General features: G+C 41.1%; 8 protein-coding genes and 1 long non-coding RNA gene across 24 annotated transcripts; 4 read left to right on the forward strand and 5 right to left on the reverse strand.

The window, feature by feature from the left end:
- Positions 1-4,203: 4,203 nt before the first annotated feature.
- Positions 4,204-221,981, reverse strand: zdhhc8b (zDHHC palmitoyltransferase 8b). The gene is made up of 11 exons (XM_043715429.2): positions 221,532-221,981; positions 30,994-31,115; positions 26,196-26,353; positions 25,138-25,310; positions 18,312-18,414; positions 18,002-18,093; positions 16,137-16,269; positions 12,441-12,564; positions 9,390-9,508; positions 7,053-8,095; positions 4,204-6,758 (listed from the first exon to the last, which is right to left on the reverse strand). Exons 1-11 carry the CDS (start codon positions 221,627-221,629, stop codon positions 6,575-6,577), a joined length of 2,349 nt encoding a protein of 782 aa, XP_043571364.1. The 5' UTR covers positions 221,630-221,981; the 3' UTR covers positions 4,204-6,574.
- A 31,187-nt stretch (positions 221,982-253,168) lies between these two features.
- Positions 253,169-280,891, reverse strand: ranbp1 (RAN binding protein 1). Of its 2 annotated transcripts, none has more exons than XM_043715427.2 (6): positions 280,739-280,891; positions 277,315-277,451; positions 273,714-273,871; positions 271,535-271,663; positions 264,401-264,457; positions 253,169-254,538 (listed from the first exon to the last, which is right to left on the reverse strand). In XM_043715427.2, the coding sequence occupies exons 1-6, from the start codon at positions 280,751-280,753 to the stop codon at positions 254,405-254,407; spliced, it is 630 nt and encodes a 209-aa protein (XP_043571362.1). In that variant the 5' UTR covers positions 280,754-280,891; the 3' UTR covers positions 253,169-254,404. The 2 variants fall into 2 exon arrangements, with proteins under 2 accessions (XP_043571362.1, XP_043571361.1); XM_043715426.2 differs by lacking the exon at positions 280,739-280,891 and adding an exon at positions 280,527-280,598.
- A 173-nt stretch (positions 280,892-281,064) lies between these two features.
- On the forward strand, positions 281,065-322,221 carry trmt2a (tRNA methyltransferase 2A). 2 transcript variants are annotated; one of them, XM_087999875.1, is made up of 13 exons: positions 281,065-281,153; positions 290,103-290,724; positions 298,862-298,970; positions 299,584-299,765; positions 301,689-301,803; positions 302,832-302,947; positions 304,428-304,539; positions 308,355-308,477; positions 315,592-315,667; positions 318,056-318,172; positions 318,315-318,411; positions 318,996-319,057; positions 321,789-322,221. In XM_087999875.1, the coding sequence occupies exons 2-13, from the start codon at positions 290,117-290,119 to the stop codon at positions 321,815-321,817; spliced, it is 1,746 nt and encodes a 581-aa protein (XP_087856001.1). In that variant the 5' UTR covers positions 281,065-281,153; positions 290,103-290,116; the 3' UTR covers positions 321,818-322,221. The 2 variants fall into 2 exon arrangements, with proteins under 2 accessions (XP_087856001.1, XP_087856000.1); XM_087999874.1 differs by lacking the exon at positions 318,996-319,057.
- An 8,600-nt stretch (positions 322,222-330,821) lies between these two features.
- Positions 330,822-379,419, reverse strand: dgcr8 (DGCR8 microprocessor complex subunit). Of its 2 annotated transcripts, none has more exons than XM_043715421.2 (14): positions 379,342-379,419; positions 376,107-377,118; positions 374,489-374,651; positions 370,614-370,756; positions 366,409-366,757; positions 364,848-365,045; positions 356,709-356,810; positions 352,980-353,078; positions 351,373-351,455; positions 341,901-342,001; positions 341,255-341,361; positions 336,434-336,561; positions 334,644-334,757; positions 330,822-334,278 (listed from the first exon to the last, which is right to left on the reverse strand). In XM_043715421.2, the coding sequence occupies exons 2-14, from the start codon at positions 376,812-376,814 to the stop codon at positions 334,195-334,197; spliced, it is 2,379 nt and encodes a 792-aa protein (XP_043571356.1). In that variant the 5' UTR covers positions 376,815-377,118; positions 379,342-379,419; the 3' UTR covers positions 330,822-334,194. The 2 variants fall into 2 exon arrangements, with proteins under 2 accessions (XP_043571356.1, XP_043571355.1); XM_043715420.2 differs by having other exon boundaries at positions 336,422-336,561.
- Positions 379,420-386,782: 7,363 nt separating this feature from the next.
- Positions 386,783-600,788, reverse strand: tango2 (transport and golgi organization 2 homolog (Drosophila)). 3 transcript variants are annotated; one of them, XM_087999877.1, is made up of 11 exons: positions 600,668-600,730; positions 580,089-580,279; positions 557,223-557,315; positions 494,216-494,329; positions 484,639-484,727; positions 459,960-460,079; positions 452,572-452,686; positions 418,618-418,688; positions 412,636-412,789; positions 394,547-394,651; positions 386,783-393,656 (listed from the first exon to the last, which is right to left on the reverse strand). In XM_087999877.1, exons 4-11 carry the CDS (start codon positions 494,263-494,265, stop codon positions 393,536-393,538), a joined length of 825 nt encoding a protein of 274 aa, XP_087856003.1. In that variant the 5' UTR covers positions 494,266-494,329; positions 557,223-557,315; positions 580,089-580,279; positions 600,668-600,730; the 3' UTR covers positions 386,783-393,535. The 3 variants fall into 3 exon arrangements, with proteins under 3 accessions (XP_087856003.1, XP_087856002.1, XP_087856004.1); XM_087999876.1 differs by lacking the exon at positions 580,089-580,279 and having other exon boundaries at positions 600,668-600,768; XM_087999878.1 differs by lacking the exons at positions 557,223-557,315; positions 580,089-580,279 and having other exon boundaries at positions 600,668-600,788.
- LOC148145353 (uncharacterized) lies at positions 487,575-515,671 on the forward strand. The gene is made up of 3 exons (XR_015761233.1): positions 487,575-487,613; positions 503,402-503,636; positions 515,125-515,671. It is a non-coding gene; the product is annotated as an uncharacterized LOC148145353 (long non-coding RNA).
- A 468-nt stretch (positions 600,789-601,256) lies between the features above and the next one.
- Positions 601,257-924,066, forward strand: arvcfb (ARVCF delta catenin family member b). 11 transcript variants are annotated; one of them, XM_043715402.2, is made up of 20 exons: positions 601,257-601,884; positions 704,252-704,340; positions 724,926-725,175; positions 812,794-812,952; positions 818,676-819,271; positions 834,152-834,651; positions 846,856-847,039; positions 860,676-860,793; positions 864,501-864,672; positions 865,386-865,403; positions 868,482-868,553; positions 899,787-899,914; positions 903,331-903,481; positions 905,409-905,601; positions 908,571-908,682; positions 910,314-910,413; positions 913,115-913,162; positions 914,136-914,227; positions 915,848-915,960; positions 922,078-924,066. In XM_043715402.2, exons 3-19 carry the CDS (start codon positions 724,966-724,968, stop codon positions 915,947-915,949), a joined length of 2,955 nt encoding a protein of 984 aa, XP_043571337.2. In that variant the 5' UTR covers positions 601,257-601,884; positions 704,252-704,340; positions 724,926-724,965; the 3' UTR covers positions 915,950-915,960; positions 922,078-924,066. The 11 variants fall into 11 exon arrangements, with proteins under 11 accessions (XP_043571337.2, XP_087856005.1, XP_043571344.2 ...); XM_087999879.1 differs by lacking the exon at positions 724,926-725,175 and adding an exon at positions 746,817-746,915 and having other exon boundaries at positions 601,258-601,884; XM_043715404.2 differs by having other exon boundaries at positions 601,280-601,381.
- Positions 924,067-931,782: 7,716 nt separating this feature from the next.
- On the reverse strand, positions 931,783-955,450 carry LOC122562524 (catechol O-methyltransferase-like). Its single transcript, XM_087999882.1, is given in 7 exon segments — positions 931,783-933,537; positions 933,539-933,636; positions 945,230-945,361; positions 949,874-950,067; positions 953,811-953,990; positions 953,993-954,144; positions 955,387-955,450. Coding segments are annotated over 6 exon segments (822 nt in total). The 5' UTR covers positions 954,132-954,144; positions 955,387-955,450; the 3' UTR covers positions 931,783-933,458.
- A 29,680-nt stretch (positions 955,451-985,130) lies between these two features.
- txnrd2.2 (thioredoxin reductase 2, tandem duplicate 2) lies at positions 985,131-1,070,865 on the forward strand. The gene is made up of 16 exons (XM_043715390.2): positions 985,131-985,228; positions 985,382-985,447; positions 993,835-993,891; positions 999,584-999,728; positions 1,011,804-1,011,878; positions 1,012,042-1,012,120; positions 1,017,293-1,017,355; positions 1,019,534-1,019,601; positions 1,032,497-1,032,516; positions 1,033,021-1,033,112; positions 1,035,350-1,035,524; positions 1,056,807-1,056,943; positions 1,057,559-1,057,654; positions 1,062,790-1,062,882; positions 1,067,794-1,067,963; positions 1,069,752-1,070,865. Exons 1-16 carry the CDS (start codon positions 985,159-985,161, stop codon positions 1,069,873-1,069,875), a joined length of 1,530 nt encoding a protein of 509 aa, XP_043571325.2. The 5' UTR covers positions 985,131-985,158; the 3' UTR covers positions 1,069,876-1,070,865.
- The last annotated feature ends 53,995 nt before the right edge of the window (positions 1,070,866-1,124,860 follow it).

Raw genomic sequence — 1,124,860 nt, forward strand, 5'->3', positions numbered from 1 at the left:
ACAGCACACTTGAATCAGCCTACAATGCCTTGGATAGCGAAACTTCTGTTCTCGAACAAAGGAAATCTAGTCAATTAGTTTTTGCAACTTTTCACAAGATTATTACAAATCATTAATTTTAACCAGAATTCAACAGTGGCATCCACGTTGCCCTTCCAGTTTAATTCAATTTTCATTAAGTGTTCTATGCATGTGAATTTACCAACTAATAAGACATACACGACTGATTCAGAATAAAGATATTGCTTTGGTGTCTGCTGCACAATACAGTATACACCCAATTGCTACCAGATTTCATCTGTTTTTGTCTGGTGACATAACTCCCATAATCAGATAAATTAAAACTAGACATTCACCACAGAAAATAGGACATTCTGTGAACAGCTCATTTCAATGCCCCAGAATTGGAAACAAGCTACTCATCTGTATTAACCATTAGAAAGTCTCAAAAGGAAAGCAACAGATGGCCCACCTGTTATTAAGGCACTAGAAATGACAATGGCAAACTCAGCCTTGTCCTCCTTATAATCATCTGGGGGCTCGTGCCAAAATTGGAAGAGCTGCTTTATTAACTAGTAAAACAACAGCCTGACATAGTCGCATTCACACAATCATACCTTACACACCAAGCCCCAGACAACACTATCACCATATGCCATGCCACCATGAGAACAGACCTAGTAGGCATGGCAACATAGCGATACATAGTTGGTACAGAGTTGCCATGGGAGACCTCAACGTTGATTCCTGGCCCTATAAAGTCTCATGGCATCAGGTCAAACGTGGGCAAGGAAACCTCTTCATGTTGAACACCATTCTGAGACAGCACAAAGTGTGGAAAAAGCATAGACTGTACTCTGGTGGGGGGGGGCTTCAAAGTTCCTCACCAGAAGTGGCTTAGCACCACTAATACTGACCAAGCTGGTTGAGTCCTAAAAGTCTTTTCTGCTAGATATGCAGGTTTTTGTTTATTCATTTGTAGAATGTGGGCATTGTTGGCTGGCCAGCATTTGTTGCCCGTCCCTAGTTGCCCTGAAGGTGGTGGTGGTGAGCTGAAGAAAGCAACAAAAAAAAAAGTATTCTTGACCTCATGCTCACCAATCTGCAGTATTGGCAAGGGTCAAAACTGCATAACCCTCAAAGCTATCCCATCTTTACGATAAAAATAACCTTTGTCATGATGTGTGGCACTATCACCGTGCTAAGTGGGAGAGATGAAGAGTGTGGTGCTAGAAAAGCACAGCCGGTCAGGCAGCATCGGAGGAGCTGGAAAATTGACGTTTCTGGCGAATCTGGAATGAAGGTTTATGCTCGAAACGTCGATTCTCCTGCTCCTCGGATGCTGCCTGACTGGCTGTGCTTTTCCAGCAACACACTCTTCGACTCTGATCTCCAGCATCTGCAGTCCTCACTTTCTCCTAAATGGGAGATACTTCAAAAACATCAAACAATTCAAAACTGGGCATCCGTGAGGTGCTGTGAGCCATTAGCATCAGCACAACTGTACTCCAACACAATCTGCAACCTCATGGCCCAGCATATCACCCACTCTACCATTACCATCAAGCTAGGGAATCAATCTTGATTCAATGAACAATACAGGACAGCACGCCAGGACTAGCATCAGGCACACTGAAAAAAATAATGTGGAAACCTGGTGAAGCAACCAAACAGCTTGCCAAACAACATAAGCAGCAACATAGCAATCCATAACCAATGAATCTGATTTAAGCTCTGCGGCCTGTCACATCCAGTCATGAATGGTGTTAGGTAATTAAAATAACTCTCTGGAGGTGGCAGTTCCACAAACATCCTCATCCTCAGTGATGAGAGAGCCTAGAATGTCAGTGCAAAAGCTAAAGCTGGAGCATTTTTAACAATCTTCAGCCAAAAGTGTGGACTAAATGATCCATCTCAGCCTCCTTCAACCAGTCTTCAGCCAATTCAATTCAAGAAATCGAAGGAAGTCATGGTCCCTGTCAACGTTTTGGCAATAGTAGTGAAGACATGCACTTTAGAACTTGCCATGTCCCTAGCCAAGGTGTCCAGTACAGATAAAACAGTGGCATCTACCTGACAATATGGAAAATTGTCTACGTTTATCCTGTACATAAAAATCAGGAAAAACCCAACCCAAACAATTATCGCCCCATCAATCAATTCTCAACCATCAGTAAAGTGATGGAAGGCATCATCAACAGTGCTTCCAGCAGCACATGCTCAGCAATAACCTGCCCACTGACGTTAAGTTTGGGTTCTACCAGGGCCACTCAGATACTGACCTTATTACATCCTTAGTTCAAACATGATCATATGCGCTGAATTCTAGAGGTGAGCTGGGAGTGACTGCCCTTGATATCAAGGCTACATTTGATAAAGTGTAGCATGAAGGATCTCTAGCAAAACTGAAGCCAACAGGAATTGGGGGGAAACTCTCTGCTGGTTGGAGTGATACCGAGCACATAGAGAAGACAGTTATGATTGTTGGAGGTCAGTTATCTCAGCTCCAGGACATTCTGCCACTGCTCCTCAGGGTAATGTCTTAGTTTTCTAGGCCCCACCATTTTCAGCTTCCCTCCATAATGAGCTGAGAAGTGGGAATGCTGGCTGGATTGCACACATATTCAGTGCCATTTGAAACTCCTCAGATAATGAAGCAATTCATGTCCAAATGCAGCAAGACTGTAAAATATCCAGGTTTAGGCTGATCAATGGTAAGTGATGTTTGTGCCATAAAAATGCCAAGCAATTATCATCTCCAACAAGACAGGATCCAAGCAAATATTTACTAGCATTCCTATCATTGAAATTTCTACTATCCACACTTTGGGGCGAACTATTGATCAGAAACTGAATTAGACTACCTAAATAAATACTGTGGCAACAAGAACAGATCAGAGACTAGGAATACTGAAGTAACTCACCTTCCAACTCCCCAAAGCCTGCCTACCATCAACAAGACACAAATCAGGGATGTGATAGAATACTCCACACTTGCAAGGATGGGTGCATTTGGACAACAATCAAGAAGCTTAACACCATCCAGGGCAAAGCAGCTCACTTGCTAGGCACTACATCTGCCAACATTAACTTCCTCCACCACTGACGCTCAGCAGCAGCAGTGTGAAGCATCTACATGGTGTACAGCAGAAATTCACCAAAGCACCTTAGACAGGACCTTATAAATCCAAGATTACTTTCATCCAGAAGGACTAGGACAGTAGGCACACAGGAATAACTGTAAGTTTCCTTCAAAGCCACACCAGACACTGACTTGGAAAAGTAGCACCGTTCCTTCAGGAGTTAAAATCTTGGAACTCACTCCCTAAATGACATTGTGGATCTACCTATCCCGAATGAGCTATAGGAGTTCAAAAAGGGCAGCTCACCACCACCTTCAAGGTGAACTCGAAATGGGCAATAAATGCTGGCTCAGCCAGTGACATCCACTTCCCATAAATAATTTTTAAAAAAATATTACAGTCTCTAAGAAACAGGTTAGACCAGAACTGCTAGTTTATAGGCACAATTCACAGGCAGTTTTAGAATTGCATATTGATTTAAAAGAATTTAAAATAAAAGCAATATAAATATAAGATGCTTACATGCCATTATTTAGCCAGTTGACTATGCCACCTATCTCCTATCCCTCTACAAAGCTTTTTTAAGTTTGAGGTTTTCAAAAGTTGATGATACATTTGTGGTTGGAGGAAATTTTGCAAAATCTCTTGTTGTTGTTTCATAATCATCCAAGTTCCACAAGGCTTGGCAATTGGAATTTTTCAACTGAGTTGCAACAGTTAGTGGGAGGAGATCTGTCACAATAGTTGCTACGCTGATCTTGAGCAGGAGACGAGGAGGGAGTTCAATGTCAATTGTACAGATTATACAAAATTGAGTGGAAAAACTAAAGGTTCTGCAGAAATAACATTCAACGAACTTTACATAGACTAAATGACATTGGTAGGTAGAAACTGACATTGAAAGATGCAAGATATTACACAGTCCTTAAATTGTAAATATTTGGCTTTAGCTTATTTTTACATGCAAAATAGTTAATCCTTTATCTGTTGGAATTTTTAAAAAAATGCTATACAATATGGAATACCAGAGGCAACGGATGGGTCAATTCCAGGATTTTAGGCTTCTAATGGAACAATGATTCAAGCCAAACTGGATTATGAGGTGCTGGACTAATTGTAGTTTTGTTCACATTTCTGATTCTTTGATCAATTGCATTCACTTTCCTATTGGGGGTGGGGTGGGGAGGAAATGGAAGGGCAAGGGAGTTGAAATTAAAAAGTCAAACCCCAGAACGACATTAATCTGGCATTTAAAATAACGAAGGGTACCAAAACGAGACAGATCCAGTGTTGTGGGATCATAAAGCAAACTAACTATGGTACAACAAAGCCAAGAGAAAAAAAGTTAGTGCAATGAAGGTGAAGGACTAACTTGGAGGCTTAAATTTATGGAATAAATTAAAACCTGATGTCGATTCTGCAACGTGTTTAAAATAAATTTTTACTTTGTTTTGCAAGAGAGCCAGTGATGAGAGAAACAAAATAGTTGATTGATTTTCAAAAAGAACACGCTTGATGGGCTGAGTAAGCCTTTTGAACTCAAATTTTAATGTAATAGCAAGAAAGCTATTAATTTACATTCCTCTCTTCATTCCTTCCTTTCTTAATAACTATAAACGGTGAATATTTTTGTGGAGCAAGAAAACTATTTTCAGTAAAGAAATCTTGGTTTAAGGAGACTCAATTACTTTATAAAAATAATAGAAGACAACTTGCTCATCAAGTTGTGGAGGCCCCTGTTATTACTCTCTAGCCCATATCTAAAATGGGACTAGAAAGGGTATTTATTAATTCATAACAAGGAAAGCCAATCTTAATAAATAAATTTTAAATCATACACTAAGCAGAGGCATATGGATCTTCTGATGAGACCTATAGAGGAAGGTGAAGTTAACATCACCATGATTGTTTCCAAAAGTGCTCCTGGCCCTGATGGTATGAAGCTTAATGATATCCAAGATATACATGACAGAGATGCAACATGTGCAATGTTCTTTCCAAACAGCCAATGAGAGGCTTACATGAGCCACTATGGGGCTTTTATGCCAAAACAAACTAAACCTGAGAATTAAAGATTGTTTCATCTCACTGCAAACAGTGCAAATATCTGACACATTTAATTCCACAGATCTATATCAGACCTGCTGATGTTAAGTCAAGAGGACCAAAACAAAGAATGAAAAGATCTGAATCAAAACTAAAAATATTTGCATCCTCAAGGTTCTTGACATTAGTAAACCAGGGTCCATTTTAAGTGGCTAATTTCACTGCATCAGACATTTGATGTTAGTTTAAAAAGTCATGTTAGACACATATTTGAGATCTTTCCTTGCAATTAAAATAATACATGAAACATCACACTGAAAAAAGTTGATATTAAATGGATTTTCTCCTCCCTCTTTAGCAAACTAAAGCCTAGCTGTCATTCTAGGCAGAGAATGGTGAAATTTTTCCCAGTCCTAGACCAATATTATGAGAGATGTGGAGGAAATAACTTAACTTAACCTCAGCAGTTCCTTAAAACCATGATAAAAATGAAAAATGTACTATATGCGACACAAGAGTGCAAATATCTCATATTCCATTACTTTGCAGCAGTGTGAAAACAGCCTGAACTCTGAAACCTCACCAGTCAAGAGATGGAATAACAGCCAATTTGCTTGTTTACAATACTTTTTCATCATTAGTCTTAGCACAGATCAACTCCTCTTCTAGAAATCTATGAAATTATATACACTGTCAATTCCAACATTTCATTACTGACAGGAAACTTTAACACTTTAATAATTTGTATTATCGAACATTCTTAAAGCTTTGAGGTTTGAAGCATTATAACAATGCACTCTCCCTTTAACTTTTCCAAACAAGCTCTAATAGACACACAGGTGCACACACGCACATATACTCACATACAAGGATATCTGATAGGTTGTCTAATGGCATAAAGTCTCCTAGAGGACAGAGTTTTAAAACATCGTTTGGCTGATGTAGGAGCATCACTTCCTCCTGAGAAGGAAGGGAACCAACAAGCTTTGGTGCCACACAATTGTGCCTACATCTATTAACACAAAATAAAAAGTATTACATTTGTCAAGCTAGTATTAACAGGTTTGATTGGCAGGCCAGACTAAAACTCTTCATCATAAAATCATTACAGAAGTCCAGGTTACTATTAAACCATCACAGCACAAAATTTTACACAAGATTCCAACGGATAGGTAAGTGTACAATGGCAGTTTCAACAAAAACTGTACATCCTTTCTATGATAAAGGATTTAAAAAAATCACTTTCTGGAGCAAAAGAGAAAATAAAATGACAAAATAAAACGTTTGCAGTGGGCCTGCCCTGAATTGAAACCATGTTTCGGACTTGTTGTAAAACTATTTCTAGAGAAATAAGGCTGCAGCTTGTTGGGCAAAAAATAACACACAGCTGCTGCGATAGTCTTCACAGTGCATCCAGCTTTACAGCTGCCGTGGTTGATGGCTGTTCACACCGAGATCTCATAGGTGGTCCCACCTACACCCGACACTTTTTTCACGTTGGGCTGCCTGGTGGGACTGACCATAGCACCATGGGAACTAGAAGTTGAGCTTATCCGGCTATCCATCCTGGATAAACGTTTTGGCTGTCCATTAAATTTGCTGTGAGCTGCCTTCATCTGAACCTCATCACTGAAAAACAAAAAGACAACAATGGTACATTCAGGTATTGCTCTGGAGTTTTATTTAGACAAATACATCAGGCCACTATTCTCAAGAACTGTCATTTTGTACTCGAAACATTCTGTTTCTGTCTTCACAGATGTTGAACTTCTCTGTCACTTTATTTTAATTTTATAATTCATCTTATTGTACAGACCTAATGATAGTTTTCTTTCTTATTCAATCCACACAAAAGTCAGTCAATTTGAATTTACACTGCCAACACAGCTTAGAAAGGCTCAGAAGACAAGATGCATTACCTACCAGGGGGTAATCAGAGGCTGAGGCACACCTTCTGACATTTCCATAGCAGTGACGAAGGACAGAGGCTTTTGGCTCCCATAGGAGGGGGACCTGACTAATGAGGAAGATGTGATTTGATGACCCGGAGACCTGTATGAAGTCTCAACAGCTCTGTTTTGCAAAGTGTGGTGGGACTGCACATTGTTGTTTGCTATATCTGCATGAAGGGAACTTGTCGAAGTCCTTGTTACCCTTGACACCGTGCTCGAGAGGGAGGAAGCGGATGTGCGCATTACAGGGTTCCTTGTGCTGTAGTTGCCGGGAGACAGAAGATTATCTCGTGAACCATATCTACCAGTGGTTGTCCTTCTCGAGTCATCCGGTAAAGTGTTCACTTGCTGTAGGTTATATGACCCAGGTGTGTCATGTGCCCCTGAATCTAGAAACACTGAATCAGGTGAGGGTCGAAGGAGTTGCCCTCTTTCTTCCATTGCCTTCCGCTCCTGAATGGAGGCCATGATTTGCTTCGAGAGGTTGTCATATCGGACAGGTGAAGGTTCCCGTTGGTGCGGTGGTGAGGCTCTATGATTGGGGCTGTAACCTTGCACAGGCTGGCGCTGGAAATTCACCCCTCGGATCTGGCACATTTTGGCCGACAGGTATGGTGAATGGTATCCCACACCTGACACTCCAGTATGTACAGTGGTATCTACCCCAGGGTGTGTAGTGGTGGGATTCAACAAACTATCGTACGACAGGCTTCCATTCTTGTTGGACAATGAATTTGGACCAAAAATGTTTTTGTATGGATTGGGGGATGAGCCATCAGACTTCATTTGGTGTATCTGAACCTTATCTGTTCCTTTCCTGTGGGCAGATTTCAGGCTCAGAGAACGAGAATTAACAGAGAGTGAATCAAGTTGGAAGGGGGATGACTGGTACGTCTTGTGAAGTGATGGCGATCTGTAGTCAGGAATATCGAGATTTGGCTCGGACCTGTAATCATGGGCCCTGCTGCACTCTTCCATAATAGCTCCCTCTTTATGTCCCTCCTGCGTGGAAATCTATAAAGCAGGAGATAAGACAATACCAGGAATAATCAATTTTATTACTCAACAATCACAGTTGCTGCCACCAACTTTTTTAATTCTTCAATAAAAATATTTAATTTGTTCTTGTTCAAATTGGCAAATACACAGTATAATTTTCAACTATTATATAGAAATCACATGAAGTAGATAGAGAAAGCTGATAAAGATCATAGGAGGTTGACAGTAGACATTCCCTTTAAAGGTTATAATATTGACTTGCTGATGCAATCTGAATCTCTCTCGCATCATATTAAAATTACAACACAGTTGTGTTACTTTAATTGCAATGCTTTATACATGTCTGATTCCAAAGCTTCATGGTCAGGAGTATGCAGGTATCACCCCAAAACAGTTTGATTTTCATCTAAACTTCCAAACGTTTTCATTCTGGGAGAGTCCAATATTTTAAAAGATAATTAAATTTTGTTTGGCAAATCAACCATTTCTAAAAGAAATCTGAAAGTTATAATCAATTCACAAACAAGAAAACTACTCATTTTCAGTTTCAAATGAAGTGCATTACATTTTATAACTTCCCCAAAGACTCATATAGCAAAGAAAAAAGAAATTCTTCTTTCCAATATTTCTCCCCTCTGTATGTTCATCCCACTGTGAAAGAACAGGATAGCAAAGATGTTAATTAACCAACAAAGGCTCAATGATTAATGGATGCTCATTTTAAGTTATTTTAAAAAGATCAAACAGATGGTAAATTAGAAGTCATGGGCTGCCAGATGTCTTGTAGAATGAAACTGACCATTGGCAATATTTGTTTATAAAGTGAAACATACGTTGGTTATAGGTATTAAAAACATCAGAACAAATTCCTTCACAAACTCTGTAGAAGCATATTTATTGACCACACAAATTATCAATCATAACTTATAACAGCAAATAGCAATCTTCTAAACCTACCTAAATGTCACTGCGTGGCAAGAGAAATCCATGTGTGAAATGCTTGGAGATTAATGTGTTATACAAATCCCAAGCTCCTTTTACTTGCGATCCAAAACATGCCATAAGGTAATCAATAATGTTATTAAAGTAGTATAACATTCACATCATTTTCTTCAAGATTCTAGAAACAAGCAGTGCAGTGGCTTGAAAAGGGTTAGTGCAGTGGATGAAAGTGCCATTTCAGTGTTGTGCTAACATTTCTCTCAAATTTTTCCCATTCTAGTCAAGTTATCTAATATTTCCCATGCTTCTGAGAAAAACGTAATGAATAAGGCTTAATGTCTAGCGCCGGAGGCTGCACGCTCCTCACCTTATCACTAGCAGCATGGTAGAGGACTTTGGGGTTTGCATCTGAACTGCTGAATGTTGGTCGATACTTAAACATGGCAGGAGTGGGTGGGTTGATGGGCTTGGATGAGAGACCACTATCTGCAATAAGACAATGACAATGTAGTACAGGTAGCAGTACACACAGACACAAAAGGTACACTCTAACTACTGAAAAACAACAGAAGGGCTAGGTCAGAGGAATCTAGGTAAATACCACCCTGATCACAAGGTTTCCAGGAGCTTTTAAATGTCAGAACCAGATGTAAACTAACTCAGCTATCCCATTCCGGGACACGGGAAAAAATGAAAATCAAACATAAAGCTGCGTTAGCTTTATGACAGATTAGAATATAATGGTGGTGGGGTATATTAAGGGGATTGGAATAGCCAAAAATAAACCCTTTGAGTACTGGAGTAGTACTTTTGCACTGGTAAAGTGGATTTACATTAGCATGTTTATTGTCATTTTTCATATGGTAAAGACCTATTAGCCAATCTGTTATCATTCAGTCTTTTTCAAACAAAGGAGTTGGTTGAAAACAATTCAGTGATTTATTACTTCCAAGTAACCAATGTTTGTAATGCGAAGAAAACTCAGTACTCAAAATGTTTAAAAATGAAAATTGAACTGTAAGATGTTCCATCTAGGAATTCCATACTCTGAAAAACCTTAAAACCTATTCCACAGCTACAGTACAGCATACCTTACAGAATTACAAGTAGATCATCAACACAGATATCTGTGTACAGCTTTCTGACAAATCTTTCTCTCACTAAAAGTTGAGTTAATTATAGCAACACTAAATTTAACTCCACCTTTTTCATTCTAAAATTTGAAAGGAAATACTCAGGTTCACCCTTTAGGAATAAAGATTGGTTGAATAAGTGTATTAAATGGTGTGCTGAGGATTCTCACAAAGCAGCTCAAATGTGATGTGTTATGGGCAAAGTAAAACACTTTCAAATGAGGTGATGACCAAATGCTACAATTAGTCTACTAGGATACAGAGAGAACAATTAATCAAATCCTTGATCCTGATGTCATCCAGTAACTCATTGATGAAAAGTAGTGTGAATGTAAACGTTCATATATGACCGGTTAAGGATAGATTTCGATAAAACCACCAACATCACTGCCTAGCCTGCACTTTAACAACAGCTATTTGTAGAACCATAACACTGTTCAATAACTACTTCCCTGTGGAGAAGGACGAGGAAAAGACGACAGAAAAGAAAGAGTACTAAGTGGAACAAAGATTAAAGTAAGCAATGTACTAGCATATCAACTTGAGCTGGGAGTGCAAAGTAGACACAGTAGATAAACTTGGCAAAATTGCTTTATTCCATTGCATCTTTTTTTTAACTCCCTCCTTCAACTTGATTTTTCAAAATCAATTGTTTCTATTGGAAATTATGTGCTGTCTTTTTAGAAAAATGAAATTCTATTTATTCTGCAACCACAGGATTTAAAGCATTGTTGAATGCTGAAAATCTAACTGCATTTACATTATGCTTTCCAAGCAAAGTGAGGGTATCAAAACTTTTGAGGCAATATTACCTGCGAACAAGTAATAATTAATGTAACTCTCACCAATAATCCCTAACTATGACACCAAATATCATCATCTCCTAGTATATACTTTTTTTTTGGTCACATTGCTGCTACATGTTTCATTCTAAATATTGTAGCTCTACATTCTAAATTAAAATAATGCCTTGTTTAAAGCACAGCATGCCACCCATCTCTCGCTCCCATGCTACACATTCATTCCACCAGCAACAAAAAGTCTAGTTAAACAAAGCATTCCACCAGCAACAAAAAGTCTAGTTAAACAAATGTAGCTCCTTTTACACCTGAGACAGGTCATTATCCACAGGGTTGCACACAATATATACATTTATGTACTTGAAAAAAAAATCTTGTTACATACTTCAGCCACCACTATCATAGAAACACTAAAACAGAATAATTTACTGTGAACAGAACACTGGATTTATTAACTATACATAAGACAACTAGCTACATTGCAAGATACAGATTACACGCAAACACCAGATGAACTCCTGATTTCAGCCAGGTATCTAACAGAGTAATAAAATAAGCAAACCAGCAAAAACCTGTCTGCACTATCACAACAGGAACTGAAGATAATAACAGTCTTGTAGACCTTAAAAGTGGTCTTTCAATGTGGCACAAGGAAGCAATCTGCACTATTCTCAACCTATTAATTAGCCATAATCTGAATTTCTCATTGTTACATACGCCTCACAGCAATTATCATCCAAAGAAATTGGAACAAAGAGGGAGGAAATAAATAAGTCATTTAAATTTTACTAGAGTTGAAGACATGTTTCACTTTCACTACGTTTGTCAGTTTATATTCAGAAATAAATATATTCAGTGTATATGTTTTATATACATTATGATTTATATCAGCTTATATTCAGTTAACTGGAGCAAACCTGCAAAAAGCTGTAAAAGAATAATGTTCTGGGCAATGACACTTCAGTAGATTTCTGGCATTTGCATTTTTCCTCTAATATTTACAAATTACAGAAAGTAATTCAACAATAATGTATAATCTGAAGTTATTAGAAACATTAAAAACAACTTCCTTTATTTTTATAAAACAAAAGGGCAAGTTAAATCTAGTGAGAAACGAAGGATCTACAAACTGGGGAGAGTTTTCTGCAGGTTCTACTCGAAGACCGAGCACTTGCATATAGGATGTAGAAATACAAGTTTTATGATGGGTGCACTTTATTAAAAGGTGTGTATAGGAACAAAAGTACACCTGATTACTTTTTAGTTCTATTTTACTTGAACATAAGCAGATATATGTGCAAAGTGTTATCAAAAGAGTACACCAATATTTACCATCCACTTAAAACATATCACTCTCAATTACTGGTTTATAATTGTTCATGTTTCAGACACCTATCGTTGTAAAATTATTTCAGGAAAACAGCAACTATTCAGACATGAGATCTAAGCAGAAATATTTTGCCATTTCTTGATTCATCACATTACCTTCATTAGTTGAAGCGGTGAGCTGATTCTTAAGATTTGCATATTTGCTTGAACCAAGTTTAGGTGGGAGTGGAGGCTCGATATCTGTTGATGGAACTTCCAAAGCTTCCAAACTTCCTTTAGACTAAAGCAAACAATGATTGACTACAAAGAACAGATGCATTTTTAGCATTTAATCAGCAGAGTAACCATTTGGAGGCATCTGCCTTTAAATCCTTAAACATTAAAGTAATACATTTTTTGTTGCACTCTATTTTCAATAAAGTACATGAATTGTGGGTGTTATCAAAAGCATTTACTGGAGCTTCAGTACTCTGCTTTTATTAACAGGGGGATTGAGTTTAAGAGTCGTGAGATCTTGTTGCAGCTCTATAAAACTTTGGTTAGACCGCACTTGGAATACTGCGTCCAGTTCTGGTCGCCCTATTATAGGAAAGATGTCGATGCTTTGGAGAGGGTTCAGAGGAGGTTTAACAGGATGCTGCCTGGACTGGAGGGCTTATCTTATGAAGAGAGGTTGACTGAGCTCGGAATTTTTTCATTGGAGAAAAGGAGGAGGAGAGGGGACCTAATTGAGGTATATAAGATAACAAGAGGCATAGATAGAGTCGATAGCCAGAGACTATTTCCCAGGGCAGAAATGACTAACATGAGGGGTCATAGCTTTAAGCTGGTTGGAGGAAAGTATAGAGGGGATGTCAGAGGCGGGTTCTTTACACAGAGAGTTGTGAGAGCATGGAGTGCGTTGCCAGCAGCAGTTGTGGAAGCAAGGTCATTGGGGACATTTAAGAGACTACTGGACATGCATATGATCACAGAAATTTGAGGGTGCATACATGAGGATCAGTGGTCAGCTCAACATCATGAGCTGAAGGGCCTGTTCTATGCTGTACTGTTCTATGTTCTATATCTAATGTTTCTTATATATCTTGCACAAGGGAGGTTAGAATTTCATTTACATGAACTAACTGGATTTAAAAAGAAATATCAGAAGACATTTAGCTTTAGCTCACTAATACAAAACCTAACAGGGTATAGTGACAACAATGCAAGTATTAAAAACATGCTAACAAATTCTGAAACAAAAATTAGAAATTGCTTGGAGAGAACTGAAGGGTCAAGAGACCCAAAACATCTACTTCTCTCCGCAAATGCTGCCAGACCTCCTGAGCTCTTCCAGCAATTTCTGATTTTGTTTCAAACAAATTTTGATGCAGATTAGTATTTAAGTTGATTAGTTTGTGTAACGTGTTATGTTTTTGGGACTGTTCATAGTGCATTAACTTGTATATCCTCAGGTAAATTAATTATTTGAGCAAGAATGTCTGCTCCAAGTAACAAGACATAATATGTTCATTTTATTACTGAAAGAATTTCTGAAATCAGGATTAAATATTTTAAGTATTCTTTGTTAGCAAGAAGTTCCATTTTTCCTCCCTGGCTCCAGCATTTTTATGATATGCAATTTATCCAGCAAAACTGGCTGAGAAACCAGAACGACTAACATGCATACAACAGAAGTCAACTTAGACCTCAACACTTTGTTTTTATGAAGCAGCTAATAACATCACAACTAAAATCCTTAACTTATAGATCAAAAATTTACCAGGGAGTGATTTCATAGTTCTAATCATTTGAACTCAAGTTCTGAAATGTTACATTAAAGATATATTGATATGATTATAAACAGGATCCTACAAGGTGTTAACATTTAAAAGATTTAGTTAGTCTCTAAACTCCTGGAATTGATGCAAACATGTAGTGAAGCAAACATCGATTGCCATAATTAAGAAGCTGATTTCATAACACTAAGTATCTAGTATTACAAATAGTCATTTCATAGAAGCAGAACCCAGACAATGCAGAAGGAGGCCATTAGGTCTATCGAGTCTGCAACCACCCTCTGAAGAGCATCCTACATAGATCCAGACCCCTACCCTGTCCCCATAACCCCATGTTTACATGGTTAATCCACCTAACCTGCAAAGTGCAGATTCCACACAGACTCCCAAGGCTGACTCGAACCTGGGTCTCTGGAAGTGTGAGGCAGCAGTGCTAACCACTAAGCCACCATGCCACCCACAGTAGTACATTTGGTAGTACAGAACCTGAAAATATTGTCAAAGCTTTTTGTCTTGCACTCATCAGGCTAACAAAACAATGTAGGATCAGAAATAGGCCATTCAGCCAATTGAGTCTGCTCTGCCATTTGGTGAGATCATGGATGATCTGGTAATCCAGAACTCCATCTTCCTGCCTTTTCCCATTAACACTTGATACTCTTACTGATTAAAAACCTGTTTCTTTCAGTTTTGAATGTACTTAATGACGCAGGCTTGACAGCGCTCTGCTGTAAAGAATTTCACAGATTCACTACCCACTGAAGAGAAATTCCTCATCTGTCCCAAATATACAATATCTTATTCCGAAATAATGCCCTACAGTCCTTGACTCTCTCACTTGGGGAACCAACCTTTCTCCATCTACCATGTGAAGTCCTCAAAGGATCTTGCATGTTTGAATGAAGTACCTCTCATTATTCTAAATTTCATTAAGTAAGGTCCAGCCTACTTAATGTCTCTGCTTTAGACAGTCCCTCCATACCTGGTAGTAATCTAGTGAATCTTATCCAGAGTGCCTGCAAATCCAGTATATATTTCCTTAGGATGTGGGGCTTGAAAAATCTTCACAATATTCTAGCTGTTGTCTGACCAATGTTTTATATAGAATCTTTTATAAGAATACAAATTCAAGGGGAAAAACCACGTTGATATATCACTGGAGGAGAGTGGCAAGTTGACAGTGATTGGTACCGGCATTGCCATGGAGAATGCACCCATTAATGCTGATTGACAGTTAACAGCCAGACTTTGTACTAGGTCAAAAAAGAAAATAAGGAGTCTTCCATTTCTGATGGAGTTGAAGAGAAATGCTTCCTCTCAGAGTGAAAGAAATCTTTGAAACTCTCTTCCCCAGAGACTGGTTAAGTAGGGTCACTAAATAGTTCAAAGGCAGAGGTAAACAATATTCTTAACTAACAGGGGAGTCAAAAATTATTGGGTTAGGCACAAAGGTAGAATGGAGGCTTTCCTGCCTTGAACTTGCACGTTTGTAAAATGTCCAGACGAGTGTAAGTCGAAAATGTTTAACAAAATATATCTTTTTTTTAAATACTACACAATATCTACTAATATGCCCTGGAACTTCAGCCTGTATACCAAAATGATGGACACGGTCAGGCAAACTAAGTAGGGTAATTGAGAAACAAGTCAAAAAATGTGGTGCTGAAAAAGCACAGCCAGTCAGGCAGCATCTGAAGAACAGGAGAGTCGACATTTTGAGCATAAGCTTATGCTTGAAACGTCGACTTTCCTGCTCCTCGGATACTGCCTGACCAGCTGTGCTTTTCTAGCACCACACATTTTGACTCTGATCTCCAGTCCTCACTTTCTCCTAATTCAGAGCTAAACACAGCACTTCAATACTGTTTTATGTATGACAGATGCCTGGCAGGGAACCTAACGATATGCAAAGATATTAAAGGTTTACTCAGGCTGAGATTCAAAGTTTTAAATTCAAATAGATAGATCCTAAAACCATAAGCTATAAGAGCAGAATTAGCCATTCAACCTAACAAGGCGAATGGATACAATACTAAAAGAATTTGAGATATTAAAACACAATTTGGCTCCTTACCTTGGTCCTTTTCAGATTGTCCTGAATTCCATTGTCATTTACCTTGAGTGCAATTTGTCTTTCAGACAATGGAAGTCTGACAAAAGGGGATTTTATTGTTATCAACTCTTTCTTTTTATAGTCGACCACATACCTGGGAACAGGAATCAACACCATCAAAATAAAAGAAAGTTTGCGCGTAACATTTCTAACATACATAACAAGGTTTAACACACAGTGAGGTCCAATCTGACCTGTCCTTGGCGTTTCATACAGTTTGATCATAAAATTCAGTGATTCATTGGTGCCCATTAACACATAAGTATAAACCATACTAAAAACAAGGCTTATTGTCAACATTTATAATATATTTATAATTATGATAATAAGGATATATAATTTTCATTCAGCTAACCTTTTTCCAACTTCATTCAACCTTTTCAAAGAAATCTTCATTGGAATCAAGCCAGATAAAGAAAGAATTAATCAAATATCTCTGGTGTAATAACTTGAAGAGCTCAACAGGAGAGGAGCATCATTTACTGTTGAACATAAAATAGTGCCACTATTCGTGGTATACAAAGAGTAGCTCCAGCTCAGACAATTCTGCAGACCCATCCCAGGGTCTGCTTTCATAGATATTTTTGAATCAATCTGTTCAGACACGCTGTTATACATCTCTGGAGCAGGTGAGACTTGAGCCCCAAGCCTTCTGGTTCAGAGGTAGGGACACTATCACCATCACAAGAGCTTCAGAGTATACTTTATATTTTCTGAACAGAATCTGCTTTATTTACATCAATTTAAAAAAAAACTATTTTCTCATCAGCTTCTTTCAGAAATGCTACGACACATCTCTGAAGCAGCTGGTGCTTGAACCTGTGTCTCCTGGTTCAGAGATTGGGAGACTATCACTGCACCATAAATGCCATAAAGGTGTTTTCTTTTTCTTTCTGCACAGGGTCTGCTTCTTCTTTCCCTATTAAGGGTCTGCTTTATTATGTTTTTCCCTAGGGCCTGCTGTTTTTTGTTTTCTTAGTGTCTGCTGTTTTTCTCTTTTTTTCCTTAGGGTTTGCTTTTGTTTTCGTAGGGTCTGCTGTAATTTTCTTTTCATTTTTCCATTCACCCAAAAGTGCTATTATGCACAACTAAACGATTTTCCCATCAAAATCAACATGACATTCCTTCCACCCACTTGTCTCTACCACCAGTAATCACTCTTGTAGCCAATTAAATATTTACATGCAAAGCCATTAAGGTCAGTGCAAGCCAAAGGTGAGGGGGGAGGTAGGGAGAGGGGGGAGGTAGGAAGAGGGGGAAGGGACTAAATCAAAATAGTTATACCATTCATGATAGCACAACAGAAAAATAAATAGTTAAGCAAGCCAAGCTAAAAATTATTGATAAAAGATAAGTCAATAAAACTCAATTTACAAAGTTTCATTTTCACTTTATTATATAAAAGGTATCATTTTGTGAACTGGTATGTAGAAGGCATGAGAGAACTATATTAAAAATTGTTTGTCTGCTGGGGTTAATAAAGGAAGAAGACACTAACCCATTGATCCCAAACCAGCCAACTTCATGCAACATTATTAAGTGGCATCTTTAAAGTCTATGTTTTAGCACCATTACACATATTGTATGTTTTATAAATGTGACATCAAACTTTGTACAAAAAGCAACATGTCTGAACTTTTATTTTATTCCATGCAAACTTTGGTCATGGATTTGTTCCTTTTCCTGCATCCAAGTTGAATCAGGTTTAAATTTACAGAGAAGAAATCCTGATTTTAACTTAAAATTCATTTCTCATTATGAATGTAGCTGGTTATCAGATCTATCTTTTTCAATTTAGGATTGAGAAATTTAATAGACACGCTTACCTTGGAGCTAAAGGACTACATAATACATATTCCACATTACCACAGCATCCTCGGGTGAATGGATTTACACCACCTCGAAATTTACCAGTTACCTGAATAACAGAAGATGCTGATTTAGTACACACAATAAACCAATGCTATATATTTTAAAAATTGCAGCAACTGAATGCCAATTTGTAAACCTTTAACTTGAGTGTGCCAGTGATTGAAGTAAGGCAGCAAAAATACAGTAGAAACCGGATGTGAGAACATTGACATTTCAATGCATTCTTCTCGAAGTTACAATTCGATGTTGGTTTGGTTAACTTACTTGTTCATTTGTTGTCCGTCCCCTGGCGACTAAAACCATATGAAATCCTGTAAGACCTACAACAGGAATGAAGAAAAGACCTGCTATACACATAACAGCCATGCTATTTACTTCAGTCAAGGAAGAATCACATTCAATAAGTAATGATTAATTTAACATATACAAATTAATTTTTTTTAATCTATTTGAACTGGTGACTGCAAAAGTTGCATAGTAAACTTTCTCAATAATTTCAATCTAATGCACCTGTTTGATATTTCTTACACAGTTATTTCACTCTTCCTATAGAATAGTTTCTCCAAAATGAGAAACAACTTAAATTCATATACTTCTGCTTATTGGTCTTAATTGCATATAAAGTACAGTTTGTCTTATGAACATACAAATGAAGTGCATAAGTAGGCCACATGACCCCTTTAGTCTGCTCCATCATTCAATAAAATTATGTTTGATCTGATTGTGGCCTCAACTCCATATTCATAGCTAATGCAATAATTTTGAGTTCCTAATCTTATCAACCACTGCATTGAAACCATTCAATGACCCTCCTACCACCACTCTCTCAAGAAGAGAGATTCAAACACTCAATATTCTGAGAAAAAGCACTTCTCATCTCAATTTCAAATGGCAGACCCCTTGTATCCTCCTTCTGACTGAGCTCCGAACTATTCACTCTGCAGGTAATTAGTTTCCATGTATATTAATATTATTCTTTAAAAAATGTATATTATTCTTTAAAAAATGTTATTTTCATATCTAATTCTCCTCTACCCTTTCACTGCTATGAACCCTACACATCCTCAAATTCTAATTGTTCAATTCTTGTATATCAACTTAGTCAAAGATCAGTATGATATTTTATTGTGGGGAAATCACAGCCATTCCCAGTTCTTGCTTCATCTCCACACCCACATTCATTTGACAAAGTGAGAAAGCAATAATGAGATTCATAGATGATTTTTCTTTTATCCCTTCCCCATTGCTCAAGAGCTCAGATCACCTACTCAAACACGGTAAGTCAACTTGAATTTTCCAAATAGATGTGGAAGAGAAACAAGGAATTCCATTCACCCATTTTGAAAGAATGAACTTTCACTTATAAGCACCTTGATTCAGGACAGTGTAGATTTTTCACATACAAGAGATGGGTGGCCAATTTGTGTAAAGCAAGATCCCAAATGAAATGAGATAATTATCAGATAACCTGTTTGAGATTGAAGGATAAATATTGAGCAGTGTACCAAACAATTATTCTTCTTTGAAATAATGGCATAGGTTATTTATTATTTTAAAATCTACACGCAGAATGTTCAACGTCTCATCTGAAAAATGGCACCCCCAACAATGCAAGACTCTCTCAAAATTAATGTTTCTTTTAAGCTATGGGGGTTCATGGTTTTGCAGCAATCAGGAACCGATGGCAGAAGGAACAAGTAGGCCATGCACAAGCTTCTTTTATTTTCTATGACCATGCGTTAATCTCAACAGAGTAGCATAGTGCAACAAGCTGGCTATACGCTGCTAAGAAAAGTTCAAGGAAATATTGCTCAACACAGCACTAAAATGTCAGCCTGCACAATGTGTTCATGTCTTGGAATGAGGCTCGAGTGTTATGCACTTCAGACTTAGACACAAGGGTGCTCTCTCCGAGCCAATGCCATTAGCTATTTATGGAGACCTCATAAATACATCATTATCAGTTTTTGTGTTTCACAAAGTTCTAACATTGGAGTTAAAATGACCTTTCATCAGTTTCCACATTCTTCCCTTCTCCTATCATCATGCCTTATCTGCAAAGGAGATTTCAATTTGTATCCACTACATTTTAGGAGGTGGGGGGGGAGGTTAGCTTTGTTGGTTAGATTCAACCAAGAGAAAGTGAAGATTGCAGATGCTGGAGATCAGAGTCCAAGGGTGTGGTGCTAGAAAAGCACAGTCGGTCAGGTAACATCCGAGGAGCAGAAGATGGTGAAGAGCTTATGCTCGAAACGTGGACTCTTCTGCTCCTCGGATGCTGCCTGACCATCTGTGCTTCTCCAGCACCACACTCTTCGACTTTGTTGGTTAGGGGACAGCATTTAGTTTAGATTTATACCAACAGCACAGTTTTTGTTCCTGTGTAGAAGATTGCACCTGCCTCTCACCCTGGCCCTGAAAGCACAAGGCAATGGCAAGCCACCACTGACATAAAATAAAGTGCCAAGAAAATAGCTCAGGAGATAGAATTGTCTGACAATAAGCCAAGAAATGGTCTTTGGGCAAAGTACACTTGACATAACCATTTTGTACTTGATACATGTACTTTTAGTGTCTTCGGTTGCCTTTTCTCAAAGTCAACATTACAGTGTATCTTCAAACTTCCAGAACTGAAAATTATTTGTGCTTCTGCCTGAATGATATTTAACAGTGCTCATGATCAAGTGTGACCTGAACATTGTTGAGGTTTAGCACCAAAATCCCATGACTTTCATAAATTTACTAAAACAGTTCACCATCCTCTTCATCTTGTTTCTTGCCATTCCACTGACTTGGCACACAAGTTCCAATACCTTCATATCTCTTTCAACCTCATTGCTAACAACTAAGTATGCCCATATTGTTCACATATAAAATATTATGAATATTTTCCAAAATCCTGACTCTTGAAGGGTTGCTAGTGATAAGACAGAATTGAAAAGTAACATCAAGATGCGACAACAGGAGAAACATAGATAGAAATTAAAAATACAGACAAATTGATGCACGGTAATTGGCACAAGATGTCAGCTGAAGGTAAAGAAACTAGTTGTACAGCATATTGTGCTAATGAGAGAGCTTCAAAGTCCTGCATGAAAATTGGGAAGACGTGCATTTATACAGCAACTTCCACAACTTCTGGATATCCCAAAGCACTTTACAGTGAATATAGTATAATTCCTACTGGAATTTTTAAATAGCCAAGCAAGAATAATTTGTAAATTGAAGGTAAGTGAACATTTGAACAGAAGAGATCACTACATAACCCACATTTGGCATTTTAATGAAATTAAGTGAGAAATACAAACACAAAAATAATGTCATAGAAAGGACATGATTGCACACTTGGCAACCAAAACAGGAAAGAGCTGAAAATGTGTTGCTGGAAAAGCGCAGCAGGTCAGGCAGCATCCAAGGAGCAGGAGAATCGACGTTTCGGGCATGAGCCCTTCTTCAGGATCGCTGAAGAAGGGCTCATGCTGAATCCTCCAACCAAAACAGGAAACCCTACTTTCCTTTGGGCATATCAGCTCTGGTTCAGTTGTGTGCTCAATTCTCATTCATCCATTACTATTCTGAAGAGAAAAGAGAAGGCAGCATGGTGGCTTAGTGGTTAGCACTGCTGCCTCACAGCACCATGGACCCAGTTTTGATTACAGCCTCAGGTGACTGTGTACAGTTTGCACGCTCTTTTGGTCTCAGGGTGGGATGCTCTTCGAAGGGTTAGTGCAGACTCTATGGACCGAATGACCTCTTTCTGCAATACAGGGATTCTATGGCTCTAGTTATCCCTGATGTCCTAGCCAATATTTATCCTTCAAGCAACATTCCAAAATCAGATTGGCTGGTAACTATCACAAGTCAGGCAGCATCCAAGAAGCAGGAGAATTGACGTTTCGGGTAAAAGCCCTTCATCAGAAATTAGGTTGGGAGCTAGGGGGTGGAGAAATAAATGGGAGGAGGTGGGGGTGGGGGTGGGGCTGGGGGGGAGAAGGGAGCTGAGAGTGCCATAGGTCAAAGGGGCGGGTGGAGCAGATAGGTGAGAAGGAAAATGGCCAGGTAGGACAGGTCATGAGGACGGTGCTGAGTTGGAAGGTTGTATTTGGGATAAGGTGGGGAGAGGGGGAATGAGGAAATTGGTAAAATCCACATTGATGCCATGGGGTTGGAAGGTCCCAAGGCAGAAGATGAGGCGTTCTTCCTCCAGGCGTCGGGTGGTTAGGGAGTGGTGATGGAGGAGGCCCAGGACCTGCATATCCTTGGCAGAGTGGGAGGGGGAGTTGAAGTGTTCGGCCACGGGGCAGTGGGGTTGGTTGGTGCGTGTGTCCCGGAGATGTTCTCTGAAGCGTTCTGAGAGTAGGTGTCCTGTCTCCCCAATGTAGCGGAGGCCGTTTTGGGAGCAATGGATACAGTAAATGACGTGTGGAAGGGTAGGCGAAAATTTAATGGATGTGGCTTCTTTTGGGTCTTGGACGGAGGTGAGGAGGGGAAGGTGTGGGTGCAGGTTTTGCGATTCAAATTTCCCCTCTCCCCACCTTATCCCAGATCCGACCTTCCAACTTGGCACCAGCCTCGTGACCTGTCCATCTTCCTTCCCACCTATCTGCTCCACCCTCCCCTCTGACCTATCACCATTACCCCCACCTCCATCTACCTATTGCACTCTCAGCTACCTTCCCCCTAGCCCCAGCCCCCTCCCATTTATCTCTCCACCCATAGGCTCCAAGCCTCATTCCTGATGAAGGGTTTTTGCCCAAAACGTCGATTCTCCTGCTCCTCAGATGCTGCCTGACTTCAGATGCTGCTTTTCCAGCATCACACTCTTGACTCTGATCTCCAGTATCTGCAGTGTTCTCTTTCGCTTGGTAATTATTACAACGCTGTTTATAGGGGGGGAATTGCTTATTCAAATCAGCTGCCGGGTTTTCTATATTACAAATGTGACTATAATTCAAAAATACCTCAGACTGTAAAGAACTTTAGAAAATATTAAGTTATGGAACGTGTTCGAGAAATGTAAGATTGTCTTCCTTTTTTCTATTCATAGGGCAAAATATCTGCCAATATGAACTGAGTGAGCATGTGTGCATGCAATCTCTTGCATTTTATTGACAATATTTCTACCCTTTTTTTTTATTCTCACTTTCATCCTTGGTAGTCATATAGGTGAAATCTGCTTACATCATACTCTAGTGCATTAAATCTACCTACAGAACATCTTATCACATCTTTTCAATGTCTCAAAGCACTTTACACAAAGAATTACTGTGGAAATTACTGTGGAATGCAATGCCTCTTATTATTTAGGTAATACAGTACTTGGTGTATGCCTTTCTTTTTTCACACTCAATGCTTCATTATTTGAAAGGGTTCAGAAAAGATTTACAAGGATGTTACCAGGGTTGGAGGATTTGAGCTATGGGAGGAGGCTGAACAGGCTGGGGCTGTTTTCCCTGGAGGGTCGAAGACCGAGGGTGACCTTATAGAGGTTTACAAAATTAGGAGTGGCATGGATAGGATAAATAGACAAAGTATTTGCCCTGGGGTGGGGGAGTCCAGAACTAGAGGGCATAGGTTTAGGGTGAGTGGGGAAAGATATAAAAAGGACCTAACGAGCAACTTTTTCACAGAGGGTAGTACGTGTATGGAATGAGCTGCCGAAGGAAGTGGTGGAGGCTGGCAAATTGCAACATTTAAAAGGCATTTGGATGGGTATATGAATAGGAAGGGTTTGGAGGGATATGGGCCGGGTGCTGGCAGGTGGGACTAAATTGGGTTGGAATATCTGGTCGGCGAGAATGAGTTGACCGAAGGGTCTGTTTCCATGCTGTACATCTCTATGACTCTATAACCTCAAAGCTCATTTTATTCAATTCTTTGTCCACAATGAACAGCTGAATAGATTTTCGTTTTAACCATTTTACACCCTTGCAAAATAATAGACTGCCTAGCACGTATGCACACTGTTGAAGCCAGGTCCATCTTCCAGTAGATCAGATTGATGGATAGGGGACCCTCACTTAAGAGTAACTCCAAGGTCACTGAACATTCTGATCCATTGTGATGCTGTAACAAGTTAAAGATGGTCAATAATCAACATGTCCACCTTTAGGCCAATTGAAATTCTGGTCAAGGGGGTGGAGAGTGTACTTGCAATAAATCTGTTAAAACTCAAATCATTGCTGTTCTGATCCAACATAATACATCCTTTAAGAGTGCCATTCTTTACCAAACTGCTAAGTTAAAATCAATTTTCAAAAATAATGCAAGAATTTATATTTTGCAAACTTGTTTTGAATCAAATTAATTAAGGATAGTTCACCAGAAAATGCTGATTAATATTTTGTTAATAATTACAAATAAGGCCATAAGACTAAGAAAGAACAGAAGTAGGCTGTTCAGCCCCTTGAGCCTGCTCCGCCATTCATGGCTGAACACAGTGAGAAACACTGTCTGCAGTCAATTGAATTTAATAGAAGATTATTTTTAAAAGTTGCTTTTGAAGTTTTGTAAGTTGGTTTAATATTAAATTTGTAATCTTTTTGGTTAAATATGAGAGCTAGGTCTAAAGCTGTCAGGGATATCAAGCAAATCTGAAAATCTTAATAGTTTCAAACATAATAAAAAGTAAAGTTGCCACAGTTCTACTGAACAATACAGGCTGCTCTCTCAATAGTGAGAGATGATTGGTGATGGTTTAACCAGAGGGTCATCATGCTTCAGGCGAGGACAAAGGTTGAGTACGAAAGACCTTCATGGTAACCTCAGCCAGTGTGTGAGCTGAACCCACACTGTTGGCATCACTCTGCAATGTTATCTAGCCAACTATGCTGACAGACCTCCGAAGAAGAACTAAATGTTTAAGGTATCTTTTACAATGCTCTACTTGGACTGAGTTTTTTTTTGGTCACCTGTCCAGATATCTTCTTTCTTCTTGATGCCACATTTTGTCTAAAATGCAACACTGGATGTTTTACTATGCTAAAGGCACTGCATAAATACAAACTGGTGTTCATCTATCCACTTGAGTGGAGAATACTCCAAGTTTCAACAGTATCTCAATCCATGTAGCAATGCAGCAAAAGGATACGTGATGGCAGTGTGTGGAGCAGCAAGTTCTTCTATATGTTTTAATACATAAATCAGTCCAAAGGTAAAAACACCAATCATGTGTGTACTAAGGGAGAGGAGGAAGAGGAAGAAGTAACGGTAGTTTCTTCGCCCAATGCAATTGTTTACCCATGGACAGTGATGATCAAAATCCTAAAAATGAGAGTGAACCAAAACAAAAATTGAAAGATAATTTTAAAAAAAAATCTTTGAAACAGTCAAAATTTATATCAAATCAACGGAATTACAACACAATGACTTCACCAACACAAGTACATCATCCATTTAACTGATGTTGACTGTGCCTCTTGACTGTTATACATTCAAAAAAGCATTATCTGACCATTTATTTAACCATGATGGTAAGCAGTACCATTGAGAACTCCTCGGATTGCTCAAAACTCACTACAAAGCTACAAAGATGAACTGAGTTATGAAGTGTTCAGCAAGTTGTTTCCTTTTCCAAATGCTGTTCTTCTCCCCAGTTGCAACAAAATGCAGTTTGAGAGAGGTGTCCACATCTGACACAACTTTGCAAGCTTTATTTTAATTATTCTGTTTGTATTGCACAAGATAATATATACATATTAAAATGATACAATGAAAAATTTCATTAGTTTAAGCGCTGAATTTGTCAGCTGAGCAGTCTAGAAAAGGTCCAGGATTAATTTCAATTAACTTCAGAAAGAGCCCATCAAAATCAGGATGGTATAAAGAACAGGACAATTAGTTTTAGTAATAGATGATGTTTGAGTGTGGACATTGATCCATAAACATTACTACAGCTTTTAATTACTATTCAGAGATCCCACTGTAACTGCACAGGCTTAACAACAATGATAAAATAACATCACTGATGCTCACCATTAAGATTCACACACAAGTGATCATTATTTGGGCAAGTTAATGGAAAGACTGCAGCAATTATCATATCTGAAATTTCTTTAGGAAATAGGGGGTGAAATGCAAAAAAAATGAACAATGCAACGCCAGCTTTTTTTAACCTCAGCACCAAGTTCTAAAAGCAGCATCTCTTACCTCAACACAATTGTCACACACACTACAATGAGAGCATCGCGGTGGCCGATAAAAATGACATGTCGCACACCATTTCATCCGTACTTGGATTCCTTTGATTTCCACGTTCTTATAGAGTGGAGCTCGAAAGTCATCATCCTTATCCTCATCCTCATGAGCTGAAAGAAATCAGGTAATTTATAAAAATAGAAACCATGTTAAACCAAAAAGACAAGAACTGATACAAATGTGGATCGAATCTTCAGTTCAACAAAATAAATTTTCAGCCATTAGCACTGGTATGATGTCTAGATATAATGTCCTAGAATAGTGAATCAAAGTGGAAAAATTCTTATTTTTAAAGTGATGAATTATTTTTAAACTTTCAGACTCAGTTTAATCTTATTGTTATTTCATTCTAATCGCTTATCCTATTTCTTTTAAACAAGAGATACCAGTTTTTCTCTGATCTTACTGAAGCCCATTTTTGTTTTCTATCTTGAAGACCCATCTTAAGCTAATCTTAGGCCATGTGATTATATTTCTCTCTGCTGCAGCTCAACTCTTTCAAGAAAATTTTAGTTGCTGAGAAATGAATATTTCCTAGTTAAGCCTGGTCAAAGCGCCAAATTAGTTAGTCTTCCACACAATTCTGGTTCTAAATAATTCTTCAACTTTGTCTTCATCTTCGTTCTTCCCACATTCACTGAAACCACATTAGGCATGTGCATCAATCAAGACAAAACAGCTTTATTATAATAGACAGTCCAAATAGAATCTTGTGTGTGCCAGTTTCAAGCAGTGTCACACAAAATGCCAGCAAGAAAACCTAAAGTGAAGTAGACAAAAGGATGACAGTCCAAGACTGATATTTACTCAAATAGGTGAAATGTAATTTTATTTTAAAAGAAAAGGTCACTTATTTAACTATATTAAAGAAATAAAATGTGTCAACAATCCTCTTAGTCAGTCAATCATATTAACATGACTTTTGTAACTAATTTGATCAAATACCTTTCACAAAGCTAGAACTAAATCTATTGCCACTATCCTTCCAGACAGTTAGATATTCAGTACAATACCACCTCACTGTGTGCTTTTTTTTAAAAGAGCTCTATGGGCCCTCCAGTTCTTTTGGCAATTACCTTAACTATGTATCCCTCCGGTTACTGCTTCTGCCAGTGAAAACAGGTTCTGCTCATTTATTCCTTCAAAACCATCCCTGAAGTTCAAATAATTCTACCTCAATATACACAATCAAAAATGAAACACCACAAGATTAAATGAAACCACTGACAGATTAGTTGATAAATCACTTTTCAAAAGGTGCAAACTGTTTTAATAAAACAGGAATCAATCCAAACATTATGCATTGAATGTTAGGATTATTGAGAAATTATTACTTGCAGTGCAGACAAATTATTCAATACTCAATAATCCAAAAAGTGGACCCAAGATCATACGATCAGCAGATTTACTTGGCAGCTACCAAGGTGCAATTTGCAAATTTCTCTCTCTCTTTATGCTTGTCATTCTTATTATTGTTACTTTGATTGTAAAAGTTTCAATTTCTACAACATTCTTCCCAAATATTTCAATGCAAAAATTGCACAAAAGAATGGCTGGACTAACACTTCTCCAAATTTCTTATGAGTTTGATCGAATCACTGTTTATAGGTCACTTCAAGGACAGCACGGTGGTCCCACAGCTCCAGGGACCCAGATTCAATTCTATCCTCCGGTGACTGTCTGTGTGGAGTTTGCACATTCTCCCTGCACCTGCAAGGGTTTCCTCCCTCAGTCCAAAGATATGCAGGATAGGTGAATTAGCCACAGGAAATGGGAGAAAGTGAGGACTGCAGATGCTGGAGATCAGAGCCAAAAAGTGTGGTGCTGGAAAAAAAATCATATATCCTTTAGGGAAGAAAATCTGCTATCCTTGTGTATATTTTTTTAAAGATTCCCTACAGTGTGGAAGCATGCCATTTGGCCCAACAAATCCACACCAACCCTCTGAAGAGTAACCCACCCAGACCCATTCCCCTACATTTACCCCCGACTAATGAATCTAATACTATGGGCAATTTAGCATGGTCAGTTCACCTGATCTGCATATCTTTGGACTGTGGGAGGAAACCAGAGCACCCAGAGGAAACCCATGCAGACACTGGGAGAATGTGCAAACTCCACACAGACAGTGGCCAGAGGGTGGAATCAAACCTGGGTCCCTGGCGCAGTGAGGCAGCAGTGTTAACCACTGAGCCACCGTGCTGCTCTTAATATATAAGTGACTCCAGACCCACAGCAATGTGACTATTTCTTAGAATAGGATAGAAGAACTGACATAGAATCCCTACAGTGTGGAAACAGGCCATTAAGGCCAACAAATCCACACCGACTTTCCAAAGAGCATCCCTCTCAGATTCACCCCCCACCTCCACTCTATCCTGATAACGCTGCATATCCCAAGCTAACCACCCCCTAATCTATACATCCCTGGACACTATGGGCAATTTAGCACGGCCAATCCATCTGACCTGCACATCTTTGGACTATGGGAGAAAGCCAGAGGACCCTCACAGAAACAGGGAGAATGTGTAAACTCCACATAGACAATCACCCGAGCTTGGAATTGAACCTGGGTCCCTGGTGCTGAGAGGCAGCATCTCCAACCACACATTTAGCAGGTATGTGCATTAAATGCTCCTTGACCTTGAAATTGCTTGTTCCTTTCTCTGGTTACTTTTCCATTATTCCTCTTGCTGAGCAGTGTTTTCAAAAGATCGTGTCCTTTCATACAGGAGCTACCTCCAAGTCAGTTTCTTTTGAATGAGAGTCTCCCATGCATTGGCATCTATGTTGCATTTCTTGAGGGAAACCTTCAAGGAGTCTTTGAAATATTTGTTTTATCCTGCAGGCCCTTGAGAATTGCCATGAACAGTCTTTAACTTGGATTCTCCACATCAGCTGGGAGGAAATCAGCACCCTTGATGCAGCCAATAGCGTTAGATTGAGGCCACGATCATTGGAAACCAATTCCGGTGGGCCACCCACATGCTTAAGATGCCTGAGTTCCGACTGCCAAAGCAAATCAACTTCACCCATCTCAAGGAAGGCACTCAAATGAGAGGATATCAGCTATAATTGTACATCTAAATTTAATTCATTCATTCACAGGATGGGCGCATCACTGTCAAGGCCATCATTTATTGTCATCCCTAATTGCCCAGAGGTCAGTTAAGAGTCAACCACATTTCTGCGAGTCTGGAGTCATATGTAGGCCAGACCAGGAAAGGATGGCAGTTTCCTTCCCTAAAGGATATTAATGAGCAGATGTCTTCGTGGGCGGCACGGTGGCACAGTGGTTAGCACTGCTGCCTCACAGCGCCAGAGACCCGGGTTCAATTCCCGACTCAGGCGACTGACTGTGTGGAGTTTGCACATTCTCCCCGTGTCTGCGTGGGTTTCCTCCGGGTGCTCCAGTTTCCTCCCACAGTCACAAAGATGTGCGGGTCAGGTGAATTGGCCATGCTAAATTGCCCGTAGTGTTAGGTTAAAGGGGTAAATGTAGGGGTATGGGTGGGTTGCGCTTCGGCGGGTCGGTGTGGACTTGTTGGGCCGAAGGGCCTGTTTCCACACACTAAGTAAGTAATCTTTTTTTCTGACAATCGACAATGGTTTCATGGTCATCAGATTTTTAATTCCAGATTTTTATTGAATTCAAATTCCACCATTTGCTGAATTAACAGTCCAGCAACAAAATCACTAGGCTGCCCCACTAATGAACAGAGGGTCAAATACACTGCATTTCTTTCAGTAAAATTATGAATGAATTCCCCCACTTTAGCCTTCCTAAGCCCCTTGAACCCTTTTCCCTACCCAACCCTCACTGAGATCACTGATACCAAACTCATCTGAGTTCCATGGCAATCACGCTGCCTGTCGTCCCAGCAAAGATCACCATCTCACCTGGCACATCGGAGTGTACAAAACTATTGGCCAACAGCTCTCTAAGGTCGGACTTCTGTTGGAGTAAGGGACTCTAATTATAATGAGAGTAATATTGCTCTTGGCATTATGCTGCTGTGGGGGCAGCCAGTGGAACATGGATAGTGACTGCCCTGAGGGGGCATGTAAAATCTCGCCTCTGGTTGGGCGCATCCAGAAATACTGGAGGAAGTTCCAGAGATACAGTAGTGAAAGAACAGAATCAATACATTCAAGGTTCAACCATTCCTGGAGATCGGTGAGGATGGATGAGCAGGACTTAACTTTGAATGGGACTGAGATGGTGGAATTCTGAATGAAGCAGGTTTAGAAGCCAGCCATGAAAGCACTCTGTAAACTTATGCTTAGATATCACAAAGACCAGAAACGAGGGTGATGGACATGTGGCTTAGGGTGAAATAAGTTGAAATATGAAATTATCTCCGTTAAATTGGAAGAAAAAAAAAGTTCTGTCAATTAGGTTTAGCCTCACATACTGTTGCTAAGGGAAAATTAGGAGCAAGCCAAACAAGATCATGTTGACAGTAGTAAAATGGCACTTCGTAAGAATGTGGGAATTGAACAAAATGCTTAAGCAATTTTCTTAGAAACCCATTTAGAACATAGCTATTAATTTATAGAGAAAACGAGATTCTTTCATGTCCATTATGCATTATTATACACACACACATTAAGTTTAGACTAATGGTTGGTAAAGGTTCTAGTAAATTCATGTGGCCAGCACTAATGAAGTTCTGTAATGAGCAGCTCTTCACTCTTAAGTAGTGCAGAGACATTGCAAATTGTAGCCATACAATCTTTGTACACCAACCTCGTGGAAATACTCCAGGATCCATAAATGTTGCCATGCTGAAGTTTGCCAAAACAAACAGAAACAGGAGTCCATTGTAGACTGGAATTGCTGGAGAGATTTCTTTTGTTAGCCAAGGACACCTGTCAGAAACAAAATATGATACAGATTGGGAAATGAATTAAACAAGGCTTTCTGCTCTAATTTTCTGTCTGTCAATCCTGCTGGGCAAGTGAGAAAAGTGATTGTGCAGAGTTTCAACGTTCCCCATACACCCTTTAAACATATGCCAGGATGTTTGAAGGCTGTTAATACCTCTGGCACCCAGACACCAAGATAAATCTCATCCTCTGCCACAAGCAGCAAGTGGGGGAAATAACAATAAAGTAAATCTAGTCCTGATGAAAGCCGTAAAGGAGGAAAACACTTTTTGTTTCAAAAACTAGAAAATACAGTTTTAGTAGTTGCGGGTTATCAGTTGTTACATAATTCATGAATACTTTGGACATAGCAGTTTCAACACAAAAGCATATGCTGGTAATTGGAAATAAGAATTAAAAACCCAAAAAGATTACAAACTGGCAAAAAAATATTCTGCCTACAAAGCACAAGACATTCATAATAAGTTACTGAAAGAACAAAGTGTTAAACTTCTGTGCAATATTTTGCTTTATAATGCTATGAGGTAATTTGAGACATTTTATGTGATGGAGCTATATACAGGTTGTTGTTAAAACATGGTGAAATAGCATATTGCAAGTTATAATCAGTTTTTAAGAATTGAAGAACACTAGCAGTGCTCTCATTTTTCAGCGAATGAAGAATGACTATAGTTTCCAGGAAGCCCGAATTGTACAGAACAGACTTTTATAAATTATTCTCTGTACCTGTTCTTGACACTTGAATATGCTATTTACTTAGATCCCAAGCTTCTTTGAAGGTCTAAAAATTGGCTTTGTATCACAATTTTTTTTAAACACCTCCCACTAATTTTCTGCTGCTTCGACCCATTACTTGATTTGTTCTGTTTGCTGTGGACAAGTTATGGCTCATCCCATTGAAGCCAGTCTGAATTAAATTTGAAATTTAAGTAGTTGCATCATATTTCTCTCTTTCAAACACACTTTGAACTTGACCAAACTATGATCACTTTCAAAAAGTGGTGGCACTGTGGCTCACAGCGCCAGGGATCCAGGTATAAATCCACCCTCAGGGGACTGTCTGTGCCAAGTTTGCATTCTCCCAGTGTTTGCATGGGTTCCCCCAGGATGCTCCAGTTAACCCCTGTAGTCCAATGATGTGCAGGTTAGGTGAATAGGCCATGTGAAATTGCTCGTGGTGTCCAGTGACGTGCAGGCTAGGTGGATCAACCATGGGGAACGCAGGGTTACAGGGATAGAGTAAGGGGTTGGGTTTGGGTGAGATACTCTTTGGAGAGTTGGTGGGTTGAGTGGCAAGCTTCCCTACTCTAGGGATTCTATGAAAAAATTACAATTATTTTGAAAATTTTATGATTACCAGCCACCTCCAAGTGTGTTCCAGATAATGAAGTATTCTTTGAAGTAATATGAGGATAAGCTAGCCAGTAATATAAAGGAAGACTGTAAGAGTTTCTTCAGATATGTAAAGGGCAAAAGAGGCAAAAGTGGACACTGGGTCACTGGAAAAAGACACAGGAGAGATAGCAGTGGGAAACAAAGAAATGGCTGAGGTACTGAATAATTACTTCGGGTCAGTCTTTACAGTGCAAGACACAGGTAACTTCCCAAAACATTAGAGAGTCAGGAGCAGAGCTAAATGTGGTGGCCATCACCTGGACCAGATGGACTACACCCCAGAGTTCTAAGGGGGATAGCTGAAGAGATAGTGGAGGCATTAGTGGAAATCTTTCAGGAATCACTAGAACCAGGCAGGGTCCCAGAGGACAGGAAAATTTTTAACATGACACCCTGTTTAAAAAGAGAATAAAAGCAGAAGATGGAAAATTATAGACCAATTAGCCTAACCTCAGTCGTGGGTAAGATCCTGGAATTCATCGTGAAGGATGAGATTTCTGAACACTTGGAAGTGTATGGTAAAATAGGGCAAAGTCAGCATGGTTTCATCAAGAGTAGGTCATGCCTGACAAATCTGCTGGAATTCTTTGAGGAAGTAACGAATAGATTAGACCAAGGAGAACAAATTGATGTTATCGACCTGGACTTCAAGAAGGCCTTTGACAGGGTGCCACACAGGAAGCTAATGAGTAAGATAAGGGTCTATGGTGTTAGAGGCAAGGTGCTAGCATGGATACCAGCACAGAGTGGGGATAAAAGGGTCCTTCTCAGGGTGGCAGCCAGTAACGGATGGTGTTCTGCAAGGGTCAATGTCAGGACCACAACTTTTCACTTTATACATTAATGATCTAGATGAAGGAACTGAGGGCATTCTGGCTAAGTTTGCAGATTACACAAAGATAGGTGGAGGGACAGGTAATATTGAGGTGGTAGAGAGGCTGCAAAAGGATTTGGACAGGTTAGGAGAGTGGGCAAAGAAATAACAGATGGAATACAATGTGGGAAAGTGTGAGGTTATGCTCTTTGGTAGGAAGAACAGACACATGGACTTTTTTCTAAATGGGGAGAAAATTTAGAAGTCTGAAGTGCAAAGAGACTTTGGATTTCTAGTCCAAGATTCTTTCAAGGTAAACTTGCAGATTGAGTCAGTAGTTAGGAAGGCAAATGCAAAGATGGCATTTATTTCAAGAGGAATTGAATATAAAAGCAGGGATGTACTTCTGAGGATCTACAAGGCTCTGGTCAGGCCACATTTTGAGTATTATGTGCAGTTTTAGGTCCCATATTTCATGAAGAATGTACTGGCCCTGGAGCATGTTCAAAAGAGACTCATTAACAGGATACTGATTAAGGATGATCAGCCATGATCATATTGAATGGTGGTGCAGGCTCGAAGGGCAGAATGGCCTACTCCTGCACCTATTGTCTATTGTCATGAGTATGATCCCAGGAATGAACAGCTTAACATGAGGAACATTTGTGGACTCTGGCTCTATATTCAATGGAGTTTAGGATGAGGGGGTGATCTAATTGAAACTTACAGAATACTTAATGGCCTGGACAGAGTGGATATTGGGAAGATGATGTTTCCATTGGGAGAAGTCACACTTCAGGCGACTCCAATACACTATAGACACTCGCTCTCTCTCTCTCTCACACACACACTCCTTCAGACCCACACACTCACACAGACACCCAAACTCTCCCTCTCACGGACTTATACCCCATTACACTCACACACACTGACGGACACTCACATCCACATCCACACACACATTCATTCAGTTTCCCCTGCACACACCCACACACACATAAATTTGTTGGGTGAATTTGTACTTGCAGAATTACATTTTATTTTGCTCAAATCCATGTAACATTCTGTAATCCCACTTTAGAAAAACAATCAATCAGTCTGACCTGACACAGAGAGACTTTAACTTCACACCTTCAATGCATTATCTGAGCTGAGATGACACCTTTTATTAAAAGCTATCTTGAGAATGTAAGTTTAAAGGAATTCTGGGATTTACATATGAAGGAACTGAAACTAACATGGTCATTCTAAAAGATGAAAGAATTAAGCTAAATTTGTTAACATTACATTCCATAACACTGCAATCCTGTTGCTAGAATGTCTGTGTCTTATGATTCTGCTCCACAACCACCCAATGAAGAAGCAGCACTTCAAAATCTAGTGATTCCAAATAAACCTGTTGGACTATAACCTGGTGTTGAGTGATTTTTAACATCAGCCATAATCTAATTGCATGGTGGACCAGGCTCGAGACGCTTCGCAGTATCTTTCAGTTTCTATGATAGTCAGACACCTAGTATACTTAAGAGGGAAATCAGGAGGGCAAAAAGGGGACATGAGATAGCTTTGACAAACAGGGTTAAGGAGAATACAAAGGGTTTTTATGAATACATTAAGGACAAAAGAGTAACCAGGGAGTGAATAAGGCCCGTCAAAAATCAGCAGGGCAGCCTTTGTGCGAAGCCGCAGGAGATGGGGTAAGATATTAAATGAGTGTTTTCCATCACTGTGGAGAAGGACATGGAAGATATAGAATGTAGGGAAATAGATGGTGACATCTTGAAAAATGTCCATATTACAGAGGAGGAAGTGCTGGATGTCTTGAAGCACATAAAGATGGATAAATCCCCAGGACCTGATCAAGTGTACCCTAGACCTCTGTGGGAAGCTAGGGAAATGATTGCTGGGTCCCTTGCTGAGATACTTGTATCACTGATAGCCACAGGTGAGGTGCCAGAAGACTGAAAGTTGGCTAACATGGTACTATTACTTAAGAAAGGTGGTAAGGACAGGCCAGGGAACTGTAGATCGGTGAGCCTGACACCGGTGCTGGGCAAGTTGTTAGAGGGAATCCTGTGGGACAGGATTTACCTGTATTTGGAAAAGCAAGGACTGATTAGGGATAGTCAACATGACTTTGTGCACGGGAAATCATGTCTCACAAACTTGATTGAGTTTCTGAAAAAGTAACAAAGGGGATTAATGAGGGCAGAGCGGTGGACGTGATCGATATGGACTTCAGTAAGGCGTTCGACAAGATTCCCCATGGGAGACTGGTTAGCAAGGTTAGATCTCATGGTAAACAGGAAGAACTAGCCATTTGGATACCGAACTGGCTCGAAGATAGAAGACAGAGAGTGGTGGTGCAGAGGTGTTTTTCAGATTGGAGGCCTGTGACCAGTGGAGTGCCACAAAGATTGGTGCTTGGTCCACTATTGTTTGTCGTTGATATAAATGATTTGGATATGAACATAGGAGGTATAGTTAGTGAGTTTGCATATGACATCAAATTTGGAGGTATAGTGGACAGTGAAGAAGGTTACCTCAGATTACAACGGGATTTTGATCAGATGGGCCAATGGGCTGAGGAGTGGCAGGTGGATTAATTTAGATAAATGTGAGGTGCTGCATTTTGGGAAATCTTAGCAGCACTTGTACACTTAATGGTAAGGTCCAAGGGAACGTTGCTGAACAAAGAGACCTTGGAGTGCAGGTTCTTAGCTCCTTGTAAGTGGAATCACAGGTAGATAGGATAGTGAAGAAGGCATCTGGTCTGCTTTCCTTTATTGGTCAGAGCATCAAGTTTAGGAGTTGGGAGGTCATGCTGCAGCTGTATAGGACATTGGTTAGGCCACTTTTGGAATATTGCATGCAATTATGGTCTCCTTCCTATATGAAGGATGTTGTGAAACCTGAAAGGGTTCAGAAAAGATCTACAAGGATGTTGCCAGGGTTGGAGGATTTGAGCTATACGGAGCGGTTGAATAGGCTGGGGCTGTTTTCCATGGAGTGTCGAAGGCTGAGGGATGACCTCAGAGGTTTATAAAATCATGAGAAGCATGGATAGGATAAATAGACAAAGTCTCTTCCCTGGGGTCGGGGAGTCCAGAACTAGAGGGCATAGGTTTAGGGTGAGAGGAGAAAGATAAAAAAGGGACCTAATGGACAACCTTTTCACGCAGAGGGTGGGGTGCGTGTATGGAATGAGCTGCCAGAGGAAGTGGTGGAGGCTGGTACATTCCAACATTTAAAAGGCATCTGGATGGATATATGAATAGGAAGGGTTTTGAGGGATATGGGCCAAGTGCTGGCAAATGGGACTAGATTAGGTTGGCATGGACAAGTTGGATCGAAGGGTCTGTTTCTGTGCTATACATCTCTATGACTCTATGACAAGGACTTTAGTTTGACAAGTGGGATTTAAGGTCGTGTCTTTGAAATCGAAAAGAGGGTATTGTGAATAGAACTTTATGGAGTTGGATGGGAAGCTGAATGGGGGTGGAAATGAGAAAGAAGTGGGAATTTAAAACAAAAAGTTCTTTGTCTTGCAACAAAAGGGATCCATTCAGATTAGTGGGGGCGGAATGAATATTGCAAATTCACCAGGGTGAACAACCTCTGAAAGAGAGCAAGATTGTTCAAACTAATTACTTAGACCCATATCCTCCTTTAAAATGCCATTCATTAGATGTTACTGTTTCTGATTATTTTCTGAGTCTTCATGGTAAGGGGTTTAAGTATTTTCAGTATTGTGTGTCATAGAAGTACGCACTTTATAAGAGACTTTTTACCTTCAATCCCTGTTCACTTGCACATTGTTTCACAGACCAGAACACATTCGGCAAAAGTAAATAACAGACTTTTCAATGCCTCCAGAGCTGGATAAACACTGAAACGCAAAATCTAAGCATATAATTTCGAAGTTATTTCAGTTTAGAAAGCTGAATTTGTTGGATCGGTTCTGAAGTCTGGGTTCTCCACCTTAAAGGCTCTCTGATGGGTGGGGATTTTAATGACCAACAGCTAATGTAAAATATCACTTTGCTCTTATTTTACTGAGATGACATCTGCTCTGCCTTTTTTGAATTTTAACTGGTGAATCATTCAGACCTCAGCAATGGAGACAGATGTTTTGGCAGTTGAAAGAAAGGGTCGTCTGGCATGTATTACCTGGGGTGTGTAGCCAGCTGTTGTTGTTCAAAATGTTTTCCTACTACTTTTGCTTAAAAGAAAAGGGAAGATATTATTAGTAGTTACTGATTTCAAAGTTTTGAAGACCAATTTGTTTTTCTAAAGACTGATTGATCTCCTGTGGTGGAACATGCTGAATTAAGAATTCGTAGAAATTAAATAGCCCGACATTTATTGCCCGACAAAATTTTATCCTTGTAAGTATTATTCTTTTGAAACGGATTTTTAAGCCTGCCTCCGCATTCTCTTTGCGCTTTTATCATGTGACCTTACTGGTCACTTACTGCAATTTTTTCCCCTGTTTTTAGCAAATAGAAATTTCCAGCTCAAGATGAAATTTCTGTTCTATTCCGCTGCTCTCAATAGGTCTTCCCTTATATCCCATTCAATTACTTTTTCATTCATTTCTTGATGATTTTTCACAGTTTTTGATTGTTTCACCTATATCTAATAAAGACATCATTTTTACCTCTCTGGTGCCAACTGATGTTACAATTTCAAGTTCCTTCTTGCCTGTCTCCCCATGTGCAGTAAAATGGAAAAATTTGTATGGATATTTTGCTTCAAATCTTAGATTGAACATAGTGAACAAACAACTATTTAAGTGGTTAAAGAGCTTGAAAAGTTTGGAGGACTTCAATTGAATATTCAATGTTGAGTTACTCAATTTTGTTTTGTTCGATGAAAGCATGCATTATATCTGTTGTCCTCTGAACATGCATACAAATTTCATTATGGTGCAATTTATGAGTAGAATTGGTATTTTGTTTTTGCATTTGACAGCAGAAAACAGTTTTGTGCATAAGACAGAACAGCAGAACTAGGCCATTCAGCCCCAACAGTCTACTTTGCCATTCAATGAGATTATTTTGATCTGATAATCCTCAACTCCAGTCTCCTGCCTTATCATTATTATCTTTGATTCCATTACTAGTTGAAATTCTATCTATCTCAGCCTTGAATATACTTAAGAATGCAGCCCTCTGCAGTAAAGAAATCTACAGATTCACCATCCTCTGAAAGGTCTTTGGGGAGGGGAGGGGGGGCGGGGTGGTTTTCACCTACTTTAAATGGATAACCCTTCTCTGAGCTGATTGTTGGGGATACACATTGAAAAGAAAGCTGAACTTATAGGCCACACCAGGTAAGGTTTACAGATTTCCTTCCCTAAATGATGTTAGTGAACCAGATGGGGTTTTTAATGTTAATTGACCATTGTTACATGGTTACCATTAGACTAGCTTTTAATTGCAGATTTTATTAAATTCCAATTTCACCATCTAGTGTGGTAGGATTCAAATCCATGTTCCCAGGCCTGTATTTATTATTAGTCCAGGCCTGCAAATGTGCAAATTAATAGTAAATGAAACCAAAACTTTACAGTTGAATGCTTGAGAATTCATGGGTGCACTAAATGGCTGATATATGTTGTGTATGTAACAATTATCAGAATAGCTTTGGAGTGAACAGAGCTTTGTTGTTATGTTCAAGCAAGCGATAGCATAATTTTAGAATGAATTAGCAGACTTAGAGCCTTGTGTGGGTTCACTTTAATACAGCAAGCATGATTCCATCTCTACCTGAAGAAAACCAGGAAGTTTGATTGTCACTTGCCACTGTACCATAAGTTGTTATAAACTGCTGCACTGAGGTTGGAACATACAATGTGAAGTGTTGGTGCTTTCAGTCCCATTCCAATTCCACAGGTGACTAAAATACAGATGTCATTCTCAGATCTCGTGTTCTCTCACCTCTCAGAGATTGTTCAGACCTTATTGTTAAGGAAATTGCCTCAAGGTCACTTCAGACATCTTGAAATAGTTATCGAGTTGTACAGCATGGAAACAGACCCGTTGGTCCAACTCATCCACAATGACTAGATATCCCAATCTGATCTCGTCCCATTTGCCAGCATTTGGCCCATATCCCTGAGAACCCTTCCTATTCATATACCCATCCAGGTGCCTTTTAAATGTTGTAATTGTACCTGCCTCCACCACTTCCTCTGATAGCTTATTCCGTACATGTACCACCCTCTGCAAGAAGACCGTTGTCCCTTTGGTCCCTTTCATATCTTTTCCTTCTCACCTTAAACCTATCCCCTCTCGTTTCGGATTCCCCTACCCTGGGGAAAAGACCTTTGGTATTCACTCTATCCATGCCCCTCTTGATTTTCTACCCTTCTATAAGGTCATGCCTCAGCCTGCAATGCTCCTGGGAAAATAGCCCCAGTCTAATTGAGCTTCTCCCAGTAGTCCAAATTAAGGTTACAAACAGAATGAATGGTCATTACCAAATTGTTTTTGAGTGAATATGCTGTGTGCAAATTGGCTACTGCAATTCCTACATTTCAATAGTGACTACACTTCATAAGACCATAAGACATAGCAGCAGAAATTAGGCCACTCAGCCCATCATGTCATCGAGGAACATTGAGTTCTCCAATTTCAAATAACCTCCCTCCCCAGCCCCTTCCCCCTCGCCAAGGTTGGAGGATTTGAGCTATTGGGAGAGGCTGAACAGGCTGGGGCTGTTTTCCCTGGAGCGTTGGAGGCTGAGGGGTGACCTTATAGAGGTTTACAAAATTGAGGGGCATGGATAGGGTAAATAGGCAAAGTCTTTTCCCTGGGGTCGGGAGTCCAGAAATAGATGGCATAGGTTTAGGGTGAGAGGGGAAAGATATAAAAGAGACCTAAGGGGCAACTTTTTCATGCGGGGGGTTTGTGTGTGGAATGAGCTGCCAGAGGAAGTGGTGGAGGCTGGTACAATTACAACATTTAAGTGGCATTTGGATGGGAATATGAATAGGAAGGGTTTGGAGGGAAATGGGCCGGGTCCTGGCAGGTGGGACTAGATTGGGTTGGGATATCTGGTCGGCATGGACGGGTTGAACCGAAAGGTCTGTTTCCATGCTGTACATCTCTATGTGTTTAAGCTTTTGCATCTTCTGCCTAACAGAAGATTCATGTAGATATACAATAGAGAAAAACACCCTTTGGTCCAACTTGTCCATGCTGACCAGATATCCTAAATAATTCTAGTCCCATTTGCCAGCATTTGGTCTACATTCTTCTAAACCCTTCCTATTCATATACCCATCTAGATGCCTTTTAAATGTTATAATTGTACCAACCTCCACCACTTCATTCCATACAATCATCACCCTCTGCATGAAAAAGTTGCCCCTCAGGTCCCTTTTAAATCTTTCCCCTCTCACCTTAAACCTATGCCCTCTAGCTTTGGACTCCCCTATTCTGGGGAAATGCCCTTGTCTATTCGCCCTATCCATGTCCCTCATGATTTTAAACCTCTATAAGGTCACCCCTCAACCTCCAACATGCCAGGCAAAGTACCCCTTTCCTATTCAGCCTATCCCTATAGCTCAAACCCTCCAACCCTGGAAACATCCTTGTAAATCTTTGAGGCCTTTTAAGTTTCACAACATCTTTCATTTAGGAGGGAAAGACCAGAATTGCACACAGTATTCCATTAGTGGCCTAACCGATGCCCTGTACAGCTCCAACATGAGCTCCCAACGCCTATACTCAATGCACTGACCAGTAAAGGCAAGCATATCAAATACCTTATTCACTATCCTATTTGTCTGTGCCTTTCAAGATCCAGCACCACCTCCTCTGTAATATGGACATTTTTCAAGATGTCACCACCTATTTCCCTATATTTGACATCTTCCATGTCCTTTTCCACAGTAAATACTGATGCAAAATACTCATTTAGTATCTCCCCCATCTCCTGCAGCTGCACACGTAGGCTGCCTTGCCGATCTTAGAGGGGCCCTATTCTCTCCCTTGTTACCCTTTTGTCCTTAATGTATTTGTAGATTCTCTTGGTATTCTCCTTAACCCTATATGCCAAAGCTATGTTCCTTTCTTGCCCTCCTGATTTCCCTCTTCAGTATACTCCTACTGTCTTTATACTCTTAAGGATTCATTGGATCTCTACTGTCTGTACCTATTTCTTCTTAGTTTTGGCCAAAACCTTAATTTCTCTCATCATCAAGTATTCCCTACATCTACTAGCCTTACCCTTCACCTGAACAGGATGTGCAATCTCTGGACTCTTGTTAGCTAATTTTTGGAAACTTCGCATTTTCCAGCCATCCTTTTAAATCCAAACATCCGCCCCCAAGTTCTTGCCTTGCACTGTGAAAATTTGTGTTCCTCCAATTTAGAACTTTATCTTTTAAATCTGGACCATCCTTTTCCATCACTACTTTAAAACTTATAGAATTATGGTCACTGGCCCAAAAATGCTCCCCTACTGACACCTCAGTCACCTGCCCTGCCCAAGAGTAGGTCAAGTTTTGCACCTTCACGAGTAGGTACAACCACATACTGAATCAGAAAATGTTCTTGTACACACTTAAAATTCCTCTCTATCCAAGTCCTTAACATTATGGCAGTCCCAGTCTATTTTTGCAAAGCTAAAATCCCCTACCCATAACCGCCCTATTATTCTTAGAGATAGAAGAACTCCTTACAAATTTGTTTCTCAATTTCCCACTGACTTGTTTTTTGGGGGAGTGGGAGAAATCTATAGTATAATCCCAGTAAGGTGATCATCAGTTACTTATTTCTCAGTTCTAACTTCTCTGGATGTATTTCCAGGAATATCTGAAGTACAGCTGTAATGTTATTCCTAATCAAAAACACCAATCTCCCTCCCTCCCTTCTCCTCTTTCTATCCTTCCTATAGGATCTATGTTCTGGAACATTAAGCTGCCAGCTCTGTCCATCCCTGAGCCATGTCTCTGTACTTGTCCATCCTTGAGCCATGTCTCCATAATTGAGGTTGGAAGAGATTATAACTGGATTGGGAGAGTTCTTTGATGATGCCGGCTGCCTCTCTGCAGCAACAACTAATGCAGGTGGAGTCAACGGAAAGAAGGTTGGCTTGTGTGGTGGTCTGGGCTAGGTTTATAATTTTCTGTAGTTTCTTACAGTCCTGAGCAGTTGCCAGATCAAGCTATGATGCTTTCAGATAGAATGCCTTCTGTGGAAGTATCTGTAAAAGTAGGTGAGGGTCCCAGTTGTTGCCATATATGAAAGCAGACATGATTCAGAGATGCCGGTGTTGGATTGGGGTGTACAAAGTTATAAATCACACAACACCAGGTTATAGTCCAACAGGTTTAATTGAAAGCACACTAGCTTTCGGAGCGACGCATCAGTCAATCACCTGATGAAGGAGCATCGTTCCGAAAGCTAGTGTGCTTCCAATTAAACCTGTTGGACTATAACCTGGTATTGTGTGATTTTTAACTATGAAAGCAGAGATAGACTGCTTCAGTATCGAAGTAGCGAATGGTGCTAAACATTGAGCATTCATCAGCAAACTTCTGACTTCACAATGGAGGGGTCATTGATAACGCAGGTGAAAATGGTTGGGCCAAGACATTTGCAGGAGGAACTCCTGCAGTGATGTTCCAGGACTGAGATGCAACTATCATGCATCATCCTTTGTGCTAAATATGCTCCCAATTAGTGGAGTTTTCTCCTGGTTTCCCCTGACTCTAGTTTCTGTAGGGCTCTGTCAGGCCACACTATCAAATGCTGCCTTAGTATTAAGGGCAATGACTCTCACTTTATCTCTGGAATTCAGTTCTTTTGTCCATGTTTGGACCAAGACTGTAATGACATCAGGAGCTGAGAGAGATTCTGGTCAAATCAAAATTAGGCAATGAAACAATTGTTGAACAAGAGCTTCTTGATAGCACTGATGATGACCCCTTTCATCATTTTTCTGATAATCAAGAATAGACTGATGGGGCTGTAACTGATTAGGTTGAATTTCTTGCTTTTTCTGGACAGGATATTCACTTGCAAATTTCCATATTGTTGGATAAATGTCAGTGTTGTAGATGTACTGAAACAACTTTCGGCACTAATCTTCAGCATTACTGAAACAATATTGTCAGTGCCCAAAGCTTCTGTCATAATTGTCTCTCAAGGTGGCTTCATGGTCATTTAGCTCAAATAACATGACTTCTTATAAACACTGTTTGAAACTAAATGTACAAAATGACTTTGACCTTTCAAAAATAAAATCAAATTTTCAAAGAATTTCAAAACCAATATCTGATTTTTCTCCATTCTATAACCCAGACATTTAAGGAGGTTATGAATTTTCATTATAATATCATGGAGGAATCATCACAATATCATGTATGGCAGCAAAATAATTCATTAGGGAGGACACAGAATGGTATCAAAAAGGTGTTTACTTTCTTTTGGTTCAGTGTAGTCAGGTGATTTGGAGAGGAAACAGGAGATTGTATAACGATATGTGCATTTAAAACGGATTTGTTCTGTTCTGTTTCTTTTGGAGGGGTCTTGTGAATCTGGTGCTGAGATATCTGCTCCATGGAATGCAGAATAAATAGTTTTGATTTTTTTAAAAATTAGACAAAAGAAGCGGAGTGAACGGAGTCAAGCTCACATCGACCCAGGGAGTTTTAGTTTTGCTTCAGTTGAAGTTGGGATTTTGGAGTTACAGCTCTCTCTCTCTCTGTCTCTGCTGCAAAAAAGCTCAAGTTCTCTCTTCGTTGCTAGATTCATTGTCGGGGTTCCTTCTCCTGGACTGAAGGAAATAGCAAGTGTGGGACATTATCTGGTCGAAAACAATTGGCAATAGGTAATGATGTTCTTTTTAAAAGCAGTGCACACAATGGGCTAAAAGGCCTCCTCTGCACCGTAAGATTCTATGATTGTGTGAAAGGGCCAACTGGGCTATTAGGTGTCCCGTTTCATGGTGGTCAGAAATTCATGATTGTTATGAAGGCCATTTTATTTTCAAGCCAATCCTTAAAACTCTACACTTTGCCCAAGTTTATTGGTAAGTGTAGTGCCCTTAGGACAAACGTGCTTCAAAAACACAAATTGTCGTTTGTTGCACTACTGTTTGAGACATCCCAATCAAAATATCATTGCCACATAAAATTACATTTTGCTTTTTCTCCTCTTCTTCAATAAAGGGAACTTTTTTGCATCTGACATGGTGCACTTAAACAGCTAATGGCTAAGGTCTATAAAATATAATAACGTTATGAGTTTCCTATGAATGGAGGAAGAACACCTCATCTTCCGCCTCGGAACATTTCAACCCCAGGGCATCAATGCACACTTCACCAGTTTCCTCATTTCCCCTTCCCCCACCTCACCCCAGTTCCAAACTACCAGCTCAGTACTGTCCCCATGACCTGTCCTACCTGCCTATCTTCCTTTCCACCTATCCACTCCACCCTCCTCTCTGACCTATCACCTTCATCCCACCCCCATTCACCCATTGCACTCTTTGCTACCTTTCCCCACCTTCCTCCCTGACTTATCACCTTCATCCCCACCCCCACTCACCTATTGTACTCTATACTACTTTCTCCCCACCCCCACCCTCCTCTCATTTATCTCTTCAGGCACTCTGCCTGTATTCCTGATGAAGAGCTTTTGCCCACAATGTTGATTTTCCTGTTCCTCGAATGCTACCTGAACTGCTGTGCTTTTCCAGCAGTGCACACAATGGGCTAAAAGGCCTCTTCTGCAACGTAAGATTCTATGATTGTGTGAAAGGGCCAACTGGGCTATTAGGCTGTCCTGTTTCATGGTGGTCAGAAATTCATGATTGCTATGAAGGCTATTTTATTTTCAAGCCAATCCTTAAAACTCTACACTTTGCCCAAGTTAATGGGTAAGTGTAGTGCCCTTAGGACTACACTCTAATCCAGAATCTGGTTTCCAGCATCTGCAGTCATTGTTTTTACCTTGTTTTTTCCTCTGAACGTGGCTTGGCTCATTTATACAGTGTAATGCACACTAGATACTTTGTGAAGAAAAAGTTAACTGTCGCATATTACACACACAACTGAGAACCCGGTCTCTTTCGGGAAATCTAATATTGCGGTTTCATCTTGAATTACATCGCTTCGAATTACACAAATATCTTTATTGTAGTCACAAGATTACTGTTTTGCAGTTTTTTCATTTTGCTCTCAAAACAGTGCCTTGGCCAATCTTCATAAATTAATGATGGGAAATTGCCACATAATTGAAATAAACACCTCCTTAAATTCTCCAAAGAAAGGTTAAAGAATTATTAACCTACAGAACATGGAGTTTAATTAGCTTCTAATATCAAATCTCTTGATTACACTGGGCTTAAAGAAAACATGCACTTTTGAAAACACGTTCAATTTTGTCCCAAACCAATTAGTTCTTTCTCACCACTAAAGGCACTGATTCTTGTTGAATCAGGTAAAATCAAGGTCCTATAGCTGATGACAGCATGCTAATGCACAAGGGGATGCTCCACTATTTAATATGTCAGCACAAGATTTTACATTAAAAATAGCATTGTAGTCAAACATAGTCCTGTACTAAGAACACGCCATCACAATCAGCAGTAATAACCCTGTCAACTGCTTTCTTCCTTTGATCGGGTCACTTCAATCATTCAACCTCCTTTTCACCACCGATACTCAACTAGTTCATATAATCCAGCAACTGGTTCTTATTACAGAGCTATACAAGGTGACACTTTTGCCCAAATAAGGCATTAGAAAAGCCGTGATTAATATTAAAGGACAAAAATTTTCTATTTGAAATTCACTACGGTTTTCCCTTCCTGTGTCTCCTCAGTTGTTTTAAAATCTTCTCTCAAGGTGTAGACAACACAAGAAAGGCCATATTTAATAGGAACATAGAACAAAGAACATTACAGCACAGTACAGGCCCTTCAGCCCCCGATGTTGCGCCGCCCTGTCATACTAATCTGAAGCCCATCCCACCTACACTATTCCATGTACGTCCAAACAGGAGAAACAGGAGCAGGCCATCTAGCTCCTATAGCCAGTTTCCTCATTCAGTATGGTTGATATGTGGCCTAACTCTTATAAAACTGCCTTTGGCTTAATACCTTGCCGAAAAAAGAATTCAAGATTTAAAATTAACATCTGATCCAGCATCCACTGCTGTTTGTGGAAGAGAGTTCCAAACATCTAAGACCTTTTGTTTGTAGAAGTACTTCCTAACATCTCTCCTGAACAGTCTGGCCCTGATTCTCAGACTGTGTCCCCTACCAGTGGAATAGTTTATCTTTATCTACCTGGTCTTTTCCTGTTAATATCTTGAAGTCTTCGATTGGATCATCCCTCAACCTTCTAAATTCTACAAAAATCAGACCTAATTTGTACAATTACTCCTCAGAACTCAACCCTTGAAATGTAGGTATCATTTTTGTAAATTTACAATTGTACTCCAAGGCCAATATATCCTTCCTAAGGTCATACCGTCAGAGTATGACAGCAGGGAAAGAGGCCTTTCAGTCCAAACTGGTCCACACTGACCATGGTGCCCACTCAGCTAGTTCCAACTGCCCCCATTTGGCCCATATGCCTCCAAACCCTTCCCATTCATGTACCTATCCAAATGCTTAAATGTTGCTTTTGTGCCTGCCTCAGCCACTTTCTCTGGCAGCCTATTCCATATACACACCATTCTGTCTGAAGTTCCGCTTCAGATCCTTCCTTCCTAAATCTTTCCCTTCCCATCTTAAAACTAAGCCCGCTAGTTTTTAATTCCCCTTCCCTGGGAAAAAGACAATATTAGCATTCATCCTATCTATGCTCCTCATGATTTTACACACCTCAGTAAGGTAACCCTTTTTCCTTGGAATGTAGGAGATTGAAGTCCTATCCTAGCTAACCTTCCCCTTTAACTCAAGTCTACTAGCCCTGGCAACATCCTCGCAAATCTTCCTTGCACTTTTTCCAGTTTAACTATGTCTTTCCTATAACAGGCGGACCAAAACTGTACACAACACTCCAAGTGCAGCTTCACCAACAACTTATACGACCTAACAATGTCCTTATTCCGATACTCAATGCCTCGACTGATGAAGGCCAGCATGTTAAGTGCCTTCTTCACCATCTTGCCTACTTGTGACGTCACTTTCAACAAACTACGTATTTGCCCAGATCTGCTCACAGTACCCCAAATTTTGTATAGCTTTTGTATAAGGGCTTCGTATAAATACAGCACAATTTCTGCATTCTTACAGCCAGCCAATGAAAACCCAATTAATGCCCAGCCCCAATTGCTTTGAAAAGTTGGTAATAGCATTAGCCTTTTCAGAAATTATAATGTGATGGGTTGCTAGCATGCTTTAGAAAGCATTAAGAGCAAACTACAAAACATGGACTTCTGCAGACCTGAGCATAAAAGGGCAAAGGCAGCAGGTGTCTTTTGGGATAGCAAAGCAAATGGGTTATGACAATCTGTCAGGTTTTATAGTTTTATTTTCCAGGTGCCATTTCTGTAAACTCAACAACTTGAGTGATTACTATCTGTGGGTTGTTGGTTCAATATGATAGATAAAATAAATAAATAGACATCAAAATCAAAGTAACTCAAATATTATGCAATTGCATAGAGAACTGTGTGCAATCCTTCATAAATACTGTATATACTCTAGTAATAGACACTTTTTTTTGACTACTTTTTAAGGTTAGATTTATGGGGTCAACTATTATATGGATACTATTTTTGAGGGGCTAAAATTCATGCCAGTCAAAATTCATACCATATCATTAGCAGAAGCCCAACTGATCTCTAAATGAATGAAAAAAATAGCAAATTACAATAATTCTGAAAACCCAGAGCAGAAAACAACAGCTGTGGACTGGAAGACCGGGAGCAGAGCGGAACAACCGGCAGACTGGAAGGCTGGAGCAGAACATGACAGCTGACACACTGACTCATAAACGTTGATCCTTATCTGTAAAGAACTAGGGTTGAAGTTTTCACAAGGTATGTGGAAAATTCCAGGTTATTGGGTCAAAAACAAGGGCTGACTTTAGGACACCTTACGGGGTTGATTTTTATGAGCATCTCCTGCCATAACTGGGATGAAAGGATGTAGCCAGTTGCTTCATCACATTCAGACAGATAGTATGAAAAAGCTGAATACAGTACTTGATTTAAGAGAATGGTGAAATTAATTTGGGTGCCAATGATAAGGGATAAAAGGGTAATCACATTAAGAGATTTGTTAATTTGGTGGTGAATTTAAAAAAAGCCTCTTGAACAAATGGAGAATCATTGGCAGAAATGACAGGTATATGATGGAATCAAAGATATTAAAAAGTAGTTAGCAGGTGATAGCTTTTGCTTGATGCATATACTAAAGTTCATTGTTAATATAACAAGGGGAACTCAGGAAATTTTAAATTTCTGTCAAAGGCTTCGATGAAGTTGAGGGGGTCACGAGTGATTATTCTTTAACATTACTGGGATGGCACAGAGCACAGAATACATTTTAGAACTGATAAAATAAAATAAAAATATAGAAGCGAATACAGGAATGTCTGAATTGCAGCTAGGCCATTTTGTTCGTGAACAGGCACTGCTAATGGCTCATAGCAAAACCTGGCTTCCAAATATTTTGAAACCCTTTTGTCATTGGACCAAGAACATGCTAAACCATGTGACAGCCAGTGTGCAACTACCAGCCCATACATACATCCTGGTAATACCAAATAAAAAAAAGCAACAAACAAGGCTTTATTAATAGGGCGTGGAGTATAAGAACAGGGAAGTTATGCTAACTTATACAAGACACTTGTTAAACCTAAACTGCAGCAGTGTTTACAGTTCGCACTGTAGTGTGTGCAGCAAAGATATACAAAAATGGATCAAGGAATAGAAAACTTCAGTTCGGAGAACAGATTGGAAAGAAGAGCAAGAAGAAATTTGATAAAAGTTTTCAGTTCGAATGTAATGTAAAATATCACAACTTTGTTCTAAAGTTCTGAAGCTTGAAATTGGAGTAAGGACAACTTTGACAGTATTAAATAGGAACTTTAAAAAGTTGATTGTGGGAGGCAATTCACAGGTAAAAGGGAAAATTGGGAAGTGGGAGGCCTTTCAAAATGAGATAACAAGGATTCAGAGATAGTATGTTCCTGTTAGGGCGATGAGTAAGGATGGTAGGTGTAGGGAATGCTGGTGACTAGAGAAATTGAGACTCTGGTCAAGAAGGAGGCATGTGTCAGATATAGACAGCTGGAAGAGGGATATCAAGAGGGCAAAAAAAAAAAGGGAACATGAGATAGCATTGGTAAAGAGAGTTAAATGAGAATCCAAAGAAATTTACATTAAGGGCGAAAGAGTAACTAGGGAGACAATACAGCCCCTTAAAGATCAACGTGGCCATCTACACTGGAACCCACAGGAGATCGGTGAGATACTAAACAAGTATTTCACGTCAATATTTACTGTGGAGAAGGACATGGAAGCCAGAGATCTTAGGGAAATAAACAGTGATGTCTTGAAAAAAAAAAGTCCATATTACAGAAGAGGAAGCACTGGAGGTTTTAATACACAAAGTAGATAAATCTGCAGGACCTGATCAGGTGTTTCCCAGAATTATAAAGGAAGCTAGGGAAGAGATTGCTGGGCCCCTTGCAGGGATATCTGCATCAGGTAAGGTGCCAGAAGACTGGAGATTGACTATTGTGGTGCCATTATTTAAGACAGTCTACAAGGAAAAGCCAGGGACTATCGAATGGTGAGCCCTATGTCAGTGATGGGTAAGTTGTTGGAGGGGATTCTGAGGGACAGGATTTACATATGTTTGGAAAGGCAAGGACTGATGAGGGATAGTCAGCATAGCTGAGTGTGGGAAATAGCGCCTTACTAACTTGATAGAGTTTTTTGAAGAAGTGACAAAGGTGATTGATGAAGGCAGAGCAGTAGATAGTGGCTATATGGACTTCAGCAAAGCATTCAATAACTTTCTTAATGGTAGACTGGTTAGGAAGGTTAGATTCCATGGGATCCAGGGGGAGCTAGCCAAGTGAATTCAAAATTGGCTTGAACATAGGAGATAGAGGGTGGTGGTAGAGGGTTGCTTTTAGGACTGGAGGCCTGTGACCAGTGTATGCTGCAACAATCTGTGGTGAGTCCACTTTTTTTCATCATTTATGTAAATAATTTGGATGTGAATATAGGAGGAATGGTTAGTAAGTTTGCAGATGACACCACAACAGGCAGTGTAATAGAACAAAGAAGGTTACCTCGGAATACAACGGGACCTTGGTCAGATAGGCCAACGGGCTGAGGAATGGTAGAAGGAGTTTAATTTAGATAAAGGTGAGGTGCTGCATTTTGGAAAGGCAAAAGGCAGCAGGACTTTTCCGCTAAATAGTAAAGTCCTGGGGAGCGTTGGCGAACAAAGAAGCCGAGGGGTGCAGGTGCATAGTTCCTTGAAAGTGGAGTCACAGGTAGACAGCGTAGTGAAGGCTGCCTTCAGCACACTTGCTTCATTGATCAGAACATTGATCAGAACATTGATTATCGGAGTTGGGACTTTATGTTGCAGCTGTACATGACATTTGTGAGACCACTTTTAGAATACTTCGTACAAATCTGATCACCCTTCTATAGGAAGGATGTTGTTAAACTTGAGAGGGTGCAGAAAAGATTTACAAGGATGTTGCTGGGAGTGGAGGTTTTGAGTTATAGGCAGGGGCTACATAGGCTGGGGCATTTTTCCCTAAGCATTGGAGGCTGAGGGGTGACCTTATAGAGATTTATAAATGTCACGAGAGCCATGGTTAGGGTCAATAGCCAAGGATGTTTTCTTCAGGTGGGTGAGTCCAAAACTGGAGGGCATAGGTTTAAAGATGAGAAGGGAAAGATTTAAAAGGGACCTGAAGAGTAACCTTTTCACACAGAGGATGGTGCGTCTATGGAACGAGCTGCCAGAGGAAGTGGTGGAGATGGGTACAATTACAACATTTAAAAGGCATCTAGATAGGTATATGATTTGGAAAGGTTTAGGGGGATATGGGCCAAATGCTGGCGGCACGGTGGCACAGTGGTTAGCACTGCTGCCTCACAGCGCCAGAGACCCAGGTTCAATTCCTGCCTCACGCGACTGACTGTGTGGAGTTTGCACATTCTCCCCGTGTCTGCGTGGGTTTCCTTGGGTGCTCCGGTTTCCTCCCACAGTCCAAAGATGTGCAGGTCAGGTGAATTGGCCATGCTAAATTGTCCGTAGTGTTAGGTAAGGGGTAAATGTAGGGGTGTGGGTGGCTTGCGCTTCGGCAGGTCGGTGTGGACTTGTTGGGCCGAAGGGCCTGTTTCCACACTGTAAAGTAATGTAATCTAAAAAAAAAATGGACTAGATCGGTCCCCATGCTGTATGACTGTAAAACTGGCTATTCTGTAGTGAATGACTCGTGTTATGATTTCCCAAAGCCATCTGCAAGGTACAAGTCAGGAATGTGATGGAATACTTCCACTTTCCTGGATGGATGCAGCTCCAACAACACTCAAGAGCCTCCAGGGCAAAGCCGCCCATTGGTATGGACCATATCCACTGATCATTGACTTCAAGAAGCAAGGAGGAGAACAGGCCCCACCTACATCAATGGAGCAGAGGTTGAGAGGGTTGACAGTGTCAAGTTCCTTGGAGTTACGATAACTGACAACCTGTCCTGGATTTCCCATGTAGATGCAACAGTCAAGGTGGTGAGCACATTCCCAACAAGTTCAAGAAAGCTTCTTCCCAGTAATTCAAATTAAGTGGTTCAAGTTAGTCAGTAGATTGTATTTCATATTTAGGAACTAATGTCTCAAGCCCTACCATAAAAAAAAATCAATCTGAAGGGTAATTGACCTGAAATCTTAAAGAAAAACAAACTTCTGGAATAATTCAGCAGGTCTGGCAGCATGTGTGGAGAAAAATCAGAGTTAATATTTTGGGTTGACTGACCCTTCCTCAGACGGGTTCTGAAGGGTTACTGGACCCAAAATGTTAACTCAGCTTTCTCTCCATAGATGCTGTCAGACCTACTATTTTCAGTATTCTGTTTTGTTTCTGACTATCAGCACCTGCAGTTCTTTCTGTTTCTCATTCTGAAATCTTAAATGTTCCTCCCCATAGATTCTGCCTAGCTTGTCAAATATTTTCAGCATGCTCTATTTTTGTAATACAAAACTGACTATAGCACACACAAATTCCATCACCGACAAAGAATTCTCATTAGATTTTAAAAACTGAAATTATTACAGGATCACAAATCTAATTAATCCAACAATACTTCAATCTATTGGGTAAAGGCAACAGAAAGAGTTCAGCAGTTCTGCACAAAAATTGGTATTTTTGAAACAAAGGCATATGCAAACTCAAATTATAATAAATCAACCAATAAATTGATGTGCAAATCTGAGAATCCACAGTGGGCAGCCGATTCAATACTTTCCAGCATTACTGCCAAACAGTACAAACTTCAACTCACTTTACCACTTGTCCCCAGTGAGAAATGCACACAATTTGTACCAATAAGGTAACTAGTAAAGAATGCACATGAGATGATGTAATGATTCTTCTACTCTCAATGCCTTTCAGGGAAGACAGAAAACCGAACAGATTTCTTTTCCTTCCAAAAATTAACAATGATTAGCTGGAGTTCATGTCAACAGGAACAACACAGCCCAATATTTCCAAATATTGACTGGGAGTACTATAGTTCAAGTACTTTAGATGTGTCAGTTTTTGTCTATTGTGTGCATGAGGGTTTTCTGACACAGTATGTAGACAGGCCAACACAGGGCAAGGCCACATTAGATTTGGTACTGAGTAATGAACCTGGCCAGGTGTTAAATTTGGAGGTAGTTGAGCACTTTGGTGATAGTGACCACAATTCAGTTATGTTTACTTTAGTGATAGAAAGGGATAAAAGTTATAGTTGGGGGAAAAGCAATTAAGATGCAATTAGGCAAGATTTAGGATCCATAGGATGGGAAACAAAACTGCAGGAGATGGGTGTAATTGAAATATGAACCTTATTCAAGGACCAGCTACTGCGGGTCCTTGATAAGTTTGTACCTGTCAGGCAGGGAGGAAATTGTCAAGCACAGGAGCCGTGGTTTACGAAGGAAGTTGAGTCTCTTGTCAAGAGGAGGGAGGCAGCTTATGTTCAGATGAGATGTGAAGGCTCAGCTCGGGCAATTGGAGAGTTACAAGTTAGCCAGGAAAGACCGAGAGAGAGAGCTGGAGGGGACATGAGAAGTTGTTGACAGTCAGGATCAAGGAAAACCCTTAAGCTTTCTATTGGTATTTCAGGAACAAAAGAATGACTTTAGTAAGATTAGGGCCAATCAAGGATAGTGGTAGGAAGTTGTGCGTGGAGTCAGAGGAGATAGGAGAAGTGCTAAATTAATACTTTTTGTCAGCATTCACACTAGAAAAATACAATGTGGTCAAGGAGAATACTGAGATACAGACTACTAGACTAGATGGGATTCAGGTGCATAAGGAGAAGGTGTTAGCAATTCTGGAAAGTGAAAGGCCGGATGGAATTTATCCTAAGATTCTCTGGGAATCCAGGGAGGAAATTGCAGAGCCTTTGACTTTGATCTTTATGTCATCATTGTCTACAGGAATAGTGCCAGAAGACTGGAGGATAGCAAATGTTGTTCCCTTGTTCAAGGAGAGTGGAGACAACCCTGGAAACTATAGACCTGTGAGCCTTATTCCGTTGTGGGTAAAGTGTTGAAGAGGATTATAAGAGATAGGATTTATAACCATCTAGAAAGGAATAAGTTGATTAGGGATAAACAACACAGTTTTGGCAAGGGTAGGTCATGCCTCACAAACCTTACTGAGTTCTTTGAGAAGGTGACCAAACAGGTGGATGAGGGTAAAATGGTTGATGTGGTGTAAATGGATTTCAGTAAGGCATTTGATAAGGTTCCCCACTGTAGGCTATTGCACAAAATACAGAGGCATGGGATTGACAGTAATTTAGCGGTTTGGATCAGAAATTAGCTAGCTGAAAGAAGACAGAGGGTGGTGGTTGATGGGAAATATTCATCCTGGAGTTCAGTGGGGCATCCCAAGGATCTGTTTTGAGTCCACTGTTGTTTGTCATTTTTATAAATGACCTGCAGGAGGGCATAGAAGGATGGGTTAGTAAATTTGCGGATGATACGAAGGTGGGTAAAGTTGTGGATAGTGTCCAGGTTGTAGGTTACAGAGAGAGACAGAAGCTGCAGAGCTGAGAGGTGGCAAATGGGGATTGATGCAGAAAAGTGTGGGGTGATTCACTTTGGAAGGAGTAACAGGAATGCACAGTACTGGGCTTATGGTAAGATTCTTGATAGTGTAGATTAGATTAGGTTCCCTATAGTGTGGAAAAGGCCCTTCGCCCCAAAATGTCCACACTGACCGTCCGAAGAGTAACCCACCCAGACCCAGTTCCCTTTGACTAATGCACCTAACACCATGGTCAATTTAGCATGGCCAATGCATCTAACCTGCACATCCTTGGACTGTGGGATGAAACCAGAGCACCCAGAGGAAACCTGCACAGACACAAAGAATGAGCAAACTCCACACAGACAGTCACCCAAGGCTGGAATCAAACCCAGGTCCCTGGCACTGAGGCAGCAGTGCTAACCACTGAGCCACCATGCTGCCCTCAGTGATCTGTGTCCAGGTACATAGCTCCTGGTATGGAGGGTAGGGACTACCTCCTTCCCAAGATCCACAAGCCTGACCACCCCGGCCGATCCATTGTCTCAGCATGTTCCTGCTCCACAGAACTGATATCCACCTACCTCGATACTGTCCTATCCCCCCTAGTCCATGGACTCCCCACATACGTTCGAGACACCACCCATTCCCTCCCCCTCCACATCCTCCAAGACTTCAGTTTCCCCAGCCCCCAACACCTCATCTTCACCGTGGACACCCAATCCCTCTACACCTCAATCCACCATGACGAGGGCCTCCAAGCCCTCCGTTTCTTCCTCTCCCGATGTCCACAACAGTACCTTTCCATTGACACACTCATTCGTTTGGCTGAACTGGTCCTCAGCCTTAACAATTTCTCCTTCGAATCCTCCAACTTCCTCCAGACCAAAGGGGTAGCCATAGGCACCCATATGGGCCACAGCTATACCTGTGTCTTTGTTGGCTACGTGGAACAATCCATCTTGTAGTTACACCGGCACCACTCCCCACCTCTTCCTCCGCTACACTGATGACAGCATTGGTGCCACCTCGTGCTCCCACGAGGAGGTTGAGCAATTCATCAACTTCACCAACACATTCCACCCCAACCTTAAATTTACCTAGACCATCTCTGACACCTCCCTCCTCTTCCTGGACTTCTCCATCTCCATTAATGACGACCGAATTGACACTGACATTTTTTTTTTTACAAACCCACTGACTCCCACAGCTACCTGGATTACACCTCTTCCCACCCTACCTCCTGCAAAAATGTCATCCTGTATTCCCAATTTCTCCGCCTCTGCCTGGAGGACCAGTTCCACGACAGAACACACCAGATGGCCTCCTTCATTAGAGACTGAAATTTCCCTTCCCCTGTGGTTGAAGATGCCCTCCAATGCATCTCATCCACATCCAGCCCCTCCGCCCTCAAACCCCACCCCTCCAACCATAACAAGGACAGAACCCCCCTCCGGTCCTCACCTTCCACCTTACCAACCTTCACATAAACCATATCATCCGCCGACATTTCTGCCACCTCCAAATGGACCCCACCACCAGAGATATATTTCCCTCCCCACCACTTTCTGCAAAGACCATTCCCTCCGTGACCACCTGGTCAGGTCCACACCCCCTCCAACAACCCACCCTCCCCTCCTGGCACCTTCTCCTGCCACTGTGGGAATTGCAAAACCTGTGCCCACACCTCCTCCCTCACCTCCATCCAAGGCCGCAAAAGGAGCCTTCCACATCCATCAAAGTTTCATCAAATGACATCCACCAATGTCATTTATTGTATCCGTTGCTCCCGATGCAGTCTCCACTACACTGGCGAGACTGGACGCCTCCTCGCAGAGCGCTTTAGGGAACATCTCCTGGGACATCCACACCAATCAACCCCACTGCCTCATGGCTCAATATTTCAACTCCACCTCCCACTCTGCTGAGGACATGCAGGTCTTGGGCCCTCTCCACTGCCACTGCCTCACCACCCGACGCCTGGAGGAAGAATGCCTCATCTTCCACCTCAGGACCCTTCAACCCCAAGGCATCAATGTGGACTTCACCGGTTTCCTCATTTCCCCTCCCCCCACCTTACCCAATTCCAAACTTCCAGCTCAGCACCATCCTCATGACCTGTTCTACCTGCCAATCTTCCTTCCTGCTCCACCCTCCTCTCTGACCTATCACCTTCATCCCCACTCCATCCACTCCATTGTACTCTTTGCTACCTTCTCCACAGCCCCACAGTGCCTGCCAACCCACCCCCCTCCCCCGCCATTTATCTCTCCAACCTGGAAGCTCCCTGCCTCCATTCCTGATGAAGGACTTTTGCCCGAAACATCGATTTTCCTGTTCCTCGGATGCTGCCTGACCTGCTCTGCTTTTACAGCACCACTCTAATCTCGACTCTGGTTTCCAGCATTTACAGTCCGCACTTTTGCCTGTTATGGAGGGTAGGTCTTACGAGGAAAGACTGAGGGACTTGAGGCTGTTTTCATTAGAGAGAAGAAGGTTGAGAGGTGATTTGATTGAGACATTAGATAATCAGAGGGTTAGATAGGTTGGACAGTGAGAGCCTTTTACTCAGATGGTGATGGCTCGCATGAGGGGGCATAGCTTTAAATTGAGGGGTGGTAGAGATAGGGCAGATGACAGAGGTAGTTTCTTTACTCAGAGTGTAATAGGGGTGTGGAACTGCAACAGTAGTAGACTTGCCAACTTTAAATGGTCACTGGGTAGGCATATGGACAAGACTGGAATAGTGTAGGTTAGATGGGCTTCAGATTGGTTCCACAGGTCGGCACAACATCGAGGGCCGAAGAGCCTGTACTGTGCTGTATATTCTATGACTAAATTGACCTTTATCCCCATGTTCCAAATATGCAACTATTTTCGGTGTCACATTCGAGTAACACAGTAAACTTACCCAGAATTGAACGAAGAATAAATAGTTGATTTATTACTAGTTTAAAATAAAAAGCAGACTCATGGCGGTATAATTATTGTCGGTCAATGATAGCTTGGGAGTGGAGGAATTGGTTTTAAATTGGCACATGAAGAGTTGTCATGAAGCACAGATTTGTTTCTTTGAGAGCACAAAGTTCGTTTTGAATAATTTTTGTGTGAGTGAGTGGAAAAGGTTGTCTTGATTAATTAAGTATTTTAGCTTTTCTTATATCTAATACTATAAAAGTTAATGTACTCTACTTTCCTCATTTACAGCTTAAAAAATAAAACATATTCATCCAAGTCTACAAAAAAAATCCTGTTTCCTATGTAATGTTACCAGTTCCTTAGATTTCTTCACTTCCCCTCTAGAGAAAGATTGTAATATTAATGGTAGGGAAAAAAACAACAAATCAGCTTCCTGCATTGTGGAACATTAATTTCTTTCATTTTTGAGCACAGAATGGTTTTTCCACCAATTATGTATAAAGTGACTGCCATTTACTGAAATATCAAGAGCATTTGGACATTGAGGCACTGTATATTATTTCAGTGATAACGTGTTGAAAGGTATAGTTGCAAAATAATAAAGCTTCTTATCTTGTTATTACTTCAGCCTCGAGATCAAGTATCAGAACCACAGTGTTGAAGGCATAATGGAAACAGGGAAGGTTTTTTTAAACATAATTCCACAACAGCTTACTTAGGACAATAGGTTTTAAGCAGGACTTTCAATCGTTCATTCAGCAATTTTGGTTTTAAAAAGTCTTGAACGACATCTCGTCATTGCTGTCACTTGCAAGAAAAATACAGAACAAGTAATTTTTTTAGCTCAGCCATTTTTAAGACAGAATTTCATATCCTCAAGTCAGAATATTTTTTTCATTATGGTCTGAGATTAAAACAAATTAACAGAATTACATAGAATAGAATGCTCAACACACCAATATCCATATGTTACATTTTATAGAAAAAGACAGATTTACAAGGGTTATATTGCAAACCTATAGATTAAGTAACACCAGCTTTCCCTGTCCAAAAGCCAAGCCAGAACCAGTTTTGTTTTCTAAAATAAGCCTATTTGGACATGTTAAGGCTCACCTCTGGAGTAGGTAGGTCTTGAACTTGAACCTTATGGCTCAAAGATAGGGACACCACCACTCTATCATAGAACTGAGCCATTTTGTTTTAAAATATCCAGATTGCTGACTCCGAGAGTGTTGTCTATACACTTTCTGGTATCTTTCAGTCCATCTCTCTCAGGGAGATACCTGTGCACTGACTGATATCTCTCAGTACTCTCCCTCTCAGACATACTCAAGGTCGTTATGCTGGAGCTGTATAAAATGTTGGTTTTGCCAGAGGTCTGTAATAACATCTCTGAACAGATTGACTAGAAATAGATCTTCTGATACAACCTTAAAAGGACATTACTAGTTCTGACATACTGCATGGCATCAAGCCATTCAGCAAACCCGTCTCTCCTGGTGTGTTAACACCATGGAAATCTCTTCCTGTTTGACTCCTTCATCACAGCTTTCATTTTATCTTTCCAGTACATAAGGAATGTGCAATTACAGCTAAGAATTTCTGAATGTTCCAAATGAACACACATCTGAAATGGGCAATAAAATGCATGGTAGACCCCTGGTGCACTTTGCCAACAACAGACTTTCCTTGAAGAATTAAATAATTTTTGTGAAAAATAGAAGAGATGATAGATAGTGAATTGAATTAAGAGGCTCAATTGACAAGATAGTTCGCCAAAATTTATTTTTGTTTCAAACTACAAGACAAATATCGATCTTCTTTGTTCTCGTAACATGATAAGTGTGCTCAGTGTGGTAGCTCTGGGGTAGATAAAAGGATAACTGACTGTAATTTGAGAGCCATGGAGTTGCCACATCATATGATGCTACAACTTAGTACCGATGCTTTTCTCCCCACTCTATAGGGTAGAATTACTGTAAAATTTAACAATATTGGGCGGCACGGTGGCCCAGTGGTTAGCACTGCTGCCTCACAGCGCCAGAGACCCGGGTTCAATTCCCGCCTCCGGCGACTGACTGTGTGGAGTTTGCACGTTCTCCCTGTGTCTGCGTGGGTTTCCTCCGGGTGCTCCGGTTTCCTCCCACAGTCCAAAGATGTGCAGGTCAGGTGAATAGGCCATGCTAAATTGCCCGTAGTGTTAGGTAAGGGGTAAATGTAGGGGTATGGGTGGGTTGCGCTTCGGCGGGTCGGTGTGGACTTGTTGGGCCGAAGGGCCTGTTTCCACACTGTAAGTAATCTAATATACCAATGAAAGTCTTAGCTATACACACACATAAATCCATCAAAACACAGAAGAGCACAGCAAGCCAGGCAGCATTAAGAGGTAGAGAAGTCCGGTTTAACCCTTCTGCAGGAATGAAGGTAGGGTAGGGGGAGCTGCAGAGAGGCAGAGACCATAGGTGGGGAGAGGAGTGGAAGTAATAGGTGAATACAGGTGCAGGTACGACCTGGTAGGTCAGTAAAAGGAATGAATCTGGTTGGTAGCTGGAAGGAGGGGTCGGTCGGAGGGATGGAAGGGAGGCGGCAGAGTTGGAAAGTGAGATGGGCTTTGGGCTGAGTCCTCCAGGCTGTAGACTACCTAGGTGCAAGATAAGGTGTTATTCCTCCAATTTATGATCCGATTCACTGTGGCAATGGAGGAGACAGAAAATGGACATGTCGGTACGGGAGTGGGAAAGGGAATTAAAATGGGCGGTGACCAGGAGGTCAGGCTTTCCCTTATAGGCTCAGCTGAGATGCTCGGCAAAATATGCCCTTATTTTACATTTGGTCTTAATGATGTATCGAGGATTAGGTAGGGCAAACAGTGAGAATCTTTTTCCTAGGATGATGGCATCGGCTTATACGAGGGGGCATAGCTGCAAATTGAGGGGTGATAGATTTAAGACAGACATCAGAGGCAGGTTCTTTACTCAGAGACAGTGGTAAGGGTGTGGAATGCCCTGCCTGCCAATGTAGTTAACTCAGCCACATTAGGGGCATTTAAACAGTCCTTGAATAAGCATATGGACGATGATGGGATAGTGTAGGGTGATGGGCTTAGATTAGTTCACAGGTCGGTGCAACATAGAGGGCCAAAGGGCCTGTTCTACGCTGTATTGTTCTATGTTCTATGTTCTAAATGTTTCCATGTTTTATCACTAGTTGCATAACATTAACATTGGGCAGCACGGTAGTTCAATCATTAGCACTGCTGCGGATTCAAGTTCGATTCCACCGTCCGGTGACTTTGTGTGGAGTTTGTACACTATCCCAGTGGTTGCGAGAATTTCCTTTGGGTGCTCTGGTCCTCCCACAGTCCAACCATGTGCAGAAAACTCTGCATTGGAGAAACCAATCCCAGACTAGGTAACCGCTTTGCAGAACACCTCCAAGTCTGTGCACAAGCATGACCCTGACTTTCCTATAGCCAGTCATTTTAACAATGCAAGTAGGCTTGCATGCCTACTTGTCTGTCCTTGGCATGCGACAGTGTTCCAGTGAATCACAGCGCAAACTGGAGGAACAACATCTCATTGTCAGGTGAGACACTTCGTAGCCTTCTGGCCCTCTTCTTACTTTACTTCAGCTCTGAAGAGTTCTCTCGACTTGAAATGTTAGCTTGCTCTACCTCCATAGATGCTGTCTACCCACTATAATCTCCAGTATGTTATTTTCAGTACAAATGTCAGCATCTGCAGTAATTTGATCCTATAAGGATGTGCATGTTAGTTGATTTGGCCATGTTAACTTGCCCATAGTGTCCAGGGATGTGCTGGCTAGGTCAGGTAGCCTGGGAAATGCAGGGTTAACACGTATGGGAGGGGTGGCATCTTTGGGGGATGCTCTTCGGAGGGAACTCATTGGGCCAAACTGCCTTTTTCCATACTCCAGGGATTATACGATCGAGCTGTACGAAGTGGAGCAACAACAAAACCCACTCTCAGCATGACTCAATAGAAGAGATAACCAGATTAGTGATTCTAAGCGAAGAAAACTAGTAGTTCAAAGGTTTAATCCTCACCTAAGTTGCTGATCTCAATCAAAAAGAACAACCGGGTTGCTACAATTTATTTAAATTAGAAGGAAAGGAAGAAAGGCAGGTATTCCAGATTGTTACGCGGAGGCTACTTTCGTAATAAAATATTTTAGAAAAGAGAAGCAGTAGAGTAGTGGTAATGTCACTGGACTGGTAATCCAGAACCTCATGGTAACACATCATGGTAAAACAAAGGATTGCAGATGCTGGAGGTCTGAAACCAAAACATAAATTGCAAGAGAAATTCAGCAAGTCTGGCAAAATCTGTGGAGAGAAAACAGAATTAATGCTTCAAGTCCAGTGACACTTCAGAAGATTTGCTGAGTTTCCCCAGTGTAGTTCAGCTTTGAGTTGAGGAGCGCCATATATGTTTTAATATGTGATAGAAGAGAAGTAACGTTACAGAAACTACCTGTCAGATTTATGAAATTTGTGTAACATAACTGTATTTAAAAATTCTCTAGTGAAATATTTATGTATTTTTTTGTCAGTTCCGTAGTAAAACCTCTCACCTAAAATTAAACTGTTAATTGCTTTTTAATTCTATTCATGACTAAAACATACATTGCACTGTGTAAACCATAAATAGAATGACTGTTTTTTGTAAATGTGAAAGCCAAAGTAAATTACAACACATGAACAGGCCCTTCGGCCCTCCCAGCCTGCACCAATCTAAATCCTCTATCTAAACGTCTCACCTATTTTCTAAGGATCTGTATCCCTCTGCTCCCTGCCCATTTATGTATCTGTCTAGATATACCTTAAATGATACAACAGTACTCACCTCTACCACCTCTGCTGACATCGCCTTCCAGGCACCCACCACCCTCTGCGTAAAGAACTTTCCACACATATCTCCCTTAAAACTTTCCCCTGTCACCTTGAACTTGTGACCCCGAGTAATCAAGTCCTCCACTCTTGGGGGAAAAAAAGCTTCTTGCTATCCATCCTGTCTATACCATCTAATGATTTAGTAGACATCAATCAGGTCCCCCTCAATGTCCATCTTTCTAATGAAAATAATTCTCAACTACTCAACCTCTCTTTATAGCTAGCGTTCTTCCATACCAGGCAAAATCCTGGTGAATCTCCTCTACATGCTCTCCAAAGCATTCATTCCCTTCTGGTAATGTGACCACCAGAACTATATGCAGTATTCCAAATGTGGCCGAATCAAAGTCCAATATGACTGTAACATGACCTGCCAATCCTTGTACTCAATACTCTGTCTGATGAAGGAAAGCATGCTGTATGCAATAGATAATAGACAATAGATGCAGGAGTAGGCCATTCTGCCCTTCGAACCTGCACCACCATTCAATATGATCATGGCTGATCATCCTTAATCAGTATCCTGTTCCTGCCTTATCTCCATAACCTTTGATTCCACTATCCTTGAGAGCTCTATCCAACTGTTTCTTAAATGAATCCAGAGACTGGGCCTCCACCGTCCTCTGGGGCAGAGCATTCCACACAGCCACCACTCTGAGTGAAGAAGTTTCTCCTCATCTCTGTCCTAAATGGTCTACCCCTCGTATGTTTAAGCTGTGCCCTCTGGTTCGGCACTCACCCATCAGTGGAAACATGTTTCCTTCTTGACCATTCTATTGACCTGCGTTGCCACTTTCAGGGTACAATGGACCTGTACATTCAGATCTCTCTGTACGTCAAATTTTCCCCAGAGCTTTTCCATTTACCTTATAGTTCAACCTCACCCCTGGATCTTCCAAAATGCATCACCTCACATTTGCTTGGGTTGAACTCCATCTGACATGTCTCTGCCCAACTCCCCAATCTATGTTTTGTTGCATTCTCTGATAGTTCCTTTCACTATCTGCTACTCCACCAACCTTAGTATCATCTGCAAACTTGCAAATCCGACCACCTTTCCCAGAGGTGGGGAACCTTTTCATATTGGAAGGCCGCATTATATTAGTTGTAATCTAATATGGCCGCATCCAAAAAACTTCAATTATATATTCTTCAAAATTCACATTATTTTGTAAAAATCCAACTACTATGTACAAACTAACTAAAAAAAATGAAAAAAGATGTTAATTCTAAAGTTAACTAACCTTTTAATGACTTTGTCGTGACTGCTTTTTGTAGGAAAGCATTTGAATATTCGGTTGCAGCATGGAGGTCTGCAGTTTTAGCTGATCCTCTAGATGGGTATCCATCATTTGTGAACTTAAGGGCGTCTTGATTTTGGTTAAGTAGGAGAATGTAGATTTGCAGCAATAAGTGGTTGAAAAGCAAGAAAGCATTTTTCGTGCATGTTGCCGAAGGCATGGGTATTCTATTGCATTTTTCAAGATTTCAATCTGATCTTTCTTAGCATCAAATAAGGACTTTAAAATGCCATCTTCTGAGAGCTCAATCAATTCCATCTGTAGTTCTTTAGGAGCCTTGGAGACATCAACTACGTGAGGTTGAAATGCTCAAAAGGCCACACACAATGGCCTAGAAGGCCGCAGGTTCCCCACCCCTGACCTATACCTTCTTCCAGATCAATTAATAATATCACAAAACACAGCGGTCCCAGCACAGATCACTGTGGAACACCACTGGTCACAGGTCTCCATTTTGAGAAATTCCCATCCACTATCACTTTCTGCCTCCTGTTGTCCAGTCAGTTTTTTATCCAACCAGCTAGTACATCCTGGACCCCCTGTGACTTCGCCTTCTACATCAGCATACCATGGGAAACCTTATCAAACGCCTTACTGAAGTTCATGTATGTGACACCTACAGCCCTTCCCTCATCAATCAACTTTGTCACTTCCTCAAAAATTCTATTAGGTTGGTAAGACCTTCCCTGCACAAAACCATGTTGTCTACCACAGATAAGCCCATTTTCATCCAATGGGAATAGATCCTATCCCTCAGTATCTTCTCCAGCAGCTTCCCTACCACTGACATCAGGCTCACCGGTCTATAATTACCTGAATTATCCCTGCTACCCTACTTAAACAAGGGGACAACCTTAGCAATTCTCCAATCTTCTAGGACCTCACCCATGTTCAACAATGCTGCAAAGATACCCGTTAAGGCCCCAGCTATTTCCTCTCTTGCTTCTACCAGTAACCTGGGACAGATCCTATCTGGACCTGGGGACTTGTCCACCTTAATGTCTTTTAGAACACCCAGCACTCCCTCCCTCCTTATGCTGACCTGATCTAGAGTAATCAACCATCTATCTCCAAACTCAAATCCGTCAAATCCCTCTCCTTGCTGAATACCAATGCAAAGTCCTCATTAAGAATCTCATCCATTTTCTGACTCCACGCATAACTTTCCTCCTTTGTCCTTGAGTGGCCCAACCCATTTTTTTTTAAAGTTACCTCTTGCTCCTTATATATGAATAAAAGGCTTTGGGATTTTCCTTAATCCTGCTTGACTCCTTTTATCCCTCTTAATTCCTCTGTTATGAAGGTGTGAGGGGTACCTTTAAGAAAGATAAAAGCGGACTCGGCAAGATGGCGGCGATTCTGTAGAACTGCTGTGGACAGCTGTACCTAACAGCCAAGGCATACTGGTGTTTTTTGCCATCCCTGGCCAACTTATGTGGTGGAATTATTAGTTTAAAACCTTACAGAACACATATTTGTTAATATTTGGGGGTGGGAAGGATGCCAAAAGGAAAAGGAGCAAGCAAACAGCAGCAGAGAGGACACTCCCCTGCAGCACCTACAACACCAGACACTGCAGCAGCATCCTCTCCTGACCCCACCGGGGACCTGACATACTCACAGGAATTGGCTGTGGCGATGGAGAGACTTACCGTGAAAGTTGGAGCTGCAATTGAGGAGCTCCATGGGGAGATTTGTGCCCAGATCCAACCTATTATTATCCATGCTGCAGAATCATGAGCAAGAGGTCCAGGGCCTCAGAGAGAAGCTGGAGGAGGTGGAGGGTCGAACTAAGGCCTCGGAGGCTGCAATGGAGTCCTCACCCAGTGCTGGAGCGAAAGGTGCGGGGCCTTGCGAGCCCTTATCGACGACCTTGAAAATCGAGGTCGGAGGATAAATCTCCGAATTGTTGGGCTCCCTGAAGGTGAGCAGACAGTCAGCTTCTTTGAAAGCTGGCTACCGAAGGTTTTGGGCCTTCACATTGAGTCCAGCAGGTTACAGATTGAAAGGGCTTATCAGGTTACAATGCACAGGTCAGGGCTGGTGCAGCACCCCTGCTCGGTCTTAGTGCACTTCCATTCATATAAGGACAAGCAAAAAGTCATAGAGGTTTCCAGATCTCTAGGAAAAGATCCGCAGGCACTGTTGCACAAGGGGTCAAAAATAAATGTCTTTCCAGGATTTCCCCGCAGCTGTAATTCGAAAGAGGAAGTCCTTCAATGAAGTTAAAAAGAGGCTGAGGAACCTGGGCACCCAGTACTCCATGAGGTACCCTGTTTCAGCCACGAGGACTCAGTTTATACAATTGACTCAGCGGATAAAGCTAAAACCTTCGTAGACACTTTACAATAGACAGATTAGCCTGAAGAATATGGATAGTGTTTGTTCTCACTTCTATCTTTCCTCATGTTTTCCTTTTTTTTTAAATTTGTTTCTTTCTCCCTAATAATTTCCTTTTTGGAAAGGAGGGAAAAAGATCTTGGAATAAGTTGTTTTTTTTTTAATAACTGGATTTTCTGATGGAAAATTTTGTGGATGTTCTTTGTTGTCTCTCCCCTTTTTTTTATTTCTTCTGTTTCTCTTTTAGTCACAAATAGGGGTGACATGACATCCGCATCCATGAACACCAACTAGCCACGAAACGACACGACCAGCTATTCTTAGTAGCCACACACTCAGATGACAAGCAACGTGAGTTCAACTGGGACAACACTACTATTATAGGACAAGCCAAACAGAGAACAGCCAGGGAATTCCTAGAGGCATGGCACTCATCCACAGATTCAATCAATAAGCACATCGACCTGGACCCAATATACCGACCACTGCAACGGACAGCTGGAACTGACAACCGGAAGCGGCAGAGACAGACCACTATAAATGCCAGAGGAAACATCACAGAAGCACTTCACAGGAGGCTCCCAAGCACTGAGGATGTCACCTAGACAGGGGACGAAACGTCTGCAACACAAATTCCCAGCTTGGCCAACAGAACCACAACAAGGGGTGACATGAACCCAGGGATAGGTGGAGTGCTCATCCTGACTTGATCTTTTTTTCTGTTGATTTAAGGATCATCTCCTTGTTTTTTTTCTGGCCTAAGGCTGGGGCACAGTCCAGGTTTGAAGGAGCTTTGAAGGAGGGGATGGGTAGGGTGAGTGCCCCCTATGGGCAGGGGGAAGAGTCTTCCATTCAAGGTTTTATAGTTGCTTTTTTATAGTTTTTTGGTAGTAATAGTTGATTATAGTTATGATAGAGTAGTTTTTGTGTATATAGTTCTTCGAATCTACGAGTCTTTATTTACTTATGCCTGGCACTTTGTAAGCAGGGTTCTCCCTCCCAGGGGTTCAAGGGTGTCTGAAAGGGGATATGGCTAAGTGTCTTATTAAATGGTGCACCTGGAACGTTAAGGGAAGTCATTCGCCTGTTAAAAGGAAAAAAGTACTTTCTAGCCTTAAGAGGCAAAGGGTGGATATCGCTTTGTTGCAGGAAACCCATCTTGATGATGGGGAACACCTGAAATTATGACCGGGTATTCTTTTCATCCTTTACTACTAAAAGTAGAGGAGTGGCGGTACTTATCCAGAAAAAAATTCCGTTCACATTATTAGAGCAGTTGAAAGATGAGCAGGGATAGTTTGTGATACTTAAAGAGCTGATACATGGGGAGGAATATGGCATTTTAAATGTCTACTGTCCTCCGGCGCATCCCCTCAAATTTTGGATTAGTGCTTTCTCTAAGTTGAGTGCTTTTGGAACACAGCACATTATTATGGGGGGGGGGGGGATTTTAATTGTCTTTTGGATCCGACAGTGGACAGGATGCCTCGTGGGCCCCCAACTATTTTTTCGCAGGCCAAACAGGTGGTTGACTTATGCGAGGAATTGGGGCTGGTGGATATTTGGAGATGTCGTTACCCTACCAGCAGGGACTTCACCTTTTTTTCAAACCCACATAAATGTCACACGAGGATTGACCTCTTTCTGGCTCCCTCGGCCCTTCTGGATTCGACTATGGGTTGTGAAATTGTGAACATAGCTATCTCTGATCATGCAGCAGTGTATTTGGAAGTTAAGGCCAAGAGTGAGGGGCTAGGTTTGCGGCACTGGCGTTTGGACCCTTTTCTCCTTAAAGATTCCAAATTTGTGGAATACGTTTTGAAGGAGTTTCAGAAATTCTTGACTATCAACTCAGGCACGGCTAGTAGTCCATCTATGCTACGGGAGACTGCTAAGGCCTTTGCTAAGGGATTAGCTATTTCCTATTCGGCTAGCCGGAAATGACAAAAGGAGGAACAGCAGCGTCTACTTGAGACGCGGTTGAAAGCCGCCAAGGCGGCACATTTTGCGTGGCCTTCGGTGACTAAGCTACAGCGAATCATGGCCCTCCGGGCTGCCTTGAATTCAATACTGACACAAAACGCAAAGAAAGAACTTGCTTTTGCTAGACAAAGGCTGTTCGAATATGGGGATAGGCCAGGGAAGTATTTAGCGTACCTGACTAGGAAAAAGCGTGCTCCCCAATCCATTACTGCAATCAGAGACAGCACCGGGGTCCTTACATATGATGCTAAAAAGATTAATGAGGCTTTTCAGAGCTTTTACTCTGAATTGTATCGGTCTGAAGGTTGCGAGGACAAGAGGGCTAAAATGGAGACTTTAAGAACCTGGACCTCCCAGGGTTAACCTTGGAACAGGCCTCTCTCCTTAATGCCCCCTTGACAGTTCAGGAAATACAAGAAGCAGCTAGGCAACTTCAGAATGAGAAAGCGCATGGCCCTGATGGTCTCCCGGGTGAGTTTTTTAAGGAGTTTATAGGGATTCTGTCAGGGCCGATGTTGGAGATGTATAATCACTCCTACATGCATGAATGCCTACCACCATCTTTGAAAGAAGCTAATATTTCCCTAATTCTTAAGAAGGGAAAGGTTCCTGAGGATTGTGCCTCATACAGGCCCATCTCTCTATTAAATTCAGATTTCAAGATTCTGTCCAAGATCCTGGCGCTGAGATTAGAAAGGGTGTTGCCCCATGTTATTAAAAAGGACCAGCCAGGCTTTATAAGGGGCCGTAGGTCCTCTAATAATATTAGAAGCTTGTCGGCAATGATTGATTCAGGGGTTGATGATTTCCTTAGATGCAGAGAAAGCATTTGACAGGGTGGAAAGGCCATTTTTTTTATATGTCTTAGAACAGTTTGGGTTGGGTGGAGTCTTTACTAGGTGGGTAGAGGTTTTATATCGCCACCCTCTGGCCACGGTCATCACCAATGCAATGAAGTCTGGGAATTTTAGGATTGGCAGGGTAGTTGGCAAGTCTGTCCCCTCTCACCGCTGTTGTTTACGTTAGTGATAGAGCCGCTGGCAGAAGCCATTCGTCAGAACATCCACATAACCACTCCGGAAGTGGGATCGAGGGCACACAAGATTACACTGTATGCGGATGATGTCCTTCTGTTTTTAACCGAACCCGATGACCTCCGTACCCCACTTGATACAATGTATCCATTCATTTGGGACTATTTCAGGATATAAGATTAACTTTGCAAAATCGGAGGCTATGCCTTTGGGGAACCTTAAGGATGTGCCAGTTGAAGGTGGCCCCAAGTTCCCTTTTAAGTGGTCACGGGCAGGGTTCCAATACCTAGGCATTTTTAGTGAGAAGCGTAGTCGTCTTCTGGATGAAATCCCTAACCTGAAAAATACGGAAAAGATCTCTGCTGCGCAACCTGTATTTGTGGCTCAGTTGCTCAAAAGACGCAAATTATTTCGGACTAACTTTGCTCACTTGCTCGACAATATTAGGCGAGATCCCCAGAGATGGGAGGCTCTTCCAATTCCATGGCTGGGCTGAATATCTCTCATTAAGAAGGATGTTCTTCCTCGTTTGCTTTATCCCATGCGTATACGCCCTGTAATGTTTCCCAGGCCAACGGTGCAGAAGCTTATGGGGTGGTTTGGTTCCCTTGTCTGGCATCGTGGGTGACCCCTCAGCAAACTTACTACATTGTAATTGCCTCATGGAGGGGGAGGAGTTGATTTCCCAGACATCAGGAGGTAACAGTTGAGTTCCTTGCTGTCCTTTATCTGTGATTGGGTAGGATCCAAACTCAATATGGCTGGATATCGAGGCCTCCCAGGCAAAGTGCCCTCTTATTAATCTGTTGTTCATGGATAAGATGAGGACAGTTATGGACCATTGCCGGAACCACATTGTCATTAGTACAGTCAAGGCATGGAGGGCGAAGCATCAGAGTGAGGGTTGTTTATCCCAAACTTCACCACTTACACCTATGCCAGGGTTCCGACCAGGGATGATGGATGCAGGGTTAAAATTATGGGCAGCAAAAGGAATTTCTAGTTTGGGAGACTAGTTTGAGGGGGAGGTTATGTCGTCTTTTGAGCAACTGAGCCGCAAATACGGGTTGCGCAGCAGAGATCTTTTCCGTATTTTTCAGGTTAGGGATTTCATCCAGAAGACGACTACGCTTCTCACTAAGCCCTATAAGCCCGATACAGAGAGGTTGTTGCTACGTTCCACAAGCACCCTTTCGGTTAGTGCCCCCTATCGCCTGCTGGGTGGCAGGGCCTGGCAGGATATTAACCGGTTATGGGAGCAAGAGCTGGGAGTGGAGATCTCTTCTGAAACATAGGAGAACATATGGGAGAATACTCGAAAGATCTCAATCTGTTATAGGACATGCGCTACACAGTTAAAAGTTTTGCACTGGGCTCATGTGGCACCAGACTGCCTGGCAAAGTTTAAAAAAGGGGCATCTTCAGTGTGCCCCAAATGTAAAATAAGTGTAGGTACTCTTACCCATTGCTTCTGGATATACCACCTTTAGATGGGCATGGTAAGAAACTATTTAATATTCTTGCATACTGCACGGAAGAATATTCTGATGAATTGGGTGTCTGAGAACCCGCCAGACTTGCTGGGATAGCAGAAATTAATTATGGAGCACATTCCCTTGGACTTTTTTTTTTTACAAACATGGTGCACCACACAACAGACAATTTTTATAAGACATGGCAGCCCTACTTGAGTTATTTGGATATAGATTTGTCAGTTATCTTACCTAGGGCGTTTGTTTAACCAGGATGATTAGATTTGTCAAGCCCTGGGCCCTGGAGGAGGTCTCCCGAGTTAATATGGATATATATACAATGCTCCCGTTCCTTTGTTTGGGAGCTTAGCTGTTCTGTATTTTGTGGGGTTTTTTTTGCTTTTCTTTCTTTATTTTTGGTGTTGCTTTGCACGGTGTTAGGGTTTGCTTTGTATTGTAGGGTAGGTTGGTAGTTAGTAGATAGTAGTTGTATTGCAATTTGTATTTTTTTCTTTTTATTATACTGATATTTGTTATAAAATTATTGAAAAAATCAATAGGTTTGTAAAGTTAAAAAAATTTGCTAATCAATATATTTACAAAAAAAAAAGAAAGATGAAAGCTAGCAAGGACTTCGAGAAGCACACAGAATGCTGGAGAATTTACAACCTAACTTTTGGTTCAAAACAGTTCGCACTGGCTGGGTTACCTGGAGACAAAAACAAATTCAAATTCAGCCAATCAGTTTAAATTATACCCCAAAATAACAACCTCCAATCAAGTTTGAATTTAGGATACTGACAATATTAAAAACCAATGAAACTATCCAATGCTTTGGGGTATAAGACAAGGGAAGATTGAGCAGTTGGAGGGGTGAACTGCCATGCCACCAATATATGCAGACTGCCCGGAAAATAGCTCTCTTAAAGGTACCTTTATCGATCTGTGACCTGTGAATCAGAAATCCTAAGAAGAAGAAAAGAAGACAGAGGAGGATGCTAAGAGAAGATTTGGCAGCTCTGTTTTTTGAAATTTGAATTTTTCTGCAAATCTTAATCGGGGGGTTTTATCGGACAAGTATTAGAGGGGAAGGTAAAAGATATGTTTAGATAAATGAGTTGTAAATAATTGTTAGTTAATTATTCTCTGTTAGACTTTTAAAAAATTAAAGTTGCAATTTTTACTTTAAATAGTGACTTTTGGGATAGTTCTTTGCCTCTCAAATTTGAACAGATTACAGCATGAGGTGAATCTTTTCTGTGTGTCAGGTTTAAATTAGCAGAGGGATTTACCCCGCGTTGTAACACCTTGTTTAAGATTAGTCCTACTTTCTTGATACTCTTCCAAAGCGTTATCTGTTTTCAGTCGCCTAGATATTATGTATGCTTCCTATTTCCTCTCAGCTCGTCTCATAATTTCACCTGTCATCCATGGTTCCCTAATCTTGCCATTTCTATCCCTCATTTTCACAGAGACATGTCTGTCCTGCACTCGAATCAACTTCTCTTTAAATGCCTCCCACATATCAAATATGGTTTTCAAACCTTCAAATAACTGATCCCATTCCACATTCCCTAGCTCCTACTGAATTTTGGCCTTCCTCCAATTTAGCACGCTTCCTTTAGGACCACTCTTGTCTTGGTCAATGAGTATTCTAAAACTTACCCTTTATCCTTCAATGTTTTGATTATTTGCTGAAAATTCATCGTCTGTAAAAAGTTTATAAAATAGTAAATAACTTAGAAAACATAAATCAATTCAGTAGGTCAAACAAAATGATCGAGGGCTAATGCCCGAAACGTCGATTCTCCTGTTCCCTAGATGCTGCCTGACCTGCTGCGCTTTTCCAGCAACACATTTCCAAACAAAATGATCAGTCTGACATATTGAGTTCAGTTTGGCTAAGATAATCACCTACAATCAGATTTCAAATTAAAAAGAATTCATTGTCATATGGAGGGAACTTGTAGGGTATTTGGAATGGGCTAAAATGGATTAGATGGTTTTCAAACCTTTGAACTTGTGAAAGCTTTGTTTGTTGATGCTCTGGGGACATGGCAAATCCCATCTCCACAAATCATTTGAATTAAACGTTTGGAGCTCGTGACATAATAATAGCGGCCCTACCTATAGAATCCCTACAGTGTAGAAACAGGCCATTTGGCCCAACAAGTCCACACCGAAGCTCCACAGAGACCCATTCTCCTGTCCTATTACTCTACATTTCCCCTGACTAAAGCCCCTCACCTATACATCCCTGAACACTATGGACAATTTAGCATGACCAGTTCACCTGACCTACACATCTTTGGAATGCGGGAGGAAACCAGAGCACCCAGAGGAAACCCACGCAGACACAGGGAGAATGTGCAAACTCCACACAGACAGTTGCCTCAGGCTGGAATCGAACCCGGGTCCCTACCGCTGTGAGACGGCAGTGCTAACCACTGAGCCATTGTGCCACTGAGCCATCTCTGAGCCAAAAGACCTACGTTCAAGTGTCACCTGCTTCAGATGTCTATAACATCTTTGTACAGTTTGATTTGAAAATCGCTTGTGGGACATGAGCATCAGTGGTTTGCCAGTATTTATTGCCTGTCCCTAGATGCCCATGAGAAGGCGGTAGGCGTGACCTTTTTGAACTGCTGCAGTCCACGTAGTGTAGGGTGACACACAATGGAAAGGAATCTTAGGGAGAAAATTCCAAGATTTTGAACCAATGACAGTAAAAGGAACATCAGTATTTTTCCAAGTTAGGATGGCTTTGAGGGAACTTGCAGATGGTGGTGTTCCCTCTGCTCATATCCTACCAGATGGATGTAGCCATGGGTTTGGAAGGTGCTATCGAAGGATCTTTGGTGAATTTCTGCAGTGCATCTTACAGGTAGTACTCACTAGTGCTACTGTGCATCATTGGTGGAAGAAGGTGAATGCCAGTCAAACAGACTGCTTTGTCCTGGATGGTGTCAAGCTTCTCAAGTGTTGTTGTTCCTGCAGCCATCCAGGCAATTGGGGAGTAGATCATCACATCCCTGACTTGTGTCTTGTAGACTGTTACAGAGTCAGTCATACAGCATGGAAATGGACCCTTCGATCCAACTTGTCCATGGTGACTAGGATTCTCAAACTAAACCAATCCCATTTGGCCCACATCTCTCTAAACCGTTCCTATTCACGTGCCTATCCAAGTGACTTTTAAAGGTTGTAACTGTACCTGCATCTACTACTTCATCTGATTGTTCATTTTCACTCTCCGCACTAGAAGGCTGCCTTTTAGGACCCTTTTAAATCTTTCTCTGCCCACCTTAAAATTATGCCCTCTATTTTTGAACCTCCCAGCCATGCTTCATTATAACACAAGTGAAGTTTTATTATAGTAATTCATGGGAAGTGGGTGTTGTGGATTAGGCCAGCACTTGTTGCCCATTCCTAGTTTCGCACAAGATGGTGATGAGTTTTATCTTGAATTACTGCAATCCTTGAAGAGTGGGTAAATCTACAGTACTATTAGTAAACTGGGGTCAGCAAAGGTTTGGAAAGAATTCTGAGGAATAGGATTTATGACTATTTGGCAAAGCATTGTGTGATTAAAGGCAGTCAGCATGGCTTTGTGAGAGGCAGATCATGCCTCACAAATCTTATCAAGTTCTTTGAGGAGGTGACAAGACAGGTCGATGATGGTCGAGCAGTGGATGTGGTGTATATGGACTTCAGCAAGGCATTTGATAAGGTTCACCATGGTAGGCTCATTCATAAATTCAGGAAGTATGGGATTCAGGGAGATTTGGCTATCTGGATTCAGAATTGGTTGGCTGATAGAAGGCTTAGAGTAGTTATAAATGGAAAGTATTCTGTCTGGAGGTCAGTGTTGAGTGGGGTCCTGTAGGGCTCTGTTCTTGGGCCTCTGCTCTTTGTAGTTTTTATAAATGACTTGGATGAGGAGGTTGAGGGGTGGGTTAGTAAATTTGCAGATGACACAAAGGTTGGAGTTGCCGTTGATAGTATCGAGGCTATTGCAGGCTACAGCACAACATAGACAGAAGCAGACCTGGGGTGAGAAATGGCAAATGGAGTTCAACCTGGATAAATGCGAAGTGATGCATTTTGGAAGGTCGAACTCAAATGCTGAATATAGGATGAAAGGCAGGATTCTTGGCAGTGTGGAGAAACAGAGAGATCTTGGTGTTCAACTACATAGATCCCTCAAAGTTGCCACCCAAGTGGATAGGATTGTTAAGAACGCATATGGTGTTTTGGCTTTCATTAACAGGGGGATCGAGTTTAAGAGCCGCTAGGTTTTGCTGCAGCTCTACAAGTCCCTGGTGAAACCACACTTGGAATACTGTGTCCAATTCTGGTCGCCTTACAATAGGAAAGATACAGAGGCTTTGGAGAGGGTGCAACAAAAGTTTACCAGGATGCTGCCTGGACTGGAGGGCTTGTCTTATGGACAGAGGTTAACTAAGCTCGACTTTTCTCTCTGGAGAGGAGGAAGAGAGGTGACTTGATCATGGTATACAAGATAATGACAGGAATGGATAGAGTCAATAGCAGAGACTTTTCCCCAGGGCAGGATTGACTGGCACGAGAGGTCATATTTTTAAGATATTAGGAGAAAGATATAGAGAGGATACCAGAAGAGGGTTCTTTACGCAGAGTTGTGAATGCATGGAATGCGTTGCCAGCGGTGATGGTGGTGGAAGCAGAGTCATTAGGGACATTTAAGCGACTGCTGGACTTGCACATTATTAGCAGTGAATTGAGGGGTGCGTAGGTTAAGCTATTTTATTTTACATTCGGATTAATCTTTGGCACAACATCGTGGGCCAAAGGACCTGTTCTGTGCTGTACTTTTCTATGTTCTTAAGGGAATGAAAGAACAGTATACAGTTCCAAATCAGGGTGCTCGGTTGACAGGCTTGGGATAGTCAGGAGATGAGTCACTTGCCACAGTATTCGTAGACTCTGACCTGCTCTCGTCGCCAGTTTTATATGGCAAGTACAGTTGAGTTTCTGGTAAATGGTAACCCCAAGGAAGTTGATAGCTGTGGAGTTAGTAAGGGTAACTCTACTGAATATCAAGGGGTAATGGTTAGTTTGTCTCTTGCTGGAATGATCATTGTGTAGCACAAATACTCAGAGCCCTAGCCTGAATATTGTCCAGATCTAGTTACATTTGAACATGCACTGCTTTGGCATCGAAGTCGTCATGAGTGGTGCTGAACATTCTGCAATCATTGGCAAACCTTCCCACTTCTGACCTTATGATGGAGGGAAAGTCATTGACAAAGAAGCTAAAGATGGTTGGATCTAAGACACTTTGCTAAGAAACTCCTGTCAGATGACCTAAAGCTGAGATGACAGAGCCCCATAAACCACAACTATCTTCTTATGTGCCAATATGACTTCAACCAATGGAGAGTTTGCCCCTGATTCCAGTTTTGCTAAGGGCTCTTTGATGCCACACTCTGTCAAATGCAACCTTGATGCCACACACTGTCACTTTCACCCCATCTCTGGAATTTAGCTCTTTTGGCCAAGGCTGTAATGAGGTCAGAAGCTGAGTGGCCTTGGTGGGACCCAAACTGGGGTCACTGAGCAGGTGCTGTTTGATAGCATTGTTAAAGACACCCTTCATCACTTTACTGATGATCAAGAGTAGAATGATGGGTTGGTAATTGGCCATCTTTGGATGTCAAACAAGAACCAGCCTCAAGACAGCCATCTGAGGACTGACAAACAGTATCATACATTCAGTCTATATTCTCACATTAATAACCAACTGTGCAAGGGATTAGACAGCTTTCAGCATCCATATAACTGTATCTTAATACAAGCCCTCAAACTGAGAGAAGAAAAGGAAACTTTCAAAAGTTCAAAGGTTTGAAATCCAACTAACCCATTTTAGCCCATCCAAGCACCCTATAAGTTCCCTTGGCAATGAATTCTTTTTAATTTGAAATCTGGTTGAAGGTATTTGTCTTGGCCAAACTGAACTCAACGTGTCACACTGAACACTTTGGTTGACCTACTGAATTGATTTACATTCTAAGTTATTTACTATTTTATGAAACTTTACACAAGAGGACTTTTCAGCAAATAATCAAAGCACTAAATGTGAAAAACAATCATTCAATTGTGTGGCTTATCCAATCCAATTGAACGTTTTAGTCATGAATAGAATTAAAAGCAATTAACAGTTTAATTTTAAGTGAGATGGGTTTTACAATGGAACTGGAAATATACATAAATATTTTACTAGAGAATTCAAAAATCCAGTCACGTGACACAAATTTCATAAATCTGACAGCTAATTTCTGTAATGTTACTTCTCTTCTATCACATATTAAAACATTATGCACTCTTCAATTAAAAGCCAAACTACACAGAGAACTACTACAATGCTCCTTGGTGGAAACGTGGAAAAGGGAAATTTGATAATAAAATTAATTCAATCCTAACTGTTGTAGTAGCATGATGTGGGAACTTGTGGACACCATTTTGGTTCATAGAAAGGCAAAGTAAGCAAAGAAGTCGTTTTCTTTAAAGTCTTTATAAAGCCAATCATGAATTCTTTACATCAGGATTCATATTTATTTTATTCAATTATTAATGATTCAATTATAGCTTTCTTCATCTCTTTTACAGACTGTTTAATAAGCAATTTCAAAAGGATGATCACCAACATGAAATGCTAACTTTGTTTCTCTTGCAACAGATTGCTGAAACTTTAACTTTTTTCTATTTCAGATTTACAGTATCAACTGAAATCTTGACTTTTTTCTTACTTGATTCACCCCCACTTCTCTTCTGGTGATGCCCATTCATCCTTAAGAAAATTGGTTCTTTGCTCTGATGGGATTTCCATTTGTTTTCTATTCTGTTCACCTTCATTACATTTATTTATTGGATCCACTTCATATACAGTGTCCTCTGAGGAAATTAAAACTATCCTGAGTTCTGAACAAGGGTCACTAGATCTAAAGTGTTAATTTTGCTTTTTCTCCACATATGCTGCCAGACCTACTTAGTTTTTCCAGCAATTCTTGACTTTGTAGCATCTGCAGTTATTTTTTTAAAAAGTTATTCTCAGAACCTTGGAAAGGCAAGAATTAATGAATAATAGTTTTGATAAAGAGAGGTCACGTCTGACCAACTTGATTAAAGTTTTTGAAGAGGCAACCAAGTGTGTAGATAAAGAGAATATATATTCAATGTAATCTACTTAGAATTCAGCAAGGCTTTTAACAAGGTCCTACACAGGAGACTGACATCAAAGGTAAGTGCCTATGAGATTAAAGAAATTTGGCTAATTGGATCTAGAATTGGCTGAGTGGCAGGCAGCAGAGTGTGATGGCTGAGGTATGCTTTTGCGATTGGAAGCCTGTGTCCAGTGGGACTCTGCAGGGATCAGTACTGGGGTCCTTGCTCTTTGTGGGATTATATCAATGATTTAGACTTGAATGTAGGATGGTGGTAGAGACAAAAAAACATCATAACGTTTTAGTAGTATTTAGATACATACTTTCAATGCCAAGGCATACAAAGCTATGGGCCAGGAGCTGGAAAATGGGATTAGAAAAGTTACATGGCTACTTTTGACTAGTGCAGCCTCAAAGGGTCAAAGGACTTTTTCTGTGTAGACCCCTATGACTGACTCAATTGTTTATACAGTTTCATTTTTAGTTTGATCTGAAATGACAACATCTTGCAACAGCAAACATTTATCTTTCCCGAATACAAGAAGCAACACAGCATCTCTTCAGTTCCTTGATGCTAATGTCCATCAGCCTTGCCATTTTCTTATCTCCATCTCAACTGTAGAGTAAATCTGCAATTCAGTTCAACTGATGACAGATCAGCTTGCTTCAGGCCAATGTTAGAATCATAGAGCGTGGAAACAGGCCCTTCAGTCCAACTACTTCATGCTGACCATATTCTCAAACTAAACAAGTCCTACTTGCCTGCATTTTGCCCATATCCCTCCAAATCTTTTCTAATCAGGTACTTATCCAAATGTCTTTTAAATATTACTGTACTGCATCCACTACTTCCTCTGACAATTCAATCTATATACGAACCACTTTTTTTTTAAAAAAAGCTGGCCCTCATGTCCTTTTTAAGACTTTCTCCTCTCACCTTAAAAATATGCCCCTAGTTTTGAACTCCCCCATCCAATGGAAAAGACCCTTACTATTCACCTTACCTATGCCCCTCATGATTTTATAAACATCTATAAAAGGTCACCCCTCAATCTCCTAAACTCCAATAAAGGTCCCAGTCTATTTTAATAACTCAAACTCATCCATTCCGGCAAAACCCTAGTAAATCTTTTCTGAACCTACTTCAAATTAATAATATCCTTCCTATAGCAGAGCAACCAGAACTGCACACACCACTCCAGAAGAGGCCTCACCAATATACAACCTCAACATGATGTTCCAACTCCTATAATCAAAAGGTCTAAGCAATGAAGGCAAGCATGCTAAACACTTTCTTAACCACTCTGCCTACCTGTATTGCAAGTTTCAAAGAACTATGAAACTGAACCACTAGGTCTCTGCTCTACAACATTACTCAGGGCCCTAACATTTACAAGTCTTGCCCCTGTCTGTTTTACCAAAATGCAATACCTCGCATTTAGCCAAATTAAATGCTATGTGGCACTCATCAACCCCTCGACCCAATTGATCAAGATCTCTTCATAATCTTAGATAACCACTTCACTGTCCACTATACCAATTTTGGTGTCATCCACAAACATACTAACCGTGCCTCCTATATTCTCATCCAAATTGTTTACATAAAATGACAAAGTGGTACCAATCCCTGTGGAACACCACTGGTCACAGGCTTCCAGTCCAAAAAAACCCCTCCGTCTCCTACCATCAAGCCAATTTTGTAACCAATTTGCAAGCTTACCCTGAATCCCATGTGATCTAACTTGACTAGTTAGTCAGTCTACCATGTGCAACCTTGTCAAAGGCAGTACTAAAGTCCACGTAAACAACATCTATCACTCTACCCTTATCAACCTTTTCGTTTACTTCCTCCAAAAACTCAATCAAGTTTGAAAGACTATTTCCCACGCACAAAGCCATGCTGACTATCCCTAATCAGTTCTAGGCTCTCCAAATGCACGCAATTCCTATCTTTCAGAATCATCCCCAACTTACCTACCACCGAAGTCAGGCTCAGAGCTCTATAGTTCCCAAACTCCTTACAGCCTTTCTTAAAGAAAGGCACAACATTAGCCACCATACAGTCCTCAGGTATTAGAGTCATAGAGATGTACAGAGCAGAAACAGACTCATCGGTCCAATTCGCCCTATAATGGTAATATTGTCCCAGTCAAATTCATGTTGCTTGTCGTCTGCGTGTGTGGCTACTAGGGATAGCTGGTCGTGGTGTTTCATGGCTAGTTGATGTTCGTGGATGCGGATCGTTAGCTGTCTTCCTGTTTGTCCTATATAGTGTTTTATGCAGTCCTTGCATGGGACTTTGTACACTACATTAGTTTTGCTCATGCTGGGTATCGGGTCCTTCGTTCTGGTGAGTTGTTGTCTGAGTGTGGCTGCTGGTTTGTGTGCTGTTATAAGTCCTAGTGGTCGCAGTAGTCTGGCTGTCAGTTCAGAGATGTTCTTGACGTATGGTAGTGTGGCTAGTCCTTTGGGTTGCGGCATGTCCTCGTTCCGTTGTCTTTCCCTTAGGCATCTGTTGGTGAAATTGCGAGGATATCCGTTTTTGGCGAATACCTTGTATAGGTGTTCCTCTTCCTCTTTTTGCAGTTCTGGTGTGCTGCAGTGTGTTGTGGCTCTTTTGAATAGTGTCTTGATGCAACTTCGTTTGTGTGTATTGGGGTGGTTGCTTTCATAGTTCAGGAATTGGTCTGTGTGTGTGGCTTTCCTGTGTACCTTTGTGGTGAATTCTCCGTTTGGTGTTCTCTGTACCCTCACGTCTAGGAATGGGAGTTGGTTGTCCTTTTCTTCCTCTCTCGTGAATCAGATTCCTGTGAGTGTGGAGTTGATGATCCGGTGTGTTTTCTCTATTTCCATGTTTTTAATGATTACAAAGGTGTCATCAACGTATCTGACCCAGAGTTTGGGTTGAATTTGTGGTAAGACTGTTTGTTCTAACACTACCATTATAGGGCAAGCCAAACAAAGAACAGCCAGGGAATTCCTAGAAGCATGGCACTCATCCACAAACTCCATCAACAAACACATCGACCTGGACCCAATATACCGGCCACTACAGCGGACAGCTGAAACTGACAACCGGAAGCGGCAAGGACAGGCCACTATAAATACCGGAGGAAACACCACAGAAGCGCTTCACACGAGGTTCCCAAGCACTGAGGATGTCACCTAGACAGGGGACGAAACGTTTGCAACAAAAACTTCCAGCTCGGCGAACAGAACCACAGCAACGAGCACCCGAGCTATAAATCTTCGCACAAACTTTGAACTAACTAAAATAGGCTATAGATAAAGAAAATCCCAAAAACCAGGGGCAAACCCAATAGCATGAGGAGGACAATTCCCTCCAACCTGGTTTGCCTCTGGTATTCTGTTAATACTCTAGCTGCAAGCTTTATTCGTTTAGAATCCATCTTTACATTTTCCGTACATGCTTTGGGATGTTGCAGGATTAAACATCACCTTTTGTTCTATTTCATCTTACCTGAAAGCCTGGTGTTTATTGCCCAAAATCAAAACACTCAAAAGGTTTGAAACACTTGCTTTAACACCTATCTTGTTGCCAGCAAACAAGAGAAAGGAGAAAAGTCACCCCACCATCTCTGAATCTGTCTGCCATCTGTTACAATTTTACTGGGCTTAACACGCCAAATTTATTGCTTTAAAATCAGAAGAAATAATCAGACTAAAGAAAAGATAGAAGCAGATAAACACAATTAAAAGGAATAGTTGGCAAATAAATTTTGAAGAAAGGTCACTGGATCTGAAATGTTAACTCGGATTCCGCTCCAAGGATGCAGTCAGACCTGCAATTTTCAAAATTGTTTTGTTTCAGATATCCGCACCCACAGTTATAGTCATACAGCACAGAAACAGACACTTCAGTCCATCCAGTCCGTGCTGACCCTAATCCCAAACTAAACTAGTCCCACCTCCCTGCGCTAGGCCCATATCCCTCCAAATATTTCTTATTCATATACTTATGCCTGACCTGCTGCGCTTTTCCGGCAACACATTTTCAGCTCCTATTCATGTACTTATCCAAGTTTCTTTTAAACATTCTAATTGTACCCGCATCCACCACTTCTCTTTTGTTTTTTTTTGTCAAGCGATGAAAAGAAATGAACTGGCTGATGGGCAAATTGTGTGCAAACCGAATAGGTGAACACAGATCCAGGATTTAACTTGACCGAAAGCATGGTTGTACTTTTGGCAACGTTACATTGATGAAGTGGGAGCAGCTGGAAGACAATTCTGGGTTACAGTAATTCAATGACTATAAAATTTATGAAAAAATATTTTTAAAATGCAGATGTTGTAAATCTGAGGAAATAGAAAATGCTACAAGCACACAGCAGGTGGAACAGCACATGTGAACAAAGTAAAGAGGAGCTTCAGGTTTATAGCCTATATTAAAGATGTTAAATACAATTTTAAAAGTAACAGAATCAAGGCAAGAGGAAGAAAAAACGTAACAAAAAGCCTGAAAAACTGACAAACAGGAAATAGTGGAAGGTATATCTGTAAAAGACAACAGGAAGCACAGTTGAAGAAACAAAAAGATAAGAAATATAGAAAAAATTCAGCCCCATCAAGCCTGCTCCACAATTCCTCATCTCAGTCTAAAAATCATAATACCTGTATTTTATCTTAAAAGTGTCCTCTACTTCAAGACTCGCGTACACGAGGAACCAGCTTATCAGTATATACCCTCTCAATTCCCTTCAGTGTCCTGCATATTTCAATAAGATCACCACTCATTCTTCTGATGAGCATATTCTCCTCAAAAGAAGTGCCTTCATTCTTGAAGCCAGTTTCATGAACTCGCTGCAAGCTGATTTTAATACAAGTATTTGCCTCCTTCTCTGAGGAACTGCACACAGAAAAATCACAAAAATACACGACACACAACATATGGAGTAACATTGGTTACATCATAGCTGGAGTACTGTATGCAGTTCTGGTCGCCACACAATGGGAAAGACGTAATTGCATCGGGGAGGGTGCAGAAATAATTCATCAGTATGTTGCCAGGGCTGGAGCAATTTAATTATGGAAAAAGAAAAAAAAAGTCTCGATAAGCTGGAGCTGAGGGGGATCTGATTGAGGTGTACAAATTTCTTTTGGGCATAGACAGGGGTAGACAGCAAGAAACCTTTTTCCTTTAGAACATAGAACACTACAGCACAGAACAGGCCCTTCAGCCCACAATGTTATGCCGACCACTGATCCTCATGTATGCATCCTCAAATTTCTGTGACCATATGCATGTCCAGGAGTCTCTTAAATGTCCCCAATGACCTTGCTTCCACAACTGCTGCTGGCAACGCATTCCATGCTCTCACAACTCTGTGTGTAAAGAACCCGCCTCTGACATCCCCTCTATACTTTCCTCCAACCAGCTTAAAGCTATGACCCCTCGTGTCATTTCTGCCCTGGGAAATAGTCTCTGGCTATCGACTCTATCTATGCCTCTCATTATCTTGTATACCTCAATTAGGTCCCCTCTTCTCCTCCTTTTCTCCAATGAAAAAAGTCCGAGCTCAGTCAACCACTCCTCATAAGATAAGCCCTCCAGTCCAGGCAGCATCCTGGTAAACCTCCTCTGAACCCTCTCCAAAGCATCCACATCTTTCTTGTAACAGGGCGACCAGAACTGGACGCAGTATTCCAAGTGCGGTCTAACCAAAGTTTTATAGAGCTGCAACAAGATCTCACGACTCTTAAACTCAATCCCCCTGTTAATGAAAGCCAAAACACCATATGCTTTCTTAACAACCCTGTCCACTTGGGTGGCCATTTTAAGGAATCTAACAGAGGCACACCAAGATCCCTCTGTTCCTCCACACTGCCAAGAATCCTATCCTTAATCCTGTACTCAGCTTTCAAATTCGACCTTCCAAAATGCATCACCTCGCATTTATCCAGGTTGAACTCCATCTGCCACCTCTCAGCCCACCTCTGCATCCTGTCAATGTCCCGCTGCTGCCGACAACAGCCCTTTATACGGTCAACGACACCTCCAACCTTTGTGTCATCTGCAAACTTGCTGATCCATCCTTCAATCCCCTCATCCAAGTCATTAATAAAAATTACAAATAATAGAGGCCCAAGGACTGAGCCCTGAGGAACACCACTCACCACAGACTTCCAGGCAGAATATTTTCCTTCGACTACCACTCGCTGTCTTCTGTTGGCCAGCCAATTCTGTATCCAGACAGCTATGTTCCCCTGAATCCCATTCCTCCTGACCTTCTGAATGAGCCTACCATGGGGAACCTTATCAAATGCCTTGCTGAAGTCCATATACACCACATCCACAGCTCAACCCTCATCAACGTTTCTAGTCACATCCTCAAAGAAATCGATAAGGTTTGTGAGGCATGACCTGCCCCTCACAAAGCCGTGTTGACTGCATTTAATCAAGCCATGCTCTTCCAGATGGTCATAAATCCTATCCCTCAGAATCCTTTCTAACATCTTGCAGACGACAGACGTGAGACTTACTGGTCTGTAATTGCCAGGGATTTCCCTATTTCCTTTCTTGAAGAGAGGAATTACATTTGCCTCTCTCCAGTCCTCAGGTACAACTCCAGTGGAGAGCGAGGATGAAAAGATCTTCGCAAATGGCGAAGCAATTGCATTTCTCGTTTCCCAAAGCAGCCAAGGAAAAATCTGGTCCGGGCCTGATGACTTGTCAATCTTAATGTTTGACAAAATTTTCAGCACATCAGTTTCCTCTATCTCTATCCATTCCAGCATGCACACCTGCTCTTCAAAGGTTTCATTCACTACAAAGTTCGTTTCTTTCGTAAAGACAGAAGCAAAAAACTCATTTAGGGCTTCCCCTACCTCCTCAGACTTCACACACAAATTCCCTATGCTATCCCTGATCAGCCCTACTCTTTCTTTGACCATTCTCTTATTCCTCACATAAGTGTAAAATGCCTTTGTGTTCTCCCTAATCCATTCTGCCAAGCCTTTCTCGTGCCGCCTCCTGGCTCTCCTCAGACCATTTATAAGCTCCTTCCTCCCCTGCCTGTAATCTTGTAGAGCTGAGCTTGACCCTAGCTTCCTCCATCTTATGTAAGCTACCTTCTTCCTTTTGACGAGAAGCTCCACCGCTCTCGTCATCCAAGGTTCCTTTATCTTACCACTTCTTGCCTGTCTCAGAGGGACATATTTATTCATCACTTGCAACAATTGTTCCTTAAACAGTCTCCACATGTCTATAGTGCCTTTACCATGGAACAATTGCTCCCAATCCATGCTTCCTAACTCATGTCTAACCGCATCAAAGTTTCCTCTTCCCCAATTAAATATCCTCCCATTTTGCCTAATCCTCTCATTCTCCATAGCTATGTAGAATGTGAGGCAGTTGTGGTCACTATCACCAAAATGCTCTCCCACCACAAGATCTGATACCTGCCCCGGCTTGTTTCCAAGCACCAAGTCTAGAATGGCCTCTCCCCTCGTCGGCCTGTCAACGTACTGAGTTAGGAAACCCTCCTGAACACACCTTACAAAAACAGCTCCATTCAAATCTTCTGCTCGAAGGAGGTTCCAATCAATATTGGGAAAGTTAAAGTCACCCATTACAACAATACTACTACGTCCACACTTTTCCAAAATCTGCCGACCTATGCTTTCTTCCATCGCCCTGCTGCTATTGGGCTTATGCCCGAAACGTCGATTCTCCTGTTCCCTTAATGCTGCCTGACCTGCTGCGCTTTTCCAGCAACACATTTCCAGGCCTATAGTAAACCCCTAACGAGATGACTGCTCCCTTGCTGTTCCTTATTTCCACCCATACTGACTCGGTAGGCAAATCTTCCTCGACAATGGAAGCTTCTGTAGCTGCGATACCCTTTAGTGACCCCTTAACTAACCAGAAGGAATGGGGAATTTGAGGTGGTTTAGAGAGGATTTGGGGAAACATGTTTTCCTGCAGAATCTTTTGGGGATCTCGAACTCACTGACCAAAAGTGTAGTGGAGGTGGGAGCTCTCTAAACATTCAACTATTTAGATACACACTTGAAAAATCATACCATGCATGGCTATGGGTCAAATAATGGAAAATGGGTTTAGAACTGATGGCTATTTGATGGCTGGTACAGACATGATGGGCCAGAGGTCTCTTGCATGTTGTACAAACTCTATGAATATGACACACAGAACATGTCAATACATCAAAGATGTGATACTAAAGGGTCAATTGAAAAAAATCTAATAGGATCTGATGGTAGAAGAAAAAAATTCTAAATTCCTCATCGATTTAAAATGAAGGGAGAAGTTGGAAGAGTTTTTTCTTCAGAAAATTGTTTGGATGTGAAATATCCTACCAGAAAACAACGCTGAAAGTAGAATCCATTGTATGACTTCCCCAAAGAAATCAGCCAACTATTTGCAAACTAAAAAGAAATGAGGCAAGTTCTGGGACTTGGAATTTGCTCTTTTGGAGATTTGAATGACTTGTTTGAGCTTCAAATATTTTAAAGATGCATTTCAAGAAATTATACTTAAACAGAAGAGACAATTTTAAAATCCAGTTCCCTGAAAATCAGGCATATTGATTCACTGTAATTGAGAAGAAATTATCAAGTCTCTTAGGCTTCAAGCTATATCAATCTTAATGTGTAAGGATACAGCACTAATTAAAAAACTTACAAATGTAAAGTGTTAGATTGAGTCCCTATTCTGTGCGAATGTAAATAACATGTTAATTTCAGAGACAAAAGAGCAAATTGCCTCAACATTTTGACATTGCATGATACTAACATCACAGGAAAGGTGACCAGAGTAAGGAATCAATACATCAAACTCTGATTTAGGTTTGTTCTCTGGTTCAGTGCCTCACTTAATTTGTGTTAATATACAATGCTGAATCTTAATGATCAATAAACATCTCTTTAACATGCAACCCATTATGTCAGCTACCTTTCAATGTCTCTTCTACTACCTTATCTGTCTGCAATAAAAAACTAGAGATATTTAATTAGTGCAGTGAGGTGACAATAATCATTAATTTATGAATAGATGGTCTGCTGTAAAAGACAGACCAGTTTGCCTTTCATAGTTTTGAGACTGAGGAATAACATGAAAATAATTTGCAGCAGGCTTTTATACAACAAGCCTTTTGTTTCTCACTGACACATCAGTTACAAAAGCAAATTAGTTTGCCAGAACTCATTGCAACATTCATTGACAGAGATTTTATAGTGCTAAAATAACTAACATCTTGCATTCTGACAGTGAATGACCTGAACCTTAAACAAAACAAACTCTAAAGAACTGCAGATGCAAGAAGTTAGGAACAAAAAAATTGCTGGAAAAACTCTGCAGATCAGGCAGCATCTGTGCAGAGAAAACAGAGTTAATGCTTCATATCCAATGTCCCTTCTGAAATGCTCTCTTTGCGTAGATACTGCTTGCTCTGCTTGCAGCAGTTTCAGTTTTTACAACCAACTTTTCAAACAGATCATAAATTAAAACTCCCTGTATGGGTTCTACTCACTTTTCCAAAAACAGATTTTCCTGAATGGCCCTCCAACATGATCAAATGAAATAAACATGCTTTTACTGTCACTTGTTCCTTTGCTTTTTTTCATGGGATGACAGCATCCTTAATTGCTCTTGAATTGAATGGCTTGCTATGTAAGTCGAGTCAACCAGATTACTTTGGGTCTGGAATCACGTTGCCTGGATTGAGTGAGGATGACAGATTTCCTTCCTCAAAAAAAGGACTTCTAAATAACATAAGTGGACTACATGGGGTTTTTACAACAATTGGTGGATTGTTGGTCGCCATTACGGATAAGAAATTTTTACTCCAGACGAAACTGAAATTTAAATTCCAACAGCTACCATGGTGAGATTTGAACCCACACACCAAGGGCATTAAGCTCCATCATCTCTCCCTTTATTACATAGATACAAAGTTCAAGAAAATAATCATTGGCAAATTCTCAATTTCCAGAACGTAATCAAATTAAAATGACCTCAAAATTTACAGATTGGTTAAGCCTTTAGCAATTAATACTGTATTGCATGCTTGAAGCCTGGGAAAAAAAACTTTAGTAATGTAGAAGTAAACCATGTCCATGTAAACGAACTATGAAACCAATTTGTACTCTGCAGGATCCAGATAGGAGATTGGCATCCCCCTAGTTTAGGTTTGCATCCAAACTGGAGGGGCACCAATATCCTGGCAAGGAAGTTTGATAGTGCCACACAGGAGGGTTTAAACAAGTGTGACAGGGAGGTGTGAATGGGACCAGGTGAGTGGTAACTAGAACAGCAGGTCAGTAAGTATAAGGACTGGTAAAGAGCTTGAGACTATGGCAAACAGGGAGAGGTTGCTGACCTTTTCAACTGAAGGCTTGGACTGTATTTGTTTCAATGCAAGAAGTAGAATGGGTAAGACAGATGAACTTAGAGCCTAGATTAATGCATGCAATTAGGTTGTTGTTTTTGCTGCTATCACTGAGACATGACTGAAAGAGGAACAGGATTGGCAGCTTAACATTCCACAATATTGATGCTTTAGATGAGACAGGACAGAATGAAAGAGGTGGGGGAGTTACATTATTGATTAGGGTGTCTTGCATTGCATTAAGGTTGACAAGTCCAGACAGCCAAATGTGATCTATTCCAGGATACTGTGGGAGGCAGAGGAGGAAATAGCTGGGGCCTTAACAGATGTCTTTTCATCCTTTTTGGCATCAGGCAAGGTTCCAGAAAACAGGAGAATGGCCAATGTTGTCCCTTTGTTTAAGGAGAGAAACAGAGATAATCCAGGTAATTACAGGCAAGTGGCTTAGACATCAGTGCTGGGTGAAGATACTGAGATAGGATTTATTTACATTTGGAAGCATAGGACTTCTTAGTGATAGGCAGCATGTGTTTGTGCAGGGATGTTTTTGTTTTGTTTTTTGAGGTGGTCACCAGAATAATTGAAAGGATGGTAGTGAATGTTATCCACATGGACTTTCATAAGGCATTTAATAAGGTACCTCATGGCAACTCGTACAAAAGATGGAGTCTCATGGGATCCAGGGTGAGCTGGCTAGAAGGATGCAAAACTGACTTGGACATAGAAGACAGAGTAGGAGTGTAAGGGTGTTTTTCAGAATGGAGATCAGTAACTAGTGGTGTTCCACAGGAATCAGTGCTAGGACCTTGGTTGTTTGTAATATGTGTGTAAGTCATCTGGAGGAAAATGTAAGTGGTCTGATTAGTAAGCTTGCAGATGACACCAAATTGGCAGAGTTGCAGATAGTGAGGAAGGATTGTCAAAGCACACCGCGGGATATAGATGTTTTGCAGATTTAGGCAGAGAAATGGCAGATGGAGGTGATACATTTGGAAGATCAAATTCAGGTGTGATTTATACAATAAGTGGTAGAATCTTTAGTGTCATCCTGTCCCCATCCCCCCTCAGTTGAAGCTAAATGCTCAGACACAGTATAGTTTTACCTCCTTCATCTTTAATCTGGGCCCTGGAGGGAGAGAGAACGATCACCCATGTGCACAGAGACATGAGTTCAAGGTCTTCTCTGGAACAGCAGTTTCTCAATTAACTATATAGTCATTTTACAAGGTGGAGCATCCAGATAAGGCAACATACATATTGACTGGGTGACCGTTACAATCAATGAGGATCAACAGAATAAAGATTAAGCCATCTGCTGTTACACAATGAATAACTGGCTTCACAATGAATGCTTTGCACCTTGTTAATTGAAGTTACATATATTGAATGCTACCTCATCTTGTTAAATGGCTCTACATAATGAATGCTTTTCCACCTTGTTATCCATTACCCTTGCCTGCAGCACCTCATTGTTAACTTAAGTTCTTATTTGATCTGAGTCATACTCAGCTGAATCTCTTGTTTCACAAAACTCAGAAGTTAACTCTTTCCCTGCCTGTTTATACCCTATACGCATTCTCATTAGGAGCCCTGACAGAGGGATCTGGGCATACCAGGTCCACAGATTCTCTGAAAGGCGAGTAAGGTGGTCAAGAAGTCATTCTTGCCTTCATCAGCCGAGGCATTGAATATAAAAGTTGGTAAGTTATGTTCCAGCTGTACAAAATTTTAGTTAGGTCACATTTGGAACATTGCTTGCAGTTCTTGCATTGCTAGCAGTTGCACTACTGAAAGAACATAAGATGCTTTAGAGGTGGAGCAGAAAAGATTTATCAGGATGTTGCATGGTTTGGAGGATTTGTTGTGAGGGAGAGGTTGGATAAACTCATTGTTTTCACTGGAAAGACAGAGGCTGAAGGGTAACCTGAGGAAGCGTTCCTGAACAAAGAGACCTTGGAGTGCAGGTTCCTAGTTCCTTGAAAGTGGAGTTCCAGGTAGATAGGATAGTAAGGCGGCATCTGGTATGCTTTCCTTTATTGGTCAAAGCATCAAATATAGGAGTTGGGAAGTCATGTTGTGGATGTACAGGACATTGGTGAGGCCCCTTTTGGAATATTGTGTGCAATTCTGGTCTTCTTCCTATAGGAAAGATGTTGTGAAACTTGAAATGGTTCAGAAAAGATTTCCAAGGGCGTTGCCAGGGTTGGAGGGTTTGAACTACAGGAAGAGGCTGAATAAGCTAGGGCTGTTTTCCCTGGAGCATTGGAGATCGAGGGGTGACCTTATAGAGGTTTATAAAATCATGAGGGGCATGGATAGGGTAAACAGACAAAGTATTTTCCCTGGCTTGGGGAGTCCAGAACTAGAGGGCACAAGTTTAGGGTAATAGGGGAAAGATTTAAAAGGGAACTAAGGGGCAATGTTTCCATGCAAAGGGTAGTGTATGTATGGAATGAGCTGCCAGAGGAAGTGTTCATCATTTATATAAATGATTTGAATGTAAGAGGTAGAGTTAGTAAGTTTGTAGAGGACACCAAAATTGGAGGTGTAGTGGACAGCGAAGAATGTTACCTCGGATTACAACAGGGCTGAAAATGTGTTGCTGGAAAAGCGCAGCAGGTCAGGCAGCATCCAAGGAACAGGAGAATCGACGTTTCGGGCGTAAGCCCTTCTTCAAGACTTTCCTCATTCCTGAAGAAGGGCTTATGCCCGAAACGTCGATTCTCCTGTTCCTTGGATGCTGCCTGACCTGCTGCGCTTTTCCAGCAACACATTTTCAGCTCTGATCTCCAGCATCTGCAGCCCTCACTTTCTCTCTCAGATTACAACAGGATCTTGATCAGATGGGCCAAAGGGCTAAGTGGCAGATGGACTTTAATTCAGATAAATGTGCGGTGCTACATTTTGGGAAAGCAAATGTTAGCAGGACTTATACACTTAATGGTAAGGTACTAGGGAGTGGTGCTGAACAAAGAGACCTTGGAGTGCAGGTTCATAGCTCCTTGAAAGTGGAGTCGCAGGTAGATAGGATAGTGAAGGCGACGTTTGGTATGCTTTCCTTTATTGGTCAGAGTATTGAGTACAGGAGTTGGGAGGTCATGTTGTGGCTGTACAGGACACTGGTTATGCCACTGTTGGAATCTTGCGTGCAATTTTGGTCTCCTTTCTATCAGAAAGATGTTGTGAAACTTGAAAGGGTCCAAAAAAGATTTACAAGGATGTTGCCAGGTTTGGAGGATTTGAGCTACAGGGAGAGGCTGAACAGACTGTGGCTGTTTTCCCTGGAACATCAGAGGCTGAGGGGTGACCTTATAGAGGTTTACAAAATTATGAGGGGCACATATAGGGTAAATAGACAAAGTTTTTTTCCCTTGGGTCAGGGAGTCCAGAACAAGAGGGCATAGGTTTAGGGTGAAAGGGGAAAGATATAAAAGGGACTTAAGGGGCAACTTTTTCACTCAGAGGGTGGTTCGTGTATGGAATGAGATGCCAGAGGAAGTGGGAGGCTGGTGCAATTGCAACATTTAAGAGGCATTTGGATGGGTATATGAATACGACGGGTTTGGAGGGATATGGGCCGGGTGCTGGCTGGTGGGACTAGATTGAGTTGGGATAATTGGTTGGGCTGAAGGGTCTGTTTCCATGCTGTACATCTCTATGACTCTATGGTGGAGGCTGGTACAATTACAACATATAAAAAAAGGCATCTAGATGGCTATATGAATAGGAAGGGTTTAGACAGATTTGGGCCAAATGCTGGCAAATGGGACTAGATTCATTTAGGATATCTGGTCAGCATGGATGAGTTGGACCGAAGGGTCTGTTTCAATGTTGTACATCTCTATGACAGAGATCGAAAAAATTATGGGGGTAGATAGTCAGAGGCTGTTTCCCCAGTATGAAAAGTTCAACTACAAGAGGTTCAAAGGGGAAAGTTTAAGGGAGAAGTGCACGGAAAGTTTTTCACAGACCGTAGTGGGTGCCTGGAATGCACCTGCTAGTGGAAGTGGTGGAAGCAGGCACGTAAACAACTTTTAAGGCATATCATGAAGTGAACAGAGGGATGAAACAACACATATGGACAATATGCAGTAGGTCTACATGAGGGCTCAATCAGCGCTGGCTTGGTGGGCTGAAAGGCCTGTTCCTGTGTTGTAATGTATATAAATAAGATAACCAGTTAATTGTGTTTTTCTTGGTAAGGGTGGAATAATGGTTAGTACATCAGAAGAACACTCTGCATTAGATTAATTAGTCATTTATAGCCAAAGATCGACAGTATTGATTTAACTCCTGATCTGAAGACTATAGAATACAACAATTCAGTGTTGGTCCAGGTTGTGCGGTCAAGTCCATCAGAGAAAAGGGGGTTAAGGCTGATAGATATTTGAACCAATGGCCTTCTGACTGAGATTTAAATATGTTAGAAGTGAAGTCAAAAAGGACTAGATTTAGAAATAGGTCATTTAGAATCAATAACATTTTTAAAAATCAGTCTTAAAATAATTTTCCAGCAGACAGACAGTCTGATTATTCAGCTCTCATATGGACGAGTCACTGACCTGCTCCAAATGAGTCATTAATCCAAGGTCCTGACAGCCCCATCAATGTACTTACTATAATCCTACAGCACTACTTCAAAAGAGGTGTGGAATTATCCCTGGTGTACTGATCTCCAGAAAAGAAAGCACCTGGTCATTACCATATCGATCATTGTGAGAATTTGATTAGTGGAATTTGTTGTCACTTTTCCTGCTTTGCCCAGTGGTTAAGTTTGGTTTTGAAGTGCTCTGGGTGCCCTGTAGGGGTGAAACATGCCATATAATTACAGATGTTCCTTGTCTGATTTCAATATGTATCAAGTTGGTGAGAAAATCACCAAGAGCCCAAATATAATATGTTGCTAGAAACTGATGCAATGACTGGTGCAAGTTAGCCTAATTGCTGATTTCTGTAGATGTCAGTCAATAGCAGAGCAAGATATTTCCATTGACAGTGCAGGAAATTTCAGGACATCCCAAATTGCTTTCCCCCTCCACTTTGATTGCAGCACACCTCCCTCGTCACATCTTTGGACTCTTGTCCTATCAGCATTCCCAAAGCCTTGTAAGATTAACTACGATTCAATCTCTTATCTATTACCCAATCACAGCATACCTTAAGGCTGTACTTCCCTCACCCACCTTTTTGTTCAAAACATATTACATATTTAATTTTTCCTGGATCAGGTGAAAGGGAATCAACCTGAAACGTTAACTCTCTCTCCAGATGCTGCCTAACCTGCACAGTCTTTCCATCAATTCTTGTTCACGATATTCCTAGGCCTTTCTCCAAGAGGTGCAGCAATTATTAAATAATTGAATGGGTTGGACAAATATTTGTAAAGGAGCATTACTGATTTTCTTCTATTGGAATTAATGACAATAACAAGGAAAATAGAGATTTAGAATTCATAAGCCAACTTCATAACACTCACAGAACAAACATCCAACTTCAAACGCAGAATGCGATTCTCACTGCTAACGACTGGGGGACAGTTTGATACAAATCTTACTTTGCAATTTTGGAGTAGTTAGCAGACTTAGTATTGCTGGTTAAAATTAGTTTGGCACAAGATTGCTCGAGAGCTGCGTATACTTCGAAATGCTGGCACGACTGTTAAAGCAACAAATTAGTTTTCAGAAACAAAAGAACCCTGCATAAAACCCCATAAAAGGCTAGATAAAATACCAAGCCTGAGTACATACATCATGCAAATTTCTTTTGAAAAGGAAAATGCAATATATATGCAGATATACAACATACAATTGGCCAATTAATTTATGCTTGTTATCACCCAATGGTAACCTAACAATCAAATCTTGAAAGAAAATCAATAATTCCACAAAGAAGTGAAAAATAATGAAGTTTATTGCCTGTTGTGTGTAAAGCTGTACATGAAAACACAAGGAACCCTTCCAGGTTCCAAGTTATTTCAAGCTATGCTCACATGCCAGCTGGAGTTTCATTAGGTTACTAAATGGGAACAAGGAGAGATTTCACATACACATATACATTCACCTCACCTTAAGTATAATAAATAAATTGAGCTAGTTCATTCTGATGTGCATTACAATGGCGAATAACAAAAGCAATGGATTAATGGTTCAAATGACATTTTCTAATTCTAGCTTTGTCTTATTTAGGCAGATTTCCTCACCATTTGGAAGTCTGAAAAGAAGTACTCAAAGTTGAACAAGGTTCATATTAGGCTGACTCTTCCCTCTAAAAAGACAAGATTTCATCACCAGATATTCAAATTACAATACAATTAAACACTGTTGAGAGAAAATCATGATTTAAGAAAAGAAAATTTTCACTACTAGATAACAAAATAGTAGAATTATGCAATATGCAAATAGGTCATTCAGCTGACCAGGCTTGTGCTAGTTTCAATTCAAATACTTCACCTATCTACCCCCACTGTAGTTGACATTGTCAACTTGACATCATCAACTTGACATCATCAGTTTTGCACGAGATCAGGGAATCCCTAACGTCATAAATCAATACTTGCCTGAGCTAAAACCAGAAAAATTTAATGAATGAATGAATGAGATTATTTTATCGTCACGTGTATTTGAAAACTGTTTTGTTGCCACAATCTGGCTCCATTTTGGATTACAAAATGAATAAAAGCAATTATTTAGATAGAACTGCATCTTCTGATTAATTGACAAACCAAATATAGAAAAATAAGAAATAATGTTCAACTTTACAATCCCTCCTATCTTAGCATGGCTCTAGGTTTCCGGAGTTTTTGGTAAGGTGTTCCAGTCTCCAAGTTTCAATGAGTCACCTAATGTTCTGAGGAAGGATCACCTGACCTGAAACTTTGATTTCTTTTCACAGATGCTGCCAAACCTGCTCAGCTTTTCCAGCAACTTTTGTTTTTATTGCTAATGAGTCCCCATTCCAAGTTCAGCTGATGCCTCAGGATTCCCTGCTATCTCACCAGAAATCCCTGCTCAGGGCCTCGCAACCATGAGCCACCGCTACCTTTGCCATGAGTCCCACTCCAGCCTCCTCTGTGATGACATCTCTGCCACTGCCAAGATGATGAATAAAGAGAAAAAGAAATAAGACAAAAAGGAAAAAGAGGAAGCATGTGGCCGACCTGGAGCAGACAGGCTCAGGAGCCCAAACACCACCTACCATGCTGGTGCCCCCATTTTGGATCCAATAGATTATTTATCTCACAGGTGCCAACTTGTTGCACCCAAAATGTCTCCATATTTGCCGACATGAGTCTCTACACTTAAGTATCAATAAGTTAAAATTTATTAGACGTTGCCAAGAGATAGGACAAGGATCAGTATAACTACCAAAGAAAGCAAGAGTCCCCAGAAGAAGTATCATTTTGCTTTGCTGTTGGATACTCAATTTACACTTCATGAGTTAAGTGTCAAAGCAAAACTGATACCACTTTGCTTAGCACATAGGCTGTTGCATAAGTATTTTCTGTGAGTCAAAATCCTGGACTTCCTTCAATGGCATTATGGGCCAACCCACAGCAGGTGGACAGCATTGGTTCAAGGAGGCACTTACCACCACCTTCTCAAGGGCAACTGGGGCCGGACAATAAATGCTGGCCAAACAGTAATACCTACTGCAATAAATGAAACAAGGCTACGCTAGCTTTACCAAGACAACATAACCACATCTATTAAGAACTTCATCTGCTTCATCTGCTTTTCCTCCCCAGGAATGTATGGAAACCACAAAAACTTGAATTTTCCATTTTATAATATTGGGAAGAAAAAGGAAGAAGAATATAAGAATTAGGAGCAGCAGTAGGCAATTCAGGCCTTTAAGCTTCCTTCACCATTTGATATGATCGTGGCTGATCTCATCTCAGCCTCAACTCCAGTTTCCTGCCTGCTCTCTATTACCCTTTGGCCCATTACTAATTAAAAATCTATCACCCCCCCTTCAAATTTACTCCATTTCCCAATATCCACCACACTTGTGTAGTGAATTACAGACTTATGACCTTCAGAGAAGTAATTTCCCCTTATCTTTGTTTTAATCTGCTGCCCTTTATCCAAAAACTATGACCTCTCAATATCCCATCTCATGTGAGTAGACATCTTTTCTACATCTATTTTGTCAACCCCCTTCAGCATCATACATCTCTCATTATTTATAGGATCTTACATACCACCTCTCTTTCCAGACAGTATAGGCCTAAACTGCTCAATCTCTCAAGTTAAACACCTAATTTCTGGAATCAATCTGGTGAACTTTCTCTGAATTGCCTCCAAAGCAACTACATCCTTCCTGAGGTATGGGGACAAAACTGTTCAATGCTCCAGCTGCAGTCTCACTAATGCCTTGTACAATTGCAGTAACACTTTGCTACTTTTACATTCTATTCATTTAGCAATAAATGCCAAAATTCCATTTGACTTCCTCATTACCTGCCGAACATGCATACTAGTTTTCTGCAGTTCGTATTTGAGGACACCTAGAGCCCTTTACACGGAAGCACTCAGAAGTTTACTAGAAGGGAGAACCTCATTTATCCACGTTAAACTTGATTGCCAAATTTTGATCAATTCACCTAACCTATCCATAACATAAGTAATTTCTTTTCCTTAAAACTTTCAGATTTTGTTTATTATTAGTATAAAACCTGCAGAGGTTTTATTCCCCCCTCCCCCACCCACCATAGCAGGGATGATTTACAATACAGAAATAAAATGGCATGATGGATAAGTTCAACACTGTGAATAAACAGTATTGGTTTTTTTAAAAAGTGGCAAGTGATATCCTACCAGCAACACAAAACAACTGAATTTTCAACACATTAAAATAACCCGTACATAATCTCTGCAGTCAGCATATGTCTGGAACATCTGAAAAATCTATTTGTAGCTTAGTAACATTAACAGCTAACACATGGGATTAAGTCCTTGTGATGAAACTGCACCATATGGTACTTAGTGGACAAAACTAATCTTGTGACAGCATATCAAAGTACAGTAATGACATTTTTAAGTCAAAGAAATCTGCATCAGAGCCCAATCAAATTGTTTCTCTAGTTAAAGTGGACAAAACTTTATTTGGTGACTTTACTGCAAAGAATTTAAATTCCTCTTAGCTCAATGACTTTCAATGTTATATCAGCAACAGAAATACTCATGTTTGTTAACAATTAGACTTTGATAAATTGTCCATTATTTCTTAGATGCGACAACAAGTGACTGACTTTTGGCTTTTTCCTCCCCTTTAAACCATAAAAGTAACTTGCCAAAATCCCAGGTGCAACCATAATTACTACAGGATTTCTTGCATATCTATTCTTCAAAGGTTGCTTAGGATGGCTGTGTACTGCCATAGCTATTGGTTTGGACAATATTTTGGCAAATGTACTGAAGACAACATGTGCTCCATTACTTGCCATGGCCCCTGTCAAGCTGTTCCTGTACAGCTAAAACAGCTTGCTGACAATTTGGAAAAGTGCCCAGATATGCCCTGTATACAAAAGTGGGACAAATCCAACCTGGCAAATTACTGTTCTCAGTCTACTCTCAGCATCTTTCAACACTTTACTGATTATCATCAACAGTGCTACCAAAAACTTGTTTAACAATAACTGTCTCATGGATGCTCAGCTTGGGTTGGCCAGGGACAATCAGCTCTTAACCTCATTGTGACCTTGGTGAGAGTGTGACTATCCTTGACATCAGAGCCTCACTTGAATGGGTGCAGCATGAAGGAGCTCTAGCAAAACCAAAATCAATGGAAATCTGAGAGGATACTCTTCACAGATTAGAATTATACTTGACACATAGGAAGGCAGCTGTGGTTGTTGGAGGTCAGTCATAAAGGCAGAAGTTAGGCTATTCAGCCCACCGAGTCTGCTCCGTCATTCAATCATGGCTGAACAGACTCATCCTGGCTTTGTAGATGTGTACAGACATTTCTGTAGGAGTTCTTCAGCATAACATCCTGGGTTCAACCATTTTCAGCTGCTCAATCAATGATTTTCCCTCTATCATAAAGGCCAAAAGTGGGGATAAGATGTAGGAGCAGAGTTAGGCCGTTCTGCCCATCAAGTCCGCTCTACCATTTGATCATGGCTGACGTGTTTCTCAGCCTCATTTTCTTGCCTTCTCCAAATGAAGCAAGTTTCTTAAAGGAAATCTGAGAAAGAATTTTTTTTCACCTAGACAGTGGTTAAAAATATGGAAGGTGCTGCCTGAGGAAGTGGTGGTACAAATATTTGCACAACATTTAATAAATATAAGGAAACATTTAAAATGAGAGGGCATAGCAGGTGTGTTTGTTGCTCAGCATAGACTTGTGGGCTGAAGGGCCTGTTTCTAGCCTGTATGACCCCATGATTCTATTCTCTCTGTAACCTTTGATCTCCTTATTATTCAAGAATCTATCTCTGGCTTAAACGCACTTGATGACTAGGCCTCCACAGCCTTCTGAAACAGTGGTTCCACAGATTCATTACCCTCTGCCGGAGGGCTGTCCCCTCAGTTCCTCGTTTCTTCTACTGGAAACACCTTCCCCATCAACTCTATCCAGACCTCTCAGTATTCTGCAAGCTTCAGATGAGATCGTCCTCATCCATCCAAACTCTATTTAGTACAGACCCAGAATTCTCAACAGGTCTTCATATGATTAGCCTTTCATTCCTGGGATCATTCTTATCAACCTCCTCTGAACCCACTCCAAGACCTTCCTTAGATAAGGGGCTCAAAACCACTCACAATATCCCAAATGTAGTCTACTCATTGATGATTCCAATTTTCAGCACATCCACAACTCAAATACTAAAGCATTCTACGTGGGGTGGCACAGTGGCTCAGTGGTTAGCACTACTGCCTCACAGCACCAGGGTCCCAGGTTCGGTTCCAGTCTCGGGCGACTGCCTGTGTGGTGCTTGCACATTCTCCCAGTGTCTGCGAGAGTTTCCTCCATGTGCTCCGGTTTCCTCCCACAGTCACAAAGACGTGCAGGTCAGGTGAATTGGCCAGTGCCCATAGTGTTAGGTGCATTAGTCAGAGGGAAACGGGTCTGGGTGGGTTACTCTTCAGAGGGTCGGTGTGGACTGGTTGGGCCGAAGGGCCTGTTTCAACACTGTAGGGAATCTAATCATAAAAAAAACTCACCTGCTGACTCCCTAAAGCCTATACATCTACAAGGTGTGATGGAACATTGCCTATTTACCTGTATGAGTACAGCTTGAACAACAGACAAGAAGTGAGACACCAACCAGGACAAAGAGGCTTGCTTAATTAACGCACCAAAAAAACACTCATTCTCTCCACCCAGTGATGAACAATAGCAGCAGTGTATATACCACCTACAAAGTGCATTGCAGAAATTTACCTAGTCTCCATAGGTAGCACTTTCAAGAAGGCAGCAGTTACATGGGAAAACTACCAGCTGCACTACTTTCTCATCAGCAACAATGGATGAGAAATAAATGTTGAAATAAATCATGAGTGAATTATCGAAGTCTAGATAGTTGGAGGAAGAATCAAATCCAATAGTATTGCAATTATTCAATTGTCCAGCCAAATGATCTAACCAGCTGCCTGCTTTGCTTTAATTATTTGATAAATGGGTGTCTGAACACATCAGTGCATTTCTTCAGCGTTGGAAATTCAGACAGATCATACACAACAGCCTTTGGATACTGAAGCGTACACCAATATTAACTGGCGTAGAATTTTCCAAAAAATTCATAAAACTACATAAAATACATCAAATTGCATTAATTTTATAGTTACAGGAAAGAAGCAATTTCGTGTATATTACGCATTAACAATGACAGACTAACTCAGTCATTAGTTTATCATCAGCTGATGCTGCAGCTGAGAACATTAGAGGGGGCAAGAATTAAACAAAAGGAAATCTCAACATAATACTGTTCTAAATAATCTTTTAAAATTCAAATTAATGAGGAAATGATCAATGCCACAATGAACAGACCAAACAAACTTTCTTGTTAAAGAACTGTTGGAGGCATTCTAATATATCTTTCAGCTGCCAAAATACTTATTCACAATACACAACAGGATTTCAATGAGGGAGCAGCTGACTCATCTAAATTCATTAGAAGGAGTATTGCTGAAACTAAGATACTTTGTCAAAGCTTTTCACCTTGCACTCATTGGCATTTCTTGGGAATTGCCCCATGTACTCTCACAATATAAGTGTGGCTTTCCTTCCTGCAAATATCTTGAACAGTGCAAGATGAAAAGGTTTTCGGGAAAAAAAAGTCTTCTCTCAGCAATGCTCAAGTTTTGCACTTCCAAGAAACTATCTTATAAAGATGTTGTCAGCTCCTGAAATAAATCAGTACTATTGTGCACATTTGCTTACAAAAGTCTTGAATGGATCATAATGTAATATAATATGATAGTGAGAAGGGCAGAACCTAATTCTCTGACCCCATCAAAATGTCTGTAGTACTTCATGCTGCTGAAAATGTGTTCAATGATTGCCAACATTACTCAAGCATGAACATTCCTCACCATGGGAATTTTCCATGAAGTAAAAAAGAAAACATCATTAAATGCATACTGTGATCAGGCAAATTCCCTTACATGGAAATGCATGTACATAGAAAAATCCTAAAATGTGATTGCAACACAATAATAGTGTATTTTCTTTGGTTGCTCAACAACACGTTTTACCACAAATGGATTGAGGACAAAACAGATTCTTGTACCTAATCTCAGATATGTCATTATGAGAGGCAACAATTGAGACCTGGGAATTCAGTGTCCTCCATTGGGCAGCGTTTGGGAATTGTCCCTTGTATATTTTAAATAGTGGAATAGTTCTGTCTAGCTAAAATTTCCAAATGACAGAATAGAGATAAAAATAGTACATAGCAAGTTAGGGTGCATTGGTAGTTTCATGGTCATCTGAATCACAAAATGTCCCGAAAATGAATTCTCTCACAGCCAATATTCAGGCAGAGGCTAACTGCTTCAAGCTGGCTCCTTGGAAATAATGTACACATCTATAATCATATCACACCCTTATCTAAATCATGTCACATACATTTAAACAATATCCATGCAAATATATTAATAAAAAGTCCTGTTTAGATCATTTAATAATTTGTGCAATTTCAATTCAGCAACTTGAATCATTTGTTTTCAATTTGTTGGGAAAAATTGTCAACAAGTATCACTTTCCAGTATTTAAAAATTGTTTTATTAAACATTGTGAGGTTTAATAACCAAAAACAAACAGCTGACAATATTTTTTCCCCATCGTTATTGTATGCTTTGAGAACTGGCACTGAAGAAAAACAAAATCACATTTATCTCTTCAACAACAAGCCACCAGCAAAACCACGTTGAGCAATCAAGTTCACTTGTTCACAATTTAATGACAAAAATCTGTTCAGCACTGAAACAATTTCTGGATAAACTACTATTCTCCAATTAAAGCAGTTACAGTAAGTGTTCAGAATCACACCTAGTAGCAGCAAAAAGTATGGTACAGCAGAGTGGTAACCAATACACAATGCATTTGTGAAGCTGCCTTGATAATATTCCATTATACAATTAAGTTTTTAAGAACTGAAAAATCAAAGATGTGACTACAATGTCAAAACATTGTGAAAACAAACTAAATACAAACTTTATTTACACTAGAGGATTTTAATAAGTAGCTGTTGTCGTCTGAAGAATGGGCATCTAAAAACATTGACAGCCACAAAAGGAAATATTAAAATAGGCAATCTACATTTTGTTTGAAGTGGTAGCTTTTAAAGGGTAGTTTAAAAAGGAGGAGGTAGAAGTGGAGATTTAGAGGGGGAATTCCAGAGCCTCGGGCCCAAGAGCCTTCAAAAAGGGAAAAGTGATGAAATTCAGGGAACATAAGAGGCAAAAAATTGCAAGAGCTGTTAGGTTCTTTTTCTTGGGATTCTTACACACGTGATACAACTGCAATATGCTAACTTCTGTTAGCAACCAAACTTTATTAAGTACAAGCTTTGGAGGATCACTTAACACTCTTCACAATGCTTGCAGAGTGTGTCAAGCAAGGCTCTGAACAAAGGAACCAAATCTCACATCACAGTTAAAAAGCCCACAAGACAACCCCCACAGTCACATGCCACTCAAGACACAAGACAGTAACCTGATCATCTCCAGAAACAATGTAATGTGAATCATCCCCTAACGGCAGGATCTGTTGTAAATAGTTTTTTTAAAATTACAGGATGTGGTCAGAATTTTAATTGCAAGGTTCTTACTGATTCTGAATAGGAGATGATAATGCAAGTTTACTCTGAATACTAGATGATAATACCTGTAAGACAGAGAAACATACCACCCCAGCCCCCAGGTGAGCAGGTCAGCAGAGCAAACTAACCCCTTAACATCTCAGAGCAAAGAGACTTTGAGAGTTCCAAGGCTGGAAGAAACTATAGATATAAGAGGGACAAGGCCAAAGACGAATTTGAGCACAAAAGATGTGAATTTTAAAAACAGCACTTTATAAAGTGCAACAAACAGAATGAGAGAGGGTAAGGATAACAGATTTGCTTGCTTGATCTAAAATTATATAGAAAGGAAGTGGCCCACTTAGTTTGAATTTAATTCAGTGGACTGCATGATAGTATTAGAGCACCATTGAAGGTTGATGAATTCCAGCCCAACATATAATAAAATGGTTTTTGTTTGGAAACTCTAACCTATAGGTTTATGCAATTGCATATACCAGCATACCATCCCAGGGGAAAAGTGAATAATTTCAAGTACTTGGGGTCAATGGTAACAGAAATTGGAAGTAAGAATCAATTTAGTAAGAATAATTGGACAAAGTGCAGTGAAGTACTAAATGATAGAAAAGCATTATTGAAACTCAAAAATAAGACAGCTAAGAGACCAGCTCTGTTATATAGCAGAGAAACTTAAATGTAAAGGTAGAGGTGGAACAACTTGATAATAAAAAGGAAGCAGTAATGGATATGTGGAGTGACAAGAAGGGGCAGCATCAAGAGCTAGAACATCAGGGAGACAGTTGAGCAAAGAAAGTGATAAGTTGAGACTGAAGTAGTATGGTCATTGATAAGAGAACTTCCAGCTCGGCGAACAGAACCACAACAAGAGAGAAATAGAAAGAAAAGAGGGATGAAGTAATTAATGGGATGAGAGGAGAACCAGACAGAATGAACAGGGGTGAGATTGCAAGAGGAATAAGTCACAAAATGATGGTGGAAAAAGAACAATAAATAAACTATGAAGCAATCAGGTAAGTGGTGGGCAAGTTGTTGGAGGGAATCCTAAGGGACAGGATTTACATGTGTTTGAAAGGCAAGAACTAATTAGGGATAGTCAGCATAGCTTTGTGCATGGGAAATCATGTCTCACAAACTTGATTGAGTTTTTTGAAGAAGTAACGAACATGATTGATGAGGGCAGAGTGGTAGACATGATCTATATGGACTTCAGTAAGGTGTTTGACAAGGTTCCCCATGTGAGACTGGTTAGCAAGGTTAGATCTCATGGACTGAAAAATGTGTTGCTGGAAAAGCGCAGCAGGTCAGGCAGCATCCAGGGAACAGGAGAATCGACGTTTCGGGCATAAGCCCTTCTTCTGGAAACAGGGAGAAGTAGCATTTTGGATATAGAACTGGCTCAAAGGCAGAAGACAGAGGGTGGTGGTGGAGGGTTGTTTTTCAGACTGGAGGCCTGTGACCAGTGGAGTGCCACAAGGATCTGTGCTGGCTCCACTGTTTTTTGTCATTTATATAAATGATTTGGATATGAACACAGGAGGTATAGTTAGTAAGTTTGCAGGTGACACAAAAATTGGAGGTGTAGTGGACAGCAAAGAAGGTTACCTCAGATTACAATGGCATCTTGATCAGACGGGCCAATGAGCTGAGGAGTGGCAGATGGAATTTAGTTTAGATAAATGTGTGGTGTTGCATTTTGGGAAAGCAAATCAGAGCAGGAGTTATACACTTAATGGTAAAGTCCTAGGGAGTGTTGATGAACAAAGAGACCTTGGAGTGCAGGTTCATAGTTCCTAGAAAGTAGTCACAGGTAGATAGGATAGTGAAGATGGCATTCAATATGCTTTTCTTTATTGGTCAGAGCATTGAGTATAGGAGTTGGGAGGTCATCTTGCAGCTGTACAGGTCATTGGTTAAGGGAATCACTGAGTCAGGGCATTGTCTGCATAACAATTTCCCAGGATTAGGGCATCAGCATTATCTCTGAGATGATCTCATCCTGCCATTGAACCTGGGGTAATTTGTGACGGTGAGTCACTGGGGGTTGTCTTGAGTGGCATGCAACTGTGGAGGAGTGGCCAGAGCATCTGCAAGCATAACCACAGACCTGTATAAACGGAATGTGTTTTCTTTGTTCAGGGCCTCACTTTGACTCAACCTCGAACACCTGCGCGATGGGCGGGCAGGCATCAAAGGGGGTCACCTAGCTTGTACAAGCTTTAATAAATTGTTTGCAGAAGTTGGGGTGTGCGAACTGCATCTCGTGTGGAAAATAACCAAATATATGATGGCATCAGTGGGATTCTAACATACACTGAGCTTCCAGGTGAACTGGATAAGCGATCATTTGAGTGTCGGTTGCGTGAGACAGATAGGCCCACAAGTTAAGCTTCACATTGGTCTCTCTCTCTCTAAATCTACCTTTCAGACGACCCCTCGTCTCCTGGGACTCGATGGTGATGGAATCTTTGAGGTAACACACACACTTGCACACCAATGCTTTGCGCGAAGCCAGGTTTTAAAAAGGGGCAAATCGGGGTTAGAGTCCTCCAGGTAAAAAGGAGTTTAATTTCAAGTGGCGAGATTTGAGGCTCTAGAGTAAAAAAATAAGAATTTGGTACTTCTTAAAATTGTTGCTTTTGTTCCCCACCCCTCCCCTTAGAAATACTTTTAGGCAACATGGCGTCACCAGAAAAAAGGGGAGAAAGTGGAGCCGATCCCTCGGGTACCGACAATAAAGTGCACTGACTGCTGGGGAAGCTTTGTCCGGGTTTTTGAGATGTGAACTCGACTCTGCAAGCCTTTGTTCTGGGACAAAGTGTGGCTTGGACTGTGGCGCCATGTGCTCTGCTGCAAGGTTTTGTCTGTAGGTGTGATTTCGTCGTGAGGGTACGGCTGGTCTTTCTTCACGGCCGCTTCCGGTAGTGGAGTGGCGTTCCTCGGTCTAGTTCCGTTTCCATCGAGGTGAGGATGTTTTAGTGATCTTTTTTCTGTGTGCGCACCAGGCACTGTGGGGTTCACTAGCTTTGGGAATCTTGGACCAAAGCTTTTGAGTTTTTTCTGTGTCGTGGTGTTTGATTCAGACTCTGTGAACGTGATTTATTTTTGTCTGACTCTGGTGTGCATCTTTTGGGGCCACGTCCTCCATCTTTTTAACTCCTTGCTTTCCATTTCATGGATCATCACCAGCTGAACTGAGGGAGGGAGGGTCTCAAATGTGTGTGTGTTTTCCCCCATATTAAAATGAGAAGAATTCTGGCCAGAGGCTCTTCAAAGAAAAAGAGAAATGCTGAAATTAAGGTTGTACTAATACTTGGGTCCAGGGGGGAAAGTTTCAAAGTAAATTATGCCCTGCATGACTGTTTGATTAAAATCTTTTGATTTGTTAAAATACTTGTTCAGAAAATCATTAAGTAACTGTTTTGCCTTGTTTGAATCAGTATCTCAATTCAATAGGTTTTGTGGGCTATGTCATAGGGCAGATCTTGTTTTAACATTGAAATTGTACAACATTATGTCCTTTTTAAAAATTATCAAACTTGTAACCTTAAAACAAATTGATTGAGTGCCTTGAGCCCCTGACTTGTTTGAAATTCTACAATGCCTATTAAAAAAATGTTGGGTCTGTGGCCATGCTTTAGCCAGATGAGAGTTTTGTATTAAAATATCTTTGCGGCTGTGTTTTTAATGCAGAGTGTTCAAAGAAATGCTTTTTAAGTTTGACTTTAAGATTTTAGGGGATATTAGAACTAGAGGCTGAGCTGTTTCAGTTCTGTTAATTATTGTTGAGACTTCATTGGCCCCCTTAATATTTGGAGAACATATTTTAATATTCTGCATTTGTTTCCGACTAAGATTGGAGATTTAAATCTGAACTGTAACTGCCTCTTAAATGGCTAGAGCATATGAAACACTGTTGTTTTCTTGCTGTTCTAGATTTTGGAAATACTTTTCTTAACAGCTTTCATATTAGCCAAGCGTTAATCTGTTAAAGAAAAATAATTTTGAATAACCTGAATAGGGTCCTCCAAGGGTTTGATTTTAGGACCACTGATTGTTGTTTATAATTGTCTGAATTGTTGAGGCAGTGCAATTTAGTGTATGGATTTTATAAAACTTGATATCATAAGTAGTGAACAGAGAAATAGACTTCAAGAATTCAAAGAATGTTGAAATAGGCAGACACAATTTAGTGTAGTTAAATGTGTGACTATCTTCAGACTGATAACCACCCTTGGCAAGGAAGGAATGAGAGAGGAAATGCAAAGATATTTTCAGCAGCTAACAGTCTCTTGAGTTTCTCCATTCACAGGTAAAGCATGCTGTTGGACCACCGCCTACCCCTCCACAACCTGATCCAACTGATTCAAATCAGCTCCCCAGTCATGAGCATGAAAAGCAAAGAAGCTAACAACACAGTGACGATGTTTTTTGTCAGTGGCCTTCTTATGGACATTAAACCACATGAGCTTTACTTTGGCTTTCGATCATTTAAGGGATATGAAGGTTCACTGATCAAGGTAACATCACAAGCCAGTTGGCTTTGTTACATTTAACAGCAGAGTGGGAGCAGAAGCAGCAAACAATGCTGCGTTCACCTACACTGCTGCTATTGCACTGCACACTCAGATGCAATGGTATCCACCATCTGAAGCATCTCTGGAAGGATGGAAGTCTCGTGGGTTTTGTGAAGTATTTAACTGCCCTTATCCATGAATACAGATTTCTCAATGGAGTGGTGTGCAAGGACAGACTGAATTTTGTTTTCAGGTTGGACTTCACTGTAGGAGACTTTGGAGAACTGGCTTGTTTCCACATGACTTGGAGTGGGCAGAGTGGTTACTAAAGGACTGTGGATTTAACACCTTGGCTGGTGATTTTTTTTCCCCCACATGACACGATTCCTCAAATTCTATTTCCTGTATGGACTGGTAATTTTTATTGCTGTAATTATTGCATGCTGTGTATCAATAACTTGCTTAAATACTGGCTGGCAAAGTGTGTTGAAAGCTAGTAGTGTCATCTAGGTGGTTATCATGCAATGCTAAAATAGAAGAATGTAATGTTAAAAGATTAATGTCCAGAGAGATATTCCCATTTAATGTAATATTAAAGGGTTAAACTGCACTATCTTTAGATGAGGACAACAATCATGAAAAAATACAAATCACCCAAACCCCAATTGGACAGGCATTTGCTGCTACTCCCCCTTGCTACTGTCAAGTTAAACTATCGTTCAATCTCTTCCATTCAGAAATGCTTTCTGACCAGAGGTATGTTGCACCTGCATTGTCTTGGAGAATCAGAGTCAGGAAGTCATCTGCATAATGATTCCACAGGATTAGTGCATTAGCATTATCTCAGAGGATGATCTCATCCTGCCATTGTACCAGGGGTAACTTGACTGTGTAACTAGGGATTGTCAAGTGGCATTTAACTGTGGGGGAGTGGCCAGAGTATCTGTAAGCATGGCCAACTGGCCTAAATAAAGGGGATGTGTTTCTTTGTACCTCGCATGCCTGCAAGGGGTGTCAAATGGGGTCACATAGCTTGTACAAGCTTTAATAAACTTTAACTGTTTGCAGAAGTTGGCTTGTGTGAATTGCATCTCATATACGAAACCTAACAGACAAGGGTCTGTTTCCATGCTGTACATCTCAATGACTAAGAATAAGCACACAAATCTCCAAGCACATAAATATGTATATATCACAATAATATCAGATCAGAGTGAACCATGGAAAGGAATTCAAATTAAGTTTCAGTTAGCTCACAATTTATTGGTCAGAGTATGGAGTACAGGAGTTGGGAGGTCATGTTGTGGCTGTACAAGACATTGATTAGGCCACTGTTGGAATATTACATGCAATTCTGGTCTCCTTCCTTTTGGAAAGATGTTGTGAAACTTGAAAGGGTTCAGAAAAGATTTACAAGGATGTTGCCAGAGTTGGAGGATTTAAGCTATAGGGAGAGGCTGAAGGATGACCTTAGAGTTTTACAAAATTATGAGGAGCCTGGATAGGGTAAATAGACAAAGTCTTTTCCCTTGGGTCGGGGAGTCCAGAACTAGCGGGCATAGGTTTAGCGTGAGAGGGGAAAGATATAAAAGAGACCTATGGAGCAACCTTTTCACGCAGAGGGTAGTACGTGTATGGAATGAGCTGCCGGTGGAGGCTAGTACAATTGCAACATTTAAGAGGCATTTGGATGGGTATATGAACAGGGAGGGTTTGGAGGGATATGGGCTGGGTGCTGGCAGGTGGGACTAGATTGGATTGGGATATCTGGTCGGCATGAACGGGTTGGACCGAAGGGTCTGTTTCCATGCTATACATCTCTATGACTCTATGCCTATGGCAGTCTCAGTCAATGTTTGTCTAAAGCATCAATTCTGCTTCTGTCTCCTGGATGTTGCCAGCAACCCAGCATTTTCAGTTTTCAACCAAGAGAATTGTGCTTTCTTTTCAACTAGTGTCAAAGATTCTTTTGTATATCTTGAACATGACATGGAGGCACCGGTATTGGACTGGGGTGGAAAGTTAAAAATCACACACAACACCAGGTTAAGTACAACAGGTTTATTTGGAAGCACTGCTCTTTCAGATAGCTGTGGAACAGGATCATAAGACAGAATTCATAGCAAAAGATTAGTGTCATGCAATTGAAACAATATTTTGAACAAACCTAGACTGCTGTTAAGTCTTCCATTTTTTAGAAATGGTTGTAGATTTCGGTTCATTATGTAAATCCCAGAACTTCCTTCTCGAGATAATTTAAGGTTTTACAAAAAAAGTGGCATCTCAGCTCAGACAATCTATTAAGAGTGTGAGGTTCGAGTCTGTCCGTTTCCCAATCTTGAATCGGACTGGTTCTATTTCCAAAATAGGAATTCATAAAATTCACATGGGTTGACTGCTTGCAGGTTGTGTGCTTTTTGAGCAAAATAGAATGTATCTGCAAATACAAATATTAGCAACCATCACACATTTATGACTTAATGCAAAAGCAAAATATGGTGGATGCTAGAAATCTGAAATAAAAACAATTGTTGGAAATACTCAACAGGTCAGGTACCAGTGGATTTCAAATAAAGGTAATCTCAGTCTGAAATATTACTCCACTTTTCTCCATGCTGGGTGGTATGTTAAGTACATTTAGCTTTACCTTTATATTTGTGGTCCTTGTTTTAAGATTCTCCAACAGGTGGATATAAATGTCCAGAAATGTGTGTGTGTGTCTATCAGGACTGCTCAAATTCTTCAGTTTTTTAAAGGATAAATAACAATGTCTTTCTGCTAGTTAGAAGCTCAGTCACTAGGCAAAAGTGAGGACTGCAGATGCTGGAAACCAGAGTTTAGATCAGAATGGTGCTGGAAAAGCACAGCAGGTCAAGCAGCATCCGAGGAGCAGGAAAAAAGTTAACGTTTCTGGCAAAAGCCCTTCATCAGGAATAATGCTTTTCCAGCACCATTCTGATCTAGACAGAAGCTCAGTCATTGCCACCCTTAGTGTTTTTTTTGTATTTTGTCAGAGCTTCCATCCTTTTAAACAGTGTGGGGACAAGAACTGTGCAGAGTAGTTTAACTGCAGCCTGACATAAAACTTTACTGCTTTGTTAACTATTCATAACTGATTTGCTAATCTGCATTGCTGTTTTTATTGACTTATTCACCTGTAGTCCTAGACCTCTTTATTCTTCTACCCTTTCGTCTTAATTTTTAAGTGCATCTCTCTGCTTTTCCAGCGAAGTCCATCATCTCATTTATAAGTTAACAATTTAAGATTAGATTAGATTACTTACAGTGTGGAAACAGACCCTTCGGCCCAACAAGTCCACACCGACCCGTCGAAGCGCAACTCACCCATACCCCTACATCTACCCCTTACCGAACACTACGGGCAATTTAGCATGGCCAATTCACCTGACCTGCACATTTTTGGACTGTGGGAGGAAACCCACGCAGACACGGGGAGAACGTGCAAACTCCACACAGTCAGTCGCCTGAGGCGGGAATTGAACCCGGGTCTCAAGCGCTGTGAAGCAGCAGTGCTAACGACTGTGCCACCGTGCCACGATAAACTGGATGCAATTTATTTATTTAAATTGTGGGCCTCATCAGTGCCAGTTGTACCTTATTTTTGATAATATCTGCAAATGTTAACCCAGAGTACCTTAGAAATTATTAATGAGAATTATGAACGATTCCTGCACTAACCTTTATTTAATACCACTGTCTCACTCATTCTTTCACTGCTGTCAGCTTAAAATTCTAATTAACAGTGCCCCACATTGAACAGTTTTACCTCTTCAAGATTTGCATTTTGTTATTATCACAATTCAAAGTGTCAAGCATTCAATGAATTACTTGAGTTGGCGTGGTGAGTTAGAGACAAGCTTCCAATTGTTTAACTGTGACCTCATCAGCCACACAAAACCATATTTAGGGTAATACCTTTGGGTACAGAAGGATCAATGTTTTCAAAAAATATATATTTGCTGCTAACTTCACCTATTGTCTTGCACTAGCTCAAATACGGAGATATCTAGAAAATTAATGCTTTCCACGCGTGCTGTGCCTTTAAGTTCAATAGAGTGATGAAAATTGTTCTAATTCTGCTCCTGTACAAGTCCAAACATCTTATATCAACTCAAATGCAGAAAACTGCATCACCTATTGAACAAGTTAACAAGACTGAAAAAGGAGCCACTGAAATCCAAAAACCAGTCCCCAAAAATCAAAACATAGCCCACATGAGACCTCAACAAGGGCCCTTTGGGGGGTGGGGGGGCAGGCAACCATTGAGACCGGCTGTTCCTAATTGCCCTAGAGAAGGCAGTGATCAGTGGTTTTCTTAATTGCTGCAGTCAGCATAGCCAATTGCGTCCACAGTGCTTTCATGTAGTGTTCCAGAATTTTCAGAGTGGAAGAAGAAACAGTGTTATATGTCCAAGCCAGGGTAGTTTGTGAATTGGAAAAAGAATTGGAGGTGATGTTATTTCATGTACCAACTGCCCTTTCTCACCTAAATCATCAAGATCGTGCTTTGGAAATGCTCACAGAAGAAACCTGGGAGAGTAGCTGCAGTGCATCGTCCAGATGGTACCTACAGCAGCCACACAGCAACAGTGAAGGAAGTGGATATTTATAGAAATTGAATTCGATGAAATGTTGCTTATCCTCAAATCAGTCACATTTGACATATAGAAGCCAATTGAGTTAGTAACATAAGATCCATTACATTCTGGTGATACATACTTTGAACTGAATACCAGTACTTTAATAGTCTGGACCTGTGAGTTAACTATAAAACAACAGACATCACATAACTTAAACTACCTAGAATCACAATTAGTGATGGTTAAAACAAATTAACTAGCCAATGCTTTTCTGAATCTCTACAAACTACCCAGAGAGCTCAAGACAAAGCCTTTCTATATTGGATTGATGATTGAAAACATTAGGTTCCCACAGCACTGAATCAAAGTGCTTCAGTATGCAATAACCATCCATGGTTTTGAAATTCAACTTTGATTAAGAACATTTCCCATGTGTCAAAGAACCAGCATTCAGCCACTCTTGAAAACAGTTAAAGTAAAATCAGCTGCTCGTCAGCTCCCTCATTGCTTTTGTGGCTGACTTTGAGGCAAACTAATAATGAGCCATTGCATTCTTAGACAATGATACAGCAAGGTAAACAAACATTTAAAATATTCAATATTCCCCAGTCTTCCAAGCACAAAAAAGTTAAATCTTTTAAATGTTATACTAAGATTGTGCAAAGCATTTTTCAGTGGTTTGTTGTCAGCCTATCAATGTTAGCACAATCAATGTTATGCTTCATTAAATGCAAGTGCTTCCACAGGAACTGTCACAACATTGACACTCCACAATGCTCGGGAAAGTACAACTAAAATTCTCTATGCATCAAGTGTCCCCATCTTAGAAAACAAATGCTGGGAAATAAGGAGATGGGGTGAAGAGCAAAAATTCAAAAGGGTAGCAACCAAGGCAACACAGCTGTAAATCACTATCACCTCAAAACGTTTTGTAAAAGATACTTGACAAAAAAGAGAAATACAAGCACAATAACCTCCTGTACTTGTACAGCCCTTTGATGTAGTAAATCACTTAAGATGAAGTATTAAATGTAACTTTGCATCGATGTTTTCTAGATTAAATAGACTGAAATACCAATACAACATACAGTTGTGCCAGATGGCCAATTTGCAAATTGAGGTCCTTCAGGACTTCAAATTTAATCAATTAAACAATTTAATTTCCCTTGTGGGGCAAATTAGGTTTTACATCTTCCAACTAATGACTTGAGGACTTTTCTTTTTAAAATGTATGATTCTTTGGAAGCCACTAAATGACCTGCTTTCTTTGCACTAATTCAGTCAGCACTGTACACACTACACACTCCCAAGCAAAAAAGTTCGAAAGCAAATTTGCAACTTAATTAACTTTTACTTAAGTGAAGAGAGAAATGTGATGCTTAAAAAAACCCTTCCTGTGTGTATTTGACTATATGAATTATGAAGCCTGAAAGAACGATACATCGAAATAGAATCACAGAAAACAACAGCTGCTGATGTTATTTGAAGCTACGCATATGTAGTGATGCACCTGAGTAACAACCTCTCCAAGGAACTCTGTTGCTTTAAAGGACAAAATTCACCAATATCAGGGAATGCAAAAATGGTTTAAGAGAGATGGTATTATGGCATGGTGGCTCAGTGGTTAGCACTGCTGCCTCATAGCACCAGGGTCCCAGGTTCGATTCCAGCCTCAGGCGACTGTGTGGAGTTTGCACATTCTTCCAGTGTCTGCGAGGGTTTCCTCCGGGTGCTCCCACAGTCCAAAGATGTGCAGGTCAGGTGAATTGGCCATGTTAAATTGCCCTTAGTGTTAGGTGTATCAGTCAGAGGGAAATGCGTCTGGGTGGGTTACTCTTTGGGGTCGGTGTGGACTTATTGGGCCAAAGGGCCTGTTTCCATACTGTAGGGAATCTAATCTAAATACACAAGTCACTTCAGCTTTGTACAGTCGTTCTCCCATAATGAGTGTTTCATCAGCAGGATTTGGCTGTAATGTGATTGGTGAATTGAGTTTGGTTTTTTTTAAACATAATGCAAACTCCTGTAGTTTATTATGCAATTCCATCCCTAGCACTAAGTGTCACAGTCAGTCAGTTATGTGTTTTGTAGTAAAGTGCTTCATGGAAGGTACAGTGCTGTACTCAGTCATTTTAGGTCCTGTTTTTTGCAAATCTTACTGTGTTTTCATGAATATGGAAGGACAAAGTTGCAAGAATGTCAACATGAAGTATCTAGGTGAAAAAAAAATTTCAGGTGGCAACCGTTAAAGAAAGGCTATAACACTTTAACAGAAGCTAGAAGCATTTTGAGCGTAATGAAGAACATGTGATATTGTTTGTGCAACAGGAATAAAAAGGTCTACACTACACACCATTAGAGACAATGCGGATATAGAATGGAAGCAAACTGCTTTGCTAGAATAAGTCTGAGTGCTAGCAAATCTGAGATTACGAACAAGGGAACTTGAGGAAATGGAGCAGCTTCTAAGTGTGTAAATGGAACCTAACGAAAAAAAGGTTGAAAATCCTGGCTTCAGTGCTAGTAGTGGCTGGTTTGCTGGATTTAAGAACCACTATGCTTTTCATAACTTTAAGTTATGTGTCAAAGCTGCCAGTGCAGATGAGGAAAGTGTACTGTTATTTCCTCCTATGGTGAAAAAATTATTTGAGGAAGGCAACTACACCTTTAGATCAAATCTTCAGTTTGAAGAAGATAGGTTTATACTGGAAGCGAATGCCATCCAGAACCTACATTTCCAGCAGTGAAGCACTCCAGATTTTAAGGTTGCAAAGGATCGTATGACTGTTGTTGGGTGCCAATGCTCCTGGTGACTTAAAGCTTAAGCTGTGTTGGTGTACCATGATGCCAAGCCAAGAGCCTTGAAAAAAAGGTTTCCTTAAGTTCACTCTAGGTGTTTACTTCAAGTCAAGCAGAAGAGGTTGGATGATGGGGCATTTTTTTCTAACCTTGATGTTTGAAGATGCTTTTAGAAATTATTGCAGGAGAAAAGATTTGGATTTCAAGATTTTCCTCATTCTGGACAATGCCCCAAGCCATCCTCAAACCATTGGTGAGCTTTCTGAAAACATCAAAGTGCTATTTCAACCTTAGAACACAACCTTGCTCATTCAACTCATGGACCAAGGTGCAATAGCAACTTTTAAAATTTATTATTTAAGGCAGACATTCAGAAAGCTGATCACAGCTACTGAGGGGGATAATGAGGACAGTGATTTTCAATTTTGGAAAAGATTTAACATTAAGAATGCTATGACATCATTGTGGAGGCCTGGGGTGATGTCAGTAAGGACTGCTTGCATGCAGTCTGGTGGAAGCTTAGCCCAAATTTCCTTCTTATTTCAGAGGAGCTTCCAGCGAACAAAGAACAAAGCAAGTTGGATTTGAAGAAACTGAGACTGAGGACATTTGCGGAGCTGCTCAAGTCCTATTGTGAAGATCTCTCCACAGATGATCTACAATAACTTATTGCTGTGGGGGAAATTGAAGCTCGAGATGAAGACGATGAATTCCAATATGAAGCACCACGAGAACTTTCCATTTCTGTCTGCTATCCAGAAGGAAGTTGAGAAACAGTTGCAACTCTTAGAAGACAATGTGAACGCAGCAGGATAGCAGTTTGTGGCATTAAGTCTTATCTGGCATCCTATGAACAGTTTTTTCATGAAAGAAGATAGATGGCAGGCAAAGCAGCAAAAACTACATGTTTTTTTTTAAGCCAACCCTCAAGAAACAGTCAGAGGACAATGAACTACAGCCATCCACTTCCGGACTAAAATATTTTCTTTCATTGTAACCCTTCTCTCAGAACTGCACCTGAAAGTAATGATGATGCTCATGACGACCCTCAGCCTCCATCTTAATACAGATAGTTCTTCTATAGCATGATAATTGTGTTCTTGTGCAAAAATTACACTTTAGAAACAGCGCTTAAAATGTTGGTGATGTAATCACATTACAGCCAACACATGTTTTAAAAGTTCATGCATTAGAAACAATGTCCACAATTCATCAATCGCGTTACGAGGTGTGTTATAACAGAACAACCTGTACAGTACTGTAACCCAGCAACTCAATGTCCTTAAAGTGTTAAATGTATGGTATTATTTCATTAACATTAACTCAGATTGTGCCATCGTTTGTGTTAGGCTAACTATTTTTGTTTCAATTTTTACTGATATTTTTAGTGGTTCGCCTCGAATCCCATTTTTCCCATAAGCCCCATTATTTCTATTGCACGATTTTCTATAACACAAGTTCACATGGGAATGCAACTACCACATTACAGCAAAATAGACTGTATTTAGAAAATATTGCAAACAAATGATATAGAACTACAATGAATTTTTCAAGCAATGATTGTAATAATTTGTTAGACCAGCATCATGTATATATTCATTAGGAAAGGCAGTTTCTCTCATATACCTCATTTGTTCTTCTCACTTACATTGTAAAAGGACAAGTTACATTATCTCAAATTCTCATTTCTGTTGTTTGAGAATTTTATCCATGAACTTTTGTTCAGGGAAATCAAATCAATTACCTCCTCACATGCATTACATCTCTAATCCTTGTGCTAGCATCTCATCAGAAGCATGACAAGACAGGCAATTCCTATTGACATCAAAAAGGCATGAATGCAGACAAGAAAAACACCCAGGAAAATGCATCTCAGTTCATCAATTAAATTCTAATGCATTTCAAGGTGCAAATAATACTGGATAAAAATAGGACTCAGCAAACCTTTTGGATTGGCACCACTTCCAAAATTATCATTCCTTCCACTTCCAACACTCAGTAGCAGCAGTTGTGTCATCTACAAGATGCACCCACGACCACCTCAATCTAGAATGATAAGGGCAGTAGAAAAATGGGAATACCACCATTTGGCAATTTCCCTTCCAAGTCACTCCTGACTTTGAAATACATCACTGTTCCTTCAGTGTCTAAATCCCAGAATTCCCTTCTTAAATCCATCGTGGATCTACCAACAGCACATGGACTGAAGCTGTTCAATGCAGCAGCTCACTACCTTTTCAAGGGCAACTAGGAACAGGCAATAAATGGTGACTCAGCCAGCGACACCCACTTCCCACAAGTGAATAAAGAGCTTTTAAAAATATAGTGGGTCTAAATTAACAGCAAAAACTCACATGTCAAGTTGTTTTATAAATGCAACTAGTTATTGTTGTTGATGAAATATCTTAACGAAGTTACACATATACTTTTCATGCAATAGAAGATCCTTCTTCTACTAACAAACTATCCAGACCACCTACAAATATTCAGTTGCAGTATAGCACATTTCTGGAATTATATAGAGCAAGTTTGTGTTTTGGCACAACCAAATGATCTAGGATAACTTCCTCATTTGTTAACACCACCAGTCAGCTCTCTCTAAAATATTCAATGATGTGTTTAATCCACTGGTAACTGTGTGGAGTTTTATTAATGGAGATAAAAATGGCTGTGTCACAAATCAGGATTTTCAATAAAGTATCATTACATCAGAATGACAACACTCCTCAATAGAATGCCAAGCTCATTATTTTGATCGCAGAATATGGATACACCTTAAATCTTACAAAATCTATCCCACTGCATTTCTGCAGTGCATTTGCAAACCAATTTTGGCAGTCAGCTGCAGTTAGCTTTCCACATTGTGGTCTGGCAAAAATCATTTCACACTGCACATGCAATTTACTTTGCCAAAGGAACTAGGGCCATGGGACAATAAGTTCAATTTCAGCACAGAGATTGTGGACTCAACTATTGCTCCTTCCCTCAGTAACTGCTTTGAAGTCAATCGGTGTGGAAGGGAATAGAAAATTTTAAAGCTTCAAAACAAAAATGATTTTTTAACCAACATTCACCTATCTTAAAAAGCAATCAATTGTTCACTTCTGACATTGTCAGTGTATAAAACAAAAGCAAAACCTAACATTTGCATAGTTAAATATCATTCTTATGACCAATGTGACAACTGTATTGCACATGACAAGTGGGAGTTCATTTCCATTTCCAATGCATTATCAAGTCCAAGATGGCAATTCGGCTCGAGGGCGGAGGAGTGGGTGGAGAGAGAGCGCGTGTTATAAAAAAGTAATGTTCTGGTTTCAGAGACAAACCTCATGAGTGGGAATATCAAGAATTCCAATAGGTAGCTGACCATCATACAAGAAATCAAAACATTTGATAAACACAATTTTGATTTACAAATCAGATCATGGTTTCGGACAATTGCAGTGATTCCTCTATTTGATGAGGTAATCCAAAGGAACAGATGCTAATTAAAAATTAAATTGTAATTGAGAAAACTAGGTGGAAAATTAGCAAGCAGGATGCCAAACATAGTAATCTCCAGATCACTTCCTGTATTAATTTCTGTTCTGAAGAAGGATCTTTGGACTAGAAATGTTAACCCTTTTCCCTCCATAGATCTGCTGAATCTTTCCAACATTTTCTGATTTTGTTAATTCCAGTATCGTATACGATGAGTATATAAATAAGAGAATAAGACAGGTGAATGCATGACTTGAAAGATGGTGCAGTAGGGAGGGTTTCAAATTCTTGGGACACAGACTAGCTCTGGAGAAGACAGCACTTGTAAGATGGGTAGCACTTCAACAGATTCAGGCAGAGTTCCTTGAGGGGCTTTCCTCATACTGTCAAAAAGGTTCAAAACTAATTCTGCATGGACTAGGGAACCAGAAGCGAATACTCCATGTATGATACCAATGTGCACAATAATACAAGGAGGACAGATAGCACTAGAATAATACATTAATAATTGCAGTGAAGGTAAGGGAGAAATCAAAACTTATCAAAATCAGTGGTGTATTGTTTGTATGCAAATTAGATTGGTGAACTACATATGCAATTATTTTTTAAAAATTCATTTGTGGGATGTAGGTGTTGCTGGCTGGCCAGCATTTATTACCTGTCCTTGAAAAAGGCGCTGGTGAGCTGCTTTCTTCAACTACTGCAATCCACAATGCCATTCGGGAGGGAATTCCTGGATTTTGACCTAGCAACAATGGAGGAAGTGCAATATATTTTCAGATCAGAGTAGTGAATGGTTTGGAGGGGAACTTGACGTTGGTAGTGTTCCCATGTACACTGTCTGCTGCCCTTATCCTCAATGATGGAAGTGGCCATGGGTTTAGAATGTGCTTTTTGAGGATCCTTAGGTGAATTTCTAGAGTGCATCTTGTCGATAGTACACACTTCTGCCACTGAGTGTCGATGTGGCAACAAGTGGATGTTGTGCCAATTAAATGGGCTGCTTTATCCTGGATAGTGTCAAGCTTTGAGTGTTGCTAGAGCTGCATCCATCCAGCCAAGTGGAGAACATTCCATCATACTCCAGACTTGTGCCTTGATGGCAGACAGGCTTAGGTAGTTAGGCGGTGTGTTACTCGCTACAGTATTCCTAGTCTGCTCTTGCAGCCACGGCATTTAAATGGCAAATCCAATTGAGTTTCTTGTCAATCGTAACCGCCAGGATATTGACACTGGGATATTCAGTGATGGCACTGAAAGTTAAAGAGCAGTGGTTAGACTGCCTCCTACTGATGATGGTCATCGCCCGGTGTTTCTGTCACCAGAATATTACTGGCAAGATATTATCCAGATCTTATTACATTTGAACATGGACAGCTTCAGTGTGTGAGAAATCAAAATGGTTCTGAACAATGTGCAATAGTCAGTGAACATCCCGATTTCTGACCTTATAATAAAGGTCATTGATGAAGCAGCTGAAGTTGTTTGTGCTTAGAACACTGCCCTAAAGAACTCCTACAGAGATGTGCTGGAGTTAAGATGACTGACCTCCTACAACCACAGCCATCTTCATTTGTGCCAGGTATAACTCCAACCAGAGTGTGCCCCCGATAACCACTGATTCCAGTTTTGCTAAGGCTCCTCGATACCATACTTGTGTAAAATGATTTCTCCCTTACCTTCACTGCAATTATTAATGTATTATTCTAGTGCTATCTGTCCTCCTTGTATTATTGTGCACATTGGTATCATACATGGAGTATTCGCTCCTGGTTCCCTAGTCCATGCATTGATGTCAAAGCTGTCACTCTCACTTTCAGGAACTGGATGGTCCTGGCAGAACTCCAACTGGGCATCAATTAGCAGGTTATTGCTTCATAGCACTGTTCATGACACCTTCCATCACAATACTAATGATTAAGACTAAAAGTAATGGGGCAGTTATTGGATGGATTGGATTTGTCCTGATTTGCATACAGGACATACCTGGGCAATTTTCCACATTGTGGGGTAGATGTCAGTATTGTAACTGTACTGAACAGGTTGGCTAGGGAAACAGGAAGTTCTGGAGCACATCCTTTAGTACTATTGCCAGAATGTTATCAGGGAGCATACACTTTGCAGTAGCCAGTGGCTCCTATCATTTCTTGATATCACTTGCAATGAATCCAATTACCTGAAAACTGGTATCTGTAATGCTTGCGACCACGCAAGGATACCAGTGCATTTTGCCATGTAATATTAGAATTTTGCAGTAATTACATATCTGGCTTGAGGAAGAAAGGAAAACCCCAAAGAACTTTGGATGCTGGAAATCTAGAACAAAAACAAAATTGCTCGCAAAACTCAGCTGGTCTGGTAGCATTTCTGGACAGAAATCAGAGTTAACATTTTGAATCCAGTGACCCTTCCTCAGCACAGCTTAACAGAACAGACCTGCTAAGTTTCACCAGCAATTGCTAATTTTGGTTTGCTAAATACTCCTGTTTACATTAAAAATAGGAAAAGGAGGCAGATCCAAGGACAGAATTTATCTGGCTAGAGCCAAGGAGCAAGAAGGCTGCAATACACTCATCAGTGTAATCTACAACTAGTGGAAACAATGTAGACAATTAAATCTGAAAATAAATTACCAAAAGATACAAACATTATAGAGTAATTATATTGGGTGACTTTAATTACACAAATACAGACTGGGATAGTATTAGTGTTAAGGACAAAGAGCAGCAAGCACCCTTAAACTGTTTGCAGAATCTTCTACAGCACCAAGTGCCCAGTCCAAGTTCATCAAATGTCAGGGAGCGAACGCTTAGAGGACAGTTATCATTGTATCATGTAACTTAGGAATAGCGTAAAGATGATAATGGACAATCAAGAGTAAGATTAACTAACTGGGTGAGAGCAGACTTCAGAGCTGGGCCCAATTGACTAGAGCCAAAAAGGTTAGCAGGAAAGACTACAGCTATAGGCTATCTTCAAAGAGATGAAAGTGAAGGCTGCAGATGCTGGAGATCAGAGCTGAAAATGTGTTGCTGGAAAAGCGCAGCAGGTCAGGCAGCATCCAAGGAATAGGAGAATCGACGTTTCGGGCATAAGCCTTCCTGAAGAAGGGCTTATGCCCGAAATGTCGATTCTCCTGTTCCTTGGATGCTGCCTGACCTGCTGCGCTTTTCCAGCAATCTTCAAAGAGAAGACAATTCCACTACAATCAAGATATATTCTCAAAAAAAAAGTTGGACAAACAAATCCAGGGCTGCATTGATGAGAAAAGGATATAGAAGTTAAGTTAAGATATAGAAGACATATACTTTTGACAGGTTTCAGGTAGAAAAACACATTGAGAACAAAGCTGAATGCAAAATGCAGATGAACAATGAAAAAACACCTAAGAAAAGTAAAATGGGGATATCAGAAAAAACTAGCAGCAACAGCCAGAGGTATCCCAAAGTCTTCTTTGGGCATCGAAAAGAGTGCTAAAGGAGAAGAGCAATTAGGAACGAAAAAAGTGATTTACACTTCGGGGCAGGGAGCATGGCTGATGTATTAGATGAATATTTTGCATTTGTCTTTTCCAAGGAAGTAGATGTTAACCAGGCTTTGGTAACAGTGTAAAAACAAACTCAAAGAACTCACCAGAAAAATTCAAAACTGAAAAAGGATGTATCAAATAAGCTGTTGACACTTACAAGTTGACAAGTTCCTAGACCAGATGAGATGCATCCAAGGATAAATGAAGGAAGAGTGGAAACTGCAGAGGCGTTGGCCAAGCTCTTTTAGTTTTCAAACATTACACACTTCTTCACAAAACATGCAAAGATAAACCCAGCAATTACAGATCAGTTAGTTTAATGTTGTGGAAAACTTCTAGGGACAATTATTTGGGATAGAATTAATAGTCACATAGACAATTATGGATTGGTAAGGATTGAGCCAATATAGATTTCACAAAGGGAAATTCTGTTTAAGTAACTTGCTGGAATTCTTTGAAGAAGCAATAGAGGATTCAGGAGTGTAATGCTGTTGATATGGTACATGTGGACTTCCAAAATGGCGTTCAAGAGAATGTCACACAACGGAAAACAACTTGTGAGAAAAAGTTAAGGTCATGGAATAAGGGGTCAGTAGCAACATGGACAGAAAACTGGCTGAGTAATAGAAAACAGTTATGATTAATGAATATTTTTTCAAGCTGGAGAAAGTTTATAATGAAAGTTTACCATATTGGGACCCTTGTTTTTCTATTTTGGATTATTAATTCTAGATTAATAATAGAGATCTTGGCATACAAGGATCAATTTCCAAGTTTATGGAAACTTTAGTTTGTAATGTTTTCATGTTTTGACAGTAGGACAGTGTAGAGCTTCAAAAAGGATACTTACAAGTTGGTGGAATGGGCAAATAGGTGGCAGATTAAGTTCAATGTGGTCGTGTAAGGGGACGCATTTCTGTGAAAGATGGCATGACAGCGTAAACTCTAAAGGGTGTGCAGGAGCAGAGGCCTTGGTGTATATGTGCATAGGTTATTAAAAAGGAAGCAACACACAGGGAGAACACTAATAGCACATTCATTAATGGTGGCATAAAGTACAAGAGGTAGCAGGCTATATTGAACCTCAACAAAGAGTTCAGGAGGGGATGCCAGGCATATTTAAAAATGAAGTTGTCAACCTAATGAAGCTGTAAAACAGGACCACTTGTATGCCAAACACCATAACCAGCAGGTGACATATGAAGTTAAATAATTCCACAACTAACAGATCAGATTTGTACTGTGTAGTCCTATCGCATCTAGTTGTGAATGGTGGTGGGCAATTAAACAAACTCTATGGATGAAGAAGCTCCACAAATCAACTCATTCTTAACAAAGGGAGAGGTCAGCACATCAGTACAAAAGATAAGGCTAAAGCATTCACAACAATCTTCAGGCAGAATGCCGAGTGGATGATTCATTTTGGCCAATCCAGTAGTCCCCAGCATCAGGTGCCAGTCTTCAGCCAATTTGATTCACTCGGTGTGTTATCAAGAAATGCTTAAAGGCAGCAGATACAGAAAAGGCTATGCCTTGACATTAATCATTAGTATTGAAGACTTGTGCTCCAGAGCTTGCCAGACCCCTAGTCAAGCTGTTCCAGTACAACTACAACACTGATATGTACCAACAATGTGGAAAAGTGCCCACTTATGTCCTATAGACAAATACCAAGACAAATCCAACACGGCCAGTTAATATGCTATCAGTCAGTTCTTGATCACCACTAAAGTGACAGAAGGTGTCATCAATAGTGTTATCAAGCAGCTTAGCAATAATTTGTGCATTGAAGCCTAGTTTGTGTTTCACCAGTGCAACTCAGCTCATGATCCCATTATAGCCTTTGTTTAAACATGGACAAAAAATGCAGAATTCTCAAGGTGAGGAGAGAGTGACTGCCCTTGATGTCAAGGACACATTTGACAGTGTGACATCAAGGGACTCTAGCATAAGGGGAGTCAGTAGGAATCATGAACCAAAACCTTCTGCTGATTGGGAGTCATTGCTAGCCCAAAGGAAGATGGCTGTGGTCGTCAGAGGTCAATAATCTCAGCATGTGGAAATCTCTGCAAACAAAACGTTCCTAGGCCTAACCATTTTCAGCTGCTTCTTCAACAACATTCCCTCCATAAAAAGTACAAGTGGGGATGGTTCCAAACGATTGCACACTATTCGGGACCAAGCAGTCCATGTTCAAGTGCAACAAAAGCTGGACAATGTACAGACTTGGGTTGATCAGGATCAAGTACCTGTTGTGCCACACAAATGCTGGACAATGACTATCTCCAATAAGAGACTTAACCACTGCCTTTTGACATCCAATGTTACCATCACTGAACTCCTCACTCACATCCCCTGGGCTACCATTGACCAGAAACTGAACTGGATTAACCACATAAATATAGTGACTGCAACAGCAACCAATTCATTTTCCTGACTCCCCAAAGTCTGTCCACCATTAATAAGACACAAGTTGGGAGTGTGTTAGAACACTCCCCACTTGCCCGAATGAATGCAGCTCCAGCAACACAAGAAACTTGACACTATCCAGGAGAAAGCAGTCCACTTGATTGACACCATATCCACAAAAGTCCACTTTCCTCACTATTAACATTTAGTAGCGGCAGTGTGTACCATCTATAAGATCTCCAGCTTCCTTAGTTAGCATTGGCTTTTCTCATTGGAATGTTAAAGACTGGACTCATACATTAAAAGTAGTAGCCAAAGCAGACTCAGATGCAAGGTAGAAATCACCTTTCCAGAATTCAACTTAAATCGCTGTTTTGTCTAAACAGGAACATAATTTCCTATGATACATATTTGGAATGGAGTGGGGGTGGAGGACAGTCAATGCAAATAACAATGCCTTAAAAATGGCATTGAATAAGGGCAACAAAGGAATCACAAAAATAACCCACGCAAGCCAATGTGTTAGAATAAGTGAGCAAATGCTGGAACAGAAATAATTTATTTCCACATTAGTGGTGTTGGGATTTTGAACAAATCTGAAACTGCTGCGCAATAAGCAAACTGATGCGCTATCATCTGCAGGTGAATTATTTGTACATTTGGACAAGTATTGCAGAGGACACCACATTTTGCAGTGTAATGTTTATGTACTTGTTTTACAGTACAATAAAATTGACCTCATAAGATCTTCAGTAATAGGTGAAACTACTAATAGGCCTTTCAGCTCCAAAGCCAGTTTCCCCCCTTCAATAAGTTTCTAGCTAATCGGATTGTAGTCTTCCCTACCTGCCCCCCATAACCCTTGGTTCCCTTTGTTGTATATTTTAAATGCCGGATCTGTGCAAGATGAACTGTGGTTTAAGTGTTTAACAGGCTTTATTCACAGTGTTTTAAAATCTCCATGTTTCAGCTTTGGCTTCCATCACTTTCTACAATTTACTTACTTTTCTCAGTCATCTAGGGCTTAATTATTTAATTGTACACAATCAAACAGAGAATTGAACACTGTACCCTTATTAAAAATTTGTCAAACCCAGTTTTGATGAACCAAACTCCGCTACCTAACTGGGGAAGAGGATCCCAAAGTCTAATACCCTTCGTTGTGAAGTCTATAATCAGAAGCATAATTTTACACAAAGCAGAAACATCTGATCTGTCGATCCTCCTCACAATCTCACATGCTTCAGTAAGATCTTCAAAACTTAAAATGGACTCAAGCCCAAATTGCCCAATCTTTCATCATAAACCAACCCCTTCAACCTAGAACCAGTTGCACAAATGCACTTCCCACTGATTTTATAAGAACTGCCACTAAACCACAGATAGTAGCAAAGACAGCCAAAAGCTTAACCAAAGTGATAGGTTAAAAGTACATCTCAAAAGGAGGGCAAGAGGTAAGAGAACATTCTCTTTATACTTTTTGAAACTAGCTTGATTCATAGCAGACCATCAAGAAATGGGGTGCTGCCACTTAACTAGAAGTGTTAATGGGGTAAACATAGTCCCTTATGTGAAAAGTATCATCGGACTTGCAAAACTGGAAAAATTTAGTGACCTGATTTTCACTAAGAACCCTAACAAAACTACAACTTTACATATATGACCAAATCAAAATACCTCCTCTTCAAACATTAGATAAAAATAATACCTTAAGATGTTATTCAATTTAAACAACCTATGCACACTGAGGACAGTGATCTTTTTCTGGAAGCATTTCAAATATTTCATTTATTTGTATGTGATATTAATGGATGGGTGATAACATGGTACATAAAAATAAACAGAATCAAATAACAAAAAAAAACAAAAATCACAGGAACAAAACACAAGCAGTTTGTAGCCATTAGACTAGATTTGCTCTGCTGAGGAGTCAAGTTTCTGCAAATGGTTAATGCAGTCAATGTTCTGATGTTTGCATCCGTAACAAAATAAGTTTTCCAAACTTTTCCAAATGACTTACCAGCCAATTTCTTTTTCTCTTCTCATTGGACCCTCTGGCTTTGGAGTCAGAAGTTTACATAATTTGTCAAATTTAGGTTATGTACATAAACAGGACTAAAAGCCATAATAGATCTAGTTTACATATGATAAAATGGCTACGGTATTACATTTAAATGGAGAGGCAGTGACGCAAAGGCAATGTCCGTAAACCAGCAATGCAGAGGGCCAGGCTGATGTTCTGAAGAGAGTGGTTCAACATCACACCCCCCTCCTCCATGGCAGTTCTTCAAATTTAAATTCAATTCATAAAGCTGGAATTTAAAGTTTCTGGAATTCCAACAATGAAATCAATGTTGATTCTAAACCAGTGTTAATTGTTCTAAAAATCATTTTGGTTCAATTACACACTTTTAGGGAAGGAAATCTACTGTCTTTACCTGGTTTGGCCTATGTATGATGCCAGACCCACACTTATGAAATCAGACTGATCACCTGGCTTCGACCTAGGTACCTGAAATAACCTCACACCTAGTCCTGTCCCTTCCTTATTAACTCAGAAGATCTCTCCCACACACTTTGAATCATACGTTTCAGACATAAATCTCAGGCACCACCAGTTCTTATATACTGTTCCACAGCAAGACACACCCATCAGAGGTGACAGTACAGTAAAGATAGGGAGAGTATTGCCCTGGAAGTGCTCAAAACTGACTCCAAATCCAATGAAGTCTCAGAACATCAGGTCAACATAGCAAGAAAATCTGATTACCACCTAGCAGCACTCTCCAGCTGATCAAAGCAGTACTCCTCAAATGTTGAAAACCACTTGGAAGAAGCACGAAGAATGAAAAAGGTGCAGAAAGTTACTCAGATATCGAGGGGAGGACGTTGAGATGGGGACTTCCACGACCACCACCTTCTTGGACATGTCCTTCCTGGACTAGGGCAACCTTCCATCACACTAAACGTTAATGTGCACAAGACATGTCATTTATTGTATCCTCTACACCAGGGAGACCGGACGCCTTCTCGCAGAGCGCTTCAGAGAACTCTCAGAGACACCTGCACCCATCAACCCCACCGCACCGTGGCCGAACATTTCAACTCCCTCTCCCACTCTGCAGATGACACGCAAGTGCTGATCCTCCTCCATCACCACTCCCTCCCTACCTTACCCCAGTTCCAACCTTCCAGCTCAGCACCATCCTTATGACCTGTCCTGCCTGTCAACCTTCCTTCCCACCTATCTGCTCCACCCTCCTCTCTGACCTATCATCTTCACCCATTGCACACTCAGCTACCTTCCCCCTCATTACATTCTTTACAGCATCAGAAGAGATCCTGTAGGGCCTTGTGGATTGCACAAAATCAAAGTTCAAGATATGGATTAAGCCTGAACAATCCTGCTCGATAAGAAATTCGCGCAATAGCAGCACACTTGAGCTAATGAAGCCGGAATTGCATTATAACCAATACACACTTTAAAATTTGGCAATTTAGAAACAGTGTCCCCAATTTGTCAATCGTGTTATAGTGAATTAATGTTAATGAAACGCACATTATAGTTGAACAACCTGTAATTAGAAACATTCTCAGAACCTTAAGTGAAGTTTGAAGTGGATAGTATCTCGCTGGACCAAGTAAGTTTATCTATTTAAAACCAATTTCAACTGAACATGGTAGATGTGAAGCACAAGTTAGATAAAAAGACAAATAGCCAGAAGTAATTTTGCAAAGATGAAGGAATGTTTGGAAGAAAGTTGAAGTTTATCATAAGGAACAAACTTGTATGTTACATTCTACCTACTTTCCAATGTGGCACAACATCTTGGACAATAAGTAAGGATCTCAAAAAAAAACATTTGCAATGTGAATGCTATGATGTGTGCCACAAATTCATATACAGGTCATAAGGCAAATGGAACTTCAAGAGGAAATATAACAAAAAGGTGACATGCAAAAAAGGAAATGTCAGCATTTTGGCAATTGAATTGGAGCTGAAAAGCACCCGAGATCTAATAAAAACAACGCGTAAGATCCTGCAGCAAGTTACCGAATTCCCAAAGGCTGTCCACCATTTACAAGCTTCAAGCCAGGCATGATGTAGAGGTGCACCGGTGCTGGACTGGGTTGGACAAGGTCACAGTCAAAACTCACACGACACCAGGTTACAGTCCAAATGAGTTTATTTGAAAAGACAAGCAGCACTCTGAAAGCTAGTGTTTTCAAATAAACCCTTTGGACTATAACTTGGTGTCATGTAATTTTTGACCAAGTCAGGCACGAGAACAAATACTGCCCACTTGGTTAGATAAAGAAGAAGCCAACTTGACTGGCAAAATATCCAGAAGCATCCTTTTCCTTCTTCTCACTAGCAGCACTATGTACTGCAGAAATTCATCAAGTTTCCTCATATAGCACTTTCCAAATGCATGACCACTACCATCTCAAAGGACAAGATCAGAACACTATACCACCTACAAGTTCTTCTCCAAGCCACTCACCATCCTGACTTGAAAATATATTGCTATTTCTTCAGGGTTTTTGGGTCAATATCATTGAATTTCCCCCCTAATGGGATTATGGTTCTACCATCAGCACATGGACCACATGCACTGTGGTTCAAGGCTGTAGCTCAATACCACTTTCCCAAGAGCAACTAGGAATGGGCACTAAATAGTGGCCTAGCTAGGTGATGGCCCCAACCCATGAGTGAAGTAAAAAGAAAATTCAAGCCTGACTTCACATTCTATCAAATCATAGTCATCAAATCATGAGTGATCTGCTCAAGGCCTCAAAACCTCTTTAAGAGCTCACGGATATTTGAAATCAAGTTGCTGAAGACCATCTACCTCTTCTTTCAATACTACCCTCTAGAACATCTGGGGTAGAAGATTCCAGACATTCACCACCCTCTATCTGTTTGTTACAGAAAGACCAGTTCAGGACATACAGCAGATCAGTCAATAGATTTTCATGTAAATTTAGTTCAAGGACTCCAGAGGAGGTCCAAAATCTTCTTTACTATCCAGCCGACAGACAACTAGCCAACAAATACTTTGCTTCTGATTTTACTTCTTGTTAGAAGTGACAACAGTAAAGTCATAGCTGGTTCCTCTTTTGACCAGTACAGAAAAGATATATCCATATAACCATTTAATTCTACTGTCATATGATTGAGACTCAGAACATTGAACGGTACAGATATCCTAGCTATTTACGTTTCATTCCATTTAAACAATTTTGTACCAAAAGAATATTATAAATCTCAAGGGACAGAATTGCATCATTTTGTAAATCACTTTCATGAGGATAGGAGGTGCAGACAAGAGAAAAGAGAAGAAGATTTATGATGTCATGAAGTATTTTAAGTATAATCACCACTGTGATAAAAGGAAATGGTTTATAGTGGTTCAATAAGACCGCTCACCACTCAAGGGCAATTAAGGATTGACAAGAAATGTTGCACCAGTGTTGTCCAAATCCTCTGAAATTAATATAATAATTATTTGTGTACAGCAAGATCCCACGAAGAGATAAGAAATAATGTCCAAATAATCCAATGTTTGTGAGAAGGATAAAAATTGGACAGAAATAATTCTTTTGTTTTCTATTTTAAAAAAGTGCCCTGGCATCCTTTACAGGCACCTAAGACGACGCTTGGTGCTGCAGCTCTAATCTGAACGTACAGAGGAACCTCAAATTATATGAATATCAATTATCCAAATATCAGATTATCTGAAGGAGATCTCAAGGTCCCGATAGAAACATTACGCCAAAGAGCTGTTTCAACCCTGATCGCGTCTTTTGTTTACAGGTACAATGATTAAAAATGAACTCTGCTCACTGAAATGCTTCCGAGAACAGTCCTGAACAGTCCAGGCACCGTCTCTAAATGACTTACCGCCCGCCTCTCTTCCACCACACTTTCCCTGAAGCTCTACACTGGGGTGAACCCTAAACCCCCCTTCTCCAGATAATGTCTCCAACATTGTCCTGTACAGGGTAAAGGTGGAACCTGTCAAAACGTTGTGTGCATGTATGCGCGCGTGGCCCACAAAGGCAGCAGCAGTCTTACTGTTGGTGTACAGTCCAGCTGCCCCCAGGGGTGGGGGTGTTGTCGGATGGGGAGCGGAGGCACGGACGGGGGTCGAATAGTGGGTGAGGATGGATGGGGGTGTGTGGGGTTGGACGGGGTTCTGGGAAGGCGAAGGAGTAGTGTCAGACAGGGGTGGGGGCAGGCATAGGGTGGGGGCTCGCGTGCAGTGTGCTTTTGCCTAGTCTCCTGAACAGGGAGCAGAGTTCACAGAAAACTCTGAGCCCCAGAGGAAATCAATTAACCGAATAATCAATTATCCGAGCGAAATAGTGCCCGCCCATCTCATTCGGATAATCGATGTTCCTCTGTACTTAAATTTTTTTGAAAATTATTTGCAAACAAAAGATGGGGCAAAGTATTTATGATACCAGAAAGCCCAAAAAGCTCAATATTCGCAAAAACCCAACATTCCCGATATCCTAAAGGCTAATAGAGTCATAGAGATGTACAGCATGGAAACAGACCCTTCGGTCCAACCAGTCCATGCCAACCAGATATCCCAACCCAATCTAGTCCCACCTGCCAGCATCCAGCTGGCAGGTGGGACTATTCCTATTCATATACCCATCCAAATGCCTCTGAAATGTTGCAATTGTACCAGCCTCCACCACATCCTCTGGCAGCTCATTCCATACACGTACCACCCTCTGCGTGAAAACATTGCCCCTTAGGTCTCTTTTATATCTTTCCCCTCTCACCCTGAACCTATGCCCTCTAGTTCTGGACTCCCCGACCCCAGAGAAAAGACTTTGCCTATTTATCCTATCCATGCCCCTCATAATTTTGTAAACCTCTATAAGGTCACCCCTCAGCCTCCAGCGCTCCAGGGAAAACAGGCCCAGCTTGTTCAGCCTCTCTCTGTAGCTCAGATCCTCCAATCCTGGCAACATCCTTGTGAAATCTTTTCTGAACCCTTTCAAATTTCACAACATCTTTCCGATAGGAAGGAGGCCAGAATTGCACGCAATATTCCAACAGTGGCCTAACCAATGTCCTGTACAGCCGCAACATGACCTCCCAACTCCTGTACTCAATAATGAATGCTATTTGAAAGACTAGAACAGGGTGGAAGCCCTGGTTAGGTCACATCGGAGCCAGTGTGAACAGTTCTTGGCACGGATACAATGGTCTTTTTAAAAGAGTGCAGATTAGATTTGTCAGAATTTTATGCACACTCCAATGGCTAAAATGTAAGGAGACATTATACAAAATATGGTTGCATTTCATGGGATTTGATCAAATCACCCCTCCAGCTTCAATGTTTTTGATTAGTAATAGGAACAAATTGTTTCTTGCTGCCTATTTTCACTGACCAGAGTGTGCAGGAAAGGAGACAATCTAAAAAAAAATTAGAGCCAAAGCTTAGAGTAAAATTAGAAACAGTTTTACACACAAATGTGATAGAGGTTTGGACATCTTCTCCACAAGATGATAAATTAACCCAGATAAATTGTTAATTTTAAATTTGAGACTGATACATTTTTGTGCAGTGGTAAGTTATTGCACTAGCAATTCAGATTTATACTTTGGGCCATGGGTTCAAATCCTTCCATGACAGCAAGTGGAATTTAAATTCAATAATAAAATCTGGAATTCAAAGATAGTCTCAATAATGGAACCATGAAAATATCAAATATCTTTAAAAGTTCATCTAATTCATTAATATCCTTTAGGGGAGGAAATCCACATAGAACAATACAGCACAGAACAGGCCCTTCGGCCCATGATGTTGTGCCGAATATTTGTCCTAGCTTAAGCACCTATCCATGTACCTATCCAATTGCCGCTTAATGATTCTGACTCTGCCACTCCCACAGGCAGCGCATTCCATGTCCCCACCATTCTCTGGGTAAAGAACCTACCCCTGACATCCCCCCGATACCTTCCACCCTTCACCTTAAATTTATGTCCCCTTGTAACACTCTGTTGTATCCGGGGAAAAGTCTCTGTCTACTCTATCTATTCCCCTGATCATCTTATAAACCTCTATCAAGTCACCCCTCATTCTTCCCGTTCCAATGAGAAAAGGCCTAGCACTCTCAACCCATCCTCGTACGACCTATTCTCCATTCCAGGCAACATCCTGGTAAATCTCCTCTGCACCCTCTCCAAAGCTTCCACATCTTTCCTAAAGTGAGGCGACCAGAACTGCACACAGTACTCCAAATGTGGCCTTACCAAGGTCCTGTACAGCTGCAACATCACCTCATGACTCTTGAATTTAATCCCTCTGCTAATGAACGCTAATACACCATAGGCCTTCTTACAAGCTCTATCCACCTGAGTGGCAACTTTCAAAGAGCGGCACAGTGGCACAGTGGTTAGCACTGCTGCCTCACAGCGCCAGAGACCCGGGTTCAATTCCTGCCTCAGGTGACTGACTGTGTGGAGTTTGCACGTTCTCCCCGTGTCTATGTGGGTTTCCTCCGGGTGCTCCGGTTTCCTCCCACAGTCCAAAGATGTGCAGGTCAGGTGAATTGGCCATGCTAAAATTGCCCGTAGTGTTAGGTAAGGGGTAAATGTAGGGATATGGGTGGGTTACACTTCGGCGGGTCGGTGTGGACTTGTTGGGCCGAAGGGCCTGTTTCCACACTGTAATGTAATGTAATCTAATCTAATCTAATATGCTCAGCTATGAACATAGACCCCAAGATCCCTCTGCTCCTCCACCTTACTAAGAACCCTACCGTTAACCCTGTATTCCGCATTCTTATTTGTCCTTCCAAAATGGACAACCTCACACTTGACATGGTTGAACTCCATCTGCCACTCCTCAGCCCAGCTCTGCATCATATCTAAGTCCCTTTGCAGCCCACAACAGCCCTCCTCACTATCCACAACTCCACCAATCTTCGTATCGTCTGCAAATTTACTGACCCACCCTTCGACTCCCTCTTCCAAATCATTAATAAAAATTACAAACAGCAGAGGACCCAGAACTGATCCCGGTTGTACTCCACTTGTAACTGGGCTCCAGGCTGAATATTTACCATCTACCACCACTCTCTGACTTCGACCGGTTAGCCAGTTCTCTATCCAACTGACCAAACTTCCCACTATCACAAGCCTCCTGACTTTCAGTATAAGCCTCTCTTGCTTTCCACATAATCCTAGGATATATCCCGTCAGGCCCGGGGGACTTGTCTATCCTCAAGTTTTTCAAAATGCCCAACACATCTTCCTTCCTAACAAGTATCTCCTCTAGCTTACCAGTCCGTTTCATACTCTCCTCTTCAACAACACAGTCCCTCTCATTTGTAAATACAGTTCTCACTTGGTCTGGCCTACATGTTACTCCAGATCCACTGTGGTTGACTCTCATCTGTCCTTTAAAATGGCTCAGCAACCATCAGTCAAGGGCAAGGGTAATACACACAATGAAAGAACAATTTAAGAATGGTATGAAGGGGCATGGAACAAAAACGACTAGGCATAGATCAGCCAGGATTAAACTAAATAATGGACCAGGCACAAGGGGATAAATGGTCACAATATTTCCTACTTTTGTGTTTCTTTTGCTTCAAACTGTTTTGTGGGTTGTATAATTACCCAAGTGAATTACTTTTGCACATAACTGAAACTGGAGAGATCCTGTGTCTTCAATATATCGAAAGGAAAAAAAAACAGCTGGCAAATTAAAACTGTTTGGCACGCCATATAGATTTGCTGGAATGGTTTTGTAGTGAATAGACTGTGCAGTGAAAACATTTAGTTTAGTCCTGATGGATCAACATGAGACTGTTGCTCAGGAGGGTGAAAAGCAAGCAGAGTAGCGAAATAAAGTAGCGATTTGAAGAAATAAAAATCTAGAACTACTTGAATTACCTGTCCAGCCTTTGCGTAAAAAGGTATAAATTCCACAATTAATTTTAGAAAGACGACATAAAGGCCAACTGCACGTTTTCCACCAATGTATCAGCTGTTTCCTTTGGAATCTGAGATCTGAAGAATCTTCTGGCAACAACCCTATTTATAGCATCTATTTAAATGTCATCTAAAATTCGTCCAGCCAAACCTCCTTTCATCTCAGTTCAAGGAAATAATGACAACATGTACTCTACAACTTTTGCCATTCTGCTTTAACTATTAACAAAAGTAAAAATATATCATTTTGATAAGTTAAATCCCAGTGCAACTGCTACATCATTTAACATCAACTTCCTGTTCCCGTGGATGCAACAGTACAGTGGTACTGTCACTGGATTAACAATCTACAGCCCAAGTAAATGTTCTGGGGACCTGGATTCAAAGCGCACTATAGAAGTTTGAATTCATCTTAAAAAATGTCAAGATGAAACCTCTGAAAACCCATTTATTTCAGTTTAGAAATAGAGAATCTTCCAAGCTTACGTTTCCCACAGCAATGGAATTGACACTTGAACACCTCTGAACTGGCCTAGCAACCCATTCAGTTGTGCTAAACTGCTAAAATATTTGAATGAATGAAACCAGACAGATCACCTGGCACTACAGATGTGAAATAAACAGTTAATTGATAAATGTTAGTCTTTCCAACTTACAATTAACATTTAAAACAGATATTAGAAGAATGCCACAAAGGTTTTGGAAATGCGTTCATACAACACTCCTAAAAGTCCTGTGCCAATTTAAGGGTTCAGAAAAGATCTACGAGAATGTTGCCCTGGTTGGAGGGTTTGAGTGATAGGGAGGGGCTGAATAGGCTGAAGGGTGACCTAATACGCTATTATAAAAATCATGAGTGGCATGGATAAGGTGACTAGACAAGGTCTTCTCTCTAGGGTAGGGGAGTCCAGAACTAGAGAGTGCAGGTTTAGGATGAGAGGGGACAGATTTAAAAGAACCTAAGGGGCAACTTTTTCACACAGTGGGTGGTGCATGTATGGAATGCACTGCCAGAGAAAATGGAGGAGGCTGGGTCAATTACAACATTTAAACTGCATCTGGATGGGTATATGAATAGGAAGGGTTTTGACAGATATGGGCCAAATGCTGGCAAATGGGACTAGATTAATTTAGGATATCTGGTCGGCATGGACAAGCTGGACAGAAGGGTCTGTTTCTGCGCCATACATCTATGAATCTATGTTTTGAAGATATTACACAAGAAGTTGTTAGAATTGTTTTTATAGATGGATCCTTTGCACTTTTTTTCATCTTCAGCGAGTAAAATTTAAACTAAAAAGAGCTGAATGAGATGTATCAGTACTCTATTTTTAGGAAACACACCTGTTAAAATTATATTAGTTAACAGTTTACGGGTTAATATTTTAAATGGGTACTTTTTCAAATGATATTTACATCCCTACCAAGCATTAACCTAGGCACCACAAATAACAGCAAGTTCAGCCCTGACAACTTTACAAAGTCCTCCTTACAAATATTTAGGAGAATTGTCTCAAAGACTAATAAAGCAACAACCTAAAACAGTCATCCTTTTATTGTATCTTGCATACAATCTCATGGACATCATCTCTGGGGATGTACTGTCCAACCAACAATATAATGGCTAGGACTAATAAGTGGCAAGCAACATTCATACCACACAAGCAAGGTCAAATTCCAACAAGAGCGAGAATCTAACCATCACCCTTCATGGCACTGTCATCATGGAGATCCCCATTACCAATGACTGGAAACTTAACTTAATGAGCCATATAAAAGTGTAGGTCAGAGGCTAGGAATCCTGAAGTGAATAATGTATCCACCAACCATCTACAAGGTACAAAATCTTAATTTGGTCCTAAATGACTCCTTCAGCAATAAGCATTGCTATATTTCAGTCTAAGTATACTCAGTCTTTAGAATATAAAACTGTTTTAATTTATTGCAATTTAAGTAAAGAACTGAAGATGCTGAAGATCTGAAGTGAACACAGAAATTGCTGGAGAAACTCAGCAACTCCTGCAGCATCCGTGGAAAGAAAGCAGAATAAACATTTCGACTTCAGTGACCCTTCTTCAGAATTTAAAGATGATATTCAGTTAATCTCAGTTTAAAATTTTATTCAAGAACTCAGTGGATCAGAGATTTGAGCAGTAATGATATATTATTATGTCACAACAGAATATTCAGAATACCAAATCAGTCAAACAACCACATCTACACAGCAACAGATGATAATGTCAAACATTTGAGCCAGAGGACTGTTAAGTGTGACAACTGCTTTATAACCATGTGTACAGACATTCAGACTTCCTCTTGTTTTCAACCTTCATCTCAATACCACAGATCAAGAACGAACCAGCACTTACATAGCTTACATCATGACCTCAGGATATCCTAAATTATTGTAGTTAGCGAAATACTTTTGAAGGGTTCTCTCAGTGTGAATATGTAGAAAGCACAGAAAGCAATTTGTAATATATATGATATAATCTATGATGATATTGATGGAGAAATTAATATTGGGAAAGCCAAAGGAAGACCTTCCCTGTACTACTCTGTATAGTATCATTTGTGATTCCTTAATAAGACAGACATCTCAGTTTTACGCTCATTTGAAAGAGAAACATCTGTGGAGCAACACTCCCTCTAACAGTATTGTCTGCTATGGCTTGAAAGAATAATTTTATTTTTATTTATTTTCATTGTAAATGTGGGAAAAAAATAGTTGTACAATGCCACCATTCTCCAGTGCCATCTTAATACACAAAAATAAACCAGAATATAGATCACAAAGGAATAACAAAATAAAGCGCATTCAATTTTAAGGTCCTTCTTGTCAAGTGCTTTGCCATGAGCCATGTATCTGGTTATGTCATCTCACTTCCCTCCTGGCTTTACCTCCTTCATCTTTATTCCAGGCCCTGAAGGGAGAGAGAATGATCGCTCATGTGCACAGAGACAAGAGTTCACGGTCTTCTCTCGAACATTTTCTCAATGAGCTATATAGTCATTTTACAGGAAGGAGAATCCAGATAAGGCAACATACATATTAACTGGGTGGCCGTTAAAATCAACAAGTACCAATACTAGAGACGAAGCCCTTTATTGTTATACAGTGAATGTTCCTAATCTTGTTAATGGGATTCATACAATGGATACTGTTAACTGACATTACATACTGAATGCTTCCAATATTGTTAAATGGCTTTATATAATGACTGCTTTTCCACCTTGTTAACCCATTACCCTTGCCTCCAGCACCCCATTGTTAACTATAAGTTCTTATCTGATCTGAGTCAGCTCAGCTGAACTTCTCGTTTCGCAAAACTCAGAACTTAACGCCTTTCCTGCCTGCTTATACTGTATGCACATTCTCAGTTAGAGACAAAACAAACTGCAGATGCTGAAATCCAAAGTAGACAAGCAGGAGACTGGAAGAACACAGCAAGCCAGGCAGCATCAGGAGGTAGAGAAGACAACATTTTGGCTGCAACCCTTCTTCAGGGCAGGGGGTGCATGTAAGGGGAGCTGCAGATAAAGGGGTGGCAGAGACAGGGTGGTGAGGTGGGGATAGGTGAAGTCAGCGAGGGTATGACTTGGTCGGTCAATGGGAAGAATGAATCTGGTAGGTGGCTGGGAGGAGTGGCAGGGAGGCGGAAGGGCTGGGAAGGGAGTCAGGGAAAGGGAAGGGAGGTCATTTGAAATTGGAGAACTCATGTATCTCGTGGCAAGCTACAAGTCCCATTCGCTGCTTCACTGCCGCTGGAACAAAGGTCCCACCTTTTGGAGCGATCTCGCCTCCACTGACACCAGTCAGCTAGAGTCCTCGATGGACCTCAGCAATCAGCCTTCATCAATGCCGCCATCACACCGGCCCAAGCTTGACTCCACCACCATGACAGCGCTTCAAGCCCACCTCATCAATAGTGGAGTCTCTTACTGGGCCCAAATACACCTCCGCCTCCATGAATCTGCGATGGGCGCAGGCATGCATAATTACGAGGACCACCTTGATGCAGAGGCGCTGTGCTCACCTGGTGTCCACACTGGACCCATTTGCTGACTGTCCAGAGTCCATGCTCCGCCACAAGACTGATTAGGGATGGCACAGTGGCTCAGAGGTTAGCACTGCTGCCTCAGTGCCAGGGGCCCAGGTTCAAATCCAGCCTCAAGTGACTGTTTGCACATCCTCCCAGTATCTGGGTGGGTTTCCTCCAGTTATTCCGGTTTCCTCCAATAATCCATATGGTTTGCGGGTTAGGTGAATTAGCCATGCTAAATTGCCCATAGTGTTCAGAGATGTGTAGGTTAAGTGCATTAGTCAAGGGTAAATATAGGATAATAGGGTAGGGGAATTGGTCTGGGTGGGCTACTCTTCAGAGGGTGGTGTGGACTTGTTGGGCCGAAGGGCCTGTTTCCATGCTATACGGTTTCTCTGATTCTATGATCTGGATGCAATCTCCCTCAGAATCCATTTGCCTTAATTTCTTATACAACTTTCATCTACATGATTGGACTTGATTAAGATATAATTAAGGGAAATCCAAAAGAACAGGAATGTAAAGAAGTAGCAAAGAAATACGACGACAAAAAAAATTTGTAAAAATAGTTAGCTAATCATTTTGTATTATTAATTTAAAAAGCTGTAATACAAATCTGCGAATTACACGACAGCAAAATGATTGAGTTGCAGACTTTAAATCTTTTCATATCTAAAATTATCTTGAGCACAGCTTGGAACTAGAGTAAAATGCAACTGACTATGATCTACAGTTACAAAGTGTTTTGCTACGTAAAGGGACAAAAAGATTGATGAGTTGAAAATAATCATAAAGGAACAACAGCTGTCAATGAACTCAAGGAGTCAAATAATGACTATATTCAAGTGAAAGCAAAGTACTCCAGAGATCTGAATTTAAAAAGTGCAGAGCAAATTTGGCAGAACTGGTAGTACCCATTGAGCCAGAAATAGAGTTAATGTTTCAAATTCAATAGGACTCTTCTTTGGAGCTCCCAAATATTGCACTCACTTGGCATAATGTGGGTGGAGTACCTTGCAATATGTAACCTATTGAGTCAAAAAAAAAAAAGGGTGGCACTGGAAAAGCAGACGTCAGGCAGGATTCAAGCAGGAGAGTCGACATTTCGGGCATGAGGCCTTCATCAGGAATGGAGGGGAAAGGGGGATGAGAGATAAATAAGGCAGTGGGAATGGGGCTGGATGAAGTTAGGTGGGAAGGCAGTAAATGGATGCAGATGGGGGTAATAGTGAACAATCTATGGGGAGGGTATAGCGGATAGGTGCAAACTAGGATGGACAGGTAGGTCAGGTCAAGAGGGTGGTGCTGAGTTGGAGGGTTGGATCTGGGATGAGGTTGGGCGGGTAGAGTGGTGGGGGGGGATTTGGAAACTCATGAAGTCAACATTGATGCCATGAGATTGAAGGGTCTCAAGGCAGAAGATGAGGTGTTCTTCCTCCAGTTGGCAGGTGGCTTTGATTTGGCATGAGATAGCTCAGGACTTGCATGTCCTTGGGGGAGTGGGAGAGAGAGTTGAAGTGGTCGGCCACAGGACAGTGGGGTTGTTTCATGCTCATCCCAGAGATATTCTCTGAAATGCTCAGCGAGTTGGCATCCTGTCTCCCGGATACAGAGGCGACCACATCGAGAGCAAGACACAGTGGATGGAAGTGGGTGGATGTGCAGGAAAATTTCTGACAGATGTGCAAATACATAACCTAATGTCAATGAATAACATTAGCTACCAGCTCAAACTGAAGAAACAGTAGTTCATGTTCATGTCAGAGGTCAATTGGTAGAGGCTCTTTTAGCTGCGTCCCATCAACAGGCAAACCATTTTCCAAGAGAAGGATCCTGTACATCAATAGTGATCAACCCAAAATAAGCTGCAATGACTTCAGCAAACAGGAACATGAGCAAAGAAGTTCCATTTTCCTAATGCATTTGACAATGAATGGGTTACTTGAAGATGACTTCACAGTTATAATGTGGACAAACAATTGCACACAATGTCCCAAATAAAAGCACAATTAATGGATGATGACTGAACCAGTTTCTGGTGATTTTGCTCAAGGAAATATTTACCAGTGCCCTAGAAGAGTTCTTTGCACTTAAATAGACAATAGGTGCAGGAGTAGGCCATTCTGCCCTTTGAGCCTGCACCACCATTCATTATGATCATAGCTGATCATCCTCAATCAGTATCTTGTTCCTGTCTTATCTCCATAACCCTTGATTCCACTATCCTTGAGAGCTCTATCCAACTCTTTCTTAAACGAATCCAGAGACTGGGCCTCCACTGCCCTGGGGCAGAGCATTCCACACACCCACCACTCTCTGGGTGAAGAAATTTCTCCTCATCTCTGTCCTAAATGGCCTGCCCCGTATTTTTAAGCTGTGTCCTCTGGTTCGGGACTCACCCATCAGCGGAAACATGTTTCCTGCCTCCAGAGTGTCCAATCCTTTAATAATCTTATACGTCTCAATCAAATCCCCTCTCAGCCTTCTAAACTCAAGGGTATACAAGCCCAGTCGCTCCAATCTTTCAACATAAGATAGTCCCACCATTCTAGGAATTGACCTCGTGAACCTACGCTGCACTCCCTCAATAGCCAGAATGTCTTTCCTCAAATTTGGAGACCAGAACTGCACACAATACTCCAGGTGTGGTCTCACCAGGGCCCTGTACAGCTGCAGAAGAACCTCTTTGCTTCTATACTCAATCCCTCTTGTTATGAAGGCCAGCATGCTATTAGCTTTCTTCACTACCTGCTGTACCTGCATGCTTGCCTTCATTGACTGGTGTACAGGAACACCCAGATCTCTTTCTATTGCCCCTTTACCTAACTTGACTCCATTTAGGTAGTAATCTGCCTTCCTGTTCTTGCCACCAAAGTGGATAACCATACATTTATCCAGATTAAACAGCATCTGCCATGCATCTGACCACTCACCTAACCTGTCCAGGTCACCCTGTAATCTCCTATCATCCTCCTCACATTTTACCCTGCCACCCAGCTTTGTATCATCAGCAAATTTGCTAATGTTACTATTAATACCATCTTCTATATCATTAATATATATTGTAAAAAGCTGCGGTTCCAGCACTGATCCCTGCGGTACCCCACTGGTCACCACCTGCCATTCTGAAAGGGAGCTGTTTATCACTACTGTTTCCTGTCAGCCAACCAACTTTCAATCCAAGTTAGTACTTTGCCCCCAATACCATGCGCCCTAATTTTGCTCACTAACCTCCTATGTGGGACTTTATTAAAGGCTTTCTGAAAGTCCAGGTATACTACATCCACTGGATCTCCCTTGTCCATCTTCAGGGTTACATCCTCAAAAAATTCTAGAAGATTAGTCAAGCATGATTTCCCCTTCATAAATCCATGCTGACTCTGACCTATCCTATTACTGCTATCCAGATGTGTCGTAATTCCATCCTTTATAATTGACTCCAGCATCTTTCTCACCACTGAGGTCAGACTAACTGGTCTATAATTTCCTGCTTTCTCTCTCGCTCCTTTCTTAAAAAGTGGTACAACATTAGCCACCCTCCAATCTGCAGGAACTGATCCTGAATCTATTGAACTCTGGAAAATAATCACCAACGCATCCACGATTTCTAGAACCACCTCCTTCAGTACTCTGAGATGTAGACTGTCAGGCCCCGGGGACTTATCTGCCTTCAGACCTAACAGTCTCTCCTACAATAGTGCTTTTAATTTTTAATCTCTACATTAGCATGCAATGAATGTACAAGACAGCACCAACAGAAATTAGAAGCCAACCCAAATTCTTTGCTCTCAGTACTCAAATAATTTCAACAAAAGATAAATAAATACTTCCAAATCTAATCTGTTCCAATAGTAAGCGCAACTGAGGGTTCTGCTTAACATATCCATTTTCTCTGGGTTAGGGTAAAGGACATCTCAAAACAATTGTCACGTATTATCAAAAGGGGAGAATGAGAAGCTAGAAGTTGTTGTACATGACATAAGAATGACATAATTAGGGAAATGGCAGAGGCTTTGCAGAGTGAGTATAAGTAGTTAGGTAGAAGGTTAAAACTCAGAACCTCAAAAGGGAGTAATCTCTGGATTATGAAGTTATGTGCTAGTGACAGTAGGAATAAAAACTAGGGCAGATAAATCAATGGCTGAGGAGATGGTGCAGTAGGCAAGGATTCAGATTTTTGGATCATTGGGATTTCTTCTGGGACAGAAAAGACCTGTTCAAAGGGACGGTTTTCACCTGAACTGGGAAGGGACCAATATCCTGGTGGGGAGATTTGTTAGTACTACTCTGGAGCCATTAACCTTTTTTTTGTGGTGGGCGTGGGCTGTTAATCCTTAGTAGTACTAAAGATAGAAAGACTGATGAGGATGGTTCTGAATTAAAAAGAGCAAGTTAATTAGAAAAGGTAGTCCACAGCTTTTCAGAATGAAGGGGACTCTGATGAATTAAACTGCATTTATTTCAATGCAAGTAATCTTACAGGTCAGGGAGATGAACTCCAGGCATGAATGGGAACATAGAACTGGAACATCACAGCTGTTACAGAAACATGGCTCAAGGAGGGACAGGACTTGCAGCTCAATGTTCTGGGGTTTACATAAGAAAGTATGGAAAGGGATGCAAAAGGGAGGAGGGGTGTGGCATTTTTGATTAAGGAAAACGTTACTGCTGGACTTGGAGAGGATATTTCTGAGGGATCGTCCAGCAAAGCTACATGGGTGGAACTCAGAAATAAAGGGAAGATCACCTTGATGGGATTGCACTAGAGGCCCCCAGTAGTCAGAGAGAAATTGAGGAACAAATGTGGAGATCTCAGATACAGTCTGTTCTGCTATAACACGTGTTTCTTCAGCGTGTATTAGCTTTAATGTGATTAAAGAATTTAGATCATTTGTAGAAAACAAACTTTCTTTACCTATATTGGCTATAAACACAATTCCAACCCCATTAGTTTAATTGGCACGGCTATTGCACAATTTTCTTATAACACGAGATCACAGGAGAACAGAACTATCGTGTTATATCAGAACCGACTGTATATAGAAGAGGTTAGAACATAGAACATAGAACAATACAGCACAGAACAGGCCCTTTGGCCCATGATGTTGTGCCGAATATTTGTCCTAGCTTAAGCACCTATCCATGTACCTATCCAATTGCCGCTTAAAGGTCACCAATGATTCTGACTCTGCCACTCCCACAGGCAGCGCATTCCATGCCCCCACCACTCTCTGGGTAAAGAACCTATCCCTGACATCCCCCCATACCTTCCACCCTTCAGCCTAAATTTATGTCCCCTTGTAACACTCTGTTGTATCCGGGGAAAAAGTCTCTGACTGTCTACTCTATCTATTCCCCTGATCATCTTATAAACCTCTATCAAGTCACCCCTCATTCTTCGCCGTTCCAATGAGAAAAGGCCTAGCACTCTCAACCTATCCTCGTACGACCTATTCTCCATTCCAGGCAACATCCTGGTAAATCTCCTCTGCACCCTCTCCAAAGCTTCCACATCTTTCCTAAAGTGAGGCGACCAGAACTGCACACAGTACTCCAAATGTGGCCTTACCAAGGTCCTGTACAGCTGCAACATCACCTCATGACTCTTGAATTTAATCCCTCTGCTAATGAACGCTAATACACCATAGGCCTTCTTACAAGCTCTATCCACCTGAGTGGCAACTTTCAAAGAGCTATGAACATAGACCCCAAGATCCCTCTGCTCCTCCACCTCACTAAGAACCCTACCGTTAACCCTGTATTCCGCATTCTTATTTGTCCTTCCAAAATGGACAACCTCACACTTGTCAGGGTTGAACTCCATCTGCCACTCCTCAGCCCAGCTCTGCATCATATCCAAGTCCCTTTGCAGCCCACAACAGCCCTCCTCACTATCCACAACTCCACCAATCTTCGTATCGTCTGCAAATTTACTGACCCACCCTTCGACTCCCTCTTCCAAGTCATTAATAAAAATTACAAACAGCAGAGGACCCAGAACTGATCCCTGCGGAACTCCACTTGTAACTGGGCTCCAGGCTGAATATTTACCATCTATCACCACTCTCTGACTTCGACCGGTTAGCCAGTTCTCTATCCAACTGACCAAACTTCCCACTATCCCATGCCTCCTGACTTTCCGTATAAGCTTACCATGGGGAACCTTATCAAATGCCTTACTAAAATCCATGTACACTACATCCACTGCTCTACCCTCATCCACATGCTTGGTCACCTCCTCAAAGAATTCAATAAGACTTGTAAGGCAAGACCTACCCTTCACAAATCCGTGCTGGCTGTCCCTAATCAAGCAGTGTCTTTCCAGATACTCATAAATCCTATCCCTCAGTACCCTTTCCATTACTTTGTCTACCACCGAAGTAAGACTAACTGGCCTGTAATTCCCGGGGTTATCCCTATTCCCTTTTTTGAACAGGGGCACAACATTCGCCACTCTCCAGTCCCCTGGCACCACTCCCACTGACAGTGAAGACGAAAAGATCATTGCCAACGGCTCTGCAATTTCCTCTCTTGCTTCCCACATAATCCTAGGATATATCCCATCAGGCCCGGGGGACTTGTCTATCCTCAAGTTGTTCAAAATGCCCAACACATCTTCCTTCCTAACAAGTATCTCCTCTAGCTTACCAGTCCGTTTCATACTCTCCTCTTCAACAATACGGTCCCTCTCATTTGTAAATACTGAAGAAAAGTACTCATTCAAGACCTCTCCTATCTCTTCCGACTCAATACACAGTCTCCCACTACTGTCCTTGATCGGACCTACCCTCATTCTTGTCATTCTCATGTTTCTCACATACGCATAAAAGGCCTTGGGGTTATCCTTGATCCTACCCGCCAAAGATTTTTCATGCCCTCTCTTAGCTCTCCTAATCCCTTTCTTCAGCTCCCTCCTGACTATCCTGTATCCCTCCAACGCTCTGTCTGAACCTTGTTTCCTCAGCCTTATGTAAGCCTCCTTCTTCCTCTTTACTAGACATTCAACCTCCCTCGTCAACCCAGGTTCCCTCACACGACCATCTCTTTCCTGCCTGACAGGTACATACATATCAAGGACACGTCATATCTATTCCTTGAAAAGGTTCCACATTTCAATGACATCCTTCCCTGACAGCCTATGCTCCCAACTTATGCTCCTCAGATCCTGTCTTGCAGTATCGCATTTACCCTTCCCCCAATTGTAAAACCTACCCTGTTGCACACACCTATCTCTCTCCATAACCAAGGTGAACGTCATAGAATTGTGGTCACCATCACCAAAATGCTCACCCACTAACAAGCCCATCACTTGTCCTGGTTCATTACCGAGTACCAAATCCAATATGGCCTCCCCTCTGGTCAGACAATCTACATACTGTGTTAGAAAAGCTTCCTGAACACACTGCACAAACACCGCCCCGTCCAATCAATATTTGGTTAGTTGAAATCGCCCATGATTACTACCCTGTGGCTTCTGCACCTTTCCAAAATCTGTTTCCCAATTTGTTTCTCCACATCTCTGCTGCTATTGGGGGGCCTATAGTAAACACCCAACAAGGTGACTGCTCCTTTCCTATTTATGACTTCAGCCCATACTACCTCCAAAGGCAGATCCCCCTTGAACTGCCTTTCTGCAGCCATTATACCATTTCTAATTAGCAATGCCACACCCTCTCCTTTTTTACCACCCTCCCTAATCTTACTGAAACATCTGTAACCAGGAACCTCCAACAACCATTCCTGTCCCTCTTCTATCCACGTTTCCATGATGGCCACAACATCGTAGTCCCAAGTACCAATCCATGCCTTAAGTTCACTCACCTTATTTCTGATTTTCAATTTTCCAAATATTATTACGACAGCCTCAGTGTTAAAGGTCTGACACCTTTAAGAACTCCACCTTCTCTTGGGAAATAAGGCAGGGCAAGTGACTGAGGTGCCAGTGGGGGAAGTATAGGCTGGTGAGTCTGACATCAATTGTGGATAAGGTGTTGGAGGGGATTCTGAGAGATAGAATATACAGGCTTTTGAAGAGGCAAGGATTGATTCGAGATAATCAGCATGCATTGTGTGAGATATGGTGTTTCTAAAACTTGATTGAGTTTTTTTATGACGACGTAACCAAAACGATTGATGAGGACAGGGCAGTAGACATTGACAAGGTTCCACATTGTAGATTGGTTAGTAAACTTACATCACATGGGATTCAGGGAGAGCTTGCTAATTGGATATAAAGTTTGTGCGAAGATTTGTAGCTCGGATGCTCATTGTTGTGGTTCTGTTCGCCGAGCTGGAAGTTTTTGTTGCAAACGTTTCGTCCCCTGGCTAGGCGACATCATCAGTGCGTGGGAGCCTCCTGCGAAGCGCTTCTTTGATGTTTCCTCCGGTGTTTATAGTTAACCACTATAAACACCGGAGGAAACATCAAAGAAGCGCTTCGCAGGAGGCTCCCAAGCACTGATGATGTCGCCTAGTCAGGGGACGAAACGTTTGCAACAAAAACTTCCAGCTCGGCGAACAGAACCACAACAATTGGATATAAAATTGACTTGGCAGTAGGAAACACAGAGGGTGGTGGTGGAGGATTGTTTTTCAGACCGGAGGCCTGTGACCAGTGGTGTTCCGCAGGGATTGGTGCTGGGTCCGCTACTTTTTGTCATTTATATATGCAATTTGGATAAGAATTTAGGAAGCATGGTTAGTAGGCTTGCAGATTGTACCAAACTTTGTGGTGTCATTGACAGTGAAGATGATTATCTAAGATTACAAATGGATCATGATCAATTAGGCCAATGGGCTAAAGAGTGGCAGATGGAGTTTAATTTGAATAAATGCAAGGTCCAGTGTATTGCATTTTAGTAAAACAAAAAAAGGGCAGAATTGTAGTGCCCTGGGTAGCAGTGGCAAACAGGGAGACCAATGCATTCAGGTCCATCGATCTTTGAAATTTTCATCACAACTGGACAGAGTGGTTAAGGCAGCATTTAGCACGCTTGCCTTCATTGCGCAGACCTCTGAGTATAAGAGTTGGGACATCATATTGCGACTGTACAGGACATTGGTGAGGCCACTTTGGAAGTAACGTGTACAGTGTCTGGTCACACTGCTATAGGAAGGATATTATTAAATTGGAGACGACTCAAAAGATTTACCAGGATTTTGCCAGCACTGGCATGTTTAAGTTATGAGGACAGGCTGAGACTTTTTCACTGGAGTGTCGGAGGTTCAGAGGTGATTTTATAGAGGTTTTATGAAGTCATGAGGGGCACAGATAAGGTGAATAGCAAAAGGCCTTTTCCCTAGGTGGGTAAATTCAGGGGACACATTTTTAAGGGGAAAAGAGAAAGTTTTAAAAGGCAACCTTTTCAAGAAAGTGGGTTGCGATTGGAATTAACTGCCAGAGAAAGTGGTATTGCAGGCACAGTTACAGCATTTTACAGAAATTTGGATAGGTTCATGAATAGGAAAGAATTAAAGGGATATGGGCCAAATGCTGGCAAGTGGGACTAGTTTAATTTGGGAAACTTAGTCAGCATGAACAAGTTGGACCGCAAAATCTCCTTCCTTGTTGCATGACTCTGGATTTCAGGTACACTCCAATTATTTAAGTGACCACTGTTTGCTACAATGAGCACTATGGGTTGGTTACTTGACTTTGTTTCCTATCTTTGCAACTTCCACCATCCGGGTTCCCATTACTGATTAAAATCACAGAATGATGCAACACAAAAAAAGTGGTCATTTGGTCCACTGGACCTTTGTCAGCTCTTCAAAACCTCTCACCCACTCCATGATTCTGCCTTAAAGCCCCATAAAACATTTGCCTTTCAACCTTTTTTTTAATATAAAAAGGGACATGCATGTCACTGACCAGGCTAGCATTTATTATGCAGCTTTAATTTTTCCAAAAACAAAAATAGCTGGAAAAACTCAGCAGGTCTGGCAACATCTGGAGAGAAAGCAGGGCCAGTGTTTCAATACAAATAAGCCTTCAGAGCTTCTCTAGCCACTTTTGTTTTTAGTTCAGATTTCCAGCATCCTCAGTTCTTGGTTTTATTTCCTCTGGAATGGATTGGCTTCGTATGCCACGGTGAGGGTACATAAGAATCCAAATCAAAGTCAATCATATTGTTATGAGATCTGAAGTCACATGTAGACCACAGCAGGTAAGGTCAACTGATGTCCTTCCCTAAAGGGCATAAGTGAACCAGATGGGTTTTACAATTGATGATGGTTTCATGATTAATCATTGACACTAGCTTTCAAATTCCAAATTTTATTAACAAATTCTACTAGCTGCTAGCTCCCCTAACTGGAAGGTGCTTGCAGAGCCGTTTCCCACAAAGTTAAGTCTACCCAAGTCAGGGATTGGCCGCAGATATTCTTGGTCTGCAAATATTACACCATACTGCACTTCAATACTCCCTCACAAACTCAGTCTGGCATTTCAATTCCCTTCACATGCTTTCCTAAGTCAAAATGAGCATACATCAATAGTCATGCATGAATTTCTAAGGATTGGGTTGAGCCTCCCTAAATTCCAAGTGCAATATTCAGGTCTTCTATAGCCAGCAGAACTACCACTCTAAAAGCTGCAAATGGATTAAAAATTAGACTCAAAATTTTAAGAAGCATATGTTAGTCTACAGCATCATATTCCATGATTCAAACCACAGCTGCAGCAGGAATTCTGCCTTGTCTAAGAATCAAAAGTTTCAGCCAGGAAAGGATGATATAAGCACTTTTTTTTGCTAATGCAATAATCCGTCTGGTTCATTTTAAGTGTTTACTTTTGGTTTGTATCTTGAATTCTGATCAGTCAGCATTCCAGCTTGTCAACATATTTATAGTTTGCAGTATTCATTAAGACAGACACATCCTCACATTTTACTATGACTTTTGTTGGATTTTAAAGATTTTCTATTGAAGTAGTACAAATCATGTTAGATACATAAAATATGCAGAGTTTGCAATTAATTTGTAACAGATAGCTACTGATAAATCTTCTGGTGTGATAAGAAGAAAACAAAATACAGCATATAGTCAGAACAGACCCATTTCGCAAACTAAGGATAAATTCCAATGGAAAGATGATAGTTTAACAAACATCAATTTGAAAAGAAAAAATTACTACACCCTAAAACAGACACCACAGATGTCTGTTCTTATGACACATCCTTCAAAATCTGGAGCATCGCCAAAAATCAACATCTAACACCACAATATGAGATTGTGAAATAGATGGTTGTTAACAGGATTCTGCTTCACACAGATTACCATCCTGATGGACATATGCAAACTTCTAGCAGGGACACAAACCAAAAAACAAGCAGGAATGTAGCAGGTTCTGGAGCTATGTTCTTAGGGCAGATTTCATAAATAGAAAAGGTTACTTCCAAACGTGGAAGTTAAAAAAGATCAAGTGCAATTAGAAATTTGAGGAGAAAGTGAGGTCTGCAGATGCTGGAGATCAAAGTTGAAACTTTATTGCTGGAACAGCACAGCAGGTCAGGCAGCATCCAGGGAACAGGAGATTCGACGTTTCGGGCACAGGCCCTTCTTCAGGAATGAGCAGAGAGTGTTCAGCAGGAGAAGATAAAAGGTAGGGAGGAGGGACTTGGAGGAGGGGCGTTGGAAATGTGATAGGTGGAAAGAGGTCAAGGTGAGGGTGATAGGTCGGAGTAGGATGGAGGCGGAGAGGTCAAGAAGACGACTGCAGGTCAGGAAGGCGGTGCCGGGCTGGAGGGATCCGGCTGAGACAAGGTGGGGGGAGGGGGGGTGAAGAAACTGGTGAAGTCCAAGTTCATCCCCTGCGGTTGGAGGGTTCCCAGTCGGAAGATAAGACGCTCCTCCTCCGACCGTCGGGTTGTTGTGGTTTGGCGGTGGATGAGTCCAATGACCTGCATATCCTCAGTGGAGTGGGAGGGGGAGTTGAAATGCTGTGCTACAGGTTGGTTGGGTTGGTTCGTCCGGGTGGCCCAGAGGTGCTCTCTGAATCGCTCCGCAAGTAGGCGGCCTGTCTCCCCAATATAGAGGAGGCCACACCGGCTGCAGCGGATGCAGTAGATGATGTGGGTGGAGGTGCAGGTGAATCTGTGGCGGATATGGAAGTTTCCTTTGGGGCCTTGGAGAGAAGTGAGGGGGGAGGTGTGGGCGCAAGTGTTGCACCTCCTGCGGGTACGTACAACACAGATGGCCTCCTTCTTCAAGGACCGCAATTTCCCCCCCGACGTGGTCGACGGTGCCCTCCACCGCATCTCCTCCACTTCCCGCTCCTCCGCCCTTGAGCCCCGCCCCTCCAACTGCCACCAGGACAGAACCCCACTGGTCCTCACCTACCACCCCACCAATCTCCATGTACAGCGCATCATCCGCCGTCACTTCCGCCACCTCCAAACAGACCCCAGCACCAAGGATATATTTCCCTCCCCTCCCCTATCAGCTTTCCGTAGAGACCACTCCCTCCGCGACTCCCTTGTCAGATCCACACCCCCCACCGACCCAACCTCCACTCCCGGCACCTTCCCTTGCAACCGCAGGAGATGCAACACTTGCGCCCACACCTCCCCCCTCACTTCTCTCCAAGGCCCCAAAGGAAACTTCCATATCCGCCACAGATTCACCTGCACCTCCACCCACATCATCTACTGCATCCGCTGCAGCCGGTGTGGCCTCCTCTATATTGGGGAGACAGGCCGCCTACTTGCGGAGCGATTCAGAGCGCACCTCTGGGCCACCCGGACGAACCAACCCAACCAACCTGTAGCACAGCATTTCAACTCCCCCTCCCACTCCACCGAGGATATGCAGGTCATTGGACTCATCCACCGCCAAACCACAACAACCCGACGGTCGGAGGAGGAGCGTCTTATCTTCCGACTGGGAACCCTCCAACCGCAGGGGATGAACTTGGACTTCACCAGTTTCTTCATCCCCCCTCCCCCCACCTTGTCTCAGCCGGATCCCTCCAGCCCGGCACCGCCTTCCTGACCTGCAGTCTTCTTCTTGACCTCTCCGCCTCCATCCTACTCCGACCTATCACCCTCACCTTGACCTCTTTCCACCTATCACATTTCCAACGCCCCTCCTCCAAGTCCCTCCTCCCTACCTTTTATCTTCTCCTGCTGAACACTCTCTGCTCATTCCTGAAGAAGGGCCTGTGCCCGAAACGTCAAATCTCCTGTTCCCTGGATGCTGACTGACCTGCTGTGCTGTTCCAGCAATAAAGTTTCAATTAGAAATTTTGACAGTTTAGCAATGTGCACAACTTGTTCTAGTTTGCTATAACTTAGCTTGCCCTGATTGAAGTCAGGGTTCAGAAAAACATAGCACATTTACCATTCACTAGTCTTTAAGCCTTGCATCTAAAAATTCAGTAACATTTAAAAATTAACAGACTAAGTTTTAAAGCAGACAGGTTGACTCTGATTAATTAAGAGAAATAAACCAGTCACTTATTTTGCTGTGAAGTAGGAGCTGTATGTCACATTGTTTGTGACTGACAAGAATAGGACCCTCCAGTATACACAAGCAAGCCATATTGTGAGCCCAACATTTCAATGAAAAATTGTCCATCCCTAATTACCCAGAGGGCACAGAATCACAGAAACTCCTACAGTGTAGAAACAAACCATTTTGCCCAAGTCCAAACCGACTCTCCAAAGAGTAATCCTCCCAGACCCATCCCCCTACCCTATTACTCTACATTTATCCCTGACTGATGCACCTAACCCACAAACCCCTGAACGGCCAGTTCACCGCACCTGCACATCTTTGGACTGCGGGAGGAAACCAGAGCACCCAGAGGAAATCCACACATACACGGGGAGAATGTGCAAACTCCAAATAGACAGTGGCCCAAGGCTGGAATCAAACTAGTGTCCCTGGTGCTGTGAGGCAGCAGTGCTAACCACTGAGCCACCATGCCACCCAGTTAAGAGTTAACACATTGCTGTGGGTCTGGAGTCACATGTAGACCAGACCAGGTAAGGGTGGCAGTTTCATTCCCTAAAAAAATTAGTGAACCACTAATTATTGGATTGAGTTTGCCTAAATTGTCAGTCACCAACTGGTGACATGTTACATGCTATCCAAATCTGGAATTATTACACTGACAATTAATTTAGGATAAGTGACAGCCATTCACTAGTTCATTTCTCAGAGCAATGCCATGACTGAGCATAGTCAGCCTGGTAACTTTCTGTCAATCATCAACTGTTGCCTTTCATAACACCACCACGAATCAGAATCCACTTGCCAATAAGTTCAGTACTCCTCTGCTTCAGTATAGATGCTGGTTTAACCTTTATATTGCTATTTATGAATCCTAATGGGTGCAGGACAAAAAGCTGCAACATAACACTTTTCAGTAACATTCATTCAAACACCACTGTGGCTGCCTCACATATATGACAGGATTTTTGAACACATCTGTCCTTGTGATGTGGGCAAATCAGAGGGCATTAAGGGCCACATGAAAGCCGGGTCAGACTAGGTCAAGGTGACTAGCTCCTCTTCCTGAACACATATTAGTGAACTAGTTCAATGTTTATAAGAACTTGCATTATTTTTCTGGTGATGACCACAATTATTCAGATTTAGTGAGTTCAATTCCATAGCTTCGTGTTGGCTTTGACCTTGTAACCTGGGGGTTGTCAGTCCAGTACCATAAATCACTCAGCTACCATGAACTTTAAAAACGTATTCAAAACACAAACAACTAATGGCCAGTTATACATGCATATACTCTTAGAAGGAATGAATGCTGTATAGTTGAGAACCTAATCTCTTGAAGTCCTACAGAAAGGAAGAAATATACTGATCAATTTCACAAATGCTTACCAGCATAAACAACAGCTCGATTTCAAAAAAAAAGAATAATGTTGCTATGAGCGCAAATTGCAATGCTGTATGGTGTAAATGCTTTCAAATCATCTAATGCCCCTAAATTTTGTTTAAGATCCATCTTCAAACTAGCATGTTACACAGACAAGTCTTATCTTAATCTGCAAATTTAATAACCATGACCTAAAAAGCATGAGCTAAAAAAGACAGCAGTATCTTAGCAATATTCTCCAGCAAATTAAAAGCTGCTGAGCAATGGGAAAATAAAACTGGCTTAACATAATTCTTTGTGAGGTGTTAAAACTGAAGACACTTTATAAAAATTTTAAAAAGCTTGAAGATCATCAATTACAAATCTGTCTCCAAAATTCAATTCAACCTTAACATCAAAACAATATTTTTCAGAAGATTCATGAAATTATTGCAGCTAAATAAGGTTGCCTGTCTTAAGCATGCTCATTTTTTTTTCCTTTGGAGTTAGCATTACTCTGTGAATAATATAGAGTATGACAAAGTTTTTAAAATATCAAAAGCAATTAAGTGCTTCTGCACTTCGCAAATCACTTATAGCCAACATAATCTATCAAAATTGTCATTGAGGCAATATAACATACACAAAAGCATTGCATTGAGGTCTTCTGTAAAAGCAAGATTGGTTAGTTTTAGTTTTTAATCATTCATTTCAGCAGTAGTTTAAGTATAGTGCTCAGATGAACAAGCTAACCCAACCTCCTCCCTCTAATAGTCAATGTACCTCAGTAGACAGTTTAGGAGTGTGGTCCAGGAAATGGTCGATGAAATTAAACGTGAGCAAATGCAAGGTCTTGCACTTTGGAAAAAAAGAATACAGGCATGGACTATTTTCTAAACGGTGAGAAAATTCATAAAGCCAACATACAAAAGGATCTAGTAGTGCAAGTCCAAGATTCTCTAAAGGTTAACTTGCAGGTTGAGTCTGTGATTAAGAAAACAAATGTAATGTTGCCATTTATCTAAAGAGGGTTGGAATATAAAAGCAGTGGTGTGCTATTGAGACTTTACAAAGCTCTAGTTAGGCCCCCTTTAAGGCCCTGCGTCCAATTTTTGGCCCAACACCTCAGGAAGGACATACTGGCATTGACGCATGTCCAGCAGAGATTCACATGGATGATCCCTGGAATGGTAGACCGAACACAAAGAACGGCTAAGGATCCCAAGGATTGTATTCATTAGAGTTTAGAAGGTTGAGGGGAAATCTAATAGAAACTTACAAGATAATGCATGATTTGAAGATGCCGGTGTTGGACTGGGGTGTACAAAATTAAAAATCACACAACACTAGGGTGTAGCCCAAGAGGTTTAATTGGAAGCACTGGCTTTCAGAGCGCTGCTCCTTCATCAGGTGGTTGTGGAGTACACAATTATAAGACACAGAATTTATAGCAAAAGATTAGAGTGTGATGCAACTCAAATTATACATTGAGAAATACCTTGATTGTTTGTTAAGTCTCTCATCTGTTAGAATGACCATGTTAGTTTCACTTCTTTCATATATAAATCACAAATTTTTTTTTTTTTTTTTACAAATTACATTCTCAGGTCAACTATAACAATTGGTGTCAGCCCAGATAATATGTTGAAGGTGTTAGCCCCTTGTGTGCTGTTGTCTGTGCCATAATGTTTAATGGTGGACATAGGTACCACCATTACACATGGGGACACCTCCCACAATGTACATGCAGGTACTCGTGCGACTCAGCCAACGTTGTCTATTTCATACGCTGCAGGCAAGGATGCCCTGAGGCATGGTACACTGGTGAAACCGAGCAGACACTACAGCAATAGACAAATTGGCACCGTACAACAATCAACAGACAGGAGTGTTCCCTCCCATTTGGGGAATACTTCAGCTGTCCAGGACATTCGACCTCGGACCTTCAGGTGACCATCCTCCAAGGCAGACTTCGGGACAGGCAGCAGTGAAAAGTGGCCGAGCAGAGGCTGACAGCTAAGTTCGGTATCCATAGGGAGGGCCTCAACCAGGATCTTGGGTTCATGTCACACTACAGGTGAGCACCATTGCCTTATATACCCACATACACACACGTTTGTGGGGTGAATTTATACTTGCAGAGTTACATTGTACTTTGCTCAAAAACTGCATGAATCCATGTAAGACTCTGTTAACTCTTTTTAGATTAGAATCCAATCAGTCTAAACATTATGGCACAGACAACAGCACACGGGGCTAACACCTCCAACATATTATCTGGCTGACACCAATTGTTAAAATTAACCTGAGAATGTAACTTTTAAGAAGAGTTTTATGATTTACATATGAAAGAAGTGAAACCAACATGGTCATTCTAACAGATGAGAGACTTAGACAATCAAGGTATGTTTCAATGTATAATTTCAGTTACATTACACTTTAAACTTTTGGTATAAATTCTGTGTCTTACAATTGTGTACTCCATAACCACCTGATGAAGGGGCAGCGCTCCGAAAGCTAATGCTTCAGATTAAACCTGTTGGACTATAACCTGGTGTTGTGTGATTTTTAAGATAATGCATGGCTTAGAAAGGGTGGATGCTGGGAAGTTGTTTCTGTTAGGCAGGGAGAGTGGGCACAGCCTTAGAATTAGAGGGGGTCAATTTCGGATGGAAATGAGACATTTCTTCAGCCAGAAAGTGGTGGGCCTGTGGAATTCATTGCCACGGAGCGCAGTGGAGGCCGGGATGTTAAAATATCTTCAAGGCAGAGATTGATAAACTCTTGATCTCGCAAGGAATTTAGAGCTACACGGAGAGTGTGGGTAAGCAGAGTTGAAATGCCCATCAGCCATGATTAAATGGTGGTGTGGATTGATGGGCCGAATGGCCTTACTTCCACTCCTATGTCATAAGGCCTTATAACTCATTACATTATGTATCATTATGCAATGGGTAAATAACCATGTATACACGAGATTAATTAGAATAGGGAGACATTTAGTCTCTCACCTTGCTTTCCCTGTAAGTTTGCAATATGAATGTGGACAGGGAGACTGGAGGTCAACCCTCAAGTCAGTGACACCTCCATGCAAACGATTACGAGCATGATTGTGTATAGAAGCAGAATTAAATGTCATTAGCTGAGTTTAGCTGGATTATTGAATATACTCAAGAATAACTCGGACATAATTTTTGGTTGACAAGGAAGTGGGCAGTCACAAAAAGATAGCATTAAAGCCAAAAGCAGATCAGCTATGACCTGAAAGAATGGCAGAGCAGATGTGATGGACAAAATTTCCTATTCCTGTTCCTATTTCCTTTGATATTAAAATGAACTGTATCCCAGTAAAGACAGAATTTAAATGATAGATTAAGATGGAATGAGGTGTCGGCAGTTTGTTTGGGGGGGGGGGGGGGGGGGGTTTCATCCCTACCACTTTCCTATTTCAGTCCTGGTTATATCCAGGGTAGAAAGCATTCCTGAAGAAGGACTTATGCCCGAAACGTCGATTCTCCTGCTCCTTGGATGCTGTCTGACCTGCTGCGCTTTTCCAGCAACACATTTTTCAGCTAGAAAGCATTATATGCAGCCTTCCCAACCTGCTGCCAATTCAGTTGCTCATTACTGGACCTCATGCCCACTTAAGACCTCACCCTTTTTCAAGCAACAGGTTTGCTTACAGGCATTCAGGAGCCCCTTTGTCTGACACTCAAGGAACCCTTGCATTTGGTAGAGTGGCGAGATCGTCTGGTACTATTCTCTTTCTGCCATCACTCAACCATGGTAACATGTGGCCCTCAAGCTCTCCAGCCGGGGGCTCGACCATACATTTCCTACACTAAATTTTGCCTAGAGATAAATTTTGTACACTCATTAATTCACAGACTAAAGTCAAGTGAATTAAAAAGTTTCCAAAGTATCTACATTCTATACTACTTATGATATGTTGAAACAAAAGTATAGACAAGAAATACAGCTACATAGGAAGTACAGCACATTGAGAATCAAATAAAGGGAGCGGGAGAAAGTAAATGCAGATCGAAATGCTTCAAGGCCCTTTATTTCCAATTTGCACAATTAAAATTAATTCAGAAACTCAACTGAAAATAGCAAATTCCCATAATGCAAAAGTTAGAGATTTTTCTGTATTTGGTACTTCCGTTGACTAAGACACAAGACAATGTCCATGCATACATTCCCTAACATCTCTCATGTTCAAACTGGCTCCAATGTCTTCATAACTGAACTACTGTCTCCCTTTTGGAAAGCAAATGGTCTGGCCTATGTAAAACTTCAGGTCCTCAGCTTCATGAACTTTATTGCTTATACTGACCTATGTGGGTACAAATCAATTTCACCTCTTAAAAGTAGTAACTGCCAACACAGTTGATCAATTTACAGATAGCACAGAACTGTGAATAACCGAGGAAGCACATATCAAATCACTCCTTTAAATAGAATAAAAGCTATCATTGTAGCATAACAGCAACTTCAATTTTGGGAATAACAAAGGAGATAGTAATAGATTACAGGAATGGCAATACAGGGCAATCCAAGCATCAGAATAGAAACTGAACTTCAGAAATAATGTATTCCTATGAAAAAGCAATTTGCAATTTCCAGGACCCGATTCTTAGATTGAGTATGTTACTTAAGATCAGGTATCATAAATAATACACAAAATGTGTGAAAAGGAGACATGAGTTGTTTGTGAAGGAACCTACGCATAAAAAATAATGAATCTATAGTTGTTTCTTAAGATCAACTAAGTCTTAAAATCTTGAGTATTATATCACAAGAACACTGGAGGGAAACCAATACACAAGCATACAAGTTTAACAAAATCCTCTCTCAAGAATTATCCAGTTAGAACCATTCTGTGAACAGATTCCACAATTGACAAAACATAAATCACATGTCAAGGAATAAACCACCATTTGCCTGACTGAGTGTAGCTCCAACAAAACGAGCAGCTCAAAACCATCCAAGGCAAATCAGTATTCTTGACTGGCAGCCCTTCTAACACTTTCAACATTCAATCCTTCCAACACCACCACCACAAAAGATGAAATGAACAACTCACCAAGGACAGTATGTAATAGCACATTCCAAACCCATGACTTCTACCATCAAGAAGACAACAGCTACAAAAGATTGGAGTACCATTACCTTCAGGTTCCCCTCCAAGCCATACAACATCCTGTCTTGAAACTAGATCATTGTTCCTTCACTGCCATTGGATCAAACTCCAGGGACTCTTGCCCTTACAGCATTGTGGCTACTTATACCACATGGACTACAGTGGTTCAAGGTAGCTTTACACATTCAAAGGAAATTAGGGACAGGCAATAAATGCCTACATGCCATGAATTAATAGAAACAAAAAAAAGAACAATTTTGACAATGAAGTTCTGTATTTCATTACTGTAAATGATTTTGCCAATATCAAGAATCAACTTCAGCACTTTTAAAACAGTGCACCTGCAAAGCCATAGTATAAGAAGTGTGATGTCGGAGAAATTACCCAATTGAACAAAGAACACAAGCGCAGATCAGGTGAGATTGACGAGCTGTTTATTATAAGCGATATTGCTGGAAGAGAAATTGACTAGGCCGACATAGAACTGACAGTCTGTACAGAAAGATCAGGGGTTCTCTTCCCTGAGCAGTGCACACATGCAGTTTTGTAGGGGTACAGTAATATGGTGTGAATTGCAGTACAATCAAGAGTAAAACACAATCAATGGGAGGACAATCAGCTGTCCGGTAGCAGCAATCAGTCAGTGATTGAGTCAGGAGATTCCAAACCTCTGTGAGAGTAGGTGCTAAATAGAGATGTACAGCATGGAAACAGACCTTTCGGTCCAACCCATCCATGCCGACCGGATATCACAACCCAATCTAGTCTCACCTGCCAGCACCCGGCTCATTTCCCTCCAAACCCTTCCTATTCATATACCCATCCAAATGCCTCTAAAATGTTGCAATTGTACCAGTCTCCATCACATCCTCTGGCAGCTCATTCCATACACGTACCACCCTCTGCGTGAGAATACTAGATGAGAGTAGATGTTTCTCATCCTAGCATCAATGGGTTTCCATTGCGGTTAGTCTGATAGCAAGGTTTCTTTGGTGCCTTTCAGTCTCAGCATCCTTTGTGGAATTCCAGTACATGTGAGGAGTGAGGCTGCCCTTAGGACTTCGGGAGCAGTTGTGCTTACTGAGGACTAGGAAGTCTATTGTCAGGCTGTCTTGGGAAGGGTATTCCCCAGTCTGGAAGTAGCTCGAGTCATCTCCTGTTTGCTGCCTTGTATGTTAGTTAGCCTGTTTGGCCAAGGCTGAGGCACTCTGGGTAGTTTCTGTTGTGGCTTAGACAGACATGGTTCCTTCTGCTCTTTGTGGCCATGCTGTGGGCAGACAGGGAAGCGGATTTTCTCCCACATTTGAACAGACAGATAAGCTGCACTGCTTAAAGGGAAAACAACAGGTTGCTGAACTATTTAATTTCCACTGCTCTCTTTTCTTCCTTTTTTGCAAATAGCACGTGAAGAAGATAACATACCAATAGGGAGAAAAGAACAAAGATCAAGACATCATAAAACATTGCAAGCAACTAATATCATAAAAGCTTAAAATGAGTACCTAATGATAGCAGCAATATTTTACTCAAACAGGGGGTATAAATGGAACTGGATAAAATAATTTAATAAGTAGTGGGAAAGATGGAGTTTTCACAATAAGTATACCATCTGACTGAGGGACAGGTACTCAGTACAGAATCACAACTGTCTTTGGTCCTTTTTTGGGCTTGGAGAAACAATGGTATCCTTGCCAAATTTAAATAGGAGTCCATATAGTGGAGAATACAAATCAAATTTTATGGAAGAATATAGATTTTTTTTTAAATGAAAAAGACAATTGAACATGGCAAAAAAAAAAATGAAAATGTGAAATACTGGATATTCAGGAGGAAGAATATTAGCGATATAGCATGCAATGAAACATCACAAAATGTAATCTTGGGCTAACTGGACCTTTTAAATCTAGTGCTCTGACATCTGAAAGAATTCACTGATTTGAAAACAAGATGAATATTTTTTGAAATTTAAAAGACAACATTTTGGAAGCGATTACTCATCCATTTGTTCATTGCATCTTTTAATATTTCTGGATTCTGCCACTCAGTCCTTTGGAATCCACCTTCATATCTGAATAAGGTCAGCAACACATACATCTGTTACTTATCATCCCCCTTTCCTGGGATTCAGTGATCTTGTCCCTGACACTACGACACATCCCACCAGAGGCAGCTGTTATTTCTATGATGAACAGTTTCACAGCTGCCACTTGCACTCTGGCTATCAGTCCCAATAATAATACTGCAGTCATTAAACCTATAGAAACCAAGTAATGCTATAGTGTAGACCTTCAAATCTATTCTCGTTGTTACAATGCTCTGCTTCTGAAATTTGTCACCGTTTTCAGCAAAATAGATTTCAGAATATTCAGCCTGGAATTTAAACTTCATGTCACATGAACATACCAAGAACTTGTATAGAATAATTTAGAGGAATAATGTCAGAGCATATGACTGTTTATAGTAGAGTCCAAGGTAACATTCATTGTATAAAATTGTAATGGAAACATTTTCAAGACTGCATCACTCTGTATCTGTGTTAGCAAGAAGTTGTTTTCACAACTCAAAACTAATTCATATTAAAACACTTGTGCATTCCTCCTGAAAACATTCCAAACAGAACAGGAAATTCAGACAATTACTTATTTTTTGTATTCATTTGTAGATTTAGTAATTACTGGACACAAAACATCTAAAGCCTACTGGCTTCAATACACCCAGATACACCTGCCTGCATAAAGTTTGCATTCTACTTTAAAAAATATATATCCAACATGAAGAATGATCCAATTTTACAATGTCATTTTAAACATACTTTTTGGTGTTAAGACAAAAGTGCACCAAGGTTTGATATTGTTAGACATTGATAGAGTATACAATCTCCTGTTGCCATGCTTTTACTCCATACATTTTGTATTATTAATCTTCTATGCTCTTATTTAGCAAGAGCTTTTCCAAAATAAATACACTGGCTCAGATTCTCTCAATTCTTATAAAATTCTACTGCACCATTTTTTAGTGTATCATTGCATTCTTTAGTAATTAAAATTTCAGACATCCAAACAGAACATTAAATAATTCCCTATTGCACAATTGGGGCAGGGTAGGGCTTTAATGCTGGCCTGGCCAGTTTACTGCTGAACTCCTTTCTTAGTCCATTCCAACCAACTCCCCTTAAGTTTAGCACAGTTGTTTCAGAGGATCATTCCCTCTGTGACTACCTTGTCAGGTCCACACCCCCTAACAACCCTCCCTCCCCTCCTGGCACCTTCCCCCGCCACTGCAGGAATTGCAAACCTGCACCCACACCTCACCCTTCACCTCTGTTCAAGGCCCCAAAGGTGCCTTCCACGTCCATTAAAGTTTCACCTGCACTTTCACACATCATTTAATGTATTCATTGCTCCCGATGCAGTCTCCTCTACACTGGGGAGACAGGACGCCTACTCGCAGAGCACTTCAGAGAACATCTCCGGGACACTCACACCAACCAACCCCACTGCCCCGCGGCCGAACAGTTCAACTTCCCCTCCCACTCTGCCAAGGACATGCAAGTCCTAGGCCTCTTCCATCACCACTCCCTTACCACCCGACACCTGGAGGAAGAATGTTTCATCTTCTGCCTCAGGACCCTCCAACCCCATGGCATCAATGTGGACTTCACCAGTTCCCTCATTTTCCCTTCCCCCCACTTTATTCCAGTTCCAACCTTCCTGCTCAGCACCAGACTAATGACCTGTTCATCTTCCTTCCGATCTATCCACTCCACCCTCCTCTCCAACATATCACCATTACCCCCACTTCCATTCACCTACTGGACTCTCAGCTACCTTCCCCCCAGCCCCACCCCACCCCCCTCCACCCCAAAGGCTCCCAGCCTCATTCCTGATGAAGGACTTTTGCCCGAAACATCGATTTTCCTACTCCTAGGATGCTGCCTGATCAGCTGTGCTTTTCCAGCACCACACTCAACTCTGATCTCCAGCATCTGCGGTCCTCACTTTCGCACAGTTGTTTCTCACCCAAGTTTCTCATTCTTGATTGGAATGCTAAATTATACCACATTGGGTGTTACTATCCCTCAGGAACTTTCACTCTGAAATCATTTATTAAACCTGCCACATTACCTGGTCTAAAATAGCTTAATCCTGTTGCATTCACAACATATTTTTCTTGAAACTTTATTTTAATACACTTCTTTCTTCCTTGTGGCTACTTTTGCAAATTTGATTTTTCCAATTGCCTGTCTGTCTTTTTTTTAAAATCCCTTTATTATTGCTTGATTTGTTCTGTCTTTTGTTGAAGCAAAATTATTCATTTTGTTGATTCTTCTCCCAATATGTAAGAGTTGTTTTGCTTTTACAGGGCAAGGCTGGGGGGGCGGGGGGGGGGGGGGGGGGGGGGTGTTAATGCTATGGGACTGCTCCCTGCATTATACAAAAAGGATTCACTTTCCATTTAACTTTCTCAGAATTTCTGGAAGGTAGTGCAATACCAATTCCTCCAATTTTCTGTAAAATCCTTGTCAACCCCAATGCTAGGGAGACTGCAGACCTCCCATAAGGGCAAAATTACACCTGCAGTGCTTACGCCTGGGTAGGATCAGAGACAGGATTATAAAGTCCATGAAACCACAGGGAGTGAAATCGCAAAATTCATAGCCTGTGAGCAGTAGACAATTAAGGATAACATAACTGGGACCAAATAGGTACAAATAGAGACAGAGAGACAAGGCTCCAAAGCGATTCTCCTTAATTTGGATACTTACATTTATGGGATACCCTACAAGTATAAATGACTTTTGACCTCTAATACTTGAGGCTACAACTTGATATGTAAAACTTTTTGATTCATAGCCTGTAAGCAGTAGGTTCAAGAGACACTTAAGGATAACATAATTGGGACGATGTACGTACAAATAAACAGAGACACAGACACAGACTTTCCAGATAATATGGTGAAATAACTGAGGAAATTCTACAAGGAGATTGTGTTCGACAGAGGATGGAATATGCAAGTGAATTGAAGACGACCTAATAAGTCATTCGGTTGAAGTAGTCAATGTTCTTCTAGTCCCAGGTGACCATTTTCTACTTGTGCACTTGCATGCATGTTGCCACTCTTGGCTTCACCTTTACCACTTAGCAAGCCTGCCACCTTATTGATGGTGACTTATCTAAATCCAGTCTTCAATAAATCAAACACTGAAGTTCAAAGCATTGCAAACAACAGCAAGGAACAAAGGCAGGGGAGGCTTTAGTAAAGATCGTAGACAGGTGAAGTATCAGACAGCCATCACAGGTAGGAAAGACTTCTTTCCTTCACACCAATATTTGAAGCAACAGAGATAAAGCTAGATGGAACTGATAAAGCTGACCAGACTCGTGTGTATTATAATAGAATAGTCCAGGAAGACCAGAACACCAGCTCTTTAGCCTTGGTTCCTTTGCTCCTGTGTAAGGCAATGGGCAGCATGCCAGTCTCAGTCACCTCTAAGATGCCCAGCCAGTGCTGTGTAGTACTTATTTATTTGGTGATGTTGTTTCTAAAGTTGTGTGTCACTTGATGGGAATTAAAACAGAAGGGAAGAATAAATGGATAAAACGAGCATCAAGGAGTTTCAACCTCAGGTGGAAATACTAATTGTTTTTTGAAAAGTGGGTGACCCACCCCCACCACACTCACCAAATCATTTAAAATAGCTTTTACTTAATGTAATTAGTTGTTTAGTATTGAATTTAAACAATTTAATCTCCAGTAAAAATGACTAAAGGGAAGGGAGCCTGCAGCTCACAGCAAGCAGGAACCCCTCCCCCACCCTCTCCAGCTGCAGCAGAGGCGTCCGCAGCCGCCCCGGGGGACTTGCCTACGGTGGCGAGCCTCGTGGAAATCATCTCCAAACTGGATACGAAGATCAACGCTTTTATTGAAGAATCCCAAAGCCAATGGGACTCACTTTCGGCTGCACTGCAAAAGCACGACCGAGACATTAAGGAAATCAAGCGCCGAGTTGGAAGGGCGGAGCTAAAGGCCGCGACCTCCGAAACTACAGTACAATTGGCCATGGATCGGGTCCGGACTCTCAAACAGCGAGTCCGAACCTTAGAGGACCACATTGACAACCTCGAGAATCGAGATCGAAAAAATATTAGTTTGCTGGGCCAGCTTATAACGTTCCTTGAACAGTGGCTTCCACAGCTTTTAAATCTGGAGGCTGGATCAGGCCAGGTAAGGGTAGAATGGGCCTACCGGGTCGCAATACGCGGGCCCGGCTCGAACTAGTGCCCCCGCCCGATCCTGTTCCGGCTGCAGAGCTATATGGAGGCAGATACTCTTAGAAGCCTCCAGAAATCTTGGAAAAGATTACCAAGCCATGATCTATAAAAGGATCCAAGATCATGCTATTCCAGGATTTTTCCCCACCTCTGGTCCGAAAGAGGAAGGCATTTGATGAGGCGAAGAAGTGTTTAAGGGACTTAAATATTCAGTACTCCTTGTGCTACCCAGCGATGCTACACTTTAACCATGAAGGATCCGTGTATAACTTCGGATCGCCGGAAAAGACCAAGGAATTTTTGGACTCTCTTAGATAAATTGTAAGAGATAATTGATGTTGGTTTGCTTTCCCCCCACTCCAGTTTACATCCCCTCCTCCCTTTTTATTTATATATTCATCCCCTCTTTTTTACCTTACTGTTTAATATTATCTTGGGGGGTGGGGAGAGGGATTTATTTATTTGTTCTCTACTTAACGATTTTCTCACCCCTTTGTTTTTTTATATATATAAAATATATATATATATAGGCCGGGGGGTCTAGTTAATGTTGGTGGGGGGAGATGGTTATCTTATTCTATTTTACCTCTGTCTCTAGGAGCGGGGTTGTTTTCCCTTGTTATTTTGTATCATTATATTTAATTATTATTTGTTGAGGTTGTAATTTTATAGTTATATATGTTTATACATGGTATTAACATTATCAAATATATCCAGGTGTTGGTGTGGGTGGGGGTAGGGTGCTCACTGTTAACTCTAGCTCTGTAGTATATTTGAAATTTCCTCATCCTATTGAGGAGCGCCTGGGTCAAGGGTGGGGCACTAGTTGGGAGAGGATCCGATGGACCTTTGGAAAGGAAGTGATACCCCCTGGGAACAAGGGGGAAAATCTCCACTTAAATATGTTTTTTTTATTTATAAATTGTTTTTTATTATACTGTTGTGAGTGTATTAGAGAGCCTTTATTTTTGTGAATTTTATATGCTCTATGCTCGGGATGTTCTGGACAGGGTTTCCCCTCCCGAGAGGTCTCGGATTTGCCTAGACAATTATGATTGATCAATCAGTTAAGTGGTGCACCTGAAATGTCAAGGGGAGTAATTCACCAGTCAAAAGGAAGAAAATATTATCAAACCTCAAGAAAGAAAGGGTTGATATAGCTCTCCTACAGGAGACACACTTATTGGATAAAGAACACTTGAAATTAAGATAGGGTGGATTTGATCAGGCCTTTTTTTCTTCTTTTAGCTCAAAAAGCAGGGGAGTTATTATTCTTATTCGGAAGTACTTCCCTTTCAAAATCCTAAATCAGATAAAAGAGGAATCTGGACGATATATTCTGATTAAAGCCCTTATAAATGGAGAGGAATATGGGATTTGAAATTTGTATTGCCCCCCGGCACATCCTTTTAAATTTATAACAGAAGCCTTCTCAAAATTGATGGCTCTCGGTGCTCATCATACAATTATAGGGGGAGACTTTAATTGTATTATAGATCCAGAAATAGATAGGATTCCCAAGAGTACTGCAGGAGTATCTCCCAGATCTAGACAATTGGTGGATTTGAACAAAGAATTAGGACAAGTAGATGCATGGAGATGTCTTCATCCACAGGGCAGAGATTTTTCTTTTTACTCCAATCCACATAAATGCCATACCAGAATCGATACTTTTTTTGCCCCCTCGATTTTTTAAAATTGCATATCATCCTGTAAAATAGGGTATAGCAATTTCCGATCCCGCTGCTGTATATATGGAAGTCAAGGCGAGGAACAATGAGACATCCCCCCGGCATTGACGTATGGACCCCTTCCTGATGAAAGATAGTAAATTTGTAAGGTACTTCTCTCAAGAATTTAAAACTTTTTTAGAAGTTAATTTAGGTACAACTAGCAACCCATCAATGATGTGGGAGACCATCAAAGCTTACGCGCGAGGTTTGATCATCTCATACTCAGCGACCCAGAAAAAATTAAAGGGAGAACAACAGCGTTTGCTTGAAGCTCGCTTAAAAGTGGCTGAAACAGCATATGCTGACAGACCTTCTATTATCAAATTGCAAAGGATTACGGCCCTTAGGACAGCTCTAAACACCATGCTTACCCAAACAGCTAAGAGGGAAATATTATTTGCAAAACAAAGGTTATATGAATTTGGCGATAAACCGGGTAGATACTTAGCATTTCTTGCAAAGAAAAAGAAGGCCCCTCAAACTATCATGTCTATCAAGGAAAGTACGGGTATTTTGACTCATGATCATAAAAGGATTAATGCAATCTTTAGAAAATTTTATTCTGATTTATATAAATCGCAGGATTGTGAAAACAGGACTAGGAGGATGCAATCATTTTTTAAAAATTTGACCTTTCCGGACCTAACTCCAGAACAGGTATCGGTCTTGAATATTCCCCTAACAATCCAAGAAATACTTGACGCAATCAGGCAACTTCAGAGCGGTAAAGCACCTGGCCCAGATGGTTTTCAAGCTGAATTCTATAAAGAATTTACAGGAATATTGGCTGGACCACTTATGGACATGTGTAACTACTCATACAGTCAGGGCTGTCTCCCACTTTCGCTGAAAGAGGCAAATATCTCTCTCATGCTTAAAAAAAGGAAAGGACCCAGAAGACCCACGGTGGCACAGTGGTTAGCACTGCTGCCTCACAGCGCCAGAGACCCGGGTTCAATTCCCGACTCAGATGACTGACTGTGTGGAGTTTGCATGTTCTCCCCGTGTCTGCGTGGATTTCCTCCGGGTGCTCCGGTTTTCTCCCACAGTCCAAAGATGTGCAGGTCAGGTGAACTGGCCATGCTAAACTGTCCGTAGTGTTAGATAAGGGGTAAATGTAGGGGTATGGGTGGGTTGCGCTTCGGCGGGGCAGTGTGGACTTGTTGGGCCAAAGGGCCTGTTTCCACACTGTAAGTAATCTAATCTAATCTAAAAAAAAGATTGCGCGTCATACAGACCAATATCCTTGCTAAATGTAGATTTTAAAATCCTCTCTAAAACGTTAGCATTGAGGCTAGAAAGGGTAATGCCACCTATCATAAAGGAGGATCAGACGGGGTTTATTAAGGGCCGTAGATCATCCAATAATGTTAGAAGGGTTTTGAATATGATTCAAGCCTGCTATCAGGGAAAGATACCAGGAGTAGTAGTCTCATTAGACGCGAAAAAGGCATTCGATAGGGTTGAATGGTCATATTTGTTTTACACATATGAAAGGTTTGGTGTTGGAAAGGTGTTACCAAGTGGGTCTCAACACTGTATAGTGATCCCAAAGCAGTTGTGATTACCAATGGATTAGGCTCAGATAGCTTCAGTGTGGACAGGGGCTGCTGTCAGAGATGTCCTCTCTCGCCATTGCTATTTACGCTAATAATTGAGCCACTAGCAGAAGCTATACGGATTGATCCTAATATAACGGCCCCGAGGATTGGTACAGGTAAACATAAAATTACCCTTTATGCAGATGTTCTCCTATTCCTCAGTAATCCTCTGATGTCCGTGCCTTACTTAATCCAAGTTATTAATACATTTAGTGCATTCTCAGGCTATAAAATTAATTTCTCAAAATCGGAGGCTATACCAATGGGTGGCCTTGCTATGATACCCCACTTAGTGGACGGATCCCACTTTCCCTTTCGGTGGTCCCTGGAGGGTTTCTTATATTTAGGCATTTTTATTACCCCAGTATTAGAAGGTTAACTTTGTGCATTTACTGGAAAGGATAAGGCAGGACCTCCAGCGATGGGGAGACCTTCCAATTTCCTGGCTAGGTAGAATAGCACTAATTAAACTGAATGCCCTGCCCCGTCTCCTATACCCTATGAGAATGCTTCCAGTGATGCTGCCGAGGCTGGCACTACATAAATTATATGGCTGGTTGGGTTCCTTTATCTGGAATCATAGACGGCCCCTCATTAAGCTGAAGAAGCTACAGTTTCCACAAGTAAGGGGAAGATTGGATTTCCCAGATTTTAGGAAATATCAGTTAAGTTCCCTATTAAGTTACATAGCTGATTGGGTCTTGTCTGACCCGCAATCAATCTGGCTGGACATCGAGGCTTCTCGAGTAAAATGCCCACTAATTAACCTTTTATTTTCAGACAAGAGGAAAATCATTACGGATCACTGTAAAAACTCTATAATACTAAACACAATTAAAACTTGGAATATAATGTAGCAAAATGAGGGTAACTCACATAAAACATCCCCCTGTGCTCCGATAGTGGAAACATGAGGATTTCAACCGTGGTTTACAGATGCCATCTTCAAACTCTGGAGATCCAGGGGATCTCTTGTTTAGGGGATCTATTTAAAGAAGGGGTCCTGATGTCTTTTGAACAGCTGCGTCAGAAATTCAGATTACTTAATGGAGACCTCTTTCAATACTTCCAAATTCGAGATTACATACAGAAGAAGACTACGTTACTAGATAGTCTTTATAAATCAGATAGAGAATGTAGAGTCCTACGACCAATGGGGGTATCTTCCATCAGTACGATTTATCATTTACGACATGATAAAGTATCGGGAGATATGGACAATCTGCTTAAAACATAGGATCAGGATTTGGGACCAAAAATCTCTATAGAAACGTGGAATGACATGTGGGAAAATGCCAGAAGAATCACCATCTGCAACAGAACTCAGGCTATCCAGCTGAAGATACTTCATAGGGCCCATATCGCACCGGATCGATTGGCAAAATTTAAGGCAGGAGCATCTCCAGTGTGTCCCAAATGTAAAATAGAGGTGGGCACTCTTGTACATAGCCTATGGACCTGTCATAAGATCCATAAATATTGGACTAAAGTAGCAAGTGCTCTGACAGAAATCTTAGGAATGGAAATTAGAGTGGACCCTGTATATCTCAGTTTGGGCTTTTCGAACTTACCCTCCCTGGATATGCACGGGAAGAGATTATTTTCTATTCTCTCTTTCTGTGCAAGGAAAATATTTTGGTAAACTGGGTGGCTGACGGCCCCCCTGGACTTTCAAATTGGCACAGATTAATTATGGAATGTATTCCCCTTGACTTCCTTACAAATATGGTGCACCAAAAGACCGAATTATTCCATAAAATATGGCAGCCCTTCTTGAATTATATAAATATAGATATTTCAGCCATCCTAACAAGGGCTTTTATTTAATTGAGATGGCGAACCTGGCTGGTCCGGGGCCTCTTGGGAGAGGAATCCCGCATGAATACGGGTTTTGTTACATTTGATGTTAATACATTCTGAGCATGTATCTCACTACCCAATTTCTGTGTTATCCGTTGTTATTTTTTTCTTTCTCTTATTTGAATAATGTAAGAGACTTAATTATACACTCTGGTTAGTCATAGGTTAGATTAGTAGTTAGTTGAGTTTTGTTTTTTTTTCCCCCTCGGTATTTTTCTTTTGTTAAATTTTGGTTATTATTTATTTAAGATTCAATTGTATATCAAGGTTTATACTTGGGATTTTTTTTATTTTTGTAAACTTGTAAAAATGTTAAATTTTCAATAAAAATATCTATATAAAAAAAAAAGAAACAGCACAGGGCAAAAACAAACACTGATGGTGTAATCTATAGGCCCTCTAACAGTAACCATATAGTGTAGAACAGAGGAGCAAAAAAAAAGTCACCAGAACCCAACTCCATACATAAATAAGAGCGCTTTTTGAGGTGAACCACATAAAACTCTCACTCCACTGAATTAAAAAAAAATGTTCAGAGGTTATTACACACTTCAGATGGGACTTGAGCCTTCTGATTCAGAGACAGGGGCACTACAACTGTGCCACTGCAGCCCATACCAGAAACAGAGCTGGTGAGAGAAGTCAGTAATGGACATGTGAGATTTGCACATACCTTCTAATCAACCTGCTCAGAAATGTTACACACCACACTCTGGAGCAGGGGGACTTGAACCCAAGTATCCTGACCCAGAGATAGGGATGCTACTACTGTACCTCAACAGCCCCACTCTACTGATTACTAGCTTCCACAATTATGCAAATCAAATTCAAAACCAATGAACTTTTAATTAATATATCCATCACCTATTCCTTCATTTCGTTAGATCTCATACATTCTTCAGACCATATTAGGTGATAACAGATTCCTCTGTTTCTTTCGGTTTAACTAAAAAGAAACATACAGATGACAAAAGGACTTAGTTCCATTGCTTTCTCTACACATTATAGTTGCAAGCATCCTCGATCATGAATATCCAATAGTTTTAGAACTTGCTGTTTTCTTTGCAAACCAGACAGCTGATTGCTGCTATCCAGCCATTTCAATTGAGACCTATTCACATTCAATCATTGGTTTTAAAACTATAATATTGACCTTCAGCATTTTTGAGTCACACATTTTGTTGAGTGTTCATTATCACCTAGTAATTTATTATTGATGCAGCAGTCGATATTTGTGTTTCTGCTGAATCTCAAACTTGCTTCCAATATTTTTGCTAAGGAAAAACGCCATATGTACAACCTTATCTAGAGAGAGAGTCACCATTACTAGTGTATTCTTTTTAAAAACTACTTTTATGATCTTTTTAGCTTTCCAAGTTGAAGATATAAACTGTATGGAAATAGATGGTGACACCTTGCAAAATGGTCAAATTAGAGGAGGAAGTGCTCGATGTCTTGAAACGGGTAAAGATGGATACATCCCCAGGACCTGATCAGGTGTACCTGAGAATTCTGTGGGAAGCTAGAGAAGTGATTGCTGGGCCTCTTGCAGAGATATTTGTATCATCGATTGTCACAGGTGAGGTGCCAGAAGACTGGAGGTTGGCTAACGTGGTGCCATTGTTTAAGAAGGGTGGTAAGGACGAGCCAGGGAATTATAGACCAGTGAGCCCGACGTCGGTGGTGGGCAAGTTGTTGGAGGGAAACCAGAGGGACAGGATGTACACGTATTTGGAAAGGCAAAGACCAATTAGGGATAGTCAACATGGCTTTGTGCATGGGAAATCATGTCACAAACTCGATTGGAGTTTTTTGAGGAAATAACAAAGAGGATTGATGAGGGCAGAGTGGTAGATGTGATCTATATGGACTTCAGTAAGGCATTCAACAAGGTTCCTCATGGGAGACTGATTAGCAAGCTTAGATCTCACGGAATACAGGGAGAACTAGCATTTTGGATACAGAACTGGCTCAAAGATACAAGACAGAGGGTGGTGATGGAGGGTTGTTTTTCAGACTGGAGGCCTGTGACCAGTGGAGTGCCATAAGGATCGGTGCTGGGTCCGCTACTTTTTGTCATTTACGTAAATGATTAGGATGCGAGCATAAGAGGCATAGTTAGTAAGTTTGCAGATGACACCAAAATTGCAGGTGTAGTGGACAGCGAAGAGGGTTACCTCAGATTACAACAGGATCTTGACCAGATGGGCCAATGGGCTGAGAAGTGGCAGATGGAGTTTAATTCAGATAAATGCGAGGTGCTGCATTTTGGGAAAGCAAATCTTAGCAGGACATATGCACTTAATGGTAAGGTCCTAGGGAGTGTGACTGAACAAAGAGCTTGGAGTGCAGGTTCATAGCTCCTTGAAAGTGGAATCGCAGGTAGATAGGAGAGTGAAAGCAGCGTTTGGTATGCTTTCCTTTGTTGGGCAGAGTATTGAGTACAGGAGTTGGGAGGTCGTGTTGCGGCTGTACAAGACACTGATTAGGCCACTGTTGGAATATTGTGTGTAGTTCTGGTCTCTTTCCTATCAGAAAGATGTTGTGAAACTTGAAAGGGTTCAGAATAGATTTACAAGGGTGTTGCCAGGGTTGGAGGAGGGGGAGGCTGAACAAGCTGGGGCTGTTTTCCCTGGAGCGTCGGAGGCCGAGGGGAGACCTTATAGAGATTTACAAAATTATGAGGGGCATGGATAGGGTAAATAGGCAAAGTCTTTTCCCTGGGGTCGGGGAATCCAGAACTAGAGGGCATAGGTTCAGGGTGACAGGAGAAAGATATAAAAGAGATCAAAGGGGCAACTTTTTCACCAGCGGGTGGTACATGTATGGAATGAGCTGCCAGAGGATGTGGTGGAGGCTGGTACAATTGCAACATTTAAAAGGCATTTGGATGGGTGTATGAATAGGAAAGGTTTGGAGGGATATGTGCCGGGTGCTGGCAGGTGGGCCTAGATTCGGTTGGGAAATCTGGTCGGCATGGATGGGTTGGACCGAAGCGTCTGTTTCCATGCTGTACATCTCTATGACTCTATAACAACATTTAACTCCCCTTCCCCACAAAAGGGTGTAAATCCACCTTCACTTGAGAACACAGATCTGTACAAGTAGTATCACTTAAAACAAGCTTCATGCTTCTGGCATCTCTCGATGACGGAAGTTTCAAAAGACAATGCTCCACTTTTAATTTTTTTCAATGTGTCCTTTGCCCAAATAATACCTTGCGTCTTGGGACTTTTCATCGTAGCATTCAAATCTACGGCTCGAAAGCCAGCATCTGGCCTTGTTTGGTTGCCCACATAATTCAGCTCTCAAATTAGACATCAGAATTCCTGTTTCAGGTTTGGAAACGACAGCATCTTTTTACAAAGCTCTACTTTGAAAATGGATATTCATTGATGAGTACTGGTACATAGAGCCACAGATTTTTGATAGTAGCAAAACATGGCAGTCTTTTCCTGAAGAAGGGCTTATGCCCAAAACGTCGATTCTCCTGTTCCCTGGATGCTGCCTGACCTGCTGCGCTTTTCCAGCAACACATTTTCAGCTCTTTTAACTAAAGACAACCTAATTTTAAGACAACAGACCTTACTAAGAACTACCAAAACCTAAATGCAACATTTAGGTCATATACATATTTAACTTCCAGATATTCCTATTACATGTGGCACCTCTTGAGGATGAAGAAATACTTCGGTCTCAAGCTGATCTTGCAAAAGTTAACTTTAATATCAATTGACTTAAACTCCCAAGTATTCGTTGCTAACAAATCCAAAAATAACTCAAAATTGCTTTTCTTTCCATCAACAAATCTATCTTTGCATTTCAATTCCCCAATTTATCTCCAATATCTCATACCACTAGCCTTTCTTTCGTCTATTTTGGTCTCATCAGGGGACACCTTTTCTATGCATAATAAGCTGTGATAGGGTTGGTTATCCCTAACTGGCACCTCTGCGTAAACCCCAAATTTTCTCCAGCTCTGTAATTTTCATCGGTTTTGAACTTATTAATAAGTTGTCTTCTAGTTTGTTTGAGGCCACTAAAACTTCCTAATCACATAGGCTTCAGCTCCTGCTGGTACGCCTGGTCTGTACTATATTTCATACCCTTTAGTAAACTATACATTACCTTGCTTTCTATCTCCTTCTATACTGCTACTATTTGAAACCCCATCCCCACCTCCTAATAGACTTTCCTTTAATGGTTTATGATTTGAGTGCATGTTGGCACCTGGATCCACTATTTAAGTTTACATTGCATCTTCTTACCTTCCATTTCTTTACTTCATACAGTCAGGGATAAAGATTTACAAAAAAGACATGGGGGTAATTTTGTTTTAAATACACATAGTGGTTCCAAGTGTGGAATTAACTGCCAGAGGAACTAGTGGTTGTGGGTACAGTTACAACATTTAAGATACTTGGATAAGTAGATGAATAAAAAGAGGGATATGGACCAAGTGCAGGCAGGTGGGACTAGTTTAGTTTGGGATTACATTTGGCATAAACTGGTTGGATCAAAAGGTCTGTTTCTGTGCATATTTGCAATCAATGAGCATAACCAATGTACATATACTGTACATTCATCTAGCTTTTTGTTCCATAGCCTTCCCTGCTATACTTAAAATAGTCACGTATCTTCACTTTGGCACCCATTTTGGCAGTTTGACAGGAACTGCTCTCTATGGAAAGAAGGCATTTTAGAGAAACTCATGAACAGGCTGGACAGAGTAAATGGGGTGAAACTATTTCTGTTTGCAAAATAAATGAGATCAAAGATGAGAGGGCACAGATTTAAAGTGACGTGCAAACAAAGCAAAGGTGATGTGAGGGGAAAAAAAACCTTTTCATACAGCAAGTTGCTAAATTATCGAACGCATTGCCTGGAAATGTGGAGACAGGTTCAATTGGGGCACTAAAGGAGGCATTGGATGGTTATTTGGAGAGTAATTGTGCACAGGGGTACAGGAAAAAGACAGGAGATTAGCACTAGATACAGACAGTTCTGCTATAATGCAGGTTTCTTCAATGCTAATTGTCTTTAACACAGTTGAAGAATTTAGACCATTATTCATAAAATGCAAACTTTCCTTACTTATATTGTTTATAATGCAATTCCGTTGCATTAGTTTAAATGGCGTATCTATTGCACAAATTTTCTTCTAATGCGAAATTGCATGAAAACAAAACTATTGTGTTATATCAGAACCAACTGTAGTACCCATGATGGGCTGCATGACCTCCTCCTGCAAGGTAATAATGCTTTGGCTTGGTGAAAGGCCTCACATACTGAGCATAAGAACAGATCTGCTCAAACTGCTAATTGTTGCAGTTTGATTCTCCGAGCTGTGTAAAATTTCAGTATACATACCTGGTTGATCAGTGTATTCTATAACTCCTTCAGAATCTAAAAATCTACAAACAAAGTCAGATTCTCATGCTGTACAATTATTATTATTTTTCTATCTTTAGCAATAACCTGCTCTCTATGGAATTCAGTAGATTGCATGCAAAAAATTTCACTGGAAATTCCCAACCGGTGTTGGTATTCAAGTTATTGGGATGTGCCAAAATTATCAAGTACGAACAGGCATCTTTAGTCTTTAAGCCTCCTTTTTATAAAACCATATTTCTCAAATTGAACAAAAAAAAGAATTCAAAGAAATCAGATGCTGGAAATCGAATAAAAACAGAAATTGCTGAAAACACTCCGTTCTGAAGAAGGGTCACTGGATGAGAAAAGTTTTTGTCTCCCAGATTGAAACTGGTTTCTGATGACCTTGGCTTATATTTTAAGGCTTGCCAAATTCTTTTAACTTCAGATTTAATACAAGTCTTTCTGCCTGCATGCTGTAAAGCAACCCTATGGTCTGGTAAGATTATGACAACTTTACTTTTATCCTGACTGCATTAAAATGCTGGAAAAACAGAAATAAATTGCAGCTCATTCCCCATGTCTGGAGCTGATCACTTATTATTGATAGGACTTCAGGGTTCCTCTCAAAAAGCAATATGGACTATATCCTGCCTTTATCTGCAATGAATTCTTAGTATGTACTGCCTACACTAGTGCAGATGATAATTTACAATTTGACTGACCTGCCAAAATGTTGTGAAACATTTTTTCCTATCACGGTGTCTCAGTAGTTAGCACTGCTGCCTCACAGCACCAGGGATCCAGGTTCAATTCCAGCCTTGGGTGACTGGCTGTGTGGAGTATGCACATTCTCCCAGTGTCTGTGTGGGTTTCCTCCGGGTGCTCCTGTTTCCTCTCACACTTCAAAAAGATGTGCAGGTCAGGTAAATTAACCATAGTTTTAAATGCATTAGTCAGAGAGAAATGGGTCTGGGTGGTTTACTTTTTGGAGGGTCGGTGTGGACTTGTTGGGCCGAAGGGCCTGTTTCCACACTGTTGAGGATCTAATCTAATTAAAAAATCCTATTACTGCACATGTCCCACTGCTAAAGAAATTTCTCTTGCTGCAATCATGATTATGATCACCGTTGCACATTTCTGATTTTGTCATTAGCAAACGCTGTCCTTATTATCAGTGAAAAGAAAATCTGCTGGTGGTCCAACTGCAGTCCCATTCCACTTTTCCATTGAAATATCCACAATTGTTTTCTTGTTTTTAAACATGCAATGTTATTCACTGGCAAAATCTGTTGCCAAATCCACAAAATGCAAAACTAAAATTCCTTTTGTCTCATACCTTTAAATCCATGGCCATGATCTAATTTACTAGAAAAGTTTTAACCTTTTAGAAGGTAGATGAGCAAATTTTCTGTGACCTTAACACAATTGACAGGGTTTGCTAAATTTCTACCTCTGATTTCAGGAACAGTTCTTTAATTTCTTTAGTACAGAAGTAATGTTCCATTAAAAGAATGCAATAGTGTCCCAATTGCATAAACTCCAAATACAGATTTTCCAAACACAACATCTGTCCTTTTCCAAATCCAGTTTCACATCTGTTTTCTTCATCGATGGTCTTAAGAACAAGGGTATTTTACTGGACATTTAATCCATACTAAATTATTTGATTTCTGCTATTTTAAAAGAAATACACTCCTTTTCAGAGACTTTGGTGTGTTATCATTGGCAAATTTGAAATTGATGGAACTCAAAATTCCTCAACTTTACTTGAGTCTATATATAGTAATTTAGCTAGTCTATTCCACACATTGTAGATGTGCATCCATGGTGTAAATGAAAGATTCTACCACCAATACATTCACTGGGCTGAAATGTCCCATGACCAATACAACATCATAGGCCGAAGGACCTGTTCTGTGCTGTACTTTTCTATGTTCTAATACCCTATTTGATCTGTTTACTCATCTTCTTCCTGAGTCTCTCATTTCATGTTTGTTTTCAAATACGCTATTATGACGCTATTACAACACTTGCAACAGTTCATGGCATTGTGGTACTCTGAAACATTGTAACCACATCCTGTGCATTTCTGGGCTCATTTATTTATTGCAAGTACCAAATTCTCCACACATTTGAAAATTATCAGTAACATGTCTGTTCTCCCTTCATACTGTTGCCTGTGACCTGTATCTTGAGGTTTTGCCAATTTGTGTCCACCATTTTCTCTTGTATCGCTGATTGCCGTGTACTACGAATGCTGACAGAAAGGAAAACATTCCTCGGAAGCATTTTTGACAATAGTGTGTGTTTATCTGCAAATTTAGTGTCCAAATAAGACATCTATCCATACTGTGTATTTTGGCATACTTCAATAACAAACACCAGCTCAGACAGGGGTATTTCCAAATGAAACTTTTGCAATTTTGAATAAACCTACTGAATTTGATTATGTTCTCATCCACTGTCTTCAGTGTCAAAATCTGACCATACCTCGTAAGCAGTCAATTGATTATCCTTTCAATAAATTTTATCCAAGTTAACGGTATGTCAAGTCACCTTGTCCATTTGGTGTTTAAAGTCTAAAATCCCTCGCTTCCTCTTTGGTAGAGAGGTAACCCAGGTCTAAATCAATTCTTCCAATGGTCATAAGGTTCAGTTTAAAAAGGACACAGCAGTTGGGTAACAACATTCCTTCTAATTCTTTTGTTGACCTCAAAAAAAAAAAAGGTCCATGCAACTTGCAGAAGGGGAAGTCAACTTATTAGGCCTACATCCCGGAGCTGTGATAACTGACATCCGACAACCACAACCATCTTATGTGCCAGGTATAACTCCAACTACTGGAAAGTTTGCCCCAATTCCCATTGATTCCAGTTTCATTAGGGGTCCTTGATGCCATACTCAGTCAAATGCAATGTTGACCTCAAGGCCTGTCACTCTCACTTCACTCTAGAACTCAGTTCTTTTTCCATGTTTGAACAAAGGCTGTAACAAGGTCAGGTCATGAATAGCCCTGGCAGAACCCAAACTGGGCATTGCTGAGCAGGTGCTGCTTGATAGCACTGCTGATGACATCTATCACTTTACTGATGATAGGGCAGTAATTGTCAGAATTGAACTTGTACAGTTTCTGTACAGGACATGCCTGGGAAAGTTTTCCCATTGTGGGGTAGATGCCAGTGTTGTAATTATACTGGAACAGCTTGGCTAGGAAAGTGGCAAGCTCTGGAGCACATTGCCAGAATGTTGTCAGGGTCTACAGACTTTGCAGCATCCAGTATCTCCAACTGTTTCTTGATATCATGTGCAGTGTATCAAACTGACTGAAGACTGGTGTGTGTAATGCTGGGGACCACTGGAGGCCACCAAGATGGGCCATCCACATGGCACTTCAGGCTGAAGATTGCTGCAAATACTTCAGCCTTATCTTTTGCACCAACGTGCTCAGCTCTTCCATCATTGAGGACGGGGATATTTGTGGTGCTTCCTCCTCCAGTGAGTTTAATTGTCCACCACCATTCACAGCTGGATGCAGCAGGACTGCAGAGCTTAGATCTGATTCTTTGGTTGTGATATCACTTAGCTATGTCTCAACTGAATCAATTCACGAAAAGGTTCAAGCATCTCGTGATGCATTCCTTATATGATTGATAATCTTAGAGGAAACAGATTTTCTGATTGCTCAATATGACGTTTACATTCAAATTTGATTATATACATCACTATGTGGAAGTTTTTATTTTCCAGCAAACTCAATCCTTTGCTGACTGCATAACAATTCTAAATCACATGATAGCAAATAAATGCCAGCATGGATCAGTGTGCTTCACCAGTCACTTTAACATCATACAGAAGCATCACACTATTCTGAAGCTCTCCATTTTCAAGCCCATCATTAATTCACTGTCTTACATTTTCACGACAAAACTGTTTGCCATATAACATTTTGCCTACATTTCAAAAAATAATCAAAATCCATAATTATGCAAGATTGAAAATGTTTCTTGGAATAAAGCCTATAAAAATTAACAAACACCACAGGAGAAAAAAAGGGAAACAAAATCAGACTGGTAAATATTAAATTATTTATTGTAATTCTTGTGTTATATTAAGTCAAAAAAAAGAGAATAATTACAGATTTTCAGATAGTTCCATAACTGGATATACAAAGAATATACAAAGGAAAAGCTAAAGAAATGTAATTGTTGATTTATTTGGGATATTTTCAAAAAGCATGCTTTTATTTTACACAAACTCATCATATAACCCCCACTCAAGCTTAGAGTCATAGACAGGTACAGTATGGAAACAGACCCTTCGGTCCAACTCTATCATGTCGGCCAGAAATCCTAACCTAATCTAGTCTCTTTTGCCAGGGACTGCCCCATATCCCTCCAAACCCCTCCTATTCATATACCCATCCAAATGCTTTTTAAATGTTGCAATTGTACCAGCCTCCACCACTTCCTCAGACAACTCATTCCACACACGCACCACTCACTGTGAAAAATTGCCCCTTACGTCCCTTTTAAATCTTTCTCCTCTCACCTGAAACCTCTAGTTCTGGACGCCCCCAACCCCAGGGAAAGACCTTGTCTATTTATCCTATCCATGCCCCTCATGATTTTATAAACTTGCACAAAGGTCACCCCTCAGCCTCTGACTCTCCAAGGAAAACAGCCTCAGCCTATTGAGCCTCTTCCTATAGGCTTAATAGGCTCCCAACCCTGGAGACATCCTTGTAAATCTTTTCTGATAGGAAGGAGGCCAGAACTGAACATAGAATAGTCCAAAAGTGGCCTAATGTCCTGTACAGCCGCAACATGACCTCCCAACTCCTATACTCAATGCTCTGACCAATAAAGGAAAGTATACCAAATGCCTTCTTCACTATGCAATCTACCTGTGACTCCACTCCACTGTTATGATGATGTGGGTGTACTATAACTTTAAGAGAGTAAAAGCTAGCAATGACAGCACCAAGTGTTCTCAAGAAGACGCAATGTAACATCTGCTCCAGCTACGGGGAGCTAATTGCCTGGAAACAATAAAATAGATTCAAATTAGGCCAACCAGTTTAAATTATACCCTGAAAAATACCAAATTCCAATCAAGTTTGAATCGAGTAGATTGACAATCTTAAAAGCCAATGGCACATCTGATGCTCTGGAGTATAAGACCGGGGGAAATTGAACAGTTAAGAGGAGAACTGCCACCAGACCAACAGCTGTAGACTGATAGTCAGAACTCTGAGGAGGTACCTGTCTAGAGAAGGAGCTTGCACAGAGGAAAACAATCGATACTGACCTATTGAGCCAATCTACCGAAGATAAAGAGAAGATTTGATTGCTGGCTGCTTTTAAAATTTTGATTTTTCCGTAAATCCTAGTTGGAAGTTTTATCGGACTAGTATTACAGAAGGGAAGGTAAAAGATAGGTTAGAGGAGAGAAAATTGTAAACAGTTGTTAGTTCATTATTCTCTTTTATACTTTAAGAAGTAAAGATGTTAATTTTTACTTTAAATAGTTCTTGGCCACTCAAATTTTGACAAAATTTACTGTACGGGATAAATGTTTTCTGTGTTGCTGCTTTTAAATTAAGCAGAAAGGTCCTTACCATTAAGTATATAAGTCCTGCTCTGATTTGCTTTTCCAAAATGCAGCACCTCCCATTTATCCAAATTAACTTCCATATGCCACTCCTCGACCCATTGACCAGTCTGATCTAGATTCCATTGTACTGAGGTAACCATCTTCACTGTCCAATGTTGGTGTCACCTGCAAACTTACTAACCATAACTCCAATGCTCACATCTAAATCATTTATAGAAATGATGAAAAGCAGTGAACCAAGCATTGATCCTTGTGGCACACCAATAGTCACAAGCCTCCAGTCTGAAGAAAGGCAACCCTCCACCACCACCTGATTTCTACCTCCAAGCCAGTTCTGTAGCCAAATGGCAAGTTCTCCCTGTATTCCTTGAGATCTAACCTTGCAAACCAGTCTACCATGAGGAAACTTGTCAAACGCCTTACTGAAGTCCATACAGATCACGTCCACTGACCTGCCCTTAATCCTCTTTGTTACTTCTTCAAAAAAAAAACTCAATCAAGTTTGAGAGACAGGATTTCCCACGCATAAAGCCATGTTGGCTTTCCCTAATCAGTCCTTGCCTTTCCAAATATATGTAAATCCTGTCCCTCAGGATTCCTTCCAACAACTTGCCCACCACCAATGTCAGAATCATTGATCTATAGATCCCTGGCTTGTCCTTACCACCTTTCTCAAATAGTGGCACCACCTCCAGTCTTCTGACACCTAATCTGGGACTATCGATCTTACAAATATCTCAGCAAGGGGCCCAGCAATCACGTCTCTAACTTCCCACAGTTCTAGGGTATACCTGAAAGGTGCTGGGTATTTATGCGTTTTAAGACATCCAGCACCTCCCCATCTGTAATACGGACAGTTTAAGATGTCACCATTTATTTCCCCACATTCTATATCTTCCATGTCTTTCCATGTCCTTCTCAAATAGTTTCTCCCCCATCTCTAGTGGTTCCACACATGGACTGCCTTGCTGATCTTAGTAGGGCACTATTCTGTTTCTAATTATCCTTTTGTCCTTAATGTATTTAAAGAGTCCCTTTGGATTCTCCTCAACCTTATTTGCCAAAGCCTTGTTTCCTTTTTGCTCTCCTGATTTCCTTTTAAGTACAGGAAGTCCACAGGTTACAAATTAGTTCCGTTTTTAAGTCTGTTTGTGAGATGAATTTGTATGCAAGTTGGAACAGTTACGCAAGGGTCACATCTAGCATCAACTAGTCAAATGTTTGTCTTAGTACACAGTATATATTTTTCCTAAAATATTTTAAATATAATAATAGTCATAATAATTATTGAAAAAACAGTTTTTTTTTAAGAATCGTGCAAAGTAGTCTGCCCGTTCGTTAGTACGATTCATTGTATATAACTCAAATTTTTTATAATAATAGGCTTTGAGGAGGTGGTTTCGTAAGTATGGACATTTGAAACCCAGAGAAAGCCTGTATTCTCGTACTGCTTTTACACTCTTAGGATTCGTTTGATGTCTGCTGTCTATACTGGACATATGCTTACTTCTTTTACTTAAACAAAACCTCAATTTCTCTAGTCATCCAGCGCTCCCTATACCTACCAGCATTGCCCTCGCCCTAACAGGAAAATACTGTCTCTGGACTCTCATTATCTCATTTTTGAAGGCTTCCCATTTTCCAGCTATCCTTTTACCTACAAACATCTGCCCCCCAAACAACCTTTGAAAGTTTTTGCTTAATATACTTTTGCCCAAACATTTGTAAGCTTTTCATTATGGAGAACCACTTGGAAGAAATGGACACATTTGAGAATGCTGCTGTTACCAAAACAACCTAGAAAACATGCAGTCGCAATGGTCACTGCAGGTGTTTAACTAATTGAAACATTTTCTTATAATCTCATTCAGCTAGAATCAGTGATCTCCAACCATTTGACAGAAAAAGTCACTTTTGAATTTAAGCACAACTCAGGATTTATTTTGGGTAAATCACCACAAAATTACCTTTAATTCAGCTACTTAAGAAATCCCATAAATCAAGTCATGAAACAGTGACTTAAACTTTACTACATGTAGTGACCAAAATAAGACTCAAGCAAGTTGAGCCTCACAATTCAACTTGGACTATTACCCAATTAATGGTGGAATTCAGCTAAGATTCCAACCAGGCAAAAGTGAGGACTGCAGATGTTGGAGATCAGAGTCAACATTCGAGTGGTACTGGAAAAGCACAGCAAGTCAGGCAGCATCAGAGGAGCAGGAAAATTGACATTTCGGGCAAAAGCCCTTCATCAGGAAGGGAGGTAGAGAGCCTCCGGGGTTGAGAGATAAATGGGAGGGGGGTGGGGCTGGGGAGACGGTAGCCAAGATTACAATAGGTGGATGGAGGTGGGGATGAAGGTGATAGGTCAGAGAGGAGGGTGGAGCAGACAGGTGGGAAGGAAGATTGGCAGGTTGGGCAGGTCATGAGGATGGTGCTGAGCTGGAAGGTTGGACGGAAGGGGTCCTTTGCATTTCTGAGAGTGTGTGGCCCTCAGTTGAGGCATAGCTGACTGTAGAGAGGTTAGGTGCCGGCACATTGCTGCAAATGTGGAGCGGAGGATCTTGAGGGAGAACCGTTGCTGCTAGTTTTGACTCTGTAGTCTGTACTGGTTGTCCTATTCGGATCCAAACTGCACTGGTTTGAACGTAGTCCTAAGTCCACGTGGGATCAGTTGGCTGCAGAGGCAAGCACTGAAGAAGCAGATATGGACATGGTTGAAAAGCTTTAGGGCAGAGGTGGTGACCTGGGGGTTGGAGTGAGAGATCTCAGCACCATCCTCATGACCTATCCTACCTGCCAATCTTCCTTCCCACATGTCCGCTCCACCCTCCTCTCTGATCTGTCACCTTCATCCCCACCTCCGTCCACCTATTGTACTCTTGGCTACCTTCTCCCCAGCCCCAACCCCCTCCCATTTATCTCTCCACCCCGGAGACTCCCTGCCTTCATTCCTGATGAAGTGCTTTTGCCTGAAATGTCGATTTCCCTGCTCCTCTGATGCTGCCTGACCTGCTGTGCTTTTCCAATTCCACTCTAATCTAGACTAAGATTCCAGCCAGCAGTGTCAGACTCTGGAAGTAACTCGGGTTAGATCCTTGTGCAGTGTTGTCCTTCAAAGTTCTGCTGCTGAATTGCTGTGGTGTTGGATTCTCACACAATTTTCTCTTTCAAGTTTGTGGCACGAAATTATCAATAATTCTTTAGATATTATCCCCAACATTGACTACACTTCTGGAGATGTAACTTGCCTTCTCAAAAGTAGCTCCCCTGTTTCTTGTTCGATTCCATGTAGTGGTCTGTTTGAAACAGCCTGTTCTGCAATTAATCACTCTGCAAATGGAATGTTTGTCACGCAGGTCAAGCAATGTTACCTGGGATCTAAGATGGCGGCGATCTGAGAAGATCGCACTGCAGAGCTTCGCATCGCAGCAGGAGCAGGACGGTCCTTTAACCCGCCCAACCCAGGTCATCAGGATTTCTTGGGGCGTTGGAAAGATTGTGGAGTCCCAAGAAACATTTAAAAATTGACTTACCTATATTTTCAGCTGTCCAGAAATGCTTAAAAAGGGAGGAGCATCTGAGGCCAGGCCTGCAGCTCAGCCTGCAGCAGCCTCGAGCCAATAATTCTCCAGGACCTGGTGAATCAGCTCTCGAAATCTCGCGAGATGTTGGGGAAACAGATTGAAGAGAAGCTGGCTCCAGTCTCTCTCATGCTGCAGAAGCATTAGCAGCAGCTGGGAGTCCTGGAGAAGAGGACGGATGAGGTGGAGCACAGGGTCACAGTGGTGGAAGCTGATGCCAGTTCATTCAAGGAAGAGATCGAAGCCCTGAAGACGCAGGTTCGTAATCTGCGTGACCAAGTGAATGATCTTGAAAACGGGCAGGAGAAAAAAACATTCGGATCATCGGTCTGCCTGAGGGTAAGGAAGGTGAGCAGCCTGCGGAATTTGTTGAAGGTCGGCTTCTGAAATTCTTGGACTTGGAGACTGGTATGAGAGGATTGAAAATAGTGAGGGCTCACCGGGTCGCAGTGCGGAGGTCGGGTCTGGGTCAACGCCCTCGTCCTTTCCTGGTGCGGTTCCATCATTACCCGGATGAGGAGAGAGTCATGGCGGCTTCCAGACTCCAGGGGAAGGATCCAAAGGCTCTAATTTACAAGGGGTTTTTTCAGGACTTTTCAGCGACGGTGATCCAGAAACGAAAATTGTATGATGGTGTCAAGAGAAGACTGAAGGAGCTTGGGATTCAGAACTCCGAGATATCCGGCAGTGCTTCGGGTCACCTTAGATGGATTTATGCATCTCTTTGACACATCGGAGAAGGCAAGAGACTTTGTGAACAAACTAACCTAATTTAAACAATTGTAGTATGTATAAATATTGTTGCTTGGGTGTGCGCTTATCATTTTGTAAAAGAAATGGAGGAAATCCGGTTGGAGCTTTGTTTTTCCCCTTTTTTCCTCTATTGATAATAATTTGGTTCAAACTATGTCTGGCGGTGGTTAAGATATACATTTTAAATTTCTAAGATAGGACATACTAAAGGATGGGTGGGGTATTTATTCACCTTTTTTTAATGAAAGAATTTTTTTTATTCATATTGATATTCTATGGGGTGTTTATTCTTTTTAGCTTGTGCTTGCGATGCGGCTCTAGCTGGGAGAAGTGAAGGTGGTTGGGATGGTTAGATGCCTATTTATGGGCAGTTCGGGACGGGTAGTTGCCCCCTCTGGGCAGGGGATGAGTTCCCCTACTCAGCGCTATTGGCACTGTATATGTTGGTTTGTTTTCTGGTTTTTATGGTTTTTTATTTTTAATAATTTTGTATGTTTGTTAAATGTAGTGGTTTTAGTTTATGTAGTTTTTATATTTGGTGGACCATGCGACACTAAGGCTCAGTAGTTTGTGGTTCGGGTTCCTCCTCTCTGGAATTTAAAATGTAATTGCAGAAGATTATGGCTAATGATTTGATTAAATGGTGTACCTGGAATATCAAGGGAAGTCACTCACTAATTAAGAGGAAGAAGGTACTCTTGAGTCTTAGAAAGGAGAAGGTGGATATTGCTTTGTTACAGGAGACACATTTGGATGACAAGGAGCATCTGAAATTATAGCAGAATGGCTTTGACCGAGTTTATTTTTCATCATTTAATTCCAGAAGTAGGGGAGTGGCTATATTGGTTAGGAAAAATCTCTCATTTAAACTGTTGGAATGTGTTAAAGACACATACGGGAGGTTTGTAATTCTTAAAGCCTTGATAAATGGGGAAGAATATGGCATTTTAAATGTTTATGGTCCCCCAGCTCATCCTCTTAAATTCTTGGTAGATGCTTTTTCTAAACTGATAAGTCTCAAGTCTCGGCACATCATTATAGGGGGAGATTTTAACTGCCTCATGGACCCCACAGTAGACAGGTTGCCTAAAGGTCCCTTGATACCCTCTGCACAAACTAAACAGTTATTGGGTTTGTGTGGGGAATTAGGGTTGGTGGACGTCTGGAGGTGTCTTCACCCTACAGGTAGGGATTTCACGTTTTTCTCCAATCCGCATAGATGTCACACGAGGATTGATTTTTTTTTGATCCCTGCGGTAACCCTGGATCTGGTGGCATCCTGTACGATTGGTAATGTTGCCATCTCTGATCATGATCCAGTGTACCTCATGGTTAAGATGAAGGATGTTACAGTGGATTCGACGTACTGGCGAATGGACCCCTTTATTCTCATGGACAGTAAGTTTGTGGAGTATTTCTCTAGGGAATTTCGGGCATTCCTAAACATCAACATAGGCTCGGTTGATAGCTCATCTGTTCTCTGGGAAACTTATGCCAGGGGGTTAGTTATTTCACATTCCACCAGTAGGAAGCAGCACAAGGGTGAGCAGCAACGTCTCCTTGAAGCATGGTTGAAGGCAGCTGAGAAGGCCTATTTTGACAGACCCCCGTTGGTCAAACTACAAAGGATTACAGCACTGCGGTCTGCACTAAATTCCATGCTCACGCAGACGGCAAAGGAAGAGCTGGTTTTTGCAAAGCAAAGGTTATAGGAGCATGGTGACAAGCCAGGCAAATACTTAGCATTCCTTGCCAGAAAGAGAAGTGCCCCACAAACCATTACAGCGATTAGGGAAGAGTCTGGGAACCTAACATGTGATTCTAAAAAGACTAATGTGGCGTTCCAGAGATTCTACTCTAAGTTATATCAGTCTGAGAATTGTGAGGAGGGGCAGGCCAAAATGGAATCTTTTTTTTAAAAAAAGAAATCTGAAGCTCCTGGGTGTGACTCCCAAACAACAGTCCTTTCTAAATGCCCCATTATCAGAGCAAGAAGTACAGGTAGCTGTGAGGCAGCTTCAGAGTGAATTCTATAAGGAATTTATAAGTATATTGTCAGGCCCGATGCGGAATATACTTAATGATTCATACAGTCATGATTGTTTCCCATCATCTCAGAGAGTCCAATATTTCACTTAACCTTAAAAAAGGTAAGGATCCGGAAGACTGTGCTTCATACAGGCCCATCTCGCTCTTAAATGTGGACTTTAAGATCCTCTCTAAGGCTCTTGCGTAAAGGCTGGAGACTGTGTTACCCTCTATTATGAAAGAGGATCAGACGGGCTTCATAAAGGGTCGCAAATCCTCCAATAATATTAGAAGGCTGCTTAACGTAATTCAAGCATGCCAACACCAGTCAATACAGGGATTGGTGATTTCTTTAGATGCAGAGAAGGCATTTGACCGAGTTGAGTGGCCATACCTTTTCTATACTCTAGACTAGTTTGGTCTGGGCGAAGTTTTCATAAGATGGGTAAAGGTTCCCTACAGTGTACCCCTCGCGGCAGTCATTACCAATGGGGGACGATCAAGCAATTTTAATATTTCTAGGGGCAGCCGTCAGGGCCGCCCTCTTTCACCATTACTTTTTACGTTGGTGATTGAACTGTTAGCAGAGGCCATTCGTGGGGATCTCAATATATCAGCTCCAGAAGTGGGGTCAAAATTATATAAGAGCTCGCTGTATGCGGACGATGTTCTAATTTTCTTGACAAATCCAGCAGTGTCAGTGCCTTGCCTGATACAAAGCATTCAGGCGTTTGGCGCTTTTTCAGGGTATGAGATTCATTTTGCTAAATCAGGGGCTATGCCTATGGGTGGTCTTATGAAAGAGCTGGCTCTTGAGTGACTATAGATTCCCATTTAGATGGTCACAGGGGGGGTTGTGTGTATTTGGGCATATTCGTTACTCCAGTTCTGGATTGGCTGTTCAAAGCCAATTTTACTCAATTATTTGAAAAAATTAAACAAGATCTCCGACTTCCAGTCTCATGGTTGGGTCAGATAGCGTTTATTAAGATGAATATTCTCCCTCGTTTGCTATACCCTATACGGATGCTCCCCCCAATTTTCAACAAACAAACTCAGGAAACTGAACAGTTAGTTCAGCTCCTTTATCTGACACCATAAACTGCCCCTCATTAAAATAGCCAAACTGCAGTTGCCTCAGATTGGTGGGAATACACCTTCCGGACATTAAAAATGACCAATTAAGCTCGCTTTTGACCTACATGAGTGATTGGGTTTGTGGGGACCCTCTTTCAATATGGCTAGATATCGAAGCCTCCCAGGCAAGGTGCCCCCTTACCAGTTTGCTGTTTTTGGACAAGGTGAGGACAGTTAGGGAATATTGCCATAACCCAATTGTCATCAATACTGTTAAAGCATGGAGGGCAATTTGGCAGAGAGAAGGAAATATTGGCAAAACATCTTTGTTTACACCTTTAGTGGGTATGCCGGGTTTTCAACCGGGTATGATAGATTCAGGATTTAACATTGGGCAGCTAGGGGTATATCTTGCATGGGTGATTTATTTGAGGGAGATGTAATGATGTCCTTCGATCAATTAGTACGAAAGTACGAGTTACCTAATAGAGACCTCTTTCGTTTTTCTCAAGTTAGGGATTTTATTCAAGACCACACTTTTGGCTGATTCCTACAAATCTGACATATAAAGAGTGGTACTAAGGGCTAAGAGTACACTCTCTGTCAGTACTTTATATCACCAATTTGGGGGTGCCACCTCAGATGAGTCTGACCGACTCTGCAAGATGTGGGAAAGAGCTGGCTGTTGAAGTTTCTTCAGAGGAATGGGAGGATATTTGGGAGAATGCGAGGAAGATATCAATTTGCAATAGGACCCATGCTTTACAGTTGAAGATTCTCCACAGGGTCCACTTAGCCCCAGACCATTTGTCAAAATTTAAACCAGGGGTATCTTCAGCATGTCCCAAGTGCAAGATCTGGACGGGCACTCTTACCCATTGTCTTTGGTCTTGTGAAAGGCTTCAAACATATTGGAGCACTGTGGTGGGTGCAATGGAGAGGAATTTAGGTGTAGGGGTGGAGAAGGACCCTATTTCTCTCCTTTTGGGCCTACCCATTGTATTTCCTGCAGAAGCGAATAAGAAAAAAAACTTTCAATATTCTTACATTCTGTGTAAGGAAGAATATCTTGCTAGGTTGGATATCCGAAAAAACCCCAGGCCTATCGGATTGATGGAAGATTGTTATGGAGCATATTCCCCTGGATTTTCTCACAAATGGGGTATACCACAAAACTGAGAATTTTTACAAGACATGGCAATCCTTTTTGAAATACCTGGACACAGATTTATCTGCCACACTCACAAGAGCTTTTATATAGCCATAACGATTGTGTTTCATGAGTCCAATATCCAGGGAGGAGGAACTGTGAATGGATGAGTGTTTTGTTTGGCTGGGATGAGTCATTACTATTTATTTGTTTGTTGTTAGCTATTTATTTAGTTAGTTAAATAGCTAGTTTAGGTTTTATTTAATTTTATACTTCTCTATATATGTTTATACATTTGTATAGGAGGGTGGGTTGGGGAATTTTTTTATTATTATTTGGATTTAGTTTTGTACTGTTTCGAATTGCATTGCTTTGTATTTGTTGTAATATTTAAAAATCTATTTTTTCTTAATAAAAATGTTATATAAAAAAAAGCAATGTTACCTCCTGTCTCCCAGGAAACCGTTCACGTTGATTTGACTCTTTCTTCCCAGAAATGGTTAATTAGCATGTTACTTTTAATTCCTTTATAACAGTTTCTCCTGGTCCCTTTAATCCCAGAAAGAATTAGTGCTGATTCTTTCGATCCATAAAGTTTGGAGTTCTAAAGTTTACTTGTTACACGATTTACCCCAAAGAAACTAAAAATGTAGTTTTAGTGCGCTATATAACTTTGGTTTTAAATTTATAATTACCCATTCTGTCTTCTACTCAAGTCTCATTGCAGTACCTGTGACTGTACATTGTCAGTGCTTTGAAATTTGGGCAGCAGTTTGAGATTGCTCATCATTTACAGTCTATCGTATGCGTATCTGCAAGGTGGGTGCAATACCCAAGATTTGATTATCTTCATTTAGGAGAATATTCTCTTAGAAAAGGTACATGAAGTCAAAGTTTTCATTTTAAAACACACAGGATGTTAGGAGTGGGGATTTTGTCCTTTACAAGTTCCTAAATATTGCTGTTCTTTGATCTGCCTTGCAGTTCAATGTCATTTGGCATAGTCATTAACTTCAAATCAACTTCACGGCTTTGAAAATCAAACACTTAATGGAATTTGGTAGCCAAAGTCAACCTGAAGGAATTAATTTAAGATGAAAGTGGATTTAACAATTTGTTCCATCACACCTAATTCCCAAAATTGCCTATTGAACTCTGCTGACTTATTTCAGTGTGTTTTCTGGGTGAAACCAATTTGTCTTGATGCTTTTCTAGTACTTTCTCCAGACTTGAGAAGTGTTGCAGCAGTTTTTTTTTTAAATTGGGAGGACCACAGACCCAGCTTCAATCTGAATGATACATCAGAACAGATATGTGCTAAGGCTGTCCCTACCCTGCAGTGCAGATATTTCAGCACATTCAGTTTGACGTCATGTCTGTAAGGTACTTGATGTAGAACAACCACACAGTGTTTTGACAGTTCAATGTTATACTTCATTCCTTGATATCAGAAGAATGGCCATTTCAGGCATCAGATTTAAAAGTTTTTCAGGCTCTTCCCTGGACTTAACACTTTACATAAACAGGCAGGACTAGGTTACCAAAGGGGATATAGAGTTCATCAAGTAAGGATTCAAACAAGAGGCGCTGAAGGGCTCTTGCTCAAATAGAGTTTACAATTTTAAATTACTTCAGAAAAGCCCATAACTTTACTTGCTAATGTCTGCTAATGGATTATGTTGACCGAAAAAAGGAAAATCAGGATCATTTCTGCAAAATGCAATAAAGCATGGCTGGTGCATCAGTTGTAACCAGTTTCTTGACTGAAATGTCTTTTCCAACCAAATAACTTTTGAATTTATTGTAGATATCCTCACCTTATATTCTCTCCAAAGGCAAAAAAAGGATGAGGATTTTTTTAAAAATTGTTACATCCTGTTATGAAGTTGAAGGTGTGCACTGTACCTTTAAGAGAGAATGAATACTGTTTTGCAGTGAGCGCTTAGAAGGACTCTGTCATATGACATCATCCAAGACATGGTAAATGCAATAAATAGTCAACCCCACCGCAGATCCTTCTGGGGTGCTACTTCTTGCCAATGGGAATACCTGTCCATGATCACTGCTTAGGATGTATAGTTAGTAAGTTTACAGATGACACCAAAATTGGAGGTGTAGTGGACAACGAAGAAGATTACATCAGATTACAACAGGATCTTGATTAGATGGGCCAATGGGCAGAGGAGTGGCAGATGGAGTTTAATTTAGATAAATATGAGGTGCTGCATTTGGGAAAGCAAATCTTAGCAGGACTTATACACTTAATGGTAAGGTCTTGGGGGGGGGTTGCTGAACAAAGAGACCTTGGAGTGCAGGTTCATAGCTCCTTGAAAGTGGTGTCGCAAGTAGATAGGATAGTGAAGAAGGCATTTAGTATGCTTTCCTTTATTGGTCAGAGTATTGAGTACAGGACTTGGGAGGTCATGTTGCGGCTGTACAGGATGTTGGTTAGGCCACTGTTGGAATACTGTGTGCAATTCTGATCTTCTTCCTATTGGAAAGATGTTGTGAAACTTGAAAGGGTTCAGAAAAGATTTACAAGGATGTTGCCAGGGTTGGAGGATTTGAGCTAAAGGGAGAGTTTGAATAGGCTGGGGCTGTTTTCCCTGGAGTGTCGGAGGGTGAGGGGTTACCTTATAGATGATTATAGAATCATGAGGGGCATGGATAGGATAAATAGACAAAGTCTTTTCCCTGGGGTGGGGGAGTCCAGAACTAGAAGGCATAGGTTTAGGGTGAGAGGGGAAAGATATAAAAGAGACCTAAGGGGCAACCTTTTCACTCAGTGTGGTATAAGTATGGAATGAGTTGCCAGAGGAAGTGGTGGAGGCTAGTACAATTGCAACATTTAAAAGGCATTTGGATGGGTGCCTGAATAGGAAGGGTTTGAAGGGATATGAACCGGGTGCTGGAAAGTGGGACCAGATTGGGTTGGGATATCTGTTTGGCATGGACGGGTTGGACCGAAGGGTCTGTTTCTGTGCTGTACACCTCTATGACTCACTAGCAGTATCAGAATATACTGGAAAATTGGAAATATGTAACTTTGGCCGTTTTGGTTGCTATTTTGACAACAATTTGAATTTAATCAGGTTTAAATTATGCCCCACGATACTAAAACCCAATAGTTTTTGAATTTATTGTTTTTGCCAACCTTGAACCAATGAGTCAGTCCAGTGTTTGGGGTATAAAGCAGCAGGCATTTTGAAAGTCTGACAGAGATCAACTGTCATTGACAGAGAGTAAACTGCCATCGAGAGAGACTGACATTCAAAACACTATCAAAAAGGTACCTTTTCCATATGAAATATCTTTGCAGTAAAAGGCAGAAGACAACCCAGGGAGGTATTCAGCCAACAGGAGGACGACACCAGAGATGACAGCCACTGTGTGGTTTAGAAATTAAGTTGATGTAATTTTAAGACGGGTTTTTATTAGAGTAATATATTGTTAGAGTTAGAGGCAGATAACTAACATTTAAGAGAAAGGAGTCTTAGAGTTGTAAAAAGTTGTTGTTTAATGTTCACCTTTAGAGTTAGAGTTAAAGATTAAATTAATTTTTTTCCTTCAAAAGTGGAATTTAGGGGTTCTGTTATTCATACTATTACGTGATGAGGTGGGCTTTTCTGGGGTGTTTGGTTTAATTAGCAGAAGGGTTCACTGCCGGTGTCATTATAGTCCTAATAACCAGGTGCTGTATCAATCATACCAACAGATTAAATCGAACTGCAGGGAGATGCATTCATGGTTTTTCGGATCCTGCTGCAGTTGGTAAAAGACATCTTCAGACAAAGATCCAGGTTGTCTTGCTACTGTGGAAATACATGTGACATGTGCTGAATTGCCACTGATATTTCTTGTTTAAAGTCTGTGCACAAAGAGTAGCTAGAGTTGTTGCTTTTTTCACCATCTGAGAGTGATTTTTGTTTTGCCGGAAGATAGCAAAATGATGCTTCAGTGAAGGTCTTACATTTTGCTAAAAGCAAAATACTGCAGATGCTGGAAATCTAGAACAAAGAAAACTGGAGAAACTCAGCATGTCAGGCAGCATCTGTGAAGAAAGAAACAGTTAACGCTTGGCGTTTGGTATGACCTTTCTTCAAAATCTATTGCTGCTGGTATGGGACAAAAAACGCTTTTAAAACTGGCTTGGGCTCATCAACTTTCTTTGTCCAAAGCATGCTGTTCAAGGGAAAACTATCTTGGAATTCACTTTGCACCAGCATGGTGTGGTTCCAAGTTCCTCTTTTTAACTTAATTGATAAATATATTTTAGTGACCCATATTTTACAGTTATGAACAGAAATTAATTTTCTCATTCCTATGCACATTTCTGGTTTCTTTTAAAATAGTTCACCACTCATCAATATTGCTTTGCCTGCCAGTCCATGAAATCACACAGCCGCTGGTCATTCTGCAGGAAAGCTTCTGAATTTGCATTCTGGAGCTACCAGAATGTTGCTAGTTGTTTTTATTTGTGAAGGCATGGAAGGTCACTTCTGTAGTTGCACTTTGTTTCCAGGATCCCAGTCAGGTTTCATTGCTCAGATATTGGATGTAGTAGTGTTCTCTGTAACTTCTCTTCACCTTATTACATCTAATGGCGAAGCAGCTGAAGAAAACAAAAATGGCAGATTTACAGAGAATGGGAACAGGAGCATGACTAGCTGAGCTGCTCTTGCAAGTAGTCTGCATGGAAAATGATGGCTGATTAGCCATCAATGTTTCTAGTACTGTAATATACTGGCTTTGCACATCAATTGAGGCAAAAGTGAGGACTGCAGATACTGGAAACCAGAGTTTAAATCAGAGTGGTGCTGGAAAAGCACAGCAGGTCAGACAGCATCCGAGGAGCAGGAAAATCGACGTTTCGGGCAAAAGCCCTTCATCAGGAAAGGGCTATTCCTGATGAAGGGCTTTTGCCCAAAACATCGATTTTCCTGCTCCTCGGATGCTGTCTGACCTGCTGTGCTTTTCCAGCACCACTCTGATCTAAACATCAATTTCTAGGACATTTCTTACTTATTTCTTGGCACTGCCACAACAAAACTTTACCCTGCAATGACTGTATTTCAGATTGGTCAAGATGCACTAAGTAATAAGCTAGCAAAGCCTATTAAGAAGTAGAAGTCATGCAAAGGAATGACAATTGATATGCTGGCAGTGAGATTAACTATCAAAAATGCACACAGCAAGGTAAAGTGGAAAGGTGGTGAGATTGACAGTCCGTGACTGACCAGTTAACCATGTGTTAGGAGTTTTTAAATCAGCAGTGTTCACTCACGAAGAAGCCCAGCCAATATACACAGGTTCTGATAAGGAGAGAAGTTGACTAGTTGTTGATCAACAGTCTAGGCTACTGTGGACAGATCAAAGGGTGAACTAGTTTCCAAATCTCTACTGTTAAGCATATTGGCCAATATACTCCAAATACCAAAGAGTCATTGGAGCAGCATACACTGAAGTATGCATCAGGACCATGAAGGACCACTGTAACAGTTAACACAATGGGTATCATCTAGGAAACTGCAGCTTCTGACAGATAATTTCCCAACATCTAGAACACAGCGAAAAAACCCAGAGGATCCCACCTCACTTAATTTAACAGTCATGCAAGAAAGGTTAGAGGATTAAAACCCGATTTAACTCCTGGGTAGCTATAAAACTAACCACGAATTTGCCACAAAGACCTCTCTTCTCCTAGCCCCCCCAGATGCCTGATGATCACCACCTGACCTTTCCTTAGATGCTGTTGAGGTGTCTTTGGGACACTTAACATATTAAATACAGTAACAAATGTCAAAAAAAAGTGGAACATCATGGTCTGTAATGCTGTTCCTGTATTTAGTGTGTTTCTCCCTGGTTCCTCTCCAATGGATGCATCTAGAACAGGCTAGATTGGAAACTTGGCCAGAAATATCAACAAGAGATAGGAGCTCTTAGTTTATAAAAAAAGAGCTGTCATCTATGGTAGACTTAATTGTCATAATATTAGGTTAATAATTTTAAACCACAGCTGGTCCAGAAACATTGCTGCTTGATCCAAAGCAAGACACAGTCATTAGGCAACTCAAACTCATCTTTCAGCTCTCAAAACAAATTAGAAGTCCAAATGCCAGCAGCGTTGTTCACCATGAAGCTTGAGTGTGCATTACCATCACTTCCACCCAAGCCTGCAGATCTCAGGCCATGCACAATGTGAGGTATGAAATTTCAGCAGCAACTGCAGCTGACTGTTTCTCTGCAACCTAATCATGATAGATACCAATCCCTAAATATATGTAGTATTCTGATACTAACTCCAATTACTGCCTTCAGATCAGCTGTTGTTCAGTTTGCAAGGATTTCCAGATTGATTTGAGCACAGATGTGCGCTATCAGACACAAAAGAGCCACACAAAACAGCTTGAATAGCACCAGGAACTTTAAATCTTCTAGACTTCCAAGTCTGGTGTCTCGTATCAGGGTTATTCAGCACAATCTTCCAAATCACATGCTTTAACTCAGCATTTTGACAAAGAAGAAAGCATAGACCAAACTGGTTACAACACTGACATTAACCAGCAACATGGAAATTCCCCATGCAATGGGAGCATGCCGTCTCCACAAAAAGCAGGAGCAATCCGACCCACCCAATTTCCACCCAGTCTACTTTTGATCAAAGTGATGGCGTCATCAACACTACCATTGCAGTACTTGGCAAAAACTTCCACACAGATGGTCAGTTTATGTTCCACCAGGGCTACTCAGCTCTTGATCACATTGCAGCCTTAGCCCAAAGTTAGTCAGAAGAGCTGAACTCTTGACATTGAGGCAGCATTTGACTGACCATAACACCTAGAATAATAAAACCTTAATAAAACTGCAGTCAACAGGAGTCAGGGAGAAAATATTCCAACAGTTACAGTCATACCTAGCACAAAAGGAGGATGGGGTGGTTGCTCCAAGTCAGTTAAAGCATACAGGATATCACTGCATAAATTAAGGTAGTGTCCTACGGCCAACTATCTACAGCTTCAATGACACTGCCTCCATTACAAAATCAGAAATGGGAATGTTTACTGATGATTGCACAACATTCAGTGCCATATATAACTCCTCAGGAGAATGAAGCAGTATTGGTTAAAGAATTAAGTACACTAGTAAGAAGGGATAATATACTTAAATGGGTTAACAAAAGGAGGCTTTATAGGTTGAGCTTAGGAGCTTTCAAAACAAAAAAATAAAAAACCAGGGCAGTTACAGTACGAGGAGTATACTGCAGACCCAAATAATGAGAGAGAGAAATTGAAGAACATATATGCAGATAGATTGCTGCCTGCAGGAATAAACAGGGCAAAACTAATAGGAGACTTTAACTATCTTCATATCAATTCTGTTTCAAAACAACATGAAGAGGAACGGAGGGTGAAAAGTTCAATACTGTGTCCAGGAAAATTTTTTTAAATAATACATGACAAGCTGAACAAAAGGAGATGCAATTGTGGATTTAGTTTTAGGAAATGAAGATGGGCAAGTGGGTGAAGCGACAGTAGGCAAACAAATTGGGGACAGTGACCACAATTGTGTTAGATTTAGTATTATTATGGAAAAGAACAAAGATAAGTCAGGAGTAAAGTTTTTAAACTGGAAGAAGGCAAATTTTACAAAACTGAGGAGTGGTTTGGTTAAGGTGGACTGTTCAGGGCTGCCATTGGATAAATCAGTGGTAAACCAGTGGAAAGTGCTAAAAGTGAGATCCTTCGGGTACAAAGCCCTCCTGAAATAAGAACAGCATTGCCAAATTTAAACTCCTACCCCATGATTATCTAGAAAAATACAGGGGAAGATTAAATCAGAAAAAGAAAGCTTATGATAAATCACAAAAAACTCAACACCTTGACGGTATTAGACAAGAACTTTCAAAAGCTGATTGGAGTCAGGTGTTCACAGCTAAAGGAATGGTTGGAAAATGGGAAGCCTGCTGAAATGAGATAAGAATCCAGAGAAAGTATATTCCTGTCAGTGTGAAAGTGAAGGCTGGGAGAGGTATAAGGAATGCTGGTTGACTAAAGAAATTGAGAGTTTGGTTAAGAAAAAGAAGGAAGCATATGTCAGGTATAGACAGGATAGATCGAGTGAATCCTTAGAAGAGTATAAAGAAAGTAGCAGTATACTTAAGAGGGAAATCAGGAGGGCAAAACGGGGACATGAGATAGCTTTGACAAATAGAATTAAGGAGAATCCAAAGGGTTTTTACAAATATATTAAAGACAAAAGGAGAGAATAGGGCCCCTCAGAGATCAGCAAGGCGGCCTTTGTGTGGAGCCGCAGAAAATGGGGGAGATAATAAATGAATATTTTGCGTCAGTATTTACTGTGGAAAATGATATGGAAGATATAGACTGTAGGGAAATAGATGGCGACATCTTGCAAAATGTCCAGATTACAGAGGAGGAAGTGCTGGATGTCTTGAAACGGTTAAAGGTGGATAAATCCCCAGGACCTGATCAGGTGTACCCAAGAACTCTGTGGGAAGCTAGAGAAGTTATTGCTGGGCCTCTTGCTGAGATATTTGTATCATCGATAGTCACAGGTGAGGTGGCGGAAGACTGGAGGTTGGCAAATGTGGTGCCACTGTTTAAGAAGGGTGGTAAAGATAAGCCAGGGAACTATAGACCGATGAGCCTGACCTCAGTGATGGGCAAGTTGTTGGAGGGAATCCTGAGGGACAGGGCGTACATGTATTTGGAAAGGCAAGGACCGATTCGGGATAGTCAACATGGCTTTGTGCATGGGAAATCATGTCTCACAAACTTGATTGAGTTTTTTGAAGAAGTAACAAAGATGATTGATGAGGGCAGAGCAGTAAATGTGATCTATATGGACTTCAGTAAGGCGTTCGACAAGGTTCCCCATGGGAGACTGATTAGCAAGCTTAGATCTCACGGAATACAGGGAGAACTAGCCATTTCGATACAGAACTGGCTCAAAGATACAAGACAGAGGGTGGTGGAGGGTTGTTTTTCAGACTGGAGGCCTGTGACCAGTGGAGTGCCACAAGGATCGGTGCTGGGCCCTCTACGTTTTGTCATTTACATAAATGATTTGGATGCGAGCATAAGAGGTACCGTTAGTAAGTTTGCAGATGACACCAAAATTGGAGGTGTAGTGGACAGCGAAGAGGGTTACCTCAGATTACAACAGGATCTTGACCAGATGGGCCAATGGGCTGAGAAGTGGCAGATGGAGTTTAATTCAGATAAATGCGAGGTGCTGCATTTTGGGAAAGCAAATCTTAGCAGGACTTATGCACTTAATGGTAAGGTCCTAGGGAGTGTGACTGAACAAAGAGACCTTGGAGTGCAGGTTCATAGCTCCTTTAAAGTAGAGTCGCAGGTAGATAGGATAGTGAAGGCGGCGTTTGGTACGCTTTCCTTTATTGGTCACAGTACTGAGTACAGGAGTTGGGAGGTCATGTTGCGGCTGTACAGGACATTGGTCAGGCCACTGTTGGAATATTGCGTGCAATTCAGGTCTCCTTCCTATCGGAAAGATGTTGTGAAACTTGAAAGGGTTCAGAAAAGATTCACAAGGATGTTGTCAGGATTGGAAGATTTGAGCTATAGGGAAAGGCTGAACAGGCTGGGGCTGTTTTCCCTGGAGTGTTGGAGGCTAAGGGGTGATCTTATAGAGGTTTACAAAATTATGAGGGGCACGGATAGGACAAATAGACAAAGTCTTTTCCCTGGGGTGGGGGAGTCCAGAACTAGAGGGCATAGGTTTAGGGTGAGAGGGGAAAGAGACCCAAGGGGCAACTTTTTCATGCAGACAGTGGTACGTGTATGGAATTAGCTGCCTAAGGATGTGGTGGAGGCTGGTACAATTGCAACATTTCAGAGGCATTTGGATGGGTGTATAAATAGGAAGGGTTGGGAGGGATATGGGCCGGGTGCTGGTAGGTGGGACTAGATTGGGTTGGGATATCATGGACGAGTTGGACCGAAGGGTCTGTTTCCATGTTGTACATCTCTATGACTCTATGACCTCAGCCTGCCTATTGAGTACAGAAAATACAGGATCAAGTTTAAAAAAAAAACCCAAAAAGAGAGCATGAATAAATAGCAAGATAAAAGGAAAACCCAAAGATGTTTGACCAGTTTATAAAAGAGAAAAAAGGATAGTCAAGGAGAAAGTGGAACCCCTCAGAGATGGAGAGAACTTGTGGGAAGATGCAGAGGATATGGGAAGAATTTTAAATACATTTTTTGCCTCTGTATTCACAAAGGAAAATGATGTAGATAAAGTAATCCAAGAGAAGCAGTGTGAAATGTTGGCCAAAACAATCACAACAAGAGAGGGTTAGAGAAGTTGGAATCTTTGAAGTTGCCAGGTCCAGATGGATTGTTCCCTCAGATGTTGAAAGCGGTTATGGAGAAAATAGCAGATGCACCGAGGTTTATTTTCCGATCTTCATTATACACAGATGAAGTGTTGGAGGATTGGAGAAATGAAAATGTGGTTCCTGGTTTAAAAGGAAGGATAAAAAGGAAATGCCAAAAGATTATAGGCCAGTTAGTTCTACTTCAGCAGTGGGCAAATTGTTAGAATCAATTCTGAAAGATCAGACAAACTGTCACCAAGAAAGGTATGGACTAGTCAGGGAGAGTAAGCATGGCTTTGTTAAGGGAATGTCATGCCTTACAAATTTGATTGAATTCTGTAAGTAAGCGACAAGGAGGATTCAGGAGGATACTGAAGTGGTTGTTATCTATCTGAATTTTACTAAGACATTTGACAAGGTCCCACATAGGGAAACAGCAGCACAATTGTGAAATTTGCAGATGGCACAGAAATTGGCAGCGTAGTTGGTAGTGTAGAAGGGTAAGCTCCAAAAAGGGATATAGATGGGTTGGAGGAGTGGGAAGGAAAGTGGAAGATGGAACTCAACTCTGATGTGTGAGGTAATGCACTTAGGGAGGTCAAACTGTAAAAGAGAACACACAATAAATGGGAATATACTGAAAAGCATAAACGAAGGGACAGATCTTGGCACGCAAGTGCACAAGTCCCTAAAAAAGGTAGCAGTATGCAGTTCTGGTCACCACATTACCGGAAGAGTAGACTTGCTCTGGACAGAGTGCAGAGAAGATTTCCTAGAAATGTTACCTAGGCTACAGAAATATAGCTACGAGATACATGGGTGACACAGTGGCTCAGTGGTTAGCACTGCTGTCTCACAGCACCAGGCTCATAGGTTCAATTCCAGCCTTGGGTGACTGTCTGTGTGGAGTTTGCACATTCCCCCGTGTCTGTGTGGGTTTCCTCCGGGTGCTCCGGTTTCCCTCACAGTCCAAAGATGTGCAGGTTAGGTGGGTCCAACCCAATCTCCGTTCCCAAAATCTTTGCCAAGGCATTCGCTAAGCTATCCCAATATCTGCAGATCTTATGGCATGTCCACAGACAATGAGTGAGGGTACCAACTTCTATTTTGCATTTAGGACACATTGGAGATGCTCCTTCCTTGAACTTTGCAAGTCGCTCTGGTGCCATGTGAGCCGTATGAAGTATCTTCAATTGAGTAACCAGAGTTCTTCCTAGCGTTTTCTCAGATATCCTCCCACATCTCTAAGGAGGTTTCCATCCCCAATTCTTGATTCCGGGTTTTATATAACCGTTCCATGTCCTTCAATTCCTTATTACATAGCAAGGGGCAGAGAGTACCGACCAAGGGCACACCAATTGGCCGAAGCACTCTCCTTTCCATATCCAATTTATAAGGATTAATCATTAACGAGGTCTTATTTTGTACGAAGTCTCGTATTTGAAAATAATCGAAAAAGGTCCTTGCTGGGCAATCCGAACTTCTGACGTAACTGTTCGAAGTACGTCATGACCTCGCCATCGAACAGATCTCCCAAACAGGAGATATCTCTGGACTCCCAGATTTAAAATCCAGCATCAGTCAGCCCTGGCTGAAATCCCAATGTTCCCACTATAGGGTTATAAAGGGGAGGTTTTTTGTAGATTACCCTCATCCAAGCTTTGATTGTATTAAATACAATAGAATTTTTACAATGATCCGTATTAGCTCTCATCTTATCCATGAATAGTAGATTGATGAGAGGACATTTTGCTTGGGGGGCCTCAATATCTAACTAGATTGTGGGTCACAGGAGACCCAATCAGTCAGCTACATAAGATAACAGAGAGCTCAATTGGTACCTCCTGAAACCTGGAAAATCCAGCCCTCCCCTTACTTGTGGGAGCTGCAGCTTATCTAATTTAATAAGGGGCCATCTGTGACTCCAAATAAAAGGAATCAAGCCAACCACAGAGCCTCCGTAGCGCCTGTCTCGGCAGCATCAAGGGGAGCATTCTCATAGGGTATAAAAGGAGAGGTAGGATACTCATCTTAACAAAAGCTATTCTTCCTAGCCAGGATATCAGGAGATCTTCCCAGCGTTGAAGATCCTGCTTTATTTTCTCTAATAAGTGTGTATAGTTAGCTTTATATAGCTGACCAAATACAGGAGTAATAAAAATACCCAAGTAAAGAAAACCTCCCAGTGACCACCGAAAAGGGGAAGCAGGATCTATTCGGAAAATTGGATATGCTGGCAAGACCTCCTAGTGGCATGACCACTGATTTCATAAAATTGACTTTGCAACGTGAGAACATACCAAATAAGTTAACCACTTGAATTAAGCAGGGCACAGATGTCAATGGATCACTGAGGAAAAAGGAGGAAGTCATCCGTGTAGAGTAGGATTTTATGCTTAACCAATCCTACCTCCGGGGCCGTTATATTAGGGTCAGTTTGTATAGCATCCACCAGCGTAAATAATAGTGGTGAGAGAGGGCATCCCTGACGATAACCTCTGCCAACACTAAAGCTATCCAAACTTACATCACTGGTAATCACCGCTGCTTTGGGGTCATTATATAATACTGTAACCCATTTAGTAAAGACCTCTCCAACACCAAACCATTCCAAAAGTATAAGATATGGCCATTCTACCCGATCGAATGCCTTCTCTGCAACTATGGAGACAACCAGTCCCTGTATCTCTCCCTGCTGGCAGGCTTGTACCATGTTTAACATTCTAAATGTTATTAGTTGATCTGCGACCCTTTATAAACCCCGTCTGATCCTCTTTTACAATGAATGGTAAAACCCTCTCCAATCAATGCCAACATTTTTGAAAGAATTTTAAAGTCCACATTCAATAAAGATATGGTCTGCACGAAGAGCAGTCATCTGGGGCTTTTCCTTTCTTAAAGATGAGGGAAATATTTGCTGCTCTCAGAGGAGGCGGGAGGCAACCCTGACTATGTGAATAATTATACATATCTATAAATGGCCCGACCAATTCTTCTATAAATTCTTTATAGAACTCAGCCTAGAATCCGTCTGGTCCAGGCACTTTACCACCCTGGAGCTGCCTCACCGCTCCTGTACTTCCTGGGTTATCAGGGGGACATTCAAGAATGACACCTGCTCAGAGATTAGGCCTGAGAGGGCCAGATTTTTAAAAAATACTCCATCTTCCTCATTCTATCCTCACAGCCCTCCAACTTGAAATAGAATTTTAGGCTGCATTGATCTTTTTACGATCACAAGTCAGGATACCAGCACTCTCTAACAGATGTAATGGATTGGGGAGCCTTTTTCTTTCTGGCAAGATCTGCTAGGTACCTGCCAGGCTTATCGCCGTATTCAAATAAACTCTGCTTCGCAAATACTTCCCACTCTTTGCTGTCTGAGTAAGTGCGGTATTCAAAGTTGCCCTGAGGGCTGTGATCCGCTGTAGTTTAGTAATGGAGGACCTATTGGCATACGCTGTCTCAGCTGCCTTCAGGCAAGCCTCGAGCAGACACTGTTGTTCTCCCTTTTGTTTCTTCTGGGTCGCAGAATATGAAATAATCAAGCCGCGCTCGTATGCCTTAGCAGTCACCCACATCACAGATGGGTTATTGGCCGTGCCTGAGTTGATATGCCAGAAAGTTTTAAATTCCTGCGAAAAATATTTTATGAACTTACTATCCTTCAATAGGAAAAGGGTGCATACACCAATGTCAGGAACCCATCTCGTCATCACTAGTCTTAACCTCCATATATACTGCAGCGTGGGCAGAAATAGTTATATTACCTTTTTTTACAAAACAATAGCGAGTTCAGAAAGGTCAAAGGGACAAAAAGCATACCGATTCTGGTATGGTACGTGGATTAGAATAAAAAGTAAAGTCTCTACCCTCAGGGTGAAGACATCTCCACACATCTACCAGCCCCAACTCCCTATTCAGCCATGGGTGGTCAGGCTTGTGGATCTTGGGAAGGAGGTAGAACCGGGCAGTGCGGGGTTCCCGGACTATGAGGTTGGAAGCTGTGGGTGGGAGATCTCCTGAGATGATGAGGTTCTGTATGGTCTGGGAGATGATGGTTTGGTGATGGGGGGTGGGGTCATGGTCGAGGGGGCAGTAGAAAGAGGTGTCCTCGAGTTGACGTTTGGCTTCAGCGGTGTAGAGGTCAGTGCGACAGACTACCACTGCGCCCCCTTTATCCGCTGGCTTGATGGTGAGGTTGGGATTGGAGCAGAAGGATTGGAGGGCTGCGCGTTGTGAGGGTGAGAGGTTGGAGTGGGGGAGGGAGGTAGACATGTTGAGGCGGTTAATGTCCCGGCGGCAGTTGGAAATGAAGAGGTCGAGGGCAGGTAATAGGTTAGCGCGGGGTGTCCAGGTGGGGGATGCAGTGTGTTGGAGGTGGACGAAGGGGGCCTCAGAAGGTGGGCGGGAGTCCCGATTGTGAAAGTAAGCTTGGAGGTGGAGGAAGAATTGTTCGACGACACGGCATGTATTAAATTCATTGATGCGTGGATGGAGGGGCATGAAGGTGAGTCCTTTGCTGAGGACTGATCGATCGTCCTCAGTGAGGGGGGGGGGGGGGGGGGGGAGGGGGGAATGGTGAATACGCGGCAGGGCTGGGAGCTGGGATCTAGTGTGGGTGTAGAGCTGGGAGTAGGGGCGGAACCTGTAACTGGTATGGGTATAATGGTGGGGGGAATGGGGGTGGAGTCATGAGCAGGGTTAGTGTTCCCCTCAGGGTTCTGGGGGGTGGGGATAGTGACAGTGGGATCTGTGGGGGGCATTTCAGCAGAATGCAGGTGAGTGGCGCTGGTGGGGGCGGAAGTGGTGGTGACAACGGCAGTAGGGGTGGAGGAAGTCACTGAGCATGTGGCATCAGCGATGATGTGAGGGGCGGAAGTGATAAGTGATGTCACGTGTGATGCAGGAGGAATTGTGAGGGTTGGAAGTGGTTGTGGGAGTGGCCATGATGGGGGCGGAAGTGACATCATCAATCAGCGTGGGGGTGGCAGCTGCATCAGCCACATGGCTAATGGCGGAATAGGTTCCGAGGCCAGGGGAATCTTCTAGAATGTTTGAGGAGCGCTGGTTATGGAGGTGGGTGGATAAAAGTTTGTTGTACTTACAGTTTTTGATGTTTGAGATGGAATTGAAACACTTTGTTGAGAGTATGAATTCTCCTGAGGATGTAGTACAGAGTGGGTCCTTTGCAATTCTGAGAGAGTGTGGCCCTCAGCTGAGGCAGGGCTGACTATATATTTCCCTCCCCACCCCTTTCCGCCTTCCGCAAACACCGTTCCCTCCGTGACTACCTGGTCAGGTCCACGCCCCCCTACAACCAACCCTCCCATCCTGGCACCTTCCTCTGCCACCGCAGGAACTGTAAAACCTGCACCGACACCTCCTCCCTCACCTCTGTCCAAGGCCCTAAAGGAGCCTTCCACATCCAAAGTTTTACTTGCACATCCACTAATATCATTTATTGTATCCGTTGCTCCCGATGCGGTCTCCTCTACATTGGGGAGACTGGGCGCCTCCTAGCAGAGCGCTTTAGGGGACAACTCCAGGACACCCGCACCAATCAACCACACTGCCCTGTGGCCCAACATTTCAACTCTCCCTCCCACTCTGCCGAGGACATGGAGGTCCTGGGCCTCCTTCACCACCGTTCCCTCACCACCAGACGCTTGGAGGAAGAACGCCTCATCTTCCGCCTCTGAACACTTCAACCCCAGGGCATTAATGTGGACTTCAACAGCTTCCTCATTTCCCCTTCCCCCACCTCACCCTAGTTCTAAACTTCCAGCTCAGCACTGTCCCCATGACTTATCCTACCTGCCTATCTATCCACTCCACCCTCTCCTCCCTGACCTATCACCTTCATCCCCTCCCCCACTCACCCATTGTACTCTATGCTACTTTCTCCCCACCCCCACCCTCCTCTAGCTTATCTCTCCACGCTCCAGGCTCACTGCCTTTATTCCTGATGAAGGGCTTTTGCCCGAAACGTCGATTTCGAAGCTCCTTGGATGCCTCCTGAACTGCTGTGCTCTTCCAGCACCACTAATCCAGAATCTGGTTTCCAGCATCTGCAGTCATTGTTTTTACCTCCACACTATTACCTAGGCACACTTAACAAAACAGCAACATCAAATAAATAAAATTACAAAATTATAATCCCAGCAAATACTAAGGAACAAAAAAAAAACTCAAACATCCCCCAATAATTGGATAAACTGAGTGAGTTGTAGATAAGAGTCAAAAGAACGAACCCACCCCAAGGAATGATGGAAAAAGAGAAAGAGGAGGAGAAAAAACAAAAAGGAGGGGTGGAAGGGGGAAAGGCAGGCAAAATAAAGTCATTACCCATATGGTTCAAGTCCCACGGTCTATTTGAGAGCATCGAAGAATTTTTTTTACTTTTTCCGGTGAACCGAAGTTATACACAGATCCTCATGACTGAAGTGCAGCTTGCCAGATATCGTATAGAATGTTGAATACTTAAATCCCTCAGATGCCTTCCTCTTGCGAACCACAACCGGAGAGATCCTGGAACAACATTAGTTTGGAGCCCTTGTATACCATGGCATTGGGATCCTTCCCCAAAACTCTGGAGGCCTCCAGCAGGATTTGTTTTTCCTGTAGTGTTGAAGTTGAACTAGGACTGGGCGGGCACGCTGGTCTGACCCAGGCCTGCACATAGCAAGCCAGTGGGCCCGCTCAACCCATACCCAGCACAGCTCTGACTCCAGTTTCAACAGCTGTGGGAGCCATTGCTCCAGAGAGAAAAAAAAATATCAACAAGCTGGCCTTCCTCTTCCCGTTCAGGAAGGCCCAACCAAATATTTTTCTGACGACCTCTAAAATTGAGGTCGTTGATATGTTCTTCTAAGGCCCGGACCTGTCCCGCAGAGGATTCAGCAGCGGTCTGGGAGGCCATGGCACGTTGTTCTGCCCCTCCAACACGCAGCATGACTGAGATAGACTCCCACCTGGACCAGGTCTCTTCAATGGACATGTTGATCTTCTCTCGGAGCTTAACAAACTCAGAGATCAGGCCCGCCTCTGCAGGCAAGTCCCCCAAGGCAGCTGCAGACGTTTCTGTTGCGACGGTGGCAGGGAGGGCAGGTCCCTGCTCATTGCGAACTTCACGAAGCTTTAACTTTAGTCATTTTAAAAATGCATCAAACCTGTTAAAGTTTGATGCAGAATGACCAAAGCTGTTGGGAAAAAGCAATTTTAAAATAGTTTAGAAAGTGAAGTGAGGGTGGATACCCCACTTTGCCTGGGTCTTGGGCAGAGCTCAGCAGACTCAGACCTACTGGTTTGCCGCCATCTTGAATCTCCCACTAATTTTTTTTTAAAAAGTGGTATCTTCTGTACACACACAGAAATTTCCCCAATTTTTCTGATTCATAATGGCATGTCAGCCATTTTCAGGTAATTAAATAATTACTGGAAAATCGGAATCTCACATATACCTTCTTATAAGCACGTACCACGTTTAAGCATTGGATTTTATGACACTTTGATCAAAGGGTTACTAAATGCATCACAACTTTGCAAATAAATAAAAAAGGAAGAAAATGTTCTCATATTTTCATGGGATATGAGCATCATTGCAATGGCAGTATTTATTACTGCAAGGTTTGTAGCTCAGGTTGAGGTTTAGGGTGTAGGTTTGCTCACTGAGCTGTAGGTTTGATATCCAGACATTTCATTACCTGGCTAGGTAACATCATCAGTGGCGACCTCCAAGTGAAGCAAAGCTATTGTCTCCTGCTTTCTATTTATATGTTTGTCCTGGATGGGGTTCTTGGGGTTTGTGGTGATGTCATTTCCAGAGAATTCCTAGAGGCCTGGCACTCCAACCACAACGCCATAAACAAACACATAGATCTAGATACCATCTATCAACCCCTCAGAAAATGAACAGGAAATGACATCACCACAAACCCCAGGAATCCCATCCAGGACAAACATATAAATAGAAAGCAGGAGACAACAGCTTCACTTCACTTGGAGGTCGCCACTGATGATGTTACCTAGCCAGGTAATGAAACGTCTGGATATCAAACCTACAGCTCAGTGAGCAAACTTACACCCTAAAGTATTTATCACCTTAGAGAAGGTGGTGGTGAAATCACTCCTTGAACTGTTGCAATCCAAAGTACGTAGGTGCTTTCACATGATTAATTAGAAAGTGAGTTCCAAGATTTTCATAGAAAAATAGAAGCATAAAATCCTTAAAAAGCAGAAGCAACTCATTGAGCCCATCAAGTCCTCACCAATCCTCCAAAGAGTATACCCCCCCCAAAGGCACGAACCGCACCCTATCGCTGTAAGCTGACATTTCCCATGGTCAATCCAGCTAACCTGCAGAGCTTTGGACTGGAGGGGCGGGGGTAGTTGTGGAAACCAGAGCATTCAGAGGAAAAGAATGTCTGTATGGAGGTTGCACACAGTCACCCAAGGGTGGAATCGAACTTCAGTCCCTGGCACTGTTAGGCATAAGTGCTAACCACTGAGCTACCACGCCACCCATAAAATTGACCTAGCCATAGAAAAGAAATTTACTTGTGCAAATGTTCTGTATACAGTAAATATTATATGAACATTATTTTTACTACACATTCTGCACTAGCTTGTTTTTAAAAAGTAATTAGCACCTCATCCCAGTAGCTTAAGAAATGACAGACATCTGTGATAAGTAGATTTTGCCTGGCTGGCCAATCTGGATGCTGAGATTTTTGATCAGCAATAATTATTTTTGATATTACATTTGGTCTATTAAAAACGGATGAGAGGAGAAGTTTACATACCAGTTTCTCAAGCACAAGTCAATGAGGATCTTTGGCTGAGTAATAAGCCAGGTCTTGCTACATTTTAAAATCTAACTTACCTGCTGCAATGCTGAAAAGTGATAGAAAATATTAAATTGACCAATCCATTCAGCTCTAAAAGAGAATCTAGTGCTAAACTTTAAGCCCCTGCCCCGATCTGCCTCTCAATTAAAAACCTTCGATTTACTGAGTCTAACAATCACAAACTAAAAATAACAGTACATAAAATGTTATCACCAGATGCAAAATAACAACAATCCAAAAGAAATTAGATCAAATTAGCTATATCAAATTAGCAGGACAGGTAGATAAAGTGGTCAAGATGACATTTGGAATATTTGCCTTTATTGGCCGAGGCAGAGAGTTTAAGATGATGGAGGTGATGCTGGAAAAAGTTAAAATCTGGAACTTATTTTTAAAGATGAGTTTTTAAATACACTTATGAATACATAATACTTCAATGTTAACGTCTCTGGGGATAATATTCAAATTAGTAAATAGAATGGGGCAGTAATTTTACTTTGTGCAAATAGCATAAAATTATTAATAGCAAAATCTGCAACCTGTTTCTTGCCTCAAATTTTTACTTCCACAACGGAAATTAAAATTCAGAGATGTAAAGCAGGCCTCAATTCACCCATCACCTGTTGTGTAACATTACAATATTCCCAAATCATCTCAACATCCCAAAAAACAGAGCAAATATGAAGTGGCACTTTCCTTGGAGTGTTTTACTTCAACTGAACACTGCATAACGCATTACTTCACCCAACAAGCGTTTAAGCTTTTCAACCCATTATTATTAATGATTCCCCAATCAGTTAGGAGTGCTAAATGTCACATGACTTGCATAAGGGAACAAAGAAAATTAAGTTGTGCTTTATCATTACAGATTGAATTCTTTCAAGTTGGTTTCTTGATTTTATTTGCAGAGTCAGTCAGTCAGTCAGTCAGTCAGTCAGTCAGTCAGTCAATGAGGAAATATCATGCAACATCTAAGAGTTACACATTATTTTAAAATAAAGAGCAGGCTGGAAAAAAAACACAAAAATCTGTTTCTCCTCATCCTATACTTCAGAGGAATTATATGCCCAGAAATATATTGTACATTGGCTAAGTAGAGGGGTTAGGAATGGGATGTGGGTACATAAGGTGGGCTGCTCTAAAGCTTCTATGCTTCCCATGGTCCAGTCTCTTGTAAGGGGAAGGCAGTTCAAAGGAGGAATGTCAGATGTCTTGAGGAAAGGTTGGGATAGGCAAGGCTTTTCTCTGCTGGAATTTAGCAAGGTAAGAGGTGATGGTTCTGTTCGCCGAGGTGGAATTTGCGTTGCAGATGTTTCGTCCCCTGACTAGGTGACATCCTCAGTGCTTGGGAGCCTCCTGTGAAGCGCTGTGATCCTTCCTCCGGCATTTGTAGTGGTTTGAATATGCCTCTTCCGGTTGTCAGTTCCAGCTGTCCGCTGCAGTGGTCGGTATATTGGGTCCAGGTCGATGTGCTATTTGATTGAATCTGTGGATGAGTGCCATGCCTCTAAGAATTCCCTGGCTGTTCTCTGGCTTGTCCTATAATAGTAGTGTTGTCCCAGTCGAACTCATGTTGCTGGTCATCTGAGTGTGTGGCTACTTAGGATAGCTGGTCGTGTCGCTTCGTGGCTAGTTGTTCATGGATGCGGATCATTAGCTGTCTTCCTGTTTGTCCTATGTAGTGTTTTGTGCAGTCCTTGCATGGGATTTTGTACACTACATTGGTTTTGCTCATGCTGGGTATTGGGTCCTTCGTTCTGGTCAGTTGTTGTCTGAGAGTGGCTGTTGGTTTGTGTGCTGTTATGAGTCCTAGTGGTCGCAGTAGTCTAGCTGTCAGTTCAGAAATGCTCTTGATGTATGGTAACATGACTAGTCCTTTGGGTTGCAGCATGTCCTCGTTCCGTTGTCTTTCCCTTAGGCATCTGTTGATGAAATTGCAGGGGTTTCAGTTTTTGGCGAATACATTGTATAGGTGTTCTTCTTCCTCTTTTTGCAGTTCTGGTGTGCTGCAGTGTGTTGTGGCCCTTTTTGAACAGTGTCTTGATGTGTGTGTTGGGGTGGTTGCTTTCGTAGTTCAGGACTTGGTCTGTGTGTGTGTGTGGCTTTCCTGTATACCTTTGTGGTGAATTCTCCGTTTGGTGTTCTCTGTACCATCACATCTAGGAATGGGAGTTGGTTATCCTTTTCTTCCTCTCTAGTGAATCGGATTCCTGCGAGTTTGGCGTTGATGATCCAGTGTGTGTTCTCTATTTCTGTGTTTTTAAATTATTACAAAGGTGTCATCCACATATCTGACCCAGAGTTTGGGTTGGCTCACCCATCTCTGGACTCATAGCAGAAGCGGTAATGCAAAGATTAGAACAGTCTTACTGCAAACCGAACCCAAACAGAGTAACCAAAATGCTGTTCAGTAGTTTTCACAGCCAGACTTTTCCTCCCAAAACCCAGTCCAAACCAGTTCCATCTATCTTTCCAACAAACATTGAAATAAAGACCGTTCCTTCCGCAACTACCTCGGCAGGCCCACACCCCAACAACCCTCGCTCCCCACCACACACCCCAAGCACCTTCCCCTGCCACTACAGGAATTGCAAAATCTGCACCCACACTTCCACCCTTAACTTCGTCCAAAGCTCCAGAGGAGCCTTCCACATCCAGAGTTTCACCTGCACTTCCACACGTCATTTACAGTATCCATTGTTCCGATGCGGTCTCATCTACATTGCAAGTAGGTGTCCAGTCTCCCCAGAATGCTTCAGAGAACATCAACCCTATTGCCCTGTGGCAGAATACTTCAACATCCCCTCCTACTCTGCAGAGGACATGCAGGTCCTGGGCCTCCTCCATCACCACTCCCTACCACCCGACGCCTGGAGGAAGAACACCTTATCTCCCATCTCGGGACCCTCCAACCAATGGCACCAATGTGGATTTCACCAGTTTCCTCATTTCCCCTCCCCCCACCTTAACCCAGTTCCAACCTTCCAGCTCAGCACCGTCCTCATGACCAGTCCCATCTGTCCACCTTCCTTGCCATCTATCTGCACCACCCTCCCATCTGACCTAGCACCTTTATGCCCTCCTCCGTTCACCTACTGCACTCTCAGCTACCATCCCCCCCCCGCCCCCCCAGCACCCCCGAGACTCCCAGCTTCATTCCTGATGAAGGGCTTTTGCCCGAAACGTTGATTCTCCTGCTCCTCGGATGCTGCCTGACCTGCTGTACTTTTCCAGCACCATACTCTTGACTATAATCAAAGAAGATGGGTTTAAATTGTAGATGTTAAGCAGAGTAACTTGCTGTTCTAAATGTTAGGATAAATTATTAAGTATTAAGCTATAACTTGGTACCTGATATTGTCTGATATTCATAAAGTCTGTTCAGAACAACTGGGCACTTTTGAAGATCAGTGAATTTTTTAAATTTCACTACGTTGCCATATCTGTGCCTGATTTGGTCTGGCTTGCTGTCCCTGCATTGTACGACAGGACAAGTGTTACGGTCAAAAGCAATAAATCACATCCAATTACTTTTTCATGTTAACTCATTAAAGTTTGTTAGTATGCAGTGATAAATTATCTAGTTTAAAATGTTACCAACTCTGTATTCCCAGTGGAACAGAGAAGTCAGCAAAACAGATCCTAATGGAATTCCAGTAGTCACCCTTCTACAGAATAACATATAATTTGTCACTAACTTTCAGAAGTCAAACTAGCCCAGCCACATTTTTGTTTACATTTCTCTTTAAGGCAGTCTTCCGTCCTGTGTGACAATGGGTTTATGCTGTGGAAGTCAGCCAAGCAGGGCAGTCCCTGTCATATTTGCTGCTGAGGAACAGCATGGGCTGGGAAGGTGCGTCATTCACTGAGCCCTTCACTCAGCCAGCTGGGCTCATCATTTATGCTTGCTTCTTCCCATTTTGAAAAATAAATCAACTTCCAGAGGTTACAGCATCAGCAAGTGTGTCCCAGCTATCAGGCGCAATGCTCGCCATCTTCACATCTCCCTTGCAAAGATCTGGATGCCCAGGAGGCTAAGAAACAGGCCCAGGTTCATCCATGCAATGAGTGGCTGAGCTAACGCAGATGCTATGGGCTTAGCAAAGAGTGTGGAATTAGCATGCTCAGGACCTCAATGTTGGTTTCCTTTCGACACAAGTGTCAAAAATTCTCTCTCTCCACATATGCTGCCAAGACCTGCCAAGGTTTTCTGTTTTCTGTTAATACCAAAACACATGAATTTGATTTCCTTTTAGAATATGTCTCAAACTAAAAAAAAAAGATAGACCCACATCGGTGTAGCACCTTTCACAATCTCAAATTTTCCCTTAAATAGCATTGATGAAAACCAACCATAGTGTCCAACATGAACCATAAAAAGACAAAAATTAGGGTACATTAAAGCATTTTCAACTGAAAGCAATATTGTTCAGTTGAGATAACAAGAAAACTAAACTCCCCAACGTGAATAGAAAGTACATCGCTATGACAAGTGATGCTTGAAAACTGGAAACCCACATCAAAAAGCTTTCATTGGTCTCAATAGAGGATCTGCACTTGGTGAAATGCTTCTCCAGATTTGACATCATCTTTCAAACACTGAAAATAAAGAGCAAATTAAAGCAACAAGCACAGTGGAACAAAGACAATATTGCCCATATTGGCAACAATTTGGTTCATGCCAGTGTTAGTACTAGTTTCATTAAACAACAGGGTCAAAGACATTTTACAGACAGTAAACTTTGAATCTTTGGGACACTAATACAAATTTAGTGTCTGAAGTCTAAAGAAATTCTACTGGTTATCAAAGCTGCAATAACTTCACGCTCAATTCATTCTGAAGCCACTAAGTGAAAATGTAATAATTTTATATTTTGCAGAAGAGTTTGCATCCCAAGTGCACCTGCAGCACAATTTTATATCATATTAGCTCTCAGGCTGCGGGCAACCATGCTCCTCACTGACTGCACAAGTGCTGAATGAGGGCCTTACTTTTGAATGCTGCAGCCTTCACGGTTTCGGCGTCTCTTTGATGTTTCTGGGTCAAGAATTAGAAAACAAAAGGCCTTACAATGCTTTAGCAATGCAGATTGAATCACTGAAAGACACAAGGAGGCTACCTCTTCTTCAAATCACTAAGTCTGGTTCCTAATTATTGTACTCTTAGCTGTACTGCAACCTCTGCAGGAACTTGCCAAAACACCACACCCCCTTTATCTATCAATATGATGTATTTACAGCAACAGGACATTTGAAAGACGGGCACCTAAAGAAGAAATGATCAGTGCTTTGGAACCCTTCCCCGGCAAGAAGAGAAAATGTGCAAGCAAATTAAAAAATAAACACCAAACTATTATAGCAACGTAAAATTCTGATTTTGAAATATAGACAAGGATTCAAACTATTTCTGAACATGTACAAGTGATAAATCTGGCCAACTGTCAAAAATGGAAACCAATGAATGAGGTCGTGCAACACAAAAGCAATAATGATATCACATTTCTTACCTTACTTAAATGTAACTAAATATCTTCTCAAAACAGACAGGTCAAACTAATTTCAACCAAACATCTGCTGAGATCATGTCTGCTCTAAGAGTGCAATAAATAACACCAGAATCATCATCAGTGTTTGGCCAAGTACATAAGTGTTACACACAAGCTGTAGATCTGCAGAAAGGAAACCAGTTTGCTCATCGCACTAACTTTATGTGCACTAATTTTTTTTTTAAATTACAGATGAATCTTCAGTTACCAACCTGAAATATAAGAGTAGAAAATCCTAAAAAAAATGTTTAAGTGTATAAGGCACATTGGAGCTCTAACATGGAGTGATAAACATATTTTAGTGCTTGTGATTTACTAAGATAGATACCCAGGTGTCAGCTACTGTTTGCACAGATTTAGAAGATAAGGTATATTATCTCCATCACCAAGATGATCTAGTACCACCTCTGTAACATCATCCATCTCTACTTCAATTAGCCGATACACTGATCCATGCCTTTGCCATTTTCAGACTTGATTATTCATTTGATCTCTTGGTTGGCACCCAAGAATGAAAACTTTTACTATTTACATGCCAATAGGAAATTCAAAAGGGTAATAGAGGATCTGTAAAATTAATACTTTGGTAATATCATCTTTGCTGAAGATAGAGGCAGTAAAAGAGGAAGTAAGAACAGAAATCACTGGAGAAAGTCACCAAGTCTGGTAGGGCTGAACATATGCCCTTCCTGAAGAAGGGCATATGCCCGAAACGTCGATTCTCCTGTTCCCTGGATGCTGCCTGACCTGCTGCGCTTTTCCAGCAACACATTTTCAGCTCTGATCTCCAGCATCTGCAGACCTCACTTTCTCCTGAACAGTAGTATCAGACTTAAAACTTTTGCTCTCTCCACAGATACTGTCATCTTCAGTACGTTTTTTTTGTTTTAAATTTCAGATGATTGAGCATCCACAGTGTTTTGCTTTTATTTAGGTGAAAGAGGGCGCTGTTGATGACGTTGAATGGGCTAAAAGTTGATAAAGGAGATTTAGAAAGATTGCCTGTCCTTAAAGTATTTAAATTCCTATGCAGAGATAGAATGCTATTGAACTGCTCTGGGAAGCCAAGGAAGGCAGAAATTGCGGAAGCACTGGCCAAAATTTTTTCAATTCTCCTTAGAAGAATAACAGGAAGGTACTGAAGAACTGTAAGTGTTCATTCTTGTTCATGAAAAGAATGCAAAGATAACTGCAGCAACTACAGGGTAGCCTGTTTATTCTGTTTCCGAAACTTTGTCACAACTTCAGAAAGCTTAAGTCACTTTCACAACAAAAGCCATCATAAGATTTGCCCTGAACAAATCTATCAAAAAAAGCTAAATAAGGTTTGTTTAATATACAAAAAGAACATATGGAGCCCAGAGAATAAAAAAAAAGTGGAACAGATAAAATTGACTGAAAAGAAAAAGGGTAAGATATTCAGTAGTGTTCCCCATAGGTTAGTACCTGTACCAATTTTATTTAAATGTAGTGTGGAGAAAATGGTAGTTTCAAAATTTACATTTACCACAACATTTGGATGCACAGTGAATTCTCAAGGACAATGACTAACTTCAAAAGTTCATAGGCAAATATGTAGCAGATTAAATTTAATGCAGAAATGCAAACGGATATATTTCAGTATGTTGAATGAGGACAGGCAATATGATACCAAGATTCAATTCTAAAAGTTACAGGAATTAAAAAAAACCTAGAGGCAGACATAAATCACTGAAGGTGACAGAGCAAATTGAAAAAAAATGGTTAAAGAGGCATATGAGATTCTACGTTTATAAATGGAGAAAGAAAGATTACAAGAACAAGGTACTACATAAACAGTGATGCAACCTCAACTGGAATGTTTAATCCAATTCTGAATATTACAATTTAAGAAGGATGTTAAGACAACAGAGGGGGCAGAAATTATTTGTGAGAATGGTTTCATTGTGAGAATGAGTGACTTAAGTTACACGAATGGATTGGAGAAGCTGGAGTTGTTCTTCTTATAGAAGAGACTGTTGAAGTTAATTTAATCATGAATTTCAAAATCATGACGAGTTCAGACATAAACAATACACAGAAACTGTTCTCATTAGTAGAAGGTATGAGAAACAGAGGACACCAATCTAAAAAGTGATTGGGAAAAATAACTAAAAGCAACATGCAAACCACTCTGTAAAAATAGCTTATGATCTGAAATGCACCACCTGAAAGCATGGTAGTGGCAGATTCAATCTTCGCTTTCAAAAGGAGAATTCAATAAGCAACTAAAGACAGAAAACATTTCAGCACTACAGAGAAAAAGGTCAGGAAATGGGCTTAGCTAAAATTACTCAGAGAACTCACACAAATTCAATGGTCCAAAGACTTGTAAAGATGCAGCCACAGTCAAATTCAGTTGACCGTGGCTTGCAAGTGCTTCCTAACCAAAAAAAATCCAGCAGGCCTCAAGAATGCCTGACATGAGAGACTAGAGCATTCAGTGAGGGCACAACATTGATTATCCTGCGATCAATGGTGTTCACTTGCAAGATGGAACTGCTGAAATGCAAAATGAGATTTATAAACAATTGTTAAAACTGGCAGGACATCTTCTGGCAAGCAGAAACTGACTGAGAAGTGGAAAACGTGGAAACCACAAGAAAACTCAGCACTGTCATATCAACAGAAATGGAAGTCAGGAGGAAATTGTTGTCTATTTGCTTTGAAATGTAGTCCATGGGATTAACGAGCACCATCCCACTCTGAAGAAACATTCCATCATGACCACTGAAGCTCACATAAGACAATTGGAGCTCACCTTTATGATCATGAATGAAAACAGATGACAGAAGTAACTGACTACATTCAATTATGGATTGATCACCTATATTCTAAGCGTAGGGAAATTCAACCACACTTTTGTAACTTACATACCCTATGCACAGTTAGTAGTCAATTTTATCATTCTAAAGGAAAAGGACTGGGTGCAAAATTTACCTTAGAATAGTTACAGCAAAAAAAAAACTATGATGCTTTATTTAGAAAAACAAATTATTATACAAGCTTCTTTTTCAAGAAATATTACAGTGACAAAACTGAATAAGATTAAACAATAGCAGTACTGGAGAAAAGAAATGCACAAATACTAACTCTCAACCATAATAAAAAGGGAAAATATATTATCTAAAGGCCTTTCCACTGCAACGTTGAAACCACACTATATCAGTGTACATTTTTATGCATCCCACCAAATATCAACAACTTCCACATTTATGGGGTTCAGGACAACAGCATAAAAAACAAGGAACATTGTATGCAGAGACTTCACTGATCCACTGCTTTAAAAATGTGCCTTTTTCTATGCATTTACCTTTTAGCCAAAAGAGTTACAAGTCCCAAGTCTACACTATATTTTGGCTCACCCTCAATTCTATACTGGATTAATACTAACTTCAGCAACTTGGAGTTATATCACACTTTGATGTGACAAAATATCCCACAGCACTTTGCAAAGGAATTAAATCAAAAGAAAACACTAAATCACAAAGTGTTAGCAGCACAGATGATGAAAAGCCTGGTTAAAAAGAGTATTGTAAAGTAGGAAAGTAAGGTAGAGAGGCAGAGGGGTTGAGGGAGTAAACCCCATAAGCTTTGGGTCTCAGCAGCTGATAACATGACTAAAAGTGGAGAAATTAAATCCTGGAATGCTCAAGAGGATGGAATTAGAGAAACACAGCTATCTCAGAGTTAGGAGGAAATTCATGGAATAGAGAGGGGTGAGGCTACAAAAAAAGTCTCAAAAACAAAGATGAGAATTGAGAATTAAGCAGGAGTCAATGTACATCAGAACACAGGTGAACAAGATTTGATGCAAGTTAGAACAAGGCCAGAGTTCTGGATGACCCCAAGTTTTACTTAAATGTAGAAAATGGGAGCACATTGGAATAGTCAAGTCTGGAGGTAAAGGAATGCATGAAGAATTCAGGAGCAAAACTAAGGCAGGAGTGAAATCAGACAATGTTACAAGTGAAAATAGATGGTCTTACTGACAGCATTACTGTGGTTGAAAGCCCAAACATGGCACAAAAGGTTGTGAACAGTCTTGTACAATCTCAGCAAGTGCCAAGGAGAGGACATGGTCAGTAACCAATAGCTTTAGTCTAATATCTAAAATTTGGAAACACATTTTAAAAATTATTTTTGGATTGTGGACCAAAATGTGGAAAGAAAACATTGCTTTAAAACTCTGGAATGGAAAGTTACTAGAACTCACTGAATTGCAATTACACGGAGCCTTGTTCAAACAGAAATGCTGGACTCATCTGCACTGTGGCAGTGTTCAGGATAGTATCATCCATAGGCAAACTGCTGATTGAAAAACCAATTAGAACCAGTTGTAGGAATAAGGAGTCATCGGCATGACAACACTGGCTGCTGGTCAGGTTGACAACGTGTCAATAATGCAAATGATATTGCATTGCGGCTCAGTGGTAGTGACCCTATCTCTGAACTGGAGGGAGAGGGGGGGTGTATTAAAGCTTCAACCTGCTCCACAGGAGTCATAACATCTCTGAACAGATTGATGAGAAAATATCTACAGATGGTAACAGTGAGGGATAGTATGAGAAATAGGATGGGGCCAAGGATAGGTAACATCTGGCAGTGGGAAGACAAGCCAGTGATGGAGATCCGTTAGCTACAATGATGATGGAACCAGGTGAGTGCACTCCCACCCAGTTGGACAGACAGCAGAGAGGCAATGGATGAGGATAGCACAATCAACTGTATAAAAAACTGCAGACAGGTCAAAAAGGATTAGGTGAGATAGTCTACCTTTTTCAGTCTTGTAGGATGTTATTTGTAAATTTATTAGGAGCCACCATAATATTGTGACAGGGCAAGAAATCTAATTTTAAGGTTTCAAACTTGGAGTGAAAAGATGGACAAAGATTTTGGGAGGTGGCAAAACCTTCAAAGATTTGAGGGTAGAGATCTTGGATCTTGGGCTATATCCAATAGTTCACATGCTGACAGGTACAGTTAAAAAGGAGAAGAACTAAGTATACCGTTGAGTCCCCATTATGGAGGGCCAAAATCTTGGATACATGTTTTATAGTGGTGTACCACAAAGGGAATAGAAATTAGATGTTACATAAAATCGATCAACCACAAATCACAGCTGCCTAAGAGATTTTGGCCAATCTTGCACATGAATTACAAGGTTAACATAGAAGTACAGCCAGCAATTAAGACAACAAATAGTATGTTAACCTTTATTGCAAGGGACTGGAGGACAAGATTTGCTGCAAAAACTGCATACAGTTTGGTCTCCTTACCCAAGAAAAGGATATACAAGCCCTTGAGAAGATGCAATGGAGGTTCACGCAATGGACACCTGAAATGAGAGGCCTGTCCTAAGGGACCAGATCAAGTAAATTTGGCCCTATACTCTTTGGAAGGGGCTTTATGGTGCAGTAGAAGTGTCCACTCCAGAAGTGCGTAACAGCATCGCTTGGATTATAAAATATAGAACATAGATACTCTATCTTCTCATAGGACTTGACAGAATAGTTGCTGGGAGGACTTGTTTCAGCATATGGTAAGTTTAAAACCTGGATATAATATTTAGTTTTAGGGGTTACCTATTTAGAAAGGAGTTGAAGCACAATTTCTTCACTCAGATTCTGAAGCTTTGGAATTTTCTATGCCAGAAATAGATGCCCAGTTGATCAGTGTATTCAAGATGGACTGACTTTTTTTAGACACAAAGGGAACCAAGGGATCTAAAAGATTGGTCAAGAACATAGAATAGCTATCAATCATTTTGTTGAATAGTAGAGCAGTTTGGAGGGATCAAAACTTAACAAAACGAAAAACAACTGCAAGGTTATGTTCTAACAAATGCATTTTAAAAGATTTAATATAATTTTCATAATCCTTTACATTGAACATATTTGAGCTGTATTGTAACTACACTCAATTATGAAAATTAAAATAAATTTGACAAATCACACTGAACAATTCAACATCCTCCAAACAAGGTTCTCCTGTTACATTTCATGAACCCTCACCTAACTAAATATCTCTGTAGTTAATGAGATGTACAGCAATTGGTACTGCCCGTTCTTCACATTTGCTGCGTTGTACACTGGACAGTTTATCAAGCGTCCTTTACCCTACAAGGAATGCAAATATTTCTGTATCATCCAGCAATGGGATTGCCAGCTGCGTCTGTAGAAGTACATATTCCTGCACTTCAACTCAAAATCAGGGTACTACCGACCACAATCTCTCAAGGAGGCGATAAACGTGGCCGTCAGCTAAATTGCTGCGCACAATGCTGCACTTTGAAAACCTACCTCCCGTGAGCTAATGTAAAGTCTTTTACACAGTACGCTGCTCGGAACACTTAAAATGCCAGGAATTGCAGGCACCATCAAAATTCATCCTGTCAACTTACACTGTACATCTTTCACAATCTACATAAAATATTGATGTAGACAGAAATAATCTCCCAGTTTCCGAACAGAAATGTATTGCAGTGGAATTACTTCCAACAGCGAAAGGGCAAACGAATCCTTTTCCTGTCACATTTACTAACTCGAGCAGTTCCATGCAAGATACGTTACTAGAGCACTGCATATGGAGGCTCCAAATCGAGTACACGACGACGAAAAATGTCTGGTCAGATCTGCAATCTAATTGAAATATTTTCTAAAGTAAAAGAGCAAATGTCTAAGATCTGAAATTTAAAACCGGAATAACACAAGCATCTCAAGAGAGTAAAAAGTTCGGTAATTGATCTTTGGTCAAACTGGAAATTGAAAGCTAAGTCAGCCACGTTGTAACACACAACAGCAAGAGAAGCTGAAGAACCCCAGCGCACGGGAAGCGAGTAATTCGGCGGGGGGGGAACAAGTTGTATTAATATATTTGGCAGATATGTATTTAATATGAGAAAAGGTACAACGGTGACCGCGAACAGATTAGAAAACAGAAAACAAACGTTAAAAAAAACAGTACATTCCCCTCTCCCCAAGGCAGCCATTGCTGAATGAAGAGAGTAATGGATGAAACTGAAGCGGTAAAAAAAAGAGAATCTACCTGCAAAGTCTGCAATCCGAAATAAAACAGAACACGCCTCGCCATCTCAAAAGCAAATGCAGATAGGTACGGTTCCCTTTCAGGCTAATCAGCACGATAAACTGGAAGCCCTTTTTGCAGAACTCAAAGCAATAATGTAGAATGTTGGCTTCGTCATTATACTATATCTTTTAAACAAGTCAGTTTGTAGAGCAACTTTATTTTAACAAATGCAATTACGTTTATGTTGGGTTGATATCTGCTGCGGAGTTTAATGTCGTCGGCTAACTTAGTTTTCAGCCAGATATAGACGGTGGCTTCAGATTTAGTTTAGAATGGTTCTTAGCACCGATCCTTAAACGTTTAAGACATTGAACAAAGCAAAAAGGATCTTGTAAACAACAAAATAAATCAACAAGTTTTCAGTCTTATTTTCAAATTTCACGATGAAACACAAAGCACCATAACAGGTCGTTTTCATTTTGTTTTACACCCTCCAACACATTTTGCCCGCAGCAGCTTTCGACATGAAAATTCGCGTTTCTCGTCTTTATTATCTCCCAGTATGTGCCATTTGACCAGTCATATTACCAAGGATTTGAAACCTGAGAGAAACATGGGACAATTCGCAGTTAATGATGGACTAAGTCTTTCAGCTATAGTGTTAGATTACTTGTGTATCTGCACATAGTCATACATACGTTGCACACAGATTCACTTACAGACATGGAATAGATTACAACGCACATTGAAAAGTAGAATACAATTTACACTGCATCGCGCTCATTCGTGATTATCTCACATTGCACCGTACATGTATATCAATCGGGTAGAGCAGCAGATCGTGGAAATGGAGCAGATGGCCAAGCAGCACTGTCGGGCCTGCAGCTCCTGTCAAACTAATCGCCGAACAAACGAACACAAATCAATGCAAACCCACCCAGCTTGTACAATCCCCAGCCACAGGGAATATTCCCCTCTTTACTTACGTGAAGACGAAGAATAAGGTGGTAGCACCAACAAGCAAAGCGGCGGCTGTCGACACCGGTATGTATTTGGTGGGTTTAAATTTCTTTCCACTGGGCATCCTGTAATTTCCACATAGTCTCGACAGCAACAGAGTGAGGGGCTGAGCCGCGCGCGCAACGACAACAACAACAACAAATATGAAATAAAATAAAAACGATTAAATGGAACCACCTGGCCGCCAACAAGCACACAGACCGAGCTTAACGACGAGGCTTGCCGGCCGAGCGGAGGAGGCCTGAGGGCCGGGGCCGAGGCCGGGAGGTGGGGGGTGGGGGAAGCGGGCGGGAGGCAGGAGAGAAAAAAAATTCACCCCCACCCCCCCCTCTCCTTAGTAACCGCTTCAGATGGACAGCGAGGGGGCGGGGCACTGCCGTCGTCAGGATACGACCCAGCGCCGGAACATACCGAACATCCTGATTGGACATTCATTTCCCCACCGTTAATAACGGACAACTCCGCCCCATCCCTGGAAAACCCAGCGCGTCACCACGGGGAAACCTGTCCATTAAAACCCCGCCCCCTATTCCTGGTAACTCCGCCCGCTTCCCGGAAAAATCCGACAGCTGGGGAGACACGCCCACCCATTTCGGGTCGAATCCGTCACCGTCTTCTCAAACCACGCCCCAGTCCCTGAAAACCCCGCCCCAATATCTGGAAACCCTGCCGCACCTTCAATCAAAACTCCGCCCCCTAGAAGCACCGCCGTCACACACACTAAACAAACGCCCCCTCGCCAAGCCCCTCCCCGTCCCCTTACACGAAACCATGTCCCATTCTGATTGGCTACGTCGGCAGAGAACACTCCGTTCACTCGCGTCACAAACTCGATCTGAGTATGAGATTTAGTGAGTGTGCAACTGAGACTGCGACCTAGTGTGAGTGAGACGTGGGATGAGTGTGAGTCTGAGATTGGGGCTGAGTGTGAGTCTGAGATTGGATCTGAGTGTGAGTGAGATAGGGACTGAGTGTGAGAATGAGATGGGGACTGAGTGTGAGCCTGAGATTGGAGCTGAGTGTGAGTCTGAGATTGGATTTGAGTGTGTGAGATAGGGACTGAGTTTGAGTCTGAGATTAGGGCTGAGTGTGAGATTTAGTGAGTGTGCAACTGAGACTGCGACCTAGTGTGAGTGAGACGTGGGATGAGTGTGAGTCTGAGATTGGGGCTGAGTGTGAGTGAGATAGGGACTGAGTTTGAGTCTGAGATTGGATTTGAGTGTGTGAGATAGGGACTGAGTTTGAGTCTGAGATTAGGGCTGAGTGTGAGAATGAGATGGGGACTGAGTGTGAGTCTGAGATTGGAGCTGAGTGTGAGTGAGATGGGTACTGAGTGTGAGTCTGAGATTGGGGCTGAGTTTGAGAATGAAGTCAGGGATTAATGTGAGTCTAAGGTTAGGACTGAGTGTGAAAGTGAGATTGAGGCTAAGTGTGAACGTGCAATGCAGTCCTCATCATGGTCACTAAACGAGCATGCCTGCCCACATTCCCACCCACCCCAACCATCCCACCTGCTTCTCTGCATAGCCATGCAATTCACTTTCCGTGACCTCAGTGTCCAAATCCCATGCAGAAGTTTTACTGCATGTATATAGTTGTCATGGATGTTGACAGACAGGAAGCAGATAGTTGGAGTAAATGGGTCCTTTTCAAGATTTGGAGATGCGGTGTTGGACTGGGGTGTACAAAGTTAAAAATCACACAACACCAGGTTATAGTCCAACAAGTTTAATTGGAAGCACACTAACTTTCGGAGTGACGCTATCACCTGATGAAGGAGCATCGCTCTGAAAGCTAGGGCCCTTTTCAAAGTAGCAAGCAGTGATGAATAGTATACTGCAGGGTTCAGTGCTGGGACCCCAGATGTTCACAACATACATTCATGGTTTGACAAATGAATTAATATCTCCAAATTTGTGTAGACACTAAGCTGGGTAGCCATGATGTGGAACAACCGGTGTTGGACTGGGGTGGACAAAGTTAAAAATCAACCAGGAGAAAGTGAGGACTGCAGATGCTGGAAATCAGAGCTGAAAAATGTGTTGCTGGAAAAGCGCAGCAGGTCAGGCAGCATCAAAGGAGCAAGAGAATCGACGTTTCGGGCATAAGCCCTTCTTCAGGACCCAAAACATCGATTCTCCTGCTCCTTTGATGCTGCCTGACCTGCTGCGCTTTTCCAGCAACACATTTTTCAGCAAAGGTAAAAATCACACAACACCAGGCTATAGTCCAACAGGTTTATTTGGAAACACTAGCTTTTGGAGCGCCGCTCCTTCATCACGTAGCTGTGGAACAGGATCATTAGACACAGAATTTATAGCAAAAGATTACACTATCAAGCAACTGAAATGATTATATTGAACAAACCTGTTGTCTTCCAGCTTTTAGAATGGGTTGCAGGTTTCAGTTCATTAATATGTAAATTCCAGAATGTTTTTCAAGTCACATTCTCAAGATAACTTAAGGTTTTATAAAAAAAAGGTGACATCTCAGCTCAGACAATGCATTAAAGGTGTGAGGTTAGAGTCTGTCTGTATCCCAATCTTGAGTCAAACTGGTTCTATTTCCAAAGTAAGAATTTATAAAATATTACATGGATTAACTGCATTGACTGCCTGCAGAATGTGTGCTTTTTGAGCAAAATAGAATGTATCTGCAAATATAATTCTGCAAATGCAAATTCACCCTATTGACTTATGTGTGTGTACGTACATGAGAGAGAGAGAATGGAAGTGTGCATGTGAGAGTGTGAGTGTGAGGAGAGTGATTGCATGTGTGCATGCTTGGTAAAGTGTGTGTATGAATGTGATGGAGTATAAGCCTGTGAGAGGTTGTGTGCATTGGTGTGAGTGTGGGGGGTGGTGTGTGTGTGTGTATCAGACAGAGCATGTGTATGAGTGTCTGTGTGAGTATGTATGTAAGAGAGTGTGTATGTATGCTTGTGTATGTATGTGCAAGAGAGTGTATAGTGTAGTGTGGTCACCTGTAATGTGACATGAACCCAAGATCTCGGTTGAGGCCATCCTCATGGATACCGAACTTGGCTATCAGCGTCTGCTCGGACACTACGTTGTTGCATATCCCGAAGTCTGCCTTGAAGGACGGTCACCTGTAGATCTGAAGCCAAATGTCCCTGACCGCTGAAGTGTTCCCTCCCGGTATTAAGTTAAATGTTAAACTGACCATAACTGTGCAATCCTTTTATTATTTGATTATATGATTTTTATATTTATTCGGATTGTCATCACAATTTAGCACCATGAAGATTTTTAAACTTAAACAAAATTATTGCCTGTAAAACATTTCAGCACAATCATGAGATTATAAAATAAGCTATACAAATGCTAGTTTTTCATTTACAAAGCATGGCCACATATGGTCCCTGCAAAAACAGCATATTTGATTAATTATCATCATTATTTGTCATCATAAAAAAGGTAGAAATGAAAAAGATATTTTGCAACCACAACAACTTATAAAGTGTCTTAAGCTTAATAATGTCCTAAAGTGCTTCACAGGAACATTACAAAACAAAATATAACAGTCACAAAATAAGATGTCAATTCAGATTAATAAAATCTTGAATAAAGAGGTAGGTTTTAAGTGTCTTTAAGGAGAAAAGCAAAATAGAAAGCAAAGAGGATTTACTAGTGCCTAGGGTCCAATCAGATGAAGGTATAGCCACCCAACAGTGTTGGAGCAATTAAAATCAGGGATGTTTAAGCTCTGCATGCCCTCTAATAATTCTTCTCACTGCTTTACAGACAAGGTCTGGATGAAGCAGCAGCTTCTGGAATCAGAAATCAATACATCAACGCACTAATCGGCTATGCATGGACCCTCTGAGCAGCTGTTGAGAGGGAACATAATGCAAAGAGATCATGATTGATAAACACAGATATCTTGGGAGGGTTGTGAGGCTGGAGGAATTTTCAGAGAAAGGGACGACAAGGCTACTAAAAGATTTGAGACCAAAGGTGAGATATTTAAAATCCAGGTCATGACCAGGATCCTGTGTAGGTCATCGTACACTGTGTCAATAAGGGACAGGGCTTGGCAGCAGAGTTTTTGATGAACTCATGTTTATGCAGATTAAAATGTGGGAGACCAGCCTTGGAATGGTTGAGTCTACACTATCAAGGGCATGAATGAGAGTTTCAGCAGAGATAAACTGTCAATGTTAGGCAGTCTTAATGAGGGCCAAAATATGACTGAAAGCACATCACATGGTCAAATGTGGCATGTTCAAGATCAGACTGTTGCCAGAGAATGGATAGAATCAGTAGGTAGGGAACAGATCTTGGAGGAGAAAGTGAGGTCTGCAAATGCTGGAGATCAGAGCTGGAAATGTGTTGCTGGAAAAGCGCAGCAGGTCAGGCAGCATCCAGGGAACAGGAGAATCGACGTTTCGGGCATAAGCCCTTCTTCAGGAATGAGGAAAGTTTGTCCAGCAGGTTAAGATAAAAGGTAGGGAGGAGGGACTTGGGGGAGGGGCGTCAGACGCCCCTCCCCCAAGTCCCTCCTCCCTACCTTTTATCTTAACCTGCTGGACAAACTTTTCTCATTCCTGAAGAAGGGCTTATGCCCGAAATGTCGATTCTCCTGTTCCCTGGATGCTGCCTGACCTGCTGCGCTTTTCCAGCAACACATTTCCAGAACAGATCTTGGAGCAGTGACTGAAAACAATAATTTCAATATTCCAAATAATTAGTTGAAGGAAGTTTCTGCTCATCAATTCTGTCTCATAGAATATCTGCAGTGTGGAGACAGACCCTTTCAGCCCACACCAACTTCCAAAGAGCATCCCATCCAAACCCACACCCGTATCCCAGTAATCCTGCTTTTCCCATGAGAAATCCACCCAACCTACACATCCCTGGATGCTATGGGCAATTTAGAATGGCCAATCCACCTGCCCTACACAGGAAACCCATGCAGACACAGGGAGAACATGCAAAATCCACACAGACAGTCATCCGAGGCTGGAATTGAACCTGGGTCTCTGGTGCTGTGACACGGCAGTACTAACCACTGAGCCACTGTGTCACCCATAGATGTTGCATAAACACATAATTTTGCAACTGTGCAACATAGTGGTGAGGTAGAGCTGGCTGTTGTCAATGTCCCTGTGAAAGGTAACTTGTCAAAGGATGCAGACTGGAGGATTAAGGTGAGAAGGGAAAGCTTACTTTGGTCACAATAACAAAGATGTCACTTGTTAGCTTGGAGCTGTGTCAGTACAGCGACAGGGACAGAAACCAAATCAGGGGAGGGGGGAATTCAAACCAGATCACAGGTGGGGGTAATTGTTATGGGAAAGAGGGACATGAATTTGGGAGACAATAACACGTTCAAGGAATTTGGAGAGGTAAGTAGAGATAGGGGGACAGCAATTTGCAAGGACTGTCAAAGTTTACTTTTTATTTAAGTTAAAGATCGTGATTGCAGATTTAAAGAAGAAAGGACAACTCCTGGAGCAAGTGGGAACTGTTTACAATCCCAGCTAACGTGGCGGGAAGGAGAAATTGCATGCTCAATGATTTAATAGGAATAAGATTGAGGGAACACAAGATAGCTCTCAGAGACATGATAACCTCGGAGAGGGTGTATGGGAGTAAAAGAGAGAAACTAAAGAAATATATAACTTCAGAGTTAGGACAGGAGTGGGAGTAAATAATGGTCTATAAGTTTGGCATGGTTTTTTTTATTTCAAAAATATACTTTATTCATAAAATATTTTGAAATTCTGTACAATTGGTCATGCCATACATATGTAAACATTCCATTTCTTTTCATGTAGAGATTTGTATATACAGGTCTGTACGTTTACTATCCATATATTTAGCTGAAGCATCAGCAGAGCCCACTTACTGCGTGGGCCCCCTGTTCTTTGGCAGGCAGACGTTACACGGTGGTCTTTCCCCACTGCGCTTTGGCGGCAGCTGCCCCAAACAACAGCGCATCCCTCAACACGTAGTCCTGGACCTTGGAATGTGCCAGTCCACAACACTCAGTCGGGGTCAGCTCCTTCAGCTGGAAGATCAACAGGTTTCAGACAGACCAAAGAGCATCTTTCACCAAGTTGATGATCCTCCAGGCACAGTTGATGTTCGTCTCGGTGTGCGTCCCAGGGAACAGACCGTAGAGCACGGAGTCCCGCGTCACGGAGTTGCTCGGGACGAACCTCAACAAACACCACTGCATTTCTCTCCAGACTTCCATTGTGTAGGCACATTCCAGAAGGAGGTGTGTGACAGTCTCGTCCCCTCCGCAGCCGCTTCGAGGGCAGCTTGCGGTGCGGCAGAGTGTCCGGGCGTGCATAAAGGATCTCACAGGTAGAGCCCTTCTCACCACCAGCCAAGCCATGTCTTGGTGCTTGTTGGAAAGTTCTGGCGATGAGGCATTCTGCCAAATGACTTTGACAGTCTGCTCAAGGAACCGCTCGACAGGATCCACCCTCTCCTTTTCCCGAAGGGTCTCAAGGACACTACATGCTGACCACTTCCTGATGGACTTGTGGTCAAAGGTATTTTTCTTCATAAATTTCTCCACGAAGGACAGGTGATACGGAACGGTCCAACTACTTGGAGCGTTCCGCGACAGCGAGGCCAGGCCCATCCTTCACAACACTGGGAGCAGGTAGAACCTCAGTACGTAGTAACACTTGGTGTTTGCGTACCGGGGATCCACGCAAGGCTTGATGCACACAAAGGTGGCCATTAGGGTGAGGGTGGCATTTGGTGTGTTTTTTCCCCTGTTGTCCAGATCTTTGTACATCGAGTCCATTCGGACCCTGGCCATCTTTGATCTCCATATAAAATGGAAGATGGCCCGAGTGACTGCGACGGCACAGGTTCTGGGAATAGGCCAGACCTGTGCCACATATAACAACACTAACAATGCCTCACACCTGATGACCAGGTTTTTATCCGCATGGAGAGCAACCGTAGCTTCCATCTGCCCAGGTTCTGCCTCACTTTCTTGATACGTTCCCCCCAAGACTTAGCACATGCCCCTGCCCCTCCAAACCAAATATCCAGCACCTTCAGGTGGTCAGTCCTGACGGTGAAGGGGATGAAGGATTGGTCGGCCCAGTTCATGAAGAGCATGGCCTCACTCTTGCCTGGGTTGACCTTGGCTCCCAAGGCCCGTTCGAACTGGTTACATATGCACAAGATTCTGTGCACGGACAGTGGATCCGAGCAGACAATGGCAACATCATCCATGTACAGGGAGGCCTTAACCTGCAGGCCCCCACTGCGAGGAATAGTCACCCCTCTCAGGCTCACATCCTTCCTAATGGACTCAGCAAATGGCTCCATGCAGCACACAAACAAGGCAGGAGAGAGAGGGCAGCCCTACCTGTCTCCAGATCTGACTGGGAAGCTATCTGATTCCCACCCATTGATTGAGACTGCACTGTTGAGCAGTCTGATCCAATTGCAGATTCCCTCCCCAAAGCCCATTTTGGAGAGAACATCTCTCATATACTTATGTGATATCCTGTCAAAGGCTTTCTCCTGGTGCAGGCTGATGAGGCAGGTGTCCAACCCCCTGTCCTGCACACAGGCGATCGTATCCCTGAGCGATCTTCCTGCCCGGTACAGCACAGGTATGGTCAGGGTGGATCACCGATCCCATAGCAGACCTGACCCAGTTGGCGATGACCTTTGCCAAGATTTTGTAATCCGCATTTAATAGTGAGATTGGTCTCCAATTTCTGATTTCCTCCCTCTTCCCCTTCCGCTTGTAGATGAGGGTGATGATGCCTTTCCTCATGGATTCATTCATGGTACCTGCCAGAAGCATACTGACTTACACAAGCAGCAGATCCTGGCAAAACATGTCCCACAGAGCAGAATAGAGCTCGACCGGTAAGCCGTCGCTTCCGGGAGTTTTATTCTTTTTGAAGGACTCGAGGGCCTTGGTCAGCTCATCCAAAGATAGCGGCTGGTCCAGCCTCTCCCGTGTTCTGTCATCTAAGACCTCCGTGATAGAGGACAGGAACGACTGGGAGGCCGCGCTGTCGGTTGGCTTCGTTTGGCATGGTGGTTTAGTGGAAGGATGAATAGAACTGAGGCAAATTTCAGTTTGTCTCAGCCTTGGTGACAAAGAAGTCCATGAGCTCCTCACACTTGCTATTGGAGGTGAGATCAGATAGAAAGATGTTTAAGAAGATGGTTTACATTAGAAAATAAGTCAGCATTATGTTTGCATTCCAGGGTGATCTTGGCACAGTGAACAATTTCAACAGATGACAGCAGGTCCCATTTGGGCCTAATGTTGCCAAGACTAATCTGGTAGTGGTTGTCTAAACCTGTTGGCAGTCTGTATCCTTTCAAGTCTGTATCCCTTGGAACTTAGAAAAACAACTGGAGACAGAAAAATCAAAAAGTAAATTATACCCTGAGGACATGCATTCCCATAACTGGTGCAAGCTCAGTTTCTGTTTGCTTTTCTCATTGTATCATTATAGAGATATTACATTTTCTCATTTCAAGAAATAGAGTTTTATGGTCATTTCAATTTCATTGTGAGATATATGATCGCATTTAAGAAAAATGTTGTTGTTATGCTTTCTGGGGAATATCTTCAATGCTAACTGTTCATTAGAAAATCAATACATACTGTAATCATTTTCTACATATTTCAAGACATGAATTCTTAATTAACAAAACATTCTAATGTTTTGTCTCTCTCTCTCTTTTCTCTCTTTCTCTAATTCCCTTCCCCCTTTCTTATGCTGAAATAAGATCTGTTACGTGCTCCAGATAGGTGTGTCAACCTGACAATCACAGGAATAGGGCCACAAAATGGGTGAGCCCAATCACTCAGCATTTACATGTGTGATTGTCATGTGGAGGAATTACAAAGTGTTCAAGTGTAGGAACCCTTGAGCATCTCTCTGCATACCCCAGTGGTTGATCACTGCCTCGGCTATATCAATGCTCAATGTATGACTGAGCTCCCGTTTAGGAAGGGCCTGATCAACCAGGAAACAGAGATCTCATTTATGATTACCAAAAAGGTAAAACCAAAATCTTAAGTCACAATGGACTAAAATTTTATTCTCAAAATTATTTGATTTCATAGCTCCTGACAATGGTATTGATATTTTGAATAAACAAATTGTTCTGTGCAGAGTTCTTTCAATCTTACCACAATTCCATTTCCCTAAAATAATCTGGCCTATTCTGTTTTGTACATTACAAGAACCAGAAAAGCACTTTCTAAATCATCAACTCATTTTTACAAATGTTTTTAGAAAAGCCAAATTTTATACTTTCCGTTTCAATGTTTATAGCCTTCTGGAAATTGGTTGTATTTGCCAATGGCTACATTTCAAAAATAATTATAAACTTTCTGGAATGTTCTGAGAGATGTGATAGGAGCTATTATATCAAAATAACTTATTTTCTTTCTTCTCTCTGCTTTCTGCCCACACAGTAAAAGTGACCCAGGTAACATTGACAAGTAATTTCAGGGAATTTAATCTTTGACTATCCAACTAATTGTGTTCTTCTACAATCTGTGAAAACTCCAATGGCCGATTACATCACACCAATCAGAACACTTATTAAGCAGATTACTCTAACCTCATGCAGAAATCCCCATTAGTTGTCTGCAGATGGATTGACGGAAAATTAGATTTGATAAATGATAAGATTAAAACTTTGCAGTAGTTTAATATATTGCGATGTTTTTAAATCCCCCTGTGGCTTTGTTCCCTCTCCTGCAACCTTTTATCTTCCAGCATCTCTAATCTCCTTCAACTCTGGCTTCTAGTTCATCCCCAATTTTAATCACTTGTTCAATGCTTTCATTTTCCGTAGAATTGCTACAATGAAGATATAGACATTCTGCCCCTCTGAAGAACATCACACCCTATCCCTGTAACCCAGCATTTCCCATGGCTAACCCACCCACATTGCACACTTCGTGCAATTTTACATGGCCAATCCACCTAACATGCAATGGACTGTGGAAGGAAAACCACGCAGACACTGGGAGAATGTGCAAACTCCACAGTAAGAATCACCCAAGGATGGAATCGAACCTGGGTCCTAGCACTGGGAGACAGCAGTGCTGACCACTGAGCTGCCCAATTCTAGACCCTAATCTTTCAAACCTTCTCCATCCCTTTTTAGGCCTTTGAGATTGTTTAAAACCTACTTCCTAAACTAGGCTTTTGGTTATCTGACCTACTATCAAATTATATGGCTCAGTGTTGGATTTGTCTGATAATTTATCCATGAAGGATTTTGGAACATTTTAGTATTGTATAAATGCAATATAAACGTAAGTTGTTGTTGGGGGTTTATTGACAGATTTTTGCTCAGTTTTCTCCTTTACCTCCACTGTGTACCCTTCACCCCCATTTCCCCTCAACACCCCATTACCCATCTAAAGGTGCTGAGGCTTGCTCTAGGGGGTGTCAACACCCTTCTGAAACTCCATCCCAAGTGGTCATTCTTTCTGTTTGCATCTAGGAAATTTACTAAGCCACTCAACTGTGGACAGAATCAAACCAATCTCATCAAATATCAGGGACAAATACCTGAGCACAGACAGACCAAAGATCAAAGTCCTAGAGGCATCAGGTCTATATGGTTCAATAATAGAGGAATGCAATGAGTTCCATTATTGTCAAATGCTGAATGTTGGTACACACTGTTTACACTCAGTGTAATACAGATAATGTGCTGAATTTCTCCCATTATCTCTTAGCATACATCAAGATTTGCCATCTGGCTCCAGCTGGATAATCCTTTGTTGGGAGTATGGATTGAAATGTGGGTTTTCGTTTTATGCTTTGTTTAACAGTATATGGCAGACAAGTCCAAGTGCCTTCAGACAGTCTCAGCAAACAGCAGCCTCTAAAGAGGCATCAAGAGGGATTAACTTTCAGAGCAAATCCTATCATCAGACAATCAGTGATGATTAACCTAAATAAAACCTACAGAGTCAACTCCCACTTTAACTAAATTATTTTACATGACCAACAGGGAGAAAAATAATTTGGAACTGATAGCACTATTTTCAATTATTGCTTTCAATGTTAACCAAGCTCTTTAAAAGCAAAGTAGGTCAGCAGAAGCTGAGAAAAATGGTGCTAAATGTGGGCTTAGTGTTCTCCAGAATTAGGATGGCAAAACATTCCAACATCACTGGTCCTGACCATGATCACTTGATCCCTGTGCTCATGGTGATGGTGTATTAATGTCTATGAACATTGGCTATGAAAAGTCTAAGGCTGGATTGCAATGCAACCTGCATTGATTATTTATTATTTTATATAATGTATATGATCAGCATTATAACAAAATTAAGTCCTCAGCTTGCATACTAGAAAAATCAAATAGGAAAAAGTAATCTAAATGAAGAATTCATTAAATGTTTCCTGAACAATTTCTTGGACCAATATCTTATGGTACCAAGCAGTCAGTACACTACATTGGTTTTGACTAATGAAGTAGGATTAATTACTGACCTCAAAATGAAAGTATCCCTGGGTAGCAGAGACCATAATATGATTGAATTTCACAAACACATTAAAGGAGAAAGCGTCGATGCATAATGATCACTTCAAGTTTAAACTAGAGAAATGATGAGGGTGTGAGAGCAGTGCTAGTGAAAGTGAGCTGGAATTTTAGGTTACGGTATAGGCCAATAGAGATACAGTAGCAAACATTCAAGATGAGGCTCCAGAAAGCACAGAATGGATATATTCTAACAAATAAGAAAGGAAAGCGATGGCCTAGTGGTATTATCTCTAGACTATTAATCCAGAGACCCAGGTAGTGTTTTGGGCACCTGAGCTCAAATCATGTCATGGCAGATGGTGGAATTTGAATTCAATACAAATCTGGAATTAAGAATCTAATGATGACCAAGAAACCAATGTTGGGGAAAACCCATCCTGTTCACTAATGTCCTTTAGGGAAGGAAACTGCCATCCTTACCTGGTCTGGCCTACATGTGACTTCAGACCCGCAGCAATATGGTTGACTCTTAACTACCATCCAGGAAATTATGGATGGGCAAGGAATGCTGGTCTAACCAGTAATGCCCTTATCCTGTGAATAAATTTAAAAAAATGAAACATTCTTAGGGGTGGACACAGCATTCAAGTTTAAGTTTTAAAAAGTCAAAGGTCATACGCAAATAAATATGCAAAGATACATGGCAGGTCAGTTATATCAAGACTGAATATAAAAACAGTAAATAAATGCTAAAAGATTAAAAAGGAGGGAAAAGTTAGAGGACAAAAGAAAGTCAGCCAAAATATAAAAACGGATAGGAAACGCTTCTTTAAATATTTAATAAAGAAAAGAGTACATCAGGTACAGCAAGTAATCAATAAAGCTAGTAGAATGTTATGTTTTATTGCAAGAGGAATTGAATTTAAGAGAGGGGAAGTTATACTTCTGTTATACAGGTATACACCTGGAATACTGTATACAGTGCTGGTCACTATACTTACAGAAGAATGTTAATGCCTTGAAAGCAGATCAGAGAAGATTCATAGACTCATACAGAATGGAAACAGACTCTTCAGTGCAACCAGTCCATGCGACCATGTTCCCAAACTAAACTTGTCCCATCTGCCTGCACCTGGCCTATATCCCTCCAAACATATCCTATTCATGTATTTATACAATTGTCTTTTAAATGTTGAAACTGTACCCGCATCCACCAATTCCTCTGGAGGTTCATTCCACACATGAACCACTCTCTGTGTAAAAACATTGCCCTTCATGTCTTTTTAAAATCTTATTCCTCTCCCCTTAAAAATGTGCCCTCTTGTCTTGAAATTCGCCACCGTAGAGAAATGACACCTGCCATTCATTATTTATTTGTCTCGTGGTTTTATAAACCTCTATAAGGTCACCTCTCAACCTCCTAACACTCCAGTGAAAACAAAACCCTATCCAGCCTCTCCTTATAACTCAAACCCTCTAGTCCTGGCAACATTCTGGTAGATCTCTTCAGAATCCTCTCCAATTTAGTAATATCCTTCTTATAACAGGGAGACCAGAATTGGACACAGTACTCCAGAAGAGGACTCACCAATGTCCTGTACAATCTCAACATAATTTACTTGATGAATATTGGGAATGAGTGGATTGCCTTATGAGGAAAGGCTAGACAGGCTAGGTTCCTGAGGAAGGGCTCATGCCCGAAACGTTGATTCTCCAGCTCCTTGGATGCTGCCTGACCTGCTGCGCTTTTCCAGCAACACATTTTTCAGCTAGGGTTGTATCTTCTGGAGTTTAGAAGAGTCAGAGGTAACTGAGTTGAAACATAAAAGATCCTGAGGTGACTTGACCAGTGGATGTGGAAAGATGTTTCCTCTTCTGGGACAATTTAGAACTAGGGATCATAACCCTTAAAAATAAAGGGTTACCCATTTAAAACAGAGATGAGGAAACGGCTTTTCTTACAAAGATTGTGAGTCTTTGGAATTTCCTTCCTCAAAAGGTAGTGGATGCAGAATTTTAAAATATTGTTAAGGCTGAGGTAGATAGATACTTGATTAGAAAACGGGGATGGTAGATTGTTTGGTGTGTGTAGGAATGTGGGGTTGAGGTTAAATCAGATCAGCCATGATTTTATTGAATAACGGAGAAGACTTGAAGATCCTTGTTCCATTTGCGTACATTTCTGTTTCAGACTCTTCCAAAGTTCCTAGATTTAACTGGTTGTAATCAAACAAAATTTGTCATACTTGGGAGATAAATTATTAATTGCAGTAGAACAAAGCTTGAAATGTCACTGCACTTACCCCTTTTTTAAATAACAAATCTTGCAAGTTTTCTTCGATTCCCCTGTTGTGTTATGTCCTACAGCAGCTGTGAAATATGTCCCTCAGGGGCAAGCTCATGATGTCACCATTGTACCACAGCATGTGACCTAATGGTATAGAGCTCTCTGCCTCCATCTTACTGAGCTCTGTCCACTATAGCAAGACACATTGAGAGAAACTTAAAAATCACACAACACCAAGTTATAGTCCAACAGATTTAATTGACTTTCAGATCGCTGTTCCTTCATCAGGCATCCCCAAATCATGAGAGAAGCTTGCTACAGTATGTCCGAATTGCTTAGCTTGAACCCAAACACACAAGTGCCTGTGACTGTAGGTATGTAAATATCATGAGCTGCAAGAAAGTTTAATTAAATTCTTTAATACTACACGACCTACATTCCCTCTAATTTCTATAGCTGCTTCATCGACTCCTGAGGATCATGCATGGCAGAGGCTGGAGAAACTAGAAGTGAATTTGTCAGCATGTTAATTGTGCAGGTCCTTGGATCAGCTGCATAGCTATATAGCCAAAATAAAAACCAAAAGAACTGTGGATGCTATGAATCAGAAACAAAAATAGCAATTGCTGGAAAAGCTCCGCACATCTGGCAGCATCTGTTGAGAGAAATCAGAGTTAATGTTTCAGGTCGAGTGTCCCTTCCTCAGACCTGAAACATTAACTCTGATTCCTCTCAACAGATGCTGCCAGACGTACTGAGCTTTTCCAGCAATTTCTGTTTTTTTAACTATGTAGCCACACTGCTTAGAGGGAAGGTCATACATCCCTCATGTCTCATATTTATGTCATGTGAGCTAACATATATGTCACTGCATGATAGTTGCAGCTCATCAGTTATCATACCAGATCACGTCATGCTCCTCTATTAAAGCTGTTGATATGAACAAGACTTCATAGATGTCTCGATCTTGATCATTAATGATAGTTAGGCTTTGAACATGTTGATAGGCTATACAACTGTGGAGGAATCACAGCCGGGCTGAAGCTTATCTTTTGTCTCTTTCTTGTTTCTTTGGTTTGGTCCATCCCTTCCACCTGTTCTGTAGCTTTAGCTGCACTCTGGAACAGATTCTGAGCTCATCACTTACACAACTTGTGGGCGGCACGGTGGCACAGTGGTTAGCACTGCTGCCTCACAGCGCCAGAGACCCGGGTTCAATTCCCACCTCAGGCGACTCTCTGTGTGGAATTTGCACATTCTCCCCATGTCTGCGTGGGTTTCCTCCAGGTGCTCCGGTTTCCTCCCACAATCCAAAAATGTGCAGGTTAGGTGAATTGACCATGCTAAATTGTCCGTAGTGTTAGGTGAAGGGGTAAATGTAGGAGTATGGGTCTGGGTGGTATACGCTTCGGCAGGTCGGTGTGGACTTGTTGGGCCGAAGGGCCTGTTTCCACACTGTAAGTAATCTAATCTAATCTAATTAACTTCCTCTGTCTGACTTTGCCAAAAATCTAGATTAGCTATGACTATTGTCAGACTAATTAATGGCCATCACATCTGGACTCAGTCTTCTCTTTATCTGAAAGATGCACATATCCGCCTTCCAGATAGGATCAGGGCAAGAACCTGTTATTCCTTTCTCTATTTCTAAGCTAAATGGAGCTAAGGCAATTGTAGTGGTTTCCTGCTGGCTCCTCATTTTGGAATCCCCCACAAATGGAAAAGCAGTTAAAGCAAGCACTGACTAACATAATTAAAAAATAAATGTTCTTTAATATACAACATAAATTGTCAAATGCATCAAAGGAATTGATTGCTGTACAGTACATATTTTAAAAATGTGTTTGTTCAGAGTTTGGTTTCAGAAAAGTATATTAGTTGTATAGCAATTGTATTTGTTTTATATAGATGGTGGGCATTGACCTTTGCCTGTACACTGTAACTAGACTGAAACAGTAGTTCTTGTGTGAGGCATTGTATGCCCATAACTTGTAGCTAAAAAAAAATGTTAAAATTAGGTAAAGATTACCCTGTTCTATCCTTCAACTATTTACTTTATAGAACATAACAAAATGAGGGCCACGAAGTTTGAAAAAATATTTAGACCCACAAAGCCCTGCTAGAGGCTGAACATTTTCCCACTTGTTGGTTCTCTCGCTGCCTGCTGTAGACCAAGATTAGCCCCATGTCCATTAAGGAGGAGAAAAGACTTAACCAGCTCTGTCACTGTTTAGTCCCTCAGTGGTAGTTATTGAATTTCTCATCCAGAGTACATTCTGCATCATGTGGTGTTAAACATGGAGGAGGACTGATTGACCAACTCAGCAAGAAGTTTCCTTGCCCATATTTGACCTGATGCCAAGAGACCTCATGGGATTCAGTCTCAATGTTGAGGCTTCTCAGGGCTACTCCCTGCTGCTTGTATACCTACTGCAGGACCTGCTGTGAAGTGCTGGAATTGAAACACTGGTCCCAAGAATTTTATCTAGGTTTTTACATGAATAGTCTAATAATAATACCACTCGGCTATTGCCTTCCCTATCTTATTATATCATAAGTACACAATCTCACCTCAGTTATAAGCAACTTTCTATTCTCCCATGTGGCATAGAGAGACTAGACAGCATCAGTTCCCAGTAAGAACCTCAGAGGGGGTTCCTGGTGGCTTCAGCTCACCACTAGCTGCAGACCATTGCGGTAAGAAGTGCCAAACATCTCAAGGTATGCTCCATAGGCAGTGACCACCAACCCAACAACACCCCCTTCACTCCCCAATTCATGGCTGTCAGCATCAGACACAGCCATCAGCCTTGCCGAATGACCTCGGTGCATTTTGGACTAACTTTGAATATCGTCGTCATTTTAATGCTGCACTGCAAGGGCATCAACACCTTCCAGTGCAATGCTGCTGCTAGGCTGGTTGTAGGCAGGGACAGGCCTCTCTCATGTATTGGAACAGGATGTACTTCAGGGCTCTTTGTCTATTCTCTTAGCACTCACTCACTTCACACCTACTTCGATGCTAACAGTATCTCTGCCTCCCTTTTTTCTTATGCTTACAGGCTCATAGTACTTCTGTTTTGCTTTGCTGTTTAACAGAGGCACAAAGTCAGACAGCTTGTCATGGTTGTCAGCAGTTAACAGTCAAGGGGTTGGACATGTTGCCAAATAACACTGTGCTACATCAATGTCACAACCACATCATGTGCCAGCAGTGTATGTGACAAGCACACTACATGTATTCCAACCAAATGGCCACATCTCAAAGTCTTAAGGAGAGCAGTCCTCAATCAGGTCAAAGGAGACTGTTGTCAATCAGGGAATGTCATTGCATTTGTCAAAGGCAGTGTCTGATCTCAGTGTAGGCAGTTGGACGTGAATTCGGGTGGTCACAATCATTAACACTAACATAGCACAAGTTGAAGACATCTGTAACGATAGTGCCCTGTATACAAAACATATGCCATATCCAATTATGTGGGTTACAAATCGTGGCCATATAATTGGTCATTATAAATTGATCACAGTCCTCTCTGTGAAACAGAAATAATCTGAAGCATCTTTAAAAGTGTCACCTGTGGACCACAATTCGTAAAGACAATCCAAGATTGGTACAAGACACTGGTAAGGCCGCACCTGGAGTATTGCATACAATTCTGGTCACCGCATTATGGGAAGGATGTGGAAGCTTTGGAAAAGGTTCAGAGGAGATTTACTAGGGTGTTGTCTGGTATGGAGGGAATGTCTTATGAGAAAAGGCTGAGGGAACTGAGGTTGTTGGAGAGAAGGTTGAGAGGTGACTTAATCGAGACATATAAAATAATCAGATGGTTAGATAGGGTGGACAGTGAGAGCCTTTTTCCTCGGATAGTGAAGGCTAACACGAGGTGACATAGCTTTAAATTGAGGGGTGATAGATTTAGGACAGTTATTGGGGTAGTTTCTTCACTCAAAGAGTCGTAGGGGTGTGGAACTGCCTGCCTGCAACAGTAGTAGACTCGCTGACGTTAAGCATTAAGGGCATTTAAATGGACATTGGACATACATATGGATAATAATGGAATGGTGTAGGTTAGATGGGCATCAGATTAATTTTGCAGGTCAGCACAACATCAAGGGCCAAAGGGCCTGTACTGCGCTGTAAAGTTCTATGTATCTATAAGATCTCAGGTTGCACAAGGGCAAGAGATGATTGACTCTCACCTCAAACTGTATGTACTTCCTGATTATGTACTCATAAGGAATCAAGCTACTCATAGCTGATGAAGGGCTTATGCCCAAAACATCGACTCTCCAGCTCTTCAGATGCTGCCTGACCTGCTGTGCTTTTCCAGCTCCACACTTTTTAACACTCTGTGGGCTTGCCAACATTCTTTTATGTGCAATATTGGAGGGGCAGGTTTCAATAGTCCTAGTGCACTTACAAATATCTATTGTATTTGCTCAGCATCAAAGGGTCACGTAGGGGCATTCCATGGCCCTTCTTGTCAGAGTCCTCTATGTCCCATAGTTTCAAGGACTATGCTAAACTATCATGTGTGAGTGATGGGGATGCTCAGTGCTCCCTTTACTCATTAGCTGTTCTGATTCTCTTATTCACCACAGAGGTTCACTGGAACCATGGATCAGTGGATTCAGCCATGGTAGCGGTTATTGGTGCCGTGGCAGTGGTGCTACAGAGGTACAGAGAAATGGAAGGGGAACAGTTACTCCAGGAAGCCCAAAACCAGCAGTAACTGAAAAGCTTCTACACATAGAGGTTACGGCTGAAGATCCTCTCATGATGTGGGGGAGGCACAGGGTCTATCATCTCGGTGTCATTTCCTCCCGATGAGCAAGAGACAGTGTTGCTGTGGTCTGACGATGTCCCAGGACTCTGTCATAGACAGTGCCGCCCAGTGGACTGGGGCCTATGAGCTGAAGGGTGATTGGCCATTCCCATTCCAGTGGTTGTCAAGGTGACAGTGGCACTAAATTTTTACACTGCTTCCACTGTGGGCTTGTGTGGGATCTCACAATCATTAATCCACAAAGTATAAAGGCTGTTACCAACACAAGATCACCTGCTTTATCTCATTCCCGATTATGGGATCTGTACTGCCGATTGGACAGTTTCCAATGCAACCAGCTTCCCTTTGGGGCAGGGTGTTAGAGTCTGGACACACATTGCACTGAGATCCAGGTCATAACACAACAAACTTTATCAACAGCAAAGGATTCCAGACCATCATGTCGTATGTAATATCCTACAACTCTGTACCAGGTACCCTGGGAGTTGCTAGGATGCCAATACATCCTTGAAAAGTATTACATTCCTGCCATGTTTTAAGGGCTGTGTGCCTTACAAGGATGTTTACAGGGAGATAAGAGCTAACCAAGCAACCCTGGCTGATAACTCCAATATGTAACCCATGACTGAGGTCAAGCATTGATACAGTAGAGCAGAGCAATTCCACCTGGTTATTGTGCAGCAGACAATAGGCCTCCTGAATATGGCATTCTGATGCCTGGATCGGTGAGGGGGAGGCAGCCTCAGAGTCCACTCCAGGTAGAATGTGCCCAATAATTTTACCATGCTGTGCTCTGCACAAACGGAGTTAGGACAGCTGCAGTAATCTGCTGAAGACGAAGATAAAGACATTGCACAGGAGGAATATCACCTCCAGCATGACAGAACTGTTCAGCATCAGCACAACAAGCCCTACAGTGATTCCAATGAATGTAAACTTGTTGCAGTGATTGGAGATTTGTTGTTGCTCAAAAGCGAGCAACCAGTGCTTGTTCCCAGAAGCAAATGTAGCTCTTCCTGTTAGTTTTCCTTTGATGTTGTTGATAAAATTTAGAGCTTTCAACAGTTTGAAGACTTTCCAACACGTAATGCTTCCACATTGAACAAGATGTAATGCCATGTTTGGTGTCAGGGGAAAGAGTAACATTTCCTTAGACTGGGCTCGAACATGGTATGGGGCTAAGGACAGGAAGTCTGTGTAGCTTGATTCTTGTACTTTGTTAGTGATAATAACAGATGATCACGTAAAATAGAAAATAAAATATGTGAAATAGAGGCGACTTGACAGAGGTGCGAGAGATTATGAGGGGCATAGATAGGATGGATAAGAAGACACGTTTTGCGTAAGTATATGGTATATTAATAAGAAGGGTTTACAGGGATATTGGCCAAATGCTGGCAAATTGAATTAGATTAATTTAGGATGTCTGGTCAGCATGGACGAGTTGGACCAAAGGGTCAATTTCCGTGCTGGATATCTCCATGACTCTAAGTAGAGGGGTCAATAAACAGGAAACATAGATTTAAGGGAAGAGGTGGGAAGGCTAAGATGAGAATTGAAGATAATTTTTTTTCACTGAAAAGGTGGAGTGTCTGAAACTCACTACCTGAAAGAGTAGTTGAGTCAGAAATTCTCAATATTTAAACAGTAATTCGATATTCACTTGCATTGTCATAGCTTCCAGAACTATGGGCCAAATCCCATGAGCATTTACGTGTTTGTCTACTGGCGCAGACATGATGGGCCAAAGGCCCTTCTGTGCTGTAAATGTCATGGATTCTATTTATGAATGTGAGTTTCTATTTCCAGAGAAGTCTCACCTGTATCACTATGTGACACTCAGGAGCTTTTCTTCATTATTCCCCTTCCACAGTGTATTCTGTGAAGGGCTATTCCTGGCAAGCAATGATTGACCTGGTACCCAGATGAGTTTTAAACATAGCATTGCTATAAATTCCACAAGGTCCCAGTACTAGTGAGTACTTCTTCTGCTGGCAAGCCATTGATAGTGTAAGTGTGGCATCATAAAGGTATGGTGAGTACATAAGGTAGACGTCACAAAATCTGGTGAGATAACTAGCTTCAGTTCATGGAGAGAAACCTTCTTTGAAATTCTCAACGAGTAATTTGCCTGTTTTGTGCTAAATTTTGGCCTAAAATCAGACTTGTTTGTGATAGTTTCTATTGTTGAATAACTTGTCAGCAATCACTGAGTAGATTATCCTGTGAAGATTGGCCAATTGTATAAAGTTTGAGAAATTGCCTGATTCTTGGGGAACCCCATTGCAGCCTTTAGGAGAAAGAAGAAAAAAATGAAAACAATAATGAGCTAGGTTGAGTTGGAAAATAATGGTGTGTGCATATTATTAATGTGCAAGTCAGCCTACAAGTTTGGGGGATTGAAAGTGAAGAGCATAAATTGCACGCCAGAATTTGCTGAGCATTCTACAGTCTTGCTTTACATAAATGGCATCTTGGGAGTAGCCTAAGGAAGTGATGAACCTGCACATTAATTGACCTTTGGACTTGTTGTGGAATGTTGCTTTGCGGGGTTCTCTTGGCCGTTTCTCTAACTTTTAGCTAGAAGGTCGAGGTTCAAGATTTAGCTACTCTGGAGGCATTGCAATGTGTTCGAACAGTTTCATTGAAAATAATATAGAATGTTATATTGGTATTAGTAGCAACATTGAGCTAATTATCAATGCAATAAAGTATTGAGAAACTAAATAATTAAAACTTCAAGGTGTTAAATTGTTCATACAACTTCTCGCTGTGCTTGACTGGAGTGAAATCCATTGTTATTTCCTTTTCCATTCTTCCCTGTTTTAGGAGATACTTTTTTTTCAATGCTCACAGTTATTGGATATTCTGCTGTCTTCACAATGTCATGTTCTGATCGCATTTTGAGTAAGTTACAGCACAGAAGTATTGCAAGTTGAAGGTTAGAAGAAAAAGTCAAATGCAGCATTTCATAAAATGTCTTACTCTGCTCATCAGTCTCATCCAATGCAATTCTTTTCACCCAACAGTGGAGAAAATTAGACAACATATTCCCCCTACTGTTGGAGAGGAAAAGTTCCAATCGGAAGTGCTTCTCTGATAGCTGTACATCTGTTACACTTGAAAAGGGACACAAATTGAGATATAATTACTCTATAAAGGATTGTTGTTAAAACAGAGATTACCAACAATCCACTTCTTCGACAATATTATGGCATTCCTGTACAATCTCATACAGCAGATACTGGTAATAGTTTTGCTGTTGCCATTTACTCTTTTTACAGATGGTCACTTGTTCCATTATCACTACCATTATTGCATTATTGTCCCTGTTATCTCGTAATTTCTCCTGCCTTAAACTCCAAGAACTTTCTATTTTATTCTTGTTCATCCTTTCCCTGCCTCTGGACTTTAAAAACTGTTAGATCTCTGATATTTCCAAGTAAAAGAATAAACAATTTCAAAGGGAAAATTGTAAACTGCTTAAACCAACACATGATGGAGGACATCAAGGCAAATGGCATATAAAACTTAGTAATCAAGAACAGAACAAATGATTAACAGCTTGAAGGAAGAAAAATTTGTACTTCAGTAATCTTTAATTTAGATCAAGACCAAAAATAACTTCTGATTCCATAAGGATGCTAGGAGGGATTAAGTAGGCAGAGGTGGCAACACAGGAAAATTTAAAAAGATACATTCAGCAGTTACTAGTTCAGTTTTGGTGTACACCTGAAGGTTTAATCATATGACCCACCACAGCCAAAGTAAGTCCAATCTCATCTACACATTTTCTCTATCTTCAATAGTTACAAATAACTCAATAATAAATAATTTTTAAACAACCTCCCCCACAATTTTTCTCTTCAAGGTTTACTCAGAACTACATCAGACAGTATGATTTTTAATTCCTGAAAAACTTCAGGAAAATCCTGGAACACTTGGAACATCTTTTCCAAGGGATGCAGGAAAAGAAATCTCGGGAGAGAAATTCACCAACCTATAGCATTTTGAAGTTCTACACTACCCTTCTCAGAGTTAATAATACTTCCAAGTTTTGCAATGTGCAAATTTTGAAACTGGGCCCTGTACACCAAGGTCTAAGTTATTAATATTTCAGAGGAATAGCTAGAGTCCTAACATAGACTCATAGGAATCACCACTATAAACCTTCTTCCAGATAAAAAAAAACTGCTCACCAATACTGTTGCCAATCCCTCAGCCAATTTCAAAGAAAACAGGACTTCAAATATAGGAATACCATAGTTGGCCCTTCAAACCTGCTCCACTACTCATTAAGGTTTGGATAATCTGGTTGTGCTCTCATATCCACTTTCTGTTTACACCTGAACACTAGACGTCCTTGTCTATCAAAAATTCCAACTTGGTCTTTAATAAATTTAAAGGTTATGTCCACTCCCTTCTGGGAAAGAGAACTCCAGACTCTAAAGAAACTCAAGACAAATAATTTCATCTTGGGTTTTTAAAGGGAGAGCTCTTAAACTACATCCCCTTAGTTTTAGTCTCTTCTACAAGGGGAAACATTCCCAGGTAGCCACCCTATCCAATCATTCTGATTCTACTAAATGCCAATAGATACAGACCTAACCTGTTCAAAGTTAAAAATCACACAACACCTGGTTATAGTCCAACAGGTTTAATTGGAAGCATACTAGCTTTCGGAGCGACGCTCCTTCATCAGTTGATTGTCACAATCACCTGATAAAGGAGCAGCGCTCCGAAAGCTAGTGTGCTTCCAATTAAACCTGTTGGACTATAACCTGGTGTTGTGTGATTTTTAACTTTGTACACCCCAGTCCAACACCGGCATCTCCGAATCATAACCTGTTCAAGTTTTCTTCATAAGCCAATCAATCCAAGAATGAGTTAAGTGCACCTCTTTTGAATTGCTTCTAATTTATTTTTTCCCCCAAATATGGACAACCAAACTGTTCACAGTACTTCTGATATTGTCTCACCAATGCTACATACAGCTGGAGTAAAATGTTCTGACTCATTCCATTCCTCAGCAAAAATCAACATCATTCCATATGCCACTTGCTTGCAGTGTCTGCATATTGATGCATGTACCAGCTCACCCTGTTCTTTCCATACTGTTGAGCTCTGCAAAAGTAATGATCAAACAGTATATTGTTCTGGTCAGACCACACCCAAGTATAACACTCAATAAGAACTGTCAAAATAAAAAGCAATGTACTGACCACTGGGGGCAAAGCATAAATGAATCATGAGATGGCTCTCTCGTGTTGGAAACATGAAGTCTGAGGAAAAGCTGAAATTTTATTTTCATCTGCGAAAGCATGAATCCAAGTGGTAATCTGAAAGAGTCAACTGAAATAGTTTTGAAAATTAAAAAAGTGAATCAAATTGCTCATAGGAATGCAAGTTCAAATTATAAAGGTAAATTTTAAGATTTATTCGCAGATCCTTCGAATAATCTTATGGAATGGATTTCCATATGTGAAGGTAGAAACCATTGAAGAAATATGTTGCAGTCGGGGGCATTAGTTTGTACAGATGAATGAAGATAGGATCAAATGGATTTCAATATCTGTGATTATCTTTGTCTGTCAAAATGCACATCACTCTGTTATATCACAACTTACATTTAATATGGTTAAAGCACCCACAGGCATTTCAAAGGAGCATCAAACAAAAAAAAATCCAGATATTGGGACACAACCAAACACCTGCTCAAAGTAGTATGTTTGAAGGAGCCTTTTGAAGAGGAGAGGACAGAGATGGGAGGGTTTTAGGGAGGGAATTCTCAGTTTGAATGGGCTTGGGTGGCTAATGGTAGTTGGGAGAAAGTAGGTACTGCAGATGCTGGAGATTGGAGTCAAGATTAGAGTGGTGCTGGAAAAGCACAGCAGGTCAGGCAGCATCCGAGGAGCAGGAAAATCGACGTCAGTAGTTACCAATCGTAATGTGATTAAAAACCTGAAAGGCAGAATTGGAGTTTGGCAAAGATGCTGGGGACTTGCAAAGCAGAAGGTGGTTAGGAAGTAAGAAATATTTGAATCAAATGATGGAATTTTGAGACTATAGACAGTTAGTACAGTGAAGAGGTTTGAAACAAAAGCTTCTCTCTCATCTGTTGAAATATTGAATAGGGAGGAAAGAACTATACAAACAGGAACTTACAGCTTAGTGAGCAAATAGCCAGTATTGCAGACAAGTATATAAAATTTTCATGCTTCAGACACACTGATTTTCTGCTAAATGTTTTTGCCTAATTTTCCCATTGAATGAGGTCCACGAATAAATAACGCAATCTAACACTACCATCATAATCCATCATGCTCTATTAAACAGGTAAGCCCCTCTTCAGAGTGTAATATTGAAATTTACTTTCACACTGCACTCTTCAGTCTGCCACTCATTCTGAGTTGGCAAGGAGATAAAACACTCCTTATGATCAGTAGATACTGTCTTGTTGGGAGATCAACACCTGGTATAAGTGTTGGCATGAAGAAGTTAGTTAATCTGTCAGCAGAGCAATGATTTATGGTGGGCTGGACAGAATAATCAAGGACCTGACATATATCTAGTAACTCCTGCTGAAAAACCTTTGTTCAACATCCAAAGGCAGGCTAGGCTCAACTACAATGTCACCTCATGGTTGAACAAAACACCTTCAGCTCATTGTGCGGACTCTTCCATTTAGTCACCTGATTAAGACATTGGTACAAGTTGAACTAGGCAATATAAACAAGAATGACCTCACGTTATAGGAAAATGAATGGAAAATATTGCAAGAGATACTGAGGAACTATGTCGATAATCACAATAGTCTGCCTAGAGTAATGTGTAATTGTTCCACCATAAATTATTCAAAAGATTTTAGATAAGAATAAATATGCATGTTGTTAATGGCCAAGGATTCAATTTTTTTTCTGGGCAAGAGGCGGGCAAAGGAGAAAGAGTTAAATTGGGTACTCGGGAAATCCAAGATGGCAGTGAACCAGTAGATCTGCCCTGCTGAGGTCTGCATCAAAACCCAGACAAAGTGACGCATACACCCTCCCTTTCTCACCCATTGTGTTACAAATCGCTGGTTTTAGATCTTCAGAACTGCTATGTATATTAGTTTCAGTGCTTTTTTTAAAGAAACAAAAAATGACTAAGGGAAAAGGACCGCGAGGATCGCAACAAGCAGGGCACTCCGCTGCAGCAACGGACACGCCTGTGACGTCGGCCTCCATGAACGCCCCAGGGGACTTACCTGTGGAGCAGAGCCTGGTCGTGAAACTCCAAGAAAAGATTGATTCAGCGATGGAGGAGACCCAGACCAGGCTGGAACCGATCTCGGCCACGCTGCAGAAGCAAGACCAGGAGATCCAGCCTCTTAGGGTGGCACATCGTGGAGGTGGAGCAGTATACCACGGCTTCCAAATCCGTGGTGCAATCCTTGGAGGCACATGTCCAGGCCTTGGAACAGCAGGTCTGTGCCTTAGCTGAGCAGGTTGACAACCTTGAAAATCGAGGGCATCGGAAGAACATCCACCTGACCTGGCTGCCGGAGCAGGAAGAAGGTCAGCTAGTCGGATTCTTGGAGCAATGGCTCCCGCAGTTTGTGAAGCTGGGAGTAGGGGCAGACCGGGTGTGGGTCAAGCGGGCCCACCGGGTCGCAGTGTGCAGGCCCAGATCGGACCAGTATCCCCACCCGGTCCTAGTGCAACTCCAGCATTATAGATAAACAAATGATGCCAGAAGCTTCTATAGCATTGGGAAAGGATCCATAGGCTCTGATATACAAAGGACCAAGAATCATGTTTTTCCAAAACTTTTCTGCGGCCATTATCCATAAAAGGAAGGCTGAGGGACTTGAATATTCAGTACTTTGTAAGATATCTGACAATATTGTGTTTCAGCCACGGAGAGTCTGTGTTTAATTTTGACTCATCAGAAAAGGCAAAGGACTTCCTGGACACCTTAAAATAGACTGGCTGGTTCAAATAATAGGGACAATCCTGTTCCCTTTGTTTTTTTTCCCATAGTTTGCCTGGTTTACCTGGTTTTGTCTTTTTTTCTCTCTCTCTCATCTCCCTTCCTTCTCCCTGCCCATTAACTTTTGTTTTTTTTTAAATCATTCCCTTTTCGTTTCTCTCTCTTAGAGTTGAAGTATGGATGGGATGGTCTGAGTGCCCACTTTTGATTTTCTTGTTGTAAGACACATGTAAGTTTTTTTACCTTGTTTTGTTTGAGTTTGGGGTGTGGCTTCAGCCAGAAGGAACCATGAAGGGGTTAGTGGTAGTATGAGCGCCCCTTGTGGGCAAGGGGCTCGTCTCTTCTTAATTGTGTTATATGTTGGTTCATTGTAGAAATCATTGTTAGAAGTTTTGATTTGGTAGTTTTTGTAGTTGTATTTTCAACTTTAGATGAACTGCTTACTGCTTTCACTTGGTATGCTATAAATGGGGTTCTTCCTCCTGGGGGTCACAGGCTCCTTTGGATGGCTTTGGCTAACCGTTTGTTTAAATGGTACACCTGGAACATTAAGGGGAGTCATTCACTGATTAAGAGAAAAAAGATATTTTCAAGTCTTATAAAAGTAAAGGTTGATGTAGCCTTCCTGCAAGAAACACATCTAACCGATAACAAGCAGTTAAAGTTAAAGCATCGAGGGTTCAGCCGGGTGTTCTTTTCATCATTTAATTCGAAAAGAGAGGAATAGCTACACTCATCCAGAAGAATAATCCATTTCAGTGTTCGATCAAATTAGGGACAAAAATAGGTGGTTTCTGATCCTTAAAGCTTTGATACATGGAGAGAAATATGGGATCTTGAATGTATATTGCCCCCGGCACACCCCTGCAAATTTTTAACAAATGCACTCTCCAGGCTGAATGCCCTTGGGGCGCATCATGAAATTATAGGGGTGACCTTAACTGGCTTATGGACTCCGAGGTGGATAGGATGCCTAGGGGTCTTGCGGGTATATCCCTGCAATCCAGGCAGCTGGTGGACATGAACAGGGAGCTGGGGTTGGTGGATGTGTGGAGATGTCTTTGCCCCGAGGGTAGGGACTTCACATTTTTTTCCTAACCCACATAAGTGCTATACTAGGATTGACATGCTTTTGCTCCTTTGGCCTTTTTGAATTTGGTGCTGTCCTGCAGAATTGGGAACATAGCCATACAGGCTCATGGCACTGGCACTTGGATCCTTTCCTCCTGAAGGATAGCAAGTTTATTGAGTATTTTTCATGGGAATTAAAAATTTTGGGGGACATCAATTCGGGTACAGCCAGTAATCTGTCAGTGCTCTGGGAGACTGCCAAGGCCAATGCAAGTCATTTGATTATGTCTTATTTGGCGACTTGGAAGCGTCAGCAGGGAGAGCAGCATGTGCTCAAGGCATGGCTGAAGGCAGCCAAGGCAGCATACTTTGGCAGACCATCTGCAATTAAGTTGCAGTGGATTACAGCCACCAGCTCTGAATGCTGCACTCACCCAGACAGCAAAGAGGGAGATTTCCTTTGCGAAACAGAGTTTATTTCAGTATGGTGATAAACCGGGTAAGTACTTGGTGTATTTGGCCAGAAAAAAAGTGCCCCCCCCCCCCCAATCTATCACATCCATTAGAAGGGTGCTGGTACTATCACCCGCGATCCCAAAAACATTAGTGCAGCATTCAGGAAGTTCTGCTGTGGATTGTATTGGTCGGAGGGCTGTGAGGACAGATTGGTGAAGATGGAGTTCTTTTTTAAGACTTTGGACCTCCCAGGTGTAACTTCAGAGCGGGTGTCTTTTTTGAATGCCCCTCTGACAATCCAAGAGACACAGGAGGCAGTGAGGCAGCTCCAGAGTGGTAAAGCGCCCGGCCCAGATGGATTTTGGAGCGAGTTTTATAAAGGGTTTATAGACATGCTGGCTGGACCAAAGTTAGAAATGTACAATTATTCGTACAGTCAAGACTGCCTCCCACCCTCTCTGAGAGAAACAGACATTTCTCTTATCTTCAAGAAAGGGAAAACCCCAGAGGATTTTATTTTGTACAGGCCCATATCATTATTAAACATGGACTTTAAAATTTTGTCGAAAATGCTGGCATTGAGGCTGGAGAAGGTCTTGCTCATCATCATAAAGGAGGACCAGAGAGGTTTTTTGTAGGGGTCACGGGTCCTCTAATTTTAAAAGAATTTTAAATATGGTTCAGGTATGCCAGCAAGGCTCGATTCCAGATCTCCCTGGATGCAGAAAAAGCGTTTGACCGGGTGGAGTGGCCATACCTCTTTTATGTCCTGGAACGGTTTGGTTTTGGATGGGTCTTTGCCGGATCGGTCGCAGTGTTATATCCTGACCCTAAAGCAACGGTTCTCACTAACGGTACATGGTCTTAGAATTTTAATATTGACAGAGGCAGCCGACAAGTGTGCCCCTTTTCACCGTTACTATTTACATTAGTGATTGAGCCGTTGGCAGAGACCATCCGGAATTGTTCCAGAGGTAGGATCAGGAAGGCATAAGATCACCCTTACAAAAATGACATTCTTCTCTTTGTACCTGACGATATCTGTGCCATTTAATACAAGTGATTAATTTATTTGGTTCTTTCTCGGGGTATAAAATCAATTTTATGAAATCAGATGCCATACCTTTCGGGGATCTTATTAGAGTACCCAATTTTGGGGGTGGAATCAGACTCCCTTTCAGATGGTCACAGGGAGGGAAGGGGCGGGGTGGGGTGGGTGGTCTCCTGTATTTAGGCATTTTACCACACCATCCTTCGATCAATTATATAAAGCTAACTTTGTGCAGTTGCTAGAGAAAACAGAACCTTTGGCGCTGGGAGGAACTTCCAATATCCTGGTTGAGTAGAATAGCTCTCGTTAAAATGAATGTTCTTCCTCATTTATGAAAACCTATGCGAATGCTCCCTTTAATGCTGCCCAGGCAAGCACTACGGAGGCTTTACAGTTGGTTTGGCACTTTTATCTGGCATCACAAATGGCCTCTTATTAAGCTTGCCAAACTGCAGTTTCTGCAGGGGATGGGGTGGGGGTGTGTGTGTGGATTTTCCAGACTTTAATAAATACCAGCTGTTCCCTACTATTCTATGTGGCTCATTGGGCTTGACAGGACCCATGGTCAATTTGGCTGGACATCGAGGCCTCCCAGGTAAGATTTCCCTTCACTAATCTGTTGTTCATGGCAAGATGAGGACTGTTATGGACCATTGCAGAAATCGGATTGTCCTTAACATGGTTAAAGCATGGAGAATGATGCGACAAAATTAGGGTAATTTACAAAAAAACTTCTTACTCCCTTAGTAGGAATTTGGCGAGGAATAGGATTCTGGCTTTAGGCTCTGAGAGTCCAGAGGGGCTTCCTGTTTGGGAGACTTATGAACTTTATACAGAAAGGCTACATTAATGGTTAGTTCCTGTAAATCGGATATGGAGACAAGGGTACTCCAGTCCACGGGCATTCTCTCAGTCAGCACTCCCTATAATTTATTAGGAGGTAATATCTCGAAATACGTTGAACTGCTGTGTGGTATCTGGACTCAGGAATTAAGGCTGGAGATCTCACCAGAGGAGTGGGAGGATATTTGGGAGAACGTAAGGAAGATTTCTAATTGCAATAGGATGCAGGCTATACAATTAATGGTACTCCACAAGACTTATTTGGCACCAGAACGACTTGCAAAATTTAAAACAGGAGCGTCCCCAATGCACCCCAAACGTAAAATAGATGTTGGTACTTTTATTCATTGCTTGTGGTTATATCACAGGATTCACAGGTATTGGGGTGCTATATTGAGTGCTTTGGAAGGGGTCTTGGGAACAGAGGTCAAGGTAGATCCAGTGTCCCTCCTCTTGTGTTCGCTGAATTTCCTTGTGGGACATGAATGGGAAGAAATTGTTTAGTATTCTTTCATTTTGTGCGAGGAAGAACATTCTGATGAGTTGGGTCTAGATGTATGTTTGCTCACTGAGCTGGAAGGTTCATTGAGATGTTTCGTCACCCTACTAGGTAACATCTTCAGTGGGCCTCCGGGTGAAGCACTGCTGATAATTCCTGCTTCCTATTTATATATTTGGGTTTCCACAGGAAATGATATCACTCACCCAAAGAAATATTGGGTTGGTGATGTCATTTCCTGTGGAAACCCAAATATATAAATAGAAAGCAGGAATTATCAGCAGTGCTTCACCAGGAGGCCCACTGAAGATGTCACCTAGTAGGGTGACGAAACGTCTCAAAATGAACCTTCCAGCTCAGTAAGCAAACCTACATCCAGAACCTCAACTTGAACTACAAACCTTCTCAAAACTTGCTGATGAGCTGGGTGTTGGGAGAATCCCCCAATTCTCTCAGGATGGCATTGGTTAGTTATGGAGCATATCCCCCCCGGACTTCCTTACAAGTATGGTGCACCAGAAAACAGAACTTGGACGTGGCGGCCCTTTTTGAACTATATAGACACAGACTTATCAGCTTATTGGTTAGGGCCTTTGTCTCGCCCTGAGGGCTATGTCTGGCCGCATAGGGATCCCTGGGAGGAAGAGTTCTGAATAAATACAAATAGGTCAACTGATGCTCCTGGTGATGGGTAACTTTGGTGGGATTGCGCTGAGTGTTGTAACTTAATTTAATTTGCCTTGGTTCAACTCAAGTTTAATTTAGTTTCCTTTTATTTTGATTTAGTCATTTATAGAATTGTAGTTGGTGTAGCTTCTTTTCCTCCTACATTGTTTATGGAGTAGAGTAGTTGCTTGTTTGCTGTTGTTATTTTGCAAGGTTGTTTTGTTTTGTAGTAATTTTATATTTTTGGGAAAAATTCAGAATCTTCTCAATAAAAATATTTATTTTTTAAAAATTGGATACTCAGCAAATATTTAAATTATTCAGGCTCAAGAGTTTGTAAAATGGGAAGACATTATGGGTTTGGGAAGAATCCACGGAGCACAACTCCCTAATACACCAGTGATTTAGAGACAAATCATCTTCAGGGATGAGATGCACTTTCCATATAAAGTCGATAGCAAGAAAACAACTTCACTATACTGCATGCCGCTTGCAAAACTCTTTATTGCAAATTTCCTAACGAGACCCATCAATTTTCAACAGTTCCGTTTTATAAGTTTCCCATTTACAAAACGCTAGATCCAGATGTTTTGTTCACTCCAACACAAAACTAGATTATCACAAATGTTTGTGGTCCGTGGTAAGCATATGCAAACCTGGTAAGTTTTCTCTCTCAATTTCACTGAATTTTTCTGTAATGTCAGTGTAACTAATTGTGTACATGCCAAATGTCACACTGCTACAAATATTGGTATTGCTATGTACGAGTCGTACAGCTGCAGCCAGCAGAAAATCAAAATGGCCCACTGTGAAACTATCACCATCTCTCTTCACATGCATCATGTTGGTGTCATCATAGACAGTATTCAGCTTCAGTACAAGATCTTACATATGATTTGACAGCAATGTATGTGGACCTGTACTGGTGTACAATTGTTTGAGGAAGCTCCAAAAAGGACAGGAGACAAGATTGGTAAATTGACACTATATCAAATCTGCTTGACTTTCCGCAACAGGATATTTTAACCAAGCATAACAAACTTACAACAGAAATGTTGTCTCTTCCTCATCTGCAAGGTCCAACAGCTTTCAAATAAAACTTCACTTAAGCCTGCAATGAACTTACCAGAAGTCTTTCTCGTGCAATCTGTAAATTACTAATCTAATCAAATTAGACAGTGGGAGGGGAACCTTCAATAAAATTTCTTCTAAAAACTCAAAAAATTCAATCTTCCAACTTGGTGTCATACTTAACTGATCCAGAAACTATAGGGAAAAAAATATAAAAAAGATGGACTAACTTTTCTCATATATAACTTAACTGAATTTAATTTAGTTATAAACCATGTCCTACCCAATGTGGGAACTCTGGCATTTGGAGTCTTATTCACAGAAAACAAAATTAAAAAATGGTCGTCATACACAGTAAAGCAAGTTATAATCACCAATTTTCAGGAATTAAAGTAACAGAATTAAATTATTCTCTCAGAAGACTGTAAATAGATAAGGCAGATAACATTCCTAAAAGTTTCAAAAGGAATACATGAGCACATTTATGGGAGTTGATGACCGCGGAATGACATTCTGTGAAGGTACTACATCTTCATAACAATTTCGGACCACAGGGCAAAAGCCTAGAAAATGGCTCATCTGTGTCCAAACCCAGTTCATTACAGTCTGCTGTAAAAAAAAAGGGAAAGGAAAACAAGGACGAGGATTATCTTAATTCTCTTCAGTTTTTTCACTAGTCACTTCTTTCTTCTTGGATTCTTCCTCTTTGGTGGATTCTTTTTTATCCTCCTTAACAGATAGTTCCTCTAGCTTTTCAGCAACCTTATTTGCACTTTCACTGTCACCTGATAGAAACAGATAGGGAAATGAGTGAAAGAGTTCCATGAATAAATGCTATTTAAAAATAAAAATGGGAAATCTCCTGGTACCTGACTAATAGTGGTTCCTCAGTTAAAACAAATAAAACCAACTATGTGGCCAATTCTCTCATCTTTAGACACGGGACCTTCTAGTGTGTAAATTAGCCATCACATTTTCCTCTACTACAGCGACTATATAGATAATGAAATATGCATTAACGTGAATTCGATATACCACGATTGACGAATTAGGGACGCTGTTTCTATAGCACAAACTTTTAAAGCATGTATTGGTTATAATGAGATATGAAAACAGAACTACCGCATTATAGCAGTTATGATTTAGAGATGCCGGTGTTGGACTGAAAGCTAGTGCTTTCAATTAAACCTGTTAAGACTATAACCTGGTAGTGTGTGATTTTTAGTGTTACAGCAGAACTGACTGTATTTCAGAAGTAAATTTTGCCATGGTGATTGTCACGGGAATAACAATCAGGGTGAGAATTCAAAGCCCACCATGGTAGTTGGAGAAATTTAGACTAATTTAATTAAATAAATGTAGAATAAACAGTATCAGTAAATAGTAATTAGGAACTAGTGAATTGTTATTAACAACCCAACAGGTTCACTAACATTCAGGAACACAAACCTATTGTCTTCACCTGAACTGACCTACAAGTGGCTTCAGAGCCACATGGAATATGGTTTAGTGCCCTGTGAAATAAACTTGGCAAGCCGTTCAGTTGTATTAAATGTCTTGGAGGAATCTGTTTGGGAGAGGTCACAGCACAGAAACAGACAAGTGGATATTTTAAGTGTGGCCTACAAAAAGTCTGCAGTAGTGAGTAGAGTGGGTTCTTTCGTGATTATGTTTTTTGAGATAGGTCTCTTGATTAAACTTAAAATATAAGTCATAACTATTAATTTAACCTGGAGCAGTGTTTTGCAGAGGAATAACATGGTTTTATTTTCTGGGTCTGTAGATTGTGAAGGAGCAAAAACTGGTCTTTAGTAGAGTGATATGCTCTTCTTGTCGGACTTGGGAGTTTAAGGAGAGTTTATGGGTTACTGCAGATTATATCTGCAATAAATGCCATTGGTTGCGAACCCCATCAGATCGAATGGATCAGTTGGAGAGACAGTTAGAGGCAATAAGGAGGGGTAAGAGAAATTTGCAGTTAGTGCAGGTGTCTTCTGTGGCTATCCCCATTTCAAACAAGTATGCTGTTTTGGAAAATGTAGGGGATGATGAATTCTCAGGGGAACGTAGCACAAACAGCCAAGATTGTGGTATTGAGACCGGCTCTAATGCAATGAGGGATACGTTGGATTCCAAGAGATCAACTGTGTTAGGGGACTCTCTAGTCAGAAGTACAGACAGCGAAAAATCAGAATGGTTTTTGCTTCCCTGGTGCCAAGATCAAGGAAAGGGTGCAGAATGTTCTCAAGGAGGAGGGGGGCCAGCAGGAGGTCATTGTCTACATTGGAACCAGTGACATAGGAAGAGGAAAGGTTGAGATTGTGAAGGGAGATTACAGAGAGTTAGGCAGGAATTTAAAAAGGAGGTCCTCAAGAGTATTAATATCTGGATTACTCCTGGTGCTATGAGCTAGAGAGAGCAGGAATAGGAGGATAGGGCAGATGAGGAGCTGGTATATGGGAGAAGGATTCACATTTTTGGATCATTGGATTCTCTTTTGGGGTAGAAGTGACCTGTACAAGATGAACAGATTGCACCTAAATTGGAAGGGGACTAACATACTGGCAGGGAGTTTTGCTAGAGCTGCTTGGGAGGATAGTAAGGTTGGAAGGGTGGGGGTGGGGGAAGAGAGAGAAGGTTCCAGGGAGATAGTAAGCAAAGAGACTGATACAGTTGAGAACAGAAGCAAATCAGTCAGGGCAGGCAGGGACAAAGCAGAGAACAAGGTAGGACTGATAAATTAAACTGCATTCACTTCAATGCAAGGGGCCTAACAGGGAAGGCAGATGAACTTAGGACATGGTTAGGAACATGGGACTAGGACAGGACTGGCAGCTTAATGTTCCAGGATACAAACGCAGGAAGGACAGAAAGGGAGACAAGAGAGGAGGAGGGATTGGAGTTTTTGATAAGGGATAGCATTACAGCTGTGCTGAGGAGGATATTCCCAGAAATATATCCAGGGAGGTTATGTGGGTTGAACTGAGAAATAAGGAAGGGATGATCACCTTATTGGGATGGTATTATAGATTCCCTAATAGTCAGAGGGAAATTGAGAAACAAATTTGTAAGGAGATCTCAGCTATCTGTAAGAATAATAGGGTAGTTATGGTAGGGATTTTAATTTTCCAAACAAAGAATGGGACTGCCATAGTGTTAAGGGTTTAGATGGAGAGGAATTTGTTAGGTGTGTACGAGAAGTTTCTGATTCAGTATGTGGATGTACCTACTAGAGAAGGTGCAAAACTTGACCTACTCTTGGGAAATAAGGCAGGGCAGGTGACTGAGGTGTCAGTGGGGGAGCACTTTGGGGCCAGTGACCATAATTCTATTAGATTTAAAATAATGATGGAAAAGGATAGACCAGATCTAAAAGTTGAAGTTCTAAATTGGAGAAAGGCCAATTTTGACGGTATTAGACAAGAACTTTCGAAAGCTGAAAGGAGGCAGATGTTTGCAGGTAAAGGGACGGCTGGAAAATGGGAAGCCTTCAGAAATGAGGTTACGAGCGCCCAGAGACAGGATATTCCAGTTAGGGTGATAGGAAAGGCTGGTAGTGTAGGGAATGCTGGATAACTAAAAAAAAATTGAGGGTTTTGTTAAGAAGAAGGAAGCACATGTCAGGTATAGACAGGATAGATTGAGTGCATCCTGGAGTATAAAAGGCAGTAAGAATATACTCAGAGGGAAATCAGGAGAGCAAAAAGGGAACATGAGATAGCTTTGGCAAATAGAGGTAAGGAGAATCCAAAGGGTTTTTACAAATACATTTAAGGACAAAAGGGTAACTGGGGAAAGAATAGGGCCCCTCAAAGATCAGCAAGGCAGCCTTTGTGTGAAGCCGCAGAAAATGGGGGAGATACTAAACGAGGATTTTGCACCAGTTACTTACTGTGGAAATGGACATGGAAGATGTCGAATGTAGGGAAATAGATAGTGACATCTTGAAAAATGTCCATATTACAGAGAGGAAATGCTGGATGTCTTGGAACGCATAAAGGTGGATCAATCCCCAAGACATGATCAGGTGTACCCGGGAACTTCGTGGGAAGCTAGGGAAGTGATTGCTGGGCCTCTTGCTGAGATATTTGATCATCGATAGTCACAGGTGAGGTGCCAGAAGACTGGAGGTTGCCTAACGTGGTGCCACTGTTTAAGAAGGGTGGTAAGGACAAGCGAGGCAACTATAGACCAGTGAGACTGATGTCGGTGTGGGCAAGTTGTTGGAGGGAAACCCGAAGGACAGGATGTACATGTATTTGGAAAGGCAAGGACTTATTAGGGATAGTCAATATGGCTTTGTGCATGGGAAATCATGTCTCACAAACTTGATTGAAGGAGTAACGATGAGTATTGCTGAGGTCGGAGTGGTTGATGTGATCTATATGGACTTCAGTAAGGCATTTGACAAGGTGCCCCATGGGAGACTGGTTAGCAAGGTTAGATCTCACGGAGTACAGGGAGAACTAGCCATTTGGATACAGAACTGGCTCAAAGGTACAAGACAGAGGGTGGTGGTGGAGGGTGGTTTTTCAGACTGGAGGCCTGTGACCTGTGGAGTGCCACAAGGATCGGTGCTGGGTACTCTACTTTTCATCGTTGATATAAATGATTTGGATGTGAGCATTAGGGATATAGTTAGTAAGTTTGCAGGTGACACCAAAATTGGAGGTGTAGTGGACAGCGAAGAAGGTTACCTCAGATTACAACAGGATATTGATCAGATGGGCTGAGAAGTGGCAGATGGAGTTTATTTAGATAAATGTGAGGTGCTGCACTTTGGGAAAGCAAATCTTAGCAGCACTTATACACTTAATGGTAAGGTACTAGGGAATGTTGCTGAACAAAGAGACCTTTGGAGTGCAGGTTCATAGTTGTTGTGGTTCTGTTCGCCGAGCTGGAAGTTTTTGTTGCAAACGTTTCGTCCCCTGGCTAGGCGACATCATCAGTGCTTGGGAGCCTCCTGCGAAGCGCTTCTTTGATGTTTCCTCCGGTGTTTATAGTGGTCTGTCCCTGCCGCTTCCAGTTGTCAGTTTCAGCTGTCCGCTGTAGGGGTTGGTATATTGGGTCCAGGTCGATGTGTTTGTTGGAGTTTGTGAATGAATGCCATGTCTCTAGGAATTCCCTGGCTGTTCTGTCTGGCTTGCCCTATGATAGTAGTGTTGTCCCATTCGAATTCATGTTGCTTGTTGTCTGCGTGTGTGGCTAAGGATAGCTGGTCGTGTCGTTTCGTGGCTAGTTGATGTTCATGTATGCGGATTGTTAGCTGTCTTCCTGTTTGTCCTATATAGTGTTTTGTGCAGTCCTTGCATGGTATTTTGCACACTACATTAGTTTTGCTCATGTTGGGTATCGGGTCCTTCGTTCTGGTGAGCGAACACTATATAGGACAAACAGGAAGACAGCTAACAATCCGCATACATGAACATCAACTAGCCACGAAACGACACGACCAGCTATCCTTAGTAGCCACACACGCAGACAACAAGCAACATGAATTCGACTGGAACACTACTATCATAGGGCAAGCCAGACAGAGAACAGCCAGGGAATTCCTAGAGGCATGGCATTCATCCACAAACTCCATCAACAAACACATCGACCTGGACCCAATATACCAACTACTACAGCGGACAGCTGAAACTGACAACCGGAAGTGGCAGGGACAGACCACTATAAACACCGGAGGAAACATCAAAGAAGCGCTTCGCAGGAGGCTCCCAAGCACTGATGATGTCGCCTAGCCAGGAGACGAAACGTTTGCAACAAAACTTCCAGCTCGGCGAACAGAACCACAACAACGAGCACCCGAGCTACAAATCTTCACACAAACTTTGAGGTTCATAGTTCCTTGAAAGTGGAGTTGCAGGTAGATAGGATATTGAAGACGACGTTTGGTATGCTTTCCTTCATTGGTCAAGAGTATTGAGTACAGCAGTTGGAAGGTCATGTTGCGGCTGTACAGTACATTGGTTAGACCACTGTTGGAATACTGCGTGCAATTCTGGTCTCCTTCCTGTCAAAAAGATATTGTGAAACTTGAAAGGGTTCAGAAAAGATTTACAAGGATGTTGCCAGGGTTGGAGGATTTGAGCTAAAGGGAGAGGCTGAACAGGCTGGGGCTGTTGTCCCTGGAGCGTTGGAGGCTGAGGGGTGAGCTTATAGACGTTTACAAAATTATGAGGGGCATGGATAGAAGAAGATAGAAAAGACGAAGTCTTTTCCCTGCGGTGGGGGAGTCCAGAACTAGAGGACAAAGGTTTAGGGTGAGAGGGGAAAGATATAAAAGGAACCTAAGGGGCAATGTTTTCACGCAGAGGGTAGTACATGTGTGGAATGAGCTGCCAGAGGATGTGGTGGAGGCTGGTACAATTGCAACATTTAAGAGGCATTTGGATGGGTATATGAATAGGAAAAGTTTGGAGGGATATGGGCCGGGTGCTGGCAAGTGGGACTAGATTGGGTTGGGATATTTGATCGGCATGGACAGGTTGGACCGCAGGGTCTGTTTCCATGCTGTACATCTCTATGACTATTTCAAACCAGTTATAATTTGGACAGGTATTCTGACATTTTAAGGAGCTGTTCACCAACACCAATTGCTTAACAGTAATTAAGTGTGTGAGTGGCATGTTGGCTCAGTGGTTAGCATTGCTGCCTCACAGCACCAGGAACCTGGGTTTGATTTCAACTTTGAGGGACAACCCGTGCAAACTCCACACATTCTCCAAATGTCTGTGTGGGTTTCCTCTGGGTGTTCTGGTTTCCTTCTCCAGTCCAAAGATGTGCAGGTTCGGTGCTTAGGCCATGCTAAATTGCCCATAGTCTCTAGGGACGTGCATGCTAGATGAATTAACAATGGGAAGTGCAGGGTATTAGGGCAGGCTGGGCTGGGTCTGGGTGAGGTGCTCATCGGAGCTTCAGTATGGACTCGATGGGCCGAACAGCCTGCTTCCACATTGTAAGGATTGTATATTTCAATCAAATGGGCAATAATGCTGGCCCAGCTAGTGATGTCCACATCCTGAAAGTACATTAATACAAACAGTCACTGGGCTGTAAAATGCTTCAGCATATTTTGAGGACAGAAAAAAAATTCTCATTAGAAACAGTTTTTTGTTTAACTTAACAATTAGCAATTAAAGAAAATTGCTGATTAAAGATAATATGCAGAAAGTATCCCAAACTGCAAAGTTAATCTCCACATTTTCTCTAGATCAAATTCTCCTTAACCTTAGAATGCAAAGAAAGAAAGAAGAAAGATCACTCCTCCCTTGCAAATACAACAACAATTTAAATATTGGACACAAGACAACACATCTTATAAAAACTTTAAACATGCTTTGCTCCTCTGCAGTCAAATTATGTGAACCTCCGGATTGGCCTATTTGAATACTTTAACACTATTCTTTACATGCTTAAAGATCAGATTTACCGTTGTCAAAGATACAAACAAGAGTAATTTTCTCAATGTAAAGTTGCATTTTTGCACTTATTAAGTGCAAAAGGTACTTCACATGATACACTGCACAAATGGATCAAACAGTAATTCAGCACCTAAAGTACAAGACTGGATAGAGCTGTTTGACATTAGACCAGATATCAAAATCTAAGTCAAAAACAGGAATTGCAGCTGAAACTCAGGTCTGGCATCATCTGTGGGAAGAAGGCAGAGTTAATGTTTCAAGTCCGATGACTCTTTATCTGACTGAGTGTTTTGACCCCCCCACCCGGTCTGCAGTACAGTCAGTTCTGCTATAATGTGGTAGTTCCATTCTCATGGAATCCCGTGTTATAAGAAAATACTGTGTAATAGCAGCACCATTTAAACTAATGGGGTGGGTATCACAGTATAACCAACATGCTTTGAAAGTTCACACTTTAGAAACACTGTCCCAAATCAGTCAATTGCATTCAACTGAATTCGCATTCACAAAACACGCATTATAAGGGAGCAACCTGTAGTTAAAAAAAAAGCAGCATAATTTGTCAGGGAAAAATAGGGATGAGTAATAAATGCTGGCCTTGCCACTGATGCTTGTACAGTATGAACAAATAAACAAAATAAAAATTTAACCAAATGTTCTTCATTATTAGTTTCTCAAATTTCAAACAATATTGCTTTTAAGTACAGACCTACTCAAATTGGGGAAAAAAATTCAGAAGTTCTCATGCGCCTGTTGTGGTATAGGTGGCAAAATTCTTATTTTTCACACATTTAAAAAAAAAATAGACCAAGTACATCATAATACATTATTACAAAACCTTAAAAACAAATTATGCTTACTTTCATAAAACGGGCATTTGTTTGTGCAATGGTAGCTTGCTACATCCACCAGCAGTTTCAAATGACAGCATGTTATACTGGGGTACAAATACATGACTGCATATTGAGGTAGCATATTCTGAATCACACAATTAACTGTAATTGTAAGACAGTGGTTTGCCAACTTATGGAGATGACAAAACTGATTGGAAACAGAGTCCAAAACCTCAGTTAATTTTAACATCATCTGGCCTTCTTTGATAAAGATCATGAAAGCTGCATATTTACCCTCATGCTTTTTCAGCCAACCTGGTATTGTTTAAATTAAATTGGGGGTGGCAAACCATAGACAAGTTGACTCAGATCAAAAATCCAAACTGTTCTAAACTAAATGTAGACAACAGACTTTTAAACTAAGGCGGTTTCAACTGATCATACTCCATGGTATTGATTTAGTTTTGCTGCAATTGACTAAAACACTTGTCTACAGCAGTTTTCTGCTTGGCAACCTGACAATCATTGCAGCACCAATCCTCAGCTACAAATTTCACATGGTCATCAATGTCACTATGTTTTAGAGAACACAGTTTAAGGACTGTGTGTCTAGAATGATTTCAAGCTTGTCAGACAACTTTCTGATAGCAATGTAAATCTTTACACGAAGCCAGGATGGGATGGCCTTGTGGTATTACTGTCAGACTATTAATCCAGTAACCTAGGTAGTGTTTTTAATTTCACAGGGTGGTGCAACATCAAGGGCCAAAGGGCATGCACTGCACTGTAACGTTCTATGTTCTATGACTATGACTAACTGCAGTAAGCCATGAGCTCCAACTCAATCAATCAATTAATCAATCATCGATTCTAGTGGAAGCAGCACTGTTGTAGATAAAATGTCACTGACCGCCGACTGCCTCCAAATGTTATAATTTATGGCATAAACAGTGTTTAAATGTTTTCTTTAAGAAAACCAAGATACCAACATCAGAGAAGCCTGTGCACCAGACATCAATAGCCAATGTCTGTATTGCAGAGAGCATGAATTGCATTTGACACAATTTCTTGCAGCACATCAGAATAAGCTTTGTTCATATACATCATATTGTTAGAAATAAATGCAGAGACTATTTTGAATTCTAAGGTACAATTTACAACAGTTTTATTGTTAATATGCTTCTGTTGAAAAATTCAAACTCAAGCTCAATTGTCTACATTAGAAGTCTAGGGCCCTTTGTTGTATTTCCAGCTACAAATAAAAATGTGGAGTATATAGTTATCTTGTGCATCTGTTGCCTCTTTGACCATGACTGAAATGGAATCACATTCCAGCAGTGCAGATTTAACAGACTAGACATGTGAAGCAACTTCTTCTGGTAAATAATTCTGGTTAAGTTTGGTCACATGTAGAACATAACCAGCATTTTGCAGCTGTGCTAACTGAAGTACTTCCTTAGTTTTGGACCATCCATATTTCCCCTCCCAAAAGGGAATGTCAGCAGAAGTGATAGCCTCCACTATCTAACATGTTTCATTCTGTTCCACTGCCCCTTTAAACATGGAAGTCTCCACAACTTGCTTTCTGTTCTGGTCAGGAGCTTCCACAATGTATTTTATACAGAAATTCTGAATCAACAAGACAATCAGTCAAGATTTGTTTTGTAAATTATTTGCTGGAGCAACATGCAAGATTCCTGCTGGAAACTGCATCACATGACCGTGAACTGAAATTTTTTCCCATTTATCACTGGAGGTCATTTTAACTAGTGTTGAAATAAACATAACCAAACTGATGTTACCAATACTGAAGTATATGCACATATATCCAAACAGCGACCAACTGGATTTAATTATCACAAAGGAGGAAGCAAATGTATCACTGGAAGGCAAGTTTCAAAACAGTAACTTTCATGAATACAGAGGAACCTCGATTATCTGAATACCAATTATCCGAAAATCGGATTTTCCGAAGGAGATCCCGAGGTCTCCATAGAAACATTACATCAAAGACATGGGGTGGGGGTGGGTGGGAGAGAGGAGAAGCAGTGTGTGGAGGAGTGTATGTTGTTGGACAGGGTTGGGAGCGGGCGGTGTTGGATGGTTGGGTTAGGCGGGGGGTGGTGTTTGGTGCTGTCTGCTTCTGCAGTCTCCTGAACAGGGAGCAGACTTTAAAAACTCCGAGCCCCAGAGGAAAGGCCTTTAAATCAATTAACCGAATAATCAATTATCCAAACGAAATAGTGCCCGCCCATCTTGTTTGGATAATCGAGGTTCACATTTCACATTTTCTGTGAAATTGCTGAAGATTGCAAACTGAGCAGACCCCTACTTGTAAATATAAAATATTTCAAATATGTTGCATGTCAGAATTAATAAACATTCACCTTGTAGTTTCATCTTCTCCTTGCATTCTTCAAATTTTACCTTAAACTTTTGTGCATCTAAAAAGGAAATGAAAATCATTGATACTTCAGTTAGAGTTTCTTCATTGAAACAAAATATATTCCAATACATAGGGAAAGCAATCATCCAGAGAATGGCACACACTTCACGTGTGCAAATATCTACTTAATGTACCACAGTAATGCCACTATTATGAGTAACGGTGAATTTCCTGGATACAGAAGTAGTACATCACACGGTTATTGAAATCTGGTAGAATCTGATCAATATCAAAGCTTATTGCAATCTAGTAATTGAAGAAATTATATTCTCTCATGTTATACCATTCTTCCATAATAATGCATTAAGAGTTAGGACCAAGCTTTATTTTTTACATGCAGCAAGGTCGGAGGCCCAGAGATAGGCAAGGTCAAAAGAAAAGATTGCTGTAGTCCAAGAGGGGGGAAGGAGGAGGAGAGTGAGAGTGAGAGTGAGGCACATGCAGAAGACTGGGAACTACTTGGGGAAAATGGACATACTTAATTACAATCACCTGCCAGTGGTTGAGAGGTCACTTTCCAAAAGGCTATTCTGACGGTTTAATTGCAGTGGGAGCTTTCGACAAACTGATACCAGCCTTTTGCCTTCTCCAGTCAGTTTGTCAAAACCAATTTCAGTTGGATTTTATTAAGGTATATTTTAAACAGGAATTAGTGTGGTCCAGGCTCTTGGAACATTTTGGAAAAGTATTATTTTGGGATACAATTGTCACATCTTTGTGTGTGCATTTGTGCCATTTGCCTGCAATGAACAATATCATGTGCAATACAATATTCAGTAATGATCGAGTACTGTGTTTGACAGTGACTCCTAAATCTATGGCTTGAGGGGGTTAGCTTAAGATTTGTTACACCTACTAAATATGCTGCATATACTAAATTAAGCGAGAAAGCTATTCAGAACTGACATTTGACTGCTCTTGGAAAATGTTTCACAATTTCAGCACGCTGTTCCATAAACACAGATTCAAATTTTCTTTCTTCAATAGACATGAAAGTAATGATATTATAACTAGATCTTTCTAGTTAGGGCTTTCTCCTTGAATGGAGTGTAACTGAAAATGTGTAGGTAATTTTAGATGATATAGAAGAAATTATGAGTTAAGATATATTTATCACCGCCAAGGCATAAGCAGCAGGAACTATATATACTTTGACTCTGAAGTTGCAACTGGTAATAATCTTCATTTATTGTGTTGTGTTTCTCATTTGCACATTGCAGATGTAGTGATGAATTTAAATTAATTGTTTAAGATGCTCTTTGGAAATTCTGAGATTGACATTAGTGTAATTGGGCAATGATTATCCCTTTTGTGGCCAATTTATGGCCACTCTTCTTCTTCAGCAATGACTGCCACAATACCTTCTTGGGTTACACGAGGTAATGCTCAACAAAGCTGAGCACAGCAATCATCTTTAGGAGATAGAAGGCTACCACCAAGAATTTAAGAAATCGTTTGTTTTCAGTGGTGGAAAGTGCAACCTGGTATTTTCTTACTCAGCTGAAAATGTGTTGCTGGAATTCTGAATAAGGGCTCATACCCAAAACGTCGATTCTCCTCCTCCTTGGATGCTGCCTGACCTGCTGCGCTTTTCCAGCAACACATTTTCAGCTCTGATCTCCAGCATCTGCAGTCCTCACTTTCTCCTAGAAGATCTTCTTACTCACCCAGAGTTGCCCAAGATTACCAACTGTCAACCACAAAATCCAGATCCAAAAACAAGTGTTGCTCAGGCCAGGCAAAGAAAGACTCCCTTTCCTGAAGGAAATTGGTGAACACAGATGTGCTTTTATGAACACCTAAACTTTCTGGTGCAAACCCATGAGTTACCAAATTTGTTAATTAAATCATAATCAGTCATGACAGGATTTAAACTCTCCATCTACAGGTTGATAATTCAACGCTAGAATCAGAAGCTTAACTATGCATGTTTTATGTGGCAAATATATAGACTTTAATTTTGTTGAAATGGTTCAGTAAAACACTGTTTTACTGTTTCCCCTGATTTTTAATTCTACACATTTATATTTTATTCACATTTTGATCCTATATGTCTTTCATTCTTACACTGCCACCCAGTGGATTTGTATTCAAACTGTCTGACTGAGACACAGCTTAGTATCAGTAAAGGACACTGAATCCAATGTTACTGTAAAAGATGAAATATCATGCTATCACAGGTAAATGTCAAGTTTTACAAATTTTTTCCATTGGCAGAGTTTGCACAAATTTTCAATGTAATTTGAAACGTCATCTTTAATAAACTATTTGATCTTCGACAGTATGTGTGCAGATGATAGAGATGTACAGCACGGAAACAGACCCTTCGGTCCAACCTGTCCATGCCGACGAGATATCCCACCTGCCACCAGATAATCTAGTCCCACCTGCCAGCACCCGGCCGATATCCCTCCAAACCCTTCTTATTCATATATCTATCCAAATGCCTTTTAAACATTGTAATTGTACCAGCCTCCACCACTTCCTCTGGCAGCTCATTCCATACACATACCACCCTCTGCGTGAAAACGTTACCTCTTAGGTCTCTTTTATATCTTTCCCCTCTCACCTTAAATCTATGCCCTCTAGTTCTAGACTCCCTGATCCCAGGGAAAAGACTTTGTCTATTTATCCTATCCATGCCCCTCATGATTTTGTAAACCTCTATAAGGTCACCCTCCGATGCTCCAGAGAAAACAGCCCCAGCCTGTTCAGCCTCTTCCTAGAGCTCAAATCCTACAACCCAGGCAAAATCCTTGTAAATCTTTTCTGAACTCTTTCAAGTTTCACAACATCTTTCCAACAGGAAGGACACCAGAATTGCACACAATATACCAACAGTGGCCTAACCAATGTCCTGTATAGCTGCAACATGACCTCCCAACTGCAGTACTCAATACTCTGAAATTTCCCATTATAAGTGAGATTAAAGGGAAGGAATTCTGGATTAGTGGTGCTGGAAGAGCACAGCAGTTCAGGCAGCATCCAAGGAGCAGTAAAATCAATGTTTCGGGCAAAAGCCCTTCATCGGGAATAAAGGCAAAGGGCCTGAAGCGTGGACAGATAAGCTAGAGGAGGGTGGGGGTGGGGAGAAAGTAGCATGGAGTACAATAGGCAGGTGGGGGAGGGGATGAAGGTGATAGGTCAGGAAGGAGAGGGTGGAGTGGATAGGTGGTAAAAGGAGATAGGCAGGTAGGTCAAGTCTGGACAAGTCATGGGGACAGTACTGAGCTGGAGGTTTGGAACTAGGGTGAGGTAGGGGAAGGGGAAATGAGGAAACTGTTGAAGTCCACATTGATGCTCTGGGGTTGAAGTATTCAGAGGCGGAAGTCGAGGCATTCTTCTTCCAGGCATCTGGTGGTGAGGGAGCGGCGGTGAAGGAGGCCCAGGACCTCCATGTCCTCGGCAGAGTGGGAGGGGGGAGTTGAAATGTTGGGCCACGGGGCGGTGTGGTTGATTGGTGCGGTGTCCTGGAGATATTCCCTAAAGTGCTCTGTTAGGAGGCGCCCAGTCTCTCCAATGTAGAGGAGACCGCATCGGGAGCAACGGATACAATAAATGATATTAGTGGAAGTGCAGGTAAAACTTTGAAGGATGCGGAAGGCTCCTTTAGGGCCTTGGAGAGAAGTGAGGGAGGAGGTGTGTGCGCAGGTTTTACAGTTCCTGCGGTGGCAGGGGAAGGTGCCAGGATGGGAGGGTGGGTTGTAGGGGGGGCGTGAACCTGACCAGGTAGTCACGGAGGGAACGGTCTTTGTGGAAGGCGGAAAGGGGTGGGGAGGGAAATATATCCCTGGTGGTGGGGTCTTTTTGGAGGTGGCGGAAATGTCGGCGAATGATTTGGTTTATGTGAAGGTTGGTAGGGTGGAAGGTGAGCACCTGGGGCGTTCTGTCCTTGTTACGGTTGGAGGGGTGGGGTCTGAGGGCAGAGGTGCGGGATGTGGACGAGATGCGTTGGAGGGCATCTTTAACCACGTGGGAAGGGAAATTGTGGTCTCTAAAGAAGGAGGCCATCTGGTGTGTTCTGTGGTGGAACCGGTCCTCCTGGGAGCAGATATGGCGGAGGAATTGGGAATAATGGATGGCATTTTTGCAAGAGGTAGGGTGGGAAGAGGTGTAATGCAGGTAGCTGTGGGAGTCGGTGGGTTTGTAAAAAATGTCAGTGTCAAGTCGGTCGTCATTAATGGAGATGGAGAGGTCCAGGAAGGGGAGGGAGGTGTCAGAGATGGTCCAGGTAAATTTAAGGTCACGTGTAATGCGTTGGTGAAGTTAATGAATTACTCAACTTCCTCGCGGGAGCACGAGGTGGCGCCAATGCAGTCATCAATGTAGCGGAGGAAGAGGTGGGGAGTGGTGCCAGTGTAATTACGAAAGATCAACTGTTCTACATAGCCAACAAAGAGACAGGCATAGCTGGGTAGGGAAGATCAACTGTTCTACGTAGCCAACAAAGAGACAGGCATACCTCTACACCGCTGAAGCTAAACGCTAACTCGAGGACACCTCTTCCTACTGCCACCTCAACCATGACCCCACCCTCCATCACCAAACCATCATCTCCCAGACCATACAGAACCTCATCACCTCAGGAGATCTCCCACCCACAGCTTCCAACCTCATAGTCCGAGAACCCCGCACTGCCCGGTTCTACCTCCTTCCCAAGATCCACAAGCCTGACCACCCTGGCCGACCCATTGTCTCAGCATGCTCCTGCCCCACTGAACTCATCTCTACCTACCTCGACACTGTCCTATCCCCCCTAGTCGAGGAACTCCCCACATACGTTCGAGACACCACCCACGCCCTCCACCTCCTCCAAGACTTCTGTTTCCCCGGCCTCCAAAGCCTCATCTTCACCATGGATATCCAATCCCTCTACACCTCCATCTGCCATGACCAGGGCCTCCAAGCCCTCTGTTTTTTTCCTCTCCAGACGTCCCCAACAGTACCCTTCCACCGACACTCATTAGTTTGGCCGAACTGGTCCTCACCCTTAACAATTTCTCCTTCGAATCCTCCCATTTCCTCCAGACCAAAGGGGTAGCCATGGGCACAAGTATGGGCCCAAGCTATGCCTGTCTCTTTGTTGGCTACAGAGAACAGTTATCTTCCGTAATTACACCGACACCACACCCCACCTCTTCCTCCGCTACATTGATGACTGCATTGGTGCCACCTCGTGCTCCCGTGAGGAGATTGAGCAATTCATCAACTTCACCAACATATTCCACCCTGACCTTAAATTTACCTGGACCATCTCTGACACCTCCCTCCCGTTCCTGGACCTCTCTATCTCCATTAATGACCGACTTGACACTGACATTTTTTACAAACCCACCGACTCCCACAGCTACCTGGATTACACGTCTTCCCACCCTACCTCTTGCAAAAATGCCATCCAGTATTCCCAATTCCTTCGCTTCCGCCGGATCTGCTCCCAGGAGGACCAGTTCCACCACAGAACACACCAGATGGCCTCCTTCTTTAGAGACCACAATTTCCCTTTCCATGTGGTTAAAGATGCCCTCCAACGCATCTCGTCCACATCCCGCACCTCCGCCCTCAGACCACATCCCTCCAACCGTAACAAGGAGAGAACGCCCCTGGTGCTCACCTTCCACCCTACCATTCTTCGCATAAACCAAATCATCCGCCGACATTTCCGCCACCTCCAAAAAGACCCCACCACCAGGGATATATTTCCCTCCCCACCCCTTTCCGTCTTCCGCAAAGACCGTTCCCTCCGTGACTACCTGGTCAGGTTCACGCCCCCCTACAACTCACCCTCCCATCCTGGCACCTTCCCCTGCCACCGCAGGAACTGTAAAACCTGCGCACACACCTCCTCCCTCACCTCTATCCAAGGCCCTAAAGGAGCCTTCCGCATCCTTCAAAGTTTTACCTGCACATCCACTAATATCATTTATTGTATCCGTTGCTCCCGATGCGGTCTCCTCTACATTGCAGACACTGGGCGCCTCCTAGCAGAGCACTTTAGGGAATATCTCCAGGACACCGCACCAATCAACCACACCGCCCCGTGGCCCAACATTTCAACTCCCCCCTCCCACTCTGCCGAGGACATGGAGGTCCTGGGCCTCCTTCATCGCCGCTCCCTCACCACCAGATGCCTGGAAGAAGAACGCCTCATCTTCCGCCTCTGAACACTTCAACCCCAGGGCATCAATGTGGACTTCAATAGTTTCCTCATTTCCCCTTTCCCCACCTCACCCTAGTTCCAAACTTCCAGCTCAGCACTGTCCCCATGACTTGTCCGGACTTGTCCTACCTGCCTATCTCCTTTTCCACCTATCCACTCCACCCTCTCCTTCCTGACCTATCACCTTCATTCCCTCTCCCACTCGCCTATTGTATTCTATGCTACTTTCTCCCCACCCCCATCCTCCTCTAGCTTATCTGTCCATGCTTCAGACCCTCTGCCTTTATTCCTGATGAAGGGCTTTTGACCGAAACGTCGATTTCGCTGCTCCTTGGATGCTGCCTGAACTGCTGTGCTCTTCCAGCACCACTAATCCAGAATCTGGTTTCCAGCATCTGCAGTCATTGTTTTTACCTCGTTAAAGGGAAGCAAGTTTGGAGTTGGAATGCAAAAAGGGACAAAGTACCAAAAAGAAAAGGCACCAGAAGAACACTTGTTCATTGGATTGCATTTCTGCCTGTGAAATCATCAGTGCTGTGTGTGTAGACTTTGTCAGCCGAAATATAAATAAAGTCTTTTGGCAGGAGGTGCCCAAAGCATATTCAGCAATCTTGAGGGAATATTACTTGAACAGGTCTTTTGCCAAAACAGAAAAATTAAAACTTTAAATTGTTCCAAGTACACAAACAAAAAAAAAGGAACAAATAATAAATGCTATAATCTGTGCAGTCTCTCATAAGTGAGTCCAAATTTTAACTTGAATGGTCTAAGTTAATTACAACTAATAAATTAGGACACAACATCCAACCGTAGAATGAACATTAGTCCACTTAATCTAAGTTATGTGGATAATTTAATTTGGGTTGTTACATTAAAAGTCATAATTACAGATAAGACTACTTCTACTCCAATACTTACTTTCTTTATTTAAGAATCGGATTGCCAAAAGTTCAGGTTTGGGTTCTTCATCAGCAAAATCAGCAGGTGCACTCCAGACCCATGCCCGGTCACTGCCTACATTAGGCCTTAGCTCCATTGAAGGTGAAACTGGAAAGAAGAAAAAAGCCCAAAAATTGTGTTTTGCTCAAAATAAACAAGTGCCATTTACTTATTATATAAACAGCATTGCATGTATTTTAATTGGGCCAGCTGCTTAACAAATTGAATAAGTTTGCTTTAATGTGTTTAATGCAAAAATCAATCATACTGGAGAAATAGGCTTCAATTTCTGTTTTACATTTTTAGTTAACGTTTTCAAAATCTCAGAAGCGATTAAAAAACAAATTATATTTGTTATTCCTTCAAGTGTTCCTTTCTCTTTCATTTTCAAGGTGGTGACTTCTTCTAACAGGTACAGATGCCTTTGTTTCTATCCATTCTTTGCACAAATCAGGACAATTTGCACTGATTTGGTTATTTAATTTCTTGGCCAATCTGCTGGTCTCATGTACATTTTAAGCAAAATCACCAACTAGGAGAAAGCAACTGGAATCAAAATGCTGGCCCTTAGCTTGCCCAGGGCAATCAGACAGATTGGAAGCTTGCCTCAGTAGTTTAATGCACTTACTGATTCACAGTGAAAGTTTTGGGAAACTTTCAAGTAAAAGCCAAGATTTTCCTGAAGTATGCAAGACAGAACATATTTGATCAACTCAGCCCAATGTAATAACTTTTACAATCCATGTTCTGTTGCTTGTGTGGGATTCAGAAGTCAACAATAACTTCAATCTTAATCATCACATAGGTAACCTTAAGTCTGGTTGAAAAATATTTCCAACATTGCAAGTCTACTCCAACTGTTAGCAAAATAGATGAAGAATCTGGAAAGGAGAGTGCAAAGTGAGCTGGAAAGTGAAAATTTTGCATTTACTTCATTCCACTATTGGAAGCTAGAAATAGGAATTATTTTTTTAAAAAAATTGATAGGAGGGGCAGAACAATGGAGGTTGACTTCTACAGCTTAAACATGTCCTGGAAGACAGTTTCAATTTATTTCAATTGACCACAGCACAGATTACCAAAAATATCAAGGTATCCCCAATGGCAAGATATATAAAGTCTCATTTTCCGATTACCCAGTAGCTCGACAATGCTAACAATAAAGGAACATGATTACTTTTTCATGAGAAAATGAAGCAGCAAACCAGAGTTATTTAAAAAAGAGCAATATTTGATCATTCCAAAAGATAATCCAAAACAGTGTGTCAAATAATGTAACTCAAAGATTATCTTGCATACCCAGGAGTCGATCACATGTTTGCACCAGCGATTCTCAGCTGTGTGCCTGAGGTAAAGTTTCAAGCTGCCTGCCAAAAAGCACCAGAGAATGTACAGGAAAAAGCCTCACATCACAACTGACCAATTGGAATCTGAGTTTGGAGAAGTAATGGCTGGGGTTCCTTGTCAAAGAAAGGATTCAGCCCAATGAGGGCAAGTATAAGACAAGAGAAAGCAAGTCAGTTCCTGTGGAGACTGGTGTTTAGATAAATGTAGGGTTGGCTGGGCAGAAGAGGAAAAATACCCTAGAAGGTAAGGAAGAGCAAGGCAAACAGTACCAAGAAGTGGTGCCACAGGGATAGTACTGTGACTGAAAGCTTCATTTGTTTCTTCAATGACAAGACTGTGTATCAAATCAATTGGCAATATTATCAGTACCTTAATGCTTTCTTTGCACTGACTCCTGAGCATCTGATTACACCCTCAAAAAAAAGTTGCGATTACAGTAATGGAGTTGCATCCAATATATTTATAGAGCACATGCGTAAAAAAATTAAAAACCTTGTGAGAATTTCTTTCCAGATTGTGCAGAAAACAGAATCTCAGCTGAAGAAGTGGAATTCCAGATAATAGTGGTCAAGTCGTAAACAAAAATATACTTGTTTAAGTGAATAACTAGTTTTGACAGAGAAAACATGGTTATCCAAAGGGTTTCTTTTTTGTTTAAAAATAACCTTCAGAAGCAAAAACATTGGGAGCCTCTAACTTATATAATCATTTAAAGTAAGAATATTCCCAAAAGAAGCAGCTAACATGATCAACAACAATTGCAGGCAAATCTACAAAGTATTTGACAACAATATAGGAAGGAGAGACCTACGATAGTGGTTTGCACAGATTTTGAGAGTTTTATCTCTCCTCATCAAAAGGCGAATTGTTCCCCTTTCCTTATGCTTCAGCAACTTCACATCTCCAGTTCCTCGTTCTTTCCACTCAGGAGGGTCATTTTCTGATGCGTATCTAAATAGCTTTGCACGCCTAGTAAAACAAAAACATGATTAGGCCATGATCTATCTTATACCTTGTTTAGAAGGATACAAACTAAGTGGTCAAGTAAATCAGCATATTATCTTTTCATCTGGAGTGGAGTGCAGAAAGTTAAAAATATTAAGTGAAAAGGATTTGGAAGACCAGGGTCCCCAGCACAAAAGATTCCCCAAAAAGCAAACAAAAATGTACACATAATTTAAGAAATAATCCCGTTAAAAAAAAGGGAGGCAAGTTGTTTTTGTTCCAACAGCACATTGGGGAAACATGTGAACACTACCTCAATGTAACCATATCTGACCACCTTTAATACACTATGGGCCAATGAATGAAAAGATACAGCCCTTATGTTATGGGTTATCTGAAAAACAAGCTTATAATGAATACATGGAATTCTTAATGGAAACAAATTCAGGGCTGTTATACTGTACTTAGGCAGGAAATAAGCAACTTAAAAAGTACCAACCATAGTGGGCAAAAGTCACATCAACTTATGTGTTTGCTTTCCTGGCAGAAACAAATCCCACCAAGCACAGAAGATATTGGTCTACCATGAGATATACTTCATTTATCCCTGACAACCATCTAAAATCAGGCAAAATTGCACTAACCATTTGCCATAAGGGACATGCATTACAAAGACCAATCTCTCTCCTCTTCCCTGAAAAAGGCAATTCAAGTTGCTGGTTATTCCAATCCTAGTTGGTCTGCAGAAGTTTCAGGAACAGTGAAAAACATCAGGCCACCGTTGGAATATGGTGTGCAGTTTTGGTCTCCTTCCTATCGGAAAGATATTGTGAAACTTGAAAGGGTTCAGAAAAGATTTACAAGGATGTTGCCAAGGTTGGAGGATTTGAGCTATAGGAAGAGGCTGGACAGGCTAGGGCTGTTCTCCTTGGAGGCTGAGGGGTGAGCTTATAGGCATTTACAAAATTATGAGAGGCATGGATAGGAGAAGTAGACAAAGTCTTTTCCCTGGGTTGGGGGAAGTCTAGATCTAGAAGGCATAGGTTTACGGTGAGAGGGGAAAGATATAAAAGAGACCTAAGGGACAACCTTTCACGCAGAGGGTGGTACACGTGTGGAATGAGCTGCCAGAGGAAGTGGTGGAGGCTGGTACAATTGCACTATTTAAAAGACATTTGGATGGGTATATGAATAGGAAGGATTTGGAGGGATATGGGCCAGATGCTGGCAGGTGGGACTAGATTGGGTTGGGATAACTGGTTGGCATGGACGGATTAGACAGTTTCCGTGCTGTACATCTCTATGACTCTGCAATAAATTAAGCAGCAATAGCCCACGAAACTGGTGTAGTCTTAATGTAGTTTTTGACTTGATTACAGTGTTTACAGCAGTTCTCAGGAAAATAATTCTGATCTGTTTATCAGTTCATTGATTAGACAATGAAGAAAAAAAAACACAGGATGAGCAGGCACCATTATGACACTGGGTCCCTATACATTCATGAGGACTTTGGTCTCCTTTCATCTGAACTTTGGAAAAAGAGGTGAATACCTCTTTAAAGGGAATAAAAATTCTTCTTAAAATTTGTTATAGTCTGAAATTAGATTAGATTACTTACAGTGTGGAAACAGGCCCTTCGGCCCAACAAGTCCACACCGACCCGCCGAAGCGCACCCACCCAAACCCATTCCCCTACATTTACCCCTTCACCTAACACTACGGGCAATTTTTAGCGCAGCCAATTCACCTAACCTGCACATTTTTGGACTGTGGGAGGAAACCGGAGCACCCGGAGGAAACCCACGCAGACACGGGGAGAATGTGCAAACTCCACACAGTCAGTCACCTGAGGCAGGAATTGAACCCGGGTCTCTGGCGCTGTGAGGCAGCAGTGCTAACCACTGTGCCACCGTGCCGCCCAGATATTGGCCTTGTATCAGTCCAGCTATTGGAGAAATCCCCTGTCAATGTTGGTTTTAATTACCAGACTATCCTAACCCAACACTCTCTGAACTACTTTTTCATAAGCTTGGAGACCATCCAAACTTGCACAAGTGCCATTCACCCATCACCCCATGCCCACTAATCTACATTAATCGCCCGGTCCACCAAATTTAAAATTCTCATCTTAAGTGTTCAAAAGGTCCTCACCCCAAAGCCTTACTCCTCCAAGTCTCTATAATCCTTCTCACCCGAAGATGCATTTCTGTTTTTATTTACATTCCAAACTCCTTCACCATCCTCTCTCCATCTTCTAAGCTGGATGTTTCCCCTGGAAACCTGTGCTCCAAAACCTGAGCCAGAATTTGGGCTCATGGGGGGTGTTGCCCTGACAAAGATGTCGCGGAGGGAATGGTCTTTTCAGAACACTGATACGGGTGGGGAAGGAAATATATCTCTGATGATGGGGTCTGTTTGGTAGCGGTGCAAGATGATATGTTGTATGCGGAAGTTGGTGGGGTGGAAGGTGAGGAAGGCATCGTCAACCACGTGGGTAGGGAAGTTGCAGTTGTGGAAGGAGGCGGCCACCTGGGAGTTCGAGGTGAAATTGGTCACCCTGGGAACAGATGAGATGAAGGCAGAGGAATTGGGAATAAGGGATGGCATTTTTACAGGAGGTACGGTGGAAGGTGGTGTAGTCTAGGTAGCTGTGGGAATTGGTGGGCTTGTAAAATATGCCTGTGGTTAGTCAGTCACCAGAGATGGTGATGGAGAGGTCCAGGAAGGGGAGGGAGGTTGCCGAGATGGTCCAGGTGAATGAGGTCGGGGTGGAAGATAATGGTAAAGCTGATGAACTGTTCAAGCTCCTTGTGGGAGCACGAGGCGGCGCCAATTCAGTCATCGATGTAGCGGAGGAACGGGGGTGTGGTGGTGGTGCCGGTGTAACTATGGAAGATGGACTGTTCCACATATCCAACAAACAGGCAGGCATAGCTCAGTCCCATGTGGGCGCCAACGGCTACCCGTTTGATTTGGAGGAAGTGGCAATTTTTTTGTTTTTAAACAAAGAGGGTGGTTCCCATATGGATTGAACTTCCTGAGAAAGTGGTGGATGTTTTAAAGACATTTGGATAGATATGTGCATAGGAAAGGTTTGGAGGGATATGGGCCAGGAGCCGAAGGATGTGACTAGTTTAGTTTGGGATTATGTTCGGACTGGACTGGTTGGACTGAAGGGGCTGTTTCCATGTTGTATGACTCTAAGAGCTTGAGGGGAGATACAAAAACATGTATGCACATTTCTAGACAAACTAAGTCACAGCAGGATTGAGAAATATTGGAAGACCAAAAACCAGTTAAGACAAAGGAATATCTGATCAAGTTAGACACAGGCAAATTCAGAATCATATTGGAGAATACCAAGCTTAAGATGTAGAAAGTCACCATTAGTCTACAACTTACTTGCCTATAAGTAAAACAGAATTATCAGCAGGGGTACTGCAAGTACTACACCACATATTACTTACATTCTGAAAAGTTCTTCCTCATCTTCTTCCAATGTTTTTACCTCTTGCTCAGGAAGAGAAACTATTGGTTCAAAATGAGGGTCGTGGTTGGAATCTTCAGTCACATTCTCTACAGAAGTGTCATGGTCTCCTATTTCCTGAGGAAAGACAAACCATGTGCATGTGAGAAGCATTTTTTTCAAGCTAATGTATCTTATTTAATAACTAGTACATTAAGCCTTAAAGGAAAAATGATTAAAACATTCATAGACAATTTACAGGCACTTTGTCTGTTATACAAGATTACAAATAATGTTGAATTCACAGCTATGTGACAGCTGTTAGAAAAGTGAAGAATCATGTGATCTAGTACAGGTTCTGCTCAACAAGCCAGTGTGGTTTGGTTACCACAGAAACCAGAGACCAAAGGTCACGTTGTGTTCAAAAGCACATACCAGGTTTAACACCTGAAAATAAAAGACAGAAGCAGATGCTCTTGTTGTTGCAGACTTTCTCAAGACACTTTGAAATGGAAGACAGACACAATGAGATAGAATGAAACAAGAATGTTCGAGAACAGCGGAGAAAAACTGTTTTGCAGTAACTACCAGGCTACTAATGGTAGCTGATCGGCTACCTGAAAAGAGGAGCCAGCAGAAATCCAAAATATCTGAAAGATTCATCCTAGTGTGGGAAAGAAGTAATTGATGTGAACCATGCTGGATTTTGGATTTCTGGGAAGCAGTTTTCATTGACAATAGATTGTAAAATTCAGCAAAAGAGAGAAAAACTGGGAAAGACTGTGGTAATTTCCTACGTGGTATAAATGTGTTATAAATGCTGACAGGGAACATATTTTTTGTAGTTTAGAGCATTATTTCCCTATCAAGTAGTGTTGCTTTAGTTGATTTGTTATTGTAAAAAAATTATTGTGCAATTCCTTTACATTGGTCATTGGGGAATTCAAATATTTAAAAAAATTATTGGCCTATACAGGAATTGTAAAACAAAGTTGTAGATTTAGAATGCAGGTGCACGTTATATTTGTAAGGCATAATAAACAAGCAAGAACACCCTACTGTATGCTTGGAATGAATACAAACTATTTCAGCATGGAAACACTAATTTTTAAACTTCACACAAAATGAGATACAGTATGTGCAGGCACATGAAAATCTCTTCCCCTTTCTTGCAATTATTACAGAGTTTTATATTCCTGCTTCAGATTGGCCTCACATCCAACTTATTTTTGCAATTCTAAATCATCGTCCATTTCTCACTGGCCAAGCCTCACCTCTGACTTTTTGGAAGATGGATAGAAGTGGGCATATATATTCATCATGACTTTGAGGTGCCAGTGTTAGACTTGGGTGGACAAAGTTTTAAAAATCTCAATACCAGGTAATAGTCCAATAGGTTTATTTGGAAGCAATAGCTTTTGGAGCACCGCTCCATCAGATGGTTGTCATCGTAGTCATCGAAAGGAACATGTTTGGCTGGTATATATATCCAAGCATAACTAATACTTACTGTTAAAACAGTGGCCGCTTGGAAGATTTCCTGAAGGGTTAAAAAATCATGGCACCGTATCCCAAGAAGAAAGCAACATCTCCAAAGTCAGAAATGAAAAATTAAATAAAATACAAAGCTCAAACTTCACTGAATTGGCTGGAGTTACATTTTGTTTGTGTTTATCAAGATGTCACTAGAGAAGAGTTATTAAATTCAATATCTGTAATATAGATTGTGTGCCATTTTGACTGGTTTTGATTAGCAAGGTTAAATGCCCTGTGTACTATTTTGAAATGCTGATCAGTCTCTCCAGCCATTAGCAAAAAAACACTGAGGTCAGCTGAAACAAGTGGAAAACATTTACAAACAAAACCCTGATCAAAGATGACCTGAATGGGAGAATTAGAAAGCACATGGAATGCCAGCTCCTCTCTGGTAATGACACAGTCACTAATTTACTTTAAATCTACTGATTACAATCTTTTAGCTATTCAAAAGATTAGACAAGTTTTTTTTGCAGAGGGGAAGGGGAAGAGGAGAGTAATTTTAGGTGGAGAAATTTCAGCACACAACCCCTCCCAGGTCAACAGGAACATCATGAGCAAGGTACAAAATCTGCTCCCCATAGACATCATTGTGTCATACTTAAAACATTCAACGTGCTTAAACTCAAACTCACAAGACTCTTAATGTTTTCAGTTCCCATATGAGTCATGAACAACTCAAGCAGGGATGCTTTTTTTTTCTTTTTATAAGCTTGTGAATCCACTATGAAATGGAATGCACTGTAAACATTCAATTCATTTCAGATACAAACATCAGACATTAAGCATTTACTTCAATAATTGAAATGCATGCCAAATAGAATAGCTCTGAAGAAAGACCATCATGTTGTGACAATAACTTTCTCCCCATGGAAGCTTCCTGAGCTGGTCATTTTAATTTAAAAGTTTGAGCAGCCAAACTATTGTGCAAGACTGTAGGAATTAGCCTCGACTCATTTCAATAGCGTGGAATAAAAAAGATGTAACAAAGAAAATTAAGGAAGACCACCAACTCCATAGAATTGAATTCATACAGCTACGAAAACTCTTGACTATCACACACAAAATAAAACACCTGTCACATGGATCGCAGCAAAACAATTTTAAACATTCACATGCAAAGTCGATCTGAAATGACGTGTTTTTGTTTAATTTTGTAATAATAACCATTTGAAAACCAGAAAAGTTAGTCATAGTGACTGGGGAGGAAGATTTTCAGTAACCCTGTCATTGTCAACATCAAATGTTGTCTTAAGGAATGCGGTGGTGTGCCTGAAATAATGGATTATGGGAGAGAGGTTATCTCGTACTGATCCGACTGGCTATAAGGTCATTAACTGCAGCGATTTTATTATAAACCAAGCCTTCCACAATATATCGATCGTAACTGAGATTAACTAATGGAAAGTGCAAAATTAAATCACTTTGATAAAGCCACATCGAGGAAAAAAAGGGTCATTTTATAATGAATGAATCATCTCCATCTAGGCCACTGCTGGACCACGGGGTGAATTTTACTCCGAGTGTAAGGCCTCGAAGCAAACGAAAACATACAAATTTTAAATTGAAAACGGACAAAAATACAACATTTCACAAATTGAGGTTACCCTTCTCTCTTCATTTCTTAAATCTTTAACTACCGATTCGAACGACGGCACCTCGCCATCTACAACTCACGGTTTCTATCTTTGGATTCAGGAATAAAATGCCAGCCGCCGGCTCTAGCGGATCCATTGCTCACACCCTCCCCCAGCCCCCGCAACAAAAAAAAATCAGAATCGTGATGACTTTGAATACTTCAAAAACCCCGTTAGACGTTAAATCCAACATAAATATCAACTTAGATGAAAAGTAGACTGCGTGAACTTCAACTGCATGCCAATACTTACTCTCTCATCTGCCATTTTAAGGGACGATGGCTTCAGATTATAGATGAGAAACAATAAAAGATCAGTCTCTCGTTTTTTACTTTCGCGCTTGATTTTTTACCCACCTTACCTCAGTCCAATATGGCCTCCCTAGCAACCAGAGCTGGGCACCCAAAAATCAGAAACAGCTTCTCCTTACTCTAAAATAGGCAAAATAAATTCATGTTATTTTCTAAAGACTATCCGATCTTTAATAGTCATATTTTATTCGAGGTTCAACTATTTTTGTTATTTTTTACCCCTATTCCTGGGAGGGTCATTCCCACAATGCTGTGCTTCCTTTCCTTCTCTCCCCCTCCCACCCAAACACGTAGCTTTGACAAAATGGCGGCGTCCCGCAGGTGTTCTATGCTCAATCTTTAGAGAATCGGTTGCGGTGAGTTGAGCACAAAAATAATTAAACAGATTTGGAGCGTCACTTATTTTTGTATCCATCACGTATCCCTGTCTTCTCAATTGCACAATGAGCTTCGGGATGTTCCCCTCCCCCTCCATTCTTTTGCAATATTCTGTAAGAACAGATTTTTACATTCCTCACGCGTTGACACTCATTTGCTGTCAAGCAATTAATTTTTGTGAGCGACGTGGTTTTGTTTTTCTCGTTGCGATCGGTGTTCAAAACGCCAGTGTTTCTCCACTCCCGAACGAGTTCTTTGATGGTGGAATTGTTATTTTAATAATCTGCAATCTTCATTATTGCTGCTGCGGACGATTTTAAAGTATGAGTCTTTACTTGATATCTCTCAAAATGCTGGCGATATGTTTCGGATGGAATGTATCTGTTTTCTTTGACTTTCCTATATCGGTCTCCTTTTTAAGTTGTTCATAACCAACTATCGAGCTATAGAATCATTGATTGATTATCACAGTGAAGGATGTTATCTGGCGTGTTGAGTCTGTCCTGACACGTTGACAAGCAATTCGGCTAGTTCACTGCTCTGTCCTTTCCAACATATCCCGACAGGATTTTAAAAAAAAATCTTAAATGCATATGCAATGACTTATTGAAAGCTAGAATTGATTTTGCATCAACTATCCTCTTGATGAAGGGCTTTTGCCCGAAACGTCGATTTCAAAGCTCCTTGGATGCTGCCTGAACTGCTGTGCTCTTCCAGCACCACTAATCCAGAATCTTGAATAGCACATTTCAGATCCCAATCACGCTGCGTAAAGTAAATATTTTCTTGAGTCACCTTTTGGTTTTTTTTGCCTGTCACCTTAATTGAGTATCCTTTGATTCTTGACCTCACTTCTGAGGGGAACTGTTTCTCCTGATGTAATCCATCTAGACCCCTTCTGGTTTTGAACAGTTATTAAAACTCAATTTTCTCAGGAAAATAACAGTTCCTCCAATTTATCCTCTCAACTGAAGTCTGTTGTGCGTGGAGTGATTCTTGTGTATTTTCTAAAGCCTTCTTTGTGGCTTCTTAAACTATAGTGCCTAGAATTTGACATACATTCCAGTTAAAGCTGAACCAGGATTCACTGGACTCAAAACATTAACTCTACTTTCTCACTACAGATGCTACCAGACCTGCTGAGTTTTTCCAGCAATTTCCGGTTTTGTTTCAGATCTTCAGCACCTGCAGTTCTTTGTTTTATTTTCTCATAACTTTGCTGCTTTTGCACTCTGTGCCCCTATTTATAAAGCTCAAGATCTGTTTTTTCCTTTTTAACTACTTTTTCAATTTGCCTTGAATGATTTATGCATGTATGACCCCATCATTCTTTTGTCTGTGTACTCCCTTTAAAATAAGAACCAGAAAAGACAGGGTACATAAGCTATTTTTACGTTAGGGGATTCTAGAATCTGGGAGCATAGTCTGAGAATTAGAGCTAGACTGATCAGGAGAGATGTTAGGAAGCACTTTGCCACACAGTGTAGGAGATGTTTGGAACTCACTTACACAAATCACATGATTGATCAGTTACTGATTTTAAACCTGAGGTAGATAAATGTTCATTAAGCAAAAGTATTAAGGGATATAGGCATGTACAGTATATGGAGTTAGGTCTCAGACCAGGCATAATATCTCTTAATTGTAGGAGCAGGAGTAGGCCATTGACCTCTTGAGCCTGCTCCCCTCCCCAGGTATCCCTTGATCCCTTCAACCACTTTCTGTGACTTCAACAGGCTCACCACTCTCTGTGTGAATACATTTCTACTAATCTCAGTACTCAAATGTTTAGCCCTTATCCTTAAGCTATGACCCTTCTTTGGACCCCTTTACCATCCGGGACATCCTTCCTGCATCTAACCTATCTGGAACTGTTTGAATTTTGTAGGTTCTCATTAAATGGAAGAACAGGCTCAAAGGGCTAAATGACATATGCTTTGTTTTATATTGTCTCTCCTCATTCTTGCTATCATTTCACGCTTCTCAGCATTAAATTTCATCTACCACATGTTTGACCATGCCCTCCTGAAGTCTATCTCTATCCTTAAAGTTTACAATACTTAAAATTTTGTCACCTTGAGTTTTTAAAATAATCCCCTTTTACATCCATTATTCTATGTCAAAAAGTCAGTGGTTGTTCTGACCCCTGGGGAGAGCACCATTGTATACCTAATCTCTTGCCGTTTAGCCAATTTTAGTATCAGCTGTCACTATCCTTTTATTTCATAGGTGAAAAATTTCTCCAGTGGTCCTGTTGTGCAGTTAAATAATTTTTCTTCCCTTCATCTTTGTATGCTATCTCCATATATCTTAGATTTTTTGGTATGAAGGGAAAGAATGAGGGGTATGAATAGAGTTAATGGTAGCTGTTGTTTTCCTTTGGGGGATATCAAGACTAGGGGAGACATTTTTAAGATGACAGGAAAAAGATTTAAACAAGACATGGGGGCAGTTTTTTTAAAAAACAGAGGGAGGTTTGTGTGTGGAATGAGCTTCCTGTGGAAGTGGTGAATGTGGGTACAATTGTAATGTTTAAAAGACATTTGGATAAGTACATGAATAGGAAAGGTTTGGAGGGATATGGGTCTGGGAACAGGTCAGGTGGAACTAGTTTAGTTTGGGATTATGTTCGGCATGGACTGGTTGGACTGAAGGGACTGTTTCCCTGTTGTATATCTCTAAGACAGAATTTGATTAGACCTAATGACAGATGATCCAGAGTTAAAGTGCAAAATTCAAAATATTCACAAATCTTTGTTTGAAGGAATTTCTAATTTTCACTACCGAATGATCAAATGTTATTCTGAGGTAGTCACCCCGTGCTCTGAGTTTCCAGATGGGGGAAATGTCCTTGCTTCAGCACATCCCTACGTGTAGTTCCACCAAGGTTCTATATAATTCCAATAATATTTAATCACTCTTTATTTTCCAGCCCATTGATTTAAAAACAAGGTGACATAAACTACTTATTCTCCTACCTAAGGGATAACTTCGCTTCCCTAAATTATATCTGGTCTTCTACATACTTGTCCACTGAATTAACTTGCCTATTTCCCCTTCCATCTATCTGCATCCTTTGTGTCTACATCATTAACAAATTTGGATTCTTTACATCTCATTCCCTCATCTAAGTGGATTGTTAGTGATTTTTGAACCTCTAGCTCCAGTAGAGGTTCTGGATGTGAGTTTGCTCGCTGAGCTGAATGGTTTGTTTTCAAACATTTCATTACCAATGAAGCAAGGTAACATCAGTGCGCCTCTGGAGAAGTGCTGTTGGTATGTCCCATTTCTATTTGTGTTTAGATTTCTTTGGGTGGGTGATATCATTTCCGGTTCCTTTTGTCCAAGGGCGGCACAAACCAGGAGCCCCCCCCCCACCCCCTCAGACCCATAGACTCACTACCTGTAACACCAATGTACAGACTAGCCAAGGAACTCCACCAAGACTAAAATACTTAGAAGACTCACGCCACTCCACCCAAGAATTCCTGAACACCAAAGACACCAAGGTAGATGAGGATGAAATAATGGTTTCCTTTGATGTAACAGCTCTGTTCACATCCATTAACATCAACCTGGCCAAAGAAACACTAACTACACTGCTAGAAGAACCAAAGACACAAACACCAGACAGGGTCAACTTGCCATCAGCAAAGATAACAGCTAGTGGACCTGCACCTTACCACCCACTTCACATTCAGTACCAAGTCCTACAAACAAATCAACGGAACACCCATGGGATCACTAATATTAGAAGCAGTAATGCAGAGACTTGAACAAACAGCTCTTCCAACCATCCAACCCGAACTTGGGGGGTGGAACCACTATGTGGATGGCACCTTTGTCACCACCAAACAAAACAAATTAGAGGAAACCCACAACACTACCAATACTATCCTCGTTGGCATAAAATTCACAAAGTGGAGAAGAACAACAACAAACTGTCATTCCTAGATGTCACAGTAGAGCGAACAATCAATGGGGAATTTCATACCTGCGTCTACAGGAAAACAACACACATGGACCAAATACTTAACTACAGAAGCAATCATCCCAGCATCCCCATAACCAAGCTGCATTGGGACATTATTTCAACAAGCCACTACACACTGCAGCAGTGAGGAACTACAAAGAGCAGAAGAGAAAAACTTATACAGCGTAACCAAGACAAACAGGTACCCAATAAACACAGTCCGCCAATTTCTCAGCAACAAACCCAAACAAGCAGATGCAACATGCCCAGAAACCCTAACAACTTTACCCTACATCTCTGAAATGACTTTCAGACTGCTCAGACCTCTTGGCACATGATAGACCACAAACCTACCAACACACTTAAACAGTGGCTGATGAACTTAAAGACGCTATGCAAATGATGAGCATAATGAATGTCATTTACAAAATACCTTGCAAGGACTGTAACAAACACGACATTGAACAAACAGGCAGAAAACTAGCTACCAGGATACATGAACATCAACTAGCCACAAAAAGAGTCAGGAGTGTGGTGCTGGAAAAGCACAACAGGTCAGGCAGCATCCAAGGAGCAGGAGAATCGACATTTCGGGTATAAGCCCTTCATCAGGATTGAGGCTTGAGAGCCAAGCGGATTGAGAGATAATTGGGGGAGGGGGGGAGTGTGGGGCTGGGGGGGAAGGTAGCTGAGAGTGCGATAGGTTCATATGTGGCATTTAGGCGGTTGGCACAGGATTCCCATTTCCTGGCTTGTCTTAGCGTCTCTCATCCGTAGGTGATCAAAGTTTGTGAGAAGATTTGTAGCTCAGGTGCTCATTGTTGTGGTTCTGTTCGCCGAGCTAGGAATTTGTGTTGCAGACGTTTCGTCCCCTGTCTAGGTGACATCCTCGGTGCCGAAAGAATCGAATCCTTCCAGGCTTCACAGGAGGCTCCCAAGCACTGAGGATGTAAACTAGACAGGGGGCGAAACGTCTGCAACATAAATTCCCAGCTCGGCGAACAGAACCACAACAGTGCGATAGGTATTTGAAGGTGAGGGAGAAGGTGATTGGTTGGAGAGGAGAGTGGAGCAGGTAGGTGGGAAGGAAGATAGGTAGGACAGTTCATGATGGTGGTGCCTAGATGGAAGGTAGGATCTGGGATAATGTGGGGGGGAGGGGAAATGAAGAAACTGGTGAAATCCACATTGATCTCATGTAGTTGGAGGGTTCCAAGGCGGAAGATGAGGCTTTCTTCCTTGGGTGGTTAGGGTTTGGCGATGGAGGAGGCCCAGCATCTGCTTGTCCTTTGCGGAGTGGGAGGGGGAGGTAAAGTGCCCAGCCACAGGATGGTGGGGTTGCTTTGTGCGTGTGTCCCGGAGATGTTCTCTGAAGCTTTCTACCCACCCGATTCTACCTCCTACCCAAGATTCGCAAACTTGACTGCTGCGGCTGACCTATAGTCTCGGCCTGCACCTGCCTCACTGAACTCATCTCCACGTACTTTGATACCATCCTATTCCCCCAGTCCAGGAACTCCCCACCTACATTTGGGATGCCACCCACGCCCTCCTCCACCTCCATGACTTTTGTTTCCCTGGCCCTCAAAGCCTCATTTTTACCATGGACATCCAATCCCTGTACACCTCTTATCTGCCATGACGAAGGCCTCCAAGCCCTCTGTTTCTTCCTCTCCTGGCATCCCCACAGTATCCTTCCACTGACACTTTCATTCAATTGGCTAAACTGGTCTTCACCCTCAATAATTTCTCCTTTGCATCCTCTGACTTCCTCCAGACCAAGCATCTTCTACAAACCCACCGACACTCTCAGCTGCCTGGACTACACCTCCTCCCACCCTGCTTCCTGTAAAAATTCTATCTCTTATTCCTAATTTCTCCACCTCTGCTCCTAGGAGGACCAGTTCCACCACAGAACACACCAGACGGCATCCTTCTAAGATCACAACTTTCCCTCCCACATGGTTGATGATGCCGTCCAGCGCATCTCATTCACTTCCCACACCTCTGCCCTCGAACACCACCACTCCAATGGCAACAAAGATGGAACCCCCCCACCCTCCCCTACTGGCACCTTCCCCTATCACGGCAAGAATCGCAAAACCTGTGCCTTCACCTCGGTCCAAGGCCCCAAAGGAGCCTTCCACATCTATCAGAAATTTATCTGCACTTCCACACGTCATTTACTGTATCCATCACTCTTGATGTGGTCTCTACATTGGGGAGACAGGATGCCCTATTGCAGAATGCTTCAGAGAACATCTCCAGGACACAGGCATGTAGCAACCCCATCGCGCTGTGGCCGAACACTTTAACACCCCCTCCCACTCCACCAAGTACATGCAAATGTTGGGCCTCCTCCATCGACAAACCCTAACCACTCGACGCCTGGAGGAAGAACGCCTCATTTTCTGCTTTGGGACCCTCCAACCACATGGGATTATGTGGATTTCACTAGTTTCCTCATTTCCCCTTCTCCGACCTTATCCCAGATCCAACCTTCCAATTCGGCATCGCCCTCATGACCTGTCCTACCCATCCATCTTCCTTCCCACCTATCCGCTCCACCCTCCTCTCTGACCAATCACCATCAACCCCACCTTCGTCTACCTATTGCATTCTTGCTACTTTCCTCCCAGCCCCACCCCCTCCCATTTATCTCTCAACCCCCTTGGCTCACAAGCCTCATTCCCGATGAAGTGCTTTTACCCGAAACATCGATTCTCCTCCTTGGATGCTGTCTGACCTGCTGTGCTTTTCCAAACCACACTCTTGACCCTGATCTCCAGCATCTGCAGTCCTCACTTTCTTCTAGCCACAAAAAGACACGACCCACTATTTCTTACAGATGAAGGAGGACACCACTTTGACTGGGACAACACATCCATCCTAGGACAAGCCAAACAGAGACTCAATAAGAATTCCTTGAAGCATGTCGAGAGTGTTGCTGGAAAAGCACAAAAGGTCAGGTCCACATCAGGAAAATGAAGGGCTCCAGCCTGAAACATCGATTCTCCTGCTCTTCGGATGCTACCTGACCTGTTGTGCTTTTACAGCAACACACTCTTGACTCTGATCTTCAGCATTAGCAGACCTCACATTCCTTGAAGCATGGCTTTCCAACCGGACCTCTATCAATAAATACATCAATTTGAATCCCATCTACTGTCCTCTGAGAAAAAGAACTGGAAATGATATCATCCACCCATAGAAACCTAAACACATACATAGAAATTGCGACATACCACCAGCAGTTCACCAGAGACTCTCTGATTTTATCTAGTATGGTAATGAAAAGTCTGAAAACAAACTTTCCAGCTCAGCGAGCAAACTTACAGCCTAAGTAGATTGTGTGTAGTTGACTACTGACCACTGTATACAGCGTGTTAACCAGAAGATAACTTGTTTGTTTCCACTGTTTTTTTGTTCATTAACCCAACCTCCATGTACACTAATTCATTATGTCCCTGATCCTATGATTCCTAATTTAATTGAACTTGAGAAGGTGCCAGTGAGCCACTGACATAAATGCAACTGATTGGCTTGGTCGGCCATTTCAGAGGGCAGTTAAGAGTCAATTGTTGTGGGTCTAGTGTCATATGTAGTGTCATAGAATCATATAGCATGGAAACAGACCCTTCAGTCCAATCAGTCCACACTGACCATGTTCCCAAACTAAACTAGTCCTACCTGCCTGCACTTGGCCCATATCCCTTCAACGTTTTCCTATTCACATACTTATCCAAATGCCTTTTAAACATTGCATCCACCACTTCCTCTGGCAGTTCATTTCACACATGAGCCACTCTGTTTTTTAAAAAACAAACGTTGCTTTTGCCCTTTATGAAACGTTTTCCTCTCATCTTAAAAATATGCCTCCTAATTGTGGGCCAGACTGAGTAAAGATGGCAGATTTCCTTCCCAAATTTGTGAACCGGATGAGCTTTTTTTTAAGATCGTTTTATGCCCACTGTTACTGAAACTAGGTTTTTATTCCACATTTGTTTAACTGACTGATTTTAAATTTCCCAGCTACAGTTGTAGGATTTGAACTTTATTCCAGAGCATTAGTCCAGACCTCTTGAGTTACTCGTTCAATAACCAAATCACTCAATAAACTGAATAAAATGTTTATTGAAAATCTAAATCTGCTGCATCCATTGTTTATTCATTGCCTGTCCTGCTTGTTACATTAATTTGTAGGATACTTAGAAAACTTAGTGACTATTATTATCACCTTAATAGATTCTCGTATTTTTCCTACTGCTCACGTCAGGCTAAATGGTTTATAGTTTTTCTGTCCCAACTCCCAACCCCTGAATCCCAACTCCAAAACCCCACAAAATGGTTTTGTTTGAAGAATAAATGTTAACCAGATATGCAAGTAGTTCCTGGTATTCTCAGAATACTGTATAATCTTTTAAGACCTGAAAAAGTAGAAGGGACTTTGGTTAGTATTTTATGAGAAAGATAGTATACTGACACTGCACAGTTCCTTCAATGTTGCCACAAAGGATAATCCTTGATTTGTGCACTGAAATCCCGAACTTGTGTAATGAACCTGATGTCAAATGACAGTGGACTAGCGTTGAACATTTTTAGTGGCAACTTGGATGTTCCTGTGTATTTTTTCGTTGTGGATATTAAAACCAATTTGGCTAGAACTGTTGAAAATTGCTGTCTAATGGCTGTAAAGATATGAAGAAGTGAATTAAGGTCTAATGCTTAAGCCAATGGAAAAGTAAAAATTCATAAGTTTAAACAAATGAACAGCATCAGCTTGGGACTTCATTTGAAAAATTAAAAATTCATCTTGATTCATTAAGTACTGTTTTGAATTTGGATTTGTTGGAACAGAATCAAGGGATATTTGGAAGCATGGTGTCTGATTGAGGAACACTGGATGTTGTTTTTGTGTGGTTGTAGAATAATAATAATGTTGTATGTATTTTAGAATTTGGAAAAACAATGGCAGAAGAAGGAACCAGCATTTCTCCTGGAGACCTTCAAAAAGAAATTAATGAGACATCCACGCCTGAGGAAAATGAGGATTCCTGCATCTCAGATGAAACTCAGGTGAATGGAACTGAGCTTGAGGCTGATGTGTATCGCTATATTAAAGATGATCTTTTTACATCTGAGATTTACAAGATTGAAATACAGAACCTCCCAAAATTTGTAAGTTTCAGTGATTTAAGAAAATTTCTCAGCAGGAATAACTTAGTTCCTCACAAAATCAAACTCTTTGGAAAGCGGCCTTTTGCATTTGTGACTTTTAAAGAGGAGCAAGAACGCGATCGAGCAATGGAGGTCCTTCAGGGGCAAGTTTGGAAAAATAGGAATTTGCATGTCCGATTAGCAAAACCAAAAGCTGATCCTATTGCCAAGAAACGAAAGCAGGAAGGCACTGAGAATGATAATCATGAACAAAAACGTACTGCTCCAGTGAATGTTTTGGACAGACCTTTAAGTGAACAAATTGCTGATGTGGTGACACCCCTTTGGAACATTCCATATGAAGAACAGCTGAAAAAGAAAGAGCAAAATGTCTTACAAGTGTTGGCATTGTTAACTACGTATGTATACTAACTGTGGGATTTTGGGTTTGTTAGTGAAGCAATTAAAAATACATGCCTTTATAAGAACAAGCATGCTATACATTGACATTTTTTTTAATGCACTTGCCTGATTATCAGAATTCCAACATTATTTTAGACTGTTGAGCTGGAAGTCTTTGCAGGCTGTAAGGATTTTAAATCTGTTGAGTTTTCACCATTCTCGGGTTGTCCTGGTTCAGGTTTAGCATGAGAGGGGAAAAGTATAAAAGAGACCTAAGGGGTAACTTTTTCACGCAGAGGGTGGAGCATGTGTGGAATGGGCTGCTAGAGGAAGTGGTAGATGCTGGTATGATTATAACATCTAAAAGGCAATTGGATGGAGCGATATGGGCCGGCTGCTGGCAGACTGGTTTGGGATATCTGGTCGGCATGGACGAGTTGGACGAGGGTCTGTTTCGGTGCTATGACTCTTTGTCACACCATAGCCAACAAATTACATTCCTGCTCAAATAATAAAACAAAGAATTGTGGATGCCAGAGATCTCAAACAAACAAAAACAGAAATTGGTGGAGATACTCAGCAGATCTGGCAGCATTTATGGACAGAAAACAGAGTTAACATTTCAAGTCTAGTTCTTCAGCATTTGAAGCAGCTAGCAAAATAGCTGATGATGAGGAATAGACAGGAAGGTAGTGTTCGTGCTCTGAAATTGTTAATCTCAATGTTGAATCTGTAAGCTACTTAAGTAGAAGATGAGGATACTTCAGTAGAAGATCTTCCCTCAAGCTGGAAGATTTTCACTGGAGCACTCCAGCAGGCTTGAGACTGAAATGTTGGCATGGAAGTGCATGGCAGGCAAGTGGAAGCTCGGGATCATTTTTATGGACACAATGTAGGTGTTCCGCAAAGTACTCACCCATTCTGTATTTCATCTTTTCAATATAGAGGAGAGCGTGAACACCTCCTTCATTGTCTATTATCTGTCCCCACAACCCCAGCTCCTGTCTTCAAATGGTTTGCTTTCAGCACCTAACTAGCTTCTCTTCTTTCCTGGCTTATTATCAGCAAATCCTTTGTCTGCCTAACCTTTTTTCTCTCTCTGGACTCCATCTCCTCCTATCTGCTCACTCCTTTTCCTCCAACCCTCTGTTATCAGCATATCACCTTTTCTTAGCTGCTTCTAGATCTGAAGAAGGGCCAGTACTCAAAATATCCACTCTGTTTTCTCTCCACAGATGCTGCCAGACCTGCTGTGTTTTTCCAGCAATTTCTGTTTCTGTTTACATTCCTACCCAGCTGGCCAGCATATTTAAGTATGGACCAAGTTCAGTTTAATTCTGTGTATTATTTTGACTGTTGACCAGAGTGAGGAAAGAGAGAATCTGAGACTGGTACAGTTGGGAAAAGGAGTGAGTCAAATAGTCAGGGCAGGCAAGAACAAAGCAGAGAACAAGGTAGGTCTGCTAAACTGTATTGACTTCAATGCAAGAGTTCTAACAGGGAAAGCAGATTAACTCAGGGCATGGTTAGAAACATGGGACTGGGATATCATAACAATTACAGAAATGTGGCTCAGTGATGGACAGGACTGGCAGCTTAATGTTCCAGGATACAAATGCTATAGGAAGGATAGAAAGGGGGGGGCTAGAGAGGAGGGGGAGTGGCCTTTTTGGTAAGGGATAGCATTACTGCTGTATTTAGAACATAGAACATTACAGCGCAGTATTGGCCCTTTGGCCCTTAATGTTGTGATGACCTGTGGAACCAATCTGAAGCCCATCTGTCCTACAGTATTCCAATGACCATTTAAATGCCCTTAAGGTTGGTGAGTCTGCTACTGTTGCAGGCAGGGTGTTCTATGCCCCTACTACTCTCTGAGTAAAGAAACTATCTCTGACAACTGTCCTATATCTATCACCCTTCAATTTTAAAGCAATGTTCCCTCATCCTAGCCATCACCATCCGAGGAAAAAGGCTCTCACTGTTCACCCTATCTAAACCTCTGATTATCTGAAATGCTAACCTCCTTCTTCTCTAATGAAACCAGCCTCAAGTCCCTCAGGCTTTCCTCATAAGACCTTCCCTCCATACCAGGCAACATCCTAATAAATCTCCTCTCCGATTTCCAAAGCTTCCACATCCTTCCTATAATCCGGTGACCAGCACTGTATGAATACTCCAAGTGCGGCTATACCAGAGTTTTGTACAGCTGCAACATGACCTTGTGGCTCAGAAACTCAATACCCCTACCAATAAAAGCTATGCCTTTTTCCGTATGCCTTCTTAACAACCCTATCAACTTGGGTAGCAACTGTTGTGGTTCTGTTTGCCGAGCTGGGAATTTGTGTTGCAGACGTTTCGTCCCCTGTCTAGGTGACATCCTCAGTGCTTGGGAGCCTCTTGTGAAGCGCTTCTGTGATGCTTCCTCCAGCATTTATAGTGATTTGTATCTGCCCCTTCCGGTTGTCAGTTCCAGCTGTCCGCTGCAGTGGCTAGTATATTGGGTCCAGGTCGATGTGCTTATTGATTGAATCTGTGGATGAATGCCATGCCTCTAGGAATTCCCTGGCTGTTCTCTGTTTGGCTTGTCCTATAATAGTGGCGTTGTCCCAGTCAAACTCATGTTGCTTGTCATCTGAGTGTGTGGCTACTAAGGATAGCTGGTCGTGTCGTTTCGTGGCTGGTTGGTGTTCATGGATGCGGATCATTAGCTGTCTTCCTGTTTGTCCTATGTAGTGTTTTGTGCAGCCCTTGCATGGGATTTTGTACACTACATTGGTTTTGCTCATGCTGGGTATCGGGTCCTTCGTCCTGGTGAGTTGTTGTCTGAGAGTGGCTGTTGGTTTGTGTGCTGTTATGTGTCCTAGTGGTCGCAGTAGTCTGGCTGTCAGTTCGGAAATGCTGTGTACAAAATCCCATGCAAGGGCTGCACAAAACACTACATAGGACAAACAGGAAGACAGCTAATGATCCGCATCCATGAACACCAACTAGCCACAAAACGACACGACCAGCTATCCTTAGTAGCCACACACTCAGATGACAAGCAACATGAGTTTGACTGGGACAACACCACTATTATAGGACAAGCCAAACAGAGAACAGCCAGGGAATTCCTAGAGGCATGGCATTTATCCACAGATTCAATCAATAAGTACATCGACCTGGACCTATACCGACCACTGCAGCGGACAGCTGGAACTGGCAACCTGAAGCGGCAGACACAAATCACTATAAATGCCAGAGGAAACATCACAGAAGCGCTTCACAAGAGGCTCCCAAGCACTGAGGATGTCACCTAGACAGGGGACGAAATGTCTGCAACACAAATTCCCAGCTCGGCGAACAGAACCACAACAACGAGCACCCGAGCTACAAATCTTCTCACAAACTTTGAACATCTATGGGTAGCAACTTTCAGGGATCTATGTACATGGACACAGAGATCTCTCTGTTCATCTACACTGCCAAGACCCTTACCATTAGCCCAGTACTCTTTATTCCTGTTGCTCCTTCCAAAGTGAATCACCTCACACTTTTCTGCATTAAACTCCATTTTTCACCTCTCAGCCCAGGTCTGCAGCTTATCTATGCCCCTCTGTAATCTGCAACATCCTTCGGCACTGTCCAACTTTAGTCTACTAACCCGTCGTTCTGCGCCCTCATCCAGCTCATTTATAAAAATGGCAAACCGCATGTGGACCCAAAACAGATCTTTGTGGTATACCACTAATAACTAAACTCTAGGATGCTTTCAGATAGCCAATTTCTAAAACGCACCGCTAAATGGCTCTCAATCCCACGCCTCCATATTTTGTGCAATAACCTATCGTGGAATACCTTATCAAACGCCTTACTGAAATCAATATACACCACATCAGCTGTTTTATCCTCATCCATCTGTGGTCACCTTCTCAAATAACTTAATATGTATTTTGTGAGGCACAAACTATCCTTCACAAAACTGCGTTGATTATACCTAATCAACTTATTCCTTTCTAGATTATTATGATTTCTATCTCTTCTAACCTTTTCCCACACTTTACCCACAACCAAAGTAAGGCTCTCTGGTCTATAATTACCAGGGTTCTCTCCACACTCCTCCTTGAACAAGGGAACGACATTTGCTATCCTCCAGTATTTTGGCATTATTCCTGTAGACAATGATGACGTAAAGGTCAAAGCCAAAGGCTCTGCCCTGGCTTCCCAGAGAATCCGAGGATAAATCCCATCCTGCCCAGGGGAGTTATCTATTTTCACACTTTCCAGAATTGCTAACACCACCTCCTTGTGAACCTCAGTTCTGTCTCGTCTAGTAGCCTGTATCTCAGCATTCTCCTTGACAACATTGTCTTTTTACAGTGTAAATACTGACAAAAAAAAATCATTTAGTGTTTCTCCTATCTCCTCGGACTCGACACACAACTTCCCACTACTGTTCCTGATTGTGACCCTAATCTTATTCTAGTCATTCCTTTATTCCTGATATACCCATAGAAAGCTTTAGGGTTTTCCTTGATCATATCTGCCAGCGGCTTTTCATGTCCCCTCCTGGCTCCTCTTAGTTCTCTCTTTCTTTCGGTCTTTCCTGGCTAACGTATAACTCTCAATCGCCCTAAGTGAGCCTTAACATCTCATCCTAACATAAGCCTTCTTCTTCCTCTTGACAAGAGACTCAACTTCTTTAGTAAACCATGGCTCCTTTGCTCATCCACTTTCTCCCTGCCTGACAGGTACATACTTAGCAAAGACATGCAGTAGCTGTTCCTTGAATAAGCTCCACATTTCAATTGTGCCCCTCCCCTGCAGTTTCTTTCCCCATCCATCCTAAATCTTGCCCAATCGCATCATAATTGCCTTTCCCCCAGCTATAACTCTTGCCCTGTGTATATACCTATCCCTTTCCATTGCTAAAGTGAACATAACCAAATTGTGGTTACGATTATCAGAGTGCTCACCTACCTCCAAATCTGACACCTGCCTGGGTTCATTACTCAGTATCAAATCCAAGGGAGAATATTCCTGGGAATACATCCAGGGAAGTTATTTGAGTGGAACTGAGAAATAAGAAAGGGATGATCATCTTATTGGGATTGTAATATATATATATATATATATACCCCCTAATTGTCAGGGGGAAATTGAGAAACAATTTGTAAGGAGATTTCAGTTATCTGTAAGAATAATAGGTGGTTATGGTAGGTGATTATAACTTTCTAAACATAGACTTGGACTGCCATAGTGTGAAGGGTTTAATGGAGAAGAAACGTAAGTGTGTACAAGAACATTTTCTCATTCAGTATGTGGATGTATCTACAAAACGTGACCTACTCTTGGGAAATAAGGCAGGGCATGTGACTGAGGTATCAGCGGGGGAGCACTTTAGGGCCAGCGACCATAATTCTATTAGTTTTAAATAGTGATGGAAAAGTATAGACCAGATCTAAAAGTTGAAGTTCTAAATTGGAGAAAGGCTAATTTTGACAGTGTTAGACAAGAACTTTCAAAAGCTGATTGGGGCAGATGTTCGCAGATAAAGGGACAGCTGGAAAATGGGAAACCTTCAAAAATGAGATAACAAGAGTCCAGAGACAAGGTATTCCTGTTAGGGTGATAGGAAAGGCTGGTAGGTTTAGGGAATGCTAGATGACTAGAGAAATCGAGGTTTTGTTAAGAAAAACGAAACATATGTCAGGTATAGAGAGATTGAGTGAATCCTTAGAAGAGTATAAAGGCAGTAGGAGTATACTTAAGAGGGAAATCAGGAAGGAAAAAAGGGGACATGAGATAGCTTTGGCAAATAGGGTTAAAGAGAATCCAAAGGTATTTTATAAATACATTAAGGACAAAAGTGTAATTAGGGAGAGAATAGGGCCCTCAAAGATCAGCAAGGCAGCCTACGTGTGTAGCTGCGGGAGATAGTAAGTGAGTATTTTGCATCTGTGCTTACTGTGGAAAAGGACATGGAAGATTACCCTTGAACTCTGTGGGAAGCTAGGGAAATGATTGCTGGGTCCCTTACTGAGATAGTTACAGGTGGGTTGCTGGAAGACTGGAGGATGGCTAATATGGAGCCACTATTTAAGAAAGGTGGGAAGGAAAAGCCAGGGAACTTTAGACCAGTGAGCCTGACATTGGTGGTGGGCAAGTTGTTGGAAGGACTCCTGATGGATAAGATTTACATGTATTTGGAAAAGCAGGGACTCATTAGGGATAGTCAGCATGACTTTGTGCATGGAAAAATAATGTCTCTCAAACTTGATTGAATTTTTTGAAGACGTAACAAAGAGGATTGATGAGGGCAGAGCGGTAAATGTGATCTATATGGATTTTACTAAGATGTTTGACAAGGTTCTTCACGTGAGATTGGTTAGCAAGGTTAGATCTCATGGAATACAGGGAGAACTAGCCATTTGGATACAGCACTTGCTCGAAGGTAAAAGACAGAGGGTGGCGGTGGAGAGTTGTTTTTCAGACTGGAGGCCTGTGACCAATGGAGTGCCACAAGGATCAGTGCTGGATCCAATGCTTTTCGTTATTTATATAAATGATTTGGATGCGAGCATAAGAGGTATAGTTAGTAAGTTTGCAGATGACACGAAAATTGGAGGTGTAGTGGATAGCAAAGAAGGTTACCTCCGATTACAATGGGATCTTGATCAGATGGGCCAGTGGGCTGAGAAGTGGCAGGTGGAGTTTAATTCAGATAAATGTGAGGTGCTGCATTTTGGAAAAACAAATCCAATCTTAGCATTATACATTTAATGCTAAGATCCTGGGGAGTGTTGCACCATAGAGTGCAAGTTCATAGTTCCTTTAAAGTAGAGTTACAGGAAGATAGAATAGTGAGGATGGCATTTGGTATACTTTCCTTTATTGGTCAGAGCGTTGAGTATAGGAGTTGGGAGGTCATGTTCCAGCTATACAGAACATTGGTTAGGCCACTTTTGGAATATTTCATGCAATTCTGGTATCCTTCCTATGTTGTGAAACTTGAAAGGATTCATAAAAGATTTACAAGGATGTTGCCAGGGTTGGAAGATTTCAGCTATAGAGAGAGGCTGAATTGGGTGGTACTGTTTACCCTGGAGCATCGGATACTGAGGGGTGACCTTATAGAGGTTTATAAAATCATGATGGGCATGGATAGGGTAAATAGACAAGGTCTTTTCCCAGGGGTGGGGGAGTCCAGAACTAGAGGGCGTAGGTTTAGAGTAAGATGGGAAAGATGGGCAACATTTTCAAACAGAGGGTGGTGCATGTATGGAATGAGTTGCCAGAGGAAGTGGTGGATGTTCGTACAATTACAACATTTAAAAGGCATCTGGATGGGAATATGAATAGGAAGGGCTTAGAAAGAAATAGGCCAAGCATTGGCACATGAGACTAGATTAGGTTAGGACATCTGGTTGGCATGGACTAGTTGGACTGAAGGGTCTCTTTCTGTGCTGTACTCTATGACTCTTTGGCTGCTCTGTGGCTCACAGAGGCACTGCCTCACTGGAAGGCAGTTACTTGAGGATACTTCAATGTCAGCGGTGGCCCTGGTGGCAGTCTCTTAATTTCCCCACTGGTAAAATATGGTCATGTGGTCAGCTCTCACCTTTTGTTGTGGTGATGGTAATTTCTTCCCTGCTCGTAAAGAGATAAGTGCCATGAGGGTATCTGCACTTGAAATATAAATGCTTTAGTCTGGTTTGGAGGACAGTTTTAGTTTTGTTGTGACTTAGGGGAGGGGCGGGGGGAGGTGAATCTTTATTTTGAACTGAAATTTTGGAAATGCATCCCACAGTTAAATAATGACCACACTCTGTCACTGCTGTGAGAAGCTGAACCTTTGGAAGTAATTAAGCATCCCAGACGTTTAAATGGATATTGGGTCAGAGCGCCAAGAAGCAGTGTCTGTAGAGAAAGTATTGCTGTGTAACATTGGTCTCTGACCATTGAGAAGTCTAATATTCTGACTCAAGTAGAAATTTAAGATCCCAAGAGATTTATATAACAACTTAAGTTTGAAGTGCATTGATGATGATTAAACACCAATCTTAACCAAGGTGTTACACAACAAAATTCATATCAGTCTTTGGCTTTTTAAAATATGGTTGAGTGAAATCTAATTCTTCTTCCCCATATATTTTGTTTTTAAAATATTAGAGAAATAGGCACTCATAATCGAGCCTTTGTGCCATGGGTATTTCAACAGAAAAAGATGTTTGGTGGAACCTGTTGTCCATTGGAGGGAGTGAAGCCGTCACCACTGCAGGTATATTAATATCCAGAACATCACATAACAATACAAATTCACCCTTGCACACCTCAGTTTTGAGTGAGCAATTGTGACTATGGTGGGAGTAGAGAATATCTAAAATTCAGGTGTGTTACTGTAGTTGCCCAAAGTTGATCCTCAGATTTTCTGGTTCCAAGCATTTATCAACTCTTCTGGATGCAAACAGGTCCCATCTGGTCAATTTAATGAAACTTAAATAACCCAGGAAACTGCAAAACTTCCAATCAGTAGTTGAGTCAAATGATGTCTTTGTGATGGAAATAAATAGTTTCAGGGACTCGAGGGAAAAAATGAATATTGAAAGCTCTATGCCAATGGGAAAGGACAGCACAACCTTTTAGCTAATGGTGTGTTTCTGGTCTAGCAAACTTTGAAGTTAGTGAATAGCCATTTTGGCCATATACATGAGAATGCACTCTTGTCACCATCTTTGAATTGTCACCTAACTTTGTAAAATCCTAACTGGCATACAACCTGAATCCGTCAAGTGTCATGGAATGTGGCACTATGGTGCTGCAGGTTTGGTATTTGTATTGATTATGGCTTCAATTCTGCCAGTTGATTTCCAGCGTTGCAATTTCTGTTTCAGACTGAATACCGTAACAAGTGCGAATTTCTAATTGGCGTTGGAGCAAATGGAGAAGATAAAACTATAGGATGTCGTTTGGGTAAATACAAGGGAGGATCGTGTGCAGTTGTAGAGCCATTTGATACTGTTCATATTCCAGCCAAAGCAAAGGAGGTTGTGAAGGCATTTCAGAACTACATAAGGTTAGTAAAGCCACTCACTATTTCAGTGGATTACCATGTTGTTTTTCTCTCTATAGTTGGACTATTACAGTACTGCTCCTTACTTCTTTTCTGCTATTGCTTTTATTTACCTGCCCTAGAAATAGTACCATTTCTTCACTTGAAAACCAGTACAGTCAGTAATCTTATGTCCCTGTTCTTCAGTATCCTTAATGTTGGCTTGAGGGAGGATATTTGTTTTGGACAGGCTGGGTATCTTAGTTCATTTTTATTGATTGATATATACACATACAAATGGTAGTCTAGTGTGGGATTCAGACCTGTGCTATTTGCCTGTAGCTACTTCTCTGAAATACCAATTGTATTTTTATTATGATGCTCTTCAGAATTCAGTATTGTAATCAGGGCTTCCTTTTTTTAAAACTAAACAAAAAAGGGGACCCAGAGAAATTGTTTCTGAAACACTTTAGTGGCTGTTGTAGAGACATGGTTGTCTTAGCCAGGACTATAAACAAAACTGAAGGTGATTCCAGGTGACTGCCGTAGTTGTGGATATGTTTGCTGAGCTGGGAAGTTGATTTGCAGATGTTTTGTCCCCTGTCGTGGTGACCTCTGCAGTGCTTTGGAACCTGCTGTGAAGCACTGCAGTACTGTGTCTTCTGAAATTTATTTGGATCTGTTCCTGTTACTTCTGATTGCTGATTCCGGTTGTTCATTGTAGTGGCCAGTATAATGGGTTCTAGGTCTATGTGTTTGTTGATGGATTCTGTGGCTGAGTGCCGTGCTTCTAGAAATTCTCTTAGAGAAAAAAAAACCTACAAATGCTTGAATCCAAGGTGGACAAGCAGGAGGCTGGAAGAACACAGCAAGTCAGGCAGTATCAGGAGGGTTACACCTGAAATGTTGACTTGTCCACCTCCTTATGCTGCCTGGCTTGCTGTGTTCTTCTAGCCTCTAGAAACTCTGTGGTTGTCCTATGATCATTGTGATATCCTAGTTGAATTTATGGTCCTTGTCATCTGTGTGTATGGTTACTAGGGACAGCTGGTTGTGGTGTTTAGTGGCTAGTTGATATAAAAAAATCTCAGAACTAAGAGCCAGACTTCTCTGACCACTTGGATTCATGACAGCCCATAAACGACTCACCAAAACAAAAGACCCGAGACCCATTACATACAAAACTAATGTAATATACAAGATTCCATGCAAAGACTGCATGAAACACTACTTAGGATAAACAGGCAGACAACTAGCAATCCTCATCCATGAACACCAACTATCCACTAAACGCCACAACCAGCTGCCCCTAATAACCATACGCACAGATGTCAAGGACCACAAGTTCGACTGGGACAACTCAACAATCATAGGACAAGCTAAACAGAGGACACCCAGAGAATTTCTAGAAGCATGGCACTCATCCACAAACTCCAACACCATCACATAGACCTAGACCCAATATGCCAGCCACCACAACGAGCAACTGGAAGCAGCAGGAACGGAACCAAATAAATTTCAGAAGGCGCAGTACAGCAGTGCTTCCCAGGAGGCTCCACAGCACTGAAGATGTCACCTAGGCAGGGGACAAAACTTGTGCAAATCAACTTCCCAGCTCACCGAACATACTAACAGCTATGGCAACCAGCACCTGAGCTACAAATCTTTATGCAAAATTTGAATTCCAGGTGACTGCAATCATATGATATAGAAGCAGAACACCGATTGTAGTAATCCATTCAAGTAGAGTCACCATTCAGATTAGTTTTAGCCAGTTTGCCACTGTGGTTGCAAGCTGTCAGAAAGGGCATTTGCAGCAAATTGGATTGTGCTGAAATAATTCACATTCAGGCTGCTGATGAAGCCAAGGAGAGAGACCCTCATTTTCCTAAACCCCACTTCATTTAAATGTTTATTATATTTCTGACATTTTTGTTTTGTTTGCAGGTTATCTCCTTATTCTGTGTATTGCCCAGAAACGTATGAAGGTCACTGGAAGCAGTTGACTGTACGCATTACTAGAGCCAAGCATATCATGGCTATAATCTACTTCAATCCTCAGGTACTGTTATTAGTAATTAAGTTTTTAAAGTTAATTTGTCTAATACTTTTATGCCTCAGTATTAATGAAGAGAAATTGGACATAGATTGCTTTGAATTTTTCTGAGTAATCTTGAAAACATGGCTAAACTGTTTGAATAAATGTTAGTATTGGTTATCTATCTTTTTATTTATCATGTTTCTGTGTCTTATACCTGCTTGTTGTTGGTAGGAAAATGCCTTCAGTCTCAAGTTTTGCTTCAGTGATAGTTTGACTTGTGAATGTTGCCCTGAATTATTGCTCTGACTACTGAATTGTTAATTACATCACACTCATTTCAAAGCAGTTTCACAAAACCTTCTCTGGGGCTGTTGTTGACTAGCAGTTCTAAAGCATGAAACACAATAACAAAGAATAGAGAATTGTTGGAGGCTGCTCTTTTAGTGACTGCTCATGTCTTAAGTTCTATGAAACCTCTGTTTTCAGGAAATAGTATTTTGGCATCAATTGTCAAGATAGATTCAACCAATCATTTTTTTTCTTCTGCATTGTACCATTTGAATTTTTAACCCCCAGTAGATTTTAAGTAATACTTGAGAATCTGCTATAAAACATTAACACATCTCTTTTGACAGTAGTGGCTGTGTCGGCATATATATGAAGATTGCTACATCATCTGAATTTCTAGTTTATTACACACTGAAAACACACTGTTTTTGAAAGTGAATTTCTCTTCCATTCTTCCTCCTTACCCGAGGATTGCTGTATTCTTACTCAGTCCTGATCTAGTCTAGGCCCTACGGCTTTGAGCTGCCTGAGTGAGACAGTGAAAAGGTGTTACTTGCATTTTTTCAACATTTGGACAGTGTTCTTGATGAAATTTAGAGATTTTTTACTGGGTTTTGCATTTTCTGTACAATTATATGCATTGCACTTAATTTTGAAACTCGGTTTATGTTGCTTCTTAAACTTGCACAATCTTTTTCTGCCTCTTTTGTTTGCTGAAGTGTCTTTTCAGTCCCTGTCTCTCTCTATCTCTCTATTTATAGAAACTAACTAAACCAAAACTACAAGAACTGCAAGGTGAATTAGCCAAATATTTCACAGAAGGTGATGGGAAGGATTGTGGAGTAACCTCGCTCTACTTTGCTGAAGAAGGTCAAAGGTAAGGAATTATCCAGATTTGTAAAGTTGTGCTTAGCACCAACTTCAATGGATGTCAAAATTTCTTATTACCTGATTCTCAATCCACCCAGACTACTGATTCATTCTTTTATATAATCAAATCACAAAAATACAGGTGCAAACAAAAACTGGAGAGGAATTAAAGATGCATTTTAATAGATTAAAAGCAAGAACAAGTGATGAAAGCAGGGAAGTGGAAAATTTAGAAAAATAACTAGTTAGGAAGGGGGTAACAAGGCTGTCAATCAGTGGAAAAATGAGTCAGTCCAGTATCATTAAATTATACAATAATGCAGCACAGAGGAAGACCATTCAGCCCCTTTAGTCTGTGCTGGCTCTTTAGAAGAGCAATATAGTTGGTTCCCACCTCCCCTGCTTTGGGCTTCTTTCAATACCCAATTTATCCAACATTGTTCAATGGATGATTACTTTAATTATTGTGGTATCTCATTCTCTCAATACTGAAAATCAGTTTCACCTTAAGTTCATAAGCGGAAATCCTGAATTTAAGTCCAAGGTGCTGTTCGTAAATGTACTTACTCCCCAGTCACATGGTCCAAGGCAAGTCTTCCAAGTTGAGAGATTTTCTGCATAAGGAATATTAGTGTGACCTTTCCAAATTTATTTTATCCACTTTCTAAAAAAAAACCCATCCAACCAGACATATTGATTATCTGTATCTGTGACACCTTCAATTATAACCCATTTAATTCAGTAGGAATTAACATTTGATTGCATAAAACCTATCCTTACAGTTCAAATCTTCAATCTATCCATGTTTTTCATAATCCATTGGTATAAATCAGGATATGGCACTTCAAATTACAACAAGCCTGAGTTGTATATTTTTAAAGTTTTTAATAGGATATTGGTGTCACAAGGGAACATCTGTTGCACATTCCTTCCTAGATGCCCTTGAACTGAGTGGCTTGCTCACATTGTGATGGATCTGGAGTCACGAATGTCAGACTGGGTGAGGATGGTATATTTCCTTCCCTAAAGGACATTAATGAACCAGATGAGTTTTTCAATGATGGTTTTATGCCATAATGATATGGTCTAGATTTCAATTCCAGGTTCTATTCATTCATTTAATTTAAATTCCACCAACTTCCATCATGGAATTTGAACACATTCCAGGAGAATGGTAATCAGGCCATTATGATACTACTGTGCTACCATTTGAGGGAATGATGTCCTCATCAGACATTGAATAATCATTCAGTAATTTGCTGTTTGTGGGACCCCTGGCTGCAAATTGCTCACATGACAACACTGAATGTTTATAAAATGCTTCAGATAACGGGATTGTTATCGAAGTGCAAATTCTTATTTCGTAAACAGTTATTTGTCAAAATCTTGAACTGATATAAATACATTTGTTTTTTAACTTGCAGCCAAAGTTTTAGAAGCAAAGCATCATTTTTGAATCTAAGGGTTTTTGTTTTAAATGGTTCCAGAAAATCTCCCAACTTGGAAGACTTGCCTTTGGAACATGTGACTGGAGAGAAGTACATATACGAAGAGCTCCTTGGACTTAAATTCAGGATTTCTCCTCATGCATTTTTTCAGGTGAAATTGATTTTCAGTATCTGAGAGATTTGTTGAATTTGAACAAGGCAAATCAAGGCAGGACTTAGACACTTAATGGCAGTGATCTTGGGGACTGTTGCTGAACAAAGAGATCTTGGGGTGCAAGTTCATTGTTCCTTGAGGATGGAATCACAGGTAGAGATGGTAGTCAAGAAGGCATTTGATTTGCTTTTCTTTATTGGTCAGAGCATTGAGTATAGGAGTCGGGAGGTCATTGGCTGTAAAGGACATTGGTTAGGCCACTTTTGAAATACTGCAAGCAATTCTGATCTCCCTGCTATAGGAAAGATGTTGTTAAGTTTGAAAGGGTGCTGAAAAGATTTACATGTTGCCAGGGAGTACTTGAGCTGCAAAGACAGACTATAGAGACTGAGGATACTTTTCCTGGAGCTGGAAGCTGGGGGATGACTTTATAGAAGTTTATATAAGCATGGATAGGGTGACTAGCCAAGATCTTTGTTCCAAGATAGGGAGTTCAGAATTAGAGAGCTCAGGTTTAAGGTGAGAGAGGAAATATTTCAAAGGGACCTAAGGGGCAATCTTTTCATGCAGAGGGTGGTGCGTGTATGGAATGAGCTACAGGAGGAAGTGATGGAGGCTGGTACAATTACAACATTTAAAAAGCATCTGGTTGGGTAAATGAACAGGAAGGGTTTAGAGGGATATGGACCAAATGCTGGCATATGGGACTAGATGAATTTAGAATTTCTGGTCGGCATTGACGAATTGGACTGAAGGGTCTGTTTCCGTGCTGTATATAGAATCATAAAGATGTACTGCATGGAAACAGACCCTTTGGTCCAAACCATCCATGCCGACTAGATATCCCAACCCAATCTAGTCCCACCTGCCAGCACCCGGCCCATATCCCTCCAAACCCTTCCTATTCATATACCCATCCAAATGCCTCTTAAATGTTACAATTGTACCAGCCTCCACCACATTCTCTAGCAGCTCATTCCATACCCGTACCACCCTCTCCGTGAAAAAGTTGCCCCTTAGGTCTCTCTTATATATTTCCCCCTCTCACCCTAAACCTATGCCCTCTAGTTCCCCAGGGAAAAGACTTTGCCTATTTAACCTATCCATGCCCCTCATAATTTTGTAAACCTCTATAAGGTCACCCCTCAGCCTCCGATGCTCCAGGGAAAACAGCCCCAGCCTGTTCAGCCTCTCCCTGTAGCTCAGATCCTTCAACCCTGGCAACATCCTTGTAAATCTTTTCTGAACCCTTTCAAGTTTCACAACATCTTTCCGATAGGAAGGAGGCCAGAATTGCATGCAATATTCTAACAGTGGCCTAACCAATGTCCTGTACAGCTGCAAGATGACCTCCCAACTCCTGTACTCAATACTCTGACCAATAAAGGAAAGCATACCAAACGCCATCTTCACTCTCCTATCTACCTGCGACTCCACTTTCAAGGAGCTATGAACCTGCACTCCAAAGTATCTTTGGTCAGCAATACTCCCTAGGACCTTACCATTAAGTGTACAAGTCCTGCTAAGATTTGCTTTCCCAAAATGCAGCACCTCGCATTTATCTGAATTAAACTCCATCTGCCACTTCTCAGCCCATTAGCCCATCTGGTCAAGATCCTGTTGTAATCTGAGACAACCCTCTTTGCTGTCCACTACACCTCCAATTTTGGTGTCATTTGCAAACTTACTAACTGTACCTCTTATGCTCGCATCCAAATTATTTATATAAATGACAAAAAGTAGAAGGCCCAGCACCGATCCTTGTGGCACTCCAGTGGTCACAGGTCTCCAGTCTGAAAAACAACCCTCCACCACCACCCTCTGTCTTCTACCTTTAAGCCAGTTCGGTATCCAAATGGCTAGTTCTCCATGTATTCCATGAGACGTAACCTTGCTAATCAGTCTCCCATGGGGAACCTTGTCGAACGCCTTACTGAAGTCCATATAGATCACATCTACTGCTCTGCCCTCATCAATCTTCTTTGTTACTTCATCAAAAAACTCAATCAAGTGAGATATGATTTCCCACGCACAAAGCCATGTTGACTATCCCGAATCAGTCCTTGCCTTTCCAAATACATGTACATTCTATCCCTCAGGATTCCCTCCAACAACTTGCCCACCACCGAGGTCAGGCTCACTGGTCTGTAGTTCCCTGGCTTGTCCTTATCACCCTTCTTAAACAGTGGCACCACGTTTGCCAACCTCCAGTCTTCTGGCACTTCACCTGTGACTATCGATGATACAAATATCTCAGCAAGAGGCCCAGCAATCACTTCTCTAGCTTCCCACAGAGTTCTTGGGTACACCTGATCAGGTCCTGGGGATTTATCCACCTTTAACCGTTTCAAGACATCCAGCACTTCCTCCTCTGTAATCTGGACATTTTGCAAGATGTCACCATCTATTTCCCTACAGTCTATAGCATCCATATCCTTTTCCACAGTAAATACTGATGCAAAATATTCATTTAGTATCTCCCCCATTTTCTGCGGCTCCACACAAAGGCCGCCTTGCTGATCTTTGAGGGGCTCTATTCTCTCCCTGGTTACCTTTTTGTCCTTAATATGTTTGTAAAAACCCTTTGGATTCTCCTTAATTCTACTTGTCAAAGCTATCTCATGTCCCCGTTTTGCCCTCCTGATTTCCCTCTTAAGTATACTCCTACTTTCTTTATACTCTTCTAAGGATTCACTCGATCTATCCTGTCTGTACCTGAGATATGCTTCCTTTTTCTTAACCAAACCATCAATTTGTTTAGTCATCCAGTATTCCCTATACCTACCAGCCTTCCCTTTCACCCTGACAGGAATATACTTTCTCTGGATTCTTGCTATCTCATTTCTGAAGGCTTCCCATTTTCCAGGCATCCCTTTACCTGCGAACATCTGCCTCCTTTCAGCTTTTGAAAATTCTTGCCTAATACCATCAAAATTGGCCTTTATCCAATGTAGAACTTCAACTTTTAGATCTGGTCTATCCTTTTCCATCACTATTTTAAAACGAATAGAATTATGTTCGCTGGCCCCAAGGTGCTCCCCCACTGCCACCTCAGTCACCTGCCCTGCCTTATTTCCCAAGAATAGGTCAAGTTTTGCACCTTCTCTAGTAGGTACATTCACATACTGAATCAGAAAATTGTCTTGTACACACTTAAGAAATTCCTCTCCATCTAAACCTTTAACACTATGGCAGTCCCAGTCGATGCTTGGAAAGTTAAAATCCCCTACCATAACCACCATATTATTCTCACAGATAGCTGAGATCTCCTTACAAGTTTGTTTCTCAATTTTCCCCTGACTATTGGGGGGTCTGTAATACAATCCCAATAAGGTGATCATCCCTTTCTTATTTCTCAGTTCCACCCAGATAACTTCCCTCGATGTATTTCCAGGAATATCCTCCCTGAACACAGCTGTAATGCTATCCCTTTTCAAAAATGCCACTCCCCCTCCCCTTTTGCCCCCCTTTCTATCTTTCCTGTAGCATATGTATCCTGGAACATTCAGCTGCCAGTCCTGCCCATCCCTGAGCCATGTTTCCGTAATTGCTATGATATCCCAGTCCCATGTTCCTAACCATGCCCTGAGTTCATCTGCCTTCCCTGTTAGGCCCCTTGCATTGAAATAAATGCAGTTTAATTTATTAGTCCTACCTTGTCCCTGCCTGCCTTGACTGTTTGACTCACATTTGTTCTCAGCTGTACCTGTCTCAGATTGATCTCTTTCCTCACAATCTCCCTTTGTGCTGGGAGTTGTCATGACCTAATCAATCAAATGTTATAACATGGATGTAAACGTTGCTGTATTTAGGTGAACACTCAGGCTGCCGAAGTACTTTATTCAGCAGTTGGAGACTGGGCCAATCTGGACCAAGATAGTGTAGTGTTGGATGTTTGCTGTGGCACTGGAACTATTGGACTTTCCCTTGCAAAGGTAAGTGAAAAGTTTTGTATTGAGAAACCTTGTTGACGGTCTATTAGCATAGGAATTCAGCATTGAAAAGGCCAGATGTGAAGTTTAAGTTTGCAGCAAGTTTGTATTGATGGCTGTCCTGTATGGATTTGAAACTGGTACATTAAGGCCACTTTATTACAGTTTGGCCTTGGAACTGTAACTTGCAGATTCTGTAACCTTCTATGATGAGAGATGTTGTAAGTTCAGTTAAAAAGAAAGTGGAAGTATATAAAAGATTTAAGAAACAGAAATGGAACAAGACCCTTGAGGAGAAAGGAAGCAGTAAAGAACTTTAAAAAAAATTTGAAGGGGCCATGTAATTCCTTGGCAAGTAGGATTAAGGAAGATCCCAAAGCATTTTATCTGTATATTAGGAGCAAGAGGGTAGCTAGGGCCAGTGTAAGTCCACTCACGGAGAAGGAAGGGAATTTATGTGTGGAGCCAGAGGAAGTGGGTGAGGTCCTTAATGACTACTTCACATCACTATTCATCAAGGAGAAAGATGTTGGTGGTGATAAGTGTAGAGAGTGGTTTGTTGATATTAAGGAAGGGGTGTTGAAAAAACATTAAGGTTATCAAGTTCCCAGGATCTGATGAGGTCTATCTCAGGATACTGAAGGATGCAAGAGAGAAGATTACTGGGGCCTTGACAGAGAACTTTGTATCCTCTTTAATCACAGGCGAGGTCTCAGAAGGCTGAAAAATAGCCAATGTTGTTCCTTTGTTCAAGATGGAGCAGCAGATAGTGAAGGGGACTGTCAGAGAATACAGCAGAATATAGATAGATTGGAAAGAGAGGCACAGAAATGGCAGATGGAGTTCAATCCAGGCAAATGCAGTGAGATGCGTTTTGGAAGATCCAATTCAAGAGCGAACTACACAGTCAACTGAAAAGTCCTGGGGAAAATTGACGTTCAGAGAGATCTGGGTGTTCAGGTCCATTGCTCCCTGATGGTGGCAACGCAGGTCAGTAAAGTGGTCAAGAAAGCATACAGCAAGCTTTTCTTCATTGGACAGGGTATTGAGTATAAGAGTTCGCAGGTCATGTTAGAGTTGTATATGACTTTGATTCAGCTGCATTTGGAATACGACGTACAGTTCGGGTCGCCACATTACCAAATGGATGTGGATACTTCGGAGAGGGAGCAGAGGAGATTCACCAGGATGCTGCCCGATATGGAGGGGACTAGCTATGAAGAGAGGTTGAATAGATTAAGATTATTTTCATTAGAAACTCAAAGGTTGAAGGGGGACCTGATTGAGGTCTACAAAATTATGAGAAGTATAGACAGGGTGGATAGCAACAAGTATTTTCCTAGAGTGCGGAACTCAATTACTAGGGGTCATGAGTTCAGAGTGAGAGGGGAAAGGTTTAGCGGAGGTATGCATGGAAAGTTCTTTAACGCAGAGGGTAATGGGGGCCTGGAACGCTTTGCCAGTGGAGTTAGTAGAGGCGAGAACAATAGCGTCAATTAAGATGTATCTAACCAGATACATAAATGGGCAGCGAGCAAAGGGATACAGATCTTTAAAAAAATAGGTGGCAGGTTTAGATAGAGGATCTAAATCGGCGCAGGCTTGAGGGCCAAAGGGCCTATTCCTGTGCTGGAATTTTCTTTGTTCTTTGTTTTTTTTTAATGGGCAACAGGGATAATATAGGTTGGTGTGCCTTATATTGTGGTAGGGGAATTATTGGAGAAGATTCTTAGAGATAGGATTTACTTGCATTCCCCCCAGGCAATAACTCTTGTCCTATGGTATATACTTATCCCTTTCCATCGCTAAAGTGAACGTAACCGAATTGTGGTCACTATCACCAAGGTAGGTAAGTACAACAAACTTTTATCTACCCACCTCCATAACCAGCACTCTTCAAACATTCCAGAAGATTCCCCCGGCCTCTGGAACTGCTTGGACGCCATTAGCCATGTGGCTGGTGCAGCTGCCACCCCCATGCTGATTGATGATGTCACTTCTGCCCCAGCAAGGCCACTCCCACAACCACTTCCGCTCCTCACAATTCCTCATGCATCACACATGACATCACTTCCGACCCTCACATCATAGCTGATGTCACATGCTCAGTGATTTCCGCCACCCCTACTGCCGTGTCTGCTACCACTTCCGTCCGCACCAACGCCACTCACCAGCATTCTGCTGATATGCCCCCACATATCCCACTGTCACCATTCCCGGCCCCCAGAACCCTGAGGGGAACATCACCCCTGCTCATGACTCCATCCCCATTCCCCCCACCATCACACCCACTCCAGTTACTGGCTCCGCCCCCACTCCCAGCTCCACACCCACACCAGGTCCCAGCTCCCAGCCCTGCCGAGTTTTCACCATCCCTCCAGACCTTCCACTCACTGAGGATGAATGATCTGTCCTTAGCAAAGGACTCACCTTCATCCCCCTCCGTCCACGCATCAATGAATTTAATACACGCCGTGACATCGAACACTTCTTCCGCCGCCTCCGCCTCCGAGCTTGCTTTCATAATCAGGACTCCCGCCCACCTTCTGAGGACCCCTTTGCCCACCTCCAACACACTGCATCCACCTGCACACCCCACACTGGCCTATTACCTGCCCTCGACCTCTTCGTTTCCAACTGCCGCTGGGACATTAACCGCCTCAACTTGTCTACCCCCGTCCCCCACTCCAACCTCTCACCCTCACAACGCGCAGCCCTCCAATCCCTCTGCTCCAATCCTAACCTCACCATCAAGCCGTCAGATAAAGGGGGCGCACTGACCTCTACACCGCTGAAGCTAAACGCCAACTCGAGGACACCTCTTCTTACCACCCCCTCGACCATGACCCCCACCCCAATACCAAACCATCATCTCCCAGATCATACAGAACCTCATCACCTCAGGAGATCTCCCACCCACAGCTTCTAACCTCATAGTCCGGGAACCCCGCACTGCCCGGTTCTACCTCCTTCCCAAGATCCACAAGCCTGACCACCCTGGCCGACCCATTGTCTCAGCATGCTCCTGCCCCACTGAACTCATCTCTACCTACCTCGACACTGTCCTATTCCCCCTAGTCGAGGAACTCCCCACGTATGTTCGAGACATCACCCACACCCTCCACCTCCTCCAAGACTTCCGTTTCCCCGGTCCCCCAATGCCTCATCTTCACCATGGATATCCAATCCCTCTACACCTCCATCTGCCATGACCAGGGCTTCCAAGCCCTCTGTTATTTCCTCTCCCGACGTCCCCAACAGTACCCTTCCACCGACACTTTAATTCGTTTGGCCGAACTGGTCCTCGCCCTTAACAATTTCTCCTTTGAATCCTCCCACTTCCTCCAGACCAAAGGGGTAGCCATGGGCACACGTATGGGCCCCAGCTATGCCTGTCTCTTTGTTGGCTATGTAGAACAGTTGATCTTCCGTAATTACACCGGCACCACTCCCCACCTCTTCCTCCGCTACATTGATGATTGCATTGGCGCCACCTCGTGCTCCCGTGAGGAGGTTGAGCAATTCATCAACTTCACCAACACATTCCACCCTGACCTTAAATTTACCTGGACCATCTCTGACACCTCCCTCCCCTTCCTGGACCTCTCCATCTCCATTAATGACGACCGACTTGACACTGACATTTTTTACAAACCCACCGACTCCCACAGCTACCTGGATTACACGTCTTCCCACCCTACCTCTTGCAAAAATGCCATCCAGTATTCCCAATTCCTCCGCCGTATCTGCTCCCAGGAGGACCAGTTCCACCACAGAACACACCAGATGGCCTCCTTCTTTAGAGACCGCAATTTCCCTTCCTGTGGTTAAAGATGCCCTCCAATTCATCTCGTCCACATCCCGCACCTCCGCCCTCAGACCCCACCCCTCCAACCGTAACAAGGACAGAACACCCCTGGTGCTCACCTTCCACTCTATCAACCTTTGCATAAACCAAATCATCTGCCGACATTTCCGCCACCTCCAAAAAGACCCCACCACCAGGGATATATTTCCCTCCCCACCCCTTTCCGTCTTCCGCAAAGACCGTTCCCTCCGTGACTACCTGGTCAGGTCCACGCCCCCCTACAACCCACCTTCCCATCCTGGCACCTTCCCTGCCACCACAGGAACTGTAAAACCTGAGCCCACACCTCCTCCTTCACCTCCATCCAAGGCCCTAAAGGAGCCTTCCGCATCCATCAAAGTTTTACCTGCACATCCACTAATATCATTTATTGTATCCGTTGCTCCCGATGCGGTCTCCTCTACATTGGAGAGACTGGACGCCTCCTAGTAGAGCGCTTTAGGGAACATCTCCAGGACACCCGCACCAATCGACCACACCACCCTGTGGCCCAACATTTTAACTCCCCCTCCCACTCTGCCGAGGACATGGAGGTCCTGGGCCTCCTTCACTGCCGCTCCCTCACCACCAGATGCCTGGAGGAAGAACGCCTCATCTTTCGCCTCGGAACACTTCAACCCCAGGGCATCAATGTGGACTTCAACAGTTTCCTCATTTCCCCTTCCCCCACCTCACCCTAGTTCCAAACTTCCAGCTCAGCACTGTCCCCATGACTTGTCCTACCTCCCTATCTTCTTTTCCACCTATCCACTCCACCCTCCTCCCTGACCTATCACCTTCATCCCCTCCCCCACTCACCTATTGTACTCTATGCTACTTTCTCCCCACCCCCACCCTCCTCGAGCTTATCTCTCCACGCTTCAGGCTCTCTGCCTTTATTCCTGATGAAGGGCTTTTGCCCGAAACATTGATTTTACTGCTCCTCGGATGCTGCCTGAACTGCTGTGCTCTTCCAGCACCACTAATCCACTATCACCAAAGTGCTCACCTACCTCCAAATCTAACACCTCGCCTGGTTCATTACCCATCACCAAATACAATGTGGCTTCGCTCCTTGTTGGCTTGTCTGCATACTGTGTCAGGAAACCATCCTGCACAAATTGGACAAAAACTGATCCATATAAAGTACTCAAACTATAGTATTTCCAGTCAATATTTGGAAAGTTAAAGTCCCCCATAACAACTATCCTGTTACTCTCACTCCTGTCCAGAATTTTCTTCGCTATCCTTTCCTCTACATTTCTGGAACTATTCGGAGGCCTATAGAAAACTCTCAACAGGGTGACCTCTCCTTTCCTGTTTCTAACCTCAGCCCATACTACCTCAGTAGATGAGTCCTCAAACGTCCTTTCTGCCACTGTAATACTGTCCTTGACTAACAATGCCACACCTCTTTTTTTTTATTATTTTCTCTGTTCGTACTGAAACATCTAAATCCTGGAACCTACAACAACCACTCCTGTCCCTGTTACTAACTGTTTACTAAAGCATTTGATAAGGACCCTAAGTTGGTCCAGAAGATCAAATTGTTCGGAATCCGGGCTGATACAAATTGGATAGAAAATTGACTTGGTCGTAGACGACTGGAGGACTGTGACCATTGATTTTCTGCAAGGATAAAAGAAATCTGATAAGTTTGCAGATGACAGGAAAATTGGTGGAGTTGTGGGTAGTGAGGAAGGCTATTGAATGACCGCAGCAGGATATTGATCAGCTGAGAAGTTGGGCTGATGGAAAATAGAGTTTAATCTGGAAATGTGTTAGATGATACATTTTGGGAGGTCAAATGCAAGAGCAAAGTATACTGTAAATACCAGGACCCTCAGGAGTATTGATATACAGAGAGATCTTGGGGTCCAACTCCATAGCTAAATGAAAATGGCACCACCAAGTGGAGAAGAAGTTAAAGAAAGCATGTGGCATGATTGCCTTTATCGATCGGGGCATTAATTATAAAAATTGGAAAGTCACTTGCAACTGTAAAAGATTTAAGTCAGGCCACATTTGGAATACTGTGTACTGTTCTGGTTGCCACATTGTAGGAAGCCTATTTGGAGACTTTAGAGAGGATGTAGAAGAGGTTTACCATGATGTTGCTTGGATTGGAGCGTATTAGCATAACGAGAAGTTGGACAAACTTGGATTGTTTTTGTTAGAATGTCAGGGGCTGGGGGAGGTGGCGATCTTAGAAGTATACAAAATTATAAGGGGTGTAGATAGGATGGATAGTTGGTGTCTGTTTCCCAGGGTGGAAATGTCAAATACCAGGGGCATAGGCTTATGGTGGGAGGGGAAGAGTTTAAAGGAGATGTGCAAGGTTTATTACAGTTGGTGGTAAATGCCTGGAATGCACTGCCAGGGGAGATAGTAGAAGCAGAAACATTAACAAAGTTTAAGAGGCATTTAGGGAGACGCATGAACAGGCAGAGAATAGAGAGACCAGGTGCAGGCAGACAGGATTAGTTTAGATTAACATGCTCGACACAGACATGGTGAGTTGAAGGTCCTGTTCCTGTGCTGTTGTGTTCTAAGCACATGGGGACATGCAACTTGTACATTATGGATGTGAACACATGAAAACACTTGATTCACTGTTTTTACAAAACGATATGAAAAATACCTACATATAGACATAAAAGTTAGAAGCAGCATATGATGCTTGGGTTTTGAAATCTGCTGGAACATAGGGGTACTAGAAGACTCATTCATTTCACAGATTTGAGATGCTGGGGAAAAATCAGTTTGAGTGGGACACAGAGAGAAATCTCAATTTCGGATGAAGTGAAATTTCAGGTGTGTGACAATATGGGTTTTAAAAAACATAAATTCAAGCTTACATGCATGTCCATATTACAATATGTTTAAAACAAGCTTGCAAGTTTTCAGATTCTGCCATGTCATTTTATGTGCTTTATAATGGGAATTTAGATGGCGAAATGAAGGAGCTGGTGTGAATATGATGGAGTTTACATGGAGGGAAGAACTAAGGGAACAAAGAAAGCGAAGTTCAGAATTGAACGTGAACTGAGTAGGAGGTTGAAATCACTGATGATGGGAGTATCTGTGCCGAGGCATCAAAGCTAAGCAGCTAAACATTGCAAGCTGCTGCCTCTTCTGACATCATATCATTGAAGATCAATTGATAATTTTCATTTTATTGCAAGAGTGGAATAATGTAAGGGATGCTGATATTGGTACTAGATATTTTGACAATTGGGATTAACAATTCTTTTTAATTTTGTTCCTCAGAGAGTGAAGAAAGTTATTGGAATTGAAATGTGCCAGGAAGCTATTGAAGACGCTAAAGTGAATGCAGAGTTAAATGGTTAGTATGTATTAACATCGTTGATAAACTTTCTTGTTGGTCTTGACCATGTTAAGTTCAATTTTCACTTGTTTCAGAACCATTGTCCCAAGACAACATGACACTGTTGGAGTTTCTTCATTAGAGTAGTTGTTTGACCCAGCCCCAGATCTTGATTGTATCTGCTTGTAGAAGATATGGGAATTTTGTTTGTTCCCCTCTCTCCATCCCAAGTGTGTGTTCTTCTTTCTTCTTTGTAGCTTCTCACAGATAACAGGCTAAATCTCCAAGTCTGCCGGGGAATATTCAGTTTCAGTTGTTGCTCAAGGCTTGTATTATGTTGAATGCTAAAGCCCTGTGCTTGACGAAAACCTCCCTGGGGTTTCCATGTTTGATACTATCCTCTGCGATCTGAGGTGAAATAGTTAAATTTTTAAAATGTCCTTTAGTTTTGTTTCTTTAATTAATGTATCAGCTCTGTGCAATTTGTACAAGTTCCATTTTCCTATTCAAGACTGGCAGAAAACATATATCTAAATAACAAAAAATAGAAATTGCTGGTAACATTCCACTCCCAAGCATCCCAGATGTCCATCTATTTTGAACAAGGTGCTTTCCTCCCCTCAGTCATCTGGACAGCCCTGCACTGTACCTCCTCCATTCCCCGTTCCACTGTTCTAAACGCCCCTCTCCTCAATGGAACAAAGACAGGGTTCCCCCTTGTCCTCATCTACCACCCGACGTATCATTCTTAAACACTTCTACCAACTCCAATTAGACCCCACCATCAAGAACATCTTCCCTACCCCTGTCTGCCTGCAGACATAAAATCCATAGAATCCCAACAGTGTGGAAACAGGCTCTTCAGCCCAACAAGTCGACATTGACCCTCCGAAGAGTAACCTATCCATACCCATTTCCCCCGACTAATGCACCTAACCTTCACATCCCTGAACACTATCGATAATGTGGCATGGCCAGTTCACCTAACCTGCACATCTTTGGACTGTGGGAAGAAACCAGAGCACCCGGAGGAACCCCATACAGACACTGGGAGAATGTGCAAACTCCACACAGTCATCTGAGGCTGCGCTGTGAGACAGCATTGCTAACCACTTGAACCACTGTGCTCTTTGTGTGTATGTGTGTGTGTGTGTGTGTATACACATGTATGTGTGTGAGAGAGGGAGGGAGAGTGTGTGTACACATATATATGTGTGAGAGAGAGAGAGAGAGGGAGAGAGTGTGTGTATGCTTGTGAGAGAGAGACAGTGTCATCAGTAACATGGAAACTCTCCCTAAATGCCCACATCTGATTGGAGGAGCATATCGCTCTTCTAAAGGCCATCTTTGTTCCTTCACAATCTACAGACCAAGACTATAGCACCGACTTCTGCAAGGACCATTCCCTTCGCCAATCCTTAGTTCACGCCACTCTCCCCACCAAAATCCTCCCCAAACTGCCTGTACCTGCCCCGGCAATTGTAAAAGATGCAAAACCTGCTGACTCACCACTCCCCTCACTTCCATCCAGGGCCCCAAACAGTCCTTCCAGGTGAGACGTGCCTTTCCTCCAACCTAGTTTACTGTATCTGGTGCTCCCGATGCTTCACTACATCGGTGAGACCAAACGTACACGCGGTACATTTTGCTGAGCATCTCAGCTGGATCTGCAGGGGCTGACCTGACTTCCCACTCACCAGACATTTTAATTTCCCTTCCCACTCCCTTTCTACCAAGACCATCCTTGGTCTTCTCCATTGCCACAGCGAATTAGACCACAAATTGGAGGAACAGCACCTCATCTTCCACCCGGGAAGCCTACAGCCCAGAGGACTCAACACTGCGTTCTCCAATTTCAAGTAACCTCCCTTCCCATCCCCCAACTCCCTTTCCAGCCCCTCCTCCTCTCTTCCATTCCTCTGACCTTTCTCTTCACCCCTCCACCCCCACCTGCAGCTCCTCTTACACCCACCCCCAATCCTGAAGAAAGGTCGCACCCGAAATGTTGACTTCTCCACCTCTTGATGTTACCTGGCTTAATGTGTTCTTTGTGAGGAGAAAGTAGAGTTGATATCTTGAGTGCAGTGACTCCTTTTTGGAGCAAAACTGTTTTATTTATCTAAGTTAAAAATCACACAACACCAGGTTATAGTCCAACAGGTTTAAATGGAAGCACTAGCTTTCAGAGCACCGCTCCTTCATCAGGTGACAACCACCTGATGAAGGAGCAGCGCTCCAAAAGCTAGTGCTTCCAATTAAGCCTGTTGGACTATAACCTGGTGTTGTGTGATTTTTAACTTTATTCGCCCCAGTCCAACACCGGCATCTCCAAATCATAACTATTATTTATCTAAGTAACTGTTCACATTTCTATTTAACTTCATTTTAATTTTTCCTTTCTGTCAGGTCTGTCCAATGTGGAATTCTTGTGTGGAAAAGCTGAAGATCTCTTTCCCACTGTAATCAATTCTTTAACATCACAGAACTTAGTTGCTGTTGTAGACCCACCTCGGGCAGGACTTCGTAAGAACCATTTTGATACTGAATACTACATTATTGAAAGTTGCCAGTGCAAGATTACAGCCATTTTTAAAAAATTCAACTGACCATATAAGAGTCAATTAACTGGGATTGTTTTTACATTTAACATATTTTTGATTTCCAGATTCCAGAGTTGTATTAGCAATAAGAAGAGCAGAGCATCTGAAAAGTCTGATCTATGTTGCTTGTAATGCTCGAGCAGCCATGAACAATTTTGTGGAGTAAGTTATCTTCTTATTTTGACAATCTAAATATTAAAAAAAAGTTGAGGAAATGTTGCTCAATATTTTGTTCCCTCTGGTATGTCAGAAGGCACAGCAGAGCCTGTAAGTGATGGTTAGAACAGTACCACCCACTTTCACCTGTGGTCATGCTGTGCAGTGCATTTAACTTTTTCATCATGTATAACAGTATAGCAGGTCTTGATCATTGTCCCATCTGTAGGTGTGAAGTTCCATCCTTTGATGGAGTTTAAGTTTAAAACCAGTTTGAACAGCATGGCAGTCCTGTAATGATTTGAAACCGGTGCATTAGGCCACCTGTTTGCAATTTGGCCGAAGAGGTGTCACCTGCACTTACCGGTGCTGCTCTGACCCCAAGGCTCAAGCATTAGGTTCAGAACTCTTCCAAAACATGATGAAAAATAACAATGAAAATTAGAAGCAGGCAGAGGCAATTCAGTCCCTTGAGCCTGCTCTATCATTCAGTAAGATCATGGTTCATCTTCAATTCTGCATTCCCAGCTATTCCTGATAATCTTTCTTGCCCTTTTGCTTAACAAGAATTTGTCTATCTCTGCCTAAAGGTATTCATGGGCTCTGCTTCCACCACCTTTTCAGGAAGAGTTCCAAAAACTCAGGAACCTATGTGAGCAAAACATTTGCCTTATCTCTCTCTCTCTCTCTCTCTCTCTTTCTCGCTCTCTCTCTCTTGATTTTTAAAGAGTGACCCCTACTTTTCGGTTCATCTACAAGAGCAAGCATCTTCTCTACATCTTCCCTGTTAGGACCCAATCTAATCAATCGTGTCTTCCTCTGCTGGACTTCAGTAAATACAAGCCCAAGTTGTCCAGTCTCTCCTCATAAGACAACTTTCCCACTCCAGGTATTAGTCTGGCAAACCTTCTCTGGACTGTCTCTGATGCATTTATATCCTTGCTTAAATAAGGTGCACTGTGCACTCTACTCCAGGTCAAAGTTCCCTCCGGACGTCACTGCCAAGTATGGACCTCCAAGAGTATGCTGTCAGAAAGAAAGTTAGAGGGAACGCTGCTCCAGATCCGATCTCACCAATGCCCTGTATAACTAAAGCATAACCTCCCTACATTTGTATTGGGCTCCCTTTGTGACAAATAATGACACTCTATTTAACAATCCCTAATTACTTGTTGTACCTGCATACTAACCTTTTCTGATTCATGTACTCAGGCACCCAAATCCCTTTGCACCACAGAGTTCTGCAATCTCTCACATATAGATAATATGCTTTTCTATTTTCCTGCCAAAATAGACAATTTCACATTTGTCCATATTATACTTTATTTGCCACAACATCTCCAACTCATTCAGCCTATCTAAATCCTTTTGTAGCCTGCTTATGTCCTTTTCTCAACTTACATTTCTTGCTATCTTTGTGTCATCAACATATTTGATCCCTTCATCTGAGTCATTTATGTACATTTGTAAACAGTTGAGGTCACTAAACTGATGCATCATTTGTTACATCTTACCAAGCTGAGAGATTTCCTTACACATACCCTGTGCTGCTTGTTAGCGAGCCAATCTACTATCCGTGTCAAATGCCACCCCGAAAGCCATAAGCTTTTACTTGCTGCAAAAACATTGTTGTGGCACTTTATCAAATGGCTTCTGAAAGTCTGAGTACAGTGTGCCCCTTTATGCACAGTATGTGTCATCCCCTCAAAGAACTCCAATAGATTGGTCAGATATAATTTTCCTTTCACAAAGTTGTGTTGATACTACCTGATTATGTTGAACTTGTTAAAATGTCCTGCTTAATTTTAATAATAGTCAACTATTAAAATTTTTTAAATTTTCTTGTGGGATGTGGGCATTGCAGGCTAGCCAGCATATATTGCCTGTCCTGTATGATAGATGTGAAGCTAATTCGCCTGTGGCTTTCAGCTTTCTGTCTCCCCTTTTTGAATAAAGGAGTTATAATCTATACCTTCCAATTTAGTGGGACTGTCCCCAAATCAAAAGAGTTTTGGAAAACTCATATCATAGCATCAACTATCTCAGTAGCCATTTATTTTCATACCCAGGAGTCCATAAGGACCCAGGCTCTTGTCAGCCCAGAGGTCCAGCACTTGACCTTTTTTCTGATTGTACTTCTGATTTCACTGGGTTCTTTCCTCCCTTCCATTTCCTGATTTGTCATTACTTCTGGAATATTACTTAGCTTGTCTATAGTGAAGAATTATGCAAAATACCTTTTCAATTTAACTATCATTTCATTATTTTCCATTATTAATTCAAATGTCTCAAATGCAGTCTACTACTGCATCACTGTTGACTTATTCTTTACCAAAGTTTGCCAATTCATTTTAGGGAGCTCTGAAATTATGTCTTCAAAATTGCCTTTAGTTTAATTCCAAAAAAAAATGGATCCTCTCCTCTCTCCCTGAAACAGCATTTAAAATTAAGTCCTGTTATAGTTCCTGCCATCTATGGGTGCCTTCACTATGAGATCATAAATTAATCCTATCTCGTTGTACAATTCTGGGTCAACTATCTCTGCTTGGTTGCAGAACATGCTGTTCTCAGAAACTATGCCAAAAACATTTAATGAACTCTGCATCTAGGTCACCTTTGTCCATTTGATTTTACCAGTCTATACATCGATTAAAATCTCCCTTGGTTTTCGCTGTGCCTTTTTAACAAGCACTGATTTTTGTTTTCTTCCTTCATGACATTTGGTTACTATTGCAGATCTGTATACTTCTCCAAATAACTTCCTGCCCTAACCTTGGGGTCAAATGATATATTTTCCAGCAAGTGAAGTTTACAGTAATGGGAAGTAAAGTAATAGGATGAGAACATTGGATTCAATGGATACTATTTGGATTTGAAATACCAGACTCCAGTAAAATTACTGCTGGAATGTAAATGGTGAAAATTCCCATCAGCAGAACACCAGATGTTCTAAACAGTACATAACTTCCATTCCTGCTTGTTATGCTACAGATTTATTGTGGCAGCAATACATGAACAAGACCTTTATTTAAACTGGCGATTTGGCACTTGTGCTTTGAATAACAGTAGTCACAATTTTGTGTCACTAAATAAAGTATTGTTATAGAAAATTATTTGCTAATTTTATTTATTATCTATATTCCATTTACTAATGTTTTGATGAGATACAGCTAAAATGTGATTCATGTGCTTTGTTTAAAAGTAACAGTAAAGAATGCTCATATTGAAAATTACTATCTCTGGGACTGTTACAGTCTTCACCTGCACCCACGTGAATCAGTAATTGAATGGTCAGCATTGTGACGTGAATTATTAATGAAACAAATTGTAAACGTAAAATTATCTCTTTCCTTCTGTCCTCCACCGCTCATGTTTTGTTACAGCCTTTGTCGTGCCCCATCTCATCGAGTGAAGGGATCTCCATTTCGTCCAGTTAAAGCTATGGCTGTCGATCTCTTCCCACATACAATGTACTATGAACTGTTAATATTGTTTCAGAGAGTGGAGTAAGCTCAGATTCTTCAAAGATTGAACCGTTAGGAACACAGCTGGGACTGAACTTATTACAGATATTATGGAAAACAAATATTGGGATTAACCAGAAATGCTACCTTGTTCAGCATGTAACTATTATATTTGTATGATGTTGGCATACAGTTTTTCTTTCTGCATAGTGTTTGTAATTTGTGTTTTAACCAAGTCAGCATTATAATGACCTTTAATGAGCAAAATTAAGAGTTTGATTTGAATAGTTCTTGTACATGTTACCATGATGTGTGAATTTGTTGAACTTAATAAAATGTGGTCAATACTGTTTTTCAATGTTTTGCTAATTGTATGTTAGAAGTTTCCAATTGCTGTTTATGCAAGTATGGTCAGAGGACTGAAGGGTTGAGGAACAACTGTTGGCTAGATCACCAGAAGTCCCTTGCTTATCCAATAGTACAATGGGATTTTTATGCCTCTGAGATAACAAACAGTTTTGCATGAGATGTTAAACCTTCAGTGTTCCATTGGCGTGTTAGCTGAATTTATGTACTGAAGGCTTCAGAATCGCTTCTAAATTTAGGAGTTATCTCTAAATTTATTCTTTCCTGCTCAAATTACAGCTGATGCCAAGGCTGATAACCCTTTGCTGTTTGGATATTGTCATGGAATTGGAGAAAAAGCAGATAAATTAAGTTTAATATGTTGCTCCAACAAAACTGGAATTGTTGGAGAAACTCAGCAAGTCCAGCAGCATCTGCAGAGTGAGAAAGCAGAGTTGATGTTCTGAGGCCAGTGACCCTTCTTCAGAACCCAAAATGTTGACTCTGTTTTCTCTGCATAGATGCTGCTAGACCTGCTGAGTTTCTCTAGTGATTTTTTTTGTTTGAGATTGGCAGCATTTGCAGTTCTTGGTTTTATTTCAACTCCATCTCTAAGACAGGCACAGTACCTCCATATACCATGGATGAATGCACCAAAGATGCGTGCACACACACAGCATTTGTTGGCTGGCCATCCTATTTTCCCTTAAGATGAAGAACTTTATTTGCAATTCACTAACCCATGATACACAAAAAGCAAGATTAATCCAACCCAGCCAATTAGCACTTCAGCAGGTTCCTGTTGATCAACAGCAAAGTGATGGAAGATAGCATTGAGTGCTATCAAGCAGCACTTATTTCACAATAACCTGCTCTATACACTCTGCTCCTGACCTCATTGCAGCCTCAATCCAAACATGGAAAAAATTGAATTCCAGAGGACTGGGATGAGTGACCAACCTTGACATCAAGTTGCATTTGACTGTGTGGTTAATAAAATTGGAATCAATGGGAACTGAGGTGAGTTTGCTGTATCTCAGATTCATGCCTGACACTAAATAAACTGGTTGGGATTATTGGAGGTCAGTCACCGCAGTTCCAGGACATCTCTGCAGAAGGTCCTCGGAGTAAAACATCTTCCTAATCAGTAACCTCTGGGGCAGGTGGGACTTGTACCCAGACCTCCTTACTTAGAGGTAGTGGCACTACAACACCACCCACAAACCCTCTTGGTTCAACAGGGTAGATATTTTTAATCAGCCTGTTCAAGGATTTTAGGAGATGTCTTCGGAGCAAGTGGGACTTGAACCCAGATCTTTTGGCCTGGGATAGGGATCCTGTGTCACAAGAGCCTTCAAAAAGCAAATGTAAGTAGATTAAAATATTTTCAACCTGTTTGTATAAATTATTACACACCTCAGGAGCAGGTGGGACTTAACACCTGGGCCTCTGGCTCAGACATAGGGGATACTATCATTGCAATACTCTAAGTTGTTCATCAGGACAGTTTCCTTGGCGCTTTATCCCTCATCCCTACTTAGAAAACCCCAAAGAATTGAGAACACTGGAAATCAGAAATAAAAGCAAATTGCTGGAAAACCCTACATCTGGCAGAAGCTGCTTTATCTGGAAGAGGGAGGAAGTAAATGCTTCTGCAATTGAATGGGAAGTTTCTGTGGGGTTGTGGGAAGGTGTTTGAAATAGAGGAGGAGTGACTTAAGATGTATCATATGGAATAGTCCCTGTGGAAAGCTGACAAGGGAGGGGAATAGAAACAAAAAAAGTACAGCGCAGTACAGGCCCTTTGGCCCTCGATGTTGAGCCGATCCAAGCCCACCTAACCTACACTAGCCCACTATCCTCCATATGCCTATCCAATGCCCGTTTAAATGCCCATAAAGAGGGAGAGTCCACCACTGCTACTGGCAGGGCATTCCATGAACTCACGACTCACTGAGTAAAGAATCTACCCCTAACACCTGTCCTATACCTACCAGCCCTTAATTTAAAGCTATGCCCCTTCGTAGTAGCTGACTCCATACGTGGAAAAAGGTTCTCATGGTCAACCCTATCTAAAGCCCTAATCATTTTGTACACCTCTATCAAGTCACCCCTAAACCTTCTTTTCTCCAATGAAAACAGCCCCAAGTGCCTCAGCCTTTCCTCATACGATCTTCCTACCATACCAGGCAACATCCTGGTAAACCTCCTCTGCACCCGTTCCAGTGCCTCCACATCCTTCCTATAGTATGGCGACCAAAACTGCACACACTACTCCAGATGTGGCCGCACCAGAGTCTTATACAACTGCAACATGACCTCAGGACTCTGGAACTCAATTCCTCTACCAATAAAAGCCAGTACGCCATATGCCTTCTTCACCGCACTATTTACCTGGGTGGCAACTTTCAGAGATCTATGTACATGGACACCAAGATCCCTCTGCTCATCCACACTACCAAGTACCCGACCATTAGCCCAGTACCCCGTCTTTATGTTACTCTTACCAAAGTGAATCACCTCACACTTACCTACATTGAACTCCATTTTCCACCTTTCTGCCCAGCTCTGCAGCTTACCTATATCCCGCTGTAACCTGACACATCCTTCCTCACTGTCAACAACTCCACCGACTTTCGTATCATCCGCAAACTTGCTCACCCAATGTTCTAGCCCCTCCTCCAGGTCATTTATAAAAATGACAAACAGCAATGGTCCCAAAACAGATCCTTGCAGAACACCGCTAGTAACTGCACTCCAAGATGAACCTTTACCATCAACTACTACCCTCTGTCTTCTTCCAGCCAGCCAATTCCTAACCCAAACCTCCAACTCACCCTCAATGCCATACCTCCGTATTTTTTGCAGTAGCCTACCATGGGGAACCTTATCAAATGCCTTACTAAAATCCATATACACCACATCTACCGCTTTACCCTCGTCCACCTCCTTAGTCACCTTCTCAAAGAATTCAATAAGGTTTGTGAGGCACGACCTGCCCTTCACAAAACCATGCTGACTATCTTTGATCACATTATTCCTATCCAGATGTTCATAAATCCTATCCCTTACAATTCTCTCTAAGACTTTGCCCACAACAGTAGTGAGACTCACCGGCCTATAGTTACTAGGGTTATCCCTACTTCCCTTCTTGAACAAGGGAACCACATTTGCTATCCTCCAGTCTTCTGGCACTATTCCTGTAGATAACGAGGACATAAAAATCAAGGCCAATGGCTCTGCAATCTCCTCCTTTGCTTCCCAGAGAATCCTAGGATAAATGCCATCACGCCCAGGGACTTATCTATTTTCACCCTTTCCAGAATTTCCAACACCTCTTCCCAACATACCTCAAAGCCGTCCATTCTAATTAATTGTAACTCAGTATTCACATCGGCAACAATGTCCTGTTCCTGAGTGAATACTGACGAAAAGTATTCATTCAGTGTCTCCCCAATCTCTTCAGCCTCCACACGCAACTTCCCACTACTATCCTTGACTGGACCTATTCCTACCCTAGTCATTCTTTTATTCCTGACATACCTATAGAAAGCCTTTGGGTTTTCCCTAATCCTACCAACTAAGGACTTTTCATGTCCCCTCCTTGCTGCTCTTAGCTCTCTCTTCAGATCCTTCCTGGCTACCTTATAACTCTCCCAATTGAACCTTCACACCTCATCTTTACATACGCCACCCTCTTCCCTTTAACAAGGGATTCCAATTCCTTATTAAACAACGGCTCCCTCACACGACCCTTTCCTCCCTGCCTGACAGGTACATACTTATCAAGGACACTCAATAGTTGCTCCTTGAACAAGCTCCACATATCAATTGCGCCCTTCCCTTGAAGCCTACTTTTCCAAGCCACGCATCCTAAGTCGTGCCTCACCACATCATAATTTCCCTGCCCCCAGCTATAACTCTTGCCCTGCAGTGCACACTTATCCCTCTCCATCACTAGAGTAAAAGTCACTGAATTGTGGTCACTGTCCCCAAAGTGCTCACCTACCTCCAATTCTAACACCTGGCCTGGTTCGTTACCCAGAACCAAATCCAGTATGGCCTCACCTCTTGTTGGCCTGTCTACATGTTGTGTCAGGAAACCCTCCTGCACACATTGGACAAACACCGACCCATCTAACGAACTCGAGCTATAGCTTTCCCAGTCAATATCTGGAAAGTTAAAGTCCCCCAAAACAACCACCCTATTACTTTCACTCTTCTCCTGAATCATCCTCGCAATCCTTTCTTCTACATCTCTAGGACTATTAGGAGGCCTGTAGAAAACTCCCAACAGGGTGACCTCACCTTTCCTATTCCTAACCTCAGCCCAAACTACCTCAGATGGCCGAGTCTTCATCCATCGTCCTTTCCACCGCTGTAATACTATCTTTGACAAGCAATGCCACACCTCCCCCTCTTTTACTCCCACCTCTGACCCTACTAAAATATTTAAACCCTGGAACCTGCAACAGCCAATCCTGTCCCTGTTCTACCCATGTCTCCGTAACAGCCACAACATCGAAATCCCAGGTACCAACCCACGCTGCAAGTTCACCTACCTTATTTCGTATACATCTTGCAATGAAGTATACACACTTCAAGCCACTTTCCTGTTTACAGGCACCCTCCTTTGAGATTGATGCCATGTTCCTAACCTCCCTACACTCCAGGTCCTGCACCCTAAAGCTACAGTCTAGGTTCCCATGCCCCTGCAGAGTTAGTTTAAACCCCCCCAAGAGCACTAGCAAACCTCCCCCCAAGGATACTGGTGCCCCTCAGGTTCAGGTGTAGACCATCCTGTTCATAGAGGTCCCACCTTCCCCAATTATCCAGATACCGGAATCCCTCCCTCCTGCACCATCCCTGTAGCCACGCATTTAACTGTGTTCTCTCCCTATTCCTCGACTCTCTATCACGTGGCACGGGTAACAAACCAGAGACAACAACTCTTTGTTCTAACTCTGAGCTTCCAACCTAGCTCCCTGAAAGCCTGCCTAACATCCTCAGCCCTGTTCCTACCTATGTCGTTAGTGCCAATGTGGACCACAACTTCGGGCTGCTGCCCCTCCCCTTAAGGACCCGGAAAACACGATCAGAGACGTCACAGACCCTTGCACCTGGGAGGCAACATACCAAACGTGAGTCTCTCTCGCCCCCACAAAACCGCCTATCTGTGCCCCGAACTATCGAGTCCCCAATAACTATTGCTCTGCTCTTCTCCACCCTTCCCTTCTGAGCAACGGGGACAGGCTCAGTGCCAGAGGCCCCATCTTTTGGTAAGTTGTCCCCTCCCTCTCCCTCCCCCCCCCCCCCCCCCCCCCAAGTATCCAAAACGGTATACTTGTTCTTGAGGGGAACAGCCACAAGGGGTCCCTGCACTGGCTGCTTCCTCCCAGTCCCCCTCACTGTCACCCATCTGTCTGCAATCTTTGGAGTTACTACTTCCCTAAAGCTCCGAGCTATGACCCCCTCTGCCTCCCGAATGATCCTAAGTTCATCCAACTCCAGCTCCAGTTCCCTAACAGTCTTGGAGGAGCTGGAGATGGGTGCACTTCCTGCAAGTGTAATCAGCAGGGACGACCATGGCATCCCTCACCTCAAACATGTTGCAAGAGGAACATTGCACTGCCTTCACTGCCATCCCTCTAAAAGTAACCTTTTAAAAAAAAAAACTAGGTCTAAAGAATAGAACAAGCAAAATGCAGCACTTACCTACTTACCACAACGGATCTTATTATTAGGTTAAAGGGCGGCGGGTGGGAGGCACTACCTCTGTAGTGCCTCGGGTTCCTCTCCTGTGCGCTTTTATAGGGAAAAAAAACCTACCCAGGTAAGCTTGCGCTACACCAGCTTCCGGGTCTGCTCCGCGCTTTTTTAAAAAAAACCTTTCAAATTTAAACCGTTAAACAAACGTCACCAAGCCTTCAAGCAGCCACTGCCAAACAGCCCTTACCTGCTCCGCTGAGAGAGTGAATGTGTCTGGTCATGACATCCTGTTGGAGGTGGAAGAAATAGTGCTAAAAATCCTTTGTATATGGATGCTGTGAGGACCAAGGGACCCTATCAATGTTATGTGAGGGAAGAGGAGGAGTCAGGGTTGAAATGTAGGAGATGGGTCAGATTTGACTGAGGGTCTGTCAACCACAGTGCTGGGTAATCCTCAGTTGGGGGAAGTGGTGTAAATTTCAGAGGTCCCCTTGTAGAAACTGGCATCCTTGGAACAGATGTGACTGACCGAGAAATCTTCACAGGAAGTCCAGTGTGATGATGCATAGTCAAAGTAACAGTGGAGTCAGTGGGTTTATAATGATTAGTGGTGGCCAGCCTAACCTCAGAAATGGAGAGGAGATGGAGATATCAGAAGCGAAGGTGAAAGCAGGATGGAAATTAGAAGAGATGCTCATAAACTATTTCAATTCTGGACGAGAGGGGAAAGCAGCACTGATAATGTCATTGATATACTGGAGAAAGAATTAGGGTGGAGGCCAGAGTATAATTGGAACAAGGAATGTTCCTTGCACCCTACAAAGAGGCAAGCATAACTGGGCTCTGACCTGAAGTAAGGATGAGCTCATACATATGGAGAAAGATGGGGACAGTTCAGGCCTATTTTTCAGGAAGAACCTTAAAGCCGAGACTATCCTGATGGGGATAGATTTGTAAAGGGATTGCATTCCATGGTGAAGAGGCAACAACTTGAACCCACGATCAGGGAAATTCTGAAATTGAGGTAAAGCAGGACCTTGCAGCCTTCAGAACTTAATATCGGATTAAATAATGTTAGGGCCTGAGCACCTTCTCTCATGTTCTTATCCCAACTGCTGCTACAAAGAACCTATTGGCATCCATTAATGACCCCATTAGCAACTATTGATTGCCCTAGGCCGACTTTTACCCAGACCCTGTTTCTCTTTCTGGGCTCCATCTTCACACCCTCTCCACATTTTCAGCCATATATTTTCTAACATCGGTTTTAAAGAGGGGTCACTGAATCCAAAATATTAACTGTGCTTCCATTCATACTGAGTTTTCCCAGCAATTTTTATTTTTGTTTCCCCTACTTATCTATAATTGAGTTCACATTAAATTTAAAATTAACCGAATAAATTAACATGAAAAGGGGAAAGTGAGTCAAAGCCATTATGTCCAAGTCTTCTTTTGGTTCTTGAATGCTTCTGGGTTTTTGTATATTATTTGCAAAAGTACCTGCTATTTATTTCATTACTCAGAACTTCTAAGCAGCTGTTGAACACTTCAATGCCTCATGGTCTAATTAGTAAGGTTGCAGACAAAGATTGGAGAAATTGCAGATAGTGAGAATTGTCAATGGATACAGCACTGTAGCTCATTTGGAGGCAGTCAGAAAATGGCAGATGGAGTTTAATCTGGACAAATGTGAGGTGATGCACTTTGCAAGGTCAAGTACAGGTGGAAATTATACAGTGAATGGTAAAACCTTTAGGAGTATTGACATGCAACAGGATTTGGGTGTGTAGGACCACAGATCACTGAAGGTGGAAGCACAGATAGATAATAGTAAAAAAAAAAGCCTTCCCTTTATTGGAAGGTCAAATTCAAAAAGTCACATTACACCAGGTTATAGTCCAACAGATTTGTTTCAAATCACAAGCTTTCAGAGCACTGATCTTTCAACAGGTGAAGTGGTCACCTGGCGTGTGACTTTTTACTTTGTCCACCCCAGTCCAATACTGGCAACTCCAGATCATTCATTAGAAGGATAGGCAAGTTAAGCTGCAGCTGTATAGGACTTTAGTTAGGCCACATTTGAAACAGTGTGGTGACCAGAATTGTACCCAACCAGAAGGATGTGGATGCTTTGGAGAAGGTACAGAAAAGGCTTACCAGGATGTTGCCTGATATGGGGAATTTTAGCTATGAAGAAAGGATGCACAGTGGCTCAATGGTTAGCACTGTTGTCTCTCAGCACCAGAGACCCAGATTTGACTCCAGCCTCGGGTGACTGTGAAGTTTGCGCATTCTCTCAGTCTGCGTGGGTTTCTGCCAGGTGCTCTGGTTTCCTCCCCAGCCCAAAGATGTGCAGGGTAAGTGGATTGGATATACTGAATTGCCCATAATGTGCAGGTTAAGTGGTTGAGCCATGGGAAATGCAGTTTCAGGTGGAGTCTGGGTGGGACAACCTTCAGAGGGTCATTGTGGACTTTATGGCCAAATGGTCTGTTTCCACACCGTAGAAATTTGATGACAAGAAAGGTTGGATAGACTGGAAGGCAGGAGTTTAAGACCGGATAGAAATTTATAAGATTGTGAATGGCATGGATAGAGTGGAAAGTATGAGGCTTTTTCAGAATAAGCGAGTTTGATGGTGAAAATGTAAAAATCTTAGCGAACTGCAGACTCACTGAGTAATATGGGCCCTAAGACAGAATTGAAGTCTGCCAGTGCTGGGCCATATCCCCCCATGTTGCATCTGAGTGAGTTGGGTTAACTGTTAACACGCCAAGCAACCTTGTTAATGAGAAAAAAACTTCATGAAAAACCTTTCGGATTTTGGAGCTTTTCGGATTTCAAATAAAGGGTGTCTACTTGTACAATGAAATGAAAATAAAGGACTAGGCACAGTACTGGTTTTGTAATGAATTATCAAACTTTATTGCTTCAAACTACAGAGCAAAAATAAAAATACGTATCACACAAAATGGACCACACAAACATCCAGATGGCTGTGCAGGTTGCAGCAAGCATAGGTTGAAGGACATATACATGAAGCCTGAAAGTCACTTAAAACAGCACTGTTGCTGTGGCAACTGCACGCAATGTACAATTTGCCATTGCAGTACCATCTTTGCACTGCAAGTTCCCTGATCTCTCAATTTAAAAACACAGGGCACAACATGAACTGGATATTATGTTGTTAGTTAAAAAAAAACACTCCACATCAACCTTTCATAAATTGCAACGACAATTCTTATTTCTTGGCAAATTAGAACAAATGATCCATTCTGAATGACTTCACCCGTTAACATTCCACCTTTTGAGAACTTACATTAACAAAATTTGTATTTCAATGCGAGAAACTTCATTCACCAGTCACAGGAGATTTCTTGACTGAATAATAAAGATGACAGAACTTTGATTTTAAGTAGACCACAGACTAAGACCATAATCAGTGATGGAAGAAAATTGGTCGGAGATGAGACGAGTGAATCAGTTTGTAAAGCCAGGGAAGCTGCAGTGCTCTTTCTCAACTCAAAATACACAAGGTAGCAGACTTCAGGTAAACCAAACACAAATCAAACTTGAGAATCATTTTAATGAGAATTCAGATTTCTATGTATGCTTCAATAATCACTGGAATTAATTTTCTTTATGCAAATTTGTAAGAAGTCAAATCCAAAGCACTTCAAATCATACAAAATACCATTAGCTTTTCTGGAATAATTTTTGAGACATCAAGAACAGTAGTAATTGCAATTGGTTGACAGCTACATTTAAAGTGAGGTCAAGTCCGAGTATTTGAACAAAACAAATGCAAGTTTAAAAGAAAACAGTTGCCTCTGACTGTGTTTCCAAATTTGATAAATCGTGTAACATGTGAACAACTTTCTTGGAGTGTTAGAGGGCGCTATTGCATGTAATCAATTATTTATTTTAAAAAGTTTTTCTCCCCATTTTGAACATGAAATCTATTACATACTTGACATGCATTTAAGAGAGTAAACATTTTAGTGAATTCTGGAACTGATTTATCATGTAGTTACTTAATGAGAGTTAACACCTTTTCAGACTTATTGGTTTTTCTTCCTATAATACCATTTACACAATGATGCACCAATAAGACAGACGCATGCTTAAAAAGATGAAACAATGCACTATGCCCTATCAAGATACAACCCATAATCACAATAATTTTTGCTTCTATGGATTGAGAAAAAAAAGCAGTCAAATTACAATCCTTTACTTCATGATTACCTTCTAGGCAGCAAAATTAGTTGATGGGTTTACTTTTTAAAAATAAGAGCCACATTGAATATAATGTACTGAGAAGTTACAATCGATACACACAAATACCAATGTTAAAGGTACAAATCAATTAGGATGAAGGTAAGACAACTAGTTTTCATTTCAAATCACACTTTAGTTGATCACAAATGCAAATTCGCAAAACCACAATCTGACTCTCTCGCAGCAGCACTTGTGCTCATGTGCAAAGGCAAGAAAAGTTGCATTCAACAGAGAAAAATAGTAAACATTTAAAACACAAACTTCACAAAATGACAGTGCACAGCAGTTTAAATATAAGTTTTTGTTCCAGCAGTTATTGCAATTTTTAAAATATTGTTTCTCCCTTTCTATGCCACTGTTGAAGCCTGCAGCAAGCATTAAAAAATTAGTTTGTCAGTTTGCATAAGACACTATTATTAAGCTTTGGTTCACATTACCAAGAGTGCACTGGAGCTAATCATGGTACTTTGTTTCCTTCAGGTTGTTATCCTGGGTTTAAGTGAGGTAAAATTAAGTCATTGAAAGGAAAGTCATTTTACAACACAAAGTATAAGACAATGAGAACTAATTCAAGGTTGTATATCAAAACCTCCAAATCTGCATGCCTGGTAATAAGTTAAACTATAAGTGGAGGAACATTATATTCTTTTTATCAATTCTACTTCTAACAGTAAGACAAATCAAACCTGTTCGTTTGTATCATTAATGATTTCTTCTACAAATAAAAACAGTGGGGCAGACTATAATTAAACAACAATGTACAAATGCCTACAACAGCTCCTACCAAAACAAAATACTGATTGAGAGCTAACTGTCCAAACTTGAAAGTTCAGGTCTTAACAGATAACTGCAAAGCAGAATCAGAAGAAAACACATAGCTGCTACTTCAGCTCTGATACTCTGATCCAAAGCTGACTATCAATTTGGCACAGTGACATGACTGTCACAGAAAGAGACATTCTGTATTCGTGCCAAATGACAGAAGTGGAGAGTCAAACCCAAACACCACAAGTTCAACAGGATTGTGTAGTCTCAATCATGCATTATATTTACTGATACAGGATCCAGTTCTTTGACCCATTTACATATAAAAGTTATACATATTAACAGACTCCTATAACAAAATAGAAGTCTCAACACAAATACTACAAAAAGCATTTAAAAAAAACATTTTATGTTCATGGATTGGAGACCACAATTTTTTTTGCCAGTTTTTGAGCCTTTCACTAGTGATTAGATTTTTTTTTAAATAAAGGCTATTCAATCAAAATACAAGCTCTAAAATGTTCAATATAAATCCATGGTTCCTAAAACCCCCAATTCATACAATCTCCACATAAAACACTGTGTTTCTTCAATGATGTTTAAGTGTCACTTCATTAAAACATGTAACTTACTGTCAAAATTCCTTGATAAACTGCTTAAAATGTGTTTACAAAAAGAATGTCTCATATTAAAAGAAATAACTTAAAGTTTGTCTAGTGAAAGCCATTTTCTCTGGCACCAGCTTGTAGGTAAATAATGTAAAGTTTAATTTTTTTCCAGAAGATTACCCCATAGGGTCTAGCTAACCAACAGATCAGTGCAGAATGACAATTTAATGACATTCTGTAGCTGGAAGATACAGGGAACTTATTGGGCTTTTATATCTCCCTTAAAATTGAACTGAAATTAAAATGTTCACATGTTGAAAGGTCCTTTTCCGGGGCAACACCACCATTTGATGCAATCGCATTCTATTTTTAGCCTCGAGTCCTTTTCCGAAAAAGAGAGGGGTATGGGTAGTTCAATAACTCAGGTTCACAAATGTTGTCCTGTTGTTATGCAAAACAGTAATGTCTAACTGAAGCAGTACACTGTCAAGCTGGGTTACAGGAACCTTTAAACATGGTTGTGCATTCTGCAACATAGTATGTTCTTTATAAGAAGGTAACAAAGAAACGGTTGAGGATGAGTTTCTCCAGTGCGTTATTGCTCTCCATTTTGCAGTGCTTTACACATCAACAGTACAAAGGGGTTCGCTGCCTGGCTGTGCTGATTCCATTATTGTCATCTTCGGCTTCTTCCTCGTTTCCTCCTTCATGGAGCAGAGAAGAAAACAAATTACATGTAAACACATGCTTGTTATTTTAAAAAAAACCCTTAATTATTTTTGACCCCATGAGGGTGCAGTATCAAAATTTTGTACTGCAGTTTGTTGACACTTATTGTTAAGGTTCATTCAAAGGGTAGCCAACTGGGTAAGGTTCCAGGTTAGAATGGCAGGAGCGGAAGCATGGGAGCCAAAAAATTGGCAAGACAAGATCAAAAGTACTAAACTTCAATTATATAAAACATAAATCCAGAGACATAGCTAATGGAACTATAGCACCTTAAACTATGAACTCTGCTCAGCCATCAACCCGACCAGCAATACACCCCATGCCACACAAAAATATTTACCCTATCCCGTGCTAATTTCTTCATTTCATCTCGCAACTTGTTTAAAATGTGTAGATTCGGTTTGTTCTTTTTGGCAAACTGCTGCAGTTCAATCACACTTTTATCAGACATTTCCTGTGTTAAAACAGGAGAAGCAATTGCATGTTAGGTAAGTCGTCTATAAAGTACAGGCAAATATACCATTACCAAGATTTGGCATATGAAGGAAACTGTTTTGCCATCTGTAATAATAATAACCAGGTCTTGATCAGAATGCATTGGCAATCACTGGTACATTTCAGAAATCTTGAATAAAAAAGGTGAAATACAAAACTTTACTCAATATGACATATCTTAATGCATTGCTGTCATTGTCTTGAACATTAAAGGGTTCTCACTGGAAAATGAATGCAGACCTTCCAAAAACAAAATCACTGGGGATCTTCACTCTATCAAAACTCAATGTCACTGAATTTCCATGGCAGCTCAATAAGGAAAATTATTCCTTCTCCTTATTGAATGCAAATCAAGGTCTAATATTAGTGACTCTACTTGCATAAAAACATTTAAAAAGTCAAGCACCATAAATGCTCCATTTGACTAACATATTCAGTACTTTATTTAAATGTGAAGCACAACGTTTTGGTGCTTAAAGGTAAATTCACCATCGATTTACCAGACCACTGAGCTGCTCTCATTAGAGAGAGATGACTGGTGGTGGTTGAACTGAAGGATCTTTACACCTTAGTTTAGGGGAGAAATTGAGGAGAGTATTTCATGACAATCCCAGTCAGTGCAGGAATTGAACCCACAACATTAGCATCACTCCACATCACGAAACTGCTAGCCAGCCAACTGAGCTAACAAATCCCCAATACAGTCTCCAATAAAGCAAGGAATCATCACCAGCAAAACAAGCAACAGAATCAATAGTAGCATGTACTCCTGAATTAGATTGTTGTGCATTCAAACACCAATTCAGATGTGATCACAGTCTGAAGTCACATCTGTACAATAATATATTGAAGCTGCATCTTTAAGATCAGATATTAAAACAAAACTGTCTGCCTTTTTCAGGTGGACATAAAGGATGCAACTGTACTTGTCCTCAAAGAAAACAGTTCTCTTGACTGTCAAATAAATTGCTTTACCTCTGAAGAACTTTATGCATAAACTGTATTGGCATACATCTAAACATGTGAACTCAACTGCAGAGCAACTAGTTAACATTGAAGCCTGTTCAGGACATGAAAGCCAATCAAAATGATGAATTTATTCATTTAACTTAAGCACTTGGGTGGAATAAATGTATTTTTAAACATTAAATAAAGCTTTACTTAGTCTATCATGCAAGCTTTTCAGACATAAATTGTAAAGAAATTTGATAGTCATTAGCAAAATAACAAATCTTCTGAAAACTCATTAGCAAAATACTTAAACTGCTCTGTTAACTGGAAAAAATATATATTAATGAAATGAACTGGGGTGGGCAAAAGTTAAAAATCACAAAATTTACATTAGACGGTTTATATCAGAAGGTTTGGCGACAGTGAAATAACTTCTTGGTAAAATAATTTCATTTCTCACTTGGAACAATTTCAGCAGCAAAACTGTTATTTACATTTAAAGCATTTTCCACCTCACTTTTTAAATAAAATGTTTAACACTCCTCTTAAAATTATGAGATTAGCACCCTCTTAAAAGGCTTATGTTGCTACAAAACAGAGCAATTCTACATCAAATGTAGTATGCCAGACCTGGATCCCACCCCGACAAAAATACAACATTCAATGCATTACCTCACAATTTACCTGTTTGACCATTTTATTGCTTTCCCTGCCGTACATGCGTAGTAGTGACCCCCAGTTCTTGACATGAGGGTGTAGTAGTTGTAGGATTTTCTGAGATGCAAGCTGTTTGCCAACTCGTTTGTTCTTGCCTGCAAATTGCAATAGGTTTTAATTACAAGAGTTGACAAAAACAAACAGAAAATCTATGCCTTAGTTCCTGTCGTATATTGCCAGATTTAACCAGAGGTAAACATTAATGCATAGCTGCTAAGCTAACCCCCCTCACCTTCAATACCGCAAGCGTGAATTACAGTACTGATTGAGAGATTTACATTTTATACAGTACACTTAGTTCAGCCTGTATTTGCCTCTTATGATAAAGAAACTGATATCCCAACAAATGCAATTAAAACATGGAAATAACCAGATTTAGTACTCAAATGGATAGAACTTTAATTCAGCCTTCAAATAATCTTGGCAGTTCATGAAACAAAGAATTAAAATCGACTACTCTCATCTGTGTAGGGAATCTAATCTAAATAGATAAAGCTACACTATCGAGAGCCAAAGTCTTCATATTGTTGAATTTAATTACTAGGTTTTTAAACAGTGAAGTGCTCTTCCTTTGACTATCAGAAATATAGACAAGATAAAGGTACTCATCATTAACCCAGAAAGTGAATACTACACCAGGAATCAGAACACCTTATAACAGGTAAAAGCTCAATTATTGTGGAAAAACAGAACTATAACAGCAGTTTTCACAATAACTTCAATTTATTCAAAGTAATGCTATTCAAGCTACACCTAGAATATTGTCCCCTTAATTAAGCAAAGATGTGGAGGAGCCAGCGTTGAACTGGGGTGGGCAAAAGTTAAAAATCACAACAGCAGATTATAGAACAGGTTTATTTGGAAGCACTAGATTTCAGAGTGCTGCTCCTTCATCAGGTAATTATGGAGCAGGATCAAAACATTTGTGTCATGCAACTGAAATGATATATCGAGAAAAAAAAAAACAAGAAAAAAAAAGAGGGAGGGAGAGAGGGAGAGAGGGAGAGAGAAAAGAAAAAGGAAGAGAGAGAGAAAAACGAAAAAGGAAGAGAGAGAGAAAAACGAAAAAGGGAGAGAGAAAAAGAAAAAAGAAAAAGAGAAAGGAAGGGAGGGAAGGAAGGAGGGAAGGAAAAGAAAAAGTGGGTCACTTGTATTTTGACATGAACCCAGGTGAGGTCTCAACCAGGACCTTGGGTTCATGTCACACTACAGGTGACCCCGGTACACTATACACAGGCGCACAACCTCTCTCAGGCTTATAACTCCATCAGATCTCACATACACTTTACAGCTTGTGCACACACACACACTCTCTCTCTCTCTCTCTCTCACAGACACAAGCACACAAGTCGATGGGGTGAATTTGTATTTGCAGAATTCTTTTTGCCGATACATTCTATTTTGCTCAAAAAATACACATCTGCAGGCAGTCAATCCATGTAATATTTTGTAAATTCCACTTTGGAAATTGAACCAGTCTGACTCAAGACTGGGATACAGAGTCTAACCTCACACCTTTAATGCATTGTCTAAGCTGTCACTTTTTAAAATATAAAACCTTAAGTTATCTTGAGAATGTGATTTAAAAAAATTCTGGAATTTACATATTAACGAACTGAAACCTGCAACCCATTCTAAAAGATGAAAGACTTAGCAGTAATCTAGGTTTATTCAGTATATCATTTCAGTTGCATGACACTGTAATCTTTTGCTATAAATTCTGTGTCTTACGATCCTGCTCCATAACTACCTATGAAGGAGCGGTGCTCCAAAAGCTAGTGCTTCCAAATAAACCTGGTGTTGTGAGATTTTTAAATATAAGCAAAGACACTGACATTGGAGGCAATCCAGAGCATGTTCATCACGTTGATTGCTGGGTACGGAGGTATTTTCATGAGACATGTTAAGTGGGTTTTCTAAACTCTAGTTTTCTAAACTAGATTTTAGAAAATTGACGGTCAACTTATTGAAACAGACAAGATTCTTAGGGAGCTTGACAGGTTAGACTTAGAGAGCTGGTTTCCCCTTCTGGGAAAGTCTAGGGCCAGACAGCATAATCTCAAAACGAGAGGTCACTCAGCTACGACAGAAATGAGGAGGAATTTCTTCTTGGAGGTACTGAATCTTTGGAATTCTTTACCCCAGAGAGCTGTACAGGCTAGTTGGTGAGCATATTCAAAAGATGATTCTTCAAGTCACAAACTTTTAATTAGTAAGAGAACAAAGGAGAGTGGAGTTGAGGATTATCAGATCAGCAGTGATGTGTTTGCATGGCAGAGCAGATCCGATGGACCGAATTACCTATCTTTGCTCCTACATCTTATGTTATTTACTGCTCAAGGAGCTGCAAATCAGGCTTTACCTTCTCCCTCAAAGGCACTGACTCCTCATTAGGGTACACTGGTATTAGATGCTCCCTGGTAACTCACTCAGGTGGCTATTCTCAACATGCAAACAGTTCTTAACACTTGGCCCTCATATCATTTGGAGCAGGCATGAAGGTCTCTTATGACTCCTGCATCAAAGTGGTGATACTACATCTAGAGTATGGTGTACAGTTTTCTCTTCGCAAGGTTTGTAGCTCAGGCTGAGGTTTAGGGTGTAGGTTTGCTCGCTGAGCTGTAGGTTTGATATCCAGACGTTTCATCTGAAACGTCTGGATATCAACCTACAGCTCAGCGAGCAAACCTACCTCCTAAAGTTTTCTCTTTATAGTAGTTAAAAAAAAGTCTTAACAACTAAGATTCACTTGAATCATTCCTATTATGAAGGAATCATCTATCATCTTGAGAGAAGTTGGTATTCAGTGGAATTCTCTCGACCAAAAACAGTAGAAGCTGGGTTAGAGCTTATTCAAGGCAGAGTCAGATGGACATTTGACAGTCAAAGGATTCCAGGGTAATGAGATGGAAGACAGGAAAGTGGAATTGGGACCACAACCAGATTGGTTAAAATCTTATTAAATGGCAGACCAGGTCCAAATGGCATCTTCCTGTTCTAAAGAACTATTACATTCTCCAACAAATTTTCCCTTCCATAAGCCAGAGATTCTGAAACTGACTGTAGTAACCCTTTCTTACCTCTGACAACTTAATTCAGCAGAGGGCTGAAATCTAACTGGTCTGAATATTTAACTATTCATTGTATAAACAACAAATCAAGAAAAATACAAACTGACTGCACCATGGCAATCAAACAATTACAGGTATTTACTTACATAATTTACACAGGCCATTAGGATCATTAATGAAAATACATAATGAAGTTTAAAATCTCCCATATCACAAACAAGCACCCTGATTTGTAGCTATCATTCATCAACAAATTTGCACACATCAGCATTTGAGAAGACTAGATTCCATAATTAAATGGTTTAAGTGAATACATGCAATGAACATTTTAACAGGTGAGGTCACACAAGGAAATAGTTATAGCTCTATTATATGCTGTAAGTTTTTAATGAGTAGAATGTACTAAATATATGATTTTACTGAAAGACAAAACCACAAAATTTAAAAACAGAATCCTTCAAAAATTACAAATGAACAGCAACATTCTCTCACTTAGTAGCAATAGCATGTTAATCAGGTGGAAACAAAAACAAAATGTATTACAAAATAAATTAAAAAGCAGGCAGCAAAAAGGGAAAATTAAAACATTCAAATATTAGGGAATCTAAAAAATGCTGGCAGTGTAGCAACAATGAAGAAGAGCTTACGCACTTCAGATCCTGCCTGACCTGCTGTGCTTTTCCTGTGTTGCATGTTTTGACAGTGTAGCAATGAGACCAGAAGATTAATACAAATACACAATCCTTTATCAGAAACCCTCAGGGCCAGCTGGTTTTCGGAATGCAGAACGTTTTTCAGATTTCGGAATAAGTGATAGCTTAACAATGAAATGTAAAAAATCTTAGTGAACAGCCCCGGTGAGTACTACAAGCCTGGAGACAGAATTGACACCCGTCAGTGCTGGGCCACACTGCCATGTCACATCTGAGTGATGTGGGTTGAGTGGGTATCGGGTTGGATTAACCTCAAGCCAAATAACCTTGCTATGGAAAAAACAACTTCATGAAAAAAATTTCAGATTTTGGAGCTTTCCTGATTTCAGATAAAGGATTGTGTACCTGAACACGAACACTGTCAGAGTGTGCAATTTATAAATTGTGGAAGCTACTGCCTAATCAGTATAAAAATGAAATACTCAATTACATTGCAGCACCGTAGCTTACTTCTGAGGGGCCTTTATGAAATTTGAGTTGCTGCAGTTTCATAGCAGCAATTAATGATGGGTATTAGATATTCTACTCAAAGTCATACAGTAAGAAAAAATTCAGAATTTTGTACACAACAGTATTGACTATGGTCCTAAAGAAAAGCACCCAGTTAATAATAAGCTTCATTCAGTCAGCAAAGTCTTATTTCAAAAACCAGAGGTGTGTTGTTTGGTCAGATATTTTAAGATGAAATCAATCACAAGTAGTGAACATATTAATGTGTGCACACCCACAAATGATCAGAACAATGAATTAGTATTTCCAACTATACCCACATTGTGAAAATATCATGCCTCCTTCCCCATCTATGTCTCCTAACAGGCAGCTGGGCATGGAAAAAGTGCATACAGTACTGCCTTTCTAATCAAGTGACTTAACCATCCAAAATATACCTGCATTCAATACAGCTTGCTGAAATCAATTTGAAATCATATTTAAAACTAACAGGAGTGATTTTACATCCATCACTGGACATAAAAAACTAGACCACTGTTAATTTTGATACTTACACCAGCCTCTCACTGTGTGCTTGCCACAGGTCATGACATATTCACTTTTCTGGTTTTTACCAGGAATTACCTCAAACTTGATGCTTGTGTCGCCCATTCCATGGTTTCTGAAAATTAAAATACTTTCTTTCATAGCGCTTCACATAAACAGACTTTAATAAACACAGCAATGAAACAATTAAAGTCAGACACACTGGTAATATGACAAGAATGTGGAACATAGATGAACAATGTCCCCTTAGATGCAACTCCAATTTATTAAGGCTGTACTTCAATTCGCCAGTACTGAAGGACAACATGTTAGCTAAGTTTTGCAAAGGGAAGGACAGGGAGAGAAGTTTTCAATGAATGCACATGGCCAGAGTTGGAGGAACTGGCACAGGACAACTTCTGGAATATGAAGGTTGGCGAAGTAGAAAGTGAGGACAAGGGGAACCTGGATCTGAGAGGGAGGCAAAGTTCTGAGAACAGAGGGAATGTTGAGAACTTTGAAAATGTAACTGATAAATTATTAGTGATGTATAAAACTAAAGATGAAACTCCAACAGAAATGCATGCATGGAATCTTACATGAATGCTAGAAAGCAAAGATATCAGCAAGATTACAAGAGGAGATGACATGAAAATCTTCAACATTTTGGCTTACCTCTTAAGGCACTCATGGAGAATTTGATATGGTGACAAGAGTCCAGCCTTATTGGTCAATTCATATACCCGTGAATCCTCAATACTGATGTGGTTGAAGTACTAAAATAGAAATAAATAAATACTAATAGCGATCAAAACAGAGTCTCATGTATTTACAACAAACTCGGAATATCAGCCAATACTGTTCAACGTGTTCAGTTGTAATTTGCCATGACATGTAGACACTAGATGGCAATGTTGAACTGTACTAAGCGTTTTTTTTAAAAAAACACTGACCAAAAAGACAACTATGCAAGGTTGCAGAGATGAAGTTCAAAGTGGAAATGATACAAAGGTTGAGGGTTATATAGGGCTAGTTGTGCTGTTTGGAGAAGGAGCTACTTCCCATAAGCTAAACTAAATCACAAGTTCCCTGATCTTGCAACTTCACATTTCCTTTAATTTGTATGAACTGCAGCACCGGACAATCTTTGAACTCCAATTCAGCAGCTGAATCAAGACATCTCATATGCAATGAGCTAAAAAAAAGTTTTAACTAGCTCAGTTTGTGCGCTGAGTACATCAGTTCACAGGCTCCAATTGCTGATGCACTCTGCTCGATGATCACAGTAATCAAGATGCTGAAGCTAAGGTGGCAATATACAGGGACAAAATGGAAAAATAAAATTAGCCAGCTTTCTGATGACCTTGTGTAGAGGACAAACACATATGATCTTCTACCACAGCTTGCGAACACTTGCTGTCTAGTTCAATCGTTACTTGGGGAAGGCATTCAAGGGCATCCAATAGGTATGAATAGCCAATGGCTCAAAGCCAAATGTGCAGGGAAGTGTGCAAGGGAGAAAACTGGTAATTCATAACTGGTTACATTAAAATGTCAATTGTTGGTCTAGTTTCCTGATGGCAACTTTAAGCAAAATAGTTCCTTGAAATGCTAATTAGATAAAGGCTAAACTTGTACGGTGACTGACATAAGACAGCAACATTCTTTTGTTTTACTTTTACACAAGGTAAGGGTGTCACTCGGCGGAAGTGGATATTGCAGATGCTGGAGATTACAGTCAAGATTAGAGTGGTGCTGGAAAAGCACAGGAGGGCAGGCAGCATCCGAGGAGCAGGAAAACTGATGTTTTGGGCAAAAGCCCTTCATCAGGAATGTCACTGAGGATGTCACTGGCAAGGCCAGCATTCATTGCCCATCCCTATCTGCCCAAGTTCCATTTTAGAGACAACCTTACATTGCTGAGTATAGGGTCACATCTAGGCCAGACCAAGTAAGTTTGGTAGATTTCCTTCCGTAAAAAGGACATTATTGAATAAGAGGTGCTTATGACAATGAACAGTGGTTACTACCATGTGAAATTATTGCAAATTTGCACTGAATTAGAATTTCACCATCTGTTGCTGCAGCATTCGAATACATGGCCCCAAAACATTAGTCTGGGGCTCTGCATTACTTGCTCAGTGACTTTACCACTATGTCATTGCCTCCCTGAAAGAATCCATATATACTCTCCACGCCAGCACTAGCCTTGTACTAAACACACAAGCTTGACATGTAGCAGATGAAATTAGTTTTTGGTATACTAGAGAAAAGATATATTCAGTCAAGTAACGCATAAGGCACTACACAAAACCCATTTTTCGGCAAATTTGTGGACATATGTTGATGTCACTTAAAAGTAAAATGTCAGCCATCAGCTAGCAGCATTAGTGCATGTCACAGAATGGAGGGACACGTATTTGAGCCATTGTTCCACCAGGTTTTGCACCTCACCTACATCCACATCTCTAAAGTCAAAAACTCAACAGTTATGAAAAATTAGATATATTGCCAGATCTAGATAATGAGGGGAATTCCCAAACAAGCAAGTTCTTAATTTCTGAACAATCTCTATTTATACAGGGAGCATAAATATTGAAAGGCCCAGGTTCAAGTCCCACCTTCTCCATAGGTGCAGAATAACATCCCCAAACAGGTTCATAAGAAAATATATAATGCATTCTAAATCATTTGATGAACACTGAAAAGTAACAGAACAGTTAGAAGAAATTTTCAAAAGGAAGAAAGGCTGAGAGAAATAAGGCAGAGTAAGCTGCAGAGAATGAAGACAAGAAAGCTGCATCAACAGCATGAGGGTCAAAGGGCCAGGCTGATAAGTTGTTTGAAATAGGTATAGGCTAAATCAAGAAAGAATCTATAGTAAAACATGGAATCCAATGCATCGGGATCATGAAGCCATTTAATGCAGATGGAATTTAATCCATTCGTTTTCCAAAAAAACAAGTAACTTTTGCAAATACTTGGAACTTGGAAATATCAATACCAGAAACCAAGGTGAGGATACTTTTAGCAATGATAATTCAAGATAGAATTAGTTGTTTGGGCATATGAGGATTAATCAACAAAAGCCAACCTGAACTGAGGGTGAATCATGTTGACCTGATTTGGATATTTTCTGCTGCTGCTGCGATGTACATGGACTTCCAAAAAGGTATCTAATGAAAGTGCAGCAAAACACACCCAAAGCTTTATTAACGGAGAAGTGAATGAATAAAACACCGTTTTAGTTCAAACTGGAGTATGGCAATCTATTCCTTTTCATTGAATCTTTTCATGGAATGTTGTGGTTCTGTTCGCCGAGCTGGGAATTTGTGTTGCAGACGTTTCGTCCCCTGTCTTGGGGACATCCTCAGTGCTTGGGAGCCTCCTGTGAAGCGCTTCTGTCCGCTGCAGTGGCTGGTATATTGGGTCCAGGTCGATGTGCTTATTGATTGAATCTGTGGATGAATGCCATGCCTCTAGGATTTCCCTGGCTGTTCTGTTTGGCTTGTCCTACAATAGTACTATTATAGTGACAATACTACTAGTATAGGACAGGCCAAACAGAGAACAGCCAAACTGACAACCAGAAGCGGCAGGTACAAATCACTCTAAATGCCGGAGGAAACATCACAGAAGCGCTTCACAGGAGGCTCCCAAGCACTGAGGATGTCACCTAGACAGGGGACGAAACGTCTGCAACACAAATTCCCAGCTCGGCGAACAGAACCACAACGACGAGCACCCGAGCTACAAATCTTCTCCCAAACTGAACTTTTCATGGAATGCCTACAGTGTGGAAACAGGCCATTTGGCCCAACAAGTCCACACCGACTCTCTGAAGAGGCATGCCACCAAACTCACCTCCCTTACCCTATCCCGTAACCCTGCATTTTGCATGACTAATCCCCCAATCTACACATTCCTGGACACTACGGGCAATTTCAGCATGGCCAAACCACCTAACCTTTGGACTGTGAGGGGAAACCAGAGCACCTGGAGGAAACCCATGCAGACACGGGGAGAATGTGCAAACTCCCGACAGACAACCACCCAAGTCTGGAATTGAACCTGGGTCCTCTATGCTGTGAGGCAACAGTGATAACCACTGAGCCATGATATTGCCCTAATGGGGTGCCATGCTTTAGGAAATTTCTGAGGCAGGAGTTTCTGGGGCTAATTGGGGAGACACATCCTGAAGAAGAAAGATAACGAGAGGACCAGAAAAGAGGGGTCAGGGACAGCACAAAAGCAAAAGAAAAATTCCTTTAAAAGATAAAAAAGTTGTTGTTAAAATGGACTGAATGTTTCAAAGCCTTGAATGAAGCATAAACATGCATTCACACTGTGGCACACTTTCAGGCAGGTGGAAATCATCAAATGCAAAAACTTCCAAACACCTCCGTAAACCTGCAAAAGAAACACCAATGTCCACCCATCTATTAAGGAACCAACTGAAAATCTCAGGAGTTGAGGACATTGCTACCAACTGTGCAGTTGAACTTCATACCAACCAGCAGAAGTCCCAATTAACCAAAGGAAAATCTAAAATTTAATCTTAGAACATAGAACATTACAGCGCAGTGCAGGCCTTCAGCCCGAGATGTTGGTTCTACAGGTCGGCGCAATCTGATGCCTTTCTATCCTACATTATTCCATTCTCATCCATATGTTTATCTAATGACCATTTAAATGCCCGTAAAGTTGGTGAGTCCACTACTGTTGTAGGCAAGGCAGTCCAAGCCCCTTCAACTCTGTGTTAAGAAATTACCTCTGACATCTGTCCTATATCTATCACCCCTCAATTTAAAGCTATGTTCCCTCATGCTAGCTATCACCATCCAAGGAAAAAGGCTCTCACTGTCCACTCTATCTAACCCTTTGATTATCTTATATGTCTCAATTAAGTCACCTGTCAACCTTCCTCTCTCTAACGAAAACAGCCTCAAGTTCCTCAGCCTTTTCTCTTAAGACTTTCCCTTCATACCAGGCAACATCCTAGTAAATCACCACGGAACTCTTTCCAAAGCTTTCACATCCTTCCTCTTATGCAGTGACCAGAATTGTCCACAATACTCCAAGCACAGCTGCACCAGAGTTTTATACAGCTGCAACATGACCTCATGGCTCCGAAACTCAATCCCTCTACCAATAAAAGCTAACACACCATATGCCGTCTTAACAACCCTATCAACCTGGGTGACAACTTTCAGGGGTCTATGTACATAGACAAAGATCTCTCTGCTCATCTCCACTGCCGAAAATCTTACCATTAGCCCAGCACTTTTTATTCCTGTTACTCCTTCCAAAGTGAATCACCTCACACTTGGCTGCATTAACTCCATTTGCCCAGCTCTGCAGCTTATCTATGCCCCTCTGTAATCTGCAACATCCTTCGGCTCTTATCCAGGTAGTTTATAAAAATGACTAACAGCAGTAGACTCAAAATAGTAACTGAACTCCAGTATGAAAATTTCCCATCAACCACCACCCTCTCTTCTTTCAGCGAGCTAATTTCTGATCCAAACCACTAAATCACCCTCAATCACATGCCTCCACCTTTTTGTACAATAACTACTATGGGAAACCTTACTGAAGTCCACATACACCACATCAAGCACTTCAATCTCATCCACTTGTTCGGTCACCATCGCTAAGAACTCAAATGAGATTTGTGAGGCATGACATACCCTTCACAAAACCGTGCTGACTATCCCGAAACAACTTCTTCCTCTCCAGATGATTCTAAATCTCACCTCAACATTTTCCAACACTTTACCCACAACTGAAGTAAGGCTCATTGGCCTATCTCCTCGACAACATTGTCTTTTTCCAGTGAATACTGATGAAAAATATTCATTTAGCGCTTCCCCTATCTCTGCGGACTCCATGCACAATGTCCCAATACTATCCTTGATTGGTCCTAATCTTATTTTAGTCATTTTTTAATGACTATATACCTATAGAAAGCTTTAGGGATTTCCTTGATCCTATCTGCCAATGACTTCTCATGCCCCTTTCTGGCTCTTCCTAATTTTCTTTGGGTTTTTCCTAGCTAACTTGTAACTCTTAAGTGCCCTAATTGAGCCTTCATGTCTCATCCTAACATAAGCCACCTTCTTCCTCTTGACAACAGATTCAACTCCTTTAGTAAACCACAGCTCCCTTGCTCAACCACTTCCTCCCTGCCTGACAGGTATATACTTATCAAGGACACTCAATAGCTGTTCCTTGAATAAGCTCCATATTTATATTGTGCCCATCCCCACAAGTTTCCTTCCCCATCCAATTCAACCTAAATCTTGCCTAATCGCATCGTAGTTGCCTTTCCCCCAGTTATAACTCTTGCCCTCCAGGCGTATACCTATTCATTTCCATCACTGAAGTGAAAATAACCGAATTGCTCACCTACCTCCAAATCTAACAACTCGTCGGGTTCATTACCCAGTACCAAATCCAATGTGGCCTCACCCCTTGTTGGCCTGTCTACATACTGTCTCCGGAAACTCCCCTGCACACACTGGACAAAAACTGACCTCTCTAAAAGTACTCGAACTGTAGTATTTCCAGTCAATATTTGGAAAGTCCCTCATAACACCTACCCAGTCACTCTCGCTCCTATCCAGGATAGTCTTTGCAATCCTTTCCTCTACATCTCTGGAACTATTTGGAGTCCGATAGAAAATTCCCAGAGTAACCTCTCCTTTCCTGTTTCTAACCTTAGCCAATACCACCTCAGTAGAGGAGTCCTCCAGCGTCCTTTCTGCCACCGCACTACTGTTCTTGATTAACAATGTCACCCCCCACCCTTTTACCATCTTCTCTGTTCTTACTGAAACATCTAAATCATGGAACCTGCAACAACAATTCCTGTCCCTGCTCTACGCATGTCTCTGAAATAGCCACAACATTGAAGTCCCAGGTACCCATGCTGCAAGTTCACCCACATTATTCCGGATGCTCCTGGTATTGAAGTAGACATACTTCAAACCACCTTCCTGCTTGCCAGTGCACTCAACGACCTTGAAACCATATTTCTGACCTCACCACTCAACCTCCTGGACAATGGAGCTACAAGTTAGGTTCCCATTCCCCTGCTGAATTAGTTTAAACCCTCCCGAAGAACATAATTAGAATATGCAAAAATGTCAACAGATACAATTAGCATCTGTGTCCTGTTCAATTGTGTTTGATGAGTGGATTGAGTATGCAGACTGGCATACAAGCACTCCCTGTGATGCATTACCCAAAAGTAGAAGCCACCAGATAAGCTGCTATGAACTGCAAACTGCTGGTTAGCTACCTCAGAAACAACAATATACATGCATCATCTAAGTAAATGTAGGAGCCTTTTCTTTGCCTTTAAAATTAACAAAAGTCATGATGCAATGTACCCTTTACTCCAAAGCCTGGAAATACACCTAGTGAATACTTCATAGCAATACTTTAATACCTAAAAGGGAGAGGTGATGGTCTAGTAGTATTAATCCAGGGACCCAGGTAATGTTCTGGGAACCTAGGTTCAAAACTCAGATGGTGGAATTTGAATTCAATGATAATCTGGAATTAAAAGTCTAATGATGAGCATGAAATCATGACTGATCATTGGAAAAAAAATTCAACAGGTTCACCAATGCCCCTTAGGGTAAGAAATCGGCAATTCTTACCTGGTCTGACCTACGTGAGAATCCAGACCCAGAACAATGTGGTTGACCGTTCGGTAGTGTCACAAAGCTGGCCCCTTTTTTCTAAAAGCTGTTCCTGTTCTCAAGGATACGGTGTCCTTTATTTTTTTTCAGAGGGGTAATAAAACACTCCTGGTGCCGATTAGACTGGTTTGGTACAGAGATTAAAGGGTACTGAGAGGCCTTTTTGTTTATACATAAACAGATGAGACTTCAGGCCAAAGTGGTCATGTTTTAGAAGTGACCTGTATAATCAAAGGTGAGCAGTCAGCTCTCTAGCTGTTCAGTTCAGTCCAGAAACAGTTGGGAGTTCGACAGTGAGCTGTGAGAAAACAGGCTCTCTCTCTCTTTCTACCTTTTTAACTTCAACCTATAAACATCTGTTCTTTTTTTTTAAGAAACGGTCTTTAAGGGGCTTTACTTATTGGGAATGTTGTGTATATTTGGAACAGCATAATTAAGTCTAGTTTGGATAGACTGAGCTCTGTAGTGGGGTTCTTTATTCTGTTCTCCGTGCTTCATTGTGTAATTTTGTGAATAAATGTTTTTGTCTATTTTAAACCCTGGTAGTCAACTGAGCTAGCTTACTCCGGGTAACTTTCACTGTACACTCACTGAAATAATTGCAAAGTTATGGTCTGGGTTGCCTGCTCAAGAATGTTTTGAGTGGTCTGGCCTAGTCCACAACAGTAGTAAATCCTAGCCTAGCCAGTGACAGTTACATTTCAAAAATGCATTTTAAGAAAGCATGACGTGAAACAATAGTTTGACTTTCATTCCTGGAACTATTCCTTATGTTTATTAGCTACAAACAAAGACAATAAACTCTCCTCTAACTCACCATGGAGAATAAAAGCAAATACGTACTGCATTCTTTCAAAATTTACATTCTGGAAAAGTAAGGTTTTTTTGAACTTTGAGAGGAGTTATTAAGAGAAAAGAGCACTCAGTAGGCAGAGGAAATATCACCACCATGCTGTGCAAAATCAACATATTATAATCATGATTTGGAAGAGCCGGTGTTGGACTGGGATGGACAAAGTTAAAAATCACAACACCAGATTGTAGTCCAACAGGTTTATTTGGAAGCACACTAGCTTTCGGAGCACTGTTCCTTCATCAGGTATTTGTGAAGCAGGACCATAAGACACAATTTATAGCAATAGATTAGTGTCATGAAGTTGAAATGATATATTGAACAAACCTAGAGATTGTTCAATATATCATCTCTGCTGCATGACACTGCAATCTATTGCTATAGATTCTGTGTCTTATGGTCCTGCTTCACAACCACCTGATGAAGAAGCAGTGCTTTGAAAGCAAGTGCTTCCAAATAAACCTGTTGGACTACAATCTGGTGTTGTATTATAATCACAAACCTCATTGTGGCTTTTCCTTGTCTGGCTGATGCTCTGTAACTTCAAAGCTGAAGAGCTTTGCTCACTCAGGAAGTTTCACATCAATACACATGTATTCTGAGAATTCTGCTCACATTTTTGACAATGGTGATAAGTTGTAACATTCAAGTAATTAAAAAAAAATCCTCTATCTTTCCATGTTAATGGATCTTTTACAACAAGTGCTGTGTTTAAATTCTAGAGAATTACTGTTTACAGACAAACAGGAAAACACTATTGTAAACATAATTAAAACACCAACATATTTTTAAACAGAATTACATTTAAAGTTACCACTTTGAAAATAAAAATAAACAAACAGAAAATAAAGCACCATACAGCTGATAAAGGAATGCAAGCAAACAAAATAAATGAATGCCTTGGATGCAATTCAGCACAAGTCAATTAAAATGAACACAGGAAAAGGAAATGTTTTGCACAGTTCTTTATGAGACAATTGTACAGGGAGCAGCTGCTGGGATTTTATTGGGATGATTATGGCTCCAAGAATAGATCAGAAAGCTGGGCAACCCTACTTCAGTTGGCTGTAGGGATCCCTGACTGGTTTATGTCCAACAGACAAACAATGAACTTCTATAGGGGCTTTAGCTCCTTTGCAGGGTCTTTCTCGTGTTAGCAGCACAGTGGAAGCTGCGATCACTGCTGGGACTGCACCCAGCCAGGAGAAGCAGCATAGATGCTGTTGGTGAAACAAACTAAATGAAATTGGGGATGCAGGCTCAAAGACTGGCAAGGAATGGGAGTCTTGTCATGAGGTTGGCCTTTGTCACCAAGGGGACAATGTCTACAGCCACATAAGTCACAAGTAGCCTCTGGGGTGGAAGGCTATTCCTACACCTTTCCTGCTACTGGGTAAATGCCGCCATGGAGGGTAGGTGAAGAGCTCACCATCCACAGCCATGCCTATACCTTCCCTCCATTTTCTGATTCGTATTCCTGCCCCACCTCCTGTCCTGCTCCCTCAGACCGAAAAGAATCCCAGTAAGAAAATGCAAAATTTAGAGAAACATACACACAAAAAAGGACTTAAAACAACAAAATTACCTCAAGTTCATCACTGTCTTTGGGCTTCTCATCCGAGGTCTGTTTGATAAAGTCGGGAATGAGGATTTCCAGTGTAGCACGGGCTGGCAACATCAACAATTCATACCAATTTTAGCACAATGGTTATTATTTTTAGTAATTCTAATAACTGATGAGACAAAATCTAGTAAACCACCTCTTAAAAGGTATTAAGTAAATGTGGAAATAAGTAAGCACATATGGTAAGGTACCAAAAATTGTGGACATTTTCTATAACTAAATACCAACATTACTTTCCTGTTCCTTTGATTGAGTCATACAGCATAGAAGGGGCCCTTCAGCCCATCAAGTCAGTGCTGACCTATTTACACCAATGCCACTTTTTGGCATTTGGCTCATAGCTTTGAATGTGCTCATTTCAAGTGCTCATCCACGAACTTTGCAAAGGTTTCATTGCGAGTTTTTTTTTGCGAGGTTGCTTTTCCCCCAAGACCCTCTCAAGCACTGCATTTGATTCCCAGCATACTATGCATTAAAAAGAAAGCTTTTCCTCAAATCCCCTCTAAATGTCCTGCTCTTCACCTTAAAATTATACCTTCTCATTACAGACTCTACGGAACAGCTGCTTCCTATGCACCCAATGCCCCTCAACCTTATACTCAATCAGGTTCTCCCCACAGCCATTTTTGCTCTTAAGAAAACAACCAGAGTTTATCAAACCTCTCTTCATAGCTCAAATACTCCAAACTAGGCAGTGAATCTCATCCACACTTACATCCTTCTTATACTGTCATGACCAGAACTGCACACAGTACACTAGCTGAGACCTATCCAAAGTATGGGTCACACTTGGTTGCTCACATTCTCATTTTAAAACCTCACATTCTCAGTCCTGCTGCAACCAATTCCAAAGGAGTGTTGTTAGGATTCAACATTTATGTTTAACTAAAATGCTCCTGCAGTGGCTCAATGGTTTAGACTGAGTAATTGAACTAGAGATTCTCAAAGGTTTAGTTTCACTATGCCCTGAATTAGATTGTCTCAGCACAGATTAAAGTAGGAATGCCACAAATGTTTTCAGCATCAGTTGATTAGGGAGATATAAGAGCTCAGGCCCACGGTTCCAGATATCTACAGGAATGTCTACTCAGCTGTGGGATAGGATGGCGTCAGGTAAGAATACAGTGATTAACTTTAGGTGAAACTGGGTGTTGACACTTGTCATTCCGGGAAAGACAAACAGATGTCTGGACACTGCATAAGCTGCTAATGATCAGCAGTTAAATATACCTCAGCAACAAGATAACTTTAAAAGAATAAAGACAGGAAAAAAACTATCAAAAAAAAAAATCCCCGCAGAACTACATTTCAATTATATCAGGACAGATGGTCAAAAAGCACGAGTATAGAGTTGTCAAGTACAAATTTAGGAAAAGATCAATAAATATTTTATACAGAAGTTAACTTCTAGCTGGAAAAAGGTGCCAGGAAGGATGATTTACACCATCATGCAGTGGTAAGAGCTTGTATTCTGCATGGATGACATTGCATGGAGAGAGCCCATTCAATCTATCTGATGATCTTGTGAAAAATTAAGGAAAGCTCATTTTTAATAAAACAATAAATACCAGCTTTATTCTTTGCAAGTTTTTTGCTGCTGGCAGTTCCTGTACCATAGGTTACTCCATCAATAACGACCGAGGCTCCAAAAGGGTCACTTGGATTTTCTGAAAAAGGAATACATATATAGAAATATATATCTAATAAGTTAGCACTTCATGAAGAAAACAGTTAAACAGATAATGCTTTGTGGAATAATCTAAAGCTAGGGATTTAAATTTATATAAAAAGGGGTTACAGAAAACTTTCAAGCCTTTTGCACATAAACAGGGAAAAGTCTTGACTTAATTTAGAGTTCAGCCAATTAAAACAAATGATACTTTCCAGATATGAGAATTACTGACTTTCAAGTCTAGTTATTTTCAGGACAGTTTATATAGTAGCTCGCTCATATACATGTATGATGCAATTTCCTTCGGGTGGGGGGAAGACAAGTGCTCTCATGAAGATGACAATATAAGCACGGTTACACTTAAAGTTTATCCCAAGTTACCCTGAATTAAAGAATTTTATAGTACAGAAGGAGGCCATTTGATCCATTGTGTCTGAACAGACTCCAAAAAGAGCTACCCAGCTGTCCCATATAGAACCATACAATTTATCATATAATAATTAGAATTAGATTTCTTACGGTGTGGAAACAGGCCCTTCGGCCCAACAAGTCCACACTGACCCACCGAAGCACGACCCACCGAAGCGCAACCCACCCATACCCCTACATTTACCTCTTACCTAACACTACGGACAATTTAGCATGGCCAGTTCACCTGACCTGCACATCTTTGGACTGTGGGAGGAAACCGGAGCACCCGGAGGAAACCCACGCAGACACGGGGAGAACGTGCAAACTCCACACAGACAGTCGTCTGAGGTGGGAACTGAACCCGGGTCTCTGGCGCTGTGAGGCAGCAGTGCTGACCACTGTGCCACCGTGCCGCCCACAAACACTACAATTAGTTCATTAGGGTACAGTATTTTCAGGGGTCTTGTGGCACACTGATAGCATTTCTACCTCTGGACATAATGTCTAGGTTCAAGCTTCACCTGCCACAGTTGTGCCACAAAAAGTATGAACAGATGATTTAAAAATAATTCAGAGGACATGAAGAGTCCACTAGATTGCATGATTGCGAATTACACAAACCAGGGCTACAAGGTTCTTGACCCTAAAGAACAGTGTTGAACTGAAGAAGTTTCCGTGAAAATTCCAATTTTTGACTACATTCGCAACTTGCTATTGGAAGATTTGAGCATGTAATATTAACATTCAGTCCAATACTGTAAATACAATATTGATGAATTCCTTATATTTGTTATCAATTATTTTGTTCAAAATCACTAATTTTGCCAATGACTAGGTGATGCGATTCAAAACAGTAAGAAATTCTGCTTGGTCACTAATGCCGCCACCCATCATATAGTGTTTATAGAATCACAATCATCATGGTGCAGGAGGAAGTCACTCGGCCAATTGTGTCTGCGTTCACTCTGAGCATGTTAAATTAGTGCCAATTTCCTGCCTTTACCCTGCACACTGAACAAAAACAATTACCCAATACTTTCTTGAATACCTCAACTGATCTTATCTTCATCATGCTTCAAGGCATCCCAAACCCTAACTACACGTTGTGTGAAAAATATTTTTCCTACTTTACATTTGGTTTTGCAAAATACTTTAGAACCAAGGGATCTGCTTTTCTCTATCCACTGCCCAGACCCTTAATTATTTTGAAAACCTATCAAATCTTCCCTTGGTCTTCGCCTCAGCAAGAAATCAGTCCCAACTTTTTACGTTTTTCCTTACAACTCAAGCATCTTATCGCTGGAACCATTCTAAAATAGCTCTTCTCCAAACTTTGACAGTCTTCATTTGAAATGGCAAACAGAGCTGCACACAATACTCCAGTTGAGATTTAACTAGTGTCTGATACAAATTCATCATAACCTTCCTCTTCTTGTAATTTATAACCCTTATTAACAAAGCTGAAAATACTGTGCACTTTATTAACAATTGCAACAGCCCTGCCACCTTTAATGATTTATGTACATTTATATGAGTCTCTCTGCTCCTGCACACCCTTTACAATATTAATCATTCCTCTGAATCTGCGAGGGCTCTGTTTCTGAGAGCCCTCACGAATGATGAATTTTGCACATGGTAAAAGTGCTTAAAAACATGATGGATGCGATTTTTGCCCACAGATATTGATTTGTTACTTATTTCACATGGATAGGTGAATGTGATTTTTGAAAAGCATTTACTATACTATTTCATACTGTGCCATGTACTTTGTATCAAGGTGCCACATTTCCCTCTTCTCCACATGAATTCCACCTAACCACCCACTTACCCAGCTTGTCTCCTTTTGGAGTTTTATACTGTCCTCCTCAAAGTTTAAAATATTTTCAAGCTTTGTTGTTATGCACAAACTTTGATTTTGTTCCCTGTACACCAATATAGAGACCACCTGATGAAGGAACAGCACTCCGAAAGCTAGTGCTTCCAATTAAACCTGTTGGACTATAACCTGGTCTTGTGTGGTTTTTAATTTTGTACACCCCAGTCCAACACCAGCATCTCCAAGTCATTAGATCATTTGTACATTTCAGGAAAAGTAGAGGTCCCTGGGTAACTCCCCAACAAACCTTGCTGCTGCCCCAAAAATAACTTTGTGCTATTTCATACCCCTTTGCCAATTTTGTAACCATGTTGCTACAGTACTTTTTATTCAAGTCTCCTCAAATCTGTTATATGGACCTGTATCAAAAGCCCTATAGAAGGCCATGTACACCATTTCAACAGCCTTCCCTTCATCAATCCCATGTTACCTCTTCAAAAGAACTCTTCTGTATCAATTGAGGAGAAAGTGAGGACTGCAGATGCTGGAGATCAGAGCTGAAAATGTGTTGCTGGAAATGCACAGGTCAGGCAGCATCCAAGGAGCAGGAGAATCGACGTTTTGGGCATAAGCCCTTCTTCAGGAATCATGCCGAAACGTTGATTCTCCTGATGATTCCTGAAGAAGGGCTCATGCCCGAAACGTCGATTCTCCTGCTCCTTGGATGCTGCCTGACCTGCTGCGCTTTTCCAGCAACACATTCTCTTCTGTATCAATCCCCAACATTCCAATTGACTATTCGTTCTCTCATTCAACTGTTTTTCAAAGTTCCCCACAATTTAAGTTAAATTGACTAGTCTGCAAATGCTGAGCTGATCCTCAAAGGTTCTAATGTTTGCAATTCTCTGTGATCACTCTAAAATCAATGAAGATCAACAAAATTGCTGTAATTTGCACTCTAATTTCCTTCAGCATCTTGGGAAGCATTTCATCTGGTGTTGATGATTTATCAACTTCAAGTACCATTGGAGATCAGAGCAACAGAAATTGTTGGAGGTTGAAAACCAAATCTTACAATGCTTTACACACAATACCAGCAACAACTGACACAGAATTTACAGCAAACTCCTATAATTCTATTCTTAAAACTCCAAGGGCCTTATACATTTTGATTTCATTTTTGCACAATCATTTCTCTAAAATTAGTGCTCACCTTATCAAGTTATACACATAGTGACCCAAGCTACATTTCACTGACAATAAAGTGGGTTTTTCCAATGCACAGTATTGTTTTAAAATAATGTGTAGTTGTGGTTGGTTACTCTTTTCAATAGAGGCAAATGAATTAGAAACAGCTTCAAAATAAAATGCAAAACACACTCACAGGAGGCGGCTTACCGCATTCAAAGAAATTGTAAACAGGGCGAACTTTCAGGACCCTTTGCATATATTCGTGCAGTATGCAGACTTCCGATTTCCCATTTGGATTAATAACAAACTCTATGACAACAAAAAAAAAGGGGAGAAAATTAATTTTGATTTAATTCAAAAGAAAGCTTCAATTGCAAGTAATTTTAGATCCTTGCAGATGGCACTCAATACTAAATATTAAAATTTCATAACTACTATGCAGTCATCCAGATTAAGTACCATCACTAAATAAATCATTCATTCATCGCTTACGAAATAAATCATAAACTGGACTCATGTCTCATATGTTCAACCAAATTTCCATTTAATGGTCAATCCAGTAATGACAATGAATGCAATTGATAAGCACATACATTTCAAGGCATTTCATTTTTAATTTTTATGGTTAATTACGTCTATTTAATAGCTCAACTTTTCCCTGTCAAAGTCAAAGTCATTTTTATTTTCTAGGCACCACCATTTTATTGCTACGTAAAAACAAATTGCTGTTGCTCTGCAAATAGACGTCCAATTGAAAGGTGAAGAACCTATCAATAAGGCAAATTGAATACTACAAAACACAAGTAAGGAAATCAATAACTGGAGGTTCTGACATGTTTAGGTCATTGGTGAGGCTACTACTCAAGTGCAATGCATTGATTTTGTCAGTATGCAAAAAAGATCCAAGGATCTCCTAATTCTTGGTAAAGCCTTCAAGAAAGTGATAGTGAGCCATACTCTTGAATGCTGCAGACGATGTGGTATACCCATCCCCACACTGCCGCTAGATAGGAAGGTGGTACTGTCACCAGGCTGGTAATTCAGAACACCAGGTTAATGCTTTCAGAACATGGGGTTGAAACCAATTATGGCAAATGGTGAAATCGGAATTCAATAAAAGCCTGGAACTCTAGCAAATGACCATCTAAGTACTGACTATCATAAAAACCCATCTAGTTCACTAATGGTAGGAAAAACACTACCTGTACCTGCTCATGACTCTCCACAATTACGAATGAGCAATAAATACAGTCCGAGCCAGCTACATTCACATGCCACGAACAAACTGTTTCAAAGCTTCAAGGATTTTGAACAACTGATAATGTAAATGCAATATCTTCAAGCCGGAATGGTGCGCGACTTGGATTTTCTACAAACCTTTATTTTCAGTGGTAGAGGTTTGGGAAGTCCTATCAAAGGAACTTTGACGACCTTCTGTAATGCCTTGCTGCCTGTATATATTAGTGAAGGAGGGAGTGAATGTTTAAGCTGATGGAAGGGATGTCAATCAAGCAGACTGCTTTTTCCTGCACAACATCAGACTTCTTCAATGTTGCAATAACTCCATTCATCCAGAAAGCATGCTCTTACACTCCTGACTTGTGCTTGTAGATACTGGACAAGTATTGGGGAGTCAGGTGATGAGTCACTTATTCCAGAATTACCAGTGTCCAATTTGGCCTTGCAGTCACAATATTTATATGGTTGATACAGTTAAGTTTCTGGTCAATGCTTAAGTCCAGGATGCTAAAATCATGAGAATTTGTCGAGTAATACTTGAATGTTAATGGTAAATGCTTAGACGTTCTTGTTGGTGATAGTCATTGCCTCACACTAATTTTATTAGGCATATATGGCATGAAGGTGTCACTGGTTGGGTCAGCATTCATTAACCACCCCCAGCTGCACTCAAAATTGTGCAGAGTTGCCTACTTGAACCTCTCAGTCTACTTCCTGTTGGTAGATCCACTAAGCCAATAGGGAGGAATTCCAGAATTTTGATCCAGTGAAAGTGGAAAAGGAATCTATTTCCAAGTTAGGATGGTGACTGATTTGTTTAAGGCGAAGATGGTGGTGTTCCCATGTACCTGTTGCCTCTGTCTGACTTAAATGGTAGTGGCTGGGGTTTAGAAGGTGCGAAGGAGCCTTGGTGAATAGCTGAAGCGCATCTTGCAGAATGTACTCACTGCTGCTACTGAGTTTCCGTAGTGGAGAGGATGGATGTTTGTCAATAATGTGGCAATCAAAGCAACCTGCTTTGTCCGGGATGGCATTAAGCTTGAGTGTTGAAACTACACTCATCTAGGCAAGTGGACAGTATTCATTCATACTGACTTGTGCTTTGGCACACAAGCTTTGGGGAGTGAGATGGTGAGTTACTCACTGAAGAAGTGGGCGGCACGGTGGCACAGTGGTTAGCACTGCTGCCTCGCAGCGCCAGAGACCCGGGTTCAATTCCCAACTTCAATTCCCCGTGTCTGCGTGGGTTTCCTCCGGGTGCTCCGGTTTCCTCCCACAGTCCAAAGATGTGCAGGTTAGGTGAATTGGCCATACTAAATTGCCCGTAGTGTTAGGTAAGGGGTAAATGTAGGGGTATGGGTGGGTTTCGCTTCGGCGGGTCGGTGTTGACTTGCTGGGCCGAAGGGCCTGTTTCCACACTGTAATCTAAACTAAGTACCAGTCTCTTTTGTGCTCTTGCAGCCCAAGGATAATCAACATGGATTTGTGCGTGGGAAATCATGACTCACAAACTTGATTGAGTTTTTTGAAGAAGTAACAAAGAAGATTGATGAGGACAGAGCAGTAAATGTGATCTATATGGACTTTAGTAAGGCGTTCGACAAGGTTCCCCATGGGAGACTGATTAGCAAGGTTAGATCTCATGGAATACAGGGGGAACTAGCCATTTGGATACAGAACTGGCTTAAAGGTAGAAGACAGAGGGTGGTGGTGGAGGGTCGTTTTTCAGACTGGAGGCCTGTGACCACTGGAGTGCCACAAGGATGGGCCCTCTACTTTTTGTCATTTACATAAATGATTTGGATGCGAGCATAAGAGGTACAGTTAGTAAGTTTGCAGATGGCACCAAAATTGGAGGTTTAGTGGACAGCGAAGGGTTACCTCAGATTACAACAGGATCTGGACCAGAGGGGCTGAGAAGCGGCAGTTGGAGTTTAATTCAGATAAATGCGAGGTGCTGCATTTTGGGAAAGCAAATCTTAGCAGGACTTATACACTTAATGGTAAGGTCCTAGGGAGTGTTGCTGAACAAAGAGACCTTGGAGTGCAGGTTCATAGCTCCTTGAAAGTGGAGTCGCAGGTAGATAGGATAGTGAAGAAGGCGCTTGGTATGCTTTCCTTTATTGGTCAGAGTATTGAGTACAGTAGTTGGGAGGTCATGTTACGGCTGTACAGGACATTGGTTAGGTTACTGTTGGAATATTGCGTGCAATTCTGGTTTGCTTTCTATCGGAAAGATGTTGTGAAACTTGAAAGGGTTCAGAAAAGATTTACAAGGATGTTGCCAGGTTGGAGGATTTGAGCCACAGGGTGAGGCTGAACAGGCTGGGGCTGTTTTCCCTGGAGCGTCGGAGGCTGAGGGGTGACATTATAGAGGTTTACAAAACTTTGAGGGGCATGGATAGGATAAATAGGCAAAGTCTTTTCCCTGGGATCAGGGAGTCCAGAACTAGAGGGCATAGGTTTAGGGTGAGAGGGTGAAGATATAAAAGAGACCTAAGAGGCAACCTTTTCACGCAGAGGGTGGTAAAAATATGGAATGAGCTGCCAGAGGAAATAGTGGAGGCTGGCACAATTGCAGCATTTAAGAGGCATTTGGATGGGTATATGAATAGGAAGGGGTTGGAGGGATATGGACCAGGTGCTGGCAGGTGGGACTAGATTGGGTTGGGTTATCTGGTTTGGACCGAAGCGTCTGTTTCCATGCTGCACATCTCTCTGACTCTATAACTCTCTTACAGTTAATGCCATAATGCTATTGAATGCCAAGGGCAATGTTAGATTCTCTCTTGCTGGAGATGGTCATTGCCTGGCACTTGTGTGGCCTTTATGTTGCTTGTCACTTGTCAGCCCAAACCCAGACAATGTTCAGGTCTTGCTGCATTTGGAGATGGACTGCTTCAGGATCTGAGGGGTCATAAATTGTGCTGAACATAGAAGTGGAGACGCTTGTTGATGATTGACTGACCTTAGGATGGAAGGAAGGTCACTGACTAAGTGGCTGAAGATGCTTGGACCTAGGACTCTACTTGGAGGGACTCCTGCAGCAATGTCCTGGAGAGAGTTGGAGGCCAGTCATCAACTATAAATCTTTTCCTTTTTGGCATGCATAACTCCAAAATGTCTTCCCTAACCATACTATTGCCACTGATCTTTTCATCCACTTGACCAATGATTCAAATTGGGCTGAATGGGTTGGTCATTGCCTGGATTAGATTTTTGCTTGATTTTCACGGACAGGAAATACTAAGAAAAGTGTCAACATTGCCAGGTAAATCCCAGCGCTGCATCTATACTTGAACAGCTTGTGATAAATTGCAGAACAAAATTATGCCTGGCTTCAGTAGAAGAACTGGATTATAATTGGGACCAACAATCTTTTGTGGTATCCAGTACACAACATTTCTTAAAGACATGTAGAATGGACTGAACTAGTTTAATACTAGCTTCTGAAATGGTTTGGATGTCCAAGCTGACTAAGATGGATCACCTACTTGGCAGTTCTGGCTGAAGATGGTTATTTATGGGTAAATAGATTTTTCTCAAGTTCTCAGGTACTCAACCAGAGCATACACTGAAGCAGTCAAAAGGTCTGAAGCGAACTTTTGATACCACTTATCAGTGATACTTCTTTCTGAACAAAAAGCATTCCACATTAATGGCTTTTCAGCAAGCAGGAAAATTTGCACTCACATTGTGAATGTCATATTTGTTTGAAATACTGAAACTTAATGCAAATCTGAACCAACTGCAAGTAGGAAAATAAGGAGAATCATTACAATTCCCATTATAATTATTCAGAGTATCTGGACTTCCAAGGAGAAAAGAACACCAGATTTTTCTCTCTCAATAACAATGGAATCCATCCCCATCACCTTTCAATTAAAAGGTGCTAGCCATTAAACTCATCATCATCATCCTTCAGTGTAAAAAGTTAAACTACCACTGCAGATCTTTATAAAACTATCTTCAAGCATAATGGTCATGAATAAACTGGAATTCATTCCTTTTCCTTCATGCCCATATCCAAGTTTCCTGGATCAGACAGCATTTCCACAATTGCAGACTGGGGGAGGCAAGGATACGAGACTACTACCCGTCTGCTTCCCTTACAACATGGCATTTTGTTGCCAGTGTACCAATGTTCCCTCCATTTTTCCTTTGTTGCATGTTAAGACTGCTATCCAGCCATGCAAATGTGTTACCTTGTGGGAATGCCAGATGTATGTAGTCTGTTGCTCAATACACTACATGTCTGGATTGCTGTAGTCATTCATGACAAGTGATACCACTTATCAATCAGCAAGACTTCTTTCTATTAATGGAATCCATGCTGCGGAGGTGCTGATGTTGGACTGAGGTGGACAAAGTCAGAAGTCACACGACACCAGGTTATATTCCAACAGATTTTTTTGAAATCACTTGAGGGGCAGCGGTCTGAAAGCTTGTGATTTCAAATAAACTTGTTGGACTATAACCTGATGTCATTTGACTTTTGACATTAATGGAATAACAGAGAAGCTAGAATTTGTTAGTCTAAATGTAATTAGTCTAGGTTTGATAATCCAAAATTCTTTACTGAGCATGCAATCTGTCTCCTAACAAGGCTATTTGCCTTTAACATTAAAGGAGGTTTCATAAAAGTGGATTAATGATAGATAAGGAAATAATTAATTTGCTCATTTTCATAACTCAGTGGTTCCATATAATGAAAGATTTATTATTCATTGTAGAGGAGATGTCATAAATCTGACTCTACAGTAGCATTTTTGATAACTTCGACGAACACTGGTTTAAATCACATTCCAAAGGCTCGACATTCAAGCACAGCTGAAAAACTGCTGCACTGTCACAAGTGCAGTTGTTGGATGAGACATTAAACCACAGCATCCTGCATTTATACTCTCCAGTAAATATAAAGATTTCACAGCAGTATTAAGAGGAGGAGCACAGCAATAATTCCATATGTCCTGTCAATCTTTAGCCCTCAGTCAAAATCAAAGCAAATTATCCAACTGTTTATCAGATGGTTGTTGTGCACAACTTGGTCTTCCCAATCTCCTCAAAAGAATGAGGATTCGAACAATTAATTGGTTATCCCAGAGTTTTACAGCAAGAAAACACAAAATATGCTATGTAAATGCAAAACTTTGTATCTTCCCCCCCCATTTTTCACCAAACATAATGGAAAATGTCAGCTGAAACCCCATCTTAAAATCAGAGTGATACGGTGCAAAGAAAACTTTGAAGCCCATCTTATTTGTACTGGCATTTACCAGTCTGAACATTAAACAGCAGAGATGTAGGGGTAATGTCACTGAACTAACAATCCACGAGGTTCACAAATGTCATTTAGGAATGGAAATCACCCAATGTTACCTGGTCTGACCTACATGCGACTCCAGACCCACAGCAATGCGGTTGATTCTTAACTGCCCCCTGGGCAATTAGGGATGGGCAATAAATGCTGGCCCAGACAACGTTCACAACCCATGACTGAAAAGTCATTTCATGCCACTATCCAAAAATAGTTATGATAAAACTATTTCTATCTACACATATGCAGAACTAAAAGCAGTTAGATCAGTACTAAATAGAGACAACTCCATTCCATAATTGCCAATCTGGTGATCACATGTATTCTAATGATCTTTGGTGCACCTTCTCACAACAAGGCAATTCATGGAAGTTTTTAAAGAATGTCCAATGAAAAAGTTATCAAATAAATTCTTTTCCCATTTTCCTAGTTATTTTTGTCATCATAAACATGGCAAGCTGAAACTCATGCATGTCAAAGATGTTTGAGAGAGACATGTAAACTTTATCCAAAGAAAGCAATTAGCACAGACAACCCTGGCACTTATCCCTGACATTCAATTATAGGGTAGAGAGGGCAAATTCTGAGCTAACCTTTGGTTGGAAATGATCAAGACATATGCGTGTGAACAAAATATCAAATGCTTGAAATAGAACTATAACAAAGTGTATTTCGGGACAATGGCAATAGTTTAAAAAGTTTAATGGCAAAAGTTTAACAGATCAGGCAATGCCAACCTTTTGCATTTGTAATACAGGGAAGGCGGAGTGGGGGCAAACAAAAATCACAAATAAGATATCATCCACAGGCCACTATTGGTTGTGACCTAGCAAGTAATAAAGATTATATGAAGTAAAGTTTTTAAAAGTATGTGTTATCCAAGAAAAACAAACATTCTCAACCTGTACAGGAATACAGTCGACATTGTTCAGTTAGCAGCACTATAAACAGGTAATTATGAGAGAACCAGGAGTATTGAGGCCCAAGAACCATTTCAAAAAACTGTCAATTAAAATGAACAATTGAGCCAGCATCCACTGTCATTTGTTGACGAGAATTTCAAACATCTACTGCCATTTGGGTGCAGAGATGCTTCCCAACCTCTCCCTTGAATGGTGTGGCCCTAATTCTCAAACAATTCCCGCTAATTCTAGAATCCCCAATCTATGGAAGTGTGAAAGTAGTTTATCTTTATCTACCCTGTTGTTTCCTGTTAATTTCTTGAAGACTTCAATCAGATCATCCCTTAGCCATCCAAATTCTACAGAAACTTGAATTCCTCCTCATAACTGAACCCTTTAAGTTCAGGTATCATTCCTGTAAACGTACATTGTACTCCCTCCAAAGCCAATATATCCTTCCTAATGTGTTTCCCAGAGTGCTCCAAGTGGAATCTAACCAGGGTTTTACAGAAGTCCAATATCACTTTTGCATCCTTTTATTGCAATCCTCTAATGCTAGCATTCTATTAGCTTTCTTGATAAGTTTATGCACCTGTTATAACATTTTAAAAGTCTTTCCACTTGAATGTCCAAGTTGTTTTGGGCATTTAACTTCAAATCATCTAGAAAATACCTTGATCTATCCTTTTTCAGGCCAAAATGGATGACCATTTTTATGGAAGAAAAATAAGATCACAGAAGCTACAATAAGAATATGTGACTTATAATCAAGCTTGCATACTATTTTCTTTGCAATCACAAAAGTTCAAGTTCACTTTCTGAAAGATTCTGCAAGCATAATTCAAACAGCTCACATTAGATGGTGGAATGTTTACATGTTGCTTTTACCTTTTTTTGTGGGTGCATCCTGAACAGAGAGAGTAATGAGTTTTTGATTGGCTGGCAAAATTGGCCGCTCAGCTTCTGCCTGCTTCCGCTTCATCTCCCGGTTAAACTGACGGCGTTCAGCCCAGGTCCGAAATTTCTTCACAGTGACTTGTTCAAAATCAAAGCGTTTTTCCAAGTATTTTTTAAATTCCTCAAGAGCTGTAAGACAGATTTTTATTACATAATAAAATGCAATGTGAACAGTACAAATCCATGTTCAGTGTACTTTTCTAGACTAACAACCCCAAGATACACCTTTGGACTTAAAAATAAATCATGCATAAAATATAAACTTCCTTGAGGTTTACTTGCACTACTTAATGATAATTGTTTAGGCTAACTAACAATAATGGAAATTATTTTGAAATGGGAAGATTACCAATCAGGTTATGAACATGGATTTTTAAACAGGCTTCAGAAACCAGGCGCAGTTGGAAGAAACTAGTCCACCCAAAGTCAGTTGTGCTGCTGTTAAATATGAAACTTCAGAAACAAAGCCGCGCATTTATATTTCAGCTGGCCAACCAGCCAGGTAACACGACGACTTTCAGCACAACATATCATTCATGGTGACAATATGGGATCTTATCCAATCTCACAATATAAGGGGATCGGAGGTCAAAAGCACAGGCTTCCATTGCCAAACAAATTTCCATTTAGGACCAAGGATGTACTGATGCATCTTGGTGAAACCGTATATGGAATATTGAGCCAAGTTTTAGTCTCCTTACCTAGGAAAATATATATTTGCCACCAAAGGAGCTCAGCAAAAGGTCAATAAGGCTGATTTCTTGGATGGCACATTTCTCATACGGAGGAGAGATAAGGTCAATTAGTCCTGTATTCATTGGAATTTAAAGGATTAACAGAAATTCGTTGAAACATATACAATTCTGACAGGGCTGGACAGACAGTATGCAAGGTAGACCATGTAACTGAGGTGAAAAGAAATTTCTTCACTTGGAAGATGGTGAACCTACGGAATTTTCTTTTGCATAAGGTAATGGAGGTCAAAGAAATAGATAGATTTCTAGGGATTAAAGTCATCAAGGAGAATGAGGAGAGAGTGTGGAGTTAACAAAGTCAGGATGATCATATTAAATGGAAAGGCTCAATGAGCCAAAAGTCTACACTTGCTATTATTTTCCGTCTTTCCATAAGTGTAATGATAAGTGCAATGTTAAAAACATAATTTGAGGGATAGTGAAAAGTTTTAAAATATGCTGAACCTCAGGCATGTCATCAAGAGACAGCACAATTTGGACTTGACAGCACCAAGAGAAAGGCAGCCTGTATCAAACACAAGTGACTGAATCATTGCATATTATCTTCATGCAAAGGAAGCCCAAATCCTAAAACTGGGAGAAACCTGACAACATGAACACTTTGCCATTGGCATCTTAGAAAGTGAAAAAAAACAACCAAAAGGCCACCAAATATATTCACACACCCACAAGCTAAATGACACATTAAATGCCGAAACCAGAAAAAAGTTATTAGATAAGATCAAGAATTTGCTTACAAATAGATTCTTCTTTGCATACTTCTACTTTAGCCTTCACCTGTCCAAGGGCTCCTGCGGCAACAATTCCACCAGAAGAGTCTCTTTCATCTAAGGATTTAGAGCACATCGTACCCGAGCTACTGTGAGGTACTGAATTAGTAATTGAGTCTTGATTAGTGGCAGTGCAGTCTGGTTTCTCATTTATTCCTAAAGGCGTGTTTTCACAGTTGTCTGGGGACATTTCACCATTTGTGGTCACTTTCATTATCTCTCCATTACTAGCCAGCTTATTCTGCTCGCTTTCTTCTTGGTCTCTCATCTTCATGTAGTGTAGACAGGGAATGCTGCTCTGTGGAGGATCATGTTTCTGCATAGAACAAAAAAAAACTTTTCACCGACTAATCGGTCAGATTTCTAATCTAACAGATGGTTTGGCAATAACAACTGAACGTGTTTGCTGAAGAAAACCTATTTGCATGCAAGGACCAAAACAAGGTTGTGATGTGGAGTACCAAAAAGAACCCAGAAAGCCAGCTTGACCATCCTACTTCCATTGCATATCACCTGGCAAACAACTGAGAACAAGGCACCAACAGATTGCATACTGTCAATGAAAGACTGGCAAAGGCAAAAAGATAAGGATAGGAAAATGTAAAACATAACATTCAAGCCAATCTCAATTTTTCTTGGATACCACAAAGCAATTTCTAACAGTACAGTACATAAGTGTTGCATAGGAAGAAGCATTTCCCATAGTGGGGTGAGTACTGTTGAGACAGCAAAGGGAGAGTGACAATAAACAATACAATCAGGACTATGGAACAAAGGGAAAAAAGGTGTTATGGACCACATTAAACTACCCAAATTATGTTATGGAGATTGCCTAGAACCTAATTTTTATATATTTTTTTAAAAGACAAGCTTAAGCGCTGTGTTCCAGATAAGATTTGATTGGTCCACCACTGAGCTTGAATCAAAACACTTTATCCTTACACAAGAGTTAAAATACAAAAACAAGTAGCAGCATAACTTTACTATATTGAAATACTTAAGATAATGTATGATTTAACCACTAATCAACTACTGTTCTGGTACAAGCAGCATAACATAAACACACACCTTGGCAAAGGCAATTCAGCAACAGAGTTATTATTCTCATGTGCTGTCTCATCCAGTCCAGAAGAAACACCCAATGTGCCCCCTTTGATTTTTAAGAGGAAACCATGATATTAAAAAGAGTTAGCTTGCTCTGCTGACCTGCAGGAAATTGGATATCCCAAGGATAGGGTGGAATGCCTCTGACTTACGGATAGATTATAAGAAAGTACATTAGCATCTCCTACTTTTCAGAGCCATTTGCACGGTAATTTCTTTGCCATTCAGAAGCTATTCACATTATCACCTCCTACTATTTACATTTTCATCCCCTATTCAGAAATCAATAAGAACATTACAGCTGGAATTTGACTACTCCCCTATAGTCACAAAAAAAAGCGAGTTGCAACAGATTTGTCCATTAAGGGATGATTCGCATTACATTGTTTCTGGAGATGATGTGGTCAGTGCATTGTGTCTTAGATGGCATGCGACTGTGGGGGAATGGCTGGAGGGTGGCCTTGTGGGTGTTACTAATAGTGATGCGAAGACTTTGTATAAAGGAAGGACTGTTTCCTTTGTTCAAGGAGAGCTTTTGACATGACTCTGCAAGGTGTTTGTTAAAAGTTCCTCCAGAAAGCTTGTACTGTACTGTGCTTAATAAAATTTTGCTTGTTCACAGAAGTTGGTGTGTTGCAGTTGCATCAAGTGTGCAAGAAGTACCTCAGAAAAAAGAATCTAACAGAAACCTCGCTGCCTAAGACTTCACTCTAGCAGCAGAGAACTCAAGCTTTTAGTTCCAGCAGCCAGCAAAAACCACCAACTGAAAGCAAAACCAAAATCCTTTTGTGCGTGTGAGTCTGACCCCATTCACTCATGATTCTTTTGTCTTACTTCTTAAAAAACCTAAGAAGAACAAAGCGATTTACCAACTGCCTGTCTGAAGAAAACATTTTGGCACCACTGTGACCTTTACAAGAGAAACAGGGCAGAACACATCTCTTAGTGGCACAGTATTGTCACAAAGGAAAAAAAATGTAGCAAAGACAAAAACACAAATGCACAGGTAGTATAAATTACCATCTTAGTAGATAAGAGAACATGTGAAGCATGGGATGAGAAAATGAAGTTTTTAAGCTTGCTTTCTCAGGATGAAACACCCTACACATGAACCAATCTGCTGCTTTCAAAATGAATATATTATTACTGGACCTGATTTGCTGATTGGCAGAAGGGTTTGAAAGAGGAGGACTGGTCACAATAATAAATAAATCACAGCATCCATGTTTGGCACAAGAAACTAAACGTTGATTGTGTGTAAGAAAATAATTCAAATAGTGTCTGTGCGTTTCTGGAGAATCACAATTCAATAGGAAGGTCAAAAATAACCTGAGTTTAATCCATGGCCTGATCAGTCTCAACATAGCCAGGGGAACAATTGGGATAGTGTAAGTAAGACTCTCAGATGGGCAGTGTTTGTAACTTGATTACTGCGTAATTTGTTACTTTGGTGGTGGGTTTGTTTAAATAACATCAGACAAAGTGCTGTCCAGTTAATCTCTACAAGAAATGGCATAAATGTAAACACAACTCACCAACATTAAGTCAACTTAATTGACTTTAAAAATCAACCTGGTCAGAAATGTTCTTAAAAACCTCTGGAGCTGGTGGGTCTTGAACCCAAGCCTCCTGGCTCTAAGATTGCAACACTACCACTATGTCTCAAAATCCATTTAAAGCACTAAAGGGTATGAACTCAGGATCCTACTGTGTACCAGGCAGCTGCTTTAACAAACTAAGCTACGGTGTCACTAAATTTTTACTTAGCCTATTTTTCTCATCAACCTATTGAGAGATGTTATTACACATCTCTGGAGCAAGTGGAACTTGAACCTAAACCTCTAGGTCTAGGGGTAGGGATGCCAACACTCTGCCAACTGAGGGCCTTTCAACTCAAGTGGAGGCATCTACACAACATGGACTACAGCTGTTAATAAATAAGCCAACACTATCATCGCATGACAACAAATATTGGCCTCAGTGATGCCTATGATCTATGGATATTTCAGTCCCAAAACATCAGTATAGGACTTCCTCAGGGTAGGGTCTTAGACCTAACCATCTTCAGCTGCTTCAGTGCCCTTTCTGCTCTAAGGTCAGAAATGGGGATGTTTGCTGATGACAGCATGAAGTTCTACACCATTTGCAACTCTTCAGATACTGGTGCAGTTCATGTCCACATGCAGTAAGGTTGGTGTTGATAAGTGGCAAATAAAAAACACCACACAATTGCTGGGAAATGATTTTCGCCAATGAAAGATATCATTACCCAATCATGTTCAATGGCATTACTAGCATCGATTCCTCTACTGTCAACATTCCAAAAATTACCACTGACTAGAAACTGAACTGGACCAGCCATATATGGCTTAAGAGCAAGTCATTAGCAATCAATAACTCACTGTCTCCCTAATGCCTGCCCACCATCTACAAGCTATGAGTCAGAAGTGTGATGGAGTACTCTCCTCTTGCCTGGATGGAGGCTTCAACAGCACTGAAGAAACTCAACACAATCCAGGCCAAATCAGACCACTTGACTGGCACCCCATCCATAACTTTCATCATTCACTCTCTTCACCAATGCAAAAGGACATCAGGGCGTACTATTAAAATGAATTAGATTGTAAGGGTTAAATAGGGCTTTTCATATTTACAAGAAAAATAAAGACCATGCAACCCCTCCATTTTGCTTGAATATATGATTGTAAATTTGTACTCAGTCTCTGGTGGTCATTTATCGTAACTAACAACATCATCACCTACAAGCTGAATTGTAGTAACTCACCAAGGCACCTTACAAATCTATGACCTTTACCACTTAGATGGTGAAGGGCAGTAGATTCATGGGAAATTTCACCTCCCGCAAGTTCTCCTTCAAACTACTCACCGTCCCAAGGACTGCAGCAATTCAAGAAGACAGCTAAATTAGGAAGGGGCAACAAATGCTAGTTTAGCCAATGATGCTACATTCAATGTATAAATTATGAAAAAAAAAGAGTGCCACCAGATTCAGTGCATTTCTAGACATAAGATTCTTTCCATAACATACTACTGAATTTATCTCCTACCCTGATACTTCCGGTTCCTAAGAAATAAGGTCGCGACCAGGTAACCACTCTGGTTTCTCTGTGCAGGTAAACTGGAATACCAGAATTATGGAATGTCATGATCCAGCCATCAGGAAGGGGTTCACTTGGTGGACGGCCACGATCTATAAAAGGTTAAAACAAATGTAATACCAAGAAAAGCACAAAATGTCATAATTCAATCACAATACAAAGACAGAATGCAGGTTGGAGGGGTGGTCAAAACTAAGGGACTATTTTTAAGATGAGAGGAGAAAGATTTAAAAAAGAATATGAGGGGCAACTTTTTTTAAAAAAGAAAAACACAGTGGTTCATAGATGAAATGAACTGCCAAAGGAAGTGGTATGCAGCTCCAGTTACAACATTAAAAAAAATTTGGATAAGTACATGAATAGGAAAGGTTTGGAGGAAATCTGGACCAAACGCAGGTAAGTGGGACTAGTTTCGTTTGGGAACATGGTTGATGTATGACTGAGCAAACATTGTAGACTGATTGATCACCACCAAGGTTGTCAAAAAAATCACACAAGGCTGATGAAACCCAAAAGGAAGTCATAACTGCAATTGCTACTATAAAAAGCATAAAGAACGATTGAATGTAACCTCCACTATTTTTTGTTGTTGCACAGCCCTTGGTGTATAGTACTTGTTAATTAATCTTTTAATTAGTGCAACAGGAGATTTGGTGGCGGAAGAAAAAGGAATGATCAGAATCCCATTACAACAGAGGCCAAAGAATACTCCTGGATGGACACAAAGTGAAAAACAATTCAGTTTCCCAGATCTAAATGAATCTGGGAATTAAGAAAATAGAGAAAGTTAGAATAAGAGTACACTTCTTGATAAACCCATTTCAGTGCACCGTTGGCACAATTCTCAGATCAGTGAACCTATTGAACTTTAGACGAGAGTACACCGTGTCAACATCAAGATTTTGCAAAAATTATTGAATTACCTCAATTTCTGTTCAGTCCAACATCTTCCCCTATTCTGATCAAAGGTCATTCGTACATGAAGTTGAAGCTCAGAATTGAGGGCAGATATTGTTCTGATGAGGGCAATGGGTGAGCAGCATGGAGTCAGAGATATACAGCACGGAAACAGACCCTTCAGTCCAACTCGTCCATGCTGACCAGATATTGCAACCTGCCAGCACCGGGCCCATATCCCTCCTATTCATATACCCATCCAAATGCCTCTTAAACATTGCAATTATACCAGCCTCCACCACTTCCTCTGGCAGCTCATTCCATACATGTACAACCCTCTGCGTGAAAACATTGCCCCTTAGGTCTCTTTTATATCTTTCCCCTCTCACCCTAAATCAATGCCTTCTAGCTCTGGACTCCCCCACCCCAGGGAAAAGACTTTGCCTATTTATCCTATCCATGCCCCTCATAATTTTGTAAACCTCTAAAAAGGTCAGCCATCAGCCTACGAAGCTCCAGGGAAAACAGCCCTAGCCTATTCAACTTCCCCCTATAGCTCAAATCCTCCAACACTGTCAACATCCTTGCAAATCTTTTCTGAACCCTTTCAAGTTACACATCTTTCATATAGGAAGGAGACCAGAATTACATGCAATACTCCAACAGAGGCCGAACCAACATTCTGGACAGCTGCAACATGACCTTCCAACTCCTATACTCAATACTCTGACCAATAAAGGAAAGCATACCAAACGCCTTCTTCACTATCCTATCTACCCGGGACACGACTTTCAAGGAGCTAAGAACCTGCACTCCAAGGTCTCTTTGTTCAGCAACACTCCTTAGGACCTTACCATTAAGTGTATAAGTCCTGATAAGATTTGCTTTTCCAAAATGCAGCACCTTGCATTTATCTAAATTAAATTTTATCTGCCACTCCTCAGCCCATTGGCCTTCTTCGTTGTGCACTTCACCTCCAATTCTGGTATCATCTGCAAACTTATTAACTATACCTCTTAAATAGCGAAATCGGACAGGTACTCCAATTGGCAAGAAAAAGCACCCCAGAAGGATCTGCAATGGGGTTGACTATTTATTGCATTTACAAATGTCTTAGATGATGGGCAAGAAAGCCACATTTCCAAGTTTGTGAACAGTAAAAGATAGTTGTCATTTGAAGTCGTATAGATGGAAGCAGAACACTGGATAGTAATACATGAAGTGAATGAATGAAAATATGGGAATTGGATTTTACTAAAGCCAAGTGTGTGTTTTATCAGTTCTAACCTAAAAGGATAGTTTCTAAATGGTGAAAGGTTAGAAGCAGGAGACCAAACGAATTGGGTATTCAGCATACAGGCTATTCAAATGTCATGAACATGCAGAGAAAGTAAATAAAAAAAATTAATTGAATGAAACTTTTTATATTTAAAAGGACTACTGCATAGGGATTAGAAATCATATTGCTCAGCCCAGCTTACATGGTATGGGAGTGTCCTTGTGGGCATCTGACCTTACAAAGAATGTATTAACCTTGTAAAGTGTGGATTGACTAGAATGATACCTGGACTCCAGCAATTAAATTAAGTGAGATTACACAAACTTCAGTGGAATTTGATCAAATGTAAAATATTAAGTGCTTGATCAAAGTTTGCAAGATGTTAAGAAATTGGGGAATCTAGGACATTGCGCAAAATCTGGAGGCATAGTTTTCAGGAGCAAAATTGGAAAACACGTCTACACAAAAAAGGTGTTAAGAGTTTTGAAACTTGCTTCCACAAACAACAATTGCTGCCAAGTCAATTGTTCAGTGTAGATCATAGGGTGACAGCATTCTGTTAACTCTGCATGCTAATCTTTGGTTATGTAACAGGTCAGCCGCGATCTCACTGAATGATGGACAGGCTGAAAGGCTTCGCCCTGTTCCTATGTTCGCTCAAAGGACTTTCACCTTCACTAAATCTATTGTACGCTATTTCAACCATAGACATAAAACATGGTGAATGTGTTGCTTGTTCTTAAACACTGTCCAGTACCCATTTTAAAGGTGCATTACAAATCTGACATTCCTTTAAGCTTTTAAGCATTGGTTAAATTTGTTTCATCATTTAGTTCTATATGACCTGACAGAAATTAAGGAGGGACTTTACAAACAAAGGACTGTGGATGCTGGAAATCTGAAATAAAACAAAAACAGAGTGCTAAGGAAACAGAGTCTGGCAACACCTGTAGAGAGAAAAACAGAGCTAATGTTGAGTCCAGTGACCCTTTGTTCTGATAGACACTGCCAGACCTGTTGCGTTTCTCCAGCACTCTGTTTTTGGGACACTAACATCTTAAGATAATCTTTATATCCAAGAGTTTCAAAGACACTGATGTCAGTTGAGTTTACTTCCATTATCCAACTCTATGACTATAACTTTTCCTTTTCAGAAAGAATCTTAAAATTCAATAAACATTTGTACTTTACAGTAGTATCACAATTAATAAATTACCTCTCAATCAAGATATTGATGAAAAACTGACATATCCAGAGAAATCTCACTAGGATTTGAGACAAACCACAAACTCTTGATAGAATATGCTTCCATCAATAACTGTGCAAACACTTAAAAATGCTCAATTCCAGGTTGACAATTTAATTTACAGGGCTGGAGTTGGGATGCTAACACACGCAAGAAAAAAAAATCAGTCGCAGTTTCACAATTTGTTACCAACGATGATCCCTGTTGAAAATTTTGTAAATGTGAATGGTCCTTAAGAATAAATTAGGGTAATTTGTGATACTCTTCACAGGAAAATCTTTGGCCAATACAACAATACTTGTGAAAAATTGGCATCTTAGCAAGGTCTGACCAGAATCTACTGAGCTGTACGATATCTTCAACAGGTAAAACAAAACCTGTTAGAGTGTGTCATCCACTTACTTTTTAACACAGTTTTAATTTTGGTCATCATTGGCTGCACACTTGTTTCTTCATCAGTCTGGTGGTCACTGTCACCAGTATTCTCCTCTTCTACCCGTTTCCTCTTTCTGGGAGGAGGTAGCACTGCCTCCAGTAGTGCATCAACATCATTATCAAAATCATCCTGTAAAATACAGCATTGAAGGCCATCCCACTATAACAGTATGAAGATTTCTAAATAGGACATTTAAAAAATAAAAAAAAAACTTTTTAACTCTAGCTGCACTGACACAATTATGTCAATTGGATTATGTTTGTTCCTTTAAACTAAAGGAGTATAGGATTTCATACCAAGTTGTATAGTATTAAGCACAAATACTGATCATTCTCCAGATGCCTGAAATAAAGTACACATGTACGCTTTAAGCCAAATGTTAAATTTAGAGTCTGATATTCCACTGAGGGATAAAGCTGTGGCTCACACAGCAACTATGAATCAATCATTCAAGTGTTCCCACTTTATTTCTGGGCAACTTAAAAGCATTTTTAATTATACAGAAATTAATTTATAACACAAAGAAGGTTGTGAGCAACTTAAACTGCTTTGAAGCTATGAAATGTTATTTTAAAAAAAACTCAAAACAATAATAATGTACCTGAATTAATCTGGGTGTGCCCAAATACAAGCTTGTATCTTATCAATCGACTTTGTTACTACAATGACATTAAGTGGGATGCTAGTATTTGAATTGGATGCATTTGACACATATGTAAATTTCTTTGCAGGACTAAAAATAAGTTAGGTATAAAAAATTGGCTTTATAGTTATTTATAAAGTGGGTAAGTTATTTTAAATTGAAACACACACAACACACTGAAGATACAAAAGATACTTGCTGCACACTTCCACTGTCAGAGTTTAAGGTTCCAGCCTGGGCTCGATGCCATCACTGTATTGAGCTTTATCTAATGCTCTGGTCAGTCTTCAGAGTTGGTTCATCCATACATACCTACAGATGGGTGGACACAACTCCGACTAACCAATTCATAGACAAGGGACTGGCATCAGAACTACGCAGCAGTTTGTATTTCTGTTCATCCATTATTGACTGAAGGAGCACAGTTGTGGAAAGAGAAGTGAAGTAGGAATGGAAGGATATTTTTGCACAAAAAAAAAATTAAGACAACTTGCATAGTCATTAAAAAAAAACCTTATCAATCATGGTAAATATAAATATAACTTGTTGCATTGTGGACTGAAATAAGTGGACTTTTTGTTTGAAATTTTACCAGCTGGAAAAGTTGTTGATGGTGAAGTGTGCTGGTCATAAAGGGCTAGAAAAACACATACAGGGTTCAAAATACTAAACATATTACCTGATGCATGTAAATAGAGGGAACAATTAAAAATCAGTACAACCTCCAAATGTCAACACTTAGGAAACACTGGAATAGAGAAATATTATTTGCAATTTAATGACAGTCCAATCTTGAATAAGAAAGGTTACATGCATCAGGCAGGAGCGCGGGAGACAGAAAAAAAAAAGAGGAAAAAAGGTAGGGAAGCCATTTATATCACACAAGGAGAAGTCCACGTGCAATAACATGCACGTGAGTATTTTGAACCCTGCTCACATACCTCAAAAGAGTAACTCAGAGCTTCTTCATCGATGTGATCCTGTTGAATGATCATTTCAGATTTGAAACCTGTTCCCTCAATATCATCAGTTTCGAAGTTTTCTGTAAAGTCTTCTAGTTCATCGAGTACTGCAAATTCCACTTTTTTCTCCTGATTGTCTTCAATCTCTTGCTTACTAGTATTTTTACTACAAATACCCCCTGACCCCACTACTGTATTACTATCAAAAGGAATGCCATGCAAATCTCCATTTATGCTATTGATAAATTCGGTACTTTTCTCACCAGATTCAACACCAGTATAAACTACCTGTCTGTCCTTGCTTTTACTATTATCTGTAAAGACAACTCTAATTTTTACATCTTTGAGTAACTTAATATCAGGGGCAAACTTAGGAACAGCCGGTGCATGACGTGCTGTTCTTGGATTCTGTGGACAGTTTTCCGATACTGTTGTGAATTGACTGTTAAAGGCAGTGGATTCCATCGTAAGAAGCTGGTCTTGGCTGCACGTGTTACAGTCCCCAGCGGGAGTGTCTGAAAGTCCATCACCACCAGAGCCAACGTCCATAACTTCTGCGTCACTGGACATTTGCAGGGGAGGTGGTGGAGGCGGCGGCGCACTTGGAGGAAGAGGTGGGGGACACGGCTGATTCTCCACATTCAGTGGCTCTTTGGGCATAGGTGGCATACTTCCAAACGTCTCCATTTTTCCAAACTTATTAATTCTAAGCTATAAAGAGTCCTAAACAAATTATATCTTCGTCAAATACCCAACTAAGAAATTAAACATATGCCAGTCCAAGTAGATTTTCTCAAAAGTTATGGTACTAAGCAAATTTTACAGATGATTCAGTTAAGCTGACTACATTGTTCTTTTCATTAAAGTAGACAGCTTTTAGAATCACTGTCTCAATTATTGGAAATCACAATGTATTCAGCTTAATCAACGCTTGCAATTAGATAGAATTCATCATCTTGAGTCCTTGACACCATCTTCTACTGATCACCACCTGCAGAGATACAATAAAATGCAATCAATACTTTCCAACCAAAAGGATTATGCGTAAACTGTCAATGAAATTCTAGCTGCCAGAAGAATGCATTGTATTAGTAGAGTACTCAAATTCCCTTCTGTTCTGTTTAAGCTGTTTTTCTTAATTCACTCATTCTTGTTTACTTCTACTGAAGTATTAAACAAATGGGTTAACAACTTTACTGATGCAGTGGAGTAAAACATTTTAAACTAATGCATTAAAGCAATTTTACACAAGTACCCAGTAAATGTAATTTCAGAGCTGAAGGTTCTAGGTACTGAAGGCACTGGAAAAAGTATTTTCAAGATTGGTTTTCATTGATTATGTTCTTATTTCTAAATACTCATTGTGTTTTACAGATGCAACTTATTCTCCAGTTTTATTTGATTCTCTGATGAAGCCATGATAGCTATTTCAAAAGCAATTTTCATTATCCAGTGAGTCTAGCTAAATAAGTATCTCAGATTATTACTCCACCCAAATTGATAACTTGTAACCTGTACAAGTCCTTTTATAAAATTATTAATGAAGCAGTAATCAACAAGTCAGCAACTGATTAAGTAACACATTATAATAATGCAAAAAAAATTATAGAAAAGATAAGTCTTCACTAACCAAGATATAGAGAATGCATAATGTCAAGGAGCACATTAATCACAAATTTGACACAATGAATCAAGCAGTACTGCGTTAAAAATTCAAATTTGCAGAATAGCCAATTTCAGCTGACATTTTAATTTCAATATTAAAAAAACTAGATAATTCCAATACATTTTAACTCAATAGTTTATAATTCTGATGTAGCAAAGAAAAAAAATGAAAGCATTAGATATTGGTGTAAAGTTATTTCTAATGTAAGAAAATTAGAAGTTTAGTGGATAGCGAATGTTATCTAAGGTTACAAAGAAATCTTGATGAATTGGGTTAATGCCTTAGGAGTGGTAGTTGGAGATTAGTTTGGATAAATGTGAAAACAAACAAGGGCAGGACTTATACAATTAAAAGTAGGGATTTGTGTTGTGTTGTAGAACGGAAAGACCTAGGGGCTCAGGTACATAAATCTTTGAAGTTTAACTATGTTGATAACATGGTAAAGGAAATGTTTGGCGTGGTTTCCTTCATTACTCAAACCTCCGAGTATAGGTGTTGGAACACCATGTTGAGGTTGGTGAGGCCTCTTCTGGAGTACCATGTTCAGTCTGGTCACCATGTTATATGAAGGATATTATTAAGTTGAAGAGGGTTCAGAAAAGATTGGCCAGGATGTTGGCAAGAATAGAGGGTTTGAGTGATAAAGAAATGCTGGATAGGCTGGGATTTTTTGCACTGGAGCGAAGGAGATTGGATAACGTTATAGAGATTTATAAAGCCATGAGGGATGTAGATAAGGTGAACAGCAGGTGTCTTCCCCGTAGGTTTGGGGATTTCAAGTCTAGGGGAAATATTTTTAAGTGAGAGGACAAAGTTTTATAAAAGGACATGGGGCAACTTTTTTTTTTTACACAGTTCGCGTGCGGAATGAACTTCGAGAGGAAGTGGTGGGTACAGTTACAACATTTAGAAGATATTTAGATAAGAACATGAATGGGAAATGTTTGAAGGGATATGGGCCAAGCACAGGCAGGTGTGGAATGGTTTATGATCGGCGTGGACCATTATGATTGAACCGAAGGATTTGTTTCCGTGCTGTGTGATTGTATGAAAACGAAAATCCCCTTACTCCCTCCGAAATATTAGCTCCTTGATGCCTTATAAATATCGATCTATCCATAAACTCCAGTACCCCCGCCTTTCAGCGATCTTCGCTGAGGCATTATGACAGGGGAAGCAGGATTAGAATCGATGGAAGTCACACAGCAACAGGCCTTTGGTGAGGCTCATTCTTACTCACCCAACGCCAACCCGTCTCTCACCAGAGGATTCAGTCAAACAAACAAACCCCTGCACCAACTTAAAATGAAACACTGAACCCCGGTATTAACGACCCTTGTGTCTAATTTAAAGTTAAGCGAGGAAAGAGAAAGACCCCCCCCCCCCCCCCCCAGGCCTGCGTGAGGCCTAGTCTAGACTTCGACAAAAAAAAGTACTTATTTCGTGAAGCTGCACCTCGAAGATTAACTGCTGTTGAATAGTTAATAATCAAATAAATGGCACCTTCAAGGCTGCATTTACGTTAGTTTAGCGCAAAAGAAAACCTACCGTGAAAGCTCATCACATCGATAAACATCAGAGAATTTCATCGCCCTGCCTTCACCCATCAGCTCCGGCATCAGCCGCAGCCTCAGCTCCAACTTCACCAACGCGCATGCACGACACTGAAGATTGATGTAACGGGCGACCAATCGGCAGACGCGCAGTGGAGGAGGCGGGGCTGCCAGACCGTCAGTCATCAGCGGACGGTGGCGGCGACGGCACGCATTCGGCACAGGCTTTGATTGATTTGTTTTTTGGTCGCAGTAAGCCAATCGGCAGCTCGGAGGCCGCGCCGCCCTGGCCTTCAATCACCGCCTTTGCTTTGCCAGACCGTTACGGCGCGGGACCGGAGCTCACGTCAATCATCGGATCGCCCCGCCCAGCGGCTCCTGGCTCGGCCACTAACCGTCAAATGCGCATGCGTCTTATACTTGATTGACAAGCACCATGGCAGTGCGGTGAAATGATTGAGGAAATGAATACTGCCTTTCCCTACTAAAGATAGATATTCCTTTTTTAAATATCAAAATGCTTATATTTATTCATTCGTAAGTGTGCACCGGTGTTTGGGAGGGGATGGCAGTCGGTTAGCTCAGTTGGTTGATCATGCAGAGTGATGCCAACAGAGGGTGTTAATTCCCACACCGGCTGAGGTTACCATGGTGACACTCAGGTTAAACTACCGCCAGTCATCACTCTCGAATGAGAGGTAGCAGCCCCATTGGTCGAATACAAATGTGGCGGCCTTACCGTTATCTTGATTAGATTAGATTCCCTACAGTGTGGAAACAGGCCCTTCGGCCCAACCAGTCCACACTGACTCTCTGAAGAGTAACGCACCCAGACCCATTTCCCTCTGACTAATGCTCCTAACACTGTGGGCAATTTAGCATGGCCAATTCACCTGACCTGCACATCTTTGGACTTGTGGGAGGAAACCAGAGTACCCAGAGGAAACTCACACAGACACAGGGAGAATGTGCAAACTCCACACAGACAGTCGCCAGAGGCTGGAATCGAACCTGGGACCCTGGTGCTGAGGCAGCAGTGCTAACCACTGAGCCACCATGGCTCTTTGCTATGCTAAATGGGCAATAAATGCTGGCTTATCTCTAACTGTCCTGGAGAAGATGTTGCAGTCCATTTGGTGCAGGGTCAGTCAAAATACTGTTGGAGAAAAGACTTCCAGGAGTTTGACCTAGGAACACCAAAGGAAGTGACGTATTTCTGAGAATACCTAATTTATGATAAGTTAAGAATCACACAACACCAGGATATACTCCAACAGGTTTATTTGGAAGCATTAGGTTTTGGAGTTCTGCTCCTGATGAAACACCTGGACAACCACTTGATGAAAGAGCAACGCTTCAAAAGCTAGTGCTTCCAAATAAACTTGTTGGACTATCACCTGGTGTTGTGTTATTTTTAACTTTGAGGTAGTGAAGTCTGCAGATGCTGGAGATCAGAGTCGAGAGTGTGTTGCTGGAAAAGCACAGCAGGTCAGGCAGCATCAGAGCAGCAGGAAAAATCAATGTTTTGGGCAAAAGCTCTTCATCAGGAATTTTTAACTTTGTATACCCCAGTCCAACACAGCACCTCCAAATCATAATTTGTGACAGTATGTCTTTAAGGAGAATTTCCCCGAATTCATACAAATATAGAAAATAGGAGCAACAGTAGTCCATTTGGCCCAAGATTAGACTGGTGCTGGAAAAGCACAGCAGGTCAGGCAGCATCCGAGGAGCAGGAAAATCGAAGTTTCGGGCAAAAGAATTTCTGACGAAAGGCTTTTGCCCGAAACATCAATTTTCCTGCTCCTCGAATGCTGCCTGACCTGCTGTACGTTTCCAGCACCACTCTAATCTTGACTCTGATCTCCAGCATCTGCAGTTCTCACTTTCACCATTTGGCCCTTTCAGCCTATTCTGTCATTCAGTATGATCATAGCTGTTCATTCAACTCAGTACTGTTCCTGCTTTCTCCCCATATCCTTTGATCCCTTTCATATATATATGGGACACAGAACAGTATAGCACAGTATAGGCCCTTTGGCTCTTGATGTTATGCCAACCTTTTATCTTACTCTAAGAGAAAACTAACCTACATACCCTTCATTTTACTATCATCCATGTGCCTATCTAAGAGTGGCTTAAAAGTCCCTGATGTATCTGACTCAACTACCAATGTTGGCAGTGCATTCCACATACCCACCACCCTCTGTGCAAAGAACCTATCTCTAACATCTCCCCTCAATCTTCCTCCAATCAGCTTAAAATTATGCTCCCTTGTGATAGCCATTTCTGCCCTGGGGAAAAGTCTCTGGCTATCCACACTATCTATGCCTCTCACCATATTGTACACTTCTATCAAGTCACCTCTCATCCTTCTTTGCTCCAATTAGAAAAGCCCTAACTCACTCATCCTTTCTTCATAAAACATGCCCTCTAGTCCAGGCAGCATCCTGGAAGATCTCCTCTGCACCCACATCCTACTTTTAATGAGGTGACCAGAACTGAACACAATATTCCAAGTGTGGTCTAACCAGAACTTTATAAAGCTGCAGCATAACCTCGTGGCTCTTAAACCCAATCTCCCTATTAAAAGCCAACACACCATATGTCGTCTTAATGACCATATCAACTTGGGTGGCAACTTTGAGGGATCTATGGACGTGGACCCCAAGATCCCTCTGTTCCTCCACACTGCCCAGAATCCTGCCCTTAACCCTGCAATCTGCATTCAAATTTGACCTTCCATTTGCCTTTACATGAGGACGCCAGATCTCATTGCTGCATCTCTTTTCCTATTTATTGCCATTCAGATAATAATTTGCCTTCCCATTTTTGGTAACAAAATTGGATAACTTTACACTTATCCACATTATTCTCCATCTGCCACATATTTTCACACTGACTCCAAACTGCACTGAAGTTTCTCTGTATTCTCCTCACAGCATAGCCTCCCACCCAAATTTGTGTCATCTGCAAAGCTGGTTAATATGACACCTAGTTTCATTATCTAAATCATTAATGTATATTGTGAACAGCTGGGGTCGAAGCACCGATCCCTGCGGTACCCCACTGATCATTTTCACCTTAATAAGCAGAAGATTGTAATTAAATAAGTGTAAATCCCTGACCAGGGTATTTCCTGAAGATCTCTACCTCTAATGGTACTGTTTTGAACTTTCGGTTTACAGCATAAGTTGATATTTAGCCCATTATCCATAATAGGGCTGAATAGGGGATGGAGTACTGGAATGGGTTGACAGACAGAAGACCCAGCTCAGGAACAAAACTTTAATTTTATAACAAATCTCAGAAAGACTGACATGCATAAGCAGCATCTTGGGAAGGCACCAGACTTGACAGAAAATTACTGCAGGATTGTTTCTGGCATATTAAAATCTTTTTCCATATTTATCAATCATCCTTCTCAACTCCCTACTTAGCAAAATCAAATAGGGCAGATGCTGGAAATTTGAAATAAATGCAGTTATGATTTATGTGGGAAACGATTCCCACTGTTCCCAAGCCATCACAAATTGTGTAAATTCCTAATTAGACAACCAATTTGCCTGAGAAACTGCTATTCGTGACAAAAGCCATTTAAATCAGGTTTTGTTATTAACAGAAAATAACTATTTATTCTAAATACTTAACTTTTTAACAGATGGCAGATAAAGGATCCATTTTCTTCTGCAATGCAATATAAACCTCTTAAAAACCCCAAATACACGTACACTCATTCATGATTAAGACAGATGGAAGATAAAGGTTTGATGTATATTATGGGTGGAAAAAATGTAGCAAGGGAGCAAAATTCTGAGGGTCAACAGTCAACATCACTGAGGGGGTGGGGGGTTGAAACTGTCTCTCAGTCCCTTTCATTCAGCAATGATGACTTGCTGCTGTGTGTAAAGTGATATTTGTTCTTCATTTGATATTTGATCTGGTCGACCTATATCTTTTCTGCTAAAATTCTTTCTTTTAAGTTTTCTTGTTTTTATTTCCCTTTCTCCTCCTACTGGGAGAAGGAGAAAGAGAAAAGTTTTCAGTTTGTTGGCTCTGGAGGGCTTTTGGTGACTGAATTCACAATTTGTAATCAAATGCAGCTTGACCAATCCAAGGGCTGTCGTCAGGCAGCTTTTCCTGAACTCAAAAACTCCATGTGTCACACAGATTGAATTATTTATCAAACTTATTCCTCCAATTGCAAAATTCTGTTGCAAACCAAAAATGTACATGACTTAATTTTTCTAAATTGTAAAACTCTCCTGATATTTCAGCTATACTATAGTCCAACTTCCATTTGAGTTTATAATGCAAAAAGGAAAAATATATTGTTTCCTACAATAGAGAAATATGTTGGAAAGGGTCAGCTAGTAATGCATTACCTGCCACATCGCTTTTGCCTTTCTTAACTGCTCTGTTTACTTTGCATTTCTGATTTTATTTATTCCATTGTTACAATATTGGCCTTGTATCATTGTCTCACCTGCCTTTGTCCATGCTCTCATTACCCATTAGATATAATTCTGTAACATTCCCAGCAACAATCTCCTGAGCTCCATCTTGTTTGTTTGTTTTTTGGGGGGGCGGCACGGTGGCTAGCACTGCTGCCTCACAACCCCAGGGACCTGGGTTCGATTCCAGTCTCAGGTGACTGTCTGTGTGGAGTTTGCACATTTTCCCTGTGTCTGCGTGGGTTTCCTCCGGGTGCTCTGGTCTTCCTCCCACAGTCCAAGTCGGCTATGCTAAATTGCCCATAGTGTTAGGTGTATTAGGGACTGGGTGGGCTATTCTTCGGAGGGTTGGTGTGGACTTGTTGGGCCGAAGGGCCTGTTTCCACACTGTAAATAATCTAATCTAATCTAATCCAACTCTTTCTGCATCATATTATTTAGATTTAAATAGAACCGCGAATAATTACCCAGCACCTCATATCTCAACTGGGTTCCTGCCTCGGGGTGATGTGTTCTCTTGTACTATCAATAAAAATTGCTATTTTTGTCCTTACCTGACACCAATATGTGCATTTTAAAACTGGGATTTTTCTCTCTACAGCTAAGAATGCTGAAATCAGTCATGATATCCAGGGTTTAAATCCCACCTGCTCCAAAGGTGTGTAATAACATCTCTGAACAGATTGATTAAAATATCTGCAATAACCAATTTAACACAGACCTTAGTGCCTTGTGTGATAGTACAGCATTTATCCACTCAGCTGGGTTAGGAAGGCTATATCTATTTTAATGATGATACTGTTATGTTGGCCAAGGGAACACTTACAGTTTGCAATATCGAATGTTAATTGTTCTGAAATTCAGTTTCAGCAAATTCCTTTGGACATGAGTTCTGCCACATGCAACAGTGAACTACAAATATGAGATCAATAACTAATCTATTTCTAAATGGAACTGTAGTTTTGAAATTAAGATAAACCAGATTTTTTTTATCTATAGTATGATGTAGTATCAGTCAGGGCCAGATGCCAGACGCATCTTATTTCCAGTGAAAATTTTCAGCTCAATCTTTAAAGCATGGATATTACATAAGCAGGTGTAAATTAAATCTGTTCTTGTTTCATAGGCTTTTGTAATATTAACATCCTCACTAGATATTAACTTACCAACTGAAAGCTTGTACTGTAAACAGCTTTTATGAATCATATTGCATTTCTACCCCCAAGTTAGTTATGCACAATAATGTCAGCAATTGTCAACTTAATAACATTAAGGAAGTTTCTATCTTTCATCATCGGCAGCATTCAAATTAAAAAGTACAGTTATTTTTATATAATGTTGGATTTCTCTTCAGAAACGAGTTTTGTTAAAAACAGGCATAAATATTGGTCCACCCCATTGCCTTTTCTGTACTGTCTCTGTATGCAAACTTCTTGTGATCTTCACACTCAAATGGAGCCAACTCTGAATTACCAAGTAATAGAGCAAGATTTTGTTTCAGTGATGTGTGAATGGTTTCTGCTTCTTAGTGGACTTATACCAATCTTTGGACTTTTTATGTAATTTTGAACTGGAATCTATTTAGAGCCATATTTTGGCATGGAGATCTGGAAAATGCATGAGCATGCAAGCAATTGTCGATCCTCTTGAGCAATGAGATTGAAAAATCTTAAATGCAGAATACAGAGGTGTCAGTTGGAAATTGAATTCAACACCAAATCAAGTACAGAAAGAAGAAAAGAGAAGTAAATGCAGGTGACATTAGTAATAAATGGAAAGGGGAAATGTAAAAACATACTTTTCAAACCTCCAACATTAGTCAAAATCTGAAGAATTGAGACTAGACACTTGTAAATGCATATTTTTTCGCACCAAAAAGGTTTTCCATTCACTAAAAGTTCTTATGAGGGATTGGAATAGCTTGGCATTTAATGAAATGTTTAGTTAACATCTAATTCAAGGTACCCCAATATCACACTGTTTCAAAAATTCGCATGTTGAGTCTCTTTTTGGAACATTTGTGTAGCACAGCTTCTTGGAGAGTAGGGGAACCCAGGCATCAAACACTGGATCCCTATATCTAATCAGACATGTGTGGTCTCCAGAAATAGCTGTCCCATTTACACATAAATAATGCTGGATCTGTTATTCCTTCAACAAAGCGACACGGTGGTTCAGTGATTAGCACTGCTGCCTCACAGCACCAAGGACCTGGGTCCAATTCCAGCTTTGGATGACTGTCTGTGGAGTTTTCATATTCTCCTTGTGTCTGCATGAGTTTCTTCTGGGTGCATCGGTTTCTCCCATAGTCCAAAGATATGCAGGTCAGGCGGATTGACCATGCTAATTTGCTCATAGCATCCAAAGATGTGTAGGCTAGAGGGATTAACCATGGGAAATGCAGAGTTATAGGGTTGAGGGGAGGGTCTGGGTGGGGTTTTCTTCAGAAGGATGATGTGGACTCAATGGGCCAAATAGCCTGTTTCTGCACTGCAAGGATTCTAAAATCTGGCCCCTGTAATGTTTTTTCCATAGTCCTCTTTCCTGATATACTTTGTGTCATCCACCCATCTTTAACCCTTCTCCGTCTTTTTTACCCAATCCCTTCCTCCATACACCATCCTCCCTCACCACTTCTCCCATTCACACCCTGATCCTTTGACCTCCCTGCCTGATATAAAGCATCTTGGGAGGTTAATAAATAAAATCATGGAAAATATACACAGGAACACAAAACAAAATTGAGCATGGCATAGAGATTTCTCATTGACAATATCTTGCTGCAAATGTGGCCAAAATTCCAATTCAGTACATATAGATTAGAGGGTTTCCAACATATATCCGGCAAACCAATACTCATCAACTTGGAATAGATCTAAGGAATTTTCCATGATATTAAGTCTTCGAAGTATGTCAAGTAAAATCATTTTTAATGAGAACATTATGTTGAGAAAGGGAAGTGACATAATTTTCAACACTAAGTTTCTAATTAGGACAACTTTTATTGATACTGGTACATAATATTTTATTACAAACTTAGTAATTAAGAACAATCATCAGGAAATGCAAAATTCAATTTTACATTGTTATTGGAAGAAGAAACTTTGAATCATAAAATACTATGTATTACATTTGTTAATGCTGTTATAGAGTCATAGAGATGTACAGTATGGAAACAAACCCTTCGATCCAACCCGTCCATGCCGACCAGATATCCCAACCCAATCTCGTCCCACCTGCCAGCACCCAGCCCATATCCCTCCAAACCCTTCCTATTCATATACTCATCCAAATGCCTCTTAAATGTTGCAATTGTACCAGCCTCCACCACATCCTCTGGCAGCTCATTCCATACATGTACCACCCTCTGCGTGAAAAAGTTGCCCCTTAGGTCTCTTTTAAATCTTTCCCCTCTCACCCTAAACCTATGCCCTTTAGTTCTGGACTCCCCAACCCCAGGGAAAAGACTTTGCTTATTTATCCTATCCATGGCCCTCATAATTTTGTAAACCTCTATAAGGTCACCCCACAACCTCCGACGCTCCAGGGAAAACAGACCCAGCCTGTTCAGCCGCTCCCTGTAGCTCAAATCCTCCAACCCTGGCAACATCCTTGTAAATCTTTTCTGAACTCTTTCAAGTTTCACAACATCCTTCCAATAGGAAGGGGACCAGAATTGCACGCAATATTTCAACAGTGGCCTAACCAATTTCCTGTACAGCCGCAACATGACCTCCCAACACCTGTACTCAATACTCTGACCAATAAAGGAAAGCATACCAAACGCCTTCTTCATATCCTATCTACCTGTGACTCCACTTTCAAGGAGCTATGAACCTGCACTCCAAGGTCTCTTTGTTCAGCAACACTCCCTAGGACCTTACCATTAAGTGTATAAGTCCTGCTAAGATTTACTTTCCCAAAATGCAGCACCTTGCATTTATCTGAATTAAACTCCATCTGCCACTTCTCAGCCCATTGGCCCATCTGGTCCAGATCCTGTTGTAATCTGAGGTATCCCTCTTCATTGTCCACTACACCTCCAATTTTGGTGTCATCTGCAAACTTACTAACTGTACCTCTTATGCTCGCATCCAAATCATTTATGTAAATGACAAAAAGTAGAGGACCCAACACCGATCCTTGTGGCACTCCACTGCTCACAGGCCTCCAGTCTGAAAAACAATCCTTCACATCACCCTCTGTCTTCTACCTTTGTACCAGTTCTGTATCCAAATGGCTAGTTCTTCCTGTATAAGATGCTAAGAATTGCAGTTATGATGACAGGAATGAACCACTGAAGTAATTCTAGAATTGCACCAACATATTTTGAATTCAGGTAAAGCCCCACAAAATAAATCCCTGCAGTGACATTTGCTGATATCTAATACATCATACTTGGTACACAAAAATGAGACAACTGGAATACAACCGAGTGGAATTTAACAAAATAATAAAATGCTTGTGTTAAAGGTGTACATATTGCTATTTGTGAAACTACAGCACTAGCTAAAATTACTTATGGATTCTCGTAAAGGTGAGATAGGTTGAAGGGACAGTTTTTACATTATGACATGAAAAGGCAATTTAACTTTGAGAGACCATTACAATTCAAAGCAAAGAGGTTTATTGCAAATGCTGGGGGTTCCTATACTGGTGACATTTATAAGGACAAACCAGGAGTCAGAAATGCATTCGTAATGAAAAAAAAACATTTTCTTCACAATTGGTAATCTGAGAAGGAAATTGTATTCTCAGGATTTGCATGAATCAAATCATTTCATTAATACCATTAATGACGGGAAAAGCAGACTTCCTCACATTCTCATTATAAAATGTGAGGAAGGATTATAAAAGGATTTTCAGACTATTTCTAGATGTTATGATTTCAAGTATTATGACATTCTAATTTAAAAAAAAATTAACTATTTATTCTTCAATTTTAGTCTATTCTTATTTACCTTTACATATCTTTTGGCGAAGGAGGTGAGGGGGACAGGGTGGAGTCCTGGGGGAGAAAGGATTTGTTAGTTCAGATTAAGTGATTGGAATGTGAGGACGGCAGAACAAACTGGTGTGTCTAAACGCCAGACTGGAAAGAACAAACAGTCAAATGGGGTAGGGGTAGGGGAGAGAGGACATGGTGAAGGAGAATGTAACATGTAAAGCTAAAAGGGAAGAAATGGGTGTGGGTTCACAATTTAAAGGTGTTGAATTCAATATTAAGTCTAGAAGGTTGTAGAGTGCCTAGTCTGAGATGAGATGTTGTTCCTCAAGTTTGCACTGCGATTTAGTGGAGTATTGCAGCATGTCGAGGATAGACAAGTGGGCATGCGAGCAAAATGCTGTGTTAAAATGACTGGCTGTGGGAAAGTTGGGGTCATGCTTGCACATGCTCTGGAGGTGTTCTGCAAAGTGGTCACCCAGTATGTGTTTGGTCTCTCCAATATAGAGCAAGTGCAGTAATACAATACACAAGATTGGAGGAAGTACAGGTGAAATGCTGCTTCACTTGGAAAGACTGTTTAGGTCCTTGGATGGTGAGCAGGGAAGTCCTTGGATGGTGAGCAGGGAAGTGGTGAAGAAGCAGGTGTTGCACCTTCCACGGTTACATAGGAAGGTGCCGTCGGAAGGGCATTCTTTCTCTCTCTGCAGCAACCACTCTTGTCCCCACCACATTTCAATCAGCTCTGACGAAGAGTCATCGAGACTTAAACAATAGCTTGTTTTCTCCCATGGAGTCATGGAGATATACAGCATGGAAATATACTCTTCGGTCCAACTCATCCATGCAGACCAGATATCCTATGTAATTCTAGTCCCAGATGCTGCCCGACCCGCTATACTCGCCAGCATTTTTTGTTTTGAAAAATGAAAAATTTATGACTATTTTTAATTATTGGAATTTTAGTCTATTCAAATGTATGTTTTTTCCAGTGCAACTGGGCCGGTCTGCTGTAGAAACATACCTTTAATTTCTGTAAACATTGATGAGAGGCACATTGGTCTGTTGTTACACAGCTGAGAAGGATAAAGGGCTTCAGGTTTTTAAGTTGCTGTATAGGTATGAAAAGCGATCAAATGTTGTAATTGAATATTGGTCTTCAACACTGAGGAATATAATGTGGAGTAAGTGATGCTTCAGTTGTACAGAATCTTTGTCCGACTGCAACGAAGTACAGAATCCCACGAAAAATACATTAATTTTGGAAGGGGTACAGTGCAGATACACAAAGATTACTACCATGGTTTAAAGGATTAATTTTAAAAAGGCAGATTGTATTAACTTGGCTTATACTTCCTTGAGTTTGAGGGGCAATTTATTGGAGGTACTGAAAATAATTAAGGAACTTGATATTGTAGATGCTGTGAAATCATTTTTCCAAGCATGGAATCCAACATTAGTTGCCATAATCAGGAAGATTGTTTTCAGATGGGTTAGTGATGTCTAGAACTACAAAATGCTAGCAATGCTGTTGAATTTAAATTTTCAAGACTGTTTTTGATAGATTTGTTAGTAAAGTGTATCAAAGGATTGGAATAAAAGCAGATAAATAGTAATGTGTTTCATATCAGGACAATTTAATAGATTGTTGGAATAAACTCAAGGGGTTGAATTGTCTATTTCTGCTCGTTTGAAAGTGCAGTACAAACCAAATCCAGATAGTAGCTCAAATTAGCAATACAGGTAATTAAATCCAATCATGTAAAGCAGCATTTAAATCCAATCTCCTCCACAATTATTGTAGAAAGTAATGAGAGGAAAAAAAATTTATGGAATGGTAGCATTGCTCACACTTAATTCAGATAGCCATGATGTGGAGGTGCTGGTGTTGGACTGGGGTGGACAAAGTCAGAAGTCACATGACACCAGATTATAGTCCTACAGGTTTATTTGAAATCACAAGCTTTTGGAGTGCTGTTCCTTCCTCCCACTTCACCTGACAAAGTAGCAGCATTCTGAAAGCTTGTGATTTCAAATAAACCTGTTGAACTATCATCTGGTGTCATGTGACTTCTGACTTAATTCAGATAGGGCAAATAAATCAGAGCCCAACATGATAATGTTTCTGTGAGAATAGATAAACCTTTCAGCTAACCCCTTGACTTCCTGAATTAGAAATTTTTAAAAAAGATGACATTTCTCACACAGATGCTGAAAAATCCACCCATTCCGACATTGATCCCTGTAAAACAATGTACATCTGACTTGCCCAGCCCCAACATCTTCCCTTTTGATATGTTGCTCACGCTGTTTTCATGAATCTGAGAGGTTGGAAATTACCTGTTCTAAGGTAACACCACTTGTCTTATGTCAGACTAAATGGCCACAATTGAAGTCAATTATATGTCTTTTGACTTTATTCAACCTTCCCAAATGACAGACATAAGCTGAAACTTGGGAATTGTTCATTTGGGCAAGCTGGCTTTGCCTTCTGCCACATCAGCTACTGTCCTTCCCTCTCCCAATTTTGCCAGAAACGTTTTATCCTTCTGAAGACATTCTTTGTTCCAGAATCATTGGGCAGTAACTCATCGAGTATTTATTTGTCAGTATTAAGGTTGTCTTCCTAACTGACCTCCTAAAATAATCAAGGCTGAACCTATCAACCCTCACCCATCCTACTGTTCAATTGACTAAGATCATTAACACTGCACAGATAGAAAAATGAACCTGAAGCCATAGCATTTCTGGCCTTTATGAGACAATCAAGAGACCCTCCATAATTTATATGATTCAAAACTCAAAAATCTATTACAGACTTGAATCAGAAGAAGAGTTTCTAAGAAAACCTGGAACTAATTTGAAGACTTCTGCACTTCATCCTGTTTTCAATGATGACGCACAGACAGGAATTAGAGCATCTTGTAAATGGATTTAATATGGGCAGATTTTCCTATGTCACTTTACTGAATCAAATGACAGGCTGCAGCTACCAACAGTTAACTTTCATTGTTGGCATGTTCAAATAATTAGTCCAAAATGTCTGTACATCTAATCCATTTCTAAAAATAAAATTCAGTCCAATATAGTAATTTATACACTTTTAGAATTGACAATAAATACTTTTTCTTCATGGAGAAAGCTCTCATTATTCTCTCCCTTCTTTGAAAGTTTAAGAAAAATCAATTGGTCAACAATTTTAATCCCCTTCCACTATAATGTTTCCATTTTTATAATTTACGTCCATCAGTCTTGAGAACAGCAAATTATGTTAATAATGCTATCCCTGAATAGTGCAGCTTGAAAAAATTCCCAACAGTAACATGGATTGTGTGATAGGAAACTAACAGTGCAGTCATGATTTACTCAGCCATGTTTTGTTCCTTCCTGTTGGGAGTTCAGTCGTGCTGAGATTACCCTGAGGAAAGCCAATCCAACGTGCCAGGGAAAGTAAAAATGTTCAGCAGAAAGTTAATCTGGTAAATACTAAATGTCCTCTTGTGGTCGGTTACTGTGTTATCTAGCAGAAGGCAGAGAATCAGCTACCAAAGCTCATAACTATGAATGAATGGGAGGACAAAGATTTACAGGAATAGAAAGAGACAAAAAACTGTGGGGGTTGGGATACAAAAAAAGACACATTAATATCTTGATCCCTAATATTCCACACAAAAATATGGCCAACCGGTTTTAAAAAAAAAGTATGGAAGCTGAAATCACCCGCATTATTTATAAGAATACAATTGCACTGAACAATGGTAGAATTAATAATCAAATTGGAACAAATAAAAGCAGCTTCACACTTAAGCCCACACATATATATATATATATATATACACACACACACACACACACACACACACACACACACACACACACACACACACACACACACACACACACACACACACACACACACACACACACACCATTCTGTTGAAAACATTACATCATCACACCTGTCTCTGAAGTTACAGAAGCCAAGTGGACAAACAAATCAACATTCTATACTTCCTAATTAATAAGATTTTGACCCTGTTAATGATCGAATCATGTAATTTTTATAACCTATTGCATTTTTTGGGCACTGGATCTTTGTGGCAGTGGGTGTTTATTATGGCACAATGATGAAGTGACACAAGAGCAAGAGAAATAGTCCTGCCAATTGGTACATGGTTGAATGTAACAACAGATTACTCGAGGGAAATTAGCAGTGTCTGCGTGTGATTTAAAAAAAAAATTATCTTAGATATGTTATGGGTCTATAATAATTAAGACTGACTGTAGCTGTGACTGTAAACAGCATTACCCTCTGCAGAAAGACAATAAGTGGCTATCTGATTCTTGGTTGAATGGACTGAGATGGTGAGAACAGAGACAGGAGTGAACAAATCACTCATTTTTGATTTTGCCTTCCTCATCCTGCCAAAAACATAAGATCCAGGCAATACATACACACGTTCACACTCATACATATATATAGAGAGAGACTGCATACAGACAAACATGCAGTTATTCAATGAACACACATTTGCACAGACATTCAATAGGATACATTCACTGAGAAATACATACAAACATTGACTATAAACATATGGAACACCATGAAGCATTAATGATACTGTGCATTTTAAAGCACGGCAGTTGCTAGGCTACAGTATGATTTAATCAAACATTTACATCACGAGTGCCCCAGAAACCTGCAGGATCTGTGAAGTATGCTTTCATTTCCATTCAACTTTGTTCTCCATTCCTTCCTTTTTTTTTACTGTGCATTGAATGGAAAGCTGTTAAATTTCAAGTTCGAACTGGAAGGAGCTGACTTTCCATTGGTTAACATCAGGGTTGAGCATAGTACGCTCTGTGAAAGTTACGTGACCTTTTGCATCAACGAGGATGACTGTGTTTGTCCTGACAATGAAATAAGTCAAACTTTTCAATGAACTTAAAAGAACTTTGAAGTAAAAGAGAAACAAAAAACACAAAACAGAAAGATAATAAATGTCATGAAGAAAAAAATAAAATGGAACGAAGTTCCACCCAATGATCACCAAAACGCTAAGTGATTTTCCTACTATCGTGAATTGAAAAAATGTATTAAGGATTGTGGATTAAATAAATGAGTGTGAACTTTTTGAGGGCTGTGCAGTCCATTCGCTGAAGAAATAAAACTTCGACAGCTTTCTGGTTCACCAAAAACTGCAGCCATTGAAAACTTGATGGTTTCATGGTTTCCTCTTTGCATTTAGTTTGTTATTCATCTTGAACAAACCTTAGGTATTAGGGTTGTATACTTTACAGGATGGTAGATTTTCAATTGAACTTGTAAAAGATAATGCCTGAAGTTTGATTATTGAGATATACAGCTGAGTATTTAGCAGGCCAACAGCACAGAGCCTGCCCAGCAGAATACAATACTCAGTCAAATGAGGAAGCAGTAAAAGGTTTGTACGCATAACCTCTTCGGCAGTCTCATTCCGCCCACCCTCCCAAATAACTGACAGCATGCAGGTTGTCTGTGCCTACACCTTCAGCTCTGTTTCCACAATTCCCCAAAAACTACGTGTGCGCGTGCCTGTTACGTTCTGAGTTAAAACTAGCTAATGTCTCAAAGCTAAATTGTAATCTTCTAGGAGAACTGAGGGCACCAGCTGGTTGAAAGAGTTCAACTGATGGTTTTTATTTAATCCAAAAACACTGTGCTACGGTATGAATGTTTAGACCATTATTATTTAGCCTTTGTACTACTAGTGAAACAGGATAATGCTGACTCCAGCTTAATACATGTGTGAGAAACTTACCGGGTGCCATAAGAGGAAGTGCGGACAAACAATGCTGAAATTTCCTTCAGTATCGGCCGAATGAAATCTTGACCTTGCTCCTCTATGTCAGGAGCTGGCAATTGGCTGATGCAAAAATGATAAAAATCTATTATCAAATAGTGAAACACCTAATTATGTAGTCAATCTGCTTAGCTTGCTTCAAATCATCTGGCACAAGTCAATGGTTTCCTTTCCTCTAACTTTACCACAACGAAATGTTCAATTTTTGAGACCTAATGACACTAATCTTTTGACTGAGCAAGAATTCCTGGTGCAGCATGGCACTGTATGGCACTCCTAAAGAGCCCAGGTTTGAATTGCATTCTTGACTAGCAGCTAATCCAAAGGTGCTCATCAGGTGGCATCTGTAACACTGAAATCAATGCTGAGAATGCAGGGGAAATAATGTCGTGAAAGTGGGCAAAACTTAAAAATAGTCATAACCCTGCCAAATGTCAGATCAGTAGAACTCATCCTCAGATAGAGTCAGAGTTGTACAGTGCAGAGACCGGCTCCTTGGCCCAAACTGGTCCATGTGGACCACGCCAAACCTGCACTAAGACCACATCTTTCTAATCCTTCCCTATCCATGTATTTGTCCAAATGCCTTTTAAATATTGTTAATGTACCCGTCTCAACCACTTCTGCTGGCAGCTCATTCCATATGCATACCACCCTCTGTGTAAAAAAAAAGCCCTTTAGGTTCCCTTTTATTCTTGCCCCTCTAACCTTAAACTGATGCCCTCTCGTCCTTGGTTCCCAACCCTAGTAAAAGACTGAGCACATTCATCCTATCCATGCCTCTCATGATCTTATACAGCTCTATAAGGTCCTCTATCAGTATCATACACTATAAAGATAAAAGCTCCAGCTTGTCCAACCTATAACCCAGACCACTGAGTTCAGGCAACATTCTTGTAAGTTTCTTTTGCACTCTTTCCTGTTTAATAACATCCTTCCTATAACAAGGTGACTAAAATTGAACACAATATTCCAAATGCAGCCTCACCAATGTCCTGTATAACTGCAACATAACTTCCCAACTTCAGTGTCCTGACTGATGAAGGCCAGTGTGTCAAAAGCCTTCTTCACTGCATTGTCTACCTGTGACTCCACTTTCAGAGAACTGTGAATCTGAAATCTTAAGGTCCCTCTGTTCCACTACACACCTTAATACCCGACCAATCACCATGAAAACTCCTACCTTGATTTAACTTTACAAAATGCAAGACCTCACACTTATCTATATTAAACTCCATTTGCTATTTCTCGGCCCACTTCCACAACTGATCAAGGTCCTGCTGCAATATCTGATCACCTTTCTCACTGTCCATGATACCGTATTTTAGTGTCATCAGCAAACTTACTAATCATGCCTTGTACATTCTCATCCAAATCATTGATATAGATAACAAACAATAATGGGTGCAGCATGGACCCCTGAGGCACTTCACTAGTCACAGTCCTCCAGTCCGACAAACATCCTTCCACTATTACCCTCTGCTTCCTACTATCAAGCCAATTTTGTATCCAATTTGCCAGCTTACCCTGGATTCCATTCAATCTAACCATCTAGAGCAGCCTACTATGTGGAACCCTATCAAAAACCCTGTGTGAAATGCACATAGACTGTGTCTTGTCAACTTTCTTGGTCACTTCATTAAAAAATTCTAACAAATTTGTGAGGCATGATTTCCCACTCACAAAGTCACGCTGACTACCCCTATTCAAACCCTATCTTTCCAAATACATGTATAACATATCCCCCATAACCTTCTCAAGTCACTTACCCACCACAGATGGTAAGCTTATTGATCTATAGCTCCCAGGCTTTTCTAGCAGCCCTTCTTGAATAATGGCACACCATTTGCTAACCTCCAGTCTTCTGGGACCTCACCCGTGGCTAACAGTGATACAAAGATATCAGCCAGGCCCCCCGGAATTTCTTCTCTAATCTCTTGCAGTGTTCTTGGATACATCTGGTCAGGGCCAGGAGATTTATCCATCTTCATACATTCTAATACATCCAACACCTCCTCTATTCTGATATGGACTTTCCCCAAGATATCACCACTAACTTCCCCAAGTTCCCAAGTCTTTAAGTCTTTCTCCATGGTAAACACAGAGGAGAAATATTGATTGAGAATCTCACGAATCTCCTGTGGTTCTACACATAATTGTCCCCTTTGGTCCTTGAAGGGCCCTATTCTCTCTCTAGTTTTTCGTTTTCCTTTAATACACTTAAAGTACCTCTTCTCAGCTAAGGCTATCTCATGCCCCCTTTTCGCCTTTCTCATTTTTGTCTTCAGTAAATTCCTGTATTCCCTGTATACCTTCAGGGATTCTCTTGATCCCAGCTGCCTGTAGCTGAGCCATGCCTCCTCCTTTTTCCTGGTCAAAGCCTCAATATCTTGTCATCTAGGGTTCCCTATTCCTTCCAACCTTGCCCTCCACCCTCACAGGAATATATAGACCTTAAACTCTAGCTATCTAGCCTCCTACTTGCCAGAGGTCCCTTTGCCTGCAAACAAACTATTCCAATCAATCCCTGCAAGCTCATATCTAATTCCATCAAAATTTGCCTTGCCCCAATTTAGAACTTGAACCTGTGGACCAGTCTTTTCCCTCTTCATAACTAATTTAAAATTAAGTGAACTATGATCACTGGTCCCAAATGCTCCCCCCACTGTCACCTCCATCGCCTGTCCTGCCCTGTTTTCCAAAGTAGGTTGAGTTTTGCCCCTTCCCAAATAAGACTCTCTATATACTGCTTGAGAAAACCTTCCTGAACGCACTAAACAAATTCCACCCCATCAAAGCCCTTAACGCTCTGGCAGACCCAGTCAATGTTAGGAAAATTAAAATCCCCTACTATGACACCCCTATTGCTCCTGCAAGTCTCCCAATCTCCCTGCATATTTGTTCCTCTAATTCCCATTGACTATTTGGGGGCTTATAGTACTACCCAATAACATCACTAACCCCTTCTTATTTCTTAGTTCCACGCTCAAAGCCTCACTGAATGATCCTTCTGTTATTTCATTTCTGTCTACTGTTGTGATACACACCTGAATCAAAAATTCAACTCCCCGTCCTCTCCTTTCACCACCTCTGTCCCAGCTAAAGCACCTGGACCCTGGCACATTAAGCTGCCAGTTCTGTCCCTTACTTACCCTGGCACCTGGGAGGCAACACACATTTGAAATATTTGAAAATTTGCTGGTTTTACACAAGTGTTGTATTCTTTAATTTGAATGGATTGACAATGAAAACTGTGCACACAAAGAAAAGCAATACCGGTGCATTTGTATGTTAATTTCATTGAGTGAATGTCTTTTGTGCACTTTATAACTTCAGAGATCATAATATTACTTATTTAACTGGTGACTTAAGTACGTACTGGAAGTCAGAAACAAACAGCATTTAAATGTTATGCTAGATTATATAAACTCATGTCCTGGAATAAGGTTTAAATTTATAACCATGGAACTGGAAATGAAGAGGTAGAAAAATTTAGAGAAGAGAGCAACCTTACCCAGATTTGAAGAAAAAGTTCTCATCCAGAAATCAAAACACAATCAAAACTGGGATTTAAAACAAGGCCTTATGCACAACAGCCACTGATTAATCTATCCAGACGCCTCAGTATACTGTGAAGTTTCAAAGTCATCTTCTCCAATTTTCTCATGGTCTGCTCAAGGTATGCACCAGCTGGAGTCTGGGCAAATGTCTTATCCCCAAATCTACCCAAACGTTTCTGTGAACCAGACAGTACAAACTGGATAATTGTCAATTGAAGATAATTCAAGTCAACTTAAACTTACAAACCATAATGTTTTTCCTCTCTCCAGAGATTGTGGTATTTAGCATTCATTTCCCCAGAAAGCATGGAGATGGGGATGTTAAATATTTTTAATGGTGATAGATAGATTCTTGACTGACAGGGGACTCAAAAGTGGAGGAAGGTGGCAATGTGGAGCTGAGGCCATAACCAGATCAGTCATGAACGTACTGTTTCGTGGACCAGGCTTGAGGAGCTGAATGGCTTATTTCGACTCCTACAGCACTAATGAAAGAACTCGAGGACCTTAGGCTCATCCGAGAGAACAATGTCTTTCTGGACAAGACCTTCAGCGAAGTTATTACACCGACCATACCAGAAGAGAGCAGAAGAGAGCAGACGATGAGGAAGGCAGAGGAGACAGGTGCAAGAGACCCCGGGGGAAGTACCTGTCAGGAACAAGTTGAATCTTTTGGAAACAGTAGAAATAGATGACACTGCCAGTCCGCGAGGCGGCCAGGTCTGTCAATCAAAAGTTGGCGTGGAGGCAGAGCGGAAGAGTCGGACATCGCACAGAGCCGTGGTAATAGGGGACTCCATAGTGAGAGGAACTGACTGGGGTTTTTGTGGCAGCAGGTGGGACGTAAGGATGACGTGTTGCCTTCCTGGTGCCAGGGTTAAAGACATCACAGACAGAGTGCAGGAAATCCTCAAGAACGAAGGTGAAGAGCTAGAGGTGGTGGTACATGTCGGCACAAATGATGTCGGGAAGAAGAGGAGGAACATACTACAGCGGGACTTCGGAGAACTAGGAAGAAGGCTGAAAAGCAGGACGTCCAGGGTGGTTATCTCCGGTTTGCTTCTAGTTCCTTGGGCTGGTGAGGCCAGAAACAGGGAGATAATGGACTTGAACGTGTGGCTGGGGAACTGGTGCAGGAAGCAAGGATTTAAATTCTTGGATCACTGGGGTATGTTTTGTGGTAAGCATAAATTATGCAAGGGAGATGGTTTGGACCTTAATAGATTAGGGACCAGCATTCTGGCAGGCAGGTTTGCTACTGCAACACAGCTACGTTTAAACTAAGTAGCAGGGCGGGGGAGGGGACAAACTGGATGTTTAAGAAGGAAATTGAAGGGAAAGTTAGAACAAGGGAAGTCAAGAAAGACAACTGTATCAATGAAGCAGAAAACTCAAAAAGGGATCATGCTGTAAAGTTGAGTGAAATAGGAGTTGATGGGAAGGGTGAGGGCAGTAACAAATTAAAAATACTATACATGAATGCACGAAGCATTAGAAATAAGATGGATGAGCTTGAGGCTCTTTTGGAAATTGACAGATACGATATTGTAGGGATAACTGAGACGTGGCTTCAAGTGGACAAGGCCTGGGAAATGAATAGTCAAGGCTACATGCGCTATCGTAAGGAAGAAGGGCTTATGCCCGAAATGTCGATTCTCCTGCTCCTTTGATGCTGCCTGACTTGCTGCGCTTTTCCAGCAACACATCTTTCAGCTCTGATCTCCAGCATCTGCAGTCCTCACTTTCTCCTATCGTAAGGACAGACTGACGGGCAGAGGAGGTGTGGTGACCATGTTGGTAGGGATGATATTCAGTCCCTTGCGCGGGGGGACCTAGAATCAGGGGATGTAGAGTCAGTATGGATATAGCTGAGAAATTCTAAGGGTAAAAAGACCCTCTTGGGAGTTATCTACAGGCCCCCAAACAGTAGTCTGGATGTCGGATGTTTGTTGAATCAGGAGCTGAAATTGGCCTGTCGCAAAGATGTTACTACAGTTGTTATGGGGGAATTTCAACATGCAGGTAGACTGGGAGAATCAGGATGGTATTGGACCTCAAGAAAGAGACTTTGAGGAGTGCCTCCGAGATGGATTCTTAGAACAGCTGGTGCTGGAGCCTACCAGGGAGAAGACAATACTGGATCTAGTATTGTGCAACGAACCAGAATTGATCAGGGACCTCGAAGTGAAGGAGCCATTGGGAAGTAGTGACCATAATACAATAAGCTTCAATCTGCAATTTGAGAGGGAGAGGGTACAATCGGAAGTGACAATATTTCTGTTGAATAAAGGGAACTATGGAGCTATGAGGGAGGAGCTGGCCAAAGTACAATGGTGCAATACCTTAGCAGGGACGACAGTGGAGGAACAATGGCAGATATTTCTGGGTATAATGCAGAAGATGCAGGATCAGTTCATTCCAAAAAGGAAGAAAGATCCTCGGAGGAGGCATGGGTGGCCATGGCTGATGAGGGAAGTTAAGAAACATATAAAGTTAAAAGAGAAAAAGTATAACATAGCAAAGATAAGTGGGAAAACTGAGGACTGGGAAGCTTTTAAAGAATAACAGAGGATTACTAAGATGGAAATACGCAGAGAAAAAATGAGGTACGAAGGTAAACTGGCCAAAAATATAAAGGAGGATAGTAAAAGCTTTATTAGGTATGTGAAAGGCAAAAAAATGGTTAAGACTAAAATTGGGCCCTTGAAGACAGAAACAGGGGAATATATTACGGGGAACAAAGAAATGGCAGAAGAATTGAATTGGTACTTCAGATCTGTGTTCACTGGGGAAGACATAAGCAATCTCCCTGAAGTAACAGTGGCTGAAGGACCTGAACTTAAGGGAATTTATATTTGCCAGGTATTGGTGTTGGAGAGTCTGTCTGAAGGTTGATAAGTCCCCGGGGCCTGATGATCTACATCCCAGGGTACTGAAGGAGGTGGCTCGAGACATCGTGGATGCGTTGGTGATTATTTTCCAGAGTTCGATAGATTCGGGATCAGTTCCTGCAGATTGGAGGGTGGCTAATGTTGTACCACTTTTTAAGAAAGGTGGGAGAGAGAAAGCAGGAAATTATAGACCAGTTTGTCTGACTTCAGTGGTGGGAAAGATGCTGGAGTCTTTTATAAAGGATGAAATTATGACACATCTGGATAGTAGTAACAGGATAGGTCAGAGTCAGCATGGATTTATGAAGGGGAAATCATGCTTGACTAATCTTCTGGAATTTTTTGAGGATGTAACTCTGAAGATGGACGAGGGAGATCCAGTAGATGTAGTGTACCTGGACTTTCAGAAAGCTTTTGATAAAGTCCCACATCGGAGGTTAGTGAGCAAAATTAGGGCGTATGGTATTGGGGGCAAAGTACTAACTTGGATTGAAAGTTGGTTGGCTGATAGGAAACAAAGGGTAGTGATAAACGGCTCCATTTCGGAACGGCAGGCAGTGATCAGTGGGGTACCGCAGGGATCAGTGAGGGACCGCAGCTTTTTACAATATATTAATGATATAGAAGATGGTATTAGTAATAACATTAGCAAATTTGCTGCTGATACTAAGCTGGGTGGCAGGGTGAAATGTGAGGAGGATGTTAGGAGATTACAGGGTTACCTGGACAGGTTAGGTGAGTGGTCAGATGCAGTTTAATGTGGATAAATGTATGGTTATCCAAAGTTTGTGAGAAGATTTGTAGCTCAGGTGCTCGTTGTTGTGGTTCTGTTCACCGAGCTGGTGTTTGCAGATGTTTCGTCCCCTGTCTAGGTGACATCCTCAGTGCTTGGGAGCCTTCTGTGAAGCGCTTCTGTGATGTTTCCTCTTGCATTTATAGTGGTTTGAATCTGCCGCTTCCGGTTGTCAGTCTACCCTGGGATGTAGACCATCAGGCCCCGGGGACTTATCAACCTTCAGTGACCACTGCAACGGACAGCTGGAACTGACAACCGGAAGCGGCAGATTCAAACCACTATAAATGCTGGAGGAAACATCGCAGAAGCGCTTCACAGGAGGCTCCCAAGCACTGAGGATGTCACCTAGACAGGGGACGAAACGACCACCACTTCCACTCGCATCAGCGCCACTCACCTGCATTCTGCTGACATGCCCCCCACAGACCCCACTGTCACTATCCCCACCCCCCAGAACCCCGAGGGGAACACTACCCCGCTCATGACTCCACCCCCACTACCCCCACCATCACACCCACTCCAGTTACAGGTTCCGCCCCCATTCCCAGCACTACACCCACACCAGATCCCAGCTCCCAGCCCTGCCGAGTTTTCACCATCACCCCAGACCTCCCCCTCACTGAGGACGAACGATCAGTCCTCAGCAAAGGACTCACCTTCATCCCCCTCCGTCCACGCATCAATGAATTTAATACACGCCATGACGTCGAACACTTCTTCCGTCGCCTCTGCCTCCGAGCTTACTTTCACAATCAGGATTCCCGCCCACCTTCCAAGGACCCCTTTGCCCACCTCCAACACACTGCATCCACCTGGACACCCCGCGCTGGCCTATTACCTGCCCTCGACCTCTTCATTTCCAACTGCCGCCGGGACATTAACCGCCTCAACCTGTCTACCCCTGTCCCTCACTCCAACCTCTCACCCTCACAACACGCAGCCCTCCAATTCCTCTGCTCCAATCCCAACCTCACCATCAAGCCAGCAGATAAAAGGGGCGCAGTGGTAGTCTGGCGCACTGACCTCTACACCGCTGAAGCCAAACGCCAACTCGAGGACACCTCTTCCTACTGCCCCCTCGACCATTACCCCACCCCGCATCACCAAACCATCATCTCCTAGACCATACAGAACCTCATCACCTCAGGAGATCTCCCACCCACAGCTTCCAACCTCATAGTCCGGGAACCCCGCACTGCCCGGTTCTACCTCCTTCCCAAGATCCACAAGCCTGACCACCCTGGCCAACCCATTGTCTTAGCATGCTCCTGCCCCACTGAATAAAACTCTACCTACCTACCACGACACTGTCCTATTCCCCCCCTAGTCCAGGAACTCCCCACATACGTTCGAGACACCACCCACGCCCTCCACCTCCTCTAAGACTTCCGTTTCCCCGGCCCCTCAATGCCTCATCTTCACCATGGATATCCAATCCCTCTACACCTCCATCCGCCATGACCAGGGCCTCCAAGCCCTCCGTTATTTCCTCTCCAGACGTCCCCAACAGTACCCTTCCACCGACACTCTCATTCGTTTGGCCGAACTGGTCCTCACCCTTAACAATTTCTCCTTTGAATCCTCCCACTTCCTCCAGACCAAAGGGGTAGCCATGGGCACACGCATGGGCCCCAGCTATGCCTGTCTCTTTGTTGGCTACGTAGAACAGTTGATCTTCCGTAATTACACCGGCACCACTGCCCACCTCTTCCTCCGCTACATTGATGACTGCATTAGCGCCACCTCGTGCTCCCGCGAGGTGGTTGAGCAATTCATCAACTTCACCAACACATTCCACCTGACCTTAAATTTAACTGGACCATCTCTGACAGCTCCCTCCCCTTCCTGGACCTCTCCATCTCCATTAATGACGACCGACTTGACACTGACATTTTTTACAAACCCACCGACTCCCACAGCTACCTGGATTACACCACTTCCCACCTTACCTCTTGCAAAAATGCCATCCCATATTCCCAATTCCTCCGCCTCCGCCGTATCTGCTCCCAGGAGGACCAGTTCCACCACAGAACACACCAGATGGCCTCCTTCTTTAGAGACCACAATTTCCCTTCCCACGTGGTTAAAGATGCCCTCCAACACATCTCGTCCACATCCTGCACCTCCGCCCTCAGACCCCACCACTCCAACCGTAACAAGGACAGAACGCCCCTGGTGCTCACCTTCCACCCCCACCAACCTTCGCATAAACCAAATCATCCGCCAACATTTCCGCCACCTCCAAAAAGACCCCACCACCAGGCATATATTTCCCTCCCCACCCCTTTCCGCCTTCCGCAAAGACCGTTCCCTCCTGGTCAGGTCCACGCCCCCCCTACAACCCACCCTCCCATCCTGGCACTTTCGCCTGCCACCGCAGGAACTGTAAAACCTGCGCCCACACGTTTTCCCTCACCTCCATCCAAGGCCAGAAAAGAGCCTTCCACATCCATCAAAGTTTTACTTGCACATCCACTAATATCATTTATTGTATCCGTTGCTCCCGATGCGGTCTCCTCTACATTGGGGAGACTGGGGCCTCCCAGCAGAGTGCTTTAGGGAATATCTCCGGGACACCCGCACCAATCAACCACACCGCCTCGTGGCCCAACAATTCAACTCCCCCTCCCACTCTGCCGAGGACATGGAGGTCCTGGACCTCCTTCACTGCCGCTCCCTCACCACCAGACGCCTGGAGGAAGAACGCCTCATCTTCCGCCTCGGAGCACTTCAACCCCAGGGCATCAATGTGAACTTCAACAGTTTCCTCATTTTCCCTTCCCCCACCTCACCCTAGTTCCAAACTTCCAGCTCAGCACTGTCACCATGACTTGTCCGGACTTATCCTACTTCCTATCTCCTTTTCCACCTATCCACTCCACCCTCTCCTCCCTGACCTATCACTTCATCCCCTCCCCCACTCACCCATTGTACTCTATGCTACTTTCTCCTCACCCCCACCCTCCTCTAGCTTATCTCTCCACGCTTCAGGCTCACTGCCTTTATTCCTGATGAAGGGCTTTTGCCTGAAATGTCGATTTTGCTGCTCCTTGGATGCTGCCTGAACTGCTGTGCTCTTCCAGCACCACTAATCCAGACACAAATTCCCAGCTCGGCGAACAGTATGGTTATCCACTTTGGTGGCAAGAACAGGAAGGCAGATTACTACCTAAATGGAATCAATTTAGGTAAAGGGGCAGTACAAAGAGATCTGGGTGTTCTTGTACACCAGTCAATGAAGGTAAGCATGCAGGTACAGCAGATAGTGAAGAAGGCTAATAGCATGCTGGCCTTCATAACAAGAGGGATTGAGTATAGAAGCAAAGAGGTTCTTCTGCAGCTGTACAGGGCCCTGGTGAGACCACACCTGGAGTATTGTGTGCAGTTCTGGTCTCCAAATTTGAGGAAAAACATTCTGGCTATTGAGGTTCACGAGGTCAATTCCTGGAATGGCGGGACTACCTTACGTTGAAAGACTGGAGCGACTGGGCTTGTATACCCTTGAGTTTAGAAGACTGAGAGGGGATCTGATTGAGACATATAAGATTATTAAAGGATTGGACACTCTAGAGGCAGGAAACATGTTTCCGCTGATGGGTGAGTGCCGAACCAGAGGACACAGCTTAAAAATACGCAGTAGACCATTTAGGACAGAGATGAGGAGAAATTTCTTCACCCAGAGAGTGGTGGGTGTGTGGAATGCTTTGCCCCAGAGGGCAGTGGAGCCCAGCCTCTGGGTTCGTTTAAGAAAGAGTTGGATAGAGCTCTCAAGGATAGTGGAATCAAGGGTTATGCAGATAAGGCAGGAACAGGACAGTGATTAAGGATGATCAGCCATGATCACATTGAATGGTGGTGCAGGCTCAAAGGGCATTATGGCCTACTCCTGCACCTATTGTCTCTTGTCTACTTTTTAATTTCGTATGTAATCAACAAGTTGTTGATTAAAAAGCAAACCCCTCTACCTTTTGTCTTACCCGAGGATGCTATACGGTCCGTACGATGGATAGAAAAACCATCAGTCTGATGTGCGCAGTTGGGAATGGATGGGTTGAGCCAGGTTTCTGTGAAGCTGAGTGCGCAGCAGTCCCGCAGTTCACACTGGAAGCTGAGCCGTGATCTCGTTACAACCCTGGGCGGCCATTGCTCCCCAAACCTTGAATTCCTCACCATCAAATGCTGCCCCTTCTATCTACCACAGGAATTTACCATGACTATACTAACTACTGTGTACATACGGCCACAAGCAAAGGTTGAGGAAGCTCTAGTTGTACTGTACTCCACCACTAACACCCAGGAGACTGAACACCTCGAGGCCTTGTTTATTGTAACTGGTGACTTCAATCAAGCCAATCTAAGGAAGGTGTTTCCCAAGTACAACCAGAACATTACCTGCCCCGCCAGGTGCCTGAACATTTTAGTCCACTGTGAAAGATGCCTACCGCTCCATTCCCTGCCCTTATTTCAGGAACTCTGACCACAATGCCGTGTTTCTTCTCCCGGCTTACAGGCAAAAGCTCAAGCAGGAGACCCCCCTTGCGGATACAGGTCCAGTGCTGGTCGGAGGAGGCACAGGATCAACTCCGGTGCTGTCTGGAATCGGCTGATTGGGCCATGTTCAAACACTCCGCAGGTACCTTGGACGAGTACGCCACCACCGTCACAGACTTTATCAGCAAGTGTGTGGAGGACTGCATACTGAGGAAGTCAATCCAGTTGCTCCCCAACAGGAAACCCTGGATGAATCAGGACATAAACAGCCTGCTAAAAACCAGGTGTGAGGCCTTCAGATCAGAAGACCACTCAAACATAAGGACTCCAAGTATGACCTGTGCATAGCCATTAAGACAGCCAAAGACCAATTCATGTATGGAACGAGCTGCCAGAGGAAGTTGTGGAGGCTAGTATAATTGCAACATTTAAAAGGCATCTGGAAGGGTACATGAATAGGAGGGTTTGGACAAATATGCGCTGGGTGCTGGCAGGTGGGACTAGATTGGATTGGGATATCTGTCTGGCATGGATAAGTTGGACCAAAGGGTCAGTTTCCGCGCTGTATATCGCTGTGACTAAGACACTATGATCCAAACTCTAGACCCAGATAGACACCCGGCAACTGTGGCTAGGATTGATAGACATCACAGGTTCTAAAAAAGAGATGGTGCAAGATGACACATCCCTCCCAGATTGTCTCAACGCCTTCTATGCTCACTTTGAGCAGAATTTCGGCTCAACAGTCACTGCATCAGAGGTCAGGTTCGTTTTCCTTTGTGTGAATCCAAGGAAAGCAATGGGACCAGACGGAGTACCAGGCCGTGCACTCAGCATGTGCAGATCGACTGGCAGAGGTCTTCTTGAACATCTTCAACCTCTCCCTGCAGCAGGCCACTGTCCCTGCCTGTTTCAAGAGAGCCACATCATCCCTGTGCCTAAGGCGGCTCATGCAGCATGTCTCAATGACTACCGCCCAGTGGCCCTAACGTCGGTGGTCATGAAGTGCTTTGAAAGGCTGGTCATGGCATTAATCAACTCCAGCCTCACTACTACTCTTGACCCACTCCAATTTGCCTACTGGATCAACAGATCCACATCAGATGCCATATCACTTGTTCTTCACTCTTCCCTAGAACATCTTGACATCAAGAACAGCTACATAAGAATCCTACTCATTGACTACAGTTAAGCCGTCAACACTATTATCTCCTTGAGACTAATTACTAAACTTAGTGATCTCGGTCTAAACCCCACTCTCTGTAACTGGATCCTCAGTTTCCTGATCCACATGCCACAATCAGTGAAGATTGGGACAATATTTCATCCTCACTAACACTCAACACTGGAGCCCCCCCAGGGATGCATACTCAGCTCCCTACTGTACTCACTGTATACCCATGACTGAGTCGCCAAATGTCAGACTAATAGTAACTGTAGTCAATGAGTAGGATTCTTATGTAGCTGTTCTTGGTGTCAAGATGTTCCAGGGAGGAGTGAAGAGCAAGCGATATGGCATCTGACATGGACCTGTTGGTCCGATAGACAAATTGGAGTGGGTCAAGAGTAGTGAGGCTGGAGTTGATTAATGCCATTTAGAAGTTTGCTGATGACACAACCACAGGCAGTTGAATCTCAGATGGCGATGAAACAGACTACACACGGGAGGTGGAAGACCTGGAAAAACGGTGCACTGTGAACAACCTAGCTCTCAATGCCGGCAAAACCAAGGAACTCATTATTGATATTCAGCGAGATGTTACTCATGCCCCCCTACACATTAACAGCACAGAGGTGGAACGAGTGACAGCGTCAAGCTCCTGGGATTGGTCATCAACAACAAGCTTTCTTGCACTCTTAATGTGGATGCACTGGTTACAAAGGTCCAACAACGTCTCTTCTTCCTGAGAAAATTTGGCATGATGGCAAATACCCTTGCCAACTTTTATAGGTTATGCCATCGAGAGCATTCTGTCTGGAATTATCATTACCTGGTATGGCAACTGTACCATTCAAGATCGGAGACGGTTACAGAGAGTGGTGAACTCAGCCCGGATAATCACAAAGGCCACCTCCCATCTATAGAATTCATCTTCCAGGCCCGCTGTCAAGGAAAGGCCACCAGCATTTTCAGAGATCCATCCACCCTGGCAATGTTTTTCTACAACCTCTACCATCAGGGAGAACGTACAGAAGCCTGAACACTCGCACCAGCTGTTTCACAATAGTTTCTACCTTACTGTTGTTAGAATACAGAATGGACTCTCAAACTCTTAGCATTCGCCTGTACCTATCTTTTCGTTTTGTCGCTGTTTATCTATTATTTACTTATCTATGCTACTTAACTATGTGATCTGCCTGTATTACTCGCAAAACAAAGCTTTTTACTGTGCCTCAGTACACATGACAATAAATTCAATTCAATTCAGTGAAGGCTGGAATTCAGCATTTGCAGCTTCAAATTGCCTTGCATTTGTGAGAGAACCTCATGCAGCTTTCAGCTTTGTAAGGTCAGGAAAGAGAGTTCAAATCCAGAATAAGAGATACCTTGAGTGAGTATATAGTTTGGGGAATTTGGAGGCAGTATGAGAATTCGGTGTAGAAGGGAAGAGGTGTTTTCACTTGATTTTTTTCAGTTTGTAAGGTTTTTTTTTAAATAGGGTAAATTGAAGCCCAGGATTGGGGGTTCAGCACAAACGAGTGACATCACGGGTACACTATAAGTTCATTGGTTGGTGATAGCTTACTGATTTGATGATTTAATAAAGGTTACACTCAGATTAAAGGGGAATAGGGAAATATTTACAGACTGCAAACTAAAAGACCAATATGAAACTTTAAAAAATTAAATTAAAAACAAAGTAATTAAAATAGCGATGCCGGGCCAGGTGTAATGTTGTAACTGCATGATGTGGGAGCTGGTGGATCCCATTGTGGTTCATAGTGACCACATCTATAGCAAGTGTTGGTGGTGTGAGAAACTCTGGTTCAGAATTGATGAGCTGGAGTCTGAGCTTCAAACACTGAGGCACATGCGGGAGGGGAAAATTTACTTGGGTGCTGCATTTCAGGTGACAGTCATACCCCTTAGATTAACTGACTTGAATTTATTCAGGAGGGCATACAAGGTAAGTAGAAAGATCCAGGAGGTAGTGCTGAAGGAGCTTTAGCCATTGAGCTTATTGAACAGGTTTGAGATTCTTGCTCCCTTTGGGGCGGAGAGTGGCTTAAGGGAGTATGAGCAGACTTACCTCTGGTACAGGGAGCCATTCAACAGTGGGGAGAAAAAATAAATGAAATTATAATCAGGTATAGTATAGCCCAAGGAATAGACACAATTCTCTGTGGCCATGATCGAGAGTCCTGAAGGCTGTGTTGCTTGCCTGATGTCCGGGTTCAGGATATCTCATCTGGGCTGTAGAGGAACTTCAAGTGTAAGGGGAAGGATCCAGTTGTCATGGTCCATGTAGGTACCAGTGATATAGGCAGAAAGAGGAGAGTGGTTCTACTGAGGAAATGAGTGGAGCTGAAGGGTTAAATTAAAAACCAGAACCCCAAAAATGTAATCACCTCTAAACTGCAAGCAGAGCCATGAGCAAATTCACACAGGGTCAACAAGATAAAAGAAGTAAATGCATGGCTCAAAGACTGATGTGGGAGAAAGAGGTTTGAATTCACAGGACATTAGCCAACTGGGGAAAGAGGGAGCTGTTCTAATGGGATGGGCTATGCCTGAATCATGCTGGGACCAGAGTGCTGGCGAATTGCATAAGTAGGGCTGTAGATTGGGATTTCAACTGAATAGTAAGGGGCTGGGTTCAGTTATATGGAAAATTATGGAAAAAGTTAAAGAGGGGAGGGTTTAGCAGAGGTTATAGAGTCACAGAATATTCAGCTGGAAACATACTCTTCGGCCCAACTCATCCATGCCAACCAAATATCCTAAATTAATCTAGTCTTATTTGGCCCATATACCTCGAAACCATTTCTATTCACATACCCGTCCACAGGCCTTTTAAATGTTGTAATTGTACCAGCCTCGACCACTTCCTCCGACAGCTTATTCCATATATGCAACACCCTTTGTGTGAAAAAGTTGCCCCTTTGGTCCCTTTCCAAACTTTCTCCTCTCATTTTAAACCTATGTCCTGTAGTTGTGGACTCTCCCACCCCAGGGAAAAAAAGCGTATCTATTAACACTATCCATGCCCTTCTTGATTTTACAAAACTCTAAGGTCACCCCTCAGCCTCTGTTGCTCCAGGGAGAATAGCCCCAGTCTGTTCAGCCTCTCCCTATAGCTCAATCCTCCAACCCTGGCAACATCTTTGTAGATTTTTTCTGAATCCTTTCATGTTTCACAACATCCAGGGAGCAGGGAGACCAGAACTGCAAGCACTGACCAATATAGGCAAGCATACCAAATGCCTTCTTCATTATCCTATCTACTTGGGATTCAATGTTGTAGGAACTATGAACTTTCATTCCAAGGTCTCTTTGTTCAGCAACACTCCCTAGGAACTTGCCATTAAGTGTTTAAGTCCTGCCCTGATTTGCCTTTCCAAAATGCAGCACCTCACTTTTATATAAATTAAACTCCATCTGCCACTCCTTGCCCATTGGCTCATCTCATCAAGACTCCGTTGTACTCTGAGGTAACCTTCTTCGCTGTCCACTATATCTCCAATTTTGGTGTAATCTGCAAACTTATTAACCACAACTCCTATGTTCACATGCAAATCATTTATATAAATGATGAAAAGCACCGATCCTTATGGCACACCAGTCTGAAAAGCAACCTCCTCCACCATTCTCTGTCATCTACATTTGAGCAAATTCTGTATCCAAATAGCTAGTTATCCCTCTATACTGTGTGATCTAACCTTGCTAACCAGCCCATCACAAGGAACCTTGTTGAATGCCTTACTGAAGTCAATATAGATCACATCCACTGCTCTGCTCTCAACAAATCTCTTTGTTACTTCTTCAAAAAACACATTGAAGTTCATGAGACATGATTTCACATGCACAAAGACTATCCCTAATCAGTCTTTGCTTTTCCAAAAACACGTAAATTCTGTCCCTCAGGATTTCCTCCAACAACTTGCCACCACTGATGTAAGATTCAATGGTCTATAGTTCCCTGGCTTTTCCTTACCACCTATCTTAAATAGTGGCACCATGTTAGCCAATCTGCAGCTCTCCAGCACCTCGCCTGTGGCTACTGAATGTACAAATATCTCAGAAAGAAGCCCAGCAATCACTTTTCCAGCTTTCCACAGAGGTCTAGGGTATATCTGATCAGATCTTGGGGATTTATCCACTTCTATGCATTTTAAGATGTCCGGTACCTCCTCCTCTGTAATATGGACATTTTTCAAGATGTTGCTATTTATTTCCCCATGTTCTTTGTCTTCCATATCCTTCTCCACAGTGAAAACTAATGCAAAATATTCATTTACTTTCTCTCCCATCTCCTGCAGTTTCACATATAAGCTTCCTTGCTGATCTTCAAGGGACCCTATTCACTCCCTAGAAGAGAGGGAGACAATAGATGGGAAATTATAGGCTGATTAGCTTTACCTCAGTCATTGGTAAGATTTTGGAGTTCATTACTGAGGATGAGATTGCAGAGTACTTGCAAGTGCATAGCAAAGTAGGGCTGAGTCAGCACAGCATCATCAAGGGGAGGTCATGCATGCCAAATCTGTTAGAATTTATTGAGGAGGTAATACGCAAGTCAGACAAAGGAGAGCCAGTGGATGTAATGGATTTTCAGAAGCCCTGTGACAATTTTGCACAGGAAGCTATTAAATAAGACAAGAGCATGGTGTTATGAGTAAGGTACTGACATGAAAGAATATTGGCTGACTGGTAAAAGGCAGGGAGTAGAGATAAAAAGAGTGGTCTTTTTTACTCTCATGTATCTCACTCAGATGATGACTGTTACATTGGACAGCCTTATCCATGATCCCTATTCTGTGACAAAGATCATCACAGCTAAGTCTAATCCTGGTCAGCCCTTGTGGTCACATACATTTTTCAGACAGCAATGAAAATATGATCAGATGGGGAAGCAATGCCTGAGTTTCTCTTTACAGTCCATGTGTGTTAAGGCTAGTTTTGCAGCTCTTTTTTTGCGTTGCCTGAGATCAATTATAACTGATGGTCAAAGTTAAGCCTTCTCTCTTTAGTTTCATACTACAAATGGTAGTACTGTATCAAACTGGCCACTTAAGCAGTTACTATTTCATTTTTGATATTTACATATTTAAACCAGCTTTAAGACAAACATTGCCAATAGTACTTACAACTCCTCATTGTTCAGCATATTGATGAGTTCTTCCACTAAGCTCTCTGGAGAAAGTTCATTGCATTGTTTAATTGTATCTGTGAAAAGCTTTTTTCCATAAACAAGTTTCTTCCATGGAGTCTCAAGAAGGCTGTTTGAAAGCCCATAAATACCTAGAGATGTTAAAAGAAAAGTGAAATTAAAAAGATTCCGTGAATCTAACTGACTGCAGAAGCCGTGTACATCACCAAAGACCCCTTGCTAGCTCAAACAAAATGCCAACATTCCAGCCTTTCCTGATAGCTACTCTTCTCAAGATCCTGGAACCAGTAATGAGCTCATTGGTCCCACCAATGAAAACAGTTTCAGAAATGTGACTTGATCATTGCAACAACACTTTTGATTGTCAGCATGGCTTTGTCAGAGGAAGGTCTTGCCTCACAAATCGAGTGGAAATTTGAGGAGATAACCAAGCACTTGAATGAAGGTGGGACAGTTCATGTCGTTTATGTGGCTTTCAGCAAGGTCTTTGACAAGGCCCCATAAGGAAAAATGATAAAGAAGTCAGAAACTCATTGGATCCAGGTTAACTTAGCAAGTTGGATCTAAGATTGTCTTCCTGACAGGAGACGGAGGCTTATAGCGGAATGCTGTTTGTGTGGCTGGAGCCAGTGAACAGTGGCATACCACAGGGATCAGTGCTGGGTCCCTTATTGTTTGTGATATTCATAAATTATGTTTATGAGAACATGGTAGGGGAAGTTAAATAAGTTTGTGGAAGACACATATATTAAATGGGTGATTGACAGTGAAGAGAAAGGCATTAGTTCCCAGGAGGATATAAATGGTCAGATGGGCAGATCAGTGGCTGATGAAATTTAACCCTGATAAATGTACAGTGGTGTCTATTGGAAGAAAGAACAAAATGAGGGAATACTCAATGAATGGCAGACACCAGGAAAGTCAGAGGGATCTTGGGGTGCTTGCTCACAGTTCCCTGAAGGTGGCAGAGCAGGTTAATTAAGAAAGCATATGGGGTGCTTGTCTTTATCATTCTTGGCTATAGTATAAGAGCAGTGTGTGGTGCTGGAAAAGCACAGTAGGTCAGGCAGCAACCGAGGAGCAGGAGAATCAATGTTTCGGGTATAGACCCTTCATCAGGAATGAGGCTTGTGGGCTGGGGGGCTGAGAGTATTTGATTAAATACTTTTTCACCCAAAGCTTGGTAGGTGATTGAACTGCACTGTCTAATGGTGTGCCTGAGGCAAGAAACCTCACAACCTTTAAATAGTACTTGGATGAGAATTTAGAGTCTTAATTCAAGGAGATGAGTCTCGTGCAGGAAAGTGGGACCTGGTGGTAGTATATTTTTGGTGGTACAGAAGCGATACCCAAGAGCCTCTTCTGTACTGTATGTTTCTATTATTCACAGTTATCTGGTCACCAAGAAGAACTGCTCACCTCAATATTAAATAGGAGGTGAAGATTTTGATATTACTAGCACTGAAGATTTTGGTGGGTTGATTTTCAATTTGGGATTTGGACCCGAACAGATCAAATGATGTAATATCAAAATCTTCACCTCCTATTTAATATAGAGGTAAATATGATACCCAACTAATAGTGTTGAGCTTTGCATGGGGACAGAAAATGCCTGTTGAAGCAAAGAAAAATGGCCTCCGTGGTGGGGTTCTGGCACTGTCTTGCACAAGAGAGGAAGAAGAACTTTGGAGGGTCAGAAACCTTCAGGCCCAAAGAAGTGGCGAAAGGACTAGCCAAGCAGTATTGTGTCTCATTGTGAAACCCCTGCGGGATAAAAAATTGCCCGAGTTAAAAAGTCTTTTCAGGCCCCTGCATTGAACCTGACAGGTACGTACTAAGGTCCAATACAGTGCTTGGGTTTGGAGATTGCTAAATTAAAAATTACATTAAGGCACTCCCTGGCCTAATAACAAGATCCTCAAGAATCTTACTGGGCAGCTGATTGGAGGCAAGTGGATTCCTGGTACCCCATCCTCATGCCTTCCAAAATTGTGTAATATTCCAGGAATGGTAGAGTCATAAAGTCATGTAGCATGGAAACAGATCCTTCTGCCCAACTCTTCCTTGCTGACCAGTTTTCCTAAACTGAACTAGTCCCATTTGGTTGCATTTGACCCATATCCCTCCAAACCTATCTTATCCATGTACCTTTCTAAGTATCTTTAATTTTTATAAAAGTACTTGCCTCTACCACTTCCTCTTGCAGCTTGTTCCATATATGTACTACCCTCTATGTGAAAGAGTTGTCCCTCAGGTCCATTTTAAATTTTTTCCTCTCAATTTAAAGTAATGCTGTCTAGTTTTGTACTCCTTTACCTTGGGGAAAAAACCTCGACTACTCACTTTATCATGATTTTATAAACCTCTATAAGGTCAGCCCTCAGTCTCCTACGTTCTAGAGAAAAAAACCTCAATCTATCCAACCTTTCCTTATAACTCAAGCCCTCCAGTCTCAGTAACATCCTTGTCTACACTCCTTCCAGTTTAATAACATCCTTCTTATAGTAAGGCAACCAAAATTGTAAGCAGTAATCCAAATGAGGCCTTACTAATATCTTGTACAGCTATAACATGACATCTCAACTCCTGTAATCATACTCTGACCAATGAAGGCAACTATGCCAAACTCTTGCTTCACCAGAGGTAGGACTTTCAAGGAATTATGCTGCTACCCTTGGTCTCTTTGTTCAACAACACTCACCAGGGCCCTACCATTAATTGTGCAAGTTCTGCCCTGGTTTGTCTCACAAAATTTATATAAATATGAGTTTTGCATTTAAGTTCCATTTGCCATTCCTCAACCCAATGATCAGATTGATCAAGATCTTGCTGTATTCTTTGATAACGTTCTTCACTGCCCAATTTAACACTAATTTTGGTGTCATCTGCAAGCTTCCTATATTCTCATCCAAATCGTTCATATAAATGACAAACAACAGTGGACCCAGCACCGATCCTTGTGGCACACACCACTGGTTACAGAACACCAGTCTGAGCAACAATCTTCTACTATTACCCTCTGTCTTCTACCATCAAGCCAATTTTGTATTCAATTGGCTATCTCTCCCTGGATTCCATGTAATCTAATCTTACTAATCAGTCTATCATATATTGAAGGCCTTGCTAAAGTCCATGAAGACAATGTCTACTGCTTTGCCTTCATCTATTTACTTGGTCACCTCTTCACCAAACTCAATCAAGTTTGTGAGTCACAATTTCCCACACACAAAGCCATGCTGACTATTCTTAATCAGTCCTTTCCTTTCCAAATGCATGTATAATTTTGACATGACACTCTTCAGAAATAGTAATTTTCAACATATGCCTGTACCCATTCTCACCCTTCCTTCAAATAAGCATTTAGCCTCCTGATTCATCCATCTCTGGCCATTATGGTACAGAATCTTCATAAAATGTACTCTAAAAACAAATCTACAGAAATACACAAAATCTGCATGTATTAAAATAATCTCCATGTTTACTGCCGTTTAAAACTTTGTGGGTAACTGCAGCTATGTACCTTACTGCATTGAATATAGACTGTGTCCAAGAGACTACTGATCTTGAGGAACATAATAAACAAGTCACTTCTTTTCAAATATCTCGATGAATCTACTTTCAAATGAAGCTTTCAGGGCATGAACTTTGATGATCATTTACCCTCTCCAGCTCAAAGGTGATGAGATTAATTACATTAAAAATATAATTAGTCCAGAGATGTCAGCAACATCACGACAGACTATGGATAAGAATTACAGGGCATTACAAGAACATAAGTTTCAACATCACAGGATTAAGGAGAATCCAAAGGGTTTTTACAAATACATTAAGGACAAAAGGGTAACTAGGGAGAGACTAGAGCCCCTCAAAGATCAGCAAGGCAACCTTTGTGTGGAGCCACAGGAGATGGGGGAAGATACTAAGTGAGTATTTTGCATCAGTATTTACTGTGGAGAAGGACATGGAAGATATAGAATGTAGGGAAATAGATGGTGACATCTTGAAAAATGTTCATGTGACAGTCGAGGAAGTACTGGATATTTTGAAACGCATAAAGGTGGATAAATCCCTAGGACCTGATCAGGTGCACCCTAGAACTCTGTGGGAAGCTAGGAAAGTGATTTCTGGGCCCCTTGCTGAGATATTTGTATCATTGATAGTCACAGGTGAGGTGCCAAAAGACTGGAGGTTGGCTAATGTGGTACCATTACCTAAGAAAGTGATAAGGACAAGGCAGAGAACTATAGACTGGTGAGCCTGACGCGGTGGTGGGCAAGTTATTGGAGGGAATCCTGAGGGACAGGATTTACACATATTTGGAAAGGCAAGGACTGATTAGGGATAGTCAACATTGCTTTGTGCGTGGGAAATCATGTCTCACAAGCTTGAGAGAATTTTTTGAAAAGGTAACAAAGAGGATTGATGAGGGCAGAGTGGTTGACATGATCTATATGGACTTCAGTAAGGCATTCGACAAGATTCCCCATGGGAGACTGCTTAGCAAAGTTAGATCTCATGGAATACAGGGAGAACTAGCCATTTAGATACAGAACTGGCTTGAAGGTAGGAGACAGAGGGTGGTGGTGGAGGGTTGTTTTTTAGACAGGAGGCCTGTGACCTGTGGAGTGCCACAAGGATCGATGCTGGGTCCACTACTTTTCGTCATTTACATAAATGATTTGGATATGAACATAGGAATTTGCAGACGACACCAAAATTGGTGGTGTAGTGGACAACCTCAGATTACAACGGGATTCTTGATCAGATGTGTCAATGGGCTGAGGAGTGGCAGATGGAGATTAATTTAGATAAATGTGAGGTGCTGCATTTTGGGAAAGCAAATCTTAGCAAGACTTATGCACTTAAGGTAAGGTCCTGTGGAGTGTTGCTGAACAAAGAGACCTTGGAGTGCAGATTTATAGCTCCTTGAAAGTACAGTTGCAGGTAGATAGGATAGTGAGGAAGGTGTTTGGTATGCTTTCCTTTATTGGTCAGAGCATTGACTATAGAAGTTGGGAGGTCATGTTGTACAGGACGTTGGTTAGGCCACTCTTGGAATATTACCTGCAATTCTGGTCTCCTTCCTATTGGAAGGATGTTGTGAAACTTGAAAGGCTACAGAAAAGGTTTACAAGAATGTCGCCAGGGTTGGAGGATTTGAGCTATAGGGAGAGGCTGAATAGGCTGAAGCATCAAAGGCTGAGGGGTGACCTTATGGAGGTTTATAAAATCATGAGGGGCATGGATAAGATAAATAGACAAAGTCTTTTCCCTGAGGTGGGGGAGTCCAGAACTAGAGGGCATAGGTTTAGGGTGAGAAGGAAAAGATATAAAAGGGACCTAAGGTGCAACATTTTCACACAGAGGTTGGTGCATGTATAGAATGAGCTGCCACAGAATGTAGTGGAGACTGGTACAATTGCATCATTTAAAAGGCATCTGGATGGGTATATGAATAGGAAGGGTTTTGAGGGATATGGGCCAAGTACTGGCAAATGGGACTAGATTAGGTTGGTTGGCATGGATGAGTTGGACCGAAGGGTCTGTTTCCATGCTGTGCAATTCTATGACTCTATGGCATGGTGCAGAAACTGTTCAGAGAGTAGCTTTTTGGTCTAGGGTGCTCCAGAACAGTCCTGAATAGATCAGATGTGACTGTCAAACTTGTCAGAAGCTGGTTTTCAGTTTTAACTTGTATAGACATGTGCTGCTGTTTTGATAACTTGAACATGAAGTTCTATGGTGTCGATCAGAATGACAGCCATCTTCTGCTGCGTGCTAAGGTTTTGGTTAGATGTATAATTAGACAGAAAATTGCAATATTTTTGTAATGTTTGCAATTGTGCAGATTCCAGAGAGGAGGAGTGTAATTCGAACAAGATCAATTTCTGCATTTTGTACCTGTTCTTGCCCAGCATTTAAGAAAGTTAATTTTATTAACAAATACAAAATCTCAAACCTGGCTCCAGTGTTTTGGGCTCCTGGCCACTTTTGTTTCCATAGTAACACATTGTATCTTCTTTGGTGTTGCTGTAAGAAAATATGATTGGTTTAAGATCTTGCTTTGTGCAGGATTTATGGTAACAATACACAGCTCCTCTTCTGTTGACTGTGGCAGGCCTATCACCAAGCCCACTTCCACACCTGGCAGCCCTGTACTCATTCTGGTATTTCTTTGCTCAACTCACAGAGAACTTTGCCATATCTTCCCGGGTCAGGTTTGTGGAACTGGGAAATACCCTGACCCTGTGCCTCTGACCTGGAAATGAAAATTCAGACTCAGCTGACAAGCACTTTTCTCATGCTTCTCGCAACAACTGCCAAGCCAGCAAAAATAATTTACTTCCCACAAAAAGCTTTTCTTTTGATGATTACTCAAGTCGCTGCAATGAATGGTAAAGCTTTGCAACTCACAACAAAGTTGTATGAAAAGTGCAACACTTGTAATGACCAGAATTCATGTTAATATTTGTCTTTTAAATACAAGGTGGATTATAAGAAAAGTTCGGACCGTAGAACTGACACAAGAAATATAGATATTAATCATTAGAACTGTTGAGAAAAAAACCCGAAGATTTCACATCATACTGTAAGAGCAAGTAGATGCCCATTTAGCCTGAACAGCCTGCTCCATTATTCAATAAGATCAAGATTCATCTGGCTGTGGTCTCAGTTCCATTTTCCTGACTTCTAAACCCCCACCCCTTAACTCGGACTTCCTCGTCTATCAAGAATGTATCTACCTCATCTTTGAATAAATTTAAAGACCCAGCCTCCGTTATCTTCTGGGTAAGACAACTGCACACTCTAATGACTCTTTCACAGAAAAACAAAATCCTCTAATCTTGGCCTTAAAAGGGATTCTCTTATTCTTAAACAATGCCTCCTAATTTCAGTCTCCTCTAAGAGAGGAACACCTCCAGATACCCACCCTCTCAAGTCCCCTCAGGATCTTATATTTTTAATAAGACTGCCACTGATTCTTTAAACTCCAAAGGATATAGGCCTAACCTATGCCAATTTTAAAAATAAGATTAAACCCTTTATCCAGGAAAGAGATGAGTGAATCTTCTCTAAACTACTTCTAAAATAATTAAATATTTTCTCAAGGAAGGGGGCCAAAAGTGTACATCATACTCTAGATTTTGACTTTGTGACAGCGAAGGAAGGACAATATATTTCCAAATCAGGATGGGTTAGGATTAGTAGGGGAACTAACCAAGCTGTGGCCTAACCAACGTTCTGTACAGGTTCAACATACCTTCCTGCTCGTATAATCTATGCCATGACTGATAAAAGCAAGAAATTAAAAGATACAGAATATCTTTTCAAAGTTTCCACCCATTTATATATTTTACATGATCAATATCCCAGGCTCACTCTTTAGAGATCAATGCTAACTTTGGTTACTCTTTTCCTATTCAGTTGCAGGTTCAATGATGTTTGTAGTCTTTTTATCTTCTCCTGTTCTAATATTTTTACTTTGATTTCTCTTCTTCTATGAAGTCTTCCCCTTCAGCTCCATTCTTGGAGACCAATTATTCAACAAATATTAGGGTCCATGAGAAATATCCTTCCTTTTCTTTGTGCTGCCCAAACTGTATCTTCTCATTTAACATGTCTGCTGATGAGTGAACCAAGGAAGTAGCATTAACAGCCTATCAGTTTCCTCCCAAAAAATGAAAAACTAGCCAGTTACCATACATGATACAGAATTGGAAATATATCAGTTCCTTCAATGTCACTGGGTCAAATTCTGGAATTCCCTCCCTAAGGGCATTGTGGATATACCTACAGAAAATGGACTTCAACAGTTCAAGAAGGCAGCTTATCAACCCCTCAAGGGAAATTTGCTACAGCCAATAAATGTTGGTCCAACCAGTGATCCCAATTCCTCTAAATGAAAAAATTTAGAGGAAAAAAACAGCAAAACTTGTGAATGAAAACAGACTCTATCGACTTGTCTTACAAACTTTACAATGGAGGACTAGTGCATTCATTTCCAAGCATTATTTATTTTTTTCACCAGTTTTTCCTTTTGGGAATTACAAACAGGTAGATGTTCCTTAGTATAATTTAACTGAAACGTGAGGAATTACAAATCTAAAATGATGTGCTCAGGTGACACTGTAACTGTATAACAGTGCTTCAGATATGCTTTAGTGAAAATGCAAATAGCTTTATGTAATTCACTGAGTAATCTATGTTCTTAAAATTTTTGTCTATGCATATTTCTGATTTTAATTGCTCTAACTACCTGGGCCCTAAGGTCTGGAACTCCCTGCCGAAAACTCTCTGTCCTCCTTTACAATGATCCTTAAAACCATCCTGTTTGAGTGAGCTTTGAGTTATGTGTCATAATGCGGTACACCTCTTAATGTGGCTTGATGCCAAATTTTGTTTGATTTTGTTCGGGAATGCTTTGGCACATTTTATGATGAAAAAGGCAAGTTGTTGCTGAAGAAAGCTGAACTACTGTAATGACTTTGGCTTGGCATTACCATGTATGTATGCCTGTTTCTGTCAAAACGCATAAAGGTCTGCACCAGGGAAAAGTTAAAAAAAAAGTTCTTTCTGAATCTCTGTAATGATTAAAGGGCAGCATGTCGAATACTGGCATTTTGGAGAAACTTCATTGACAAGTCAAGGGAGTCTTTGATGTTGCAAGCGGGCATCAGAGCCGCCCCGCATTTGCCACGAGACTATGCCTACATCAGGAAATGATAAGAATTCATTTTTGTATTTTAAACAGCAGTCGCAGCTTTAAAACCCACAAAAACTCAGCAGCTGCCGGTCTGCCCATGTGACTGGGAGATAGGAGACAGAGGACAGATAGAATCCACACTAGACCAACATTACCCATGACTCATGGGCCAAAACTCCGGAATTAATTAAATATGGAAACCCATCTCCTAATCACATCAAGAGACTGACTGAAACACACACATACCCATCGATACGGAGCCATTTTGACACAAAGGACAGGCATCCACCAGACAGGTACGGACAGACCAATACACACCAACACCCCAAGGGAACAAAGGGGTTGCTAGCCCCTGCCCTCACAGAGAGAGACAAGCAGATAATACCCGGACCCGTTTTACATAAACCAATTAGCACCCTATTGTGCGTGCCCTGCAACTCTCCTGGGACGGCAGGAAACAGCCTATTCGCACCTACTCCAGTGATGATGGGGAACTATCATCCCATTCATCCTCAAATCCCACACATCCTGACAACTAAAAGTATATAATATGAAGCTGCGCGCGGGAACAGCAGAGCAGCCGAGATTCGGACCTCAGTTGACCTCTGCCGGCGTTACTGCAGTAATAAACGTTACCGATTGTTGAACCGCACTCTGGGCTCGGACTGATATCATTTCATCCGCGCTAACAATGTAAACAGTTTCTTGGATGATGAACTTTTCTATCAGTTCTCTTTGAACTGAACTTCAAGTTACAGAAGAACAAGCATTCAAACCCGTGCAGTTGGCAGTCAGTACCAGGAGGTCCCATCTCTAAATTTATTTCAGCTGCTTGGATACAACCTGTTAAGTGGAAGTTATTTGTTGGACGAAAATCAACGCTGGCCTCAGCTGAATTAAACCTTTGTTTTTCCTTCTGAGCAGGAACCTCTCTCTGTTTCTGATCAGTACTTTTCAAGTTCATGTTATCTTTCTTTGATGATACTGTCTCCATTGAAAAATCAAAGAGTAGGTTGGTCAGAGTTGCTTGTGTGGGGCGGGGGGGGGGAAACAGTTGCAAGACTGTTGAGAGTTATTCCTAAATAAAAAAGAAAATATCCGTAACAGCTAATTTGGAGCATTCGTATGAAATATAAAATTAAGCACACAAGCTCTGAGGGTTCCACATGATAGTGGTTTTAGTGAGGCTTGTGGGAATTTTATCTCCTTCTAATTAATATAGTTTGACTTCAGTTTCTCTCCTCTCAAATCGTACCCTCACTCTGAATCTTGGAAACCAATTACTGCATTCAGTCAGTTCTGAAGAAGGTTTGTGAGGATATGCTTAGTGATCTTTATACCGACTAAATTGGAGATGCTGATGTTGGACTGGTGTGTACAAAGTTAAAAATCACACAACAACAGGTTATAGTCCAACAGTTTTATTTGGAAGCACTAATATTGAAAAGGACCTGGATTGTTTGTTAAGTCTCTCATCGTTTAGAATGACCATGTTGGTTTCAGTGCTTTCATATGTAAATTGCAAAATTTTTTGAAAGAAATTACATTTTCAAGTGAACTTTAACAATTGGTGTCATGTTGGTCCAGATATTGCATTGAAGGTGTGAGGTGCCCTGTGTGAGACTGTCTGTGCCACAATGGCCAGACTGATTCTAATCTAAAAAACAGATTTACAGAATCTTACATGGATTCATGCAGTTTTTGAGCAAAGTAAAATGTAATTCTGCAAGTACAAATTCACCCCACAAACTTATATGTGTATGTGTGCATATGGGTGTGGGGTTATGAGTGTTTGTGAGAGAGTGTGTGTATGTGTGTGAGTGTTAATGTAAAGGGATATGTACAGGATATGGCAATGGATGAATGGACACAGCACAACAATCAACAGACAGGAGTGTTCCCTCCTAGTCGGAGAACACTTCAGCAGTCCGGGACATTCGACCTCGAATCTTCGGTTGATCATCCTCAAAGGCTGACTCTGGGACAGTCAACAACGAAAAGTGGCCGAGCAGAGACTGATAGCCAAGTTTGGTAACCATGGGGATGGCTTCAACCGGGACCTTGGGTTCATGTGACAGTACAGGTGACCCCATTGCACTATACACCCACATGGACAGATGCACACACACAGATACTCCTACACGTGCACACACGCACACACACTCCTACAGACACACACAGTCACCCAGACCCTCTGTCATACACTCCCACACACACCCTCTCACAGGCTTTTTCCCCTTTACACTCACACTCACACACATTCTCTCACAGACATTGATAACCTCCCCCCACCCTCCCAACTCACACACCCATATGCACACATACACATATCCTAGAGGAGGAGGGTACAGAAAGCTAAACACCTTAATTTTTCCACATGATGGACTCCTCTCCAAGAAGTCTAGGAAGGAGGGAGGGGCGAAAGAGAACCAAATCAAAAAGTTACTCAACTTGGAAAATCTTTACCTTACCTGATGGTTTGAGTCCTACTGTTTTATAGAAGAAAATGACCACTTCAGTTGAAGGGTTTTTTTCACACTTTTAAAAAGTCAATTTCATCATTATTTCAACCCGACAGGAGGGTCTCCACTCTCCAATGCCAGCAAATACAACTAAGGCTCTGCATCATTACACAGGACCTCCATGATGATTCACAACTTCAAACTAGCCAAAGTCCACTCTGGAATGTTTACAAAAAACACACCACAGAATGGTAAAATCTGAAAAAGTGCACCATAATTAATGGTGTCAGAGCAGACTGGCAGGGAGAGAGTTACACAATGTGACGGTTTCCACAGCCATGATAAAACAGATGCATTTTTCTTTTCAAAAATGTCAAAGGAAATTCTGTTAAGACTGTATTTTCTTATATTAAATGGGTAAGTACTTTTAATCAAAAAGTACAACTTGGCTTCCCTTTTCATATAATTGAACTTTAAAATAAGATGCCAAGACCTTTGGTATTTATGGTATGAAAGGCTGCCAGGCTGGGCGATTTCCATTAAGCATGAAGTCTGAATGAAATGTATGTGTTCAGTGACAATTATGAGGGCTCACCCTTAATTGCCATCTTTTCACAAGAGTGAACTTGGGGGAAGGGTGTGGTGGTGAGTAAAATAGTATTTTCTTTGTATTCTTATGGAAAACATAGAAATCACAGAGGACTATAAATGAAGCACAATTGAAGCAAATTTTGATATTGTGGTGCTTGTTCCATTTTTAACTGAAATGAACTTACCTCAGATAACATTCCAGCAGTTTTCTTGTTTTGGCAGCTGGAATCAGCCAATGCCGGGGTGGGGCGCCATTGGCTGAGGTTTCATATTGTACATACGTGCAAACTGAGTAATGGAGCAGTAAGTACTCATTTTAAATCAAAATTAGACTATTGGGTTTCTTTGCTTTAATAATATACAACACTGAAAATGAACATGCCTCTAATCCATAATCATCGCTTTGAACCCCAGCATTCTGATTGAAGTAATTCCACAGAGGCTGGTATCCCGTCACCGAGCCATCCTTTATTTACATGTGGAAAGCCCTTGACACTGATCCAGCTTCCTCAGAGTCAGCTCTCAGTGTGAATAGAAACTCTTATAACCCTATTTATATCTGCCAGCCACAGCTCACTGATTGGATCAGATTAACATCCCAGTCAGGTAACTAATATTCACAGAGGTCCACTTGGCTGACCTCGTTACAATCATGACACTGAAGACAGGAAAGAAAGATCTGTGGAAACGTTACTGGAACAAGTTGGAATTACCCAACTGGAAAATATCTTGAAAAGCATTCACTAGATTAGTTAAAAATTCTGCATATTTTGCTCTCTATACAGCCCTTTGAATTAGTCAATACAATAAAGCTAAAACAATTCTCTTAGATATCAGTCAGGGATCTGATGAGTCAGCAGTCAGGTTCTAAGTTGGCCAGACTCCTGGGAGTCTGTTCACTGAAAGTCAAGGATTGTTTGAGCTACTGCTATGGTGGGCAATTTGGGGAAGTCAATTGGAAGCAGTCCATTGGGAGGTAAAGGAGATAAAAATTGTGTAAGTGGAGATAGGTACTCAACATATAAAGATGGGAGACGATCGTGCATGGAGGACACATGGTGCGATGGGAGGGAATCATTGGCAGTCACCATTACCCTGGCTTTGGTGAGGGGGAAATACATTACTATGCTGTAGGCTTGGGGTGCAGGAATAAAGAGATTAAGAGTTCAATAAAAGAGTTGGGTGGTAACATAACGGAACATCAAACCTCTTGGAGTTAATACTGAGGGCAAGTCAGAATAGAACAATGAGGGTTTGGGGTAAGGGTAGATAGATTATCAAGCAAAGTCTGTGACTCAGTTCATAATCACTAATTGTGCTGCTTTACATCCTTGTCTGAATCATGAGTGCACAATGGAAATGAAAAATGGCTGACACCACATCCCGCGTGGGAGGAGTAAGTAGTTTTTTTTTATGAGTCTTTGAGGGAGTGGGCTTGACTTGTGAGGATATTCAAGCAGCAAATGCATTAATCAGACACTCAAGTACAAGTTATTGACATTTGATATCAATGAATTCTGCATGTCAATCTCATGCATTGACTAATTTATCAACTTAAACCCTCGCCACAAGCAAACTTGATCATGTCATTGAACATTATAAATTAATCCTAGTAATGGCTGTGAAACAAAAGTCATGCAAACTGTCAAATTTCACACAAGTTCTACAATTCACAAACACATTCCAAGGTCTTGTAGCCTGTAAATGTTTTAGCAGCTGTTCACCTCACATCTTGGATTATAAAGTTTGCATACCTTTACTTTATACGCAGTTGGAAGCTAGTTGGGGGGAGGGGATTGTGATGCCAAACATGAGGCAAGTTTAGGAAGAAAGAAGAACATGCACAAAAATTTGGACTGCCACTGGTTTGTTTTGGCAAACAGCCAAGTGACCAAACGACACAACAGAAGCTAAGCAGGAGGCTGTCAGTTTGTTCACTCAGCTGGAGAATAAAGCACAGTGGAGAGGAACCAAGAGAGCCAGGAAGTCTCAAATGAATAGAATCCAAAATAAGTTAGATCATTCCGTCCATCCTTGGAATCAGTGTAGTTTTTTGTGCTGCTGTTACACATATGACTAGCCTTGTTAGCCTTTCCTTGTGTACATGGTTCAACACTCCAGTGAATTAGAAGTCTACTGATTATCTTTGCTAGTAACTGCTGAAGCAGCAAGAACTATGAATCAATGGCAATTTAACTGGTGAAACATTTCAATCAAAACAATTCAAGCGGGATTAAAAACATTCCAGAGCTCAAAGGGACTTGGCCATTGAGTGTTTTTTTTAAAAACAGAGGCCTCCCCTTGGCAGACTAAACTCACCAGTCAACAATCCTCCAACTTTCTCTACCCTCCCCAGATTTAGGTTTGATGATAAGAACAGTATAGAAATGCTCTGCGGATTTCAGATGTTGCTGTTCTTGCAGAGCAACAAGATTCAGGGTTGTCACATTCGAAGTGAACATTGACAACATACAACATATGCTGCTACTTGTATTCATGTGATCAACTGCGATATTAAGAGACAGTTAGTGTCAAACCTTGCTATTTGTGACTTTTCCAAATAATGTAGGAACATTAACCTCACCACATCTTGATTTGTGTTGGGTATAGCTCATTTCACATGCACCTTCAACCTCTGGTACCATAAACTTGGCCAGTTTACCAGTTTCAGCTGAAGAGTTGGACAAAGCTGGGAACACACAAACAAGGGATGGATTGGACAGTGCTGGAGATATCAAGAGGGTGCAGCAGGATAAATAGCTCGTGTACCTAAGTGGTCACCATCATAGACAGTAATCAAATTCTCAACATACTTAATGTGCAAACTTTGATGCACTGAATAATATCAAGAAAGTCTTGTGGCCAGAAGCAAAGGACATCATAACATTGTTCCTTCTGATTGCTTCCGACAGGTCCTTCCTGCTGCATCCATTTAGTTCTTGGAAACGGTTATTATGTGTAAATGGGTGGAAAAATCTGGCAAAGCGATCTCTCCTCCTATTTTCTACTCTCATTGCTTCTAGAACTGGAGTACAGAAACCATAGGAAAGATAAACAATATCCTCAGAATGTGTAATCATGAAAATACTTTTCCAGTTAATCAATCCAACTTGGTCTGAAGGTTACATGAAGCACTCAATACCTTGATGGCCTGGCTGGTTGCTGAATTAAGAGAATTTGCAACAGCATGGAATGTTCTGTTGAACTGTATATCTCCCTGCTATTAGACCAAAACTGTATAACAAAAAAAATCATGTCGATGCATAGAGCAAGTTGCAGTGCCCTAGACCGGATTTTAAACAGCTGCTTCTGTTTATCTATTAACTTTGATGGAATCTGCTCGTCCATAGATGATAAAAATATTTAGGTGGGGAAGAACTTCAATCAGTTACAGATAGATATGTTCAGGGTTTGTCTTTTAATATATCAAAAAATAATTCCTCTACACACAGGTGTAGAATGATGAAGTTAATGTAGAAAAATGGGATAATAGGTAAATTGGAAGGAGGTGATACAACAAGACTGAGTGGCCTTGTACAGCAGTTGCTCAAAGTAAGCAAGCAGTTGCAGCAGGCGGTGAAGAGATTGGCCTTCATAGCAAGTGGATTTTAGTACAGGTGCAGGATGTCTTGCTGCAATTGTACAGGGCTTTGGTAAGACCACACTTGGAGCTCTGTGCATAGGTTTTCTCTTCAAAGTTTGTGAAAAGATTTGCAGCTCGGGTGCTCGTTGTTGTGGTTCTGTTTGCCAAGCTGGGAATTTGTGTTGCAGACGTTTCGTCCCCTGTCTAGTTGACATCCTCAGTGCTTGGGAGCCTCCTGTGAAGCGCTTCTGTGATCTTTCCTCAAACCACTACAAATGCCGGAGGAAAGATCACAGACTGACATACGATGGCAGGACTGACATACGATGTGAGGCTGGATTGGTTCGCACCATATTCATTGGAATTTCGAAGAATGACAGGGATCTCATAGAAATCTATACAATTCAAACAGGTTTATAGATGGTAAATGCAAGAAGGATATTCCTGATAAGGGAGTACAAAACCAGGAATCATAGTTCTGAATGTAAGTTTGCTCGTTGAGTTGGAAGGTTTGTTTTCAGATGTTTTGTCACCATACTAGGTAACAAAATCAGTGAGCTACCAGTGAAGCACTGGTGTTATGAGCTGCTTTCTATTTATGTGTTTACATTTCCTTGTGTTGGTGTCATCAAATAGAAAGCGGGTCATAACACCAATACTTCATTCGGAGGCTCACTGATGATGTTGCCTAGTATGGTGATGAAACGTCTGAAAATGAACCTTCCAGCTCAGCGAGCAAACATACATTCAGAATCTCAACCAGAGCTACAAATCTTCTCCAAACTCGCCAGGGATCATAGTCTAAGGATAGGGGTAGGCCATTTAGTTCTGAGATGAGAAAAAAATGTCGTCATCCAGAGCAGGGTGAGTGCCAAAATAGTGGAGTCCGCAATATTGAATATTTTCAAGAAGGAGTTAGATATAGTTCTTGACCCTAAAGGGAACAAATGGTATGGTGCAAAAGCAGGGACAGGATACTGAGAAGAATGATCAGCCATGATAATATTGAATGATGGAGCAGCTTGAAGGATCGAATGGCTTACTCCTGTTCCTATTTTCTATGTTCCTATCGCTCAAAACCAAGTTTGTATACATTCATACAAGATTGCATTAGGGCTGAACCGGAGAAACACCAATGTGTTATAGCACATGGATCTTTAAAGATCCATACAATGTCACAAGCATACTGAAAAGTAAGTGCAATTTTAGCATCTATTGCCAATAGGATTAAATTCAAATCAATGCATTTCTGTTCTAAGTTTGCGGCTAACACCAAAATAGGCGATATAATGGACAGTCTTGATTAATGGGTGAATGGGCTGAAGAGTGGCAGATAGAGGTTAATTTAAGTAGATAACAGGTATTACATTTTGACAAGGGCAGCATTTATACAATTTATTGCAGGCCCTGGGCAGTGTTGTAAAACAGAGAGATCTCAGGCTTCAGTTATATAATTCTTTGAAATGTGCATCATACAGGGTGCTTAAGAAAGCTTTTAGCACACTTGCTTTCGTTAGAGTCATAGAGATGTACAGCATGGAAACAACTCGGTCCAACTCATCCATGCTGACCAGATTTCCCAACACAATCTAGTCCCACCTGCCACCACCTGGGCACCATCCCTCCAAACCCTTCCTATTCATATATCCCTCCAAATGCCTTTTAAATGTTGCAATTGTACTAGCCTCCACCACTTCCTCTGGCAGCTCATTCCATACATGTACCAGCCTCTGCGTGAAAAAGTTACCCCTTAGGTCTCTTTTATATTAGATTAGATTAGATTAATTACAGTGTGGAAACAGGCCCTTCGGCCCAACAAGTCCACACCGACCCGCCGAGGCGTAAGCCAACTAGACCCATTCGCCTACATTTACCCCTTCACCTAACACTACGGGCAATTTAGCATGGGCAATTCACCTAACCTGCACATTTTTGGATTGTGGGAGGAAACCAGAGCACCCGGAGGAAACCCACACAGACACGGGGAGAATGTGCAAACTCCACACAGAGAGTCGCCTGAGGTGGGAATTGAACCCGGGTCTCAGGCACTGTGAAGCAGCAGTGCTAACCACTGTGCCACCGTGCTGCCCACTTTATATATTTATGCTTTATATCTTTATACCGTGCTTTATATCTTTCCCCTCTCACCTTATATTAATGCTCTCTAGTTATGGACTCCCCTACCGCAGGGAAAAGACTTTGTCTTTTCATCCTATCCATGCCCCACATGATTTTATAAACCTCTATAAGGTCACCCCGCAGCCTCTTACACTCCAGGGAAAACAGCCATAACCTATTCAACCTCTCCCTATAGCTCTAATCCTGCAACCCTGGCAACATCCTTGTTAATCCTTTCTGAACCCTTTGATGTTTTACAACATCCTTCCAATAGGAAGGAGACCAGAATTGCACGCAGTATTCCCACAGTGGCCTAACCAATGTCCTGTACAGCTGCAAAATAGTGAACCCAGCACTAATCCTTGTGGCACTCCACTGGTCACAGGCCTCCAATCTGAAAAACAACCCTCCACCACCACCTCCTGACTTCTACCTTCAAGCCAGTTCTGTATCCAAATGGCTATTCAGACCTTTGGGATATAACATGGAACATCATGTCAACATTGTACAGGACTGGTTGTAAGCTTGCTCGCTGAGCTGGCAGGTTTGTTTTCAGACGTTTCATCACCATGCTAGATAACATCATCAGTGAGCCTCTGGTGAAGCGCTGGGAGTTCGGCTTTCTATTTATGTGTCATGGCCTGTCAAGGTGGGTGACATCATTTCCGGTTCTTGATTGGCATGGACGAGTTGAACCAAAGTGTCTGCTTTATGACTCTATGACTATGATTCTGCAGTTAGGCTTCACCTGTAATACTGTTTCAGTATCCACACAAGTAATACAAAACCCCTAATAAAGAACCAGATTAGGTCATTCGATTTACATTCAGTATAAGAACCCTCAGTTACCATGGTTTTTACACCAAAAATCATATACTTTGAGAAGGGTTTACTTAGGTATTTAAATTACGGGATGGCTTAGATTTGCTAAATTTGGAAAAGATACCTGTGCTAGATACGTGGAGGTGCTGCTGTTGGACTGCAGTGGACTAAGTTAAAAATCACACAACACTAGGTTATAGTCCAACAAGTTTATCTGGAAATATAAGCTTGTGGAGCGCTGCTCCTTTATCATGTAAGAATGACTTTTAACTTTATGCTAGATATATTAGGGAGGCCTAACTGGACATGGATATAAGTTATATAATCTTAGAACTACAGTATAGAGTTGAACAAGTGGCTCTAATGACTAGACCAGTTTACCTGAGACTTGGTCTCATAATCCAGAGAACAGGAGTTCAACTCCTACCTTGGAATATTGAAATTTCAAAGACAGTTTAAAAAAATCTGGAAAGGAAATGTTGAAATCAGTTGAAATCATGAAACTGTTGCAGTATTAGAAAAATCCAAATGATTCTGTGATGTCCTTCAGTGACGACAATTTGTCAGCTCTCTCGGTCTAACCTTTGTTTCCACACCGTTTAGTTGATTCTTGCCTAGTAAGACATATATCTCTACCAAAAAAATCAAATTGTTCAAAATAATTCTTTTAAAAATCAATTATGATGGGCAATAAAAGCCAGTGACACTATAACCCAAGAGTGATTAATAAAAAAAGTTAGATGTCAGGAAGCATCTCGTTTCAAAAACAATCACTAAGGATCTTTAAATTGCCAGGATTGTGCAGTGAGTGCAGATTCATTTGGCAATTAGAAGTCCCTGATTGTGGTTAACAAACCTTTGGGGTATCAGGGGAACTTGCCCCCAAAATCCCCAAAACACTCTTAATTAATGCAGGGCAATGGCAAAAGTTAAATGGAAGGAAAAACAGGGAGGTTGCATGGGAGCCGGGAAAAGACAAGTGTAATAAAGATACATAATACTTTATTATCATTTGGGAATTTAGATTTTTAAGATAGAAGCATTTGGATTTTGGTGAATTCTGTGAAGGTAGTTTTTTATTAAAAAAGAGATAGAAGGTCATTAAACTACAGGTCAGAATAGAGGGTAGTTATTGTATGGGCAGAGATAACTCCCACAGCTACATGGATTACACCTCTTCCCAACCTACCTCCTGCAAAAATGCCATCCCGTATTCCCAATTCCTCCGCCTCCACCGTATCTGCTCCCAGGAGGACCAATTCCACCACAGAACACACCAGATGGCCCCCTTCTTTAAAGATCGTAATTTCTCCTCCCCAGTGGTTGAAGATGCCTTCCAATGCATCTCATTTACATCCTGCACCTCCGCCCTCAAACCCCACCCCTCCAACCGCAGCAAGGACAGAAACCCCTGGTCCTCACCTTCCACCCCACCAACCTTCGCATAAACCTCATCATCCGCCAAAATTTCTGCCATCTACAAACGGACCCCACCAAGAGGGATATAATTCCCTCCCCACCCCTTTCCGCAAAGACTGTTCCCTCCATGACTACCTGGTCAGGTCCATGCCACCTCACAACCCACCGTCCCCTCCTGGCACCTTTCCCTGCAACTGCAGGAATTGCAAAACCTGTGCCCATACCTCCCCCCTCACCTCCATCCAGGCCCCAAAGGAGCCTTCCACATCCACAAATGTCATTTATTGTATCCATTGCTCCCGATGCGGTCTCCTTTAACAGGGGAGACTGGATGCCGCCTCGCAGAGTGCTTTAGGGAACATCTCCAGGACACCCACATCAATCAACCCCACTGCCCCATGGCGAAACATTTCAACTCCCCCTCCCACCGCCACTCCCTCACCGCCTGACACTTCGAGGAAGAACGCATCATCTTCCACCTCGGAACACTTCAACCTCAGGGCAACAATGTGGTCTTCACCAGTTTCATTTCCCCTCCCCCCCTCCACCTTACTCCAGTTCCAACCTGCCAGTTCAGCACCATCCTCATGACCTGTCCTACCTGCCAATCTTCCTTCCCACCTCTCCGACCTATCATCTTCATCCCCACCTCCATCCACCTATTGTACTCTTAGCTACCTTCTCCCCATCCCCACCCCCTCCCATTTATCTCTCCACCCCGAAGGTTCCCAGCCTCATTCCTAATGAAGGGCTTTGGCCTGAAACATTGATTTTCCTGCTCCTCGGATGCTGCCTGACCTGCTGTGTTTTTCCAGCACCACTCTAATCTTGACTCTGATCTCCAGCATCTGCAGTTCTCACTTTCGCCTATAAAATGCAGAGAGTCTGTTAGGAAGGATAGATAGTTGATAGGGCAAAGGGATGGGTTAAAGTGTCTCTGTTTCAGTGCAAGGAGTGTCAGGAATAAGAGTGACGAACTTCAAACATGGATCAGTACTTGGAACTACGATGTTGTGGCCATAATGCAGACATGGATTTCACAGGGGCAGGAATGGTTGCTGGATGTTCCAGGATTTAGATCTTCTAAAAAGAATAGGAAGGGGGTAAAAGAGGATGGGGAGTAGAGAGTGCATTACAGCTGCAGAAAAGGAGGTTGTTGAGGAGGGTTTGTCTGTTAAGTCAGTATGGGTGGAAGTCAGTAACAGAAAAGGAACAGTCACTTTATTGAGTGTTTTCTATAGACCCCCCCCCCCCCCCCAATAGCAGCAGAGAGATGGAAGAACAGATTGGAAAGCAGATCTTGGAAGGTGCAGATGTAACAGAATTATTGTTATGGGTGACTTCAACTTCCCCAATATTAACTGGAACCTCCTTAATGCAGATGGTCTGGATGGAGCCGATTTTGTCAAGTGTGTCCAGGAAGGATTCCTGACTTAATTTGTAGATAAACCAATAAGGAGGGAAGCCATATTGGATTTGGTGCTCGCAATGAGCCAGCCAAGTGTCAGATCTCTGGGTGGGAGAGCATTTCAGTGACAATGACCACAACTGCCTCACCTTTACCACAGCCATGAAGAGGGATAGGAACAGACAATATGGGACTGTATTGAATTTGGGGAGGGGAAATTGTCCTGCTATTAGACAGGAGCTGTGGAGTATAAATTGGGAACAATTGTTCAATGGGAAATGCACAACAGAAATACGGAGGTTGTTTAAGAAGCACTTGTTGTGAGTGTTGGATAACTTCGTCTCACTGAGACAGGCAAGGAATGGTAAGGTGAAGGAGCCTTGGATGACATGAGAAGAGGAACTTCTCTTCAAGAGGAAGCAAGATGCCTATTTAAGGTTGAGGAAGCAAGGATCTGGCACAGCTTGGGTTGTAGGTTGTAAGTTTGCTCGTTGAGCTGGTAGGTTTGTTCTCAGATGTTTCGTCACCATGCTTGGTAACATCATCAATGAGCCTCTGGTGAAGTGGTGGTGTTCTATCCCATTTCCTACTTACATGTCTTGGTCTGCTGAGATTAGTTATATTATTTCCAGTTCTTTTTCTCAGAGGTAGGCAAATGGGGTCTAAATCGATGTGATTTTTAAAAAAATATATATTTACTGAAAAATAGATTTTTTAATATAACAAATAAAAAACAATACAATTCAAAACAATACAAAGAAAGAACACCACAAAAATTTAAAAAACACAAACTGCCGTCATGTACAAATATATATAACAATAACTTTAAAAACCCGACTATCTACTTAATTAAATGAATAATAATACAGCTCAACAAAACAAAATACGGCATCTTGATTATTGAGAGCGTTACTTTTCACATATTCATAGTTCGCAATTCCCCCTCTTTGGATATTGGACTCATAAAGCACAATCATTAAATCTATATAAAAAGCTCTTATTAGTGTGGCAGATAAATCTGTGTCCAGGTATTTCAAAAAGGGCCACCATGTCTTATAGAAATTCTCAGTTTTGTGGTGTACCATACTTGTAAGAAAATCCAGTGAGATATGCTCCATAACAATCTTACGTTAACCCGACAGGTCTGGAGGATATTTGGACATCCAACCTAACAAGATATTCTTTCTTGCGCAGCAAGTGAGGATGTTGAAAAGGTTTTTCTTATACGCATCCACTGGGAATACACTGGGCAGGCCAAGAAGAAGAGATTGGGTCCTTCTTCAAAATCCCCTCCAATGCACCTGCCACAGCGCTCCAGTAAGTTTGAAGCCTAACACAGGACCAGAGACAATCGGTAAGAGTGCCCGTACTAACTCTACCCTTGGAGCATGCTGAAAATACTCCTGGTTTAAATTTTGACAAATGATCTGGAGCCAAGTGGACCTTGTGGAGAATCTTCAACTGTAAAGCATGGGTCTGATTGCAAATTGATAACTTTCTTGCGTTTTCCCAAATATCTTCCCATGCCTCTGAGGAGACCTCAATGCCTAGCTTTCTCTCCCACACCCTGCAAGAGTCAATCAAACTCATCTGAGGGGTCGTCCCCTAACTAAAGTGCTGACAGAAAGTGTATTCTTAGCACTGAGCACCCTCCTCTCTATGTTTGATTTGTAGGGATCAGTCAAAAGTGTAGTCTTTTTTTGAATAAAATCCCTAACTTGAAAAAAACAACTCCCTGCTAGATAGCTCGAATTTCCGCACTAACTGATCAAAAGATGTAACTGTGTCTCCCTCAAATAAATCACCCATACAAGACACCCCCTACATTTGAATCCTGAATCCATAATCCCTGGTTGAAAACCCAGCAAACCCAGTATAGGTATAAGAAAAGAAGCTTTGCCAATATTGCCTTCCCTCTGTCGAATTGCCCTCCATGCTTTAACAATATTGATAAATATTGGGTTATGGCAATATTGCTTAACTGTCCTCATGTTGTCCAAAAACAGCAAACTAGTAAGGGGGCACTTTGCCTGAGAGTCATAGAGTCATAAAGATGTACAGCATGGAAACAGACCCTTCGGTCCAATCTGTCCATGCCGACCAGACATCCCAACTCAATCTAGTCCCACCTGCTAGCACCCTATTCATTCATATACCCATCCAAATGCCTCTTAAATGTTGCAATTGTACCAACCTCCACCACATCCTCTGGACCAACCTCGCGTGAAAAAGTTGCCCCTTAGGTCTCTTTTATATCTTTCCCCTCTCACCCTAAACCTATGCCCTCTAGTTCTGGACTCCCTGACCCCAGAGAAAAGACTTTGTCGATTTATCGTATCCATGCCCCTCATAATTTTGTAAACCTGTATAAGGTCACCCCTCAACCTCTGATGCTCCAGGGAAAACAGCCCCAGCCTGTTCAGCCTCTCCCTGTAGGTGAAATCCTCCAACCCTGGCAACATCCTTGTAAATCGATATCTAACCATATTGATGAAAGGTCCCCACAAGCTGAAACTTTATTGCTGGAACAGCACAGCAGGTCAGACAGCATCTAGGGAACAGAAGATTCGACGTTTCGGGCACATGCCCTTAGGCAGAGAGCTTCTTCAAGGAAGGCATCCTTGTAAGAGGATTCGCAGTAGGTTGAAATCTTCGAGGAGAAAGTGAGGTCTGCAGACGCTGGAGATCAAAGCTGAAACTTTATTGCTGGAACAGCACAGCAGGTCAGACAGCATCTAGGGAACAGAAGATTCGACGTTTCGGGCACATGCCCTAGATGCTGTCTGACCTGCTGTGCTGTTCCAGCAATAAAGTTTCAGCTTTGATCTCCAGCGTCTGCAGACCTCACTTTCTCCTCGAAGATTTCAACCTACTGCGAATCCTCTTACAAGGATGCCTTCCTTGAAGAAGCTCTCTGCCTAAGGGCATGTGCCCGAAACGTCGAATCTTCTGTTCCCTAGATGCTGTCTGACCTGCTGTGCTGTTCCAGCAATAAAGTTTCAGCTTTGATCTCCAGCGTCTGCAGACCTCACTTTCTCCTCGAAGATTTCAACCTACTGCGAATCCTCTTACAAGGATGCCTTCCTTGAAGAAGCTCTCTGCCAAGGGCATGTGCCCGAAACGTCGAATCTTCTGTTCCCTAGATGCTGTCTGACCTGCTGTGCTGTTCCAGCAATAAAGTTTCAGCTTTGATCTCCAGCGTCTGCAGACCTCACTTTCTCCTCGAAGGTCCCCACAAGCCCAATCACTCACAGAAGATAAAAGCGAGCTTAGTTGATAGTCGTTAATGTCCGGGAGATCCACTCCCCCCAGTCTCTGAGGCAACTGCAGTTTAGCTCATTTAATAAGGGGCCGCTTACGATGCCAAATATAAGAGCTGAACCAGCCGTTCAGTTTCCTGAAGTTTGCTTATTGAAAATCAGGGGGAGCATTCATATAGGATACAACAAACGGGGGAGAATATTCATCTTAATAAGAGCTATCCGACTTAACTATGAGAACGGAAACGCTTTCCGTCTTTGAAGGTCTTGTTTGATTTTGTAGAATAATTGAACAAAATTGGCTTTAAACAACTGATCGAGAACTGCAGTGGTTTTAGTTTATGTAGTTTTTATGTTGAATGGATCTTGCAACACTAAGGCAATTGTAATTCTAGTTCTGGAATCTAAATGTTACTGCAGAAGGTTATGGCTTGATTAAATGGTGTACGTGGAACATTGGAGTTACTCACCAATTAAGAGGAAAAAGATACTCTTGAGTCTTAGAAAGGAAAAGGTGGATATTGCTTTATTACAGATGACACATTTGGATGATAGAAAGCATTTGAAACTAGAACAGAATGGCTTTGATTGGGTTTACTTTTCACCCTCTACTAATACCAGAAGTAGGGGAGTGGCTTTATTGGTTAGAAGTAATCTCCCATTTAAGTTACTACAGTGTGTTAAAGACACACACGGGAGGTTTGTAATCCTCAAAGCTCTGATAAATGGGGAAGAATATGGTGTTTTAAATGTTTACTGCCCTCCGGCCCATCCCCTCAAATTTCTGGTAGATGCGTTCTCTAAATTGATCAGTCTCTCAAGTCCCAGCATATCATTATAAGGTAAAAACAATGACTGCAGATGCTGGAAACCAGATTCTGGATCAGTGGTGCTGGAAGAGCACAGCAATTCAGGCAGCATCCGAGGACAGGCAAAATCGACGTTTCGGGCAAAAGCCCTTCATCAGGAATAAAGGCAGAGAGCCTGAAGCGTGGAGAGATAAGCTAGAGGAGGGTGGGGGTGGGAGAGAGTGGCATAGAGTACAATAGGTCAGTGGGGAAGGAGATGAAGGTGATAGGTCAGGGAGGAGAGGGTGGAGTTGTCGACCCCCCTCCCCCACTCCAACCTCTCACCCTCACAACGCGCAGCCCTCCAATCCCTCTGCTCCAATCCTGACCTCACCATCAAGCCAGCGGACAAAGGGGGCGCAGTGGTAGTCTGGCGCACTGACCTCTACATCGCTGAAGCCAAATGCCAACTCGAGGACACCTCCTCCTACCGCCCCCTTGACCATGACCCCACCCCCCATCACCAAACCATCATCTCCCAGACCATACAGAACCTCATCACCTCAGGAGATCTCCCACCCACAGCTTCCAACCTCATAGTCCGGGAACCCCGCACTGCCCGGTTCTACCTCCTTCCCAAGATCCACAAGCCTGACCACCCTGGCCGACCCATTGTCTCAGCATGCTCCTGCCCCACTGAACTCATCTCTACCTACCTCGACACTGTCCTATCCCCCCTAGTCCAGGAACTCCCCACATACGTTCGAGACACCACCCACGCCCTCCACCTCCTCCAAGACTTCCGTTTCCCCGGCCCCCAACACCTCATCTTCACCATGGATATCCAATCCCTCTACACCTCCATCCGCCATGACCAGGGCCTCCAAGCCCTCCGTTTTTTCCTCTCCAGACGTTCCCAACAGTACCCCTCCACCGACACTCTCATTCGTTTGGCCGAACTGGTCCTCACCCTTAACAATTTCTCCTTTGAATCCTCCCACTTCCTCCAGACCAAAGGGGTAGCCATGGGCACACGTATGGGCCCCAGCTATGCCTGTCTCTTTGTTGGCTACGTAGAGCAGTTGATCTTCCGTAATTACACCGGCACCACTCCCCACCTCTTCCTCCGCTACATTGATGACTGCATTGGCGCCACCTCGTGCTCCCGCGAGGAGGTTGAGCAATTCATCAACTTCACCAACACATTCCACCCTGACCTTAAATTTACCTGGACCATCTCTGACACCTCCCTCCCCTTCCTGGACCTCTCCATCTCCATCAGTGACGACCGACTTGACACTGACATCTTCTACAAACCCACCGACTCCCACAGCTACCTGGATTACACCTCTTCCCACCCCACCTCTTGCAAAAATGCCATCCCGTATTCCCAATTCCTCCGCCTCCGCCGTATCTGCTCCCAGGAGGAGCGGTTCCACCATAGAACACACCAGATGGCCTCCTTCTTTAGAGACCGCAATTTCCCTTCCCACGTGGTTAAAGATGCCCTCCAACGCATCTCATCCACATCCCGCACCTCCGCCCTCAGACCCAACCCCTCCAACCGCAACAAGGACAGAACGCCCCTGGTGCTCACCTTCCACCCTACCAACCTTCGCATAAACCAAATCATCCGCCGACATTTCCGCCACCTCCAAACAGACCCCACCACCAGGGATATATTTCCCTCCCCACCCCTCTCCGCCTTCCGCAAAGACCGTTCCCTCCGTGACTACCTGGTCAGGTCCACGCCCCCCTACGACCCACCCTCCCATCCTGGCACTTTCCCCTGCCACCGCAGGAACTGTAAAACCTGCGCCCACACCTCCTCCCTCACCTCCATCCAAGACCCCAAAGGAGCTTTCCACATCCATCAAAGTTTTACCTGCACATCCACTAATATCATCTATTGTATCCGTTGCTCCCGATGCGGTCTCCTCTACATTGGGGAGACTGGACGCCTCCTAGCAGAGCGCTTTAGGGAACATCTCCGAGACACCCGCACCAATCAACCACATCGCCCAGTGGCTCAACATTTCAACTCCCCCTCCCACTCTGCCGAGGATATGGAGGTGCTGGGCCTCCTCCACCGCCGCTCCCTCACCACCAGACGCCTGGAGGAAGAACGCCTCATCTTCCGCCTCGGAACACTTCAACCCCAGGGCATCAATGTGGATTTTAACAGTTTCCTCATTTCCCCTTCCCCCACCTCATCCTAGCTTCTAACCTCCAGAAACTCGATCCCCTGACCTGTCCGGACTTGTCCGACCTGCCCAGCTCCTTTTCCACCTATCCACTCCACCCTCTCCTCCCTGACCTATCACCTTCATCTCCTTCCCCACTGACCTATTGTACTCTATGCCACTCTCTCCCACCCCCACCCTCCTCTAGCTTATCTCTCCACGCTTCAGGCTCTCTGCCTTTATTCCTGATGAAGGGCTTTTGCCCGAAACGTCGATTTTGCCTGTCCTCGGATACTGCCTGAATTGCTGTGCTCTTCCAGCACCACTGATCCAGAATATCATTATAAGGGTAGATTTTAATTGTCTTATGGATCCCATGGTAGGAAAAGAAAGACCTGACCAGACTTACTCTTTTCTTTAAAAAAAAGTAGAGACATTACTAAACAACACCACTATTTGTACATACTGAATTGTTCAGATTAAGTTAATTTGTCGACAAAGTCTCTTGCCTTCTCCAACGTGTCAAAGAGTTGAACAGATCTGTCCAAAGTGATCTGAAGCACCGCTGGATACCTCAGAGAGTACTTGATCCCGAGCTCCCTCAGGTCTTTTCTTGGTGCCATCATCAGATTTTCTTTTCAGGATCACCGCCACTGAGAAGTCCTGGAAGAACATGGTCTTAGAGCCCTTGTAAACTAGGGCATTTGGATCCTTCCCCTGGATTCTGGAAGCTTCCCCGATCCTCTCCTTATCTCTATAGTGATGAAACTGCACCAAGACAAGATGAGGACGTTGCTCCAGACCTGACCTCCACGCCCTGACCTGGTGTGCCCTCTCAACCTTCATGCTTTTCATTCCAGCCTCCAAGTTAAGGAATTTCAGCAACCCAGTCCTCAATACATTCCACCGGTCGTTCGCTTTCCTTACCCTCCGGCAGACCGACTATCCGAATATCTTTTCTCCTGCCCATTCTCAAGATCATCAACCTAGTCAAGGATATTATGGACTGAGTCTCCAGGTCCTATCCTTAGAGGAATCGGTATCAGCTTCCACTACTGTGACCCTGTGTTCCACCTCATTTGTCCTTTTCTCCAGGTCTCCCAGCTGCGATTCATGCTTCTGCAGCAGGACAGAGATCAGGGCCAGCTTCTCCTCTATCTACTTCCCTAACATCTTGCAAGATTTAGCAAGCTCCTTTACCAGGACCTGGTAGGAAATAGAGTCCGAGGATACTGCAGGCTGGGCTGTGGGCTTTGCCTCGGACATACCTCCTCCCTTCTTCGGCATCCCTGGACAGCGAAAACTGAGGTAAGTTGCTCTCTGAAAGATTCTTGGGACTCTGTGACCTTTCCAGAGTCCCAGGATATTGCGGTGGTCCAGGTACGATGGGTTAGGACTTCATTCCGCTTGTGATGCAGTGCAGAGCTCTGCAATGCGATCTTCCTAGATTGCCGCTATCCTGGATTCCCCCCCAGGGAATTGATGGATTTCCGGTTTGAATGCCAGACCTCAAAGAATTCCTGTGCGAGTCTGTCTTAGGATGGATGTGCGATTCCTGTCCTAGGATAGATGTGTTGTCCCACTAGGATACACGAACACGAATTAGCCACCAGTTATCACTAGTATCCTTATACACAGACAAAGAAGGACACCACTTCGACTGGGACAATACATCAACCCATAGTTTGATTAAGGATAGTCAGAGTGTCAGAGAGACAGGTCATGCCTCACAAGCCTTATTGAGTCCTTTGAGGATGGGACGAGACAAATTGACAAAGGTCGAGCAGTGGATGTGGTGTATATGGATTTCAGTAAGGCATTTGCTAAGGTTCCCACAGTAAGCTCATTCAGAAAGTTAGGTGGTATGGGATACAGGGAAGTTTGGCTGTCTGGATATAGAATTGCCTGGCTGTCTGGATATCGAATTGCCTGGCTGGTAGTAGATGAAGGTATTCCACCTGGAGGTCAGTGACCAGTTGTGACCTGCAGGGTTGGGTCCTTGGGCCTCTGCTCTTTGTAGTTTTTATAAATGACTTGGATGAAGAAGTGGAAGGGTGGGTTAGTAATTTTGCTGATGACACAAAGGTCAGTGGTGTTGTTGGAGACAGTGAGGTCTGCAGATGCTGGAGATCAGAGTTGCTGGAAAAGCACAGCAGGTCAAATTTCCTGCTCCTCAGTGGTGTTGTAGATAGTGTCAAGGGCTGTTGCAGGGTACAACAAGACATTGACAGGATGCAGAGATGGGCTGAGAAGTTCAAACTGGCTAAATGTGAAGTGATTAATTTTGGAAGGTTGAATTTGAATGCTGAATACAGTGTTAAAGACAGGATTCTTGGCAGTTTGGAGGATCAGTGGGATCTTGGGGCCCACATACATAGATTCCTTAAAGTTGCCACCCAAGTTGATAGGGTTGTTAAGAAGGCATATGGTGTTTTGGCTTCCATTAACAGGGGGATTGAGTTTAAGAGCCAGAAGATTTTGCTGCAGCTTTATAAAACTGTGTTTAGACCACACTTGGAACATTGTGTCCAGTTCTGATTGCCTCATTATAGGAAGAATGTAGATACTTTAGAGAGGGTATAGAGAAGATTTACCAGGATGCTGCCTAGATAGGAGAGCATGTCTTATGAAGAGAGGTTGAGTGAGCTAGGGCTTTTCACACTGGAGAGAAGAAGAAAGAGAGGTGACTTCACAGAGATGTACAAGGTAATGAGAGGCATAGATAGATAGCCAGAGACTTTTCCCCAGGGCAGAAATGGCTGTCACGAGGGGTCATAATTTTAAGGTGATTGTAGGAAGGTATAGGGGAGATGTCAGAGGTAGGTTCTTTACACAGAGAGTGGTGGGTGCATGGAATGTACTGCTAGAGGTGGTAGCAGGTTAAGAGACATTAAGAGACATAAGCGGCTGCTGGACAAGCATATGGTTGGCAGTAAATTGAGTGGCGTGTGAGTTAGGTTGATCTTAGATGAAGATAAATGCTTGGCACCACATCGTGGGCTGAAGGGCTATGCTGTTCTATGTTCTAAAAGTGACCTAAGTACATTGTTTCTAAATAAACATAGTACTTAGTAATAACATAGCCAGATACCCATTGTTTAAGTTGATTAAATGTCTACACCGCTAAGTTTATGATAAATAGAGAGACAAACAATCAGCTGATATTGATAGAGTTCTGTTCAGAAGAATCAGATTTCAACTTAGCAGAAGAAAACATTTTTGTTCTGAAGAGTGGTTTTCATCCCAGCAGTAGGATTGTAGGTTTGTAGAATCTCCAGATTGTGAAATGTGAAGAGCAATCTAGATCGTGCAAACTGGAAAAATGTCTTAAAACTGTTTCAATAGTTTTAAAAATTGGAAAGAATCAGTTAAGTGAGAAATTAAAGTGTTCAGTTATGAATGACATTTCTGTCGGATTGAGAATCTGAAAAGGATATTGCTGGGGAAAAGATCTGTATTTGTGCTGATAAGTTATTTTTTAAAATTAACTAACATGTACAACTTTGCTTCTTTTACTTCTTAATTTAATAAACTTCTGTTGTGTTAAAAGGAACAATTACAGCCTTGTGTGAATATGTTTAGTGGCTAGCTCCTATGCTAGCCATGTGCAAAAATACACTTTTAATCTACCAAGACAGTTTTAATTCTGGAAATCAATTGGTCCAGTATTATCATCAACTGGGGTCATTACACAGGGGAGCTGCATGGACAGTAGGTGAGATAAGTTGCTGCTGAGGGAGATAGGGAGTCTTTATGATATATGATATAAAATTTAAATTGCAAGGGGCAGGGAGCACAGAGAAGCCACAAGTGTTGTGGGTTGGTCGGAGGCTGCAAGGGTTGTGGGGGAAAATAGTGCGCATCCAAAGGGAATTGGGGAGTCTAGAGGGTGGGAGACGATTTGGAGGTTGGGCGGAGGGGGTGCAGGTGTTGGACACAGGATGTAACAATATTGCAATACATTGTTCCTTTAAAGACATGCTGAAGGGAGAACAGAGAACAGTCGGTATGCCTGAGAGCTGTTTTTTTAAGGGCTGTTTTTCCTTCCCCCACCCAACTCCATTTTAATTTAATTCCTCTCTCTTCCTATCAACCTCTATTTTTGTCATTGTCACATTGCCCCTTGTGGACAATTGTTAATTGTTAATTTTTACTGTTGAGTCATTAGTTATTTTCATTAGTTAATTTCGTGGTGGGCTTATGTAAAAAGAGGAGCTCGTTTTCCTAAATAGTGAGGATCTATTAGGAATCGGAAAGAACAAACCAATATTGTAGTAAGGACAGAAAGATTAGAGAAAGAAAAAAAAACTTGAAATAAAAAAGTAAGAGTTTTGAGATTGACTTTTTAAAAAAAAGTTAACCAAGTAAGCACCGAAAGTGTTACAGAAAGTGAGATCTGCTCTCTGTTTCCTCATAAAAAAAACTTCGAGTTAGTTAAACATAATTTTCCCTCAAGAAATCCATGCTGGCTCTACTTAATTAACATATATTTTTACATGTGACTATTTTGAATAATTGTTTCAAAAGTTTCCACCACCACTGAAGTTAAATTGTCTACTCTGTAATTGCTGAACTTATCCTTAAAACGATTTTTGAACAAGGGTTTCACGTTTGTAACTGTCTAGTCCACTTCTACCATTCCCCATGTTTTAGAGCTTTTACAGTGTATTAACAGTATTAACATTGGCTTCACCAGTTTCCAGATCTCCCCACCGCCCACCTTATCCCAAATCCAACCCTCCAACTCGGAACCGCCCCCTTGACCTGACCTACCTGTCCACCTTCCTTCCGAACTATCCACTCCACCCTCCCCACCAACCTATCACAGTCATCTCCCACCTGCATCCACCTAATGCTATCCCACCTATCGCCTTCCCTCCAGCCCCACACCCACATTTATCTCTCAGCCCCATTCCTCCTCCACATTCCTGATGAAGGCTTATGCCCGAAACGTTAACTCTCCTGCTCCTTGGATGCTGTCTGACGTGCTGCGCTTTTTCTAGCGCTACACTTTTTGACTCTTGACAGCATCTGCAGTCCTCACTTTCTCCTATTTTCATATAAATGGCCCATTGTCTGGATCCACAATAGCATTAAATATCGAATTTGTGCTGAGCCTTGATACTGTCATCAGGTTTCCTTCTACAATTAAACATGCTTTCACACTTGGTGCTTTGGCAGTTCTTGTGAAATGAATGGGCCATGTACACCTTGGTTTTTTGTGTTTACTTTCTACTATTGTCTTCAGGCAATATAATCATGGGTCTATGAAATTTGGGCCCATGAAGTTCTAAATGTGACAGGATACGTGAGACAATTTTACCAACATTAACCAAGGGAGCCAATGGCTCATAAGAGGTCACTCTTATGACTACGACCAAATTTTGAATAAATATGAAAGCATGGAACATTATTTCCTTACTAAATGAGGAAACTTCATACTAAATATGAAGAAAATAAAATGCTTAGAGGGGCGCAATAGAATTGTGGATCTTTGAGCACCATGGTCTGTATCTGCTTTTATAAACAAATGAAACTGGGGAATCAAATATAGCCTCACTTGACTGTTAACAGATTAGGAAAGACATTAATGAGGTTCAGTAACCAACTGTCAATTAGATTATGTTTGAAAGGAAAACCAATACACAATACTTTAATAAAATTGCTTGATATTTAAACAACTAATTTCCTGATTTATGAGAGGATTGACATTACTGTAATTAGAACATGGCATATTTCATCATAAATGTTGATTCAGTCAGACATTATACCAGCATTCACAACCAAAGTAGATAAGCATTTAAAAAGGCAGAATGAAAAAATATATGGGGAAGCAGATATAAAGCAATGATATCAGAACACATAGCTTTATTTCAAGAGCAACAAGTAGAAGTCTTCTTCTGTGCTGTAAATGTCGGTGATCAGACAATCAAAGTCAAAAAAATTTTCAAGAGGCTTTTGAAGATGTCAGATAAATGTCATGATTTGAGGGATGCTGTGGACTATGAGTGCTCATAAAAGAGGGCCATCCCTAAAAGCAGCAGAGAGGGGCTCCTGGGTTTCACTCAACAATTTCCTGCAAGGCAGTGGGTCCATTATGCCCTGGTAAAATGCACCCAAAGATGTAATCTGCCCATAATTGGCATTCAATTAGTTAAATTAGTCTCCTGTTGGGTGGCCAGTCTTCTGACATTCCTATCACAGGTAAAATGTCATGGTGATGGGTACTTTGTCTCATATCTCCCACCTTCCAGCCTGTCTCAAATTCTGGCCTCAGTAACTTCTAAATTCTGCATACATTCCTTCACAAAAGGACAAGCAAAACATAATCCCACTGTATTTATCGACTCAACAACTCAACAATGTAGTTTATGGCAGAAAATAATGTGGTTCTCAAACTTTAACTCTTAAATAAAACTGGCTGAATTTTCCCATTTCATGAGTGAGACTGGCACCCAGTCCGCCACGACTCACTGTGACGTTTCTCACAGAATTTTCCATGCTTCGTCTTATTAAGGATACAACGCAGCTCTTCAACATCCTTTTGATCCAACTGTGTGGCAGGTGAAGTGGAGGTGCTTGTCCCTGCTGAGATATTCTGGCATTTACGCCAGTGATGCCATAATTAAGCAAGTCCAATTTCCTACCACTTCAGATGCTACAAGCCAGGAAATGCCCCTCACACTGTAGTGCTCCACTATTATCCCTGAGGAAATGGCTCAAAAAGCAAGTTAAATTCCCCTTTGTGGGCAAAAGCCCGAAGTTTCTGGTGGATGAGGAAGTGAAGAGAAGTGCAGTGTTTTATCTGATTGACATCCACAGTAATCCATGCCACCAGACACAGCCAGCCTGCACTGAGACAGTGGCTCGGGCCTGTGTTGTGTCACAGATAGACAGGAATACATAACAGTTGGAACAGTGCAGGAAAGAAGTTAATGATCTTCTGAGCTCTGCAAGGGAATGTGTCACCATCTTCTCTCCGCTACTTCATAGTCATAGGACCCCCACTCATCACTCCTGACATGGTCACTGCACACACATCTCACCAAAGCTCATGGATTTCAACTCTCGTTATTGTTTGCATCATGTTCAGTAAATGGCTCAAAACTATGGATCTTTCCTGCCTCCTGCGCTTACCACTTACTCTCCAGGGCTAAATTTGGAAGAGAGGGGCACCATAGGGGCAGAGTAGGAAGTTAACTAAGGAAGTTTGACGAGATTCAATGAGAAAACTTGCTAGGCCTTAGGAGAGGGACCCTCCATGAAACTGGATGAAACTTTCACTGTCAAAAGAAACCAGTTAAGACTCAGTTCCATGTGTTTGATATCAGTAATCAAGTAAAAGAATTTTGTATAATCACATGAAGCCTTTGTACAACAGAGCTGAGCGTCGTTTATCTTCTCATGTATTGCATTCTCACTTGCCTTCATATACAGGTTTTAAATTAGAAATAAATAGATTAAAACAGAATTAATTGTTAATATGGATGTAGATTGCATTTGTTTGTCCATCCCAGGCAATCTTTGAACTGAACCATTTTCGAGGATTGATAAGAGTTAGCCACATTACTGTGGGTGTAGAGTCACATATAGGCCAGACCTGGTAAGGATGGAAGATTTCCTTCGTTAAAGAACATAACTGAATCAGGTGGCTTTTACTACAATTGATGTTAGTTTCATGGCCATCTAGACTAAGAATATCTTTCAGTTCCAAATATTATTATTTGTAGCTGTGATGGGAACAGCCTGGACTTTTGGATTGTTTAGTCCAGTGACATTTACCACAATGCTACTGAATCTTCCTAATCAATGTAGAGAATAATTCTTATCAATGGGCTAAAACCTGGTCTAAATAACTAAATAATTAAAATATCAACATAAAAAAAGAAAACAAATATTAAATAATAAGCAATGACTTTGCCATTGAAGAATGGTTTAACAGATTACCAATCCTTACCAATCTGCTGGCTGCAGATGCATCTGCCACAACAGGACTGGTGACAGTAACCACTATACAGTACTTGCGAGATAAAGTTCTGTCTTCACATTGAGAATATTCTCCATTATGTTGGATGGCACTATCACCATCTAAATGGGATAAACTTCAAACAAATCTGGCAACTCAAGATGGAGCATCCTTGAAGTGCTTCAGGCCATCAACTGCAGCAGAACTGTACTTCAGCACAATCTACAACCTCATGGCCCAGCATATCCTTCACTCAACTATTACCATCAAACCAGGGGATCAAACCTGGTTCAATGGAGAGTGAAGGTAGGCATACCAGGAGCACTATCAAGCATACCTAAAAATGAGGTTTTCCCTGGTGAAGCTATTAAACAGGACTACTTGCATGCTAAGCAGCAAGTGATAGACAGAGCTAAGCGATCCCACATTCAATGGATTAGATCTAAGTTCTGCTTTCCTGCCACATCCAATTGTGAATGGTGGTGGACAACAAAACAACCTCACTGGAGGAGGAGACCCCACAAATATTCCTATCCTCAATGATGGAAGAGCCCAGCACATCAGTGCAAAGAATCAGTGCAAAGGCTGAAGCATTTGTAGCCATAAATACCGACTGGACAATTCATCTCAGCCTCCTCCATGGATCCCAGCTCCATGGAAACACGGACAAAAGAGCTGAATCCCAGAGGTGAGGTGAGAGTGACGGTCCTTGACATCAAGGCTGCATTCAACAAAGTGTGGCATCAAAGAGCTCTAGCAAACATGCAATCAATGGGAATCAGGGGTTTCCACTGGTGTGGATCATATCTGGAATATAGGAAAAGGGTTGTAGTTGTTTGAAGTCAATCATCTTAGCTCCTTCTCATCTCTGCAGGAGTTCCTCAGGGTAGTCCTAGGCTTTATCAATAACCCTCCCTCCATCATAAGGTCAGAAGTGAGGATGATTGCTATTGATCGCACAATGTTCAGCACCTTTCACCGGTCCTTAGATCCTGAAGCAGTCCATATTTAAATGCAGTAAGATCTGGACAATATCCAAACTGGACAAGTAACATTCATGCCACAGAAATATCAATGCCATCTCCAACAAAAGACAATCTAACTGCTACCACTTGATATTCAGAGGTGTTATCATCAATGAATCCCTCACTATCAACGTCCTTGGGGTTACCATTGACTGGAAACTCACTGGACTCACCACATAACCACAATGGCTACACGAACAGGTCAGAGGTTAGGAATACTGTGGCGAGTAACTCACTTCCTGACTCGCCAAATCCTGTCCACAAGGCACAAATCAGGAATGTGTTGGAATACTCGTCACTTGCCTGGATGGGTGCAGCTCCTATAATATTTAGAACATAGAACATAGAAGAATACAGCGCAGTACAGGCCCTTCGGCCCTCGATGTTGCGCCGATCCAAGCCCACCTAACCTACACTAGCCCACTATCCTCCATATGCCTATCCAATGCCCGCTTAAATGCCCATAATGAGGGAGAGTCCACCACTGCTACTGGCAGGGCATTACATGAACTCACGACTCGCTGAGTAAAGAACCTACCCCTAACATCAGTCCTATACCTACCCCCCCTTAATTTAAAGCTATGCCCCCTTGTCAAGCTTGACATCATCCAGGACAAAGCAGCTTGCTTGACTGGTACCACATCGACAAGCATCTACGCCCTCCACCACAGACATTTAGTAGCAGTAGTATGTACTATCTAAAGGATGCACTGCAGAAATCTACCAAAGATCCTTAGATAGACACTCCAAGCCTACAACTTCCATCTCATAGGAGAAGGGCAGCAGTAACTTGGGAACACCACCACTTGCAAGTTCCCTTCTAAACCAATCAACATCCTCACTTGGAAATATATTGCCATCACTTCACTGTCCCTGGGTTGAAATCCTGGAATTCTCTAGGCCATTGTGGGTCCACCTATAGGACATAGACTATAGCAATTCAAGAAGGCAGCTCTCCTTCTCAACGGCAACTGAGGACATGTAATAAATGCTGGCCCAGCCAGTGATGCTCATGTCCCACGAGTGAAAATATTTAAGAAAAGATTGGCGTGGGAGGGGCACAAATTATTTTGCCCTCCTCAAAGTACAGGAAAATTGAGCATGGAAAAGAGTACAGCTGCAAGGGATCAGACCAGATGTTGCTATATCAACTACATCAGTTTTATCAGTTGCTGAAGTAATTGGAGTTAAATAAAGTTAAGCCCCAAAGAGGTAGTAAAAATGAAGTGAATCTGAAGGGAGAAATTATAGTCTGAATGAAAGTTATATTAACGGAAGATTATCGAAATATCCTGATTTATTTGTATGAAAATATTTAATGTACAAGCCCTGGAAAGCAGAGGCATTATTCAAATATAAATACTGACATTATAAGTAGGATATTTGACCTTTGGAAACAATTCAGTATCAATGCTGGGGCTCTCCCATCTATTGACTCAATGGTTCTGGATAGGGCTGGGAACTCGGGCATTAATTGATTTCAGATGAGATTTTGATATCAACATTTCTAGCTTAAGAAAACAAAGATTTTCAAATTTAGCTAATGAAAAATGAGCATTTCACATGGCTGAATTAGATAATAACAGAAATGGTAATGGTGTGATGGCTACTTTATCAGGGCTACTATATTAGATTCACAGGAAACAAATGCCTGTCACTTGGCACTGAAGCCTGACCTAGCTTCCCAGAGATGAAGATGAACAGGAAGGAAGGCACTAAGTTCACTGCAATGGCAATCAATTATTCTCACAAAGTATAGGCTCAAAGGATCAGCAGATTTAAAGGTACAACCACTGCATCAAATGAAAAACACTTAAGTGACAGAATGAGGAAGGGAAGAGAGAGACAGAGGATGGAGAGGGGAGAGGAAGGAGAAAGAAAGAGAGGCAGAAGAAGAAGGGAGAAGAGAAGAGGAACAAACAAGGAGCGAGTATGAAAACAACAAATCAAAGAATAGAAACATTTAATTCAACCAGTAAGTCTGCACAGCATTTTTGTAAAGCAGACTATTTAGTTCCACACCCCATCTCTTTCTCAATATCTCTTCAAGTACTTTTCCAATATTCTTCAAGAGCCGATGATTGAGGGATACAAACTCTATCAGGCTGCACATTCCAAATTTTAATCACATTACATAACTTTTTATTCACATTGCCAATTATGTACAATTTAAGTTATTGACCTTTTAGCCAGTGGAAGCAGTTGGAAGAAAATGGCGAAGTGGGAGGAAGAACAGAAGAAGAACTGGGCATGATCAAAAGTCAGAAGGTTATATTGGGAGCGCTATTGCAGGAACATTATTACAGCTGACTGGTTCACTTGCTAGTAGAGCCAAGGCAATTTAAAATTGATGGTAATAGATACAGAATCTGGATTCTTACTGCATTATTCTACAGTACAACCCTACAGTGAATGTTCACGAGATGCATGAATACTAAATATTGTTGTTAACAGTGCTCCAAACAGAATTAAGTACTTATCTAGAACACTGAGGTTAGCCTAAAGTCAGACATTGTTTAATACACAATGATCATTCCAGATCTCAACCCGATGCACGTTCCTAAATACCTAAAGCATCACAAAGTGAGCATCTCAACAACATCAACAGATGTAAAGCAATTAAACTGTAGCAACCACTTGGTCAAATTCCTATGATAGTGTGCATGGAATAAACTCTGACAATAAAACTGTTATGCTTCTTCCAAGTTAAAAATCACACAACACCAGGTTATAGTCCAACAGGTTTATTTGGAATCACTAGCTTTCGAAGCGCTGCTTCTTAATCAGGTGACAAACACCTGATGAAGAAGCAACACTTTACAAGCTAGTGCTTCAATAAACCTGTTGGACTATAACCTGGTGTTGTGTGATTTTTAACTTTGTTCACCCCAGCCCAACACCGGCTCCTCCAAATCACTGCTTCTTCCAGTCTGTGAAAAAACATTTTCTTACTTGAATCATACACTGCCCTGTTCTTTAACTGTACACTGCCCTGCAAACTCCATAACACCACCACCATCAGCAGATCAGTTAAAAAAAGTACAGATTATGCAGGGTCTCTGCTTTTAATATACAATTGAGAGAATGAAATACATGACAAGGATCTGCCAATGGAAAGGTAACAATTAGGAAAAACGATTGCTCATTGAATCGAATGCCTTTGTGAATCAGGTGGTCAGATATCCATGTTCTGGTTAAAGGTTTAGTCTTAGAAAGCTGATAGTTTTCAATCAGCTGTATGATTAATAGCAAAATATTGCAGAGCCTGGAAATCTGGAATAAAAACAGAAATGCTGGAAATACAGAAGTTCATCAATCTGAAATATCAACTGACATCAGGCCTGTGGTGTACTTTCAGCATATTGTATGGGATAAAAGTTGTTTACTGCCATTGTTGATAGTGGTTTTCCATCTGAATCCCATCTTACTGCGGCTTTGAAGTAGTTAGAAAGCCTAGCCCCCTGAGCCGATTTGACAGGAGCAGCAAACTAGAGGTAAATGTCAATGATGTTGATAATGTGTTTGCGTTTATTTGAATTGAACTGAAAGCCAGCACTGTCAACAAATGATCCAGGTGAACTTACTTAAACTCTGCAGTTATCAAGTTAAACCCATTGTACAGATGTCCTTCTGAAGATACTTTCTTTAAGTAAGTCAAACCATCTGCCTCTTCAGTCAGGAAATCTGCCACTAGATGACCTTGAAAAATATTAGAAAGAAAAACAGATTTAAATAAAATCTCTCAGTGGTCTGCACATCTTATACGAAATGAAAGAAATACATATATATAAAGCCTTTGAGCTTGGAGAAGCATTTCTGCATGGAGATCGAAATTACTTTAGAACTGGTTGCTTTGGAATAAGTCTTACAAAATTACAAATTGAATTTTATATACCTTACATGTACAATTGAACAAAGCTCAGCATCGAAAATGAGAACAGTTCATTTTCAAAATATTTTCGCTGATGGAATTATTTTTTCTCATCCCTATTAAGGAACGTACAAAGTCAAAAAGCAAATTGTGAGTGAAGTCAGGATTGAAATGGAGTTAGATGCTCCCTCAATTTCATAGATTTTTATGAGGCAAATTTGGTTAGTCTACCTACCACTTGGAGAAGTACAAACTCTAAGAAGTATGATCTTTAGTAAGATGTGTAGGCTTGGAGAGTCTCTCAGCATCATCTATGCCTTCTACATCCCTGCAATAGATGAATGCGGCTTGCATGCTGATGTCTAAGGAAGATATCTGTGGTTCCATTCACAATTTCCATCAACTTTCCTGAGCGTCACTACAGGCAACAATTCCTGAAGGTGTATCTCCACTATCCAGGAAGTTGTCACAATGTTTATCTTCCACATAACTCTCAAGTGCTCCTTGCATTATCTCCAGGGCAAGCTTATGGGTGGTCAGAGGTACTCCCAGAAGACCTGACTAACGACCCCAGCAAATCACCCACAGATTCAGTTACAACATTGAAAAGACATTTGAATAGGTACAGGAGTAGTAAAGGTTTAGAGGGATATGGGCCAAACGCAGGAAAACTTGGTCAGTATGGATGAGTTGGACTGAAGGGTCTGTTTCTATGTTTATGACTCTAAGATGCCAAAACTGTCAAAATGCTGCTCATGCATCCCTTTCAGCTGTCATTGAAAAGACCACTGATCTACTGTAGATGATTCCATTGCCTGGATCACTTGTGAAGAGCATTCCAATACTCACCAGATCATATGCTGTACCTGCATAATCTAGCTCAATGACAGAGTGACAATTTAGCAGAGGGGGAGATGGAACCTCAGATAAAGAGGGAGGGGGAGTGTGATATGGATGCTGAGGTAACAAAACTGATGAGGAAGCTGCTGAAAAAGCCAGCAAGGCAGTGAGATGTAGCAGATAGATTGTCTCAGGCCTATCAGTCACTAGATCTGAGAATGAATGAGTATGGATTAACATATGTGAACACTCTGAGCTTGAAGTCAACTATGGCTGACAGGCTTGAAGGGAATGTTTGATTTCTATCATTTAAACCTTATCATCCTTTGTTTGGCATTCATTGAAATTTATTTTATTCACTTTGGTATAATGACCTTTTGCTTAGTTTCTGGGCCAAAACATCAGGATGAAGTTGAGCTAGAATACATGGGTACTACATGACTGGATGTGGCAGGACTGCAGATCTTGGACTTGATTTTTGGTTGTGGGATCGCTTAGCTCTGTCTATCACTTGCTACTTATGCCGTTTGGCATGCAAGTAATTCTGTTTGATGGCTTCACCAGTTGACACCTCATCTTCAGGTATGCCTGGTGTTGCTCCTGGCATGTACTCCTGCACTCTCCATTGAATCAAGGTTTATCCCCTGGCTTGATGGTAATGGTTGAGTGGGGAATATGCTGGGCTATGAGCTTACGGATTATGCTGAAGTACAGTTCTACGGCTGCTGATGGCCCACAGCACCTCATGGATGCCCAGTCCTGAGTTGCTATGTCTATTCTCAGTCTGTCCCATTTAGCACAATTATAGTGCCACATAACTCAATGTAAAGGTGGGACTTCGTCTCCACAGGGACACTATGGTGATCGCTCTTACCTACACTATCATGGACAGATGCATCTGCAGCTGGCAGATTGGTGAGGTTAAGATCAAAAATGTTTTTCGCTCTTGTTGGTTCCCTCACCACCTGCTGTAGGTTCAATCTAGTATCAGTGTCCTTTAGGTCAGTAGTACTGCAGCTGAGCTACTCTTGATGGTGGACATTGAAATACCCCACCCAGGGTACATTTTATGCCCTTGCCATCCTCAGTGCTTCTTATCAGTGCTGGTCAACATGGAGGAGCACCGATTCATCAACTGACAGGGGACAGTAGGAGGTAATCAGCAGGAGATTTCCTACAGCATGTTCAACATGAAACCACAAGACATCATGGAGGCTGGGAACAATGTTGAGGATTCCTAGGGCAACTCCTTCCAAATTGTATACCATTGTGTCGCCACCTCTGCGGAGTCTGTCCTGCTGGTGGAATAGGACATATCCAGGGATAGTGATGGTGGTGTCTTTAAGGTATGATTCGTGAGAATAACTTTGTCAGGCTGTTGCTTGACTATGCTGTAAGAGAGCTCTCCCAATTTTGCTGCTAGTCCACAAAAATTGGTAAGGAGGAATTTACAGGATTGACAGGGCTTTTTCTGCCATTGTCTTTTCCTGTGCCTATGTTGTTGCCAAGTGATCTGTCTGATTTCGTTTCTTTGAGACTAGTGATTGGTCCAATCAAATGGCTGGCTAGACCATTTCAGATGGCAACTGGGAGTCAACCACATTGTTTTGGATCTGGGCTGACTTGTAAGCCAGAGCAGGTGAGGATGGTAGCTTTCCTTACCTGAAGGACATTAGTGAACCAGATGGGGTCTCAACAATTGACAATGATTTCATGGTCATCAGTAGATTCTTAATGCCAGATTTTTATTGAATTCAAGTTCTACCATTTGCTGTGGTGAGCTTCGAACCTGGGTCCCCAGAACATTAGGTGAGTTTCTGGATTAGTAGTCTTGTGATAATACCATAGGCCGTTGCCTTCCCCACTTTTCCATTTGTTTTTCTAACTGTGAACCCTGGCAGATGTACAAGATGCAATAACACTATGATGCAAGTAGTACTAAATTGGTAGCTCTCATTAAGACATATTCAGTCCAAATGAGGCATCTGATGGAGATGCCTGGCACCCAGTCTTGTGTGAGACATCCTCTGCCATGGAAAATGTACAATGTAAACTCGCATGCATAGGGGCATAAGGCATTGAATAGACACTGGTACATAAAGTGAGTGTTCTCATGATTCATCCTCTTGCAGCACTGACTCCAGGATCTTGAGCCACCCATAGGCACTGAACTCAGTCCAGACTGCTTGCCAGTTGATGGCCTCCTGTGTTATTCCATAGAAATAGTACTTTCCTTCTCCCCGACATGGTTTGCAGAAATATGTCGAGGGAGGAGTTGCCGCAACATGGAGCCGTTTTCTGTCTGGTGATGCATCTCCCGAGGTGATGCTCCTGGCTTGCAGAAAGTGAAATGCTGTTCAGTTGTCTTTTACAGAAGGTGCCCAGAAGTTGAAGCCTAGGAGGTTTTGATGCCCTTCAGAGCTTCCTACAAGTTAAATTTAGTGTTCTACCTCTGCACGCAGAAACAGTGAACCAAGAGGGATGCATTCACATGAGACAACTTGTTTTACATCTGAGTGGTAGTTCCTTCTGCTTTTAAATCTGGTGCCATACCTTGTGTCAAAAAAGTAAGATTCTGCCCAGTGTTTCCACTTGTGGGAGAATCCAAAACCTATAAAAAGAATCTCTTTACCCAGATAGTGTTGAGAATTTAGCACTCACAATCACAAAAAAGAGTAGGTGAAGCAAATAGAATAAATGCACATAAAGAGAACTTAGATTAATACAGCAGAGAAAAGGGAATATAAATTAGGCCTAAAGGATTTAATGATGTTGAGTCAGAAGATATTTATATGAAATATAAACATTGACATGGATCAATGGGGCTAAAATGTCTGTGTGCATTTTGTCAATTCTACAAAATAGACTCAAAGGAATGGATGTCCTGATCCTGTTCCTACATTCTGGTCTTTACAGCTGAGTATAAAATATTTTTTGTTTTGTTTTAAGTCTAAATATTGCTTTTTGGGATATATTTATGCATGAGCCAAACACATCTTTAATTCATAGTGCTCTTTGATTAAATCCAATCTTTTAAAGAACCTTTTTAAATGTAAATTTGATGCAAGCTCAGGAAGACAGCTCTTAAAAATACTGTAATTTGTTAGTGAAACAATTCCCTAATGCAGCTGGTTCTGCCTCATCCCACCTCATCTTTCGGCAACAGTGACAGCCAAGATGATGATGCTACAACTTCTGTCAGTGCTGCATAATGCACAAAAAAACAGGTCAGTCTCCAGGTGGCAGTGAAGACTAAAAATAGAAGCAATGCTTGGGTAGCAGGTGCTTATTCGGTTTGTAATTCTAAAACAAAAAGCATAATTATATGTTTTTCTCTGGCAGATTTGTGTTGGTAAAAATTAGCTTCAATTTGTGAAGGAAACATCTTTAAATCTCAACATACAATTATTTAAATCGGAAAACGGCATAAGTGATTCTGGTTTTTGGTTATGAGTTTGACATGTGAAATTCTGTATTAGCAACTGATTTTGAAAAATCTAAGTTCGGTTTGAAAGCTGCCTCTGTTCACACATTTGTCAATTACATTTTCTTCAAAAAAAACCAGAAATAGATGACACTATTGTAGATGTGATTAAAATAAGGTAACTGCACTTGAATGAGGAACAAATAACAGCTGTTTCTGCCCGAAATAGCTGGCATGCCTAACATGCTGTACACAGCATCTTTGTCAGCTACAGAGGTCGAAAGGAGTAACACCACTGTCTAAAGCCTAAAGGGGATTGATAGTGCATAAAACCCCTAAGGCTGTAAGTTTGATATGCAATAATTAATAATGGAAATATTAACTATTTATAAACATAATTAATAACATACAACACGGGAAGTAATATATTTGATTTTGCAACTAATGTCAACTTTGAATGTCGTGCAATATGCTTCTGTAAATTTTATGAATAAAGTATATTTTTGAGACAAAAGTAAACATCTGTCACAATACTTTACTGCATATTGTTAACAATTTTGGTCTCCTTTGCATGTAGCTACTGGAAATATTACAGAGGAGAGCCACCAGCTTAATTCCCAGTTTGAAGCATCTCAGTTGTGAAGACAAGTTAAAAGAGTTGGGACCTTATGCTCCAGAAGATCTCAGACTAAAGAACAATCTGATCGAGTTTGTAAAATGGCCTAGGGTATGATGTGTGTTCAGATTTTTTCCAGTTAAACAGGGTCTGGAGAACTGGGGTCACAATTTAAAATAAAAAAGAAAATGCTAGAAAGATTAAGTAGGTTGGGCAGTTTCTGTGGAGGGAGAAAAAGGTGGAATCTCCCTGGCTCTGAAGAGGTGGATTCAGAGATTGGATTAGCAGCAGAATTTACAATTTGAATTTTGGATTAGCACTTCAAGCATTCTTGCTGCAAGAGGAAGCAAGTTGCTGATCTTTCTGATGCTGGGACTGCTACCCACAGAATGCAGAGGCTGGAAGCAGCTTTGGAGGCACCTTCCTGGCTGGATCAGGGTGACCAACATCGCTGCTGTCCAGATTGTAGGAGTGTCACAGCAAAAGAATGTAATCAAAGATAATTGCGGGGCAAAGTTTGAATATCTGCTCTGCAATATTAAACAAACACTATTCCAACAATCCCTGAATGTGAGACGTATAATCCAATTCCATGACTGCCCGATAAAATCTGTAAAGGCTGGCCACCCTTGGTGGAAAAGCTGCTTGGTCCCCTACACCTGGCCCCTTGAATATGCCACAGGATTAACCAGAAGTCTTCGGGTGATGGGATCGGTTTCCACTCCTCATTAATGACACTGTGGGCCTTTTGATTTTCCAATCTTAATCATGATTCCAAGGATTCCCAAATTGAGGTTGTCTTATTCTCACTGACCTGCCTCAACATGGTCCTCCTCTGACGGTGGGACTGCTGCCAGTACTGTGGGCACTCATACTGGGGCTCCCATTTCTGCAAATCATCTGTTATTCTTACCCCGACAACAAATGAATAAGTGGCTTGTTAACGGATGCCTTCTGGAAGGTTCCAACTGTTGGAACCCTCGGATCTATGCTGTGATCAAATTTTGGAAAAGTCCCAATGCTTCAGATTTCAAGCCCACTGTTCCACAGATGCTGCCAGATTGCCGTAGCATTTCCAATACTTTTGTGTTTTTATTTCAGATTTCCAGCATCTGCAGTATTTTGCTTTTATGTTAAATGTGGAAAGCCACATCATGTCAAGATGTCTGGAAGTGATTCTTTTCCCAGAGAATAGAGGAGGCTGTGGATTTGAGCAATGGTTGCCAATTCCCTGAATTTCTGCGAGTGAGAATTAGATCTGCTTCTAGCTGGGGTGAAGATTACCTCATAAAAGAGGTCCCAGGTTGAAATTCTGGGCCAAAATGACTTCTTGACTTGTTTCGACTGAATAAGGGGTGAAACCATTGAACTTGGTTTTTATCTCATGTTTTGCCTCACTCAGCAGATCACACAATTGTGGATGGAATGAGCAACTTCTGTATTTTGATCCCACATATAACATATGGTGGAAGAAGCTGGTTAGAAGAGACATTTCTTTCCTATATATATCAGTTTAAATTTGTGTGCAATATTTGCCCAATTTAGACAAGCACTCAATTTAAAGGGGAATTTAAGTGGTGGAGACTATTTTAATGAGTAACTTTGAGCTCTCTTAAATTCCTCTGTAGCTTTACTCAACTATAATTTCTTCTCCCCCCTCATCACCTTAATGTGTTGATTTTTGCTAGGGTACTTTTGCAAGGTCATGTGCACTCCACCCCAAAACTATAGTCTACACGAGTGAATCAATGACCATGAGCAGGATACTTAATAAAATGGACCAAAACTGATCCCAATCCTGACCTCACCAAATGCCCATGGCAATTTGAAAGGCATGTACACCACTGGTTTCAACTGTTTATCCAGATTTCCTGTGGTTTATACCAGGGGAGAAAATAGACACATCCAACAGGAAAAACTGGCTTCATCAAACCTACTGCTGGAAACATTCTGGTTTCACAGTTCCTTATTCTTACTTAGTACAAGACATCTATTAAGTTGCTTATTAACTGCTCAAGCTTCGCAGAATAGAAAACCTTACTGTTAGAGAAATACAGATATTGGCTTGCATTAACATTAAGGCAGACCGATTTGTTTCATTTTTCCTATTGATAATGAAATTAGAATGATGCATTCAAATAACAGTGGGCTATTACATAAAGAAAAATAAAAGAGATTGTAGCTTCTATTATAACAGACTTTGGCTGATAATCCTTCTTACCTCTCCCTAATGCATTCAGACTGTTTATGGGTTGGAGATAATTCGTCAGTGCAGCAAACTTGCCCTTCTTGCTAATACCCATCCATGTTCCTCCTTCTTTGCCTTTTTCCATATCCAATCCTACTCGTGACACATGGAAAATAAGCAATACAGAGAGGCTTACTTGACAATTCACATCATTTATTTCAGAATCTACTGATCAGTGAACAATTGACTGATTAATATCTTAAATAAAGATAGTCATCAGATTGGCAAGAGACTGACAGCTAGGCAAGAAAGAAGCAGGGGAACTGGAATTTATTGTTTGTTTGGGTTACTTGTGCAGTTCACTTGTGCATGAAATTTACTATTTTGAATTGCAGAGTCAACATTCTCTTGGTTTGATTTGCCAGAGGGAATGCTGCACAAAACCAGAATCAGTTTCTTTCTCCATAGTTTATGGCACTACTAAAATTTTAAGAAACTAAGGTGCTAAATAGAACATGGATAGTTAATCTGTCGCAGTTTTACCAGTTAAATCACAATTGCAGGATAAGGATAAACAAATGCAGAAAGGAGAAGCAAATAGAAAGGGCCATAAACTGGGAAGCATTGCTTGACGAACCTGGAATAGGACACAAGAGGTAAAAGTTCTGGAATATTTCACAAAGTACTTAATTGTTACAATTATAATTTTCTATGGAAAGGCCAGTTGGATGAGCAGAAGTAAATGTTCTCGACAATTTAGAAGTGAAATCAGAAAACACCAATTCATACAGGAGCCAGTAGAACTCACTCCCCCTAACGTCTGTGAATACTAAGTCAATTGAAATTAAAACTGAGATAGAAATATTTTTGTGAGATGTTGCACAAAGACAAGCAAATGGATTTAAGGTAGAGATCAGGAATGATCAAATTAAGAATAAAGATAGGCTCAAGGGTCTGAATGGCCTACTTTTATTCAAGTCTCTGCTCTACCTCTGTATGATACGCAGCTTTGCAAATTATAAAAATGTAATTTCATTTGTGATGCATTAACATGGAAAAGAATATTTTTTCCTGCCGAAAGAAGAATTTCTATTCCCCACTCCATAGAATTGTCTGCTAGGAAGAAAATGCTTCCTATCTCCCAAATCAAATCAACCTTACACGCTTACCAGCAACTGCACAAAAGTATAATGATTGAAGTTCAGCTCTGAGCTTCACTGCAGTGCGCAATCTCATTCAGGTAGCAACTTTTTCTGGGGTTCTTTAATTGGATGTGGGCATCCCTGGCTCGGCTATCACTTGCTGCCTGTTTCTAATTGCTCTTAAAGTGAGTGACTCAGCATTTTCAGAGGGCAATTAAGAGCCAACCACATTATTGTGGTTTTGGAATCACATCTGGGCCAATCCAAATAACGATGACAGAGTTCCTTCCCTAAAGGATAGTTGTAGATCAAATGGATTTATACAACAACTGATGAAGGGCCTATGCCCGAAATGTGGATTCTCCTGCTCCTTGGATGCTGCCTGACCTGCTGTGTTTTTCCACTACCATACTTTTTGACTCTGATCTCCAGCATCTGCAGTCCTCACTTTCTTCTAGTGAATATAGTTCTAACTGATTCAATCTTTCTTCATATGTTACGACATCAATGATCCAGAGACCAGGACTGATAATTCAGAGATGTGGGCTCAAATTCCAGGTTGGCAGGATTGAAAAAAGTATGGTATTGGGAACTTGACCATGAAACTACTGGATTGTTTTACAAATCCATCACGGATTTCCCCAGTGAAGGAAGATAAACTGTGATCCTTACTTAGTAGGTCTATGTGAATTTAGACCCAGAGCAATGTGGGCAACTCTCAGCTATCTTCTAGGATAGACCAGCGAGTTACTCAATTGTAACAAACTGTAATGTTTGAAGCATTTAGGAAAGGTAAGTCATGATCCCTTCTCAGAGACAACTAGATGTGTGCAATAAGTGCAACCAATGGCCACATCCCTTGAATGAATAGGCACTAAAATTCTTAACACCCTGAAGTTAGAGAGAGAAAAATCTTCCAGGAGTTACCATCCTTACCATTCCTCAACAGCCCCTGGAGAAAAATCTGCGGGATGTCAAGCCCCTTGAACCGTAGAATTCCTATAGCATGGGAAGTACACCATTTGCCCCACCAACCCTTGAGGAGCCATCTAGACCCACCCTCTTACCCTGAAACCCTGCATTTCCCATGGCAAATCCACCTGCACTCAAAGAGCATCCAACCTAAGCCCACCCCCTTACTCTATAACGCTGCACTTCCCATGACTAATCCTACTGTTTACGTTAGCGTGAGCATTGTGCAAAGAGATGCATCCTGGAAAGCAATATTTTTAGAAAGATAGAGGAAAGAACGTGCAATTCAGTAAAACCATCTAAATTTCACAAAGCAGTTTGTAACCAACAAAATGTTTTTAAAATGTTGTCATCATTGCTTTGCAGGCAAAAAATAAAGAAAACTGTTGTAAGTTAAGACATGTACAACAAGCAGGAAGGCAGGTAACACGACTGGATTTGGTGGATGTGAATAGACCACTTATGCTATATAGGTTAGGAAGCACAATAGGGCATGCATAAATGTCGAAGTTAATTCACTGTTTTTTTGAAAGAAGGTAACTGAGCTTTGTAGAAGTTGACAGTTCAGTAAAAAAGAAGAAAGACTCGTATTTGGAGCATGCCTTTCACAGACTGTTCAGAGGCTATTCAGAAATGGTAAGTATTGGAACCCTGGAAGATTTTCATCTCACTAACTCAAGAGTGCTGTGAGTTTTAGTGCCCATCCTGCCAACTTACTTTCATTAATTCACAGGATGTGGCTGAAATAACTCTATGAAGGCTAGTATCCTGTTACCAGATCACCATTTATTTACACGGTTAGACCTGTTGGACTATAACCTGGTGTTGTGTGATTTTTAACTTTGTTCACCCCAGTCCAACACCGGCACCTCCACATCATTCATGTACATGTACGTTGTACTTGACACTGACCCAGCTAGCACTGAACCACTCTCCTAGAATAAGCAGAGCCCCGCCACTCTTGTTTGTATCTGTCAGGGCCTCCAAAATGAAGGTGCTGGTGATGAGTTCTGTTTGGTAGCCAGAATTGGATGCTGATATAGCCACGTGCATGGCAGTGCTCAGAATGCCAAGATGGACAAAAATTATCACCAGCACCTTCCTCACATTCATGGGAATGACTGGGTAAACCCTGGAATCAGTTACATGTCAAATACACTAGTCCTTTCATGGGCTGTATGTTTTTAGTCATTGTGGATGCCCATTCAAAATGGTTGAATATGCATAGAGTTCATTCATCAAACACAGGGACAACAATTGAAAAGTTGTGACCAATTTTTACTTCTCATAAGAGACTAGAACCAAAGTTGTACCCTTAATCTGTAGGGGTTCCCCTGTACAGATTCCCAGCCTGGCCGATATCTTATGCAAACTTAAGAGCTGGAGTCCAGAGTGAATTTTGGTAAAGAATGGTTCTGCAATCAATGATACAGATGCGCTGGTTTCGACCTTCATGAAGATTGGTTGACTATTTACCAGATGTTTATTTTGATTGGCTCTGATTTGCATGTTGCGAAGCAATTTAATGTTTGGGTGAAGATTTGTAGCTCGGGTGCTCGTTGTTGTGGTTCTGTTCGCCGAGCTGGAAATATTTGTTGCAAACATTTCGTCCCCTGTCTAGGTGACATCCTCAGTGCTTGGGAGCCTCCTGTGAAGCGCTTCTGTGGTGTTTCCTCCGGCATTTATAGTGGCCTGTCCCTACCGCTTCCGGTTGTCAGTTTCAGCTGTCCGCTGTAGTGGCCGGTATATTGGGTCCAGGTCGATGTGTTTGTTGATGGAGTTTGTGGATGAGTGCCATGCTTCTAGGAATTCCCTGGCTGTTCTTTGTTTGGCTTGCCCTATAATGGTAGTGTTGTCCCAGTCGAATTCATGGTGCTTGTCGTCTGCGTGTGTGGCTACTAAGGATAGCTGGTCGTGGCGTTCGTGGCTAGTTGATGTTCATGGATTAGGGGAAAATTTTAAAAGGGACCTAAGGGGCAACCTTTTCACGCAGAGGGTGGTGCGTGTCTGAAATGAACTGCCAGTGGAAGTGATGGAGGCTGGTACAATTATAACATTTAAAAGGCATCTGGATGGCTATATGAGCAGGAAGGGTTTAGAGGATATGGGTCAAGTGCTGGCAAATGGGACTAGATTAGGTTAGGATATCTGCTCGGCATAGATGAGTTGGACCAAAGGGTCTGTAGCATGCTGTACATCTCTATGATTCTAAATGCCTTACTGAAATCTATATACACCACATCCACTGCTCAACCTTCATTAACGTGGCTCGTCACATCCTCAAAGAACTCAAAAAGGCTTCTCACAAAGCCATGCTGACTATCTGTAATTAAACTAAACTATGTTTTACCAAATAGTCATAAATCCTATCTCTCAGAATCCTTTCCAGTACCTTGCTTACCACAAATGTAAGACAGACTGGTCTGTAATTTCCAGGGATTTCCCTATTCCCTTTCTTGAACAGAGGAACAACATTCGCCTCCTTCCAATCACCTGGGACCACTCCCATGGAGAGTGAGGATACAAAGATCATCGACAGAGGTGCAGTAATCTCATTCCTCACTTCCCATAGTAACTTTAGATATATTTGGTCCAGCCCTAGGAATTTGTCTATCTTGATGCTTCCCAGGATTTCCATCATATTCACTTTCTTAATATCAATCTATTCAAGCCTATTAACCTGGTCCACGGTGTTCTCACTATCAACAAGGTCCCGCTCTCTAATGAATACTGAAGCAAAAAACTCATTGAGGGCCTCCCTACCTCTTCAGACTCCAGGGACAAGTTCCTTCCCCACCCCAGGGAAAAAATCTTGTCTATTATCCTATCCATGCACTTAATGATTTTATAAATCTCTGTAAAGGTCACTCCTCAGCCATTTGATAAAGTTCCCCATGGTAGACTCATTCAGAAAGTTAGGAGGTATGGGATACAGGGAAATTTTGTTGTCTGGATACAGAATTGGCTGGCCAAAACAAGGCACTGAGTAGTAGTGGATGGAAAATATTCTGCCTGAAGGTCAGTGACCAGTGGTGTCCTGTCTTTGTAGTTTTTAATAAATGACTTGGATGAAGAAGTGGAAGGGTGGGTTAGTAAGTTTGCCAAAGACACAAAGGTTGGTGGTGTTTTAGATAGTGTTGAGGGCTGTTGCAGGCTACAACAAGACATAGACAGGATGCAGAGCTCGGCTGAAAAGTGGCAGATGGAGTTCAATCTGGATAAATGCAAAGTGATTTATTTTGGAAGGTTGAATTTGAATGCTGAATACAGGGTTAAAGACAGGATTTTTGGCATATGGTGTTTTAGCCTTCATTAACAGGGGGATTGAGTTGAAGAGCCATGAGGTTTTGCTGCAGCTCTATAATTCGCTGGTTAGATCACACTTGGAATATTGTGTCCAGTTCTGGTCACGTTTTTATAAGAAGGATGTAAATGCTTTTCAGAGGGTGCAAAGGAAATTTACCAGGATGCTACCTGGATTGGAGGGCTTGTGTTATGAAAAGAGGTTGAGTGAGCTAGGGCTTTTCACACTGGAGAGAAGAAGGAAGAGAGGTGACTTGATAGAGGCGTACAAGGTAATGAGAGGCATAGATAGAGTAGATAGCGAGTTTCTTGATACAGCGGGTGGTGGGTGTGTGGAATGCACTGCCAGCGGCAATAGCAGAGTCAGAGACATGAGGGACATTTATGTGACTGCTGGACAAGCACATGGATGGCAGTGAATTGAGGGGTGTGTAGGTTAGGTTGATCTTAGATTAAGATAAATGCTCAGCACAACATCGTGGGCCGAACAGCCTGTACTGCACTATACTGTTCTATGTTAACAGCCCCAATCAGCGAATTCATATTCTTTGAGATCCACTTGACTGACATTATTCTAGTCTCCACGGTGACCATTGATGGCATTTATTGCAAATCTCAGCAATTTGCTGCACCATTCTATAACATAGCCAACAGTTACCCACATTGCACTAGGTATGGAGAAGATCAGCCATATTTTTATTAAATGACACAGCAAGCCTGACGGAATCACATGGGCTCCTGCTCCTATTTATTTTGTTTAATGAATATAATCAACACGATCTTGCATAACATCTTCAATGTGTGGTAAAACATCCCAAAATAAGCCCTGAAGAAGGGCTTATGCCCGAAACGTTGATTCTCCTGTTCCCTGGATGCTGCCTGACCTGCTGTGCTTTTCCAGCAACACATTTCCAGCTCTGGTTACACAACCACAATGCTATTTTGGGGGAAATTGATGGATGGCCCAAAGTACTTTCTGGAGTGTAGTTCATGATTGAAATGTAGATCAAACTCCCTCAACTCTTGCAGTCATTGAGAGCTTAACTGTGGCTGACATCAGTGTGCATTGGGGAGCTGGCACAGTGACACAGTGGCTCGCACTGCTGCATCACAGTGCCAGGATGACTGTCTGTGTGGAGTTTGCACGTTCTCTGTGTCTGCGTGGGTTTCCTCCGGGTGCTCTGGTTTCCTCCCACAATCCAAAGACGTGCTGGTCAGATGAATTGGCCATGCTAAATTGCCAATAGTGTTAGATGCATTAGTCAGGGGAAAATGTAGGGAAATGGGTCTGGGTGGGTGACTCTTCAGAGGGTCGGTGTGGACTTGTTGGGCTAAAAGGCTTGTTTCTGTACTGTTGGAAATTTAATCAAATCAAAAGACAGGTGGATATTGGCTGACGTGTATTCAATTTATTGTGGTTTTGTAGAGCTTGTTTAAATTGTTTTGAATATTCCAGTATATTCCTGGCTGGCCTCAATAACCTCAGGTTATTCCAAACTTTCTTGTCATTATCTTTGTCCACACTATGTGTCATTTGTTATATTACTCGTTACATTGGGTCCTGATTAGGTATTACTAAGATTTTACAATCCTCATCCAGGGTTTCAAATCCCTGAACTGTCCGGTCATCACCACTACCTCAAGCAATCTGTGCTTATCAGATTCTAGCCTTTCAGCATCACCAATTTTAACTGCTTTACCTTTGGTCGGAATACCCTTTAGTTGCCAAGCCTCTAAACATGGAAAGTCCCCTCTCTAAGCCTCTGCAATTCTCTAACCTCCTTTTAAGACATTCATTACATCTTTTGACCACGATTTTCATCATATGTCCTAAGATTGCCTTATGTGACTCGGTCTCAAATTTTACTTTAAGGAACGTCTGTGAATAATTTTGGGATGTTTTACCACACATTGAAGATATTATGCAAGATCGTGTTGATTATATTCATTAAACAAAATAAATAGGAGCAGGAGCCCATGTGATTCCGTCAGGCTTGCTGTGTCATTGAATAAAAATATGGCTGATCTTCCAACTCAATCTCAACTCCAGTTTTCCTCCAGGTTTCTGATAGCTCTGGTTTTCCTTTCAGCTTCCTGGTTGGATGCTAATCATGGCTCAGTGAGTAGCAGTTGTGTCCGAATTAGAAATTTGCTAATTCAATTCCTACTTCAGGGATTTTAGAACAAAGAAAAATCTGGTTTGCGTTCCAGCCCAAAAGTAAAAACTAATAAAACGTACAAATGACACATACTAATCTAATTTGTCTTGTATACTCTAAAATGGAGATACAATATGTTTTTTTCTAAGTATGACTGCTTTTTTGACTCTCCTTCTCAACCTTTTCCCTCTCCTGAGGTCTGGTGGACCTCAGGTTAAATCAGCACTAGTCGCTTCTCTCTAATGAAAGAGCAGCCCCTATGGTCTGGTAAGACTATGGCGACACAACAACTCCTGTGGCTTTTTTTTTAGTTATTTTCTGTCTCAGAGGGACAGGGGATACTCCACAGTAAGAGGTACAGTCTTTCAGATGAGATGTTTAATCATGACCCTGTTTGCTCTCTCAGTTTTTTTGCCAAGGAAACCCATCTTTGGTTTCTCAGACACATCACCAGTTGGAAGGCTTTGCCAAGGTGCAGTATTTTCTCTCACACAGAAACTGGCAGGTGAGACCTATCCATACCCTGAGGAGAGACCAAAACGAGCAATGGAAGCCTCACTGATGGCAAATGATCTGTGACTCTGGGTTGAAGAATTACGAGTGGGATAGCAGCAGTGGAGGACAGGAACAGAATACTAACTCCAGATTAGGCAATTTTTTTAAAGGAAAAGTACAATTTTTTAAAATCAATTTTGCAAAGTGGGATTGCTAGTTAGACCAGCATTTGTTGCCTGTCCCTTGAGAAGGTGGTGGTGAGTTACCTTCTTGAACTGCTGCAATCTAGGTAGTGTGTGTGTGTGTGGGTGGAGGGGGGGGTGGGGGTGGGGGGGGGGTAGTACCAGGATTTTGACACAGAAGGAACAGTGATATATTTTCAGATCAAGATGATAAATGAAATGGGTGGAAATATGCAGGTAGTGATGTTCCCATGTATCTGCTGCCCTTGTCCTTCTAGATGGTAGTTGTTGAGAGTTTGGAAGATACTGTGCAAGCAGCCTTGGTAAATTTCTGCAATGCATTTTGTAAATGGTACACATTGCTGCTACTGAGCTTTGGTAGTGAAGTGACTGACATGCACATTCAAGACCAGGAAAGGTATCAAATTCACTTAATTATTAAAATGCATTCCTACAGCTTCTGAAAACTCCTTGTTTTAATTCTGATAAAATACATTACCTTCATTTAGTGTGATCCTTCACTCATGTGGATTCAAACCCATACAAAACAGAATAAAATGCAATGTAGAAATCAAAAATTACATTTTAAAATCCGCAGAAACGATTTAGACATAATACCTCTCAAGCATAAAATAGTGGCAGTTTCCAAACATCAACAGAAGGTTCTTCCTTCTTATATTTGTCACAAAGGTTTTACTGCATTTTTCAAATGCTTACATAAAAGACAGCAAACGCATAAATTTCATAATAAGTACTGAAAAACCTCCTACTGCTTACTGAAAAAAACTCTTGCTGCATTGAAAAGTAACACATCCCTTTATCTTTGGTGTTACTTAACTATAACTGAAATTGCACGACTATCAAGGCTCAGGTTTGAACTTTAAAACATAAGACAGTGAGAATCTTTTTCCACGTATGGAGTCAGCTATTACAAGGGGGCATAGCTTTAAATTGAGGGGGGGTAGGTATAGGACAGATGTTAGGGGTAGGTTCTTTACTCAGCGAGTCGTGAGTTCATGGAATGCCCTGCCAGTAGCAGTGGTGGACTCTCCCTCATTATGGGCATTTAAGCGGGCATTGGATAGGCATATGGAGGATAGTGGGCTAGTGTAGGTTAGGTGGGCTTGGATCGGCGCAACATCGAGGGCCGAAGGGCCTGTACTGCGCTGTATTCTTCTATGTTCTATGTTCTAAATTTAAGGAAAATCCAATTTGATCTACATTCCCAGATCTCAGTGATTGCATTTGCATTTTAAACAGGAATACTGAAACAAACCTGGGCATAAATTCAACATCACATGAAATAATATGCAGTGAAATAGTTAGTAAGATTTGAGAGAAATGTTTCCAATAATTAGGGTGACCACAAACAAAGGTGGAGATGGTTAGATCAACTTAAACCTCAGAAACAAACCAAAATAATTAGCAATGAACTGGAAAACACAAAAGTATCTATTATCTATTTGTAAGATATGGGAGACTTGTTCACTTCAGAACGCTGTCTTCAATTACAATACTAGCAGTTGATGGCTCTGCTACCTAAGTTGATGGAGACTTGATCACAGACTTGTAACAGAAGCAGAGATAAACAATGAAAATAAATTAGAGGAAAAAAGCAAAGAGAAGGAACAATAAAACAAAGATGAGAAATGTTTAACAGGGTTAACTTCATTGATCCTATAATGCCAATGAAGAACCAGGCCTAAAGTGAGTGTCACTGGAGAACTGGCTCTCCAGCACTGTCACCCTCCCATAACTTAACCTGTGTTTACTTCATATGTGGAATCAGACGAGGACTACAGGATTTCTGCTGAATTCATCTTTCCACACCAATTCTGAATCTATATGTATCACATTTCCTGATTCAGTATTTACTTACACAAAAGAAAATGCTAAATATTTTCTTGGAGGAGTTAGGGTGGGTGCGAACTGCATCAATGTACCACCAAATCATAAATGAGAATTATAACTTTAACTTCAGAATGCCCTTCCTCTCTGCTTCAATTTTCTACCTGCTCCAAATAGGGACAGAATATCAAACACTGTGTTGACTGTCTCAGGAAAGTTAATTGGTTTCATGTTCAGATTTTTAAGCTGAGAACTTCAATTGTTTTATTCCATTTAGACTCGTTAAAATTTCTGCCTTGCTTCAGATACTGTCTTGTTATCCAAAGTGATTTGGCAATTGATTTTCCTGCTCTTCACTTGGAATTGGATCTGAAAATGTGTTGCTGGAAAAGCGCAGCAGGTCAGGCAGCATCCAAGGAGCAGGAGAATCGACGTTTCGGGCATGAGCCCTTCTTCAGGAAGAAGGGCTCATGCCCGAAACGTCGATTCTCCTGCTCCTTGGATGCTGCCTGACCTGCTGCGCTTTTCCAGCAACACATTTTCAGCTCTGATCTCCAGCATCTGCAGTCCTCACTTGGAATTGGATGTCTACCTGCCAGTTACCTACAAAAGAGATCTGAAGCTCAGCAAGATTATTCATTATAAGTGAGAACATGCACCATTGCTTACAAAGTTATCCATGATACAACATTGAAAATGTCACTGTGTTGTGATCATGAAACCCAGACCTGGAAGTGTTATTTGACAATCATAATTAGCCTGAGAAACTTCCTTGCAGAACTATTTGAAAATTTTAAGTGAACTTGTCAAGCAGTTGGTTCAACAGGAATTTTTAATCCAACACAAAACCTTCCATAAATTGGCTCTATGTGAATTAAGAGTTGAAAGGTGTGGTGCTGGAAAAAACACAGCAGATCAGGCAGCACCCAAGGGGCAGGAGAGTCGACGTTTCGGGCATAACTCTCCTGCTCCTCGGATGCTGCCTGACCTGCAATGCTTTTCTAGCGCCACACTTTTCGACTCTGATCTCCAGCATCTGTAATCCTAACTTTCTCCCTGTGCATTATGTTTAGGGACATGTGTTAGGTTTCCAGTGGAGCTAGATCCGCAATGCAAACAACCCATCATAGAATCGTACAGTATAGAAGAGGAACTTTGGCCCATTGAGTCTGTACTGCCCAAAACAAAAACTATGACTTACACCAGTCCTACCTTCCTGTACGTGGCCCACTGCCTTGAATGTTAGGATTCTTCAAGTGTTCATCCAAGTAATTTTTAAAGGTTGCGAGGTTTCCACCTCAATTACCCTCCCTGCTTGCATTCCAGACCCTCAGTGAAAAAGATTTTCCTCAAATCTTCCAAACCTGCTGCCTTTCACTTTAAAATTATGCCCCCTTGCTATTGATCCTTTCACTAAGGGATACAGCTGCTTTGTACTCACCTGTCTATGCCACTTCTAATCTTATACACCTCTATCAGGTTTCCCCCTCAACCTTCTCTGCTACAAAGAAAACACAAGCTAATTTAGCCTCCCTTCATAGTTGCAATGTCCCATCCCAGGCAACATCTAGATGAATCTCCTTTGCACTCTCCACATCCTTCTTATAATATGATGACCTCAACTGCAGACAGTACTTCAACTGTAGCTTAACCAAAGTCTGTATAGCTCCAACATAACCTCCCTCCTCTTCAAATCTATGACTTAACTGATATTGGCAAACTTCCTTTAATTACCCTATTAATTTGTCCTGTCAACTGTGGACAAGCAACCCTAGATCCCTCTGTTCTTCTGTGCTTCCAGTGTCTTGCCATTCATTAAGCAAGTCCAAAGTGCTTCACCTCACATATAGCTGGGTTAAATTCCATTTGCCACTGATCTGCCCATCTGACCAATCCATTTATATCTTCCTGTAATCTAACACTTTCCTTCTCACTGTTAAGTACCTGGCCAATCAATCTGCAATCCCATAATCCCCTCCATGTTCTCATCTACATCATTTATGTATATCACAAACAATAGCTGAAACAACTCCGGAGGCCAGTATCCTTCAACAAGTCATCTTTTATTTAGAAGTGCTTTGTACAAGACACTGATCCGGCTCCCTTGGAGCCAGCTCTCAGAATTAACAGGCACTCCTGTTTATAACTGTCAACCTGGGCTCCCTGATTGGACTAGGTTAGCAGCCCCAAATCGGGAACTCATATCCTATGATGTTCACTCAGCTGACCTAGTTACAACCACGACAGTAATAAGCACAGATCCTGTAGTGTACCACTGTACACCAAGGCTCCAGTCATGCAAATAGCATTCTCCCACAACCTCCTGTCTCCTATCACTAATGGTAATTTTGGATCCAACATAAAAAGTTACCCTGGATCCCATGAGCTTTAACCTTCTTTATCAATTTCTCAAGTGGGACCTTGTCAAAGGTCTCGCTGAAATCCATACAAACTATGTCAACCGTAAAGGGGAAACCAGTGAATATGGTATACATGAACTTCCAGAAAGATCTGATGAGGTTCCACAGAAGAGATTAACATGTAAAATGAAAACTCATGGCTTTGGGGGTAATGTATGGACATGGATAGAGAACTGGCTGGCAGAAAGGAAACAGCAGGAATAAATGGGTCATTTTCTGAATAACAGTCAGTGACCAGTGGGGTACTACAAGGATCAGTGCGTGGACACTAGCTATTCACAATATATATTCATGATTTAGAAGGGGGAACTAAATGTACCATCTACAACTTTATAGATGACACAAAGCTGGATGGGAGGGTACAGAATGCTTCACTGTAATTTGGACAAATTGAGTGAGACAGCATATGCATGGCAGATGATTTACAATAATGTGGGGGGAGGGGAAATAAGGAAACTGTTGAAATCCACATTGATCCCACCTGGTTGCAGGGTCCCAAGGTGGAATATGAGGCATTCTTCCAGGCAGTGGGTGGTAAGGGTTTGGTGATGGAGGAGGCTGAGGATCTGCATGTCCTTGATGGAGTGAGAGGAGGAATTGAAGTGTTCAGCCATGGGGCGTTGGGGTAGTTCGTGCCTGCAACGACTCAGGATCAATGTGCATTTCAACAGTTTCCTTATTTCCCCTCCCCCCACATTATCCCAGGCTCAAACCTCCAACTGGGCACCGCCTTCCTGACCTGTCCAGCACCTTTCCCATCTATTTACTCCACCCTCCTCTCCGACCTATCACCTTCCTCCCCACCTTTGTCTACCTATTGCATTTTCAGCTACCTTCCCCCTTGCCCCAACCCCCTCCCATTTATCTCTCAGCTCCCCTGGCCCACAAGCCTCATTCCTGATGAAGGGCTTATGTCCGATACTTCGATTCTCCTGCTCCTTGGATGTTGCCTGACCTGCTGTGCTTTGCCAGTGCCACCCCTTTAGACTCTGATCTCCAGCAACTGCAGTCCTCACTTTTTCCCTCTCTGAAAATGCTGACTGACTTGTTTTTTCAATTTTTATACTATGTGAGCTGGGAGTGCTAAATGCAAACAGTGGGTGTGGATTTAAATTTACTTTGCAACAGCATTCCTGAACATTATAAATAACAAATAAAATCTTGAAACTTTTCTTCATATAGTGTTCAGAAGTTGTACATGCTAGTCAGTGAATCAAATTTGTGACCAATTGTTGCCTTGCAAAATCGTTCAGAATTGATTTTTACTGTTGAATCCCTTTGTTGCACAAGAACAAACTGAAACTGTCAGATCCTGGAACAGTCTGCATTCATCACACTTAGAAATGACCTTAAACGGGAAGAAGTTTGATCAATACGTATCTCGAAAACTGCATACACCTCATAATAATACACAATTATTTCCAAACCTTTTCCTTTTTATTTGTCAGCTATGACTGTGAAAGATTCAAATATAATTCTAGCTTGTTGTAAAATATGGACTGAAATCTTGAATTTTACAAGATTTTAAATAAACAGAATATTGCTGCTGATAAATGCTTAAACTTGCTTCTGATTTCAGACATTTTTACAGCAAATAACAGGTATGTGGAGTGGGACAATACAAATATGGGGTTTGTTTCACCATGACAAAACAGAATTGACAGGTGAATGTAACTATGCTCCAGAAAAAGAAACTTCAACCAGAGAAGGAAAAAGCTATTACATTAGAGCCAAACTGTTGAGAAATCTAACTTCATTATACTGAAAGGCAATTGTAACAACTGCCTGTGGGTCTGATTTTAAACAAATGGTCTCCACGTGTTAACCTCAGTCAGAATCCACATTTGTTATGGAATTTTCTATTCTTGATGATGAGGAGGAATGGTCTCATTGTGGTCTCAAGGCAAAGCATCAAAGCTAAGGTTGGTATCCACTGTTCGACAGTGATAGATAGCAACAGGTGGGACAGTTTATTTTATGTTCTAATGAATATGTCAAAGATTCCTTTCTTTTGAGCCAAATTTCTAAAGTCTGGCACTAGAACAAATAGGGAGAAAGGGAGGAGTGCAGATGCTGGAGATCAGAGTTGAAGAGAGTGTGGTGCTGGGAAAGCACAGTCAGTCAGGCAGCATCCGTGGAGCAGGAGAATCAGCGTTTCGAGCATAAGCTCCTCATCAGGAATGAGGGGGTGGCCCAAAGAGGCGGAGAGATAAATGGGAGCGGATGGTGACTAGGGGGAAGGTAGCTGAGGATGCGATAGGATGGGGGTGAGGGTGATAGGTCAGACAAGAGGGTGGAGTGAATAGGTGGGAAAGAAGACACACACACACACACAAAACAACACCACCGCCCGGTGGCCGAACACTAACTCCCCCTCCCACTCCACCAAGGACATCCACCGCCAAACCCTTACCACCCACCGCCTGGAAGAAGAACATCTCATCTTTTGCCTCAGGACCCTTCAACCACACGGGATCAACGTGGTTTTCACCAGTTTCCTCATTTCCCCATCCCCCACCTTATCCTAGATCCAACCTTCCAACTTGGCACTGCTCTAATGACCTGTCCCATCTTCCTTCCCACCTCTCTGTTCCAACCATCACTCTCACCCCCAACTTCATCTACATATCGCATCCTCAGCTACTATTCCCAGCCCTACCCCTCCCATTTATCTCTCAGCCCCTTGGGCCACCCCTCATTTCTGATGAAGAACTTATGCTTGAAACATTGATTCTCCCAGTCCTCAGATGCTGCCTGACTGGCTGTGCTTTTCCAGCACCACATACTTTGACACTAGAACAGATAGTCCATCTCAAACTGTCAGCGTGTAAAGTTGCTGGCTGAGCTGGTGGATTTGTTCTCAGATGTTTGGTCACCATGCTCGGTAACATCAGCAGCGAGTCTCCGATGAAGTATTGATGTTCTTTCCCGCATGCTATGTATCTGTCTCGCTTTGTTGTAGCGGGTGATAGCACTTCCAGTGAGGTTGGTAAATGGAGTCCAAATCGATATATTTGTTGATGGAGTTCTGGTTTCAATGCCAGGCCTCGAAGAATTCCCATGCGTGTCTTTGTTTAGCCTGTCCCAGGATGGATGTATTGTTCCAGTTGAATTGGTATCCCTCTTTGTGGTGGCTAGTTTCTAGGTTTGTGAGCTACCATGATGCCTAGGGGCTGGTGTAGTCTGGTTGTCATCTCTGAGATGTCTTTGATGAATGACAGAATGGCTAGAGTCCGTGGGCGCGTTGTGTCTTCTTGTTTAGGTCTGTTGTGCAGGAAACGGTGGACTGCGCTTATCGGGTACCCATTGTTCCTGAATACATTGTACAGGTGTTTTTCCTCAGCTTCTCTTAGTTCCTTGGTGCTGCTGTGTGTTGTGACTCATTTAAATAATGTCCTGATGCAGCTCTTTTTGTGGGTGTTGGGATGATTGCTTCTGTGGTTGAGTATCTGATCAGAGTGTGTGACTTTCCTGTAGAGAATGGTCTGCCGCTCTCCATTGGCTTTTTGTTCTGCTGTGACATCCAGGAAGGAGATTCTGTTGTTGTTCTCTTCCTCTTTGGTGAACTTTATACCGGTAAGGATTTTGTTTGTGTTTGTGGGTTTCTTCTAATTTATTGCATTTCGTGATGACAAAGGTGTCATCCGCATAGTGGAGCCAAAGCTTGGTTTGGGTCGTGGAAGAAACAGAGATGACGACCAGACTACTCCAACCCCTAGGCATCATGGGAGCCCAAAAACCTACCATCACATTGAAACAGGTCCTGATAAATTTAAAGGACACCGTACCAACAACCAGCAGAACGAACATTACATATAAAATACCCTGCAAGGACTGCAACAAACATTGCATTGGACAAACAGGCAGGAAACTAGCCACCAGGATACATGTGCACCAACTCGCCACCAAAAGACATGACCAACTATCACTGTTATCTGTATACAGAGACGAAGAGGGACACCAGTTCAACTGGGACAATACATCCATCCTGGGACAGACTAAACAAAGACATGCAAGGGAATTCCTCAAGGCCTCGCATTCAAACCGGAACTCCAATAACAAACACATCGATTTGGACTTTGTTTTCCAACCTCTCAGAAACAGGACCAAAAGTGATATCACCTACCACAACAGACCGAGACAGATAAATAGCAAGTGGGACAAAACACCAGTGCTTCACCGGCGGCACACTGATGATGTTACCTAGCATGGTGATGAAACGTCTGAGAACAAATCTACCAGCTCAGCAAACAAATTTACAACCTGATCCACAAACTGAGCTACAAATCTTCTCCAAAATCTCAAACATATCAAACTGTCTCAAATGATAACAGCAAAATGACTAGTAATGTTTGGGTTCGCCGGAATTTCACTTCACTTGGACAGAAGCTGCATATCTGCTATGAACTCTGGTGGTAGATGTGACTTAAACTGAATCAATTCACCAGCTTCAAAATGGTTGTTCTCAGGGGACCTGGTCTTCCTTCAAGACCACTCTCATTCCCTCCTTCGTACAGATCATCGTTCTAAGTTGAGACTAAATTATTGCAGTAAGGGAACTATGAATGTGAACATGATCATTGACTCACACTGCCTTACACTCATGGAATAGCATGACCCTAGGACATTGCAATTTGACTTTCTTGTGATCTGGAGTGGAGAGTTAAGTCTTTCAAAAATTCTGACAAGGTAGACCTAGCAATGAGACTAGATTTGATTTTTTAAGCCACTTTATATCAGAGTAAAGTAAATATATAGAACAGTTGTTGAAATCAAAGAGACTGAATTTACAAGTCTACAATGCAAAATAATGCAGATGTCTTGTTCCCCAATACAAGCCATCTGCTTTGTTTTGCACTGTGGACTAGTAAATTCAGGCTCTTTGATTTCAACAAGATGGCTTCTAATGATCCTTCATCATTTCTACCTTCTTCACATCAACATATGTGATCCCCTGTGCTTTCAAAAAACATCCTGCCCTGCGCCTGCAGTGCTTTAATCCTGACTATTCAGAGCTGAAGAGGAAAGGTCCTTCAAATCCTTGCCAAGTACCTGAAAGTATCACAATGGGTATGTGGTGTCAAGCCTGTCAAGAAGGCAAGTTCAATCAGTATCCAATTGGGACATGGCAGTAAAGTGGCTCATTAGAATCTTAATAGCCATTGTCTACAGCTCTTTTTATTAAACCTTTGAGAAAATTCTGCAATTTAAAACACATTTAAAAGTAACTCTTCTCAAATCCCCACTCTAAAATTATCAAAGAACAAACGTGTGTTTTTAAATTGGGTTCAAAAACGAAAACATACTTTGAGTAACATTTTTTGACCCAGACATTATATACGAACTGTTAATAAAAATATCTTGTGCATTTAACATTAATTTCACTCTAAAAAGCAAATTATATCAATGAGAAAAATAAAGAGATCACATACACGACTCAGTACTTTTCTAAGCAATTCACAGAATGTGAGCATTAATGGCAAAGATAGTATTTATTGCCCATCCCTAATTGCCCCTAGCTGAATGGCTCACTAAGTTGTTTCAGAGGCCAAGTAAGAATCAACCACATTACTATTAGCCTTAATCAAATAAACCAGAGCTGGTAAGGACTACAGATTTCCTTTGCTAAAGGACTTTAGTAAACCTGATGGATTTTTATGACAATCCAGGAGGTTTATGGCCACCTTAAGGATAGTAGATTTTTATTCCAGATAAATTGATTAATTAAATTTCCCAGTTGCCATGGTAAAATGATAACTCATGTTTCTAGGTCATTAGTCCAGGCAGCACAATTACAAGTCTGGGCCTCTGGATTATTAGTCTAAGTATTAGAATTATTGGTCCAGTAATATGACCACCAAGTTCCTGTTCCCTTCTTGCAAATAACACCATTAATAATTATCCCAATTATTTATTTTCAGTGACATGAAAATTACTTTGCCACTTCAGAATTTAATATTTACTTTTTTCAGTCCTTTTTTAGCAGGGCTTGCTCATGTCATATTTCACGTCACTGACCAGATGTTGGATGAGTGACCTACTTGTAGACTTATCCTAATAGAATGGAAGATATGAAATGCTGAAGGTTGCAATGGGTTGATCTGATCTTTAGTTTTCCCTCCCTCTGGGAAAATACCTAATTTTCTTTCCTCGTCTGATTCCAGAGAGCCAAGTGCAACAATCTATTAATTTATAAATTATTCAACAGCAAAACCACAGGATACTAGAGTAAGCTGGAGTATTCAGTTTGACATCCAGACTGATTTTAGAGATTGGCTGTTGAAGAAATTGCCTTCTTTTTATTCCCATTGGTATGTGCTTTCATCCAGGGGTAATTAGATAGAGTCAGTGGTAATGAGACAGAGTGATTCCTAATGTATCCTGGAGCTTAAGAAAGTCAGAAAACCCATAAAACATGATGTCTGTTTTGTCATGACAACAGATCATCACCTCAGATTACTTACAGATATATTGAACTTTTAATTACAACTTGTGATTTTTGAAGTAGAGCACAGAGTGAAAAGATGACTGTAAATGTAAATTCAGTGACTCTTGCTCAATGGTGTGCAAATTCATGAACAGTCTGAGGGCTGTTATGTTTGGCCTTGCAAAGTGTCTATGCTACCTTAACTGGTCTTTCCAGAATAATTTATCACAAAAGTTTGAGCAACATAGGAAGCTAGCTGGTTAATCCTGTTATTTTGCAAGAGCAACATCATTAAAAGTCATGTCAAAAAGATGGATGTTGTGAAACTTGAAAGGGTTCAGAAAAGATTTACAAGAATGTTGGCAGGGTTGGAGGGTTTGTGTTATAGGGAGAGGCTGAATAGGCTGGGGCTGTTTTCCCTGGGACAATGGAAGCTGAGGGGTTTATAGAGGTTTATAAAATCATGAAGGACATGGATAGGGTAAACAGACATGTTATTTTCCCTGGGGTAGTCCAGAACTAGAGGGCATAGTTTTAAGTGAGAGGAGAAACATTTAAAAGGGACCTAAGGGGCAACCTTTGCACGCAGAGGTGGTGCGAGTAAGGAATGAGCTGCCAGAGAAAGTGGTAGAGGTTGGTGCAATTATAACATTTCAAAGGCATCTGGATGGGTATTTGAATAAGAAGGATTAAGAGGGATATGGGCAAAATGCTAGCAAATGGGACTATTAGATTAGTATATCTGGTTGGCATGGATGAGTTGGACCGAAGCTTGTTTCCATGCTGCACATCTCTTTGACTATGTACTACCCAGTACAGAATTTAGTAGTGTGGTATTTGAAGTTCAGCACATATATGTTTTCAGATAATGTAGGCCCCATGTTCCACAGACTGGCAGATCATTATCAAACAACATATTCCTTTTCAAAAGCAGAAACTGCTAGCAAAACACAGGTCTGACAGCACCTGCAGAGAGAAAGCAGCATTAATATTTTGGGTCGAGTGACCCTTCTTCAGAAGTTCCAATACTGCCAGACCAACTGTTTTCTATTTGTTTTTCTTTCTAATTTCCAGCATCTGCAATTCTTTGTTTTTGTTTTAAAGCATATTCCTTTTGCTATTTCAAACATGAAAGGTACTACCTATATCCAACCAGCCAATGCATGCAAAACCCGCACAGAGAGTCCAACATTAGATGTGATTCTGCAATTGGACAGTATTTGCAGGATAAATTTAAACAATGCCTGGGAGTTAACTGTCAATCATTATTAATTGTTTTTTTTGATTACTTAGTGTGGAAACAGGCCCTTTGGCCCAACAAGTCCACACTGACCCGCCGAAACGCAACCAACCCAGACCCATTCCCCTACACCTCACCCTTCACCTAACACTATGGGCAATTTAGCATGGCCAATTCACCTAACCTGCACATTTTTGGATTGTGGGAGGAAACCGGAGCACCCAGAGGAAACCCATGCAGACACCGGGAGAATATGCAAACTCCACACAGTCAGTTGCCTGAGGCGGGAATTGAACCCGGGTCTCTGGTGCTGCGAGGCAGCAGTGCTAACCACTGTGCCACCAGGCATCATCTCTACCTCTGAGTCCACTTGCTAATATAATTGTTAATTTTCCCCTTAAATTGTTATTAGACAATAGACAATAGGTGCAGGAGTAGGCCATTCTGCCCTTTGAGCCTGTACCACCATTCAATATGATCATGGCTGATCATCCTTAAACTGTATCCTGTTGCTGCCTTATCTCCATAACCCTTGATTCCACTATCCTTGAGCGCTCTATCCAATTCTTTCTCAAATGAATCCAGAGACTGGGCTCCACTGCCCTCTGGGGCAGAGCATTCCACACAGCCACCACTCTCTGGGTGAAGAAGTTTCTCCTCATCTCTGTCCTAAATGGTGTACCCCGTATTTTTAAGCTGTGTCCTCTGGTTCGGCACCCAGCCATCAGCGGAAACATGTTTCCTGCCTCCAGAGTGTCCAAGCATTTAATAATCTTATATGTCTCAATCAGATCCCCTCTCAGTCTTCTAAACTCAAGGGTATACAAGCCCAGTCGCTCCAATCTTTCAACATAAGATAGTCCCACCATTCTAGGAATTGACCTCGTGAACCTACGCTGCACTCCCTCAACAGCCAGAATGTTTTTCCTCAAATTTGCAGACCAGAACTGCACACAATACTCCAGTTGTGGTCTCACCAGGGCCCTGTACAGCTGCAGAAGAACCTCTTTCCTTCTATACTCAATCCCTCTTGTTATGAAGACCAGCATGCTATTAGCCTTCTTCACTACCTGCTGTACTTGCATGCTTACCTTCATTGACTGGTGTACAAGAACACCCTGATCTCTTTGTACTGCCCCTTTACCTAAATTGATTCCATTGAGGTAGTAATCTGCCTTCCTGTTCTTGCCACCAAAGTGGATAACCATACATTTGTCCACATTAAACTGCATCTGCCATGCATCTGACCACTCACCTAACCTGTCCAGGTCACCCTGTAATCTCCTAACATCCTCTTCACATTTCACCTTGCCACCCAGCTTAGTATCATCAGCAGGTTTGCTAATATTATTACTAATACAATCTTCTATATCATTAATATATATTGTAAAAAGCTGCGGTCCCAGCACTGATCACTGCAGTACCCCACTGGTCACTACCTGCCATTCCAAAATGGAGCCGTTTTATCACTACTCTTTGTTTCCTGTCAGCCAAACAACTTTCAATCCAAGTTAGTACTTTGCCTCCAATACCATGCGCCCTAACTTTTCTCACTAAGCTCCTATGTGGGACTTTATCAAAAGCTTTCTAAAAGTCCAGATACATTACATCTACTGGATCTCCCTTGTTCATCTTCAGAGTTACATCCTCAAAATATTCCAGAAGATTAGTCATGCATGATTTCCCCTTCATAAATCCATGCTGACTCTGACCTATCCTGTTACTACTATCCAGATGTGTCGTAATTTCATCCTTTATAATAGACTCCAGCATCTTTCCCACCACTGAGGTCAGACTAACTGGTCTATAATTTCTTGCATTCTCTCTCCCACCTTTCTTAAAAAGTGGTACAACATTAGTCACCCTCCAAACCGCAGGAACTGATCCCGAATCTATCGAACTCTGGAAAATAATCACCAACGCATCCACGATTTCTCGAGCCACCTCCTTCAGTACCCTGGGATGTAGACCATCAGGCCCCAGGGACTTATCAACCTTCAGACCGAACAGTCTCTCCAACACCAATACCTGGCAAATATAAATTCCCTTAAGTTCAGGTCCCTCAGCCACTGTTACCTCAGGGAGATTGCTTGTGTCTTCTTGTGAATTGTGCTCAGGAGTGCCAGATAAAAGTTTTGACTCTTATTACACAAAGTCATGATTTGGAGATGCTGGTATTAGACTGGGGTGTACACAGTTAAAAATCACACAACACCAGGTTATAGTCCAACAGGTTTAATTAGAAGCACACTAGCTTTCGGAGTGCCGCTCCTTCATCAGGTGATTGTGGAGGACAAATTGTAAGGCACAGAATTTATAGCAAAAATTTACAGTGTGATGTAACTGAAATTATACATTGAAAAATACCTCAATTGTCTGTTGAGTCTTTCATCTGTTCTAATACCATGATAGTTTCACTTCTTTCAAGTGTAAATCACAAAACCTTTTTTTATTAGTTGCATTCTCAAGTTAACTGTAAAAATTGGTGTTAGCTAGATATATTGTAGTATAACTCTATGATTCTATGTACTATTATACCGTAAAGTGACATTTATTTTCCTATTATTTCCCAAGTCGTTATCACCCCTGGAGGAGTTGGTTAGATAGGAGTCCAACAAGAATGATCCAACTACTGTCATGTTTTTTTTACCTGAGATTCTTATACATTTGATGCAACCACAATAAGCCAATCTACGATCAACCAAAGTTTTATTGAGAAAGTATAAACTTTGGAGGATCACTTAAAAGCTTATACTTTGCAATGTCTGTGAAGTGTGTTAAGAGAAGCTCTCTAAACAAAGGACCAGTCCTTCCCTTATACAAAATCTTTACATTATAGTCAGTAACACCGACAAGATGACCCACAGCCCCCCACAGTCACATGCCACTCAAGACACAATGTAGTGGTCACACCATTTCCAGAAACTATGTTATGTATATCATCCCTAGATGGCCAGATCTGTTTTAAATTGTTTGTTTTTTTAAACTGCAGGGAGTAGTTAGAATTTTAATTACAATGTTCTTACTGATTCTGAATAGGAGATGATAATGTAAATTTTACTCTGAATAACTAGGAAATGGCCATGCAAATGGTTCTGAATGGCAAGAGATGGGAATGTAAATTCCTTACATTTTACCTGCAAGACAGAGACATGCCACCCTATGACGGAGGCATACCACCTGACCCTTAGGACATCCAATTTTTTGCAGGCCAGCAGAACAAATTAACCCCATAACATCTCACTACTGAAAGAAAGAACATGGTACTCGTTTGGATCAATCTCATGTCCATTTAGCATAAAGTGAACTTGTCATAGAATAAAAGTGGAGAATGGACACACCGCAAGAGGCATATCAATGTGGCTTACTGTAAGAGATATATAGCAGGTCCTACTCTCCTGCTCTGTTCCTGTAATCCTGAAAACATTCCTACTTTCCTTCTATACCACTGTATGTTCTCAAATATATATTCACATAGTTCAATGGTATGAATCAAACTGTGCCTCTGGGAAACCTGACAGAAATTCACTCTCACCCATCACAAGTAAATTTTGTCAACTTTGAACCTTCTGATGCCATCTATTGGAACTAAATTTTGCTGTGTTGGAGAGAAAGTCACAACCATTTTGGTGAGATCATGATAGGGAGAAGAGAGAGAGAAATCATCTAAAAACATAATTTGGCATTATTTTTCAAAATACCTTTCAATGGATGATCAACCAGTATGTTTCCGAGTTCTGAAAAATAGGCCAACACATTTTAATACTGACAACTTTGCGTGGACTTGCATCTTGGCTATTGAGAAGACAAGTAACTTGTTCTCAATGCTTTGGGAGGTTTTAACATTTTAAAACTATTTTAAGACTACAAGTTGTTGTTTGGGGCCTTATGTTACCCATAAGACTTTGTAAGTATTCCCCAGGCAGACATCTCCATTTGGACCTTCTGCCTTCAGAAAGGCACCACAGCCTCCGGAGTTGTTCAAGTCAGAAACCAAAAATAGTAGGAAACACCGAAATCTGAAAGGCAACAAAAAAGGGACTAAGCCCATCTTATGTAAGTTAGTAAGGGACTTGTTCATCAATTGTAACAATCTACCTCTGCAATGAGGTTTACAACAGACCCAGGTGAAGTGAAGGGAAACTCAGTAATTGGCTATGTAAGTTGAAAGCAATTTGTTCCTTCCAAGCATGCTACACTTTGTCTCCATCATGTCCCAAGTTACTTATCAAAATTTCAATTTGGTGGGATTGCACAAGTTATTCCCGATGAGGCACATATGTGGCATAAAATTTGCTGTCAGTTATTTGGTGCATACAATAAAACTGACTTTTAAAAAAAAACTAATGTTGATAGACTTCCATTGGTTTTCCACGTGCCCACAAGTCATAGTATTTCCTTCAAAAGGAAAATGTTTCATACGATAATACACACAGAGTAAGACAAACAACAGTTAAGGTCAATCATGCCTGTACCATTCAAGCTATTTTGGAGAATTGCAATTTAGCTTGATCATGTCCTTACCACTTAGAATATTACAGTCGTTTCCCCAGAAATCTGCTGGCTTTGTTGGTCTTGAATAGGACTCATCCCGGTTTGCTGCGAGGATGAACCTACAAAAAAAAGTACAGAAATATACATGCATTTTGTTGCCAATGTAATCAAACTGTAATTGTGAAAATCAGCTTCATTCTCTCAAATACTTTAACTGGTGACACGGTGGCTCAGTGGTTAGCACTGCTGCCTCACAGCACCAGGGTCACAGGTTCGATTCCACCCTCAGGCGACTGTCTATGTGGAGTTTGCACATTCTGCGTGGGTTTTCTCTGGGTGCTCTGGTTTCCTCCCACAGTCCAAAGATGTGCAGGTCAGGTGAATTGGTCATTCTAAATTGCCCATAGTGCTAATGTACCATACACATTATAGTGCTAGGTGCATTAGTCAGAGGGAAATACGTCTTGGTGGGTTACACTTCGGAAGGTTGGTGTGGACTGGTTGGGCCGAAGGGCCTGTTTCCACACTGTAGGTAATCTAATATTAATAAAAAGAGAAAATAAACTGCATGCTCTTTTTATGTTACAAATGTAGGTACAACATTGTAATTACTCTCCATCACAGTCTTTGAGGCAACGTATTGTTTGAAATTACTCCCTTTCTCAAGAATTCCAAAGAATCTAAGATTCAGATTCTGAGGTACTTTACGTTGTGCAACAACTGTTTTAGTGAGAGTAAATGAAACAGCCAATCTTCTCATGCCAAAATCGGGATGGTGGGGAGTGCTGGTGTTGGACTGAGGTGGACAAAGTTAAAAATCACACAACCCCAGGTCATAGTCCAACAAATTTATTTGCAAGTATAGGTAGACAATCCTTTATCCAAAATCTGAAAAGCTCCAAAGTCCGAAGGTTTAATTTGTGAAGTATTTTTCTCATTAACAAGGTTGTTTGGCATGCAGTTAACCCAAGTCAACATCCACTCGATGCGTGTCACTCAGATGCGATGTGGTGGGGTGTGGCCCAGCACCGACAGGCCTCGATTCTGTTTCAAGGCCCGGCTTTACTTGGTGAGTGTGTTCCTCCAGTAAAGTTTTTAAAAATTTCACCAAACTGTCACTTATTCTGAAATTCGAAAAATTCTGAATTCCGAAAACCAGCTGGTCCCGAGCATTTTGGATAAAGGATTGTGCACTGTACTAGCTTTCAGAGCACTGCTCCTTCATCAAATAGCTGTGGAGCAGGATCATAAGACACAGAATTTATAGCAAAAGATTATACTGTCATGCAACTGAAACGATATATTGAACAAACCTAGATAGGGATGTTGGAATAGTAGTCCAGATGCCTGGACTAATGCTTCAGAGATGAGAATTCAAATCCACCATAACAGGGGGACATTTAATTTCAATTTATTAATAAATCTGGAATAAAATGCTAGTTTCATTAATAATGATCAGAAAACTCTTAGATTACAACGTACCAGGGTAGGAAATCTGTCAACCCTGTCTGATACTCCCCATGGCTCAGATCCACAGCAATGTGGATGATTTTTAACTGCCCTTTGAAGTGGTTGAGCAAGCCATTTGGTTGTATCAAATTGCCACAGATGTGGGTGTACCTACTGTATACCATATGGGTTATAGTGACTGAAGAAGACAGCTCACTGCCTTTTTTCAAGGGCAATTATGAATCGGTAATAAATGCTAAGATATCCAAGAATTTTTTTAAAATCTGAGTGGACTGTCTGATACTCGAAGGGGCTGCATATGGAAAACATCTAGGATAAATTGTTGTCCTACTAGTTCACAGTGAAAGAAAACTCCAAACTGCCAACACTTTACCAGATGCACAGCTGGGATTCAAGGAAGAAGTCTAGTATGGTTTCTTGGTAGTCACTGAATGGATGAGAACAGAAACCAGTTTTAGAAAGCTTTGGGTAATGATCCCATGTTTGGGAACAGATGATGTTGGACCACACATGAGAGGTTTGGAAAGGTAATGACAGGAAGACTGCGGAGAGATTGAGAAGGACAAGGAAAATAATGTACCACAGTAGCTCAAATACACAGATGCTCTGAAGCATACATGAATAACACATTACAAATTGAAATAAAACAAAGAACAGCAGATGTAGTAATCTGAAACAAAAAAGAAATTACTGGAAAAACTCATATCTGGTAGCATCTGTGGACAGAAAACAGAGTTAACATTTCAAGTTCAAAACAAGTTCTTCAGAAACAGGTTCTCTTCTGCTTTCTCAGTTTCTCCAGCAATTTCTATTTTTATTAAATGCTAATTCTGTAACCTTGCATAAATTTGAGGTTTTCTAATGGTTAAAAAGCATGATGCATTGCATATAACTCAAAATCTAAGCCTACAGATGAGTCGAAATGAGTGTGATGACAGGAAAAAAAATTCAAATCCAACATCAATCAATTATTATGTGGTGCGAGTTGTACACTGCAGACTCAGAAGCTGCTTTTTGCAGCCTTAGACTGCTACTTCATTAAATTCATCACAGCTAATGGTAATCCAAAATGATTTTGACCCAAAGAATAAAAGGCAAAGCTCCTTACTAAATTCACTGAAGGTCATACAGCTTAATAATGCATGGAAATTGAGAACTTTCCAAATACCATTTTAGTTTCGCAGTTATTTACTTCACATAAGTGGAAGTGAAGGTTATTTGTGTGTGTTTCATTTGTACCATATAAACAAGATAAAAACAGGAAAATACACAAAGTAAAGAGACAAGAGGTGACAGGGTTAAAATTGAATCCTGGAACTGGGTTGGGGTTATAAGATAGCTAGATGTGATTGCATTTTCTGCTAATCTAAGATCTTCCATATAATGAGCTTTAGATTTGAATTAATTATGTCCGAAGTACACTGTACAAAAGAGTTCTTAAGCTCAGCAGAACTGGCAGTTGTGACAGTCTCATCCAGACAGTGCACAAAAGGATACAGGAGGCCAAGGAGGAAATTGAAAGTCAAGTTGATCAGGTAGAGGAATCAGTCATTTGATGTGGTATTCCAGGTGCTTTAACTGAGATCAGCCTGACCTAGATGAGCTTAATACTGCAAGTACATTGTGCAGAAAATCATTAAATATTGAGCTTAACTATCTTGTTAATTACAAATAAATGTATTTTTTCCAAAAGCAATGTAAACGGAAAACATTTAGAGAAGTGAAAATTCAACAATGGCATATTCAGTAATTGTGAAAAATATAGCCTTTGCATTTTAATAACAATCTTACTTCTCCACATTTAGCTCCTAACGTTGTTGTTTATTGCCACTTGAATTCAACAACTTCAGATGATTATCCCTTCTCCACCCCTCTGTTTACATTCTACTCTGTAATTATTTTTTTAATGTATATTTCTTTCACTTCTGTACCTCTTATTTCTTGAGTGTCTCTCTTTCTCTCGCTCCCTACTCTCTCATCACCTCTTTCCTCTCCTCTTCCCTCTTTGCTACCCTTCTCCCTGTTTTCCATTTTGCCTCTGTTTCACCCATCCCCCACATATTTTGTCACATAGGACTGGCTTCAGCCTTGGTCATTCACAGTTCCTAATCTCCCTATAATCTCTCTATGCACTGTCATTATCACCTCTTTATTGCTACCTTTGGTTCTGGAGCCATGACTCACCTTCTCTCAGCCTGGTATGAATACCTCCCTATTTCTCCTATTTTTTTTAGCTTTGACAAAGGGTCAGTTAGACTCGAAACGTCAGCTCTTTTCCCTCCTTACAGATGCTGCCAGACTTGCTGAGATTTTCCAGCATTTTCTCTTTTTTGGTTACGAAAAATTACAGACTGATTAGCCTAATCTTGGTCGTGGGTAAAATCCTGGAATCCACCGTGAGGGATGAGATTTTTGAATACTTGGAAATGTATGGTAAAATAGGGCACAGTCAGCATAGTTTTATCAAGGGGAGGTCATGCCTGACAAATCTTCCAGACGTCTTTGAGGAAGTAACGAGCAGGTTAGACCAAGGAGAGCCAATGAATGTTATCTACCTGAACTTCAAGAAGGCCTTTGACAAGGTGCCGCACAGGAGGTTATGGAGTAAGATAAGAGCCCACGGTGTTCGAGGCAAGGTGCTAACATAGATAAAAGCATGGCTATCAGGCAGAAAGCAGAGTGGGGATAAAAGGGTCCTTCTCAGGCTGGCAGATGGTGACAAGTGGTGTTCCGCAAGGCTCAGTGTTGGGACTACAACTTTTCACTTTATACATTAACGATCTAGATGAAGGAACGGAGGGTATTCTGGCTAGGTTTGCAGGCAATACAAAAATAGGTAAGAGGGAGGGATAGCATTGAGGAGATGGGAGGCTGCAGGCGGATTTGGACAGGTTAGGAGAGTGGGCAAAGAAGTGGCAGATGGAGTACAATGTGGGAAAGTGTGAGGTCAAGTATTTGGTAGGAAGAATAGAAGTATAGACGGTTTTCTAAATGGGGAGAAAATTCAGAAGTCTGAAGTGCAAAGAGACTTGGGAGTTCTAGTCTAGGATTCTCTCAAGGTAAACTGACAGGTTGAATCAGTAGTTAGGAAGGCAAATACAATGATGGCATTTATTTTGAGAGGACTTGAATACAGAAGCAGGAATGTACTTCTGAGGCTTTATTAGTCTCTGATCAGACCACATTTGGAGTATTGTGCACAGTTTTGGGCCCCATATCTCAGGAAGGATGTTCAGAGGAGGTTCATGAAAATGGTCCCAAGATTGAAAAGCTTGACATATGAGGAACATTTGTGGTCTCTGGGTCTATACCCGATGGAGTTTAGAATGACAAGGGGTGATCTAATTGAAACATACAGAATACGGAGTAGCCTGGACAGAGTAGATGTTGGGGAGATGTTTCCACTGGTAGGAGAGACGAGGACTCGAGGGCACAGACTTAGAATAAAGAGAAGACCTTTTACATCAGAGATAAGGAGAACTTCTTCAGCCAGAGGGTGGTGAATCAATGAAATTCATTGTCACAAAAGGCTGTGGAGGCCAGGTCATTGAGTTTGTTTTAGACTGAGATAGATAGGTTCTTGAGTATCAAGGGTTATGGGGAAAAAGTGGGAGAATGGGGTTGAGAAACTTATCAGCCATGACTGAATGATGGAGCAGACTCGATGGGGTGAATAATCTAACTTCTGTTCCTATGTCTTACAATCTTATGGTAAATTGGCAAGTGTTATTTTTGGTGACTTTCATGGAAGGGTTTCACTCCATGAGACCTACTGAGTTTTCTCATGCTATTGTCCCAAACTCACTTCATTAACCATGCACCATGCCTCCATGGCACCCCGCTGATCCCCTTCTCCCATAGTATAGGCAGATGTTCTTGTCACGGGTAGGAAATGCCAGGTTTCCTGGTGCCAGTACCATACTTGAATCCCAGCCGTGCACCTGGTCAAGTGTTTGTAGTGTGGAATTGTCTTTCACCACGCTTGTAGTAGGATAACAATCACAATGTTTCTCGGGGTACAGATATGGTGTAGGTGCCAGGGCTAATGTTTCATTGCACAGATCATTGCACATCCCTACAAAAAGGAATCCAGCAGGAAATGATCCAAAGCAGACATGTCATTGGGTGAACTGGACAGTCTTGATGATGTAGCAAATGTGTGGTCAGAAGCTCATTTTAGAGTCAAATATGACATCAACATTACAACTGATACAGTTCAGCCTCTGAAAATTCTCAGGGAGTGGGATGTAATAATTGGCTCTGGAATGGAATGTGTGATAGGAACCAAAAAAAGAGTCAATCTTCTGAATGTTTTGTTGGTTGTTCTGAATTGTTGGGGGACCATTAACCAAAACATAATTAAGATAAAAATATTGGCAAATAAATGGATTTTTCAAAATTTATAAACTGTATCATAACTGATCTTGTCACTGAATCACTTGAAATATTATTCAACAGCAAAGTTGAATGGAGACATTAGTCTTCCCACAACTTTAAACTGGTTAGTCTCTATGTTCCACAAGAACTTAGTTTTCACCCAGATTGGTAAAAATATATAAAAACTCCCATGCATGAAGTCATCAGTGATACAATCTCAAATGACAATCTATTGATCATATCTGTGGAAAATCTTGTAAACAGAAATGTCTAAATCTTTTACCTTTTATCAATTGTACAGCTTGTCCTCCGGGAAGAAATAGCCTAGTGGCATTATCGCTAAACTGTTAAAGCAAAGACTCAGGAAATCTTCTGGGGAACTGGTTCGAATTCCACTATGACAGATGGTGGAATTTGAATTTAATAAAATATCTGGAATGAAGAGTCTAATAATGCCCATAAACCCATTGTCAATTATTGGGAAAAATCCATCTGGTTCACTAATGCCCCTGAGGGCAGGAAATTACCATCCTTATCTGATTTGGCCTACGTGTGACTCCAGACCCACAGCAATGTGGTTGACTCTGAACTTAGGGATTGACAATAAATGCTGGCACAGCCAGAGACACCCATATCCTGTGAATGAATAATAAAAGAAATTCCCAGATCACGTAGCTTTGGACTTGGTCTCAGTTAAAAATTAAGTTTATATGAATTTACATTTATCTCAAGAGCGGGAGTAAGGTACTTAACCCTCAAGATTGCCTTGCCATTCAATAAATCATGACTGATCTGCCCAGGCCTCAATGTCTCTTTTGTACCCCTCAGCATAGTCGTCAACTGCCTGATATTTCAAAAATCTACTTATCTCTTCTCTAACTACTTTCAGTGTTCTCGCCTACGCAACTCCCTGGGGTAGAGAATTCCAAAGTTTCACTACCTCTGGGAGAAGAAATTCATTCGTATCTCAGTTTTAAATAAGTATCCCCTTTTTCTGTAACTATGTGGCCTAGCTCAAGATCGTCTCATGAGCGGAAACATCTTTTCAACATCTACCCTGTCAAGCCTCCCCAGAATCTTGTATGCTTCAATAAGATCATCCTTCATACTTCCAAACTCTAATGAATAAAGGCCGAACCTGTTTATTCATTCTTGAGTATTCATTTGCTTCTTCTCAGGAATCAGCCTAGTGAATCCCTTTTGAACAGCCTCCACTGGCAGGAAATCCTTTTTAAAATATGGGGACTGAAACTATACTCTGTTCTTGAGCTGTGGTCTCACCAACACTCTGTATAGCTGTAACGAGGCTTTACATTTTTTAAAAATCTAACTCCTTAGCAATAAATTCCATTTTCTTTAATTACTTGCTGCATCTGCAAGAGTAACTTATTGTGTTTCAAACACAAGAACACCCAGATCCCTCTGCGCTGCATCTATTTTGGAGTCTCTCACCATTTAAATAAATTTCTGCCTTTTGATTCCTATTTTTGTTATTATCAGCAAACTTGGATATGTTACACACTGCTGCCTCCTCCAGGTAATTCATATAGGTAGCAAACAAATGAGACCTTGGGACTGATCTTTATGACACTCAACTAGTTATGTCTTTCCAACCTGAAATACTATGAAACATGTTCTTAAAACTGCCACTGCTTCTCCACTGACTTTTCCCTTTGACTGTTTTCCCAGCTACTTTACAAATTCTGTCTTCATACCTCTGTAAGTGCCCTTATTGAAGATGAAGGACACTTGTTTGAAAGCCAAGTTTGCATACCCTCAAATTGAATTTGAATTTTACTGTGTTGTGATTGTTACTTCCGAGTGGATCTCTAACCAGGTGGTTGCTTATTAATCCACCTCATCACACATTACTCGATCTAAAATTGTCTGTTCTCTGGGAAGGTTGTGCAACATACTGTTCGAAGAAGCAAACCCTGATGTATTTGTGGGCGGCACGGTGACACAGTGGTTAGCACTGCTGCCTCACAGTGCCTGAGACCCGGGTTCAATCCTGCCTCAGGCGACTGATTGTGTGGAGTTTGCACATTCTCCCCGTGTCTGCATGGGTTTCCTCTGGGTGCTCCGGTTTCCTCCCACAGTCCAAAGATGTGCAGGTCAGGGGAATTGGCCATGCTAAATTGTCCGTAGTGTTAGGTAAGGGGTAAATTTAGGGGCATGGGTTGGTTGCGGTTCGGTGGGTTGGTGTGGACTCGTTGGGCCGAAGGGCCTGTTTCCACACTGTAATGTAATGTAATCTAATCTAATCTACTCTTGTCCAGCCAGCCACCATGCAAATTAAAATCATCTATGCTAATTGTCGTGCTCTTCTTATATCCCTCCATTATTTCTAGTATATGATTTATACTTTGTGCTATAGTAAGACAACTCATCGAGACCTATAGTCAACTCCCACATGTCTTATCTTTGCCAGGCCTTACTTCCAGCCAAACTGATTCCATATCATGATCTAACGCATTTACATAATGCTCACCACTACGCTGATACATTCCCTTCTTAACAAAGCTATCCCATCACTTTTTCCTTTTTGCCTATTCTTCCAGAACTTCGAATACTCTTCATTGTGGATTTCCCACTTCTGGTCACTAAAACCATGTCCCTGTAAGAGCAATAAACTCACATTGACTTATTCTATTTTTGCCATTGACCTACGTATCTTTTACAAATGCGGCAGGCATTCAGCTTTAAACTTTATTTACCATTATGACTCCCTCTCTCTGGTTTTAATTTCTATTTCACTCTTCAGTGCATAACTTTTATCCCTTGCTGTCACACTTTGAGTATTGTTTGCCTCTTCACTAATATGCACCTATGCTCTCTCATTTCTTTCTGATCTTTTAAAATTTGCCTTCAAATGAACAGACACACGCGAGCGTGCGCGCGCACACTGTCCAGTGTGGTTTTTTCTTTCCCCAGTACTGGTGCCAATGCTCCATGAATCAGCAACCAAAACAAACAGTGCTCCATAAATTAGAACTCATTTCTCACATACCAATCTGCATGTGGCTCAGGTTGTAATCCAATAATTACGTTTGTGTTTCTGCTTTTCATTCAACTCTGAGCTGTTTGCAATTTATCAGTAGAACCTCCTTCCTAGTGCTACCTATATCATGTGGACCATGACAACTGGATCCTTCCACTCTCAGTCCAAGTTCCACTCCAGCCAAGAGATATCCTGAATCAGACAGGCAACACAATTTTCAGAACTCTACTGCAGAGAACAGTACTGCTGCAGAGAACAGTATCTATTCCTCTAACAATGCAATCCCCAATGAATGCTACATTTCTCCCCCATTTGAATAACATTCTGGACCGCAGTGCTGTGATGGTCAGTTTATGCATTCTCCCTGCAAGCTGTGCCATCATTCACACCAAAACCAAGAACCTCATACTTATGAATAAGGGCACTGGCTGAGGCTCCTCCAAAGTTAAATTCTGGATCCCCAAACTCACCTCACTCACAGTCACACCCTCCTGTTCCTGACCACAGACCAACTCCAAGGGTTGCAAACATCAATTTCAACAATTTTTCCATGGATGAGGATACAGCAATAAAACTTAAATCATTAATTCTGAACAAACCAATCAAGAAAAAGAATGCAAACTTGACTAAATGTTTGACCTTAAGACACTGAATTACCGGAATTTGAGACGCATGTGAATGAAAGTCTGCAGTTTGGACTCTACAACTGCAAGGCTTGTGGGTTTATAACATTGAGGGTTTGCAGTTAGAATAGAGTACCTGTAAGCAGAAGCTGAATGGGGTTTAAACTGGAAGAAGATGATACACATGGAGACCTCAGGTTAACTTCACTTCTTCAGATCCAAGAGAAAGCTGGGATCATTGGCATGAGGCCTATGGATAAAAGATCCAAATTAATAGTATTCAATCTTCATGATCTAGATAGATACAATTATCAATCACAGCATTAACTTCTAGATTTCTGTTGCCAGCCAAGCCTATGTGCACTATTAAGGCAACAATTTAAATTTGTACTTACTTTTTTGATTTTATTATAGTGCAGTTTATGTCAAAATACAAGGCACAAAATAAAACACATTAAACTGTGGCTAAATTTTAGAATAATGGCAATGATTTGATTTTTGCTTCCATATATTAAAGATAAATGTGTCAGAAATGAAGTGTCAAGTCATCAATTCATTTTATATTCATTTATACTGACTATGTCTGCAAGGTACAGGAATCTCCATTCTAGCTTAGATGAAACGCAGTGTTCCAAGGAAGCATAGCTGAACATCTTGCTGCTCAGACCTTATTCATGTTCAATTTGGAAAAGTGGAGACAGACAAGTAAATGTATGGTGTAACTGAAAACCTGCGAATGGTTGTTGATTCTATCATGAAACAGAAGTCTCATGGCTTGGTTTCAGTATCTCTTGAAAAGGATGTTGCGTGTTTGATTAGATTACTTTAGATTACATTAGATTTTAGATTACTTTACAGTGTGGAAACAGGCCCTTCGGCCCAACAAGTCCACACCGACCCGCCGAAGCGCAAACCACCCATACCCCTACATTTACCCCTTACCTAACACTACGGACAATTTAGCATGGCCAATTCACCTGACCTGCACATCTTTGTGACTGTAGGAGGAAACCGGAGCACCCGGAGGAAACCCACGCAGACACGGGGAGAACGTGCAAACTCCACACAGTCAGTTGCCTGAGGCGGGAATTGAACCCGGATCTCTGGCGCTATGAGGCAGCAGTGCTAACCACTGTGCCACTGTTTGGTATGCAAAAAAAAACAGAATGTGAGTTATGTACAGACTTCCCAGCAGTGGTAGGACCAAGGGCGCAAGATGTACCAGAAATAGATAGGGCATGTCAGAAAGGCAAGGTCACGGTGATCATGGGGGACTTCAATATGCAAATGGATTGGGTGAATAATATTGCTGGTAGATCCAAAGAAAGGGAATTCATGGAATACTTACAGGATGGCTTTTTGGAACAGCTTGTGATGAAGCCCACAAGGGAGCAGGCTATTCTGGACCTAGTGTTATGTAATGAGCCAGACTTTATAAAAGATCTTAAAGTAAGGGAACACTTAGGAGGCAGCGATCATAATAAGGTAGAGTTCAGTCTGCAATTTGAAAGAGAGAAGGCAAAATTGAATGCAATGGTGTTAGAGTTAAAGAAAGGTAATTACAGGAGTATGAGAGAGGAACTGACGAAAATTACTGGAAGCAGAGCCTAGTGGGGAAGACAGTAGAGCAACAATGGCAGAAGTTTCTGGATGTAATTGAGGACACAGTACAGAGGTTCACAAAAGAAAAGATTATCCGAGGGGGAATTAGATAGCAATGGCTGACAAAGGAAGTCAGGAAATATATCAAAGAAAAAGAGAGAGCCTATAAAGTGGCCAAGAGCACTGGGAAATCAGAAGATTGGGAAGGCTACAAAAACAAACAGAGGATAACAAAGAGAGAAATAAGGAAGGAGAGAATCAAATATGATGGTAAGCTAGCCAGTAATATTAGAAATAATAGTAAAAGTTTTTTTCAATACATAAGAAACAAATGAGAGGCAAAGGTAGAAATTGGACTGCGTCAAATTGATGCAGGAAGGCTAGTGATGGGAGATAAAGAAATAGCTGAATAACTTACTCTTACTGAGGTGCCGGAAGACTAGAGGTTGGCTAACGTAGTGCCACTGTTTAAGAAGGGTGGTAAGGACAAGCCAGAGAACTACAGACCAGTGAGCCTGATGTTGGTGTTGGGCACGTTGTTGGAGGGAATCCTGAGGGACGGAATGTACATGTATTTGGAAAGGCAAGGACTGATTAGGGATAGTCAACATGGCTTTGCGCATGGGAAGTCATGTCTCACAAACTTGGTTGAGTTTTTTGAAGAAGTAACAAAGAGGATTGATGAGGGCAGAATGGTGGACGTGATCTACATGGACTTCAGTAAGGCGTTCGACAAGGTCCCCATGGAAGACTGATTAGCAAGGTTAGAGCTCATGGAATATAGGGAGAACTAGCCATTTGGATACAGAACTGGCTGAAAGGTAGAAGACAGAGGGTGGTGGTGGAGGGTTGATTTTCAGACTGGAGACCTGTGACCAGTGGAATGCCACAAGGATCGGTGCTGGGTTCACTACCTTTCATCATTTATATAAATGATTTGAATACGAGCATAAGAGATATGGTTAGTAAGTTTGCAGATGACACCTAAATTGAAGGTGCAGTGGACAGTGAAGAAGGTTACCTCGGATTACAACGGGATCTTGATCAGATAGGCCAATGGGCTGAGAAGTGGCAGATGGAGTTTAATTCAGATAAATGCGAGGTGCTGCATTTTGGGAAAGCAAATCTTAGCAGGACTTATACACTTAATGGTAAGGTCCCGGGGAGTGTTGCTGAACATAGACCTTGGAGTGCAGGTTGATAGGTCCTTGAAAGTGGAGTCACAGGTCGATAGGATATGAAGAAGGCGTTTAGTATGCTTTCCTTTATTGGTCAGAGTATTGAGGAGAGGAGTTGGAAGGTCATGTTGCAGCTGTACAGGATGTTGGTTCGGCCACTGTTGGAATATTGCGTGCAATTCTGGTCTCTTTCCTGTCGGAAAGATGTTGTGAAACTTGAAAGGGTTCAGAAAAGATTTACAATAATGTTGCCAGAGTTGGAGGATTTGAGCTATAGGGAGAGGCTGAACAGGCTGGAGCTGTTTTCCCTGGAGCTTTGGAGGTTGAGGGGTGACATTATAGAGGCTTATAAAATCATGAGGGGCATGGTTAGAGTAAATTTCCCTGGGGTGGGGGAGTCCAGAACTAGAGGGCACAGGTTTAGGGTGAGAGGGGCAAGATTTAAGGAGAACTAAGGGGCATCCTTTCCATGCAGAGTATGGTAGGTGTATGGAATGAGTTGCCCGAGGAAGTGGTGGAGGCTAGTACAATTGCAACTTTTAAAAGGCATCTGGATGGGCATATAAATAGGAAGGGTTTGCAGGGATATGGGCCGGGTGCTGGCAGATGTGACTAGATTGGTTTGGGATATCTGGTCAGCATGGACAAGTTGGAATGAAAGGTCTGTTTCCATGCCGTCCATCTCTATGACTATAACTTAATAAGTACTTTGTGTCAGTCTTCACAGAGGAAGACATGAATAATATCCCAACAATTAAGAAGAGTTGTGGGGCAGAGTTGAGTATGGTAGCCGTTACAAAAGAGAAAGTGCAAGAAACGCTAAAAGGTATAAAAATTGATAAATCTCCTGGCCCTGATGGGCTACATCCGAGAGTTCTGAGGGAGGTGACTGTGGAAATAGCGGAGGCGCTGACTGTGATCTTTCAAAAATCACTGGAGTCAGGGAAAGTCTCAGATGATTGGAAAATCGCTGTTGTAACTCCCTTGTTCAAGAAAGGATCAAGACAGAAGATGGAAAATTAGGTTAACCTTAGTTGTAGGTAAAATTCTAGAATCTAGAATGAGATTTCTAAATTCTTAGAAGTGCAGGGTAGGATTAGAACAGGTCAGCATTTAGTAAGGGAAGGTCGTGCCTGACAAACCTGTTAGAATTCTTTGAAGAGGTACCAAGTAGGTTAGACCAGGGAAACCCAGTGGATGTGGTCTATCTAGACTTCCAAAAGGCCTTCGATAAGGTGTCTCACGGGAGGCTGCTGATGAAGGTGAGGACCCATAGTGTTCGAGGTGAGCTACTGGCATGGATTGAGGATTGGCTGTCTGACTGAAGGCAGAGAGTTGGGATAAAAGGTTCTTTTACAGAATGGCAGCTGGTGACAAGTGGTATCCCACAGGGTTCAGTGTTGGGATCACTTTATATATTAATGATCTGGATGAAGGGACTGGCGGCATTCTGGCGAAGTTCACCGATGATACGAAGTTAGGTGGACAGGCAGGTAGTACTGAGGTGGTGGGGAGGCTGCAGAAAGATTTAGACAGTTTCGGCGAGTGGGCCAGGAAATGGCTGATGAAATTCAATCTAAGCAAATGCGAGGTCTTGCACTTTGGAAAAAAGAATTCAGGCATGGACTATTTTCTAAACGGTGAGAAAATTCATAAAGCCAAAGTAAAAAGGGATCTAAAACTCATCCAGGATTCTCTAAAGGTTAACTTGCAGGTTAAGTCCGTGACTAAGAAAGCTAATGTAATGCTGTCATTTATCTCAAGAGGGTTGGAATATAAAAGCAGTGATGTACTTCTGAGATTTTATAAAGCTCTAGTTAGGCCCCATTTAGAATACGGTGTCCAACTTTGGGCCCCACACCTCAGGAAGGACATACTGGCACTGGAGGTTCACATGGATGATCCCTGGAATGGTAGGCCTAACATAGGATGAACGGCTGAGGATCCTGGGATTGTATTCATTAGAGTTTAGAAGATTGAGGGGAGATCTAATAAAAACTTACAAGATAATGCATGGCTGAGAAAGAGTGGATGCTGGGAAGTTGTTTCCATTAGCGGGGAGACTAGGATCCGTGGGCGTAGCCTTAGAATTAGAGGGGTTCAATTAAGAATGGAAATGAGGAGACAATTCTTCAGCCAGTGAGTGCTGGGCCTGTGGAATTCATTGCCATGGAGGGCAGTGGAGGCTGGAATGTTAAATGTCTTCAAGGCAGAGTTTGATAAACTCTTGATCTCGCAAGGAATTAGGGGCTACAGGGAGAGTGCGGGTAAGTGGATTTGAAATGCCCATCAACCATGATTAAATGGTGCAGTGGATTCAATGGGCTGAATGGCCTTACTTCCACTCCTACGTCTTATGGTCTTATGCTTTCCTTATTGGTCAGAGTATTGAGTACAGGAGTTGGGAGGTCATGTTGTAGTTGTACAGGACATTGGTTCGGCCACTTTTAGAATATTACATGCAATTTAGGTCTCCTTCCTGTTGGAAAAATGGTGCGACACTTGAAAGGGTTCAGAAAAGATTTACAAGGATGTTGCCAGAGTTGGAGGATTTGAGCTATAGGTCCAGGCCGAATAGACTGTGGCTGTTTTCCCTCGAGTTTCAGAAGCTGAGAGGTGACCATACAGAGGTTTATAAAATCATGAGGGAATGGATAGGATAAGTAGACAAGGTCTTTTCCCTGGAGGTGGGGTATTCTAGAACTAGAGCGCATAGGTTTAGGATGAGAGGGGAAAGGGACCTAAGGGGCAAATTTTTCACATATATGTATGGAATGCATTCGCAGAGGAAGTGGTGGATGCTAGTACTTTACAGCATTTAGAAGGCATCTGGATGGGTATATGAATAGGAAGGGTTTAGAGGGACATGGGCCAAGTGCTGGCAAATGGGACTAGATTAGGTTAGGATACTTGGTTGGCACGAGTGAGTTGGACCAAAGGGTCTGTTTCTATGCTGTACATCTCTATGATTCTATTTGGATACCCATCACCATGCCTGTGATTTGGAGTAAATACAGAAGCTGTTCAAAGTAAGAATGAACTTAGGCAGGCAGAACTAAGTGGTAGTTGATGAGACTGTATGCCCCTTTTCAAGAATGAAACAGAAAGCTTCTTAGAGAGATTGCACATTAAGGTAAAGGCAGTGGCTCGGTCCAGAAAACTGGAAATTGTCAAACAGATGTTAAGCATCAGAAAAATCATGAAATAAGTGAGGAGAGACTGAACAATGGAAAAACAAACAGAGTGAGAAGTAAGTCTGGGGACAGGGCTGGGCTGAACTTATGGGTAGGCAAGAGCAGTCCTTTGTGTGGATTTTGGGAAGGAGGTAGAAGTGGACTGTGAGTAGTTGGGTAACTAGAAGTTGGGAAACTGTGGAGAGTAGATTGCCAGAGGAAATGAGATCAGTGACAGCCCTGGGAGCAACGAGTACAATATTCAGTGTTAATCATAGTCTGGGGGAAATAGGTGCTCTGTGTGAGAGTTGGCTCTCAGTCCTGCTAAGTAGATGTCAGCACACCAGATGAGAACAGCACTATCCTTTTTGGCATGTTTGATAACAAACTCAGGGTTGAACCTGAGGGAACAGAACGTAGCAAGTTCTGAGGAACACAAATTCAAGTGTATGAGGGGTGCTGAGAACTTAACATGGCTGTTATCAGGTTGGCACTACCCAATAAATGATGAAGTGCAAGTAAAAGGCTGGAATAAGGGGTCCAGGTGGAGTGGGAGTATTGGAGATGGGTGAAAGAATCTGTGTGGCAGGGTGGGGATTCCTGCCCAAAAGTGGGCATGTAATCTGTAAAGGTTACAGAAGAGGAGTTCAATGTCATTTTATGTTTGAGTTGAGGACATAATGGGATAAAGCTAAGTCATTTGCTGAGCACAGATCATTCAGCATCAGAGAGGGGAAGGTCAGAGGGTAGATGAACATTAGGCAAGAAGTGGGATTAGATGAGTGGATGGGTCAGGAGGGGGAGGAAGGATCTAGAGGGGCGTTGGTAGTCTTAAATTTCTGTCACTTGTGTTCCTTGACATTTAAAAAGGAAAAGACAAAGATTTTTTTTGTTAAAATGGCAAATTAAATGCTTTAGCAAAATAGGATCTATCAAGCCAGATTTCATTCTGGGATCTAACTTGTCTAGTCGTGATATCAGTTGGGATCAAAACACAAGCTAATCATTCAATAATGAATGGTTTAATTCATATACCTGTATACTTCAAATTTCAGTGACTTTTTTTATAAGTTCATTGACTATTTTGCATGATCATCCATGTTTTAATAAGCCATACACTTGAACTGATTAATATAGAAGAACCCTTGTGACATGAAAGATGTACCATTTCAGAGATGGTTACATAACAGTACAAGACTTTGGAAGAGAAGACCATTTTGCCCTTTGAGCTTGCTTCATGATTCAATAAGGTTATGGCTAATCTGATTATGGTGTCAACTCAATGCCACTGTTGCATCCCTCTAACCCTTGGTTAATTGACTAACTTTACTCCTCAATGAAATACTTTTTAGAATGGACACTTAAAGTCAGTGCAAAAATATAGAAATAGACAGAGATACGCTGGCTGTCTCATTATAAAGCAGAGGTTGACCCTCCTCAGAACTAAAACCAAAACACCTAAAAAAGAGGAACACCTTGCCTAATAATCTGTAAAAGGAGTGGGAAAAGTGGTGTAACCTGCTTTTCAGAAACTTCTAGTAGTTAACTAAAATAAATCCCTGACACTCACTTTAAAATCAATGAATAACAATTTATTTATCCAACAGTGAACAAATTAACTAAACTATTGACAAACTGAATAAATCCCTTCTAACTACTAACTATTCCCGAATAAAGCAGGATTCTAATGGAATGCTGTTCCAATAAATACAAGTCCCACTCGTATAAACAAAAGGAAGATTTTGGTCTCTCAAAATTACAGCAGTCCCTCATTGGAGTTTGAGCTCAATGTGATGGTAGCAATAGGAGCAACCAGAATAACTGCTTTAACTCCTTCAATCGCAGGATCCCCCTTTCTCACCCAAACTGGTCTGTCAATCAGAGATTCTCTGCTGAAGGAGAAATAAGAACAGAAAAGAAGGAGCTGGATCAGTGAGCAGTGAAGAGATAATTTTTGTAATTCAAGTAGCTACCCCTACACATTCTCTCTCTCATGCAGATAGATGACTTTTTCTCATTTCTCACTCTCACCACTAATCTTTCATGGGAGTTCTGGGGGCCTTTTTGGAAAATGAATTTGCCAGCAGTGCCTATGTATTTTGATCCCTGTTGGGTGCATAAGCCTCTCTCAAAGCAAGAAGCAATTATCAAAAGCGTTTGGAACTAGCCAATGGCCATTTAAGAAAGCGATGAAGATAAACTTTCCATTAGACTGTCATAAACCAGAGAGAAGTGGAGGCAGGATAATTTAATACTTTTGAGGCAGAGGTAATAAATTCGTGGCTAACAAGTAAGTCAAAGGTTATTGGTAATAGGTCAGAATGTGATGTTGATTCCACAAATCAGAGCAGATATTTTGTTATTGAATAGAGGAGGTGGTATGAGGGACCCAATAGCCTACTCTTGCACTTAATTTTGTATTGCATGTATTGCAGAATAACCTCTCCAAAAACAAAACGGCACATGATCAAAAACAGTCCACATATCAAGAGATGGGATATTTCCACAAAAAAATACTGGGGTGCAATTAAAAACATTGTTTCAAGCGTAATTACTTGATGAAATTGGCCTTCTTGTACAAGTTATGCTCAAGTGATATGTTGGGTTAGATCAATCAAGAAAACACTTAAGTGCAAAATAAAGGCAAGCCATTACTTCCCTCGCTATTTGCATGAGGACCATGGAGGTAGGGAAAGTAGCTGATTGTTGGCAACTCCAAATACTCTGGATATTTTATGGAAGTAACAAAAAGAACTGAATAACTGATATGCTCTTTCTGAGGAATAGTTGAATCATTTTGGTATTGTAGGGCGGCTCAGTGGTTCGCACTGCCGCCACACAGCACTAGGGTCCCAGGTTCGATTCCAGCCTCGGGCGACTGACTGTGTGGAGTTTGCACATTCTCCCAGTGTCAGCATGGGTTTCCTCCAGATGCTCCGGTTTCCCCCACACAGTCCAAAGATGTGCAGATTAGGTGAATGGATATGCTAAATTGCCCACAGTGTTCAGGGATTTGTAGGTTACGTGCATTCGGCAAATATAGAGTAGGGGAATGGGTCTGGGTGGGTTACTCTTTGGAGGGTCGGTGTGGACTTGTTGGACCAAAGGGCCTGTTTCCACACTGCAGGGATTCTAATTCTAATTCTAAAAGCCGCCAGGAGAATTGGGAACTGTCAAATTCAAATGAAATGCCTGCATCTGAATGCAATGAAACTCAACAATGTTGATGATCTAATCATTTGATGCTGGTATGATTTACTGCACAAAATAGCACAAGGAGATATGTTTAGTTCTGAAATGATTGGCATTCCTGATGCTGGCATCCACTTCTGTTGGATGTTCTGAAAACATTTTATCTGCTCATTACAGGATAAACTGAAAGCAATTATCTTTGGCACAAAGTTCACCCCACCAGCAGAGAAGGCAGCTGCATTTGACTACATGCCGGCCCACTGAAGCAGCAGCTTTTGGAGCCGCTCCAGTTGTCTGTTGCTATTGACAACAGACATGGCCAGCAAATCCACTGTCAGCATTGATAAGATGATCCTGATGTCTAGATTGCTCACTGACATGGAAATGACTGCTGTCAAGGCGTGAAGAAGAGGTACAGATAAGTGAGTCCAATGAGTAGCTGCTTATGATCCAGTGCTCATCGGGGTGTCCAAATCTGTCTGTTTGGTGAGGACTGGCTGATAACTCTGCTGCATACACTGCTCATGGGTCTTTCTTCTGTTCTGACTACTTAATGAAAAATATATTCGAGTTGGAAACAAAACAAACTGCCAAATACTTTGCAATGTGACTGGAACTGTGTTGTGCAGTGTGCTTTTTCATCAAGCACTTTTCAATTTACATTTTTATTTATTTTTAGTGCAGTATTTCTGAGTTAGCAAATTTGAACCATTCGATATTCTGAATGTATTTTTCTGAGTGAGAAATAAAAACAAATTTTTGATTAGATTAGATTCCCTACAGTGTGGAAACAGGCCCTTCAGCCCAACCAGTCCACACTGACCCTCCGAGGAATAACCCATCCAGACTCATTTCCCTCTGACTAATGCACCTAACGCTTACATTAGATTAGATTAGATTAGATTAGATTAGATTACTTACAGTGTGGAAACAGGCCCTTCGGCCCAACAAGTCCACACCGACCCGCCGAAGCGTAACCCACCCATACCCCTACATTTACCTCCTTACCTAACACTACGGGCAATTTAGCATGGCCAATTCACCTGACTTGCACATCTTTGGACTGTGGGAGGAAACCGGAGCACCCGGAGAAAACCCACACAGATACGGGGAGAATGTGCAAACTCCACACAGTCAGTCGTCCGAGGTTGGAATCGAACCTGGGACCCTGGTGCTGTGAGGAGCAGTGCTAACCACTGAGCCACCGTGCTGCCCCTTTTGATTCTCTTCAACGAGGCAGGAACACTGTCCAACAGTCAAAGAAACAGTTGGATTGTATTTTGAACTCAAGACTAGTTGCAGAATCCTAGAACATGCTCAATGAATAATTTGGAGCTGTAACATGGGGCTGCAACAGTCAACATCCCTACATAATAGGGCACTTTCCTTGTTCAATCAAGTTTGAGCTATATCCTGGTACTGAAATGTTCCACAGGACCAAGAACATTTGGATTTTCCTCAGCTTCTTGCTATTGGTAATATACAGCCATTTTTTACAGGTTGCTTTGTCTGATTGATTGTCATCAGTGTCAACATTTCTGACAAAAATAAGCAGTTAGAAAGTCCTTTGTCGCACTCAGTACTGTGGAACTTAAGTAGTCCAGGTCAAACCAAAACACCGTTAGAATCATGGAGGCTTGTCATCACTCCTAAAGTTAGAACTGCACATAGACTATACCTTTATAAGAAGTCTGTTACCTTACCTTACATATGTGTATGTGTACATAAGTCATTTACAGTGGCTGAACAGATAGAGAGAGCTGTTAATAAAGCAGGTGGTATTCTAGGCTTCATTGATATGGGCATATGTTGTGGGTATGTTGGCTGAGCTGTGAGTTTGGTTTGCAGATGTTTCATCCCCTTCCTATGTGACATCCTCAGCTTTCCTTGTTTATCTTAGCACCTCTCACCCATAGGTATTCAAGGTTTGTGTAAAGATTTGTAGCTCGGTTGCCAGTTGTAGTTGTTGCGGGTATGTTCACCAAGCTAAATATTTGGTTTGCAGACGTTTCGTCCCCTTTCTAGGTGACATCCTTTGATGTCGGAGGATGTCACTTAGAAAGGGGACGAAGCATCTGCAAACCAAATTCACAGCTCGGCAAACATACCCACAACAACTTCAACTGGCACCTGAGCTACAAATCTTTACAAAAACCAGCAATATATATAACTTACACAGGATACTGGTTAAAACCCCAGTAGTCCATACAGTTCTGCCTACCATCAATAGAAAGGATGGGAATGCAATGGAGGAAGTGCAGAAAGATCAGGAAAGTTTGAATGGTTTTCCTTGGATAGAAGGCTAAAGTAGATCTAATAAAAAAGTTTTCAAATCATTAAGGGTCTCGAAAGAGCAGACAGGGAGAAACTGTTCCTATTCGGAAATGGATTGAGAAACAGACCACATTTTAAAGGATTTTGCAAAAGAGGCAAATGCAAGGAGGAATTATAACATTATTACACAGTGAGTAGTTAGGGTCTGGCATGTACTGCCTGGAAGTGCGGTTGACACAGGTTCAATTGAGACATTCAAATAGAAACAAAGATCAGGGTTATGAGGGCTCATACCCGAAATGTCGATTCTCCTGCTCCTCGGATGCTGCTTGACCTGCTGTACTTGACTCTGATCTCCAGCATCTGCAGTCCTCACTTTCTCCTCAGGATTATGAGGAAAAGGCAGGAGATTTGCACTCAGTTAAAATGCTCATAATGTTCTCACAGACACAATGGGACAAAGTGCCTCCTCTTGCACCATAACAATTCTGAGATTGTGAATGACCTCACTTATGAGGATGAGAAACATAAATTGGGTTTGATGTTGAAGGAGGAGAAAGTGAAGACTGCAGATGCTAGAGATCAGAGTCAAGAGTGTAGTACTGGAAAAGCACAGCAGGTCAGGCAGCATCCAAGGAGCAGGAGAACCGATGTTTCAGGCATAAGCCATTCATCATGGTGTTGAAGACCATGTTTATTTTACTAGACCTTAAACTTGATACAGTCACTAGAGTCTACAATTCATTCACTGTAGGTCAAATCTTACTATCCACTTTCATTTTGAGAATTATGATTATAATCTCCTCCAAACTTTCATTAGTGCTTTTTCAAAAAAAAAGAGATTAGTTCTCCTTCCAGTACAATATTTGTTTTCATCTCCTGATGTTCTAAATTTCATAAACTCTGATCTAACTGCAAGATACTGGTTTTCAAGAGCTCACAAAAATGTCTGATATATGAGGTATTTCTGAATAATTTAGAATCGTGTAAAAAATGTTGAGTAAGATTAGTGGCTCTGTAATGGAATTGTGTATTTATTTCAATGCAAGAGACCCATCAGGGAAGGTGGATGAACTCATGGCATGGAGGATATGGAAGATAGAGAACGTGGGGAAATAAATAGCAACATCTTGAAAAATGTCCATATTACAGAGAAGGTGGTGCTGGAATCTTAAAATGCATAAACGTGGATAATTCCCCAGGACCTGATCAGGTGTACCCTAGAACTCTGTGGGAAGATGGAAAGTGATTGCTGGACCCCTTGCTGAGATATTTGTATCACTGATAACCACAGGTCAGGTGCCAGAAGACTGAAGACTGGCTAATGTGGTGCCATTATTTTAGAAAAGTGGTAAGGAAAAGCCAGGGAATTATAGACTAGTGACCGTGACATCAGTGGTGGGCAACTTGTTGGAGGGAATCCTGAGGGACAGGATTTACATGTATTTGGAAAGGCAAGGACTGATTAGGGCTAGTCAACATGGCTTTGTACATGGGAAATAGTGTCTCACTATCTTAATTGCATTTTTTGAACAAGTAACAAAGAGGATTGATGTGGGCAAAGCTGTGGACATCATCTATATCAACTTCAGTAAGGTGCTTGACAATGTTTTTCATGATAGACTAGTTAGCAAGGTTAGATCACATGGAAAACAGCTATTCGGATATAAAACTGGCTCTAAGAAAAAGGCAGAGGATAAAACATAGAATATTACAACGCTGTACAGGCCCTTTGGCCCTTGATGTTGTGCAGACCTGTGAAACCAATCTGAAGCCCATCTAACCTACACTACTCCATTATCATCCATATGTTTATCTAATGACCATTTAAATGCCCTTAAAGTTGGCAAGTTTACTACTGTTGCAGTCGTAGATGGTGGTGGAGGTTGCTTTTCAGACTGGAGACCTGTGACTAGCGGTGTGCCACAAGGATTCGAATTGGTTCCACTGCTTTGCGTCATTTATATAAATGCTTTGGTTGCGAAGATAGGAGGTATGGTTAGTAAGTTTGCAGATGACATCAAAATTGAAAGTTTGGTGGACAGCGAAGAAAGTACAGCGGAATCTTGATCAGATGGCCAACGGACCGAGGAATGGCAGATGGAGTTTAATTTAGATAAATCTGAAGTGTTGCATTTTGGAAAGGCAAATCAGGGCAGGACTTATAAACTTCATGGTAAAGTCCTGGGGAGTGTTGCTGAACAAAGAGACCTGAGTGTGGGTTCATAATTCTTTCAAAGTAGAGTCACAGGTAGATAGGACAGTGAAGATGGTATTTGATATGCTTGCCTTTATTGGTCAGTGCATTAAGTATAGGAGTTGGGAGGTTATGTTGTGGCTGTACAGGACGTTGGGTAGGCCACTAGTAGGATAGGGGGCGGCACGGTGGCTCAGTGGTTAGTTCTGCTGCCTCACAGCACCAGGGTACCAGGTTAAATTCCAGCCTTGGTCAACTGTCTGTGTGGAGTTTGCACATTCTCCCTGTGTCTGCGTGGGTTTCCTCCGGGTGCTCCGGTTTCCTCCCACAGTCCAAAGATGTGCAGGTCAGGTGAATTGGCCATGCTAAATTGCCCATAGTGTTAGGTGCATCGGTCAGAGGGAAATGGGTCTGAGTGGGTTACTCTTTGGAGGGTCAGGTGTGGATTGGTTGGGCTGAAGGGCCTGTTTTCACACTGTAGGGAATCTAATCTGAATGATAGTGTGAGTAATTCTGCTCTCCCTGCTCCCTGGACGTTGTAAAACTTGAAAGGTTCAGAAAAGATTTATAAAGATGTTGCCAGGGTTCGAGGATTTGAGCTATAGGGGGAGGCTGGATAGACTGGGATTATTTTCCCTGCAGCGTTGGAGGCTGAGAGGTGACCTTATAGAGGTTTATAAAATCGTGAGGGGCATGGATATGGTGAATAGCCAAGATCATTTTCCTGGGGTGGAGGAGTCCAAAACTATAGGCCATAGGTTTAAGATGAGAGGGAAAGATTTAAAAGGGACCTAAGGGGCAATGTTTTCATGCAAAGGGAAGTGAGGTCATGGAATGAGCTGCCAGAGGAAATGAAGGAGGCTGGTCCAATCACAACATTTAAGAGGCACCTGGATGGATATATGAATAGGAAGGATTTAGAGGTATTTGGGCCAAATGCTGGCAAATGGGACTAGATTAATTTAAGGTATCTGATTGGCTTGTATGAGTTGGACAGAAGGGTCTGTTTCCATGATATCCATGTTAAACGATCAGTTGAAATTCGGAAATGCATGATTCAATATAAACTCAGAAATACAGAGGTGGTTGGAGGCAGTTTTCCAAGGTTCTATTGCTTAATATGAGGAAATGATATAAAAAAAAGCAGACTGTTTCTCAATTAAAAGAAGGTTTGGGGTGAGCTGGCATTAGGTTACAACTTGAAAACTTATTCTGACGTTTGGAGATAGAGTGGAAATTTAAGTGATACAAGTCAAAATGTATATCAAGGCATAGAATTCACAAAGCAATGAGAAGATCTGTGATCCCAGCACAAACAAATAGACTCTATGATAGTTTTCTTAGCACACAGATATTCAGCAATTCTGAAATTAAACTGTGCCAGGTCAGAGGCAGGGTTGCAAATTAAAATTAAAAGCTACCAGGTTAATATTGATATATATTAACAATTGTATTATTAGTTGATTCATGGTTAACTCCATATTGCAATAAAGAAGCATTCAACCCAGCTGCCATTATGTTAGCTTTATAATTACATAGAAAGTAAAACCCAGAAACAATCACACACAATCATAGAAACCTGCTGAATCCTTGCCAATGTTTGTGCTCCACATCTGCTCCCATTCTTCACCTAACCCCTATCACCACAACATTTTCCAATTTCTTTCTTTCTTGTTAAAAATCACACAACACCAGGTTAGATTTTTAACTTTGTACACCCCAGTCCAACACCGGCATAATCATTTCTTTCTTGTGTAATTATTTGGCATCCTTTTATGTGTTTGGATCAGTTCAGGCTATCATCAGCAAACAGAGATAGATAGACCATTACAACGTTCAGGTCACAAGTGTCTTTTATGCACTATTTTTATAAATTAGTGTAGACGTGGTTGAATAATCTGTGTCAATTGTGATAAATTACCTATTAGAAAAATATCATATATCCACTTTGAACAATGGAAATTTGGAACATTTCATCCAGGTTAAACTGCTATTCAGATTTTTTTTTACAAATCAGAGTCAATATCATAGTTGAGATATTTACTATGCAGAACAGCCAGTAAGTTAAACCAGATGAAACCGGATTAGTAGTTAAAAGTCCATTTTTGTTGTGCTTTTTCCTCAATAAGCTCATAGCAAGACACCATCTCTGTTATTATGCAAAAACAAACATTTATTTAATATAGAAACATGAACTGCACCACTTCGAGCACAAAATACTGCAGTCTAAGACATACTTATTTTGGACTCCAAATTTGGACTGCAAAATATCCTTTCGACATTTGCAGTGATTTTGCCATATTCATTGTGTGACGAAGCTGTTCCTTTAACAAGGTTAGGTTGTCCTTAGGCTTTTTCCAGAGAGGTTGTAAATGACACAGATTCTGAAAAGTCTGAGGCTGGATGGACTTTAGGGTCAATTTGTTTACAGCTAACAGAAACTGCCTCAGTGAGGAGGCTTTCAAGTTTAAAAAAAACTTATATAATGAAAGGGGAGTGGCCAGTTATCCAAGCTGAGCTATTCTTTGGGTGGAATTCAGCTGTGTGTGTGTTTGTGAAGAAAGGCTACTGAATCCTCTCTCTCTGACTTCATTCCTGTAAGAACTTGTGTTTCATTTTACCTTTTGTGTCAAGGGGTGTTTATGGGGATTGTTGCAAGTATTTCGGAACAGCATCATTAAGTTAGGACAGTCTGTTGGGTTTTCCGACAGGATAAGTTATTCGATATTCTGTTTTCTGTTCTTTGTGTTTCATTCAGTAATTTTGTAAATAAATTCTGTTGTTTAAAACTAAATAGTTTAGCTAGCTGATTCCCTCCTGGAATATCCACTGTATACTTGCTTAAACCAAATAACAAAGTTAGGTTCTCGGCTACCTTCTTGAAATATTTTAAGGGACCTGGCCTGGTCCATAAGACTTGTTATTGTTGTTTAATTATCACATTTACTGTAAGCATGGCCTGACTTCTTGCAGATGTGAATATATTAAAGAATAAAATGAAAAAGATATTTCAAACTTGTGCTCTGCAATGGAGAATTAAAGACACCCCAGAACTGGCTGCTTTTAGACTGACAATAAAGGTTTACACAGTGAAAACAGGATGCCTCAAGGTTTATAAACACACACTCCTTCCATATTTGCATTCAGGTATGAGGTGTAAAAGAATGCAGACTTTTGAGCACGAGTGAGATCAGGACTCTGATCACTTCTGGCTGATCACTGCAATAGTCAGAATTAGCCAGACCCCAATTCTTATGTGCAAGACATGATTTGTTCTGGAGATTCAACCAAATTTTCAACAACTGCAGGAAATAAAGCTACTGTTGTGGTCCTTCTAATGCCATGTTTTGTCTTCATTTAGAGATTAGTCCTAACTGAGAATACATTGTAGCTTTATATTTCCTGTATCTTTAGTTGCATTTAATGACAAACTATCAAGTTTGATTAAACATTGAAAAAAACTTATTAAACATTGCTGTATCTGAACTATGGTTAAAATGAGTTGAATGTTCAATTTTAAGACTCAAGAAAAATATATTTGTGCATTCTGAGGGCTTCAAATGTTTTATGTTGATTTATATTCATTAGGTATTCTAATGAAACTTGGCATAGCCAAAATGGGTACAACATTGGTTGTTTCTGAGAGTTTGGATCATGATGAAACAGAAAAAGGTTATTGTGATCTGCTATGTTAACTTTGTTGCTCTGCATAGCTGGTAACTACCCTGCTGAGCATTTCCAGCAATTTTTCTTTTCATTTCAGAAACCAGCACTGCTTCCCTGAGCAATATGATAGATGGCTTCACCACAAACACTGAGGAGGAGAGCTGGAAAGACATCATTTGTCTTCCATGCACCTGCAAAATATGCCTTTATCTATTATTTAAATTATTTTCAATTCATTTACAGAGACCATCATATGCTATGATCTTCATTTCAGGAATGTGGCCTAAATCTTTTGGCAGTAGTGACAACTATTATATCCTTGCCAATTCATGACTGGGCAGAAGATTGTGGAATCATGTTCACTGGTGGATACTTGTCAGGTTAACATTCAAGGTCATCTAAATGGTTGGGATCCAACTCAGTATTGTCTTAAAGCTCCTGCTTTGGCCAAGTGCTAAAGTCTTTCATTTACTGTATAAAGTCCCAAAGCTTGAATGCATAGAAAAGGGATCGCACAGGTGTTATGGACCAAGCCAGACCCCCTCAAAATATTTTAAGAAGGTAGCCCAGATCCTAACTTTTATTCTTTTAAAGGCAGATGCATAGTGGATATTTGAGGAGTGATGTAGCTGGTCAAACCACTCGGCTTCAAGCAAAACAATTTATTTACACATTACGATTAAAACAGTAACAAAAGAAAACAGGATTTAGATTAACTTAACTATTTGAAAACTTAATGAAGCTGTTCCAATTCTCACATCATCCCATAAACATACACCTTGACAACTGGTTCTTAAAGGCAGGACAGATTTCAGAGACAAAATTCAGGCAGGACCTCTGTTGAAGTATGGAACCTCTTTTCACTGCAGCTGCTTCTCTGCTACCAGTAGCTTCTGACTGCTTGCTGAAACCAACCAAACTAGTAAAAACCTGAACTGAGAGAAGTGACCATAGAGTCATAGAGATGTACAGCATGGAAACAGATCCTTTGGTCCAACCCGTCCATGCCGACCAGATATCCCAACCCAATCTAGTCCCACCTGCCAGCACCCGGCCCATATCCCTCCAAACCCTTCCTATTCATATACCTATCCAAATGCCTCTTAAATATTGCAATTGTACCAGCCTCCACCATATCCTCTGACAGCTCATTCCATACACGTACCACCCTCTGCGTGAAAACGTTGCCCCTTAGGTCTCTTTTATATCTTTCCCCTCTCACCCTAAACCGATGCCCTCGAGTTCTGGACTCCCCCACTCCAGGGAAAAGACTTGGTCTATTTACCCTATCCATGCCCCTCATAATTTTGTAAACCTCTAAGGTCACCTCTCCGCCTCAGATGCTCCAGGGAAAACAGCCGCAGCCTGTTCAGCCTCTCCCTGTAGCTCAGATCCTCCAACCCTGGCAACATAGTTGTAAATCTTTTCTGAACCCTTTTAAGTTTCACAACAACTTTCCGACAGGAAGGAGACCCCTCCCCTTCCATTGCACAACCGTTTAAAAAAACCTAAAGGCCTCCTCTGATTGTTGCCTTAGGCAGTGTCTGTTAGCCATTACTTTATAATCCCCTCTTGTAAAAAATCAAGGATAACATAACCTTGTTAAAGAGGCAGCATCATCATACAGATTACAGAGGAGGAAGTCCTGGATGTCTTGAAACGGTTAAAGATGGATAAATCCCCAGGACCTGATCAGGTGTACCTGAGAACTCTGTGGGAAGCTAGAGAAGTGATTGCTGGGCCTCTTGTTGAGATATTTGTATCATCGATAGTCACAGGTGAGGTGCCGGAAGGCTGAAAGTTGGCAAATGTGGTGCCACTGTTTAAGAAGGGCGGTAAAGACAAGCCAGGGAACTATAGACCGGTGAGCCTGACCTCGGTAGTGGGCAAGTTGTTGGAGGGAATCCTGAGGGACAGACTTACATGTATTTGGAAAGGCAAGGACTGATAGTCAACATGGCTTTTTGTGTGGGAAATCATGTCTCACAAACTTAAATGAGTTTTTTGAAGAAGTAACAAACAGTATTGATGAGGGCAGAGCAGTAGATGTGATCTATATGGACTTCAGTAAGGCGTTCGACAAGGTTCCCCATGGGAGACTGGTTAGCAAGGCTAGATCTCATGGAATACAGAGAGAACTAGCCATTTGGACACAGAATTGGCTCAAAGGTAGAAGACAGAGGGTAGTGGTGGAGGGTTGTTTATCAGACTGGAGGCCTGTGACCAGTGGAGTGCCACAAGGATCGGTGCTGGGTCCTCTACTTTTTGTCATTTACATAAATGATTTGGATGTGAGCATAAGAGGTACAGTTAGTAAGTTTGCAAATGACACCAAACTTGGAGGTGTAGTGGACAGTGAAAAGGGTTACCTCAGATTACAACAGGATCTGGACCAGAGGGGCCGATGGACTGAGAAGTGGTAGATGGAGTTTAATTCAGATAGATGCGAGGTGCTGCATTTTGGGAAAGCAAATCTTAGCAGGACTTATACACTTAATGGTAAAGTCCTAGGGAGTGTTGCTGAACAAAGAGACCTTGGAGTGCAGGTTCATAGCTCCTTTAAAGTAGAGTCGCAGGTAGATAGGATAGTGAAGAAGGCGTTTGGTATGCTTTCCTTTATTGGTCAGAGTATTGAGTATAGGAGTTGAGAGGTCATGTTACGGCTGTACAGGACATTGGTTAGGCCACTGTTGGAATATTGCGTGCAATTCTGGTCTCCTTCCTATCGGAAAGGTGTTGTGAAACTTGAAAGGGTTCAGAAAAGATTTACAAGGATGTTACCAGGGTTGGAGGATCTGAGCTATAGGGAGAGGCTGAACAGGCTGGGACTGTTTTCCCTGGAGCGTCGGAGGCTAAGGGGTGACCTTATAGAGGTTTACAAAATTATGATAGGCATGGATAGGATAAATAGACAAAGTCTTTTCCTTGGAGTGGGGGAGTCCAGAACGAGAGGGCATAGGTTTATGGTGAGAGAGGAAAGATATAAAAGAGACCTAACGGGCAACATTTTCACAGAGAGGGTGGTACGTGTATGGAATGAGCTGCTAGAGGAAGTGGTGGAGGCTGGTACAATTGCAACATTTAAGAGGCATTTGGATGGGTATATGAATAGGAAGGGTTTGTTGGGATATGGGCCGGGTGCTGGCAGGTGGGACTAGATTAGGTTGGCATATCTGGTCGGCATGGACAGGTTGGACCGAAGGGTCCGTTTCCATCCTGTACATCTCTATGACTATATAGGGCTCACACTGCAATGAAGTGATAGCTGAACTGTGTAATTTTTACATTTTACATGAAGTCAAATCAAAAGATAAAAGATAATTCTGTTCATTAAGACAAAACGGTTTGTCTGAAAATGACAGACGAGGAGTGATATACTTGGCATTATATGTGAGGCACAGATTCAGAGATCTCATTCACACAATATTCATTGATAAACTGACTCAATCATCCTGATTTTAAGTTGGAGTGGGCATATCATCTCAAAGAAAGTAGCAGGTAAACCCACATTCAAAATCTATTTAAGCCCCGGCCTGGTTTCTGCCAAACAGCAGGGCAGGGAGCTAAAGCTGGAGCTCAAATATAATGCTCCAACCAATAAAATCAAGCAATCCTGCACAGATGAATTAATACTGCATAAATGTATTTTCCATGTCTTACACGTACACTGATGCATAGAAAAATGAAAGAATTTGAACTGTTGTGTTGAATTTTCTTCCCACTTGGTAAATTTTTGAAACATTCATTTGCTTTCTCCTTGTAGGGCATTTGCTGAACAAGTGAGCTTCAGGAAAGTGCCCAAGAACAGCCTAATCCTCTGCTGCTTCTTTCCAGTCTCAACCAGAAAGGCAGGCATCTGACAGTTCTGCATGCCTCTTTAAACAGCATGAGAAACATTGCATTCTCCTGGTTTCTCACATATTTTAAACATTTTAGAAGATAAATGTGTCCTTCCAACAACTGGAAGTTCCTAGTTGTTGGGAGTCCATTTTTTGAGTCACTGAGCACAGTGTGCTCATAAATAGAAATAGAAAATGGGATGGCAATAAGACTCCAGATCTACATCCCGAGTAATATTCCCATTTTCACACACTTGCAATGATCCTACATAGTGCATAACTAATTGAATAAAAAGTATGTTATTAAGGAGATGGTTTCCATATCTTCTCTCCCTTCCTCACCTATCATCATTTTCAGGCTGCAATAATGGAATTCATCAGGACACACTCATGTGATCAACCCAAGAGAAGAGGAATATGAAATGGAAAAACAAATAATCAAATCCCAGGTGCACTCTTCCCTCTCCAGAGGCACTTTCTATCATATAGAATGTTCAACTTCTGTTTCATCTCTACCTGCAATTTGGTCATTAATATTTGTACACATTTGACTTAAGAGACTAAGCTGAGCAGGCAGAACAATTGATCTAGAGAACTGCAGTAATTTCATGTTCCAGGAATGTATGATGTGAAAGTTCGCAAGAATTCATTAGCAGTTGGGTTCCAGCAACTCAATTGTGAATACCTGCAAGTGTTCAGAAGTTGAACAATAAATGGTTTTCGGGTAGGGGTGGGGGGGAGAGAGTTGGTGGTGAGGTGAGCAATCACAAACCTTTGCGATAAAACTTCAACTTTTAAAACCAAAACCTTTACTGGAATTAATCACAGTTAATTCAGAAATGAATATATCATGTCCCAGATCAGTCCCAGACTCTGGAATTGCAGGGTTTTAACACACTGTGACAGAACATAGCTGTCACCTCAGTGACAGCTTTTCTTGTCTCTAATCTGTTGATGTTGCTGTGGATATTTCTCCTTTCAAATGTCCTGTCTGTTCTTGTTAAGCTCCAGGTGCATCACCCAGATATTTTTGATCCATTGTAATGTGTTCAGTTTGGTATTTCAGGAAACAAAAAAAAAATCAATTCTTAACAACAGAATATTCTGCTCTAGTATTTTCATATTTAGTCTATTTTTCATACACTTAAAAAAAAATTCAGCAGTTTCCCTAAAGATACGAACGTCTGTACTTAGTGACCTAGTTGTACAGCATAGAAAATCTCAGATTCAATGTCAAGTCAGAGCTGAACTGGCAAAACATAGCCAGAGCCCTTTGAGAATACAAGGCAACTCATCTCAGCCACGTTCATTACAACTGCACATGTACTGCATGGGTAGTAAGGAGTAATAGATTCTATTTCAAGAATGATGCTTACTGTAGCTGAACAAGAATGCTGACACTCACTGTCTTCTTACGAGGAGAGGCTAAGTAGGTTGCATCTGTAATCATTGGAATTTAGAAGAATAAAAAGCAATCTTGTTGAAATATACAAGTTCTGCGGTAGACTTGCCATGGCAAATGTGAAAAGATTTTTCTCCTTGTAGAAGGAGATTACCCTTCCCAGAAATAATTTACACATAGAAGGTCTGCATGAATGAACTTATTCAACAACCAATTGTCCAACTATTCCAAGACACAGGACATTCTTCTTCAAAGACAGGGAGGAATGAAAGAGATAGATAATAACTGAACAGGTAGACAACGATTGTGAAAACTGTGTACTGGGCAGAGAATGAGAGGTAGAAGTCCAAATACTACCAAAGGTTTAAAATATTGAACAAACCCACATCATAGAAAGCCATTACTGATCAACATGCTACATTGAACAGAGAACAGTAACCAGCTTAGACCAGTGTGCAGCACACCAATCATGCACAGGGAAGAAATAAAATGTTGAAGATAATGGTTCTGCAGTGATGCTGAATGATAGCAACCAGGAGCAAGCAAACCAAGTTGTAAACAATTTGAAAATGATATGTACATCTCTAGATGGCTATGAAATCACCAGATCAGGAAGAGTTGTCTAATCTCCAAATCATCGAAGTATAAAATGTTAATCTTTGCAAACTCTATGTTACCAGATTGTATAATTATGAAATTGACAGCATGTGCCTTTGTACAACCATGTATAATTGTATGGCATGTTTTCATCTTTGGATAAAAGGAGGATATTATACTAAATCTCTAGTCATTGTGCCAGCATCTGTTTATTAGATATGCTGTAAATATCATCACTGCATCATAGCACATGACTACAGGGCATAAGTATCTCAACCACACCTTACATTGAATGGCAAGGTGGAGAATTAAACATAAAGCACTGCACTGAATCATTCCAGCATGAAATAGAAGACATTGCACAAAGTTAAAGAAATCTGCTGATCCATTGTTTCCCCGTACACTTCTCCTCCTCCATGGGCTTTTCCCAACCATCCAAACTCATTTTGCTTTACAAATGTGTCTGGAGACAAAAAATAACTGCAGATGCTGGAATACGAAGGAAACAGGCAGAAGGCTAGAAGTACACAGCAAGCCAGGCAGCATCAAGAGGTGGAGAAATCAACGTTTCGGGTGTAACTCTTCTCCTGAAGAAGTGTCACACCCGAAACTTCGACTTCTCCACCTGCTGATGCTGCCTGGCTTGCTGTGTTCTTTCAGCCTCTGCCTGTCTACTTACAATTTTGTCTGCCAGTCTACTTCCCTCATCATCTAAAAGCTTCTTGATGGACTGCTATGCCATATTACTAACCTCAAGAGGCCATTATTTACAAGTAAACCCTGTTATGACAGGTGGGTTAAAAGGAGAAGGACAGTGGATCACAGCAGAGTCAGAATTTCTCCTTGCACTACACCCTCACTTATACTAACTAGCACCTCACACTGGAAGGAATGGGACCTCTGACAGGTATTCTCTTTGTGAGAGGCAACTGTTGTGGAATTACTATCCAAGCTTGGATTAAAACAAAGAATTTAAATTTTATTTTCTGTGCAATAAAATGCTGGAAATATAAAACATCCCAACTGTGCAATTAATCTGGTAATGATCAACCTATATTCTTTTCATAACAGAGTTTCCAAACAGAGAACATAACATCATTTGAGAAAGGACATTATAGGCAGGCAATAGCTCAAAAGATACATACACTTGTATTTCCTTTCAGGGTTAATTTGTTTCCTTTTAAAATTTCCAACAGGTATTTCCAATTACTCTACAAAAATCCTTGAGGCTTTCTGATTTACAATTCGTCTTCACAACAAAAACTGCATTTTTGGTCACTGTACTCAAATTTATGATCAGTACTCAAATTTCTGGTTAGTCATTACGCAATGAATGTAATATCAGTTTTGGTTACTAAACAACTTTTCCAATTACATCCCTACTAGCTGTTCTGGTCGATTATTTCACTCAGCCTCTTCTGTGAGTGAGAACAGACTCCTCATAATAGAGTACAGCCATGTACTTTGACATTTATCTTCTTAATGACTACAAAGTGTTGATAATTACACCTTTTTTATGTTCCTTCTCCAGTATTCCAAGACAAGAGAATGAGATTTTAAAATATATGAAGTGTTCAGACAACTACTATCAATTTTCTCTAGCTAAGCAATAAGCACTACAAAGTGTTCTCACAATACTGTCAATTGCCCTGCAAAAATTTATTAGAATGAAACATGATCTCAGTGGCAGCAACATTTCCATCTTCCATAATCTTTTGAGTCTACTCTCCTTTAGCGTACACAACAAATTCTTCTTTTGGTTTCAAGTCAATAGATGTTCCATATTTGAATTAAAAAAATAATTTTGGGATATGGGATGATTTAATCTACTGTTTTCTGCTTTGGAAATAATGAGAATTGTTAGAATTTGTGTAAGTAAACCATTTACAGCATTTTGACTTGTTCCAGCTTTCTAAATTGGAATGTTGACCTTAACCAAGAAATAATACATTCTTCTCCTTTTGTATCTGACTGGTCCTGTGTTTAATGTGTGGTGGGTCAAGAAAAAGAGATATGAAGCAACAGTAGAAGTGGTTAATGTAATGAAGAGAAATGTTAATACCAAAATAAAAATGGTAGAAGTACAAAGCATCTATGTCAATACCTGTAATCAGAAAGGATGCATTCTAAAAAAGCCATCCTGCGGATATGAAAACCTGAAGAAACTGAGAGGTTGAACATAATTAACAGACAAAATCTTGTTCAGTGTTATGGCATGGGGTAAACCCTCCTGCTTAATTTAAAACCAGCAACACAAAAAAGATTTATCTCGTGCAGCAATCTGTAAAAATTCAAGTCGCCAAGAGCTTTTATAGTAAAAATTAACAACTTTATTTCTTAAAGAATAACAGAGAATAATTAACTAACAACTATTTACAATTCCTTCCTCTAACCTATCTTTTAACTTCCCCTTTACAATATTAGTCCGATAAAACTCCCAATTAAGATTGACAGAAAAATTGAAATTTTAAAACCAGCCAGCGATTGAATCTTCTCTTTTTCTTTGTTGGTAGATTGGCTCTCCAGGTCAGTGTTGAGGTTTTTCTCTGTGCAAACTTTTTCTCGAGACAGGTATCTCTCAGTGAGTTCTGACTAGCAGTCTACAGCTGTTGGTGCAGGAGGGTTTACCCCATGTCATAACACTGAAAAAGATTTTGTCTATTAACTATGTTCAACCTCTAAGTTTCTTCAGGTTTTCATATCTGCAGGATGGCTTTTTTAGAATGCATCCTTTTTGATTACAGGTACTGACATAGGTGCTTTGTACTTTTAGCATTTTTATTTTGGTACTAACATTTCTTTTCACTACATTAACCACGTCTACTGTTGCTTCATATCTCTTTCTTGACCCACCACACATTAAACACAGGACTGTCAGATACAAAAAGGAAAAGAATGTATTATTCTTGGTTAAGGTCAACATTCCAACGTAGAAAGCTGGAACAAGTCAAAATGCTGTAAATAGTTTCCTTGCACAGATTCTAACAATTCTCATTATTTTCAAAGTAGAAAATGGTGGGTCAAATCATCCCATATCCTAAAATTATTTTTTATTCAAATGTGGAGCATCCATTGACTTGAAACCAAAAGAAGAACCAAATCTTGTTGTGTACGCTAAACGAGAGCAGACTCAAAAGATTATGGAAGGTGGAAATAAGGTAATGTTTCCTTCTAATAAATATTTGCAGGGCAGTTCTCCTCCCAACTGTTGAATTTTCCCTGGTCTTATACCCCAAAGCATCGGATAATGTCATTGACTTTTAAGATTGTCAACATACTCAATTCAAACTTGATTGGAATTTGGAAATTTTCAGGGTATAATTTAAACTGATTGCCTAGAAATGACAAAACAGGGTTGAATTAGGCCAATCATCTACCCTATTAGCTGGAGCACGTTACACTGTGTCTTATTGAGAACACTTGGTGCTGTCACTGCTAGCTTTTACTCTCTTAAAGCTATAGTACACCCACATCTTCATAATATCAGGCATTGGGGGTCCTGCCTGCTGCCTGGCTATTTTCAGCAAGATCTATAGAACTATAAGCCAATCAGGATGTGTGAATGCCACTGATGGGCACTGCCCTGAAATCAAGAGCACAGGGATCGAAATCTCCCATGAAGAGCTGCCAGCAAATGAATGGGCAGCAGTTCCTGTGCTCAGGGAGGCTGTGACTACTTCAGGAGAATCATGTGGTGGAGTCAGAGGATTGCAGAGCACCGTCAAACTCAGATAAGTAATATGTTGGGACTGGGGTGGAGTGGAGAATGGGTTTCATCATGTGGGGGTTATGGAGAGGCAGGGGCAGGGGGTCTCAGTGGCAAGGGCAAAGGTACCACCTCCCTAATATCAAGTTCTTCGAGCAAGGTCCTAATGCCTTTGATTGAGAGATTCCCCTCTCCTCAGAGGTGACATGTTGGCCACATGGTTTCAGCTGTCGTATACACTGCATGACAATGACAGAATGAAGACCTTAGTGTACATTAATTGGCAATTTAAAAAAGTTCTGACAAAGGGTGGGACTGTAGAGTCAGCCATGCCCGAAACTTAATTCTGACACAGTCAGGAAGGTGGAGGTGTTCAGGTACAAAATCATCCCAGCTAATGCCCTGCTCACTTCCAAACTGACCAATAGTGACAGCAGAAGATTCTGCTGAACACTTCAGGTTAATGAGTTTCATTGGAACTCAGGGTGCTGACAAAAGACCATTTCAGTGAAATGCCCCTAAATCTTTTCCATTCCACAGATGCTGTGTGAACTGCTGAGTTTTTCCTCAGCATCATTTGTTCTCAAGTCTTACCACACTATCCTTTCTCTTTCAAGCCCTGTGTTACATTTCCTGTGTGTTCTGTTTATATTGCTGATTTTTCTACTTCGTTCTTTTTGAAATGCTAAATTAGCTGTAATAAAAATAATAAAATATTTCTGAATGATGTGAAACAGCATATAAGGTTTATATAACTGCTCAGACTTCGATCTCAGCCTCATATATGAATGCTACAAAGATGACTATCTGAGCATTATGTCTGCAAGGGTACTTACAGAGGAACCTCACAGGCAACATGTAAAATTTTAATTACTTTGAATGGCTGTCAAATTGCCAACACTAAAGGTCCTTGGAGTTCTGTTCTAGGATTGATCAGAAAGTGAGGAAACAGCACTGGGAACAATCATTTTCAAAGCTCCAGGCACGTGGAATTTAAATAGGTCAAACTATGAAAAAAAGTACAGCAGTAACAACTTAAATATACACAGGGATTTAATGCAGAAAAACACAAAGACTCTTGTGAAAGCAAGTATTAGGAGGGTGGTCAAATGTTTGATCTTGATTACATAGGTAGAATTTGTAGGAGAGAAGAAGAGATTTAAGGGAATTCTATAGCTGGGATCAGTTATCTGAAAACACAAATACCTAGAGGGAGCAAAAGGAAAGGGTGGACACACAAAATGGATAATTGCCGCTCTCAGACAACAACTCACCAGAACGAAGGACCCGATACCCAGCATGAGCAAAACCAATGTAGTGTACAAAATCCCATGCAAGGACTGCACAAAACACGACATAGGACAAACAGGAAGACAGTTAACGATCTGCATCCATGAACACCAATTAGCCACGAAACGACACGACCAGCTATCCTTAGTAGCCACACACGCAGATGACAAGCAACATGAATTTGACTGGGACAACACTACTATTATAGGACAAGCCAAACAGAGAACAGCCAGGGAATTCCTAGAGGCATGGCACTCATCCACAGATTCAATCAATAAGCACATCGACCTGGACCCAATATACCGGCCACTGCAACGGACAGCTGGAACTGACAACTGGAAGCGGCAGATTCAAACCACGACAAATGCTGGAGGAAAGATCACAAAGCGCTTCACAGGAGGCTCCCAAGCATTGAGGATGTCACCTAGACAGGGGACGAAAAGTCTGCAACACAAATTCCCAGCTCGGCGAACAGAACCACAACAACAAGCACCCGAGCTACAAATCTTCTCACAAACTTTGAATGGCTAATTTAAAACTGGAGAGCTCTGGGATTGCAAGGCTGGAGGAGAGTTTTTGGATAAAAATTAAAGAGAATTTGAAAGGGAGAGTTGAGTTTTGAAGTGGCTATAGTGTAAATGTGAGGCAGTTAAAAGACTCAGAATCCCTACTATGTGGAAGCAGGCCATTTGGCCCATCGAGTCCACACCAACCCTCCAAAGAGCAGCCCAACCAGACCCACTCCCCTACCCTACCCACAAAACACTGCATTTCCCATGGCTAATCCACCTAGTCTGCACATCCCTGGAGACTATGGGCAATTTAGCATGGCCAATCCACCTAAACTGCACATCTTTGGACTGTAGGAGGAAACTGGAACACCTGGAGGAAACCCATGCAGACAAAGAGAGAACGTGCAAACTCCACAAAGTCTGGATTTGAACCTGAGGCCTTGGCACTACAAGGCAGCAGTGCTAACCAATGAGCCACTGTGCCACCCTGTGGTTAAGGATTCCTTCTTCCAGATTTTACATTTTATGTCCTACGGTGTGTCATCATGCAGATTTATTCAGTGCAGGTTTGGGGACTAAATGACCTACGTCATGGTTGTCAGCACAACTGTCACATTTACATGTTGTGATCAGCAGCAGCAGCTTGCACAGGCAACAAAACAAGTTATTCAGCTTCAGCATATACTGAAGCATGAAGGATCTCACCATAATAAGGTGTTTGCTTTTGAGTTTCCAATAATTATGCAGATTCAGTTCAGCAGGCCAGTTGGTTCATGTGAGAGTGCCAAAGCATTTTAGGCCAGAGATATATCTTGTTCAGAATTGTCAACCTAGCACTGTCTGATGGACCACAGACACTTATGCCCAGAACGCCAGATAATTTTGATCATCATTCCTTTGAGTTAGGATATGAAACCATATCCAAAGAAAAGAGCCTGAAAATAAAATTAGTTTTAAGAAGAGGCTAGGCAAAAATGAGGACTGCAGATGCTGGAAACCAGAGTTTAGATCAGAGTGGTGCTGGAAAAGCACAGCAGGTCAGGCAGAATCCGAGGAGCAGGAAAATCGACGTTTTGGGCAAAAGCCCTTCATTGGTGCGGGTGTCCTGGAAAAGTTTCACCTGCACATCCACCAATGTCATTTATCATATCCTTTGCTCCAGATATGGTCTCCTCTACATTGGGGAGACTGGACGCTTCCTCACAGGGCGCTTCAGGGAACATCACCCGCACCAATCAACCCCACCGCCCCGTGGCCCAACAATTCAACTCCCCCTCCCACTCTGCTGAGGACATGCAGGTCCTGGGCCTCCTTCACCGCTGCCCCCTCACCACCCGATGCCTGGAGGAAGAACGCCTCATCTTCCGCCTCGGAACACATCAACCCCAGGGCATCATTGTGGACTTCAACAGTTTCCTCATTTCCCCTCCCCCCACCTTATCCCAGTTCCAACCTTCCAGCTCAGCACTGTCCTCAAGACCTGTCCTACCTGACAATCTCCCTTCCACCCTCCCCTCTGACCCATCACCTCCATCCCCACCACCTCCATCCCCACCCCCATTCACCTATTGTACTCTTTGCTACCTTCCCCCACCCTTCTCTCTGACCTATCACCTCTATCCTCACCCCCATTCATCTATTGTGTTCTTTGCTATCTTCTCCCCAGCCTCCCCTCTGACATATCACCTCCATGTTCTGGATCAGCGGTGCTGGAAGAGCACAGCAATTCAGGCAGCATCCGACGAGCAGCAAAATCGACGTTTCGGGCAAAAGCCCTTCATCAGGAATAAAGGCAGAGAGCCTGAAGCGTGGAGAGATAAGCTAGAGGAGGGTGGGGGTGGGGAGAAAGTAGCATAGAGTACAATGGGTGAGTGGGGGAGGAGATGAAGGTGATAGGTCAGGGAGGAGAGGTTTTTTTTACCATATCACCTCCATCCCCACTCCTATTCACCTATTGTACTCTTTGCTACTTTCTCCCCAGCACCCCCCCCACCCCCACCCATTTATCTCTCCACCCTGGAGGCTCCCTGCCTTCATTCCAGATGAAGGGCTTTTGCCCAAAACGTCGATTTTCCTGCTCCTCGGATGCTGCCTGACCTGCTGTGCTTTTCCAGCACCACTCTGATCTAACTCCAAGAAGAGGCTGCCAACTTGCAAGCACACCACAATTCTAATTGAGTTATGGCAAAGTCAAAGAACTAGCTCAAATTCCTAAAATCAGAACATGCTGGAGAAACTCAGCAGAACTGACAGCATCTGTGGAGAGTTAACATTTCAAGCCCATTGATTCTTCTTTGAAACTGAAGGGGGATGGAAAACGATGGTGTTACTGAAAAGTGGAAGGAGGAGCAAGTACAACAGACGGTGAGGGTGCCCAAAGACAAAAGACAAAACAAATGTAAATAAAAGATTCAGATGCAAAATTGGTGTTCATGATAGCAGTGAATATTAGAAAATAGGTCAGCTCTGCTGAGAACAAGGAAAATCAAAAGAGGACAGTGTTCAAGCACCAAAACTGCGGAACTCAATACTGAGTCCAGAAGGCTGAAAAGTATCTAACTGAAAAATAAGATATTATTCCTTCAGTTTGCATTGAGCTTCATTGGAAAACAGTAAATGGCAAGAAATGGAAATGTTAGCAACCTGGATTCTTGTCACTCATAACAGAATAAGCTAATGAGGCTATCTTGTTCTGTGCAATTGTTCAGTTGGTGAGGTTTGGAAGCTATTATTTTTTCCATCCCTGCTCTACATTTTCTTTTCCATTTGTTTCTAGAATTTACAGCAACCTGTGCTGGTTTTTTTAGATTACTTATAGTGTGGAAACAGGCTCTTTGGCCCAACAAGTCCACATCAACCCGCCGAAGCACCATTCCCCTATATTTACCCCTTCATCTAACACTACGAGCAATTTAGCATGGCCAATTCACCTAACCTGCACATTTTTGGACAGTGGGAGGAAACCGGAGCACCCGGAGGAAACCCACGCAGACACAGGGAGAATGTGCAAACTCCACAGTCAGTCCCTGAGGTGGGAATTGAACCCAAATCTCTGTCGCTGTGAGGCAGCAGTGCTCACCACTGTGCCATGCCTCTGTGCACTTGCCTGTTGGGAGGTCTATGTCATCTTACCCATCAGCAAGCCTTTCTTGACTTCTGGAAATTGATTTCTGTAATGATGTCACTTGTACATGGGAGAACTGTTTCTTCTGACTCGTGTGTACATCTATAATCTTATGGAAGTGAGAGGAAATGTCACTCTTTGGGGACAAAATATTCAACTGACAATTAGGGTTAGAAGCACCCTGAGAGAACGATGTGGTGATGTTTATGATTCTATATTATGAACTAAAAGATTAGGCATTCAAATGCCTTCAAATTACCAGACTCTTGTTGAAAAACCTAACTGGTTCAGAAAGTCCTTCAAACAAGGAAACCTACCACTTCTACTTGAATAATTCAATGTCCCGTGAAGTACATGACACAACCAAACAACAATAATAATATTAATAATTGAGAGCATTACAAGAACAACTCTAGCTGCTGAATAAGTCTCACTCTCACCATCTCATATCAACTGGAGTTTAGAAATAAATATAGCTTTTTAAGTATATTTTTCTTATATGATTGCAATATGATACAGTGAGAAGCAAATGTTAACATTGGGCAAATACCTCAAAATCACACTCCATTTTCTGCTGCAGCTTGCTGAATGCTTTTAGAGTTGGTAACAAAGTGTCAAAAGTTAAGTTTAGAGTTAAGATGGTTTAAGTTACACAGTGAACAAATCTTGCTTCAGGAGGGAATGGCTACTGTGGTGTTCAAACTTGAACATATAATTGGCAAGGTTCCATACAACTACATTACCTCAAAGACAACCATAACAGGCATAAGCAATAAAATGTGAAGGAACACATGTTTGGTGTGTGTTTTGAGTTGATATAGAGTGCAGGTGCAGTTTTTGCTCCTTCTTGTAGCTCTCACACAGCTTCTGCAATACTACACCAGTTGCCATCTATTTCTGGAAGTCATGATTTGGAGATGCCAGTGTTGGACTGGGTGTACAAAGTTAAAAATCACACAACACCAGATTTTTGTCCAACAGGTTTAATTGGAAGCACACTAGCTTTCGGAATGTCACTCCTTCACTGCCACCTGATGAAGGAGCGACACTCCGAAAGCTCGTGTGCTTCCAATTAAACCTGTTGGACTATAATCTGGTGTTGTGTGATTTTTAACTTTATTTCTGGAAGAACAGCCTAGTTGCAGCTCCCTGTTACTATCAGAGATGGAAAAGGCAAAAATTAAGTCAACTGAATAAATACAAGTTTTTGAGTATCAAATACAGGAGCAACAGACAGGTTTCTCCAGAAACTGTTAAGCAGGGAAACAATGTATCATCACCAGGTGGCTAAGCAGGCCAAGATAACAAGAAAAAAGAAAAGAACTCTTCTGTCGGAAATAAATCAAACCAAGGGCAATTTAGATTCGGTTCACGAGTGACCCTTGTTCCAAAGTATATATGTTTATTACAGTTATAAAAGAAAAACAGCTAAAATACAAAGCTTACCATTTATAACAATGAACAAGACGTTGAGATACAACCTGCTAAGCAACAAAGCCTTCAGGCAATCAATCTTGAATGGCCTTGTGGTAACACTTGAGCAGCATGACCTTGTTCCAAGAAACCTTTTAATATTCTACACTGGAGGCCAGCATTATATACATTAATCATTATTTATTAAGGAAGTTAGAGTCTGCTTTTGTGCCTGAAAATCAATTTCAATGGTTTCCAAACCAAGCAGCTATCAAACCACCTTGCATGTCACAATTAGCAGAAACAATTGACCAAAAGTAAACGTGAATTGCTGGAAAAGCTCTGTAGAAATCAAAGTTAACATTTCGGCTCCAAAATGTTAACCTTGACTTCTCGTCATAGATGCTTCCAGACATGCTGAAATTTTCCAGCAACTTTTGGTTTTGTTTCTGATTTAAAGCATTCACAGTTCTTCTGGTTTTTAATCAACCAAAATTTCCCGATGAGGATCCTATAAGCACAAGATAGCCACAAGAAACATATTTTCTGATACAGTCAGCTCTGTTACAACACAGTAGTTCCATTCTCGTGCAATAGAGTTATAAGAAAATTGTGTAATAGCAGCACCATTTAAACTACTGGGGTCAGAATTGCATTACAACCAATTCATGCTTTAAAACTTAATGCTTTAGAAACAGTGACCCCAATTTGTCAATTGCGTTATAGCAAATTTGTTAACCAAAAGCCCATTATAGCAGAACAACCTGTATTGGTTTATCAAGGAGTTGCAAAAACTGCAAACATGAACTACCTGGAGATTAAAAAAGGCCTACATATAGTACAACACTACAACAGCAACTGTAAAAACCACCATTAACAACCTGAGTACATATAGCACCTGTAATAAAATATTCCAAGGTCCTTTTCAGGAGCAGCTTCAGACAGTAAGACACAAAAAGCTGTGTTAAGGCAGGTGACTAACTTGCATAAAGAGGAGTTGGTTCTATAAATACAAATTGAGGGAGGAGTTCTAAATCGGCTGAGTAGTTAAGAAAGATAATTGTAGATTTTCGAACCAAAGGCATAGTCATTTATTGGGAGAAAGTGAGGACTGCAGACGAGATCAGAGTCGAGAATGTGGTGCTGGAAAAGCAAAGCAGGTCAGGCAGCATTCGAGGAACAGAAGAATCGACTTTTCAGGCAAGAGCCCTTCATCGGGAATGAGGCTTCTGAGCAGAGGGGATGGAGATTTTATCCAGCACCCTACTCTTGACAAAGTCAATTAATGGCTCATCTGCCAGTAATGAAAACTGCAAAAAGAACTTTTCTCACAACCAAAGGCAGGTCTGATACAGAAGTAAACCAGTATGTCATGCTGACAGAAAAAGAACATTTTGAAAATCAACTTTTGTAAGCTGAAGAGCAAATCTTGGGAATATTTAGCTTGTCAGTGTAAATACCTTAAATACAAAAATCTATTCAGATTTCAAGGTGACACATAATTCATCCCAGAGGGGATCTTCATTGCACTACCTTGGAAACTTATTACAATGCAACGAGATCCAGCAGAAATGTCAAAACTGCAAGACTCCAGATTTTATGCAATTATTAAGCACAGCGGCAATTATCAAATAATGCAGTGAGACCTGGTTAAAAATGGCTTGTTATTTTTACAAAAGCATTGGTAATTTTTATCAGGGTTAAGCATTCACCTTTTTGAATTGAAGGCCTGGCAATGTCATACAAGAAATGTCTTGGAAATTGTAGTCAAGCAAAGAAAATTACAGGAATGCGATATTCATGATTCACACAGCACAGAAAGGGCCCTTCAGCCAATCGAGTCTGCACCAACAGTTGTAAGGTTTCTGGCCTCCACTACCTTCCTAGGCAGTGTGTTCCCGATTCCCATTACCTGCTGAGTGAAAAAGCGTTTTCCCCTTACCCGAAAGCTCTGCCCTCTCATGATTGACCCCTTGACCAAGGGATACAGGTGATCTCTATTCACCTGGTCCATACCCCTCATAATCATGTACACCTCAATCATGTCACCACATGAGAGAGAGAGAGAGAGAGAGAGAGAGAGAGAGAGAGAGAGAGAGAGAGAGAGAGAGACTGTAGATTGTGAAGGAGCTAATATGGCCTTTGCAGTGATATGTACGTCTTGTCAGATGTGGGGGTTTAAAAGATGGTTTAAGGGTTACTGCAGATTATATCTGCCATAAATGCTGTTGGATGCAAACCTTATCAGATCGAGTGGATCAGTTGGAGAGACAGATAGAAGCGATGAGAAATTTGCAACAGCAACAGTATGTGAAGGATCGCAGTTATAGGAAGGGGGGGAAAGTCTCAGATACAGTCACATAGATGGGGTTAACTCCAGAAAGGGTAACAGAGGTAGGCACCGAGGGCAGGAGTGTTTTGTGGACATACCCATTTTGAAGAGGTATGCTGTTTTGGTAAACGTAGGGGGTGATGGATTCTCAGGGGAATGTAGCACGAACAGCCACGTTTCTGGTATTGAGACTGGCTCTAAAGCAACGAGGGGTACGTCGGCTTCCAAGAGAGCAATTGTGTGAGGGGATTCTGTAGTCCGAGGTACAGACAGACGTTTCTGTGGCCAGCAGAGAAAAAGCAGAATGGTGTGTTGTTTCCCTGGTGCCAGGATCAAGGAGGTCTCAGAGAGGGTGCAGAATGTTCTCACAGGGGAGAGGGGCCAGCAGGAGGTCATTGTCCACATTGGAACCAACGACATTGGAAGGGAAAAGGTTGAGATTCTGAAGGGAGATTACAGAGAGTTAGGCAGAAATTTAAAAAGGAGGTCCTCAAGGGTAGTAATATCTGGATTACTCCCAGTGCTACGAGCTAGTGAGGGCAGGAATAGGAGGATAGAGCAGATGAATGCATGGCTGAGGAGCTGGTGTAAGGGAGAAGGATTCACATTTTTGGATCATTGGAATCTCTTTTAGGGTAGAAGTGACCTGTACAAGAAGGACAGATTGCACCTGAATTGGAAGGGGTCTAATATACTGGCAGGGAGATTTGCCAGAACTGCTTGGGAGGATTTAAACTTGGGGGGGGGGGGGGGGGGGGGGGGGCGCAGTGGGACCCAGGCAGATAGTGAGGAAAGAGATCGACCTGAGACGGGTACAGCTGAGAACAGAAGTGAGTCAAACAATCAGGGCAGGCAGGGACAAGGTAGGACTAATAAATTAAACTGCATTTATTTCAATGCAAGGGGCCTAACACGGAAGGCAGATTAACTCAAGGAATGGTTAGGAACATGGGACTGGGTTAGCATAGCAATTATAGAAACATGGCTCAGGGATGGGCAGGACTGGCAGCTTAATGTTCCAGGATACAAATGCGACAAGAAGGATAGAAAGGGAGGCAAGAGAGGAGAGGGAGTGGCATTTTTGATAAGGGATAGCATTACAGCTGTGCTAAGGGAGGATATTCTCAGAAATACATCCAGGGAAGTTATTTAGGTGGAACTGAGAAATAAGAAAGGGATGATCACCTTATTGGGATTGTATTATAGACCCCGCAATAGTCAGAGGGAAATTGAGAAACAAATTTGTAAGGAGATCTCAGCTATCTGTAAGAATAATAGGGTAGTTATGGTAGGGGATTTTACCTTTCCAAGCATCAACTGGGACTGCCATAGTGTTAAAGGTTTAAATAGAGAGGAATTTCTTAAGTGTGTACAAGACAAATTTTTTGATTCAGTACGTGGATGTACCTACGAGAGAAGGTACAAAACTTGACATACTCTGGGGAAATAAAGCAGGGCAGGTGACTGAGGTACCAGCGACCATAATTCTGTTCGTTTTAAAATAGTGATGGAAAAGGATAGACCAGTTCTAAAAGTTGAAGTTCTAAATTGGAGAAAGGCCAATTTTGACGGTATTAGGCAAGAACTTTCGAAAGCTGATTGGAGGCAGATATTCGCAGGTAAAGGAACGGTTGGAAAATGGGAAGCCTTCAGAAATGAGATAATAAGAATCCAGAGAAAGTATATTCCTGTCAGGGTGAAAGGGAAGGCTGGTAGGTATAGGGAATGCTGGATGACTAAAGAAATTGAGGGTTTGATTAAGAAAAAGAAGGAAGCATATGTCAGGTATAGACAGGATAGATCGCGTGAATCCTTAGAAGAGTATAAAGAAAGTAGGAGTATACTTAAGAGGGAAATCAGGAGGGCAAAAAGGGGGACATGAGATAGCTTTGACAAGTAGAATTAAGGAGAATCCAAAGGGTTTTACAAATATATTAAGGTCAAAAGGGTAGAGGGAGAGAATAGGGCCCCTCAAAGATCAGCAAGGTGGCCTTTGTGTGGAGCCACAGAAAATGGGGGAGATACTAAATTAATATTTTTCATTAGTATTTACTGTGGAAAAGGATATGGAAGATATAGACTTTAGGGAAATAGATGGTGACACTTGCAAAATGTCCAGATTACAGAGGAGGAAGTCCTGGATGTCTTGAAACGGTTAAAGGTGGATAAATCCCCAGGACCTGATCAGGTGTACCTGAGAACTCTGTGGGAAGCTATAGAAGTGATTGCTTGGCCTCTAGCTGAGATATTTGTATCATCGATAGTCACAGGTGAGGTGCCGGAAGACTGGAGGTTGGCAAACGTGATGCCACTGTTTAAGAAGGGCGGTAAAGAAAGCCAAGGAACTATAGACCAGTGAGCCTGACCTCAGTGGTGGGCAAGTTGTTGGAGGGAATCCTGAGGGACAGGATGTACATGTATTTGGAAAGGCAAGGACTGATTAGGGATAGTCAACATGGCTTTGTGTGTGGGAATCATGACGCACAAACTTGATTGAGTTTTTTGAAGAGGTAACAAAGAAGATTGATGAGGGCAGAGCAGTAGATGTGATCTATATGGACTTCAGTAAGGCGTTCGACAAGGTTCCTCATGGGAGACTGATCAGCAAAGTTAGATCTCATGGAATACAGGGAGAACTAGCCATTTGGATACAGAACTGGCTCAAAGGCAGAAGACAGAGGGTGGTGGTGGAGGGTTGTTTTTCAGACTGAGGCCTGTGACCACTGGAGTGCCACAAAGATCGGTGCTGGGTCCTCCACTTTTTGTCATTTACATAAAAGATTTGGATGCAAGCATAAGAGGTACAGTTAATAAGTTTACAGATGACACCAAAATTGGAGGTGTAGTGGACAGACAATAGACAATAGGTGCAGGAGTAGGCCATTCAGCCCTTCGAGCCTGCACCGTCATTCAACATGATCATGGCTGATCATTCCTAATCAGTATCCTGTTCCTGTCTTATCTCCATAACCCTTGATTCCACTGTCTTTGAGAGTTCTATCCAACTCTTTCTTAAATGAATCCAGAGACTGGGCCTCCACTGCCCTCTGGGGCAGAGCATTCACACACCCACCACGCTCTGGGTGAAAAAGTTTCTCCTCATCTCTGTCCTAAATGGTCTACCCTGTATTTTTAAGCTGTGTCCTCTGGTTCGGCACTCAGCCATCAGCGGAAACATGTTTCCTGCTGCCAGAATGTCCAATCCTTTCATAATCTTAAACGTCTCAATCAGATCCCCTCTCAGTCTTCTAACTCAAGGATATACAAGCCCAGTCGCTTCAGTCTTTCAGTGTAAGGTAATCCCGCCATTCCAGGAATTGACCTCGTGAACCTACGCTGCACTCCCTCAATAGCCAGAATGTCTTTCCTCAACTTTGGAGACCAGAACTGCACGCAATACTCCAGGTGTGGTCTCACCAGGGCCCTGTACAACTGCAGAAGCACCTCTTTGCTTCTATACTCAATTCCTCTTGTTATGAAGGCCAGCATGCTATTAGCCTTCTTCACTACCTGCTGTACCTGCATGCTTGCCTTCATTGACTGGTGTACAAGAACACCCAGATCTCTCTGTACTGCCCCTTTACCTTAACTGATTCCATTGAGGTAGTAATCTGCCTTCCTGTTCTTGCCACCAAAGTGGATAACCATACATTTATCCACGTTAAACTGCATCTGCCATGCATCTGCCCACTCACCTAACTTGACCAGGTAACCCTGTAATCTCCTAACATCCTCATCACATTTCACCCTGCCACCCAGCTTTGTATCATCAGCAAATTTGCTAATGTTATTGCTGATACCATCTTCTATATCATTAACATATATTGTAAAAAGCTGCGGTCCCAGCAGAGATCCCTGCGGTACCCCACTGGTCACTGCCTGCCATTCCGAAATGGAGCCGTTTATCACTACCCTTTGTTTCCTATCAGCCAAACAATTTTCAATCCAATCTAGTACTTTGCCCCCAATACCGTGCGCCCTAATTTTACTCACTAACCTCCTGTGTGGGACTTTATCAAAAGCTTTCTGAAAGTCCAGATACACTACATCTACTGGATCTCCCTCATCCATCTTCAGAGTTACATCCTCAAAAAATTCCAGAAGATTAGTCAAGCATGATTTCCCCTTCATAAATCCATGCTGACTCTGTTCTATCCTGTTACTACTATCCAGATGTGCCGTAATTTCATCCTTTATAATAGACTCCAGCATCTTTCCCACCACTGAGGTCAGACTAACTGGTCTATAATTTCCTGCTTTCTCTCTCCCACCTTTCTTAAAAAGTGGTATAACATTAGCCACCCTCCAATCCTCAGGAACCGACCCCGAATCTATTGAACTCTGGAAAATAATCACCAATGCATCCACGATTTCTCGAGCCACCTCCTTCAGTACCCTGGGATATAGACCATCAGACCCGGGGGACTTATCAACCTTCAGACCTAACAGTCTCTCCAACACCAATTCCTGGCAAATATAAATTCCCTTAAGTTCAGGTCCTTCAGCCACTGTTACCTCAGGGAGATTGCTTGTGTCTTCTTGTGAATTGTGCTCAGGAGTGCCAGATAAAAGTTTTGACTCTTATTACACAAAGTCATGATTTGGAGATGCTGGTATTAGACTGTTACCTCAGGGAGGTTACTTGTGTCTTCCCCAGTGAACACAGATCTGAAGTACTCATTTAATTCCTCTGCCATTTCTTTGTTCCCCGTAATATATTCCCCTGTTTCTGTCTTCAAGGGCCCAATTTTAGTCCTAACCATTTTTTTGCCTTGCACATACCTAAAAAAGCTTTTACTATCCTCCTTTATATTTTTGGCCAATTTACCTTGGTACCTCATTTTTCCTCTGCGTATTTCCTTCTTAGTAATCCTCTGTTGCTCTTTAAAAGCTTCCCAGTCCTCAGTTTTCCCACTTATCTTTGCTGTGTTATACTTTTTCTCTTTTAACTTCCCTCGTCAGCCACAGCCGCCCATGCCTCCTCCTGGGATCTTTCTTCCTTTTAGGAATGAACTGATCCTGCAACTTCTGCATTATACACAGAAATATCCGCCACTGTTCCTCTACAGTCATCCCTGCTAAGGTATTGCACCATTGAACTTTGGCCAGCTCCTCCCTCATAGCTCCATAGTTTGCTTTATTCAACAGAAGTACTGTCACTTCCGACTGTACCCTCTCCCTCTCAAATTGCAGATTGAAGCTTAATGTATTATGGTCACTACTTCCCAATGGCTACTTCACTTCGAGGTCACTGACCAATTCTGGTTCGTTACACAATACCATATCCAGAATTGCCTTCTCCCTGGTCGGCTCCAGCACCAGCTGCTCTAAGAATCCATCTCTGAGGCACTCCACAAAGTCTCTTTCTTGAGGTCCAATACCATCCTGATTCTCCCAGTCTACCTGCATGTTGAAATCCCCCATAACAACTGTAGTAACATCTTTACGACAGGCCAATTTTAGCTCCTGATTCAACTTACATCCAACATCCAGACTACTGTTTGGGGGCCTGTAGATGACTCCCAAGAGGGTTTTTTTTACCCTTCGTATTTCGCAGCTCTGTCCACACTGACTCTACATCCCAGACTCGAGATCCCCCCGCGCAAGGGACTGAATATCCTCCCTTACCAACAAGGCCACCCCACCCCCTCTGCCCGTCAGTCTGTCCTTACGATAGCATGTGTAGCCTTGAATATTCATTTCCCAGGACAGCGAAGAGGGTTACTTCAGATTACAACAGGATCTGGACCAGACGGGCCAATGAGCTGAGAAGTGGCAGATGGAGTTTAATTCAGATAAATGCGAGGTGCTGTATTTTGGGAAAGCAAATCTTAGCAGGACTTATACACTTAATGGTATATAAGTGTTGCTGAACAAAGAGACCTTGGAGTGCAGGTTCATAGCTCCTTGAAAGTGGAGTCGCAGGTAGATAGGATAGTGAAGAAGGCGTTTGGTATGCTTTCCTTTATTGGTCAGAGTATTGACTACTGGAGTTGGGAGGTCATGTTGCAGCTGTACAGGACATTGGTTAGGCCACTGTTGGAATTCTGCTGCAATTCTGGTCTCCTTCCTATCGGAAAGATGTTGTGAAACTTGAAAGGGTTCAGAAAAGATTTACAAGGACGTTGCCACGGTTGGAGGATCTGAGCTACAGGGTGAGGCTGAATAGGCTGGGATTGTTTTCCCTGGAGCGTTGGAGGCTGAGGGGTGACCTTGTAGTGGTTTACAAAATTACAAGGGTAATTATAAGGGACAGGGTAAATAGGCAAAGTCTTTTCCCTGGGGTCGGGGAGTCCAGAACTAGAGGGCATAGGTTTAGGGTGAGAGGGGAAAGATATAAAAGAGACCTAAGGGGCAACTTTTTCACAGAGGGTGGTATGTGCATGGAATGAGCTGCCAGAGGATGTGGAGGAGGCTGGTACAATTGCAACATTTAAGAGGCATTTGGATGGGTATATGAATTGGAAGGGTTTGGAGGGATATGGGCCGGATGCTGGCAGGTGGGACGAGATTGGGTTGGGATATCTGGGCGGCATGGATGGGTTGGACCAAAGGGTCTGTTTCCATGCTGTACATCTCTATGACTAAAGCCAGCTTCTGATCCATCTCCCAAATTTCCCTCAATTCCATGTTCTTTAACCTTCTCAATCAATCAGTCTCCCATGTGGGACGTTGTGAAAAGCTTTGCTAAAATCCAGATAAACTACATAAACTGACCATCCCTCATCCACACATTTGACTGCATTTTCAAAAATTTCCAGCAAGTTTGTTTGGCATGACCTCCCTCTGACAAAATCACGCTGACTATTCCTAATTAACCCATGCCTTTCCAAATGGCTTTTAATTTGCTCCATCAGGATTTTCTCCAAAAGTTTTTCCAAACGTTTCTCCAAAACCGGTCTGTAATTTCCTGTTTCATCTCTATCACCTTTCTTGAGAAGTGGAACCACATTAGCTATCCTCCAGCACTTCCCCCATCACCAGAGAGGAATTAAAACTTTGTGTCAGAGCCCTTGCAATTTCCTGCCTCACCTTCACAGCAGCCTGGGATATAATTCAGGCTGAAAAATGTGTTGCTGGAAAAGCGCAGCAGGTCAGGCAGCATCAAAGGAGCAAGAGAATCGACGTTTCGGGCATGAGCCCTCCTTCAGGAATCAGGAAGAAGGGCATATGCCCAAAACGTTAATTCTCCTGTTCCTGGGATATAATTCATCCAGGCCAGAGGATTTGTCATCTTTCAGCCATACAGAGCCACTAATACTCTGCATTTCCCATGTCAAACTGTGTAAGCTCCTCACAGTCCCTTTTCCTGAATTTCATTCCGATGTTTTCCTTTACTAAAATGAAGAGAAGTATTCACTTAACACTCTTCCAATATCCTGCAGCTTCACACACACAGGTTGCCCCGTTGATCCCTAAAGAGTCCTCCTCTCTGCCTGGTTAACCTCTTCTGCATGTATTTAAAACTATCTTAGGATTCTCCTTAATCCTGTCTGCAAGTCCTTTTTCATGTTTCCCTTTTGATCTTCTAATTGCTTAAGTTCCCTCCTGCATTTCCAGTATTTCTCTAGCGTTGCAGCTGAATTGTTCTCTTTAGTCTTGCTCAAAACTCTTCTTCTGCATCCAGTCCTGAATTGTCCAGGGTTCTCTGAACTTATTGCTCCTAAATTTCCCTCTAAAGGATACATGTTGGACCTGTACTCTCCCCAGCTCCTTTTTGAATGCCCTCACTGCTCCAGTGTAGACTTACCCGCAAGAAGACATTCTAGTCAACTGTGGCCAGATCCTCCTTTATTTTAATAAAATCTGCATTCCCCCAATCCAAAGCCATCTTTTGCAGGCCATCTTTTTCCTTGCCCAGAACAAATTTGAACTGTATCATATGGTGGTCGCTATCACTAAAATGCCACATTGAAAACTTGTCTGGGTTCTTTTCCCAGGACCAGATCCAGCACTGAGCTATCTCTTGTTAGGCCTTCTATGCACTGATACAAAAACTCCCTTGAATACGTTTCAAGAAATCTGGCCCCTGTAAACCCTTAACACTATGACTGTCCCCTTAACATTTCTAAATTCAACCCACAAACTTTTATTTGAGGACCCTTCCAAGATATCACCTCTCCTTATTGCGGTAATTGATTCTTTCATTTTTAGTGCTACATCACCAACCTTTTTATACCCTCCTCTGTCTCGCCTAAAGATCCTATACCACAGAATGTTGAACCCTTCCCTCAACCAAGTTTCTGTGATGGCAACAATATCAGACTTCCATGCCTCAGTCCATGCTAATAATTCATCAATCTTCCCTCTTATACTCCCAGCATTAACGTAAAAGCCATCAAGTCTACCCTTACTTTAACTCTCAACATCGTTGAGCTCACTGTGATTTGCTCCCTTTGTTGTAGCAATGTTTGTATCTGTTTCATTGCTATTGTGTCTCCTCCCCTTGCCATATTGGTTTAAACTCCTCCCACGAGCAAACCTACTTACAAGAATGTTAGTCCCGATGTGGTTCGGGTGCAGACTGTCCTGTTTGTCCATGTCCTACATTCCCCAAAACAGTCCCAGTGATTCAGGAATCTAAATCCCTCTCTTGCACCAATGTTTGAGCCAAGCATTCACCTGTCCTATCTTCCTATTTCTAAATGCTAGCACGTGGCACCATAAGTAATCCAGAGATTTCGACCATTGAGGTCCTGCTTTTTAAATCGACTGCCGAGCTCCCCGAATTGTTGACACAAGATCTCTTACCTCACTTCGTCCATGATATTGTTACTAACATGTATCACGACCTCTAACACATCACCCTCCCCTTTCAGGGTGGCCTGCAGCTGTTTCGTGATATCCCTGACCCTGGAACCAGGGATGTTACAATATCTGAAGTCACATCTTCGGCCACAGAAACGCCTATTTGCTCCCCTGACTAAAGAATATTTCAAGGATAACAATAAAACCAAAACATTCATTCAATAATGAAACTTATGTAATGTCCATAGGGATTCAGCTTATTTTAGGTATGAAATTATACCAACAAACAACAATAGTTAACTAATGACAAAAGTTCATGTCGTATTTTAAGTACTATTTCACAGAAGCCATTATAAGATTGTGTCATCATTGATAGAAGTCCACTTCCTTAAAAAAATTCTTCTTTCATTAGAGATTGGTAAAAGTATCAATCCTACAGACACTTTAATATTAAAGTATGCAGAAAAAGCAAATACTTGAAACATCCAACTTAGGTAAATAAAATATTTATGCAATTGACAGAAATGAATGGACAGCCACAGCTGTCAATCAAACGATGTGCTTCAAGGATCGGTGCTGGGTCCACTGCGTTTTGTCATTTATATAAATTATTTGGATATGAATATAGGAGGCATAATTATTAAGTTTGAAGATGACACCAAAATTCGTGGTGTAATGGACAGTGAAGGAGGTCATCTCGGACCACAACAGGACCTCAATTTAGATGGGCTCATGGACCAAAACGTGGCAGATGGAGTTTAATTTAGATAAATCTGAGGTGTTGCATTTTGGAAAAGCAAATCAAGGCAGGATTTATACACCTAATTGTCGGGCCCTTGGGAGTGTTGCTGAACAAAGAGACTTTGGAGTGCAAGTTCATTGTTCTTTGAAAGTGGAGTCATAGGTTGGGAGAAGGTGTTTGGTCCTCATGCCTTTTCTGGTCAGTGCTTTTGAGTATAGGAGTCGGGATGTCATGTTGCGGCTCTTCAGGACACTGGTTAGGCCACTTCTAGAATACTGAGTTCAATTCTGGTCTCCTTGTGATAGGAAAGTTGTTTGTGAAACTTGAAAGTGTTCAGAAAAGATTTACAAGGTTGTTGCCAGGGTTGGAGAGTTTGAGATATATGGAGAGGCTGAATAGGCTCGGGTTGTTTTCCATGAAGCGTTGGAGGCTAAGGGGTGACCTTCTAGAGGCTTATAAAATCACGAGGACATGGATTAGGAGAATAACAGAGGTCTTTTTCCCCCCAGAGTCGGGGAGTTCAAAACTAGAGGGCACAGGTTTAAGGCAAGAGGGGAAAGATTTAAAAGGGACCTAAGGGACAACTTTTTTTTTTTTACACAGAGGGTGCAGCATGTATGGAATGAGATGCCAGAGGAAGTGCTGGAGGCTGTTATGATTACAACATTTAAAAGGCACCTGGGTGGGTACATGAATAAGCAGGGTTTAGAGGGATATGGGCCAAATACTTGCAAATGGGACTTAGTAAATTTAGGATACCTGGTCGGCATGGATGGGTTGGACTGAACAGTCTGTTTCGTGCTGTACACCCCTATGACTGTGTAATGTTTTCTTTTAGACTGTTGAAACAGTTGAGTCCTAATGAAGATTTGGGCTCTCAACCAAGAAATGCACAATGAGGCTATCCCCACTCTGGACCCAGACAGCTCAGATGTGCAGGGTGTGCACACAAACCAAGCCAGATTGTTACTTTAAGTAGCACTGCTGAAAAACTGAAAATCCTGAAATTGGGATTGGGAATCCTGAAATCAGATTCCTGGCTCCCAACTTCTGCATAGAGTCTTCATGACTTCACAAAAATCCAGACTTACCTTGTTTATTGTCATTTGGTTGACGTATTACAGGACACCTTTGAAAGAGCTGCTCTGCTTTGAAATGGTTCAGTGAGATTTTCCATACCCAGTTTAATGCCTCATCAGAAATATGGCACATCTGATAGTTCAGCACTCCTTTAGTAAATAAGGCAGAGTCAGCTTTTTTTGAATAAAATTTTGTGATTCAGAAAAGCCCTTGGTGTTTAAGGTAGTGTATTAATAAATATGGATAGAGGGTTGGCTTACTAATAGAAGACAGAGTTGAGATAAGAGTCACTTTCAAGATGGCAACTTGTAACTAGCGGAGAGCTATAGAGATTAGTACTAGGGCCACAATTATTTACAGTATGTATGACTTGGATGAGGAAAGTGAACGTACAATAGTCAGGTTTGCAGATGACACAAAAATAGGTGGGAAGGCAAGAGATGAAGATGACTTCGACTGCAAAGGGATACGGACAGGATAAGCGATTAAGCAAAAATGAGGTAGAGGGAACATCATGTGGGAAAATATAAGGTAATATTCTTACTTTAGCAGGATGAATAGAGGAACTGAATCTAATTTAAATGGAGCAAGACAGCAGAAAGCTACAGAACAGAGGGATTTGTGATTCCTTGTCAACAAATAACAAAAAGCTAGCAACCAAGTTTAGCATCTAACAGGGAACACAAAGGGAATGGAGTAAAAAAGCAGGGAAGCTTTGCTAAACCTTTATAAGGCATTGGTCACACCACAACTGGAATAATGTGAATAATTTTGGTCTCCTTACTCAAGGAAAAATCTACTGGCATTGGAGGCAGTCCAGATAAGGTTCAATCAGTTGATGGAGGGACTCTGATGAAGAGAAGTTGAGTTGGTTGGGCATGTGCTCATTGGAATCTAGAAGGATAGGTGACCTCATTGAAACATAAGAATCTTAAGGGTCTTGACAGGATAGATGTGGAAAGGTTGTTGCCCCTTGGGGGTGTGTCTAAGACCAGAGGGCAAAATCTCAGAAGAAGGGCCTGTATACTTAAAACAGAGATAAGAAGGAATTTCCTCTGGCAGAGGACAGAGAAACTATGGAATACTTCTGTGCAGAGGTATGTGCAGCAGATTTGATAGGCTAAATGACCGACCTCTGCTCTTACATCATATGGTCTTACAGATGAATATGTCATGTCAATACAAAGAAAATAAAGAAATAAGGGGTGAAATTAGTTTTGGGCAGCAGTGCAGAATAGGTGATAGATGTCAGCAGCCTGTCACAAATATTGTCAATGGAAGTTTTAAAAACTGAGGCAGAGTGTAAAAGAGGCTAATGAGACACTGACATTTTGTGAACTCTGCATTGTCCAAAGGAATAAAGTCCAAAGGAGTTCTTCTTTAATTTTGAAATTGAGATTTCATGTCCAGTAGAAGATAGCATGAAAAGAAAATTGCGAGATAAGTAATTACTGGCCTCATTGGACACCTTAAACCTGGGATGATTAGAAATTGGGAACAAGTAGTCTGAGCAAAATGAAATGCCTGAAGATGGTTTACGTAAGAAATGAAAACTGCAAGTGCTGAAACCAGAAATGTCAGTCAGTACCTTTAGAATAGATAAGTTAGTGTCCCTATTTCGGAACTAAGAGACCTGGGTTCAAGTACCACCTGCTCCAGAGGTGTGCAATGACATCTCTGAACAGGCTGGTTAGAAAAACAGGTTCGAGTAGATAATGTTTTGGATGCAGACTTCAAACTATTAAGTTGTCTATTTTCTCCAAATGCTGACGGACCACCTTATGTGTCCTAGCATGGATTGTGTTCAAAAGTAATCCTGTCCCTTATTGATTTTTGTCAGTACAACAGGAGCATACTTTTCACTAATCCTAAATTCGTCTTACCCCAAAGCATGTTATAGCCATTCCTGTTCAAGCCAAACATTTCTTTTTCAATGGCAGCATCTGGAATCAGGCCCACTTACTTTTATATTCAGTACAAAAGTAAGGAATTCATGCTGAACTTGGACAAGACATTGCTAAGTCCAAACCCAAACCTCTGCAGCATGAGACATGAGGAGAAGGCCAGAATTGCTTTAGTTTCTTACTTCTCTTTCCTATTTTTCCAAGCACAATCATATTCTGTTTATAACTGATAAGACAGACACTTGTTTGTGTGAAATATAATGAATGCCTTCTATGGCTACTCCGCATTTTATTTTTGATTACTATCTTCCTTTGCTGCTAAAATAATCCAGTCCCTTTACCTTTCTTCCCTGTAGTCAGATATCAAGCTGATGACTTTATACATTTAGCTCTTGCTCAGAAAGATCTTATTTTATTCTAAAATATTGATTGCATCACAAACATAAATTGCAAGCTCTGGTCTCAAATCATTAAAACCAAAATAAGACATGATTTATACTCTATACTTTATGGCACTATAAAAAGAAAAGAATGAGAAAATGGAGCCTGTTTTTACAGCTGCATCACAGTGTCTAGTGATGAACTTATGTGGGAAGATGAAAAGCCTGCAACAGCTGCCGAGTGAAATATTTTGTTGAGACAAAAATAACCTCATCAGCGAGACAGACTAATAACACGTGCCGTTGTGATTTAGATGTTTTAAGATCCAATAGGTCCATACTTACCCATCAATAGATTACTATAAGTGCCCATCTGGTTTAAGAATGTTTTGTATGTTAGGAATGATGGATAAAAATCAAATGGATACCCAATGCTCTAGATTACAGTTATCACCTCTAATTTTGCATCCTGGAGTCTGAAATGCTTTTGCAATTACAACACACAATGCATAATGAGTCTAAAAAATAAACACATGCCAAAAATACAGAACAAGGTGGGCAGTAACTTGGATTTAAAAAATCGAATCAAATCCTTTGATAACAAAAAGCAAAACAAACATTTATGGGACAATGAGGCTTTTAACAGAAGGCAAATGCTTTTCCACTCTACTTCTACTACATGATCCTAAAATACGAGAGGTAAATACAATTTAATTAGTGAGATTAATGATTACATGACGCCAAAACAAAGCACAGCAAACAAAAAAGGGACCAGAATATAGAGAATAGTCATCAGAAGATTTTGCCCTGGTCTTTCTCATTTAAATTCAGTATCTAGTAGCCTTTATCCAATTTAATATCTTACTCATGCAGATTCCATGATTGTCATTTGAATTATTGATATGGCTTTTGGGATACTTTAGTGTGAATAGATTTTCTTTTCTTTTGAGAAATACCCTTCAAGCAATTAGGAGGGCAAATGGCATGATGGCTCTTACTGCAAGAGAGTTGAAGTACACACAGAAGGAAGTCTTTCTTCAGTTGTCCAGGGTTTTAGTCAAGACCCTTTTAAATACGCACAAGACTGTGCCTGAAATACCGTACGTTTTTGACTTTGTACTCAAGGAAGAATACTGTTGACTTTGGGAGGGTGCAACTTAGGGTCATTGAGTTAATTTCTGGGTGAGAAGGTTGTCTGACGAGGAGAGATGGAGTAAAGTGGGCCTACACTTCTTGGAATTTTGCAAAATGAGTTGTCATGTCATTGTATTAGAAGATTCTGAGAAGGTTTGACAGGGAAATGCTGAGAATGTTTCCCCAAGTTGGAGTGTCCAGGACGTGGGAACATGATCTCAGGATAAGTGGATGAGAAGTCTTGAGTCAGAGGCAGAGGCAGAAACATTTCTTTTCTTGAAGGATTATAAAGCTTTGGAATGTTTACCTCAATCATTCAGTATAGAAGGCTGAAATGGATGGATCTTTGAGCCCTATGGGAACCAAGAAGACAAGGGGATACAACAAGCAAGTGTTGTTAAAGTTCAGGATAAGCCACAAACATACTGAATGGCAGCATAGCCTCAAGGAGTTGAACGATCTACTCCTGTTCCTTATGTTAGCAACTCAGTGTCTTTTCTCCTCTAGTTTCTGGCTTCTTGCCATTTAGAAAATGCTCTGATCTATGGACCAAAGTCAACAACCTCACACCAAACTCAATCTGCTACAATAACAGCAGAGACAGAGTGCTGAAGCCAAGAGTGCTAACTAAATCCCTATCTGGTTGGGTCCAGCTGTAACACTATTCATAAAGGCCACAGCAGATTTTCAGATTGATGACCCAGTGACCGGACTCAATTTATAACCTTTCCACTTTTGGGTGTCGTGAATATACAGAAGCAGCAGCAACACACCAAAGTTACTTTGGCACTCACCTCCTCTGCTGCCTTCCATCTTCAGCAGAGAGAAATGCAACATCAGTAATATAATGAATGCACAATTCTATCAAATCCCACATCATTTTAAGGTTGCTTTCTCTCATGTTGAAAGTGGTTTTCTCTCACAACCTCTCCTCAACAATTGTCAGGCACCATCAGCAAACAATAACAGCAATTCAAGAACACAATGAATGCAATGTTGCAACATCTTGCATAACCCAAGATAAAGCAGGAAAAGGAGTAATCTGTGACAGTGGAATAATGGAAAAACGTTGAAACGTTTTCTGCAGTCTATTGAAACCGATCATCCTTAACTTATACTTTAATTCAAAAACTTGACTGTTTTTCTTATTCAGTCCCACCTGGCAAAATAATTTTTTGCTTTTTTCAAGGCCTTAAATGCTGTACAAAACAGCCAGGAACTGATCAATTATGGGTGAGTTTCTATGTGAGTGGTGGGTTAGGGGTCATAGGGTCAGAATCATAGAGATGTACAGCATGGAAACACACCCTTCGGTCCAACCCATCAATGCCGACCAGATATCCCAACCCAATCTAGTCCCACCTGCCAGCACCCGGCCCATATTCCTCCAAACCCTTCCTATTCATATACCCATCCAAATGCCTCTTAAATGTTGCAATTGTACCAGCCTCCACCACATCCTGACAGCTCATTCCGTACATGTACCACCCTCTACGTGAAAACATTGCCCCTTAAGTCTCTTTTATATCATTCCCCTCTCACCCTAAACCTATGCCCTCTAGTTCTGGACTCCCCAACTCCAGGGAAAAGACTTTGTCTATTTATCCTATCCATGCCCCACAATTTTATAAACCTCTATAAGGTCACCCCTCAGCCTCCAACGCTCCAGGGAAAACAGCCCCAGCCTGTTCAACCTCTCCCGATAGCTCAAATCCTCCAACCCTGGCAACATCCTTGTAAATCTTTGTTGAACCCTTTCAAGTTTCACAAGATCTTTCCGATAGGAAGGAGACCAGAACTAAAGTTGGATGAATTACTCCCAATTTCCTCTGAAGATGTTATTGGGAGATCAGTATGAACTCAGAGCTTTTAACATTTTCCTCTGTGACCTCTGGCGATTCAACAAATATGTTGTGGTAGAAATATTATCATTTCTGCTGAAATTCAGAGCTAGAAGTCTCAACATTATGAAGCTGAATTGCATTAATCTAAATCCTTGTGGGAACTGCCCTATAGGATAAAACAGTCTTCTGCTCAGTAAAATTGGTTTATTTTAAGAAATAAAGATGGCTGATGGAGAAATGAAATCTTTGTTTGTAAGTTGTAGTTAGGGCATAGCATTGTGATAAAACGCAGAAGCTTTGCACATTATTCTAATTCTGGCTCAGGTTCACTGAATGATACAGCTGGCTGCCCAAAGCCAAATAAGCAACGTATTACATTTCCCAGCACCAATATCTCTAATTTTCTAATCAAAATAGGCTCAGGAAAGATTCAAAAGCAACATTTATATTTCAACTGTAGAGTCATAGAGTCATTGGTAAAAAGCTGTTTCATTTTGTACTGATGTGACCATGTGAAATAAACCTGATTCTTGTGTCAGGATCTGACTGACACAGGAACAGGGGAGACTAATGCTGTCCCAGAGGCAGTTTTATTCCATTGCTCTTCAGTCAGCTTGAAAGGTGCAAAACTAATAATGTACATGCACCTTTAATGGTGAAATGTACATTTTTAGCTGATGGTCTCCGTATAGTGAATAACCAGGACAAGGAAGAAGTTGAGAATTTTCACACAATTGGAAGAAAATAATTAAAACCAGATGGCAAGGTCACCTGGCTGATTTTTATTTCTCCCAGCAGGCAATTTCACAGCAACAAATGCACCAGGTCGCTAAGTCATGTCATTTGCCTGCAGATGGTATTTGATGTGCTTAAAACAAATACTAGAAAAGGTAAGAGGTGAATTTACATTTAGAAACAAATGGGTAAAGTCAATTTCAGAATCATAAAATTATGAAGCAAAAGAAAAAAATGCAAACACTTGTTATGACAAATCAAAATTAGAATTCTAAACATTCTATTACTCAAACAAACAACCATTGTTATGTATTTCATTTATACCTGAAATCACAAGCATGGTGTAGTTATATTTATGTCATTTCTAACGGAACAGTGCAAACAATATTGTCATAGGCAATAAGTGTTGAGGAAGTAAATTTGTTCATTATCATGCAGAAGATGCTTCGACTGCTTCCGGTTTAAAAAAAAATCCCATAACATCAAGTGCCTACATTATAGGAAATAGTGGTGATGGTCCTAGACAGATTATAGAAGCACCCATATCCAGCGATGATTGTCAAAGAAAATAGGTGCTTCTGACAATGCAGGATAAAACAAAAATGGGCATGCAGTTGCTTATTTTGTTTGCCGAAACATAAAATCTAAAAGATAAGAACATAAGGACACTCCTGGCTCATGTTTTGGTGGTTGCTGCTGAAAAGCCACTTTTAATAAAATTGTTGACAGTAAAATACTGATTGCTGACAAAGCTTATTTCCTTGTTTATATCAAAATATAAATAAAGCATTTAAATCCTGTGCTCTGTGTTTCATAGACCAGTATAGAAGACAAACTTTGAAAATTCCAATTCCATTATTTTGAATTGGAAACTACAAATCCTCAGAAGATGCACTGGAATGGTAATCATCTTTGCCCTCCACCAGAACAAAAACTGTCATCTCATTTGAGGACTCTAGATTAGATTTAGACTATAATCTGAGATGTCAGTCAGCCAATGAAAGAAAAAATGTCCAAGGTCTCTGGAAGTCAGAGGATTGTCTGAGTCCAGACAACTACTCAGTCTCATGCAGATGATCCGCCCCTGTTTTCAGATATGAGTGATATGCGCAGCCTGTAAAGACAGGCATAGGAACATCACCGCCACTGACTTCTCCAGCCTGTCTCACCATTTAAAACTATATCATGGCTGATCCAATTGTGGCCCCCAAATCCATATTCCTAGCTAGCCCATTAACCTTTGAAAAAGAGGTTTCCACACACTCTCGTTTCGTTTGGTGTCCAGTTTGTGTATTGCTTTTCAGCCTTTGAGATTTTATATTTTTCAGTTATTTCCCAGTTCTTATGAACATTTCATGTACTGTTTGGTGACTTTTTCTTTACCAATAATGATTAGTCTCCTCCTGGTTTTCACTGTTTTGTAGAACTATTTTCTTAATGTCCACGTTAGATTTTCTCAGCACGTATTCTTGGGTAGGATTTCCTCAGTAGCTTCCAGATCTTTTTGTCAGAATCAAATAAAAACCCTGGGCCCATACTTGATGGGAGCCAGATCAGGGAGCTAATTTTTCAGAGGGAATTTCCTAATTGGCTGCTTCTGCATTTTCTATCCTATTAAGATGGGCAGTTCTCAGCTGCTAGTTCAATGCTGCTACCTAATTACAGCCCTTGAGCATTGGCAGACCAACAAAGGGAGGTGAGTGCTGTAGAAGCAGGTAGGTGAGTCGAAAGGTGTAACAAAATGGAAGTAGCCTTGCAGCTTTCAAAATAATTAATTTTCTAAGAAAGGTGGAACAATCTCTAATGAGAGGAAACCCCTTCACTTGGATTGTTGGGGCCAGTGGGTTATCCTTTGATGACCAAACTCTCCACTTCAATGACTTTGCTCCCCATTTCCTCATTCTGCTACAGGAAGGCAGCTTAGCTGGGCCTTCGCATGCAGTGGAAAGGGAGTCACTTCACTGCCTGGAGAATGTCAACAGGACCTCTAAACTACCAAAATTTCATAGATAAACAAAGACAGGAGGCCAAATCTTACTTTTTTATTTAGCTTTGAGATGTAAATGAGACTTTTGGAGGGATTCCTGCTGGAAAGCCTCATAGGTTTTGTTGTTGTAATTTAACAAACTAATTTTATTAACTACTTTCCTCTGCCCTGATGACATCCCTCAGGTCCAATTACAGCCCGGTCCTACAGTGTGTAGTTACCAGAAAAACTTGCCACTCAACAAATATTCCAGAATTCATCTGCATCCCTTACCCCTACACCATCTTTCAGACTGGAACTACCCTTCACATTTCCTGAAATTTGCTCAGACATAACAGGTAGTAAGGGGAAAGAATCAGCATCCTGGTAAATGGACAAGGACCTGTAGATTCTGCTGGACATAGTGGTGTAGTTGGAGAACTGCCTCTTCCCCTAGAACCAGCAGTGGAGCCCACGACACCAGATCATGCAGCTCTATCTGAGTTTACCATCTAGAGATATGCATAACAATGTTGGAGGATATAGTGATTGGAACCAGATTGATCTCACTGACTATGAGGTCTTTGGCCCATATTAATAATTCCAATCAATCAGGAAAGCCCTGGCTGACCAATATTACCAGGAGATGCCTCTGGCTCGTTGGTCTTGAGATACAATTCTTGCTTCGGGTTTATCATGACAATAAGATGCGAGAGGTTCCAAACAAGGATGAGCCCTTGTTTCAGGTCTTCACTTTTAGGGGTGGCTCAGTGGTTAGCACTACAGTCTCACAGCACCATGGACCTAGGTTTGATTCCGGCCTTAGATGACAATCTGTGTGGAGTTTGCACATTCTCCCTATATCTGTGTGGGTTTCTTCCAAGTGCTCCGGTTTCCTTCTGCAGGTCAGGTGGCTTGGCCATGCTAAATTGGCCATAGTGCCAGGTGCATTAGTCAGAAGGGAATGGGACTGGATGAGCTCCTCTTTGGAGGGTTGATGTGGACTGGTTGGGCGAAATGGCCTGTTTCCACACTGTAGGGAATCTAATCACTCAAAACTATTACCAGGAGATTTAGAATCTCCTCAGTTTAGAGGACTGACTGTGCTGGCTGGGAAACATTTTTTTTTAAAACCAGGAGATTCAGAATTCCCTCAGTTTTTTTAATAAAAAGTATAATCGGGAGATTTAGTATCTTCACTGGCTGGTTACAGCCAGTGTGTTACTTTTTTCTCCTTCCTTTGAGAAAAGGACAATGTTGAATTTGTGGTAGGGCTGAACCCTTGCACTCGTGTTCTTTGTTTTTACATGTTTTTATTTTTTTTTGGTGTTTAGACTGAACCTTTGTGAGAAAATACATCTTTCCAGATGAGCTATTCCTGTGGGTAGGCCTGGCCCTTGTTGGTAGACTAGGCCTCTGTAAAGAGTGAACGTCTGTGTGTGCTGGGAGGTGAGCATTTGCTGTGTCCTGGAATTTGTGAGTGGACCAAACTCCTGTGAGTTAACTGCACCTTCACAATGTACTGTGTTCCTGTGAGTGGGCCTGGTTCTGTGGATAAACTCAGCCTCTATGGAGACCGAACACGTGTGTGCAATAGGGTGTATATTTGCTGCCTTCAGAAATGGACTCTGCATACGGGAGTGGACTCTATCTCTGACAATGCATTCTCCATACTGGAATGGATTCTGTCCCTGGGAATGGACTCAGCCTCGGAAAGCTGTCACCCCAAAGGCTGGACGGTGGGTAAGCCATCCTGCCCCTTGGAGGTGTGTAGGCTGCCCTGAAAGCTGGAAGGTGGGTAGGCCACCCTGATGCCAATCACCCTGAGAGCTTGAAGATGGGTAGTTCTGAGCACTGTTGACCTGAGACGGGGTAATTGGGACGGGCTGGCCTAGAGGTGGCTGGAAGGTGTGTCAGAGCGGCTGAGAGCCAGAAGGTGCACAAGGGCAGGCTGAGATCCGGAAGGCTTGTGGGCTGCCCTCTTCGCTGTCGTCCCAGGGAAGGGGATGGGCTGTCCTAGAGGTGGCCAGAAGGTGTGTCAGGGCAGCCCACAAGTCAGATGGCACATCGGGATGTGTGTGAGCCAGATGGTTCAGAATGCGGGTAGGCCATCTTCAGTGCTGTCAACCCGGGCAGGTACTGGCGTGAGCCGTCCTAAGGTGGATAGAAGGTGTGAAGGGTGTTTAAGGAAGCTGGAAGGTTAGTGGGCCACCTTGATCACTGCCCTCCTGGGGGAGGTTGGGGAAACAGGATGGGCTGTCTGAAGGTGATGACTGCAGATGCTGGAGATCAGATTCAAGATAAGAGTGGTGCTGGAAAAGCACAGCAGGTCAGGCAGCATCTGAGGAGCAGGAAAATAGACGTTTCGGGCAGGAGCCCTTCATTAGGAATGAGCATTCCCAATGAAGGGCTCCTGCCCAAAACATCAATTTTCCTGCTCCTCAGATACTGCCTGACCTGCTCGGCTTTTCTGGCACCACTCTAATCTTGACTCTGTATTATATGCACTATTTTTATCAAATTGAACTGTCTTAAATGTATTTGTTACTGTTACTGTTTTTGTGATGACAAAGTGGGATTTGAGGTTTGTCCTCATTTCCCTGAAAACTGGTTGAACGGTGGGGTTTGGGGCCTGGCTGTGCCACTACTCTCCCTTGTAAATTGCTGTTTCTCTGTGTCTAGTGTATTGTTTAATTACAGTAAAAAAAAAACCCAGGAAATTTAGAATCCCCTCAGTTTCGGGGACTGACTCTATGCTAGCTGGGCCACAGTCAGTGTGGACTGCTGCTGTTGCTTTCTCTTTTTTTTTGGGAGCTTGGGGTGGGGGGGGGGGGAACTGGATACCTGAACTGGCTGAATTATATAGCCAGTTTATTAACTGGTATTCCTTTTTAATGAGGACTGATTCCTAAACTGCCTGATTTACGCAGTCCATCTGTTTCTGGTGTAATTCAGCCTCATTAGGGAACTGATGCTCACTGGCTGGCTACAGCCTGTGGGTTACTCTTTTCTCTTCGAGAAAAGGACTATGCTGATTTGCACTCTGGTTTTCTTTCTTTTTGAATATGTTTTCACATTTTTGGTGTTTGGACTGAGCCCCTGTGAGAAAATGCACCTTTCCAGATGAGCTGTTTCTGTATGGGTAGGCCTGGCCCTTTGTGGGTGGACTAGGCCTCTAAAGACTGAACATCTGTGTGATTAGAGGTGAGCATTTGTTGTGTCTGGGGTTGGGCTCATCACCTGCACTGTCTTGTGTCCCTGGGTCTGGCACACCTCAATGTGAGCTGGGAGACTCTCAAGGTGACAGCTTTGTGGGTGGGTAGGCTGTTCTAGGCACTGTCGCCCAGAGAAGGGGTCTCTGGCTGGGCTGTCCTAGAGGTGATCAGAAGATGTGTCAGAGCAGCTGAGAGCCGGAAGGGATGTAGGGGCAAGTTGAAATCCAACAGTCTGTGGGCTGCCCTGCATGCCATCATCCTAGGGAAGAGGACAGCTGTCCCAGAGGTAGCTGAAAGGTGTCAGGGCAGTCCATGGCTGGATGGCGTGTCAGGGTGGGCAAAAGCCAGATGGTACGTAGAGGCAGACAGAGCTGGAAGGTGGGCAGGCCATCCTCAGCGCTGTCACCCCTGGCAGGTACCGGGACAGGTTGACCGAGAGATGGATGGAAGGAGCGAGAGCATGGTTAGGGAAGCCGGAAGGTTGATAGGCTGTCATCCGGGGGATGGGAAAACGGGACGGGCTTCCTAGAGGTGGCCTGAGGGCCATGGGAAGGACCAAGATTTGTAAGAGACGTAAAATTGGGCTGCCTTCGAGTGGCCGGAAGGTGGGAGGGATGGGTGGGTTGCTGGGGTGGCACTGTATTCTCCGCACTCTTATTTGATTGGACTGTCTTGTATGTATTTGTTAATGTTAACTTTAATGACAAAGGGAGAATTTGAGGTTTGTCCTCATTTCCCTGAAAACTGATTGAACAGTGGGGTTTGGAGTCTGGCTTAGCTGTCCCTTTGCACTGTAAATTGCTGTTTCTGTATATGGCTAGTCATGTTAACTGTTTGTAATTTGTACTGGTAAATAAAATAAAAAAAACACAAAGTAGAACCAGGACATTAGGTTCTCTTCAGATCAGTGGACTGAGTTGAGCTGGCTGGCCACACAGCCAGCGTGTACTGCTGCTGTTGGTTCGTTTTATATTTGGGGGAAATCTGATTCCTGAACTGGCATCTCTTTATTGAGGACTGATTTCTAAACTAGCTGATCTTCAAGGTAAACGTTTAGGTGTAATTCAGTTTCACTGGGGAACTGTTTCACTGACTGTAACAGCCCATGTTACTCTTGTCTCTTACATTTGAGAAAAGGACTATACTGATTTTGTGGCAGGGCTTAGCCCTTGCACTCTGGTTTGTTTTCTTTTTTTTTTGCATGTTTTCATTTTGGTGTTTAGACTGAACTGCTGTGAGATAATGCACCTTTGCAGATGAATTGTTCCTCCGTGGGTAGGTCGAGCTCTCTGTGGGTGGATGAGGCCTCTGCAAAGGCTGAATACCTGTGTGTGCTGGGAGGTGAGCATTTGCTGCCTGCAGGAGTGGACTCTGCCTTTGGTTGTGGACTTTGTTTCTGACAATGCACTCTGCACACTGGAGTAGTCTGTGTCCCTGGGAATGGACTCTGCATTCTGAAGACAACCCTTTTATGGTAAAGGACTCTGTACCAGAGGGGACTCTGTTTGTTGGTAATTGGCTCTGCCTTGTTGCTTGTTGGTTTTATCACCTGCACTATCTTGTGTCTCTGGGTCTGGCAGACCTCACTGTGAGCCGAGAGTTTCATCCCAAAAGCTGTCAACCTGAGAGCCACAAGGCGGGTAGGCCGTTCTGAGCTCTGCCATCCTGGGGAGGGGGTGCGGAAACAGGACGAGGTGGCCGGAAGGTGTGTCAGGGCAGACAGAGCCGATAGGGGCGGGCTGCCTGTGAATGGCTGGAAGGTGGGAGAGTCAGTTGGCTTGCTGGGTTGCCAGGCGTGTCTGTGTTACATGCACAGTTTATCAGATTGTCTGTCTGTGTGCGATTATGTTCACTGTTTCCTTCTTGATGATGTAAGGTGGGATTCAAGGTTACCTCATTTCCCTGTGAACTGACTTTGCGGCCCCTTTTCCCTGTAAAATGCTGTTTCTTGTATACAGCTATTCATATTAACTGTTTGTAATTACTGGTTAATAACATTTATAACTAGGAAATTAGAATCTCCTCAGATCAGTGGGCTGACTGAGCTGGCCAGCTAGCTGGCCACAGTGCTGTGCACAAGTAAATAAAGGGTGACTTGGTGACAGGATACCAGCCCTTCATGCAGTTATTTTAGAGGACTTCTCCACTCCGCCAGTGTAAACGCCACCACCTTCTCTCCAATACCTCAGTCTATCTTTGCGACTGTACCTCTCCTTGGTTCATGCTGCACCCACTATCGCTACTGTCTGCAACATTTTTTGTCACTCACGGTCACCCAACCCAATCCCCTGACAACTAATCTCATGCCCTCGGTGCTGCCTAATCAGTCACTCAGCACACCTCCCCACCTGAACCAAAAGTAACAGCTGTGTTCCACACTTTTCTTCTCCTTTAATGCTTGTCTGTATCCTTTTTTTAGGAAGAAAGCAGTCCCTTAACAGGTGGAAAGAAGTTTTCAGGATAGTAGAAAAAACAAAGTTGGGTAGAAGGGTTACCTTTACTCGAGTTAGGCTGGTAGTGCAGGAGTCTCCTGTGGCTATCCCCATCTCAAACACGTAGGCTGCTTTTGGAAAATGTGGAGATCATGGACTCTAATGTAGTACTGACAGCTAGGTTTTTAGTTGAGGCTGGCTCTAATGTAAAGAGGGTATCTCAGGTTCCATGTGATTGACTATGATAGGGGAATCTCTAGTCAGGGGTACAGTGAGACATCACTGAATCCCTTGGAAAGGGTGCAGAATATTCTCTAAGGAGAGAGTGACCAGCAGGAGGTCACTGTACACGTTCTTACCAAGAACAGAAAAGAAAGGGATGCAGATGGTGGGAAAGGGGGAAAGAGTTGGAGGTGTTTGAGATGGGTACAGTTGAGAAGTACAGCAAATTAAATCAATGTCAGCAAGGCAGAGAACAAAGTAAGACTGATAAATCAAATGACATTTTTCAATGCAAGAGGCCTGACAGGTAAGTCAGATGAACTCAGGCCATGGTGCTGAACGTAGGACTGGCATATCATAGCAATTAGAGACCTGGCTCAGGGAAGGGCAAGACTGGCAACTTAAATGTTCCAGAATATAGATACTACAAGGATTTAGGGGGGGGGAAGAGAAGAGAGTCTCATGTTTAGTTAGGTATAACACTACAACTCTAGTTTGGGAGGATATTCCTGGGAATACATCCAGTGAAGTTATTTGGGTGGAACTGAGAAACTATAGGCCTACCAATAGTCAGTAGGAAGTTGAGTGGCAAATTTGTAAGGGGATCTGAGTTACCTGTAGGAATGAAAAGGTTGTCATGGTAGGGGATTTTTAACTTTCTAAACAGAAACTGGATTGCCATAAAGTTAAAGGCTTAGACAAAGAGGAATTTGTTTTCTGATTCAGTATGTGGATGAACCGACTAGAGAGATCAAAACTTGACCTTCTATTGGGGAATTAGAATATGGCAAGTGACTGGTTTCAGTGGGGGAACACTTTGAGGCCAGTGGTCGTAATTATATTAGTTTTAAAATAGTTATGGAAAAGGGTAGCCTTGATCTAAAAGCTAAGATTCTAAATTGGAGGAAGGCCAAACTCAACAGTATTAGGCAAGAACTTGCAAAATTGATTGTGAGAGATTATTTGCAGGTAAAGAGATGATTGGAAAGCTGGAGGCCTTCAAAAATGAAAGAATCCAGAAGCAGTATGTTCCTATTAGTGTGAAGGGCAAGGCTGGTAGGTGTAGGGAATGCTGGATGACTACAGAAATTGAGGTTATGGTCAAGAGAAAGGAGATGTGCATGGCAGGTGTAGACAGCTGGGATTATGAACCCCTTATGGAGTATAGGGGGAGTAGGAGTATACTTAAGAGGGAAATCGAGAGGGCAAAGAGAGGGCAGGACAGAACTTTGCCAAGTAGGGTTCAGGAGAATACAAAGGGATTCTACAAATATATTTAGGTCAAAAAATGAGTATAGCTCAACAAGGCCACCTATGGGTGGAACCACAAGAGATGGGTAAGATAGTAAACAAGTGTTTCGCATCAGTGTTTACGGTGGAGAAGGTAATGGTAGCGACAAAACTTTGAGAAATCTAACAGGGGCATCTTAGTGTCCAAATTAGTGCTGGATGTGTAAAATGCATAAGTGAATAAATCCCATGTACCTGATCAGGTCTATCCCAAAATATGTGGGAAGCTAGGGAAGTGATTGCTGGGCCTGTTGCTGAGATATTTGTATTATCGATCACCACAGGTGAGGTACCAGAAGATTGGAGGGTAGCAAATGTGGTTAAGAAAAGGTGGTAAGGAGATGCCAGGGAATTATAGACCAGTGAGCCTGATATAGTAGGTAAGTTGTTGGAGAGGATTGAGGGACAGGATTTATATGTATTTTGAAATCAGGACTAAATTAAGGATAGTCAACACGGCTTTGTGCGTGGGGAAATAGTGTTTAACTAAATTGTGTTTCACTATTGTGAATAGCAAGGGTTTGGAGAGATATCGGCAAATGTAGGCAAATGGGGCTACATGAATTCTGGATATCTAATCAGCATGGGTTTGGAAAGATAATATTAATGAGGCTAGCAAAAGGGCATTTAACAAGAAATAATTCTCCTACAATTGGCAACTCACTGACTAGTTAGAAACTCCTTTATGCTGCTTGTAAAAAGCTTAAATGATGAAGAGAGACGCTATTAATGTCAAGATGAGCCTCCATGGACTTCTCATCTAATTCTGCTGTAGATCTGGCCATGACCTATCTCACTGAGAACCTGAAGATTACATCCATGGAATCAATTTCAACACTCTTAAAGAAACATGAAGGTGAAGCCTTTCTTGTTGCACTCACCAAGAAAAATCAATTTCGAAAGGAAACACAGATTTTGAATATTCAATGAGGTGGATAATAAAACATGAGATATTTTTAAATGAAGGGGCTAGCATGGAATTAAAAATTCAGCAACACACTAAAAGCTCACAATCACATTGTCCAGAGCAGTGGCCCCACCATTAGCCTTAATATCGATCATTGAACATTATCAGACCAGTATCTCCAACCTCCATAAATGTTACTGCTGAGAAGATTAAAAGAAACAAGATCATGAGAACACTATTGTATCCAGTTTTATTAAACCCACTGGGTGTAATTTTCTGCTGACATAAGCAACTTGAGTGATGGCAAGAAAAGTTGAAAAGATACATCAAGTATGAGAACAAAAAACAGATAATCAATGTTCTCTTTGATGTTTAAATAGCAAGTTTTGAATTTTGCTAATGAGCAGTGACTATCTTATTTCCATGAATTTTCATCTCACTATTTGTTAATCTTGTCTAATTTCAATGCAGCTTCCAATTTCCCCCTTCCTTTCCAAGAAATTAGAGGCTCCTAATTCCTAATATGAAAGTGGCACAGCTCATCACCTACTTCTCACCACCACCATTTCCTTGCATGCTTATGGACACTGTCCTCTTTCACCCTTCCAGCATACAAACAAACAAACATTATCAAATTACCAGCCTCATCTCAGCAATATGGCTGCTTTCAGGTCAACTACCACATCACTTATGCCCTTCACTTTGGAGCTCAGAGTTTCTCATGAAAGGTGTGTTTCTGTTAGGCTGGGTTGAGAAATGGACCTGTATATTCATGTGTCATTACGGTGGCTTTTCATATGGAGGGAAGCCCACAGTTAGAGCTCAAACAACTGAAGGCAAAATCCAGTACAATCAGGTGAAGGAGGGGCAATTTAAAATAACACAAATGTACTCCTGACTTTTATTTTACTACATAGGTTGGCTTTAATGAGCAAAATATAGCCAGAAATTGAATGGTTTAAAATGCTAACCCCAGCCTTCCACCAATCACAACAATCCCAAGATTATCTTCACAAAATATCTAATTAAATAAAAAGGTCAGTATACTTGCTGGCCAGGTGAGCTGCTCCCAATCTGTATGCAATGACTCCTCCTCAAAATTTGTGCACAGATCTGGCAGTTGACTATGATGAGGTTTGACTGTAAATCAATGAAAATATATGTGAAGGATAAATAAATATTGAAAAAATTCATAATGCTTGAAATATTAAAAAATCAACATGAAGTGGTACGTGTACAGAATGAGTTGCCAGAGGAAGTGGTGGAGACTAGTACAATTGCAACATTTAAAAGGCATCTGGACGGGTATATGAATGGGAAGGGTTTGGAGGGACATGGGCCGGGTGCTGGCAGATGGGACTAGATTGGGCTGGGTTATGTGGTCGGCATGGACGGGTCGGACCGAAGGGTCCGTTTCCGTGCTGAACATCTCTATGACTCAAAGTGTGAAAGATAGCAATTTTACACAGCCTATACCTATTTTTTCTAAGCACACTTTATTAGCTGAACAATACACATTTTTAGCGCACCTTGCAAATGGTAATTGTTTCTTCTTCTATTCAAATCTATGCCCACAATGTATCTTCAGAACCATGCAATCATCTTCCAGAATTTTGGTGGCAATACAACAGCACATATAAACTCTGTATGAACAGCTTGATTATATCCTTCATCATCTTACCCTATTTTGAATGAGGATGTGAGCTAAGAAAAATCTTGATTTTATTCAATTTCCCCTATTTTAATAATTTGAAACTTGTTCTTTCAAAAGCATTCTCAAAGACAATTAAGGATAGGTAATAGGTATTCACCCAGTCAGAGGCTCCCACATTCCATGAACAAATGAACATGAAAGAAAAAGGTTAAAGATTATATTAAAAGGAAGAGCAAAACATTCATAGAATTCAGCCTTCCTGCGCTAGTGTTGTGCAGCATTGCAGGCCAAGAGGTGCCTGCAAGCTCCTTTGATACCACTGCCAGCACTTAAGTATAATTAAGCACAGAGCGGCCCTAGGCTGAATTATTTGGCACATATCCCTTCAGTCTTGTGTGGAAGGTCTTGACAAGGTTTGGCTAAAACAAAGTACTTGCCTTGGGTGCAGTTATGTAAAATACTTATTAGACTTGAATTTCCTGCCCTGAAACCAGTGATAATTTGCAGCATCAACAAAAACAAGACAAATACAAATATGCTACCAACTTAGCAATCAGTGTATTTTTAAAAGCTTGCTCTTTAAACAGTTTCATAATTTCACATTTAAACTCTCAAAAAATGATTATCGTGCTGTGAATTTCTATTCCCATTTTTCTTTGCACACATCAACATGATGATCAAACTACAAAGAACTCCAGTCAGACTGTACTTCGTATTGTGCCCATTTCTGGTTATTGAGACATATGGGATACATTCCAGCACTGGAAACAGAACGGAGAAGTTCTGTGAAAGGTTTAATCCCATAATTTGGAGTTATGAAGGAGAAACACTGGTTCATTAATCTTGAAAGGGGTGATCCTATAAAAAAGGTATAAAACAGTAAAGCACCCTTAGAAAAATGCATAAAATATTAAACTACAAGAATAACTTAAATCCATACAGTAATTTTAAATGAAATTGTCAGAGTAGGGCATAGAAATACTGACACTAGCCTCCTTCCTTTTCTTGACCAGAGCCTCAACATCTCTAGTCATCCAGCATTCCCTACAATTACCAGCCTTCCTGTTCACAGCAACAGCAGGAACACACTGTCTCTGAACTCTCATCTCATTCTTCAAAATCTCTCACTTGCCACTTGTCTCTTTACCTAAAAACAGCCTTCTCCAATCAACCTTTCAAATTTCCCTTCAAAAAAATGTTCAAATTTGGCCTTGCTCTAATTTAGAAATTTAGCTTTTATACAAGGCCTATTTTTTGTGTACTATTTTAAAACTAATCAAATTATGGTTACTGATCTCAAAGTGCTCCCCTACTAATATCTCAGTCACTCACCCTGCCTTATTTTCCAAGTCAAGATCAAGATCAAGTTTTGCTCATTCTATAGTAGGTACATTTAGATGTTGATGAAGAAAAAATTCTTGAACACATGTAACAAATTCTTCCCCATCCAAACAATTCCAGTCTATGTTTGGAAAGTTAAAATCCCCTATTTAACTCTATTATTCTTATAGATATTTGAGATCTCAGCAAGATAAAAGCAAAAAGTGCTGCTCAGTAGTTCAGACAGCTTCTGTGAAGCCAAACAGAATTATTACTTCAGGTCACAGTGATTTTTCATCTCAACCTGAAAAATTAACTCTTTCCCTTTCCATAGTTGTTGCTCTAATATTTCCAATTTTTTCTTTATTTTGCATTTTCAGCATGAAAATCATGAAAACAAAACAGTTGAATGACAAATGACGACGTTTGGAAACGGTGAATGGTGTAATAAATAAATGGTTAGAGTGACATTCGGACCTGTAATTATCACATGATCTTGTGACTTATTAATCTTTGATGAGATCTGACAAAAACCTATAATTATCTATGTATTATGTAAGTTGCATTTGATTCCCGCTCAGCTCGAACAGTAGTTTATCTACTAAAAAGGTCCATTTTAGCAGTTCTCCCTTATAAGCCATTCAGACAGTAAGATGGCTTTCAATTTTCACAGGGCAAATTGTTTTAATAACATGCTCCCAGGATGTTATTAGCCTAAAACAAAAAACAGAAAAACTCAGCAGATCTGGTAGCGTCTATGGAGAAAAATAAAGTTAACATTTAGAGTCTGGTATGACTCCTCTTCAGAAACTAGCTATTCACTAGTTTCATTAACCAACATACTTCAGTGATGTAGCAGCTTGTTTAAAAAGTGCCCAGTAAATGGTCCTGGGTATATTTTTGTACTATTCACAGCTGTGTGCTATTGGTGAATAAAGAACACATCCTGACTCTTTTCAGAAACTAATTAAAGATACAATATTAAAATGGACTTTTGACAAGCAATTTATTGGTAGAATATGTTGTCTTATGATTTTAAAGGGAACATGCTAATGTGTGAGCAACCAGGATGTAGAATGTCATTAACAGCTATTGCCAGTTCAATTTGCAGTACAAACAGTTGTTCAACTTCTTTGACAAATCTGATTGCTGAGCAACGTTAACCAATCTTCAAACAAACCAAAGTTCATTTACCAGTTCTGGTATGAAATTGGTAGTTTTGCCTAACTAAGCTCAAAACCTCGATACATTCTCAAATCCAAATGTTGTGTGATGACATGCTGCAACTGAGAGATATAGTTTTGCACGAGAGCCACACAAAATGACAGGCTTCAGGGAAAATGGAGAGAAAGCAGATAAGTGGTGACTTCTTTATGTGGCTCACAAGTATTGTATGTTCTTTTGCCTTGGCTGGTCACCTGGTTAGAGACAAAAAAACCTGTTCACCTGGCAATATCTCAAGGCAACAACCTCTGTTTATACTCAAGTCACATGCGTCTGGTGTCACCTGTTTGAATTTCAATGATGTGGTATTTTGGCAAGATCTGTCACAGTTCATGGAAAAATTTTGAACTCTATTGTATATCTTACTAATTTAACTGCACAAAGAAAAGTTTATCGTTTAGTAATGGTGGCTGGTATGCCTATTTTTTTTAAAACTTAATTCTGGTCTTTAAGGCTCACTAAAGAACAAAAGGAGTTTGGGAATGGCTGGATTACAGTGTCTGACCCTGTTATTCAGAAACTTAGTCCAGTAATTTTTTCTGTGAATTGACCATGAACAAGTAATGCAGCGAAATAATTTCAAAACCGTGCAACTAGTTCGCCCCATGCATTCAGAGCCATTAGAGACAAGTATCTGGAATTTGGCTAGTACCCAAATTTGAGTGAACTGACTCAAAACTTGGGCTTTTCTCTCTAACTTCAATTCTAAAAAGGTAAAAGCAAAGATTGTAAGAAACACAAAAAGTGTAGCTTTTTTGGCTATCCACAGACTAAAGAATTGAATGCTTATTGCAAACAAGCACAGACCTCCTACTGTTCAACTGTGTTCCAATTTTTATTTTAACAATGCAACAGCATACTGGGCAATAAATACTACTTCTGAGACATCAGCCTTACACAGAAGTAAAGAGTCTGGAGCATAATCTTGAGCAAAATTAATGAATAACTGAAATTTATTTGATGCCAGTTTTAGTGCTCACAGGCCACGAGGGCCAACTGCCAGTACATTGCAGGCCGTTCACAGGCGAGCATGCCCACACAAGCATGTTAATGACTCCGATTACTTTTACTGATCATTTAACATTTAAAAGCTTCCCTTACGTGTCAGTTTCTTCACAAAAAAAGTATTTCGCAAAACTTTTGCTGTCTGGGAATGAAAAGCCACAGAGCAGTGCATATTTCTCCTCATAATGACACACAAACGTGACAGTGCATTGATGATTTTCCATTTATCCAATTTATATAAAGCATTTCTGACTACATTATCTCTGCCATATACTGGGTTTGTTTAAGTTTCTGTCATCACGAGTCACATATACATGACAGAAAATGTTTGGTAAACATAAAGAACTACAACTGCTTTTGTTAATTTTAGCTTTTTAGTAGGTTTTTCCTATCCACTGCAACTGGTCACTTATATTTTTCCATTAAATTAAACAGGAATTTGCAGAAATGCAGGAATGTGCAGAACAGGTTTAAAAAAAGTGGGCGGCACGGTGGCACAGTGGTTAGCACTGCTGCCTCGCAGCGCCAGAGACCCGGGTTCAATTCCCGACTCAGGCGACTGACTGTGTGGAGTTTGCACGTTCTCCCCGTGTCTGCGTGGGTTTCCTCCGGGTGTTCCGGTTTCCTCCCACAGTCCAAAGATGTGCAGGTTAGGTGAATTGGCCATACTAAATTGCCCGTAGTGTTAGGTAAGGGGTAAATGTAGGGGTATGGGTGGGTTTCGCTTCGGCGGGTCGGTGTGGACTTGTTGGGCCGAAGGGCCTGTTTCCACACTGTAATCTAATCTAATCTAATCTAAACGTACCTCATCCTCCTCTGTTCTAAAGAAACAATCTATAGCCTTACCAGTTTGCTTTGCAGCTCATGAAGAAACAGCAAGGAAGCAAGACCAATCAGAAAGTTCTTTTCTTTTAAAGGAGTGAGCACAATAGCATTGGGACAGATGGCTTCCTTCTGTGCCATTCGATTTGATCATGAGTGCAACAAGAATCAAGGCAGAGAAGTCTGAATTTGAAGAGTTGGATCATTTGGGTGAAGTGTTATATAAAAAAGGTACAGAATGTGCTGCATTGCATTCATAATTTTAAAAGTCTTAAGAGCTTGTAACATGATTAATTTTATTTACTGAATAAATTTTAAAAGATTTAAACCGATGTAATGGATCATTATCAGCAAGATCAGTAAGACAGAGAGAAAAACAAAATTTGCTCCATGCCACGATCCTGTAGCTGGGCAAATTGTCAACCATGACATGACACTCCTAAGAAACAGGGAAGTGGGGCTTATTTAATAGTGCATTCAAAGAGGTAGCATGGACATGACACTCCTAATGTAAACCATAATGCACAAGTCCCTAAGGCTATTTTCATCATTTATAGTGGCAGAGTAACCATTGATGAGGTGAGGGGCTTCACTTCACAATTAGGTGACCCAAATTGTGGGAAAATGGTCATTTTTGTGACTGTCTATTTATTCAAGGATGCATAATTGAACTTTAAAAAAAAGTGAACCACTCTTTCCTTCTGGATTTCAATGGGATTGCCTGCAGAACAGCGCTCTGATCAAGTAAGAAATATTGCAATGTTAGGTTATGAAAGGGTTAGAACCCAGCTAGAGGCAAGCAATACCCTCAAAAAGACACAAAGGCAAAGACAATCTGTTACAAAGTACAATAGAAGATTATACTGTAGAAACCAAGTGTATATCACATATAAAAGCACTTAGTCATCTAAGGCAACAAAAATCATATTTTCCCATTTTATGAACACTATGATTAGTCTTTAGAGTGAGATAAAAGCATTGTCAACTTATGAAGGCATTGTGATTTCAAAAGAAATAATAAGCTATGGTCGTTTTATTTGTTGAGAAATGATGTCACAGAGATAGTTCACTCCCATCAGTTAACACAATGGGGCTTAAAAGCCACAGGTTATACAAAGGTATATTTCATTGCTAATTTTGCCTCAGCTGAAACTGTACTTCAATTGAACATATTATTTCATGAAGCTTATGTATTAAAATGGCAATTTGATACTTTACAATTGAAAATAAAACCACATAACTATCATATTTAAAAAAGATTCTCCAGTTTAGCCACAGCCAGGTGAAGTTATAATCTGACGAGTTTCATATAAACCTTTATACGGGAATGTCAAATGGTACACAGAGGTCCTGCTAGACTAACAAATCAAGTATGATTGCATCACTGACAAATATTGTGACATTAGGATCTCTGCATTTTGACTGCGGTAGCAGGGAGGACACTGCAATTGACTTCACTCAGCTCGACAGAAGAAGCAAGACAAGTGATTTAGGTTTCTTTTCCTAATTATATCACAATGACTCCTGGTGGAAAATGGGTATGCGAGAACAGCCAGTGAGGATAGAAAGGGATTTGGCAGAACATATCCTCTTCTACTTCCCCTTCTTGATTTTGAGATTTTGGCATAAAGCATGTTGATACCTGGGTGATTTCATAAGACAAACACAAGTGAGAAAGTCCATTTGATGTTTTAGATTAAGCTTCTGAAAAATTCTATTGGGTGAGAAACACAGAAGCCTTGATAAAGAAACCAGTGGCAAAATTGGGAGAATTTTGTTTGATGTGCCAGGTTGCCATAATATGAAAAGCCCTGTCTGAGAGAGAGTGGTGGAACCAAGATTGTAAAGTGGCTTCCAAAAAGGAAATGGATAAATATTTGATGGGGAAAATAATTCTGTAGGGCTATAAAACAAAAGGAACAGGGAAGTGGGGCTTCTTTAATAGTGCATTCAAAGAGGTAGCATGGACATGATGTGCTGAATGGCTTCCTTCTTTTAAAATTCACATATCATTGTAAAACTAAATGACATGGGCACACACAATTGTTGACTGGGAACACTGGGCCACTCACCCCATGGCAAGTAATGCAAAGTCATGGCTCCATGCTTTTCAGTGGCAAAAACACACTATTCATAGTTACCTTCAATGTTCCCATTAGGCTACAAGTGCGCATGGCTGTACAACAACCTGAAAAAAAAGGTACAGCATAGGCCATTCACAAATTGTCCCTCTCAGTACCACACAAGAGTGTTTAAAGACTCTGTTCCTTTAAATGAACAGGATATGCATCATATAAAATTTAGAAAGAACACTGGGTATCGACTTTATTATTTCACTGAGTTGGAAGTCTATTCTGTAAAACGCTTCCCCCTTAATACATAGAATCACCACAGTGTGGGAGCAGGCCATTCGGCCTATTGAGTCCACACCAGCCGTCCAAAGAGTACCGCACTCAGGCTCACCCCCCCATCCCTGTAACCCTGCATTTCCCATGACTAATCCAGTAAATATGGAAATGTCAATTAGCCTAAGTACTATCAAAGCTGAAGTACTGAAAAAGAAATCAGCCTTGTTTTCTGCTCCTTACTGTCAACGCCATGTGGTGGAAAGTGGTTATTTTGGACGATCAGATGTTCTCTCTCCCAACTGCTGAGCTGACAAATCCATGTTGATACATGGTTCATACATGATGAATGACGATGAGAAGGGGTCACAAGATGAGAAAAGCCACTCAGCACATCTTGGGACAACCAACCAGAAAATTCAAGTCAATCATTCACATCTGAATTGTTCCCATGTTAATTCCTCAGTTCATGTTATCCAGAACTATTGATACATTATGCTTCCAAATTTAAAAAGTCGACAAAGGAACTGCAATTAAACACTGGCATTTGTTCACAACATAATTTCAAGGCCTTTTGTATTAAGAAAAAAAAAGACTGCCCAATTTGGAACAGCATCATTTTCTGAATGGTGATATCAGTATTCTGTCCCATAAACGAGCAAATGAACAATATTTTACCAATGATGAGTCTTTTTAATGCAGTATTGAAAAACATAACTAACTGCTTGTTTAAGTCAAAGCTAGATGTCCATATTTGATTCAATTGTCGCATAAGCATGAAAAAGCTTCGCTTTATACCAACACTGCGGTCTTGGAATAAATTGCTTGGGATACATGCAATCACACGGATATTACTATTGCTATGCCAATGCAACTGGATGGTTAATACTCATTCAACCTGAAATGATTAACTTTGGTTGTGTTCACTTCAGTAGACTGATAGAAGATTATTGAGAAAACACTTTTAAATGGTCTTTTCGAGAATGCTTTACTTCAGTTGTCCTTCATCAGAGTCAATGTTATGCTCACTCATAAATTGGACTAGTAAGTTTCTTTTGATTCATGAATTCTGTTTAAAAAAAAAAGACAGAATCAAACATTAAGGCAAGGAAGTTGGAAACTACAACTTACTTTTAGCAACAGTTCACAAAAACTAAAGACCTGTACAAAAACAAAGTTAGAGCTTTTTATTTAAACCTATGCTTCTATTTCTCTCCCTGCAATCCCTACCATGAAAAAGGTACATTTAAACAAAACAGATGGTTAATTATTTTCTGACTAAACTATGAACTGATTTCTTACTGTCATTTAAAAAACTTGTTTGTTTGCTCTCTCATGTTTGAGTTTATTTTTAGCAGGAAAAACAGGGGGAAAAAAAGTGGAGAGAAAATCAGGGTGGGAAGCATTTCCCCCAGAACCAGAGGTAATTTTGGAAGTGGGTAATGTCAGATTCACCCCAGAGGATAGTCCACTTTCTTGCAATTTTTCTGGAGATAGCTTCAGGGAAATAATGGCTACCTGATCAGCAGTACCAGGAATCTGATTTGAGTAATTATTAGACCACTGAGACAAATAACAATTGAAGCAGGCATTGACACAAAAACACGATGTTCTTTTCGGTTTGTACTGGACAGAGTACAAACAATGTTCTGGATCAGTGGTGCTGGAAGAGCACAGCAATTCAGGCAGCATCCGAGGACAGGCAAAATCGACGTTTCGGGCAAAAGCTCTTCAGCCCTTCCTGATGAAGGGCTTTTGCCCGAAACGTCGATTTTGCCTGTCCTCGGATGCTGCCTGAACTGCTGTGCTCTTCCAGCACCACTGATCCAGAATCTGGTTTCCAGCATCTGCAGTCATTGTTTTTACCTAGAGTACAAACAATGCTCAACCAGCCCATGCTCGCAAAGCCCCAAACAAACTGTCCACTTTTAAATGAGATTCTGCATTTAGGCAACATTTGCTGAATAATCCTGAACGCACTAATAGCTACATGAACAAGTTTGTGGGCGGCACGGTGGCACAGTGGTTAGCACTGCTGCCTCACAGCGCCAGAGACCCGGGTTCATTTCCCGCCTCAGGCGACTGACTGTGTGGAGTTTGTACGTTCTCCCCGTGTCTGCGTGGGTTTCCTCCGGGTGCTCCGGTTTCCTCCCACAGTCCAAAGATGTGCAGGGTCAGGTGAATTGGCCATACTAAATTGCCCGTAGTGTTAGATAAGGGGTAAATGTAGGGGTATGGGTGGGTTTCGTTTCGGCGGGTCGGTGTGGACTTGTTGGGCCGAAGGGCCTGTTTCCACACTGTAATCTAATCTAAAAAAAAAGGTTATTTCAGATAATCGCGCTTATAATATGGTTCATTTACATTTGCTAGAAATGCCAGACATTCATATCAAGAACCAGTGTCCTGCAAAAAGAAATGAAGTCCTAGAGTCACAGAGAGGTACAGCATGGAAACAGATCCTCGGTCCAACCTGTCCACGCCGACCAGATATGCCAACCCAATCTAGTCCCATTTGCCTCACCCAGCCCATATCCCTCCAAATCCTTCCTATTCATATATGCCTTTTAAATGTTGCAATTGTACCAGCCTCCACCATATCCTCTGGCAGCTCATTCCATACACGTACCACCCTCTGCGGGAGAACGTTGTCCCTTACGTCTCTTTTATATCTTTCCCCTCTCACCCTAAACCTATGCCCTCCAGCTCTGGACTCCCTAACCCCAGGGAAAAGACTGTCTATTTATCATATCCATGCCCCTCATAATTTTGTATACCTCTATAAGGTCACCCCTCAGCCTCCGACACTTCAGAAAAAACAACCCCAGCCTGTTCAGCCTCTCCCTATAGCTCAAATCCTCCAACCCTGGCAACATCCTTGTAAATCTTTTCTGAACCCTTTCAAGTTTCACAACATCTTTCCAATAGGAAGGAGATCAGAATTGCACGCAATATTCCAACAGTGGCCTAACTAATGTCCTGTACAGCCGCCACACGACTTCCCAACTCCTGTACACAATACTCTGACCAATAAAGGAAAGCATACCAAACCCTTCTTCACTATCCTATCTACCTGCGACTCCACTTTCAAGGTGCTATGAACCTGCACTTCAAGGTCTCTTTGTTCAGCAACACTCCCTAGGACCTTACCATTAAGTGTATAAGTCCTGCTAAGATTTGCTTTCCCAAAATGCAGCACCTCGCATTTATCTGAATTAAACTCCATCTGCCACTTCTCAGCCCATTGGCCCATCTGGTCCAGATCCGGTTGTAATGTGAGGTAACCCTCTTCGCTGTCCACTACACCTCCAATTTTGATGTCATCTGCAAACTTACTAACTGTACCTCTCATGCTCACATCCAAATCATTTATGTAAATGACAAAAAGTAGAGGACCCAGCACCGATCCTTATGGCACTCCACTGGTCACAGTTCTCCAGTCTGAAAAACAACCCTCCACCACCAACCGTGTGTCTTCTACCTTTGAGCCAGTTCTGTATCCAAATGGCTAGTTCTCCCTGTATTCCATGAGATCTAACCTTGCTAATCAGTCTCCCATGGGGAATCTTGTCGAATGCCTTACTGAAGTCCATGTAGATCACACCTACCGCTCTGCCCTCATCAATCCTCTTTGTTACTTCTTCAAAAAACCCAATCAAGTTTGTGAGACATGATTTCCCACGCATAAGGCCATGTTGACTATCCCTAATCAGTCCTTGCCTTTCCAATTACATGTCCCTCAGGATTCCCTCCAACAACTTGCCCACCACTGAGGTCAGGCTCACCAGTCTATAGTTCCCTGGCTTGTCTTTACTGCCCTTCTTAAACAGTGGCACCACGTTTGCCAACCTTCAGTCTTCCGGCACCTCACCTGTGACTATCGATGATACAAATATCTCAGCAAGAGACCCAGCAATCACTTTTCTAGCTTCTCACAGAGTTCAGGTCCTGGGGATTTATCCACCTTTTGTTCAAGTCTTGCACCTATTTTTTGAATTACCCAGGAGTTTGGGAAACAGTTAATTTCTTATTGCTTTCTCAGGGCCATGCCTCAGCTGAAGTTAACTCCTTTTTCCCTATAGTATAAATTGGTGTGATCCTTCGAGGTTTGGCATTCTTACATTTGTTGATGAATGCAAAGCAAAACCACATTCAAAAAAGGTCTAGTTTTTAGCAACTTACAGATTCTGTATTATCAAGTGACAAATTAGTAGGTACCCCTTGAACTAAATTTTACCCACAGTACATTCTTTGTCCAGAGTTCATCTATTCATCAAAAGCAAGGTCAGAGCACCAAGAGATAAAAATATAATGTTTAGTTTAAGGATGCAGGTAGGCCATTTTGGGATTGAGTTGAAGAGAAATTTCCTCATCCAGAGAGTGTGATGAGCCTGCAGAATTAGAAATTTGATGAGGTCAAATCATTGAATATTTTAGAGAAGGAGTAGGGCTACTGGAATCAAAAGGTATGGGAAGAAAGCAGATGCAGGGTACGGAGTTGTATGATCAGCCTTGATCAGATCCAATGGCAGAGCAGGCTGGCAGGGTCGACTGGCCTACTTCTGCACCTGTATTCTATGTTCATTTTAATGGACCAAATTGGCAAGTCTCAGGTCATCTGCCTTCAAAGGTCTGAAAATGTGTGTTTTGACTGCAGGAGACTAACCAGAGAGTGCAAAATTTGGAAGACTGACTTCTGATCCAATAATTATTATCACGGCTTCACCTTGCATGGTCATATCCTGCTCTAATTACCTTGGAAGCAAATAATCTTGAAAGACGGTCTGCTGATCACTCGGATTGGTCCTTTCCCACCTTCAAACTGCTCACCATTCCCAAATGGATAATTAATAACAAGGCAGCCTGCTATTTAGTTAAATGCTACAAACATTAAGGCAACTGGATGCACTGAGGCACTGAGCAGATTCACGACACGGAAATGGTTCTGCCTCCAAGTTTACATTTTCACCGATAAGAATTCAGTTGAATTAGATTCCCTAAAAATCTAGGTCAAAAGAAAACCGTAAATGCCTATTTTTAAATGTGAACACTCCAGAAATATAAGAAAACTAGCAAGGGTAAAGTTGAGTTACAATGTCGATTCATAATTTCTTTATACTTCAAAGGAATTATACGTTCTCTAAAAACAGTTCATTCTTACCAGTTCAAAAAAGGGGCTCAGAATAAAACTGCTTATCTCCAGACAGATCTTCTTTATAAGTGAAATTGAACTGACTATTGTGTCCCTAGCCACTGCAATGATGTGATAATAAAAATTCTGCCCTGTCATGATCCTTTTGCCTGAATTTTCACTTATTTGGCAGGAAAATTATATCACAGAAGTTACTGATTCACAGCTGTGTGTCACATACAACATGATTTGGAGGATTCAATGTATCAGTAGGAAAAGAACTACACACCTATGAAATGGCTGCAACTTTCTCTAAAGCTCAGAGTACTCGTACACATGCAGGGATATGTATGCATGAAACTATGAGCACTTGCATGCATGGAGCTGCACAGAATTTTTGAAAATATTGAAATGCCATTGGATGTGGTTTATACAACTCAACTTTAGTGAAGTGGGGAGTGATATTTGTCAGTGAGCATTGTTCATGGCTACATTCTGGCCCTAGCATAACAAAATGCTGCTTTTATGTATTTTAGAATTAGAATCAGAATCTCCACAGCTTGGAAACAGGCCATTGGCCCAACAAGTCCACACCGATCCTCCAAACAGTATCTCAACCAGACCCATTCACCTATTTCCCTACATTTGCCCTAACTAATGCATCAAGCCTGCACATCCCTGAACATAATCGGGCAATTTAGCATGGTCAATTCACTTAATCTGCACATCTTTGGACTGTGGGAGGAAACCGGAGCACCTGGAGGAAACCCATACAGACACTGGGAGAATGTACAAACTCCACACATACAGTCACCCGAGGCTGGAATCGAACCTGGGTCTCTGGTGCTTTGAGACAGCAGTGCTAACCACTGCGCCACCAGGTAGCACCCTAATTTCTGGAAAGGAAATCTGAAGACATTGATTCCCTTCGTATTCTGTACAATGTTGACCTACTAAAAATAGAAACATACAAAATAAGAACAAGGGTATGCCATTTGGCTCTTTGAGCTTGCTCTTCCATGAAATATGATCATGGCTGATCATCCAACTCAGTACCCTGTTCCTGCTTTCTCCCTATATCCTTTGATCATTTAGCCCAAAAGTATATCTAACTCCTTCTTGAAAACATTCAGTGTTTTGGCCTGAACTGCTTTCGTGGCAGAGAATTCTACAGGCTCACCACTCTATGGGTCAAGAAATTTCTCCTCATCTCTGTCCTAACTAAATGGCCTACCCCATATCCTTAAATAACCATGGTTCTGTAATCCCGATGTTTGCCCTGTCTAAGGCCCATTTGAATTTTACAAGTTTCTAGAAGATCCCTCCCTCATTGTTCCAAACTTCAGCGAATACATTCTGAACTGATCCAGTCTCTTTTCATACATTAGTCTTGCCATGCCAGGAGTCAGGATTAGGAGAAGAGACTGAAGACTTGGCTGAGAAGATGGATTTTGAGGAACAATTTACAGATAGTTGGGTTATTTTGATAGTTGACTCTCTCACGTGTAAGAGTATAGAATTGCTCATGCAGTCGATTCAACTGCAAGGTTAGGTACAACAGGTGGTTTCAGACATAAGTGATAAATCATAGCAATACATATATTTTTGTTTTTTTCTGTTCTCATGCTCATATGGCAGCAATACAAACCTTTTCCATTGCAGGACATAGTGGATTGCAATCAGTGCCGATACAGCATTTCTTAAAAGGGGGCGACAAAATCTATTCAGTATATTTGTAAATAGTGAAAGGAGCAGTACTATTAGAAAGGTTGCCATTCCCAACTTCAGTTTTGTGGAGAGAAATATTTTAAGGGAGATTACATTAGAGTGCATTTCTGGTGGTGGTTCCACGACAGCGAGGTTAAATTTAAAGCAGGCAACATTGTACATGAACCAATTTTTCCTCGTATCACCTCAATCACAAACAACAATCTGTATTTCATGGAATATATACCGTTAGCTAAAATCTCTTTCTGACTACAAGTTTCTTTAATGCGTTTTTTGTCACTCCAGGAAGACCATGAGATGATGGATAATTATGTGCTTGAACTCTCTTCTCTGGATCAGATTGATGAATTGATCCACAGAATATGGAGATATTGAAGCAGCTATACTTTGCCAGCTGGTCAAAAATCATAGAAGTCTAAGCACAAAAAAGGTCTTTCAGCCCATCAAGTCTATGCCGGTCAAAACAACCATCTGAATCCCATTTTCGAGCACTTGGCCCATAGCCTCGAATGTCTTAGAGAGTTGCAGGTATACATCTAACTACTTCTTAAATGCTATGAAGGTTCTGCCTCAAGCACCCTCACAGACAGTGAGTTCCAGGTTCCCTCCACTGAAAAATAATTTTTCTCACATCTTCTCTAAACCTCCTGCCCTTTATCTACATCTACGACCCCTAGAAATTGACCCCTCTACTCAGAGGAAAAGTTCCTCTTTATTATTAGACTCAAGTGTATATCACGGAAACAGACCCTTTGGTCCAACTTGTCCATGCCACGCAGATATTCTAAACTAATCTAGTCCCATTTGCCATCACTTGGCCCATATCCCTCTAAAACTTTCCTATTCATATATCCATCCAGATACATTTTAAATGTTGTAATTGTACCAGCCTCCTCCATTTCCTCTGGCAGCTCATTATATATACTCACCACCCCCTGCATGAACAAGTTGCCTTTTATATATTTCTCCTCTCACCCTAAACCTATGTCCCGTCAGTTCTGCTCTTCGCCCCACTCCTCCCACCACCCCAAGAAAAAGACCTTGTCTATTTACCCTAACAATGCCCCTCATGATTTTATAAACCTCTCAAGGTCACCCCTCAGTCTCCGACACTCCAGGGAAAACCAGCTCCAGTCTATTCAGCTTCTCCCTGTACCTCAAACCCTCCAATCCTGGCAACATCCTTGTAAATCTTTTCTGACCCCTTCCAAGGTTCACAACATCCTTCCTATAGCAGGGAGACCAGAATTGCACACAATATTCCATAAGTGGCCTAATCAATGTCCCTCCTCAGACTCCTCTGCTCCAAAGAAAACAACCCCAGTCATTCTAATAGAGTCATAGAGATGTACAGCACGGAAATAGACCCTTCGGTCCAACCTGTCCATGCCGACCAGATATCCCAACCTAATCTAGTCCCACCTGCCAGCACCCGGCCCATATCCCAACAAACCCTTCCTATTCATATACCCATCCAAATGCCTCTTAAATGTTGCAATTGTACCAGCCTCCACCACTTCCTCTGGCAGCTCATTCCATACATGTACCACCCTCTGCGTGAAAAAGTTGCCCCTTAGGTCTCTTTTATATCTTTCCCCTCTCACCCTAAACCTATGCCCTCTAGTTCTGGATTCCCCGACCCCAGGGAAAAGACTATGTCTATTTATCCTATCCACGCCCCTCATAAATTTTGTAAACCTCTATAAGGTCACCCCTCAGCCTCCGACGCTCCAAGGAAAACAGCCCCAGCCTGTTCAGCCTCTCCCTGTAGCTCAGATTCTCTAACCCTGGCAACATCCTTGTAAATGTTTTCTGAACCCTTTCAAGTTTCACAACATCTTTCCGATAGGAAGGAGACCAGAATTGCATGCAATATTCCAACAGTGGCCTAACTCTCCAGTCCAAGCAACATCCTGGTAAATCTCCTCTGCACCCTTTCCAATGCAATCATATTCCTCCCATAATGTGGATTCCAGAACTGCACACAATATTCTAGTTTTTGCATAAATAACTTTTTATACAGTTCTAGCATTAATCTCCCCACTCTTAAAGTCTATGCCTCAGCTATTAAGGCAAACATCCCATTTACCTTCTTAACCACGTTATCTTCTTGCCCTTTTACCTTAAGGGACTGGCTGTCATACACACCAAGGTCCCTTTGATTCTCTGCGCTTCCCAGGGTACAATCATTCATCATAGATCCTCTTGCCTTATTTATCCTGCCCAAATACACCACCTCACATTTCTCTGGATTGAATTCCAATTGCCAATAATTAGACCATCTGACCAGTCCATCTATATCCTCCAATCTGCATATCATATGGCTTCCAATGGGAATAGTTGGCAGCACCTCAAGCATCTAAAAAGATAGTTGGTACTAAATTCCTCATTTTTTTAAGCCTGCATTTTGACCTGCAGAAGTTTGCCTGTTTACCTTTCATTAACTCTGCTAGAATTCATTTCAATACCTTCAGTTTTTCTCTCGAAGATAGGTGGTGCTGCAGTGCCATAAGCAAGTTATATGAATTTCTTCAGGCCAAGTAGCACTGCACTTCGCATTGTATCATTTTCTAAGGTAGGGTCCATTTCATCTCCATGAGCTCCAGTATTAGATTCAACAGTGAGCAGGAGCCAACTTTAAAAGGTCACAAGAAAACTTTCAAGTCTGTCCTTGCTTAGTCTGCAATCCGGTTTTTCAGGCAACAGGAGCTGGATATCATACTCTTTTAATGGGGAACTTACTTTGTGCTGTCCATTCTTGAGACCGCCCTCTGCCTCACTCACAACTTAGGACACCCACCCTGAGCTCTTGTTACACACCTCCACTCGCAAATCAGTACAAATTCCTGATCCAGCCAATGCAATGTTCAGTGTTGGTCCCTGTAGTGAGTGGAACAATTTAAATTCCTTAAGCACTTTAAAATGACTAATAATTACTGAAACATTTTTAACTCTCCAAAAGCATTGCAAATGTGGAGTCACCCCACTCACGACTTGCATCAATTCTCAGTAATGTGGGTCAGGTGAATATTCCCTATTGTTTTTCCCTTGTATTATTATTTAAATTTAAATTTCCCTTTTGAACTGAAACAGACCTTAATGGCAAAAATGCTATAAAAGATTTTTTTTAAATAAAAATACTCTTCCTCAGAAACAAGCTGAAGGTTTCTTCTTCAATCATGATAACCTATGCATTTCTCACTCTATTGCACATCCTACAATTACAAAACTCCAGTCTTGACTATTCCAAATATCTTTGCTTCTGCTTTGCATCTATATCTTCAAGTAAAAATGCTCTCTCCTCCTGTCACTTTGCCAGCTCAGAGAATCTGTGTCTTTCATAAAACCAAAAGATAGGAGTAGAATTAGGCCATTTGGCCCATCAAATCTGCTCTGCCTGACATCCTGGCTGATGGAGGAGAAAGTGAGGACTGCAGATGTTGGAGATCAAAGTCCAGAGTATGGCGCTGGAAAAGCACAGGAGGGCAGCACCATCTGAGGAGCAGGAGAATGAATGTTTCAGATAAATGCCCAAAATATCGATTCTCCTGCTCCTCAGATGCTGCCTGACCCATCATTCCTGATGTGTTTCTCAATCCCACTCTCCTATCAGTGGTTAGCACTGCTGCCTCACAGCACCAGAGACCCGCGTTCAATTCCTGCTTCAGGTGACTGACTGTGTGGAGTTTGCACATTCTTCCCGTGTCTGCGTGGGTTTCCTCCGGGTGCTCCGGTTTCCTCCCACAATCCAAAAATGTGCAGGTTAGGTGAATTGGCCATGCTAAATTGCCCGTAGTGTTAGGTGCAGGGGTAAATGTAGGGGAATGGGTCTGGGTGGGTGCGCTTCGGTGGGTCAGTGTGGACTTGTTGGGCCGAAGGGCCTGTTTCCACACTGTAAGTAATCTAATCTAATCTAATCTAATTAAGAACAAATCTATCTCTGTTTTAAATACTCTCAATGACTTACCGTTCACAGCCTTCTGTGGCAATATATTCCTCAGATTCTGGCAGACGTAATTACACTTCAAGTCAGTTCTAAAAGATTGTCCCTTTATTTTGAGGCTGTGCCCCCAGGTCCTAGTCTCTCCTACTAGTAGAAACATCTTCACATCCACTCTATTTAAGCCTCTCAGTATTCTGTACATTTCAAATCAGATCGCTCCTCATCCTTCTAAACTGCACTTGCAGCCTTGTCTCTCATTGCTGAATTTTTTCCCCAACCAGTTTGTTATAGAACTGTAAATAGTGCTATAGGAGGAGAAAGATTTAGGGGGAAGAAAAACAGACCTGAAGGTTATTGTATCTAATTTAAACTCACCTAATGTTCTGCTCAATGAAGTAACCAGTGGAAAATCTGACCAGCTAGAACTGAGTAATTTCACATCTAATGTTCCAAGTAATTCTTCAGTTCTAAGTGCCTACTCTGATTTTTTTCAACCCATCTACATTATAAATGGGATCCATTTGAAGTCAGCAATCCACCAATAATTTCCTCTCACTTTAATTTGGTGAATACAACAGTTTCTACCCTAACACAAACCTGAATCTTCAGTGGTCCATAATCTGTAACTCTAAGAATTGCTGTAGCAACCCATTTCTGAACACATTTTCCCCAATCAACATATTCAGTGATCATTCTCTTGCCCCTTTTCCCAACAAATATCTATTTTCCTCCTCACCACTTTAGATAGTCAGTAACTTCCTTTTCCCAGTGAACAAGTATGATGTCTTTGCTGATCAGGCTGTCCTCAACTTAGTAGTTACAGTCTGTTCCGTTATAGCTGCGTTCCTGCGCGACCTCGTGTTACAGAAAATCACGCAATAAAAGTAGCGGGGCCTTTGGAAATAACAGGGTTGGGACAAATCACCAAAAATATCAGTAAGAAAAATCGAAACGAAAACAGTAGTTAGCTGAACACAAACGATACCACAGTCTAAGTAAATGTTAAAACCATAAATTTTAATGAAATAATAAATTTAATACTTTAAGGGGCTTCTGAGTTTGCTGAGTTACAGGGGCTGAGTGTATTAAGACAGGGGCTGAGGGTCACCATCAGCATCATCATTATTTTCAGGTGCAGTTCTGGGTACAGGGTTACGATAAAAGAAAATATTTATTCCAGAAGCGGATAGCTGCAGTTCACTGTCCTCAGACTGTTTCTTGGGGGTTGGCCTAAAAAGGCATTTTGTTTTTGCTGCTTTACCGTTTTTCTTCTTTCATGAAGAAGGTGCCAGATAAGACTTTATGGCACGAACTGCTATCCTGCTGCATTGTGGCCATTGTCTATTAAGAACTGGAACTGCTTCTCAACTTCCCTTAGGACAGAAGACAAAAGTGGAAAGTCCTTGTGGTGATTCATCTCGAGCTTCAATCCCCCCCACAGCAATGAGTTGTTGTAGCTCAGTTTCCACTTCTTCAAATCCAAATTGCTTTGCAAGAGCGACACAATGTCCTTTGATTGTTGGAAGTTTCTCTGACGGTTCAATGCCTTCAAAACCATGAAGGAAATCCGGGAGAAGCTTCCACTAAACCAAAGCTTCCTTACTGACATCACCCCAGGCCTGCACAACGATGTCAATAGCATTCTTAATGTTAAAGCTCTTCCAAAGTTGAAGAATGCAGTCCTCATTATCCCCCCCTACTAGCTGCGATCAGCTTCCTGAAAGTGCGCCTTAAATAATAAGCTTTAAAAGTTGCTATTGCACCTTGGTCCATGAGTTGAACGGGAGAGGTTGTGTTTGGAGGGAGAAATAGCACTTCGATATTTTCAGAAAGCTCACCAATGGTTTGAGGATGGCTTGGTGCATTGTCCAGAATGAGGAGAATCTTAAAATCCAAAGCTTTTCTCCTGCAATAATTTCTAAAAACATCCTCGAAAACATCAACAAGGTCAGGAAAACAAATTGCCCCATCATCCTCTTTTGCTTGACCGGAGGTAAATGCCTAGAATGGACTCAAGGTAACCAGGATGGAATCATGAAATAGCCAATGGGTGTTTGGGTTTAAAAAGAAAGATCAAGCCCCAATTCATCAATCGTTTTACAGCCAACTCACGTTGACAAAACACGCGTTATAGAACAATGATCTGTATTACAAACCCACACAGGAGCACGAACTGCTCCCATTTACCGAATAAACATTTCTGGAAGTAAACAACTTGCCTCTTCCTCCCACATTCCAAAGATGTGCAGGTCAGCTGGATTGGCCAGGCTAAATTGCTCATACTGTTAGGTGCATTAGTCAGAGGGAAATGGGTCGAGGTGGGTTAGTCTTTGGAGGGTCAGTGTGGACTTGTTGGGCTGAAGCGCCTGTTTCCATACTGTAGAGAAGCTAATAAAAAAAAATCTGTATAGAAATATGAACATGGTGCATCTATGGTAGTTTTCTTACCTGCTTCACCCTCTTAAGCTCTCTTGGTTCCCTGTTTCTTCAACATCCACCCCTATCCATCCCTCAAGTCGCGCACTCCTCCTGATTATTTTATTACTCTACAAGCTTACTTCTTTGTTACACCATCTCCCATTCCTCTCCCATCCTGTCGTCAACCTGATTTCATTCAGTCTCACTCCTCATCAAGCAGCCTCACTTTCACATGACACAATTTCTGTCCAAATCCTCTAACCATCTCATTTGTTGTCTCATGAGCAATGCAACAGGAGGTTAGTTACTGCACCAGAAATATAAATATTACACTTTCAGTTAGTGTATGAGGCTAACACAGACTTCCTTAAAATGGAACATCTACAATGTGAATTACTGGTCATATTTCCTGGATTTGAAAATGGAATGCCAAAAGGTGGCATTAGTAGTTAATCATGTATTGGGAGACTGGGGATTTTGTATAATTATGATTTTCTGGGGAGACAGGTTCCCTTCTATGAAAGAAATTATTGAATTAGATGGGTTCTTAGATCAGTACAGCAACATTCATGAATATTTTATTTCTAGTATCAGCCCACAATTCCAATGATTTATTATGTTCAATTTTGTAACTTGCTGTGGTTGGAAAAGTTAAAAATCTCTGGTCCAAAGAAGAAAGAATTGCATTGTGTTAAAGGCTTTCACGATATCAGGATATCCTAAATCATTTTAAAATTAGGAGGAGACAATAGCCTAGTTGAATTATCTCTTGTGGGTGAATCCAGAGACACAGGTAATGTTCTGGGGATGAGGGTTCAAATCCTGCCATGGCTGATTTGAATCCAATAAATATCTGCAATTAGGAGTCTAATGATGACCATGGATCCATTGTCGATTGTTGGGGGGGGAAAACGCATCTGGTTCAGTAATGTCCCTTTTTGGGAAGGAAACTGCTATCTTTACCTGGTCTGGCCTACATGTGACTCCAGATCCACAGCAATGTGGTTGATTGTTAGTAATGCGTAATAAATGATGGTCTTGCCAGCCCTCATCCTGTGAAAGAAGAAAAACCTCATAGCCAATGAAATACCTCCACCCAAGAAGCCAGTTTCAATGTAGGAGGAGGCAATGGATGAGTTGGGGGAGCAGACAAGAGTGGAGAACAAAATCAAAAATGAAAAAATAAGAAAACCATGAGGGGCCAGTGTAACAACAGAAAGAGGCTGCTACATGATGGTCACACAAGCAGCTCCTCTGACAAAGATGAGTGGAGGGTTGGTCACAGACAAACAAAAAGAGATGAAGCAGCATGGAAGGGGTCTGGTTGCACTGCACAGTAATCTAAAAAGTCTTATCAACTAGTTTTCAAAACTGCCAGCATTCATGTGTGGAGCATTAAAACCACTATGCGATGTGTTTGCACATTGTCTTACTTCGCCAAAATCAAAGCAGGGTCATCCTGTTGATGCAGGATACCACACTTCAGCAACCACAGGAATTAGTCAAACTTGTTGACCCACTGGCCATCAATCTGGTCAGGAAATAATGAGTGCCATTCCTCTGGGGTGGGTATTCTGCCACAAGGAGGCAGCTTCATCATCTCCAAAGTGGAGGTTGAACATGGGTGACTCCTTGCAGCAGTCTCATGTTCAGAAACACGGTCCTGAGATTAATGTGTACACTCCAATAGTAAAGAGTGGGTGACAGACTGTCCTAGCTGATCATTCTGACTGGAGACTCCAACTGCATCATTGATGTGGCTGGATGATCCAGAGGGGCTGATAATTAACTAGATGCCACATCCAAATTCTTGATGGAATTGGTTAAGGACATTGAGCTGCATGACATCTTCAGCATTCCTGCAGATGGCGTGCAGCATAGATACACTTGGTGGCGACCAAATGGGTCTATCTGCTCAAAGATAGACCTCCTTTCTGTGTCCCGAGTGCACTAGGTTAGATTGATGATGTCAAGCCAGTGTTCTTCTCTGACTAATGCTTCCTGCCAACCGACTGTTACCTACAAGACAACCAGTAAGCCAGCAAGGGAATGTGGAAGTTAAATGTAAAACTGTTGATCCCTCAACACATCTAGGAACTCAAACAGGATTACACAGACGGAGAACCGTAAAACCCCTCTGTGAGTCTCTGGTGGACTAATATGAAACAGTGAAGGGGAGCATCAAGAGGTTCTTCAACTCAAAGGTGTTCAGAAGGTGAGAGAAAGAGAGAGAGAGAGAGAGAGAGAGAGAGAGAGAGAGAGAGAGAGAGAGAGAGAGAGAGACCAGGAAAACTGTTCAAACTCCAGAAAAACATGTAGAACCTACCCCTGCTGCAGACAATGGAGGTTGATGTCAAAAAGGACCTCCAGGAGGTGAAGAGCCAGCGAGCCTCATGCTTTGCCTCAGAGATCTCCAAGTTAGTCTTTTGGTCCAGGTTCTGCCCTGTGGAGCAGGATGAGATGTGCTCATTCTTCTTCTTCCATCAGATGCTCAGGGAGAGCTCTGTGATCAGCAGCCTGAAGGAAGAAGATGGCTCATTATGTCATCTCAGTCTGACATCCTGAGGATAACCAAATCCTTTTATGTCAGGCTGTATGCACAAGGTCCACAGATAGCACTGTTACCTAATTGATCCTATCCTGTATCATGGAGGTCTTAGACAACAACACTGGGAAGAGACTGGACCAACCATTATCTCTGGATGAGTTGACTAAGGCCCTTGAGTCCTGTAAAAAAGGGTAAAACTCCTGGAAGCAATGGCTTACTGGCCTAATTGTATTCAGCTCTGTGGGACGTGATTGGCCAGCACCTGCTGGAAGTGTATGATAGTATGTTTCTGACAGCTAGCATGTGTGAATCCCTAAGCATCAAAGACAAAAGGGAAACTAGGGAGAGAATAGGGCCCCTTAAAAAAAATCAGCAAGGCCACCATACGAGATGGGGGAAGACACTAAATGAGTATTTTGCATCGATGTTTACTGTGGGGAAGGATATGGAAGAAAGAGAACATGAAGAAATAAATAGCGACATCTTGAAAAATGTCCATATTACAGAGGAGGTGGTGATGGATGTCTTAAACCGCATAAAAGATGGATAAATCCCTGGGACCTGATGAGAAGTAACCTAGAGCTCTGTGGGAAGTAAGGGAAGTGATTGCTGGGCCTCTTGCTGAGATATTTGTATCATTGATAGACACAGATGAGGTGCTAGAAGACTGGAGGTTGGTTAAAGTGTTGCCACAATTTAAAAAAAGGTGCTAGTAAAATCCAGGGAACTATAGACTAGTGACCCTGACATCGGTGGTGGGCAAGTTAGAACATAGAACATAGACCAGTACAGCACAGAACAGGCCCTTCAGCCCACGATGTTGTGCCGACCACGGATCCTCATGCATGCACCCTCAAATTTCTGTGACCATATGCATGTCCAGTAGTCTCTTAAATGTCCCCAATGACCCTGCCTCCACAACTGCTGCTGACAACACATTCCATGCTCTCACAACTCTGTGTAAAGAACCCGCCTCTGACATCCCCTCTGTACTTTCCTCCAACCAGCTTAAAACTCTGACCCCTCGTGTTAGTCATTTCTGCCCTGGGAAATAGTCTCTGGCTATCAACACTATCTATGCCTCTCATTATCTTATATACCTCAATTAGGTCCCCTCTCCTCCTCCGTTTCTCCAATGAAAAAAGTCCGAGCTCAGTCAACCTCTCTTCATAAGATAAGCCCTCCAGTCCAGGCAGCATCCTGGTAAACCTCCTCTGAACCCTCTCCAAAGCATCCACATCTTTCTTATAATAGGGCAACCAGAACTGGACGCAGTATTCCAAGTGTGGTCTTAACCAAAGTTTTACAACCAAAGCTTTCAAATTCGACCTTCCAAAATGCATCACCTCACATTTATCCAGGTTGAACTCCATCTGCCACCTCTCAGCCCATCTCTAGATCCTGTCAATGTCCCACTGTAGCCTACAACAGCCCTCTATACTATCAAACGACACCTCCAACCTTTGTGTCATCTGCAAACTTGCTGATCCATCCTTCAATCCCCTCATCCAAGTCATTAATAAAAATTACAAACAATAGAGGCCCAAGGACAGAGCCCTGTGGAACACCACTCACCACAGACTTCCAGGCAGAATATTTTCCTTCTACTACCACTTGCTGTCTTCTGTTGGCCAGCCAATTCTGTATCCAGACAGCTATGTTACCCTGTATCGCATTCCTCCTGACCTTCTGAAAGTTGTTGGAGGGAATCCTGAGGGACAGGATTTACATGTATTTGGAAAGGCAAGGACTGATTAGGGATAGTCAGCATAGCTTTTTGCATGGAAATCATGTCTCATGAACATGACTGAGTCTTTGAAGAAGAGGACTGATGAGGGCAGAGCGGTGGACATGATCTATATGGACTTCAGTAAGGCACTCGACAAGGTTCCCCATGGGTGAAGATAGGATGTATGGTTAGTAAGTTTGCAGATAACACAAAAATTGGAGGTGTAGCAGACAGCAAAGAAGGTTATCTCAGAGTACAACAGGTTCTTGATCAGATGGCCAATGAGCCATCTGATAGCCATCTTATATGGAGTTTGATTTAGATAAATGTGAGGTGCTGCATTTTGGAAAGGCAAGTCTTAGCAGGACTTCTACACTTAATGGTAAGGTCCTGGGGATTGTTGCTGAACAAAAGAGATCTTGGAGTGCAGGTTCATAGTTCCTTGAAAGTGGAGTTGCAGGTAGATAGGATCGTGAAGAAGGTGTATGGTATGCTTGCTCTTGACTGTTTCATATTAATCTGGCAGAGGCTCACAGAGAGGTTTACGGTTCTCCATCTGTGTAATCATTTTTGTCAGAATTTGACCCATATTGCTCTAAACTGTTCCCAATTATATACCCATCCAGATGCCTTTTAAATGTTGTAATTGTATCAGTCTCCACCATTCCTCTGGCAGCTCAATCTTTATAAGCATTACCCTCTGCATGATAAAGTTGCCCCTTAGGTCCTTTTCATATCTTTCCCCTCTCACCTGTACATCTACTTTTTAAGCTCCCCACCCCAGAGAAAATACCTTGCCAACTTATCCTATCCATGCCCCTCCTGATTTTATAAACTTCTATAAAGTCACCCTTCAGCCTCCGATGCTCTTGGGAAAATAGCCTCAGCCAATTCAGCCTCTTCCTGTAGCTCAAACTCTCCAAACCTGGCAACATCCTTGTAAATCTTTTCTGAACCCTTTCAGGTTTCACATCATCCTTCCTGTAGCATGAAGGTCAGAATTGCACACAGCATTCCAAAAGTCGCCTAATCGATGTCCTGTACAGCCTCACATGATGTCCCGATGCTTATACTTAATGGAGTGACCAATAACAGCAAGGATATGGATCTAGGAAATCTGGTTGGCATGGACGAGATGGATCCAAGGGTCTGTCTCCATGCTGTACATCTCTAGGACTCTGAGCAAAACATATCACCCTCCTTCACAAGTGGAAGGAGGAGCAGGGGGGAAATGTTAGAAATTGGCAACTAATTTCACTGTTGAATGTGGAATATAAAATTTTGTCAAGGTGATTGCCAACTGGGTCAAGTCTGATCTGGAATCAGCGATTCACCCCATCCAAACCTGTGCTGTACCAGGTCCTTGGGCTCCTCAGGAATATGATCGCCTGCATGCAGAACAAGAAGGTGGTTACGTGCCTCATCAGCCTGGACCAAGAGAAGTCCTTTGTCTGGATATCGCACACCTATAGGTGGGATGTGCTGTTCAAAATGGGCTTTGAGGAGGGAATCCATAATAGGATCTGACTGCTCGACACCAACATGGCTCGTGTGGTCTCAATCAAGAGGCTCCTGCTCAAATCCGGAGTCAGGTAGGGCTGCCCACTCTCTCCTGCCTAATTTCCGTGCTGGAAAGACCTGAGTTTAACAGGAAGGGTGCAAGCCTGAGAAGGCAGAGGAGGCCTGCAGGTCAAAGGGTCCCTGTACATGAATGACATTTCTGTTTTCTGTTCACACCTGCTGTCAGTACAATGACTCATGAGCGTCAGTGATCAGTTTGAACTGACCTCGGGAGCCAAGGTAAATTAAGACAAGAGTGAGGCCATGTTCTTTAGAAAGTAGGTTGATGATTCTTTATTCCATTACCGTCAGGACAGATTCTCTGAAGGTGTTGGGTATATGGTTCAGAGAGGCCATGACATGCATTAAGACTTGGGAGGAGTGTATCACCAAGGTGAGGCAGAAACTGGATAAACGGGAGGACTGTTCGCTCTCCATTGTGGGTTAAAGTCTGGTCATCAGGTGTGAGGTACTCTCAGCGTTGTTGTATGTGGTGCAAGTCTTGGCTATTCCCTGAGCCTGTGCTAGTGCAAACACCCAAGCCATCTTCCACTTCATCTGGTAGTCAAAGATGGACTGTGTCCACTGGGAAATCATGTACAAAGCTCTGGATAACAAGGGAAGAATGACCCCAATTTCAGCCTCTTCCTGATGGCCATCTTTGTGTGTGGCTACATCAAGCAGTGAGTAAACTCTCAGTACAAGCACCAACCTGTCACTGCATACTCAGATTCTACCTGTCCTCAGTGTTACGTAGGATTGGTCTGGCCTCGTTGCTGCAGCATGCGCCAAGTACTTTGTATCATGTTGCCTATCGTTTGTGGAAAAACTTGTAAGTGAAAACACCTTTAACTCAAGTCCATCAGGAAATAATCAGCACGTGGCATCTTTAACATCTTGTGGGAAAAGGAGAGGGCTGATCCTGTTGGGTGGCTCCCCGAGCAGACTGTCAAAATCATTTGGCAGAATGCCTTGTCGCCAGAACTTTTCAATAAGCACCAAGACATCACTTGGCTGGTGGTGAGATGGGCATGACCTGTGAGAAACTTCAGGTACACCTGGACTCTCTGTACCACTACACACTGCCCTCAAAGTTGCTGTGGGGATGTGGGAAGAGACTGTTACACATCTCCTGCTGGAATGTGCCTTTGCAAAGAAGGTCTAGAGAAAGATGCAGTGGTTATTGTCAAAGTTCATGCCAAGCAGGTCCCTGATGCAGGACTTTGTCGTCTACAGGCTGTTCTCTGGGAAGCACAATGAGGCAAAGTTTGACCGCTCACGGAGGACCATTAAAACAGTGAATGATACCGTTTGGATGGCCTGAAACTTATTGATCCTCCAAAAGAAAAAGTTGACCTCGAACAAATTTTGCAGATTGGTACATTCCAAGGTCGAGGACTATGTGCTGAGGGATGCACTAAAACTTTGGGCAGCTGCCACCAAACACAGTGAGGAAGGAACATATCTAAAGTATTTTTGCCAAAGTATAAAGGACGGTCTGTTCAGTTACCAGACCTTGTCGCAATGCATATGAACTGTGCCTTGCAAGAGTAAGAAATACTTTTGGTTTTGCAACTGCAGCAAATATCGAATTCCAATGTTTGTTTTACTTGATATGCAAAGGCTGAATGCTTTAGAACCTGTGAATACAAATAACTTTAATGAATTTATTTTTGGAATAAAATAAATTATTTTGAACAGTTTTCCCCCCCATGTGTGTACATCACAAATAATTTCCATTTTCAAAGTTTGTGCGAAGATTTGTAGCTCGGGTGCTCGTTGTTGGGTTCTGTTCGCCGAGCTGGAAGTTTTTGTTGCAAACGTTTCGTCCCCTGGCTAGGCGACATCATCAGTACTTGGAAGCCTCCTGCGAAGCGCTTCTTTGACGTTTCCTCCGGTGTTTATAGTGGTCTGTCCCTGCCGCTTCCGGTTGTCAGTTTCAGCTGTCCGCTGTAGTGGTTGGTATATTGGGTCCAGGTCGATGTGTTTGTTGATGCAGTTTGTGGATGAATGCCATGCCTCTAGGAATTCCCTGGCTGTTCTCTGTCTGGCTTGCCCTATGATAGTAGTGTTGTCCCAGTCGAATTCATGTTGCTTGTTGTCTGCGTGTGTGGCTACTAAGGATAGCTGGTCGTGTCGTTTCGTGGCTAGTTGATGTTCATGTATGCGGATTGTTAGCTGTCTTCCTGTTTGTCCTATATAGTGTTTTGTGCAGTCCTTGCATGGTATTTTGTACACTGCATTAGTTTTGTTCATGTTGGGTATCGGGTCCTTCGTTCTGGTGAGTTGTTGTCTGAGCGTGGCTGTTGGTTTGTGTGCCGTTATGAGTCTTAGGGGTCGCAGTAGTCTGGCTGTCAGTTCTGAGATGCTCCTGATGTATGGTAGTGTGGCTAGTCCTTTTGGTTGTGGTATGTCCTCGTTCCGTGGTCTTTCTCTTAGGCATCTGTTGATGAAGTTGCGCGGGTATCCGTTTTTGGCGAATACCTTGTATAGGTGTTCCTCTTCTTCTTTTTGCAGTTCTGGTGTACTGCAGTGTGTTGTGGCCCTTTTGAATAGTGTCCTGATGCAGCTTCGTTTGTGTGTGTTGGGGTGGTTACTTTCATATTTTAGGACTTCGTCTGTGTGTGTGGCTTTCCTGTATACCCTTGTAGTGAATTCTCCGTTCGGTGTTCTCTGTACCATCACGTCGAGGAATGGGAGTTGGCTATCATTTTCTTCTTCTCTCATGAATCGGATTCCTTAGTAGCCACACACGCAGACAACAAGCAACATGAATTCGACTGGGACAACACTCCTATCATAGGGCAAGCCAGACAGAGAACAGCCAGGGAATTCCTAGAGGCATGGCATTCATCCACAAACTCCATCAACAAACACATCGACCTGGACCCAATATACCAACCACTACAGCGGACAGCTGAAACTGACAACCGGAAGCGGCAGGGACAGACCACTATAAACACCGGAGGAAACATCAAAGAAGCGCTTCGCAGGAGGCTCCCAAGCACTGATGATGTCGCCTAGCCAGGGGACGAAACGTCTGCAACAAAAACTTCCAGCTCGGCGAACAGAACCACAACAATTTCCATTTTATTTGCGCGTTTTGATTATAGTCTTTATTCCTTCCAAAGAGCAAATATAATTTATTCAGAAGTTCTGTTAACTTAATTACACCTGACTTAGTCAAATTTCAAATTTGATAAATTCTCACCACTGTTATCAATAATGTTTATCAATATATTTGGTTGGGAGAAGTAGGGTGGGAGCAGGAAGCACTGGAGGGAAGCAAAGTCGGCAGCATAACAGCAACAACAATATTAATAGCTATAGATTCATACAGCACAGAAACAGACGCTTTGGTACTATGTGACCATGCGAACCATGTTTTTAGATTAGATTAGATTAGATTAGATTAGATTAGATTAGATTAGATTAGATTACTTACAGTGTGGAAACAGGCCCTTCGGCCCAACAAGTCCACACCGACCCGCCGAAGCGCAACCCACCCAAACCCCTACATTTACCCCTTCACCTAACACCATGGGCAATTTAGCATGGCCAATTCACCTGACCTGCACATCTTTGGACTGTGGGAGGAAACCCACGCAGACACTGGGAGAATTCGCAAACTCCACACAGTCGCCTGAGTCGAGAATTGAACCCGGGTCTCTGGCGCTGTGAGGCAGCAGTGCTGATCACTGTGCTACCATGCCGCCCGAAAACAAAACTTGGCCCATATCCCTCTAAACCTTTCCTTTTCTAAACCTGTCGAAATATCTTTTAAATGCAGTAACTGTACTCACATCTACTACTTCCTCTGGCAGTTATCTATAATCAATGAGAAATTTCAGCATTTAAATTTTGTTGCAAAGTTGATTTACCTTTGATTGATTTATGTTAAAGTAATTTCACTCAAGATTTTTGCACCCTTCTCCTGAGTGCAAGAGGGGCAAGTGGCTTCATATCAAACCTTGTTAAAGACAAAAGAACTGCAGATGCTGGAATCCAAAATAGACAGGCAAGAGTTCTGAAGAAGCGTTACACCAGAAACGTCAACTTCTCCACCTTCTGATGTTGCCTGGCTTGCTGTGTTCTTCCAGGCAGAAGTGAGGACTGCAGATGCTGGAAACCAGATTTTAGATTAGAGTGGTGCTGGAAAAGCACAGCAGGTCAGGCCACATCCGAGGAACAGGAAAATCGATGTTTCGGGTAAAAGCCCTTCATCAGGAATGGAGGCAGGGAGCCTCCAGGGTGGAGAGATAAGGGGGGTGGGGTGGGGCTGGCGAGAAGGTAGCAAAGAGTACAATAGGTGAATGGGGGTGGGGATGGAGGTGATAGGTCAGAGGTTCTTTCAGCCTCCTGTAATATCAAACCTCAGCCATTAATTTGAATCTTTAATTCAACTTTGTGCTCTTGCCTGTAGTCAATTCCATAACACAGATGCTTGTTGATACATCAAATGTGTCACTTGATTTCCTTATGCCTTGAATTAAGGTGTTAAACCAATAAAGAAATTACAGACATTGGAGCAAGTCAGTTATTACTGCTGGCTGATGATGTTGTTTTCTTTCACAGGGGTTATTAAAAAGGAGAAAATATATCTCAGATACATTGTTGTGCTTCATTTGTAAAGTGAAATGAAATTGTGAATAGCATATACACACACTATATGCTATTTATAAATATTGTCTACTGCAAGTTTGGGCTTTTGGAATGCTATGTTAAACATACAAGTTTGTCCATGCTTCTGGAGTTAAGAATTAATTATTAAAAACTTAACGCCCATAATTCTAATTGAAAAGAAATTACCCAGAGTTCGTAGGGAACTAACCAGAGGACTTTGGGGGAGGACTTTTGAGGTTTCTGACATTTATTGGTCATCTGTGCTGATGTCATTCAAGAATGAAGCATGTATTAAGGTCTGAAGTGTTAAGCAACATTCCTAAGAAAAGGAGTGTAAAGTTCTGACATTTACTTAGCATAAGAAATGCTTCAGACAGAATGTTGGGATATAGTTGGTGAAAACAAAGTGAAGGTTTTGAGAGTTTAAAATAGGGATAGTATAGCACTGGAGGGAATCAAAGTCAGCAGCATCATAACAATAACTAAAAGAGACTTAGCTCCAGCAGATGAATTGAAAATTTAGTTACTTCACCCCATTGAAGAATTAAAAGAAGTTTTTCTCTCCCTTTGAATGAGCTGGTCTGGACTTTGAAAGAAATACAGCACTAGATGTTCTTAGAACTGAAACAATGTTCAAACTTTGGGTATTGGGTCCAACATGAGCAAGGCGAATGTAGTGTACAGAATACCATGCAAGGACTGCACAAAACACTATATAGGACAAACAGGAAGACAGCTAACAATCCGCATACATAAACATCAACTAGCCACGAAACGACACGACCAGCTATCCTTAGTAGCCACACACGCAGACAACAAGCAACATGAATTCGACTGGGACAACACTACTATCATAGGGCAAGCCAGACAGAGAACAGCCAGGGAATTCCTAGAGGCATGGCATTCATCCACAAACTGCATCAACAAACACATCGACCTGGACCCAATATACCAACCACTACAGCGGACAGCTGAAACTGACAACCGGAAGCGGCAGGGACAGACCACTATAAACACCGGAGGAAACGTCAAAGAAGCGCTTCGCAGGAGGCTCCCAAGCACTGATGATGTCGCCTAGCCAGGGGACGAAACGTTTGCAACAAAAACTTCAAGCTCGGCGAACAGAACCACAGCACTGAAACAATGTTTCTAAGTGTACCAAGGTATGTGAATCCTGATATGGAACTGTTCTTTCTATTCAATTATAAAGTGTGTTTTGGCTATTTCTACTGTGTTTAAAACTTTTGAACCAATGTTTAGGGATAAAGTTTTTTTTTCTACGTTATGTTCAGTTCTCTTGTTAATACACTTGTTTGTTTTACTATTAAAACAAAGACTGCAATATTGTATATTATGTTTTGTAAAAGATCACTTTGGTAACAACAATAAAAAAAAACTATCGAATCAGGTTCCTGTTGGGAATGTAATTTGTCTGGTACTAACATCAATGAGGAATTAACCCATAACAATTTGGGCTACTAGATCATAATAACTTAAGTCTTTGGAACTGCACTAACTAGGAAGAAATTGAGATCAGTCTTGACTGTCGTTGTCGTCCTGATTTGCTTGAAGATGTGCTCTTTGAAATAAAGAAGTTGAAAACTTGAAGTCAGATCCAGCAGCTTACATGCCTTTTGCAATAAAATAGTTGGAGGTTGCTCCTACAGGTGGACTGAGCAGAACTGCTGCCACAAGTAAATGTAGGCTTTTTTTTGTTTTCTTTTAATAGCAGTGCAGGCTATGGTTCTTGGTAGCCTAGTCCTATACAGCTGCAGTGGTGATCTCCTGTCTCTCTGTTGGTCTTCAGCTAATTCACCACAAATCCGCACAAAGTTTATGTCATAGCCACTCTTTTAAACACTTCAAAACTTTAAAAGTGGTCGCTACCCCATCTGTGGGACAAGCTTCCACATTAAGTGTTGGGTTAGCCGAGGCATGGAGTACAGATCCAATCATAGGTTAAAAAGGTCATTACTTTGAGTAAAAGACTATCTCAGCCATTGTTTGGATGTTCTTGTTCCCTTGAATTTTTCAGTGAAATCAGAACACTCATTCACACCTCTAGGGAAACAAGAGAGAGTTTATATTTATCCCTGAAGTATTTGCTGAATTTCAAAAGAAGGTCTCATGATTTTTTTTTGCGATAAGAAAATCTGGCCCAGCATCAGCAGGGTCTGAAAAGGCAGTGATGTGACTCCTGAGAACCATTGTGTCAGAGTTCTTGCATTTATTTTAATGTTTTCTTTACTGAGTATAAATGATAGCAATACATTTATGACAACACAAACTATGGGATCAATTACTTCTAATTTTACCATACACTGATGTGGAGGTGCCGGTGTTGGACTGGGGTGGACAAAGTCAGAAGTCACTTGACACCAGGATCTAGTTAAACAGGTTTATTTGAAATAAACTGACAAAGGAGCAGTGCTCTGAAAGCCTATGATTTCAAATAAACCTGTTGGACAATCACCTGGTATCGTGTGACTTCTGATCTTAACCATACACTGTCATGGTAGATGGGATATGTATTTTTCTCTGAATGGAAACTTCTAAAATGACCTGCCAGATTTTTATTGGATTAGTTCTCTAAAGAATGATTCTGCAGAACTTTTGGAATATTACAACACTTCCCAGAGCATGCTGCTTTTCATTCTTTCTTCAGTTTTCCCGATTACTGTCAAAACAGAGCAAGAGCAACTACAACAAAAAAGCCTACAGATTTCCAAGTTACTCCAAGTGGCACCTGACTCCAAACCGCATTACAGCATGATCACATATAGGCATGCACTGAATTCCACTGTTAAGAGCACCTGCCCCGACTTGGAAGGAAACATTTCACCAGTGCTATTCCAAGAGGCCATCACTAAACTGAAACCAATAGTAATTGGGACAGGAGCTGGATCAAAGCAAGGTATTTCTTCAGATTTAATCACTAGATTAACTACCTTCAACTGCTTTTCCAGTGACTTTCTCTCTAACTGAAGGTCAAAAGGTGTCACTGTTCACGAGGTGACACTGTGGCACAGTGTTCAGACACATTTGCAATTTGATATATAAAAAAGCAAGCCTGCACTTACTTTCCAAGCACTGGAAAAATGTTTCCCCTACATTGTTGTTCAAACATTCCCAAGGCTGGTCCATGGTGATGGTTAACAACATTTCAAATGTTTCTCGGGCTGGCTGCATGACCATAAATAACAAAGCAAATGGCATTCCAAATATTGTCTAATGGCAATGACACTGAAGGAAATAACAGCCACCTTTGCCTTGACATTTGATAGAGCTGGTGCTACACAAGGTTGGCCAAGTGTTGATCAGTCTGACAATTTTTACTGTACAACATCTACTAACCATTTTCTAAATACTCAATGTCACTTTCCTCAAAGTAAAACTCTACATTAAAATCAACACCCATTTCCTCAACATTTGTTCACATTCTGATTATTTCATCATCGTTGTCAAAGGCAGCAACTGTAGTATGATTCTACATTTTCAGTGTTTTCTGAAACACAAAATATTTCAAGATGGATCACATTAGAATTACTTCCTTCTTGAACCAAAATAAAGAGATTTCTTAGTAAACCTACTCAGCTGTTACATTTTCTGATGTTTTTCAAGTGAAGTGATTTTGTTTTGTTTGAGCTGTAAGAAGAATGTCCAATAGGTCAGGTAGTTCCTTGAAGGGTTGCAACTGTACTTGATTACTTGCATAACACACTGAAGGTAGCTCTTTCTTCCACTTTGTCGCAGCATTATATGAACATTCCTCTGATCTATTGCCAATATTATACCTGGGTCTGAATCCTAGTCATGATGAGGATGTAATGAAAGCTTCCTGACTTGCAGCACTCAATCTTTTAGCTTTCCGTTTCTGGAAACTTCTTGTTTTCTTACTGCAGCTTCATCATCTTCCCTTTCTCTCACTATTGCCACTCCTTGCATCAACTTTTTGTTCCAGCCTCAATCTTGTCTGGTTCTGAATGCAATCTGTCACTTTCCCTGACCAAGTAATAATGCATTGTGTCTCAGAATATAAATGAAACAAAGAAGGATGAATATTGCCAAAAGGACACATTTTGGAAATGTTTTTCATCATGCATTCATTCAGATAATTTGCAACAATGTTACTGTAGGGGGGAAAACAGCATATAAACTATATGAGGGACTGCAGATGCTGGAGATCAGAGCTGAAAAATATGTTGCTGGAAAAGCGCAGCAGGTCAGGCAGCATCCAAGGAGCAGGAGGATCGACATTTCGGGCATAAGCCCTTCTTCAGGAGCCTGAAAAAGGGCTTATGCCCGAAAGGTCGATTCTCCGGCTCTTTGGATGCTGCCTCAGCTGCGCTTTTCCAGCAACACATATATGAGGGAATAGGTGACCAAGTTGACAAGTGGAGTCTGATTGAATGAGGGGTTGCCATAGAGAATACACCAGTCAACGACGTCTGGCAGTTAATTGCAAAGCTTTGTTTAAATTTCAAATCAGACGGTTTTAGAACGTTGAACATAAAACATTCTAGCGCGGTACAGGCCCTTCAGCCCTCGATGCTGCACCTACTTCTACCACCTCCCCTGGCAATGTATTCCAGGCACCTACTATCCTCTGTGTTAAGAAAAAGTTAAACAAAGCTTTGCAGTTAACTGTCAGACATCATTGACTAGTGTCCCCATGGCAACCCTTATTCAATCTGACTCCACTTGCCAACATTCTCTCATTCCTTTCTCCCCTCTCACTTTAAACCTTTGCCCCCTAGTATTTGATTACCACCCTGGGAAAAAGACTCATGATCCACCCTATCCATGCCTCAGAAGTGTATAAAATTATCAGGTCGTCCCTCAGCCTCCAACGCTTTAGCAAGGTTATCCAACCTCCCCCTCTAGCTAATACATTCCAATCCAGGCAATATGCCGGTTACCTTGTTTGCACTCTCTTTAAATTCTCCAGATCCATCACATAGTGTAGTGATCAGAATAGCACACAATACTCCAAGTTTGGCCCCACTGAAATTTTATACAACTGCAACATGACTTGCCAACTTTTATACTCAAATGACCCAAACGATGAAGGCAAGCATGCTGTAAGTCTTCTTTATCACCTCATCCATTTTAGTCGTCACTTTCAGGGAGTTATGGACTTGCACCCCAAGATCCCTCTGTATGTAAAATGCTCCTAAGGATTCTGCCATTTACCGTATACTTTCCTCTTGCATTTGACCTCCCAAAATGCTTCACCTCAGACTTCTCTGGATTAAATTCCACTTGTCATTTGCCTGCTCAAGTTTCCAATTGATCTCTATGCTGCTGTATCCTTTGATAACCTTCCTTCTGATCAGCAACTCCACCAATTTTCATATCATCTCCAAACTTACTAATCAGATCACCTACATTTTCATCCAAATCATTTGTATATATTACAAAAAAAAAGGGTCTCAGCACTGATCCTTGAGTAACACTACTGGTCACAGACCTCCAGTCAGAAAATTGCCCCTCCAAGCCAATTTTGTATTTAACTTGCCAACTCACCATGGATTCCATGCAACTTGATCTTCTATACCAATCCATCGTGAGGGGCCTTGTCAAATGCTTTCATAAAATCCATGTAGACTACATCCATTGGCGTACCTTCATCAATCAACTTCGTGTCCTTCTCAAAATAAACTCAAATCAAGCATATGAGACAAGTCATCCTGACATAAAGCCATACTGACTATTCCGTTGAAGTCCATTCTTCTCCAAATACGAGTAAATCCAGCCCCTAAGAATCCTCTCCAATAATTTCCCTAATATTGATGTGAGTCTCACCAGTCATACTTTTCTGGATTACTTTCTTGCCCATCTTGAACAAAACAACAGCATTAGCTATCCTCCAGTCTTCTGGGTCCTTGCCTGTGTCTAAACACAACACAAAGGTCTCTGTCAAGGCCCCAGGAATCTTCTCTCTTGCCTCCTTCATTATCCTTAGATAGATCCCATCAGGCCCCGGGGACTTGTCCATCTTAAGTTTTTTTCAAGATACCCAACACCACCTCCTTCTTAATATCAACATACCCCCTCCCTAATCTTATGATTATTCTTTTTGGTGAATACCGATGTGAAGTACGCATTAAAGGATTTCACCTACTTTCTCTGGTTCCACACATAAATTCCCTCCTTTGTCCTTCATTGGACCTACTCTTTCCCTAGTTACCCTCTTGCTCCTAATACACATTTAGGAAATTTAGATTTAGGAAACTGAAATCTAACACATGCTTTCTTTTTATTTTTGGCTAAACTTTCAACATCTCTTGTCATCTAAGGATTCTGAACCTTACTACCCTTACCTTTTATCTTCAGAGAAACATTCTAGTCCTGAATTCTGATCAACTGGTCTTTAAAAGACTCCCACATGTTAGATGTAGATTAACCCTCAAAAAGCAGTCCCAAGTCTAATTTCTCCAGCTCCCGACTAATACTGTTGGAGTTAGCTTTTCTTCAATTTAGCTCTTTAACTCGAAGACCAGTCTCATCCTTATCTGTGACTATCTTGAAACTTATGAAATATGGTCGTTGTACCCAAAATGCTTCCCCACTGAAATGTTAATCATTCTGCCAGACTCATTCCCCAATACAAGGTTTAATATGATTCTTTCCATAGTTGGACTCCTGAAGAAGGGCTTATGCCCGAAACGTCGATTCTCCTGTTCCCTGGATGCTGCCTGACCTGCTGCGCTTTTCCAGCAACACATTTTCAGCTCTATCTCATATTGTGTCAAGAACCCTTCTGAATGCACCTAACAAATTCGACTCCATCTAAGCCCCTGACACTAAGAGAGCCCCAGTTAATATTGGAAAAATTAAAAAATCATCCACGACAACAACCGTGTGGTTTTTACACCTTTCCATGTTCACACATCTCCTGCTGGCTATGAAAAGCCTATAGTATAACCCCATCATAGTGACTGCACCTTCCTTTGTCTTAAATTCTACACATATGGCATCTGTGGATGACACCTTCAAGATGTCCTCTGATAGTACAGCTGTGACATTCTCCTTAATCAGTAATGCAACTGCCCCATTCTCTACCTCTCCTGAAATATCCAAACCCTGGGAATATTGAGTTGCCAGTCCTACCCTTCTCTCAATCAGGTTTCTGTAATGGCTGCCACAACATAGGCCCATGTACTAATCCATGCTCTAAGCTCATCTGCCTTACCTATTATAGGCCTTGCACTAAAATAAACATGCTCCTGACTGCCAGTCCTGCTGTGTTCATTAACTTGGCCCAGTCCATTCTCTTGTTAGACTTCCTTGACCTAACATTGACCTTCTCCTCAATCACTTCACAATCTAACCTGCTGCTCTGTTTCCCCATGCCTCACCAGCATTAAGATGCACATAACACTTACAATTGAAGACAAAATACACGATTTTGCATCATATTCAAAGTTTTCTCAATTTTGCTCAAAATTATTTCCAGAATTCACACTTCTAAGAAAATCTGTTCAGACCAAAGCATACCTTATCTACATACTGTACTTTACAGGTAAATTTCCTTCATTATAACAAAGTCAATTTAACCTAAGAGCAAATTACTGACATGGTTGAGAAATTAGTTGAGTGGCAAGCTACAGAACATTGAGACAATGGATAGGTACTCAAATTGGTAGAATGTGGTGTCCCACAAGGATCTATGTTAGGCCACAATTCTTCACAATATTTATTAATGACTTGAAAATTGGAATAGAAAGTCATACATGCAAATGTGTTGAAAACACAAAGTTAGGTGGGACTTTAGACAATGTAGATGATAACAAAGTTATGAAGGGATTTCGATAAACTAGTTGACTGAACGTAATCTGCCACAGTTTTGCCCAAAGTATGCAAATTTGAGGTTATCCATTTTGGACCAAAAAAAGGATAGATCAGGGTACTTCCTAGATGATATGAAGTTAAATACAATGGATAGAGTCATAGAGATGAACAGCATGGAAACAGACCCTTCGGTCCAACCTGTCCATGCCGACCAGATATCCCAACCCAATCGAGTCCCACCTGCCAGCACCTGGCCCATATCCCTTCAAACCCTTCCTATTCATATACCCATCCAAATGCCTCTTGCAATTGTCCCAGCCTCCACCACTTCCTCCAGCAGCTCATTCCATACACAAACCACCCTCTGTGTGAAAACATTGTCCCTTAGGTCTCTTTTATATCTTTCCCCTCTCACCCTAAACCTATGCCCTCTACTTCTGGACTCCCCCACCCCAGGGAAAAGACTTTGCCTATTTACCCTGTCCATGCCCCTCATAATTTTGTAAACCTCTATAAAGGTCACCCCTCAGCCTCCGACGCTCCAGGGAAAACAGCCCCAGCCTGTTCAGCCTCTCCCTATAGCTCAAATCCTCCAACCCTGGCAACATCCTTGTAAATCTTTTCTGAACCCTTTCAAGTTTCACAACATCTTTCCAATAGGAAGAAGATCAGAATTGCAATGTTCTAACAGTGGCCTAACCAATGTCCTGTACAGCCGTAACATGACCTCCCAACTCCTGTACACAATACTCTGACCAATAAAGGAAAGCATACCAAACGCCTTCTTCACTATCCTATCTACCTGCAACTCCACTTTCAAGGAGCGATGAACCTGCACTCCAAGGTCTCTTTGCTCAGCAACACTCCCTAGGACCTTACTATTAAGTGTATAAGTCCTGCTAAGATTTGCTTTCCCAAAATGCAGCACCTCACATTTATCGGAATTGAACTCCATCTGCCACTTCTCAGCCCATTGGTCCATCTGGTCCAGATCCTGTTATAATCTGAGGTAACCCTCTTCGCAGTCCACTACACCTCCAATTTTGATGTCATCTGCAAACTGACTAACTGTACCTCTTATGCTCACATCCAAATCATTTATGTAAATGACAAAAAGTAGTGGACCCAGCACCGATCCTTGTGGCACTCCACTGGTCACAGGCCTCCGGTCTGAAAAACAACCCTCCACCACCACCACCCTCTGACTTCTACCTTTGAGCCAGTTCTGTACACAAATGGCTAGTTCTCCCTGTATTCCATGAGATCTAACCTTGCTAATCAGTGTCCCATGGGGAACCTTGTCGAATGCCTTACTGGTCCATATAGATCACATCTACTAGTGTTCAAAGACACTTGGAGTTTCGCTGCATAGCTCTTTAAAATGCCATAAACATGTGCAGAAAATAATCAAGAAATCTAATGGAATGCTAGCCTCTACACCAAGAGAACTGGAGTATAAGAGTGCAGGCATTATGTTGCAGTTATACAAAACACTGGTTAGACCTCTCGGAGTCCTGAATGCAGAACTTCATAGGGATTTATTGCCTTTGGAGGGAGTATAACATAGGTTTACAATAATGATAGCTTGACTGCAGTGGTTAAGAGAGAAAGTGAGGGCTGCAGATGCTGGAGATCAGAGCTGAAAATGTGTTGCTGGAAAAGCGCAGCAGTTCAGGCAGCATCCAAGGAACAGGAGAATCGACGTTTCGGGCATAAGCCCTTCTTCAGGAATGAGGAAAGTGTGTCCAGCAGGCTAAGATAAAAGGTAGGGCGGAGGGACTTGGGGGAGGGGCTTTGGAAATGCGATAGATGGAGGGAGGGCAAGGTGAGGGTGATAGGCCGGAGTGGGGTGGGGGCGGAGAGGTCAGGAAGATGATTGCAGGTTAGGAAGGTGGTGCTGAGTTCGAGGGATTTGACTGAGACAAGGTGGGGGGAGGGGAAATGAGGAAACTGGAGAAATCTGAGTTCATCCCTTGTGGTTGGAGGGTTCCCAGGCAGAAGATGAGGCGCTCTTCCTCCAACCGTCATGTTGCCATGGTCTGGCGATGGAGGGGTCCAAGGACCTGCATGTCCTTGGTGGAGTGGGAGGGGGAGTTGAAGTGTTGGGCTACGGCGTGGTTGGGTTGGTTGGTCCGAGGTGTCCCAGAGGTGTTCTCTGAAACGTTCCGCAAGTAGGCGGCCTGTCTCCCCAATACAGAGGAGGCCACATCGGGTGCAGCGGATGCAATAGATGATGTGTGTGGAGGTGCAGGTGAATTTGTGGCGGATATGGAAGTGTCCCTTGGGGCCTTGGAGGGAAGTAAGGGGTGAGGTGTGGGCGCAAGTTTTGTATTTCTTGCGGTTGCAGGGGAAGGTGCCAGGAGTGGAGGTTGGGTTGGTGGGGGGTGTAGACCTGACGAGGGAGTCACGGAGGGAGTGGTCTTTTCGGAATGCTGATAGGGGAGGGGAGGGAAATATATCCCTGGTGGTGGGGTCCGTTTGGAGGTGGCAGTGGTTAAGAGGAGAGATTATACAAATTAGGCCGGTCTTCTCTACAATTTTGAAGGATCTGATCAAAGTCTAAAAGATAGTAACAGGAAAAGACATGGTAGATAAAGATAAACTTTTCCACTGGTTTGGGATTCTAGATCTAGGGGACGTACTTTAAGAGTTAGGGCCAGACCATTCAGAAAAGATGTTAGGAAGCACTGCTACGCACAAAGCGTGCAGACATTTGCAACTCTCTTCCACAAACAGCAGTGAATATTAAATGAGTTGTTAACTTTAAATCTGTAATAGACTTTTTTTGTTAAGGAAAAGTATTCAGGGTTATGGACCAAAGGCAAGTATATGGAGTTAGGCCACAAATCAACCATGATCTCATTGAATGATGGAACAGACTGAAGGTCTAAAGGGGCTGAATGACCTACTCTTATTCCTGTACGATACATTTTTGTAGTAAGAACATTCAAAAGCAATATTAATAGAGGATAAATGCAAAGGGGTTGCAGGAATATTGGGACAATGGTATATGCATGCACAAATCAGAGAGACAGCATAAGTAGAGCATAATGAGCTTTATTAATAAAAGCATTGAGTGCAAGAGCAAAGAGCAGATGTTGAATTTGTATAAAACACTTGTTAGACCTCAGCTAGAATATTATGGACACTTCTGGGCACTACATTTAAAAAAAAAAGATATGACTATATTGGACAAAATGCAAAAACTATTTACAAGAAGAGTTCCAGGGATGAAGAACTTCAATTATGAAGATAGAATGAAGAGGTTGGGGACTGTTCTCCATGCAGAGGAGAACACTAAGAGGAGATGTGATAGAGGTTTTCAAGATCATAAGTGAGTTGGACAGGCTATAGAGAGAAATTGTTACTTCTCATGAAAATAACAAGAATAACAGGGAGATTTGATTCCCTAAAGTGTAGAAACAGGCCCTTCAGCCCAACCAATCCACATCTGCAAAAGAAGCAAGGATGAAGTGAGGAAAACATTTTTTCACTCAGTAAGTCAAGGTATGGAAAGCACCTCCTGCAAGTGTAGTGAAGGCAGGTTCAATTGAAGTATTCAAGAGGGCATTTGTTGATTATTTGGATAAAAATAATGTGCAAGGGTGTGGGGTTAAAAGCAAGAGATTGGGACTAAGTAACATGTTCATTTAACAAACTAGTGCAGGGACGTCCTTTTTCCCCTATATAATACTTCTGTGATTCTGTTATAATTTTATTAGAAGCTTGTGAAAAAGAAACAAATAGACAAGCCATATTAAAGGTCATTCTTCGTTATTACCGTAATAATCAGTACCTATTACAACACAATTTTTTCAACATCCAATATGGCAAACAGATTAATTTAATCAGACATACCATCTCTTTGACATTTAACAGGAGATTCATACAGAAATATTTTGATACCTCAGGACAAATAGAAGCTGTGCCTGTCACTGGACTTGAAACGTTAACCTTGCTTTCTCTCCACATATGCTCCCAGACCGGCTGAGTTTCTCCAGCAAATCAGTTTTTGGTTTAGATTCCTAGCATCCACAGTTTTATGTCATTTATTAATTGTCCGGTCTACAAAAAATTACAACTCAGAAGATTATCAGACTGCTTTGAATGCTGGGATAATCCAAAGTCCATAGCTGTATATTACTTACCTGGCAAAATAACATTCAGGCAGGGTCAACAAACAAAGTTTGTATTTCAAGAAGGATAGCACAATCCATACTTGGTAGTTCAACACAAACATCATTAAATTGCTAAACTGTTCCTGTCATGTAAACAACCAACTCTAATCATAACCACAGGCGAGTTTGATGAATCGAGGTGCAACCAAACAATTCTCTCACCTGCTGTCCTAAAAAATGAAGTGCAAACATTAAAACCGAATCACAATAGGGGAAATATTTGTCATAACATTCAATGTATTCAACATTCAAGGCAGGAACGTACATCATCCGTTACTTGATTTTATAAAGGGGCTGTCAAAAAAGGCCGACTCGGAACGTATCACAGTTTCTGGGCCCAGAGGACAGTGACATAAAGTCCCTGACATAATTTAAGTAGAATCCGAACCACATATTGCTAGCTTTATGATCATAAGATATTCATAACTGATCATCAGTGGCAGTTAACAATATAAAAATGTGCTTACACTTACCTTGGACGCTGAAAACACTTGGTTCACCAACTTATCCACAAATCGCGCTGATCATTCCTACGCACTGCAGTCCCTCCAACAACAATCAAGCTAATTGGTGCAGAGCGCTTTACAAACATGCGGGTTCCCGGCCCACTTGTGACAATGATTGGTTCGTCGTTACGGAGTCTGTTTATCTATTGGCTTCTATGTACGGCGATTAAACTAAGTTCCGCAATTACATTGGCCATCGTGGAAAGGGGGCGGACGTCAACGTGAAATCCCGCCTTACACGAGATGCGATTGGTGCATATGGGACCAGCAAGCCGGACTAGCTCTGATTGCTTTCTTCGTACGTCAATCATCGGCAACGGCGCTCAGCCGCATGTCGATTGGTTACTAACTCTGCCAATTATATGTATTTTCAACCTATTGGACAGCATTGATGTCAATCATTACTACCGTGATTGTGATCGGTGGAATGCCGAAACAAGGGGGCGGCGGCGTAGTGCTGTTCGATGTGAGGGAGACCGTGCGGGTTTGCTTGCTGTACACCACAGGAGGAGGAGGAGAAGAAGAAGAAGGTGCGGGTGAAGGAGCGATTTCGCTGGCTGTGATTTGAAGCTCTTTGCTCCCTTTTCCCTGTTAAAATTCTCAGTGGTTCCCTCCCTCCTTTCATTGAATATACTTCAGGTCGAGATCTTCCCTCCCCTCCTCCCCCACCCCTTCTTCTAGGTACATTAATCCGGCGAGAAGTGAGTGGCTTGAGGGCAAACTCTGCAGCAGGTCTGGGTTTTTTTCCCCCCCTCCGGAAAGGAGGTACGAGAACCCCTTTCAGATAAATCCTTTTCAGAAAGGGGTGGGGGAATTAAAAAGGTTCTTGGTTTCTACAATTTCCGAACCGTATTTTTTTTTTGTTTGTTCGTTTCTCTTGTTTCCCCTCCATTTCCCGGGGGTGAACGAGGTGGAAGATTTTTCTTCTTCCCCCCCCCCCCCCCAAAAAAAAATTGTGTTTGAAAGACGCCGTTAAGTCAGGCCGAAAGCAGGAGCAGCACCAACAACAAAAAAGGAAGAGGCGGGCAACGCTCTCTGCTGTTTGTTCTGGTGGAAGAAGCGGTTTATTTTTGGAAGAGTGGTCCGGTACAACTTAAACAAAAGGTGTTGCAATTAATCTGTTTTGGGACGCCCTCCCCGGTTCGAGAAGGAAACCTCTCCTAAGCTGGCAGTGCAGAATTAAGGTATGCCATGAACAATATCATCAACACCATTCGTGGAAGGATTTCCGAGGATGGACGATTTGTATTTCGAGCATTTATTTTGATTTTGTTTTCATTTTGAGATAAAAGCATCCGGCTGTTTACGTTAGTGCATTTAATTAATTCCCAGCTACCTGTTAACGGATCCCGATTTTTACCAATGATTTTTCAATAGCGGAAACTAGTATGACCAGGAAAGAAGGAGTTCCTGATTGTGGAGCACGACCAGGTTGAGTCCAAATCATGTGAAACTTGATCATTTACAATTATATATCTTTGTAACGATCTCTGCTCTTCTGTATATTTTGGAAAGCTGTTTCAAACGTATTTAGCTTGAGGATGTTGTGGCAAACTGCAAGGCGAACTAATACTATGAAATGTCGAGTTTGGATTGTTTGGAGTACAGTCAAACCCAGTTATTGGGAGTTATTTAAATCTTTCCAAAAATGCTTGCTGCTTCTATGGTAGCAAAGCTGTGATTTTCTAATTCGATACTACGACAGTGGAGGAATTTCGTTAGTGTTAAAGATGTAACTAATGGTTTGTTGGCAACCCGTGCATTTTCTAGCTATCTGGTGCCCTGTCATGTTTTTCTCTACAAAGTTTATAGTTTGTAGTCTAAATTTTCGTGTGTAAGGAATGCGTAACCCCTAAATGTCAATGGTCCTCCTTTTGATAATGAATTAAGGCGTTTGAATTAACACGATTGTAGTGCAAGTAATTTTATTGTGGCTATTGGAGTTCTGAAATGTCTTTGTGCGACAGCAAGTAGAGTCGAATTAAGGTTTAATCTTTTTCAGGAATACTGTAAGCAGTTCTTTTGTTTAGAGTTTAATTCTAGAACGTGGCTATGTAAGAACGTGGACTGTAATGTTTTACGTTGTTTACAACTTTCAATGAAAAGCGGACTCCGCCTCTGCTATTTACACCATGCAGTCTGCTGGTGGAGTGAGAATTTGTTTTGTTGATCGTGGCAGGTGGACACGTTGCAGACGTGAAGAGGTAGAATATTATTCCTGTTGTCGAACGCATTCGAGCATGGTTGGTTTCAGCGTTTTTGCGTGAGCAAACTGAGTTGAAATAGCTATTTCGGGCTCTAAATCTTTTTCAAATGTGTGGTTCAGCGTCAGAGGTTTGTTTGATTGTTCTTATGAAGCACCGAAACACATTTTTGCTATGTCAAAGGCGCTACGTTAATGCAATTATTGGCGAATTTAGTGAATGCAAATCTTTCCTAACAATCGCGTCCTTCATGATTTTAGGACGGTCTCATATTATTTTGGAGCCAACAAAGTAGTTTTGAAATATAATCACCATGTAAGTGAATGTGTCAACAAATTTACAACGTAGTACGGTTCAACCGACAGCCATGCCATGAGGCAATTTAAACCGGTTTGTTTGGGAAACAAATGTAATGCAGCATACCAGGGAAACTCCGCACTCTGGTCCCGTCGGATCTTGTTTCCTGACTCGGCAAACAGGTCCTCGTGCAGAAAATACCAAAATTATATCACTTTTTTTTCCTCCCAGCACTATATTGAAATGTTGGCCAAGATTTTGTAATTAAAAGTGAATTTGTATTTGAACCTGCAACCAGGCGTTCACAAATTTTGGAGAGATACAAAGTTGGCATTCTTAAGTCCTGACATCAGGTTGGATCTTGCTTTTCAGTCCGAATGTTTCTACAAAAGGTATAGACGGAGGAACTATTCCTTTGAAATATTTAGATGTGCACTTGGGATGACAACGCTATGGGCACAGTGCTGGAAGATTGGATTAGAATAGTTATGTTCAGAAAGTGAGGACTGCAGATGCTGGAGATCAGAGATGAAAATGTGTTGCTGGAAAAGCGCAGCAGGTCAGGCAGCATCCATAGAACGTCGGCATAAGCCCGAAACGTCGATTCTCCTGTTCCTTGGATGCTGCCTGACCTGCTGCGCTTTTCCAGCAACACATTTTCAGCTTAGAATAGTTATGTGGCTATTTTTGACTAACGTGGATGAAACTGGCCGAAAGGCCTCTTTCCACGCTACAGATCTCTGACCCCAGTGAGCTGTGTGGGAGCACTTTAACAGTCCTTCAAAGTTTTTTGGGTTTCCATCATTCTCAAAAAGAATATTCCTGAAATACTACAAATTGTCTTGTTTATCCATACTCGAGTAAGGGCTGTTAAAACAACATTGTGTAAAATAAACAGGGTGCAAGAATAATCCTAGTTTATAATGATAAATTTCTTAATTATCTGCTTTTTAATCTCTAGACTCAACTGAACTATCCCCGTTTTTACCCACTATTTTAGGAAAAATGTTGCTGTTTGATTGGACTTGTACATGATTACTGCTTGAAGTTTTCAGACTTGTTCAGGACAGATGTGTATAGATTTCATACTTCTATATTGTGGGACCAATAAATAGTTGTGGTGGTAGAGTTCTGTCTCCACCTAAAACAGTTTAAAGTGTATTTGGCAGCTCTTATGTAGAAAAGCAAATTCCCTTGTCCAGTTCTCTTCCTCAGATGTGACGCAGCATGTTGAAAGTGCACCTGATATTTAGCTTGCTGGTTGGATTGTACGTGGAATTCAAGTTTGTTTGAATTTTCTCCTTTTTTTTTTGAAGTCTGAATCTTTATGCTAGTGTCAAGGCATGATAACATTGGCTGATATTGGGAATTAATATGGGGGATGTTCTGCATGATTCTGTACTGCAACACTCAAGCATGCTTTTTGGACTCTGTGACAAGTGAATGTCCCATTTGGGACTGTGGAGGACTTGGTTTAGAATTAGAATAGGTTTATTGACTTGTGTACTCGAGTACAGTGAAAAGTTTACAATGCCCCCCTCATGGTGTCAGCACCGAGGTACCAATTTTAGATACAGAATAGATTTCAAGTTACATTACCTGACAGTGTAAATGTAGAATCAGTCTTGGGTTACACTGCTGTATGTCCCACCTTTTAATCTCTTTTTTGGTTGGAGTTTCAAAGTTGTCTTTTGTCAACCAGGGGTTCAATCCTCGCTGGTTCGTGGGAGCATGTGAAATTGGGGAAACTGTCCAGTCTGTTTCATTCATCTGTTCTCACCCCTTTACCTCCCTTCAAAAACCATGAATGGGGTTCTCCTTATCCTCACTTTCCATTCCACTAGCCTTTTTATACAATGGATCATGTTGAGGTGACAAAGGGTATTCTTGTACTCTTTGCTGTACCAATACAGTATTCTGAAGGGGCTGTTCCCAAGTAAATTTCCTGTCACTCCTAACATCCTTTAAGTCCCTAAAGCACATTTCCAGGCCAGTACAAGAGATGGAATCCTGCCCATTTACCACCACTTTTTCCAACTGTCCAAGATTCCAGATGCTCTTTCCCAGTGAAACAGATTTAATTGTACTTCTTTCAATCTAGACTGGAGGCCTGTGACCAGTAGAGTGCCACAAGGATTGGTGCTGGGCCCACCTCTTTTTGTCATTTATGTAAATGATTTTGATGTGTTCATGGGTATAGTTAGTCAGTTTGCAGATGACACCAAAATTGGAGGTTTAGTGGACAGCGAAGAAGGTTACCTCAAAGTACAATAGGATCTTGATCGGACAGGCCAGTGGGCTGAGGAGTGGCAAACGGAGTTTAATTCAGATAAATGCGAGGTGCTGCATTTTGGGAAAGCAAATCTTAGCAGGACTTATACACTTAATGGTAAGGTCCTCGAGAGTGTTGCAGAACAAAGAGACCTTGGAGTGCAGGTTCATAGCTCCTTGAAAGTGGAGTTGCAGGTAGACAGGACAGTGAAGGCGGCGTTTGGTACGCTTTCCTTTATTGGTCATAGAATAAAGTACAGGAGTTGGGAGGTCATGTTGCAGCTGTACAGGACATAGGTTAGGCCACTGTTGGAATATTGCGTGCATTTCTGGTCTCCTTCCTATCGGAAAGATTTTGTGAAACGTGAAAGGGTTCAGAAAAGATTTACAAAGATGTCACCAGGATTGGAGGATTTGAGCTATAGGGAGAGGCTGAACGGGCTGGGGCTGTTTTCCCTGGAATGTCGAAGGCTGAAGGATGACCTTATAGAGGTTTATAAAATCATGAGGGGCATGGACAGGATAAATAGACAAGGTATTTTCCCTGGGTTGTGGGAGTCCAGAACTAGAGGGCATAGGTTTAGGATGAGAGGGGAAAGATATAAAAGAGACCTAAAGGGCAACTTTTTCACGCAGAGGGTGGTATGCTTATGGAATGAACTGCCAGAGAAAGTGGTGGAGGCTGGTACAATTGCAACATTTAAAAGGCATTTGGGTGGGTATATGAATAGGAAGGGTTTAGAGGGATATGGGCTGGGTGCTGGCAAAGATCTGGTCAGCATGGACAAGTCTGTTTTTAATGCTGTACATCTCTTTGACTGTATGACTCTAGTCTCCTGTTTTCGCTGCTCACAATATCCTCTGCCTTGAGGAGACCTGTTTCTGATTTGGTGATCACTGTATGGAATATGTCCACTGTCTGCAATCGTGACTCTGAGCTTCTGGTTGTCTGCCATTTTAGTTCCCTGTTTTGCTCCCATCCTAACCATATTGATCATGGCCTGCATGAAGCAAAGCACAAACTTGAGCAATGGTGCCATTTTTCTTGACTCGGCACTCTTGAATAAATAAAGTTTACCAGGTTAAGATCATAACCTCTGCCTTCAAGTTGCTCCTTTTTCTCTTTGCTGTTTTTTCTTCTTGTCCCTGTCTGGATGTTGCATTCAGGTGATTGCTGTCGAACTACTCATGTCTCAGTTGGAAACGACCTTTTTTCTTTAGAGTGCCTATTACTACTGTTGACTGTAACATCATCCAATCTTTTGTAATTTCATCTTTTCCATCTTGGTCCTATTACTGACTTGCCTTGTTTTTCAGCCCCTTTTTCCTCCACTGGTTTAAAATTTCTTATGTTTCTCTCTTTACATCTGATGCAAAATGATCTCAACTTGTGAAATTAATTTTGTTTCTTTCCATGGATACTGCCTGACCCTCTGGATATATTCAGTTTTGTTTAGTCAATTTGCTTTCCAGCATCTGCAATATTTTGATTTTGTATTAGTCAGTCATTTATCTCCTAATTCCCAGATTTGGAACCAGTCCTTTTATTTTGGATAACTTTTTTTTGTGTAACATTTTTACATTCGCCTTTTGTTGGGAAGTTGCTGCTGTAAGGGGAAAAAATTATTCTGCCTCCTGTCTGTTTTTCTGACAAATTTTCTGTTGAATATGTTGTTGGGCATAATTCTTGCCAGAATTTTTATGTTTTGTTGTTTTCGCAATATAACTTTTTTCATTTGAAGCTTAAACTTTTAAATGCAGATAAAATGGAGCATCTGGTTCAGAATCTGATAAGAACTCCCTTGTAGATGGAACTCAAACAAGCCTGAATTAATTACATCTCCCAAGTATTGGTACGTGTCCCAGACATTTGATAAACATATTGATTTACGGGGTCAGAATAGAAAGCCAGGGTCAGAATAGAAAGCCAGGGTCATTACACAGTATGTGGACAAACTTAAAACAATGGCTGACTCACCTTTTTGACTCTTGTTGCAGACCTGATGCCTACAGCTCTTCCAGCAAGTGAGGTATTTTTAGTTTGTTACAGCTAAATTAGTTTCCATCGTTTGGTGAAACCTAAAAGGTTATACTGTCTTGTCTTTCATATCAAAGAAGAATACAGCTTTAGTGGGAAGAGAATAATCAGAAGATGGGGCCCGTCGAGACCAGCGTGGCAATTTGTGGAGCCTGGAGAACTGTGGTTTTAAATGGATACTTTGCATCGGTCATCACTGCAGGGAAAGAAGGTATAGAAATCTGAGGGGGGTGGGGGGGAGGAGAAGGTGGACTGATATATATTTGAGTGAATTAGCCAAGAGAGCGAGCGACGAGAATGAGAATATTAGTTGTTTTGGCAGGTTTGAAAATAGATGAATCCCCAGATGCAGGTAAGATGTACCTGAGGCATCTGTGAGAGGCAAGGGAAGAGATTGCTGGGACTTGGACAATAGTTTACAACTGCTCTCTGGTCAAGGGGTAACAGAGGACTGGAGAACAGTTAACGTTATTATAATTCAAGCAGGTTGATTGGGATAAATATGCAAACTACAGGCTAGTGAGTCTAATATCTTTGATAGGGAAACTTTTGCAAGCGGGAAAATAATCTGAGGGACCCAATTAATCTTTACTTGGAGAGACCAGGACTAATCATGGTCTAGCTTTGTCAGGGCAATGTCATACTCTCAAATTTGATTTCATTTTTTGAGTGGACTAGCTGTGAAGATGAGGGTAGTATAGATGATCTAGTTTACATGAACTTTACTAAGGCTTTTGAAAAGGTCTTACATAGCAGACTGCCTAAGAAACTAAGCCAGTGGGATCTAGGGCGCTTTTGCAAATTGGATCTGAATTGGCTTAATGGCAGGAAGCAGAGGGTAATGGTAGAAGGGTGTTTTTGTGACTGGAAACCTACCTCCAGTGGCATACCACCGAGTTCACTGGGTCACTTGTTGTTTACTGTGTATATTAATGATCTAGATTGTACTCTACCTGACTTTCTATGTAGGAAAGTGTGAGGTCATGCACTTTGGTGGGAAGAATAGGGGCATAGGCTATTTTTTAAATGGTTGGGGGGCGCAGGGGGTGGAAAAAGAGAGAAATTCAGAAGTGCAAAGAGAATTGGGAGTTCTAGTCCAGAATTCTCTCAAGGCAAACTTGCAGGTTGAGTCAGAAGTTGGGAAGGCAAATGCAATGATGTCATTTATTTTGAGAGGACTTGAATATAAAAGCAAGTATGAACTTCTGAGGCTCTGGTCAGGCCACATTTGGAGTATTATGCACAGTTTTTGGTCCCTGTATTCTCAGGAAGGATGTACTGGCTGTGGAGTGTGTTCAGAGGAAGTTCAGAAGAATGGTCCCAGCAATGAAACGCTTAACATATATAGATATAGAATCCCTACAGTGTGGAAACATGCCCTTTGGTCCAACAGGTCCACACTGACCCTCCGAAGAGTAACCCACCCAGCCATTTCTCGACATGTATCCCTGACGAATACACCTAATCTACACACCCCTGAACACTATGGGCAATTTAGCATGGCCAGTTCACCTAACCTGCACATCTTTGGATTGTGGGAGGAAACTGGAGCACCCTGAGGAAACCCGCACAGACAGTCACCCGAAGCAGGAATTAAGCCTGGGTCCCTGGCACTGTGATGCAGCAGGGCTAACCACTGAGCCACTGTGCCGCCCCCAAGAAAAGTTTGCGGACTCTAGGTCTATACTTGACGGAACTTGGAAGCAAGAGGGGGATTGAATGGGAACTTAGAGAATGCTGAATGACTTGGACAGCATAGATGTTGGGAACATCTTTCTGTTGGTCGGAAAGACTCTGAGCAGAGGGCACAGCCATAGAGTAAAGGGAAGACCTTTTTTTAGAATGGAGATAAGGAAGAAACTACTTCAGCCAGAGAGTGGTGAATCTATGGCATTCACTGCCGCAGAAGCTACGGACGCCAGGTCATTGAGTATATTTAAGATGGTGATAAGTTCTTGAGTATCAAGAGTTACAGGGAGAAAGTGCGGGGATGGGGATGAGGAACCTGTTCGCCATGATTAAATGGCAGAACAAACACTAATGGGCTTAATGGCCTAATTTCTGCTCCTAAGATTAATGGTCTTATGGAATGTTGGAGATATGATCAAGTTTGCAAATGACGTGAAGAATGTTGTGATAAATAAGAAGGAAAGCTTTAAACCAGAGGATGATACAGATGGACTGAACAATGTCAAATGGAACTTTATCCTGAAAAGTGAAGTAATGCATTCCATCTTAAAGACAGCAAGGCAAGTGGATAAGATGGTTAAGAAGGCTGCTGAGCTACTTGCCTTTATTAGTCAAGACATTGAATACAAGAGCATTATGATGGAGCTGTATATAATAAATCAGTCAACAGCTTGAATACTGTGTCCAATTCTGATCATTCCACTATAGGAAGGGTGTGATTGCACGAGAGAGATTGCAGAAGAGATTCATCAAAATGTTAGTTAGGCGCGAGCAACTCAACTATGAGGTTGTGAAATAACCAGGAGAGGCAGAGTTTAAAGATGAGGTGTAGGAGATTTGGATGGTATTTGAAGGAAATGGATTTTTTTTAACCCAGAGTTATGGGTATCTCAAACTTACTGCCTAAAAGGGTTGGAACCTTCAAGGCATTTAAGAACTACTTCAATGCACACTTAAAGTGCCATAACACACCCAGGCTTCTGGCCAAATGCTAGAAAATGGGATTAGAACAGATGGTTGTTTGATGGGCATGGAAATGGTGGACCTCTTTCTGTACTGAATAAATACTCTGGCTCTTGATCTGTTTTGAGGATATTCCAGTGCATGCCACACTGTGGTGAGAGCTGGAACTGAGCACTATTCTGTTGTTTTCGTTTAGCTGAAGGAGAGATTTTCATTGCAGCTGAGATTTTGAGTGCTGCAGGTCACTGAGAAAAGATAATCAATGTGAATGACAGGCCTGCTATATAAACAGAAAATGAAGTTTGCTTTTTCTTCTGTGGGGAATGCAATGAATTATTGGCATTGCTCTAATGGTTAAGATAAATGTCTCTTTCAGCAGCATTATAAAACAAGTATGATTGTTCAAAGTTTGTGAGAAGATTGTGAGATCGGCGCAACATCGAGGGCCAAAGGGCCTGTACTGCGCTGTATTCTTCTATGTTCTATTTGTAGCTTGGGTGCTCGTTGTTGTGGTTCTGTTCGCCGAGCTGGGAATTTGTGTTGCAGACGTTTCGTTCCCTGTCTAGGTGACATCCCCAGTGTTTCGGAGCCTCCTGTGAAGCTTCACAGGAGGCTCCCAAGCACTGAGGATGTCACCTAGACGGGACGAAACGTCTGCAACACATTCCCAGCTCGACGAACAATCATACTTGTTGTGGTTCTGTATCAAGAAATATTATGCCAGGTGACCAAAAGCTTGGTCAAAGAGGTCTTTAAAGTGGGCTGAGGAAGCAGATAGTCAGAAGCAGTAGGGAGGAAAATAAGAAATTAGTGTCCAGGTGACTAAATTTATGCCAACTAATAGTGAGATTGCAGGGCAGACCAGAATTAGAGGAACAAATATGCCCTGAAGGGTATATACTGCCTTGTAGAGCAGTGGTCATGTCTTTATCTCTGGAGCAGGAGTTCTAAACTGATGTCCTATCTGCTGCAGAGCTGTGTCATAATATGTCCAAACAGATCAATTTAAAAATGCATCTTGAAGGATTATGTGGTTGGAGATTAGAGAGAGAGAAAGGGATAGGAGAATCAGAATAGCCATTTTAGAATAAAGATGCTTAACTGGGAGTCAGTATAGGTTAGTGAGTACAGTGTGACTTGCTGCCAGTTTAGAGACAGTGTTATGAAAATGTGGGCGTGCTTTTCCTTTTTTTTAAGAGCATTAAAAGCAACAGAACAACCTGACAAGCACCGCATGTTCTGAAAAAAGATATAATGTAACCTTTTGGTCCAGCAGTTAGGGTAGCTGGTTGCCTGGAGACAAAAACAGATTTGAATTAGGCCAATCAGTTTAAATTTACCTCCCAAAAAAACCCCCAAACTCCAATACACTTTGGCTTTTAGGATTGTCAATATATTAAATTCAGTGACACAATCCAATGCTTTGGGGGTATAGGACTGGGGAAAATTGAACAGTTGGGAAGAGAACTGCCACGCTACCAGCATGTAAAGACTGCCTGAAAAATAACTCTCTCTGAAAGGTACCTTTTATTGATCAGTAACCTGTGAAGCAGAATCCCCAAGTAGAAGAAAAGATAGGAATACAGAGGAGAACTGAAAGCTGCCTGGTTTTGAGATAAGAAGTTTTGTTTTGTAAATCTTAATTAGGAGTTTTATCAGACTAGTATTGTGAAAGGGGGAGGGAAAAGATAGGTTAGAGGAAGGCGTCATAAATAGTTGTTAGTGATTCTCCTGTTATAATTTAAGAAGTAAAGTTGTTAATTTTTACTTGAAAATTCGAGGCACCAAGAACTATTTAATGTTTTACTGCATGGGATAAAGCTTTCCTGTGTTGCTGCTTTAAAGTAAACAGGAATGTTTACCCTTGTTGTAACAATAGGCAGCAGAGTATTGGACGATTTCAAGTTTTTGGAGGATAGGACATATTGGACCAACCAAACTATGTTGGAACAGCTGATTCTGGAAGTAAAAAATATGTTTTTTAAAAAAGCAAAGTAGGTGATCTCAGACAAGGCAAAGGCAAGTCATGTTACAAAGAAATCGGCAGATCCAGTGATGGTGTAAAGTCAGAAGTTAATCTTGGTGTCAAAATATTACTGTCCATGAGAACTGAAATTTCAGTCTTTCTGATTTTGTTGGAAGAAGTGATCTGGTAATTAAGCATTAGTTCAGTAATTCGGACAAGAGGTAGGCAGATATGCTAATTACACCAAGCTGTATATGTAAAAAGTAAAATTATAGCTTTGGATCATGTTACTGTTGCGCAGCATAACAGCATATAGATGACAGTGACAGGGAATGCTAAGGTAGATGTGTGCATGCTTTGGTTTGAAACGTGAGGTGAAGCGATTTCAAGGAAATTAGTATGACATCTAGTTGGAGAACTATTTGCACCAGCAGCTAATCTTGGAACCAGGAGGAGAAATTAAGTGGTCAACAGTTCAGAAGGAACAGGAGGTGGGAATTATGGAGATGACTACCTTGGACTGCCCATCATAGGAGATGGGAGAAAAAGTTGAGAAAGACATGGAAGCATTGGAGGTTTGGTTGTTGAAGGGCAGTGATTTGGCCGTGGCAGCTGGTCAGATTGTTCTCAGTCTTGGTGACAAAAGATTCTGTGGCTCCTTGCATTTAATGGAGACAAGGTGGGTATAGTTAAGTGTTTGAAACAGTACTATTTTCTCATGGGATATGGTCATCACTGGCTGGCCAGCATTTATTGCTTATCCAAGTTGTCCTTGAGATGGTGGTTAAGACTGTCAAAATTTACTTAGACTATATTCAAAGTTTGTGAGAAGATTTGTAGCTCGGGTGCTCGTTGCTGTGGTTCTGTTCGCCGAGCTGGAAGTTTTTGTTGCAAACGTTTCGTCCCCTGTCTAGGTGACATCCTCAGTGCTTGGGAGCCTCCTGTGAAGCGCTTCTGTGGTGTTTCCTCCGGCATTTATAGTGGCCTGTCCCTGCCGCTTCCGGTTGTCAGTTTCAGCTGTCCGCTGTAGTGGCCGGTATATTGGGTCCAGGTCGATGTGTTTGTTGATGGAGTTTGTGGATGAGTGCCATGCTTCTAGGAATTCCCTGGCTGTTCTTTGTTTGGCTTGCCCTATAATGGTAGTGTTGTCCCAGTCGAATTCATGTTGCTTGTCGTCTGCGGACAGCTGAAACTGACAACCGGAAGCAGCAGGGACAGGCCACTATAAATGCCAGAGGAAACACCACAGAATCGCTTCACAGGAGGCTCCCAAGCACTGAGGATGCCACCTAGACAGGGGATGAAACGTTTGCAACAAACACTTCCAGCTCGGCGAACAGAACCACAGCAACTTAGACTATATTTCTGCTCACTCAGTACTGGATATCACACAAGCAGTGTGACAAATCAAAAAGTGTAGGGGTCAAGAGTGGGAGTCGTGAGTGATTCTATCTATGTTAAAGACAATGTATTGTCAGTTTATGTCAGAGGGGCAACTTCTAGTAAGAAAAGCTGGGGATGGGAGATGGTGATGTTATCTTTGGATTTTATCAGGGAGCTGAACTAGTGAGCAGAAGGGCATAATGGTGTTTAAAGTGGTCCAGCCTGAGTAAGTTGTGAAGGCTAAGACACAACCTGATCTACCTATAGCTGTTCAAATTAGTGTTCCTTGGACTAAAGTCATCATTGTCTACAGGTTTAGTACCTGAAGACTGGAGGATTGCAAATGTTGTGCCCCTGTTCAAGAAGGGCAGTAGAAATGACCCTAGTAATTATAGACTAGTGAGCCTTGCGACTGTTTTAGGAAAAGAGTTGGGAAGGATTATAAGTGATAGATAGGATTTATAATCATCTAGTAAACAACAATTTGATTGGAGAGAGTCAACATGGATTCGTCGAGGGACGGTTGTGTGTCTCAAACTTGATTGAGCTTTTTGAGAAGGTGACCGAGCATATGGATGTGGGTAGGGCAGTTGACATGGTGTACATGGACTTCAGTAAAGCCTTTGATAAGGTTCCACATGATAGTCCTTTGGAGAAAATGCAGAGGCATGAGATTGAGGGTAAATAGCAGTTTGGATCAGAAACTGGCTTTTTGTAAGAAGGCAGCGAGTGGTTGATGGAAAATATTGAGCCTGGAGTCCAATTACTAATGGTGTACCACAACGATCTGTTTTAGGGCCATTACTGTTTGTTTTCTTTTTATAAACTGCTTTGATGCAGGCATAAGTTGATGGGTTAATAAGTTTGCAGATGATACTAAAGTCGGTGGAGTAGTGGAGAGTGTGGAAAAATATTGCAGGTTGCAGGGAGACTTGGATAAATTGCTGAGAGGTGGCAAATGGAGTTCAATGCAGATAAATGTGAGGTGATTCACTTTGGGAAGAATAACAGGAAGGCAGAATACTGGGTCAATGGAAAGAATCTTGTTAGTGTGGATGTGCAGAGGGTTCTTGGTGTCCATGTACACAGATCCCTGAAAGTGCTGTTTAAGAAGGCATACAGTGTTAGGTTTTACTGGTAGAGGGATTGAGTTCCAGAGCTGTGCTGCAATTGTACAAAATGCTATTGTGGCCTGATGTGAATTATCGTGTGCACTTCTGGTCGCCCTATTACAGGAAGGATGTGGAAGCATTGGAAAAGATGCAGAGGAGATTTACCACGATGTTGCCTGGTCTTATGAGGAAAGGCTGAGGGACTTGGGTCTGTTCTCATTGGAGCGAAGAAGGCTAATAGAGACATACAAGATGTTCAGAGGATTAGATAGGGTGGGCAGTGACCGTCTTTTTCCTCGGAGGATGACATCTGCTTGTACGAGGGGGCATAGCTTCAAATTGAGGGGTGATTGATGGATTTAAGACAGATGTTAGAGGCAGGTTCTTTACTCAGAGTGGTAAGGATGTGGAATGCCCTGCCTACCAATGTAGTTAACTCAGCCACTGTAGGGGTATTTAAACAGTCCATGGATAAGCATATGGATGATGATGGGGTAGTGTAGGGTAATGGGCTTAAATTAGTTCACCGGTCTGTGCAACATTGAGGGCTGAGGGGCCTGTTCTGTGCTGTATTGTTCTATGTTCAAAGGAGCAGATGTGATGCAATGCCAGGAAAAGCCTCAGGGGAGCCTTAGTGGGAAAGAGATCATTAAGGGGTGAAGGTGCAGTTGTCATGTTATGACAGATAGATGGCCAAAATTACGTAATTGGGATATATTTGAGAGCAGCCAGGGCTGTGGTGCACTTGCCATGATATAATTATATGTTGAGGGTCACTATCTGAGCTGAAGCAGGAATAGTGATATTTGGCTGGCATAACGGATGCATCTGCATCCCTTCAAATGAAAGAAACAATACTGAATGTACACAGTAAACTGATTGTTTCCCCAAGCATTAAGTGCTCAGGGGATATTTTAATAGATGAGTTCAAAACCCTGATGCTCAAACAAGGAGAAATTGTTCCAAATGATAGGAGGGCAAGGAGCCAAAAAAAATTGAATGTGGAGATCAAAAGGACCAGAGAACTGGTCAGATTCATTGATGTCTATTATTTATCATTCTTCTATTACAGTGTAACTTGAGTGTTTTGCACTTCTTATGCACTTTATGCCATGTACGAGTATGTCGTCTGTGCTGTCCATGTAGCATCCTCAGTCCTGGAGGAATGATGTCTTGTTTTTAACCGTATCTGCGGTATATAGTAGAAATGACAAACAAGCTGCTCTATCTGTGAAGGTGGTGAAAATGAATTGAACACTTTCATTAGGGTAATTGGATAAATATTTTAAAATGGTGAAAAATGCTTTGTGCAAACCATAAGGAAAGAGAGACATACATTGATAGACCCAGGGCTGAAAGGATCTCTTAATCACATGGGGCTTGGTTGAATGTAATTGGAGTTTTGCGTTATTGGACTACTGAATATTTCAGGGTACGGAGGTGTTCTTGTTTCAATGCATAAATGTTGGACTCTCTGGACTGCAGAGGAACTTGTCGTTAACCCTGAAATCTGACTCTGAACTCCCCTGTGTAGTGTTTGGCATTTTGATATTTGGCAGTTTTGTAATTATTATTTTATGGCTTTAATCTCATTACTGGTTTAGTTGGAATTATAAACCAAAAGTACTTGAGCATAAAAGCAAAACTGCCAGCTAGATATCCTAATGGAAACTTGACAATGCAAATCCAGTCATCAATTCAGAAAAAGAAGTACATGATCCTATATAAATTGTCAATTCCAAACGTAGGGATACGAATCAGCTGTTTAAACCCTTGAGTGAGTACTGTCAGTGAGTCATGGTGAAAATTCAGCATGAGGTTGTTTGCTTGCTGAAATCCCATATTTATTCATCCCCATTTGGTTAACAAAAATCTTTTGAGCTCATTTAGAACTAACAATTGATTTGTGTTAATTGACATTAAGACAACAGTTTTCCAAGCTTCTGCCACCCTTATGTGCTGAAGCCCTTCCTAACTTTTTTTTATTTTACCTGTGCTTTTTGTTAGCTAGTGGAAATAACTTTAGATTCACAAACCTGACTACCCCAGTTGACCCATTGTCTCAGCCTACTCCTGCTCCATTGAACTGATCTCTGCATACCTTGACATCATCCTGTCCCCCTTAGTCCAGGGACTCCCACCTCCCACCTTCATCTCCTCCAAGTTTTTTGTTTCCCTGGCTCCCAATGCCTTATCTTCACCATGGGCATCCAGTTCCTGTACGAAGGTTTCCAAGCCTTCTGTTTCTTCCTCTCACGCCAACCCAACCAGTAACCTTCCACTGACACTCTCCATTCATTCATTTGCCTGGCTGAACTGGTCCTGACCCTCAACAACCTCTCCTTCCAATCCCCTCTCTCTTCTTCCAAACCAAAAGGGTAGCCATGGGCACCTGCATGGGCCCCAGCTATGCCTGCCTCTTTGTCAGGTACGTGGAACAGTCCATTTTCCATAGCTACATCGGCACCATTCCTCACCTTTTCCTCCACTACATCGATAACTGGATCGGCACTACATTGTAGCCACAAGGAGGTTAAACGGTTCATCAAATTCACCGAAACCTTCCACCCCGAACTCAAGTTTACCTGGAACATCTTGGAGACCTCTCTCCCCTTTCTGGATCTCTCCGGCAATCAACTAACCATGGACATTACTATAAACCCATTGACTCCCACAGCTACCAGGACCACACCTCCTCACACCCTGCCTCCTGTAAAAATGCCATCCCTTGTTCCCAATTCTTCTGCCTTTGCTGCATCTGCTCCCTGGATGACCACTTTCACTGTAAAACATCCCAGATGGCTGCCTCCTTCAAAGACTGCAATTTCCTCTCCCACATGATTGACAATGCCTTTCTCCACTTGCCACTCCTCCGTTCTTGAAGCCTGTCCAATCAAAACAAGGACAGAACACCCCCCCCCCCCCCCATCCTCACCTTCCACCCCACCAACCCATGTATACATTGCATCATTGTCTGCCACCAACAAATAGACTCCACCACTAGGGATATATTTTCCACTCCACCCCTATCTGTATTTTGGAGAGACCATTCCCTCAGCGCCCCACGTCAGATCCATGCCCCACTCCTGGCACCTTCCTCTGCCAACACAAGCAGTGCAAAACCTGTGCCCACACCCCCCCTCCCTCCTCCTCTTTCTCCCCCCCCCCCCCCCCCCACATCTGACAGAAATTTACCTGTACTTCACAAACGTCATCTACTGAATCCGTTGAACCCGATGTAACCCCCTCTACATTGGGGAGACAGGATGTCAACTTGTGGATTGTTTTAGAGCACATCGAAGACACATGCACCAACCAACCTCACCACCCCCTGACCAACGCTTTAACAACCATTGCTCCCCCACCCCCACCCACCCTGCAAAAGTCCACCAAGGACATGCCCTGGGCTGCCTCCATTGCTAATCCCTAATCACACAAAGCCTGGAGGAGGAATGCCTCATCTTCTGCTTTGGAGCCCTGCAACTACATGCGATCAATGTACATTTCAGTCGTAAAGATGTGGTGCTGAGAAATGTTTCATATTTCATCTGTTGGTTTGTATAGCTGTTGGTTATTCTGATCTGCTTGTATGTTTGTCCCCTAGATATTCAGGCCAACATTTCATTAGTCTTTTTAAACTTTGTTCGCACCTTCAAAATGGAATCGTGAACATCCCTTCCCACCACCTTTTGCTGCCATGTCCTTTTTGGGCTGCTGTACTTTCCGACTTTCTACATTCAGGAAATACTCAGATCTATTGCTTTTGATTTAATTTGGATGTTTAGGACATTTGCCTAAATTGGAATCCTTTTGCTCCATTTTGTCAATACTTAATTATCAAAACCTCTTCATGATTTTTAGTTCTATCTGCGCTTCTTACAGTACAGTGATCCTTTGTCATTGGCAAAATTGTAATGTAGCTTTTGAACCATCATCTAAGTTAATAAATGTGGTGAACTGTTGGGGCCCAGGGACTACCCTGGCAGGATATCAATAGTAATATTTTACCAATTAGAATATCTGTCCATTTTCCCTAAGTAGTTTTCTTCAGTTCCATTAGCTTCAACTTGGACTGTTACAAAGAACATAATCAAATGCTCAACATACATGGACATTTACAATACATTATCTTAGTCATCTTCTGTATCAGTATGTAGTATGTAGTATGTGTCTTCCTTACATTCTCATGGAGGATTTCTGCTTCACTGTGGTGGTTGTGTGTCTGAACCACGGTCCCATGTTTAGTATGTGTGCTTTCGCTTTGTCCCCTCTTATCCAGCATCGCAATTGGGTACATTTTATCTGTTTTCCATGTCGTCAGCCTGTTCATTCAGAGAATTATCCTCTGTCTGATTGCACCATTAGACAAATCATTCTGTTTTGTTCCAGCATTTTGAAGGGATCGTCCCTTTTTAAACACTTGGGTTTACTTAAACTCCAGCTGTCTCCCTCAACCCTCCATACACAGGAGATAGATAACATTCTCTATTCTGCAATATCAAGCATGTCAACTGGTTGGAACAGTGATTTATTTGTACTTGGGTTTTAATCTACTGTATTTCATGTTCACTATGGTCTTAAGTTAATTGTATTTTAATGCCTACCACCTGCCTGCTGTTAAATTACTCTGCACTTGTGTCTTCAGCAGTGCACACAGGGTCTTGTGTAGTGATTGTGTGCATTTTTCTATCAATTAGAGGATTTGGGTTCACGTCTCCCCAGCTTGGCCATGTGAATAACATTGCCAAACAGGTGTTTCTTTTTAAAAAGGGGTTTTGGGGCAGTGGTTGTGTTCCTTCCTCCAGGCCAGAAGGTCTTGGTTCAAGACTCTGCTTAATACGTGATAGCTGCAAAAGGTTTGTAAAATGCCCAAGCAGGTTCATTCCATATTTTTTAAAATAGTCTTTGGGGTTAAGAATGTATGTAATCTCTGAATTTTAGTTCCAGTTATACCATACATAACTGGCTTTCTGAAATACAGCACTCAAAATTGGGGAGACCAAACATAGATTGAGTGACTAATTTTATCAAACTGCGAATTCTTCATCATCTGTCGGTTAAATTAACAACACCACTTCCAGTCTGTTGCCTCTGACTTTGGCCTTTTACAATGTCCCAATGTAGCTGAACTGGACCTCCAGGAATCTGAGTTTGCTGATTTCAAATCATGATCTTAGCCAGCCTCTGCTGTCTGGAACCTCTGGATTTGCATCATGATCACCATTGTCACTTTCTTGTCATTTAAATTTTCCTATTCTCCTCTGTTACAGGCTGTTTTTGTTTTCTTTTCTCTTTTGTCTCTTCCTGCCTATATACCTGTCTTGAAACCAGTCATATCTTTTTAACTTTTCCAGTTTGAATTTCTCACACCACAGATGATGCCAGGCTTACGAGTTCCCAGTATCTGTTTTAATTTCCATTATTTCTTAAAATATTTTGCTTTTATCAAAACCGCTTTAAGCAAGCTTGAGGATACCATAGCTGAAAATGTGTTGCTGGAAAAGCGCAGCAGGTCAGGCAGCATCCAAGGAACAGGAGAATCGACGTTTCGGGCATAAGCCCTTCTTCAGGAAACCATAGTAATGTTATGTAAATGCATGTTCGTTTTGTCTTTGTCATCACATCACAATTGTTAAATAGACATTGATGCTCGCTGTGATACTTATACCATGTAGTTAATTCAGAATGGAATTCCTTGCTAATGGAATTCATTAATTCTGAAGGGTGGATGTTCCCTTTACTCAAGGTAATTAAGTTCATGTGGCACCAGAGTGCCCATTTGTTTTAAATGGTGTAGGTTAAGTTATAAATAGCATTTACTGTTATTATATATTACTTACTTCTATTAAAACCTTTTGTTTTTGCCAAGAGTGTTATTTTCTTTTTGGATGCTTTTTCCTTTGTCCTGTTCGGTCTTTGTCCATGTCATGCCTACTCCTTGGATAAGAACTTGGGAGACTTGATCTTTGGGTTAAGGCTCCTCTACTCTGATACCAGCTACCATTAATTTTATTCACTAATTTCCCATGTTGTTTACTTGTGCTTTTCTGAGACAATGTAACTAAGCTGGGAGACTTGGGTGCATTAGTACATAGGGAGAGAAGAGAATACATTGGTACAAATGTATCCGCCACCATTGGTTAACTGTATTACTTAAGTGTGGATAGCCTCTCCAGGTTTGAGAAACAATTTGAATGAGAATGGTCATGTTCAAATGTCTGACATTTGTTTTGCGGAAGTTGTGAATTTTTCTTTGCAATCAACAAATGTCGGTAAATTAAGGGATCTCCTTCACTGTTCCCTAATTTGTTATCCTTTGATTTTATCCAGTTAGCCTTGCTTGCATCTATAATAAGTGAGCTTTTGCTGTTTTGACTGGAAACCACTTTTTTTTTGCTGATTTCATTTTGGTGACTGACCAACTGATTGCAGTTCAACAAAGACTATGCGCTGATATTATTCTGTGGGAGAACTATTACTTAAATCTATATGGCACTTTTGAATGTAGTGAAACATTTTGACACTTAGATAGCATTATCGGCCAAATTGACAATCCTATTGAGTATCAGCTGGTCATAGTAAGGAGCCATCTTTGTGCTATGGAAGCCAAAATTTAAGAGTATTGGATCTATGCAGGTGATATTCATGGCTCAGAACTTTTACAGAAGGCTTTTAACAAATGAGGATATGCTGTTGTATATATCTTGAGCCATCAAAGTTACAGGAAATATGCATTTTGCAATATATTGTGTTGCTCATGAGAATACTGCTGTCTAAAACTCTTATGAGAATTTCAAAATGAACAGCAACAGCTTGTGACTACTACACAGCACAATGCTATGACCAGATACATTCCCATCCCCTCCCTTACTCAGATTTTGTGGCCACCATTCCCTTGGACGCTTTAGTCCACTCCTCCACTCCCAATACCTTTCCACACAACCACGGCACCTTCTAATTAAACAGCAAAGGTGCAACACTGGACTCAAAGCGTTAACTCTGTTTTCTCTCCATAGGGGCCGCCAGACCTGATGAGTTTCTTCAGCAATTTGTTTTTGTTTGTTCTTCAAGTAGGTTTGTGGTGTTCCACTGAGTTCATGAATGAAACCGAGAGAGCTGGATCAAGTTGGTGGTGGATGGGTTTGTCGGATAGGAACTCTTGGATTTTTGTTTTCTCATTTAGTTCCACCTAATCTTGTAAACCATGCCTTGAAGTGCATGATTTTAGCTGATTAAATTTCTGCACTACTAAGGTACACACTTGTATCTTAAACCTTAGTGCAGTCAACCTGTATCAGGGCTCATGGATGTGGGAAAATGCAGTGCATCTTTGAAGAAGAAGCAGCAGATTCCCAGATATTTCAGTGCGTATGTTTGTGTGCAGAACACCTGGTCACCATATATATGAAAGAAATTCATTAATTAGCATGAGGTGCTTTTTACAGTTCTCATTGCTCGTAAAGACATGGATAGTTTTCCTCCATGTTTTGTACCAGACATGGTAACGAACGTTTTGTAGACTGCTAGTTGCCCTCCAGAGCTTGTCATGAGCAGCTGCCTTGGATCACTACAGACCTTTTGCACGGCTATACACGCTGTTAAGATGTGAATTCTAGGATTTTGACCCAGTGACAATGAAGGAATAGCAATATAGTTCCAAGTTAGGAAGGTGCTTGGCTTGAAAGGTTATCTGTAAGTAGTGGTATTAGCACGCATTTGCTGCCCTCATCCTTGTCAGCAGGAGAGTGGACTTGAAAGTTGCAATCTAAGGAGCTTTGGTGAGTTACTGCTGTACATCTTGTAGATGGGCTACACTGCTACCATTGGGAATGGATGTTGTGCTAATGAAGCAGTTTGCTTTGTTCTGGATGGTGACATATTCCTTGTTGTTTGAATTGTGCATCCAGCTAAGTGGCTAGTATTCAGTTTCATTCCTGATTTGTGCTTTGTAAAAGGTGGACAGGCATTGGGAAATTGGAAGCTGAATTCCACGGCATCTGCTTCCAAGCCACACATATACCTATTCTGGTTCAGTTTCTGGCTAATGGTAGCCCACAGGATGTTGATAGTGAAGGATTCAATGGTGGTAATGCCATTAAATGTTAAGGGCTGATAGTTAGGTTCTGTTTTGTTGGAGATCTCCATAGCTTGGCACTTTGGCATGAAAGTTACTTGCCAGCCTGGATATTGTTCTGGTTTTGTCCCATTTGAATGTGGACTGCTTCAGAATCTGAAGAATCACGAATCACAAATACTGTTGAACATTGTGCAATCATCTGTAAACATCTCACTCCAACTTTTTATGATAGAGGGCAGGTCATTGAAGAGCTGAAGATGGTTGGGCCTTGGACATGATCCTGAGGAACTTCAGAGGTATTCTTGGACTAGCCACCGAGTGCTATCATTTTCCTTTGTGCTGGTCATGTCTGAAACCAATAGAGCTTCCCTTGGTGCCAGTTGACTCCAGTTTTGTGAGAGTATGTTGATAGCATACTGCTAAATGCTGCCTTGGTATCAAGGGCAGTCGCTCTAATGCACTTTGATGTGTGGCTTTGCAGTTACATCACTGGCAGAATATGTAACTAGTGTGACAAATTTGCATAACCAAATTTAACAATTGGAGATTGAGCTATATAATATAAATGACATTTAACCGAAAACCCTGATGAAAATCATAATTCAAAGAAAATTTGTTTAGCTTTCAAAATGTTGATTAAATTTAGTGATGCACCCTGGATCCCCCAGTACTCACCTGCCATGGAAGGGCTGATTTGTATGGGTGGATGCAATGTGCTTTCCAAGGTCACATAGGTATGGACTTAAGCACGAAAAGAGTCAGGCTGTTGTCCATTGCCCACGACCTGCTGCCCGTCTATACCAAGCTGGCAAGGAGGTCCTCTGATCTGTTTTGCTGTCTCTGACAGAAGTCCAAAGATCAGGACCATTAGGCTGAAAGCAACTAAAGGAGAAGTGAAAGCCCAAAATATCTGGGGCATTGGGCTGAAGTCCAACCAAAGATGTAACACTTACCCCTGTTTAAAAAAACTAAAGATGATCTATAACCTATAATACTTAATTTAAGCATTGCTTGTGGACTCTTCAAGGCCACAAAAACTACAAGTGGCCTGGACGTTTGTGATTGCATGGAGCTTGCTGTTGGACCACCACCCACCCCTCCACAACCTGATCCAATGGATTCAGTCAGCTCCCCAGTCATGAGCACGACAAGTGAAGAAACCGAACAACATTGAAGAGGAGGTCGGTACACTTTTTGTCAGTGGCCTTCCTATGGACATTAAACCACATGAGCTTTACCTTGTATTTTGATCATTTAAAGGATATCAAGGTTCACTCATAAAGCCAACATCACAACAAACAGGTAGCTATGTTACATTTCATAGCAGAGCTGGAGCAGACGCAGCACAGAATGCTGTGTTCACCGAGTCTGCAGCTACTGCACTTGGCGCTCCGATGCGCTGGTATCCTCCATCTGAAGTATCTCTGCAAGGACTGAAGTCTCATCAGTTTTATGAAGTATTTAATTGCCCTGATCCAAGAAATCCGATGTCTTTGTGAAGTGATGCCTAAGGAAAGACTAGATTTTGCTTTCACGATGGACTTGACTGAAGGAGATATGACTCATTTCCACTTGACTTGGAGGGGATGGCATGGTCACAAAAGACTGTGGATTTAAGAATTTTACTGGTGAACTTGTTTTCCACATGGGAGGATTCTTCAAATTCTATTTACTGTAATGGACTAGTAATTTTGTAAAAATCACTGAATGCTGCATGTCAATAACTCGCTTAAATACTGGCTGTCAGTCTTATGAAAGCTGGTAGTGCCATGTCTGTGGTTATCATGAAATGATAAAAGGAGGGAATGAGATTTGTGTGTAGGGCATTAGCAGGCAGGGAAAGAGTTAAATTGAGTTTTGTGGAACAGGAGGTTCAGCTGAGCGAGAGTCAGATCAGGCAGGAACTTAAAGTTAACAATGGGGTGCTGGAGGAAAGGATAATGGGTTAACAAGGTGGAAAAGCAGTCATTATGTGGAGCCATTTAACAAGATGAGGTAGCATTCAGTATGTGAGGTCAGTTTAACAAGGTGTAAAGTATTTAGATTAGTTTCCCTACAGTGTGGAAACAGGCCCTTCAGCCCAACACATCCACACTGACCCTCCGAAGAGCAACCCACCCAGACCCATTTCCCTCTGAATAATGCACCCTACACTACGGGCAATTTAGCACGGCTAACTCACCTGACCTGCACATTTTTGGACTGTGGGAGGAAACCGGAGCACCCGTAGGAAACCCACACAGACACTGGGAGAATGTGCAAACTCCACACAGACAGTTGCCCGAGGTGCGAATTGAACCCGGGTCCCTGGCACTGTGAGGCAGCAGTGCTAACCACTGAGCCACCGTTGATTGTGAAGTCAGTTAGTTGTTGTGTAACAGCAGATGGCTTAATGTTTACAATTGATACTCATTACAATCAATATGTATGTTGCCTCATCTGGATGCTCCTCTCTGTAAAATGACTATATATTTCATTGAGAAACTGCTGGTTCCAGAGAAGACCATGAACTCCTATCTCTGCACATGGGTGATTGTTCTCTCTCCCTCTGGGGCCCGGAATAAACATGAAAGAGGTAAAACTGTACTATGTCTCTGAGTGTTTTGCTTCGACTGGGGGGGCTGCAAACAGAACGACAATGTAACTCGCTTGCTGTTAATGGGACCTTACTGTGTGCAAAATGCTGTGACTGCACTTCATAGGTTTTTTTAGGGTGTTTTGAAGATGTTATTCTGCTTAAATGTAAGTTTTTACACCTTGCTGTTTACTTGGTTAACTAATGCATGATGATGTCTTGCAAAATGTGAGTGATTTGGTAGAAGCATTTTATAAACTTTTTGATCAAGACTGCTTTCAGATTTGTACAAGACCTCCTGGATGGATCATGTCACATTGCCTTGTAAGGAGGAAAATTTGATGAAATGCTTGCACTTGAGAATTCCTGTTGTTAGACTGAACTAACCTTTTTGGGCTTTGGTGTAGGGCACAATTTCTAAAACGTTAAATTGTGATTTCTCCAGAGGTTTGCTTGTGAAGGCTTGGCTGTTGAGTTATTCATTTTCACTGCACCTCATTCAGTTTCGGTAATGCTTTAGAATTTGAACATGAAACTCTGTTTCAGATGATGTGATTTGAGGAAGCTTCTCTTCTTTCTCCCCTGTCTGCAGTTTTCAACAGATTTCATTCCATTAGCGTCATAGAGATGGACAGCACGAAAACAGATCCTTCGGTCCTACTCGTGCATGCCAACTAGATATCCTAACATAGTCTAGTCCCATTGGCCAGCACTTGGCCCATATCCCTCTAAACCTGTCCTATTCATATACCCATCCAGATGCCTTTTAAAGGCTGTAATTGAACCAGCCTCCACTACTTCCTCTGGCAGCTCATTGCATATGTGCACTACCCTCTGCATGAAAAAGTTGCCCTTTTTTTTAAATCTTTCTCCCCCCCCCCCCCCCACCCTAAACTTATGCTCTCTAGTTCTGGACACCCCCCCCCCCAAGAAAAAGGGAAAAGACCTTGTCTATTTACCCTATCCAAACCCCTCATGATTTTATCAACCTCAGCTTCTGAAAACATTTCAAGGAACTATGCACTTGCACTCCAAGGTCTCTTTGTTCACCAGCAAGTTTTGTACGAAGCAAACAGTGTCATTACAGAAACCACTACACCCACTGTTATGTTGTGTGAAACTACCTGATTCCAGTTTTACTTGTCTTCAACTCAGCTGCCTGGATTTTCTTCCTCCAGCACAACATGAGTTCCCAAGGACCTATCCTTAAACTTGTTCATGGATATGCTGCTCCTCTGATCTAATCTGAAACCACATTGCTTCCATGCACACTGGTGATACTCATTCCATTGCACCACCACTCTTGACCCCTCCACTATCTTTGATTTGTTACACTGCTTGTGTGAAATCCAGTACTGTGAGCAGAAATATACGCCAAGTAAATTTTGGAAAGACTGAAGCCATTTTCATTGTACCCCACCACAAAGTCTTACCTACCTTCTCAAGGACAATTAAGACCTGCAATGCTGGCCAGTCCAAGACAACCATGTCCTATGAGAAAATAAAAAAAGTCACTGTTTTGTCCTCCTGTCTGACCACTGGTGAAGCTGAGCCAAGAAAGTTCACAATGTTTGTTGTTCGAATATGATCTGAGTTTCTGTTGAAATCTGTCCCATCATCAAGGTTACCTGAATCCACCTAGGTTGCTTAACCTGACTCTAGTAAATGACCCGAGGTGGCAAGGCAAGTTGCGAAGGGGATGCAACAGGCGACAGAAACCTTTTGGTAAGGTTAAGTAAGTTGAAAAATGTGACCTTGTTTAATTTGGAAGGGAGAACAAAACAACAGTATGATTTAGTAGAGAAAAGTTGCAGAAAATTGGAAAACTAAAGGACTTTGGTGTCCTTATGTACAAGAAACAAAGCTGACACATGGGCAGCATGTAATCAGGAAGGCTATGGAATGTTGGCCTTTATTTCAAGGTGTTTGGAATATAATAGGGAAATCTCACTGAAAATGCGTAAGGTGCCAGTGAGACTATATCTAGAGTTTTAAGAACAGTTTTTGTCCTTTTATTCCAAGAAAGATATTTCATTGGTGAAGGTTCACTAGCATGTTCTTGAGTATGGAGGGATTTTCTTATGAGCAAAGACTAAACTCACCTGGAATTTAGAAATAGGTGATTTAATTGAAACATGTAAGGTTCTAAGTGGTTTGAAAGAGTAAATGCTGAAAGGATGTTTCCCTTCATGGGAGAGTCTACGACCAGAGGGCTTAGTCTCAATAAAAAATGAGAAATTTCTTCTGAGGATTGTGCCTTTGGGACTCCTTGTAGGACAGAGTCCTTGCATATATTTAAGGCTGAAACAAGTTCTTAAGCAGTAGGGGAATTGAGGGTTACAATTGAGGGAAAAGTGGACACAAGCTATCCTGTTGAATAGCTGAGCAGGCTCATAGGCTAAATGACACACTCCCCTTCCAGTTTCTTAAGGTCTAAAGGGTTTGCATCTTTATCGCTCCTTTTTGTTACCTGACCTAGATTAAGTTAATGCTCTTATAGATGGCATGATTTTTTTTCCCACTGCATTGAATTTGTGCTGATCCAAAACTTTATCAGTATTCTGATTTATCCCAGGCCTTACTCACCCATCACTGCCCTGTTTGTTCATCTCTTCCATTCTGGCTTCCAGCCCAGATGTATTTCAGTCTTAAAATCCCCCTTGGTTTTTTTTTAAAGAAAGCACATTTTTTATGGCTGTGGCTTTGTCTTTCCTGATCTGTAATTTCCTCCACCTCAACAAAGTATTCTCCTGTGATTTTGACATTTTGCAGATTTTCTTGTTTTTGTTCTAATCACTGTGTCAGTGGCTGTGGTTTCAGTTTCCTTGGCCCTTTGCTCTGATATCAAAATACCCTCCCCAAATCTCCAGTCTTGTCCTCCCACTCTTTTTTTTTTAAAAAAGATGCTTGCTGACCAATCCTTTGGTCATTTGTTATAAGCAGCTTTTCTTTGATAGGCATCAAAAGCTGTTTTTTATTGGTCGTATTTTTGCTCAGTGCTTTGGAGGTATTTTGTTCTGTGATTAAAAGTATAAATTACCTACAAAAAATCATTTTTAGCTAAGTGCTTTTCTTAGAGTAAATATCTTAAAACATGAAACCTTGAAACTGTAATTTTCTCAGTTGCTTTAATTTCTTTCAAAGTTATCAGTTTTAATGGGACCATCACGCTTGAGAATTTTTTTAAAGGTGTTTTTAATCTGATATCAAACTGCAGACAGAATTTTAAAAGAAAAGGGGTTGTTTGCAACGCCTGATGTTAAAAATAGTTGACAGGATGATTCAGCATCTGCTATTGCCATTATGCAAGTGTCCTTTCACTGAATAAGGTCAGGGCCCCATGCAGTTTCTTGGTCTGAATGCCACCCCTGCTATATGCGTTAGAATCCTTTGGCTGTGAGAAGAAGCAGTATATTCTGGGCATGTGAAAAGAGCTTTTATGAATGGTACAGTGGATGGTCATTTCTGCACAGTATAAAGCAGCTTAACTGTTGTGCTCTTATTTGTAGCCTTGGCTGTCGTGACATACAGCAAGCATTGAACCTATGGTTATAGAGCAGTTTCGAAGACTGGAACAGGTGCTAAGTTGCTTTTGTCACTGTCTTTTCACCACTCCCCCAGTGATTCCTATTAGAACAATTCATCACTTGTCAATAATCTCACTTCTATTTCTGAAAGATGGCAAAATAAATTGGAAGTGGAAATATAAAAGAAAAGACTCAAGTATGTTGGATTGTGGCAGCTTGTCAATAATGCAGTGTGATATTTTAACTTATTGACTGGGTACTGAGAGTCTGGGGTATGATGTCTATCAGTGTGCTCAATCTGCCAGGGTATAGCAAATGTGAATGCCAGTGTGTTTTATATGATTGGAAGTTAAATAGCTGCTCTCTCTATTTGGTGAAATTTGGTATGGATACATGGTGTTCTTAATTGAGACCTCATTTTAAAAAAAGCAGGAACTCACTTGTGCTGTCAAATTTAATTTAATTACAAGTTTTTTTTAAAAAAAGAATTCAGTTAAATTCAATAACCTGAATGAAAACACATTTGAAATTCTAGACTGATGCTTAGACACTTGTTCTGTTATTTTTATTCACTTATGGGACGTGGGCATTCCTGGATGGGCCAGCATTTATTGCCTAGCTGCCTATGAAAAGATGATGGTGAGCTGCCATCTTGAACAGCTGTAGTCCATCCTCTGTAGATAGACCCACAGTACCCTTTTGGGATGGTTTTCCAGAGTTTATACCCAATGACACTGAAGGAATGGTGATATATTTCCGTGTCAGGATGGTGAGTCAACTTGAGCCTGGATGTGGTTCAGGTCTTGCCACGTTTTGGACATCTGCTTAAGTATCTGCAGAGTAATGAATGGTGCTGAATATTATGCAGTTGGTGAACTTCCTCTGACATTCTGAAAGAGGAAATGTCATTGATAAAGCAGCAGAAGATGGTTGGTCTAGATCACTACCCTGAGGAACTTGCACCTGGTGGTGTTCCCATGTATTTGCTGCCCTTCCCTTCTAGGTGGATGTGACTTTGCATTTGCAAAGTGCTGTCTGAGGAGGCTTGGTGAATTTCTGCAGTGCAACTTGCAGATAATCCATGCTGTTGCTATTGAATGTTGGTAGTGGCAGCAGTGAATGTTTGAGAATTTAGTTCTAATCAAACAGGCTGCTCTGTCCTGGATGGTGTCAAGTGGCTTGATTATTGTTGGAGCTGCATCCAACCAGGCAAGTGGGGAGTATACCATCATACCCCTGACTTGTGCCTTGTGGACAGGCTTTGGGGAGTTAGGAGGTGAGTTACTTGCTGCAGCCACTGACCTGTTCTTGTAGCCACTGTCTTGATATGGCTGGTCCAGTTGCGTTTCTGGTTAATTGTGACCCCCAGGGTGTTTATAATGGGGGATTCAGTGATGATAATACCATTGAATGTCAAAAGGCAAGCGTTAGATTTATCTCCAATAAGAAACATTTGTGTGCTATGAATGTTAGTTGCTACTTTTCAACCTGAGCGTGGGTATGGTTCAGGCCATGACACATTTGGATATCTGCTTCAGTATCTGAAGATTAATGAATGGTGCTGAATATTGTGAAATCATTTGTGAACTTCTCTACTTCAGACTTTCTGATGGAAGGAAGGTCATTAATGAAGCAGCAGAAGATGGTTGGGCTAGGTCACTCCCTGAAAACATCTTCAGAAATGTTCTGGAGTTGAGATGATTGACTGTCAGCAACCAGAATCATCTTCCTATATGTCAGGTATAACTCTAACCAATGGAAAACTTTCCCCTGACTCAAAACTTGATTGGGTTTTTTGATGAAGTAACAAACAGTATTGATGAGGGCAGAGCAGTAGATGTGATCTATATGGACTTCAGTAAGGCGTTCGACAAGGTTCCCCATGGGAGACTGATTAGCAAGGTTAGATCTCATGGAATACAGGGAGAACTAGCCATTTTGGATAGAGAACTGGCTCAAAGGTAGAAGACACAGGGTGGTGGTGGAGGGTTGTTTTTCAGACTGGAGGCCTGTGACCAGTGGAGTGCCATAAGGATCGGTGCTGGGTCCTCTATTTTTTGTCATTTACATAAATGATTTGGATGTGAGCATAAGAGGTACAGTTAGTAAGTTTGCAGATGACACCAAAATTGGAGGTGTAGTGGACAGTGAAGAGGGTTACCCCACATTACAACAGGATCTGGCCCAGAGGGGCTGAGTCCAAGTCTTTAATAGACCAAGTCTTTTCCCTGGGGTCGGAGTCTAGAACTAGAGGGCATAGGTTTATGGTGAGAGGGGCAAGATATAAAAGAGACCTAAGGGCCAATGTTTTCATGCAGAGGGTAGTACGTGTATGGAATGAGCTGCCAGAGGATGTGGTGGAAGCTGGTACAATTGCAACATTTAAGAGGCATTTGGATGGGTATATGAATAGGAAGGGTTTGGAGGGATATGGGCCGGATGCTGGCAGGTGGGACTAGATTGGGTTGGGATATCTGGTCGGCATGGATGGGTTGGACTGAGGGGTCTGTTTCCATGCTGTACATCTCTGACTCTAAGTGTTGCTAGGGTTCCTTGATGCCATGCTATTCAAACAGTACTTATTTTCAAACAAGTGGATAGGAAAGATTAGGAATAATGATCCTTAGCATATAGTTAAGAACATTATCTAGCATGATTTGGAGATGCAGGTATTGGACTAGGGTGTACAAAGTTAAAAATCACACAACATCAGGTTATAGTCCAACAGGTTTAATTGGAAGCACTAGCTTTCGGAGCTCCGCTCCTCATCAGGTGACAACCACCTGATGAAGGAGCAGCGTTCTGAAAGCTAGTGCTTCCAATTAAACCTGTTGGACTATAACCTGGTGTTGTGTGATATTTAACTTTTATCTAGCATGGGAAGGCAGTGATAGAGTCATAACAACAGCAGCTGGTGGAATTTGAAATCAATGAATAAACATAGAATTGTAAAGCTAGGTTCAGGACTGGTGATTGTGAAATTAGTGTTAATTGTCATAAAAGCCATAATTTGAATGTTGCAGTTATCCTTTTTAGTTCCTGATATTTCTTGCTGAACTATGTGGTCATTGTTCTTCTTTACAGATGTCGAGGTATCAGTATTAGGCTGGAGTGGACCAAGTTGAAAATTACATGACACTAGGTTATAGTCCAACAGGTTTATTTGAAATTACAAGAAGCAGCGCTCAAAGCAAGCATTTTAAAATAAACCTGTTGGACTATAACCTGTTATCAAGTGGTTTTCAACTTTTCCCTTTACAGAGTTTGTTTGTTCCCTAACCCTTCACCTATGTATTCCTGGCTCCCTCACTCTTTTTCTTTTCTGCCCTTGAGATGCAAGCTTTGTGTGTATTTTCCCGTTGAGTTCATTGTCTCCATGATTCACAATTGTGGGGGATGTTTTCCCTTGTAAACATTGTGAAGTGTGAATGAGGGCCTTCATATGGTTCCTTGGTAGGGTGCTGCTGGCTGGGTTCATTGCCTTTCATTAAAATGCTAATTCAGCTTAGCTGTCTGTTGCTGAATTCACATCAAAACTTGATCATCAAAGGTCAGGAGATGCGCATGGCCATTTGGAGTCCGTTTTGGTTGCTTTTTAAACACTATTCCAGTCTATAGGAGTCTCCGGTGCAGTTGTTCCGCTAGAACGCGGTAGTTCCGTTCTCATGCAATCCCATGTTAGAAGAAACTTGCATTAAAGCAGCACCATTTAAACTAACTGGGCCAGAATCGTGTTATAACCAAGACAAGAGGTCACAGTAGAGAAACCGGGTCCCCAATCTGTCAATTGCATTATGACAAATTTCACATTAATGAAATGTGTGTTTTAAAACAGAATCAAGCTGTGTTAAATCAAGCTATGGAATTCAAACTCCATCATCCCCACTTTTGCATAATCATGGTTGATTATCAATCAACATATTCCTACAAATAAATATGAATAATATTGCTACAAAGTATTAATCTTTATTTACATTTCTAATATTTGCAATTCATGTGATTTTAACTCACCATATTTGAGGAATTTGAATATTGACTCATTTCTTGAGCTCTGAGGGTGACCATCGGGCACGAACACGTGTGTGCACGCACACAGACCCCGACCTCCACCCCCCACCCTGTCCAAGGCTCATACTCCATCACACCCACACCCACACCCACAATTTACCAAGCTTCCTTGCACACAAACAGTTGCTCTCGCTCTCACTCTCGCTCACACGCAAGTCTATGGGTTAATGCGTATTTGCAGATACATTGTGCATTTTTTGAATAAAATGCAATTTGCAGACACTCAATCCATGTAATATTTTGTACATTCCACTTTGGAAATTCAACCGGTCTAACTCAAGATTGGATTACAGCCAGACTCTAACCTCACACCTTTAATGCATTGTTTGACTTGAGATTTCACCTTTTGTTATAAAACCTTAAATTATCTTGAATGTGGCTTAAAAACAGTTCTGAGGTTTACATATTACATGAAAACTGCAGCCCATTCTAAAAGATGAAAGACTTAACAACAGTCCAGGTTTGTTCAGTATATCATTTCAGTTGCATGATACTATAACCTTTCTGCTATAAATTGTCTTATGATCTTATTCTTCACAACCACCTGATGAAGGAGCAGCTAGTGCTTTCACATAAACCTGTTGGACTATAACTTGGTGTTGAGTGATTTTATTTTGTTTAACTTCATCTGACACATAGTCAGCCCTTTAGTATACTCCCTGTACCCTCATGACCATGTGGCCAAATTTCGTCTGAACTCTATATTCGAGTTCACTGACGACAACACTGTTGGAGGCTGGGTAAGTCACTGAGACCGAATACAGGAAAGAGAGTGCTTGGCGGTGTATTCAAAATATAACAATCTGTCCCTCAAAATTAAAGAGCTGATCGTCAACTTCAAGGAGGAAGGCACACCCCTGTCTACATCAATGGAGTTGAAATGGAGATGCTCCAGAGCATTTCTCTGGATTCCGAGGAGGAGTGATCATCAATGATCTTTCCTGGTCCACCCACATAAATGCGATCAAGAAGGCACAACAAGGTCTCCTCTTCCTCCAGGAGGGATAAGGCGATTGGACATGTCCATGAGGACTCTCTAACTTTTACAGATGCACCATGGAAAACATTCTTTCTGGATGCATCATACCTTGCGGCCTGGCAGCAGAGCCAGAGACCCTTGATTGCGGGGCAAGTGTAGGTTCAGCGGCATCAGCGAAGTGGGCCCAGTGGGGAAGAGGTGGTGCCTAAAGTGGGGCGATTCCTATGTTGGTAGAAGGCTCCTTTGAAGCTAGGTACTCATTTGAGTATGTGACAAAACTAATTCATCAGTCTGTCCCTCTGCTTCCTCATCATTAAGATACTTAGACTCAACATGATTAAGCTTGATGGACAAATTCACAGAGTCACAGAAGTGTTATGGTGGAGAGTGGGCCATTTGGCTTATTGTGTCAGCACTAGGCTCTCCATATAAGCATCATGACTTGCATCACTCCTGTCTTTTCCTACACCTTTTGTGAATTTTTTTATTAAAATATTCATCAATTGCCCTCTTGAGTACATCAGTTGAACTCTCCTCTGCCGTACTTCCATAACCAAACCACTCATTGTGTGAAAATGTTTCTTCTTGCATCAAAGAAGCAAATATGACTTCAAATCTGTGCCCTCCTTTCTTTGGTCCCTTTACTAATTAGAACAGTTTCTCCCAATTAACTCTGTCAACTCCCCTCATGATTTTGAAAAGTCCCATCAAATCTTCTGTTTTTGTTTCATTTTTCTTTCTAGGCACCTTTTGTACCTGGATGGCGCCTGGAATGGTGATATTGTACACTTGTCACTGTATTCATGCTTCTGTGCTTGAGTACATGTGACAATGAAATCTAATTCTAATTGTTTTCTGCCCAAGTCCCAAACTCCAATCTATCCAACAGTTTTGTCCCAGACCAACTCTCTTTTCTATGTGCTGTTCAATTATTCACATGCTTCATGTAGCCTAGTGTCGAGAATTGTACACACAATTCCAGGTATAATAAGTGTCTTACGTGTGTTTAGCATAACCACCTTGCTCTTGAACTCTATACACTTGTAATAAAGCCCAGGGTGTCCAAGCTATGCTTTATTCTGTGCTCCTTCCACCTGTTCTGCCACCTGTCAATGATCTGTGCAAATGTAAACCAAGGTCCCTCTGCTTCTGCATCCTTTTTAGTATTATCCCCCTATTTTATATTGTTCGTCAATATTGTCCTATTAAAAGGCAATGCCTCCTATTTTTCAGCATTGAATGTTAGCTGCTACCTTCTCACTGCTCCAACTTGTCTGTCTGTTTGACATTCTATACTGTCATCTTCAGTTTACAATACTACTAGGTTTTGTCATCTCCAAACCTGTCCCCTACCATATGCGTTAGCTATCACTCAGCTAATTTTCTTTTGTGTTGAAGTTGCTTCTTTTCCGTTTATTCCATGACCTTAAGAACTTTCCTCAAGTCTGTTTGGACTGAATTCCAGGAGGTATGCTTTACAATGATGTGTTTGTTTTTTTTTAAACTGTATGAAATCTCCAATTTAGTTAAACATGGTTTCCACCTCCTGGCAATCTATGCTGACTCTTCTTCATCCATCTACCTTCTTCGATGTGAGTATTAATTCTTTCCTGAATAATTAATTCTCAAAGCTTCCCTGCTGCTGAAATTAAGATGACTGCTCTAATTGCTGGGCTTATTCTTAAACAGTAAACTTTCTAGCAACGTCTGGAGTGTAGTGCAGTCTGAAATATTAACATCTCTGCCTCTGCTGTTTCCATTCTTTGCTTCCGTATCCTTCTTCCCATCCTGATGTCTTGTCAACTTTCATGTATCAATAGTTTATCCAGCATTCACTCATCAATTTTGAGTGCTGCAGTGACAAAGCATTTTCTTTTATCTCTAAGGTCTGGGTAGCATTTATTACTCGTGGTCACCACCATTTTAAACCATTGATAGCAAGCTCCTCCCAGTCATGAATGTCAGTGTTGCCACATTTCAAGGATAGGTTCAGAGCTGATGCATATTGCATTGCCTCAGCAATGCATGTTCCAAAGTATCTCCTTCAGGATAGACTAGAGCCTATCTTGACTTACCAGATCTTGATTTGATGCCAAGTTTGTTTTGTCAACATTGTATTTTCTACACAGAATTGAAGAGATTGAGAATAGTTTGGGAACCTGGTTTAGAGTGAAATATGCCATTGCAGTCATCTGTAAACTTGAGGTCATTTATGTCTTCAATGGTCACTTTTTAGTTTAGGCACATAGATGACTGATGTTAGCATTTTGGATCTTGACAGTTATTGAATGCACCACATCACTGCCTTACTTAAAGCCAGTCCAGATTTTCAAAGCATATGTTATAGATTTCTCACTGGATACCATTGCTTCATGATGGCATGACTGCAATTACAGAATTGTGAATTTTCTTGAATGTCCGAAGCAGTGGGGAGGAATCCACCTAAGCCTTGCAATTTACTGTATTGAATGCTTTGGCCAGGTCACTGATTGCAATGAAGAGTTTCTTAATGTTGATCTTGACTTTATCTTAATTTTGCCTGGCAACAAAGAGCATGTTGGAGGTCCTTTTGAGAGCTCTAATCCTGCAATGTGTCTTTGTCTAACAAGATTTCCCTGCTACGGAGACCTGGGATATGCCTGGATAGTTTTGGCAGTGTGTTTTGTCTCCCTTCTTGAAGCTGTGGTTGGACCTTCTGCTTCGTAGTCTGCAGGGAATGTTCCATGGAGTTGTTTTATGATCAACGTGCCACCTGCTTTGAAGATCTCAGCTGGCATACCATCAGAACCACATTTTTAAAAAAGTTTTCATTAGTTTGCTTGCGACTAATAACTTGTTCATCATTGGTTCATCTATCGATTCTACTGCCAGGTAGCATGGTGGCACACTAGTTAGCAATGCTGCCTCACAGCGCCAGGGGCGGGATCAATTCCACCCTCCGGGCAACTGTCCATGTGGAGTTTGCACATTCTGCCCATGTCTGGGCAGGTTTCTTCTTGGTACTCTGGTTTCCTCCTGCAAGCCGAAGATGTGTAGATTAGTTGAATTGGCCATGCTAAAGTGTCCTCCTTGACCATGGATGTGTAGACTGGGAATGTAGGATTGTAGGATGGGAGGGATGGGTCTGGATGGGCTACTCTTCAGATGGTCAGTATGGACTCAACAGACTGTTGAAGGAATAGCCTGAAGAGTATCCATTGCCACTGTGGAATCTTAGTTGAGGGTTTGTTGGTAATGTTAATTCTAATGGTGTTTGATGGCATTGTCATTTTGTATTCTGAGAAATGCACCATTCTGTGAGCACGGGATAATTTTCTATTGAGCTTTGTAGGTGACCCTTGGTGGTTTCAGTGAATCTTTGCGTTTCATGACTTGGTCGGATTTCTCCAACTTTATTTTCAGTTAAAAACCACACAACACTGGGTTATAGTCCAACAGCTTCTTTCGGAAGCAGTAGCTTTCACACCAGTTCTCATTCTGGATTTGACTTTGGGCATCAGCGTTCAGTTGTTGGAATGCTGTCAATTTGACTTAACCTTGGATTGTGTTGGTCTGTTGTTAGGGTCTGTGTTTTTATTTTTATGTATATACGTATACAGAACAACCTCTATTATCTGAACGAGATGGGCGGCGAGAATTTGTTCGGGTCACTGATTTATTTGGATAATGCACATTTTTGGATCTTTGGAATCTCTTTTGTGGTAGAAGTGACCTGTACAAGAAGGACGGATTGCACCTAAATTGGAAGGGGACTAATATACTGGCAGGGAGATTTGCAAGAGCTGCTCATGAGGATTTAAACTAGTAAGTTAGCGGGATGGGACTCAGGTAGATAGTGAGGAAAGAGATCGATCAGTTGAGAACAGAAGCGAGTCAGTCAGGGCAGGCAGGGACAGAGCAGAGAACAAGGTAGGACTGATAAATTAAACTGCATTTATTTCAATGCAAGAGGTCTAACAGGGAAGGCAGATGAGCTCGGCATGGTTAGGAAAATGGGGCTGGGATACCATAGCAATTACAGGAACATGGCTCAGGGATGTACAGGACTAGCAGCTTAATGTTCCTGGATACAAATGCTACAGGGAGGATAGAAAGGTAGGTGAGAGAGGAGGGTGAGTGGCGTTTTTGATAAGGGATAGCATTACAGCTGTACTGAGGGAGGATATTTCCAGAAATACACCCAGGGAAGTTGTTTGGGTGGAACTGAGAAATAAGAAAGGGATGATCACCTTATTGGGATTGTATTATAGACCCCCCAATAGTCAGAGGGAAATTGAGAAACAAATTTGTAAGGAGATCGCAGCTATCTGTAGGAATAGTAGGGTGGTTATGGTAGGGGATTTTCATGTTCCAAACATAGACTGGGACTGCTGTAGTGTTAAGGGTTTAGATGGAGAGGAATTTCTTAAGTGTGTATAAGACAATTTTCTGATTCAGTATGTGGATGCACTACCAGAGAAGGTGCAAAACTTGACCTACTCTTGGGAAATAAGGCAGGGCAGGTGACTGAGGTGTCAGTGGGGGAGCACTTTGGGGCCAGTGACCATAATTCTATTAGATTTAAGATAGTGATGGAAAAGGATAGACCAGATCTAAAAGTTGAAGTTCTAAATTGGAGAAAAGACAATTTTGACAGTATTAGGCAACTTTCAAAAGCTGATTGGGGGCAAATGTTTGCAGGTAAAGGGATGGCTGGAAAATAGGAAGCCTTCAGAAATGAGATAACAAGAATCCAGAGAAAGTATATTCCTGTCAGGGTGAAAGGGAAGGCTGGTAGCTGTAGAGAATGCTGGATGACTAAAGAAATTGAGGGTTTGGTTCAGAAAAAGAAGGAAGCATATGTCAGGTACAGACAGGATAGATCGCGTGAATCCTTAGAGTATAAAGGAATTAGGGCAAAAAGGGGACATAGCTTTGGCAAATACAGTTAAGGAGAATCCGAAGGGTTTTTACAAATACATTTAAGGAAAAAAGGGTAACGAGTGAGAGAATAGGACCCCTCCGAGATCAGCAAAGCGGCCTTTGTGTGGAGCCACAGAAAATGGGGGAGGTACAAAATGAATATTTTGCATCACTATTTACTGTGGGAAAAGGACATGGAAGATATAGAATGTAGGGAAATAGATGGTGACACCTTGCAACATGTCCATATTACAGAGGAGGAAGTGCTGGATGTTTTGAAATGCATAAAGGTGGATAAATCCCCAGGACCTGATCAGATATACCCTAAACTCTGTGGAAGGTAGAGAAGTGATTGCTGGGCCTCTTGCTGAGATATTTGTATCATCGATAGTCACAGGTGAGGTGCCGGAAGACTGGAGGTTGGCTAACATGGTGCCACTGTTTAAGAAGGGTGGTAAGGACAAGCGACGCAACTATAGACCGGTGAGCCTGATGTCGGTGGTGGGCAAGTTGTTGGAGGGAATCCTGAGGGACACGATGTACATGTATTTGGAAAGGGAAGAACTGATTAGGGATAGTCAACATGGCTTTGTGCATGGGAAATCGTGTCTCACAAACTTGATTGTTACTTCTTCAAAGAAAAACTCAAAGAAGCTTTACGAGGGCAGAGTGGTGGGTGTGATCTATATGGACATCAGTAAGATGTCAACAAGGTTCACTATGGGAGAATGAGCTGGAAATGTGTTGCTGGAAAAGTGCAGCAGGTCAGGCAGCATCCAGGTAACAGGAGAATCGACGTTTCGGGCATAAGCCCTTCTTCCTGAAGAAGGGCTTATGCCCGAAACGTCGATTCTCCTGTTCCCTGGATGCTGCCTGACCTGCGCTTTTCCAGCAACACATTTCCAGCTCTGATCTCCAGCATCTGCAGACCTCACTTTCTCCTCACTATGGGAGAATGGTGAGCAAGGTTCGATCTCACCGAATATAGGGAGAACTAACCATTTGGATACAGAACTGGCTCAAAGGTAGAAGACCCAGGGTGGTGGTGGAGGGTTGTTTTTCAGACTGGAGGGCTGTGACCAGTGGAGTGCCACAAGGATTGGTACTGGGTTCACTACTTTTTGCCATTTACATAAATGATTGAATGTGAGCATAAGAGGTATCGTTAGTAAGTTTGCAGATGACACCAAAATTGGAGGTGTAGTGGATAGTGAAGAAGGTTATCTCGGATTACAATGGGATCTTGATCAGATGGACCAACGGGGATAAAAAGTGGCAGATGGAGTTTAATTCAGATAAATGCGAGGTGCTGCATTTGGGAAAGCAAATCTTAGCAGGACTTATACACTTAATGATGAGGTCCTAGGGAGTGGTGCTGAACAAAGACACCTTGGAGTGCAGGCTTCTTGAAAGTGGAGTCGTAGGTAGATAGGATAGTGAAGAAGGTGTTTGGTATGCTTTCCTTTATTTGTCAGAGTATTAAGTACAGGAGTTGGGAGGTCATGTTGCGGCTGTACAGGACATTGCTTAGGCCACTGTTGGAATATTGCATACAATTCTGGTCTCCTTCCTATCGGAAAGATGTTGTGAAACCTGAAAGGGTTTAGAAAAGATTTACAAGGTTGTTGCCAGGGTTGCAGTATTTGAGCTAAAGGGAGAGGCTGTTTTCCCTGGAGCATCTGAGGCTGAGGGGTGACCTTTATAGTGGTTTATAAAATCTTGAGGGGCATGGATAGGATAAATAGACAAGGTCTCTTCCCTGGGATGGGGAAGTCCAGAACTAGAGGGCATAGGTTTAGGGTGAGAGGGGAAAGATATAAAAGAGACCTAAGGGGCAATGTTTTCACGCAGAGGATGGTACATGTATGGAATGAGTGGTGGAGGCTGGTACAATTGCAACATTTAAGAGGCATTTGGATGGGTATATGAATTGGAAGGGTTTGGAGGGATATGGGCCGGGTGCTGGCAGGTGGGACTAGATTGGGTTGGGATATTAGATTAGATTAGATTACAGTGTGGAAACAGGCCCTTCGGCCCAACAAGTCCACACCGACCCGCCGAAGCGGTCGGCATGGACGGGTTGCGCCGAAGGGTCTGTTTTCGTGCTGTAATCTCTGACTCTATGAACTGTACGGATTGTAAACAAAGGAAGCCATATTGAACATTATTATGTAATAAAGTATAAAAAGCATCTGTATTCCTGTCCAAAATTACAAAACGGTGCGTTAAATAGATGAGGAATAGAATTTTCCAACTTCATTTGAAATAGATGTACAAGGACCTTGAGACCTTGTTTGGATAACTAAGTTGGTTCTGTATGTGTAAAAGGCACAATTGTTCACTTTGTTCACTATTCAAATTCTCCCAATTGTATACAAAAAAGCCACCACTCTCCAGGGAATTTCAGAAGAAATCGCCATGGTGACAGAAATACTTTTGTGTTACTCGTTAAACCCCTTCAAACTCTCAAACATCATTTGTCACTTGTTCCAAATTCAGAAAAACTAACTCCAAACAAAATGACATTGGAAAAATATATATATTTTTTATTATCACTTACTTTTATCTGGAGTTAGTTTTTCTGAATTTGGAACTAGTGACAAATGATTTTTTTTAGTTTGAAGGGGTTTAATGAGTAACACAAGCATTTCTGTCATAATGGTGATTTCTTCTGAAATTCCCTGCAGTGTGTTGGGAGAATTTGAATAGTGAATAGTTGTGTATTAGGCTGCAGTTCTTGCAGTGCATCCAAGATTCTGTTTGGATGGAGAAATCAAATATTTGGGTGTAAACGTTGTTGTCAATCTTACCTTTCCTGTAGATGATTCTTAACCTGCTTCCCTCCGGGAAGTTTGGTTCAACTGATTGCGAATTTACACTTTGCTTAAGATTGTAGTTTCTTATTCAGAATGGCCACACTCTGTATTATCAATGCATGTTCTCACATATCAAATTGCAACATAAAATTTTCTGTTTTGACCACAAAAGTGATAATTTTGCAGGCTGTGGTGTTTCAGCCAGGTGAAAGTGGAACATCTGATTTATTAAGTCCTTTTTGTAGCCCTTACCCTCAGCTTACCCTTAACCTGGAATGTTGAAGAGGACTGTTGGTCACAGATGCTGTGCCCAAAGATGGCATACAGTGACCTTCATGCATTTGTTGCCTATGTGCAGATCAGGTTCACACATCAGTGCCAATATTCTGTTGCGGCAAGATTTAGCACATGAACCATGTTAGAAACCTGTACATAATTTGACTTTAATGTGCACCTGAAAACATTGTCAATATACATGTGATCCTAACAGGTTAGTGGTCAGACTTTGGGCATATGTGAAGTCATGGTGACTGGGATCACCATCCACCTTGAGCTGGTGAAACAAGTCTTCTGTTCTGCGGTTTGAGGACTTTTTGGCCTGCAATTTAAGGCAATTCACTTTCTTGCAGTCAGTGGTGACCCTACCCGGAGCATGGAGCTCCAAACAGCATTGCTTAATGGATTGCTGGATTCGCAAACCTCTACACTTCAAACTGATAATCCATGGAGGACACGGACAACAGTTTGATACTGATAAAATATGTTCTTTTGTGTTGTTAAATGGGGGATAATTAGTGGCCAGTAAGTTCAATGAAAATAAATATCGTAATTTACTGAGAATTCACTGCCTTTTATTTAAGCAGCTTCTCCTTTTAATTAGAGATGGAAATGTGTTGCTGGAAAAGCGCAGCAGGTCAGGCAGCATCTAGGGAACAGGAGAATCGACGTTTCGGGCATTAGCCCTTCTTCAGGAATGAGGAAAGTTGGTCCAGCAGGCTAAGATAAAAGATAGGGAGGAGGGACTTGGGGGAGGGGCATCGGAAATGTGATAGGTGGAAAGAGGTCAAGGTGAGGGTGATAGGTCAGACTGGGGTGGGGGCGGAGAGGTCGGGAAGAAGATTGCAGGTTAGGAAGGCGGTGCTGAATTTGATGGATTTGACTGAGACAAGGTGGGGGGAGGGGAAATGAGGAAACTGGTGAAATCCGAGTTCATCCCTTGTGGTTGGAGGGTTCCTAGCCGGAAGATGAGGCGTTTTTCCTCCAACCGTCGTTTCGCTGTGGTCTGACGATGGAGGAGTCCAAAGACCTGCATGTCCTTGGTGGAGTGGGAGGGGGAATTGAAATGTTGAGCTACAGGGTGGTTGGGTTGGTTGGTCCGGGTGTCCCAGAGGTGTTCTCTGAAACGCTCCGCAAGTAGGCGGCCTGTCTCCCCAATATAGAGGAGGCCACATCGGGTGCAAAGGATGCAATAGATGATATGTGTGGAGGTACAGGTGAATCTGTGGCGGATATGGAAGTTTCCTTTGGGGCCTTGGAGGGAGGTGAGGGGGGAGGTGTGGGTGCAAGTCTTGCACCTCCTGCGGTTGCAGGGGAAGGTGCCGGGAGTGGAGGTTGGGTTGGTGGGGGGTGTGGATCTGACGAGGGAGTCGCGGAGGGAGTGGTCTTTACGGAATGCTGATAGGGGAGGGGAGGGAAATATATCCTTGGTGGTGGGGTCCGTTTGGAGGTAGCGGAAATGACGGCGGATGATGCGCTGTACATGGAGGTTAGTGGGGTGGTAGGTGAGGACCAGTGGGGTTCTGTCCTGGTGGCGGTTGGAGGGGCGGGGCTCAAGGGCGGAGGAGCGGGAAGTGGAAGAGATGCGGTGGAGGGCATCGTCGACCACGTCGGGGGGGGGGGGAAATTGCGGTCCTTGAAGAAGGAGGCCATCTGGGATGTGCGTTTTTGGAACTGGTCCTCCTGGGAGCAGATGCGGCGGAGTCGAAGGAATTGGGAGAATGGGATGGCGTTTTTACAGGGGGCAGGATGGGAGGAGGTGTAGTCCAGGTAGCTGTGGGAGTCGGTCGGTTTGTAGTAGATGTCCGTGTTGATTCGGTCGCCTGAGATAGAAATAGAAAGGTCGAGGAAGGGGAGGGAGGAATCTGAGACTGTCCAGGTGAATTTGAGGTCGGGGTGGAAGGTGTTGGTGAAGTGGATGAACTGTTCAACCTCCTCGTGGGAGCACGAGGCGGCGGCGATACAGTCATCCTTTTAATTAGTTTGGTTTGAAGCAATCATGCTTTCAGTTTATCTACTGTACCATCATTTATCATTTTTTCAGTTTTTTTTAAGGATGTTACTCACATGGAATATGATTTTGTTCAGACAATCAGACACCTTCAGTGCATTTTTTTTTGTATGCTCAGGAAATTCAATAATAACTGAGATGTTTCTGTTAGTTGACCATATTGTGTTGTGTTTGTAATGGGTGTGTATTGTACCTGGTGCATCTGGTACTTGATGCCGCATTTTCAAATGTCAGAATTTGGTTAACTTTTCTTTTGCTTGAATGAAGATCTGTTGTATAATTTACATGTACCCTATTCATAATTTAAAATACTGTTTTAAAAAAAAAATCAGTAAGTGTTTCAATTTCAAATCCTGTTTTTTTAAGTTTATTCATTGTAGTTGTTTAGGAGGAAATATTTGTCTGAGGACACACTTCACTTTTATGAAACCGCTCACTGGAGTTTCAGGTTTACTCATGAAAATCTACTTCACAATGTAAGTGCTTAAGGAATGTCACATGGCATATGGCTCAGTCTGTTGTACTTACACAGCTTTGCTTTTGTGACATTTTATTCATTATTCGTCAGTCTGTGACACCTATCCCTTCATGCAAGAAGCAAGAAACTCAATCTATCAACAATCTCTAGTTTGTGAAAATGGTCAAGTGGAAGAATTGAAATATCACCTGTTTGCATAAAACTTACCATTGTACTTACAGACAAAAGTATGCAGTGAAACAAGTGGAATTGAGAAGCATAATAAGTTTGTGTAATTGGTTGAACTAAGATAGACTTTCTTCTTCTCTGATAATTTAGATTTGATGGGATGAAAGATCCTGATTTTGGTTCAACATTCAGAATATAGAACAGTCCAATGCAGGAATAGGCCTTGAATGTTGTGCTGAACATGATGCCAAGTTAAACTAATCCCTTCTGCCTGCCCATGGTCCATTTTGAGTTTGAATGTTTTCAGCAGATTTTCATCATGCAGAGTAAATGGAAGATCCTCAAAATGCCTGATTTGCATTTTAGGGATTTCTGGATGGCCTTATTAAAATGAAACTTTGTGATTATCTGAAGTCAATTAAGATTCTTGAAGAGAGCATGAAACATAATGACCTGGTGTATTATCCTTCCTGCTGCAATGAGACACTAAAATATTAAATGGTTTATTCTTATAAATTTGAAAGAACACCAGTGTTCATCACCTATGGTTTATGTAATGGACTTTGTGTAGATTTAACTAGAAAGAGGACTATTCCAAGCTATCACGTATGTCTTTTTAACATTTTGCTGAATCTTCAATAACTTGCTCTTTGCCCTCTTTGACGAATTGCTGACTCTATGTTGAGAGAGAATTCCATTGGCATCTTCACTAAAGAACCAGTAGATAAAACTACTATCCATGGCAAAAGTCTTGATGAACTGTGGCATGTTTTATGTTAATTTGCACACAGCTGCAGGAGGCCACACTTTGGCATAGAATATAAATGGTGGTTGTAAGTCACAAGAGATTTTTATCTCAGGCTCACAAATTACCAAGTCTTGGAAATGAACTATTGAATGTGTGAAACAAAGGACACAATGAATTAAGCTTCATTTGTGTTTTTTTTAGCATTAGATTAATTTGTTTGATTAATGAAATAGGGAGTTTCTCTTGCATTGGAAAATAACTTTTAAACTGTTGGCAAATATTCAAACGAGGGTGTCTGTACCTGTGGTGAAATAAATATATTATCCTTCCATAATATGCACAACTCTTGATTTTCAGAAATATCAATTAATGCTTTAGAGTCTTTGTTTAATGTTAATATTTCCGAGGTTAAAGTGCGAATATATCTTTGCATAGTGGGTAGTAGAATTCTAAACTGACTTATGTTCTATTCTTATCATTAGGAAAGGAAACCCAACACACACACAGCCTGTGGTCTTTGACCAGATTTCTTTCAGTAAAAACCAAAGTATTTGTGGTCTCATGCCATCCTAATAACATACTTTGGTCACTGCATTAATTTTATAGAACCAAGTTTTTAGAAACATCCAGTGTGTTCAGATCTAACCAAGAGTGAAAAGAGTTTTCATCTCATCATTCCAGTACCTTTTAAGCTTCAGTTGCATATTCTTGGCAGGTTAATATTATCTGGGCAAGTGTCCATCAGATTAAAAAGCCAATTATCTGTAAATATGACTTTTTTACTATATTGTTTTGTTACTGTCATTTTGTGACTATATGTTCAATATCTGACTTGAAAGTTGCAAGTATGTGACTTGTTATGAAGACACATAATATTTTCCAGTGTAACTTAGCATAAAATCTATCGTAACAGAAGTTAAAGATAAACTTAGTTCAATATCAGGAACTAAGAAATACTTTTCCTAAAAATGTTCACATTAGCCAAGTAATAATTTAATAAAGGAAAATAATTTTTGAATAAGCTGAATAGGGTCCCAGAGGGATCTGTTTTAGGATCATCGTTTTTATAAATGACTGTGTGAATTGTTTAGAAATTTATGGATTGTATAAAACTTAATCTCATAAATAGTGAACAGAGTCACAGACTTCACAATGACTGAGAATGTTGAAATAGGCAGACATAATTTAGTGTAGTTAAATGTGTGACTATCTTCATATTGATACCCATCTTGGCAAGGAAGGAATGAGAGAGGAAATGCAAAGGTATTTTCAGCAGCCAACATTGTCTGTGGAGTTTCTCCACTCACAGGTAAAGCATGCCTTCAGGCCACCACCTGCCCCTCCACAACTTGATCCAACGGATTCAATCAGCTCCCATCATAAGCACGAAATGTAAAGAAGTTAACAATAGTGAAGAGGAGGTCCGTATGCCTTTCGTCAGTGGCTTTCCTATGGATATTAAATCACATGAGCTTTACCTTGTCTTTCAATCATTTTAAGGGCTATGAAGGTTCACTGATCAAGCTAATATCAGGACAGCCAGTTGGCTTTGTTCCATTTGACAGCAAAGTGGGAGCAGAAGCAGCAAAGAATGCTGCATTCACCTACCCTGCAGCTGTAGCTACCACATTTGACACACAGATGTGCTGGTATCTTCCATCTGAAGCATCTCCGCAAGAATGGAAGTCTTGTCAGTTTTGTGAAGTACTTAACTGCCCTTATCCAAGAATTCAGATTTCTCTGGAATGGTGTGTAAGGACAGACTGGATTTTGTTTTCAGGTTGGACCTTACTGAAGGAGATTTTGGATGACTGGCTTGTTTTCACTAAACTTGTAGGGGATGGACTGGTCACTAATGACCATGAATTTAAGAACTTTACTGGTGAACACTTGTTTTTTCCACATGGGAGGATCCTGGGGGATCCTATCTACTGTGTAGACGAGTAATTCTTGTTGTTATAATCATTGTATCTTTTGTGTCAATAACTTGTTAAAGTACTGGCTGTCAGAGTCTTATGAATAAGACTGTAGTGACATGGTGGCTCAGTGGTTAGCACTGCTGCCTCACAGCAGTGGTTCTATTCCAGCCTTGGCAACTGTCTGTGTGGAGTTTGCACATTCTCCCCATGTCTGTGTAGGTTTTCTCTGGGTGCTCCAATTTCCTCCCACAGTCCAAAGATGTGCAGGTCAGGTGAATTGGCCATGCTAAATTGCCCATAGTGTTAGGTGCATTAGTCAGAGGAAAATGGGTCTGGGTGGGTTACTCTTCGGAGGGTCGGTGTGGACTGGTTGGGCCAAAGGGCCTGTTTCCACACTGTAGGGAATCTAATCTAATCTAGTCTAATCAGATGGTAGTGCCTTTTTCAGCCCCATTTAGGTGGTTATCATAGAATGATAAAAGGAGTGAATGAGATGTTAAAAGGTTAATCTGCTCTGCTGACCTTCAAGTCCCAGGGTAGGGTAGTATGTTTCTCTGTCTTGCAAGAAAATTTACATTTTGATTCTGAATAGGAGATGACAGAGTATTGCAGTTAAAATTCTGACACACCGTGCAGTTTAAAAACAGATTTACACCGATCTTGCCGTTAGGCAATGGTTTACCTCACATTATTTCTGGAAATAATCAAATCATATTGTCTTGAGTGGCATGTGACTATGGGAGATTGGCTGGGGGTTGTCTTGTGCACATTACTGATGGTGATGTAAAATCCTGTATTAAAGGGAGGTCTGTTCCTTTGTTCAGAGAGCTTCACTAACATGCTTCGCAAAACTCAACCTCCACTCCCGGCACCTTCCCCTGCAACCGCAGGAGGTGCAAGACTTGCGCCCACACCTCCCCTCTCACCTCCCTCCAAGGCCCCAAAGGAAACTTCCATATCCGCCACAGATTAACCTGTACCTCCACACATATCATCTATTGCATCCTCTGTACCCGATGTGGCCTCCTCTATATTGGGGAGACAGGCCGCCTACTTGTGGAGCGTTTCAGAGAACACCTCCGGACCAACCAACCCAACCACCCTGTAGCTCAACATTTCAATTCCCCCTCCCACTCCACCAAGGATATGCAGGTCTTTGGACTCCTCCATCGTCAGACCACAGCGAAACGACAGTTGGAGGAAGAATGCCTCATCTTCCGGCTAGGAACCCTCCAACCACAAGGGATGAACTCGGATTTCACCAGTTTCCTCATTTCCCCTCCCCCCACCCTGTCTCAGTCAAATCCATCAAATTCAGCACCGCCTCCCTAACCTGCAATCTTCTTCCCGACCTCTCCGCCCCCACCCCAATCTGTCCTATCACCCTCACCTTGACCCTTTTCCATCTATCACATTTCCGCCGCCCCTCCCCCAAGTCCCTCCTCCCTATCTTTTATCTTAGCCTGCTGGACAAACTTTCCTCATTCCTGAAGAAGGGCTAATGCCCGAAACGTCGATTCTCCTGTTCCCTAGATGCTGCCTGACCTGCTGCGCTTCTCCAGCAACACATTTCCATCTCCACAGCTTGTACTTGTTTAATAAATTTTGGCTGTTCACAGAAGTTGGTGTATTGCAGTAGCATCAAGTGTATAGGAATCTCAAGAAAAAGAACCTAACAAGGCCTAGTTATAATGGTGAAATGAGGTTGTATATTTAGATTACTTACAGATTACTTAGTGTGGAAACAGGTCCTTCGGCCCAACAAGTCCACACCACCCCGCCGAAGCGCAACCCACTAATACCCCTACATTTATCCCTTACCTAACACTACGGGCAATTTAGCATGGCCAATTCACCTGACCTGCACATCTTTCGACTGTGGGAGGAAACCGGAGCACCCGGAGGAAACCCACGCAGACACGGGGAGAACGTGCAAACTCCACACAGTCGCCTGAGGCGGGAATTGAACCCGGGTCTCTGGCGCTGTGAGGCAGCAGTGCTAACCACTGTGCCACCGTGCCGCCCGCAATTAGGCACTTAATCCTTAGGAATTGTGCATCTGTTGTGTTCAACTATATGTAAACAGATGGCATTATTTGGAATCTCACTGGAGCAAGCATAGAGACACTTAATGGGGTATTGAGAGGTGAGGGTTCAAGTCCTACTTGCCATGGAAATGTGTGGTAACCGGTCCGAGCTGGTTGTTGGAAAAATAAGATTTTTAGAGACACTTGCTTATTCAGCCAGAAGTTCACAAGGTCTCTGCTTTAATTTAACATTTCAGTGGTGATTGTAGTTCTTGCACAAGCTTATGGCACAGTGAAAGTATTTTTGCCTTAAGGCCATCATGGATTGGATGTTAGAAGGAGATCATGCTGGGCTTCAGTGATGCTTTTGGGGTCAAGTGGCCAGCCAGCAACATGAACCCTACACGTTAGCCTGCCCTGTCTAATTATTACATTCATAGTCATGCGCACAGACTTTGAGGGTAACAAGTGTTGGAGAATTTGGGTTTGGCAGCATCTGTGAAGAGAGAAGTGGAGTTCAAGTTTCAAGTCTAATATGGCTTCTCTTCAGCAGTTATAAAATGTCATGTTGGACTCAACATTAACTTTGCTTCTGTTTAGCCAGATGATACAAGACTCCAGTTTCTTCACCATGCGTTGTTACCTGAGGGTCCTAGCATTCTCAGTACTTGGTTTTTATGAGTGCTTTTAAAACTTCTGAAGGAGATGGTTAAATCTTTATTTTTCCCAATATTGTTCAAACTAATTTAAATTCAATACGTTTTGGTTGGTATTCCTTTTAGATTCATGCTATTTACAAGTATTTCATACTTTTGTTTTCTACGATAAAGATGGACATCAAATATTACAAATTCATTAGGATAATGGTTAACACCTGCATTTATTTTTATGGACTCTGTCTCATCCATCTCTTTTTCTTTCTCTTCCTTGGAATTCTTTGGAAGTTTTCAATATCTATGCTCCTTAACACCATTTTGTGTATATCGGTTATTTTTATAGCTATCAGTCCATGCAGCTTCCATGTTGCTCTGCATTTGTGTAAACCTCTAATTCTGGTTGAGCTATGCATTTGGTAGTTGCAACCCCAAGCTCTGGCATACTCTCTGCTGATCTTTGCCTTGTAAACTTGTTTCCACCTCCTGAATTGCTCCCTAAACCTGATCACTTTGAGCAAACATCTGGTGATCTGATCAAGTGATTCTTTTTAAGTAGCTTGGTGCTACGCTTTGTTTCATGCTCCTGAAGTGCCTGGTTAGATTAATTTGCATTTGGGTGCTATTAAAATGTAAATTATATTGCTATCTGTCCATCTTTAAATCTAGAAGAACGTTTATCACATTTGTTTTAAACTATGTAGTAGAAATCTGCCTCAAATTAATTGACTCTACTCCTTGAGTCAGTTGGTACTACGTACCAACTATAATTATTTCTCCTGGGATAACCCTAAGCTTTTTGAGTATATTCCCAGAATGGAGGCCCAAATGCCATAGATCTGTTTTGTGTTTTAGAGGTTCGTAATATGTAAATATAATTTTATTTATAGGATAGGAAGACCTGATTTTTTGACAAATGGAAGTGTGTTGTTAGAAATGTCAATATTTTTATTTGTAAATATTGTAAGTAGCATCAATGTCTTTGAAGTTTTGTCAAGACTTTTTGGATTTCTACGTACATTCTCTACTTGACTTGAAAAGACCTGTTAACCTACATCTTCAACTTTTTGTTTAGAATATTCTTTTTATCTTTTAAGATGGCCCTTCCACTACCCTCTTGTGTAATATGTTTGCATTGCTTCAGTTCTCATTAAGTAGCATAAAGTGATGCACTTTACTACATAATAATAGCACGTGCAAGCTCAATCTCCCAGCTGCGAGACTAATAAATTGGATTTTATCAGATAGCTGCTCTATTCTACTTCAACTTGCATTTATGATCAGCAACCTTCTATAACACATTACTCATGATAGAGTGAAAACTTTATAGATTAAATGCTGGCTGCATTTTTTTGTTTTTTTTTTAAATTGAATAGCTCACTCATTGAGAATGCTGGTTATTTTAGGCTTTTAACTTGTGCTTTGAGATGCAGCAATGCTGAAACAGATGGAACAATCAAAGGGATTACATTCTGTGATACCAGTATTGAGCAAGAGGCTGATCTCTTCACATTCTGTTGTCATGTATAATGATTGGAATTTGCATACTATGTCAATATTTGACTTTTAAAAAATTCATTTGGAAATCAAGATTGGAGTTTTGAAAAATTCTATGGAATGGAGTGATATCATTCCACGATGTTGTTTCATTTAAAATTAAAATGAACTTAGCTAGTCCCTGATTGCATACTGATTGTTTCAAATATTTATAATCCGTGGCCTTAATGCTATCTCTGATCTGGTCCCAGAAACAATAAGTGAACAGTTATAGTTTCTTAGTTGGTCAGGCCATGAAGAATTCTTTTAACAATGATATGGGGTCTTTTGTTTTCCCCTAAACAGCCAGACAGGAAGTTTGTTTAATATCTCTCAATCCAAACAGCACAGCAGTCATTTTGTATTGCAGTGAATTGTCAGCTGGATAATGGTTTCAAACTCAGGGGTGTGGCCTCAAACTTTATCTTGTTACAATAGAATTGTTACCAGTTGAACCCAACTAAAATGATAATGATGCAAGATAGTTACCTTGTCAGAATAAGTTCTCAAAATTCTTGGTTGGGATATCTGGTCGGCATGAACCAGTTGGATCGAACGGTCTGTTTCCATGCTGTACATCTCTGACTCTATGATGGTCTTTTGCCTGTTTCTTCATTTGTTTGAATGTTGCACCTGTTGAACATAGCAGCAGAATGATGGCTTTACAAGGGACAAATGATTTGGAATTGTTTAAGATTCAAACTGAATGCAGCTCTCACATATGCTTGTTTTTGAAAGTGGTTTGAAGTCGACTCAATTAATGTTTTTGCCTGTAGTTAAGAGCACAGTGGTTCAGCCTATAGATAATTCTGAATTCCTTTTGTGACTTGACTTAACAAGTACAGTTGCTCTTCATTTTTTTGTAGCGCAATACCCAGTGGTTGCGTCATCTTTAAAATTTGTCCTTAGAGTCAATATTTGAGGAATTGTGTGAATAAGAATGCTGCTGCAGTACTCTTTTTTTTTTGTTTTTCTCTCTGTTTCCTGTGTCTGATTCCAATTCATTCTGCACTGAATAAGACATTGTGTGTCTTGGGGTTTTAACGGTTTCCAAAGAGAGATTTGGATTGCCTCGACCCATTTCTTAGTGGGCATCTATCTATATAATTCAGCAGTTTTGTGAAATCATAATGGTGACTGATGTGGCAAGCTGAGGAAATGTTGCAGCAAGAAAGCTGTTTAAAGCAGCATCGCATTCTTCTAAATTAAGTCTGTGTGTTAACTGTATATATGTAGTATTTGTCACCTCTCTGGAATTTTCCAGGCTTCAATATGATGTAGGCCTCTTCCGAAATGTCATAGAGGGGGCTTGCATGCATAACCTTTTAATTCTGAGGTAGAATCAATGGAGTTGCAATTTACATGGTGCTAAGTTACAAGTGTTTTGGTTTGGGTACCAAAAATCAAGAGTACAGGTGGTTCTCGTATAAAGCATATTTTGGCAGTGCAATTTGGCTGTAGAATTCACTGAAAAATTGGGGAACGGGATTTTCAAGAATGCTTACCTCTGTTCACAATAGTGTGATTCCAGTGGTGATTGTTTCGCAAGCTTCGTTCTGCGCACGTACTGATGTCAGCACCAAAGTTTCCGTGCCATTCTGCACACGTGCTGATGTCAGCTGCCATCAGAGCATTTTGAGAGGTGCAGTAGTATACACTGAGCAGTTTCATCTCAAAAATTAAACTAATGAATGCTCATTGCTGTCCCCCGAGACCAAGATTTAATCTTGTAAATTTGTGTATAAACCCTGCAATTCATAGAATTATGGAATCCCTACAGTGTGGAAACAGGCTATTAGGCCCAACAAGTCCACACTAACCCTCCAAAGAGTAACACACCCAGACACATTTCCCTACTATACATTTACCCCTGACTAATGCACTTAACCTACACATTCCTGAACACTGTGGGCAAGTTAGATGGCCGATTCATCTAACTTGCACATCGTTGGATTGTGGGAGGAAACCGGAGGAAAGGCATGCAGACATGGGGAGAATGTGCAAACTTCAAACAGACAGTCGCCGGAGGTGGGAATCAAAACCGGGTCCCTGGCGCAGTGAGGCATCAGTGCTGACCACTGTGCCACAGTGTTGCCCTGCAGAACTGCATTAATCTTAGACATAACGTATGCCTTTCTAACCTGCATATCTCGCAATCAAAACCAACCATCAAGAAACAGTCAGAAGATAATCAACCATAGCCATCCACATCTGCAACTAAAACTGCACCTGAAGGTGGTGACGTTAACCCTCTGTCCCTGTATTAACAACATTTTTTCAATGTAATGTATTTAAATTTCTTTTGATAAATATGATTTAAACCTTCATTCAGGCTGTGCTATTTATTGTATTAGGCTTTTAAGTGATTTTTGATTGAATGTGAGTGGTATTTCCTTTCTACCTAAGGTCCTACCCAAGATCCACAAGCCTGACTACCCTACCGAATTCATCTCCACCTACCTCGATACTGTCGTCTTCCCCTCATCGGTCCAGGAACTCCCCACATACATTCGAGACACCACCCACACCCTCCACCACCTCCTCCAAGACTTTTGTTTCCCCAGCCCCCAAAGTTTCATCTTCACCATGGACATCCAATCCCTCTATACCTCCATCCGCCATGATCAGGGCCTCCAAACCCTCCATTTCTTCCCCTCCGAATGTCCTCACCAGTACCCTTCCACTGACAGTCTTTAATCGTTTGGCTGAACTGGTGCTCACCTTTAACAAGGCTTAACGTAAGTTTATACTACAGAAAAGAGCATCTCGACAGGTGGCGATCAAAACCCTTTCACTATTTTGTTACAAGCCCCAAACTGTTCAGTTACTTGACAGCCAAGTCACGTGGCTGTTTGATAGGCAAAAGACTTTTTATCATCAACTGCTCACTAGTCCATGGATCAGACATCACCTTATTGCCAACCACCTGGGTTTATACATTCAACCAGCTCAATCATTCGAGTTCAATCACTTCAATTACTGCTTGTTCAAATAGCTATTTATGATGATTGCCATGGGTGTACTTTACATACTTTTCAAAATCTGCAGCTATCGTTTCAAAATACTGGTGTTGAAACCATTCAGTCTCATTTTAGTTCACAGTTTTGCAGTAAAAAAAGACACCGATCCTTACACCGTTGAGGGCAGAAAGGAAGGAGGCATTTTTACAGTTGGGAACTTGTTTACTTTTAATGATTTTCAAAGCAATCAACAAAGCACTCGGCGACTTGTAGTTGACGTGCCCTCTCTCTAAACTCTTATCCAGCATGTCAATGAATGAAACATTCAATGAACAGTGGATGAATAAAATATTGAGTTTCTAGGCAAGAAGAAAGAATCCTATTAGATATAGACATCTGATTTCATATGAAACATTTGAACATTATAAAGAGTGGAAGGGCATTCTTAAAAGGGAGATCCGGGAGACAGGATATGTGAGCATTGGCAAACAGGTTAAGGATAATTCAAAGAGAATCTCCAAGTACATGAAGAGCAAGAGCACAATCGGAGTAGGGCCCCTTCAAGATCAAAGAGGTCCTCTGTGTTGAACCTCAGGAAACAGGAGAGATATTAAATTAATATTTCATGTCAGTTTTTACTGTGGAGAAAGAAATGGAGGCTAGAGAACGAAAGAACATGAATACAGTTTTCAAAACTGTTTACGTTACAGAAGAGGATGTACTAGAAATTTTGACGTATAAACATGGATAAATCTCTAGGACCTGATCTCATGTATTCCAGGACTTTGTGGGAAGTTAGTGAGGAAGTTACAGGGCCCTTTGTAGAAATGTTTCTGCATCATTTATAACTATGGATAAGGTGCCAGATGACTGGAGACTGGCAGATGCTTTGCCTTCATTTAAGAAGGTCTGTAAAGAAACGCCTGGGAGCTAGAGAGACCTGAGAGTTGATTGGGATGGTGGGTATGTTGTTGCTGAAAGACTGGATTTGTATGCGTTTGGAGAGCTAAGAAATGATTAGGGGTCGTCTGGTTTTGTGCGAGGGGAAATAGTGTGTTTCAAACTTGACTGAATTTTCTTTTTTGATGAAGTAACTGTCATGAGGGAAGGGGGTAGACATTGATTGTTTGGACTTTGATAAAACCTTGTGCATGGCAGACTAATTAGTAAAGTTACGTTTAGGGTGAGCTTGCTAATTGGATATGTTATTGGCTGAGCAGCAGGCGATAGACAGTGATGGTGGAGGTTTGTTGCAGGTGGTGTTCCATAAGATTTGGAGTTTTGTCCTTTTACATAAATTAATTAGATGAGAATACAGAAGGCATAGTAAGTTGGTGGACAACGCCAAAATTGGTGCTTTGGTGGACAGTGCAGAAGGTTATCTAAGATTACAAAGAGATCTTGATCCATTGGGTCACTGGGCTGAAGACAGATGGAATTTAAATTTTGATAAATGCAAGGTGTAACATTTTGGTTCAACAAACAAGTGCAGGACTTATACAATTTAAATAGGGCCTTAAATAGTATAGTAGAGTAGACACCTAAGAATTGAGGTACACAATTCTTTGAAGTCTGTGTCACATGTAGACAGGATAGTTAAGGTGTTTTAGCACCCTTGCCTTTGCTTAGATCCTAAAGGACATGAGTGAACCAGGTGGGATTTTCTGACAATTGAGAATGGATTATGGTCATCTTTAGACTTTTTAATTTAAGATATTATTAAACTTATGGTCTGCTGTGGCAGAGTACGACCCCGGGTGCCCAGAGCATTCCATGAGTCTCGAGATTAACTTTCCAGCGACAATACCACGCCAAGGGCATCTTATGGTCCCTTTATTCCTCCTCATTCCTTGTTTAAGTTCTTTCTTTATATTCTTTCCTAAATCTTATGTTAGCTTCCCTTTTTTTTTTGACTAAGTTCATAATTTCTCTTGTCATCCAAGGTTCCTGAAGCTTGCCATCCTTGTCCTTTGTTTACACAGAAACATGTTGGTCCTGAATTCTAATCCATTGCCTTTGAAAGATTCTTACATGACAGATGTGGATTTACCATTAAAAAGCTGCCCCCAGTTTACATTCCCCGATTCCTGCCAAATATTGTCGCAATTGGCAACCCCCCCCCCCCCCCGTTTAGTACTTTCACCTGAGGACGAATCAAACCTGTGGTAATTTTTGATACTGTTGAGAGAGGAGAAGCTAATATTGAACTTGATTACTTTTTATTTGACTTTGCTGTCATTGGAGTTGTTTATATTTTGATTAGTAATAAGTCTTTGTAGCTTGCTTTTTTTAAAAAAATATTTTCTTCTCTCCAATTGGATTGAGTTGGCATTGTTTTGTCGCCAATGATAAAGGTTTAACACTTTTTTTTCTTCCCTTCTCAAGCCACACAACTGAACAGGAAATGTTATTGAAAGCCTCGACGATAAACATTGCTGTATTCTTGCATTTTTTATTTGTTCATAGAATATGGGTGTAATGGGTAGTCAGCATTAATTGCCTTGCAACTCCTGCAGCCCCTATGATGTAGGTGCACTCATGATGCTTTTTGGGAATGAGTTCAAAGATTTTGTAACAATGTTGTGGTTCTGTTCGCCGAGCTGGGAATTTGTGTTGCAGACGTCCTTGCATGGGATTTTGTACACTACATTGGTTTTGCTCATGCTGGGTATGGGGTCTTTCGTCCTGGTGAGTTGTCTGAGAGTGGCTGTTGGTTTGTGTGCTGTTATAAGTCCTAGTGGCCGCAGTAGTCTGGCTGTCAGTTCAGAAATGTTCAGAAATCCCATGCAAGGACTGCACAAAACACTACATCGGACAAATAGGAAGACAGCTAACGATCCGCATCCATGAACACCAACTAGCCACGAAACAACATGACCAGCTATCCTTAGTAGCCACACACTCAGATGACAAGCAACATGAATTCGACTGGGACAACACTACTATTATAGGACAAGCCAAACAGAACAGCCAGGGAATTCCTAGAGGCATGGCATTCATCCACAGATTCAATCAATAAGCACATCGACCTGGACCCAATATACCGACCACTGCAGCGGACAGCTGGAACTGACAACCGGAAGTGGCGGATACAAATCACTATAAATGCCGGAGGAAGCATCACAGAAGCGCTTCACAGGAGGCTCCCAAGCACTGAGGATGTCACCTAGACAGGGGACGAAACGTCTGCAACACAAATTCCCAGCTCGGCGAACAGAACCACAACAACGAGCACCGAGATACAAATCTTCTCCCAAATTTTGTAACAATGCTATAGCCATAAGTCAGGATAGTATGTGGTTCGGAGAGGAATTTGAGTAACTACAGTGGCCAGCATTAATTTCAAATAACTATAAGATAGGATAGTTCTAAATGTGTTATTGAAAATTAACCCGTAGTAACTTTATGAAAAAAATTATCTTCAATATTTGGGCAAGTTATGCAAAATTTGGTTCGCTTCCTCATTAGTGAATATTCTTCACAATCTTTATGGAGATTATTGTTCTCTCCAGTGGGATCTTGAAACTTTATCAATTGCTGTAAACTTATTGCAAAGCAACAATTCACTGTTCCTTTGTTTCATGCCACTCATCACTTGACAGGCTTTTTGTCACTGACTTCATTTTCATACATCTGCAAAATCAAAGTTCATTCTGTTGCATTTAGAGTCCTAAAGCATGGAAACAGATGCTTTGGTCCAACTCTACCATGCCAACCAAGTTTCCCAAATGAAACTTGTCCTGTTTGCCTGTGTTTGGCCCATATACCAGAAAACCTTTCTAACTCCTGTATCTGCCCAAATGTTTTTTAATGTCCTACTTCCACCACGCTTGGAATATTGTGTTCAGTTCTAGCCACTTCATTATAGGAAAGATGTGGAAGCTTTAGAGAAGACGCAGATGAGATTTGCCAGGATGCTGCCTGGACTGGAGGGCATGTCTTATGAAGAAAAGTTGAGGGAGCTTGGGTTGTTTTCATTGGAGTGAAGAAGGGCGAGAGGGACTTGATAGAGGTGTACAAGATATCGAAAGGCATAGTGTGGATAGCCAGAGACTTTCTCCCATGGTGGAAATGTCTATCACGAGGGGGCATAATTTTAAGGTGATTGGAGGAAGGTACGGGGGAGATGTCAGATGTAGGTTCGTTACAGTGTTGGATGCGTGGAATGCACTGCCAACAGTTGTAGTAGAATCCGATATTAGGGACATGGAAGATAGTGAAATGAATGGTATGTGGGTTAGTTTGATCTTAGTGTAGGATAAAAAGTCAACACAATATAGAGGGCTGAAGTGCCTGTACTGTGCTGTACTATTGTGTTCCATGTAAATGTTGTAACTGTACCTAATATTTACCACTTCCTGTCAGTTAATTTCACATACTGATCAACTTGTCCTACTATTTGGTGGCTCTATCATCATGTTAACTTTGTAATATTTGTACATAAGATCATCCTAAGCCCTTGAACAGTAATATTCAATGATTTTTCATTATTTTTGTTTTTGTTTTCTCTTGCAACAAATGTGAATCACATTTCACCGCATATTTCATCTGCCAATATTTTACATAGAATTCACATGAAATAGACAGCAAAGTAGATGATAAGATGGGATATAGGAAACTCTCTTTCACTTAATGTTATAATATCCAATCAGAAAACTGCCCTCCCTCAGGAACAAAAACTGACTGGGTCTAAAAGTATGTACAGGGCAGAGAACAGGGTTTTAAGATGTCACTGAGTTAGTTTTTAAATCTCTGCCAAAAATGGGCATATCTCTGGATTATCTTCCACCAATTTCTTGCCCACTCAATGAACCTGTCCATTACTGTTTACAGCCTCTTTCCTTGCCTCACAGCTTTCTCTCTCGCCAATGCGATCTTGTCAGTGAACCTGGAGACATTACATAGTCTTGATCAAATGTAAAATCACGAGGGGCATAGATAAAGTGAATAGCAAGGATCTTTTCCCAAGGATTGGGGAGTTCAAAATTAGTGGGCATAATTTTAAGGTGGGAGGGGAAAAGTTTAAAAGGGACCTGAGGAGCAATTTTTTCATGCCAAGGGTGGTGTTTTATATGCAATAAACTGCCAGAGGAAGTGCTCGAGGTGGATACAATTACAACATTTAAAAGACATCTGGGCAGGTACAGGAATAGGAAAGGTTTAGAGGGCTATGGGCCAAATGCAGGCAAACAGGACTAGTTTAATTTTGGAGACCTGTTTGGCACCAAAGTGTCTGTTTCTGTGCTGTATGACTTTTTAATTGTCTTTTGAAATTTGAGTACACAAAATCAATCATTGTTCTCATCATCACACCTTTCTGATTTATGTAGGAATGGTACATTCAGCCTATCAAGCTTGCTTCACCATTCATTCTAATTAGAGCTGAATATCCACTTCAGTGCCTTTTTTATTCCCCCCATGCTATTCCCATATCCCTTTTATGTTGATGTTTAAACAATTGTCAATCTTTAGTTCAAACATTCTGGAAGACTGAGTTTCCACAACCCACTGGAGTATGGAATTCGCAATCCTTTGTATATGTTATGTTGAGATTGTACGGGAAGTTAGTAAGGCCTCTTCTGGAGTACCATGTCCACTTCAGGTCTTTCTGTTAGAGGAAAGATATTATTAAGCTAGTGTTCAGAAGAAACTTGCTAGTAATGAAGGGTTTGGGTTAGAAGAAGAGGCGAGATAGACTGGGACTTTTTTCCACTGGACATTAGGAGGATGGGGGCGGACCTTTTATGGAGGTGATTAAAATCATGAGTGGTACAGATAAGGTGAATGGTTGGGCAGTTTCGAGACAAGGAGAGATCACTTTAAGGTGAGAGGAGAAAGAGTTACAAAAGACATGAGCAAATTCTTTTACACGATGGTTAGTGTTCGGGAGAAGTGATGGATACATTAAACTTATGTTAGGTTTAAATGACATTTGGATAAGTGTATGAATAAAAGGGTTTTGGAAGGATAGGCCCAGAGCAGGCAGGTGGGATTGTTTAGTTTGGGAACATGGTCAGCATGGCCTGGTTGAACCGAAGGGCTGCTTCCATTGACTCATGTTGGCTTTCGTAGCGAGAGATTTTCAGTGCAGGAGCAGAGATGTCGTCCTATAATTGTACAAGGCCTTAGTGAGACCACACCCAGAACATCGTGTACAGTTTTAGCCTCCATAATCTAAGGAAAGATGCCCTGGCAATGGGAGAGTACAAAGAAGGTTTATTTGACTGATATCCTGGTATGATAAGACTGATTTTATGAAGAGACTGGATTGATTAGGACTATATTTACAGGAGTTCAGGATTCCTTTTCATTTTCCTATAGAAACAGATTAAAAGTTGAACAGGGCTAGATAGGGCAATTACAGAAAGGATGTTTCCAATAACTGGAGTCCAGAACAAGGAATCACAGTCCAAGGATATCAGTAGGCCCTTTTTAGGACTGAGAAACTGGGAAATTTCTGCATCTGGAAGGTGATGAGCCTGTGGAATTCTCTGCTATAGAGCACGGTTGTGGTCAAACATTGAATGTTTTCGAGAAGGAATTAGATATAATTATTGGGGTTAAAGGAACTGAAAGGTATGCAGAGGGAACTGGTACTGATTTGGGTGATCAACCGTTATGTTGAATGGTGGAGAAGACCTCAAGGGGCTGTACGGTCTACTGTTTGTATTTTTTATATTTCCATGTTTTTTTTATGTAAAAAAGGTTGTCACAGGAAGTCATATTTAAAACGAGTATCTGAAAGTCGCCTGCAACTGTAAGTAATAGAGTTTCTGAGATAGCAAGTTTCCTGACCAGTGGATTAATTTTGCATTGGTAATATTCCAGCTTTGTTCTGATGGCATGTTTCTAAACTGGTAATGAGAGCTGGCATATTATCAGATCCACATTGTTATCACCTTTTCTGTGTTGGTCACAGATGTAAAAGAATTTTTTTTTCTCTCCAGGATAAAATCAACCAGCCAATAATTAACAAGGTCTGGAATGGAGCCACATGATTGGTTTAACCCAATTTGAAAAGGCTCAACTATTATCAATCTAAATAGCAAATCTTACTTGGCTAGATTTTCAATAAACTGCTTGGTTAAGCACCAGCTTCTCATTTTGTGTAATGTGAGAATAATCCTGATGTTCATACTTTGTAACAGATCCTATGGATGTATTTTAAACCAGATGAGAAAGGGAAATGGATTCCTGTTTTGTTAAACTGAGTCAGAATTTTTATTCCTCCTTTCAGCATGTAGGTGCCACATTTAAAAATGCTGTTAGAAAATGAAGGAGCCAATTATCAAGGTCGTCTGGAATAAAAGAAAGAGGAGAAGTTCTGGTACAGATCAGGAGAATGGAGGTTATGCAGATTAAAGTGACCTTAATCCTGAGGTTGTATTTTCTTTACTGAGACTGCTTTGCTTTTATTTTAAGGTTGACCTTGCATCCTCAGTAGCTGGAGGATTTTTCGGTAGCTTTGATTTCTTGGTAAATGGTTCTTTTCTTAATTTGCTTTCTCATCTGGCCCTTTCCTCAGAGTTTGAGAGGCACAAGCAGGGAAAGAGAGCTTCTTCCAATTTTTGCTTCTGAATTTGTTTCCTCCTCTCTGCTAATCAAAAGCAACTGTGAAATATAGTTAGTTATGTATCCTGAGTCTAGCTCCATTGTCTTCCCAAACTGCTAAACTGGCAGGCAAACCTTTGAAATTATAATGCAAGTGTTAATTAAAACAAGATACAAATTTTTTGACGTGAGCTTGGTTGCCTGGTTTGGATATTTTCAGTTGAAAATATAATTCCATTACAGGCAGTCAGATGACCCTCACAACTATCTCGGCTCCATATTTCTTCCTTTCATGGATTAAAATTATTGTTCCAGAGATTTAAAATCTATCAAATTATGGAAGTTAAGTTTCCTAGTACAAATTAAGATGTAATGCAGCATTATATTGCCAAAGTTATGCTGTCTGTACAATAAGTAAATAGTAAAATGCAACATCCTGTTGCTTCTTGTTTAATTTTTGAACTCTCTTCATGTGTATAGGTAGTTAGCTTTGGGTTTCATTTGTAGGGATTATTAAATTGTTGAGGGGTTTCTAGTGTTGGTCAAGGAGAATTAGTTATGAGATTGGATGTCATGTGTTGGGAGTTTTGGTTATTTTACAAGTGGTCTTGGAATGACTCATATTGGTGATGTATTTCACTGATGGAATTGCTTTAACAAGCTGCTTTCAACTGATTATCATGTTCCTTTTTACTTGCGTCTATCTTCAGTGTTCAAGACTTTGCTGGATGACATGTTTAACTTGAAAAACCAAATTGAAAGATAAAATTTTATTTATTTCAAGTGACCCCTTTCCAACAGTCCCTGCAACTGACTTGGCCCCAAGTATGCAGGCTTTCCTGTTTCCACTGGATACTAGCCTATGATGTTAAGAGGTTTTGGAAGGTTGATGCAGTTCTACTTTTGCTAAAACCATACTTAGGGTATTCGGCAAAGAAGGAAATAGAGCATTTTCTGGCTATGGATAAACCACTTTTTGTTTTTATTTTTGTGAATCCACTGATTTGTCCAGAATGGCAGTGAAAAGCCTTTGGATCTGGAATTTTAGGATTACTTTTTAACAAGGATTTTAGCCACATTTTTCGAGGTTCTAGAGTTAGGTTTACTCTCGATTTGACCATTGCGTGCCATGTTCTTCGCCAGAAAGGTCTCTGGTGTTTGCACTTATGTCAATCACAATATTTTGATTAGTTAACTCTTTTTTGCATTGTCAAAGGCAAAATGTTCAGCCTCCCAATACTGGGTAATCTTGGAAGCTGGGCTGAAGTGCTTCTTGTTAATTGTAACTTCAATGCAGCCAGCAATCTGATACCAGTACCCAGTGTTATTACAAGATTTGGGTGCAATTGGTTCTGACATTTCAGTGCAATACTGAACAGTGTGCATTAACTGAACTGTTTCATTTTGAGTGGGGCACCATTTGCCTGTTGAAGTGAAGATTGAAAGTTTTCTGTGGCACCAAGTTCTAGGTTTTACTCCAAGGCATTTCTGTGCTTCTGTCTTTTTAAGGTGCACCTTAAAACTGCTTTCTCACAACTATAATATGTCTTTAAGTGAAGTAGTACTTGATAACAGCCCTGAGGAGCAGCTTGGAATGTTTTGGAATGGAATAGTTGAAGGTTCTTTACGTATTCAAATTACAATTGTAAGAGCAGGTATTTCCTAGTGCCTTGGTCATTGGCAACACCCAATGTCCCAAAAGCTGCTTATCATATTTCTTTTTATTGAATTTTACAAGTAATAGTAATATTGTGTTGACTCAGAAATAGGGTTAATATAATTTCCTCTTTCCAGCTTTCCTCCTTTTGTTAAATTCTTGTTTAGTATCTGGTCACTTGATGATTATTGCAATAAAATTAGTCCATATAAATTTAGATAATTTGATTTTTGTCTACAATTCCTTGTTGATTGTGAATGTTACAAAATGGGGATGTTAGCATTCTATTTTCTGCCACTGTTTGGTATACAGGAAAGCAGGAGTAGGCTGTTCAGCCCATCAAGCCTGTTTCACCAGTTTAGATAATGACTAATCATCTCCTTCATGCTGTCCTCATATCTCTTGATATCATCAATATATGCAAACTTTATTAATCTGTCCTGAATAAATTCAATGGTTGAGCTTCCAAAACCCTCTGGAGTGGCAAATTCTACAACTCCATCTGAAAATCTTTCTTCTGTCTCTGTCTTAAATTATTTACTCTGATTCTGACATCGCACTTTTGTTTTGTCACATGTGGCACCTCAGACCAATTCAAGACATGAAGTTTTGCTGGATGTAAATTACTTTTAAGTTGTTTGGTTCAGGCAGGTAGCTTTTATTATTGATGTATTGAAAGCTTGAATGTTGGAATATTCAATTTTAAAACCTTCATGTAAAAACAGAACCTTTTTTGGCAGCCTGGGTCATCTCCACATCTTTTGAAAATACAGCGTAGAATGTTTTGTTATTGCTTATTCATGAAACCTGTGGGTGTGAGACGTACGGGAGTGCCTGTCCTTATGATCGTACTTTACAAACAAATACTTTATTGTGAGCTGAGGTCATGGTGCTGTCACAATGGGAATTTCCATATGGTAAACAAAATTTTCAGATACAAATGATTGTGGCTTTCAAATACGGCTCCTCAGGGTATGTAATTATGGCTTTGTTCTCACTGTTGTAAAGACATGCCTGTCAGCTTTGGACATGGACCTATTTGTCAGTGTGTGAAATTATTAACCTCCATTTAAAAGCGAAAATGTGTTCGGCAAACAGTACCACTTGTGTCTGTCCTAAAGTTTTGTTGCTGTCGGGTTCCCAGGTGAGAGTCTCAGGCACTCCAGTGGCTTGAAAGATGACCTCAGAAGTGGAGGTGTATCAAACTATAGCACTTCAATTGCAACCGTTGTTCAGTTACTAAAATTGGTCGCCTCCCTTTGTTTCATTGATCACATATTATTCCCAGTAGCAAAAAAATGAGCAAGTGTTTGAAAGAACAGGGTGATTATCCATTTGTTGAACTTATGAATGGTTAAAATGGAGAACTGTGGAGATTGGAAACAAATACAGAAATTCCTGGAGAAACTTAGCAGCCTGGCAGTGTCCATGGAGAGGAAAACCGAGCCTTTGCCTCAACTCTCGTGACACTTTGCCCTGACATGAAAGCAAGAACCATTCCCAAACTTGTTACTACGCTTCCTCATACAACAGCTTCAAATATTTTCAATGATTAGGTCGATGTATGAAAATTGACCAACAGATTTGGCTCAGGGTAATCCTGAGACCCAAAGAAAAAGAGGGTTAGCTGGAATGGGGACCATTGTGCTGAATTGGAAAATGTTTGTTCTCTTGACTTTCCAGTCCATTTAAAACCAATGTATGACAGAATGGATGATTCCTTGCAGATCTGTTTTGAAATGGTTACACCAATACAGCCACTGATGATCTGCCGTTGTTTCCCTGCAGTTTTTCTTTCCCGCAAAGCCTTGCTTTATTATTTTGCAGTGCTGCTCAGAAATTTGTCTCACATTGCAACCTGTTGAGGAGGAACAACATAAAACCAGAATCCTCTATTTTGCGGTAGTGTTTGTTAGAATTCTGCTATGGATGATTAAAAATGGGCATTTAAGAAAATTGTTTCTTTATGTCACTGTCTATGTGCCACTGATTTTCAGAAAGTGCTAACTTATATTGATGGCTATTTCCAAGATGCAGTTACCCTACCGTAGTTTGTTCAAGTGACCACTTCTCCTTGAGAGTTTCTGCTAATGGTTCCAAGCGAAACTTCACACCTCCTGCATTCCTTTTCACTTTGCGTCAAAATTCATTGGATAGCAATCATGAGTAAGGAGTCTTGTTTTTTTGTTGAATGGAGAGCAGAGCAATAGTGAACATTTTTTATACTCTTAATGATTTCAACTGGTTTTGGCACAGAATGGGAAGCCCAGCTGGGACTTTTCAATTTGAGTAGCTTCTTCTCACATTTGTTCCTGAAATCCTGTGAATACTGAAGTTTTGGTGGGGAGGTGGGGGATACAAGTCCTTGCATAACCAACTTAAAAACTAATCCAACATGTCCATACTGCTGCATCAGTAGTTGGAATGTTTGGGTGTTCTCAGTGCAGGGTGTTCTCATTTCAGGTTAGCAGTGTGGTAAGGATGTTTCTTTTCTACACCCAGAAATGCTGTAGACATAACCAAATAAAAATAGTTCTCAGTTTGCAACAACAAGCCTTAATCCTTTATGAAAGGCAAGACAATGACTATCGTGAAGTAATCTTTGGCCTGGGATTTTTTTCTTGCTATTTTTTTTGAAGATGAAAACTACACTTCATCTGTCGACCACTAAAATGGTTTTGAATAATTTATAACCCAAGTGCTCTTAAGTGTTTGAAGATTTGTTGTAAAGTGAAATCAGAAAAACTGTGTTTGCCACTTAATGCTGTTCTAGAAAGAAAGATCCTTTATACTTCTGCAAGTCTCCAGAATAGAGTCCATCCTATCTATCAAGTCATTGCCTCCTTTTTATTACCAGCATTGTAAACTGTAAATTTCAGTGCACCAATCTTCAGGCAGCTCTCCTCTTGCATTCTTGACTTTTTTAAAAAAGGGTTTCCTTTCTATTTTAGTTTGTATTTGGATCCATGTCTTAAAGCATTGTAGTTGACCGTTATAATATTTTTAAGCCTACCCCATCCTTTGCTCCCTCATGCAATTTGTCAATCCTGATATTAGGGGTTGAAAAATAGTTGAATTTTGCTGGTACAGAAATAGTGACTGCTGGAGAAACTTGAAAGGTCAGGCAGCATCCTTGGAGAGTCCAGTAACTCTTTCAGAACCAGTTACTGTGGACTTGAAATGTTATGCTTTCCCTCCACAGGTGCTGCTGACCAGCTGAGTTTCTCCAGCAATTTCTGTTTTGCTTCCGATCTTCAGCATCCTGCGGTTCTCTTTAATTGAATTCTAGTGATTTTGTGATATAGGGAATAGTCGAGAGCTGAAAAATGTGTTGCTGGAGAAGCGCAGCAGGTCAGGCAGCATCCAAGGAGCAGGAGAATCGATGTTTTGGGCATAAGCCCTTCTTCAGGAATGAGTAAAGTGTGCCAAGCAGGCTAAGATAAAAGGTAGGGAGAAGGGGCTTGGGGGAAGGGTGTTGGAATGCGATAGGTGGAAGGAGGTTAAGGTGAGGATGATAGGCTGGAGAGGGTGTGGGGCGGAGAGGTCAGGAAGAAGATTGTAGGTCAAGAAGGCGGTTCTGAATCCGAGGGTTGGGACTGAGATAAGGTGGGGGGAGGGGAAATGAGGAAGCTGGAGAAATCTGTATTCATCCCTTGTGGCTGGAGGGTTCCTATAGTCGACGAGAGACCATCACCTGCTTTGTCTCACAATTCTCAAATGAAAGTGATACATGGGAACTAAGTAAGGAGGTAGGGTCCAGAAATTAAAGGCAGTTTTAATTTGGTTCAGTATGGAGTAGCGCTACATTCTGTGTAAAAGAACCATAGAAACAATAGATATCCTACATTGGATCATATTGAGGGAAGCATCATGATTATGTTTTTTTTTGTTAAATCATTCATGGAATGAGTGTCACTGGCTAAGCCAGCGTTTGCTAAGAGGGCATTAGAGTCAACCATATTGCTGAGGTTCTGAAGTCACATAGGCTAAACCTGGTAAGATCAGTTACTTTCCGTACGACATTAGTGAGCCATATGGGCTTTTCTGACACTCAGCCAATAATCATTAGGCTGTTAATTCCAGATTTTTATTGACTTCAGATTCCACCATCTGCCATGGCAGGATTTGAACCTGGGTTTCCCAGCATATTACCCTGTCTCTGGATTAATAGTTGAGCAATAACATCACGAGGCCATCACTTCCCCAGTTACAGTTGTCTTTGCCGGAGGGGACTGAGTGAGAGAGAAATTGGCTATTATCACTGTTTATTCAGTTATTTGCAACAGAAGTCTTGCACGTTGCTCATAGGTTGAGTAAAGGATGATGCTTTGATCTAATGGATCACTATTGTTCTGATATGCTTTGCACTGTCCCTGAAGGCTTCTAGTCAAATGATTGCCACTTCAAATGACCCCACACTCCAAGTCATCATTTACATGTGAAGAAAAACTCAACAAGGAAATTGGAAGAGCCAAGATAATTTGGCAAAGTAATTAATGATACACATGTCCATTTACCCAGAAATGCAAGTTTTGTAACACCAGTAAAAGAACTTGACATTTCTTTTAGCTTTGCACTGAATTTTGCCACAGAAGTATCCTTAGATGGCTGTGTTTAATGAACTTCATGTTTATTTCTCAATGATTTGGTTGACTCCACAAACTATCGGATTGGAACATGATGAACAAGACAAAAACAAATTGTTCAAGTTGTCTCTGTGTACAATCACAGGAGTATTTCTGCAAGGGACCTTTAAGATGTTTACCATGTTTATCTTTTGTAAATGTTTGTTCCCAAGTATATGTACACTAAACTGACTTGGTGTTTAGCCCATTACTACCAGTTTCAAAAATGTACTTTGGTGGCATTGGCATCCTGAAAATACAGTTGTTTGCTCTGTATTTTGGGCTTTTGGCAGAATGCAGCTGACTGAACTGTTGGAGTATTCTGGCAGCTACTGTTAATGTAAGACAGTTAATTACCCTGTAGAACAGATACTGAAATTTACTTGAAATATATTTTTTTAAATTTTCTAGCATTTATCTTTGGGTGCACATAGTACTGCATTTCAACTTACTTTGGCTGTTGTATATGCTCAGTTTTTCAAAATTAATCTTTTTTTGTACTTCCATTGTCCAATTTTAAATGGATTTGATTATTTTTAATCATAGTTTTTGTCCTTGGAAATATGCAATTACTTGTGTTGTCATTTTCAAATCAATTAATAAATTTACTTTAATTTTTTTCGGACAACTGCTTTTGTTCGTAAAACTTTTCATTAGAACGGTCACCCAAGAGAGCAGCATAGCCTTGGTAAGTAAAGTTAGATTTACAAATCTTGCTGTTTTTCTCTGTGATACCCCATGCCTTGCGTATAAATCTGAGTGCCTCAATAAGATTAACCAATTGTTTGGGTTCAGGCGTGTGCTGTTGCTGATAAAATGGGTACATGGTCATCAAAGAATGTTCAGACTCCTGGGTTGAAGCAAATAATTAATATACACTTTTTGCTGGCAAGTGGGACTAGATATCTGGTTGGCCTGGACAAGTTGGACCAAACTATCTGTTTCAGTGCTGTACATCTCTATGACTCGAGTATTGAATCCAGGAGAAAACATTAATGTAAAAGTGCTGCAGATGCTGGAACCCAGAAATCTAGTCAGTAATTGATGAAAATTAAGAAAGTCTAGTAGTTTTTGGGCAGAGTAGAGTTCACGTTTCAGGTTTATAATCTTTGCTCAGTTTTGACACCAGGTTATCAACCAGAAATATTCGCCTTCTCTTGATTTCTCAACAAATGTTGAAGATTGATTAAAGTTGGAGATGATTGAGGCATGAGTTTGATGAGAGTTGGGGAGCTTGAGAAAGTTAGAGATAGAACCTCAGAGCCAGGATAAGGAAGTGAAAATAGAGGTACTGCTTAACTGGGGTCAAATATACCTACCCAACAAAAGAATGATGTACAGGCAGGACCTAGGGCAAATTAGGATACTAATAGCAGAATCCTAGCTGATACAAAGTTTACAGAGGGTGGAAGAGGCTGGCTAGAAATGGGTTAAATAGTGAAGCCGAGCAATGATAAAGGCATAAATGTCAATTTCAGTAGCATTGGATCGGAGATAGGGTAAATGCAGGTAATACTGCAGAGGTGGAAATGGGTAACCTTTTTAAGACTGCAGACATAAGGCTGAAAGCTTGTCTTTGGGCAAACTTTGACATTGTAATCATTCTGGTTCAGACTCAGATGGAATTAGTGCCATGGGAGTAGGCAATGAAAACTGTTAAGTCTTCCAGTTATTGGGCGGCACGGTGGCACAGTGGTTAGCACTGCTGCCTCACAGCGCCATAGACCCGGGTTCAATTCCCGTCTCAGGCGACTGACTGTGTGGAGTTTGCACATTCTCCCCGTGTCTGCGTGGGTTTCCTCCCACAGTCCAAAAATGTGCAGGTTAGGTGAATTGGCCACGCTAAAATTGCCCGTAGTGTTAAATGCAGGAGTAAATGTAGGGGACTGGGTCTGGGCGGGGTTCTCTTCGGCGGGTCGGTGTGGACTTGTTGGGCCGAAGGGCCTGTTTCCACACTGTAAGTAATCTAATCTAATCTACTTGATTTGAGAACATTTTTTGCTTATCCAGTATTGTAAATGAGAAGAACAGTCTAATCAGTCAAAGAGAGCGAGGATTTGAAAGAGTTAATGAGGTAGATCTGGGTGTTGATGAGGACATGTGGATTTGGACTTTGTTTTTTGCATGTTGTTGTCATGGAGCACTATGTTAATGAGCAACTCAATAATGATCCTTGGTGGACACCAGAGGTAAGTATATTTGAATAGGAAGCAAGCCTATTGATGTCAATGGTTTAAATTAGAATAAAACAGGTAAGGGTAGCAAGATGACAGTGAAGAGACATTGGAAAAGGATGGTATGATCAAACATGTCTAAAGCTACAGTTTGGCCAAGAAGGGCTGGTAAAATTGTTACTTTGATCATATTCACAGGTCACATTATTTCTGCCTTGAATAAAAGTTATGGTTCAGAGATGGGATTAATCAATTGTGCAACTGTCTGGTAAATGAGGGCAGTAGTATCTCATTATTTGGTGAAATTAATGGAAAAGTGAAAGCATTATCTGGTGAACGTAAGAGCAGATGACCAAAGATCATTTGTCTGAAGGTGATCTGGTTGATTTAGTCCTTCCTTAAGATAATATCATGAAACAATATAATCATCAATAGAAATGGGAATAAATCGTACTGTCGATTTGAGGCTGCTCCACCATCAAACGTAGCTAGTCTATTTATGGCCTCGAAGTCCACTTGCTCATTCTCATAACCTGTAGTTCCCTCACAGATTCCAAGGCTGAGGTACAAATTTTTAGAATGTTTAATAATACAGCATCTCCCACTGCTTGTCAAACAGAATTCCAAAGATGAACTATCCTTTGGGAAAGGAAATTTTTTCTCATTACTGTATTAAGTGGGCGATCTATTATTTTTTAACAGCATCCCAGTATTCCATTCCTTCCCCGCCCCCCCCCCCCCCCCCCCCCCCCCCCCCCCCCCAAAATGAGGGCAAAAGAAGGAAAAGTTGCTGAGTTGTGCATGGTTATTTGTTTCTGTAGATAGATTAATGTTCATGCTTCTGGAGCTGCCATCAGTTAACTCCACTTCAAAATCTATCTTTTCCCTCGGGATGTTTCTTGTCTGTTCCCTCACTGTTATGTCATTGTGTTGAATTTGATTTTGGCCTACTGAAACTTTTCACATTTGACAGTTCTCTGAATATTGCATTGGTTTTGATGGACACATTTGAGAAGTGATTCTTAACTTCCCTGTTGGTTTTACTAAGAATTTTTGGTAAACTTGGTGCTCTGGTGTGTAAACAACAGAAAAATCCAAAAAAACCCAGGGGAATGCAAGTTTAACTTAAATCTTGCATCAGTTGAGCTGGAGGTTTTTTTTTAAAACAACGCTGCAATTGGTATGACTACATTTAAGAACAGTGCTGTTAAGCAATATTTGTGTACATGTGCAAAATTCCTGACTTCTGTTCCCTTGATACAGCCAAATGATGTGACTGGAATGCTGAAGGTGCATAGCTACTATTTTCCAACCAGTCTTGTTTCTTTCCATCTTGCGTTAGGTATTAATCTAGACTGTTCCACTTTTTCAATGTTGTCTTGTGAAGACTGAGGTTTTTAACCTTCGACTTTGTTGCACTTCATTTTGTAAAAGATAAATTGAACACTGCGAAAACAAATTGAACTAGTGTTGAAGCATTAGGGAGCTTCTCAAACTTGAGAGTAAATTGTTCTTTGCATTAGAAGAGTGGATATTAAGCCTTGAAAGTTTCATCCTGAGATTGACTTGCTTTTTCATATCACCTTCATGAACACTTCATAACTGAAATTGAATTAATCGTGTCAGTTGGGATTGTGTAACCAGTATTAGCAGGAATTCATTGCACTTTTACATTTGGAGATTACGTGTGGTCTCTTGCCACTACTAAAACTTAATGCCTTAAGTGCAGTACTACCCATTAGTTTGCCACTTCTTTTTAAGCACATTCCAAAATTATACTCTCTCCATGTTTTCTGTCTTAATGCTATCCTCAAACAGTTGTTTTGGATCTGATTTATAAATCTGACTACTATCTTCATGAACAAATGAGTCAAAATAATAACTAAAGCTTGAAATATTTTTTTATAAACATAACATTTGTTATACTGTTAGCTCTGCTTTTGCTGCGGATTAAAATTTACTTTTTTTTCCCCAACCACCTCATATTGTAGTCCTTAATTCCCCCGACCTCCTTTCTGCCTTGATTAATTAAGAGCATAGTTCGTAGGCATTAAAAAGCAATATGGCAATGACTGGGTAATCTTTTTGATTTTAATGGTAATTGAGTTGTAAGTATTAGGCATGAAGGTGATTTCCCTTGGCCTTCTAAATAATGCCAGGGGATCTTTGAGAGATCAGCGAAGGCCTCCGGTGTAAGTCTCATCCAAACGAGTGTCTTTGAAAATACAGCTCACCCTCAGTACCAGGATTTGCGCGCTCAACATAGCCATAGCTAATAGACAATTTAATCTTTGCAAATCTTAATCTTAAATGTAAATTTTCTTTTTCTAGCAACTTAAAAACACATTTTTAAAACAAAGCTAGTTTAATCCACTTCTGTATGTTTTTGCCATGTTAATTTTTATCTTTGCTCACTCAGTTAAATATGTCACTTAGTTTTTTTTTCCCTTTGGTTGGGCTCAGGGAATCTGGTAAATTGACTTAATTTTTCCAGATTGGTAGCTGACAGCACTAATGCTTTACAAGCTGAAGTATAAAGGCAGCTTTGGAGATGAGTTCCTTGTGCAGACCTCTTTTTCTTTCTTAGTTATGCAAATTGAGTGACAATTTCAGTGTCCATTCAACATGATTTTGGAATCAATGACCTGAAAGCTTGTTTTGCAGTTGGCTTAGAACCTTTGAGCAGTATCCCGGCATTAGAAAGCTGTTTGTGGAGGTGCATGCTACTTCAGCTTGATTATTGGACACGATTTCGGTATCTTTCTGGCTTTTGATGCAGCTGATGTCATTGGTCAATATTTCTGTCTTTGGTACTTCTGCTTACCTCCATGCTACCCTCCCCACAAAGTATTTTGCTCTCAAGTTCCATATTTAGGTTATTTATTGACTTTCCGCAAGGTGGTGACATTATTTCCATCACTGAAGTCCAGTTCCAGAATGTCAGTACTGTCTGACAATGTTAATTTGCTGACCAGAACATCACCAACTAAATACTTGTATTGAATGGAAATGATGCTATTGTTAGCAGATGTTTATTTTCCCCCATGCTCCTTCAGAAAGCTTGTATTTTGTGTCTATCATTCTTGGTACTTCAATATTGATTCCTGTTAAACCTGTCTCCATGTTTTGATCCTTGATTATGATTTCCTTTTACGAAAGATTGCCATCTTTTTTATGCTATTACTTTTTTCTTTTTAAAAGACTCCCTTCCACATTTCTGGATAGAAGTATGTATCTAGTACTGGTGAGAATCCACATTTCCTCGAACATTGTCTTAACTTATGTTGCTCACCAATAAAATACTTGTCAGTCTAAAACACAACTTCAAATGTCCAGAGAAAGACAAACATGTATCCTTGTAAAGTAGGTATTTTCAAACATACAGGAGAAAGTGAGGACTGCAGATGCAGAGATCAGAGTCAAAAAGTTTCGTGCTGGAAAGGCACAGCTGGTCAGGCAGCATCCAAGGAGCAGGAGAGTCGAGATTCGAGCATAAACTCATTGCTGATGAAGAGCTTATGTTCGAAACGTCGACTCTCCTGCTCCTTGGAAGCTGCCTTGACAGGCTGTGTTTTTGCACCACCACTATTTCCAGATATACGGTGAGAAAGCTGTGTGTTTTTTTTTAAATTGGACACAAGGGCTAAATTACCCACACCATTCACTGATGTTATTTAACCAGTTCCATATATCTGCAGCTTGGATCTATATCACTAACTTTCAATACCTCCTATTGTTCATGCCAATAATGCAATCTGTTGTTGCCCATCTGAATATTTTGTAGAAATCCAAGAAGTCCATGTGAATGTATCTCTTATTACTTGCAATTCTGCCATACTTGGGTCAGTTAATTTGTAAGAATTTATCATAATGTTCTGAACCGCAGTTGTTGGAGCAAAACTTGGTTTTCAAAAATGTTTGTTCATCATGAGCCTGTGGAAATTTTCTTTTTTGTAAAAGCAAGGTGACGTAATTTCATGTATTTTTGTCTTTGATGCAGTGGTCTGCCTGAGCATCATTATAACATCTTGATGCAAAGCATAATGTTTTGCAGACCGTCTTTCACAGTGGAGTGATGGATAGTTTTACATCTTTAAACAAGAGCTGTCCCATTGATGTAAAATCAGGTTTTTAGAAAATAAATGATTATTAGACCTAGTCTAATTTTAAAAAAGTACACAGGCTAGCTTTCTTTGCTTAACAAGGCATACAAATTATTACAAACAGTTTCTGTCGAGAGACAAACAAAATCAACTACCCACATAAAGCTCAAATTGATAAAACTTGCCTATACACGCAAGCAAACAGACAAATCGACAATACTGTTCTCGTTGGAGGAGGATAAAAATTAAAAATAGGGAAGCAGTTGAATGGCCACTGCCTACAGGCCTCACTGAGAGAATCCTTTTGCTTCCCTGGGCTTGCTGTCCTTCATTCGCTCCTCCAGATCTTTTCACTCCTTCACAGGAGGCACAGAACTGCCAAGTCTGAGCTACTGGTTAAAAGTCCACAGCATACAGAAACTGATGAGGGAAAATATACTGGTTTTCATCAAGCTTTAGGTATCTTACTGGAGGCAAATATGCCATCTGCTCCTTGCAGCACTCTGAATACTTTTGCCAGTATCGTTCACACCCAAAAACCATTCAGCTACCTGGAAACACAGGGACTGATTAGGAGAGTCAACATAGCTCTGTGCATAGGAAATTGAATTTTTGAAAAAGTGACAAAAAAGGATGAAGGTAGTGTACTGGACATTGTCTGTCTATATGGACTTCAGCAAAGCGTTTGACAAGGTTTGCATGATAGACTGGTTGACAAGGTTAGATCTCATAGAATCCTGGGGAACTAGCCAATTGGATATAAAATTAGCTTGCAGGTAGGAGGTAGAGGGTTTTTCAGTCTGGAAGTCTCTGACCACTACTGTGCTGCAAGGATCTGTGCTGGATCCACTGCTTTTTGTCATTTATTTAATGATTTAGATGTGAACATAGGAGGTATGGTTTGTAAGTTTGCAGATGACATCAAAATAGATGATGTAGTGAACAGTGAAGAAGGTTACCTTGGAGTACAATCGGACCTTGATCAGAGGGGCCAATGACCGAGGCGTGGCAGGTGAAGTTTAATTTGGATGAATGTGAGGTGTTGAATTTTGGTACAACAAATCGGGAAGGGCTTATATACTTAATGACAAGGTCCCAGGAAGTATTGCTGAACAATGAGACCTTGGAGTGTAGGTTCATAGCTCCTTGAAAGTGGAGTTGCAGGTAGATGGTGGTGAAGATGTTTCACATGCTTGCCTTCATTTGTCAGTGCCTTGAGTATAGAAGTTGGGAGGTCATGTTGCAGCTGTACAGGACATCGGTTAGGTTACTTTTGGGATATAGGGTACAAGTCTGGTCTCCCTTCTATTGGAAGGATGTTGTGAAACTTGAAAGGGTTCAGAAAAGATTTACAAGGATGTTGCCAGGGTTGGAGGATTGAGCTATAGGGAGAGGCTGAATACGTGAGGGCATTTTTTCCCTCGAGTGTTTCGGGCAGACTTAAAAGGCATCTGAATGGGTATATCAATAGGAAGAGTTTTGAGGGATATAGTCTAAATGCTGGCAAATGGGGCTGGATCAGTTTAGGATGTCTGGTCGGTGTGGGTGAGTTGGACTGAAAGGTCTGCTTGTGTTGTACGACTATGGCTCTATAATTGTCAGGATGATAGTTGTTGTCAATCACAGTTGGTCACTACTCTACAAATCAGCCACTTGTCCCTACCTCACTTAACACACACACACCTTGGGTGCTGGCCTCTTTACAAAGAATCTTCCCCCATTGCTTGAATAAATGACTTGGAGTTGATTTCAGTAACCGGCTGTTTAAAAATGCACCAATTTCTTCCACACTCTCTGGTTTTATAACAGTCCCTTTTCCATTTTAGTCCACAGTGAAAAATACAGAAAACTAAAGGCAAATGGTCTTTCCAAGGCAGATAGCTGGAATGCTGAGGTTTTCTCTTTTTTTACTTCCTCCTGTGCTTTGTGTTGTTCAATGTTTGGCGTTTTTGTGGATACTTCTTCTCCACTTGGGGTAAGACATTCCTGCAAATCAGTGGGTGTGTTGTAGATTTTTCTGGGAGGCTTTGAAGATCATCTTGAAGTGTTTCCTTTGTCCTCCTAGCAATAGATTGCCAAGATGGAGCTTAGAAGAGAGCTTTTTTTTGGGAATCTTGTGTCAGCATGTTGAGTGTGCCCTGTCCATTGCAGTGGATTATCTAAACCATTGCCTTGATGCTGGGGATGTTAACTTGAAGGTAGACATTGATTTGGAGGAATTACCTTGCCATTGAATTTGCAGGATTTTGTGGAGGTATTGTTGGTGATAACTCTCCAAGAATTTTGAGTTGTCATCTGTACACTGTCCATCCTTCTGCAAACAGGAGGGAATGTAACTCTGTGGTGCTGTCCTATGGGCTATATAGATGTTATGGCTGAAGGCTGCGTTGACATACTAACGGTTTGGTTGAGTTTCAAGGTCGATATCTGTCTGAGCTGAGAGGAGACTCCCAAGGCTCGAGTATTTATTACCTAAGCTAATAGTTTGCAGTTTATCTTCATAGTTGGTGTACAATGGTAGATGGTGAGAGCAAGCCGAGCAAGGAGCTTTTGTTGTATGGATGTTCAACCTTGTGCCCATCCTTTCACATGCATCTGCATCATGACTACTCTTTTATGGTCATTGAACAAATCCCCTTCAGGGATTCTAGTCTAGTCTGGATGGTGGTTTTCAGTAGAAAAAGAGATGATTAAGTTGCAGTACTGCTTGTGAGCTTCACCTATTTCTCATTTGAATATCACTGAGTACATAAGAAAATCTCTCCTCAGTGATAGAACATAGAACAGTACAGCACAGCACAGAACAGGCCCTTCAGCCCACGATGTTGTGCCGACCATTGATCCTCATGTAAGGTAAACCTAATGTACGAACCTTCAAATTTCTATGACCATATGCATGTCCAGCAGTTTCTTAAATATCCCCAATGACCTCACTTCCACAACTGCTGCTGGCAATGCATTCCATGCTCTCTCTGCGCAAAGAACCTACCTCTGACATCCCCTCTATACTTTCCTCCAACCAGCTTAAAACTGACCCCTCGTGTTAGTCATTTCTGCCATGGGAAATGGTCTCTGGCTATCGATTCTATCTATGCCTCTCATTATCTTGTATACCTCAATTTGGTCCCCTCTCCTCCTCCTTTTTTCCAATGAAAAAAGTCCGAGCTCAGTCAACCTCTCTTTGTAAGATAAGCCCTCCATTCCAGGCAGCATCCTGGTAAATCTCCTCTGGACTCTCTCCAAAGCATCCATATCTTTCCTACCATAGGGCGACCAGAACTGGTCGCAGTATTCCAAGTGCGGTCTAACCAAAGTTTTATAGAGCTGCAACAAGATCTCACGACTCTTAAACTCAATTCCCCCTGTTAATGAAAGCCAAAACACCATTTGCTTTCTTAACAACCCTGTCCACTTGGGTGGCCATTTTAAGGGATCTATGTACCTGCACACCAAGATCCCTCTGTTCCGCCACACTGCCAAGAATCCTATCCTTAATCTTGTACTCAGCTTTCAAATTTGAACTTCCAAAATGCATCACTTCTCATTTATCTAGATTGAACTCCATCTGCCACCTCTCAGCCCATCTCTGCATCCTGTCAGTGTCACGCTGCAGCCTACAACTGTCCTCTATACTGTCAACGGCACCTCCCAACTTTTGTGTCGTCTGCAAACTTGCTGACCCATCCTTCAATCCCCTCATCCAAGTCATTAATAAAAATTACAAACAGTAGAGGCCCAAGAACAGAGCCCTGTGGAACACCACTCACTACTGACTTCCAGGCAGAATACTTTCCTTCCACTACCACTCGCTGTCTTCTGTCGACCAGCCAATTCTGTATCCAGACAGCTAAATTTTCCTGTATCCCATTCCTCCTGACCTTCCAAACGAGCCTACCATGGGGAACCTCATCAAATGCCTTGCTGAAATCCATATACGCCATATCCGCCACTTGACCCTCATCAACTTGTCTAGTAACATCCTCAAGGAACTCAATAAGATTTGTGAGGCATGACCTGTCCCTCACAAAGCCATACTGACTGCATTTAATCAAGCCATGCTCTTCCAGATGGTCATAAATCCTATCCCTCAGAATCCTTTCTAACACCTTGCAGACGACAGACGTGAGACTGACTGGTCTGTAATTGCCGGGTATTTCCCTATTTCCTTTCTTGAAGAGAGGGATTACATTTGCCTCCCCCCAGTTCTCAGGTACGACTCTGATGGAGAGCCAGGATGCAAAGATCTTTGCAAGTGGCGAAGCAATCACCTTTCTTGCTTCCCAAAGCAGCCGAGGACAAATCTGCTCTGGCCCTGGCGACTTGTCAATCTTAATGTTTGTCAAAATTTTCAGCACATCAGCTTCCTCTATCTCTATCCGTTCCAGCATGCTATCCTGCTCCTCAATGGTTTCAGACACTACAAGGTCCTTTTCTTTAGTAAAGACAGAAGCAAAAAACTCATTTAGGGCTTCCCCTACCACCTCAGACTCTATACACAAGTTCCCTATGCTATCCCTGATTGGCCCTACTTTTCTTTGATCATTCTCTTATTCCTCACATACGTGTAAAATGCCTTTGGATTCTCCCTAATCCTTCCTGCCAAGCCTTTTTCATGCCCCTCCTGGCTCTCCTCAGACCATTTTTGAGCTCTTTCCTCACCTGCCTGTAATCCTCTAGAGCTGAGCAAGACCCTTGCTTCCTCCACCTTATGTAAGCTGCATTCTTTCTTTTGACAAGAAGCTCCTCCACTCTCGTCATCCAAGATTCCTTTATCTTACCCCTTCTTGCCTGTCTCAGAGGAACACATTTATGCATCACTGTCAACAACTGTTCCTTAAACAGTCTCCACATGTCGATAGTGCCCTTTCCATGGAGCAATTGCTCCCAGTCCATGCTTCCCAACTCACGTCTGATAGTTTCCTTTTCCCCAACTAAATACTCTCTCATTGTGCCTGCTTCTCTCCTTCTTCATAGCTATGTAGAATGTAAGGCAGTTATGGTCACTATCACCAAAATGCTCTCCCACCGCAAGATCTGACACCTGCCCTGGCTCATTGCCAAGCACCAAATCCAAAATGGCTTCTCCCCTCGTCGGTCTGTCAAAGTACTGAGTTAGGAAACTCTCCTGAACACACCTTATAAAAACAGCTCCTTCCAAACCATCTGCTCGAAGGACGTTCCAATCAATATTGGGAAAGTTAAAGTCACCCATTACAACAACCCTACGACATTCACACTTTTCCAAAATCTGCCAACCTATGCTTTCTTCAATCTCCCTGCTGTTATTGGGGGGCCTGTAGTAAACCCCGAATGAGGTCGCTGCTCCCTTACTGTTCCTAATTTCCACCCATACCGACTCAGTAAACAGACCATCCTCGACAATGGTAGCTTCTGTAGCTGTGATACCCTCTCTGATTAGCAGTGCTACACCCCCTCTTCTTTTTTTTCCCCCCTACCTATTCTTTTTAAATGCTCTAAATCCTGGAACATCCAGCAACCATTTCTGCCCTGAGAAACCCACGTCTCTGTTATGGCCACAACATCATAACACCAGGTACTGATCCATGCTCTAAGCTCAACACTTTTATTCATGATACTCCTTGTATTAAAGCAAACCCACTTTAACTGATCCCTTGGTTCTTTCCCAGGAAATTCCTTCCTACTGGATGCACTACCTCTTGCTATTGCCTCATCTCCATCAACTTTCACCACCGGTATATAGCTCAGGTCCCCATTCCCCCCGCCATACTAGTTTAAACCCTCCTGAACCACTTGAGCAAACCTTCCACCCAGGACATTGGTCCCCTTCCAGTTCAGGTGCAACCCGTCCTCCATGTACAGGTCCCACTTTCCCCAGAAAGCATCCCAGTTATCTACATTGCTGAAGCCCTCCCTTCTACACCAGCTGCGCAGCCACATGTTAAGCTGCCCCTGCTCCCTGTTCTGCCTTGCTAATATATATGGTCACTTATTCTCCTTCCCGGCAGCCCCTCTGGTCCGCGTCACTTCCGCTGCTGCTCCCGCTCCTCCTGTGGAGGAAAAATACTGCTGGCCACCACCAGTAAGTAATTTTAAAAATCTCCCTTACTTTAGCTGTAGCCTTCCTGGTTCACCTTACCTCCACTGCTGCTCCCACTCAAAAAGGTCGCTGGCGTCAAAGGGTGTAAGTACTTATATATACTCACTCCTTTCCTTCCCGGCAGCCCCTCTGATCTGCGTCACTTCCGCCGCTGCTCCCGCTCTCAAAAAAAGGCTACTTATCTGTAGCCTTCCTGGTTCGCCTTACGTCCGCTGTTGCTCCCACTCTCAAAAAAAAGCAGATAACAGTGGGCTTTACGCATGTATTTCTCCTTCTTCTGTGTAGACTTTCTAGTTGGCAGTTTTGTTTATATTTGTTTTCCTACAAGTAGGAGAAAGTGAGGACTGCAGATGCTGGAGATCAGAGTCAAGAGTGTAGTGCTGGAAAAGCACAGCCGGTCAGACAGCATTCAAAAAGCAGGAGAATCAACATTTCAGACATAAGCCTGATGAAGGGCTTATGCCCGAAACGTTAATTCTCCTCCTCGAGTTGTGCCTGACCTGCTGTGCTTTTGCTACAAGTAATTCACTGCATTTGTCCAGGAGGATTTGTGTTGGATTCATTTGCTTATTTTGATTTTGATAATTTTCCCTGACTTGTGAAACGCTTTCCTTCATTATATCCCACTCTGTTGAAGCAGTTAATGTCATAAAGAGCATATTGCAATTTAATGCTTCTTAACAAAAAGGATGGAGGAGGTGGAGCAGATTTGTTTTCCAGAGATTTGAAGTGATATTTCTTAAGAGAACTATTGACATGGAGTGAGCTCAGTGAAATTGGTTTTGAAATTGCAAGATTGACTGTTCGATCAATTTTGTAAAACTCACTTTTGGACCTTTATCCTCTATTGTCATTTTTCTCTACTGTCTTTTTCCTTGGGTAGGCCATTCTGTTTGTCTGTTCGGCTGTTTTCACGTTCAATGTAGTGGGCAAAATATTTTACAAATTAAGTTCATTGAACAATTCCTTCTTTCTATTTATAGTAGAAGTTAGGTCATTCAACCCATGGACTTCCTGTATAACTAAAGTATCAACATTTTCATACACTTCCTCATTTACTTTACAGTTCTGTTAAGATGTTCATCTTGCAGTTTTTTAGTTCTGTCAAACGGACTCATCATCTTCCTCTTTGTAGATGCTGACTATGTGCTAAATGCTAAGCATTTTGTATTTGTATTTTCACCATGTGCAGTGATTTTTGTTCTGCATGTTTAGTCAAGAATGGCATAGCAGAGTACAGTCAGCTCTGATATCACATGATAGGTTGGTTCTCCTGCAATCTCATGTTAGAAGAAAATAATGTAACAGCCACATCATTTAAACTAATGAGGCCAGAATCATGTTAGAGCCAATACAGATGAGGAAAATTTGTCTTTTACAAATTACTGCTTAAATTCCTCAATTCGTGTTGAAGAAACACTTGTTATAGCAGAACCAACTATACTTGACTTCTGAAGTCAAATGCTCAGATTGTGGCTTGCTGCTACCAGGTATCCGAGTCATGTCAGTTTCAGTGATACTGATTTGTGTGCTGATACTAGAAACTTTCTATGTATTTGTCCTCAAAAACAGCTTAAGTTTGGAAAAAACATTTGAGGAATGAGAGTCTTTTTGACTTGGTCAAGGTCATTCTACTTCTACAATACACAAGAAGAAAGTGAGCATTGCAGATGCTGGATCAGAGTCGAGAGTGTGATGCTGGAAAAGATGCTGCCTGACCTGCTGTGCTTTTCCAGCACCACACACTTTTATATAATACACCATCTAGATTCAAACAACATTCCTTCTCCTTTCATGGAGAGTTAATGTTTCAGGTCCAGTGACCCGTTAGAACCACTTCCAGACCTGCTGAGATTTTGTTTCTGATTTCCAATATCTGCTGTTCGTTAGCGGTTTTTTTTTTCCTTAACTTTTTTTTTCTCTCAACGATGAGTTATTCCGTACCTTTTTTCAATAGTTTGAAAAGCCGTCAAGATACACAGTCACCAAGAATTTGAATGGGATATTCAGGAAGTAAAAGTTTTAATAATTTGCAGAAACTGAGATATGGAACTGGGCGTCAGGAAACCTACTGCAAGTTATGTTCTGATATTTGTGTTGCAGAGATCAGCTTCACATGCTGGATTTTTCTGTTTTTGGATTGTCAAGGTACTTAATTAAAAATGTATACTTTGTTATACTTTATAGTTTCGTTGTTCCAGCTTCCTGGTGTGCCATAGGAGTGAGTTAAGTTTGTTGTAAGTGGTTACGTGAAACCTCTCAGGAGACCAGCTTTGACTTGTCTTTTTGGCATACTTTTAACAGCTTTTACTGTAATGGTTTTAATCTTTTGGCTTGATAACAAGAACCTTGGTCCCCATCTGGAAAATTTGTTTTCTGTGTTCCTTTTCCGTACTGCTGATGTTGAAACGCACACTGAAATGAGAGTTCTTCAGGATTGAGAATTTTGAGGCTTAACGTTTTGCAAGACTAATGTATGTGTGAATTACTGACAATAGGCTAGATTTAACCTTTATGTTTGTGTGTGTTTGTTTGTTTGTTTTCCCATGTTTTCCTTGCCCTTCTCATTTCAGTGTTGGAAGTGCATTGTCCATGCAAATATATGGAAAGGTTTCAACCGACTGGCAACCACCAGTTGTTATCGTGACTTGCTGCTACTCCTACTCATCAAACTCTGACCACCTTGAAGATAGATCTTCCATACTTGTGGACACTAACTCTGATATCTCTCATGGCCTCTTTTCCTTCTGTAATCTGTGAGCTAATATCATACACATATGCTCAACTCAGGTGAAAGGTTACACATATATGCCAGGAATGGGAAAAGACTACAGACCAAGAATGCAAACTTATTTTTCTTTCAGTTCTTTCAAATTTTGCAATGATGGCATATTGTTGCCGATAGGGTGGCAGTCATACTTCATTTCAGTAATTGGTTGGGTGAACTTGACTCGCTGCTTGCATGAATTCTTCCTTTAAGTTTCCTTGTTTGTCTGTCTGTTGCACATGTTGAAAAAGGTAGATCAAGAAAGAGGGGAGAGATGGACGCTTTCTGTTTGAAGGCTCAAGATATTTCTTCTCTGCTGCTCTTCGCACATACAGCTTTTTAACGTTTTACAGCTCAACCAATCAGGCTGTTTTTTGATTAGATTAGATTAGATTAGATTAGATTAGATTAGATTACTTACAGTGTGGAAACAGGCCCTTCGGCCCAACAAGTCCACACCGACCCGCCGAAGCGTAACCCACCCATACCCCTACATTTACCCCTTTACCTAACACTACGGGCAATTTAGCATGGCCAATTCACCTGACTTGCACATCTTTGGACTGTGGGAGGAAACCGGAGCACCCGGAGGAAACCCACGCAGACACGGGGAGAACGTGCAAACTCCACACAGTCAGTCGCCTGAGGCGGGATATGAACCCGGGTCTCTGGCGCTGCGAGGCAGCAGTGCTAACCACTGTGCCACCGTGCCGCCCACGGTGGCACAGTGGTGCGGGAAAATGTTGGGCAGAATCCCAATTCTAAATTTCTTGGTACTGCTAGGCCTCGAATGATCCTTCTTACTGCTTCAAAAAACATTTCTATCAGTGCAACAATGTATACAGTGCCTAACTTTTCGTGTTGCATAGCTCTCCTGGTATTTTAGTTAGAGCAATCCTACTTCCTTTTCAGCTTATAGTCCCAACATTTAGCAATATTTGGTCTCTTAGAATTCTCTGCTCTCGAATATTTTTTGAATGTGCAGGCTACGATGGATCAAAGTCAGCCTGTTGCTGTCATAAGTAATACCATTTTCCACCTGATAGAAATGATCAGTTACAAACTCTGCCAGTTCAGTTAGTCAGGTTTTAATTAGCCTGGTTATCATAAACTGTCTAATTTAAAACACTAAATAGGGCACTTAAGTAATGTTTTGCATTGAGAGCTGTCCAGTGTGACAAGAAAAATGTTGGCTTATTCCTTGCAGCAGATGTTTCCTTTGCGTTAGATGAACTTGTATACAAGATTTTCAGAAATGCTTTGTATGGTGAAACAATCGTGTCTTTATGAAAGCAAAATTACGCATCAACCAGTCAGTAAATTGATTTCTGTGAAGATTGAAACCATAGCTTTATCTTATGGTGCCCTGGCCTCAGTCAACATCTAATGGTCTATCTAATTTTGGGAACCTGCTGCACACAGTATTTGACGGATTGGAAGACATTTTCCCGCACCACAATCCTAAATGGCCTACTACATATTCTTGGACTGTGACTCCTGGTTCTGGACTCTTTGGTCATTGAGAACATTCTTACTGCATTTAGTCTGTCTACTGCAAGGTTTGTAGCTCAGGTTTAGGGTGTGAGTAAGAGAGTCAGACAAAGTCGAAAATCTCAAAAAACTGACAGGAGTAGACAGAGTTTAGGGTGTAGGTTTGCTCGCTGAGCTGTAGGTTTGATATCCAGACGTTTCATTACCTGGCTAGGTAACATCATCAGTGGTGACCTCCAAGTGAAGCGAAGATGTTGTCTCCTGCTTTCTATTTATATCTTTCTCCTGGATGGGGTTCCTGGGGTTTGTGGTGATGTCATTTCCTGTTCGTTTTCTGAGGGGTTGATAGATGGCATCTAGATCTGTGTTTTGTTTCTGGCATTGTGGTTGGAGTACAACGTATTCAAGAAGAACAGATACTCAAAAAATACGGTGCGCAGATTCCTCAAGAATAAACCACGACAAGCAGACCAAACACAGCCAGCAACCCAAATGATGATGATACCGAGCCAGGTAATGAAACGTCTGGATATCAAACCTACAGCTCAGCGAGCAAACCTACACCCTAAACTCTGTCTACTCCTGTCAGTTTTTTGAGATTTTTGACTTTGTCTGACTCTCTCACTCACACATGTGCACGCTGTTGGTTGGAATCGTAGCGAACTTTCACCATTAATTCGGTAATAATCCAGTTGAGTTGAGGTTTAAGACGTCTTACTGTTTACTTGAGTGGACTTACTTTCATCACTACATGCAATAAAGTTCAAATAATTCGATCGTCTGAGATTTCAAAATAATTAGTCAAAGTAAGGGTGGCTTATGCTAACATACCCACGACATTGAAGCCGCTAAATGATTAACTCCTTTACCCACTCTATTTCCAATGGAGAAGCATTTTCCCTAATCTCAATTGGGGTCTCACTCCATGTCATATAATCAAGTTTGGGAACTTGGTTTAAACAGCGAACAGCTGTCATGAGTTGTGGTCAAGTAGTTAAGTATCAAATAATTTGCTGTTTTTGAGTACTGCAGTGGAAAGTCAGTAGAGGTTTGCTTTTGTTGGGTGGGTTGATGTGGAAGCTTACTAATTTGCTGCTATTGTGTGAAACTTTTGTCTTAATTAATTGATAATGATGTTGCAGTTTCATAAACATTTTTTTCTTTTGTTGTTTAATGCCAGCCTTGAAGTGCAATTACTTAAGGTTTGGTGCACCAAACCTTTTCCAATGTTCATCCCACTTTAACATTGAAATCAATGATAACATAAGCCAGTCACCAACAAGACGAAAGCAGCACAGTACTATGATTCAAGCTCATAAATTACAGATAAAGATAAATAATATACACATGGAAATTTGTTTTTAATCACTGTAAAATTGTTAATGTTCATGTATGCATGTTGTATTCAAGCTCTGCATATTCCTGAGTGACATAGTTGTGAAATCCTTCTCTGTTCACACTATTCTGTCCACTACAAACATTCTGCAGCTGCATTCCCTTTTTGTCACCAGGCCAGATGGAGGGAAGGAGCATTTGCAACAGCAGAAATAGAGTACAGTTTGAAGCTGTCATTTGGTTTCATAGTTCATCTGCATGTTCTCCCAGTTTTCTTTGCCTGCACATGATCAGTCAGAGTTATGTCACTGCCTCTGCCTGCACTACGCCAGCACAGACACATTCTGGGCCTGTGCAGTACTGATTGCTAAAGTGCCTTGTTGAGGTTAAAGACCAGTTTTGACTCATCATCTGCCCTTTGTTGTCTAGCAGCAAGCAGGTAGTCAGTTCAGGAATGTTTGCCCAGAGTGCCCTTTATGCATTCGCCATTGTTGGAGCAACCTGTGACTATAAATGCTATCTGACTGACTTCACTGGGGGTTGCAGACCGGTTGGGAATTTGTAACCTCGTGTTTGTCCAGATGTGTTAGTAGTTTGCATTATAGCTGATGGGAATACAGGTCGTTCTGTTAAAACATGACATTTACATTCCTCTGCAAGCCTGCGCTACAAAAGAATTGCTCTGTACAAAATCACTATAGAAAATTGCTATACTCATTCAGTAGAAAGTTTGTGTTATCTAAAAGTGTCCATAATTCTTCAATCGCATTATAGCCAATTCGTGCTAACGAAACGCACATTATATCAGAACGAGAGTGTGCTGGAAAAGCACAGCAGGTCAGGCAGCATCTGAGGAGCAGGAGAATTGGCATTTCAGGTATAAGCCCTTCATCAGAGATGTCGAATCAGGAATGCCCGAAACATCAATTCTCCTGCTCCTTGGATGCTGCCTGACCTGCTGTGCTTTTCCTGCACCACACTCTCTCGATTCTGATCTCCAGCATCTGCAGTCCTCACTTTATACATGTTGTCCTGATATAATAGGAGAATGTTTGTTGGTATCTTGCAGAATAAAAGCTTGTTAACCTTAATGAAGGTGATTCATAAACTAATAAAAAGTTAGCCTAATTAGAACTATGCAGCATTAATCATCATTTTAATACAATTTGAATAGCTCCAGCTCTTTGATGTATTGTGTTCCTTTTGATTTTCGTCTCAGTTTAGAAACTTGCACGTGAAGTACAAAACCTGGATTTCAAGTCATTGTTGAAATGTTCTGGATTCCTAGTTTGACAAATTTTAGCCAGAATGCAGAAATGTGCAAGTTACTCTGTACATATTTCTTGACATTTGACCTTCACAGTAAGAAAAGTGTTCTTGTTTTCTGGTTTGCTCTAACTTGCCTCCTATCTCCCCAGTATCTTTCACTTGCCGCTCTGTCTGTATGTATGTCAAACTGCAGTAATTCAAGAAGTCATGATTCGGGGATGCCGGTGTTGGACTGGGGTGTACAAAGCTAAAAATCACACAACACCAGGTTATTGTCCAACAGGTTTAATTGGAAGCACACTAGCTTTCGGAGCGACGCTCCTTCATCAGGTGATGAAGGAGCGTCGCTCTGAAAGCTAGTGTGCTTCCAATTAAACCTGTTGGACTATAACCTGGTGTTGTGATTTTTAACGTGATTCAAGAAGGCAGCTCAACACCACTATCTCCAAGACTATCAGGGGGCGGGACAATAACAGAGTTGATTGTCCTTGAATTCTGTTGAAGTGTTTTGAATGTTGATCAAGAAGCCAAATCTTATTGGTTTTAACACCCATTCTTCCACTGGCAAGACCAGCATTTGCTTCCCATCCCTAGTTAACCTTGAACTGATTGAAATGGCCTAGCAAAACACAGCAGTTGAGTTAACTAGATTACTTTGGATTTGGAGTCGCAGGTAAATCAGACCAGATAAAGATGACAGGTATCTTTCACAAAGGACAGGAATGATCTGCTTGTGGTGTTCAATTTCAGCTGAGTTTCAGAATTGTGAATTGAATTAAAATTCCACCAGCTGCCATTGTCCCTCGACAGTTGGCTTGGCCCTCTGGATTAATAATCCAATGAAATAGGCACTGTGGTGTTTGGCTGAAACCGAGCAAAGAAACAAGATCTATAGTCTCAAATAAGCTAAAACTAAGACAATTGTTATATGGACAAGCAGAAGATTTAAACTAAATACTGCATTTATGCAGACTGTTGTGTTATGGTTCCCTGGTTGTTAATGTTTCGAAATAGTCCTAATAGAGCATTGTCTTATTAGAGAGAGATGAATGGTGGTGTCTTAATTTGAGGGTCACCATGATTCAGGCAAGGGGGTAGATTGAGAAGGAGAGTCCTACATGGTAACTTCAGGTACTGAAATTGAACCCTTGCTGTTGGCTTCACAGTGCACTACAAATCAACTGTCCAGTCAGCTGCGTTAATGAGGTAACCCTTTGCAAAAACATACTTTGCAAGAACTTTTCATTCTGATGAAACTAGCTGGTTCAGAGCCATTCTCATAAGCTTGAAGGACTGGCTTTTAAATCTGTTAAAAGATAGTTATGCTACATACGTGGTTACATCAGGTACAAGTAACAGGATTATAACGAGCTGTATGTTTTCCTTTTAGGGAGTTTATACAGCAATTGCATTTTAATGGGGTGTTGTAAATTTATTAGTAGTTCATGGGACTACTAAATTCCTATGAGCTAATATTACTTTGCATGACTAAGGTTAGGGAATTTTTGCTTAGAAATTTACCTTTTATATCGTGGTTCTGCTTGCAGTAAAGGAAGTCCTACAATTTACAGGAATGAGGATTTTGACTTTAGCTTATGGATAAGTCATTGAAATTTTTCTTTTTCTAGTCGATATCATAGAATCGGAGGAGGCCCATCAGCCCAAGCCTGAACTGCCAAAAACATGCTTCAATCTACATTGGTCTGATTTTACTGCACTAGCACAGAGCCCTTGAACATTAAGGTACCACATGCTCATTCAAGTACTTTTTCAAGGTTGTTAGGTTTCCCAACTCAACTACCCTCCCAGGCAATGCATTGAAGACCCTCATCACCACCTGGGTGGAAATATTTTCTTTATTTCCCTTTTTAAAATTATGCCCCCTTATTATTGACCCTTTGAAGAGCTGTGTTCTATTCACCCTGTCCAACTCCTTATAATCTTAGACACTTCTTTCAGGTCTCCCTTCACCCTTCTCTACTTCAAGAAAAGTAACCCGGGTTTATCTGGCCTCTTCTCGTGGCTGAAATGCTCCATCCCAGACAACATCCTGGTGAATTCCCTTTGCATGCCCTCCAGTACAATCACGTTTTTCCTATTATATGGTGACCAGAACGGTACACAGTAGTTCTGTACAGCTCCAACGCGACCTCCCTACTCTTATAATTTCGGCCATGATTGATAAAGCAAGTGTCCCATGTATTCTATGGTCCTGTCCTGTCACCTTCAGGGGTCTGTGGGCAAGCACTCTGAGCATTCGAGTGTCTTACCATTCTTTTAAAGGGAGGCGATGGCTATGTTGTTTTATAACTAGACTATAAATCCACGAACTTAGCTGATGTTCTGAGGACCGGGGTTCAAATTCCAGCATGGCAGATGGCAGACCATGAAACCATTGTTGGGAAAAACCCTTCTCGTTCACTGTTGTCCTCCGAGGAAGGAAATCTGCCATCCTCACCTGATCTGGCTTATGTGTGACTCCAGACCCCCAGCAATGTGGTTGACTCCCAGTTGCCCTCTAAAATGGCCTAGCAAGCCATTATATCAATGGCTGCAGAATCTCAAAAAAATGAAACAGGATGAATCATCTGGCATTGTCCTAGGTACTGGAAAAGAAATGTCAGAAATCTTGCAAAGTCATCCTTACCAACTGAGTAGTCAAGCAACAGCTTGACAGTCATACTCATGAATCATATCTTAGAGACAACTTCCCAGATGCCACTATTACCATCCTTGGATATATCCTGTCCCACCAGCAAGACAGATCCACGAGAGATGGTGGCAAAGTGGTGTACATTCGAGAAGTTGATGCCCTGGGAGTCCTCACCACTTGACTGTTCCCCAAGAAGTCTCATGGCTTCAGCATAAACATCAGCAAGGAAACCTCTTCCTGATTATAAAATATGATCCTCCTTGGGCTGATGAACAACACTTAAAGGAAGCACTGAGGAAGGCAACGGCACAAAATTTACTATGAGTGGGGGATTTCAGTGTACACCACCGAGTGGCTTGGCAGCAATATCACTGATTGAGCTGGTCGTGTCCAAAAGGACATAGCTGCTAGACGGTGAGGGAACCAACAAGAGAAAAATATACTTGGCCTCATCTTTGCCAGTCTTCTGGTTGCAGATGCATCTGTCCATGACCGTATCAGTAAGAGTGACCATCATACAGTTCTTGTGGAGACTAATTCCCACCTTCACATTGAGAATAACCTTCATGGTTGAGTGGTGCTATCTCACCATGCTAAATGGACAGACTTCAAATAGCAGCTCATGTTCAAACATGGACAATATCCAAGCTTGGGCTCACAAGTAGCAAGTAACATTTGCATGACACGTGTCAACCTATGACTATCTCCAGGAAGAGACAATCTGACCACCGTCGCTTGACATTAAATGGTGTTACTATTGCTGAATCCCCCACTATCAAATCCTGGGGATGGTTAACATTGACCAGAAATTCAACTGGACTCTCCATGTACACACTGGCTACAAGAGTGGGTCAGAGGCTAAGAATACAGCAACGAGTAACTCACATCCTGCCTTCCCAAAACCTGTGCATCATCTGTGAGGTACAAGTCAGGACTGTGATGAAGTACTCGCAAGTTGCCTGGATGGGTATGGATCCAAAAACACTGAAGCTTGACACCATCCAGGACAAATCTGCGGTGGTGCTTGCTTTGCATGCCATTCAGAAGCAGCCATTCCTTCCACCACCAACGCTTAGTACCAGTAGTGTGCACAGTCTACAAAATATACGCAAAAGTTCATCAAAGATCCTCAGACTGCACCTTCTAAATCCATGATCATTTCCATCAAGAAGGGCAAGGGCAATAGACCAGCTCTTCATCAGGCTTTTGCTCAATGTCGATTTTCCTGCTCCTTGGATGCTACCTGACCTGCTGTGCTTTTCCAGCACCACACTCTATGCTGATCTCCAGCATCTGCAGTCCTCCCTTTCGCCCTGTTTGGCAGAAAGCCTAATAAAGACAACTTCAAACAGATTTTAAAAGCGTAGTAGTACTTTGTCAACAGCGGTAAGATATCACATTGCTTCTCATCACATGTGGCTCATTGTTACAGAAGTTACACTTCTGTTTGGAGTTTTGGTCTGATAGCTTTTTGAAAATTATGGTCCTGGGGATCTACGAAAAGTAGCATTTGGGTGCAACAGTTAATTAGGGAAGCAAATGAGATTTTGTTGATTATGAAGAGAATGGAGTGAAGTAGTCAAGAAGGGTATTCTAGCACAGTGGTAGTTTCTGTACCTCTGTGCAAGGAAGCATATGTTCAAGCAGGATTCTGATGGGCTTTGACAGGATAAGTGAGGATGTTTATCCATGTTGGGGAATCCAGAACTGTGCAGCATTGTTTCAGAGTAAGAGGTTTCCCATTTAAGATGGAAATGAGAAATATTTAGTTTAAAGAGTCATGGATCTTCGGGTTTTTTAATAAAAAACCCAGAGAGCTGTAGATGCTGCCATTTGAAGATATTCAAAACCTGCAAGACAGTTTTTTTCTTAAACTTGGAGAGTGAATTGTAATGGGGAGCAGGTAGGAAAGTGAAGATCATTTCAAGATCTAATCACTCTCACTCTGAGTGGTGGGGCAGGCTTGAGAAGTTGTTTAGTCCACTCCTATTTCTCATGTTTTTAAGATCTATTTTATGTTCATCTGCAGTTTCAAATTTCATAGATTCTTGTGTGGGGCAATGGAGGCAAAGCTGTGGAATCCTTGAAGAGCTTGTGGATGTTAGGGTGAGCATGTCTCAAATGGGGCATCTACCTTTTGTCTATTTGCTTAAGTACCTTTGGATGTTCCTGAACATCAGCCGTTAAATGTAACGTTCGGTCCTTTGTTCACAGGCAATAAGTGGCTATATTTCAGCTTTGAACAATCTATGGAGAAATATGTAGACTGCATGTAAGTATATTTCATACACAATTTGTGTTATGGCTTTCCCTGTTGCATGAAGCACACTCACATTTTTCTGCTCGTAGATTTTGCAAGTCAGACTACAAAAAATACCAACAGATGAAACACTATATCTTGAATATTTTGTTCACAGTCCAGGTGTTAGAGGTTTCTTCAAGCTACATTAAGTTCAGAAATGAGCTTTCAGCCATATTTCTGGGTTGCATATTTTTTCTACTGCGTAGTTTTTCTACTGACTTGAACTTGACATTATCTGTTTGTTTACATCTACAGCAGCATCTTGTGTTCATGGAGTACCACTACTGTTATGCATTTTAAGTCAAAGACTTGCGTGTAAATAGGGAATTACTGTGTTGCTGTTGTATCAAAATGTTAACTAGGAGGATCAGCATTCTAAAATTAGATCGCCTGACTATATTAAGATGCAGAAAAATGCACTGGTGCGCTCCGGTTTATTCTGGTGTTTCAACTCATATTTATTCAACAGCAATGCAAACTGAAATTGTACTGAAGTTATTAACTTCAGCCCATGTCGTATTAATGTCTTATTATTTGTCACCCCCACTTCAAGTTGTAACAATATTGCCTTGTCTGCATTAAGATGCAGTGTTCTGCCCATGGACCGTATCATCCCAGTTCATATGTTCAAACTGCTTGAGAAAGAGCAGCTCTTACAGTATGGACTAAAAGGTTTCAGGCAGACCACAATGAAAGCTCCTGAGTAGGGCACTTACCACAGGTATAAAATGTAATTTCTGATAGAAATCTGAACACTTTGCAAAACAGAAGATATGCTGAAGCTACTGTCCTGTCACCTGAGTTTGTAATGCATCTCATTCCCCCCACCCAAGGGAGAACCTTTTCATTTGTAACTTTCTCATTTTGATATGTGGCTGTGCATGTATTCAGGAATGTGTTATAATTATTCTTTTTGTCTACAACCTTCAAGCGAAGCAGGCAAGCCCATAAAAGTTTCCAGCTGTGTGACTTTCACTGTTCAAATCAGCATTTAATTTCTGCAGAACCCATGTGTTGTTTCCATGTGCTGCTGCTTCTATCTCATCACCTCCTGGAATTCCAACTCTCCATGTAGAAAGGAGTGGATAGAAGAGGAAGATGAAAATGAAAATAAATGGCAAGGAAGCAATGGGAGAAGTTTTTTTTTAAAACATGACTTGATGAAGCATTGACTCCACATGTACCTCTAAATCATTTTGACATTGCATGCTTCTTTCCAACTTTCCGGAACCCACTCACTCCTGCTCTGGCCTCCTCCATTGGATTACTCCTGCATTAGGTGGTAAGGTAACTTTGTTCGGTTGTGGAGACTTCATAATGTTCTGTATTCAGTGAGCTGTTACTAAAAGTAATTCTTCCCAAGCCTGCTTTTAAACTTGTGTCCAATAGTATTCCTTTTCCGTTTATTAAAATCTTTTCATTGGGACACAGCTGCACATTGCAACTTCACTGTAGTCATGATCCAATGAAGAATCTTGATTTATGACTTGGGGACAGCACAGTTTGGAGAAGTGAGGAATGAGAGGGGAGCATGAAGGAATGTTGATTTTGAGTTGTGAAATAGAGGGGCTCAAATGAAAAGCTTTTTTGGCAACATTAAACAGAATTGAAAGCTGCCATTTTAGAACCAGATAACGCCCTTTCCTATGAATGAATGAAAAAGTGAAAACTACTTGATACTTCAGAAAAAAGTACTTTAATGAGTACTGTCATATTAAACAGCAGAGGCAGTCTTTTTGAAAGTATAACATTTTCCTGCAGTTTTAGATGGATACATGCCCTTTACATAAATGAAACAAGCCACTGTTTGGTCAACATCAAGACTCTGACGCAATTAATCTGGTAATATCTTTCCTATAGATGCTTCTCTTTCCTCAAATGAGTAAGCATGATATCCATTTGAGTTGGGATTAATGTTACATAATTGAACTCCCCAACAGTAGCACAGAGTTAGAACAAGTGTTTTCCTCCTTTCACTTGTCACACGGTCCTTCACTGTTAGTTTTGAACTCTTGCCCAAGGTGCTTCCAGAAGATTTGAAAATACTTGAAAACAAAGAAGTGTGACGCAATTAATCTGGTAATATCTTTCCTATAGATGCTTCTCTTTCCTCAAATGAGTAAGCATGATATCCATTTGAGTTGGGATTAATGTTACATAATTGAACTCCCCAACAGTAGCACAGAGTTAGAACAAGTGTTTTCCTCCTTTCACTTGTCACACGGTCCTTCACTGTTAGTTTTGAACTCTTGCCCAAGGTGCTTCCAGAAGATTTGAAAATACTTGAAAACAAAGAAGTGTGAAGGTTTTGACGAAATCATCAAAATGCCTCTATCTAAATTTATTTGAAGAACTAATTGTGCATGCATGCTCATTCTGTGGTACTGAACTCTCATTTGGAGGTCCTGTCCTTAATTCACCTTGGAATGCTTATGTCTTGCATATTCTCCAATGTCTGAAAGTATTGAGGCATTTCACCTAATCTACAAGTTCGGCTGCGCCCAGCAAGCTAATTTAATTACTACGTTTGATTTAGTCATTTTAACAATGACTTTGTTTGTTTTATCTCATGTTCACAACAGCTGGCTATTGTGTACAAATGAGTTGAATGTGCTCTGACAACTTTTAGCTGAGTGTCAATTCTAAGAGTGCTAAAGGACCACAAACAGTGTGATTCTGACTTGCTGAAGAGAAGCAACACAAGCATATCCTATTTAAAACTGGACTAAGATTCAAATCTACCTCTACATGAAAATCCTAACATGGTCTGGTGTTGGCTGTCTGAACCCTTCCTGGAATTCTTGGGACTTGCTTTTTTTTTTAAAATCTAAAACATCAATGCATCAAAAATGCGACCAGGAGTAGGTCATCCAGCATGACCATGGCTGGTCCTCCATCTTGAAGTCCTGTTTTTTTCCATCATGTCCTTAAAGCATTAGTCCCTAGAAATTTATGCGGTGGCACTGGTTATCACTGCTGCCTCATAGTGCCAAAGACCCGGGTTGAATTCCCACCTCAGGCGACTCTGTGTGGAGGTTGCACATTCTCCTCGTGTCCGCGTGGGTTTCCTCCGGGTGCTCTGGTTTCCTCCCACAGTCCAAAAGATGTGCAGGTTAGGTGAATTGGCCATGCGAAATTGCCTGTAGTGTTAGGTTTTTTTAGATTAGATTACTTACTGTGTGGAAACAGGCCCTTCGGCCCAACAAGTCCACACCGCCCCGCCGAAGCGCAACCCACCCATACCCTTCCATGTACCCCTTACCTAAGGCTACGGGTAATTTAACATGGCCCATTCACCTGACCTGCACATCTTTCGACCGTGGGAGGAAACCCACCCAGACACGGGGAGAATGTGCAAACTCCACACAGACAGTTGCCTGAGGCAAGAATTGAACCCGGGTGAAGGGGTAAATGTAATGGGTCTGGGTGCGTTGCTCTTCAGAGGGTCGGTGTAGACTTGTTGGGCTGAAGGGCCTGTTTCTACACTAAGTAATCTAATCTAATCTAATCTTTCTCAGATGTGTTCAATGTCTTGATCTCCATAGCCTTCTATGATGTAGAAATTGATGTAAGGTTTCCAAAATGATTGCTGGGATGACCGGTTTGGAGTAGGAGAGATTGGGTCAAATATTCAGTGGACTTTAGAAAAATACAAGGGGATCTCATTGAAATGTATGAAATTCTGACAGGGCCCAACAGACTGGATGCAAGCCTGGATGTGTCCCATGATGACATCCAAAAGAATGGGCCACTGTCTCAAGGTCCATCATAGATTTGTGTGTTCAGGGGTGCTGAGAAATGTAGTTAGAGGGTGATGGTGGGTATTATGTTTGTGGTTCACTGGAACCATAAACCAAGCCCGCAGTAAACAGGGTAAACTTGGAACAGGCAAAGGGATTACTTTATTGTAGGTCCCGGCTCCACTATATATTTTTAGACTGCCCCGTAGTTCCCCCCTGTGGGTCACCTGATCTGTCTTTAAGGGGTAACACACCCCCAACTACCCTCCTCTCTACATTGGCATGATCAGTCTCTTAGAAGTTTGATTCCGAGAGGCTATCTCCTCGTTTTGAGACCCTTTTGTATGGAATTGTCTCCTGGCTTTTGGAAGCTCATGTTCTTCCACAGGTATGTCCCACTGGCTGTTTATCTTGTGATGCTGCTATTGTCTCCTCCCTGGGTATGGCCAGCCTTGGCTCAGGGCACATGACCCGGTTGACACCGCTTCTCTCATCTGGTTGTGCTCAGTATTCTGAGGAGGGACAACCATCTGGTCTGCCTGCTGCCTCCAGCCCAGTTTATTGCTAGTTTGCATCTTACATGGCAACAGACCTGTTTGAGCTGCCTTCATCACTGGGGATTCATTTCTCTCTAGATGTTTAATTTCAGGCCAACATGGCTTTTCCTCTTTGGAATATCCTCAAAAACCCTCGACTGTGAGGTTTCTGTCCTTCTGATCATTTTGATTATGGTCTAGCACCCTCTGGTCTCTTCCAGCTGCAGTAAATCACACTGGGTTCTCAGCTGGTGGTTGAATATTGAAGATGCCAATGAGCACTGGATTGTCACAAATGGTGTGTTCCTGTGCATCCTGAGGAACTTGTTACCATCTGAACTAACCATTCCCTTTAGCCCTTTAAGGCCTGCTGTACAAATCTCCTCCAATTGTGTTTGTGGTTCACTAGAACCATAAATAGAACATGAGGGAGATACAGGGTAAACTTGAACAGTGGATACTGTATTGTAGGTTTCTCAGCTCCACAGTCGTTTTCTCTCTCTTCTCTCCTCCCCCCCCCCAAAAAAAAATCTTCCAGGTCACCTGACCCACTCTGAACAAGGCAGGTGGGGAATACCTTGTTCGGTTAATGTTTTTACAGGACCGTGAGACCTTTGTTCGGATAATCTGAAATTCAGATAACTGATTTTCAGGTAACCGAGGTTGTTCTGTACTGGAGTAGTCTAATATTGTGGGAGTAACAAGTTGTCATATCTCTTTATGGAGACAAATAGTTGCAAATATGGCAGTTCTTGTTCTATTTAATGCAGATTAGAATTCTTTTCTCTCCAAGTATTCACTCCAAGTTGGGGGTGGAGGTACTGGATGTAGGTGAGTTTGAATTTTATCATAAGCCAAGTTGTTTCCCAATCAGGTAATAGTGTGACATCGGATTTGGCATCATCACATTCTAAATGTGGCAGCAATGCTTCAAATATTACTGTTTGGGAAGAAACCTGAAACATTGAGCACCATAGGAAAATGTCCGTTAGGTTTGTAGGTGATATCACTGAGGTATCCATACTATTCGATTAAAACAGGAAAACATTGCATGAATTGCCATTGCAAGTTAGTTTCAGATAATCGTGATTCTGCTGCAGCCAGATTCAGAAGTAGTCTTTCTGAAATTCCTGCAGTCTTACTGCAAACTTTTCCTTAATTGAAGCAATTACGTTAGTTTCTTAAATATAGCAGATATATTTTTAGAATTGCATGCTTATCGCGTTAGAAACCTGCAAAATCATTTTTTGTTCCTCAAAATCTGGTTCTCAGAATGTTGCAGAATTATTGTGAAGTTGCTAAGTGGATTTGCAGTGTTTGCTAGTTTATTCCCTACTCTCTGATAACATAGGCGTTCTTCTTTGTCATTTTTCCTACTATTTAAATTGCGCCTGCTTCCTGTGCTGGGATAGATGTCCTTGCTGCGGTTTCAGGAGAGTTTTGTTTTTCACTGCTGTCCTTCCAGTGACCTGCAACCATGCAGGTTTGTCGTAATCTGGGGCTGATTAGTTGGAATTGCTGAAATTTTTGAGGTTCTTCTCTACCTTTTCCATAATTCCACTGTATGCATCTTCCCTTTTGCTGCCCACAAACTATTCGCAGCAACAATTAATGTAATAATATTGCAATGTAGCTGTGCATATGTAACAGGTGCCAAACAGGAGGTCAACAGCTAAATTGAAAACAATGTTGCAAATTGAGTTTGAAATGACGAATTATTTTACCGCTTGTTATTTTTCCTGCATCTTGATTGCACTGGAAAAGGTTATTCTATAACTATTCTGACATGTTAGTCAGGTTGAAAGACAGTAGTGGCTTTCATTTTTGTCTTAGTTGTACTTTTAAAAAAAATTGCTGTGGCCCATTAAAATTTGGCATGATTGCTTAGACAGCTGCAAGACTGAACAGAACAACTCCAACTGGATCTTGTGCTGAAGTATGTCATGCTATGCAAAATACATCAGATCAGCGGTTTTGTCTTTTGGAGAGCTAAATAGTGAGTCCAGTAATGGTTAAAAATCAGCAGCAAAACTTGATCTGCTTATCTGAATTCAGGGAGCTAAAACATTTTGCTTTTTTTTAGATTTCTTACAGTGTGGAAACAGGCCCTTCGGCCCAACAAGTCCACACCGACCCGCCGAAGAGCAACCCCACCCAGACCCATTCGCCTACATTTACCCCTTCACCTAACACTACGGGCAATTTAGCATGGCCAATTCACCCAACCTGCACATTTTTGGATTGTGGGAGGAAACCGGAACACCCGGAGGAAACCCACGCAGACACTGGGCGAATGTGCAAACTCCACACAGTCAGTCGCCTGAGGTGGGAGTTGAACCCAGGTCTCTGGTGCTGTGAGGCAGCAGTGCTCACCACTGAGCCACTGTGCTACCCACTGTGCTTTGAAGATTTCAAACTGTGTTTTCTTCACTGGTTATACAGAATTTATTTCATTTGATTGCCAATCTTCTCTAACATGACATTTTGCATTTCCACATTTTTGAAGTTCAATGTCTTTTTGTAAAGCACTTCAATATTTCAAGGCCACAAAGATGCTCAAGAAATGTAGGATTGTTCTATCAAGTTAGTTTTTGTTTTGAATTTATGCTCTGAAGTGATAGACCCAGTTCATGACCACAATTACCATTGTCTTTTGTTTATTTCTGAGGTCATAGGGACAGCTCATGCTTTACTCGGGTGAAATGTGGACAGGTGACTGACTTGTATTCCTTCTAAGCACTCGCATTGACTACTTTTAACTAGGGAATGTTGAAAATTCATTTATGGATTTTTCTAACCAGCATGTGCACTGGGAGTGTTTTTTTTCCAAGAAGGCAAAATAAATTGGGCGAATCAAAAAATTGATCATCGAACTGAGGAATGATTCAGACTGTTAGTTGCAAGCTGGTAGTACTGAGGGCTCAACAGAAGCCAGTTTAAGAGGAACAAAACAGACTTTACATTTTGAAAATGCCTTGGCAACTTGGCCTGAACTTGAACCCATCCAATTTCCTTTAGTGGAAAAAATGTACTGTTGATTGTTAGTCAAATACAGGATCGAGTTGTTTACCAGAATTAGAGTCAACTGTTTGCACTTCCTGTACATGTCATTTAATAATGTTCTATTGCCTGGTTTTGTCAAGAAATATTTTAATATCAATCTCAATCACTGAATGTGGCAGAGATAATTACCAATCAAATATCTCCTACTTGTTGTCTTAAAGGCATTTTTCAAAATAAATTGAAGGCAAGCAAAAGGCATTGCAGTAAAACTCAAATGAGAAGTTTCTGAAGATCTTTGCATAAATATTCATGGTATATTTCACTGATCCACAAGGTCAGTCATATCTCCAAAGGGGACTTCTGATTACATTGGAGGTTTTGCTAACAACCACTGACTGTGTATCTCTAAGTCTCTTGATCATTTGAGTCTCTTGGAGGAATGGTTTTTATTCTTCAAGATTGGGAATGCTGGTGAGGCTTGTCTTTGTCATTAATCACTAATTGTCCTTAAAGCTGGTGGTGCATCACCTTTTTAAACATTACAGTGCATTCAGTAAATGTATGCCCACTATTATTAGAAAGGCAGAACTAGTAATATTGTGGCAGTGGTGATTATAGTTTCATGTCAGGATGCTGTGTCGCTTAAAGGGCAGTTTGCTGGTGGTTTTGTTCCCATGCAATTATTGCCTTAATCTAAATGGTCAAATGTTTGGAAGTTGCTGCTGGAGAACTTCGGTGAGTTACTGCAGTGCATTGTGTAGATGGTAAACCCTGAATTCTGGATGGTAAAGGGATTGGATATTGAAGATGACAGATGGGGGGCCATCATCTCTTGTCCATGAAGGTCATTGCCTCGCACATGTATACAACAAATGTTACTGAAGCAACGACCCAAGTCTAATGTGGCCTAGGTCTTGCTTCCCACGTTTGGACACAAACCAATTCTGTTTTTGGAGGAATGGAGAATGGCACTGAATATTGTGTAGTCATCAGTTAACCACCCCAATTGTGAACTTTCAGAGAGAAAGTCATGGATGAAGCAGCTAAGGATGGTTGCACCATACATAAGGCTGAGGAATATTGCAGTAATCAACCTCTTTAAAACAGTAACCATCATTTCTAACTTATGTGTAAATCTACATTTGACTCTAGTTTAGCTCTTATATTTCTGCCATGCTATCGTTGGTAGAATACTAACTTAATATCAAGGGCAGTCACTCTTAATTTTGTACTAGCTTGGTCCAAGGCTATCATGAGGGCATGTGCTGAGTGGCATTGGCAGAGCCCAAAGTGAGCATTCATAACCAGTAAGCTTTGCTGGCTACCCTTTGATAATCACTTCGATTATCAAGAGTGGACTGGTGGAATGGTAATTTGCTGGCTTGGATTTGTGCTTTTTGCACACAGGTATGCCTGGATAATTTGCACACATTGCTGGCTAAATGTTTGTGGTGGTGTTATGCTAGAGTAGTATAGCTTGTGATCTAACCAGAACTAGAGTCAGGGTCTTTAGTACAGTTGCTTTTGGAATGTCCAGTGCCCTAAGTGGTTTGTTAATATCATGTGGAATGAGTCAAATTGGCTGAAGACTGGTATCTGTGATTCTGCAGACCTGCAGAAAAGGCCAGTATGGATTATCCACTTGGCACTCTGGACTGAAGAATTTTGCAAATGTTTCATCCTTTTCTGTGCATTGATGCTTTGGACTGTCCTGAAATTGAAAATAAAGGTAACTCTCAAGCGTCCTAACTGACCTTTCACATCTCATCCCAACATAAGCCTCCTTCTTCCGCTTGACAAGAGATTCAACTTCCTAGTAAACTACGGCTCCCACACTTGACAACTTCCTGCCTGCCTGACAGTACATACATGTGAAGGACCTGCAGTATACATGGGCTTGGTCCAGGTGAAGACCATCCTGTTTGTAGAGGTCCCACCTACCCCAGAAAGAGCCCTAATTATCCAAAACCCTCCCTCTTGCACCATCCCTGTAACCACATGTTTCTTGAATTAGTTCCACATTTCAATTGTGCCCATCCCTGCAGTTTCTTTCCCCATTTTATGCATCCTCAATCTTGCCTAATCTCCTCATAATTGCCTTTTTCCTCCAGCTATAACTCCTGCCCTGCGATTATATACCTATCCCTTTCCATCACTAAAGTAAACATAACTGAATTGTGGTCACTGTCACCAAAGTGCTCACCTACCTCCAAACCTTGGCTGGTTCATTACCCAGTACCAAATCGAATGTGGCCTCGCCCCTTGTTGGCCTGTCTACATACTATGTCAGAAAACCCTTCTGCACACAATAGACAAAAACTGACCTATCTAATGTACTTGAACTATAGTATTCCCAGTCAATATTTGGAAAGTTAAAGTCCCTCGTAACAACTACCCTGTCACACTCATTCCTATCAAGAATCATCTTCAAAGTTTGTGCGAAGATTTGTAGCTCGGGTGCTCGTTGTTGTGGTTCTGTTCGCCGAGCTGGAAGTTTTTGTTGCAAACGTTTCGTCCCCTGGCTAGGCGACATCATCAGTGCTTGGGAGCCTCCTGCGAAGCGCTTCTTTGATGTTTCCTCCGGTGTTTATAGTGGTCTGTCCCTGCCGCTTCCGGTTGTCAGTTTCAGCTGTCCGCTGTAGTGGTTGGTATATTGGGTCCAGGTCGATGTGTTTGTTGATGGAGTTTGTGGATGAATGCCATGCCTCTAGGAATTCTAGGAAATCATAGGGCAAGCCAGACAGAGAACAACCAGGGAATTCCGCCCATACTACCTCAGTAGACATGTCCTCAAACGTCCTTTCTGCAAACGTAATACTTCCTTCGCTAATAATGACCCCCTCCCCCAAAAAAAAAACCCACCATCTTCTCTGTCCTTGCTGCAACATTTACTGGAACTTGCAACAACCATTCCTGTCCCAGCTCGATCCATGTCTCCAAAATGGCCACAACATCGAAATCCCAGGTATCAACCCATGCTGCAAGTTCACTCACATTATTCTGGATACTCCTGACGTTGAAGTAGATACACATCAAAACAGCTTCTTGCTTGCCAGTGCCATCTTGCGACCTTGAAACCTTATTTCTGGCCACACTACTCTCAACCTCATGTATACCAAAACTACAATTTCAGTTCCCACCCCACTGCTGAATTAGTTGAAATCCACCTGAAGAGCGCAGGCAAATATCCCCACAGGATATTGGTACCCCTCTGGTCCAGGTGAAGACCATCCTGTTCGTGAAGGTCCCGCCTACCCCAGAAAGAGCTCCAATATCCAGGAATCCAAAACCCTCCCTCCTTCACCATCCCTATAGCCACATGTTCAACTCCCCTCTCTTCCTATTCCTTGCCTTTCCAGCACTTGGCACGGGCAACAAACCAGAGATGATAACTCTGTCCTAGCTCTCTGAATTTCTGCCTTAAATTCCCATCTCTCTTCCTACCTATGTCGTTGGTGCCTATGTGGACCAGGACTTGGGGCTTTTCCCCCTCCCCCTCCAAGGATCCCGAAAACCCAATCCAAGACATCATTAACCTTGGCACTTTGAAGGCAACATACCAACAGTGAGTCTCTCTCGTTCCCACAGAACCTCCAATCTGTCGCCCTAACTATGGAATCCCCAATGACTAATGCTCTGCTCCTCTTTCCCCCTTCCCTTATGAGCAACAGGGACAGACTCTATGCCAGAGACCTGTGCCCCATTACTTAACTTGGTAAGTCCTCCCCCCACCACAACACCAAAACAGTATCCAAACAGTATAACTGTTGGGGGGAAATGGCCACAGGGATCCGTGCACTGCCTACTGGTTCCCTTTCCATCCCCTGACAGTACCCCATTTACCTCCTTGTACCTGAGGTGTGACCATCTCCCTGTAACTCCACTCAATTACCCCGTCTACCTCCCGAACGATCCGGTTCGTCCAGTACCAACTCCAGTTTTCAAGGAACTGGAGTTGGGTGCACTTTCTGCAGATGCAGTCAGCAGGGGCGCTAGTGGTGACCCATAACTCTCCTATTCTGCACGTGGACCATTTAACTACCCTAACCCCTCATCCCAACATTCTAAATTCCCAATGAGACTACTGAAAATTTTAAAGTAAAAACTAGTCCAATTACCAATCTGGCGCATGAACCTTTTTTTGGTTGAGGAGGATGGGTGGAAGACATCGGGTAATTGGTAATTTCGGGTAAAGCAACTGCTCGAATATAAAGCCTCATTTACCTAGCAATCCCATCTCCACTCCTGCTCAGCATGCGGTCAGCCTATACACTGGGTAAGTTTATATATTTTAAATTTACCTTCCTGTCGGGCCTCTGGTCCTCGCTGTTGCCCCTCCCAATTCAATTGCTGCCGAAGAACTGTAAGTCCAAATGTGGACCCTGGGGGAAAAACGGTGTAATGTCTGTTTGTGTAGCTTTAAATACAGCGTTTAAATAGGCTTCACTTTTTAATAATGTATCAAAATAGTCAGCTACAAATTTTGTTTCCAAGTTCATACTTGCTGTGGCATAATTGCTGTGTTCAGCTACTATTTAAAAGACATGTTTGTTCTACTTTTGAGTTGTTGTCTCAATGTTAAGATGTCAAGGTCTGAAATGTGATTTATTTTATCTTTTCTAGCACAAGAGATTTCCAGAAAACGTCTAAGCCAGTTGTGGATCTAATGTCTAGCATCTAACGGGTTTCTTCTTCAGAGCACTGTACACAGGGTGGGTATAAGTTTTTTTTTCTGATTTTTGAGGGCAGTTACCTTAAATTGTGCTCGATTTCTTCTCAATTTTGCAGGACAGTATTTTTTTTCCTGAAGTGAAATCCATAAGTTCGAAGTATGGGCAAGGACTAAGGAAAATGAAAAAAATATGAAGAATGCTTTTGGTCTTTGTTTGAACTCTTTGTTTTGGGTTTGAGCTGAGAGCTGAAGGTGACCTTTTGGACTGTGGGCAATGGCTTGTCTGTCTTTTAAAAGAGAGCAAACAAACTGTTACTTGTTTGAGGTCACACCTGGAATTTGAGTGCAGGTTGATTCTAGTGAAAAGTGCTCCTAAATGCTTTGATTCTGAAAATGCATAATGTTCATATATTTTGCAGATGTTAAATGTTAACTGGACTTCATAGAAAACTGGCCTAAGAAAGAGGAACCCAAGTTTAAGTTGGCTTTTGAATTGCGATACGGTCAGAAAGGTTTTGGCTTCTGCATCTACAGGACGGAGGGTTGTTTGCTCCCTGATTATCTATCATGATCAATTTACTAAAAGTTCAGAGAATTGATTTTTTTTTTATATATATATGAATGAAATGAATATTCATTGGACCCATCTGGAAGATATCTTCATGCATCAGTATCTTGAGAAACCCAGCAAGTTATAATCCCAAACAAAAACAGAAAGAACTGCGGATGCTGCTATTAAACAAAAACAGAACTTGCTGGAAAAACTTAGCAGGTCTGGCAGCATCTGTGCAGGGAAATCAGAGTTAATGTTTTGGGTCTGGTGACCTCTGAACTGTTGATAGCACAATTGATGATACCTTCCACCATTTTGCTGATCAAGAATTGACTGATGGAACAGTAGTTGGCCATGTTGCATTTATCCTGCTTTTTATGTCCAGGACATAACCTGGACAGTTCTCCACATTGTTGGGTAGAAGCTAGTGTTGTGAGTGTACTAGAAGACCTTGACTCAGAGCAGCAAGTTCTGGAGTGCAAGTCTTTGGAACATTGCTGCAATGTTTTTAGGGCTCATAGCCTTTGCAGTATCCAGTGCCAACAGTATTTATTTTGATTCTCATGTGGAGTGAATCGAATTGGTTGAAGGGAGGCACCTGTGATGCTGGCCACCACTGCAGGATGCCATCACCGGCATCTCCAAATCATGACTACTGTATGAAACAGAGCGAGCTCATCCAATCAGCATTTCTGGCTGAAGATTACTGCAAATGTGTTAGCCTTATTTTTTTTTTGTTCTGATGTATTGGTCACTTTCATAATTGAGTGTATTTGGAATCCACCTATAGCAGTCAGTTGTTTAATTGTCCGCCAGTTTTCAAGAATGGATGTGACAGAACTGCAGATCTTACATCTGATCTGTTGATGGTGGGATTGCTTATCCCTGTCTATCACTTTGCTGCTTATGCTGGTTGACATGCAGGTAGTCCTGTTTGGTAGCTTCACCAGCTTGATGCTTCATTTTTAGTCATGTCTGGTGCCCTTCCTGGCATACTCTCTTGCACTCTCCTTTGAACCAGCGCCGATCCCCTAGCTTAATGGTCGTGGCTGAGTGGGAGATATGCTGGGCCGTGTGTTTTTAAGATTGTACTGGAGTGCAATTCTGCTGCTGTTGATAGACAACAGTATCTCATGGATGCCCAGTCTTGAGTTTCTAGATCCATTCAAAGTCCAACCTATTTAAAGCTGTGATATTGCCAGGTAAAACAATGGCGGGCATTCTCAAAGGGAAAACAGGACTTTGTCTCCACAAGGGCTGTGTGGTGCTCACTGTTATCAAGCTGATCTTGGATAGTTGCATCTGCAGCTGGCAGATTGATAAGGATGTGGTCAAGTATGATTTTTCCATCCTAGTACCCGACCACCAGTCACAGGCCCAGTCTGGCAGTTAAGTCCTTGATACCTGATTAGCTTAAACAATAGTGTCAAGCTAATCTTTACGTGGACATGGAAATCCCCCGCCCCATTGTGCACCCTTTCCACTCTCTAAGTGTCACTCAAGGTGAAGTAGTATCACTTCACCAGTTGAGAGAGGACGGTACATGGTTTTGATTTATTTATTTCATTTGGTTTATTCATTATCAAGTGAATCGTTACAAAATAATGAAAAGTCTTGTATGGTGCTGCCACTCTCTGGTGCCATCTTAAAACATAGAAAAGTAAACCAAAACATAGAATATAAAGACAGAGAAATAAAGTTCATCTTTACAGTTCAACATAAGTGCTCTGTAGAATTAGCAGAAGAGTTTGTTGCCCATGTTTAACTCGATGCCATGAGATGACTTAGGGTCCAGAGTCAATTTTGAGAACTCTTGAGGCAACTCTCTTGACGATCTACCACTGTGCTGCCACCTCTGTTACATGTGTCCTGCCTTTGGGTCAGGACATATCCAGGGATGTTGATGGTGGTGGCTGGGACATTGTCTGTAAGGTATGATTGCGTATAACCTGTGTCAAGCTGCTGCTTGACTAGTTTGTGTGACAGCTCTCCCAATTTTGTCACCAGACTCTAGATGTAAGTAAGGGGACTTTGGTGTGTCAACAGCTGTTTCTGCCATTGTCTTTTCTGGTGCCGAGCTTGATGCTAAGTGGACCCTCCAGTTTTTTTTTTTTTTTTTGAGACTCCATAGTGATAATGCACCTGTTGATTTGCTGGACCATTTCAGAGAGCAGTTGAAAGTCAACCACATTGCTGTGGATCTGGAGTCACATGTGAGCCAGTCGAGGTGGATAAGGCAGATTTCCTTCCTTGAAAGGATGCCTGTGAGCCAGATGTGTTTTTCTGACAGTCAGCATTGGTTTCATGGTCATCAGTTGATTCCAGGTCTGTTTTTTTTTTAGATTAGATTACAGTGTGGAAACAGGCCCTTCGGCCCAACAAGTCCACACCGACCCGCCGAAGCGCAACCCACCCATACCCCTACATTTACCCCTTACCTAACACTATGGGCAACTTAGCATGGCCAATTCACCTGACCTGCACATCTTTCGACTGTGGGAGGAAACCGGAGCACCCGGAGGAAACCCACGCAGACACAGGGAGAACGTGCAAACTCCACACAGTCAGTCGCCTGAGGCGGGAATTGAACCCGGGTCTCAGGCGCTGTGAGGCAGCAGTGCTAACCACTGTGCCACCGTGCCGCCCCAATGTTCCATTGATTCAAATTCCACCATCTACCGTGGCGTGATTTCAGCCTGGGTCACCAGTGCGTTAGCTGATTTTCTGGATTAATAGTCTTGTGACAATACTAATAAGCCATTGCCTCCCCTATTAGTTATGCAATAATTCATGACAGTGCAGCCAGTATGTGTCATGACTTTTCGAGACTACAGGTCATGGCATCTTTATACAAATTTGTAGAGATTCAGCAGTTTCCTTTTTCAGATAAAAGTTTAAGTTGATTAAACAAGATTCTAAGCAAGTAATTTTAATTTTTGACTTGTAAATGCGTTTTCCTTGTAGATGCAGTTCAAATTGCAGTGTTTCAGTGCTTTTCATAGGTTTTTGTAAAGAAGTATTTTTTCCCACCAGTTCTCTTGTTCTGAAACAGCTTCTGGCTAAAATATGATATAATGGGTGCACCTTGGTATACTACGTGCAGGTGAACACACTTCATGTGAGTTTTTGACAGGTTTAAAAAACAGGCAACACAGCAGTGTGTTGTTTTAACCACACACCTAGTTAATATACTTTTAAGGAGTGCTTGTTAGATGCCAAGCGGACAGGTAATTTGGGTCGTCTTACTTGTAGTGGTGGTGGGCAGTTTTTACACCCAGTTCTATCATTTCAGCTAATTCTGACTTGGGTTTACCATTGGTATAAAGCATGGAAATGAATAGGTGGTCCAGGCAAATGGGAGAAAGTGAGGACTGCGGATGCTGGGTATCAGAGCCCAAAAATGTGTTGCTGGAAAAGCGCAGCAGGCCTGGCAGCATCAAAGGAGAAGGAGAATCGACGTTTCGGGCATAAGTCCTTCTTCAGGAATCCAGGTCCAGGCAAATGCCAAACTTCTCAAGCTATCGGGAATCTCCTAGGAATTGATTTGAAGGAATTTTAAAAGTTTTGAAGTTACAGGTACTCTCTTGGGGCGGCATAGTAGAAAGGTTTTTAGCTTCATGTGGCCGGCTGGTGTGAGAGGATCAGTGTTGCAGTCTGTTTTCTACCACTCCTTGATTATTTGCCAATTGTATAGAAGCTATTTAAAACAAACTAAGAGTTTGCTCATGAAAATTTCCCACCACAATACATTATTATTTCTTTGAGCAATTGTTTCAGAATTGACATTGTGTGTTTGCCATCTTTATTTGGAGATTGAGTATTGAGTAGACAGTTGTTTCCATGTTAATAAATGTGAATCCCATATTGTGTGCTATGTTTAGAAAAAGGATAACAATGGTCAGTTTCTAACAAGAACAATAATTCTTTGCACTTTAAGCATATATATTAACAGGTCTGTTGACAGAATACCCAATATACCTAGATCATACTTCCTGTCACAGTAAATATTGGGCTTGAACTGTGTGGGGCAGGTATAAATGGAATATAATTTTGATAAAGGTGAGATGACTCACTTTTTTATTAAAAATTTAATACAGCTTCTTTATTAGCAAAAGAAATTGGCGTACAAAAGTAAAGATGTCTTGTGTGTTGTCTTTTTTTAATTGAGACCACATCTCAGGTTTGAACCCTTTAACAGAGGAAGGATATACTTGGCTTCAGGAAGTACATGGGAGACTAGTCAATTTATCCTTTTTAAAAAAGGAAACCATAGACTAGTCCTGCATTCCATACTTCTAAAGGTTTGGGAGGTGATTATATTGAAATGTCACATTTTTTAAAGCAGTTTGATAGCTTAGATGCTGGAAAGGTACTTCCTGGACCAAGGAAATCTTGAAATAGTGGTCATGGTATTAGAATAGAGGGTTGGCTATTTGGGACTTGATCAAGGAAAACTTTCTTCGCTTGGAGAGTTATGCATGTTAAAATTCTCCACTACACGAAGCTGAAGGACACCAAGTGGAGGATATTTGAGCCAAAGACCAACCTCTTTCTGGTACTTGAGCAATCAAGACAAAAGAGAGAGACCGGCAAAACAGGCTCTAAGAGCTGAATAGCCTACTCTAGCACCTACTCGTGGTACTTTTATGCTGTGCTTTTTACTGTTGAGAGTCACTGCCCTTGACATTACAGTTACATTTAACAGTGATATCAAGGAATCCTAGCAAATCTAGGTCATTGGAGTTAGGTGGGGCCTCCTGCTAGTTTGAGTCATATGTGGTGCAAAGAATGATGCTTGTAGTTAAGAACATAAGGCACATGAGTGGAAGTAAGGCCATTCGGCCATCGAGTCCACTCTGCCACCACTCTCTGACTGAAGAGAAGTTGATGAAGGGCAGTCATCTTTAGTTCCAAGATATCTCTGCAGGGGTTTCCCAGGATAGTGTCCTCTGGCCAAACATCTTCAGCTCCTTCATCAGTGACATTCATACCACCATAAGGTCAAAAGTGGTAATCATGAGCAAAATGTTCAGCACCATTCCCAACTTCAGCTTCAGATGCAAAAGAAGCCCATGTCTAAGCACAGCAAGACCTGGAAAATATTCCGATTTGGACTGACAAGGGGCAAATAACATTTGTGCTACGCAAGTGCTAGGCAATAACCATATCCAGTGAGAGCAAATCTCCAACTGTCATCCCTTGCGATTCAGTGGCATTACCATTGCTGAATCAGCATAGCAGGTCAGGCAGCATCCAGGGAACAGGAGATTCGACGTTTCGGGCACAGGCCCTTCTTCAGTTTCCTGAAGAAGGGCCTGTGCCCGAAACGTCGAATCTCCTGTTCCCTGGATGCTGCCTGACCTGCTGTGCTGTTCCAGCAATAAAGTTTCAACTTTGATCTCCAGCATCTGCAGACCTCACTTTCTCCCCATTGCTGAATCAACATTGATGGAGTTACCATTGACTAAAACTCATTTGAACCAGTCATATAAATACTGTGGCTGCAAGAGCAGATCAGTGACTAGGAATAATGCAACAAGTAACTCACCTTACAACTCCCTAAAGTCTGTCCATCATCTCCAAGGCACAAATCAGAAGTGTGATGGAATACTCCCCCAATTTAACCTGGATGAATGCAGCTCCAGGAACACTTGACACCATCCAGGACAAAGCAGCCAGCTTAATTCACACTGCATACATGAACACTCACTCTCCCCACCACCATTGTACAGTAGCAGTAGTAGTGTGTACATTTACAAGGTGCACTATAGACGTTCACTATTTTCCAAATTCGTGATCAAGGACAGATTCATTGGAATAGAGACAAGAGACATTTGCCATCCTGCTTTGGAAATACAATGGCATTGAGGGTGAGTTGGAGGTTTGGATTAGGAATTGGCTGGATGGAAGAAGACAGAGGGTAGTAGTTGATGGCAAAGTTTCTTCATGGAGTGCCGTCACTAGCGGTGTTCCGCAAGGATCTGTTTTGGGACCATTGCTGTTTGTCATTTTTATAAATGACCTGGAAGAGGGGTTAGAAGGTTGGGTGAGCAAGTTTGCGGATGATACGAAAGTCGGAGGAGTTGTTGACAGTGAGGAAGCATGTGGCAGGTTACAGCAGGATATAGAGAAGCTGCAGAGCTGGGCAGAAAGTTGGCAGATGGAATTCAATGTAGCTAAGTGCGAGGTGATTCACTTTGGGAAGAATAACAAAAAGATGGGGTACTGGGCTAATGGTCGGATACTTGGTAGTGTGGATGAGCAGAGGGATCTTGGTGTCCATGTACACAGATCTCTGAAAGTTGCCACCCAGGTAAATAGTGCGGTGAGGAAGGCATATGGCGTACTGGCTTTTATTGGTAGAGGAATTGAGTTCTGGAGTCCTGAGGTCATGATGCAGTTGTATAAGACTCTGGTACGGCCGCATCTGGAATATTGTGTGCAGTTTTGGTCGCCATACTATAGGAAGGATGTGGAGGCATTGGAACGGGTGCAGAGGAGGTTTACCAGGATGTTGCCTGGTATGGAAGGAAAATCGTATGAGGAAAGACTGAGGCACTTGGGGCTGTTTTCACTAGAGAAAAGAAGGTTTAGGGGTGACTTGATTGAGGTGTACAAGATGATTAGGGGGTTAGATAGGGTCGACAGTATGAACCTTTTCCCGCGTATTGAGTCGGGTATTACAAGGGGGCATAGCTTTAAATTAAGGGGGGGTAGATATAGGACTGATGTTAGGGGTAGGTTCTTCACTCAGCGAGTCGTTAGTTCATGGAATGCCCTGCCAGTAACAGTGGTGGACTCTCCCTCTTTATGGGCATTTAAGAGGGCATTGGATAGGTATGTGGAGGATAGTGGGTTAGTGTAGTTTAGGTGGGCTTGGATCGGCGCAACATCGAGGGCCCAAGGGCCTGTACTGCGCTGTATTCTTCTATGTTCTATGTTCTATGTTCTATTCAACGTCACTGGGTTAAAATCCTAGAGCTTTTTTTATCCCATTGTGGGTGTCATCACAATAATTTGACTGCATCGGTACAAGTAGTACAGCTCACCACCACCACCTCTAGGGCAACTAGGGATGGGCAATAAATGCTAGGCCAGTGAGTGAGGCCCACACCTCTTTGTTCTTTTTACAATGCTGTTAGTGGAGCTGCCAGGTTTCTTAAATTACCACTTTAATATTAGATTTTGGGATAATTCATGCAAAGAAAACTGGAATTGTACTACCTTTTTAGAATCATAGTTGAATGTATGCTGGCTGAAATAAAGATGTTCAACCTAAACCCATTGGCCAGTTCCTGGCATGTCATCTTGTACTTTTAAATTCATTTAAATTTAAAACCTCTGGTCATTAAACATAGGACAAAGGGAAATTGGTGCTTCTGAACAATTGTGTATAGGCCCGCATAAGCTATCTACTTCAATTAACACGTACTTAAGAACCTATGGATTCAGAATTAAAACAGGCCATTTGGTTCTGGAGCCTGTTCACCATTTAATAGGTCTGGGCAAATCTGATTTGTGACCTCCCATTCTCACTTCCTGCCCAAATCTGATAACATTTGGCTTCCTTTTCAGTCAATAATCCATCTACCTTTTGCCTTAAAAATACACCATGACCCAGTCTTAAATATAATTAATTAATGACCTGGCCTCCACTGCTCTCTGAGGAAGTGAATTTCAGATTTGTCATCTTCTGAATGAAAAATCTCCTCCTTGTCTTCATAAATAGATAAATAGACTTTATCCTTACTCTCCTAAGAGAGAACCTCCTTCTGCATTCACCCTGCTTTTTCCCTTCTAGTAAGTATAGAGCAACCTTGCCAATGTTTCTTTATAAGATAACCCTTCACCCCATTAATCAATCAAGAGAACCTCTGTTTCTAATGTGATAATGCCTTTCCTTAAGTAAGGAGACCAGAACTGTATGCAGTACTCAAGATGTAAACTTAATGACCAACAAAGTGTCTGTACTTTTAAATTCTATTGTCCAAGCAATAATTCACAAAATAGAATCATGTTATTGGTGTAATTTAAATCCCTGATTTTGTTGGTGTTACGCAGAACATTAATATGCCTATATATTTATTCGTCATTCTCCCTTTACACTGTTTTGGAGTCTTTCTGGCCAGCAGGGTTAATAATGCTTTTCTATTCTTCAATTCAACCCACATTGTCTCATTTGACCTTGTGTGGCTTGGGGCCAAATAATGTTTGATAATGCTCCTCTGAAATGTTTGTGTGCTTGACTTTGAAAAAGGCACTATAGGAATTCAATTTATTGTTGCAGTATTGGCTCTGCATTACTGGAGCTGACGTTAAGCTGCAAATAATTGTGTCCAAGTGCTGGAATGATGTTGCTGTTTGGTTATTTGCAGCTGTTCATCTATGTGACCACACTCTCCACAGCTGCCTGTTCAAACTGTGTAATTGATGAGATGGAGCATTCTAGACAAGATTCGAGCATGACATTACTCAAAATTGAAATAGCCAAGCCCTTGCCTCATTAGTACCTCAGCTATCAGTCTAACAATTGGCAAACTTGCCAGTATTAAACATGGAGGATTGAAACCAGTCCTTCTGTGTTTTATCAAGATCGCCAACACTGTCAGGTGCAGTTTTCTTTGGATCTAGAAGATCCAACAGCATTGAGGAAGAGGGTGACAAAGTGGTGATGTCACTGCAGCTCAGTTTAACGCACACTTTATCCCAGTACAGTTCGGACCGCGACAGCTGATGGAATATAAATTTCCTGAATAAATCTGAAGCATCAAGCTAGACTCTGTAACAATGACTATTAGCATGAATATTTCTGGAAATCTACTTTTTTCATTAATCAAAAAAATCTGCCAGCCTTTCCCGATCTGGCATATGTGTAACTGTAAATCCACAGTAAGATGAACGGTTCTTAATTATTCTCTACAATAGCCAAGAAGCTACTCCGTTCAAAGGCAATATAGGATAGACATTAATTTTTGCTTTGGTGGTGATGCCCATGTCCCACGAAACAATGAAAAATTGGGCAATTTTAAGAATAGAAAATTGATCCCATATTAAACTGTGTAGACTTTCCTTCTGAGCAGTGTCCAAATGCTTGAGTTATTGCTGCACATATTTGCTGAGTAAATTCCTCCTGTGGCCATTTAGGATCAAGTTCACTCAGTTTTACTTTGCATCAAGGGCTTTAATTGAATGAAATTCTTTGCTTTTTGAGTTATGGCTCACATGTTGAGAGTCCAGTGTTACTGTTCTTAAAGTGCTGTTTCATCTTTGAGGTAAGTTGAGAATCATTTATCAGCCATGATTGAATGGCAGAGCAGTCTCATTGGGCTTAATGGTCTAATTGTTGCTCCCATGTCTATTGCCTAATCAGGGTGACTAGAGAAATAAGGCAAGTAAAAGGCATTTTAATATTAGGAAGCAAGGCATATAAGTAATATGGGCATAAAGCAGTTCATGTAGTCATAGAGATATACTGCAGACCCTTGGGTCCAACGCATCAATGCCGACCAGATATCCCAACCCAATCTAGTCCCACCTACCAGCACCTGGTCCATATCCCTCCAAACCCTTCCTATTCAGACACCCATCCAGATGCCTTCTTAAATATTACAATTGTACCAGCCTCTACCACTTCCTCCGGCAGCTCGTTCCATACACGCTCCACCCTCTGCCTGAAAAAGTTGCTCCTTAGGTCTCTTTTATATCTTTTCCTTCTCACCCTAAACCTATGCCCTCTAGTTTTGAACTCCCGAACCCCAGAGAAAAGACTTTGTCTGTTTATCCTATCCATGCCCCTCATGATTTTTTTTTATATAGATATTTTTATTGAAAATTTAACATGTTTACAAAAGAAAACTTTAAAAAACCCTAAGTGTAAGCATTGATATACAGTTAAATCTTAAATAAATGATAACCAAAATCTATCAAACAAGAAAAAAGAAATACCAAGAGAAAAAAAACAAAACTCCACTAACTACTCTGAGGAGAAGGTGAGGGCTGCAGATGCTGGAGATCAGAGCTGAAAATGTGTTGCTGGAGAATTGACGTTTCCTGAAGAAGGGCTTATGCCCGAAATGTCGATTCTCCTGTTCCTTGGATGCTGCCTGACCTGCTGCGCTTTTCCAGCAACACATCTTCAGCTTCTCCACTAACTACTCATCTAACTTACAACTAAGCGGAGTGTGTGATTAAAATTCTTACATTATTCAAGAGAAAAAAACCCAACGGATAACACATAAATTGAGCAGTGATATACATGCTCGGAATGTGTTAACATCAGATCACAACAAAACCCGCATTCATGCGGGATTCCTCTTCCAAGGGGCCCCACACCAGCCAGGTTCACCCCCTGAATTAAATAAAGGCCCTTGTAAAATGACTGAGATATCTGTGTTTGTGTAATTCAATAAGGGCTGCCATATTTTATGGAGTAATTTGTTTTTTCTCCTGGTGCACCATATTTGTAAAGAAGTCAGGGGGAGTATATTCCATAATTATTCTGTGCCAACTCAAAAGTCCATGAGGGCCCTCAGCCATTCAGTTTACCAAAATGTTTTTCCTTGCACAGAAAGAGAGAATGGAAAATAATCTCTTCCCTGTTGTAATTTCAGGTGTTCTTTATCCAATAAATGTGTCTCCTATAGGAGAGCTATATCGATCCTTTCTTTGAGGTTGGATAATGTTCTCCTCCTTTTGTCCATGTGACATTGCAGGTGCACCATTTAATCGACCGGTCATACATAATCACCGGGCAAATCCGAGACCCCCCAGGAGAAGAAACCCTATCCAAAACATCCCGAGCATAGAGCATATAAAATTCACAAAAATAAAAGCTCTTTAATACATTCAGATCAATATAATAAAAAACTATTTCTAAATATAAAAATATAAAACTTATTTAAACGGAGATCTTCCCCCTTACTCTCAAGGGGCATCACTTCTTTTCCAAAAAGCCCATCATAACCTCTCCCAACCAGTGCCCCACCCTTGACCCAGGCACCCCACGACAGAATAAAGAAAATTCAAGTATACTGCTGAACTAGAACTAACAGTGAGTACCCTATCCCCCACCTCCCCACACCAACACTTGGATATATTTGGTAATATTAATACCATATATGACTATAAAATTACAGTCTCAGCAAATAATAATTAAACATAGTAATATAAAATAACAGGGGAAAATAACCCCGCTCCCAAGGACAAAGAAAAAATAGGATAAGGTAGCCACCTTCCCCCCCCCCCCCCCCCCATCTACATTATAGAATGAATAAATAAACCCTTCTTCCCACCCCCTGGCGATTAATATTAAACAGTAAGATAATGAAAGGAAAAAAAGGGGGGTAAACCGGGGTGGGGGTAGGGCAAAACAACATCAATTAACTCTTATAGTTTATCTAAGAGAATCCAAAAGTTCCTTGGCCTTCTCTGGTGATCTGAAGACATACGCTGACCCTTCATGGCTAAAGCGTAGTATAGCTGGGTAGCGCAAGGAGTATTGAATGTTTAAGTTCCTTAAACGCTTCTTCGCTTCATCAAATGCCTTCCTCTTTCGGACCAGTGCTGGGGAAAAGTCCTGAAATAATATAAAGGATCCAAGATTATAAGTCATGGCTTGGGGATCTTTCCCAAGATTTCTGGAAGCTTCCGAAAGCATCTGCCTCTCCTATCTCTGCAGTCGGAACAAGACCGGGCGGGGGCGCTGGTTCGAGCCGGGCCTGTGCGCTGCAACCCAGTAGGCCCATTCCACCCTTGCCTGGCCTGATCCAGCCTCCAGATTTAAAAGCTGTGGAAGCCACTGTTCAAGGAATGCTATAAGCTGGCCTCCTTCTACCTGTTCGGGAAAACCTAGGTTTTCGAGGTCGTCAATGTGATTCTCTAAGGTCCGGACTCGCTATTCGAGAGTCCGGACCCGATCCGCGGCTGATTCTGCAAAGGCCTCGGAGGTCGTGGTCTTTAGCTCCGCCCCTCCGACTCGGCGCTCGATTTCTTCAATTTCTCGGCCGTGCTTTTGTAGCATGGCAGAGAGTGAATTCCATCGACTTGGGGACTCTTCAATGAAAGCATCGATTTTCTCATCGAGTTTAGAGATTATTTCCGCGAGGCTCGTAGGTAAGTCCCCCGGGGCGGCTGTGGACGCCTCTGCGTCATTTTACAGGACACTGAACTGTTTAAATTTAGTATTAAGCCACTAATTACATGAAGTAAAACTATTTTAAGTGATTTGTTGAGTGTGGTGGAGGCAGGTGGCACACTTTGCCTAGGTCTTGGGAGGAGCACTATGGACTCAGACTTGCTGAGTCACCGCCATCTTGGATCTCCGCCCCTCATGATTTTATAAACCTCTAAGGTCACCCCTCAACTTCCGACCCTCCAGGGAAAACAGCTGCAACCTATTCAACCTCTCCATACAACTCAAATCCTCCAACCCTGGCAACATCCTTGTAAGTCTTTTCTGAACCCTTTCAAGTTTCACAACATCCTTCAGGAGACCAGAATTGCGCACAATACTCCAAAAGTGGCCTAACCAACGTCCTGTACAGCTGCAACATGACCTGGCAACTCCCGTACTCAATACTCTGACCAATAAAGGAAAGCATACCAAAAGCTTCCTTCGCTATCCTATCTACCTGTGACTCTACTTCCAAGGAGCGATGAACCTGCACTGCACTGTCTCTTTGTTCAGTAGCAGTCCCTAGGACCTTACTATTCCAGTGTACAAGTCCTGTTAAGATTTGTTTTCCAAAAATTTATCTAAATTAAACACCATCTGCCACTTCCCTGCCCATTGGCCCATCTGATCACATTACAGTGTGGAAACAGGCCCTTCGGCCCAACAAGTCCACACCAACCCACCAAAGCGTAACCCATCCATACCCCTACATTTACCCCTTACCTAACACTACGGGCAATTTAGCATGGCCAATTCACCTAACCTGCACATCTTTGCACTGTGGGAGGAAACCGGAGGAAACCCACGCAGACACTGGGAGAACGCGCCAACTCCACACAGTCAGTCGCCTGAGGCGGGAATTGAACCCGGGTCTCTGGCGCTGTGAAGTAGCAGTGCTAACCACTGTGCCACCGTGCCGCCCACGTGTTGTAACTGCTAAATTGTTAGTGGAAAATATTTGAGTCAGTTATAAAGGATGTAATAACACCATTTAGATATGCAGAATATGATCAGACAGAGTCAACATTGCTTCATGAGGGGGAACTAATCTGACAATTTAATAGAATTATTTTTTGAGGAGGTAACACACATCTCAGGAGAGTAACCGGAGTGGGAGTCTTGGTGCAGCACTGGCCTGGCCTGTCAGTGGAGCCAGGGACTTGTGTTTGCAGTAGGCCGGAGCAGGGAGTAATGGAGTTGGCAAAGCAGCAGCTGCAGCGATCGTGGTGTGGTATGCCTGGAACAGGCACTTCTGGCATCATTACGAAGGCAGTGGAGCTGGAGAACTCCTGATTGCGGGGCAGGTGTGGCTTAGTCATGGGACTCTGACTGTGTCAGTGAGATAGGTCCAGCAGTGAAGTGGTGACTCCTACATGGTGGGTCTGGTGCAGACGGTGGCTAGGGAGATGTGGTAGTGCAGGTGTCGTTGGTGAGCCAGCTCCAGACTCATGGGTGAGGTTTTGATGAAGATATAGATTCTATATCAGTTATAACCAAATTAATCAATTCAAGGCAGCGTTTATAAAGGGGAAGCAATGGACTTTTAGAAGTTGCTTGACTGGGTTACCATCGTTAGGATATTTTATGGGGTTGGAGGTGGTATGTTAGCAGAGATTGACAATTGACTAACCAATAGAAGTCGGAATTGGGATAAGCAGGAGGGCATTTTCACGATGGCCAGCTATCATTAGTGAGATCCATGGGGATCAGTGCTAGGGCTACAGTTATTTGCAATATGTTATTGACTAAGAGAAGCAAAGTCAATGTAAGATAGCCAAGTTTGTGCATGGCATTAAAATAGGTGGGAAGACAAGTAATGAGGATGATATCGTCAGCAGATTGATGCAGGCAAGTAAATCAACGAGGTAAGTACTTGGCAGATGGAATATTATGTGGGGAAATGTGAAGTTATGCCTTTGGTAGGAAAAAGAGGACTTGTTGTAGAGGGCAATTTTTTTTCTTATATTATAGTTCTGTGGTGTTACTTATCTGAAATTTAAGTAACTTGTGACCTATTCAATTTCAATATTTGGGAGATGGCAATTTCCAGCAGTTCAGGCATCTGATTTATTGAGCTATTGCTGTGCAATATTCTGTGAAGGCAAGCGAGTGTTTTTTCTCAATATTGTCTTTGCAGTAAACCAGAATCCATGGAAACTTCTCAAGAATTGTCTATTCGTTAAATGATCGATGCTGCCTAATTTTACTGATGGGGTGGATGTTTGTAACTTCGTAGTTGATCATGGAAGTTTTCTATTTGGAATTAATTCTGATCTCAACAATTCCAAACATTTGGTGCTATGTGTTTTGCTAGCTGGCAGTCCATGAGCATTTAACCAGATTGACTGTGTGACCAACTCATAACAACTAATTTCCATTACAAATGCCCTTTTGAAAATGTGTTTTGGAGATTCATGACTTAACTTTTACTCTGGTGAAATATCTCTATTTAATTTGGGAGTATTTAGTTTGCAGAAAGCCCAAGTGATTTAGCAAACTGAGCCACTGGCTGAAATGCATGACCACCTTTTTATGCTGTGATTCACAGCAGGGTAAACTGAAGAACCACAATCGTAAACCTTTTTTTTACTGTGCTAAGACTTAACATGCTTCACAGTCAGGTAACTAGAAATGGACTTTCAGTGGGAGAAGGGTTAGCAATGATTGTTGAAAACGGGTCAACAAAGTAAAAATAAGGATTGAGGGAAAAGTGAGTTGTGGTCAGGCTCAAAGATTTATCCAAATCATTTTATAATGTGGTTTAGAGGAGTGAAGGCATCGCCGCAATATGAACTGAAATGGAGAGATGAAAAATGCTGCAGAGGGAAAGAGAGTTAGTCTCATTTATTAATTATTGCATAAGGCTAAGTTTTAAGAATTTGTGTTGGCTTGTGGATAGCAAATGGAATTAAAATTCTGATTTGAGTGATGTGAATAAGTTGGAGTTTGTGAATGAATGGAAAACAGTCAAAACTCTCGGGGTGTCAAAAACATGACTAAGAGGTGTACAGTGGAGTTAGAAATGTGGATCTTTGGTGGCTGGATGGGTATTTTGAAGTGAATTTTGATAATCCGAGCGTTCGAGGTGCATGTTCCCTCTGGATTCAGTCTACAAGAGGAGTGGAGTTGATTCAAGATTTATTTCTGCTAAGGCTAAAAGAGGGCTGGCTTTGTCAATTGAAGATGGATCTTTTTCTCAGAGATTTTGTTGAATAAGTGATTGGATGGTGATAAAGGCAACATTGTTATAAATGCTTTCTACAGCCTATTTTGGTACTTCATTTGGAGAAGCATATAACATGTTTACTCATGTTAAGTTTTAATGATACGGGCAAGCAAGTTTACTGCTGAGTGAATCCGCTACTTTACACTGTCTTGATTTTAAGAATTTGTAATATTTAAGCACTGAAACAACTTGCTATCCATTTAAAAATGCTGAAATGAGGCTGCTTTGCGTTCCAGAAATGTTGTAATCGCAACAGGTTGTGTTGTAGGTTCTGATAATATTATTTTTCCTCCTCCTACATCCAGATTGTACCATTCCTGCCTTTGAAGAGACACTGACTTATTCACTTTTTAAAATATACTTCCAATCTCAATTTCAAAGAATGTTTTCCACTTTTAGTTCGGGTGTCTATGAAGTCTGCTACAGTGCTCAAGAATATCCATCAATTTCTCCACAAAGTGCACATGCTGTTTTGATACAGTTGCACTCCACTGTCGAGATAAGTCCCAAGAGCTTGGAAGGATTTGAGCTATAGGGAGAGGCTGAACAGGCTGGGGCTGTTTTCCCTGGAGTGTCAGAGGTTGAGGGGTGACCTTATAGAGGTTTACAAAATTGATGGGTATGGGTAGGATAAATAGACAAAATCTTTTCTCTGGGTTGGGGGGTCTAGAACTAGAGGGCATAGGTTTAGGGTGAGAGGGGAAAGATATAAAAGAGACCTAAGGGGCAACTTTTTCACGCAGAGGGTGGTAAGTGTATGGAATGAGCTGCCAGAGGATGTGGTGGAGGCTGGTACAATTGCAACATTTAAAAGACATCTGGATGGATTTTGAATAGGAATGGTTTGGAGGGATATGGGCCAGGTGCTGGTAAATGGGATTAGATTAGGGTTTGGGATATCTGATTGGCATGAATAAATTGGACTGAAGGATCTGTTTCCGTGCTGTACATCTCTAAGACTCTCTAAGTTGGGGCTAATTTACACTTGTAGATTAATGATAATACTCCTGCAGCTTCCTCAAGTAGAATTGTTTGAATAATTAGTGCATTGAAGTGTCCATTCCTTTCGTGCTGTTGATGTCTGGTTTAGTAAATTAATCATCACCTAAATCTCCCACTGAAAACTGATTTCATTTCTTTCATTGCCAAGCTGCCACCATTGAGTCATCTATCAAATTGCCATCATGAAGTGTTACATCAAAGTGACTTATTTGGCTGTATCACTTTTTCAATCTGTTTTAGTTGGTGACTCATTCTCTAATTTTGAATTCCTGGAGAAAATACTTTTTTTTTCTTTTCATGGTCTTTACTGTATCTCATTGTAGTGATTTGCTTCAGTCAACATTAATCGATTCCCTTTAGATGCCTGTCCTGAGTTGTCACAACATCCTGTTGCACTGCAATGGATTAATTGCTGGACCTTTAGCCATGCTTTGCTGCCTGAGAGCAATTAAACATTTTTTTCAATTCTTCAGCCTTTTTCATCCGTATCATGAGACGAATCAACAGCTGCTACTCCTTACCACGATGTCTCCATGCTTAATCTCCTTTATCCATCACATTCCCAAATGACTACTTGGGATCTCCAAATGGAATTTCCACATTTCCTCCATGGCTAAGCTATTGACTTTGTTCATCAGTGCCAAGTTCTGCCTTACCTCTGTGCATCTCTGTCTCCCTCTTCGCACAGCCAACTAGCCTGTACCAAGTTAAATTGCTTCTGAGCTCTGAATAGACAATGTCCTGTTGGGAAGCTTTAGCAGCACTTCTCTTTTGCTACTGAATGGTGAAAAACAGTTGGTCCTTAATCACCTCTGCCTCTGTTCTGATCTCAACCTTGTGTCTCATTTTCCCAGTGCATAATTAGCATGAATGAAGCACCTGACTTTACTCACGAAATTTCCAAAGCTACTGATAGGAAAAGTATGTCAGATTGCCTCAGTGTGTCTGCAGTACTGTGCCCATAGGTGTTTGCGGTTTTTGACAAGATTTGTAGCTCAGGTTGAGTTTCAGGTTATAAGTTTGCTTGCTGAGCTGGAAGGTTTGTTTTCAGATGTTTTGTCATCATACTGCATAACATCATCCTTGGGCCTCGGGCGAAGTGCTGATGTTTATGTCCCATTTTCTATTTGTGTGTCTTGGTTTCTTAAGGTGGGTGATATCATTTCTGGTTCTTTTTCCCAGAGGATGGTAGATGAGGTCCAAATTGATGTGTTTAATGATGGAATTCCTGTTGGAATGCCAAGCCTCGAGGAATTGCTATGCATGTCTCTGTTTAGTTTGTCCTATGATGGATGTGTTGTCTCAAAGTAGTATCCTTCCTCAGCTGTATGTAAGGATACTAGTGGTAGTGTGTCATGTCTTTTGGTGGTTGGTTGGTGTTCATGTTTTCTGCCTGTCTGTCTGTACTATTTGTTACAGTCCTTGCATGGTATTTTATAAATGACATTCATTTTGCTGGTTGCTTGTATAGGGTCCTTTCAGCTCATTAGCCGCTGTTTAAGTGTGTTGGTAGGTTAGTGGGCTACCAGGATACCAAGGGGTCTGAGTAATCTGGAATTCATTTCAGAGATGCCTTTGATGTAAGGTATTGTGGCTAGCGTTTCTGGGCGACATGTCTGCTTGTTTGGGTTTGTTGAGAAATTGGCGGACTGTGTTTCTTGGGTACCTGTTCTTCTTGACTACACTGTATAGGTATTTTTCGTTGGCTGTTTGTAGTTCCTGGGTGCTGCAGTGTGTTGTGGCTCATTGAAATAATGTCCTGATGCAACTCAGTTTGTGGGTGTTGGAATGATTGCTTTTGTATGTGTTGTTTTTCTGTAGATGTTGGTTTGAAGTTCTCCATTAACTGTTCATTCTGTGACATTTAGGACGGGGAGTCTGTCATTGTTTTCCTCCTCCTTCTGTGAATTTTATGCCAGTAAGGATATTGTTGATGGTGTTGTAGGTTTCCTCTAATTTGTAGCATTTTGTAATCACAAAGGCGTCATCCACTTATTGGATCCAAAGTTTGGGTTGGATAGTTGAGAGGACTGTTTGTTTGAGTCTCTGCATTACTGCTTCTGCTAGAACTCTGATATTCGTGATCTCATTGGTGCTCCATTGATTTATTTGTAGGTCTTCACTTTGAAGGTGAAGTAGGTGGTGAGGCACAGGTCTCTTAGCTTGAGGATGTTGTCCTTGCTGATGAAGTTGGTGCTGTCTAGTGTTTGTGTTCTTGGTTCCTCTAATAATGCAGTCAGTGTTTCTTTGGCCAGGTTGATGTTTTTTGTGTGGACGGGGCTGTTACATCAAAGGAGACCATTATTTCATCCCCTTCTATTGTGGTGTCTTTGGCATTCAGGAATTCTTGAATGGAGTGGCATGAGGCTTCTTCTAGGCATTTCAGTTTTTGGTGGCATTCCTTGGCTAGTTTGTATGTCAGTGTTCCAGGTCGTGAGATGATGGGTCTCAGGATCTGAGGTGGCTCACTGATACCTAATATGGTAACGAAACATCTGAAAACAAACCATCCTGCTCAGCGAGCAAACTTACAACCTGAACCTCAATCTGAACTACAAATCTTCTGAAAAATTGCAAACACGTATGGGTACAGTATGCTAAAACTAGTCCAAAGATGGGAAACCAACTCCATCCAAATGAGTGCCACCAGCGAACAACTGTGTACTTCTTGCATGAATGCCTCAGGAATCAGGTACTACTAAAATGTCTTAAATACAAACCACTGCTCAACATGCCAGTAGCCAAAAGAATATCAGGACAGAACGGCTGCAGAATGTTGTGAGAAATTATTAACATTGCCTACAACTGACTGCCCACAAATACAATTGGGAAGCTTCGTGCCAAAAAAACTTTAAATGCTAACGTGACAGATCATGATTGGACAGACACATACGAATGAGCCATAAGTATCAAACAGCAGCAGTTTACCACTTGCCTGTCTCAGAGGGACATATTTATTCATCACTTGCAACAACTGTTTCTTACTTGTGTAAGGTATGATGTGGTTAGAACACCACAACAATACTTTTCACTGTCTCTGTACGTGACAGTAGTAAATCAAATAAAATAAAATGGAAGTGGAATTGGCATTTACAGAAGATAAACTGACCTGGTGGAGCTTAATGGCTCTCGTTGTCATTTCCATTACATTTTTACATTGCTCTGCAACTCTGCCCAGAGTACACTCTCCCCAATTCCAGAGGAATGTAGGAAAGTATTATTTATATGGGTGTGTGCCTTTATAAATATTGGGTACTTCAAACCAAATTGATTAGGTTTTCCTCGCTGGTAAATTTTAGAACAAGTGGCTTTAATGTTATTCTTCCACTCTTTTAGATCTGTCTTTAACTTTTGTATCTTTGTTCCTTGCCTTAATACTTGTATAAAATTTGTTTTTATAACTTGAATGCTTCACCTGTTTGTTATTCCTTTGCTCTAAATCATTGTTTTCCTTCTGAAGCCTTCTAATTCTGCATACTGCTGTAGATGTGCTTTTTAAATATCCTTTGTAACTTCAGGAGAAATCACATGATTAACTTCAGAAAATTTAAAATTAAACCAAACCTAACATTTGTTTTTATTAATCTTGTATAAATGATCTGTCTGAATTTCCTAATCTCTTAAAAACAGCTTTTACTAATCTCTACTAATCTCTAACCCTTGACCCTAAAGGTTGCCTGATTAGCCACCAGGCAAGAACCTCTGCAGGATTATGGATGATTATGATGTAAGATCTGCTGCTAGCATTCTAGCTTCAGTTAAAGAACAGGAGGCCCGGTTTGAAAAGTTGACCAGAGCGCTTGAGGAAGAGCGTCGCAATGTTTCCATGCAACTTGAACGTGTCACTGTTCCCTCAGAAAGATCGAGTATATCCAACATGGACAACAATGAGTCATTTGCATGGCAGCAGCTAGTTTTACAGGTAATTTACCTTTTACTTTCAACTGGACAAATGTTTATGTATTACTTTGTGCCAGTTAGTCCAAACAAATCCATGTACTCGAACTGTTGTCACTTCACAGCATTTTCTTTGTTAAGTCAGAATGTGCAATTTGAATGGCAGACACTGTTAGAACTAAGCATTAAACCTCTGATTATCGAGATGGCCAATATAACGTGAAAATAGTCTGGGCTTGCTATGGTACTATGAAGTGTGATGTTATTTTGGGTAAGCGTATTTGTCGGCTCTTCGTGAACTTGGTTGTTTCAGTGAGCACATTTGCAGAGCAGTAGATAGTTGTGTCGATGAGTTATGAGCAATTTGTGTCAAATCTAAGTCCATTGTGTTTGGCTTCAGAATTTCTTGATGGCATGTTTGTTGTCCACCAATAAATTATTTCCAAAACTAACTTATTTTCTGCCACTACAGGAAAAGATTCTTGACTCTGACATTTTAAATTAGTTACAGGTGTACTTACAACCAAGTGGTGTGCTGATACTTTACACTAAATGTTGACCATAGAGTCAGATGTACAGCATGGAAACAAACCCTTCAGTCCAACTCGTCCATGCTGATCAGATATCCCAATTTGATATCCCAACCATGCCCTATCCATGCCCCTCATGATTTTATAAACCTCTGACGTTCCCTCTGCCTCTGACGTTCAAGGGAAAACAGCCCCATGAGAGCTGTGAGAATGGAGGCCTGTCAGAGCAGAAGCGTGAAAGTCCCAGAGGACTAGGCTGCTGTCTAATTACAGAGAAGCGATTGATCGAGTGCTTAATTTATGGGTCACTATGCCTCTGGCAAGGGATAACTTTGAGAAGATGGGCCCATGGCTGTTGTAATTTTGTTTAAGTTCCACATTTGTCCGCCTTGGGACCCTTCAACCACATGGCATCAGCATCGACTTCACTCGTTTCCTGATCTCCCCAGCTTCATCCCAGATCCAAGCCTCCAACTCGGCACTGCCTTGTTGAACTGTCCGACCTATCCATCATCTTTGCCACGTATCTGTTCCACCCTCCCCTCCGACCTAGCATAATCACTGCCCATTTGCATCTACCTATTGCCTTCACTTCGCCTGCACCCTCCTCAGCCCCCTTTCCCCCCGTCCCACGTTCGTAATGAAGGGCTTGTGCCCAAAACATTGAATTTCCTGCTTTTCAGATGCTGCCTGACCTGCAGTGCTTTTCCAGTTCCACATTTATTGACTGAAATTTCCTCCCTCAACTCCCACAATGGCCTGCGATGCAACTTATCCGGACCTGGAGATTTGTCCACTTCCAAGCCAGTCAATATCTCCAATGCCTTCTCACTTAATCCTGTAAGATATGGAAGGAGAATTAGGCCACACAGCCCTTTGAGACTGCGCTGCCATTTAGCCATGGCTGATATGTTTCTCAACCCCATTCCTATAATGTTTATTCCCCTTAATGGTCTCAAACCTGTCTTTCTCTGTCCTAAATATAGTCAATACTTGGCCTCCACAGCTTTCTGTGGCAATGATTTCCATAGGTTAACCTCCTCATCTCCGTTTTGAAGGGTCATCTCTTCACAGTGAGGTTGTGGTCCCAGGTCTTAGTCTCTCCAACTAATGGCAACATCTTTTCCAGTCCACACTATCCAGGTCTGTCAGTATTCTGTAAGTTTTTCTATCAGATCTCCCCCTCATCCCTCTAAACTCCACTGAGTACAGGCTTTGAGTCATCCACCACTCCTCATATTGAGCTGTTAAAAAGGTAATTTGTTCTGCTGACATGTAAGAAATTGGATGTCCCAGATAGTGTGTTTTTCTGTCTTGCAGGCAGGATGTGACAATCTAATCATATTCTGTAAATGCTGCCGTTTAAGGAATAACCTAATCACACACTGTTTACGGAAATAATCTAATAACTTTACATGTTTTTGGGTGGCATGTGACTATGGGGGAGTGGCGAGGGCTGTGTGTTGCATGCATGACTGACTGTGATGTAAAACCCTGTACAAAGGGAGGACGGTTCCCTTGTTCAAAGAGCCTCGCTTGACACACTTTGCAACACTCTCTGTGATGCTTAAGTGATCCTCCAAAATCTTGTATTTGCTGAAATAAATTGTGGCTGTTCACAGAAGTTGGCATATTGCAGTTGCATCAAGCGTGTAGGAATCTCAAGAAGGGAGCCTTAACATTTAGTGATGAGAGTGGGATTCCAACATCTGTGGGCCTTCTAGGCGGACTTAATAAGTGATCGCCTACATGATACAGATGGGCCCACTAGCTAAGATTTATCTTGATTTCTCTCACTAACCTATCACTCAGTCGACCCCCTCATCCCCTAGGACTGTGCAGAGACAGAATCTCTGAGATAACCTACGCACTTGTATGCTGACAAGTTTGTCCCAGGGAGGTTAGAGTCCTCTAATAGTGGGATTTAAGGCCCCGAATGTAGTTCATAAGATAAAGCATAACTGTGTCTGTTTCAATCACCCTGCCTTGTTAAGAGGGGAAATCCCCACGCAAAGGTCAGGACCCTGAAGTGGGTATGGAGACAGAGGACAATGAACTTGTATATACAGATAAGTTAAGAAGTTGAGACATTTCTTTTAAAAAATGGAATTATGATAAGAGTAGAGGAAAAAGAGTAGAGAAATTGAGAAAGGAGAGGCCGGACTATCGAGTGGGAATACAATGGAAGTACCTCCTGACATGTCTAGTCTGCCAATAATGTTTCAAAAATGTTTCGACTATGGTCACATCGTGGTTTTCTGACCTTCTCAGGAGCACCAATTGAGAACTCACTACATGTCCAAAATCTCCTCAAAGCCATCCTCCTCCCTAAGCAATTGACCATAATCAAACGTGTTGTCCATGTAATGGACAATATGGACATCAAAGACGCTGCAACGTACTTCAATTCTTTTGTGTCCTCTGTGAACCAGCAGGCATTAAATCGATCACCTGCCTCAAACGATGGGCATATCAGACATTGTCACTCTGCAGTGTTTACAGGAGGAAGCCCCAACCCAGAAAAACGCATGGGTGTTCGCCTCTGGATCACTCCAGTTGGCCGAGTATGTATACCTGATGCTTTGTTATCAATGCTTATTGACTGTCTTCATACTGATACCCACCTTGGCAAGGAGGGGATGAGTAATGTAATGTTACGTACCTGGTAGCACTCCCAACTGGCAGAGGCGGTCCAAAAGTGTGTCAGATCATACCTAACATGTCAGCAAAATATTGACAGTCAAGGAGTGCGGTATATAACAGGGAACACACCCTTGCCAGGTGGCCCATTTGAGTGTATTCACCTTGATTTTATTGAATTGCCGCATGTACATTATAAGTATTGTCTGGTTATTATTGATGTATTTAGCAGATGGATTGAAACCTTTCCGACCATTAATCATAAAGCCTCAATGGTGGTAAAATTATTCCTGACAGATCATACCGAGGTTTGGAGTACCTCAACAGTTTAGTTCAGACAATGGCCCCCAACTTTGTAGGGAAAATCAACAAAGAGCTATGTGAGCTGCTGCATATCCAGCAGAAATTCCGTTGTACTTATCACCCTGAGGCGGCAGAAACAGTGGTAAAGGGCAAGCGAGATTCTTAAAGCCAAACTAAGTTGATGCCTAAAACAGGCCTCAACTGGTTGAAGGTATTGCCTTTAGCCCTGTATCACATGAGGATCGTCCCACACTTGACCACTGGATTGTCAACAGCAGAAATAATTTTATGGCTGACCCAGTAGGATCCCTTGGGATGCGTCATTGACCCATCCATCTACGTAGACTTAATTGTTATGGGAGAGGCAATACAAAGATACTTTCAGCAGCTAACATTGTCTCTAAAGTTTCTCCATTCACAAGTAAAGCATGCCTTCGGACCACCGCTGTGCCTCCATAATTTGATCCAAGTCTCCCTCCACTTACCCATCCCCCTGGAAGTATTACCCATTGCACACTCAGCATCAAGTCACATTCCTGGGGACCTTGCTCAGCGCTTCTGATAGACAATTGACCCCAGAATGTAGGGCATCCATTCTGGTGACCCCTCCTGCTTGCCCAGCACCAAAATCACCTGCCCAATGTAGGGGGACGCAACAGATTCAGTCAGTTCCCCAGTCATGAACATGAAAAGTGACGAAGCTAACAACGGTGAAGAGGTCTGTATGCTTTTTGTCACTGATCTTCCTATGGATATTAAACTGTGTGAGCTTTGCCTTCTCTTTTGACCATTTAAGGGCTATGAAGGTTCACTGATCAAGCTAACATCAAAATAGCCAGTTGGCTTTGTTACATTTGACAGCAGAGCAGGAGCAGAAGCAGCAAAGAATGCATTAAACGGCATTCAATTTGATCCAGAAAATCCTCAGACTCTCCAACTGGAATTTGCAAAGGTGATCACTAAGATGGCCAGAAGCAAATTGATGGCTACACCTAACCCCACAAATATGCACCCTACCTTGGGAGCACACTTCATTGCACAGGACCTCATGACCTTGCAGGAACAGCACTGATCCCTGCATCACCAGAGGCCTGGGCTCCCTATCCAATGTACGCAACAGAACTGACCCCTGCCAGACTGAATTTTGTTTTCAGGTTGGACATTACTGAAGGAGAATTTGGATAGCTGGCTCATTTACTCTCAACTTTGAGGAGGTGGCGTGGTCACCTAAGGACTGTGGATTTAAGAACTTTACTGGCGAACACTTTTTTTCCATGTGGGAGGATCTTGGGCATCCTATCTGCTGCATGGGCCAATAATTCTTGTTTTTATAAAAATTGTATGTTGTGTGTCGATAAATTAAATACTGGCTGCCAGATTCTTATAAGCTGGTAGTGCCTTTTTCAGCCCCATTTAGTTAGTTATCATGGAAAAGATAAAAGGAGGAAATGAGATGTCAAAGGTTTAATTTGCTCTGCTGAAATGTAAGAAATTGGATATCCCAGACGATATGTTTTTCTGTCTTGCAGGCTGGATGTGACAATCTAATCATACTCTGTAAATGCTACAGTTTAGGGAATAACCTAATCACACATTGTTTGTGAAAATGATCTAATCGCTTCATATTGTTTTTGTGTGGCATGTGACTATGGGGGAGTGACAGGGATTGTGTCTTGCATGCATGACTGACTGTGATGTAAAACCCTGTATAAAGGGAGGATGGTTCCCTTCTTCAGAGAACCTCGCTTGACACTCTCTGCAAGCATCGCGAAGAGTGGTAAGTGATCCTCCAAACGCTTGTACTTGCTGAAATAAATCGTGGCTGTTCACAGAAGTTGGTGTATTGCAATTGTATCAAGCATGTAAGAATCTCAATATGACAGGCCCCTCATTCTTATAATTGTTCCTGTAAACTACTTGTGGGCCCCCTCCAACTTGAGCATTTCTTTCCTTGGATATGGGGCCCAAAAACTGCTCAAGATATTCCAAACACTAACAATATTCCAAATCCAGAGTCTTATACAGCTTCATCAGTACATCTCTGTTCTTGTTTTCTAGCCCTCTTGAAATGAATGTCAACAACTGCGAACTGAACTTGCATGTTAACTTTAAGAGAATCCTGAACTAGGGTCTTTAGTCGCTTTGTGCCTCAGATTTCCAAAGCTTTTTCCCATTTATACCAAAATGCATGATCTCACACTTTGCCACGTTTTTTTCCATCTGCCACTTCTTTGCCCACTCACCTAGTATATGTAAATCTTCTACAGCTTCCCCATTTCCTCAACACTTTGTCCCTCCCACTATCTTTGTGTCACCTGCAACAGTGGCAACAATGCCCTCAGTTCATTTGTCCAGATTGTTAATGCATAATAGTGTTCCCAACACAGACCCCTGTGGAACTCCATCAGCTACTGCTGCCATTCTGAAAAATACCCCCTTAAACGTACTCTCTGGCTTCTGCCAGTCAGCCAATCCTATCCATGCCAGTACCTTGTTCCTAACACCATGGATCTTAATTTGCAGACTCCTGTGAGGCACCTTGTCAAAGGCTTTCTGGAAATCCAAATAAATCATGTCCACAGGATCCCCTTTGTTAAAATTGTTCATTATTGCTGCTGCAAATAGATTTTTAAAGCCCTCTTTCTTTTATGTTTGTCAGTGTTTACTTAACATGGGGATAAAGATCTGATTTAATGCTACCTTCTCCAGTATAATTTTGTTTCTGTAATTGTGCTTCACTGTATACTTTCTGTATTGACACCTATGATCTTTTTAAACTTAATGAGCAATTTAAGATAGCACAAAATATAAGAGGTGAACTATACGAAAACTGAAGACCACTTAAGTAGAAGCGACCGAAGTGCTTCCCTTAATTGAATAGACTGTGAAGGGACATAAATATATTACTAGTCTTTGACAGAATTGCTGTTTGTATATGATGCACCTTATTATAGCCATATGTTCAGATATAAAAATCTGTCTAATAGAAAGTTGATGACAGGAGTTGAGCATGATGAATTGTCTTTCAGCTGTGTCTTGCAATTGAGTAAATGAAATGTAGAAACATAGAAGAAAGGAGCAGGAGGAGGCCATTCAGCTCTTTGAGCCAGTTCCACTATTCATCACGATCATGGTTGATCATCAAATTCAATAGCCTAATCCTGCTTTCTCCCCGTAACCTTTGGTCCCATTCATCCCAAATGCAATATCTAATTGTCTTTTGAATATCTTCAGTGTTTTGGCATCAGCTACTTCCTGAAGTAATGAATTCCACATGCTCACCACTCTTTGGGTGTAGAGAAAATGAGGTCTGCAGATGCTGGAGATCAGAGATGGAAATGTGTTGCTGGAGAAGCGCAGCAGGTCAGGCAGCATCTAGGGAACAGGAGAATCGACGTTTCGGGCATCAGCTCTTCCTCAGGAATCTCCTGAGGAAGGGCTGATGCCCGAAACGTCGATTCTCCTGTTCTCTAGATGCTGCCTGACCTGCTGCGCTTCACCAGCAACACATTTCCAACTCTTTGGGTGTAGAAATGTCTCCTTATCTCCATGTGGCTCAGTGGTTAGCCCTGCTGCCTCACAACGCCAGGGACTCTGGTTCAATTCCAGCCTCTGGCAACTGTTTGTATAGAGTTTGCATATTCTCACTGTGTCTGCATGGGTTTTCTCTGGGTGCTCTGGTTTCCTCTTGTGGTCCAATAATGTGCAGGTCGGGTGAATTGATAATGCTAAATTGCCCATAATGTTAGGTGCATTAGTCAGGGGTAAATATAGGGTAGGGGAATGGGTCTGGGTGGGTTACCTTTTGGAGAGTTGGTGTGGACTTGGGCCAAATGGCCTGTTTCCACACTGTTCAGCATCTACTCCAATCTAATCTATTCAATCTCTCCCTCTAGCTCAAATCCTCTAACCCTGGCAACATCCCTATAAATCTTTTCTGAACCCTTTTAAGTTTCACAACATCCTTCTGGTAGGAAGGAGACGAGAATTGCACGCAATATTCCAAAAGTGACCGAACCAACATCTTGCACAGTCAAATTATGACTTCTCAACTGCTGTTCTCAATACTCTGACCAATAAAGGAAAACATACCTAATGCCGCGTTCACTATCCTATTTACCTACGACTCTTTCAAGGAGCTCATCGGTCTGTAGTTCCCTGGCTTGTCCTTGCCACCCTTCTTGAATAGTGGCACCACGTTAGCCAACCTCCAGTCTTTCGGCATTTCACCTGTGACTATCGATGATACAAATATCTCAAGGGGACCAGCAATCACTTCCCTAGCTTCCCATAGAGTTCTAGGGTACACCTGATTAGGTCTTGGGGATTTATCCACCTTTTGTGTTTCAAGACACCCATCACCACCTCAGTAATACGGACATTTTTCAAGGTGTCACCATCATATCCCTGCATTCGATATCTTCCATCTCCTTCTCCACAGTAAACACTGATGCAAACTACTCGTTTAGTATCTCCCCATCTCCTGTGGTTCCACACAAAGGCTGCCTTGCTGATCTTTAAGTGACCGTATTCTCTCCCTAGGTACCCTTTTTGTCCTTAATGTGTTTGTGAAAACCCTTTGGACTCTCCTTAACTCTATTTGTCAACGCTATCTAATGGGGGACGAGCTGAGAATAGTTCACAGGTTGGTGCAACTCGAGGGCCAAAGGGCCTGTTCTGTGCTGTAATGTTCTATGTCCCCATTTTGCCATCCTGACTTCTGTCAAGTACACTCCTACTGCCTTTATATTCTTCTAAGGATTCACTCGATTTCTCCTATCGACAACTGACACATGCTACCTTTGTTTTCTTAACCAAACCTTCAATTTCTCTTGTCATCCAGCATTCCCTACACCTGCCAGCCTTTCCTTTCACCCTAACAGGAATATCGTGTCTCTGGACTCTCATTATCTTATTTCAGAAGGCATCCCATTTTCCAGCTGTCCTTTATCTGTGAACATTTGCCCCTCAAACAGCTTTTGAAAGTTCTTGCCTAATGCCGTCAAAATTGGCCTGCCTTCCAATTTAGCACTTCAATTTTTAGATCTGGTCTATCCTTTTCCGTCACTATTTTAAAACTAATACAATTATGGTCGCTGGCCCCAAAGTCCGGCCCCAAAGTCCTCCCCCACCTGACACCTCAGATACCTGCCTTGCCTTACTTCCCAAGAATAGGTCAAGTTTTGCACCTTCTCTGGTAGGTATATTCACGTACTGAATCAGAAAATTTTCTTGTACACACTTAACAAATTCCTCTCTATCTAAACCCTTAACACTATGGCAGTCCCAGTCTGTTTCCAAAGTTAATATCGCCTACCATAACCACCCTCTTTTTCTTAGAGATAGCTGAGATAGCTGAAACAAGTTTGTTTCTCAATTTCCCGCTGGCTAAATGGGGTCTATAATACCATCCCATTAAGGTGATCATCCCTTTCCTATTTCTCAGCTCCACCCAAATAGCCTCCCTGGATATATTTCTGGGAATATCCTCCCTCAGTACAGCTGTAATGCTATCCCTTACCAAAAACGCCACCCCTCCTCTCTGGCGCCGACCCCCCAATATCCTTCCTAAAGTTTATGTATCCTGGAACATTTAAGCTGCCAGTCCTTGAGCCATGTTTCTGTAATTGCTATGATGTTCCAGTCCCATGTTCCTAACTATGCCCTGAGTTATCTGCCTTTCCTGTTAGGCCTCTGGCATTGAAGTAAGTGCAGTTTAATTTATCAGTCCTGTTTGTTTTCTTCTTTGTTCCTGCTTGCTCTGACTGTTTGACTTGCTTCTTTTCTCAACTGTACCAGTCTCCGATTGATCTCTTTCCTCACAATTTCCCTGGGTTCCCTGATAGGATTCTCAACCAAAGACATTTATTGCTGATATAATCCTTGGTAACACGTAAACTCTCTCAAAACTCCCACATCCAGCAAGAAGAGCGTATCACTCTACTAAAGGCCATTTTTGCTCCTTCACAATCTACAGACCCAGAAAATAGCACTGTCTTATTGCTCTAAATAATACTGCTCCAGGCTAACTTAATACTTATGACTTATATTTTTAAAAATTAATCAAGCGATCTCAATAAAACGCCTAATCAAGAAAGAACCCACTGTACTCCCTATTGTAGATTTACAGCGAGGCTACATGTCCGTTTTTGTGCTGTGTCCTCACCCAAACAGGTCCCTCCAAGATCAGTTGTGAAGTTCACTGTTTGTTTTCCTAAATGCCCCCTGATGTCCAGAGATTCACTGCTCTGTCAATTTTCTTGCTCTCGAGCTGTTTCGTGCGTGCTCTGTCTCATGCAACAGCTTATAAAACAGTAATCGCTGCTCCTGGAATTCAAGGAAATCACCTCCAACACCTAAAATACCTCAAAGGAGCAGCTGTTTGAGCCACAAATTTCTTCTGTCCTGCATCTTAGAACCCAACAAAAACTGAACCTTTCCTCTTTTTTTTTTTGAAAAGCTTCTAAAGATACTAATCTGTTTCTTCAAATCTACTTGCTCAACTTTTTTATTCCATATCTTCATCTCTTGCTGGGACCTAGTGACAAGGTGTATGCAAGTATTGCTTGTGATTGCCTTGCCTCCAAATGTTTCTCCTGGTTTAGAATTGTCGTAATTTGACTGCTACTGCACGTTTGGTTGTATAATTTCTTGATTGGACAGAAGTTGAGCATTATCAAACAGATATTTCAAAGCTTTTCATCTTTCACTCATCTGATCAGTTTCAAGAAAAAACTAACCAATTTATATGCTATAGTAACATAGTGCTGATTAGTTAAACCCTGGTTGGTATGAAGGTGCAGTCAAAGTTGCAAACTATTCGTTGTTGACTAAAGAAACTGAGATCAGGAAGGTGGATTCAAGTCAAGATGTTGCCATGGGGATTGGCAATTATCATAGCAGTTTTCTCAAATGGTCCATTATGTGGAAAAATTTCTTTTGTCTATCTTGTACTGTGTATGAATATATGTAGCTTCCAATACATGCAAATAAGATTATCCCGTGAACATGACTGATTATTTTAAGCTGATTTTCATTGTAATTCTTTAAGATGGTCTGATAATTTAGTAAATCAGTTCAATAGCAAAATCACTCTTCTAACGTTATATTTTTTAAAAGTTTAGTTTCTTGCGTTTTTGTTCTATTGAGTGCCAGACTAGCTTTGACTTTGTCTTATTTGCAATCTTTAAATGATGAACGCTGCCATTTCCTTTTTGCTGCATCAGAATCCTGGATCTCCTTTCCCAACAATACTGTAGTTGTACTTGCTCCAAAACAACTATTTCAATCAAGAAAGTGGCTTACCTCACCACCACCACCATCTCGAAGGCAACAAATGCTGCTGACTTTGCCAGTGTCACGAACATCCCAGTAAGAAGAAAATGGGAATTGCATTGAATTGACAATTTAGTAACTAATTGTACAGCATAACAACTGTTTGGTCTGTAAGTCCTTTCACCTAACATTCTTCTTCACGAACATACTAAATGAACAGGCCAATTATTTAGCAGTTACATTACACAACAACTTCATGCAATAACCAACATAGCCACATCTGCCCTGTTGAACATTTTGTCTTTATTTGTCAATCTGTATTTGTCAATACTTTACATTTTTACAGAGCTTCATATTTTAAAAGAAAATGACCCACTGATCAAGCGTGGAAGGCTTAAGTTCCCAGATAGAGTTGTGCTTATTTCTTAAGGTGTGCAAATCAGCCCATTTAATTAAGTCTCATAATTCCCCTCCAAACACGAGCAGAATATGCTGTAGATGCTCAGATCTGGCTGCATTTACAGAGAGAGGCAAAAGCAGAGTGAACATTTCAGATCAGTAGCTTTCCACTAGAACAATTCTGATGAAAGATCATTGACCTGAAATTTAACCTTTTCCCTCCACGAATGCTGTCAGATCTGAATATTTCCAGGATTCTGTTTTAATTTCAGATTTCCAGCATCTCTACAATACTTTGATTATGTACTGCAAATACCTACCCCATCATATAAGTAGAAAGTTGGGTTTTCCCTGCTGTGGTCCCTCTGAATTTATTACCTATTGTAGATGGTGTAGAATCTAAGCAGGAGTTAACTATTTGATGTATTGAGTTTACTCTGGTATTCAGTAGGTTCGTGGTAATTTCTGTCAATATCATTCTCCTGGTAATCCTTGACACCCTTTGCCTCCAGAAATATATTTCTTAAAAATCAGCAACTTGGCTTCACCAGCCTTTTATGGAAGAAAATTCCATAAGTTTACCAGCCTCCAGTGAAGGAATCTCTTATTTCCCTCTGAAATGGCCTGTCATGAATCCTGAGACTGGCCTCTTGTTTTGGATTCATCGCCCGGGGAGACATTATCCCTGCAACCAGTCAGTCCGGCCTTTGTTAGTATTTTAATTTTCAGAGATTCCCAGTCATTATTCTAAGTCCAGTGAACATCATCCTAGTCAACCCAATCTCCCCTCTCACAACAAACTTGGCATCTCAGAAATAAGTCTGGTAATCAAATTCAGTCTGGTATGCAATTGAACAGTGAAGTTGGAGAAAAATAAATGTAATATTTTGTTTGTCTACATAATGAATCCACATCAGTTGAGTGAAGAAAATAAAGTGAACATGTTTTGAAGTTGTTACTGACATGACTAATTCTTTAGTCTTGGTTTATGTCTGACTTGTATGTAAAATTATTTTCACCTATGATGTAGTCAAAACAACTTTGCCTGTTGAAGAAAGATCATTTCATTGCACAAACTGGGTGCTTATATTTTGCAGTGCAAATGCAAAATTCATTTGAACTATTTCTGACTTTGTTTCTTGTGTATTTGAATTTAATTCTGGTAACCGTTTAACTTTTAAAGACTGATGTTTTAAGTGTAATGTCTACTTCATTAATTTCAATTATTTTCCGTATTAAGCAAAAAATAAACATGTTTAGTGAAAATATTCAGGCTACCTATTACATAGGATACTTCCTGTGTTAATTCATCTTATGCTCCTGTGAAATGCCTTTGGATGTGTCATTGTGTTAAAACAGTTAATTTTTTTGGAGCACCAGTGTCATTATTATAACGTTATACTCAGTTGCATGTTATAAAGCTGAGACCGTTATGTCGCTGAAAATCTGCTGAGGATCTTCAACTTAATGAATCATCCCAAGCAGCTTTAAAGTATGAACCACAAAAAGGTATTAGGTATGCTGACCAAATGCTTGAACAAGACAAGTTTTTTAGATTAGATTCTCTAGAGTGTGGAAACAGCCCTTCGGCCCAACCAGTCCACACCGACCCTCCGAAGAGTCACCCACCCAGACTCATTTCCCACTGACTAATGCACCTAACACCATGGACAATTTCGCATGGCCAGTTCACCTGACCTGCACATCTTTGGACTGTGGGAGGAAACTGACACAGACACTGGGAGAATGTGCAAACTCCACACAGTCGCCTGAGGCTGGAATCGAACCTGGGACCGGAATCGAACCTGGGACCCTGGGGTTGTGAGGCAGCAGTGCTAACCACTGAGCCACGAGTTATTTCAAAGGGGACAACCAAGTAGAGGGTCAGTAATCCAGGTGACTGAAGATACAGCCACCAGTAGTGGATAAATTAAGATCGCATGCACAGAAAGTGTGAATTTGAGGAGCGCAGATACCAGAAGATTATTTAACTGAAATACATTAGAAGGGGCAGTGTTAAAGCCATGGAGAGATTTCAAAATAAAGATGTAAACTTTAAAATGAAGTTGTTGGTCGATCAGGAGCCAGCGTAGATCAGCCAGCATCAATATCAGGTATCAAGGCTTTGTGCAAGCTAAGACAGGTTTGCATGTTTCAAGTTTGTGGGAAATGGTATGTAGGACACTAGTTAGGAGAGTTTATTGGAATAGTTGAGTTCTGAGATTTTGAAGGCATAAACAAACATTTTGGCAGCATCTAAGATGAGATAGATATGATGGTTGGTGTTAGAGAATTAGAAATAGGTGATCCTCGTGGCCTTATGAACATAAAGTTGAAAACCTATCTCTGCATCAAACACAACATCACAGAATGCAAATATAGAAACAAAAAATAGGAGCAGGAGTATGCCATTTGACCCTTTGAGCCTGTTCTGCCATTCACTCTGCCCATGGCTAACCTTTCTGACTCAATAGGGTGCCTGTTTTTGTTTTCAATTTTTACACTGGTTTTAGAGTTGGTAGCTAAGAATGGCATTTTGACCTTCTCAATATTTAATTGGAGTATTTCTGCTCATCCAGTACTGGGTGGAGAGTACCTAGCTGACAGTTTAACAGTGGTGGAATAGATGATTTGAGGGTGGGTTGAGGTGAATTGGGCTGTGTGCATGAAAACCATTTTTGTGCATGAAAACCATTTTTATGCTGAAGGTTAATCTCGGAGCAGTAAAATGGTGCGCCCTTGGTGAAAAGAGAATTTTGACTCAACTGTCCATATTTTAACCACCTGATGTTTTTGTCAGGAAAGCAGATTTTGTAGTTAATACTTAGCTGTTTTCATAGTTTATCCTAAATTAAAGGTGGTTTCTTTAAGTAAAAAGTGGCTTCATGATTTCTTTCTATTGAGTTGATTTTCTCACCACTATTCCAATCTTGAATGAAGTCAAGCTGTTTGAGGATTTGTGTATTGATTTGGATAAAGCGTCTTGTATTTTTTTTTGTATGGAATTATTGTAGCCCTGGTTTGTAATTGAAGATCATAAAACCAAGGGCTGCATTAAATAAGCTTACTACTGATACTTTTATTTTTTACAGTTGTATAATTAGATGTAGAGGAGCAGCAGGATTCAGCACTGTGCTGTCACTTTTCTGTCCAACTTGGATTTAACTTTGTGACACTAGATGATGTAATACTTGAAGTTTTTTAGGTTGGTGCATTGGTACCTGAAAAAGTGACCCCTTTTGATTCTGTGCAAAATGCTTGGCCTTTGGTGAATGTCTTAATTGTATCCCAAGTGTAATAGTGTTGTAGAGAATCTTCAGTTGGATTGACCACATCTATATACCAGTGAATGCTAGAAATGTATTCTGTTCAAATTCTGTTGATTTCAGTGAAGCACATGCTGGGTTATGAAATTTAGATAATTAAGCTGAAAATAATTGTTCTTGAAACAGAGTGGAACAGTTTTAAATGTATATGTGAAAAGGATTTTTTTTTTTTTAAAAAAAAAAAGGCTTTTTCTTACCAAGACAAGAGATATGTGCTTCACTGACTTGTTAGAATTGATGTGGAGGTGCTGATGTTGGACTGGGTTGGACAAAGTGGTTGGAGATTTAGAAGGTGCTGTTGGAGAGCCCTTGGTTAAGTTATAGAACGTACTTTAAATTGTACCCACTGTGAGTGAGTGTTGGAAGAAACAAATGTTTGATGTCATGTCAATCAAGCAAACTGCTTTTTCCTGGATGGTGTCAAACTTGAGTACTATTGGAGCTGCAATCATCCAGGCAAGTGGGAAGCATTCCATCACATTCCACTTGTGTCTTGTAGATGGGCGCTTAGGAGTTGGGAAGAATGAGTACTTCATTCAGAATTACCAATCTCTGACCGACTCATGTCGCCACAGTATTTATATGGTTTGTCCAGTTCATTTTCTGGTCAATGGTGACCTGCATGCTAATTAAAGGGGTTTAACAATGGTAATGCACTGAATGTCAAAGGGCAGTTGTTATATTCCATCTTGCTGGAGATGATCATTTCATGGCACTTGTTGCCATGAATGGAACTGGTGTCTTGGAGCTGAGGTGATTGATCTCCAAGAACTATAACCATCATCCTTTTTGCTCAATATAACTGCCAGCAATGGAATTCTTTTTCAAATTCTTGTTGATTCCAGTTTTGCTAGGGCTCCTTGATGTCATACTTTGTCAAAGGCTGCCTGCATGTTGAAGATAACCTGTCACCTAATGTAGTTGTGCTCTTCTAGCCCCCTTTTTTTAAGGCATATAATCAAGTATCATATTTGGCCATGTTAGCAAACAGAACTGACCATTTAAGATGTTTTACTCCGGAACAAATCACTGTTGGTTACCTTTTGAGCCAAAATAGTTATAGATTCATAGAGTCATAGAGATGTACAGCATGGAAACAGACCCTTTGGTCCAACCAGATATGTCAACCTAATCTAGTCCTCCGTGACAGCACCCGGCCCATATCTCTCCAAACCCTTCCAATTCATATACCCATCCAAATGCCTCTTAAATGTTGCAATTGTACCAGCCTCCACCACTTCCTCTGGCAGCTCATTCCAAACACGTACCCACCCTCTGCATGAAAAAGTTGCCCCTTAGGTCTCTTTTATATCTTTCCCCTCTCAACCAAAACTTATGCCCTCTAGTTCTGGACTCCCTGACCCCAGGGAAAAGACTTTGTCTATTTATCCTATCCAAGCCCCTCATAATTTTGTAAACCTCAAAGGTCACTCTTCAGTCTCCTTAGCTCCAAGGAAAACAACCCCAGCCTGTTCAGCCTCTCCCTATAACTCAAATCCTCCCAACCCTGGCAACATCCTTGTAAATCTTTTCTGAATCCTTTCAAGTTTCACAACATCTTTCCGATAGGAAGGAGACCAGAATTGTATGCAATATTCCAACAGTGGCCTAAGCAATGTCCTGTACAGCCGCAACATGACCTCCCAACTCCTGTACTTAATACTCTGACCAATAAAGGAAAGCATACCAAACGCCTCCTTCATCTACCTGTGACTCCACTTTCAAGGAGCTATGAACATGTACTCCAAGGTCTCTTTGTTCAACAACACTCCCTAGGACCTTACTATTAAGTGTATAAGTCCTGCTAAGATTTGCTTTCCCAAAATGCAGCACCTCACATTTATCTGAATTAAACACCATCTGCCACTTCTCAGCCCATTGGTCCATCTGGTCCAGATCCTGTTGTAATGTGAGGTAACCCTCTTCGCTGTCCACTTCACCTCCAATTTTGGTGTCATTTGCAAACTTACTAACTGTACCTGTTATGCTCACATCCAAATCATTTATGTAAATGACAAAAAGTAGAGGACCCAGCACCGATCCTTGTGGTACTTCACTGGTCACAGGCCTCCAGTCTGAAAAACAGCCCTCCACCACTACCACCCTCTGTCTTCTACCTTTGAGCCAGTTCTGTATCCAAATGGCGAGTTCTCCCTGTATTCCGTGAGATCTAACCTTGCTAATTAGTCTCACATGGGGAACTTTGTTGAACACCTTACTGAAGTCCATATAGATCACATCTACCGCTCTGCCCTCATCAATCTTCTTTGTTACTTCCTCAAAAAACTCAATCAAGTTTGTGAGTCATGATTTCCCATACACAAAGCCATGTTGACTATCCTTAATCAGTTCTTGCCTTTCCAAATACATGTACATCCTGTCCCTCAGGATTCCCTCCAACAACTTGCCCATCACCGATGTCAGGCTCACTGGTTTATAGTTCCCTGGCTTGTCCTTACCACCCTTCTTGAACAGTGGCACCACGTTAGCCAGCCTCCAGTCTTCCGGCACCTCACCTGTGACTATCGATGATACAAATATCTCCGCAAGAGGCCCAGCAATCACTTCTCTCGCTTCCCACAGAGTTCTAGGGTACACCTGATGAAGTCCTGGGGATTTATCCACCTTTACCTGTTTCAAGACATCCATCACTTCCTTCTCAGTAATCTGGACATTTTGCAAGATGTCACCATCTATTTCCCGACAGTCTATGTCTTCCGTATCCTTTTCCACAGTAAATACTAATGCAAAATACTCATTTAGTATCTCCTCATTTTCTGCGGCTCCACACAAAGGCCACCTTGCTGATCTTTGAGGGGCCCTATTCTCTCCCCAGTTACCCTTGTGTCCTTCATGTATTTGTAAAAACTGTTTGGATTCTCCTTGAGATAACTTTGGCATATATAATTATGTCCCCTTTTTGCCCTCCTGATTTCCCTCTTAAGTATGCTCCTACTTCCTTTATACTCTTCTAAGAATTCACTCGATCTATCCTGTCTATACCTGATATATGCTTGCTTCCTCCTCTTAACCAAACCCTCAATTTCTTTAGTCATCCCTTTACTTACCAGCCTTTCCTTTCACCCTAACAGGAATATACTTCTCTGGATTCTCGTTATCTCATTTCTGAAGGCTTCCCATTTTCCAGCCGTCCCTTTACCTGCGAATATCTGCCCCCAGTCAGCTTTCAAAAGTTCTTGCCTAACACCATCAAAATTGGCCTTTCTCCAATGTAGAACTTCAACTTTTAGAACTGGTCTATCCTTTTCTATCACCTATTTTAACTCTAATAGAACTATGGTCACTGGCCCCAAAGTGCTGCCCCACTGACACCTCAGTCACCTGCCCTGCCTTATTTCCCAAGCGTAGATCAAGTTTTGCACCTTCTGTAGTAAGTACATCCACATACTAAATCAGAAAATTGTCGTACACACTTAAGAAATTCCTCTCCATCTAAACCCTTAACACTATGGCAGTCCCAGTTGATGTTTGGAAAGTTTTTAAAATCCCCTACCATAACCACCCTATTATTCATACAGACAGCTGAGATCTCCTTACAAGTTTGTTTCTCAATTTCCCTCTGACTGTTAGGGGGTCTATAATACAGTCCCAATAAGGTGATCACCCCTTTCTTATTTCTCAGCTCGAAACTTTATTGCTGGAACAGCACAGCAGGTCAGGCAGCATCCAGGGAACAGGATGCCTGTTCCCTGGATGCTGCCTGACCTGCTGTGCTGTTCCAGCAATAGTTTCAACTTTGATCTCCAGCATCTGCAGACCTCACTTTCTCCTTATTTCTCAGCTCCACCCAAATAACTTCCCTGGATGTATTTCCGAGAATATCCTCCCTCAGCACAGCTGTAATGCTATCCCTTATCATAAATACCAACCTCCTTCTCTCTTGCCTCCCTTTCTATCCTTCCTGTAGCATTTGTATCCTGGAACATTAAGCTGCCAGTCCTGCCCATCCCTGAGCCATGTTTCTGTAATTGCTATGATATCCCAGTCCCATGTTCCTAACCATCCCCTGAGTTCATCTGCCTTTCCTGTTCGGCACCTTGCATTGAAATAAATGCAGTTTAATTTAGTAGTCCTACCTTGTCCCTGCCTGCCCTGACTGTTGGACTCGTTTCTGTTCTCAACTGTACCAGTCTCAGATTGATCTCTTTCCTCACTATATCTCTGGGTCTCACCCCCCTACCTTACTCGTTTGAATCCTCCCGAGCAGCTCTAGCAAATCTCCCTGCCAGTATATTTGTCCCCTTCTAATTTAAGTACAATCCATCCTTCTACCCCAAAAGAGACTCCAATGATCCAAAAATGTGAATCCTTCTCCCATACACTAGCTCCTCAGCCATGTGTTACTCATCCTACCCTCACTAGCTCATAGCATCGGGAGTAATCTTGAGGACGTCCTTTTTAAATTTCTACCTAACTCTCTCTGTAATCTTCCTTCAGAATCTCAACCTTTTCCCTTCCTATGTCGTTGGTTCCAATGTGTACAATGACCTCTTGCTGTCCCCTCTCCCCCGTGAGAACATTCTGCACCCTCTCTGAAACATCTTTGATGCTGGCACCATGGAAGCAACACACCATTTTGCTTTTTCTCTGGTGGCTGGTCTGTCTGTACCTCTGACTACAGAATCCCCTAACAACACAATTGATCTCTTGGAAGCTGACGTACCCCTCATTGCATTAGAGCCAGTCTCAATACCAGAAACTTGGTTGTTCATGCTACATTCCCCTGAGAATTCATCACCCCCTACCTTTTCTAAAACAGCATACCTGTTTGAAATGGGTATATCCACAAAAGACTCCTGCCCTCGGTGTCTACCTCTCTCTCCTCTCCTGGAGTTAACCCATCTATGTGAGACTCCCCCCCCCCCCCCCCCCCCCCCCCCCCCCCCTTCCTATAACTGCCATCCATCACATACTGTTGCTGTTGCAAATTCCTCATTGCTTCCAACTGTCTCTTCAACCAATCCATTCAATCCGATAAGATTCACAGCCAACAGCACTTATTGCAGTAAACCTTAAACTCCCACATCTGACAAGAAGTACATATCAGCGCAGCAGGTCAGGCAGCATCCAGGGAATAGGAGAATCGACGTTTCGGGCATAAGCCCTTCTTCAGGAATGGCTTATGCCCTGAAGAAGGGCTTATGCCCGAAACGTCGATTCTCCTGTTCCCTGGATGCTGCCTGACCTGCTGCGCTTTTCCAGCAACACATTTTCAGCTCTGATCTCCAGCATCTGCAGACCTCACTTTCTCCTCAAAGAAGTACATATCACTCTATTAAAGGCATGAAATATGAGAAGAGCATAATGCATCTTAACCTTTTGTTGGAACATTGTCAGCTTGAAGTTTACAATTCAAATACAGCATCATTTCTCCCAGGCTTCATTAGTTTAACCTGAGTCTTCAATATTACATAACACTTGCATGGTTTCCTGTTGCATTGAGTTCTTGAAGTCAGAGGGATTTTGAGGTTGCTGTATCTGTTACTGTTGCAAGAAGCAATGAAATTTCTTTGGAAATGCTTGATTTGTTAACTTGTCTATTAGATTGATCTGTGAAGCTGTCTGCTGGGCAACTTCATAATTTTGTACTTCAAGTCCTGAGGAAAGAATGTTAGCAATAAATTCATCTGATGTATGATTATGTCTATCTCTTAGAAAAATTGAGATGAAACATGTAATATATATTACATTTTTGAATTTTGATTTCAAAGTGGAGCTGGATAATTGTGGATGAGTTCTGTGCTGTTGCATTTAAAGATCAGAAAATCAATCCAGAGCAATGACCTAAATACGTCCATTCCAAGAAGCATATGACTGCTTTTATACTATTGGATTTATGATGGGCAAAGTGACCACATTAAGGCAATTAGTTTAGCTTTGATTTCAGAACAGAAATTTCAGATTTTTCAGAAGAGCCCAAGTTCAGTTCAGAAAGTAGGATAGTTTCTCCCAGAAGGGGAATCATGTCAGTTGAAAGGAATCATTCACCTGAATAGAAATTGTTTCCACTATGTGGAGATTCCAAGCTGGAAGAACTTGTGCCCAAGTTTTCAGGTTGCTGGATCCGAGTAAGGTTACTCCATCAGTGTTTTGAGAGGTTCATCCCAGCAGACTGAAAGGATTTTTTTTTTAAATGGCCTCCATTGTCAAAAGTAAAATAAGCTGGAAAGCCATAAGTTGAGTGGAGATTTAAAAAAGTTGAGATTAGTGTTATAGTTTTCTGGGATCGAGTCTTTGTAATGGGCAGTTTGAAATTGGTTAATGTTAAGATCTTTGTAACTGTAACCTTGTTTGTTCATTTGAAAAAAATAAGTCCTGTTGTGAACACATTTGTGTTAACCACCAAGTTGGCCAACTGCAAAAAAAAAGTCTACAAAATCAAGTCTTGAGACCTGACTTGAATTGGCCTCAGAAGCACAGAAGTAGTATTTTGCTTTTAGTGCTGAACTGCTGCATAACAAGGATAAATATTTGTGATTTTGTCTTGCCAAAACATGACATAAGTAAACCATGCCAGTTTGAAGAGTTTTAAAAATAGTATTTGCTATAATGAGGCACGTTTTTTCAAGTACAGGAATCTTTAATTTGCTTCATTCTGTAGGTTACTTTTTTCCCCACTATAAAGGCTTTTTTGACAAGTTTCCTTTTTTTACAGGATCAGTGTTGTTTTTCATAAACACTTTTTTTTACTTGTACTTGTTATGATCTGAGAGAGAGATTACAAACTGCCTGTAGCAGGAATTGCAACAAGTAACCTTGACACAGATTTCATTAATCAGCACAAGAACAATAGTGCTCAGTTTGGGCTTTCTTTTAGATCACTGTAAACCATCCTGCACTTGAAAAAAAAGGCAGTTAATTATCTAAGCTGCTTATCAAGCAGATGATGCATGGAGTGTTCACATCAACTGATAAAATTGGTCTTGGAATAAATTAGGCTAAATTTGGGAACATGGAAGAGTTTGAGTTGATATAATTGCTAATTTTAAGCTGCTTTTTAGTAATTTGGAGAGGGCAATATGATACTGGGGAGTAAAATTAGCATGAATGATTTTAGACCACCATTAATTACATGAGTTGAAAGAACAACAAAGACTTCATCTGTCTTTGTAGTTAATTAATTTGGAGTCACAGGCCAAATAGGCAAGTTGAGTTTTTTTATTCATTCACAGGATAAAGATGTCACTGGCTAAGCAACATTTATTACCCAGAGGGCAGTTAAGAGTCAACCTCATTGCTGTGGGTCTGGAGTCACATGTAGGCCTTTCCAGGTAAGTGTGGTAGTTTTCTTCTCTAAAGGACATGAGTAAACCAGATGGGTGTTTTCAGCAATCAGATATGTTTCATAGAAATATCTCTCTGCTGGCCTTTTCTGAAAGCTGTCATAAAATCGTGAATTTTCTTTGCTATTGTAATTAGTACAGTTTATATTTACTTTAAGTTTCGACCGGATGCATTAGTTAGTATGGGATGTGGATGGTCAAAACTGAAAGTACACTTTTTTGATAAGCATCCATCAAGCAATTTGATGGAACTACACAATTTTTAAAAAGTGTGGCAAAATGCTAATGCGCACTGTCCTTGTGATTTATTTTGTAATCTGTCATTAGAAACATTTGCTTTCTACTAGCAATCTACACAATTCCATAAGTCATATATATTTGTGCAATTATGCAATGCTGCTCAGGAGATTGTGACCCTGACTCTGTTTTTGTGGAAAAATGAGAAGATTTATTTTAAGTTGCATTCAGTCCTGAGGAGTGCATGTTATCCAATCAACTCATGGAAATTAGTCTCTTGGCCTCCTGTTAAACATATTCAGGCAGATCTAATAACATGAAACAAGATGTGCTTTCTCTTGTGCAATATCTGTTCATTTTTATGATTTTAGTTGCATGATGTCATGAGCCGAATTCCTGATTCGTGATAGCGGAATGTTTCATTTGTTTTGTTTTGAATCGAGCTACTTTATATTCAATTGTATACAGTCAGTTAACATATTCTCAGGAAAGTTAAAAATCTAGTGTGTCATGTAGGAAGCGAAACTTTAAAATTAAACAGTTGCATTATTCTATGCTGTTCAACGTTAATGTCCGCGTTGGTATTGCTTCCACCTCGGCCTCCTTTGTAATTGTATTGAACAGTTGGACATTATCAGAATAAGGAATGCTACACCCACAGCGGCTAAGTATAATTTTTGGACCTTGTCAGGCATGGCCAAGTTAATGTTTTTGTGAAAACTGGAACAAGTCCCAGCCTAAGTGTTGTGGCTCAACTTTGAGCCTCTGGAAGACAGCTCACCGCTGCTGCCACCTCAAGGGCAGCTAGGGATGGGCAATAAATAAACCTGGGGACTTAATCTTCCTGCTGATGTTTGGAAATATTTTGTGCAGTGAGTGGTGGAGATTGTAGAATTGTACAAATCTGTAATCTTAGCCTGTTTCTTTGTGGTCCTTTGACTCTTGTTAAGTCTTGCAAATGTGTAATGTCTATGTAGGTGAGCTGTTGGCAGCATGTCTACTTGCAGTCTAACATGAGCAACTTGCCATAAGAAACCGAGCAATATTCTGCCACTAGTATATATATGCAAGTTCTGCCAGTAACCTGAATGGATGTGGAGGTGATAGTTTAGTCTCTGCTCATTCATACTTGTTTTAATTAGACTAGATTCCCTACAGTGTGGAAACAGGCCCTTCGGCCCAACAAGTCCACAACGACCCTCCGAAGAGCAACTCACCCAGACCCATTCCTCTTCTTTTACCCCTGACTAATCCACCTAACACTACGGGCAATTTAGCATGGCCAATTCACCTAACCTACACATCTTCGGACTGTGGGAGGAAAGCAGAGTACCCAGAGGAAACCCACGCAGGCACAGGGAGAATGTGCAAACTCCACACAGATGGTTACCCGAGGCGGGAATTGAACCCGCCTCCCTGGCGCTGTGAGGCAACAGTGTTAACCACTGAGCCACTGTGCCACCCAACTTATCTTTGGAAGAAAAGTGATGCGGTGATTGTGTAATTTTGTTTTGCATCAAGGCCTAGGAGTGGAGAGCCACCCACAGGTTTCATTCCTGATTATTAGCTAATGACCCTTGCTTTTAAAGTAGGGACGACGTGGATGTTGAAAGCGTTGGATTCTTATGTTGGCTGTTTGCAGTCTCGAGTATTTCATTCCCTTATGTAGTAGCTCACAACTGCTTTCAAATTTTAATTTTTTGATTTGCATGTTGTGTAGGGAAAAGGGAGGTCACAAGTATGCTGAATCCACTTGTTAACTGACAAAGATACATTTCCCTGTCGTAGCTTCTGTTAAACTGCTAGTCTCCTGGCTGCTGCATGGCTATCCTCCTTGCACAACTCTGGTTCTGATGAGTTCAGTAATGTGAAACGTTTAGATTTGCATGGCTCGATATTGCTTCAAATGGCTTTGGAGTCCTAACCTTTTGTAATGATTTTAATTTTCATTTGGAAGGACAATATTTCTATATCTTTGACCTTGTAATTGCTGCCAAAATGCAGAGCTTGCTAGTTCCTGGCTTCATATGAACAGGAATATTAAAGCACAATTTATTTAATACTTCATTATTTGTTGTCACGTACTGTATAAAGTGATTGACTTGAGCTCAATTTAAATGAATCAACAGTCAGAGGCAATTTAACTGCACGGATTTGTGAACAATATTAAGTCTGTCTGCATAACTATTTTGATTGAGCTCTCTAAATGTACTGTCTAAATATAATCAGGTATCAAAAAGACTTTTTGGAATACTTTTCGAAACCAAACTTATGTTTTGTCAAGCATCTGTTCTCATATTGGAATTTTGGCTTTTGTCTAGCATTCGCTGCTGTTGAATTGAGCCACCTGTGTAAATGAACAACTGCTGTATCTGTGAAGAATTGCAACAGTGTGTGCTTTGTATAATGACAATCGAACAATCATGCACGGCTATATTTGTTAATGGAGGAATATTGCACAGTTGAATGATCATTTGATTTTAAATTTGACTTTCTTAGTCATTGAACATTTGAATTAATTGCAATTTATAACCACCTTGGAAATATTTGACTGCTTAAAACTACATACTTGGACAAAAATGCACAAGTGTCATTATTTAATTGTTCTTGTACATCTTTCCCTGTTTTGGCCTACTTGAAATTAAAACAAAAGATTCAAAATGCACAAGGATTGCTTGCTAAGTTTGATCATTTGAATTTACACTTCAACAATTTGGCAGTTAAGTTTAACTGTGCTCAGTTTCAACATCTGTGTTCATTTGCAAAATCTTGATGAAAATAAGAAATGAAGACGAAGGCCATAGCATTGTCACAGTTCTTAGAAATACAATTAATTTAGAAGTGCTATGATCATCCTGAGAGGAAATTTGGCACCTATTTTATGCATAACAAAGCCCTACAGAGAATGGAAGGTGGGTAGTCTGTTCAAGTTTGTGGTGCTGGTTAAGGGAGGTGTTGGACACTCCATGCTATGGAATTCTTAGCATCTGCCTGTTGAGGTCAGGATCTTGGTTTGACGTATCACTGAAGGCATGCATACCCTACAATGTTGCAACCTCTTATTGTGATGTCTGTGTGTTAAGTGGGCACACAGATTTAAATGACACAAAGTAGTTGTGCTTAGTTTCAAAAATAAATGTCTTTTTCTTTGAAACTGCGCACCCTTTGTTTCTTCAAATTAATTTTGAAAACTCTCCAGTTTTTGCTTGTGCCGGGAGTAATTGACACGAAACCAGCATTAGGCCCCCTTGCTACAGTTTAGTGGAATCCCCAGGGAGCTTCATATCCCTACAGCTTTTTTATATGCAGGTGTGAATCGTGAGTTCCCTGTCTATTGGATGTTCAAAGGTTTTCAATTCCACTACCTTGTGAGTTAGATGGTTTGATTCGGTTGGTTTAGGTGCTTCAGGGATGTAAATTTGAGGTGTTTTGTGTTTTTTTTGCTATGGCACTCTGCTTCTCAATTAATGTTGAAAGTGTTATTTGAAGCTAAGAAACTCTGAACTCTGTCATATGAAGGCTCCAGAAAGAGGCTGTGAGACTCTCAAGATAGGGAATTGAGCCACAGTAAAGTCAATCCCTCGAGATGTAAAGGTAAGGAAATTCTCTCTGGAATAACTCCTGTAAAAGAGTGCATTCTGCGATTAACTGGATTGGATGTTATCCTTGTTTCGAAATCTCTAATTTTGTTATGTGCACTAATAACATCAACTGGGAATCATCATGCCTGTAATTTTGAACTCTTAATCATGTAAATCCTAGGGAACACAGTCTTACATTTTATAATCTCCCCTTGTAATGTAACCATTCGAGTACAGGTATAATTCTGATGAATCTATGGGTTTCACTCCCTCAATCCAGTAAGTACATTCCTGATGAAGGGCTTATGCCCCAAACGTCGACTCTTCTGCTCCTCGGATGCTGCCTGACCTGCTGTGCTTTTCCAGAGCCACACTTTGACTCCACATCTTTCCTAAGATGTAGTACATGATTTAATTTATGGGTAAAACACTCCTGTCAGTTTGCTATGATCTGATTGTATTTTATATGTTAATTCTTGTAACATATATCATCAAGACTGGGTTCTGGTTTAGCTGCATATCTTGAAGTTTATCTGCAAGGCTGACTAAGCGGTTTTAAAATCTCCAACTTGGACACAGTCTGGCTTCTGTGTTTACTGACGACATGGAGCAGTCCTAATAGCCTACTTGCAGTTGCTATTAGGACTGCTCCTGAAGATATGGGTATATTTTCATACTGGATTCTCATCCCATGTCATAATACTATCTATCTGTCTTAAAGGTATACCGCCTATCCAATCTGGAATCTATGCACAAATACAATTGTAGCCATACTTGCTTGCAATTCTCAAAATGTATTTTAACCAGCGCTTTGTACTAGTTGAAATATGATTTCTATCTCCTTGTATCCATCCAGCAGTCCTCCTATATAGGTTAGTGTTCCATTATCCCTGCCTCGCTTCCCACTCTACTTTGGCTTCCCTCCTTCTTCTGAATATTTTGACTTTGACCAAAGATTTGGTTTCAGGCAGCACTCTCTTAAATTATGTTTCTTCATGTGGTTGCCCCCAGATTTCTATGTGTTAGAGTTGGAAGTGACAGTTGAAAACCTGGGCGAATTTCCTTTTACCACCCAGTATTCATCAAGGGACGCTGTGACAGTGCTGCTGGCAGGTGACTAGATTTTCAACATGCCAATACCCATGTAACACCTGTGTATATACAAATTAAGGTAACTCCTTGCACAACCCCTTCCTACCCAGCAGGTTCTCAGCGAGGTTTGCAATGCAAATTAATTTCTTGAAGAATCACTAGCAATCGCAGTGATTGGACTGTAGTCGAGACCTGTTGTGTATAAATGTGTATGTCAAGGCAAAAATGTTAACTAGAAACGTGAACGTTGAGTTAGAAAGAAAATTGCATTAAAAAGCTTGATATCAGTTATCCTGACTTTGAAGTGCTGTTTTAACAAATTAACCTGTTTGGTTGTCTAAACTAAGTGGTGTGAATATGGCCAGGATAGTGCTGTTTCACAGCACTGGCCATCCTTCATCCAGAAACATTCCTGAGTTTTTAAACAAACACTGAACGAATCTGTTCTTGGGTCTGTAAATAATTGGCATAGCATTAGATGTGAGGAGACACAACGCTACCATAAATGGTAAACTGCCAAATGTTAGATCTGTGTGTTATTGCCATTAATAGCTTCTGAAGTTGACAGGTCTGCTGTATTCCCCTTGATGAAATAGTGGACATAAGGCATGATATAGGCTGAGTTTCAGAAGTGGTTCTTTGTTCAAACCTTTTTATCTTGTGTGTGGATAAGAAAAAATTGTCTGCACATCTGAGATATCTATATGTTTGAGAACGGATGGGAGAGGAATTGAAAATCTGAGTCTACTGCACTTTGTCCTGTGAAGGTTAATGATGGTAATATTGGAATAAACACTTTGCTGCTGTTCGAATTTAATACTATTGAAATTCACTGAGAGATTTCGGATTTGTCTATTGTTGACTGACCTGTTTCAAAATGTGGCGGAAGGCAACTCTGTTATGGGAATTAAGGGATGATCAAATAAATCCAGGAGTATAATTTTGAATTTTTCTTTCTCTTGCAAGTTGCCTGAAGAATAACTGAAGAAATGTGGTGTGAATGAACGATTGCTCCTGTTGGTTTCTTGCTCCTGTTGCTCACATCTTATCCAAAAGTGAACTGAGATGCTTAACAGCTGAGAGGAAGCAGCATTGATTGCGAACCAAATGCAGTTCAGAGAAATGATATGCATAATGTTCCTGATGAAATTAGAAGTTAAATATGTTGTACAGGCAAGAGAAGAGATTGGAGAAGAATAAGGCAGTTTGCCATTGTGTAGAATTTATTAACAATCCATAGGTATGGCACAAGTTCCCCAGATCACGAGCATAAGCATGCACGTAGGTTGACTTATTGAAGGGTGATTGGTTAGTTCTTAAGGAGAACAGTTTTGGCGAATGGAAAGACTATGTAGATTTCGTCTGAGCATATTTATGAAGGAATAGAATGAAATTATCAGACATGCTAGAGAGATGTTGAACTGGGAACTAGTTTTGTCAGTGCCCCATTAGACGATGTGAAGAAATTAAGACAATGGTTCAACCATTATACTGCAAAAAATGGGAGGTTTAAGCATTGAGGTCATGGGAATTGAAGAAAGTTTGGAGATTGTTGGAAGCCTTGCTGATTTTTGAAATTTTTTATTGGGATTGGAACTTTGAACTATGAGATGAGAGCTAAAGGCAACCTTTGGACTGTGAACAGCAGCTTGTGTAAGCTAGTTTGTTTTTGATTTTTTTTGTTATTGAGGCCAGGTCAGAAGATTAATTGCAGGTTGTTTCTTGATTTTAAAAACACTATTGTATAGACACTTGGATGCCAGAGAGGCCATATGCTGAAGCATATGGCAGATGTTTGAATGTTTACTGAGACCTCATGGGGAGGCAGTCAATCTGGCGGAGAGGGGCCAGCGTTTACCTGGTTTTTGAACTGTATTTGCGTCAGGACTTTGCTCACAAAAACTATAGGTTTCTACCTGTTTGTCTTCTAATTAGCAACTATTGAAAGTTTTGGAGAGTAGAATTTGTTTATAAAAGCTAAATGAATATTCATTGGAACCTACTGGAAGCTATGTGCATGCATTAGTGTGGTCAGAAACCAAACAAGATATAATCCTATACGCAAGTGATCTCAAGGATTACGGAATTTAAATCAACTGGCTGGTTATGTCTCATTTATTTTTCTCTTTTGATTTATATCTTAACTTTTTATGTGAGAATGGGGACTAGAATTAAAGAGGATAGGATTTTAATAAATATTAATTAACTATTGTTTTATTTTGTTCTGCTCAAGCTTCTGTATTGTTAAATTATTATATCGCCTCAAATTGTAAACCTGGTGTCTCGTATTGAGTATTCTCAAAGTCTGGTACTGGCTATTCAAAAGTCAGGTTAAAATCCATTGGGATTGATTTTGAGGGGCTTTGCGTATTTTGATGTTACTGCGTTGCAAACACAAGGATAGAGAGGCAGATTTGATTTGGCTGTTTGTCTCTGTTATAACAAGACGTTGAGTGCAATCATCTGTCAAAAGTGATAGACCTAAGATGCATTGCAGTTTTGGAACAACTGGAAGGGAGATTAGATTTCCACGAATGTGACTTTGGGGGTGGGTAGACATGTTAACTTATTTACCACTGCCTTAGATACTGAAGGCAGTGACATCAGCGTTGAAGAGCAAAGTTCCACAGGTGCCTCACGTGCAACCATTTACAGCTGTTTCAAACCCAATGTTGTTCAGTGAAGTAATTGTTCAGTTTATCAAACATAAGTCCAGAAATGGATTTTAAAAAGAAATGTGCTGATACGTACTTCACTTGAGTGGTATATGGTTCATTATCTTTGTTGAGAATCACAGTAATCTAATGTTGATTTTATGTTGGTGCAAGGACTTGTTGAATTGTTTGAAGCATCACATTTGGAATAAACTTTCAGGGAAATCCAGATTTTGGCTATCTTGTGGAACTGCATGTTTGACTTTAGTAGGCCAGTTAGTGTTAGAATTGTTGAATTTGGGCAAAAAAATAAAATGGAGAGACGAGCCTTGTTGTGCTTAGTTATTTGATGGGCAGTCTTGATTTACTTAGTGGTTCTGTGGAAAAGTGTATGAAAATTGAAACAAACAAATTGCTGGTGAATGTCAACAGGCCTGGCAGCATCTGTGGAGGAAAAAAACTAACATGTCAAGTCCGGTGACATATCCTGTTCCTCAAAGTGTAAGTGCGTAGGGTGTTTAAATCTTGCTCCATGTCGAAGGAAACATGATGTACAAGTATTCTTCAGATATCAGGGTTGCTTTCTGGGAATGTGAGATTTCCTTTATAAAGGTGTTTTGCATGTGTACTCGTATCAAGATGTATCAAGTCTCTGATCTATTTGTCATTATTGCTGTTTTTGACAAACTTGTAGTGTTGCTTCTGCTTTTTGTGTATTTTTAGAGGTGTTAGTTTGGGGTATGGGGGCTTATGATGGTTATATTTTAGACAATACAGCTATTGGTTTTAATTCTGTGACCTAAATGTTAAATTGTTTTATCATTGTCCTTGGTTAATGTTTTTAGGGTGTGGTCAGATATAGCTCTGTTGAATTTCCAGCTGTAACTGTCTGTCTCTGCAACCTGCTGTTCTGTTTTTTTTGCACATGCTCTGTAAAACAGGATGGGTAATGTTGCTTGTAGTAGTAGTTGGGCTTAAAGCTGATTGCTGTCTTAGAGCTGAGGAAATGAGAAGTTCAAAAGAGTTACCAATATGAGAGCCAGCAATTCATTAGAAAGGGATGTTTCACAGCCTCTGAGCAGAGTTACTGACACTGAGCTGTGAGTTTAATGTGATATGAGTGGAATTTGTGATAACTCAGCGTAACTGCAATTTGAGTGTTGTGACTACGGGCAAGCCTTTGACAGAACACGAGTGAAGGTAAGAGATTGCACTCTGGGACTGAGAAAAGAGAAGAGCAAAAAACTTCTGTGCACTTCATGTAAGGGAGACATGTAAAGAAATGGAGCTAATGCATTTTTTTGGGAAGGGGATGATGTGCAGAATAAATCATCAAGCATGAATTTTAAACTATTGCACAGAAGAAAATGATCATCTGTTGTTAATGCTTTTCTGGGATTTGCAGCTTGATTTCACTTCACTTTTAAGATTTATGTAATTTATTTTGATTCAGGAAATCATGTGTGCTATAAGTGGATTTTAGTCGAAGGTTTCTAAGTTCATTTTATTCCACAATTCAGTTGTGAATTTGCTATTGACATTTAGCAATGACACACAAGCAAGGTGAATTTATTCACACCTGATTGTCTTTTGAATTCGTAGAAAAGACACCTCTTGAGATATATATAGATGTGCATTGGACTTCTATTAAGGTTCACTGTTTACTTGCTGTGTCTCCAGGAATAGAAAAAGAAGTTGAAGTATTGCATAACCTTGTACTAACTGATGTACGGTATTATCCACATTTATGGATTTGGGAATGGGATAGGAATGGAGCAAGAAAGATGAAGTAGTGAATGCAAATATCAAATTACTGCAAATATGAGCATAATCTGTGGAGCACCTGAAAGAATTTGACAAGTCTTAAAGTGTTTACTTGGAGGGTTTCTGTTTTAGCATTGCTATGGATTCAAATATCAATGATAGTTTTGTTTGGGGCATGCAATTCTACCAGACTTCAGTGCTTAACTTTGTGCTCTGTTGGGTTTTGGTATACTTGTGAAACCAGTCTGCAGGTACTGAAATTTGAAGTATTTCGACATTTCAGATTAGTTTAATGCATTAAATACCACCTTGATCAATCCTGGGATCATTTATTGGATAAAATTAGTTAATTTTTCTAATTTGTGTAAGCCAAGATTATTGAAATCCTTTTCACTGGCTCCCCCTCCCTCCTTTTCCTTGTACCCTTTCGTATAAATATTGCTAATCAAAATATTTGCATATCACCAAATGGTAGTTTTGATCAAAATTGAAAGTTGCACAATTGTTGGCTGTGCAATGGAATTTCCATTATCTGTGATGTAATTGCATGTTGATTTCACATTATATTCATTTTTGGAACTGAGCCTCAAACATAGCGCTAACACCTCCGGTTACCCCCATTTTCTCCTGGTTACAATTCCCTCACAAACAAAGGAAAAATTAATTAAATTAGATTGTGTAAATGTTTCTCTGCTTTGGGACTACAATAAGTGCGTCAAATCAAATTGTTGACACTTCAGCCTTTGTTTCCCCCTCTATTTTGAGGGCTCCCTCCACATTTAGTGGATCTTGGAGGTAAAACTTGAACTTGTACTGATTCATTAAGTTTGATTTAACCTTCAGATATTTTGGGAGAATTTATTTTGAGATCCTCATGACATTGAGTGGTGCTCATTGTTTTTGGATTGGCCATATACTGTTATATTTTATTTGTGAATTAGGTCTGTGGGTGTGACTGATTTGCCTATCCACTGTTATTCCTTTCAGTAAGGTTTTCCAATGGCAAACATTAAAAGGGCGAATGGATGAACTACAAAAATTGTTTCCTCCAGTCTGGTGCAAGAGTGCAAAGAACAATGGCAAACCGTGGCTTATGAGAAAAGTTAAAAATAGTGTTAGATGCGAAAAAAGAGGCTTACAAAACGGCGAGAATAACTAATAACATGAAAATTGTGAACAGTTTAGAAGGCAGCAAAGACTGACGAAGGGATTGATTAAGAAGGGAAAAAGAGTCGAAGAGTAACATAACTGAGTCCAAATGTTTCTGGGTGTGTGAAGAGAAAGAAATTTCTGAAAGCTAATGTGGGTCTCTTACAAGCAAATGGGGGAATTTATGATAGGGAGCAAAGAAATGGCTGAATAAATTCGTACTTCATTTCTGCTTTCACAAAGGGTGACATGGGTAATGTGCCTGAAATGATGGGCAGCATAGTTTAGTGAAAAGGAGGAACTGAAGTGTATCTGTGTTAGTAGAGAAATGGTGTTGGAGAAATTGATAGAGTTGAAGGCTGATAAGTCCCCAGGGCCTGATCATCTATATCCAGAGCATTTGAGGAAGTGACCCTCGAAATACTGAATGCATTGGTGGTCATTTAAGATTCTTTGGACTACAGAACAGTTCCTGCAGATTGGAGAATGGAGTGAAAACAAGGAATTATAGACCAAGTCTGATGGTAGTGGTGAGGGTATTAGATTCCAAGGATTTTATAACCGAGTACTGAGAAAACAGTGCGAGAATCTGGCTCAGTCAGCATTTATAAACAAAAGGGAAATTATGCTTGACAAATCTACTGAAATTCTTGAAGAATGTAACTAGTAGAGTTGATGAAGGGAACCAGTGGAAATGGTTTAATTGGACTTTCAGAAAGCTTTTGCCAAAGTCAAATGGTTCAATGGAGAATGCAGGAGAGATCCCAGGAGCAACGCCAGACATACCTAAAGCTGAGGTGTCAACCTGGTGAAACTAGCAAATAGGACGACTTGCATACCAAACCACATAAGCAGCAAATGATGGACAGAGCAAAGTGATCCCAAAGCAACAGATCGGATTGTAGCTCTGTAGTCCTGCCAGATCCAGTTGTGAATGGTGGTGGACAATGAAACAACTCACTGGAGGAGGAGACTCCACAAATATTCCCAGCTTCAATGGTGGGCGACCCCAGCACATCAGTGCAAAAGATAAAGCTGGAGTATTTGCAGCAGTGTACAGCCAGGAGTGGCTCATCCATCTTGGCCCCCTGGAGTGATCCCCAATAATCAGTCTTTAGCCAAATTTGATTCACTCTGTGATATCAAGAAATGGTTGGAGGCACTGGATCTTGCAAAGGCTATGGGCCCTAACAACTTTCCGGCAATAGTACTGAAGACTTCTGCTGCAGAACATGTTGCACCCCTAACCAAACTGTCGCAATACTGGCATGTTACCCAGTGGTGTGAAAAATTGCCCAGTATGTCCTGCTCACAAAAAGGAGCAGGCATCCAACCTGGCCAGTTACTGCCCCGTGAGTTCTCTCTCAATCATCAATAAAGTGATGAAAGTATCATCGACAGTGCTAAGAAGCAGCACCTACTCCAGACATATGCACTTCACTGCACAGTTTGGATTCAGTCAAGACCTTATAGCCTTGAATCAAGCATGAACAAAACAGCTGAATTAGTGAGGTGAGCCTGACAGCCCTTGACATCAAGGCCGCATTCAACCAAGTGTGACATCAGGGAGCCCGAGCAAAACTGGAACCAATCAAGGGTCAAACTCTCCGGTGGTTGGAGTCATGTACCTAACACACAAAACGGTGATTATGGTTATTAGAGGTCAGTCATCTCACCTGCACGAGTTCCTCTGTATGGTGTCCTAGGCCCAACCATCTTCAGCCTTGATGTTGTCCAGTTTTTGTTGCATTTGAACATGGGTTGTTTTAGTATCTGTGGAGTCATCAATGGTGCTGGATGTTGTGCAATCATCGGTGAACATCCATTCGATGCTTTCAAAGGAACCTGTAAAATTGTAACAGGCCTAGACTGGTTAGAGCTGAAAATGTGTTGCTGGAACAGCGCAGCAGGTCAGGTAGCATCCAAGGAACAGGAGAATCGACGTTTCGGGCATAAGCCCTTCTTCAGGACTGGTTCTAGACTGGTTAGATGCAGGAAGATTGCCCCTGATGGTGGGAGAAGTCCAGAACCAGGGATTGTAATGTAAGAATAAATGGTAAATCTTTCAGAACCGAAATGAGGAAAAATTTCTTCACCAGTGTGGTGAACCTGTGGAATTCACCACTATAGTAAGTGGTTGAGACCAAAACAAGTTTTCAAGATGGTAGATGTTGCACTTTTGGCTATGAGTGGAGGTTGATCAGCCATGATCCTAATATATTGTGGACTAGGCTCGAGGGGTTGAATGACCAACTTCTGCTCCTATCTTTGTTTTCCTTCAGGTGCCCCCCAAATTTAAATTTTTGAACTAGCACTTTAGAAATTGCTGATTGTACATTGCTACTTCAAAACTTGAAATTTCAATGAAGTTCATAAATATGGCTGAGGGATTTTTTTAAAATGTTACTGGCACTTGTATGGTTTGTTTGCTTTTTAAAAGTAGTCAGTGTTACTTGGAAAAAATTATATAAATATGTGCAGTTGAAGTGAATATTTAGACTCCAGTTGATAACTTCAACACAAAGCTCTGAAGTATATTTTGAAAGTGTCTTGCATTGCTTTTCAGAGTAATTTCATATTTTAAGCTGGTGATGTGAGCTGTACTGATCAAAAATTGGTATCCCGGGAGTAGAGACCTAGTCCTTACTTGACTGTGGTGCTGTTAAAAGAAGATGGAATGTAAAATGATGAGGCTAATGGCTCTCATGTTTTAGCCATGAGTGGTTTAATCCGGAGTCTGAAGTTGCCTACCCATTTACTGGTGGATTGTGCAGACTTGATTCAAACAGATTTTCATCATCAACTGTATTTTACTTGAGCAGCAGGAAACTAAATGGAGCGATGTATATAATTCACTTATTTTTCTTTTGTTCATAACATATGTTCTCACCTTTACAAGTTGGTAAATAATTTGGAGAGCAACCCACAGAACGCAAGTATCAAGTTTTTGTTGTAATTTGTGGTTTGAACGGATTTCCTTTCATTGTTCAAAATTAGTTGGTATTAAGGTGTAATGTAAAAGGTTTTGTGGTACCTCTTCATAGGGCAACAGACTGGGTAATTTCACATGTGTGACTTATGGTGGAATACCAGAGTTATATCACTTAAAAGCAAGCTATATCCCTGGGTGTTTTTCAAGAAGTACCTTTATAGCTGGGAAGGCAATGGCCAGTGGTATTTTTGCTGGACTGTTAATTCAAAGATCCAGGTAATGTCCTGGGTGCCCAGGTTTGAATCCCACCATGATGGTGGAATTTGATATTAATAAACATTTGGAATTAATCTAAACCACAAATCTGTTGTCAACTATTGGAAAAACCCATCTGGTTCCCGAATGTCCCTGAGGGAAGGAAGCATCCTTACCCGGTCTGACCAATACGTGACTCCATACCCATAGCAATGCTGTTGATTGATTGTTAATTGAATTCTGGGCAATTAGGAATGAGCAACAAATGCTGCCCTAGCCAGTGATGCCCTCCCATGAATGAATGTTTAAAAATTTGTTGTGATAAAATGCAGAAACTAAATGGCTGATTTTCTAATTGGATGTTTCACTGTTTATAGAGTCATAGAGATGTACAGCATGGAAACAGACCCTTAGGTCCAACCCATCCATGCCGATCAAATATCCCAACCCAATCTAGTCCCACCTGCCAGCACCCGGCCCATATCTCTCCAAACCCTTCCAATTCATATACACATCCAAATGCCTCTTAAATGTTGCAATTGTACCAGCCTCCACCACATCCTGTGGCAGCTCATTCCATACCCATACCACCCTCTACGGGAAAACGTTGCCCCTTAGGTCTCTTTTATATCTTTCGTGTCTCACCCTAAACCTATGCCCTCTCGTTCTGGAACCCCTGACCCCAGGAAAAGACTTTTGTCTATTTATCCTATCCATGCCCCTCATAATTTCGTAAACCTCTATAAGGTCACCCCTCAGCCTCCACTCCAGGGAAAACAGCCCCAGCCTGTTCAGCCTCTCCCTGTAGATCAGATCCTCCAACCCTGGCAACATCCTTGTAAATCTTTTCTGAACCCTTTCAAGTTTCACAACATCTTTCCGATAGGAAGGAGATCAGAATTTCACGCAATATTCCAACAGTGGCCTAACCAATGTCCTGTACAGCTGCAATACGACCTCCCAACTCCTGTACTCAATACTCTGACCAATAAAGGAAAGCATGCCAAACGCCACCTTCACTATTGTATCTACCTGCGACTCCACTTTCAAGGAGCTATGAACCTGCACTCCAAGGTCTCTTTGTTCAGCAACACTCCCTAGGACCTTACCATTAAGTGTATAAGTCCTGCTAAGATTTGCTTTCCCAAAATGCAGCACCTCACATTTATTTGAATTAAACTCCACTTGCCACTTCTCAGCCCATTGGTCCATCTGGTCCAGATCCTGTTGTAATATGAGCTAACCCTCTTTGCTGTCCACTACACCTCCAATTTTGGTGCCATCTGCAAACTTACTAACTGTACCTCTTATGCTCGCATCCAAATCCTTTATGTAAATGACAAAAAGTAGAGGGCCCAGTAACGATCCTTGTGGCACTCCACTGGTCACAGCCCTCCAGTCTGAAAAACAGCACTCCACCACCAACCTCTGTGTTCTACCTTTGAGCCAGTTCTGTATCCAAATGGCATGTTCTCCCTGTATTCCATGAGATCTAAGCTTGTTAATCAGTCTCACATGGAGAACCTTGTCGAACGCCTTACTGAAGTCCATATAGATCACATCTACTGCTCTGCCCTCATCAATCCTCTTTGTTGCTTCTTCAAAAAACTCAATTAAGTTTGTGAGACATGATTTCCCACGCTCAAAGCCATGTCGACTATCCCTAATCAGTCCTTGCCTTTCCAAATACATGTACATCCTGTCCCTCAGGATTCCCTCCAACAACTTGCCCACCACCGAGGTCAGGTTCACTGGTCTATAGTTCCCTGGCTTGTCCTTACCACTCTTCTTAAACAGTGGCACCACGTTAGCCAACCTCCAGTCTTCCGGCACCTCACTGTGACTATCGATGATACAAATATCTCACCAAGAGGCCCAGCAATCACTTCTATAGCTTCCCACAGAGTTCTTGGGTACACCTGATCAGGTCCTGGGGATTTATCCACCTTTACCCATTTCAAGACATCCAGCACTTCCTCCTCTGTGATCTGGACATTTTGAAAGATGTCGCCATCTATTTCTCTACAGTCTATATCTTCCATATCCTTTTCCACAGTAAATACTGATGCAAAATATTCATTTAGTATCTTCCCCATTTTCTGTGGCTCCACACAAAGGCCACCTTGCTGATCTTTGAGGGGCCCTATTCTCTCCCTTGTTACCCTTTTTGTCCTTAATATATTTGTAAAAACTCTTTGGATTCTCCTTAATTCTATTTGCAAAAGCTATCTCATGTCCCAGTTTTGCCCTCCTGATTTCCCTCTTAAGTATACTCCTACTGCCTTTATATTCAGAATTCTAAGGATTCACTCGATCTATCCTGCCATATGCTTCCTTCTTTTTCTTAACCAAACGCTCTATTTCTTCAGTTATCCAGCATTCCCTATACCTACCAGCCTTCCCTTTCACCCTGACAGGAATATACTTTCTCTGGATTCTTGTTATCTCATTTCTGAAGGCTTCCCATTTTCTAGCCGTCCCTTTACCTGCGAACATCTGCCTCCAATCAGCTTTTGAAAGTTCTTGCCTATGCCGTCAAAATTGGACTTTCTCCAATTTAGAGCTTCAACTTTTAGATCTGGTCTATCCTTTTCCATCACTATTTTAAAACGAATAGACTTATGGTCGCTGGCCCCAAAGTGCTCCCCCACTGACACCTCAGTCACCTGCCCTGCCTTATTTCCCAAGAGTAGGTCAAGTTTTGCACCTTCTCTAGTAGGTACATCCACATACTGAATCAGAAAATTGCCTTGTACACACTTAAGAAATTCTCTCCATCTAAGCCTTTAACACTATGGGAGTCCCAATTGATGTTTGGAAAGTTAAAATCCCCACCGTAACTACCCTATTATTCTTACAGATAGCTGAGATCTTCTTACAAGTTGTTTCTCAAGCTTAAAGCATTTCTAAATGGCGGTGCTGCATCAAATCGTTTATCGAACAAGATATGTTTTCAATCAATGTACAATTTTTGACATTATAACTACCCATTTAAGAGTTGAGTTCTTGGTTAGATAAGTAGTTTTGAGATTTTTTGCAACTTCCAATTTCTTCAGGAATTAACATGAAGGCAGCTATGTCAGAAAGAAAATTAACATGTCTTAAATAGAATAGTTTGTAAATGTCACAACACTGCTGTAAATCAGATGATTTGAGTTGTAATTATTGCAATAAACTGCCATAATGAGAATCCCTACAGTGTGGAAACAGGCCATTTGATCCAACAAGTCCGCACCGGCCCTCTGGAGAATAACCCACCCAGACCCATTCCCCTCCACTATTACTCTACATTTACCCCTGACTAATGCACCTAACCTACACATCTGTGAACACTATGGGCAATTTAGCATGACTGATTCACCTAACCTGCACATGTTTGGATTGTGGGAGGAAACCTGTGCACAAGGAGGAAACCCACACAGATATGGGAAGAATGTGCAAACTCCAAACAGACAGTTGCCCAAGGCTGGAATTGAACTCTGGTCCCTGGCGCTGTGAGGCAGCAGTGCTAACCACTGAGCCACTGTGCCGCATTTGAATAGAATATAGTTAATCAAGTAATTTTTAAAGTAAAAAAAATTGGAAGCATTGTTGATTTTCCAACATTCTTTGAAGTAAGCCACTATTGTAAGGATAGGTTTAAAAATTAAGAATGTTTAATGTTACTGCTTTATTCCGACTTTGTGTTACAAATTGTGAAATACTTTTGAAGCTACTCCTGAATTAGCTTTGTTGTTAATACTATTGGAAGAAAAGGATAAAGAGGCAAAGAAATGTTTTTGTTGCAAAATTGAATGTGATTGCTTCCATTGAATAGGTGCAGTATTCTAGTGTTGTTGCTTGTTTCCACGTAATATGTCTGATTTACTGCTGGGCGATATCTTAAATTTTGTTGTGTCTCTTGCTGTATTAATTTTAACAAAATGGTGAATGCTATACCTAGTTTTAAATCGGTGTGGTCAAAAATAGTGCCTCATGGAATGGGTCTGTCAAATGACAGAAAAAGAATTGTCACTGAGTCAACATTTGTGAAGAGGACAGATAGGATGTACCCTTTCTCAGCCGCCTTTTGTCAGCATTCAAAAAACTGGAATGTTCATCGGTCCAGATGATTTTTGCATTTTTTCCAGCCCTTTGCTATAAAACAGTGTTCACAGAGCTTTGTAATAATGGCTGTTAGCTTCCTCCACTGTTTGAATCATGTCTGGCATAGATAAAGCCCCACTGCAAGGGACAGTGTGGGAAAGTTCAGTGAACAGTGACACTTTGTTTTCTAATTCAGAATTACTATTTAATTCAAGTAAGATGATAAAAACTCTTTGGATGTGCACTTCTTTCAGATTTTATCCTTTCGGTGTACTTTTTAAAAATTCAGTGCTTGTCCATTGTGTTGAAGTCTTTTTTATTAAATTGCTGATCATTGTGCCCTATTTTCTACTTTAAGTTGAAGTAATTTGAAAGTAACTTGATTTGTCCTTATGGTAGTACAGTATATCTTAAACTAACAAGAGGAAACTTTAGGTTAACATTGGTAGTTTTGCTTTTGTGTATATTGTCATAGCACTGGCTCTTCTCTCTCCAGTAGATCTTCTGTCTGTAACACTTCAACAATTTCATTTTCGCTTTCTTGTGTAAGATCAAGTGTAATTTGGGAGACTTTTTCCATCTATTCTGACCAAGACTCTGGTTCAGAAGAAGGTAGATCTTATGTCTAATCCTAGATGCTATGCAGTAAGCATAAAAGTGCACTGCCAAGGTAGTCAAAAAAAGTTGCAAAAATTAAAACTAAGATGGCTAAGTGAAAAGTCTATACCTTTCAGTGTTAGGAAACTGAAAAGTGATAACTTGTGAACATCTGAAAAATCTTATGACTTAGGCTGGAGATCTTCACTCTAATCCAATTATTCCATTGGTCACAACATAAAATAAAAATATTTTTTCCAGGTATCAAGTTGATGAATTAAATAAAAACCGAAAGATCTGCAGATGCTATAAATCAGAAATAAAAACAAATTGCTGGAAAAGCTCTGCAGGTCTAGCAGCATCTGTGGCGAGAAATCAGAGTTAACGTTTTTAGGTTGAGTGTTCCTTCCTGTACTTGAAGGGTCACTGGTCCTGAAACTCATTTCTCCCCACAGATGCTGTCAGACATGAACTTTTCCAGCAATTTCTGTTCTTGTGACCAATTAAAAACCTTGCCTATTTGACAGATCTTGTTTATAAAACTCAGTTTTTTTTTAATAAGTACAGTGATTGATTGATTGAACTCTGATCACTGCTCAGCTTCCAGCATAAACTGTGCGAAAGCTGCGCACTCTGCTTCACAGAAATTGGCTCAACCCATCCATTCCCGACTACGCACATCAGGCTGATGGTTTTTCTATCCATCATGTGGACCGTACAGCGCCCTCGGGTAAAGCAAAGGGTTGGAGGGGTTTGCTTTTTAATCAACAACTTGTGGTGCACGGACATTGCAACCCTGGGCAGCCATTGCTCCCCAAACCTGGAATTCCTCACTATCAAATGTCGCGCCTTCTATCTATCATGGGAATGTATCGCTACTATACTAACTGCTGTGTACATACTGTCACAAGCAAAGGTTGAGGAAGCTCTGGATGTGCTGTACTCCTCCACTAACACCGAGGGGACGGAGGGCCTGATTATTGTAACTGGTGACTTCAATCAAGCCAATCTAAGGAAGGTGTTGCCTAAGTACAACCAGAACATTACCTGCCCCACCAGGTGCCTGAACATTTTAGACCAGTGTGAAAGATGCCTACCGCTCCCCTTATTTCAGGAACTCTGACCACAATGCCATGTTTCTTCTCCCAGCTTATAGGCAAAAGCTTAAACAGGAGACCCCCCTCATAGATGCAGGTCCAGTGCTGGTCGGAAGAGGCAGAGGATCAACTGGTGCTGTCTGGAATTAGCTGTTTGGGACATGTTCAAACAGTCCGCAGGTAACTTGGACGAGTATGCCACTACCATCACAGACTCAGCAAGTGTGTGGAGGACTGCATACCGAGGAAGTCAATCTGGTTGTTCCCCAACCCTGGATGAATCAGGGCCTACAGAACCTGCGAAAAACCAGCTGTGAGGCCTTTAGATCAGGAGCTGAAAAATGTGTTGCTGGAAAAGCGCAGCAGGTCAGGCAGCATCCAAGGAGCAGGAGAATCGACATTTCGGGCATAAGCCCTTCAGGAAAGAGGAAGGTGTGCCAAGCAGGCTAAGATAAAAGGTAGGGCGGAGGGACTTGAAGGAGTGGCATTGGGAATGTGATAGGTGGAAGGAGGTTAAGGTGAGGGTGATAGGCCGGAGAAGGGGTGGGGGCGGAGAGGTCGGGAAGAAGATTGCAGGTCAAGAAGACAGTGCTGAGTCCGAGAGTTGGGACTGAGATAAGGTGGGGGAGGGGAAATGAGGAAGCTGGAGAAATCTGTATTCGTCCTTTATGGTTGGAGGGTTCCAAGGCGGAAGATGAGGCGCTCTTCCTCCAGATGTTGTGTTGCCATGGTCTGGTGATGGAGATCAGGAGACCCACTCAGATATAAGGAATCCAAGTATGACCTTAGCAGAGCCCTTAAGGCAGCCAAGGACCAATACTGATCCAAACTAGAGACCCAAACAGACACCGGTGACCATGACATCACAGGTTCTAAAAAGAGACAGTGCAAGATAGCATTCGATGATACATCCCTCTCAGATCGTCTCAACATCTTCTATGCTCACTTTGATAGAATTTCGGTGGAGAGGTAACACCTATTCTGACAAGTCCCCTGACGTACCTGTCCCAACAGTCACTGTATTAGAGGTCAGATTAGTTTTCCTTCGTATGAATCCAAGAAAAGTGATCGGACAGACTGAGTACCAGGCTATGCACTCAGAGCATGTGCAGATCAACTGGCAGAGGTCTTCTCTGACATCTTCAACCTCTCCCTTCCTGTTTCAAGACGACAACTATCATCCCTGTGCCTAAGAAGGCTCATGCAGCATGTCTCAATGATTTCTGCCCAGTTGCCCTACCTTCGGTGGTCATGAAGTGTTTTGAAAGGCTGGTCATAGCACTAATCAACTCCACCCTCACTCCTACTCTTGACCCACTCCAATTTGCCTATCGGACCAATGGATCCATGTCAGATGCCAGCTCACTTGCCTTCACTCCTCCCTAGAACATCTTGACACCAAGAACAGCTCCGTAAGAATCCTACTCATTGACTACAGTTAAGCCTTCAGCACTATTATCCCCTCGAGACTGATTACTAACCTTTGTGATCTCGGTCTGAGCTCCACTCTCCAACTGGATCCTCAGTTTCCTGACCCACAGGCCACAATCAGTGAAGATTGGGGACAATATTTCATCCTCACTAACACCAACCGGGGGTGCGTAATCAGCCTCCTATTGTACTCGTTGTATACCCATGACTGCGTCGCCACATACCGGACAAATGCCATTTACAAGTTCACTGATGATACCACCATAGTCATTTGAATCTCAGATGGCCACGAAACAGACTACAGACAGGAAGTGGAAGACCTGGAAAAATGGTTCACTGAGAACGACCTAGCTCTCGATTCCGATAAAATCAAGGAATCATTGACTTTTGGCAGGATGTTACTCATGCATCCCTACATGTTAACAGTACAGAGGTGGAGCGAATGGAGAGTGTCAAGCTCCTGGGACTGGTCATCCTAACAAGCTTTCTTGGACTCTGCAAGTGGACCCACTGGTTGCAATGACCCAACAACATCGCTTCTTCCTCAGACAGCTGAGGAAATTTGGCATGATGGTGAAAATCCTTGTCAACTTTTATAAGTGTGCCATCGAGAGCATTCTGTCCGGATGTATCACTACCTGGTATGGCAACTGTACCATTCAAGATCGGAGACAGTTACAGAGAGTGGTGAACTCAGCCCGTACAAGCACAAAGGCCAACCTCCCATCTATAGAATTCATCTACCAGGCCTACAGCCAGCATTCCCAAAGATCCATCCCACCCTTGCAATGCTTTTCTACAATCTCTACCATCAAGAAGAAGGTACAGAAGCCTGAGCACATGCACCAGCCAGTTTCAAAACCGTTTCAACCCTACTGTTGTGAGCCCATTCAATTTTCTAACAAACTCTTAGCATTCTCCTACACCTGTGTTTTTGTTTTGCCGCTGTTTACCTGTCAGTTACATAGCATGGATAAGTAAATGTGTGATCTGACTGTATTGCTCACAAGACAAAGCTTTTCACTGTGCCTCGGTACATGTGACAATAAATTCAATTCAGTTATTGTCAAATAAAATGTGTATAATAATTTGAATAATTATTGAAAATTATTCAATGATGCAATAATTCATTATTATACACAGTTAATAATATACACATGTCGATACTTATCACTGTGTATATTCAAACATATTTATGTGCACAAATACACTTGCCCTTCTTTCCTGAAGAATAAGGGCGAGAAAATGGATTTCTCTGCAAAGATTTGCTTTCTGGAAAAAACCATTTGGGCCAATGGATTATTCTTGAAGACCATAGGAGTAAAGCCTTGAATGTTCCACAGTTAGTTGCTGTGATGTCCTGGCATATATTGTTAAGGTACTCATCACTGTTGTCTCTGAAGTCTTACAGATCCAGTTGGTCAAGAAAGGCAATCTTATGATATTTCTTCAATCACTCTTTCAAAAGAACAAACGTGTTTCACTCTGAAAGCAAACATGTTTTAGTTTTCAGAAATGAGAGAGAGATTAGCTGGACAACTTATTCTTGGCATGCTTTCCTCCAACTGATATAAACCAAACACCACCCCACTCCTGTCACTGTTGAAAACTGCCCTAAAAAGCAAGCCGTATCAAACAAAAGCCTTGCTTTTAAAAAGTCTTCCATGTCTGTCTTAAATGTTTAGCAACCTCTTTTTAAAGAAACCACTCCAGGTACAATTTGAACTAAATCCATTTTCCACTTCAAAAGTTCAGTCCTCCAAACAATGGTAAGTACAAAACATCTTCAAAACAACTATGAATGAACATTAATATCAGCATTTCATTGTATCATAGAGATTAAATCATGAAAACTGTTCAATCCATCACTGCTGTGCTCGCTTGCTGTAAGTCCCATTCAACAAATTCTATCTTTGTTCTTTTGATAGCTGTGTTGTCTTTCATTGCTTCAGTAGTTTGTGGATCATTATTCAGATATATTTTAATCACCTTTAAATGTGCATGAAGTGCACTAGCTGCTGTTAGGTCTTTACATGGATAGCCAAGTACAATGGATGATACAAGCTTTCATAAATGTTGTACAGTTAGAAGGGTACAAAAAAAGACAGTCTCTTCTCCCTCTCCAATCTTGAGAGATCCTGTGTGGTCGAGTTTTGGATTTTCAAGGGCTACTTTTTCTTTCTCCATAACACTTTATTAGTGCTACAGTCATGTACTAATATCACCTTCAGTGCTTATGTTGATATATTGGATGTTTGGACTTGCACAAACAAATTTGGAAGAATTTACCAATGTTCTCAAACTTACTGTTTTAAGTTTGATGCCACAATCGAAAGAATATGTTCATGTCCTCGATATAACCAGCATTTAAATTGATCCAAGAGACCAATGTTAGCCAATTTTTTCACTAAGCCATCTCTCAAATCATGCCTTCTCCAGCCAAATGATTTAACAGCTAAAGTGTTTCCATTGCATGTTTGCAGAGCTGGAATATTTTAATGAGGTAGTCAGTGCCCTTTTTATTGCATTTCTGATCTCATACTTAACTGCATACATTGATGTAGTTTTGATAACATTTATTACAATCTTCCCCATAACTCCTAAACAGATGCAGCCTTAAAACTAGAGATACCAGATTAATTTACAAGTAATTTATTTAGTCAGTGATTTCAAGTTTTTCTGGTTGCTATTTAGCAGATTTGAAACTGTTCTGTCTTTGGCTCCATTCCCCCTTCTCTGCACTTTCAGGCTCTCTGCATCTCTTCCACCTTTTTCGGGAAGTTTTTGGAGTTCATAACCCTGGGTTAGGCCTGCACATACCAGTTGCCAGTGACAGGGGTCTGACCGGATACTTATGTCTCCATGTAACCTTGTATTCCCCATGGCTAATCCACCTAACCTACACATCCCTGGACCCAATGGGCAATTTTAGCATGACAAATCCACCATGCTTCCTACTTTAATGTACCAGTTATACGTAAGCTAATTCAAAGTTCAGAAGTTAAGATAAATTGTTGTGTGCACTTGTATGGAAGTTTGGTTTGGGCAAAGGAAGAATTTAATCCCTGGTTTCAAACAGCATTCAGAAATCGCTTGTTCTTTTGTTGCCGTGCAGAGAGGTCAGCTCAAGACTGATTCAGTTTGTAGGTATTATGCCTTCCTCTCCACAGCATGTATGTAGTTATGTATGCATTGTGAAAATACCATCAAATATTTCAGTCCATGGTTGACTTCAGATCAAGAATAATGTTATTTAACAGAAATCAGTTGGAATAATTGGAAGGAAAACATGATAAGTGCTTGCCTTCAAAAGTTAACACCGCCCACATTAGAGCATTCAGCCTTCATTCCTTTCATGGTGTGTGCCTTCATTTTACAATCTTGATTTGTATTTGGCCTTTTATTGCAAGTTGTCTGCACTGTCTGCTGACAATCTCCAATCCTATTCAACACTTGACTTACTGCACTGCAGCCAACAACTGACTTAATAACCTACAAGACTTTCATGAAGTGAGAGGGGAGCATTTGAAACTGATTTCTTTAACGCTGTTCCTCTAATGCCATGCATGCATCATAGAGCCATTACTGTACATATCACTATTTTCTGAAGATTGTTTTTAGACAAATTACCAAACAAAAATTGCTATGTTTTGAGAGGAAAATTACATTTGAAATATGCACTTCTGACTTTTATATGAGCACAGAATTGGACATTTCAACTGTTCACTTTCTTATTGACTGTACACTGGTAATATGTGTGTTTAAGTGAAGAAGATAAGGAACTAGTGCTTTTCATGACCAAAGTACTTAGAAAAGAAAGTAATACTTGTGTTTGAAGGCTAGTCACTGTTGTCATTTTAGAAAACACAGCAATCAATTTACACACAGTCTCACAGGCAACAGATTAATGCCTTTTTTTAAACTGAGATTGTTCAAGGCATAAATATAGTTCAGTATACTTGCTGTTCAAGAACTGTCATGGAGTCAAATTGACAGTATTAGCCTTTGTTATGTACTTGTTTATGTACTATGCTTACTCAATGTATGATCATAGAAATGGAAGTGGGCTATTCAGTGAGTTTATGGCTTATTATACACTTCCACTCCATTTACACACCTTTTGAGTATTGTTCCTCAATATTTTGTCTAACAAAATTTTAGCAATCCCAATATGAGAAAATTGTAATTGAATAAGCATCTGCATCTTCCTGAAGTACTAATTTGCATTAATCTATTATATGAAGTTATGTTTTCTGATTTCATTAAGAAAATATGGCATTAATATTAGATTTACCTTGTTGTGGAATTTCCCTCCAAGAGGGCATGGTTTCCTACATTCAGAGATGTCCTAGATCTGATCATATACCCCAATCCAATTTAACAGTTCAGATGAAAGAGATTGACTTTAAGTAATCTTTGACAACTAAAGATGGACAATTTAATTTTGTATTTTTACCAATTTCCTGAGTTGCTGGTTTGTGACTTTGTACACCTAGGCCTCTTTTTAATACTTGAACCAACTAATTCTTTCAGTGAGAGCTCAGATGGCGAGGATAGTTGGCCACATCTTACCTGGTACAAAGTTATATTTATATTCAGGAATAATTGTCTCAGATGTTAAAAATCACACAATACCAGGTTATAGTCCCACAGGTTTAATTGGAAATAAGCTAGCTTTCGGAGCGCTGTTCCTTCTTCACCTGATGAAGGCGCTCCAAAAGCTAGTGTGCTTCCAATTAAACGGACCCCACCACCAAGGACAGAACCCCACTGGTCCTCACCTACCACCCCACTAACCTCCATGTACAGCGCATCATCCGCCGTCATTTCCGCCACCTCCAAACGGACCCCACCACCAAGGATATATTTCCCTCCCCTCCCCTATCAGCATTCCGTAACGACCCCTCCCTCCGTGACTCCCTCGTCAGATCCACACCCCCCACCAACCCAACCTCCACTCCCGGCACCTTCCCCTGCAACCGCAGGAGGTGCAAGACTTGCGCCCACACCTCCCCTCTCACCTCCCTCCAAGGCCCCAAAGGAAACTTCCATATCCGCCACAGATTCACCTGTATCTCCACACATGTCATCTATTGCATCTTCTGTACCCGATGTGGCCTCCTCTATATTGGGGAGACAGGCCGCCTACTTGCGGAGCGTTTCAGAGAACACCTCTGGGACACCCGGACCAACCAACCCAACCACCCGGTAGCTCAACATTTCAATTCCCCCTCCCACTCCACCAAGGATATGCAGGTCTTTGGACTCCTCCATCGTCAGACCACAGCGAAACGACGGTTGGAGGAAGAACGCCTCATCTTCCGGCTAGGAACCCTCCAACCACAAGGGATGAACTCGGATTTCACCAGTTTCCTCATTTCCCCTCCCCCCAGCCTGTCTCAGTCAAATTCAGCACCGCCTCCCTAACCTGCAATCTTCTTCCCGACCTCTCCGCCCCCACCCCAATCTGTCCTATCACCCTCACCTTGACCTTTTTCCACCTATCACATTTCCGACGCCCCTCCCCCAAGTCCCTCCTCCCTATCTTTTATCTTAGCCTGCTGGACAAACTTTCCTCATTCCTGAAGAAGGGCTTATGCCCGAAACGTCGATTCTCCTGTTCCCTGGATGCTGCCTGACCTGTTGCGCTTCTCCAGCAACACATTTCCATCTCTGATCTCCAGCATCTGCAGACCTCATTTTCTCTTGTATGATTTTTAAACTTTTGTACACTCCAGTCCAACACCAGCATCTGCAAATCATGTCTTCGATGTGTGAGTATTAATGCATGTTCCACTCAATAATCTGTTATGGTTTGGGTATGTTTGCTGAGCTGGGAAGTTGGTTGGCAGACTTTCATCCCCTGTGTAGGTGACATCTTCAGTGCTTTGGAGCCTCATGTGAAGCGCTGCTGTACTGTCTCTTCTGGAATTTATTTGGTTTCCTTCCCACTGCTTCCAGTTGCCGGTTCCAGTTGTTCGTTGTAGTGGCTGGCATATTAGGTCTAGGTTAATGTGTTTGTTGACTGAGTCCATGGATGAGTGCCATACTTTTAGAAATTGCCTGGCTGTCCTCTGTTTAGCTTGTCCTATGATTGTTGTATTGTCCCATTCGAATTTGTGGACCTGGTCTGTGTATGGTTACTAGGGACAGCTGGTCTTGGCGTTTAGTGGCGAGCTGGTATTCGTGGATGAGTATTGCTAGTTGTCTGCCTGTTAGTCCTATATAGTGTTTCATGCAGTCTTTGCATGGAATCTTGTAAATTTACGTTAGTCTTACACATGATGGGTCTCTGGTCTTTGGTTCTGGTGAGTTGTCTGGGTGTGGCTGTTGATTTATGGGCTATCATGAATCCGAGTGCTTGGAAAGGTCGTTCTGAGACCTTTTCACATACGGTAACGTGGCTAGTGTGTTGGGTCGTGGCATGTCCTCGTCACGTTTGTCTGCTCAGCATCTGTAAATGAAGTTGATGAGCAGAGAGATCTGGGAGTGCAGGTCCATTGTACCCTGAAGGTTGCTGCACAGATGGATAGAGTGGTCAAGTAGGCATAAGGTATGAGTATAAGAGTATTGAGTATAAGAGCTGGCAGGTCAAGTTAAAATTGTACACGACTTTGGTTCGGCTGCATTTGGAATACTGTGTACAGTTCTGGCCGCCACATTACCAAAAGGATGTGGACGCTTTGGAGAGGGTGCAGAGAAGGTTTACGAGGATGTTGCCTGGTATGGAAGGTGCTAGCTATGAAGAGAGGTTGAGTAGGTTAAGGGTTGTTTCATTAGAAAGAAAGAGATTGAGGGGGGACCTGATTGAGGTTTACAAAATCATAAAGGGTATAGACAGGGTGGATAGAGAGAAGCTTTTTCCCAGGGTGAAGGATTCCATAACAAGAGGTCATGCTTTCAATGTGAGAAATGGAAAGTTTAATGGGGATACATGTGGCATGTACTTTACACAGAGGGTGGTAGGTTCTGGAACACGTTGCCAGCAGAGGTAGGCACAGTAGATTCATTTAAGGTGCATTTGGACAGATGCATGAGTAGGTGGGGAGCAGAGGGATACAGATGCTTAGGAATTGGCAACAGGTTTAGATAGTAGATTTGGATTGGCTCAGGCTTGGAGGGCCAAAGGGCCTGTGCCTGGGCTGTAAATTTTCTTTGTTCTTCTTCTTAGTGTATCTGTTGGTGAAGACTCTTTCGAGGTGGTGTTCTTCTCTTAACAGATTAGGAATGCTGCAGTGTTTTGGCCCTTTTGAACAGGGTTCTAATGCAGCTGTGTGTGTGTGTGTTCAGGTGGTTGCAGTTATAGTTCAGGATCTCTGGCCGGTGTGTGTGGCTCATCTGTATACTTTCATGGTGCATTCACCATTGTGTTGTTACTACCATCCCATCTAGGAATGGAAGTTGACTGGTTTCCTTCTCTCTTGTAAATCTGACCCCTGTGAGCATGGTGATGATAATCTGGTGTGTTCTTGATTTCTGTTCTCTCAACGATTACAAAAGTGTCGTCCATGTATCTGATCTAGATTTTTGGATTTGATTTGTGGGAGGGCTATTTGTTCCAGTGTTTGCATCACTGCTTTTGCTATGAGCTCAGATGAGTGAGCCCATAGGTGTTTCATTGATCTGTTCATATATTTGGTTGTTGAATGTGAAGCGTATCATCAATGTAGGTCTGGTAGTTTAAGAATACTCCTCTTGTTGGTAAGTTCTGCGTGGTGTTGTTTGTCCTGTTGTTCGGGAGTTAGGCTGTTGTCTTTCTGGCTCAAATTTTTTGTCAATTGAAATGGTGCCATTACATCAAATGAGACCATGTACAGAAAAGCCACACACGTGAACCAGATCCTGAACTATAAGAGAAATCACCCGCACTCAAGAGATGCTGCATTGGGACCCTGTTCAAAAGATACTACAGCACTCCTGACTTGCGAAGGGAAGACTCTACAGAGTCTTCACCAAGAACAGATGCCCTTGCAAATTCCTTCGTGGATGCCTAGCAGGCAAACAATGCGATGAATGTATGCGACGACCCCACACACTAGCAGCACTACCTTATGTAAAAGATGTCTTGGAACTAACAGCCAGACCTCTCCAACCACTCTGATTCATGACCATCCATAAACCGACAGCCACATGCAGACAACTCATCGGAATATAAGACCAATACCCATGTGCAAGACTTGCGTAACTTACAAGACTCCATACAAAGACTGCACACAACATTTACACTGGACAAACAGGCAGATAACAAGCAATCCGCATCCACGATCACCAACTAGCCACTAAATGCCACGACTGGCTGTCTGTAGTAGCAATACACACAGATGACCAGGAAGACACATTTGACTGGGACAATACAGTAATCATCGGACAAGCTAAACCGAGGACAGCCAGACAATTTCTAGAAGCATGACACTCATCCACTGACTCCGTCAGCAAACATGTACACCTAGATCCAGTATCCTGGTCACTACAACGAACAACTGGAACTGGCAGCCAGAAGCAGCAGGAAGGGAACCAAATAAATTCCAGAAGAGACAGCACAGCAGCAATTTACAGGAGAGTTACAAGTTAGCCAGGCAGGACCAAAAGAGAGAACTAAGATGATCCAGGAGGGGCGGGCATGAGAAGTCTTTGGCAGATAGGAACAAGGAAAACCCTAAACTCTAAAGCTTTCTATAGGTATGTCAAGAATAAAAGAATGCCGATATAAGATTAGGGCCATTCAAGAACAGTAGTGGGAAGCTGTGTGTGGTGTCCAAAGAGAGGAGGAGAGGCATGAATATTTTTGTCAGTATTCACACAGGAAAAAGGTAGTATTGTCAAGGAGAATACTGATGTAGGGGTTTTAGACTAGACTGGATTGAGGTTCAGAAGGAGGAGGTATAGCAATTCTGGAAAGTATGAAAATAGTTAAGTTCCCTAGGCCAGATGGAATTTATCCTGGGATTCTCTGAGAAGCCAGGGAGGAGGTTGCAGAGACTTTGGCTTTGATCTTTATGTCGTCATTGTCTACAGGAATAGTACCAGAAGACTGGTGGATGGCAAATGTTGTTCCCTTGTTCAAGAAGGGGAATAGAGACAGCGAGCCTTACTTCGGTTGTGGATAAAGTGTTGGAAAAGGTTATAAGAGAGGTTTATTATCATCGAGAAAGGAATAATTTGATTATGGATAGTCAGCACGGTTTGTGAAGAATAGGTCGTGTCTCTCATATCTTACTGAGTTCTTTGAGAAGGTGACCAAACAGGTGGATGAGGGTAAAGCAATTGATATGATGTATGTGAATTTCAGTCAGGCATTTGATAAGGTTCCTCACGGTTGGCTATTGTAGAAAATAAGGAGGCATGGGATTGAGGGTGATTTAGCAGTTTGGATCAGAAACTGGCTAGCTGAAAGAAGACAAGAGGATGGTGGTTGATGGGAAATGTTCATCCTGGAGTTCAGTTACTCGTGGTGTACTGCACGGATCTATTTTGGGTCCACTGCTGTTTGTCATTTTTATAAATGACCTGGATGAGGTGTTGAAGAATGGGTTAGTAAATTTGCAGATGACGCGAAGGTTGGTGGAGTTGTGGACAGTGTGGAAGGATGTTGTAGGTTACAGAGGGACATAGATAATCTGCAGAGCTGGGCTAAGAGATGGCAAATGGAGTGTAATGCAGGAAAGTGTGAGGTGGTTCACTTTGGAAGGAGTAATAAGAATACAGGGGACTGGGCTAATGGTAGTGTAGATGAGCAGAGAGATCACTGTCTATGTGCATAGATCCCTGAAAGTCGCCACCCAGGTTGATGGGGTTGTTAAGAAGGCGTACAGTGTGTTAGTTTTATTGGTGGAAGGATTGAGTTTTGGAACCTTGAGGTCATGATGTAGCTGTACAAATGTCTGGTGTGGCCGCACTTGGAATATTGAACGTTATAGGAAGGATGTGGAAACATTGGCAAGGGTGCAGACAAGATTTACCACAATGCAGTCTAATATGGATGGAAGGCCATATGAGGAAAGGCTGAGGGACTTGAGGCTATTTTGTTTGAAGAAGGTTAAGAGGTGACTTAATGAGGCATCCAAGATGATTAGAGGATTAAATACGGTGGACAGTGAGAGCCTTTTTCCTTGGATGGTGATGGCTAGCACAAGGGGACGTAACTTTAAATTGAGAGGTGATAGATACAGGACATATGTCAGAAGTCGGTTCTTGACTGAGTAGTAAGGGTGTCAAACGTCCTGCCTGCAACAGTAGTGAACTTGCCAACATTATGGGTATTTAAGTGATCATTGGATAAACATGTGAATGAAAATGGAGTAGTGTACATTTGATGAGCTTCAGATTGGTTTCACAGTCAGTGCAACATTGAGGGCCAAAGTGTACTGTAGTGTAATGTTACATGTTATAAGTGCTGGCAAATGGGGCTAGACTAGCTTAGGATATCTGGTCAGCGTGGACAAGTTGGACCAAAGGATCTGGTTTTGTGCTGTACATCTCTATGACAATATGACTGTAATTCTGTGGAGGTGAACATTGATTTGTTTTGCATATAACTCGAAAGTGGAGTTAAATGTTGATTAACTAAAGGTTAAATATTGAGGTTGCATGATTCCAGGTTTGCAAATACAAACAGTTAATTTTAGGGCCTATATGTATATATATATATAACACACACACACACACACACACACACACACACACACACACACACACACACACACACACACACACGTATACACTTCAGCTCAGATTTTTAATAACCCATTGACTCTCCTTTAAATGACCTCTCCAGGGGTGCCCATTATAGATTGTTGTGGCATCTGGTAGCTGTCAAAGCAGAGATCACTTAACTATCAAGTGCTTGCGTCGAGTTGTTCTGGTTGGTCCTTTTTTTGTACTCTGACATTTCTGTTTTTAACTACCATAACTTGGCATATCCTTATGGATATATAATAGTCATTCACTGTAGTTGAGAAGAATGATATAAATTAAACATCTAAAGAATTATCTTGAATTATGGACAAGATAGTGATATTTCTGATTTAATGTAATATATACTCAGAGCAGGGTGATGTAGGTCTGGTTACTGTGCCATTCTAGTGCACCTCTAAATGATCTGTCCGCTTTATAATTACTTTAACCCATTCCACAGTTTAACTCTGTTGCAGTGAAACTGAAGTCTTCATTGCTATTGATAAGCAATTCTTTTTCCCCCCAGTGAGAGGAGATCAATAATCGGGCTTAATTATGTGAACCTCACTTGGCCTGATTCCAAAGAAAGCTGATAAGAAATCAACTTAGTTTGACTGCAAAAGTGACTGGTTGCAATCTTAAGAGATAATCAATTTGCAAAATCTTAATAATATGGTTATTACATGTGCAATATTTTGTGAAAATGAATTCCAGATGTGCAGCACAGTGTGCAGGTTAGAAAGGCAGGATCCAGTAACCAATATACCATATTTGTTTTGAGGGAGCTTTTTAAAAAAATTGTAGTCAGTTTCTTGAAACATGAAGTGCATTATGAATTTGAACAAATAACCTGTTTTCTTGTCAAATTTTGTGAATTGATATTTTCAAGAACATGAACTGCCAGAGGAAGTGGTAGATGCAGGTGTGGTTACAATATTTAAAAGACATTTGGACAGGTATATAGATAGAAAAGGTTTAGAGGGATATGGGCCAAATTCTCACATAGTGGGACTAGTTTAGTTTGGGAAATTAGTAGACGTGGACAAGTTGGACCAAAGGGTTAATTTCCTTGCTGTATGACTCTGACACTATGATTCTATTTACTTGCAAAGAACAGTTATTTGGACGAATTCAGTAATATTCACATTGGTGCTGCTGGATTTGCTTTTTGATATGAATTCTGCAGAACCATTGAGTGACCAAATTGCAATTGAGCAATTGTTTTCAAACTGCTTGTCGTCTTTGATAACTGAAAAAATCAATTATATTCAAATAGTTAGTTGATTATACAGAACTTGCACGTTGCTGGAATAAAGGTACATTTTGTCGAAACTTTTCATCTTGTTTTCATCAGGGTATTCACAAGAAAAGGAGCAACATTTTAAACTGAGAGGAGAGCACTAATTGGTTAGTAATGGATTCTTGTGCAAGCATGCAAAATGGGATTCGATGTTGGCTGTTCGGTCCTTTGGAGTCTCCTCCACCATTCAATAAGATTATGGCTAATCTTTGTGTTTTGGATTCCATACTCCAATTCATAGAACTCATAGAAGAATACAGCGCAGTACAGGCCCTTTGGCCCTCGATGTTGCGCCGATCCAAGCCCACCTAACCTATACTAACCCACTATCCTCCATATACCTATCCAATGCCCGCTTAAATGCCCATAAAGAGGGAGAGTCCACCACTGCTGCTGGCAGGGCATTCCATGAACTTACGACTCGCTGAGTGAAGAACCTACCCCTAACTTCAGTCCTATATCTACCCCCCCTTAATTTAAAGCTATGCCCCCTTGTAATACCCGACTCCATACGTGGGAAAAGGTTCACACTGTCAACCCTATCTAACCCCCTAATCATCTTGTACACCTCAATCAAGTCACCCCTAAACCTTCTTTTCTCTAATGAAAACAGCCCCAAGTGTCTCAGTCTATCCTCATACGATCTTCCTTCCATACCAGGCAACATCCTGGTAAACCTCCTCTGCACCCGTTCCAGTGCCTCCACATCCTTCCTATAGTATGGCGACCAAAACTGCACACAATATTCCAGATGCGGCCGCACCAGAGTTTTATACAACTGCATCATGACCTCAGTACTCCGGGATTCAATTCCTCTACCAATAAAAGCCAGTACGCCATATGCCTTCCTCACCGCACTATTTACCTGGGTGGCAACTTTCAGAGATCTGTGTACATGGACACCAAGATCCCTCTGCTCATCCACACTACCAAGTATCCGACCATTAGCCCAGTACCCCATCTTTTTGTTATTCTTCCCAAAGTGAATCACCTCACATTTAGCTACATTGAATTCCATTTGCCACCTTTCTGCCCAGCTCTGCAGCTTCTCTATATCCTGCTGTAACCTGCCACATCCTTCCTCACTGTCAACAACTCCTCCGACTTTCGTATCATCCGCAAACTTGCTCACCCAACCTTCTAACCCCTCTTCCAGGTCATTTATAAAAATGACAAACAGCAATGGTCCCAAAACAGATCCTTGCGGAACACCGCTAGTGACGGCACTCCATGAAGAAACTTTGCCATCAACTACTCCCCTCTGTCTTCTTCCATCCAGCCAATTCCTAATCCAAACCTCCAACTCACCCTCAATGCCATATCTCCGTATTTTCTGCAGTAGCCTACCATGGGGAACCTTATCAAACGCCTTACTAAAATCCATATATACCACATCTACCGCTTTCCCCTCATCAACCTCCTTCGTCACCTTTTCAAAGAATTCAATAAGGTTTGTGAGGCACGACCTGCCCTTCACAAAACCATGCTGACTATCCTTGATCACATTATTCCTATCCAGATGTGCATAAATCCTATCCCTTACAATTCTCTCTAAGACTTTGCCCACAACAGAAGTGAGACTCACCGGCCTATAGTTACTAGGGTTATCCCTACTCCCCTTTTTGAACAAGGGAACCACATTTGCTATCCTCCAGTCTTCTGGCACTACTCCTGTAGACAAAGAGGACATAAAAATCAAGGCCAATGGCTCTGCAATCTCCTCCCTTGCTTCCCAGAGAATCCTAGGATAAATGCCATCAGGCCCAGGGGACTTATCTATTTTCACCTTTTCCAGGATTTCCAACACCTCTTCTCTACATACCTCAAAGCCATCCATTCTACTTATTTGTGACTCAGTATTCACATCGACGACAATGCCCTGTTCCTGAGTAAATACTGAAGAAAAGTATTCATTCAGTGTCTCCCCAATCTCTTCCGCCTCCACACGCAACTTCCCACTACTATCCTTGACTGGACCTATTCCTACCCTAGTCATTCTTTTATTCCTAACATACCTATAGAAAGCCTTAGGGTTTTCCCTAATCCTACCGACTAAGGACCTTTCATGTCCGCTCCTTGCTGCTCTTAGCTCTCTCTTCAGGTCCTTCCTGGCTACCCTATAACTCTCAATCGCCCCAATTGAACCTTCACGTCTCATCTTGAGATAGGCCGCCCTCTTCCATTTAACAAGGGATTCCAATTCCTTATTAAACCACGGCTCCCTCGCACGACCCTTTCCTCCCTGTCTGACAGGTACATAATTATCAAGGACATTCAATAGTTGCTCCTTGAACAAGCTCCACATATCATTTACACTCTTGCCTTGGAGTCTACTTTTCCAAGCCACACATCCTAAGTCATGCCTCACCGCATCATAATTTCCCTGACCCCAGCTATAACTCTTGCCCTGTAGTACACACTTATCCCTCTCCATCAGGAGAGTAAAAATCACCGAATTATGGTCACTATCCCCAAAGTGCTCACCTACCTCTAATTCTAACACCTGGCCTGGTTCGTTACCCAGAACCAAATCCAGTATGGCCTCACCTCTTGTTGGCCTGTCTACATATTGTGTCAGGAAACTCTCCTGCACACATTGAACAAACACTGACCCATCTAACGAACTTGAGCTATAGCTTTCCCAATCAATATCAGGAAAGTTAAAGTCCCCCATAACCACCACCCTATTACTGTCACTCATCTCCTGAATCACCTTCCCTATCCTTTCTTCTACGTTTCTAGGACTATTGGGAGGCCTGTAAAAGACTCCTAACAGGGTGACCTCACCTTTCCTATTCCGAACCTCAGCCCAAACTACCTCAGATGGCAAGTCCTCATCCATCGTCCTTTCCACCACTGTAATACTATCTTTGACAAGCAATGCCACACCTCCCCCTCTTTTACCCCCACCTCTGACCCTACTAAAACATTTAAATCCTGGAACCTGCAACAGCCAATCCTGTCCCTGTTCTAGCCATGTCTCCGTAAAAGCCACAACATCGAAGTCCCAGGTGCCAACCCACGCTGCAAGTTCACCTACCTTATTTCGTATACTTCTTGCATGGAAGTATACACACTTCAAGCCACTTTCCTGTTTACAGACACCCTCCTTGGAAATTGATGCCATGTTCCTAACCTCCCTACACTCCAGGCCCTGCACCCTGAAGCTACAATCTGGGTTCCCATGCCCCTGCAGAGTTAGTTTAAACCCCCCCTAAGAGCACTAGCAAACCTCCCCCCAAGGATACTGGTGCCCCTCAGGTTCAGGTGTAGACCATCCTGTTTATAGAGGTCCCACCGTCCCCAGAAAGAACCCCAGTTATCCAAAAACCGGAATCCCTCCCTCCTGCACCATCCCTGTAGCCACGCATTTAAGTGTTCTCTTTCCCTATTCCTCGAATCTCTATCACGTGGCACGGGTAACAAACCAGAGACAACAACTCTGTTCGTTCTAACTCTGAGCTTCCAACCTAGCTCCCTGAAAGTCTGTCTAACATCCTCGGCACTCCTCCTACCTATGTCGTTGGTGCCAATATGGACCACGACTTCGGGCTGCTCCCCCTCCCCCTCCAGGACCCGGAAAACACGATCAGAGACATCACGTACCCTTGCACCTGGGAGGCAACATACCAATCGTGAGTCTCTCTCGTTCCCACAAAACCGCCTATCTGTGCCCCTAACTATCGAGTCCCCAATTACTACTGCTCTGCTCTTCTTCACCCTTCCCTTCTGAGTAACGGGGACAGGCTCCGTGCCAGAGACCTGAGCCCCGTTACTTATCCCTGGTAAGTCATCCCCCCCACAAGTATCCAAAACGGTATACTTGTTCTTGAGGGGAATGGCCGCAGGGGGTCCCTGCACTGGCTGCTTCCTCCCAGTCCCCCTCACTGTCACCCATCTATCTGCCATCTTTGGAGTTACTACTTCCCTATAACTCTGATCTATGACCCCCTCTGCCTCCCGAATGATCCGAAGTTCATCCAACTCCAGCTCCAGTTCCCTAACACGGTCTTGGAGGAGCTGGAGATGGGTGCACTTCCTGCAAGTGTAATCGGCAGGGACGTCGATGGCATCCCTCACCTCATACATGTTGCAGGAGGAACATTGCACTGCCTTCACTGCCATCCCTCTAAAGCTAACTTTTATTTTTAAAAAAACTGGGTCTAAAGAATACAACAAGCAAAATTCAGCACTTACCTACTTACCACAACAGGTGTTATTATTAGGTTAGAGGAGGAGGGCAGGTGGGAGGCACTACCCGTGTAGTGCCTCGGGTCCTCTCCTTCGCGCTTTTAAAGGGGGAAAAAACCTACCCAGGTAAGCTTACACTAACTGCTTCCGGGTCTCGGCTGCCCCTCTGGTCGTTGTCACTTCCCCCTGGTGCTCCCGCTCTTTCTGTGAAGAGAGAGAAAAAAAACACCGCTGCCCGCTACCGGTAAGCACTTTTAAAACCAAACGGTCTTACCTTCGCTGCTGCTCGCACTGGAAATGACCGACGGCTTCGAAGGGTGAGTATAAATATTCACCGCTTTCCTTCCCGGCTGCCCCTCTGGTCGTCGTCACTTCCCCCTGGTGCTCCCGCTCTTTCTGTGAAGAGAGAGAAAAAAAACACCGATGCCCGCTACAGGTAAGCACTTTTAAAACCAAACGGTCTTACCTTCGCTGCTGCTCGCACTGGAAAAATTTACCCTTGATAACTTCTAATTCCTTTGCCTAAACAGAATCTCTTCTACCTCAGCCTTTTAAAAGTACTGAATAATGCCACTATTACTTCCCTGGGTAAAAACAATGACTGCAGATGCTGGAAACCAGATTCTGGATTAGTGGTGCTGGAAGAGCAGAGCAGTTCAGGCAGCATCCAAGGAGCTTCGAAATCGACATTTCGGGCAAAAGCCCTGGCTATATTTCTGCGTAAATGCCATTCTTGAATAAGTCAACTCTTCCACCTTTACCTTGCTTGCCATTCCTCTTGAATGTCAGATGCCTCAATATTTTAGGCCCAGTATTTGTCCTTTTGTAACCACATCTCCCCAGCGGCAATCAGACTGTGTTCATTTACTCCAGTGTTTCCTTTTGTTATGAGTTATTATGCATCCAGATGTGGAGCCTTCATTTTTTTGTTATATTTTCAACAATCAATCTCAATTATTGCTTTCTTAGGATTTTTTTCCCGCTTCACACTCTCATCCAACCCTAATTGCCCCTGTCATTTGAGGTATTGCTGTGAATGATGCACCTGTTAGATGATGATAGATAGTTAAATGCCAGGCTTTGCTGAAATTTAAATGAGGTTGTTTAACTCTGGTTATGGAATTGCCCTGAGGAATGAACTCCAGAATGGCTTTCAACTTAACTTTCAAAAGGCACAAAATGTGTATGTGTTCTTTGTCTGCAGAATCAGTTGGGTTTTCTGATTACCATATCTGTCCACGATCAGTGTGGTCAGGTGTAAATGGATGCTGCCTTCACAGCATCCACAACATCCAACATTGTGTTTTGGTTGCCCCTTTCCTTAGTTTTGTGGACTTTTTCACAGATTGCCTCCATAAATTTGTTTCTTTTGTCCACTTGTAATTTTTCTCGACTGCTGTCCACTTGCAATCTATTTCGGAAATTTTCTTCTGGAATTATTTTGTCTCCGTTCTCGTTGGCCTTTTGTTTGTCTTGTTTGAAAGTTGTTTTTAATCTCTAGTTGAGATTAATGCTACATGATCCAACCATAAACTAGTGAATAACTGCTCTCATTAAGACGAAATTCCGTACGTCAGCATGTTTGAAAGTATAGCCATAAATCCTGTGTAATTGTGTAAGAAATTTTAATCATGCCATTTTCAGTTTTGCCTAGTTTTTCCTAACTACTTTTCAAGGAAAGAATTTGCAGTGCTATTTTTAAGACCGCATCACTGGAATGCTGAAACAGTTTCATTCAGGCTACTATCAGAGAGATGTCACCAGTGACGTCCTGTGAGAGTGGTAAATGATCCCTTTTCCTGCATATGGATCTGACTGTAGCATTTGACATGATGAGCTATACCATCTGCCTACAATTCCTCTACATTATTAAGATGAAGGGTCTGCCTATTAATGGTTATACCACTAACTATGAAGTCATTGTTGGAAAGCAGTTAAAGGCTTTATCTTCCATTTATTCCACAAGCGCTTGACTTGATTCTATCCTTCTTCCTAACTACTATCTGAACGTGGACCAGACTATTTGTAACCATTGTATTATGTTTGATTCTGAGCAGAGCCTCCGATTCTAAATCCTTTCTGCCATCATGGTACTGACCCCTGCTTAACATTTGTCATCTATGTCCTTGGCTGAACTCATTAAGTTAAATCCACACCGATACCTTCATTCTTGTGAAGGTTTATGTCTGAATATTTGCACCAGTGACGGTTAATGCTTAGGCTCATTGTAATAGAATGGCTGAACCATTGCTTAACTTTGCAATGTGCCTTGAATTTGCAGCAATAGATGGCTGCTGAGTACCACTTGACTTCCTCTGTGCATTGCGTGTGACTCCATCTCAAAAGGGTAAAGACTTATTTTCACTGTAATAAACGTCAGTACTCATAACCTAAATTGCTGATGTGATTGAGTCTTGTTTGGCAGTGACTGCTTCAGACCCCCAAGATGATTGTCTGTATAGATGTGCCCAGATGGTAGGTGATCACACCATATCTAGAAAAGGGACTGTGGGAAATCTCCTTGTGCAGCAGCCATTTTACTCATCTAAAAAGGGCTCTAAGTTCCATTTGGAGAAATAAATTGCATCGGGCAACAGATTTGGCAGCAACATGTTTACCTAGAAACTTGCAAACGGCAATATCATAAGGTCTTACAAGGCTTTTTGATTTTCAGTCCACCATGAGAAAAAAAAACTTGACTAGTTGGAGCAAGAATACAAAATAATTTTGTGACTTCCAAGAAGACCACCTCTAAAAGAATCTTGCTACGATTGTGCGGGAAAGGCGAGTGATGAAATATACATATTTCCTTTTCTTAAAAAAAAATTACAGACAGTAATGCAAGGGAATAAGAGCTTCAGTTCTGTCTTAATCCCTATCCATTGCATGCTGGTTGTGAGACAAAATGAAGTGAAATATGATGAAAAATCAAGCATGCAGCTGAACTGTGATTGCATGATTAAGATCTTGAGATGGGATCGCTGTTGTAGAAATAATCTGGGTTAAAGTGGGTCTTTTGAGAATTATGGCAGTTTTGAGGGGTTGGGAACCGAGATTGAGAATCTTAGAATTATGAAGTTTGATTGGAGCTCATATCACTAGTTTGAGAAATAAGTTGTCCTTATCCCCCAATCAAACATGGCCATTCCGTATACAATTGCCAGATTTTACAATTAGTGAGTTTTGAGAAGATTTGTAGCTCAGGTTGAGGTTCCGGATATAGGCTTGCTCGCTGAGCTGGAAGGTTTGTTTTCAGGCGTTTCGTCACCATCCTAGGTAACATCTGGATGAAGCCAGAGGCTCACTGATTATGTTACCTCGTATGTCTGAAAATGAACCTTCCCGCTCAGTGAGCAAACTTACATCCAGATTGTACAATCTTCTGTAATGAAATGGGACCTATTAGATGGGAATTGCTTAAACTAATTGTGTGAGATGTCTTTAAAGACCAGCATTACTCATCCTATCTGCCTTGGCATGATTGAATCTTTGATCCCAAAAAAATGAGAATATTAACCTCTTATAACACAGCAGGTCCAAAAAACTCCACAAAAATGTGCACTTTTCCTGTCCACTTAAGTGAACATGATGACCTCTTCAGTCAAATGTATTTGTGCAGCTTTTGCAACCTTCTGTGGATTAAAACAAAAATTATGGATCAGTTTGGAAGTGGCATGAGTGAAAATCCAAGATTTTATGGAATGATTGAAGTGCTGTATAGTTAAGGTTGGAGTAAAGTTTACTGATTCTGTTAATTTGATGTCAAGTCACTGCTATTACATATTATTGCTCATGCAATACAAAATTATTGAAATAAGAAAGATTTTATCTTTTGCTTTTCAGATTTTATCAGTTCTGGTCTTTGTGTCGTGAAGCTGTATATATTGATAGAATGCACAATGAATCATCAGTGTCAGAACTATTAACGTTCTCAGTGAGTTGTCAGTTTACAAATATAACATTTTTTACTTTAATAGTTCAAAACTTGGATCAACTGTTCATAGTCTGCACAATTGCAAGAAAACCAGGTCAAGTTTTCAAAATGCCACCTTGTAAAGTACTGTTCATTTTTCCTTTTTTTTTTGTTTTTGAAGCACTTCTGTCTGTGAAGTGACACTGAATTTTGACCACATTTCTAAAATGCCTTTAGAACTTGGATATAAGCACTGATTCACAAACAAGAATTGTTCTTGATCAAGTAACATTAACTGTAGCTGATATTGATTGAAGTGAAGATAAATCTGTCAAATTAAATATAAATGAAATTGGTACAGATGGGGAGCAGCTTTTTAAATCTCTGCCAGTGGAGTAACAGCTAATAACTTTGAAAGTGGAATGCATTCCTCGCATTTAAATGGTAATGCTTCTCTTCTCCCTCCGTCTCCCACACTCCATTTCCTGACTTTATTGTGCTCTCCTCCCAGTGCATTTAAACTATGATTCAGTATTTCAGTGATCATACTCCCTTTGAGCTTGAAATTTTAAGTTGCCTTGAGTATTGCATACATGAAATTGTTGACAATTAATCTAAATTATGTTTGGGTCAACTTCTGTTGACGTTTTAGTTTGGTGAATAGTATGTTTTACATGCTCCATTTAAGACCTAGTTGCTGAAAAAATGTAATTCTCTATCTCTAATGTCACTTATAAGTTGAGAAAAGATTTTTCCTTATCGCAGTAGTAACTAGTTTGTTGGTCTAATGGTGCCTGAAAGTAATAATGGTGTCTTCAATTTTTAAATGAATTGACTATAGTCAACAACTAAAGGAGCTTTGTATTAGTCAGTCACGATCAAAGGAATTATTGACAATTGACCCTAAATGACAAATGTGATGGTGGGAAAATGCATTCATTATTGGTTTTGAAAAATGTAGTTTTGGCTGATTATACCAGATTATTCAATTGAATAGCAAAGTAATTTCACTGTTGCTTGCAAACAGTAGTTGGTTGAAGGTGCTGAATTCATGAGTGAAAAGTTAGTTCCGTTTCTGATGAGATCCATTTCTTGGCAAGTTACTGAAGCTTCCCATAAATTGGGCAGTCATATAATCATAGAGGTCTACAGCACAAAAAAAAACTCTTCATCCTTCAATGATTATTATCTACCATCTAACTACTCTAATCCCTTTTTCCCTACACTTGATCCACTGTCTTGTGTGCCTTGACATCTTGATGAAGGGCTTATGCCTGAAATGTCGATTCTTCTGCTCCTCTGATGCTGCCTGACCACCTGTGCTTTTCCAGCACCACACTCTTCAACTTGGTATCACAAGTGCACATCTAATACTACTTAAATGTTCTGAAGGTTTCTGCCTCAGCCGCTGTTTTAGGCAGTGAGTGAGTTCCAGATTCCCATCACCCTCTGGCTGAAAAAAAAAATTCCTCATCCCCTCTAAATCTCCTGCTCCTTAGCTTAAATCTATGCCCCTTCATCATTGATTCCTCCACCATGGGGGGAAAAAACTTTGTCTGCCCTATGCTCTTCAATTTTATACATTTCAATTGGGGAGACAGTGACCTAGTGGCATTATCACTAGACTATTAATCCAGAAATTTGGGTATTACCCACCATGAGCAGATTTGATTTCAATAAAAATTTGCAATTAACAGTCTAGTAGTAACCATGAAACCATTGTTGGAAAATCCCATGCGGTTCACTAACAAAAGAAATTTTCCATACTTACCTGGTATGACTGACCTGTGACTCCAGATTCTCCAGAATGTAGTTTGATTCTCTCCTGTCCTCTGAAGTGGCCAAACAAGACAGTCAGTTGTAACAATCAAATTCTCAAACCAGAAATGAAACTGAAGGAAACACATGGCAACAGCAAAGATAGAGCCCTGTCAACCCTTAAATTCTCATTCATCAACTTGACAAAGCTACAAAACAGGACACTCATTGCTTAGGACTAAGTGCTTGCTAAGCAGCAAGTGACAGACAAAGCTAAGCGATCCCACAACTAAGCGATCAGATCTAAGCTATGCATATCAAGTCGTGAATGGTGGTGGACAATGAAACAATTCACTGGAGAAGAGGGCTCCACAACCATCCCTTCCTCAATGCTGTGGTTGCCCAGCACATTAGTGCAAAATAAAGGCTACAGCAGTTGCAATAATCTTTAGCCAGAAGTGCAAAGTGGAAGCCATCTGGACCTCCCCAGAGGTCCATTCATTAGAGATGGTGGTCTTCGATCTATTTGGTTCATGCCACTGGATTTCAAACAGTTGTAGGCACTGGATACTGTAAAGGCTATGGGCCCTGACAACATTCCAGCAATAGTACTGTAACTTTCACTAACCAAGCTTTTCCAGTACAGCAACAACACTGGCATATACCTGATAATGTGGAAAATTGCCCAGCTGTGGTCCTGTACAGAGTCGGACAAAGTTAACCCATCCAGGTTTCTGCCTACAGTAGAGCCTTGGTCATCAGTAAAGTAATGGAAGGTGTTTAGATTAGAGTAGTGCTGGAAAAGCGCTGCAGGTCCGGCAGCATCCAAGGAATAGGAAAATCAACGTTTCGGGCAAAAGTCCTTCATCAGGACTGAAACCTTCAGTCCTGATGAATGGCTTTTGCCCGAAATGTCAAGTTTCCTACTCCTCGGATGCTTCCTGACATACTGTACTTTTCCAGCACTACTCTAATCTAGACTCTGATTTCCAGAATCTGCAGTCCTCACTTTTGCCTACGTGCTTTAAAAACCCCCACCATTGATAACACCTTCCATTAGGGAAAAGTGAGGACTGCAAATGCTAGAAATCAGAGACAGGATTAGAGTAGTGTTGGAAAATCACAGCAGGTCAGGCGGCACCCGAGAAGCAGGAAAATCGATGTTTTGGGCAAAAGCCCTTCATCAGGAAATGGGCTCCGGCCCAAAACGTCGATTCTCCTGCTCCTCGGATATTGCCTGACCTGCTGTGTGCTTTTCCAGCAACACACACTCAAAATTGTTTGATTTTCTAACAATATACACCTGAGAGAAAATGAGATCATCACTTGTGCAAAAGAAAATGTGACAAATAAACCCAATGAGTTGTCATTAGTTGAAGTTGATGCTTTGCAACAAATTTCAACCGTCAGGATGGCTGTTATATTTCGAGATACGAAATGTTTTCTGTCAAGTGCCTGAAGCAATCTGAATGTCTTCCTTTCTCGGAATCTTCCCTCATTACTCTGTTTGGGATATAACCTTATCTGGTGATCTTGATTGGTATTTGTTTTTCTGACAACTTGTACATGCCCTTTGATCAAGTCATCAGTTGGTCAGAAATCCGGAATAACAATTGAATTCGATCCCCTACAGTATGGAAACAGGCCATTTGGCCCAACATCCACGCGGACCCCCTTAAGAATAACCCACCCAGCCCCATTCCCCTACATTTACCACTGACTCATCCTCCTTACATCAAGGGCAATTTAGCATGATCAATTCATCTGACTTGCACATAGAGTCATAGAGATGTACAGCATGGAAACAGACCCTTCGGTCCAACCCGTCCATGCCGACCAGATATCCCAACCCAATCTAGTCCCACCTGCCAGCACCCGGCCCATATCCCTCCAAACACCTTCCTATTCATATACCCATCCAAAGGCCTCTTAAATGTTGCAATTGTACCAGCCTTCACTACTTCCTCTGGCAGCTCATTCCATACACTTACCACTCTCTGTGTGAAAAAATTGCCCCTTAGGTCTCTCTTATATCCTCTTAGGTCTCTTTTATATCCTCTCACCCTAAACCTATGCCCTCTAGTTCTGGACTCCCCGACTCCAGGGAAAAGACTTTGCCTATTTATCCTATCCATGCCCCTCATAATTTTGTAAACCTCTATAAGGTCACCCCTCAGCCTCCAACGCTCCAGGGAAAACAGCAACAGCCTGTTCAGCCTCTCCCTGTAGCTCAGATCCTCCAACCCTGGCAACATCCTTGTAAATCTTTTCTGAACCCTTTCAAGTTTCACAACATCTTTCCAACAGTGGCCTAACCAATGTCCTGTACAGGTGCAACATGACCTCCCAACTCTTGTACTCAATACTTTGACCAATAAAGGAAAGCATACCAAACGCCTTCTTCACTATCCTATCTACCTGCGACTCCACTTTCAAGGAACTACGAACCTGCACTCCAAGGTCTCTTTGTTCAGCAACACTCCCTAGGACCTTACCATTAAGTGTATAAGTCCTGCTAAGATTTGCTTTCCCAAAATGCAGCACCTCGCATTTATCTGAATTAACTCCATCTGCCACTTCTCAGCCCATTGGCCCATCTGGTCGAGATCCTGTTGTAATCTGAGGTAACCCTCTTTGCTGTCCACTACACCAGGAGGAAACTGGAGCACCAGGAGGAAACTCACGTAGACATGGGGAGAATGTGCAAACCCTACATAGACAGTCATCTGAGGCTGGAATCGAACCAAGGTCCCTGGCATTGTGAGGCAGCAGTGCTAACCACTGAGTCACCGTGCTGCCCTAAGATTAGAATTGTCTATACTTACACCAATGCAAATGTTTAATCTGTTAATAAATGAATAGATGTTCAAAGTTATCTAATATTAAGTGTTATTTTGCTTCATCTGCAGTTAATTTGCTAAAACCTCTTTCCTGTGTTCCATCCTGCTCTTAACTGTTTAACTGTCCAATTGCCTTGTGTCTTTGGTCCAGCTGTCAAATTGAGTTACAGTGTAATTTTTAAATCTGAGCTGGCTACCATGCACCCCTGGAGGGAGGCAAGACACAAGGAGCCTACAGAGCCATGTAAACAGGTGAAGTGATCAAGCAAAAAACTTGGCAGGTGGAATATAATGTTTCAAAATAGAGATTATATGCTTTGGCAGGAAGAATAGAAGAGCTGAGTTTTATCTAAATGGGGGGGGGGGGAAAGCTGCAGAAAACTGTAGCACAGGCATTTGAGGGGATATCATGCATGAGTCTCTCACAGCTAGCATCCAAGGTAATAGGGTAAGCAAAATGGACCATTGCTCTTTATTTCAGAGGGAATAAGGAGGTCTTGCAAAACAATACGAAGTGGTAGTGATCTGCAGCTGGAATACTATGAAGAGGTAAATGCAAGAATAGAGGGAAAAGAGGAGATGAACGTGTGGCTTGAGAACTGGGACCTGAGGGATGGCTTCAGATTCTTGAGGCATTAGGGCTATTTCTGAGGGTGATAGGACCTATTCAAGTTGGAGATGGATCCCACTTGAATAGGAAGGGTCGACTGACCTCATACAAATGCTGTTGTTGTGAATTTAAACTAGATTGGTAGTGATTTGAATCCTGACATGCAGTTCACAGGGGAAGTGGAATAGTTAGTTGAAATGTTCGTAAATGAGTCTGCAAAGTAGATGGAGCATAGGCTTGATGAAAATGAAGTGAGTTTCGTACATCTAAATGAAATGTATTTTAATGCCACGAGCCTGAGGCATGGGAGATGAGCTGAGGGCACAAATAGGCATATGGGAATACAGTATCATAAATATGAACAAGAGTTCTCTGAAAACAGGATTGGCAGCTCAGTATCCTTTGTAGTCAGATGCAATCATTACGTAGATACTAAATCAAGACATCATTTATAGCAGTAAGGAGGAACAGCATCCTGGAAGAATAATCAAATGAGGCCATAGAGGTCAAAGTAAAACACAAAGGGGAAGATATCCTGCTGGGTATTTATTAAAGGTCCCTAAACAGTCCAGATGAGATAGAGGATCAAATATGTAATCAAATTTCAGAAAAATGTAACCTAATAATAGTAATAAAAGGAATTTTGACAACCCAAATATTAAGTGAGAAAGTTTTAGTGTAAATTAGGGAGGAAATAAAATTTGTAAATTTTAGCAAAACCTTTTTTTAGCTCATTTGAAGAGGAGGGCAATATTTGGATGCGAGTCTGGCCATGAAAGGCATATTAGTGGAGCATTTTTGAAGAATAGTATCTAACTCGGTAGTCCCGGAATAAGGTAAGGATGTGGCGGGAGTATAAACTCTAAACTGGGGAAAGAATTCTCTTTTATGGTAAGAGATGATTTAGCCGAAGCAGCACCTTGAAAATAAAGCGGTCGGAGCAGTGAGAGGCATTCAAGGAGAAAATAGGACGGAGTGGGCCCAAAACCAGAGAACACTACATGTAATGTGACAGAAAGGTTAGGATTAAGAAAAAAAAGGTTTCTGCCATAAACCAGAGGGCTAATTGTGGCAGAGCCCTGAGAGGAGGGAGGCTTTAATTGAAAAAAGAAATTGATTGCATGAGAAAGTGTTAGCGGGTGGAATGAAGGAAAACTCAGATTTTCTAAATCAGTAAAGAGAAAAGGAGAATAACTGGAAAAGTGTAGGGAATTTGAGTGGACCTGGAGACTTGCAGCCCTCATCTTGACATGGAAAAGCGCATCAGGGTGAAAGACTATGAAATAGTAGAAGAAAGTAGCAGAGACAGAGCAGATATAAGTGGGTATAGCAGCTTATAAGTGAATAAATATACAGGCCTGGATGAGATGGGTGCCACACTGTTGAAGGCACAAGCAGAGCTATTGAGGGCTTTGGCAGTAATTTTAAAATCCTGTCTGGTTGCAGGTGAGATGTCAGAGGACTGTTAACTTTGCCCAATTATTTTTTTAAAAAGGAGGAAGATATACCAGGAAATTTACAGACCAGTCTGTTTGGTGATAAAGTTATTCACAACAATCAGTACAAATAGAATATATCTGCATTTGGAGAATCAGGAATAGGAGAAAGTGAGCACTGCAGATGCTGGAGATCAGAGTCAAAAAATGTGGTGCTGGAAAAGCACAGCCGGTCAGGCAGCATCCGAGGAGCAGGAGAGTTGACGTTTCAAGCTTAAGCCCTTCATCAGGAATGTGGGGGTGGCTCAGGAGGGCTGAGAGATAAATGGGAGGAGCAGGGGCTAGAGGGAAGGTAGCTGGAAATGTGATAGGTAGATGAAGGTGGGGGGTGATGGTGATAGGTGAAAGCGAAGGGTGTATCCAGATCTCCACCCTCACCTCCATCCATGGCCCCAAAGGATCCTTCCACATCCGACAGAAATTTACCACGCACATCAACTATTGTGTCTGTTGCTACTGATGTGGTCTCCTCTAGATTGGGGAAACTGGGCACCAACTTGCGGAACATCCCAGAGAACATCTCTGGAACACATGCACTAAACAACCCCATCGCACTGTGGCCGAACATTTCAACTCCCCCTCCCACTCTGCAAGTTTTGGACTGCCACCACCCCCAAACTCTAGCCATTTGAGGCCTGGAGGAAGAACTCCTCCTCTTCCACCTTGGGACCCTCCAATTATATGAGATCAATGCTGATTTTGTCAGTTTCCTCATTTCCCTTCCCCAACCTTATCCCAGATCCAACCCTCCAACTCTGCATTGCCCCCTTGAACTGTTCTACCTGTCCATCTTCTTTCCCACCCCTCTGCTCCACCTTCCACTCTGACCATCACGTCCCACCTTCATCTACCTATCACATTCACAGCTACATTGGCCCCCAGCCCCAACCCCTCCCACTTATCTCTCAGCCCTCTTTGGCCTCCCCACATTCCTGATGAAGAGCTTGCACTCAAAACGTCGACTCTCCTGCTCCTTAGATGCTGCCTTAGCGGCTGTGCTTTTCCAGCATCACACTCTTGAATCCAGGGTAGCAAGGGTTTGTTAAGGGAAGCTGAGTGTTTGACCATTTTTTTTTTTGAGGAGGTAACCAGGAGTGCTGAAGCAAGTAATGTGTTTGTAATAGTCTGCATGAACTTGAACGAGACTTTGGGAAGATCCATTGTGGCAGACTGGTCAAGAAATAAGAACCCAACGTTTGGTACAGTTGTAAACAGCGAGGAGAATAAATGTAAACTGCAGGAAATTATCAATGGGATGCTTAGTTGGCACAGCATTAGCAAATGTAATTCAACCTGGAAAAATGAAGTCATGGACTTGGGACAGCTAACAGGACAGGATTTCTCACAATGAATGGCAGAACTCGAAGTGCTGAAGATAATTACCATGATGCTGCCGAGAAAGAAGAAGCTGAGCCATGAGGAAGGATTGGAAGGCCAGTGTTGCTTTCCTGGGAGTAGCAAAGGTGGAGATGCATATAATTGAGCGCATTAATAGGGTGGATGGAAGTGGGTTATTTTTCTATTAATAGAGGAGTCAATAACCAGGGAGCATAGATTTAAGGGAAGGGATAGACTGAGATGAGATTTAAAGAAAACATTTTTCACTGGGCTGGTGGTAGGAATCTGGAAGTCACTTCCTGAAAGGATGGTTCGCTCAGAAACTCTTGTTATATTTAAGCTGTATTTAGATGGTTGCAATAGTCTCCAGGACTATGGGTCAAAAACTGGAAAATGGGGTCATTGTTGTCAGATCCTTTTAACTGCTGTGGACATGATAGGTCAAATGCCCTCTTTGTGTGCTGTCAATGTCGGAGTCTCTGGTACATCTTTGAGACAACAAGAAAATGTTGATACTTGTGTTCTTGTTCACTTCCATTTCAATGTAACTCTGGCTAACAACTGAAATTTTGATTTTCTCCACTCCTTTGACAATTCCATTTAGGAAATAGTGACAGATGGTACAACAGTAAACCAGGTGACTAGCTGCCAATTCCCTCTTTTTGCTTGGCAATTCTTCTCCACGAGATCATGACATTGAAGAGCTTAGCCTGCAGAGAATTCAGTCTGTAAGCTACTGTTGTATTTCTCTGGCACAGGATGCTTGTATACCAATGTGCCATCTGCCCTCCAGCATTGCTCGAAGCATTACTTGCTCTTAATTTCCTCCTGCCTGGAGCAATTTACGTTAAAATGTTGGCCTGCCAGGGTGAGTTTGCAGAAATCTTACTATGTTGACAGTACTTTTTTTTCTCTATTTCTTGAAAGCAGAATAAACCACTTGGAATGTGCTTTAGACAATTTTCAATTTTCTCCCAACAATGATTTAATCTATTAAAGCTCAGCAGATAATGTGTTTTGCTAAAAGTCAACATAGTGAATTAAAGGGGGGAAGGATTTTTAAACATTTTAAGGGATTAAATATCTCAATTGCAAAATAAGGGGAGTATAATTAAGATTACTTGGCAAAAGAGAGATTGGAATAGCAGTCATGGATACTAACTGGGATTTTCTGGGAAGTACAGCTTGTAAGCTATCGTTTTCAGAATGGTGGCAAAGTCCAATTCAACGGACAAGGGAGGTTTAAATGCTGGTCTATGAAATTGTTAAATGAACCAACTATTGTTAGCCTGAAGATTTTCTGATGGTTATTTTAGAAGCCTAAAATCCAAGACCTGCTACACCTGATCCCTGCACAATTATATCTGTGTCTACTCATTGTCTTGTCCTTAAAAAAAAAAACTTTTATTCAAATTCCTTTCTGGCCTTGTTTCTCCATCTCTCTGTAAGAGAGAGGCAGTGGCAGAGTGGTACTGTCACTGCATCAGTCATCTGGAGTTCTGGGCTAATGTTCTGGGAATCTGTTCAATTCCCAGTGCAGCTAATGGTGGATTTTGAATTTAATAAAAATCTGGAATAAAAGCTGGCTTGCTACCACTGTCAATTGTTCTGAGAGGAAAATAAACACATAGTCATAGAGATGAACAGCACGGAAACAGACCCTTTGGGTCAACCTGTCCATGCCGACCAGATATCCCACCCAAACTAGTCCCACCTGCCAGCACCTGGCCCATATCCCTCCAAGCCCTTCCTATTCATATACACATCCAGATGCCTTTTAAATGTTGCAATTGTACTGGCCTCTACCACTTCCTCTGGCAGCTCGTTCCATACACGCACCACCCTCTGTGAAAAAGTTGCCCCTTAGGTCTCTTTTATATCCTTTCTCTCTCACCCTAAAACTAAGCTCTCTAGTTCTGGACTCCGTGACCCCAGGGAAAAGACTTTGTCTATTTATCCTATCCATGCCCCTCATGATTTTATAAACCTCTATAAGGTCACCCCTCAGCCTCCGATGCTCCAGGGAAAACAGCCCCAGCCTATTCAAGCTCTCCCTCCAGTTCAAATCCTCCAACTCTGGCAACATCCTTGTAAATCTTTTCTGAACCCTTTCAAGTTTCACAACATCCTTCCTATCGGAAGGAGACCAGAATTGCATGCAATATTCCCAACAGTGGCCTAACCAACGTCTGCTACAGCTGCAACATGACCTCCCAACTCCTGTACTCAATACTCTGACCAATAAAGGAAAGCATACCAAACACTCTCTTCACTCTCCTATTTACCTGCGACTCCACTTTCAAGAAGCAATGAACTCACACTTCAAGGTCTCTTTGTTCAGCTGCTAAGAATTGCTTTCCCAAAATGTAGCACCTCACATTTATCTGAATTAAACTCCAATTGTGGCACGGTGGCACAGCGGTTAGCACTGCTGCCTCACAGCACCAGAGACCCGGGTTCAATTCCCGCCTCAGGCGACTGACTGTGTGGAGTTTGCACGTTCTTCCCCGTGTTTGCGTGGGTTTCCTCCGGGTGCTCCGGTTTCCTCCCACAGTCCAAAGATGTGCAGGTCAGGTGAATTGGCCATGCTAAATTGCCCGTAGTGTTAGGTAAGGGGTAAATGTAGGGGTGTGGGTGGATACGCTTCGGCTGGTTGGTGTGGACTTGTTGGGCCAAAGGGCCTGTTTCCACACTGTAATCTAATCTAATCTAATCTAATCTGACACTCCTCAGCCCATTGGCCCATCTGATCAAGATCCCGTTGTAATCTGAAGTTAACTTTCTTCACTGTCCACTACACCTCCAATTTTGGTGTCATCTGCAAACTTGCTAACTGTACCTCTTAGGCTCACATCCAAATAATTGATATGAATGGCAAAAAGTAGAAGACCCTGCACCGATTCTTGTGGCACTCCACTGGTCACAGGCCTCCAGTTTGAAAAACAACCCTCCACCACCATCCTCTGTCTTCTACCTTTGAGCCAGTTCTGTATCCAAATGACTAGTTCTCCCTGTATTCCGTGAGATCTAACCTTGCTAACCAGTGTCCTATAGGTAACCTTGCCGAACGCCTTACTGAAGTCCATGTAGATCACATCTACCGCTCTGCCCTCATCAATCCTCTTTGTTAGTTCTTCAAAAAACTCAATCAAGTTTGTGAGACATGATTTCCCACACACCATGTTGACTTTGATGAAGGGCTTTTGCCCAAAACATTGATTTTCCTGCTCCTTGGATGCTGCCTGACCTGCTGTGCTTTTCCAGCACCACTCTAATCTAGACCCTACCCCGAATCAGTCCTTGCCTTTCCAAATACATGTACATCCTGTCCCTCAGTACTCCCTCCAACAACCTGCTTACCACCACGTCAGGCTCACTGGTCTATAGTTCCCTGGCTTGTTCTTACCATCTTTCTTAAACAGTGGTATCACGTTAGCCAGCCTCCAGTCTTCCGGCACCTCACCTATGACTATCGATGATACAAATATCTCAGTAAGAGGCCCAGCAATCACTTTCCTAGCTTCCCACAGAGTTCCAGATACACCTGATCAGGTCCTGGGGAATTATCCACTTTTCTGGTTGATCAAGGCTATGTTTTGTGACAATCCCAAAAAGTTCATTGTGTATGGAGAAAGTTTTGTGTATGCAGCTTGTGAAATGCTCAGCCTGTTTTAAAACTACGTGACACCCAAATAAGCACAATCCGCTTGATTGAACAGACAGCGGTACTGCACATGCACATTTTGAGCATACATGCTGAGTATTTTGGGGGTGTCAGTAGACACTTGCAATGGTTAAATTCCTTTAGAGAAGGCAATCTATCGTCCAATAAGTCTGACCTGTTTGTGACTCCAGACTGTGGTTGACCATGAACGTTCCCCTCAAAACACCCATCAAGCTGCTTAGTTCAGGGGCAATTAAAGATGGGCAAGCATATTCCATTCATGCATATAAAAAGAAAACTCTTCCAACCAATATTCCTCCCAAAGTATTTGTGCTGCTTTAATTCTGGTTTCTAATGCATCACCAATTTTAACTGTTACGTGATTGGTAACCAACTATGTCTTCAGTTGCTAAGCTCCAAGCTCTATGTGCCTTTGCTTTTCTACCTCAACTTCTTCCTAAAAGTCCTCCTTTAAAATCTCCCTCCCACCCCACCCCCCTTTCAACCAAACTCTGGCCTAACATTACCTTAAGTGGCTAAATGACACAGTTCAGTTTTTCATGCTCTTGTGAAGCATATTGGAATCATTTAGCTTCACTTCTGACTGCACAATAGTGATACAATTTGCAATGTGACAACTGAATGACTTCAGATAAGATGGTTCTATGCTGAGCCTCTGACATTATTGTGTGCTTATATTCCATTTTAAAACAGCCATGTCTTTGGAAAACTCCACTGACCGTTTTGTCTAAACAGGCATGTAAGTTAGCTGTCTAATCTGTTGAATAGCAAATACACATCTTGGGAGTACTAATTCCAGGGGAAAGTGTTGTTAAGGGACATGTTTTAAAAGTATTGTTTTGGGCCCATCTCTCTCTGTCTCTCGCTCTTTCTGACTGGAATGGCTCATCTTCTCCACACGGTTCTAGGTGGAGCCCAAGATCAAAATCACTGTCTTTTATTGTTCATTTAGATTGAGAGAAAAAGATGAATCGTTGGTAATGAGCAACATTTCGTGTTTGCATTAAGAGAATATTCAAAATTGTTTTATTACCTCTTGACTGCCAGCAAGGTAGGCAGCATTCTGGCTCTTCAGCTTGTCTACACCAGACCAGTCCTTTCTTGCTTATTCTTTTCTCCTTTCTTTCTTTTGTTGTCTTTTCCTGTCAAAGAAGGCAACATCTCAGAGGAAGACAGCCGGAATGGGACTATTGGTGAGGTGGCAGTGTGGCCTCGCAGCAGAGCCAGTGACTCTGGTTGCAGTAGACCCAGAGCAGGGACTACAACATTGGTGAGGCAGCAGCGGCAGCCATAGTATGCCCAGAGCAGGGACTCGTGGCAGCAGAACCACGGACTCCTGGTTTTGGGGAGAGTGTAGGTTCAGCACGGGACCCAGTGACATCAGCGAGGAGGGCCCAGCAGCGAAGAGATGGCACCTGAAGATTGGCAGCTCCTACATTGGTGTGTTTGGCACAGGCAGTAGTGCAGGTGTCGTTGGTGAGCTGGCTGAAGGTAGAGGTGGCAGAATGAAATTGGGCTCTCTTTCGCTTATGTCTTTATATTCTTTTTATTCTTAAACTATTCAAAATGGTGCCAGATTATGGCAATAGTTAAAGCTTTTCACTTTTTTAACTGTTATCATTCTCTGTAAAATACAGGTGACAGTAAATCATTCAATTCATTTAAGCTGGTATAAAATTTGCAAATGCTGAAAATGCTTATCTACTCAGGTAGCATTTATTAGATGACAGTTAATATTTCAGGCTGGTAACCTTTCTGAAAGAACAGGGTAAATACTTTCTGACCTGTTGAGTGTCTTAACATTTTTTGGGATTTCTTTTGGATGTCCAGTATCTGCAGATGTTTGCTTATGTATTGATATTTAAGTAGGCATTTCCTTTAAGGGATTATAAAAAGTGGAATAGAGTCCAGGATTGATTCTTTCAGATTGTGAAGCGATTGGCTGCTTGTTCATTTCTTATTTTCTGCTTTTAAATGTTATTGTAATTATTTCAAAATACCTGTTTGAGATATCATTCAGTGTCTTTGTTACTGCTGAGCTCATAAACCCCTCAGGTGGTTCATCATCTCTAGACCATGCAGCAAAACAGCAGTGCTTCAACCTGAGTGATGTGTGGAATGTTAAACAGTTACAAGCAACATACTCTACATCCACTGGAATATTAACAGAAGCCTTGAAACCTACAGTTCACTTTTGAAAATTATTATTTTTATTGTCCTGTAACCATAGTCCTTAATAAATTGTTTAAATTTATTAAATATTATGGCGCACATTGAGAAGGCTGATTTTTAAACTAGCTGTGTGGTGTTCGTAAAAGCACACATAGCCTAGCTGAATTCAATTGAATCTGCCTGTGTCTTTCTTTTTCTTCCCCACCGCCACCGCGCCCCCCCCCCAACAATGAGGACTTATTTCTTAACTGGTCCATAGCTCTGCTAAAATGGATGACGACTCATCTTGTAGAAGTGAGGTTGAAAGTCATCCTTGTTCACTTCTGATATTTTAACTGTGCAAATTTGTTTTGTTCAAGTCTTTGTTAACCTTGCACTTTGAACCTAAAACTTTACTATTTCTGCGCACACAGTTTGCCACAGTTAAGTGGGATAAATTGAGGATAATGAAGAGGAATTCCAGTTTTTTTAACTCTCTGCCAAAATATGAGATGATAGATTGCTGATAGGCTAAGTTCCCAACATTCTAAACCATTTGACCAGTCAGCAACTTTCCAGATTACCAAGTACAGATCAGAAACCACAATGCAGAATTCCAAGTTGAAACTCATGTATCATTCATTTATCGGACAATAGAGTTGTACTTGTTTACCTCTTAACTAATTTCCAACTGGGAAGGATTTAACTATTAATATTGGAAAATAATGTAAAAATCTGCCAATCGACAGTGGAATTTTTTTATTATAGTCCGCAGCTGCTTTCATATTAATTACAGTTTCACATGGCGTTGAGTGAGTGGAATTGCTTTGACTTGCAACTAAATTGGATGTTTCCAGCCAGTAGGACCCATTTTAGGGTTCAGTTTGTGATACTCTTTTTTTTTAAATAAGTGATTTTTAAAGAGTCAAATTACTCTTTGACTTCCTGAAATGCAATATGGTGGTGCACTTAGTAATATTTTCAAGTTCAAAAAGATTTTGACAGCTGTAAGCATCTTCAAAGAATGTAACAGGTAGCACTTTGAGGTTGACAAAGGCAGTAACACTTTAAATATTTTTAGACATGCAACAGTTTTGATCTGCATCGGTTGAATGATAATTATACTGAAAAGGATTTTTTGACGTTTCTTCAAAAGTCAGTTTTCAATTTAAACAGATTGAAGGTGTAGTATTTATTCAGAACTTAATTATTGAATTGTTTCACTTGTCATAGTCGTAGAAACTTGCAGCAAGGAAAGCAATAATTTGGGTTGTCGTTTATAGATATTTTGGAATCAATCTGTGCATTGATGGTTTCTCATGCCTCTGGGGCAGATATGACTTGAATGCAGACCTCAAGGCTCAGAGGTGGGTATACGACCACTGTGCCACAAAAGTGCTCATGCTATTTATATACTGGGTCTTTGAAAGAAGAGTCAAGCTTTGCTTTGCATACCAGATTTTAGTCCATCACTCTGAGCCCCTCATCCTTAAGTTCCAAACCTTGTGAAATGATTCATGGAATTGGCATTCATTGCTGTTTCAGATCCTAGAAAATTTGAATGAGGATTCTTATGCCGTCCCAAGTTTTTATCAGTGGTTTTGAATTCATGTCCAGAGGCAGTAATGTTTGTCTCAACAAAAGCACTCATTTTAACCTCCTGTTATGTCATGTCATAATCATTCCAAGGAGAACAGTCCTAATTTTTCCAATTTTTTCAATTCTTCACTTCAGGTGAGAATACATCTCAACCTTTTAATACCTCAAAGCTATTAAAATGGATTCTGTATGAACTCTAGGATTGTGCTTGAATATGTTTCAATGGCTACAATCTTAACCCAACTTGAGAGAAACGGTTGTAATGGTTTAATTAGAGCTCATTTGTATTTGTAACACCGCCTTCACTGTAGGACACTTGAAAATCTGTCTCTTGCTTCAGATGTTTAGCAATGGTCACTGGATCAATGGCAGGCAAATGTGGTTTGACTGGCACCCAATCATTTCTTTGCTTTTGGAGCAATTGGCTGACAATAAGTTGAAGCCCTCGTCTTTCATTGTGTTTGATATCTTGAATTACTCGTGCATTGCTGAACTTTCCAAATGCAAATATGTAAAGTAACTAATGCAAAGAGGTTTTTGTGTTTAGCATACTCCTGTACTGTTGGTCAATCTGTTGTGGATCTTGTATGTTTTGCTTTTGAAAAGCTTTTTGAAACTTAGTACCCCCCCATCATGTTCTTAGATTCTGGCTAAGACTTTTGTCATGTGAGAAGCAGACTTTTCAGCATGATGTTTCTCTGACTCCTTAGTGCAGTTAGAGTTTAAGAAAACCGTTACTAGACTCGTCAACAGACTTTTACTATTTGCAACAGTAAAAATCTGACTGATTCCTGCTGCAGTAAAATCAAGAAGGTTTTGCCCTGTTTGGCAGGAGAACTAATGTTTATCTGCAGGTTTTTGCTGATACGGTAGTTGTAAAATGGATGTTTCAAAAGTTGTGCCATGTCAGATTTGAAATACAATCGTTCCTTTGTACAAACTTAAACAGTAGGAACTTTGTTTCATCTCTTTGTGAAGCGGACATACTTTTCTAATAAATGCATTATGGAGGAAAGGTCACCTGTAAGATTGTGGAGGACATGGAAGCTAGGGAGCTTGGCAAAATAAATAATGATGTTTTGAAAAGAGTTCATCTTACAGAAGAGGAAGTGCTGAATGTCTTAAAATGCATAATGGTAAATTAATCCCCAAGACCTGATCAGGTGTTTCCCAGAAATTTGTGGGAAGGTAGGGAAGAGGTTGCTAGGTCCCTTGCTGAGATATTTGTATCATCAACTGCCATGGGTGACATGCTGGAAATCAGGAGGTTGACTAAAGTGATGCCATTATTGAAAAAAGGCTGTAAGGAAAAGCCAGGGAATATAAACCAGTGAGCCTTGCGTCTGTGGTGGGTTAACTTGAAAGGGATTCTGAAAGACGGGATTTGCATGCATTTGGAAACTCAAGGACTGATTAGGGATAGTCACCATGGCTTTGTGCTTGGGAAATCATGTCTCATAAAAATCTTAAAGCTCTTAATCCATGTCTGACCCGTATGCTGAGGGTCCAGGCTTGGAAGGTTAGCAATTTTGTGTTCTCTGTCAAGTTTATGTACTTGTCTGTGTTCTCTCCCCATTTAGATGTAACAGTTAGCGCTGTTGCATTGTGCATGTTGATATCATCATCAATTGTCAGACCGCTGATATTTGTGGAACCTGATAATGTGAAGATATCAACAATCTCCAGTGCCCGACTGACGATATTAGAAGATGGATATGTGGTACAGTGTTGAACCTTGATATTTGTTTTCCTAATGCTGAGGATCAGACCAAACTCTTGACAGGTGTGAGTTTGTCCACTTTGTACTGTAGGCCTTTATCTGTAAGGAATCAGAGTGCGGCTTTGTTAGCACGGAACAATTCTCTGATGATTACCTGATGCACATTGGTCTTAGATCCCAATGTCAGTAATGGGACGTCAACCTGTTGACCTCATTGCAGATTTCAGAACATTCCATTTTTGTCCATTATAGCTGACTCTAACCCATCATGGCAACTGATCATATTGAATGGCTTTGAAGGGTGGCTAATTTTCTCCTGCAGCTTAAAGACTGTCACTGCTCAAATGGTAAAATGTCATGATGAGATTGGCAATATATAGTGGTCTCTTTCGATCTTTGCATTTTGCTTTTGCCGTTACCATACTGGAAACATCAAATTAAATGTCACTCTCTTCCAGATCTGAAATCACATTGGGTTTCAGGGTAGATGCATTAACTTTGGATCTGAGATCTGCAGTAGCTCAAAGACAAAATGGGAAAACTCTTTGTCCCGAGGGGGATACTGCAATAGCTGTTGCCACCTCTGCAGTTTTCCTAGTTCAGGACAGGGATCACAATCTTTGCTTTGCTCTTCTTTCTTGAAGAGACAAAGATGTTTGTGCAGATGCTGCAGGAGTGCCTGCATTTAAGATGTGACAACTTGTTGTGCCAAGACAAGGAGGCTGTCTGTGGTCTCTGGATCTTCTTTGTTGACTCCGTTCTCTTACAAGATAACTGTAGGCAGTGTTCCACCCATCCATTGTTGCAGCTGGAATTGACCTTCCTTGCTTTTTGTTCTCATTGTTTTCACTGGACCTGTTTTCTTTGCTGTGAACCTCTCATCTTTCAAACCCTTTTTTGTGTCTGACAGGTTCGTGGGAGGTATCTTGTCAGTGGATGAAAAGAGTTAACATGCTTTCTGATTTTGTATGTTACTTTGCTTCTTATTTTCAGTCTATACCAATTGAAGTCAAATGAATAATCAAAAGTGACAAAGTACTTAAGGGAGAGTTAAGAATGCTTACCTCCACTTGTACCAGCTCACAAATAATAATAATTTAATTATGAATAGTCAGATAAATATACAGCACAGAAACAGACCCTTCAGTCCAACTTGTCCATGCTGACCAGAGATCCCAAATAAATCTAGTCCCATTTGCCAGTGTTTGGCCCATATGATTCTCAACCCTTCCCATCCATATACCTATCTGGATGTCTTTTAAATGTTGCAATTGTACCAGCCTCCACCACTTCCTCAGGCAGCTCATTCCATACACGCACCACCCTCTGTGTGAAAAAGCTGCCCCTTAGGTCCCTTTTTAAATCTTTCCCTTTCACCTTAAACTTATGCCCTCTAATTTTGGACTCGGCCATCCTGGGGAAAACATCCTTGTCTGTTTACCCTATCCATGCCTCTCATCATTTTATAAACCTCTATAAGGTCACCCCCTCCGCCTCTAACGCTTCAGGGAAAATAGCCCCAGTCTGTTCAGCCTCTCCCTATAGCTCAAACTCTCCTGGCAACATTGTTGTAAATCTTTTCTGAGCCTTTAAGCTTCACAACATCCATCCTATAGCAGGGAGACCATGACTGCACGCAGTATTCCAATAGTGACCTAACCGACGACCTGTACAGCCGCAACATGATCTGCCAACTCCTGTAGTCAATGCATTGACCAATAACTGAAAGCATACCAAATTCCACCTTCACTATCCTATCTACCTGTGACTCCCCTTTCAAGGAACTATGAACCTCCTCAAAAAACTCTTAAAATAGTCAGACATCATATCCCTTTCATGGAACGTGCTGACTCTGTTTGGATTAGGTTGTGATTTTCTAAATGTGCCACTGTTCCCTTTAATATTAGGTTCCAGCAATTTTCTAAGATGTTAGGCTAATTGACCTATAGTTACCTACCTTTTGCTTCCCTCCCTTTTTGAATATGGATGTCACATGGCAATTTTCCAAACCTCGAGAACTACTCCAGAATCCAAGGCGGTTTGGAAAATTACAACCAATATGTCCGCTACCTCTGTTGCAACTTTTAGGATCCAAGTTAGTTAAACAATGCAACCCCTGAAGCACTTGAGCATACTTTACTGTTAAAGGCTTTATGTAAATACAAGTAATCATTGCAATATTGGGTTAATTTCCTCCTCCATTTCTTGTGCTCCTCAGCTTCGAATGATCCAAACAGTTGTTTCTGTTTATTTTCTCTTCCATTTGAGTCCATTTTTGATTGCAGTGATACTATGAATGTTGTTTCCAGTAAAATCTTCTACCACCCTTCTAGATTTCACTCCAGTGATTGCCTTCTTTGTGGTTGAACTGAGCTGCTTGTGTTTTATCCTGTGTAAAACGTAGCGACTGTTTATGATCAGTGTAGGAGTGTCAGTAGCTGGGTTCCAACAGGAAGTGTGATTGTGAAGGAATTAAATACTATTGTTTGAACTGCTGTTTCCTTTGAAACAAAAACAAGCTAAGCATGAATGTGGAAGTGCGATTAGTTGTTTACATGAAAGCTTGGGTTGGCAGTGATTCTGATTGGGTTGCTAATCTCAATAAATAAGCAAGCTTGTTTTCAGTTTGCAGGATTGGGATTTAGGTAAACTAGGATACTGACTTTACTGGGTTTGGATGCTGCAATTAATGTCAAGATTGAAGCATGCTCTGTCTTTGACTCAAGAGTCTTGGATAAGGTGAAATGAGACATTCTCCAGTTACTGGTGCGAATGGTGTTAAACATGGAAAACAGTATAGCATCTTGGAGAAACTGCCATATTTTCAGTGTGTGCATGAAGCAAACAATGTTTGTCGTTAACATTGAAATATTCAAAAGTTGTTATTTATCTCCAACCCTTTGACTACTTTTGAAGTATAGTCAAATTATGTGGTGAAGAGTAATAACCAGTTGGGCACAAGTTTTCCTGTTGATAGCTACTATTTGGGGCAAAATAGAAAAATTTAATACCGTAGTTATTGTTTACAAGAAGGACAATTAACCAAGAGTAGTGAGCTCTTAACTGGTTGTCTTTTGGTTAAGTTCTTGTATATTTTAAATAATATTCTGTGCCACTATTCTCTGAATCCAAGAAAGCACTGTTATGGTATGGCCCAGCTGCTATATTATCTGGTGTCTGAACAGCCCTGATTTAATGCAAGGGACATTCAACACTTTTTACTGGTGTTTTCAGATGATAGGATATTAAAAAGTATATTGAGGTTAAGTCAAACTTAGTTGACAACCCCGAGCATGCACAGTAGTTGCAAAATCTCTGAAATAATTTGAAATAAAGTGATAAAAATCTAACAAACTTTGAGAAAAGTTAAAAATCACACAACACCAGGTTAGAGTCCAACAGATTTAATTGGAAGCACACTAGCTTTCGGAGCGACGCTCCTTCATCCAGTGATTGTGGAGGGCTCGATCGTAACACAGAATTTACGGCTATAAATTCTGTGTTACGATCGAGCCCTCCACAATCACCTGATGAAGGAGCGTCGCTCCGAAAGCTAGTGTGCTTCCAATTAAACCTGTTGGACTATAACCTGGTGTTGTGTGATTTTTAACTTTGTACACCCCAGTCCAACACCGGCATCTCCAAATCAAAACTTTGAGAATTGGGGAAAAAGTAGGTAATGAGATAAAAAGCTGACTTTTTTAATCTGCTTAATATTATGTGCATACACATATTAAAAAGAAATCAAGTGAGTGTGTAGTCATAATTTATCACTCCATTAAACTTTGTAAATTAGTGGCCTTTTTTATGTTGCTGTTTGTAATAAGGCAGTCTTATAAATGGGATGAGTGTGTGTGTGCTCTACAGGCTTAATAATTATTCTGCATTTGTATATTATGTTCTGGGACAGTTGGAGAAAAAGGCTTCAATATAGAGGCTGGAAAAGAGGTTGCAATTTTGTTTTAATTTGGAAGTTTCAAGGAATTGAGAAGTTAGTCATAGAGATGTGCAGCACTGAAACAGACCCTTTGGTCCAACTGATCAATGTTAACTAGATATCCTAAATACATCTAGTCCCATTTGCCAGCATTTGGCCCATATCCCTCTAAATCTTTCCTTTACATGTACCCATCCAGATGCCTTTTAAATGTAGTAATTATACCAGTCTCCACCACTACTACTTTCACACATCACCCTCTGCGTGAAAAGTTTGCCCTTTACTTATGTCCTTTTTAAATCTTTCCCCTCTCACCTTAAACCTATTCTCTCTAGTTTTGGACTCTCCCACCCCAGGGACCTTCAATATATTGATAGTATAGAATATCAATATACTAAACTCAAACTTGGTTGGAGTTTAGTATTTTTCGAGGCATAATTTAAACAGATTGACCTAATTCAAATCTGTTTTGTCGTTTCCAGGCAGCCAGCTACACTAGCTACTGGACCACATGTTACATTATATCTTGGTCAGAACACTTGGTGCTGTCAGGTAGTTCTGCTAGCTTTTAACTCTCTCAAAGATACAGTACACCCACATCTACATAACAACAGTGTCCATGCCCCTCATGATTTTATAAATCTCTATAAGGTCACCTCTCAGCCTCCAATGCACCAGGGAAAACAGCCCCAGCCTTTTCAGCCTCTCCCTATAGCTCAAACCCCCTAATACTGGCAACATCCTTGTCAAGCTTTTCTGAATCCTTCCAAGTTTCACAACATCTTTCTTGTAGCAAGGAGATCGGAATTGCATGCAGTGTTCCAAAAGTGGCCTAACCTATGTCCTGTACACCTGCAGCATGACCTCCCAACTTTTGTACTCGATGCACGGATTAATAAAGGCAAGCATACCAAATGCTGCCTTCACTATCCTATCTACCTGTGACTTCAATTTCAAGGAACTATGAACCTGCAGTCCAAGGTCTCTTTGTTCAGCAACACTCCCCAGGATCTTACCCCCCCCCCTCCCCCCCCCCAATGTTCACTGCTCTGCCCTCATGAATCCTCTCCATTACTTTAAAAAAACTCCAAGTTCTGAGACATGATTTCCCATGTATAAAGCCATGTTGACTATCTCCTCATCAGTCCTTGCCTTTCCAAATGCATATAAACCCTGTCCTTCAGGAGTCCCTCCAACAACGTAGAGTCACAAAGATGTACAGCACAGAAACACCTTGTCCACCTTGTCCATGCTGACAGATATCCCAACCCAATCTAGATCCACCTGCCAGCTCGCGGCCCATATCCCTCCAAACCCTTCCTATTCATATACACATTCTAGATGCCTTTTAAATGTTGCAATTGTACTAGCCTCCTTGCCCATCACCAATGTCGGGCTCACTGGTGTACGGTTCCCTGGATTTTCCTTACTACCTTTCTTAAATAGTGGCACCATGTTAGCCAACCTCCAGTCTTAATTGCAGCTATTGCTGACACAAATATCTCAGCAAAGGGTCCAGTAATCACTTCCAGCTTCCCAAAGAGTTCTCTGATACACCTGCTCACGTCCAGGGATTTATGTACCTTTATGCGTTCTTGGAGTAGTGGTGCTGAAATATATTGATTGGAACAGTTGTTCTCATATGAGAAAAAAAATGAGTGCAGAAAGTATAAGTTTTAGGAATTGTAAAATCATTATTTTAAACAAAGAAGAACAAAGAAAATTCCAGCACAGGAACAGGCCCTTTGGCCCTCCAAGCCTGCACCGATCCAGATCCTCTATCTGAACATTTCGACCTTTTCTTTCTTGAATTGTAATGTAACCTGGGAGTTTATTTTCACTTGGTCATTAGCCTGTTGCATACTTGCTATCTCTAATTTGATGTTGAGACTGAGAGAAATTTTATCGTTAATACCGACCACATGGCACGTAAGAGAATCTGGCAAGGAGGAAACCTGCCAAGTAAATGCTGGGATTAGAACAAGTTTGTTTGAGCTGTTAGGAGGAAACATCACAACTCATGCTACTGAATCTGTTATTCTTGGATGTTTTGGTTGACGCAATACTTGCAGTATTTAACTGATACATTCATTTCACTGATACATTCATTTCATTCCTACCTAGCAACAATAAAGAAGGAGCTGTAGTACTGCGAAATTTAGAATATGATTATAGATATTCCCAATTATAACTTCACTGCCCCAGCAGCTTTTGTAAACGTAATAACATGGTGTTAGAAATGACTATTTGGAAAATGTGTTTACTAGTTCAGTTGTACTACTTTAACTGGTAGCAGAGAAAGATTTGGAAGCTTATTAGGATAGTAATGAATATATTAGAGCATTAGCACAATCTTTCCTGAGTAGTGACTGTTAATTGATCATCTATGGTTAGAGGAGCCAATCCTGTCTACTGCACAAGCCGAGTAAATACTGAGCAAGTAAAGGTGGTATTCTTTGAGGATCTTTTGGGTTGTTGCTGAATATTCATGGGCAAACTTTCCTGAGCCAGGTAGTTAAAATAGAACTGTTTTCAGCTATATTACTGACTGTTGTCGACTGATAACGCACATGTTAATCAGGTGGTGACTCTGGCATTTTGAGAGTCATCCTGTGAGCTTGAAATTCAGATATTTGACGGCTACAAAATTGGACCTAAATGATTTCTTTAGATTAGGTTGGGATATCTGGTCGGCATGGACATGTTGGACCAAAAGATCTGTTTCCGTGCTGTACATCTCTATGACTATAACTCTATAAATCTGTTAGCTTAAATCAAATATGGAAAACATTTTTTATTTTGAAGATAGAAATGTCGAACTAAAAGTATACTGGTCACAGTATAAGAACATAATTTAGGAACAAGACAGGACCATACAGTCCATTAAGTTCTGATCTACCATTCACTATGAACATGGTTAACCTTGGGTTTCAAATCTACTTCCTCTCCTTGCCTCCACATCCAGTAATGACCTGAGACACCGAACTCTCTTGATCTCAGCCTTGATCCTTGTTTGCATGAACATATTTCAGACTTGGCCTCTCAGCCCTTTGAGCCTGCTCTGCTATTCCACGAAATCATGGTTGATCTGATTTTAATGTCAACTCTACGTTCCTACACTCTATATCCCTTTACATTCCCTTGTTCTAGCCACTGTCACTAACATCAAGCAGAAGGAATTAAAAAAACTCAATCTATCTGTCTCACTTTTCAACCTGTTTCTCTTCGCAGCATTTCTCCCCATAGAGCTTCATTTAGTCAACGTATGTTATGAATACAGATTGTAAATAGCTGAGACCTCAGCACTGATCCTTGATGCACTCAATCCTAACTTCAAGCTGCCTCATATATCCCTGCTGGCTCCATCCTGTCAGCTAATTCCCTCTCCTTGCTAATCTTAACGCCTTCTCATCCCCCTCCCACCCCAAAGAAAACCATGAGCCCTTTCCTTGTGTATTACTATTTCATGTAGCTCTGCTGTCTAAGCGATTTTGCAACTGAACTTCTAACCCCATGATTTTATGATTTACATTTTACCTTTTCTGTAACATTGCTAATTTTCTGGCATTAAGGGCCTCATTCATGGGAGATGGTTAGGTCTTCCTGAGGGGGGGGAAGTGGAAATCTGTGATGTACCTTCTGAATTCAATTTAGTGAACTTCCTGCATTATCCAGCAAAAAAGCTGATTTAAGTCAGCACAAATAAATATTGAGAAAGATAAATCAACATGTGCTATGCAATTAGCCACAGCTTACAACATATTACGCTTAATTTGCAGGAACAAAGCCCCAGTAATCTAACTTCAAAGAAAACGATGCAGGAGCCGCAGGAGTTGGTGGAAGAAACTGTTACAGTTGAAGAGGACCCAGGCACTCCCACCTCTCATGTATCTGTGGTAACATCGGATGATGGAACTATAAGACGGACTGAAACAAAGGTAAAAAATCTTTGCTTTTCCCTTAAGATGCCATATTTTAACAGCAATGGAGATCACACTCAACTGTTCTCACAATCACCCATTTCAGTATATCCATCCTTCTCTGCTACTTCACTTGATACATTTTTATCCTGCTATTCCAAAATTATTGTGCTACTCTGAAGCAAATTTCATATATTTTCTTTTTCTTTGGTTTTCTTGAGAATGTATGTCAAGGGAGCAAATTATGCAGAGCTAGTTTTTTTTCTCTAAAAGCTGTTCCTTGGCTCAAGGAGACTCTATCCTTGATTTTTTTTCAGAGGGGTAATACACTAGGCCGGGCTCCGATCAGTCTAGTTTAGTGCAGAGATGAAAAGGATTTTGAGGCCTTTTCTTTATAGGTAAACAGATGAGACTTCAGGCCAAAGTGGTCAGGTTTTAGAAGTGACCTGTATAATGAAGGGGGAGTGGTCAGCTCTCTAGCTGAGCAATTTAGTTCAGTCCAGAACAGGTTGGGAGTTCAACAGTGAGCTGTGTGTAAACTCTCTCCTCTGCCTCTCTAACTTCAACCTGTAAGCCATCTGACCTTTTTTAGTACTGTGTTTTAAAAGGAAGTTTGCTTATAGGTACTGTTGTGTATATTTGGAACAGATACTTAAGTCTAGTTTGGATAGACTGAGTTCTGTAGGGGCGCGTTATTCTGTTCTTCATGTTTTATTATGTAATTTTGTGAAGAGATTTTTTTTTGTTTGATTTAAACCTGGTAGTCAATCTCGCTAACTTAATCCGGGTAATTTTCACTGTACACTTGCCGAAACAAATCGCAAAGTTATGGTCTGGGCTGCCTGCTTAAGAATGTTTTGAGTGGCCTGGTCTAGTCCATAACACTACCAATTAAGATGTGGCAGTATTTATTATATCTGATGACATCTAATTTGTTTCAGCACAATGGGGATAGAAAGTGACATTAATTAAGTTGGAAGAAAAATTAATTTAGTTTCAAAAGAAGTCAGTGTGTTCTGAAATAACATTATAATGAGGCATTTTTGACCATGTTTAGTTATATTTGAGTAAATATCTGGGAACTGACAATTTGGTGAGCGAACAGCCATTATTGTGCTTTGCATGGTGTTACAAATATAGTCTTCCTTGTGTGCAAATGATAGGGATAGTCCCAGGATGCAAGGTATGGCCTGTAATTGATCTGAAATGTTGCCTTTGCTAGTGTTTTGTAAGAGTTTGCGTTCCCTTGTTCAGTATTTGGATATTGACAGAGCTAGCAACTTATTACTTCGAGAAGTAAGTGATAATTTAGTGTTAAGGTCGTCTTGCTTTGCTGGAATAAGAGCTCTTTGTGCTAATGTTATGGAATTGGATTACTGCAACTTCAAGATCAGCATGCTTCTGGGAGTTTGGAGGGTAAACATGCCAGTTTTATTTGTTTCTCAAAATCTAATAACCCTATGATGACAGGAAGGTTTGATTTCTTGCAGCACAAAATTCTGGTCTACACTTCAACACTTCTGGTATGGCGTACTGGAAATAGGCCTGCTATTCTCCAAAGTAAAATATTTCATAAAGTACTCTAAGTTGCCAATTTATCTGACTTTCAGGCCCAGGTTGATGGAATGCATGGACTCTGTTTCTATTCTCAACAAGAGATTAGTATTGATTATAAGACTCTGGCTACGAGTAAACTGCTGGCATATAATGCTGCAAATTAAAATCCTCATCCCCTGTCAACTCACCCGTATACAGTCGAATAGGGAACAATAGGTTATTGGCAGAGAGGACCAACTGGAAAGACTATATAATTCGTCTTTGTTCCGCGGTACTGTTGTTAACTGATCTTTGATTCTTCTGTTGGCCAGCATGTTGCTCCATTTATTTTTCTTCAGATATTTCCACTGGTCGGTAAGAAACACAATATTGTTGCTTCACTTAAAAAAAAAAGTCTCTAACTTTTAAAGTGTCGGTTATTGCAGTTGTTAAACTTAAAAGTTGCAGCTTACAATAACCGTTGCAGGAAAGATGAGCTTTGTTTAATTTTAAAGTCAGTTTTATCTGCAGAGAACATCGGCACTGTTTCTGAACTGGGAAGAACTGAACACTTTTCTATCTAACTTATTCCCAGCTCCAAGCTGCTCAGCAATCTGAGAACTAATCACAGGCAAAATGTCTCTGTCATCGATAACTGGTTATGAATCCATGGACCAATCAACTTGCCAGCAAAAGCTACATTGGTACACCTTGGCTCCAAATCACTGCAATTTGAACGATAGTTGATGTGATGCTTGCTATGTATGTACGATTACTTTCTTTTGAAAGCATAAACCACCCTCAAACACAGGTTTTAAAACATACTTCTCATTTCAGTTCCGTTTTTTTTTTTAATGCCCAAAATGAAAAGATATAGTCCACCCTCCTCATTCCACAGAACCTTCCTATGCAGTTATAAGTGGCTTAACAATGCTTTGCACAACACGGGAATGTTCAGCCCTGTCCCAAAACCCTGAACAGCTTGGATTGGAATGAAGTCCTGACAGGAGCGGAGGGTTTTGTAATTTCTGATTCAGAGAGCCTAGGGGTACCTGCTATAATATATGACGTTGTGAGTACATATCTTGAGCAAAACTGGTCTTCGATTGACATTTGTTAGAAGTAGCTTATCAGATGAGGTACTTTTTGAGCACGATTGAACACAGTGGTCTTTGTTGGCACAGATGTGCTTAACAACCGCTTATGCTAGGCATTTGTTTATCATTGCCAAAATCTGAGCCACAGTACTGGATTACAGCCAGTTTAATTGACTACATTCTTCTCTCAGAATCCAGTATTTCTGTTGTGACCCCCCTGTCAACATGCAGATTTCTGCACATAACACTGTCTTTAATTAATTGGAGAAGCCAAGGAGTGTATATGTGCCTAAATATAGAACAGCCATTTGATTTATCCTTTAAACAAGCATTTAGTTGGCCACATACTATTTCTGTAAGAAGCATTTTTCTTCACCAAAGGTTAGTGATGGGTTTCCACAAGAACAACCCGTTGCCATGGTAACATGCTCGCTTTTTGAAGTCTTGTGCCTTGGCTATCAATAAGGTCTCCACCTGCCACTGGCGACTGCAGTATTTGTTTTTAAACAGCCAGCAACACTTTATTCCACATTGGACCTGGAACAGGATAGGGTGCAGGGGAGAGCACTGAGCAAGTGTGGAAACCCATGAATATTTTTGAGTTTATTAGTGGGATTACCTTTACAAGCAAAACACACAAACATATTCTGCTTCAATTTAATACTGACCTGGAGATCTTTATGTAATTGTTTTGTACTGTGTCCAGCTGAAACGGCATTATTAATGTCTCCCCATGTCATTCTAAGTAACAAACCAACCAGGACTTGGCTTGAAGTTATGCTGTCACTCATGTTGCAACTGACTGAAGATTAATCAAGATGTATTGCTGTACAAATTCAAATATGGCTGCACCCTGAATGACATGTCCCTCTCTGGCATTGTGACACAGCTTTATTCACTGATGCCAGGTCCACACTTTCTTAATGGACTCCTTGCTCTTAGGCAAGTTATTACGTACAGTTCAATGTTCTGAATTGTGGAATGTTCATTTTGGTATGAAGCTTCCTTATTCAATGTTGACAGTTCATTCAATGGTGGTCTAAAAATCACAGCCCAATTTGTTGTTTTATATCTCAGCAGCACATCAAATAAAGCACCTTTGTAATATTCCAGAATCGTTCTCGTTACACTGATTTGAATCAGTGATAGATATTTGTGCATAGTGGTTTGTTTCTTTACAAGTTAGTAATTTTAAATTCTAGTAATCATGTTGGTTTAAGCAGAGAATGCTAATTTAGAAAGTAATATTTGAACTAATTAATGGCAGATATCTATACATACTCATATGACATACAGTGCTGCTTGAGTTTACTCTTTGAAATGATTTTGTGATGTATAACTATGTTCAAAACAATAATCATAATCCTGCTATTAATTTGGAAATAGAGGAACCTCTCTTGATTAGTGAAACATTGGGCCTTCACATGGGTCTTATTGGTTTGATTGCATTGCTTTCTTAGGAATTTATCAACCTGTTCAGAGATGTTATACATACCTCTGGAGCAGGTGCGACTTGAACCTAGGCCTCCTGGCCAAGAGGTAGGGACTGCACCACAAGAGTCCCTGCATTGCTTTTATAAGCTTATATCAAAGTTCCATACCCTGTGAAATGCCAACTCCTGCTTGGTAATGATGGTTGTCAAAATTGTTGTCCAGTGCACCTTCTCCTGTTGTGGAAATCCTGATTGTTACGTGCCCAGTATTAATCCAAGTTTGCTCATCATTCATGTGTTTTAAATAGTCAATTGCAAGATTAGTTTTTTTTTCTTTGGTGTTTAATTCTATTGCCAGGTTAGCAGCATCATAATCCATGTTGTGTTCGTTCACCATCTCAACACTAAGTTGAGACTGAGTGTTGGATGTATAGTTGTAAGATTATTGAATTTAAATTTCCCAGTAGTGAGACCTTAATTTGTGAGAAGTATTCTGATGTCTCTGAAGGGATGATTTTATTTTTGCATGTTGGAATCAACAAAGCATGAGTTTTTTAACATATGTGACAATGTTTGAGTCAATTCTTCCAGCTCCGAACTTGAGTCTTTTAATATTAACATTTGAGCAAATAACATGCTATTCATTTTGCATTCTGAATGTGAACAGTTGCTCTTCAAAGTGAACATGATTAATTTATTATCCAACAATAATGGGCAGCATGACAGCTGTAGTGTTATCCATGCCTCAGCTGTATTTGTAATTAGAACAATGGATGAACAGCTATAGGACGCAGATGATGTTTGTTCTCCACGTTCAGAGGTAATGGTATGACGGGAGATGCAGTTCCGTTACTCGCCTTCAAATCCCTCCCCAAGCGTTCTCAACTCCAACTGATTATTTAATTGAAAATGTCAGAGATGAAGTTTTTGAAAATGTGCTGGGCTACCCCCAGAAGCTCAGCTGCTAAAGGCCTTAATTGGTTTTGCTGTACAGCCCAAGGATCTCAAATTTTGTTTGTGATCAATTTTCACCTGCTGCAGTTGAGGCTTGTACCTGAAATGAAGCATGCTGGAAAGCCACAGTAGACATAGCTCAACAAAGAGTTGGCATTGTGAGTACAGGAAGAGAATAGGTTTGGCCACCGAAGGGAAGAAAAAGCACTTTTTATATGAAATATTCTCTACTTCTGATGATTTTCTATTTATTTTAAACCAGTTTCAATTTTAGTTATAGATTGAAAGCTTCAGCTACATTATTATATTTTGGAAAATCAAAATTTCCACTTGGTTAAGAGACTGCAATGAATCCATTAAAATGTTTACATTATTTGATGTTTTTGCTATATAATATTCATTTTTCCTGATCTGATTCATCTGCATATTTGCAACTTTTGGATTGCTTTTTGTGTTCACCAATAAATTGATTTCACATCAATCCTTGTACATTTGAAGCATTTGCATGATTCTTTCATTTGAGTCTCCAGAGAATTGTTTAAAATAAATAGCATATTCAAGTGTTTATATCCTGCTGTACATCAATATCTATGCCTTACCAACACTTGAATAAATCTGGTTTCTCTTTGTTGAATTTCTGGTGAGATTAGTATTACTCTACTGTTGTGAAGTTCTTGTTAATCCTTATGCTCTTGAACATTTTTATTCAATTTGTTTGCAGGTTACTAAAGTGGTTAAAACTGTGACAACTCGAACCGTTCGGCAGGTGCCACTTGGGCCAGATGGATTGCCTGCAGAGGGGTCTTCTCCTGCTGGCAGTTGTACAGATTCTATTGACAGAAGATACATGAAAAATGGAGACCGTTATATTACACCACAAGCAAATTCTACTTTAACCAGAGGCTATACCAACTATCCCGATGCATACGAGAATCGCCATGATATGTACCGTTCATACACTGGTCAGGATGGATTTGCTGATGTATCTGATAACTATGGAAGCCTATCACGAGGTGTACATTACCGCCCACGCTATGCTTTTGTGCCACGAGACAACTATAGGCCAGATGAGAATTACACATTGCTGGGTAGAAACAAGTATGCTGTTGCCCAACCGCAAGTGCAGCCAGATGGCAGTGTTGACCTGAGCCGATCTCAACCAGAGCGTTTCCAACCAGAACCTTATGGACTTGAAGATGACCACAGAAGTCTAGGACCCGATGATGATGGATATGAATTAGATGGGGAGCCAGAACCTGATTATTCCACCGCAGGTCGAAGGGTGCCGACACGAGCTAATGGAAGAAGACCAAGGAGGTAAGAATTAGATTTCAGCAATGATGGCTGGAGTCCTTCATCTTGTACGAGCAATACATTGTAAGCGGCTGAATTATGACTTACTGCAACTCAACATAATTTTGACCATTTTTTAATGGTGCACTTGATCCATCCATCCTGCACTTTCCTTTCCACCTTTTCACTTTTATACTGTTTGCTTATGATTATTTTAGGAGGGTCAGAAATGATCGTTTGGTGTCCTATTATTATCACTACCTGTTTGCATTCCAATTTAATTACTCCTTATTGCGTAAATGGCACGTATTTTGATACCTTATTGATTGTATACCATTAAACAGGGTCAATATAGTTTTGCAAAACGGAAATAATGTTTGACATGACCTTGATTGAGTTTTTTGAAAAGGTAACAAGGAGGATTGATGAGGGCAGAGCAGTAGACGTGGTCTATATGGACTTCAGTAAGGTGTTTGATGAGGTTTCATATGGGAGACTGGTTAGATCTCATGGAATACAGAGAAAACTAGCCATTTGGATACAGAACTGGCTCAAAGGTAGAAGACAGAGGGTGGTAGTGGAGGGTTGTTTTTCAAACTGGAGGTCTGTGACCAGTGGTGTGCCACAAGGATCAGTGTTGGGTGCAGTGCTTTTCGTCATTTAAATAATTGATTTGGATGTGAACATAGGAGGCACAGTTAGTAAGTTTGCAGATGACACCAAAATAGTGGACAGCGAAGAAAGTTACCTCCGCATACAATGGGAGCTTGATCAGATGGGCCAATGGGCTGAGAAGTGGCAGATGGAGTTTAATTCAGATAAATGCGAGGTGCTGCATTTTTGGAAAGCAAATCTTAGCAGGACTTATATACTTAATGGTAAGGTCCTAGGGAGTGTTGCTGAACTAAGAGACCTTGGGAGTGCAGGTTCATAGCTCCTTGAAAGTGGAGTCACAGGTAGATAGGATAGTGAAGAAGGCATTTGATATGCTTCCCTTTATTGGTCAGAGTATTGAGTTCAGGCATTGGGAGGTCATGTGGCAGCTGTACAGGACATTGATTAGGCCACTGTTGGAATACTGCATGCAATTCTGGTCTCCTTCGTATTGGAAGGATGTTGTGAAACTTGAAAGGGTTCAGAAAAGGCTTAGAAGGATGTTGCCATGGTTGAAGGATTTGAGCTGTAGGGAGAGGCTGAATAGGCTGAGGCTATTTTCCCTGGAGCGTCGAAAGCTGAGGGATGACCTCATAGAGGGTTATAAAATCATGAGGGGCATGGACAGGATAAATAGACAAAGTCTTTTCCCTGGGGTCGGGGAGTCCAGAACTAGAGGGCATAGGTTTAGGGTGAGAGGGGACCCCAGGGGCACTTTTTCACGCAGTGGGTGGTGTGTGAATGGAATGAGCTGCCAGAGGAAGCGGTGGAGACTGGTACAATTGCAACATTTAAGAGGCATCTCAATGGGTATATGAATAGGAAGGGTTTAGAGGGATATGGGCCAAGTGCTGGCAAATGGGACTAGATTAGGTTGGGATATCTGGTTGGCAGGAGTCATGAGATTAATTTGATACTCAATGCCTTGAAGCTAAAGTTGGACACCTAAATGGATTAAGGTTTTCTAAAGAATAGCAGGGTTGCTGCTTGGTGCTTTGTCTGTTGACAACATGAAAAGAGGAATTTGGTGACCTAATGGTTCACATAACAGTGTTTGTTTCTCATCAGTGATTTGGTTGTGCAAGCATCAGGATGTTTCAGCAATCTTCTCTCCTATCTTAATGATACAGTCTACTGATAATGTAAAGCCCCCTAAATTGTCCAATAATGTGAAATGTGCAGTTTAATTAAGAAAGCAAAGTGGTAATTTCAAACTTAATGGTTTCAATTATCCTATAATTTAGATTAATGGATTTTGAATTAAGCAGTTTGTATTTGTATTCTTCAAATTAAGTTTGGCAGGAACTCAGAATTAATTTAATAGATAGACGAAAACTTACAAATTAAAACAATTATCCTTATCCTCTTCTCTGTTCTTTCTTCAAAATTGGAAAATTTGTTGTCATAACTCCAATCAAATCCAACTTAATTTGCTGGTAATTAAAAGGAATCTTTAACATGATAAATTATTTATAAGGGCCTGAGAGATAACATTTACTTGATTTAGTGTATGAATCTGGACTGATTTATTCTCATGCATCTTAAATAATTTAAATCTAAATACTTTTATCCTCTTAGACTTGTATATGGGCAGTCATGATGAGTTGATTTTTAAAAATTAGTCAAAAGTATGTCCAAGTTCGGAAAGTTGATGGAAACATGGAATCTTATACTAATGTAGTCAAGTCACACTTGCAGTTAATGTGGATCATACAAGGCAAAGCAAAACTGGGGAGGAAAGGTGAGCATCAGAAGGATAGGTCCCTTGGAAGGATGAGTTGCAGGAGAGGGAAGTTTGAAGGGAACAGAAGCTATAAGGAGAGGAGTTCACAAACCTGGAGTTGGAAAGTGAGTGTGAGGATGCAGTGGATACTTAATGCTATCAAGTATGACTGTGAAAGGGATGTGAAACAGATATGGGGTAGCCAGCAAGGACGTGGATTTAATGGGGAAAATGGATTAAAACACTTCCCCAGTGCATGAGAGAGATTTTAGAAAATCTGTTACTTATGGTTTTGACTCCAGTTGGGATTGAACATCATTGTTTTTTCCATTACAGTCAATTTACCAAGTAATGATTTCCCTACAAGTACTTTGCAAATGTAATTGCTTTCTTCAAGAAGAGAGGAGGCGACCAGGAGGAAACATGAACATGTTAACCTAACATCTGTTGAAAGGAAGGTGCTAGAATCCATTATCGAGTTTATGACAGGATATTTAGAAAATTTAATCTGTGTGGTCAGGCAGAGCCACCATGGCTTTGTGAAAGGGAAAATGTTTTAAACGTATTCATCAAGAGTTTGCAAAGAGCACACAGTTCTCTTTTTCTTGTGCAATACTCATCCCTATTGTTGAAGACAGAGAGCAGAGGCCAGGTGCTTTCTTGAGATTCTGTTGTGCATTCACTCCACTGTGGAACAGTATGGTGTCGTAATTTAAAGAGACATTAATCAGATCTAGCATGCAGTCTCAGATTGTATGTTCCCATAAATCATTTAGTTTTCCTAAATAGCTTTGACTTAATTTTGGCTAATCTTTTAATCAACACTTAGTAAACATATATTTCTAAAGGAATATTGGATAAATTAATTCAAAGCAAGTATTGCTTCTGGATAATCTTCTGTGGCATGTTTTCTGAAGCGCTGTAACTCCTATATTTTAGGAGTTGATGTTTGGGAGGATCAATCTCAGAGGCATATTATAATAATGTGATTTAAAAACAGGAAGGTTTTAACTAAAACTTATTGCATATTCAATTTCGTTGTAGTGTCATTTTTCAGTATACAGATTTGACTAGCATGACCTTTAATTTTGAGGACTACTTTTAGTTTTAAATGCAAGCTTTTAGATATGCTAATACTTTAAGGAGAGTCATCTTCTAAGAAAATTACACATTTTTTAAAAAATTGTCAGCCCTTTTCGACCTTCAGCCTTACTAAATTTAGCAATCTCGGACTAAGCCCCGCTCTCTGCAACTGGATCTTCAATTTCCTGACCCATAGGCCACAATCAGTGAAGACTGGGGACAATGTTTCATCCTCACTAACACTCTACACTGGAGCCCCCCGGGATATGTACTCGGCTCCCTACTGTACTCGCTGTATACCCATGACTGCGTCGCCAAATACCAGACTAATGCCTTTTACAAGTTCGCTGATGACACCACCATAGTCAGTTGAATCTCGGATGGCCGATGAAACAGCCTACAGATGGGAGGTGGAAGACCTGGAAAAATGGTGCACTGAGAACAACCTAGCTCTCAATGCTAACAAAACCAAGGAACTCTTTATTGACTTCAGGAGGGATGTTACTCATGATCTCCTCCCCCCCCCCCCAAACACATTAATAGCACAGAGGTGGAACAAGTGGAGAGTGTCAAGCTCCTGGGAGTGGTCATCAACAACAAGCTTTCTTGGCCTCCAAGTGGATGCACTGGGTACAAAGGCCCAACAACGTCTCCTCTTTCTCCGGCAGCTGCGGAAATTTGGCATGACGGCAAATACCCTTGCCAACTTTTATAGGTGCACCATCAAGAGCATTTTGTCTGGATGTATGACTACCTGGTACGGCAGCTGTTCCATTCAAGATCGGAGACGGTTACAGAGAGTGGTGAACTTGGCCCGCACAATCACAAAGACCAACCTCCCATCTCCCATGGTAGAATCCATCTACGCTGTCATGGAAAGCCCTCCAGCATTTTCAAAGATCCATTCCACCCTGGCAATGCTTTTCTACAACCTCGACCATTGAGGAGAAGGTACAGAAGCCTGAACACTCGCTGGTTTCGAAACAGTTTCTACCCTACTGTTGTTAGAATGTTTAGCATTCACCTGTACCTGTGTTTTTGTTTTTTCTGCTGTTTACCTATTATTTACTATCTATGCTATGTTACTGTGATCTGCCTGTATTGCTCACAAGACAAAGCTTTTCACTGTGCCACTGTACGCGTGACAATAAATTCAATTCAATTCACTTTATTAATACTGATTTAGGCTGCCAATTTCACAACTGCAACATCTGCTCGAGGAAAATATTTGTTTGTTTGCTGTACTGATGAGAATCGGTTGCTGTTGGCAGATGGATTTAAATTCTGTTGCAAAGCTTGTGGTTTATGGAAGTTGTCAGCATTAAAGGAATGCTGTGGTATTAAACACCCTCCCAGATATTGTAATTCATTTTTATAATTGTTTATTTTTATTTGTTTGAGACACACAACCTCAAGTAATCTGTTTGGGCACTTCTATCTACTACCGGTAATCTTTTACATTACATTTAGCTTTGACATGATGAATTACCTTTTGCTTTAATTGACACTAAATTTTCTAGCTTGTGCCATCAAATGGCAGTTAACCATAAATCAGTTTGTCAGGCAGCATCTGCAGAGAGTCGAGGAGAGAATCTGAAATAAAAACAGAAAAGAGTCGTAAAATTAATTGGGTCTGTGCTGTGTTTCTAGCATTTCTTTCATCTTTGATTTCCAGCATCTGGATCAGAATTATTTTATTTGTGTTTCTCCACTGTTAGGCTTGGAATGTTCTAACTGTGCATAGTTCTAACTGGCTTTCAGTAGTTTCAATAATTTTTGATGTGGAACTCCCTTTACTCATCATTTCCCACTTTCAGCCCTGTTGAAAAGTTGAGAAGTAATTGTGTATAATTTAGTACCTGTACAAGGATCATTGGAATCCGTACTGTCATTCCTTTGCTCTTATATTCTATACCTCCTGTGATAAAATGTAGATCTCGGTTAGCTTTTGTTCCCCACCCTGAATCTGTACTCCATAATTTCCAGGCTTCAAAAGCACCAATTACATTTTCCATTCAGCTTATGTTTAAGTAAAAAACATTCTATCTCTTCATACCACCTAAATTCCATCAATGTTTTTTAAAATTCTGTTTTTCATCTTCTCCACATCATTTTCCACTTCTTTTGTTCTTAACATCGTATAATTAAAGAATTATATTGGCATTCTCCTTTCCTTTGCAGTATGTGGTTTCTTTGTCTCTATCCAAAGTTAGATTTCATATAAACCAAAGGGGCCTGAACCAAGAATGGCTGGTTAATTATTTTTTACCTGGATACCATGGTGGTAGATTTGGGATTCTCCTTTAAGAACTGTTCGGTTACTTTGGGCAATGTGGCCTTCGAGTGGGTTTTCAACTCTCAAGCTATGAGCGCAGTTTCCAAAGAAGAGAGAGCACAAAGGCTGATGTTCCAAGCAAGTTATCTCTGAATCTAAATGCAATTTCTTTTTTAACCCTTGACCAATGTCAGGTGACCTATCCAAAAGCATTGCAGATGTAAGTCTCTAAGCAGTGTGTTTATTGTAGCTAGTGTCTTGATTTGCACAGTGTTCTTCCCAAAGAAGTTCAGCTATATAGGTCTAGTCAATGATCAATGTAAATTCATGTTTTGGATTAGATATTTTCATAGCAATGCAAACTCAGAACAAATGTGGAAAGCACAAGCCAGTTTTAATTAAAAATTGATTATTACACCAAGATACTACAAAGCAGAATATTGGAATATGATTAGCATCCCCAAAAACTGTATGTTTTGTATGAGAGGGTGGGTGGGAATGCAAATCAAGGAAGGAGAAGGAAGCTTTTTTCCTGTCAAAGAGTTGAAATTGACAACTTGGATCTGGAATGACCTCAACTCCAACACTGCAGATGAATTTCAAATGCGATTAAGACAATGGAACTGGCATATTTTTGAGAATTTTTTAGTCCTTGTTGTATTCTAGTAACCCCAACATAAAATTAATTCTTCACAGGAGGCTCCCAAGCACTGAGGATGTCACCTAGACAGGGGACGAAACGTTTGCAACAAAAACTTCCAGCTTGGCGAACAGAACCACAGCATAAAGTTTTATGCTCTTTATTAGGCTGTTGGCCAAGTGGGAACATTCAGCATAAATTAGATTCAAGTTACAATTTTATTATGTTTTTGGCAATTCAAAAATTTTAGAACAATTTGAAGAAGTGTCAGTGGTTTTGAGTGTATTGTGACCTGTTTTTGACTATTAATTTTGCAATTACATGACAAGTTGCTAAACATCTTCACTATGGATTTTTAAAATTTGTGAAAGGCAAACGATATGCTCATAATAATAGCTCTTGGTATTTTTGAAACGAGAATAAAGGCATAGTGAAAATTTGAAAATGCTGAGCAGGTCTGGCAATAACAATTGAGAGAGAAGCAAACACAGATAATACTGGAGAAATGCAGTCTGTCTGGCAGTGTCTGGTGAGTAAAAGAGTTAACATTTTGAGTCTGATGTGACTTTGGATTACCTATTATAAAGTCATATTGAATTCAAAATGTTAAATCTGTTTCTCTCTCCATGGATGTCACCTGATTTCCAGCATCCACAGTATTTTGCTTTTACTTGAGAAGCTGGCGTATTCACTATTTTCCATTTTTTTCACATTTGCAGTATCTTCACTACTATAATCCTATTTTATTTAAATCCAGTTCAATACTATTTGATTAATCTGAAGTATCTGTCCCTCTGCACATCTTTTACAAATTCCGCAAGCCATTATCACTGCAAAGGTTTTTTAATCAAGTTCAACCTTGACATTGAATTAGGAGAATGATAACCATTTGCGCGAGCTCCACCATGAGTGGAAGATTTTTAATTCTCAAAATCCTTTTTGACACAAAAAAATTTCTACTAAATCATACTTTCACAGGTTTCACGGGGACGTGGGGTGCTGGTGTTGGACTGGGGTGGATAAAGTCAAAATCGTATGACACCACATCATAGTCCAACAGGTTTATTTGAAATCACAAGCTTTCCAAACATTGTTCCTTTGTTAGATGAAGTCCACTTCACCCAACAAAGGAGCAGCGCACCAATTGCTCATGATTTCAAATTAAACTGTTGGACTACAACCAGATTTCAGCAGAGCTAATTTAAAAGGTTATCAATTAAGAGATTATTTCGATTTGACACAATAACTTCCAATTTAAAATTTTTTAATATCAAGCATACAACATTAGAACTATTTTGATACAGACACATTAATCCTACTGGAATAGTGTTGCAGAAGAATTTCCAGCCTTTGATAATTGGTTTGCTGGTTTAGATTTTTTAATATGTTTGGCTTTTAATTCAGGTGAAGAGTTACTGAGTTTATGTTGAGGAAATGTAGCCTTAGCTTAATGCTGCTACTGTACCACTACCAGGAGCATTTCCCAAAGTTCTATCCCCAGTTCCCTCCTCTTTTTGCATCCGGTTGCTACACCTCAGTGAGAGCCCTCAGACATGATGATCCTGGCAAGTTACTACTCGCAAACAGAGAGTATCTAATGGTGAAGTGCTATCCCTACTACTACTGCAGGAATTCACTTTTGCAATCCTGAGCAGCTTCTATCCACCCCATGCAGAAGTGAAGAATGCATTTGCATTGTGCATTATAGCCAGTAACTTCAACCAAGCTAACCTCCAGTGTGTTACTAAGATGCTATCAACACATCTCCTGCCCACTAGAGGCACAGACACCATTGACCATTGCTGCACAACTATTGAAGATGCTTACTACTTTATCTCCAGCCTGTGTTTTGGTAAATCAGACCATAAGGCCGTGCTCCTCCTTCTGGCTTACAAGCAGAAACTGAAGCGTGAGGATCTGGTACAGAAAGTCAAACAGTGCTATTCTGAGGTAATGGATGAGCTCCATCTGATAGCTTGGAGTCAGTGGATTGGTCAGTGTTCAAGAACACCGTGACCAACCTAGGTGAGCATGCCACTACCATCACAGACTTCTGCTGTAAGTGTGTAGAGGACTGCATGCCAAAGAAGTTAATCTGAGTGCTACCTAACCGGAAAGCATAGATGAACTGGAAGATCCACTCAATACTGAAGTCCAAGTCTGAGACTTACAAGTTTGGTGATCCTGACCTGTGCAGGAAATCGAGGTGCAACCTTCGCAAAGTCATCAGGGATGCAAGAGACCATACTAGACTAACCGAAATCCCTAAACTAACTACACGTACATGTTAATCATGGCAAGGCTTGCATGGTATAATGGCTACAAAGTGAAGGGCGGTAGAATCACTGGCAGCAGTGTATCCCTCCCTGATGAGCTCAATGCATTCTATGCTCATTTTGAACAGGACATTAGTGAAATGATGTCATCTGCTCCAACAGCCTCCGGTGCACCTGTACTCATAGTCATCACTGAAGATATCAGATCAGCCACCTTGAGTGAACCCAAGGAAAGGAACTGTCCTGGATGGTGTCCCAGCCATGCACTCCGATTCTACATGGACCTGCTGGCGGGAGTATTAGCAAACCTGTTTAATCTCACCTTAATCTAATCTGTGGTTCCCACCTACTACAAAAAGACCACTATTATCCTGGTGCCGAAGAAAAATCAGGCAGCATGCCTTGATGACTACCGCTTGGTGCCTCTGACATCTATCATTATGAGAAAGTGAGGACTGCAAATGCTAGAGACCAGAGTCGAGAGTGTGGTGTTGGAAAAGCACAGCCGGTCAGGCAGCATTCGAGGAGCAGGAGAGTCGATGTCTTGGACAAAAGCTCTTCATCAGGAATGAGGCTCATCATTATGAAATGATTCTAGATGTTAATAATGGCACACATAAACTCCAGCCTCCCAGATTGCCTTGATCCATTACATATTCACCTGCTGTTGCAATAGGTTCACGGCAAGTGTCATCTCCTTGGCCCCACAATCATCCCAAGAGCATCTGAATAATGAAGCCTACACCAGTCTCATTTACTCACTTTTTAGCTCCGCCTTCAATGTCATAATTCCAACTAAACACATGTCCAAACTCCAAGACCTAGGACTCTTTTTTTTTTTCCCCCCATAGACTAGATGTCCGTTTTGCTGAGGATCTTCAGGCCTGAAACAGCCAGCCTAATCTCCCAGTCACCGCCCATTTAAATTCCCCTTCCCACTCCTGCTCTGACATGTCCATCCTCTGCTTTCTCCATTGCCACAGTGAATCAGACGGCAAATTGGAGGCATAACACCTCCTCTTCTGCCAGGGCAGCCTTCAGGCCCGAAGGACTTAACATTGAGTTCTCCAATTTCAAATAATCATCCATTCCCCTGGTTTCCTTTCCAGTCCCGCCACCTCCCTTCCATTCAAACTACTGACCCTTCCTTCTAACTACTAATTGGCTTCATCCCTCCCATCGACCAACCAGGTGGTGTCCATTGCTGGTGTTCAGCTATCCCTACCTCATCGGTCTGCTACTCTTCTCTGCTCTGCTCCCCTCCCCCATCCATTCCTGAAGAAAGGAAATTCAGCATGTCCACAATGACTCTTTCCAATTTTTATAGATGCATTACAGAAAGCTTTCTATCCAGATGCATCATAGCTAGATATGTCCAAGACCAAAAGGAATTGCAAAGAGTTGTGAATAAAGCCCAATCCATTGCGCAACCAGTGTCATTTTGGTGGCACGGTGGCACAGTGGTTAGCACTGCTGCCTCACAGCGCCAGAGACCTGGGTTCAATTCCCGCCTCAGGCAACTGACTGTGTGGAGTTTGCATGTTTTCCCCATGTCTGCGTGGGTTTCCTCCGGGTGTTCCGGTTTCCCCCCACAGTCCAAAGATGTGCAGGTCAGGTGAACTGGCCATGCTAAATTGCCTGTAGTGTTAGGTAAGGGGTAAATGTAGGGGTATGGGTGGGTTGCACTGCGGCGGGTTGGTGTGGACTTATTGGGCCGAATGGCCTGTTTCCACACTGTAATCTAATCTAATCTAATCTCCTCCATCTATTCTTCCCACCTGCTTCAGGAAAGCAGCCAATATAATCAAAGACCAGTTATACCCTGTTCCATCAGACAGCAGATACAAAAGTTTGAAAGCATATACCAACTGATTTAAGAACAGCTTCTTTGCCATTGTTATCAGACTTTTGAACTGACCTCTTGCACAACACAGATGGCCTCCTTCTTCAAGGACCGCAATTTCCCCCCCGACGTGGTCGACGATGCCCTCCACCGCATCTCTTCCACTTCCTGCTCCTCCGCCCTTGAACCCCGCCCCTCCAACCGCCACCAGGACAGAACCCCACTGGTCCTCACCTACCACCCCACCAATCTCCATGTACAGCGCATCATCCGCCGTCATTTCCGCTACCTCCAAACGGACCCCACCACCAAGGATATATTTCCCTCCCCTCCCCTATCAGCATTCCGTAAAGACCACTCCCTCCGTGACTCCCTCGTCAGATCCACACCCCCCACCAACCCAACCTCCACTCCCGGCACCTTCCCCTGCAACCGCAGGAGGTGCAGGACTTGCGCCCACACCTCCCCCCTCACCTCCCTCCAAGGCCCCAAAGGAAACTTCCATATCCGCCACAGATTCACCTGCACCTCCACGCATATCATCTATTGCATCCTCTGCACCCGATGTGGCCTCCTCTATATTGGGGAGACAGGCCGGCTACTTGCGGAGCGTTTCAGAGAACACCTCTGGGACACCCGGACCAACCAACCCAACCACCCTGTAGCTCAACATTTCAATTCCCCCTCCCACTCCACCAAGGATATGCAGGTCTTTGGACTCCTCCATCGTCAGACCACAACAAAACGACGGTTGGAGGAAGAACGCCTCATCTTCCGGCTAGGAACCCTCCAACCACAAGGGATGAACTCTGATTTCACCAGTTTCCTCATTTCCCCTCCCCCCACCCTGTCTCAGTCAAATCCATCAAATTCAGCACCGCCTTCCTAACCTGAGATCTTCTTCCCGACCTCTTCGCCCCCACCCCAGTCTGACCTATCACCCTCACCTTGACCTCTTTCCACCTATCACATTTCCGACGCCCCTCTCCCAAGTCCCTCCTCCCTACCTTTTATCTTAGCCTGCTGGACAAACTTTCCCCATTCCTGAAGAAGGGCTTATGCCCGAAACGTCGATTCTCCTGTTCCCTGGATGCTGCCTGACCTGCGCTTTTCCAGCAACACATTTCCAGCTCTGATCTCCAGCATCTGCAGACCTCACTTTCTCCTCTTGCATATTAAAGTTGAGCTTTCTCTGCACCTTCTCTGTAAACTATACTCTACATTCTATTCTATTACTCTGGTGTGCTTATGCAAGGAATGCATTGCCTGGATAGCATGCAAAACAATACTTTTCACATGACAATAATGAAACAAATTAAAGCATCAGTTTTCATGTGCGTACTGACAACAACTCGAACCACCTCTTTTGATTTCTTTCAAGTAACAAGTTTGCTTACATCAGAGACAAAAACAGAAATAACTGAAAGACGTCAGCAAGTCTGGCAGCGTCTGTGGAGAGAAACCAGAATTAACCTTTCAGGTCTTAACCTTCAGGACTGATGGTAGTTAGGAAAACATTGTCTTTTATGCAGATGATGGGATGGGTGGAGGTGTTAAGGAGTAAACAATAAATGGAGATGGGGCCCAAAGAGAGAGAGCTGCAGTTGGACAAAGGAGTAAGTAATGGTCTGCGTAGGATAATCAATGTCTCCTAAAAGGCACTATTATTGGTAAACAATGGGTTGTGTGGAATAGCAAAACATGTGAGAACAGGGCCTGGTGTGTGGGGGTTGGGGTAAGGACAAGGACTTAGAAGGTGCGTCAAGCCCTAAAATTGTTGAACTTGATATTGAATCCAGAAGGCTGAAGAGTTTCCAAACCGAAAATTAAGTGTTCTTCAAACTTATGTTGAGCTTCACTGCAGCACTGCAGTGATCTTGAGAGACACATGTTGGCCAGGGAACACAGTGATGTGTTGAGGTGGCAGGCAATTGAAAGTTCAAGGACCTTTTTGCAGAAAGAACGTAGTGAGTTGGTTCTTAAACAATGACAAGAGACTATACAGGAAAGAGAGAGAGAGTTTAGTGGCATATTGTAAAGACAACAATCACTCCCTCAATGTTAGCAAAACAAAGGAGCTGCTCATTGACTTGAGGAAATGGAATGGAGTCATGGTCCTGTCTGTATTAGGGGAAGGCTGAAGGGAGGGGAGGTGAAGAATGTGTCTGGTGGTAGCATCCCATTGGAGGTGGTGGAATTATTGACTAATGATGTGGATGCTGGTGAGATGGTAGGTGAGGAAAAGGAGAAGATACCTTATCTCTGTTGTGGGCAGCAAGAGGAGGGTGAGGGTTAAAATGTGAGAGATGGGATGGACCCAACTAAGGACCTTCTCAACTATGGTGTTGAGGAAGGAGGTGGTGAGTTGCAGGTTAGGTGAATTAGCCATACTAAATTGCCCGTAGTGTTCAGGAATATGTAGACTAGGTGCATTAGTCAGAGGAAATATAGAGTAATTGGCGTAGGGGAATGGGTGTGGATGAGATACTCTTCGGAGCATCAGTGTGGACTTGTTAGGCCGAATGGCCTGTTTCCATACTGTAGGGATTCTATGATGGGCATTTTGGAGGCTCTCTTGTTAAAGTTGGCGTCATCAGAACAGATGCAACGGAGATGGATGGAGGAACTGAGAGAATGGAAAGGAATCTTTATAGAAAACGGAGTGTGAAGCTGTGTAATCAAGGTAACTGTGGGAGTTGATGGATTTGCAGGTTGGTATTAGTGGCCAGCCTATCCCCCGAAATGAAAACAAATGACAAGGAAGGTAAGGGAGAAGTAAGACATTGTCTTGGGAGGTTGAGAACTTGCATCAGTGGATGAGCACAATCTCCTACCAATTAATCATTGCAAAGGTTAACAACAATGTTTTGGTTCCTGGCGCAAACTCTGAACTGATTGCATCCCGCTTGTGGCAACTGTTTAAATGCTGAACTAACTGTTTGTTTGCAACTTTGGTTCCTGTTTGACTTTAAAGTGAGGCTCTAACCACATGTTGAGCCATCACTGCCTGTTTACAGTTCTGTAGTATGAACTGATATTGTGGCTGTCTCAGCTTGTATATTACTGATACCCTTATCCATGCATTTATTAGTTCAAGAATAGATTATCCCAAAGCACTCTTGATTGGCCTCCTGTTTTCCACTCAAATTGGTTATCCAGACCTCTGCCCAAATTCTTTCTTGCAAAGTTTTTTGCACCCTTATTATGCCTTTATTCATTGAATTAGGTTGGTTCCTGATTCAGCAGGACCTTAATCTTTAAAGGCATTGTTGTTTTTAAATCCTTCTGTGGACTTACCCCTTCCTAACTTCAGTTCCTGCAGTTCCACAATCAGCTGAGATATTTGTACTCAGCGAATTCTGACTTGATGAGCTTCCCTGAATTTAATTTTGCCATTTTAACAGCTGTTTCCTCAGTTGCCTAGACATTTGACTCTGGAATTCTTTCCCTAAGCCTCTGCCTAACTAACTTTCTTTGCCTCATAAAGCTCTCCTTTGACCAAGCTTTTGGTGATCTGCATTAAATGCTCTGTGTGAAATCTTAATGGTAAAATTCCTGTGAAACTTGTCATGATTTGGAGATGCTGGTGTTGGACTGGGGTGCACAAAGTTAAAAATCACTCAACAGGTTATTGTCAACAGGTTTAATTGGAAACACTAGCTTTCGGAGTGCTGCTCCTTCATCATCACAACCACCTGATGAAGGAGCAGTGCTCCGAAAGCTAGTGCTTCCAATTAAACCTGTTGGACTATAACCTGGTGTTGTGTGATTTTTAATTGTGAAACTTGTGATATCTTAGTATTCTGAAGGTGGTACATATATACAAGTTTTTATTCTTTTTAAGTCCTCAAATTAAAATGTTATGCAGGCTTCTGAAAAAATCTGCATCTCTGAAGAGAAAACATAATGTCTGATGTTTCAAGTGTTATGAACATCAACATCATCAGTAACGTATCCTATTGTTTTACCGAAACTAAGTACTGAAGGTGGTGGAGATCTGAAATAAAAACATTTTTAAACCATGTTTATTGATCTGCTGTTAATCCTCTTGAGTAACATCTTCATTCGATAACTTTTATGCTATGAGTTAATTTGCTAACAGTTACCTATTTTTGCATAACAGGAGATAATGTGTTGTTGGAAAAGCGCAGCAGGTCAGGCAGCATCCAAGGAACAGGAGAATCGACGTTTCGGGCATAAGCCCTTCTTCAGGAAAGGCTTACGAAGGGCTTATGCCCGAAACGTCGATTCTCCTGTTCCTTGGAAGCTGTCTGACCTGCTGCGCTTTTCCAGCAACACATTTTCAGCTCTGATCTCCAGCATCTGCAGTCCTCACTTTCTCCCATAACAGGAGATACAATGGCTGCTCTTTAATAAAATGATCTCACTGTAATTCTGTTTCTATTTTAGAGGTTACGAAGATCCTATTGAAGCAGAGATCATTGAAGATCGGATTCCATATCTGCCAGGAGTGTACAATGCGCCACTAGCTCAGCCAGAAAGGGGAAGCATGGCCAGCCTAGACCGACTTGGAAGACACTCACCATCAATAGACAGCATCCGGAAAGACCCTAGGTGGCGGGACCCTGATCTTCCAGAGGTTATTGCAATGCTCAGTCATCACCTTGACCCTGTTAAGTCAAATGCTGCTGCCTACCTGCAGCATTTGTGCTACGAAAATGACAAAATTAAAAAGGAAGTTCGGCAATTGAAGGGTATACCTATTTTGGTTGGACTTCTGGATCATCCAAAACCAGATGTCCATCGGAGAGCCTGTGGTGCTCTGAGAAATATCTCGTATGGTAAAGATCATGACAGTAAAGTTGCAATTAAGAATTGTGATGGAATTCCTGCTCTCATTCGATTGCTCAGGAAGACCAATGACATGGAAGTCAGAGAACTAATTACAGGTAACCTACAGCTAAAATTATATATTTTCTGGAATTGAACATCACATGTTGCATTCAATACAGAGAATTTGTCTATCTTCAGATGATTGTGTAGAATTGCAAGTGATCAGCATGTTGCTTTCAGCTGGGATTGGCAATCCCAAATGGTCAGTTTCTTGAAATTCAGTGCCAAGCAAATACTTAGCAATTTCCAGCTGGTGGTGAATTTTAGAAGTCCTTGTTCAAAGCAGGAAGGATACAATTTATTGTTCATACAACGGATCTTCTAGCTGAGTGGCTGTTTGCCAGCTGGCAGATCTCAAAAGCCATTTCTTTACAAGGCTGAGATCTGAAACCTTGCTTCCTTCTCTTCAAAGGGAAGATTTGCCAATGGAATTGATGACATTGGGGGAGAGAAGGTGAAAAAGGATAAATGATTTGTATTGAAATGCAGTGTTTTCCTCAGTGTTTATGCAGTTCATTTTCCCAATTTAGAAGTGACTTTCTGCAATGTTGAATTGGCTGTTTTGTTATAGCAACAGCTTAATTAGATTTTCCAATGGCCCATCTAGTTTTATGTTTGTTAGGAGTTTTTGTCTTGCTTTTTGTTCAGTGTTACCCATGTAGCAGGGTTGGGTGGAAAAAAAGGGGCAGCTCAGTGGTTAGCACTGCTGCCTCATAGTGCCAGAGACCTGGGTTCGATTCCAGCCTCGGGTGACTGTGTAGAGTTTGCACGTTCCCCCTGTGTCTGCATGGGTTTGCTCTGGGTGCTCAGATTTCCTCCCACAGTCCACAGATGTGCAGGTTGGGTGAATTGGCCATGCTGAATTGCCTATAGTGTTCAGGGATGTGTAGGTGTATTCGGCAGGTGTAAATGTGGGATAATGGGGTAGAGGGGGGTGGGTTACTCTTCAGAGGGTTGGTGTGGACTTGTTGGGCCAAAGGATCTGTTTCCACACAATAGAGTTCTATGATTCTAAGCAATAGGTCTATTCATATTTGTGATGAGAATATTTTTTGCATATGCAAAGATGTAACAAATTTTGCCTCATACTCTGAGTGTGAGGTCATAGTGTTTTAATTTGATATGGATATGATCCTTTGTTTATGTGATTAGAAAAATTATGCTTTGTTTAAAACCTCATTTGAGAACTACTGTTATTTTTAATCCTAAATAGAATAGTTAGATATTGGGATTTAAAAAACGTGGGCCATCTCTAATCCATGCAATGCTGAAATGTAAGTTTATACCTAAATGTTCAGACAATGCTACCATAAAGTAATGATATCTTGCAATGAGGTCTCCACAAAGTTAACTATTTTCGGATCCTCATTTGATACTTGATTTGGTTAAAATTGGTGAATGTGAGACAGTATGTGTGAGGCATGTCAGTCAAAATTATTTAACTGATTTGACAAAAAGCTGAAATCTGAAGGTCATATTTTACCCTCTGCTATTTGGTCTCTCCTCCATGTTGAAACCACATACAATTTCAGTTATGCATTGAAGTCCTTGTATCTTCACATCAGTACTGTGGGAATGCCGCATTGTTCTAAGTGCCTTTTTTTTTTGTCTTCGATGTTTTGGCCCATATTGCTCCAGAAAGTAATAAAGCAAATGCACAAGTCATTCACCTTGCTGCTGGGTTGCGGCCTGGTTGTAAAGTAATTATCATGTCTGCCTATTTAACAATAACTGAACAATGTATGCATTATTTGGATAGCACTGTCTCAGAATCCTGACAAGACTATTTGAAACTGTATTGTCTTATTCCTTACAATTCGTCCATAGTTATTCATGATTGTAGCCTTCATTTGCCATCAGGATTTAAAGGTAGATTTTGAATGGACTGAGAAATTTGGAGGAGTGGAAAAAGAGAGAATAGTTCTGCTTTAGTGTTCTCTGCTGTGAATAATTTGGGACATTGCAGAACATTGTCATCAAGGAGATTGTCTATTTTGGAGTAGTACACAAAGAAGAATGTGGAGTATGCATTGAGACTATGGCAGTGTTGTTTCCTGTCCAGATGAGGATTGCATGTTATATAACTGTTTGTCATATGCAGTCAATCAATCTTGTGCATAGATGTCTGGCCCTGTACATGCCAAGGTGGTGATAGTTTGCTTACTTTTGATGGTACAATTATTGACTAAGACTGATAAAAACAGACTGACTTCCTCTGCTAATAGTATCATGGGATTTTAATATTGCCTTGCACAGGAAGCTGATGCTTAATAGCTCATCCCAAGAGCTGCAGTTTCAATAATGGATTACTTCTTACTGCTGTGTTAGACCATCAGTCTTTAATTAGTAGGTTTGGGTACAGGGCCAGACATCTATGCACAAGATTGATTGACTGCTCCTGGCAAGAAGGTAAATTCTGCTACTGTGGCTGGATTCCACTTCAGTTACAAATTTAGTTAACATATCCTTGGAACATGCATGCTGAATAGACAGTAGTGTTTGGCAGCCAGTTGATATATAAATAAAATCTAGGGGCCTGTACAGGGAGAGACATTATTCATAAAGTTACAGCACGCCATAGAGGAAGCACATTCTTTGTCTATTCTTCACAAAAAGAGTAGCTCAATTTGGCTGTAGTCCCAGAAAAGGAAAGATGATTTTGAACACCCTTCCAAAGAGCCCTCCCCCACAACCTTAGTCTGTGCAGTGAAGACTGATAGGGTGATTGATTTTTTTTTATGAAGACTTTGCAGATGAAAAGTTAACATTTCTTACCAGAACAAAATTTCATCAAAACTTTCATCATTGTCCATAGCAAGATGTCTTGGGAGGGGGGGGGGGAATCACTTCTCACAAGTTGATAGAAAGTCCATATACCCATGACAGTACTGCAAAATAGCTTGGTTTAGATTTGTTTAAACCTGCCCAGCCTGATCCTCTTTATTGTAGTGAGGTTGATGAATGACTTCAAGTAATTTCATGCAGGACATTGTTTTGGTGATAAACTAGTTTACTGAATCTGTTCTGGAGGGCTGACTAAGGTTCAGATATCAATTTGAATTGGAAACCATCTCAACTACAAAGGTACTTGCCTGTTTTCTCTCTTCCCCTCACTTATAAATCAGGAACTGATCATAAATAGGAAAGAACGGTTGTCTGATGAACAGGGTTACTCAGTTATAGAAATATACACCATAGAAAAAGACCCTTCAGTCCAACTTGTCCAGGCAAACCAGATATCTGAAATAAATCTAGTCCCACTTGGCCCATATCCCTATAAAAATCCTTCCTGTTCATATACCCATCTAGATGCCTTTTAAATATTGTAATTGTACCAGCTTCCACCACTTCCTTTGCACACATGTACTACCCTCTGCGTGAAGTTCACCCTTCGGTCCCTTTTAAATCTTCCCCTCTCACCTTAAACCTACGCTGTCTAGTTTTGGACTCCCCAAACCTGGGGAAAAGACCTTGCCTATTTACCCTACCTGTGCCCCCTATGATTTCATAAACGTCTAGAAGGTCACCCCTCAGCCTCCAATGCTCCTGGAAAAATAGCCCGAACCTGTTCAGCCTCTCCTGATAGCTCAAACACTCCAACCCTGACAACATGCTTGCAAATCTTTTCTGATTTCACAACGACCTTTACTGAATGCTAACTGTCAGTATTTTCCCTGTATCTTGAGCAAAGCGTGGTATAACAATAGAAACACCAAAGAACTGCAGAAGATGGAAAGCAGAAACAAAAACAGAAATTGCTGTTTAAACTTAAGGCTGGTAGCAGGACCTGTGGAGTGAAAGCTGAGTTCATATTTTGGGTTCAGTGATCCTTTTTCAGAACTACCAGACCTGCTGAGTTCTCCCATTGGATTTCTGTTTTTGTTTTTGATATAACAACATCTACATAAAAAAGAGTTGCACCCGAGATGTAGAGCTTCAGCCAAATCTGCTATCCTCTTCCAAAAAATGGCAGTGGTATTATTCACCTCTTACTAAATTCTTAAAGATGTCATTGATAACACAGAAATTTGCCTATAGTAAGATCCTAAAGAACCTGATTTGAAATGAATTTGATCACTTTTATACGATTGAGAGAGTCTGTCAATAATCTTGCATATGGCTTTTCTTTATAGGAAATCTGGATGTGTTCCTGAGTTCTAGGACAAATGCACAAACTCTATGATTGTAAAAGGTCTCACAGATTATTGGCACAAACTTATGTTTCTAAACTATGTAAACTGTTGGAATGCTCTTCCATTGATTTGGCAGCATCTGTAGAGAGAAACAGCAAATATTTTAGGTCTGTGATTTTTTTTTAAAAATCAGGAATAGTGTTGAACTAATTTGGAAGTTGTTTTTGTTTGATGCAATAGAGTAGGTTGTTGGGAGAGCTGTTGATCTTATTTTGTGATCTTCCAGAAAAAAATGTGACAATAGCTTTCTGGGCAAGGTTAAAGCTCAAGGAATAAATCGAACAGTAGGAACGTAGATATAAAATTGACTTGTAACAGGAAACCGGAGTGGTTAATGGTTGATATTGGGACCCTGTGTTCTTTCTGATGTGTGTATATATAATTTACATAGACCTTGGTGTACCAGGCACAATGTCAAACTTGTGTAGGAATATGAAACTTGGAGGTATTGTAAACCATTTGTGACGAGAATAGTGCAAAACCTTAAAAGAATATAGACCACTTGTTGGAATGGGCATAAATATTGGATTTGGCACTTGGTAACGAACCAGGACAAGTGATGGGCTTGTTAGTGGGTGAACATTTTGGTGATGGTGACCACAATTCTGTGACTTTCACCTTGGTTATGGAGAGAGATAGGTGCGTGCAACAAGGTAGGTTTTACAAATTGGGGGAAGGGTAAATACAATGCTGTAAGACAGGATCTGAGGAGCATAAGTTGGGAGCATAGGTTGTCAGGGAAGGATGTCGTGGAAATGTGGAACTTTTTCAAGGAACAGATACGACGTGTCCTTGATATGTATGTACCTGTCAGGCAGGAAAGAGATGGTCGTGTGAGGGAACCTTGGTTGACGAGGGAGGTTGAATGTCTTGTAAAGAGGAAGAAGGGGGCTTACATAAGGTTGAGGAAACAAGGTTCAGACAGAGCATTGGAGGGATACAGAATTGCCAGAAAGGAGCTGAAGAAAGGGATTAGGAGAGCTAAGAGAGGGCATGAAAACTCTTTGGCGGATAAGATCAAGGATAACCCCAAGGCATTTTATGCGTATGTGAGAAACATGAGAATGACGAGAACGAGGGTAGGTCCAATCAAGGACAGTAGTGGGAGACTGTGTATTGAGTCGGAAGAGATAAGTGAGGTCTTGAATGAGTACTTTTCTTCAGTATTTACAAACGAGAGGGACCGTATTGTTGAAGAGGAGAATGTGAATTGGACTGGTAAGCTAGAGGAGATACTTGTTAGGAAGGAAGATGTGTTGGACATTTTGAATAACTTGAGGATAGACAAGTCCTCTGGGCCTGACGGGATATATCCTAGGATTATGTGGGAAGCAAGAGAGGAAATTGCAGAGTCATTGGCAATGATCTTTTCGTCTTCACTGTCAACAGGGGTGGTACCAGGGGACTGGAGAGTGGCGAATGTTGTGCCTCTCTTCAAAAAAGGGAATAGCGATAACCCCGGGAATCACAGGCCAGTTAGTCTTACTTCAGTGGTAGGCAAAGTAATGGAAAGGGTACTGAAAGATAGGATTTATGAGTATCTGGAAAGACACTGCTTGATTAGGGACAGCCAGCACGGATTTGTGAAGGGTAGGTCTTGCCTTACAAGTCTGATTGAATTCTTTGAGGAGGTGACCAAGCATGTGGATGAGGGTAGAGCAGTGGATGTAGTATACATGGATTTTAGTAAGGCATTTGATAAGGTTCCCCATGGTAGGCTTATGTGGAAAGTCAGGAGGCATGGGATAGAGGGAAATTTGGCCAGTTGGATAGAAAACTGGCTAACCGGTCGAAGTCAGAGAGTGGTGGTAGATGGTAAATATTCAGCCTGGAGCCCAGTTACAAGTGGAGTTCCGCAGGGATCAGTTCTGGGTACTCTGCTGTTTGTAATTTTTATTAATGACTTGGAAGAGGGAGTCGAAGGGTGGGTCAGTAAATTTGCAAATGATACGAAGATTGGTGGAGTTGTGGATAGTGAGGAGGGCTCTTGTCGGCTGCAAAGGGACTTAAATATGATGCAGAGCTGGGCTGAGGAGTGGCAGATGGAGTTCAACCCTGCCAAGTGTGAGGTTGTCCATTTTGGAAGGACAAATAAGAATGCGGAATAAAGGGTTAACGGTAGGGTTCTTAGTAAGATGGAGGAGCAGAGGGATCTTGGGGTCTATGTTCATAGATCTTTGAAAGTTGCCACTCTGGTGGATAGAGCTTGTAAGAAGTCCTATGGTGTATTAGCGTTCATTAGCAGAGGGATTGAATTCAAGAGTTGTGAAGTGATGTTACAGCTGTACAGGACACATTTGGAGTACTGTGTGCAGTTCTGGTCGCCTCACTTTAGGAAAGATGTGGAAGCTTTGGAGAGGGTGCAGAGAAGATTTACCAGGATGTTGCCTGGAATGGAGAATAGGGCGTACGAGGATAGGTTGAGCGTGCTAGGCCTTTTCTCATTGGAACGGCGAAGGATGAGGGGTGACCTGATAGAGGTTTATAAGATGATCAGAGGAATAGATAGAGTAGACAGTCAGAAACTTTTTCCCCGGGTACAACAGAGTGTTACAAGGGGACATAAATTTAAGTGAAGGGTGGAAGGTATAGGAGAGATGTCAGGGGTGGATTCTTTACCCAGAGAGTGGTGGGGGCATGGAATGCGCTGCCTGTGGGAGTGGTAGAGTCAGAATCTTTGGTGACCTTTAAGCGGCAATTGGATAGTACATGGATGGGTGCTTAAGCTAGGACAAATGTTTGGCACAACATCGTGGGCCGAAGGGCCTGTTCTGTGCTGTATTGTTCTGTGTTCTATGTTCTATTAATGCACAGGAGTGTGAAGTGATTTATTATGGTCACAAGAACCTGGAGAGATGAGATGAGATAAAATGAAAGGTACGGTTCTGAAGGGGGTATTGAAGCAGAGGGACCTTGGTATATATGTGCATAGTTATTGAAGGTTCCAAGGATGGTTAACAAAGCCTTAGGGAATTAAATTTTAAAAGTGCAGGAGGGCATGCCAGGAACACCAGGCATAACTAAAAATTAGTTATCAATTTGGTGAAGCTGCAAAAACAAGACCAATTGTAGGCCAGTCCACATCCCAAAAATAAATCTGAATTCCATAAGTGAGATGAAAGTGACACCCCTTGAGAACAAGGCTGCATTCGAGTATGACATCAAGGAGTCCTGGGTATCGGGAGCAAACTCACCGTTGGTTGGAGTCATACCTGGCACATAGGAAGACTGTCATGATTGTTGGAAGTCAGTCATCTCAGCTCCAGGACATCTCTGCAGGAGTTCCTCAGAGCAGTGTTCTAGGCCCAACCATCTTCAGCTGTGTCAAAAATGACTTTCCTTCCAATCGGTCAGAAGTGACGATGTTTACTGATAATTGCACAATGTTCAGCACCATTCACAACTCTTCAGATACTGAAGCTATCCATGTCCAAAAAGAGTCCATCAACTAGAAATTGAACTGGACTCATCATTTCAATGTAGTGGTTACAAGAGTAGGATAGAGGCTAGGAATGCTGCAGTGAGTAACTTCATCTGACTCCCCAAATCCTGTCCACTAGCGACAAGGCTCAAGACAAGTGTGATGGAATCCTCTCCAATTACCTAAATGGTTGCAGCTCCAGCAACACTCAAAGCTTGACACCATTCAAGACAAAGCAGCTCCCTTGATTGTATATGTATGTAGCACTCTTCAGTCACTTCACCACAAGTGCTCAGCAACAGCAGTGTGTACTGTCTGCAACATCCATTGCACACATTTCCAAAAATCCTTGGATTGGACCTTCCAAACCCACAGTTACTACCTTTATGTATGTCAAGTGGTACATGGAAGCACCACCCACTGCAAGTTTCCCTCCAAGTGACTCACCATCCAGACTTTGAAATCTACCACCATTGCCTCAGTGTTGGATGAAAATCCAGAATTCACTTCCTCATGGCATGTGGGACTGCCTTGAGCATATGGACAGCAGTGATTCAAGAAAGCAGTTGACTACCACCACCACAAGGGAAGCTAAGGGTGAGCAATGTCCATGACATAGTCATCGGGCGATAAAGCATGGAAACAGACCCTTCAGTCCAACTCGTCCATCCTGACCAGATTTTCTAAATGAATCTAGTCCCATTTGTCAGCATTTGGCCCATATCCCTCCAACCCTTCGTATTCATATACCCATCCAGATGCCTTTTAAATGTTGTAAATGTACCAGCCTCCACCACGTCCTCTGGCAGCTCATTCCAAACTCCCTTCCCTCTTGTGTGCAAAACTTGTCCCTTAGATCCCTTTTAATCATCGCCCCCTCACCTTAAACCTACGCCCTCTAGTTTTGGACTCAGTCACCCCAAAGGCAAAAACCTTGGCCATTCACGCTAACCATGACCCTCATGATTTTATAAATCTACGGAAGATCACCCCTTGTATAGCTCCGACGCTCTGGGAAAACAGCTCCTGTGTGGTCAGCCTCTTCTGGTTCAAACCATGTACCACAATTACTTTTTTTTTTAAAAGGGCAAAAAGTAGAAAGGTGATAAGTTGTAATAAACTTGTATAAAATATTGTTTTGGCCACACCATATTGAATCCAATTCTGGGCATCTTACTTGAAAGACATTAGGAGGAGGGCAAAAAGCTTAATTAAATTGGACCTGAGGTGAGGAGCATGAGTTGGGTGGGTAGTTTAGAGAAGGTGGAACTATTTTCTTTGGAAGAGAGGTGTTGAGAGCAGATTTGAGAGAAGTATTCAGAAACATGAGGGGTGTAGATGGACAGAGGAGGTGGTGGGAAAGATTTTGCTGTAAGAATAGAGAACAAGAAAGAATACATTTAAGGTAATGGGCAAAAGAAACAATTGATATGAAACATTTTCTTCAAGTAGGTGGCTAGGGTCTGGAATGTATTGGCTGAAAGTGTGGTGGAGAGAGAAAAGAAAATTATGCAAAGCTCTGCAGTATTGGCACTAAATTATTTCTGTGGAGAGTCAGTGTGCAAACAATGGGCGAAATAGCTTTCTTCTGATTCTGTTATTTCAGATTTCCAGCATCCACAGTATTTTGTTCTTCCACAAGTAGCAACTTGCCTGGTTAAAAGAAAAGAGCAGAATATCTACTCTGGCAGTGGGGTTGTGTTCCAAACAAGTTCCTTCCCAATCACTCCTCTCTTCCTGATGAATGATGCATCTATCTTCCTCGGTCCTGAGGAATGATCACTGAACTCAAAAGTTAACTCTGATTTCTCCCCACAGATGCTGCCAGACCTGTTGAGCTTTTCCAGCAATTTGTTTTTGTTTCTGATTTACAGCATCCACAGTTGTTTCGGTTTTTATTAAACTACCAGGCGATGTGATCCTGAGCTTAGTATTTCAAGTTGATAGTGATTACTTTGGCGTTATTGAATTGTGAAATTGGCATTATGCTGGATTTATTGTTTGAATTTGATGTTGCACTAATCCACTGCCAGCTTGGCCTGCAGTGAAGTTTGAGAAATATTATTTGGCAAAATCTAGTACAAGCATCTCTTGCAACTTGGCCTAAATGTTGTTCCATCAAGTAATGTGGTATATGAATTACCCAACCTTTTTGATGTGGACGTGCTAGTGTTGGACTGGGGAGGACAAAGTTTAAAAAATAACAACACCAGGTTATAGTCCAATACGTTTATTTGATAGCACAAGCTTTGAGTGCTGCTGATGAAAGAGCAGCACTCCAAAAGCTTGTACTTCCAAATAAGCCCGTGGGCTATAACCTGGTTTTTGATTAGATTAGATTCCCTACAGTGTGGAAACAGGCCCTTCCGCCCAACCAGTCCACACCGACCCTCCAAAGAGTAACCGCCCAGACCCATTCCCCTCTGACTAATGCACCCAACACTATGGGCAATTTAGCATGGCCAATTTACCTGACCTGCGAATCTTTGGACTGTGGGAGGAAACCAGAGCACCCTGAAGAAACCCACACAGACACAGAGAATGTGCAAACTCCACACACAGTCGCCCGAGCCTGGAATTGAACCCGGGACCCTGGTGCTGTGAGGCAGCAGTGCTAACCACTGAGCCACTGTACCGCCCCCGAATCTCATGTTGAGATTTTTAACTTTGCTAATCTTCATGAAAATACTGGTGCCATCATGTTGGAAGTAGTGGAAATGATGTCTTATGATCATTTGGATGTAGAGAATGGTGGGCTGGAAAGTAAAGATCCTATCATTCTTGTGGGAACGAAGGGAAACGAAAGGAGTGAGGGCAGAAGTTTGCAAAATGGGTCAGACACAGCTGAGGATCCTGTCATTAAGCATGATTGATCAGGTTTAGTGTGTGGGTTGTCTACAACAAGGATTTAATATACAAGAGATACAACCTTATTTGGGCTCCTGAATAGATTGCACTTGCCTTCATGGAGACCTGTGCCTTTGCCTTTAAGTGTGGTGTCACCGAGCTCTGGCAAAATTGAGTTCAATGGGAATTCGGGAAAGGTCTCCACTGGGTGAAGTCCTGTCAAACACACAGGAATATGGATAAGGTTGTTGGATGCCGGTCAACTCAGCATTAGAGAATCACTGCAGGAGTACCTCAGGATAGTGTCCTTGGCCCAACTATCGTCAGCTGTTTCTTCAATGACCTTCCCTCCATCATTAAGGTCAGAAGTCGGGTTGTTCACTGAATATCGCACAATGTCAGCGCCATTCATGACGACTCAGACTCTGAGCCAGTGCACGTTCAAATGCAGCAAGATCTGGACAATATGCAGGCTTGGGCTAATGTAGCAAGTAACCTTCATGCCACAAATGTCAGGCAGTGACCATTTCTAATGAGAGACAATCTAACCATTTGTTTCTTGAAATTCGATGGCATTACTATCACAGAATTCCCCACCATCAACATCTGGGGTTTTGCATGGACCAGAATTGGAACTGGACTAGCCATATAAATGCAGTGGCTACAATATAAAGTGAGTGATCAAGAATCCTTTGACACATAACTAACCACCTGGTTCCCCAAATCCTACCCTCTATTTACAAAGTGAAAAGTTTCTTTTTCCATGGTAGAGCACTTCCTTGATATTGCTTTCATTTCTTAGTACTCCAGTGGCTTCTCTTGTAATCCAGGGGCTTGGATTAACACTGAGGGCATGGGTTGAAATTCTACTACAACAGCTGGTGGAATTTACATGGAACATAAAGCTAGTATTAGCAATGGCAACCAAAAAACTAATTTCTGTGCATTGATTTTGTAGTGTAGTGACTATCAAGAGGAAAATTTCATAATTCACATTTGATATGGTAGAGGCTAGTTCAATTGTGGCCTTCAGGGAATTGTATTAATATCTGAAAGGAGGAAAATGCACGATTATTGTGAGGAGAAATGTGAATGACATTGTGTGCATTTCTCATTCCAACATGATGGGCTAAATGGCAGCCTCCTGTGCTCTAACAATTTTGAGGTTGATACTCAGTTTGAACAGAATACCACATGTATTAAATATTAAGGTTGTGATCATTAGAGTTTGATATATCTGTCAGCTCAGACATTCTTTTCATTTTTAATTGTTTTTAAATTATGCATATGAGCCACTCTACAACTCATACAGAAAGCTTTGTAAAAAGGGTATCTCTGAGAAGCAGTTGGAGAGGAAGGGCAAGTGTAGTGACAGTAGCAAGGGAATACATGCTCATACTAAAAGTTTTGGAAGCATGTATCTGTCCAGCTAATGTAGTAGGTTGAATAAATGTCAAGCTTAGAAATTCAGAGCTGGGTAACATGGGCTTTTAAGTCAGCGTGTGATTCTTTGAAGTATAGGGAAAGGTCGGGAATGGGACGACTTGGATCGTTCTTGCGAAAAATTGGTGAAAAGACAGTCATCTGTCTTTAGCATATCATTCTGGTTAGTTGACAGCAAGCCTCTGCAATTACGTAGATTAGTGTTTTGGTTTGTTATAGTGTACAGGATTTGCTGAAATATTCCTGGTTTCACTTGATGCATTAATTTCAAGTCTACTTGTGAACCTTTTAAGTGATGGCTTTAAATAGTGTGTCATCTTTATGCTGTGAAGATGTCTTCACTTTTCATTCTGTAGGTACATTGTGGAATTTATCATCATATGAACCACTGAAAATTGTGATTATCAATCATGGCCTTCAGACTCTAACAAATGAGGTCATTATTCCTCATTCGGGATGGGAGAATGAGCCCAATGAGGATTCTAAGCCACGTGATGCTGAATGGACAACAGTCTTCAAAAACACATCTGGATGTCTAAGGTGAATTTTGTTTTTTGAAAGCATTTTGTTCTGCATTGCTCTTGAGTTTGATTCTGTTTCAGTGTTAAACGTGGCTTAGTTGTTAGCACTTTAGCTTTGGAGTAAGATAGTTTTAATAAATAGCTCACACTGCAACAGGATTAAAGGTAAAGTTTCAAGTAGCATTGCACTGCTTCAAATGCTGTATTTTAGGAAGCATTAAACCCAACTGCCAAGTCAAAACATGACAAACATGAGTTGCTACCATTTTGTAAAGTGATTAGTTGCAAATGGCACCTGCATAAAGTCATTTACCAATATTTTTGCAGAAGATGTCTAACTAATGTGATGTTTCAAACCAGATGTTCACAATATTTTTGTTCATGTATAGACCTTATGGCTCTTCTTGAAGGAAAGCCATGGGTTGCTCACAGTCTACCAGCCAACAATATATTCCTCTACCAGCATCACCACAAAAGAGAAATTAATCGTTCATCTTTGGTTTTGGCAGCTTTTTGTGTGCAAATTGGCTGCCATGTTAATCAAATACAGAATTCCTAGTGTTTGTGTGGCATGCTTTGAGATCTTATAACTCTCTCTGGAGTTCAGCTGTTTTGTCTGTGTTTGAACTAAGGCTTTAATGACCTCAGGAACAGAGTTGCCCTCGAAGAACTCAAACTGGTTGTCAGTAAGCAAGTTATTGCTAAACAAGTGCTGCTTTATAGCACTGTTAATGACACTTCCCATCACTTGCCTGATGATCAAGTGTACAGTGAGGGGGCAGTAATTGGCTTGGTTGGCTTTGTCCTGAACTTTGTGAACAGGTGATTTTCCACATTGTAAGGTAAATGTCAGTGTTGTAGCTGTAGTGGAGCAGCTTGGTAAGGGGTGTGGCACAAATCTTCAGTACAAATGCTGAAACATCAGATCCCACAGCCTTTGCAGTCCCGAATACCTCAAACCATTTCTTGATATTATGCGAAGTGAATCAAATTTCCTGAGGGCTGTCATCTGTGATACTGAGGAACTCTGGAAGATGCTAAGATAGATCATCCACTCAGGACTTTTGGCTGAACATCCCACTTCCTCCAGACCAAAGGGGTAGCCATGGGCACACGTATGGGCCCCAGCTATGCCTGTCTCTTTGTTGGCTACGTAGAGCAGTTGATCTTCTGTAATTACACCGGCACCACTCCCCACCTCTTCCTCCGCTACATTGATGACTGCATTGGTGCCACCTCGTGCTCCCGCGAGGAGGTTGAGCAATTCATCAACTTCACCAACACATTCCACCCTGACCTTAAATTTACCTGGACCATCTCTGACACCCCCCCCCCCCCCCCCCCCTCCTCTTCCTGGACCTCTCCATCTCTATTAATGACGACCGACTTGACACTGACATTTTTTACAAACCCACCGACTCCCACAGCTACCTGGATTACACCTCTTCCCTTTTGCCCGAAACGTCGATTTCGAAGCTCCTTGGATGCTGTCTGAACTGCTGTGCTCTTCCAACACCACTAATCCAGAATCTGGTTTTCAGCATCTGCAGTCATTGTTTTTATCTACACCTCTTCCCACCCTAACTCTTGCAAAAATGCCATCCCGTATTCCCAATTCCTCCGCCGTATCTGCTCCCAGGAGGACCAGTTCCACCACAGAGACCGCAATTTCCCTTCCCACGTGGTTAAAGATGCCCTCCAACGCATCTCGTCAACATCCCGCACCTCCGCTCTCAGACCCCACCCCTCCAACCGTAACAAGGACAGAACGCCCCTGGTGCTCACCTTCCACCCTACCAACCTTCACATAAACCAAATCACCAGGGATATATTTCCCTCCCCACCCCGTTCCGCCTTCCGCAAAGACCGTTCCCTCCGTGACTACCTGGTCAGGTCCATGCCCCCCTACAACCCTCCCACCCATCCTGGCACTTTCCCCTGCCACCGCAGGAACTGTAAAACCTGCGCCCACACCTCCTCCCTCACCTCTATCCAAGGCCCTGAAGGAGCCTTCCACATCCATCAAAGTTTTACCTGCACATCCACTAATATCATTTATTGTATCCGTCGCTCCTGATGCGGTCTTCTCTACATTGGGGAGACTGGACGCCTCCTAGCAGAGCGCTTTAGGGAACATCTCCGGGACACCCGCACCAATCAACCACACCGCACCGTGGCCCAACATTTCAACTCCCCCTCCCACTCTGCCGAGGACATGGAGGTCCTGGGCCTCCTTCACCGCTGCTCCTTCACCACCAGATGCCTGGAGGCAGAATGCCTCATCTTCCGCCTTGGAACACTTCAACCCAGGGCATCAATGTGGACTTCAACAGTTTCCTCATTTCCCCTTCCCCCACCTCACCCTCGTTCCAAACTTCCAACTCAGCACTGTCCCCATGACTTGTCCGGACCTGTCCTACCTGCCTATCTCCTTTTCCACCTATCCACTCCATCCTCTCCTCCCTGACCTATCACCTTCATCCCCTCCCCCACTCACCCATTGTACTCTATGCTACTTTCTCCCCACCCTCTTCTAGCTTATCTCTTCATGCTCCAGGCTCACTGCCTTTATTCCTGATGAAGGCTTTTGCCCGAAACCTCGATTTCAAAGCTCCTTGGATGCTGCCTGAACTGCTGTGCTCTTCCAGCACCACTAATCCAGAATCGGGTTTCCAGCATCTGCAGTCATTGTTTTTACCTAGTTCTAAATGCTTCAACCTTACCTTTTGCACTGGTGGGCTCGCCTCTCCCTTTATTGAAGCTATTATTGAGGATAGTGATGTTTGTGGAACTGCCATACCCCAGTAAGTAGGGAGAGGGAAGATGAGAAAGATGTCCTAATGTTTTTTTCAGAGGTAGTGTGGAATTAAAAAATGTTGAAATCAGATGCTAGAATTTTAGCTCAGTTTGACTTTTAGCTTTTGTCATAAGTATTACTGTTTGAATACTAGCTTAGGTATACTTGTTTTATAATTTAATAAATCGCAAATCTTAGAATAACTCAAGTCTATTTGACAAAGATGTCTTTGCAAAGTTTTCCCTTCAAAGTAATAAAATCTTTACATGCTTTTCCTTAAGAAGGTTCAAGTTTGACAGTTCTGCTATTGGATGGTGAGCTCCATTATGTACTGTGGTGCAATGTTCTGCTAACCGAGACAGTCTTATTTGCTCTTGCTGAAGTTCACAATTGTGCACTAATTACTACAGTTACACAGTGGGATTCAGCTTGGTTCACAGCATTCATACATGATCAATTCCACATGATCAATTGCTGGGCTTCCCTCAAAACATGTTTGATTCAATGCATGGTATTGTTAGTACTTATTACTTATGATGAAGAAAAGATAAGATCACAATCTTATTCAATAGTTTATTGTTTAATGAAGCTTTTATGCATTTCATGGATGACTTTGCTTTATTGACCTTGACTAATAAAGTCTGGTGTTAGCTGTATTTCTGCATACTCCTTCATAGAAATCTTGCTTTATGCCCACTATGGAGGCAGTGACTGCTACTTTGTAAAGTGGTAAAGTGCAAATGGCACCTGCATAAAGTCATTTACCAATATTTTCACAAAGGATGTCTGATTTAATCTGATGTTCAAACCGGATGTTCACATTTTTGTCCATGTTTAGCAAACACTCAATTAAATGCACAACAGATGTTCCTAATACTGTATGTTAGCTTTGGTAAATATTGTGCATTTAATTCATTTATACTCTTGTAAACTATTATAATATGTTTGAGCTTCATTTCCACCTGTTTTCCATCAATTGTGTTTTTGGTTGAATTGTTGCGCATCTTGCAGTATGAGGTGGTTTCTACTGTATAGCAGTATATGTCTTTAACTGTACACAAGATATTTTAGGCAACCAAATGGTGAATGACTTTTTAAAAATTCCTTCATGTCTCCTATAGAGCTGTAGTAGCAGAGTCTGAGAAGAAGTATTTCCTTTTGGCTAGAAAATAATGTGTGTTAGCTGTGAAGTTGAGGAAAGGGAAGAAACCATTCACAAGATTAGTACAAAAAAAAATCTGGTTTTCCGGCCAAGTTGAAGGTAAACTGTTGAATAAATCTAGTGCCATTCCTTTCAATGAATCAATTATGCTGCTGTGAATTTTTTTTAAACTGAAATGAATGGTGCTGATTCAGTTCAGGAGCAATCAAACAAAAGCATACTTGTATGACAGAGTAATAAAATGGAGTGTTGCATATTTCTCAAGTCTGTGCTATCATGAAATACAGCCTGCAAAATCTGATCTTGTTCCATTGCCATGGTGGACTGAACACATTATGTTAAAGCAACTCAGATTTTGGATTTGTGCAATAATTGAAATTGGAGCTCAGTTGCAGCCAAACCAAGGTGCATAACAATGTTTTTATACCATGCTCAAATTGTCACATTAAATACATTTTTAAGCAAAATAAATAGTAAATAACTTTATTCACACTGTACAGCTGTATATATTTCACAATACAGTACAGATGAGAAGCAAAACCAATTTGGTTCCAATCTTATAGTTATAACATTCCATAAAGTCCAAATATATTTTAAGTCTTAGTGATTAAGATAGGAGGTGACAGCTATTACTGACTTTTCACTAAGCTCCAGACATCCAGAAAACTCATGGAAAGAAGTGTTTATAAGCAATTTGCTCTGAGTGACCACTGCATTCACTGGATTGTGCATCCATCATCAGTGTTCTTCATGTGCTGTTAGTATTTTAAGATTATTTTTCCTTGTTTGCACAGCCTACTGAGGTACAGCTCCAAGAGCACTGCTGTTGCCATCTGGAGGGTATTCCTCTGGATTTGATATTGCCATGTTTCTCCATTCATTGAAAATCTTGTTGTGTTCAGCTTAATTGTTTCAGCACATTTGCATTCCTAAGATATATTATAAAACAGCTGTACCATGGTATACAAGATTTTTTTATGAACTACATGTATAACTTGTGCAGAAATGTTTTAGAATCATGTACGGTATCCAGTTGTTTTGTATGCTGTGTGAGGAAATGAAGGAAAGAAAATCAGCTATCTACCTGCATACGTCATACCGGGATGAGGGGGTGTGAAAGATGTTGTAGTATTTGGGGTTAACGAGAACCAGAAATACAGTCGATCTTAAGCAGCCGACTTAGCTCATGCTTCTGGGTTAGCTGAGCTTCTATCTTAAAGGGGCAACACGCATCCAATTATATACGAAACAGATGTGCACCTCTTTCCATTCTGTCAAAAAAAACTCCTGACTATATTAAAGAATAATAATATGAACGGGACATTGTGGAACTGGTGTTGGGTGATGAGGCAGGTTTAATAAATGACCTCAGTAAAAGATCTCCTCAGAAGTAGTGATCATAACATGGTAGCATTTAATATTCAGTTTGAGTGTGAGAAACAACGGTGTTTAATTTAAATAAAGGGAATTACATTGAAATGAGGATAGAGTTAGCTAAAATGGACATGACAGATAGGAGAGACAGGAAGCAAGCAATGAGAGACATTTAGGGAGGTCATACATGACTCTCAGCAAAATTCTACCCCAGTGAGGAGGAAAGACTGTTCAGAGAAGAAATAACTAACCATGACTGACCAAGGAAGTTAAGCAGAGTATTAAGTTGAAAGAAAAACCAAATAAGGAGGCAGAAGTCAGTGGTAGCCCTAAAAATTGGGATAATTTCAGAATACAGTAAACAAAAGCTCAAAAGTACAACAGTAAAAGTGAACCTGAGGGCAAACTAGTGAGCAATATAAAAACTGGCAATAAGAGATTTTTTTTAATAGGACAAAGAAAAGGAAGAAAGGAGTAAAATGAACATAAGGCACTTAGAACATGAATCTGAGGAGATATTATGGGGAACAAGGAAATGGCAGTAAAGTTAAGTATTGTATGACAAGGTAACAAAAGGATAAGATAGTGTTGGAGGTAATATATTGGCGTGGCTAGAGAATTGACTAATATTCAGGAAACAATGAGTGCGGTAAGGTTGGTAACCTGTAACCAATTGGGTTTCACAGGGATCAGTGCTGGGCCTGTCGCTGTTTACAATATATATTAATGTCTTGGAGGAAGGAAGCAAATGTAGTGTAGCCAAATTTGCAGATGACACAAAAGTAGTAGAAAGGCAAGTTGCAGGAAGGATACCTGGAATACTATGTACACTTTTGATCTCCTTCCTTAAGAAAGGATGGGCCGACATTGGAGGGGTAGCAGAGAAGGTTCACTTGGTTGATTCTGGAATTGAGGGGGTTGGCTTAAAAGGAGAGATTCAGTAATCTGGGACTATACATTGGAATTTAGAAAATGAAAGCGGGGTCTTCTACAAACAACACAAAATTATGAATGGGATAGATGGGAAGATTGTTTCCACTGGCAAGTGAAATTAGAATGTGGAGCAGAGCCTCAAAGTTAGGGAGAGCAGATTTAGGCTGAGTTGAAGAGGAACTACTTCACCCAAGGAGTTGTGGATCCATGGAATTCCCTGTCCGGTGAAGCAGTTGAAGCCACTTCATTCGATGTTTTAAAGCAAAAGTAGATTTTTGTACAGTAAGGGAATTAAGAATTATGGTGAGCGGGTGGGTAAGTGGAGCTGAGTCCATGACAAGATCAGCCGTGATCATCATGAATGGCAGAGCAGGCTTGATGGGCCAATGGCCTACACCTGCTCCTATTTCTTAGGTTCTTGTCTGAACACATTACAGACAGATATTGAAAGATAAAGTTGGCAAATAGTGAATAATGTGAGAAAATGTGAAGTTGTTAGTTTCAGAAGGGAGAAATTATTTAAATGAAAGTGCAGAAAGCCACAACACAGAATTGGGGGTATTTGTACATTTAACAGAAAGCTAGTATATTGGTGCAGCAATTAATCATGGAGACTAATGGAATGTTTACCCTTCTTTATAGAGTTATAGAGATGTATAGCACAAAACAGACGTCTCAGTCCAACTTGCCCATGCCGACCAGATATCCCAACCCAATCTAGTCCCACCTACCAGCACCCAGCCCATATCACTCCAATCCCTTCATATCCATATACCCATCCAGATGCCTTTTAAATGTTGCAATTGTACTAACCTCCACCACGTCCTCTGGCAGCTCATTCCATACACATACCACCCACTGCGTGAAAATGTTGTCCCTTAGGTCTCTTTTATATCTTTCCCCTCTCACCCTAAGCCAATAACCTCTAGCTCTGGACTCCCCCACCCCAGGGAAAAGATTTTGTCTATTTATTCAATCCATGCCCCTCATGATTCTATAAATCTCTGAGGTCACCCCTCAGCCTCTGACGCTCCAGGGAAAACAGCCCCAGCCTATTCAACCTCTCCCTCCAACTCAAATCCTCCAACCCTGGAAACATCCTTGTAAATCTTTTCTGAACCCTTTCAAGTTTCACAACATCTTTCCGATAGGAAGGAGACCAGGATTGCGTGCAGTATTCCAGCAGTGGCCTAACTAATGTCCTGTACAGCCGCAAATGACCTCCCAACTCCTGTACTCAATACTCTGACCAATAAAGGAAAGCATACCAAACGCCACCTTCATTATCCTATCTACCTGTGATGCCACTTTCAAGGAGCTATGAACCTGTACTCCAAAGTCTCTCTTTTTTTTTGCCCGAAACATTGATTTTCCTGCTCCTCGGATGCTGCCTGACCCGCTGTGCTTTTCCAGCACTACTCTAGAGGAGGAATTCGAGGGCAAGTTTCAAAGAGTTCAAAATACCTTTCCACAAAGGAAAAGGGTGAGGTAGCTAAATGCTGAATCCCCGAGATTTCAAGAAGCAGGCAGAGGAAGCTTACATCCGGTCCCAGGAATTCAGTACTGCAGGAAGCTGAGGGGAGTATATAATGGCAAAGTCAAAAAGGAAATTGGGCAAGAATAGAGAGAGAATGAAAGAATATACCAAACTACAATTAAGGAGAACAAAAATTTTATCCATACATTGAGTCAGAGAATAACTAAGGAAAGAATAGGGCCCAAAAAAGACCAAAAGGGTGTGTAGAGGGTGTGTGTGTGTATGCGTGTGTTTAGTTAATAAATACTTTGCTGCTGGTTGATTAAAGTTGAAGGGGGACGGGGAACAAGGTTGAGGGTGTAGTGCAATGCATTGCAGTAGTTGCAGTTAAGGAGGAAGAGTTTGAGCTATTGGACATGATCACCAAAGGGGAAAAAGAGGTGTTAAGGAGATTTGTATCCTTGAATATGGATAAATTACTTGGGTCAGATGAAATCAGGGAGAAAATAGCAGATCCCTTGGACCGTCATTTTCCACTCTTCACTGGATGCAGATGTCATGCCAGAGGATTAGAAAACTTCATGTTGAAAATAATTGGAACATGTGATCAAAATAACATTGTTTTCTTATTCACTGGTGGAATGTGGGCATTGCTGGCTGGCCAGCATTTATTACCCATCTCTAATTGTTCTTGAGTAGGTCGTTGTGAACTGACTTCTGATCTGCTGTAGTCCACATGTTGCAGGCTGACCCACAGTGCCCTTGTAGATGGAATTCCAGGATTTTGACGTAGTGACAGTGAAGGAACTGTGATATTTCCAAGTCAGGATGCTGAGTGGCTTGGAGAGGAACTTGTAGGTGATGCTGTTCCCATGTACCTGCTGCCCTTGTCCTCCTTGATGAAAGTGGATCATGGGTTTGGAAGTAGCAGTTTAAGGATCTTCGTTGAATTTCTGCAGTGCGTCTTGTATCAGTACAAACTGCTGTGGAGGGAGTGCCAATCAAGGGCTGCTTTGTTCTGGATGCTGTCAAGCTTCTTGAGTGGTGTTGGAGCTGCACTCATCTCGGCAAGTGGGGAGGCTTCCATCACACTCCTGACTTGAGTCTTGTAGATGGTGGACAGGTTTTGGGGAGTCAAGAGGGGTGTTACTCACCGCAGTATTCCTCCGACCTGCTGTTGTAGCTACTGTGTTTATGTGGCAAGTCCAGTTGAGTTTCTGGTCGATGGCAAGCCCTCAGGATGTTGGTAGTGAAGGATTCTGTGGTAACGGTGTAATGAGGTTGGAAATGGACTGGCCCCGGCAGGGCGCAAGCATTTATTATTACTCCTCCCCCACTTCAGTGGGTGTGAATAAGTTGCCATGTTTTGGCAAATTGTTCTTGCTAATGTTAAGTTGGCTGTGACAAATTCATGAAGGAACTTCCAACTGCCTGTAAAATTTATTCTTTAATAATTGACATAGGCTGATGATTGAGGTCCATTTTGGAAGTGCATAGAAAAATGATTTCAATAAAGTCTGTAACTCGTTTAGCTATATGAATAAAAATTGTGGTATCTGGAGTGCCAGAGTTCACTTGTAGAATACCTGGAATTTTGAGGCAAATTATTTTATATTCTAGGTGTTTCAGGACTGGATATTGTCTTCCAGGAGGGCTTATTACAAGTATATAGTTACACATTTACTTATCCAGTTATTTATCAAACTACTGAGACTGTTGTCTTAAGACTGATATCCATTTGCATTCTAAGTAAGGTTGCCCCAGTGTGGTGTTGATTATGGTTAAGTCAAAAAAATGACACTAATTTCCATCACAGGAATGTGATTGTTGATCTGGTTCAGATAACCAGGAAGAGAAGAATAGAACAAGAATGTGGTTCTGTACACACTTCAAGTTTCTTTATCGGGATGCATCCTACAAACCTAACCTCCAAAAACAATCAACACTATGTGCCAACATCGTTGTTGATTTTGTGAAAATGAACAGGGTTTGCAGGAAAAATTATGAAGTTCAAATATTGAAGGCCTTGAGGATTTAAGAAAATAGTTATCATGGATCAGGATTATGACCATTTGCAATTCTTGATTGGACATTTTATCTTTTTTGAAGAAATTTTAAATCTAATGCCCTAAATCCGTTCTGTTTGCACAACATACAAGTGGATGTAAAGACATACTAGGACAAAGATGAGAACAGCTTGAAGGTTAGTATTATGTCGGGAGCCTATTTGACACTAACTGTATCTCAACTATGGGATCTCTCTCAGCGAATCTCAGAAATGTGACACATATCTGGCCTGGGGCCGAAGTGCTGGAAGAGAAAGTGAATCAACGTTACTTCGTACTGCTAAAAGCAAATATTTGAGGTCACTGATTGTTAGGCAGTGAGCATTTATATGCATAAATTATACAAAGGCCTTGTGTTAGAAACAATGGAGTCACTGTATGAACGAAGAGGACGTAAAGTTGGAACGAGCAGCTTTCCTTGCAGCTTCTATAAAACAGTACTTGTTTTCAGTTTATTTTGTCATTTTCTACAATCTACTTGGGACCCCTGCAAATTATTCTCAAACTGAGGGTTCATCGGTTGACCTCTTCCCAGATCACTGTCAATGCTGTATCCTTTCCAGCTGAGAGGAGTCACATCAGTAGCTTTTGTCTCAGAATTTTGGAGTCAAACCTATCCTGAGATGTAACAAAGCTAACCGGCTGAGTAGCTGTAATGCCAAAGCATTGGATTCTTGACCAAGCTATTGACAGTCGAATCCAATTCTCCAGTAGTATTAGATAATATATTGCTGTTGATCAGACTTCTGAATTTGAGGAAAGGAAGTCCCTCACCTGATTTTAGATCCCAGATAATGAACATTTTTAATAGTTCCTATGAAGCAATTGATATTCTCAATGTGGTTCCTGTATTATGAGTCTCAACCAGAAAACTATGTGGAACTAATCAGACTTGTCATTGGGTATTCATGATAAATGGAAAATGTGACCAGTACATTTATATGCAATGGAACTAGTTGGTATTGCACTGAGGTGATTTTGAGGAATCAGTGTACAAACACGACTTTACAATTATCATAGAATCTCTATCGAGCAGATAGAGGCCATTCAGCCCATCGAGTCTGCACCGTCTCTTGGAAGAATGTTCCACCCAGATGCAAGAGCTTTTAAAAAAATCTTATGGCATTAGGAATGGTAGTGCTTGGTTTCTAGGATGTAATCAGGCCTATAGGACTTCAATTATGAGAACAGAAAGGGAGTAGGGAAATCCCTGGAATTACAGACCAATCAGTCTTACATTTGTGGTAAGTAAGGTACCGGAAAGGATTCTGAGAGATAGGATCTTTGACTATTTGGAATAACATAGTTTGATTAAAGATAGTCAGTATAGTTTTGTGAGGGCAGGTTTTGCCTCTCAAACCTTATTGAGTTCTTTGAGGATGTGTTGAGATAAGTTGATGAAGGTTGAGCAGTAGATGTGGTGTATGTGGATTTCAGTAAGGCATTTGATAATGTTCCCCTGGTAGGCTCAGTCAGAAAGATAGGAGGTATGGGATACAGGGAAATTTGGCTGTGTGGATACAGAATTGGCTGGCCGAAAAGATAGCGAGTAGTAGTGGATGGAAAGTATTCCGCCCGGAGGTCGGTGACCAGTGGTGTCCTTCAGGGATCTATTCTTGAGCCTCTGCTCTTTGAGTTTTTATAAGTGACTTGGATGAAGAAGTGAAGGGTGGTTTGGTAATTTTGCCAATGACACAAAGGTCGGTGATGTAGTGGATAGCATTGAGGGCTGTTGCAGGCTACAACAGGACATTGACAGGATGCAGAACTGGCAGATGGAGTTCAACCTAGATAAATACGATGTGATTCATTTTGGAAGGTTGAATTTGAATGCTGAATCCAGGATTAAAGACCGGATTCTTGGCAGTGTGGAGGAACATCGGGATCTTGGTGTCCACATACATCCCTCAAAGTTGCCACCCAAGTTGATAGGGTTGTTTAGAAGGCCTATAGTGTTTTGGCTTTCATTAACTGGGGATCGAGTTTAGGAGCTGCAACATTATGGTGCAGCTCTCTCAGCCCTGATTCGACCACACTTGGAATATTGTGTCCAGTTCTGGTCGACTCATTGTAGGAAGGATGTTGATGCTTTAGAGAGCGTGCAGAGGAGATTTACCAGAATGTTGCCTGGATTGGAGGGCTTGTCTCTTCATAAGTGAGATAGGGCTTTTCACACTGGAGAGAAGAAGGAAGAAAGGTGACTTGATAGAGGTGTACAAGATAATGAGAGGCACCAGTAGAGCAGATGGCCAGAGATGTTCAAGTTCGTTCATTCCTGATGAAGGGCTCCTGCCCGAAACGTCGATATTGCTGCTCCTCGGATGCTGCCTGACCTGTGATTTTCCAGCACTACTCTAATCTTGACTCTGATCTCCAGCATCTGCAATCCTCACTTTTGCCTAGATAGCCAGAGACCTTAGCCCAGGGCAGAAATGGCTGTTATGAAGGATCATAATTTTAAGGTGATTGGAGATATAAGGGAGATGTCTGAAGTAGGTTTTTTACGCAGAGTGGGAATGCACTGCCAGCAGTGGTAGTAGAGTCAGACATGAGGGACATTTAAGCGATTGCTGGACAAGCACACGGACAGCAGTAAATTGAGGGGTGCGCAGGTTAGGTTGATCTTAGGTTAGGATAAATGCTTGGCATGGCATTATAGGCCGAAGGGCCTGTACTGTACTGTGCTGGAAAAGTTACAGCAGTTCTGCTGAAACAGATTAAAGGGTGATTTAGTACATGTTTTCTTTGTAAGATTTTATAAAATTGACGGATAAAAGAACTATTCCTGCTGTTGAGTATGTCAATATCATGAATTCTTAAATGAAAAATCAAGCCAAAAAAAAGGAGCAGGGAGAATTTTTTTTCAGTTTAATTCTTATCTGGAATGCTTTGCCTGAAAAGTTGATTCCATAAATAGTTATAAAAGGGAAATAAACTGGTACTTGGAGAACAAGGAACTGCTGTTAAACAGCTGAGATTTTTATTTCTGGTTTTTCTGGACTACTTTAAATACAAATTTCAAGCTATCATTCCCATAGTTACAGGCATATATGTCTCATGAAGTACATTTTCAATTAGAGTTGAGATTTTCTTAGTGAACGTTTAGTGATGGCTTGATCTGAAGTGTTTCGCAATAACTTTCCATTTGGCCAATGCTGGCTTTGGGACGTTCATTGCAACCGTGCCCCAGCCTATTCTTACCTGAATCCTGCACACTAATTTCTCAGCAGAAGTCGAGAATGACAATCAAAACTTTTCTATGCTCTCTGCATTACTGGGACTATTTGTGTTACACCATTGCTCTGGATGAAATTGATTTTCTCCAATTCCAACTGGAATTAGCAACGTTACCTTGTTAGAGTATTACAACTGCACCTTCTGCAATAAAAGTTTTGAGATGGTTATGTCAGTGCTACTACATACCAGCAGGGGAAATCATTGAATTAGCTCTCCTTTCTCAGCAAATCCAAAAAAGGACCAACAGCTGAAGAACTGAACCATTTCTTCAGCAATTGTACATTCGAAGAGAAAGCATTGCTGCAAATTGTACTGATATCTTTGTTTAATAATTATATTCCTGTAGAATTTCATTACTTGAGAACTCATATGTACTGTTTATACCTTCTCTGCCTTTTTTGACCAAATGTTCTGACTTTGTAGCTGTTGTAGTATTTGTTTCCAATAATGAAAGGATGGAATGAAGTTTGCAAACCTGACTATTTGAAAATGTACTTCATGAAACTATATTGAAACGCAAGGGTTGAAAAATTGGCAATGTTTTAACCTTCTTGGATGTGTAAGGAAGGCTTTTTGTTCCAATTCTGTTACTTTTCTTTCACTTGGTAGAAATGTTAGTTCCGATGGAAGTGACGCCCGTAGAAGACTCCGGGAATGCGAGGGCTTGGTAGATGCACTCCTGCACGCACTGCAATCAGCAGTGGGCAAGAAAGACATGGACCGAAAGGTAACGTACAATTTTAATCATGCAGAAGGAGGAATGTATGTTCTTTCGGGTCACACAACCAATATTTTCATTGTCTTGGGTTGCATAGTGTTTATCAGTGTTGTGCTGATCAGTCAGGGTCAACCTGCCTCGTTTAAAATTTAAATGAATCTTGGCATTTAACTGTCAATTCTCATTGTACAAGCACGGTTGTGGAAAAAGCAATCAGAGTCCTTTTGCCAACCAGTCTCCTATAAATATAAATGTTGTTTTGTCTTTATTGTTTATCTATGTGCAAGACAAAAAGCTTTAACAAAATGTCTTTTTACAGCAATACCAAAATTTAAGTATTTGATGCTAACTAATTGTTTGTATACCAGTGAGACAAGATTGTGGTCGAGAACCTTTTCTAAATCTCGTTTTCCTCAAAATTTGAAAAGCACAAACCAGCAAGTAAGCAATGTAAGCACAAGTAGGATGAGTTACCTCAGCCTCTATAGGTCTGTCTGCACAACAGTTTGGTGGCTGAGGTTAGCTCTGCAGCTGAAGTTTCTACACCTTTTCTTTAAGCAAGACTATATTTATGATCAAATATTACCATTGTTACAAGATTTGGAAAGTTGCACCGATTCCTTTCCAGTTTGTTTCTCCACTGGTTCAAACAAATTTTAAATTTCACCAGCATGGTGATTTGGAGAAAGTGAGATCTGCAGATGCTGGCGATCAGAGTCGAGAGTGCGTTGTTGGAAAAGCACAGCAGGTCGGGCAGCATTCGAGGAGCATAGTGATATGGCCAATTATATTGACTTTAGATCATGTTTGGTTTAGTGCTTAAAAACGACTGAGTACGTTTTGTCAACAAAGTGCAACTAGCTTATGAGAAATGAAACTCGATCAAACAAATTTGCAAAGATTACTGAAAAATAACATTTAGACTGTGGAAGCTTGGATATAACTTACACAGTAATGTCCCACCCTTAGTCTGAGGCAAGTATGACAAACAGAAAAATAATGGCCAAACACCCACAGAGCACATGAAATAGTAAATGTGATCAAAAGGATTCCACAGATTTCTCAGTAATCACCCCAAATCTCATTTGACGCTGTGGGTTACTAAATTTCATTAAAACCCAATTCTTTCTGTTCAATGGCCTTGTCTTGAAACTACCTCAAACACATCTGTCATGAGCCACTTCACTGACTGCTCACATTATGGTGACCCATTTTCCATTCCTGGAAACTGTTCTTTGTCACATGTACAACTCCAACATTCCGCAAACAGCAAGCTTCACCCAGCTAGATGTTTCTTAAGTTCAAGGAGAAAGTGAGGACTGTAGATGCTGGAGATCAGAGCTGAAAATGTGTTGCTGGAAAAGCGCAGCAGGTCAGGCAGCATCCAAGGAACAGGAGAATCGACGTTTCGGGCATAAGCCCTTCTTCAAGGGCTTATGCCCGAAACATCGATTCTCCTGAGCCTTGAATGCTGCCTGACCTGCTGCGCTTTTCCAGCAACACATTTTCAGCGTTTCTCAAGTTCAATCTTGCACAGCTGCACAAAGAATGTACTGCCTCTGGATCTTAAATTCCTAGTCTCTGCTGTACTGAACTATTAATTTATTTACTAGCTTCTTTTGAGCCCTTCACAACTCCTAAGATTTCTCTGAGCACCAACTATGTCGAACCCACGTAGTTCAGTTGTCTAATGCTTCTGTATAAGCACAGCTAACAGTAGTTTGTGTTAACACCGTCTCCTTCACTCTTCCTATCTCTCTTTCTCTTTTACAAGTCTTCTAGTCTCCCTACCTGTCAGCTTTGAACCTCACTACCTTCCAAACTGTCCTGAGTGATCAATTGAAATCCTTGCCAAATCTCTTCTACTATTGCTCGATAAAATTGCATGCAACTAATAGTTTTGAACAGTCAAATGCAGCAACCTTGGAACTGTTTGTGGCCCTAAATGTGACAATATTCAGTATACTGGCTCCTAGAGCACAAATTAACACAACAAAGGAATTCATTACAATGTAATGTAAATCACAATCACCCACTCAAATGTGAAATATCAATCAAGTTCATAAAAACACAGTGGTTGTGCTTGCCTTTCAAAGTTTTTGTAACTGTTACTAAGATGAACAGGACAATTGTTTTCACCCTTCTTTGGTCTGGAACATAGCTGTTTCCATGAATAAGCAGGAATTAACCCAAAGTGGAACTGTTGTAATGCTAGCAGCTCTCTGATTGTAGGCTGTTGTGTTTGATTGATTTTGCCATTATTCATACTGAAGGCTTGTTATGTTTAGCGATTACTAAGCAACCAGAGATTTGCAGTTTCCATTAAAATACTTCTAGTTTTCAAATTTCTGTTACTTCAATTTGGAAACAACTTGAATCCCTTATTGAAAATTAAAAGTTGATATCAAAAGAAACTGACACTATTTGATTGAAGGCAAGCAAAACAGAGTTGGAGAGAAATTTATTGTATGTTATGAAAGACCAAGTGTGAGGCCTTAGAGTGCAATATCCTTTCAACACTGATAAAATTTATAAGTCCGAAATGACCTAAATGTGTTGTGAGAGAAGATAACTGACATCCATGGGATTGTGCCTCCAGTTACATCACTACTTTCAAGACAGCAGGAAAGCTAATTGAGAAAATGTTATAGATGGTGCAGTGGAACTAATTGAGTGCTACTTTTGCAGCGCTGTGGCTGTGCAGGAAGAATGAAATGTCAGTTTGGATCGAAAAGATTCGCTACTATAGATTCCAACCATGTTGTAGAAAAGCTGATCGTAGCAATGCAGGAAAATTACAATAAAAAGATTGTATGACTTTCAGTTTTTAGAAAGGCAATTTATAAGTCTCAAAGTTTGAAATGACAGCTTAGATGGATAGTTAACATAATTTGAATTAACATAATTGAACTGAAGCATGTATTACATTTTGATATACTCAGTACTAAACTTTAAAAAAACTAAGTCCTTGAAAAGAAAATATAGGTGAACAGTGGCACCTATAGCATTAAAGCAACAGAGCATGCAGCTAACTCCCAGCTCATGCTGGCATCGTCATGGAATTTGCATTAGTAGTTCAGTTTTGTTGACAGGTATATAAAAGTACCCACTATTGGAGGCTCAAAATTCTTCCACTTTTTCAGTAGGGAAAAAACAGCAAGCTTACGTAAAATGTTGATCACTAAATGAAATGAGCAATGCTTGTCAGGAAGTCTGCATGAAGATACTTCAACTTCACTCCAAAAAGGAAAATGTGGAAATGAGATAACAGCCCAAGGACCAATGCAAAGCTTAAGTAATAAGCATTTTTATTGGAAAGGAAGCCTCTGAGGTGGCCATGACCAGAAACCATTCCGTTAAACCAATTTTTGCCTTCAGTAGAAAGTTAAAATCTTTAGAACGGTTAGTTCATTAACAAGCTCAATGAGTTGTCATTATCACCGGAACTGTGTTCTTGCCCATTTAATGAACAAAACAAACAGAATTAAAGTTATCTAAGATTTATTTCACAAAATTATATGACCAAGGTTACCAGATGGTTTGGAATATTTGGTACTGGCCTTAACTTTTGGAACTGGGTTGATTGTTGGAATAACAAGTTTTTTTTGTTTTCAAGTTATGAAGGTTCTGTGAGGAAATAGCCATGGCAGTATCAATCCAGTTGAAATGTATTGCTTTATGTTTCTGATGGAAATTTAATTGTTTTTGTTTAATAGTCAGTTGAGAATTGTGTATGCATTATGAGAAACCTCTCCTATCAAGTGCATAGAGAAGTACCTGGAGCTGATAAATTCAGAGAACCAGTAACTGACCAACAAACTGGAACAGGAAGCGCTCAGAAGAAGAAAAAAGATGATTCTGGTTGCTTTGGTGGAAAGAAGGCAAAAGGTAATTCCGTGACAGCAAAAATCTAGAATTAACTTGTAGCATGTAATATGGGAGTATTACCTTCATGTCACTATTCTTGTTCAATTAATGAGAGTTGAATTACCATAATATCTGATTGCTACGAATGATAAAATTTGCTTTTTCATTGCAAAGAAAGAATAGTTCACTGTTGTATCTGAATTGACATCTGAAATATTTCAGCAAATTTCTTTTAAAGATTGTGTTGAAACGTGAAACCTTGAATTCACCTTAGCTAGGCCAGAAACCCAACCCCCTCTCCTGCTTTATCTCCAGTCCTTTCATTTTCATTGCCTGCCTTTCTAGTGTATGTATGCAATTGTGTGCAATGGCCAAACAGTGTTTTGAGTAGTACCACACGGATAATCTCGCAGAGAGTGTTATATTCCATCGTCGTTTTAATAATGATCGGTATTAAATAAGCAGTTTGTCGGTGTTTTGTTCTTGATTTTCATCTTGATCATCAAGCTCTTAAACTGATAAAACTCAAGTGGGATTGGAAATAGCTTGATACATTATATGATCTTAATGACCTGACAAAAAGCAAGTCCTTATGGCAATATTAAAAAAGCACCATTAGGCAGATAAGGAGAGAAATTGTGTTTTCTGATTTAGTGAATTTTGCTACTTTTCATGTCCGATTTGACTATTCCTTTCTTCTCTATACTTTTCTTGGCTGCTCTTTCTCCATTTAGAGGAATGGTTTAATCAAGGTAAGTCTGCTTTTGGTTTTCTTTTGAAGGAAAGAATGGAGATTTGTTAGTTTTGACATTTGTAGAATAGCAAGTGTAGAAGTCTATTATGAAGGTTATGATAGGCAGAGTGTTAGAAAATAATATGACCAGACAATTAATGAAGGTTTATAAAAGGGATATCATTTTTGACAAACCTATCAAATTCTTTTTTGAGAATGTCACTTGTTGCACAGGTAAAGGGTAATCAATGGATGTGATATATTTGGATTTTGAAAAGCTTTGCATAAGGCCCTATACTAGAGCTGATAAACAAAATTGGAGCATGTAGTATGGATTGAGACCAAAGCAGAGACTGGAAATAAATTGGTCATTCTCAGGATAGCAGGTTCGTTCTTGTGGGGTCCCACAAGGATAAATTTTGAGGACTTAAGTGTTCACAATTCATTGATTTGAATGTGGCACCAAATGTGACACATCCAAATTTGCTGATAACAGAAAATTGGATGGGAATGTGAGTTAAAGGAGAAAGCAAAGAGGCTTCAAGGTGGCTTCCCCAGGCTACTTCAATGCACAAAATCTGGCAGGTGGAATACTTTGTGAACAAATATGACGTAGCAACAATTGTTTGGTAGGAAAGCAAAAAGAAACAGTAATACTTAAATGGTGGGAGGCAGGGAAGAACTGATAACCGAAGGGACTTGCTTATGTGTCACCAAAGTTTAGAGTTCGGATCCTCCAAGGAATTAGGAAGGCAAATGGTATATTGCCCTCTATTGTAAGTAGAACTAAAGGTTCCTTGTTATACTTCTGTGGAGCCTTAGTGAGATTTCACTTGGAGTATAGAGTACTTCTGGTCTCCTTGTACAAGAAAGAATGTACTTTCCAGAGAGGGAATGTAACAAGAGTTCACCAAACTTATCCCAGAATAAAGAGAAGGCTGCTTAAGATTGAAATGAGGAGGAATGTTTCATTTGTGAGAGTGGTGAACCTTTGGAAAGCTCTATCCAAGAGGTCTCTGGAAGTTCAATTATTGAGCTTGTGAAGACAGAAATTGATAGGTTTCTGGACACTAAGACGCCAAGGTTATGAGGATACTGTGATTAAGTAACTTTTTGAGGTAGATGATCAGCCATTATCTAATTGGTGCAAAGTTTTCAGAGTTCAGTGACTACTACTCCATTGCTTCTGTTAAATCTTCATTTGCTCCTCATTTATTTCCTGTTGATGTGATATTGGAATTACCATTGAAGTGATTGAAAAATATTACAATATGGATTAGTATCATACTTTAATAAGGAAAGCATGGACAATTTTCCTTACCTTGGGAACCTTCTCTGGATAGAAGCTTACCTAGACAATTAAATTCTTCACCTCCAACAGGGCAGCTCAACCATCAGCCAACTGAGGAAAAGATTTCTGAAGGTGACAATTATAAATCTAGGACCAAGGTCACAGTTTAAGAGGCAACAGTGATCTTTCTGTTCCGAAATACCTGAATGACTAAGACAACCAATGTTGGGCACCTTAGAGTACTTGAGATGTACTGCCTATGGTGCCTTTTGCAAGATTCTCTAAATTCAGTGGCGAGAAATGCGGTCCAACAGCAAATGTTCTCTACAATGTCAACTGACCCAGCATTGACTGGCTAATCGTTCAAATGTGCATCCAAATTAGGAGCAGGAGTGGGCCATTCTGACTGTGGCCTCAACTTCACATTATTCTTTCTCCCAATAACTTTCAACTTGAAGCATGCTCCATTGGCAGTCTGGTTCATATACATGACACCAGACTATCGAATAATGTTTCCTCCAAGTTATGTGGTCATGCAGGCACTGTGGAGTTCCACTTCCAGATGTTGCTGCCATGCACAGACCTTCAAGGTCTGCACAGCAGAAAAAACAACTACAGGGAATATTGATCTTAAAGCAGTTGATCTTCTCTGAATAAATCCATGACAGGAGACTCTTGGGAAGGCAGCAGGAAGACTTTATAAATGTCCTCAAAATGTTCCTAAATAGCTCAAGTATATATGCTGGCTAATGGGAGACCTTGGCTTGGGTCAAACCACAATAGTGAAGACTTATTCAGTAAGGCACTCAAACATGGAGATACTTCGGGTTCTGGAAAGAGGTGAATTTGAGACATCACACAAAAGTGCACAACCTCTAACATACTCATCTACTCGATTCAAACACCACCACCTTAGTGTCTGGCCTTACCCATTGCAGAGCTCATTGATGCATAGGGACTGAACAGCAAAAAAGATTAAGTTGTGGTAGTTACATAATTCCCTAGTTCGACTCAATTTAGGTATAACGTCTCAAAATATGGAAGGGAGCTGTTGGATCAAATGTCAATCAAGTTGACTGCTTTGTCTTGAATAGTGCCTAATTTCTTGAGTTGGAGCTTCCCGCATCCAGGCAAGTATTCCATTCCACTTCTGTTTCGAACTTTGTCAATGGTAGAAACCAAAAGAGAGAATGCTGGAAAATCTCAGCAGGTCTGGCAGCATCTGTAAGGAGAGAAAAGAGCTGACGTTTTGAGTCAGAGGATCAAAGGGTCAGTTAGACTCAAAACATCAGTTCTTTTCTCTCCTTACAGATGCTGTCAGATCTGCTGAGATTCTCCAGCATTCTCTCCTTTGGTTTCAGATTCCAGCATCCGCAGTAATTTGCTTTTGTCAATGGTAGAATGTCTTTTAGTGAGTTAGGAGGGATTATTTGTGGCAATACTTCATTTAACCTCCTCTTGCAACCCCAGTGCTTTTTAAGATCTAGTTGAATGAGCATTTCACGATTAAGTTTGATTGTTGGGCAAATTTATTGAGGAGCGATGGTAAGTAAATTGCATTGAAATAGAAATAAGCCATGTTCTAATTGAATGGCAGAACTGGCTCAAGGCCTACTCTCAAAACATCTAGTTTTAACATTAAATAGTGTATGTAATGTAATCCTTTGCACAGGATTTATTGAACTTTTTAGTGTTGATCAGACATGGTGTTTTGAATTGAAAATATGTTAATTACTCTTATGAATGTTCTCTAAAATGACATCAGTCTGGTAACTGCCTTTCTTTGCTTATCTTTTCCTTGCTCAGGTAAAAGAAATGCAGATGCTGACAAAAATTTTGATACTTTGGACTTGCCAAAGCGTACAGAACCAGTGCAAGGTAAATTGCATGTATGCTGAAATATCTGACATTGTTGTGCCTGCTAGAAATCCATTTCAATTGTTTCTCATTCTTTTCCCACTATTTCGTACAGCAGATAAAGGTTTCTAAGCCATTCTGAAAATGTTCTTTTCTAAAGTGACGCTCAGTGTAAACAATAGGCTGTTTTGTGCACTCTCCACATTTGCCAATTTTAATCCAAACAGTGAACTTAATGTGTTAGCACTGGAAGAAAAAAAATACACAAACAGATCAAGAAGAAATAATAAATACAAACACCAGAAAAGGATGAAGATGAGTCTTGATAAATGACAGGCATCATATTAGCAAGAGTATTTTGCACTTTTTGATTATCTTAGCTTCCATATGACTGAGTGAATTTATACTAACGGTAGGACTGTTTCTGGATTGCTTCAAGATCTGTGCTCAATCAGTTGATCTTCATTTGTGAGATAATGTGACTAATAATTTTCTGTGTAGCTAGGCTCAATAGTCCCCGTACCATCACCAATTGGCTCCCTGTTCCCCAGTTGTCCCTATACTCTTCTTAGTATTTTTTAAAAATTCCATGAGAAGTTACCAATAAAGGTGGCTCTTTGAATAGTAAGAATCTTAATACACCTCCTTTCTGTCTTCACTCATTTTTCTCTTATTTTTCATTATTCATTAGTTAAAAATTGGGATAGGGAAGAAAAAGTTGTTATTTTCAGTCCACTCAGACTTGTACTTACTCTGTTACTTGCTAAAGCTTTGGCTCATTTGCAATTTTATTAGAACCCATGAATACATATACCATTGATTGCTTTTTGTGCGCAAAGACTGGAGCTCAGCAATATGTGTGTTCTGAACTTCGTTAGGAAAGAAATTTTGACTTTCGTATGGAATCCTGCAAGATTAACCAATCTAAGGCTGTAATCTGAAGTATTTCTTTGAAATGCATTGCTGAAATAGTTTGAATATAGAAGGTAAAGCATTGCACACTTGAATCTTTATGTACACAATTCTACAATGCTGTTAGTTTTTGTATTAACGAGAAGACAATTTAGCATTTCCAGCTACTTTTATTTAGAGGAACATCAATTAAATTTGCAACTAACAAAGCAGCATTTGAATGTGATAGTGTGCATATGTTTCCTTTAAGCCAGATCATTAAACTGATCAAATTGTAATTAACAAAGCCATAATCCTCTTCGATGCCAAGGATCTTAAAGTAGACTATGAAGAGAAAAGGAATGCTTATGACTGAAACCGAGGACTCATGCAGAAAGCCTGGAGAAGGAAAGATGAATTTAAAAGAGGTTAGGATGAATTTAAAAGAAAATTATGGAATCAGAAGGAGGGTATGAAAAGCAAAACCACTAAAAATACAAAGGTGATTTTATCAATACCTGGAGTATGCAGACAAGTAACAAAGGTGTAAGTCATCTTTAGAACCAAAAATATAGGCTATTTGTGGAAGCAGAGGTTATTTGTATTTCTCAACAAATATATCTTGCATCTGTTTTCATGTAGTAAGGGTGCCATAGACACCACCGTCAAGAAGGTTTGTGAAACCTCAGATTAAGCGAGATAGTGAGAGAATATTTTAAAAGATGACACTTCCAAAGCGCCTTCACCTTGGATTCATCATAACAAAGAATCACATATGATAACAACTATTTTGCTGATCAGTTGGAAAGTTGACTCTGATTGGCCAAGGCATTACATGGAAAAAGTGATGGGAAGTGTAGGTTCCTCAGGTTTCTGGTAATTAGCTTCATCCAAAGCTTGAATGTCTCCTTTTATTTGCGGAGAATGGGTCCCTGTTTTGAATGTACGTTACTTCTTGCAAGCATTACTGCGCATATTTGCCCAATAATTTTAACTTGTCTGTTAGTGTAACTTTATACATTTGGGATTATTCAGTCGGTGTTGACCAATTGCCAAAATCACATCATACAGTAAATACCAGGTTTGTAGGCCAGGTGACTGATGGAATCAAACAACATGTGCCTTTAGTGATTTATATAAAGCAGAGCCTGTGCTTGCAACATACAAACTGAAGAGTTCACTTTCTGTAGTGGAATTCTTTTCTTTGGTCTTCCAAGAAAATTGATTTTAAATAGTAATATGTTTTTTGAGAGACTTCAGTTCTCCTTTTCAAAAAGTAATTTGCTAGACAGTAATCTAATAACTGATTCTTTCGATTCTGGAACAGTCCCTACAATCTGGAGGGTAGCTGATGTCACTCCAATATTCAAAAAGGAAGGTAAGCCAAACATTGGTAGTGGGGAAAATTTTCGAATTCATTGTCAAGGACTTTATTGTGGAGCATTTAGAAAGCATGGACGGGAAAAGACTGCCAGCGTGGATTTGTGAATGGGAAATCATGCTTGACAAATCTGTTGGAATTCTATGAAGATGTAACAAGTAGAGTTGACAAGAGGGAGTCATTCGACATGGTATATTGGGACTTTCAGAAAACATTTGACAAAGTCCTGCATAAGTGATTATTGTGCAAGATTAAAGAGCATGGGATTGGGGGAGTGTATTGAGATGGATAGAAAGCTTGTTTGCAGAGAGGAAACAAAGAATAGGAATTAATGGGTCCTTTTCAAATTGGCAGGCAGTAACTAGTTGGGTGTCTCAGAGATCGGTGCTGAGACCCCAGCTATTCACAATATATATTAATGATTTGGATGAGAGCACAAAAGGTAACATCTCAAAGTTTGAAGATAATACTAATTTGAGTGGGAGGGTGAACTGTGAGGATGCAGAGATCCTTCAGCATAACCTGGACAGGTTGGGTGAGTGGGGAAATCTATGCAGTATATTTTAGATAAATGTGAGGTTATTCATTATGGAAGCAAAAACAAGATGACGTATTACTACCTGAATGGCTGTAAATTGGAAGCGGGGAGTGTGCAGAGAACCTGGGTGTCCTTGTGCACCAGTTGCTGAAGGTAAGCATGCAGGTGCAGCAGATGGTTCCAGAGATGGCAGGACTGACATGTGAGGAGAGGTTAACGAGGTCAGAATTGTTTTAGCTGGAGTTCAGATGAATGAGGTGAGATTTCATGGAGCCTTAAATTCTAACAGGAGTAGACTGGGTAGATGCAGAGAGGATGTACCCATGGTGGGTGTGTCCAGAACCAGGGGTCACAGTCTGAGGATTTGGGGTGGACCATTTAGGACGGAGAAGAGTGGCAGGCCAGTGGTATTCATTACCACAGGAAGTAGTTGATGCCAAAACATTGAATGTATTCAAGAGGGCGGCTAGATATTGCAGTTGGGGCAAATGAGATCAAACATTATGGGGCAAAAGCAGGATTAGGCTAGTGAGTTGGATGATCAGCCATGATCATGATGAATGGTGAAGCAGGCTCAAAGGGCCGAATGACTCCTCCTGCTCCTGTCTTCTATGCTTATGGCAGTATTGTGTTCTGAATGATTGATTTTGTTTAATATAACAAGTTAAACAAGCTTAAAGCACTTATTGTAACCTAAAAGAGCAGGTAACCAGTGAAGATCATTTGGAGTCCATTCGTCAATTGTCAACAAAAGCCAGCATTTCGCAGAAACTGTCAAAATAGGATGTGTTTTAAAGGGGCAGGTGTAATTCAGTGCAGAGAGTTATGAAATATATTTTGGGTAAAACCAGAATAAAAGCTATACTGATTTGAATCTCATAATTGTCAAGTTTGGGGGAAACGGAGACATACAGACTTAATTGCAGGTGTGAAAGGCCCATTGAATCAATATTTGATATGCAGGGATATTAAATAATAAGAAATAAAAGAATATGATGAAAAATTTGTAGTTAGCATGCTTTCGGCCACAACGTCATTATATAAAGAATGTCAGAAGTTCACTGGACTGATGCCAGGGATAAATGGCATAATAATCAAGATAGATTTAAAAGCTAGACCTTTTACTAACATGAGACATCATGTCTAAGGGGATATCTAATAAAGTTGTGAAAATTGATGGTGTTTAGTCAACATTCCCACAGTATATAAGTAACAAGGTGGCATAAGCTAGAATTGGCACAAATGTATTTATGGGAGGTAACTTTTGAGTTAAAAGAATTCACACACTGGTTTAACATGGCAAACTTCATTAGCGAATGTAAAACAGTGATAATAACAGGAGACAAAATTCATATTTAAAATATGTTGGGTGCAGTTGAGGCTGGTTTGGACTATGAGCTGAAAAGAAATGGGCAAAATTCAAGGGAAAGGCAGAAGAATGTTATGAAAGGCTATGCAGACATGACTCCTGCACTGTAATGTTGAGATTCTGGGGGACTGTCTGATAATGGGAACAGACCAGATGGCTTAATTTAAGTAGAAAGCAGTAGATTATGTGGAAATGGTGTTTTGTGGTATTTTCTACCACTCCAAGCCGGTGATAGCTGTTGTAAATTTAGTTTGTACAGTTCTTTCATCATAATTAAGCTGTGTGGAGTTTAGATTTAGATTAGATTACAGTGTGGAAACATGCCCTTCGGCCCAACAAGTCCACACCGACCCGCCGAAGCGAAACCCACCCATACCCCTACATTTACCCCTTACCTAACACTACGGGCAATTTAGTATGGCCAATTCACCTGACCTTGCACATCTTTGGATGGTGGGAGGAAACCGGAGCACCCGGAGGAAACCCACGCAGACACGGGGAGAATGTGCAAACTCCATAGTCAGTCGCCTGAGGCGGGAATTGAACCCGGGTCTCTGGCGCTGTGAGGCAGCAGTGCTAACCACTGTGCCACCGTGCTGCCCAGTTGATTGAGGATTAACTCTGCAGTGAAGTAAAATGTCCTAAATAAATACATATTGATGTTAAGAAACAAAAACAGAAGTTGCTGGAAAAGCTTAGCAGGTCTGGCAGCATCTGTGAAGCGAAATTAGAGGAAACGTTTCTGGTCCAGTGACCCTTCTGCAGAACTGATGGCAGCTTGGAAAATGCAGATGGGTGGGGCGAGGGGGTAAGGATAAAAGATAGATTGGGATAGAGCCCAAGGTATTCCTGATGAAGGACTTTTGCCCAAAACGTCGATTTTTACTGCTCCTCAGATGCTGCCTGAACTGCTGTGCTCTTCCAGCACCACTAATCCAGAGGAGTGAATAATGATTTGGCTGGGAGGATAAAAGCTGTTAACAGAGACTGTTAGTGGTGAACAATAGGTAGTGTGTAATGGCAGACTGTGATAACCAAGTCTGGTGTGTGGGGTTAGGGGCGAGGACATGGGAGAATTCAAGCCCTAAAATTATTGAATGCAATATTAAGTCTAGAAGGCTGCAGCATCCCCAAACAGAAAATGAGGTGCTGTCCTTCCAGTTTGTGCTGAGCTTTGCTGGACCACTGCAGCAAGCCTCGGAAATTTTGTTTTTGTTTCTGATTTACAGCATTCACAGTTCTTTCAGTTTTTGGTTGGTGTTAAGAAAGATGATCAAAAATTTAAGAAATTGTCCTTACTTTGTAATTAAAGATGAATTTGTTTGAAATGCCATCGGGTAGCATGGGGCTCATTGGTTAGCACTGCTGCCTCTCAGCCCTGGGGACCGGGTTCGATTCCAGCCTTAGGCAACTATCTGTGTGGAGTTTGCACATTCTCCCAGTGTCTGCGTGGGTTTCCTTCAGATGCTCCGGGTTTCCTCCCATAGTCCAAAGAAGTGCAGGTTAGGTGAATTGCCCATGCTAAATTGCCCATAATGTTCAAGGATGTGTCAGTTTGATGCATTAGTCAGGGGGTAAATGCAGAGTAATAGGGATGGGCAATGGGTCTGGGTGGGTTACTCTTCAGAGGGTTGGTGTTGGCTTGTTGGGCCAAATGGCCTGTTTCCACACTGTAGGGATTCTAAATGTATAATTATATTGTCTTAATTGACCCAATAATGCCACATAAGTTATCTAAATCAACAAGTTCCAGTATTTTAACATCCAGACACAATTGTTTTGCAAAACCAGATGATATTATCTCTTCTAAATTAAAGTTTAATTTTTTTGTTCAGGCATTTTGTGTGGAATCAAATTATTTAAATAAAAATATATTTACCTTTTATTTTATGACTGTGTTTGGTAAACAAAAATGACGAATGGTGCCTTGGTGTCTGTCTTGTAAATTCAGTTTGTCATTTAACATGATACTTATTTAATATTATTTGAGGACTTGTGTATTTAAAGTTTTGTGGATTCACTTGGAGCCTTTTCTTTTAAAAGAGGTCATTGAAAATTCTTTGTCGATGTCGAAATTATTTTTAAACCAGGTTTCCTAGAAATCACATGACCAGTGATAATGCTTGCTTTGCTGCAGTCTGCTGCTGGGCCTTTTTAGAAAAGTGACTGCTTTGAAAAGGTTCTTATATTTATCTGTTGGGGTGCAGGGAAGCCTGCTTAGAACCAGCTGAGTTGGAAGGATGCTTGCTACTGATCTTCCATTTTCAAAAAGAAAACACTCTGCACTAGTTCAGGATGAAACCTTTTTTTCTTCCGAAAGAATATCACAGGATTGTATTTACTGAACAAGTTGTGTCTGTCAGACTTCAGAGGCAACTGTGCATGAGTTGACCACAGGTGCAGAACATTAGAGTAACAACAGACTCTGGAACATCATGTCCTCAAAGACAAAAATATACTGTGTAAGATATTGGCTTGGTATTGGGGGGTGGGGCAGGATGACTTTGGCCATACAGAGAAATCTTGCATAGAAGTCTCTGGGAGCAGGCCATTCAATCTCTCCAGCCTAGTGTGCCCTTCGTTATGATGATGGATACCCCCATTGAGTTCAGTACCCTCATCCAACCCTCCTCCTCCTCTCACCCCCCCCCCAAAAAAAAATCTCTCAATCTCTTTAGCTACAAGCACATTGTTTTCAAGGAAATGGTAGATAATGTTTTGGCTTCAAGCGTTTTCTGTCATAGAATAACGAGTCCATGCAATTTACTATGTGTGAAGAATTTTCTCCTAATCTCAGTCCTCAAAGGTCCACCCCCTTATCCTTAAATAATGATTCCTGGTTCTGGACACTGCTCCTATTGGGAACATCCTTTCTGCTTCTAACCTGCCTAGAAACCCTGGCTTTCTATGGATTTTTATCACCATCAACACTCCCCAAACACCACCTCCTAAGCTCCAGTGAATACAATCTTAACTGACTCACTTTGTTTACTCCTATTTCATTCCTGCTGTCCCTGGAATCAATTTGGTGAGCTTCTTTTCTTGAAGTGGGTTTTGTTTGCTTGTGTTTCGAAGATACTTGTAGGGATAAGCATTTATACTTGTATATTACTAACTGCGTGTGTGTTAACTAGTTATTGCATTATTATTGAATAAAGTTTGTTTTGATTATAAACCCACAATTGTGTTTATTTGGCAACCTTGTTAATTGTGTTTTAAAACCTGATCTCAGTGAGGTATTTATTCAGGCTAGGTTAGGCTGCTGTTCAGAGAGTTGGTATGAATTCAGTGGGCCAAATGGCCTGTTTCCACACTAAAGCTTGTATGATTCTATAATACTACTTCACTCACTGTTATTATTCTGTCCAATATTTCACACTGCACCTCTTGAATTACTATATTTGCATCATCCCTTTCCTCTTTGAATTATTAAAATTCTTCCCATACCCTCTTCGTCTTCACACAGATTCCGTCCTTCATCTCTGGTAGGTCCCACTTCTTTCTTAATTATTCATTTGCTGTTATATACTTTTTCTTCCCTTTATCTTGCTTACTGATATTCCCTATCATTGATTTTTTTTTTAAAACATGATCCGTGTACTTTCAATAACTCCTCTAGACTGTCTGCGGTGTTGAATTCTTTGTGACAATCAAAGCTTTGGTTTTCTTTTCGATCTTCCCCTGTATTTTTCTCGACAACCAAGGGGGTCTAGATTTCAGACTTGATCATCATCTGTTATTTGCTTACATGCCTTTGATGCTCTAGTTTCTTCTGACAAGGTTTGCTTTGAAATTGTAGTCTGTGTTCTGCCCCATGCAACTCTGGTTGTTCAAATCTCTGAGTATGCCTATAACTCACGCTTAGTTCCTATTAACTGACTTATGACTTGGTGCTGATGTAGGCCTGGGGTGGACAAAGTTAAAAATCACACAACAGGTTATAGTCCAACAGGTTTATTTGGAAGCGCTAGCTTTCGAAGCGCTGCTTCTTCCTCCGGTGGTTGTGGAGAATAAGATCATAAGACACAGAATTTCTTGCCAAATGAGTACAGTGTCATGGAGATGTGATGATGCATTAGACAATTTTAGATCAAGTCTTTCATCTTTAATATGTAAATATGTTATTTAATATATAAATCCCAGAACTACTTTTAAATTACATTCTCAAGGTAGGTCTGGCCTGCCTAACAATAAGTGACATCTTAGCTCAGACAATGCTTTAAGGTGTAAGGTCTGTCTGTGTCCCAATGTCGAGTTAGACTGGTTCTATTTCTAAAGTGGGATTTAGAGTTTTACATGGATCATGCAGTTTTTGAGCAATAAAATGTAGTTCTGCAAAAACAAATGCATCCCATAAATTTGTGTGTGTGTGTGTGTGTGTGTGTGTGTACATGTGTATGTATGTATAGTGCAGTGGGGTCACCTGTGGTGTGACATGACCCCAAGGACCTAGTTGAGGCCATTCGCATGGGTACCGAACTTGCTTATCAGCTGCTGCTTGACTGTTCTGCGTTGTTGCTTGTCCCGAACTCCACCTTGGAGAATGGTCACCCGAAGGTCTGAGGCCAAATGGCCCAGACCATTGAAGTGTTCCCCGACTGGGAGAGAACACTCCTGGCTGGTATTGTTGTGCAGTGTCCATTCATCTGTTGTAGCGTCTGCTCGCTCTAACCAATTTACCATGCCTCAGGGCAGCCTTGCCTACAGCGTATGAGAGAGACAACATTGCCAGGTCACATGAGTGCTCACCGTTTACATGGTGGGAGGTGCCTCACGTGGAATAGTGGTAACCATGTTGAGACATTGACATGTCTTGCAGCGGTTGCCGTGACATCATCACATTTCCGTGACACTGGACGAAAAACCTGGTGTTGTGTGCTTTTTAACTTTAACTTACTTAGATTGCCTTCAAATTAATCTTGCTTTTAAATTTCTCATTCTTCTTTTCAAATCTCTCCAAGGCTTCGCTTTTTCTAACCTTTTCAATTTCCTCCAGTTTTAAAGCTCTCCAGTATCAGCACACTCAATTCTGGCTGCTGGATTTTAGAATCCATACAAATTAGAGTCCTTACAGTGTAGAAACAGGCCCTTCGGCCCAACGAGCTCACACCAATCTCTGAAGGTTAATCTACCCAGACCCATTCTCCTACCCTATTACCCTACATTTACCCCTGACTAATGCACGTAACCTACACATCCCTGAACACTCTGGGCAATTTAGCATGGCAAATTCATCAAACCTGCATATCTTTGGACTGTGGGAGAAAACTCACACAGACACTGGAAGAATGTTCAAGCTCCACACAAACAGTCGCCTGAGGCTGGAATTGAACCTGTGCTAACCACTGAGCCACTGTGCAGCAGTTAATGATTCCGCTGTTGCAAGTCATGTCTTCAGCTGCTCTTGAACTCTTGGAATTCTTTCTGAAACCTCTCTACCTTTCTTTCATCTTTCAATGCTGTCATTAAAATCTATTCAAAACCAGTTCTGAAGAAGTGTCACTGGATCTGAAATGTTAATTCTGATTTTTCTGCACAGATGCTGCCAGACGTGCTGAGCTTTTGCCGAAATTTATATTTTTGTCCTTTAAAACCTTTAGCCAAGTTTTCAATAATCTGACCTAATAACTCTCTGCATGAATCCGCGTCAGATATTGTTTGATAGATTCATGTGACCAGAAATTTGAGTCTTAATCTGCTCAGCATTGTTAACCTGACTGCTGGACATAACCTGGAAAGTCTTGGTTAGAACTTGTTATAGATTCCACTGGTGGAAATTGGATATGTTTGCTAAATATTTGAAACATTTCAGAATTTGCAGCTTCTGTATCTTAATACAATGATGTGTGGAAGCACTGCAATATAGAATCAACAGTTCTATGTTGCTGATATGTCCTTAACATCAAAACCTCCCAAGATGCTTCACAGAATCATTATAAGACAAAACCCTTGGATTGAGCCATATGAGAGGGGCTTAGGTCAGGTGACCAAAAGTTTAATCAAAGAGGTAGATTTTAAGGAGTTCCTTAAAAGGAGAAAAGCAAAATGAAGTGGTGTAGCTTAGTTGATCTGAAAGAGTATGACTTGTTCCTTCAGCAGGCCAAACATTTATGCATAGAATAGTCAAAATATCATGAACTTTGCCAGTGGATTTCTCTGGCCATCTAAGAATGGATTAGAAAGGGGGGCATCCAAGATGGCAACGATCCAGAAGGATCAAGTTGTTGGGCTCCACACTACAGCATTGGCCAGACAGAGCTACAGCCTACCTCAGTCAAGCCATTTTACTTACAAAATACTGTAAAAGAGTCAAAGAACATTAAAATTTCTCTTACCTTCGTTTTTGCTGTGAGGAAATGCCAAAGAAAGGAGGGAGCTGGCTTGAGTCCGGGGCCACGTCTCAATCTACTGAAATGACGAGCCTGCTTACGTACCAGGCCTTGGTCGCAGAGCTCGCCAAATCTCATGAGGTGCTGAGAAAGCAGATTGAAATCAAGCTGGCCTCGATCTCTGTTACGCTACAGAAGCACGAACAGCAGCTGGAGACCTCAGGAAATGGTTAGACAAGGTCGAACGCCGAGACCGATTCATCGAAGATTGAAGCCCTGTAAACGCAGGTCCATGCTTTATTTGATCAGGTCGATGATCTTGAGAACTGGGACAGGAGGAAGAATCTTCGCATCATCGGTCTGCCAGAGGGGGAGGAAGGTGAGCGGCCAGTGGAATCCTTTTGAGAAGTGGCTGCTGGAATTACTTCCCTGGAGGCTGAAATGGGAAGAATGAATGGAAAAGGAAATCGAATGATGGTATCAAGAAAAGACTGAGAGCACTTGGGATCCAGTACTTTCTAAGGTAACCAGCGATGCATCAGCTTATCTTTAATGGATCCGTACACTTATTTGACTCACCAGAGAAAGCAAGAAACTTTGTGGACTCGTTAACTTAGACCGGACAGTTGAGTAGGTATAATAGCATTGTGCAGGTTTGTCCTTCTTAAGGGAAGTTCTGTTGTGGTCTCTTTTTTTTTTGGTAATACGTTGTATTAAAATATGCTCTGGGATGGACAGTATTTACCTTTTGATTTAAAATTAAGCTATATCAGGGGATGAGTGGTGTATTTACTTTTAACTCATTTGTTCATATTGCAATTCATTCCTTATTTCCTTTTTCTGCCTGTGTTTGTGGTACCGTATTCTTCTACCATAGCTCGAAGGAGTTAAAAAGGTGGTTGGGATGGTTAGATGCTTATTTACGGGTAGTTTAAACCCGGTTTTGGTATTTAACTACACTGTTTGTCATATTGGTAAGGAATAGGATTTTGGGGTGTGTAGGTGTGCCCCCTTTGAGTGGGGCTAAATTCCCCTAATCAGTGCCTTTGGCGCTCTGTGGTTTTGGTTTTTGGTGTACGTAGTTTTTGTGTTTTATGGATTTTCTTTCATTGAGGCTCAGTGATTTGTAATTTTGATTTATTCCTCGAAATTTTGCTATAGAATGTTATGGCTAAGGACGTGTTTAAATGGTGTACCTGCAACATAAGGGGAGCCACTCACCAGTTAAGACAATAAAGGTACTCTCCAGCCTTAAAAAGGAAATGGTGGGTGTGGCCGCCTTGCAGGAGACACATCTAGATGATAAAGAGCATTTGAAATTGGAGCAGAATGGGTATCACCAGGCTTAATTCTCATTTTTTTAATACCAGGAGCAGGGGAGTGGCCGTTCTTGTTAGGAAGAATCTCCCAATTAAGGTGCGAGAGTGCATCAAAAACACATCGGAGATTTGTAATCCTTAAAAGCCTTGATAAATGGGGAAGAATATGGTATCTTAAATGTTTACTATCCCCTGGCCCACCCCCTCAAATTCTTGGTAGATGCATTCTATAAACTGATTAATCTTGCATTTGGGCATATTATCATGAGAGGAATTTTAATTGTCTAGTAGATCCCACGGTAGACAGATTGCTCAAAGTCCTCCTGATTTCTCCTTTACAATCTAAGCACCTGAGGGGTTTGTGTGTGGAATCTGGGTTAGTGGACATCTGGAGGCATTTCCACCCGACAGGCAGAGATTTTGTGTTTATTTTTCCCCAATTCGCACACATGTCATACCAGGATTAATCGCTTTTTCACTCCTGCAGCATGCTTGAGCTCAGCAGTATCCTGTACAATTGTAATATTACTATCTCTGACCATGCTCCAGTGCTCAAGAGTAAGGATACTAGAGCAGGTTTGGGACACTGGCGATTGTATCTGTTCAGCCTTCAGGATAGCAAGTTTATTGAGTACTTTTCCAATTAATTCAGGCTTTCCTAGAAATTAATTCAGGCTTGACCAATAATCCATCCATTCTCTGGGAAACTGTTAAAGCGTATGCCAGGGGCTTAGTTATTTCCTACTCTGCCAGTAAGAAATGACAGAAAGGTAAGCAGCAAAGTTTGCATGAAATACTGTTGAAGGCAGCCGAGAAGGCATACATTGATCTGTCTTTGTTGGTTAAGCTACAGACGATCACAGCACTTCGGCCCACATTGAACCCCTTGCGCTCTCAGATAGCTAAGAAGGAGCTTACTTTTGCAAAACAAAGGTTGTTTTAGCATGGTGATAGTTGAAAATGTGTTGCTGGAAAAGCGCAGCAGGTCAGGCAGCATCCAAGGAACAGGAGAATCGACGTTTCGGGCATAAGCCCTTCTTCAGGTGATAAACTGCATGGTGATAAACTGGGCAAGTACTTAGCATATCTTGCCAGGAAAAAGTGTCCCTCAAGCCATTACTTTGATCACAGAAAGTGCTGGAAACCTAACTTGTGATTCTAAAAGGATTAACGCAGCATTTTGGAGATTTTACACTGAATTATACCAATCTGAAAGTTGAGGGTGGGCGGGTTAGGATGGAGTCTTTTTCAGGAATCTGGATCTCCCGGTGTAGCCCCCGAACAATAGTCTATCGTTCATGCCCTATTGTTAGTGCAGTAGGCTATGAAGCAGCTCCAGAATAGAAAGGCGCCTGGTCCTGACAGACTTCCCAGTGAATTTTATAAAGAATTTATAAACACGCTGTCAGGACTGATGCTCAGTGATTCGCACAGTCAGGGCCTCCTCCCGCCAACTTTAAGGAAGGTTAATGTGTCTCTTAATCTTAAAAAAGGGAAGGCCCCGGAGGATTGTGCTTCCTTTCGGCCCATCTCACTTTTGAACGTTGATTCAAAATTCTACCTAAGTCTCTGCACTCAGGCTAGAAACTGTATTGCCTTCCATTGTTAAGGAGGACCAGACAGGCTTTATAAAGGACCACAGATCATCTAATAATGTCAGGAGTTTACTCAATGTGATCCAAGCATGTCAACAACAATCTGTGCATGGACTAGCGATCTCTGTAGTTGCAGAAAAGGCGTTTGATGGGATCGGGTAGCCATACCTTTTTTTATACTTTGACTTGGGTGAAGTCTTTATCAGATGATTAAAAGTTGTTTATAGTGACCCTCTTGCAGCGGTTCTCACCAGTGGTGTGCGGTCAAGCATCTTAATGATGCTTGTAACAATTCCCATGAATGCCCCTTGTACAAAAGGTAAAATCAAACACAAGGGCTTAGAGGAGAGATGTCAGAGAGGAGGGGGATCAGCATGGACCTGCTTCTTTTGGGTCCAGCAGCTTCACAATTAACTGACAGTTTTAAGTGTACAGCCAGGCTGCTAAAACCAAGCCAAACCAGAGAGTCCAGTGACATTCCTTCAGAACTCTTGTCCGATGTTTGAAAGAGGCTGTAATGAGGTCAGAAATTGAGTTGCCTTGGTGGATTCCAAACAGTGTCAGAAAGCAGGTTATTCTTTTGCAGTGCTGCCGCATTGCACTCATTCAGTGATTCCTAACTTAGACTTAATGACTGAGTTTGGATTGATAGGATAGTAATTTATAGGTTGGTTTTGTCCTGATTTTTAACCACAGGAAGTTACCAGCAATTTCTCGAAATTGTTTGTTTCATCAGCCATTTCTTGGTATGTGAAGTGAATCAAATTGGTTGAAGATTGGGCATCTTTGATGCTGAAGATCTAAAGCTGGGGAATATCTGATTAGCAAGACTAGCATGACTTAAAAGAAACTATGGCAATCTGATTATTCGATGAAAAGAATAATTCATTTAATTTTCAGAGTATTGAAGGACTTCAAATGTGTATTTGAGGTCCTTCCAGGTAGGTAAATTGAAATGGATGAATAGCCTCTTTAAATCTTTATATCGTATTTGGTATCATTGTTAGATAATGCAAGTCTTATTCTAGGAGTTTAGTGGAGCTTAGCTTGACAATTTAGTGCAATATAGGAAGAAATGCTGCTTTGTGAATAGGCATCTTGTAGGCTAACATGTCCACACCATGTTTCTGGTGTTCACTGTTCAAATGGCAGCAAGTTCTGACCAGTGTTGATAGCTGGTACAGATTGATTAATTTGTCTTTTAGTAGACACTAACCCTCCTGATGTTGCCTGCTGTGTTCACCTACATAATGACAAGGGCGATACTTTTAATTAACTGTGAAGCACTTTAAATGGCCTGAACATTTGTAGGGTGTTATGTAAATCTAAGTTCTCTCCTTTGAGCACCTTCCACACCAGAGAATATATAATTGGCACTTACCGTGGCTGGATTCAATTAAAATATGAAGTAATTATCAAATGAAATGAATCTTATAGACGTACACAAGAATTCATTAACTCTCTCAGCTTGACAGTTGTTCTGAATCGTGGAACCAAGAAATTCAAGATTACCCTGTTATTAAACTGGAAAGGATACAGAAAGGATTTACAAGGATGTTACAGAGACTGGAGGGTTTGAGTTATAAGGAGAGGCTGGATTAGCTGATACTTTTTTCCCGAGAGAATAAGAGGCTGGGGGGTGACCTTTATAGAGGTTTATAAAATCATCAAGATAAGGTGAATTAGCTACAGTCTTTTTCCAAAAGTTGGGTAGTTCAAAACGAGAGAGCATAGGTTTAAGGTGATAGGGGCACAATTTAAAAGGGACCTACGGGACAACATTTTCACACAGATGGTGATGTATATATGGGATGAGTTGCCACAGGAAGTGGTTGAGGCTGGTACAGTTACAACTTTTTAAAAGACATTTGGACAGGTACATGAATAGGAAAGGTTTAAAGGGAGATAGGCAAGACGCAGCCAAATGGGGCTAGTTCAATTTGGGAAATCTGGTCAGCAAAGACGAGTTGGACAGAAAGGGTCTGTTTCTGTGTTGTATGACACTATGACTTGTGGTGATTTTAGAGAAATTTGTATCAACATTAAAGCCCTCAAACCTATAAACAAACCTTTTAAATTCTTAAAGATAATCCATATTTGTGGAAAGACAACAGCAATTCTGATGCAACTTACCTGAAAGACCCAAGTTGTTGATCTGCTGGGGACACATTTATGTCAGGATCTAGAATCCACAATGAAAGTACTATCTGAGGCTTAGATTCCACCAGAAGTCCCATTGAATGCATCTTCCAAGGATACTTCTAATTTAAATTTGTGCAGGAAATTACGGAATAATGCAAATAGAGAGGCATGCATTTAATTGTATTCATTCATTATAGAACATCACAATTCAATTGGCATGGCCTGAATGAAGTAAGTTGAAGCTCCAATAATTACATGAACAGACTTGAATTTGATTTACCGAAGAAACTCATTGGCATCTGTTTTTGATCATAGTTAGTCTATCATTTTATAGTTATTTCATTTCTGATGTAATATGACTGGCAGACTGAAGCAAGGGAAAGGATAGAAAGAACAGGGTAACACAAGTCCTTTCTGATTATGTTGGTCCAGAGCTCTCTGTGGTTGCATGGCTTAAGTCAATTGCTGGTAACTTTTTTAAGGGGTTGAATCATGTGCTTTTGAAGAGAGTCAGTGCTCTATAGGAATTTAAACCATATAATGACTAATGGCAGTGCTGAATTTGGCATTTAAAAAATTCAGCTCTAGGATGATAGAATGAACATTATGCAGTTTTTAAAAAATTACTCATTATGTTGTCTTTTAAATCAGCTAATGCCTCCATTTGAAAATTTCAAGCAAATATGTTATGAATTTGATTGCAAATATTGCAGTATAATTTTGAGATCCCTGGGATTGTGCATTGCAGAGCTTTTGCTTGAGGGAAAATCTCAATACTTAGGCTGATTATATCAGTTCTTTGGGCTAAAGTTGTTAGTGTTGGAGTTTGGCTTCAAGGCAAGGAATTTAACATTAGTGTGTAAGTTGGACTTCCAGATTCTAGCTATTATATCATCTTATTTTACATGAGTTGTTACCTCTCAAAATGGAAAGGAATCTTGTGCTGTTTCTATTCCAATCTTAATTATAACTTCTCAGAATGATAAGAATTCACAAATGTCAGTTCAATCTCCTCAGTGAAGCGTGGTCACATCATATTGGGCCCTTTTAAGTGTAACTGTCACATCTGAAGTGATTGTGCTAATTGGCTTTTCTCTTCTTTCATAGTCTCTGTATTGCTGCTATTATTGTGCAGTACAAGCATTAGATGTAGCAATTCTGTTCAAGCACATGTTGTGATTTAAACCACTCCTTGTATCAGAGACAAGGAGTCATTGAAGTGTGGCTAGCAATCTCAGTTTTAAGCCTGAAGTTGATCTCTTGTTAGATATCTGGTTTACCAGAAAAATCCAGAAAGGTTTGTACTTTTAAAATAAGGCCACAAGGAGACACATTGGAAGTGACGTGGAAGATGCAAGTCCAGTGGAGTACTTAACAGGAAAGTTCAGAATTTGAACAAATTGACTTCAAACTAATAGAAGAAAAATTTGGAAATATCAGGGTGATCTTCTTCAGCAGCGGTTATTGCAGTACTGTGAGGTCACTTAGTGTATTAGGGATGAAGATACTTGAATCATTTGAGAAAATAGATTGGCCTCAATATGGGAGGGATACAGTTGACAAGGAGAAGTGAAAATGTGTATTTGATGTCCTTCCAGGTAGGTAAACTGAAATGGATGAATAGCCTCCCCACTGCTGCTTGTATGATTTTGTTAACATGTCACTAATTTGATGGGTCTGTCCTGAAGTAGATCAATCTTGGTCATTATTAAAAGTTCTTATCAGAACTTTAATAAACATTATTCTCAAAAGCTATGCTGATTCCTCAGCACTACTATTTTCTCAAAATAATTCCAATAAATTTGTGGAACATGACCTGTTGCTTGCAAGATAATGGTTCATACCCTCTCCCAGTATTTGTGATACTTAGGTAAGAGAGAGGTTGTGGAATGTTGCAAAGGTTTTATTTTCTTGCTCCAGTCTTTGTTTTTGACTGTTCAAATTAGATTTGCCATCATCCACAATGCTAATACACCATATCTGTTGAGTTCTTGTACATTAATCAAAAGCAAGCTAATGTACCTCAGTCTAATGTTTTTGTTTCTTATTTTCATGGTTTTGTGCTTGTCTCCTCGCTCTGAAGCCAAAGTTAATGGCCTTTCATATGTGCATTCCAGTTTCTTTTCTTTCTAACCCTTCTCATGAACCTCAACTTAAATAGGTGACTCTGTACTTCATTCTATGTGAATACTTTTTATTCTTTGCAAATAATAAATCTTGGAGGTACTTTTTAACTTGCTTACTCAGCCATTGTAATTCAGCTCAGAGACTTTTTGCTTATCTCATTGAGAGCAACGTAGTTGATTTCCACATTCCAAACTGAAATGTAAGCTTGAAGCAGTTCCGCATTGGTTTAAATTCTGTATCCTTTTCAACTTAAATTTCCTTGAAGCCCTTAAAATAGCCACATGGTTTATTATTCTGCACTCTTGTCACATGTTATTTTTGACCTTCGCTTTTGTTAGTTATTAAATCTGATTTTCTAAAATGTGCGAAAACCTAAGCATACAAGTATTTCGAGCCGTTAATTGGTTTCAAAGTCAGTTTTTCCCCTTTTCCCCTCCAACAACCAACAAAAAACTAAGTATATCATTTGGCATACTTAGAATCCCCTGACTCTTATTTCTTTCCTGCAACCAGAAACTGTCTGCTGTCCTTTTTGACAGCATCACCTATTCTGTAGCTACCACATTATATGCTTCTATCCAAACTATAAACGAAGACATCCGATACCTCTGATTTGATTTATTATTCACATGTACCGAGATACAGTGAAAAGTGTTGTTTTGTGTGCTATCCAGACAAATCATATCTTACATAAGCATATCAGGGTAATAGAACAGAATGCCTTTTACAGCTACAGAATGCAGAGAAAGATAGACTTTAATATGAGAGATCTGTTCATAACTCTAATAACAGGAAGAAACTTATCAAATCTGTTGGTACCTGTTTTTAAACTTCTATATCTTCTTCCTGATGAAAGAAAGTATAAGTGGGGCGGGAGTGTTCTTTGAACATGTTGGCCGCATTCTTGAGGCAGTAGGTGGTATAGACTGGAAGGAAGGCTGATTTGCTTGATGGACTCGTGTTCAGAACTGTCTAATGTCTTGTGGTCTTGGGTAGACAGGTTGATTAATTGTTTTGCCCGAAATGTTGATTTTCTGGCTCCTCGGATGCTGCCTGAACTGCTGTGCTTTTCCAGCACTACTCTAATCCAGAATCTGGTTTCCAGCATCTGCCGTCATTGTTTTTACCTAGACAGGTTGCTATACTAAGCTATGATTCAACCAAACAGGATGCTTTCTGTGATGCACCCATAAAAATTGGTATGAGTTATTGTGGACAATCCAAATTTCCTTAGCCTTCTGAGGAAGCAGAGATGCTGGTGTGCTTTCTTGACTGTAGCCGCTTTTCAAAATTTTAATTATAGACTCCGTTATACAGCTTAGAAACATACTCTTTGATCCAACTCGCCCATGCTGACCAAATTTCCTAAACTGACATGCTCCCATTTGCCAGCATTTGGCCCATATCCCCCTCAACCCTTCCTATTCATGTACCCATCCTTTTAAATGTTGTAATTGTACCTGCCTGCACCAGCCCTCTGGCAGTTCATTCCATACATGCACCACCCTGTGTGTGGAAACAGTTGCCCCTCAAATCCCTTTTAAATCTTTAACCTCTCACCTATGTCCTCTAGTTTTGTACTCCCCTTTCCTTGGAAAAAGACATTGTCTATTCACCTTATCTGTGCCCCTCATGATTCCACTAACCTGTGAGGTCCTCATTCAGCCTCTGACGCTCCAGGGTAAAAAGCCCCAGTCTATTCAATCTCTCTCTACAGCTAACACCCTTCAATCCCAGCAACATTCTTGTAAATCTTTTCTGAACCGTTTGAAGTTTAAAAACATTTTTCCTATGGTAGGGAGTCTAGGAGTCTTCACTGTGGGCAATACTGGCAAATTTCTCTCCCTTGTTGCCAATGAAAAGGCGTGGCCCTTGAAGAGTGCAGTCTGTGCTGTTAAGGCACATGTAAATAGAGACCAGCTTTTTCCCAGGGTGAAGGATTCAATAACGAGAGGTCATGCTTTCATGGTGAGAAGTGGAAAGTTTAAGGGGGATACATGTGGCAAGTACTTCACACAGAGGGTGGTGGGCATTTGGAACGCGTTGCCAGCAGAGGTGGTAGAGGCAGGCACAGTAGATTCATTTAAGATGCGTCTAGACAGATGCATGAGTAGGTGGGGAGCAGAGGGATACAAGTGCTTAGGAATTGACCGACAGGTTTAGACAGTACATTTGGATCGGCTCGGGCTTAGAGGGCTGAAGGGCCTGTTCCTGGGTTGTAAATTTTGTTCTTTGTTCTAAAGTGCTGTTTGATGTGGAGTTCTAGGATTCTGGCTCAGCAATAATGAAATAGGGGAATATTTGGCTCAGTCAACAGGGTTGGAACCAATCTTGGGGGTGAGCTTTCCCAAGCACTGCCACTTTTTTACTTCCTAATTGCTCGTATCTGTTTCTTTGACAATCCATTATATGAACTCCAAGATTCATGTGCCTTGGGGGTGATGGAAACTGTTTGGAATATAACCCACTTGCCAGAATGCCCAGTGGATCCTTGGTCACATCGCTAAACACAGCTCAGCTGAATTTCTGGCCGATCACTATTGTGGGGAATATTGATATGGATCCCCTATGACACTGCCATTAAATGTTGAAGAGTGATGATGGAGGGTCTCTGTTTGGTACTTGTCATTGTCTACCTTTTTTATGGCGTTTTTTAAATTGATTGTTAATTGCCGCATCAATTCTGGATTTTGTTTCATTCTTGCTGCAAATGGGCATGGACTGATTCATTGCCTGAGGAAACGTGAATGGAGCCAAAGACCATCTAATGATTTTGTCTGTCTGATAATTTTATTTCAGTAATGTTGGTGTTGAGTAATTTCTTACCAGATTAAAGTAATTTTTGGATAGCTCTTTGCAAATGCTCCTGACTTCAGTATGAAAGTCTTTCAATCATAATTGTAGTCTTTTGCATTTACATCATGTTTCTCCAAACATTTCCTCCTGCCTTTTTATCAGCAGCAGCAGCAATTATTTACCTGTCTTTACAGTAATTATCTTCACCTAAATCTGTATTGAGTGAATCCAATTCATACCTAATTTTCAGAAGTTCAAAATTCATGGTTACTTCCCAACATTTCACTTCCAGATAATTCTTTTATGGTTTTCATCAGTGGCATCCAATTAGATGAAATTGCTAGTTAAGGTAGCAATTGAAGATTATTTTCAAATTGACAAAATTTTGTAGGATGCTGCTGTGTGGAGGGGGAAAAAAGAAATCAATTTCTCAACAGTTTGTATTCATTTAAATTGTTACTGGTGAACAGACTGGAAAAGTTAGGGCTTCAAAATTACCTCACCTCCCATTCAGAGTGCCTGGAATAAAATAACTCCATTCTGGAAAGTCCTGTGTGTTTTTTTTTATCCCCACCCCCACGTTGCCGCCTTTAAAATGCAACGTGGCATGCCATGTAATGAAACAGGCCTTTAATTTTATTTACTTTTAATTCTTTTGTGGGAGCCCTGGGTTTCAGGTCATTTATTGCTCATCTCTCATTACTAAACCTGAGCTGGCTTGTTAGACAATTTCAGAGGATAGACAGTCGTCATATTACTAAGAGTCTGAAATCTCGTGCAAGCCAGGCCATATGACGATGGCAGATTACCTTCCCTAAAAGTAAACCAGATTTTTTTTCTTACTTTACCAATAACAGTTTCATGTTCACAGTTGCTTAGATGAGCTTTCAATTCCATAATTAATTAATTGAATTCAAATTCCATCAGTTGTCTCGGTGAGATTTGGACCCATGCACTGAGTGTTGGCCTACGTCTCTGGATTACTAGAATAGGGGCATTGCTATTGTCCCATTTATCCTCTGTTCTTGCAGGTGGAAACAATAACATGAAGAGGTCCATGTGACAGTCTTGATTAGGGTTGAGTTGAGATATTCTCAGTCTTAACTGAGTTCTCTGAGGATAAAGGAAGAATATGTTGTTAGATATCCATTGTCTGCACTTGTCTCGGTTGGATGTTGAACAGAGAATTTGTCCATGTTGGCCTGTCATTGACGTTTTGCTGAACAGAACATCACAAAGATCTGATTTGAATGTGCCTTTTTTTTTTCAGGAGAGAGAGAGTTTTTCAGTTTCACATGTCCCTAATTATAAAAACAAAACTTGCAACTCCATAGTTTCTAACAGCACTAAATGGCATTTAGTAACCATTTTTCTTCAGATAGTTATTGTTGATTCTAAATGTTTTCAATATGGAAAGGCCATTTGTGGTTATAGAACCCTGCAACAGCAACTGAAGATCTGAAGTTAAATCATAATTAATTTGTCTTCTGCCACTGAGTAAGCCTTTCAGAAATTCTTTACTTGTAATATAAAAGAAGCTGAATCAATGACAGAAATATTCTGAGAGCTATGCCAACGATTCTTTGCTTTGCTATTTGAAGTGGCTTTCATACTTCAGTAGGATTCTTTCTTCTCATGCAGCTATTTATATAAGATAAGCAATGCTGGAGAACTGATTATTGATACTGTCATGGTAACTACCCAAGGATTCCAGTGTGAATGTGAGAATTTAGAAACTTTTCCGGTCTCCCTTCTGATTCCAATCTTAACTGTGGTGGGTAGGAGTGAGAAAATGCATTACAGTTCACACGTTTTGACATTTAGGGGGTTTTTTTCTGTTTACTGAGTCCAGCTGTGGACTGTGTGTTTTTATATTTGCAAACTCCACATTTTCATTATTCCTTCCGTCTGGAAATATTTAGTGAAGTTGTACCTATAAAGGTGGTCACAACTTAATAATATTTCAGCATTGTGATATGGATTAGCACAACTCATTTAATTTAAGATTGCCGTATTTGCTTTTAATTGAATTCAAATTCAATTAGTAGGACAGACCTGTCTAAAGCAATAATGAGGTGAGTATCTCCGTTGTTACATGATTACTTTCTATAATTTAATATCTGGCCATTCACAATCGACAGGAGTTGAGACAGAAATATGCTGACCCACGATTTAGTGTTGTGACATCATAATCATTCTTGCAACCCAGAGACACACTAAATAGTGCTAATTTTCAGCTTCTACCCTCTTATTAAACTTGAGCTTGATTGTGCACAGGATGTTCATGCAGACTTCTGAGAGGACAAGTGCCTGCAAAGAGAAAACTCAGTAGATGAAAACATATATTTTGATAACTACATATTCTCAAAGATGGGAAAAAAATCCTTCATATGATTCCTGCTGATTTCACTTAAATCATAAAGCAGTTGCACAGTGACAACTGTCTCCTAGGCATGTATTATTTGCAACAGCCACATCATTTCAAATAATGTGTTGATTTTCTATTTATCTGAGAAATTGTTGACATATTTGACAATTGTGTAATATTCTTGGCTTAAAACCAAATCTGAAACACTGTTGCTTCCTTGGGATTTTTTGACAGTATTAATAATGCTGAGAAGAGTGCTTTAACAAAATCACAGCAGGAACATAACAGCAATTTTGAAACTAAGCTGCAATTTCATTAAGCCAGCCTTGGGGAGTTGTATTATAATCTAGTTTATTCATAAAATAACTTGGTGCAGTCTTATCTTGATGTATGATTTTTTAACTGTTGATTATTTTGTGAATTTGCTATCATAATGAGAGTAAACTAAAGCCTTATCCACACACTCACGTGAACCAAAGCCTTATTCACAGAGACCACGGTACTCTTGAAAGACAAACAGAGGAGTTTGCCCTGTGTCTTGGACCAATACCTATACTTCATCCAAGATCACTAAAAAGATCAGGTTGTCCTTGCCTTTTTTTTTATTTTGAGACATTTCTGGGTGTAATTTGGTTGTTGAGGCGCTTCAAAATGTACTCCATTAGTTGTGAAATGTTTGTGATATCTTGAGGTCATAGATGCTACAGAAATGCTAGTTTGTAAATTTTTTAGGAATAAAACATTAAAATTTCCATCCTGCCACCAAAAATATATTGGCAAAAGCATGAGTGATACTGACTTCTCTAAAACCAGTTTGAAGTAGAACAGTATTTTTAGCAAGTTCCCATATGTAATCTGTAACAGATGCTATAATATCTTTCCTATACTTGTCTTAAGATTATGATTTTAAAAGAAAAGTACCTTAGTAGTCAATTCTATTAAACATCATCTGGTATGGCTCACCCCCAATACATATGGCTGAGTCAGCACAAATATCGTTAGCTTAATAATGAACATTTACTGATGGAATTACCACGTTCCAGGACCTCTTGAGTCAACAACACTGCCCTGCTAGAGACCTGAGAGCCAGCAGAGGGGTGAACATTGTTCAGTCATTTCTCCTGACTAGCATATGTTGTTCAGATCTCTCTAGTGCAAAGGAGTGTGCTGAGGATCCAGGCTTGCTGAACATGCTTTTTGCTCGCTCAATCAGGTTTCTGTTCTTCCACATCATCTTCCTCAGCTTGGATGTTACAGCTGTAGCTTTTGAAATTAACGTTTTGATTTCAGCATCAAGTGACAAATTACTAATGATTGAGACCCAGATGTCTGAGAACTGATGGAAAGCTGGCCCACCAGAGATCCAAGACAAAAGAACGCCACATTCTCATCAGAGCTTCTCTATACAAATGAAGCTGCATACCAAGAAAGTACATGGAAAGACTCAACCCTGTAAGGAGTTTGTTTTGACTGTCCCCGTCAGGAAGAGACATACAATCGTCATGGTTCAGGATGTTGACATACTGCCATGAAGCAGCATTGACAATGTGACACTGAAGATTGGTAATAAGTACACATCTAAGCTCTGCAAGTGTTATCAATCTGTCACATAATGCTGAAACAGCATGTTTACCTGTATTCAGGCTGATACTACCTGAGATTCTCTGGAGCTTGCCACCATTGTAATACAGTAAGCAGGATGCAATTCCCAATTTTATAAAAGTTTATTTTTCTGTAAGAGTGCTTTTTCATTTTAATGTTGTTTTCAGTTCCAAAACTATGGTAAACTTTGGATGCTGTCTTTCCTGCCACTGCAACTGCAGGGGTAACACTCACTGCGCATGAAATCGCGGTGGCTGTGATGTCACTGCCAGTGATGCCACAGGTAACAAGCTGCATCAGAGAACTATGACATTAAACTTAATTTTAATGCACAAGACAAGATTTATCTATTTCAGGTCGAAGTTTTGTTTATTGTAGTTTTCGCATTTTGTGTATAGTAACAAGTGGGGTTATGAGGAGGTTATCCAACAGAATGCGCAAATGGGCAATGAGTGTTGAATAGCCAATGGGTGAATTATATCAGCAGCACTGTGAAAGCACCTCTAGATCAAGAATACCAACTTCCTGGTTGCATAATAGCGGGGATAGTGACCTTTAGGGAGAATAAAAATGTCCATTAGTGCATTTAAGTAATATTGGCCACCATGTGAATTGAGAACATAGAATAGCCTATTATATTCTGATGTAAAAGCCACAGACTAATTACTTCCTGTAATTATTTTTGTTCAAATCTTATTCAGGAACTAATGTAAACCTTTGGATTCCTTGTTAATATCTTAAATAATTCAACTCTGTGCACCATAACAGAGAGCTTTTTCTGACAATGGAAGCAGGAAACTATTACCAGATAAGGGATACTTCTAGTTTACATTGTGCTTTTTATCAAGACAGCAGTAACTGCAATATTAAGCATTTTTAATGCAGGCAATGCACCAACATACTTTAGATAAGAGGATAAATGGAAAAGGTCTAACAAATATAGAAAATGCAACAAAAAAACTTGGTTGACAAGGCATATTTCAAGCAGGATCTTAAAGGAGAAGAAATAAATTCTAAGGCAGAATTCTTCAGAAAGAAAAGGCTTAAGTCACAGGTGTAATAATTTTGCACCTATTAAGAGACCAGGAACCACAGTCAGTCAGAGTGTGGGAATAATGCAAGATAGAATGCAGGCAGCTGAATGATGGACAAGTTGCATTTTAGAAAGTGAAGAATGGTTGGCCAGCTAGAAAAACATTGAAGCAATGAGTCAGGAGATAACAAAATGGATGTTTCAGCAGGAGATGGACAATACTGGGAAAATTTTAGTTGAAATTCACATTGATGATCTTCAAGATGATTAGGTTATGAACAGTCTAATTGAGGTTGTGTGAGGGCCATGTCTTTTTCTTACTGTATTTTTAAAAACTGAAATGAGGAAGAACATTTTTAGAAAAATCGTGTTTGAAAGTATGGCTACAGTTTGGCAAAGCAAGTAATCTGAAACTAATGCCAACCATCATATAACGTAGAGATGCCAGTGTTGGACGAGGGTGGACAAAGTCAGAAGTCGCATGGCACCAGGTTATGATCCAACAAGTTTATTTAAAATCACAAGCTTTCAGAGCACTTCTCTTTTGTCAGGTGACATTGTTTGAACAAGCAATAACTGAAATTTGAGTTGCAGATGATTTGGAGCCAAGGGAGATGAAACCTTTCTTGACATAAGAAGGAGGAGCGGTGTCTCTCTTTTTTTCTCTTGGGCCAAAATTCACAAAATCCAACAGTTTATTTTTCCAGCAACAGTTGTTGTAAGCTGTGACTTCTAATTGATAACTCCAAGGCTACTTCAGTTAATCTGCAACCTTGTGTCTCAACAATCGGTGGAAGCTTCCAGAGAAAGGTGACTGAAGCAATGTGTTGGCTGGCAGAAGAGTCGTAAGGATCATCTCAACAACATCCCGGAACTGTCTTTCCAGTTTTTCCTCTGTCCATAATCAATTACTCGTTCTGCAGTGTGTGACAGTCTGTGTGTAGCAAGGAGTTTAAGGAGATGAGAATTTTGATTATTATATGCTGACAGTTTATAACTGTTTACTTATAGCTAGTGTCTAATCATTTGTAATAGTTAGTGATTGTTCAGTACAGAGACCTAGTATGTTTTCTGTCAATCTGGGCCTTATAGGAGCCCAAATTGGGGGAAATTGGGGAATTTTGCATTCTGAAAATGTGTTGCTGGAAAAGCTCAGCAGGTCAGGCAGCATCCAAGGAGCAGGGGAATTGACGTTTCGGGCCTGAGCCCTTCAGGAATGAGGAAAGTGTGCCCAGCAGGCTAAGATAAAGGTAGGGGGGAGGGACTTGGGGAAGGGGCGTTGGAAATGCGATAGGTGGAAGGAGGTTAAGGTGAGGGTGATAGGATGGAGTGGGGGTGGGGCCGGAGAGGTCAGGAAGAAGATTGCAGATTAGGAAGGTGGTGCTGAGTTCAAGGAATGGGACTGAGACAAGGTGGGGGGAGGGGAAATGAGGAAACTGGAGAAATCTGAGTTCATCCCTTATGGTTGGAGGGTTCCTAGGCGGAAGATGAGGCGCTCTTCCTCCAGCCGTCGTGTTGCTATGTTCAAGGACCTGCATGTCCTTGGTGGAGTGGGAGGGGGAGTTGAAGTGTTGAGCCACAGGGTGGTTGGGTTGGTTGGTCCGGGTGTCCCAGAGGTGTTCTCTGAAACGTTCCGCAAGTAGGTGGCCTGTCTCCCCAATATAGAGGAGGCCACATCGGGTGCAGCGGATGCAGTAAATGATGTATGTGGAGGTGCAGGTGAATTTGTGGCGGATATGGAAGGATCCCTTGGGGCCTTGGAGGGAAGTAAGCGAGGAGGTGTGGGCTCCCCCCTTACTTCCTGCTCCTTGGCTGCTGCCTGACCTGCTGCGCTTTTCTAGCAACACATTTTCAGCACTGATCTCCAGCATCTGCAGTCCTCACTTTCTCCTCGAATTTTGCATGCTTACAATTTATTTGACATGTTGAGATGACTCCAGAATGACAGGGTTTGATTTTCAACGTGCTATCCCAGTCAACTGTAACACTTGAGATTAATGTCAAGTCAAGAGTGATGGTGAGGGAATAGAGCTAGTTGCAAAGATGACTATTTGTTCTCTAAAAAGCTTTGTAAACTTTCCAATGTTGGGTATCAAACCAGCAGTCTAATAAAATGAAAATGAATGTGAATTTGGTGTCAGTAGTTTATCCCTGATAGCTGATCCCCATGTCTGAATACCATGTTGCCAAATGATGGCACGTGGATGAAACATAATGAATCAAAGTCGAATCCTTGGCTGGAGTGGGGATACATATGCTGAAGGTAGTAGTGCATAGGTAGAAGAGACATCATTGATGGATTCCCTGCCATCTACGGATAGATAAGAGTAAAACTGTGAGCACTCAATACCAATCGATTGAAATATGAAACGAATGCAGAATGCTGGAGAAACTCAGCAAGTCTGACAGCATTTGAGGAGAAAGAAACAGAAAATGTTTCAAGATTGTTATGACTTCAGAACATGTAAACTAAACTGTGAATCCTTTTAAACATTTACAGTACTAGTTTGTGGGTGAATCAGGAATGAATGCTTATGTATAAAGAAGTAAATGACCCCTCTTTCCTGTGAATGAGTACAATTTATCAAAAAACGGTATTGCTATATCATGTGAACACAATTATAGAGGGTGAATTAGATGGACCATGTGTATTTGACTTCCAGCAATTCATGTGTTCCTATTGCGTAAATCAATCCACCTACTGCAATTTATTTAACATGGAAATGGGTAGAAGCTCCCAAAGGAATTGAACAAAATGCTTTTCTGTGGATTGCTGACATTCTTAAACTCTAAGATGTGATGTGGAAGAAATGACTTCAAGCAAGGTAATAAATTGGTATTCATTCACATTTAAGTTTACCCTGCTGCTCTTTGGCATTTGAGACAGACATTGAAGGTTAAAGATTACAGCTCAGTGTACTCTTCTCTCAAGTCCTATTACAAGAGGGTTTTAGACAGGCTTCAAAACTAGCAGAAATTTGAGTCCTTGTTGAAAAGTGTTTGGCAAGCACTGAGCAAAGATTATCGTCAATGATTATTCCAGCTGCTATTCCTCCCAAGTACTTGTTCATCTTCCTGTTGGCTTTAGACATAGAGAGGAGAATGTTTGCCATTGAAGTCCCCATTAAGTGTGCTTGTATTCTTTTCAGACTCAAACAACTGCCATTTTCTGATCATTGAGGTTCAGGAATAACTGTTATCCTGCTGGGTTCAACAATCAGCAGTGTCAGTAGTCTTGTGTTTCACTTAACAGCATGTACTTAGTGGCGCCTTGAGCCTGATAAATATTAGACTGCAAATGACACTGAAATGTCCTACCCAGGAAAGAAAATCTAGAGTTTTGCACATTAGCAAGCCAAGTAAACTTAATGAAATCAAGATACTGTTAATGCTGGAAATGTGAAGCAAACACAGCATGCCAGAGCAACTCAGCAGTTTTGACAGCATCTGTGGAGGGAGGCTTAACTCAATATTGTGGTTGCGTTATATTCTAACAGCTGACCACCTTTTGTCATCTAGCCACTCACATTTTGCACAGTTTTGTCTTGTTATAGTGCTGTGATATATGATGGATTGATAGGGGAGGAGGTATCATAGTGGTCATGTAACTCAACTAGTTATACAGAGGGCCAAGCTAATCCTCTGGAGACATGGACTTTGATGGAATATAAATTTAGTACGTAAATCTGGAATTGGAAGTTAGTTTAATGGTGATCATGAAACCGTTGATGATTGTTGTAAAAGCACATCTGGTTCACTACTGTCCTTTAGGGAATGAAACTTCAAACCCGTAGCAATGTGGTTGATTCTTTAATGTCTTCTGAAATGTCGCAGCAAACTGCAATGTCGTACCATGTGCGAATGCAATGTGAGTATCAACTTCAAGGAAGGTTTACATTTGGGCACCTTGAATTCTCCACTGATCATGAGATCATAAGAGATTTGAAGCAATAACATTTTTGTCCTTGCAGTGAATAAGTAACAAATATTGTCAATTAGAGTAATCGTGCTTGATTTTGTAGGGATCTTCGAGAATCATACCATATTACAACATAGAATGGAACCCTTTAACCATTGTGTCTAAGCCAGCTCTCTAAAAGAGCACTGAACTTAATTCCACTTCCCTGGCCTTTATTTGTAAAAGTTTTAGCTTATATTTTGGAAAAAAATTATTTTGGGTCAACTTCTATGCCTTCTGGGAATCCATTTCTTATTTAACTCAACATTTTTGCGGTAAATTTCTGCTGAACTCTCATTTCATTCTTTTGGCAATGATGTTAAATTTATGTTTAGTTTTACTAATACGAGCCAGTGAACTTGTTTTCCCCATTTTACTTGAACAAAACATCTTCATTTTAAATGGCTCATAGATTTCCACATGCTCTACTTTAATGAAAGTAAATGATAATGGATTTAGCATTGCATCCTTTCTGCTGTACTCTGTCTATCACTGTAACGTGTAGGAATTCCTGAGTGTTTTAAACTAGTATTCTGGTTTGAAGGGTTGGTTCATTTGAGCTCCTAAGTCTTTAAGATCCTCTGCTTTTAATTTTTTTTCATGTTAAGCACATTGTCTCATTCCTCAACTTTGCAAAAGACAGCAAATTTTATCCAACATCCATCTGCCTGCTTTATTAGCTTGTTTATCCTTCTGAATTTGTTTATCGTCATCTTTACATTTAAGTATTTGCTGAAGGAAGTTGTGTTTACTTACAATCTGCCTAATGGAGCAATAGAGAGGAGCAATTGCAATACTTTTTGCTGAAGAAGAGCATGGTTACGTTCATATAAGTTTTTTTTAAAATTGTATTCGCCACAACTTTTGTCCCTCAAGGAACTTAGTCTGACATGATTTGGCTTTCCCAAATTATACTTGGCTATATTTTAACTAATGTGCTTTCCAGTTGATTCATTTTTTAACTTGTATTACAGCTTATTGAAACATATTTGCTCCTTACAGCTGATTTATACATTTCTGCTGGTTTGAACAACAATAAATTGGCCATCTTCCAGACCTATGAAAGAACTTTCAAACTTTTGAATACATAGAAGCAGGCAGTTAGGGCACTGTTGTTCTCCCTTTGACTTCACTTCGCACTCTTGGGTGTATGATGTTAGGACCCAGATGCCTTTTCCACTGAATTGTTTTTCCAGTTTGACTTTCTTATCTACAATTTGCTTAATTGCTGCAACTCCTCTTATAGTCTTTAATCCCCTTCACTGCATTCCATTCTTAAAGACTAAAGCAGAATACTCATTTGATATTTCTGCTATTCCTTCATATGATTTGCTGTTTATTCATTTCCAAAAGGCTTTGCTGTCTCTCTTTATCACCTCTCAGCTTTTCTACCCACCATTTTGTTCTGTTCTAGTATGTTTCTTCTTCATATTTTCTATGTATCACTGCATTTTCTTCTGTCCTGATAACTCAAAATTTATTAAATGTCACTTACCCCAAGTATCACATCGATTTATTCCATTTTTCATCGAAGGAATGCCAGCTGAATTAATTTCATCTCTCCAAATATCTTATAACCAAGAATTTTCAGCTCCTTGTAATGATGTAGGCAGAGCCACAAGTTCATGCTATTTATTATACCCCATCCCACCAGTTGTAATTTGTACTTCTGCTCATTAATTTTATTCACAATTTGTTTTGAGCTTCATATGTACGTGAAACTCAGACCTACATCTGTTTTCTTACAGTGAGAATGATGGTGAATTAAGTATGTGCGAGGATTAAGTGTCATTCATATCTTCTCAGGCTATGAGCTCCTCTACCAGCCCGAGGTGGTTCGACTCTACTTGTCCTTGCTCACAGAAAGTCGAAATTACAACACGTTGGAGGCAGCAGCAGGTGCTCTCCAGAACCTAAGTGCTGGGCAGTGGACGGTGAGTGCAGTAATACTTGTAAGGCTGCAATTTTTATTAACAGTTTTGTATGGAATTTCCCTATAATGACCCTTCTTGCTTCACACTGCCTCCAAACTGTTAACTCTTCTGTAGAGGCATCTAACTTGCATCAGTTTTTTAGTTGACAATGAGGATTTTGCAGTCGAAATTTCTGACTAGCCACAACAATAGTTGAGAATATTATTTGTCACATGCACAACTTTTAGTTTAAAAAAGGAAGTGCCATTCCATATATTGGTCAGTATGGGGATATTTGGTAACACCTTCAAAACACATGGTTTCTACCGCCTAGAAGGACAAGGGCAGCAGATACATGGGCACACTGCCACTGCAAATCCCACTCTAAGCCATAAATCATACTAACCTGGAATTATATCACCATTTCTTCATTGTCTCTGGGTCAACATCTTGGAACTTTCTTCCTAAAATCCTATGGGTGTCCCAACAGACCAAAGGCTACTGCAACAGCCCAAGAAGGCAGCTCAGTAGCATCGTCTTCAGGTAGTTGGAGATGACAACAAAATACTGGCCTGCCCAACAACACCCACATTCCATGAAGAATTTTAAACAACTTAAACATATGAACTTGGAGCAGGACTAGGCAAACTGGTAATGTCACTGGATGAGTAATCCAGTTAAATGTTCACGAGTATGAGTTTGAATCCCACCATGGCAGAAATTGAAGCAGGAGTTTCATTAGAAATCTGGAGTACAAAGGTAACCCACGGCACCCGTATTATCACTGCTTCAAAACCCCAGCTGGTTCACTAATGTCCTTTTAAGGAAGGAAATCTACTCTCTTTATCTGATGTGGCCTACATGTGACTGCAGACTCTGTGCAATTAGTGATTGGTAATAGACACTGGCCTAGCGAGCAGTGTCCACGTCCTGTGAACTTATAACATCTGACTTGCCATTCAGTATAATCATGGCTAATCTGATTATGGCCTCAACCCCAGCACCGCTTTGGTTCTCTTGTTAGTCAAGAATGTATCTACTTCTGTCTTAAAAATGTTCAATGAGCCTGACTACGTTGCTCTATTGTGAAAAGATTTCCAATGACACTCAACCCTCAGGGAAAAATAATTGTTCACGTTTCTGTCTTAAAAGGATAATCCCTTGTTTTAAACTGTCCCTTAGTCTTCGTCTCCCACAAAGAGATTGGCTTCTTTAGCATCCATCCTGTCAATTCTTCTCCAGATCTTGTATGTCTGAAATAGCTCACAAATTAATCTAAAAGTAGAACAAATGTAATGCAGAATTACATACTGACAGTTCTCAAAGGAAATCCATTCTGTTTTATTTCCGAATACAAGGTCAGATTCATTAAATTGTAAGTGGTGTCCTGAGTTCTGTTGTCACAGTCAGTGCTCAAATCAGTGTCATTGAAACACCACGGCAAAAAACTGCCCAACTCTTGTAAAAATAATGTAAAACAACAAACTAACTGAACTTATCTAAGCTTGTGCAATGAAGTAACAGCATTCAGAAGTTCAGTTTCTTATGCCATATAATGTGGTTTAAATGTTAGATTACAAACATATTAACATTTATAAGAACGCTTCTTTTGAGATCTAGAGTGCTTTGGTTGGTCAGTGTGCCATCCAATTTGGTACCGCACCATCAAAAAGGTCCCAAATTTGGTCCCTTGAGCTCAGCTATAGTAGTGCTAGGTGTTTGACACTTGGTTTTGGGATTGTTGGATTACCAATCACTGTTCCTTCTCAGTCTCAACAAAAATGAAATGGGACTCAATTCTGGCAACCCACATGATCAAGGAGCCTTGAGATGTGCAGTGCTGGTCTACAGGGGAAGTAAAATAAGGTTAGGGAAGGGAAGATACCATTGGCAAATGCATTGAACACCAAATTAACTCATTACCATTAAGATAGAAGGATGTGATAACACTAAAGATTATAATGAAGAAAACTTTGGATCTTTACCACATTCCAAAGATTTCAATTTTTGACCAAATTCATCATAGAATCTGAATGGGCTGACAGTGGCCAATGTCTGAAACAACATTGGTCAAGAACACTTTCTTTTTGATAAAAAGTGAAGAAGAATGGTGTGAGGTGGCTGTGTGTACAGTTAGCCAAATGTTTTTAAAATGTTCTAAGTACATGAATATGAAAGGTTTGGAGAGAATTGGGCCAGTTTGGTATTATATTTGGCATGGACTCGTTGAACCAAACGGCCTATGTTCGTGCTGTATGACTCTGATTCTGAAGTTGGTGAAGCTGTGCATTTTTCATCAATTGATGTAGCTCTGCAAAGCCAGGGAAGCTGAAGAGTTCCAAGATGCAGTCTGTGTTAATTCACACAGGTTCCCTGTGAAACTCAGCAAATCATTCTGACACTCAGGGTTTCAGGAACTCCATAAAGCACTTCATATTCCAGCGAACTTATGCTGTAAAACTGAGCCATGAATGTTCGGCTTCTAAACAAATTGTAACTTGTTCACAACCATATGCTTTTATGATACAGCTGCTGAGCCCATTCTGGAGACATTGTTTGCCTGCTCTAAGGCACAGTCACTTGTAAGAGCTTTTGTGCATCTGCTGGGGGGGTTGTTGGGTCCAGCAATAACCATTGGAAAACAAGTTGATTTGTATAGTTCCTTTTTCAAAAGTAACTTTTAGTCCTGGTCAGTTGTTGTCAGTTGTTGTATTGATTTGAAAGCAGAATGTACATGATCGTGAAGAGAGGAAAGGAGTAAAACTTATACACATAAACGTATGCAAATGCAGAAACCTTTATTTCTGACTTTCTTTAGGCAATACAGATAATAACTAAAGTATTTTGGGATATAGTGTTTAAATATTCACTTGAGAAGTCCACTCTTAGAAAATTGGTGATTTTTTTTTAACAATTCAAAATATTACAATGAGTTGAAATTTAGCAAAGGCTGGAGCTTTGAATTTTTTTTTTAAAATCACATCAGGTCAGCAATATCTGACATAAAGCAATGTCAAAAGGGCCAGCCAAAATGAGGATTAAATAAATCCGATGATGTTGGAGTTATTGATAAGGTGCAAGATTGATGTACACTGCTGCTAGGTGAGGTCCCACTTTTTTTTCCACTGAAGTGCTTTTTTTTTCAAGGTTTTATTTTTTAAAAGGCAAGTGATGGTATGGTCATCAAGTTCTCAATCAATTCTTGGTGAATTCCGCATTTAAGGGCAGAAAGATTTTATTACTGATCTTTTGGATTTTTACTGTCAGTAAATAATGGAATAGACTCTTATTTTTCATTTTCAAACTTTTAACTTGCAAAGAGAATTCATACTGGTCAAGAGCGAATTGAGTTTCTCTAATTTATAAAATTGCTTCACAATTTCTAAGTGAATCTAGCTTGCACTGATGTGAGTTTGAATTTGGTAATTTAATTGCAGTGGTCCAATTACATTCGTTCAACTGTGCGGAAAGAAAAAGGCCTCCCTATTTTGGTAGAGCTGCTGAGATCAGATTCTGATAAAGTTGTACGAGCTGTGGCAATCGCATTACGAAATCTTTCTGTGGATGGGCGCAATAAGGACCTCATTGGTAAAGTATAGAAGACAAATGTCATATTTGTTGTAAAAACTATCATCTTGGTTTAAGTTGCCCAATGGCTGCTGATGTAAAGAAACAACCGTTTCTCATCTGGAAGGCAATCAATGAACTTGTTGTTTTAAACTGCTATTTGAACTTTCTCTTTGAAACTCCGTTTTGTCCATTTTTATTTCATCTAATGAATGGACTGAATTATTGTGAAGGACTGAATTTTATGGCAGAAGAAAACTAGCTTGTCCTGTCCTAGGGACCTGTCCTTCATTTGGTGACAAGACAATATGATCAGTGGTTTTGGAAAGTCCTTAGTACATCCTGTTACTCCTCTAATTGAGGGGGAGCAGCAGGAAGAAACCACAAAACCGACTGAACATGGACCAGTTGGTTGTAGATTTCTGTGGTTTCTAATGCCATGAAGGTGTTGGTCTTTAGTTATTTGATTTTCTTCAAAGTTGAGAAGCTGCATGCAGTGTGGTGACCAAGTTAGTGTGATCACAATGTTTTTCCCCTCTTGCCTTTCTCCCACCCTTCCCCAAACAAATCTGAATTTGAGACTCTTAGGGTGGTGGTTTAATTGGCTGGAATTCAGTTCCTTGACTTTGGGTTTTGCAGATGGGGGGATCAAGGAAGATTTGAATGATATGTACCAGGCTGTCAAACACAATTCCTTTCTTTTTTTATTTGGATGAACCACTTGAGGAGCAAAACAATTTCATTTTCAATTGGATTCACAATTTGTAATGACTTCAACTTGGCTGTTGCAAAGCCACTTGCGAACTGTTACATTTTCCTAAAGCAGATTTAGGTTTATTAAAAATAAGTTCCAAATGAATTTGGTTAGCGTACAAGGTTCTGAAGAAAGTCAACCTGATCATTGTAGCATCAGATATCAGACCACTTCTTCAAGTCAACTTAAGGTTCTTCCACATAAAAGGCCCTTAACCTGAGAGGAGCTGTTCTCAAACTGCTTTGTTGTAAATTTTCTATTACCCACACTAAACTCATCCAACCTTGGAAATTTGAATCTTATTTAATAAAGCATGATTCGCTATGGAATTGGAATCACAGAGTCTGGTTAAGCTCAGTTTTCTTAACTTCATGGACCAACTGTGAACCCTTTCAACTAAATTTTAAGGTATAGAACTTTTGTACCCTTAAGAGATCATCCTCTAACAATAAGGTATTCATTGAGATAAACTGTATAAGATAAATAAGGATACAGTGACAGCAAATACTTCTCTTAAAAGGCAGGGGCCATCTCCTTTCTCTGATATCATTAGATATTCAAGTCAAAATTCAATAATTACCTTAGTTGTGATCTGTTGTTTTTATAAGAAAAAAACCTACATCCACTGGTTCAGAGTAACATAGGATTAGGAATTGACTTGAAAGGAATGGGAACAGGTGAGGAATTTGAGGCTTACGTGCTTTCAAAAAGATGATGAACACTCAACTTTCTTTTAATCTTGAATTATAATTTGTTTATTAAAATGGTACATTTAAGACATGATTAAAAGCATGAAACAGAACAAATTGTAATTGTCTTCTGTTAAATATACAGATGAATTTGGAAATTTATGCTTTGGATAAACTGCAGATTATGAAATGTGATTTTGTGAACTTAGGATATTAAAAACCATTAAAATCTCTCAGTTAAATTTTCAGTTCAGCAAAAGATTTGTGTTGTCAATCTCCATAAAGCTTTCCAAGCTAACTTTTAAAGGTGAAATGTCAGTATAAAGACATAACAATGCAGAATAAGGATGCATGTCTCGCCAACTGCCAAAGTATACTTGATGAGAAGTATTTGCCTCAATCTTATTAACCATGAAATCCATTCAATTCTGGCTTGTCCTTCTTGCAAAGTCTATTCAGTGAATGGATTTTCATTGTTGTATTTTCTGTCTGTGATCTCCTGCAGGTAATTATGCGATGCATGATTTGGTAAGTAATCTAACAGGTGGTCAACAAAGACCTGCCAAGAACCTTGAAGAAGACACAATAGTTGCAATACTCAACACTATCCATGAAATTGTTACTGACAGTTCATCAAATGCCAGATCCTTGATTCAAGCACAGGGCATTGAGAAGCTTGTTGCAATCAACAAATCCAGGTAAACTAAATGGAGTTTATAAATTAGGTGGAAATTTCAAGATGTTTTGAGAAATTGAAATACAGATAGTCTCTGAACTGTCCTTGTCACATTTGGTTGAGTTATGTGCTTTAACTGACTGCAGTTACAGAACCAAGATTTTTATTTTGATGCAAATCCAAAATAAGGTGTGCACCTTGAGATGTTTTCAAGACTATTTTGTTTTGTGGATTGTGGATTAAAATAGGAGAAGATACTGTTTAAACAAAAGAAACTGTGCTAGATTAGATTAGATTAGATTACATACAGTGTGGAAACAAGCTCCCTTCGGCCCAACACGTCCACACCGCCCCGCCGAAGCGCAACCCACCCATACCCCTACCCCTACATCTACCCCTTACCTAACACAACGGGCAATTTAGCCTGGCCAATTCACCTGACCTGCACATCTTTGGACTGTGGGAGGAAACCGGAGCACCCAGAGGAAACCCACGCAGACACGGGGAGAACGTGCAAACTCCACACAGTCAGTCGCCTGAGGCGGGAATTGAACCCGGGTCTCTGGCGCTGTGAGGCAGCAGTGCTAACCACTGGGCCATCGTGCCGCCCACACGGTGTTTGCGGTTTTTAAAAAAAAAATTACTGGACCATCTTGTGAGTACCATGTACACCTTGCTTTATTTGAGCAGTGAGAATTCCTGACAAAATGGCACTGCTTTTGTGCTCAGATCTGTTTTGCCCAGAGACAGTCTTTTGATTGGCTTCTTAATCACCAATTGTTTGTGCTCAGGGATGATCAGCATAGCAATAACCACTAGATTGGCTGCTTGCCAAGTGGCTACAGTCTTGTGTGTGGACAATTACAGCAGAAGCACCCAGACTGTGAAGAGAAAGTGTCCATCTTTATCCTGCTGTCTTCCCCTCACCAATCTGTGTGGAGAGTAAAAGAACATTCCTGAGTGGCTAGCTACACTCCCTCCCATTTATCAAAGTTGCCTTCTCTGCAAATCCTCTGACAAGACAGGGTGAAAATCACCCCCAGAAGCACTAAAAGGTTGAACTCTCCATTAGTGAATGAGAGACTCTGGACTAGTAAATCCACAACCTTGTATCATTTGGCAAAGTTGAAAAGAGCTGCTCATCACTACCTTCAGCAAATGTCCTCTGCACTTGCCAAGGCATACAACGTCTGTGTATCTGCACCAAAGAATTAACGACCCCTAATCAAATTTTATACCTTTTTCAACAGAAGGAAAAGGGTTTCCACCACAATCTGATGCTCAGACTACTTTGCAGTCCTACTAACTATAAACTATAGTTTGTATCTGAACTTTATCCTCGAGCATTTTAGTGCTATAACCCTTTCTGACTGAACTCGTTACTTTTATCTTGCCACATAACCAATGCAGTTTAATACTTTTCATCATTAAACTTAGATTAGATTAGATTAGATTAGATTACTTTCAGTGTGGAAACAGGCCCTTCGGCCCAACAAGTCCACACCACCCCCGCCGAAGCGCAACCCACCCATATCCCCACATTTACCCCTTACCTAACACTACGGGCAATTTAGCATGGCCAATTCACCTAACCTGCATGTCTTTGGACTGTGGGAGGAAACCGGAGCACCCGGAGGAAACCCACGCAGACACGGGGAGAACGTGCAAACTCCACACAGTCGGTCGCCTGAGTCGGGAATTGAACCTGGATCTCTGGCGCTGTGAGGCAGCAGTGCTAACCACTGTGCCACCATGCCGCCCACAATACAATTTGTACAATACAATTTAATAATCTTAAGCCTTATTAAGTACACTAATGTGCTAAAAAGATCAAGTCAAAGTATGACTCTTGTCGCCACACTCACTTTGAGGGGACAGATGGCTAGTTTGCGATGCTAACAGCATGGGTTCAATTCCCACACTGACTGAGGTTACCTTGAAGGTGCTACCTTCTCAGCCTTGTCCCTTGCCTGAAGTGTGGTGAGCCTCGGGTTAAACTGTTGGTAGATGGGCAGCCCTATGGTCCCCTGGTATGGCAACTTCACTTACCTTTTATCTAACTCACCAATCAATGCTAACCCTCCAGGATGTTTTTTTTAAGATTACTTAGTGTGGTAACAGGCCCTTCAGCCCAACAAGTCCAAACCAACCGCCGAAGCACAACCCACCCAGACCCATTCCCCTACATTTACCCCTTCACCTAACACTACGGGCAATTTAGCATGGCCAGTTCACCTAACCTGCACATTTTTGGACTGTGGGAGGAAACTGGAGCACCCGGAGGAAACCCACGCAGGCACGGGGAGAATGTGCAAACTCCACACAGTCAGTCGCCTGAGTTGGGAATTGAACCCGGGTCTCTGACGCTGTGAGGCAGCAATGCTAACCACTGTGCCACCGTGCCGCCCATTCTCCCTGTGTCTGCGTGGGTTTCCTCCGGGTGCTCCGGTTTCCTCCCACAGTCCAAAATGTGCAGGTTAGGGTGAATTGGCCATGCTAAATTGCCTGTAGTGTAATGTCGGTGAATGGATCTGGGTGGGTTGCACCTCGGAGGGTCGGTGTGGACTTGTTGGGCCGAAGGGCTTGTTTCCACACGGAGTAATCTAATCTAGACACTGATGTTTATAGGGGGGATTCAGTGAACATGATGTTGATTGTTGTAGGGAACTGATTAGACTTGCTTGTGGAAACAGCTGGAGTGCTCAGCCAAACAAAATTGAATCACTTTGCTTCTGAGTATTAAGGTTTTATGTAGAGTGACCCATTTAACTCAATTGTCAGCTGCTAAAGTGTAAAGTGCTTCTCAGATTTAAGGGATTTCATGAGACTTCGAGATGGGGATTAAATTAACAGTCAAGTTAGTAAGTGTGTACAGAAACGTTTCTGTAAAACAAAGGAACAAGTTCAACAGTTGTCTTTGCACTGAATCTATCTAAAAATACTTTGTGTGTGCTGGTTTTTAATTGTACTGATTTGAATTTAACATTGTAGCCAGTCAGTAAGGGAGATGAAAGCTGCAGCTCATGTTTTGCAAACAGTTTGGAGTTACAAAGAGTTGAGAAATGCATTGCATAAAGACGGCTGGAACAAGTCCCATTTTCAGGTAAGAGTCCCATTTAGAACTCCAAAATTTGGGGGTTTAGCTGCACAACAATTCTATAAGGTCAACAGGTTTATGATGTATTGATAGTCGACATGTTGTAGCAAATACTGAGACCATCAGTTACACAATATACATATCCCTCACTGAAGTCTTCCAGACAGGATTACACAATGTTTTTTTGAGTTTAGTTAGCTGCTTGTATACAGATTTAATCACCAGTTTGATTTGCCTGCATGGGGGTTTTACAAGCTCAGAATGACAATGTAGCTGACATTTGAGCTTTCCGAATTAAGTGGAGCAAACAGGAGACATTATATTTGACACTTTCATAGATATTGATTTATATAAATTATACAGTCCACTTTCTTGAAAGAAACTATTAAACTGGTTTAAATGAAGTTTCTTAGACTTAATATCAAAAATATCTGAAGAACATTGTGTTAGTTAGATATCTATGGAAGTGCAAGCCCTAACTCAGTTTTGCTATTGCCTTGAAGACTCACATTTCCTGAGGGACACCATTTTGTTTTAATTAATATACTTTTTAAGACATGTCCATGGTGTGTTTCTATTTCTTGCACATGACTGTTTGTCCCAATTCTAGATATCAAGTGCCTCACTTGGCTCATCTTATGTATGAAAGCATTATTCCAGGGCTTGAGCAAGTGCTTTCGATTTGTTCCTTGATTCAGTACAGCAGCTGAGACAATAACCATGCTCTCCATGCGGATGTAAAACAACCTCTGGCTTATTTCAAAGAATCCAAAGATTTACTATATTTTTCATGTTATTGTTGCTTTGGACTAATCATAGTACTTGAAGGCGCTGAGCAGCAGTTATTCTGGAAAGGTGTATGATTACTAGAGCCTGATGTATCATTACATTATCAATTGAAACGCATTGAATTTCCACATTCACCTGCTTGCTTTAACCAATGTCAGTCTAGAGTCCTATCAAAGGTAAATAACCAAAAATGAGAGAAATTAATCAGTGATTACGCAATCACCATTATATTACCCATGAGAGTATCGGTTATAATTGGAAGAATTGCATGATCACTCTTGAGCATCAGGAAAACTCAAAAAGTACAGGAGAATCTTTTAATTACAGATTTCCATAGAACTTCTGTTTGTTGTATGAAGTTGATGGTTTGTGCTCCACAAAATCCTGCAATGTCATATAAAAGTAATGTTATGACCATTTCAGAAGTCTGTGATGCTTAATAGATAAACTTATGTATGTCATTTAGCCATAAAGATGAGAAAAATCTTGAATTTTCAGATTGACTTCTGCCAAATTGGAAGTCCAGTTGTTGTAATTGGTTCTAGTACCTTGTATTTTAGTGAGGTTTAACCAGATGGTGATTCCTTTTGATGGTCACAAATCAATGTCCCCTGCTGGAAAGTGTTTGATTAAAGCAGAATTGAATGTGTCGACAGTGTCCTGCAGTCAATTCGGCTGTTATTCCACAATTCAGACTTGCACAGAAGATTGTGCTGGGTAAGGCATTCGAGTGTGCTTGGCATTTGTGAAATAGTCTCTTCAGGAAAATGTAGAGCAAAACATGTACAAAACTTGTCTATTTGTTGACTAAAACTTAATTTATTTAACTTTTTTTAAACAATATGTAGCCTAATGTGACTACACTTCCCAAGGGATCCAAGAGTGGTAGCAAAGCAATTGGCTATGATGACAGCACTCTCCCATTAATTGAAAGGAACCAGAAAGATGGTGAGTGTTGGATATGTTAAATTACATTCTCTTTTGGCTCCACTTTGTCTGCTGATACTGTAACCAGCCTGCAGCATAAATTGTCTCTGATTTCGGAAATCATAACACATTTGATGATGGACATTATTTACAGCGTTGGCCATTTTTATATAATATTTCCAGAATTTATTTTATTACAAATAGCATTACCTTTTTATGCTATATGGCAGTTATCTCTTTGCTGTTGCTCTGAAACAGTTTGATTTTTCATCTTCCTCCCCTTCCTGTTAAAGTACTTGAGCTTTGGCTCTTCTGTCCTCGAGGTTCAGAATATTTGGGATATCACAGTGTGTGTTTCAACTGTGTTACAAAGATGTGTGCCATGCTAAGAATTACATCTATGAGCACATCATAACATGGTATCCTTCCTATCGGAAAGATATTGTGAAACTTGAAAGTTTTCAGAAAACATTTACAAGGTGTTGCCAAGGTTGGAGGATTTGAGCTCTCGGGAGAGGTTGAACAGGCTGGGGTTGTTTTCCCTGGAGCGTCGGAAGCTGAGGGGTGACCTTATAGAGGTTTATAAAATCATGAGGGGTATGGATAGGGTAAATAGGCAAAGTTTTTTCCCTGGGGTGGGGAAGTCCACAACTAGAGGGCATAGGCTTAGGGTGAGGGGGAAAGATATATGAGATCTAAGGGGCAACTTTTTCACGCAGAGGGTAGTACATGTATGGAATGAGCTGCCAGAGGATGTTGTGGAGGCTGGTACAATTGCAATATTTAAAAGGCATCTGAATGGGTATATGAATAGAAAGGGTTTGGAGGGATATGGGCCAGGTGCTGGCAGGTGGGACTAGATTGGGTTGGCATATCTGGTAGGCATGAACAAGTTGGACCGAAGGGTCTGTTTCCATGCTGTACATCTCTATGACTTGATAATCCCTACAGAGCGGAAGCAGCCCTTTCAGTCCTTGAGTCCACACTGACCTTCTGCCACCCAGACCTGTCCCCCACCTTATCCTTGCAACCCTGCATCTCCCATGGTCAGTCCATCTAACCTGCATGTCTTTGGACTGTATGAGGAAACTGCCACACCCAGAGAAAATCTGTGCAGACAATGTGCATACTCCACACAGACAGTTGACAGAGGATGGAATTGAACCCTTGCTGTGAAGCAGCAGTGCCCCATGTCACCTGCCAGTCTTCAGATCAGGTCTTATGTACATTTGAGAAAGGAAGTACACATGCTACAGACAGAAGTGAGGAAGCAGTACTGCTGCTTGTGTTGTACACCCCATACCCATTCAGGTCAAATGGAGACCGCCTCATTCAGTTTGTTTTCCTAAACTGATTTAATTTGAATTACAATACATGCACAGTCAGACCAAACAATATTAAGTTGAGATATTGTGCTTCAAAACAAAATTTGAGCTGTCTCCATCACCTCTACTGAGGGAGCTTCCAGGCATCTGATTCTTAAGTTTAGGTGAACGCTGCTTCATAATCCATAACTGGGCACTGACCAAAAGTGACCTGGATTACACTTCTGCCAGTTGTTGTTCCCTTTGGAATTTCTTGATTTGTCTAGCAAGGAGATTTGCAGCTGTGAGCCTGCGCCTAGTGACCTGTCATTCTGAGAAACTGAATTTTTATCTTAACTTTATCTGTATGTTGATTATTATTATTATTATTAAGCATCACTTTTCAGTTGCATATTGTCAGGTTTAATCTGTTACTTCAGGAGTAAAAGCAATATGTGAAATTAGCCTCCTTTGTAAAATAAATGTCGTCATCACAGTGGTAACTTGGATTTTTCATACAATGATCAGGAATGCAGTGGCCAACAGAGGGCTCTGATGAAGGAGCAAGGAATGGGACTAATTAGATAGCTCTTTGAAAGAGCAGACATTGACACAATGGGTCAAATCAGCCCCTTTGTACTGTAATGATTTCAGATGGCTTCAATTTTCGAGTAAGTTGGTCCATTTTATTGCTCATGCAGTGAACGTTCATTTTGTGTGCTCACCGCAATTTCATTTGGGTCATCTTGACTGCAATTTTGACATGCTTCTAAAATCACCAGCTGAACCAAATGAAACTGGAAAACGTTCAAGATAATGTAATGGTAGAAATAATTTCAGTGCAGAGTTCCTGCTCCATTCAATAACATTTTGGTGACCCATGAGAGGCATTGCAGCCAAAACAATGTACTGATCAAAAGCTATTTTCAGATAGCTTTGATAGTTTAGAATTTACCTAAGAAGTGGATCTTGCATCTAGGCAACATTCTCACTCTAGTGGGCAAATAGAGGTTTTAGCTATGAGACACAGGGAGCATTCTGGAAGAAGACCAACTGTTTACATTTCTGTATCGGTCATTAATTGCAAAGAGATTATCAAACTGCTTTACAGGGTGATGAACAAAAAAAGCAAGTAGACAGAGGGACCAGTGAGGGAGAAAACAGTGGGTGTGTTTGTTTTTAATGGAAAGAGATATTTCAAAAACTTTGCTTTCACTTGTTGCATATGCAGTTGTCTGACCGTTGGCAAATATTTGTGAGGGAGTAACAGTACTTGAACTGTTGGATTCTGTGGATTTCAAAAACTGCCCTGCAATCCTCAAAGGGTTTGATGTTAAATCCTGGAAGCTTACAATAGCTTGCAGTAAACAAGTTCAGCTTGTGCACACTGGCAACTTCATGATAAATTTTATTTTTAGGTAATAAATGGTCTGGCGAAATGATTCCCATGGAACAGTTTGGCCCAGGTAAATACTGCTTTGAATTCCTTTTGCTTGTGCTCATGAATTCTGCTTGCTATTATAGCCATTCTTCAGTGCTTTGAGAGGAGCAAATTATCGTGCAGTATTTTGTTCCATTTAAAACTCATCGTTTATTAAACTTGAGAAATTAATAGCTCGGCTTGTTTTCAAAAGGATAATATGGTAACTATTTCGGTTCAGTTTTGGACTTTGTTTGGATGCAGTCCTCTAATGAGGACTTTTTTGGGGATTTGATTTTTATTCCCCAGTTGTGTTGTAGTACAGGTACTAGAAATACCTACAAAATAATGTTTTAAACAATTCATCTGCAGCCCCTAGTTGTGGAAATCTGGTATTACACTAAGGCAAGAAAAAGGAAAAATTACTGACTGCTGGAAATCTGAAGCAAAAAAGAACAGAAAATGCTGGAAATATTCAGAATGTCAGGCAGTATTTGTCAAGAGAAACATGATTAACGTAGATTAATAACATTTCAAGTCCTCAAGCAGCATATGCTGTATTTAAACAGCAAAGTCAAGAATAACCAATATCCAGCTTTGGTTGCAAAATAATGATTTAGTGCCATTTCAAAATGATTTTGATGTGTGTTTTGCAAAAGTGTTGAAATCTTCAGTTTTTACTGATATCTACATGACATTTTTATTTTACTTTCCTTGGATGTTTTAAATGAGGACTTTGGATCCACTGTACTAGATTTAGATTAACATGTCCAGAAATACTACTACTGTCTCCCCTCCCTCCAACTCCAAGACTTGGTTTGAATGGCTACACCTTATTTACATTTGCGTTAGGTTTGGTTGGTGCATGTTGGCTTTGACTACTTGTGAATTATTTTTCTGTTTGTCTCATCCTTTCAGAGATTTAAATGTCCTTTTGTGATATTACTCTTCAAAATCATTCATGGAAATGAATTTTGAGATGTATGCCCTTGTCTTGAATTATGTATTTGTCATCACAGATACTTACTCTACCTTGGATCAGAGGGAGAAAGAGCGCAAGTGTAAGACTATGGATGTTTCTGCAGATGCTTTTGAACAGCAACCTTTGCGGGTAGGCTATGTTGTGGTCATTTATAGCTCTCTCTCAAGAATCCGAAAACTACCATTTAGATCAGGCAACTCTCATTTGATACCTGAATCCAGTTCTGGACAGAACTATTGAGACAAATAATCTTAGGTTGCTAGTGTCTTGGCACACTCATTTTATGATTGGTTTTTGTGTGTGATAGACCTGTTCCTAATTTGCATGTCAGTTGCTGCTGTAGGTAGCTATTTTGAAGTGATTAATGACTTTCAAGCTTATTACCCTAACTGATAATCTTTAATTAATCTGCTTTCTTACCTTCTTACGCAATTCTTGTCCTGGAATTGCTCTTGTCATGTTTGATTTGTCAGCTCTGCGCACGAATGTTAATGCTACTCTGAATTGAAAGGGTGCTTCATTGTGTTTGTGAATGTTGCATGAACTGTTCTGAATTTTTCCAGAAACATAAGGCCACAAAAATGTGTTTTTAAAAAAAAGATTTTTTTCAAAATTGAATGTTATGAAATTTCCCTTGAGATATCTCTATGATCCAATGATTCTAAATGAGGTGCATAACGCTGGTTGATAAATATTCATTTTGCTGCCCTGGTCATGTCGTAGTGCATTGACATCTCAGGTGGAGAAGGTAGAATGATAGATTCCGCTTCAAGAGGCTGTAGGAAGTGAATAAACTGTGCTGATCGAGCTAAATAATAAGTGTAAGGAGATGAAAAGAGAAGGGTAATTTGCAAGTTTGTGATGAAAACAATGGGTACATAATACTTTCCAGTAATGTTGAGGAAAACAATTTTTGTTAGTGGTGAATAGTCCTATGCAATAATACTTAATGTGCAATTTTTCTAATTGTGGATTGTGTTTTTGGACATGACCTTCATTGATCCTTTTATCCAATGATTTGAATTATATTTCCATTATCAAATTATGCATGTAGCCAACTTAATTTCAACATGATGTAACCTTGTGAAACCACTTTTTAAAAAATCTCCCTGGACTTAAAATTAGTGTTTCAAGTAGATTATTATTTTGAACTCTAATATCTTGATCACTTCTTGGCTTTACAAAGAATAAGTGGAATAAATAAGTGAAAATGAAGGAGGGAGACAAAATCAGAATACCTTTTCAACAATATGCTGAGCTTTATTTAATTCAGTGCCAAGATGTTTTGTGAAGTAGAATAGATGTTTCCATTATTTTCTATTGAATAATTTTGTTTTCAAACTAAATCTTGAAAGATTTATGGCTTCATATGATTCTTGCTGTAATACAATGAATCAATATGAGTGAAGTTGCATTTCCTGTTCAACCAATTTCCTCATCAAACTGTAGAAACTTACAAGGTTTGCAAAATTACTCTAAATTCAATCACATGCTAGTCAGATTTTCAGTAGCCCTTGCTTTACATGTCCAGCAAAGCAAATGAACTTGGTTCAAAATATGTTTTCAGTGCACCCAAATTTAAATGCACACATTCCATATTGAGTTATTTTTAAAACTAAAGCTATTTTTGTGGTCTTGATCTTGAACTGTCAAGTGTAGTTAATTGCTTTAACGTTAAACTAACTTGCCTTTATCTATACCTGTTTTATGCCAGCCGTCTTGCTATTAACCCTTTCCCTGTTGCTACAGAATGATTCAAATAAGAAAAACATTAACAGGATTAGTAGGGCCTCAGTGAATCTTGTGGATGCTAATGACACAAAACCTCAACCTGTTGACTCCTGGGTCTAAGCGCCTGCATGGTAGGTGTCTTTGAGTTCCAATCGCCTAATTAATCTACTGTACAACGGCCTCCAATCAGAAGTAAAATTGTTAACTGTGTAACCTTTGGTTTTGAAGTCTCATTGATTAGTACTTGCACAGCAGTTGCTTCCTGGAATTGAAAGGATGTACATACAAACTGTTAAATCTTTAAGCAGCCTGGTCATTTTATATAAGTTTTAAAATACTACATTTCTCATAAAATCATGATGGACTTTAGATACTTTGATTCTTTTGTAAGCTAGTTACATTTTTCCTCTTGAGTTAACCCAATATTTATTATCAATGTATATCTGGAGTCTGAATCTGCTGTGTGCTGTTTGTGTATGAAAACATCAACTTAAGCTGTCACCCTATGCTGTAGTGGTCTGTCCCTACTCCTGGACCAAGTGGCCCAGTTCAAGTCCCACCAGCTCCAGAGGTGTGTAATAACATCTCTGAACAGAATAATTGGAAAGATAAGTTAAATAGAAAAAAACTAAACTGTCACCCTGCCTAACATGTGCCTAAAGGTTTGGAGCTGAAAATGTGTTGCTGGAAAAGCGCAGCAGGTCAGGCAGCATCCAGGGAACAGGAGAATCGACGTTTCGGGCATAAGCCCTTCTTCAGGAATCGGGCTTATGCCCGAAACGTCGATTCTCCTGTTCCCTGGATGCTGCCTGACCTGCGCTTTTCCAGCAACACATTTTCAACTCTGATCTCCAGCATCTACAGACCTCACTTTCTCCCTAAAGGTTTGGAGCAAGCTACGATCCTATGGCATGAATGATGAGCAGTGAAGCTGCTCCTTCACCAGATGTAGCCAAAGAAAATAGACTGAACATTTATGTGAGTGCTGTTTGTGGGACATTACTGTCAGAGAATGGTTGCTGCATCAAGTTAGGTTGACATGGTCAGTCACTGTAGGGTTTCAGATCAATATGCTGTCATTGAAAGGCAGAACAGACTAGAGAGCCTGCATGATCTATTCGTTTTCCCTAAGAAATTGAACACTCTTTTTGTTACCATTAAAAATTGCACTTTGTATCTATTTTGATGTAAAATCACTGACCAAGGCTAACATTTCTTCACATTTCAAATTGCAACTTCAATCTGCCAACATTCATTTAGGCTGAAATATCTTATGAATAGCATAACTGCTAGAATTGTTGATGTTTCAATTAGTTTTGTGTTTTCAATAAACGAACTGAAAACTTCTTCACATGCAGAGTATGAGAAATATGTGTTGACAAGTGAACAAATTACGACCTCATGATTCTTTGTGCAAAATCGCTACGTCATGTTTACGGCTTTATGGAGGTACACTTTCCTGTACAATTTATTCACACCATTATCACTGCACCAATAAGTCTTTTGGCTGATTAAACAAATATGTACATATGGGATAGCTGGTTTGTAATGCAGTGATATTAACAGTGTGGGGTTCAATTCCCGCACCAGTTTAGGTTGCCATGAAGGATTCTCCTTCTCAATCTCTCCCGTTGTCTGAAGCAATGTGATCCTTGGTTTAAACTACCACCAATTGTCTTTAATGAGCAAACAGCTGTATGTTCTAATAGGACTACAGTGACTTTACTTTTACTTTAATATGTATTCCTGACCATACTAGTGCACCAGCATGTTGTTCTGCAGCTATCTTTTCCATTGTTGCTGGGGCTCACGGACTGTCAGCAGTCTCCTTTAAATAACCACTGAAAATGGCCAAACCCCGTTTTCATGCTGCTGCTTGCTTCCGCCGATGCTTAAGATTTTGTCTGATGTGTTGTATGGAGTTAACAGCACATGTATTATTTGCCTGTCATTAGCCCTCTGTAAATAAACAGTAAATAATGTGTGCACTTTGTAACTGCTGGCTCAAATGGCTGATAACCTCCTTAATTGCACTTATTCATTAAGCAAGGTCTGATCATGAGAAATACAGACTATGCCCAAATTGTGCCCATTTTGCTGATTTTAATTGAATAAACTGTTGATACATTAGGCTCAATGAGGCAACTTAACATCAGTCTCAGTTATTGCTTCTAACATGTGGCCATCAAATGAAGGATGGGATTAGGAAGGGCAGTGAAGATTTTGGTATCTAAATTTGTCCCAAAAAGAAATGACGATGGACTGCAAGCATCTGTGTATGGTTGTGTATTTGTATTGCTCTGTTCTGTTGTTCGTCTGTCCCTGTTTCCATTGTACCAAATTCACAACGATGGCTTCAGGCTTCATGCTTCCTGCACCTTTAATTGTGTTAGTGGCCAAGCACACAGCTGGGTCACATTCCTCTGACATGAGAGTTTGCAAATGTGAAGCATAATCTCTAATTCATTGGAATTACTAATTATCCTACTTAGTTTACAAATTGAAATTTGTTTTTACTTGTTAAAATTGTTAAATTGCACTACCTTCTGCAATTGTTTCCAATGTTAAAAATAGCTTGAAAATTAGAATGTTTTACTGAGGAATAGTGATTAATTGACAGCTCTGATTTAAGTGATTTATCTTTGGGTTGTGGCTGTCACATAGGCAAATATGTCAGCCAATCTCTTCATGAAATCCCTCATGATCCATGACCAGTTAAACTGTTTTATGTCCACCACCATAAGGAGACAAAACATTGGCTCATTCAAAAAATTACACTTCTGACAGTGCAGTACTCCTTTAAACTGCATTGCAATGAAATTGCATGATTATATGCTGAAATTCAGCAGTAGGGCTTGAATCCATGTCCTACTGATCCTGCAGCGAGCGTGCTCCCACTCACGTAGCAATTGAATGCAAAATTGTCAGTGCCTTCTAAACAAAAGATAAATACTTCGATCTTTCACCTAACCTGGTGTATGATATCATTTTCTCAGAATGCATTATTCCTAGCCTCAACTTTTTAAAAAAAAAAAAATGGTGTTGCTGGAAAAACTCATCAAGTCTGGCAGCATCTATGAAGCCAAAGCAGAGTTAATGTTTCGGATCAAGTGAACCTCCTCCATAACTGATTTTAGCCAGGAAAGGGTTGGTATATGTGCTGAAGTTGGGCAGAGGGAAGAGGAGGAATAAACAAGAGGTGGATGTGAGCCCAGAAAGAGAGAGCAATTGGGCTGACAAAGGAATGGGTAAAGGGCAGCCTGGGAGAATCAACAGCTGATGATTGGGACCATTAGTAACTGACAATGGGTTGGTTGTGGTAGCAGCCACTTTGATGACACAGCCTGGTGCGTGGGCTATGGGATAAGGACATGGGTGAAGGTGTTCAGGCCCTAAAATTATTGATCTCAATAATGACAGACCTTCATGGCTGTTACTACAACCAAACCATTAATTATTAGCAACTGTTGATTCCTCTCAGGCTGATCTTTACCCATTCCTTTCTTTTTCTCTCTCTGGGCTCCATTTACTCCTGTGGTTTACTCCCCCACCCTATCTTCAGCATATATGCCTACACCTTCTTAGCTACATTCATTTCTGAAGAAGGGTCACCAGACCCAAAACGTTAACTCAAAATTTATAGTCTCCTGCATCCTGTCAAGTTGTTCACATATGTCCCATTGAACCTTTATTTTGTAAAGTACATTGTTAATTTAAAATTGCACGCATCTTCTTAATTTCCTAGCTAGTTTCATGTGTTACTTTAATATTGTTATGTAATTGCATTGCCTACTGAAATGATTCTTATCGTGCAGCTATTTTGACACTTGCTGTATTTCTGGATTGTTAATGTCACCATGATTATCCAAATAAATTGAATCGGAAATGCAGCAATATATAAGTAGGGGTCAATATTTAAGAGACTAAAATGCTTTGATTTTTAACACCAACTGAAGGAAGTCATTTCAATGAGATCATCCCTTCAACATGGGAATGGTTGAATGAATTGATAAGCTAGGGTAAGGACTGCTTCCAGCATGTTTGTAAAACAAAATAGTCTGCCCTTTCTCCATATCTTAAATGGAAAAAGATGAGAGTGAAAACTGCAGCAGGTAAATGTGATTTTTTTTATGACTGTGCACAAAAAGGGTGAATGAAATGAATTAGCCACAGGAACAAGTCTAAGTAAAAACTGAGCTGAAAATGTGTTGCTGGAAAAGCGCAGCAGGTCAGGCAGCAGCCAAGGAGCAGGAGAATCGACGTTTCGGGCATGAGCCCTTCTTCAGGAATGGGATTCCTGAAGAAGGGCTCATGCCCGAAACGTCGATTCTCCTGAAGAAGGCTCATGCCCAAAACATCGATTCTCCTGCTCCTTGGATGCTGCCTGACCTGCTGTGCTTTTCCAGCAACACATTTTCAGCTCTGATCTCCAGCATCTGCAGTCCTCACTTTCTCCTAAATAAAAACTGAGTATAGTTACAGTCTCTTATTCAAATTTACGTGCAATTTTTATAAAAACTGACTACAAGGGCAGTATGATTTCACGATGTTCTTGAAATCCAGTTGCCTGACAGTGTGAACATGCCTCTGGCCCAAAGAGGTTGTGAAACCAATTAGTAAACATTTCCCTGGTTACCCAGCCTGTCTTATTGGCATAATATTGAGGGGTCACAATGGTGTTTGGGTAAATTATCTTAAGGGAAAGAGCATGAAGGTTCTACTTGAAGAGGAACTGCTAGCTGAAACAGGCCAAAACCAACTGATATGGTTCGGGTTACAGATTCTCCAGGCAAGTTGACGTAAGGATGCGTTCAGGGGAAAAAAATCTATGGTTTTTAGGTCGCTTCTCTCTGGAGAGAAGGAGGAAGAGAGGAGACCTGATCGAGGTATGCAAGATAATGTGAGGAATAGATAGAGTCAATAGCCAGAGACCTTTCCCCAGGTCAGGATTGACTGGTACAAGGGGTCATAGTTTTAAGATATTGAGAGACGTCAGAGGTAGGTTTTTTATTCAGAGAGTTGTGAATGCATGGAATGCATTGCCATCTGTGGTGGTGGAAGCAGAGTCATTAAGGACATTTAAGTGACTGCTGGACACGTACATGGATAGCAGTGAGTTGAGGGGTGCATAGGTTAAGTTGTTATATTTTCCATTAGGATTGAGCCTCGGCACAACATCGTGGGCCAAAGGGCCTGTTCCGTGCTGTATGTTCTGTGTTCTTCAGAGCATACCCAAAGGCCTTCAATATAAGGTAGTCATCAAGAAATCCAATATGGAATTTTGGAGAAATGTCTTTATCTGAGAATGTGGAACATTCTACCACAGGGACTAGTTGAAGTGAATAATATAGATGCATTTAGCGAGAAAAGTATCTGAGCAAAAAGGGTATAGAGGGTTACAACAAAAGCATTAGAGAAGAGCAGATGGAAGAAGGTTTGAGTGAGGCATGGACTGGTTGGGTTGAATGGTCTGTCTGTGCCATATATATATATACAATATATCTGTGGTTTGATTATGAATTATCAATTTTAAGAAGCTACCAGCAGTTAAGAATAATTCAAACTGGTGTACAATCAACTAGTTTAATAGTTCCCTCCCTTATAGAACCGGCTCATAGTCTGATAGATTATCACATTAAGAGAGCCACATATAGCTAAACTCAAATCTCAGGCTGACTGCATTTTGTCACTGACAGGATAAACCTCCTTCCTCTCATACTAGGAAGAATAATTGTTATAAGACTTGACTAATCTCTCTTCTGATCAGCCAACACTTTGGTGTTGTACAGTCATCATACTATTCTCCCAAATTCATGTAGCAAATGCAGTGGGTATACACAGGAAAAGGTGCATTTAAAAATACTTCATTGCACTGAACCCAAAACTTAACAATTTTGTCATTAAATTTGTGTATGTAGTAGAATGTAAGCAAGTTGGAATGATTTGATGTTTACAGGATCATTCAGCTTCGAGTTTCAGCAGTATTGGGCTTCATACATCTTGGAAATCTAAAGGTATTTTTAATGCAGTTTTTAATGTAATTACCTCCATAAGATTGGAAAATCCTCCCAACAAAACAAGGCAAATCCTTCTGGAAAAAACATTTTTCATGAAGCTATGACTCCACACAATAGGTGGTGATGTCAATCCAGGAAAGAATGATCAGTGACAACTTTAGCAAATGTAATTTTTTTTTTAGAAAAAACAATAGTTACCACAACCTATAACTTGCTATCCTTTTATTCCAGGCATGAAATGCAGAAGTTACTGAACATGACAGAGGATCTCATTATCACTACTGCCATTAGATTCGGAGGACCTCATTTGTGGAAGCTGTCAACTAAATTTAACATGGAGAAAGAAGTCCCATCAGTCAAACCATTACATAACCACAACTTTCAGGGAGATGGGTGGGGAAGTGAGGGGATTAAAAAGTCACAAGTTAATCTCTCCAAATGTAGCAGCCCTTCAGCCTAATATTTAGTTTTTGTCGGGTTGATTAGATTTCTTTTGAAATCTTTGCAATGACTGGTATGAAGGTTGATAAGAGAATGTTGTATGTTGAAGGGAAAGGAAGCCAAGAAGGTCTTTTTTTTTTAAAAAATTACTTTAAGAACTGGTTCCAAAGTATTTCAGTTTTTCACCATAATGAAAAGCATGGACCACAACTTTGCTAGCACTTCCCTTTCTGAGCTGTGAAAACCAAGTCTAAATCTGATTTCATTTTATTATGGATTTTGTGTTTTGAGTGAATAGATGAGATAAATACAAAGATGCTGCTGGATTAAAGGATATGGACAAAGAAGGTTGAAACAGGGCTTGATAGAAGAAGACTTTGAAGTTGATCAGTGAAATAAGCTCAACTTGCTGGGTTTATTGAATTGGTGTAATTATGTAGTTTTAACTGAGGTGTTACACGTTCCATGAAGAAAATACAAAATATTTCAGTAGATTTTGGCAGAATAGTTCCAAGTTATTTAAATGCAGATGAAAATTTTACTGATCAGATGATACTTAACTCCTTTTTGCCATTTTGTATATTTAACCTGTTCCATTTTGGATTTTATTGATTGTGGAATGCTGACTTAACATTATTGGGATGCTTTGCAGCTTATGGCACACTTCAGTTTTTGTACATTCAAAGCCAGCATGAAAAAGGTGACATTGGTCTTTATAAGGAAGAAGCAAAAACAGGCGTGTCCTCTCCTTCCACTTCCACTCTGCCTGCCCCACCCACCAAAACCGCCCCAAGTCAAATAATTCAAGGTGCTGATCCAGTGCGACAAGTTTGTCTTTGTATTTTGAACTGTTGTACGTCTTTTTACACGAAAAAAAAATTTTGTTGTGTGAAGTTCCAGTTGACTTTTACTTATTGCAATTGAGTTACAGACTGAATTTTCAACCTGATGCCTGGAATACGCATTTTAAAACACTGATGTTTTTCTTCAAGTGCTTCCAAGTTAGTGGAAGAGTTGAATTTATTTTGCTTAAATAATATCTGGCATGTACAGTATATATCCATCATGTCTAACAATCTTGGTTAGTTCAACTTTTACAATGTCTTTTTGTAGCAGAGCTGTATCTTATTACTTTTCCTTTGGTTTGGGTTGGGGGTGGGTTGGATTGATTCTGAAGCAATGCTTTTCTTCAAATACTAAAGTACCTGAAAGATGAACTAGAATACTTCAGTTGCCAAAACAGTGTCATTGGATGGTATGAACACAAAATTTGCTGTTAATTCTTGTTTGTTGCCAAAGGGTTGGAAAATAGAGATACCCAAGTACAGCAGCTGTTCGTGACCTTTAATTATTTTTCTTCGGTGTAGTATGTGCTGCAGATGACTGCTTTGAAGAAACAACAAGCAAGATCTACCATTCTGGTTGTAGATATTACTGTTCAGATATCTCAAATCTTCTGATTATTAGTGGCAATTGTGTTTGTACTATCATGTGCCTTAAACTTTTCATGGTAGGAAAAGATAATGTGTTTTTATATATAATATATATATTACTCTTAGCCTAACTGTAGTTTATACCGGTGGGTTTTGCATTGCATTGCATTACACTGTATTATAAATTACACTTAACAATGACTTATGCTTTCTTAGAACTATGCTACAGTGACCGAATGTATTATGTTCAATTTCACTAATATCCTGCAGCAGGTAGAAAGCTTGTTAAACCAGGTTTGTAGAATTATCAACTTGGTGTGTTTTCAATAAACAATGCCTGAATATGCTTTTGTCTGTTTCTTCAAACTATTCCTCAGATGTGTGCTGCCCATTTGTACAAATAACTATCCATTGAGACAGCTGAACTCTTTGACAGCAATTACTCTGTTTTGCTGTAAAGCCAGACTTTGAACCTGATGGTGTGTATGTGATGGGGAGGGTCCTGTTATCTAATGCCTACTGACTTCTGTTATACTGAGAAAGTTTGGCCAATATTTCTAATTTATTAGCTCTGTGTCTCTTGAACTGTGGAGAACATTTGTTGACCCTTCCTGATTATTTCAGTTCAGTAGCAAGAGTCTCTATTGCATTCAGTTCCTTGAATAGACCTAGCATCTGTGATTTTATTCTTTTGTACTCTGTTATTGTGCATCTACAGAGACTTTCTATTTAAATAGTTTGTTGACTCTATTCTATGGAACCTGATCTTTAGCTAAAAGTCTGAGTACATATTCCCCAGAAAGTCTTAAAAGGTTACATTTCCAGGCTGCAAAACGTTTATAACAAATTTTAAATGAATGCACAAAGGATCTCCCCTCATAATATTAATCAACTAATGGACTTCACATAGGAACAAGAGTTTACTTGAAATGAGATTAGATTATTGGGGAAAAAAAATCCACTCTAAATTACCTTGAAGTTGTATACAATTTTCCCAGTTGTCCAACCTCTAACCCCGAGCAAGACTGCTGTAATGTCAAAACAAAATCAACGGGGGGGGGTGGCACAAGACTGATTGATTAACCTCTTTTCCAGGTTCTAATCTCACCATTGGACCTTAGAAAAAGAACTGACGTTGAAGTGTGCAGTGAATACAAACTATCTTTTCTTGACGAATACTAACTAGACATTTTAATGGTATATATTCAACATTTTCCAGTAAAATGGCACAGAAGAGAAGAGGTTAAAGGTTTTGGAAACAATTGATTCATTCAAATTCAACCATTTTGATTGAGTAGAAAGCTTACCTCGCAATTGAATTGTGCCATCTTTCATCTCCCTGCCTTACTTTGCTTGTCTACACATTGTCATGTTGAAGGTGTCTCTTTTGGGATTGTGTTTACTTGAGTACTTCAGTAGTCTGATTTTATTACATGACAAGTCATTCCAGGTAAGAACATGGCTTGGTATGTTATATTTTGATTTGTTTCGGCTTTAACAAAGTGGTCTCTTGCTGAATCGTAAGCGTGTGATGCTGCACATTTAGCTTTAATAGTAAAGCTTAACAACACCATGTATGCTATGGTTATTACCAAGCTGAAATAGGGTGCATGAAAACCATAACCCTGATCAGATTTCTTGCAGAGGTCTCAAACATGGGGTCTTGCAAAGTGCCCATTTCTACCTCAAATTACCCTAGAAGGGTTAGGATATGAAAAGTTTGAACAACAAGCAAAGCTTCAAATAAATATACATAAGCAACACAAATGATTGTATACAGTCATACAGACCCCCTCAGTCCAACCAGTCCATGCCAAACATAATCCCAAACTAAACTAGTCCCACCCCCCTGCTCCTCGCCCATATCCCTCCAAACCTTTCCTATTCATGTGCTTATCCAAATGTCTTGTAAACGTTGTAATTGTACCGGCATCCACCATTTCCTCAGGAAGTTCATTCTACATGTAAACCACCCTTTTTTTAAAAAAAACATGCCTCATGTCTTTTTCAAATCTTTCTCCTCACCTTAAAAATGTGCCCCCTAATCTTGAAATTTCCCATCCTAGGGAAAAGACAACTATCATTAACTCTATCTATACCCCTCATTATTTTATAAACTCTTATCGGGTTGTCTCTCAACCTCCTACACTCCAGTGAGAAAAATCCCAGCCTATCCAGCCTTTCTAACTCAAACATTCCCTACCCAACAGCATCATGGTAAATCTCTTCTGAACCGTCTCCAGCTTGATGATATCCTTCCCATAAGTGGGTGACCAGAACTAGACACAGTATTCCAGAAGATGCCACACCAAAGTCCAGTACAACTGGATGTACGTTTGCTTGCTGAGCTGGAAGGTTTGTTTTCAGACCTTTCATCACCATACTAGATAACATCAGTGAGACTCCAGTGAAGCACTGATGTTATGTCCTGCTTTCTATTTGTGTTTAGGTTTCCTTGAGGTGAGGTCATTTCCTGGTATTTTTCTCAGAGGGCAGTAAATGGGGTCCAAGTCAACATGGTTGTTGATAGAGTTCCGGTTTGAATACCATGCTTCTAGGAATTCTCGTGCGTGACTCTGGCTTGACCTAGGATGGATGTGTTGTCCTAGTTGAAGTGGTGTCCCCCTTCATCTGTATGTAACGATACCAATGAGTGTGGGTCATGTCTCTTTGTGGCTAATTGATGTTTATTTATCCTGGTGGGTTGTTTTCTGCCTGTTTGTCCAATGTAGTTTGTTACAGTTCTTGCAAGATATTTTGTAAATGACGTTCATTTTGCTTGTTGTCTGTATAGAGTCTTTTAAGTTTATTAGCTGCTGCTTTAGTGTTGGTGGGTTTGTGGGCTACCATGATGCCAAGAGGTCTGAGTAGTCTGACAGTCACTTCTGAGATGTCTTTGATGTAGGGGGAGTGGCTACAGTTTCTAGATGCATTTTGTCTGCTTGTTTGGGTTTGTTGCTGAGAAATTGGCGGACTATGTTCATTGGGTAACCAAGCAGACATAACACATCCAGAAACCATAGCCACTCTCCCCTACATTAAAAACATCTCAGAAATGACTGCCAGACTACTCGGATCTCTTGGCATCATGGTAGCCCATAAACCCATCAACACGCTAAAATAGCAGCTAATAAACTGAAAAGACCCTATACAGATGAAAAGCAAGACAAATGTCATTTACAAAATACTTACAGGGATTATACAAATACGACATTGGACAAACAGGGAGAAAATTAGCCACCAGAATACATGAACTTCAACTAGCCACAAAAAGACATGACCCACTCTTACTAGTATCCTTGCAAATGAGGAAGGACACACTTCAACTGGCACAACACATCTATCCTAGGACAAGCCAAACAGAGACATGCACAAGAATCCCTAGAAGCACAGCATTCCAACTGGAACTCTATCAACAAATACATCAACTTGGACTCCATTTACCACCCTCAGAAAAATAACAGGAAATAACATCACAGGAAATGGCATCACCAACCCAAGGAAGCCTAAATGTGCACATAGAAAGCGGTCATATCACCAGAGACTCACTGATGATGTTACCTATAATGGTGATGAAACGTCTGAAAACGAACCTTCCAGCTCAGCCAGCAAACTTGCATCCAGAACCTCAACCTGAGCTACAAATCATCTTCAAACCCGTCCTCTGCAACCTCAACATGACTTTCCCAACTCCTATACTTAAAGGATAGATACTGCTATCAAGTCACTAAGACATTCTGGTTATGTGGGCCATGAATCTCAAAGACTGGCATTCACATCAAATAGCTTTTCTCTTTGGCTGTTCCTAACAAGTAAAATACTAACCATGTTTAACTAGACTGCACTTGCAAAACTCAAAAAGCCATGTCCAATATTAGATATGATTCTCTGATTGGACAACATTTACTGAATAACCTTAAATGTGTGAAGAGCTCTTAACCAATTTAAGATTATCAATCTGGCTCACATTGTGTTGCATGTATATGTAACAGATGCTACATTATCAATATGTGGGACTGTGCTCTTTGCAGGCAATGTATATACATGCTTTAAGCTTTCTAAAAAAAACACATTGGTTCATTTCTCAGGGAAAAATCTTAACCAATCAGAATCAGCCTATCTGGCTTAAAATTTAAAGCTAGTTTAGAAATTAACTGTTCATCATGATGTATCTGGTGCATTGTTGAAGTGTTGTTATAGACCATTGGAATCCACTTTCCCACCAATCTGCAAATTTTACAATAATATTAATTGTTTTTCTTTTTCATTGGTATTCTTGCAAATTGTCCAGTCACGTACAAGACTCAAAGCTTCAACAAAATGTCTTCCTTTTGCATTGCCAAAGGTGGTATCATTATTTCTGCTACCGATTTCATTCCCACATTTGGTCACAGGCTAAATCAAACCACTCCATAATCTTGATTTACTGACGCATGTAAAGTTCAGCTGTAACCTTCTATTCTATCATCTAGTTGATTTTGTAACATTACGCAATTCTGTTACTGAAACACATACAGTATATGATTTCAGATTATTACTTGTTATTTGCTTATTAACAAGTCCATTCCTAGCACTTGTCTCTGAAATGAAGAGGGATATATCTTCATGTTAAAAGGCCTAACTAAATTGTTCCAGTTTTTCAAAGTAGTGAGGAATCTGTTGACTGTAACATTTAATAAAAGAGGAAATTAATTTCACAGTAGTCGATTACTGAGACAAATGTCATCTTGCTGTTCTGAATTAACATCTTATTGAATGTAAAGAAGCATCTCTGTAAATTGGTGTTAAATTAGCATTTATTATAAGAGTATAATTTTAAGTTGGAAAGATTTACATACACTTCACAATTAGAGGAGAATTTGAACAGTACATAGAAACAAGATGGTAATTGTAGTTGTGCTTTTTGCTATTCCCATGTAATTAGCGCATCAATTACTTCTCCCTCCTAATTTTGTCTGTTCAACTATCAACAGCAATGTTACATATAATGTAATCTTTTAGTGCATGTAGTAACTATTCTTTAATCCAAACTGACAAGTTATTAATTTAAATTCTTCCCAAGAATACGAAGAATTTGGTAACCTACCACCAATCGTACTCACTTATTTGCAAAGTGATTAGTATCTATTTAAGGAACAGCAGAAGCTTCCAGCTTCACACCTTAATGTGTTGAAAAACAATGAAGTCGATAAAGGTTATGTAAATTATAAGATCAGTAATATTGTGGTAAAAGCATTTTTATTCCATCATTGTGCCCTTTTCTAGAATTGGATGATGCATGATAGGGTACCAGAAGCTATATGAGAATATACATTTCTGCCCTTCTGATAGTGGAGGGGTTATCACAAATGAACCTGTTGCTAATCTGAGCCAATGATGCCATAGACCATATGCCATATTGTCTAGCTCTAAAGCATAGGTTCTCAAACAGGAAAATCTGTGTTTGCTAATGCTTAATTAAAAGCAGAATTTCTGCAATTAAATTATTCATATTTAGGTTGTTGAAGTGCTTTGTTTGGTTTAAATGTGAGTCTTCCCTAGTCTTTTGAGTATGAAAATGTAACAATATTGTGTTGGCCAGACAGGGATTTTTACAGCAATTGTGGAAGGTTTCATATCATCTCTTGTTTAAACTTCACTTCCTTTGTTTCATTTCATCTTTGAAACTGATGTGTGTACCATGAGATGCTAGATTTCTCTTACTAACTTCGCCACATCTTGTACCCATTTCAATCAAATACAAAGCATTATGCCTTGACCAAGACTGATATTGATAGGTGTTGAAAAATATGTTGCTGCAAAAGCGCAGCAGGTCAAGTAGCATCCAAGGAGCAGGAGAATCGACGTTTCAGGCATAAGCCCTTCTTCGGGAATGAGGAAGGTGTGCCAAGCAGGCTAACATAAAAGTTAGGGAGGAGGGACTTGGAGGAGGGACGTTGGGAATGAAATAGGTGGAAGGAGATTAAGGTGAGGGTGATAGGCCGGAGAGGGGGTGTGGGTGGAGAGGTCGGGAAGAAGATTGCAGGTCGAGAAGGTGGTGCTGAGTCCGCGGGTTGGGCGTTCCCAACACCCCTCCCCCAAGTCCCTCCTCCCTTCCTTTTTATGTTAGCCTGCTTGGCATGCCTTCCTCATTCCTGAAGAAGGGCTCATGCCCAAAACATCGATTCTCCTGCTCCTTGGATGCTGCCTGACCTGTTGTGCTTTTCCAGCAACACATTTTTCAGCTCTGATCTCTAGCATCTGTAGTCCTCACTTTCTCCTCGTTGATATTGATAGACTTCCACTTACAGTGACTGTTACTTTTGATTTTCGTAAGATTAATGGAACTTTATCACATTTCACTGTTTTCATCAAGTTTTCTATCAAATGATTCATAATGTCATGACATCCTTAATTTTAATGATAATGATTTAACCTGAGGTAATTTATTTACAGCTCCTTCTCATCCCCAAACACTTCATTTTCAATTGGTTTCCTTCCTTTTTGGCCAGATTCTGCACATTGTAAGACTATGCAGAACACCAGAACTGGCCTCCTTGTTTTTGTTGTCACTGAGGAGGAACACTGGCCATGAATCCTGCCATCATGAGACCAATTGTTGAGCATTTAGCCCCAGCTGAACCCCAGGAGGCAAATTTTAGATGACTTTTGTTTTTGATATTGCAGTACAAATTTAGGTGGCACATTTACAAACCAAAACATTACGGAATTCTATACTTGTAATTTCTAACAAATCTCACAATGTACTTTGGGGTATTAGACACTGAACTTCTAAAGGTTTCCTCCACGTTGGTGTTTTCTGTTGCGAGAAGTACAAACTTAGATGAACTCAGTTTGAATTTTTTTACATTATATTTTTGCAAAATTAGGGCCATTGCCTCTTTGGTGTCCTCATGACATTGAGTCAGAACTGAAGTAGTCATCACATTGTCCACACCAGAGAAAACAGGGCCAAATGGCAATTTCAAGAAATTGACTTCCAACTGTGGAAGTAAAATGCAACTGCATTCCTCTGAGATTGCTGGTATGTATTTCTGGAATGGTTTGGATTCTGTTTGCAAATTAACACCATCAATTAAATTAGCATTTAGTCTTAGTAACTGGATGTTGAAGACAGCAAATTTAATTTTTTTAAAAACTGAGGAATTATTTGATATCAAATTAACAAAATTATTTGTAAGGAGGCCAACAAATATATATCTTTAGAAAATCAAATATTAATTAGATATTAGTAATTTTTAGGTGATTCCTCCAATCACTAATACACTCTCTTGGGTAAATTCATCTAGAACTGTGAGGATTTTAATATTTGGTTCTTGGAATATTTGAAAACATTTTTGAAGTTTGTGGTGGATTAAGTATGTACTTGGGGCAAAGACAGGTAACATTAGTGGGCGGCATGGTGGCACAGCTCCAAAAAGCCTCCTTAAATCTAGATTAGATTAGATTACTTAGATCAGATTTGATTTGTGGGCGGTACGGTGGTTAGCACTGCTGCCTCACAGCACCAGAAGCCCGGGTTCAATTCCCGCCTCAGGCGACTCTCTGTGTGGAGTTTGCACATTCTCCCCATGTCTGCGTGGGTTTCCTCCGGGTGCTCTGGTTATTTCCCACAATCCAAAAATGTGCAGGTTAGGTGAATTGACCATGCTAAATTGCCCGTAGTGTTAGGTGAAGGGGTAAATGTAGGAGAATGGGTCTGGGTTGGTTATGCTTCGGCGGGTCAGTGTGGACTTTTTTTTTAGATTACTTAGATTAGATTACTTACAGTGTGGAAACAGGCCCTTCGGCCCAACAAGTCCACACCGACCCGCTGAAGCGCAACCCACCCATACCCCTACATTTACCCCTTTTAGCCTAACACTACGGGCAATTTAGCATGGCCAATTCACCTAACCCGCACATCTTTGTGACTGTGGGAGGAAACCGGAGCACCCGGAGGAAACCCACGCAGACACGGGGAGAATGTGCAAACTCCACACAGTCAGTCGCCTGAGTCGGGAATTGAACCCGGGTCTCTGGCGCTGTGAAGGTAGCAGTGCTAACCACTTGTTGGGCCGATGGGCCTGTTTCCACACTAAGTAATCTAATCTAATCTAGTGTGTCCTGCTTCCAGAAGCATAGTTAACATGATGGTGCATAAAACAATTAGGGAGGCAAATTATATTTCAGTCTGTATTGCAAGAGATTGAAGTGTCCGAGTAAAGAAGTCTTGCTGCACATATTTCAAATTGCTGAGCCCATATCTGGACTATAGTATACAGTTTTGGTCCTTAGATTCTCTGGAAGAATGAGAAGTGATCTTCTTGGAAAGTATCACAACAGACACCAGAGGCTGCTTTTGCTGGCTGGATTGTTTAAAAAGTGGGTATCTCTTCTGTAGAATTCCCATCATGTTTGAGCAGTGAATTCTTAGTTCTTGAGATTTGATGGACTTTTACACTAACCATAATAAGGGATGTCCGGGTAATGCAGGAAAAGGGCTTATGCCCGAAACGTCGATTCTCCTGTTCCCTGGATGCTGTCTGACCTGCGCTGTTCCAGTAACACATTTTCAGCTCTGATCTCCAGCATCTGCAGACCTCACTTTCTCCTAATGCAGGAAAAGTCTAATTCAGATTTTAATGAAAATCATCTGTAATCATAAATGATGGAGCAAGTTCAGTGGCACAGTGGTTAGCACTGCTGCTTCACAGCGCCAGAGACCGGGTTCAATTCCCGCCTCAGGTGACTCTATGGAGTTTACACATTCTCTCTGTGTCTGCGTGGGTTTCCTCCGGGTGCTCCGATTTCCTCCCACAATCCAAAAATGTGCAGGTCAGGTGAACTGCCCGTGCTAAATCACCCGTAGTGTTAGATGAAGGGGTAAATGTAGGGGAATGGGTCTGGGTGGTTTGCACTTTGGCAGGTTGGTGTGGACTTGTTGTGCTGAAGGGCCTGTTTCCACACTGTAGGGAATCTATTCTAATAAAAAAAACTAGACTCTTTTTATATGGATTATTTGTGTTTTATCATTTTTTATATTAAAGAGAGCAATTCACACACAGCTTCAAATGACTTTTTTTCAATGTCAGGGATTGTCTCTATAAAACCTTTTGAGATAAACAGATTACTTTTTTTTTATTTTCCCAGAAATCTTTCAATTTTTTTTCTCCTCTTCCAAATACTCTGACCTATATTGGAAAACAGTTCCACTCAGGTTGGTGCCCTTGTCAGAGTTAAAGGGATGAGTGTCACAGTATTTATTGAATAGAATCACAACCTGGCCTGATGCTCTGACATGCTCTCCCTCCCAAGACCATTGGCTGATCCATGCCCTCACTCTTCCCTTTTTCTCTGACTTCCATCCAACTCTTCACCACTCTAAATCTGATCTGTTGTGAATCTCCCAGTTATTGGTTGATTCAGATCTCCAACACTATTTGCATCAGACTCAAAACAGCAACATCACTGGTTTGACACCGAATTTTAGCATAAGGAGCTACAAGAGGTACACCAGGATGTTATGCACATTTGTAACGACAAATTTTAAAACACTTGGCTAGGATGGGGACAAGAGCAAACTTTAAATTTCCAGGAGGAAGTAGAGAGAAATTAAGTTTCAGATTGAGATCACATACATGTTTCACATGCACAGTATAACTCCTCAAGAGCATTATAAAAGTCCACATGAAGTGAGGGTTGAGCTTTTTGGATCTTGTTACATAAATACATTTAGTTTCTCTGCATTTTATATGTTTAACCTTTGAAAATAGCCTTTTCCATTCCATCTTTAAACTTTGTATATTCCAAATTTGAGGCATAGTGTGTGCACTCAGCGGGGATTGTTGCGTACATACTGTAGAAATTCTGGGGCTCCTGGTGTAATGACATTGTCTGCCAGCAGAACAGTGCCTTTTCTCAGCAGACCACATTCCTACAGGTAAGGCAAAAAATTCAATAGTTAATGAATGCACAATTTGAGAATTAGTTTAAAAATTTTGGAACAAACAGCTGCTTCACATCAGACTGATGAAATGAAATGTTAATTGATTCATCTCACTTCTCTGCCAGGCCCAGAACTATCAGCTAACCAGATCTGAGCACAATTCTTGACAATAGATACATTGATTCAAGGCTGCTTGGTACTATCTATGTGAAGCACAATGTGCAGTTGTCATCACCTTTTACGTCAATACTATGATTGAATCAAACAGACTTCAGAAACAAATCTGTCACTTGTCTATGTAACTTACTGTTATGAACTTGTACATGATGAAGATAGAAATGAACCCAAAACAAATCTGGAAATAACCATGCTAATGGTTTCTTGCCTGGAGAAAGTTTCATTTTTCCTCTTGCATCCTCTCTTTAAAACTTTCAGTGTCTATTCCACAATTACCCTCCAAAACCACATCCTTGTGCTTGTTTTTCATATTTTGGGTCTTGATAATATCTGGGCAAGATGCTTGATTGCTGGGGAAATTTTCAGAATGGATATCAAAAAATACAAACTGAGTGAGAAAACAAAGAAAATGAAGATACAATGCAACAGGATATTAGCCACTCCATAAGGAAAGAGTGGCCCAACACATGGGTGATATTACATACTTCCAAGTCAGGAATAAACTTGTGACCTAGTTGATCAGTTAGTGTCAATTTTCTCATTATTTCCTCAGTCACTCTTAATATATCAAGACCTGCTAGAGTATCGTTACATTTAACTTCTTTTATGGCATTAAACCCAACACCATTCTAGACATTAGTCATAAAAGAATTCTAGATGAAAATTACATGATAAGTCTGCCTTTGCTAATCTGAAACCAGGGTTGGGGTTGAAGTTTTAATTATTTCTGTAGTGTATCTCTAAATACAACAATTTGCATTTATGCAGCAGTCCCACTAAAACAACAGCCAGTTTGGAGGTAGTCGCCAATATATGTGTGGAAACATCCCAAAAGTGCCCATGTTTCCAGCACTCAATTCTTAATTTCATGAAAAAGTTTATCCTAATTTCCCCTCGAGTTTCATCAAGTTGCTGCATTTGCCCATGAATTAGCCATTAAATGTGCCACAAAGCTTTATTTTACAAAAGAAAACTTCTACTATTGTTAGCAGCATAATAATGGTTAAAAGCTACTAGTCAACCTTTTAAGTCTAGAAGGCTCGCAATAAGTGTTGATCTTTGAAGTAATGAATTGTTAGAGATATTAAACATATTTAATGTTTAACTTTAATTTTTTTTACTTTTTGTTGTCTTTCCCTAATTTTCTGTTTCTGTGTCTGATTTGACATTTAAATTCATCTGTACCTCTTATCCTTAATTTTCTGTGGTTTGTTTTTTTATCCCTTGAACCTTAAATCTCGCTGATTATGAAGCTGTATGGTCAGTCCATCAATTCATTAAGATTAATAATTTTCTGTTGCTCTCTGCACCATTATCAGCTTGTACTTACAAAGATTTACAGGAGGAAAGATGGTATCCTGCAACTAACAACTGTCAAACCCTGCAAAATAATAAATGTAAAATGCCCAAGACTGACACGTAACCAGTCCAGATTTGCTTTGAATCTCTTTAGATCATGCTCCAGTATGAAGAGACCTTTATCGCCACTGGGCTTAAGATTATCACCTTCATTGATATCAAGAGGCTTTCAATAACATCCATCAGCAGTCAGTCTGCCATCATAAAACAGTACAGCATCCTAATGTAACACATCAACGTTTTCAAAGCTTCCTACTCTAATAGGCCAGCACAGGTACTATGGACTTCAAGCATGGTAAGGCTGCAAACTCTCCCCATTCCCTTTCCTTATGCTTACTGACTTTGTCAAGAAAAGGCAATGCTTAATGCAGATCATTTGGCAACACCACTAGACCTGTTTCACGGACATCATTATCTTGCTGACTAAAGCATTGTGCATACTCCAAGGCATGACCATCAATCTTCACAGCAGTGGTACCAAGGCTGGTTCTTCCATCAGCTATGAGAACACCAAGTCCATAATGACTAGACAGCAACAAGGTATCCTCCTCACCTTCAAGCAACAGAATGTCCATGACATTGGCTATAGTCCAACAGGTTTGGAAGCACTAGCTTTCAGAGCGCTGCTCCTTTATCAGGTGGTTGTACCTGATGAAGGAGCAGCGGTCCAAAGGCTAGTGTTTCCAAATAAGTCTTGGGACTATAACCTGGTGTGATTTTTAACTTTGTAAATATACAGGATTGTCTTGCAAACTTAGAAACAGAATCTACATCTTGACAGAACTGTTAGAGGGAATATAGAACATAAAACATTACAGTGCAATACAGGCCCTTCAGCCCTCGATGTTGTGCTGACCTGAGAAAATAATCTGGTGCCCATCTAACCTACACAGTTCCATTATTATCCATATGTATGTCCAATGCCTATTTATATGCCCTTAACATCAGTGGGTCTACTACTGTTGCAAGCAGGACATCCTATGCCCCTAAGCCTTTCATCTGTTAGTATACCATGACAGTTTCACTTCTTTCATGTGTAAATCACAAAACCTTTTTCTATATCCCCTCATGTTAGCCTTCACCAAGGAAAATGTGTGAACTGCTTGAAACTTGGTAAGATTAAGCTCTGAATAGAAGTGGGAATGGACACATTGGATATAAATTAGAAGTGAATTACCAGTTATAAATTGATGTAACAGCTGTGAGTGCTGGATGGAATATAATCAGTACTTTAGTAACTGGGTTATACCAAAATGGAATAAAAGAATTGTCTGTTTCATGTAATTCTGTTGAGTAAAAATCATCCTGACTTCCCATTGCTGTTCGGTATGTAGTTCGGAAATGTTAATCAAGTATTTCCTTTGTAATCCCCTGTTGATGAAAGATGTGACAAGCTACATAGATCTCGTCAGTTCATGATTTAGAAATGATTGATTCGTTCCTGAGCTGTGGCCTGTTTCTCTCAAATGGATTAAATACATATTTCACTGTGATTTGTTTATTTTGACAGTAAAATCAAATTATTTTTAAATAAATTTGATATCCTTTGGCATTGCCTACAAATGAGTTGGAGGATAAACCTTCTATGATGAGAGGGGTGCAACATCATGTCATGTAACTCTCAGAATACAATTACAATAACTTGTGATTTTTGGGCATGTGTAATGCTATGATAACTATTCCAATAGTTCATACTCTGGGCCTGCCCATGTTTTCTGGACTTCTTCCAGCCCGAACTCTGCCAATTAGTGAGGAGCTAAGGACCTAAAATTCACTTTACAACTTGTATGAATTTAACCTCTTGTTTTTGTGTTCCTAGATGACAAGTTGCATTCATATAGTGCCTTCACAATAGTAAAACATCCAAAGGGTTTACAAGAATGTTATCAGACAAAATTTGGCCAGCTTTACAAGGTAGTGTTCGAATAAGTGACCACATTCTTAGTCAGAGACGTTTTGAGGAGACATTAAGAGGGGAAAGCGGCAGGGAGATTTAACGAGGCTTTTTGGAGCTTCCAGTCAAGGCAGCTGAAGGTATGCCAGCCAGCAGTGGGATCAAAATCAGGTGGGTTTATGAAGCAAAAGATTGAAGGACAGTAGAAATATCAAGATTGGGTGTTGATTTGTAGGCTGGAGGAGAAAGAGCCATTGAGGGATTTCAAAATCCAAAACATCCAAGGGGACTTTAATGGAATGACACAAAGTCATCTGTTGAAATATCCAAGTTTTTGTCTTCATGACTATATGGATGTATACAACAAGGCTTTAGGCCACATAATTAGTTAAAGTCTCTGTTCCTGTTAACAACTTTAAATAAAAGTCAGTTATGTGACTTTGGAACATGTAGTTTTAAGATCTATTCATTAATGGGGCAACGGTATTAAAGAAGTCACTTTCTAGACATCTTGCTCCACTAGATATGAACAAGATAACCAGTATCTTAAGATTTTCAATTGTGGAAATGATTGAATTACATGCAGTACTTGGAGCAGTTCAGGCTGCAGGTTAGACAAGCTTGTTCTGCATTTGCTGACTGAATTATAACTGGAATTGGAAGTCAGAGGAGAAAAGGCTATTCCAAAAACTGATGGGAAAACTGCCAACAAAGGCTTCAGCAAGTTAGCAAGAACTCTGCATCTTCATGCCAGGCCATGCACAGGTCCTATTGGGACACAATTCTCTTTGCAGGAAGTAGTCACACTGTCAATGGATTGGCTGTGTTTGAGCTGTTGCTGGGAGCATGCAGAACAGATAATCCAATCAGCAAAGCTGAAAGGGCAGGGGATTAAAAAAATTTGTCAAAGCCAAATTCAGTAAATTAAGTTCAAGTCAAGTTTTGCTAATTTAACGCAGTTCCCAGTATAGAGTTGGGACTCTGGATCACATATTTTCCAAGGTCATTAACACTGATGTGAGTTCTGAGTAATAGTAAATATTTCATTTCGAATTGACTAATATTTCACTGGTTTCATATGAATGTTATTTTTACTTGGTATTTTAGCTGTATTGACAAAATGAGCAGTTACAACTGAAACAAGAGGAATTGTTGGAAAATCTCAGCAAGTTTGGCAGCATCTGTGGAGAGAAAGCAGAGTTTCAGGTCAAGTGATCCTTCCTCAAAACCCACAACTGAAACCATAGAACATAGAACAATACAGCACAGAACAGGCCCTTCGGCCCATGATGTTGTGCCGAACTTCTAACCTAGATTAAGTACCCATCTATGTTCCTATCCAAATGCCGCTTAAAGGTCACCAATGATTCCGACTCTACCACTCCCACGGGCAGCGCATTCCATGCCCCCACCACTCTCTGGGTAAAGAACCCACCCCTGACATCTCCCCTACACCTTCCACCCTTCACCTTAAATTTATGTCCCCTTGTAACACACTGTTGTACCCGGGGAAAAAGTTTCTGACTGACTATCTATTCCTCTGATCATCTTATAAACCTCTATCAAGTCACCCCTCATCCTTTGCCGTTCCAACGAGAAAAGGCCGAGAACTCTCAACCTATCCTCGTACGACTTCCTCTCCATTCCAGGCAACATCCTGGTAAATCTTCTCTGCACCCTCTCTAAAGCTTCCACATCTTTCCTAAAGTGAGGTGACCAGAACTGCACACAGTACTCCAACTGTGGCCTAACCAAAGTCCTGTACAGCTGCAACATCACTTCACGACTCTTGAATTCAATCCCTCTGCTAATGAACGATAATACTCCATAGGCCTTCTTACAAACTCTATCCACCTGAGTGGCAACCTTCAAAGATCTGTGTACATAGACCCCAAGATCCCTCTGTTCCTCCACCTAAGAACCCTACCATTAACCCTGTATTCCGCATTCTTATTTGTTCTTCCAAAATGGACAACCTCACACTTGGCAGGGTTGAACTCCATCTGCCACTCCTCAGCCCAGCTCTGCATCATATCTAAGTCCCTCTGCAGCCGACAACAGCCCTCCTCACTGTCCACAACTCCACCTATCTTTGTATCATCTGCAAATTTACTGACCCACCCTTCGACTCCCTCTTCCAAGTCATTAATAAAAATTACAAACAGCAGGGGACCCAGAACTGATCCCTGCGGAACTCCACTTGTAACTGGGCTCCAGGCTGAATATTTACCATCTACCACCACTCTCTGCCTTCGACCGGTTAGCCATTTTTCTATCCAATTGGCCAAATTTCCCTCTATCCCATGCCTCCTGACTTTCCGCATAAGCCTACCATGGGGAACCTTATCAAATGCCTTACTAAAATCCATGTACACTACATCCACTGCTCTACCCTCATCCACATGCTTGGTCACCTCCTCGAAGAATTCAATAAGACTTGTAAGGCAAGACCTACCCTTCACAAATCCGTGCTGGCTGTCCCTAATCAAGCAGTGTCTTTCCAGATACTCATAAATCCTATCCCTCAGTACCCTTTCCATTACTTTGCCTACCACAGAAGTAAGACTAACAGGCCTGTAATTCCCGGGGTTATCCCTATTCCCTTTTTTGAACAGGGGCACAACATTCGCTACTCTCCAGTCCCCTGGTACCACCCCCGGTGCCAGTGAAGACGAGAAGATCATTGCCAACGGTACTGCAATTTCCTCTCTTGCTTCCCACATAATCCTAGGATATATCCCGTCAGGCCCGGGGGACTTGTCTATCCTCAAGTTGTTCAAAATGTCCAACACATCTTCCTTCCTAACAGGTATCTCTTCTAGCTTACCAGTCCATTTCACACTCTCCTCTTCTACAATACGGTCCCTCTCGTTCGTAAATACTGAAGAGACGTACTTGTTCAAGACCTCTCCTATCTCTTCCGACTCAATACACAGTCTCCCACTACTGTCCTTGATCGGACCTACCCTCGTTCTCGTCATTCTCAGGTTTCTCACATACGCATAAAATGCCTTGGGGTTATCCTTGATCCTATCCGCCAACGATTTTTCATGCCCTCTCTTAGCTCTCCTAATCCCTTTCTTCAGGTCCCTTCTGGCTATCCTGTATCCCTCCACTGCTCTGTCTGAATCCTGTTTCCTCAACCTTATGTAAGCCTCCTTCTTCCTCTTTACCAGACATTCAACCTCTCTCGTCAACCAAGGCTCCCTCACACGACCATTTCTTTCCTGCCTGATAGGTACATACATATCATGGACACGTCGTATCTGCTCTTTGAAAAAGTTCCACCTTTCCACCACATCCTTCCCTGACAGCCTATGCTCCCAACGTATGCTCCTCAAATCCTGCCTTACAGTATCGTAATTTCCCTTCCCCCAATTATAAAATCTACCTTGTTGTGCGCACCTATCTCTCTCCATAACCAAGGTGAAAGTCACAGAATTGTGGTCACCATCACCAAAATGTTCACCCACTAACAAGCCCACCACTTGTCCCGGTTCATTACCGAGTACCAAATCCAATATGGCCTCCTCTCTGGTTGGACAATCTATATACTGCATTAGAAAAGCTTCCTGGACACACTGCACAAACACCGCCCCATCCAATCTACTTGATCTAAAGAGCTTCCAATCAATATTTGGGAAGTTGAAGTCGCCCATGACTACGACCCTGTGGCTTCTGCACCTTTCCAAAATCTGTTTCCAAAACCAGTTTCACAATTTCCAATAAGTGCAAAAGTACTGCAGATATGGAAATCTAAAATAAAAAACAAAACACTGGAAAAGCTCAGCATTTCTAGCAGCATCGGCAGAGGGGGAAACTGATTTTTCTTTAGAATGTTTGAGTTGAATGAGAAATTGTTCAAAGTGAGAATGCGTTCAGGCAGGTAAAGCAGGATGGCAGTGGATGGGGACTGTTCAGCCTTCTCTTCAAGGAACAAGTGGAGAGCCTCTAGCTTGTTCTGATGAAAAATGGATATATAGAGGGATTGATTATCCATGGTGAGGAGCAGCAGCTGGGACTAGGAAACTCAGAAGAATCCCAAATGTGAGTATGAAGAGACAAAGTCAGGGAGGGAAACTAGAATTGAGATATGAAGAAATAATTTGCATAGGGCAGGAGCAGGCTGAACCCATTGGTCTGTCAGGTCCAACAGATTCTGTAGGAATCTAGTTGAACTCAGATTTCTCCAGTTTCCTCATTTCCCCTTCCCCCACCTTGTCTCAGTCAAATCCCTCAAACTCAGCACTGCCTTCCTAACCTGCAATCTTTTTCCTGACCTCTCTGCCGCCACCCCACTCCAGCCTATCACCCTCACCTTGACCTCCCTCCACCTATCGCATTTCCAACGCCCCTCCCCCAAGTCCCTCCTCCCTACCTTTTATCTTAGTCTGCTGGACACACTTTCCTCATTCCTGAAGAAGGGCTTATGCCCAAAACGTCGATTCTCCTGTTCCTTGGATGCTGCCTGACCTGCTGCGCTTTTCCAGCAACACATTTTCAGCTCTGATAAGTTTTTCAAACCCATTCTCCCGCTTTCTCCCTGTAACCCTTGATCCCCTTGATACTCAAGAACCTATCTTAAATATACTCAATGAACTGGCCTCCATGGCCTTCTGTGGCAGTGAATTCCATAGATTCACCACTCTCTGGCTGAAGAAGTTCCTCCTTATCTCCATTCTAAAAAGTCTTCCCTTTACTCTAAAGCTGTACCCTCAGGTCCTTGTCTCTCATACTAATGGAAACATCCTTCCAATATCTACTCTGTCCAGGCCACTCAGTGTTCTGTTTGTTTCAATGAGATGCCCCCTCATCCTCCTAAACTCCATTGTGTATAGACCCAGATGCTTGTGAGTTCATAATTTCTGAAACAATTAAATTGATCATTTGATGTTGCACTTCCAATTTCAGAAGTCACAGAACACCAAGTTAGATTCAACAAATTTGTCTGAAACCACGCTGCTCCAAAAGCTTGTACCTTCAAATAAATCTGTTGGACTATACCATGGTGTTGTGTGACTTCTGACTTTGTCCACCCCAGTCCAAAACTGGCACCTCTACGTCATGATACTCCAATTTGGCATTGGAAACTTTAAACAGTAGTTATCAATTTTGGTGCTGAACAAGTTGATTAAATGCCCTCCTTTTAAGATACATGATACAACTTCTTTGCATCACTGATTACATTTTTACGCATATTATTATGCCTGGGTTGGAAATCCATATTGTCCTATTTTTGAGCCTAAAGTGGTGGTGCTCTGAGATCACTGCTACTTTACATGAAAACAAGGCTGTAGTATCTATAAGCATGTTTATGTCACATGACCATTTCATGACTTGTGACACTGTATTCTCAGTCTGTTCCTTTGTCTTTCTTTCAGATATGAGTGTCTTTCATTAGTTTTTCATTGAATAGAATCAAATCTCTACAGTGTGGAAACAGGCCTTTTGGGCCAACAAGTCCATACTGACCCTCCAAAGAGTAACCCACCCAGACTGATGCGCCTACATTTAACTCCTGACTAATGCACCCAATCTACAATGTGGACAATTTAGCACAGCCAATTCACCTAACCTGCACGTCTTTAGATTGTGAGAGGAAACCCGCACAGACACTTGGAGAATGTGCAAACCACAGACAGTCGCTTGAGGCTGGAATTGAACCCGGGTCCCTGGCGCTGTGAGGCAGCAGTGCTAACCACTGTGTCACCCTTTCCCCTTATCTTTCAAGAGAAGAGGCCATGGAGAGTGCCAAAGAAAAGGCTCTGAAATGAGTATTCCATTTATACACAATCAATCCCATGGAGGAGTCATGGGAATCACAAAACTCTACAGGTGTAAGTAAAAGGAAGCTTGAAGAACATTCCTGTTGGACAAAGTGGAAGTACTGCAATCTGTACATGAAGGAAGTGGAGTGTATTCCTCCCTATTTGATAGCAAGCCAAAAGGTCATCAGTGCTGGGAAGCTTTTATAATTCATTCTGAGGAGGTTGGTGTCGCTAGCTTGGCTGCCATTCCTATTTATCGAGACAGCAGTTAGGAGTCAGCCACGTTGCTGTGATCTGCAGTCACACATAGGTCAGATATGAATGGCGGCAGATTTCTTTCTTTAAAGGAAGCAAATCTTAGCAGGACTTGTACACTTAATGGTAAGGTCCTAGGGAGTGTTGCTGAACAAAGAGACCTTGGAGTGCAGGTTCATAGCTCCTTGAAAGTGGAGTCGCAGGTAGATAGGATAGTGAAGAAGGCGTTTGGTATGCTTTCCTTTATTGGTCAGAGTATTGAGTACAGGAGTTGGGAGGTCATATGCGGCTATACAGGACATTGGTTCGGCCGCTGTTAGAATATTGCATGCAATTCTGGTCTCCTTCCTATCAGAAAGATGTTGTGAAACTTGAAAGGGTTCAGAAAAGATTTACAAGGATGTTGCCAGGTTTGGAGGATTTGAGCTATAGGGAAAGGCTGAACAGGCTGGGGCTGTTTTCCCTAGAGCGTCGGAGGCTGAGGGGTGACCTTATAAAGGTTTACAAAATTATGAGGGCCACGGATAGGATAAATAGGCAAAGTCTTTTCCCCGGGGTCGGGAAGTCCAGAACTAGAGGGCACAGGTTTAGGGTGAGAGGGGAAAGATATAAAAAAGACCTAGGGGGCAACTTTTTCCCACACAGAAGGTGGTACGTGTATGGAATGAGCTGCCAGAGGAAATGGTGGAGGCTGGTACAATTGCAACATTTAAGAGGCATTTGGATGGGTATACCATTAGGAAGGGTTTGAAGGGATATGGGCCAGATGCTGGCAGGTGGGAATAGATTAGGTTGGGATATCTGGTTGGCATTGACGAGTTGGACCGAAGGGTCTATTTCCATGCTGTACATCTCTATGACTCTATAATTCTGGGACTCATTGCTTTAAATCTATGCCCCTTGTTGTTCCTTCTGCTAAGGAGAATAGATCCTTCCTATGCCTGCATCTCACAAATTTGCACATCTTCATTAAATTTTCTCTCAACCATCAACAAATTCAGCTTTGCAGAGAAGTCAACAACAAGGCCACATACATTTAAAATAACCCAAAGGAAGATTTAGAAGGAAGCGAAAACAATGTTTTTTTGAGGGATTGGCACTGAGTATGAAAGGGTGGTAGCAACAGAGTACATTTAAACTTTATTTGGCTATGAAATTGAAATGCCATAACTTACAGGGCTATGGATCAATATCCAAAGAATGGAGTTAGGATGGATATCTTTTTTCAGCTAGCACAGGTGCATCAGACCAAACAGCATCCTTCTTTATTGTAAATTCCTTTAATTAAAAGGAACTATTAGAAGGTAAGTGGGGCATGGAGGTGGGAATAAGTGCAGCTTTAATTATATTTTAGAGTCATTTATATAATACAAAAGGAAAAATAACAATTTCTGCTTCATATTTAAAGCATTTGTATTTTCCTTCCTTTACTACCTGAGTGCAGGGCAATGGAGGAATTTCTTATAGATTTTCTTTCTTTTTTTTAACCACGTCATGGGAAGGTATTATGAATTGACTCAGATGTTCTAGCTATCCCCCTTCCTTTCCCACACAACAGCACAAAAATAGGAAGTAGTCGACATTAATCCATGGCTCCAGAGTTGTGTTTCAGTGGTTCAACTATATATCATCAAAATTAGATTCAATACCATATAAATGTGAAACATGGTTTGGTATAGTACACAGAGGAACTCCAACATTAATTCTGTGCTGACAGTTACTACAACAATATTCTGGTATATCACCATTGTGAACTTCCTTATGCTTCATTTACTTGGCCTATTAACTGATCTCTGGGGAAGTGCAATCTCCTTCTAAATAGTGTAGCCAAAACCATTACTTCAAATAGTTGTATAGTATTAATGAAAGACCAGCAATACCTATGAGGTATTCAATAGTTTTGTAATCTGTTATATCAATGTTCATTCATGTGCTAAATTAAAACAAAATGAACTCCAAATTACTGAAATGCATCAAATATAAATATTCTCTGAGAAAATATCCTCCCATTCCTTGGACAATAAATATGTAGTTGACCATTTTTTTTCAGTTTCTAAGGCTGCTCTGTGTGTGTTTTGAGCTCATGTATTTGCTGAGGTGGGAAAGCAAAGGGAAACCGAGTTCTCACCTCCAAGAGTTGTGTGTCAGGTTGATATCTGCCCTTCCAGTGATCGAGGAAAACAAAATCTAGAGTCTCCACTTCTTGCTTCTTCTTCAGTTGCGGAATAATATTTCCAGACGAACCTTCTAAGATCTCCACCTTAATTCATTGGAGCAGAAAATTCAGTACTGGTTTAAAAAGCAATTCTGGACCTATTAAGACCGAAGGACATAGGAGCAGAAGAAGGCAAATCAAGTCTGTCCCCCCATTCAATGAGATCACCGTTGATCCTATCATTCTCAATTCAACTTTCCTCTATTTTCCCCATAACCCTTGATTTACTTACTTATTAAAAATTTGTCGTCTTCATAAAATTCACCAGGACGTTGGCAGGAATGGAGGGTTTGAGTTATAAAGAAATGCTGGGACATTTTTCACTGGAAGGTAAGAGGCTGAGGGGCGTTCTTATAGACGTTAATAAAATTGTGAAGAGCAAGGGGCTTTTCCCTGGGGTGAGGGACTTCAAGACTAGAGGGCATTTTTTTAAGGGGAGAGGAGAAAATCTTTAAAAAAGGGACAGTTATTTTTTTTACACAGTGGTTCATATGTGGAATGAACTGCCAGAGGAAGTGGTTGATGCAGGTACAGTTAGACTGTTTACAAGATATTTGAATAAGTTCATGAGTAGGAAAGGTTTTGAAGGATCATAGAATCCTTACAGTGTGGAAACAGACCATTTGGCCCAATAAGTCTACACTGACCCTCAGAGTAACGCACCCAGACCCATTTCCCTACCCGATTACTCCACATTTATCCCTGACTAATGCACCTAACCTACATATTCCTGAACACTATGGGCAATGTAGCATGGCCAATTGACCTGGCCTTCACATCTTTGGATTGTGGGAGGAAACCCACACAGACGTGGGGAGAATGTGCAAACTCCACACAATTGCCAGAGGCTGGCATCGAGCGCGAGTCCCTGGTGCTGTGAGGCAGCAATGTTAACCACTGAGCCACCATGCCAACACTCCATGGGAACATAATGGTGTGTTGAAGTGGGAGGCAAATGGAAGCTTGGGGTCATCTTTGTGGACAGAATGTAGATGTTCCACAAAGTCGTCACCAGCCTGTTTTGTCTCCCCACTGTAGACTGCATTGTGGGGATATGGGCCAAATGCAGGTAAGTTGGACTAGTTTGGTTTGGGAAAATTGTGTGCACAGGATGGATCAAAGGGTCTGTTTCTATACTCTATGACCCAATCAATGTGATAAAGAATTTCACAGATTCATTACTCTCTGAGGAAAGGAGAAGAGGCTGGATCGGCTGGGACCTTTTCCCCTGGAGCATTGGGAGCTGAGGGATGACCTTTATAAAAGAACAAAGAAAATTTACAGCCCAGGAACAGGCCCTTCAGCCCTCCAAGCCTGAGCCGATCCAAGTGTACTGTCTAAACCTGTCGGTCAATTTCTAAGCATCTATATCCCTCTGCTCCCCACCTACTCATGCATCTGTCCAGATGCATCGTAAATGAATCTACCGTGCCTGCCTCTACCACCTCTACTGGCAATGTGTTCCAGACGCCCACCACCCTCTGTGTGCAGTAAACTTTCTACCTCTCACCTTGAAAGCGTGACCTCTTGTTATGGAATCCTTCACCCTGGGAAAAAGCTTGTCTCTATCCACCCTGTCTATACCCTTCATGATTTTGTAAATCTCAATCAGGTCCCCCCTCCATTTCCTTTTTTCTAATGAAAATAAACCTTACCTACTCAACCTCTCTTCATAGCTAGCACTTGCCATAACAGGCAACATCCTCGTAAACCTTCTCTACACCCTCTCCAAAGCGTCCACATCCTTTTGGTAATGTGGCGACCAGAACTGTACACAGTATTCCAAATGCAGCCGAACCAACGTCCTGTACAATTTTAACATGACCTGCCAGCTCTTATACTCAACACCCTGTCCAATGAAGGCAAGCATACTATATGCTTTCTTGACCACTCTATCCACCTGTGCAGCAACCTTCAGGGTACAATGGACCTGCACTCCCAGATCTCTCTGCCTATCAACTTTTCCCAAGGCTCTTCCGTTCATTGTATAATTTGATCTAGAATTAGTCTTGCCTAAATGCATCACCTCTCATTTGTCAGGATTGAAATCCATCTGCCACTTTTCTGCCCAACTCTCCAGTCTATCTATATCCTCCTATATTCTTTGACAGTCCCTTATGCTTCCTGCTGCTACTCCAATTTTCGTGTCACTGAGGTTTATAAAAATCATGAGGGGCTTGGATAAGGTGAATAGCCAAGGTCTTTTTTCCAAAGGTAGGGAAGTCCAAAACCAGAGGGCGTAGATTTAAGGTGAGAGAGGAAAGATTTAAAGGGGACTCGAGGGGCAACCTTTTCACAAAAGGTGATGCATGTATAGAATGAGCTGCCAGAGGAAGTGGTAGAGGCTAGTACAATTACAGCATTTGAAAGACATTTGGATAAGTATGTGAATAGGAAAGGTTTAGAGTGATATGGACCAAATGCAGGCAAATGAGACTAGTTTGGGAAACCTGGTTGGCATGGACAGGTTGGACCGAAGAGTCAGTTTCCATGCTGCATGACCATTGCTGGCCGAGTGCTACAGCAAGTACAATAGATTTGTTCCAGAGATTAGAGGTTGAGTAAATGGGCCGTATATTCCTAGGCGTTTAGAAGATTGAAAGATAATTCCATTGGAATGTATAAGATTCTGAAGAGGTTTACATTATGCACATTAAGAGATTGTTGCCCTGGCTGGGGAATCAGAATTAAAGGGCACAGTGTCAAGATTAGCACCAATCATTTAGAACTGAAATGAGGATAAACTCAGAATTGTGAATCTTTGGAAATCTCTACTTTGGTACTTTGTGGATGTGTCATCATTTCAATATGTTCAAGCCAGAGATTGGCAGATGTTTGACCTAAGGAGTTGTTGATGGTTTGGGGGGGGGGGAAGGAGGGGTGTGGGGGGTGCTGCACAGGAAAGTGGAGTTGAGCCCTGAGACCAGTTGTGACTGTATCAAATTGCAGAAAAGCTCCATGGTCTTACATTGCTCATTTTTCTTAGGTTCTTAAACCATATCTTCAATACCACAGTGCCTACATGTCTTACTGAAAACAATAATTTTCATTGGCTATAATCAAGATTCATGGAGCTAGTCCTTCCACAGTACCATCTGGACTGCTGCACCCACTCCAATTTGCCTATAGAAGCAACAGATCTACATCAGATGCCATATCACTTGCCCATCAGGCCTCCCTAGAACATCTTGACACCAAGAACAGCTACATAAGGATCCTACTCATTGACTACAGTTCAGCCTTCAACACTACTATCCCCTTGAGACTGATCACTAAACTTAGTGATCTCGGTCTAAGCCACACTCTCTGCAGCTGGATCCTCAGTTTCCTGACCCACAGGTCACAATCAGTGAAGATTAGGGACAATATTTCATCCTCCCTATAACTCAACACTGGAGCCCCAACGGGTGTGTACTTAGCCCCCTACTGTACTCAGTGTATGCCCATGACTGTGTCGCCAAATACCAGACTAATGCCATTTACAAGTTCGCCGATGACACCACTATCAGATGGCCAATGAAACAGACTACAGATGGGTGGTGGAAGACCTGGAAAATGGTGCACTGAGAACAACCTAGCTCTCAATGCTGATAAAACCAAGGAACTCATTATTGGTTTTCGGTGGATGTTACTCATGCCCCCCTACACATTAACAGCACAGAGGTGGAACGAGTGGAGAGTGTCAAGCTCCTGGAAGTGGTCATCAACAACAAGCTTTCTTGGACTCTTCACGTGGATGCATTGGTTACAAAAGCCCAATAAAGTCTCCTCTTCCTCAGGCAGCTGAGGAAATTTGGCATGAAGGCGAATACCCTTGCCAACTTTTATAGGTGCGTCATTGAGAGCATTCTGGGTGGATGTATCACTACCTGGTATGGCAACTGTACCATTCAAGATCGGAGACTGTTACAGAGAGTGGTGAACTCTGCCTGGACAATCACAAAGACCAACCTCCCAACTATAGAATCCATCAACCAGGCCCCCTGTCAAGGAAAGGTCGCCAGCATTCTCAAAGATCCATCCCACCCTGGCAATGTTTTGCTACAACTTCTACCATCGGGAAGAAGGTACAGAAGCCTGAACACATGCACCAGCTGTTTCAAAACAGTTTCTACCTTACTGTTAATAGAATGCTGAATGGACTCACAAACTCTTAACATTCGCCTGCACCTATGTTTTTGTTTTTGTTTTTGCTGTTGTTTACCTATTATCTACTTATCTATGCTGTGTAACTCTGTGATCGCAAGACAAAGCTTTTCACTGTGCTTTGGTACATGTGACAATAAATTCAATTCAATTCAATACACAGTTTAATAGGACTATTGACTGTAATGAGTTTTGGGGGGTCTTGAGAGGGAAAATCTAAATCTAAACACAGATCTTTTTATTTAAAAGTTCTTCTGATCATTGAGTAGTATTTTTCAATTCTTCAAGGATATCTGATTTAAACAATATTTACTATGCAAAAATTAGGTAATTCTATCAAATACTACATAAATAGAGATGGAGTTTGTATGAAATCATTGAATTATACCATGTTGCTTTGAGATCTTTTACCTTGTCCTCAACTCCAGCAAAACGGAAGATCTGCTTTGCAATGCTTGCATTGGTTGGATTGAACTCGATGGTCAGTAAACGAGCACCATGTTTGAGCACACAGACCATGCGCAGAGCCGAGTAACCACAGTATGTCCCCAGCTCCAGCACAGATAATGGGTTTGTCTCTTTTACAACTTTGTCCAAGATTACACCTGCATATAAATGTGGTATGGAGTTAAAACCCAAAGTTCATTTGGCCAGGCAGTCAGTCACATGTATCCTCCACAAAAGCAAATAGTTCTAATCACATTTATCCAATCTGTGCCCATTTGTCTTCAACCCTTTGCCTTAATGCAGGTATCAAATTAAAAGGTAAAGAGGGGGTAGCAAATGCAACTTCCTGCCATTTTGGGAAAAAGACATGAATGGTACTAAGCCAAAATACTTGGAAAGTTGGTGCAGGCACAACGCGCTAAATGGAGGGGTAATGCCTTTGGAGATGTCGAGGTGTCATTATTCTTATGAGTTCAAAACCAGTAATTTGATTGTAAACAATAATTTTCAATCTTTAATCTTCAATCAAAGTCCATATTGGACACTTTTTTGAGCAGATGGAATTAGATAATGGCCCACAAGCAGGGACCCTTGGTTGAATTCTCATCAAAGTCAGCCCAGTCCAAGAGCACTAAAACCAACTGTGGCTCCCAATATCATCATCCTGAAGAATTTCCAATTCCCAGTTCACTTTCCCACCAAGCCTGGGCCCTTCCCTCCCTGTATAAGTTAGATTAATAGTGAAGTGGATGCAAGATTTTCACCTTTGCAAACTAGTCTTCTGAAAACTCTTAATAGGTCTCTTAGTGAGATAATTTTTGCTTAAGATTGCCTCAGGAACAAGTAACAATACAGACTTATATTGCTGTACTTTATCCTTGCTCACTAACATATATTTATTGCAAATAATTTAATCTTATTTACAAATGCTGACTTGCAAAATTAATCATGGATCCATGATTAATTTAGAAAATCATTTTTCAAAGTATTTTGTCATCCAAAGATTAATTGTTCTGTGATCATATCAGTTTTTTATACATTGAAGATGATCTTCAATGTCGCTCGATTCAGCCTACCCAGTAGATAGTTACCATGGTAACAGACGGGAACATTGAACTCAACTCAACGTTTCAGTTAAAGTACATTGTCTTCTTGTATGGTTCATTTATCATGGATCCCATTTATTATTTAAGGCATGCACCCCACACAGATTTTATCTCTGAATCCAAAACAACTTGGCAGCTCACTGAATCAGCATGCCTGAAAAGCTAAACTGCTTTGACCAAGAAAGGTCACACTGTTTGCACACCAAAACAAAACTATCCTGAAATCTGGCATTTAAAGGGGCTTTTCATCAGAATTGCAGCTGTGATTATTTGAATGAGCTAAAATCGAGGAATCAAAGTTTGGTCTTTTTGATTGTGGTAATGTATCCAATTTTGTTGCAGCTTATTTATTATGCAGTTCTGGTAAGGACCATGATACATCAAGTACAGCAGACACTTTATTAACCAGCACCTACACTTAATGGTAAGGTATGGGAGTGTTGCTGAAAAAACAAACCTTGGGGTGCAGGTTCACAGTTCCTGGAAAGTGGAGTTGTGGGTAAACAGGGTAGTGAAGAAGGCATTTGGTACATTTACCTTTATTGGACAGTGCATTGAGAATAAGAGTTGGGAGATCATTTTGCAGCTGCATTGGAGATTTCTTAGGCCACTTTTGAATATTGCATTCAATTCTGATCTCCTTGCTTTAGGAAAGATGTTGTGAAAAACTTGAAAGGGTCATGGAAAGATTTACAAGGATGTTTCCAGGGTTTGAGCTCGAGGGAGAGGCTGAAGAGACTGGGGCTATTTTCCCTGGAGTATCAAAGGCTGAGGGGTAATTTTACAGAGGTTTATAAAATCTTGAGCATGGCTAGGGTGAATAGTCAAGGTCTTTTTCTTCCAGGAACCTGAGGGGCAACTTTTTCACGCACAGGCTGGTGCATATATGGAATGAGTTGCCAGAGGAAATGGTGGAGGCTGGTACAATTATAACATTTAAAGGCATCTGGAATGGGTACATGAATAGGAAGGGTTTAGAGGGATATAGGTCAAATGCTGGCAAATGGAACTAAAGTAATTTAGGATATCTGGTTGGCATGGATGAGTTGGACCAAAGGGTCTTTTTGCGTGCTGTACATCTTCACAACCTGTGGGACCAGGAGAGTAAAGGTTGATCAAATGTCCCAGTTGTAGTAATAGAATGTAATGCAGGGGCTATACACATCACTGTTATACTTCATTTATAGTATAAATCGTTTAAATAATACAATGTTGCCTTAAGTCAAACTTACCAGCAGAGAACATTCTCACTTGCACTCTCAACTGACCACCTGGACATTACAGAGATTGCACTAATATAGTAAACTTCCAATTCTTAAGTTGTTTAATTTTTGCCAATTTAAGGAGAGTGCAAGTTCATAAGATGATGGGTAAAATAAAGTTTGCTGTAATATTGTGCCATAAAGAGAATGCAAAAATAAACTCATTCACAGTGCCATCAGATAACTTTGCTTCGTTGGCCTTGAATGGTGTCCACATGTGTTTTCTTCTGAAGAGCACATTGGAGAATTCTTACAGTTTTGAAGAGATCACTCTTAAGTATTCTTTCCTTCAAGCAAAATATTTAATAGCTTTTGAACAGTTTGGTAATGTCTAAAGACCCCACCACCAGGGATATATTTCCCTCCCCACCCCTTTCCGCCTTCCGCAAAGACCGTTCCCTCCGTGACTACCTGGTCAGGTCCACGCTCCTCCGAAAATCCACCCTCCCATCCTGGCACCCTCCCCTGCCACCGCAGAAATTGCAAAGCCTGTGCCCACACCTCCTCCCTCACCTCCATCCGAGGCCCTAAAGGAGCCTTCCACATCCATCAAAGTTTTACCTGCACATCCACTAATATCATTTTTTGTATCCGTTGCTCCCGATGAGGTCTCCTCTACATTGGGCAGACCGGACGCCTCCTAGCAGAGCGCTTTAGGGAACATCTCCTGGACACCCGCACCAATCAACCACACCACCCTGTGGCCCAACATTTCAACTCCCCCTCCCACTCTGCCGAGGACATGGAGGTCCTGGGCCTCCTTCACCGCCACTCCCTCACCACCAGACGCCTGGAGGAAGAACACCTCATCTTCCGCCTCGGAACACTTCAACCCTAGGGCATCAATGTGGACTTCAACAGTTTCCTCATTTCCCCTTCTCCCACCTCACCCTAGTTCCAAACTTCCAGCTCAGCACTGTCCCTATGACTTGTCCTACCTGCCTATCTTCTTTTCCACCTATCCACTCCACCCTCCTCCCTGATCTATCACCTTCATCCCCTCCCCCACTCACCTATTGTACTCTATGCTACTTTCTCCCCACCCCCCACCCCCCTCTTCTAGCTTATCTCTCCACCCTTCAGGCTCTCTGCCTTTATTCCTGATGAAGGGCTTTTGCCCGAAACGTCGATTTTACTGCTCCTCAGATGCTGCCTGAACTGCTGTGCTCTTCCAGCACCACTGATCCAGAAGCTGGTTTCCAGCATCTGCAGTCATTGTTTTTACCTAATGTCTAATGCAGGAGTGTATTATGATTTTAACAGAATTAAATTCTCCAGAATACTGTTTCACAGGTTATTTTTGCATTCTGCAAGAATCCAGTTGTATTTGTCCCTTTGAAGCACACTGAATTTTTTTTTAATACTAAAGGTGCTTAATTGAATGGTGCAATTATGTTCATATTTTTCAAGTTTAGGTCTGTCAAATTGTGCAAAACTACAACATATTACAAGAACAAAGACCATATCAAAACAACGCCCTTAAATTGCAAAGTTCAAATGTGATCTTAAATTACTTTTTGTATAAAATGTTACCTTTCTCATCTCCTACATTCATCGCCCATTCCTTCTCCCTGCAGTATTTGTCAATCGTGTCCACCACACTCTTTGGATCACCTTTCACAGCATTTTGCAATACAAATTCTAGAATTCGCTCCTCTTTGCTTTTTCCGGTTATGTGCTGTGCCATTTTCTCTCTTAAGACGCTGTGCCAGACGCTGTGCTTCTCTTCTTGGCCAGAATTGGAAACACTATGAGAAGCAGGAGTAGGCTTGCCACAAAGACGCCAAGGATTGCGAGATAGTCTAGCATCTGCGAGGGGAGATACACATATGCGCAAGTTGTTTCGTGTATCATCTAAACACCATACCTATTTAAATCAAGGGGGGAAACAGTGGTTGAGTTGAGTCACCAACACCAAACAAGCCAAAGTATACCATCTCCTCTTCTGATTAAAATCAACTGAACCAGGAATTGAACCCACATTAAACTGGCTGAGGGGCTCTTGTGGAGGGTGTTATAGTGTTCCTACCACTGAGTCAGGAGGCCCAGGTTCAAGTCCCATTTGCTCCAGAGATGTGTAATAATATGTCTGAACAGGTAGAAGAAAAATATCTAAAATGGCTGAGTACCAATCTAAAAAACATTTCACCCTGTCAGCTGTTTTCCATTACCTCTTTCACTGTTTGCCAATGCCATCTTTTCAAGATTTCAATCCTGTTTGGGCCAATTCCTGGTGATTTCACCAAATGACCTCCCATTTGCAGTTGCCTCACCCAATTAAGCAAACTTTTAAAATCTTTCACCATATTTTTGTAATTACAATTACTTTGTTAAATGGACCCCAATGATTTTTCTCCTCAGTTGCTGGCAGCTGTGCCTGAAGATGCTTTTTTGATTTTTTGACTCAAACTTGGAGGGTCAGCAACATTCAGATAACCCCAACGTCTGGCCTTCTGCAACCAGGATATGAAAAGTTAGTTGGAAGAGTGACGCTTCTTACCTAATGTTTTTCCACATGGCGAAACCAATTTTAACCTGTGATTTTTATCAGCTTCCGGCAGCCAAATTATGGTTGTTCACTCTGGAGGATTCACCTCACAGTAAACAGTCTGTTCACAGTTGTTAGACATTTTCGCCCACCCTCCCCTTTTCAGATTAAACAAAAAATATGTTTGTGTTTGCCTAGTGAAGGAACCTGTGTAGCAGAAGAGTGCTTTCCAGAATAGCTGGTTGCTATGGCTACGTTCTGAAATCCTACTGGCAATAATAAATAACAATACGCCCTCACGGAAAAAACTGAAGTGCATTTTCCCAAAAGCAGTCTCTCACAACCATAATTACATTAATCTCCATGGTGAGAGTGCCCTTAGATGAATAATCACATCAATTCTGTAAGGACAATCAATTATGGTGCTTGCTGCTCTGTTCTTGCACTTGAACTGATGGTAGTTAAATTCTGAACCATATAACAAGTATCTATTACCACGCAGTAATAATTTTGGGGTACAGGACTGCAATGAAATTACATCCTTATTGATAAATAAAAATACATTTACTGTTTAAGCATCTGTACTTACTATGAGAAAGTACATTTGCAATCAGTAATTACCTTTGTGTAAGGAGAATTGAACAAACGCAGTCCACTCTATTCAAAACAAGCTGGATTATTAAAGGTCATGTTTGGGTAGAGCTTCTGACTCAGGTGATTACATCACTTTACAGAAATTGCAACTGATATCTGAAAATCCTGAAAAAGGCATTGTTTGACCTTTCCTGGCAGACTACCAACATTTCTTTATTTACCTTGGATTGATTTTTTAAATTATTTATGTTAATTATTTATGTTCCCTCTCATCATCTTCTGGACTCACAATGTATGGTTACTGCGAGTCTCTCACCCCCAGCCCCAGTCCTGCTGGTCTACCAAACTGGTTGGATCATCATTGGATGAACACTTCTTCATCCCATGACTCCCATGAAATCTGCAAGGGACAGTAAGCAGAGGGAATAAAATCCAAAACCTGCTACCTCTAACGACTTGACACATTTGAAACCAGTTCAGGTGATACTGATATGGACCAAGTATTCCCTAAAGAGAGACTTTGCTTCCATATGTATGTCAGCTAGCGATCAGGAAATGAAATCTTCGGGTGACTACAGCAATTGTATCACCCTCTGTGTCACCACTGGGAGGGTTCTTTTGATATCTGTCTTGACTACACATTAACTTCACCAGCAGAAGCATTAGAGAAACCTTTTATTGGATTCATTGCATCTTACAGAAGGGAATCATTCATCTGCCTGTGGCGACTTAGTGAAAGAGATCAAAGCAATTAGTTTTGCTTCCTGGTCCTTTCACTATAGCCCTATAGATATGACTGCTTGGGGATTTGTACATATGGGTTCATATTTTAGATTTTGTGATTAATATTATTTAGTATTTTACTTATGATCCTTTTTCACTTGAGATCTGTCCTACATAAATCAACTCAATTAAAGAAAATGTCACAGCGAGTAGCTAACCACAGTATAATGTAATATCGGAAAGATTTACTGTTAATGTTTAATATATTTCAAAGGCTTGATACATTACGTGATATACTAATAGTAACACTGGTTAACATCATTGTAAGGTTTGATATTAATAATCACAATAAAGTAATTGACAACATAAATCTACAGGAGGGTACAAGCCAGCAGTTGAATTTAGTCCAGTGATCATAATATAATTCAATCTTTGATACAGCATGTGCAAGATAAAATAGAAATAGAACCTGAGGGGAGGGAATTTTTTTCTTACACAGTGTTGTTATGATCTGAATGCACTGGTGAAAGTAAATTCAGTACTAACTTTTGAAAGCAAGTTGGAGAAATACATATGAAGGAAAAAATTGCACAGCCAAGGGGAAGAGGAGGTGACTGAGATCAATTGGATTGATTGATCAAAGAGCTAGCACAGTCACAATAGGCTTAATGGCCTTCTGAGCTCTCATTCTTATTATTTCAGCATGATTTTTAATTTAAGAAGTTACAAAGTCTTATACCCAGAAATAACTCAGCTGGGGAGCTGAACAATTCAGTTTTTGATGCTTTGATTTTATCTTGATCTCATTGCTTTTTGTTGTTCTGTGTGCCAGTCTTCTATACACATCTTCCCAAAATCTTAAATTTTTACAAATAACAATTCTTTCTCTTTCCGCACCACCCATAAAACCATAAGAGATAAGAACAGGGGTGACCCATTCAGTTTCTCAGACCTGTTCTGCCATTCAATTGGATTCATTCAACATTCCTCACACATGATTACCCTACTGATCACCCCTACAAAAATATTCTTAGGAAAATATCTTTGGAAACTTAAATAGATCTAAAATATTGGAGTGCATGTAGCACTTTTTACAAAATAAACAAACTGATAGAGCACAGTGAAGTAAATAAATATAATCTTAGTCATTATGGAGATGTGGCTGCAGGATGCCAAGGATTAGTTCCTGAATATTGAGGGGTATGAGCAGATCAGCAACAATGGAAAAGTAGCGCTCTTAATCAAAGATGGCATTAGCCTGAGGGATCAGAGCATAGAAATGGTTTGAGTAGAGATAAGGAATTGTGGAGGAAAGTAGTCACTAGTGAGAGTGGTCCATGGGTTCTGTAAAAGCATATAATATAAAGGTGAATCAGCTAATTGGTCAAAATATAAAGAACAGGGAATGACTAAAAGGTTAACTAGTGGAAAGAAATTAAGGTGAGATGAAGCTAGGCAGAAATGGAAAGGGAGAGATTCGACAGGTACTAAAAAATTTAAAAAGTAAAATTTCTTTTGGTCCCCTCGAGAATGAAAACAGGAAATTAATGGAATAAGGAACCAGCAGCTGAAATAAATAGATATTTTGCTCCTGAATTCATTATGGAACCAAAGAACAAAATATCAGTTGTAAATCAGGAAGTGGAAGGAAACCAGGAGCTTGTTAAAATTACAATCATCAGGAAAATGGTACTAAGCAGACTGATGGAGCTGGGATGACAAGTGATCAGGTCCCATTGGACTTTGTGCTAGGGTTTAAAAGAAAGGGTTATTGAGTAGATATATTGGTGTCAATTTTCCAAATTTCACTATATTTTGGACAGGTTCCATCAGACTGAAAGTAGAAAATAAAAGCCCTTTATTCAAGTAGGGATTGAGATAGGAAACTATAGACCAGTTAGCTTCATGCCTAATGCATTTTGGTAGGAAAATAGAGGCATAGACTATTTTGTAAATGCGAAAGGCTTCAGAAATCTGAAGCACAAAGAGACTTGGGAGTCCTAGTTAAGGATTCTCTTAAGGTTAACATGCAAGTTCAGTTAGCAGTTAAGTAGGCAACATTAGCATTCATTTCAAAAGGAGTAGAATACAAGAGGAATGAATATAGCCTCAGCATAAAGCAGCTCTGGTCACACGGTGTTTGGAATATTGTGAGCAGGTTTTGCACCCCATATCTAAGGAAGGATGTGCTGCCTTGGAGGGGGTTCAGAGGAAGTTTACAAGTATGATTCCAGGAAAGAAGGGTTTGTCATATGTGGAGTGGTTGAGGTCTTGGGTTTGTATTTGACGGAGTTCAGAAAGATGAGGGTGGATTTAAGAGGCATTTGGATGGTATATGAATAGGAAAGGTTTGGAGGGATATGGGCCGGGTGCTGGCAGGTGGGACTAGATTGGGTTGGGATATCTGGTCGGCATGGATGGGTTGGACCGAAGGGTCTATTTCCATGCTGGACATCTTTATGATTCTAGCTCATTGAAACTAAAAAAAAATTTACAGGCCTGTATAGAGGGGTCATGTTTGCACTAGTAGGAGAGACTAGGCACCTGAGGGCACAGCCTCAGAGTGAAGGGATGACTGTTTAGAACTGAGATGAGGAGGAATTTCTACAGCCAGAAGGTGGTGAATCTATAGAACTCATTGCTGCAGAAGGGTGTGGAGGCCAAGTCATTAGGTGTATTTAAGATAGAGTTAGATTGATTCCCTTACTAATCAAGAACCTATGGTAAGAGGGAGAAGGCAGGAGATTGGGATAGAGAAACATATCAACCATAATCAAAGGTGGTGCAGATTCGATGGCCTGAATGGTCTAATTCTGCTCCTCTATCTTATGGTCACAGGAAAGGTGTTAAAATTGACAAGATTCTCCCATGCATTGACATCTATGTTGCATTTCTTGATAGAATCCATAAGGGAGTCTTTAAAATGTTTTATTTGTCCTTCCCTTTTCTAAGTGCCTTCCTTGAGTTGGACGAGGAGGATTTACTTTGGTAGTTGGAACTCAGGCATCCTAAGTATGTGGCCAATCCAGGGGATTTGGTTCTGGATGATAACATCCTCAATGCTGGTGCTGTTAGCTGTTTCAAGGATGCTGATGTTATCATGCTTTCCTCTCAGCTGATGCAGAGAACCCATCTCAAACAGTATTGATGGTACTTCTCGAATGTCTTGAGGTGGTGTCTTTAGTAGTCCACATTTCACAGCCATGAAGAAGAATTAGAATGATGACTGCCTTATATACAAGGATCTTGATATTAGCATGGATGTCACGATCAAAGATTCTCATCCTTAGGTGCCTGAAAGTGGGACTCAGATTGGATGTTGAATCTCTGCATCAAAGTCAGCCTTATTTGAGAAGTGGCTCCCAGGTCGGGGAAATATTCTACATTTGGGAGGATTTCTCTGTTAATCTTGATGGATGGAATGGCCCAATACTTGACCTGGGATGGGTTGGTAAAGGACTGGAGTCTTCATGAAGTTGAAGCTGAGACCAATTCTTTGGTACCCTTCTGCAAAGGCATTGAGTGAGGTTTGAAGATACTTTTCTGAGAGAGCAGAGATGACACTCATCCACATACAGAAATTCCACAAGCAAGGTCAGTATCATTTTCTCCTTGATTTCAACTGGTTGAGATTGAAAAGATTTCCATCCATAGTGTTGACAATGTTCACATAATTGGAAAGCTTGTTCTTGACAAGATGAAGAATGGTGGCGATGAAGATGGAGGAAAGAGTGGGCGCAATGTCTTATCCCTGCTTGACACCAGTCCTGACCTCAGAAGATTCTATCATATTGCCATTGGTGAAGACTATCACTGAAATATTGTCATGGAGGTATTAGGGGATATTGATGAATTTCACTGGTCAGCCAGTCTTCAATTGGGTCTTCTATAGCACCTCTTGACTGACTGAGTCAAAAGTCTTGGTTGGACCAATGAAGGCCACATAAAGCAGTTAGTATTGTTCCTGGCATTTCTCTTGGAGTTGCCAAGCAGTGAAAATCATGTCCATTGTTCCGTCAAGGTTAAATTTGATTAATCTAGGGTGGACGGATCCTTTGGGGCATTGGGCAGAGATGGGCGGGGGAGGGGGGAGGGAGGTGCGGGCACAGGTTTTGCACTTCGTGCGGTAGCAGGGGAAGGTGCCAGGAGTGGGGTGTGGGCTGGTGGGGGAGTGGAGGCATGGATCTAACAAGAAGCCGTGGAGGGAATGGTCTCTTTTGAACACTGATAGGGGTGGGGAGGGAAATATATCTCTGAGGATCCTCCACCACTTCCATCACCTTCAAACAGACACCACCACCAGAGATATTTTTCCTCCCTACCCTATCAGCATTCCGGAGAGACCATTCACTCCACAACTCCCTCGTCAGATCCACGCAACCCACCAGCCCACACTTTACTCCTGGCACCTTCCCCTGCCACTGCAGGGAGTACAAAACCTGCACCCACACCTCCCCCCTCACCTTTGTCCAAAGCCCCAAAGGATCCTTCCACTTCTGACAGAGATTTACCTATACCAATGTAATCTACTGTATCCGTTGCACCCGATGTGGTCTCCTGTATATCGGGGAGACAGGACGCCTATTTGCGGATCGTTTCAAAGAACATCTCTGGGACACCTGCACCAACCAACCCCACCGCCCCATGGTTGAATTCTTCACTCCCCCTCCCACTCTGCCAAGGACATGCAGGTCCTGGGCCTCCTCCATCACCAAACCCTTACCACCCGCCGTCTACAGGAAGACTGCCTCATATTCCGCCTTGGGGTCCTGCACACAGGATCAGTGTGAATTTCACCAGTTTCCTCATTTCCCCTCCCCCCACATTATCCCAGTCCCAAGCCTCCAACTCAACACCGGCCTCCTGACCTATTCATCGCCTTTCCCACCTATCTGCTCCACCCTCCTCTCCAACCTATCACTTCTCCGCCATGTTCATCTACCTATCGCACTCTCAGCTACCTTCCCCCCCAACCCCACCCCACCTCCATTTTACCTCTCAGCCTCCCCCCCTGCCCACAAGCTTCATTCCTGATGAAGAGCTTATGCCCGATTCTCCTGCTCCTCAGATGCTGCTTGATCTGCTCGACTCTGACCTCCAGCACCTGCAGTGCTCACTTTCTCCCAATTTGATTAATCTAGTCTATATGCATATTAAAATCACCCATGATTACTGCCATATCTTTCTTACAAATCCCCAGTATTTCCTGGTTATTCCTGTGTCCTACTATGGAATGGATGTTATAGATTACATCAGCTGTGGACTACTCCCACAAAGGCCTTCTTTCCCTTGCTATTTCTTACTTTTACCAAGATTAATTCTACATCTTGATCTCCAGTGCCAAGGTCAATTCTCACTACATGTGATCTCTTCCTTTGCCAACAAAGCTACACCACCTCCTTTTCCTTTCTGTCTATCTTTCTGAAGCACTGAGTACCCATGGATATTCAACTCCCAGATCTGGTCTCTTTGTAACCACATCTCAGTAATCCTCATTAAATCATTTCTATTTACCTCTAATTGTGCTGTTTACTCATTAACTTTACATCAAAAGCTACACGCATTCAGATACAAAGCCTTTAAGTTTGTCCTATTATCAATTTCTCCTACTCTTGTACAATTTCTTGTTGCAATGTAATATTCACATACTCTATCCCTTCCTTTCATTTCCTAGTAATAATCAGCCTTGTCACTAACCTGAACTCCTACCTTCTCCTTACACTTTTATATTTTATTTTTCCATGCATCTGAACCCCACCCCAACTACTTAAAGCCCTGTCTGCAGTTCTAGTTAAAAAAAGGCCAGGCACTGGGACGACATCCCCACAGACATTCCTGAAGACATAGCCAGCAGTATTTGGTGGAGAGACTTCCTTAGCCCATTAGCTGACACCAGTACAGAGATTTCAGAACATCATGAAAGAATACAGCCACTTTCAATGGAGCAGACAGTTAGAAGGACGTCTTAATCAAAGTGAGGCGAACATATCTGTCGAAGGATCATTTAATGCTTTGCTACCGAATGCACCAATCTCACCAGGAGGATTACCTAAGAAAGATCAGCCTTTGTTCACATTACAACAGGTTGGGATAATCTGGGAGTGCCTGCTTAAAGACCATGAAAGCAAAATCTGGGAGGAATATGAGCAAGTTGTTAACACAAACTGTGCACAACAATATGCTTTTGTGAAATTCACACACAACCAGATTAGGAAACAAGATGGAGAACAACCTGCTAGCTATGTGTCCTGCAGCATTTTGCTATTGAACAGATGCTGTCTTTCACCTCAAGTCAGCTGCTATACTTATGGGAACTAATTTTTGTGCCATGTTTTACACACCGTTTGAAATCATAGAATCATACAATGATATAGAAGAGACCCTTCAGCCCACCAAGTCTATAGTGCTAAAACAACACTAGACCTACACTAGTCTCATAGTCTTGAATGTCATGACATTTCAAGGGCTCTGTCAAGTACCTTTTAAAGTCCCTACCTCAACCACCGTCCCAGACAATGCATTCCAGATCCCCACCAGGGATTTTAATTCTTCACTGCTGACCCACCCGACCTCTTATAAAAATGAAACAAAAAGACAAAAGAAAATTTGACTTTACCCTTCATTGTGCTATCAGTACAGAGTTCTGGATACTTCCCACTGTTACTGTGAGAATAACCTGCCATTTATTTTCAATTCAAGAAACTGAATACCAAGCAACAGCTAATCTTCCTATAAGAAGTAGCACTGAATATGGCTTTGTTACCATGCAAGGATACCCTTTTGAAAGGATTAAACTTGACAAGTGATTACTATGCATTTTGAACATCATTACAGCAGAAATTTTAGTTTCTCCACAGTGACATGAAAAATACAGTGCACTTTAGTGATTCTGCAGAGACGTCAATTTCTTGTAGAATCTTTTTAAATTCAGCAGGGTACTGTTACTTGTCAGCTACAAATATCTATAACACTGTTACTTCACAGTAAGTGAGACGTGCATATCTAATCTAGTTATTGGATTCAAAGTTTGAACCAGAGACCTGCAAATGACACACAAAACCTGGTCTGAAGCAAAAACTGAGTCGACACTATAAACATTCCCGGCTCACTGGCCAAGCACATATGAATTATGAAAGGTGAAAGTCACTATTGCAATGTTGATAATTTTTGGTCTCAAATAAGATATCTTGAAGAGAGGAATAGGTGATCAGTCAGGAATTTACTTATTACAATATTATTTCTGGAAGTAGAAAAGCCAGTAGTCATTCATGAATGATACAAAGGGTTAAAATGGATTGAATGGCCTTTTCTTAAATAGCCGTGTGTTCTTGGTTTAAAATTCAATTTTGTAAAATTTTTCTTTTTGAACAATGGTGTTTTTTACCTGTCATAGACCTGGAATTTTAGATTGGCTTTTAATCTTATTTTGTAACTTTGCTGATTCGGTAGGTCTGTAAAATTACTTGAGCTGGTTCTTCAAAGATTTGCTCAGATTCAATTTTAATTTAAAATGCGTCTAAATCTCACTAATAGAGGTAATAGTATAATGCTGTACAATTACGTTTTATATGCAGTACATGATCATAAAATTGATTAGATCATGGGCTGAAATTCAGAAACTCATCTCATTAGAAAACATAAGATATTATCAGACACAAACAGTGGTGTTCTTTTATCCATCATTGTGTTATTTAAGGCTGTATGTAATTACATAAGAGGAGGTTTGGAACAATGCTTGGAATGAACAAGCTGTCTTAAAGAGAATGATTGGTCAGACGTGATAGTTTGCTTTAGAGTTTAGATGAGTTGGGGTGACTTGATTGAACGTGAATAGTCTTAACAAGATGATGTTTTCTGTTGCTGCTGAGGCCTGAAATAGGGGGCACTGTTGAAAAGGAAGAGTCACACTTCTAGACCAGAGATATGGAGAAGCTTTTTCTCTGAGGTTTGTATGACTTCAGAATTGTCCATCTGAGAAAGAAAGGGGGGGGGGGCATCATTGAACACTTTTAAGGTGAAGATAGATTTTTTTTTCATTAGACAGGTGGATCAAAGGTTGTTGGGTAATACGCAAACAGATCAGCACTGATCTTGTTGAATTTTTCAAGAGGCCAAATGGTTTACTTCTGCTCCTAATACTTATATTCCAAAATCATAGATCTTAAATATCATCAGCCACAAGTGAACAGGACTTTATTACAGCTGAACAGTCACATTTTCAAATGTGTTGTAATCTTCGTATGAGCTCAGACAGTTACATGCCTGTGAACGTCATGCTTGTTTATATTTTTTTCCTTTCTTTTTACTGAGGAGACTTTAAATCTCCTGGTTATATATTTTTTTCTTACCCCCCCACACTACCACCTAAGCAGTAGTGCTTATATTTTTCCCCAGCACCCATGTGGTGTGGGTTTGCAGGTCTACGACACAGTGAAAGACAACAGGAAATTTTTATTCAATTTCCACCACCAGGAAGAAAGGAAACACCAGGGTGGCCAGTGACAAGCAGTGCCTTTCTCATCAAACGGCATTGCTGTGTGATCAAAAAAGTGAACGGGAGGACAGGGATTAAATCAAAATAATAGCTAACCATCATTAATGTTTGTTGGATCATTCAATACAATGGTATTCTTGCCCTGTTTCTTATGTTATGTGAGAGAAGTGTTGTCACATCAGGGAAAATATCCTGTTGAAGGTGAAGCCCACACCATAAGTCAATTAACAAGAGTGCCACAATTTGTTCTAACATTGAACATTTAGTTGCTTGATACATTTGTTTATTTTTGTGGCATTTTATCTTCTGGATAGAAATGGGATTGCACAAGAACAAATATACTCTTTGGACTTGTTATGCGTCATAGTCTGGTGGGCACAGTTGTTTCAGAACTACAAACACTCACCTCTTTATTCTGGGAATTTGTATAATCTGTTCCATGCGGTTTCTTATTAAGTGGAATTGAAGACATGTACTAAGACTAACCTGCTGATGCTACATCCGCAGGAAGCATTGAAACAATCTCCAACTACAGAAAGCAGAAAAGAATAAATGTTTATAAATATGAACGAGGAGCTTGTCCTTGAGATACAAAGTGCAGCAACGTGAATCAGACGCAGAAACAAAAGCTGAAAGAAACAGTGAAGGATTTAAGAGACGAAAGATATCTTGAGATAAGTTGCGTTCTTGTGGTTTCACTGGCTTGTCATTTGAACGTTGACTAAAAAGATTAACTTTGCCTCTTTGGAAACAAGTTTGCAAAGGCAGCAATGTGTGGAAACTGGGAAAGGCTTCAAACAAATTTTTAATTCTGTAGTCAACCGACTTGGAAAAACAGAGCTCAAACAAAGGTTGAAGAGAAATTACTAAAGCACAGCACCTGGTTCACACAGACAAGAGGCTGGAGAGATTTTCACAGCCTGATATCTGACAATTGGAGTATACACCTTCATACTATTCTCAATTTACTTATGTAACTATAAGTCTCACAACTCTGGAAACATTCCTGGTAGACCCTTTTTTCAAGGCTCTCTCAAGCCAACACGTTCCTCTTTAAAGTCTGGTGTTCAAAATTAAGCACAAGACTCAGTTGTGGCTGAACCGGTGTTTTTTAAAGATTACGTTTTTGCATTTGTACACAATGCTTCCATTTATATGTCCTTTATTCTGTACTTTAAAGCTGCTACATTAATTTTATATGGAATACACTGCCTGAAAGGAGGATGGAAGCAAATCCCAGGAAAGAATGAGGGAGTAGAACTAATTGGATAGCTCTTTGAAAGATGCACAATGGGCCGAATGGTCTCCTGCATTTAACAATTCAATGGTATGTAAATGCTTTCACTGAAATTTCTCATTACATCATGAAGTTTCATTCAATGAACATCATGAAGGAAGACTGGGATTCTGAATTCCTGCTGAGGATGTCAGTCCAAGGAGAGTTCTGCATAAATTGCGCTTTTATTCTTAGCCTGCCTTGTAATATGCATTCTTCATGTCTCTAAAAGATTGAAAGAAAGGAGGCTTTGCAAGACAAAAGCTATTTTCAATAGTACAACAGTGACTACACTTCGAAAAGTACTTAATTGGCTGTGAGGCACTTTGCGACATCCTCAGGTCATTAAAGGCACTGTACAAATAAGATCACAAGGCAAAGGATCAGAAGTAGACCATTCAGCCCATTGAGTCTGCTCCACCCTTCAATGACATCATGGCTGATCTGAAAATTCACAATACCACTTTCCTGCCTTTTCTCTCATAACCATTGATTCTCTTATTCATTAAAAATCTTTCTATCTCAATCCTGAATATACTTAATGACCCAATGTTCACAGTCCACTCTATGCATAATTCATTATTCTGAGATTATGAAAGTCATCTTTAACAACCATTTAAAGTGAGAACAGCTCACTAGGAATAATCTAGTTACATACTGTGGAATTATTCGCAACAGCTGTATGAGCTCCCAAAGCTAATTGGCCTTTAAATCCATCAACTACAAATATGATGACCTTTGTCAGTTCTAAAGACAGAGATATAAGCCATCTGGTTTGGGGCTAATGTGTACAATTGAGCAGGAGTGATAAAGTCAGACAGAAATCCACAGGTGACTTGCCATTCAAGTTGTTTTGTACAAAAAAAGATGGTGGAAGGAAATAATACAAAGAAAAATGAATTAAAATAATTTTAATAACCATCTTTAAAAACAATAATGCCATACTTGTACATTCCTAATGCCAGTCTAGAAAATGTTCAGCCAAATGCAATGTGGGGAAAATGTAATATTTCCTGAATCACAATCTTGACTTTACAAGCATTTTTTCAACTCTTGGCAATTTTCAGATAATGGAACTGAAACCAGACATTGGAAAGTAGGAAAAATTAACATTATTTGATTCGAAAGTAGGAAAAATTAACATTATTTGACATTGGAAAGTAGGAAAAATTAACATTATTTAACTTGACATTAATTTGAATACTTTTCCCTTTTTTTGTCCCCTTTCCTGTACCTATTCTGTTTGATAACAATTCCTGGCCAATGCCCTCTAATGGTAAACAGGAATCAAGTTTTCTTTTCAGGAGTCGTGTTGATTACTGCAGCTTTTGATGAACAAAACAGCTGTCTTTGTGTATTTCTGGGATGTCTTTGACAACCACCCCAATCTCCCAGTATTAAGATTGCTTAATGGCCTGTCCTGTGCACCATACCTGATGAAGTCTGTATTGGTGCTGGAGGAGGAGTAATTCAGATCTATTACAATGATACTGGGGCTAAAAGGGTTTAATTATGAAAATGAGTTACAATGATTGATAGATTGATATACATAATGTTGAATTAGACAGCAAAAGACTTTATACAAGGGTTTTATTGTAATCTATAATTTAGTACAAACACCAATGTCCACTTTTCCCTCCTGGATCCTTTCCCTATCCAAAAGCTAACTCCTATTGAGAAAGCACACAGCTTTTTTTTGTTTGGTCAGTTTATACAATCCTTTATTTGTAAATTAGCCTGTTTAGAGATATTAAGACACACCTTTGGGTTGGGGGGGGAACTCAGAGCCTTCTGAGCATTCAGTAATTATTTTTGTAACCATCCAATTCAGACACAATATAACACATGCAAGAGGACTAGCAAATTTACATTGGTAGCGGATACAAAGAAAAGGAATTTGAGGAATGTATATAAGATTTTTTTTGGAGCAGCTTGTGGTGGAGGGAACAGACAATTCTGAATTTGGTCATATATATAATGAGGCAGACTTGATGAGAGAGCTGAAGGTGAAGGAACCCGAAGGGAGTAGTGACCATAATATGATAGAGTTCATCCTGCAGTTTGAGAGGGAGATGCTGGAATCAGATGTAATAGGGTTACAGTTGAGTAAAGATAGCTTCAAAGACATGAGGAAGGACTGGCCAGAGGTGATTGGGAAGGGGAGCCTAGCAGAGAGGATGGTAGAGCAACAATGGCAGGAGTTTCTGGGGTTAATTCAGGAGGCACAGCAGAAATTCATCCCAAGGAAGTAGAAATATACTAATGGGAGGACAATGAAACAGATTACAGATGGGAAGTGGGAGACCTGGAGAAATGGTGCACTGAGAACAAACTAGCTCTCAATGCCGGCAAAACCAAGGAACTCATTATTGACTATCGGCGGGATGTTACTCATGCCCCCCCTCTACATTAACAGCACAGAGGTGGAACGAGTGGAGAGTATCAAGCTTCTGGGAGTGGTCATCAATAACAAGTTTACTTGGACTCTTCACGTGGATGCACTGGTTACAAAGGCCCGATAACGTCTCCTCTTCCTCAAGCAGCTGAGGAAATTTGACATGAAGGCGAATACCCTTGCCAACTTTTATAGGTGCGTTATCGAGAGCGTTCTGTTTGGCTGTATCACTACCTGGTAAGGCAACTGTACCATTCAAGATCAGAGACGGTTACAGAGAGTGAACTCAGCCCAGACAATCACAAAGGCCAACCTCCCATCTATAGAATCCATCTACCAGGCCCGCTGTCAAGGAAAGGCCGCCAGCATTCTCAAAGATCCATCCCACCCTGGCAATGTTTTTCTACAATCTCTACCATTGGGGAGAGGATACAGAAGCCTGAAGGCATGCACCAGCTGGATTCGAAACAGTTTCTACCCTACTGTTGTTAGAATACTGAATGGACTCACAAACTCTTAACATTTGCCTGCACCTGTGTTTTTGTTTTTGCCACTGTTTACCTATAATTTACTTATCTATGCTATTTAACGAAGTGATTTGCCTGTATTGCTCACAAGACTAAGCTTTTCACTGTCTTGTGAAAAATTCAATTCAATGATTATCCTATTGTAAGAACTGGCCCTCATAGCAAAGTGTCTCACCTGTCCCAGACCATAGATGGGGATTGATTGGGGGTTTTCAATGTCCTGGCTTGGCAGCAGCACTACTGATTGAGCTGGTCAGGTCCTAAGACATAGCTACCAGACTGGGTGTGCAGGAGGTAGTGAGGGAACCAATAAGAGGGAAAAACATACCTGATCTCATCCTTATCAATCTGCTGGATGCAGAAGCATCTGTCCATAACAGTACTGGTAAGAACAACCACTGCATAGTCCTTGTGGAGACGAAATACCCCCTTCGTACTGTGTGGCACTATCGCCATGCTAAATGGGACAGACTCTTTGTTCTGGTTACTGAATCTACAATCCTGTATGTACTCTCCTGACAACAAACATAACCAACTTTTACAATTAGGTTTGAACTTTATTCGCATCAGCTTTTTTCCATTAAAAAAGGGGGGAAATGTAGCAGCCCCAGCTATCTTGGCCAAACAGCAAGGGATTCTGGATACATTGGCCAAGTAAAGCTCTGAAGTCACAAAAACCCACACACCAGATACAGTGCAAAAACAGCAGCCAGGTGTTAATGATATTAGCAAAATGTAAAAGGCAACAGACATACCTTAACAACTTATCCACTAAACAAAGGAGAGCCCAGACAGAAAGGCACCGGGTCCTGCTACAGAAAGAAACTAACAGCAGCATGCCATCTAAATGATGCATTCTATTTTGTTCGAAAAGCACACAATCTGTAGGCATCAGTCCATATGACATTTTATGAATTCCTACTTTGGAAATAAAATCAATCTGACTCCAGACTGGGATTTCAATTCCTCCAAGCTCTCCCTTTCTGACATGACTATCCTTGGTCTCCTCCATTGCCAAACAAAACACAGCTCCTATTGGAGGAATAACACCTTATCTTCCGCCTGGGCACCCGATAGCCCGGAGGACTCAGCATTGAGTTATCCAATTTCAAATAACCTCCATCACCATCTCCCGTGTCACTTCCCAGCGCCTCCTTCTCCCTTCCACTGCTACCTGCCACCAACTGGATTCATTCCTCACATTGACCAACCAGGTCGTACCCTCTACCTGTCTTCACCTATCCCTACTTCACCACCCTGCCCCCGCCTTATCTGCAGCTTACCCCACACCCACCCCCAGTCCTGAAGAAGGGTTACATCCAAAATGTTGACTCCACCTCCTGAGGCTGCCTGGCTTGCTGTGTTCTTCCAGCCTCCTACCTGTCTACTTTGGATTCTGCAGTTTCTTTGTCTATCCAGGTTGGGATACAGACAGACTCTAACCTGACCTAACCTATCTTTTATCTTAGCTTGCTGGACCAACTTTCCTCATTCCTGAAGAAGGGCTAATGCCCGAAACGTCGATTCTCCTGTTCCCTAGATGCTGCCTGACCTGCTGCGCTTTTCCAGCAACACATTTCCATCAGGTGAATTTAAGGTCAGGGTGGAATGTGTTAGTGAAGTTGATGAACTGCTCAACCTCCTCGCGCCGATGCAGTCATCAGTGTAGCGGAAGAAGAGGTGGGGAGTGGTGCCGGTGTAACTACGGAAGATGGACTATTCAGGCATAGCTGGGACCCATACGGGTGCCCATGGCATTTAGATTTGTGTGATACATTGCATCAATTGTATGACACTTTGATCTTTTACTTATAAATTTTGTGTCCTACGTAGCTGTCCAACTGTTGCCTGATGAAGGAGCAGCACTCCGAAAGCTTGTACTTCCAAATAAACCTAGGAATTCCTGCTCCTCGGATGCTGCCTGACCTGCTGTGCTTTTCCAGCATTACTCTGATCTGAACTTCCAAATAAACCTGTTGGACTATAATCTGGTGTTGTGATTTTAAACTTTGACCACCCAAGTACAACACTGGCACCTCCACATCATCTAAATGATTGAGTCTTTTTTCAAACTATTAAGTGTATCTCTCTGATTGATGAGAACTATAGAAAGTTCCAGAAAACCATCTAAAAGGTGTAAAAACAGGGTTTACCTGCAGACTTTGCTCTTGTATGATGCCTTCTGAAGAGACCAGCATGGCAACAGACAGAGACCATCAAGAGAGAGGGGGGCTGGGGAGAGAGGGGTGGGTTTGGGGAGAGGGAGAGGGAGAGGGAGAGAGACAGAGAGAGAGAGAACACAACTGCATTACTACAAGAGACTCAGGAAGTACTAAAGATTATTGTAACTTTGTCCCTAGTAACATTGGGATTGTTTTGCATTGTTACTGGCTTTGTTTATATTGATTTGACTGCTTCAGTATTGAATTAAATTTATTGTCACGTGGACCGGGGCACAGTGAAAAGTTTTGTCTTGCGAGCAATACAGGCAGATCACAGAGTTACGTAGCATAGATAGTAAATAATAGGTAACAGCGGCAAAAACAAAAACACAGGTACAGGCGAATGCTAAGAGTTTGTGAGTCCATTTAGTATTCTAAAAACAGTAGGATATAAACTGTTTTGAAACCGGGTGGTGCGTGTGTTCAGGCTTCTTCCCAACCTTTCCTTGACAGCGGACCTGGTAGATAAGATTCTATAGATAGGAGGTTGGCCTTTGTGATTTTCTGGGCTGAGTTCACCACTCTCTGTAACCGTCTCCGATCTTGAATGGTACAGTTGCCATACCACGTAGTGATGTATCCAGACAGAATGCTCTCGATGACGCACCTATAAAAGTTGGCAAATTTCTAACTATCTTCCATAAATCTAATGTCCCTAATTATCCTCCTTGCTGTAAAGCCCATCACCTCTTGACAATGTGACAGAGTTGTTACCCCTCCTTTCATTTGCTCATGTGGATTAAAAGTTTAAGGCAATTCAAAATACTTCCCTCTCCTCTACCCTTCCAGATACCTCAGTTACAGCACAGGCAGTCATATAATTCCTCTATCTCAACAAACCATATCATCTCCCATTGTAACATTAATTTGTTTTTCTTGAATTATTTAAAGGATTTTGGCACACAATCCACTTGCCAACAAATCCACACTAGAATCATAGAACCCCCTCCAGTGTGGAAAAAGGCCCTTCGGCCCAACAAGTCCACACTAACCCTCCAAAATCCACCCAGACCCATTCCTCCACCCTATAGTCCTATACTTACCCCTGACCAATTCACCTCTCATGTAGTATAAATGTTGATTTTTCCCTCAAATAGGTATTTTTGTGATTGTCCTGATGAATGCACAATGAAAAGCTTTGACATAATGCTGATTTTCAGCAATAGGATGTATGGCACAGAAAAGGTCATATGGCCCTCCAATCTGGCATTTATGCTACATGAAAACCTTCTCCTAACTTACCTTAAATTTAATTCTATCATTGTAAACATGCTTTATCCCTCAAGTACTTACCTAGACCCTCCCCTATTAAATGCATCTGTATTATTCAGTTCAGCTACTCCCTCAGTTGTGAGTTCCACATTCTTACTGCTCCTTTAATTAAAAATTTCTTCTGAATTCCCCATTGAATTTCTCGCCTGCAATACTGTATCTGAGAGTTCATTCTTGTGCTGGACACACTTTTTCAGGTAGAATATCCTGATATCACTGCTTTATTTGCTTTCCACTGAACCAATATGCTTGCAATTCAGTCTGAAATTCTTGACTGGATTTATCGTTTCAATGTTAATTATTTTTGTCGGTATCTTCCACCATCTTGCAGTCATTTTCTCAGAAAGTGCCTTATAAATTGCAGAAATTGCGAGTCAAAATACGGAAAGTAGATAGAGGGCTTGGTGGTGTAGTGCAATGAGAACAACCTCTCTCTAATCGTCAGCAAAACTAAAGAACTGATCATTGACTTCAGAAAAAAAGGAGAACACGCCCCAATCTACAGAACTGAGGTTGAAAGGGTAGAGTGCATCAAGTTCCTCGGAGTGACGATAACCAACAACTGTCCTGGATTCCCCACGTGAATGCAATGGTCAAGAAGGCACAACAACGATTCTTCTTCCTCAGGCAGGTCAGGAATTTTGACATGTCCACAAGGACCCTCACCAACCCATACCATTGACAGCATAATGTCCAGGTGCATAATCGCCTGGTACAGCAACTGCTCTGCCCAGGACTGGAAAAACTACAGAGGGTGATATGCACAGCCCAGACCATCATGGAAGCCAACCTTCCATCCATAGACTCGATTTACATGGCTCGCTACTGCAGAAAGGTTGCCAACATAATTGAAAACTCATGACACCCCGGTAATGATCTTCGACAACCTCTTCCGTCAGACAGAGGATAGATGCCTGAATACATGCACTAGCAGGTTCAGGAACAGCTTCTTCCTTGCAATATTAGACTGATGAATGGACTCTCCATCCTCAAATAATGTTGCTCTTGCTCGTGTTGATTTTGCCTAGCACACAGCCTGTGCAATGTAACCTGTATGCCTCTGTCTAAATCTTTCTGAACTGTACATCTTTGCATACTATGATCTGCCTGTACTTCTTGTAAAAAAGGTTTTTCACTATACTTTGGTACATATGTCAATAAATCAATCAATCAAAGTCTGAAGGAATGTCACTGGACCTGAAATACTGACTCTGATTTCTCCACAAATGCTGCCAGACCTTGATTTATTTTATTTATGTATTTATTGTCACGTGTACCTAAGTACAGTGAAAAGCCTTGTTTATGAGGCAGATCATAGTAAGCAAGGACATGCGGATGCAGAGGCATGCAGGTTATGCCTCACAGGGTGTGCACTAGGCAAGACCAGTACTATCTGAAGTTAGAGAGTCTATTCATTAGTCTAATAACAGCTCTTTCTGAACCTGCTGGTGCATGTATTAAAGCTTCTGTACCTTCTGCCTGCTGGAAGAGGTTGTAGGAGATCATTACTGCTGAGTTTTTCCAGCAATTTCTGTTTTTATTTCTAATTTCCAGGTCTTTTGTCTTTTACCTTAGAAATCTGACCTTTCGCAATGGCCCAGAATTTGCTGAAAATGTAAACACAGGAATGATGAACACAGTTTGTCCTGCAACTTGTCTTAGGAAGCAATAGGATTAACTCAATAAATTGTGACTCATCATAAATCATTCAATGATCTACTCTGTTCTGCTGTTTATTCCCATGAAAATGGCATCAAGACCACTGCAATTTTCATGAATTTACTGAAATTGCCCATTCACCTGGGTCTGCCATAGTGTTAAAGGTTTAGATGGAGAGGAATTTCTTAAGTGTGTACAAGACAATTTTCTGATTCAGTATGTGGATGTACCTACTAGAGAAGGTGCAAAACTTGATCTACTCTTGGGAATTTATTGAGTTAATTTATTGCGTCACAATTTATTGAGTTAATCCTAATCCTATTGCTTCCTAAAACAAGTTGCAGCAGAGAGCGGCGGGCGCTGGGCGGAAGTGAAGTCGGAGCGCAAAGCCAGTCAGGAAGGTAAGTGATTGTTATTTGAGTGGGTGTGTTCTAGACCCCAGGTCCTACAAAGTAGGGCCTCCTCCTCTAACCTAAATTAAAAGTCCACAGACTTGCCCCAAAAAGAGAGTCCAAGGAAGTTCCTGTGGATTGAAGAGTGAGGCTTTAGCTCAGGAGTCTTTGACAAGGAGGTTGAGTGAAATGATTACGCCACAGTTGCAGAGGGTGAAGACATGACTGTCAAGCTGGTTCAGTGTGCTACATGCTTGATGTGGGAGGTCAACGACTCTGGTGTGTCTGGCTCGTATAAGTGTGGAAAGTGTGTGCACGTTCAGCTACTGACAGAGCATATTGCAGCACTGATGAAAGAATTCGAGGACCTTAGGCTCATCCGACAGAACAAGATCTTTCTGTACAAGACCTTCAGCGAGGTTATTACACCAACCAGAAAAGAGCAGAAGAGAGCGGACGATGAGGAAGGCAGAGAGGAGACAGGTGCAAGAGACCCCGGGGGAAGTACCTGTCAGGAACAAGTTGAATCTTTTGGAAACAGTAGAGACGTTGACACTGCCAGTCCGCGAGGCGGCCAGGTCTGTCAATCAAATGTTGGCGTGGAGGCAGAGCGGAAAAGTCGGACATCGCACAGAGCCATGGTAATAGGGGACTCCATAGTGAGAGGAACTGACCGGGGTTTTTGTGGCAGCAGGTGGGACTTAAGGATGGTGTGTTGCCTTCCTGGTGCTAGGGTTAAAGACATCACAGACAGAGTGCAGGAAATCCTCAAGAACGAAGGTGAAGGGCCAGAGGTGGTGGTACATGTCGGCACAAATGATGTTGGGAAGAAGAGGAGGAACATACTACAGTGGGACTTCGGAGAACTAGGAAGAAGGCTGAAAAGCAGGACGTCCAGGGTGGTTATGTCCGGTTTGCTTCCAGTTCCTCGAGCTGGTGAGGCCAGAAACAAGGAGATAATTGACTTGAATGTGTGGCTGGGGAACTGGTGCAGGAAGCAAGGATTTAAATTCTTGGATCACTGGGGTATGTTTTGTGGTAAACATAAATTATACAAGAGAGATGGTTTGGACCTTAATAGGTTAGGGACCAGCATTCTGGCAGGCAGGTTTGCTACTGCAGCACAGCTACGTTTCAACTAAGTAGCGGGGGGAAGGGGACAAACTGGATGTTTAAGAAGGAAATTGAAGGGAAAGTTAGAACAAGGGAAGTCAAGAAAGACAACTGTATCAATGAGGCAGAAAACTCAAAAAGGGATCATGCTGTAAAGTTGAGCGAAATAGGAGTTGATGGGAAGGGGGAGGGCAGTAACAAATTAAAAATACTATACATGAATGCACGAAGCATTAGAAATAAGATGGATGAGCTTGAGGCTCTTTTGGAAATTGGCAGAAACGATATTGTGGGGATATCTGAGACGTGGCTTCAAGTGGACAGGGCCTGGGAAATGAATATTCAAGGCTACATGCGCTATCGTAAGGACAGACTGATGGGCAGAGGGGGTGGGGTGGCCATGTTGGTAAGGGATGATATTCAGTCCCTTGTGCGGGGGGAACCTAGAATCAGGGGGTGTCGAGTCAGTGTGGATAGAGCTGAGAAATTCTAAGGGTAAAAAGACCCTCTTGGGAGTTATCTACAGGCCTCCAAACTGTAGTCTGGATGTCGGATGTAAGTTGAATCAGGAGCTGAAATTGGCCTGTCACAAAGATGTTACTACAGTTGTTATGGGGGATTTCAACATGCAGGTAGACTGGGAGAATCAGGATGGTATTGGACCTCAAGAAAGAGACTTTGTGGAGTGCCTCCGAGATGAATTCTTTGAACAGCTGGTGCTGGAGCCCACCAGGGAGAAGGCAATTCTGGATCTGGTATTGTGCAACGAACCAGAATTGATCAGGGACCTCGAAGTGAAGGAGCCATTAGGAAATAGTGACCATAATGCAAAAAGCTTCAATCTGCAATTTGAGAGGGAGAGGGTACAATCGGAAGTGACAATATTTCTGTTGAATAAAGGGAACTATGGAGCTATGAGGGAGGAGCTGGCCAAAGTTCAATGGTGCAATACCTTAGCAGGGATGACAGTGGAGGAACAATGGCAGCTATTTCTGTGTATAATGCAGAAGATGCAGGATCAGTTCATTCCAAAAAGGAAGAAAGATCCCAGGAGGAGGCATGGGTGGCCGTGGCTGACGAGGGAAGTTAAGAAACATATAAAGTTAAAAGAGAAAAAGTATAACATAGCAAAGATAAGTGGGAAAACGGAGGACTGGGAAGCTTTTAAAGAACAACAGAGGATTACTAAGAAGGAAATACGCAGAGAAAAAATGATGTACGAAGGTAAACTGGCCAAAAATATAAAGGAGGATAGTAAAAACTTTATTAGGTATGTGAAAGGCAAAAAAATGGTTAAGCCTAAAATTGGGCCCTTGAAGACAGAAACAGGGGAATATATTACAGGGAACAAAGAAATGGCAGAAGAATTGAATTGGTACTTCAGATCTGTGTTCACTGGGGAAGACACAAGCAATCTCCCTGAGGTAACAGTGGCTGAAGGACCTGAACTTAAGTGAATTTATATTTGCCAGGAATTGGTGTTGGAGAGACTGTTAGGTCTGAAGGTTGATAAGTCCCCCGGGCCTGATGGTCTATATCCCAGGGTACTGAAGGAGGTGGCTCGAGAAATCGTGGATGCGTTGGTGATTATTTTCCGGAGTTCAATAGATTCAGGATCAGTTCTTGCGGATTGGAGGGTGGCTAATGTTGTACCACTTTTTAGGAAAGGTGGGAGACAGAAAGCAGGAAATTATAGACCAGTTAGTCTGACCTCAGTGGTAGGAAAGATGCTAGAGTCTATTATAAAGGATGAAATTACGACACATCTGGATAGTAGTAACAGGTTAGGCCAGAGACAGCATGGATTTATGAAGGGGAAATCATGCTTGACTAATCTTCTGGAATTTTTTGAGGATGTAACTCTGAAGATGGATGAGGGAGATCCAGTAGATGTAGTGTACCTGGACTTTCAGAAAGGTTTTGATAAAGTCCCACATCAGAGGTTAGTGAGCAAAATTAGGGCGCATGGTATTGGGGGCAAACTAACTTGGGTTGAAAGTTGGTTGGCTGATAGGAAACAAAGAGTAGTGATAAATGGCTCCATTTCGGAATGGCAGGCAGTGACCAGTGGGGTACCGCAGGGACCAGTGCTGGGACTGCAGCTTTTTACAATATATGTTAATGATATAGAAGATGGTATCAGCAATAACATTAGCAAATTTGCTGATGATACTAAGCTGGGTGGCAGGGTGAAATGTGATGAGGATGTTAGGAGATTACAGGGTGACCTGGACAAGTTAAGTGAGTGGGCAGATGCATGGCAGATGCAGTTTAATGTGGATAAATGTATGGTTATCCACTTTGGTGGCAAGAACAGGAAGGCAGACTACTACCTAAATGGAATCAATTTAGGTAAAGGGGCAGTACAAAGAGATCTGGGTGTTCTTGTATACCAGTCAATGAAGGTAAGGTACAGCAGGTAGTGAAGAAGGCTAATAGCATGCTGGCCTTCATAACAAGAGAGATTGAGTATAGAAGCAAAGAGGTTCTTCTGCAGCTGTACAGGGCCCTGGTGAGACCACACCTGGAGTACTGTGTGCAGTTCTGGTCTCCAAATTTGAGGGAAAACATTCTGGCTATTGAGGGAGTGCAGCGTAGGTTTACGAGGTCAATTCCTGGAATGGCGGGACTACCTTATGCTGAAAGACTGGAGCGACTGGGCTTGTATACCCTTGAGTTAGAAGACTGAGAGGGGATCTGATTGAGACATATAAGATTATTAAAGGATTGGACACTCTGGAGGCAGGAAACATGTTTCCGCTGATGGGTGAGTGCCGAACCAGAGGACACAGCTTAAAAATACGGGGTAGACCATTTAGGACAGAGATGATGAGAAATTTCTTCACCCAGAGAGTGGTGGCTGTGTGGAATGCTCTGCCTCAGAGGGCAGTGGAGGCCCAGTCTCTGGATTCATTTAAGAAAGAGTTGGATAGAGCTCTCAATGATAGTGAAATCAAGGGTTATGGAGATAACGCAGGAACAGGATACTAATTAAGGATGATCAGCCATGATCATATTGAATGGTGGTGCAGGCTCGAAGGGCAGAATGGCCTACTCCTGCACCTATTGTCTATTGTCTATTGTGTATTGAAATAAGGCTGGGCAGGTGACTGAGGTGTCAGTGGGGGAGTACTTTGGGGCCAGCGACCATAATTCTATTCGTTTTAAAATAGTGATGGAAAAGGATAGACCAGATCTAAAAGTTGAAGTTCTAAATTGGAGAAAGGCCAATTTTGACGGTATTAGGCAAGAACTTTTGAAAGCTGATTGGAGGCAGGTGTTCACAGGTAAAGGGACGGCTGGAAAATGGGAAGCCTTCAGAAATGAGATAACAAGAATCCAGAGAAAGTATATTCCTGTCAGGGTGAAAGGGAATGCTGGGAGGTATAGGGAATGCTGGATGACTAAAGAAATTGAGGGCTTGGTTAAGAAAAAGAAGGAAGCATATGTCAGGTATAGACAGGATAGATCGAGTGAATCCTTAGAAGAGTATAAAGAAAGTAGGAGTATACTTAAGAGGGAAATCAGGAGGGCAAAACGGGGACATGAGATAGCTTTGGCAAATAGAATTAAGGAGAATCCAAAGGGTTTTTACAAATATGTTAAGGACAAAAGGTTAATTAGGGAGAGAATAGGGCCCCTCAAAGATCAGCAAAGCAGCCTTTGTGTGGAGCCACAGAAAATGGGGGAGATACTAAATGAATATTTTGCATCAGTATTTACTGTAGAAAAGAATATGGAAGATATCGACTGTCGGGAAATAGATGGTGACACCTTGCAAAATGTCCAGATTACAGAGGAGGAAGTGCTGGATGTCTTGAAATGGTTAAAAGTGGGTAAGTTCCCAGGACCTGATCAGGTGTACCCGAGAACTCTGTGGGAAGCTAGAGAAGTGATTGCTGGGCCTCTTGCTGAGATATTTGTATCATCGATAGTCACAGGTGAGGTGCTAGAAGACTGGAGGTTGGCAAACGTGGTGCCACTGTTTAAGAAGGGTGGTAAAGACAAGCCAGGGAACTATAGATCGGTGAGCCTGACCTCTGTGGTGGGCAAGTTGTTGGAGGGAATCCTGAGGGACAGGATGTACATGTATTTGGAAAGGCAAAAACTGATTGGGGATAGTCAACATGGCTTTGTGCATGGAAAATCATGTCTCACAAATTTGATTGAGTTTTTTGAAGAAGATTGATGAGGACAGAGCAGTCGATGTGATCTATATGGACTTCAATAAGGCGTTCGACAAGGTTCCCCATGGGAGACTGATTAGCAAGGTTAGATCTCATGGAATACAGGGAGAACTCGCCATTTGGATACAGAACTGGCTCAAAGGTAGAAGACAGAGGGTGGTGGTGGAGGGTTGTTTTTCAAACTGGAGACCTGTGACCAGTGGAGTGCCACAAGTATCAATGCTGGGTCCTCTACTCTTTGTCATTTACATAAATGATTTGGATGCGAGCATAAGAGGTACAGTTAGTAAGTTTGCAGATGACACCAAAATTGGAGGTGTAGTGGACCGCGAAGAGGGTTACCTCAGATTACAACAGAATCTGGACCAAATGGGCCAATGGGCTGAGAAGTGGCAGATGGAGTTTAATTCAGATAAATGTGAGGTGCTGCATTTTGGGAAAGCAAACCTTAGCAGGACTTATATACTTAATGGTAAGGTCCTAGGGAGAGTTGCTGAACAAAGATACCTTGGAGTGCAGGTTCATAATTCCTTGAAAGTGGAGTCGCAGGTAGATAGGATAGTGAAGGCAGCGTTTGGTATGCTTTCCTTTATTGTTCAGAGTATTGAGTACAGGAGTAGGGAGGTCATGTTGCGGCTGTACAGGACATTGGTCAGGCCACTGTTGGAATATTGCGTGCAATTCTGGTCTCCTTCCTATCGGAAAGATGTTGTGAAACTTGAAAGGGTTCAGAAAAGATTTACAAGGATGTTGCCAGGGTTGGAGGATCTGAGCTACAGGGAGAGGCTGAACAGGCTGGGGCTGTTTTCCCTGGAGCATCGGAGGCTGAGGGGTGACCTTATAGAGGTTTACAAAATCATGAGGGGCATGGATAGGATAAATAGACAAAGTCTTTTCCCTGGGATCGGGGAGTCCAGAACTAGAGGGGATAGGTTTAGGGTGAGAGGGGAAAGATATAAAAGAGACCTAAGGGGCAACTTTTTCATGCAGAGGGTGGTACGTGTATGGAATGAGTTGCCAGAGGATGTGGTGGAAGCTGGTACAATTGCAACATTTAAGAGACATTTAGATGGGTATATGAATAGGAAGGGTTTGGAGGGATATGGGCCGGGTGCTGGCAGGTGGGACTAGATTGGGTTGGGATATCTGGTTGGCATGGACAGGTTGGACCGAAGGGTCTGTTTCCATGCTATACATCTCTATGACTCTATGACACTACCAATTAAACTCACCGTAGAAATTTAAATCCAGACATAAAAACCATATTCCTCTAAAGATTATGAATAGCGACCAAATAGTGTTATAGAGTCAGAGTCCTACAGCACAGAGACAGGCCCTTTGACCCAAACACATCCATGCTGGACAAAATGTCCACCCACGTTAACCCCATTTCCCTGCGCTTGGCCCATATCCTTCTAATGCTTTCCTCTCCATGTATTTGTCCAAATGCCTTTAAAATATTTATGGATGACAGCACGGTTGGTAGAGTTGTGGATAGTGCAGACGTTAGTTGCAGGTTACAGAGGGACATAGATAAGCTGCAGAGCTGGGCTGAGAGGTGGCAAATGGAGCTTAATGCCAAAAAGTGTGAGATGATTCACTTTGGAAGGAGCAAAAGGAGTGCAGAGTACTGGGCTAGTTAGAAATAGAATTCCTACAGTGTGTAAACAGGCCCTTCAGCCCAACAAGTCCACATCAACCCTCCAAATAGCATCACACACAAACCCATTACTTTACATTTATCCCTGACTAATTCACCTAACCTACACACCCCTGAACACTATGGGCAATTTAGTATGGCCAATTCACCTGACTTGCACATCTTTGGACTGTGGGAGAAAACCAGAGCACCCAGGGGAAGACCACACAGACACAGGGAGAATGCACAAACTCCACATAGACAGTCACCCAAGGCTGGGATCGAACCCAGGTTCCTGGCACTGTGAGGCAACAGTGCTAACCACTGAGCTACTATGCCATCACAATGGTAAGATTCTTGATAGTGTAGATGAGTAGACCGATCTTGGTGTCCATGTACATAGAAAGTTGCCACCCAAGTTGATCAGGTTGTTAAGAAGGCATACGTTGTGTTAGCGTTTATTAGTAGAGGGATTGAGTTTTGGAACCATGTAGTTATGCTGCACTTGGAGTATTGCATACAGTTCTGGTCACCGCATTATAGGAAAGATGTGGAAACTTTGGAAAGGGTTCAGAGGAGATTTACTAGGATGTTGCCTCGAATGGAGGTAGGTCTTACGAGGAAAGGCTGAGGGACTTGAGGCTGTTTCTGTTGGAGAGAAAAAGATTGAGATAGAAGATAATCAGAGGGTTAGATAGGGTGGATAGTGAGAGCCTTTTTCATCGGATGGTGATGGCTAGCAGGAGGGGGCATAGTTTAAATTGAGGGGTAATAGATATAGGACAGATGTCAGGGGTAGTTTCTTTACTCAGGGAGTAGTAGGGGGCCTGGAATGTACTGCCGGCAACAGTAGTAGACTCGCCACCTTAAGGGCATTTAAATGGTCATTGGATAGTCATATGGATGAAAATGGAATTGTGTAGGTTAGATGGGCTTCATATTGGTTTCACAGGTCGGCGCAATATCAAGGGCTGAAGGGCTTGTACTGCGCTGTAATGTTCTACATTCTAATACTCCAATTGTAGCCCTCTCGAACATCCTGTATAACCACAACATAACTTCCCAACTTCTATAAACAATAGAATGTCAACAATTTAAAACTATGGAGAATATTTCCTTTAGTTGTTGCAGGTTCATTTCTTTCTTTCTTTTTTTCCAGTTGATCACCCACTCCAATTCACCCCCCTTTCTCCATCCTTGTACCATTTGCATTCCTCCTCAACTGATGTGGAGCAACGTATCCTGTCATTAGCTTTCCAATTCTGGTCGGGGGTGGGGGGTGGTGGTTTCTATGAGGTTTCACTGTGTGGCATCATAGCTTGGAGCATGTGTCCCCAGTGACCCTACAATTGTCCATTCCCCGGCCTTCCCACAATCATTTGGAAAAGAATTCTTTGTTAACTAATCTCAGACATTTTTATAACTAACAAATGAAAGATTACAAAGAAAGTGGGAACAAAGTCTTACACTTTTGGTTTAACATCCATGACTACAGGATTTTCCAAAGCACATTACAGCCAATGAAGTGACTGTTAATAATATAAAAGTTAAGGCAGCTGATACGGAATACAGGGTTAACGGTAGGGTTCTTAGTAAGGTGGAGGAGCAGAGGGATCTTGGGGTCTATGTTCATAGATCTTTGAAAGTTGCCACTCAGGTGGATAGAGCTTGTAAGAAGACCTATGGTGTATTAGCGTTCATTAGCAGAGGGATTGAATTCAAGAGTCGTGAAGTGATGTTGCAGCTGTACAGGACCTTGGTTAGGCCACATTTGGAGTACTGTGTGCAGTTCTGGTCGCCTCACTTTAGGAAAGATGTGGAAGCTTTGGAGAGGGTGCAGAGAAGATTTACCAGGATGTTGCCTGGAATGGAGAGGAAGTCGTACGAGGATAGGTTGAGAGTGCTAGGCCTTTTCTCATTGGAACAGCGAAGGATGAGGGGTGACTTGATAGAGATTTATAAGATGATCAGAGGAATAGATAGAGTAGACAGTCAGAAACTTTTTCCCCGGGTACAACAGAGTGTTACAAGGGGACATAAATTTAAGGTGAAGGGTGGAAGGTATAGGGGGGATGTCAGGGGTAGGTTCTTTACCCAGAGAGTGGTGGGGGCATGGAATGCGCTGCCTGTGGGAGTGGCAGGGTCAGAATCATTGGCGACCTTTGAGCGGCAATTGGGTAGGTACATGGATGGGTGCTTAAGCTAGGACAAATGTTCGGCACAACATCATGGGCCGAAGGCCTGTTCTGTGCTGTATTGTTCTATGTTCTATGTTCTATTTGCACAAAGCAATCTCCTATAAACAACAATCTATTTTGGAATATTGATTGAGGGATAACCACAGATCAGGATACTGGGGATACCTTCCCTGCTCTTTTGAGAGGGCAAATTGGGCCTCAGTTTAACACCATAAGTCACAGGCCATTTGGCCAATCAAATTTGCTCCACCATTCAATAAGATCATGACTAATCTGACAACTTCATTTTTCTGCGTAATCCCCATAACCTTAGTGATTGAATATACTTAAATATCCAGCCTCAGCAGCCTTCAGTGATAAAGAATTCCACAGATTTACTATCCTCTTTGAGAAGAAATTTTTCCTTATCTCTGTCTTAAATGGGTGACCCCTTTATTGAGATTATGTGCTCCAGTCCAAGGCTATCCCACAAAGGGAAACAACCTCTCAGCATCTACCCTATCAAGGCAACTAAAACTCTTGTGTTTCAATAAGGTCACCTCTCATTCCACTAAATTCCGAAGAGTACAGGCCCAACCTACTTAACCTTTCCTCATAAGAAAATCCTTCAGTGCACAGTATCACCCTAGTAAGCCTTTTCTGGATGTTCTCCAATGCTAGTATACCGTTCCTTAGATATGACGAAAGCTTTCACAGTATTCCAAATGATTGGCTAGTTTTAGCAACATGTCCCTATTTAAAGACTCCATTCCCTATGAAATAAAAGGCACCAATTCAATTTGCTTCACAGATTGCCCATTTCTAATTGGTCATTTATTGTTAATTCTTCATTTTCTTTGATAAGTTGGCATGCTGCCAGCTTAAACTGCTGTAATCTATGTTGTATAGATTCACACACAAGTGCTGTTAAGGATGAAATTCCAGGTCTTTAATACAGCAACAGTGAAGGAACACCAATATAATTCCAGGTTAAGATCTTGTGTGTCAAGCCTGTAGGGGACAGTGTTCCTATTTGTTTGGTGCCCTTCTCCCTCTGGGTGATAGTCTTCTTGGGTTTGCATGGTAGCTGTTAAAAGAGCTTGGTAAATAACTGCTATGTATTTTGTATGCATTAAAACTGTGTGTCAGTGGAGAAGGAAATGAATGTTGAACATGCTGGATGGGGTGCCAATCAAATAGACTGATGTAGCTTTGATGGTGTTGAGCTTCTTGAGTGTTGTTGAGAATATTTAATCCTATGTCTTCAAGATGTTGGCCATTATCTGGAAGTCAACAGGTGAGATACGAGGCTACCGAATTCCTCTTAGATTCCCTCTTGCTGGAGATGGTGTTGCACTTGAGTGGTATAAATGTTTCCTGCCATCCATTAAGTCAAACCTGAATATTGTCCAGGTCTTGGTGCACATGAATATGAATATCTCATGTGAAAGTTACAATCTCCTTACACTGCTGGTCTCTTAATACAGAGTGTCAGCTCAGATTTTTGTGCTCTTTGAACACACAACCTCTTGCTTCTACTGAGTCACAGCTGGCAATGTTGAAAAACAGCTGCAACTAGCCAAACTACATTTGGAATATTCTCACCCCCCCGCATACTAAAAAAATTCTAAAATACTAAAAAAAACTTGATTTGGAATTGAAGTGAGAAATCTCCTCAGGCAGTGAGAAGGGCAGGCGGCCCGGGGTCCTCGGGCCGGACAAGATGGCGGCGCTGAGACTGTGGAGCCGTTTCAGGTGGCGGGGGCGGGGCCACGGAGTCCGGGCTCTTTCAGGTGGGAAACCCGCTGGGGAGGGGGATAAGGGCGGGAAGAGGGAGTATGAAGACACCCCCCTCTCCCCCCCCCCGCTGTCCTCCAGTCCCATCCTAAGTGACCTGTTTCTAAGCTATTGCTCTAGTTAACTGTGGCTTTTTCTTTAATTTTCAGGGAAATATGAGTATGATTTGTTGGTGATTGGAGGTGGTTCTGGTGGTCTTGCCTGTTCTAAAGAAGGTATTACATTAATTACAATGCTTAAAACTGAGGATATAGAGTTATACAGCATGAAAACAAACACTGTGGTCAAACTAGACCACACTGACCATGTTCTCAAACTAAACTAGTCTCACTTGGCCCATATCCCTTCAAACCTGTTCTATTCGTTGTAACTCTACCTGCATCCATCTATTCATAGAGATGTACAGCATGGAAACAGACCCTTCAGTCCAATCCGTCCATGCCAACCAGATATCCCAACCCAATCTAGTCCCACCTGCCAGCACCCGGACCATATCCCTCCAAACCCTTCCTATTCATATATCCATCCAAATGCTTTTTAAATGTTGCAGCCTCCACCACTTCCTCTGGCAGCTCATTCCATACACTTACCACTCTCTGCATTAAAAAGTTGCCCCTTAGGTCTCTTTGTATATCATTCCCCTCTCACCCTAAACCTATGCCCTCTAGGTCTGGACTCCCCGATCCCAGGGAAAAGACTTTGTCTATTTATCCTATCCATGCCCCTCATAATTTTGTAAACCTCTATAAGGTCACCCCTCAGCCTCTAATGCTCCAGAGATAACAGCCCCAGCCTGTTCAGCCTCTTCCTCCAGCAATTATTTCCATATACAAATGTGAGAAACAAAACTCGCGTATTAATAAATTTCAGTCCGAGTCAAATTCTGAAGCAGCAAATTTTATTCATACATACTTGCAAGATCGGGTGCCTAACGCGTAGGCATTCTGATTTATGCTGTTCAGCTGCATCTCTCAGTCCTCCCCTTTCACCCCATTGGTTACTTTTACTGTAGCGCGTAGCCTATCACAAGCTCTAGCTTCACTCCACCTTTGTCTAGCTTCTATCCGCCTCTGCTTACTTCTCCCATTACTCTAAGCCTGTCGCCCCTTACTCTTATTTATCTCGTTCCTTATATGTGACTATCCTGGCATAGTTTGCTGTCTTCGTGCGATCATCCTGCCAAACTAAATTCCATCCGTTGGCCACATCCCTCCTGAGACTGGCAAACTATTCTCCTATTACTGGTACATCCCGCTACACGGTCGCCCTGCCCTATTAGTCATAGATAATTCTACCTGTTTTCGCTTCTTCTGTTTTCCTATGCCTGGTACATCCCGCTCCACGATTGCTCTGCCTTATTAGTCATAGATAATTCTATCTGTTTTCGCTTCTCACTGTTTAGTATTTGCATGCGCAGCCTAATTTTATAATGTAAGCTTTTGCAGAAGCAACACCTGTTCCCTTATTCTGCACAATTTTAACCCTATACCTTACACAAGTCACTCTCTTGTTTAAGAAAAAAAAGTTGCTCACTAACTTGGTTGAGATTTTTTGAAAAGTAACGGTGAGGATTGAGGGCAGGTGGTGGATATGATCCATATAGACTTCAGTAAGGGGTTCAGCAAGGTTCTTCATGATAGGTTGGTTAAATCTCGTGGATTCCAACAACTTACCATTTGGATATGGAACTGGCTTGAAGGTAGAAGACAGAGGGTGGTGGTAGCAGGTTGCTTTTCAGACTGGTGGCCTGTGACTAGCGGTGTGCAACAAGGATTGGTGCTGAGTCCACTGCTTTTTGTCATTTTTATAAATAATTTGGATGTTTACATAGGAGGTATGGTTAGTAAGTTTGCAGTTAACACCAAAATTGGAGGTTTAGTGGACAGAAAAGGAGGTTACCTTGGAGTACAATGGGACTTTGATCAGATGGGCCAATGGGCTGTGAAATAGCAGATGGAGTTTAATTTAGATAAATGCGAGATGCTACATTTTGGAAAGGCAAATCAGGTCAGGACTTATGCACTTAATGATAAGATCCTGGGGACTGTTGCTGAACAAAGAGACCTTGGAGTAGGTCAGGTGACTTGGCCATGGTAAATTACCCATACTATTAGGTGCATTAGTCAGAGGGAAATGGGTCTGGGTGAGTTACTCTTCGGAGGGTCGGTGTGGACTGGTTGGGCTGAAGGGCCTGTTTCCACACTGTCGGGAATCTTAAAAAAAAACAATCTACATGTTCATAGTTCCTTGAAAGTAGAGTTGCAGTTAGATAGGATAGTGAAGAAGGAATTTGATTTGCTTGCATTTATTGGTCAGTGCATTGAGTATAGGAATTGGGAGATCATGTTGCATGGGACATTGGTTAAGCCAGTACTGGAATACTACGTGCAGTTCTGGTCTCCCTGCTATAGGAAGGATGTTGTGAAACTTGAAAGGGTTCAGAAAAGGACAAAATGAAGACTGCAGAAATTCCTGATGAAAGGCTTATGCCTGAAACGTCGATTCTCCTGTTCCTCTGATGCTTTCAAAGGATGTTGCTAGAGTTGGACTGTTTGAGCAGTAGGGAGAGGCTGAATATGCTTGGGGCTATTTTTGCTGAAGTGGCAGAGGCTGAGGGATGACCTTAGAGGTTTATAAAACCATGAGGGGCATGGATAGGATGAACAGCCAAGATCTTTTCCACAGGGTGGGAGAGTCCAAAACTAGATGGCATAGGTTTAAGGTGAGAGGGCAAAGATTTAAAAGGGACTTGAGGAGCAACTTTATCATGCAGAGGGTGGTGTGTGCATGGAATGAGCTGCCAGAGGAAGTGGTGGAGGCTATAATATGCAAAAGGCATCTAGATGGATATGTGAAAGGGAAAGGTTTAGAGGGATATGGGCCAAAGTTTGGCAAATGGGATGGGAGTTATTTAGGATATCTGGTTGGCATGGATGAGTTAGACCAAAGGATCTATTTCTGTGCTTTATAAATCTATGACTTAAAACTTCCTCCTCTCTGCTTAAAAATATGTCCCCTAGACTTGAACTATCCCACCCAAAGGAAAATACCCTTCCTATTCACTTTTTATTTACCTTTATGATTTTCTCAACCTCAACAATGTCACCCCTCAATCTATGCTCCAGTGAAAAAAGTTCCAGCCTATTTTTATATCTCTAACTCTCCATTTCCGGCATTATCCTGATGAATCTTTTTTGAACCCTCTCCAATTTAATAGTATCTTTCTGAAAGCAGGCCGACAAGAACTGCACATGATACTCCAGACGAAGCCCCACCTGTACAACCTAAAACATGACATCCTAACCGGTATACTCAAAGGTCTGAGCAATAAAGGCAAACGTGTGAAATGTCGTCTTAACCACATCCTGACACATCTCTCAATCTGCCATTACTATTCAGGGGTCCAACCTTGATTCAAAGAGAAGTACATGAGAGTCTGCCCAGAGCAGGAATAGGCACCTCCTAAACTTTGAGGTGTTAAAATCAGTAAAGCTATGACCTAACTATATGCTGCGAAATAGTATTCTGTAGACAGAATGAAGCAATCTTACAACCAAGGAATGTGATCAAAGCTCTGCAATCTACCATGTAGTTGTGAATGGTGTTGGAAAATTGAGCAGTGTAAAGGAAAAGGACACCCCATGATCATCCCAACATTGAAAAATTGCAAATCTCACCATGAGTGCGAAAGTCAAAGCTCAAGCATTCTTGGCCTTTTGATCATTTGTTGTAGTTTGGCATCAAGGAGTTGTGGTTAGATTAGATTCCCTGCAGTGTGGAAACAGGCCATTTAGCTCAACAAGTCCACACCAACCCTCTGAAGAGTAACCAGCCAGACCCATTCCTTCTGACTAATGCACCTAATATTATGGGCAATTTAGCATGGCTAATTCATCTGGCTTGCACATCTTTGGACTGTGGGAGGAAACCGGAGCACCCGAAGGAAACCCATGTAGACACAGGGAGAATGTGCAAACTCCGCACAGACGGTCTCCTGAGGCTGGCATCGAACCTGGGACCCTGGTGCTGTGAGGCAGCAGTGCTAACCACTGTGCCACCTCATGGCAAAATTTCAAATCCTTACAAATCAGGTGGATTTCTATGGTTAGAGTTACCAGAGGGCAGTAATCTCAGTCCAAAATTATCAATGCAGGTATCCTTAGGGTTTAGTCCTGGCCCTGAACATCTTCAGCTGCTTCACCAATGACTCTCCCTCCCTCATGATGTCAGAAATTATTCTGCATCCCTATGTAATGAGACCTGGACAACTTTTGGATTTGGCTGATAAGCAACAAGTAACATTCACACCCCCTCAAGTACCAGCCAATGACTATCTCTAACAAGCATGAATCTAGCCATAGCCCCTTGAAGTTTAATGGTATTACCATCGCTGAATCTCCTACTATCAACCCTTGGACTGTGCTGTTAACCAGAAACTGAACTGGACCAGCCATATAACTACTAGTGCAATAAGAGCAGTTCAGAGGCTGGGCGTTCTGTGGTGAGTAACCAGTGTCCTGTCTTTATAAAACCTGTCCAACATCGACAAAGTATAAATCAGGGGTGTGATGGAGTACTCCTCACTTGCCAGGGTGAATGCAGCTCCAACAACATTTAAGAAACTTGACACCATCCAGGACAAAACAGCCCAATTGATTGGAACCCCATTCACCACCTTAAACATTCACTTCCTTAACTAGTGACATACGGTGGCAGCAGCATGTACTGTCTGCAGGATTGACTATAGTAGCTCACGCAAGACTTTTCTGATAGCTCATTCCAAACCTGCAACATCTACCATGTGGAAGGATCAGGGCAGCAAATACATTACAATACCAATATCTACAGGTTCCCGTCCAAGCTAATTGCCGTTCTGACTTGGAAACTTTTCTCCGTTGCTGAGTAAGAATCCCCAAAGTCCTTTCCAAATAGCACTAATGATGTCATTATACCCGAAGGATTGCAGTGGTTCAGGAAGGCAGCTCACTACCACAACCTCCACAGTAATTCAGGATTGGCATTAAATAGTAATCTAACCAGTGATGCCTACACCCATGAACAAGTTACAAAATAAAAATGTTGCGGTTGTTAGATGCTAATCATCTCAGTTCCAAGACTTGTATATGAGTTCCTCAGGATAGTATACGAGGCCCAATCACCTTCAGCCTCTGTCAATAAGATCAAAAGTGGGGTTGTTTGCTGATGATTGCACAGTCTTCATATCGTTTGTCTTTGGTGTTGTGTGGCCAATAACATTTGTGCCACACAACTGTTAGACAGTGACTGTCACCAGCGGTGAATCTCGTCAATCTAATCTGACATTCAATGATATTATCACTTCCAAATCCCTTATGTATCTGTTGCATGGTGATCACTATTGGCCAGAAACTTATCTTCTTCACATGCAGTGGCAATAAGACCTGGGCAAATGCTGTGTTTTTCTTTATTTTATTCACAGTTTTGATTATAGTTAAATATGCCCTGGTTTATCCTGGTGGCATAGTAACTTCAATTTGAATATAATCACCACATAGGAAATGCATTAATGGTAATATTTGGAAGAACTCCCCACTTGAAAACTCTACTTATTGTTTCTAAAGTGTAACATAGAAACACTTCCAGAGTGCTGTATACTTTCCCTTTTGTCTTATTTCTCTGACTGTTCCCTATGCTCTTTAAAGTGCCTGAATACACCCCTTGATGGAGCTATGTTGTTAAGTACAAAGGTTTCTGTAGTCGGTTAAAGTTCTGGTCATAATTATGATGAGTGCTGTATAAGCAAACTCTTAAACCTGTTAACACATAGGGACTTTAGTATAAACTACTCATATTTATGTTTTAATAAGCTAAGTGTCTACTTACTTGTTTCTTACCAGATTCCGTTTTTTTGGTTTCTCTATATCTTTTGATGCTAACTTTCCCTATAAATTACCTTTTGTTTTAAAATTTATTCGGTGAACAGGTTTGATAAATTCCAGCAGGCAAGCAATTTATTTGTAAGAATGAGAGGCTCCCTTTACCCACCATCCTTGAGAAGGAACTTTAAACACGTGCTTTAGCTGCCTTTTTTTGGGTAAATATAGGAGAATATCACTTTTAATTCATTTGTTGGATATGGCCAGTGCTGACTAGGCCAACACTTATTGCCCATTTATAATTACCTACCAACTTCTTGATCTGCTGCAGTCATAGGTAGGTACACCCACAGTGCTGTTAGGGAGGGAGTTCCAGGATTTTGACCCAAATACTCTTGTCTACTATTGCAGATACCACCCCCTGCACGCTAACTATCTCACCATTTTGACCAAACCAAATTAATTGATTGCTTTTCAATTGCTCATCATCACTGTGCGAGCAGCTCGATGAGTGGTTAAATTTGCTTCAGGAAGTGTGCCTGCTATTCAGAACACAACTTCCTGTGATTTGTTTTGGGATTTGAGACGTGACAACATTATGAGAGTCGTCTAAACTCAAAACATTAGCGTACTTTCTCTCCATAGATACTGTCTGACCCACTGTGATCTCCAGCATTTTATTTCCAGTTAAGGAATATATTTTTCTGTGTTTCACTGTGATGGTCAGACTAAATCAAATATTTTGGTAAAGTATGTTAAAGTGCTTCATTTTGCTGCTATTATTGTTCTTTTGAAAATGCTCAAAGTTTGCAAATTTTGAGTAGCATGTGCTGAGATAAATAGAAGGGAAGAACAAGGAGTGGTATTATTAGTAAATAGATCTAATTAAGATTAATAGACCAGGACTAATGACTGCTTAATGGTGAAGAATTTAAATTCTGTTAATTAAATAAATCCAGCATAGAAAGTTAACATCAGTAATGGTGATAATTGATTGTTACAAAACCCTGTTTGCTTCACTGTCCTCTAGGGAAGGATATTAGCTGTGCTTGTCTGCTCTGAGCTACTTGTGACCCCCAGTGCCATAGCAATATGGCTAATTTCCAGAGTATCCGAACAAACCGTTCCACTGGATGGGCAATAAATGCTGAACCTTGTCAGCAGTGCTCACATTCCATGAATAAAACTTAACTAATTCATCTCCAAGCACTGGTTTTACTTAATGTTTAATAAGCATGTACTAAAGTCCAGAAATATTGAAGGCAGGTAATTGACAGTGCAGAATTTTAAAAACATGAGAGGGGAGGATGAATTAAGCTGAAAAATAAAACTTGTAAGATCCTTAGATTTTATAAAAAGGGTTACAAAATACAAACAGCTAAAGGTGACACTCAACCTGTAGAAACCACTGGTTACGCCAGGGTTAAAATAATAAGTATCCATTTTTGGGTGTCTTACTTTAAGAATGATATCAAGGCCATAGAAATGGTATGGACATTGGACGTGATCTACTAAGATGTTGTGATTGGAATCAAAATATACTGGAGCTTTCTTTAGAGGTTAAAGGGAGATCTGGTAGAGATTTTTAAAATGCAGAAATTTTGGTAAGGAAATTCAGGAAAATAATTTTCATCATAAATAGCAAGCATTAATTTATGATCATCCAAATATCTAGGAGCAGGGTAGGAAAAGAGGATTGTTAAGAAATGGAATATTGCATTAGGAACAATTAACAAAATAAAATCCATAATTGCTTTTAAGAGGCAAGGGAATATATTTTTGAAAAAACAAAATATAAATATTTGACAAAAAATTTCCAGCGTTCAAACAAGCAATTCATTCCATTTGGACTGAATTGGTGAAAATGTTTCTCACAAGCCTCTTCTAATTCTTCATTTCCTTGTTAGCATCATCTTTTATACTTTTCTCCCTCATGTTTTCCCAGCTTTTCCTTCAGCGAATCTCTATTATTGTGTTCCATTACTCCCTATGCATTCTGGTTTCTAACAGCTCTCTGGATCTGGGAAAGAAGAGAGAGCAGGGGCAAGTGGATGACTGTTTCAGAGAGTTGATGCAGGTGCCATGGCTTGCACTGTATACTGTATTGAAATAAACTGTATTGCACAATGTAAAATTTAATTCGAATGTAATGATGTACTTATGATGTACTTTTGAAACATTCTATGAATAAAGTATATATTTGTGTTCAGGATTGGTCAAGGGACAGAGCTGCTTTGTGATGAGTTTCCAAGTTTCACCTGGTCACGGACCTGTATCTTGTTACCTGTCTTGCAGCCAAAGTTTGATGAAGTAACAAATAAATGAATTGTCTAATCTATAAAAAAAAAGTATTCTTAATTAAACCACCAAGTGGAGGTCTTCATTTCTGGGAAATGGGAACCTCAAATGATGAACTGCCTCTTGAGGTCCAGCCTGTTGAACAAGAAACACGACTAATTTGACAATTTGGTTTATTTTAAAAAGTGTATACCAGGATACAAAAATCCCCCTCTTTCTAATGCATTTTGTGCTTTTTCTTGTGCCACACATTACCCCAAGAGAGTGTTCAGCTATTTGTTTCTCCAATATCTCCTGGGTAAGTGAGAGGTTGGTGTGTGAGTGAAATATGGAGAGTGGCATAACCTCCCATTACCACTATCGTATTATTTTGCTATTTCCTGTTTTTACTTGCTGATGTGTAAAATAGTTATGGAGTGTAATCACTGTTTGTCTTTAATTCACTGCAGCGGCCCAGTATGGCAGAAAAGTAGCAGTGTTAGATTTTGTGGAGCCATCTCCTCAAGGTATGATTTGTTTAAGTACTAAAACTGCTTACAGATAGTACTGTTCATGTATACCTCTCTATTGTTAAATTCTAACATTACATTTAGAACGGTGTGGTATTGGAATTTGAGTGCTGTCACTACATTGAAAACAATAATAGATCAGTCTCATCAATCAACAATAAAAAAAATTGCCACAAAAGTCACTCAAATTCTATCCTGCCAGAGAGCACTGGCATGTGTTCCAGTTTCAATGTTATTGATGGAACTGTATTTTGGATTAATGTAACTGTTTCACTCAATTAAGGCTTGCGGCCTGACCATTTAATATAGAAATAATGTAAACATTCATGGCTCAGACGTAGGCCTTTTGTCACATCGTTGTCAGCCAAAAGAAGAATCATGCAACCGATTCCTACTTTCCAGCTCTTGGTCATGGTTTTGTAGGTTAGGGTGCCACAAATACAAATCCAATAGTTTAGATGTAGCTTTCTGCCTCTCTCACCCCTAAAACAATGAGTGCTTGTCCCCACCATTGTCTGATGGAAAAACAAATACTCCGGAGCTCCCTGCCAATCTTGCAATTACTTTAACGTTATGCCCCCTGTTCGTTGACCTTTCTTCTAAGGAATTGGCCCTTCCGATCTCTCTCTCTTGGCGCCTATTAATTTTATGGACTTCGATTAAATCTTTCCTCGATCTCTCTTCTCCAAAGTTGATAACCTCAACCTAGCCAATCTTTCCTCATAGCAATAGTTCTCCGTTTTTGGTGCCATCCTTGTAAATCCATGCCATATCCTTTCTTATGTGATGACAAATAGTGAATACATATTTAGGTAAGGTGCTGTCATGTAATTTTGTGAGTTAGTTCAAGCAAATACTTATTTTGACTTGTACTTCTTTCTCTCTCTCCGTCCCTCTCTTATTTGACACCTCGCCCCTATCCCTCAATCTTCGAAAGATGGCAACTTAAGACCATAAGACGTAGGAGTGGAAGTAAGGCCATTCAGCCCATCGAGTCCACTCCGCCATTCAATCATGGCTGATGGACATTTCAACTCCACTTACCCACATTCTCCCCGTAGCCCTTAATTCCTTGTGACATCAAGACCTGAGTTCAGTTCCATAAGAGTGAAATCTCCACATGCCTGACGTCATTCTCTGCCTTGCCCAAGTGACTATTTTTCAGGTGGTAAAAATGATTGAAATTTCTTTGGATGCACAGCACTTAGGAGCATTAATACTGGGAGACTGAAATAAGATGACATTATTTGGATTTCATGTCTAGGTATCCAACTGTAATCTTTCTATTTTCCTAAATTACCATGAGTAATAAGCTGTTCCTTAAAGGAAGTGACAAAGAGATATACCAACATGTTGAAAGTTGACTGTAGCATCTTGGACATCCTTGCAAATCTCAACTTTGCTGCCCAGGTTGAGCTACCTTTAGCTACATTGCTGAGCGAAGCCCTAATCCAGGACACAAAACAAGCTCTGAACTACTTGTACTTGAGAGGCCTGAACTTTGTCTGCCATTCCCTGGCACTCCTGAGTTCCACCTCTGTTTTACAGAAATAAAAGGAAAGTGCTGGAGAAACTCAGCTGATCTGGCAAAATTGTGGAGAGAGAAACAAATTTAACATTTTGAGTCCAATATGATCTTCTTTGAAACAAACATCAACTTTGTTTCTCTCTCCACAGATGCTGCGTGACCTGAGGTTCTGTAGCATTTCCTGTTTTTTATTTCTGATCCCCAGTATCTGCAATATTTTGCTTTTACTTAGAGTTGTACAAGGAAAGACAGAAGTCACCAAAGAATTCTAAACACCTTAAAAGTGAAAATAAATTGTAAATGGAACTACTCATTCTCTCTGTACATACATTGGTTGTGTCTCAAGGCTGATTTCCACTAACTTGCTGCTCCCGCCTTTGGTATCTTGCCTCACCTGCATTCTTTCCTTGCACTTCTTCATGCAGTACTTCTACCTCCCAGTTAAATCCAACTCGATTTCTGCTGAGGTTTGGCCAGTCCTACCAAACGTTCCTTTGTGGTTGGCTGATGGAAGATTCTTGTGTGTGTGTGTGTGTGTGTGTGTGTGTGTGTGTGTATGTATGTGTGTGTGTGTGTGTTCGCACTCACTCATTCCGGCTTTGTCCCATGTGCGCACGCACAGCGTACACACTGACTCCTCTCTGTGTCTAGGGCTCTGTGCCCCTGTGACTGCAAATGAAACTTACAGCACTTCAACATGAAATTATTACCATTTATTCCCCCCTTCGTAAGATACAAAATCTGTTAAACTTAGTTATACATTGTTCTTCCCATAAGATATATACTTAAAATCCATATGTGGGTTATAAGACTAATGAAGAGGTGCTTTAAATTGCAAGAGCCCCAATAAACCTGTTTTCAAAAAAAAAGTTACACTCCAAAATGGAACTGTAAGTATTTTGGCCATTTGATCAGAGCTGAAAAGCGACATAGATGTCTTCTAGAGAGCAAAGAGAGGGTCGCAGAAAGCAGGGTCAACCTAGACAAATTTGGTTGACAAATGTCACACACCGGTTGCAGGTGTGTTCCAGTGGATGTATGAGAATGGCACAAGACAAACCAGGTAGATAGCATTGACAGATCATCTGGTTGGAGTAGCTGCAAGCAGGACAGGAAAGGGGAATAAAACAAAAGATGTATTTTCCTTATTAATATAAGAAATGGTCGTGTGAGGGAACCTTGGTTGACGAGGGAGGTTGAATGTCTTGTAAAGAGGAAGAAGGAGGCTTACATAAGGTTGAGGAAACAAGGTTCAGACAGCGCAGTGGAGGGATACAGGATAGCCAGAAGGGACCTGAAGAAAGGGATTAGGAGAGCCAAGAGAGGGCATGAAAAATCTCTGGCGGATAGGATCAAGGATAACCCAAAGGCATTTTATGCGTATGTGAGAAACATGAGAATGACGAGAATGAGGGTAGGTCCAATCAAGGACAGTAGTGGGAGACTGTGTATTGAGTCGGAAGAGATAGGAGAGGTCTTGAATGGGTACTTTTCTTCAGTATTTACGAATGAGAGGAACTGTATTGTTGAAGAGGAGAGTGTGAAACGGACTGGTAAGCTAGAGGAGATACATGTTAGGAAGGAAGATGTGTTGGACATTTTGAACAACTTGAGGATAGACAAGTCCCCCGGGCCTGATGGGATACATCCTAGGATTATGTGGGAAGCAAGAGAGGAAATTGCAGTACAGTTGGCAATGATCTTTTCATCTTCACTGTCAACGGGGGTGGTACCAGGGGACTGGAGAGTGGTGAATGTTGTGCCCCTGTTCAAAAAAGGGAATAGGGATAACCCCGGGAATTACAGGCCTATTAGTCTTACTTTGGTGGTAGGTAAAGTAATGGAAAGAGTACTGAGGGATAGGATTTATGAGTATCTGGAAAGACACTGCTTGATTAGGGACAGCCAGCACGGATTTGTGAAGGGTAGGTCTTGCCTTACAAGTCTGATTGAATTCTTTGAGGAGGTGACCAAGCATGTGGATGAGGGTAGAGCAGTGGATGTATTATACATGGATTTTAGTAAGGCATTTGATAAGGTTCCCCATGGTAGGCTTATGCGGAAAGTCAGGAGGCATGGGATAGAGGGAAATTTGGCCAATTGGATAGAAAACTGGCTAACCGGTCGAAGTCAGAGAGTGGTGGTAGATGGTAAATATTCAGCCTGGAGCCCAGTTACAAGTAGAGTTCCGCAGGGATCAGTTCTGGGTCCTCTGCTGTTCGTAATTTTTATTAATGACTTGGATGAGGGAGTCGAAGGATGGGTCAGTAAATTTGCAAATGATACGAAGATTGGTGGAGTTGTGGATAGTGAGGAGGGCTCTTGTCGGCTGCAAAGGGACTTGGATATGATGCAGAGCTGGGCTGAGGAGTGGCAGATGGAGTTCAACCCTGACAAGTGTGAGGTTGTTCATTTTGGAAAGACAAATAAGAATGCGGAATACAGGGTTAACGGTAGGGTTCTTAGTGAGGTGGAGGAACAGAGGGATCTTGGGGTCTATGTTCATAGGTCTTTGAAAGTTGCCACTCAGGTGGATAGAGCTTGTAAGAAGACCTATGGTGTATTAGCGTTCATTAGCAGAGGGATTGAATTCAAGAGTCGTGAAGTGATGTTGCAGCTGTACAGGACTTTGGTTAGGCCACATTTGGAGTACTGTGTGCAGTTCTGGTCACCTCACTTTAGGAAAGATGTGGAAGCTTTGGAGAGGGTGCAGAGAAGATTTACCAGGATGTTGCCTGGAATGGAGAATAGGTCGTACGAGGATAGGTTGAGAGTGCTAGGCCTTTTCTCATTGGAACGGCGAAGGATGAGGGGTGACCTGATAGAGGTTTATAAGATGATCAGAGGAATAGATAGAGTAGACAGTCAGAAACTTTTTCCCCGGGTACAACAGAGTGTTACAAGGGGACATAAATTTAAGGTGAAGGGTGGAAGGTATAGGGGAGATGTCAGGGGTAGGTTCTTTACCCAGAGAGTGGTGGGGGCATGGAATGTGCTGCCTATGGGAGTGGTAGAGTCAGAATCTTTGGTGACCTTCAAGCGGCAATTGGATAGGTACATGGATGGGTGCTTAAGCTAGGACAAATGTTTGGCACAACATCGTGGGCCGAAGGGCCTGTTCTGTGCAGTATTGTTCTATGTTCTAAATTTGTAAACTGCTAATCAATTTCAGTTGCATTGAAGCTCCTACTACTGCACTTGAGTAGGAAGTCTATGCCCTCAGAGTCTGTATGGAACCAGAATGCATTGTCCAGTGCAATCATAGAATCTCTACAATGTGGAAGCATGCCATTTGGCTCATCGAGTCCACACCGACCCTCTGAAGAGCATCCCATCTCAACCCACACCCCTATGCTATCTCTGTAGCTATGCATTTCCCATGGCTAATCCATCTAACCTATACATCCCTGGACACTATGGGTAATTTAGTGTGGCCAATCCACCTAACCCACACATCTTTTGAACTGTGGGAGGAAACTGAAGTAAACCCACACAGACACTGGGAGAAGTGCAAGCTCCACATAGACTGTTGCTGAGGCTGGAATGAAACTCGGGTCCCTGGCACTGTGAGGCAGTAGTGCTAAACACTGAGCCAGTGTGCTGAACAAGACAGCAAGAGGTTGATTGGGGTGGGGCTTTGTGAATATGATTCCAGGAAGGCAATTGAGTTGATTTCAAATATTTGAGGATAAATCCATCTGTTGATCATATTCTTTGACTCAGTCATTTGTGGCGTTACAAGCAGTCATGTTACCAGCTGCGACTGCATGTACAGTGAGTGCACCTATTGTTGCAGTGGCAGTAATTTATATGAAAAGTAATGATCTGATTCAATTATTTGGAAGCACTCTCATTTGTGAATCAGACAGTTCTGGGTTTAATACCGTACCTGAGATTTAAGTGTATAATCTGGTCTCATGTTTTGAAATGGAGTTATTGCTGGTCTGTTGGAAGTGCCACCTTTTGGATGAGATTTAATCTGAAGCCCAGTCTGCCTGTGTAAAAGATGCTGTGGGATGTCCTGATGGCAGCGAAAGCATTGTAGCAATAACAATTTCTTTCCCTCATTGAATCTCAGTTTATCTTGTTTCAGAATGTGGCATCTACTTTGTTGCAAGGAAGTGTGCACCTAATAATATATCATTATTTGCTGTTTTGCAGGCACCAGATGGGGTCTTGGTGGTACTTGTGTCAATGTGGGCTGTATTCCCAAAAAGCTAATGCACCATGCAGCCCTGCTGGGGGGTGCCATTAAAGATGCCAAGAATTATGGTTGGGATATACCCCTGCCTGTACACCATGACTGGTATGTTCAAAATTTAATGTGAAAATAAATAGCATAAACTGGTTTATTGATGATGGCTTTAATAGTTGAAGGTCATGAGGCCTAATGAGGCATTTATTCAGGGAGAATGGATTATGCACACTAGCAAATAAATCATCATGGGAGAACTTTGGAATGCTTTATTGGTCCGTGCCAAAAATTGTAATGCTGGAAAAGCACAGCTGGTCAAGCAGCATCCGAAGAGCAGGAGAGTCAACATTTCAAGCATAAGCTCTTCATCAAGAATGTTTTCATTAGCTTAGGCTTGAAACATCGACTCTCCTGTTCCTCGGATGCTGCCTGACAAGCTGTGCTTTTCCAGCACTCCACTTTTTGACTCTGATCTGCAGTCCTCACTTTCTTCTTTATTGGTTAGTGCACTGAGTGTAGGAGTTAGGAGGTCATGTTATGGCTGTACAGGACAGTGGCAAGGCCACTTTTGGAATACTGCATGTATTTCTGGTCTCCTTGCTATAGAAAGGATGTTGTAAAACTTGAAAGTGTTGAGAAAAGATTTACAAGGATGTTGCCAAGGTGAGAGGGTTTGTGCTTTAGGGAGAGGCTGAATGGGCTCGGGCTATATTCCCTGGGGTGTCAGAGGCAGAGGGGTAATCTTAACATCTAACATGGAACAATACAGCGCAGAACAGGCCCTTCGGCCCTCGATGTTGCGCCGATCTGTGAACTAATCTAAGCCCATCCCCCTACACTATCCCATCATCATCGCTATACTTATCCAAGGAGTGTTTAAATGCCCCTGTAGCTGAATTAACTACATTGGCTGGCAGGGCATTTCACACCCTTACCACTCTGAGCAAAGAATCTGTCTCTGACACCTGTCTTAAATCTATCACCCCTCAATTTGCAGCTATACCTCCTTGTATCTGCAAGTAGTCTTTACTCCAGTTAAGAGGATCATGGAATTAAGTATTTGTTCACACTTCCAAGGTATTTGCTGCATAGACATTTTGGCAGAAACCTGAGAGAGTGTTGCTTTCTCTCCTGTTCATAGGGAATGATGCTTAGAAACAACAAGGTATAATTTGGTTTCTATCTGAAGTCAGCAAGTGTCAGCATGACTCAGAAAAATTCTAACCCTAAAGTCAAAAGATACTGAGATCTCAAGCCCCCCTTCCAAAAAAAAAAGCCTTGAGTGCCAGTGCACAATTTAGGAGGTCACTTTAGCACAGTATTGTGAGAGTGCTGCATTGGCTAAGGTGCCATATTTTAATGAGATGTCCAGCAGTTCAGGGGCGCATGAAAGATCCTGTGGTACTAATCAAAGAAAAACAGGTAGTTCTAGTTGCTTTGCCAACATTGCTTATTTAAAACAACAGTATCATAAGCAGATTAATTGGTCATTCTTCTCATTTACTATAGATCTGCAGTCTAATACAAGTATACTATCCATTAACAGTTAATTGGGAAGAGCTTTTGAACGGTATTTGGATGTGACCAGGGGCCATCTAAATGCAGTTTATTTCTGTTATAAATGCAAATACTTTGGTAGTTTTTGCTTCATAAGTTGTGTTTTTGAATTGTTAGAGCCAGCTCATTTAAACCTCTCCCAGCTTCTTGTAAGCTTCACCTTGTTAACCTGAAACCTACAGGCAAAGATGTGCAATTGGCTCCTTTTATTCCTCTCCACTTCCCTTTGTCCCTGGACACGTGATGTGTGGTAACAGTTCACCTGAATATGAAATGAGTTTCTGTCCTTGGTTCTGAGCTACTTGGAGGAGAAAGTGAGGTCTGCAGATGCTGGAGATCAAAGTTGAAACTTTATTGCTGGAACAGCACAGCAGGTCAGGCAGCATCCAGGGAACAAGAGATTCGACGTTTCGGGCACAGGCCCTTCTTCAGGAATGAGCAGAGAGTGTTCAGCAGGAGAAGATAAAAGGTAGGGAGGAGGGACTTGGAGGAGGGGCGTTGGAAATGTGATAGGTGGAAAGAGGTCAAGGTGAGGGTGATAGGTCGGAGTAGGATGGAGGCGGAGAGGTCAAGAAGAAGACTGCAGGTCAGGAAGGCGGTGCTGGGCTGGAGGGATCCGGCTGAGACAAGGTGGGGGGAGGGGGAATGAAGAAACTGGTGAAGTCCAAGTTCATCCCCTGCGGTTGGAGGGTTCCCAGTCGGAAGATAAGACGCTCCTCCTCCGACCGTCGGGTTGTTGTGGTTTGGCGGTGGATGAGTCCAATGACCTGCATATCCTCGGTGGAGTGGGAGGGGGAGTTGAAATGCTGTGCTACAGGTTGGTTGGGTTGGTTCGTCCGGGTGGCCCAGAGGTGCTCTCTGAATTGCTCCGCAAGTAGGCGGCCTGTCTCCCCAATATAGAGGAGGGCCGCATGGGCCCCAGCTATGCCTGCCTCTTCGTAGGGTATGTGGAACAATCCATCTTCCGCAACTACACTGGCCCCACCCCCCATCTTTTCCTTCGCTACATTGATGACTGTATCGGCGCTACCTCGTGCTCCCACGAGGAGGTTGAACAGTTCATCCACTACACTAACACCTTCCACCCCAACCTCAAATTCACCTGGACAGTCTCGGACTCCTCCCTCCCCTTCCTAGACCTTTCTGTTTCTATCTCAGGCGACCGAATCAACACGGACATCTACTACAAACCAACCGACTCCCACAGCTACCTGGACTACACCTCCTCCCATCCTGCCCCCTGTAAAAACGCCATCCCATTCTCCCAATTCCTTCGTCTCCGCCGCATCTGCTCCCAGGAGGACCAGTTCAAAATACGTACAACACAGATGGCCTCCTTCTTCAAGGACCGCAATTTCCCCCCCGACGTGGTCGACGGTGCCCTCCACCGCATCTCCTCCACTTCCCGCTCCTCCGCCCTTGAGCCCCGCCCCTCCAACCGCCACCAGGACAGAACCCCACTGGTCCTCACCTACCACCCCACCAATCTCCATGTACAGCGCATCATCCGCCGTCACTTCCGCCACCTCCAAACAGACCCCAGCACCAAGGATATATTTCCCTCCCCTCCCCTATCAGCTTTCCGTAAAGACCACTCCCTCCGCGACTCCCTTGTCAGATCCACACCCCCCACCGACCCAACCTCCACTCCTGGCACCTTCCCTTGCAACCGCAGGAGGTGCAACACTTGCGCCCACACCTCCCCCCTCACTTCTCTCCAAGGCCCCAAAGGAAACTTCCATATCCGCCACAGATTCACCTGCACCTCCACCCACATCATCTACTGCATCCGCTGCAGCCGGTGTGGCCTCCTCTATATTGGGGAGACAGGCCGCCTACTTGCGGAGCGATTCAGAGAGCACCTCTGGGCCACCCGGACGAACCAACCCAACCAACCTGTAGCACAGCATTTCAACTCCCCCTCCCACTCCACCGAGGATATGCAGGTCATTGGACTCATCCACCGCCAAACCACAACAACCCGACGGTCGGAGGAGGAGCGTCTTATCTTCCGACTGGGAACCCTCCAACCGCAGGGGATGAACTTGGACTTCACCAGTTTCTTCATTCCCCCCTCCCCCCACCTTGTCTCAGCCGGATCCCTCCAGCCCGGCACCGCCTTCCTGACCTGCAGTCTTCTTCTTGACCTCTCCGCCTCCATCCTACTCCGACCTATCACCCTCACCTTGACCTCTTTCCACCTATCACATTTCCAACGCCCCTCCTCCAAGTCCCTCCTCCCTACCTTTTATCTTCTCCTGCCGAACACTCTCTGCTCATTCCTGAAGAAGGGCCTGTGCCCGAAACGTCAAATCTCCTGTTCCCTGGATGCTGCCTGACCTGCTGTGCTGTTCCAGCAATAAAGTTTCAACTCTGAGCTACTTGACCAATCCTTTGTGTGATTCTGGGTCCATTAACTCAGCACAACTTAGAATCATCTAGTCTGCATTTTTTTTTTGCTATTATGAAAACCATAAGTTAATGCAAGTAATTTAGACAACTTTAGTACTTGGTAACTAGAATGTTTTTCCCCTTGTGCAAGCAATAATTTCCCCTATCCTTGCATCTGGAGTGCTGCCATGTAGTTGACTATGATTTATTGTGCAGTATGGGTAATGAGGAGGACAATTAATGTTTACACTCCCAGATGGCTAGGAGCTTTTGTGGTTAGCATAAAACTACTGGTCATGACATGTACCTTAATTAAAGCGTTTCACTAGCAAAACCATTTAAAAACAAAATTAAATTGTTATGAAGAATTATGATATTCCTGACATCCTTTACTTCTGTTTCTGTTAATTAATTGGTAGGAGTTGGGTGGAGTGATGCATTTAAATGACTTCCTGGCCTGATTGTGAGGGCACAGAAGTAATGTCTATGTGAATTATTGTAATTGAAACTTGGCAATGTTGTCATTGAAACATAAAAGTTGCTCATTTTTAAGTTTATTTGCCATAAATCATAGTTGGTAGGATTCGTCCAAATACAAAAAATGTCTCCTTTGGTTCCTGGACATTTCTTTGCATAAAATAAACTATTTCTCTTGTGTAATATCAGTTCAGGAAGAGTTGCCAGCATTGGCTGGATGGTTTACTTAACCAGGACTGCAGATGAGTGTCATTATTGTTGCTGACCAGCCACTTGGGATTTTGAAGACTAAGACTGTCACTACATTAAAGCTCATTAGTTACAAGAGTATTAACATTGCATGGGGGTCACCTACGAGGTAGTATCTGTGTTTCTCAACACCTTCTTTGATTTGCACAGTTGTGTGATTAGAAATGTTACCTGTGTGTTCTAAGTGTAGAAGTTGAGAGAAACCACTTGCAATTCAACAAGATTATGACTGATAAACTTCAGTTTCGCCTCCCCACCAATATCACTGTATCTCTTGATTCCCTTGTTTTCCAAAATAAATCAACTTCTGTTTTGAATGTACTCATCGACTGAACATCCAAAGAATCCTAAAGATTCACAGTCATTTTGAGTAGAGAAATTTCTCCTCCTCTCCGTCCGATGGAGTTGACCCCATGTTATTTTGCTTTATTCCATTTTGTAACATAGATCAAATGTGCGTATCTAATCAGGTGTTAAATATTAAGGAACCTTCTGTGACATTCTGCTTCTCCAAACAACTTGTTTTATTCCTTCTTGGAATGTGAGTATCACTGACAAGGCAAGCGTTTGTTGCCTATCCCTAATTGCCCTTGAAAAGGTTGTACTGAGCTGCTCTTTTGAATCATTACAATCTATATGCTCTAAATACATCACAGTGCTGTTTAAGTAGAGAAGGGTATTTCAAGATTTTGACCCAGCGACAGTGAAGAAACGGCAATATAGTTCCAAATCGGGATGGTGTGTTGTTGGGAGGGGAGTTTGCAGGTGGTGGTGCTCCCATACATCTACTGTCTTTCCTCTAAGTGGTGCAAGTTGTGGATTTGAAAGATGCAGTCAAAGTAAGTGAGTTAGTGAGATGCTGTAGTGCATCCTGTAAGCGATATGGGGAGTGAATGTTAAAGGTGTTGGGTGGAGTGCAGATTGAGTGGGTTATTTTGTCTGGATTGAGTCAAGCTTCTTGAGTGTTGTTGGAGCTCCAGAAATCTAGGTAAGTAATTCCATCACACTCCTAATTTTTACCTTTGTTGGCAGTGGCAGGCTTTGAGATATCAAAAGGTGGTGCTTTTAGCTGTTGAATGTCAAGGGGAGATGGTTAGATTCTCTCGCTGGAGATAATGTCAGACAATTATATTATTTGCCACTTATCCATCTATGTGTTAATGAGATTGAAATACTCTGTGAACATTCATTTTTACATCAAAGGACAGACACAAAGTGGAGAGGAGGGATGGAGAGAGGTGGGGGAAAGGACGGGGGGAGGGACAGAAAGGAGGCAGGGAAGGAGAAGGGTGGAAGGAGGGGGAGGAAGGAGAGGGGGCAGGGAGACTACATAATGAATTGTCTTATTGTTTTGTAACAGATTCTACGCTCTAAGTGTTATACAAGGGGCTCTATCAATTTCTTGTTTCTAATCTGTTCTCATTTCAATTTCTTAAATCTGGTCTGTAATGTTTCTGTGAAATGTGGCATATTATTTATGAATTATTGTGGTCAAATGATAAATGTATCCTATTTCCGTAATACTATTTTAATTATATTATTCACTCCACGACTAAATATCCTAAAATAATATGTATTCAAGTTCAGGATGAAGATCATAGGATCTCTGGGATTGTCTGTGTTAGCAGTAAGAAAATATATTGACAGCAATTTTGAATGCTGGTAACTGTAATTTATTATTTGGCAAGATACTGCACATGCTGGAAGTGTAATTAGGAAATGTTAGAAAACTGTTTCAGGTTTAAAGTTTCAGTCCTGTTACCACATATGTTGGCAGACTTGCAGAGTAATCTTTGCTTACAGTTACTCTCCCTCTTGAGACTAAGAAAACTGAGACACTCTATATGCAGTTTCTGCAATTGAGTGAATATTAGCCAAATGACAGGCTTAACTGCAGGTTGCATTTCTGAAGTTATCAGCCAGTGGAATGGTTCTTTGCTAATATTAAAAAAAGTCAAACTAGATTTTAAGAAGTTCATCAGTTGCTCCTATTGTTGTAAAAGGCATCTGAGGTGGCCTCACTAGTAATACACCACAGCATGTCAGAGTTTCAGCCCATAGGATTGCAGAACGCCATTTCAAACAGTAGAAAGCAAAAATTGCTCTCTGTTGAGAGAAGGTACACAATTTAACTAGCCTTGAAGAAAGTTTCTGCTATTAATGTCAGCAGATCTCAATAACATTCGATTTCCAAAAATCAGTAGACAATAAAACCTAGAATAATAATCTTAGTATTTGTTTTTTTTAAAAAACAAGCTAAAAGATTTGAAAAAAAAACTCATTATTTTTGGCTGTTTGCATGAACTAACAACAAAGATTAAAAGTTTTTTAAGAAGTTTGTTCAATTTTCTAAGGAGTTTCTGCTTAAAGACATCAAATGGAAAAGTTAATCTGTCTTTGAGTTTGTGTGGCACCAAACTGATGATGTCACCAGGGAGACACCAGTTAGATTTGCAAAATGAGAAGAATATAAAGAATGTTCATTTGATAATTTTCCCCTAAATGTAGTGACAAGTTTGCAATGTGTGTTGCCTGACATATCTTGTAATGTGATAGGGAAGTCATTCTGACCTGCCCATTTGAAATAAGCAAATAGCTATTAGGTTGCTTGAAGAACAAAGAACAGTACAGTACAGGAACAGACCCTCTACCCCACTATGTCTGTGCCAAGCATGATGCCATTCAAAATTAATCACATCTCCTGCATATGATCCATATCCCTCTATTCCCTTCCATGTTCATGCCTAAGCATTGCTATCATATCTGCTTCTACCACCTCCCCTGAGAGTGTGTTCTAAGCACCCACCACCCTCTGTAAAATCAAAAGAAACTTGCCTCACACCTATCCTTTAAACTTTTCCCCTCTCACCTGACAGGCATTCCTCTGCAACCGCATGCTACAAAAAACTGCTGTAGAAAATTGCACTATAGAAGATCACAATAGAAAATAGTTATACCTGATCCTCAGAAAGTTTGCGTTATCCAAGCAGTGTCCACAATTGATCAACTGCGTTATAGCCAATTCATGTTGATGAAGCACGTGTTATCTTAGAACGACCTGTAAACCAATATTCCCTTCATTTGATATTTCCACCCTGGAAAAAGACTCTGACTATTCACTGTATCAATGCCTCCCATAATTTTATATGCTTCTATCAGTTTGCAACCCCAGCCTTTGACATTCTAGCAACATTAAAAACCACACAACACCAGGTTATACTCCAAAAGGTTTATTTGGATATATTAGCTTTCAGAGCACCGCTCCTTCAGCAGGTAGCTTATCTGATTACAGCTACCTGATGAAGGAGCAGCGCTCCAAAAGCTAGTACTTCGGATTTTGGAGAAGATTTGTAGCTCAGGTTGCTTGCTGAGCTGGTAGATTTGTTCTCAGAAGTTTTGTCACCATGCTGGGTAATATTATAATTGAGCCTGTGATGAACCGCTGGTGTTCTGTCCTGCTTTCTATTTATATGTCTTGGTCTGTTGTGGTCGATGATATCACTTCCGGTTCTTTTTTCTGAGAGGATGGTAAATGGGGACCAAATTGATATGTTTGTTAATGGAGTTCCGGTTTGAATAACACAAATTCTATGGATTACTAAAGGTACATAAACAAGGGGCCCCCCTCAGACTTATAGTCTCACTTCCCAGTACACCCAACATACAGACTAGCAAAGCAAACTGACACACCTAGTAGAAGACTCAAGCCACTCCATCCATTCCACCCAGGAATTCCTTAACATCATCAAAGACAATAAGGTTGAGGATGACGAGATCATAGTTTCTTTGAACCTGACGGCCCTATTCACATCAATAAAAATCATCCTATCCAAAGAAATTCTGGCCTCACTGCTAGATGAACCAAAGACACAAGCACCTGACAGCACCAAGTCCACCAGCAAGGACAGCATCCTCAAACGAGTAGACCTGTGCCTTACAACCCACTTCACCTTCAACATCAATACCTAAAAACAAATCAATGGGACATATATGGGATCACCAATATCAGGACTCTTAGCAGAAGCCGTTATGCAGGTGTTAGAACGAACAGCCCTTCCCATAACCCAACCCAAGCTTTGAGTCCACTGTGTGAATGACACCTTTATCATCACGAAACACAACAAGTTAGAAGAAACCCACAAACACATAAACAACATCCTTACTGGTATAATACTCACCAAAGAGGAAGAGAACAACAACAGACTCCCCTTCTAAAACGTCACAGTAGAATGCAAAGCCAATGAAGAGCTACAGACCAGCGTATATAGGAAAGCCACACACACTGATCAGCTACTCAACCTTAGGACAAATCATCCCAACGCCTGCAAACGGAGCTGCATCAAGACATTATTTAAACAAGCCACAGCACTGCAGCACCCAGGAATGGTAATAAGCCGAGGAAAAACACCTGTACAACATATTCAGGAACAACGGTCACCCGATAAGCGCAGTCCGCAATTCTTACAGAACAGACCTAAACAAGAAGACACAACACGCCCAGAAACTCTAGCCACCTTGCCATACATTAAAGACATCTCGGAGATGACGACCAGACAACTCCAGCCCTAGGCATCATGGTAGCCACAAACCTACCACCGCACTGAAATAGCTCCTGATGAATTTAAAGGACCCCGTACCAACAATCAGCAGAACGAATGTTATATACAAAAGTCCCTGAAAGGACTGCAACAAACACTACATTGGACAAACTGGCAGGAAACTAGCCACCAGGATACATGAGCATCAGCTAGCCACCAAAAGACATGACCAACTATCACTAGTATCCATACACATCCTTACTGGTATAATGCTCACCAAAGAGGAAGAGAACAACAACAGATTCCCTTCCTAGATGTCACAGTAGAACACAAAGCCAATGAAGAGCAACAGACCAGACGAATAGAGACACCAGTTTGACTGGGACAATATATCCATCCTGGGACAGGCTCAACAAAGACACGCAGGGAAATTCCTAGAGGCCTGGCATTCAAACCAGAACTCCATTGACAAATATATCGATTTGGACCCCATTTACCAACCTCTCAGAATCAGGACCGAAAGTGATATCACCCACCATAACAGACCAAGATAAATAGCACACAAGACAGAACACTAGCGCTTCATCAGAGGCTCACTAATGATGTTATCTAGCATGGTGACGAAACGTCTGAGAACAAAGCTACCGGCTCAGCAAGCAAACTTACAATCTAAGCTAGCACTTCCAAATAAACCTTTTGAACTGTAATCTGGTGTTATGTGATTTTTAACTTTGTCCATCCCAGTCCAATACTGGCACCTCCATATTATTATAGCAAACGCAATCCAAGTTTGTCCAATCTCTCCTTATAGTTATGATGTGGAGGAGCTGGTGTTGGACTGGGGTGGACAAAGTTAAAAATCACATAACACCAAGTTATAGACCAACAGGTTTATTTGGAAGCAGGGTTGTTCAATATGTCACTGTTTGACACTGTAATGTTTTGCTATAAATACTGTGTCTTATGATCTTATACTCCACAACCACCTGATGAAGGAGCAGCGCTCCGAAAGCTAGTGCTTTCAAATAAGCCTGTTGAACTATAACCTGGTGTTGTGTGATTTTATCCTTCTAGCTAATACACTCAGTACAGGCAACATCCTGATAAACCACTTTTGGACCCTGTGCAAAACTTCTGTGTCTTCATACAGTGTGGTGACAGAACTGCACAAAGTACTCCAGATGTGGTCTAACTAAAGCTTTATACAGCCGCAGCTTGATTTGCTAACTTTTATACTCAATGTGCCGACTGTAAAAGGCAAGCATGATGTACACCTTCTTTACCATCTTATCCAACTGTGTTGCCACTTTCAGGGAGCTATAGATTTGCACCCCAAGATGCCAATGCTCTAAAGGATCCTGCCATTTATTATATGCTTTCTTCTTGCATTTGACCGCTGTGACCAGAAAGTTAAACCTGGTTAATGGGCTTTGCTCAAGGATAGTACTCTTGCCATTGAGTCAGAATGTTGTGAGTTACAGTTCTGTTCTGAAAACCTGAATAGAGTTGACATGCCACTGCTGTAATGGAGAAGGTAGAGGTCTCTTGTTTTAAAAGAAAAATTAATTGGAGGCCCTGTCTACTCTCTCACATGGTTGTGTAAAAAAAAAAATCTCCTGGCAATATTTTGAGGAGAAGTGACCTGGACAATATTTATCTTCAGTCTCTCAAAATGTCAGTATAGATTCAATGAGCCAAATGGATTTCTGCTTTGTAAGATGCTTTAAATTAACACTGCAAAAACACATTATCTGATTATTCTCACATTGCTGTTTCTGGAAACTTGCTGTGTACAAATTGGCTATGATTTTTCCTGCAACACAACCAGCATTCCCTCTTAATTTTCCTTCTGCGCTGACTTCCAAAGTCACAATCATTTTTGATCTGCGTTGGCTCACCAATTGCCGTGTGCAGAATGTTGCCACATAGTTTAGAGGAAGTTTAACTACAACAATGGACTACACATCAACAGTATCCTATTCCCTGCGTAGTGCTTTGGGATGTCCAGAGGTCATGAAGACATTACATAATTTTGCATGTTTATGTTTTAGATGAAACATTAAACTGCTCTACCAGCACGGTGGCACAGTGGTTAGCACTGCTGCCTCATAGCGCCAGCGACCCGGGTTCAATTCCCGCCTCAGGCAACTGTCTGTGTGGAGTTTGCACATTCTCCCCGTGTCTGCGTGGGTTTCCTCCCACAGTCCAAAGATGTGCAGTTTAGGTGAATTGGCCATGCTAAATTGCCGTAGTGTTAGGTGAAAGGTTAAATGTAGGGGAATGTGGGTTGTTCTTCGGAGGGTCGATGTGGACTTGTTTGGCCGAAGGCCCTGTTTCCACACTGTAAGTAAGCTAATCTACTTCTAATAATCTAATCTATTGCCTCAAGTGACACTATTTTAAAAAGGAATAGAGGAGTTCTTCCTTGTATCCAGCAATATTTATTCCTCAGTCAAAATCACTAAAATATATATGATTTGATCATTTCTGTTAGCTGGAGTTTGCATAATTTCCTACATTACAACAATAATGGCATAACAACAATAAACTAGTATTCACTGTACGTGAATTCAATGCACGTTACCTAGAGTAAGACCATTCACCCTCAGTCTACTGCAAACAGCAACATTTGAAGGTGTCAGGGGCTGGCATTACAGGTGATACTTTGAAATTAAAAATAAGAACTTAGAACAGCGTTTTATTGATGCTATAATCTCATGATTTAAGTTGAGGAATGCCATTCCTGATTCCAGTGTTAGGATCGATGAAATGTGTAAGTATTGCATTGGTGTTAGCTGATGATGGTTCTCATGGAAGGTCACCAGCGTGAGGTTTTAACCCTATTTATCTCAAGTGTTGATTCGTATGCTGAGTATTTGCATCATTTTTTGTTTTTCATTACAGATTTTGATGATCCAAAGTGTTTTGCTCAGATTTGGGATGATAGTAACTAATGGTTTCCTTTCCTGTTTAGGAGTACAATGGCTCAATCTGTTCAAAGCCATGTGAAATCCTTAAACTGGGGACATCTTGTGCAACTTCAAGATAGGTGAATATGCGTCACGTCACTTTGCAGTTTCTAAATGGCACTTGCACAGCCTTTTCTGTTTCTTCTGCAACTTAAGTTTCAACACTTTTCTTTTGAAATTAAATTTCATTTGGCTTATTTCATTTTCAGAACAGACTATGTAACCTCTCCTTATCTTTGGCAGGAAGGTTAAATATATGAATCTCAAAGGTGTTTTTCTAGACAAACATACCGTCCAAGGGGAATCCAAGCAAGGTGAAAAGGTACAACTTCTGCGCTTCAATATTTGCATCACCATTTAATACTTTTAAAAATATTTACGGTAGCAGATGGAAATTTGACTTATTTGCAGTTGATTGAGTTTCCAAATTTGTTGCTTGGGCAGTAGGTGGAAGGGTGCTTGGGCAGTAGGTGCAAGACCAATTTTTGTAAAATTGTACAACCATGCCTGTAAGGCCCTAAGATTAAAATTTTCATAGGTTCTTATGTAACCACAACTTTTGTCTTGTTGGTAGTGCGAGGCAGGTTTATGAAGAGCAACTGCTCGCCCAGTTTTTTTCCTGCCTTTTGTGTTTGTATGTGTAGAATAGAGTCTAGGAGTAATTAAGAGGGAAACATTTTACTACTTTAAGTCACTCAAATTCCCTGATTTGGGAGCAGAAGGGTTTTTAAAAAAAACTGCAGTGGTAATTAAAGCAAAACGTCTTGTTCATTGTTATTGTTTCAATGAAACTGACAGCAATTGTACAGTCTGCACATGCGCAGTTAAATTTGATAATCCAGAAGTTGATTTTAATGATTCTGCAATTGCAGAGGATTAGAAAAATTTTAAAAGTCAATAAAAGTTGACCAAAAATAAAGTACAGAGGGAGAAAATAAAGTGCGGTCAAATTAGCAAGTAATTTAAAGCAGACAGTAAGAGCATTTTTACACGTATAGAAAAAGGAAGAGAGAGGTTAAATTAACTGAGATCCCTTTGAGAACAAGGTTAGGAGAACAATGGGTAACCAGGGAATAGTAAGGAAGTTAAATATAGACTTTGCATCAGTCTTCGTGGTAGAGAACATTAATATCATTGCAAAAAAAATGCTTAATAATCAGAGTTAAAAGGTGGGAGGAAATAAACATCATAACTATCACTAATGGAAAAAGTACTGAGTCACCCTAACGGAGTAAATGCTGATAAGTCCTCGGACCTGATGGCTAGGATATTAAAGGAAGTAGCTATTGAGGTAGCGAATGCACTGGTAGTAATCTTACAAGAATCTTTAGATTCTGGAAAGGTCCCAGAGGACTGGAAAACTGGAAAACTTTATTTGAAAAGGAGGGAGCCAAAAACAATCAGTAATTATAGGCCAATTAGTTCTGCCATTAAGAAAATATTAAAATCCATTAGAAAGTATGAATAACAGTATTTAGAAATACGTGATGTGATCAAATAGAATCAACATGCTTTCATGAAGGGGAAATAATGCCCAACAAATTTATGAGGTAACAAGCATGGTAGATAAAAGGGAACCAGCAGATGGAATATATATGAATTTCCAAATGGCATTTAGATAAAATACATATGCACATCTACTTAGTAAGATCTTGTGGTCTTATAAGAATTCATTGTGTTGGGGACATTGGTAGCATAGATTTGCTAACTAATAAAAGACAGAGTTGAGATAAGGGGAGCATTTTCAGGATGGCAACCGCTGACTAGTTGAGTGCTACAGGATCAGTGCTGGGACCATAGCTATTTACACTGTACAGTACAGACGTAGATGTTGGAAGTGCATGGACTATTACCAAGTTTGTGGATGGCACAAAAACAGGTGGGAAAATAATGAGAATGTCACCGAGTCAACAGAGGGATATAGACAGGTTAAATGAATGGGCAAAAGCTTGACAGTTGGACTCATAATGTGAAGTAATGCTCCTTTGTATGAAGAGTAAAAGCGCTGAATACTATTTAAATAAGGAATTATTGCAGAGGACTGCAGCGCAGAGGGATTTGGGGTCCTCATGCATGCATCACAAAAAGCTCATGTTCAAGTTCAGCTAATATAGAAGGTTAATGGAATGTTGGTCTTTTTTTCAAAGGAACAGAACATAAAAATAGGAAGTTTTTCAGAAACTATACAAGGCATTAAGACCACAGCCAGAAAACTGTGAATGATCTAAGGAAAGATATACTGGTGTTGGAGTTAGTCCAAAGAAGGTTCAATAGGTTGATTCAGGGTATAGAGGAATTTTCCATTAAGGAATTGCTGAATAGGTTGGAATTGTTCTCGTCAGAATTTAGAAGAACAAAAGGAGACCTTATTGAACCACGTAAGATCACTTCTATTCATGACAGTGTAGATGTGGAGAGGTTTTTCCCTTGTGGGAGAGTCTAGGACCAGAGAGAATCATCTCTGAGTAAGAGGTTGCCCATTTGAGATAGTGATGTGAAGGAATTTCCTGTCTGAGGCTAGTGAATCTGTGGAGTTCTTTACTGTTGAGGGTTAAAGAGTTAGATCTTAAAATATATTCAAGACAGATTCTTAACCAGTAAAAGAATCTCAAGTTATGGGGATACGGCAGGAAAGTGGCGTTGAGGATTATCAAATCAGCCATGATCACTGCGAAGCAGACTTGATAGCTAAAGATCCTACTTTGGCTCCCAGATGTTATGGTCTGCTACTTCCTCAGAGTGCCCTGTTGATGTTGTTATGAAGGTGTGGGTATACTGTGCCTTTAAGAGAGTTAAAAGCGAGCAGAACTACCTGACACAGCACCAAGTGTTTTGAATAATGTAACACTTGGTCGAAAGCTAGATTAGCTGGTTGCCTGGAAATGACAAAAGAGATTTTAATTAGGCCAATCAGTTTAAATTATACTCCAAAAACTGCCAAACTCCAATCAAGTTTGAATTGATTACATTGACAATCTTAATAGCCAATGACACCATCCGATGCCTTGTGGGTATACGACTGGGAAAACTGAACAGTTGGGAGGAGAACTGCCAAGCCAACGACATCTGCAGACTGCCCAGAGAGTAGCTCTCTTAAAGGTATCTTTTTCAATCCACGACCTGTGAAGCAGAAATCCCTAAGAAGAAGTAAAGAAGATTCAACATCTGGCTGGTTGTTGAAAAGCTAGATTTTGGTAAATCTTAATCAGAGGTTTTATCGGACTAGTATTATAGAAGGGAAAGTAAAAGATAGGTTAGAGGAAGGAGTTGTAAATAGTTGTTAGTTAATTATTCTTTGTGATACTTTAAGAAATAAAGTTGTTATTTTTCCTTTAACTAGTTCTTGCCTTGAATTTTCACAGGTTAATGCACGGGACAAATCTTTTCTGTGTTGCTGGTTTAAATTAAGCAGAAGGGTTTACGCAGTGTTGTAACAATGTAACCAAATGATATAAACACCTGACTAATGCTGTAAGATACATGGTCTCGTTACTATCTTCCACTTCACAAATTGCAATCAAAAATCTAGTATTTTTTGTTTATTCTTCCTGCAATCTCAATCGATTGCAACCAATTAGAAATGACAAGACTAACAAGAACTTGCCTCATTACCACTTGTCACAATAATCTAGAGACCCAAATTAGGATCAGGGGACAGGAGTTGAAATCTCATCAACCACCTATTGGAATTTAAATTCAATTAATAAAATCGAGAATCAAAAGTAAGTCTTAGTAATGTTGAGCCTGAAACTATCATCAATTGTCGTAAAAACCCAGCTGGTTCACTCTTGTCTTTTAGGGAAGGAAATTGGCCATTCTCACTTGGTCTGGCCTACACATGATTCCAGATTCATAGCAATATGTTTGACTCTTAACTGTCCCCTAATTTCAAGGCAATTCAGGATATGGAGCAAATGCTAGCATGGCCAGTGACACTGAAATTCCATGAAAGAATAAATTGGAATACAAAATCCCATGCAAAATTTACACGTTGTTTATTGTGATGTCACAGACTTTTTAAGTTATTGCTGAGCAGCCTCAACCTGAGAAATTAATCTTACATTTTCAGATTGTCTTATTTCTCTATCATGATGAAAATGTTCACTTATTTTAAATTTCTGTTTAAATTTTTGTCATGATATTGCAGCTCCCATAATTCCATATATATGTTCTGATTGCTTATTGTCTTCTCTGCAAATTTAAAGTCACCTTCCCATGGCAACAGATTCAAACAAACCTCAAGAAGTGGGGGGCGGGGGGGGGGGGGGGGGGGGGGAGGGGAGGGAATTCAAAGGTCGGAGATCATTCATTCTTTCTGAGCTGCTTTCTTTAACAACAGAAGCTCTGCCAGTGACTGCAAAGTCCGGGCCAGTTTCAATGTTCAGGAATGAAAAGATGTTGGAGGAAGAATAAATAAAAATGACTAAATCCTTGACTGCAATTGTGAAGTGGAAGATAACAATGAGACAGTTTATCTTCCAGCATTACTCAGATGTTTATTTCATATGTGAAATATTGCTTCTGTACATATGCTATATTACAACAAACTAGCCATAATTAATGTATGACCAGTTTATGTCATAAAGTTGCCACAGTCCCTGCAGACCATAGGGCTACTGTCATTAGAGGAAACTGCTGGTGGTTTAACTGAAGTTCACCACATCTCAGGTGAGTGGAGAGGGTGAGCAGGCTGAGCCTTTTTATGCTGACATCAGCCAATACAAAATTGAACCATGTAGTGGTGTCATTCTGAATCTCAAGCCAGCCATCCAGCCTCGGTTTGAGCTAACCAACCCCAAACAGTTTATACAAGCAGCTTATTTACTATGTGAACAGACAAATTTCCAATAGAAACATGTTGCGAGATCAAGTAGATTAGACCCATATTCCCTGGACTTTTGAAGATTTAAGGTTAATCTAGTTGAAACATACAAAATGGTTAAGGATCAGAACTACAGAACATAGGTTTTGGGTGAGAGGGGAAAGATATAAAAGAGACCTAAGGGGCAACTTTTTCACACAGAGAGTGGTGCATGTATGGAATGAGCTGCCAGAGAAAGTGGTGGAGGTTGGTACAATGGCAACATTTAAAAGGTATATGGATGGATATAAGAATAGGAAGGGTTTGGAGGGATATGGGCTGGGTGCTGGCAGGTTGGACTAGATTGGGTTGGGATGTCTGGTCAGCATGGACCGAAGGGTCTGTTTCCGTTCTGTACATCTCTATGACTCTAAAAGGTGGAGGAGGCTTGATGGGTCAAACAACCAACACTTATGTTCTCAAACTCTGTTAGCAATGCAACACTCATTCCGAACTGCACTGGAATACTTGCCGAGATTATGTGCACGTTGGTTAAACAACTGTGAGGCTTATGTTTGCAATTCATTCCTGTGGCAAGTTTTACTCTGATAAACTACAATGTATTTCTTACCAACTTTTTTCATTTGTTATATTACCAAATTTGACTTGGAATAATATGGATTTGTTTTGCAGACCATTCTGACTGCTGAAAACATTGTGATTGCAACTGGAGGCAGGCCAAAATATCCCTTGGATGTAAGCTTGAATTGTTTGTTGTCCAATCTGTGATACATAATTTGCTTTTTAATAGTTTGTTGTATTTAGGTTGTAAAATCCTCTTTATTTTTCTAATTGCAATTACAATTTAAACCCCTGTGAGGTACTGAGTGTAAGATGAATGGTTTTCTATAGGGAGGGAAATGTGGATGTGCCACCAGATCATGTTGCTACTGGGCATCTTTTAGTATCATAGAATCTGATTTGTGACCTTTTAGTGGAACATTGGATCTGTTTTTCTCCTTCTCTCTGCCAATGCTAACAGGCCTGTTGAATATTTCAAGCATTTTCTGTTTCTATTTCATTCACAATATTTTGTTTCTGTGTTGTTCTGGTGTAGTGAAACCTGGTAATGGGTTACTTGCTTAACCTTTCCGCTATGAATAGTGCACGGGAGAACCAAGAAAAAAGAAAATTATGCTTCTACTCAATGCGTTTTACGTTTCTGTTTCACAGACTTAGCTTCCAAAAACAAAACAGCACATTTTACACATCCCTGTGTGATTTGTTATTTTCTTCTTTCTTCTCCTACCATCTGTTGTTAAAGTGTCTGAATGAAACTGTCAAGTTTGGGGTTGTGATGTGCATTATATGGGGAAAGGGAATCTTTTTACCATGTATCTATTTTATAACCTATTGAACTTAGCAATGTTGTCAAATTTAAGATTCCTCATGTTCCCAATACGGACATCCCTCACACACTTCATCTGCCATGCATTTACCCAGTCGCTCCACTTCTCCAAATCACACAAAGCTTTGTGTTGTCTGTAAACTTGGGCGATACTGCATTTAATTCCCTCTTCTAAATCATTAATATATATTGTGAAATAGGTGGTCCAAGTATTGATTCCTGCAGTACCCCAATAATCACTGCCTGCCATTTGGAAAAAGGCTCATTTTTTCCTACTATTTATTTTCTGTGTGCTAGCTGGCTCTCTATCCATGTAGCCCAAATCACATCACTTTAATTTTACGTGCTAACCTTTTATGTGGGACCTTACCGAAAGCCTTCTGAAAACCCAAGGAACATCGACTGACTACCACCCAATCAACTTTAGTAGTTACATCCTCGAAACATTCCAGTAGATTTTTCAAATATGATTTCCCTTTTGTAAATCCGTGCTGACTCTGTCTGATCCGGCCTCTGTTTTCCATGTGCTCTGCTGCTAAATCTTTTATGATCAACAGTAGCATTAGCCTAATGTCAGGCCAACTAGTGTATAATTCCCAGTTTTCTCTTTAGCTCCTTTTTAAAATAATAGAGTTGCATTAGCTACTTTCCAATCCATAAGAACTGTTCCAGAGACTATAGAATCTTGAAAAATATTCAAAGCATCCATTAAATCCACTTAATATCCAGGATGATGAGAGAGTGGTTGAGGAAAAATTCTGACTGAGTTTTCTTCTCTCCTTAATCCAGGTTCAGTGAGGTATATTGAAGTAGTTGTAACAAATGTTTTGGTTGAGATCAGAGTCCAGTCATTCTTACAATCTCTGTTGCTCTGCTTCATATTGGTGCCAACTGATCTACAGCTTGTTTGGAGGATTAGCTTGTTAAAACTCAATAAAAACAGAAAGAACTGCAGATACTATAAATCAAAAACAAAAACAGAAATTGCTGGAAAGGCTCAGCAGGTCTGGCAGCATTTGTGGAGCAAATCAGAGTAAACATTTCAGGTCCAGTGGCCCTTCCTCAGAACGCAGTTTGAACCTGAAATGTAAACTCTGATGTCTCTAAACAGATGCTGCCAGCAATTGCTGTTTTTGTTTTTGTTAAAACTCAGTTGATTTACAAATGCATTTCTGACTTAAAGTATTACTGTTAAATTAGTTAGAATGGAAAATAATATTTCTTAAGTCAGGAAGTCTTGCAGCACCTCTGGACAGAGTTAATGTGTCAAGCCTAGTGCGACTTCTTCAGAAACATTAACTCTGTTTCTCTCTCCACAGATGCTGCCAGATCTCCTGAGTTTCTCCAGCATTCTCTGTTTGTTTCAAATTTCCAGCACCAGTAATATTTTGTTTTTAATTCTTTGTTCAGTGTCTTTCATCAAAGCTACTTTGTCTGACAGGCTGTTTATTTTCTCGGGACAGAAATACAAAGCAATACTTCTTTTTGCTATAAAATGAGTAAAATGCACATTTTCTTTGTTAAAGATTCCAGGGGCTAAACTTGGCATTTCCAGTGATGATATTTTCTGGCTCCAAGATTCGCCTGGGAAAACGTGAGTAATTAATCCATTTAGTTTTGCGTTTTCACACACGAGGGGAGGAGAGGTTAATGCATCTGCAGTGAACAGTTTATTAGAACTGCAAAGCTGCTTGGTTAAGATGTATAACATGGACAGTAACAGTATTTAATGGACATTGGCTTCCTGGTGTAAAATACAGGAAGAGAAAAGTTATCTTACCATATGTCTTAAAAACTAATGATTATATTGACTACTCTTTTAATCAGCTACTGTAAGTTGGTTACTATGTGTCTGATTGTGGTGAGCTGTCACAAAACTTCTGATGAAATTGTTGTTTGTGGAGCATAAAAAAATCATATTATTCAAATTTATTTATGAGGGGCCAGAAAATCTAGGATCATGTGTAGCTCATTGCAAAGCCCATTGAACCTTTCTAATTTCTTCAAAATACAGATTCTGGAAGGGCCAAGGCTGAATTATTGCATTAAGTACATTTCCTTCTATTTGCATATACTGGTTTTAAAATAAATTGACTTCACCTTTGTGTGCCTGTAAGTTGTGTTGTTGCTCCAATATTAGTGTTACCAATGGGTGAGAGATCTGATAGAGCTGACCATGTTTTATATAATTTTCTTACCGAAAGTACGAAGTGGAATAAAGTAATGGAGAGTAACAGAAGTGAATTGGACAGCAAGTCATTGCTGGCTTTTATTGTGCATTGTCAGAAAACTGGTTCAAATTACAGTTTTTGAAAATAAATCTGCACTTTTTTTAACCCAGAAAATTTGGCCTTTTTTCTCCTCTATCCTTTACTTTTTTGTTATATAGATGGAGTTGAAAATCTGATAGAAGCTAGTGAACTGAAAGTATAAATTGCAAAGCTTTATGGGTTGTTCTGCATTATAACTCTATCGGGTAGCTAAATATGTATGAAAGTTGTCCTCTTCATTTTTCAAAGCAACAGAGAAGCAGTTTACTGGGTGCTGTTCTCTATTTTCACAAGGATTAGGTATCCATGGATAATGTGGCAAGTGTGGATTAGTTTTATGTGAGGGGCTGTCTGTAGACTGTGTATTTAATTATATTGTTTGACTATATTTTATTTACAAGGTAAATACAACTGTGCATCAATTGTAATTCCGTAGTCAGCAGGTTTTTTCAACCATGTTTACAGATCTTGTGACTGCTCCCAGGCTTGGGATTTTCTAACTTAGTAGTGAGATGGAAAAAATTCCCTTTTTAATTTAGTTTGAGCAACTATTGGTGCAGGCCATTAAAACTTGAATTGTAAAATGCTGAAGTGTAGACTTGGGTTCTGAGTAGGAGATTTCTTTTCCCAATGCTTCTTGAAATGTCAGAAGACCTCAGTAAAAGGTCATTTTAACCGAAAGCAAATAAAAGTCCATTCTACTTTGACAAACTTCATTCAGTCTGTAATTCCAATCCATTGTGAAGAGATATTTAGAAACTTGGACATCTTGCATCAGGATGGTTAAAGGTAACAATTACTTCGAAGAGTAACACATGTCCCGCAAGACACTCGTTGAGCTTTTGTATGGTAGTCTTAGTGATGTCATCAATATAGCCTCAATGTGTGTTTTTATATTATAATATTCTCTGTACTTCACAATCTTTCTAATGATAAATCAAGATGTCAGGAGAGGAATGCATAGCTTCCTGAAACGTTAACCTCTTAAAACAATAAATGTCGAAGTCAGATTAGCATCCAATATTCCCAATGGTTCATTCCATTAGAAAAGCTATAGCATTTGCCTTCTGGGTACTTTTTGAGAAGAACTGCCAGTACTTTTCCTCCTCGTCTGTTGTTTCTCAGATGAAATGTGATGAACTGAAAATGTGTCAGCAAAGAGTCTGGCTGTTGACAAAATCAAAATGATGGACACTGAAAAGAAAAATCACAAGTTGTAACTTTTTTCCATCAACGCTGCACAATAAATATTCAAATGCAATGGTACAAAAATTGCTTTCATTATTTCTGTGCAAATTCCACAGTAACTTCAGACAGGTAAAGATGTGCGATCAAACACACAAATTGAAAGGTTTCTGTCTGAGTCATACTTCTTGTCAGTTAACACAAAAGAAACTGGCCCTCTATGTCACTTGATGCATTCCAATGAGCAATCAGACACCAAAGTTCCTATATTTAACTGTAAATTTTTAATAATAGTTCTACAGGAAGTTGTCAAATGTTAGTACTATGGAACAGTTTAATAATTAAATAGAGTTTAGTTATTGTGATTTTTTATTTTTAATTGATCCCTTTGAATATTAGAAGTTTGTTACTTGGAAAAATAGTGGAAAAATCTGAAGGAATTTTAAATGATTTATCAGAATGTCAAACCTGGGGTAATATCATTACAGTCAGATAGTAACTATTGTGTGAGGTTGGTTAGCTCATTTGACTGGTTGGCTGATTTGTGATGCCAAGTGATGCTAATTGCATGGGTTCATTTCCCACACTGACTGAGATTACCATGAAGGACTCTTTCTGTACTTGTCTCCTCACCTGAGGCATGGTAACCGTCAGGTTACACCACCACCTCTAATAAGAGAACAGCCCTATGGCAACTTTAACTATTATGTGGCACCTGACACTGAAAGCACTTACTACATCATGTTATTGTCATCAGTGAGTCCTACTTGAATGAATGCAGTGAAAAGTTTGTATTGTCATCACTAGGTGCCATCTAGGTATAGATGCTTTGTGTTTTTACAGAATTGAAATAGTTAAAAAGAAGTCTAGCATGGGAATACAGAGTTTAAAAAGTATCTGGAGAGTACTCAAGTTATAGTCCTTTTTCAATGAGTCAGCGAAGCCACGCTGCCTCCAACAGCTGGCTTCTGTCTGGGACTTGTCTCCCCTGCTGGCCTGCACTCTCTGTGCTCCCACTCTGGCTCCAGCTGTAACTCAGCTCCCAGCTCGGCCCACACTCGCTGTGCTGCCGCTCTAGCCACGATTCACTTTCGGCTCTCCGCTTGCACTGGTCCCACTCCAGACTCCGGCCGCAACTCACTTCCGGGGCTCGGCCCGCGATCGCTCTGCTCCCACTCCAGATTCCGACTGTGGCTCACTTCGAGGACTCGGCTTGTGTTCCCTCTGCTCCCACTCCACACTCCGGACACAACTTGCTTCAGCGGCTCAGCCTGCGCTCGCTTTGCTCCTGCTCCAGGTGTAACTACCCACAAATAATTAATGCGAAATTATAAACAGCCAGACTTTTCTTTCAAAATAACAGTGAATTCTCATTATTGCATAAATAGAAGACTACCCTGGCACGCAGTAGACACATGGTTAAACAATTATATCTACATATTACTGTCCACATAATGCTGTTGTGTTAGCTTCAGGAACAAAGAATTTGATTAACAGCTTCACCATTGACAGGTATTAAATGTGAAGAAATAGTTGCGTTGGCATAATAAATACAAAAGGATTTGTCACAGTTACTCGGCTAATAATTACAATGTTAATCTTAATGCTGACTTCATGACTGCCTATCTTTGGTACCAAAAATGAACTTTTATAACTGTGAAATTTAACTTAGAACATAGAACATTACAGCGCAGTGCAGGCCCTTCGGCCCCCAATGTTGCACCGACCTGCAGAACCAATCTGAAGCCCATCTAATCTACACTATTCCATTCTCGTCCATGTGCCTATCTGATGACAGTTTAAATGCCCTTGAAGTTGGCGAGTCTACTACTGTTGCAGGTAGTGCGCTCCACACTCCTCCTCCTCTCTAAGTAAAGAAACTACTCTGATATCTGTCCTATATCTATCACTCCCCAATTTAAAGCTATGGCCCCTTGTGCTAGCCATTGCCATCCAAGGAAAAAAATTGTCAATATATCAATTAAAAGGAATATAGAACAGGAAGCATAAGGATTGATTTCAGGTATCTACTAAATGGGCTGATTCAGTCCAGGCAACAGACTTGCTTTGTACATCCTACCTGAGGGGACAAAATTTTTAAAAGGTTCCCATTTCTAACAATCGGATATTTCAGCATTTCAAACGTGTAACACATGCCCCGTATGAGCCTTTTCTGTTTCTTGAGGCATTTTATGGCAAAGATGCAATGAATAACATTTCAAACCAAAAACTGGGATAAGTTATATAGATTAGATTACTTACAGTGTGGAAACAGGCCCTTCAGCCCAACAAGTCTACAGCGACCCGCCGAAGCGTAACCCACCCAGACCCATTCTCCTACATTTACCCCTTCACCTAACACTACGGGCAATTCAGCATGGCCAATTCACCTGAACTGCACATTTTTTGGACTGTGGGAGGAAACCGGAGCAATATAATTTCCTAGTGGATCTTAAAGTGTTGTAATTTTGTGAGTTTATGCTAATAAAGTATACTGGCAAACAGTGCTTTGATTGTTTACATACATCCCCATTCTAACTAATCTTTTCACTTCTCAGGAGGCATAAAGAGGTTTTGTGCTGTAGCCTCAGGGCTCAACTTTAAACAGGAAAGATTTCTATAATCTATATTTAGGGCTAAACGATGAAAAGAATGGAAAGATACTTCAAGAAACCTTGAACCAAAATGTATGTGTCTCAATGAAGTCATCTTTCAACCTTTTTCTCTCCAACGAAAACAGCCTCAAGTCCTTCAGCCATTCCTCATAAGACCTTCCCCCCATACCAGGCAACATCCTAATAAATCTCCTCTGAACCCTTTCCAAAGCTTCCACATCCTTCCTATAATGCGGTGGTCAGAACTGTACGCAATATTTCAAGTGTGGCCAAACCAGAGTTTTGTACAGCTGCAGCATGATCTCATGTTTCTGAAACTTAATCCCTCTACCAATAAAAGCTAACACACTATATGCCTTCAAAACGATCCTATCAACCTGAGTGGAAACTTTCAGGGATCCATGTACCTGGACACCATGATCTCTCTGCTCATCTACACTACCAAGAATCTTAGCATTAGCCCAGTTTGCCACCTCTCAGCCCAGCTCTGCAGCTCATCTATGTCGCTCTGTAATTTACAACATCTTTCACCATTATCCACAACGACCTTAATGTCATCCGCAAATTTACTAACCCCTTCCTCTGTGCCCTCATTCAGGTAATATATAAAAATGACAAATAACAGTGGACCCAAAACAGATCCTTGCGGTACTCCACTAGTAACTGAACTCCAGGATGAATATTTCCCACCGCTAAATCACCTCCAATCCCATACCTCCGTATTTTGTACAATAGCCTACCGTGGGGAACCTTATCAAATGCCTTACGGAAATCCATATAAACCACATCTACTGCTTTACCCTCATCCACCTTTTGGTTACCTTCTCAAAGAACTCAATAAGATTTGTGAGCGCTAGACCATGTTGACCATTCCTAATCAACTTATTCCTTTCTAGATGATTATAAATCCTATCTGTTATAATTCTTTCCAATACTTTACCCACAACTGAAGTAAGGTTCATAGGTCTATAATTTCCAGGGTTGTCTCTACTCCCCTTGAATAAGGGAGCAACATTTGCTATCCTCCTGTCTTCTGGCATTGTTCCTGTAGACAATGACGACGTAAAGATCAAAGCCAAAGACTCGGCAATCTCCACCCTGGCTTCCCAGAGAATCTTGGGATAAATCCCATCTGGTCCAGGGGACTTATCTATTTTGACACTTTCCAGAATTGCTAACACCACCTCCTTATGCACCTCAATCCCATCTAGTCTAATAGCCTGCATCTCAGTATTCTCCTCAACCCCATTGTCTTTTTCTAGTGTGAATCATTAATTTAGCACTTCCCCGATCTCCTCTGACTCCACGCACAATTTCCCACTACTATGCTTGATTGGCTCTAATCTTACTTGAGTCATTCTTTTATTCCTGATATACCTATAGAAAGCCTTAGGGTTTTTCTTGATCGTATCTGCCAACGACTTATCATGTCCCCTCCTGGCTCTTCTTAGTTCTCTCTTTTGGTCTTTCCTTGCTAACTTGTAACTCTCAATTGCCATAACTGAGCCATCGCATCACATCCTTTCAAATTTCTTCAGGTTTTGAAATTTTCAGGGAAATCTTAAAATATTCAGAGTTTGATTTGCTTTTTCTTTCTATCTTTGTGCTATGTTAATCCAGTCACTCCTTCCCTTCTGGCACCTGATTACGCATTGAATTCTTTAATTCATTTTTCTTCTCTGGCTGTTTTGGTATAATCCTGAAACCTCATTGGTTGTGGAGATGCCCTAATGCTTTCTCTGATCACTCAGGTTCCAGTTGCTTTGTTTCCGTTGTGCTGCTACCAGCTTGCACACACATTGATTAAATGGGCAAAAATGTTTTGAGCAGGAGTAAATGAGGATAACGCATGTATAACTCATGGCAGATGTATCATACGTCCTGCTTGTCAAATGTGGCCCATTGAATTTTTTCAATAAAAGTCAAGCCCTAAGTGTTAAATTTAATAAATAATGGCATATGGTCAACAGTTAAATCTTCTGTAACTGATTTGTTTATCCTTATTGCCTTGGATAGATTAGTCTAAATTTTTGTGGTTTTAGTCCTGTCAGATGTTCCCTAGCCAAGTTCATTCACATAAACAACGTGGAGGCAAATTGAACTAAAGGAATAATACTTCGAGTTCTTTTTCTGCAAAAGACTTATAAAAGTAGCTTAAAATTTAGCTTACGTTTCTATTGAAATTGAAAGATCAGCACCTATAACTCGAATCTTCAGTAGCAAGTGACTCAAATCTGAAATTGCGAGAGTGCATTCAGCACTTGGTTAGAAAGGCCAGTTTTTGTTCTTCCCTGAATGCAATTTTATCTGGGTAAAGCACTAACTCATAGAGCCATGGAGTTAAACAGCATGGGAACAGACCCTGCGGTCAAACGCGTCCGCACTGACCAGATAGTTCCATTTGGCAGCATTAGGCCCCTATCCCTATAAACTCTTCCTGTTCATGTACCCATCAAGATGCCTTTTAAATGTTGTAATTGTACCCAACTCCTCAACCTCCTCTGACAGCTCGTTCCGTATATGCACCACCCTTTGTGAGAAAAAGTTGCTCTTTAGGTCCCTTTTAAATCTTTCCCCTCTCACTTTAAACCTGTGCCCTCTGATTTTGCACACCCTAATGTGGCAATATGAGGGCAAGGGTAGAGTTTGAGAAGGAACCCCAGCCAGTGCAGGAATTGAACACACACTGTTGGCATCAATCTGCATTGCAAACTAGCCATCCAACCAATTAGGCCAACCAGCCGGCTAATTGACCATGGTGTGATACAAGCCCTTCTCTTTGTCATTGCATACAGCACACATTGCAGTGTGCTGCCCCTAGTTATTCAAAGCATTTTATTGCTATTTCTATTTACCACCACTAGATAGCAGTGGATATCCAGCATTCAGAGTCCACACTGAAACGTGGCTTACATCTGCATCAGTGAATAGAAACACTAATGTTGTAATGTCAGTTTTGGAGCTAAAGCAGTACAAAAATACACATTTTCTTTCGTACAGATTTCTATTCTCAATTCTGGAGTTGTAGATCAAGTTGACAGGGTGAAATTAATCATTTTGAAGTTTGCAAATGAGCAATGATCTTGCTACATGAATAGAAGATCATACGCCTAATACTACTTTTGTCTGGTTGTTGTTGATACAGGTTTTAACAGTGTATGGGAGGTGTATTACTGTTGACCTTATCACATTCCTGCAATAATAGTCAGAATAAGCCTTGAGGGGTTACAGTAGCTTTTTTTGTTCTTACTCAACAAATATGACTGTTCTTTTGCAGTTTTCACAGAATATGTTGTGATCAAATCATTTAATTAGTTATCTAATTTTTTGGCATAGTTCAGGGTATTTCTTCTGCGTTCATTGTTGAGATGTTCCTGATCCCAAAAGTTTTCCTCTTTTTGGCCGCATTTTAAATTATTTTGCTTTAAATTGACAATCCTTTAGGATCAGCAAAAGTGGACAATACTTTGTGAAAGTTACTGGAATTATAAGATTGCAACGTCTCTGATTTTGAGATGTCAGAACTAAGAGTCCTTTACCTTTTTGAAAAATGGATCATCCTGAAATGATGCAGAAAAGGATACCTCTGTCAAAATGGCTGAAAATTGATAAACTATCTTGCCGCATGTTGCCCAAAGCTGCACCCTGTGTCTGGTACATGCTGAATTCAAAGCATGTTCCCAAGGCCAGGGTTGTGGGCTGTGCCTTACCTGCTTGTAACAATTTATTCACGTGTTGAATCTTTCACAGGTACAGAAGCTCCAATCCCTCTGCTTTCAGTGCAAGGCGTTGGTGGAAGGTCAAGTTTATAAAGTGGCTAATGACCAGGTTCACACTGCACTGGAGCTTTGGGGGACCAGTGTTTTTTTATATAGTGCCTTTAACACAAGCAAAATATGTCAAGTTGCTTTACAAGTTGGCATTTGGGTGGAGAATAGGAAAAGTGACCAGAAGCTGAGTTGAAAAGATGGATTGACTGTCTTTGTTTTGAAGGTGGAACTGTATGAGATGGTTCCATTTTGCCTAACAGTTATATTCATGTCAGAAACTACCAGTCAACGATTGTCTCCACCCAAAGAGAATCTGACTATAATCCTCTTGATATTCAGTTATATTACCATTGCTGATTACCACGCTATCAATATACTGGGGTTTACCATTACCTAGAATCTTAACTGGACCAGTCATATAAATACAGTAGCTACAAAAAGCAGCTCAGATGCTAGGAATACTGCAGTGAGTAACACACCATTTGTGTCCCTGGTGCCTGGTCTGCTATCTACAAGGCACAGTCAGGAGTGTGTAGATATACTGTCCATTTACCTGGATGTGTATGGCTGCAATAATACTTAAGAAGCTTGACACCTGCCTGAACAAACATCCCTCTCGATCCACACCCCATTCAGCATTCACTTCTTTAATTTCTGACGCAAAGTGGTGGCAATATTGAGCATTTACAAGATTAGATGTACTAACTCACTATGGCTCTGTCAACAGTACCTTTCAGACCCACAACCTTCAGCACCTAGAAGTACAAGGCCAGCAGATGCTGGAAAGACTACCACATGCAAGCTGCACATCAACCTGACATGAAAATACCTGATTATTCCATCACTGTCCCTGGGTCAAAGCCCTGGGATTCATAGAACATAGAACAATACAGCACAGAACAGGCCCTTCGGCCCACGATGTTGTGCCGAACTTCTAACCTAGATTAAGTACCCATCCATGTACCTATCCAAATGCCGCTTAAAGGTCGCCAATGATTCCGACTCTACCACTCCCATGGGCAGCGCATTCCATGCCCCCACCACTCTCTGGGTAAAGAACCCACCCCTGACATCTCCCCTATACCTTCCACCCTTCACCTTAAATTTATGTCCCCTTGTAATACTCTGTTGTACCCGGGGAAAAAGTTTCTGACTGTCTACTCTATCTATTCCTCTGATCATCTTATAAACCTCTATCAAGTCACCCCTCATCCTTCGCCGTTCCAACGAGAAAAGGCCGAGAACTCTCAACCTATCCTCGTACGACTTCCTCTCCATTCCAGGCAACATCCTGGTAAATCTTCTCTGCACCCTCTCCAAAGCTTCCACATCTTTCCTAAAGTGAGGCGACCAGAACTGCACACAGTACTCCAACTGTGGCCTAACCAAAGTCCTGTACAGCTGCAACATCACTTCACGACTCTTGAATTCAATCCCTCTGCTAATGAACGATAATACTCCATAGGCCTTCTTACAAACTCTATCCACCTGAGTGGCAACCTTCAAAGATCTATGTACATAGACCCCAAGATCCCTCTGTTCATCCACCTGACTAAGAACCCTACCATTAACCCTGTATTCCGCATTCTTATTTGTTCTTCCAAAATGGACAACCTCACACTTGGCAGGGTTGAACTCCATCTGCCACTCCTCAGCCCAGCTCTGCATCACATCTAAGTCCCTCTGCAGCCGACAACAGCCCTCCTCACTGTCCACAACTCCACCTATCTTCGTATCATATTCCCTTCCTAACAGCATTGTGCGAGTCTAAAACTTCGAGAAAGCCATTCACTGCCTCTCCAATGCAATCAAGGATGGTCAATACAGTCAACAACATCCACATTCCATGAATGATTTAAAAAAAAAGATAAGTAACATGATAACTGCTAATGCAAATAATTGTCCACAATGAATTAATAAAGTTGCACAGGAGGTTGAGGGACTGATTATGATGAATGCAATTAAATGCTATGTATTCAGTAAAATAAATATACTGCCTTGAAGATCTGTGTATCTGTATCCAACAGATCACCTTTCAGATAAACCAGCTGGATAATAGAAACATTGACATCCATTAACAGGGTATTGGAAGCTTCAACTGCTTATGCACGAGTGACCTATGGTATTCTGGATAGCAGCCCAAGGCAAATTCCTATTGTGTACAGCTCATTGTGGACTTAACACCAATGATGTAGCCCTTGGGGCAGTAACATTAAATACTGGTAGTCTTCTGCAATATGTATTGCATTTTTAGCTGTATTGTGTTGTTAATTCCTAAAGGGATTAGTCTTGTCATTAGAATTGTCCATTCCACCATCGCCTCATCCTTCAAATGTCTTGAAGCTTAATTTTGTGTGGGCCACACAGATAGCAAAAGTTTTTTTTTGCCCTTTGTAGCTTTTACTGTATTTTCAGAAGTATTTTACCACTTGTATTATGACCTTTAAAAAAAGAATGTGCTTACATTTATTCCTCTGCAGAAAAAAGCTATATCGCAGAGCTACAGACTGAGAGCTGAGTCGTACTGCAATTGGATTCATAAGATCATAGGTTTAAGTCTGATTCGTGTAAATTGTTCATAACCAAGGCGCGCACACCCTTCCACAGCACTAAGAGATATTGTTCGACTTTAAACTGAACACCCGAACTGTTTTTTGTTGACGGAAAAGGTTACAGTTTTCTTATGTTTAACCTTTGCTTATTGGAATATGACACACTGGGGGAAAACATTGGAGTCTCTCTTAACCTAATATATTCTCAAGGTCAAAAATGAAATGACACCAGGTTATAGTTCAACAGGTTTACTTGAAATTATAGGCGTTTGGGAGAAAGAGTGGAGCTCCAAAAGCTTGCAATCTCAAATAAACTTGTTGGATTGTAACCTGGTGTCATTGATTTTTTGACCTTGTCCAACCCAGTCCAACTCTGGCATCTCCATGTCATAATATATTCTCAGTAAAGTTTTCCATTCTGCGAATACGTAATATTGGTGGATAGTGTGACAAACCTTCACTTGCCATGTTCCTCAGAATATGCATATACCATCAGGATGGAACCACACTGATGCTTTAAAGAGATCTAGACACCTAATTTCATTATAGTCACAGGCCATGAACGACCAGATCAGCTGATTAGAGAACCGGCATCATAGCTAACCTCTCTGAATCTCACTTGGTTTGATTGCATTTTGTAGGACGTTTGGCTGAGTTTTAAATGGAAGACTGCCCTGTAAACATTCCTCGGTATTGGCCAGATGGAAACTAATTTGGGCTGAATAAAGCTACCAAATGACCAAGAAGTTAATCACATTGGAATCCACTTGTTGCAGTAAACACAGTTGACATTTTTTTTCCTTTCATTCCCACCACATGTGAGGTAGGCCATCTCTGGTCCTCCGCTGGTAGTTTGGCTACTGTTAAATAGGATGATTTGTATCCTTCCCACTGCCTCAAGCCCAGGGAGGGAGTTTAAGGATTTTGACCCAGTGACAGTGAAGGAATGCTGTACAACTCCAAGTCAGGATAAAGTGTAGCTTGGTGGAAAACTTGTAGGCAGTGGTATTCCCATCTATTTTCTGTCCTTGTCCTCTAATTGTAGAGGTCACAAACTTGGAAGGTGCAATGCAAGTATGTTGGTGAGTTTTGCAGACCGTCTAGTAAATAGAATACCCTGCTGCCACAATGCCTCGGTGAGAGATGGGAATGAATATTGAAGGTGTTAATTGAGGTGCCAATGAAGGTAGCAGCCTTACGCTGAGTGGTGTTGAGCTTCTGAAGTACTGCATTCATCCAGACAAGTGGAAAGTATTTCCTCACACTTCTGATTTGTAGTTTGTAAATGGTGAGCAGGTTTTCTGGCCTGAGGAAGTAACTTAATTGCAGGATTCCTGGCCTTTAATTTGGTCTTTTTAGCCACACTATATATATGGCTAATTGAGTTCAGGTTTGGTCAATGTTGATTGTGGGCCACTCAATAATGGTAATGTTGTTGAATGTCAAGGGACAATGGTTGAATTCTCTCTTGTTGGTGCTGGTCATTGTGTGGCATTTGTGTGCCACGAATGTTTTTGGCACTATGAGTCCAAGCCTGGATATTGTCCTGGTCTTGCTGTATTTTACCATGGACTGCTTTGGTACTTGCCGAGTCACAAATGGTACTCAACATTGTGCAGCCTTTCGCGATCACCCCCATCTCTGACCTTATGATGGTGGGAAGGACATGGCTGAAGCAGCTGAAGATGGTTTGGGACATTGCATAAGAAATTCCTGCAGCAATCAGAGGTGTGTGTGTGTCAGTGTTCTAATTGTTCTATCAAAGAACAGTATATTAAGCTACATTACTTGTTGCCAATCAGTGGCTACAGGCTTTGGGAGGATGCCTTGTGCTTCTGTATTTGTCGATTACAATCCAATCCAATGATAAACTTTATCAACCCTGCAGCAATGAGTGGGCCTTCCTCCCCTGGTCTTGAGCTCTTCTCAAGAGCTGGCACATGCCTGAGATTGACAGACACCAGCACTCAGTACTGTATACCATTCAGTATATTTTACAGAACAGTGTATGGGTTGCTGGGGTTGAAAGGAAAAAAAGTGTAGCACCAAAAGAAAATTACATTTCTCACTTTAATATTTTTTCCCTTCTCTTTATAGGTTGGTCATTGGTGCAAGCTGTATCCTTCTTTGGAAAACCATTAATAGACTAATAAATGCTTGTACTTACGATCCTATACAGGAGTATAATTTTAAAGACCTGACATACAATCATTTTCTGTCCTTAAGAATGGCTGCTTTACATTGTCCTGCATTGCATTCTGACCTGAGTATAAATCGACTTGCGAACAGACTCGGGAACGGAATTCATTCGCAATTGTGAGGCTGCCTATAAGATTATAAGGACTGCAGATGCTGAAGATCAAAGTCAAGAGTGGAGTGCTGGAAAAGCACAACAGGTGAGGCAGCATCTGAGGAGCAGGAGAATTTACATTTTGGGCCTTTTATTCATCATGAGTATAAAGTTATATACTCAATAATTTTACCCAACATTAAGGATACTAAACATAATTTCATGTTGATGAACCATATCTAATGTCAATCACCAGGTTTGATAAAAGCAGTTTTTAAAACCCCATGCATAGTGCATTAATGTTTGGATCCTTAACCTGATACTTCATTAGATGTGGCCTTGGAATGTGCTGGATTTTTAACTGGTGTTGGTTTGGACACTTCGATCATGGTGCGAAGCATTCCTCTCCGTGGCTTTGACCAGGTATGATAAGGAATATTTCTATATTTAACTATTAAATTGGTTTGATTTTTCATTAACAGATTGTTTGAAGTTGTCTGGATTCATGAAATGAAATACAGAGGCTGTTTTTTTTTCTGTGATATAATGATATTCTTTAAAGACTTCTTTGTGGGTCTGTTTTCACTTAGAAATATTGTACCTGTAGACTTGTCATAGGAGCAGCTTAATATGAGTACTTATTTAATGCTCTTTTGAATGTTTGGAAGAACACAAACTTGATCGAAGAGGTCGGATTTAAGGATGGTCTTAGAGATGATAGAATTGGATGGGTTTAAGGGAGAGAATTTGAGTGTGGTGTGAGGCCCAGTTAGGTCATGGCATGGTTGGACCTGCTGGGACAAAAGGCAGAATGATGCAGAAGAGGAATGGAGGATTTGGAGGGTGAGGAATGATGAGTTTGAGGAGGTTGCAGACATAAGGTGAGGCAAGGCCAGTAGAGGTTTGAAATACCAAGGTAAGAATTTAATATGAGGTTTTGGCAGATTGGTAACCAGTGTATGTAATCAAGGATACAGATACTTTGGGTACTTTGACAGGAAATGGGTAAGATTGTTTTGGGCAATCTTACATAGGTTTTGTAAAGGTGAGAGTATGGGGTTAGAAGCTCTGTTAGAGAGCAGAGACTATGCAACAGTTAGTAAAATTACCGCCTCCCTTTAATGCAATGACAGAGCAATTATTCTACACAATGAGGCACAAGAACAGATATATTTAATGAAGATTGGTGAATGGTTGATCATTTAAATAAAATCTTCAAAAATATTTGGGTAATATCAACTACAAGAATGTAACCTGATTGTTTATTTGCATCTAAGCTCCACGATGTCCTTGTTGTCCCTCATACATCCATAATATATTTTAAAATGTCCGAACAGATCTTTCATGTCATTGATTGCAGTAAGTTGGAAAACGCATCGTTTTATAGGAGCAAGAGCACCCAATGTGACCGCCTCTACATTGAAGAAACCAAATGCAGCCTGGGTGACCACTTTGCAGAACACCTCCAGCCGGTCATTTTAACACAGTGTCCTGCTTGCACACCAGCTTGTCCGTCCTTGGCATGCTGCAATGGTCCATCAAATCATATCACAAACTGGAGAAACAACATTGCATCTTTAGATTAGACAATTTACAACCTTCTGGATGTGATATTGAGTTCAGCACCTTCAAATTGTGAGCCAACTTCCATTCCTTCCCTTTTAGCTTTACTTGTTGTATTCTCTGTCACCATGTCCTCTCTCCCCTCCCCTCCCCCCATTCCAGTAGGACTGTCTGATCTTTCCACTTTGGCAATTAGACACACCACTGTTCTGCCCTTCTCACATTCCAATCACTTGATCTGCTCTATCAACACCCTTTCTCCCCAGCATTCCACGCTCCCACTATTGCATAAATGCTCCCCCCTCCTCAGTTCATGTCAGCTGTGATGAATCATAGATTCCCTACAGTGTCAAAACAGGCCAATTTGTCCTACAAGTCCACTCTGAAGAATATCCCACCCAGACCCACTTTTCTACAATTACCCTGACTAATGCATCTAATCTGTGCATCACTAAACAGTACGGGCAATTCAACATGGCCAGTTTACCTAATCTGCACATCCTTGGACTGTGGGAGGAAACCGAAGGAAACCCACACAAACACTTGGAGCATGTGCAAACTCCACACAGACGGTCGCCTGTGGCTGGAATTGAACCTGGGTCCCTGGTGCTGAGAGGCAGCAGTGCTAAGCAATGAGCCACCGTGCTACCAGTGAGTCATGTGGACTCAACGTTAGCTTGCTCTTTCTCCACGAATGCTGTCTGACCTGCTGTGACCTCCAGCAATTTTTGTTTCGAGTAATACTCTGTGTTTTATATAGTACTATTTTGCTAAGATAACGCTATATAAAATGTTCCATCTAAAATTTATTTGTTTCACTGTGCATTCTTGAGTTCCCTCGTCTATTCTGCACTACAAGGAGCCTATCAGAATGAAAGCACAGCTCTGCCCTGATGGGAATCTCCTGTCAGAAATGGGGAGCTCTTTCATTATGTAAATATGGAGGATCGGAGGGGTAATCTGTGAGAGATTGCCACTCCTCAGAAAATAAAGGCTAAAACTGAAAAATTCAACTTTCTTCCGAGATAGCTCATATAAATATTGCCTGACAATATGCGGTTGCAAATTAACTTACTTCTCATTTTCTTTTAATGTAGCAAATGGCCCATTTGGTGACAGACCATATGGCATCTTATGGCACCAGAATCTTTTGGAAATGTATTCCAATCAAAATAGAAAAATTGGACAGTGGAAAACTGCAGGTTATTTGGAAAAATCTGGAGTCGAATGTGGAAGAACGAGAGTCTTTTGATACCGTGATGTGGGCAATTGGTAAGAATATCAAATCTTAACACACCCCTTTAATCAGAAACATTGTGGTGATTTTACAAACTTGCATTTGTGTATCTTTGCATTAGGAAAACATGCAACCTTCATAAAATTCACCAATAATATTTTTATTGGGCAATAAAATGGCATGACAGATTAATTATAGTTCAGTCCATTATAATGCATTGTTATTAATATTCAGTGGTGTTTTTGTATGCTAGATTGTGTACCCTTGCCCTATAGTTTGGTTCAAGTTTTGAAAATCCATTAGGGTTTGGTTGCAAACATATTGATAGTCTTTCATTGTTACCCAAATACCCATCGCTCACAGGAGCCTCTCCACTCAGCATTGGTGTTCCATCTGAAGGGGGAACATCTGTGATGCGCTTCATACTGTTCTCACTCAAACTCCACTTGTAATCTTCCAGCACACAAGTCCTGGAGAGTATTGAGAAGAAAAATTCCTGGCTACGGTTTTTTGGGCCTTATCTTTCCAGGGACATGGACATCATTTATTACTCTCTTTATCAGCAACCTTAATAAAAATAATTAATTCACCATACAACTGGAATCAAATATGTACTATTCAGGCACTCATTGAAAAACCTTGCTGAATATTGGGGAGGAGGATGGGGGAATGAAAGAGTAGAGGGAGAATACTACCCATTTTTATAGCATGTTTTAATGTTCTACCTTGTACTTTTTGATTTTTATTGACACCTAACTCGGAAAAGAGTTAGATTTAATGAGATGTGGCGTTTCACAGGCTCACAGCACTATGAATTTGGATGTTGATTCTTTGTAACAAGTGAAAAACATATATGGTATATTGTAGTAGGAAATGTACCAGCCTACATAGAATGTTGGTTAAAGATGAAAAGAGTGAGTTACAGGGTTGCTTCAATTGGAGAAGGATGAGAAATTCTGTGCACTAGCAATTGATATTGGATCTAAATGGCTGTAAGGAGTGTCAGGTTGAAATTTACTTCTGGTGCTCACTAACACATACGTGTGTGTTGAAATTTACCATTAATGGAAGAGAGAGGGTTTTGGCAAACTTTAGAAACGGCGGAAGACTTCTAGAGGAGTCAGGCCAGCAAATGGGCAAACAGGTAAAATGAAGTGTGAAGCAATATATTTTGGGAGAGAAGAAACAAGATTTGGAATACATACCCAGAAATGTAATGCCAAGTGGTGCCTCATCCTTGTGAATGTAAGGAGTTCAGGTTAATTGTCTCAAGAGACCCTCATATTCTCTTTGAATCCAGGTTCACTGAAGTTGTGGCAATGTGAGCCATTACCTTTCCCACTCTCACTCAAAGTGGCTGAGGCCACCTTCAGCCCTCCACTGTTCCAGTTGACCCAGCGGAAATATGGAATTAAGGAAGGTTTCAAACTGATCTGTTTGGCTCAGCTACTTACCAGTTAGACTCGTTGAGACATTGTGGGAAGCTTGCATTGTTCGAAAAGCAGTTTGTTCACTGCAGAATTGCTGAATCAACCATAAAACGTTTCTTTAGTGAGTTTGGTTTTCAAGTTGAAGTGGGTACAATGTTATATAAGTCTTATGAACTCAATGGTATGTAAACTGAGTATATTCAACTGTATAAAAGGCCCACTTGAATGAATACAAATGTGTAGTTTCACAGGCTCAACAGCATAGTAATCCACCTAATTTTTCTCACTGTCAGATCTATTTACAATGAGTCCATCATGAAGATCTTAACTTTATTTTTGGTCAGCCCTGCCTCTGTTCAGCAAACCTAGAAGTAAACTGTAAGCACTTTGATCTGTGCTTTTGAGTTTACACTCAGTGTTTCTGTGTTAACACACCCATACCAGGTGTTTTAGACAGTGGGAGATAAAGCAATGAGAAGAGGTTAACTCTTTAACATAATGATTTCCTCTCTATTGCACTGTTCAGTCTTTTTCTGGGCGCTACCATAATGAATTGTATAGAAATGCAGTTAAACTTGACTGATTAGAGTTTCATCCCCTTGTGCTTTCCTGTTGATTGTTTTCAATTCTTCCTCCACATTTCCTGTTTGATCAAGAGAGCAGATAGTCTGCAGTTTGAATGCAGCTTCAGTCTTTTCTCCAAGTTTTTTGAGTAAGATAACGTAGAGTAGGCTGAAGGGCATTTGTGGCCGTGCTTCATCTTTGAAAGCCTAGGTTTGTAGAGAAAGGGGAATATTGTGCAGGATCTCCTGGTAAACCATGTGTTTGACTTAGAGATGATTCTGTGAATCTTGCTAGCAGTCAAGGTGGTGGTAGTGCATTCAGAGCAACGTAATTCAAGCTCAAGAAAGATGAGACAGAGAGCCGAAATGACGCAGGTGAATGCATTAGCAGGCAGTATGTGAGCAAAGGATCACTTTGCATTGCCTGTTATGGACTTTGAATGTAAATACCTAATTGGCTACATGAGTGATCTACTGGTAGTGGTTACTTGTTAAAAATAAAAAAAAATCTCATGGTGATTCGGTGATGGGAAACAAAACCATTTGGTCGTGTGTGATAGCACTTCCGGAGAGAAAGATCACTCAGAGGATCTGCCCTTATCTTTGGCATGTGAGCAGGGTGCTGGTGGTATTTAGGTTTTAGAGAGATCTGAGTTTTACAGCTTGTTAAGAAGACTAAGTGATGCTTTGCACAAAAGAAAAAATTTAGCTTTTTTGATGCAGCTTCAATGTTACAGGTGCTGTAGGACTTTAATTTGAAGTGGGAGATTTAACAGCTGGGAGTCTGATTTATCCAACAGGACTCACCTTGGCTGCCTCTGGGAGTTACTGCTGAGAACCAGTTCATGGGATATCTAGGTCCATGTGCTAGTAATGTTCATGGAGGTCAGGCAGCATCCAAGGAGCAGGAGAATTGTTCCCAAGTCCCTCCTCCCTACCTTTTATCTTAGCTTGCTTGGCACACTTTCCTCATTCCTAAAGAAGGGCTCATGCCCGAAACATCGATTCTCCTGCTCCTTGGATGCTGCCTGACCTGCTGCGCTTTTCCAGCAACACATTTTCAGCTCTGCTCTCCAGCATCTTCAGTCCTCACTTTCTCCTAGTAATGCTCATCCCAATCTCGGCAAATACCATTCTTTACTGCCACTGTCTGAGCGTCTGTTTATTTAATAAATAAATAATATGTTAATTATGTTGTTGTAAAAATGTAACTTTGCTGTCGGACAGTTTTCAGGTGAAAATCTTTGGTATAGGCTTCAAAGGATCCTTAATAGGATGTAGGTTTGCTCACTGAACTGGAAGGTTTGTTTTCAGATGTTTCGTCACCATACTAGGTAACATCATCAGTCAGCCTCCGGATGAAGCACTGGTGTATGGCCCGCTTCATAATAATGGGTTTAGGTTTCCTTGGGTTGGTGATGTCATTTGCTGTGGTGACGTCATTTCCTGTTCTTTTTCTCAGGGGCTGGTAAATGGAATCCAAGTCATAGAGATGTACAGCATGGAAACAGAACCTTCAGTCCAACCTGTCCATGCCAACCAGATCTCCCAACCCAATCTAGTCCCACCTGCCAGCACCCGGCCCATATCCCTCCAAACCCTTCCTATTCATACACCCATCCAAAGGCCTCTTAAATGTTGCAATTGTACCAGCCTCCACTACTTCCTCTGGCAGCTCATTCCATACATGTACCACCCTCTGCATGAAAAAGTTGCCTCTTAGGTCTCTTTTATATCTTTCCCCTCTCACCCTAAACCTATGCCCTCTAGTTCTGGACTCCCCAACTCCAGGGAAAAGACATTGCCTGTTTACCCTATCCATGCCTCTCATAATTTTATAAACCTCTATAAGGTCACCTCTCCGCCTCCGACGCTCCAGGGAAAACAGCTCCAGCCTGTACAGCCTCTCCCTATAGCTCAAATCCTCCAACCCTGGCAACATCCTTGTAAATCTTTTCTGAACCCTTTCACGTTTCACAACATCTTTCCGACAGGAAGGAGACCAGAATTGCATGCAATATTCCAACAGTGGCCTGACCAATGTCCTGTACAGCCGCAACATGACCTCCCAACTCCTGTACTTAATACTCTGACCAATAAAAGAAAGCATACCAAATGCCTTCTTCACTATCCTATCTACCTGCGACACCACTTTCAAGGAGCTATGAACCTGCATTCCAAGGTCTCTTTGTTCAGCAACACTCCCTAGGACCTTACCATTAAGTGTATAAGTCCTGCTAAGATTTGCTTTCCCAAAATGCAGCACCTCATATTTATCTGAATTAAACTCCATCTGCCACTTCTCAGCCCATTGGCCCATCTGGTCAAGATCCTGTTGTAATCTGAGGTAACCCTCTTTGCTGTCCACTACAATATGCTAGAGTTCCGCTTCTGGGAATTCTCATGCATGTTTCTGTTTGGCTTGTCCTCAAATGGATGTGTCCCAGTCAAAGTGATATCTTTCCTCATCTGTACGTAAGGACACTAGTGAGAGTGGGTCATGTCTTTTTTTTGGCTAGTTGATGTTCATGTAACCTGGTGGCTAGTTTTCTGCCTGTTTGTCCAATGTAGTGTTTGTTACAGTTCTTGCAAGGTATTTTGTAAATGACATTAGTTTTGCTTGTTGTTTGTATATGATTTTTCAAATTCATTTGCTACTGTTTTAGTGTATTGTGGGCTACCATGATGCCAAGAGGTCTGAGTAGTCTGGCAGTCTTTTCCAAGATGTCTTTGGTGTAGGCGAGAGTGGCTAGGGTTCAAAGTTTGTGAGAAGATTTGTAGCTCGGGTGCTTGTTGCTGTGGTTCTGTTCGCCGAGCTGGAAGTTTTTGTTGCAAACGTTTCGTCCCCTGTCTAGGTGACATCCTCAGTGCTTGGGAGCCTCCTGTGAAGCGATTCTGTGGTGTTTCCTCCGGCATTTATAGTGGCCTGTCCCTGCCGCTTCCGGTTGTCAATTTCAGCTGTCCGCTGTAGTTGCCGGTATATTGGGTCCAGGTCGATGTGTTTGTTGATGGAGTTTGTGGATGAGCGCCATGCTTCTAGGAATTCCCTGGCTGTTCTTTGTTTGGCTTGCCCTATAATGGTAGTGTTGTCCCAGTCGAATTCATGTTGCTTGTCTGCGTGTGTGGCTACTAGGGATAGCTGGTCGTGTCGTTTCGTGGCTAGTTGATGTTCGTGGATACGGATCGTTAGCTGTCTTCCTGTTTGTCCTATATAGTGTTTTGTGCAGTCCTTGCATGGGATTTTGTACACTACATTAGTTTTGCTCATGCTGGGTATCGGGTCCTTCGTTCTGGTGAGTTGTTGTCTGAGTGTGGCAGTTGGTTTGTGTGCTGTTGTAAGTCCTAGTGGTCGCAGTAGTCTGGCTGTCAGTTCAGAGATGTTCTTGACGTGTGGTAGTGTGGCTAGTCCTTTGGGTTGCGGCATGTCCTCGTTCCGTTGTCTTTCCCTTAGGCATCTGTTGATGAAATTGCGAGGACATCCGTTTTTGGCGAATACCTTGTATAGGTGTTTCTCTTCCTCTTTTTGCAGTTCTGGTGTGCTGCAGTGTGTTGTGGCCCTTTTGAATAGTGTCTTGATGCAACTTCGTTTGTGTGTATTGGGGTGGTTGCTTTCATAGAAAGCGGCAGGGCTGAAAACGTGTTGCTGGAAAAGCGCAGCAGGTCAGGCAGCATCCAGGGAATGCTGCCTGACCTGCTGCGCTTTTCCAGCAACACATTTTCAGCTCTGATCTCCAGCATCTGCAGTCCTCACTTTCTCCTAGAAAGCGGCAGGGACAGGCCACTATAAATGCCGGAGGAAACACCACAGAATCGCTTCACAGGAGGCTCCCAAGCACTGAGGATGTCACCTAGACAGGGGACGAAACGTTTGCAACAAAAACTTCCAGCTCGGCGAACAGAACCACAGCAGTGGCTAGGGTTTCTGGACGTGTTTTGTCTGTTTGTTTGTTGCTGAGAAATCGGCGGACTGTGTTCATTGGATATCCGTTCTTTTTGAATACACTGTATTTTCCTCTGTGCTGCAGTGTGTGGTGGCTCATTGTAATAATGTTCTAATGCAGCTTCGTTTGTGGGTGTTGGGATGATTGCTTCTGTAGTTAGGTATTTGGACTGTATGTGTTGTTTTCCTGTACGCGCTGGTTTGAAGTTCATCATTGGCTGTTTGCTCTACTGTGACATCTAGGAATGGCAGTTTGTTGTTGTTTTCCCCTCTTTTGTGGATTTTATGCCGGTAAAGTTATTATTGATGGTCTTGAAGGTTTCCTCTAATTTGTTTTGTTTAGTGATGACAAGGGTGTGATCCACATTGTGGACCCAAGATTTGGGTTGATGATCGGCAGAGCTATTTGTTTGAGTCTCTGCATTACCGTTTCTGCTAAGAACCCTGATATCGGAGATCCCATGAGTGTCCCATTGGTTTGTCTGTAGGTTTTCTTGTTGAAGGTGAAGGGGTGGTAAGGCATAGGTCCACTAGCTTCACTATATTGTCCTTGCTGATGAAGTTGGTGGTGTTTGGTCTATGGTTCTTCTAATAGTGTATTCAGTGTTTTCTTGGCCAGGTTGATGTTGGTGGATGTGAACAGGGCTGTTACATCAAAGGAGACCATTGTTTTATTCTCTTCTATCTTGGTATCTTTGGTCTTCAGGAATTCTTGGGTGGAGTGAATGGAGTGGTGTGAGTCCACTACTAAGTGTTTTAATCTTTGGTGTAGCTCCTTGGCCAATCTGTAAGTTGGTGTTCCAGGTAACGAGACTATGGGTCTGAGGGAGTGGTCCTGCTTTGTGAGTTTAGGCTAAACCGTAGAAGCGTGGTTTCATTTTTTGGAAGTCAGTCTTATTTACATCTCCAGATTTCTGAAGTTTTTTGAGTAGGGGTGTGATACGGTTCTCTAGTTGTGGGGTCGGGTCTATTGCCAATTGTTAGTAAGTGTTAATATCTGCAAATCGTGCGTTCACTTTCTCAATATAGTGTCTTTGATTTAAAATGCCGATTTCTCAGCAACAACTCAAACAAGCAAACAAAACATGTCCAGAAGCCCTAGCCACTGTCCCCTACATCAAAGACATCTCGGGAATGACTGCCAGACTACTCGGACCTCTTGGCATCATGATAGCCCACAAACCCACCAACACACTAAAACAGCAGCTATTGAACTTGAAAAACCCTAGACAGACAACAAACAAAACTAATGTCATTTACAAGTACCTTGCAGTAACTGTAACAAAGACTACATTGGACAAAAAGGCAAAAAACTCGCCACAAAAAGAAATGACCCACTCTCACTAGTAACCTTACATACAAATGAGGAAGGACACCACTTCGACTGGGACCAAACATCCATTCTCCGACAAGCCAACAGAGACATGCATGAGCATTCCCAGAAGTATGGCACTCCAACCAGAACTCTATCAATAAACACACTGACTTGGATCCCATTTACCACCCACTGAGAAAAAGAACAGGATATGACATCACCACAAGAAATGACATCACCAACCCAAAGAAACCTAAGCACATAAATAAAAAGCAAGCCATACCATCAGTGCTTCACCGGAGGCTCACTGATGTTATCTAGTATGGTGGCGACATGTCTGAAAACAAACCTTTCAGCTCAGCGAGCAAATTTACATCCATAGTTTTCAATCCATGCATACTGCATAACAGTGTGTCCTAACTTTATTTGGAAAGCAAGGCATTGTTCAGTATTTCAGGATTTAATTTCTGGATTAATTCTGTACACTCATAAATAAAGTAAAATTAGTTTGTCACAATGTTTGGAATTTATATTAAGTATTTTATCCTATAATAACTCTTGAACTTACAGTACTTTAAGGAATTTAGCATTTACACATTAGAAATTTTAAATACTCCCACACGCTCTCATTGTTCTGCACATGCTGCCACACTCTCCTAATTCCCACTTGTGGATTCTTTCCAGCAGGAAGCATTAGATTGTGTACTTCAGACGATTTCTCTTCCGTACTGTACACAAAGGTGGTGATGGTCTTTGGAACATCCCTAACCGAACTCTGGCTCGGACTAAGTATCTTTGTGCTTTGAGATTTTAATGAGGGCTTTTTGTTTGATTTTTGAGGGTTCCTTTTGCATTCTCATTGACTCCTTTATTAGGTGATGCAGTCACAAAGTGACATTACTTCTGTATTTACGTTGACATAATGGGGTCTGAGCCCATAAATAGAATTTGAAGATTTCAGCAATATCCTCAATAAGCATTGTGGCTCTATAACTTAAAACCACAACACACAAGCAAAGCACTAATTTCAAGACACTGCAGCATTTAAATTGACATGAATTAACAGACATAAGCAACAATTGCGTTTTTGAAGAAAGGACTAACGCAATTCTAAACACAAAAAAGCTATCACTGCTTTCTGCAGACATTGCAGGTAAATGATTCATTATTGTCTCTAACACAGGTGTTACATCGCAAGTAATTCATTCTGAGAGATGCTTTGAGATGTGATTAAACACATTTTTTTATGGAATAAAATTGTCCAGCATTAGATTATTCAGTTGAGAATGTTCATTACAATGCTAATTTTCATACAATACATCATAATTTTGTTGATAGATGTAAAATTGTACTCTCCCCTTCTGTTGCTTCTTCTTCCCCTCTCTCTCTCTGTGTCTCTCGCTCACACACAGTAACCACTGGCATGCTCACTTCACCCTTTGCCCTCAGCCTTACTCCCTGGTCCCACTCTCATCAACTTTGCTTCCTACCCTTCCTCACCCATCCTGTTTCGTGTGGCTTCTGGTCCTAGTTCCTCTGGCCCCATTTCTTTCCCCCTACCCACAACGTTGTCCCAGCCTCCAGCCCCCCCACCCCCATGACCTGGCCTCTGACCCACCACCCCTGCCCTTTACTGCCCTTGTATTTTGACCATTGATATGATGTTCCTCTTAAGCCTAGCTGACTGAGGTACCAACAGAATGTGTTGTGTTTTTTTAAATTGTACTAAGCCTCTGAAATTGATTTCAAGTTTGTCATGTCTAGCAGTAATTCAAGGGCTTTTTTTTTTAAACCCTCGAGGGAGTAGGAGATTATCACAAAAGTGGCAGCACTTCAGAATAATTTGTTCTTATTACTATTCATCAGAGGTAAATGTTTGGATTTGCCAGTTAGATTTTTCAGGACACAAACATGGTAAGTCTTGCAAAGAAGATAGATGTGTAAGCAGTTATTAGAAGATTAGAGGACTTCAAAGTGGATGAAGCACCATTTCCAGGTAGCAGCTGTCCAAGATACAGGAGCCAATCTTGGCAAATCTCAACAGGAACTATCTTGGACGTTTCAAAATGACAAGTGTTGCAGCAATGTTCAAACAAGAACAGAAACACTCCCATAATAACCTGGGTATATCTTGTTTAGGTGTAAATCAAGCAGTGAAATGGCATGAATTCATTATGTTCACCGCCAACTTGTATTAAAAAATGACTTGCATTATTAGAATTAGAATTTTTTTTTGAATTTTAATTTTTTTTAAATTTAGTCCTTTGGCCTAACAGGTCCACACTGACCCACTGAAGACCCATTCCCCCAACATTCCCACATTTACCCCCAACTAATGCACCTAACCGACACATCCCTGAATACTATGGGACAATCTAGCATGGCCAATTCACCTAACCTGCACATCTTTGGATTGTGGGAGGAAACTGGAGCACCCGGAGGAAACCCACGCAGACATGGGGAAAATATGCAAACTCCACACAGTCAGCCAAGGCTGGAATTGAACCTGGGTCCCTGGCGCAGTGCTAACCACTGAACCACCGTGCCACCCCATTATGTAACATTTCACAGCCTCAGGATGTTGCAAAGCTTTGAAGCCAATGAAGTTCTACTAAAATGTAGTTAATCTAGGAATACAAATTGAAACACTGATATGTTCATGTGTGACCTTTATGCAGCACATCTTTGGATATTGTGCAATGCTGTAAACTACAGTTAAATTTGTCTTAGTGTTCCTGCATTGAGCAGCTACAATAATTTGTAACACCATGTAACATCCCATGATGCTTGGCAATAGCATTGTAAAAGTAAGTATGACATTGTTGTGTGGTTCAGTCTGTTAGGACAGGTAACCGATAGCTTGGTCAAAAAGCTGGGTTTTAAAAGGGAAAGAAGCAGAAGCAGAAGGGTGTGAAGAAGAAATTCCAGAGCTTAGACTAGGCAACTTAAAATATATGGCACCAATGGTGAAGCAATTCTAAATCAACTGCAAGGATGGTTCACTTGATTGATTCTTGGGATGACAGGGTTATTATCTGAGGAAAGGTTGAGAATAATGGACATTTCTGGAATTTAGGATTAGAGTGGTGCTGAAAAGGCACAGCAGTTCAGACAGCATCCAAGGAGCAGGAAAATTGACGTTTCGAGCAAAAGCCCTTCATCAGGAATACCTTTTTACCTTTCTGGAATCTAGAAGAGTGAAAGACAATTTGAAATGTATAACTGTCTTGAGAGGATGAAGCTTAAAATACTGTGGAATCTGGAGATCTGAAATAAAAACAGAACATTCCGGAGAAACTCAGCACATCTGATCACATCTGTGAAGAAACAATTAGCATTTTGAGTCCAGTGACTCCTCTTTGGAGTCTTAACGGCTTATCAGAAGAATCTAAAACTGTGGATCATACTCTCAGAGCAATCAGTTCATCATTTGTGACTAACATGAGAGATTTCTGAAGTATTTCAAAGGGTTTCTTTTTCAAAGGATTTAAGGATATTTGGAATCTTAGAGCTTGGTGTCCAGTTGTTGAATACATTCAACACTGGAATTATTAAAAATTTTAAACATGGGAATTGAAGGATATGGAGATGGGTTGGAAATTGGAGTTGAAGCCTAAGGTCAGCCTTGAGTGGGCTTGAGAGGTTTCTGCTGTGGAAATGTTTAAAGTGGACTAAAAATTATGAATAGAATCTCAAGTTTTGTTTTAATAACTGAATAATCTTGCCCCTGGGGATTTTATATAGGACATGACATGTAATATGCCTAACCTTTGTGTGGGGAGTTATTGATGTTAAGTATTGTAGGTTGTATTTTGTTTTGGTCTCAGTGCTATGGAGGTTTACATTTCCTTTTTACTGTCAATATTTCTTTTCAAAGCTACATTATAGTTTGATGCACTAGCATTTTTTTTGTAAATTATGTGGGCAAGATCCTAACTGCCCACTGAACTGAAGGGTAGCAACAGATTGAGCCAACAATACTCTAACTGTGCTTCGCAATCTTAAGAGAACTGCGTTTTAGTGGTGTTACGTGTAGATAATGTGCAGTATTGTTTAAAATAAAATTAAACAAAAAAAGTAATTTAGTAAGCCCCAGGCAATGCAAACTCAAGAAGAACCTGATTTTCAAATGCCAAATGTTGATATTTCGGGTCCCTGGGATTTTGGAAGAATGTGTTGGTACAGTCTGTATGCCATGGAGGCTTTTATATTTCCAATTTAAAAGCCGAATGAAAATGAGCATTTGAAGCTGTGGCTGATTGGCAGTTGCAGTTGTTGCTTTCTGCTGTCGAGACTTCCTTGTGTTGATTGATCAGAGCACAATAGTAAATCTATTCTTGTAGTACCAAGATGTGTGATCATTGCAACCCGGAGGCTGGCTGGTTGAATTATATTACTTTGGTCTTAGTACTTCCTTTCAAATATAAACAATTGGTTAAAAATAGATTTTTTTTTTTAAATGAGTATTGTACTTGTTGGTTTTGGGAGAAGTGGTGTGGTTTCTTTTTTAAGGCCTTTTTCCATTTCTTTTACAGGCAGTTCCTGTGGAATAATGAATACTGCCATTCCCAAGTTCCCTGAGAACAAATTAAATTACAGAATTTTGTTATATTAATTAGAGCCTTTAGGGAAGAAAAGGATGGATTGCATTATTGCCCAATTTGTACAATTAAGTGCAAATTGCATGTCGTGAGATAGCTTTTAGAATCTCCCAGCACTTTTAGTCTTGATTTATCATTTACAGGTTAATATGACAAGATTGAACTATTAACTCCGAGCTACATTATATTACTCAGGGGGACTCTTGTGGGCAATGGTTGTGTCCTTACATCTGGGCCAGGAGGCCTAGGTTCAAGTTCCACCTACTCCAGAGGTGTGTAATAACATCTCTGAACAAGTTGATTAGAATCTATATATTGTTCACTGGGGATTATGTATTTTCTGATTGCATTATCCTGTTACCTCTGAAGATGCAAATAGCACTATTACACAAATGCGTACAAGCCAAAATTATTTGATGAGTCTTATTTGCAAGTGAAGCAAACAGATCTAGCAAGATCAAAGACATTATGTGGAGAAACTAAAGTCGGAATTGCTTCCCTCTGAGCAAAAAAAGGTCGTGGCGAATTAATCATGTCACTCAATCATGAAAGGTTTGATAGAATAAATAAGAGGACATCCTGCTGACAATTTTTTAGGATGATAGGAGATGATTCAGATGATTTATATATTTTGCATGACTCTGGTTGTAACAGTGACTTTACCTTTTCCTATTTAAGCTTTTACTTTAGGAGCTGTCTGCACAGCAGCTGTTGAAATTTAAACGCAACGTTAGTTTGTTTTGTTAACTGAGATTAGTGATCATAAACGCACATGAATCCAGTGGACTGTCTACAGAAGCCTTTACCAATAGTGTTGGTTTAGAATATTTTGGCAGAAGAAACATTCAACACCATGGATAGTTAACATTTTAAACTATCATTCTGCAATGCAGCTTTCAAGTTTTAAGAGACTCCAGGACAAATACATTTAGGAATCTGTACCATATGCAAAGGTTAGCAAAGCAACTCAAACTATAAATGGAACACCAGGTTCGACTGTAGTATACCAATTAATACATTATAAAAAATTGTATTGCATTGGTGTGTATTTTAGAATCTTCATAAAAACAGGCTGTACCAAAAAACTGGAGTGAGATGGTTCATACTCCAAATGACTGGGTTTTACATATAATGTTTAACTCATTGATGTTTTAAAATTGTCCCTCAAGTTTAGCATTATGCTCATGAGCTCGTAAAACTGAGGAAATGTTTAATTTGTGAATTTTCATATTGATCAGGACCGTTCTAGTGGCTGGAACGTGGGGAGAAGGCAGTGCGACAAATACAACTAATAAGAGAAGGAGGGGAAAGGAAAGGGATGGTTTACTTTTCCCAGATGCATTTTTGGTTGAGAGGAAATAATTCACGACCAGTAGTAAGTTGGTGCAGGAACATGATGTACTTTCAAATGTGTTATTTGTAGGTGGGGATGCTAGCATCATCCATTAGATAGCTCTCTAACTATCAAACTCAGACAAACCAAGTAAGCCATGCTGGGAAAGTATAGGTGAATTAAACACTGTTGGCAAGGAAAATTACGCTCAAGCACTTTATTCAACTTTAGTGTTGATTCAAAGATTGCGAAGTGTTGTTGATATGACTTCAGGAGGAATAAGTTATGACTCACAAGAATATTGGAATTATTGAAACAGTAACTCATTTGTTGAGGAAGAAGGAATACAAAACACTTCGAAAAACAAATATCATCCCATTCCAAATGTAGGTCTTGGAAATCTAAGCGAAATTAGGTAGGGTTGAAAATGAGTTTGGATACAAAATGTCTGCGATGTTGCTAGAATAACTCTCTTCGTCCAGTAGCTTGGGTTGATATTAGTGACTGATTAAGTCCCTCAGTGACCCTTACATCTATTCTGGATGCTAGTTTAGCTGACCATTGAGTTGGCCTGGTTGACATGTTTTTTTTCTTCAATTATTGTACAGCAATCTGTGTTGTCACCTAGGTAGCAGATGAAAACTGTAATGGTAGATCTATAGTCTACATTCCAAGTCTTCACTCTGTGGCTGCTGAGCATGAATGTTTAGTTGTAATTTTAGTGTTTTCGTTGCTGTAGAATTTCCTTAAACCTTGGATCATTTCTTCATGTATCTGTACTCCATCCATTTGAAATATATCTTGCATTTTCATAATTATTGTGTTTTTTTAAAATTCACCAATGGAGCGTTGGCATCACTGACTGGGCTAGCATTTATTGCCTGTCACTAGTTCCCCTGAAAAGAGTGGCAGTAGGCTGCTGTCTTGAACAGCTGCAATCTATGTGCTGTCGGTACATCTGCCACTAGGGAGAGAAGTCTAGGATTTTGATCAAACAACACTGAAAGAACAACGATATATTTCCAAGTCAGGGTGGTGAGTGGGAATTGTAGGTGATGATGTTCCCATGTATTTGGTGCTCTTGCCCTTCTCGATGGAAATAGTCGTATGTTTGGAAGGTTCTTTGGTGAATTTCTCCACTGCTTCTACTGAGTGTTGGAGTTGGAGGTATGGATGCTTGTGGATATGATGCCATTCAAGTGGCTGCTTTGTCCTGGATCATATCAAGTTTCTTGAATGTTGTTGGAGCTGCATTTAATCAGGCAAATGGGCAGTATTTCATCACACTCTTGACTTGTACCCTGTACATGGCTGGCAGGCTTTGGTGAGTCAGGAGATTAGTCACTCTCTGCAGTATTCCTAGTACTGACCTATGTCTTCCAGTAGGAGGTCCCTGGCCAGCAACTTCAGCTGATTTTCCCTTCTCACGCAGCTGTCCTACTACTACGGATGTGAAGGGCAAAGTTGACTTGCAGTGAATCAAATCTTTGGGTGTGTGTCGCTAACAGCTTTGTTCCTGGCACCATCCAGTCCAGCCATCTTTAACTGCCTGACTTGACTGAATGAAACTGTTGAAATTATCATTCCACTGACTTTGCCAACAACCTTCAGTGGAATTAACCAAATAACGTCTTGTCATTGATATTTAATATACAAGGCATTTTCTTTGGTTAGTACCTCATTCAAAGTAAAAATTGTCTTAATAAAAGTATGTATTTCTGCAGTTTCTGTCTTTTGCACCAACTCTTACTTTCTTTGAAAATCTGCTTTAATGTCTGTTGACAGGTTAATTTGTCCCTTGATTCAGCATTCAGGAAGACGGGGGGAATTCAGAAAACCTCAGTTACTTGTTGGATCCTAATCGACACGATCTATAATCCAAGTACAGATTGCATTATGACTGTCGGAAATTCTATCACATCCATGGGCCTGGTATTTTATCACTGTTATTCACACTGTTGGGACATGGGGTGGCACATTGATGATGGGGAATGGGGAGGAAGGAAAAAACAATGGAGCAGGATATAGTATGAATATAGTATGATGAGTGGGAAACAAGATAAAAATACAAGCTCATCAGGAGACGAGGAGGTACTTCAGTACTGACCATTTCAATCACTCATCTAAAAGGAAGTGCAGGATAAGCAAATGACAATTTATAGAAAGTATTCTCAAATGCTTTCAATATGATGGGAGAGCAGCTGGTAACTGTGCACAACTATTTTTAACAACTAGTAATTATCAGTGTTGATCAGCATTTCTCTTGCCCTGAAAATTTGACTTATCTTTGATCTATGTACTACTATTGCAATGCGAGTCCATAATTATTTATGAGCACTCTCATTAAGCCGATTATTTAAAGTGCAAATAAAGCAGCCAAACAATTAACTATCATCTGTGAATATATATTTCAAATATTAAGAAAAGGATTGGTAGATGGAGTTTAATTCAGATAAATGCGAGGTGCTGCATTTTGGGAAAGCAAATCTTAGCAGGACTTATACACTTAATGGTAAGGTCCTAGGGAGTGCAGGTTCATAGCTCCTTGAAAGTGGAGTCGCAGGTAGATAGGATAGTGAAGGTGGCGTTTGGTATGCTTTCCTTTATTGGTCAGAATATTGAGTACAGGAGTTGGGAGATCATGTTGCAGCTGTACAGGACATTAGTTAGGCCATTGCCTCCCGAATATTCACAACGGATAAAGAAATTCGGCATGTCTTTGATGACTCTTGCCAATTTTTATAGATGCACCACTGAAAGCATCCTATCCAGATGCATCACAGCTTGGTATGGCAACTGCTCTGCCCAAGACTGTAAAAAATAACAGGCCCAGTCTATCACAAAAATCAGCCTTCCTTGCATTTTCTCTGTCGACATTTCCAAATGCCTTGGGAAGGCAGCCAGCATAATCAAAGACCTCTCCCAACCTCAGTTACACTCTCTTCCACCTTCCTCCATTGGGCAGAAGAAAGTGAGGACTGCAGATGCTGGAGATCAGAGCTGAAAATGTGTTGCTGGAAAAGCGCAGCAGGTCAGGCAGCATCCAAGGAGCAGGAGAATCGACGTTTCGGGCATAAGCCCTTCTTCAGGCTCATGCCCGAAACGTCGATTCTCCTGCTTCTTGGATGCTGCCTGACCTGCTGCGCTTTTCCAACAACACATTTTCAGCAGAAGATATACAAGTTTGAACACACATACCAACAGTTTTAAGAACAGCTTCTTCCATGCCATTATCTGACTTATGAACAGACCTCTCACATATTAGAATTGATCTTTCTCTGCATCTTCTCTGTAGCTAGAAGACTCTGTTCTGCATTCTGTTCTGTTACCCTGATATAGATTAGATTAGATTCTCTACAGTGTGGAAATAGGCCCTTTGAATTTAGAACATTGAACAATAAAGTGCAGAACAGGCCCTTCGGCCCTCGAACTATTTTCTCAGCTCGTTCCCCCTACACTATCCCAAAATCATCCATGTTCTTATCTAAGGATTATTTAAAAATTCCAAATGTAGCTGAGTTGACTACCTTAGCAGGTAGGGCATTCCACGCCCTTACGACTCTCTGCGCAAAGAACTTGCCTCTGACATCTATCTTAAATCTATCACTCCTCAATTTGTAGTTGTGCCCTCTCGTACAAGCTGACGTCATCATCCTAGGAAAAAGTCTTTCAATGTCTACCGTATCTAATCCTCTGATCATCTTGTATGTCTCTATCAAATCCTCCCCCCCCTTAGCCACCTTCTTTCCAATGAGAACAGACCCAAGTCTCTCAGCCTTCCCTCATAAGACTTTCCCTCCAGACCAGGCAACATCTTGGTAAATCTCCTCTGCACCTTTTCCAATGCTTCCACATCCTTCCTGTAATGGGGCGACCAGAACTGTACACAATATTCCAAGTGTGGCCGTATCAGCATTTTCTTTGGTTGCAGCATGATATTGCAGTTCCGGAACTCAATCCCTCTACCAATGAAACCTAACACACTGTATGCCTTCCTAACAGCACTATCCATCTGGGTGGCAACTTTCAGGGATCTATGCACATGGACTCCAAGATCCCTCTGCACATCCACACTACCAAGAATCTTTCCATTGACCAAGTACTCTGCCATCCTGTAATTCTTCCCAAAGTGTATCACCTCACATTTTAGCTGCATTGAACAAGTCCACACCAACCCTCCAAAAAGTGACCCACCCAGACTCATTCCCCTCTGATTAATGCACCTAACACTATGGATAATTTAGCATGATCAATTCATCTGACCTGAGCATTTTTGGACTTGTATACTTACATAAGGTTTAATTTCTCTGGTTTGTAGGCAAGACAATACTTTTCATTGTAACTCGGTAGATATGAAAATAATAAATCAAATCAGAATAAAAGATGACCCCTGGAGCAAGTGACCAGACAAGTGTTATTCTGGCCTCTTGTGCATTTCCAATTTCCTTCACCCCACTGTTGGCAATCATTCTTTTATCTTTGTGCGTTCAAAACTGTGGAAAACCCTCCTTAAACCATACGACCTGTCTACCTCTCTCTCCTTACAAGACTTTTGTTTAATTCACTGTGGGATGTGGGCATTGCTGGTTAGCCATCATTTATTGCATGTCCCTGGTTGCCCCTGAGAAGGTGGTGGTGAGCTGCCACATTTAACTGCTGCAGTCCAGATGCTGTGGGTTGACCCACAATGCCATTAGGGAGGGAATTCCAGGATTTTGATCCAGGAACAGTAATATATTTGCAAGTCAGAATGGCAAGTGGCTTGAGGAGAACTTGAAGGTGGTGGTGTTCCCAGGTATCTGTTAGAAGTGGTCGTGGATTTGGAAGGTGCCGTCTGAGGATCTTTGGTGAATTTCTGCAGTGCATCTTGTAGTTAGTGCACACTACTACTGAGCATTGATAATGCAGGGAGTGGATACTTGTGGATGTAGTGCTAATCAAGTGGGCTGCTTTATCCTAGATCCTGATGACGGGCTTTTCCCCGAAATGTCGATTTTCCTGCTCCTCAGATGCTGCCTGACCTGCTGTGCTTTTCCAGCACCACTCTAATCTAGACTCTGGTTTCCATCATCTGCAGTCCTTGCTTTTACCTTATCCTAGATGGTGTCAGGCTTCTTCAGTGTTGTTGGAACTGCACCCATACAAGCATGATTTGGAGGTACTGGTGTTGGACTGGGGTGTACAAAGTTAAAAATCATGCAACACCAGGTTATAGTCCAACAGGTTTGTTTGGAAGCACGAGTATTCAGAGCACTGCTCCTTCATCAAGTGGTTGTGATACAAGCAAGCAAGAAGGGAGTATTCTGCCACACTCCTGACTTGTACTATGCAGGTGGTGGACAGCGTTTGGAAAGTCAGGAGATGAGTTACTTGCCACAGCATCTGACCTGCTCTTGTAGCCACTGTGTTTATGTGGCGAGTCCAGTTGTGTTTTTGGTCAATGTTAACACCACTGATGTTGATAGTGGAGGATTCAGTAATGGTAACACCACTAAATGTCAAGGTGCGGTGGCTAGATTGTCCCTTATTTGTTATGGTCATAGCCTAGCATTTGTGTGGCACGAATATTACTTGCTACTTGTCAGCCCCAGCCTGGATATTATCCGGATCTTGTTACATTTGAACATGGACTGCTGCAGTATCTGAGGAGTCACGAATGATGTTGAATGTTGCACAATCATCTGTAAACATCTGTACTTCTCACCTTAATTTGGAAGGAAGGTCATTGATGAAGTAGAGTTTAGATCAGAGTGGTGCTGGAAAAGCACAGCAGGTCAGGCAGCATCTGAGGAGCAGGAGCTGAATATGGTTGGGCCTAGGACATTACCCTGAGGAACTCCTGCAGAAATGTCTTGGAGCTGAATTGACTGACCTCCAACAACTGCAACCATCTTCCTATGTGCCATTATGACCCCATCCAGCAGAATGTTTGTCCCTCGTGCCCATTGATTTCAATTTTACTAGGGCTCATGGATGCCACACTCAGTCAAATGCAGCCTTGATGTCAAGGGCTGTCACTCTCACCTACCCTCTGGAATTCGGCTGATTTGTCCATGTTTGAACTAAGGATGTAATGAGATCAGGAGTGAGTGGCCCTGGCAGAATCAAACTGGTCATTACTGAGCAGGTTATTGCTGAGCAGGTGCTGCTTGATAGTACTATTGATGACACCTTCCATCACTTTACTAATGATCGAGAGTAGACTGATGGGGCAGTAATGAGCTGGGTAGTATTCGTCCTGCTTTTTATATACAGGACATACATTAGCAATTTTCCAAACTGTTTTTATATGCCCAAGTGTTCTAACTGTATTGGAACAGTTTGGCTCGGGGAGCAGCAAGTTCTCGAGCACAAGTCTTCACTACTATTGCCAGAATGTTGTCAGGGTCAATAGCCTTATCCAGTATCTCTACTGCTTCTTGATATCATATGAAACAAATCAAATTGATTGAAGATTGAGATCTATGATGCTAGGGACCACTAGAGGAAGCTTTACTTTAAAATCTACCTCCTTGACCAGCCTTTGATTGCCTATCCTAATAACTCGTCATTGGCTCAGCATCAAATTTTGACCATTAACTTTCCTGTGGAGTGCCTTGGGATGTTTTGCTACAATAAAGGTATATTAATGCAAGTTATTATTACTGCTGTTGTGGGGTCAACTCCCAACCTTCATATGAAAGTAAAGGCAGTGGACGTAGTTGGTATGGTGGGATAATGCTTTAAAAACCCACATTTGTCAGTATTCTATTTATGCAATAGTTGCCCATCGAAACATGAACAGTCTGATGTTCTTGGACAAATTTCATATTCAAGTAGCATAGTGGCAAATGCAATCAGTTGCAAAGATCCATCTCTGATGAGATGTCTCTCACCAACTGTCCAGTGACAGTCACAAAGATGATTATATAAGTGCCATATTTGGTGTCATTGCTGCATTAATGTTTGCTCTGCCTAGTGACTGTCTCAGATCACTATCCATTTGTTGTTGAAGCAAGACGATGACCAACAATATCCCACTGTAACTGTCAAACCTGGTACATCACATTGTTGAGAGTTGATTTCATGCAGATGCACTACTTTGAAACTTTTTTAAAACAGATTTCGTCTGTCTATCTGACAATGACATATGAGTCAAACTGAGCGGTGAGTTGCATGGTAATAGTTATCTGTTATATTGCAGAATAAGGGTGAGGTAAGAACAGCCATAGAAGTTGGAGAATTTTTTTTTAAGAACTGCATGTGTCTTATACATCTTTTATATACAGAAAAATAAAAACCTCTTCTAAATTTGCATGTTCAGCTGGTTACAATTTAATCAATGTTGAAACAAAGATTAAGTGCCTGTAAGTGTCAGGTCAGTTACTGCCTCTTTCTCAGTTTTTAAGATGGTTTTGGTCCCTTTATTTAAGAAAAGATACTATTTCATTGGACACAGTTCAGAGAAGGTTGATCCCCAATTTGGAGGGATTGTCTTATGAGTAAAGGCTAAACAGATTGGTACTCCGCTCGAAGCTCAGCAGAATGAGAGTGATCTCAGTTAAACATATAGAATTGTTAAGATGCTTGATAGGGTCACTGCTGAGAGGATATTTCCCCTCATGGAAGAGTCTAGGACCAGAGGGCATAGTCTCAGAATAAAGCAATGCCAATTTAAGACTGAGATGAGGAGAAAGTGAGGACTGCAGATGCTGGAGATCAGAGTTGAGGGCTGAAAAAGCCCAGCAAGTCAGGCAGCATCTGAGGAGCAGGCGAATTGACGTTTTGGGCATAAACCCTTCATCAAATGAGATGAGGAATTTCTTCCCTCAGAGGATTGAGTGTCTTTTGAGCACCTTGCCACAGAGAGCTGTGGGGGCAGAGTCCTTGTGTATATTTAAGACTAAGATAGATAGACTGTGAAAAGTGGACATAAGGAATGTTGGATCAGACATGACCCTATTGAATGGCGGAGGCTCTAGAGGTCATTACCATTTCTTATGGTCTTATGAATCTGTAACACATGATTATGATAGACATGTGTTTAGCTGCAAGTTTCAGGTGCTCAACATTTTTGTGCATTTTATGTATTGTAAATAACTACACAGCATCTGAAAAGGTGCTGATTACCTACTTAAAATTTCAATTGCTTCCAGGTCGAGCACCTGAAACAGGAGACCTGTGTTTAGACAAAGCTGGGGTCCAGATTAATCCAGAAACTGGGAAGATCATTGTCGGTGCCAATGAAGAAACTTCTGTTTCCCACATCTATGCAATTGGAGATCTTGCAGAGGTAAGACATGATCCAGCTGTTACTATCAATGGTTTCATTTGTTATAGTTGTTATGAAATGTAATGAAAGGAAAGGGTAAATTGGTTGCAGGATCTGTGTACTTTTGGTGCACTCTAATTTTATTGGTTTTGATGTTCAGTGCTGCAGTACTTGCTTATTCACAGCTGAGACTGAAAAGTATTCACATTTCAGCACCTTCAAACCCAATGCATAAATTATTCGGTAATTGACAGTGTTTTACTTGTAATCTAGAAAGCATGTCCTCTGGATAATGCAGTCTACTTCAACCATCCCAAGCAAAAAGCTGAAGATACATTGCCAAAATGTGAAAATTAAAGCATAGAAGGACATTGGTTGTCTGAGGGAGATGTAGTCAACTTTGACCAAGTTAAAGGCAGAAAAGCAGCTGCCCTTATTTGGTTAAATATATACAGTCAGGATAAACATACAAGGCAAAGCAAACCAACTAATATTTTGGACAGTGCAACCTGATGCATTCTTTCCTGTGATATATTGGAATGTCATAACAGAACAGTCAGCAACAAAATGGAACACAAGTAAATAATCATACTATTCAAGAGGGATTGAGATCATTTTACTTATTTTGTTTAATAGGGTCGACCAGAGCTCACGCCAACAGCTATCAAAGCCGGCAAGTTACTGGCACATCGTCTTTTTGGTAACTCTACTGAATTGATGAACTATGATAATGTGAGTAAGTCTTATGGACAAATGCTTTAGCGAGTGATTTTAAAAGTCTCTCAGTCAATGTATTGAAGAAATGTTTTAACTGTATATGCATGTGTAATAGCATATTTATACGAAGTACAATTATAAATAACTTTGTTATTTAATGGAATGGCAGAAAGTCTCTGTAGTTGGAGCCGCTGTCTTTTTGGCAGATGAAATATGTGCTCTATAAAGAGTTGCTCCTCACTTCCTGGTTCAACTGTGCAATTACCCATTATCAGGGTCTCAGCCAGTTGGCCCACACTTCATTGGAAAGCAAGATAAAAATTCTTTAACACCTTTGGACCCCAAAGTAATTTACAATCCATGAGCATTTTTGGAGTGCAGTCACCCCTACTTTATATAAAAAAAACTATTTGCACACAAACAGCCCTAAATAAAACGACGACCATTGGCCAGGCAACTTAAGGTGAGCTCCCCATGCTCCTCTTCAAAATAGTGCCAATAGGTCTTCTAAATCCACCTGAGCAAAAAATTACAGTGATTTTGGGTGATGATGATGTAAACTTAATGTATAACTACATAATTGGTAACATGATTAGTAAACGGGAATCAAAGATTACAGGGAGAAGGCAGGCGAATAGGGTTGAGAAACATATCAGCCATGATCGAATAATAGAGTGAACCTGACAGCCAAATAGTCTAATTCTGATTTTTTTTAAATAAGTAGTATAGGACAGAGGGATCTAGAGGTGCAGGTACATAATTCTTTGAAGTTTGTGTCACATATAGACAGGGTGGTGAAAAAGGCATTTGGCATGCTTGCCTTCATTGCTCTGTCCTTTGAGAAGAGGAGTTGGGAAGTCATATTGAGGTTGTACAGGACATTGGTGAGGCCTCTTCTGGAATACTGTGTCCAGTTCTGGTTGCCCAGTTATAGGAAGGATATTATTAAACTGGAGAGGGTTCAGAAAAGATTTACCAGGATGTTTCCAGTATGAAAAGTTTAAATTATAAAGAAAGGCTGGAGTGTTTTTCACTGGCGAGGTGGAGGTTGAGAAGTGAACATAGAACATAGAAAAGTACAGCACAGAACAGGCCCATGGGCCCATGATGATGTGCCGCGAATTAATCCTAATGTAAAATAAAATAATCTAATCTATGCACTCCTCGATTCACTGCTGTCCATGTGCATGTCCAGCAGTCGCTTAAATGTCCCTAATGACTCTGCTTCCACCACCGCCACTGGCAACGCATTCCATGCATTCACAACTCTCTGCGTAAAGAACCTACCTCTGACATCTCCTCCATACCTTTCTCCTGATATCTTAAAACTATGACCCCTCGTGCCAGTCAATCCTGTCCTGGGGAAAAGTCTCTGGTTATTGACTCTATCCGTTCCTGTATTATCTTGTGTACCTCAATCAGGTCACCACTCCCTCCTCCTCTCCAGAGAGAAACGTCTGAGCTTAGTCAACCTTCATAAGACAAGCCCTCCAGTCCAGGCAGCATCCTGGTAAACTTTCTCCAAAGCCTCTGTATCTTTCCTATAGTAGGGCGACCAGAACTGGACACAATATTCCAAGTGTGGTCTCACCAGGGACTTGTAGAGCTGTAGCAAACCCTCACAGCTCTTAAACTTAATCCCCCTGTTAATGAAAGCCAAAACACCATATGCTTTCTTAACAATCCTATCAACTTGGGTGGCAACTTTGAGAGATCTATGTACTTGAACACCAAGATCCCTCTGTTCCTCCATACTGCCAAGAATCCTGTCTTTAATCCTATATTCAGCAATTAAGTTCGACCTTCCAAAATGCATCACTTCGTATTTATCCAGGTTGAACTCCATCTGCCATTTCTCAGCCCAGCTCTGCATCCTGCCTATGTTGCGCTGCAGCGTGCAATAGCCCTCGAGACTATCAACAGCACCTCCAACCTTTGTGTCATCTGCAAATTTACTAACCCACCCCTCAACCAAATCACTTATAAAAACTATAAAGAGCAGAGGCCCAAGAACAAAGTCACCACTGACCTCCAGGCAGAATACTTTCCATCTACAACAACTCTCTGCCTTCTGTCAGCCAACCAATTCTGAATCCAGATAGCCAAATCTCACTGTATCCCATACCTCCTGATTTTATGAATGAGCCTACCATGGGGAACCTTATCAAATGCCTTGCTGAAGTCCATATACACGAGATCCACTGCTCAACCTTTGTCAACCTGTCTTGTCACCTCCTCAAAGAACTCAATAAGATTTGTGAGGCATGATCTGCCTCTCACAAAGCCATGCTGACTGCCTTTAATCATACTATGCTTTTCCAAATAGTCATAAATCCTATCCCTCAGAATTCTTTCCAAAACCTTGCTGACCACAGGTGTAAGACTGACTGGTCTGTAATTGCCAGGGATTTCCCTATTACCTTTCTTGAAAAGAGGAACAATATCTGCTTCCATCCAATCCTCCAGTACTGCTCCCATGGAGAGTGAGGAAGCAAAGATCTTCGCCAGCAGCTTAGCAACCACCTTTCTCACTTCCTGAAGCAGCCTGGGATAAATCTGGCCTGGCCCTGGGGACTTATCAATCTTAACATTTGTCAACATTTCCAGCACATCAATTTCATCAACCTTGATCTGTTCAAGCCTGTATCCCAGCTCCTCAAAATTCTCATTCACAACAAGGTCCCTTTCCTTAGTGAAAACTGAAGCAAAAAACTCATTTAGGGCTTCCCTATCTGCTCACACTCCACGCAAAAGTTCCCTAAGCTGTCTCTGATCGGCCCTACCTTCTCCCTAATCATTCTCTTATTCCTCACATATGAGTAATATGCTTTTGGGTTCTCACTAATCCTTCTTGCCAAGCCTTTGCCGTGCCCCCTCCTGGCTCTCCTCAGTCCATTTCTGAGCTCCTTTCTAGCAAGCCTGTGATCCTTTGAAGCTGTGCAAGGATCTGCTAGATCCTTGTTTTCTCCACCTTACATAAGCTGCCTTCTTCCTTTTGACGAGAAGCTCCTCTGTTCTCTTCGTCCAAGGCACCTTAATCTTACCTCTCTTACCTGTCTCAGAGGGACAAATTCATGCATTACTCGCAACAACTGCACCTGGAACAGTCTCCACATGTCTGCTGTGCCCTTCCTGTGGAACAGTTGAGCCAGTCTGTATTTCCCAACTCCTGTCTGATAGCATCAGAGTTTCCTTTTCCCCAATTAAATATCTTCCCTTGGTAAGTGCTCCTTTCCCCCTCCGTGGCTATGGTAAATGTGAGGCAGTTGTGGTCACTGTCACCTAAGTGTTCTTCCCACTGCAAGATCTGACACCTGTCCTGACTCATTGCCGAGCACCAAATCCAAAATGGCCTCCCCCTCGTCGGCCTGTCCACATTCTGAGTGAGGAAACCCTCCTGAACACACCTGACAAAAACTGCTCCATCCAAACCACCTGCACTAAGGAGGTTCTAGTCAATATTGGGAAAGTTGAAGTCCCCATAACAACAACCCTGCTACATCTACATTTTTCCAAAATCTGCCAGCCTATCAGTTCTTCAATCTCTCTACTGCTATTAGAGGGTCTGTAGAAAACCCCCAGTGAGGTGGCTGCTCCCTTGCTGTTCCTAACTTCCACCCATACTGACTCAGTAGACAAACCTTCCTCAACAACCTTCGTTTCTGTAGCTGTGATGCACTCTCTGATTAGCAATGCTACACCCTCTTCTCTTTTTCCACCTTCCCTGTTTTTTTTAAATGTTCTAAACCCTGCAACATCTAGCAACCATTCCTGCCCCTGTGAAACCCACGTCTCTGTTATGGCCACAACATCATAGTCCCCAAGTACTGATCCATGCTCTAAGTTGTGACCTTTATAGAAGTTTATAAAATCATGAGGGGTATAGATAGTAATTGTCTTTTCCCTAGGATGGGGGATTTTAAGACTGGGGGTACATTTTTAAGGTGAGAGAGAGAGATGCACAAACGGTGGTGTGGAATGAGCTTTCTGATGAAGTGGTGGATGTAGATACAATTTAAAACAATCGAAAGATATTTGGATAAGAAGATGAATAGGAACGATTTGGAGGGATATGGGCCAGGAGAAGACAGGTAGGACTAGGTTAGTTTGAGAATAAGTTCAGCAGGGACTAGTTGGACTAAAGGGTCTGTTTCCATGCTATGTGACTCTATCTAACCTATCACTAGTTTTTGCTGCTTTTTATGATTCGATACTCTTCTTGACTGCCGCCATTAATCAGTTGTGGCCTTTCCTTCCCAGCAAGTCCATCTTTTTGACCGGAATACATTGTTGCTGAGTGTTATGAGATATTTTCCTAAACATCTGCTACTCATCCATTGACCTTCTTCCAGCCTGCTTAAGACAACTCTTCCTTCATTATCTCTGTAATTGCCCTGAGGATACCAGTTTGAGATCTGAAATGTTTGTCCTTGAGCTAAATTTGAATTTATCACATGTTCTGATTGCTAGCTCCCTAGAGGTCCCTTACCTACAAGGTTTGTTATTAATCCAACTTCATTACAAATCACTGATCTAAAATAGCTTGTTCCTCGACAAATTCTGCAGCGTATTGCCTTAAGAAACTATCCATGATGCACATTACAAATTTGTCTTGCGTGTTGTCCTTGCCCATCTGATTTATCCTGTCAGTATTCTTCAAATACCCTTGAATACTGAGCTCCTTGTTTCGGTCACCCTGCAAATACATCTCTGTAACATTATTTATTTCTATTTGTACCATCAACTCATTTATCTTATGTGCGGTGTGCATTTAAATAAAGAGCTTTAAGCTTTGACCTTTTACCATTATATCTCTAATTTTAATTTCTGCTGCACTCTTCTGCTGTTATTTCTGCCCTTTGTTACTTAACTCTGCACCTCTGCTCTCTTGTTTCTTTTTATTTCTTAAACTTCCCTTCAGTTGAATCCCAGTTGGCTCACTCCCCCATGCTCAAAAACAACACCTCTGAGAATGCAACACTTTTTCAGATTGTACTAGAGTGTTGTGCTCAAGTCCTAGATGGCCTAAGCCCAGAACCTTGCAACTTGGAGGTAAAATGCTCCCCACTGAGCCCAGCTGATACTGTGATAACTTTTATCTAATAGCTTAATATTTCTGTCAAGTTGAAATGCTTGATTTGTATACTTAGGTCGCCACAACAGTTTTCACGCCATTGGAGTATGGCTGCGTAGGTCTGTCTGAGGAAGAGGCAGTACAACAATATGGTGAAGACAATATAGAGGTAGGAAGAGTAAAGGTCTATTTTTCTGTATTGTAAGGTTCTCTTAATCATTTAATTGCCTTGTTTAAGTGTGGGGAGATTTAGACAGACTTTTCCTGCCAGAGGGACAAGATCACTTCATAAATGGAGCTTGAGATTTGTAAATTAGTAGAACTTAGAATTAGTGCTTTTACCCTATATGTGATATAAAAGGTTTCTGATTTGCACCTATGACTTTCAAGGATGGAAGCTAAGTCAAAGAAAAGTTTTCAGGAGTGTCTTCATAACACTGTTGTCCTATTAATTGTTTTGTTGATACTTTTAAGGAAAAGCTAGCTGAACACTTAGGTAGGAGATAAATGGAAAGCTTTGCTAATGCAGTTAGTTGAAAATGCACCTTAAATCCAGTATGAAGGAGCAGGGCTGAATTGACAGTTTTGGTATTGTGCATTCTAAACAATTGTAGATTTTAAGTTCTTTTCTCATAATAAATAATTCCCAATTACCTGGTGCAGACTACATGCTAACGACTGCAGAATCACTTTGATTGAGCTATATTTTGTAAAGATTGTAGTTGTCTCTCTCCAGTTCAGTGAGTTGTTCAACAATATGGAGGTAATGGCGTACTGGTATTATTGTTGGACTGTTAACCCTGAGACCCATATAACGCTCTCAGGACCTAGGTTAGAACCTCGCCATGGCAGATGGTGGAATTTGAATTCAATAACTAGATGGAATTAAGAATCTAGTGATGACCATGAATCCATTGTCAATTGTTGGAAAAACCCATCTGGGTCACTAATGCCCTTCAGGGAAGGAAACTGCCATCCTTACATCTGCCATCTGGCCTACACGTGACTCAAGACCCACAGCAAATGTGGTTGACTCTTAACTGCCCTCTTGGCAATTCTGGATGGGCACTAAATGCTGGTCTAGTCAGCAACGCCCCAATCCTATGAATGAATAAAGAAAAAAAAAACAAATCAAGCAAAATATAGGTTCAGAAACAGGCACTAATCTGTAATTTAGATTACATCTCCCTGGATACTGGTCCCTGCACAACTGGGTTATGGAGCTAGATATTCTATTAAGTCATGATTGCCATCTGGTGGACTCTTCTAGAACTGAACTTAGATGAATTTTGGGAGAGAACAAGATGGAATTTGGGTATGATCCCTCTGTAGCGGAGTAGTCTTCTGTGTTCCACATTTGAAGGTACGCATGGAAAGATTCACAGTTTAAGGGAAGGACCAGAAAATATCTAATGCTTCTACATCAGTGTTCTTGAAGCTCCTGGGCCAGGATTCTGAAGGAACAAAAATGCACCAAATTTAAAACGCTTTTTTTTCTCTATGGGAATCCACTAAATTAGAAATTCTACAAATGCCAAATTGTGAGAGCCTCAGTTTGTCTTCTGGTGGTTAACAAAATGAATATATTTTACTGAATAGTTCTTGAATCATGTCACATGGAAGAAAGCCATTCAGTCCATCTTGCCTGTGCTTTGAAAGAATTAACCAATCAGCTCTTTCCCATAGCCTACAAATTATTTCTCTTTTCAACTGTAAGTCATTTATTTTTTTGAAAGATGAGAATGAAACAGCCTCTTTTAAGGAGTAAACCACTTGCTGAATTAAATATTTTAAAAATTTCTTCCTTTTCACCTACTACTTTTGCCAATTATCTTTATGTTCTCTGGTCATCGACCCACCTACCAGTGGAAATAATTAGTATAGCATGTATGAAAATCTCTCAGTTCCGAAATGCCTGTACTGAGCCTTCCCTTATCCATCTCTGTTGTGGAAAGAACAATGCCAACTTCTCAAAAAATCCTTCCTAAAGTTTGGAACAGAATTGAATGTAAGACTTCAAGTGAGGCGTAACCAATAATTTAGCAAGGTTTACCAGAACCTACTTGCTTTTATACTCCATTTGGGACTTTTCCCACTAAGTAAGAGGATTAGTTCTGGGAAATAGGATGCTTTTACTTTTGTACAATGTGGAAACACTAAGTACTTGTAAATGAGGTTTGCAACTGATTAAGTGTTGGGCAAAATCTCACCCTGAGAGAAACAGCTGCATGGTGCCAATACCATATTTCCATTTCATGTGCCAGGCATTTTTGTGGCTTTGTTGTGTGAGACTGTGAGCTACTGAGGAATTGTAGACAATTTAGTGTTTTGGATCTGTGCCAACAAGGAGGTGAGACTTTCCATATGCACTATACCTAAGAAGGCCTACTTTCATGAAAGAGGAGAATTTCATCTGGCCTGAAGTCTAATGTTGGTTTGAGTGCCTTTTGTGTCCCCATGATGTCCTAAAATGGTTCATAGTCAGTGAAGTACTTAGAAATTACAGCTACTATTGTATGAGATGCAGCAGTCAATTTGTATATAGCAAAGTCCCACAAACAATAATGGCCAGAAAATGTATTTCAGAGATGTCTGGTTGAAAGATAAATACTTGCTTGGACAGTGGAGAGAACAGGATCAGTGGTGCTGGAAGAGCACAGCAATTCAGGCAGCATCCGAGGAGAGAACAGCCCTGTACTCACGTTGAAATATATCCACCAGAAAGAACAAGGAAAATTACAGCACAGGAACAGGCCCTTCAGCCCTCCAAGCCTGCGCCAATCCAGATCCACTATCTAAACCTGTCGTCTATTTTCCAATGGCCTTTATCCCTCTGCTCCCTGCCCATTCATCTATCTGTCTTGGTAATTCAGAAATTCCTGGCTCTTCAGAGCTTATGGAGGACTCATCCTCTGCATCAGTGTCAATACCAGAACAGCACAACTGACCCAGCTGAGAACCAACCTGTTGCCAAGACGGAGGCTGGCCAAATGGTGAAGTAAATAATGACTTTCCACAACCAGATGTCTAGATACATCTTAAATGATGCTATTGTGCCCAACTTGACCACCTCCACTGGCAACACCTTCCAGGCACCCTCTCCATAAAGAACTTTCTACCTTAATGCCTTTTAGAATACCCAACACTTCCTCCTTCCTTATGCTGAGATGATAGGGATTATCTTTAGCATACCCTGCAAAAACCAATAGCCACAACGGGGGCGTGGGGGGTTGCACTTACGAATTTTTTGAAAGTTTTGTCCAAAGGCTGCTTCCTCCTAATAGCCTCTGGTCTTAGGCATGATAACTCGACTCAATACAGACCTGTGCATTTTGTGAGCTGCAGTTGATGTATCAGCAGCATATGCTGTGGTCCCTATTTCCCGATATACATTAAACCACTGAGTTGTATTGCTGGAATATTCCTGCAAACTCCACTCAAAAGCTTTTCAGAATGGAGAACAAATTTTTGCAATTTTAGGGTTTAATTTCTACTCTGTTTATTTTTTAAATAAATGGTGTGTTTTTCCAATAATTGTTGCCAATATCAGGAAAAACAATGGGACACTGAGTATACGTATGCCTTTTGCAACTTTTCAGTCCTTTAAGCTTCAAAAAATGCGTTAATTCAGACAAACCAGGTGCTTCCCTCATTTAAATTCAGTTAAATTTTCAAAAATAAATGTGTTGAATTTTAAAACAAAACTGCCTCCAATTATCTCATGCGATCATCTGTTATGTTGGCAAATAGAAATTACCAACTATCCAATTTCTAACAGCTGTCAGACACAAACACTCATGCAGACACACACAGTATTTCCTCATTTATATTTCTCAATTTTAAAAAGGAAACCAGTTAAAATTTGAGAGCTATAGTTTCAGCCTGTGTTTTGTTGATAGTAATTAGTATGTTTATGTTTTTTCAGTTGAGAGAATGGCAGACGGCTAAAAGGGAACAAAGAAATCATAAAACATCAGTCTATACTGATGCCTTGGAAAATCGCAAGCCCTTTTTTGCTACATATGGGATTCCTTAACAAATGCTGTCTATCCTAGAGTTTACCCCCATTCTCACTGCTGACCGCCATTTAACAGTTAAATCCAATCTCAAGTACCCTGCCACAGTCCTGCTAAAGTATTGGTTGTCCCACTCCCTGATGCCAGATAAACCACCAATCATTGATCATTTTCACAGAACAGGGAATCAGGCTATGAAATTCAATTTCCAATGCTGATCTGCTGTAACAAGTGTACACAACAATTGCCATTATACATGTGGACAGGGATTTGTAATGGAAATACAAAAATAAGGACAGAATATGGTTTTAAAATGGCTACTAAATTACATGTGTGTATGTATACACTTTGTTTGCATTACCATGACACATTCGTAGAAAATATTGTTGAAATATTAAGTATAAGGAACTTGATGTCAATTTTTCCATTATAATTTTTGCATCAACATTTATTATAGTAAATGCTGATGCAAGCTTGTTACACTGTAATTATACCCTTCTATTAGTCAAGGCCCTGCAGCAGCATCACCGGCAAGTGGATGACAGGTTCACACGGATAGTTCTTATTACTTGTGAATGTAAGAATCTGTAATGGAATTATAAAAATATGTAACATAAAATGGCCACTGTATTGTTTCTGTACTTCCTAAGCCAATTAACCCCTTCTCTCTAATGCTGGATGTGACATTTTGTCATTAATCATCAATACAGCATGCATGACATTGCAAGGTATCACTATGACTATTTGCATACATTCAAATGCACACATTTTATAATTATATATTTAGTTACTTAGAACTTGGGTATTGCTAAAAAAAGATGCTTGGTGAAAGCTCTTTGTCTTACACTAATCAGGACAATTTGCAACAAATACCAGTGAAAAGGAAAAACAACATTTATACTGTACAAACTATACTGAAATTATATATTTGTAATGTACATCTAGCTATATACACATGAATGCAAGAACAATTACATATATGCATACATAATATAACAAAAGCAAATGTAGGGCATGTGTTGTTTTACTATATCATCCTATTATTTTGACCTCTCTTTGGTTAGGTTTACCATGCTTATTACAAGCCACTGGAATTTACAATAGCTGAACGGGATGCTACCCAGTGCTATATTAAGATGGTTTGCTTACGTGAAGGTGACCAGCGTATTCTAGGACTTCATTTCATTGGACCAAATGCCGGAGAGGTCATTCAAGGATTTGCCCTGGGAATAAAGTAAGATGAAAGGAATTAATTTCTATTTATAACAAAACTAGCTTTAATAGAATATATTTCATAAATTATATGTTTTGTTACAACATGATCTTTTACTACTCAGTAGTGCTCTCCTTGTACTTCCATAACTAGTAGTACATATTTGAATTATGTCTGTCTAGTGTGCACACTTTTATTTCTTTGTAATTCTAAAATACAATTCTGCTGTACTTGTATTGCTTTGGAGTCAGCTACGTTCATCAGTTTCGGTGCTCATCAATTGTATTTAGGACTATGCAAACCTCCATTATAACCTCATAAGACAACTTCTTGCTAAGATTTATCCAATTATACTTTATGCAACACATTGCATTTTTGTGGTGCTTTGTATAAACAGAAAACATTACCGAAGGTGAAAAAACTGGTGGACAGTAATCAAGAGCAGAAAAGGGAAGAACGTGAAGGAAAGGAATTTTGCAGATTTTTTAAAAAATTGTAGGAGGATGATGGCAATGTGAGCACTGGCAGGGAGATTGGTAATGGCTATGAGAGATACCTCTAAATAGTGGAATAGAAATAGCATGAATGAATGCAGTGAAGTGACCTGGGGATGTCAAGGATGTAAAGAGAATATTGTCAAAGAGCTGTGGGTACAGCCATTACATGATTTGAAAGTGAGCTCAAAGTGCTTGAATTTAATTTGTTGATGCAAGAAAACAAAGAAAACTTGGAAAATGCAAAATATGGAAATGCAGGAATCTGGGTGAAGTTGCATAACAATATGTAAATGTTTGGAGTGCAGTACATGTTAAATAATACCCCTTCTGCTGATACCTGAGCATTCAAACCAGTTGATTCCCAATGTCTAGATTTGACCTTAAATCAACACAGAATCTTGTACATCAGGAGCAAGAAAGACAGAAAAAAACTTGTTTTTTTTTCAAAGAAGAACTGTGATGCAAGAACTTCAGCCAGTATCATTCTAGCACCACCTTATGTACTTAGAGAAAATTAATATATCCCGAGAGACCACATTTGTCTACCTTTTTGTGAGTCATTGGTAAATTATATGTTTGTAATGCTCCCTATAATGAGTAGTTGCTGTTTCTTAAGAAGAATTATAGTCTTGTTGACAGGGATAAAGAACACAATTCTTTTGTGCCAGACTTAGTGTGCTTTTATTTAAACTAGATCAAAATTTTGGCAATAATTTTAAATGTTGGTTTGTCCCAGCCATCCTACCCACCTCCAGAGCTGTCTGGAAGTCTCGTTATGCAAGATTCACTCCTTGTCACTCTTGGCATACATCACAACCTTATGTAAAGGTATATTTGTCCACATATACATGTTTGGAGTCCAATGATAAATGAAGAGAAGATGTTTTCATATCAATGTAATAAATCTAGAAGAAAAGCGAGGGAAGTAGGAAAGGTTCTTTGCTGCTAGAATTCACAGTTAAAGGAAAGATGAAGATAGTCATTACGTACATGAGGGACCAAGAAATTAGACATATTGATACGATGAGAAGTGGAAGGAAACTTGTGTGGAGCATTCTGAGTAGGTGAAAATGTGGAATTGAGGTTGCAATCAGATCAGCCATGATCTTGTTGAATGGTGGAGCAAGCTGGAGAATTCACTTGGCTTGCTCATGCCCCTAACTCACATATTTATCTATATATTCATTATAGAACAGATTAGCCTGTTTATTTGCTGTAAGTTTTATCACTTTGTAAGCCTCTACCTCTTTGTTCATTTTTCTTTTACCAAATATCTATTTCATTACAATTTAATCATGCATTTTTTTTCTAGATGCAATGCTACATACACTCAGCTGTCATCTACCATAGGAATCCATCCAACCTGTGCAGAGGATGTGAATAAACTAAACATCACCAAACGCTCAGGTCTGGACCCAACAGTCACAGCCTGCTGAGGTTAAATGTCATCCCTGAACCAACCAGCACACCACAAAACTCTACAGCACTTAAGTAAAATACAGTCTTGAGAAAAGTACATGTTAAATAATGCCATCAAAATTATATCCTGTTAATTTTTTATACTGTTTTGGGGATCTATTGAGTGAGTCTAATTATGAAAGTAGAATACAATTCCTAAATCAGCCAGCAGAGGGGAATGTTTGATTATTAAAAGTGGATGTAAGTAATATTATCTCATAATTATCCAGAATGTAAAGATTTGCGTAAGTCAGTATTTCAAAGATGTGGAATGCCAATTGTATTTGTTTTAGCCAAAGTTGTAGAAGCCTCTGAGACTGCTTTACCGAAAGCATCTACAGGTCCACCCTCTCAAAGCCAGCTGAACATTTCTGGAATTGTCATACATTTTTGTTCTAGTAAAATAAACTTACCTGATAGTTTGGTTAGATGCTGAGTGGTACTAAACTTATCTGTTTTGCTGCTTGTGCATCAATCTATTCCCCTGCTCCAAGCAGCTTTAAACACATCCAAACCAGATTGGCCCAAACTGCCATCAGCTCCCAACTCAAAGTTTGGCAAAATTCAGGATTCTGGTGGGGCCTTGGTCCTAATGGTTGCCAATTTTAAGAGAAGGTACCTTCAATTCTATACTGCAGGTGATAATGTTGTCAAAAAGTGTTGTATGTGCATTTTATCTTGCACTGTGATAGAGTTCCAGTTCATAAACCAGAGTTGATGGTGTGCTGTTCAGGGATGACTGACGATGATAGTAAAAGTGGTTTGACTTTTGCTGTTAACTGACCTAACTAGTATGCATTTTGTACATTTAAATGTAAATATGATATGAACAAGAACTGTAGCCAGGCTGCATATGTGCCAGTTAATGATGACTTGTTTTTAAACCCAAATTATGGGATAGACTGGTCTGATGCTGCTAGGCATTAAAATATATAGAGAAATTTTTAAATAAAGTGATATTACAGTTTTGTCTGTTATTTGTTATTTGCAATGGTAAGTGGTTGAAGAAGTAAATCCATATTGTATCTTATTCCACTGAACCTCTCTGAGACCAAGTCCTGGTCGACAACGTCCATCTGAAATGGTTTTCAACCTTTTTCAAAGCTTCTTTCTAATATTCTGATGGGATGTGGGTGTCTCTGGCAAGGCTGGTATTTGTTGCCAGTCAGTAATTGCCCATGAACTAAGTTGCTTGTTAACCCATTCAAAGGGCAGTTAAGAGTCAACCATGTTGCTGCTGGTCTGGAGTCACAAATAGACCAAACCAGATGAGGACAATTAATTTCTTTCACTAAAGGACATTGGTGAACCATTTTTGTTTAGATGCAATTGATGACAGTTTAATCAAACTAACTTTACATGACACACTTATCAAGAATTCAAATGCCACCAGTGAAATTTGAACCTCTGTCTTTAGAGCATTAGTCTGGGCCTCTGGATTGGTAGTTCAGTGACAATACATTGTGCCATCATCTCCCCTGACTGATTTTAATTATGGCTCAGTGGGTATTTATGAAATAAATTGGAATCATCACTCGCATATAGGAAGATGGTCGTGGTTGTTGGATTCAATCGTCTCGGCACCAGGACATTACCTTGAGGAATCACTGCAGAAATATCCAAGACCCAACCATGTTCAGCTGCTTCATCAATGACCATCATAAGGTTAGAAGTTGGGATGTTTAGCGATGATTGCACAATGTTCACCACCATTCATGATGCCTCCGATACTGAAGTAGTCCATGTTTAAAAACGACAAGATCTGGTCAATATCCAGGCTTGGCTGAAAAATGGTAAGTAACACACATTCCACACAAATGCCAAACTATGACCATCGTCAATAAGAACCAATCTAACCACTGCCCATTCATTAGTATTACTGAATTCCCCACTATCAACACTCTGGGGTTGCCATTGACTCAATTGGACTCACTATACAAACACAGCAGTCGCAGAAACCGGTCAGATGCTAAGAACACTGCAGTGATTAACTAATCTCCTGACTCTTCAAAGCCTATTCACCATCTACAAGGCACAAAGATTCTAAGGCAGCACCTTCCAATCCCCCAATCACTTTCATCTAAAAGGACGAGAGTAACAGACGTATGGGAACACCACCAACCTACAAGTTCTCCTCTAAGCCACTGTCAGTCCTGACTTGGAAATATATTGCCTTTCCCACATTGTCAATGGATCAAAATCCTGGAATTCTATCCCTACAGGCAGAGTTGGTCTACCTACAGCATGTCAGTAGTGGTTCACCACTACCTTCTCAAGGGCAAGTAGGAATGGCAATAAATGCTGGTCAACCAAGTCCTATGAGGGAATAAAAAGAACAAAAACGTTGTGACCTTCATACAAGTGGAATAGCTTTAGAGTGAACTTTAATCTCCTTTGATCAGAAGATCTGATGACCAGCACAATGTGCCACGTGTTTCTGGCTATTGCTGGATCCATGAATTAAGTTATAAATAAAATACCATTAGCTTTTCTCCATTTTTACTTGTTATCTGTAGATTTACCACTGTTGTAAGCAATCTCATGTCCAGTTCCTTATCAACACTAAACAGCTATCTTATGACAGCTTTTTCTGATCTAAGTTGAAAGCCAATTCTTGATGGTGAAGAGCACTGACTGGGAATGAAAGTTTTATTTCATTTTTCACTTTCTCATTGATTTTTGCAGAAATGTTTAACATACGCAAAACAAAGTCAATCTAGGTTCTTTTAAGAAAATCTTCAATTTATGAGCATAGATTGGATTTTGCGGTAGGAATAGTAGTTACACTAATTGCACTCACCGTTATTGGGGAGTAAATTGGACAGTAATGTCTGATGGAGAAAGTGAGGTCTGCAGATGCTGGAGATCAGAGCTGGAAATGTGTTGCTGGAAAAGCACAGCAGGTCAGGCAGCATCCAGGGAACAGGAGAATCGACGTTTCGGGCATTCCTGAAGAAGGGCTTATGCCCGAAACATCGATTCTCCTGTTCCCTGGATGCTGCCTGACCTGCTGCGCTTTTCCAGCAACACATTTCCAGCAGTAATGTCTGATGTCCATGTACAGCAAAAGGTGAAAGTCACAAAATGAACATGTGTTCCCTGGTCCTTCACATGTTTTACTAGGCCAGTATCTCAGGGAGACTTGATATTGGAATCCATGAAGGCTGGGAAGAATTGGTATTTACACACTAAACACACCATCACCCAAAACAGCTCCATTTCACATATAACTGAATTTCTAACAATGTAAGTCATCTTAACTAACAACCAACCTCTGGTACTGAAAATTATTATTTACAAATGTGGACCTCTAATCATTCAGATTACAATTGTTGCTGGTGTAAGATTTAAAATATTATTTCCCATCAGTAAGTGCTGTCCAGTACAACAGTTGGGGAAACATGCATTCCAGGCTGTGCACAGGTATTGATCCCTTTCAGATGAATGTATTCTCAACATTCTTAAAGGGACCCCACAGAACAATACATAGGCTGTGCATAGTGATGGGATACTAAAGGGTTCATTGTTAGGGAGCCTCAGTGAAGACTTTGCATTGGTGCCATGTTTTATAGACCATTTTTTCGTGTTGTTTTTCGAGTCAGACAGCACAGAAACAGACCCTTCAATCCACCTCATGCATGCTGACCAGGTCTCCTAAGCTGAACTAGCCCCATTTACCTGCATTTGGCCCATATACTGGAAACTTTTCCTTTTCATATACCTGTCCAAATGTCTTTTAAATGTTGTAGCTCTACTACTGCCTTTGGCAGTTCATTCTATATACACACCACCCTCTTGTGTGAAAAAGACCCTTGGGTCCCTTTTAAATCCTTCCCCTCTCACCTTAAACCTATGTCCTCTAGTTTTGGACTCCCCTACTCTGGGGAGGGGGAGAAAAGCCTTGGCTTTTTACCGTACATATGCCCCTCATGATTTTATAAAGTTACCCTTTAGCCTCCTATGCTCCAGAGAAAACAGTCCTAGCTTATCCAGTCTTTTCCTATCTCAAATCCTCTAGTTCTGTAACATTCTTGTAAATCTTTTCTGCACCCCTTCCTGTTTAATAACACCTTTCCCTTAACAGGGTAATTTTGAATTTACTTGGTTCTATGATTCAGAACAACCATCAAGCTGTGAGTGATAATGAATTTTATGTACGTCTGTAAGATTCATTTAATTTGATAATTACTTCATATTGTAATTCAATCCAGCCACGTACAGCGCCAATTATATGCTGCCTAGTGTGGAAGGTGCTTGAAGGAGAACTTAGATTTACATAACCCTCTACAAACATTCGCAGTTCATTAAAAGTATCATCATTGTCATAATGTAGGTGAACACAGCAAGCAACTTCAGGAGGGTTAGCTTCTACTAAAAGACATATTAATCAATCTGTACCAGCTATCAATACTGGTCAGAACTTCCTGCCGTTTGGACAACAGTGAAGGCCTGAAACATGGTGTAGACATTTAGTCACAAATCAGCATTTCTTCCTATATTACATTAAATTGTCAAGCTAGGTTCTACTCAACTCCCAGGATAAGACATGCATTATCTGACAATGATAGCAAATATCATTAAAAGATCCACTTATCCTTCCACACTCTTTGAAAAGAATAATTCATTTCATTTTCATCTATATATCTCATTGCCATAGTTTCTTTCATCCTATTTCTATGGTTTATCCTACTACTATTGCTATAACCTATAATGCAGTTTCAATCTTAGTTGAGAGCTTCAGTCTTAACATTTCTGAGGTTGAAAGAAACAAAACAAAAATTGGATTCACCACCTGTGTCCGACACAGCTCAAGGTCTTTTTACAAACTAAATTACATCTTGTACTTGGTTCTCACAGGAAGAGAGAAGGAGGACTGTAAATTACAGTGTTAACACATTTATATTATTAGACAATGAAGCCCTTGTGAAGAATTTTCAGTGCTCTTGTCAAAAAGCCAGTGTAGGAGAGTTGGACTTAATAAGCTACATGTGAAATACAACTTGACTGCTGAATAAATCCAAATAGACTGCATAAACAGATTAGTTATGCAAGTCTAAATGTTCATCCTCTTTGTCTTTGACTTTATTTGGATTACAGTGATCACAATTTTCCTTGTTTATTCTGAAGGAAAATGCTAACACTAATTAAGTTATGTTTCTGTCAGAAAAAGGTACTTTAAAGCTTTTACGCAAATTATTGATGTTTCCCTTTACTGCCAGGTTGTTTCCTGTGTTGCCTCTGTTAGGAACAAGGACAGGGCTGGTCAATACTAATTTAGTAACTTCCATCAATGTCCTTAGACAGTTGGTTGGGACAGACAGGTTTGCCAGGGTAGTTTCCCTTTGGTGTATGAAGGCACACTCCATTATTATGTGATGTTATGTCTGTGGCCTTTGCCAAGATTAATAGAAACATGTTCAACGAGAGTTGATGAGTTTCATAATCCCCTGAGATTACAATTCAAACTTTGGCCCAACTACAGCCTCAGTGCTGTATTGTTAGGAGTTCTGTGTTCCTCAAAAAAATGTTTTGTTTTTGATTAAGGTTTTGTGCTGAATATACCTACGAAAGGAAATAGTTTCTTTGTATCCACTCTGTGAAATGCCCCAACTATCTTACACCTTTCGATTAGATACCCATCCGGTGTCTAAACTCTGAACCAACAATGAAGAAATAAGTTGGCTTTTACTTTTTAGGTTTTTAAGTTACAACACTGGTGTGATGGGCTGAATAGTCTCCACCTATATTATATTGTAATATTTTATAAAAGTAATTAAAATGGGAGATGTCTGAAGTACTTTGGTAATTAATTTGGTAAACTTTCCCCAGTCTCATTTTCCACTCCTGGAGTTCACACTTGCTTTGTTCCAGTTCCAGAGGTGCTGTTAAACCTGTGATGCCCTGCTCAAAAATATCTGTTTCACTGATCCCATTTAGGGAAGGAAATTGCCATCTTTACCTGGTCTGACTTGCATGTGACTTCAGATCCACAGCATTGGGAGTGATTCTTAACTGCCCTCTGAACCCTCATGCCATGAATTAAAAACTAAGACAGTAAGCAATAGCCTGCAAATGCACAGAATTTATAGCACAGAAATAGACCAATGTTTTGAAATGTTTATGCTGCTCACAAAATCTCTATCCTTTGCCATGAAGATACTGGCCATGGAACCATGGAGGACCACACTGTTCCCCTTAAAATTGTGACATGAAACATTTGTTTTCATCTGACTACTAGCTGCTTGCTGCAGACAAAGCTTTACTTCATCATCTCTCAGCAACATTTCCCTCCATTGAATGTGCTCATTCGTCTGTATTTTTTAATTTGGTTGCTCTTTTCCAACCCTTTTTAAATTAATTTGTTAATTTTCTCTTTTTGATCCTCATTTCCTGTACCCTCTCACTGCATCAGATTGTGAGCAGGTCCAGCCCCTTGAGGGATAACCATGCGTAATACCAAAAAATGAGTATTGCTGAATGATGGACTCTGCAGAACATTCATGACCCATTACGAGCAACCCATTATCCTGGGCATAGTGTTGTGGCTGAGGTTATGTTTAAATCTTGTACACATCCAATGGAAATTAATAAAAACTTTCGAGCAAACAATGGATAAGCAATTGATGCATTCATTTCACAAAGAGACTGAAATATCCCATTGTCACTCAATTGTGAATTGAGGGTCCATTACCCATTCAAAGTTGTGGAAAGTTTTAACCCACCATTTCTCTTTTTGTACCTATTTACCATTCTGTAAATTAGCTGATGAGTGCTTAAATGAGTTTATTTGTGGCTATATATTTGGACTACTGCAATTTTGACCTTGAGCAGAATTGCAGCTTTTTGACAGTTTGATTAGTTCACTTTTACACAAATCCTCAGAACACTTAGGTTTTTGTTCTACATATGTATATATATGTAACTCCCCTCAGACTTTCATCATAGAAGCATAACCAAGAACAAATTGACAGCCCTTTTAAGTAGCAAGGGAGTTGCCAGCTTAATATTGTAATGACATTAGAACGATGAAAACATGGCTAATTCTTCAGAAGCAAATTGGTGCGTATCAACAAAGCTGAACCGTGGCAAGCTCGTCAACACTTCCTTCCAGACTGAGCTAATGGTACATTACTCTGACCTCCCACAGATTGTCTATAGCTGTTCATTGTGTCACTCCTCACATCTTCTCAGTTCGTTTACTATCCTTCCCATTCCCATGACCAGAATGCCAAGAGTCCTAAAGCAGAAAGCTCCAAGCCTTTCATTAGTGCCTTTGATATGCCACTTCTCACAGTGTCCTGCTTTAACTGTGGAAAACAACATAAACATTCATTCCTCCCACGTTGCTTACTTTGTACACGTGTGGAGTTCTTGTTGTCTCATACTTTACAATAACACACCCTTTATCTCAATGGCACTTGATTTAATAAAGGTCAATTGTCTGTCAGAATTAGTACAGATCAAAAGTCAACTGATACTATAGAGCTTTTTAAAGAAGTTCAGAAACTGGTCAGCCTTGTTTAAATGATATGTCTTACTTTAAGAAATGCTGTCAATTTAAATATTACTTTGTTTCAGTTGCAACAGGCTATCACATTTGTATTAAGAGTTTAATCTATTGTAATGACAGAAACCATTGTCATAATGTGCAGAGCCTAGAGGAGAGTAATATGTGTAAATTGTTTACTTAGCCTGAGAATTCAATCAGAAGAGAACTTGAGTTCTGAGTGATGACAGTTACATTACTAATTAGTCATCATAGAAAGTCAATTACACATTGAAATTTACACCAAAACTTGCAGAGACTGAACTGTTTGAAATGTCTATTTCTCAGTTCAAAATTAAGCCCCTAAGCAGACCAAAAATAAAGAGATGAGCATTACACAAAGGATAGCTTCTTAAGCCTGCAGCACTGGGCCAGAATTTCAAAGCCCAAGTGCAAACACATAGGTGTGCCACATGAATATATCAAACATGAACACGTGTTATGTCTGAAAATTTGATGATTGAGTGAAGCTTCAATGCTGTTCGTCTGAATACTGATCTTAAGTCATTTCAAGGATTACATTTCTTTTTTCTCTCTCAAGGTTAACAAGTCTTCTCTACGCCATGATTCAGTCAGTGGCACGTTTATCTGGGAATCACAAGGTCGTTAGTTGGTTGTCTCATTCTGGAAATTTGAGTACAAAGATCTAAGCTGACACTGCAGTGCATCATTAAGGGAGCGCTGAACTGTTGGAGGAAACGTGCCAATCAGCTTTGATTTTTTTAATTTTGCGAATGGAACTTAAATGGACAATCTTCTCATTTACAGTGAAGTATGCAACTAGTGAACCACAATTAACATGGATGACAGCAGTAGGTAGATGGACACTCTGCTTTTCTGCTGCCTTTTTCTTTAAAAATGTACAAACAGTGTGGCCTATGTGGTTCCATCCATTCAATTAGACTGTGGTTGATCTGCAACCAAACTCTACCCACCTTTGTCCAATATTCCTTACTATCTTGGCAGGGTTGGTTGCTTAGTTGGTTTGTGATGTAGAATGATGCCAGCAGCATAGGCTCAATTCCCACATCAGTTGAGGCTACCATAAAGGACTCCCCTTGTCAACCTCTCCCCTTACCTGAGGCGTGGTGACCCTCAGGTTAAATTGCCACTCGTCATCTCTCTAATTAGACAGCAGCTCTCTGGTCCAGTAATATTCTGGTGACTTTTACTACCTTAAGTTAAAAATCTATCAAAAAGTAACAGTGCAATTTTAATCCCATATCGTCCAAACAATCTAATTTCAGTAGTTTCAAGTTATAAGTAGTCTAAGTTTTTATAAACAACTTGAATGAGGAGAATTGATTTGGTATGTGGATTGAGCAATTATAATCTGCTTACGTTTTCAGAGGTTATTTTCTGGAATTGGCTTGCTAATTACTTGCCCTTCAATCAACATTTCCCCATGAGAACCAGACTGGTAGTAGTAATCTAGCATTGTGAAAAATGACAACATGTATCAATCTCATCATTGCACAGCACTTTACCCTACAGTGCTTGTTAAGTACTGCTGAACAATGTAATTTGTAAATGGAATTATGTTGAACACATTTAGAATGAATATTACTTTTCTATAGTACCCAATTCCAACTAATTAAAATTTTATTTAATCATTTGAATGCTCTACTCAACCCTGGAGGATACCTGGTATCTCCCTCAGTTTTTTCTTATGAGCTCTGCAAAAATGTTGGCCTGCCAAGATTTAGAGGAAATTTCATCAAAGGTTCATGTCCTCAGGACATTCCAAAACACTTCAAAACTAACAAGCTACACCTGGAACAAAGTAATTATTCTTACATTAGCATAATAGTTTATTAGTATTTCTCTTCTACTAGTCTTATAGATATGTACAATGTGTGAAAGTGAACAGGAGTGAGATACACCTCATCCTTAAGGAGTGATTACCACTCTCACTAGTATCTTCACATACAGATGAGGAAGGACACCACTTTGACTGGGACAACACATCCATCCTAGGACAAGCCAAACAGAGACACATGCAAGAATTCCTAAAAGCATGGCACTCAACCGGAACTCTATCAACAAACACATTGATTTGGATCCCATTTACCACCCCCTGAGAAAAAGAACAGGAAAATGACATCACAAACCCCAGGAAACCTGAACACATAAATAGAAAGTGGGCCATACCACCAGTGCTTCACCGGAGGCTCACTGATGATATTACCTAGTATGGTGATGAAATGTCTGAAAACGAACCTTCCAGCTCAGCGAGCAAATTTACAACTGGTGATTGCTACATTCAGAATCCCAAGATTTAGAGATCTACGTTCACCCTCCCTAGACTTCACATGAAATGTTGACAAAATGAGAGTAATCAATTGCTATCGTTTGATCCATTCCAAATAACAAGCAGACATGAGGGAAACCCTAATTGATGGAGAGTTTTGGGAACTATAGGTCCAAAGTTATTTGTCTCCCCCAAGCCTATTACATGCTCGACACATTGAAATGACTTCTGGAAAGTTATTTTCCTGTATTTTTAATTATGGACTGAAATGGGAAAAGAACTGTTTTTAAAAATCAAAGATTGTTGAAAGTTAGCTGTACTTTTTTAAAAGCAAGTAACCGGACCCTCATTGTAAATGTTATTTACACAGCTGCTGTTTAAGGAGTAGTGAAAGGTTTGCAGATGAGCTGTGTATAAATGGAGATTTAACTGACAATAAGTCGCTGATTGGTCTATGGACTAATGACTATTTATCAATGACAAAAGCCTTCTATCTTCCAACAACTATGTGATTGGCTCCCAGGTAGCTGAACAGCTTCTTTCAAGCTCAGAAGCTGTCTTTGTTCTCTGTAGTAAGAATAATTTCAACACCGAAGAAAAACAATTTATTTTCTCTTCAGCAGTTTCTGCAAGCTGTGACTTTTAATGAACAAGTCAGAGACTTTTGTAAATGTGAACCAATCTGTCAGCCTGTGCCGCCTACAGTGAGTGAAAGCATCCAGAGAAGGAAGATCAAGAAGCAGCATTCTAATCAGGAAAAGGAATCAGCAAAAGGACCTACTTCTGTTCCATCAGGGCCAGATCCATTTGTAGTTCAACCAGGCATTTAGAAAATATTGTTAATTGAAACAAAATATGGTTATGTTACACAAAACCATTTCTTCTTAAGTTCTACATGAAATTGATTCAAATATCACAATAATAGAAAGTTCAAAAGTAACAGCAGTGGCTCAGTGGTTAGCACTGCTGCCTCACAGCACCAGGTTTGATTCCAGCCTCGGGTGACTGTCCGTGCAGAGTTTGCACATTCTACCTGTGTCTGAGTGGGTTTCCTCCTGGTGCTCCAGTTTCCTCCCACAGTCTAAAAATGTGCAGGTCAGGTGAATTGGCCATGCTAAATTGCCCATAGTGCTAGGTGCATAGTCAGAGGGGAAATGGGTCTTAGCATGGACTTGTTGGCCGAAGGGCCTGTTTCCACACTGTAGGGAATCTAATAATTAACAGTTTAAATCCTTTCTTTGGATTTGAAGTCACACATATTTTGTGGTCTATAGATGACAAAATCATGACTCATTTTAAAACATTACAGATACTCCATGCAGTTTAATAACGCTTCTTTTTGCCTTTTGTCTCTCTCCAAAGAAAAACATTGAAACATATGAAGTTACATTAAGTAGCTCTTTGAATTGCATTAGACAGGTATGTCAAAATTTTCCTGGTACTAAGTAAAAACTCCTGACTAATCCACAGTAATTAATTTTAAAGAAAACTCCAACATTAAAATCATTTAAAAAAAATTAATGTATTAATGTTCTTCATGAACTGGCCATTAGTGCACCACCTGCTGGCAGCAAGGCTGATACTACAACTGAAGAGGTTGCCTGATCTTGAAGACACGTTGGAATTGGTCCCTTTCAGAGGTACAAAATGAGATAGGAAAAATAAACCCACAATACTATTTATAAAAAGGCATAATACATTTCACAGCTCATGAAGAGAAAATTCATGATGGAAACGGGGAATATCTTTTCCTTATTCATGGGATATAGACGTTGCTTACAAAATTAACATTTAACTTTAACTGGCCTTTAGCAACTTGATTTGGGTTCTTTCTTAAATGGCTGTAGTCTGTAGCCTGAAGGTGCAAACCCTGTAATAAATTCCTGGTACTTGGTTCCCAACATCCCAAGAATTATTTTCTTTTTAAAACTCTCTAATTCATTTGCCTTACAAAGACAGTGATAGATGAAACAGGCTTTCAGCAAAGAACACTGGAAGCCACTGCACTCTTTGAAGTGCAGAACTTGAGTAATGCTAATCAAATTGAATATTTATGTTAAAGGTATTCATCCTGGACTTAGGACATTTGCAAGAATACTAGTGCAAAGGGCAACATGATTTTATACTGTATGAGAAGAGAGTGCTGATTGGCTGGCAAGTGGACCCTGACTGGTAGAAGAGGTGTTGCAGTCAAGCATGCACCAGTTAGGTGATGACCAGCAGTTAACTGTCAAGTAGACAGATAGAACATGTACCTGGTTAAACTGAGCAAAATAGGCAACAGCCATCCTCTGGTTCATTGGTCAAAGTATTGTGCTTAGGAATCAGAATCAAACTTTCTGGTTTAAATTTAAACAAAGCTCTTCTGTTAACCTGTTATTCTCATTCAGTATAAATTTAAATATTTAATATTAAGTATTAATTTTAAATATTTACATTGGCATTCTTCTGAACATCCTCATAAGTAAAAGGTAAAAAGCTTCAATAAGATGGATTTTTTTCAGCAAAATAGCTACATATAATTGGAACAAAGAATGGTTCACTTGAACTTCTATCACATCTCAGTTCATCCTTCAAATGGAGCCTGTCTTTGGTTCAGGAGTAGAAATGCCTGCAGCAATCCAGCCCTACTCTTGACTCTCCTGATGAATAGAGGCAGTTTTTTGGCTGAGAATCCTGGGGTAACAGTGCATTAGTTGTAAATTCCCATAAAAGTCTCCCAGCACAGAGGACTATTGGCTGGGATGTAATGACAGTTGCAGTCAAGGGAAGAGAATCCATGTCATGACCTGTCAAACTATTAATCAGCCTACAAATCCTTCCACTACATAGCCTTACATAAGTATCCCTAATATTCGTCAGACTTGAGTTAAAATGTAATTGATCTAATCAAATCACACAGGTTGTAAAGCTGCATTTACTTTATTGAAAGATATATTTAAGGTCAAAGTAAGCAAAATATTTAACTTGGCCAATGAACAGAGAACTGGAGAACATAAGAAGAAAGAGCCACAAACTAGCTTGGAGATTAGAAGAATGTATTTTCACAAGTTAGTGCAGAATGTAGGAGAAATTCTCAGATAAGGTGTTGGGTCCAATTAACATTGTTAATTAGATCAGTACTGTTGAGAAGGAGTATTGGAGCTCACAGAAATATCAACAACATTGTTGGATATTTATACCTTCTCCGTAGGTGGTAGAGAAGATGCTTAGAGGTAGTATTTGGTAAATCTAATTATTTGATGTGAATGAGACATAAATCAGACTCAACTAGTAATGAGACTGTCTGTAGGCAATCTGTGCTGATCAAAGTCTCATTACAATGCCTAAAACACTGATTAGACCAATTGAATATGCAAATTAGGTGTCAAACATCTGTTCATACATCTTTTTGGAAAGTTGATTTTAATGAGCAGGGCAGGTGTTGGTTCTATCTCACCCAGAATAAGTGAGATCACAATGGACAGACCACTGCATGATCAGGGGAGTGGGGAGTGATGCCTGATTGAAGAGCTTAAATCAATGTCTGAAACAAACATTAACAGTCATGGAGATTCTAATAAGCAAGTTGTTAATCCAACTCCTTTAAAGTAGGACAGGGAATTGAAAGGTATTTTATTTACACAGACCTTTTCTCCAGTGAATTTGAAGTACTTTTATCTGAACACAATTTACTGTTTACAGAGGGTCCCCAATTTATGAACATCCAACTTACTAATGCTTATAGTTGCGAACATTAAAGACCTGACATATAAGTATTTTCTGTACAGCTGCTTAAAACTCTGTTGCCACTTGCAAATGGACTCCAGAATGGAACTCATTGTAACCAGGGGACTGCCTGTATTTTACATTCCTGCCAACCTGAACCCACTATTCTCAAAATGGCTCTCCCTCTATTGACTCTTCAGATTCCATATTACATTTGTTTTAATTCTATCATGAGATCTGGGCATCATTGGCTACATTTAGTACTGATCCCAGAGGGCAGCTAAGTGCGGTTGGTCTGAAGTCACATGTAGGTAAGGATGACAGATTCCCTTCTCTGAAGGATGTTAGTGAGCCAGATGTATTTTTCTTTTGACAATGGCTTCATGGTTTCATTGGAGTCTTGACTCCAGATTTTGTTTATTGAATTCAAATTCCACCATCTGTCATGGTGGGATTCAAATCCAGATCCCTAGAACATTAGCTGAGTTTCAGGATTAATAGTGATAGTACACTAGATGATTGAATTGCCACATGCAATCCATAAAAACCCAGAAAGCTTGCCTTAGATGAAAAATCTCCAAAGGTCACTTCCAAAGTCCTCTGCTGTGATAAAGCCAAGTAATGGGAAGAGCAGGGTTTTTCCCTATCAGGAAAGATTGGTTGTTGGAGAACACAAAGAAGTTTCTACTTCTGTGAAAGGGCTAATCAATATCTATCCCTTAACCATTATAATGAAAATAAATTATCTGTTCTTTTACCTCAGTGATGTTCACCGAACCCTGCTGTGTACAAATTGGCTGTTATGTTTGCTATAGTACATGAGTGACCATACTTCAAAACATGCATCATTGGCTGTGAAGTATTTCTGGCGCATCTTGAGATTATGAAAGGGTCTACATAAAGGTGAGCTTTGCTTTTGTTTAATAAGGTACATAAGTAATACAAAGAACAAAGAAAATTTACAGCCCAGGAACAGGCCTTTTGGCCCTCCAACCCTGAGCCGAACTAAATCCACTGTCTAAACCTATCGCCCAATTCCAAAGCATATGTATCCCTCTGCTCCCCCCTACTCATGCATCTGTCCAGACGCACCTTGAATGAATCTACTGTGCCTACCTCTGCTGGCAACGTGTTCCAGGCTCCTACCACCCTCTGTTTAAAGTACTTGCTGCATATATCCCCCTTAACCTGATTTATATTGCCAGCTGTGGCTTAATGTGCAGCAGTTTTCTCTCTGAGTCAAAAGGTTATGGAGTCATAGTTCCACTTCAGAGACTCAGGTACAATATCTAGACAGATGATCTAGTACTAAGGAAGTGCTATATTCCTGAAAGTGCTGACTTTTGGAAGATGTGTTAAACTGAGGCCCATCTGCCCTTTTAAGTTGACATAGAATATCCCACAGCACTACTTCAAAGAATAGCAAACAAGATTTCTCCTTTGTCATCACGATATATATTACACAATAATAAAATTAAACATTGCTAAAAAGGGACACAATGCCAAGGATTCTTAGTTTGTACTCATTAGGACTGACACATAAGTATCGAAACTCAGAAAGGGAATGACAATTTACACGAGGAGAGAGGTGAGGATTGGTTGGACTACAGTTGGCATGGAGGTGGAAGTTAACAGCCCATCTTAATTATCCGCAAAAAGTTTAGACCAAGCAGGTACTGAGCAGCAACGTCTTCTCATGCTATATAATTGTTGTCCCCTATCTAAGTTTGAATTCCTTTCTCCTTGTCCTGGTCAGCACAAGATGAAAAGCTTCAATCTCATGTGTCATTTTAGCAATTTTTAAGTTCTGTACTACCAGACAAAAATAATAGTCACATTACTGTTTGTGGGAGCTTTCTGTGCACAAATTGGTCATTGTGCTTCTCACATCAGTGACTATAAACTCAAAAATATTTAGTTGGTTGTAAAGCACTTTGGGAATGCCTTAAGTTGTAAAAGGCACTATACAAATGCAAGTTATTTTGCAGGGATATTTGTGGAATATGATTGCATTTTAAATATGTTATTGTAGAGAGTGATATACGGCTGACAGAAGCTCAGTAAAACTTTCTAGTGACACCTCAAGCTGCCTGAGAGAAGTCTATGCGGTTTAGGAATGCTGGAAGAACTTTGAGGTTGAATTACTAAGTTAAACTCAGTACCAGACATCTGTTGGTTTTTTTTATTTTAAATCTAATACGTGCTGGGTCTGCTGTTCCCACATGCTTGTGAAATAGAATCTGGTATCGGCAAAGTTCAAACCAGACACTGCAACAGTACTACAGTTCAAGCTATGGGATTCAGTCTACCGAGGTGTAACAACCCCTTAATCTCCCCCACAAAATAAAACTAAACTGACTGAAGCCCTCAATAAACCACCCAATCAAGATTTTCACCTGTAAGGTATCAGAGTAATGGTTGCATGTAGTGGCAAGTTTGAAGGATGTAACACACCTTAGAGTTCGGGTAGCTTTGGGAAACCACAAAAAGCAGTTCATCATGCTATCCGAGCTCTTCAATATGTTTTTCACTTGTCACTGATTCTAGTCTGTTTACTTAATGGTGCAGGTGTGGTTGAGACTGATTGGTGCAGATGAAGGATTAGGGAAAATAGGATTGCAACATAGAACCTGAAGCTTTGCCATCATTGCAGTCTTGTCACCTGAGCAACGGGTTACTGTCAAGTCTGCAGTACATCTGGAATCCTCCAGGGACACATTCTTGACCATAATGTATAGCCACACTAGCTGGGAGGTGGACACCTGAGTACATTTTTGTGTGCGTGCGTGTGTGTGTGGATACTTGGTGAGAGAAGGACTAAATTCAATTGTGGCGTGACAATCCCTCCACTCATTCACATGTACACACATACATACATAGATATACACCTTATATAGTAATAGGTACCCATGTTACACATGGTAATATTTAATTACAACAGTTAATTTGTCTGTTGACATTCTGGACCTCAATTTAAGTCTGTGCAAATGAATATCGCTTGAATGTGTTGAGATGTTGCTCTTGATATCTAGGCTCATGTCCTGGAGCAGGGCACCAGACTATTGCTGGGCAATGATACCGTGCTCAAATTAAAGTCATTGTTTCAAAGAGAGGTGAGAAATAAATTGTGCTTGTGGGTACCAATGTTTCTTTGTGTGTGTATGTATGTGTGCACACATTTAATACACTTGTGTTTTTACCTGTGGGTGTCATGTGTGTGAATTTAAATGTATGTCCAAATATGTGTTTATGCACTGTGTGAGTGTCTGAGAATTAACTTGCGGTTATATCATTTTGTTATACAACAGCTTAGTCAAATCCTAATTAGAATAGCATGTCCATCTTTAGTCTCCTTACATGGTGAGTAATGTCAGTGCTTTGAAAGGGTGCAGAGGACATCACAAGACCAATTCCCAGTTTGAAGCATTGTACTTATTAAGATAGTGTTACCAATTTGATATTACATCTACAGAATCCTAGCTGGCAATAAACAGTGGCCGAGCCTAGACCATGGTGCACATATCCTGTGAATGAATACAAAAAAAAACTTAAAGTTCATGTGATCAGGATTTACAGTGTTATAAAAGCAATAAATTCTATTCAAATAATGAGTTTGTTGTGGATGCCACTCTTTAATTTATGTAGAACCAGATCTAGATGAAATGTTTGATGGTAGTTTCTTTCCCCAGACAATGTTTGGAATAGAGTGCCCATTCCCAATTGTGGACAATGATTTGCTGAATTCCTTCAAGTGAGAGAGCTGTATTAGCTTCTGGCTGGGACACAGATCACCCTATATGAAGTAAGTAATTGGTAACATTAATCTGAGCCAATGTGATCAACTGGATCACCTGTGGTCAGTGAGAAATTTTCTGAGTGTTGTTTTTCCAAAGTGGTATGTCTTTATTTAATCTAGTTTTCCATTTTCCCAGGGGAATCACATGGGTTGGGTAAAGTGTGCATATTTTGTGCAACATAGTTGCATATGGCAGTCTGCGTTTCTTTGTCTGGTTTTACTCCTACATGCTTTGGATATGTTTATGTGTGTGTTTGTATTCATGTAGTTTTCGCACATTTCTATGTGTGTTTTTGTGAACATGTGTGTGCAAAAACTCACTGTATTCACACTCCACGACAGTGCAGACTTGGCATGGTATCCAATATGGTGGTAGCTCCAAAGGAGAACTTCCACAGTAGCTAATCCAGGAACCTGAGCTCAGCTGAAAATTCCCCTCGTCCCTGCCCCAAGCCCATGTCTTGTCCCAGTCTCATTTCCTTTCAGTTCACACAGACAGTATATGATAGAAAAGGTCAGATCTCAGTAAAGAAGACAAAAAACTCACTATTTCTAAAACGATCCCACTAATGTTTGATGTGTGCTTGATGTTATAATCGCTTTCAACTGGTAACAAAATCTCTTCATGGCTTCAGCCAAAGGGAGTATCCTGTTTCTACTTGGAAAAATAGTAGTCACGTATTGCTGGAGCCTCTCCTCCTCAAACTACCAAGCTATTTACACTTTTTAGAATTTATTTGTGACTCAGCCTTGAACTACTGCAAATTATCACACTGCTCGCCTCCCAATGTCCTTCACGGCTACTGATTTACTTTCAATGTGTTGTGCGTTGAACTGTTATCATTTCTCTATGTAATGTTGTTGCTAGACCTCTCTGTTTACAACAGATGATCTTATTAATAAGATTTTCATTTGGCATGTATTGGATTCAGATGTAGCAACCAATTTAAGCTACAGGTTTCCTTAATCTTTCAGAAGCTTTCACAATATCCCTTATTCTATAACGGCAATAACTAAAATGAGATTCTGAAAACTTAAAGGGCTGTCAGATATATTAAGACAACTGAAGGTTCTGTGTAATCATGTAAATCACAAGTGCTGACCCAAACTGGTTTTATTTTTAAAAAATATTTAAATCAGAAGAGTCTTCTAACTGTCAAAATAAAATGTAGGCACAAGCAAATCAGAACTATCGGGAAAAGATCTGAAATATTAGCATCTATGCTTATAGGTTTGCTTGCTGAGCTGGTAGATTTGTTCTCAGACGTTTTGTCACCATGCTAGGTAACATCATCAGTGAGCCTCCGCTGAAGCACTGGTGTTCTGCCCCATGGGGTCCCTCTTCGTCTATGTGTATGGATACCAGTGAGACTTGGTCGTGTCTTTTGGTGGCTAGTTGGTGCTCATGTATCCTGGTGGCTAGTTTCCTGCCAGTCTGTCCAATGTAATATTTGTTGCTCTCCTTGCAAGGTATTTTGAATATGATGTTCGTTCTGCTTGTTGTTGGTACGGTGTCCTTTCGATTCATCAAGAGTTGTTTAAGTGTGGTGGTAGGTTTGTGGATTGCCATGATGCCAAGGGGCCGGAGTAGTCTGGTCATCATCTCTGAGATGTCTTTAATGTATGGCAGGGTGGCTAGAGTCTCTGGGTGTGTTCCGTCTTCTTGTTTAGGTCTGTTGTGTAGGAATTGGCGGATTGTGCTTATCGAGTACCCGTTGTTCTTGAATATGTTGTATAGGCATCTCGTAGCTCCTTGGTGCTGCAGTGTGTTATGGCTTGTTTAAATAGTGTCCTAATGCAGCTCCATTTGTGGGTGTTGGACTGATTGCTCCTGTGGTTGAGTGTCTGGTCTGTGTGTCACTTTCTTGTAGATGCTGGTCAGCAGATTTCCATTGGCTTTTCGTTCTACTGTGACATCTAGGAAGGGGAGTGTTGTTGTTCTCTTCCCCTTTGGTGAACTTTATACCAGTAAGGATATTGTTTATGTGTTTGTGAGTTTCTTCTATTTTGTTCTGTTTTGTGATGACAAAGGTATCATCCACATGGTGGATCCCAAGCTTGGGGTGAATCATGGGGAGGGCTATTCGTTCCAACCTTTGCATTACTGCTTCTGCCAAGAATCCCGATATTGGTGATCCCATGGGTGTCCTGTTGATTTGTTTATGGATCTTGTCATTGAAGGTGAAGTGGGTTTGAGGCACAGTCTACTAGTTTAAAGATGCTGTATTTGCTGATGGTGTTGGTACTGTCTATTGTTACTATCCTTAGTTTCACAAGCAGTGCAGCCAGTGTTTTTTTGGCCAGGGTGATGTTTATTGATGTGAATAGGGCCATCACATCGAAGGAAACCATAACCTTGTCGTCCTCTACCTTGGTGTCTTTGATGATGTTCAGGAATTCTTGGGTGAAGTGGATAGTGTGGCATGAGTTTTCTACTAGGTGTATCAGTTTGCGTTGCAGTTCCTTTGCTGGTCTATATGTCGGTGTGCTGGGAAGTGAGACTGTGGGTCTGAGGATGTTAAAGTAAATTTCCGATGACCCCAGCTTCAGGTCCCGGACACTTTATTTCTGAAAACTGCGGGTGAGATCCAGAATGCCACCAAAGGAGTCTGGCAGTCTTCTTGTGGAGGCATTCCCGGATGAATCTCTGAATATTACAAGTAAATAGCATTTTTTATATCTTATTCGAGTATAATTGATATAAAGGAATATGGCATCACAGGGAAGAATACAAATCTTGTTAACAATATATTTTTCACTCTCACAATAGCTGGAGATCGCTGCCTTCCTGTGATAATATTAAACCGTTCACAGAAATTTGTGACTGTACTGTTCTCAATCTCATGCTTATTGATAAAAGGGTGGATAATAGGTTTTAGTATCAGTAGTGTGGTTAGTCTTCACATACTCTTGTTAACTGGCAAGGAAATATATGATTGGAGATAGGAGGTAGTTAATGGGATGTCTGATCAGGGCTGATAGTCCTATTCAAAAAGTGAGTATATTCACTCGGGGCTGGGAGTGAAATGGATATGGCTCCAAATGGTGTTGGTGGTTCAGGGACAGCCAGACCCCTGCTGTGATCTCTGGTCTCTGCCTGCCATTGGACAGGGATACAGTCAAGTCCATAGAGAATCATTCCAATAGGGGACTTTTAACCCTTGAATTCCCACTGCCTCTAAGCACTAGGATAAGCCAGTGAAACAGAACATTTTACTTTTCGGGGTTCACAACCTTCATCAAAGGGGCCCCCCTTGTTTATGTGCCTTTGGGAATCTGTAGAAAAGGGTGTGTTGGATCCTTCAGGTTTCATTCTTTGGAGGCATGTTTTGTTAATTTCATGTCTTGTGGAGTTTCTTCAGTTGTTGCTGTAATATGGTTTTCTAGCTGTGAAGTCAGGTCCATCGTCACCTCCTGGTAGGTGTCAGTATCTGCAAGTAGTGTGTTTGCTTTTTCAATGTTTAGGATGGATGGCGGTCATGCACCCTTTGTCTGCCGATAGGATTACAATAGTTATGTCTCTTCTAAGTACTTCAAAGGGCTTTCCTTTCCACCTTTCTGCTTAGTATTGATGCTACTATCTGTCTGATTACCTGTTGGATTTCTTCAGTAAGTCCGTTGTCTTTCAGGATTGATTCCAATGCTGCTAGGAAATCGTTCTTGTCTACTTCCCTGTAGTTGAAGTTCATTCCTCGTTCTAGGATGACTTTTTCCATGTCTGAGAGTGGTTGGTCCAACAGGTCCTTTATCCATGTCTCTGAATTATCCGTGTTATTGCTATGTGTGAGCTTGTCCAGTTTTTCTTGTAGGGCAAGCCTTTTCTTTGTCTTGGTCCGTTGTTGTTTAAGACTGCAACATACATTACATTGGACAGATGGGCAGGAAACTAGCCATGAGGATACACAAGCACCAACTAGCCATCAAAAGACATGACCAACTATCACTCGTATCCTTACACACAGACAACAAGGGACATCAGTTTGACGGGGACAAAACATCCATCCTGGGACAGACTAAACAAAGACATGCACGGGAATTCCTAGCAGACTGGCTTTCAAACTGGAACTCCATCAACAAATACATCGATTTAGACCCCATCTACCAACCTCTCAGGAAAAGAACCTGAAGTGATACCACCCACCACATCAGACCAAGACACATAAATATAAAGTGTGACAGTACACCAGTGCTTCAACAGAGGCTCACCGATGATGTTACCTAACATGGTGACAAAACATCTGAGAACAAATCTTCCAGCTCAGCGAGCAAACTTACAACCTGTGTTATAAATCTTCACAAAAATCGCATTAGCATCTATTCCCAAAATCCACTGGCTGCTGTGATTATAAAACTTCCAAATCTGGCATCACTGACAGTGTGATTCACTGGTCCGTTTGCAATAAAGTCAATGCAAGCTGCTTAATAACCTCTCACTGCATGAACTATGGGGGTTAATAAATCAGTTTTCAGACTGGCCTTTTTTAATGTTTCATGTTATTGACAAATTTCAGTGCTTGCAGAGGCTGATAAATTTTTAGAATGAAAGGAATCTGTGCAGCACCAATGGAAAGAAAAGTGATGGACAAAATTTCACTTTTTAAACTTTTACTGTAACAAATCAACTAAAATCAATATAATTATTTAACAGATGAAGGACATTTGAAATAAAAAAAAGGTAATAGTTGACACAAAAAAGAGAGGCTCCATGTAGTTACAAAAATTCCCACAACAAATACGAAATGTCATAAACAAAAATAGAAATTGCTGGAAAAGCTCAGCAAGTCTGGCATCAACTGTGGAAAGGAATCAGAGTTAATGTTTCGGATCAAGTGACCCTTCCTTAGAAATATCATAGTCTCTCCAGCTCAGCCTCTACTATGTAGGGTCTCACTTTTCACACTTAATGTTTTTGAATCTTGCATCTTGTTCACCAACAGCCATACTCCACCCAGAGCTCCTGGACATGGTTACCACTAATAAGGTGCTCGTTTCTGAACTCTCGCTGATGTAGGTCAAAACAGACGATTGAATCTCACAAACTCCCTTCCACTGCACTCACTGACCTTCTCAGTCCTTCTTCTGTTTATTTCTCAATCTTTTTAATCTCATTAAATAAGGACTGTTAGTTCTACTGTTCACTGGTGTCCCAGACATTCTGTATTCCTTATGATTGATTTGCACTTCCACCAACTTTGTGGGTTAATAGGTTCAAAACCTAAACATGCATGAACAAGCCTAACAAAAAGGGCATGTTTCACCAAAATCTAGAACATTGCTCTTTTTTAAAATTGCATACACAATGTATTTTGAATACTAACTTCAAACTGTATAATTGTTTTGAATTACATGCTTACAGAGTTCCAGTATTTCTTCTGATTGATGTGTTATGCAGTGTAGTGAAAAAAGATCCTCTCTGTTTCACCCACTAGTCTCACTACTACTTCTGAATTACTGCTGAGCAAAGTATTGGAGTGTTCATGGCAACAACAGGAGATTTAAAGAAAGTTGAAAAAAATAAGTCTTTTGCCTAAATAAACCACTTTGCCTGTTGACAAGGAGACACCAATTACAAACATGTCTCGTATTCTCCTCTGGTCAGAGATTAGTTGCAAAGTAAGAAAAAAACTATTGGAGATTTTGTCTGGAATATCATGTCATGGCTTAACCCAAATGTTACTGGCTAATTCTGAGGCTTTTTCATTTTCTCCTCCTTTCAAATGCCTCTTAAATCCAAACTCTGACTATGCTTTAGATGGTCTGCTCTAATCTCTTTACACATGTTTAATTACCAAAAGTTTGTTTGGTAATACTCCTGGGCAACACCTTGGGATCTTCCTTGCTGTGCTAAAGGTGCAAGTTGGTGTTGATACAAACGTTTATATGGCATGGAACTGAAGGCAAAATCTTATAGAGATCTGAACAATTTGGTTTATGGTCAGATTTGTGGCAGATTCAAACTGGAATTCCAGCGAGGCAGAGCTCAACGTTGGGTGCATCTCTATCCACCTTTTCTGCTTTTCACAAGTGACTTGGAAGGATTCTCGCCAACTGATGGTGATTAAAGCTTGGTAAATGCCTTGCCTCACTAATATTCAGATTTTTATCTTACTAGACTCCCCAAACAAATTAGATGTCATGAAATCTTGACACAGAAGGCAGAGCAGGTACCCAGTGAATTTAGCTTGCTGCTTGCTCTAAATGACCTCCATGTTGGACATTAGGCACCACATAACAGAGCAAGTATCATGGGTACTAGTCACACACATCCCATGTCCATGGACACTAGCATCCAAATTATGCCAGCCCCAAAGAATCCTCAGTCACATCTCTAGTCCATTTACAGGACACTTTCACACTACAATGCTGGACCCGCCATTTTCATTGTAATGCCGCAGCAAGAACACTATGCACAGGGGGACACGCCAACTCATGGACTGGCCGCATCTCCAATCCAATCACTTGTTTTCTTTGCATAAACTCACTCTGGGACTACCAGGATGCTCACAGCATCCCAGCCTTGCATCGCCTTCCCTTTCCCATTTCCAGGCAAGAGATCCTGGCACCAATGTCACCTCTCCATACACACACACACTCACTCTCTTTCTCCCTCGCACACACACTCACTTTCTTTCTCCCTCACACACGCACACACATATAGGTCTATGGGTGAATTTGTATTTGCAGATATATTCTATTTTGTGTGACATTTTACCAATTCTTATTTTGGAAACAGAACCAGTCTGACTCAAGATTGGGATACAGATTCTAACCTCACATCTTTAATGCATTGTCTGAGCTGAGATGTCACCTTTACTTTATGAAACCTTAAGTTATCTTGGGAATGTGACTTGAAAGAAGTTCTGGGGTTTATATATTAATGAATCAAAACCTGTATCCCCACTCTAGGTGATTAAAAATGTAACAGCAATCTTGGTTTGTTCAATACATCGCATCAGCTGTATGACATTTAGGACACAGAATTTATAGTAAAAGACCAATGATCTAGCCCCACTAGCTACCTGATGAAGGAGCGGCGCTCCAAAAGCTAGTGCTTCCAAATAAACCTGATGGGCTATAACGTGGTGTTGTGTGATTTTTAACAACAACCTATGAACTGTTTATGCATGCAGCCATTCCGATCTTCTGTACATGGCAATCAATATCAGCTTTCATATCCGGACATTAGCCTTGAAGGCCTGCACAGCCGGTAAGAAAATTAGACGCTACGCTGCCAAACACAATAAGTCAAGGGAAGTCTCCTATGCAAGTCCAGCGGTTTGAACACATTCAATCACTCGCTCAGGATGGTCAGAGTCAGGATGGTCTCCAAGGGGTGAGGAGCTGAATGGTAGACGGCCTACTGAAATATCTTCATGGAGGCCAGTATCCGGTCACCAAGTCACCCTTTATTTACACATACATAGTACTCTAGACTGGTAGATTTTCCCAAAGCCACCTCTCAAAGTGAACAGAACTTCTGACACTGTTCTTTACATCTGTCAGCCATGGCTCCCTGTTTGGACTAGGTTAAATGCCCCACAATCACTACACTTACCACTTGTCTTGACTTCGACTGCACTATTGGGAGTTTTTTTTAGATTAGATTGGATTTCCTACAGTACGGAAACAGGCCCTTCGGCCCAATGAGTTTTCACTGACCCTCCGAAGAGTTGTCCATCCTGACCCATTCCCCTACCCTATATTTACCCCTGACTAATACATCTAACACTATGGGCAATTTAGCATGGCCAATTCACCTGAACTGCACATCTTTGAACTGTGGGAGGAAACCGGAGCACCCGGAGGAAACCCACACAGTCACAGGGAGAATGTGCAAACTCCATACTGACAGTTACCTGAGGTGGGAATTGAACCTGGGTCCCTAGCACTGTGAGGCAGCAGTGCTAACCACTGAGCCCCCCCCACCCACCGTTTTCCACCTTGAATGAGAGTGAGAGAGAGGCAAGCATTAAGGGAGGTGAAAGCATGTGGCACAGCTGTTACTGTTGGTGCAAGTGGGGAGAGGTCCTAAGTGAGTGACTAGGTGGCACAGAGATCATGCAGGGTCAATGCATCAGGGTTTGAGATGGATAACAATGACTGAGGGAAGATGTTGCAGACAACAATGAGAGTTTTAGCCTTGGTGGGAGGGGAGTACAGAAGCAGAGATAGAATGAGTGTGAGGTATTGGTGAGAATAGTATGGCACTTGCCCTTGCAGAGAGGAGGAGGAGGGTAATGACCTTCTTCCTTCAAGGTTGGTCATTCTGTCAGATGGCTACTGCTACTATAACCTGGGTGGCAACCTCAGACGAAACTTCCACAGCTGGGTGAAAAGGAAGTCTGCCTTCTGTACCATCCTGTCCAGCAAGACTTCCAGATCCTTCCCACACAGTGGCATGCCTATTTCCCCCTAAGCAAAGGGTACCTTTGGACTGACAGTGCTTGACCTGATACTGATTGGGCTTTTAAAAATGTGACAGGTGCAAGAGATGTCAGTGAATTCTGGAACATCTACTGAGTGGCAAGTTGTTCTGGGAATGGAATGTGATAAGATGTAGCCAGAATCGTATGTAAGAGACACCATTAATGAGGTAAATTTGTTAAGATCACGGAGAAAACTCACCAAGCCTTACAGTGGAAATTCCTCCAAAGAACTGGATATAACTCTGACTTTGTCAAAAATAATAGGATTCAGCCTAAACTTTAATTACAAATAGCCTTCTGAATACCTCATCTCAATAGATGATTTCATCCTTTCCCATTCAGTTGGCTCTCAATTAGAATGTTGTAGGTTCAAGTCGCAAGTCAGGACTATTAAGATTGACGCTTCAATGTATTTTTAAATCCACTCATGAGATGTGAGAGTCACTGGCTGAACAGCATTTATTGCCAGTCCTGAGTTGCCCTTGAGAAGATGTTGGTAATCTGCCTTCTTGAACCGTTGCAGTCCATGCCATTGTAGATTGACCCACAATGCCATTAGGGAGGGAATTCCAGGATTTAAACCAGAAAATGAATGGCGATATATTTTCAAGGAAGGATGGTGAGTGGCTTGGAGGGGAACTTGCAGGAGGTGTGTTCCCATGTATCTGCTGTCCTTCTCCATTTAGATGGAACTGGTTCTGTGTTAGGAAGGTGCTATCTAAAGAGCCTCGGTGAATTTCTGCAGTGCATCCTGTAGATGGTACACATTGCAGCTACTGAGCATTGGTGGTGGATTTTTGTGGACATGGTGTCAATCAAATGAGTTGCCTTTTCCTTGATGATGTCAAGATGGTTGAGCCTTGTTGGAGTTGCACTTACGCAGGCACGTGAAGAGTATTCCATCCACCACTTGACTTGTGCCTTGTAAATAGTGGACAAACTGCAGAGAGACAGGAGATTAGTTATTCACTGCTGGATTCCTAACCTCTGAACTGCACTTGTAGCCGAAGTATTTATATGACTTTGTGTTCAATTTCTGATCAATGGTAACACCGAGGATAGATGGGGATTCAGTGATGGTGACACCATTGAATGCCAAGGGGTGATGGTTAGATTCTTTCTTGTTCAGGGTGGTCATTGCCTGGCATTTATGTGGCACAAATGTGACTTGCCGCTGGCCCAAACCTGGATATTGCCATGGTCTTGCTTCATTTGGATGTGGTCTGCTTAATTATCTGAACAAGTTGCAAATGGTGCTGACATTATGCAGTCATTACAGAATATCTCCACTCCTGACCTTATGATGGAAGAAAGATCATTGATGAAGCAGCTGATGTGTGTTAGTCTAGGACACTACCCTGAAGAACTCCTGCAGAAAGGTCATGGAGCTAAGAAGACTGCCCCTCAGAACGTCTCTGGGACTTCTGCATAAACCGCATCATCCGCCGACATTTCCGCCACCTCCAAATGGACCCCACCACCAGGGATATATTTCCCTCCCCACCCCTTTCCACTTTCTGCAAAGACCATTCCCTCCGTGACTACCTGGTCAGGTCCACGTCCCCCAACAACCCACCCTCCCCGCCACTGCAGGAATTGCAAAACCTGCACCGACACCTCCCCACTCACCTCCATCCAAGGCACCAAAGGAGCCTTCCACATCCATCCAAGTTTTACCTGCACATCCATCAATGTCATTTATTGTATCCGTTGCTTCCGATATGGTCTCCTTTACGTTGGGGACACTGGACGCCTCCTCACAGAACACTTTAGGGAACACTTCTGGGACACCCACACCAATTAATCCCACTGCCTCATGGACGAATATTTCAACTCTCCCTCCCATTCTGCTGAGAACATGCAGGTCCTGGGCCTCCTCCACCACCACTCCCTTGCCACTCGATGCCTGGAGGAAGAACGCCTCGGAACACTTCAACCCGAGGGCATCAATGTGGACTTCACCAGTTTCCTCATTTCCCCTCCCTCCACCTTACCCCAATTCAGCACCGTCCTCATGACCTGTCCTATCTGCCAATCTTCCATCCCATCTCCGCTTCACTCTCCTCTCTGACCTATCACCTTCACCCCCACCTCCATCCACCTATTGTACTCTTGGCTACCTTCTCCCCAGCCCCACCCTTCTCCCATTTATCTCTCCAACCAGAGGCTCCCTGCCTCATTCCTGATGAAGGGCTTTTGCCCGAAAAGTTGAATTTCCTGGTCCTTGGATGCTGCCTGACATGCTGTGCTTTTCCAGCACCACTTTAATCTAGACTCTGATCTCCAGCATCTGCAGTCCTCACTTTTGCCCAGTCTGATTAGCAAGTTTGCAGATGACACTAAGACTGGTAGAGTAGCTGACAATGAAGGGGACTGTCAGAGAATATAGCAGAATAGAGATAGATTGGAGAGGTAGGTGGAGAGGTCGGTGGAGAAATGACAGATGGAGTTCAATCTGGGAAAATGCGAGATGATGCATTTGGAAGATCCAAATTCAAGAGCAAATTATTCAGCAAATGGAAAAGTCCTGGGGAAAATTGATGTACAGAGAGATCTGGGTGCTCAGGTCCATTGTACCCTGAAGGTGGCAATACAGGTCAATAAAGTGGTCAAGAAAGCATACAGCATCATTTCCTTCATCGGGCGGGGTACAAAGGTTGGCAGGTCATGTTGCAATTGCATAAGACATTGGTTTGGCCATATTTGGAATACAGTGTACAGTTCTGGTCGTCACATTACCAAAAGGATGTAGATGCTTTGGAGACGGTGCAGATGAGGTTCACCAGGATGTGGCCTGATATGGAGGATGCTAGCTGTGAGGAGAGGTCGAGTAGATTAGGATTATTTTGATTAGAAAGACGGAGGTTGAGGGGAGTGACCTGACTGAGGTCTACAAAATCATGAGAGGTACAGACAGGGTGGATAGCAAGAAGCTTTTTCCCCCAGAGTGGGGAACTCAATTACTAGGGGTCACGAGTTCAAGGTGACAGGGGAAAGGTTTAAGTGAGATATGCGTGGAAAGTTATTTACACAGAGGGTGGTGGGTGCCTGGAACGCGTTGCTATCAGAGGTGGTAGAGGTGGGCACGATAGCATCATTTAAGATGTATCTAGACAGACATATAAATGGGCAGGGAGCAGAGGTATACAGATCCTTAGAAAATAGGCGACAAGTTTAGATAGAGGATCTGGATCAGTGTAGACTTGGAGGGCCAAAGGGCCTGTTCCTGTGCTGTAATTTTCTTTATTCTTTAGTAATATTCATCCTTCAGTTAGAATAACAAAACAGATTATCTGGTCCTTCTCATGCCGCTTGTATGTTAGTATACAGAAATTAGTTGCTTTGTCTCCTACATTACAACAACTGTTACACTTCAAAAAAGCCAAAGGACTGCAGATGTTGGATATCGGAAACAAAAACAGAAATTGCTGGAAAAACTCAGCAAGTGGAGAGAAGGCAGAGTTAATGCTTCAGGTCCAGTGACCTTTCTTCAGAATTTACAGTACAGGAGCTGCTCATTCAGCCTAATTAGTCCATGCTGTGTCCATTTTCCAAATGAATCTCCTCTTTTTCCTTTTATCTAACTCTTACAGCATGAGGTTCTATTTGTTTTCCCATTGTGGTCAATTACTTTCCCTTGTTTGGATCCATGCTTTTTGCCTCAAATACACCTGGTGGTACTGAATTCTACATTCTAACCACTCACTGAATAAAGAGGTTACTACTGAATTCTCTATTCAATATGTTGGTGGCTATCTGACATCTCTGATCCTTAGTTTTTGGATTCTCCCACATGAAGAAATAGTTTCTCTCTAGCCACCTTATAAAACTTTCCACAATCTTAAAAACATTTACAGAAACATCCTGAACTTTCTGTATTCTGTGTAAACGAATTCTGTAGCTGAGCAATGGAAAGACTCCTCCACGGTATTGGGAACATCTAAAGATCTCTGTGAAAGTCTACTGATCCTCAGTCTGGCAGGGTTTGGATTTTGAGACATCTTTCAGACTCCTATACTTTTGAAAAACTGGTGGTGTTGGCAGAGTTGGGGAATCTCTTTGAAAACAGAGTGGGAACATTCTGCATATCTTTTATCCATTTAATGTCCTGGCAATAACATAGAAACCACTTTTCAAAACTGTCTTTGTGGTCTTTGCTCTGAGTTGTTAATAACGAAAAAAAAACATACATCCTCCTATTTTGCTTGAAAATAATACTTTCATTGTCACTGCAATGGAAACAAAGAACAGCTGACTTTATATGACAGAATCCCAGTTTTCAAATATTCGTGATTCCTTGCATACCCTGTCTGTCTACTGTAAAAATTCATACATTTGCAGAGAAGGTGCTTTGGGATCTCCTGTGTTTCATTGTCCATTTGTTCAGTTTTCTAACTGGTTATAGTTAAGAAGATTCATTCAGATGGGTTGAGCTACAGACCCAGCAATGAGCAGCAATCTGTTTTAAGATCTGCCCATGCATTGACACCCAAAGTAAGCTGCCAGCAGGCTCGCCTCTCTCACAAACTGAGCTTATCTACATTTTACAAGATGGTGAATTCTTTTCATAAATTTATCACAGCCCTTCAAATTTCCTCTGTTCCTCAGCTGAAGGTTCTGACTCATACTGCGGTGCAGTCCCACATGTGCCAGTCAACCTTCAGTAGATAATCCAACTGTCTATACTTCAGGTGTGAAACCAGATAGAGAGCATTAATGTGCTATTTGACCATGGGGGAGGTAGGGTTGCCAACTCTGTTTGAAAATGTTATTGGTGATTTCATTGCATGACCTCCCCTTTTTCAATTTCCCTGATGGGCTATACTGCATTTATTTCCCAACTCCAATATTTTTATAATTAATAACCAGAAATGTTCAAAGAAAATCAGGAAGTGGAATACCATTTTTTACACCTCTTTCTTTGTCTAAGATGCTCAGTACATTGTTAGATTTTTTGGGGACCTGTCCTAATTCCTCAGTGTTAAATTATGTTTGGGTATGCTCCTCTAGGGAAGACTTAGGCATTTTACAGTGTTGGAGGTGTATTAAATGTGAATTGTTGTTGCATTTGGACTAATGTCCACATATCACCTCATAATGAGGGGTAGATCACATCACTCAAATTTTCAAGTGCATTAAATGATGAAGGGTTTATGCCAGAAATGTCGACTCTCCTGCTCCTCGGATGTTGCCTGACTAGCTTTGCTTTTCTAGTACCACACTCTTTAACTCAAGTGCGTAAAATCTGACATATGTCTATCTATAGACATTACCATAGTAAAACAAGAGTACATGTCAATTCCTGAAAGCCCTGTTGGTAATCTCTTTGCATTTATTCCAATGAGGAATAACATAGCCAAGCAACGAATTGCTCATGCTGAGAGTGGACACTCATTCATTCTCAGCACATGACAGAGGTTTAGAACACTTGAAGTTGTATTGACCTAATACTAAATCTAAGATTGATACACAGGTTTTAAGGGATGTGGGGCACAGGTAAGTACATGGAGCTGGATCACAGATCAATTTGATGGAATGGCAAAACAGGCTAAAGGGACAAAATTATCTCCTCCTCTTCCTATGAACTAATGGATGCTTAGCCACTCATTTAACATCCAAAAATAGCTTGATGGCGCTATCGAATGCCCAAAGGACAAGGGTGCCCCAGTCAGAGGGAACACTGTTCAAGGCTTTTACTCTTCCAAGTCTTGGCACGTCACAGATTTTGCATTTATATACATGAAGAAGTTTACATTAATTTAATTTGACAAAAGTATGCACTTGCATTTAGGACTTTGCCAACAACGTGACAACTCTGCTGTCTCCCTGAGGGTATACAACTGACAGTTTAATAGACTGGAGTGTAAGGATATCATTACATGATGGTGAGCTTCTAAGTGCATAAAGGCATCTGACTTAATCCAGCATGCCATTCAAATATGAACTGTAATCAGGAGCTGAAAGAAGTGCTGTACAGATTTTAATTAAAAACCTAATATATTGTGTACTGAACACAAATATTTGGCTTTACTTTAACTAAACATAGTAGTGAGTTGGCACATTCTAAGTCAGGAAGGGATAGACTTGTTATACTTTGTAACTGATACATGATGAGTAAAGTTCATTTTACTTGTTTTTCTTTAACATTATATAATTTTTTTAAAAAGAATGATGGTTCCACACAAAATTCTTTAATGTAGTACACACACGGTGATCCATTAGTTTGAGGTCAGTCCCACAGGCAACATCTAACACTAAACATCTATTTGTGCAATTTATATGTATCCAATAATTTATTGAAGGTCTCAAACTGAAGGAAGAATTGGTGATCCTTCCTCAACCATCTTTAATTAATTCTTAAAACATTATGCAATTGTATTTATACTAAGCATGCTCATGACATTTAATGGTTGTTCTTTAAAACGTGACATTAATCCTAAATGCATTGTAATACTATCCTTTCAGTTTGCCAACATGGATCCTTTTAATAGTGCCCAATACCAAATTAAGCATCCTTTGACTGGTTCTCAATTGTGTAAATTATAAAGAAATCTTATTGCGTGTATGTAATCACTAACTCCAAAGTTATCCCATGGCAACGTTCATTAGTAGAGCTCAAAAAACCCTCAGCTTCACACAGACCTCCTTTTCTATAACAGATACTTCATACTAGAAAAAAACATCCTTTCAAATCACATCACCAAAATTTTCACCCATCTAATGCACATAGCTCCTATTCTTGAAATGGGAGGAATGTTTTGAACTATAACCAGAAGGTAGATCAGAAATATCTTGTAGAACCAACTGCCCAGTTATTCTTTTCAAAGGAGATGCATCTCCACAGAACAATGTGACTGAGATCTGCAACACAGGCATCCTTTTCATCAACTCTGTGGTTCTGCAATTGCAGATTGCTAGTTGAATACCAGAGAAGGTTGTTTTGGGAGTAAGTAAACAGTCAAAATGAATAACGCTTCATTGGTTACCTCATGTTGCCAAAGGGTTAACCATTTGGAAAGAAAGTGAAGTAAAATCAGCCATTGCTGTGTCATCTTGAATGTTTATTTGGACATGTTGAAAGCCCTCAGTTGAGTAAGATCATTTGAGTTCATGCAATTGCAGGCTACAAACGTCAAAACGAAAACGGAACTCGCAGTTTCAGGAAATACAAATTTGGTTTTAAAGGTGAAATACTCTGGAATTTGAAAATTAACAGTTCAAAAAACATATCGACCACTTTCTATCATGATAGTGTTAAGATGACATAAATACTTAATATAAACTTTAGTCTAAATTTCCTCATGATGCAGAAGTTTTCCTGAAACCAAAATGGGAAATAAGATGAACAGTTTCTGATTAAATCAGAATGCATCTCCTTGTAATTCATCCCACAGTTTAGTCATGAAATTTCATAGTTCTGCAGTATGATTCAGGCTCTATGATTCATGTTTCAAGAGTTAGTTAAAGGTGGTTGGAGAGGATCACCAATTTTTCCTTCACTCGGAGACCTTGAATAAACCATTATTTTGTAATATAGACTAAAGTTCATTCCAACTCTGGGCTTTAGGATGAGCAACAGGAGGTGCAATGGAGAATGAGTAAGGGGCTTTCTATTAGAATGTGCAGAATATATATGGATCCCAAATGTCACAAGGAATCCTCTATACTCTGTATTCTCAGTGCTGGTCTACTGTATATCCTGACTTCCATTGTTCCTCCATTGGTAGCCATGTGTTCAGCTGTGTAAGACCTGATCTCTGAATCTTCCTCCTTAGACCTCTCCACCCTCTCTTAACCAAACCTTTGATCGCCTATTCTAATGACTTCTCATTTGCCAGGATATTGCCAGGAATGGAGAGTTCGAGATATAAAAATAGACTGCAAAGGCTGGAAGGTTTTCCACAGGAGCTTGAGGAGATTGAGGGGTGACCTTATTGAGGTTTATAAAATCAGGAGGGGCATAGATAAGGTGAATTACAAAAAGTCTTTTCCCTAGAGTGGGGGAGTTCAAAACTAGGGGATGTATTTTTAAGACAAAAGGAGAAAGATTGAAAGAGGATGTGAATGGCAACATTTAAGAGTGGTTTGTGTGTGGAACAAACTACCAGAGAAAGTGGTGGTTGTTGGCATAGTTACAATATTTAAAAGACATTTGGATAAGTTAATAAATAGGAAATATTTTGAGGGATATGGGCCAAGTGCAGACAGGTGGGACTAATTTAGTTTGGGAACATGGTTGGCATGGGCTGTTTGGACTAAAGGGTTTGTTTCCATGCTGTATGACTATAATTTGTTGTAGAATTGTAAAGAGGTCAAGGGTAGCCAATATATGGAAACACCATTTCCTTCAAGTTCGCCTCCTGACTTTGGAAATAGCCATTTCTTCACTGTGGCTGGGTCAAAACCCTGAATTCCCTCCTGAATAGCATTGTGGGTCTACCCATAGAAGATGTTCTGCAGATGTTCAAGAGTAACCAGGGACGAGCATTAAATGCTGGCCAACCAGTAATGCTCAGTTCCCATATATAAATAAAGTCTAATTACAATCCTATGATAAAGGCATTCTACATAAGAAAGCTTTTGACATATACCATAGATAAGTATAAGCTATCAAGTCCAGCACCAATATCTGCAGATTGTACGAAATAATATCTTACATACAATTAACTCAAAGGTGGATAATCATTAATGAATGCATTTTAGATCTACTTGATGATGGCTTTTCCTCATGGGGGAGGTGGTGTGTCGTGGTAATGACACCAGACTAGTAATCCAGAGGCCCCGGACTCATGTTCTAACATAGGTTCAAATAACAGCTAGTTATTAAACGCACTATGTAAAATCTTAGTTAAAAAAAATAAAATCACACAACATCAGGTTATAGTCCAACAGATTTATTTGGAAGCACTAGCTTTCAGAGCACTGCTCCTTCATCAGGTGGTTATGGAGTATAAGATCATAAGACATCGTATTTATAGCAAAAGTTTACAGTGTGATATAACTGAAATTACATATTGAAAAAGACCTGGATTGTTTGTTAAGTCTCTCATCTTTTAGAATGACCATTTTGGTTTCAGTTCTTTTATTTTTTTAAATTTACGTTCTCAAGTGAACTTTAACTATAGATGTCATGTTGGCCCAGATAATGCATTGAAGGTGTGCGGTGCCCTGTGTGAGGCTGTCTGTGCCTCGATGTTTAGACTGATTCTAATCTAAAAAAGGGATTTACAGAATATTATATGGATTCATGCAGTTTTTGAGCAAAATAAAATGTAATTCTGCAGGTACAAATTCACCCCACAAACTTATATATGTGTGTGCAAGTAGGTATGTGTGTGTGTGTGTGTGTGTGTGGGGGGGGGGGGGGGTTGCAGATGAGTGTCTGTGAGAGTGTGTGTGTATGTGTGTGAGTGTAAAGGGGTATAAGTCTGTGAGAGGGTGCAAGTGAGTGTGGGAGTGTATGTTTGAGTATATGAGAGAGAGCTTGTGTATGAGATAGGTGTGTGTGTGTGTGTCAGTCACCTGTAGTGTGACATGAACCCAAGGTCCCAGTTTCAGTTACATCACACTGTAAACTTTTGATATAAATTAATTGTCTTAAGATCCAAAACTCCACAACCACCTGATGAAGGAGCAGCGCTCTGAAAGCTAGTGCTTCCAAATAAATCTGTTGGACTATAACCTGATATTGTGTGATTCTTAACATTCCTGATGAAGGGCTTTTGCCTAAAACATCTATTTTTCCTGCTCCTCAAATGCTGCCTGACCTGCTGTGCTTTTCCAGCACCACTCTAATCTTGACGCTTATCTCCAGCATCTTCAGTCCTCACTTTCACCTGCCTGATATTTAACTTTGTACACCCCACCCCAACACCGGCACCTCAAAATCATACATAAAATCTAGAATTATAAAGCTAGTTTCAATTATGAACTACCATTGATTGCTGTGAAAGCCCATCTGAGTCACTGAATTTTGAGCGAGGGAAATATGCTATACATACCTGGTCTGGCTACATGTGATTCCTGCTTCATATCAGTGTGGTTGACTCTTAAATGGCTGAGCAAACCACTTGGTTCCAGGGCAGTTAGAGATGGGTCCCCGCAATGCTAACATTGCATGAGAGAATAAAGAAAAAAGTTGAACTACTCGCACTGTACTGCACATTTTCTCATTACTGGCTCCACTAAGTAGTGAGATGATCTTGAAAATCCTGTTATCTTTCTTCCTTTTAATATGGGGAAAATCTCCAGCAGGAAATGCTGCAAAATAACAAAACAACCCCATTTTGTAGCCCTCTCTAAAGCCTTTGGTGTAACATACAAGCCCTCTCATGCCAAAAACATGTAAAACACCTTCCTGTACCAAATCAGCTGCTGTAACATATGGCACAACATCACTCGCACTACAATGGAGAAAATATATGAAACATCACTGACAAATCCTCGTCCCGCTCCCCCAACATTTAACAAGCCGGTACTGAAATCATTCATACAGAAAGTGCTTCTGCATGGTACCAGCTCCACTCCCTCAAAAAAATTTTATTCTCCAGATCATGTATGATTAACTTTGCCCCAAGATTCACATGATGAAAGAGGCAAACAACTGAAATGGATATGATCCTGTTGAAGGTAATCGGGTTATTCCTGAAACCCACACAAAAAGTTAAATACTGTTTAGGTACTCTTGTAGCTAATTAGTCACACTGAATCCCCAGTATTTGGAGCAGCTTCAGGCATATAGTTTTCTAAATCTGTATTCAGGAGGGAGATTCCAATTCAAAGAGAACAAACATGTAGAAAGCTGCTGGTAAAACCAAGAACAATAGATTAAAGCTTATATAAAATACCCATGCAGCTGTCCTGCTTATTTAGCTCTTTAGTAACGCCACATTTCCGTCTGTATCACCTTTAAGATCTCTAATATTTCTTCACCCGATCCCCAAATTTTCCCAAACAGCTGTGGATAGCACAGAACTGGTCCTGATGTTTGAACTGGCTTTAAACACAGGGAGCCTGTTTCAGAGCTGATCTTGTCCTAATCCACGTCTGCAAACAGGTTTAAAACACTCCTGTTTCACCTAATCCTGAAATCTAAACCAACTTCCTAAAAGCTTGGTACACCACAGTGGGGAAAAAAGGATTCTTGCAGTGAATTACAGTATTAAAAGAACTATGTTCTTTAGATAAATCCTCACTGTTTTCTCTAAGCAGGCTCACAAAGATTTTTGTTCAGTCTTAAGTTTATTCAGGACCAAGATTCACAGACCCTTTGGAAGGAGATAATGCACAACAGTTCTGAAATGTGTCATGAGGAAAGACAACAGTAACTGTCTCCCCTTGTCAGATAATGCACTAAACTATTGACAGTGGATTTTTCTCATTTTAGGGGAGTAGTTTCATCACATTAAGAATATTTAGGCAATGATACATCTATAATAACACAAACACAAAGGCAAACCACTCAAGATGCTGGAAACCAAAATCAAAACTGGAAATGCTGAGGCAGCAATTACTAGAAACATGAACACTGTTTCTCTCCATGATACTTCCTGACTTCTCTACCGAGAAGCATGGAAATGATCACAACAGTCATTTCCACTTACATTACAGAACAACATATACAAACTCCTCAGGAGGTATTCACCATCACAGGTTCCAATCTTTCAACCAATTCACTCTCAGTGGTATCAAGAAAGGGCTGAAGGCACTAGATACTGCAAACTCTGTGGGCTGTGACAACATTCCAGTAACAGTACCAACAACTTGTGTTCCAGAACTTGCTGTGTTCCTAATCAAGTTCTTCCAATACAGCTTTAACACAGGCATCACCCTGCTGATGTAGAAAATTACCCAGGTTTGTCCTATACACATAACCTGTCCAATTACCACTCTATCTGTTCACTCTCGTTCATCAATAAAGTCAGAAGTCACATGGCACCAGGTTATAGTCCAACAGGTTTATTTGAAATCACAAACTTGGAGCACTGCTCCTTCGCCAGGTGAAGTGACTTCACTGACAAAGCAGCGGTGCTCCGAAAGCTTGTGATTTCAATTAAACCTGTTGGACTATAATCTAGTGTCATGTGTCTTCTGACTTTGTCCACCCCAGTCCAACACCAGCACCTCCACATCAAGTTCATCAATAAAGTGAAGGAAGTTTAATCAATAGCACAATCAAACAGCACTTATTTAGCAATAACCTGCTCAATGACATTCAGTTTGGGTTCTGCCAGGACTACTCAGCCCCTAACTTCATTGCAGCATTGATTTAAAAATGGATATAAGAGCTGAATTCCAGAGGTGAGGTGAGAGTGATTGCTCTTAACATTGAGGCTGTATTTAACCAAGTGTGGCATCAAAGCAAAGCTGGAGTCACTGGGAATCGGGGGGAAATCCTCCACTGATTAAAGACATACCTCACACAAAGGATGGTGGTTGTAGTTGTTGGAGTTCAGTCAGTTCAGCTCCAGGACATCTCTGCAGGAGTTCCTTATGGTACTGTCCTAGGCCCAACCATCTTTAACTTATTCATCAATGACCTTCCTTCCACCATAATGTCAGAGTAAAAATGTCCACTGACAATGTTCAGTACCATTCATGATTCCTCAGATACTTAAGCAGTCTATGTCCAAATGTAGCCAGACCTGTACAATATCCAGATTTGAGCCAGCATGTGGCAAGTAACATTGGTACCACAGAAATCTTCCAAACACCAGGCCAATACCATCTGGAAGAGAAAGTGAGGTCTGCAGATGCTGGAGATCAGAGCTGAAAATGTGTTGCTGGAACAGCGCAGCAGGTCAGGCAGCATCCAGGGAACAGGAGAATCGATGTTTCGGGCATAAGCCTGAAGAAGGGCTTATGCCCAAAATGTCGATTCTCCTGTTCCCTGGATGCTGCCTGACCTGCTGCACTGTTCCAGCAACACATTTTTAGCTCAATACCATCTGGAAAGCAGCAGTTACATGAGAATTCCATCTGTAAATTTCCCTCCAAACTACTTACTATCCTGACTCGGAAATGTATCGCCATTCCTTCAGTGTCACTAAATCAAAGTCCTGGAACTCTTGCCTCCTTGGCATTTTGGATGTTCCTACACCAAATAGACTGCAGCAGTTCAAGAAGCCAGTTCACTACCACCTTTTCAAGGGCAACTAGGGATAGATAATAAATACCACATGAATACAAAATTAATCCATCCATTAATCTTTGGCTTCGCTCATTTCATTGCAGGAACATAGCAGAGCAAATTGCATTGTCCATTTGAGTGCAGTAAAAGATAATGATGCCTATGTGTAAAATGTTGTTAATTGGGCCCTCTTGTGGCATGGTGATCATGTCCCTACCCCTGTCAGGAGGCCTGGGTACCTGTTCAGATACTTAAGCAATCCATGTCCAAATGTAGCAAGACCTATACAATATCCAGATTTGAGCCAACATGTGGCAAGTAACATTAGCACCACACAAGTGCCAAGCAATGACCATCTCCAACAAGGGAGAATCTAGCCATCATCCCTTGACGTTCAAGCACTACCTATTCCAGAAGTATGTAATAACATCTCTGAACAGTATTTTAAGAAACACAGGTTAATTTAAAAGAAGTCGTTAATTGTAAAACATCTCGGAACATCTGTGATCGTGACAGGTACATACTAAATGTTAGGTAAAAGTTATAATAAGTGTCTGTTGGATTATTCATTATCATGATATCTACAGCCAGTCTCTTATGTTATGGGAGATGGTACACGTATTGCTGCATTAGATAACATCTCCGGTTGGAGGCAAAAAACACCCCCTATCATTTGTCACATATACATATATAAAATATATATGTCACATCATAAAAACCTCATGTAGTTGTGAAAGTCAATATGTAAATGCAAGACTTTCTTTCAATAACAGTTTGCATTTATATAGCACCTTTATCATAGTGAAATGTCCGATGATAATTCACAGGAATAAATAGAACTAGGAAGGCAGAGACATTTAGGGAAGGAATTTCATATCTTAGAGCCTCACTGGCTGAATTCATGAGTGTCAACTGTGTACTGATTAAAATCAGATATGTGCAAGAGGCCATATTAGGAAGAATATTGTTATCTGAGGATTGTGGAGCTGGAGGAGAGAGGGACAGATGAGGTCATGGAGAAATTTGCAAACATTTGTTCTGAGGAGAGGCAGTGGTAGTAACCACAAAGCTTGTTTGCCTCACATTAAAAATGTGAATGTTTCTCTGACACAGAAACAAGGGAAATCTTTCAGTCACAGTCCCCATTTAAATTACACTTACCCTATCTTAAGTCATATAAGAACCTATAGTACAGATATTTTCCTATTTGGCACATGATGAAAAGTGCTTTCATCACTTCAAGAAATAAAATCAAACTCAACGAATAATGAATCCATATCATCGTGATATTAGAGCCATGAAAAAAAGATATGCCAGAGATTCACTGGAATGATGTTGCAAATGTTATGAAGAAAGTCTCAAAGAATTGGGGCTTTGTTAATTGGAGTGAGAAAGGTTGAGGGTTTTCTAATAGTGTTACACCCCAGAAGTGTAACACATCTGGCCTCACAATGCCAAAGTATCATGCAGCTGTAAGACACAACAAAAGTTAGTTTGCTCACTTGCTTTTTGTAGTGTTGATTTGTTCAAGGACAAGTTCTTCCTTCATTTCCTGACATCCCACAGTCCTGTGCTCTTCCCTTCAGTTTCTTGTATAAGCCTCTCATTTTGAACTTCAATGTGCAATGAAAATATGACATGGGAGAAGGATGCATGAGATGGCTTCCTGTTGCTGTCTTCATGTGGATTTGAAATTCTCTTCACCAAAGATTGTTCCTCCTCCCTTAAGCATCTGTTGTCCCTCAAGATTTTAGCTGTTCTACCATCACCACCAGAAATTTGCGATTCCACCGATGGCTGTGGCTCGTAACCCCGAGCATAAGACTTTTTCTGATCTCGGACTACATCGACAGGACAGGGTTGACCACTACTCTCTAAGGTCTTATATGATCCTGTTCTCACACTTACTTGCTGCTACTCATATACAATTACAAATGACTTGCTCACTTTTCTGTTAGTAATGTTGTCACTTAACAATCAGCAACAGTAAATTTATGAAAATAATTTGTTCAATTAAATTCTCCATCTGCAATCATGTACCATTCTTTCTTTACACATTTCATTGTGATGAGCCTTCATTCTTCTTTGGGGTAAGGTGTGATGAACAGTGTATAATTTATATACAGATTGATTTGTTTTGATTTCAATATAGTGACATGTGGGTGTTGGTTGCTTTTGTGAAGGGTTTTCTTTTAAAAAAAAAACAAGGTCAGAGAATCTTTTTGGAAAAGTGATCCAGTATATGTCAGAGAGCAGTTAACTGCAAACCTCTGTGATATTAACAGTATGATGTTTACTTAGTTGAGTTTATGACAGATAAAGAAATAATGCCATGAACTTTGTTTTCAGTTTGGAAGAATCTAGGCTTAATTGTTCAGTTCAAAAGTCAGAAGATACTAGTTCCAGTGTTGTGTTTAGAAGCCTGTTTAATTTCAATTTTTAGAGTAGTTCAGGGATCAATTTCCTCAACAGACAGGTTTTGTTTGTGAAACCTCCAAACCAGAAGCATTTAGTTAGATATCTGCAATTTATTAGGACTGAGATTTAGGCTGAGATTTATGGAAAACTTCACTTTGGCAGATTTGGGAAGAACTCATCAGATTGTCTCCTAGTCCAAAGCCAAGAAACTGTCTTGAGTCAGTTAAGTAGAATTCTAAAGAGTTGAGACATGGGGTATAATTTCTCTGGACTTGAGTCCCTGTAATGGATAGATATCTCAATGATCGTGTTGAGAAATGGGTTCAAGCTTTATTTTGTTGTGTGTTTTAGATCTTGCTGATTGGCATCAGTGTTTAAACAACTTTGTTGTTTCTTTTCATTTCATCATAGAATCATAGAATACCCAAAGTGTGGAAGCAGGCCATTCGGCCCATCAAGTCCGCAAGAGCGTTTCACCCAGTCCCACTCAGTAACTATCCCTGTGACCCTGCATTTCCCATGGCTAACTCACCTAGCCTGCACATTATGGGAAATTTAACATGGCCAATCCACCTAACAGGCACAGCTTTGGACTGTGGTTGAAAACTACAGCACCCAGAGGAAACCCACACAGACAAAGGGAGAATGTGTAAACTCCACATAGACAGTCACCCGAGGGTGAAATCAAACCCGGGACCCTGGTGCTGTGAGACAGCAGTGCTAATCACAGAGCCATCATGCTCAAATTTCTCAGATGTCTTCTTTTTTGCAATGAAATTCTGTTTTGTTGTTAAACAAAGTCTCTGGCTTTGTGTGATTAAGTGATTAAGCATCATATTGATTAGCAAAGCAAAATGAAATGAAAAGACGATCTATCAAGCAGGTTTCATTCTGAGATCTGACTGGTCCAGTAGTACCATCAGATAGGATATTAACACCGTGCACAAGTTAATTCTGATGGAAGGCAATCTACCTGAAAAGTTAGATCTGTTTCTCTCTCACAGACTCTGTCTGATCTGCTGAGTTTTTTAGGCATTTTCTCTTTTAATTTTAGATTTCCAACATCCATATTAGTTTTTATTTGTTTTAATTAATTAGAAGTGTAATCACCAAAGCAATAAAGGAAACTCAACAGTCATATTGCATAAAAAGCTGCCACAAGAAGCCATTTAGAAGAAACCTCCTTACCAATGTGGAACTTGCTACCATAGGAAGAGGTTGAGATAAATAGAACAGATGCATTTAAGAGGAAACTAGACAGGCATATGGTGGAATGGGAAGGACCAGGACTGTAGTTTTAGATAGAAATTGATGGCAGCGACCATAAACATCAGCAGGGGCAGGTTGAGCTGAAAGCTTCTTGACTATTTACCCTATGAAATCCTATACAATATTTGAATGATAAACTAGGGGCCTCAGGGAAAGAAAAAAAAATGTAGATGTATCTTTAGCAAATTTTATAAAGGGTGCTTAAATGTTGTTGAGTATCAGTAAGGGTTTGTAACAGATTCAGTGTAAAATGCCTCAGTCAATATGTTGTGTTACAGGAGTCATCCCATACTACATTTAGGCTGGAATAAAATCATCAGAAATCGCACATCAGGTTCCAGAATATCTATGAACAACGTCAAAGGAGATCTGCTGGTATTAATTCACATTAAGTGAATGATCAAGATGAAATGAACAGTGTGCAATGAGATTAATATATTTCCTCTGAAGAGATTCTTATTTGGTTCATTCAAATCCATGTGTTTTTTTTTTTCCCCATTGCTTTAATTCCGTGCATGATCTTACAGCAAGTAGCCTATTTGAGAGAATGAGTAAGCTGCATATGCTGAGCCATGCATTTGCCGTGAGCACTTTTGGTTAGAGTTGCACAATAAACACTATCATATTTCCTCATTTTGAACTTAATTCACCTCCTTCTGTCAAATCCTAATACGTAATCAGGTCCCAGCAAGTACAACTCAGCCTCCATCCTTCCTTCTAATTATCAAACTGATGTTTAACGTTGGATTAGAATGTGCCACAACAGGAAACGGAATCCTTTTTATACTTACATACATCAATTATAAAAAGATGTCCTCATTAACTGTAAATGTTATTTACCTTTGAGGTTTTTCCAAACTAATTTCCAAGAGTTTTAGAAGACAGACATTTAACTTCAACAGAAGAGAGATCTGAAAGGAATAAAGTTATTGATGCAAATTTAATCCAAACTGTAAAACACTATTATTGCGATGGCATCACATTGCATTGTAAAAAGAAAGACAAACAGTTCTGTAATGTCTTTCACAACCTCAAGACATTCCAAAATAGCTAAGTCAGGACTTTAGAAAAGTAGTTACATAGCAATGCAGAAGCTACACTTACTAAACATAAACAAGTTAAAGAGTTCATATGAAATTCCTTAGAATATATTTAAATTCTGCTAAACCTATTTGTTTTTCAGGTCAGATTTGTTTAATCAATGAACAACTAATAACATTCACCTTCACGGTTTAATTATCTCAGTTGAACTTTGCCTTAGTGTTGTTGTATTAAATCTACCAGATAGGAATGAAAACCCAGCAGAAAGGTATAAACTTCTTTCAGCAAATTCAACTGTGATTGTTAAATCAATCTGTGTTTGAAGCTGCATTAATAAAGGAATGGAAGAACTTAGGCTGCCACAGCAAATTTCATCTCAGGACAAAGCACTTTAGATAAACAATGAGATACTTTTCTGAAATGTAAAGCTGAATCTTATAAGAGTCTGAGTGACATGGGCCACATGGGACCTGTGGGGATATTGGGTAACAAGTCCAGTGAGGCCCACCTCGACATCGAGGTCATCCTGTTCCATCTTTTATGCTTTTCACAAGCGGTGTGGTGAGATCTCAGGAAGCAGTGATGAGATGCCAGTTGGTGGTCATTACTGCATGTTAAACATCTTGTTGATTAATATCCAGACTCCCATCTTACTAAACTCACCAATCAAGGTAGACATTGGTAAAACTTAATAAGGAGACTAGGGTGAGAGTCTGGCAGATTCAGCTCGCCTCTTACTCCAAACAATCACCAGGTTGGCAAACAGGCATCAATATCTCAGGCCACATGCACATCACAAACACAGATATGGGCATCTGACATATGCCAGCCTTTAAGATCCCTTATGGTACATGTCTGATTCACTTACAGGACACTTCTGCACCTTAATGCTGCACCTCAGGCTATACTGGCAACTCTCAGTGTAATGCTGCAGCAAGGATACTCTGTGCCTAGGGACACACATCCAGCTCATTCGCTAGACCAGGCTCCATCTCTGTGCTCTCTAATAAAAACAAAATACTGCAGACACTAGAACTCTGAAACAAACACAGAGAATGTTTCAGTTTTGAAGAAGCATACCAGATTCAAAACATTAGCTCCATTTCTCTCCACAGATGCTGCAGACCTGCTGAATTTCTCCAATATTCTCATTGTTTGTTTGTCTCCAGATTCTTTCTTGCTCTCATCATGCTCATTGTGAGCCTACCTGGATGCTCATAGCATCCTTGCCTTTCATTGCCTTACATTTTTGCATTTTGTTCATGCAGCTAGAGTTACCAGGTTCAAATAATTGCTGTCTTGCTGTGTCGTTTAGCGCAGACTCAAAGCCAGGAAGCTTGTCATTATTCTCAGCAGGCCTCAGTCAAGTCAAGGGGGATCATCTTTGCTCAAGGGTTTCTGGTACAGTTTATCAAGGGCAGCCTCCAGTATCAGTCCAGATGCTACTCAGGTAGTCATAGTCAGGATACTCTCATCATAAGCTGTGAAGAGCCAAATGGTGGCAGCATACCACCATCTCGACTCTTTTTCCCCAATATGGGTTGTTTTCCCTCATAGAATGATACTCAGGCAGCTATTACAACAGATGAAAGTGTGTGGCACAGCAATTCCTGTTGGTGCAGGTTGGGAGGTGGGTGAATGGGTATGCACTGACTCAGACTTAGTCAAAAAAACATAAGATTCAGCATGTAGTCGCCGTGGTAATGTAGGAAACACATCAGCCAGCTGAGCACAACATGATCCCACAAACAGCTATATGATAATGACAAGATTGTTTTAGTGATGCTGTTTGAAGGTTAAAAACTGACCAGGACACTGAACAACAGTGTTCCAACTAATTTTCTCAATGAGTTAGTCAGGCCGCCAAGGCCTGTGTGTGGCATTGACCTTTGGAACTGGAGATCAATTTCACCATCAACATGCCATTGGAACATTGCAGCAGCTGTGTACACAGCTGCACAGCTTAGAGGGAACATTGCTGAGGAATCTTAAAATCCTACAGCCCATCATTTCTGTCAATTCAGCCCATTGAGTCTGCACCAACCAAATAGTACTCTGAATCTACACTAGTCCCATTTTCCAGCACTTATTACGACATTTCAAGTACATTTTAAAGGTTGTGATGTTTTCTGCCTCAACTACCCTTCTAGGCATGCATTGAAGACCTCCTATCACCCTCTAGGTGAAAAACATTTTCCTCAGATCTCCCCCAAACCTACTGCCTTTCACCTTAATTTTAATTCCCCTTGTTGTCAACCCTTCAACTATGGGGAACAGCTGCTTTCTATTCACTCTGTCCATGCCCCTCATTATCTTATACATCTCAATCAGGTCCCCTTTCAGTCTTCTCTGCTTCGAAGAAAGCAACCTGAACTTATTCACTTTGTTGTTAAACTGTTCCATCCCAGGCAACATTCTGGTGAATCTTTTCTGCACGCCTCCGGAGCAATCACATCTTTCCTATAGTACAGTGACCAGAACTGCACACAGTACTCTAGCTGTTGCTTAACCAATCTCCTATACAGCTCCAAAATAGTCTTCCTGCTCTGATATCCCATGCCACGATTGATAAAGACTTCTTAACTACCCTATTAACCTGTCCTGTCTCCTCTCGGAATCAGTGGACATACCCCAAGATCCTTCTGTTCCTCTGAGCTTCCTAGTGTCCTGCCATTCATTGAATACTCCCTTGCCTTGTTACCTCTTCCAAAGTGCATCACCTTGCACTTATCAAGGTTAAATTCCATCTGCTACTGATCTGCCCATCTGATCAATCCACCTATACCCTCCTGTAACCTAAGACCTTCTTCCTCACTGTCAACCATCCAGCCAATTTTCACGTCATCAGCAAACTTACTTCTCACACTCCCACATTTTCTTTGATATTGTTTGCACATATCACAAACAATAAGGGACCTAACAGACCACTGGTCCCTGTGGTACACCTCCTGTCACACCAACAGCCTTCAACCACCATCATCTGTCTCCTACTATTAAGCCAATTCTGGATCCAACATGCCAAATTACTTTGGATCTCGTATGTTTTTACCTGCTTTGTCAGTCTCCCATGTGGGACATTGTCCATATAAATTACATCAACTGCTTTACCCTCATTTACAATCCTGGTCAACTCCTCCTTTGAAATTCCATCAAGTTTGTTCAGCATGATCTCCCTCTGACAAAGCCATGCTGACTATCCCTGATCAAACTTTGCCCTCCAAATGGAAATTAATTACTTCCTTCAGAATTTTCTCCAACAATTCCCTACCCTACCACCACCTCTTATTTGCCAGCAGATCATTTGCATTTACTTAAGGTGTAACAACTCAAATGAAAGAAGAAATTGCTAACAGAGTAGCACTCCTTTAGTACTGTATTTGCTGTATAAGCCTAGATTTTATCCTGATAGATCTTAACAAGTGTCTCTTAATTTGATTTGGAGGTGGGCTAATTTATGTAAACATTATTAGCAAAACAATAAGATTCAACATACTGTTAATAGCATCTGCAAATTTCAATATCATCTTTCCAGCTTTGATCACCTCTCTGATGTCATTTATGACCTGCAGAACAAAAAAGTCTCTAATATAGTCTTATTTATTGAAATATGTAAGATTTTTATGAATAGAAAGAATGAATCAAGACAACATGAAGGCTCCTTCTGCCTATTATTGTCTCTTAATTAATGAAAATTAGAATTCCTTGAACAACTCTTATTATTTAAGATAAAGCAAAGAACTGAGGAAACTGAAAATCTGAAACAAAAAATCAGCAAGTGTAGCAGCATCTGAAGAAGGCTCCCTGGACTCAAAACATTAACTCTGCTTTCTCCCCACAGATGGTAACAGATCTGCTGAGTTTCACCAACAATTTCTATTTTTGTTTTTTTTGGATTTAAAAAAATATCCCAATGAGATCTCTGATGTATGGGAAGTACCTTGAGAATTAAGAGCTTAGTTCGAATTTATGGTTATCTGATGCATTTAGTAGTTGGTCAGAATAGCTTTATCTTTCAATGGACAGACTGAATGATGGTAGATGCTGAGTAATCCTCAAACTAATATCCTTCAGGCAAGGAAATCTGCCTCCTTCACCTGGTTTGGCCTACATGTGACTCCAGACCCACAGCAATGTCAATTACCCTCTGAAATGGCATAGCATACCATTCAGTTGTATCAGTTGCTATAATGTCTCAACAAAGAAATAAAAGCAGACGGACTACTTGGCATCAACCTAGGCACTGGAAATGACAGCAGTGAATGCAGCTCTGTCAACCACACAAAGTTCTCCTTACTAATATAAGGGGATTGTGCCAAAATTGGGAGAGCTGTCTCTTGGATTAGTCAAGAAATAGCCTGATATAGTCATACTCATGGAATCATACCTTATAGACAATGTCCCAGATACCACCATCACCATCCCTGGATATGTCCTGTCCCACCGGCAGGATAGACTCAGCAGAGGTGGCAGACAGTGATGTATGATCAGGACGGTGTTGCCCTGGGAATCCTCAACATTGAATCTGGATCCCTGAAGCTTCATGGCTTGAGATTAAACATGGGTAAGGAAATCTCCTGCCGGTTACCATGTACTGTCCTCCCTTGGCTGGTGACTGAATACTCTTCCATGTTGAACAAAACTTGGAGCATGCACTGAAGCTGGCAAGGGCGCAAAGTGTACTTTAGGTGGGGAATTGCAATGTCCATCATCAAGGGTAGTTCTGCAGCAGCATTACTGATCAAACCGGTCAATACAGCTGCTAGAATGGGTCTGTGGCATGTGGTGAGGGAATCAACAAGAGGGCAAAACGTAATTGACCTCATCCTTACCAATCTGCCGGCAACGGATGCATTTGTCCATGATAGATTGGTAAGATTGATTACAGTCCTTGTGGAGACAAAGTCCTGCCTTCACACTGAAAATGCCTTTGATCTTATCTTGTGGAACTATCATTGTTCTAAATGGGACAGACATCGAACAGATCTAGCAACTCAAGACTGTGCATCCTTGAAGCACTGTGAGCCATCAACAGCAGTAGAATTGTACTCCAGCACAATCAACAACCTCATAGTCTGGCAAATCCACCACTCAACCATTATCATCAAACCAGGAGATCAACCCTGGTTCAATGGAGAGGGTGTGCAAGAAATCCTCCCACAAAACAGGAAATTGAAGACATGCTTCTTATCAGTTCTTTTACAGCCTCCTTTATAATTAAAAGTATATATGTAGTATATAGTGCCAGGAACAGCACAAGGCATAGCTAAAAATGAGGTGTAACCTGGTGAAGTTACCAAACAGGACTACTTGCACACCAAACAGCATAAGCAGCAAGTAATACATAGAGCTAAGCAATCCCACAATCAATGGATCAGATCAAAGCGCCGCAATCCTGCCACATTCAGTCATGAATGGGGTGGACAATTAAACAACCTGCTGGAGAAGGACTCCATACTCAACAATGGAAGAGCTCAACACATCAGGCTGAAGCACTTGCAGCCAGAATCTGTACTGAGTGGATGATCCATCTCGGCCTCCTCCAGTGGTTCTCAGCTAACCTTCAAAGACCTTTTCTTGACAATAAGCCTTCCTCAAAAGTAAAGGTACCTCATTCTGCAAGGGAAGTACGTTATGGCTGTGTCTTTGTTCTATTGAGAACAATAAATGTTATTGTTCTGACATTACTCAGATTGTGTCACAGCTCCCTGCTTAGTATTGGAAAAAAATATCCCACCCTGTACTGTATAATGCATGCTTAGGGGATTGAATTATGAATATAATCACAGGAGCACTCTGGGCTAACTAATACATGTACAAAATCATTTTTTAACATTAAGCTCTATTGCTGACTCTCAGATTTATGTTCTATGTTTAACGTGATAGGAGGAAAGTTTAGGGAGAGATATCAGAGGTAGGTTATTTACAAGAGAGTGGTGAGTGCGTACCAGTGGCGGTGGAGTCAGGTACATTAGAGACATTTAAACGACTCTTGGATAGGCATGGATGATAGTAAAATGAAGGGTATGTAAGTTAGTTTGATCCTAGAATAGGATAAAAGGTTAACACAACATCGAGGACCAAAGGGCCTATGCTGTACTGTTCTATGTTCTATGTTATTTAAATAGAGAGGCACAATCTGAAATCAATATTGCACAATAAGCAAAAACATCTGAACTTTAGTCATCTTTTCAGAGATGATTATTTTTATTTGATTAGGAAACAATTACATTTATTGATTGCCCTTGAAACATTTCTTACTACTACTGTGTGGCTGTCAATGGCAGCTTGATAAAAAGACTTCCGTAATACTAGTTCAGTGCAATTAAAATATGATGTAAAATAAAGCAAGAATTTAAATTGAATCTAAAAGCAAGAAAAGCAAATTTATGTTTGGCAGCTGCTTGCATTGCAAATCATCTGAAGAAATCCTCCCACAAAACAGGAAATTGAAGACATGCTTCTTATCAGTTCTTTTACAGCCTCCTTTATAATTAAAAGTATATATGTAGGATATAGTACATAGACTGTTGACAGTTGTGAATACGGACAGAACAAACTGCTCCACGAAAGCAATCGTCATCAACCCTTTCACTACCACAAATATAAATCTACAAGAAAATCCCAATCAACATGGACGGGTTGGACCGAAGGGTCTGTTTCCATGCTGTACATCTCTATGACTCTAATTCCACATAAAAGCAAAATACTTTAGATGCTCGAGATCTGAAATAAAAACAGAAAGTGTTGGAGAATCTCAGGAATTTTCTGAAAAAGAAGTCATTGGACTTGCAGTATTAATTCTGTTTTTCTCTCTCCACAGATGTTGCTAGATTGGCTCTATTTCTCCAGCACTTTCTGTTTTTATTTCCCATCCAAGCTCATTTCAGACAAGGGCCTGAATTTTCAGAACAACTGAGAGGATTTCTGGCTTAGTGAAAGTTACACCAGAGCCTGGAATCCTGAAGTCCTGCCACCAGATCCAGCAGTCATCATGTTTTCTGGGGGGAAAATGTGGGGGGGGGGGGGAGGGGAGGGGAGGTTGTATTTGTAAATCTCTAAATCATGTGTAAAAGTGAAATTTCCTTCAATCGCATAAATGTTTTGTTTGTGGAGATTACACTTATAGGGAGACGGTCTAAATTTTTCTTTTGAGAGTTTGGACACCCTTTTGGAAAGGTAAACTATTCTCTTGGATTGACGCAAGCAACCCTTTAGAAAAAGTAAGATGTCATTTGGATAAGGTTTCCTTTGGGAAAGATCAAGTGTTGTCTATAAAAGATAAAAGTAAATATTAAAGTATGTAGAAACTAGATAAATTCACTGGATCTGTTCAACTCATTTGAACCAGGACTGAAGCTGATTCTTAATCATCCACTGGGATGGGAAATAGATGCTGGCCTAGCTAGCTATTCCATGCCCTCATCTCATGAATAAAAAAAACTGTTAAGTTTTCAAAGTATTTTAATCTTCTGAGCTTTGAATCATTTAAAAGAACTTCTCTGCTGTTCTAAAGGAAATCAGAGCTTCCTAGCTCACTAGCTCACTGTTGACACAAGACTGAAAGGTATCATTATGTCATTTGGCTGCCTGGCAGATTTCCATCTGTGATTATCACAGTGGGATGCCTGTCACTTCATGGCTTGATTAATGTAGTTTTATAGTCTTTGGTGTGGAGCTATGAACAAAAAAACATTTGCTTTTATAATGGGTTAAGTAGTTAATGGAAATTAAACATAGTGGATTGTTTAATCAATGAGAGTGACATTTTTGAATAGTGAATTCATCAATATATATTTGGAACCTTTTATATTTAATCTCAGAGTGGGCCCTTAAGTGGATATTTGGTGAGTTAACATAGAAAATGTAAGGTCAAAGTTTGGTGCAGAATGGGTTGACAGTCAATTGACATATAGGACATACTGGACCATGAGGATGTAGAGGGGCATATGTTGACATGGAGTATAAAGGAGCCCATGGAGAGTATATTGGGGGACAGTGATGATTGAGGGCTGTAGGGCTTTTTCTTATGTTCGTGACTATCTTTTTTCTGGGGAAACGTTTTAGATCACTGACATAGGCCTTTCATGCCACCTGCCTTGGCACCCAGCAGCCAATGTGGCTGCTTCCGCAATCTCTCTGGACTTGACTGTTAGCACTTGCCAACATCCCCTCCATTCCTCCCCACATCTGTGCCAAAATTAAAGTATCAAGAGCATTTTCTCACAGGTCAATTTTGTAGAGTCTGAAAACTTCCCAACTCCTTAGTTGAGAGCAAAATTCAGGCCTGGGTGTTTCCCCTAGTCATCTCTCAGCAAGAAATGAGTGACACTGGTCTCTCTGACCTTATTCCTGATTAAGGGCTTTTGCCCGAAACGTCGATTTTACTGCTCCTCGGATGCTGCCTGAACTGCTGTGCTCTTCCAGCACCACTAATCCATTCTCTGACATTATTGTTGCTCTTGATGTTGTACATGCCTAGGGGTTTGAATAGAAGCGTTTGTACATGGTCTAAAGTATTGAGCATGCATAGTGACTTGAAAATATTAAGACTCCAGAACTAACAAAACACTGGGAAAGGAGCAAACCTAAGCACCAGGCTGCTGAGAACATACAAAGTGATTTGTTTATTGTAATACTGCTCTAAAGCATCAGGACATCATGTCCAGTATGTTGTTGTCTTTCAGTTGATTTGAGGGACAGGGTGATGGGGAAAGATGAGGGGTGTTAAAAAAAAGAGAAAAAACTTGCTAAATGGAAACTTGAGAAAGGGAAAAAAAATCTGTTGAAGTGCAAACTGAGCTGGTTGATCTCAAACAACTGCAAGGGTACAAGAAGTTGTAAGACTAGAAGCGAAATATTTGTCCAAACTGGATTATTATTGAGCAGCTCCCTGCTCAAAATGTGTGGGATGTGTGTATTTGCAAGTGAGGATAGGAACAAGTTCTGCTATGTTCTGTCCTTGACTAAATAACTTAATGGATACCCATCTAGTTGCATGAACAATATGTGAATCCTAGAGTGTGCCCAGTGCCTGTGGAATTCTTCCCTTGTGTAAGATAGTGCCCGTGTAAGATAGTGCCTTGGGGTATGGCAGGAAGGAGTGTAATGTGAGAACTACAGTCTTGTGAGTGAGCAGAAATGGGTTTTATTGAACATAGCTAAATTACACAAGATGATAGAAAAAAGCAGCTCGACAGACCCATAGAAACAAAGGAGCAGAAGTAGGCGATTTGGTCCTTTGAGCTTCTCCACCATTCAATATGATCATGGCTGATTATCCAACTCAGTACCCCGATCCAGCTTTCTCTCCATACTCTTTGATTCCTTTAGTCCTAAGAACTATATTTAACTCTTTCTTGAAAACATTTAATATTTTGCCTTCAATTGCTTTGCGGCAGTGAATTCCACAAGCTCACCACTCTCTGGGTGAAGAAATTTCTCCTAAATGGTCTATTCTCTATCCTTAAACCGTGACTCCTGGCTCTGGACTCCTCAGTCATCATGAATATCCTTCCTGAGTTTATATTGTGTCATCCTATTTGACTTTTACAGGCTCCAGTTCCACTTGATGATGTCACTGTGGACAGATACTCAGTAGTTCTACTTACAGTAAAAATATAATTCCTCTCACCCTACAGAGAGGGGAGAAGACTGGGCAAAGGACAGAAAATTGAAGAAAAAAATGTAAGACTAACTAAAGAGATTTTGCACAGCTGCCTGTAAAACAAGTAGGTCCTGCTCATCTGGTCAGCAATTCTAGTAGGGGGATGGGTGAGGAATAGGTGCGGTGGACAACACATCTTTAAAAGGACCAGATTCCGGGGAGTGACGGCTAAAAGGTGCTGAAAGCATACTTGCTTATTTTTCTCTTGGAAAAGGCAAACTATTTTATAAAGATGATGTTTGCTCACTGGGGGAGGGTAATCTCCCTGCCTCTGTTCTCACTAACAAATCTCTTTGTGTCTTTTCAAAATGGTAACAATCTTAGCACGAACTGAATACTTGGTGGTTGAAAAAAAAGGAAGAGATTAATATGTGGAATCTCTGCGGTACAAATACACACCCAAAAATTACACAAGGCCTCCATTGCTGGGTAAATAAAGACTTAATGCCACCATCATAACTGTGTTTATTATCTCTTTCAGTATTGTTTGTTCTTCAAGTAATACCACAGTGAGCATCATAGTTATTTTCAATGATTGGTGTTATTGCAATGCCATCATTAGAAGGTTCTAACAATGGGGAGCACATGAATTTTACATTGTAAGGTGCTGGAGTGCAAGTGAAATTGATAACCATTACAGTCAGACTCATAAAATAGCAAGTTGCATTTACATAGTGGCTTAAAGTTGTAAAACGTCCCAAAGCACTTCATGGGAACATTAGTTGACACCAAGCCACACGAGGCATTATTATGGCAGATGACAAACAGGTTGATGAAAGAGAGGTTTTAAGGAATGTTTTAATGGAGGAGACTTTCCTCCATTTTCAGGGAGAGAATTCCAAAATTTAAGACCTCTTAGCTGAAGGCATAGCTACCATTGGAACAGCAATGAAAATCAGGTATTCGCATAAGGAGGAACATAGAGATTTTGAATGGTTTCAAGGCTTGTGGAAAATACAGTTCATGGAGGAATTTGAAAATGAGGATGAGAATTTTAAGATTGAAGGTGGAAGTCAAAATATAAAGCAAGATGTCAGAGGGACTTGCTATAAGTTAGGATTTGGACATCAGAACTTTGAATGAGCTCAAGATAAAGGAGAGTGCCTGGTCATAGGTTGCCTTGGAAAACAATGGAATGGTTGAGTCCAGAGGTAACAAAGAATTAATTCATGGTTTCAGAAGAAAATAAGCTGAGGGAGCAACGGAGAGGGGCTATGGTAGAACTGGAAGTAAACAAAGGCAATACTAAAATAGGATCTGGGATCAGAAACTTCATTTAGGATTAAATACAAAGGGTGACAAGGATGCAAGCAGTCTGCGTCAGCCTCTGTCACTGAGAAGGCAAATTTGTGGAATGGATAGCTAGGGAATGGGTTTTGCTGTCAGAAGTTAAAACAATTACTTTAACATTTCCAATTTTTAATTGGAGAATTTTTCTGCTCATCCAAAAAAAAATTAGTGCAATCACATAAAGCCCACAATACACATTAGTTTTCTGTTGCTGTGACCATAGAATGGGCACCTGTGAAAGACAAAAGGAGATGTTAAGTAATGGTGGTCAAAGTACAGTATAATATTGTGGAGTTTTGTTTAAGTAACTTTGGGAAGAGAAACTCAAATAAAAACTTAATGGAACTTTCCCTGTGGATTAAATAAATTAATTATGTGAAATCCATCATTTGAAAGGATGTCACAGATGGAAGAAACAGTGTTTG

This window comes from Chiloscyllium plagiosum, unplaced genomic scaffold, assembly GCF_037043375.1.
Source record: "Chiloscyllium plagiosum isolate Xiang-an unplaced genomic scaffold, Cpla_swu_hap1 HiC_scaffold_24, whole genome shotgun sequence".
Taxonomy (NCBI): Eukaryota; Metazoa; Chordata; class Chondrichthyes; order Orectolobiformes; family Hemiscylliidae; genus Chiloscyllium; species Chiloscyllium plagiosum.

Bases quoted from the DNA above. Each gene is read 5' to 3' on its own strand.
- zdhhc8b (XM_043715429.2), bottom strand. From the start codon at position 221,629: ATGCCCAGTGGAAAGAAATTTAAACCCACCAAATACATACCGGTGTCG. The intron at 31,116-221,531 runs GTAAGTAAAGAG...TGTTTCTGACAG, and splicing joins ACCTTATTCTTCGTCTTCAC to GTGTCCTTGGCTAACAAAAG. The intron at 12,565-16,136 runs GTAAGGAGCCAA...TGTTTGCTTTAG, and splicing joins ACAATCTGAAAAGGACCAAG to TCTAAAGGAAGTTTGGAAGC.
- ranbp1 (XM_043715426.2), bottom strand. From the start codon at position 280,583: ATGGATCCGCTAGAGCCGGCGGCTGGCATTTTATTCCTGAATCCAAAG. The intron at 273,872-277,314 runs GTAAGTAATATG...TTGTTTTACTAG, and splicing joins GAGGAAGAACTTTTCAGAAT to GCGTGCAAAGCTATTTAGAT. The intron at 264,458-271,534 runs GTAAGTATTGGA...TTTCCTTTTTAG, and splicing joins CCGATTCTTAAATAAAGAAA to ATGCACAAAAGTTTAAGGTA.
- trmt2a (XM_087999874.1), top strand. From the start codon at position 290,117: ATGGCAGAAGAAGGAACCAGCATTTCTCCTGGAGACCTTCAAAAAGAA. The intron at 298,971-299,583 runs GTATATTAATAT...TTTCTGTTTCAG, and splicing joins TGAAGCCGTCACCACTGCAG to ACTGAATACCGTAACAAGTG. The intron at 302,948-304,427 runs GTAAGGAATTAT...AAATGGTTCCAG, and splicing joins TTTGCTGAAGAAGGTCAAAG to AAAATCTCCCAACTTGGAAG.
- dgcr8 (XM_043715420.2), bottom strand. From the start codon at position 376,814: ATGGAGACGTTTGGAAGTATGCCACCTATGCCCAAAGAGCCACTGAAT. The intron at 356,811-364,847 runs GTAAAAGCAACA...TTGTTGTCATAG, and splicing joins GGATGCACCCACAAAAAAAG to AGTTTGTTATTAATCCAAAT. The intron at 351,456-352,979 runs GTATTTATTGTT...TGATGTTGCCAG, and splicing joins ACTTGCAAAGAATAAAGCTG to CCCGTGCTACACTGGAAATC.
- tango2 (XM_087999878.1), bottom strand. From the start codon at position 494,265: ATGTGTATCATCTTCTTCCAGTTTAAACCCCATTCAGCTTCTGCTTAC. The intron at 460,080-484,638 runs GTAAGGACATGA...TGTCACGAGTAG, and splicing joins CGACTGTAATATTCTAAGTG to GATTGGATATGGAAAAAGGC. The intron at 412,790-418,617 runs GTTTGAGATTTT...TAACATCTCTAG, and splicing joins GCCCAAAACACTGGAGCCAG to GTATTTATGGGCTTTCAAAC.
- arvcfb (XM_043715402.2), top strand. From the start codon at position 724,966: ATGGATGATTATGATGTAAGATCTGCTGCTAGCATTCTAGCTTCAGTT. The intron at 899,915-903,330 runs GTGAGTGCAGTA...ATTTAATTGCAG, and splicing joins TAAGTGCTGGGCAGTGGACG to TGGTCCAATTACATTCGTTC. The intron at 914,228-915,847 runs GTAGGCTATGTT...CTGTTGCTACAG, and splicing joins TTGAACAGCAACCTTTGCGG to AATGATTCAAATAAGAAAAA.
- txnrd2.2 (XM_043715390.2), top strand. From the start codon at position 985,159: ATGGCGGCGCTGAGACTGTGGAGCCGTTTCAGGTGGCGGGGGCGGGGC. The intron at 985,448-993,834 runs GTATTACATTAA...AATTCACTGCAG, and splicing joins TCTTGCCTGTTCTAAAGAAG to CGGCCCAGTATGGCAGAAAA. The intron at 1,011,879-1,012,041 runs GTGAATATGCGT...TATCTTTGGCAG, and splicing joins CTTGTGCAACTTCAAGATAG to GAAGGTTAAATATATGAATC.